Below are 1,022,929 nucleotides of genomic sequence, written 5' to 3'. Positions count from 1 at the left end.
TTACTTTGACGACACATAATCTGATATGCGAAAGCGACTCCTCGATGGCGTGCGAGTGAAAATAATGTACTAAGGCTACTGGATTAAATTCATGACAGCTAAAGTTAGTCCAAACAGAACAGTGTTTAACCTCTGTCTCATTTATCAATGTGGTACATTTGCGGCTACGAAACATTTTGTCTCAATTTGATATTGGGGTTTGGACATACGGCGGAAGGTCACTTGTCTAGTGAATGCTTCGTTTTTAATAAAGATATACTGTTTAATTAAAGTAATCTCTCTCATAGCAATCACTTAGACCTTTCTAGACTATTTCGCAATATGTCTTCACTTAATTGGTCGTCCCCGACTAACGTCGCTCCACTCAACAGCTCGCAGCTCGTCAATCGAATGTCGACTTTAAGTCGTGTACTTTGCATGCATTTATCTATGATATGGCTTAGTAAACGACCTTAACAAGTGTCTTAAGTTTTCCATTTGTATTAAGAAATGTATTACAACCGCTTAAAGCTCAAATTCATAATTGCATTCTGTGAGCGGGATAACAATGGCGCGGCGTTAAGCCGTAACGACCTTAAGGGCTATAATAACTTTGTCTGAAACATCAGGACCAGTCTTGACTGCCATACAACAAATAAATGCTAGAGATTATAGACACTTTGTAACCGTGCGATGTTGTGAAAAAGTGACATCGATATTAATAAATTTAGTTCCTATAAGCATTTCGAAATGGTCCCCGATTTAAATCGCGTTCGAAAATTTGTCTTGCTCATTATTAATTGTCTTCGAACCTTTACTGATTGCATTTATTGTTTTGAGGCCAATTACTACTAATTAGGTACTAAAAGTCTTTAGAGCTGAACTGTCAGGATAGCTCTGTAAAGGTCCAAAAAAGAGTTTAAAATTTCGACGTAGTTTGTTTCAAGGTTAAACATTTAGTATGACAGTTTCTCCATTAAACTTTCCACTTTACAACAGTTGAGGTTCCTTAATCAATGTAAACGTTTTGATAATCCTTTGTAAGAACCAAGGACTAAAACACTGAATAATCAAACACTGACAGCTTATCTCTAAAGGCCACTCTATGCTATTTAGTGTGAAATGCTTACAAGTTTGCTTTGTCGGCATTGTTGCCAATTCGTTGTGATAGTTTCTTGCCACCGGGACTAAAGAAGTTAATCCCATTATTATGGGATAACATTTATTGCCCTATTAATTTTGAAACAATTTTACGAAATCGTCCAATGCTACATCTTCGTCCTCAATAAAAGACTTGTACTTAGTACACTAAAAGCCTCGTCGCGGACTAAAGATGCCCAAAAACACTGACTCTGTACGGCTCAAGTGACGATCGAACATTTACCGCCGCCTTTATTAGACGAGGCTTATTTTCGTATACATTTGTATCATAGATTGCTCTTTTGACACATTTATAGCATGGATACATATGCGACACTTCACCTTAATACCATTTGACGCCATGATCATTGATTCGAGTTAAGAATTAGTATTTTATATACTCACGCGCACGTCATGTAAAATGGCAAGATTTGTGTTGAGTCAATATTAATGGCGTCAAGCGGCATCGAGTAGATTGTTGTCAATGTGTTCCTGGCTTTATCGTTTACAACGCAACTGGAACTTTGGCTTCGCTCGGCACTTGGGCCCCTGTCTTTATATCGATTAGGTTGTGTAGGTAAATTTTGAGATGTAATGTAACATAAGTGTTTGTAGTGGTTTTTGGCAATTGTATATTACATTGAGAAATCATTATCAAAGTAATTTATTGTCCTGAAGTTATTATCTCCATCCACACTTGAACAATAATCGGTAAACTGTATATTTCTTCTAAGTAGTGTGAGAATCGGTGATAGCTGTCGGTATCTCGATAGGCGAAGTGGATATCATCATATATAGCGGAGTACCTATCATGTTAGGGATTGTCCACATGACGCGTTTCGCTACTCTATAGAAGCGGTATAGTCTATAGCTCACGTAATGTATATTCCATCCTCTTAGAAAATTAACATATAAGTACACTTAATAAATACAGAAATAGAATTTCAAGGCGCCTCGTTATTTACTAGAGTTTGTAAGTATCACTTTACGCGTAAATTCATAGCCAGCCACTTGCCTCCATTCCTGTACACTACGTTGTATATTAACATTTACTCATAAGTAATTATATAGTATTAATATTAAATAATTATAAAAATTATCCAAAAAAAAAGATATATTCAGCCGTTTTTAACTATGCACTGAAGAATTCATAACAATCGTAGTGTAATGGGCTGGGCACAATTATTACATGCAACTCAATCGGAAGCCGCGTTAGGCGTGTTGAGCATAATCAAATCTTAGATAATATTTCCTACGAATATATAATTTCAAAAATCGAACAGTCGAATTGTGTTTTAATTGTTAGAATAAACTTCGATTCTATTTGATTCAACATGCGTGCGGTTTTAGGTGGGGTTGCGTATTATAATGGCGTGTTACCGGCATTCTTAAGCCTCGACTGACATCATGTTTTGTCCCATGTTCACTGTATCGAATGCTTATTAGACTCGTACTTAAACATTCCATTTTTGCATTATACTTATTATTCTCCCGGACATGGCGTAGATTTTAAGTTAGATTTTATAGACAGACGCGACTCAAGCCGGGAACACATTAGCACCACGCCACTTTAATCCACATGACGCCGTGATTATAGATATAATAAAATACGTAATATTTGGGTTCTACGTAACAACGTTTCTAACAATACAAATTGATTAAAAGCTCAAACCGCAATAGCAAAGCTATTGGGGGAATACATTGAAAAAATCAATGAAATACTTCTAAAACAAGCACATCGCTTATTATGTGGGGAAATGCGATTATAAGTTAGTTTAAGAAATATACTCATTTTACAAATATTTAATTCGTATTGCCTAAATATGCGTGGCGTCACGTGGTGGGATGTGTCGTCTTGCGTATCATGTGCCGGGCTATTAGGAAGTATGTGCATTTTAAACATTTGACAGTAAGTGACGTGTGCCCCTAGTGTGAGTATTCAAGTTAAGAAACGTGACACAGGCGAATTTGTGTGAAGAGTATTGGTATGTAATTCATGATAGTCTAACGCTATTGTGACAACGTGTGTAACGTTTTTGACAGTTTCTGTAAGTTTGCGGATGTGGAGTCAGGTTTTCTTAAAAGATACAGAGTGCCAAATGTGAGATTTCCTACCTATGTTTACTTATTCGATCGCGTTGAAGTTAACTGCGATTTATATTCTTTTGGAAGAGCGTCATCTAGTGACAGTACGGTTTCCCAGTATTGTAACTAGATTTTGCGCGAAATTAGTAAACGTAGGTAGAAAATCGAATACTTGGCACTCGGTTTTGCGCATGCAATCTGATGTTTTGATTGTTATTATAACATAGCAACAATGCGGTGAGTTTTTTTCTAAGTTTTCAAATTCGACTTCAGAGAAGCTTACTTACGCTACGCGAAAACTTACACTAAAGGCCTCGACTAGGGCAGCTCAATGTGTAGCCGAAATAAATAAAATCTAAAGGAAAAAAGTTTAAATAAAATGTTTTCATATATTGTAGGATGTGTCTTTAAACTCTCGATGTGCTTTTGTCCTGTAGTTTTGGTAGACCACGGGCAAAGATCTACCGGTCGGAGTGGGAGACGCGGAAGTAGTCAGGATGTACTACGCATCGCAACGAAACGCACTAGGGTTCCTAGGCTTAGGGTAATAGTGACCTTGAAACAGTGCGAGCGTCTCGTAATTTAATTTTTGTTTAGAAATTAAGCTGACCATGTGCTGTGCTTTTGTTTTAAACGATAGTTTTTAGATAAATGAAATTGTTTTATATTATTAATATTATTAATTAATAATTATTTTTTACATTATGCGTAGTATGATTTCGTATTTATTGCAGTCAATTCGATGAGCTTTTACAACATGTTTATGTATAGTTTTGGTATTATTTACATTCATTTTTAGAATAGACGCGAGGTCGTTGTTTTGCCAGTCTAGCGATTGTGTAAAATAATTATAGATCACAAATCAAAATAATGTATTTCTATTTCTTTTTATGTGATAAGCGATTAGTTTAGGCAGCTACTTGGTAGCATAGATGGTTGCGTCTTCATTATTAATAAAGAGATTTTAATATTTAAATACAAAAATAGTTCACTTCTAGTGGAAATATTTTTGCCAAGTAGCGGATTCGAGTCAACCATCGCTGTCATTATCAATAAATGTATAATAAAATACTCTGTTTCATTTATTTATTCAATATATTTTATTTATAATATATATTTCTTTTCAAGCCGATTCTTCAATTTTCATAATGTCGGGGGTTGCATACATTATACATTAATACAAGCACTCTGCGTGTTTGAATTTAAACCCAACGTCAATTCACACGTACCTAGTAATAACAGGATACAGGTGCCAATGTTTAAAGATCGACCCCAAGGTTTAGGACTCCAACGACCAAAAGGCTCACGATAAAAATTTTCTGCTCAGCCGCTGCCATCCGGCTCTTACAGTCTTTATCATCTAAGTATTTGATTTTTTGATAATTGTTACTTTATGTGTTACCTACCAGATGTAAGGTCAAGGACTTATTGATTGAAAAATCGGCCCGTAGTTGAAAAACCCTTAGAATCCCTTCGTACTTGATTGGAGACATATACTTTTAAACGCCAGACAAAAAGTGCAGCTAAGGTATTCCAAAAACTATTTCAAATCGCATCTAAAATCTAGCTCGAATTTTTTGATTAACGGAGGCAATTCTGCCACCGGGTTGAGATAAGAGAACAGTCATCTCGTCTAGGAAGATCATACCTAAAATAAGATATTTACTGTCCTCCCCGCTTGAAAGGAGTCCAATAAAGCTCAGCAGAGAGATGTAGAAATAAACGTTTATGCCACAATGTGACTAACATAATTTAAGAGACTAGAGAAGGAAACAAAAGCGAAGCGAATTGTACGTGTTGATGGGATATCATAAGTATAATTATACTAGTATTCAGCCAGCGACTTTGTTATATTGAAAGTTTTGACGTGTAGGTTGGTATGTTGTATTTATCTCTAACACCTGATAACTTGCTAGGCTAGGCCCGTAAATGCAAAAAAAAAGTGCCCATCTCTCGGTCTGTGAAAGCTGACCATATTTCCGGGTTAAAAAGTAGCCTTTGTGCTATTCCAGACTATAATATAACTCTTTGCCATATTCCATTCAAATCCGTTCAAACGTTTTGGTGTAATTGAGTAACCAACATTCGTACATCTATCCGCATTTGTTATATTAGTGCCTATCATAATAGATTTATGCATATAATCTGAAAACAGTAACTAAGTACCCAAGTTAGATCTTTTTATTGAAAATCAGAGCATCAAAACATACCTTAAGCTTGCACGATACAATATTGCAGATTTGTGGAACATCATTTTCGTTTGTCAGTCACGATCCAATGGGTATCAGGGAGAAATCGATGAGACAGTAGGCTGTTTTATGTTGGTAGGTACTATTTTATTGTACTCAATTTTAATGGCAAATTACAATAGAGCATGAATAAAATTTATTTTACTTAATCGATAGCTATTATATAGTTTAGGAAGTTTAAGAAGAGGATTACAACGACCTGGTACGGTTCCTATGTTTGAAAGATTAGTTATTAGAGCTTGGATAAAACAGCTGCCAAGCGTAATGAGTTTAACCTATCCCAGGTTTTGAGTCGAGTCTTAGGATACTATCTACAATCCTTATCTTCTCCTTCTCATTCTCCTTGAAACAAGGAGCGATCCCGAAAACATCCCACTTGGTTTTGATTTTGACTGGTAGTGGTGGGGGATTAATCCGTAGCTAGTTACCACCCTAGTCGTGGTTTAATATAACCGATATACCTCTAACGCGTAAGCTGTCTACCAAGTTGACTGCAGAATCAGTTACCACCAGATGAGACTACATTCTAGGGCCAACTTGTAGTGGAAAAAAATATTGTTCATAAGCCAGACCAGAAGGCATCGCACAACAAATGGCGCTTTTATAGAAATACCTCCTCATCATTTCCTGGCTCTAAACTATACCAGTCCATTTCCGATGTGCAGCTAGCAGAATCTTCCTTCGTTCTTGAGCAGATAATAAACTTAAGTTTCTTTACAGTACGCACGGTATACATAGTATTTATTATATACTAGCGTAACCAGCCCGCTTCGCCGGCCTAGATTTTGCTTTATTTTATTTAAACAATAAACTTACATCATAAAATTTTTAATTTAAGTCTCATAATATATTAAATCATTTATTTATCTCCGTATTCATTCTCTTCTATTCTCTTCTCAAGCGGGTGAAGATCATTATCTACACCCATGTACACCCAACAATAGAATATCATCATAGTAAATAAAAGCTGTATTTAACAGTTCAAAAATAGGAGTGCTCCGTCACCAAACTTTACAGGATTACTCTTACTCGCCAGGTCAATCCGGAGATTCCCTGAAAGTTTCATTGAAATCGGTCCAGCCGTTTCGGAGCCTATACGGAACATACCCACACACTTTCTCTTTTATATATATAGAAGATAGATACATACGGACTTTTGTGTTAGGCTTTGGAACTTCCTGCTTCTTTTCTTTTTGTCAGTCAAAATCACTCTGATTATTTTCGAGAGAGAGAGGGAAGGTATTTTCAAAAATCCATTATATTCTGCATACAATAGAATGTTATAGTTACCTACTGTGAGTCTGGGTGGACATCATCCTGCCTCGAAAAGTAGGTACATTATTTACTGTCTCTGAGACTTATCTGTGAAATCGTAACGCTAATAGTTTTTAAGTAAAGCACAGCCACAGTTTTTACGGAAAGAAATCAGATAAACCCCTCACATAAAATGCAAAATTAAAAATATATCTGGATTGTGTATTTTAATGTTAAGTACCTAGTGCAAAATAATGATTGACGGCCGATTGGCGCAGTGGGCAGCGACCCTGCTTTCTGAGCCAAGGCCGTGGGTTCGATTCCCACAACTGGACAATGTTTATGTGATGAACATGAATGTTTTTCAGTGTCTGGGTGTGTTTATCTATATATTATAAGTATTTATGTATATTATTAATATAATGATTCATCAGTCATCTTAGTACCCATAACACAAGCTATGCTTACTTTGGGGCTAGATGGCGATGTGTATATTGTCGTAGTATATTTATTTATTTTATTTATTTATTAATTGCCGCACCCACTCGTTCTATAGGATTTCCACTAACCAAAGGTAGGAACCCGAGGGATAGACCTCTTTAGCGATCAGACCGCCTTTGCACGCTATGTTAAAACTTGTTTCTCTTTTTTCCCGCAATCGTGTGTGAAATAAAGTTTTAAATAATAAACAAATGTTATGTGAGCCAGCCTAAAAGGTGGGCAACTGAGTTTCTTGTCAGTTTATTTGCGATGAAATAAATTTTGCGAATAAAATTATGTAATTGGTGATAGCGTAGTGGTTAGGACTTCGGCCTCTCTTTTGATGGAACCGCTTGTGTTTGCCGGCAAGCACCTATAACATCTCAGAGTTATGTGCGATTTACAATTTCGTATGCCTGAAGATTTTCCACAATGTTCTCATAGCCGTGTAAAGTCTACCATACCGCACTTTGCCAGCGTGTTGAACTACTACTTCTAACTATTCTTTTTATGAGAGTGCCCTGCTGTAAATGATTTAATATAATGATAATAAAATTTACCCTAAATCATTCAGGTTAGAATAATATCGGTGTTGATATTTTAGATCTATAACTTACCTCTATGTAACCAGTGCATTTATCTATGTTCATATGGATGGAAAGTATTAGTGTTGGGTTGAGATATGATTTAATGTAACACTGTTGCTACATATGACACGCTTGCAAGGCAGGAACATTTTCTCTATGAGAAAAGGGTAAAATATATAATTTTCCGCACGGATTAAATCACTCTCCAGGCGAGGCGCGAAAATAATATACGTTTAACATTAAACGGTGATAATTTCTCTTTTTGCTCGTAGAAGTGCAGATGGATTTCCCGTCTCTCATTGCCTTATTCCAATAGTTAAGGTAGCCTGGAAGAGATCACTTTTAGTAGTAAGGCCGCCTTTTGCATATAATTTATGTTAATGTAAGTGTTCCTGTGTGTGTTTCCTTTATTATGCAATAAAGTTTTTAAAAAGAATAAATAAATAAATGGACAAGTGAATTTTATCCCTCGTCAGTTACTATAATCTAAGGCTAAAATTGTTGACCTCTTCTTAAGCTAGCCCTGCTAGAAGTTAGTCGTAACGTGAACCCGTTGCTTTTATGCCGAAGTACAGCGATTACCATAATGCACAAGACAGTATAATATAATGTATTTCTTACTACCCTCATAATTCAATCCGCTTATAGCTTAGGCTCATAACTTTTGTAGCGACAGTTGACCTTATTCGCGACGTCGCGACTGTCATCTGGTGGGCGTCCGGGGCGGAACTGCACGTACCTGGTACGCGCCTGGAAAAGTACAAGAAAATTGTACCGTCTGCAGCTTACTTCTACTTAAAAGATATATAGCTAATAAGATCTATAATAAGATCCTCATTTCTATGTTTTTTCCTTTTACGCCATTGGTTGCCTGGAAGAAATCGCTATGTAGCGATAAGGCCACCAAATTGTACTCTCTTGATATGTATTTATATCTCTGTAACTACTTTTTTTATTCTTTGGTGTACAATAAAAGTGTATTTAAGATAAATTTTTTTATTATTTATATTAGGTAATATTGACGGACCAAGCAAATGCTCACCGGGTAAGTGAAAACCTTTGCCTATAACCGGAGCAACACTTTGAGGGCATGAAAAGAATACGTCCTACCAAGAGCAGCCCTGTGTATATCGTCCTGAGGCGTAGGTGTTAAGCCTCAAGTGCCCGTAATTACACCGATAACCACGCCCTTCAGAGCGGAATACAGCATTGAAACAGTGCTGCTGTGAGGCAGAATATAACATGGCGGTAGTACTTCCCCGGACAAGCTTCATACCAGAAAGTTCTTTTACTAAATCAAACTGATAAGTGATAAGTGTTGGATAGCCAATTTTGTCTTTCTCATTTGTTTTATTGTTAAAAAGTGACAAAACTTACGATTAGCTCTATATATCCAGCTACTCTATATATCCAGCTCTAGGATATGTTAGGAATCATTCCTGTCTTTTTCGAAGAAAAGGTTAATAATAATCTATACTAATATTATGTATGTTAGTTTGTTTGCTCTTTCTTCCTTTACGCTCTAAATAACACCAATAGTCCTTAAATTCAAAGTCAGTTGAAGGGACGGAGAGTGGAAGATATAAAATGAAAGTCATCATAAATTCCTTAAGGCCTTAAGGCAACTTCAAGCTAAAATTAAATATTTTTGTGAAGAAACTTTAAGTTGGAAGAGTCGTAAATTAAATATTTTTTTTGGTTACCGTACACCGTACATAATCCATGTTTGTAGGCGAAATGATAGCTCGTTACAAAGGAGACATCGTTCCATAATGGCATACCATTGGATTTGCGTGACTTGCCATTTGCCAGGCTCTGCCGCAGCTTGTCACTATCTCCTCGACCGGCACAGCATTAGTTGACTTCCAGTTCGTCTGTTAATACTTCTTACAAAATTTATAATGAAAATCACATTTTAATATCCCAAAAATGGATCAGCCGGGTCCATCCTCATCCAATCAGGACCCGCGATGCGATTTTATTGGATCCTACGTTGTCAAGTCTTTAAAACTGAAACCTGAGAAATGGATGCGTGTGTTGAGTATAGAGGAGCACAGAACCACGTTAAAGGAATTCTTAGACAAACCTTATCCCATTCTTTTGGTGATAGTTTTGACACATGCCGCTCAGCTTGTCCCAGTTGTATCCTTTCCTTGTTACCTGAAAAATAAAGCAGTTTATTTCGTTAAAAAGAAACCGGACGTAGTTCCTAAAGAGAAATGCGCTGAGATGGTAATTTTTGGTAAGTGCAAAATTATGTAAGTGGCAGAAAGGGTTTTGTATTATCCCGCATTTCGGATGTTATATGAAATTTTGTGAAATGTTAACAGGAGACCTCGCTCCAAGATTGATAGACGAGCTGGCATCTTTGGTAGATGAAGTGTTCGTTCCTCTTCTATCGAATCCACTGAACCATGAAGGATGGCCACTTGTCGTCTCTCAAGATATCCTCAAGCAAATACATAATCTCAAAAGCACGGTTTATGAGGTAAGATTATAGTTTAGAAATGTAAACTGCTTTAGGCTCGTTGAGAACTTTTTGCGTGAACAAAAAGCGTGAAACTTCGCGTCATCTTCACCGCACGCTTCCCATGAGATAGGTATATGTATGCTGTCTATATATGTATGTACATTGTACATAGTATTAGTTTTTACTTTTATTCCACTATACAACGTGTAAATGAAAACCGAAATATTACTTCACATTCTTGAGACGTACATTATTTACTGTCTCTGACTTGTGAAACCGAAACGCTATTGGTTTTTGAGTAAACCACCGCCATAGTTTTTACTTAAAGAAATCAGATACAGCCCTAACATCATATGCAAAATTAAAATCGAGTGAATGCTATTACTTTATTAGTCGCACGTGTCATAAGTAAACACTTACAATGTTTTGAATTTAATATTTAATATTTTCACAGCGTAATTTTTTATGATATATACTTATGCACCTTCGGTTACGGTTTTTTCACAATTCGGTTACACGTTGTATACACTTACAAACATTTTAATGTAGGTTAAAGGTAAAGTGAATGGCCAAACGGTGCTGCCAATGCCAGTTGGCGTCGAACTAGTGTATGAAGCGGAAAAAGGGCTCTTACGAGGGGAAGAAGTAGACTTATACTTAAAGAGTGCCATTGAAGGAGTTGTTATAAAATGGGCTCAGCAAATCAATGATGTCATGATGGAAGATTCAGCACTTGCATTTGAAAATGGACAAAATCCTTTGCCGAGTGTGGGTAAGTATTCCTTAATTTTTCATGTCGCCTTGGTGCATCGGTGACCGCCGTAGTTGTACGTTGTAATTCTCCCGTTATTTTCCCGGTATGGCAATTTGGGAATTTAAAATTTCTAAATTTTCTTTGCTCTGGCCTTGTGGGAGGCTTTGGCCGTGGCTAGTTACAGACAAAGACGTGCCGCTATGCGATTTATCACTCCGGTGCGATATCGCGTAGACACCGATATAGGAGTACGTGTTAATGACCGCCACATTCCCCAGCCCGCTAAGTCTTAGATGTAGTTTCCACCACTTACCCCCAGGTGAGATTGCAGTCAAGGGCTAAGTAATAGTGGAATGAAAAAAAATTATAAACGACGAATTCTCCGAAAATGGTCGATGTGCTTGTATATATGTAAGTTATAAGGGTACATATTTACATAGATTCGCATTTTCAGAACTCGCCTTTTGGAAGTCACGTCTGAGTAATCTCAACTACATTTACGATCAGCTACGCACGGATCGCGTTCGATGCATGGCCGTTATATTGGAAAAAACTACCTCCGCCTACTACCCTTGTTTCAGTCGGTTGTTTAAAAATATTGTGTCAGGTAAATATATATTAAGTATCACATTGTGTTATTGTAGCGGTGATAGCGCAGTGGGTAGGAGTTCGACTTCAGTTTCGGGGCGCCGAGTTCGAATCCCAGCACGCACCTCTAACTTTTTAAAAGTTATGTGCGTTTTAAGTAATTAATAATATCACTTGCTTCGACGGTGAAGGAAAACATCGTGGAAAAACCTGAGAGTTCTATATAATGTTCTCAAAGGTATGTGGGGTCCACCAATCCGCACTGGACCAGCGTGGTGGACTACTGCCTTAACCCCTTCTCATCGTGGGAGGAGACCCGTCCCGATATCATGACATTATGTTATTTATATAATACTTTAATGTTCGTTATATTTTCTAAATGACTTCTCTATCGATTTATTTTGTTTAGCATTGGCGGAAGCGCGAGAAATCGATTTATACCTAAGGACCTTGGAGAAACATTTTCAGGGACTTGAAGATACTGATTTTACTGAGTGTCAACCATTATTTCGCCCACTCTTTCATGTTATATGTCTGGTGTGGCGCGATTCCAAATACTACTGTAGCTCGTCAAAGCTCATGGTTTTGATAAAGCAGATCTGTAATTTACTTGTCTATCAGGTAAGCTAGCAAATGTGTAAGCTATGTTTTATGACGGCCGATTGGCGCAGTGGGCAGCGACCCTGCTTTCTGAGTCCAAGGCCAGTGGCGTGCACTTCATACATGCTCAAAAGCAGTGCTTACCCTAAAATTGATATATATAACTCTTGTAGGAGGAGGATTATTGCCATTTATGCAATTTTCCTACTATAAGCATACCCTAGTAAGAAACCCAGTGCACGCCACTTTCCAAGTTTGTGGGTTCGATTTCCGCAACTGGAAAAATGTTTGTGTGATGAGCATGAATGTTTTTCAGTGTCTGGGTGTTTATCTGTATTTTATAAGAATTTATGTATATTATTCATAAAGATATTCATCAGTCATCTTAGTACCCATAACACAAGCTACGCTTGCTTTGGGGCTACATGGCGATGTGTGCATTGTCGTAGTATATTTATTTATTATTTTAAATTATTATATTATCAAGTCTATCTACGAGTAATAGATAACTATAAAGTAAAAAGTAAATACTTAGTACTCTTGTTTCAGGCCAAGAAATGCCTTGACCCGAGTACCCTGTTTCACAGTGACATAGATGAAGCAAGGCAACGAATTCAGTTGACGATTGACATATTGAAAAGCTTCCGAAACACATTTGACTATTTTAAAGAAAATTTGCCCAAATATTTTATTGATCGCGCAGTAATTCCGTGGACATTTCATCCGAATGTAGTTTTCGAAAGGATGAATAAATTTTTAGGGAGACTGAATACCATTCAGTGGTTTTTCAAAACAGTTTTAGAGTTTCAAAAACTAGAAAAGATCGAAATTGGTGGAATGAAAGGACGTGTACTAGGTGGACAGATCAGAGATATTTCAGCTGAATTCGACGCATACTTTCATAGTTTTGCTTCGAAATCTTATGATGTCTTAGATCCCGATGATGAAACTTTTAACGAGGACTTCAAAGCATTCCAGGAAAATATAATTGATTTGGATCTTAAACTGTCCACAGTCCTAGTTGAATCGTTTGATAACTGTTCTACTTTAGAAGGAATATTTAAGGTAATGTGGAATTGGTTATGATTTAGTAGTTCTATGACTGTGTTTTTGCTAATGTTTGAATTTGTTTTAGTTGATCGATATTGTGGGCTCCGTGTTAGATCGACCACTCATTAAAAACGAATTTACAGCCAAATACGTCGAAATAATCGTTATGCTCGACGAAGAAATAGGTATCTGCGAAGTAAGTTAAAGAATATTTTTAATGATTTTTTGACAAAATAAAAACTTTCGTTGTATAATAATTATAATTTAATATGGATATATCTTTTTCGATACAGGTACTTTTTTTTTTAAAACTTTATTTGGATAATAATTATAATTTAATATGGATATATTTTTTTCGAAACAGGAACTTTTTAGAGAACAATGCAAACGTCAAGAGAAATATGGTCACATGGAAATAGACGCATTCTTCCCACCTATAGCGGGAGGAATTTTATATATGACGACATTAGCTGCTAGAGTCACTAAACCAGTATCTTGCTTTAGAAATTTACAACACCCGTAAGTCTATCTTAAACTTATAAATCAAATGGAAACTAAGCAAGGATTATCATAATTTCGTATTTGTTAATATGCTTATTGCCTTTTCAGATATGTAATTAGATATTTCAGATATATTCGCATATATTTCAGAAGGTTTTGAAGACGAAAATTTTTGAGTTCTATTCGTGTATGAAGAAATGGTTTGGTCTGTAATCAGCTTTCGCAATTTGCCGCACCCGTTAGTAATCTGGGTGGGGCAAATTGCGAAAGCCGATTATTTGACTTTCTAGCAACGGAAGAAATGGATTCCTCATGCAAAAGTTGCCAAAGATTCTATTGTTACTTGTTAACCTTTATGTATAAGCATAATCTTTACAGATTGTATTTATGGTGCCAACTTAAATTTATAGATAACTTTGATTTATTTTTAATGAAATTTAATGTAAAATGTTATAATAGGATCAAAGATTGCGAGGATGCGAATAAATTATTTACGAGATACGAGAAACTCATGGATGACATTAATGAGTTTAAGAAGAAATTTTTTCATGAATGGGCTGTAACAATTCCAAAGATTATCGAGGAAAAATCAAACAATGCAATCCTAGCGCGACAAGGCTCAGATCTCGTGTTAAACTTCAGTCCAGCGGTAAAATCAAGTTAATTAAAAAAAAACAAATTACTCTGACTGCCTTCAACTGTTATACTGTATCGGTACTATTATGCTTTTGAAAATTCTAGCTTTTTGAACTAATGAAAGAAGTTCATCATCTACGAGTTAATCCTGAACTAAAAAAGGAATTGCCTAGTGAAAGTTTGGAGTTATTTGGGAAACAAGAAATATTCAGACAGTATCGTATTAATCTTACCATAACGATCGACTGGTATAACCAGATACGCAAAAATAGCCAAAAGGTGGAATTTGATCTAGTCGAAGATGAAATAAAAGCGATAGATCAAAGGATTGAAATGGGACAAAATGAACTAAACTGGAATTCAAAAGGTTACTAACTTTTTATTTAAGGAAAAACATTAGTATTTTTAAGTTTATTATGCTGAAATTTTATAATGTTTCGCAGATCTTTGGGATTATTTGCAAGAGTTGCATAAACTGGTCGGTAACTTGTATGAGCGTATGTCAAGAATACAAGACAATTTGAAAGAGATAAAAGCTATAATGAAACCTTGGACGTCACAGCCATTGTTCGAAAGAAAAGAGGAGAAAAAGGTAAAAAGGATTCGTAGTGGATACAATAATTATCATCATCATCCGCAGCCTGTTAACGTCCCCCACTAAAGATTACCGGCCTCTCTCATAGAAGAAACAATTTTAGAGCATAGATCCACTACGCTGTACCAATGCGGTCGGAGTGATAATAACCAGGGCGGGCGGCTTATTAAGCTCCGAGGCACGCGGGCTGTCTGATTAACAAAGCCAATTTTCAAACTACGAGCTGGTATTTAAAACTTTTGACAGAAAGGACATAATACCTAACAATTTTAGGCCCAACCCGGGATCCGAACCCAGTACCTCGTAGTCTGTAGTTGAACATGCTAACCGCTAGACCAACGAGGTAGTTAACTATGAAGATAATGAAGAGACTGATTTAATTAAATAAATAGCAGTTTTAATTAAAATTAATTTATTTGCATCAGGACACATTGCTTAATTTAGATGACTGGCCAGAAAGGACGAACAAACGCTATACTGAAATTAAAGAAACGGCTGATCGAATAATGGTGCTTCTTCAAGAAAACATGGAACTATTTAATATGCAAGATAATCAGGACAGTGATATTTGGCTGTCGTATGTTGCATTTATAGATAGCTTAATTGAAGAAACTTTATTTAAGTCGATAGCTTGCAGGTATATAATTTTTTTTTATGAAGTGGCAACAGTTTTTTTCATAAACGATAATATATGCTAAGATAAATAATAATTCTAACATTATTGCAGTTTAGGTTATGTCTCCGAACACATGAACCCTAAGAATAAACTAGCTCCACTGTTTGAAGCCCAGTTAGAGCTTTTAGAACCTGATATGGTTTTCTGTCCTAGCTTAGACCCTAACGAAGAAAAAGGATTTACAGCTATGATTAATAATTTGATTAATGATATTCTAAAAATGTCAACATTCGTTAAAAGAGTTGATCCAAAGAAAGAGGAATCCTACAATGATCAGATTATAAGCCACAGTGACATCATTGAGATGAAGGATGAAATTCTAAGTGGGATTGAAAGAGTAATGAAACATCGTAATAAATTAGTTTCGCATGATTATACTAACTATCTTCATATTAATTGAACTGCTTGATTACAGGTGATAGAAGAAGCAAATGAGTTTTGTAAAACGTTCGAGACCTATTGTTATTTATGGCTTGAGGAGCGCGATGCTATCATGGAAATATTTCTGACATATGGTAGAATATTATCTCCTGATGAAATAGATCGGATTGGTTCTGAAGATAAAGAAGTTGTTCCACCAACTCCTTGTGCACCTAAAATGGAGGCTTTCAGAGAACAAATAGACCATTACGAAAATCTATTTATGGATATAGAAGACATGGATTCTTATAAAGTGTTTAATTCCTGGTTTCAGGTAACGTATACTACGTAATATCTAAAATAAAGACCTTGCATTACAATTTTAAGAATAGAATTAATTTTATTTATACGGGCGCTTTTCCGGCAAAACTCGTGTTGCCAGTAAAAACCAGGTTTTTGGCTTTTGACTACAACATATGCCTAATATAAATATAAGGAATAAATGGCAATTGAGCATGAATTTATTGCAGGTAGACATAAGACCATTCCGACAAGCCCTTCTAAACACTGTGAGAAAATGGGGTAACATGTACAAGGAGCATTTAGTAGATAATGTTACATCTAGCCTCAGTGATTTGGGGAGTTTTATACGAAAAGCTGACGAAGGTAACAAATTTATCTTATGAGAAGCCCACAATATTCATCTAAATGTAACATACAATTATATTTCAGGTCTTCTACAGCCGGTACCCGAGGGTAGTTACGAGGCTCTGGTATCAGTAATGGGTTATCTAATGAACGTTAAAGATCGAGCTGTTACAACTGACGATATGTTTCAGCCTCTTACTGAGACAATTGAACTGCTCAAGTTTTATGACATGGATATACCTGAAGAAGTGAACGTGCTGTTACAAGTCTGTTATTTTTATATATCTTTCTTTAACATAATAAAATTTAAAAAACAATATCTAGATTAACTTTTTGACAATTAATAGTTTAGGTTTTTTTTGTGTTTATAGGAATTGCCGGAACAATGGCAGGCAACTAAAAAGTTAGCGTTTACTGTGAAGCAACAAGTTGCACCTCTACAAGCTGCTGAAGTTGCTGGTATTAGAAAGAAAATAACTACATTTGATTCACACGTTACTTATTACAGAGACGTCTTTAAAAAATACGATGTAAGTGAATATTTTTAGAATTACTTACAAACAGCAAATTGCGTACAAAGGTTAACATGAATTATTATGTCTTTCTCAGTTTTTTAAATATGAATGCGACGAACCCTATGCGGTTATGTCAAGAGTAGATAAGGAAATGCTCAACCTGGAAGACGAAATGAAAGGCATACAAGAATCAGGTTCACTTTTTGAAGTTAATGTTCCAGAATTTAAGTTGTTGAAGCAATGTAGGAAAGAGTTGAGAATGTTAAAGGTATTTTGATTTTTTTTGCAAATATGTTGTATTTTGAAGTTATTAAATAATTATGTATTATACTTAGCAACTCTGGGACTACGTATATATTGTGAGAACAAGTATAGAAGACTGGAAAACGACCCCCTGGCGTAAAATTGATGTAGAAAATATGGACATTGAATGCAAGAAGTTTGCTAAAGAGATAAGATTACTTGATAAAGAAATGAGAAGGTGGGCTTGTAATGTCATGAATAAATAATAATGCTAAAAATAAACTGAATTATGTAAAATGTAATAGTACTTTTACAGTTGGGATACGTATATTACCTTAGAAGCAACAGTGAAAAATATGTTGACCTCTCTTAGAGCAGTCGCGGAATTACAAAACCCCGCAATTAGAGAAAGACATTGGGATCAACTAATGAGGACAACTAAGGTGACATTAATTTCAGAATAAAATTAAAAATTGTAAATAAATAACCCTGTGCAATAGTGATTGTAAGGTTTGATAAATTTGTAAATAAAATGTGTGTATATTTGATGTACGTCACTTGATTGGCACTATTTTATTGGAATGAACTTTGAATTGGAAATGTTTATTGTGTGAAGCATTTTTGCATGTTCACTTCACTTTGCCGGTGTTGTGATTTGTTTCAATTTGCTGTCTCTGCCTTTTTAAATATTCTGATGCATACAATTATTGTTTCTAAATTGTAAATATATAAAATATATATACATATACATATAAAGTATTTAAAATTTTTAATAACTACATAAGTTGTGTGTGGCTGATGTTTTCAATTTGTAAATACGTTTATGATTCACAGAGCTTAGCCGCATTACCACCTGAACTCACTGTAAGTATAATGAACAAAGGAATAGATAAAAAAACAATATTATAATATAATTCTAGTATATAAAACAAATATTGTCTTCATTGCAAGTGATTATGTATAAAGCATGGGCATATTATTTGTACTTTTAAATTCTTGCTATAGCACTTGCAAGTTGCAACACATCTGCACATATATATATTATATATATCAATACATCAAAACATCATAATCTAACCTTGGAATTTATTTAGGTGCGAATAGTCATGGATACAAACACAACATTAGCAGACTTATTAGCCTTAAATCTGCATGAATTTGAGGAAGAAGTAAAAAACATTGTTGATAAAGCAGTAAAAGAAATGTCAATGGAGAAAATATTGAAAGATTTAAACACAACATGGAGTGGAATGGAATTCGAACAAGAAATGCACACAAGAACTGGTTGTGTTTTATTAAGAGCCAGCGAAGAACTCATTGAAACTCTTGAAGAGAACCAGGTAAATTACTGATTCATGAAATTATTTATAATTTTATTTACGAAAATCGTATTTTATAAAATTAATTTTAACACAACGGTTACAGGTGCAACTTCAAAATTTAATTACATCAAAATTTATTGCACATTTTCTCGAAGAAGTGTCCAGCTGGCAGCAAAAACTTTCAGTAGCAGATCAAGTAATCACAGTGTGGTTTGAGGTGCAAAGGACTTGGACACATCTCGAAAGTATATTTATGAGTTCTGAGGATATAAGAAAGCAATTACCTGATGATTCCGCAAGATTTGATAGGATCGATGCCGAATTTAAAGTATGAATCTGGAATTGAAAAAAAATTAATTAAAAAAATATTATGAGCATTAATATTTTAAGTAGATATTATTTACAGATTTTATCAAAAGATATGTCAAAAACTCCAAATGTTGTTGAAGGTACTAACAAAGAAGGGCTAGTAGCGATTCTAGATAGTTTACAAAAGGATCTCGTTATATGTGAAAAAGCTTTAGCAGAATATCTAGAAACTAAAAGATTAGCATTTCCACGATTTTATTTTGTGTCTTCCGCTGATCTTTTAGATATTTTGTCTAATGGAAATCAAGCTGAACTTGTTATAAGGTACGAAATTAGAATGGAAAAGAAAAAAATAACATTAAATGTTCTATATCGAATCTCCCTAGCCTAAAATTTATTTTCATTTTAGGCATTTAACAAAACTTTTTGATTCTATTGCAAAACTTAAATTTATTGATAGTGACAAACCAAATGAGAAGGTTGCATCTGGGATGATAGCCAAAGATGGTGAACTAGTTCCATTTCATGGTAGCTGCGATTGTACTGGTGCTGTAAGTAGTAAATCTTTCATAAATTAGTAATTTGTATTTTATTTATTACTCATAACATAATTGTATGTTAAATAGAAGCAGAAAAAATGAACATCATGCTTCATTTGCTATGACGAGAATGAAGAATTCGTACAGATTTTATTGGTCTAAATGGTCGTATTTATCATTTTTAGGTTGAAATATGGCTTAATCGATTACAAGACATAATGAGATCCACTATCCGACAGTGTTTCGGTGAAGCCATCGTATCCTACGAAGAAAAATCACGAGAACAATGGTTGTTCGACTTTATGGCACAAGTATCTCTATGCTGCTCTCAAATCTGGTGGACATCGGAAGTTAATATCGCATTCGGTAGATTAGAAGAGGGATATGATAATGCCCTCAAGGATTATTATAAAAAACAATTGTCTCAACTCAGTACGTTGATAACATTACTAATTGGAGAGCTTAGTAAACAAGATCGACAAAAGATTATGACAATTTGTACCATAGATGTGCATTCAAGAGATGTAGTCAGCAAATTAATTCAAGGAAAGGTGGAAGCTGGCTCAGCATTTCAGTGGCAATCGCAGCTTAGACACAGGTTTTAAATAAACCTTGTAGTAATCATCTGCACAATGTTGTAAGGGTTATTTCATTTCCACTTTCATTCATAATTTTTTTTTACATTTTTAGTCCTTCTCTAGCCTCTTTACTTGTTTTGCTCTCATACATAAATTTTGATAATAAACAGCAAAATACAGTTATTGATATATATTTAATTTTACTCATAAAATGTAATCATTAAATGTATCATACCAGTTGAAAGTTAAAATATGTCGCTGTACACCTCCTTGTTGTCGAGAGCACGCTAAGTCATGGATTTTTCTCTGCCTTTTATGAGAGACGTTGTGTCTGTTGAGCATTATTACACTAATACTAACTGAGGATGACGATGCTAAATTTTCCTTTTAGATGGGGTGAAAAAGAACTACACTGTTTCGCAAACATCTGTGATGCTCAATTTAAGTACAGTTACGAATATCTCGGAAATACCCCAAGATTGGTTATTACACCTTTAACGGATCGATGCTATATAACGCTAACCCAAGTAAATTCGTTTTTACAATCTTTATTAATTAATTAATTTTTAGAAACACATTACCTATGATTGTGGGAACATCGTCCTTAATTAAATGTAATGATTGAAGTTATTCTTTTTACAGTCTTTGCATTTAATTATGGGGGGTGGCCCTGCTGGCCCCGCAGGAACAGGGAAAACTGAAACAACGAAAGATCTTGGAAGGGCTTTAGGCATTATGGTGTATGTTTTCAATTGCTCTGAACAAATGGACTACCAGGTAATATAATTTAAAATTGTGCAGTTTTTTTCGATATAAGGATACCTTCCTTACTTTACTAATATTTTTCTCTTCAAGTCCTGTGGAAATATTTATAAAGGATTAGCTCAGACTGGTGCGTGGGGATGTTTTGATGAATTCAATCGGATTTCAGTTGAAGTATTATCTGTTGTAGCAGTTCAAGTGAAATCTGTTCAAGATGCCATAAGGTTAGTAATTATACTATTAACTCTATTTTAGATCTGTGTAACAAACCAACATTTATGTTAACAATTTCAATTTTAGGGATAAAAAAGAGAAATTTAATTTCATGGGAGAAATTATAGTTTTGGTACCTACAGTTGGAATTTTTATTACAATGAATCCTGGTTATGCAGGCAGAACAGAATTACCTGAGAACCTGAAAGCACTTTTTAGGCCATGTGCTATGGTGGTACCAGATTTTGAGTTGATTTGTGAAATAATGTTAGTTGCTGAAGGATTTCAGGATGCTAAAATCTTGGCTAGAAAATTTATCACCTTATACACTTTGTGCAAAGAACTGTTGTCCAAACAAGATCATTACGATTGGGGTCTACGGGCGATAAAATCAGTTTTGGTTGTAGCTGGTTCCCTGAAGGTATGTTTTTATAACACTGTTAATAGTAAAATTAGTTAGTAGGTATGTACATGTTTTTATAAGTTACTATTAATTTAAGAGAGGCGATCCTGGGAGACCTGAAGAAGAAGTTTTAATGAGAACATTACGTGATTTTAACATACCAAAAATAGTAACCGACGATATGCCTGTATTTATGGGTTTAATTGGTGATTTATTTCCCGCTCTTGAAGTTCCTAGAAAAAGAGATTTAGAGTTTGAGCGCACCGTTAAACAAGCGGCTATGGACTTACTCTTACAACCAGAAGACAATTTTATTTTAAAAGTAGTACAGTTAGAAGAACTTCTAGAAGTTCGGCATTCTGTGTTTATTGTTGGCAACGCTGGTACAGGCAAAACTCAAGTTTGGAAAAGTCTATTTAAAACTTACCAAAATCTAAAGAAGAAACCAATGTTTAATGACCTAAATCCAAAGGCAGTAACTAATGATGAATTGTTTGGAATAATAAATCCCGCTACAAGAGAATGGAAAGATGGTTTATTTTCTGTTATCATGAGGGATCAGGCAAATATTGTGGGCGAAAACCCAAAATGGATAGTATTAGATGGAGATATAGATCCCATGTGGATTGAATCATTGAACACGGTCATGGATGATAATAAAATCCTTACTTTGGCGAGTAATGAGAGAATTGCTCTAACACCAAGCATGAGATTAATGTTTGAAATTTCTAATTTAAGGACCGCTACTCCGGCAACTGTTTCAAGAGCTGGTATTTTATACATCAATCAACAAGATTTGGGATGGAATCCGTTAGTAAAAGATTATATTAAAATTAAATTTTCGATTATTTTTGTATTGGTAATCGCTGGTATCTTTTTAGGTACGTAACGAGCTGGGTTGAGACTAGAAAAATACCTGCGGAAAAGTCAAATTTGGTCATTCTTTTTGACAAATACATTCCTCCTTGTTTGGAAAATATAAGAAACAGGTTTAAGAAGATAACACCAATAGCAGACATGGCCCACATACAAATGCTATGTCATTTGTTAAGTTGTTTATTGGTCCCAGAGAACACACCTCCAGATTGTACAAAAGATTGGCATGATATATTTTTTGTTTTTGCATGTGTTTGGGCCTTTGGGTCTGCTATGTTCCAAGACACGAATGTAGATTACAGGATTGGTCAGTTGCTTGAAAAATAATGTTATAATTCATATAATTCATATTCGTATTTAATTTTATTTTATTATCCTAAATCTTATTTTACAGAATTTTCAAAATGGTGGGTTAATGAGTTTAAAAATGTAAAATTTCCACCTGGTGGAACAGTTTTTGACTATTATATTGATCCTGAAACAAAGCAGTTTACACCTTGGACTGAGAAAATTACTAAATTTGAATTAGATAGTGACATTCCTTTGCAGGTACATTTTGTTAATAAGTGTTGAGTTGATTTCAATGAAGTTTCATTTATAATTATTAAACGACGTGCCGTGTTATTTTAGGCAGTACTAGTTCCAACAGCAGAAACAATTCGGGTTCGATATTTTTTGGATTTACTTATGAAAAACAAACATCCCGTAATGTTAGTAGGAAGTGCCGGCTGTGGCAAAACTGTTCTTGTCAATGAAAAGCTTCAAAGGTTTTGTATAATCTCTTATGTATATCTTATGCATATTTTTTATATTAAAATTATTGAATTGCGTCAACTGTTTATAAATCTATGGTTTCAGCCTTTCAGAAAACTATGCCATACAGTCCATTCCATTCAATTTCTATACAACATCTGAAATGCTACAAAAGATTTTAGAAAAACCTTTAGAAAAAAAGGCAGGTCGTAATTACGGACCCCCAGGAAACAAGACACTTATATACTTTATAGACGACATGAACATGCCAGAAGTTGATCCTTACGGAACCGTACAACCCCATACTATTATACGACAGCATTTAGACTACAATCATTGGTACGACCGAACCAAATTAACTTTAAAAGAAATCCACAACACTCAATACGTGTCGTGTATGAACCCGACTTCTGGTAGTTTCACAATTAATCCCCGATTGCAAAGACACTTTTGTGTGTTTGCTATAAGTTTTCCGAATATTGAGGCACTCAATAATATCTACCATTCTATTTTGAGTCAGCATTTGGCAAACCCCGAGTTGAGAATTGGTGGACAAATTGCTAAAATATCAAGTAAGCTATTATTACATTTATCACCTTTATTTCCTTCTCATGTCATATACTATTTGTTTGTATATATTTTAGTCGTTCAGACCTAAATTAAATATAGTTTTGCGGGACGTATGTCACATGCCAGAAGTTGATCCTTACGGAACCGTACAACCCCATACTATTATACGACAGCATTTAGACTACAATCATTGGTACGACCGAACCAAATTAACTTTAAAAGACACTTTTGTGTGTTTGCTATAAGTTTTCCGAATATTGAGGCACTCAATAATATCTACCATTCTATTTTGAGTCAGCATTTGGCAAACCCCGAGTTGAGAATTGGTGGACAAATTGCTAAAATATCAAGTAAGCTATTATTACATTTATCACCTTTATTTCCTTCTCATGTCATATACTATTTGTTTGTATATATTTTAGTCGTTCAGACCTAAATTAAATATAGTTTTGCGGGACGTATGTCCCGCAAAACTATATTTAATTTAGGTCCACTTTGATAAGAATAAAATTTGTGTACTGGAACCACATGTTTCAATTGCTTACTGTACATATTTTCACAACACATATGCATCTCGTTAAGAATTTAATATTTGATTACTTTTGATTGTGAACAGGAAATGTTGTTGCGGCAACGATAGCTTTACATAATAAAGTATCACAAGTGTTTTTACCAACTGCAATCAAATTTCATTACATCTTTAATTTGAGGGATTTATCGAACGTATTTCAGGTAATATTTTATTCATCCTTCTTCACTGCCCTTATTTTGTTTTATCATTTTTAGAAGTTTTTTTTTTACAGGGTTTTCTTTTTAGTACAAATGAATGTTTAGTAATTCCTTCAGACTTAATACGGCTTTGGCTACATGAGACTCATAGAGTTTATGGAGATAAGTTGACAGAAGATAAAGATATCGATGCATTCCTCAAGATGCAAGTGGATCTGTGTAAAAAAAATTTTGAGGTGATTATATTTTGTTTGTCATATTGCTATATTATTGTTGCTGTGTCAATATATAAGTTTTTTTTTTCAAGGAAATCGATGAGGGTACAGTGTTTGAAAGACCGAATATCTACTGCCATTTTGCGGGTGGCATCGGTGAACCAAAATACATGCCAGTGTCTTCCTGGGAGCAGCTTAACAAGCTTCTTACTGAGGCTTTATCGAGCTACAATGACCTTATAGCGGCTATGAACCTCGTCCTATTTGAAGATGCAATGATGCATATCTGCAGGTAGAAACAACAAAAACATGGAACCAGCATTTATATATTATTATATTATAGTATAAAACGAAAGTACATTTAAAAACGAAATTTTAATGATAAAGCCAAATTTTTTGTGATTTAGAATCAGCCGTATTCTTGAAAGCCCACGTGGGAGTGCTCTTTTGGTGGGTGTGGGAGGTTCTGGCAAACAATCATTATCACGCTTGGCAGCCTTTATATCAAGTTTGGAAGTATCTCAAATCCAGTTGAAAAAAGGATACGGTGTGTCAGATTTGAAAGTAAATAGTTGTACTTATAACATTGATTGCTATATAATTTTAGTTACGTGAGTCTCATATTAACTTTCAAAAGACGTCACTTATAACGAGAATTCTCAAAAGCAGCAACAACATTCTGCACATGATGGCAGAAATGAAGGATAGTCCTCTAGTGTGGAAACTCTATCTATTTATTCTCTACTGTGTGGGGATGCAATTCCTTTTAGTAATGAAACACTACCGTAGATTGCTTTTTTATGCTTTTGAATATAATTTAATTAATGGATCTTTGTTGCCTGATGAATAAATAAATAAAATGTGAAATGTGATTTGTGTTTTCAGCATGAACTTTCCGGCTTGTATATCAAGACAGGACTGAAAAATGTTGGCATTATGTTCTTAATGACTGATGCTCAAGTTGCTAATGAGCAATTTCTAGTTTTAGTCAATGATTTACTAGCTTCAGGTGAAGTTGGAGATCTATTTCCCGATGACGAAATAGAAAATATTATTGGCGGTGTTCGAAATGAGGCAAGTTTAAAAAAAAACACCACATAATTTTGTCTTTAAAAGTTGTCAGGCAATTTTTATTTCGTCTCTATTTTATTATTTTAGGTCAAAGGTGCAGGTTTACCGGATACCAGAGAAATATGTTGGAAATTCTTTATCGATCGCGTCCGTAAGCAGCTAAAAGTTGTATTGTGTTTCTCGCCTGTGGGATCTACTTTGCGAGTACGATCCAGAAAATTCCCTGCATTGATTAACTGCACTTCTATTAACTGGTTTCATGAATGGCCACAAGAAGCTCTGGTGTCGGTGTCGATGAAGTTTTTAGAGGAATTATTTGCGTTGCCCGTATGTATTTACGAAACTGCTTAGTGATGAAGAATAAATAATTAAAAACATTTCAGTCCTAACTATGAACTTTGTTAAGCGGTTACATAGTTATGCAGTATTTTGCCTTCATCTTTTGAATGTCAAATTACTGATGACAGAAAGAGATAAAATATTGTAATGTAAATCGCTAAAATAACGTTTTTTAGTTAACTCACCGATGTCTAGTTTTATCTGATTGATTTCGCGTAAATGTATCCTGATTTATTTTATTATGAGGAGTTTTTATAATTTTTTTTTTACATGAAATATTTATGTGATTAATTAATTTTTAATTTTAACATACTTAGATATCTCTTCGGGATTCGGTCTCCAGATTTATGGCGTATGTACATACATCAGTCAATACTATATCTAAAGCATATTTATCTAACGAACGGCGTTACAACTATACAACGCCTAAGAGTTACCTCGAGCAAATCAGTTTGTACGCCAAATTGGTAAACCAGAAAACCGAGGAGCTTCGTGCTAAAATAGTCAGGTTTATATCATTCAGACAGAAATATTAAATAAAATTGGTATTATTTTAATTTAATTATATACGGAATTGAATAACTTTTATTGTAGGTTGGAAAATGGTTTAGAGAAACTACGAAGTACAGCATCACAAGTGGACGAATTAAAAGCTAAATTGGCATTACAAGAAATTGAATTAACTCAGAAGAATGAAGCCGCTGACAAACTAATTGAAATGGTTGGAGTAGAAACTGCTAAAGTGCAAACCGAGAAAGCACTTGGTAAAGTATCTCATTTCTTGATTAACTGAAATATAATAATAATATTAACTCTTAATAATTCATTACCAATTAAATTTTAATACCGATGACACTATCTCTGATACAATCAAGCACATTTGGTTGTTTTTTAGATTATTGCTGTTTGTTTTAAAGCTAATATACGTAACTGACTAAATATACTTTCCTTTCTTTCTTTTCCTTTATATAATTTTCCCTGTAAAATTGTCAAACGTTTGTTAATAAGACCATAGATATAGGGAAGACACTGTCTTCTGTAATACAATTTTAACTACCGCAGGTGACAGGGCTTCACACTCATGAAATGTATACGTTTATTTTGATAAAATAAAGAAATTATTATTGTTATACTGTGTACAAAAATACATTTATTAAATTTTGTGTTTAAATTTTAGCTGACGAGGAGGAAGAAAGAGTAGCAGTCATAGCAGAAGAGGTATCGAAAAAGCAAAAAGATTGCGAGGAAGACCTTATAAAAGCTGAACCTGCATTAGTTGCTGCACAAGAGGCTTTAAACACTCTCAATAAAGCAAACTTGACTGAACTGAAGTCTTTCGGTTCGCCACCAGGAGCTGTTACTAATGTGACAGCAGCCGTTATGGTATTATTGGCGCCTGGTGGTAAAATTCCAAAAGATCGAAGCTGGAAATCTGCAAAGGTCTGCCATCTTATAATGTATGCGTTAATTTTTTATATTCTACTTGATGGTTTGGTAACCCATAACTTACCTCCTAAAGAGCGCAATCTGTCCGTCTGGGCAAGTGTTATTACCCGGTATTTACAAAGGTAGCTGTAGGCTCATACACTTAGCTATTACCGCTTATTATTTTCCACACAAAAGATGTTTTTAGGATGTTCCTAGGTTTTTCCTGATTTTTTTCTAAATCGCCTGTATTCGTCTTCAAATCCGGCAGCTATTTCCGAGTTTTGCGATACCCAATCCGGCAGCTATTTCCGAGTTTTGCGATGCCCAATAACGGAGATTTAATTTCTAGATGATGATGGCAAAAGTCGACGTATTTCTGGAACTACTGATAAATTATGATAAAGAAAACATTCATCCCGATGTCATTAAGGCTATACAACCTTACCTTAAAGACTCTGAATTTGAACCAGGTAAGACATAGCTATATAACATTATAATTGGCTAGATTCATTTATAATACAAATGCCCGCATTCGACTGCACTTATCTAGGGTTTTTAAAAATACCGCTACGAACCCTTTATTTTTTCGTTATAAAATGGACCTATCCTTTGGCTGTCTGAGGAATCCAAATTAAAAAATACAATGGTGGTGCTTTGAATAAATAAATAAATAAATAAGTATGGATTTTTACAGTCGTGGTTTTATTACAGAATTCATAAGGTCAAAGTCAGCTGCGGCAGCTGGTCTTTGCGCCTGGGTTATCAATATTATAAAGTTCTATGAAGTATTCTGTGACGTGGAACCAAAGAGAAAAGCACTTGCTGCGGCTAACGCTGAATTGGCAGCTGCAACAGAAAAACTAAAGGCTATAAAGTCTAAAGTTGCGGTAAGAATTTATATTAACAGATTCCTGGAACATTTGCCAGTAGACTACCTTACGCTGATTAAAGTATTTATGAGTCGATATATAATATTACTTGCGATACCTCGTTTTTTCGTCCGCGTATAAGTCAACCTTACAAGAAAGACTTATGCAACGACGACAAAGAGGAACACCTTTTTGATACATGATTTAATCGAAACTCTAACCGTTTACGCAGCGCACGCAGCGGAAGCTCTGAAAAGAAAAAAAAACCCGATTTTGGACCATTCTTCATTGGCGCTATGCTCCTTTGGTCTTAGCGTGATGATATATAGCCTATAGCCTTCCTCGATAAATGGGCTATCCAACTCTGAAAGAATTCTTTAAATCCTGTATTAAAAAAAAAACAATTATTTTAGTTCCCTGAGATCATTGCGTTGAACTAAACAAACAAACTCTTCAGCTTCATATATTAGTATAAGATATTAAAATTAGGTATGAATTATTCGTCTTAAAAACAATTTGCTTAATCCTTCGAAACGATTACTATGTATGATATTAATTGTTACTATTTACTTAGAATCATGATAAATCAAAGAGTTATGAATATAAATAAAATAAGAATACAAATTAACTAAACATCTTTTTTATTAATAAGTGTAAGATAATATGTGTATATGTAAGCAATTTCTGAGAAACATTATATATTTGATGAAGTATAATAAAATTCGTTAAGCATTATTCGACATAAGCTCTTTCAAAGACATGTATTTCAGGTGACCAGCTGACTTGTTTCTATATACTCTGTAGAAACAACTTAAAATAACACGAGCAGGTGAGTTTCTAAACTGATTTAATATGATTGTTTATGTTGCATAGTCCTTAGAAGAGCAACTTGCAACCCTTACGGCAGATTTCGAGAAAGCAACAGCGGAGAAGCTCAAATGTCAGCAAGAAGCAGACGCTACAAATAGAACTATTCAGCTCGCAAATCGTTTAGTCAATGGTCTTGCTAGTGAAAATGTCAGATGGGCCGAAGCTGTATCAATGTAAGTACTTTTTATTTCTTATTCTATTACAAGCTAGCCCTTGACTGCAATCTGTTAAAGTCAAAGTCAAATATTTTTGAAATAGGCACATTTGGCCCTTTTCATTTGGCATTTGGCATTTGGCGCAGATTCCATAAAAACTATGTAATAGTAGTGAGATGATGGCGATAACTGCAGTTAAACCTAGAGTTGAGAGGGTTCCAAACGCCAAGACACCCACAACAAGTTCAATCGGGTGTTCTTTTTGTTGAAGCGGTCATAGCGCTTTGGATTGAAGCTCAACTTCACTTTCGGGAAGCAGAGTTTGAATCCCAGAACGCACCTCTAACTTTTCTAAGTTATGTGCATTTTATGTGAGACGCAGGTTCAAATACTGTCGGTTCTGAGATTTTTTATATATACATTTTAAGTTTATAAAATTTGCTTCTAATGTTTAAATTATTGCTCTCACCTGACCATTGATGACTGATGATGCCGTCTAAGGTGTAAGCAGGTACATTACGATAGGGAGGTAACTTGCCACAGCAGAAGCCTCATATCGACAAGTCCGAAGGAATAGTCAGACAAAGGATTCCGTTCTCCTAGGTTAGAGTTATATAGAGCTTACTGTCACCAAATTGCAGGTTGGTTGGCTTATGTAAGGAAATTTGGCTTGACAAATCTCGTAGAAACCGATTGTTTTCCCGGTATATCCGTACGTCTGTATGTCAGATGCCAAATATCGTGAGGATCGGGTTTGCTAAGAAAATTTGCATAGGTAAACAACCTGCAGTTAGTTATCCTCTTTTTTCCCTAATTCTAAGGTTGCCTGGCAGAGATCGCTACTAAGCGATAAGCAGTGGCGTGCACAGAGGGTATGCACAGGGTATGCAGATGATATAAAATGAAGAAAATCTCCAGTACGAGTTATAAAAAACTTAAGGATATGCATTGTAAGAGTTATAAAAAGCCTACCCTTAAGTATTAATAACTTGTACTGGGCATTTTTTTCATTTTATAGCGTCTGCATACCCTGTGCATACCCTCTATGCACGCCACTGGCGATAAGGCCAAATTCAAATTCAAATTCGAATTCATTTATTTCAAGTAGGCCTACTTTATAAGCACTTTTGAAACGTCAAGTATGCATGTTTGTGTGACTCTACCACCGGTTCGGAAAGCAGATTCTACCGAGAAGAGCCGGCAAGAAACTCAGTAGTTGCTCTTTTCCAACATCAACATTTACAATCATTTTGCTATCTTGCGGGAGATGAGAGCGAGGCTGGCTGCTTCCATTCTACCTTGTCATTGAGGACTTTTGTATTCTGCTTCTATTTTTGTTTCTTTTTTTCTTGTATAATTCTTCATGTGTTGTACAAATAAAGAGTAATAATAATAACAATAATATTATTATTACTCTATTACTCTATTTTATAACTGTGTAACAATTTCCAAAATGCTGTTCCGTGACAAAAAGTTTTCTATTTTTACCTTGGGATCGTTAAGATCGGTGTAGGCGTATAGGCCAAACTAGGTACCAAACAGAAAATCAAACAAACAATTGCACAAAAAGACACCCCTTTGCATTTAACTTAATAAATATGCTATGGAATTACTATAGGTGTTAATTACTATAGTGTAATTGATAAGAACGCTTACTTCTCAAGTGACGTGAGTGAAACAGCAAGAAAGGTAACACAAAAAAAAAACAATAAAAATTTTAGGGTACATATACGATACTAATAATAATACTTAAGCAAGTGATAATACTGCCCCGTCTTGCGGCCTTCGTTGCCGCTAGCAATGTTGGTATACGAGTATTGCGAGTATACGACTGTTCATGTATCATTTTTATGTTTTGGTTTTTAGTAATAAAACCTCCGACTTTAAATTTAAGATTGTATTTCGTTATTTTGCTCCTCATTGGATCTCTTTAAAGGAGATGGAGGAAAAATACAGGCCAATTTAAGATCTCCACAATATAATGTTACCTTGCAACGATATTTCATCTTTTGCAGATTTATGCAACAGAGTACAACATTGCCGGGGGATGTGCTACTAGTGTGCGCCTTTATATCCTATGTTGGTTGTTTCACTAAAACTTATAGGATGGATTTATTGCACAAAAATTGGCTGGTCTTTTTAAAAACTTTAGAGGTAAGTTTCAAGATTTTAATTAAAAACGTATTAATTTTTTGTGATTTTATTGGATTTACTAAATTATATCCCAATATTATATTTTAAGCCACCTATACCTATCACTGAAGGCTTGGATCCTTTGACAATGCTAACTGATGATACTACAATTGCCATGTGGCATAATGAAGGTCTCCCTTCAGACCGCATGAGTACTGAAAATGCGACGATTCTTTCGAATTCTGATCGCTGGCCTTTAATGATTGATCCACAGGTAACTAATATATCGGGTTTTTATTTTTATTTTTTATATTTTAATTTTAATATTGTCCTTATATAATATTATTTTAGCTACAAGGAGTCAAGTGGATAAAACAAAAGTATGGGGATATATTACAAGTGATTCGGCTTGGTCAAAAAGGATATCTGGATACCATAGAGAAAGCTATTATTAAAGGAGATATAGTTCTGCTAGAAAATATTGGAGAAACGGTTGATCCCGTATTGGATCCACTTCTGGGTAGAAATCTGATTAAGAAAGGAAGGTATGTATTTCTCTACTTTATGTTTTTATCATGTTGATCATAAATTAATTCTAATCCAATTAAAATTACAGGGCTATAAAAATAGGTGATAAGGAAGTAGAGTACAGTCCAAAATTTAAATTACTTCTGCACACCAAGTTGGCGAATCCACATTATAAACCAGAAATGCAGGCGCAAACGACTTTAGTTAATTTTACCGTTACTCGAGATGGACTTGAAGATCAACTTTTAGCAGAAGTGGTTAAAGCAGAAAGACCAGATTTAGAAGAGTTGAAAGCTGAACTGACAAAACAGCAAAATCAATTTAAAATTCAACTTAAAGAGCTAGAAGATGATTTGTTATCACGCCTTTCCTCAGCCGGTGGAAATATTTTAGGTGATACAGCATTAATAGAAAATTTAGAAATAACCAAAAAGACAGCCGCTGACATTGAGAAAAAGGTATGAAATTTTTCGTATAGCTATGATGGTGGTGATATGGATTCCATAAAAGTTAGCTTAGTTATAAAAGATAATTATAATTTAAAATCTTTTTAGGTAGCCGAGGCAAAAATAACTTCTCACCAGATAGATCAAGCACGTGAATTCTACCGACCAGCTGCTGCTAGAGCATCACTTTTGTACTTTATTTTAAATGACTTGAATACAATCAACCCTATCTATCAGTTCTCCCTAAAGGTACCTACCAAAATATTCATATAGATCTTTGACTTTTATTTTAATTAAAATGGCATTTCACTTTATGATTTGTTTCTTACCAGGCATTTAGCGTGGTTTTCCAAAAAGCGATATCAAAAGCAGAACCAGCTGACGAAGTAAGCCAGAGAATTAAAAACTTAATCGATTGTATTTCATATTCGGTGTTCCAATATACTTCAAGAGGATTATTTGAATGCGATAAGCTTATTTTTGCATCACAGATGACTTTTCAGGTGAATTTATTGAGCTTTACTAAAAACATCATTTCATTTTCATAAATATTATAAAAATAATAACAAAAATGAATTATTTTAGGTTCTTCTAATGAGTGAAGAAGTATTGCCAGCAGAATTGGATTTTTTTCTACGTTTTCCAATAAAGCCACATGTAACAAGCCCAGTCGACTTCCTCTCTAATCAAAGTTGGGGAGGAATATGTTCCTTAGCTAGTAAAGATGAATTTAGAAATTTAGACAGAGATATTGAGACTTCACCTAAGAGATGGAAGAAAATAGTAGAAATGGAATGTCCTGAACGAGAGAAATTTCCACAAGTATGTATTAGTTTGTAGAATAAAATGTCGCTCATTTGACTTAATTAGATAATACATTTGATTACTTCTAGGAATGGAAAAATAAAACAGCCCTTCAAAGGTTGTGCATGTTAAGGGCACTAAGGCCCGATAGAATGACATACGCAGTTGCGTGAGTATTATGGAAATATTATTATTATACTTCTAATATTAGAGCTTGTATTAATAAAAAAGGGATTAATTGCAGAACCTACATTGAAGAAAAAATGGGTTCAAAATATGTCGAAAACCGAACAGTAGAATTTAGCAAGTCGTTTGAAGAAACCAGTCCAACTACTCCTATATTTTTCATTTTGTCTCCTGGTGTTAATCCGCTCAAGGATGTTGAGGCTTTAGGGAGAGCAATGGGGTTCACGGCCGATAATGGAAACTTTCATAATGTTTCCTTGGGTCAGGGACAAGAAATAGTCGCTGAGCAGGCGATGGATGAATCTCTTAAAAGCGGCCATTGGGTAGTTTTGCAGGTAATAAACACAGAAATGTTTGAAAAGTAATAAGCAAGATTGAGAAAATCTTACTTTGGTATTCCTTTTTTTTTTTAATTTTCTTGGGTTTTAGGTTATTATATAACGATTTTATTTTTTGTAGAATATTCATCTCGTAAAGAAATGGTTACCAAGCCTAGAAAAGAAAATGGAAAGTTTTGCAGGAGGTTGCCATCACGATTTCAGATTGTTTATGTCAGCCGAACCAGCTGCTACTCCTGCTGCGCATATAATACCACAGGGTATACTAGAATCAAGCATTAAGATAACTAATGAACCACCTACGGGCATGCAGGTATATAAAGGCCAAAGTTTGATGAGTTACCAAAAGTCTCTTCATCAATAATTAATCCAAAACTTATTTTTAGGCAAATTTGCACAAGGCCCTTGACAATTTTAACCAAGAAACGTTGGAAATGTGTGGGAAAGAAGCAGAATTCAAAGCAATTCTTTTCTCTCTTTGTTATTTTCATGCTGTTGTTGCCGAGAGAAGAAAATTTGGACCTCAAGGGTGGAACAAAATTTATCCCTTTAATATAGGTAAGATACACATACACACATTTAATTTACAGAGTATTCATGAAATAGTTACTAATCTACTATATTTTCATCAGGTGACCTAACAATTAGTGTTTTCGTATTATTTAATTACCTGGAGGCAAATTCTAAAGTTCCTTGGGAAGATTTGAGGTACCTTTTTGGAGAGATCATGTATGGAGGTCACATAACTGATGACTGGGATAGGAGACTGTGTAACGCCTATCTTGAAGAATTGATGCAACCAGACTTGGTAATTTATATAATTCAGTTTACTAGAAGAGTACTATTGAACAGGTGAATTGAAAAATTTCGGTCAGGGTGTTTACTTAAAAAAAAAATATTTCTAGGTCGATGGAGAGCTACACTTAGCTCCAGGGTTTCCTGCGCCCCCTAATACAGACTACGTCGGGTACCATCAGTATATAGAAGATGCAATGCCTACAGAATCACCCTACTTGTATGGACTCCATCCTAATGCTGAAATTGGTTTTTTAACTACTACTTCAGAGAATTTGTTTAGGACAATATTTGAAATGCAACCAAGAGACGCTCAAGCATCTGGAGCTACAACTGTAACAAGAGAAGATAAGGTCTGTTTCATCATAATCAACTTATACTTGCTGGTGTCCCATTGGTCCCATTGCTATGCTACGCACAGGCCTCTTCTTTTATATGAAAGAAGGATTTAACGCTGCTTCAATACACGTCGAAGGATTGTTAACACTACTATCACATGCCAGTGATAGTAACTGAGAACGATAGCTTAACATGCTTTTCGATGTACGAAGGTTGACATCGACATTAAAAAAAAAAACGAATGCGGAATGATTTGCAACAATATTGTCTATAAGTATATACAATTGTTTCAGGTAAAACAAATGTTAGATGAAGTGGTGGAAAAGTTGCCCGAAGAGTTTAACATGGTCGAGATAATGGGCAAGGTTGAGGAGAGGACGCCATATGTGATTGTAGCGTTCCAAGAATGTGAGCGTATGAATTACTTGACTGGTGAAATGAAGAGGTCTTTAAGAGAGTTAGATCTTGGTCTTAAGGTAATAATAGAGTTATTAACATAGTTGGTTTTATGGTTCCGAACCTCATATCAGAGACTCGGCCATCTGTCCCGTGCAGTGGCGTGCACAGGGTTTTTGACCAGGGTATGCATAAAGAAGGAAAATGGCATAAAATTGAAAAATCCTTCCCCTTTATGAGTAATACAAAATTTTTAGGGTATGCAGTGCTTTCGTGCATGTATGAAGTGCACGCCACTGGTCCCGTGTCTCAAAGCCCTTTCTCTTCAGTAATGGCTATAGGCCAATGGATGAGAATATTCCATGTTTCTAGTTAAATATATTAAAATATTAAAAGGTAATGACTTTATTTTCATATTCTTAAATAGGTCCTCATTTCCTGTTGAGAGGCATATTTTTCCCCTTATTTAAAACAAAATATAAAATTTCAATTATTTTCCCTTTCGAAGTTCTCATTGCTAAGTGTTTTTAAATTTATTTTTAATTACTAATAATAACGATTTGACAGAGACATAGAACCTTTAAAATAAAAACGTTGAATAATGTTTTGAAATTCAGCATCATAAATTAAATGGTAATAGATAATCATTTTAAAGGCAATCGAATAATGTAGCAGAATAAATATTTACGAGTAAATTTTGAAGATAAATGTTTTTACTTACATCTATTATTTCAGGGTGAACTAACAATAACTTCAGACATGGAAGAATTGGAAAATGCTCTATTTTTAGATCAGGTAAGCCTTCAGATTTTCTCCAAATAAGAAAGACGGTGATAAATTTATTACCTAAATTATTTTCTTAAAAGGTATGAAGACCTTGCCTTAATGACTTGTAATCAGCTCAACTATCGGCCAATCGTTAAATTTTGTACTAAGCACGGGCTCTAGAAGTAACATTAAAATTTTAGGTTCCCGCCATTTGGACTAAAAGGGCATATCCGTCTTTACTTGGTCTATCAGCATGGTTCGTAGATTTACTACTACGTCTACGAGAACTTGAAACTTGGGCAACAGATTTTGTGGTACAGTATCTTTTCTATATATTTCTAGTATATTTCCTATTTTAAATATTGGAAAAAAATGTCATGGGCTATTAAGTACCTCGTTAATTGAGTGTTTAGAATGTCTTATACCTCAATTAAGATATGACCGGATTTGATTTCAGTATGCAATTTTAGACTAATTCTAGGAGTCGTCGATTTGAACAAGTGTCCAACTTTATATTATTATTTAAGTCTTATCTAGACTCAGAGGATATAATAAAATAAATTTGTTATTAAAAATTTTAAACAACCAAAATGCTCTCCTACCTAAATATTATTTTATATTCGAACCCTAAAACTGGAAAAAACTGACTTTATATTTTCGTTACAGGTAACTTTATAACTTTTTTTCTATCGAGAATTATTTCTGATTCATCTAAAGTGGACAACTGTTTAGTCAAAAATATGGATAAAAATAACATTTTTTTTCGCTGTGATTATTAATAACCTCATTTAGCAGTCCTCAGCACCCTAAATGTTCATTGTTATTTACAATAGTTTCCCTTTCTCTTACGAGAGTTGATGTCTGGTAATGGGATATTATTAACTTCAGGTTGATAAGGTAATAATAACCTAGGATCTTACGTCTTTTAGTTACCAACATCTGTGTGGTTGGGAGGTTTTTTCAATCCTCAAAGTCTGCTGACGGCTATCATGCAGAGCACGGCAAGACGTTATGAGCTACCCCTTGACAAGATGTGTCTACAGTGCGATGTTACCAAGAAAATGAAAGAGGATTTCACGTGAGATAAACTTATCAATTAAATTTCCGATTATAAAAGTAGTATTTACAAATAGGGTACCTAGTTGTCATTTATAAATTATGAGAATTGAGTTGTTACATTTATGCAATTACCGTGGTTCAGAGTTATTCAATCTTCTTTCTCGAGATCACTTCATAATTCTCGAAATAACTGTTAATTATCTTGGTTGTGATTTTGATTAGAAGTGGCATTATATGTATTCCTACATATAATGCCAAAAAAATACTCATTCAAATCAACATAGTTATTTTTTGGGCCTTGCTTGTCCCGAATTTTTTATTGCACTCCTATCTTAACACGCTTTTAACCATTTTTGACGCAAAAGTTGACAGTACCTACTCGTTAGAAGCGGTATCACAAAAATCATTTGCAGTAGCAATATCGCGTGTGGGTCATAACCTTTTATTTGAACAGGCAGACGTAGGTAGAAAAGCCCACGCTAGGCACTCTGATGTGCTTTTGGACATCAATCTTTTATTTGCTGAATTGATTTTAAACTTTTAACCGCTACTGAAAACAAGCAGTCTAAAAGCTTTCATGGGGACGAAAGCGAAACGACTTTTTTATGAGATCATTATTTTACAGAATAGCTGATTCTCGGTCGGCTCCAAAAGATGGTGCATATGTGCATGGCCTTCTTATGGAGGGTGCGCGGTGGGACATGCATGCAGGGATCATAATGGACTCTCGCCTCAAGGATCTTTTCCCGCCTATGCCAGTTATCAACGTTCGGGTAATACAATTTTAATTTCTAAATTTACAACTTAAGTATTATATTAAGTAGTTGTTTACGAACATCCGATTGAAAAGGTTAAAAAAAACGACATCAAGCGGTTTTCCCAGGCGGTCACCCAACCAAGTACTGACCGCGGCCGACTTTGTTTAACTTCGGTGTTCGGACTAGAACCGGTGTGTTCAGCGTGGTATAGACGTTGACGTTGGCAATACTGAAATAAAGAAAACAATAGTACATTCAAACGTACAGATAAAAACTTAAAAATCAGAGTCACTACAATCATATGCGGTGGAAAGCGTTGATTTGGTCAAATATGACACCATCTCCGATGTTGTTACTTTCACTCAAAGGTCACCTAGAGGCCAGATAATAGGAGACAGGAAAATTGAACCTCGTTATACGCAAAGCTGGCGGCTCGTGGCTACATGTCAACTCTCAGAAGAGGGAAAGTTAACTGCAGTAGTAAATAAAAGGAAAGATTTCATAGACAATAAGAATCGTTTTTAGGTCATTCCTTCTATTCCAAAAAAAAAAAACCTCGTAGTTTTATTTTTGAGTTGACAAATTTAGCTATCGCCATCAACTCACTTCTATGTCATATTTTACATGTATTGTACGCATCAAAAGTGACATCTATGTGCCTATTTGAATAAAAAAATATTTTTCTTTGACTTTTAATTAATATTGAGAATGTTACATTGACTTATCTCAATCTCTCGTAGGCTACTTTTCAGAAGTGTCACTTCCGTTGTGTATGACTTGACTCCGATGTTGTGAATGAATGAATACATTTTTATTGTACACCACATAAACATACAGAAAAGTTGTAAATAAAAATTTTATGCAATACAATTTGGCGGCCTTATCTCTTCAATTCTTCATTTCTTTCATTATTGTACAGGATTTAATTATTTTCCAGGCAATAACACAAGACAAGCAGGATTTGCGCAACATGTATGAATGCCCGGTGTACAAGACACGCACCCGGGGACCCACTTACGTCTGGACATTCAATCTCAAGACAAAGGACAAACCATCGAAGTGGACTTTAGCTGGCGTTGCATTGTTATTGCAGATTTAAATACTCTTTCAATTATTAGGAAGCTATTCTAGCTATTGCCGGCGACTTCTTCTTCTTTAAAAGTTTTTTTTACAAATACCTTGGGAAACGTTTTTTTTCCTGCAGGTCTAGCACGGGCGGGAGATAAAAATTATATCCCCCGATTATAGCCCCTGATATAATTAACGTGCCCACCTCATAAATCACTGGAACATGGAATAGAAGAAGTTTACCCCCGTTTATTAATACACATATATTATTTCGATATTATTTCCACTTGTGCGCTAGTTCTCTGAGAGTTGATAAAGCTGTGGGAGAAGATACATTTATATTCTTTCCCCGGGGATATAAGTGTCTCCTGCCCATGCTATATATATATTAGTAAAGTTTACATACTATTGCTGTAATGTAATATTGCGTAACACTAATCGTAATCAACACATAAACGGCCTACTGCAGGTCACGGGTCTCATCTAAATGAGATAGTTTAGGCCGTAGTACCATAACGCTGGCGAAGACTACGCCTTTGAGAAAACTATGGAGAACTCTTAGGTTTATTTATTTATTAAGGACACTAAAAATAAATTAATATTAGTTATATATATTAGTTTTATTATTTTTATATTTATATTTTATGTTTTTATTTGTGTATATTTTGTTTATGTATTCGTATGTAGTTATTTAAATGAAGGTTTATAATAATTTTACACCATCTATTTGTTCTCGCTCTTGTTGTCCTAATCCTAAGGTTGCCTGGCAGATATCGCTTTTAAGCGATAAGGCCGCCTTTTGTATTCTACTCCAATTTTTGTGTTTCTATCTATTCGTCCTTTATTTTCCTGTGTAGTGGTGTACAAATAAAGAGTTTAAATAAATAAAATATAAATATACATATTAGGGATAACCATATAAATTTAAAAAATTATAAAACATTTATAAATTCTCTTATATGTATATCAATAACAAGTGATCGTATTACATTCACAATATAAAAATTATAACATGTAAACCAAAAAAAGAATGTCCTATATACGAAGTTTTGATTCACCGTTAAAGCAAGTGACATTTTAATAACTTAATTAAAAACGCACATAACTCCGAAAATTAGAGGTGCCTTGTGCGGATCAAACTCAGTCACCCTAAGAGAGTGTTCCAAGCCTTTGGTACTTAGTTATCACCGCTTCACTATAATCTAACCCATCGAAGAGGTTGCTCGAGAGTTTTGGCTGTGCAGTTTAAATGATGACTGAGAAAATTACATTTTCAACCCGATTAGGCAAACTTATAACAGACAGTTAAACGATCACGCCTACTCACCGTAGGTATGCAGTCTGTCTTAATCTCATGTTAACCAAATATTAAGGTTGAAAGCAAGCAGCGATCGTTATACTAAGCAATAAGGCTGCCCTTTTTATTATATTTTGTTTCATATTACTATTTTTGTTGTTCATATTGTAGTGTACGAATAAAGGATATAAATAAATACATTCTTATGTTTTACTTGCACATAGTTAAACTTGTGAGACTTTATATTTTTGGGCTATGAAGAGGGAACCTTATTGACGGCCGAATGGCACAGTGGGCAGCGACCCTGCTTTCTGAGTCCTAGGCCGTGGGTTCGATTCCCACAACTGGAAAATGTTTGTGTAATGAACATGATTGTTTTTCAGTGTCTGGGTTTTATCTGTATATTATAAGTATTTATGTGTATTATATTCATAAGAATATTCAACATCAATCTAAGTACAAGCTACGCTTACTTTGGGGCTAGTGTGTGTATCGTCGTAGTACATTTTTTTTTTAACACATTATTCATGATAATATATTTTATGGATATTTTTATTTCTAGAAAATAACGCAAATTTACTTACATCGTTTGAAGTATATTTATTAACTTTAATGTGTTACAAATGTACCTGCCTATAGGTACAATGATTAGTGGTAGTGGATAAAGTTAGTTAGCTATAATACCACGATAGCAATACTTTGTTACTTAATAATTATGAAAATTGTATTTGGTACAAGTTTAGTTACATTATTATCTTTAATGAAAACGTATTTGTGTATCTGTGCTCCCGAGCGGATGACGGTTCATTTTGATTTGGTTTTGTTTTGTTTTTAAAGGTGAATTATTCGGCTATGTTCTTAGTTGAGTTTGATGAAAATCAGTCCAAGATGGCCGCCGCCACAAAATGGCGCATTAAATATTTTTTCCCAACACCCACAATGAAATGCAATGTCAATGAATGCTAGTAATATTATTAGGTGTTATTTAAATTAACGTTTTATTTTATTTTATTGATAAATAGTGTAGATAAATGTAAGTGTATGACTGGATCACACAATTTTGTTACGCTGAATGTGAAAATGAATATATACCACCTTAAACCTAGCTAGAAATCATTAAAAGTTGTGAAAATAACAATAAAATTCAAGTCTTTCAGACTTCAATTTTATTTTTGTCACAACTTTTCCCATCGACATCACCTCAGTGGCGGTACTATAATAGAAACCAAAAAGCCGGGCTTGCGTTACAATAAATATCTCTTTTAAATTCACAAAATATATAACACTTGATAGTAATGAGGATATAAATACAATGTTTTTACTTTTGCTCAATAATGTATGAACATAGAGTAGGTATACTCATTGTCTGGATTACTGCAAGCACTACGTTACTCTGGCATTTAGACTCTGTAGTAGCAACCGGCCGAACGCGATAGAATGACATTAAGCGCCGCGCTGAAATATCACGATCGCGCTCTTCCCGTGTCTTCGTACACGATCGGAGGTCTCGCTTTGTCTCGCTCACACTTATTTTCTTATATGGGGCTTTTATTTCACTGCTTTCACTCATGAGAATTTCCATGTTTTTAGCAGAGACAATCTAGATTAACTATTTAATAATTTAGTATGGCAGATTGTGAGTTGAAGTTAGTGAAGATATGATCAGCGAGCGAATTTAAACAACTTCACGCGTTTTATGACGTAAACTAGTTCCACAGATTAATGATTATTGATTTGTGTATTTCTTATACTAAGCCTTCAAAATACAGTTCGTAGAACTCTGTTTGATGCTCCCATTCTTATAAATTGTTTGGTGGCATCGCATATTGCTTTTTCAAATTAAAAGAATGGTTGTAACTCATCTGGATATGCAATAAATTATCAGGCGCTATGAAAAATTAAAGAGACCAAAATTCCCTGAAAACAGCGCATAGATACTTTTTCATCCAACCAATTTTCAATCGAAATTTCCAATCATAATTCGCGTGTTGACCTTAATCGTATGGTTTTTCAAAGACTAGCTGATATTGTTTGTCATTTAATACAACAAGAACGGTGATTTAGAGATCATGACGAGTTAAATATGTCCTTTAAGTAACTGGGTTTGCTAAAAACCACGCCCTAGGATCGCCACTGCATCACCTGGATCGATCTTTGCAGTCATTGACATCATCAAAAGAGGTTTGGTTGGTATAATTTATTGCAGCATCTTCGACCTTGTCACCTCTTGCTAATTAATAACAAGGACCATACAAATCTAACATCCGGTAATGAATATTTATATGAGTTTATTGATGATGATTTCATAATTAAAAAAAAAACTTGATTTTATGGTGCAAGTTTTCCTGCGTACCTTGGACTATCATATAACTATCTATGAATAGTTCGAGGCTCTTAACTAAATCATTAAAATCATCATCAAAAGCTCATAGTCCCAAAGGCCAATGTTTGCTCATAATCACCACGGGTGGACGGGACGCAGTAGATGGTATTAGGGCGCTGTTGCCTGTTCTCAGTAATATGCCTCGTATGACACTCGTGGTGACAATTCTGTCCTTATCTAGTGCTGTCCGCGTTTATTGTGTTTTACAAATCCCCTGGGAACCTTTGTTAGCCTGGTAAAGTGTAGCGTGCACAAAAAAAGCTCTACAACTAGCAACTACTATGAAGGTAAGTAGAAGCCGAAGAAGAGTTTAAAATATCAGCAAAAGAGGAGTGAGTAAAGTAACAATAAAGTTCAATAAAGTGTTATTGACTCTTGTAAAAATTTAAACTACACGTGATATTCTTAAGATGTATTTTTAGATGGTGATGTTAACATACCCGCTTATCAAGGTACCTAAAACATAAATCAATGTATTGGTACAAATGTTTAATGACTCATAGTCACATTGATGTCATCAAATGACTTTTGCAGATATTGGCAGAGTTTGGATGAGAGGTCAATGTGATGTAATAAGTTAATGATACTTAAAATTCCTTTAGTGTATACGTAAGGCCACCTGAAGTTAAGCGGCGATAGCCTAGTGGTCAAGGCTTGGGGTTCCCTTTCGGAGGGACAATGTTTGATCCCCGCAACGCGGCTCTAACTTTTTGGAGTGTCCTGCGTTTTAAATTTAAACAATTTTATGTCACTTGGAAAAAATCGTAAGGAAACCTGCATACCTGAGCGTAATCCATTATAATGCTCGCAAGTGAAGTCTACCGATCCGTATCACCCAGCGTGGTGTACTACGACCTAAACCCTTCCATTCTGTGAGGGGAAACCGTGGGCCGTAAAGGGGCATCTAAAGTTTCTTTACAGCGATATAATTAGGTTGTTGTAAATATATATATTTTCACTAATAGCATAAAACAAACCAACATACAACATACTAACGTAGTAGTTTTTAACAAAACGCTTTCCTCATCTGTCTGTTTATCCGCTATATATAGTGAAGGCACTATAGTTTAGCTATTTTTTCACAGAAGTTTGTAAATACACCGTGTTTTTATAGTATTACTCTAATCTACTGCAACTTTTAGCTATATTCTAAATAATTTAAGTTTACTACAGCAATAATAAAAAAAAACTTAACTTTAGTTGTTGCATTTAGAAATGTGAAAGCAGTTCCAGATCAAATTAAGAACTCAATCGAATATTTTTTTCTGTTGCATGAAACGATAAAGTCCCAACGTCTTCGTTTCAGAGACAGTGGAATAGCCTTGAACCCAAGCGGTAAAAGCCTAGAGGGTACCGCTTGATATGATGATGCATTAAGAAAAATATATCAATATTACAACCTAGGTGATTGTAGAAGCGTAGCATAAAAATAGTCACATACTTACCTACATACCCTGCTTGAAGTATAACTTGTAATCGACTAAAAAACGCGAATTTATTTCGTTGGTTGGAAACTGCGTCTCTAGAAATACTTTTATTTGCCTTTTCGTTGTATCTACTAAGCTTTTAATGTTCAATTAATTCTGTGACTCTGGTGGGCGTTACATTTGCGTACGTTTAGCTCTCACATTAGAGCGAGATCAAACTAACAACTTATAATTATAAGGATAACAGATCTAAGTTAACTTTTTATGTCCTGTTCTTTAATTATTATCAATAAATATTAATAGAACAATGGGAAATTTCACGTACAACAAGCGAAGCGCTTACGTGCGGAAACTGCCCAGAAGAAGAAGAAGAAGAAGAAATATTAATAGAATTATAGGTATATATGTTTTAAATATGTCTAAGTATCACTCACTTTAACGATGAAGGAAAACATCGTCAGTAAACCTGGAAGCTTTAGAGTTCTCGAAAATGTTTTCAAAGGCGTGTGCATTCTACAAATCAGGCTACCCGCGTCCTGGCCAAGTGCCAGCGTGGTGGACTACGGCGTAAGAACTACTAAAACTAAGACGAGACTGGTCGACTACAGGGACGGGCCCTGTAGTCGACCGGTAATGGGTTGATGAATAAATATGAATTACATTCCAAAACGCTTACGGCGCGCCAGCGGCCTTCGCTTAGGTCGTACTTGTCTGGACTTTGGAACCGCCGCGTAGTTTGTCTGTTCCAAACCTTATATCTACTTGCCATCTATTCAGTAGGTGGGCATTGAGTCGTTAGAATAAATGCACTGGATTATTCTTACGAAGCTAATTAGATAATGAAATGCAATTCTCAATTAAGTGCTACATACTACGTACCTTGATCTCGATATTTTCTTATTGTAGAATAAAATATGGTTAAATCTTTTGCTGCTTTTGATATTTCTTAACATCAACCTGACGCGAATAGACTGTAGATTAAACAAGTAGCAAGAAACAAATGAGTGGCTAATATCATAGATAGTCATATCACAGATAATAGATGGATAGTCACACAGAATTTGTAAAGAGTGATCACAAGCTTCTGACATTACTCGTAAAAGCCGAATTTAACATTACGCGTATAAGCCCAATGAGTGTGTGCGAGATAACTTTGTACACGATCGTGTGATTTCGGCGAGGCGCTTAATGTTTTCTATCGCGTTCGGCTGGTTGCTACCACAGGGATGATAGTGACGTAAAATGCATTTACTAGACTGGCAGTTTTACTTGCTCTCCAATGCACGGGGGTGGACAAACCAATTAATTTAATCTGAACTGGTACTGGAATTTTTTGACCTCAGTTGTAGAGTTTTTTGTGAGAAAGCTCGTCCGGTGAAGTACCACTACCGTAAGGCTTATGCCTACCGCCTAGAAGCACGGCTGTTTTCCGGTATGCAGGGCGTTGTTACCATTGTTATTGAAGGCTACGCCTCAGGTCTATGGCTACAGGTCGGAACTTTGCAGAATGTGTTCCTTGCATGCATCGCAAAGTTTTGCTCTGTTTATAGACGATAGTTTTCCACAAATCGATCAGATGAGCTTATATTCTCTGCCCATCGATCAGTATCTATTATAAAAAAACACTTTATTGTGTTCCTTTATAAATCTTTACAAATAATAGAAAATTAAATTAGCTATTATGTATAAGCTACTATGAATGACTAAACTTAAACTTGGCAGGGATATGAAAAGCTAGTTATCTTCCACCTTGGCCCACTCTCCAAATGTATTCTATTGTCAGTACGAGTGTAGGCTTGTTTGCAAGAGCGTGGAGGATGGGGCGATGTGTACAAAAATATGAATAAGATGTTAACTGCACCATTCGAATATAATAAAAGGCACAGTATATACAAACAACATTATTCAGTACTAGGTAGTAGGTGTCTAGACGTATTACATATTGTTTTGAAAAGGGTAAAGGCTAAGGAAGGACATACGATTATGTCCTCTGGTAAGGGATAAAAATTTTCTTGTCCACCTGCCACAGCACGGGTACAAGGAAAAAGAGAAGATTAGCCCCCTTTAATATTACACGTGTATTATTTATATTTTATTTCCACCCGTGCGCCCATGCTCGGAAAGTGAGTAAAACTTTGGGAGAAGATTTATTCATTTATTCAGAATATTGGTAAGGGTACAGAATTGACACAATAAACATGGTGCCACGATAACTGTTGCAGTAGTAAAAACTGTGTCGCAACAATTAACGCCCACTTCCAACAATAAATGTATAGTACCAATAAAACAAAAGTAGAACATAGTAAATGCCTGGGAGAAGATAAACAGATGTTCCCGTGAATATTCCCGTGGAGAAAATGTCTTCTACCTACGCTAGCCGTGTAGTAGATATGAAATAATAGATATAGTAAGTTAACATCGGTGTTCTTTTAATAAGCAATTATTAAAAGAACACCGATGACTTCATACACATATTTTATTGGACTGTTGAATGTTGATCTTACTAATCCTATCCTATCCTTCTAATATAATAAATGTCAATGTAAGTTTATTTGTTACGCTTTGACGCAAAAACTACTTAACCGATCATCAGGAAACACATATTCTTGGAAGTGTTGGAGTAATATAGGACACTTTTTATTCCGACATTAAGCTCTGTTCCTTTGGGAGAGGGGATGAACGTGTGTTTGACGATTTTACACCATAACTCGGACAAATTATAACCGATTTAAATAATTATTTTTGTACTATAGAGGTTATAATATGTGTTTAATTTTGCCCAAACCGTGGTTGGAGATAGAGGACAGAACTCCTCAGGGGACAGCAGCAAACCCCTCATTTAAGGCTTAGCGATACTGAATACTATATTTTTTTTAGAACTAAAACTATATTTAATGCCACATCAAAAAACAAAATCAAACGCAGACGAAGTTGCGGGCAACAGCTAGTAATAATATAAAAATTAAAACATTATTATCTGCGTATTATAAGTACATATTTATCTACCTACCTACATTGTTCATAAAAATATTCATCAGTCATCTTAGTACCCATAACACAAGCTAAGCTTACGTTCGGGCTAGACGGCGATGTGTGTATTGTCGTCGTATATTTATTTGTTTATTAATTTATTGTTCGTAATTTTTTTAATTTTTATATTATTTTTAATAGTTCAATAAAATATATTTTGTGTATTAATTGCTGATTAAAAGAACAGACATACAACCCAGACACTGAAAAACTTTCATGTTCATCACACGAACATTTTCCAGCCCTGGGAATCCAACCCACGGCCTTAGACTCAGAAAGCAGGGTCGCTGCCCACTGCGCCAGTCGGCCGTCAATTACAATACAGAGGTACAGTATAGAAGTTACAATTATTTGGAAGCCTTAATGCTACATATCAATACATAAGGTACCATATTATTATCATAGTATGTTTTTTTTTATTTCATCTATTATTTATTTAATAATTTATAAAGTTTATTATTAGTGGTCCTATTAAGTTTTCTTTTAATAATTCATTATTATCTATCTCTAGTTCCCAATATTTTCTTTATTTCGACATTATATTTCAGTTTTTTTTTTAATTTTTATGGGAATAATTTAATTTAAGAACTTATTCAGATCACTGGACTGGAGAAAAATGTTTCTTTGTCTTTGATTGATACATTTCTATTTTATGCAAAGTTCACTTAATTAAATTATAAACTGATAGCTATAAAAGTACCACACAAAGAATGGTGGCAAAAAACCACTTTAGAAATCCTCGCGAAACCCGAGTTTATCTTAATAATTCCATCATCGTACTTTTTGCATATCCTGTATCCTTCGTCCAATTAATCGTATGCAAACATTGATTGACAAGTCAGGAGATGATTAACCGCTGATGAAAAAACAAGGAACCGAGGAGGTTCTAATTAAAATTTTGTAAATGGTGGTAACCTTGCGATGCCACGACCTACACTGTTCTAGTCACTATTGTACAGTAATCTTAAATAATACTCAACTTATTCGTTTAGTTTATGATTTGTTTGATAGATTTTAGGTATGATTAGACGGTGATAATCGTGGAGTCGTGTCGAGTAAGTATACGCACATAACTCCTAAAAGTTATAGGCGCAATTAAGGTTTCCAATTTATTCCCCTGATATATAGACCGTCTATTTAAATTTAACGATAATTTATCTGAATTTGAATTTGAATTTAACGTAATAATATGTTGAATTTTAATTTAAAGCTCATATTTTATCCGTCGAAATATTGATAAACCTTCTTTTGCAAATTTCCCGTTTGTCGTTTACGCTTAAAGGGCGGTAAAGGTATAAAAGTACCTAATTTTAAAAAAGTCCTCTACTTGTATTCCAAATGACGAGTTAAATCGTTATTGATTAGGTTATATTATCATTACATCTTAGCTTCAAAATAGGTATATGTGCAAACAAACGTTTTTGTTTGTGTTTTAAAGTCTTGTTTTAAGGTTTATTTAGTTATTGATTGTGACGCAGTCCACGTTTTTTTATTCCGGGGGATATTTCTGGACTAAAGTATCCTATCTATAGTAGGAATTTTATAAAAAATATTATTAATAAACATTTGTTATTTTTAATCCGGCGGCATCAGTTCCGGGTATAAAAAGTGTATCTACAGGATGCTTGAGCCGCATTTCATACTTTTAATATTATATATAATTTTTTTTATTTTTTATTTTAAAACGTATATTATTGTCTTTTATACTGTTTAATATCATCTTTCATTCATTTGTCTTATAGTTTTTCATAAATTTGTCCATAAATGATATAGTAAGTGCCGTACTAACAAGATGTAAAACAAATAAATAAATATTAATTTCAGTAGGTACGGGTTCAGGGCCACTTTTTCAATGTACTTTTTCAATATTACAATAAACTGGGAGTCAATTACATAAATATCTTTATGAATCTAGCGAGTAATCATATCGCGTCTAAACGAGATTGCGTGTCCAAGCACGCGTATCATCGAGATATAATAGCACGCCAGTGAAAGTGCTCGTGAGTCTGCAAATTGGGCTGCAGAGTCTTCGAAACAAGAATGCCCACTGGCTGAACGACCCGTTTGACATACCAATGATTGACATGCTATGAATTGACAACATATTTATTTCAATCATTTTATATCATCAAGAATTTAACAGATTAACTTCCACTGGACAGTAAATCTTTTGTAGGGAGTTCGAAAAAGCACGGTCCTGGGCTGCTTGTTTCAAGTCGACTCATATAATGCCGTCTGTCCAACTCGTTGGATTTTAATCTTCACATCAACCCATTACCGGCCCACAACAGAGCACGGGTTCTCCTCCCACAATGAGAAGGGGTTAAGTAGTTCACCACGCTGGCCCAGTGCGGATTGGTGGACTTCATACACCTTTGAGAATATTATGAAGAACTGTTAGGCATGCAGGTTTCCTCAACATGTTCGTGAAGCGATCTCCAGCCAACCTTAGGATTAGGAAAACTAAAAAGAAAAACGAAAAGGTAGGGTACACTGTTTAAAACGTACATACGAATAACTACATACTAATACATAAACCAGACTACACAAGTACAACAATACTATTAATAAATATAAAAAAATAAATATACTAATATATTCTTTGGTACCATGAATACTTAAATATGAGTTAGAGTAGATAAATAAATAACAGTCGTCTTTATTGAGTGAGATAAGAAGCTTTAACGGCATTTTATATATATGCCCAGATAGATCATGATAGGTGGAGATAAATTTTTACAATTTGAATTGCTGCTAATAAAAAAAAAAAAAAATTGCAACTTTTGTATGGAACCCTTTTGAACTTAGCCGGTTATTTTTCTTCTATAAACACATACTTGAAGAGAAATCTTGGCTTGGCTTGTTATATTATTAGTGTGTGGCACATACAATGTTATATTGGCCCGTTATGTTAACAATTAGGCGCTAATGTGTTTTATAGAGTTGTTATGGGGGTCACTTAGTGTTGTTTTAAGAGCCTTGATGTATTGTCTCACGAACATCCTGGTTTACTTAATTTAATGTACTACTACATGACACTAATTATAGAACGAAACCTTATACAAGTAATAGTACCTACTCAAGGTTACATGGTAGCCCATGCCTAGGTAACAAGCTTAATGCTTAATTCATGTTATCTAAGCTTTTTATGGGCGGGTCACGTTCAAAGATGTCAAGATAGTAGATGGACAAAAATTGTTACCAACTGGCATCCCATGGATTGAAAGAGAAGACCCGGTAGGCCTTTGAAAAGATGCAAGGACGACATCGCGAAAGTTGCGGGTAAGACATGGAGTACTCTTGCAACGGACAGGTGCAAATGGAAAAATATGGAGAATGCTTTTACCTCCGCTGGCGGTTCTTACATAAATGTTATAAATTAGATAGTATAAGAACAATAAGGGCAATATATTACATAGTTAAGAAAAATTGCATTGAACTCTATTATATTTAGCCAGTAAGGTACTTAATTGTAAGGCATGTAAATAAAGCTTTATTATTATTATTATTATTATAAGCTTTTTATTTAAGTTTTTATATTTCGCAGCGCTATCCTTTAATACCCTCAGAGTCCAGTACAACGACGCGCTCCGCATTATGTTTAACGAGGCGAGGTATTGTAGTTTGTCGGGCATGTTTGCAGATGCCGTAGTCCCCGACTTCTAGGCTGTGCTTCGTAAAAGAATTGCCAGTTTCTGGGAAACCGTCCAATTTTTTTTCTTCTCACACCAGGGCGCGTTTGGAACCCTCCTAGCTTTAGTTTTATGTTAACGAATGTAGTTATCACCATCACTAAAATTAGTCACTAGTGTAACATGTTAAATGTATGAACGCTTCATAAGTGCCTGTGATAAGGTCTATAATATAATAGGAAAATATTTTTGATTTTTACATATTTGAATTCTAATAATAAGCTCATTAGAATAATCGCTAAGGCATCCCCTGACAACGTTTCTTTGAAACATTTTTGACAGCAAAAGTGCATCAGATTCTGAACCTGAAATACAATATAGTTGAATTTTAATTGTATATTTAATTTATCCTAATTTAAATTTAAATTTTAATATTAATTGTTAAAAAAACAAAAATAAAATGTTTTTTTTAATCTGAGTGTCTTTTATATCTCTCAATTTTGTAGGTACATGCGTCCCCGACCTGATATAAAACGTTTAATTTTTATTTATTGACGTCTCTACAAGATTCAATAATATAGAATTGCATTAATAGTACTTTGCTTATTTTGCTTTATATAATTCATAATAATAGAATAATAATTTGGGAAACTCTGCTTGATTATTTGTCAAATGTAATAAGTGAAAACTAGTATTATTCAAGGTCCTATCCTCACGTTCTCCAACACAGTCCACTGCTGGACTAAAGGTATCTCACAGCGGTTGGGTATTTGCTTATAATCACCAGGTGGCAGACGGGTTGTAGATCGAAGTAGATCGAAGTAGTAGCGCTGTTATATTCCCTTTACCTCATATAACACCCGCGGGAAGAAGAGGGGTGGTGACAACTGTATACTTAACTACCATCACCACGTAGCATAAACACCCGGAATAGTACCCAGGTGTAATGATTATTATTTAACTCTTTACCTGTATACCACAACATTAACATATACAAACATGAAATAAAACAGCCAGAATGAGAAGGGTCTAGGCCTCAGACCACCACGCTGGTCCAGTGCGGATTGGCTGACTCCACACGGCTTTGAGAACATTATGGAGAACTCTCAGGCATGCAGGTTTCCCCACCATTTTATTGTTACCGTTGAAGCAAGTGATATTTATATTGCTTAAAACACACATATCTTTGCAAAAGTGCGTGCTGGGATTCGTACTCGGCATCCCGAAAGTGAAGCCGAAGTCTTAACCACTAGGCTATCATACATCAAAATAGTAATGATCTATTAATATTGTAGCTCGATTGAGTCATCGCAACAGTGAAGCGGCCGGTCAATGCGGTATAACGGGCTGCCCTTATGCGGATGGCGAACACTTCCTCGCATCGCGAAGTAAAACTAACCAAATTGTCCTTCCTTCATGTCCTTACTAAGCAACCAATCAACATGATTTTTGGAATAGAGTTAGTTGAAAGGACACAGAGCAGTAGCGTGCATTTCATGCATGCACAAAAGCACTGCCTACACTAAATTTTTCATATAACTCGTTCTTTAAGATTTTTCTATTTAACACTATCTTCCTGCTTATGCTTACCCTGGACAAAAACTCTGAAAGGGAGTAACTTTAGCTACTTTTTATCCAATGAAAACAAACATATGGATCCCACGGGGTTCATACAAAAACCGTAATAAATGTGGACGAACGACGTGAGCAACATCCATTACCGGCCCAATGCAGAGCACGGGTCTACTTCCACAATGAGAAGGGTCGTCCACCACACTGGCCCAATGCGGATTGGTGGGCTCCACACACCTATGAAAACATTATGCAGAACTCAAATAATTCTTTTCTGTGATTCATAGTTGACCTTCCCTAACCTAACTATGTGGCTAAAGAAGTAATTACTATTATTTTATTAACAAAGTTAAATAACAAAAATAGGTAATACCTACATGAAAGGGAGTTCGCTTTCAATTCCCAGCACAAGTCGCTGTTCAGAAAATTAACCGTCAATATACGTACCAATCAATGTACCTATAAACATTATAATATTAAAAATGAAAGTCTAATAGAAACTAGACTAAGTATATAAAAAGCAAAAACCTTTTACCTACCTACTATTTGAGTTCGCGTTCAATGATAGGTATTTGCGCAAAGATTTCTCTTACGGTTCATAGAGATGCATATATGACGTACCTTGCTTTATTGCTAACGTGATTACTGGGGGCGACACTCGAGGTCGTACGTATAAATTAATAGTAAAACAATCAACTCATCATATGTTAAACATTTGATTTAATTTTTAATTTTATACTATAATAACATTTAAACCTATTATGTTATTACCTATTATGTTAACGGTGTGCAATAGAGCACACCCGTTCTTAAGGGAAAGTTTTTTTAGTAGGACAGAAATCTTGAAAACCAGGGAAGGTATATATATTTTGCCTTTTGAACGTGCTTTTAACAGAAAAGTCTGAACCCTTTACAATTAAACGAAGTTAAAAATTTATTTGTTTCAAAGTAGGTTCACTCTATATCATTTTGGAAAGGTCAAGAGTCATCGAACAGAAATTTAATTTAATTTTCATTATATTGCTGTTCATTATATTACTGTTTTTTATAATTTTTTTATGTGTTATGTAATCGTGTAGTAGGTATATAAATTTTATGTATCATCATAAATTTTCTCAGCGCATGCCATGCAATTTTCTTAAGGATCTTTAATAAAAAAAAAAAGCTATTGCCTACTCTACCTCTAGTCTACTTTGTGATAGTAAACATCTTTTTCTAGCTTTCTTTTTGTAAAAAAATGGTTTAAGATCGGTTTAGCTCTTTGGGAGCCTCCTTAAACCGAATCGGGTATAAACGAATAAACAAAAACAACATTCCTCTTTATAATATTAGTATAGACTAGCTGCCCGCGTTCTCATCTGGGATTTTTAAATCGGCAACCGTTTGTTTTACTACAATGAATAGCCTATATTACTCTCCGCACTTCAAACTAACTTTATGCCAAAAATCGAGCTGATCGATTGCTTAGGGCGTAAAGAAAGGACAGACAGCCAAACACACTTCGCATTTACAACATTATTAGATATTGTGATGATTGTAGTCAGGTACCATATTCGACGTCACCCACTTCTGCCGCGTCCGTGTGTTGCTGGTGGGCGACTCGCAGGTGTATCAAGCTTTAACCACAAATTAGCGGGCAACTCGACGCCGCAAACACGCGTACGTGCATCTCTTTGAACCAACGGTTCGCCACTGAATTACCGACTTTATCAATCGGTTATAAGATTGAAAGTTATTTCGTCGCCGCGTCTGTGTTCTCCGATCGAATATTTCGACTTTAGTGTTTTCATACGATAATGGATTAAGGATTACGTTTAATTTTTTGAATAGTGGGTGCAGTGTTTTTTTTAAGTTTTTAGACGTTCTGGGATAGTTTTTCTCATCTTACGTAAGTTATATATTTTTTAATACTTCACTTTTTTGTTTTAAAACTAATATAAGAAGATCTCTCTCTCTCTCTTTCTCCGTTAAAATATAAAGAAGTAGTGCAGTGAAATAATCAAGTACGAATGAGACCTTCAAACAATTTGGCATCAGATTTTAAATTGAAAATAAATAAGGAATTTTTTGAGGGCTCTTTAAAAAAAGGAAAGAGATGATTTCATTATGTTCTTTGAAATAACTAAAATATAACGTTAAGTCTTTTGACACTTTAGCCATATATGACTAGATAGTAGGTAAAGTTACTAGAGGTTAAGAGTGAATAATGACGGCCGACTGGCGCAGTGGGCAGCGACCCTGCCTTCTGAGTCCTAGGCCGTGGGTTCGATTCCCACAACTGGAAAATGTTTGTGTGATGAACATGATTGTTTTTCAGTGTCTGGGTGTTTATCTGTATATTATAAGTATTTATATGTATTATATTCATAAAAATATTTAACAGCTATCTTAGTATACCACAAGCTACGCTTACTTTGGGGATAGATGGCGATGTGTGTATTGTCGAAGTATATTTTTTTATTTATTTAATATTGCCTTGACAAGACGTAAGAATGATGTACCTACTGATACATAATTATCGACCTAATGAGTAATCACATAATAAATGTAAAACTGATTTACAAAAAGTTTACCATAATTGCTTTATGGCTTCGTGATCGAAAATTCTCAAGGATGACCGTATGACATCAGTGTTGACCTCAAGAAACTATATATCCTATGTCATGGTAAATATATTATGTAAATTTGATCGCAATATTTAATATTCACGACGAATTTTATATAATGAGCATAATTTTAAATAGCGTAACATATTAGTGGATACATGAGTCACGAATAGTTTTTTTATTGTTTATATTATCCACATCAGTTCAATTTATGTAATATAATCAATCTGAGACTTGGTTTTTTAATTTTGAACGCGATTCGTCCAAAAGCAAATAAAATAATTTTAAATTGTTCAAGTAGAGATTTTAATTTTTTTTTTAATCGGTTGGGGTTTTTTGTTATAATCATCAATATTAACCCATTACCAGCCGTCTCCTCTCAAAAAAGTTAGATTTTAGGGCGTAGTCCACTAAGATGACCAAGTGCAAATTCAAATTCAAATTCAAAATTTCTTTATTCATGTAGGCCTATCACAGTCAAAAAAATATAATAAATAAGATGAAGCGTTCATACATATTTGTTTACATAATTGTAAGGGGATGGTGATTACTTCGTTCGCCAACTTAAATCTAAAGCTACGAGGGTTCCAAACGCGCCCTGGTCTAAGAAAGCCCACAACAAACTTAGCCGGGTAATTATTTTTTTTCTGTTATCACCATCTTCCAGTAAATTTATATTAAGCTATCAAGCTAGAGCAATTCACATCCAAGCTTTTTATCGTTTAAGTAATCCTTAATATTATAATAGGATTTTTCTGTAAGCTTACGTTTTATATAAACTTTGAACTCATTGAGAGACATCTCAAAGATTTCATTTGGTAATTTGTTATAAAATAATATACAATTACCCTTGAATGAATTTGCAATTTTGTGTAGCCTAGTAAACTGCATACAAAGTGCGGTTTAGAAAACATTGAGAACATTATTGCAGTGATCGCTACTTAGCGATAGGCCGCCTTTTCTATCCGACAACGTACTTGAAGTGTCTGTTCTTTATTTAAAGTTTTTCTGAACTTGATATGGTGTACAAATGAAGAGTATAAATAAATAAATAAATTATTAAAGAAGTTGTTACAGGCGCATGAGGCCTAACCTTCGCCTCAAATTAAAAGACACAGGAGGATATGTTGCACAACGTGCTCCTTGCATGCCCTGTGAACAGTGCGTACAGATAATAAAAAAAAACTCCAGTACGAGTTATAAATAACTTATGGATAGGCATTGTAAGAATTATAAAAATTCTACCCTTAAGTTTTTATAAATCGTACTGAAGATTTCCTTCATTTTATATAATCGCATACCATGTGAATACCTCTATCCTCTATGCACGCCACTGTATGTGAAGGGTTGCTCTGTATATTAGCTTGGTCCGTCAGTTATTTCAATAAAAAAAGTAAAGTAAATCGAATTTTTATTTCTCTTTCCGGAGATTTCCCGCGCTGTAGACAAAATAATGGCTGCGGCTGATGATGATGAAGTTAGCCTTTACACACTTTAGGATGATGGAAACATGGCGGAACTTTTTAAGACGTCTTTATTGCATGGCCTGCGATATATTGCTCTTACTAAAATAAAGCTTAACTTGATATACTCCGCGAAAAGCAGGAGAATCTGTATGGTGTAATTTTGACGGCCGATTGGCGCAGTGGGCAGCGACCCTGCTTAATGAGTCAAGGGCCGTGGGTTCGATTCCCACTACTGGAAAATGTTTGTGTGATGAGCATGAATGTTTTTTAGTGTCTGGGTGTTTATATGTATATTATAAGTATTTATGTATATTATTAGATAATAAAAATATTAATCAGTCATCTCAGTACCCATAATTCAAGCTAACGCTTACTTTGGGGCTAGATGGCGATGTGTGTATCGTCGTAGTATATTTATTATTATTATTATTATTATTTATAATGTCTTCAATCCTTATATTCCACACCAAACAGATCTTCGGCAATGTATCTACGCACGTTTCGCTCCGAAACCGGAGCATCCTCAGTTGCTGTTGACTTTACAATGAATAATCGTTAAGTCAAAGACTTGTTAAGTAAAAGTTAAAGTTTAAGCTTAATTTTCATAATATATCATGGAATTCCGCAAAGTAACGCCTGCTTATATCCATTATTTAAATATTGATCTGTTTAAAGCCGATCGTTTTGCACTTACCAAAGAGGGGACAATCTTACTGGTAACCATTATAAAAAAGGCTCCAAATCCTTATCTCATTGCTTAAAAATTCAAAATTCAAATTTAATTTATTTAAAGTAGATTTGTAGTGACTCTACCACCGCTTAAAATTATAAGTCGCCATTAGGGATAGGTAAAAAGAATCTGCTAGCGATCTTCTTAATTGATTCAGCCAGTAACACGGGAGACAAAACTGTTCCAGCTTATTTCGCTTAAACAATCTTGAAAACGGATGCTTGGTGGAAAAGTCTCATTAGTTAAATAATATGTACCTACAAATACCTAACAGTCACTTCCGCACTTAAAAATTTGATTGGCTACATAAACTTCTGAGCATTACCTAATTAACTCACTAATATAATATAAAAAAAGTAAAAAGAGTCTATTACACATTCGTTGTATGATGTTTCCGCACAAAAACTTCTATTTAGAACGGAATAATAAATCAGAGTCAAGAATTATTTAATCAAAATTATTTTCTAGGAGACGTTCGGAAATTGGGCAATTTTTGTATAAATATTATTCGTAGCTTTATATATAATAATTATCATCATATCAACCGATAGACGTCCACTGCTGGATTTTTTTGTAGGGAGTTCCAAAATTCTCGGTTTTGTGCCGCTTGGATCCAGCGGCTAGTCCTGCGACGCGCTTGATGTGCCCACCTCTTTATTCTGCCCACCTCGTTAGGGGTCAACTAACGCTATGTCGATAACTCTGGTTCTTCTACGGATCTCCTCATTTCTGAATCATCAATAGATATAGGCCTCTCCCAACAGGACGGTTTGCCCATATTCGCCATGCTAGGTAGACGGGTTAGTAATCGTAGTAGAGTAGAAGAGAGAGAGTAGAGTAGTAGTAGCACAAAAGACGCAGCTATCCTTTATGTTCCCTTATTGTATATGTACGAGTACTATATGTGTAAAAGGACAAATAAGGATGTTGTGTTGCTAGCTCTGTTTTATTTATTTATACTATTCTGTTTCAAGCAATGATGAAAGCAATAAAGAGATTTTATGATAATTGGTCTCGTATGCCGCCCGCGGAAAGAGGAAGGGTGGTCACATGAATATCAACAAAAATGAATAAGATTACAAGGTATATAAGGTTTTATTTCAACAAAAGTGCTAAATGTAAAGTGCTAAGTTGTCGGTTACGACAATGAAATGTGTGTCATTTTAAGGTACAAATTGAACTAATATAATTATTTGAACATCAAAGTTTGTAATTATCTTAATATATATAAATCTCCTGTCACGATGTTTGTCCGCGATGGACTCCTAAACTACTTAACCGATTTTGAATTAAATGGGCACACCGTGAGCAGTCTGGTCCAACTTAAGAGATAGGATAGCATAGATCTTTAATTATAGTCGCAATTTTATTTTATTGCAAATTATTTGTCTATAATTAATTGACAGTCTCAGTCAGTCAGATTGATATATATACTACTACTAGCTGTTGCCCGCGACTTCGTCTGCGTTTGATTTTGTTTTTAAAGTATTCAGTATCGCTAAGCCTTAAATGAGTATAGTTGTATATACATATAACATGTGACTGTCAATTAATTATAGACAAATAATTTGCAATAAAATAAAATTGTGACTTTACTTAAAGATCTAAGCTATCCTATCTCTTAAGTTGGACCAGACTGCTCACGGTGTGCCAATTTAATTTAAAATCGGTTCAGTAGTTTAGGAGTCCATCGCGGACAAACATATGACAGGAGATTTATATATATTAAGATAATCATTTAAGGCTTAGCGATACTGAATACTTTAAAAACAAAATCAAACGCAGACGAAGTCACGGGCAACAGCTAGTATAATATATATATAGATTAGGGAGTATGGTTTCTACGCGACATCGCACCGGAACGCTTAATCGCCTAGCGGCACGTCTTTGTCGGTAGACAAAGTCGAATATTTCTTTATTCAAATAGGCACATAGATGGCACTTTTGATGCGTACATTGCATGTAAAATATCCTCCTTGCCTCATTGATGTAGTGGTTAGACTGTTCGATAAGAGGTCCTGAGTTCAACTTCTGTTAAGGAATTCCTAGTGCCAGCTCTGAGTTAAATGCAAACAATATATCCCATAAAGATGACTTTTAATAGTTTTTACTGTTATTTATGAATTTATGATATGTTATACAAATATATTAGTTAATTAGTTTTTTTTTAATATTTATTATATTATGCATTATTTTATTTGTTTAGTCTAGTTCAAGTATTAGTATGTAGTTATTCGCATTAATTTTTTTTCTTAATTTTGGACCACTGCCATTATTGTTTCTCATGTTTTCCTAATCCTAAGGTTGCCTGGCAGAGATCACTACTAAGCTATACGGCCGCCTTTTGTTTTCTGCTTGTGTTTTAACTTATAGTGTTGAGCAACTAAAGTGTTTAATTAAAAATAAAAATAAACAGTCGTACCTACCTATGCACAAAAATAACTTTCAAAATTGTCGCAACTGGGAAAAGAACTTAAGATTTCATGTTACCAAGGCGAATATACACCGTTAAGCAAGAGAGATCGCCTCGAAACAATGATAGATTTAAATGACACGTATATACGTTTTTATATTCACACATAACACATGTCAGCACTTTCTGTAAAGCTATTACGTATCGAAAACAATCTATAGGAAGAGAATGTGACGCCTTAACATAGACTCGTTATATAAAAGTCACGCTTTATTATTGAGTGATGCAGTTATTGCCCGTTGGTCCAGACGAGGTAGTTCATTTTCATACCGCTAACTTCTTTGTTTTGATGCGTTCCTGGTAATGAACGACTCAATAGTCAGATTTATTAGTAAACCGTCTTGCTGATTTAGTAGTTGAAGCGATGTTCCAACCTACTGATAACGAGGTCCTGAGTTTGAGGTCCTTAGTTCGATTCCTAGGTTGAAAAAACACTTAGGTTGTATATTTAGTTGAGTACAGTGGCGTTCACAGAGGGTATGAGAAAATCTCCAGTACGAGTTATACAAAACTTAAGGATAGGCATTGCAAGAGGTTTGAAAATCCTACCCTTAAGTATTTATAACTCGTACTGGAGATTTTCTTCATTTTATATCATCTGTGCATACCCACGCCACTAGTTCAGCAATATCGACCTCTAAGTGAAATCGTGCGTTTATCCCCAAGTGTTTCTCTAGACTTTCTCACGAATATGTCGTGTGGACGACAGATCAGAATACAGTTATCACCGATCCACCTCTTGACGTGGCGTACGAGGCGATTAAGGGAATATAATAGAGAACGGGCAGCAGCGACCTCAGTACTACTACTACTACTACAAGTACCATCTACTGCGATCACCAACCCGTCTGCCCAGAGAGATGATTATGGGCAAACCCCTCCCCTCGGGAGAGGCCTTTAGTCCAGCGGTAGAATATTTGGTGGCCGAAAAATTATAGTCAGGATTCCAATGAACGTAATGGCAAGCGAGATTTTCTGAATCTACACCTAATCTTATATAAAAGGAAAACAAATAATTTAATAAGCTACCATCTGATTGATGATCATGTAATTAAATATAACCTAAAATAAACTCATTGTTTTATAAATATAACCTAAAATAAACTATTTAAAACTAAATAAAATCTAAAACGTCCTCGAAACCACCGCAGCGAGGCACAGTTCCTAAGATGCTGGCAGCGTATTAAAACAAATAAAAACGCGTGTTTCAAATATGCAGGTTCTTGAATATATAATCTTTACAAACTACAACATTTAATTACAACTAACATCTGCTTAAGGTAAAAGTTATTTTAAAGTTGCCATTTTGTATCTTTTGGATAAAAAAAACACATTATATAGTTCAATCTTTATAAAAACACATTATATTTTTTGGGAAATGTTAATGAAGAAATGACAAAGTTGTTTAAATAAAGGCCACTATAACAAATAAGTAAGAAAATGTACATAATTAGCACATAGTTAGCATTTTACAAAACTGTTTAATTAAACAGTACAGAGTAAACATTATCTACTAGGTACCTGATAAGTGAAAAACCATTGCCTATAAACAAAGCAATACTTATAGGACATGCAAATAACACGTCCTACAAAGTGCCGTCCTGTGTACATCAAGCTGAGCCGTAGCTGAAAAGTCTCATGCTCTGGTAATTACACCGGCAACCATACCCTTAGAGCACAGCAATGCTTAACGGCAGTGAAGGAGGTCCTCAGTATTTCCTATGATAAGCTTTGTTACAAAAAGCTACTATTACATTAGATAGGCCAATAGCCCACTTCTAGCAAGATATTTTATTGAAATTTAGGCGCTGAGTCCAATTTTTTTTAATTAATTTAAAATTGTGCCTAGCGTGCTGCCAGTGATAACTTACGGATCTGAGACATGGTCGCTAACTATAGGCCGCATAAGAATGTCACTCAGCGAGCGATGGAAAGAGCTATAAGGAGTTTCTCTACGTGATCAAATCAGCAATGAGGAGATTCGTAGGAGAACTAAAGTTGCCGACATAGCTCAACGAGTCGCGAAGCTGAAGTGGCCATGGCCGGGGCATATAGCTCAGAGAACCGATTGACGTTGGGGTTCTAAGGTGTTGGAGTGGCAACCCCGCACCGGTAATCGCACCGTTGGTTGACGCCCAACCAGGTAGACAAACGACATCAAACGAGTCGCGGGGAGCCGCTGGATACAAGCGGCCTAGAATCGTGGAGTTTGGAATGCCCTACATAAGACCTATGTCCAGCAGTGGACGTTAATCGGTTGATTTGATGATGATGAGGATAAGTAGTTTCATATTTTATATGGAGCTACATCCTGTGAAATTTATTTGAACCGATTTCAAAGGAACTTTTCCAGTGAGACAGTTGGAGCAGATTGCAAGGTTACTTTACACTGCGGATAGTTGAATCACAGAAATTTGTCGCAAAACATTTCTAATATATTAAAAGCATACATCAACATACTAGAAGCTTAATGCCTTAGAAATTAACGTGGAATAACGTCGGAACATTATTCCGTATGTCACGTTCTTCTGCAGTTCAGCGTGACAAAAGCCTGAATTCGTTCCAATATTAGTCTAGGTTTTATTGCCAGGCCCTTATATTTTCTTGATTATATAATTGCCTGATACAAATTGTTATTTCGTCCACGGAGAGTTTCCACGTCGTTCGACTATTCCTCGTGACTCCACGTATCTCTTAAGTAATAACCATAATATTCCACATAACCACTTGTACTCGTAAGTTGTAAGTGAAGTGAAAGCCTAAAACTAATAAGCAAGAAATTAATGTAACGAGGTTGATACTTTCCATGCTTGCATGCTTTAACCATTTTTATTTTTGTCGTGACCACGTCCTAAGATAACAGTTGCACATACATGTAAAGAGAGCACATTATATATATGAGAGATACATGTGGAGAGAGTAGCTTGGAGTATCTGATGTCTCTCCGTCTACACAAATCAGCAATGAGGACATCCGTAGAAAAACCAGAGTCACCTACGTAGCATTTATCATTTAAAAAAATAAAACAACAGAATATGTAAGACGTCAGACGTCAAAGTCTCAGTAAATAAAGTTACAATAAACGTCTGGGTTATATGTATACTCTCTCTTTCTTTAATAATGGGGATGGTCATTCCAAATATCCTATAGCATGAACCCTTTACTTTCCCGGGAATGTGCCCTATGGCTGTCCCCAGTATGCAAAATATTTGAAATAAATCTTCCATAGGTAACCAATGTTTTTTTTTAATCCCGCGGATTCAGCAGTAGTTTTTCCGAGATGAATATTATCTAATGTCTATCTCTAGGATGCGAGCAGAGTGTGTGCCAAATTTCAGCAATTCAACGGTTGGCAAAGAAACAAACAAACAGACGCATCGCTTTTATAATATTAGTTTGGATTGCATCAGAGTTCATACAAAATTAGGTGCATTAAGAAGCAGAGCGCGGTGGCGCGGTGTAAAGTTTTCCGGTCATTCACGTCAGGTAATTAACATTCAAAAAGATACATTGGATTATTGTTATTTTTATCACTACTTTATTGTGTAGTCAGCTGAATACAATATTTTAAATATATTATTGCTTATGAGGCCGCCGATATAAGAGGATATAAAAACAAACGTGTGTTTGATACACGAAATAAAGTTACATCATCGATTCTAACGTCTCGTCTCGACATTGAAATATAGATTTTTTTTCTAATTATTTAAAGAATATAATCATGACTTATTGTTTTTAAATCCAAGTTTTTTATTTGAAGAATACCAAGATTTGGTATTATTTTATTAATTTTTCTCCACGAAACATTAAGTTGGTATAAGCTGTAGGTTTCTTTCCTTCTTCTCTTTCTTCTGTTTTTCCGTCAGTACCAGTCCCGTCTCAGTACATTTTATTCATTCCACTACCAACATTTTTTTATTTTTTTATTTTCGAAGAACTACCAACAGAATAACATGTTATAAACTTCTCTTTCGGAGGGCCAAGTTCAAATCCCAGCACCTCTAACTTTTATGAGTAATGTGCGTTTTAAGTTATTAAAATATCACTTAGTTCAACGGCGAAAGAAAACAATGGCAAACCTGCATGCCTGAAATAATGTTCATACATTCATAATGTTCTCAAAGGTGTGTGGAGTCCACCAAATCGCACTAGGCCAGCGTGGTGGTCTACGGGACGAGACCTGTGCTCTGTAGTGGGCCGGTAATGGGTTACATTAGTATCCCAGTATGAATTCTTATCAAATAAATAGATTGATCATCTAGGGTACTTATATAGTAATAAAATACTCTTTAATTCATTCCTATCAAACATTTACTGTAGAAGTTACAGCGAGTTTAAAAATTGTAAGTATATACCAAAATAAAACTTAATTACTTGTTTACTACTTAATTGAAAAAGTTATTTATACAAACTACAGCTGATTGAACACACAACAAGTGATAACAAGAATACACAACTTAAAATATGCTTTGAAAATAACCAAACGCAGACGAAGTTGCGGGCAACAGCCCAGGCAGTTAAAGGTATATTTTACGTAGACATGCTTCAATTTCATCATCATCAATATCATATCAACCGATAGACGTCCACTGCTGGACAAAGGTCTTTTGTAGGGAGTTCCAAATTCCACGGTTCTGTGCCGCTTGGATCCAGCGGCTACCTGTCGACGCGCTTAATGTCGTCTGTCCACCTTGTTGGGGGTCGACCACGCTGCGCTTACCAACTCGGTGCTGCCATTCCAGCACGATGGGACCCCAACGTCCATCCTTTCTCCGAACTATGTGCCCGGCCCATTGCCACTTCAGCTTCGCGACTCGTTGAGCTATGTCGGTAACTCTGGTTCTTCTACGAATCTCCACATTTGTGATTCGATCGCATAGAGATACTCCGAGCATAGCTCTCTCCATCGCCCGCTGCTTCAATTTAAAGTAAATTGTAAAATTCTAAATTCTAAATTGTTGCCCACCCCTGGGGTCGCGAACCATGTTATAAGAAACATTGACACAGATCAAAGTAGATTACTAGTAGGCGTGTCAAAGGTTAATTAAATAAAAAGTATTATTTTGTAACTCATAACAGAATCTAGTCTATTGGAACAATATTCTGAAATTGACATAATTAATAATATTAACATTATAATCTACTTTAAACATTACTGCCGGTTTCTGAAAGGCTGTTTACATAACATCATAGAGTGCATAACGGTTATAAATAATTTGTAATATGTAGCATAATTTATGAATAAACATATTAATAAATTCTTTCCTTCTTTTCTAACATTAAGCTTCACTTTCGCTTATAATTAATGTTATTATTACCATTGATCATTACTAAGCTCAAAGATTTCAATAGATTTTGTCCGGTGGGAGCCTCACCATCATACCAAAAAATAAGTGTTTCTGCGCGCCTGCTGTAGTTTCCGCTTCGATGACGTTAAGAAACTAATGATTGCTATGGGTTTAATACAGCTGCTATACCCTAACAGGTTAGCCTGCTCCTATTTTAGGCTCCATCACCTCCATCACCATTTACCATTAGGTTTATTGCAGTCAAGGACTAAATTGTCATCATGGTCATATCAAATATTGGATAGAAGCAGCCGTTACTTTCCAGAAATCCATAATATATTATGAAAATTAAGCTTAATTTGCTATACTCCGCGCAGCAGAGAAATCTGTATGGTGTAATTTATAATTACTTCAATCTGTATACTCCACACCAAACAGATCCTCGGCAATGTACCCTCTTAACACGGTTCGCTCCGAAACCGGAGCATCCTCAGGAGATGTTTACTTACTTCCTCAATACACTTCAGTCTTGTAAGAGACTCAGATGGAGCGAGGATACCTTACGGTGTCTGAGTCGTTATCACTGTTCAGATTATTTTAAAGTATTAGTATTACAAATCATCTTTTTCTTCAGATAAACCTATTAACGGCCAACTGCAGGGCACGGGTCTCCTCCCACAAAGAGAAAGGTTTAGGCGGTGCAGATATTATTCATCATTCGTCATAATTTCCCTCATACAAATATAAGTATTGTTTAGTTCAAGGAAGGAAGCCTTACCTCACAGGCTCTTTGGTATGACTCTACCATTGGTTGAAAACTGGCTGGAAACTGAGAAATAATTACGAAATAGATCTCGCAAAAGCGATGATAGCCCAGTGGTCAGGACTTCAGTTTGCCATTTGGCTAGACCGAGTAAAAAAATAGACATAAAAAAATCATAATTGAAAATTAATAAGTAAATATTCTTCTTCTTCTGACGATATACTATAAATCACATTGAAGGTGTTTCAAATTATTTTTATTCGGATCTCTATCTATGAATGAATGAAAGAATACAAACATACAAAAATGCGCACACCCAATCACCTCAAAAACTTATATCATTCTTTTTTCTCATTTATTTTTTCCCTTTATATAGTGAGCCTGTTAATTTGTCAAACTTTTGATGTTAGATATAGGAGAGACACTGAAATGTATACGTTTTTCTGACTAAATAAAGTTATTATTGTACACCACAGAGAAAATTCACAGAGATACTCGTACATATACAATAAGGTAAAAGGTTTTGCGTTTTTTGTTGCATGTTTTGTTTTGGACAATTTGGCGGAATGTATTGAGATCCAATGCACTAATCTTGGACTAGCCCCACTACCTAAAGGAAATCCACCACGCTGGCCCAGTGCTGTACTGGACTAGTAATTGCTGGACTCCAAACACCTTTGAGAATATTATGGAGAACTCTCAGGTATGCTGGTTTCCTCACGATGTTTTAATTCACCGTTGAAGCAAGTGATATTTTATTGCTTAAAACTCACATAACTTAGAAAAGTGAGAGGTGCGTGTCGGGATTCAAACTCGCTCCCCCGAAAGTTAAGTGAAAGTTTTATCCTCTGGGCTATCACCTCTTGATTACTTATACTAATACTAATAAGTTTAGAGCAATTGAGTACATACCAACTATTATTTCCTGTACATCGGTATATACAATAATTTACTTGTTCCACATTAAGAAACTGTTGCTCAAGCAAAGATAAATCAAACACATTAGAATAATTACAAAGATACAACTAAGTAAAGCAAAGATTTATCTTCACATCATTAATTTTAAATTGAAGTAGATTTGGTTTCACTTATAACACTCCATTTTAATGTATTTATTCGTTTTAAGTTGTTAATTTAAAGTATTTCCATTAAAGGAATTCGTTTTTATCTAGTCCTACATTTATGGAGCTCCTTTACATAAAATATGAATTAAAATTAACAAAACCTGCGAGTTTAACAAACTTGTAGGCTAAGTAAACTTGAATACTAAAACTCCGCTATTACAGTATTTTTGAAGTAAATCTTCTTTAGGCGCGGTTAGAGAGTAACTCAAATCTTTTTTCAGACGGAAGTAACGCTTACGTCAATCGTCTGTGTAGTTTCCGTTATTTAAAAATAATAATTTGAATTGGTCATAAGTATATGACATATACTCCACGCTTCTTGACTTATACACCAGCCAGTGGCAAAAATCATAATCAATTAGGATTATTTATTTCCAATATTTTAATTCGGATCAAAATTCAATTAAAAAAAAAAATATGCCAATTTTTTTGAATATCTCTAAATATACTTTTTTATTTATGACTTTTGATATAAATAAATTATTAATAAATTTTCTGACGGTTGCGACATTCTATGTATAATATTCAATGACAAGGTTTTATTGACATGTATTGATCTAACCTTAAATTTCCTACTCTCAATTATTCTATTTATCAAATGAAAAGATTTATAGAATGTGAAAATGTTATTAATGATTTTTAAATAGAATATAAAATTAAATAGCGAATATTAAATGAAATGGCGCAGTCCCAGGAACATTTTACTCTTTCATCAATAAATAATAATAAGTTTTACTTTAATCGCGCGTAAAAGTTACACACACACACTTTTTTTTTATTCTACTACAAGTTAGCCCTTCTCTGCAATATTACCTGATGCTAACTGATAAAGTCTGAGATGTTAGCGGGCTTACCGATTGGATGTACCAATGATATATTATATTAAACCCATACTACGTCACGTGGTACGTCTTTGTTGGTAGGGTCGTAACCAGTCCCGGCGGAATTTTTCCCGACGGGAATCGAACTCGGAAACTCACACTTATAAGAACAGAGCGATCACCACTATGCCACGGAGGGTGTCCACATATATTAGGTAAACATACTTACATTCCTGCCGACAAACTTCATTACACTAAAGCAGACTGTGTTTAAGTGAAGAGTATGTATGAACCTGAAAAAAAAAACAACATTTTTATATCATTTTTATATACGAGTATATAGTAGCGGTTCTCGCGACTTCATCCGCGTATAAGTCAACATTAAAAGATGGACATATGGTGTCGCGGACTTTTCTTAGAAATCCAAAGAGAATCTTTTCTTAGAAAAACACGATTTTGAAACATTCTTCATTGGTGCTATGCTCCTATTGGTCTTAGGGTGATGATATTTAGCCAATAGTCTTCCTCGATAGACGGGCTATCCAACACTGAAATAATATTTCAATTCGAATCAGGAGTTCCTGAGGTACACCACCAAAAGAAAAAAGACGAAAAAAATAAACTTCAAAATTGGAATAAAAAAAAGCGGACTTATCGCTTTATTTTATTTCAAGTATTAAAATGTTCACGGTAAACGTGATTAAGAATGTTAGCCGCTGATGAATGAAATCGCATATGACTGGTATTTCTTGCGTAAGAGCATCGAAAGTGGTTAACGGGACACATCACACGTACCGTCAGCTTACGAATGGTTGTTACATTAATACTTGCTCACTGCCACTGTTACTTACTCGTTATGTCCTAGGTTCTATTCCCGGTACAAGCATTGGCTTTTATTTTCTATTACTTAACAATTGTGTTAAGTTTACTTATACACACACACTCTGGTGGCAGGTTTCATGGCTAGTTGCCTACGGAAAAGACGTGCCGCTAAGCAGTTTAGCGTTCCAGTACGATGCCACGTGGAAACCAATTAGAATGGGTTTAAAATTTAAACACAATAATATTTTATCAAAATCCACCCGAAAGGGATGTAAAGGGGATTAGGGTTTGTTTTAAGATCCCATTGTTTTAAGGTAGATTTAAAACCATTTATTTGCTGTGCTTTCAGCCTTAGAGGAATTCTGTTTAAAATAATATTTTTATATGGCATACCTTGACGTCCATTAATTAATTATTATAATATTCTAAAACAAGAGCGTCAGTACTACTAAAATAATGCTGCTTTAAGCGATGATAGTAAGCCTTCTTTTCGTCTTCGTAGTTAAAAGGACGATGTCAATAATTTATATCTATTTCTAGCTATTTGTTCATAATAGTCGTATTTAGAAAAACTCTGCATGTATACAAAAAATCGGTAAATATAGTCGTTCGTTTGTGTAAGAGTTGTATTTATTTTATTACCCGCTGTATAACATGTTGTAACGGAAAGATTGTTTGATTATCGCATTTTTTGAAGGCTCTTGAAATCGTTGTTTTAACTGTTAGCCTCAATAGATTTGGCCATAGCCATAAAATCGTCGCATAAAATAGTAAAGTGTAATTTTTATAACTTTATTATAGAATAATCATTAGGACGGTGTTTTGAATCGATTTGATAATAAATAAATGAAATCCTCCCCAATTTTACAAAGGTATTTAAACTAGACAATACTTGCCAGGAAAATTACTGAATCGGAAAACGTAAACTCAACTAGGTACCAACATTGAATTAAGAACATGCAAAATCATCATACAGCCGTTTTTGTATGCAGTGCATTGTGTCCAAAAACAGTAAAAACGCCCCGCGCACGTCTCACTATACCCGCGGATTGTTCCTATTTACCAATTTTATGGTGAACGCTTAGAACAGAGCTAGAGCTAAAATAATTACTGTCAACTGCTAAATGGTATGAGGTGACAAAACGTTTGTTCCCCAATCTATAGTGGATTGATTTTTGATGCATCAATATTAGTCGTGTACACGGTTTCTGTACCTATATTTCTGTAGGTACCCAAAAATCTTTTTGTTATCCGAAAAAAGCATGCCAACCTAAAGATGAAGTCGATACTGAAATTTCGACCAATAGGATAACGCACAATCAGATAGTGTAGTGCATTCTACTGTTGCAAATTGTTTTCATAAAACCTTATTAATAAAATAAATCTTTCGCCTCACTGAAATACACAATTTCAACGAAACACTTTACCGAAATACACTTTACTCAGGAAATAGGGATACTTTGATAGCGAATGGGCACACTCAAGCAATAACTACGACAAAAATAGCTTAGGGCTGGAGGTAAATGATGATGCAGCCTAATATAGTAGCGGGCTAACCTGTTAGAGTCAGTCCCGGATCTATGATTTATATATGAATTACTTTAAAAAAATGGCAAATATATAATGGTTGGCTTGTGTTTGTCTTACAAGACAATGGTGAGACAACCGTCAGTACCTAAGTTAGTTCATCGTGATTTTGAAGCCTTTTGAAACTGCCGGACTGATCGAGTGCCAAAATTTGCCCTTCTAGATCCGGCTGGCAGAGATATGTCAGATCTGTATCCCTAAACGTCTTCTACGCGACATCGTACTTGAACGCAAATCGCTTTGTCGGAACTAAGTACTACAATGCTTTAAGTTTTACACACAACTGAGTTATTTTGGAGACCAAAAATGTTATTTTTCTAAGCTAAGATCATCGCACTATCGAACCGCGTTCCAATTTTTCAATGCCGTCTCTCTATAAATGGATTTGTGAACGGTACCAATAGGCATGTGTATAATGGTGCCAACGAAGTCGTCATTTGCGAGAGGACCGATTTGTTTGCCATCTGTACACATTACACCGTAGCGGGTGTTGCAAGCGAAAACCATCGCCCTAATGGTACAATCAAAACAATCGGTTTACAACTACGTACAGATGGAGGTCTGTCGTCATGGAAGTAATGGCAAATATTTGTAGGTGCAAAATTTTCAAGAGTAGTAGAGTTTTTGTAACACTACCGCTATACTTATTTCTGCCGCTAAGCAGTGTCTCTAAGTCTTTGCTGTGTTCCAGTCTGATAGTCGTGGTTGCCAATAATTACAGGTACATGAGGCTTGTTACCTATGTCTTAGATTTATTAATCTATCACCGGCCCACTACAAGGCGCGGGCCTGGCCTCCTGGCACAATGAGAAGGTGTTAAGGCGTAAGCGTTTAGGTGTACTTCACACACCTTAGAGACTCTATTTATATAGGTATTTATGTTATATATTTTATTTGTATTTATATATATGTAATATATTTATATATATATATATTTTATTTATATATTAGTATAATTTTAAATCTTATTTATTTCTACCTTTTTTCTACGTTTTTTCCTTTTACGCCATTGGTTGCCTGGAAGAAATCGCTATGTAGCGATGATAAGGCCACCAAATTGTACTCTCTTGATATGTATTTATATCTCTGTAACTACTTTTTTTTCTTTGGTGTACAATAAAAGTGTATTCATTCATTCATTCATTCTTAGAGAACATTATGGAGAGCTCACAGTTATGCAGGTTTCCTCACGATGTTTTCCTTTACCGTTGAAGCAAGTGATATTTTAATTGCCTAAAACGCACATAACTTAAATGATTGAGGTGCGTGCTGGGATTTGAACTGGTCCTCCCGAAAGTGAAGTCGAAGTCCTACCAACGCATCTTATCATGTTTGATGGTCAAGAACGGTACTTTGTAGTAGATACGTATTCCTAGCATGTTAGGTAAGCTATGGTTTTTAACTTACCACCAAATGGGCCAACTCCAAGGTCCCTTAATTTTTACTATAAAAATAAAACTCGATCAACTCTTTAATAGTTCGCTTAAGCTCACGTGGCCAGGGCGTTAAAAGTTAGTTCTCCAAGGCCTTCATGCATCATCTGTCCCACTACTGGTCATTGGACTTATCTTTCATAGAAAAGTAGTTTTTTTTAAATCCACTACAAATTAGCTTTGGTTTGCAATCTCATCTGGGGGTATGTCAGTTATATTATGCCTTTATACCACTAATAGGTGTATACACGATAACGTAACGGTACTCTAAATCGCTTCACGGTATGTCTTTGTTGGTAGGGGGATAAACAGCCACGGACAATACCACCCAGACCAGATCAGAGAAAATTCGGAAATTATAAATTCCCAAATTACCCCTGCTGGGAATCGATCCCCGAACCTCTCGTCTAAAACAACAGCGCTCACCGCTGCGCCATTAACAACTTTGACGACTATTATCACAAGTGAGTGGTAATAACCGAAGCACGAAAAGTTAGCACCGCTTATTTCCTAAATTGAAAATTCTTCAATAGGTAAAACACAATAAGTAACAATTATAGCCGACCCGGGATTCGTACCAACGATCTCGTGATCCGCAGCTTAACATGCTAACTACTAAACCAATGAGACATGTACCATATACAAAAGTCAGCTCGATCTACTGTTCAATTATTTTAACTTCTGGAAATATTTAAACAGCCATAAGCCTTAAACTTAATGCAAAAATGCGTTTGTGTGAAACTTGCAAAAAACGCTTCGCTATCGGGCTTTCGAGCTCAAGGAAAATTACTTAAAAAGTTCGACTTCGACACAAGGCCGTACACACTCGTAGATAGATTTGTTAAACGAACTATCAAACCGCAAATACCATTCGTGAGAATTCTTTACCTTCATTAACGACTGATGAGTCAAGTGTTCTTTGATTCCCTCAACAGTTTGGTTCTTTAAAAGTCCTTAACACATAAATGGAATGCAAAATATCTTTTATTATTGAGGTTTTTTTGTACGCTCGGAAATACCTGCAGCGTCATTCGGTTTATGTCAATTGGTTTATGAATAGGATAGTGTTTCGGAGTAGTTATTGGAAGTATTGCTATTATAATGTTAAGGATAAAAAAGCTTGGGTGTGAACTGCTCTAACTTCATAGCTTAATATTAATATACTGTGAGATGGTGATAACAAAAAAAATACCCGGCTTAGTTTGTTTTGGGTTCTTCTTAGACCAGGACGCGTTTGGAACCCTCGAAGCTTGAGGTTTAAGTTGGTGAACGAAGCTTTCACCATATGACTTTCATACATATATGTAGACACAATTGTGTCAACATATATGTATGAACGCTAATTTTTTATAGCTTGAAGTTAAGGAATATAGTTATCACCATCATCTCAATAGCCAGTAAAGTTTTACGTACACATTAACCTTGTCTAGACTGCATCAAAACTTACTATCCGATGAGATGGCAGGCAAGTTCGAATTTTAACGTATTTTGTTATATAAAATATGATATAATTATATAATTACAATATAAGATCCTAAACAATAAGTAATTTACTGAACCTATTAACAATAATGATTGACACGGTATATTGCCTACATAAACGTTAGGATCTCATTCAATTCACACCAATTAGTTAATTATGGCAATTATATTAATTAATAATAACAGCAAGAATCTGATTTCCCCGAAGGATACAGATTAACCTAATAAACAGTTTGCGTAACACTCGACGAGCGAACCTCGTAACATCCTAAGCTTGCATTTAAAATTTCAACCTTCATTTCCTTCATATGGCCCTATAAAAATGGTTTAACACGTGTAGTCTTTAGCTTAAAACCTTTAAGGACCATAATTCAACAAAACTTGTGCGTGTGTCCCCAGTAATGCATTTGCATGTGATGCAACATAGACTAAGAGCTAGTAAATGATTTCTAAAAAACGTATCTAATTGAAAAATATGACTATATTTTACGACATCACCAATATCTAGCGTATATAATGTATCATCACATCAAACCATTACCGGCCAACTACAGATCACGGGTCTTTTCCTTCAATGAGAAGGGGTTAAGACCGTAGTTCACCACGCTGACCTAATGCGGATTGATGGACTCAACACACCTTTGAGAATATTACGTATAACTCTCAGGCATGCAGGTTTCCTTACGATGTTTTCCTTCACCGTTGAAAATCGAGTAAAAGCACATATAATACAGCGAGGTTACTATACTTTTAATGATATTTTTTTAATGAAAAGGTAGATTGGAAGCATTCAGCTTCGCTCTCATCTCCCACAAGTTAGATACAATTTTGTAAATGTTTATAATGGAAAAGAGCAACTACTGAGTTTCTTGCCGGCTTTTCTTACTTCGGGTAGAATCTACCCGAACCGGTGGTAGAATCACTACAAACAGGCAGACGTTTTAAGAATTTTTGAAGAGTAAAGTATGTCGGTTTACTTAAAATAAATGAATTTTGAATTTTAAATTTTTGTACCTTCGGAACGAATCTTTTTGAGCGCACATTTTAAAAACTGTACATTAAGATAAATCTTTTGGTTTTAAAGAGAATTGTATTTATTTTATAAATGGGTAAATATGTCCCAAGTTTAAGTTAATCTGACCTATTGAAATTGCCAAAATTCTTGTATAAAGATGTGTATGAATTTATCTCACAAAATGATTTTCGTGCGCACTCCAGATTTTGTTGCCGTAGAGAATCAAGTCCTTGTATTGTCGGTTTTCTAACTTATTTGCAGACATACTTGCCGTATTTATTTGTAACATCCAACGCTAATTTGTCTTCCTCTACTAGGTTGTAGAATCTACCGCAAGTAAAAGACTGCAACGTTACTTTATGTATAAACAGTTTGATAAAACCGTTTATCAACTCTTAAAGTAATATCACTGCACACGACCAACACCAATAAAACCCTTTGACGCCCAGCCGACAGAAGTCCGCGGGTCATATTAAGTTGGTCTATAGCTTATATTCCAATCAGGGATTCAGGATGCGGTAACGCGTTTTGCATATGAAGTGTGGCACACTAACTTGGCCTTTATTGCCTTCCAACGCGCCAGCACGATTATACCAGTAAGTAGAATTATAAACGCAGGACATCGCATACATAATAGGATCAGAATTTTGATGGTCATTGGCCCTAGTTCACGATATTTTATTGATTACTGGCTGGTTTTATTTCATGGGAAGAAATTTAAACCCGGCACTCTCTTTATGTCGTCGGTGAACCATGAACCATGCAACACATGTCATTGGGAGTATAAAAATAATAGATCCGCCATTTTGGGAGTTCGCCATATCGCAATTAATTATGTCACTTAGCTACGATATATTAATATCCAAGCTAAACGTGTCATATTATCGACTGAATTGGTTCGGGATAAATTGTTTGAAATTCAGTTGCAAGACTTGACACACATACTAACTTTGCAAGTTAAATTGTAGATTACAATAATTTCCTACTAAAAATGTAGGTGCATTTCAATCACAGACAAAAAAGTTGGGCAGCTATTTGTCCATAGATTAAAGATTTCATCTGTTTCGTGGAGTTTACGTAATAAATCAGTTATCGAGAAATTATATATAGCACCATGACCAAACTAAAAGAAACAATAAACTGACTCAGCCGAACACTCTCGGGACTTTCGATTTCGAAATAATTGTTACTCACCACTTAGTTGCGTGTTTAAGACAAACGCAATTTTGGTTATTATTGTGCAAAATGTCCAAAACTTCTAGCGAATGCAATGCAAATTATATTACATATACTAGCAATATGTAATATAATAATTTAAAAAGATACAGTTAACCTTATCAATACTAGTTGGTATGCTGTAAACATGTGAATTCAACAAACAAAGAGACCCTTATTAAATTATAAAATTTTATAAGTGTATCTTTATAGTATTTAAAAAAAGTTTAATTGTTATCATTATTGGTGTTTTTAAATTATTTTTAAATAAAATAACAAATAATTATTTTTTACAAATTCAATTCTGCAAAGTTTTATGTATCGGGCGTTTACTAGGGCAGTCATTAGATCTATACATATTTTCTTCTCTTGGTTCCATAACTTTTAGTGGTGTGCAAATCAAGAGTTATAATGAAAAAAAATAAACTCGGTAACGAGTCAATATCACATCACCGTCACGTTGTTGATGATAATACACACACTCGAAATTAAGCTTAGCATGTTTCATGTATCTCTTTTGATCATTGTTTTCTATCTCATTTTATTTTGATTAATATTTTTGAATGTATTTCGATTTCTTGATAAATATCCAGTGAACTGGTAATTTTAAATTTTTGGAGGTGAGCGTGATCACTGTTACGCATATTCATAATTTTACAGTGATCATCGTTTCATTCATAAGCGGTTATGTTATTATTCACAAAAAAAATTGGTTGCCTGTAAAGTCGGTATACGGGCGAAAGTTTTACGTGACAACGACTTTGAGTGGTAAAATAATTTTAATGTGAATATTCATTCGTATAGTAGGAAGAAGGATGAAATAATAGTAACAATTTAAAACATTTATTTATACAAAGAATTATATTTAAAACATTAATTTATACAAAGAATCTCGCACTGAATTTCATATTAACAAAATTTTATTTTTACCTTTACACATACATACGTATTTATATACAAATATACATACAATAACTTGCAATACATTTGCGTACAATGAAACAGCGTTTACTACAAAGGGACGCGTGCCTTTCACTTTTTATGTCTGTCTCTCTCGCTCTTAGGCGGGCTAACCATGCCCGAGTGGAAGGGACGCGTGCCTCTCACTCGCTCTCATTGTGAGCGCATAACGTGAGCGGAGCGTAACGCAGTTTCCTGAAGTGTCACCCGGCAAACCAATTTATAAGACGTTGTCACGTCAAAAATGCTTATATTAGGTATTTCTCGTTCTGCTTTAGTGACGAAAGTTATAACTGGGCGTTGTACTTCTTCATTCCAATGCCTTCCCCTCTCATAATAATTAAACCCGATGGACGTCTACTGCTAGACAAAGGGCTTTTGTAGGGTTTCCAAGATCCCATGTTCTGGTGCCGCTTCTACTTAGCGGCACCATGCCAATTGCCATACGTTCGAAGTCCACTGTCTACGCAGTTGGGTGGTACAAGCGGTTGGGTTTGCCTGTACGGGGTTGCGACTGTAGCACCTTGGGACCCAACCTCCATCGGTGCTTAGTGCTTTGTGCCACACCCACTGCTAGCGGCGTGCATAGAGGGTATGCACAGGGTATGCAGATGATATAAAATAAAGAAAATCTTCAGAACGAGTTAAAATACCTAAGGGTAGGCTTTTTAAAACTCTTACAATGCCTAGCCTTCAGTTTTTTTTAACTCATACTGGAGGTTTTCTTCATTTTATATATGGAGGGTAGAGGTAAGGAGAGTCATCTTATATGGGAGAAAAGTTGAAAAAGTGTCCAGTTGTTGCGCTAAATAACAGTTCAAAAATCCTCCACAATGGCGCTGGTGGATGCACAGGGTATGGTATGAATGTAGCAATCGTAGATGAATTGAAGTATGCCGAGTTAAAAAAATTAATGTCATTATCGAGTAAAGTAGTTAATTATTGAGAATTTCAACAACTTACGTTGTACAAAATATTGTGGTAAATATAACCTTACTTCCTTGTATCTCCATACTTCCTTGTTTATTTTTCAAGCCTACTCTAACAATATTTATATTTGGCGCTTCTTTTAAGAGTTACCCTGATGCAAATGTGGCGCCATCCTAATTTAATACATTTTGACGACACTTTTTCATATACACAGATGACTCTCCTTACCTCTACCCTCCATAATTTTATATCATCTGCATACCCTGTGCATACCCTCTATCCACGTTGCTGCCCACTGCCTACCTACTTAGCTACAAATATAAAACGTACTGCGTTCGTAAGTAGCATCTCAACCTGTAACAACTTTCTGTCTGTGTGACATCATGTTATGTACAGATGCTCGCGCTGGTATTTATTCTAATCGGAGTGCTCTGTATAGCTAATTGTTACACGACAGCTGCAAACATACATATTTTATGAGAGGAAAGCGGACGGATCTTGTGCTGTGCGTAATATGAGATTATATTTTCTTACTCGGAAAGTTTAAATGCATTATTTAGTAGATTTATATAATATTTAGGTCAACGGCTGCTTGCGGATGGTTCTACGCCGAAGACTAGGTCACTCACCTCGTCTCATACCACACAGGGTTTATGGGACGGGGTATGATGCAACTGTTTTTTTTTTTAATTGTAATCAAAAACCTACCAGCTGTCGGCATACAACATGATAAGTTTATAATCACAACTTATGCATAGATAACCTACCAGATCCTTACCCCACGTAAAAATCACACTGATAAATGTATTTTAGACTGGACTTAACTTAAGGAAAGCTTAAAGAATTTTGGTCTAAAATCTTGAATACTAGCTTTAACCCAGACAGCTAGTTTACGCAGCGTTCTATGAAAGGACAACATTATTGTATGTCTGTTTTAGAATAGCGACTTCATTATAGTTTAATGACTTGACAACAGAGACCTAATAGCAAAGTAGGAACGTAAAGAGAAATTCCATCGATTGTTATTCGCATTAGCATTTTTCTCATACAGATGCTGTTGTCACTTTTCTATTTCCTATACGTATACCTAAAGGCATGTACATACGGATCAAGATTTTCCTATTCATATTTTGTAAGTTAGCGGAGCTATGCTTGGAGTATATCTACGTGGTCAAATAAGAAATCGATGGCTGATTGGCGCAGTGGGCAGATACCCTGCTTTCTGAGTTAAAGGCTGTGGGTTCGATTCCCATAAGTGGAAAATGCTGTTATCGATTTGTTTATCGATATATTTTATGTATGTATATTATTCATAAAAATATTCATCAGTCATCTTAGTACCCATAACACAAGCTACGCTTACTTTGTAGCTAGATGGCGATGTGTGTATAGTCGTTGTATATTTATTTATAAAATATTTGATAACATGTCAAGTATTTATTACTAGTTAACTGCCTATATAAATACTTACGTATCAGTTCAATAAACTTACTAGATACCTACATAATGGACGCTATTTAGGATAAATTACCGTTATAATTTATCCTAAATAGCTCCGTAAATAATACCATTGTTGAAGCAAAGGTACAATATGGTCAAAGAGAAATTAATTGCCCGAGGCGACAAAAAAGTTCCGCCGATGAAAGTTTGAGGTCAACATAATAATATTTTCTCTAGGGTCATAGAGTTAATGGTGATAAAGATAATGTGGTTACCTACTCAGACTGACTGACTGAGAGAAGATTAAAAAAATATATATATAATCAGACCATCAAGGTGCTTTAGTAATCGACCTGCTCACATTATTTGGTCACTTTTTGTTTTTAACAAAAAGTACTAAGTACGGTTATTTCACCACAAGTAAAGCGTCTAGAGCGTTTCTGCTTGTAACAATTTTTAAAGCATTTTAAGTACTTATACTACCATTATCTTTAATATGGTAGCACATTTTTTTTTATTTTATGGCAACATTACAGTGAAAAAATTACAGTAGTTTCCTGCAGTGACAGATTTCCGAAGACCGTGAAATAAATCTTTATGATATTCCAAAACCATTGACAATTTGATTTTCAGCTTCTTACAGGGTAAATTTAAGTTTAATTTATAAAAAAAACGTTTTAACTATTCCATGAGTAGATTATTTTTGTCACTCGGTTGGCTATCTATTGTAAGTAGGCACCGGAAAAGATCGTAAAATTATTCGGTTAAGGCATTCGGTTACTGGGTCAACGAACCGGTCACTAATTCACTACCGCCTACTTAATGATAATAGGAACTTCATTTTAATTTTGTTTCCGATGGCGTGAGAAACGAATTTAGTTTTAATAAAACTATCGATTTTTAACTATACAGAATAATTTTAAAACCGCTGCGGATTTTTTTTTTTGGTTCGGTATCAGTAATAAAACATATTTTCACAAACATTTTCATTTTTTTTTTTTTACCATGTCCGAGCATAAAATAAACAAATCATGGCTACTCGTAATAGGTATCTACCTAAATAAATAATAGCTCGCTACCATCTTAGGCTGCATAATCACCTCCAGGTGAGATTGCAGTCATGGGCTAACTTGTATAGAATTTAAAAAAATAATCGTAATGTGTGGCATGCATAGGTAAGCAATGGGTTTTTCAATTTTATTTTTTTAAGTCATTATTATGTTTTATTTTATGGAATTACCGCTGCGACGGTAGGACCGAGTGAGAGAAGATTGATCGCAAGTTAACAGCTGAGAGCTATTGTAGGGTGCCCATAATTATCTTTTCCGGGGACTAATCGTTTGTAACCGTTATTTCTGTATCGTTGAGTAAAACATAAAAATAAAAATATATGATCATAAATTTGGTTCATGTATGACATATTAAAATATTCGCACTGAAAAAAATGTATCCTGTATAGCACCGACGCATTTAGTACCTATCCAAAAATTCCTATCAAGTTTGCATTAAATAATATGAAAAAATATTTCAGACTATGATATAGGATTATTATTTGATTCATGTTTTACGTAGGAGATTGGTGGAATATAGTAAATGCTTTTAGAAAAAACGGGTTTTTTTACAGATAAAAATTTTCGCCCGACCCAGGGGTCAATCTAATTACCTCGTTACAAAATGTTGAACCTGCTAACCACTTTGCCAATGCGAAAGCTATCATCATCATCATCATATCAACCCATTACTGGCTCACTACAGCGAAAAGGTCACCTCCCACAAAGGGTTTAGTCCATACTCCACAATACTGGGCCGGTGCGGATTCTTAAAGTCGTGTGGTGGACTCCTTTCGCCTTTGAGAATATTATGGAGAACTTTCAGGCATGCAGATTTCCTCACGATATATACCTTCACCATTGAAGCAAGTAATATTTTTGTTGCTTAAAACATATATGATTTAGAAAAGTTAGTGGCGCGCGTTTCGAACTTTCGAACCAAAGACCTCGTGTTCCAATGTTGAACCTGCAAACTACACTAATGAGAAAGCTATACATAAAAACGATTCATATATTTTTTCTTCTTTTACAGATCCTGAAAATCGTGCGTGATTCTAGTGTTTTTTCAAAGGTCTTTATGGTGTCTTCGATAAATATAACAGATCAAATTGGCAATCTAAGCTAGTATAAATTATATTGTGTATAATTAATATTAGTGTGAGTGATAAGTGATCAGAGTTTTTTCTCAAAATGATGACCCTGTATAGAACCATCAAAGGGACCAGCACGACGAAGAGAAAACGGAGAGAAAGAAGGTAATACTTTAGCGCTAATAAACAACTATATACACAAAAACATGGACGATCTATTAGAGCGGAAATTTCTGTGTTAACTTTCTGCATCACTTTATTACATAAAATTTATCAACTTTTATAATATAATTTGTCACAGAACTTTAAAGAAGGGTTTATTGAAGCAGTAGTAAGGCAGAAACCAGGTCCTTAGTTGGGCAGCAATTTGACTGAAGACTAAGAACTGACTCGATTTGGTGATAAGTATCAATTATACAAAGTGTAAATGAAAACCGAAATAATACTTCACGGGCTTTAGAGGTAAATCATGTACTGTCTCTTAGACTTATCTGTGTAACTGAAAACCTAACAGTTTTGAAGAAGAAGAAGAAGAAGAAATACTTTATTGCACACAAACATCAGAATATACATAAAATATAGAATAAACAACAACAAGAATTGTAGGCATGCAAAGGCGGCCTTATTGCTGCAAGCAATCTCTTACAGGCAACCTCTGACAGAAGGAAAAGCTGCAAGAGAGCGGGATAGTGCAATTATACTACATATAATATACATATATATTCGGCAATAAATAGACATACATATAATATAAATAAATATATAAATACATATATAATAAATATATATATAAATACATACATAATTAAATAATGAAAAAAGAAAAATACAAAAAAAAAACACATTAATTACGATATTTGTTCAAATTACTTCACTCAAAGACAGATAGTAGTCTTTAAGACGACATTTAAATATGGGAAGGGATTGACTTTTACGGATGTCAGCAGGCAAATTATTCCAAAGAACAACAGCCTTAAAAGTGGAAGAGTTACCGAAGAACTTGGTTTTGCAAAATGGGAGTACCAGGCGGTTATCGTGCCGAGATCGGAGGTCAGTATGTGAGGCAGAATCAGAAATATAGCGAAAACGGTATTTAAGGTACGAGGGTGTAACTGGATTATTTAGGATAGAGTACAAGAATGAGAGGAGATGAAGTTCACGACGCAATCTGATCGGCAGCCATTTAAGTCTAACCCGGTACTCCGAAATGTGGTCAAATTTACGCAGTCCAAAAACAAACCGGATACATAAATTTTGTAGGCGCTCGAGTTTGTTCAGCAGTTCTTCGGTAAGATCAGGATAGCATGAGTCAGCGTAGTCAAGTAACGGAAGAAGAAGAGATTGTGCAAGAGAAATTTTCGTTTTAACTGGAAGGAAATTTTTCCAACGTTTTAAATAACCGATCGAAGCAAAAACTTTACGACTCACCTCAGCTACTTGAGGGGACCAGGATAGGGTGGTATCCATAAGCAGGCCGAGATTCTTTACTGTAGTGCTAAGAAGCAAATCAGTAGAGTTAAAGCGAACAGAAGGAAGAGTGCTAAAATTAACTTTTGCTAATTGCTGACGGCTGCCAATAATAATTACTTGTGACTTATTGGGATTAACACATAGCCCATATGAATTACTCCATGTGTAGATACTGAGTAGTTCATTGTTAACCTCAGTAATGCCCTCACAAATACTGTGTGAGGGGGATCCAATATAAACTTGTAAGTCATCGGCATAGAGATGAAAGCTGGAAGAAAGTTGTTTTGAAACAGTGTTTATAAAAATAGCAAATAGAAGAGGGGAGAGGACGCCACCTTGAGGAACACCAGCAGTGAGAGAAGAATAGGAGGAGAATTTATTTTGACTATAAACACATTGCTGACGTCCATTTAAGTAGCTATGGAACCAATCAATAGCTGCCTCTGAGATGTTAATGGATTTGAGAATAGCAAGGAGGATATCAAAATCCACAGTGTTGAAGGCATTGCTGAAATCTAATAAAGCAAGGATTGTAATAAGCTGATTGTCCATATTAGCACGTATATCGTCACAAACTTTAACAAGAGCAGTTACAGTACTATGGCCGCGTCTAAAACCGGACTGATACGGACTGAGGATATTGTTATTGACCAGGAAAGAGTTAAGCTGGAAATGCACGATGCGCTCCAATACTTTAGATAAAAAGGGAAGAATGGAGATAGGGCGATACTGAGAGAAAGAAATTGAGTATACCACTACCATAGTTTTTACTGAAAGAAATCATGTGACTCCTGTCACTTTATTAGGTACGCCTCGCGTATCGTAGGTTCTATGCGCGTGTCGATGTTTTACCTGTAATAGGGTTTTCATAAGTAAACACTTAGAATGTTTTGAATTTGTTTGTATTGAAAAATAAATATGCTTCTTTTGATTTAACATTTATACAGGACGATTCCTTAGGAAATATGCTTAAGCATCCTTCAATATTAATTCGTAATTATGTTACACGTTGCATAGGCTCGTATTGCTGATCGATAATTTATTATTGAATTATCAAATCAGCTATATGCGTCCAGTACTAGGGTGGTAACAAATCGCATCTTCACACATAATATGATGAATCGGAGCTTAATATTTTTTTTATAAATGAATTAAATTTTACTTTCAATAATTTCGATTTTAAACTTACCTAAGTTTTATTATTATTATTCCAATAGATCAAGGTCAGACTTTATCTTATGATTACTTTTATGGGCTTATTTTCTTTTATTTTAATGCAGTGAAAATGCCTTACACACGCCACTTGGTTGGGGGAAATGAAGTGGTTAAGTGCTATTCGCACCCACTTAAAACTGTTTCCGTTGACGGACCTATAGGCAAGAGTAAGAGATGTACTTGCGTAGCCACCACACTCTCGTCAAGGTTTCGTCCGGCGGGCCCCTTTGTCGTAGGTAGCCTGGTCGCAGCAGAGTCCGCCGCGGAATACGGTAAGCCGTCTTCTCAGGCCTGTTTGGTTTACCCAACCCAACAAAGGTTAGTCAAATTTATGTTAAGGGCCGCATTTGGCTTCATTTACCCTCTTTCGTACACGTAGATATTAATCCCGCTTCGCCCGGAAGCAACCTCTTTAACTTTAACAAAATATTTTCTTGGAAGCAGTTACTCAACCAAAATGTCAATGAGTAACAAAATATATACAATACACACTTAATTATTATCTTTCGTAACGTAACGTAGATTTATTTTTGTTATATCATTTATTAATTAATTAAAAAGCATAACTAACTAAGCAACAACGATATTATTACCCACAAAGATCATGAATAAATGAATGAATGAATACACTTTTATTGTACACCACATAAACATATAGAAAAATTTAGATTAAAAAAAAAGTATACAATTTGGCGGCCTTATCGCTACACAGCGATCTCTTCCAGGCAATCATAATATGTGCCTGGGCTTTAAAATGCCTTAAAATGCATTTGATCCTTCAGGCATATTAAATCCCGTGTATATTTACGCTCGCAAACGCGAAGACAAGAGAGCTGATTTTAAGCTGTACTTTTCTCTACATTAGTTACTGCCTCTAGTTGACATTATATCATTGTTGGCCTAAAAACCGGCTGTTAGTCACTTAACCCACTTTCTGCACCTAATCTAGAGCTTATAAATTCTATACAGAAAGGAACAAGCTTTCGCAAGATTAGACACCACTATGTAGATAATTGCAGGCCGCTAAACTAGTTCAGGAATGTTATTTAACTTAGGCAGTTTTGATATTAAAGCTGCCCCTTTATCTACTTTAGCACCAGTAGTCATTCAGTGAATTAATCGACATAAAAGTTTTCGTTTGCTCGTTAAATAAGTCGCGAGATTTATGAGCATGACGATACAATATCGCATGTTTTTTATTTTCCTACAAGTGGTTATAGCTTCGGCCTCCGTTTTGGGGTGACCAAGTTCAATCCCCGGCACGCACCTTTGACTTTCTGAGTTATGTTCGTTTTTAATTTAAAGCATTTAAAATATTTATTTATTTATTTATACTCTTTATTTGTACACCACTCAGAAAAACGAGAAAAAAAAAGAACGAACACATGAAGAATGAAGCAGGTTACAAAAGGCGGCCTTATCTAAATCGGAAAACTAAAAATCCTAAAAAAAGATAAACATTAAGATAAGATAAAATAAGATAAGATAAGATCCTAAAAATATCACTTGCTACGGTAAAGGAAAACATCTTAAGGAAACCTGCAGGCTTGAGAGTTCCCCATAACGTACTCAAAGGTATGTGAACTCTACCAATCCGCGCTTGGCCAGCGTGGTGGACTACGATCTTGGATACCCATCTTTAGTTAGGAAACGGGCGTGATTTGCCTCGGAGATCGCACTAAGCCCGTTGGTCTAGGCGAAATATCACTAAAATGTGATAATAATTGTTAAAGCCCACCAACCCATATTGGAGCAGCGTGGCGCGTCCCTGCTCTAAACCATCTTTCCTATAATATGCATGGCTAGTGAGGAGCTTTAGGACGTTTATGACGGTAATGATAGTTAGACTTGACGACAGTATAAGTAAGTTATAAATAACATTAGATACTGCGTAATAAGCCTTAATTTATGGTAGGTACAACGTAATACTTAGGTATTCCTTCCAGCCACTTAAAGTCCCACTGCTGGGCACAAGTCTCGTCTTTCAGAGGAGTGTCGATTTTAGAGTATAGACCCATCACGCTGCTCCAAATTCAGTAGTGTGGGTCTTAACAATTATTATCACAATGAAGTGATACCGATGGGTTAACGTGCTCAGCGAGGTACGGGGGTTAGTATCGAAAATTGTGTAACAGAAAATATACAAATATAATAATATTTTTGTATATTTTCTGTTACATACTTTGTATATTTATATGTACAAAGTATGTAACAGTAAAGTATATATACAAATATAAATATACAAAGCGGTTATTGGCCCGACTCGGGATTCAAATCCCGAGTGAATCATTTTAACAACTACACCAACGAAGCCGTCAATAGGTATTATTGGGACAATAAAATATCTGTAAGGATATGTCTGTGCTGCAAAAACAGTATTGAAATAAGTTCGGTCAATTTTCAGGAAAATATAACAAATACTTAATAAAAAAAAACACAATTTATGATATCGTAACTGAACTTTATGGTTAAAAATCAAGGTGCGATTTGAATTCAGTTAAACCGATGATTTGAAAAAAATGATTCGTTTGGGATTTGAATCCCGAGTGAATCATGCTAGCCATTATACCAACGAGGCAGTGAATAGGTATTATTGGGACATTATAATATCTGTAAGGATATCTCTGTGCTGCAAAAACAGTATTCAAATCAGTCCAGTATAGAAAAATATCACAAAACTTAATGAACAAATACACTATTTTTAATAACTCGTAACTTAACGTTATGGTTCAAAATCAAGGTGCGTTTTGAATTAAGTTAAGTTGTTTAATAAGACGGAGCTGAGCGCCTCTCACCGCTAGTGGCCATGTTAGGAAACATTTCATATGAGTAGAGAGAACCATTATGAGTGAATGTGTAGAACTGCATAACTACCACATAGTTAGCTGTTATGCCGATAGATGGCGTAAGTGGACGTTTTATTACATTGGTTTAACATGTTACTATAAACTCTTTGTATATCAGATGTAGTATCTCATTATCTAAATAACTTTGTATTTATTTATTTTTTTCATTAAATTATTTTAATTTTCTTACGTTACTGAACTTTTAAAGTAGGTATGTATGAAAATTCCTTTTTCTCAGAAACGTTTTGGAAACAAAAAAATGCTCTTCTATGTTCAGGCCTTATCACTTCTCTTAAGTTAACCTATCTTATGGTAAAAAGGTTTAAAATTCAAAATTCAAAAATGTTTTATTCATGTAGACCTTATTACAGGCACTTATAAAGCGTTCAGACATTTAACATGTTACACTAATGTTTGTGATGGTGATAACTGCATTCGTTAACCTAAAAATAAAAGCATAGACCCACCTCGCTGCTCTAATGCGGATTGTGTAAAAATACTCTAATCTTCTCAATCTGAGAACTGAGTATTTAAACTGAGAGCTTTTTATACAGAAACTAGTTAAAACCTTATGTATAAAATTACGAATAAAAAAGAACCTAAATAAAGAGCGGGGATTATTCGATCGCTAAAAAATACTCAAATAAATAATAAAAAGTAAAAGCACAGCGCCAAATCAGTATGCCAGTTACCCTTAATCAAAACAAAAATATTGAAAGGTAATTCGTTTCATAAGACAGCAGAAGAATCTATAATACCTATTCGTCGCCGCAGGTACAAATTCTTAACACTTTAGCATCACTAAGGTCTACTATGAATTCATCTTATGTTCCCAATCAGCGCAATTATGACGCTTTATCGGTATCTATAAAGATGAACAAATCAGAAACGGTTCACACAAAAACATAATTGAGTAATTAAATCTATGTATTTTGTAATTAAGTTGATGACTTCAGTCGACGCTATCGGGTGCGGTGGTTGTTGTTTTGGTTTAATAGCCCTGTCAGTTTTTTATATAATGAAACAATGCAAGAAGTATTTAGTGTCTAAACTTTTATGTTACTTCCACTGCCATAAGGACCAGGGCACACGAGTGGGCGCCTGCGAGATGTTCAACGCAGTTGTTTCTTAGGTATAAACTATCTACAATTTGTCTGTTATGCGATTGTGGCTCAGTGTTCGTTCAATGACAAAACGTAAAATGAAAAAAATAAATATTATAAATATATTAGTTAAAATACTATGTGAAACAAATAGTCATATTTCCGATTATCAATGCCCGTTTTTCTTACGTAAATTTTTTTGAAATAACTCACGGGGACTGAGCAAAGATAACAACTTTAATAGGCTTCCACGATACCGATTTACCTAGTGTAGCCACAGAAATTTTATTTGTTGTCATATTGTTTATAAACGTTTTTATCACTAACAGCCAATAATGTTGTAAGTATGTAACAGCAAACTGGACTAACAAAATATCTGTGAGCTTTAAGTTCTAATGAAATTAAATTAAAATAGGCTTTTAAAATAAGTTATCATAACTTATCGCCATTATTGGACTCCATACTTTGTCATTTAATTCTCTACACTAAGTAAAGGATCTATTTCTTTAAGTATGCAGAGGATACTAAAACGCACAGTCCTCATGACTTTTTTCTTAACGTAAATGTCCGCTCACTTGATCAAGGACTGTTATGAAGCTTTTCGACAATGCTTCATCATTTATCTGAGCGTTCAATAATATGTTTCAATATCGGAAAGTGAACGAATGAAACCGCGCGTTTTGAAACCGCCGGTGTGTTCTGGCCCTGAAAGACATATATATGGATTACCATTGATTGAGATATTTATTTCAGATTTATATTCTTATCTATATTATTCGGCAGAAAATTGTCAGTAAAATATAGAGGCATCAAATCCTACATAATTGTATAGATAGCGAACGGCGATAGCGAATCATAAATTGGATAACAGTAAGTAATACTAATTGCGGAATAATTACTTAGATCGACTAACATTCAGTAAACTCAATGTCTTCGTAATATATGTTTTCGAATCACATTTGTTTCTTCTCGTTAATTTCTGAGGTTTCTTTAGAAATATAGACACTGATAATAAGTTTAATTCATATGGATCATGGCCTTAGTACCTGTGATAAAAGGGTAAGGAATACAAGAAGTATGATAGTGTATTCAAAATAATATCGTTGTATGCCCAGCGGAAACACACGCCCAGTTAATATCAACTTGTTTATCCAAATACGGTATTTACTTAGTTTGTGAATAAGCTTATTCTAACGAATATATTTTATAAAAATTTATATAAAGAAGAAAAAATGTGATTGCAATAACTTAAACATTAGAAGCAAGAATAAACTTGCTGCTGTTGATCTTCTAATAATTTTAAATGACATTGTGAGATGGTGATAACAAAAAAAAACACCCGGTTAAGTTTGTTGTGGGCTTCTTCTTAGTCCAGGACGCGTTTGGAACCCTCGTAGCTTTAGTTTTAAATTTACGAATGTGGTTATCGCCATCATCTCACTACCCTGTAATTCTTATGTACGCATCAAAAGTGTCACCTACTTGAATAAAGGTATTTGTTACTTTGACTTTGACTTATGACTTACTTGCTAGCGAGATGCACTACTGTAGTGTCTAGTTTAGTTAATCTGAGCATAGGTAATGTAACTTCACTGTAAGCAAAAGTTGAAGCGGTGATAGCGCATTGGGTAGGAGCTCGACTTCACTTTCGAGAGGCCGAGTTCGAATCCCAGCACGCATCTCTAACTTTTCTAAGTCATGTGCGTTTTAAATAATTAAAGTATCACTTGCTTCAGCGGTAAAGAAAACCGTCGTGAGGAAACCTGCATGCCTGAGAGTTCTACATAATGTTCTTAAAGGTGTGTGGAGTCCACCAATCCGCACTGGGCCAGCGTGGTGGACTACGGCCTTAAACCCTTCTCATTGTGGGAGGAGAACCGTGCTCTGTAGTGAACCGGTAATAGGTAGATGTGATGATGAAGCAAAAGTGTACAAAGTTAGCTTTTGGCCTGTCGTTTAAATTGACATTTATGTGCAAATAAATTGGTACTAATATAATCTAAAATAACTTAATTGAAACATGATGATTGAATACTTATGTTTTTTGTTTTATAGTTACAACCTTTATATCTAGTGATCATAAAAACAGTTAAAATTATATATTTTGGGTCAGTTCAGTGATTCGCGTTCCTATTAGTGCTGAAGGTCAAGGATAACGTTTATTTGGCTTGAATTGTAGCGATGATTAATGAGTTAATTGTTGATGAGCGTTTGTATCAGAGGCAGAGGTCAGGATATCTGGTTCTTATTCGGCCTGCCTTACTTTGGTAACAGTTAATGCCAACCGCTTATAAATAATGCTTGCAGCTTTGATTTGCTACAATTAAGAGTTTTTTCGTTTGGTTTGAATATTTTAGTAAACAACCTGGCACCTATTATCATTTTTATTTTGTGTCCACAATACCACCTCGCATAATTGCGTAGTGGCTAAAGCTCCTGCGCACTTTGCAGGGTATGCGAGGGACACGTCCTGCAAAGTGCCACCCTGTGTCCATCAAGTGGAGGCCTGGGTGTTAAGAGTCATGTGTTTAGTATACAACCTGGCACCTATCCATCATTTTATTTTGTTTCCACAATACAACCTCGCATAATTGCGTAGTAGCTAAAGCCCACGCCCAACAGAGCAACACTTTGCAGGGTATGCGAGCGACACGTACTGCAATGTGCCGCCCTGTGTCCATCAATTTGAGGCGTTGGTGTTAAGAGCCATGTGTTTAATATACAACCTGGCACCTATTCATCATTTTATTCTGTTTCCACAATACAACCTCGCATAATTGCGTAGTGGCTAAAGTTCCAGCCCAAACAGAGCAACACTTTGCAGGGTATGCGAGGGACACGTCCTGCAAATTGCCGCCCTGTTGTAATCAATCTAAGGCGTGAGTGTTGACAGTCATGTGCCCATAATTACACTGGCAACCATACCCTGACTGGAACACAGCAATGACGGAAATAAGCATCTTCAAGCAGTACTTCCTTGGACGAGCTCTGTCACGAAAAGCTCTGATACTAATACTTTCACAACAGCACTTGATGTAAGGACTGATTGTATCTCTCGACATTACGTAAAGCCTCTTTTATAACACGGAGTGTCGTGTCATGTCTGCGTAGGAGTTCAGATATAGGCTAAGTGTTATTTCCATGTCATATCATCGATCATTGTGATGTATGAATAGGGTAACTGGTGCGGCTGAAATATTGCAATAAAACTCAAGTTTTGGGTTCAGGCGTTCAATTTAGCCGACTGAACTTAAGTATTCGTATGTAAGTATTTGTAACAGTTTAGCCCGCCAACATAGACTTTTACTTTTCAGTTTGAAGTACGAGTCTAAAAATAAGGACGCAAAAAGAAATAAAATAAATCAACTATTTGTAGGTTTATACCACAGAATTAAGATCGTACAGAAACCGTGTACACGACTAATATTAAAGCATAAAAACTATACTCTAGTAGTGTTTATCTTACAAACGGTTAGTCACATCTTACTTACCATTTAGCAATTGACAGTATTTTTTTTAAATTCTAATTTTCTAAACGTTTACCATACCATGGGAAAATGGGTAAAAGGTTGTCAGCTAGCAACATTCTGCGGGTGGAAAGTGAGACGTACGCGGGCAGTTTTCACTGATTTTGGACGCAATGCACTGCGTACAATAATGGCTGAATGAGGATTCTGTATGATCTGAATTCAATGGTGTAAACATGTTTTTTTTTAATTTCTATTTATAAAGCAACTTAACAAGTTTACAAACTTATGGGCTAGCAAAAGTTGCATTAATACGTTAGACGCGCCCCTTAAGCCAGGGTAAGTCGTGTTCGCTTCAAATTGACGTGTTCTAGATAAAATTAATGTTATTTATCGACGGTTTAACTCAGTGTTACAACTGTTTTGCACAATAGTGGGTGTTAATACTCTTGTAGATGGACTTAGTTACCTACTTTGTGTATGAATCACTAGTCTTAGCCCGCGAGTTTGTCCGCCTATGTTATTTTCGCATTTTCGTATATTTCCGTATTACGCCATTCGTTGCGTGGCAGAGATAAAGTGATGAGGCCTTATCACTGTGTTGTGATATTAACTGTTTTCTATGTAGTGTAGAAAAACATATTCATTATTATTTTTTTCTCTGAGCACTGAACTAGCACTATTCATAAAACATGCTCTGTGAAAAAGACAAATGTACCCCACGGGAACCATTCATTCTTCAGGAATAAAAAGTTGCCTATATGCATATGCTTTTCCAGACTAAATTGTGTATTTAATTTAATCCAGATCCGGAGAGCCGTTCCAGCATGATTGGGTGACAAACATCCATCCAAACTTTCGAATATATAATACTAGCTGTTGCCCACGGCTTCGTTCACGTTTTTTGGTTTTTCACGAATTTCGCGGGGACCGTAAATTTTTTCGGGATTAAATGTAGCCTGTGTGTTAATCCAGAGTATACTCATCTCCATTTCAGAAGTTTTTGCGTGAAAACAAACGTCCATCCATCCATTCTTACAAACATTCGCATTTATAATATTAGTAGGATCAGTAGGTAATTGTATATATAAATAGCAATAGCAAGTGATATTTTAATTGCTTAAAACGTACATACCATAACTTACTAAAGATAAAGGCGCGTGCTGGGATTCGAACTCCGAAAGTGAAGTCGAAGTCCTACCCGTTGGGCTATCACGGCTAGTTAAGATCAACTTCTGTGATTTATTAACCTGCTCAATTAATCTGATTCTCACTGCAATTCTTCCTGTAAGCAATAAAGCAGAGTCTACCTAATGAATAATCGCATTGAATTCGAACATTCTAGTAAAAAAATAATTCCTTTTAACTTAAACATTCTATTGGGAACGAGAGCACATTTTAGTTGAGCATGTGCAAATGGAATTAAATATTCAAAAGGTGCGATTCACCACACATTTTTATATGCAATCAGTGTCTACAAAAAGGAGTAAACGCGGAGCATCACCAAGTCAATGCGACGCCGCCGGTCGCTCGCTTCGTTTAACTTGTGTGGTTTATTTATTACTAGAACAAATTTTTAATTGATCCGGCCTTATCATTGAGATAAGCTAACAATGCAATTGAGATAATGGATCGTAAGTGAGAATTTATGTTTTAATACGAGGTGCTTTTTTGTGTCTCTCGAGATTCCTCGCGTTCTGCATATAGAGTTTCATCTACTCGCTCTAGGTGGATTTAATGTGGCTTTTGATTTTGATATTATAAAATGTTTATTTGCGATCTATAAAATGGGTCCGAGAGAGTCATTGAGAGATAAATTTAAAGATGTTAAGATAATGACAGTTTTCAACCAGTACCGACAGATCTTAAAATCTAATGTATGTTCACAAAAATATATCTAAATTTAAGAGAAAATGTGACTGCAATAATTTGAACATTAGAAGCAGAAATAAACTTGCAGTGTAATATCCTAGACTACATAAAATGAGTAATTCATTTAAAGGAATTTGTATAGCCGTTGATATCTTGGAGATGTCTCTGAAAAAGTTCAAAGTTTGTATTAAACGTAAGCTTATAGAAAAGTCCTATTATAGTATTAAGGACTACATGAAAAAAAAAGCCTATATGTTGACCCGGAATGTCAGCTACCAGCATACCAAATTTTATTTAAATCCGTTCAGTAGTTTTCACGTGATGCCCGGACTGACAGACAGACAGACAGAGAAAAATTATATAAAAATCTGTTTTGGGCTCAGTATCGATTATAAAGCATCCCCCAATCAAAAATTTTAAAATATATTATATCCACAGAAATCTTCCAGTTACAGTTTTATTTTAAGTATAGATTAGTAGGATTAGTGGAATAACAATGTTGTAATTTTAATGTCATAAAGATTTATTGAGAAAAGAAAGAATATTGATATATTGAGAGAAAATTACAAAGATATCAATCGCAAAAAAGATTCCAGACATTCTTTTATATTAAATTCCATTGTTTTAAGCAACTTCTAAATCTTGATAATAAAAGTTCAGTGCGCATTTTGAATGCTTCTGTATATTTTGCAATATTATTTGATTACGAGAATAGGAAGGTTACAAGTTTGTTTCCATAATTTGTTTGGAAATATATTAACAATAGTAGTCATGTCGCAGTTTTGGTCTTACTCTGGATTTGTGAAAAACGGTAATCAAAGCGGACGGAGAACGCGGGCTACAGCTAGTTAAAACTATAAAACAAATATCACGACTATACATCGCCATCTTTGGAGCTACCAAAGTAAGCGTAGCTGTATACTAAGATAGGTGATGATTATTTATGAATTATAAACACAATAACACAAAGTTGTATGATTGTCTCTGTGTCTGCACTTTTCTTAGGGCGAAAGCGAACCAAATAAGCTTTTAAAAGGTATTTACATTTCGTCTGTCAAATCGCCGACAGATCTTAAAATATTTTTTGAGTTGCGATATTTACGCATAAACGATTAGCGCGCAACATTTCGTATTAAGGCGATTAGACACGCTGCAATCAAAAATTAACCATTTTAAGGCAGGGCTTGCATACGAAATTTATTTTTAATCGTAAATACACCTGTCATGTACGTCCGGTTAACAGCTTGCAGCAACCTGTTTAGTGAATAAAGTGGCATCATGACATAGTATTTAATGATAAGAGTAATTATATAAAGAAATATTAACTATTTACTATTTGTGACTCGCAGTTATAATTGAATTCATTTTCAATGATATTTGAAAGAATAAAGATTATTTCTGAATAAAATAATTTATTTTACAGTTACGAGCAGTATTTATATGAAGCTGTGGCAAACTGACTAAGTTGCGCCATATTGAATCTTAACAGTTTTATTATGGAACAAAACTTGCCTATTTCCTTCCTAAATAAGCAGGCTATCTGATCAATGTTTCGAACTAGACAGGGCCTGAGATTGTGCGCTCGAACAGACAAAATATTAAACTATATAATATAAAGTATACTTAGAAAACTATAAAGGGAAAGAAGCACTGTGTCCGATACATTATAGTAATAGACAAACCATGTAGACATGTCTTATTCCGATTCCTATTTAGGAGGTAAGCCCTAAGTCTGCACGGTCCTATTAAAGATTTGTAAAAATTTTGTAATTATATTCTTTCATATATAATAACATATTTTGTAGTGTAGTCAATTAAAATAAAAATAAAGTTTTTAGTTCGGCGGCAGAAGAAGTAGTTAATTCTTAACAAAAGTTTAGTAGGTATTTCGATGACTATCGAATTATTTTGTACATCGTCATAATCGTGTGATATCGCCTTTACAACATTTTTTAAACATTATTTTTTCATGTCGTTTTATCATTCCTTGTTTAATTTACCGTTAGTAACTTGGCGCAACGTATACAATGTTAGGGTGACATTAATTGGATGTTTATATGTTTGTTGTATCGGTACTTAATACAATAGTGATTCGCCTTTGACTGAGACCTCGCGTTAAGAGGAAACAATTTAATTTATCGGCGTTTACCTACCGGCGTTTACCTAAATGTTCACAAGGAAGGGTAAAACTCTGAAAGCTCTATTTTTGAGTGTAATATTATTATAACAATCAATCAGTTCACAATGATGTTAATAATATGGCTATGCGATTAAAAGGATCGTTCTATCTCCATACAGGTATCGCTATCTGAGGTAATACTAGATCTACCTTTACCTAATTTTAAACAATATATTAAAACACATTTAACAAATCGTGGTTACTACACGATTGATGAATTCCTTAACGGCAAGGCTGCTCATCTCTCCCAAAACAGAAAAATTCTAAAGATTGTTAAATTTTAAAATGATGTTGGAAAAGAGCAATCTGCTGAGTTTCTTGCCGGCTCTTCTCAGTGGAATCTGCCTTCCGAACCGGTGGCAGAGTCACTACAAACAGACTGACTTGACGTTTCAAAAGTTCTTATTAATTAGGCCTACTTGAAATAAATGAATTTTGAATTTTGAATTTTAATTCTTCAGGTGTAAGACTGGAATGTTTTGATTTGACTAGATTAACCATCCTGCCCAATAACCTGTGCCCATCAACCTTAGCCTGATGTCCCTTTAATTACACCGGCAACCTCACCCTTCAGACCGGAGCACAGAAATCAAAATGGCGCTAGTTCGTCTGTTTGCCACAAAAAGCTCCACTAATACTCTTACTCGTATTAAAACTTCTATTGCTCATTGAATTATTTGAGTTTTATTTGTTACTTGTTATCTACGGTACGAACTGATCTTAGCGGGACAGATAAGTTACGTACGTACGTAGGTTTTCTAGGATCCTTTCATGCTGGGAAAGTCTAACCGATTTCAACGAAACTAACTACTCGTATTTCATTTACAGTGCTCTAGAGTAATGAAACCGCATGAAACTGAAATTCGGATTGAACCAGGGCACGTGTCGGCATTCTTTAATAATCGTATCACTAGAGCTCTCTTGTAGTATTCTGGTTCAGCGATAACATTGTTCTTATGATTTGTTTGATGTCGTCGGGATGGCCATTCCAACACTGTGGGACCCCATCATCAGCCGGAACCTCAGAATGACGATATAATAACTATGATCCGCGTTCATTTCCCCTTCAGCTACTGGCTTCGATACGTTTGTTATTTTCACGTAGATTATTCTCTCAATCGAGGGAAAGATATTATTTGTCTAAGAGCTCCTTCATAACTGGTCGACTTCATTCATCGTATTGAGCTTATTTTTATTAACTTATGTTAATGCGAATGCTTATTTTAAGACAAAAAATAAAATTCTTCTGTTTACAATGCAACAAGTTTCATCATATTTCTATTAGTTTTATGTACTGGGACTATTCTAAACTGTTTATGTTACGAAGTTTAACATTAACCTGAGTCTGTGGTTACGACCGAAACAAGTTTTTTGGAAGGCGGCTTAAAATGTAAAATTTCTTCTCAGTAGCGAACTGTGCGATTGTTAGGAAATATTAAAAAATGTCGCATAAAAGTTAATAGGGCTCAGTTTACACTCAATAATAAACTCAAGTTGCCTTATTTCAATGTTGAAATTGTTATGACACATTGCAAGTTCATTGTGGATGCAATGTAGGGTATAACTCAAAATTTAGTTATTTAAAATAGTTTCTTGCCCATACGGGGAAAGCCCACCAAGTTGCATTGAGTAGCGTGGTAGGTCTATACTCTAAAACCTGCTAATAATGATGATAATGACAGAGAAATAATAAATAATACACAAAAATAAGAAATAATATATATTAATGTGTGCAACAGTGGTAGTGCTATCTAATAATATGTGGGTTTAACTTTAAAAGTCAAAATAATAACCATTCAACGTGGATTAGGACCTAAAGTCTATCTATAAAATGTGTATATCAAAATTAATTGCCATGCAGATCTCGCAAAAAGTCGAAAATGGTTCGACAAATTTGACCCTTGTTTAAGAACAGTACTTTCCACCTTTTTATCGGCTCCGCACGCTCGGGTTGGCTTTAAAAGATCACTTTTAGTGATAAGGCCGCCTGTGCACCCTTGCACTTAGTACTATTACTATTTTCCTTGTGTTTTTCCTATTGTTTTTTATTGCAATAAAGTATTTATATTATTTTCTATTCTAATAGTTAGAGACAGGTTTACGAGTTGCTTAGGATGTTCCCTAGGTACTAAAGTGGCAACCCCACACTGCAAGCACGGCTTTGAAAGACCCACCACTAGGGTTAGTTTTCTATTTTCAATATATCTGTAATCTGTGGATAAATTGCTTAGCAATGTTGCTTTTTTGTTAAAAATGGTATGATATCATATACCATAATATGATATTTTTATGAAACAACCTTGCTATATAACAATGTAATCAATTAATAAAAATAATAATAATGTTATTGTTACATAAAAATGACAACGTTTTACCATTGATGCCTAAACTAAGTATTAATATATACTCAATTATGAAAATTAAGCATAATTTGCTATACTCCGCGAAAAGTAGGAAAATCTGTATGGTGTAATTTATAATTTCTTAAATTTTTCAAACCACACCTAACAAATCTTCGGCAATGTCCGCACGTTGTCCAAAACCGGAATCATGGAATTCCGCAGATTACGGATAGATTGAATATAGAAAATTGTCATTACGTGATGAAACTTTACAAGTCACAGTAAGTAATTCAGTAGTCGCAGGCAAAACAAGATCGTGAAGTTTAAATAAAATACTCTGTCCAGCAGTGGTCGGTTTAATTGCAACGTTTGTTTTTTTATAATTTTAGTTTAGACCCTTTTAGTTTAAGGGCCTTTTACTTCGGCAACTGTAATACGAAATTGACACGAATGCCCATAAATAAAGTGCAAATGTACATCAAAACGCAAAACTTTGCGCTTTACTTATCTTCTCAATCGCTCGTAAAAACTGTAATGATGTGATAACTTGTTGTGATGTTGCAGCAACACCTCGTTAAAGGGCTGTTCTAAATAAATCCGTTTGCTAAAGCCGAACTTTCTACTTTTACACTAAAGAACAAGACTTTTTACTTTCCTCTTTCTTTTATTGTCAGAAGATAACTTGATACATCACAAGTATAAAGAGTACTCTAATATCAAAACCAGTTACGGGAATTTCGTTAACTGGTTCTTGACAGAACAACGCAATTCTATTTATTAGCCAAACCCGGGAACAAATACTCTCTCTACCTTTTGGACTGGAGTTGAACATCCAAGACCATCGAGTCAACCTCAATACTACACCTCAAGTTAACTACACCTTAAAAACAATATGATACACAGTATTTCATCAGTGCTTCATTTTCTTCTACCTACTACTGATTGTTAGTAATTTCTAAATTGTTCCCCTCTAAAATCTCTAAAATAAAGTTGGGAACAGCACATTAAGCCAATCTTTAAAGGTTGACTCACATTAACTTTGGTGGTAATAAAACTTGTTCTTAAATAAAAAAATCATTATTTGCGAAGAGGTCTTTATAAACGTTATATTAACCGCTATCCGTATCAAGATTTTTACAACCCAAAACAAAAGCGAATGAACAACAACTTATAAGTTTTATAAAATAGTGAAGTCAAGAGGGATTATCGTAATAAATTCAATTAATGCATACAAGAATCTGAAATTAAAAGGCGAATACAAGTTTCTGCACCTAGCAAATTAATATTTTATTGACGAACAGCTTGTGAACTAATAATAAAATATAATTAAGTGTTTATTACCAGGCCCGATGATTGTCGGCTCTAAGGCCATCTCGCCAATAATATAATAGACAAAATTGCTAGCTTAGATTAGAACGCTATTAATAATGTACATAATTTGATATGAAAGTAAATGTATGACACGATTGCAGCTGGAATTATCATTGTGTATTTATTGTAAGACAGGACATTTTGTATTGAAGATTGATGAGCCTATGTTATGTTAAAAGTCAATTGAGGAGGATTGCAACGGATTTTAATCACGTCTATTTAAATATAAATAGAAAATCGGTACTTACGAGTATAATAAAACTGTAACGGGAAGATTTCTGTACATTTAATATATTTTTAAAATTTTGATTGGGGGATGCTTTATAATCAATAATGAGCCCAAAACAGATTTTTATTTAATTTTTGTCAGTCTGTCTGTCCGGACATCACGCTAAAACTACAGAACGGATTTAAATAAAATTTGGTATACTGGTAGCTGGTATTCCGGGTCAACATATAGGCTACTTTTTATCCCGATAAACAATCAGTTTCCTCCGGGAAACGGGATGAAATTTTTTATCAATTTTACTTCATAGCTCCGTTAAATTTAAACCGATTTTAATAATTCTTTTTTTTTATTTGAAAGTGTATACTAACAATCATGTATTGTGTAATTTTAATGAAGATCTGATAAATATTGTTCGAGATAAAGGACATAACTCTTCACAGATACTAGCAAGTCGCAAGGCATATGGCACAACGATTGAATGCATGCGTACCATCCATAAAAAAATTCTGTAAATTGGCTGAAATATAACGATTTTTTCTAAAGATGTCATGCCGACTTTTAAGTCACAAAATGCAGCGGGCCGCCCGGCCGCGAATAACATAGTTTAGAAATAAAACTGGACCTGGTAGCGTTGCAATTTGTTTCTAGGTTTTTTAAGATATTGAAACCTCTAATAACCGATTCGGTGCAGACAAAGTTGCGGGGGCAGCTAGTATTTTATAACGTCAATAACATAATAATGTAGTACCTAGTATGAGAGATTTTTTTGTCTTATATTACTGTATTCCGGTCTTAAGGGTGTAGTGGTTGGCATAGTTGCAAGTACATGAGGCTAGGTGTTACTAGGTGTTAGGAGTACTATTGGTGAACACAGGGCTGTGATTTGTTAGACTTTTTTTTGCATGCCATGCGAATGCTCTGTTTATATGCACTTACCATCGGGGTCGTCGTAATTGTGACTATAAATACAATCTAGTATTTATGCACTCCTAAAAATTTCAAATAAAAAAAAATCAAGAAGACTTACGCTATAAGCATCGAAAGTGTGTCAGTTTGTAGTAACAAGATGAGTTACCCTTTTGTGAATCAGATTAAGTAAGTTGTACTGTCATGCTCCTATCCAGAGTTGAAGCTTAATTTGACAATCTCTGCTAGCATGGGCAGGAGACAATTATTTCCCCGGTGAAAGGATAAAAATTTATCTTCTCCCACAGCTTTATCAACTCTCAGAGCACTTGCACTCAAGTGGAAATAATGTCCACATAATGTATATGTAATAATAAACGGGGGTAAACTTCTCCTTTTCCATGTTTAAGCGCTTTAGCAATTGGACACGTTAATTATATCCCCTGGATATAATCGGGGGATATAATTTTTGTCTCTTTCCTGTGCTAGCCCTGCTGGGAGGTTTTTCCAACACTGTATAGACCAGTTTTAGGGCAAACAGCTATAAAAAATAAGCAAAAAAGGTAATGTAGTGTGACACGGTACCGGGTGCGGGCTTGCCTAGAATAATGTACATCATGCCTAATTTAACTTTACAACACACTCGTAAGTTTCACATCTTACCCACTTACAGCGTATATTCTGTAGCCATCACAATGAATCGCACACTTCGTGTAGTCTGAGAGCTGTTGTCAATTCAGTAACTCCAGCTACAACAAGTTGGCAATTCAAAAGTCTTTTCTTTAATAGAAAAACCCAGTACCAAAAATTTTTGTCACCATTCGGAAACCAAGAGACGAACAGGACAGTTGCTTTGTCAATATTATCCAGCTTTTAGTCGATGGACTATAAGCAAGCGGGAGATAATTTCCCCATCGGATTAGGAAGTTATATATGAACTTAGCATGGGTAGGGCCTCTTTTAGGACGAACTAATATAATGCCAAACTAATATAAATGAAACCCCCCACGATGTTTCGATGCGGATTAGTAACTAACTTAATCTCTTGGGCTTTAATCCCAAGAGATTAAGTGATTATCGTGTTTACACGCATAACGCAGCGAAAAGATAATGGTTCAAATTTTTTCATTGGGTCGATTCATAAATATATAAACATAAAAATTAATGAGGATAATTAAAGAACTGGAATAATTTTACTGTTACATCAAAGTTTCCAGTACGTATAGTGTATAAAAATAAACCATTAGCTGAAAGACACTAAATTTTTCATCTGATTAAGTTAAAATTGAATAAAAATTAAATTCCTTATCTTTGTTCTTCAGATCCGAACATAATATCCACTCACTCTTGGTTCAATAGCGTAAACACATCGCAAACAAAAGTAAAATAATGCGTACAGACATCCTATCCTCTGTATTTGGAAATTATTTGACATCGGTAAAGTAAAGCGGAGATTCCTTTTGCATCGAAGCTCTATTATTCCGTCAATTCGGGACCTCCGCGCTTCGTATACAATTACAAGATGTGTTCATCGTCCTGCAATCTGTCAGGCAGTCAGACTAGCTGCAGCCAGCCCGTGTAAATAAACGGAATTTATTCCCATACACCGCCTCGATTTATTACTATTTTGGATACAATGTTCCTTGATACCCTATCAGTTCTGCTAACTCCCATGCTCATGGGAATTGTATTAAAATTAATGTATTGTGAATAGTATTTGCAATAATGTATTGACGTTTGTTCCTCGTTGTAACGCCCAACTGTTTACCTTTTCCTGTCTAGATAAAGCCTGCGTGAGTCTTCTTATAGTTCACAGTTGCTATTTAATAGACGGCAAAAGTATTTTTTTTCTTGGTTATACTTAAGAAAATTAAGAAAATTTGTTCTTGTACTACTCTACTTAAATTTATTACTATTTTGGATACAATGTTGCCTTGATACCCTATGTTATACTAACTCCTATGTTCATGTGAATTTAATTAAAATGAAGATATTTTACATTAATTGTAAAAATGCTTTGACGTTTTTCCCTAGTTGTTAAACGCTTAACGTTTTGCCTTTACATGTCCAGCCAAATTAGAGTTTTCATAAAGTGTACCGATGCAATTGATTTTCACATAATTTTTAAAACAGGAAAAGTTATAAAATAAAAATACTTTTATTCTTATTTAATCTTAAGCAAGAGTAAATGTAGAAAATTTATTGTTATAGACCGTCTTAATTTATTACTATTTTGCACATAATGTTTTTTCTTCCCATCATATTATATATCACTCAACTTTGTTTGAGAAACATATATACTTGATGTATCTGAAACATCTGAAAATCTGTGTCTGTTGCTGCAATATTTAAATATTACTATTGAGATAGCGGTCTAATACGCTCAAGGGTCAAGATTTAATTTACCGAATATAGAATATAGTTAGTAGTTTAGTTTTAGTCGGGGCACCTTGTGTCTCTGATTATAAAGTAATTGTACACAAACATTTCCCATTTTCCCATTTTACGGTAAACGTTTGGAACATTAGCAGTAAAATAACTACTGGCAACTGCTCAATGATATAAAATGACTAACCGCCTGTTCGAGAAACACTACTATAGTGGAGTGATTTTTGAAGCTACAATGTAAGTTTGTGCACACGGTTTTTATATGTTCTTAATTCTGTGAGTGGTGAATACATCGCTTAATAATGGAATTAGTACTGGAATGTAACTACTTATTATCAGCTATTAATTAGATTGCTGTTTTGGAATCATTATTATCATGATTATTTCAACTAATGGACGTCCAATATTAGACTGGGCTTTTGTAAGGATTTTGAGTTTGGAACTCAACGGTAATTTGCTTCTTGGGTCCAGCGATTCCCTACGACTTGCTTATATTGTCGGTTCAAATTCGAATTCACAAAGTTACATCTATAAAAAATAACGACTAAATTATCTCATTCTATTCTTTTAACAAATGGTTTAGACATATAATTTTTATCAATTACTGTAGCAAATAATGAATAGTTGGACTCCAAATTAGATATTAATTATTATTCGTAATTTAGGTGTATGAAAGGTCAAGTACTCAAATGACAGTTATTCAAATACAAAGAATAAGATTACGCAATGTCCCACGCTTAATAACATCTGAACTCAACAATTTTACTGCAACATAAAGAGCACCTTGACTTAACTTTTGTAACACATTCTTTCTATCTATATATATAAAGCCTCTAATCTGCCAGTGATACTGCAGAAATTTGTACTTTAATTTAAGGTAATAAAGTCCTTTATGCCTTGGTTTATTGATGTGGTGATAATAGCAATTGAGCCCGGCAGATCGTGACTTATGATTTCATTATAGTTCGCGTGCGGCGCCTGAAGGCGCTTACGACAGTTCCACACCCTTTCAATTTGTACCTAATAGTTTTTAATAGCCAAATAACTTAGATCAGATTCGGTACGCTTCACCTTATCGTATTTTACGTTCTCATTTTCAAGTGGCTTATAAACACGTCGCGGTAGCGTTGTACGTACCGAGGAAGGACGTTTGAGTCCCAAGTTGCTGGAATGGCATCCCTGTAACAGAAAGCGCAATATTCATGTCTACCCGCCCCACTAGGTGGACAGACGACATTAAGCGAGTCGGTCGGTTCCGCTGGAAATAAGCGGCCCCGGACCGTGCAACTCAAAAAAACCCTAAAAAAAACAATTTCCACTAGTGGACGTCAATGACGGGCCATCTACTTAGTTTATTTAAGAAATTCGATAAGAGAAATAATAATATCTTGTTGCACAGCTAGGATTGGTTATTGGGATCGAGAACAAGATGAGTTACCCTATTTTGAATCATATTATAGCGGTAAGTTGTATGAATGTGATTCGCTGTCAATTATCACTATAAAAAAGGTTTCAGACCTATAGTTAGTGACCATGCTTTGAGCCCAAAATTATCACTGTTAAAGACTTTGGTTTTCAGGCATTAAGGAATCACGTTATATAACTCCAGATCCATTGTCCATCAAGCTTACGAGACTCATACGAGTATGAATAGTTATGCGCGGGCTAGTGACAACGCAATGCGATGCGCGCGCATTGTGTTGCGCGTATTCAGCTGCCGCCGGCGGATGCACCGTGCTAGGTGGAAGGGTTTGTACGCACTCGACTATTGATACAGAAACACAAAAGAACGATGACAAACTGCCATGGTAAATTATGTGAAACCAAAACCCAACTATGGGTGCCTTTGTATTCTCTTTTCTCTTTGGGATGTCGACATTGGGACACCTGCCCTTCCAACTATCTAAGACTTTAATGGCATAGGTCAGTGAAATAGAATTAGATTTGAGAATCCGAGAACTAAGCTCTTTTATATATACAGAGATTTTTTTTTTTTAATTTTTACAAAGGTCAGAACCACTCGAAATCTTACTCACGCCGATGCCACCATTTTTACTATACCGGTAAAATAACTTGTTCCAGAGTTTTCATCAAACTATAAATTTCTAACCATATTTTCGATTGGGTTAGACAATATCAACAACAATATGAATGATTATAAAATAATAATGATATTTAAACAATGTCATCAGTATCATCTCGCAATGATGAAAAAAATGTCTGTTATTTGTTAAAAAAAGTTAAGTATGTAATTTAATTCAGGACTGACCACTTATTCAGTCATCAAATTATCTTTAGGAAAATATCTAATAAATGTCACGTTTTGATAGTACTTACGGTTAACTGCCTTGTTGGTGAAAATTGTTAACATGATTGACTCAAAAGACCAAAGATTGTTCAGTATCGAGCTTATTTGTAAGGAAGTTACCAGTTAGAAAGTTGGTTTTATGCCTCTGAGAACACGCTAAGTCATTACAAGCTGAGCTGGGGAGACAATGTGTTATTCAGATTGCTCGCTCGCTTGCTCGTTTCACTTTATTGTTGTATCCGATCCAAAACGTGCGTTCAGAAGATTTGCCTAAAAACGGAATATGTATTCATTGTCCTCATCGAATAGGAACAAGACCTTCCTTGTAGAGCCATCTTCTCATAGAGGATCTATGGACAGCATGGCTCGTGTTAACAGTCTAATGATTCATTTTACATATTGTACCCGTATTTATGCATCTGAATAAAGCACTAAAAGGATGTTCAACGAGTTCTCTTCTTCCCACTACGGATATTATGTTTTTGACATTGCCGCAAGCCGTTTGATAAATATAGTAAAGTTGTTACTATATTAATAATATAAAGCTAAAGAGTTGGTTGGTTGGTCGCTAACTATGGGCCTCATAAGAAGGCTCAGAGTCACTCAGCGGGCGATGGAGAGAGCTATGTTAGGAGTATCTCTACGTGATCAAATCAGAAATGAGGAGATCCGTAGAAGAGTTACCGACATAGCTCAGCGAGTTGCGAAGCTGAAGTGGCAATGGGCGGGGCACATAGCTCGGAGAACCGATGGACGTTGGGGTCTTAAGGTGCTGGAATGGCGACCCCGCACCGGTAAACGCAGCGTAGGTCGGCCCCAAACGAGGTGGACAGATGACATCAGGCGAGTAGCTGGGAGCCGTTGGAGGCAAGCGGCCCAGGACCGTGCATTGTGGAACTCCCTACAAAAGACCTATGTCCAGCAGTGGACGTCAATTGGTTGAGATGATGATGATGATGAAAGAGTTGGTTTGGTTGAATGCGCTACTCTCTGGAACTTTGGATAGTTCATTAATTGAGTAAGGCTATAGGCTAAAAAACATCTCGCCACCATTACAGTTCTGTATTCTTGGGATATGACCAATAGGATTTTTTTAGGGCTTCCTGTATGTGCCCTATGCGTTTATGCATATGAATGGTTAAAGCTACGCCTAACCAGTGTATAAACAAATTATTCTTCCTTAAAAGTTCTAGAAGTCAGCCACTTCATGTCCGCGATCTGTATTTGAAGTGTGACTGTTGACTTACGCGAGCAAGTTTTATAAAATATTAATTCCTGAGAGTTACATGAGTTAGGAAATAGGCTTCTTTCGTTTATACGCCTCATTCAATAAGTTAAAGCCATTAGTCCCGGTTATTATAATTAACATGTGATATGATATGAACCCAGAGCGTGATAATCTCAAGGGGATAAAAACGTTAATCCCACCATTCCACGTTTAAGCACCGTGGCGGGTTTAAGTCCTAAATCTCAGTCTAAAGTGCTCTTTGGGGCACTGAGGATAACCAAGATCAAATTTGAGCCGTTAAAAACATGTAACTTTTTTTTGATTACCATAGTTATATTTTTTCACATATAAAAGCTTAAATAATACAAAGCACAAACAAAAGAGCTAAATCCCTCTGCATAATAGACATTACAAATAAAATATTTATAAGCGAATAGCAGGTAATATAATAAATTAAATTAGAAATATATTATAGAGGAAAATAAGAATTCTGCTGATTTAAAGTGTCGATACGGCAAGGGCCGCAAAAATATTTTTAAACAATACAACTTATATCAGATGACTTCTACCCATAAATAACGTGTAACAATTCGAAAGAATTCATTTTATCGAGTTTTAAAGCGCCTACCTAAATAGTTATCGCAACATCACAACAAAAGCTAGGTGAGGGTTCATGTATTCATGTTTAACAAAGCTTAAACACGAATATTACACTATTTATTTGCTTTGACACCCACAGTGGAACATATGTTAATACGATCGCGTGTTAAGTTTACTGAAAAATCATCTCTTTCTCTGACATGATAGTGGCGAATTTCCCTTGTAGATTTGCGTGGTATGTGGTCGAATCTATCCCGAAATGCATCATACGTAGCTACCATACATCACGACCTACGAGACAATGGTCATACACCATAAATTTGATACGTCATCGCGCGTTCACGGGGCGTCCGAAACGCTCGATCTGTGATACCCTTTATAACGTAATAAATAACTGGTTGTGTGGACAAAACCTATTTGCTAACGTGGCATACTAAGATGCTATAGATAGGGGATAATCTATGGTAAAAAAAATCGTATAAATCGGCGGTTTTTCGTCTGTGGTCCTTGTGAATATGATTGTTCCAAACGAAGACTCAAAAAGGCTAGACCACTACCTAAGTTAACAAATTACGTTTTTTTTTTCTATCATTCTTTACTTATAAGATAAAAACTACTATTGTATAAAAAAAGCTTGGGTATGAATTGCTCTAACTTCATAGGTCCATATTAACTAGACTGTGAGATGGTGATATCAAAAAAAAACCTGGCTAAGATTGTTGTGGGCTCTTCTTAAACCAGGGCGCGTTTGGAACCCTCCTAGCTTTAGTTTCAAGTTAACGAATGCAGTTATCACCATCACTAACATTAGTGAACATATTAAACGTATGAACGCTTCATAAGTGCCTGTAACAATGAATAAAGCATTTTTGAATTGAACTTGTAGTGGTTAAAGTATGAAATTGCCAGTTGTACTAAAAACAGAAGTTCGTTTTTTCTAAGATATTACATATATTTATATATAAGGATGTCTTGATAATAAAGGAGTTTTGTTTTCTAATGACGACTGAAAAGCAACTTTTAATTTATTAATTATATTCGTCCAAAAATACGTTATTGTCGCTTATTTGACGGCCGATTGGCGCAGCGACCCTGCTTTCTGAGTCCAAGGCCGTGGGTTCGATTCCCACAACTGGACAATATTTGTGTGATGAGCATGAATGTTTTTCAGTGTCTGGGTGTTTATCTATATATTATAAGTATTTATGTATATTATTCATAAAAAATATTCATCGGTTACAAGCTGCGCTTACTTTGGGACTAGAAGGCAATGTGTGTAATGTCGTAGTATATTTATTTTATTTATATTTTCATTTGTTTATTTTTTTATACACATAAATAGGCAAAAGGGGATCCAGGGGGGTCATGACCCCCCCCCCTGAGCTTGTTGAACCCTACACTCTTGCGGAGTTTTGCGTCATACCCCTCGACATACCTCTAGCTGTTATGGCAAATCATTCACCACGGTTATGGAATATAAATAGGCTGCCTCATTCCGTGAGTGATAATTCTTCTCTGGATGTCTTCAAGAGAAGATGGCATTATGTACGCGTATATGTCCAAGTTATTTAGGTTAAGTTTTGCAAGTGTAAAATAAAGAATAAATTTTTTTAAGTACAGTACTTAGGTACATTAATAAAATGCCTACTTTTTACTTCTATCTATTGGCATCAAAATTAAATTATAAGTTCTCGACTTGACCACGACTATGTGACCCCTCCTGGCGCCAAAGCTGGATCCGCCCTTGTAAATAGGTACATGGCTCCGCGGTTTTTCCAGGATCGACTTAAGACCACTATTTTTGTAGTAGCGCTGACTAAATAGTCCATCAAAGTAAATCATCATTATCATACCAACCCTTTACCGACCCCCTACAATTCAGGTAGCAATAAAGCTTTTCCACCGAGCCAATAAAAAAAAAGGAGTCTCCTCCCGCAATGAGAAAGAGTTAAATTCAAATTCATTTATTTGCTTAAAACATGACAAAATATTATACATGTTTAGTCGTCATGCAAATCTTAATTTACATATATCTTATACATCATCTTATACATCACCACTCAATTGCAAATATATTAAAAATAATAAAAATTGTAATTATAAGAATGTCATATGTACACTATAATAGAATTATAAGGTGTTTTAGCTGTATGTCATAATCAAAGATAAGAAAAAAAAAAGAAAAAAAAAGGCAGCAAAGCAGTAGACCACTGATTCAGTGCGGATTGGTGGACTCTACACACCTTTGAGAACATTATAGAGAACTTTCAGACATGCAGATGTTGATGCTCTCATATCATGATTTTTTCCTTTAACGTTGATAATTAAAATATCACTTGCTTCAGCGGTGAAGGAAAACATCGTAAGGAAACCTGAGAGGTGCATGCCTGAGAGTTCTACATAATGTTCTCAAAGGTGTGTGGAGTCCACCAATCCGCACTGGGCCAGCGTGGTGGACTGCGGCCTTAACCCCTTCTCATTGTAGGAGGAGAGCCGTGTTCTGTAGTGGGCTGATGTGATGATGAATGCTTATATAAAACCTTTTTAATAAATTTTTAACTTTGTATAATAAGGAATGTCAGTTTTCATCTAAAAAAATGGATTACATACTTTATATTTCGACTGATGGTTGCCTAAGGATCTCAAACAAACTAGCCACCCGTAAGAAATACGACTTCCACTTCCTGACGTAAAAGAAACGCTCAAAGAATATTTCAAATAAATTACGCACAAATAAACTCACAGGCATTCCATGAAATCGTTACTCAATTCGCCACTTGCATTTCGCAGATATCATGAGTACCACAGTTTAATAATCATACAGTTTGATTAAGTTTACAATAGAAATATATTAAGAGAGTAATGGTTTTCACTTATTGCCATTATCAATTCATAACCAGTCCTCTACGGGGCACGGGTCCCCACTCAAGATGAGAAAGGCCGTAGGTATAGTCTACCACTCTGAGAATGTTATGGAGAACTTTCAGGCATGCAGGTTTCCTCACGATGTTTTCATTCACCGTTCAAGCTTCCACCACCATCACCACCATCATCAGCCTATCTCAGTCCACTGCTGGACTAAGGCCTCTTCATTCGCACGCCATCTCGGTCTATTGCTGGTTAGCTGCATCCAGTTCTTCCCTACTGCCTTTACAATATCATCTCTCCATCGAGCTGGTGGTCGGCCAATGCTTCTGTGTCCAGTGCGCGGTTGCCAATCCAGAATCACTCGGCTCCACCGCCCGTCCTCCCTTCGACATATGTGACCCGCTCAGTTCCATTTCAAGCTTATTATATTTTAATTGCTTAAATTACAAAAGCACATAACTCCGAAAAGTGCGTAACGGGGATCGAATTCGGTAGCCCCGAAGCTCCAAGCACTAGGCTATAACGCTTCCACGATAACTTAACTTACTTAAGGTATGCCCTGGGTGGACTACGGCGTTAAACCCTTCTATTGTGGGCGGAGATCGGTGACCTGTAGAGTGCCGGTAATACGTTGATATGATGATGATGAAACGCTCACATTTTGTTACAGTATTAAGACTTAAAGTTATCTTGTATTTCTCACTTACATTGTAGTATATTTCAAAATTCAAATTCAGAACTCATTTATTTCAAGTAGGCCTAATTTATAAGCACTTTTGAAACATCAAGTCAGTCTGTTTGTAGTGACTCTACCACCGGTTCGGAAGGCAGATTCCACTGAGAAGAGCCGACAAGAAACTCAGCAGATTGCTCTTTTCCAACATCATTTTATAGTTTAACAATCTTTGGAATTTTTCTGTTTTGTGAGAGATGAGAGCGGAGTGGCCTGCTTCCAAGCAGCCTAGTCGTTAAGGAATTCATTAATCGTTTAGTAAACACGATTTGTTAAATGTGTTTTAATATATTGTTTAAACTTAGGTAAAGGTAGGTCTAATATTACTTTCGGTATCATGTTATCAAAGCATATACCCATCCCCAGTGGCGTGCATAGCCCTTGGACCCAGGGTATGAACAAGGTGTTCAGCAACAAACATAAAGTAAAATTTAGATTTTATATAGGTATGTCGGTTTATAATCAAATTACTTTACGAAAGTTATATCTTTGATTGATTTAATACTATCGTGTATCTACTGCTCATTGAATAAAAGTACATACCCTGATTTACGTCACAAAATTATGACACACCATTCGGCAGCATTTTCTAAGCACACTGATGATAATGTTTTTTTCAAACATTTTTTTTGGGATATTTGTAACATTGGTACACACCTTCCTTTGCGAATGATTTCTAATTTTACGATATAAGGATAGAAATTAAAGTTTTCTCTAAGTACTTTTTCCAGGCACACTGAACCCAAACAAAGGCCGCACGAATATGCTTTCATTATAAAATGAATGAATAAACTATAAATTAACCTTAACACATTAAACTATCACTACTCAAACTTTTATAAGTTACTGAATTTATGCACTTGAACCGTTTATTTATCACCAACGCCATAGAGCATTGTTCGAAGGTAAACAATAATGGCGATTGAATATGCCAATGAAAATATTGCAATCGAAATTAGTCAAAATATGTTTTTAATTTTTTTGTAAGTATAGATTAGAACGCTATTTTACTTTGATATGTAAACAATAAATAAAAACAATATTTTTTGTTAACTTTCTCACTTTCCAGTGATTCCGAAAAAACGTAAACTATTCATTCGTCATAATTAAGACAGCGTTTGATTTCATAACTCGTTTTTATAACAAATTAGTCATTTGATAATATTAGTTTCTTAATTTTCTTAAAAGACACTGTAAGGTATTTACACTTGTTAATGATATTTTTATTTCTAAAAAAGAATAATGGCAGTATACAACAATAACAAACCAAGCAAATCATGTTATTCATAAAAAAATCAAACACGTAATTGATTACTCCACTTCCGTAAGCAGTGCTTATAGACACCTACACTTAGAGAATTTATGAATGAAACTGTTCACACAAGACCGATGCTAATCTTGTAAGTACAAGCGCACGATTATAACATTACACGACACACACTACTAACTTACACCCACACATCTAGCAGAACGATTCGTTCTTTAGGCGTGATTATTTTATTTGATATTTCTATGCAACAGTAGATGGCGTCATATGTCGAGTGATTTATAATAATTGATTTACCCTGCAATCGATAACATGAGATTTAAATAATAATATAGGTATTTTTACGTAAATGTTAAGGTAAATGTTTAGCATTTACGGTTAGAAATTAAAATACGAAGTAGAAGATTTTATTTTGTACGCTATACCTACGCCTCGCGCGCGCTGTTTGCGCTGTCGCCTGTCTAGCGACAATTGACCTAGAAGTTTGGCCGCTCATTACTAGATGGCGCTTTCATATATTTTTTACTTAGTGTTTTTTTAATTACAAAACTTTAATGGTCCTATCTGAAGGCTCTTTAAGACCCTAAGGGTAGGGTATGCACTGCTTATTTGCATATATGCAATGCACGCCACTGCCCATCCCCACAAAGAATTTCTGTAAGGATTCTCAGACGATATGCAGATATCACTAATTTATATCCGTTTCTAGTAAGTCTACTGTTTATAACGACTTTTTGTTTATAAATATATAGAAAGATCAATGGGATTATCGATTCAAGCATTCAGTCGATATTTCTGTTCAAAAAAAGAATTTGGTCATCAGACTTAATCGTTATTTTGTGAGACTACTTTAGGTATTTTCCTGTGGTATTTTCACCTGTCCTCTGATTGTGAGAGCTGTTTAAAAAAACAGCACTGGCATACATCCAAAATTAATAAAATCAATATGTGTTTGGTTTATATTAAAATAATTAAAATAATTAGAAGCAATATTTAAAAACAATTTTTGGAAATCACGGAATAGATACTAGATATATAGTTCAATCTATTCATTTGTATTAAAAAACACTTCTAGACTTTTTTTGTGTACATCAGTCGCAACTTTAAAATGTGCAATATATTACTCTATTCGAACTACTGATTGGTACAAAACTAAAATCAGACTTTAATTACGTTCTGGAAGCACTGGGTGGGCTTACATATACACACACGAACAGTTTTTTTTTCTTTAATTTTATCTTTATTTATCGTAATTTTTTTTTCGTTAATATTTATGACATGCCATCTTAATGTACTTATATTGCATTTTAATTTTTGCTAATTATTCAATTTTTTCTCTAATTTTTTAATTCTTAAATGTATAACTATAGGCTATGACTGTAATTAAGAGAATTGTTATTATTATTATTATTATTATGATATTATCTTCATCAGCATCTGAACCACCATCTGATGTAGGTCTATTGTAGGGATTTCCAAGAGCTACGGTTTTGTGACGCTCGTATCCAGCGACTCTTTACAGTTCTCATAGCTCGGAGAACCGATGAACTAAGAGTCCCAAGGTGCTCAATGGTGACCCCTTACTGGAAAGCGTAGTGTTGATAGATCGCCTACGCCATAAAAAGTAAGACTTTAAACAATAGAATAAATGTAGCAAAATGGATCGTGGTAAAAAGGAATGTAAGGTCATACATTTGAGGTATCTAAGAACGCAGTGCAAATCCTGTAGACAAAAAAAACAGCATCAAGGAAGTACAAGCCCCAGTCGTGCTATTTTTTCACGTGTAAAGTTAAATCTGCCAAATAAATCAATGAATGGCCAATGAGTTCGCATTGAGTGAATTAAGAGTAAGTTATTTATAGTGAAGCTGCGTCGGTAATAAATACGAGGTACCGTAATCTCGTTATTGCATCACTGGCCGCCGATATTGATACTGGGGGAGGTATATTCTGATATACCGTGTATACTTATTAGGTATTCAAATTTGAGATATATCTATGACGTTTGATTAACGCAGTGGGCAGCGACCATGCTTTCTGCTGAGTCCAAGGCCGTGGGTTCAATATCCACGACTGGAAAAATTTGTGTGGTGAACATGAATGTTTTTCAGTGGCTGGGTGTTTATATGTATATTATAAGTATTTACGTAGGTACATTATTTATAAAAATATTCATCAGTCATCTTAGTACTCATAACACAAGCTAAGCTTACTTTGGGGCTAGATGGCGATGTGTGTATTGTAGTATATTTATTATTATTATCTATGAGCTATCTATCAGCGTTCGATTTCCAACGGTCGATATACCGAAGTTGAAGCGTATTTAAATTCGACGATAAAGATAAACGAATCAAAAAGTCCCTTATTAGGATTGCGTATTTTTTGTTTGGTAATGTATTTTCAAATTCAAAATTCATTTATTTCAACTAGGCCTACTTTTTAAGCAGTTTTGAAATGTCATGTCTGTCTGTTTGTAGTGACTTTAATACCAGAGAAGAGTCGGCATGAAACTCAGCAGATTGCTTTTTTTCAACATCATTACACAGTTATAACATTCTCAAGAATTTTTCTTTTAGTGAATGTCTTTATTTCTTGTTAATTTTCGTATATCTTTTGGTTTTGTTTCTGTGTTTTTGTATGGGCCTTGTTGCGTGATGAAAATAAAAAAATAAAAAAATTGTTCAAAATTATAAAATGTAATAATTTTGTTGATTCGAAATTCCTTTTGTGTATTCATCATCTTAGGTGATTATTTTTTATTTCCAATGAAGAAGTAACCATCAAAATGGGACTTAGATGAAGATATGTAGTAGCATTGGAAAGAAAATATAAACGTCAAATTAAAAACTCATTCCATTTGTTTGAATAGGAATTTGTAGATCAGTTGAAAATGGAAATCTCTATATACTGTAATATAAAGCTTCGAATTTTAAATAACCGGCTAAGTGCGAGTCTAGCTTGTAATCGGGTTCCTTACCAAGGTGCAATATGAAACACTACATACATTAAGAACGAGCATTAACACCAAAATCACTTTTTTTATTATTTGCTGTTATATGAATATAAAACAGTGGTAATTAAGTCCCGACTCACAACTCTGGTTTAGAGTTATATTAGTTGTAAGTAAATATAACTTGCTCTAATGGTTAAGGGCACCATCTTGAGATCCATATCTACCGGTAAATCGAAGATGTCTCTTAAAAAGTTTAAAGAACATGGCGCGTTTGGAAACCTCGTAGTTTAAGTTTTAAGTTTACGAATGTAGTTATCGCCATCACATTACAAATGTTCAGATATTTTGCCATTGCATCAAAATTGCCATTTATATGCCTATTTAAATAAATAAATGTTTGACTTTGACTTTTAAAGTTCTCCAAAATGTTCTCAAAGGCGTATCATCTTTATCACCCGCAACCTATTAACTCCCCACTGCTGGTTACGGGCCCCCTCTTTCACCTCTTTCAGGGGATAAACAAACGCACATGGAGTCTAGCAATCTGTACTTGGTTAGCATGGTGAACTACGGCCTAAACATCATTCTAAAAGACCCTTCCAGTAATGCATTGGTGTTGAAACAGAAATAAACATTGGTATTAAATTCTCTACCATTACTACAGTTCATGAGATATAGCTGACTGATAGACTGACGAACGGAAGAACGGAAAACAGCGGAGGCATAGTAATATGCACCCATCTGGTACAGAACCCTAATAAAAAGATGATCGGACATAGAATAAAATCAACCATATAAGTTATCGAAGTTATTTAGTTAGTTTTCATTAGCTTTACATGGTTATATTGATTTGCCTTGTTTTTTCTTTAATGCATTGCTATGTCCGACTGTCACTTGGATTACCTAATACAGCGGTTTCGAGGCAAGTGGGATTAACGCGTTAGGTCATTTCTCTAGTAACAGTAGCCTTTTAAGCTGATATTACTTAGAAGTAAGTCCAGAAATATTTTTATGACTAGTTAGGTGATGTGAGATGGAGCGATATGGAATAAATTAAGCTTAACTGCTCGCCAGATAAAATCTGAAACCTTACATTTATGCCAGACTAGGGGATGCCAGCAATATGTCTTGCATGGAATTTCTGATATCCCTTCCTGGTGGCTGGCTTCGGCTGTGGCTTTTACCAGACTACCGGCTAAGACGTGCCGCTAAGCGATGTAGCGTAGAAATAATAATATAACTGCCATATCCCTAACAGGTTAGCACGTTACCATCTTAGACTGAATCATAACTTAACAGGTGAGATTGTAGTCAAAACCTAACTACTCGAAGTAGTTTAAAAATATAAAAAACAGATAGAGTTTTCCTAAAACCCTTCCTTTTGATATAACAAAGTACCTTTTAATAAAATGTGTATATACGCATTTAAAATCATCTACCAAGTGCCACCGCAATGTCACGAAATGAATTTGCTATCATTTAGACGTTACATGTTTAAATTATTTTTGAGTAAAAGGTTATTTACCAATGAGTTTTTAATGTGGTAAATAATATCTATTACTTATTTCAATTTATATAATCAGGAACTTTATTTTTTTTACTATCAAATTTTTATTTTAATCGAATCATTATTTCTGTGACATTATGTTTAGAACATTCAATTTTTAATTGGCTGAATATTTTTGTAAATCTATTCCTACTCCAAGTGATAAATAGTTTATTCAACATATTGGGGGAGTCCCTATTTTAATAACTGAGCAACACGTTTTGTCTTTTTTCATCTGAAACTTAAATACATAGTCTCATGTTTATAACCTTAAAATATCAGACTTACATACAAACTTTTTTCGTTTCCTAGAGGCCCAAAATATATTCTTTTCAAATTGCAAATTTCTACGCCCAGCCGCAATGATATTCTGAGATCTGCTGTTTACTCGATCTGTCAAATGGCCATGCCCAATAGGAATTTAGCAACGGGCGGGAGATGTAACTCAAGCAAAGGGTCGTAGAATCAAACTTTGTATAGATTTTACTTATCAGAAGTTTTACACGGACCAAGTCACGGGGCACCGTAAGTCCAGAATGTTTCTGAATAAAGACCTTTTTTAAGCGCTTTTAAAGTATACATCCTTATTGTCGTGACTCACTAATAATATAATATAATCGATCTTAGTGCGATCTCGAGTTTTATATTTTCTTCTACAATATCGAGAAACCCGTCCTTGTTAAGTATTTCAGAATAAGGGCGCGGTTCCGGGTGCCATCGTCCGTCCTCGACATTATTCGTTAACTTAAAGCTGGTAGTCCAGTAGTCCATTTGCAGCTTTATTTTCTCCGTATCATGTTTTTCAAAAAGAATATTATTGTCAAATCGGATAGAATTACTTGAACTTTTACTTCAAATTCAAAATTCATTTATTTCCAGTAAGTCTAATATAAGCACTTTTGAAACGTCAAGTATGTCTGTTTGTAGTGACTCTACCACAACACACTTATTACAAATTTGCACTTTGCGGACAGTGATATACAATGAACAATGATTAAAAGCTTTATTTTCTATACCTATGTATGTAAAATTTTATTTTCATAAATTTTACACGACCTATTTTCAGAGAGACAATCTAGAGAATATGGAAAAGAGAACTAGAGGACGCAGCCAAGTGCTTTGATCGGATCAAATCCACACTGCTCTTGACTCAAGTGCACGAAGCTTTGTGTGCCGAAAACCAAGGCATATGGCATAACGATAGCCGATGAAAAAGGATTGGCGGATTGGTAGAAGCAACCCGCACACATAAACACGACGCCGACAGAATGACAAGCCATTGATTGAATCTTAAAACTACCCTTAACAGTGATACCTTCAACGTGTTATTACTATTATTCTCAGCCTATTGACGTTCTTCGTCTTAGCCTTGTTTTCAGCATTGGAATGTCATAAATCTAGAAAAACATTGAATATCTGATAATGGTTAAAGTATATTTAATATCCAAAAGGTTTAAATCCCTTTTTTTTGCTTGCGACTTATTTATGTCTGTAAATACAATTTACAACACTTTTAGTCACAGTTGAAAAAACTTTTTCATTGTTAGAAAGCCTTAAAGCTTTTGAAAAGTTATCAATGCAAAAAATGACAACTTGTTCGAGTCGATAAGTTATATTTTAGTAAATAAGAAGAGTACCTCGCCTTCAGCTGTGTTTTACGCCATCGGTTACCTGGAAGAGATCACGATCTAAGTAGCGATAAGGCCGCCTTATTGTATACATCGTGTGTTATTTATAATATTTCCAGTATTTTTATGTCGTGAAGAATAAAAGTGTGATCATTCATTCATTAGTATGATATCGTCAATATAGCTTTTTCCACGCATAGCATCAATTTATTACTGGAGGATCTGTATAACAACGTACAAGAATTTACGAGTAGTCGCAGACGGGATCGTATATCGAGCCGCGGGTGGGATGGCACAATTCCTCTTTGACCGACATCACGTTACGGGACCAATGAGCGGGACAAGTGAGGCATTACGGGATTTTGCACTGCCCTACAGATACATAATTATTTACTCCTAGGTATTTGATTTATTTAGCCCAACAACTCCTATCAGAGCAGCTTGAAAATTCAAAATAAATTCAAAATTCATTTATCTCAAGTAGGCCTAATATAAGTACTTTTGAAACGTCAAGTCTGTCTGTGTGTAGTGACTCTACCACCTTGGTGAGTCTATGCTCTAAAACCAACTCTCCTATATAAAGCCTGTGCCAAGCAGTGGGATATTTATAGGATGCGGATAATTTATTTAAATTCTAAAGACGAATTTATTACTTTCAATTTTTTAAAACTTCGACCTAACTAGCTCAGCTGTGAGCGTTTATGTCTTACAGGTGGTAGGTCACAGTTTCTCTGTGGGGGTTTTTGGATATTTATAATTTCGGAAATTACTCTAGTTTTGTGGGAGGCTTTGTTTGTGCTTGTAGTCAAGACAACAAAGAAGTGCCGCTTAACGACTTATTGCTTATCTGAAAGCCGGAGTGTTAATGCTTGAGGAGTTTCTTCACCATTCTTCTCTTCACCATCAGCTCCTTTATTGTGACGAGCATAAACTGGTTACCAACTATTTACCATAATAGAAGTGCAACCAGCTTAATACTTATTATTGTGTAGTTCCAGCGGCCATCCGTAGTCTTCATCATCAATATTACTTGACTAAATGGTGCTTTTCGATAGCAAATGCTTAAGTTACTTTAAAAAATATTCAATTTGCTATAGGGGTCACAATTATATTTGAAGAGTTCCATCGATTTCGCCAGGAATCCTTCAAAAGGGCTTGACCTGATAAAGGGAAAACATTGGGAAGTATACCGTCTAAAACGAAAAAATAATTTCCAAATCGGTTAATAAATGATAAAGTTCTGAGCTAACAAATATAAAAAAAAAGTATGAGCCGTCACGGGACGCCTGGCAGATGTGAAACATCGAAATTGTTTTCTGTAAGATAATGCAGATTGCATAATAAAAAGATAAAGCAGTACAAATTTGTTTCACAAATAAAAAAAAATGCAACCAAATCGATAACCAGTCCTTTTTATAAGTCGGTTAATAATGACTGTTTTATTCGAAAATTAATATTAATTTTTATTGTTACAAATACAAAAATACAAAATTTCAATCATATAGCGCGACGATGCGTCGCCACGGCCTGTGTCGCCACGCCAATAATCAGGTTTACCCCCGCCTATAGATGTTCACATCAAAATATTCAAATTGCTATAGGTGTCCCTATAATATTTGAAGAGTTCTCCCCTGGATCCCTTCAACAGATCTTGACCTGATGAAAATGGGACCACATGGGAAGTTTACCGCCTCAAACCCAAATCCAAATAATTCCCAAATCGGTGAGTTCTGAGCTAATAAATATAAAAATAAAAAAATACAACAAAATTGAGAACGTCCGTAAGTCGGTTAAAATCTGTAAACAACTTCGTGATATAAACTATTCCATTGGCCACTTACGCAATTGTTATACTTATTATAGTTTTCACTAGGACGCGCAGTGTGAAATAACGGTAGGTACGTAAAAATAATGTAACCGAGGATCGTAGCTTACGGTGTAACGTGTAACGAAATGCCAAAATTCCGTATAAAATATACAATTTTATACGTAACCAAATTATTTAAGAACTCTTGATATTCGAAAATAGTCTTTAACGGTTATATTTAAAGTTCACTTTGATATTGTAGAGAACATTGTTGTGGCTCAAAAATACACCTCCCACGTTTTACCGCCAAAAAGAGTTATTTGTCGTGCGCTAACCGTCGAACAATAAACCGTTAAGCATACAATGATGTCCCCCTTTTACGTAACTGATATGCGGACAGGATGTTATCTTTATTTTTGACAATATACTACGGTTTTCAATTAAATCCATTAACTTTAAGCGGATTGAAATGACAAAATTCTCGATTAAATTCCGTAGTACTTTAAGCTTTCAAAATTTAGCTTCTGTTTAACGAACAAATATTTTTATGTTACAGTACTTAAAATATTATCATTAACTAATGGCAGATCGCGACTTCCTCCGCATTCCTCAGCTTTGGACGGCCGACTGGCTCAGTGGTCAGCGACCCTGCTTTCTGAGTCCAAATCCGTTCGATTCCCATAACTGGAAAATTATTGTGTGATGAACATGAGTTTTTAAGTATTTAAAGTAAATAAATAAAATAAATAAATAAATATATACTACGACAATACACACATCGCCACCTAGCTCCAAAGTAAGCGTAGCTTGTGTTATGGGTACTAAGATGCCTGATGAATATTTTTATGAATAATATACATAAATAAATAGCAATATACATATAAACACCCAGGCACTGAAAAACATTCATGCTCATCACACAAACATTTTCCAGGAGTGGGAATCGAACCCACGGCCTTGGACTCAGAAAGCAGGGTCACTGCAAACTGCGCCAATCAGCCGTCGATCAATTGGCCGTCGATAAGTGTCTGGGTGTTTATCTGTATATAATAAGTATTTATTTATTTTATTGATAACAATATTGAGCAGTTATCTTAGTACCCATAACACAAGCTACGCTTACATTGGGGCTAGATTGCTATGCGTATATTGTTGTAGTATATTTATTTATACAATTTATTTTAAATATTTTTTATCCATATAAACTTTATTTCTATATTCTACTTATTTCAGGGTTGTTAAAAAAACACATTATGTGTTGTAATTTAAAAAAAATCTTTGCTCTCGTTATATATTCAATATATAACATACAATAATTATTGGACACAGGGCACTTTGCAGGACGTGTCACTCGTTTATGGGCGAAGGGTTTCCACTTACCATCAGGTGGGTCATCTGCTTGGTCCGTCAATTGTAACTATAAAACAAATATCATCATCATCATGTCAACCAATCAACGTCCATACATAGATCGTCCGTCCGTCGAACGTCCATAGATAGATGCTGGACATAGATCTTTTGTAGGGAGTTCCACAATACACGGTCCTGGGCCGCTTGCCTCCAGCGGCTCCCAGCGAATTAAAAAAAATATACAGTACACTATTTTTTATTATTTTTATTCTCTATCTTTTATTCTTTTTCTTTTTTTTTAAATTATTAACAATGCTTAAAAATAAATTAAAAAACACTATTAAAAATTTATATAAAAAAAAAACTTCCACCCTCCACTTGCGAGGCTTTTGAATGCCCAAGCAACCGGTGGTCAGGGCTCCAGAGTGAGGAACCTCTTCACAATACGCGCCGTTTCAAGGACTACTGCCTTCTGTATCCGACCCTTGATCCAACAACCAAGCGAAAGCTTCTTAAGATGTTGGTCGAAGCTTTTCGCGAGAACGAAACGACGATCGGAACAACAACGGTCGACTCAACATTCCACATGGCGGTAATCTCGTGAGCAAGGTCCAAGTATTTAGATACTTTTTCCTTTTCAGCTTTCACCAGATTATCGTCATGTGGAATAGTAATGTCAACAATTATTGCACGGCGCACTGATCGATCGACTAGCACTATATCAGGTCTATTATTATTATTATTTTATTATTAGTGTGAAAATAAAGAGTATAAATAAAACAAAAAATATTTTTTAAATCGCTACTTTAAAAGAGAGTAAACCAGTTATCCAAATCTATAAGATTATACCAGATTACATATGTGACTAGTGACATTTCAAAATAAACAATGGGTATTTCCATGGGATTCCCCAAGATTTTCCTTTTATAAAGTCATCTGGCGACAAAATACGATTGGGTTATACATTTGTATAAAATTAATCACAACCGTAAAAACTAATGTTTTTGAATAAAAATAATGAGATAGGCTTATATCAGCCATGTTCGCAAATCAATGCGTCAGCGATCCTTGGTTTTGTAGTTACCATATTCGAATACAGATCATGAATTCCTGGTTCATTTTTTTATTGGTTTATTAACTCATCACACATAATATACATCACAGTTCTTAATTTAAAAGTGTAAGCATAAACTCAAAATAATTTTTCCGTTCCATACCCGTTGATAAATTTTTGCTTGAATCCCGGGACGGTCATAAATGATTTTTTGTGAGTTAATTGTGCCTATATTCCTCCTGACCGCATTCGACACAGCGACTCCTTCTAGCAGCTTTTATGAGCGGGATTGATATGCTCTTAAGTGCCTGCCATAACCACTTTTTTTTTTAAATGTTTAACCACATTGGTGGCGAGTCAGTTATCCGTCTTCATCATCTTCATCATCAACCCATTGCCGGTCCACTACAGGGCACGGGTCTTCTCCCATAATGAGAAAGGGTTAAGGCCGTAGTCCACCAGGCTAGCCCAGTGCTGATTGGTGGACTCCACACACCTTTGAGTACATTATGGAGAACGCTCAGGCATGCAGGTTTCCTCACAATGCTTTCTTTACCGTTGAAGGAATAATATTTTAATTGCTTAAAAACGCACAAAACTTAGAAAAGTTAGAGGTGCGTGCTGGGATTCGAACTCGGCCCTCGGAAAGTTAAGTCAAAGTCCTACTCACCGGGCTATCATGGCTTCTATTTGGATATTTATAATTTCTGAATATGCTTCGATCTTGTCGTGGAATAAAAAAAAATCGTACCAAAAATCAGCAAGACTTAACACGAAGAGATAACTCAGGCCGCAATAACGTACTTACAATACGTTAACGTTGTTGCTTTTGTGAAGTGTGTGTTAAGTGAGTTAAATAGAATAACTTAAGAAAATGAACGACAAGGGTTCATAACTAAAACTAATCATTGTTACCCGTGTACTAAATCTCACGGTGAGACTTAAAACTAATAAGCTATCTATACAGTAAAAAAAAATGTAGTTTTAGTTTCTGACTGATACGCTGGTGACCATTTTATAACAGTCATGTTTTACCCTTAAATGGTATGGAACTCTGAATATAGATTGACATATATCCCTATACTAGTCAGGTGGGTAGACAAAAATTTGCATTTATCAATTGCTTAAAGTTATATAATAAGAAAATAAATTCAATTTAAAATACATTTGGGAAACAGGTTTTTCGATTGGACCATTTGAAATCGGAGTTCTAGAACGGTATTTTTATTTGCTCTCATGGACTTTTCAAAATTTAATGTATGGATATAATAATAGTATCAAAATTCGAAAATTTTAAATTTATTTCAACTTTCAAGTAAGCCTAGTTTATAAGCACTTTTGAAACGTCAAGTCAGTCTGTTTGTAGTGACTCTACCACCGGTTTGGAAGGCAGATAATACCGAGAAGAGCTGGCAAAAACAATAAATCGTGTAGTAAAGCGTTAATATATTGTTTAAACTTAGATAAAGGTAGATCTAATTAATATACCTTCAGTATCATTACCAAATCATATACCCATCCCCAAGATGGATTTCCTTATTTTTTTTTCTTATAATTTTATTATATATCTTTGCAATAAATCTCATAATTATCTTGTTAAGTAAAGAAGTCTCGATCTAATAAATCAGGATTGTTGTTAATAAATAACCGTTTAGTGAGTTGATATATTTATTGGCAAAGCTTTCTTTTCGGCAAACTTTCCAATTTCTACGAACCTGTTTGTAATTTGTCTTGCAACCTTAAATTTATTTAAGGGCTGTTACAATATGGATATGATTCTAAATATTTTTAGGGACAATATTAATCGGCTTTTCATTACAATGTAGTAAAGTCGAAAGAGTTACATTTATAAAATATGGTTACTACGTACTCGTATATCTAATCTGTGTAACTGAAATATATCTTCATGTGTATGATATTTTGCAGATCTAAAATAGGTTTTATTGAGAGTTATCATGAAAAATTATAAATAAAATAACATCCGAAGTTTTTAAAGCAAAATCTCTGAAATAAATAATAATAGAGCTTCAGATAAATTTGTACCTGCTAGTACGTTGCACGTACCTATTACAGGAAATAAAAACAAATTCAAATTCATTTATTTTAATAGTATAGTTATTTATTTTAATTAGTTAGTCTATATACATAAAAATGTTATGATGGTTTGTGTACGCTTCAAAAACTCAAAAAGTTCTACACCGATCGAGCTGAAATTTTAGCATAATATATAATACGCATCAAGGATTGTTTTTCTCAACTATTCAATCACAATGTGCCACAGCGTAGCGTGGCAGGGTACAGCTAGTTAGTTATATAGTTAGTAGGGCACTAACTATATAAGGACTTTTGAATTATCCAAAATCTTTGCAATGAGAGTCACTACACACAGACAGACTTGACGTTTCAAAAGTGCTTGTATTAGGCCTACTTGAAATAAATGAATTTTGAATTTGAATTTGAATATGGGTGTTCTATCAATAATATGAAATGAAAATTTTTACATGAACAAACTTGCAAAAATTCAGCAGCAACGATCAATTTCTTTTAGTAGCAACATTTTTAGGGAATAAGTTTATCAACAATTATTGATAATATGCAAAATTTTGTCAATAGTATTGCCGTGTGTGCCGGCAGCCTATGAAAAGAAGACAGATAGTGCACGGAAGTATCTTTGCTCTGCAATTGATTTATTCCTGTTATCGCATGCGCTCGGGGCAAGACAAATATTACGAAACAATTATATTTTATATTAATTTTTAATAAATTCTACGAACAAAATGTGGTAGGTCAAGGAAGATATATAGTTTTGTTGGACTGTAATCATGCTTTTATGAAAATGAGTCACAGACAAAAAGAGATGACCGTCACTTAATAGTTATCGTAAAGAATTAATAATAAAACAATATAAATTTTGGCCTGATCAAGGAATTGAATATAGAAACTCTTAATCCGTGTCTAGAAATGGTTACCACTGGACCAATGTACCGACGTTTCATTTATGACACATTAGTTGGGTTTCATTCTGGGACAGCAAAAACTGAATAACATGTTATTGCTTTACCTATTTAGATAGTTAGATAAAGTAGGAGTATAGTAAATATAGTATGTAAATTTTGCGTAAAACTTTACCTGATGACAATATATATTGTATTATTAATTAAATAAAACAAATAATTGGCGTAAGTCAGGAAATAAAGCAAATTTACCAATTAATACTTCATGTAGTCGTTTGTATCAGTGCAGAAAACAAGCAAAATAATAACGAAATATCGATTCATCACAATCGCGAGGCCGAGTGAGATTTTTATTTGTAATCGAATAAGCAGTTTAATCGATTTATGTTCTTTTTTTAAAATAATCATTCGGATACCGTGTTAAGAGTAATAGGTTTTTAAATGTTCCCTGGTTTACTCATACATCATGATATGTCGAAGCAAAGGGAATAAATTGCCCTCATTTGAATATTTTTATGATTATTGTGCGTGCGTTCAAAATTTAATCGCAATTAAAATGTTTGCATAACAATTTTAAATGTATCAATTGCTTAAAGTTGTATAATAAGAAAATAAATTCAATTTTAAATACATTTGGGTAACAGGCTTTTCGATTGAACAATTTAAAATCGGAGTTCTAGAACGGTCTTTTTATTTGCAGTCTTAATACGATGAGAGTGCGTGGGTTGTTTTTAGGGGGTATTTGATAAAACCTGTATGTTTATAAGTCGAGTATTCGAGCTTACGTGAGACTGGCTTAATTATTGACTTGCTGTATTATCTGCGGTAGGTTCATGAAATTTTAATGGTAGCTTAAATTTGGGTGGTACTGGATAGTAATAAAACATAATAGTGTAGTGTGCAACCGATAGTTTGAATTTTATTTATACATTGCATATTTTCTGATACTTGTTCAGAATTAAATTTACAAGGTTGCTAAATTGTATTTTTTTAATTTTCTTCTATTTTAGTGTACTTATGAAAGGAACGACCTATACTAACAAACTTTCAGCTTTGTGATGCATCACAGCTTATTTTTGCACGCCCTAAATATCAAAATGTTCAAAAGAAATAAGAAGAAAATGTTTTAAAACTAATAAATAAAGTGTATTAATAGTAATTTTTTAAATATTTATTTAGCGTTTTCTATTTTAAGTAGTCTTTAAAATTAATTCAAAGTTATCAAGCTTTGGGTATATAATTTTTTAATGTCAGTTTTTAAATCCTAATGTGGATCACATTAGGATTTAAAAACTGCTCACCGTTCAAACATTTAGGTGTTTAAAAGTAATTTCCATGTTATGATTATTAAAAAAAGTAATTCCAAATAACACAGGCGCTTGATTTAAATACCATGATTACATTAAGTAAAACTAAGATTTTGCTTGGTTCAAGGGGCAAATAAACCTCCTTAGAGACGCGTCTGGACCCTCGTAGTTTTAGTTTTAGTTTAAATAACGTAGTTACAGTATAGTTGTATACACAATTAACGTGATTGTTTTATTTGAATAAAGAATTATATGATTTATGATTTGAAATTGGAAGTAGATTTTCTTGCGTCACAAAAAATGGTCAAAGGTATGTTACGTTTCGAATGTAACGGACAATCAGGACGGTTCAATGAGACAATCTTATTATCTTGACATTTGTTTTGTAGGACACAATGATGTCACAAGCTCTCAGAAGGTAATATCTAAGCAAGTTCAACGCTCCCCAGTAACCGCCTTAAAAGGGACCCAACATTTGCAGAGTGACTTGAGGAAATTAAACATAAGTAATATTCCAAAAATGTCGCCCGCGGACGTGTTTATACAACTGTTCTTAGACGATAGGAAAACAAAGGATGTGTGTTTTTGAAATTTTGCGAATATCAGCAGCAATTTATCACACATTACTTATATCTTTTTCTTTATATATCTTTTTTCCCCATACAATTTTTAACCACAACAAGTTGCTCCTTAAGTGCAATGTGATGATGCAGTCTAAGATGGTATCAGGCTAACCTATCAGGGGTAAGGTATGTTCAACCGATATCGGTTTCCAGTGACCAGTGAATATTAAAAATATAAAGTCAGGAAATCGAACATGGGACTTCGGGTCGTCAACATCTCATATCGACAGACCCCTTGAGGGTTATAGAGATAACGTTCTGGAGTTTTATTGAATAACCTGCATCCTGGTGACTGACATAGAATATCTATTACAACGGGAAAGAAAATGTTCTCGGGGTAATTAAAAAATAAATAAAAAAGCTATATTTTTAAATAGCCCAGTATTTCTAGGATAAAAATATCTTATGTACATAACCAAGATGCGAGTGTAACATTTTATTAAGATCATTGCAGTTTGGGTACGCAAGATCAAGGTTAAAAGCGTGTTAAAAATCATCGTCACTGACAGCAGCAGAGCTTAAAGCCTTAAAGGACGCTATAATTATGACGTTAACATTTAACCCAAACCATGACTGTACTCCAAAGTTTACGTCCTCATTATTTTTTTGTCCAAGGCCACGTCATATATCCACATGTTGTTGCAGACAAATATCACTCTTATGACATTACAATAAGATATCACGTATCAAATTATACAGATGTTTTAAGATTGTAACTGTAGAAACACGTCATCGATTTCATCTCGTTGGGTTTAACCCAGGCAAAAGCTATTTTGACGTAGGTATTAAACATGCCCTCCGATAGGTTTAGGTACCTCCAAATATAATGTGGTGAATTCCTAAGTTCGTAAAGAACCCTTCGAACCGATTTCAAAAACCAACTTTTTATGTCTGGTTGCACTTACAAGACGGAGTTTTATACATCCACATACTACGTAGTACTGTAGGTTGGCGATTTCGGTGTTGGAGAAAATAAACAGAAACGATGCTATAACGTTGTTCTTAATGGACGTAGGAAAGTTGAAGGCAAAGTTTGAGTCTTACGTGTCTTGGCTTATTGATAATTATTTAAGAACAATGATTCAATGAAATATTAGCTATTTCTAATGTATAAATTAAGTAAGGTGGTTAGAGATTCTACTTCGTTTTCGGGGAAACCGAATTCGATCCAGCACTAACTGTAAAAATATTAATGTAAGAATTTAAAAAAAACTTGTAGTGCAGTTAATTAGGCTCCATTAAATAACGAGTACGCATAAAATAAGTTTAAAAAAAACTTAAAAGCGTGCCGTGGTTCGAGCTCGGTCCAACCGAAAGAGAGATTTAAGTCCTTAACACTTGGCTATCACCGCTTTTTACCTGTATCTATGAATATACCGACTAAATTCGTTGTGGGCTTCTTCTTAGACAGGGTGCGTTTGGAACTCTCTGCATAAATAATTTGCCTAAGAGCAATTATTAACCGATGTAATCCTTTGATGCCTCTAAATAAGTTTAAATTATATATAAAACGTAAGCTTATAGAAAAATCCTATTAATATAATATTAAGGATTACATAAATGAAAAAAAAAACTTGTATATGAATTGGTCTAATTTCATAGCTAAATATTAATTTTTCTGTGAGATGGTGATAGCCAAAAAAAACCTGGCTAAGTCTGTCATGGGCTCTTTTTAGACCGTGCTCTGGTTGTCTGGCTGGCACTAATGGTAACATATTATATGTATGAACGCTTCATAATTTCCTGTGATAAGGTCTACATGAATAAATTAAACAATGAAACAATTAAAGCAATTGAAATATCATCGTGAGGTAACCTTCATGTATTAGAATTTTCTTCGATTATGTTCTCAAAGATGTGTTTGGTCTACCTTCGCACTTGGCCAGCGTGCTTGTCTTTGGCACACCCTTCTAATTTTCAGAGAAGACCCGTGGCCTTATAGTAATAACTCTTCTTTAAACATTTGACTTCTATAGATTAATAATAAATAAATAATTAAATATACTACGACAAAACACACATCGCCATCTAGTCCCCAAAGTAAGCGTCGCTTGTGTTATGGGTACTAAGATAACTGATAAATAATTTTATGAATAATATACATAAATATTTATAATATAGATATAAACACCCAGACACTGAAAAACATTCATGTTCATCACAAATACATTTTCCAGTTGTGGGAATCGAACCCACGGCCTTGGATTCAGAAAGCAGGGTCGCTGCGCCACTCGGCCATCAAAGATATTTTTCATCGTATCAAATAAAATAACAAGAAAAAGATAATCAGGTTTCCATTTAGATTTCGATATTCAGTCATTGGAATCTATGCTCTTGGTATAGAAATCATTTAAAAAAAAGTTGTGATCAAAAGAATTACCTAAACTATTAACACATTCTTGCAATTCCAAAAAGTGACTAAAAAAACCCTAGTTAGAGCAATAATTCATGTCAATCCTTTTTTATTATTGATACATTAACTTGTTAGTTGGTGCCGCGATACCGAATTAGTTGCAGGAAGCTCTACTTTTTTTTACACATTGGAACAAGGTAATAACATTTATTATACCGATGCCATTATTAGAATTTCACCCCAATAGATGTAGCGTAGAATCTAGTTTCGTCAAATCCATTTTACATACTCGTTTTATCTAAGCTTTAATGTACACCTAAATTCAAAGCTACAGATATGTAAAAACCTGTGACATCGATGTATGGTGGGAATGAACTGTGAAGGTTAGCAAGAATAATAAGTTGACCGTGTGTAATACGTATTTTTCACATAGTATTATTACATAAGTTTTTTAAATCCATATTTTAACGTTCTGCATTTGTGTCTAAAAAATAGATAGCTATAGGCGATGTTGATTGGTTTAAAAGCTTTTAAATTTTCCTATATTAAATTGTATCAGCTTTGGTTTGGCCTCCGTGGCGCAACGGTGAGCGCTGTGAATTAAAGTACGAGGTCCCGGGTTCGATTCCCGGCAGGGGAATTTATAATTTCTGAATTTTCTCTGGTCTGGTCTGGCCAAAGCCTCCCAGGCTTTGGTCGTAGCCACCCTACATAGACGCGCCGCTAAGCGATTTAGTGTTCTGGTGCGATGTCGTGTAGAAACCGATCAGGTGTATAACTACCATATGCCCGAACAATTAAGCCCGCAACGATCTTAGACTGCCTCATTACTTACCCCCGGGTGAGATTGCAGGCACGAGCTAACTTGTAGAAAAAAAAAACACCATTGCTGTATTCCACTTCGCAGGACGTATTCCTCGTATGCCCTGCGAAGTGTTGCTCTGTTTTAGGCGTTGGTTTTCAAGGTGCGTAGTAAATGTACTAGGCCCTTCGGTTATTTTAATATTAAAAAAACATATACCTAGGTATGTTTGCTCACATATTTTTTCGTTTCTAGGTAACAACTATTAAGGAAAGTGGTTTACCTATTAATTGCTGCTACAAGTAATGTGATATGAATAATTTTCTTATAATCTTTGTTGCTCACTGTGTCTATTGATTTAACTTTTTATTAAATTGTAGGTACGAATAGCAATACTTACTATATGACTGTACGCATTTTGAAGATAATATTATGCGATAGACTGAAGTGTATCGAAAATACATCCATATTTATATCGCAATACCCACCGGAATAATGTCATGAACTGTGAACCAAAAATAATCAATTAAATAAGAATTATCAGCACATTTGTTAAAATGCTAATAAATTTAATAAAATGTCTGGCATAAATCAAATGATAGATATCCATAAGTTTAATTATTTACCCACTTTATAAAATTACTGAAACACAACATCGGTGATTATGGTTCAGTCGCCATTCGAGAGTTATCATTACAGGAATCTTTACGAGTTTAAAAAGTAAGACCTATCTTCACATGGTATTCAGTTGCTAACTAGGATGGTTATAGTGTTCATTAATTAATCATATTAAGCGAATTTACTATAAAATTGATGTAAGTTTCTTAATGACAAGGTTGCTTGGAACAAGTCAACCGCTCGGTTTTCATATCTAACAAGATAAAATAACGAATGTAAAATTTTTGATAGAAGCAGGCGTTATTTGCGGAAACCCATATATTATAAAAATTAAGCTTAATTGGCTATACTCCGCGAACAGCAGCAGAATCTGTATGGTGTAATTTATAATTACTTCAATCCGTATAGTGTAAACCAAACAGATCCTCGGCAATGTACCCTTTACGCACGTTTCGCTCTAAAACCGGAGCATCCTCTGGAGATGTTGACTTTACAATGAATAATTGTTAAGACGCTGTTAATTTGTAAATGTTTCAATCAAATTATAATCCAAAAAATGCTGTATGTGATGAGTATATATGTGTGTGTCGCGATTTTCGTAAAAAGGATTAAAAAGTTTTTGCTTCATGTATTAATATCTAGATAATGTTACCAACAATCGGCATTGGAGCAGCGTGGTGGGTCAATGCTCTTAAAGTTATATCTCGTAGAGAGGAATCTGCTCCCAGCAGTGGAATATTATTAGGGTAATGATGACTGGTATCCGAGCAGAGAAGCTCATTCCAAATGAAATGTGTTATTTATTTTTAACCAACGGTTGCGTACGTTATGTACGTTTATGTACGCGGTTTTTTGCTGTTTCATAAATCCTGTGGGAACCGTACATTTTCCCGGGATAAACAACCTATTTGTTAATCCAGGGTATAATCTTTTTTCATTCCAAAATTCAGTTAAATTGGTTCAGTAATTTTTGCGTGAAAGAGTAACGAACGTCCATCAATCCATCCATGCAAACTTACGTAGTTATAATATTATTAGGATTTGCGTATCCCACACTTTGTTGTTGTGCGTTTTGACAGCTCCATTAACAATGATTATCTCTTCATGAACGGCCCCGGCCCATTAGATGCGCAGGTAATAATATAATTAGCCTAATAGCAGTTTATTCTTGAACAGTGTCAGATTTGTTCGGGAGACCTGTTTGACTTGATTATGGTATTACATTCTAATTATGACGTATTAACATGTAATAGATAGGTATTTGAAAGTCGACAGGAATTCAGTTGAAGGATAGATTCGGCTAGGTTTCTAGAACACATTTATTTAATTGGCTTTATATTTCATTATCGTTGGACAATAAGGCTGAGGTCATGTCCAGGTCCTGCAGGCCATAGAAAGGTAGGCAGACCGCATGCAAGATGGTCCGACGATATCGCTAAAGTTGCCGGCATAAACTGGATGCAAGTAGCCAAGGATAGAGACCGGTGGTCATCTCTGGAAGAGGCCTTTACCCTCGCATGAGAGGGGTTCTAGCTAGAAGATATATAATACCAGATAATAATTACTAATCTCTTGAATGCAATTTAGAACTACTTAATTTATGTTTTCTTATTTTTTCTGTTTATTTTTATTTCATTTCTTTGTATTTAATGTTTTCACGTAAAATCATAATATGTATTGCGGTGTTATCTATGAATTGTAAGCAAGAATTAAAAGGCTTTTTATTTTATTTATTTATTTATTTATTACTAGCGTACCCAGCCCGCTTCGCCGGGCTAGGTTTTGCTTTATTTTATTTAAACAATAAACTTACATCATTAAATTTTTAATGAAAGCTGTATTTGACAGTTTGACAGTTCAAAAATAGGAGTGCTCCGATAATCACCAAACTAGGATTACTCGCCAGGTCAATTCGAAGATTCCCTAAAAGTTTCATTGAAATCGGTCCAGCCGTTTCGGAGCCTATACGGAACATTTCCACAAACTTTCTCTTTTATAAATATAGATTTTATTAAATTTTATTTATTTTGGGTGACGGCAGATTCGAATACAGTTGACACCACCAGCCTCTTTCCGCAACTGTTTTACGAGGCAGCTAAGGAAATATAACCAAGAACGACAAAGGGAATATAATGACGGTCTACCACCATCTATTGGGTCATTAAAACGTCCAGCGTGGTGATTAGTATGGACCAATCCTCCCATTTTAATATTGTTGCTGCTCTGGCTTTAGAACTATAGTATATAATTTTAAGAACAACAACAAAGACGTTGTTTAAGCGACGGTCTTAAGTGCGAACAGCCCCTTAACTACTTATTGAAAAATGCAGGAAGACCTCACTGTTATCTGTTATATCCGAAATATATTTATTTTTAGTTCAGATATTTCACCTTGCAAACTTAACAGACATGACTATTGACGATTGATGTACTGTCTTTTCGTAATTTTTAATGTTGACGTCTCGTTGAAGTTCAAGCATCACCCTAAGCGATCGTGGTAAGCCCCACGGCTACTATACTAATCATTAAATATACACAAACTGCCATCGTTTAAAGAAGTATTATTTTGATATTGTTACCGCTCCTTCTTTAGAACTAGAGTTTTAATTTTAAGAACAGCAACAATGGCGTCGACTTCAGTTAAGAGACAGTCCCCTCCTCCAATTAATGATTTTTTTTCATTGCAGAAAAAAAATCATTAATCCTTACTTTTATCGCCAAATTTACTTATTAGTAGTTTAGATTTTTCACGTTGCAATTTTCGCAGACATGGGTCATGATGGATAATTTTTAATGATAAGTAGTTGACTTTTCATTGAAGTTTAAGACCTTTATCATCGAAGTTCGCAAATTGATAAATATGAAAATTAAAACTAACCAATTAGTTTCAAGTTTCATACAACTCAAAAAAATTTATTCCGCAATTTTAAATGATTAGTTAAGGGGCCTTCCCAGCTTACTAAAAACAAATATGTGTGTAATTAGTAAAACATATGCTATTATATATTTTCATTAAAAAAAGGGACATAGCGCTTATTTTCTGCACTAATGGTAGCCGGTACACGTATTTAATGGTACGCTGAAGTAAACCATAAATTACTTTAGTTTTACTTTTAATAGTCCACAGCTTGGCCCAAGCCTTCTCCCACATAGGAGATGGGGGTTTCAGAGCATAGAGCCACAACGAAATTTGGAGGGTTTTTAGGTTTCAATTATTAATTACTTAATATGTATATGATGATGGAATCATTATGAAAACGAGTCTTCGCGCGCTTACACCGTCACCTGCGTGGCGCAACCGAATATCGAATCAACTACATCTAGGCCAATGCCAAATGTCAAAGCGATGATACAGAATAAGGCCGCTTGCATTCGGAATTCGGATATGATTTGGAATACATACCTGCAAACTGATTTGGTACCTTAATATGTCACTTTGGGAACATTAAGGCCACAAGACAGATTTTTGTTTGTTTTTTGTTTGTTGGAGTTATAAATTCGCGTTATTTAAATGCTTCAATGTTTTTTCTTGTCTATCCACAACTCTATGTCAGTCCAATCTTCTTTTACACAATTCACACTTCTTTATCGTATTTAATAGAACAAGGTAAGAGACAAGTGGATTATAGAGGACCTTTGCCCTTTCAAATATATATATATAAACTATCAATGATGATCGGTGATACCGGTGATCCTAGAGCGGGCAGTCACCTTGGCCAACGAATTCGTTTGGCCATCCAAAGGGGCAATGCTGCCAGCATCTTAGGAACTGTACCTCGCTGCGGTGGTTTCGAAGACGTTTTAGATTTTATTTAGTTTATTTTAGGTTATATTTCACTGTTGATATATTCGCATTGATAGTTAAAATATTTATTTAACATTATATACTTTTAATGTATAGTAGTGGTTTCTTATGACAGAGCTCGTCCGGGGAAATACTTCCACCATGCTTAATTCTGCCGCTATGGAGCATTCCCAATGGTGCGTTCTGGTCTGAAGGGCGTGTTAGCCAGGCATATTACGGGCAGATGAGGTTCATCACCTGCACATTAAGTTAATAGACACAGAGTTGCACGTTGCAGGAGTTGCTTTTTGCGTGCCTCATCAATTGATGCTACGTATATAGCTGATGGTTTTCCACTTATCATCGTCGATTATTAATATTTTTTTTTTTTTTTTTTTTTTTTTTTTTTTTTTTTTTTTTTTTTTTTTTTTTTTTTTTATTACATTATATCTATCTGCCATCGGCTTTTCCAGCCATAATCAGATTGTATGTTTACATGCTGTTTGATTTTGAGGGGTATTCCAGTGAATATCCTCCCCTATAGAGTTAATTATGGTCCGGTAAGTAAAGCTTTATCTTTCGTCCAAGTCTAGTATGTGCCATCTCTTCAGGCGTTTAGTATTTGTGTCTGTAAGCAGTCTCTGTGCCAAGATATTGGGATGTTTCTCGAGTCTGAGTTTGTGTTTCTTGGAGTATTTGTTCACTTCCTCTTTGATGGTTGGTATTTCCAAATATTTGTGAATTTCGTCATTCCGTGTGACAATGTTTTGGAACCTCTGGAGTATCTCAAGGTTGGAGTTGCTAGTTGATCCCCAGAGTTCTATGCCATAGGTCCAAATAGGTTTTATTACGCACTTATATACTAGTAACTTGTTGTTCAGGGATAAGGGTGACTGATGCCCTATTAGCCAGTTCCAGCTATGGTATTGAAAGTTCAGTTCTTTACGCTTATTTTTGACATGGTGTGCCCAGGTCAGTCTCCTGTCCAAATGTAGGCCCAGATATTTAACAGTTGTTTCACTCGGTAACTCTTTGCCACCCATTGTAACTGGTGGACAACTGTCTTTGCGCAACGTAAAGGTGATGTGCTTTGACTTTGAGGCACTGTATTTAATCCGCCACTTTGAGAGCCACTGATCGATTTTATCTAGATGAATTTGCAACTTTTGAGATGCTCTGTCAGGGTAAATGTCACTTGCTAGACATGCTGTATCATCAGCGTACGTTGCTGTTTCTACCTCTGAAGTGGACGGCAGATCAGCTGTATAGATTGAATAAAGGATTGGTCCAAGCACTGAGCCCTGTGGTACTGATGCTTTGATATTGTAAATGTTGGAGAGTTCGTCTTCGAATTTTACCTGGTATCTTCTTCCACTAAGATAAGATTTTAGGATCATGTATAGAGAATTTGGGAGCAAAGTTTTCAGTTTGTACAAAAGCCCCTCATGCCAAACTCTATCAAAAGCCTGTTGTATGTCCAAGAATACTGCGGAGCAATATTCTTTTCTTTCTAAAGTCTCTCTTATTTTATGTGCCACCCTGTGTCCCTGCTCTACAGTTGAATGCTGTTCCCTGAACCCAAATTGGTGATCTGGCATTATATGTGATTCAATTAGTATTGGTTTCATTCTATTTAATAAGATCTTTTCAAATACTTTTGATATTATAGGTAACAAGCTAATGGGCCTATAAGAAGAAGGTTCCGTTGGTGCTTTGCCAGGTTTTGGTATCATGCAGATGTGGGAAATCTTCCATATTTTCGGGTAATATTGCACTCGCATAATAGCATTAAAAAGCATGGTAAGAAAGACTATTGTTTTCTTTGGTAGATGTTTTAGGATCTCACCAGTGATAAGATCAAAACCGGGAGCTTTTTTATTCTCTAGGTTCCGTATAGTTCGGATTAATTCCTTTGGCGTAACTAACTTTAGAGGCATCGACAATTGTTGATCGCTGTTTATTACTGCTTCAACTATTGCATCAAACTCTTCGTTTGTGGAGTTATTGGGTTCAAATACTTCGCTCAAGTATTGTGCAAAAAGTTCGGCTTTTTCAATAGGCGTCCGAGCCCAGTCACCTGATGGTAGTCTGAGTGGCGGGATCGGTCGCTTGGGCCTCTTAAGATCCTTTGTGATTTTCCAAAGGGTGTAGCCATCCCTTCCACTGGCTGATAGGGTGGAGAGCTTGTGTTGATAAGCGTTATTACAATTATCTGTGACCGTTGTTTTTAATTCTTTGGCCACTTTATTGAATGCTGTTTTATCTTCAGTGAATCTACTTGTGTGCCAGCGACGTCGAAGTTTCCTTTTCTTCTCTAAAAGTTTCCGTATTTTAAGTGGAATGTTCGGAATCCTGTTCCTCATCGTTAGATCTGGTGTTGATCTCCAAGCCGCTTCTTGTATTTTATTTGTGACATAAAACGATGCCTCATCAATGTCAGTTTCTGATTTTAGTCGTACTTTGAGATCAATATTGCTCTCAAGGAAGTCACAAAATGAATCCCAATCCGTTTTATAATTACAAAGTGCCTGATGTGTCTTTTTTTGAATTGCACTTGTACTAAATGTGCCTATAACCGGCGAGTGGTCAGATGATGTGTCGAGACATGACTCTGCAATGTAATGCATATGAGAGAGTCCTTTTATAATGAAAAAGTCTAGCAAGTCGGGTATTTTATTACGATCTGTCGGCCAGTAGGTTGGTTCTCCTGTAGATAAGGCAGTTAGATGGAGACTATCTATGCATTTTTTAAGCTCTCGACCTCGCGTCGTTATTAATCTGGAGCCCCAAAAAGTGTGTTTACTATTCCAGTCTCCTCCAGATATATACCTGTTTCCTAAGCTCTTGAAGTAACAGGCGAAGTTTTCTTCCTTGATTTTGTTAGGAGGGGGACAATAAACAGCGCTTATATTTATAGGGCCCAATTTATCTTCTATAGTGATAGTTGTAGCTTGCAAGTAGTTTTCTTTAAATTCACTATGCATGTTATGCTTAATGTTACTTTTTATGATTACTGCTGTGCCACCATGAGATCTTCCATCTGGGTGATTTGTTGTGTACACACTATAGTGTTTAAGTTTGAAGCATGCCCGGTCGTTAAGGTGTGTTTCAGATATTAAGATTACATCTATTTTGTTTGTTTTAAGAACTATATCTAGATCTTCCTTATTTGGCAGTAAGCCATTGATGTTCCAGGTAGCAATCCTCAAAGAACCTATTAGGGCAATTTATTCAACAGTGTAGTGATGAGACTCATCAGAGTGCCCATGTGTTGAAGGAGCTGGTCTATCTTTTCTGCCTGATTAATGATAAGAGTTTCTAATTTATTTTTTGGCTGTGAATCATTTGATTCAGCGTGTCTTCTTTCAGCTTCAGTGCTGTAGGGTGTGCGCTGTGACTTTCTATTGTCAACGTTATACATCGGTTTTTCTTCGAAAATTCTACTGTTCATTTTTCTTCCCAATTCACTCCTCACTACTTCACTATAGAGTTGGGTTTGTGATTTTCCTTGTACTATAGTGTCCTTTTCTTTGTGAGGATACATGACAGCTCTTTTGCTGGATTCAGCTTCATTTTGTTTGCGGATATTTTGCAGTTTTGATGGTTTTTGAATTTTTCTGGACAATATTTCTTTATATACTTTACATCCCTTGTAATTAGCTGGATGACTTCCTGTGCAAAGGCAGCATAAAGCAGGTGTGTTGGCTAATATAAAAACATTATTAATATAAAAACATTATTTATTTACTGACAAATACAAGGAAATAAAAAAAAACATACTAAGAGAATATAACGGAGAGCGGGCAGTAGCGTCCTCTGTGCTACTTCTACCATCTACTGCGATCACCAACCCATCTGCCCAGCGTGGTGGTTATGGGCAAATCCTCCAGTTCGGAGAGGCCTTTAGTCCAGCAGTGGACTGTGATAGACTGTTGATGATGATGATGAAAAGAAACATATAAGACGAATTAGAATCCAAAAGACGGCCTTATCGCTAAGTAACCATATCTGCCAGGCAACCTTTGGATTTGAAAACATTCCTTCGGTAACAAAATTTTCTTCCCACCGCATTATATGACCATGTCAAGCAATACTTTAGACCTACCTACTGTTTGTGTTTTATTAATTCCGTTAACAAGTTCTGTTCGCTATCTCCTTAGAAACTTTAAATAGTGTAAAATAACTTAAATTTGAAGTGGTTCAGATTTGATATGTACACAAAACATGGTCAAATTTTAAAATTTTTTTGCTTGTAAATAGGTAATATAATCGGCATCGCATTAACTGATTGATGCCCACGGACGGATACTTTGGTCTTTGGCTTTTGCGGCTTCCAGCTCCTCGTTTGATTTTGTCCGTTCACCTCATATGGAGTTGACCAGCCATGCGTTTATCGGTGTGCGGTCATTATTAGGACCCTAAAACCCCAATGCCCAACTGTTCTCAAGCTAGATGCCGCGTCCATTTCTACTTGAGCTTCGCGCCTCTTATGACCTTCAAAACTAATACGTGACTATAAAATAAATATTGAGAATGTTATTAATATTAGTTTTGTTACAAAAGACCGTTGATATTTAAACGGCCTTATGAACATTTGATGCCTGAAGGCGCATCCTACAGCTAAATGTACCTTTAGGTGTAAATAGTCTTGTATGTTTAATTGTTTATTACCTGTCGTAGGCTGTAGACGATGAATCATTTTGTTATTATACAAATAGCAATAATTGGTATGTATATTTTGCGCAAATATTAAAGTGCTTTATTTACCTACCCTCATTAGCATTAACTTCGTTGATTTCATTGCTGGACACATTCCTCTCTCCCATAAAAAACAGGCATATTCATCTCAGCCCTACCAGAGTACACCAATAAGGGTTGTTATGTATCCAAAACCAAAGTTATGTATCCGAGATTCTTCATTTTTCTTCTTGTCCATATTTCACGAGGGTCACGAGGGATATTTTATTTGCGGGTCGGTACAACTTGTCTTCTTCATTCTTGAAAACATAATTAGGATTAATGGATAAAAATTGCACCCCCTAGGAACCCTGGTATCTCGTGAGATTTCTCACTCGTTAATAGAAAAAAAGGCATTAAGAAAAATCAAATTCCCCATACGGAAGTGAGTTTGTATGGATCAGATATCACATTCATCGATGAATTTCTTAATGATAAGGTAGCTTGTTACACACGCTCTTATGTCACGCAAAATAGGAAAAAAAAAATCTTCTCTGTAGAATCTGCTTTTCGAACCTGTGGTAGAGTTATTACAAATTTACGTCTTTGAGGTTTCATAAGTTCATATAAAGGTTTTTAGTTGAAATAAATGAATTTTGAATTTTGAATTTTTTGTACATTTCTGATCTGTAAACAAAGAAAAACATTGGAAAACTAATAAATTATTAATATACCTCTTTCTATTCCATTGTACATATTTATTGATATATTAAAGAATTATCTAAAGAAATAATTGGAAAAAGATACGTTATCGTTCTGTTCGAAGATAACAAGATAGATAGTAGGAAATTTAAATTGTTGGGCAATTTCGATATAGTCATTATCTTAATAAGAAATTCTAAATTATTGGCTAAATCTTTACTTTTAACAAAACTGTATATTAAAGATATTTTAAATTTTTACTCTGTAAACGATACTTAACCAAAAAGTGTATTTTTTTTTCATTCGTGTCAGTCTTTCCTGAATGAATTCAAATGAAACTGCACGATTTGGGTGAGGCTGAACAAAGGATACTTGTATCCCGAAATTCAACTCAGTTTTTTCGGAGAGGGGATAAAAGTTTTTGATGATTTTAGAACATAACTCCGTCAAATGTTAACCGATTAAAATAAATCTTTTGGTACTTGATATTTTAGTTTAGCCTGAATTTCTTTGTAGGTCTTATGAATATGATTGGAGATAGACGAAAGAAGTCCTCAGCAGACAGCTTTAACGACACTGGAACAACACACATACATGAATTGTTGAAACATTTATCAGGACTTCATTGCTAGGACTAAATAAAAAATGTTAGAAATATTCTTGGTTAACCTTGAGCATATGAATTAACTAACAATGCGATTTCGATTCTTCCTTTAACGTTACTATTCTTTGTTAGTGGTAGGATCTGCAACTGATGGATACCAAATAACCAAAATAATCATATTTATTTTTTGCGTATAGTAGATAGGTTGTCCAGTGCTCAGTCAGTTATCTTGAAACTATTTCCCGCTTGCTTTATTTATGCTGTATTGGAGCAGTTTAAAACTAAATCAGCATTTTTTAACAAAAAATTTATTAGAATTATCTAGAAAAATTCCGTTAATTAAATTTACTCCGGAAATGTCTGGAAATAAATCATGGTATAAATATATATATATATATATTATTTTATAAATAAATAAATCGCGAGCGAACGAGTATGCGGGTCACCTGATGTTAAGTGAACACCGCCGCTTATGGACATTTACAGCACCAGAGGAACCGCCAAAGTGTCTCCGGCCTCTGAGACACTTGTTTATCCGCCGCTTATTTTTTCATTGAATCTTGTTTTCAAAGTCAGTCAATACTATCGAAGCTTTAATTTCCAATCCGAGCAGTCAGGTTATTTCACCGAAATAATTATATTAAGAAATGCCAAGGTTACTCCTGCGGAAGAGAACTAGTCAAATTTGACAATGACCTGTATGAGTTGCCAGTTTGACACGTCAGGACCGAGATGGGTGCTACAGTGACCTTACCCATAATGTGGGAGAAATGACAATCGTCATTTAGATCCGTGTCTTACCTTCGATCATTTGGTTTAAGTGACGAGATTCGGGCGTTTAATTTCACGTCATTTGAGGTATTTAGTAACATAGCATTGATGAGGGAAAATGAGATTTATTTATTCAAAGATTCATATATACTCGTATTTTGCAAAAGGTTTTTATTTTAGAACTATTCGATGCAATAAAAGGATTAATTTAAAAAATAATAGTGACTTATTTTTTAGATTTATTGATTCACATTCATGGTAAACATATTCATTGATGCAAATATTGTTTGATTAGTAGAATTCAAACATACACTTACGCTTAAAGTTAAATGAAGAGTGGGTAATTTAATGTAAGCATTTTAATAAATAATATATTATCACCATTCTTAGGATTTAGCGATTAGATCCTCCGTACTTGTAATGCGGGTTAGCTGGATGTATTTATAACCGTGCCACTTAGTAATAAAGCGGTACGATGTCGCAGAGAACCGACATACGTATGAGCTTAATGTCACTGTTTTGCCCCTAAAAGGCTAGCCCGCTACTATCTTAGACTGCATAATCACTTACCACCAGGTTGTGAATGTGTGAATGAATGTCAAGGGCTAACTTTTAGAATAATAAGAATAATTAGAATAAATAAAGTTTGTTGATAATAATCGGTAAGTCGAGTTTGGGATTGAATAACTCCAGACTGATACTGAGATTTTACGGACAGGTTTTTTTTAATTGTTAAAATTTTTGGCCCAGTAATGTAATCAAACATATTTAAAACTACACCGAGGAAGCAGATCATCATGACCAGGAAGGAGGTATATATCAATCCGCCGAATCTTTTAACTTGCGTTCCAATCACACTCGATAGCAAGGTGATTAGTATTTCGGGCGCGGATGGTGGGAGCCGCGCGCGCAGTCTCTCGCCGCCAGCCGCTCCGTGCGCCCGACGCAAATGCGCGCGCCTAACTGAAGCGCGCTCTCCGAATCCGCCCTATTTCCCTGAAAAAATTCAAATATAGAACACAGTGTTTTATCCCATCAATAGTGCAACAGTGTTGTGTGCTCGCAATAGTGACGTTCCAAGCTTGCGAATAGCTGCTATTTACGACTTTCACTTCAGATTTTTGCAAGCGGTAAGTTTGAGTTTATTTTTAATCGATTTCTTACGCAATGTCAATTACGGAACTGGTGACAAAAATCAATGGCACGAAAAAAAATATTTTTTATACGACTGGCAAAAGTAGGTTGTCGATTTGTCGCGTATGTTTTTATGCGATGTTACACCATATCTCCGTATAATTTTGCCTATTTCGGATGGCCCGTCGTGGTTGTATAAGGTGAAGATTTGAAAGACGAAACTCTTCCATGGATATTAAAATATGTATAGCCTTTACAAAAACGTTCTGGTTAAGCCAATTTTTTTTCTAATCAAATTTTTATTTCCAAAAATTTGCGTATTGTAACAGATAATTCAAATAGACATATCTCCAGCTTTCCAATATTAGTAAAGATAACTCATTGACGTCAGTTTTTATGCATACAAAAATAGTTGCGTTTAAATTAGACGTGCGTGCGTTATACGCAAATTGATGCGGAACTGGATTTGAATACAAACGTTTAATATACAAAATAGCATATTAATTACGTACATCAAATACAATTTAAGATAACGTTTAAATTTCAAAATAATATAATTGTTTAATAATTATGTGGAGTTACATTAGATATATGCGATATATTAGATATCAACGAGAAAACGCGCGTTGATGTCTTTACACTGGCGCTACGATCGCGATGAAATTGAGAGCAATATACTCGCGATATGACCTACTTTTTTCATACATATTTGTTTATATATCTAAAGGCTTATCAAGTATCATTGAGAGGCACTTTTTTCTACTACTACTTCTACTCGTCTAGAGTTTTTTTTAGGGTTATTGAATCAGAGTCAAACTTAAAACTTATCTATCATATAGCAATCACTTTTAAATAATCCAGTGATTTATTGTTATAAAATCAAAAAAATATTAATATGAATCGAAAAAATTCATCTTCATTTTGAACTTGAATATTTGCATGCATCTATAGATGGCGTTACGCATGAAAAGTAAACGTATTCACCTTTTATAAAAAGGAAATCTTGCATGAGGTCAATTTGCTTTTCACAAACAATGTATTAAGTCACTCTAATTATTAATAGGCTCAAGTACTTTCACTTTAAATACAAATAATTGTTCTCCATTTTGATGAATTGATTAAAACCCAACTTAAAAAATGTAATCTATTTGAAGGCTGATTTTTTTTAGATATAATAATAATGACATAATTATAAAAGTGTAACAATTTTTTTTACAAAAATTACAAGCCTTTCTTTAAATGGTCGCGCTAGGCAAGAGCCCAATACGCTGGTCCTCAGCGCCGCACTCTGGTGGCGACCATCGACGTGGACCTCTCGCTGTCCTGCGTAGTGCTTGTCACATTGTGCTCAAGCATAAACGGGCGGGAAAAAGATGTTGGCAAATTTCCGCTCGCCAGCTTCTTTCTGCGGGCAGCTATTGGGCTAGCTACCTGTCACTCAATACACTCTACTGTCTAAGAGATATCGAGATTCCCGCCTCGTCAGGGAGCCCCAGCAATCGGTTGGAGTAATTGGTAGACATCCGGGAAGCGCAACGAATTCCAAGTGTCCCGGCGTCTAACAAAGCCAACAAGAGAAACATTCCTCGCTGGTTTTAATTTTGGGTATACGGAGTGTATACCTAAAATTAGGGGAAGTCCCACATTATCTTCGTCCTGCCCAATACGCTGATACTATTTCTCCTCTGAATTGCAAAAAGATTTCTATGGGAGAAATAAGCACCAGCTCTTGTAAATATATATCTATATAGAATATGCCTGATAATTAGCACTGTATTTTATAGTGACTAATACTATAATTAGTTAAGGCAGAAAATAGTTATGTATATTCCGTTTATAACAACCCTATTTTAACTACCTATTTATCTTTTCTCTATTGGTTTCATATTTTTAGTTGCGTATCAAAATATATTTTTGGTTTGATTTTAACTTTTAATTAATTCAAATACAAATTTATAAACAATTGTCAAATAAATTATCATCACATCAGAACATTTAGAATTGCATTTTGATGGTTGGCAAGTTATTGACTCAGATTTTAATGATTTCTTTAATTAAACATGTCCGCTGAGCAGTTGTGCAACCTTTGACTTTTAATGAATCAATAAACATTATATTAAAATGTATAAATGTAAGTGAAGTGCATATTACAATACATTAAATTTAATGGATTTCTAGCGACCTCGCATGGCCATATTAATGCCAGCAAAAATATTTTACCAGTTTAGGAGAGTAATAAAATAAAATACTAATTATGTAGTTTGTGTTATTGTCAAATGTATTTAGCCCTGTATCTATTAGGAATGCGAAAGTGTTGTGTTTCTCGGTTGACTATGTTTTACTCTACCACTGAATCCACCATGATGAGATTCAGCAAGAAGAAAGCTTGCATTCTGAAGATGGGTGTAGGAATAGAATATTTTTTACGACGCAATAGCTACCGATAACTGTTTACGCGGGATTTAAAATAAACCTTTTTACCATTTGGGTTAGCCATAATTAAGTACGGTTTAGTTCGATCTTCACTAAAGTTTGCAAAGAAATAGCTATATATTCTAGAAATCCTATGCCGTATGACCTTCCTATGCCCAGGATAGTTTTTAGCCCGAAAAATCAATCATGCTGTATATATCTTTTCTTTAAGAGAGTTGGCCTGTATTCAGAAGTGGAAAGTGGCGGTGGTTCAGTAATTTTTGGCCTGACCCGACCGATCACAAAACCTCAAGAACCGTAGTTGGACATACTAACCACTACACCAACGAAACAATTGTCCATTTCATACCCGCGCAAAAATTAAAGTCTATTTTTCTTTTATTATTTTACCAACAGATTTATATTTAATAAAACACAATTTAAACTTGCTTATGCAGCATGAATAAAAACAACTACACAAACAAGATAAAAGTATATACGGTGCAGGCAGACATAAAATCGTTTGAAAAATGTAGAACTGCTATTTTATGTTACTATAAAAAGCATAATTTAATATTACTTATTTACGAAAAAATACCAAACTAAAAGAAAGGATAAACTTTGATTCTAAGTTGTAGTTTAGTAAACAAGTAAACAACATCTTAGCCTCTTAGGTCACAAGAGATTACGTCACCTTTATAAGCTAAAGCTGTTATGACAACTTTCCTTTGAGGCTTCTATTTACCTTCCTCCTTTTAATACGTTACTATCTCCGGAGTATTATGCTAGTTGATAATACATATGTGGTACTCGCTTATGCCCGAGACTTCGTCTATGTTGCATTTTTAAAATACCCTTACGTTGTTTGAAATGAATAAATATAGACAGGCAAAGATAAAATAGATAAGTACCATTTTGCCTTTTGTTTTTGAACCCATTTTTGTGGCTTTTTCAGCACAGAATATTTTTTCACAATTTATTTATCATTTCTGTATGACTGACTCCAAACGTTCTTAATCTAAATTTTTGCGTCACTAATGAGTGCTACGTTCAATAAATTCCGCCCTTGGTTCCAACAAATTAACAATTGCAGGGCAGTTATTTGGTTGATAAATTAAAGATTTAAAAAGAAGTATTCAGTGTAGGTACTTTCTTCGTATTAGAGATTAAATAAATAAATAACATTCTACGACAATACTTCACCATCTAGACCCAAAGTAAGTGTATTTTGTGTTATGGGTATTCAAATGACTGATGAATATTTTTATTTATAATATACACATAAATACATGAAATATATAGCATATTAGATAAACACCCAGATACTGAAAAATATTCATGTTCATAACACAAACACCAGTTGTGGGTATTAAACCCACAGTCTTGGGCCCAAAAAGCAGGCTCGCAGCCCACTGCGCCAATCGCCCGTCTATTTAATAAAAAAAAATACTTTAATAGTACACTTAATAAACTACTGAAATAATTCTATATTTAAGAATACGGTTGGCAACTCTACACTTGCCTCGTGTTCAAAGTACTATAAGTTAAGCGCTACCTGTACCTCATGTCATTATTGACATAAACATTCATTGAACGATTCCGAAAGTCCCACGCTACACGCCCCTCCATGGAATTTCATCACGTCGCCGTTGTACTAAAGAATAGAAATTAACATAAAAACAAACCCGCCTAGTAGCTGTCTGCATCGCTTAATACAACGCCGAAGAGTTTAAAATGCCACGTTCTTGATCATATACAACGGTGGTATACACAAATAAATGACAAAGGAAAGCTAATGGCCCGTTTAGCCGAATATATTTGGTATTGTGGTGGATGACAATAATACGCTTGCAGGTTGTTTAGCAATGTTTGATGTATGTGGAATTAATTATGGCATTTCGTCACAGGTTGATCGACTACGGATCAATGGGTACTAATAATAACATTTATTTCTGATTAAATATTCCATAGCTTGTAACAATTATCTTATTAACTATTTTATTAATTAAAATTTGCCAAAATCCTAACTAAGGTAAGTACCCTCAGGAGAATTTGGTGTACGAGGTGTGGTGTACTAACCCAGTGCTCCATAAAGGGATTTTCCCATTTATAACTTATTTTCAAAATACTATTGGGGCTTCAACGCATCCTGCTCATCATTTATGCAGACCTTTTTCTCATGATTGCGTAAAAGTCATAAACGTGATTTTCCGCAAACATTTTTGATGCACTGCTGAATCGTGGCAGCCGCATCAATACTCTGAAGCTATTATTGTACTGTATACGTAGGTCGTTATAGGCCGTCTGTGTATATGACACCCACAAGCTGCACGTATAAAATATTTGACAAACCTATGCTCTGAAAAATCTGCGCTTAACCTCACTTACACACCGTGAAAACTTGCAAAGGAAGGATGGCTGAAGATCAAAACTTTTATAATTTTATAAATTTTTATATGCATTTTAAATTTATAAAATTGATAATTCCTCTAAGTGTAGGTAAAAACACTAATAAAAATAATAAAATTATAAAACAAGCAATGTGTCATCATCTCTTGTTTCAAACGTGTCTCATTGAAAAAGTAGATCGAAACTGCAACGTATCCTACTAGATGACGCTACAGTCGTTATAAGACTGATGTAAAAGGCATATACTAATTTCGGCATCGACGGTAGGAGAGCCGTAGCTTAATTGGAGAAAGCGCTCAGGCCGCGATTGCCAGAGAGTCGCAGTTTCATATCCTGTGGGTTCGGAAAATTTATATGCATTTTAAATTTATAAAATTGATAATTTGACATGATATTTGAAATTGATAGATTGACATAGCGTTTTATATGCATTTTAAATTTGTTAAATTGATAATTCCTCTAAGTGTAGGTAAAAACACTAATAAAAATAATAAAAGCTAAATAATGCTAAATATTTAGCTTTATCAGGTAATCACACTAAACTTACGTTCAGGACATTCTCGGTACCAGTTAGTAACAAAAACCGAACATCGGGCTAAACATAGGTATATAGTAATAATTGACGGACCCAGTAGATGGCTCACCTGATAATAATTCGAAGCTATCGCTTATAAACACCGCAACACTTCTTAGGGCATGCAACGGGCACGTCTTACAAAGTGCATTCCGGTGTCTATTAGCCAGAGGCGAAGATGCTAAGCTTCATTTGCCACAATTACACCAGAACCCTGCAATGCTACTGAGACACTGAATAATCAATGGCGTTAGTACTATCCCTGACGACCTCTGATACAACAAGCTCTCCTACTACTAGAGAATATATAGAAGAATATTTTAAAAGAAAACCCAATACCCCAACAACATTCAGTCGGAAACTAGAATCGTACCCTAAACTGTGTAATAATGCAAACAGCTAAACTTAAAGGTGCATTTAACATAGCCCACATAAAGTTAAAAAAAAAAAACAGAATTCAAAATTCGATTATTTCAAGTAGGCCCAGTTTATAATCAATTTTGAAACCCGAAGTCAGTCAGTTTGTTGTGACTCTACCACCGGTTCGGAAGGCAGATTCCACCAAGAAGAGCCGGCAAAAAACTCAACAGATTGCTTTTTTCAACATAATTTTACAGTTTTCAATATTTTAAATTCACTATCTTGTGAGGGACTCATCTCTCAAGCTGACCCTGCTTCCAAGCAGCCTTGTCGTTAAGAAATTCATCAATCGTATAGTAACCACGATTTATTAAATGTGTTGTAATAAAATAAAAAAAATTAATATATAAACATGATATCTTGTCTCAAACCCGGTTAAATTGTTTTTAATTTATGTCTATTTTTGTCTACGCTTTAAAACCCTATGAGAAAAGAGGCAAGTGTCCAGAAGTGGGACGTTAATAATAAAATAAGGTGCTTAAATTTATAAAAATTAATGGAGCTAATATTCCTTTTCTGTTAATATTCCTTTTTTTACCCTTTCCTATGGTTCCAGGATGGAAATCTAAACTAGACTTAGCGATAGCGAAGCGTGGCCAGATAGAGCTAATATAATATCATTGTCATCACTATGACTACAAACGATTAACGTCCATTGCTGGACATAATCTAACAGTATTCATAGTCAATTTATTTCAGTTTAGCGAATTCAATTTGGTCCTAAAGATTTGAGACGCTGACCAATATTTTCCTGTTTCAACAATCTCAGCTAAACATATATACTAAACGATTTACATATTACATACGCATAGAGACGCGTAATATAGCATTGTTTTACTCACATTTCCGAGTCTTAAGGCCATCGGAAGAACATGATTTAATACGTGTACTTTACAACAGCACTATTATCTATTTTCCGATTCGTGAAACGGTGGTCGAATACGCAGTGCCAATATATATCGTACTTTAAAACTATTGGTAATAGGGTTTAATTTTGGTTGCAAAATCCTTGTTAGCATATCCGGTACTTTCAGGCGATTTTCCAAATTATCCTTAAAATGCAGTTGGTATGCACTTATTGTGTGCACGTTTATTTTGCGTGTTTCGTGATATTTGATTGATAGTTCATTTCAATTAATTTAATAAATGGCAAGTTTTTATCAGATTAGTGCTGAGTTACCTCATTGGTTTTAGATACTTTTTGTAGTTTCATCATTAGCAAATAATATGACTAGTTAAATTTTATATTAGCTAGCTCTAGGATGGAATTAGGCTAGACCCTATGATGGTGATTTTGAATATGTAGAGAATCATAAAGATAATTTTACCGAGCTCTAATCTCTAATGGCACTGGCTCACTAGGACACCAGTGGCAGCGCAACTAGTCGCGCTTACAACAAAAAGCGCTTCCAGCTCTATGGAGGAAACCTCTTCTGTAAGACTTAACATGCAGGGCACGCTATAATTATGTCTATCATTTCAGCTTCCTATTTGTATGAGATAAGACGAGATAGTTTGTAACATTTTATCTTAGTCCAGAGTATTTTTGGTTGCACAACTATTTAGTTGTCGGTGGCCGTTTACACCGTTGCATAGAAACCTAATATGCATAGAAAATAGGTTGGTGAGTTGGCATCTTTCTCACTCAACCACCAATTTCTCTAAGTGAGCTGCTTCTCCCGCACACTAGTCGTAAGTGACAATGCCACTTTCTCGTGTACACTGAACTTTTTGACGTCCATTTTGAATCTGACGATGCTGATGTATGCTCTGGTGCTTTCTGATTGGTCGCTAAAGATACCTTTATTATAATAAATACAAAATCACATATTGCAAACGCCGACTGGCGCAGTGGGCAGCGACCCTGCTTTCTGAGAATGGGTTCGATTCTCACAACTGGAACATGTTTGTGTGATGAACATGAATGTTTTTCAGTGTCTGGGTGTTTATCTGTATATTGTAGGTATTTATGTAGGTATATCATTCGTAAAAACAATCATCAGTCATCTTAGTACCCATAACACAAGCTACGCTTACTTTGCGGCTAGATGCTGATGTGTGTATTGTCGTAGTATATTTATTTATTATTTAAAAAAAACGTTACAATAAAACTTATGCCTATAAAATATAACCTAATCTCATTACTAGACAAGCCATGCCAACGTGGATTGGTGCCAAGAACGCTGGCTGCATTTCCGCACATAGCAGCCAGGTTTCATTAATGTAGTAAGCATTTTATATTTATCATGGTTCTAAAACCAAATGAATTTAAAGAAAACACATTAAAATTGTGAAGCTTATTTTATTTATGCACACATAAAAGTTCAACGTGTGTCCTGGTAATAAATCTGCCGAATAGCAAACACTGTGACATCTTAGAATTTTATCTTATTTTGCTACAAATAAGGTTTTTTTTGTAAATTTTTTGGGGAGTTGTATTCAAAAATTAGTTTTGAAGTAACAGTTTAAAGCAGCGTTATTCTGCTTTTTTGTACGCCAGCTGGTACAAATTAGTCCGGGATTTGCGGTTTTTAAAAACCCTGCCATACCTTTTAATATTTTTAATATTTTTTTTTCAGAAAAAAATTAGTTATTATGACACGAGACGTTATGTTAGACATTCAATTGTTTTGTGTGCGACGCCTTAGCCTCAGAGTCCAAACGCAATCGTTTCTACGTCCAGACTACACATTTATTATAGTTATTTCAATAATAAAGTTCAGTAGATAGAATTACATCTGAATAGGGCCGATGAAACTGGCCCGTATAATAACTTGAATTTTAAATACTGACGTCGCGTCGTTTTCCGCAATCGTGTAGCTATATTAGTATTGATAAAACATGTTTGATTGGCGTGATAAGGTCACATCTCGGCAACGAGTTACGATTTTTATGAATATTTTCTATGCAAATGTAGTTCTTTCTGTTCTAACATTTAAGATGGCGATCGCTTGTATTTTTGCGAATAAAAAAAAAAGGCAACAAGTGTTGAAACATTTTACGTTGTATATTATAATTAAATATGATGTTCTTTTTAAATGACTTAACTTGTACAATCAGATAATGCGAGAATATTGTATTGATTTGAAAAAAGATAAAAATGTAACGATTTTTATTATTTGTCTTTGATATAATTTATCTTTACATTATTTATTTATTTACAAAAAGTTCACAGAAAAAAAAAATACTTATAGCTAGCATCAGAAAACCACCCAGGTTTGTAATATATGCTAACAGAGAATTAAGTCTAGGTACGTTAACTACAGAACATTATTGCCAGTTTACCATGTTGTGTATGAAAATGATCATAAGTGACTTAAAAAGAAGGACTTCAGTTTTTTCTTAATATTACCAGGATTAATATTGTCTCGTACATCAGTGGGTAATTCATTAATAAGGCGAGGAATTATTATCAGCCTTTTTATGTCAAGCCCAGCAGTGTTACTGGTCAATGGTGATGATGCAGTCGAAGATGGTAGCGAGTTTACATGTTATTGCGATGGTAGTTATGTTAAACCCAGACCCCAGAAAATTCAGAAATTATAAATTCTAACACAGCCTCTGCCGGAGTTTTAACATACGACTTATAATTTTTTTTGTAATATATCCTATAGATCTAACCACTGCGTAAGGGAGGTCGTCAAAATTTAATTAATTATAAAAAAAAAACAAAAAAATACTATGACAATACACACATCGTAATCTAGCCCCGAAGTAAGCGTATGCAAGCTATGACTGATGAATATATTTTTTTAATGAATAATATACATAAATACTTAAAAATACATATATTAATTCAACTATGACTGCATAAATGATATCAAATCTTTAGCAATATTTGTATTAATTAAGGTCTTATAAAAACAAAATGAACTAACTATTAAACTCGTTTTTATAATATTCGATAGCGAAAAATACGGAGCTTATTAGATTGGTGGGCTTTTCAAATCCGGGTTGGCGTTCTGAGGTAATGAACTCATAAGTTACTTCATAGGTACCAGATGTTATGATGGCTTAGCGGGCTTTCTAGCCGCTTTGGATACGGCCAGTTTTTTTTTACTCCAGGCTCCAGTATTGGGAACTTCGTAAAACAAAATGACCTGTATTGGGCCGCTAATTAATTGATAATAAAATAATTGTAAATAACGTTTATTAACACACTAAATTATTAAAAAATTATAATTTCCAATGGTACCTAGTGCTTACCCAGATTATAACAAGTGTGTATCGTGGGTGCCTAATCAAGGTGTATGTACTTGTCGCTAGGTTACCGTAAGTTTTTCAAACTGACTGTACATGCAAACCTTCTTAGGTTAAGTTATTGTTAGCACATAATATTTTGATAATAAAATTAGCGTACGGGTGAAAGTTAATTCCCTACCTCAGGGGGTCTGATATTTATCCCCGGTAGATGGTACTTTTCAGGGTAATAGGTGCATTTTAAAATCAAGCAATTGAAGTATAGAAGTATTCCTTTAACGGTGAAGGAAAACACCTTGAAGAAACCTGTATGCCTGCCTCCATAACGTTCTCCAGGGTATGTGAAGTCTGCACTTGGAGTTTTTGGGGGACAGCCTAATCCCTTCTCACTTGAAGAGGAGAAGGGCTATAGTGGGCTGGTAAAGAGTCAATAATGATGATATATTCCTATTTATACAAAGATGTCATCGATTGACTAAAAGACAGTTGCATTATCTGTCATTAGACCCTAAAACTCGGTACCTCTTCATTCGTAGTAATACTTGATAACCATTTGACTGACTTGGCAGATCATTATCTTCATCATCAACTCATTACGGCATACTACAGGGCACCGATCTCCTATCAGAATGAGAAGGGTTTAGGCCGTAGTCCACCATGATAGCCCAGTGCGGATTGGTGAGCATTATAGAGAACTCTCAAGCTAACAGGCTACTTCACAATGTTTTCCTAAACCGTTTAAACCGTTTTTTATTGCTTAAAACGTACATAACTAACAAAAGTTAGAGGTGCATACCGGGACTCGGGCTCGGCCCCCCGAAAGTGAAGCCGAAGTCCTAACCTCTATCACCGTTTCACACGACAGCCATAACATATTTATTTATTCCTGCTCGACGGTATAAAAAGTGAAATCTCGAAACCAAATTGTCACTTGGCACTTCCCAATGCCACTCGCAGTTATCTGGGTAAATAATCAGAGGACGAGTTATACAATGTGTACATAAAAACTTTGCGTTAATAAATGAAAAACGATTGCAGACTACCACAAGCACGTAGCTTAGTTAACGGGACTTTTGATCGTTGATTAAGCAATACATGAACGACTGCACGTCATAATGACGATTGTGGCACGTAATGACAGTTGTGATTTATCATCATCATCTTACCAGCCCACTGAAGGGCCAGTTAACTCCTCCCACAGTCGGATGGGTTCAAGCCGTCTACATTGGCCCAGTGCTAGTACTACACACGCCTTTGAAATTATTATGGAAAGCTCTCATACATGCAGGTTTCCTCGCTATGTTTTCTTTAACCGTTGAAGCGAGTGATATTTTATTTGCTTAAAACGCACCTAACTTAAAAAAGTTAGCGGTGCGTGCTGGGATTCGAACTCGGCCCCCTGAAAGTGTTGTCGGAGTCCTAACCACTAAGCAATCACCGATTCAATGCATATTTGAAAAAAAAAGTTTAATTTTAATTTAAAAACCAACTTCCCAAAAAAGTTGTGAATGAAACTTTGATTGGATTTTGACTATTAAAAGCGCCAAACATAATATAACGAGTGATATATGGTAATGTCCCATTTAAAATACATAAAGAAGATTAACAACAAAACAAGGAGATATAAATTAACACGAAGAGGATCTCGGGCAAGGGTACAAGTCAACCGGATCCTACCAACTAGATTCTAATCTCGTAACTATATGAGAATGTTTTAAATTCTTATTAGTAAGCCGATATTATAACAATAATAATTAAGTAAATGATGTCATTTATTTTGTGCATTCGTATATACTAATTAGGATTTTGAAATAATCTTATCATACTTTAATTAATATTATGCGCTGTGATATAAAGTATTGCAATGTTTGCGAGATACTTCCGTTAACTAGTTCCGTTGTCTGATTATAACAAAAAAAAATGCCGATTAAAAATAAATTCCACCCTCATCATCTGGATGCCTGGTATTCTTCTACTGTTCGAAATACCAGATCATTTCTACCGCGCACTTGCAAATTATGGAACAATCTCCCATCTGATGTGTTTCCTCAAAAATACAATCTAGGGTTATTCAAGGGGCGGTTAAACAAATTCCTTAAAAGCCGGCAACGCATCGGAGGCTCCTCTGGTGCTGCAGATGTTTATGGGCGGCGGTGATCACTTACCATCAGGTGACCCTCGTTGACTTGCTCGTTTGCCCGCTATTAATATTTAAAAAAAAAAATGCAGAAAAAAGTTTGTTATACTAATTATAATGGATACAGCTAAAGTTTTGTTTTTGTTTTAACGTTAGTGCGTTGTATGTATATCTAGAATTATCTGACGAATTTTAAAAAAAACATTTCATTGCTTTTGATAGCTAAACTCTTGAAGAAGAGTAGGTATAGCATTTTATATTTATCATCACATAACGATCTTTATAAGCCAAGAAAACGAAGTAACAGTGCAGATGGGCGAATTAACGCGGTGAGTCGGAGTAAATGGTGTAGAATAGCGGATGAATGTTTTATGGAAAATATTAACGTATTAAAAGTTTTACGCGCATTACTTTGTGGGGATTGATTAGATTTTTTATACAAAGTCAAATCTCTATATATTTTGTTGTGACTCGTAAGTACTTATAATTTTTATCCCTAATTTAGAAGTTAAGGAACGGGAATTGATGTCAACTCAAAGTAAAGCGAAAGTAAAGCGTTTGTAGACTGGCACTGGCAGTGGCAGTTTATTATTGACGGCCGATTGGCGGAGTGGGCAGCGAACCTACTTTCTAAGTCCAAGGCTGTGGGTTCGATGCCCAAACCTGGAAAATATTTGTATATACTTCTGGGGTTATCTGTTTATTATAAGTACTAATGTATATTATTCATAAAATTATTTAACAGTCGCCTTAGTACCCATAACACAAGCTACGCTTACTTTGGGGCTAGGTGACGATGTATATACTGTCGTAGTATATTTATTATTTATTTATTTATTTATTATTATTATCGAAATTATTATTCTTTTAAATATTATTACCTATCTATTACTTGTAAACAGTGGTAGAGTTTCACTGAATGAATAGGTAATAAGTCGGCTTGAGCCTCTATTGAATTAAATCGAAATATGCATAGTTCACCTTAAAATAATTTTATTAAAATATTTTCGGACATCACAGTTGAATAAATATACATAAATATGCATATAGTATGTTACGTCTATAACTTGTTAGATCACGAAGCCAACACGTGATATTATATTTGCGAGGAATCGATATTTTTTATAGCATTTATAGTGTTTTTGTGTGTTTTCGATTAATATATTTCGAATTGGTATAGTAAAGGAAGTCAGCGTCATAGGTATGAATTAAGTTTTTAAGTATAATTTGTAAATGTTGGAAAAACCGTTACAGTTAGGCGAAGATAATGTGTGGTGGAATTGTTTCTATTTAAAAGTTCTACAATACACTTCCGAATCTCGCGGTAAACCAGAAAGTCTACATAAATGAAGTCACAGGCAACCGCTAGTCACCGATTTATCAGAGACAACAGTAATTGTAAGAATATTCGCGACATCTCTGCTTTCGATCGCGGGTAAAAATAAACATCAAAACTTTTAGGTTCCACGCGGTTGCCGAGTGGCACCGATCGATACGGCTCTTTATAAACAAAATGTTGCGATTGTGTGACATTTTGGAAAACTTGTTATACCTATCGTGTAAAACCAGACGTCCTTACTGCCTACAGTCACCTTCATTATAATCAAGTGATTGGCGCAAACGGATTCATTTAGTATGGTTATGTATTTTATATTTTTACTAGCTGTTATGTGCGTTTATTACGGTTTTTGAAATCCCATGGGAGCCGGTTGTTTTGCTGGGATTTACAGAAGCCTATGTCACTATCCGTCCTTACAACTAATTCTTTGCCAAAAATCCTAAAAAGTTCATCAGATTCAGCAAGGCCTAAATATTGAGAACTACGACAGAGTAATATCAATGTTGTCCCCGATCCTACATCGTAATTGTTATTTTCTAATACACAATCGTATTATGTATGACAGGATGTGTAAATAAAAGATTGTGTGTCATTTCACTGTGTCTCTTTAAATTCTACTATTTATGTTTATATTATGTGTTGACATACTAAAGAACAATCTACAATGTGTAAATGAAAAACGAAATAATACTTCACAGGCTTAAGAGGTATATTATATACTGTCTCTGAGACTTATCTGTGAAAGCGAAAACCTAATAATTTTTGAGTAAAAAACTGTCATAGTTTTTGCTGAAAGAAATCAGATACAGCCCTAGCATCACATGCAAAATTAAAATCATGTGGCTCCTGTGACTTCATTAGGTACGCGTCACGTAGCGTAGATACTATGCGCGTGTCGGTCTTTTATCTTCAATAGGGTTGTCATAAGTAAACACTTAGAGTTTTTTGAATTCGTTTTTATAGCAAAATAAAAATGCTTCTTTTGATTTAATATTTTTACAGATTGATTCCTTATAGAATATACTTATGCATACTTCAATATTATTTCGAAATTTTATTCCACTTTTATTCCACGTTGTCTAATATTTAAAAATAAAACAATAGATTAAAGCATAGAGAGTTGTTCTTCGTGTTCGTTTTCTTAGTGAAACTCATCATTCACTTTAATAATGTTTATGTTAACTTTCTAACACAGTTGTTTATGAGCGATTAGTTTCTAGTGCCGTGTTTTAGCTAACATCTTTGCTGATTGTTAATAATTTGATTGCCATAACAAAACGTGTTTATCAACGGAATATTAAGAGAAGGATGCCATTACGAGAAAACCCATCGGGCGTATTTGAGAAGGACATTTTGCGAGCACTTCTGACACTTATTACCTTTATCTGTCTCCATATTATTGGCTGGTTGAACTCAAGTCACTGAGTGTTTCCACAGTCGATACATCGTTATTTACGGCATACATTGACAAGCTGTTATGTGCAAATTTCAAGCTTGTATTAAGCCTGGCAATATAGCATGCCTGCATGTGCTCGCGAATGTCCGTTTCCCGCGCTCTATATGCAAAGTAACGCCCCATAAATGTAAACCCTATCATCCTGTCCATACTAAGTTAACACAACTTGTTGTATATAAAGCACGGTAAAATCATTATTTGTTTTTTTTAACACCTCGTCATCGTAACCGCTGTATGAACGTATCATAGGGTTCGCAGGGTTATAGAGAGTAAACCCACCACGTTGCTCTGATGCGAGTTGGCTAAGAAAAACAATATGAATTTATAAATTACCATCAGGCTATTAGTGTTAAAACTAATTGTTTGTCAAGAGAGCTTAAGGTTTTGTTTAGGTTTTTTTTTTTTAATTTCTGCAAAACTTGTTTCATGTCTCCAGGATGCAAGTTATCTCTGTGCAAAATTTCATCAACATCGGCTCACCTAATGATCTTAACATAGGTAACACACAAACAGACATACTTTCTTACTTTCAATAAGAGTATAAAAGTTTGTAAATATATGGGAGAGTAAACTATCTACGCCGTTAACTATTTACGAAATTAATATATGATTGCTATAAATATTTTCCAATAAATATACCTAGTTTATTTTCTAAACATCGATAAAAAATATGGCTGCCGCAAGCTAAACTACACATAAATAATGAATACTAATAAGACTTTCATTCATCACTAGTTTTTGCCTTCGGCTTAGCCCGGAACCAAACGTCGTAGCCAACAATATCTCATTAATTATCCGAGCGGTTTGAGAACCTGAACAATATGTAGTACCGAGAGACAAATTGACAAAGAAACTTTTGATTGGTGTTTATTGTAGTACATTTGAGGTATTAATTATTATTACATACAGACATTCATTCACTCTATTTCAGAACTGACTTAGTAAAAAAGAAATAATTTCTACGTAGGTACTTATAATAATACGTTTTTTTACGTTAATACCCGCGGATAGAGATGGTAGCAATAGACATGGGAAAGTATGTAGAAAGTAAAACAGGGTCTAAATTAAAAAACCCTAACTTTTAAAAGCTACATAACTGGTGTCTTGTCTACCAATCCGCGCTGGACCAGCGAGGTGGAGTATGGACTTAACCTATGCTCATTGTGGGAAGAGACCCGTGCCCTGTAGAGGGCTGGAAATGGGTTTATATGATGAACTTCTATTGAGCAAAATTAAATATCAAAACCAAAGCTCCTTTAAACTTAACTCTCGTTTGTTTGACTTTTTCTTATATTACTTGCTTTACATAAGCCGGCGTTTTTCCGTATGCAGTCGTAAGACTCTACTAGGAGAGCATAAATTATACATTCTTTCTTGATTTTACGTAATTACCTAACGCAATGACTGGGGTTATTCAACCGGAGGAAAGCCGGAGAAATGCGGAGAGATTCGCGTTCTTAGCTACACGTGCACGCTCTGGGTATGAGGCGGAACATTTTCATTAGTATAAAATAATGACTTTAATTTGTTTTGTATCAAAGTTTTTCTTTATTTTATAGGAAATAGGTGTGGAAGAATAAAATAAATTGTTGGCTTGATAGCTTGATGCGAACTGATAGCATATATCCGCCAAATTAACTTATTATACAAGCAGGTTACACGACAGTGTCTTAGCACAAAGAAAGAAAGAGATTGCGATTACATTTATTAAATGAGATTAGGTCTTGCAATTTAAAGCAACTTAAACCTACGATTTTAACCAAATCAAAGATTCTCTTGGCATATATTTGTGTTGACGGCCGACTGGCGCAGTGGGCAGCGAACCTGCTTTCTGAGTCGTGGCCGTGGGTTCGATTCCCACAACTGGAAAATGTTTGTGTGATGAACATGAATGTTTTTCAGTGTCTGGGTGTTTATCTGTATATTATAAGTAATTCTGTGTATTATATTCATAGAAATATTCATATTTGGGGCTAGATGGCGATGTGTGTAATGTCGTAGTATATTTATTTATTTATTTTTTATTTTTATATATAGATTATTTCTCTTTTTGAAGTATTAATAACTAAGTTACTTTTAGTATCTATCTATGTTCTAGATACAAGCTATCTCTATCCTAAATTTAATCACGATCGGTTTACCTGTTAAGCTGTGCATACATATGCACAGCTACATACATGCTTTGGATGACACTTTGACACATGACACATTTTTAGGATAAAAGATATCTATGTTCATCTTAAGGATAATATGATCATTATCATCATCAACGTCCATAAAGGAGACCTCCAAGGCATGCTGGTTTTCTTACGATGTTATCCTTTACCGTTAAAGATGGTGATATTTCATTGCTTAAAACGTATATACCTCCAAAACTGTTTTGGTACCTCCAGAAGGGAGGCCTACCTTCTGGAGGTACCAAAAAAGGTTTACCCGAAAAAGCCTTACCCACTTTAACCGCTTATATCGTACTAGATACATATCATTTTAATTTTATTGATCAAATGGAACTGGTTTCATTCCGTTAAAATAGGTAAGAGCCGCGTGGATCTAGGCCGTGTTTAGTTCAACAGTTAGGTATGTTTAAACCATTTTCACTTTCCTTTATTACCCAATATCATTTCAGCTATGCGCAGACGAATAAGGAATCCGGAGTTTAAGGCTTAATATCGTGCACTGAGGAGATTCCGCCACAGTTTGGAAACAGTCGTGACGGGCGGTTACACTTTGTGTAATTTTTTGTCGGTTATTAGTTCATGAGGTCGCTTAATCTGTGGTTAGGTGAATGATGTGGTTGGAAGCGTTTATTATCAATACTAGTTGTGGCTCGCACCTTCGTCCGCGATTGTTATGGTCTTTTAAGAATCCCGTTAGTTTTCTTGAGATAAGAAGTTTAGACATACGGTTCCTGCGGAATTTTAATAAAATCAATATAACCTCAGACGAAGGTGCGGGCAATTACAGCAAATTAGCTTTTTTGAAAAACAGTATACTATAAATTCCATATTAATGCATATATTTAATATCTACATATATACAGTGGACCCCCGGTAATCCGACAAACATTATGTGTCGAACAATTAAATTACTCTGCCTAAGAAACCATATATTCCGGATATTTTTACAAAAGAGTACCTACATTCAATGTATAAAATTTCATACGTTGAATCTGTAATTTGTCGGATTACATGTCACAAAATTTTCAATCATGCATTATTTACATTAGCAAAGATTTCTGTATATATAATATTTTTTTTGGTATAATATTATAACATATATTACAAACAATACCAAAAAAAATATTATATATACAGGGGCTCCTATTACTTGCGTATATATATATATAAAGGTACTTTATATAATTAGTGGACATATATATAAACGCTTTAACAGATAGAAACACAGGCATGTTTAAAAGTAATTCAAGTTCGAGTCATTAAAATTACGTAGGGTAGTCAATTTTTTTTACAATAAATTTTAACACTGAAATATTACTACATCGTTTGAAATCAAAACCGAATAATTTCTCTTAATCGATTTCTAGTGGAATTTTTTATGGTTTGGGTCCTGGTGACCCTTTTCGAGCTAACTTGCCGTATACCACTTAAATATGATTAATGTGATGTATGTCTTAATTATTAACAAACATTACACTATTGTTATAAGAGTCGTGTTCATAACATTGAGGTCGTTCGATCTATGATCAATGATTTCATCAAAGTTCTCCGATAGGGGGCTGATTTTTTTTCAACCATTCCATTGTACCAGTTTCTTTTTTCACTTCGAATACAATTAATGATCAATTCTTAAAATATTGACAAGGCCGAAGACCTAACGCTTAAGTGTGGCTTGCCGTAGACCTTTGTTATATTTTTACTGCGAGGTTTCGTCAGGAAAATTAATGAGCGGTTGGTGGATGCAATAATACCTATACTTATTCAAATCGATCTGCACAGCTCAGGTAGATTCAAAAGATATCTGTAAAAAACTTACTCCTAAGCCTTTGAGCAAGAATTCTCATATTTTGTCATAATAAAAATTGGCTGTTATAAATTTATTTGCTTCTAAACGTATTTGCAAGTGAATATATGTTTGGAAGTTATGAATACATCTAGATGTTTGTCTGAAATTTTGTTTGGTGGGCGTCTTTGGCCGTGGCTAGTTACCACCCTACCGAAAAAGACGTGCCGCAAAGCGATTTAGTGTTCCGGTGCGATTTTAACGCGATATAATGTCCATCTGAGACTGCATCATTACTTACCACCAGGAAAGATTGCAGTCAAGGGCTAACTTGTAGTCGAATATAATAAAGCTTAGGAGTTTTTTTAACCTCCTACGTTTAATCACCTAATGGCAAATGATGGTGCAGTCTAATATGGCAGCGCGCTAAACTGTTTGAGGTATTGCGGTTATATTGAACCAATATCCCTACGACTTCTAGGCTACATCGTAACGGAACGCTAAATCGCTTCACCGCACGGCTTTGTCGTTAACTAGACTTCGCCAAAGCCACTGACAAACGTGCTAATCTTATAAACTACCTATCAGATTTGAACATTTATTTTCCTTCTTGCAATTAATAACCTTCTAGTAGTTGTAGTTCTCGAGGAATATTATAGGCTTCTTAACATAAAACTACAACCTTTAGAAGCTGAGGAAATGATTTAAAAGCACGGGCAGGTGACGGTGGGCTTATTATCCAGAACTGGATGTTGCCCACTTTCTTCTCAGCGTTTATTACGGTTTTTTATAAATCACGTGGAAACCTTAGTTTTGTCCTCGGATAAAAAGTGGCCTATATTTTCAACTAACTCAGTGTTAATGAATGAATGAATGAATGAATGAAAACACTTTTATTGCACACCATATAAACATATCGTAAAATTATAAATAAAAATTTGACAAAAAATATACAATTTGGCGGTCTAATAATGTCAATAATCAAGTTGTTTGGTTACTCAGTTAGGGCTTCATCGAAGGATAAAATAACAAATAAATACATTTTCATATTTATAATATTAGTTAGGAAAGCGAATGTAAGTTTGTATGGGAAACTTCAAACTTGTAAGTTGTAAGTGTGTACGCCAACAAAGTTGGCGTAGTAAGTTATATGAATAGGTATCACAATGAAAATAACAATATTAATATTCGGATATCGGTATCGAGTGACAGGCCGCAAGAAACGGTATGATACGGTCGGTAAGGTAACCTTGAGCCAAATATAAGTTATACAGGTATAATTACTAAGGGCATTTTAACAGTAACTCCGATTGTTTTCTGTTAAGGTAATTTGTGTTTAAGTAATAATAAAAAAATACTTTTTTTGGTATACGGTAGAAAGGACGTGGGAATCGTTTTTACGATCACTGATTTTTTTTTTAATTATTGTAATAAATTGTACGAGTAGATAAATTCTACTAGTACAATTTATTACTACATACATAGGTATTACTGCCAGTGGCGTGCATAGAGGGTACGCACAGGGTATATAGATGATATAAATTGAAGAAAATCTCCAGTACGAGTTATAAAAAACTTAAGGATAGGCATTGTAAGAGTTATAAAAACCTACCCTTAAGTATTTATTACTCGTAAGGGAGATTTTCTTCATTTTATATCATCTGCATACCCTGTGCATAACCTTATTTGCATGAAAAAAGTAGAAGCTCGTAACATATTTCTCACTTAGTTTTATAATATATTGACTTTAGTTTTTACAGGTAATGGAATAAATTCTGAGCTTTTTTAAACGCTTATAATTATAGCATCATCCTATAACAGTCCAAAGCTGGACTAAAGGCCTCTCGCAACGAGAGGGTTTGCACATAACCACCACAGTTGATGACCGCAGTAGATGGTAGTAGAAGCACAGAGGACGCTGCTTTCCGTTCTCTTTTGTAAAAAAAAAAGAAGTCACCTCGTACGACACCCGCAGGAAGAGGTGCTGAAAACTGTATTCTGATCTGCCGTCACCCACTGCACCTTGCGGTTATTCCAATAAGCTAACTTGGTCCAATAATTCAAAAGCCTTTCGTAACTGCATGTATAATGAAATATAAGCATACCAACCCTCTTTGTTGGAGCGTGGTGGGGATACGGTCTAAATCGGCTCTTCTCAGTGGAATCTGCCTTCCAGACCGGTGGTCGAGTCACTACAAACAGACAACTTGACGTTTCAAAGGTTATAAACTAGGCCTACTTGAAATAAATTAATTTCAATTTTTTTTGAAATCGCTCTTTTCTTTATTTTGAATAGCCCTGAACGAAGAAGTGAGAAGTTTATAGGTTGAGCATGAGGACGACGAGAATAAAAGATAGCAGTTGTTTTTATTACGGACAGAATGTTATAAAATCATTACTCAAAAGTCAGCTGTCTTTAACTCCTGACACAAGATAAGTGGCCGAATAATCTCTCCGAGATGCTTTGTTCGGTCTAAGCCGATCAATGATAAAAGATAGACACTGTTGACAGATAACTAAATGTAATTATGAAAGAGAAAAAACTTGTTAGTGCTTACCGTGTTGTAAAAATACTGTTAAATTAAACTCGCCCCGTAAATAAAATGTGTACGTAATGTAAAATAATAATAGCTTTTGGCTTTACCTAGGGATTTGTGTCAATTACCTGTCGATTGATGTAGCTGAATTTCTGTTATACTGGTACTGGTACCTGTTTTTTTTTTTTTAATTGGGTTGTTGATAAAATTAACGGGGTTTTAAAGAACTAGAGTCATACTTTATAGCGGTACGTAAATGCTCCAGAGGACTGTTTCGTTAGTTATTCAATTTAAATGCAGATCTTTATGATTTGACATACCCTTCAGAGTTCTCAATTTAATATCTACTCGGTAGTTTCAATACAATACTGATAGCAAGACAAGACATTTCTCCTTAAACTCCTCCTGGGAGAAAATTCAACTTGTGATGTCAAAATTGACGTCATAAAATGAATGCTATAGAAGGTATGTATGACATTCCTTGAAACTTAAAACTGATATTTTAAAATTATACTCTCTCTTCAATCTCCAGGCCTTTATTATATTTGGAATGAATGAAAATTTCTTGGTCAGGATTTTGTTTCGAATAAGTTCTGATACAAAGAAGTCACAGTCTATGCTACATTTATGAAGTAACCGGATACAAGAGAATAGTTACCGGAACTGAATGCCAGTCATGGTCTTCCGTGACCGTATTGGAATACCATAAAATCAATTGTGTGCTATTGAACGATCAGTCGATACAGCATTTAGTGTCCATTGAAGCTTTTCAATTTGACATTTTGTCCTTTTAACAATGATTCAACAAATTTTTATAATTAAGAGTGTATTTTATTCATGCAATCTCCTAATCAATATTTTTAATTGTTCTATCTTAGCTAATCATAAAATATGACTATTCAACAAGTTCGGTTGTATAGTCATATTGCACGCCTCATAAGCAAAGCGTTGAGGTGGGTATTACTGTCAGTTTACGCACACCGAGTGATTCTCCAACTTAAAATGTCACTTTTTTATTCTTTATTGCTTAAGTAAGTGAATATAAACAGAAAAATGTTGAGAAAAACACCATTTTTAACACTCATGATATTTTTAAATCTCTTTTTATAATTTGAACTAATTAAAAAATTGTTTAATGACAAGGTTGCTTGGAAGCATCCAGCTCCGCTTTCAGCTGTCGCAAGATGTATGTTAAAATGTAAAAATGTAAATTGTTGATGTTGTAAAAGAGCAACTGCTGAGTTTCTTGCCGGCTTCTTCTCGGTAGAATCTGCCTTCCGAACCGGTGGTAGAGTCAATACAAACAGACAGACTTGACGTTTCAAAAGTGCTTATATTAGGTCTACTTGAAATAAATGAATTTTGAATTTGAATTAAAAAATAATTCTGTCTTGGACGTCCGTGTATGTGCGGATCCCGAATATTATGGTGACGATAACGAGCGAAATACTTCACTTATCGAGTTGGTTTTTTTTATAGGCTTCAGTATTCTGAATAGAAGCCTATTACTTTTCACGGTATAATTAGATGTAGTTAGTTCAATTATTATTTACAAATAATCTCAATTTTATTGTAATGAATGAGATTATGAGGCGTGCACTTTTGGATTTTCCAACTATTTTAAATTGCGATGTCTAACTGTTATTTATCTCCTACAAAAATACCTTTTGCACCAAAAAGTCATCTTACCTTATCATGTACACCCATCATTGTATTGTATTTCTCTTAGAACTATATTGATTCTTATTCCTAGATATGTCCCTTTCAAAACTTTTCACTAGGGTCTAAGAAATTAATAACAATTAAACGCAAGTGTAATTTTAAAAAGTTTTTTAATTCTAAATTATTTCATTTCAAGTAGGCATAGTTTATAAGCACTTTTGAAACGTCAAGTCAGAGTGACTTGACGTTTCAAAAGTGTGTGTAATGACTCTACTACCGAACTTTTTTGACTTTTCTGGCGCAGTGGCGAGTGCTGTGGTCTTATAAGCAAGAGGTCTTGGATTCAATCCGGCAGAGGCAATTTGTAGTTTTTGTAATTTTTCTCTGGTGGCTGGTTATCACCCTACTGATCACCTAATTAGTGCCGCCAACCAATTTACCGTGCCGGTACAATTTCGCGTAGACACCGATTATTAGGGGCAGAGTTTAATATAACTGCCATACCCCAATAGCCCATTACCATCTTAGACTGCGACATCACTCACCACGAGTGTAATAGCAGTCAAGGTCTAATTTGTAGTGAATAAAAAAAAAACAATGCAAACCTAATTTAAAATAGTTGTATAAAAGCCACGTGCTTCATTAAAATAATATTATTAACTATACATTATCTTATCAGAAAACCACAGTTAGTATCGTACTATCGTTATTTATCTCGAAGGCATTACAGATCGTTGACTGGTACGATAAATCATTTTTACCGAACGCGTGACGTCCGAGTAATGGGCGTCAATTTAATAGGAAATGGTTTATATCTGTCTCGTTTAGGGCTCTATCACATTGGAATTTAAATGTGAAAGCGCTCTAAACCAGATGTAAATAGCTGCGTTGTATTTTCTTGTTCGACTAATTAGTGTTCAGAGACCTTATCTACAATCGGTTTCTAGACATTTTCGCGATATTTTTCGGGAATGGTGACTTTATTACTAGTAACTTTCGATGACTGACATCCTTTCAGTAAATCCAGAAGTAAAATAAAAATTACCAGTAGCAAACAATTCGGCTAATGATCGGTGATTAAACTAAAAACAGCTTGATCTGATGATAACTTTGATAGGTCTGTGAGAAAACTGGTGTTCTCAGATCAATACCTCGAGAATCATTACAGGATTATTAATATGAAAATACTAAATGTTTTTAACGTCTTAGTCGATCGAGTATTCACGTTGATTAGATTAAGTTTTGGTCGTAAGTTGACAGAAATGGTTAGTATAATAAAACACATGGCAGCTGCGTCGTCCTTTTCTTGGCTTAACTTGGGTAACATAGTACCCCCATTTTTTATCCATACTGCACTGATAATACTGGTAGCGCTTTGCCATAGAATTACTTAACCACCCTCCTAAGACTCTGGCCTATCAAAATATACGGCATGGTATTCCAAAACTATTTATTTTTTCCTTTGAATTATCTGGTCACTGAATACTTATTCTAACACTCTACAGTGGGCTCCCGGACGCATGTTTTATAATGATGTTGAACCGAGCGTGAAGATACGGTGAAAGTAATCGATTTGTATGCATACAAATCTAATCATACCACGGACGGTTATTGGTTACGTAATAATTTAAACTAGTGGATAAGTAATTTGGTTAAACTCACGAGTGTATTGGTTGTATTTTCTCACTGATTGGAGACGCTACTACGGGTCGTTGATTTGAACTTATTTATGTTTCACAGGGCTTCATAAGACTGTGAGGGATTATCCAATCGCGTTCTTTTCAGGGCTCTTCAAAGTTTAAAAATTTGCCGGTGCCTCTTAAATTGGGCAGATTAATAAAAACAATAAAACATTAGTTCTAGACCCTTTTAATTAGGTAGAATATGAGGTAGAATTTGTACTTCTTTTCGGAAATTAGAGAGAACTCTACTTATAATTTAAACGTTATATGCGAAAATATACGAAATGCCATTATCGTGATATTTCATCAAATTGAACATCTAATCAAAATATTATAAATTTTTCATTATGTTGTTTCAGGTATGTATCAGAACCGAAACTGTTCCCGTAAAAGTTAGATGCCTAGGAGGATCTGAACAAGGTTTGTTTATAAACCTTTGCACATGACGATGTTTGTATGCGTTTTCATCAACATAATATACTAAAATAATGTGTTTAAATTGTTTCCCGTGGGGAAATAGTTTTAGTCGCCTTGTGTAAAAGGTCTTAAATCTTTTACTTTTAATATCCAGAAAACAGAATATTGGATAAAATATACTTTTATTGCACACAGTTGAAAGACAAAGAAAAAAAATTAAACCTACAAAACAAAATTAGAAATGCCCAAAGGCGGCCCGAACCTCCACCACAACCCTTAATTACATTAGCATATTAAGTAGGTTTTGCTAAAAAATACATTTATATGAATAGATCACCTCTTATCAATCAAAAATTAGGTACTTTATTGAATAAGCGGTTTAACATTCTGTAAAATTTTATGTTTTGGCAGATCATATACAAATGCTTAAAATTCCTCTGGAAAGGTTATGCATTTTTTGAAATATCATATCTGAATTAAATAGCTGACAATATAAATTATGTTTAACGAGTGTTATATATCTGCATGGAGACCCAGCTAAACCCTGATTGTATGGTTTTGTATTATGTAAAGACTAATAGTGGAGCATGAATTGCGAGAAAAAATTGCCATTCCAACAGTGACAGAGCGATGTCGCTGTTCAAAATCTTTATTCATCAAATATGTAAAGTCACATACTTGAATACTTTTGTATGGATGAACGTACAAATCCATCAATTCTTACAATGTAACCTACAAAGATGTAAGTAGCTTAGCGAAATTTACAATACATCGGTGATTTTACATAATATTGATTGCCTTTTCATTTGTTGAGCTTTATCAGCGAATCTGCATTGGAAAAGTAAGATGTGTCTTTTTTCTTTATTAAATAAAAATGACAATATATGTATAGGAGAACCGACAAATCGATAGATAATCCACGAAATCATCGTCTTTTGAATTGTCATCTAATTTTAAATAGTAGTACCAACTTAATTGCATGCACACGTAAAAAGTGACGTCATGAGGTGTCCTAACTCACCACGGTACCTATGACGTGATGGGCATAAGCCATTCAAACTGAATAGTAGTTCTGCATACAAATCCAAAGAAACTTACACACACAATTGAAGTGAATATTTATCTAGAAGTTTCTGTAATCATTGTATCAATCAATTGCAACTTTTTTAATAAATATTATATATTTACATACCATAAAGATTGGTTTGATGAAAGAAAGGAGTAGTAGAATAGTTGTTAGGGCTTCTATCATTCTTCTAATCTTCCTTTCGGTCTTTTCGGAGCTATGTGCGTTTTAGTTAGGAGAGCCGTAGCTTAATTGGTGAAAGCGCTCAGGCCGCGATTGCCCGAGAGTCGCAGGTTCAAATCCTGTCGGTTCCGAAAATGTTTATATGCATTTTAAAAATCATTTGCTTTAATGGTAAACATCGTGAGGAAGCCTAGCATGTCTGATAGTTTCCCATAATGTCCAAAGGCGTGTGATGTCTACCATCCGTCCTTTGCCATCGTGGTGGACTACGGGCTTAATCCTTTTCATTCTGAGAGGATACTCGTGCCCTGCAGTGGGCCAGTAATGGGTTGACGATGCTGATGATGAAATTATTGGTTTGTTGTGTCTCGCTGGCACAAAAAAAAACAACAGGAGTGACGATGTTCCTAATATGTTCTTTTACTTAAATAAACTGAAAATTTATAACGTTTTTTTTTATGTACGTTGATATTAAAAAAGAACATTAGTAAAATAGATATAAAACAACACGTACTTTAATAAATATAAATTAAAATGAAATGTCAATGTTTTCAAATCGAATGTCAAAAACCAAGTCAAAATATTATATACATTAATTAAATTCCATTTACATATTCTTTTAATTATTGTTATGAATTATGCCTACAGTTAATTGATGACCAGGTTGCAACCTTATGACCTTCCGGTTTTCAATGTTCATATACCCTGGAGCGACAGTCTTGATATTAAAATTAGTATCAATAAAAATTTAATAACATTTTTATGCATATATAGTAATTAGTGCAGATATTAACACTTCACTAATGGGTTCACATAAAGAGGATGTCCTAGCTGAGTTTATAATTCAAACATTAGAATGATACGATTTTTTAAAATTCGATTTATAAACATATAGGAAATATCTAACATAATGATTGATGACTAATAAATAAATTAATTAAAGGTGCAAATGCTTTTTATAAGTTCAAAGGTCTTCAAAGATACTCAAACTAGAACAACTTTTTCGGAATTATCTAATAAATTAATTTATATGCGGTTATTATGTAATCTTACAATTTATATGTGTGTAAAATTAGAATACAAACAATTAATTGTACTTTTAGATTGCGCTAAAATTAAGACAAATGGAATATAAATAATAAAGACGTGTTATACTTGTAATTATTATATATATACAAAAACGGTTCGTATTTTAAACATGTATTTCAAATCTATGAGACGATTCTCAATTTTTGTGCTTAATAATAAAGTCCGCATTATATATATAATGTATATACGATAAACATGAACGATGTGTTTTCTGATATAAATTAAATATTTGTTGTTACCAGTTACATGTAACCTAGAATTGAAAAAAAATATACAGCAAAAGAAATCGAGAATGAATATATTCGTGTCATTTCCATCGACAGATGGCCCACTAACTTAATTTCTGTGAACACATTTACAATAAACGATAAATTCAGCGTAAATTTTTTAATAATAGCATACGTACAGCATATGTGAAGGGAAGAGAGGGCCCTTCACAACTCTGATGATGTTATTAATACGTTTTAATTATTATTATTATGTATAGAAACGAGTGTATTCAACTTTATTATATTATATCAGTCTTTTTGAAAAGCGTCACTTAACTCAATCCTTATAAAATACCTATCCCTATTATGATTGTGCTTTGATAAAAGATAAAATTTCTTTAAAAATCTAGACTTATTACTGTTAGGTATTAGAAATCGTAATCAATGATTTTCTTTCATTACTAAAAGATAATTTTTGCCATAAAAACCGTGCAATATTTTGGTATAATGTTCAAAATGTACGGAAAATTGTTGTACGGAGATACGAGAAATATGTCAATTCGTTGCTCTTTTTTTTTTGTAAGGTTAAATAAGCTTTTGGAAATCATTTATACTAACGTAACTTAACGCTGCAAAAATTGCTTTATATGTTAAGCTACTTTAAGTAGGTACTATTTTAGGGACGCCTTAGGGATGAGTGAGTTGTATCACGTCGCGTGTTTGGACGTTAATTAAACATTTTCGAGCGAGTGACGACTGACTGACGCTCAATATTCTTATCAGACTTTACATAGTAGTATCGACCTACAACCGCTTTGAATTTGCAAATCTCATTACTCAAACTCGATGACATTTTTTTTATCGGACCAATAAAAACCAATTAGCCGAAGAAACATTGCAACAACGTAAGAAGTACGATTAAAAAAGAAAAACCATACCCATAACCCAGGTTTTTTGCAGCAGTTGATTTTACCCAGCCTCGTTTTACTGTCGTGTAGTGTGCGAAGGTCTTTATACTTCATGCAGAGATTTATAGCCACGACAAAATTATTTACCCGTATGCATTTTCCCATAAACATCAATATGTTCACTCACACCCGTGACGCAAATGGCATGTCGTTTCGACGTGCACGTCGGTAACGCGTCGTCGTCGTTACGTGAACACTGAATGCCCATTGTGTAGCTAGATCGAACAGATTGCAGTCGCGTGTCTGAGGCACGCGTCAACCAGCGTTTCTTTTATAAACACCGGTATAAGATATTTTTATCTCAATGCCCACGTATAAATGGAAGTGAATGTTAAATCCACGGACGTTTAAAAGGTTTCGATTCCTTTTTTTTCAAATCGATTTGAATAGGCGACGTAGAGACTGAATATCGAGGCGCATGTTAACAATATACCAAGTGCACTTTTTTATTTTTCGCTATTCGCATTCGCAAGTCATATTTTTTAGTCAAGATCTGGAAGCTGTTGACATCGAAATTTCTTATTCAACGTGACTGAAAAGTGAAGTATAACCTCATACAATTTATTTTCCTAAAAAAAATACCTTCCTTTGTACTGTATTGTGGTTTTATGTAAGTGAACGACACGTAAGATATATGGATTTAGTCTTCGGTAGGATGCAATTTACAAAGATACCTTGTATCCTCCAGGCGGATATAGTTAACTTTTTATCCAAGAAAACTGGATTAAAAAAAATACCTAGGCACGGCTTGAAATATCAGATAAAGAAGCTCCATGAAGACGGAAATAGCATAATATAAAGCCGAATAGATGGGCTAGAGTTGTAGTCTGATACTTTTAAAAACTGTGTGTTCCTTGACTCCCGATATGTATACTCAGCTATCAGTTTTGTGGTCCTTAGTTTATTAAAAACCGATATATTGGGTTTCAAAATGGCCAAAATGGTTCCAAAATGGTGTATCTAAGTAAAGTTTGTTTTGCACTTAGACATTACAGAAAAACGAAAGTACCGAATAGATAATTAAAAGGACACTTAATTACAACCGTTCGCGTGATCAATTCAGATACGATCGCTCCGCCCACTTTCCCTGATACAAAACAATTAACTGTGAATTAAGACTGATCAACTGATTTAATCGATCGTTTATACCAGGGCAAAGAATAAATAGATTATAGAGGAACCTCGTATTTCTGCCCACCTTTGTTAAAATCACGCCGTCCACTTTCTATAATACTCGACAATTAACCACTTATTTTTATGTGTGACCATCTTTGATCAATTTCAATCGAACGCTTAGACTGAAGCAAATGTCATATGAATTATTATAGAAGTACTTTCTTCAGATATAAACAGGCACCCATTTTTACTTCAATTGATCCACCTGCCTGCCGCACTGTATTATAGTTATACTCGTATTAATTCACAAATTAAGGGGAATTTTTTTAAAGTCCTTTCTTAACGAATGACTAAAAAGGATTCCTGGGATTTCGTGATTAATCCGTGAGTGGAAGCTCGGTTTTATATAAAACATTAGAGATAAAGAACTTAATGTCTAAACTATTTTAACTCATTACCTACTGACACTTTGATTCTTAATGCTTTGGATTTATATTTATCGATAACATTATATTGTAATTATTATAAAAATATATAATTTATATATTTATATAAATTTAATAGTTATAACCCGCGACTTCGTTCAAGGGGAAATTTTGCCGTGAACCTATTATTTAGTTATTCTTTGCCCTCTAATCTACCTTTACACAATAAAATGTATGCTAAAAACACTCTTGCTCTGTAAAATTTTATTTTGTATATATGATTTTACGGGAACCGAACATATATTTCTCCAGTATAAAAGTACCGTATGTGGTATTCCAGACAATAATCAGTCTCTGTTAATTTCATCCAGATGTGTCCAGCCATTCTGGTATGTTTGAGTAATAAACTTTCGCATTAAATGCGAAAGTTTATTACATTTTTTATTTACATTACAGATTATGGTATTATTATTAATATTATTATTTAACTCTTTATTTGTACACCACTATGAAGTTAGGAAAAGCAAAGTACAATAGAAATACAAAGACGGAAGTAAAATACAAAAGGCGGCCTTATCGCTTAGTAGTGATCTCTGCCAGGCAACGTCTGGATTAGGACAAGATCAGCGAGAGCGGACAGGTGGTATAAAATTATTATAAGCCTACATTAAAATAGCTAAATACAAATACATAAACAAAATTTCAAAATAAATATAAAATAATAAATTAATATATACTCAATCATACATAAATACTAAAGAACATATAGACAATAAAAATGAACATAAACAAGATACTAAAATTCGTCATTAATGAGCAAGATAAGTAAGTAAGATTATAAAGTTTATTTTTTTATTCTTGGCAAATTGTTTGTAGATCGGCAAGGTGTATAATTAAATCTGAAGAGTAGGTCATTTATAATTAGGTAACCTGAATCCAATCAAGACGAATGACCTCATAGCTAATCAGGGATGAATATTACAATCACGATTTGTGGTCGTTACATATTCACCTACCGAGCAAAATTAGTTAACTGGTGATTAAAGTTAGCAGCTGATTAGAAAATAATATTAACTGACTAACATACTAAAATACCACCCACTAATAAAAAATATATTTATTATGTCCGTCTTTATTATTCCACTGCAAGTACACCCTTGTCTGCAATCTCAACTGGTAAGTGATGATGCAGTCTAAGATGGTAATTGGCTTACCTGTCAGAGGTAAGGCAGTCTTATTAAAGCCATATAGCCCATAGCCCTCGTCAGTTTCTACAAGACATCGTACCGGAAAGCTTAATATATAAAGCGGCACGTCTTTGCAACTAGCACGTAATCCTCAGTAGATACAATGAGAGGGGCTTAGGCCGTAGTCCACCACGCTGGCTCACTGCGGATTGGTGGACTCTAACCATCTCGGATAAAATGGATCATTTTATGCCCTTGTAGCCCAAACTAGTATTCAAACTTACTGATTTACTCATTAAGTTACGTAGCTTTTAAAATATATATATAATTCCTAGCTTGACAAATTCGTCCGTGTTAACTAACAAGTACAAAAAAAAAACATAAAAAATAACCAATTTGTAATTGTCGAATCATTTAAAAAACTTTTGTATTTATTATAAGTTGCCTGCATAGTTAGTGTTATCTTCTTTTAGTAGGTACAAAATTATGGATAATTCATAAAATCCAGATTATTAATAAAATGGAAAATTAAATGTTAGGAATCATTAAGTACTAGTAATAAAGTCATTTTCAATAACCTCACGTCTCAGCTTCCTTGGCGGCGAACAACAAATGCAATGAGATACATTAAGATTAAGTTTGATTAAGATTGTTTAAATATTTTTACATTAAGATTAAGTAGTTGAATAAATTTTTTCTTTTTTTTTTTTTAGATATACACTTGCGAACCTGCCATCCCCACCATAAACGCATAGTTTCTAAGGGGATGGATAATTATGTTGGAAAAATATTTGTAACTTTTTATTTTGAACAATAAATTAAAAAAAAAAAAAAAATTACATCACCCATATTTATATGTTGTGATCTACAAATTAATTAAAATGCTATTTCTAACCCCAGAACAATTACACAATTTTCCCATGCTACTAATGCAACAAGTCATGTAACTTGCGGGCATACGATTAACTACAGAAGAGCACGACACTTTAACTATTATAGCTCTTACCGATATCGACTTAAAGGCTATTTTATTTGTAACACAACAACTCATCTATTGTTAACTGAGCATGTAGACACGTGTCATAGCTAACATACTTCTTAGTTCCCGTCGTAAATAACTGTGAAACCAGTCATCATTTTGTTCTATTAGTCAACTCTGTGTTGTCCCTTGAGAGTTTTCGTTGGAGTTTTTTCCACACGCTATACAGATAGGCATTTTGTTACGTCATCGTTAAGTCACTAATCCCATTTGGATATATACATTTCTAGTATTAGTACGTCATGAAATATAAATTAATAGTTAAATTTGCTCTACATAGTGAACTCTTCTGCCAAATAATTGATTGTTTGCCAAAGAAATATTCTTCATCTTATTATATAGTGGGTATGTCTGTACGTACGATTTAGCGTTCCGGTACGATGTTACGTAGAAACCGATTAGGGGTATGACGACTAACGCGATCGGTGCCTGGTTAAAGCTCACCAATACTTCTAGGAGAAGCGTGATGGAACGACGCTTTAATTCCGTCTCTCCTAATATAGAAGAGGCTTGAGCCTACATGAGCAAGGCTAGCATGGGTAGGAGATAAAAATTATATCCCACGATTATATCCCCTGACAAGAGATATAATTAACGTGCCCACCTGCTAAATCACTAGAACATGGAATAGAGGAAGTTTATCCCCGTTTATTAATACACATATAGTATTGGGATATTATTTTCACTTGTGCGCCAGTGCTCTGAGAGTTGATAAAGCTGTGGGAGAAGGTAAATTTTTATTCTTTCCCCGGGGAGATAATTGTCTCCTGCCCGTGCTAGCTGTCCAGTGGTTCGCCAATAGGCTGAGAATGATAAATTATGAATTTGCTGGAACTTCTACAAATATCGATGCATTGTAAAATAAACCAACAATAAAGATTTATGTCATGGTACAAAAATTTAGCACAGTTACTTCGGCAGTGTAAGTGCGAAATGTGTTCTATACCGCGCTTTATATTCGAGGAGCGTACAATAACGGTGATACTAACCAGGACTGCGCGTCGTCGCGTCAGTTTTATTTATTGGTGGTTATATAATATTAATGTGAACGCAATACCATTGGTATGCTGATATCAAACTTATTATCGTCTCAATTTCACTTTGACATAAAAAAAATAATATCGTTTGAATTTTTTTCGACTCCATAGATCTCCTGTGCCTTATAAAACAAATAATTTTGAGAATATTTTGATTGCACATCTAAAATTTTTTATTTATATCATTCTGCATGCCAGAATGACGCTTTGGAATAAAAATAAAATAGTACGAATACTTTTAATCAAATAAGAAAATCGATTCAAATATTAAGACCAACAGATGAATACTGAAAGTTTAGTGGTTCAAATCGCATGTATTGAACCATAATACCTACTTCTACATCATGTTTTTCTATTACTTGCTTGTTCCTTTCCTTTTCAATAATAGCCTATATCGATACTTATGAAAGTTAGAGATTTACTCACTGACTGACAGATCCACGTCCAGCGAAACTCCTGGACACAGAAAACTCGTTCGAAAACTGTTAATCTTTATGCTATATAAAAGCTTAGGCAAGAACCTCGATCGAATTCATCTAAAATCCTACGAGATAAAAGATTAATACAATCACTTTAAATTTGCCGGATACTCTTTAAATATAATGTCAGTAAAATGCTATCAAACATTGAGCTATGATATATAATGAATCTAAAAATGAGTGTAAATGCAGGGCGTGGATAGTTTAAAATAAAATATAACACCAAAATTCAGATTGCTTAATCCAAAGATCCAATTAAACTCATAATTGAGTAATCCTATTAAAACTAGGATCATATTTTAAACCTCGTTACAAAAGCGCCGCGTATAATGCTATCGGTACGTGCATCGCTAAAATTTGTTTATCAGTATCTAAGCTGACTTCCTAGTTTGCAATTATAAATGCAACAACTAAAATAAACAGTTACAAAGGTTTTACAGCACTTAAGCGTATGTATATTTTGTTAAATATAAATGACATCATGAGCTTACAAAAAATATTACGTCGACGTAATATTTTCGTCGAAAGTTATTGTGCAGGAAACAGTTTTTTTTTTTTTTTAATTTTATTTTTAATTTAATTAGAATTTAATTTTATTTCTATTTTATTTTTTAACATTATGACCTTATTAATTTGTAAAATATTTTTAGACATTTCTTTTATAATGTAATAATATATAAAATGTAATTAATTTTCAAATTATTTGCAAACGTTGTGAAAACCTGTAATAAGCTGAACATTCAATTAGCTCACAACGTAAAAACTTGGACAAGAAAAAATGTATTAGCGGTTGGTTTTCCTAAATAAATAAAGAAATTATTTTATACTATATATTGTTGGTCCCATTAAATTTTCCCTAAGTTTTTTTTATATTACAAATCAAATTCAAGGCTTCTTTTTTCTGAGGTCAGTTTAGTGAACAAAAATATTTTTCTTTCTTGTGAATACACTGCCTTCAATATCTGAGTGGTAATATTATGTAGTGTGAATTATCATTCTCTTGCTTTAAGAGTATTAAAATAAAAAACTCCTTTAATGAATCTCAAACTTTTTTAAGATTATCATCCTACAGAGTAGCATTAAGTTTTTTCAGCAACAGAACAATGCTTACAAGTGGTTTTAACGTGGCATCATATCAGGTCGCTTAATTGCTTAGATCTATTCCGGAAAGCTTGTAGTAGCCGTCAAAGGGAGTCGAACCGAGATCCTCTATACAGCCACAGCATAAACTACTACACTATTATGGTCATCAAAGTAGGTATTTAAAGTGTACGCACGTTTTTTTATTTAAATTAAATTGACAAAGCAAATTGATGCAACTTATTGTGTAACATCTGCCGAATTTCATTAGATAATATCAAAGAATTTTTTTCACTTTCATGATTTCAATTGGATTCGTCTACGAAAATTTACCTTATGAGCATTCACAATTACAACAGCAATTTCAACAATGCAATCGCGATTGCACCTTTCTCTTTCACTCATATCAGTTTGCTAGTCGGTTAGAGCGGGATTACCCAACATTATAACAATGTACTTGCCTCTAATGACTGGATATTATAAGGTTAAAACTTGAAATTTTTATGTTAATAAGATTGCGATGTGCTGTTCTAATTATTTCATTAGTTAAGTGTGGTAGCGCGTTGTGTGTGGTCGTGTTGTGGTGTTGTTTTGTTGCATTTGTTGCTGGGATTGTTGTTGGGGTTGTTGTTTGTTGGAAACATGGATTTGCGGAATCACAAGCTGTTCCGGCTGCGGAACAAGACGAACTTGTCTCGGTCATCTTCGATATCTACGCCGAGGTATGTGTTGGAGAAAGTGTGCTTTTCGCGAGCATGTTCACGGTTAACGAATTTTTATGTAAGGCTTAACTACCTTGGTAAAGTAGCAAGCGTGCTCACGAGGTTCTGGGTTCGATAAAAATTCCAGGCCAGATAAATATTATAGTTGGTAAATTCTTTGTACCCGAGTGTCAGAAAATTTACTTTGAGCACCCCGTGTCTCATAGAGCACGTTTATCGTTATTATTATCAACTATTGCTTTAAATCAGAATCTAAAAACCATCAATAACAAGAGGTAAGCCTGTTCCCAGTAATGGGATATTAACAGGCTGAGTTTTATAACGATTTAAACTTTTTAAACTTTTAGAGTCTAAAATTGCTTGAGAGATTTTTGACGAGTGGGGGCCACAAGGCTATCCGAACAAAAGCAGAAGGTGTAAATATTTAAATATTTGTTAACATATATGGACTAGTAAAAGATTTCGGAATAGATAGGGATCACTCTACTGTTAAAGCCGTGACCTCAAACGATTTAGGCGTTCCAGCTTTATGCCGTCTTGAACCAATTAAACTGTCACACTAAAAATCCATCAAAAGTTTAAAGGGATACAACCATTTAAATATGTTTAAATGATTAGTTTGTAACTTTTAAAAAAGTTACTTTATTATGACACACACTACGGCAGAGGAAGTTTGAAGGTGAAAGTAAGAGAGAACATATTCAGTAATATATTAATAATAACTCTTTAATATTATTAAATATTATGCAATTGAAGAAAATAAGTTATAAGGAAATGATATACCTTTTAGAAAGGTAGGTAGGTAAGGATTTATCATCATATATTTATTGGAATGAACAAACCCATTAATTAATTTCATTATTTATGCAAATACTTTTCTTCACTTACTGATAATCGCACAAGTGTTGTTATAATAGATTATTATTATAATAACGGCTTAGGTAAATTAATTAATAAGACAAGATGATTATAGAGCATCCTTGGTACAGCTATAATATATGCAAGGCAAAGGAAATAAATAATGTAGCATTTTTAATTATTAGGCACGTGTACATAATAATATCTTCGTGAAATGACACCAAGAAAAGAATAAAGGCCCAGAACTTCAAAGTCGTTTGCCCATCCAGTTATCACATTGGGTCCATGTTGCTTAGTTATCACAATCCACTTATTGCAGCAGACTGTGCAATAATATGTTAATTTCACAGTCAAATAACAAATATTAAGATTTTACAGGTCGCTTGTATATCTATCGCAGGATATATTTGTGCCTAAGAATAATATTATAATCTACTTCTTCTCTCACTTTTAGTCTATTTTTACCTTTTTTTATACCACTGCTCAGCGCTCATAAATGAAAGGTCCCGGGTAGGGGTAATTTGAGAAATTAAAATTTCTGCATTTTCTCTGGTCTGGCCGTGCTAGCGTGCTACTCTTCTGATGAATCAAAGTGACTTAACGTACCGATCCGATAAGATGACGCTTAGAAACCGATTAGGGATGTGGATTTATATAACTGCCATAGCCATCACAGGTTAGGTTAGGTTAGGCTACGTCATAACTTCTGGCTGGGTTGCGGTTGTGTGCGAGAGCGTTCCCATGACCCAGTCACCAGGCGATGAGTTGGAACACCGTGGGGTTTTAGTCGGTAAGAGTCCGGCATAACCACTGCACCTCCCCGTGGTGGAATGATGGAAATCCCCATGGATACCACATCCATGAGGATTTCCCCACGAGAAAAAAAAAGGCTACATCACAACTTACCATGAGGTGAGATTGCAGACAAAGGATAACTTATAGTTAAATAAAAAAAAAGATAATGGCTTAAATAGGTGCGATTGCAGCCACTAGTGTATATTAATATTTAAAAAAAATTATCAAAATCAACGAAGGTAGTATTTAAAGTATTAACCGTGGTTTGAGCCCATCTGAGAAGCTATTCTTTTGTTTTTATGTATGAAAAAAAACTAATCCAATTTAGCCACAAGTTTCGGCAAGTGAAATAGCCTTGATATCAATTTGACAAGCTAATCAGCAGGTACAAAAACTCTGATATTATTTACATATAAGCTCCTTATAATATAAGATTGTTTTGTTCCCAAAGCGGTTTATTATAATCCTGTAGACTTACGGAGCTTTAAGGTGTTTGGGAGTGGGATAATAAATTCGCAACCGCGCGATTTTTATACCTGTTCCCATAGGAAATTGGATAGAAATCTATATGAATTTAAATGAATCGCCAAAATCTAATGTTTGAATTCAGTTTTTACTTCATTATAATATGAAAAGTGAAGGAGACGGAAAACTGTGATGGTTGTGTTCACCCATGTTCTTAAATTGTTATTTCTATGTTGTATTGTCTCTGACTATTATTATTTATTAGATTAGGTAATCTTAATTTTAAATAGGTTTAAATTTATCCTTGAAAAGCTACTGTAAAAGTTTACCTCAGGATTTTAAAAATAACAGCATTACAAAAAATGTTCATTGTTTGTGTGCCTGCTACCAACGTTAAGCTTCTTAAACCTATAAATTTATGCTCTTTTATTTATCATATCGACCCATTACCGGCCAACTACAGAGCACGGGTCTCCTCCCACAGTGAGAAAGGGTTAGGATCTTTTAATTATTCCTTAATTACTTAATTACTTTACTTAATTAATTTACTCTTAATATGCACACAACTATAAGTTAAATAAATGAAATAAGAATAGATAAAAAAAGACAGAAGCAGAATTCAAAAGGCAGCCTTTAACTTCTGCAACCGAATTACCGATTAGGAAAACATGAGGAAAACAGATCTGTTCCAACTGTTTGCAAGTACTTCGCGATTGCGATTATGTAAGTCAAAGCTACCAATAATATCACCGGGCGTTTATGGGCTAGCAATCAAATTAACGTACAAATTATGCGCTTGGCAAATAGTTTGAGTGAAAGTCATTGAACGATATTAAATTGAATTAATTCGGCATCTATTGCGTAAGTAGGTGCGGATTATACAATGGTTTATAATTTTATTGTTTTTCGGAATTCGAAAACCATAAAAGTTTGAAAAAACATCAGATTATATAACAATCAAACAATTAATTTGTAAATTTTAAATGTAAAAACATTTTCACTTTTTCGTCTGCCTTGTTTTGAACACCGAATTTTCCTAAACTACGGCGATGATCAAGGCATTTAAGCAAAGCCTAAAATGGTTAATAGTTAAAGCTAAAGGAGGCTTATATCCAGTCGCAAAGGCTGGACGGCTGTCGTACCTACTCACATTTGAGTCGAAATAATAAACTCCTTTCTTAAATCGATCAAAAATATATGTTATTCTTATTATTATGTTGAGATACATGACAATAGCCTAGATTGATAAGCAAAATCGGACCTAAGTACTATGTAACCTTGTACACAATTTTCTCACGACCATACACGTAAAACATTTCAGATCACAAGCAGTTAAAGCCTTTTTTGGCAGATGCCACTTGTTGTCTTAATATAGACCTGAATTACTGCAGTCTATTTTAGACTCCTTGAGCTTTGTAATAAAATTCATATTACAGTCACAATAGAAACACTTTGAAAGAATGCATTTAAAATTCATTGAGAATCAGTGCATGTGCTAGATAGAGTGACTCGGTCGGTTACGAATTTGATAGTCGTAAATAAAATTTATGGAGGGGAAAACACACTGACGGTAGAAAATAAAAAAAATGAAAAAGAACTTACCTACCTAAAAAGCGTTTTTGTGACATAAGATTTTTTTATTCCACTACCAGTTTAACCGTTTAAGTGCTACTAACTGAATGTAAGAGATAAGGCAGTCTAAGATGGTAGCGTGCCAACCTGTTATGGTAGTTATACGCCATACCCCTAAACCATTTCTACGCATTATAAAACGCTATCCATACATAAAATGAATACATTTAATTGCAAAAAAGGATTGACTAATTATTTACAAAGTTTAATATATGTTGAAACAGACAACTTACTGAAGCGTATTTACTGGATTTTTTTTTAGGATTCATATTAAGGCAATCACACACAAACGCACATACCTCACACACATACAGGCGCTCACACACACGCACACACAAATTAAGTAAATTAGTTACTTAAGAATGCACTGATTTTGTTATTTTACTTAGTACTTAATCAATATTAAGGAGGGTGGGTCGCCGATGCCTATAGCACAGGGTTACCTAAGTTAGGCAGCAGAGACCGTCCATACTTTTTGTTTGTGTATTGCTAAATGTAATCATGTTGTCACAATAAATTAATTTTTTCATTTTTTCAATATCTTAACCGGAACCCAGAATCTCCGACTTATAACACACAACGCTACAGATTTAACACAACAGCGCTCGGCAAAGCGAAGCGCCAGGGAGCTCGTCAAAAAGAGATAGATTTGTCATATTATAGCTTATTTCAGATCGATTAAATACGAGATAACATTTTTGTAACACAGAACTTACGAATGACGAATCATTTAGCGACACATGTTTTTTCTCTGGCTTGATTAACTAATAAGTATGTTAAATATTTCAGACTGTAATCGTTTTATTACTGCTACTTCTGAATAAGAAAGCGAATGTTGGAAGAATTATTAAAATCGGTTCAGTACTTTTAAAGTTTATCGATAATAAATAGAAAACGAAACCAGTCTTTCATCGTTATAAAATTAGTTATATAGATACATTTATGTTTAAACGGACCTACAATAAGTGGCTTATTTTATATAACCGCATTATCCATATTATATCCGGTTACTTACTTGGTAACAAGAATCTATTTTTGGTGTTAGCGGAAATAAATAAAATTGTTGCAGTACATATTACAGTAAATGTTTTTAAGCCTCGGGTGAGAAAAAGTCTGCCTTGACTTCGATTTAAAGTTAATCTTATAAAAACTGCCTGGGAGCGGATTCTACGTAAGAGTTGTTTGAGTTAACTAACGTTGCATACTCGTCTAAGTTTTCGGAATATAATCCTAGAGCTACTTTGTCTAAGTGTTGATGGATATGTTTTTCTGTGAAACTAAGAAAATTTTCCGCCATGAAAAGATCCTCACTATTGCCACATCAGCTGATAAGCATTTACTGATGAATATATAATTTTTTAAATCTCTTTAAAAAATAGGGGTTTTTAATTCGACACGTTTGTATGTAATTAGAATGTATTAGAGCTTTGAAACAAACATACAAAGTTATATATGTGTACTAGCTGACCCGTGCAACTTCGTCTGCACCAAATTGTTTTAATATCTTAAAAAAACCTAGATTGCAGCGCTACCTACCATTTCCAAACTATGTTATTCGCGGCCGTACGTGTTATTCTACACCCGTCGCAACTTCTAAGCTATGGCTTCTATTTCAATATTTTAAAAATGAATTTGAAGGTCAGGTCAATCAAACTTTATATTTATATTATTTTATTTCTTTCGCATTTATAATATTTAGTAGGAAGATACGCATGCATTCGATCGTTGTCCCTTATGCCTCGCGACTTGCTGTTATCTGTGAAGAGTTATGTCCTTTATCTCCAACAATAGTTATCAGATCTTCATTAAATGCCCTTTCAAATAAAAAAAGAATTATAAAAATCGGTCGAAATTTAACGGAGTTATGATGTAAAATTAATAAAAAAATTCATCCCATTTCCCGGAGGAAACTTATTGTTTATCGGGATAAAAAGTATCCTATATGTTGACCTGGGATATCAGCTACCACTATATACCAAATTTTATTTAAATCCGTTCAGTAGTTTTGATGGCCGGACAGACAGATAGACAAAAATTAAATAAAAATCTGTTTGGACTCAGTATCGATTATAAAGCATCCCTGGTCAAAATTTTCAAAACATATTAAATGTACAGAAATCTTCCAGTTACAATTTTATTTTAAGTATAGATTATTATTATTAATCATTAATTTATTATCCAAAATTCCCAAGTTGCCTTAATACTATTATAATATAAATATATAATATAAATTCTTACGAAACGTGCCGTCGACATAAGGTAACCTCTAAGGAAATTAGATTATATTGAGTATGTACGTTACGTCCACGTTTTCTTTATAACTATTAATCGGATTGTGACATGAGTGAGAAATTTACAAATTGAGTGTTTTGTTTTGCTTCTTAGCCGGAAACCTTCTTGTGCCAACGCAACTCGAACTTAGCCGGCTTTATGTAATATCTACAGTAAATAAACGCCAAGAACAACCGTTTTTTGTTTTAACTATGAAGGTACTTGCTTGGCGCTATAAAATATTTCAATTCCTAACAATTATCAAATTAGTATATCAAACAAAGGTTATCTTCAATTCAAAACAATGTTGTGTTTTTTGTTCGCAATAATCAAATCATGCAGGAAAATCCTACCACTTATTATTTTGGAAACGTACCGGTTAAGACGAAGAAGTACTTTAAAAAAAAACTTGTTAGACGAATGTTCTATTTGACCTAATAGGTCATAATTAGCCTTAACAAGCATTATCTGAAGAGTGATCCTCAAATTTAGTCAGATATCCTTTATAGCCCCCGAAGCAAAAATGATAAAAGTTTTTTTTTTATTACACTACGTAAGCTGGAGATGTTCAAGATCCCGTCATAAAATGGCGGATTTACATATTTTTTCATGACTCTCAATTCATGGGTATCAAAAGGGCTTGACTAGTAGAATAATGTACACTATATTGAAAATGGGGGTTTTTACGTATGTTGTTGATGGTTTTTCAATTTAATGTTCTTTTAATATCAATTGATCTCATTTTTAGAGTAGCAACTTTTTATCCTGCCAGTTCTGTCCAGAAAGCTGTCCAAAGAAGTGTGGACGAACTCTCTCATTTTGCTTGCGTCGTTTCGTCTCACGAGGAATGTGGAGAACGCTTTATTAATCTGTAAAAAGAGTTTATTTTATTCAGGGTCTCCCCACAACGGGTGAACACATAAATTTTTTATTCCCACAAAAAAGTAAAAAAAAACCGGCTAAGTGCTAGTCGGACTCGCTCCGAACGGTTCAGTACCATTGTCGATAAACTTGTAGTATGGGAGGGATGTATTTTATACAACAACAACAGAAATACATCGTCTGGGAAAAATTCAAATGTCTAGCTACTACGGGTCATGAGATACAGCCTGGTTCCGCTTTACGCTTTGGGTACGGGGCCCTAAAAAGCTGTTTTATCATCTAAGCGCATCTAAAAAGTCAGAGTGACCCACATGGAGGTCACGACGGCTACCTGTTATCACGGAGTGCAAAGAATTCCAAATCAGCGGTAGAATTCGCGGACCACGAAATGTCACCCGATGTTAACGGCAGATAACGCAACGTAAGAGCTTATAGCGGTTCAAGTTGCGTCCACAGTATATCATTATTCAACTCGGGAAGTTAATTCGTAAGGTTAACAAACAATGAATCAGATAATAAACATATTTTCCTTATATGTATTGTTGAATTTTAATGTTATAAGACAGTAGCTTTTACATTAAAATTTCAGTAGTGAACCTTTCTTTCTTGTATGGACGTTTGTTTTATATTCATTGAGTAGCGCTTCGAAGCGACTACATCCGTTAACAATTTCTGATTGTGTACCCCAACCCACCGCGTCGCTTCGCCCACCCGCGTGATTGTCTCGATTCCTTAGATTCTTAACCTTGAAGGGTGATTATAAATAGCCTATTACTTTCCTCAGGAATTTGACTCTTAAATGTAAAAATAGTTTTATATTCAACTAATAGTTCTCGAGATTAGGCGTAGATCCAAAAAAAACCTCATCATTATTTATATTCAGTTCAGTAGTGTTGACGCTTATTTTATGTCTATTACCTCACCAAGGTAAAGGAATCCTCCCTTACCTTTGTGAAATCGTTGACAGTAGGTAGTCACCCTTATATGTTTTGAGACTCTGATTTATTAATTAAAACCATTATTAGGTACGGTTCGGTATCGTTCTGACACACTAAAAAGCTAAGAGGATAATATTTGAATGTTTTAAACTGACACACTGAAAAGCTAAGGGGATATTTTTTCATAAATATTAATATTGCAAACATACTAGGGTGAAATGAGAAATTTGTACAAACTGGTTTGAATACGTAAACCAGTTTAAAAAAAGTAAAACACCACAATAACCTTCCTGGCATTGCCCAAACAACAACAAATGTACATAAATGTACATTTGTTTTGAACTGTGGCCAACTGATAACCTGCCTAGATTTCCTCGAAAGTCGTTACATCAAGAGTGCCAATTGACCTCGGAACTGCAGATAAAAATAAGCATTTTAATATTTTTTTATTTGTAATTCCTCTTCAAGTTAGCCCTTGCTAAGTTATGATGCAGTCTAAGATGGCAGCGGGCTAACCTGTTAGGGAGTAAGGTAGTTACACCCCTAATAGATTTCTACGAGACGTCGCACCGGAACTCTTAATCAGTTTATTATTGGCTTCTGTATTAAGGGAGCTACACAGCTTTTATTAGCCTCCTTTCACATTGGAGACATAAAAAGCTAACATTCTCCACTAGTATGCAAAAAAGGCACTCACATGTGTTTCTTATCAGTAGCACGAAGAAAAAACTGTTTCACCAATTTCAAATGTGAATACAGGAATTACGTCGGTTCGAACCGAACTTCACGTTGGGTTCCGCAGTCGCATAACGCTTTTTCATTACGTGACGATTTTTACCAGTAAACTTTTTTTTTATTCTACTACAGGTTAGCCCTTCACTACAATCACATGATGCAGGCTAAATTGGTAATGGGCTGACATAAAACACATCCCCTTAATCATTTTCTATGCGACATCGACAACTTCACGCTATAGATTTTTAACAAACAATGGAAACGAATGTGCGAAAAAAAAAAAGATTTCTTTTCCACTACAAAGCTTAGCAAAAGCTTAATACATGAGTTAGTATTTAAAATAAACAAAGGTCAAAGAGAAGACACGATTTGAGGAGATATAAAGCGTTTTCGGCCAGACAGCTTTGATGTCGTCCTCCAAAATTGCGCGACCTCAAGGTTTATCGGTTACACGTATGGTTTACACGTTTAGACAACTTTTGGCAGATTTACCAACGTTTATACGCCTACTCAACAACTGAACTTGACCTTCGTAGAAATTCGTTCAACTTTTGTTTCGATAAAAAAAAATAGGACGGGAACAATTTCTATAATAGCAAGCTTCTTTATGATGGATTTTTTCAAAACTTTTCACCCTTTTCCTAGACAATAGACATGCCAACCAGTAGACCAACATCTTCACAGTCTTGCTTTCACGGATGTAAGACAAATGTAATATGAAAAGAGATTAAAAAAAAATAATAAAACAACTATCACACCTCGAATAGATGTAGCTTCCTAATCTCAAGTAGATTCTCATTCGAATAAAATTTCTCGACGCAGTGGTCAGCATTGCGGCCTGATAAGTAAGAGTTCCTAGGTAAGTTGCTAATTAACTATTCTACTTCGGTCGTGGCTAGTTACCATCCTACTGACTACCATCGTTCTGGTACAATGCCGCGTTCTGGTAAACTGCCATACCTTTAACAAATTAACCCGCTATCGTCTTTTGCTGCATCATTCATCATTTCCAGGTGATATCGCAGCCTAGATTTTACTTGTAGAAAAAATATAACTGTGACGTCCGTATCATGACATTTTCGTCAATGTGTCGGTAGTGACATCTCTCAGAAAATCATAAGATATACCAATGCATAAATATATATTTTGATACTTGTACTCGTAGGTTCATTTCAATTTTTAATTTAGTTCTTCTAGAAGGACGGTGAGCTGACAGTTCCGTTGCTCGATGGGCATTCAATATTTGTTGTCCAAAAATACACCGACGTACAATTTTATAATGACAGGCAATATTCTGAATAGGTAAAACTAAGTGGTGTTAAATAAGACCTTGAAGTTTTTGTGCACTATCCACTAAAAATATACACAAACGTTTTTATTAGACTGAAGCTATAAAATAATCGAAATGAACTACGCCTACTTTTATGGCCGTAGTTATATTGGACCTATAATCTGAGTAATCCGAAATAATCCGTAATTTTGTTTAAGGAATTTGGATACGTCCAGGAAAAAATAAAAAACAACGTATACGAGAATGGACGTCGACACGAATTTCTGGCTTGAAACGATGTAAGCCTTTTCGTTTAATGTCGGCCTCTTTTGTAGTCTTAAAAATGGGGCACAGACATAGAACAGTCGGTTTATTACCTTGTTACCCACAGAACTAAGAACATACAGAATCCGTGTACAGGTCTAATATTCATGCATCAAAAACCACTTACACTTACTTTAGTAGTGTTTCCCGAACTGGCGGTTGGTCACTTCATACCATTTAGCAGTTGATAGTAACTATTTTACCTCTTAATGTTCTAAACGTTTACCATAAAGTGGGAAAATGGGAAAAAGTTTGTCAGCTAGCAATATTCCGCGCGTTTGAAGTGATACGTGCGTTGGCCGTTTACACTGATAATGCATTCAATAACGGCCGAGTGAGGGTTCTGTATGCTGTTAATTCTGAGCTGTCCTATTGTCCTATATATTATCACAAATACTGCACCGATCATGATGAAATTTAGTACAAATAGCTCGCATCTCATACACCATAATCAACATTACCCACATTTTACCGGGACACTAGATTGCGAGTGTCTCCTTTTAAGAATGAGCAGAGTTTAGGCTTTAAAGAACCACCCTTGCCAATTGCGTATTGGTCGTATTCACAAGAGTTTGTGAACATTATGGAGAACTCTCAAGCTTGCAGATTTCGTTGCGATATTTCATTAATTTAAAGTAATCACTAACTTTAACGATAAAATTAATAATTCAGAAAAAAGTCAGAGATGCTTGGATCTAACTCGATCAACAAATAATTCAGGGAAGCTCAAGTTCTTACCACTACCGACGCTTTTTATTACCCTGTAGATGAACATCCGGATAAGCTAAAAGGAACAGTTCCCACCGCATTATAATAATATCCTTTGTTATCAATCTTGTATAGGACTTTATGGTTTTTCCTATTGTATTTGCATTTTACTTAGTTTTCTATATGATGAACAAGAAAAGTTCACTAATTCATTTATTTGACGGCTGATTGGCGCAGTGGTAAGCGACCCTGCTTTCTGAGTCCAAGGCCGTGTTCGATTCCCACAACTGGAAAATGTATGTGTGATGATTATGAATGTATTTCAGTGTGTGTGGTGTTCATCTGTATAGTATAAGTATTTATGTATATTATTAATTAGAATATTCGTCAGTCATCTTGGTACCCATAACACAAGCTACGCTTACGTTTATGTCAAAGTATATTTATTTATTTATTAATTTATTCATTTTAGAAATTCACCGGCAGTGTAAGTTAACACTGCAAAATAAAAGTAAAACATTAATTCGTTCATAAAAAAATGTTACATTACAAATTGAGTAACTCTTAATTCATATTTCTTTATTCTGATTACACAGTATAATGTCCGTAATATCTACTTTAAATACTGTAGAGAGATTATTGCATAATTAATAATCTACTTAGAATCTCGTTGAAATATTATGAGTTACGTCGGGACACCCACGTTGATTTGGGTATAATGCAAACAACAAAGCCACAGTTTTGCAAATGTGAAAATTACTGTGAAAGTTTCTATTTATATACAGTTACAACTATTAAATGTTAAGAAGTGGTGTGGAAGTTTGATAGAAAAAAAGTGAAAGTTTTTTTTTTTTAATTACGTATTATATACTTATGCATGCTGTCATATTATACACCTATATATGTTTAGTGAATACCGATTTGCATTTAGAAACGCAAAGGGTTAGGTCCAGAGAAATGTGAGTGTGTTTCTGTCAACAGTATTCAACTCATATGTTTTTTACGCATTCAAATAAATTTAAAATTAGTTACGCGACATCAACACTGCCAGTAAAGATTTAAAATATTTTATCGGAGATTTCATCCTTTCACCATAGTTCCTTTCGGTAGGTAACTAGTCACCTGAGCTAGAACTCAGAATTAACAATTCCGAAATTACTCCTACCGGGGTTTAAATCCGGGATCTTGGGGTAAGACTTCAGACCCTCTGTTAAATCTGCATCCGCAATTTTGAACTCATTAAAAAAAAACACTCTCACACAAATTAATAACACGAAAAAAAACTAGGCAAAACTTCAAAACACTTGGAGTGGTCAAGGTAAATAACTAAAGTGTTATAAACACATTTAACATAAAAAAACAAAACTCGGCATACAATTTTTAAGTAAATTAATTTAACGGGCCAGTAAAATAATTAAATTAATTCGATCGGATCACAAGACGCGCCCAAAATTAATAAAAACGTTACAAACGATTAGACCTCGTATTGTTCAAGGCCGCATAAAACGCGCAAATGTGAAGTGTAATATAAATAACAAAAAAAAAAATTGTGTCGAAAATCGTCCGTGAACTTAATTATATGACTTCATTGCTTAACTCGGTAGTGGCGTAGATTAATATAGTTAGCATAGTTATAATGACAACTATGCTAATCGCACAGTGAAACTAATACTTTCATTGGGACGAAACGCACCGGAAATAAAAGAAAAACGTTGAGTTCATGTCGGCTATATTCAAAAATATGCATAAAACACAATTTTGACCCTTAAAACAACATGGAAAAATCTGGTTACAATAGCCTACTTTACTGAGGTTAGTTTCCGTGTGTAATTGCACTTTGCACTGCTATGTTGAGTAGGTTGTCTAGGTAACAGTCTCGTTGGTGACAAGCACCTTCAATTACGAATCACGTCCATCAGTGAGTCCTGGATTCGATTCCTTGGTCAGGCGAAGCATTGTTAGTGGGTTATTCTGTTCAAATGTTCAGTACCAGTCCAGAATTCACAAATTGGTGGTGTTCCCTGTGCCTCGAATACATTAAGCCATCAATTACGATTATGATCACGAACATCGCCCATCAACCAGCATTGGAGCAGTATTGTACATATTGTTACCGTCTAAAAAACAAAGGGTATCAAATGAAAGGTGATATGATATTTGAATAAAATAGCCAAAAAAAACACATCGCAATTTATATAATCTCCTGTTGCGATCTTTATAGTCTTGCAGCAATGTGTAATTAACTTAAATACACTTGTTCCAAAAATATTTTTTTTTATCAATTGAACACTCTTTGGAAATACATTGCGAACAATCCTTGAAATAAATGTACAACACATCGACTAACGGTATCAAATGAAAGGTGATAGTTTTTATCATAGGTTTAATTATAATCTCTCTTGCAGCAGTGTGTAATTTAACTTAAAACACTTGTTGCGAAAATATTTTTTCGAACAATCGGACACTCTTTGGAAATAGAACGCGACAAATCCTTGAAAGAAATGTGTACACATTTCATGTTTATAGTTTACTTATGTTTCTCATCCACGACTAGGCTTCTCTGCATACGACTATAACTCTTATTAATAAAGTGCAAAACTACTAAAATCGCGTAACAAACACGAAGTTTTAAAGCATAATAGACTTGTAATTAGGATCTCAAGCACGTTGTCATTTGACTTGGAAAGTGGAACTGAGGAATGTATATTTTTACTTATTTTTAAGTGTTGCAATGTACGTTCCAGTATGTATAACGGTAATTGTACCTGTCTCTATGAATTGCATTCAAACATGAAATAACCCTGATAGTTTTGGTCAAAAAGAGTTTATACCCATCACGCTGTTCAAATGGGGATTGGTGGGCGGCGGCGGCGGGTGTGGAATGCGTGCTTTACAAAATAGAAAAAAGATTAAATAATTACTAGCTATCTGTCCAGAAATTTTCTAATTTTTAATCGTTAACAACATCAACAATCTGATTACAATGTCGAACAAACATCCCAATAAAAACATCACAACCTGTTACGTTTACTTTATAGAAAACCGCTTCCAATCCTCGCGTCATTCTACACACGATGGAAATGATTACATCAGAGCACGTGGCCATTCTATACCACAGAGTAAAGAGAATAGATAATAGATGGAAACTTGACTAGTTTTTTAAACGAATTTATAGATATCAAGTGAACAGTTGTTTATCATTTAAAATTCACCGAACACTTATCGGTGAGTTAAATTTTTCGTCAAATTAAGTTTACATGACGCTTTGTCAATGCTATGTGCTCTTGTAATTGGCATGCATATCGGTTCATGTTTTTCTGTGTGTGCTATATTTAAAAACGTGTATTATGCGTGTTGTTAGTGCTCTTAATAAATAAATAAAATAAATAAAAAAACGTTTCGCTCATATCCGCTACTACATAGAAAAATAATTGTTAAATACTGGAAAAGAGCATCTACTTCTTGGAATCTGTTTCCCAAGGTGGTGGTTAAATTAAACATACAGACATGACGTTTCAAAAGTGCTTATATAGTAAGCCTTAATAAATTTAGTTTGAATACTTTTATTTACTTTTAATTACAAGCGTTACTAGGCTACGCTATAAGGATGCGAAGCTGTCAAAGTCAAAGTCAAAGTCAAAAATATCTTTATTCAAGTAGGCCCACAGGTGGCACTTTTGCGTACATAAGAACCACACGGTAGTGAGATGATGGCGATAACCACATTCGTAAACTTAAAACTGTTAAACTTTGTACCTATTCCACTAATATATTTTGGTAATTTTAAGTTGTACAGAGAAAGCTTTGTGTACATCTTGGCTCCATTAATTGTGATATAGTCTTAAGTCAAAATACTAAAAATGCAATGTGTACAACTTATTAATATATTAAAAGTAACAAGTTGTTTATCACAAACAGCTATAAAAAATCTAATTGATAAATAATAATTTCCTATTCATGCATGTTTTAAGTACATATCAGTAGTATAGTTTAAGAATAACAAAAGTTTGCAGTCTACCCCCCAAATTGATAGGCAAACCAAGAAGAACTTTCCCTCTGGCTTAAGTTTAATTAATACTTTAGTTATTATTCCACCTCGTCTATCTTTCGTTTAGTCCGTGTGTATACCGTACGTAATTGCATGGAGCTATAAAAAGAAACCAAGAGTCCAACTTGTTCCGCTAGGTTCCTGTAATGACTGCCCGTCTAGGCTTAACGGGAATGCGATGCGCTAAGACGATAGCGAAAGCTTACTTTGATAGCGATCGAACGGTTTCTATTTGTTTTGACGTGAATAATTTTTAGTACAACACAACAAAGCTATGCATTTCAATATTACGTAACTAAGCTTTTGTTATTGTTTTTTACAATTTCCCCCAGTGTATTTGTTTATTTTGGTACATATTTTATAACTATATTATAGTAAAACTTATTTGGTCTAATAACATTAAAAATGAAATATTTATAAGAACCTACTCAAAAACAACCATGGATGCCGGACTAAATCAGTTTCCAAGCAAAACAGTCTACAAAATATATATAATATTATGTTTTTTCAGGCATACCATCTATCTCTGTGGCTATTCAATTGAATATTTTCAGTCATTTCAGCGTAATTGAGTAACAAGCAACCGCTTATTCTCACCAAATTTTGCATCAGTCGCAATTAAGTATAATTGTTAAAAGAGATTTTTAAAAGACTGGATTCATAGTTGTATTTTTTAACATTATTTCCCCCTCGTTTTTTTATAATTCACAAGTATGTTATCGATACGTTCGAAATTCTAAAGCGATAGAACGCTTGCTCTCGGCTAATCCCCAAGCTCACTTGCTGATATAGGTCAGTGAGTTGGAAACAGGTTCGCCGACGTAATTACTGTAAACGCCTATTACTATAGCACCCACTCGTTACTATTTAATAGGTAATAGATGCATTGTTTATGTATGTGCTTATGTAAAACTTAATGTGACGGGATTTATCAGTGTAATGCTATAGGTAGTAGGCAGTAGTAAAATTAAAGCTGTTTGCGATAGAGCTCATCGGGGAAGATACTGCCATGCTTATTTCTGACGGAAAGGGTCTTGAAGGTCCGGTCTGAAGGGCGTTGTTGTCGGTGTAAACTGAGGCGTTTACACCGACAACAACGCCCTTCAGACCCTTGATGAACATAGGGCAGCACGGTGCTGGAAGATTTTCTGCCAAGCCCTGCGAAGTGTTGCTTGGTTTATAGGCGATTTTATTCCACTTTTTTATCATCAGGTGGGCCATCTGCTCGGTCCTTCAATTATAACTATAAAAAAGTAGGTCCTTCCTGTCTCTATGCTACACAGAGCTAGCCAGAGCGAATATTTTTTTCTTAAGTTGTGGCTTAGCCCTGTCCGCAATGTAATTTTTTTTTAATTTCCTAAAAGTTAGTCCTTGATTGCAATCTCACCTGCTGTCATGTGATGATACAGTCTATTATGGTAACGGGATAACCTGTTAGGGGTACAGCGGTTATATTAAACTCACACTCCTAATCGGTTTCATGACATTGTAGAATAGAATTTAAAAAAAATGTTATAATTTTAGTCTCGTGTTTTCTCAAATGTCTGACTGTGTACTGGTGTAGTTGAAATATTCAGCAAGTTGTAGAATTCGCGAAACACGCTCGATCAACGACTCCGGTCTCCGCAAGTACGCGCGCGTGCTGTGACTTCCAAGCATTCCGCTATTTTATAATAGGTATTTGTCTAAGGACAGAATTGAGATTGCGTTCAACTCTACGACATTTCTTACGACGACGTTTGTTTTGGTCTTTTAATATGACACTAGCTGACCCGTGCAACTACGTCTGCACCAAATCGGTTATTACTGGAAAACAGAAATAAAAGGACATTTTCTATAAATGAATCCTAGCTAGATCGATTTATCGCCCCAAGTGTATAATAAATTTCATGAAAATCATTGGAGCCGATTCCGAGATTCCAATTATATATATACAAGAATTGCTCGTTTAAAGATATAAGATAATTAAGCAACATTCTTACTGACATTGTCTGCAAGCCAAACATATAAAAAAGCCAACATTCATACTTGATCTAAAATAAATTTAATAAATAAATAAATTTATTACGACAATACACACATCGCAATCTAGCCCCAAATCTTGTGGTACTAAGATGACTGATGAATATTTGAAAACATTCTAGTTCATCACACAAATTTTCCAGTTGTGGGAATCGAACCCACAGCCTTGACTCAGAAAGCAGAGTCGCTGCTCACTACGCCAATTGGCCGTCCATTGTTTTAAATATACAGCGTCGTAATATACAAGTCGAGAAAATACGTAGACTTAATAATCTTGTGACGTGCATCATAGCTCTGCTTTTCCAAGCAGAAGCCCTTGCCACCAAAGGTCAATATGTGCTGTATTCTAGTTTTTTAATACTTTACTTACTTAGAACTTATATCTTCCTGGTACCACAATAATTTTAATCCGGTCCACTTTCCCAAAAGTAAGACTAAATCAAAAAATTCAAAATTCATTTATTTCAAGTAGACCTAATATAAGCATTTTTGAAACGTCAAGAATGTCTTTTTGTAGTGACTCGGTTCGGAAGGCAGATTGTACCGCGAAGAAGCCGGCAAGAAACTCAGCAGTTGCTCTTTTCCAACATCATTTACAATTTAACAATCATTGTTCTATCTTGTGTGAGATGAAAGCGGAGCAGCTTGCTTCCAGGCAACCTTTTAATTGGGAAATTCATCGATAGTATTGTATTAAATGTGTTTTTATGTGTCTATTTTAAGTTATAATTGTTCCCTAACTATAATACCCTTTTTTATTGCCACAAATAAAGCATAGTTCCGAGTCTTTATTCAAATATATAAGCGAGTAGCTAGCGACAAACTCACAGAATATTATGCAAATCGCATAGGCGGGCAGTCGCAACAAAGCTATCTCGATCGGCATGAGATAACGGGTCGCAAGTGTCACAGAGGTCTTCTCAACCTGACACTAAAGTCTAAACAAGTGTGTTAATGTTGACGTAACATAAGGCTTTATGAGGCTTAACTGAAATTTATTTATATATCTATTCATTTATTCAACATATATGAGGCCTGGCCGGAAGAGAATATCATGGCTCAAAAATCTACGACAATGGTTTGCAAAGAGCACCAAATCATTATTTAGAGCAGCGGTGTCCAAAGTAAAGATAGCCCTAATGATTGCCAACCTTCGTAAGGAGACGGCACCCTAAGAAGAAGAAGAAGAAGATTCATTGTTTCGTGTTTTTGCTTTTTTGTCCATCCTTCACGCTCTGACTTAGCCACCGACCAAATAATTTTTGTTATAGAGTTAGTTGAAAGGAGAGAGAGTAACACAGGTCAATGGGATTTGTAAAAAAACCGTTATAAACGCGGATAAAGCTTGTATTAAGATACACTTAAAGTAGTAGAACCGTTCCGTTTCTAATAGAAAATATTAAATTTCTTTAATTTCCAACTTCCTATCAAATTACCAAGGTTGGGCACAAACTTGAGTAAAACCGTCCACGTTATTCCAATATCGGTTGAGGGACCGAGATTGTGACAACTACCGGAGAGTGTGGAGAGTGGACACTTTCGTGTATTTCCTTACTCCGGGTTTTGACTGTGAATTTCTTGACAGAAAAACCCATCAGCTAATAATCTCTTTTACTGACTCGGCAATATAACCCAAGACTTCGAGATACGTAGCCAAACACGTTTGCTAGACCAACGTGACAGTTCAGTTAGTTTGAAATATTATCTTAACCAAAAGCGTAAAGATTTTACGAAACCATAAAAAAACATAACTATTCTCTACACCTCAAATGTCTTTAAGATAGAAATCTTATTAATCACCTTTAATTAAAACCATTCTGGTCAGGGCGCTTATTTACTGTCACGTAGGTAGTTATGCTTGAAAAATAAAACAGCTAAGTGCGAGTCGGAATCGCGCACGGCCGTTCCCGTATCTATAAAAACGGCAAAAAAAAAAACAAGTTGTACCGGAACCGCCCTTCCATATTTGTTTGATTTGAATTAAATTATTTGTATTAAAAGTGAATATAACTATATATATAAATGCTCCGTCTAAGCTGTGATAGCCTACTGAGTAAGGCCTCAGCTTTCCTTCGTGGAGACCGAGCTCGAGCCCCGGCACGCACCACTAACTTTAAGGAGTTACGTGCGTTTTTATTTTAAGAAATTTTAATATTACTTACTGTAAACGATGAACGAAAACCTGAGAGTAGATACCTCATAACATTCTTAAGGGCGTGTGAACTCTACCAACCCGCACTTGGCCAACTTGGTAGACCACGGTCTGAACCCGAGGTTCTGAAAGGAAACTCGTGCCCTGTAGTGGGCCGGTAATGAGTTGATAATGTAAATGTAATGTGCTGTTGCCGTCATCAATATCAAGTAAAAACGAGTACAACGTTTGAGGGAGCCCTCTTTAATATTTATTGTATTCTGTTTTTTTTGTATTTGTTGTTATAGCAGCAACACAAATACATCGTCAGTGAAAGTTTAAAATGTTTAACTATCACGGTTTATGAGATACAGCCTAGTGACAGACGAACATAATGATACACGGACGAACATCGGAGTCTTAATAATAGAGTCCAGTTTTACCCTTTGGGTGAGGAACCCTAAAAATATAAAATGCCCGGCAGCTATATTTCACTACTAGATAGGTACTTAGCACCATTCTAACAATGTCAACAAGAGCGTTCAACACTACCTTATCGATACTTTCTCTGACAACACTACCCATTGTTACATTACCAGCATCTAAGATATAAACAAAGTACGATGAATGGGAGGAACTGTACGATCATTAGATAATGCCAATGCCGAATCCAATGCCACATATTGTTTGAGTCGGAAGGAAGCGTATAATGCTTTGTTAGCCCTGGTTTAAAGATGGTAGTGATGAGATGGTGTCTTTAACGCACTACGAAATTCTGTTTTATGTAACGTAGAGTAAAGAACTCTATTATTGGAATGATAGATAAATACATGAAAATATATATATAGTTTAGGACCTAGGATTTTCAAATAATACCTTCGTGCCTTCGTAAATTATTTTAGGTACCAAAATTAATTATTATTAATGATAAATAAAAAGATGAACACTGAAACATGAAAACTGCCGTGCTATTTCATATTACAATGAAATGTGATATGAAATGACTTATTGTTTAATTAATGAATACGCTTACATAAAATAATGATACTCCTGAAAGGTAATGGTAAACAGATTTATAAGATATTCTACGATTTGGACAAAGGAATATCTTGAGGGTTTACTACCATTCATATTTATAAATAATATTGCTTGAAGTGATGTCAGTAGGAGAGTTGAAGGGAGGCACAAAGCATATACCACGTTTAAATAAAAACCGAAATAATATTCAAAGGTACATTAAGTGCTGTCTCTGAAACTTATCTGTGAAACCTAAAACCTAATAGTTTTTAAATAAACCACTGTTTTTACTGAAAAAAATCAGATGCAGCCCTATATCACATGCAAAATTAAAATCATGTGACTTCTGCGACTTTATTAGGTATGCATCGCGTAGCGTAGGTAGTATGCACGTGTCGGTCTTTTATCTTCAATAGGGTTGTCAAAAGTAAAGACTAAGAAAGCTTAAATTCGTTTGTATGGAAAAATAAATATGTTTCTTTTGATTTAATATTTTCAAAGAGTGGCTCCTTATGAAATATACTTATGCATCCCTCAACATTATTTCGTAATTCGGTTACACGCTGTATACGTAAACGATAAAAAATCAAGAAGTAAACTCAACGTAGATAAATAATGCATAGGGAACAAGATTTTTTTCATTTGTAATATCCCTAGCTCAAAGATACATTTTAAAGAGATAAATACATGTGTAGTCTTACATTGATAAACAGACTATCATCAATATTATCATTACGTGAATGGAGAGATCTGATGAGAGAGGTGACGCCAACGTGGCTATTAAACGATACAAAATACAATAAAACGCCTCGCATTCACGATTGCATTGTTTTGCTTGATAATATTGTTACGTATCAACTTAATCCCGTGTAGAAAGTTTGACAATTGTTTCATTTGTTGATGGGAGAGTAATCACAAGTTCCGTTCAAACAGAGCGTTTATCATAATAAAGATTGATTACGTCTGTCCATGTCTGTCTTAGTAATTAATTCTATTAATTTTATTATTGTTGTCAACCTTCGATGTACTAAAGAATAAGGTCCGATTGTTGCATCCATCTAACAGTTGGAATTCATTCTTCCACGAAGACGGTACATGTGAAATTCATGTTCCACACCCAAGCTTGAAAGATAGAGGCTTGACAAAATCGAACGTTTCTAAAAACCCGATTTTTCTTTTCATGAACTCATTCAGTAGCTTTCTATCAAATTTATTATTTTATTTATCAGTTAAGTACTTTTCAGTTTTAGTATGCTATTGCAATTTTTTCATCGTTTTGCGTTTGTCTAATTACTTACTTATGTCATAACTTTTCTAGGACCGGTCTATATCTGTGGTATAAATTCGTCATATACATCAGTTTTTAAGGAACTTTGCCATTTTAGTAAAGTTTACTTGACGATTGATAAAAAGATAGAAATTTGCCTAAATATTATATTATCAGTTATTTTATTTGTTTATTTTCTTGTTCCAGCTTAGGTCCTTTCGAAACGGTGACGGGGGGAGAAATGGTGTCACGGCGGCGTATACTTTCGCGGTCTCGCGATGACCTCACTCAGGCTATATCCACTCAGTTGGAAGAAGAAGAAGACGTATGGTATCAGAAAGACAAGCTTTACAAGGTAAGCCTGATTGCATTCAATAGATAATAGTTAAAGCCAGCTTCTTCTTCGTTGAGTTCCTCCTTGATAAGCAAAGCAATCAGCTTCGATTCATTGAGCCGTAGATCTGAAACGTACCATCCACTCTCAGATATTGCGTAAGGGACGTTATTGTCAGTACCTGTTATACTATTGTCAGTATCTGTTATATATTGTTGTTATAAGGGGATCTTGCATAACTAACCTATTGAAATAATTTGAATTAAGAAACCTAACCAATTTTTTAGTGAACATATCCCTACAGATTTAGGAAGATTCAATTTATTACATATGTAGGTCTTAAACATTTCATTTATATTTAATATTATAATAATATTATTATTGTTAATTTATATATTGTCCTCTAAATACTCAGTACCATCCCTCCGTTTATTTTTTCAATCGCATTGATAGACAAAGCTAACGATAGAGACAAGTTCTCTAGAAAAAACTTACTCGATAACTCGAGGTTACCTACTATATTATTTACTAGCGATTTTGTTATTGTTTCCAACTCGCCAATTAAATGTTGCACCAAGTCAATGTTATTTCCAACTGAATGACAAAACAATAAAAAGTGCAACAGATACATTCGATAACACTTAATCGGTTTCTTACTTTCTACACATCAATCACGAGGTCGACGAGCCAACGTTAGTAACGTTCCGCCTGAGTTCACACCGATATTGTAATAACAGTCGGTAGGTAGTACAAATGACAGACTTAGGAGAAATCACTTGCCTTTAATAGATACGAAAAGTGTACTTGATAGCAGGACATACAAAGTAGACATTTTTATGGAGGAAAGATTTAAAATCAACCTAAAAATCTTCAAGGAAGAAAGTTTTTTTTTATGTTTTACTGTGAGATTTAGTATCAAAGTAGGACGCATACGGGGAACATAAAAACAAAGCCAAGGATAATGCGTTAGCCAAGAAATTGGATAGTGCGTTTTCTATATATCATCTAACGCTTGTACTACCCGAACTATTTTAAATTAAGTAAATAGAAATAACAATATAACAACTCATGTGTATGGTGTAGATAGGTCAACCTTTTAAGCAATAATAAACAATTCAGTATTAAGAGTAGCAACACATATAGTTTTTATCTTCTTTATAAAAATAATAAAGTAATATCATAATATATATTACTTTATTATTTTTATATTCATTTCATATTTTTTTTTTAATTTGTGTAATTTTTGTTTATGTATTCGAATGTAGTTATTTGAATGTAGGTTTATAATAATTTTACACCGCCTATTTTTTCTCTATTTTTAAGGTTGCCTGACAGAGATCGCTTCTAAGCGATAAGGCCCCCTTTGTATCCTACTTCAGTCTTCGTGTTTCTCTCTATTCGTACTTTATATTGCTAACTGTGTAGCTGTGTACGAATAAAGATATATGTATATATATATAAATAACAAGACATTTCGCTATTTCGAAAAAGACACGATGATGACAAAAATCTGAAAAAAAAAACCAATGTTAATTAAAATTTTCCGAAGTCGGATAACTATGACGCGCATTTTGTGTTGCCTTCATCATTGCCGATTTTTTTCGTCAGCATAAAGGCGATGAAATCTATTACTAAAGCTTGTATAAATAACTCGTTAGGATGCAAATTAGGATTTTGTAGTATTTTGAACGTGGAATGTGTTAACTCATTAAGTTACGAGTGTTTATTGCAAAATAACGCTTGCGAAATATGCACGGTCTTACAAATTGCCTTTTGCTTGCTTAATTTAATAAACACCGGTGTCCCATAGTTGTTCCGCGTACATAATGTTTTCATTTCCTTTGTCTATGGTTGCGTTTTTGTTACCGTTTCCGACTCACAGTTATTAAGGACGTGAGAATGATTCGTGCCTTACAATGCATTTTGAAGGCGCACCACGCTACATTAAGCTTCCACACATTAATTGGTACCGATTGTAACTGTCAATAATTGAACATCAATTGTCAATAATTAGGTTGTTATTAATAAGTTCAAGTGTATGATAGCAGCGATATATTTCAAGGATTTTAAAAATCAATCTTCGTTTTTGCAATATCTTAATTATAATAAGTAACCTATGAATCTTCATTCATTCATTCAATCTTTCTAGCAACGATATATACATGTGTACGTTACTTACTTAGTTACTTTATCGTTTTATTATTTTTCAGACGATAATCAGTAAAAAAGCTCTTTTTTTGTAGTGTTCAAGCCAAAGCAGTAGTACAATCGAAATTTTTTATTTCTGATCCTATAGATAAAACTAGGAAAAATGCATAAACAGCTTGATATTTGAGATGATGCTGCGATGTCATGGTATCAATACAAAAACCAAATACCCAACATATTGTAAATATTTTATACCTACAACCCAGCAGAAATGCAAGATCTTAATGATAAAATAAATAAAAAAGTCACATTTAAAGTCATCGTTGCATAAAATAGCTGTATCGAATTTACAATAGTCATCATGTAAAATACATGATTATGGTCCTAAGGTCCTTTCTTGACCTCTGTAACTGATGAATCTTTACTGCATTTTAAATGCAATGTTTACTTTGGAAAATCTATTAAATAAGTCTTTATATGTGACGAATGTATTTGAATTATTAGTTAAACAAAGGGGAGATAAATTATTGTAAGAACTTAGCAAACATAAACTTATATAAGTATAAAGTTTCGTAAAGGTACATCTGGACATAGAATTGTGAATAAAGAATGCCTGATAAAATGCATTGAGAGATTATTAAGTGTCTTGAAACGTAAGTAGAAAAGTTAAAACAGACATCCGGAAATAATTTCAAGGAAATGTAACTAGAATCTAAAGTAACAGTTTCGCGGGAGCTCAGCTTGCTAATTTCGTGACCAACTGTCACTCCTGACAAGAGGGTCAACTCTGACCCATTGATCGAGATCGTGACCGATCTACAACAATGGTGTATTACAGCACTGCAAATCGCCCGGAAAGCATGAGGCTTAACTGTTTGACCTTACTTACCATGCAATGTCAAGTTTCATAAAACGATTTCCTTTGCTTCAGTCAAATCTAGTGCTTGCTGTTTGTTATTGTATGAAACTGCTGTATTTATTTGATTTATTCATCATTCCTGTCCGATAGTTCGGCATTTATATGCCTTCTTTGTAGTTTTGATCTATGGTGTTGCAATATATTTGTAGTTTATCTGCAGGCCTAATGAACGAACTTCTTAGAAGCCAACAATGCGTTTATGACTCCTGCAGAGGTGCTACTGATGCTACATTTGTGCTTTGCTGCTGTTTATATCATCTTCTGTAAATAAAATTGGTTGCTTTTTTAATATAAAACCAATTTTTATGCCAGAATTACTTTCAGAAGTTTACTTTCTTAACGACCATTAAAAATACATTCACCACCGCGCCGTGCATTTTTTCAATATAAATTTCAATTAATCGAGTTTGAATACTTACTTAGTCATTGTATGATAAGTAAGTTTTTTGCGAAGGATAAATAAAAGGTTTTCAAAAATCTTAGAAGAGTTTAATCGTTGCATTAAATTTTAAATTCACTTTAAAAATTTCATAATGGTCAGTACGAATCCCTTTACATATCTAAGCTTTCTTGTGTATCAGTTAGTATCTAATCTTTATTACCATTACGGGTTACCCAAATTTATATTTTCATTTCATCCAATTTTCATCAAAATATAACCACTGTTATCTTCTATATTTCATGACGTTCAATTAAAATATTTTAGTTACTTAAATTATTTTAACTATAATTTAAACTAAAAAATCTTAAATGTTAACTTATTCTTATGTTTTAAAATATTATTATTTAACTTATTCTTGGTTTATTCAAATGCAATCAAATTATTGTAGTCATATACTCGTTTATATCTAACGTACTATGTATTTCTGTAATGCAATACCTTTACAGCGTGTGTCTCGGTATCCAATGTCCATGCTATATCCTCTTGACTTATTTCGACAAGGTTCCAACTAGCCACTGTGAACGTAAATTATACAACCATGTCCTTATTACTCTATTGGCACTGGCCACTGTTCTCATGTGTCGCAAGTTGATTGCCCAATACTTGTCTGGCGACTGGTAATTCGACGAGCGTACTCGTTTTGCGGTACATTTTGTCTAAATCACATGTTTGCAGTATAGTTTGTAACTATTTGTTCATAAGCTTATGGGAGTAAGAGTGGTAATGACGGATAAATTATAGTATACGTGTAATTTCTTTATTTTGGTGCCAGAGACAAATCTTTATAGTTTTTTGAAAAAGAGGAACAGATTTAATAATATTGTACAAATATAAAACAAGCGTGATGTCAAATTACACAACTTAATTTTACACTGTATATTATAACTATAACCTTAAACTATATAATATCCCCTCTTTATGTATACTTATATAATAAACTGCTGAACCGATTTCAATAAATATTTTATTACTATTATAAAGTTATTTTAGCCAGAAGTAATAAAGGCCACATTTTATTTTAGTTATATTAATATTGGGGCCTAAAATAATAGTATTTCTAAATCAAGCCACAAGAAACGTGTTTTTTTATCCGCATGCAATGACTAAATAACTTATCAAACCAAAATATTGTGTGGTTCTCTCATATCGTCTGATAGTCTAATAGAAAGAATTATTGAAATTAAGTTATCAATCGTCATTTTTAAGCATAAATTATTAATCCTTAAAAAAAAAGAGTGAGTTTATTGTGAAGAAAATCTAGTATTTATAAACCTTGCCCATAGTTTAATAGAAAATAAAAATTAATATAACTGAGCGTAAGGAAGGAGGGTCCCTGACTATGGTATCCGCCAATATAGCATTACGTTACGACCTTTTGTTTTCGCGGGTGAAACCGTGAGGTAGAGCTAGTATATTATAATAAAGAGTTTAAAAGACAAGCTTTTGATCATAAATATGGTAATGTTAGATTTAATAAAATGACTTTAAGCCTAGAGTTCTAACTGTACTCGAATGGGTCAACAAAAACCAAATTAGACGCTAGAGATTCCGAATTCGCTTTACATAACGCTACCGCCATTTCTCATCTCCGCCGGAGCTTGTGATGGCTTCAGATAGTTTAATTGTACAGAAATCACGACTTCTCTTGCCAAGAGAAATTCAACCTGAACACTTACTAAATAAAGATGGAATCACTTAATCAATATCAGTGTACGGCCTAAGATATCAACGACCTCCGATGCGTGATGCGTGCCGAAAGTGAAACTTAGTTTTACGTACATTCGTTAAATCTCTGCAATGACGTTTAACGTTGTAAGTCAAAGCAATTAACGCGTCGCTACTTACTTTTTGTTTTGTGTACAATGGAAACAATTTAAATGTGTATCGTGATTGCGAAAGGCTAGTTTAATCATTTTAATTTAAAACTTCTTTTTATAAACAAGATTTTAATGCCATATCCTTATGGATAGCCTAATCGCCATTAGTCCACCAACTCATTAAGAAAAATCTAAAGGACCCAAACTATGCGAATCCATCAAATAGGTATATAGGAAGTCATTGAACAATTTTCTACGCCAGCATCAATCCAGATCGTTTCAGGCCCGTTATTTCAATTTCAGCTCAATTTGGCGAATGGTCACAAAAACTATATCCGATAAACATACGAAGCAACTCAAATAAAAGAATATGCAATCAAAATAACATATACAATCGATAATTGAAAAGGTAGCGAAAGGGAAGTATTAAAATGATGTTTTAGTCACATAAGTGAATTAAAAAAAACTAATTTTTCTTTGAAAAACTTTGTTCAGCTATAAATAAGATATTACAAGGTTTAGGCCACGAATCCTACTTGGTAGGACGTATGATATTATTTTAGTTCTGTAAAAGGTACTCTTTGTAATCCGTACCCGTAGAAGAACTAGAGCCACTGACATAGCGCAACAAGTCGCAAAGCTGAAGTGGCTACGGGCGGAGACATAGCTCGGAGAACCGATGGACGTCGGAGTCCCAAGATGCTGAAATCGCAACCCAAAAAGACTTGGAAAAAGGACATCAAGAGCCGCTTGGAGTCGCTGGAAACAAGCGAACCAGTATCGTAGCTTTGGTAACTCCCTACAAAAGACCTATGTCCAGCAGTAGATATCAATCTGTTAAAGTTATGATGATGATGATGGTGACTCTTTGTAAATCGTAGTTGCGTAACTAAATTGCTTAGTACGTTTTGATTACAACTATAATCCGAATACAAATGAACGAATCTAGCTTCTAAGTCTTTAAGCTCATCCTATTGTGTCTGACTTTCGTATCGCGGAACATTTATCAAAATCTATAAGGCTATGTTGTTAAGTACGTAATATTTTTGCAATGTTGTGTCTGTTGGTGAAGGAGAATTACGTTATTTCTATATGTAAACGAAAGGATAGTCTATACTTAAACTGTACGTATATGGTGACCGAGAATCCTATACTATAATGCAATAGATACCAGTAGTTTTACGCAAATTTATATAAATACAGTTGATTCTTTAAATAATACAGTGGGTCATAACGTAGTGGGTAAAGCCTCGGCTTGCTAATCAGGTGGAGGGCGAGTTCGATCCCCGGAACACGCCAATAAGTTATCGAAGTTTTGTCCTTTTTTTTTAATTAAAGGTATTTAAGATAGCACTGTCTGCTCTTACGGTAAAGGGAAACATCGAGAGGAAACTTACATGCCTGAGAGTTTTCTGGCGTGTTAAGTCTCTCAATTCGCTTTTGCACATCGTGGTGGACTATGGCCTAAACGATTCTTATTCTGTGAGGAAACCCGTGCATTTTAGTGGGCCGTTAATAGGTTAGATGATGATTTAAATACAAAACATATCATAACTTTATAGTAACTGCATTAATTATACGTGTTGCTTGGTTAGATATTTGAAATGCAAAGACAAGTGGCAAAGCACAATAGGTCAATATTTGACATTTAACTTAAGAGAAATGCCGCTAGCTAAACACAGGCGATGATTGCGTCGAGTCACGATTGCTTAGGTTATTGGTAAATCATCATTTTTAACGACTTGTATTAAGGTTCATCAAATCAAAACTGAATCGCACCGGTTGATAAGTAATTGGATGAAGCTGCTTTTACAATACATAACGTATATATCTCATTATAGTTAAGTCATTTAGAAACAAAATCAATATAACCTATTGATTTTATTGATTACCTTTTTAAATGTCTAAACTATGAAATTAAAACAATAGTAAGTATATTTAAATTAATTTTATTTAAAAAATATAATGATCTGATATGACTCTAGTAGATATTTGATGTTGCTATATGGTAACCTCGCGAGTAAAAGACGTTAGTTGTGACTGCGTTGCAGTATGTAAATTAAGTTGCAAGCTTGAAGTCATAATATGGGGGAGGTTGTTATTATAAAGATGCCATAGCAAGGTATTAATTAAATGGATAAAGAGAAAAAAATCCTGGGGTAGCTGGAAGAGATCTATTATAGACATAAGCTTTCCTTTGTACACTTCATGTATCTTATGTTCACAATCACAATTTATGGTACATAAATAATAAAAATAAGGTGGACATCTACGTAAAAACATTAATTTATGTATTATATATTATATTATATATAAATAGTAATACGCAAATACAATACCAAAACAATCATAAGTACAAGTAACAATATTTTCCAACGGACGAAGATCCGTCCTACTAAGATCCGTTAAAAAACAAAAAATATAATATGTTACAAAAACACCCCAAAGCGAATCGTGCAGACGAAGTGTTTAAAATCAGCCATCCATATACTGATGACCTTAATAATGTGGGAACTAGGGGCATTCGTAATGTCCTTGCACGAACTACAGACCTTCCCACATCCGGGCAGAAATACTTTTGATGGTCCTTGTACTGGAGTAACAACTTAAATGTGAAATGATTATAGTGCTACGTTCGTAAGCAAAAACTTTGTTAATTTTAAGATGCATTTCTGAATTTTATGTATTGTTTGTGCGTTGCTAAGAAATCATACTGTGTTTAACAGTCTATTATATATCTTCGTTATATAGTCGAGTGCAAAGTAAAAAAAGTTAACCGAAGTTTAGGGAGCTTTTGATTATTGCAGTAGCTAATTAAAAGAAAGGAAATGACAAGTACTGCCTTAATCTTTGTACTTTTGTCACGTACAAAAAACTAGTACGTCTTTTTTTTAAATATGCGCTCTTCTGAAAAACAGACGTTTGTTTATAACTCATTTTACTTTGAACCCGTAGATTTATGCTACCTTGATACTCGTATATATAGATAAACGATTTGGCCGGTTATTTTGAACGTAAAAATTACTATAATATTGTGTCACTAAACATACGACATGAATATACTATTAAGTATATTACTTAGACGACGAACCTTGCAATGGCGAGCGCTGTGAATTTAGGTAGGAGGTCCGGGGTTCGATTCCCGGCAGGGACAATTTGGGAATTTATTTTTTTCTGAATTTTCTCTGTTCTGTTCTGATGGGGAGGCTTTGGCCATAGCTAGTTACCACCATACCGACAAAGCCGTGCCGCCAAGCGATTTAGTGTTGTCGTGTTTAGGAGTATTTTTTTTTTTTTTAATTAATCCTGGCTGCTATGTGCGGAAATGCAGCCAGCGTTCTTGGCACCAATCCACGTTAGCATGGCTTGTCTTGTAATGAGATTAGGTTATATTTTATAGGCATAAGTTTTATTGTAACGTTTTTTTTTTAATAATAAATAAATATACTACGACAATACACACATCACCATCTAGCCCCAAAGTAAGCGTAGCTTGTGTTATGGGTACTAAGATAGCTGTTGAATATTTTTATGAATATAATACATATAAATACTTATAATATACAGATAAATACCCAGACACTGAAAAACAATCATGTTCATCACACAAACATATTCCAGTTGTGGGAATCGAACCTACGGCCTAGGACTCAGAAAGCAAGGTCGCTGCCCACTGCGCCAGTCGGCCGTCAAGTATGACTAACATACTCCCTAAAAGGTTAGCCCGCTTCCATCTTAGACCACCAGGTGAGATTGCAGTCAAGGGCTAACCCCCTTTTAGTAGAATTAAAAAATTAATAATTGTATTTAAGAATTTAGTAAAAAATGAGAATTCCATAGTCGTAGTATTCCTCAAAGAACAACAATCTCTTTGGTAATCACATCTGGCACATCTTAGACTTTATTGTAGATGGCCACCTAAAAGTCCACTAGGTTTTACAGTTATCAAAGGATTTCTTCACATTATGTAAATAATATAAGGTGCAAGAATCAAATACACGTAAGAATCAATTGAGACCACATGAATGCAATGGTCCGTTCGCTTTCAGTAGCATTTTTTATTGCCAATTTCACTCGAAATACATCAATCTCTATGTAATCATAACTGGCATGTCTGAATCTTACTCGTACTTAAAACTTAAATAACGGCGAATAGAGGTCGATAATTAACTGTGGTCAATACAAGCAAAAGCTTTATATTTTGATAAGAAAAACTTGCTTATATGTTTCAGTGGTTTCAAAAGACCTTAAACATTGTATAACACATTTAAGGTTCCATCATTTCGTTATGACCTGATTAATAAATGAAACAAAATGACTTCGATAATAATGCAATCTTGATTGAAGTGATCTTGACATGGGTTATCAGCGAATATAAAAGCCGATGAATACGTACACTTACCGATTGAAACTTCATCGATTTCTTTGGAATCGTGACTGTTTAATAATTATATCATGTACATTTTTCACTTAACAAGGCTGAATTAGTTTTAAATAAAAAGCTTATTTCATACGATTACTGTTCAATTGCAAATTATTTGATATTTTTAGAAAGTTCGAACTCGGCCCCCGAAAGTGAGGTCGAAGTCCTATCCACAGGTCTATCACCGCACGTACCTCTAGCTCTTCTAAGTAATGTACGTTATGAGCAATTAAAATATCACTTGCTTCAACGTTGAAGGAAAACATCGTGAGGAAACCTGCATGTCTAATTGTTTACTATAACATTCTCGAAGGTGTGAGAAGTCCACCTATCCGCATTGGGGCAGCGTGGTGAACTACGGTTTAAGCCTTATTTCGAAACGAGACCCGATCCCTATAGTGGGCCAGTTAATGCCACCACCACCACGCTGGCCCAGTGTAGATTGGTGGACTGCACACGCCTTCGAGAATACTATAGATGCCTCTATAGTATTCTCGAAAGCGCAGGTTTCTTCACGATTCTTTCCTTCACCGCTGAAGCAAGTGATATTGTGATACCGTTAAAGAATCAAGTCCACCCCAAAAGTCCTAACCGTTGGGCAATCACCGCTTAAGACTGAACACTCAAGAAAATAAAAGAAACGCATTTATTATTGTCAACTTCGTAAGCAAATGATGACGATGTTGATAAAACTAACTATTATCCACAGAATTATGAACAAACCTTAACCGTGAACACTATTATTGAAACCACTCCACTTGAGTAGTGTTTCTCGAACATGCGGTTAGTCAATTCATTCATTAAGCAGATGACAGTAATAACTTATACTCTAATGTTCTAAACGCTTACCATAGAATAGGGAAAATGGTAAAATTTCGTGAGCTAGCAAAATACCCCGGGTGTGATGTGAGTCGTGCTCGGGACGTTTTTACTATTTTTGGACACAATGCACTGCATGCCATAATGGCTGAATGAGGATTCATCATTTTATGTAAGGATTTGTATTTTTTAACGGGCAGTTCATGTGACACATCTACATTTTATTATTACCTCTGTGACCTTCAAGTCAAACCGAAGCCAAATTACCTGCTGTTCGTCTGCGACAGTTGTTTCACCTTTCAGTTTTTTATTCCAAACGTTTTTTTACTATCCTACATTCGTAAAGTACTTTAACAAATTGGTATTTTATTTTTTGTGGAAAAATAAACTCCACATTTTTTCTTGTTTATATGAAAATTTTGCCGTGCCGGAGTTTTGTTATAGTAACATAATTCAGTAATTAAAACTTACAATATTTTTTTCTGCTATTACTGACCTATGAAATCTGCTGGAGCATTTAAATCCAGCTTGAGAATATACCTTTTACGTCAACAAAGTTTTACTCAAAACTGAACAAAATATAAAAAAAATATAATAAAATCAAAAATTTCTTACCTAAATTTAACTTTTGATTGTCTTGTCTTGTCACTTATCGTTCCAGCACTTGTTACACTATCGTGTATTGAAATTGGTTTTATTAGTGTGAATAATTTGAGATATTTTAACTTTTGCAAGATAATACTTTTAAATAAAATATGTTTGATTCCTATTAAAGTAGTTAGGTAGTAGTAGTTATAGTCTATACGTAAATTCATCTGTTGATGCGCTCTTGTCATCTGATGATGCGCTCACAGAAAACCAGCGCTGCAGCTTACTGAAACTTATGCTGAGTGGGTTACCATTAAATGTCAATGTCGTTGTACATAATATTATATTCACATATACTACTAATATTATAAATGTGAAAGTGTGCATGTTATCATGTTTGTTACTCAATCACGCAAAAACGGCTAAACGGATTTGGATGAAATTTGGCATGCATGTAGCCTTTGACATGGAAAATAACACAGGCTACCTTTTATCTCGGAAAATAGAAGAGTTCCCGCGGGAATTAAAAAAACCTTAATCAGCTACTAATATTATAAATGTGATGTGTCGTGTGTGGATGTCTGTTACTCAATCACGCAAAAACGTCTGAACGGATTTGAATGAAATTTGGCATGCATGTAGGCCTTTGACATGGAAAAGAACATAGACTACCTTTTATCCCGATTCCTTAAGAAGTTCCCGAGGGAAAATGGAAAATTGCTTACAAGCTATGCCGTGGGCAGATAACTTTGAAATTAGGTATGCTTGTCACCTATGCTATGAAAAAAGGACATGTACCTTCTATACCAATCTCCCAAATAGTTCCCGTGGTAGGGTTAAAAGTTTTATTAACGAACGAAGCTTTAGAAACAATTCTGAAAGTCTACGCAGACGAAATTAGTGGTATATAAAAATAAGTATATGTATTGGCCTAATAAAAGACTTCTTCTGTCTTTCTCCTTCTTTCTTTCTACTTGCAATAAAATGAGTACAAAAGTAGTTAGGTAAACTAGTATAGGTACTTAGTTAAAAAACTGAGTTGTCCAAAAGTAAGCTGTCACTCAATATTCGTATAATAGTTTACGAAAATCTTCTTGTACATCACAATTGTTTTTGTATTTCCTGCAAAAACCGAAATTTGCCATTTAGTCATAATTTGAGCGCCCGCTCATTCCAGTTTCACTTTTTAGCGTCTGCAGTGAAAGTCGTTTATCTCGACTCCCAACTCTTCCTTTCGTCTCGAATGCTGTATAATAAAATCGTTAAATTATCCAAAAATGAAACGAAAAACAGGCACAGGTTTCATTAATTAAAGAATCTTGTCGGCTTTTATGTTATATTACGTAATCTAAAGTCAACCGTAAAACAATCAAACTATTTATTATTTATGAATACTAGGTCACATATTTGTCCAAACCTTTTGACTGTTGAGACATATTGGTTTAACCTTGAAATATAATAGTTTAAACAATTGGTTTACGAATACTAATTTCATAGTCTTACTTACATACTCATCTAAGTTCTAAGTATAAGTAAATCTTATAGATATGAATTAGTATATCCTAAATTAAAAAAAATTTATGTGCTCAAAGTATAATCATCTCTATTAGAACAGCTATAGTGATTTGCCTCATTAGATATTTTTTGCCTCATTAGATATTGATTTTAATTTTATTTTCGCTTTAGTTTAATCTAAATAGCAATTTCGTTTGATTGCATTCCGTCCACTCCTAATTTATCAGATGTAGTAATTCAGGTACAAGCTTAAATCGATTACTCAATTAAAATAGCAATGATTGTAGTGAATTTTAGTCAAGTTTTATTAACATATTAATCTGTTCATTATAGTCGCAATATCCACCGGAGCGTCTAGTAATTTTTTTTTTTCTACGAATCAATATATTGCCTGATACACATTATTATTACTATAGATTGTTTATATGTATAATCACGTTATTGTATATTACGCCCGTGTGATTATAAAAAAGTTATTTTAGTAAGTAGAGTCTAAGTAGAGTCAATATGGTTTATCAACTCCCCATTGTTAGATAATAATTTTGTGACATCTTTCGACCAACCTTTTTTCTTATTGCAGACAGGGCTAAAAAGCTTAGACCCACCACAGTGATCCTGTGCGAGTTGGCGGATTGACACGATTATTAATTATGGACACGATAGTGGACAACGCCAACGAAATGGGGTACACCTCAGTAATACCTTTTATCATTTTCGGCCTGACCTGGGAATCGAACCCACATCGGGACATATTTAAATCATTATCACCATTATTAACCTTTTACCGGATCACTACAGGGCAAGGGTATCTTCTTAGAATGAGATATAAATCAGGCCATACGTGTTTTAGAGGTATGCCACCATGCTGCAAGCGCTGTTTGGTAGACTTCACACGCTTATGGAAAAATTAAATAGACACTCTTAGAACTCCTCACGACGTTTTTTTCGACGTTAAAACTAGTGATATTAAAATGCTTAAAACGCACATAACTCCGAACAGTTACGCAGGGTTCCTAACGATGTATTTCTTCACCGTTACAGCAAGTTATATATCATTAAAACGAAAAAAAGAAAAGTTTCGGGGATCGAACTGGGTACTCCTTAATAGAGGCCGAAGCCAAAAATACCTACAAAAAAAATATATATATTCACCAAGCCAAATTTATTAGTGTTCGAACACAAAGTTCAGCCAAAGAGGTAGGTTTGCGATTTTAAAATATTGTAAGTAGCAGACTTACCAATTGGTCAGTAACTAAGTTGCGATGTCCTTGCATAAACCTAAAGCCGCGGCCACACGAGGCGAACTGGTAACCAGGAAGCGAACAACTTTCTATTTTGCGCACCTGTCTCGTTCTGCAGCTTTATTATTAATGCAAACTATCAATTCATAATTAACTATATGCTATCAGCTTAAGGTTCCTTTTGCTTTGTCTGTTAGTTGATCTAGCAATGCACGCAAAAAGAGCGGATACTTTACATCGCTTGGTCTTTTTTTGTTTAGCTCTGTATGTGTGATTTGTTGTATTGACTTAACTTGGTAATTTGTAGCATACTGGTGTTTTGCTAATTGTTCAAGTTAACATAACTTGCGGAACAATAAGATTAGTAGGTACGTACATCATCATAATAAGTGTCAATACTTTCCTTAAATACAATCAGTCAAATTGAAATTCGAATCGAAATTCTAAATTTAAGTTCAGTGTTTTTTTTTTCAAGTAGGCCTACTTTATAACTTTTGAAAAGCTATTTTGTGTATTGTAAAGACTGTACCATCTGTTCGAAAAGCAGACTGCCGACAATAAGCCAAGAAACGAAGCAGTTGCTTTTTTATCAACAAATACGAATACGATGCCGATTATAGGTATCAATATATATTATATACTAGCTTTTCCCCGCGACTTCGTCTGCATTAGATTTTGTTTTTAAAGTATTCAGTATCGCTAAGCCTTAAATGAGTATATATATATATATATATATATATATATATATAATAAAATAAAATTGCGACTATAATTAAAGATTTAAGCTATCCTATCTCTTAAGTTGGACCAGACTACTCACGGTGTGCAAATTTAATTTAAAATCGGTTAAGTAGTTTAGGAGTCCATCGCGGACAAACATCGTGACAGGAGATTTATATATATAAAGATAATATTATAATAATTAATTACTTATTACTTAATTCAGTTTACTTAACTTAATTCAGTAATAAATAATAATTTATTACTTACTGTGGATTATAATATATTATAGGTATGAGCATATAATTAACTGCTATACCTCTAACAGGTTAGCCACTATCTTAGCAATATCATCATTTACTGCCAGCTGGAATTGCAATCCAGGCAAAAGTTGTAACGAAAAAAAGAGAGACTTGGGCCGCATGTGGGATACATTGTTGTCCTACTACGAGGACGCATGCCTGTCTTATTTGTAGCTGATGATCCAATCACAGTGCTCAGAATACCAAGTGCGGGATTTTCTACTTACGTTTACTTATTCGATTGCGTGAAAGTTAACTACGTTTTATATGATATCGGAACAGCGCCACCTAGTAACAGTACGGTTGCCCAGTATTGTACACACTAAGCGCACAAAACAGTGTTAAACGCACTACGGCATTTACGCAACCCCGACTTTCACGAGCGCGCGGTGCGTGCGAGTTGATTTTCACACGATATGACGGGTCATATGCTCATAATGTTTGGAGCAACTGACACATTTCCCTCATAATGGCGACTGTTATGTCAGCGAATCAAGATACCTTACTGTGACAATGGTAGGTACTAGGTAATATTGTTGTTGTAGGTCTTTTGTATAGGTATTTCCAAACGCAACGATGTGGTATCCAGCGACTTCGTTGGATTAATGCCATTGCTCCACGTTATTGGGGCCTATTCAAGCTGCGCATTTCTGGTCATACGAGTAATGAAAAATGAACTTAAACATGCATGATTGCAACTTTTTTTTTACTATTTGTTGCAGAAAAAGCAAAAAGGCATTTTGAAATTCATTGTAAAAAAGTTACGGTAATCGAGAGAAAAGTAAACACATCTTGATTAGGCTACGGAAAAAATTTTGCCAAAGGAAATTTGGTTTATTGTGAAATAGTTTAGTATTTGTAAAAGCAGACTAAGGGCCCAGAACTTATGTCAAGCAGTGCACGTCCTCCGACTGAGATGACGATAAGGATTGATATTGTATCACTGTCACTTTTGCCTTGTTAATTAATAGCATGTCAGGAAATAATAACCCGTATTTTTCTGGCGTTTAAAGCCGTTTGCAACTACACCACAGCACCTTACGTAGTACATCCACCATCCTCTGCAGCCATATAATGTCCTAGTACTGGCAACCGGTTTCCCCTCTCCTAAGATTTGGAATAAAAGTGTATTTTAACTATTATTATCATATTTCAGTCATAACAACTGATACTAAAGGCACATAGATTATTTTTTTATAAACAAGTTAATAATATTGCCTGTGTAATATTGTTCTGCGGTACCAAAGGTTCAACTTAAACCTCAAAGCACGGATGCTATTTTTCTCTCAAGGAGTTTATTGACGTAAAGTCCATAACTCAAAATAATTGATCCGATGTAAGAATTGAAACCAGACATCCTAATCTTCAGTACGAACGTACTAACCGATAGACCAACGAGATACGTTGACGACAAGACGCAAATCTTAAAAAAGGTGGGCCTACTCGAAAACTAAACCCATTATACAATGATCCGCAGACGAAGATGCTAACCATAAGACAGAAAACAAAAAGGACAGTTCTTAATTATCTTTCAAATGTACAAAACACTATGTAACTGTTACCGATCAAGAAAGCTATCTCTTTTCTAACAGGCTCATCAATCAAACTAGCACGTGTCTTTTGTTTTTTACGCCTCCGTTACACTGTCGCTCATTTTTTACTCTTTTACCCAACCAGATAAGTAAGTCTTCAAATTCAAACTATTCTAACTCTTATGCGATAAGAATAAGAACTAGAATTACGTGCTGATATTAAAACTAAATGGTATTGCCAGTTCTCTAAGAAACAACACCTGTTCACGTCAAATGTTGGAATGCAAGACGCCGGTCATCAAGCCTTAGGAAAGAGTTGAATGAGTTGAGGCGCTTGGTTTTTTGACAACTTATTTTTGGGCTTGTCAGATCTTAAGTTGTTATAGATGATAAACATACCAAAAGATATAAAAAATATAATGAAATACGGCCTATTTCATCGTTATTCAAAATTTAGTCGATGAAGAGATAAGTCACAAACCATTGGACATTTGGCGGCTGAAATTCAATTAATGTTTTTACGATAAAGGTCAGTTTTTTGCTTCCTATAAACTTCAATTATGCCAAATATCACAGTCAGGTAAGAGTAGTTCCACAACAAGTAATTCCTAGGCTGGGTTCTTATCTGATGGTATGTCATGGTGTAGTCTAAGATGGTAACGGATTAACCACTTTTTTCTTGGTTGGTAACCAGCAAGAGCTGAAACCTCCCAGCAGGCCAGACTACAGAAAAATAGTATGGAATTTAAAGTTCAACAGCACAAGATATAAATAAATAAATATAATAGATTATACACACATCGCCATCTAGCCCAAAAGTAAGCGTAGTTTGTGTTATGGGTACTAAGATGACTGATGAATAGTTTTACCAATAATATACATAAATATTTATAATATCACTGAAAAAACATTCATGTGCATCGCACAAACATTTTCCAGTGGTGGGAATCTAACCTAAAGCCTTGGACACAGAAAGCAGGGTATCTGCACAGCGCCAAGCGGCCGTCGAAATATTTATTTTATTTAAACTCTTTATTTGTACACAACTACACAGTTAGGAAAGAAAAACTGAAGTAGAATACAAAAGGCGGCCTTATCGCTTAAAAGCCATTCCTGCCAGGCAACCTTAGGATTAGGACAACAAGAGCGAGAATAAATACGTGAGAGCGAGAATAAATAATATGTTTTGTGTATTAATGTTGTTTGAATAAATAATATGTTACAATATGTTTTGTGTTGGCAACTTTTTACATCGCTTCGTAGAAATACTGGATATATTACGAAGAAATAGAGATACAGAAAAGTTGTCCAAGCAAAAACATAATATGATAAACAAGTAAAGTATAATATCCAGCTGACCCCACACTTCGTCAGCATTACCACTCACTCGGTCGACATACCTAAGAAAGGTCAACAAGGGATGACCAAGGCTGAACTATTTGTTGTGGGTTGCCGGTTGTTATTTCCAAGAATTAATTTACATTACTTTACAACGTTGAATATAATAATTAATGAACATAATTTATTTTTGACTGGTGGGAGACATCGGCTGTGGCTCGACACCTCTGTTACCACGCTATCGACAAAGCGTGCGCCGAGTTATTTTGCGTTCCATTACGATGCCGTGTAGATATCCCATACCCCTATATGTGTTATGTATAACTACTATGTTATCTAACTATGAATATAAGATATATAACTATGTTATCATTCCTCCAACTGGTTACCCCGCTACCGTCTTAGACATATACATCATTGCGAATAGACATTTGAAAAAATCTCCTTCTCTTAAACAGATTTTCTCTTTGTGACACACAGAACAAAATCCTATGTATCTACTTAATTTAATATCTTGTATTAATTTGTAGTTGGAAAACGCTTGGCGAATAGGTTTAGCTGGTATTCAATCAAATCAAATAATCTTTATTTACCAAATGTGGTACAGTTGTGGTGTTCGTTGGTATTAATATGCTCACATTTGGCTATAGGAATATGGTGGGCAGATATTTTATAACTTTTATTAGAATTACATGATGAATAATTATTTATTAGAATTACATGATTTTATTATTACCAATTATTTCATTAAAATGATGTACGGTTTTATAAAAATATAATTAAAATAATAAATTTGGAAGTTTCTAAGCATTGTTTTTCTAATTCTTCAGCACCAAACGAAGTATTTATTTAATTGTTGTATACCGAAAACCGAAAATGGAATGAATTTTATTCCCTAAAATAAAAATATAATATATAAATAAGACTTTGAAATCCGATAGTGGCTGGAATAACTCGAATGATGAGGGACAGAGGGTCTACGCACGCGTTTTCACATTTATTATTTAAAGTATAAATTGCTGGTTTATTCACATCAAAATTTGATGCTCTGTAGAAGAGGTATATGGAAATGAAATCTGCTATTTCGAACTTATAAAATTTTTCACAAAACCTGTCATATGGTCACGACAAACTATAATAATAAGCCCGCCGCGAGAGTAAATATAACAACATATCTGTGGCTTTCTTTATACTTTATACATTACGAGATGTCGAGCAGTGTCCACTTTCACTCTCGGCGATCATATCGCGTCATGTCAATAAGAAGCTAGGAGACGTAGATAAGAAAAACTAGTTCAGTGCATGTGCAAGCAGGGGAATGTTATTGTATACGAGTACAAACATGTATTATTCAAGAATAGGTTTTCACTTATTGATTGTTGGTCTATTAATGGAAATTTTTCCACAAAGTGTATCGAAGTGAAAGAGTATTTTTTTTATTTTACGTTGGGATTTGCTTCTACAGAACATGGTTACTGCTGCAAAGACATGTTTTAGTGAATTATTACTGTCAGGATGCTTTCTAAAGATGAAAAATGGTCACTGTTCATACTTAATAAATTTTATTTATATATCTAAAAGTCCATATATATTATCACAGACAAGCATTTTTTTCATCATCATCATCATTATTTAGACGGTCGAGTGGCGCTGTGGGCAGCGACCCTGCTTTCTGAGTCCAAGGTCGTGGGTTCGATTCCCACAACTGGAAAAAGTTTGTGTGAAGAACATGAATGTTTTTAGTGTCTGGTATTTTATTTGTATTATAGGTTGTTATGTGTATTAAATTTATTAAATATTCATCAGCTATCTTAGTACCCATAACACAAACTACGCTTACTTTGGTGCTAGATAGTGTTGCCCAAATTCAGTCTTGGTCTTGCAGTCTTGGTCTTGTTCTTGCGTTTTTGCAAGACCAAGACCAAGAACAAGACCGCGTATTTTTAGCAAGACCAAGACCAAGACTGACCGTGCAAGACTTGAGCAAGAACAAGACATAGCCTGCAAGACTCTTGCGTCTTGCAGCTAGGACTTAGCGCTATTTCACGGAGTAGTTAGGTTTAACAGTTCGGTGTATAGGTAGGTAGGTACGCTTAGGAATTCTATGAGACGCAAAAAACTATATCAAAGAATATGAAAAACTGGACCTATGCGCATTACGACTAATACCATAAACATAGCGAATAAAAAAATATCTATTAAAATCAAACTGAGTGCATGCATAGTTATGTTTTAACCATCGGCACTTTGATAATGCGGCATCAAAGGTTTTGTACTTACTTCTCAAAGAAATTTGCCGCTTTTCGGAAGTACATGGTTATGATACATAATTAGAAAACATAGAAATAGGTTAAGTGATGAGTCAGCCAGATGGTTACTTTGTATTAATTCTTGGTCAAAAGAATTGATATAAAGTATCATAACCTAATGATAAAGCTGTTGATTTGTGTTGTATTTTATTTTTTATTCAAATAAATGATAAATCGTAAAACTCTTTTATTAAATTTCTTATAAGTTGAGGGTTCAATCTCTTTCTAGACAGATAAGTATTGTTCTTTAAAATACAGTCAAGTTATTGTAATTAATTTGTTTTTTTACATGTTTTAGCAAATGTAAGCTTATAAATCATAAATGTTTATTAAGAAACAGTTACTTCCATGGAAAACGACATATAGGTCAGTTGATTTTTCGAATTTCAACGCACTAACATTAGCACTATTTGAGCAGATATTGCTACATTGAACGTTCCGTAGTTTAATAAGCGAACCATTAGATGGCTATACCGGTTCTCCACGCTGGTCAAGTGCGGATTCGTAGACTTAACTCTTCATTATGAAGAACTCTCAGGCATGTCGGTTCTTCAAGATATTTTCCTGCACCTATAGAGTCACTACACTTCTAGGCTATCACCGCTTAATACTATCTCATATATTTAAATATTATAGTCATATTATATTTTAGGTAAACAGAATACCTCACGTTAGTTGACAATGAAATTTTTTTTTTATTAATAATTTATTTATTATTTTTAGCATGATTTTCATAAACATCAACAACAACAACATCATCGATTCACGTTTTAACTAAATTATGTAAATAAAATACTCAAATAAGTAAACTATCAAGTTTATTTTAAAAGATTGTATTTGATAAATTAGAATTTTAAAATTGTATTAACATATAATGGTTATTAACATATAATGAGGTAATATTATGTCAATTTGAAAAATATCATAATATTTAATGTGAATAATCTACTCCTAATACGGAAAACTGAAAATTTAAGGTTAAATAAACCCCTTCCCATTTGCCAAGATTGGTGGACTCCACACACCTATGAGAACATTATGTAGAACTCTCAGGCATGCAAGTTTATTCAAGATATTTTCCTTCACCGTTGAAGAAAGTGATATTTTAATTGCTTAATAAACGCACATAACTTAGAGATGCGGGCTGGGATTCAAACTCGTCGCTCCGAAAGTGAAGTCGAAGTACTACCCACTGGGCTATTAACGCTTCCAACCACCACCGAGTGCTAATATAATAATTATAAATACAAAATTTTAATGTAATAATGCAAAAAGGAAATGTCTTAGTGCTACATTTCAAGAAAACAAACATTTTATATGGACGGTCAAACGTTAAAATTTTACAACTGCATACAGATTTGGCCTATGATTTGGCACACTTACTGCGGCTGTCACTTTTTTTTATTTTTTTTTATTTACTACGACAATACACACATCGCCATCTAGCCCCAAAGTAAGCATAGCTTGTGTTATGGGTACTAAGATGACTGATGAATATTTAATAAATTTAATACACATAAATACTTATAATACAAATAAAATACCAGACACTTAAAAAAATTCATGTTATAAAAGTATTTATGTATATGAATAATATATATAAATACTTTTAATATATAGATAAACACCCAGACACTGAAAAACATCCATGTTCATCACACAAACATTGTCCAATTGTGGGAATCGAACCCACGGCCTTGGCTCAGAAAACAGGGTCGCTGCCCACTGCGCCAATGGGCCGTCAAACTTTGTTAACTTATTCGGTCCCCGTAGCCCTATAGTACCTAATCTTGTACACTAACGTCACATTTATGTTTGCGTAAATCCGTCAATATATAATAAACGTAGCGCCATTGTCTATTATGTTAACTAAGAAGATCATAGTTATATAGTTAATTCATATGTTAGAAGTTCATAGTTATATTCTTAGTTCATATGTTAACTCAGAAGTTCTTTGTGTAAGTAAGTTATAATTTAAAATAACGTCACATGCATGTTTACGCGATTGTCTGTCATGTTAATTTAAAAGTTCATAGTTACATAATTAGTTCATAATATGTTAACTTAGAAGACTTCTAAGTTATCAAGTGAACTGACGCCACATTCACGTTAGCGTAAAGCGTGCATAAATCCATACAAATTGACAGATTGCTTTAGTCCTTAGTTTAGTTTAGCAACTTGATAAGTTACGCACGTGATCTTGGTTTTTCCACTGATCCCTTACATACAGTACTAAAAGCGTCAAGCATCAAATTGGTGAAGCCAATCATGCGAATATACAATATATATATGCAAAAAAGTAAAAAAGCATCTGGCTATAGGTACAATATGTCTTAAAGTCTCAACAATAATATTTTGTAACAAATTTATATTTTCGTCCCGCCCTTGAACTTCAACATTTGAAACATTATCCGATTTGTTTCTTAATAATACGCATCACTAATTATGTTAAACTGGCCGCTCAAATATAGTTTTATTATTCTTGGTACAATCTCTTTAAATTAGGCAATGTAGCAATATTTTTTGATAGGTTTTGGCCGCGGCTAGTTGCAATCCTACCGACGAAGACGTGCTGTCGAGCCATCTAGCGTTCCGGTACGAAACCGTAACCGATTACTGGTACGGATTACAGGTTAAATAATTCATAGTTCAAGCCAAAAAGCCTGCATAATAGCTTGCCAGGTTGAGATAGCAATTCAGTGGGGCAAAAACTTATAGTGAAGGTATCTACCGATTCAATTATTTTTAAATAAACGAACTGCTACTGTAAAGATGGTGACACCATAAAGGTAAATGCCTATATTATTTGGTGAAACCAACAGTTTGTCGGCTAGATCCGGTTCACCATATAGGTATGACAAATACCTATTCAAATTTCTAAAATTTATCATGTATTCTCATTTAACTATCAATATATAATCAATAGTTACGAGGTATTCAAAGGAGTGGATGTTATATGTCACCTTTTTCATTACCTTTTTAAAGTTTATAACACACTGCCATACGTGACGCAAGATCTGTATAAGCCGCTAAGGTACGAAAGGTCGCAAGCTTCACCTCATTCTATAAGGCTTGAAGTCAAATCTGTACACAGAATGTACTTTGTGACGAAAATATGTCTTCAAATGCTTGATTCCGCAACAGCAAAAAAAATATGAGTGGTTTAATTTATAAATTAGTTTTTTTTTTATATTTTTGGTTTTATGTAATTCTATATAAGTTTGTTTTATACAAAATATATACGGATTATGAGAAAATTTGTATTATCAGTGTACCTATATGATAAAATTCCGTAAATTAAATTCCGCTTCTATCCAAGTCGTAACGAGACACCTCTTCATAGGCCCACGAACTGTCATTTTGGATCACAGTTTATTGTTGTTATAAGCATGTTATAATTGGAATGTAATAGAGAATCTGTGTTCGGCCGTAAACGATGTGTTCAAGAAAGTTTAGTTTTTTGATGCGGAGGATTTCAACAGTCTTGCGGTAGTCGGCGATCAGTTTAAAAACCAAGTAAGGTTGCGAGTTTTAAGGAGTGATAGCTAATTAGTTTGTTTTGAAGTCAATAAAACGTCGAAATAAAACAACTATAAATGTGTATTAGTGCACAGTTGCTTTAATTAATGTAAAAACTGTGAAACATATTTTTGAATTTACTATGAAAAAGATTAAACATCCCATATTATGCCTTGAGACTTTAAATTTTAAAAAAATTAAAAATTAAACAAACTCCTGACTTTCAATACAGTGTTCTACTAGTCAAACTTTCAATACAGTGTTCTTCTAGTGAAACCCTTTCAATACAGTGTTCTACTAGTTAAACTCTTTCAATAAAGTGTTCTACTAGTCAAACTTTCAATACAGTTTTCTACTAGTCAAACCCTTTCAATACAGTGTTCTACTAGTCAAACCCTTTCAATACAGTGTTCTTCTAGTCAAACCCTTTCAATACAAGGTTCTACTAGTCAAACCCTTTCAATACAGTGTTATACTAGTCAAACCCTTTCAATACAGTGTTCTACTAGTTAAACTCTTTCAATAAAGTGTTCTACTAGTCAAACTTTCAATACAGTTTTCTACTAGTCAAACCCTTTCAATAAAGTGTTCTACTAGTCAAACTTTCAATACAGTTTTCTACTAGTCAAACCCTTTCAATACAGTGTTCTACTAGTCAAACCCTTTCAATACAGTGTTCTTCTAGTCAAACCTTTTCAATACAAGGTTCTACTAGTCAAACCCTTTCAATACAGTGTTATACTAGTCAAACCCTTTCAATACAGTGTTCTACTAGTCAAACCCTTTCAGTACAGTGTTCTACTAGTCAAACTCTTTCAATACAGTGTTCTAGACTAGTGAGTCAAGACATTTCATTTGATACCCATATCGATAAAATTGTAATTCTGTAATTCGTCATTTTGTGGCGGCGGCGATCATGGACCGATTTTTGATCAAACTCGCTTAGAGCGCTCATGACAAATTCCCCTTTCGAACAAAAAAACAAAATCAAAATCGGTTCTTTCGATCAGGAAATACGATACGACAGAGAGACACACACACACGCACAATCAAACACATATACTCTCACACACACACACACGCACGTCAAACTTATAACACCCCGTTGTTTTGCGTCGGGGGTTATTAAAAAGCTGTCTTTTTATTCATCTTGACAGCCTACATTCTTCATATAGACCAGTCTAATACAAGAACATTACGGAAACTTGACCGCAAGGCCTTCATTTAACTGTTTACTTATGTAGAGCAACATTCGAAACTTACTCTAAACAATATCCAACTTTACTGTGTCGATTTAAGGTTTATAATTGTACGATGAAAAAGTGCATTATAAGAATGCGGAAGGTACTAACAGGTGTGTAGAAATATATGTACAAGTGAACTTTTCTATTCTTAGTAAACTGAGCTTCTGAAGAAGTAACAGGTGAATGGTTATTACTTAGGAACGCTTTTTACTGCATTCTGAATAAAAATATTCAAGGATAAGAGCGGTGTGGTAGCGGCAGATCAGAATACAGTTATACATTTTTTACCACCCCACTTCTTCCCGCGGGCGTAGTAGATACGTGGCGACGGGCCGCAGCATTCTCTGTGCTTCTACTGCGATCACCATCCCGTATGTCAGCGTGGTGATAATTGAGAGAGTAACGGACAACTCAAAAATACTTAGTAAAATGTTATTTCTTTATTTGAACAAAAAAAAATACAGAAATGTAATAAAAAAACCCAGACAGAAGCAGCATACAAAAGGCGGCCTTATGGCTTAGTAGCTATCTCTTCCAGGCAACCTTAGGATAAGGAAAACAAAAGAATATCAGACTGCAGGTTGTGCATATTAAAATAATACATAATATAATAAATATTAAAAAAATAATAATAAACTATTTTATAGTAAATACTATAGTTGTCTTTAATGTAAACTATAGTGATTTAGACTGCCTTATGCCAATGTGTTACATATTTTGTTAAAAAAAAGTTACGTATTTCAATCATTATGTGTATCTTACAATCATTTTACTTATCGCCCCATAAAGAAGGTAGGTACCTATAACTATTCAAAGTAAAAAAAAAACGCATTTATAATATTTTAGTAGAAAATAGTTATAACTTTGCAAAAATCCTTTACGCCTTTGCTGCGTTAAATACAAAATAAAACACACTTTCGCATTTGTAATATTTTAGTAGAAAATAGGTATTAGTATAGATACCTATGAACGTTTTCTGTCTACTAGGTATAGGTAATTTTCGATTGCAAAACAAAGTCCGCATGCCGAAAGCTTACTTAATCTTATATTAATTATATAAATTGCCTCTAACGTCCTTGCCTTATATGGCACACGTTTTATTTTATTCTCTTAATGTCATGCTTGTCCCACATCATTATAAATTGTTAGAGTTATACATGCACTTGTTTAGGTACAAATACTGTCAGCGACAGACTAAGCGATATCGTGTTTTTGAACGGCTGGTTTATACATGGTTTAAACTTTTGGTCACGAATTTTTGCCTATAAAAATATCCCGTATAGGAAATACCTATCTACAGCAGTGCACGTCTTGTGGACAAGATGATGATGATGATGATTAGAAAATCACGTAGTTGCTCCGTTGCTGCAGGAAAGAAAGTCAAACCAACAAATTTTCGAATTTTAGCAGCAAGTAGTATATAATTCCAGATATCGACAACACAAAATAAATAGACTTATTTTAGAATAATAAACATATTGAAAACAAAATGATTTATCGATCAAAGCGAATCGCTTCTTCAAACTGCTTTTGTCACACTTCAACTGAGAGCAACTTGCAAATGTCGGAGCGTGACAAAACACTGCGGAACTACTCCGATGCTACAGCAAGTTAACTAATATGTTACGAAGCACGTTATATGCAAGCAAGCTAATATGTTGGAACGGGCAGCAGCGTCTTATTCTAGTATAAACATCATATTATGAGCAAACTATCCTAATGGGAAACACCTTTAGTCCGGCAGTGAAGTAAAGGCTATTGGTAATCGTCGTATGTTTTAAAAAAACAGCTGTATACCAAGTTTAGGGACAGTTGATTTCTGTATATCCACGTAAATTATAAGAATAGTATAAGTTATACCTATTGTACAGAAATAATGTAACTCGTACCTATTTTTATTGTACAATGAAAAATTATTATATTTTATATTATAAGTTACCAATATCAATAAAAAATAAAACCAATATAAACATAAACAATCGGGTCCTTAAAGCATTATGCACTTTATCTCGCCAAAGTTTCAAAAGTGAATCTCAACTGAGGTCGTGCGAAAATTATCATCACATTACGAATATAATATACTACAACACTTTATTGAATTAGATAATTTACCTTCCTTAAATTAAAATACCATACCATAAACACTTAAAACACGTAAACACATTTATACAATATTTTTTACTTTAAAATCCATTAAGATGTCCTTTTTAGCAGATATCAGTGCCCTGTACATGTATCAGAGATTTTGCTTGTCTTTTTGGGATCAATACTAATAGGTTTAATAAAAAACGATGTAGGTAACAAAGAATGCACTTATGATATGCAATAATTTTGTCAATAAAGCCAATTTTATACTACGAGCATGTGATTATTTATGACTACTTTATTTGATAATAGCTGATATTTCGGTTCGCATTTGTCACGGTCTGAAAAATTCGTGGCTTTTATTTTCTCGGTTTAAAAATTACCTAAAACTAAATGCGAACTAAAATCGTCCGATTAAAAGAGCACCCGCTGCTCCGATGAAAATCAAGCTATATACACAATTATATCTATGTTACAAATGTTAATTTATTAAACATCATGGGCACCGTTCCGATATACCAGGCGCTAAAGTATATACTACTTCACATTCATCAAGGACGTAGTCCACCACGCTGGCCCAGTGCGGAAGTGTAGACTTCACACACCTTTGAGAACGTTATGGTGATGGAGATGGTCTCAGGCATGCAGGTTTCCTCACGAAGTTTTCCTTTGCCGTTGTTTTGTTGTTGCAAATTACATTTTAATTGCTTAAAACGCACATAACTTAGAAAAACTACCCCCGGTAGTGTAGTCGAAGTCCACCCGCTTCTATCGATATTCCACATATAATTTTTTTTTTTTTTTTTTAAATATTATTTTTATTAATACATAACTATAAACTAAAATAAACTATTTAAAAACTAAATAAAATCTAAAACGTCCTCGAAACCACCGTAGCGAGGCACAGTTCCCAAGATGCTGGCAGCATTGCCCCTTTGGATGGCCAAACTAATTCGTTGAACATATAAATTAGTATAATATTAATTTGTCAGTCAACCTTAGTATCAAAGTTAGTATGGGAAAAATTAACTTTCTAATCTAACTTATAAATTATACGCGAACGAAGTTACTTGTGTTTGCTAGTTAAGAATTACATAATGAAAAAATATTAATCCTTACTTCCTTATTCTTACTAATATTATAAATGTCAATGTAAGTTTGTTTGTTACGCTTTCACGCAAAAACTACTAAACCAATCCTCATGAAACTTTGTACTCATATTCTTGGAAGTGTTAGAAGTAATATAGGATACTTTTATCCCGACATTATGGTCGGTTCCTTTGGGAGAGGGGATGAGTGTTTGACGATTTTACACCATAACTCCGACAAATTATAACCGATTTAAATTTTTTTTTTATACTATAGAGGTTATAATATGTGTTTAATTTTGCCCAAACTGAGATTGGAGATAGAGGGAAGAACTCCTCAGCGGACAGCAGCAAACCCCTCATTTAAGGATTAGCGATACTGAATACTTAAATTTTTTTAAAAACTTCAACTTAATTTAATGCCACATCAAAAAACAAAATCAAACGCAGACGAAGTCGCGGGCAACAACTAGTAATAACAATATTATTAACATCCACTGTTACGAAATAAGCGCGCTAATTCTAAAACTGACTAAGATTGCAACTTTAATTGTCACTCACATATATGAGACGTATGCCAGAGCGGATATGATTTGTTATTAAAATTACATTCTTGTTATATGTATTAACATATAACTTCATCAACATCATCATATCGACCATAGCCGGCCACGGGTGGACATAGGTCTTCATAATTTTGTGCCACTTGGGTCAATCAGACCCCTACGACGTCAATGTCGTCTATCCACCTCTTCGAGGTTCCTGCCCTTACCAGTGCGAGGCTGCCATTCAAGCACCTTGGGACCCCAACCCTTATCCTTTCTCCGAGCTATGTTCCCCACCCATTGCCAGTTCAGCTTCGCGACTCGTTGGGCTATTTCGGTAACTCTGGTACTTAACTCTAACTCCGAGCATAGATGTCTCCATCGCCCGCCGTGCGACTCTGAGCCTTCTCATGGCCCATACTTATTACTTACTAAAAAATACTAAGGCTATTATTGTGTTATTTCTACGGACCATTTAACTATAGATAGACGACTTTGGTAAATCAAAAAACTTTTTTATAATGCAGGCACAACATAAAAATGAGTTTCTTTTATATAAATATTTTTAAATACGGAGTGAAATTTTATCTATAAAATAACCATAAGTTGGTATCTTTGCACAATATTTTCCAAATAATGTGATAAGACTTGTTGCTCTATAGTGAAAAATGTCACTATAAAGAAAAGCAGCGACATATGAAAGTCGGTGCAAATAATCTTGAAGGCCTTGGTAATATTAAGTCAAAAATCATTACATACTTGAAAGAAAAATGATTACAAACTTGAAAAAAATTTTCAGAAAACGGTAATAATACCCACAAGTCGCGGTTTTCTCATAATGTTACATAAATCAATAAGGCCTAGTTGATTTAATGTATTTACTTACTATATGTTATGAATTATTAACAAATCAAAGTGTTACTGGCTTGTGGTTAGTAGGCCTTGGTGTTACATTTTTAATATCAAGCATTCATACGTGACTGAGTGCTGTATTTTTTCTCAATAATATCTATCGAATGATGAAACGTATCACGCTTTATGGAATTTTCATACTGCTTCTTGCTATTTATCAACCCTTTTTTATAGTATTTTTTTTATAGTAATAATTGACCAACCAAGCATATGGCCCACCTGATGGTAAATAGAAAACCATCGGCAAAAAAAAAGAGACCAACACTTCACAGGGTATGATAGGAGCACATCCTGCAACATGCCGCCATCTGTCCATCAGTTTGAAGCGTCACTCGTCATTTGAGGTGTCATGTGCCTGTAATTAAACCAGCAACGACGCCCTTTAGACCAGCACACAGCATTGTAACAATGCTGCTTAGCGGCAGAAATAAGCAAGGCGACAGTACTTCCCCGGACAAGCTCTGTCACAAAAAACTCCACTACTACTAAAACGAATCATCATATATATCAATCAGAACAAAATCCTTACACTTCTTTACATCGCTTTGTAGGTGCTACTTGGGTATAGCAACCTTAATCGCGTATTCAAAGCCGATAGACATCAGTCAATAGCAGAAACAGTTTATTAAGAGCCTATATAGAGCTCGCGTAAAAAGCGATACCCATAAATCAGGCCAATGATCAAGCATGACAGATTCAGTACGAATAAATACAAAACCTCAGCTCTGACACTAACGAGCTTTATTCACGAATAGCGTACAGATGGCGTACCCGTCACAATGCAGTAGATTGCAGATAGCAAGACACATTAGCGAAAATGCTTATGAACTATCTTATAACCACAGCTTTGCGTATGACAGGTCCTACAAAAATCCTTTTAATTTCTTCATTGTTTTATAAGCCTTGAGTAGTTATTTGTTTTAGCCTATTTATATATATATGTATATATATATATATGTTTATATATATCTTTACTTATATATTTCTTGTGTGCGTGTGTATGTCACTGAACTCCTCCTAGACGGCTGGACCGATTGGAATGAATTTTTTGGTATGCGTTTGGGTGGATCCCTGGATGGTTTAGATTCACAAATCAGCCCGAAAGATGGCGCTGGGATCCGCTAGTGTATATATATATATATATATAAAGAATAAAGAAAAATATTTATATATATGTGTATATATATATATATATATATTTTTGAAGTTATACTTCTTTTTGGAAGTTAGGGAAAAATTGTAAGAGTAATTTTTGACGATGCGTGCGCAAACCGTCACAAAAGACCGACACCCTGAAGTAAGCTATAGTCAACATTTAGTTTTTTAAATAAAATCTTAAATTTTAATGTTGAGTGAAATTTGTTTGTCTGATACTGAGATAACTAGATAATGTCGACTAGATTGGTAGTGTCGTTTTTTCTACAAACGTAGAACAAGGAGAAAAATATTTTTTTTGAAAAGATCTTTATCTTGTTACGCCAAAGAAGTATAACTTCTAACGCGTGTACATAAGAGCACACGTTTTTTTTAAATCTTTAATAATGTTTAAAATTACTAATTAGGAGTAAGATTTACTAGATATCGTTTTTTATTATTTTCTAGCTTTAAGTGGTTTTAGATGTATATAGACGAGCGCTAACTCGCCAACAAACTGGCTAACCAGTTTGGCAATAAAAAAAAATATGTCACCTTTGCGCATCTTTTGATAAAAAAAAGAAAGTTAAATGTAAGTTGATACTGAAATCTGATGGCATTTTATAAGAACCTATTCATACGCTTAATCAGCTGATATGTTTGCTTTTCTACCAAGGGTTATGAATGTCTGCGGCCTAAGACTTTCATAAGACCAAACATGAGTTAGTTTCTCTCATAATGAAGGTTGATTCTCATTTCTTCCTGTATTTCTCAGAACAAAAGCTTTCTGTATATTACTGGATCACGATTTTTTTTTTCTACTGGTGCACTACTTGTCTTTATTAATAAATTCAAATTTAGAATAATAGTTTAGTTCTATACAGCAACAAGTAAAAATTAAGCTGGTTAGGAGATTACTTTACATGTACAACCTTTACTAGGTTCATATAGACCATACTCTACTCTAAAACTCTGAATCACTTAATTTGGGCCAGTGAAGTAAATAACTAAAAATAATTTAATTGACTCTACGCGTGCATTTCGAGATAACCTACTTTTTGACTTAAGGCTGCATGGAAATGGGCCATCGATTAGTTTTGAAAATGAAATTCTAATTTCTTTATATCTCTTGTTTGCAACAAACAAACCCCTTTTATTTCCTTCAGTTATTATATGTATAGAACATAATAACATAATAATGTAGATGTCAATGTGAGATGACTGAAGCGCGATCCTAATGAAGTTGATTCAACACATGATAGAGAGAAAGTGTCTTCAATTAGTTACCTATGTCAGTGATATAGCTGTGCCATTTGTAGCAGGGCTTATACAATTTAAGTACTAGTTAAGGCATTAGGACTGTGTAGCTATATTCCACCTAATTCAGACTATCAATTAACTACATACAAATATTCAAACATTGGTATCTATTTCAATATATCTACACGGCGACTTTTTCTCATGTTAGGTACATTAGTCTTCTATTTAGTAGAGAATTAAAGAAAACCGAAGAAAATAACTGCTTGGTTATTCTATTGGTCAGATGGTTATATTTCGTGGTCAAGAAATTTTGAGTATCAGGTACCAGTTAAGAAATTGGCACGGTCCGCCGCCGTTCTTAAGAGAGCACGTGCTGTTAGACTCTGCTACTATCCCTAACATGTGATGTGATTGTGTAATGTGTCATGTGATTATACCTTTTAGAATCCCGCTCACACGCTTTGAAACTCAGTTCTAAATCCCTCTCTACTTTGAGAAGAAGACCTGTGCTCAGTAGTATGACTTTAATAGGTTGAGAACTCAAAAAAATAATCATCAATGCGAGGTATTAAGACACACCATCGAGTATCGAGTGAGAGCAACGTGTTGCGGCAGCGTGTCGTTAACTATCAGGAATTCATTAAACGAATTTAAAAAACCAATTCTGGTGACCGAAGTTTCTAAAATACCTCGTTTAAAAGCCTTTAAACAACTATCTAAATTATTGCAAAGGGTTTTAATAAAAACAACGCTAAACCAATGAAATGTCACAAGAAGGTCACCAGAATTAATGATCCACTGATAAAAGCTTATGTCAAAATCTAATAAATGCCAAAAGTAACATCAAAACAAACTGCCGGAATACAAGTATATAATACGAAAAAACCGATACAACCAGTCGTCAAGTAAGATTTTTTTGTAGTAACATAATATAATAACAGCAATCAAGAGCCACTTTCATATAACGTACAGCTGTATGATAGCTGTATAAAATCGAAAGCGAAGCTCTTCGACGGTCTGCGAGCGAAAACGAGACAAATAACCGTTTAAGTAATTACTGCGAGAAACAATTGAATAATCGGATTGGTAATTTACATAATTATGATTATGCGTTTGCTTTATTTTAAGGAACGAGGAACTTTATATACCGTATCGTAGTTTGCACGATTCGAAAAATAAAGCTATTCGTGGGTTTTATTTATAGGCGTATCAATGGTGGAGACATAGAATTAGGCATGGCATCAAAAACTACTCAACTTTAGAGTTGTTTCTCGAATAAAAGGTTAGTCACTCCATACCATTTAGTAGTCAGAAGTAATTATTTTACCTCTTATGTTCTAAACGGTTACTAAAAAATGGGAAAATGATAAAAAGTTTGTGAGCTAGCACCATTCCGCGGGTGTAAAGTGAAACGTGTGCGGGCCGTTTTCACTGTTTGGACACAATGCACTGCATACAAATCATACAATAATGGTTGAATGAGGATTCTGTATGTTCTTAATTCTTTGGTTTTATTCATGTAGACCTTTTCAGGCATTTATGAAACTTTAATACTTATATTATTACCATTATTGGGAGATGATGGTGATAACTACATTCATTAAATTAAAACTGAATCTAGGAGGGTTCCAAACGCGGCCTGGTCTAACAAGAGCCCATAACAAACTTAGCCGGGTTTTTCTGTTACCACCATCTCACAGTGAAATTAAATGGTTTAAAAAGCTAAGAGGCACGTAACACAAAAATGGAAAACATAAAGTGCACATCTCAAATATATCTATATTGAAGTTCTTTTACTGAACATTGTTATAGCTGTAGTGAGTTTTTCTCCATGGTCATAGAAGAATTAGGCGTATTAAGATCTTAGACCCGCTTTCAGACGCTTTCATATTCAGATAAGGCTTTAAAGATATGTAATACAGCCAAGGCTTAAAACGTGATCTCCGAGGTCCCGAGCTAAAAAAGAACATAACTTTGTTACTACTAGATGGTACTGAGAAATTGTTATTGTCCCATCGGAAGTTATTGTGATCACCAAAACAGTTTTTGTTTTTTTTTTTGTTCGTCCTGTTTAATATACATACCGAGTAGGTATAATAATGATTTAAATAATACGCAACTTTTTATTTAATGTAGTAAAACTACAGGGGCCATGTTTTAACAACCTCGAATTTTACTATTTATGATCAATGTTGGCAAAATTACTAGAGCATGACGTTACGCCAGTATGTCGTCTGCAAGAGCCAAGACTTGCCACATCGGGATTATGTCTAAACTGTGGTAATCTTCCATAAAAACATAAAAAGAACACCTCGCCACAAAACAAGGTTGTTTTGGAGTGGACCATTTTGTAACCGAGCAAAGTCCTTTTGAGTGAACAGATTGAAAGATAATTTGAGCTGTAAAAATGCGTTTTGGGATTGTTTGCTTTTGTGTAGATTTGAGATGGTTAAAATTCGTGTTATTTATTTTATGTAGTTATCTCATTAGATTCGGCCATAAAAGGACTAAGTTATTTTTATAAATAAACACATGCTGATCTTCTTTAGAGAAATAAAATTCCGACGTCGAGCTTCCACGGATGGACATAAATCTTTTGTCTGAATTTCCACACCCCCCACCGTTGTTCAACATCGTCTGTTATTCTAGTATAGGACATAATAACTTCTCAACTTTTAAAACGCTATTAGAAAAAAAACAAAAAAATGAAGACATCAACATTTTTTTGTTTTTTTTCTAATAGCATTAAAGCTAAGCTAAGTTGCTAAGAGTTTTTTAAAATCAAATTAAAATGAAACCTTTTTTCGATCGTTGATCCAAAGACATCAAAAATAGTTGCCTACGAATAATACTACTAATTATATGCTTATATTGCCCACAGGAACACATACAGGAAGTGCTAGACAAATGGACGCAGATAGACGACGAGATCTGGGCAAAGGTTATAGTTTTCGAAAAGAACCGGCGGGTGGCGAAAGCGTACGCACGTGCGCCTGTACTCACTATCAACGGTTCAGACGACGGATTCGACGGAATGAGGTAGGATTGTTTTGTCACATCCATTTCTTTCTTTTCTCTATTTTTAGTACTAAGCGAAAACATGTGTTACGAACGAAACGAAACTCGGTTTGAAAGTTACTAAATCGAGGGCTCTTGGAAGAAATATTTAGGAGAATTGGAGATATGTTATGTTGTCCTTGTGCACGCTGTGTCCTTTTTCATGCTATTCTCTAATTTTGGCGCTAAACAAATAATACTCCCACCACAATCGGTCCACAAAACCTCTTTTAAACCTCAATCTAGCTTTATATGAGTTAGTTTATAAATAAATAAATAAATAAATAACGCAAATTGATAATTTATAATCGCCAGATATAGGTATTTCGGTAAACCATTGACGGTTCTTACTTTACTAAATTTCAAACTGGATATAATCTAAGGACGTAGGGGTTCAAGGTCATTCGATTCTATCCAATTTTATCTCTTAATTAGTCTGAGAGTAAATAACTTTCAAGTTATTAATTCTCAGACAAGAGAGTAGTTTAGGGCCTAAACTCCGATGCGTTTTGTCAGTTTCTATTATCACATTTTAGTGATTATAGCCGAGATTGGCGGCCAAGTAAGCTATTATGTAAATTAAGCTTAATTTGCTATACTCCGCGAAAAGCAGGGGAATCTGTACGGTGTGATTTATAATCCTCATACTCCACACCAAACAGATCTACGCAAGTTTCGCTCCGAAACCGGAGCATCCTCAGGAGATATTGACTTTACAATGAATAATTTTTAAATTGTTGTTGTGCCAAGTAAGCTCTTTAAAGCTAGGAGTAGAAGCAAAGCCACTACTCTAAGACTCAGAATTTCTGGAAAGAAGATTTCCATGTAAGATTTCGTAAAGCATTTTTAAAATATACATAATCTTATATAAATTCCAAACATACGGCCCTAATTCAAAACATTCGTATAAATCAGCAATCAATGCAATCAAACCGGAGTCCAATTAAAGCAAGCTTGTAAAATATACAGGAACCTAGATTCGAACAAGGCTAGATAAGTTGACTTGGACTAACATTGAGTAAGCTACATTTTAAAGAGCTACCTTTGAAGTGGATTAGGAGAAGGTAAGCTTTACCACTTTCGAGTATCAAGAAAGAGACTGACTAAGTAATTGAATATGATGATGATTGATGTGAGTTAAAAACAAAGCTACATATTTTTATGTACCTAAAACATAACTCAATAATATTTCATAAATCGGTATAAAAAGTAACATTGAATGAGTTCCTCATATTATTGAAGTTATACTTCTTTTGGCGCGTTAGGGAAAAATAGTGAGAGTAAATTTTTAAGATTCGCGCGCACACCGTCACAAAAAACCGACACCATGAAGTTAGTATAATACTATAGTCAACATTTTAGTTTTTCTAACCATTCTTGACCACCCTCGTTTTTCGGAGAGCACGTTAAACCGTCGATCCGGTTATTATCGTGATAATACTTGTTAAAGCCCACAAATCTGCATTGGAGTAGTGTGGTGGGTCTATGCTCTCAAACATGCAACGAGACTAGTGCAGTGCAGTGGGACGATAATAAGCAGTAGATAATGATGATAAATAAATAAATAAATAAATGAATATACTACGACAATACACACATCGCCATCTAGCCCCAAAGTAAGCGTAGCTTGTGTTATGGGTACTAAGATGACTGATGAATATTTTTATGAATAATATACATAAATACTTATAATATACAGATAAACACCCAGACACTGAAAAACATTCATGTTTATCACATAAATATTTTCCAGTTGTGGGTATCGAACCCACGGCCTTGGACTCAGAAAGCAGGGTCGCTGCCCACTTTGTCTGGGAAGTATACAACGGGTTCCCCGAACAGCCAATAAAGCCAACAAGAGGGACATGCCGTGGTGGTTTTTAGTTCGGGTAAACGAGTCCCACATAACCTCTGTCCTGCCCAAAAGGACAGAGGTAGCCATAAAGCTTTTCCACCACGACAAAAAAAAAAAAGTGTCGCTGCCCACTGCGCCAGTCGGCCGTCAAAAACGATGATGTTGAAAACGTAACTTGTGATCCCCTAAATATATATATTATACTAGCTGTTGCCCGCAACTTCGTCTGCGTTTGATTTTGTTTTTAAAGAATTCAGTATCGCTAAGCCTTAAATGAGTATAGTAGTATATATACATATATATATAAAACATGCGACTGTCAATTAATTATAGACAAATAATTTGCAATAAAATAAAATTGCGACTATAATTAAAGTTCTTAGCTATCCTATCTCTTAAGTTGGGCCAGACTGCTCGCGGTGTGCCAATTTAATTTAAAATCGGTTATGTAGCTTAGGAGTACATCGCGGACAAACATCGTGACAGGAGATTTATATATATTAAGATAATAGATGATGACGATATGAGTAACACAATTTTTTTAGGGTATGCACTAGGCACAAGGCAGTGTGCTTGTGCATTTATGAAGTGTCACTGCAACGAGGCAGTTTTGATTATAATTATATGACTATTATTCGTAATACAAAGCGTTTGGCTATTACTAAGCGATAGGGCATTGGGCGGCGCGGCGCGTGTCTGCCTCGCATACCAGCTTTCAATGATTAAATCATTGACTTAGTTTAAAGTAACCTTACCTAACATAGTAGGTACCTATCTTAGCCAATAAATTTGCATCTGCATCTGGAACATTTAAGTTGAATACATTTTGATTTTGTCATAATATTGCTCTTATAAAAATGTGTTTTTAAAGTTCGCGTTGTTGTAATTTAGTTTAATAATGGCGTTAGGGGTTTATATAAAAAAAGGAAATAAATAATAAATTAATAAATCAAAATTAATAAATTAATTTTGGTCGCGTTTTTTTTATAATATAGACCTAAGCTTGACTGTTCTTAGTTGATTACTATACAGCCAATAATTAAGAACGAGAATTAAGAAAATATTTAAGCATCAAAAATCACTCCACTTAAGTAGTGTTTGTCTGTTCGGCCGTTCGTTACTTTACTTCATTAAGCAGTTGACAGCATTTTTTTACCTCTAATGTTCTAAACGTTAACCATAAAATGAGGAGAATGTTATAAGTTTGTCAGCTTGCAACATTGCGCGGGTGTGACAAGGACAAACAAACAAACTTTGCCTGTAATATTGGTAAGTATTTCTGTACGAGAACTGTTATAACAAAAAATAATATTTGAGTAATCTAAGTTTATAATATTTGAGTAATCTGTATTTATGATGTGAGAAATGATTTTCCAAAATGGTCTATGTCAGTGCATTTGGCATATTGCCTACCAACTCATATATTTACATGGATTTTCGGAATTTAACTTCCGCGCCACATAATAAAGTTAAAGCGCAGGTATTTTATCTGGACAGTATCAGCACGCCTAGCCAACAGTTAAAACCGTGATGAAATTAACCTGTTATCGTTAAAAAAAAAAAATCTAGTACAAATCGTGACAATCGTAACTGTATTGTTAATAGAGCTGGTTAAGAACTATTGCATAACCGATGCGATAATTGTTCGAGCACAGTGAATTGAGACCGAACCAGATTTACTCTCTTCCGGTACCGTCTAGACTATGTCATCATCATTCATCCATCGTTTTACATAGGCCTCTTACGGGTCAAGTGTACAGTTTATCCGTCTATCTATAGCGATATATTTAGATGTATCGTATAGATTGACGGTTAAACTGTACACTTTACCCGTAAGAGGCCATTCATCTACTGTTTTACATAGGCCTCTTACGGGTCAAGTGTACAGTTTAACCGTCAATCTATACGATATATCTAAATATATCGCTATAGATAGACGGATAAACTGAGAGTGTACAGTTTAACCGATATATTTAAATATATCTATACGATATATCTAAATATATCTATAGCGATATATTTAGATATATCGTATAGATTGACGGTTAAACAGTGGATGAATACATTTTGAGTTTGACGTAATATTGTTCTCATAGAAATGTGTTTTAAAACTTTGCTTTGTTGTAATTTGGTGTAATAAAATGGCGTCAGGGGTTTATATAAAAAAAGGAAATCTTAATTTTGATAGCGTTAAATCGATGGACCTAGGGCGGCATGTTGCAGGACTTGCTCCTAGGATGGCTTTTAAATTGTTTAAATTCATAGTCGATGGTTTTCAACTTACCATCAGCGCCATATGATTGGTCCGTCAATTATTACTATAAAACATTTAAAAACAAAAACATTTTTAAAAATTAGTAAAAAATTAATAAGTGAAGAACCGATGGACATTAGGGTCTTAAGGTGCTGGAATGGCGACCCCGCACCGGTAAACGCAGCGTAGGTCGGCCCCCAACGAGGTGGACCGATGACATCAGGCGAGTCGCTGGGAGCCGTTGAAGGCAAGCGCCCCAGGACCGTGGATTGTGTTAAAATGATGATGATGAAGTGAAAGTGCTAATAACATTTGACAACTTTATACTAAAGCTACAAAGATCCTAGGATTTTAATCATATTATAAAAATAATAACCGGGGCTATGAGGCAAAGGGTTTTTAAAGGACATGGCCAAAAAAGTACATTCCACGTAGGTATACATAGTAAATATGTCCATCTCATAGAGAGAGAAAGTATCTTTTGTTGAGAATTTTAATAAAATCTATTTGACAAAATAGAACTTTAAAAATAGACAGTAGATGATAGACTGCATTAACAATGGTGAAGAGAAACGTAAGAGAATCTTAGCTACTGACATAAATGCAGGGACCTATAAACATTCAGTCTCAAGATGCTCAAGTGGCCACTCCACACCGGAAAGCGCAGCATTGCTAAACTTACCACAAGATAAACAAATGAGATTGTTATATCCACGAAATGCCCTTTAATATCGTGGAGATTTTTTTACCCCTTTCTTTAACCTCTCTGAACTTGTCAGCTTTCATTTTAATCTGCCTATAATTACGAATTTATAACACTTAAAATCATTGGTTTACACTGAGTTCGATCGCCCATACAGATTTTGGCCATGTCCTCCATATTTATCGCTCCTATGCCACCATCGTGAGAGGGCTTCCATTGGCATAAGAAATGTCCACTTTTATCCAAATATCGGAGCATAACTCAACATAGAGAAATACATCTATGCGAGAAATTCGAAAATCGAAACAGAAGAATTTGAGATATTAAGTAAGTTAGAATAAAAAACAGTTTGGCACGCTTAGATGGTCAACATTTCTATTTTCGGCGTTTCACACCGAGTTGAAACCAGTCACTAGCTATGAAAGTACTCATCGTATACTCGTACTTCTTTACCTAAACGTAGTTATCTTTTCGGGACTTTATGGCGAATTATATTATTATTACTGCATTCCGGACTTTCTCAAAATTTCTGTTATTATATTTACCTACTTAGTTTTGTAAACCGTAACACATTAATCTTGAAATCCGTGAACCAGGAATATTCGAATTAAAAGAATTTTCAGATCTAAGAATAAGAACTAAGTAACACTTGATAATCTAATAGCTCCTCATTACAAAATGTTTTCGTGCAAGAATTGTATAGATTTCTTATAAAAGACAGTACCAATAAATAAATCGCGTGCCGTCGCAGCAAAAACAATACCAGTAACTCCACTTCCTATAAACCGGAGTCCATTAATTCAAATAAAATTAACTCTGGAGGGACCATTTTCCTATCAGACATCCGTATTCCGTAAACCAGTCCTAATTATTAGAGGGAATGCTCGATCTTTATTGTTTGCGAGCTCCCGGCTACATACATTAGATCTGGCTAATTAAATCAGTGTGTTAAGGTTTCATTAGAACTAAATTCGTGTGTGTGCATCTGATAGGGCTGCGACGTGCGAGACACTTCCTAGTTTTGTACTATCGGTTCGAAAAGTTATTTAGGTACTTACGGAAAAGATCTTATATTAAACAATTTTGAATTTTTAGCAGTGATGTATTCTTACTATCAAATTATTTTTTTTTGTATATATGAAGACCTTATCACAGGCACTTATGAAACATTCATACCTATGATATGTTACGACTAATGTTAAGTGAGGTGATGGTGATAAATGCATTCGTTAACTTAAAACTATAAAACGTTAACTAGGAGGGTTCCAAACGCTTCCTGGTCTAGAGCCCAAAACAAACTAAGCCGGGTTCTATTAACATCCCACTGCTGGGCGCAGGCCTCCTCTTACAAGGGACTGTTTCACAGCATAAACCCACCACGCTGCTCCAGTGCGGTTTGATGAGTTTCCTACTTATAGGTACCGGTAAATGTTCTTTGTTTTTTTTTATAAACAACTTTAACATTGCTATTCCCACCCAAGTTAGTTAACAGTATAGTTAAGTAAAAATAATATACTTAAGTTAGTTAAGTAAAAATAATATACTTATGTCATGTATTAAAGTTATTTTTAATACCTGACATTAGTATATTATTTTTACTTAGTTTATTAGCAAGAACAAACACCTCAAAACCCATGTGTGTCTACCACATCGGACTCCCCAAATGATTGTGTAACCTTGACATAACTTATTACGAAAAATAAAAACAGTGTTGTCTAATACTGTTCTTTCAGATCTCCGACCCATAATATCATGCTTTACCTATTATTTGCTATTTAATAAATTTATACATCCTTAGAAAATACAAACACCTGTCAAGCCTATTGCTATCACATATTTACACGTTGTTCTTGCTTATATTTTTTAAATATTCCTGTACGTTTTAGTCAAATATGAAATATTGAACAAATATAGGGATAAATGAAAATCAAATTATGTTTAAAATGACTCGAGTCATAATATAAAGTAAGTATAAGTGTTATCTTTACACAGTAACAAAAATAAACAAAAACCTTCGACACGAGCCTACCTCAATGATCTAATACCAAGTTGCCTTGTCATTACGTGCCTCTCGATGCTTATGTGAGAGATGACATCGCTTTGACTATCCGATGCTACTTCTAATTGAATAAAGGAAATTTCATTTCAATTATTTTCAGTCTTTTTCTCTTCCGTGTATTTTGCATCTTTAAATAGTTTATAAAATTACAAAATCTATCTAACGTCATTTTATTATGTTTTTGTGTAACGTGTTCGTTTATTTTATTCCAGCCAAACTAATTATTTAAGGTAGATTAGCAATATATACATTTGAAAAAGAACTTTAAGCGGCCAGCCATTATAATGAAATTTTTATACTTTAATAATCAATTGCATTTATAAGAAGCTAACATTGTCGAAATAAGTGTTAAAGAATGGTTTCTAAATAAAAAGGAAAAAATACCTATAAAGGTTTCTAAATAATACAACAAGTAAGCATCATCAAAATACAAAATTCAAAATTCAAAATTCATTTATTTCAAGTAGGCCTAATTAATAAGCACTTTTGAAACGTCAAGTCAGTCTGTTTGTAGTGACGTACCACCGGTTCGGAAGGCAGATTCCACTGAGAAGAGCCGGCAAGAAACTCAGCAGATTGCTCTTTTCCAACATAATTTCAAAGTTTAACAATCTTTAGAATTATTCTGTTTTGTGAGAGATGAGAGCGGAGTGGCCTGCTTCCAAGCAGCCTTGTCGTTAAGGAATTCATCAATCGTGTAGTAACCACGATTTGTTAAATGTGTTTTAATATATTGTTTAAACTTAGGTAAAGGTAGATTTAATATTACCTTCGGTATCATGTTATAAAAGCATATACAAAAGATTTCTGTACTTTTCTCAGACGATATGCAGATATCACTAATTTATGAATGAATAAATGAATGAATACACTTTTATTGTACACCACATAAACATAACAAATTAAATTAATAAATAATAATTAACAGTAAAAATTTAACAAAAGGTATACAATTTGGCGGCCTTATCGCTACATAGCGATCTCTTCCAGGCAACCAAAGGCGTTTAAAACAGCTCAAGAAGAGAGGTAGGTGGTGCATTTAACTGTACTGTGTCACTGTGTACTGTGTGTGTGTGTAATTTATGTCTGTTTCTAGTCATCTTCATATCAACCCATTATCGGCCCACTACAGAGCACGGGTCTCCCACAATGAGAAGGGGTTAAGGCCGTGGTCCACCACGCTGTCCCAGTGCGGACTGGTGACTCAACATAGCTTTGAGAACATTATGCAGACATCTCAGACATGCAGATTTCCTCGTGATGTTTTCCTTTACATTTGAAGCAAGTTATATTTAATTACTTAAAACGCACATTACTTAGTGGTGTGTGCTGGGATTCGAACTCGGCCCCCCGAAAGGTAAGTCGAGCTCCTATCCACTGGGCTATCACTGCTTCAGCACACAGCTAACAAGTAATATGAAGAATTATTACTATATGTTTTAAAGGTTTTATAGTTCACCTTTTAAAATAGTATCTAATCGAATGATCGAATTGTGTTTTCAATTAAATTAATTAACTTAAATCCACTGTCTAGCCTGATTAAAAAATAACAGCGGTGGCCTAAAAATCGAACAGTAAACACTTGTATTAGAAAGCCGTCTGATAAAAACCCCAATCAATCACTCAAAATCAAACTAAGAACTAACACGCAAAATATAAACGCAAAAACATAATATACAAGTGCATATATGTTAGTATGTGGAAACTGGCCGTAACCAAAATGTTAACACGCGCACTTGCTTAAGAGTTGCCACTGACGCCATAACTTTCTATTATGTTTGACAGTTAATATTATAAGTCTGCTACTGGACTGATTATGGAAATAAATGAATAGTAAGTAGACCTACTTTAATAGTAATAATACGAGTACTTATGTTAAGTATACTTGGACTAAGCTCATTTCGGTCTAAAGCGAATGCCGATTGGCGCAGTGGCAGCGACCCTGCTTTCTGAGTCCAAGGCCGTGGGTTCGATTCCCACAACTGAATATTTGTGTGATGAACATGAATGTTTTTCAGTGTCTGGGTGTTTATCTATATATTATAATTATTTATTTATAGTATTCATAAAAATTATTCATCAGTTATCTTAGTACCCATAACACAAGCTACGCTTACTTTGGGACTCGATGGCGATGGTGATGTTGTCGTAGTTTATTTATTTTATTTATTTAATGCCGTTATATAGCGGTGAAAATTAATTATTATTATGACGTTTACTTCTAAGTCAAAGTCAAAGTCAAAAATATCTTTATTCAAGTAGGCCCATAGGTGGCACTTTTGATGCGTACATTACATGAGAATTACACGGTAGTGAAATGATGGCGATAACCATATTCGCAAACTTAAAAACTAAAGCTAGAAGCAGCTTAGAGGATAGTGGAAATTCCATTCTATGAAATAGGAGGTCTTTTTAGATAATCATAGACTTATGAGGACGATGACCAAGACCTCTTTATGAAATAAGTACAAAACAAAAAAGTTAAACGATCTTCGCTTTTATCTACTTAAAATGACCTGCAGGATGTTATCCTTTTTTTTTCTTATCCTAAGGTCGCCTGGAAGAGATCGCTACAAAGCGATAAGGCCGCCTTTTGTATACTTCTTCTGTCTGTGTTTTCTTTTATTCTTCTTCTGTGTAAATAAAGAGTATAAATAAATAAATAAACAAAATGAACAGGTTTCAATATAGCTCAATATAAAGCAGCGCTGCTGCTTGGCGGCAAAAGTAAGCATGGAACTTAAGAGTTGTACTTGTCTAGAAGAGTTCTGTCACAAAAAGCTCTGCAACTGCTAAGAAGCTAGCAACTGCTAAGAAGCTCCACAAGAGACAAGGAGTGGACGGCCATCGAGATAATGATTTTGATGACGTCATATAAAGTTAATCATCATCATCATCATCATCATCATCATTTTAACCCATTACCGGCCCACTACAAGGCATGGGTCTCCTTCCACAATGAGAAGGGGTTAAGGCAATAGTCCACCAAACTGACTCAGTGTGGATTGGACTCCACACACCTTTGAGAATATTATGGAGAACTCGCAGGCAATTAGGTTTCCTCGTAATGTTTTCCTTCGCCGTTGATGCAAGTCACATATTAATAGCATAAAACGCACATAACTTCGAAAAGTTAGAGGTGCGTCCTGGGATTTGAACTTGGCCCTAAGAAAGAGAAATCAAAGTACTAACTATTGATATTAATCCAAATTAACATCAACATCCAAGTTTTTGACATATTTATCCTCCTTAATTAGAAAATATATCTATTGCCTTACGAACTAACTTATAAACGGACTTAATTTGTTTTTATACAGGCCAGTAAGTAGACTTACGAACATGACTTTTATATTGGTTAGAAGCAGGCGTTACTTTGCGGAAATCCATAATATGTTATGAAAATTAAGCTTAATTTGCTACATTCCGCGAACAGCATGAGAATCTGTATGGTGTAATTTATAATTACTTCAATCCGTATACTCCACACCAAACAGATCCCGGGCAGTGTACCCTCTACGCGCGTTTCGCACGTTAAACAATTAACAATTATTCATTGTAAAGTCAACATCTCCTGAGGATGCTCCGGTTTCGGAGCTTCCTCAGGAGATGTTGCCTTAAGCTGTTGCAAATTAAGCTTAATTTTCATAATAATGACAGTCATTCGGTACTATTTAAAAAAATTGTTTACTATGTAAAATTGTCTTGCAACATACAGATATTTATGGTACACATATCTGCCAAAACGCTTTGTATTACATTATCTACAAGCGCTATACTAGGCAATAAATAAAGCCTCTTTTGGGCTTCGGTGAACAATCGCAAGAGAAGCCACATTGTCACGCCAACAAAAATGGTGCAAAACAGTGCAAAATGACCCGTTTAGGGAAGCAAGCAGAACTTATATATCTGATACAAGGGAGACGGTTATTTATGTGTGACTGTATGAATTGAATGCACCTTTTGTCATAGTACCTACCTACGGTTCTGTGTTATAGAAGCAATGTGTTGTTCTACCGCAATCATTAAAGTGTCTTTTGCTAAACTTACATTTTGTTTTACTTCAAAGCGATCAAGCTATTTTTAAGCACTTACCTAAAGGTTATGTTACTCCGGTAAAATATGTATTCTCATGAAAAGAGTTATCGCGTGCAAACGCCCCGCGCACTTTCCCGTATAAAGTTTACACCCGCAAAATATTTCTAGGTCCCAAATTTCCACATTTTTCAATTTTATTATGAACGTATAGAACAAAAGAGGCAAAATAATTACTGTCAACTGCTAAATGCTATGAACTGAACCGTTTGTTCGAGAAACCAATCTAAAGTTCAGTGCTTTTGATGCTTCAATATTAGTCGTATACACAGTTTTTGTAGTTCTGTAGACATATCGTAGATATATTTGTAAATAATCGTATATTTGTAAATTTTAGTGGTAATTAAAAGTTTAGGTAAGCTAACATAAAATTTAATAATTTGGGTATTAGAGCTTTTGTCTATAAACATTATAATTTATATCTTACAGTTAAACCTATGTCTCTGAGGAATACAGTAAAATCTTTCAAAACTATTGAAACTGACATTTAAATCGAATATTACGTACGTATTCCATAGGTTCTGTGCTAAACTAAGACAATAGATAATTTGAAATATTTCAAAGAAAATTGTGCATTTGGCAACGGTTGCGCGAACTAAACTGCATTCAAATAGCGCAGAATATTCACGTTACCCACAGCCCAACAAATTGCCCAAGAACGCCTAACGCCGCTAGCACCAGCTGTAGCCCTAATTCTGTAGCCCAGCCCCGTCGATAATGTCTCTACAGTCTGCCCACACGACATTTCAAGTTGGCACGCGTCTTAATCCTTTTATATTACACGACTCCTTAAAGTTACCTTTCTTTAGGACGTAAGCACACTCAACTTAGACTATTATTAATCTTCAAGCAATTGGAATATATAGAAATTGTATTTTCTTATGTAATTAAAAAGGAATATTTCCATCGATTCTATTTTTTATATAAAAGGCTCTAAAATAAGCTGAATTGACAGATTTTATAAAAAGTTTAGACTTTTAATTTATAAAAAAGATGTGTTTGCAGCAGAATTGGCTGGCAGCTTACAATACAAAGAATGTATATAATCCTAACTGATATTATAAATACGATAGGGTGTTAGTTTTGCCTTCCTTAACGCCCTTACTCAGCACCCAACTTGATTTTTGGTATGAATATAGTTGAAAAGATGGAGAGTAACATAGTATAACTTTTAGCCATAAAAAAAAATACCCGAAGGAGATTTAAAAGAATAGTCGTTTTTTACGTTCAGGAGAAATTCACATGCCAAATCTGGCGATTCAAATTGCGTCAAAATTTCAGCTGGTATTTTTATAAAGACAGCTAATCCAATGTTAAGAACAGACGTCAGTGAATAGGACTTTTTTTGTGTTTTTTTATGGTACATCTAAAAATTCCAAATATCACATAATCGTGTATTATAAAGTACCCTCAATCCACGGTCGCATAACTAGTGTGTTGCAACATTAGCTGAATGTTATTGTTTATTGTGTTCTTATCGATATCTTTGCTTTGTTAGTTCGCGCCGAACTCCGCACTGTGTGTACCGTCGCACAATGGAGGGCCTTGGTTTTTGTGGAATTAAACGTAATATGGTAGCCACTGAGATTATCATTGATTGGTTGTATTGAACATTATGCTAATGGTTTCATACATGTGCATTATGGGAATTCTATGCATTCAATAATTGAATCTTCTTCTACAATTTTATTTTTGTTTATGCCACGCAGTCAATAAGAAAGCTTGTTATAGCTACCTCATCTGTCTTAAAAAAATTAAAATTCGAAATTTAAAAATGTTTTCTTAATTAGGGAAAATGGGAAAACAATTTATTTATTAATTACTAGCGTACCGTTAAGTCTCATAATATATTAATTCATTTATTTCTCTCCGTATTCATTCTCTTCTATTCTCTTCTCGAGCTGGTGAAGATCATTATCTACACCCATGTACACCCAACAATAGAATATCATCATAGTAAATAAAAGCTGTATTTGACAGTTCGACAGTTCAGTTCAGTTCAGCTCCGATCGTCACCAAACTTTACAGGATTACTCGCCAGGTTTATCCAGAGATTCCCTGAAAGTTTTATTAAAATCGGTCCAGCCGTTTCGGAGCCCATATGCAACATACCGACACACTTTCTCTTTCTCAGTCATCTTAGTACCCATAACACAAGCTTCGCTTACTTTGGGGCTCGATGGCGATGTGTGTATTGTAGTAGTATATATTTATTATTTATAGGTATCCTATGCAAAACCAAATGAATTAAAAACCCATTTTATCACGTGTTCATACGATTAGAGACCTTTTCATTACGCATCCAGCCATAATTTGTATCATCTTCGCTGTATCCTTTCTTAGCATAGATAGAAGTTCTTGTATGTGGCTGATGGCACCAATCCATTAAGATTGATCTAGAGAACCTGTTCTTACCTCGAATCGGTTTATGGGCCGAATACGAGGGCCTAAATATTGTAGTGGACTTTGTCAAATGCACAATGTTCAATAATTAATCACAGGTTTTATTTACATAACTCACATTGTCCAATGCAATCGTGGTCCTTGGCCCCTTTGCCGCATATTAAGCCTCCATACATAAATTCTCTAATAACATAAAATTAACTATTCGCCACAGCTGGTACCGCCGCCATTAATCTAAATTTAAGATTTGACTCCTACATAAATACTTTATAGGCGCCATAATAATTTTTGGCTACTATCGGATGCTAGACAAGTCCTGGTCACTAGCGACAATCGAATATGAACTCTAAAATATTAGCAGCGCGACTTAAATTGTAGTGGACATTGTAAATACCAATAATATGTTATCCTAGACTTAACAAAGTGGACATACTTGATTTCTATTGTCCGTCGATTACGATTACAAGCCATTCCTATTTCCTTACGTTTATTCAACTTTGATCTTTATTCTTATTAAGAAAGGTTACTTTTCGTATTGACAATTAACAGGTTGTGTGACATAATAAAATTATTTGTATAGTTCACTTGATTATATCTGCGGTTACGATTGGAAAGTAGGACGACATTGAGGTAGGCTTTTGCAAGCGATCTTATTGGTCAGTGTCAACGAATTTGTTTCAGATCTTATGCAAGCCGCTTTGTAACATTAAATGTAACAATTAAATATACTGTTGGTATAATAATTCAACCAGTGCATGTGTTACGGACACGTAAATCATATTTTATGAGGCTACACCTACACAATTTAGACCAGTTTTAAATCTTATTCATAAAAATTTAGATCAAGATTTAAAGAAACTGATATAGGTTAGGTAGCATTGACTGACTGGCAGATAAAACATAGCTTTTAGGCCTAGACTTGAAGACATAAAAATTTATCAAAGAGGTAAAGTTCCCAAAATAGTCAAATCTAGTCAAATAACCTCACTGGAATATAACCAACAACATTTGATGCACGTATCATACGAGTAATATCACGTTAGATTTAAACAATCTTGTTTGTGGAACTGTGCGAAAACAATTTTTTTTTAGCCAAAGTTTGTGTCAGATAATGTTTCTTGAACATTGCTAGATAGATGCGCAAAGACAGTCTTATCTCTTCAAGACAATCCTTCGTGGAAGAATCAGGATTAGGATAAACGGGATTGTGCAATATGTAAACCAGTCTTAACAAAAAACTAATATTACACAAACTATAAAATCTTGTGTAAAGGTATCTAAGGATAAAACGATCGATAAAGATATATTCAAAGTTGAATTGTTTACTGATTTCCAACAAATCGACAAAGTTATAGTAAAATTATACAAGAAGCTTGCGGTTGAAATCAATTGAGGAACAACACTGAAATTTTCTTTGCAAATATCATTATATCAGCTCTCACGGGGCTTGTAACCACAATTTAAATTTCTCTCTTATTTCCTAAGAGAAAATCTATTTTGCCACGCAATTGGAGCTCACTTTCTTTGGCCCTTTTAATCTTGGCCCAGATTAATCGACGCTGGCATCCTAACGCGGCTGCATACCTGTGAAGTTTTCGTGTAAAAGTAACACATGTCAAAAGCTTGCTACATTAATTAGGAATCTTGTTAAAGCAATATTTATTGTATATTATAGTACCTACTTTTCCTTGTATCATAAATGCGGAAGTGTTTTTAATTTACAAAAGTAGGTATTAAATAACTTTTGTATGTAGTCTCGATTAAGATATAGATGTCGCGGAGATAAATGATCTACCGATAACTTTTGTATCATGATGTCGCCGGTTAGACGCACTTTAAGTTATAGTAAAAAAAAATTAAATAGATAATTACATTGATAAATAACTGGTTCTGCCCGCGACTTCGTCTGCGTGGACTTCTGAATTGGGTCTAAGGCTTCGCTCGTTAACAATTTTTAGTATAGAAAGTACATGTGCTTTTCCATAGCATAGGTGATATACATACCATATTTCAAAAGCCGTTTTTTATATTAGTATTATATATAGTAAGATTAATCTGAATATCGGTGCGCCCTGCATCACTTCATCAATATAAATAAATAAATAAATAAATATACTACGACAATACACACATCGCCACCTAGCCCCAAAGTAAGCGTAGCTTGTGTTATGGGTACTAAGATGACTGATGAATATTTTTATGAATTATATATACATAAATACTTAGAAAATACATATAAACACCCAGACACTGAAAAACACTTAATGCTCATCACACAAACATTTTCCAGTTGTGGGAATCGAACCCACGGCCTTGAACTCAGAAAGCAGGGTCGCTGCCCACTGCGCCAGTCGGCCGTCAAATATAACGTCCTTTAGTACCTACTGCTGTTGAGATACGACTTGCGAAGATGTGCTGTATATTATTAGCTTCAAATAAGGCCGCTGTGTGCTAAAACTAATTTTGAATACAGCCCATTCGACTTCCTACAACTTGGGTCTACGAATTGCAATCCGCGACTGTGTAAAGTTTTTATGTAATGTCACAATGTTTGCGACTCTGCGACAATGTGCTGTCAGCTTTAGCTTAGACCATTGCGTGCTAGATCTAATTTTTAAAATGACCAATTCGACTTCTAACAACTCGTAAGAATTCAATTAAGATTTAATGCAATTTGCGCATGCAACGCTTTCGTGACACCTAACGCTGCTAAAATACACTAGTTTATGCGTTTTACAAGAGAAAACAACACTTCCTAACCCGGGAATATAATGCTGATTATTTTCCGGTTAAGTAGTATACTGATATACTATACTAGCTTCTGCCCGCGACATCATCTGTGTGGTCTTCAGAATGGGGTTAAAGCTTCGCTCGTTAACAATTTTTAATTTTCCCTCGAGTACTACTTAAGGAATCGGGATAAAAGATTTATTATATTATATATTATTTTCAATATCAAAGGCTACATGCATGCCAAATTACATCCAAATCCCTATAGCCGTTTTTGCGTGATTGATTGATTGATTGATTGATTGAGTAGCAAACATCCACACTTTCACATTTTCAATATTAGTATCCTACTAATATTAGTAGGAGAAGGAATAGTTTCAGACAATACAGATATCTCTTAGCCTGAATACATCATGTATTCAGGTTTTATAAATGATGAAGAATTTTTAAATCAAAAACTCGATCGTATCAATTTTGAGTACAAACTCAATTAACTTTATTGCTCCCATTTGTCGTCCTTATTTCAGAAATATGCAATATCTTAAAAAGAACTTGGGTTGCCTATATACTCCTTAGCTTCAGAAAGACAATGTGAAAAAGTGAGAAGAAGAAAATAGAATAATAGAAGGAAATAGAGAGATAATATTAGCTCTTATGGGATGGTGCTGGAAAATAATGTTAAGAGTGCTTTAGAATGCTAAGGCACTCTTAACATTCTCATTCATTCCAGGCTATAAATGTCCGTCCTTGAGGAACTCTATTTGTGTCCAGAGCCAAAAGACTAAGAAGAAAATAATATGATACATAAATATTCATTTTTGCGTTCGGTGAACTACTCTTATCACCGTCGTCTCTTGGTCTAGGGCTGTCAATATATGCAAATGTGAACAATCTGATGGTCGAGAGCACGTGGGCTAGTTAAAGTCGCTCCCGTGTTTTATTACTGATCTCTTGCGCCGATTCTGCCCACGGCTGGCTTCGTGTTCACAGTTGTTCCTGCATTAGAGGCTTGTCATACTCTAATTTTGCACGCCACGCCTATCGCCTTTTCCATGCACTAATGATCTGCGCCCCTAGTACTATTTGGCAAATCTCGAAAACTTTGATGGTTTTGGTGAGCTCCCTGCATTGAAGAAGTTTACCTAAAACGAAGCGTATTTGGTTTTGCACACATATCTGTCAATTTTGCAAACAAATACTAGGGACTTTTTTTACTAGTATGCAATTCTCGAAAACTTCGATGATTTTCGTATAAAGGATGTCATTCTCACATCACAGGCTTATCACACTCTCACTTTGTTTATCACCTTTTCATGCAATAATGTAAGAGGCTTGCCATACTCTTGTTGTGCCCCACCTGTTGGGTTGGCACACACATGAGAGACACAAACTAATCTTGCATGCCCACCGTTATTCACAAATAATCTGTCCTGTCTATGCACGTAACGAAAACATTTATGGTTTTCGTGTCTTCACACAAAAAGTCTTACAAGAGCAACAAACAACTGGCCACAGGGAGAGAGTTTTCGTAACATGAGGCACCTCTTCCTTAATCGCTGTCTTCTCATTTAGCCAGTTTAAGCCGATCTACGTTGAGTCGTTTATTTTACGCTACCATTTGTATTTTACAAAGTTATACTATCTAAAATAGGTTTGAGATGTTTTGACAAACTCGATGTCGTATTTCGTTTTAAAAAGTATGGAAACTCGTGCTATAAGTACTGTTACTTTGTTGGTGGACTGACATGTCAACACTGGTGTCATTTACATAGTCGTGTACATATTTTGAGGCGATATGTTTGACACGTTTGTTTCGACGTTAAATTGACTGAAACACGTCGTATGAAATATTATATTCAGGTCTTTAAGATTTTATCTGAGACTCGGGTGTGCCTGTTTAGAACTAAGATCACAAAAGGTGTTACTACGGCCATCACGTCTTGTAATATTTTAGTTTTAACATGCTTTTAACTTTATCTGCAACGGAATCATCCGCAATTTCGAATCTCTTTGGTGACGAAGATGATTAATAGATGATTCAATTTAATACCAACTCATAACGTGACTAAAACTCATAACATCGGTTAAATTTCATCGAAATAGTGATGAAAAAATGACAAAATTGACAACTTCCCCCTTTTAAAATCAGAGGAAAATGCATAACTACTAAATTGGTATTGAAACAACCTACGGTGACACATTCACCGTAGGTTGTTTCACGACGAAACCTTCAACAATTTTAACAGCACGATATTTCCGTGACCGCAACCGAAAGCAAATCAGAAATCAGTTAATTACAAAACCCAAAAATAACAATAGCTTAATTACACTTACGACCTATAATAAATTAGCATGCTGACCTACAATCGATATCAGCTATGTCATTGTGGCATGATATATCGATCTTATGTCGATTATCCATGTAACTCGTTCTTTTAACGTTGGTAGAGTTTATTGTCTAAAATTGCAATCCATCAGTGCCCACACAAAATAATTTTTTCATATAAATACATGAAAACTACATACTTTATTGTTTAGATATTGATAAAACACTAACTTTATTCTATATGAACTAAGACCTTTATCTTAAATCTTTAAACGAGCAATTCTTGTATTTATATAAAATTGGAATCTCGGAATAGGCCCCAATGATTTTCATGAAATTTAGTATAGCTAGGATTCATTTTTAGCATATGTCATTATATTCGTGTTTTCCGGTAATAACCGATTTGGGTCAGACGAAGTTATACGGGTCAACTAGGTAGGTAGCTAAACTTCTAGAAAATAAAATAGATATTTATTATTATTAGGTTATAGACTAAAACTTATATATCGAACTTAAAATACATTAGACATAATATACGGTTAACTTTTTTATTTCGTTCTTGAAGAATAATAATTGTAAGTGGTTTAAGTTCAAGGTAAACTTAATCTAAAAGACTCACTTGATGATATCAATTCATTCACTTTACAAAGGACGTGACAAAGTTTACGAAACCCAAAAAAGGTTTCGTTAGACGACGATTAGAGTCATAGCCAACTTAATGGCTGCAATTGGTAATGCTAAACCACCTGTGGGTGTGCTTTTAGGATAACCTACAAGGTGAAACGAAGTACAAGGGAAAATCCACTTTGTATTGTTGTGCAAAGCGCTTAAATTTGCTTGTAATGCTAGAAAATCGTGGCTTCATTGTTGATGTTCATCTTTTGATAGGCCTTACGGCGATGTGTTAACTGTTACGCACCTTCATGACCTTTGTGTAATCGAGCAGAGGGAAAGCAATGAATGAGGTAATTAAGATTGGGTGCATGTGTGCGAACATTTGAACATTAGAATAATGTACAAGAATATACTTTAGTTCTAATGAGATAATTAGATAACAAGCTTTCACGCCGTTTCACTCCATTGCATCACCATCTTAAACGATTGACGTCTGCTGCTGGACATTGGTCTTAGGTTTGGATTTCCACTCACCGCGGATTTGTGCCTCTTGTATTCAGTGCCTCAGCGATTCGTTTGATGTCGTCTTCCTACCATGTGAAGGACTACCCAAGCTACGCAGGGTAACCTCTCCAGCACCACGGCATCCCGACGTTCATAACATGTCACTTTTTTTAAAGCAGTTATAATATTTTAGAATTCCAAGATATACAATGAACATTAAAATTTATTTGCTATATTCCGCGAAAACCGGGCAAATTTTTGTGCAACAAAATCGCAAAAGCTAATTAAATTTGAATTTGATTTGTTTTTAATATAAAAAAATTATAATGTCGTTTATAATAAATAATTAATTTCCATTCTTTCGCATTTGCAAAGCAATTAAGGAATTTACAAAACAATTAAAAAGTTAAAAACGTAGAATGCTTTGATTATAAGAGAATATTATTATTACTTCTAAAACTTATGCAGTCACGTAGACGTCGTCGGTAAAAAGTATTCACACCTATATACATCTTCATCTCAAGTACCTTTCAACCGGAAAAGTTACTCCCAAAATGCTGCTATCACTAGAATAGCAACATATAATAAACTTATTCAGGTATTGACCTTTTCCGACACTAAAATAACATTTAAGCGGCACTTTGGAAAATCTTAAAGACATTGGGATAAATAAAAAAAACACACTCACTCTAACACACGCACACACTCTCTTTTACTGATCTAAGAATGTATTTTTTATTTTGTAAGAAAATCTGAAATTGCTGTATTACTTAAACATCTATAATCTATATGTTATATTTTTTTTTAACTTTTAAATTATTATACGCATCCGGGCAGAAGACATAAAACTTCCTGATTATTCTCAAAGAAATTACTATGATTTGACACAACACAACTAGAATGTGGCCACATTCTCATTGTCACAAGATTACTATTTTGCTTTTGAGTCGCAATAAATGTACAAAAATTGATTTCGTTATAAAAGTCATAACTCGTGATTTAGTTCTTGTGAAGTACTTATTGCTTTAATATAAAAACTTTAAATTTTAATGAATGTTCGAAAAAACATGTTTGTAATGAATCCCGTTTCATTAAAGTATGAGCCTATGAAGGTAGTTAAATTTTTCGAGTTAGCCAATGTTTCATTAAAAATTTCTATGCGGCGGCAATATTTTTATGAGATTTCGATTTGAAATTACTCGTAATTTATTCATAGAACATCAATACGCCTGCTTCCTTCTCGTATTACGGAAATAATATGAAACGATACAAATTATCAAAATTAAAACGTCTGTCTGTGATTAGGAATTAATTGCCTGGAAAACATAAATATTGGGATTATTTTAACTATAGCTTTTTTAATCCATTAGAAGTAAGTTTTTAACCTCAGCTATACCCATATATAATCGGTAATAACACAACATCATACCGGAAAGTTAAATCGCTTAGCAGCACGTATATATCGGTAGGGTGGTAACTAGCTACGGCCGAAGCCTCCCAGACCAGAAAAAAACAATTTTACGGGGTGCTAACTGCTAAAGCCGGATAAACTGAAAGAGGTATGGCAATTGTATTAAACCCATACTGGTAAAATGCGGTTTTACCTGGCATCCTACCGAACGTTAAGTCATTTGACGGACGTATTTGTTGAACCCGTAACTAGCCACGACCGAAGCCTTCCATCAGCCTACACCAAGGATTTAAAGTGTCTCTTGAAGAGTATCCATAACCTCGTTATAAACTTATAAACGGCAAGATCTCGGCCAATCGGCCGTCAAATGTTGACTTTACAATGAATAATTGTTAAGTTGTGGAGTTTACGGATTGAAGTAATTATAAATTACACCATACATATTCTCCTGCTTTTCGCGGAGGATAGCAAGTTAAGCTTAATTTTCATAATATGGTAACTTTTAGTCTTTATCATCATCATATCCATCTACTACCGGCCCAGTACAGGGCACGGATTTCCTTCCACAATGAGAAGGGGCCGTAGTCCAACACGCTGTCCTGACCTGACAGTCGTAATGTTGCCATACATATCAATGGTCAGTAGGTACACCTGGTCTGGCCATACATCTTATGTTGTAACTCAGTCATTTTGATACCTTAAATTGGCCAAGTAACCTTTTAGCTCGTCTGCAAGATCAGAAAGGTCGCTTGTATTAATTTGTTGCTATAATGTAATTGCAGTATTATAAGTAAATACAAATAAGTGGCGAAATGATACCGAAGGGGGTTACTACCACCGTTTAAAGCAGTATTACTTTTAAATAACTATTGCATATTGCATACCTTGCAGTCCCTAATGTATGAATTGTAAACCTGAAACTTAAGCATCAACAATATTGAAATAATATTGCTAAAAGAGATGGCAGGACAGGCAGGCCCCAAAAACCACATTCACGAACGTATTATAGAATAGGTAAATAGTGAATAGAAACAGTGTTAAAACTATAACCATGCGAAAACAGGGTATAGATTGAGTCTTTCTTTCTAAACTGAAGTCAACCATTTTGTAACTGTGAAAATTTGAACGGTTGAGTATATTATTTATGATCTGGTTAGTTACTTAAATAAACATATTATTAATAATATTGAATAAATTCTAAGCTATATGTGAAATTATATTAAGTAAATACACGTTCAACTCATAATCACGTAGAGTGATGCCAAGAATTCTGTCTTTATATCAGCCAGGTTATTTTGGTAAACGTCTAAATATATAGTCGATATTTTTTTTATATAAATCTTACATCATAAGATTTTTATTAATTGACAATGTGTTGATTTAAGGTTATAAACAATCATATATTAAAGTATTCTGAGTTCAAGAATAGAAACGAATAATAAATTAACATAACCAAACAGCAGGTGAGTAAAATACCAAGGAAGTTATATAAACTAGGCCTTCAAGGGCAATATTTAAGAGTATTTGCGGTTTAGCAACGGGAACTATTATTTATTTATAAATTATTGTAGGCGCCAATAGGAAAAAGAATATATAGTCAATAATTTAATAAATTATTAAAATATTCTACTCGACTCGTAGCGTTGATTGTCTCGTTGATGTCTTTTGTATGGGAGTATTAATAACGTCTACAAATAATCTTTATAATCAATAGTGAAATTACTATTACTAGTGTACTCCTAGTAGTTGCCTAGTGTTCAAAATTCAACCATAATTTATTTGATTTATAAGTTTGAACATCATTACGGTTCTGTTGTCAAAGATTATACTCCTATAATCACAGATTTTGCAAAGGCAACATTGTGAATTTGTCTTAGGTCACAACTGAAAATGACCAAGACAAATTCACAATGTTGCCTTTTGTGCATAATTAAATAAAATAGCATTCTGCACTCTATTCTCCATAAAACTTTTCGCAATTGGCCGCGCAATTTTCGTAAAAAGACGTAAATGGTTTTTGCTTAATATAGATATATTAAGCATTAAGCAAGACATATACATATATAAAATAAATAAATAAATAAATAATATACTACGACAATACACACATCGCCACCTAGCCCCAAAGTAAGCGTAGCTTGTGTTATGGGTACTAAGATGACTGATGAATATTTTTATGAATTATATATACATAAATACTTAGAAAATACATATTATAAACACCCAGACACTGAAAAATACTTAATGCTCATCACACAAACATTTTCCAGTTGTGGGAATCGAACCCACGGCCTTGGACTCAGAAAGCAGGTTCGCTGCCCACTGCGCCAGTCGGCCGTCATACTATTGCATGCATTATATAGTATATATGTAGAATTGATAACATATATATGTATACTATTAATTACAAAGAATGATAGAATCTAGTATTGTTTTATTATTTTTCCTATAAACCTAATGTTTTTATATAAAACAGAATATAAACCTGTTGACGGTTTTATATTGTGGTAAGAGAACATTCCAATCAAAAACTTGAATATGCGTGATTATACTTTGTACCTACTTTGTTATACTGCTATGAAATTATCGTTTAATGGCTCGTTAGCCTTAATTATCCTAACTACCAACCTTGCGATAATAAATTGCTAAACAAAACAAATAGAGCTTTCGTAATATTGAATTAGTAGGTCTGTACCAATTGTTTTTAATAATTACAGCGTTCGCGATTCGTTAAGATTAATTTCTTAAACACAAAGATTTTGTTATGCGGCTGCTTTGCTGGTGATTTAAGTTTACTTCATTGATTTCCTTTTTAGGATTCTGTAAAGACAACGTAACCTTAATAGGATCACTTCGTTATCGGTCGTTATTGTTCGTCCGTCTGTTTATTAAAGCGCTTTTTCTATAGCTTTAGGTGCCAATTTAAAACTTATATCGAATCATAAAGCCGATGATTTCTTATTGCTAAAAAAATCCCGTCGCTATTAATAAAAACAAACAATAAAACTGAATTATCTTTTTGACATATAACATTGTAGCACAAGTGATGAAAACATTCGAAATTCATAATTTCAATTCCTGTGGTAAACTATTAATCAGAAATGGGGTCAAATTTTTAAAGTACGGATTGGAGGTTATTATGACTTCCTTGTTAACCGATTGAAGTAGGTGCACAAATATCAGTTACTTGTGATAATGACCTGATATTTTTGTTAAAGCCGATCATCCCGAATTGGAACAGCGTTATGGGTCTATGCTCTCTCCGTTTCTCCTTTAAAAGAGGAAGCCCGCAACTGCAAGCTGATGATTTTATCGAGGTTTAACAGTATCCTACAAGATAAGGGGCCATCAGTCAGCCATTAATACGCATAGTTATTTTTTAGTTATAATTGACGGGCCAAGCAGATGGGGCACCTTATGGTAAGTGGAAAACCTTCGCCTATAAACAAATCAAAACTTCACAGGGCATACGAGTAGCACGTCCTGCATCATGCCACCCTGTGTCCAACAATTTGAGGCGTAGGTGTTAAACCTCATGTTCCTGTAACTACACCGGCAACCACCCCCTTCAGAACAATACACAGCATTGCAACAATACTGCTGCGCGGTGGAAAAGAATAACGATAGTACTTCCCCGGACGAGCTCTGTCACTCTCAGCTCTACTGACAGCGCCGGATTAACTACTTAGCAAGAGTAGCAATTGCTCCGGGCCCGCTCAAAAGGGGGCCCCCATATTTAAATCCACTCATCACTCCCTGACCGTAATTTTTTGAGTGAAAAAAAGTTTGATGGAACTCTTTGGAACCCCTTTTAGTTCCAATCGGTCAAGTCGATCAAAAGCTAAAAGAGGGTCACATTCATACATACATACACACAAACACACACATACATACAAACCCAGAGCAGATCAAGGTATCATTGAAAGATATGCTACGGGCCCCGCTCTTGTTTAATCTGGCACTGTCTGCTGATACTATAAAACGATGATGACGATGATACTAGCAAAGCATGTCGAATAATATTTATGGTCAATATGACTCAATGTCAGACGAGGAACTCAAAACAAAAGATGTTATCATTCAAATTGCACAGAAGATAGGATGCGAGATACCTACGCGCAACGAATAGATCTAATTCAGTGATAATATGAGCAAAAACATCAATAAATTATTAACATCATCATTAGTTATTAAGTGCTATCTTGACAACTTAATTAGATTATTTCTTTTACATATCGTGTTTGCGCTTTAGAATTTTGACGACCTCTGGCGCCGTGGTTTCTTCTTTTTGTTCTATTTTGAATTCCTAGGTTAAATTCCTACGTCAATTGTTTAGAATTTGAATTTCTGAGATGAAACGAATATAGGTTATTGACACTGCTCGCCCACGTCCCTCGGACGCTAAGTAATCTGTCCCAGTTTTTATCACAACAATTAAATACTACGACAATACACACATCGTCATGTAGCCACGAAGCAAGCGTAGCTTGTGTTTTGGGTACTAAGATAGCCGATGAATATTTTTATGAATATAATACACAAATTTGGATTAGATTGATTATTATTAATTTCAGACGCTAAAAATTTTAATGCAATTAAAATGGCCATGCTTATTTCCGCCTCCAACTTCCAAGTAGCATTGCTTCCATTGTTGAGGGCTTGGTCGCCGGTGTAATTACTGGCACATGTGGTTTAATTTTAATTTTAATTGTTTTTTTTTTTAAATGAAATTTAATTTATTCTAATTTTTAATTTTAGATTTTAATTAATTGAAGTTTTTTTTTTCCTTAAGCTGCGGCCTCAGGTTGATGCTACACAGGGTGGCAGTTTGTAAAGAGTTACTCTGTTACGACGGTTTTTCATTTACCATCTGCTTGGCCGTCAATTATTACTCAACAGAAAACTTGCATTTAGGCAGTGTGGTAGATCTATCCTGTTAATCTCATTCTCATTCTCATTTCATTCATTTCTCATATGAAAGAGGAGGCCTGTGCCCAGCAGTGGGATACTATGGTGGTGTGATGATGATAGTTAAAATCGAGTCTTATTACCGACCCGCTGGCAAAACTGTGTCGCCAAGCATACAAGCGTTCCGATACGACACGTATACACTTTTTTGTTTGCCGCTAAGATGTGTGGTCTTCTGCCACCTGTGTATACCGTTGAATATCTTATTATTAATATGACCACTAATTATACCTACCACATTATTCAAATTACCATATTATCGCTGACAAATTAACTGTCTAAAAAGTCCTTGACTTTTGCCTATCCTTAAAACTCGTCAAAAAACAATGAGAATGTCCATAATAATCTTTTACGTTTATCAAATAGAAAAGTTTATCACCACTTTAATAGATTTCAAATTCTTGATTATAAGTTATAATTTAAATAAAATCTTTTTAACTTCCGCACTGTTCCTTTTAATATCTAAACACCTTCCTGAGATACTCATGTAATCCACCCATTAGAAACAGTATTTTCACTAGATGGCGCTCTTCGATTTCATATAATTTGTAGTTAACATAATCGAATAAGTAAGTTGAAACTCAGAAGTACTTAACGTGTGATCAACCCTTTACCGACCCACTCCAGGGCACGGATCTCTCATAATAAGATTAGTTTTGGCCATAGTCAACCACGCTGGCAAATTGCGGATTAATAGCCTTCACACACTATTGAGAACGTCTTGGAGAACGTTTCGTCGTAATATTTTCTCTCACCGCTGAAGCAAGTGATATACATAAATAAAATAACAAACATAACTGAAAAGTAAAGGTTCATCAAGAGATCGAAGTCGGTCTCCCCGAATGGAGGCCCATGTTTTAACCGCTTGGCTATCACAGTTACTTTCCACTTATAACACCCCCTTTTTTGTTATGGAAGATAAAAATAGTACCTCGTAAGAATGTATACCAGAAATGTCGTGCCGAGCACATCCTGTTGTCGAACGTATATCAATGGCTCAGTAGGTGTGGCGAAGGTCGTCGGGTTCGATTCTGCGCGAACACAAACGCATTGTTCACTCTGAATTGAATTAAATAAATGGCTTAATGGCGACAGATAATCTATACAGTTAATAAAACCATAGGACTGTCAGGTCTGTACCTTGAACTATGTTTTATAATATTTTATAAAAAATAGATATTCATCTCGAATAAATACTTATATTATAAATACGAAAGTGTGTCTGTCTATTTGTTGTCTTTAGTTGTAAAGTATGTTCGATTCAAACACTGCACCTATCTGAACATGCACACATTTCAAGCTACATTCCTTAAGATGTATATAGGTTATTCTCTCGAGATAGTTTGCATCTAACACTTACTTTAAAGGCTGGAAAAATATAAATAACCAACCGATAAACGCGGATGAAGTCACGAGCAAAATATAGCCTCGTATATTTATATTGCAAATATACCTTACACCTACCTGTTTTTGCGTTTGTAATCGCAAAACTAAAAAAGTAGTCAATGGATTTACTTGAAGTTTTTAAACGACTTAACAATTCTGTTTAAAACTTATAATATAATTCGTATGCTGGGAGCATACGAATTATATTAAAAGTTTGGGACGGGAATATTATCAGGTTTCGCCATAGCGAACTAGATGTTTATAATATATTCTTATTCCGGGCCCTCGGGGCGATATTCTTAAAAACTAATTTCGTCATCGAATAGCAAATTTTAGTCTACGCACATCGGGAATTAGTTTTTCACTTTCTCCTAAGCGAAAGTAAGAAATTCTTATGTTAACAAATACTGTGGACATATTCACGGGTGTTAATTCAATACACATACTAAAACTATAGAAAGCCAATTGTTACCTTTAATGTAGTGTAGGTATTTACTTTTCCATGCAAATAGATAGATGTTAGGTAAATAAGACATTACTTTATGATATAACATTTGTTACTATTAAACATTTTTTTTACACGTACACATTACAAACTTGCTATTAATATCAAGTGTGGGAATAATGTCCAGACACTTCTTTCTAGGTCTCTAGGTGGTTACTTATTTTAAATCTGGAATTAGTTGCCGCAAGGGCAATTCATCTCTTTATTTCTATACCACGACATTAACATGTATATAATATTATAAAAACAGAAATATAAAGAAATAAGTAGAAGATAAAGAAGTATTTCTTTAGCGTTAAGATCGCTTTTGCATTTAAATTTTTAGGAAAATATCATTTCGCTGTATTTGAAAATATGTCAAGTGATGTCTTTAATCGTGACGAAACTTGTATACCTGAGAATTCTTCATAATTTTTTCAAAAGCCTGTGAATTTAATCTATATTTTGCTAGGCATTGTGGCCTACGGCCTAAACCATTCTTATTCTAAGAATAGACCGGCGCCTTGTAGCGGATAGGTAATGGGTTAACAATAATACAGCGAGTAAGGAAAGTGTAGCACTAGTACATTTTATTTGTCATCTCAAGATATTTGAATTAGATTGATTATTATTAATTTCGGACGCTAAAGATTTTAATGCAATTAAAATGTACGTACATGCAAGAAGTCGCGAGTAAGAGCTAGTGTAATCTAAGATCTGTCTGTTAACCGTACATTTACATGTCACCCTGGATGATGTAAAGGTGGATTTACACCTTGCACATTAGCAGTGTTTGTGTGGTCCATTGTAGTTGGGTGAGATATGGCCGCCCGCAAGTCCCGTGCGGCCCCCGCGAATGGCTTACTTATGTCAGATTCTTGAATCAAAGATTTCAATACATTGATTTAAAAATAACCATAGATATACAGTTTACAAATGGCTTCTAGAATCATCTCCATTTTCAGTTTTTTGAAACTTACACTTTCACATACACACTTTCTTACTATTAAGCTAGCTCGTTGTTTAAGTGAGCATAATAATTTCTTTCGATATTAGTTGCATATTTTTAATAAATAGAAAAGAACAATCGCTTTCTGATAAATAAAAATAAAGTGACTCTTTGGTTTAGTGATTAGCATGATCGACACTGAGTCCTGAGTTCGATTTAAGATCAGGCTTATCTATACGGTTTTCTGTGACAATATTTGCAAAATTTGCGTTGACCGGCCCTGTGCAATGGATAATACCTTAGCTCTATGGTGTCTGTTGCTAAATTAAAATTATAGTTATATTCTATCAACATTCATTCGAGCAAGTAGTTAATTTAAGCTCGAAATTTCTCTCTCTCCTATGAGAAAGGAGGTAATTTTCCAGCAGTCAGTCAATTAAAAGCTTTTAATGATGCTAATAATAAATTTAAAAAAAACAGTTTAAAAAGCCAAGCTAAGCTAAAATAATACTGACGACAACTTCGTTCACGAAGTAAATACCTATGAGTCGTTTTAAACATAATATAGCAAAGTTCTTTTCCGGATTATGTGTATCAATGCTACAATATATCATCCCGAAGGTGACTCTTATACGCATATCTAGGATCAAGAATTACAATTGCAAATTTAGAACAAAATAAATGATTTTCCTATTGTTACTTTTTTATATTATTATGTTACTATAAGGTATATTGCTAGTTTAAATAATATACATAGGTAGATAGCCTGCGATGCTAAAAGAGTGTTTATTTATATGGGGTAAAGTTTTATTGCTATGATTCTTAGCTTTGATGAATATCTGTTCAACCGTCATCACATATATCAGTGTTAGACTCTAGTGTCATAGAATATTATATATTTTTACTACTTGTATAATCGACTCAGTTAGTGCGGGCAAGATCATTGCTAACACGATTTAATCGGTTTGAAGTTGCATTAGTTCCCAAGTTAGTTCTGATACTATTTGCATACAGAATTAGGAGTCTGTGTATTGTCTTAGCTGATCTTCAAAGAAACCATTGACGACTTTATGTGTTTATTGGGATTTTATTCATGGGAAATATTTTTCAACTAGTTAAAAATAGGAGGAGGTTCTTAATCCAACTGTATGTTTTTTTTTGTATATATTTAGACATGATTTTATTAATTTTTTTTTGTTGGGTACTTCAGAGGTTAAGAGAGGCTATCAAATATCACCCACATTCCTCAGATTTATTTTACGAACATTTATACCAAAATACAGTAGCGTATGTTAGTTTTCGAAAATCTCAATAAGCAGTCAATGAATGAAGTTATACAAAATCGTTTCTTTATCATTTAAAATATACGAGACTGAGCTAAAGCACTTCGTATACGCGATATGATAGTTCTAAATAATTTCAACTAGTTAAAAATAGGAGGAGGTTCTTAATTCAACTGTATGTTTTTTATTTGTATATTTTTAGACATGATTTTATTAATTCTTTTTTTGTTGGGTACTTCAGAGGTGGTTTCGTTTGGTAAAGTTATATTGGAGATATCCTAGAACAATCGAGGAAACTCTTCAAATGTAGTAACACCATAGTCATTTGAGTATTTTGTAACTTGAGCACTTTCTTTCGGAAAATACCATTTCACGTCAAACTGATGATAAAGACCAAGGATAGTCACCGAAACTAAACAATACTAGTTTTACACTAGTTGTGCTTGCAGTTATGGTATAGGTACAGTAAGCAATTTATGCTCGTGACTACGCTGATGGTGAAGTGCCTGGAGAACTCTTGAACCATTAACGGGTTCGGGATAAGCAACATTTTGTAGACGATGTGAGCAGTTGGCATTTGAATATTATAACATGGATATAATTGCAAACCTACCCCCCCAGGCATTGAAAAATTTTATGACGTGCGTAACAAAAAAAATATTTTTAATATTTTATCACATGTTTTTAGTACCTAAAAACTATGATAAATTAGGTCTTAAGTTTTAACGTGTTGTCTTATTTATTACTGGCACTAAATTATAATTTTATGTTTCAGCAAAATTATATGTAAGAGAAATAAAAATATATGACATGAACAATGAACAAATTGTTTTGATATTTAAAATGTATTAATGATTTATGGCCAACTATTGAGTTGATTAACGTGACCTGATGTTTTTATAACAAGTTCATCCTTGGCGAATTGCAGAGGTCATTTATAATAGTTACAATATGTAAAAACTTGAAACATTTATTACCTATATGGATCTTAGAATCTGGTTACCGACAGGAAAAAGCTATAAGTAAATATCTTTTTTATTGAGAATTTTTCACGCATATGTATAATATTTAATACCAATTACTATTTATTGACAACCTAATTGCATTGCGGTGCGAATATTATGTCTATGTTAGTTCTGTCATAGTAGACTACGCAAATTAGTCAAGTGTTGATATTAAATTATCATTGAAACTATGTAAATACCCATCAAACATCTGTCAAACCCTTATGCATTCTGTAACATCAGTTACCAACCGAGCACCGGTTGCACCGAGCACAAATGGCACCACAGGTACCGTTTCTCTGTTTCTCTGTTGACAACTGAGATAACTTACGGTACTTACCTACTCACGTAGGTTAATATCCACCGAGATATAAAATGGGCCTACAGCAGGACTAGCACAGGCAGAAAACAAAAATTATGTGACTAGGGATATAATTAACGCGTCCACTTGATAAAGCATGCGTACATGGAATAGAAGTAGTTGGCCCCCGTTTATTATTAAACATATATTATTTGGATATTATTTCAACTTGTGAGCTAATGCTCTGAGAGTTGATAAATCTATGGGAGAAGATATATTTTTATTCTTTCCCCCGGGAAAAATTGTCACCTGACCATGCTAGCCGTGCTGGAGAACAATAAATACCTGGTAGTAATAGTAACCTAAGAGTCGTTCAGTACCTAACGTAAAACACGAATTCCTGCTGCAGCTAATACACGAGCATGTTGATTTTATGATGATATTTAGATATCTATCTACACATTAACACAACGTGCTTAAAAATAAGCAAGAGAGATCAGTTATCAAATATTACCCACATTCCTCAGATTTATTTTACGAACATTTATACCAAAATACAGTAGCGTATGTTAGTTTTCGCAAATCTCGATAAGCAGTCAATGGATTGACTTGACCTTTGTTCATAATATTGCATAGTTATACAAGTACGTTTCTTTATCATTTAAAATATACGAGACTGAGCTAAAGCACTTCGTATACGCGAGATAATAGTTCTAAATAATTGTAGAAACGTGTTAACACAAAAGAAAGAGTAAAATACTCTTATTAAACGTGGTATTGACATAGATGTTAACTAGAGCGGTTGTAATAGCAAATGCAAGGGAATAATGAAAAGAAAAGAAAGTAAGTAGTGATGCGCATTTAATCGATTTTAGGCCCCGAAATCAATTTTTGAAGGAACACCGGCTTAAGCGTGACCAATTCATAAAAATATTTGTTAAACCGTCATCAATTATTGTGTTATCAGTTAATTATCGTTTTGTACATAGTTATTGTTTGGTTATGAATTGTCTGTATTGATTAAATTATTATTTTTCTGAAAATATGCAAATAGGCACACATTGTTTATTTTAGATATTTCAGAGAAAACATTATTACCTACTATATAATTTTTAACTTTGGAAAGTTTCTGCAATTGTGGTGCTCACGGTTAACACATCATATTTTATGCAAATACAAAAATGTGTATAAAATATGCAAGTTATCCTTGTTAAATAATTATCAACAATAAAGTTTATATAATAATATAGCTAAGGCTAAGACTTAAGATACACACGTAAAACTTTATAAACTCCTAAGCCTGACATTACTAAAACGAGACAAAGTTCTCTTTTTAACTCTTTTTACCACTTCGTTGACTCGAAATTCAAAGTACGCTCCATAGAACTCGAACTAACACCAGTCACTAAAGGATATCTGATAAAGCAATAAGTGTTTGTGAGTCCACTTATTTTTCTTCTTCTTTGTCCTTCTTTATCCCTTCTATAAAATAAATCAAAAAAAAATTGAAACGCCTATAGAAATTCAATTCCTCAGAACTTTGGTAATGTCAAAAACATCGATTCGAATGGCTGGACTGTAATTGGCTTTCTCCGGATCATAAATAGTCTTTGCGATTAATCCTATGGCAACGGGAAAATTTCTCCTTGAATTCACCAACATCGTAAAAGCTTCTAGCAATCCCAACACAATAGAACACTTTAGACGCTCTTTGATCTTCAATCGACCCAATTCTAAAGGCAAGGTGACAGCTGCACATCCGACAGTCACAAGCCTTGGCACAAAATATCGACGTCACGGATCACATCACTAGCCCTATTGTTTTATCGACCTACAAGTTACCGTTTGTTTTGGATGCAGTATGGTGGAAAATCAAGGGTACTTATGGTGATTGAAAATTTATAGACCTTAACTGAAGTACCTACTTGTATTTTTCTGTAATCAATAACTGAATTCGTCACAATCTTATCTTAATCATTTGGAAATCATATAATAAAAAACTGGTTGTAGAAAGTTAGAACTGCTTCGTTCAATGGGAGGTTAGAATGTTTGACTCCCGATGAAGTCCTGGGATGGAATCATGGTTTATGCCAGAAGTTGCTTGGTTATTCTGTCAAAGATTCCTCAGTACCGAAACCGAGTTACGAAACTGGCACTACGCATCTCTGCATCTCAAAGAGTTGTATGAAAATAATTACTATAATTAAATCCCGCTAAGCCACGTTTAAGCAGCGCGGTGGTCCTCCACTCTCCTATGAGACAGGAGGCTAGTGCATTTTTGTACATTTTGCAAAATTTATTTGAGACAGCGGGATCTGATGGTTTCATCAGCAACATTGCTGTACTGAAAGCCTCTCTTAACGGAAGCCCTTGCTTATAATCACCACGCTAGGTGTCTGCCTAGCATGGTGATTATATGCAAGGCCTTTCGTCTACAGCGAAACCTTATTCCATATACCCGTCTGGGTCGAGGATCGCTGTAGATAGAATAAGTAGCAAAGAGGATGGTGCGAGTTCACGGTTCTATTCACTTCATTCAACGTCTCATACGACGAATGCGGCAAGAAACAACACAATAAGTGGTGACAACAGTATTCTAATCTGCCGTCACAGCACAGCACCTGATGGTCTATAATATATCTAAATGAAGCGAATTGAAGTAACAATATAAACAAATAAAAAAAGAAAGATACTCAAATTTAAAAAAAAATCTGCCTGTAGTAACAAAATGCAGTCCGACGAAAACCTTGAAAATTCATTAGGTAGGCAGTAGGCCTATCACAAAGACTGACCTAACTGAACTTTAGCTTTGTCCAACTATCCGCCTATACAGAATGCTTAAGTTATTTACAATGTATTGTAATCCGTTAATTAGTGTTGAATCATGAGACGCCTTTACAAGGACAATTTGCTAATTATCTTTAGCTGGATAACTGCTAAAAATGTTTTTATTTACGTGACTTTATATATCCTCTGAGTATTGATTAAATTATTAATTTTCTAAAAATTAATTAGAGAAAACATTATTCCCTACTATAATTTTTAAATTTGGAACATTTCTACAAATATTACGTTAAACATATCATATTTTATGCCAAAAAGAAAAATTTGTATAAAAGACACACTCAGAGGATATTGTATATATCCTCCGAGTATGTCATAAAAAGTTATTATTGTGCCGTACATTACGTACGTTTCTTCTGGGGCACTTTATCTCGGTCATTTTAGCCTGATAATAAATAACTGCAGGTGCACTTCTGCACAAAAGCACTGCCTACCAAAAAGCTTTTGTATTACTCGTTCCTATACGAGTAATATACAATGTTTCCGTTTTATGCCATCTTTCCGCTTTATGCCTACCCTGGTCTAAACACTGTGGACGCCTCTGCGGGTCACAAGTTAGTTGATTTAATTCTCAGGTCGAGCCAAAAACTATTAAGATAGGTTTAGATTGTAAACCCGCCAACCCGCATTGGACCGGCATGGTGGGTACAAAATCTATATCCGTCGTTCTTTTCCTCGTTAGCTAATTATCATATGTTATATACCGACCGACCGTATAATGCAAATTACATTACCAAAAATCCAATTTCATAAAATATACCAAATGAAATTTTAAATATAAGTACTACAACAATACACACATCGCCATCTAGCCCCAAAGTAAGCGTAGCTTGCGTCATGGGTTCTAAGGTAACTGATTCATATTTTTATGAATAATATACACAAATACTTATAATATACAGATAAACACCCAGACACTGAAAAACATTCATGTTCTTCGCACTAACATTTTTCTGTTGTGGGAATCGAACCCACAGCCCAATCGACCGTCAAAAAAAGATACTCTAGGCCTGACTCTGGTAACTCTTTTGGCTTAAAGTTCTACCTCTCTCCTCTCTACTTCGTGTTCTACTCCAATTCGTATTGTCGGGCTGTATAACCAATAATTGTTAATGAATGTTATCGTTTGCACTAAACACAAATCATACAGGCCAAGGAAACAATATCCCATGTCAACGGTCTACGAACCGTTTCCTACACGTAATTGTATGAATCGTTCGAGTAAATCCAGTACCGACGACCGACCAATCGGCTTTTACTTTCGAACGCTTCCGCAACGAAAGTGCTTTCCAACTAATCGATTATAGTTATCGATCAAAATATATTTTGTTGAAATAAAATTTATTTTTATCTTCTTGTTTTGTTTCTTCTTATACGACTGCTCAAAAAAGGAGTATAACGTATTCATAGTGCATGTATGAATGGGCGATTTTTTTATGTATCTTTTATCATATTTATAGAACTTAAGTTGTCTTTATATGATAACTAAGTCGTATCTTTGTTTCTTTTAATTTTGTTATAAGAAAGTTACTTTATCTTTTTATCAAACCGAGTAATGAAGGCTTTGTATTTTGTAAAAAAAAACACTATTTTCCGAATATAATTTCCATGAGCAAACGTGTTTTTTTTATTATTTTTATTAGGTGCCTATTTTAACACATCTTATGAGCGTAAATATATTAATTATGTAAATTTATCGATAATAAGTATGTTTTGCTGTAGTAAAATTAATATATTTCTTATCAGCTATTTTATTAATATTTTGACGGATCGCAAAGACCCATAGATGTGTGCTGTAGATTTATAAACGTATGGTCTGAGATTAAATTCTTGCTAACACATCGTACTGGAGAAGCCTGGTGTGTTTTCCTCCTGGCTGGGTGTGAAGAGGCCTGTGTCCAGAAGTGGGAATTTCGCTGATTATCATGTTGATCATAGACCAATCTGGAGTGGTATGTGGCTCAAAGGCCAGGTTTATTGCCTAACCTAACCTAAACTTGCTATTCATTTAAAATTTATAGGTACTAGAGAAGTGTAGGTACCTACGCTGAAGCAATTTCATAGCGTACAATTACTGGCCACCAAGTGTTATCACAGTCAAACGCTAACTTGTCTTCAATAAATAAAAGTTTCAAAGTTTATTAAATTTTTCGACATGACAGTACAGTGTCCTACATAATTTACTGAGTTAAAGTATTCATATTTGTTTTTTTTAAATGTTGTAATCGTACTTCAAAGGTGAACTACAAAGATTTGTTAACAAAAGTATATCATTAATTAGATAATATCATTAAAGTCAACATAATGACTTTGACATTCTTGATAAGTTTTCCAAAAAAGGATTAAGTTGTGTGATTCTTCTTACTGAAGTATAATATAAAAATTAATTTTATTTGAATTACACAATTTACAGAAGAGTTTTATTACAATAAATATTGTTATTTTGAATAGATTTATCGTTAACAGATTTTTAATATAATCTAGATTAAATATATTTAACATCGATAAAGTAAATTTATCAATGTCAACTACACTATAGTCCCGTCACGACGACACTTAACAACTTTCATTATAATAATTATACCCACGGCACGTTTGAAGGAAAATAAGAATTATGTAAGGGTTGGTACAGTAAAATAGCCAGACTATCCGCATTGGCAAGGCCTGGAGCGTCTTAGCTTCAAACCCCTTTCTCTTATTATATAGGATAGGAATATGATGATTATAATAGCATTAAAAATTTAACAAAATCATTTAGATAATGCTTTTGCTTCTATCTTTAAAATATTTTAGAATTGAAACTGAGAGTCATCAATTTTACGCGGACGAACTACCTACACATATTTTCGCGTGATCTGTTCCGACTTCCGTGGTCAGCTAGTAAGACTCCGTCCGTATAAGATTCGCATTTAATAGACCTAAAGGTTTTTCATAATTTGTATCTGTCCATTTTATCGGTTTGCATCTGAAATTTCTCTCAAAATTCCTTAATTTATTTTAATTAAGACTATATTGAATGTACATCGCCCCATTTGTATTACTGAGCTGTTAGTTAGTGCTATCAACTGCATTGTTATAACCATGCTATTACGCTATTTTCATGAGTGCTACCAACTCACAAAATTACAGGGTACGAGAAAAAGAATAATAACAAGAAACACTTTATTTCACGGATAACATACAGGAAATTAACAGTAAGGAGTATACAGTAGACAATGTAGACATGCAAAGGTGGTCTTATTGCTGCAAGCAATCTCTTACAGGCAACCTTTGTACACAGGACTTACAGCAAGAGAACGGGATAGTGCCAAGAGTATTGATATTTATACATAAATACCAAAATGTATAGATACAAATACATAGATAAAAATACGAGTTTTAATTACACGACAAACCGATGTCGATAACCTACCTTCGGCAGACAATTGTACAAACTTTACACAGTTTGATTAATACCAAGAATTACAAAACAATTTTAGTACCGTTTACTGAAACAATGTTAGGGTGAATGTCGCAAATTCGCAATGCATTGAAGCGAACGTCCGTTCTTTTACCTTGAACTTGCAAAAGGCACCATGCAATACTTTTTCCATTGTTTTATTGCACCCAAAAGTGACATTTAGAGGTTATGGACGAGTGCTTAGATAGGGATATTTTAAAATCAAATCAGAACAGTCATATAAGAGAAAAATGGACTGAAGAAATTTTTTTTAAGCATTATTTCATCCCGGTGCTTCGAAAGTTTGTATTATTAAAATAATAGTGAAATTTACAACCTTCATCATCGTCATCATCACTTGAACCGATTGAAGTCTACTCCTGGTCATAGGTCTTTTGTAGGGAGTTCCAAAATCCACGGTCCTGGGCAGCTCCGGCTCCCAGCGACGCGTTTGATGTTGTCTGTCCACCTTCTTGGGGGCCGTCCAACGTTGCGTTTACCTGTGCAGGGTCGCCATTCCAGAACCTTAGAACCCCAACCTCGGTTTTCCGAGCTATGTGCCCCGCCCATTTCCACTTCAGCTTTGTGACTCGCTGAGCTATGTCGGTACGGATCTTCTCATTCCCGATTTGATCACGTTGGGATACTCCCAACATTGCTCTCTCCATCGCCCACTGAGTGGCTTTGAGCCTTCTTATGAGGCCCGTAGCGACCACATTTCACATTTTTTCTAAAAAGTTACATTGTTCCTGTACTATGGTCTCAACGATTAGAAAATTTCTGTCTTACATCTTCAGAGATTTTTCAACAATCTAAATGGTCATTTTTATTAAAATTAATTTAAAAAGACATACGAGTATGTTATTTTTTATGGAAGAGGTTAAAAGTTTAATTATAACGTAATATCTTTGGTTTAAATCAAACTGCAGTTACATTTATACATACGAGCAGCTCAAGGAAATTTGTATCTACAATTTTTTTATGGATCCGATATAAAGGTCGATTGTTTTGAAAATAATAAGTGTGAAGTTAGTTGCATGTCGGACATTTTTGTGGTTCGTAAACAGATATCCGAAATATGTCATTGGCCCTTTTGCAGTGTCTAGGACGTCTGTGTTCCAACGACTATTTGTTGATATATGCTTTACTGAATTCGTAAAACCAGCACTACTGGATTTACACACAATGAGTTTGATACCAAAGTACAATAAGAAAAACTATGTAGTATATTATAATATAATCAGTCATTATAAGGTCGAGCACAAAACAACAAAGAGGTATCCCTATAATTTCATCTTTTTTTAATGATTTTGTTAAATAGGCTATTTCGGAAATTTTAATTTTAGCAAGACTAACACACATTTTGTGAAAATTTTAACTCTGTAAATATTAAAGACTCTTAACAAAAAAATCGATAAAAATCACTAATTTGTGTTTTTAATTTCAATGGAGATTCAGTATTCAGTTCATATTTTGTAATTTCCTTATATAAACATATATACAAGTACATGTAGCAAAACCTATTGGTAATTTAATTTTATAGTAACCGATATCTCATTCTGGTGTAATAGAGCATTCGATCTTAATTTCAAGGCAGCGTTTCTAAGTACAAAAGTAATAAGGAGTGCAGAATGTGTACAGTCCATATTAAAACTCTAATTTTGAATAAATAATCTTAAAAAAACATATTTGTTTGTTTGTTTACTTGGTTCAACAACTGCACAGTTATTAATGGAATTTTGCATGGCTAACATCTTGGAAATGGACAATGGTCATAAGAAACTTGTTATCTACATAATTTTATTTCAAATAATAAACTTTGATAACCTATACCGCTTAGCAGCTAAACACAGCTTGGCATTTTTTGCATAGAGAATATTGCATCCTCTAGGCCAATTTATAGCCCGGGTAAACAAATTGTTCTCAAGGGATTTTGTACAAAAAATGTATCATTTTTTGTTAAATTTTCTAATTTAACATATATCCGCTGTATAAATCTTGTTAACAAAATAACCCAATAAATAAATAAATATACTATGACAATACACACATCACCTAAAGTAAGCGTAGCTTTTAGTATGGGTAGGTACTAAGATAATTTATGAATAATATAATAAATACTTATTAAATACAGATAAACACCTGGACACTGAAAAACATTTATGTTTATCACACAAACATTTTCCACTTGTGGAAATCGAACCCACGGCCTTGGACTCAAAAAGCAGTGTCGCTGCCCACTGCGCCAGGCTATTCTTATACTTATTTCAAAATGGCCGCAATAAATTCCAAGATGAAATAATTCTGTTTTGGTCAAGTGTGTAATAAGTATTAACACAAAGTTCCTTTGAAAAGTATTGACACAGATTTTTCTCATAGATAATAATGACAATTTCAAAGCAATTTTTCCAACTGCACAGATCATATCAACAATCTTAATACATAATCTGCATACCGCAGCTACAATTTCGTCCAGTTCGTGACTGAAAATTTAATAACGAAATAACACATTATTGTGTTAGATAACGGAATGGTAACAAATTAGTGCTCGTTATGGACACCATTTCATTATGAGAGCCTTGAGCAAGTCACGCGTGTCCATGGTCGGACCTGATGCATGTTATTTTGTATCAGCTGTGCACCTGACATTAGCTTTGGACAGTTATTATTCTTGCTTACTTATAATCTCTTTGTCTATTCTGAGTTCTGAATGAATATAATAAATACATAAATATACTACGACAATACACACATCGCCATCTAGTCCCAAAGTAAGCGTAGCTTGTGATATGGGTACTGAGATAACTGGTGAATAATTTTATCAATAATATACATAAATACTTTTAATATACAGATAAACGCCCAAACACTTATTACGTTCATCACACAAACATTTTCCAGTTGTGTTCCATCGCCCCAGTTAGCCCTCGGTAAAGTTTTTATAATAGGTTGCTTGGAAGCATCCGGCTCCGCTTTCATCTCTCACAAGATAGAAAAATGAATGTTAAAATATAAAATGTAAATTTTTGATGTTGGAAAAGAGCAACTGCTGAGTTTCTTGCCGGCTTCTTCTCGGTAGAATCTGCCTTCCGAACCGGTGGTAGAGTCACTACACACGGACAGACTTGACGTTTCAAAAGTGCTTGTATTAGGCCTACTTGAAATAAATGAATTTTGAATTTTGAATTTTTTTTTTGAATAGTTTTTAGAAAATTTAAAGCAATGCTAGAAGTTACCGGTGTCAAGTTTTGAATTTCCATTTGAATTTATGAAACAGTAGCATCATCGATTCACTTACTGCGAGAAGATTCCTTATAATCCGGAACAAAGGGGATGAAATGGGGGTGAAAAATTTTGTATGGAGGTTCTGTTGTAATAACAGTGTCTTATGACTGACCGATTTATTGACAGGCTGTGCATTGCATTTATGCCAAGCCTATAAACCATTTCACTAACAACTACTATTGCAGGACGAAGTTATGAAATAGACATTTCTTTACTGACCACTCTAGCTCGTGCCTTATCCAAGCTACTTGACACTGGCAAAGTACATTGTGCTGTTTTGGCACTACGAAAAGCCATAAATCAAAAGAAGAAGAAGAAGCCTATAAACCTATAGATTGGAAATGCAAACAAGATTTTAGGAGGGATATAATTTTGTACGTAGGTTAGTTCTAGTTTCACATAAAGTCAGAGATCTCATTCGGACGAAGTATGAGGCATAAGCTAGGTAACTAAGTAGTTAAAGTAGAACTTCAAGTTATTTTAATACAAATTAATATGATTGGAATGTAGTTTTCTTATATTAATATAATTGTATGCGACATCATTAACAAGGCACGCATGAAAAATGTATAAAATAATATTATCACATTTTCTCATAAATATTATAAACATATTTATGAGAATATGTGATTATATAATATATTGATAAAAGTTTATGTAAATAAAGAAGTTGTTATAGTTACTCAGAGTATTTAATTGTTGCCTAGGTGTCGTTTAATGCAGCATTACTTAACGTACTGAAATATATGTAATAAATTATAAACATTATTTATACCAACATTAAAAATTTAATTTATGATAAAGTAAATGAAGTAAATAATAATAATTCGAGAAATAAATATTGTGCATTAGGATGTGACTAGCAATGTATATAACAATAATTTAGTGGAAGAGTTCGTTTTTTTTTTTTTGACATAAATTATAGTTATAGCTTCATTATTACTTTATTCAATCTTTTTTTTTTTTTGGCTGTAGTTAGGGTAGTAGGCTATTAAGTACAAACTTAATAACACCGGAGGCGAGGAAACTATTTAAAGTAATAACAGAAATTCCACGCAGTGCTACACTCGAAATATTTTAGCCCGCCCGCGTTTAAATTTTTTGTCTGTAATATAAATCAGGAATCATTCATTTCACACGTTATTTCGCTTTACGCAATTCAGTAAAACTATAGAAAAAATAAATTTTTCATTTCATTTCATGGAATTTTTTCTTACTTATTTACTAAAAAAAAAATATGCTAAACCTATTTTATGTAGACATTAAGGTGTGAGTATTGTGTATATTATGATTTTTTTAATTACCAACATTATGCTTTACAATAATAAATGTATACTGATATTTTCCAAAAGTGTAAGGAAAACCCTTTATACAAAAGTAAAATTTTATAATCTCACAAGATTTTTATTTCAATTCGTGCATATAAACAAGTATTTTAGGGCACACCTTAATGTTGTTGCATTATAATTAACATACTCGTCCTGTTACCAACTGGATTTCAGAGATAGGAATAAAATTAAACTATTACGTAACGCTACCAGTTCTAATGGCTCTGCTAATAATATTTAGCATTTTCTAGAAAATCGTAGACACCATATTTAAATTTTAAGTATCGTCTTATAATACCTATCTATTTTTGTATCCCTGTATGTCGTCACGTGTTTATGTTTTCTTAAAGAAAAGTAGGTTTACATAATACTTACCCTATGTTGATTTATTTTAATTTCCTTTTTTTTTTATTTATTCGATCCATAGGTATTTCGTCTAGGTTTTTATCGTTCGTCCGATGGTCCGGTTCGATGGTCCCGTAAATTTATTTAGTACTAAAGTTGCAAATTTCTTCAATAAGCTGTAACAATCTGGACTGTTTTTATGAAAATTATTATTCAAGAGTTATTTTAGTATCTACCGTACATGTACACTTATATAGTTAATGAGCTACACAAATACATTTTTAGATTAGGTAGGTTGTTATAAAACTTACGTGTAAATTTGATAAAAAATTTATCAAAATATACTTACTTCAATTTCACCCTATTTTCGCAAAAAGTATCGTTTTTAGGCACACTTCAAAACTCTTCAAACATCAATTTCTATTCGTAGTTAATATTTTAATTAGCACACGAATTGAACGAACACTATAATAACACAAAATTCCAAATATTTTTCTCCATTTGATCGCAGCACCAACTGTCGGGACAAACTGAAAATAATATTTAATATTTGATGCTGCGACGGTAGCGCAGTCTACCGGATCCAATGTAAAACATTCCAACTACAATTAACAACTACTTATAAATGAAAAATTAGTTTAAAAAACATTTTCCAGTGAATCAAATTGTGAATCTAAACCACCCTCGAATCCCCTTGAACTCGCACAAAAAAAATCATCAAAATCGGTCCAGCCGTCTAGGAGGAGTTCAGTGACATACACACGCACACAAGAAATATATATATAAAGATTTTTAAATGTAGAACATTTTAACATCAACTGTTAGTGTAATAGAACATATAAAATATAATATTTTATATTATTTTCATTCACTCATCCTTACTACATACTAATACAATAAATGCGAATGAGTTTTTGTTTGTTTGTCCTTCCTTCCACCCTCACTAAGCAACCACTCAGCTGACTTATGGCATAGAAATGGAGATAAGATGGAGTTTTTGCATAGGCTACTTTTTATCCCGGGAACACAAACGGTTGCCAATTTGTAAAAAAACGTTATTAAACGATAATTTATAATTCACTAGTCAACAATATAACATAAGTGCCTTTTAAAATATATATCTACCTATTTGACGGCCGACTGGTGCAGTTGGCAGCGATCCTGCTTTCAGAGTCTATGGCCGTGGGTTCGATTCCCACAACTGGAAAATGTTTGTGTGATGAACATGATTGTTTTTCAGTATCTGAGTTTTTATTTTTATATAATATGTATTTATGTGTTTTATATTATTTAAAATATATATATTCAACACATTCTATCTTAGTACCCATAACACAAGCTACGCTTACTATGGGATTAGATAGCGATGTGTGTAATGTCGTAGTATTTTTATTTATTTATTATTTATTATATTTTTGTAAGTATGGAAACGTACATAAATACGTAACCTATATATACGTACGTTACTAATAAAATTACTTAAACAGTATAACAATAGTTTATCAAGGTCAAGTATGATACAAGTTTAAGTACTTTTCTTGTTCGTGATTTCGGGTCGTATTGTTGGTGACACGTAAAAAGGGAGCTGAGCGCTGAAGAAAGTACCGTTGTTGTCATTATGCTTTAAAAATAACGGTTTGACATTCTGTTACCTCATCTTTTATTATTTAAATTAAATAAATATTCTCATGTATTAAGAAATTTGTCATTATTTTTAATTATTTAAATATCGAAATTAAGTTTGTAGTCATAAAATACAGAAATATCAAAGATTTGTGAGAAATATAAAGACATAGCATATACTCGTAATAAATTTTAGATTCGTGACAGAGGTATCAAATTTGCAACGCTTATGGCTATTTTATACTACTGTATGTTTTAATTACTTTTACATAATTTTATTTATTTTTAATACTATCTTCCAGAACATTCTGGACTAAGGGTTTAGAATTTTTACGTTACTGGCTACCACCACTGGTAGTTAAAAAAGCTACATACTTTATATATACTTTAATTATCGAGATTTCTGTTTAATAAACTGAACATGCGTTCATTTTACGTGACACCTAGCATTCAATGCAGCTGTCAAGTGACAGGACTTATAGGATATTTGCATTTTGTGTTGCATTTAAAGTATGTACCGATACAAACCGCTCTTATAAGGTTCTCGGAATGACCTTTCCAGGTCGTATCGAATTTGTGTCAATTTTAACGGAATTGTAAAATGATATAAGAAAAGTTTAAGGCAATAATGCAAACGAACACAAAGGTCGATCGCGCACGCAAGACCGTTTAGTTTATTGCGAGGGATATAAGGAGGTTTGTTATTTATAATTATGTGTCAGTTGGCAAAGAATGTGGGTCAAAATCCACGGGTTTGGTCATGATACCTTACCATGTGACTGTGTCCTCGTTGGTATATTGGTTAGCATGATTAACTGCGGATCACGAGTCCCTAGAGTCGATTCCCGAGTGGCGCCAAATTTTTTTGATAAAACTTAGATGTAACCTACTAGCTGCTACTACTAGCCCACGACTTCGTCCACGTTCTTACGGTTATTTTAAAAACTTCGTGGAAACTTTTATTTTTCATTGCTGAAAAGTTTATAATGTATTAAACGGTGAAGGAAAATATTGTGAGGGAACCTCCCTGCCTGAGAGTTCTACATCATGTTCTCAAAGGTGTGTGGAGGAGTCCACCAATCCACACTGGGTCAGCGTGTTGGACTACGGCCTTAGCCCCTTCTCAAAGTGGTAGGACCTCATACCTTTAGCCCTGGAAAGTGCAAGGAGATAGCTCCAGATGTGAACTGAATACTTAGTTTTGCTGTTTAAAAGTACCCTTTGTTACGACTCCACTCTCCAGGATACAAGCTAGCTACCAAACCAAATTCCGTCAAAATTTGTGCAGGTGTTGAGCCGAAGAGGTAACCAACAGACAAGAGAAAAACAAACAAATAGACAATCTTTCGCATTACTATTAATACCAGTGGTTGCCGTTTATTATCTACTTATCCTGTGACATCGCTTGCGTTATTGTTCATTTTGTGCCTTTTCTGTACCTCGGAAACAGACGTTTTCTGGTCAAAAGGTACTCCATCTCCTTTTTTGCAACCCTACAGCATGTAAACATAGATTAATGTTGATTTTCTATGAAATGCGTGAAATTGAACAAACTAACTCACATTCATATATAATACTGGTTAGGATTTAAAAAAAACAATATTATACAGATAAGAAGTAATAGAATATATTGTACAAATAATTAGCATGATATAATTAATAAGGGCTCATAGATATAAAAACAACATGTAAAAAAAGATGTTGCATTATAAAATCCTCGGGTTTTTAGTGGGCATCTGGCATACCGGAATTCCTGCACACTGTTTCGTAAGCGGCGAAAGTTTATCTCTGCTTCTGAAATAGTACTGGGCGACAAAGCATTTCCCTGCTGAAAATTAAAAAAAAAAATAGTTAGGATATTTAGTATGGATTGGCAAATAAGTGAATAAGTAGGTAATAAACGGCAAGTGAAGTGAGCGACACGCGCGCGGTGCACACAGTAGCACAACCCGCACCACCCGCACCCACCAAGGCCGCAGTACCGCTCACTCGATCACAACTGGTTCGACGAACTATCGACGTGTATAGGTTAATTGGATTGAGTTTCATTCAAACACCTATTCATAGTATCTACTTAGGAAATGTACCTAAATTTCGTTAGCTAGAATATTAATTCTAGCCGATTGGCGCAGTGGGCAGAAAACCTGCTTTCCGAATCCAAGGCTGTGAGTTCGATTCCAACAACTGGAAAATGTTTGTGTAATGACTTGGGTGTTTATTTGTATATTATAAGTATTTATGTATATTATTCACAAAAATCTTCATCAGTCATCTTAGCACCCATAACACAAGCTACGCTTACTTTGGGGCTAGATGGCTATGTTTATTTATTTATTTATTTTTGCCGTAGTTTATTTATTTATTTATTCATATATGTATATGTATAATTAAAATACAACCGGCCAAGTGAGAGCCGGACTCGCGCACGAAGGTTACGGCTATTATATATATGATATGCTTCCGAACATAGTAGGGCAGTTTTTCAAAATTAGTCATCACAAGTATTACAATGTCATCGCCTTCTTTATTACTTTGCTCTAAGGTGGATCCCACGTATCGGAGTTCATTCTTAAACATTAACAACCGACTTTCGATAGTAATCTAATAGTTAAAACAGTTAAAATAGACGAACCGTTTATCGAATAACAAAAGCCATGTACTTGAACTACACGATAGTCAAATAGAAAATTTTGTATCAGTAAGCGCCGCTCGGAGCTACGACGTCGCTTGTGGAATAATGATTAGTATACAAAATCAAGCAATGTGTCTCCTCTTTGGTGGTGAGACGACATGGAAAACATTCCCATCTGTCAAAGTACAAGCCCATTCGGTCGCAATAATTGGAGCTCTATAGACGATTAAAAAAAATGTATTCGTTTAGACGCTCCCAGCTCTATCCTATGCAATTCAAATCTACGCAGTTCGTAAGCATTTAAGTTTTCACGATGGCGCTATATAAAATTGTGTATCAACTGATTTAAAACTTTTAATTCGTTGGCAAAAAGTAAATGCAACCTTAAATTTACTTTTAGCGAGCACTAACAATTTCTTTTCTGGAATGTGAAAGAATAAACTATTTACATAACTTCTATCACACAGGAAAAGTGAGATAGGTGTCATTAACCCCAGTGATATTCACCATGACAACTATCCTGGTGGGCTAGAGTGGTAAGACCTAGAGTAACTAGCCTTAATTAATCATCATAAAAAGCCTATTCACATCCACTTAGCACAGGCTTTCCTCTCATGGAAAATATGGTAGAGCCCACCATGCTGCTCCAATTTGTGTTGGTGGGTTTTAACAACACGGTTGGTTTTGTCACAAGTTAGTGATAATAACCCGGATTGACGGCTGGACGTCCTTTCTGAGGCACTGGGCCTTATTTATTGCAGTAATTAAAAGATTAGACTGTTCACACTGCACACCTATCATAATATAATATCTAATAGAATATAACGAACGAGCTATAAAAGTAAGCGCTATACGATATGGTGAATGTGTTGCTCTAAGTTTTCAAATGTTATTTCTCAGGGCAAACGGGGAACAGTTTTGAGAAAACAATATTCCGATACTGTACGTGATGAAACTATTGATGTTCAACAAATTCCTCTGTTGTCATTCTTCAATTTGTTACATGAGAAACGGATTGCACACTCGTTTGTCGACAGGTTGTTCTTGACCAAAGGCAACGGGAATAAAATTGTGCATTTGAAATAAAAAAAAAAAAATAAGTAACTTTTTAAACAGGTTTCATGATCTTGCATTTGAAAGTAAATAAATACACAAAGTTAATGAATTAAGAAATGGTTTGAATTAAGAAATTGTACACCACAGAAAAAAGAATATAACAGAAAAAAAGAAAACAAATAGCAAGTTAGATACACACAAACACACACACACACACAAAAACACCACACCACCATTTCCATTGAAACCAGCATATAATTTCTGTTTAGAATTATTATTTGTATAAGAACTAAATTACTAATGAAAAGTTATAAAACGATACGAAAACACGATATAGCAGAAAATATTTGAACTAAACAAAATCAACAACGTAAATAAATAAGTATATTTACGTAATTTCCTTCCCGCCTTAAAGAAAACATACCTTTAACTTACGTAATAAAGTTATGGCATTCAAACCCATAAGTTTTGTTTATGTTTTGTTCTCATTAAGCGGCACTTAATTTATAATAATTTCCGCATATATAAAACAAAATATAAAGATAAGTCCTAAAGGTTTATTCACATTGTTACACTGGTTAAATTTGTCTGTTTGTATGTTTGTAATCCCTAGATTTTTATTCCTTAAAAACACTTAGCTGCCAACACTAACATTAGTTTCAAAACTCTAAGCCTATTTGACTATCTCTCTATCGCGTGCTGTAATCTAATGAGTGGAGGTCGACCTCCAGCAGGGGAAATTTGAGAATTCATTATTTTGTATTTTAACTAGTCCAGCTTGGTGGGATTCTATCGTGACTAGTTACGACCCAACCGACACATACGTGTAGCTATGTGATATAGCGTTCTGGTACGATGCCGCAATCCAGGAATCGCGTACAGGACCTCGTGATCTGTAGTTAAAGGAATCACTTGACCAACGTTGTCCATACAAAACGATCTTAAGTGACTATTGGAGGTTTATTGCATTACAAAGCGATGAGCCTTAAAAAATTCTGATCATACGAAAAAGTCTTAAGCCATTGCTTGAATCATACATGCCATCTAATAAATTACTGTAATGCGGTATCTTCCGAGCGTAACGACGCATGTAAATATCTGTGAACGATCACGTTCATATGACAGGTGAAATTATTCCTGCATTGGAACAAAGTACATTACGGCGTGGAGTTTACTTATCACCGTTAATATTTTATTTTTTATATAGGGTTTTTCCATAAAGAGGTATTTCTAACGCTTGGCTAGTCTCCAGGCAGAAATCATCACATAAAAAATATATGCGCCACGTGCTTCGAATGCATCTACATCAATCATTTGCTAACACGATATTTCTGTCTTTGCAGAATTGGCCTTTGCGGATTCGACAACCCACACAGAGATCCAAAAACAGAAGAACTGAAAAAACACATAGGACAGGTAAGATGTACTTCTTTTCTTCTTTTTTTTTAATTATAAATGCCTATTTTCTGCCCGTGACTTCGTCTGCGTAGTCTTCAGGATTGGGTCTAATGCTTCGCTAGCCTCGGTTTTTAATTCTACCTCGGGAACTATTTGAGAGATCGATCTAGAAAGTACATGTCCTTTCCCATAGGTGACATGCATACCAAATTTCAAAGCTGTGTGCCCGCGGCTTAGCTCGTACTGATTTTTCAATTTTCCCTCGGGAACATCTTAAGGAACCGGATAAAAGTTAGCCTATGTTCTTTTCCATATCAAAGGCTACATGCATGCTAAATTTCATTCAAATACGTTCTGCCGTTTTTGCGTGATTGAGTTACTAAAGTCCGCACTTTCACATTCATAATATTAGTAGGATTCGGGACTTTTATCTAACGCGGATAAGCTAGCCCCATCATTCCTTAAGTAACTTAGATAACAATACTTAAAATACTACCTACTATAAAATAAATGCACCAAACGATACGACCTTTCACAATCATATCTATTATCTATTAAACAATCTTTTACGTTATTTACGTGGGAAAGAAAATGATACAGATTTTTAATATCCGTGTCCGTCAAGAAAATAACTTCATAATTGAAATAAGAATTTATATATTTTTTTTAAATTATGAAGTTACTTACAGTGATGGTAAGTTTAGGGCTGTGATGAAGTAAATAAGTTATTCTTCGCAAAACTGTTCCAATGTTTATCGATAAAACCTACAAACATTGTACGCGAAATTGGATTCTAAGTTTCAATGTGAGAACCATGTACTAGTTATTTAGATGCAAATATACCATCCAGGCATCCTTGATCTAGTAATTATCTAATTTCTACATAAATACACAGAGTGTACAGACGCATAAATTGATGCTACCTGCCAAGTCTAAAAAAGGAAGTGACCGAGAATCTACTCCTAGAAGTTATATCTCTTATCCAAAAAAGGTAATGTTATTAGCAATTGATGCTACTTTAATTACTATTCTTATTTAGGCATTGACAAAATCAGTTTAATTCGCGTTACATAAATAAGAATGAAATTCTTATCTATACTTATAATAAAACTGTAACTGGAAGATTTCTGTACATTTAATATATTTTGAAAATTTTGATCGGGGGATACTTTGTCGATACTGAGACGAAAACAGATTTTTATTTAATTTTTGTCTGTTTGTCTCTCTGTCTGTCCGGGCATCACGTGAAAACTACTGAACGGATTTAAATAAAATTTGGTAAAGTGTTAGCTGTGTGTGTGTGTGTGTGTGTGTGTGCTGTGGTGGTGTGTGTGTGCTGTGGTGGAGTGTGTGAGTGGTGGGTCAATACTATCAAGCATATCTAATTTTAATCTGATAGATCTGATAGATATTGTCGGAGATAACTCTTCACAGATACCAGCAAGTCGCAAGGCATATGATACAACGATCGAATGCATGCCTACTATCTTACCAATATTACAAATTTAAAAGTTTGTGAGGATGGATGTATCGATGGATGAATGTATAGAACAGGCAGACAGACACTAAAAATATAACACTCTCTACTCAATCGGGTTTCGTCCAGGAACCACAAGCAGTCGCGGACATATTTAACGAGTTCTTCATATCGGTTGGAAGGTCATCCTTTGACGATGAGACGTGCTCTGAAAACCGCAACCCGTATAATATGTGTAATGCACAATCACGATCTATTAACTCTTTGTTCCTAGAGCCGGCTACCGAGCACGAAATACATAACACTATTCGTAGATTAGAAAACAAACGCAGCTTCGGCGCAGATGAAATCCCACCGATATTAATTAAAAATTGCATTAATGAATTAACCTCCCCATTGACATTTTTAATAAACCAATCGTTCAACGAAGGCTACTGCCCCGATAAACTAAAAATAGCAAAAATAAGACCCATTCTGAAGAAAGGCGGGAAACCCAATGATCCCAGTAGCTACCGACCTATCGCCTTATTGCCAGCACTATCAAAAATTTTCGAAAAAACCATAACCAACCGTGTGTATGGTTTCCTCGAAAAATACAACATCTTAAATGAAGCCCAATATGGCTTTAGGAAAAATCGATCGACAACCCTAGCCGTCTTTAAATACATTCAGGAGGTTCTAGACTGTTTGGAGGGAAAAAAGTATGGTGTCGGGCTGCTGTTGGACATGACCAAGGCCTACGACAGGGTTTCCCACAAGATACTGCTCAAAAAAATTTATGATTCGGGTATACGAGGGAACGCTCACCGATGGCTGGAAACCTACTTGAAGGACAGACGACAGTTCGTACAAGTGCAATATCGCGATGAACAGACTAACGTAATAAACGACTTTGAATCCGACGTACGTGTTTCTAATTGGTCCATACCACAAGGAAGTGTCATTGGATGTATACTATTTTTGATATATATTAACGACCTACCTACCTATATAGACTCGATAAACTCACACTCGCGATGCATCATGTTTGCGGATGACGTATCGATCCTATCCATGTGCTCGAATGAGACAGATTGTGAAAATTTTATCTCAGAAAATCTAACAAACATCAAAAACTATTTAAATTCCAATAACCTCGAAATGAATGTTAACAAAACTAAGTTGATACAATTCCGGCCACACCAAAAACAACCACTAAATCTAAGATCGCTCGTGAATACTACAAAAATCAAAGAAGTTACAGACTTCACCCTTCTCGGCCTAACTATTGATACACACCTGAACTGGAAGAGCCATATTCAAAATTTAAGCGTCAAGCTCTCACGATTTGTATATGCTCTCAGCATACTAAAAGCAAATACAAGTTATGAAACTGCACTCTCCGCATACTATGCATACGCGTATTCTTGGATAAGATATGGGATAATCCTCTGGGGTGCAAGCACCAACGCAGAGGATATCTTCATCCTCCAGAAAAAATGTATCCGCATTCTAGTCAACATAAAACCTCGCGAAAGCTGCAGACCCCACTTTCTAAATAAAAGAATTTTGACACTACCCTCAATTTATATCATGGAGACGGCTCTATTTGTTAGAAAGCACCATTACCTGTATAAAACAGTGGACAATGCAAAAAAACACGAGAGAAGCACGCGTCGCAAAAATAAGCTTGTACACCCTAGGTGCAAACTTAAAATGTCCAGCAGAGGCCCATTAAACAGATCGGTAAATATTTATAATAAAATCCCGAAATATATTACTGACGAAAATACTGATGCAGCCTTTAAGCGGAAACTCAAAGAATGGCTCATACACAACTGCTTCTATGAGATAGATGAGCTATTGCAATCCTAAAACTAGACGTACTTTACCTTACTTTAATATACCTACTCAAGACCTCAATAGCGTGACAGCTTATAATTTAAATTCAAAACGACTATGTACATCTAACTTAACTAAACTAAGTGTTTGTTGCTGACTATAATTGTTGTAAATGAATTAGTAAACATCATCATTATCATTTTTCTCTACAGCGAACACGTGACAGGACCTATGACAGAACTAATCTGACTAACTATCTTTAACACTGACATACTTATTAAATTATAATATTATACATTTTGACATTAAACTATTAATTATGAATCTGCCATTAAATTAAAACCTTTTGATTAACAAATAACTAACAAACTATTATATAAGACATATTTTATTAGATTAATATCGATAGGTACTAAATATTGGAATAATGTAATGAACTTCGCAACAATGTAGCAACGCCCTGACAGGGCATCATGTGTATGTACTATAGTTGTAAGGCATGTACATGGAAGCTATGAATAAATGAATAAATGAATATATGTATGTATATGGATGGATGGTTTTAGTGTATATTTTACTATGGTTTTCTGTAAATTGGCTGAAATATAATAATTTTCTAAAGATGTCATACCGACTTCGAGTTTTGCTGGCGTACGCCGCGAAAATGATAGATGATACATTAAAATAATGTACTACATGTTTAAAGTAATCATGATTATCTACAAAAAAATCAGCGAGGCTATATGTCTAACTGTTATAGTTATGTCACATAGCTGCTTTTTCTATAATTTTTCATTCAAAACACGGGTATAATCGTAAGATGTTGACATTCCTATCATGATATTAATCCTTATCCAAATAAATAGTTTTATGTACATTAATAATTTTGAATATATACCTGCAAATCCCTTTTTTAAATTATTCAAATTGAACCTATCGCTTAGAAGTTGCGACGGGTATAGAAAAGCAAAAAGAAAAATGCAGCGTGACACCCGGCCGCGAATAACATAGTTTGAAAATAAAACTGGACCTGGTAGATAGCGCTGCAATTAACTTTTTTTAAGATATTAAAACCTCCAATAACCGATTCGGTGCAGACGAAGTTGCGCGGGTCAGCTAGTATTTTATAAAATATTTCTTTAGTAGTATATAAAAGATAATAATACAAATTCATATACGGTAAGCGGGTAAACACGTTTATTATCCAAGGAATATAGGTAATAGATCATTAAATCAGTTATTTAAAAACATTTGAATCCAACAAGAAGTCAAGGCAATAAAGTAGTCAAATGGGTACCCGTAGTAAACTATTAAATTGCTACTCGAGTTAAATATGCACTAAAAACGCTTAAGGCCCCTAAATCAAACAAAGTATGACGTAATGGCCCGGATGAAGATGACCTGATCGATGCCCCCGCTTCAAATATCCAAGTTGAAGGTACGCCCACACATTAAAAAAAACATTACTATACGAAATACGAACATAATGATGAATTAGTTTCAACTTGATGAATTTTTATTCATAATGTCTACAGATATTAACTTTGGGAACGAATTTCCAAATGATCTTGAAAAATAAAGGTTCAAGCCCACGAAATTTTATGAACAGTTCATAACTCATCTAAAATTGGGTTTGATGTGTGAAATTCTATATTCAATAACTTAAAAAAGTCAATGAGCACACGATAGCAGTATTTTATTAAAAGAACAATCAGATAGGCTTGAGTCTACTGGCATTACATTCGCCGATGAATTAGTTTGGCCGTTCAAAGAGGCAATACTGCCAGCAACTTTTGTACTATATACTATATCTATATAAATTTAGTTTCATTATTGTATGTGGGCTATTAATAACTTACAGTTATCTTAACGCATTTACTAGACAATTTACCAGTTGTTTCAAGTCTCATAACTTTTTAACTCAATGATGTAAGCGTGTGTAACAGTTAGTACAAAAAGTTTTAACAAGCATTTATAAGTGCCCACTAGATTATGAGTTAAGTCATTTAGTATATAAATACATTGATGAATAATCCTAAATTAATAATACTATTAACTTATCACTTACTTCCTTGACTTTTGGTGAAGACTTATTTTATAAACGAAAGATTTAGATACAATACGGCCGTTTGGCGCAGTGGGCAGCGACACTGCTTTCTGAGTCTAAGGCCGTGGGTTCGATTCCCACAACTGGACAATGTTTGCGTGATGAACACGAATGTTTTTCAGTGTCTGGGTGTTTATCTATATATTATAAGTACCTATTTATGTACATTATTCTTAAAATTATTCATCAGTTATCTAAGTACCCATAACACAAGCTACGCTTACTTTGGGACTAGATGGCGATGTCTGTATTGTCGTAGTATATTTATTTATTGATATTTAAAAAAAAAAAAAAAAAATAGAATATTTGGTGGAATTGCCATTAAGAGTTTATCATCATCATGAACAGCTCTGTATGTAATACGATTTATATAAAGGTCATTTGATATAATAAGGTTGATTTACGTGGAAGATGAAATGAAAAATCCAAACTGCAGTTCTTAAAATTCCAAACACTACTGAACTACGAATAAGTCAATGGAAGTGAATTTCTGAGTATAGGAAGCGATGGATCATATTGTTATGGAGTTGTATAAAAACGTGTGACTGTGAAGTAAACAGACGAACAAAACAATAGGGTCAAAATAATTTGACACGTAGCTGATGAGCTAACGAGCTGTCAAGCCGAAGGTCACTTGGTCTTTTAAACGGTCCATATAATTAGAATAACCTATAAATCATTTGAATATAAGAAGATCAATATCTGTATTTTGATTTGTGATTGTGGCTTTGTTTTTAATGCTTTGAAAATAAGCAACTAGTCTTCCCTATTGGAAATAAGTACGTAGATGATTTATAGCAAAATCATTTGATAGTTACGTAAATGACTCCTTAACGATTATACAATACGATACAACAAAACGAAATGATGCCTTACCTTTTATTAATATACTTCCTTAAAACGTTATGATTAGAACAGAATTGATACATTTCAAAGATTAATCAAATTCATATAAGGTTTTTTTTTAATTGACTTCGAATCAATAGAATCAATAGCGTTCACCTCAGTAGTGCGTAGTAGTGCAATCACTATGAAACTAAATGAAACGTGTTTTAATGTGAGATTCGAACAATACCTAATTTCATAAGTAGCTAACAAGAACGTATGTCATTTAATGGAAAACATACTTTATGTGAAATAAAAAAAGGATATAAAACATGTACGTAGTGTACATGTTTTATATCTAGAAGCTAATGGCAGTAATAATCGACTTTATATTAACCGTGTCTAATAATATTATCTCCTTCGGGCTTAACATGTAGCCAATTCTGATGTTATATAGAAACTAAAAACTATAACAAATCTAGATTAGTTATATTTTAAAAATTATGTTTGAATGAAGCATAATAATCAACATAGAGGCCAAAACATTTTTTTTGCTGTCTTTGTTGCTGTCTGTATCTTTGAAATAAATAAGCATCATGAAAAACTAAATGATGAGTTTAAATGAAACTTAGCGCTTTATTTATTGATAAGGACTAACATTTTTAATACTTTGAGTTACGAAAAACTTTAGTTCGTTTAGAACCAGTAGATTCGTTATTTGATCTTCATGTATAAATTTTAAATAAATCTTATTCGAAGTAAATTAAAGGATTTAACAATTTTTTTTCCAAATCGAAGAAAACCAGACAACCCGTTTTTGTCAAAAGCCAGCCATTAGTGATTGGACGGACAATTAAATCTACATTTCATTCGAAAAGACATTTTTATATTTAGGTATTTTAGAAGTTGGGTTGGATTGGATAAAAAAAATTAATGATCTTAAGAATATGTAATCTACACAAAGATCACCTGGATGGATCCAGAGATAACTTTTGTTCTGTTGACGTCATCGAAGTAGCGGGCATCGTATAATAATCACTGATCACGAAAGGTTAACTATGTGTGAAATGAAATAGCCTATCAAAGGTTCGCTTTTTGACTAATGATCCAGAACTAATCTGATCGGATACTTTGTTTTCGCACAAAAAGTAATAATAGTTAATCTTACTTGTAGACCACCCATATTTTTCATTCATATGAAAACCACGACCATTTTTTCCATGAAACAGCGGAATTATAAAATCATGCATTATGTTTCACGAAAATCACGAATTATTTCTGTTAACATCTCTAATTTTGTATTTTTAATTATTTCAATTTAATTAACGATAGAGGCAAAAGCGATCACAAGCTTTGGAATCGAACATTTTATCTTCAACCAATTAATTGCAGTAATACTCATTAGCAAAAACAATACCAAATAGTAAATTTTTGGCTAATTTTGCCTGATTTTGCTTAACCTACCGAATAAACTGTAAAAAGAACGAACTAAATATCAGCCACTTCACAGAACTTCTTGAATCTTGAACCGAGGAACAAAAACCCTTTATTTTCAATACCAATAGCTATTTACTAAATAAGTTACGTGATGCCAGTTTGATTGGTGTCAGTTTTATTTCGTTATGCACGGTCGACTGCCGCGATGGTATTCTAAACGACAATTAACCACGTTTCGTTAATGTTGTTTCACGTCTTGTCATAATGTTGTATCAGTGTTATTTTAGGGTTTACACTTCTTACCATAGACAAGTGAACTTTGGCATCTCTTGCTCTTCTTTCGGGAACCGAGTTAGGTCCCCGGAACCTCTAACTTTTCAGAGTTATGAGCGTTTTAATTTAAGGAACTTAAAATAGCACTTGCTTTAACGGTGAAGGAAAACGTCCTGAGGAAAAATGCATACCAGAGAGTTCTAATAATATTCTGAAAGGCGGGTGGAGTCTACCAATCCGCACTTTGTCAGCGTGGTCTCGTTGCCTAAACCCTTCTCATTCTGAGAGGAAACCCGTGCCCTGTAGAGGGTCGGCAATGGATCGATAATGGTGACTTCTACCACTTCGACCATTGTCCATAGTATAAACCAAAATTTAACGTTTTTATAATAGTCAAGTACTTTTCAAGTATTAGTCAAAACTCTTTTAGATTTGTTTTCTATTGTTGTCAAAGTCAAAGTCAAAGTCAAAAATATCTTTATTCAAGTAGGCCCACAGGTGGCACTTTTGATGCGTACATAAGAACCACACGGTAGTGAGATGATGGCGATAACCACATTCGTAAACTTAAAACTAAAGCTACGAGGGTTCCAAACGCGTCCTGGTCTAAAAAGAAGCCCACAACAAACTTACCGGGTGTTTTTGTTTTTTTTTTATCACCATCTCACAATGTCATTTTAAATTATTAGAAGAGCAACCTGGTTAGAGCAATAATTTGCACCCAAGCTTTTTTATCGTTTACGTAGTCCTTTATACTATAATATGACTTTTCTATAAGCTTACGTTTAATACAAACTTTGAACTTTTTAAGAGACATCTCCAAGATGACAATTGGTAGTTTATTGTAGAATTGTATGCAATTTCCTTTAAACGAATTATGAATTTTATGTAACCTAGTATATTGCACTGTAAGTTTATTCTTACTTCTAATGTTTAAATTATTGAAAAGTATTCAAAGCTCACAACCCTGAAAACTATTTCCAATTTAATGTGCATAGTTGGATCACGTTTAAAATATAATAGATATAGGTAATTTAAAATTATTTTATTTAATATTATTTTACTGTTGGTAGTAAATTAATGTCTCAAGGGGTTTGAAAAGATTTATATAATCATTTGGATAAATATACAATTATATCAGTATTATGGAAAGCGGATAATGTTTTAGCAAATAGGCTTAGATAAATGGAATGAAAATTACAAAAGACCAAATGAACGAAATAAATTCAACTTAAACTTAATTTAAACAAAATTAGATATGGTTTAACAAAGCCGGCTGATGTCATAGATTTACTCTATCATCAGAAACCATTCTTTTGTTGAACGTTATTGTGATCATAAATCATAATACCTGTCTGAACGCTTAACACACTTTTCGCACTTACTTGTTCAAGGACAGTGACGTCAGAGCTAACGGATCCTGTAATTACCGCTTCTTATTCGGGCAAAGGTGAATCACCCTGTAACTTGATCAATCTCCTGTAACCAAAATAATCTGTAAATGTCGCTTATGTGCAGAATGCAAGGCAATGGGTCGAATAAAAGTACTTCTTAAATTATGGACGTGCTTTTATTGTGGTTTTTATTTTTAAAGTGTCCTCTTACATTGTTGATGTTTTTCTTTGAAATTTCTTTATTCTCTTTCATATCATTCATTTAGAGAATAAAAAATACCTTTTTATGTAAACTCATTCATACTTCCATTTTAAGGGCCTTCTAAACATCAGAATTAACTATACTCCACTAACCTCTATCAGTACTTTATCTTTGTTGATGTGTCTGATTTGCTATATTATATTCTTCATTATTTCTGATCTTTTAAATCCTTTAATTTAAAGTTAATCTGGACAGAAATTAATATCACTAAACCAAAAACGTTTCCATTCCAATATTCAGTAGCCTGATATTAATCCTTCACCTTAACTTAAATTCGGTAGCTTATTAGCTTTATAAGATGTTTAAGCCCAAACCTTCATTAAAGTATACCAATTATGCATTTTTTTAATGCAAGGTATTAGGCTTACGGGTATATTAAGCCAATATTATTGAGTGGGTGAGGGTATTAATTATGTAGTAAACCAAGCGGTTTTTAATCCGGCCATACAATTTCAACTTGTCAATCTTGCTGTCGTCTTTAAATTTTGGATAAACATTAAAAACGCAATGGGTACTTTAATCCTAAATACTCAAAATAGAGTCAAAAGTATCTTGTTTACATTCGGAATTAAACGGTAATAATGAAAAATATATTTTATTCAGATTAAAGAATTATTTATACCAAATTGTACTCTCTTGCTATGTATTTATATCTCTGTAACTACTTTTTTTCTTTGATGTACAATAAAAGTGTAATCATTCATTCATTCATGCATTATTCTCTAAAAGAATAATTTTACATATTCAGAGAAATCATGTAGATCTTATAAATGTTATTTAAATAGCAATTACATAAGAGTTTTATTGTCGTAATTATATAAGCTTTGGAGAGCAAAGATCAGGAAAGAGAAACTAAATAAACCTTAACAGCATCATACTATCCCTTATGAATTTTGTCTGTTTAATTTTAAATATCGTTCACTTTTGCAATTAATGTTATATAAATAAATAAATATACTAAGACAATACACACACCTCCATCTAGTCCCAAAGTAAGCGTAGCTTGTGTTATGGGAACTAAGATAACTGATGTATAATTTATATATATTTATACATAAATACTTATAATAGACATATAAACACCCAAACACTGAAAAACATTCATGTTCATCACACAAACATTTTCCAGTTGTGGGAATCGAACCCACGGCCTTGGACTCAGAAAGCAGGGTCGCTGCCCACTGCGCCATTCGGCCGTCAATATATATAATACTAGTGGTTCCTCGTGACGTCGTCCGCGTAAAAGTCAACCTTAAAAGATAGACATGCTGTCTCCTGTACCAGGCTTTTTTAGAACTTATAAAGGGAGAAACTTTTTTATGCGTGATTTTATCGAAACTTTAACCGTTTACGCAGCGCACGTGGCGTAGTGGCCGATTTTGAAACATTCTTCATTGGTCCTATGCTCCTTTTAGTCTTAGCGTGATGGTATATACTCTATAGCCTTCCTCGATAGATTAGCTATCCAACACTGAAAGAGTTTATCAAATCAGACTCGTACCTGAATAAATCAGCCGTTTAGTTGCAGTATAGGTAAATAACCTAGATACCGACTGCAGCGCAATCTTTCGGGCAGATTTGTGAATCTAAACCATCCAGGATGCCACCCAAACGCATACAAAAAAATTCATTCAAATCGGTCCAGCCGTTTAGGAGGAGTTCAGTGACATACACACGCACAGAAGAATTATATATATAAAGATATTGTTCTAGTGTATATATATTTTTATTAACATTATAATCTTCCAACAGGGTGTCAAAATAAAAATGGACGACGCCGGGAATATACTCATCAGACGCTACTCCAAGAGTAGCGTGATCGTGAAGAGTACCGCCGCTACCAGCACTGAAGAGACGGCGATAGGACAGGACATCACCAAACTACCGGGATACGGGCTGGAACAAGAGAAAATATTTAAGGTAACTTACCAACAGTTAATTAACTAAAATAATTGAATATCTCATTAGTCTAGTGGTTAGAATTATTAGATTTTATAAATGAACTTTCATCCGTTATTCTGCCTTCATGTCACATCGTCCACCCACACTATTGCTTCTTTTCCCGGTTATCAAGTATCGTTCAATGTCAAAGCATGATGTTAAATAACCTTTAATATTTCAATAGGAGACTGCAATACAGAAACACTACTTTAATCGAAAGCAGTTATTTTCATATATATAAGTTTTAATATTTGTAAGCAACGGAGAATGAAATTTTTGTTTTTGCAGTAATAGCTGTTGTCGAAATAATAAAATCGGTCACACTATATATATTTACTATATATTAACTGTTTGAAATAGTTTTCAATTAATAGCTTATTAAAAATTATATTTTACGAAATTTCATTAATAGCCCATAGCAATGAATTCCATCTAGCAATTATTGCCTACAATTTACAACAATGCGCTGACGTAATATTATGCATAATTTTAAACAATTTTCGCCTTTACTGCTTACCAAATAATGACGACATAATGAAGTTTAATGTAAAGTTAAATACCACTTTGTCCATGTATACGAAATGGGTGTTTACGTGTAATCATTTCCGTCAAGATGGATGCCTTTATGCGGTGAAATTTCGTAACTTGGACTATTAATTTCACGGTTGCCCGCATAATTGTCCGGCATACTAGCATGGTAATTCCAAGGAGGCGTTACAATTTTATTAACAAATAGATACACCCTTTTGACATTCCGCTTTCACGGTTACTGTTACTATCTACAATAAAGATACTACTCAACTTTTTCACAATGAAATTGATTTTCGATCGTACCTACTAACAGTTTAGTCAAGTGCTATTGTTATCTTGAGTCTTTAATTATTAATGATCTATAATAAATACTATTTACCACGTTTAATGTATAATAAACCGTGTAAACAGGTGCCCCAAGATTAGTAGAACTGAATGCGGCACCATATATTATTGAACCAAACAACCAACTGAATATTTCATAATTTAAAGCATTTGCATTTGCATCCAAATAAAAAGAAAAATTAACGCCACTAATGAAACCACGAAACATAAAAAGTTACATGAATGATACGGTAATAAAATCACTAACATCCAACGTATCATTATTATTACGTACTGCAGTGGTCAGCTCAAGTGCATCACGATCGGTCCATGCACGATTCTTGGCCATGACATTGCCTCATAATTTTACTTGATTGTCTTACGAAACTTTACGATTCCCTTTCTTAATACGTTCTTGATGATTATGATGTTTCATTTGTTTTAGTCAGTGGTGCGGTTATTATTTTCATTATCGTTAAAGTCATCAGTCATCATCAGCCTAATTAATGTCGCAGGCCCACTGTCTGATAGATGAGCTTAGACCTCCCCGCTGCTGCGATGCTGATTGAAGTTCTTATAGTAAATATTATTTTTCTTCGTTTGCGTATTTTTTTGGTATTTTATGTAGTATTCAATTTGGTAAATCTAAATTTTACTTAGTGATTTGGACCACTAATTTTCACCTGTTTGATTAATAATAAATAAATAATAAGTAAATAGTGTGTAAAGTCGATTTTAATTCATAAACTTTTGTTTGCTTCACCTGAGAGTTTTGCTTATATTGGGCTATTTTAAGTAGGTACAATGGTGTATATTGTACCAGGATTTTTACCTACATTGCCTTTGAATGAGATAGCTGAGTATTTTATTTTATTAAAGTTATCTTATCTTATTTCAACATCCTTCAATTTCTTCACTTTATTGCAAAATTTGCTTGCCTAATAAAAACCAACGCATCACAGTCGTTTAAAGTCTGCAACATACTAGTTTACTAATTGGGTCAATTCAAACAATAGAGAATACACTTCCTAGTCCGATGCAAAACGTTCATTAGTAATTCATACACCATTAACTACCGTTTATGTAATACTAAGAACAATGCGAAAGATAGCACTATTCAGGAAAAGAATGGTAATTGCCTAACTTATTTTGTTCAGAGTTCGTACCTTATTAAATTTCCGTGGGAAAGCATATCAAAAAATGCCGATCTTGACCACATGTAAATTTAGTAAATAACCATTAAAATCAGACATAAATTTGTATAATTAATTAATATTTATGTCCGGTATCAATGGTTAATAAGCCATAAAGTTATTTTCGAAAAATGTTAAAACTATGTTACTAGACCATTTTGCACAATTTTCTTTTCTGGATTATATTAAAAACATAGTAAAGGTAAATAATACTATAGTGTAGCTAATTGAGTTATTATTTAATCTTCCACTATCAATGTCCCAGTGCTGGCACATACGAAAATTACTACCTTTGACTTTTCGATTAATTAATGATCGATGTGCCACTACCGTATACCGTATGCGTACCTTGTTTGCGATATTTATTTATTAACTGTTGCCCGCGGCGTCTTACGCTGTTTTTTGGTTTTTCATAAATATGCGGGAGCCGTACATTTTCCCTGGATAAAAAGCAGTCTATGTGTTAATCCAGGGTATAATCTAACTTCATTCCAAAATTCAGTCAAATTAATTCAATAGTTTTTGCGTGAAAGAGTAACAGACAAATAAACTTACAAAAATATACTTACATTTATAAATTAACATAATAATATTTTTTAACTTTTACAGTGATACAAAAAATCAATCGGATTTATACGTACACCGGTATTCATCGTTTAGTATAATTTATCGAAAGTTCATAAAACTGATTTAGTTTTTTTGCTTCTACTCAAATTTTCCCTAAGTAGGTATGATATATGAATACAACTCCTATGAATTATTGACTTCACAAAATATTAGATCAAAATTACCCGTGCCTTGAGTATGTAACGTTGCGGTCAGCTTTCTACAGATAGCATCAACGTCTCTTCCCCAGCTCTGTCAAATTAATTTTGGAAGCACGTTGCATGCACCATGGCAGCACGCCTGTAGCAATTATTTGGTAACTCTATAGGCCTGATACAATTTCATTAATGCAGCTAGCTCGACTCTCTATCGTAGATCTCGAATATTAAAACTTAATTGAATCGAATCCATTTAAGAAGAATAGGTAGGTACGTATACATTTGTAATACAAATTGATTGGAAGATAAAACTGGTTTTTGAAATTCTGATCAATGAGTAAATTAGCTAACCAGTCATTTAATCATTGGTCTTTATAATTTTTATTAGTGTTTTTACCTACACTTGGAGGAATTATCAATTTTATAAATTTAAAATGCATATAAAAATTATCGGAACCGACAGGATTTGAACCTGCGACTCTCGGGCAATCGCGGCCTGAGCGCTTTCACCAGTTAAGCTACGGGTCTGCTACCGTGGATGCCGAAATTAGTATATGTCTTTCACATCAGTCTTATAGCGACTGTAGCGTCATCTAGTAGGAAACGTTGCAGTTTCGATCTACTTTTTCAAAGGTCCACTTTTTTTTTGGGTGCACTTTAAAGTTTATTAAATAAATATATCGTTTATAAACATATCTTTAAGATAAACTATGAAGCAATAGCAACAAACAGCAATTCCGGCAGCTGAGCGTTTGTTTTCTCATTAATAAATGATGCTTCGTTATGTAAAATATGATTGCGATAACATCTTCCAGTGTGTTAATAATTGTGTGGCTTCATCTTATTATGGCCGTTTTAAAACTCTTCCTAACTCATGACCTTTACCTATTTATTAAGCTGTTCTTAGATCAGTAATGCCGACCTTCTTAGTTTTGCATTTATTTATATTAGGTATATTAGAAATAATTTGTTAAAAAATCAATAAACGAGACGGAACATCGTCTTTTATTTTAGAAAATATAGGTGCCGATTTCGTTGTTAGTAAATTAGTGCTGACCTTTTCACAATTATTAAGACTTGTTAAGTTACTTTGGTACCTTAACATGTCTGGTACCTGTTTCACTTTACAATATAGAGATTTTGTAAAGTGAAACAGGTACCATTAAATTTTAATGATCGTTGTGCATCTAATATTGGTAAAAAAATGTTAAAATAATTAATTAATGTTACGGAATATTATTGCGGAATATTTACGGAATATATGTAAGGAAATATTAGTGGCGATTTCTTTGTAAAAAAATAATGCTGACCTTTTCACAATTTTGTAGAATACATTCATACAAAGACAGGTTAATTTACAAAAATAATGTTTTCGTCCCTTAATTAAATTTTATATTACGGATAACTTGGTGCACGGACTTAATAAATAAATAAATAAAAAATAAATTAATGTACTACGACTATTCACACATCGCCATCTAGCCCCAAAGTAAGCGTAGCTCGTGTTATGGGTACTAAGATGACTGATGAATATTTTTTATGAATAATTTACATAAATACTTATATTATACCCATACACTGAAAAACATTCATGTTCATCACACATACGTTTTCCAGTTGTGGGAATCGAACCCACGGCCTTGGACTCAGAAGGCAGGGTCGCGGCCCACTGCGCCAGTGTTGTGATTAATTTGGAACTTTAAATTATTTTATGCAAATTAAGTAGATTCCTATAAAACTATGATTTTATTTTCTACAGTTATTATCGAACACGTTGAATTCTAAAATATTGTTTACGTTTACATAAACAAGAGTTAATCTCAAATTAAGTATTATCTATATAATAATTGCAATTATAAAAAGAAAAAATTACAGACTGTTGGTTATGCGAAGCCCGTTTCGAATTAAATTCATATTATGTTGCAACCAAGGTCTTAATATTACGCATCCTTCACTATTCGTTTCTAATAGTATATACCACAGATTTAAGAATGAATGATATTAGAAAGATGGCGATGTGTGTGTTTTCTTTGTATATTTATTATTAAATTGCACAATTTTTTTTCATAGTTATTCGACATGAAGAAATTCCAATCCAACGTGAACCGAGAGCTGCGCCGAGCGTACCCCGACCGCAGAAGACTTGAAACGCAGTGCTTGAGTGCGATCGCCTTTGTGAAGTCGGACAACGAGCTACTAGAATGCCCTATCTGGGTCCTAATCATTAATGTTGTTGCCATGGACATGCTGAAATCGAAGTTGCCTCCGGGTAAGTCTTATAATTATTAAGGTTTATAATTTTTTTTATCACCATCATCTTCATCACATTAACCCATTACCAGCCCACTACAGAGCACGGGATTCTTCCCTCAATGAGAAGGGGTTAAGGCCGTAGTCCACCCCGCTGGCTCATTACGGATCGGTGGACTGCACACACCTTTGAGAACATGTAGAACTCTCAGGCATGCATGTTTCCTTACGATGTTTCACCCTAACACTAAAAACATTCATATTCATCACACAAACATTTTTCAGTTGTGGGTATCAAACCCACAGCCTTGGACTCAAGAAGCAGGGTAACCTTATAATAATATCAATATACACTTTATCCGGTGGGAGGCTTCGGCCGTGGCTACCGCAGGTACCGACAAAGACGTCCCGCTAAGTGATTTAGCGTTCTAGTTCGATGTCTCGTGGAAACCGAATAGGGGCATAGGTTTAATATAACTGTCATATCCCGAACAGGTTAAGCCTGCTATCATCAAATAAGATTGCAGTCAAAGGTCACCTTATAGTGGGATAGAAATATGGAGTCAACAACGCTGGCCAAGTGCGAATTGGTAGACTTCACACGCATTAAAACTTTATAGAGAACTCTCAAGCTTGCAGGTTCCCTCACGATACCTTCACCGTTCGCTTTAGTATTAAATACCTTAATAAAAGCCTAGTCAAGAAAACCAGAGAGCACTGTCTGTCTTGATCTGACTGACAATCACGATGCTGACTAATGGGTAACATGACCATATAACACATGCGACCTTTTAGTAATGTTAAAAATAATAAACATACCAAGTTTTTAGAAACACGTTTCATATTGTAGTACAGGAACTACACACGACAATGTCCGGGTAACGTTTGGTGACCTTCGTAAGATACTTATTTTTATGTTCTCTTTATGCTACCCTGTGTATATGACTTTTTGATTTAGGGATAGTCTATTTTAACCTTGGCTGGATACAAAGATAGACAAGTCGCAGGTTTTAAGTCGTATAATTCTTAAGAATTATCAATATATCAGTCAGTAAGTCAGTCACGTTTGCCTTTTATATACAGATAAAAATGAAATGCTATTCGTTAGTGTCACTTAAACTCGAGAACGTTTTCTCGCGATATAAGTAAAAGAAAGTTATTTTTATTACAATTTCTTAGGGAGCAGTCGGGTTTTACGGTTTTGCTTGGTAATAAATAAGTTAAGTCACCTAGAGCACACCTTGTAAAGTCTTCTTACTAAATAACTACATGGCATGGGTAGGAGACCCATGCCATGTAGTTATTTAGTCCCTCAATGAGAAGGGGTTAAGCCCGTAGACCACCACGCCGGCTGAGTGCAGATTGGTGGACTCCTCACACCTTTGAGAACATTGAGAACCTTTGAGGCATGCAGGTTTCCTCACCGTTAAAGCAAGTGAAATGGTGCGTGCTGGGAGTTTGACTCGGCCCCCCCCCAACTGCGCTTTGACCGCTTATGCACCGTGCAATATACAGTATTCAATAAAAGTGACGTTTAAAACAGCACTCAATTTATATTTGGAATCATTATAGTAATAAAGGGATAGGTACATACCATCACATTCATCATAAAGCGATTATTGTATTTCTTGTAGAAGAACTGTTTTCGCTTTAATCTATAATTACATTTGACCAGTGATGTTCTGTGGGACTTATTTATTTCAAGGTTATATAATTACCGGTACCTAGATACAAATATATCCTTTCACCTATGTACAAGTGGATACAGGAAAGGTAAATATGCTTTTGGCATTAGTGGTTATGTGTGTGTATTTGAGTGAGTGTTTATGTGTGTTTGTGCGTTTATGTGTTGCTATATTCCTCAATAACAGTTAGTTTCATTACGCACTATGTATTACTTTCGGGAAGGTTTTCTTTACATGTTCCATTACCTCTGAGGGATGTTGTTATCATGTTTTTAAGTTATTTTATTTTGATTTGATGTGATGATTTGGATGTGATTTTTGTACATATTTATAATTTAATTAAAGTTTTCAGATTTAACTTAAGGTTTATAGCTCTCAGCTCTCAGCTCTCAGCTTTGCAGCAGCCACATTCTCAAGTTAGATTACTTTATTACGAATTTAGTAGTAAGCTTCATCATCACCATCATATCAACCCTCTACTGGCCAACTACAGGGCACGGGTCTCCTCCTACAATAAGCTCGGGTTAAGGCCGTAGTCCACCACGCTGGCCCAGTACGGATTGGTGGACTTCACACACATTTATGGGATACTCTCAGGCATGCAGGTTTTCTTACGATGTTCTCCTTCACCGTATAAGCAAGTGATGTTTTCATTGCTGAAAACGCACATAACTTAGAAAAGTGCGTGCCAGGATTCGAACTCGCCTCTTCGAAAATGAAGTCGAAGTCCTACCCACTGGGCTATCACCGCTTCTTACATAATCAATCAAGAAAAATAGAGTTCACGAAAATTCACAAAAACGTTTATCGATTCGTCCCGCTACTAAACATAAAGCGCATCACAATATATTATTAAGAATTTGAAGATTTCAAACAACTTTTTCACGCGGTAGTAACTTTTTTGTACAAATTATAAATGCGTTGTTCTGCCTTGGCATCCTTCGGTTCGTATAAAATTCCTTTAGCAAACGCTATTCGTTTTGTAAGACTTGTGCGTTGAATTCTTTGCCTACTTAGATAATAATCTAAACTCGAAAACGAGTTAATTTGTATCAAATGCTTTAAATTAGTAAGATAGGTAGAAAAAAGGTGCGATGTTCTAATAGTGACTAATTGAATGAGATAACAAATGCAACGCTTATACATTTCTGAGCTCCTGGTATTTTGCATCAATTTTACGGTAACAAGGGAGTAGCTAAATAGTTAGTCGATTTATTGGGTATTTATTTATACGATTACCAGTAAGCGCTAGGCTGCGCTCTCACTTGATGGTAAGTGATGATTCAATATGAACTCGCTACCAAACCCAAACAAATTGGTTTATAGCGGATCCCTTTACTAAGACATAGTACATACTTCTATACCTTCCTTTTAGGACATTCATAGAATTATAAGTAATAAATAATACATTATAGTAGAGAGGGCTTACTACTATCGCCTAAAACAGTATTATAGTAATAACACCCTTGTTACAGAATTACTTTTTTTCCTTAATTTCGAAACGTAGGATATATATTTTATTAGTTAACGATCGTTATCACTAATACATAATTTATTTAAATCATTGAAATATTAGGTACAGTTGCGTGTACAGTTGCGTACAGGTTTTCAAGACAATGATTAACCTTTGTACCTACAAACAAACGTGCATTGACCGAAAATTTGTCACGGTATAGCTCGACAAAAAAACGAAAAAAAAAAAACAAGCAATCCTTATGGCCAGCCCATTTTATTACCTTGGACCGGTCAATACGACGTTTAATATAAAAGCTTATCATACCACGAGCATGTAGGTGCTTCCGCCTACTAAAAAAATATCGTGAGGAAACCTGCATGCCTGAGAGTTCTACATAATGTTCTCAAAGGTGTGTTGAGTCCACCAATCTGCACTGGGCCAGTGTGGCCCAACTTTTGTTTTTTTATTGTATGGAAAAGTGACGTTTGACAGCAGTGATTGCAAGATTTACGCCTTTCGCAAACCTGTCGTGAGATACGTAATCACCCTGCCGTACTCTGTAGTGGGCCGGTAATAGGTTGATGTGATGATGATGACGATGAACTACGGCTCAATTGATAATATATAACTGAAGAACTATGTTAGTAGCTAAAATACATTATTAAATGACACGTTTCACCACACTAAAATCTCTGCAAAATACTTTAGTATTGGCGAATCAACTTTACCCGCTATCATGTTTGGGATACTGTTAGTACCCGAACGCAATGTCGTCAGCAAGTATGCCGTATTTTCCCTGATAACGGCACAATAATCATCAGTTAGTAGAATTCGTAGAACAAACATGACTCTGAACAAAACAGCGACAAACCTAACCTATCCTTAATCCGGTAGTGCACTCTCAGGATATTTAATATCGCTTCCTGTCAAAACTTATAACAGACACCTTCTAAGTAAGCGCGTTCTAGGATATGGCAATCCCGCCCAATTCCTTCTGATCAATAGGTAGCCCCAGATTGGGGGACCTTGCAGTGTAACGTCAATTTATACGAGGACCCCGGAAAGGCAGCAGCTTGCAGTCAAAATGTACAAGGGAGGCACCGGTGCGTTCTGAGGAGAAGAATTATATGACGAGGATGGCCACCATATCGTTTTCAGTTAGTAATAATCCCACATAAACCGATCTCCCCGAGGTCGGGTATCTTTGAGGATTCCCTCCTTTGTAACCAAAAAAGGCATGCGCGTTTTATCTTAGAACTTGTGTGTGTGCCAATTTAGTAACTCTCATATCTGAGGAAAGAAACCTACGCAAATAATCAGAGTTACAGGACCTCTTGATCCCTAGAAAAGCATTTCTACAACTAGAACAACAAAGTAGTTGGACACAAAATACAAGAAAAAGAAATAGCATACTGGATAAATCTATTGTCCAGGTGATATAAAGTAATGCTTCATTTACAAAGGTTCTTAATGTAAGAGCGTGCCCTCTTCATTTAAAGTGACATAAATGACAGATTGACTTCTGCCACAACCACGGAGCAATCGCAGGAAAAATCGCAAATAAAACATCTAAAGCGACTCTACAATACAAATTATAGCAAACAAATGACAAAGACACACTCTTTTAAAGATAATTCCATGTTTCATTTTGATAATGCAGAATTATTTGAATTATTCTTCCTTTAGAACAGATGTTAGGAATACTGATACTTTCTTAGTTACAAATTCTGTGCAGATAAAACGCGTTCATCCGATACTTTGTAGCTGAAACTAGCAAACCAGGTAAAAGATCGCAGGAATTCAAATGATTGTTAGAAAAACTCATACCACAACTTTTTTTTATTGAAGAGTATACTGACATTGCAAGGACACTATACAAAATCAGTCACGTGTCGTCGATATGCTCATTAATTACCATTGAATGCATACCTCGAGGAGAGACGCACATGGGTCGAGATACAAACGTGATTGAAGCCAGTCCAATGTATTAGAAGATCTCCCTACAATGCTCCGGTTCAGAACGTAAAGTGCCAAGAGATCTGTATGCTATGGTGTATAAGATTAAAAAAATTACAAGTTATGCAGCACCTACAGGTTTTTTCTTATCGTTATAAACTATATATTATACTAGCTGTCCCCGCGAATTTCATTTCGCCTTAATACATTTTACATCTCGATGTTTTTATAAAGTACAATACGTAAAACTCATCTTACTCCGGATTAATGTACCCCTCTATAGGTCACATCAACAGTTTTACGATTAGGTATAGACAACATGACGTGCGCTGTCAGTTGTGTTTTTAATACTTTTTATCCTATTCCGGACTAACAGGAATCAAACAAATCAATAATAATGAAAATCGGTCTATCCGTTCTCAAGTTATAAATGGTGTAAGTAACACGACTTTGTTTAATAAATATAGATTATAGCATCTCTCTACATGCGTTGTACAAGGGAGGCACCGGTGCGTTCTGAGGAGAAGAATTATAAGACGAGGATGGCCACCATGTCGGTTTTAGTTAGTAATAATCCCACATAAACCAATCTCCCCAGAGGTCGGGTATCTTTGAGGATTCCCTCCTTTGTAACCAAAAAAGGCATGCGCTTGCGCAATGGTGTAAGTAACACGACTTTGTTTAATAAATATAGATTATAGCAAATTAAGCTTAATTCATTGCAGTCCAATATTTTTGTTACCTTGTCTAAGACCTCCAGAGACCACAGCCCCTTTGCAACACAACAATGAACCGACCTCAACACTTATCATTAAGAAACGGCTAACGAACAAAATTTAATTTTTATAATGCAACGTTCTCACGCCAAACTGTAAATGTACTTCTTGAACAACGTCGCTACGGCCTTGGCTGGTAAGTTAAGTTTTCGTAACCAGAGAAAATTCAATTTTAATTTGGATGGTTCCAGATTGTGGACTTGACTTGCACAAACTTGCTAATTCTCGAATCCGTGTTATAACGCTACTTTAAATTTAAATTCTACGTTACTGTCACACTCAGCACAAGTAAATTAAAATCTGAATTTAATAATGTTATCATCGCGAATTCAAAGTCTTTTTAAAGATAATCTAGTAGGAAGTTTTACGGAATTTGGATATCAATGCAATGATCGAACAAATCGGTGTAAAATTGCTTGGAACGCGACCAGTTCGTGTCTCGGGTACGTATCAGCAAGGTGATCAGCCCCCACATGTAATATATTGCTTTTTATATCGGCTTTTACTTCCGGAATTTCCGGAATGATCGAGTTAACGTAGATGGCTATTCGAACGCTGAATATAGTATGCGCAAACGAGCTAGCATCAAAACAAATATTTTCATTTCGAGTAATTTTATAACAAATTGCAAGTCTGATTTAGTTCTCATAGCACGCAACCGCATCAGCTATGCACTGGCTCACTTCTCAGTAGCTCGCTTTATTGTTGTGCAACAATGTAATCTGACTTCGATCTTATGATGTATTGCACCTCATTTCACTCAACTTTATGGCAAATTTTCTGACTTAGTAAATTCAAATTCAAAATTAATTCATTTCAAGTAGATCTACGTTACAAGCACTTAAGAATTTCCAGTATGGCTACTACAGCTAAGTAGCTTCCTTTCAGAAATTAACATTCTACAATTTAACAATAAAATAAAGCGGTGATAGCCCAGTTTTTGAAGACTTCGGCTTCACTTTCTGGGGAGGCCCCCAGAGTGTGTTAAGTTCGAATCCCAGCACTTACCTCTATCTTTTCTAAGTTATGTGCGTTTTAAGTAATTAAAATATCACTTGCTTCAATTGCTTGACGGCCGATTGGAGCAGTTTGCAGCGACCCTGCTTTCTGAGTCCAAGGCCGTGGGTTCGATTCCCACAAGTGCAAAATGTTTGTGTGATGAGCATGAATGTTTTTCAGTGTCTAGGTGTTTATATGTATATTATAAGTATTTATGTATATTATTCATAAAAATATTCATCAGTGATCTCAGTACCCATAAAACAAGCTACGCTTACTTTGGGGCTAGATGGCGATGTGTGCGTTGTCGCAGAATATAAATTATGTATTCCAATGGTGAAGAAAACATCGTGAGGAAACCTTCATGCCTAATAATGATGTCAAAAGGCGTGTAAGTCCACCAATCTGCACTGGTCCAGCGTAATGGGCTACAGCATTAACCCTTATCATCGTGGGAGGAGACCCAACCCTGTAGTGGGCCGGTAATGGGTAAATATGATGATGATGATGATGATGATGATGATGAAATTAGCAATAATGATTATATTTTCTAGTGAAAGAAGAGAGTGCCTTATCATTTTGTGCGAACCCGTCAATATCATTTTTTTAAATACCCAAACTTGACGTATTGATGTATTTTTAACACAATGTTTGAACTTATGCTTTAAGGACTAAAATTACCTTCGAATCATATTACATTAGCCCAACCATATTTCTACACTTAGTTGGTGCTTATTCTAAATCCGATATTGGTTTTGTACAAATCATACGGAATTTATGGGAAAGAAACCACACAGTGCGATTCCCGTGATTTTCCAGCTCGGATAAGATAGTACGTTTATAGATTTCCTGCAGCGGTTTCGCGGTCTTACCGCTGTTTATCGGATGTGGTGCTCAAATAAATTTATTGATTTTAGATCATCTGTTCTCTTAAATCAAAAAGTTAATAATAAAACATGAACGATCTAGATTTAATATTTACTTGCTATTTGTTACTTTATGCTATATTATTGCGTGACTACGTCTTCTATTTCTTTCGTACTTCTGTAAGAAATTTGTACTTACTACTCGGAAAAAAGAACTTTTATGGTTAAATTAAATAAATACAAACTCAAATAAACTAAACTGTATGTTGCTAAACAGTTTGAGCTGAGTTTGAGAATGGAGGCCGTAAAAAGTAAACTTTGTACGTTCTTACCTTACTTTTTTGTCGTCCGTGCTTAAATTCCATATAATGTTTAAACTGTTTAGCCGGTAGACAGACAGTCATGCAAACTATCGCAATTTGACATAATGTAATGGGAATTGGTTATAGTTATCATACAATACGTATTACAAAGCTTTTAATTACCTCTGACTGGCATTTAGTGAAGATTGATTAAAAATCTTAATAACTGGAGCACTGTGATAACATCGTAACATAATGTCTAATGGTTTTGGTCTTTCGCATTGTTTTTCAATGGCTGTTTCTGTAACACTATCTGTTGCTTTGTTAACATGGACATGTTCTCCGGACCGACAAATTTCGATTTCAACATGAAGGTCGGTCTTATTCGTGACTGGCTGTGGCATAACTAGATCGTCAGAATGGAACCATTTACCCATACCTCATTAGAGTGCGCATTTTGAATCTTAGATTAGCAATTGAAACGTTAAAATGTTGGTCAAACATGGGTCGTGACTGATTCTATGCAAAGTAATGCAAATGATCGAATAGAGGAAGCGTATTTGTGATTGAAAAACAAAAATGATCCTTGTTGCAAACACCTTACAAATGTAAGACTGGTAACTGATTTCATTACTGTTAGGATATCGTAATTGATAATGCCGTGGTGATAATCTAGTGGTGAGGGCTTCGGTGAGACTGAGTTCCTCTTCACCTCTAAATTCTCATTTAGTAATGAGCAATTAAATATCACTTGCTTTAACGGTTAAGGAAAACATCGTGAAGAAACCGGCTTTCCTAAGAGAGGAAAACATCGTGAGGAAACCTGCATGCCTGAGAGTTCTGCATAATGTACTCAAAGGCGTGTGAGGTCTACCAATCCACACTTGACCAGCGAGATGGACAACGGCTTTCTCCCACAGGAAGAAGAATTTAGGCCGTGGTCCACCACGCTGGCCCAATGCGGATTGTCATACTACTCACGCCTTTGAGTACATTATTCAGAACTCTCAGTCATGCAGGTTTCCTCACGATGTTTTCCTTCACCGTCAAAACAAGTGATATTTTAACTTAAAACCCACATAACTTAGGAAAGTTAGAGGTGCGTGCCTGAATTCCAACTTGGCCCCCCCGAAAGCGAAGCTGAAGTACAAACCACTAAGCCATCACTATTTAAAAAAAGATGATTTTGAATTGAAATTACATATATGGTTATAAAATACAGAGTGTAGGAACTCTACCCGATACCTTAAGATTTTTTGCAACCACACATATTTTATTATCTTTTAACTTCGGTAAAATTGTTTGATGTTTGTATCATCTAAAATGCTTTTATCTCGTATTTTATGAGGATTATTTCCTGGCCTTTGCAAACTTTGTGCCATTTTAAGATTCAGGTCATTGACTATACTAATCTAGATTCTAACCCCGTTCAGACATACGTGGTGGTCCACAAAACGCGTAAACCAGCTTATCTAGTTCCTTTACATCTTTATCTAGTATCTAAGAAAATAATGTGTTTTTAAAAGCCTTTGTTTTATTTCTTTGAATGTTTATCGGTGACAACGGTTTCAGCGATCTTGCCCGATGGTCACTTACAATTGTCGATGCAAACTGATTGATACTATACACCTTTATGCCGAATACCAATTGCTATGCGAGTAGAAAGCCGCCGCCACGCTGCAGGCTTTGGTATGTCAGATGGAATGCGTTAACTAAGAAGATTGAAGACCTCCCTGCCGCAGAGGCGTCCTGGGTCCGATCCTTGGCAGAGGTAGTTTGGGAATTTAATTTCTTAATTTTCTCTGAATTCTCTCTTTTTTAAAATCCATGTCCTGGCACGTTTGTTTCCAGCGGCTTCCAGCGACTCTTTTGATGTCGTCTGTCCACCTCGTTTGGGGCTGACCAACAATGCGTTTACCTGTGCGGGTTCGGCATTCCAGCACCTTGGAACCTCAACATCCATCGGTTCTCCGAGCTGTGCTCCGCCCATTTCCACTTCAGCTTTGCGATTCGTTGAGCTATGTCGGTAACTCTGGTCATTCTACGGATCTCCTCATTCCTGATTCGATTAAGTAGAGACAATCGTTACATAGCTCTCTCCATCTCCCGCTGAGTGGCTCTGAGCCTTCTTATAAGGCCCATTTCAATATTAGATTGTTTAAATTATACCACAGTAATTTATAGATACACGACGATAATAATTGCCTTCAGCGCCCCCGATTCTACGAGTCACTGCCTGCGAAGGGCCCTGCTTAATAACGAATTAATTATTTCCTACTGTGTACTCTTAAAGGCAGCCTTTCAGTTGATTCCGCTGGCTCATTCGATTTAATTTAATATGACAGTACAAACAGGTTGTAGTGTGCTAAGCTGAACTGTCACAAACTCGGGTCACAAACGTGTGACCTGAATTATAAGACCTAATTATAAGAATGAAAGTCACAATAATTTTAACTCAATTTATGTTATGTAATTTATGATTTAGATCAACCGTTGTGACTAGTTTGTTAAATAAATTAGGTTTTTATCTACTTACTTGAATGGTATAAATACTAGCTATCAGCATATTATTATCTCTTCTCTAGCTGTACCCTCGTCTGCCATCTCCCCTGGTGGTTAATGATGATACATGATGGTAGCAAACTAACTTGTTTGGAGTATGGCGGAAGAATTTCCTAAACTCATAGGTACCCCTTATTAGTGTTTTCGGTGGTTAAGCGTGCTCTCCGATGCACCAGATACAAATATAAATATGCTCCGGGCTGGTACTGTAGTCTGCCCAACAGAAAACCCTACTTGGTACAATTTTTGCTCGACCCAGGAATGGAACTTAACACCTCGTAATCCGTAGGTTAGAATTTTAAATAAACATACTTTTAACTAAAAACCAATTAGTGACTGTAGCATTTTGACTAAAATATTGTAAAACTCTGTACCTAAGTATTTAAACAGGGTATTGAAAAAGCGTATTAAAATAATTGCTAAGATACCGGCGACATTGATACTTAAGATAAATAATTATTAAAAGAAAAGAACTTCACATAATATTCAATGCTATTTTCATACCCTTCTAGTGTTAACAGTGCAAAAGTTACAACAGTCATTAAAATAGCATTTGTGTCGTTAAAGGCATCGGGTAACGTTTTACTGCAATGCTTTTAAGTAACTTGAGTATACATTTGCTATTTATTACAGGCAGGCGTCTAAGTTACGACAGCATTTTTTATGAAAGTATAGTATCGAGCTGTGATAGCATAGTGGTTAGGACTTCGGCTTTACTTTCAGGGGGTCGAATTCTAATCCTAGCACGTCCCTTACTTTCCTGAGTTATGAGCGCTTTAAGCATTTAAATTTCACTTTAACGGTGAATGGAAAATATCGTGGGGATACCTGCATGCCTGAAAGTTCTGAATATTCATTCAAGGGCAATTGTATATTATTTTATAACAAATTACCAAACGAAATCTTTGAGTTGTCTCTCAATAAGTTCAAAGTTTATATAAAACGTAAGCTTACAGAAAAATCCTATTATAACATTAAGGATTATTTAAACGATAAAAAAGCTTGGGTGTGAATTGCTCTAGCTTCATAGCTTAATTTAAATATACTGGAAGATGGTGATAACAAAAAAATAAATTTACCCGGCTAAGTTTGTTGTGGGCTCTTCTTAGACCAGGGCGCGTTTGGAACCCTCGTAGCTTTAGATTTAAGTTGGCGAACGAAGTTATCGCCATCCCGTTACAATTATGTAAACAAATATGTATGAACGCTTCATAAGTGCCTGTGATAGGCCTACATGAATAAAGAAATTTTGAATTTGAATTTGAATTTATTGTGTGGAGTCCACCGATCTCGTAACTACCAAGCGCGGCTAAAACCCTTCTCACTGTGAGAGGAGACCCGTGCCCTGTAGTGGGCCGGTAATAGGTTGATATGATGATAGTTTTACGCTTTACTAATACTGTCTTGTGGAAAGCATGTTCACCGCGATTCACTTTCCTTCTCTTTTCTCAACGTGTAATAGTGGGACTAATGCCCGTTCACTAAGGACGGGCAAGAAGGCAATGTCTAAGTAAGTAACGCGTAGAAGATTCCTAGGCATACATTTTCCTTTCACCAATCGATTTTCACTAGGCAACTCACATAACCTAACTGGTCTATGGTTCTTGCCACAAGGTCTGGTATTTCGCGTTGGTATTATAATTTTTTCTATTTGTTGTATGGACTTAAGGTTATAAAAAAAAAGAAAAACAAAATTCATTGATCTGTCAAGTACCTATCAGTTTACGAGTCCCATCAACATTACTATCCGTCGAATCGTTGTCGTAATTTTTTACGAATCCTAACGACGTTAGATATAATTTTTTTCTATGAATCATCTAAATCACTAGGAATCATAGGCATATAGTGAAAAAGGGCATTACAATGCTTTGCCTATGCCTTAGCCTTACCTACTGGGTTCAAGTAAATTATGTAAAACCCTTGGTTTAATTTCGCTTCTAAACGTAAGAAGCATCTTGGATTTTGATATATTGAGACATAATTTTCAATACATTGAAGAATACTATCTGAGTAAAAAAGGTGCCGAAAACATGGTTCTCCCAAACTATACTCAGCTCTCATTCGTTCTCTCTTTTATTCGCGCAGGAAAACATCGCAAGGAAACGCGCATGCCTGAGAGTTCTCTATAACAAGCGTGTGGTTACCACTAATCCGCACTTGGTTAGCTTTATGGACAAAGTTCTAATCACCACTTATTCTTAGCCTTCTGCCAGGGCCGGTAAAGAGTTGACAATCATAAAGCGCGAGAGAGACATAGATAAAAATATTTATGTCCAGTCGACTCAGACGATAGAGGCGGTACTATAGGTACCTTTTTACATTGGTAAGAGCTTCGAATGCATATCGCCGAATAGTACGTAGGTAAGGAACAATAAAATTGATATAAACATCCAATCGATTATCTAACACGCTCTTTGCACAGTCGGCAACATTTCGCAATCGAATGTCGTGATCCAGAGATCGGATGGCAATCACTAGACACGAGGACCTATGGTTATATGCGACGCGACGTTACAAAGGCTGCCACCCACATTATTATACGTTTATTAAGCATACCAATCCTAGCTAATGACCTTGAGGTTAACTTTCAAAAGGTAGCTCGACACGTCACGTATGTTGGGAACCGTGGACGGGCTGTGGCGTCAAACTAGACAGTATTGTAGACTGTAGTGCTGTTTCCAGTGGGAGGCTTTGGCCGTGTCTAGTTACCACCCTTCTGACAAAGAGCGTTCCTGCACGATGTCGCGTATAAATTCGTATAATTCAAAATTCGTTTATTTCAAGTAGGCCTACTTTATAAAAACTTTTGAAACGTCAAGAATGTCTGTTTGTAGTGACTCTACCAAAAAGAGATTATATAATATAAGGTATGGGTTTAATATAACTGCTATCTCCTAAAAGGTTATCCCGTTACCATCTTAGGCTGCAACATCCCGCTACCATCAGGTGATATTGCAGTCAAGGGATAACTTGTAGTGGTATAAAAAAAAAATAGTGTCGAAAGTGACTAAGCGTAGATATATTTAAAATTTTAGAGAAACAAGAGACAACTGAAAAATAAAAGGGGCGAATCGAGGCTTGTGCTTAAAACTTTACTAAAACATATAGCCATTTCCAGTAAAAGAATTCCACCGTTTTTTGGTAGATATCATTATCACCATCTACCCATTACTGGCCTTCTTTAGGGCCAAAGGGCTAATGCCGTGTATTGGATAGCCGGAGTTGCTTTGGGGAATCCCATGATATATTATGAAAATTAAGTTTTGTTACAGTAAATTCATAAAGTAGGTAAATAATTAAACTTTTGATAACTATAAATTCATATTTGCCAGATATCTATGTTCATGACATTGAGTTGGTGGGTATCTTTATATATATATTTCTTGTGTGCGTGTGTATGTCACTGAACTCCTCCTAAACGGCCGGACCGATTTGAATGAATTTTTCGGTATGCATTTGGGTGGCACCCTGGATGGTTTAGATTCACAAATCAGCCCGACAGATGGCGCTGGGGTCCGCTAGTATTGACATAAATATGACTGCATTATCGATGCACCGCATGTCGTCGAGCCCTGGGGCTCTTCTCATGGCGAGCTTTCGCGCTCGCCCCACTCCCCCGGTGACGCCGTAGCAACCCCTCAGGTGGTTATCGGCAAGTGTCCTTCCGAAAAAGCGATGCACCGCAGTGCTACATGGACTCGAGCGATGCAAAGATACCTCCTGGTGTCTTAGTCGTTTATCATTTAATTTGTTATACTCCGCGAAAAGCAAGAGAATCTGTATGGTCTAATTTATAATTTCTTCAATCCTAAACTCACAACAAGCAGACCTTCGGCAATGTACCCTCTACGTACATTGCGCACCGAAACCGGATTCACATATTTTCTTGCTTTACGCGGAGTATAGCAAAATTAGCTTAATTTTCATAATATAATTATGCCGTGTCCTTGAAAATATTATGGAGAACACTCCATCTTGCAGGTTTCCTTGCGATGATCCTTAACCGTTAAAGCAAGTGATACGTATTTCATACTTAAATTAGAAATGGAGGATCGGGGATTAGTCCCCTCGAAAGGAAGGCCGTAGTCCTAACCACTAGGCTCTAACTGCTTATTCGATAGGCATATAAACATAATCGATATAAGCAAATGAGTCAATTTAAGGAGTGCCTCTGATATAAGTTATTATGATTATCTTTCAATCTTTTAATTTTTTAATTTAAAATTGGAACCTCGAAATAGATCATCGAATCAAGCAAAAACTAGTCAGTATACCTATATAATAATATTTCAAACGAACTTTTATTAAAAATTATAATTTTGTATGGAATAAAATTTGAATCAATCTCAATTTTATAACTAGGTCAACCTTCAATCAAATTATAAATAACTCATATAATAAATTCCACATCAAAGTCACTACTTTAATTCCGAATCTGATATTTATTTCGAGCTAAATTGGCTCATTTGTAAGCGCAGCTTAAAGATCAAAGGTTCATTGCAATGCAGTCTCAATGAAGATTATAAGTCAGAAAATATTTATAAAGATCACTCTTTAGTTTACGCAGGTAGAAAAACAAACACACAAACACATACATACACACAAACAAACACACACATACACACAATCGTTTAAATGGAATATTTCTACAATTAGTGCCATATAACTCCAAACTGGGTGGGAGTACATGAAGCACAGTTTTAACTACCCATGCCATATTATAAGTGCCATTGTAACTGTTCCAAATAAAGTTTTGTTTTTTTCTTTGATTATAATCATCATATTAAATGTAAAAATTCTTGTCAACAGTTCAAAGACCAATGGATATCAAGAACAGACCTCGCATCCCGATACCCGATGAGGATCCTTACAGTATCGCCAGTTCAAATGCCAACGGCTCTGGGTCAAGCGGCAGTTCTGGAGGATATGGTCACAACGGCCACAACGGCCACAACGGTCTCAATGGCCACGGGGTTGTAGCGGCGACGAGAGAACAACTGATGATGCAGATGGGACAAAGGAGAGGTGACAAGCCTCCGAAACTGCCACCAAGGGAAAATGGTTATGGCCCAGCTGATATTCCCAAGGTAAGTCAAACTGACGAAAATTATATATAACTCAACCTACTAATTGTTATTGTCTTTAAACTCAAACTGCCTAGTTAGTTCAGTGGTTAACATGTTCAACTATGGAACACGAGATCTTAGGTTCGAATCCCGGCTTAGGTTTTTTTGTTAAAGGATATTTTGTAAATATGAGGTGTAAACCCCCGTGCCTCGGAGAGCACGTTAGACCTTGTGTCCTGGTTATAATCACTTAGTACTACTTATGTGATACTAGTCTAAAACCGTCTCTCCTGTGAGAGAGGGGCCCTTCTTTGGGACTTTAATAGGCTGCACTTTTAAGTTATTCGGATAACCGAAAGTCTTAGATTAGTAGGTAAATCTTTTAATTTATACAGGAGACACGTAAATCAGCGGCATCTTCTCAAAATCTATAAAAAGATTAAAAATTAGATCAGAAGGAAAAATACGTAATAGGAATAAGAGCGAATTACCGTTATAAGAAATATCTTCCAAACATGATGTATAATGAAAACCAAATATTGTTTGTATTGTATTGTACTAAATTCAATTTTAAACTTGAATCTCACTCAATAAACTTGTTAACACAAAAAATGCGTGAAGAAACTATAATACCTACAGTAACAGAGCGGTAAGGACAAGAAAGAACCGCGTTATATGGGTATTCCGTTAAAAGCATTTCTGTGTGTATCTTATTGAAATAAAGTTGTATTAAGTATGAATAATGATGTAAAGAGAATGATAAATTATTTAAATCACGAACGTTAGTGAAGAAACGATAAAAAATAAAGGTATTACATAAATTGAGTCTTAAATTGATGAAACTAAATAAACAAATGATAAAACACAAATGTATTATAATAATCACAGTAGATTTACCTTCAAAGTACCTAATGAGAGAACCTGCCCTTCAAATTGATTGAAATCAGGATTGAAATTAATGAAACCCAATTCGCTCCAACCATTCCATTAAAATTATGACTGACCAACAAATTTATAACATCCAATTTGTTATACATTAGACGTGGCTAATAATTTGCCATATAATTTTATTGCAAGTGAAAATTGCATTATCTTTGTTGCAAATCACATTACAACTATTAAGTAAAGGTGCTATTTTAAAAATCAATTTGCACGTGATTTTATACGTTTTTTACGCGTACCTTTATTGCGAACTCCATTTACGGGATTTATTTTTAAAAGTGCGGACAGCCAATCTACGAAACATTAAGCATGACCACATTTCTTATACGTAGTAACACTTTAAGAAATGTTAATAGTTGGTAGTTTTCTTTATTTACGCAATTGTTTCTTATTCCTCGTGCGTTATAAAAAACAATCTGTACTTTATACTTGCATCTTCAGGATAAAGAGCATGAATCCAATTAAACGCTAACAAATTTAAAATCAAGCTTATTAAAACGTGGCTCATAAAATAAGTTATCAACTACTTGTCATTTGTAAATGGCATCTAAATCCTTAATCTTAATGTAAAAGAGGATACAATTCAGAATAAATTCAGACTCATGAATCACAACGGGTTCTTAATGGAAATCAAAACCTTGACGGTAAGATTACATTTTTTTTATAATATAAGGGACATTTAATGTGTTGCTTGATAAAGGTCCGATTTACACAAAGTGATTCCGAGATGCACCTTGCCATGAATAATGATATGTCTTCAATTTGCAACAGATTGATAAATATTACCAACTAATGCCATTTCATCGGCTGTAATAACATTAACTTATTATAAATTAACGGTAAATTTTGATATTATATATTATTTAAATATGTTGAAATAATTGCAATTATCTAAACGTAATCATTAGTCATTATATAAAAGAACACCAGATATTCTTCGGGTCATTACCGCACTTTGTTTGGATAAACTTTAGCAAATCAGCAGTACGTTTCTATTTACTCAGTTGTTCGTTATTAAAATACAGTAAATAGGTCCTGAAACGGTGATAGCCCTGTAGGTAGGACTTTGACTTTACTTTCGGGGGGCCAAGTTCGAATCCCACGCACGTCTAACTTTTCTAATTTATGTGCGTTTTGAGCAATTCTCTTGCTCGCTTGAACGGTGAAGGACAACATCGTGAGGAAATCTGCATGCCTGAGAGTTCTCCATAATGTTCTCAAAGGTATGCGGAGTCCACCAATCCGCACTGGACCAGCGTGGTGGACTACGGCCTTAACCCCTTCTCATTGTGGAAGGAGACCCGAAAACAAAATAAAATTTGTCAAAATTTAGTTTAGATTTTTTACTCTAAGAAACGACTAAGTATATCTAAGGAACTCCGGGGTCGTCTTTTCAATATCACATACTAAATTGTTAAAGCTCTGTAATAGCATCTTTCAAATCCTCATCTTCATAATAAAAGTCACTAGTCGTGTATAATAACATTAAAATTAAACTTTGCATATTAAGCGAAGCTAAATGAACAATGATGGAGTCTTTATCGATGACATATCAAAGAAATCATTGCCGCCAAAGATAAATGTACGTGTGGTAACCTTGACTATCTTTTTATTGGTTCAATCCAAATAGCTCGCTTTTGCTATGACATTACAAAGATGAGGAATGCCTTTTGTCCCTTTTACGTTGTTTTTTTTTGCATTGATCCAACACTCTCGTGCATTTATTTGACACTTTATAAGTTGATAAGGATCTTTAAGATGCAATCAATTATATTCTGCTTTTGTAGCCATTTATGAACTTACTACTGAGATTGACTTGAGCATGTCTTTGCATGGAGTTATCGGAGTGCCTATCGTATCGTTAAAATACTTTATCGAAAGAATATTTGTAAGCATTTTAAATCTCGATTTACCTAGTGCAAGTATTTATAGAAGGATGCATTTATAAACTTTATGTATAGATTATGAACGTATCTGACATTTTGTGCCAACTAAGTAAAATAATTATCAACACAAAACTGTATCCTTCGTAATACAGTCATGGTTGCGTTATCTTCGGAGTTTAAATTAAAGAAAGAAGTGAAAAGCTATGTACGAGTATGTATCGGTTATTTCGAGGGACATCGTCGGCAATTTAGATCGAATTTATTAACGTTAATAATCAAATCAGCTTTTAATTCCTTATGACTTTCATTTTCCTAATATGTGTTTCATTTCAATGCACCAGGGACATTATTATGCCTCAATTCTGAGATTGTTCTTTTAACTACTTAAAATTTTATTCATTTCGTCATCCCCAGTCCACTAATGTAGTAAGCTGGGCAGAGGCTTCATTTTTAGATAGAGAGCTGCCTAAATGCGGGGTGAGCTTTAGCAATGAGAATTATTAGTATTATCACAAGATTACCGGGGTTCACGTCTTAGCGTGCTCTCCGTGACAAAGCCAATTTTCTAACTCCGGAACGGTAACCCCCAAATATTTTTTACCCCATCCGGGATTAGTGATCAGTAATCTTAGATAGATCGATGATCGGTTTGCCTTTATTAAGTGCTAAATTTTTTGACTAGCATCCAAGGCTATTATTTACTTGCACTAAACGAGTTTAAGCCAGTATTTCTTTTTCCCGATAAGTCTCTTCTACAATATGAGCGTCGTATCACCATTAGTTGTTCATTGATCTCGTTTTACCTTGTAAGAAGATAAGGATAGTCAAGTGCCCACGCATTTATTTCTTTGCTGTTAATTCCTTTGTCGTTTTGCATTAGCAAATCAGGTTTTTCATATAATTCTGTGTGTTCCGATAACGCTATCGCATTGACACGGTTTATATGTTTATATATCCTTTTAAACATTTCAATTTTACGTAGATTGTATGACTTGTTTAAGTCTTGTATATTAAGTGATATAGATTAAGACAATGTAATAAGAGTTAAGAAAACAAATACTGCAAAAGAGATTGTGTAGTCACTATTGTGAATGTCCGATATTATTGAATACTAGTAGTTGTCCGCAACCTTGTCCCCGTTTATTTTGAATTTTAGAAAAATCGCAGGAACCATTTATTTTTGCGGGATAAAATGTATTTTAAGGATGCAAATTATTTCTATTTTTATTATGACCGCTTACCCGATGTTAAGTGATGATTCAGTCTAAGTTATTATTGGACAAAAATGTTAGGGCGGTTATATTAAACTCTTTTTATCCGTTTCTTCTCGGCATCATACCGAAACGGTAAAACGCTTGGAAGTTGATCTAAAGTCGTGAAACCTACCTGACTAGAACAGTAAATATACCAAAAAAACAAATTCCCAAATTGTGTCAAACCCAAGACCTCCCACTTTTTTGACAGCGCTCACCACTTCGCAAACGAGTCCGATGACACGTAACACGTATTAACTAATTTTACTATGAGTGTCATCAATATAAATTCAAATTCAAATACAAATTCAAAATTAATTTATTTCAAGTAGGCTTAATATAAGCACTTTTGAAACGTCAAGTCTGTCTGTTTGTAGTGACTCTACCATCGGTTCGGAAGGCAGATGCACTTTTCCAACATCAACAATTTACATTTTACATTTTAACAATCATTTTTCTATCTTGTGAGAGATGAAAGCGGAGCCGGATCCTTCCAAGCAACCTTGTCATTAAGAAATTCATCAATTGTATAGTATATATAATGTCGATTTACCTTCCACAGCCGGATTACGATGACATTGAGAGCGACCGCGTTCCTACACAGTTCCCGAGGGGAAAATCCGACAAAGGCAAAGACAATAAGAAATATGGTGAGTAGTTTTCTTTGTATATCTACTCGTACCTACTGTATCCCTAGTACGTACTTATAGTACTTCCATTCATAATAAAAGATGTTGAAAACATATCCTACTAATATTATAAATGCGAATGTTTGTAAGTATGGATGGATGGATGGATGGATGTTTGTTACTCTTTCACGCAAAAAGTACTAGACCAATTTGACTGGAGATATTATATCCTGGATTATCAAATACAATGCTTTTTATCCTGGGAAAATGTACGGTTCCCGCAGGATTCATGGAAAACCAAAAAACCGCGTAAATCCATAAAATTTATTTTATTAGTTTTTTCAGGATAAATGGTCACACCCACTTCAAGATGTCAATATACGTATCCTTTACAGAGATTTGTATGCGTCAATCCGTTGCCCTCTTGCTGCGTGGCATAAGAACCGACTAACAAAACATTTTCTCATTCATAAATTTAGTAACGAAGAATTTTAGTTAGAAAAGTATTTTAATGACCATTAGGTACATAGACATTTCCTTGAATTATAATCAATGAAAATGTAGTATGTAGGTATCTGTTTTCAATTCAATCTCGGTACGATAATTAAGGTTCAATTCAATTCTAGGATTTACGAATCGATGACTAGTTGCGTAGGCGCTAATTAAAATACCCACCCTTCCTATTAAATTAGGGACACAAAGAACTGCTACCAAAGTCTACGAGACTGTGATTGTAGCTTTTAATTAAACGCGGATTCGAAAAAGTACAATCGTTGTATTTAATTATATCAAAGTAATAAATTGTTTGAAACAAAAGCACGATCCCTAGCGCTCTTGTCGCTTGAACCTTTTAATTGACTTCCCCAGAATAAAAAGCAATGTTTATAACAAACTTTTGTTTGACTTGCCTCATTCGTATGCCTTTCGGATGAAAATTACTGTCCATATTTCAAGACCTTGCAGAAATACGGCATGGAGCTGGTCAGACCAAGTCAACAAATTTTACTTTGACTCCTACTTTTTACAGTCGGTTCTAATTTAGACGCAGTGCCTAAGTATGTAATATTCGTACACTTTTTGTTTTTTAGTACTATATTACGAGTTAGCCCTTTATTCTTATCTGACCAGGCGGTATACCGTGATGCAGTCTTAGAAGGTAGCTGTAATAACCTGCTACGGTCAACGCATACTGCCATACTAAAGTAGACATTTTTTTTATTATAATTTCCCAAAATGATCGAACCTTAATAGACCAAGTAAAGCTTTTTGTGAGATTGCTCGACCGGGGAAATACGAAATTCTATCGCCATTCCATGATGGAAAACGGGAGGCTCTTTCTAGGTCGTTATCCTTCACACCCTGCGATGCTTTTATGAAGTCCGAAATTCTATCGCCATTCCATGATGGAAAACGGGAGGCTCTTTCTAGGCCGTTATCCTTGCACACCCTGCGATGCTTTTATGAAGTCCGAAATTCTATCGTCATTCCATGATGGAAAAAGAGAGGCTTTTTCTAGGTCGTTATCCTTGCACACCCTGCGATGTTTTTATGAAGTCTGAAATTCTATCGCCATTCCATGATGGAAAACGGGAAGCTCTTTCTAGGTCGTTATCTTTGCACACCCTGCGATGCTTTTATGATCACCAAGGTGCAATTTAAAGAAATTGCACCTTGCTGATCATAAAAGTAAAAAAAAATATACGAGTAAATAAAAGTACGAATAGATTACCTATAGTTTAATATTCTAAATTCTTCAGTCTGCCAGATGTGCGAGGTAGTTATTGAATAGATGTTTACGTTTATTTTGACTATTAGGTATGTACCTACCTGTTCATACCACAGTATTTGCGACACGTCATGATTTAATACCTCTGACACCGCTTTGGCATTCGGGATTTATGTTCTGAACATGTAATTTACAATGTGATGTTGCAAGTATGCACACTTTCATATCAATATAGTGTTTATGTATCGTCATTTATAACTCACGGTTGTCAAGAGACATCGTTATGTAGACATAATATCACTAACAATAATATACATAACAGATAAAATATAGAATTTGACGGTAAATATATAAATTTATTTATTTATCATTACAAGATTTTCACTAGGTAAGACGATCTATGACCTTTAGTTGCTTACATTTTATTACATAGGTAAAATAGACTGTTTATATATTTTCTAACTAGCTGTTGCCCGCGACTTCGTCTGATTTCGATTTTGTTTTTTTATGTGGCATTAAACTTAGTTGTAGATCTAAAAAAATTAAAGTATTCAGTGTCGCTAAGCTTTAAATGAGGGGTTTGCTGATGTCCGCTGAGGAATTCCGTCCTCTATCTCCAATCACAGTTTGGGCAAAATTAAACACATTTTATAACCTCTATAGTACAAAAATAATTATTTAAATCGGTTATAATTCATCGGAGTTATTGTGTAAAATCGTCAAACACTCATCCCCTCTCCCAAAGGAACCGTGCTTAATGTCGGGATAAAAAGTATCCTATATTACTTCTAACACTTCCAAGAATATTTGGACAATGTTTCATGAAAATCGGTTCAGTAGTTATTGCGTGAAAGCGTAACAAACAAACTTACATTGACATTTATAATATTAGTAGGGATAGGGATAGTGATAGGGATTATACAAACCGAAACGTTGATAGCCCAGTGGATAGGACTGCGACTTCGCTTTCGGGGGCCGAGTACGAACCTCAGTACGCACCTCTAACTTTTCTAAGTTATGTGCTTTTAAAGCAATTTAAATATTATACGGTGAAGGAAAACATCGTGAGACGACGTGCATTCCCGAGAGTTCTCCGTAATGTTCTCAAAGGTGTGTAGAGTCCACCAATCTGCAAAGGATCAGCGTGGTGGTCCACGGCTACTTTCCCCCCCCCTTCTTATTGTGAAAGGAGACCCGTGCCCTATAGTGGACCTACTGGTATAATTATGATGCATTGTTTATTTATAAAATGATGTCATGCTATACATATCAATTAATAACTAATTCAAAATAAAGCTCATGAACGAAACGTATTAGAATGCTAAATAGACATTGAAGTTACTTGGTAATCATATCATGACATCTCATCGGGGGATTACCATCCATGACAGCGTGTGAAAACCTCAAATTACTTAATCGATTAATAGGTATAATTATAAAGACAGTTTGACTCTTAATAGTTACTTACTACCTGGTATCATCATCAGCCTATTAATGACCTTCTTCTGAGCATAGACATCCTCTCTCATGGAGAGAGTGTTCTAGAACATAGACACAACATGCTGCTCACATGCGAGTTATTGGGCTTTCAAGATTATCTCCAAGGTTAGGGCATTCACATTATTTATCCGGACCTTTTTGGAAAAGAACCTCTTGTTTGTCTCATTATTATTAGGTGCCCGCCTATGGTAATTTGTGAAAAATCTTGAAGCTCTCTTGAAAATCTTGAATAAGTAGTTCTTCTCTCCCACAAGAGAAAAGAAGTGCCGAGATATCAGAATAACAATATCAGAATATATTTTTTTTTTTCACTTCAAGATAGCTCACGAATACAATCTCACCAGCTGGTAAATGATGATGCAGTCTAAGATGGAAACGGGCTAACCTGTTAGGAGTATTGCAGTTGTATTAAACCCACAACTCTAATCGGTTTCTACGCGACATCGTACCGGAACGCTAACTCGCTTAGCGCTACGTTTTTGTTTGTAGGGTGGTAACTAGCAGGCAGAAGCCTTCCACCAGACAAACTACAACAGATACTGGTTATAAAAGTGTATCAATCTTCCACAGTATTTTGAACGCGCATGCTTTTAATATGTTTGTTCAAACCTTGCAAATGTCGTTAAGCGCAGTGCAGAGGTTACTAGACAATACTGTTTCGCAACCTGGGACTGGCATTTGGGCATATCCTTGATATTTAAATTGACGGTATTTGCGCTGCGGGCGTAGGATGCGGAACACGAACGGTCGAAGAGCGCGTTCATTGTGATTTTTAGGGTTCCGGACCTCATAATTGAAAAACCAGACCCGGCACTCATGAGTTGGGCCTGTCCCAAAATAAACAGCGCCAATAAAGAGGTCACCAGGGGAAGCACTACTGTCAAGATACTTTCCTGTTTTCCGGTTTGAAGGACGTTGTTACCCGTGATACAAGAACAAAGTCAAAAATTTCGTAGTTGGCACATAGATGGCACTTTTGATGCGTTGATTACATACAAAATGTGTACTTTAGTGTATTAGTGACGGCGATAATTACATTCGTGAACTTAAAACTAAAGCTACGAGGGTTTTAAACGCGCCCTGGTGTAAGAAGAAGCAACAACAAACTTAGCCAGGTGTTCTTTTTTTTATCACCAACTCACATTGTCATTTGAAAATATTTAAGAAGCAACCTGGTTAGAGCAATAGTTCACACCCAAGGTTTTTTATCGTTTACGTAATCTTTTGTACCATAATATGACTCTTCTAACTTTGTACTTTTTTAGAGACATGCCCAAGATATCAACCGGTAATTTATTGTAAAATTGTGTGCCTTTTAATGAATTGCTTATTTTGTGTAATGTAAAGTGTAATGAACTGAAAGTTTATTTTTGCTTCCAAAGTTCAAATTATTGCAGTCATATTTTCTCTTACATTTAGATATACTTATTTTTGTGAAATTTTTAAATATGTATCGGACACATTACTTTAACATCTTGAAAGGTTTGCTAGGTCTTCTTCACTTATTCTGCCCTTACCTTGTAGTTCCCATCTGCCACACGTACCTACTACCGCGTAGGTACATGTGGCACTCAGCTGAAGAAAAAGCTGGTTAGGAAATGATAGCATGATAGAACAAAATAAAACACCTCCGATTATCTATACAGGCTTGAAACAGATCTACCCAAAAGTCGTCCGTCGTCATATTTCGAAAGACAACACTCGAACCTATATATTCGTTTGAGCATCCCCATTCTAGCTTTTATAATAGACAGACAGGAGACAGAGCAAGGGTACGGATAGGTATAAACTCAATGCGAGTGACACGCCTTTTGACCAGGTTCACAGTACGACTAATAAATATAGATAAAGAGCTTTATTATATCTAGGCTGTCAACTTTAACATTTCGTTCAATAGATTCGTGAGAATCAGACGCAGCCATCGACCTAAACTTTAAATGTTGCCTTCATCCGATACGGTATTTTAATAAGCGAACTGTATGCAAGATTTTGACCCAATTCTTGGGAGCTAACCATAAAATGTTGTAGTTTAATTTGGGAAGAGATTATATTGTTATTTTGACATAGCGTTGGCAGACCGCCTACTAACGAGGTTAGACCATATCGAGTGAGTCAAAGGAAGTCTCGCAGTACGGTTTTGTACCACATGTATAGTGTCACAGGATAACCAATTTTTATAAATAAGATACGATGTGGCGCCTCTATTCGCGGGGTACGTTCCAAGGTCCGGTCTCACTCAGAGATCGTAAGATATATGTAATTTAGTCGGCCTAAAGTTGGCTCTCGGAGTCGTACGCGCTAGTGCCTTGTACCAATTTACCTTTAAATTCCTACAAAGTTACAAACTATAACTGCGCAGCCACTCGTGACTTACTTCACTCTGGGCAACTTAGATCGCGCGTGCTTTACTCCCGTTTGTAATGCAATATTGCGCCTGTATATTACTTATAAACATATTTTTTTATAGTCCGAGCCAATATAAATCGTAAGTCATGACGTAGCCTAAGGTGAGATAGGATAGGAGATAGGGATAGGTGGAGAAAACTGCAGATGGACCATTACATAATTACTGATTAGACGTTTCCAATAATGGGCACGGAAGCAAAGCGTACGGGGGTGTTAATGATGTATCGTTTCATTATTTAATCACTGAACAATTTTTTCCAGATGATCCGTACTACTGCGGCCTGCGCGCCCGCGTGCCCAACTTCGTGAAAGCCAACGGCAAGCACGTTCTGCCAGCGATGACCGAACGCCTAACCCTCAAAGAGACGCCGGTCCCCAGCAAGCGCTACAGTGTGGCCCACGCACATCCCGGCCCCTTCCCTGGTCACTTGCCGCCATTCGCCCACGCCCCCATGCCCCAATCAGCACTTTGGCACGCACGCTCCTACGAGAGCGGAATCGGTGCGTACGACCGTCCCCGAAAAGAAAAACTCATGTACCAATTCTATCCCGACAAGGAGCGAAGGCTGCGCCCCATGGTGATCCAGCAGCCCCGCTAGTACACTAACCTCGCACTTTATTATCGCGGACCTCTTCGCTCCAATCTTGGTATTTACCCTTTCTCTTAATTCGCTTAGCTTGGTAGCACCACGCCTGATGCTTGACGGTAACTCCAACTTCTACACTACAGTGTTTCTTATTCATTTCCACTATTACTTTCACCTTTTCTGTTCTTTTGTCTACCTTTGTTTCTGACGCCACCATACCATATCGACAGCGACTTATGACAATCGCTGAACTTATCCATTTAAAGCTTCGCTTTCATCCATACTTGATATGAGTAGGCTGCCATATGATTACTTAAATTTTTTCACAATTAGATGCACTAGGTTTAATATTATTTATGAAGACATACATCGATCTCCATCGGACCATTGTTCATCGAACATTTGTATTAAATCCAAGTTGTACGAAAGCGTTAGTTAATGCTGGGTCATGAAACCGTGGTGTAAACACAATTCCTAAAATAAAATTACTTTCCCCTACACCGACATAAACCTTAAGCACATGCAGGTTGTTAAGTGCAATACATGCAGTCGTGATCATGTATGCCTTAAGTCAGGTTACAAACAACGTGTTAGTTGTTTTTGCTCAATCGTTCGAACAAGCCCAGAATTATACGTTGTTAACTAGGACGCTAGTACCAAGTACTTTCAATGTTCGAGGGAAACGGTTGTCTTAGTTTATTTTTTACAAAAATACATGATACATAGAGTTTTTCGTATTGTTACCCAGCTAGTTTTATGCAAATTTTGCTGCTAATTTGGTTGTACACAAGTCCTAAACTTAAACTAAATTGGCATGTTATAGAATGCTAACCTTAAAATAGAGAACTTACAGTTTAGGTTCGGATTTAGACAAATCCGAACCTAAACTTGTTTTGCTTCATAGACCAAATTTCAACTCAAGTTCGGCTATTGATAGAATGCTTTCCTGACAGCTCCAGATTGATTAGACTTGTTATTAGGAATAGACGATGTAAATTTGAAGTCGCGTTTCTTTGCGACAGTAATATTTTTATTTTGTTTACCCTACTAACGAATGATTATTATTGTTTTAAACTAAAACATATGTTTAAAAAATAAGAAAACAATATTTTTTTAACTCATCACCTTACTAGGACCTAAACACAATCATATAATAAATAATATTTCTTAGGTATTAAATTAAACCAATAATTTCCGAAGTGGTCAAGGTATAACGACCCTCATTGGTCAACTACGAATCATATCAATAAAAAAACAACGCATGAGACATTAATGGGGCTCACTAGGATGAAATCTTTGGTAGAAAGGTTTTAACTAACGATTTAAACTAATTATTCGATTTTTATATTAACAGATGGAGATCACTACGACCCATACGCACTGTACGGCCGTCTGCCGATGCCTGGACGTGGTTTCCCCCCGCCCCCCGCACCCAACGCGCGCCATATGTTCATCGGAGAATGGGATTAACCACCGTATCCCCATAACATAAGGAACATATTAGCTTATATTGATAACATCACTTCGATGCAACTTGCAAGATTTCACCTATGAAATTTTGAACTTGAAGTGATTGTATCAATGCTGACGACATGTAAATACGATATTGTAAATTATGCTTATTATAATTTACCATATAATGTTTGATTACAAACTTTACATGTAAGAGACTTAAATATGCCAATTTAGGTATATGATTTTGTATTTTTGATAAATGTTTCTGTAAAAATAATATTCTACGCAGTTTTTTAATGAGTATACCTACATTCTGAGCGTTGAGCTATTCAATTGACTTAGGTATGTAATAAAATATGTTTAGAATTTAAATAGTGCTTTACGTCCAATAATCACTGCCAATACATTTATTTAAAATAATATATATAAAATCATATTTTACTTGCGAACATGTATTATTTCAAAATCATTTTATAGATATTATGTAGATACACATTCGAGGAAGGTTATTCTTTGTAAGCGGTTACGTTTTTAAATAAGATTTATATATCTGCTATGTTCCTAATGCAAAACGATTTATTTATAAGAATGACTAAAAAAATTAAACGGACTAAATAATATTTGTATGAAACAAAATTGGCCGACTGATTTCAAATTTCTAAATTTATTCATCTGTATTTGTCTACCCACTGCTCCAGAAGGGTAACGTTCATCGGCTGTTGGTATATATTTGAGTATTTCCTTATTTTACTTCCAAACGGCTATATAGATTTTTTTTTTAATTTTTCGTTTTGCATTAAAAACAATATTTTATTGCTATGTTAAGATGCAATCCTAGTCAATACAGGGTTGGAAATAACAAATCAATCGCAATCCATCCTAATCTTTTATATGGGAAAGTCTGGTTTTTTGTTTGTTACCAATATTCAGCTTAATGACTACCTGAATTCTTTATTGACGTTTGGCACTTATATAACTTGCGTCCTGGAGATATCCGTGGATCCTGGACAAAGGACTATTTACCCCGAAAAGCAAACGTGAAATATTCCTGCGGGATACAAAAACTCCTTGTTGCCTATACACGGCTTCAAACTGACATAGAGATATCGTGCATTCTTAAGACAGTTACAGAATACTTTTATCCCCACAAAGCAAACGGTTGACGGTTTATATTTTTAAAAACAGAAACACGCATTGCTAAAGCTCCATGTAATGACGTCATCAACTACATTTCAAGACAATTAATTTAATAAGCGATTTCCATTACATGAGATTAAAGATGAATGAGACTGTTTCCTTCAATTAATTAACCAGATTATAGATTATAGACATTCAGAAATATTTTACTTAAAAGTTTTTTAGGGATCCTCTTAGCTCATCTTAGTTGACAGAAAATATTAAAAGTTAAACACAAATCCTCTAGCAAATTCATGTTAGGAGTTACATTTGCCTCACACATAAATATGATTGTTTTTCATCTCCTTTAATACTCTACACAAACGCAGTAATATTATACATACTATGAAATAAATGCTTAGAAACGACTCATCAAATTATTTTATATTTCTTTAAAATAAAAGGATTTTTTTATGTATTTTATTTATAAGTATTTTTTTAATCGTTTTTTTTTTGTAAATAGATTTTTTTATTATTATTTGTTACGATGATAGTAGCGGTAGTTATCTTAACAAATACTTAATTTAACCTAACAATTAAAATGTATGCTATTATAAGTACGAATATTACTTTTTATCAATACTCAATTATTTTAATTTTAGTTGTAATATTCTGTACAATATGCTTTGACAATTTGTATTTTTCTATTGTCAATATTTTTTATATATCTTAAGTCTTTTCTTATAAGCTTTTTTCTTGTAACTAACTAACAATTTGAAATATATTTTTGAAAAATTATACATATTGGTTTTATCCCTGTTGGAATTATATGATATTTTTAAAAGATAGATGAGAAATTCAAATATCGGAGGTGCTAAACACGTTACCATTCTATATATAATTAAATAAATATACATAAATTAGATTAATACTTATAACATTTCATCATTGCGTTGTCAATCGTAAAAATATCGAATGCAGCTAAACTTTTCTTAAATTATCTGAAAAACATAAAGATAATTATTGTTTAAATATATCAATTATTCAAAATTTATTCGATAGCATCTATACATAGAAATAATCGAATAGTTACGTATAATGTATATCGATATTCATACAATAATAACATTGTTAAATATATTTGATGTCAGTAAAAGCGCTAAGACTGTTCAATAATCATTAAGATCGATTCTAGCAACGAAGTCAATATTTAATTTATATTGAAACGGTCTTGGCGACGGTACTTTGTTATAGTTACGTATAGCATCAACATCCTTCGTCTAAATTAGGGTGTTGGTAAAATAGTAACCTAATTTAAGGACAATCTGTATGGAATCAAATATAAAATTATTTTAATAAACCTTTTGTATTTTACTTTCTATTTAACCCAATCACCATATAAATATTTAAGAATTATGAACAGTAAAGTAGAAAAATACTGATGCAAATTGTTAAAAGGCCATCACCTGAAATCATCACGTTACGAAAGTTAGGATTCAGCCCCAATCCATTTTTTTATTAAATATTTTACATGCTTTCTAGCCTCTTTCAATTCTTCGATATCACCTTTTCTATTAGAAAACAGATCCCTGCAATGGGATGACCTAGGAATAACTACCGCTGGTGCACTGTATGATAGGTCTTCCAATATGCCGAGAGTGCTCCACGGATCGAGGTCGCCATTTGTAAAAACAACATTAGTGACGTTCGGTTTTAATGCTCCATAAAGATCATTAACTTCTGCAACACCATCATTCACTCTAGCTTCGTCAAAATCAGGACCAAATAGTTTAAGACACATTTTAGTATAAAATTCAAGGGGTATATTTTTTGTGAATGGTTGCTCCTCTGATGACGTTGTCTGATAGTAACCAAACTCATTACAAGTTTGATAGAGCCACGCCAAAATCCATTTATTTTCTTCCTCGTAAAAGCTATCGATCATTTCGTCAAAATCATAGCAACTACAGTTGTTGCTGTTAGATTCCTCTGATCGGTTCGTACATACAGATTCAGTTTCTATACGTTTACAATGACTTTTTATTTGGCCTGTGGTACCGTATTGGGAGATCTGCATGAATTCTCCGACTTTAGAACTGAAAAAAACTTGCTGATTTTCTGGCTTAGATAAATCACATTCTTCACAAATATTCTCTTCTTTTTTTAGTATTTCGATCCCTTCAGGATTCTGCATTAATTTATCGTATCTCTGAAATATTTTTCTAATATTTCCTAAGCAATTCTCCGTACCATGTTGTTCATAATTGTCGTTAACTTTTTCGAGGTACTCAAAGAAATCCGTTTTTGCTAAAACAGGGCCACTACTAGCAATAGCCGCGTCAACTAAATCAGGATATAACAATTTCATCCACGCCGCTAAGTTGCCGGAGTATGATCCTCCAATAACAACAACCTTTGACTTTCTGTATACAGATTTACGTTTAAGATATTTCAAAAAATTTGCATTATCCGCTAAGGCTTGTCTAGCACTCAGATATTTGAAAGCTTCCGCGTCAGTGCCATTCAACGGTTTGCTTTCACCGTAATATCTATGTTCAGATACATACATAGCTCCATTTGTTTCTTTGGCCAACTCGTACATTATCCCAGTCTGCGCCCATCGCGGAGAAGCAGCACTTTCACCCCCCAAAAATAAATAAATTGGCCCATTGAATTTCCTAAAACTCAATCTTTGGAAATATCTCATTTTCCAAACTCTCTTCTCTGTCGAGTTGAAGTGGTCGAATTCTTGGTTTATCCAACATGTCTGAGTTGTAAATTCTTCCACAAACGTTTCTAAATTATTAAGTTCGGCATTTAGATAATTCAATCCGTTTATAAGACTGAACAAATCAATTCCGGCAGAAGCATAATGATTTAACAACAACATAAATGGATAATATTTAAAAAACATTGTTTTAATTGTCAAACATACGGCCCATCAACACATTATTATACGAGTTCTAATCTTAGTACTTCAGGCAATGCAAAACATATTCAGCATACCAACACACAAGATAGCTGTTCGCGTTGTTGAATTTTATCGAATACTTAAAATTATGGTGGTACATTTTTCATTTTCAGTTTAAACTAAGTTTTGCACACAGAATTACCTTTGTAATTAAATATATATATAAAGGCACCGCATCTTATCTGAAGTAAAAAACCGTTATTTTTAAGCGTTATTGACTTGTTTGTTTTATTCAAGTGAAACTTCTTTCGGCGCGTTTAGCACTTTTTGGGTGGACCAAACCTAGGGAACTCGCGTCAACTTCGCCGCACATTTTCCATGAGTTATATGTATACCTACTGTATATACGAGTACTTTTTGGGTGAACACCAAGCGTAAAACCAAGCTTCCCATGTACTGTCTGTACAGGTACTGTGTATATACGAAACAGGTTTAATTTCCACTTCTACTTATCGGCTGTCCCCAAACACTGTTCCGCATGTTTATTTTTTTATTTAGAAATAGATTCACGCATAACCACAATCTCACCTAAATGTGGAAAGTGTATAAGATGGAACGCGCCTAGAAGATGCCTAGACACTAGACTACTTTTTTAATAATTATAAGTATCACGAAACTCAGACCTCGGAAGAGCGTTCCAAGCCCTAGAATTCGCAATTCCGAATTAGAAGACGAATTTCACTTTGTTTTTTTTGTGATATTGACGTCATAGTGATAAAAGTTCACCAGTTGCATTGCGATGTTAGAATGGTAAAGAGAAATAGAAATCAAGTAGTTTTATATCTTTACTTATAATAAAACTGTGCAAGTTTAGATCCTGTACATTAAAAATACCTACTTATTTTGAAATTTATTTTCGAGTGCACTCTATAATCCATGCTTAACCCATAAGTTATCGATAATGATGATAGCATAAATTACTCTATTTAATTATCTATTCTTTATTATCTTATGCCTAGTATTTCAGTTTCACTTTTTACCTTTGACAGATACAGACACTGCAGTTCTTCCCCATTAGTCGAACTTCGGCGATCAACGGATTTTCTACTTTCTTTTCTTTTAAACATTTAATAGTAGAGGTTAGGCAATGTGTTACGTTACGGGCACCGGGATAAATCCAAAGCAAACGAGGGATCTTAGAGTAACTCTTAAGCGTAGCGAGGGTGTTGCATCTAGAATCCTGAGTGAAGCGAGGGTTTTAGGGGTGCGCAAAATGAAAGCAGCTTCAACGAGAGGCAATAAAATCGTAAACCTATGGTTCGCGCTAAACAGGCAGTGGTGATTGACAAGGTCGCCAACATATGTTAGTCAAGATAGCAATATTTGAATTAACTGATTTTATCCAGATACGCGCTATGCGATTTTCCTCATTCCAATCATAAAAGCCTCTAGGGACTCCAGTATAACATTACGTACCCGCTAAGCCTATAGGATGTATGAACTCTACAGTCTCACTATGGTATAAACTCAGGTGTGACAAATAATAAACAGCATCACTGGGCTTGGTAATCCAAGATTTTAAAGTCGGTTCTGCTTTTAAAACTAATTTTATCGGTCATGTGCATCAGCATTTTAGCAAGCTTAGTTAGGTTCATATACCTCTCAGAACAATGAAATGTATATTCATTGTCCTACAACCAAAATACTCACTCCCAGTCCATCGTCCTCGCGTGAAAAATAATGACAACTGCCACGTTGCCATGACAACGCGGTAATAACAAAGTTATTGCGCCTGAACGTGACCAGTGTACTCCACGTCCGTTTATAGGTCAAAAAAGTTAATCAGATAAAGTGAATATGGATTTTTCCGAGAGCAGCGCAGAGCGTGGTAGCACGGGCCGACGTGCGGATTCTCAACGTCCAGTTTCAAGAAGGGGTTTCCGTGAATACACCAATAGCGGCTCAGCGCTTTCAAGGTTTGTACAGACAGATTTTAAGATGCATAGTATATACTCATTTATCAATTAGTTATCGTTAGATAGGTGTACCTACTACCCTTCTATGTAACTATTGATATCGACTTATTTATTCAAATCCTTATATAGCACCTATTTATAGTGTAAATGTGAAATGGTTGTGAAGGTTTGTCCTTCAATCAAGCATAAACGCAATGTTTTGAATTTTGTTGCATAGAGATAGGGGATAGAGTTATGAGCCGGTTATGACCCGGTTCTTACGGGACTAATTTAGGACAAATCTAATACGCAATATTATTATTACCTCTCTATATAATAATTGCTGTGCGGATTTGCATGAAAATTTGTAGGTAGATACAAAGGTATCTTAGGAATATCGGGTCGTTGCAATTTGCAATTATTACCTATAGTTTTCAATTTTTTTATTACATCTAGGCGTCGTGTCGCGTCGTGAAAATTTCCATGTCCAGTTATTTGGACATTATAAAAATAAACTTTGCTTTTAGTAACAGGTGCGGGCATTCGTACGCTTGGCAAAAATCGTAGTGATCATTTCGCTAACAGTTACCTATAAGGAGAATGATTTAATTGCAGTACGCTCCGTATGCGCGAGCCTATAACCTAAATTCCATGTTATACCTACGTAGAAGATGAGTAGGTATTCCAAAAGGAGGTTCAAACAACTTATTATATATATGCAAATACTTGGCGAAAAGATGTCGAAGTTATCTCCAACGCAAATTTGCAGTGATGTTGTCTTAGTTATTTATGGTTATTTATTAAAATGTTATTCAATTAAAATGCCTACCTACCGTACTCGGTATTTTGTACCTACCTACCTACTGAGTATTTTGGATATAAATATTCCTATAATTACACTGATATTTCCCCTTAATGAAGGTATTCATTTCATAAACGGTCAAGTGTGAAAAGTGAATTAGACCTACGCAAAAAGGTTTTCGTTATTTAGAAAATGAGTTATCATTATTTCGCCGCCTTAAAAAAAGAAATATAAGCACTGCTGAAAAGATGAATTTTATTATTTCAATTTAAAGTTATTTGGTCGATTATAGACATAAAACATCTTAATAAACATAATGCTCCTAGCACAGGTCACTATCCCTCCCCGCTCTGTCTCTCTCAGGTTCTCAAACCTTAAAATTATTCGTTCATTTTTAGTAAAAACGCAAAGTCTATCGACGTTTAGTTACCAATATTTTTTTTTAATAAGACACCGACATTTTATATTTAATAATCCTGGTGCTATGCCTACCGCTAATTCAAAGGGGCAAAAAAATAATAAATAAAAGCAACCATAATATCTTTTAGTAGTAAATGGTAATGTAAAGATAAAAGTAAATTAAAAAACCAACTAAGATGCCCATTTTCTTGTTAAACTATAAAAATATTTAATGTTGACAGAAGTGGCACGATGAGGCCTACATCTGCCTATAGAGGAAGCACGGCCTCCCGCGTATCAACAGCCGGTTTTGGACCAGCCCCACCTACTGCTAGTAGACAATCTACTGCTGTTACAGGGTTCTCTATGGTTTGTATCTGTATTATAAGATTATTTTCCTTTAAATTTGTGTTTTAGGTGTTTGTTTCATTTCCCTTCTTCAGGTTAGTGATCTAAGTAAAGTTTATTGATAGCAGATCTAGTAAAATTTATTGATAGCAGAGCTTTTTGTGACAGAACTCGTCAAGGATAGAAGCGCTGACTTCTGTCGCTACGCATCATTTCTACGTTCCGGTCTGAAAGGCGTAGTTGTCATTTTGTTTTCATGGTATTTCCAATTAACTTTGTATTTCTATCTGAATTTAGTTTAATGTCAAATTCTGAAGATATAGTTTATTTTTCCAGTTCCAGAATGCAATCTATCTGTATGTAAAAATTCGCAAGGACTGGTTTAGCTAACAAATGTTTGGATTTTTTTCACAGGAAACGGTACCTGCATGCGTGATAAAAAGTAAACCTAAACTATGTCCATCTCAGTGGTAACTTTAAAGTTATGTAAACTATGTAATATTTATCTAATCCACACACAATCACGCTGCATGATTCTGAGTGGGAGACATTATAGATCTAATGAAGTAGGTAGATGTACAGTTAGTCCAAACGTCTCATCCACTGAGAGAGATTTTACAGATACTTTTCCCACAGATCGACAGGCCAATAACGCAGCAAGGTATCTCCGGACTTCGCACAAGCACCGTTCGAGGTTTCCGTACAAGACAACTACATGATAAACGTTATTGGGAAGAACAAATGCAAATGAAGGTTCGAGAGATGAAGGCTGAAATCGCTAGATTGACGGAGAAAGCAGACGCTGGCGAGAGGGAAAAGTCTGCGAAGAAGCACTATGAGAAGAGAGTCAAGGAGTTGGCGCAGGAACTGACTGGTAGGATACTTTACTTCTAAAGAGCAATGTTCAAATATTTACAAGGTTTTTAGATCAGTTTCTTAACTTGTATTTTATGGCGTGATTTCAGTGTGTTCATTTGACCGTAAACTTTAAGAATTTTTATGCAACAAGTAAAAAAATACATCCAGCTAAGCTTAAACTGCTATTATTTTTGCTTCTAGAAGTGCTGTATATAATAACGAACAACAGATATCCTTAAAATAACATGACAAAGAATCGATTGTAGGAAAAGACACTAAAAGCGAATTTACACATTTTTAATAATCTAAATCTCGATATTAATAATTAATTATTTCGTAGATCTTCAAGGACGTTTGGCAGATTACAACACAGCGATTCGCATTGCTAATGGTGAGGCTACCAAACAAACTGTTGAAGATCAAACAAAAGAATTGGAAATAAACAATAAGAAGTTGCAAGAGGAAGTGGAACTAGTGTTCTTGGAAAAACAGAGGAAGGAGAATCAGTTGCGACAACTCAGGGAACAAATGGAGAAGGTTTGGAAACCTGGTTACCATTTATATAAAATCTTTAAACAAATAATTCACTGTTTAAATTATGGAAGTATGTTTTTAACTTAGTTAATGTTGGTTTTTTTTTATTAGCGGTTGATAAGTGGTTTACTTCTCCGCTTTTGAAATAATAATCTAAAATTAGTAATGAACACCTTCAGGAACAATCGTCAATTTCCAAACTGTTGTCAGAAATGACATCTGAACAAAAGGAACAGTACAGCGAACTCGAAGCAACCGCTTCCGCTTTACGGGAAGAAGCAGAACAGTCCAGAATGCAAATTGATCACTTAAATAGGGAGAAAGAGGAATTCGCTAAGGAAATTTCCGGTTCACAGGTAAGTGTATGATATAATACGTATAGCCCGGTTCACAGGTAAGTGTACCATATAATACGTATAGACAATAGGCTTGACAATGCAACGAAAAACTTTTGATTTTTTTTTTTGTTTCATATACTTTTATCACAAACTCACCAATATGAGATATGAAGTACACATTTGGTTTTATATACGTTTATAACTAAATTTTCATTATAAATAAATTATTAGACCATAATGGATTATCAATAAATTAAATTGAAAATTATAATGAAATTGCTTTGCCAGTTTCAATCCCAGAGAAAAAAGAACATAAATAAAAAGTTTAAGTTCTTGCACATCAAGAACAAATCAAGAATAACCAGTTAATACAGAAATAACTTCACTACCGATATACCCTTTATTTTTCAACGTCAATAGTAAATCATTGCCTAAAATGTTTTATAATTTTTTAGATAAAAATGCATCTTCTCGAGTTGCATCGGAAACTTGTAGCCGCAGAAGAGAAGCGAGATAATTTAAAAGACGAAATAACCAACCGCTTGGATCCACAAGAGGAGAGAGAGAAGTTATTGTTACAGGTAAAATCCATTTGTAAAAATATATCTGATTTTATGAATACACATATTGATATTTAATAGAAACACTGCTTGAAATAATATATTAAACTCTTGTATATTTATATCCGTACGATTGGACACCTACAATTTGAAGCTTTTTGCGTATTTCGTCTTACAATGTGTACATTAAATATCAATTTGCAGGTCCGTGAAGACAATGCAGCTATTGCATCTCTGGACAGCAACGCAAATAATCTGAAGGGACAAATTCGTATGGTTCAGGAGTTGATCGAGCAAGCTGAACAGGTATGCCTATTATTTTTGAGTGATGTTTTGGCTATTATTAATGTTTAATTTTTCTCAATTTTTGGAGTAAACTGAAATAAAGCTAGTTGAATAAATTTCTGTAGGATCTCGAAGAAGGTCACTCAGAACGCCATCAAAAATACAGAGAATTAAAAAAACGCGAGGAAACTATGGATACATTCATGTCCACTTATGAGGAAAATCTGAAAAAGGAGCAAGAGAAAATTGAACAATTGGAAAAAGACATTGTTTTTGCACTTGAACATAGTAGTTCCAATATCGATTTGGATTTAAGTGAAATAGATTCGTTGAAGCAGAGGGAGGGGTATTCATCCGTTTACGACGACAGCAAGAAATCAGTTGAAACTTTGACTAAGGATTACGAAAGATTTCAAGCTAATTTGAAAAAGGTAAGTTTTCTTTTCTGGAATTATAGGGGTAAACATAGTAATAATAGGCACGCCAAATAACGAATTTTGAAAAATTTATATTTAATAGGCTGAAACAACACGCGAACGTCTCGCAACTGAGCTCCAAGCCCTTCCAGAAAAAACAAGTGTTATGAAGGAAGAACTGATTACTTTGTCAGACTTGGAAAAATTGCGTGATGAAGGTAAATAGATAAATCCACACCGTTTATAAAGCCTTATAGTGTCCCAATACCAAAAAGAGCACAGATTTGGTGTGCTTGGACTAATATTTTCTTATGTAATGACCGGGTAGCAACACACAATAGACAATAGCTATTTACTTTCTCTATATTTTATGGATGAAGACAAAGTTGCTCAATTATGAAACATTAATTTATAAACTACATAAATTTATAACCTTTCTTTGAAAATTACGCGTACTGTTTTATTTTATTTAGGTGAAGAACAGAAAAATAATTTAGAAAGTGAGTTGAGGCTGCTCAAGGAAAAACTGGTCCCTACGGAAAGTGCTGTTGTAGAAGCAGCTAACAAACTTAAGAGATTGCAGGTAATTTTATCATTCTGTATTTATTCTTTATCATTGGTAAGAATTCTGTGATCTAGCAGGATTGACTGTAATATCAGAGCAAACTAGTTTTTTCCGCAGTCCGAATCGGGCGCATTAATTAGTTGAAAACTAGATGTTACCTAAGAAAGAATCCAAGCTTGCTTCTCTTTTAAAAGTCCCGAAAAGTCCCCGATTTACTCTGGAGGATCCAGAATAACTTGTCTCTTGGTACTAAAAGAATCGCCGGGAAGCAAAGTTTCATCAAGAAATTATGTAAAGATCGCGTTAGCCATGGCAGGGATACAGAGGTCTTTCAGCGGAATTTAGTGCCAATTTACAACATGATTCTATTCCAGCCCAAAATGGTCATGACGAAATCGAAAATAAAATATATAATCCAAAAATATCATAAAATTCCAATCGGTGTTATAATATAAAAGTCTTCCTTACTTATAGACATATTTTGCACTGATTTCACATTCTTAATAAAACTCCAAATAAATTTTTCCTTCCCTTTGTATAACAGGAAACCCTTGATGGCAACGAAATGTATGGAAAACTAAACAGCTTGGAAGAGCAACTAGCACAGTTGGAGAACAGAAAAACAATTCTTGAAGAGGACATTGCCTCCATTACACTGAAAGCTGATTACGAACCGATAAAAAAGGAAGCTATGAAGGAACTTGCTGCTTTAAATAAAAAGATAATTGAAGATCTTAATAGTAATAAGTCTTATTAATTAAAACAAATTTAGATTTAGATTTACTGAACATATTGTTTAACTTAATGCTTAAACTTTGCAACGCAAAAATATATATCGTCTGATTTTGAAAAAACTACCATAACTTAGTATTTGTTTGTCTTAGATATAAAAATTCAACCTTTACTTTTTTTTTCTTTTCAATTATATTTTCACATATAAAAAAGAAGATATTGATTGCATCTTAGTTTAAAGGTAAAGTAAATTCAACTTTATTAGTCCGATACTAATTGGTATCTTGGAATGCACAAGATAGAACCATTCCAGTATGATTACAGAATTTTTTTTTTTACATGCTACATGGGGTACATAGAATAAAATAAAACCAAAGTAGTTACTAATAAACAAACGTGTACTAATAAATAATATCACAGATGTCACTAACAATTTGTGTTACCATTATGAACATTTCTACTTAAAATAAACGTGCATAACGATCATATAGTTATTTATCTCGTACTCGTAACACGCTAGGCTCGCATCTGGGAAGGTACTGAGAACGTGCTTACGAACTCCTCTACAATTTTTGCTAAAAGGCTGTAAAGCGTGCGTCGCTCTGGGAGATAAAAAAACAATACGTTATGGTAATATCAAAGCATATGTCTGTAACTGAATGAAATAATTAAAACGACATTATATGCTGTGGCACCGAAAAAATGCGACAATTTTTGTGTTTTGTTTAATTCACATAGCACTCAAATTTTTTCCATTCAGTCTTAACATGGTAGATTAAATGTCGTTATGAATAAAAGTTTTACTACCACTTTTTTGTATTAAAGTTTGAATCATGCGAATACATATAATCTGCAAGCATATAATCTTGCCGTTTGTATAATCTGTGGCTGCTTTTACCTAACAAATAACACAAAATCTAATCTAAAATCTTTAAATAAAATATAAATGTTACTAGAGTCAGCATTTAACAAGGAAGAGTTGGAAAATGGCAAAACCAAATTTAGTCTTCGCTTATAGATTTAAGATTAAAAGGATTATATTCATAACATCCGGCGTCAGGTAATGTATATAAATGTCAACTGCACGTGGCAAAAATATACTCTGTTTAGCAACTTTAAGTGGGCTAGCATTCAATCTAAGCTGAAAGCTTTAGCAAACACCCTTTATGCCCATCGACAGAAGATCTCCACTAGATCACGATCTTATTACAACAGGGTATATAAACATATTGGTCACTATAGACGCGTAAACTAATTTGACGTGCGTTAATTCACAAATTTCACAAAAAAACAGCACAACAACATTAACAGCGAGGCCAACAAATATAATTACAATATTTAATTTGAAACAATTTCCTCTACCTAATACAAAATTAAATATTCATGTTTGTTTACATACCAAAACAATAAAAGTAAATAAATAATATTAAAATGTATCTCATAAAACTTGATCTAGCGATTTCGAACCTCGATGTCAGTACGCAGTTTCTCAATTTACACTTCTAGAATAAAAAGTCACACTTACAAAATTTTCTCTCGCTTATACTGCTTTATTAGCCACGATTTTGGTTTGTTTGTCGAGGAGTATGGCGATATCGGAGGGTACTTGCTTATTGTTCGCCTTGCAAAGTGCACATAGGTTGCGTACGAACTTCTGGGATGGGGTTATTTCACTCTCCTGCATCTTGTACCAGAGGGAGAGAGCTTCTTGGCAGTTGTCGTCGCGTTCTAAAATGAGATATGTTTGGGTTATTTTCGGTTTTCAGCATACCTGAAAGTCGGACAACCAGAGAAAACTTCTTCTTCCTAAGACTTATTAATTGTTTTCAATGAGGGATTTAATGAAAGCAATAATTAAACGACTTTATCAATAATGGACTCATCTGATATAATAGCTGGCTCTCTTTTTGCTCAAAGAATCTGTCTGGAACATAAAGGTGGCAGCATTCTTGGCACCATACCATACGGGCATGACTTTTTAGTAATCAGTTTAGGATTTATTTTGTGTTTTGAATTATACTGTAATATTTTTAATAAAGTAATAGATAAAATTATTTTAATACTCACGGTATACTCCCAGCATCATATTATAAATCTCTTCGACATCGAAATGCCTCAAGTTATTCGCACATTCTGCTATCGCTTCCAGGGCGTTCACTTTCTTCTCGTCCGCGAATCTTTCGCAGTGACGCATTAACGCGTCGGGATGAAATTTGACTGTTGGGTCCAGGAGTAGTTTCCTAAGAGACTTCTTATAGCCCACATCCGCTAATGCAGCTATGAGAGTTAACTGAAATTAAAAAGTTCAATTTGGTACTCGTTTTCATCTTCCGCTTGGAAGACTTAAAAACCTGAGCCTTATAAACTAGTGTAGCGTAGTGAAAGTGGAGAGTAGTATCGACAATATTAATAACACAGTCAAAAACATGTTAATCCTTGATAAAGCTTGTTGAAATATGAGCGTTGGCTATTTCGATTCAGAATAACGTCTAGAAAAATGTATAGAATGTATGTATAAGCACATAGAAATTGCCACTCGTTAGTAAAAAAATTAACATGAAAAGAAGATAGCATTTCTATAAATATTTACTGAATTTTTATAGTTCTTCAGCTATCCTTCAGAACCTTCGAAGATACTTAAAGAAAAAGAAATTTCAAACAATAAAGTTCCCACTCTATCTCTATTTATTATAATTATAATTCAACACCTAAAATATTTTTCTGCGCTACCGTTACGGTACGATTTATTATTTAATACACTATTTTTTTATTATATAGTATTCCATATTAATACAGAAATTTGTAAAAAATTACGTTTATTTTTTTTGATTCTTAAATTATTTTTCCCAATCTCTGGTTTCACAATAGACATAAAAATTTAAATAACTATTGATGTATAATATTTTTGCTCCTTGAAACCCTTATAGACATACTCAACAAGATCGCATGATAAAAGTTTATTGAAGTTTTCTATATCTTTTTTCTTTTGTTTGTGGATAGAGGCTCTGCGCCTCCTACATTTTAACGTGCTCTCCGAGGCACTCGGGTAAATAACCAGCGCAATTATCCAATCTTTAGGCAGGTACTAAGAATTTCTTGATAAAAAACCACACTATTAATTGCTACGACCCAGGATGGATCCCAGTAGTCAGATTCTTTCCCCAAATAAAAGTTTTATTATTATTATTGTAAAAAAAAAAGCTGCTTACATGTACATCGCTGGCGCCGTGAACACGTTTGTCGACATTCAGTATAGTGTGCACAAGTTTATTTAACCTCCCGTTAGTTTTCTCGTTCACTATGAATGTATCTTCGTCTTTGCCATCGCTCATAGCTTTCAGTAATTTACAAAGCAACTCATGTTTCAATGGAGTCTTGTTATATTTTTCTGATATACGCACGAACTCCTGAACCGCATTTTCATAGTTGCCGCTGGAATATCACAAACGGTAGAAAGTAATGTTACTAAAGATTTATTGAAATGAAATGGAATGTATTTATTTGTATGAATACGTGATAATAAGTTCTTCAAAACATTTTCAACCAGAGAAAGACCTTTTGTGAACCCAGAGATTTTAAGAAACATTTTTTTCCAATCTCTGGTTTCACAAAAGTCTCTGGTTCAATAATTGAAAGAATATTAAATATATTTTTTTTACAAAATAAAAAGTCAATCCCCACATACAAAATCTGGTCAATTTACGAAACGTAAGTTAAATAATCTAAATCTGAGGCTTACATTGCAGAAATTCATCAATTGAATAAAATACATTGTTCAATAGCCACTTTTTCGATGTATTCTTATTTTTTTTTTGGCTGATGATTAGGGATTGCATTTAATATCTTAACACACGTAGCAGTTAGCACTGCAGTTTTTCATATACATGGCTGTCCTAGCATTTATTGAATATATCTTTGTTTCGAGTGCGCCTTGAAAATAAATCACTAACCTTCCTAAGAGATCTGGGCTAGATTTAACAAAAGTTGCGATCTCTAAAATATAAGTGTAAGGATTCCTAAACTTCTAAATATTATAACTAAAAATATACAATGCTATTTAGAAAGGCCGATGCCTCTCCCACAATTTTTGCTTGTTATGATTATATATTATTTTTGCTTGTGAAGATAACATACAAATAACGCAGTGGCAACCACAACATCAGCTGTGCTTACTTTTTAGATCAAATCGGTATGGCAACGGAAAAATTATAAAAGTCCTAAATAATATGATTCCGAATTCACACACGTAAGTATAAAAATAAAGTAAATAATTGAATTTGAACATTTTATTATGAATTATGTAACCGTTGTAGTAAACTCACGTTTTCAAATGCACTCGCACTAATGGTCCCAGTATAGAGTTGGATGGTTTGCAGTATCTAAGGGATGTCAGCAACTCGAACATGCGTTTGGTGTCTTCGTGTGTACCATGCGCTGCCAACACGTCTAGAAGCCTCCAGCAGTTCATTGATATTGCTCGACCGCCTATAACTCGTCTGTAAAATAGTTAGGCTTATCAACAAACTTCAATAAAAGTTAAGTTGTATAAGTTTAAAAAACCGACTATTTCAAACAATTAATAAATATTTTCTGCGAGATATTTAAGTTGGTGCCAAATAAAATGTAGAAAATTTTTAGGATTGCTACTATATACCGTGTAACAGAATTACGAAATAATATTGATGGATGCATTGGAAGGAAGTATTTTGACTATGGAGGGTAGAGGTAAGGAGAGTCATCTGTGTATATGAAAAAGTGTCGTCAAAATGTATTAAATTAGGATGGCGCCACATTTGCATCAAGGTAACTCTTAAAAGAAGCGCCAAATATAAATATTGTTAGAGTAGGCTTGAAAAATAAACAAGGAAGTAAGGTTATATTTACCACAATATTTTGTACAACGTAAATTGTTGAAATTCTCAATAATTAACTACTTTAGTCGATAATGACATTAAATTTTTTACCTCGGCATACTTCAATTCATCTACGATTGCTACATTCATACCATACCCTGTGCATCCACCAGCGCCATTGTGGAGGATTTTTGAACTGTTATTTAGAGCAGTGTCAGGACACTTTTTCAACTTTTCTCCCATATAAGATGACTCTCCTTACCTCTACCCTCCATTATTTTGACGGCCGATTGGCGCAGTTTGCAGCGATCCTGATTTCTGAGTCCAAGACCGTGGGTTCGATTCCCACAACTGGAAAATGTTCGTGTGATGAGCGTGAATGTTTTTCAGTGTCTGGTGTTTATATGTATATTCGAAGTATTTATGTATATTATTTATAAAAAATATTCAACAGTCATCTTAATACCCATAACACAAGCTACGGTTTCTTTGGGGCTAGATGGCGATGTGTGTATGGTCTTAATATATTTATTTATTTTTCATAAGGAAACAACCTGTATAGCTATTAATCAAAAGAAGCGCATTTTTCCATAAAACTAATTCAAAACAAGTGTTTACCATGACAATCCTATTGAAGATCGACACGCGCAAAGTACCTACGCTACGCGACGCGTACCTAAAGTGACAGGAGTCATATGATTTTAATTTTGCATGTGATGTTAGGGCTGTATCTGATTCTTTCAGTATGTTAAACTACGGCAGTGGTTTACTGAAAAACTATTAGGTTTTCGGTTCCACAGATAAGTCTTAGATACATCATAATCATATTGCACCTGTTAAGCCTTTAAAGTATTATCTCGGTTTTCATTTACGTTGTATAAAAGATAACGGTATACTAATACTTTTGACAATTTACTTGGCACCGACTTCAAAATGTTATAGAAAATATTTATTTCTTGCTTTTTAGTTATTTGACAAGGTCGGTTTTTTTGGCAAAAAACTTTAGTTAAACCAACTCTGCCGAAAAAACCCGAGAGAAGTTTGAAACCAGCACTCTCAACTCAGCATCTCTATTAGGTTTACAATGCCTAATTTTATCAAAATTGTATCATGTCCTCCATGCCAAAAATCACGTTAGTTGGGTGCTCTGTTGCTGCGCGTAAGAAGGGCAATCTAACAAAGACACTTTTCCATTATTAATATTACAAGGAATTCTTCAACTGGCTCATAAAATGGCACGTTTGAAAACCTTATCTTCTTCAAGGCCAGGGAGAGTTTTGGTTGTTAATACTTTTAATGTCTGTTATTTTATTTTATTCATCACATTCACCCATTACCGGCCCACTACAGAGCACGGATCTTGTCCCACGATGAGAAGGGGGTTCAGGCCGTAGTCCACCACGCTGGCCCAGTGCGGATTGGTAGATTTTATTTTATTGGCATATATAAACTGCTACAAAGAACAAACTATTTTTTTATGTTTAAACTAAAACTGATCCGGTTTTATATTGCGTCAATTCACAAAAAAAAACAAATTATCAATAATACATAAAAGTCCGTACCTCTTCATCGACTGTTCGTTAATCAAATCAAATGCCTTTTTAATTTGCTTCCTATAAACCATTAGAGTTGCGAAGTCTATAACTTTGAACTCGTCTATAGTGAAGTTCGGCGCAGTTTTGTTTAAGTCCGCCAGTACTAGTTCAGCTGAATCTATTTCTCCCATCTTTACGTGCAGGTCGAATATAGATGCTTTCATACCGGCTGATAGATGCACCTGAAAAATTTATGCATGATCATAATGTTTCCATTTGCGGAGATAGTTATTGTAGTCTATATCATGATAATAATAATTAAATTTGAATAACTGAGGAGTTTTGACTTCTATCTTATATAACGCCGATCTTTAACAGTTTCTGGCACACGTACGGCTAAGGAAACGTAGATAAAGCGATTACCGCGCACACCCCCTGAACTCGAAATCGAACACAAGCGGTCAATCAACCCAATCAACGCTTGCAGTTAACCCCATCACTTCCTTCATATCATTCGGTTCAGATATTTTATGTATAAAACACTTATTCTTGCATAAAACACACAAATTTCCACTATTTGCCAAAACATAAATAATAACCACATAGCTGACAAGAGGTGAAACGAAAGAGGAATAAATTTATTCAAATGTAAAATATGAAAACTATATAAATATGAATTACGCTAAGTTAGTTTGATTTGTTTTCATTTATGTAGTTACTAAATTACCGTGATGGTATTTATAAAAATAGTCGACGTTGAGTTCGACTTTGAGTTTTGGGTCTCTACCTTGACCATGACGGTAGGTCCGTACAACCCGTTATGTGCTTGATGCAAACAGGCTAACCGTTTTCAAGTGGCATAATAACGGTAAGAAATACCAGTCAGTGATACGACTTGATTCAGTTAAAATCAAATAATACCTTACCTCAACGCCGCATGTAAATTCAGAGCTAAGCTTATCAATATGCGATCACATTAAGAAGTTTTTTCTTACCAGTTACAAGCTGGCATGACGCTGCAAAGTATGATAAAGTAGTAATATAAAGTTACTCACGCCTTCTTTCTCGCATTTTTCAACAATCGCTCTCGCGGCAGCCAAATTGCCGTCTTTACAATATTCCTGTAAAAGTTTCCTTAAAACTCCGCGTGTGTTCATGCTTTTAGCCTCTAACTCTACGAGATGGGCTTTTAAGGAAGCTTCGTTCATTTGTTTCTGTAGAACAAAAGTAAAATGGTTTGAAAATTGTTCCCATGAACGAAATTCATAATAATGTCATTTGTAAACAAATCCCTGAGCTAGTCTTAAAGCAATAAAGTTTAGTAGAACAAAAAACATGATATCTTTTTGTACTGTTTCTATGGTAATTAATTAAACTAAACTAATTTATAGACCTCCCCAATTGGTTTTATGATAGTTTAAGATTTTTTTTTTCGAGTAATTTCGACTACATTAGAAGGTGAGTGGAACGGAAGCGGTACAACATGGCTAATAAAATCAACAAAATTCTCCTCGATAGAATCTGCTTTCAAAACCAGCGGTGGAGTTCTTCTCGATAGAACCTGCTTTCTAAACCGGTCGTGGGAGACAAACAGACATTCAGAAATAGATCTACCTGAATTAAATAAATTTGGAATTTAATCAAAATACTTACAGGATGAGGCATTTGCTGAGCAAACATCTCTCCATCGTAGACCAATCTCTCGTCGGTAATATTGACTAGAGCTTCTTTGAAACATTCTATAAGCTTCTCGCTATGATGCTTTGGGATTCTGGGTATACAATAGTCCACCGCAGCCGACGATATTTTCAGCGAAGTTGGTTGTAGTGCCTAGAATTTACATACTAAGTTTTTTACGTAGAAAAAGAAGAATCTAACTTATTAGATGAATATACCAACTTATGGTTTTAAGTATACACCTTACTTAACCAGTGCGTTTATTTTAAGTGATTACTGTTGTCTCTTAACAAATCCTCATAAACCCTTAATCAACCAAAAATTTAAATATAATAAAACATTTAATTTTCCTGGACCTTAAATTTGTCTCCACAGAACCTTCTCCTTTTTGAAAGTCTGTTGATGAAACAGGGCGCGAAGGGCTGTTCCCAAAAGAAGAATTCTCTCTAAAGAATACCTCACCTTGGCAATATTCAGTACATCTGATAAATCCTCCTTTACTCTCCTGTGTCTCATGAATCCACAGAGAAATCGTCCAACCCAGTCTTTGCTCTTGTCCGCTGCTTTAGCGCTCATATCCTCCAATAAATGGACAGTTGATTTTACGTCATTGCTCATGAGATAGCCTTTTATTAAGGGCTGGAGAACCACCTCAGTATCTACCTTTCCTTGGAACAATTCACCTGTTTAAATAACTCAAAGTTTTATAATGTATTTTTAATTACGATGAAATTATAAGACAGTATTCTATGCCCAATATTGACGATTGAAAATCATCTTATATTTTTTAAATTATTTTCAATATTGAAATGCTTTGATGTGGCTTATTTACTAAAAACTAACATTTTTGTCATATTATACTTAATATTTACGTATCACCATTAGTCAGCGAACGTGAACAAAGCAGCTTTTCTTCTAACTTACTTAAACATAGTCTAATCTTATTTTCTACATCAAGCTAATCTTATTTTTCTAAAATATAATAAATACTCGCTCGCGCAAAATGTAGGTTTCTATCTAGACGTAAGCATTTGTACTATCAGTTAATAAGTTTTTGGGATGATCCAAAATATGCAAACAACTTATTTCTATTATTAGTATAAATTAATAGTAACAACACAATATATATTAATTAAGTCGGACTTTCAATATTAGGGTAATTGTTTTATTTTACATATTCTAATGGTATGAATGCGTATGGTATTTTTAGTATTGAATCTACTTTGATGAATTAATGACTTAAGGGGCCATTAAAGAAGATCGTTTTTTAGATAGTTTGTCCCGTGTCTATCTCGAAAATGCTACTTTGCTTAGTAACTTAGCTGCAACTTAACAAAAAACACTTACAAATCTCACTCGCCGCCCTAACTTGTCCAGTATTCAACAAGGTGACGATCATTGGCGTGAGCACGTTGCTCACAGTTAGTCCTGTTTCAAGGAACTTCTTCATCAGATTCTGAGGCGACGTAAAACTGACGTATGGCAGTGTGTACTCCATTATTGTTTCGAAATCTGGCTTTATTTCCATCGTTACCATTGTTGAGAGGGTATTCATAATACCTGGGTTTGGCAGATGTAATTAACTTATTATAGATATTTTTTCAGATACATATTAGCAATATCATTTTTATAGTAATAATTGAGATAGCTATCGCCTATAAACAGTAGCCTTTAGTACAAGATTTGCTAGCTCGCAATAGAGTTGTTTTCGTATATCAAACTCAACATTAAAATGAAGCTAATGGCACTCTTTTAACAGTCGCAAATCCTCTACTTCTGATTTTTATTTTACAAACGTTATATCAAAAGTCCCAGCTGAAGAATTGTAGGCAAATTTGAGCTTTGGCATATGCATTAGTTCCACTTAAGTCTGCTGTTCAAGAATTTCGAAATCTCGCAATAGACTATTCGATTGCGAGCTTGTAAATTTTATACTGAGCAACACTTTGCGAAGTGGACATGCATGGAACACATCCTAAAAAGTGCTACCCCGTGTCCATCAGCCTTATACGTACGTGTTAAGCTTCTTAGTGACTGTAATGACACTGGCAATTACGCCTTGAAAACAGCGATGCTGCTTAGCAGAAATAAGAAAGGCGGTAGTACTTCCCCGGACAAACTCGCCCGAAAAAAATAGTTGTAAGGCGTAGGTATTATTATGCGCGTGCGGTCCGTTCTATGTTCCGTTCCATCCGTTCTATCCGTTGCTATGGCAACCATATTCGTCGCTCGCGCCGAGCCGAATAACTCCTAACCCGACCCCCGCAGTCCGATTGCGAGTGACGGTACGCGGTCAATTACATTAGAGTTGTGTTCGTTATTTCTAGTTCATTGTGGTGTTTGTACTTTATTTTGTGTTTTTTTTCTATAATAAACGTTTTCACCTATCACATACTTATTTATCCGAAAAAAAAAGGAATACTTATATTTTCTTGCTTTACATTACAACAGAACCCTCAGGGCTCGCATATGACTGTTTTAGTTAATTTTGGATCACGTACCTTTCTCTCCATATGATTTAGAAGTGTGCAAGAGTATAGGCCAGAAGTAATGTGGTCTTACAGGCATTCCCAACTGTTTCATACGAGTGAACAGATCCAGAGCTAGTGGGACCTTGCCAAGCTGTAAAGCCGCTTCTGCTGCGTTATGTAATGCGATTGGATTACGACCCGACGCCATCAACTCTTGGGTGATAAGGCCTATGACACTTGAAGGCTGAAAATGCTATTAATATAGTACACTACTAATATAATTCTTGAAATGTTAACACACCCATTAATGGCCAATTAATGTCCCAATCAGAGCTCGGAAACCGAAAAAAAATTCTAACCTGTTTCGGTCAATAACCCCGGTATCGGAATCATTTCGGTTAAGGTTTCGATTTCGAAATTAACCGGTTTTACGAACTTTAGTTTCAGTTATTTTTGTTTTTTTGGTAGATATGAAATTTGTGGAATTTTATATCTACAGAATTCTACTGAGATTTTTATAAATGAAAATGCAATACAAATTTCCGGCCCGCCCCACGTATTCCACCTAGGGCCTCGGAAATCATTATATCAACCGATTGACGACCGCTGCCGGACATGTTTTTTGTAGGGAGTTCCAAATACCACGCATCGTTTACCGCTGAGAGGTTGCCATTCCAGCACCTTGGAACCCCAACGTCCATCGGTTCTCCGAGCTATGTGCCCCGCCCATTGCCAATTAATCTTCGCGATTATAGATCCACTCCATCGCCCGCTGTGTGTCTCTGAGCCTTCTTATTGGGCATTGCTTTGACGGGAAGCACAAAAACGGCCTTATCTATAACTTTGCAATGAACAACGATATACACTACAAAACTATTTACACATGAGTGTGAAAAGCTCTTAATCCTTGAGGACCTCCAAGCTCCCAACCAGTTCTGGGAAATGAACGGGCTAACTATGATGAAGACAATAAAATGTTATCATAAACATACCATAGAAGCTTTAACACAATCTCGAACCAAGCTGCGGCCATGTAGCCCTGTATCATCTTTTGGTCCAAATGAAGGCAACGGTAAACATTTGTATATCTCTAAAGCAACCATAGCATGGTTTTGAAACACAAGTTGCGTAGATACACTCTGCATGTATGGCGTTATTGAAGGTTTTGTTAATATTTCCTCGGGCAAATATTTTAACACCTAAAATAAAAAAGCACATGTAAGACATTATCTGGTCCTATATTCTAACTTTATTTTTATCGAAATATTTTCTTAGCTTGCAAAAGTGCTTATTATCAAAATATGTACAAAAACAATTTAATTAACTGTCAATAAAATATACATTTTGCACTGATCCATATTCTTCAACTGCTGCTAACGTCTTTACAATCTCCATAATATGAACCTCTCCAAATATTATACCGTTTTTCTGTGCCTTAGCCAATTCTTCTAGAAGTAGATTATTCTTCTTATTCCATGCGAAAGCACGGGCTATTGCGGTGTACGTTTTTACGGTTAAATTAACTTGTAGTGACTTCATCATTGTTAGTATTTCTTGTATATTATCTAGATTGCTGTAAGTAGAAATTCAAGATAAAAAGTTAGAAAAAGTATTAGTATTATATACACAGCCCAGTTGACTTTATGGTAGTAAAATATATGAACGCAGAGAATAATGTAATAAATTATTAAAAACATAGTTAAGTGTTTCACAAGTTCAACGCATGAGACCCTCTTTTGGTGCTAACCTTTCTTCACAAAAATAATTATGACTTTTACAAAATAAGGACTTAATCTATTCCAATTATTTTACGGAATATTTTAATCAATTGAGAGCATCAAAAAATTATTCAAATCGTCCAGAAACTAAAGTAAAGAAATATAAAGTTACATTGAATCGAGAATCGCTGCATTTTTATGATCGTATAGTAATAACAAAAAAAAAAAATTAAAAATTCTTACCCAGCTTTACCTTGACAAATGATCAAGGACACAAATACACTTTCTGTAGCTGGTAAACCTTGTGCCTTCATGTTTGATATTACTTCTGTACATTGGTTTATGTCACCTGCCTTTGATAAAATCACTTTATATAATTAAATAAGAATAGTTGTTTTCTTATTGTTACCACTTGGATATCTTTAAAACACAACTAAACGGGCATTCAACAAAATGAACTGAAACTTTTCAGAATTTAGCTATAAGCAGAAGTTATGCATTTCAATTCAAGAAGATCAGATTATTGAGATATTATTTATAATATTGTTGCTCTATTAAAAAAAAAAAAAAAAAAAGAAGAAAAGAACATTGTGGAATCTTTTAAAATCTGGCTGCCTGTATTATTTAATTCAAAATTTCTAATCCATGAAAGTAAAATAAAAAGAAAATACAACATCAGATAAATGTAGGATGTTAAGAAATACTTGTTTTTTTAAGCTTGTATATGTTACCATACCAAATATCTTTTTTTTTTCATTTTCATGGATTCCTAGGACTTCAAGCCGTACATAGTTTTGATGATGAAAACATCCATTTTAATTAGAATTAATACTGCAATACTAATATAACCTACTTTCATTTCTACCAGTGAAAAGTAGTAGTAAAATTTTAGAACACAAAAGTTGCTAATGCTATCTATACTATGATAATTAGGTATATTCCCTTGTGGACAATTTCGTAGCTAAAAACGAGTCCTTTAATCATGTAGTACATACTTTATACGTATTATCAATAGTTTTCTCAATTTAATGAATTTCATAGGAAAAATTTTGGGTAACAATATTATTGCAATTTTCATAAGAATCTCAAATTTTTTAGAAAATTAATTTTAGCCTAAGTTATTTCATGATTGTTTAGCTTTGTTTTGTGAAGCAATGGTTAATATTGAAACAGTGCAATCAAAGAAGCAAAAAAATATCGCCTCTCTATAATATCAAGTGTAGATTAAGATTAAATACACAACAAAAGTTAAAAGACTAACCTCTCCAAGCACTCTCAATATCAATTCGTAAGTGGTTAAATTAGGTTTCACTGCTCCCATCTGTGTAAGAAAGACATTAGCCTTAAGCGTTCTACCATTAGCTATGTACACTCTCAGCAGTTCATTATAATGATCAACATCAAATTTTGTGTGGGTTCTGTGGGGAAAAATAAGTCTATAAATAAAAGAATATCACTATTGTTATTTAAACTTCAACAATATAGGTAAAAATGGTGCTGATGGTAAGTGGAAATATTTGCTTATAAACAGAGCAATACTTTGCAAGGCATGCCTGATACACCTCCTGTAACATGTCACCCTGTTCAGCAAACTGAAGCATAGGTGTTCAGCCTCATGTGCCAGGTAATTACAACTTTCAGATTCATACAATACTAGTTACAAACAAATCTCTAAACTAAACCAGGTTGAGAAATCTAGAAGAAGTCTGTTCTCTTTCATTGTGTTCTCTGTGGAATAACATAGCAGCATTAGCCTTGTCAATTTAGTATAGCTTAGAGATTTGTGTACAACAGAATTGGAACCATAATCATATTGAGATCGCAATCCATGTTTTACACTTATGAATTATCATAATATCCAGGTACAAATAATGATAAATGAACAACTAGGTGTGGTGTGATTTTACAGTATTTAATATTAGTAAGATCAAAGTGGACTTACCTGGAAGAGGTAATTTTTATATCTGAACAAAACATTATTTAAATTTCATCATTTCATTTTTTATTATTATTTTAATTAAATCTCTGGGCCAGATTGCATTGCCTTTAGATTGGTAACAAGAACTGCCTGAAGCCTCATTGAGACCCAGAACTGACCCAATTTCAGAATTATCTCCAAATTGACCCCTTGGGGATTTAATCGACCCCAGGGCCTTCAATTAATGGGCCATAATTCTAACCCAGTGCTCTGCATCACAGAGGTCAATAATAGTCACACACTTTTTTCATGAATATAATTTCAAAATTTAATTATTGGCCTGTAGTAGGCTGGTAATTGGTTGATAAGAAGAATCATTAAAACCTTACCCAAGTATGTTCCATAGTTGCTCAACTAAAGCCACTCTTGAGCTGGGTGTCTCATCTGGAAGCAGTTCTGTACAGCATTTAATTAGGAGCAACCCCTGCTTTTTGGATGATAAATTCAACTCTTTTACTTTATTTACAACTCTTACAAAGTCATTTTTATACACTCTATTCTTTTGGTGAATGTCTGAAGATAAATTAGACATAAGCTTTTCCAGTAACTCGTCTGAGGATAAATCACGTCTTTGCGCGGTGCGGAGCGTGCGTAGGTCTATGGAGGTTTTCGTAGATTCTTGCATTGGACCCCCAGAAAAACGTAAGTCATTTGGGCTCTGTACCTTTTCCGGACCTTTCGAAGATTTATTTGCTGCCAAAACCCTGCAACTGTTTAATTGGGAAGGTTATTGAATATCCAATAAAATGTAAATCACATCAACAAAACAAATCAAAATGTAACCTTAAATGCAATTCCCTGTTGTGACAGATTAAAGGTTCAGCATTCCTATTTAAACGTATATTTTTGTTAAATATTGCTCTCGCATAACATGATAATTTTATGCACTGCCGAGGTAACATATTGGAAAATATTTAAATCCAAATTTCAAATAGGTTTTTTCTATCAACTAACAAAATAAAAATATCAAATATACATTGACATTTGACATGCAATCGACATTTGGCAACTTAGATCTAATGTTGCCAAACTTTAGTTTTGTAAATTAAGGTCGCGATTATTTAGAGTACCCAACGCACTCTGAACTCGTATTTGAATACTGAAAATCCGAATCTGTAGGTAGATTTTTTATTATTGCAATAAAAGTATTGACAATAAATTTGTTCAATACTTAAATCCTTCAATATACCTCACGCACATGCACTCATATTAACATTATTTAGATTATTTTCAATAACTTTGCGCCCCTATATAATTTTAATACTACTATTATTTAAATGTCATAGTAATTACCAAATATTCGAGTCTGTACTCGATTAAGCCTGACGGCTTACTCGGAACTATGGAGGGTAGAGGTAAAATAGCTCCATGATATAATAGATATAATATATATGTATAATAGATTTGAATATTATTTTGTTATGTTATTTATTTATTTTTTATAAAAAATAAATAATTGCGCGAGATAATATTGCGTTATTTTTAAGTAAACATAGTTGGAATTTTATCATCATTGTTGCACACCGATAAGCCGACCATGCGCACGCACGAGGTTCTTACTTAATAGACAGGAGGCTTAAGTAGGTGTAGTCAATTTTTATCGGCATTTTTATATAGAATATTAATATATATTACACTCACCTAAAAGTGATATATTATTAAGAATTGTAAATTTTTAAATCGAAATCATCGGAAAACCTTTGACCAAAATTAAATAGTGTGTCAAGTATTCGAACAAACGTTGTTCGGATATTGAAATATTGTTTTACTATGTTGGTCAAACTGTAAACCAGCACAAGAGACAACTTCAGTTCAGTAGTGATTTCTTTTGGAGATGTATGGAAACACGTGGCGCTAGTGTTCTCCGTTCCGTCCTGTGAGAGTGAGACTGTGATTGTCATTCGTGGATGTGGAATGTTTTGTGTTGTGAGTTAGTGCTAGTTAGAATAAATTGTTCTAACATTGTTTGTCATGCGGTGAGTTTTACCTGCCCAGTTACAAATCATGAGCCTTTTTATGTGAGGGTAATTTTTAGCCAGCTAGTTTCGTTTTAAGTTTAGCGGCCGTTTCTTGACCGCCATCGCCCATAGCGTAAGCCTGCTGACGACTTTAGTGTTGCGGCTCCACCTTTCGAACATTATAACAGCACCACCGATATTATGTTATTACTATTTTGTATGATTTATATTTAGCGTTCGATATTGACGTTAGCATAACCTGATTTCGTTTAGTCCCTCGATTGGTGAGTTTCCTGAGTATTCTCAAAAATACAGTTGGTCACTTACGCCTTCGCGCCGATGATTCATGAAGTTTACTATTTTGTAAAAAACAATTCAACAAACTATTATTACTTAATTTCTATCTGTGCTTAGTATTTTGTTACTTATGATAATTTAAAGACACTTAAGGTATAATCTTTTTAAATGTTAAGTTTGTATATATAATTCTTTTGGTGTATTGAATTTACCAATTTTTTTTCAACCTGAATAGAATTTGCCATTAGAGTGTGCTAGGTATGCAAAATCTAGAAAATAAAAAATGTTCGGTTTTTGGTAACAAACATATCGGTGGCTATCAGTTTTCTCAAAGTTTCGAATATAACTTAAAAAAAGTATGCATGTTCTTTTATTAATGTAATAATGCCAATATGAATGCCTATTGAAATGTTACGCATGGCCTTTTTACCAGAAAATATCAAAAGAAGGGCCCAATTCAAGAAAAACTTATTTTTAATTAATTGACATCATTTGATGACTGACATCATATCTGGAATTGATCGAAGGCTTTGGTTGTTCATGATTTAAAAATTACTAACTAAAGCAAAACATTACTGGCATAAACATACCACCATATTGTGATTTAGCATTGCAGTATAATCACATGTGAAAACATCCAACAGGTTTGAGTTTAAACTACCTACTACAATTTTCAACTTTGGGTCAAAAAATATTTATTATTACTGAAGGGGATCAAGAAGTAAGCCCCAAAAATTTGCTGTCCATATGTAAGTTGGTAGTTGAATGATTATCTTCACATTCTAGCATTACCTAAGTGGCACTGGAGTAGTGCAGTACGTAAGTCTAGATCCTTACATTCCAGCAATATTCTATCAATCCATGTCCATGTTGTTTGGTACATGGATTGATAGAATATTATATTATATATATTATATGATAATGTTATTAGAAGGTTTTTTTATATTTCTTATGAATGAATGAATGAATGAATGAATGAATACACTTTTATTGTACAGCACAGAGAAAATTTACAGAGTTACAAATACAACAGCAACAACAACAATAAGGAAGAACGTACAATTTGCCGGCCTTATCGCTAAATAATCTCATCTTAAAAATAGCTTAATATTTTGCAAAGTTGAACAATTGCCTTCTTACATCCTTAGCACTGAAAAAAACTACTGAAATGATAGCATTGGCATGGGAGTTTTGTGTTATGTGACACGAGGCAAACTTATTAATATTTCTGTGCTGGTAGTATATAAAGAGTAGAGTAGTTTTTGTTGTTGTATAAGTAGAGTATTCAATGTTGTATGACAAATCTTACTGCATTAATTTAACTTCTTTTTTGTCTAGGAGTAAGTTTTGTGTGCGAAGGTAATAAAGTTTACACAGTCACTTTGATCTAAGTTGTCTTTGTATTTGTTTGGACACAACCCTGATGATGTGTAATATAATAATTATATAAATTTTATAATGAAAACAATACATAATAAGCAATTTAACTTAACTTTTACTGCACTGCACATTTCATGACTAACCACAGCTACATAATTAAGTAATCCAATTAGAATGTTTTACTGCTAGCTAGAATCTGCTCATTAATTTAGCGAGTTACACATAATAATTATTATACTGATTAGTTACATAAATTACATTAATATAACAACTGATTGTTATAATTTACCTGTGGATCTTTATCAAATACTTACATAAGTATTTTATTATAATCATGTAATTTAGCATCAATATAAAAGGCTGTAGTTTTATGTTGTACATACCTTTTACTATAAGTAAAGCTGGCAAAGATGGTCACAACCCTCAGCCATGAGATCACAACATAGGTGAAGATGAAGAATATCTGTAAGGATTGTGATAGTTACAATGTCCCAAAGCAAGTAGGTTATTTTTAGTCCATCTGTTTTATTTTTATTATAACTAAGAAATAAATGTGGGATAACATTTGAAAGGTGCTCTCAGAGTGTGAGTGTGAGTGAAAATCATTAGCCATCTATGTAAAATTGTAAAATTCATTATAGATGACTGATTTTGATGATAAGGATGTATCCTTATTTGAATTTAATTGACTACTTATGCAATCTATATGTTCATATTAAATATTATCGTGAGGTTGGCTTGTCAGTAATAATTGACCAATTCATTCTATTAGCGAGGTTATCCAGACTCATTGAAGTCAAATTTATTTTTTTCAATTGAGATCACTCATGATGTGTGAACTGTGATGTTTTTCATAACAATTGGTAGATACCTATGTCCCCATTTCATATCTTTGATTGTGTGAAGCCTTTACTATTTAACCATTGCACTACAAAATACTGGACATGTGTTCATCCTATATTGCCAAGTGCTTTGCACCTTGACTTTTAAGTAGGTACATTTGTACTTGGTGTATTTATACAAAAACCAGCCCACGTTCTTTGTTAACATTTATTTTTCTTATAAATCTTGAAACCATTGGTTTGCCTGCAATGAAAAGTAGCCTATGTTACTCTCCATCCTTCAACTATCTATATGCCAAAAACTAAGTTAAGTTTGAGTGTGAAGGAGGGACATTCATAATATTAGGAATGAGGAAAGAACTGTGTTCATAACAGATAAATTAAAAATTTCAAATTATCTTTGTTCAAGGATACCATAATTTTACCTACTTTCACATCAAGTTAGTTATAGTAGATATAGTTCATTTCCGGGATTTATTGATTGTCCTTTCCTGCTCTGATTTCAGCTGTCGGGCAAACTATTGCAAATACTTAGTAGTAGGCACACACATATAGATCGTCCGCGTGAACAGTAAAAACCCGGGCTATGTTGGAAACTGAATTTATTTAGGTAATCATTAAGAATCTAATTTTTTTTATAATGAAACAATGCAAAATCAATTTATTAGTCATCTGAACCAGCCAACAGCCACAGTACGTGCAGAGTATGTGAAGCATTAATATTAGTAAAAAATATTGAAAATTTAGCATAAATAAGGGTTTCGAATCAAATTTACAATCACTAATATTTAAGTTGATTGTTAAATCCGAAATAAGTTTCCAGGTGAAAAGTTAAAAAAATAGATCTGTCATATAGTTACAGTTTTCCATCTAAATAACCCCATATTGAATTTTCTTGACGTCATATTATTACAAATCGAACGCTTCGAGAAGAAGCTAACGTTACATACATATTGGGTAATAAAAATAGTTAGCGCCAATTAAGAATATGAGCAATCGGCGAATTCTCACCCCCATATACATTAATGTGGAATAATTACTTAGTGTTGTGTCACGTTTTGACATTTGAAAGGTTCTGTCAGTTGAAGGGTGCCAAAACACTTCATAACTATTCTCACGTTACGCCACGTTATTTTATAAGGGGGTTTTATGAATTGAAAGACTATATCTTCGTAAGCATAGAAATGGCAGGCATAGAAATCTACATACTGAATTCATTTTTCGAAGCATTCTCTCTCCACTTTCCCTTTTACCTGCATACAGTGTGAGATTTCACTCGGAATAGGTCATAAACCTGCTTTTCTGGTTTAAATCTACTTTAAACTACGTTAAAATATATAAGAACTAGCGATGTGAGACTGCACGAGTGTAAATAAGTAGGCTTATGTACAAACATAAATGCGTACTTTAAACTGAATATATACCCACCTACTTATTTATATCTTACATTATGTAACTTTTTAACTGTACAACTTTTTTAATATTCACCCCCATTTTAATGGGTTAAAATGGATGAAAGCTCATATCAATACCTACCATATTTAAAGTTCTATGTGTGAAAATTGGTTTAAGGTAACAATTAAAATGAATGTTTAAGTATTTATGAAAATTCAAAAGGATTAATCGGGAAAAGTTGTTTTTCAGCCCTTTGTACGCCCTGGACTGCTCCAGTCCTCTTCTTCAGCTATCCTCTGTTGTCGATTTCTCCAATTTAAATAATCTAGAAGAAAAGAAAGGAAGCTGGCCGCTGTTCAAAAAAAACTCAAGTGCCATGCATCAGTCTCGTTAAAACTTGCAAATCGCTAAACCGATCCATACTTACATATTTTATGTTTTTTTTTGTATAATTCTGCGTGGAATAAAAAAAAAAGAAAATAAAACACAATAAAACAACAGAAAAATCGAAGAGTCCTTTGGTATTAGAATTTTCACTTTTAATTACTTTCAATGGAAGACGTTCTTTAGGTGGTATAACTTCCGCGATTAAGCGGGCTGACCTTCTGAGCCCCAGCTATGATGATGTAGGTACAACGGCCGTTTTTTTGGCTTTTCCCTTTTTCTCTTCACCAAGGGATAGGATTCAACACTGCCTGTCGGGGAATGTCGCCAAGCCAATAGCTACATAGTTGGAAATATTATTACCTGAGGTATTTCGGGTCATATAGTTGCAAATATTAAGTATTTTATATCCTTAGGTATTTTCATAGCGAAATTCTTGCCTTCCCGCTGGCATGGATATGTTTAATATTACAATGAAATTATTTGCGAGTTTAACGGCTATGTCGTATGTGCTTTAGATTGCTTGTCATGCGCGACATTGCCTACAGCGGATGGCAACCGATTCATGGAATTTGTCGTCACCGGATAAAAATATACCCACGCAATGTTGGTTGTATTAAAACAGTATATTTTATAAGACGACAGCTAACAAGTAAAAGTTTTATAAAACTAATCACGGTGCCACTACCTAACGCTATGTTTATTTTGCAAGAGATTTGGAACTTAAAATGATTGTATGATTTCTTTAATTAAAACCCTTCATTTCGGTCGATGGAAGGAAAGATTAGGTTTATACTATGAGAGAGCCAGAATGACGTTTAGGTCACGTACAGACTGATGGACGGACCAGCAAAATCCTATAAGGGTTTAGTTTTTCTGTTATGCGGTACGGAACCCCGAAAATGAAAAAAAACTCATGTATCCTACTGTTATTACTGTACATAACTGTTAGATTTGTAAAAAATAATTTCCTGTAGGTACATACCTGATTGAGTGAATTTGAATATTATGCTAATTTTAAACCTATTATGAGACTCTTATTTCTCACACGAGCACGAAGTGCTAAGTAATATTTGAATGGCATCAAATTAATGTTAATGTCACAGTAACCTACTTATTCGCTAAGCAGAAGCACATGTCAAGTAGATGAGTAGGTAAGACCTTGGCATAATATTGTGTGGGGGTCATTAACGTTGCTCATTTACTTACAGTACAGTGGATATTTAATTAACGTTTTCAATAAGGAACAAGGCAATGCCTAATCTTAGGAGATCCCTAGGCATACTTCAACCGTTCACCAATATTTATTTTCACAGACTTGGTAAAACATTTTTTTTTCTATTATCATTTACATAATCAACATTTACAGCCACAAGCGTCCACTGTTGAACATAGTCCTTTCCAAGGTCGCGCCATCACACACGGTCTTCCGCCTTTCTCATCCAGCCAGCCATCTTTTTAAGTCCAGCGGGCTGGAGGCCGTCCCACACTGCGCTTACCGATTCGCGGTCTCCACTCCAGAACGCGCCTGCCCCAACCGCCATCGGTCCTACGAAAGACATGACCCGCCCGCTGCCACTTTAACTTGCTTATACTTGGAGCTATGTCAGTTTTTTCTGTACACATCGCCTAAATCGTCAGACAGACTCTTCTTTTATGCAAGAGACGTAATTGGAGCTTATACAACCACTACGCTGATTCAGTCCGGGTATGTGGCCATCGTGCTCTCCGCGGCTGGATAGGGCAGCGCGCGGAGAGCGTAGCGCGGAGTGTAGCGCGGTACTGAAATTTTCTAACAGAAAAATAACAATTATACCAATGACGGGAATCAAACCCAAGACCTCGTGATCCGTAGTCGACAATGCTAACCGCGTAATACTTTGTGCCTGTTGTATATGACACGCCAGACTCTAATTTTAGCTGAGTCACAATTAACGTCCAACCGGTGGGCAGAGGCGGCCTTCTCTGTCATAAGAGTGGTGTTTCTTGAGCATAGATTCGCGCTGCTCAATGCAGGTTAAGCCGAGTATTTATTCGAAAGTAGTTATTGTTCTCTTATCACTCCTAAACAACTGAAAACATTTGGATAGGATTTGGCCACTAGATAGATTGCACTTCTACAAGTGAACATATAATACATTTTGACCTGGTAAAACAGACTGTTCTCGCAGGATAAAAAAAAAACAAACTGATGAAAACACGCAAAATAGTAGCAGCGACTGTTTTTTTTTATTTTCAAATGGAGCTGACTCGCTATCTAATAATCGAATCAAAAACCTCTCAAAAGGCGTACGCTTTTGCCAGGGTGTTCGCCGAATTACCAAAATTAAGTTCACGCAAAAAAGCCAGACGATATAATAAAACGTATCTTTTGTTATCTGTACCTGCCCTTAGTTAGAGATTTGCAGGCATGTTACTGTAGAGCCGTTTCCTCATATCGAAACCACTGTAACGACAAAGTAAACTGGACCCAATAGCCTGGCTGTAATGTCATACTTTTGTACTAAAGATTTTCATTTTACAAACGTTACGCTACGAGAGCCAGCGGTTGTGTGAAGGTATATGAGTAGGTAGGTATTAACGTTTGATGTATTAATCCATAAAGTTTTCCTTGAGCACAACATGTGCAAAACCATTTTTATATCCACTACTTCATTTTAAAATTTGGGATATGATTGTTTGTCAGCCATCAAATAGCAGAGAGAAGTATAAATCAAAACAGAGGTGTTCTTGTCTCACTCTTTACGACTTTTTCGGAGAGTTAAGTGAATAAAGTGGTCAGAATACGATGTAGACTTTAGACGTATATAAGTCACACTTTTCATTAACGTCACAGTGTTTCGATACTCCAAAGCGAGCATGCCGAGTTCATACTAATTTATACATATGTTTTTATCTTGTGCGATAAAATAGCTGAAACTGATTACTTACGGCATATGTTACAGCATAGTTTGTTGCCAAGCGATGTGACGTTAGTGGAAACACAATTCATGAATGCCATGTCTGTATCTTCGATAAATGTGCCAAATTCCCTGTCCCTATCCTCAAAGCGATTTAAGTCAAAGTTTTCTGTTCCTAGAACTAGCTTTTGCCTTCTACTTCGTTCGCGTTGGTAGCAATTTTTGAAAACCTGGAAATCAGTTCACCAAAAAAATCAAAAGATACCTCGCAGTATCTTTGTCGTTTTTTTTTTATACTAGATAGGCTTGCGCTTGACAACTATCATGCCTGATGTAAAGCAATGATGCGGTCTAAGTAGAAAGGCCTAGAAAAATGCATATTCTACCTTGCCTTGAAGGCATTCAAGTTGTATGAATCAGGAAACACTATAAAATATACTTCGTTATCAATATACATACTGTCCTTTCCCCGTACAAAATGTTTCCTGCCCATGATATCCGTGGAAGAGGTTGTCAAATAAATAATATCATTTGCAGCTGTTTCAATGTAATGTTCTTTTGTTACAGGTTACGTACGTGTATCGTTAGATAAGCAACGGTAGTGCTGTGATACTGCTGAAACAATCCAAGCAGTGTGGAATGGTTCCGGTGTGTTTGCGGTGTTTTGTCGATGTAAGTATTCGAAATGTGTCCTGAAATTTCCATTTTGTTGCATCCTTCGAGCTATATCTATATATATTTCGAGTATATATCTCGCAGACTTTTTAAAAATATAATAACGACCAATAGTTTTCTGGAGTATGTATGTATGACTGGCCATTTAGTCAGCGTACGCGCATAAAACAGATAGCGAACGTTGTTTCGCTCGGTTTACAAAAGCCATAATTTTACGCGGAAATCTGCTAAAATACCTTTTAAATAATTATTAAAATCGGTTCAGTTGTTTCAAGGTTTATCAATAACAATCAAATTTATCCACTTTGTAATTTTAAGTAGGATAAATAAATTTGTCTTGTTTTAACTCTTAGCTTATTTAACACTTTAAGTGAAAGTAAAAAAGTAAGCCTTAGAGTGCTCTATTAAGAAAAAACCCTTGGGGACAAAAATCGGAAATGCAATGATGTACTTTAATAAAAAATACTTACTAAGATTGTTAAATATATTTCCAAACAGACTATACAGGTAATAATGAGTACTTCAATCATGATGTACATAATTTTATGTAATATCAATAGTTTTCTCAGCGCACGCCAAGTAGGTACCTAATAATCTTTTTAACCCAGTCAGGGTTTGCATTATTGCAATTTTTATAAGGATCTACCATTTTTTATAAATAAATTATAACTAATGCTAGTTAAGCTTTCTTTTGGCGAAGAAATGGAAAAAAATCATTCCTTTGGGAGGCTCCCATTGAGTACAAACAAACAAAAATCTTTCATCTTTATCATATTAGTATATAGTGAATAGTGTTTTCGGTTTTATGATTTCCTGTCTTGTTAATAATTATTCGGGTTAAAGTTTGTTCCAGTTTTAATAATAATAATGAACCGAAAGAAAAATAAAAAAATTGCATAAAGAACTAGCTATTCTTTATGTAGTACTTATAGAATTATTTATTTCCTTTTGTAAAAGTAACGCAAGAATTTTTTATGAATAAAATCAAGAATTTTTTCAACATATAATTATCAAAATATGAACTTAAATAATATTACATAAGAATATTCGGTAATGTGTTGCTGAGAGAGGTGTACGTGATGCCTTAGGTTAGATGTAATGCGATGCGCTCAGCGATTAAGATTATGTAAGTAGGTAACATAACTATATGCATTAAATATATAGGAGTAGGTATTTACCAACCTGTTGTATTCTCACTGTGTGAACCAAAACCGGTCTCCATGATCGACATAGTTATAATTTCTTATTTGCTTTTTCCTTGAACGAACGGTCAATGTGTGACAATGTAAAACTTTGTTGTAGTCGTAAAACTTTATTTTTGCGACACGTATGAATATAATTTCTAGTTGGGGATTTTATAAATCGTTTTTGTCTTGGTAGTTACTTAAGAAATAAGTAACTATAGAGACATAAATAATATGACATTAATTCATCGGCACTCTTAGTTTACAAGTCTTCCACTTGGTCAGTTTAATTTTAGTATGCAAGTCTGTCTAGTTAAAGTAACCAGTGATTATCTAAGCAACATTAAAAATAAACAAACTTCTAACCATGCAAAACAGCCGTGACTATGCTGTATAATATGTACGATTTATCTTACGAACAAAAAGTTTGTTACTGTTTAGAATGCTTCGCTTTTCGACGATTGCAATCATAGTATTATGAACGATTATGGTTTCCTCTCTACCACGAATCTTTACGACTTGCTTCGTATTTATATACGCCATTCGTATAATATAGCACGTGTGCTATTTATTTCAGTTATCAACGAAGACATTTTAACAGCGTATCGAGATCGAGAAATTATATTTACTCTCACTAGGATTAGACAAAGTTACTGTTAGACGGATAGTTTTATTATCGTCTCACCGCTATAAATGCGGTCCTAACAACCTAAATAAAAATGACTGCTATGTTCGGGCTTTAGTTATATTGTAACTAGACTTCTTCTCACGTTTCATCTGAGAAGTGAATTGATGGGATCAGTAGTATTTCTTGAAATATATTTATTTGAGAACTATATGGTTCCGAAACATGGTCGCTAACTATGAGTCTCATAAGATGCGTCAGAGTCACTCAGCGAAGTAGAGAGCTATACTCGGAGTCACCGACATAGCTCAACGAGTCGCGATGTTGCAATGGCAATGAGCGGGCAACATTACTCGGAGAAAGGATGGACGTTGGGGTCCCAAGGTGCTGGAATGGCAGACCCGCACTGTTAAGCGCAGCGTTGGTCGACCCCCAACTAGGTGGACAGACGAAGCGGCACAAAACCGTGGAATTTGGAACTCCCTAAAAAATACTCTATCGGTTGATTTGATGATGGTTTAGCCTAGTAACGTTCCATACCTAGGCACAGACCTCGTCTTAGGAGAGAGGGTTTTAAACATAGCAATGGGGTAATAGACAATTATATGTACAAGACAGCTAATGAAGAAGTTAAAAAACCATGTGGTGTGGTAGTTAGATTTCTAATCTAAGAACTAATCTCCTGTACCATCTACAAATTTATACAAATTACTGGACCCGAAGACCCGAGCATTAGAATTAGGTAGATTTTTAATAGAATATCTGTCCCAAAATTAATTTTTTTTTGCATAATATGTAATATTGAACTTCATCTTAGACTATGGCTGCCTGCAAAAAGACAATTTTATGGACAATATAAATATTGACAATATTTTTAAACCGAACAAATTTATTGACAATATGCAAAAATAGTCAACAATATTGACGTGTGCCTATGATGCAAATGCTTTCCGACATAATCAAAGGGTAACAATGATCCAAAAAATATTTATGTAAACGTTATGTTGTTTGTGGAATCTGTTAAATCGCATTATTTTCTACAATCCCAATCACATCATTCCTGAATAGTAAAACTAATATTTCTCTTTGAATCCGTTAAATGTGATTTGTATTCATCAAGCGTTACACGGATGGTATTCTTTGTACCATGTTCAACCACAGTTCTAACGTTCCCTTATTATCTTTAAACCAGAAAGATATTCACGTCTTTATTCTTTATATACCGTACCTACTGTTTTAAAACAATATCTAAATTATATTCTAGAATGTATTTATTTACTTCACACAATAATTAACGTCTTAGTGAGACGCTTTTAAGATGGAAATGGTAACGAAACCCTCGTTAGTAAAGCTGGGATGTGTATCAAACAACACGCGTGTCACGATAAAGTTATTACATCTATTGTCTTTTCAATATGAGGAATGATTTGCACCCTATTACCACAGATAATATACGTCGTCTTATATATTCTGAGCGATGGATTGTGGGTGACAACCCATTTAATGAGATTTCTCACGATTTATATATTGCACTCTTAACTGCGTCCACAGTATGCAGTCATATAATGTCCATAATATAATATTCGTTAATTACAAGGTTTATAGACTATTTTACCGCAATTTTTCACTAAAATATTAACATAATCAGTAGGTACACTTGAATGCTGACAATTAATCCCCAACAGTGAATCATAATCGCTCCAATCCAAAATCAGTTCTTAGTTGGACTTAGTAGAGCCACCCTTATCAACAGAGGAGTTTTAAAAAGGGATAGCAATAACAAATTTAATCTTTTATCCGAAGATTTCGGATTAAGAATATGAATTAAAACGACCCATGAATTGAGAGCACTTTGTAAGAACGCTTGTGTAAAATTATGTGCTTTTTAATGAACCGTAAAGGAAAGACACAAAAAAGAAACAAACACTTGCATTTAAAATATTAGTAAGTATTTTGTACGTAAGAGGACCTAGTGTCAACCTAAAAATAAATGATTTTCATAATCGGATAAATATAAACAGCTAACCTCATTATAATCTCATTATAATAATATTAAGCAGTAGGCACTAAGTTCCGAGATAACTAATTATGTACGTTCAGTTTACGCTATGGACAAAGTAAGGCAGTGGTCTTGCTCCTAATCCATTCCTAATCCCTGTAGGATTACTTTAATATCTTAGGAGTTCCGTGATAAATTCTTTATTCTATCTTATTTGTACATCGACATAAAATCAATAAGAAAAGGAGTTCCTGGAATAAGGAAACATTTCTGATAAGCGTTACCGTCGTGACGAGCTTTAAAGTTTATAGAGTTAGGTGTGGTCGGCCTGCGATTGGCTTACGCTTCCAAGCGTAAACTGTGCTCACTGAACGTATTTGTATCACGGGTGATAAAATGTCCGAATATCTGAATTCAAAGAATACAATGCATAATTAGTTAAACATTCGTGCATGTTGGTTTACCTAATCGTGAATATTCTTCATCAATTCATGTATGTAACAAATGTTACGAAATGCTATTCGTTTTGTAAATTGCCGTTACACATTATGATGTCGAAACGATTGGACATTTGGTAATTTATAATGATAATTAACTTGCAAAGATTAATAAGATTAGAAGTGGCAAAAAAGTTGAACAAATCGTCACGAAAGCGTGTGCGTTCTGTCTTATCGTACTCGTAGATGTTATTGCGCCTATAAACCATAAATAGCGACTTTCACGCTACGATGTTACGCTTATCTAAAAATAATGTATCGTAAAGCGGCAACCCTATTACTCGGACATGTGATGTTTATACCAGCTGAATGAGTTTCAAGGGACGTTTACAGTAAAGTTTAATCACCTCATATCATATGCCGAAAGAACACTATTCACTAGCCGTATTTAGTGCCATACATAATCATATCTGAATTTTAATGGAATACGACACGTACGTGCTACTGGCCACTTTAAAGTTTAATGAATTCAACGGACTTTCAAAAAGCGGCGTTGTTATCATTTCGATTTTTCTCCAAATTTATGATTGAAGAACTCCAGAGAGATAGAAGCTTAAATTTCTGACTGAACAATGAAATTTGTAATCAACGCAATAGTTGCATTCGATATCACTATGCTTCCTTATTAATCATTATCAATAGGGACTAACGGTTTGTTCAGGTTCGTTTTTTTTTTTTTCGAGTTCTTTTACGGGTTTTTCATAAAATTACATTGAGGTGAGCGATTTTAACATTATACTTTTTGAAGTCACAAAATGTATCTTTTCTCCTAGGCATTGTTTGCCTGCCAAAGTTTCAGTAGAACTCCATAACAAGTAAAGTTTTGTATGTTCCAATTCCAATTCTCAGCAATATTTAAGTTTCATTCAAATTACAATTTACTTTGGAAACATAAATTACATTCTGCTCTTTGAAAGACTAAATGCAATTAATTTTTTCGTTTGTTTGAATTGATTGGTTTTATAAATAAACTTATCGAGATTTTTGTTGACTCGATTGACAGCGTTTTGGCAATTTAGTAACGCTATTAATTTTCCAGTTTATATCGATTAAAATTATTGTCTGAAGGAATATTGTTTTGCGGTCCGGCATCTCGCCGAGCGGTTGTGACATAAATTCCATAGCTTCCTTTCAGTGGCTTAGTACGCCGCTGTCTGTACTTTCGATCATTATAGGGTTTCCTGAGAATGTCGTCTTAGTGTTGTCTTACATTAAATCTTCGGATTTTAACGCTTTTACAACTTTAGAATTGAAATTTGTTGTCGTTACATGTTGAGAAAGTTTCGTTTTTTTTGTTTAATATAAAGTTACTGTTACTTTACTTATTATTTTATTATCTTTACTTTCACTATTTTAAGAATAAAACAAAATAGTAAGCAGTGAGTGATTAATGAGAGAAAAAAATAGGTCACTAAAAGAGCACTTGCGTAGACTTTTAACGCTAATTGCTTCAGCAATTTACAATTAAATGGCCAATTTATACAAGCATGAAACTGTTTAGCTATAATTTGCTTGGCTTTTTTCGACAGGATTATTAATTCATGAAAACTTGATAAACATCACAATAATGTATAAAATACTAACTTAAATCCCGATATTCAGGAATGGTTATAATTATTAACCTTTACATTTGGCTTACTGAAAATAAATGAAAATACCAGATTTTTTAGAAACTTATAGTTTCTAAAGAAAATTATGACCTTAATTTTAAAGTACGTTGACCTAAGTCAATGTTTAGTCTACAGTGTCCTTATTTGGTATAAGGAACTAGCTTAGTTTGACACAAATTACTTGACATCCCAGATCTAGACAGGTTTTGTCATGAGCGTGCACTGTTTGAAGTGTAAAAGGAGCATTTAATCACCATAATGTAAAACTATATAATGGCATAGACCTAGTTGAGTAAGTACCCTACTTAGATGTCAAATGAACGTCATCATAATATGTTTCCGAAAGCTGGAAGATAGGACCGTTTTACGAATATACATCTTATTTAGTCTAAGATGTGTAATGAGTTAAAAAAGCTTTCTATAACTATTTCATTATACCTACTTAATGCAAACTGCAAATTGAAATATATTATAGTATTTTTATACCAAATATATGTATCCTTGATTTCATATATTTAATAAACATACATTGTAGTAAATTTAATTATTGTAATTAATCTAAGTAATGATAAAATTGTTTACAACAAACTATCCATTTAAAGTTTACTGCACTATCCGACAATCGAACCAATACAAGGTGATTTAATATCAATTGTAGTTGTTAGATTTAATGAATGGTTGTATTTAATTGTTCTGGAATTTTTTGCATGCGGTCTGTTAGTACCTATTTTGTTTTTATTCTTTTGTAATCGAATATAAACATATTCCATTAGAAAAGAATAAATATTCTTAAGAAACGTTTAATATCTTTGTAACATTCACATATAATATTGGAGTTATACTAATAATATTTTCATATTTCCGTTTTTGATACTTAATTTTATCAAAGATTGATAATTTAATCACGTCATAATTAATCATCAATTTATCCTTTTTAGAATGTTAAACGATTGGTTTTCATCCATCATATTGGAATTAACCATATTTGTCATATATATGTATTTCTATTTGAATGATTTACACAGACGATCATAGATAATACAAATTTATTGAGATCATCTTTAAGGTCGACAGGACCATCAAATTAAAGAAATTACTTTGCTGGGACCAATAAGTTTTTAGTATAATATTTTGTATTAATTTAGTAACTACCACAGTCCATAAAATGAGTTTACATTACAGCAAAAGAGAAACTCAAAATGCAGTTGCGAGAGATTTGTTCAAATTTGCTTTACGAGATATAATTATTATTTCAGCAACGGAGAAATTAAATCCTGGTTTGAAAATAGATCATATTAAAATAAAAGATTTTTTTTTAATACGTAAACCATATATTATTCTTATTCTTATTGAAGTTATTTAGAATAGTATCTGTTAAACTTTGGGTTCTCTTGGTGGCGATAGCTTTTTACCTTATGATGGTTGTAAATCATGAACGGCAGGCGCGCAATGACGGTAAAAAAAAAATGTGAAATTCGGCACGCCCGTCGTTCGTGTAAAATGACATCAAATATTAACTATGCTGCTTTCCAGCTTATCATCAGTAACGGATGCTCCGATGCGAATATTAAATAGATAACATGTCAACAATTTTGCTCTAAGTGATAACTTGTTTTAGTATTTACAATTCCATGCGACAGAATCATTACAATTTAATAACTACAACATGATGACTTTTTGGGAATTGGGATCATGAGTACCAGTGGTTTCCTCTAAGCCTTCTGAATCAGTTTTTTTGGAAATTATTTTGATCTCTACGCCGCGCCGTTTTAGCCTTTTCTGGCTGGTGGACCCGTCAGGTGAGAAAACATCTGTAAACATCACCTCGTTGTGCAGGGTAAGGTGGGAGGTCACACATGTAACGAAGCGATCAAGTCTAATCCGCTGTCCGCTCTGCATGAGAGTACCAGACTGTCTGTCAGTAGTGAGAAGTGGCGAATGTTCGTGAGGCAAATAATATCCGTAGCCTTAGTATAAGATTTGCTCGTTTTAGTAGTCGTGAGTCTTATACACATATGAAGCTCTGTATCGTGAAAGTAAAATGGACCTAATGCCCCCCAGTTTAGAGTCGCAAATCCTGTACTTGTGATAATTGTTTCCTAAGATGCTGTCAAACGCCCGAGAGTTGTAGGTAATTTAAGCTTACTTAAACTTACTTTAATAGTAAGACTTTGAATTTTACTAATTATAGTCTCGTCAAAGATGAGTCTCCTGGCACCGCGACGTTTGACCTTGACCTGAAACTTGAATTTGAGTATGTTATATAATTTATTGGTAAATGAGGTTACTATGTGTGCTTGTCCGTGTTTTTGTGTGTGTGTGTGATCTATAAATACTCGGTTGTTCTTATGAAAAATATAACTAAGTACATTTTGCTACCTTAGTGAAGTGAATTTTCAATTCGAATGCTACACGTGTATCTAGAGCAGCGTCCAATTCTTGCCGATTTTATGGCAACGATCTTGCTTGCCAAATACTATATATCACAATGAAAGATAACCTCTACAACTTGGCGATGTTACGCATTACTTTCGCGGCTTCGAATTCATGTTTGAAACCGTTTCCTTACCTACAGCAATAATGGAGTTTCTAACTTTAAAACACCTCCACTGCCACTGACATAAAATCCATATGTTATATTTATACTGGATTTGGATATTTAATCCATATTATATACTGGGTTTACATCTGAGATTAAAGATAATTTTACTATTATCATCATTTAACGTACGATTTAACAGGGACCGCAGTATAATGATATTGTTTTAAAGATGTTGCCAACGTTTCAACACCACCCTTGTCAAATTCCTGACATTGGCTTTTCGCGTGAAAGCATGATCATATATCAAGTTTCGAGGTACAAATAGCACTTTACTATTATCCATTAGTTGCTTTTTTAAGAATTGTAAATAAGATTTGAATTTTTTTTCAAGGCATTAATCATTCGTATTAGCTTTTAATTAATTCAACTCTGTTGCCAATATTACATACCTAGGTACTTTACGTGTTGTATGAAACATGATTAAATTTAATAACATAACAATGTAAGAATATGTTGGCAGGGCAACGGTCCTAATTGATAAAACATGGCTGACAAATACTTACAATATCACATTTCTTATCCTCAATTACTAACGGAGGTTTGCGCTTATATATAATATTAGATATTTGACACAGATATCGTGCTTCAACGTTGTCTTGTTAAATACAATATATTATTATTTACATATTTTGATATACATATTTTCAATTTTGTGAACGTATGTATGGTTACCGAGTTCAGTAATAAGTTCTTCTTGGATAAATTACTGTTGGACAATCATGATTTGTTTCAAAAGTTTCAGTTCAATAGATAAACTATGTATGAATGATGACAATATTGAAAGAAATTACTATTTTCAGTTGTCTGATTAAGTACAGAGTGCAAATTGTGAAAATTTATACCTACGTTTACTTATTCGATCGCGCGAAAGTAACTATGAGTGACATGGTATTGGAAGAGCGCGATTTTGTGACAGTACGGTTTCCCAGTATTGAAACTAGATGGCGCTTCTTCGTGACCATATAAATCGGAGTTAACTTCCATGCGGTTGAATAAGTGACTTTATTAGGTAGAAAATCTCTCACTTGAATGTCACTGGATGAACCAAATATACTACTTTTGTAAACATACAACTCGTAAATACTCTTATCGTAAACCATTGAATACGTACTATGATTAGGTTCAATAAAATCAACAGACTCAAATACAGTCGCTATTTAAGACTGATACAAGAGGCATCTATTTTATTATTAGTGATCGATGGCATATACTAATTTCGGCATTGACAGTAAGAGAGCCGTAGCTCAGTGGAAAAGCGCTCAGGCCGCGATTGTCAGTCGCAGGTTCGAATCCTATCGGATTCAAAAAATTTCATATGCATTTTAAAATTTATAAAATCAACATCCTGTACATTTGGGAGTTCTGGCTCTATAGTCTTGTACTCTAGAAAAAGCAGGTAGATAATATTAGGGAGACGCCCGTGTTGCGGTTGTCATAGTTGACGCCAACAACTCCGTACGTCTTCCACAAATCTTACGTAGCTTAAAATCATCGGTTATAGTGGCTAAATACACCAATAATGTTTATTTTGCAACTGTAAAAAGACATTCGTCTACGCTTTTTTTTAGATTTTTATATATGTTTATTTATATGCACCACCTACCTTTCTTCTTGAGCTGTGTTTTACGCCTTTGGTTGCTAGGAAGAGATGGCTTTGTATAAGGCCGCAAAATTGTATACCGTCTGTTAAATTTTTATTTTCAATTTCATTCATTCATTTTTATAGGCTGTTCCTGTAATCTTGTTAGAACTAGAATCATTATCCAATATATTTTTTTTTGTGTGTAGGTAATTAGCGTATAAAAAGAAATTGTGGCATATCGTTGGCAATTTTAGGCATTTATAATCGTTTTGCCGGTTTTACTCATTTTGCATTATCGCCTAAATTGCTGCTGATGCAAGGACATAATAATAATTAGGTATTACTCCTATTTGCCCCCCTTTTCTGTGTAGAATTGTAAGAAATGTATATTAAATAACAAAATTAATTCTACCTTGGTTAGACATATCATTATAAAGCATAATTTTAACGGGCTCACCGCATCCCGCGTATTTATGACGCCGACGCTTTAGACGAAACAGTTTCAGAACTCATACCTACTCTTAGTTGATAACTATTGGTAAAAGGTTGATATGCCTAGGAATCTCCTTAGATTAGGCGTTGCTTGGTAAGGCATTTCCTTGTTCGTCGTTAGTAAAAGCGGGCATTATTCATCTATCAAGCCTCGATCTTTATCCAACATAATATATATATATCGGGTCACCGGATCAGCTTACTTCACTGCGTCGTTTTTTACGCAGCAGTTTTTATACTCTGTTAAATATGTATTCGACTTTTACCGAGGGACCGTAAAATAAAATAGAATAATACCACTGGCGTGATAAAAATACGGATGACCCGAAAATACCTACAGAGCAGAAGAACTTTTACCTTTGATGATCGAATAAATAAATATTTTTGTTCCTTATTAAGAAAATAGGTAGGTCGTAAATTATTTATATTTATCATACCTAGTTATTTATATTTATTGTAGTTGAATAAATATAAATAATGAAGGTAGCTCCCGTCTCTGTCCGCGTTTTTTTAGTTTTTTGTCTTACCAGTGATTTATCCTGTTATGAAAGGTAACACATGTCCATTTACAGAAATCAAGCTATTTAGGAATGTTCGGTGCAGTGGCAGTGCCGGAAATAGGTAACAATAAAAAAAAACAGGCACACTTTCGCAATTATAGTATTAGTATGGAATTGAGGATCAACCGTCCATCTCAATGATTGCATACTTAACATGATAATATATTTAATTATTCAATCTTTACCAATAAATTCGCATTTAAGGTACCTACACTGAAATTTTAAACACGTAGGTAGGTACAAACGTGGCGGATTTTCGAGTGCTTCGAGTGGGTTTGGTAGGTTACGTAATCGGAATCGTAAGAGCTTATCGCTAAGTGCAATAGGAAAATACTATACGTTAAAACAAATTATCACATATATAGTTTTATTCTATTTTGTTTTTGGCTTATGCTACGCAACCAATCGGAATGTAGTAAAAATTGCCTTTTTATGAGATAAACCTACTTGAAATGTAAGGTGTTTTTAAGAAAGTGTTGGTATGACTGAAGTCAATGAAATGTAGCAGACGAGACATTGTGATGTATGTAGAGTATCGGGAGTTTTAGGATATGCGTAAGGTTTATTATTTTACAACAAGCAAATTGTTTAATATTTTAATGTAAAATATTATACCTAATACATTTAATTAAATTCCTTAGAAACTAAAATAAAATGTGTAATGTGTTTTTCTCAATCTCTCGCCGACTTAGTCCTATACATTTATGTGTTTGTTTTTATATCGTGACGAATTGTTTCATCGAGTTTCAAATCACAACGATTCTAAAAAAGATTTACTTCAAAAAGAAATAAAAAAATCTATTAATATATTCGACGATAGTTAATTGTTACTTCAGAATATGAAATAAAGTATAAAATATGTAATAATATAAAACGAGCGGTTAGGTCTTCGGCTTGCTTTACGGGGGACCGAGTTAGATCTCTGGGCACGTACCTCCTAACTTTTCGGGGCTTTTTTATATTAAAAGAATTAAATATCGCTTGCTTTAACGGTTAAGGAAAACTTACTCACAAACTTCCCTTGCCCTGTAGAGGTATAATGGGTTGATAATGATGAATATAAAATAGCTGATAATGCAGTAAAAAGCCTGTATTTCATTAAGCTTTTCAGAACAGTGGCATTAATTAAACAAGTTCTTTGCCGTTCACAGTAATTCATCGTCGCGTCTCTACTTTTTGTTGCATAAGCACGGGTAAAATTTTAACGAGGTTTTTCTCTTGAATTCTCGAGCGTTTTAGCTAAGCGACGTAGCTTACTTCGTAACGTTACGTAAGAGCTATCTCAGAGCGTATGAACATCTGATTTATACACTTGCTGCTCTGACTGACTGTTTCCAGGATAGGTTTTAAATTTCCTTTCTCTGCCACTCTCTGTGTTAAGTTACTATTTATTTTTCACTAACTTGATTAGAAAGTGCATTTTCGACAACTTTATATTAAATAGCGTGTCTCGCAGATTATATACTACTATTATAGTTATAAAATGAACGGCCTACTTCATAAGGTTTCAAAGTTACTTGCTGCTAGATCAACTATATGATAAACATGAAAAATAATTTATTACAATCTTAGAATTTCTGTATGCAAGATTAGATATTGATATATTTTTGTTTTACTTGCTAAGGCAATTAAAATAATATTATATAAACAAAGATTAAAATACGTGATGAACTTGCCTTCAGTTTTTTGTTGAAGTTTTTCATTAAAACCAGATAGATGCGTGTTCCCCCAAAGTTTTCCCTGTTCACATAAATCTTACCAGCTATTGGGTTTGGGACGCGTCGCGAAGGGGAAACGAAGCCATAAAAGACAGTCGGCCAAAGATAGCATTAGTGCTTATGTAGCGTAAACCATAACTGAAATGTTGAAAACGTTTTTACTTCATGCATTTCTAAATTATAGGTGTTTTTAAATACCTCTACCGTTTCAACTTGCTGCTAACCTGTGACAAATATTTTATGAAATCGGTCGATTTATTTTTATCTTGTTTTGTTTGTTTTTATCTTCTTGCTGTACATTAAAATATCATAATATACATCATGCATGATACCACAATAACGGCCATAGGAATAAACATCCGAAATATGTACCTAGTTTTTATTTAATATTTAATGAGATATTTACAAAAAAATTGGAGGATTCTTAAAGAAGAGTGGTTGTGACATTAAATTTTCCTAGCAGTATTCCGCCAAGGTAACAGTAGGTAGGCCAAATATTTTGTCCTTACGATAACGTAATTGTATTTCGGTATAACGTTATAAATATTTATGGTTACAAATACCGAAGCAATATTGTTAGTTAGGTACCTACTAGTTTTCGTTATGTAGTCGGCAAATTGTTTTAAAAGCTTACGAACATGTCAAGATAATAAAGCAACTGTATTTAAGATATTATGTTATTGCCGCTGGACGCAAGCGGCCCAGGACCGTGGATTGTGAAACTCCCTACAAAAGACCTATGTCAAGCTGTGGACGTCCATCGGTTGAAATGACGATGATGATGATTTAAGACAATAATAATTTGAATATTATACATTCGTGACATGTCGTGTGACAAGTATTTAAAATCGTATACATTGACTTCATGTACTTGCTCTCATGTACATACTGCTCGGATTATTTTGAGCGTGCGACAAATCAATAAATGGAGCGAATCTAATAATAGTAAGGTTAGTCATAATCATATAGTTACTGCAACAATATGATATATAATATAGTAACGACAGAAATGAATTAGGTATATTTGAATATTGAACACCCTTAGGAAGTTGGATACCTAATCTTTACTAGAGTTACTTTACTTCCAAATCAGTTCGTTACGCTCTCTTGTTTGGGCTGTAGGTAGCTATAGTAATTTTGCAATACAATTCTAGAAAAGCCAGCCAGGAAGGGCGCTTATAATATATCTTCTTCAAGTACCTCGCCTACTACCGATTGTGGCAGTCAGCTCCGTTTTTCTAGTATGTTATGATATTTTACGTAAAACAAATTACAAGTTTATTTATTCACCTGCACCTCTGACAGACACTTGAGTCACTAACGATATGGATTCCTGTATAATAACTAACGAGCGTACACTCGTCCCTGCACTGCGTCCCACTTCCGCAGCAATTTAGGGGAATATTGCAAGCTGTGGTTACCGACTGCTGTTTGCGATTGCCATGTGCATGGCATTTAACTATGTGTTACAACTTATGATAAATAAGAGTAATAACTCTTCTTCTTGCATCGTACTATCAACTTGTTCGTGACTGTCATGAGAAAACGCTCCTCCCAGAAGTTATCTCTATTTCTTTGTATTATTGGCCGTACGAATACCACTTACGTAGTGGTATTCGTACGGTTAGTATGTAGTAGGTTCCCAGTATTGTAACTAGATGTCGTTCTTCCGATACCATGTAAATCGTTGTTTACTTTCACGCGATCGAATAAGTAAGCGTAGGTAGAAAATCCCACACTTTGCACACTCAGGTAACTGCGTTGACTGCCTCTCTTATCAGGGTCTGATCTACACCCGTTAAACAGCCGAAGTCTATCTATCTATAGTCTATCTGCTCGCGTTTTCCTGGCACTGGTATGTGACCGGAGATGAGAGAAGATGACGTAAGTTGGGCATCCGCCGCAGATTTTTGTTATTTCAATACAAGTTAGCCGTTGATTGCAATCTCACCTGGTGGTAACTAGATAACGATGTAGTCTAAGACGGGCTAACCTGTTTAGGGTTTTGAGCCGATACCCCTACGGTTGCTACCCGACATCGTACCGCAACGCTAAACTGCTTGGTGGCACGGCTTTGTCGGTAGCGTGGCAACTAGCTACGGCCGATGTTTCCTACAGTCTTGTAGGAAACATTAACAGAGTACCTTATAACTATTGCTGACTAATCTATTTACAACTTACAAGTAATCTTTTTTTATTACGAACCTGTACTATTTTTCTGACTTGTTAGCGTGCAGTTGTTTCTATTTTATAACATTGTCAGGGTTATAGTAGAAGTATTACAGTGCTATTTATATTAATAGTGTTGGTGCTTACATTGCAATAATTTCTTGAGCTTAAAGGGTAAGTTTCAATACTGTTAAAATACGAGGCCCGTACTGTATATGGCTGCGAGAGCTCTATTTTTACGAATCCTCTCCGAACACTGGTTAGGTACCCACCCACCAACTCTAGACTCTTTCAAATAATTTTGTCTGCTAATGGCTATAACAGTATAAATTTGTTCCATCTTTAGTTCCAAAGAGAGTCGGGACTATTATTTCAAAAGATCAAACAAAGTTTCGTTGAATAAACTTTTCATCTTCATTTGAATAATCTATTTTAAGATTATTCGCTTCAGCGATCATTTGGACTCGCTTACTGTGAAATATTTTATCAAGTACAAATTATAGTCCATTTAAAAACATGTTTGAAAGTCTCATTTGGCATGTGTTCAACTTTGGTTAATTGGAGTAGGTATGTATATATAGAGGATAAGTTGGATGAGCGAGTCGAACCCGGTTGTTTACAGTTAAAATTGTTAATATCGATATTGCGATTGCGGATTGGCTGGTTGAAGGAAATGACGTGGAAATCAGACAACGCCTCCAACTCGGTCAGCCTACCGGAAATAAAAAGGGGATCACAAAAAAAAATTTTCACATCAGTGGCACTCTGTAATTGTTTTATTTTTCTACAAAAAGTTAGCCCTTAAATGCAATCTCACCAGATTAGTTAAGAACCCAGGACCTCCCACTTAAAACCCCAGCGTTCACCACTGTGCCAGGGTAGTACAATACATAAATACTTGAAGAAATATGTAGATGAACTTATGTCTTTTATGAAAGTTTAGTACGCCTTGTATACAGGTTGCAGATTTTATGCAAGCAATTTCGTTCTTACATACATTTAAATGATCAGAAATGAATATAGGAGAAAATAACAAGTAAATGGTATGCCAAAAAATTTACTCAAAACTGAGAAACAAAAGTCATTTTATAATACCTAACATAACGTCGTAGAGGGTAGAGCGGCATTTTAATTTGAAATTAATTCCAAATTCGACGGTAAGGTTGGGGATCAAGAATGGTCTCTAATCGCATATAGCGAGTTATAAGAGTACCTACATTCCCTAATTGTGCGAGGGCCGCTTCCTCGTTGCGAAGTCACATTAGACTCCAATAGGCGGTTACGTCATTCGTTGCCCCGCTAATGTTTGCTTTATTAACGGTTGCTATGTGAGATCAAGAAGTTATTTCATTGCCGCATCAAAATGTTAAATGTTTAAACCTTGGCTTCTTATGATCGAAATTACGATGACCACTTTAATTATAAGCCCGGTATTGATTACCTCAGTATCCTAATAAGATTTCTATTAGGTTTATTAATCACATTGAAAGAAATTGGTATCATCAGTAAATGGCGATCATCTGTTGGTAGTTTTATTTATTTATGTTTATTCCTCTATAAGTTAGTTCTTAGCTCCAGTTAAGGTGGTTACGGGCTAACCGGTCACGGGTCAAGCAGTTATGTTGAACCCATACAACTAATCTGTTTCTACCCGACATCGTACCGATAAGGTTCGTACGGTAACTAGCCACGGCCGTAGCCTCCCACCAGACCAGACCAGAGAAAAAATGCTAAATTATAAATCCCCAGATTGCCCCTACCCCCGGCGGATCGAACACGGTACCTACATTTCAAACCAAAGCGCTCACCGCTGCGTCAGGAAGATCGTGAAAAAAGAAATTGGTTTCTGGACTGTTTTGCTAAGCCTATGTATAAATAATTTGGAGTACGTTGGCTAATGCCAACATTTTTATTTTACCCATGAGTTATGTACCTTTCACGTAATTGCGTCCTGTCCTTTCGGAAATTCTGTCTACCTGATCCTGCATTGCTCGACCCAATTTAGGTTCCATGTATAAATGTTTAACCATCCTCTCGCTTTTTACGGCTCATAGCGTGTTCCGTTCATAACGTAAATCGACCCAACATCGTTCTATGTTTTAGTGTACCATTAATATTTCCTATTTCATGAATAGATTCAGTGCAGGCGCGGGTATATATAAAGACGCTTCTAATATTTATTGATGAGCAGCTACATGAGCATGGTACAAAGAATGATGGCTCAACAGCCAGGCTGATCATATTCGAATATATGTCACTAGATGAGGCAATCGACAACTTTAGTTTGTATTGTAGGTTTTAAGCCCATTTGGAGTCATTTTTGTTTCGAAAAGTAAAACTCATTTCGGAACTCAAGCATTTTCTTAACATTTATATTCCTATTAACAGCAGGCGTGCCATTTGGGAGTATATATTTGGGAGATTGTTTAGCGGGGGCTGAAATTACAAGTGTATTTTTGAACATTGCGTGCTCTTAATGCTTATAAGATATAGTGGTCATTTATCCACCGAAATAAGGTCAGCGCACTTCGCACCATAGAAATTATCTTTGTCATTAAAATGCCTTTTATTTTTTTAATTAGTTTTTTAAGGTATTTCAATTGTTACGCTCGTTTTCTTTCTCATTAGGTAGGTATATTACGATGTGAATTTTCACGCAGATGTGTCAACATATATTTGATATGTTTGCAATTGTTTGTGTAAATAAATATGAGATGTGGATATAAACTTTTATCACTCAATTTATGATTGTTAATAGTAGAAGAGGACGTTGATAATTTAAAGTGACGATGATTATGATAATTCTAAATAGTATTCAGGAATTATGTGCCAAAAATATACATTTGATTGACTAATACATAAATTAAGGGTTCTACATTTGACTATTGCGCACAAAGCACGTCATCAAAAAAAAGGTTGTATTAAAGTAAGTATGCTTATTCTTTAATCTGATGGCTCCACCTCTCCGTTTGGAAACACAACGAATGAAAATCTTTTATCATTATAAAAGTTGTATGTGAAACAAATAGTAACACAAGATTGAAATATGCATTAAGTACGTACTTGTTTTTGCCTAATGTACTGTGAAAATATACTTGTTGTTGTAACCGAGCAAAACCCGAACACAACTACAGGCTTGTCTTTTGTAGATGCCAACGGAAATTTATTGAAAAATTGTCTAACCGATTTCAAAAGTGCATTTCACGTTCTTTTTTCTCTCTACCTACTTCGGTCTACGGGTTCTGAGAGAATGTTTTCTTGGTTTCTTTGTGCATTAGTACTCTCTGTAATTGATAGACCTCTGAAACACTCTCGCAATAGCAGACTTGGTCCCCTGCGATTTCACCGACTGGAAGTCATAAGTGACTTCCTTGGCGTGGATAGCAGTTAATTTCATATTAATTGCATGCAAAGAGAATATTCAATGGTTGCCGACATAACGCACAATAGTGCCCCTTAGCTATAGGGATACCATCATCAATATCCAATATCAATCAACTATCACCATGCTGCGCACACGGTTCGGTGATCGCAATAGATGGTAGAAGCAGTAGCACTGAGGATTCTGCTGACCGTTCTCTGTTAGGTATATACTCATAGTCGCCTCGTACAACATCCGCGGGATGCAGAGGGGTAGTGAAAACTGTATTCTGATCTGCTGTCACCACACGGTATCGGGTATTATATGACGAAACTACAACTGCATTGAGACTCAAATTTGGCCGTCGTCCGTCGGCAGATGCTTAGTATTATACTATATCATAACTTTACTAATAGTTGTTTGAAGCAGGTTACGAAGCTATATTTTTACCTGAAAACATGCGTGACCCTCATTGCATCGCATGTCATGCGACGGCTTTGTATTGAGCGACATAGTAAGATTTCATACTGAGGGCTCTTGTCTACTATATTTAGCGCGGTATAGAATCTAGGGCGCCGGAAGGTTTCTTGCGGGACACCGACTTGGCGAAATTTCCTTCGAGATTGTAATATCTCACTGCCTTTTACACGGTAAAATTTTATCTCTAGGTATATTCGGTTTTATAGCCTGTTATTAAATTAATTATTTTCATTATAATTTAAGTGTCCATGCTGTTACCTATACAAACTTAACTTTGAAAGTAATAAACCAATTTTTATAATTAATCTTTCACTGCTGGGAAGCAATATTAAGAATTTGAGCCTGAAAAATGGTAAAAGTAATTTCGAGATCTATTTTTAAAACATATCTCTAAACTACTGGATAATAATATACAGATATGGCGATGCTCTGACTGTTAATATATTATAGGTAGATAAGTAAGGACCTAATTAAACAAAAAAAAATGCTAGTCTGGATTACTCCTGTGGCACTCTAGATGTATTCGGCTAGTCTATTATTATTAAGGAGTGAATGCAGTGGGGGCAGATGATTCAACTCACAAACATAAAAACCCACACTTGAATTAAAAAATGTATTTATTAATATTTTTAATGAGCTACCGTTTCTGTTTCAAAAGATTCCTTTTCATGTGATAAAATTTATCTGTCGTCGTTTCGTAATTATGTAGACCACTATTCAGCTTATCAGCAACCCAGTAGAGCGTAAGAAAGGGTGGGGTTTATAGGGTGCCAAATGTCACAGCGGGCGTGCGATTACTTGTTTTAGTTTCGCAAAGCCATTTTCCGAAATATTTTAAATGTAATGGTCTTTAGAGCCCTCGTACAACTTTATACTTCGTAAACTTCCTTTACAAAACTTTCATGTGGTTTTCTCTACACTACACAGATTATTTCGGTATTAATACGTCTTTGGTATTAAAGGTTGAAGCGTGATGTTATTTGGCCTATAACTTTTTAATATTTATCTATATATATTTCTTGTGTGCGTGTGCTTTTCTCTAAGTCTTTTTAATCTATCCGATCTACTGTACCCGTTTGCAATATTTAAAATAATTTAAGTTTACTACACCAGCGATAAAAATAAAAAGCAATTATTTATGCATTCAGGAATTAGGTAGACGCTAATCGAATTAAGTAGGTACCTACTGGATTGTAAATGATTGACTTGATGCTTCTTATTATATACCAAACTATTTATTTAATTTTCTTCATTTTTTTCTAGTTTATATTATATACTTATGAATGTAAATCTGTCTGTACATTCGAATCACTGCTGTACGACGTAAGAAAAATTAATCGTGTATAAACGAATTAATTTTCAGTTTCTTTGGATTTTTTCGCGTCAAGTAACAAACGGGCAGAACGGCACCTTTTTCAGTTATAATATTAATGCAGATTTATGTCCACGTTAATAAATTCAGTCGAAATGAAGCCCTTATAAAATGAAGATATTTTTTCATACAAATTTATTGACCCCTTTTTTGCAGCTGGTATCACAGAGGCACTTCTGAATGTCTCTTTTGTATCTATCTAACTTCAAAAAATGTAGGGTTTTTATATGATCTTCCTACGGTTTAGAGAGGGCTTTAAATTAAAACGCTTTCCAATTCACTGCAGTGCGAAAATGAAGAGCGCTATTTTGTTGTACACGAATATTGTATATTTAACCGCATGTAGTAGTATGCTAGAGAATAGAAAGTAAGCGCAACAAGATAACTAGGTGGCTTGAAAGTTAAAGCCGTATGATTGAAGCGCGGCTTAACCTTGCCTAGAATACGAATTCGTAAGGAAATGAGTAACTTTAGTGAAAGTGAAACTTATAATTTATTAAAACCTAAAAGTTAGCAATACGGCAAACAAAATCTCGTTCGGATGCCAATGTTTAGTATCATTTTTATGTTCTTCATATCTGATAACGACTAAGACACCGGGAGACATCTTTGCATCGTTCGAGTCCATAGTACTGAGGTGTATCGAAAATGCAGTCGTATTTATACACCATACCGACCAACTCAACGTCATGAACATTCGTTGTTAATTAAATATAATTTTAGTTGTTTCTTGTAAACTATTTATTAATTAAATAATAATTATTAGCGTATTTGTAGAAATCCTAATCAGTTTAATAAAACATCCGGCAAATATGAATTAATAGTTATTCAAATTTTAAATATTGACCCACTTTATATAATTAAGACAGTAAAACAGCTGTGACAACTGACATTCTTACAGTTTCAAAAGTAAAAGTATTTCTTATAAGTTTTCGTCTTCCTGCCCTAATGGGCATAGTAAAGTGCTATAATTGTATAAATTATTGTTGTTGTGCAATAATTTAGACAGATCTCGAAGTTGCAGACGAAAGACTTGCGACACTTTAACACTGAGAAAATTAAAGTGGCCATTGAGCGCAACAAAGGCTCGAAAGTGTTCGCAAGAGATCTGTCTATCGGACAGAGCCTGTTGACTCGCCTGAAGACTGACAATGGTAGTCTCATATCTTCTAAACCAGAGATCCTGAGTGAGGTTGAGAAATTCTATGGACAGTTATACACCTCAACACAAAAGCCTGTTGAAAGTTTGGCTAAAGACCCTAGAGCCAAATTGACCCGACACTTCACTGAAGATATCCCGGACGTCAGCCTTTACGAGATTAGTATGGCTCTCAAACAACTTAAGAACAACAAGGCACCGGGTGATGACGGAATCACAGCAGAACTCCTGAAAGCGGGTGGAAAACCGATACTTAAAGTCCTTCAGCGGTTGTTCAATTCCGTCATTCATCAAGGCACAACGCCAGAGGCATGGCACAGGAGCGTGGTTGTTCTGTTCTTCAAAAAAGGTGATAATACCTTGCTGAAGAACTACAGACCTATCTCGCTGTTGAGCCATGTCTACAAGTTGTTCTCAAGAGTCATTACGAATCGTCTCGCGAATAGGTTCGACGACTTCCAGCCTCCTGAACAAGCCGGTTTCCGAAAGGGCTTCAGTACCATAGACCACATACATACGCTGCGGCAGGTTATACAGAAGACTCAAGAGTATAACCGGCCACTTTGCTTAGCGTTTGTGGACTATGAGAAAGCCTTTGATTCGGTGGAAACCTGGGCTGTGTTAAGGTCACTGCAGAGATGCCGAATTGACTACCGGTACATCGAAGTTTTGAAATGTTTGTACAAAAACGCCACTATGTCAGTCCGTATACAGGACCAGACTACGAAACCGATCCAACTGCAGCGAGGAGTGCGACAGGGAGATGTTATCTCCCCGAAGCTGTTTACCGCTGCGTTGGAGGACGTTTTTAAGCTTCTGGATTGGAACGGGCTTGGCATCAACATTAACGGCGAGTACATCACTCAACTTCGGTTTGCCGACGATGTAGTCATAATGGCAGAGACTCTGGAAGACCTTAATGCGATGCTCAATGACCTCAGCAGAGTTTCTCAACAGGTGGGCCTTCGTATGAACATGAGCAAGACGAAAATTATGTCTAACGCTCATGTTGCGCTCCACCCAATAATTGTTGGGAACTCTGCACTCGAAATTGTAGACGAGTATATATACCTAGGACACACGATCCAGTTAGGTAGGTCCAATTTCGAGAAAGAGGTAAACCGCCGAATCCAACTCGGATGGGCAGCGTTCGGGAAACTTCGTGACATCTTCTCGTCCAAAATCCCCCAGTGCCTGAAGACTAAAGTCTTCGAACAGTGCGTGTTGCCAGTGATGACTTACGGATCAGAGACATGGTCGCTAACTATGGGCCTCATAAGAAGGCTCAGAGTCACTCAGCGGGCGATGGAGAGAGCTATGTTAGGAGTATCTCTACGTGATCAAATCAGAAATGAGGAGATCCGTAGAAGAACTAGAGTTACCGACATAGCTCAGCGAGTTGCGAAGCTGAAGTGGCAATGGGCGGGGCACATAGCTCGGAGAACCGATGGACGTTGGGGTCTTAAGGTGCTGGAATGGCGACCCCGCACCGGTAAACGCAGCGTAGGTCGGCCCCAAACGAGGTGGACAGATGACATCAGGCGAGTAGCTGGGAGCCGTTGGAGGCAAGCGGCCCAGGACCGTGCATTGTGGAACTCCCTACAAAAGACCTATGTCCAGCAGTGGACGTCAATTGGTTGAGATGATGATGATGATGAAACGTTGTTTTAGTTATTCGTACCGCTACAGATGTAGGTCCTGCAAAAGAATAAATAAACTAATATCTACACTTCACGTTTGTGTCGATCGTTAATAGATTAAAAAATCGTGGACATAACAAAACCTACAATTTTGTACTTATATTGATTTATAAATATATGTAGATATATATCCATTTACTTAAAAGTCAATAACAGCAAATGTAATACAGTAAAAAATAAATAAATGATATTTAAAAACTACATTGTGAAGTTATTAATAAATATATATTCATTATTTACGATAATTAATTAATTAATTTAAAATGGGAAACATAACTTTTGTTAATTTAAAAATGTAAATACAAAAAAAAAATTGGATTCTTCTCGATGTACTACTGTACTGTAAATATATAACAGTTTATTTATCCTCGCTCCAAATGTACTTAGCATTATCTAGTTTCTGGTATTTCCAGTAATTAGTTATGAATTAATATTTATTATGTATATTAGCCTGTAACCAGTACAAACTACATAACTAATATGTTTAAGTAATTGTGTAATATTTTTTGTGTTACAGTTGCGTAGTTGAGGCGAGCTCAGCACGATGGGGAAGCTGCTTTCGAAAATCTTTGGTAACAAGGAGATGAGGATACTAATGCTGGGACTCGACGCTGCTGGAAAGACTAGTATCCTTTGGCAATAACAAGTATTTTTAATACGACCAAAACTACAACTGTTCTTGTTATTATAATAGTCATTATCATCGAGACATTACTGGACCACGAATATATAAAGAAGTTCTCCTCCCACAATGAGAAGGGGCTAAGGCCGTAGTCCACCACGCTGGCCCAGAGCTGATTGGTGGACTCCTCACGCCTTTCTATTTATTTTTTTGTAACTATTTGTGCACCACAAAAAGAAAAAAATAATGTAAATGAAAAGCCTTTGAGAAAATTATGGAGAACTTTCGGACATGCAGGTTTCCTTACGATATTTTCCTTTACCGTTGAAACAAGTGATATTTAAATTGTTTAAAACACAACGCAAATAACTTCGTATAGCGTGGGTCCGGACTCGAATTGGGTCCCCTTGAATGGGAGGCCTGAGTGTAAACTACTAGGCTTATTAATCTATAACCAACACTTAATTTAGATTAGTTATAGTCTTAGAAATTGTTGTGTTTGTAATACAAATGTAAACAGACATATTTTCATATCAATTTAATTAAGATAAATGTTGCATAGCGTCGGAATACTTATGCGCTATTTTGGCACTTTAACTGAACTAGAACCTTTATTATGAAAATAAATCTCAATTTGCTATAATATGTATATCATGGAATCCCGCAAAGTAACGCCAGCTTCTATCCAAGACCTATTCTTTCAAATGTCAGACCGTGAAAAATCCTAATGCTGTTTCGGCCTTCACGTACATATGAAATAGGTAATAGGAAATTCCAAAACCTGAAACTTCCTACCAGACCAACCTACCTTTTCCCAAAGTATCCAAGAGTTTTATTGCTTAATTATTATCTAGGACCGTAACCTTTTTGCTGACATAGTAGTCTGTGACCTAATTGGTTTTTATACATAAGCACAGCTGAAGTTATTGTTCAATATTTTTTCATAATAACTCTACAAAGTAAATAATTGTAGAGCAAAAGTTTGTAGTAACTATGAATTCTTTTATTCTGTAATAATTGTCAGTAGTGGTAGAGCTTTTTGTGAGCTTGTTCGGGGAAGTACTAATGCCATGTTATGAAAATTAAGCTTAATTTGCTATATTAAGCTTAATTTTCCGCGAACAGCAGGAGAATCTGTATGGTGTAATTTATAATGACTTCAATCCGTATGTATGTTTGTCGTGATTCTACTCTACATTGCGAGGTGTTGTTCTGTTTAGGCGATGTTTTTATCAAACAACATTATGTGGGCCATTTGATTCATGTGCGTGGAACACAGTAACAGCTTTGCGGTAGTGACTAGCTCTGTCACAAAAAACTGTATCTCCGCAAAGTAGCACCTACTTCTATCCAACATTTGAAGCCAATATATTTTTCTTATCGACGTGTTCCAGCTATTTTATATAAATTAAAACTAGGTCAGTCAGTCACAACGATACCTACAGTTGGTTTCAATGTAGAAACTGTAACATATAAGAATGTCAAATTCAACGTATGGGACGTCGGAGGGCAGGACAAGATACGACCGCTCTGGAGGCATTATTATACAGGTAAACCAATCAACATCATGATCGTCATCAGGCACGCCAATGTTTGTTATAGGTACTTGTTACATTGCTGTTATTGCTGGTCTAACCTTTTAAGGGTAGACAAGCAATAATGGTATTTGGTAGTTATTGGTATGGTGTTATATAAATCCCACGCCCTTAATCGGTATATACGCCGGAATCATGCCGAAATGCTTAGCTTGGCGGCATGTCATTGCTAGGGTGCTAGCTAGGCTGAAATAAATATAAATCTAAATATACTACGACCAGTGGCGTGCATAGAGGGTATGCACAGGGTATGCAGATGCCATAAAATGAAGATAATCTGCAGTTAAAGTTTTAAAAAATCCTAAGGATAGGTATTGTTAGAGTAAAAATGCCTACCCTTAAGTATTTTTAACTCGTACTGGACATTTGCTTCATTTTATATCATCTGCATACCCTGTGCATACCCTCTATGCACGCCACTGACTACGACCATACACACATCGTCATCTAGTCCCAAAGCAAGCGTAGCTACTAAGAGAGGGTACTAAGAGGACTGATTGATATTTTTATGAAGAATATACATGAAGTATTATAAAATATACATAACATTAAATACTTATAATATACAGATCAGATAAACACCCAGACACTGAAAAAATGCTTGGTTATGGTTTGAAGAATGGAACTAACAAACAAATACACCGTTAACACTAACGGCGGTCAAGGCAATGGCTTAATAAGTAACGCCTAATTAAAGATGATTCCTAGGCATACATTAACCTTTCACCAATCGATTTTCACTAGGCAACTTGTAAAACCTAACTTGTCTCTGGTGCTTACCACGAGGTGTGGTGTTTGTATGTATTACCTACCTTCCCAAAACTTAAGTATTTTGATAAAAATTGTATTTTGAAATTAAGCAATTTGAAATTAAATTATTTAAATGGCTTAATGTGTACAATTTTTATGACATGCAAGAATTTTTTTATTTAAAAATTTAATAATGACGTATAATTTGCTAAACAAATAAATAAATTATTAAAAATAGTTAAATAGTAAAAATAAATAGTTAAATAAAATAGTTAAAAAATAGTATAAAAATATTTAAATAGTTAAAATAAATTAAATAAATAATAATTATATATAATATTAATTATTTTTAAATAGTTTATTTTAGGTTATAGTTATGTATTAATAAAAATTATATTTTATTTATATCTTCATTAAAGATTTGGTAATAATTACATTAAAATTGAATTAATTATATTATGATTATCATAGTTTTTCATTTTTTGTATCTGTTAAGTGCAGTTTACTTGAAACTTTACGATCCGCCGAATGGGTATCGTAACTTAAGATGGTGTCTAACGTCTTTAGTCATCACATAAGAGTTAGTGAAACGTTTTTTTTCTCTAGTAATCACAGAAATCACTATTTTCCTAGGTTTAGTGAAAAAGAGCATTATTCTTTGATTTTGCGCCAACACCACATTTTACAATGCTTCCAGCAGTTTAATTACCTTCCGTGATTATAGTGATCAGTGTTCATACGATCGTGTCTTTCATTCCAGGTACTCAAGGTCTTATATTCGTAGTGGACTGCGCCGATCGGGACCGCATTGACGAGGCGCGGCAAGAGTTGCACCGGATTATCAACGACCGCGAGATGCGCGACGCTATAATACTCATCTTCGCCAACAAGCAGGACTTGCCAGACGGTAATTATTTCCCCAAAAAAACTCTTTGTATTGAGTTGTACAGTTAGTTTTTATCTCCGAAAATCGACAGCACCTTAAATCTATCCGATCAACAGTAATTCTAATCAATATTCAAAATAATTGAAATTTACTCCAACCGATTTAAAACAAAACATTAATCAATTCCTGCATTTAGAAATTTTGAATCAGCTGATCAAATCAAGTACATCAATCAATCATCATCAATCAATACCCTATAAGTGTGGAGTATAGCAAATTAAGCTGAATTTTCAAAATATATCATGGAAAGTAACACCTGCTTCTATCCAATATGTCAGACGCAGGTGCGCTCTTGGTAAGATTACGCAAGTGTAACCCGTACTCTCTCCTATAGGTTTTAAGGGACACGCACAGTTGTTACTGGGTCAATCTGTTGATGAGGAAACGTCAGACAATTTTTCTGTTTAAAAAACTTTAACCTAAGCTCAATGTGTGTGTATTATCTACAAAAACCAAACACATCTGTACTCTTTAATTTCTTTATATCTAAATGTAAATCCATTATTTTAATTCCAGCTATGAAACCGCACGAGATTCAAGAGAAGTTAGGCCTGACGCGCATTAGAGATCGCAACTGGTACGTGCAGCCATCGTGCGCGACGTCGGGCGACGGGCTGTACGAGGGGCTCACTTGGCTAACGACCAACCACAAGTTATGAGCTGCGGAGTAGGCGGTGTCAGCCGCCTCCAGCATTGCACGGTAAGGGTCTATATATTTTGGCCATTTCTGCCGTGGGCGCCAGTGCTAGGGTTCGTTGATTTAGTATATAAACTTCTACTTTGACTCTTTTAAGACTTTAATCTTCTCTAAGATACAAAGTTCCAGAACACACTTCCAATCGCAGCTCAATCGTATAATTGTATAATTAAATATCATCATCAACGTATCAACCCATTACCTCTACAATGAGAAGAGGTCAACGCCGTAGTCCACCGGCCAATTCTGATTGGTTGGGCTCCGTACACCTTTGAGTACATTATGGAGAACTCTCCGGCATGTAGGTTTCCTGTTTCCCGACCACGATGTTTTCCTTCACCGTTGAAGCAAGTGGTATTTTCATTAAAACGCACATAACCTAGAAAAGTTAGAGGTGCATGCGGGTCAATTGACGCTTCTCCGAAAGTTAGCGGTCATAGCCCATAGAGGGTAGTACTTAGACTTCACTTATGTTTAACTTCTATGTTACTGAGACTGTAACAATTAAACACTAATTTAAAACACATGAAAAGTAAGAATTACGTGCCAGGTATTGAACTCAGTACCCGCGGAAGGGAAGCTGGTGTCTTACCCACTAAGCTATCACCGCTTCAGACATGTGCTGTATAAATTTAGCCTAGTCTAATTTTCAATTTAGTTTAATTTAGAGATTTGTGTATAACAGATTTCCCATCTGTAATATTATTAGTCAAAGCAATACATATTCCTTGATGACCAATTTTGTTTCAGGTGACGATTTCGATGCCATTTATCATAAGTTTGCTGCGTCCGTGCTTGTCGGTCTCGTGATATAGGAATATCCAGTGAACCATCAGTGGCGATTGTCGATTGGACTCAGAAAGTGAATGTGCACAGACTTTAACGCAGTGAACCTAAAGACATTACATAGTTAGTCTACAAGTGAACTAATTGTTACACAAATGAGAAATCAATTATTCCATTATTTAAATGAAAACATTAGAGCTTTGTTGTATCGAAATATTTGATTATTATTTTTTTATGTTATTTAAAAAATATGAAATGATTACATAGTGTAAAATATGTTTTTTTTTTTTTAATTTTTACTTAATGTTTACCTCCTGTTTTGTACGATAGTAAAGTAGTACGGATTTATAATGGGTGGTGTTTAACAACGTGCGAACGTAAGTGGATAATATAGCCTGATCTACAAGTTGCTATATTCGGATATCTGATGATAATCAATCATCACTTCAAACACAGCCAGACAAAAGTCTTTTTTAATTTTAAAGTTCTAAAACCCACGGGCCTGGATCGCTTGTTTCCTGAAACTCCCAGCGACTCGCTTGATGTCGTCTGTCCATCTCGTTGGGTGTCGACCAACGCTACGTTTTGCGGTGGGGTCACCACTTTAGCACCTTCCACAATAATCAATAACACGTCCGAATTATCTGTAAATCTAGATTATCTTCTCACCGCCGCGTTATTGGACAAAAAGTGTGTAAATCGGAGATAAACTTTCTTACTTCTTCCTCTTATCCCACGTTTTAACTAAGACGCATTGGCTTATTTTTTACGACCGGCTGCCCGACTGCACTTCGACTCTACTTGGGACGGTTTTTTTCCGTCGGAAGCTGCCCAGTACCTAACATAGGGGTTTGAATAAGCACGAACTTTTGGTTCTAACAAGCCACGGGGATATTTGCGTCGCCCGAATTATCAAGTATTGACGATCGGCGCCCGTCGTGGCTACTAATACATTTCAATATTTTGGACTACTTTGATTATTAATATCGGACTTGAGAGTGTAACTAAAGCAAGAAAGTGTCCGTTGAAATTTGGGATTGGATAGACTAATTATTTTGTGCAACTAACGTTACAGAACAACACTTCGCAACGTACATTGTCAAATGCCACTCTTAACATACCCACTCACATTGGCTACTATCGCGCGAGCAACTAGTCGCTTCGAGCGATTTTATATACTTGTATGACGTCACAAAAACTAGCTCATGCGATTTCAGTGTGTGAGATAAAGGTACCTTTGTGCCCCGTGCGTGAACTTGTGGCTTTAGCAACTGAAGTAGTATTATCATGTGAAACTTCTAATACATCACAGGGAGGCGGCCAGTATCCAGCTGTTGTATAGTAGGCTGGTGAAGATGCTGATGATGTACAGTGGTCTTTCTTGTTTAATAGTCTCGTGACGCATAATTAAACATGGTACCATTGGCCAGTACTTATTGATTTATGATACTGCCTGAGCGACATATTTCGGTATGGATCGATAAATAATCTGTTGCGCTATTATTATTATTAAATTCTTTATTGCACACACAAAAACAAAAACAAAATACAAAGAGAAACAATATAAATACAAAATAATAACTAGTTTAGGTGTGCAAAGGCGGTCTTATCGCTAAAGTGATCTCTCCCAGACAACCTTTGGCGAAAGTAACTCTTATAAGGAACGGGTCGGCAATGCAAATTTCCACCTACATAAAAAATATTGCAAAACAAACTACATATTATAAATTACTAATACTACACATAAAATTATTATGTATAATATATTGTTCAAACATATAATAATAATAAACTACATACTATAACGGTACATACATAAAAAATAGTTACGCTAGTGACATTTATGGGGGCAAATATGGCATAGTCGCAATCTGAAGAACCGGTGGTATGCCTTATTCTTTTTTGGTGTAGAAAACTAAACCAAGCTTCGTCATGAACACTGCATCCATCTTTATTGCTCTTGCGCCATTCGTCTCTTCTTTCCGCAAGCTTCTCACAATGTCTATGGTCAATGGTTAATCCATGGCGCACTCTTTAAAAATACGGCCACCTCTATTCATAAAATCTTCATCAATTCCAACCTATTACCGACCAACTGGACGGCACGGGTATCCTGATATATTCAACAATACGGCTTGCAAATTAAAATCGACAAGTCGCTCATTCGATCGTAGCCAACGCGGTCAGACAAATACGTTATTATTATGATAGTCGATTGTGCGATTTATGCGCGTAGTCGCGCGTCGTCGCGAGTTGTGGCATGTCTTCGCGCATCGTTGCGCGATTTTGGACGGTTTAATACCAGTATTTATAAAGCAATAACGAAAGCACGCCTGCGTAAATATAGAATAATATTGTACAGTAGCTTATCTGAATTGGTATGAAAATATACAGTAGATTTTGACTCGAGACAGACTGAACTATTGAGTATAATATAAAAATGGGAACTTATATCGTAACCGAAAAACGGAAATGTATAAAAAAAAATGTATAACAAAATGTTAAAACTTTGTTTGTAAATCCTATTAGAATAATTGCTGAAATAGCGTTCACTTGATTTGTTTTATAGGAATAAAATAAATATATGAACGGCATTTTTCGAACGTCGGATCGCTTGTCGGAAGTAACTTTTTAATTTTTAGAAAACTTAGTGTGAATATACCTTATAACCAGATATTCAGATATAAATTATTATGTTCTAGAATGCATTATCAACCACTGACGGTTCAAAGCTGGTAAACTCAATGTATTGTCGTCGTATGCCATGTAAAAAGAGCGCTGACAGATACTTAGTGAGTGTTATTCGTTGGTTGGTATAGTCACTATCCACTAATATTATGAATGTAAAAGTAGTGCTTGCTGTTACCAATGTATTTTGGGAAGATACTTTATTGGCTTGACATTGATATAGGCTGCAGTAGTTTGCGATATTTTTGGTCATCCTGAATTACGCACAAGCTGACTCCAGGGCGTCTTTACAGACTTCTGTTCTTCACTTTCACAAAGCGAGCTTTATTAACACTTGCTCTACACTTACTGTCTAACCCAGTTACCACAAAGCATTATCAACCTCTCAACTACTCGTGATACGATCGATAGTCGATGCCGAGTTGACGTCGCGTCCACTTGTTGAAGACGCGTTGACAACTTGTTGACAACAAGTTGTCTACTCGACACCGCGCGGGCAACTAGAGGAACACAAGTTGCCAACGGTTCGACAGTAAGTTGATCCGGCGTTGTTGGAACAGTGTTGAGAATATAAAATTCAACGCATAACATTTTTAAAATCTTTGAGAAACATTGATAAAAATAATGGTGCCAATTGTGTTGTACATTAATATCTCTTTACTCTAAATTGTCTGGATGACCCGGATTATAGCCATTTAGGCTTAATGTTAAAAACTAGTTTTTTTTGATTTATGAAGTTTTTGGTTTTTTGATTGAATATATGGGACCATATTAATCTGCAGTGTTTAAAAGCACCTAGTTATATACTAACCAACGTGCGACTTCGGCTGTTTTAAAAGTAAAAAGTAAGCTGACAGAGTCCAGATCACATTTTATAAAAAGACAACAATAAACAATACATCAGAGTCGGCTTAAACAAATAATTTAGGTACTTTGGTAAATAATGCTCCATGCAGTTCTTTTGTTATTTTCTATGGATTTGTGTTTGTTTATAATACATTGTAATTGCTAGTACACAAAACGACAGTTATATCACCTCATTGCGTTGCAAGTACTATTTCATTGCTTATTGAATATTGTATGTATCCAACACACACTGAAGACGTAACGCAATTGACTATAAAACGCATTGTGCGCGCTTAAACGGCAATACACAGGAGTGCGTCTGAAGCACGTGTACGTGACAGTACCAGGTGTATCGTATAAAAAATGCTTTTGCTACGCGCAGTACACGGAGCGCTTTAGGTGTGACACGTACCATACAACTGGGCTCCAATGCCCGTTTTCACTAACAAAGCTTGAATGAGAAACGCCTGATCTAGGGATATTCTTAGGCATACATCCATCATTCACGAATATTTATCATCTAAGAGTTGGTGTAACGTTTTTTTCTATAGACAGCACCTAAATCATTAGGCATTCGATTAAGGCGAAGCCTAGGCTCAGAGAACGGATATAAGTCTGCTATAATAATAATTACTCTGTGTCAGTGCCGATCAATGACAACTTATATGCAAAAAAACAATTAAATAACTTAATTATAAATAAAAAGTCCGATGGCACCATCTATGTATCTATCGTAGCGTTCATTCAAGCTGTGTTTACTTTTCGCATGGCTACCAAGTGTTTTCACAATTAATTATTCAAAAAAAAAATGTATTCAACTATGCTGCAAAAAACTTTTCGATTATATGTATATAATAATTAATGATTTTTTTTTTTTAATCATAAGTAAGTACTTTTGATCGACCACTGAGACAATTCCAATTGCTGCACACTACAAAATATTAAGTTAAGGAGCACTTAACTTAATATTGTAAAATTTTTGCACTGTCCCTATTTTTATGTAAAAGACAGCGCGTTCGTTATGTTAATGGCACTTTGTAATTTATTTATCTAGTTATGTTTTATCGTACCTATTCTATTTTAATGCCTCATGCAATATAATTATAAAATTGCCCGGTGATTCTAAATGTTATGCTACATTGTATGTATTTTGTGACCTAAAATTATAGTGAGGTGGAAAATATTACGGAACAATGGGCCCCATTTGTTTTACACAAGAGTAGACTGTATTGACAGATCTGCCCTTTTTACGGAGTGTACATTATACGTATTTTGTGACCTAAAGTTATAGTCAGGTGAAAATTTTACGTCACAATGGGGCCCACAAAAGTAGACTGTATTGACAGATCTGCCCTTTTTACGGAGCGTTCTGCAGCATAGTCAAATTTTTGGAACTGTCAATTAAGTTTAGTGGGTACCATTAAATTGTCACCAATATCAGAGACTAATGAAAATATCTAGATGTATCGTATTTTGAATGCGAAACTACTTCACGCAAAAAATCCTTTGAATGGATAATAATTATTGACTGTGTTAGTCTCAGGACAAGCCTAACGAGAATTCCGTTTGAACCACCTATCGACGCAGCCTTAAAAGACTATTTTCATTTATTTTTGTAATTACTTTATTTAAAAGATTAAATATAACCTAGCAGTTTTACATCAAGATCGTCCAATTAACCAAAAAAAAAAAACTGAAGAAATTCAGCACCTCTTTCTATGTATATTTTGCATATTAAAGGGGGTTACCTACCAAAACTTGATCTGGGTGACTTATGTCCATTTTCTACATTCAATCTATCCGAAATCTACAGATCTTAGCAACGCTGTTATTGTTAAAAAAATACCATACAAATAACATTGCGAAGCAACTTATGAACAGATTACAGATACATTGAAAATATAAAACGGATATCAGATCGCCTGACTTACTTTAGTTCCAAAATTGTAAGCTTGTTTTGGTTTGTACTCCGTAAGTAACTCCGTTAAGATTTATTAAAAATGTTATTATCAAAGTAGGTCAAATGTAAATTTATTAAAGCGCTTAAGTTAACGCTTACAGCTTCGTAAAGGACAGGCTTTTTGATCGGCCAATAGTTTAGCGTTTACTCGTGGTCCTAGTGCGATCCATTATTGCACTAGGGATTATATTAGGATTACAGTAGAAACCTGAGCATACATCACTGCACTGATTAATTGCTTTGTTGTAACGCTAATTTGCACACGTAAAGTTATACAGTGGCATTTTTAAATTGCACAATGTAAATCTAACTCGCTTACTACTTTCAAAACTCCCAAGATTGGACGTCGACCGCCTTGGTTCCCAATGATTTTTTTTTTATTGCGACCGTGGCAGTTGTTTTATATTCCGGAGATTGATTTGCACTCAAAAATCGCTGCGATGTATAAGCATCGTGTATAGCTAGCTTAACTACGACAGTTGACGGATATTCAGATTTGTTTGGTTTGCAAAAACCTCGGCAGAGTTGACCGATAGTGAGTCCCTAGTATGAGACATCCTATCGCGAGAAAGTTAACTACGATTTCTATGGAATTGCAAGAGCGGCATTGCAAATTCTGTTTTCCAGTATTGGTACTAGACCGTGCATTAGTTTGAAAGCAAGTCAGTCGAATTTAGAATTTGGTATCATTATTATCAATAGAGTTAAAATTCTACAGCGGAAAATAATTAATGTCGAAATTTCACAGAACCTTCAGGTCCAACGCGTATTATCATTCGACTAAATTATCGGCCGATCTAAAGTTTGTCTGTTACGAAGTGCTGAATAAGGTCTTGTCCGGGCTGACAGGTGAACTAAGTAAGGCTGGGCATGCACGAAAATACACCGCACGTTTTCGACAGTATTATGTTATAAATGTGCAAACAGTAGTTTTTGTTGTAAAAAAACAATGGTACCTACTTTCAGAGTTGCTATTAAATAAATAATGTTATTATTTAAAAATAGCTTTAATTATTAGACTTCAGCTAATTTACAAAACAAGTGAGTCTCTGATTGACTTAGCGTACGTTACGTTACGTTACGTAGCGTAACGTTTAATTTAGCGTATGTCCATAACCTGCCGTCATTTTCCACCTTCAACGTCAATGTGTAGTGTAATGGATTAGTATACTCTGAAATATCCATAACCAGATCAAGTCTATGAAGAATAACATAATTATTACTATTGCTATTCAAAAACCACACAAAACTATATGAAACTTGAGTTTATTTGAAGGTTAGCCTTTAGGTTAATTTATGTGGTCAGTTGTGGTTTAGTTCACATGTCAGTCTGTTCTGGTCCTAGGAATTGAGTTCACAAAAGATTATGAGATTTTATAAAAAGTATTTAGTGTTATATTTTTTTTTTGGTAATATTGCAATGATTAAGCACTGACTGGTATGAAAATGTATGATTAATGATTTTAAATCAGTTCCAGTTGATTGGCTGGTTGTAAATTATATAGAACGGCATGTGGTTGAGTTGCAGTCTGCTGTATAATATTTGTAGAAAGTTATTCAATATAAATTCACACTTATAATAAGAGTTTTTATTCCTATCCATAGAATAAGAAAACTTTAATGGCGTGTTTTAACACCTGATAAGTGTCGGTTTTTTTTTTGCCTTTGTCGTTTGCTACAAAGCAAGGAAGTGACAAAACTTACTTTTAGGCTAACCGACATTTGGCAGAAGGTGGTGAAACAAGTTTTGTTATGTTTCGAAAGGGTACATTATTAAAATTCTGGCATCTGGCATGGTATAGGAAATGTGGGAAAAAGGGATGCGTGACGTAGTCGTACGCTCAAGATGACGGAACACAAATACTCATTTTGACGACCTCCCGTGCACAACGGTGAGAGCTGTGAATTTTATTAGGAGGTTCCGGGTTCGATTCCTGGCACGAGAAATTTGGAAATTTTCTGGTCTGGTGGGAGGCTTTGGCCGTGGCTAGTTACCACGCTACCGACAAAGACGTGCCGCTAAGCGATTTAGTGTTCGCGTAGAAACCGATTAGGGGTATGATTTTCATTCTCCTTAGCATTCGCGTCTGATTAAATTCGCGCAATTAAACATTAGTGATGTATTTAAAGCTGCCTTTATTAATTAACCTTCCTATTACATTCTAGCCCTATTTTAGCTTTTTAGTTCTAATAATTTTATCATGCCGACAAGTTTGTTAAAATTTCAATCAAGGAATTCGCTAATCATCCAATATAAATACATCATTAGCTTACCAATTCTTTTTCTTGATTTTTGTTTAAGCTTCTTCACCCATCGGCGCGATTTTTTACGCTTTAGGAATATCTTCATGCGCTACATTACTCACAGAGTGAGTAGGCTTGTACTTTTTAAATTGTAGGTATATTTTAAATTTAATTTGACTAGAATAGTTTTGCACTGGTAAAATAGTTTGTCTTTGCTTGGATTTGGAATCTGGGATACGCAAAAGAGTATTGTTCTAAAAAATAAAGTTGGTAATGCAAATTTTCAAGCGGTTATAGTTTCTGAACTGGTAATGGAAGAGTCCGCAGTGTCGTCATCGCAGCGCGGAGGGAGAATAATTTGTAGTTCCTCATTTAGCTGGATCTCGTCTTCTGGAACGATCTCGTCTGGTACCCGCGTGTCGTACTCTTCATTTGGTGTTGCGTTACTGTGAAAATAGAAATCTGTATTCAACCAAAACAAAAACTAAAGACAGTGATTGGGTATATACCTATAAAAGCTTAAATAAAAATACGAGAACGCTGTCTGCCTTGTGGTTGAATCTGCGAATCACGGTCGCTCCAATCCATTTGAAATAGCACAGCAGTGACTCACATACCTGCAGTAACCTGCCAGCAATCATCTTCAGGATGCAATTGGTGCTCCCCCACACCCTTCGCATCAGGGCTGGCACAGTCAGGAGATAAAAAGTGTATCCCCCGACTATATCCCCTGCAGGGCTAGCACGGGCGGGAGATAAAAGTTATATCCCCCGACTGTATCCCCTGACAAGGGATATAATCACTGGAACATAGGAGAAGTTTACCCCCGTTTATTAATACACATATGTTATATGGATATTATTTCCACTTGTGCGCCAGTGCTCTGAGAGTTGATAAAGCTGTGGGAGAAGATAAATTTATATACTTTCCCCGGGGATATAGGAAATTGTCTCCTGATTTAATTAATGTGCCCGCCTGCTATAGTACGGGAACATGAAATAGGTGAAGTCTACCCCCGTTTATTATTACACGTATATTATTTGGATATTATTTCCACTTGTGTTACAAGCCAGTGCTCTGAGAGTTGATAAATTTGTGGGAGAAGATACATTTTTATCCTTTCTCCGGAGAGATAGTTGTCTCCTGCCCATGCTAGCCGTGCTGGGAAGGTAGTGGAGGAAGGTCTAAAAAGTGGTCTAAAAACACGAGATTTTAAAACATTTGTCCACTGGTTTGGCCTCATTAACCTTGCCACGCTTATTAATGAGGGCCAAACCCCAGGAGACCGGATCGTTTTTGGTCTTTTAAAAAAAAAAAAATTGGTTGCCTGTAAAGTCGGTATACGGGCAAAAGTTTTACGTGACAACGACTTTGAGTGGTAAAATAATTTTAATGTGAATATTCATTCGTATAGTAGGAAGAAGGATGAAATAATAGTAACAATTTAAAACATTTATTTATACAAAGAATTATATTTAAAACATTAATTTATACAAAGAATCTCGCACTGAATTTCATATTGCAATACATTTGCAATACATTTGCGTACAATGAAACAGCGTTTACTACAAAGGGACGCGTGCCTTTCACTTTTTATATCTGTCTCTCTCGCTCTTAGGCGGGCGCGTGCCTCTCACTCGCTCTCATTGAAAGCGCATAACGTGAGCGGAGCGTAACGCAGTTTCTTGAAGTGTCACCCGGCAAACCAATTTATAAGACGTTGTCACGTCAAAATCTTTAATGTATACATAGTTACTTACTCCAACTGATCACCAGCTTTAGCTCCAGCCAGGACGGACGTATAAAGACGGGCACGAGTGCCATGCAGCATCATACCATCTGGCACATCCTCTGTACGTGACCTTTTTTCTGGTATTGGATGGAGCAAGCCATCGATGTCTGTTGATAAGTTATCGCGAGCTATTAATTTCGTAACCACTGAATTAAGTACTATACAAGTACTAGTAGGTACATATATTGAAAGACCACTCCACTTTAGAATGGTTTCTCAAACTAACTGAAAGTCACTTAATACCATTTAGCAGATGACAGTAATTATTTTACCTCTAATGTTCTAAGCGTTCACCGTAAAATGTGAAAATGGATATAAGTTTGTGAGCTAGTATCATTCCACGTGTGTAAAGTGAGACGTGCGCGGGGCGTTTTCACTGTGTTTGGACACAATGCACTGCATACAATAATGGCTGAATGAGGATTCTGTATTTACTGTAATTTAATGGTCGTAACAAAATGGAGCAGGATGATGCTCTTAAACCTCTCCTATTAGAGAGGTCCAGCAGTGTGATCCTTACTAATTTGTTGCATTTGTTTGTTTGTCCTTCCTTTACGCCCTAAGCAAGCAGCCAATCAACTTTAATTTTCGCATTTCGCGAGTTAGTTAAACGGACGGCCAGTAATATATATTACTACATTAGGAAAAAAAACTGTATCCACGGGATTTCAAAAAACCGTAACAAACGCGAACGAAGAAAGCAGGCAGCATATATTAACAAAACAATTATGAAAATAATTATACTGTAATCGTACTAAGAGCACGGGATCGGGGCAACGGGAAGAACGTATATAACTACTTACAACAATGCTACATGTTTAATTAGGTAGGTACGCACTGTCTTTTGAATGAACCGTCTTTTTCTCTCCCACATTTCTTGGTACAATTCTCTCATCAGGCAATGAAGAAGGTAACACAGCGGGGCGAGTTTCTACTTTTTGAATATCTGAAAATATATTGTATCTTAAAAAGGACCCCAATGCCTATTACGATACAGATGTAACGTAGTATGCGCCATGGATCTAGAGAAGAATACAAGTATTGACCAATGATATGTCAGTTATCTTCATAAAAGAATGTATTGGTTCTCAAATCATGACTGGTATTGAGACAACGAAGCGATGAATGGCGACTGGGCTTTTTAAAATGAATAGATACCTAAAGTAAGAACAAGGAAGTGCTCCGAGGAGATGTTGGCCCTAACAGCACGATCCCTTTTTTTTCGGCTTTACCTACCCTTTCACAACTAAGCGTTTTCTTATTTAATCTTTATTTTAAGAGATGATTCCCTGGGCGAATATGCCTCTCCATAATGTTACAGTTATCGTACAACTACATACAGTTAGGTAGTAGCAGTAGCGAAGCGTGTATTTCTGACGGTACTGACTACTGAGAACTCCTGCGCTTTCAGTTTCCACACACATTTACAGCGTTTTATTATAGGCCTATACCTCTTGAGACGATTCAAACACTGTCCAAGCGTCACTTGTATAGCTAAATAAGCCGATGCGCGAGTGACATTTACGGCCACAAGCATTGCAGTTGAATCCATCGACGCAATCTGAAGAACCGGTAGTATGTCTTCTTATGCTTTTTTTTAAACCAAGAACACCAAATCAAGCGCCCTCATGAAAAGGTATGGCATCCCTCTTTAATAAACAACACAGGTAGTAGGTAGGTACAGTAAAGCGCTCTTCGCTTGGTATAGATAAGTATACTGTATCTGTATCTGAAAATTAAATTAAGTATTTCGTATAAGTGCAAACCATTTTTGTCAAAGTGCACCGGAAGATCAGCGAAGCCGCGAAACAGCGTCTCGAGCTCATCTGGTGTCATGCGGCGAAGGTACGGCACACGCTTCAGGTCAGGACGGTGCAGCGAACGAAATGAATTTCGGTGCTAAGTATTCGTAAGAGATAAAATAAAACTCACAGTTTAAAAACAAATATATGTAGGGACTAGGCAAGTAGTTACCGTCTCAAGCTAGGTAGCTGAACATCTGAGGTGAATCCAATCAGTCCCTCATAACAGCCCGAAGACAGATCAAATCAATCAGTTTTATGAATTATTGCAGTTCATAAAGTGAAGGTGTAGCCAAAGTCGGAAGGCTATGGAGTAATCGAAGCGTACGTAAATATTTTTGCGGTAATTTTGCTTTGCCGGTAGTTGGGCTCAATTTATTAAACCATTACCTACATACTAATAAAACAGAGCCCCGGAATGTTACGTTAGTTTTAATGTTGGTAGGTACATAACGTTGGCCAAGTTGGTAGGGGAATTTGGAACTGTGACTCGTTGGGATTTTCCCGGCACTAGGTATACCTACTTATGATAAGGCTTGTCGATGGGAATTTGTGGAAACAAACTTTGTGTCATAATAAACGCGAGTAAACTTCTCCTATTCCCTGTTCCCGTGCTTTAGTAAGTGGACACGTTAATTGTATCCCTTGTCAGGGGATATAATCTGGGCATATCATTTTTGTCCCCTGCCTGTGTGCTAAAATTCATGTTGGTTTGTTTGTTGCCAGGGCGTAAAGGAAGGAGGACAAACAAACACACACAGTATCGCATTTATAATATTAGTTAGGATTGTGTTATTATTAAAAAAAAAAATAGAATACCTTAACGAGTCCGGATGGAACCTGCATCTTCTCACAAGCATAGGACATGCTCATACATTGGACGACACTGTCGTGTTTTACGGAGATTGCCGATAATCCGCTGCACACCAATTCTTCGTTGATCTTTGCAATAAAAGTAGGTTTAGAAATATATATCTATGTGTTAGCAAATCTTCCTTTGTACATTAATTGGTTAAAGAAGAAAGATATCTTCGTTTAGACCGGTCAAAATTATGCATAATCTGTGGTCGGTATAAGTAGGAGTGTAAATTCAAAATGACAGGAACCCAGATCAAAAAGGAAGGTCCTATAAAATGGCGGGGAAAATAGAGGTACAGAGGAGTACAGACGGCAGTGTCAAGAAGATTGAAGAAGTTATCTCTTTGTAGTAAATTAGCACTGTGCTATAAGTTCAGATAGATTGATGTTTGAGTTTGGAATGAGCTACGTTGTAATGAGATATGCTAAATCGATTAAACGTTGTAAGATATTAATATGGGGTTTCTTTTATATGAAAACAAGATTAGACGAAATTCTTAATAGAATCTTTATCTTATATTATCATCAAGTTGTGAATACGGTAAGTAAAACATTAGAATGAATAAGTAGGTTGTAGGACGTACCTACTTACCCATTTTCTTTAATTAAGTAATATGGTAATCATTTATCAAGGGCTGTCAAAAACACTACCGTAAAAGGCCTCCTTTGTCTTGGTATAATTACTTTTGCAGTCCAAGAAAAAACTGTTGAAATCAATAGGCCTAACAACTTTTGACATTGCCTTTCAAATTTTGTTCTGTGGCTGTGTAAGCACTCGACTATAGGTCCCTACTCCGTACAAAATGTAAAAAGAAAATTAAAAATGAAAATTATTCGTTCGTGGCAACGTTGTACAAGATTTTACTTAGGTATACCTAGTAGCATACTGAATAATGTACCGATCATTGACAATACTTTTATACTGCAGAGGATCGCGACAAAGAACGGCCTCACGGCTTGTATTGTGAAAGAGTTAGCCGCTTCGCTCATATGAATTTTTGCTTTCAAAACTTAAGAATTGCTTCACGAAGGCATACAATAAAAGCGATAGAGAGAATAGAGTTAACTAAACTAAACGTCAGAAAATGATAAAGGTTGTATCTGACAAACCTAGTTACGACTTGGTCGTGTGATGTGTAGGGCCCTTAGTGTCGCATGATTTAACACAAACTCGAATAAGCTCACAAAATAAGTGAGGTAATCTTTCTCAAAGACGTTATCGAGCTTAAAACGTATGTTAGTCAGTAAGTAGGTACCTAATGGTAAAGTAGATCAAACGACAGCTGAATTCGCAAAAAATCGAGTTTACGATAGCGTGCATTCCCTTTTCGGGCCTTGATCGAAGGGTCATGACTCATGTAAGAGGGTCTGTTCGACAAAACAGTTAATAAAAACCGTGAGGACATTAAATCCGGCCGCGTTAGTCTCCTTGTATACGTGCGTTTGACATGTGAAAGGATCTACAAGCTTTATAGGAACTTTCGATAAAGTAGGTAGGTACTGTTCCCTTAGTCAAATTATGCAATATGTAAAGTATTTACTCGAATTACAGCAGACTAAAAGGCTTATTGCTTTATATATGTTATTATGATACTGGCAAGATTGGTGCATGTATGTACTTTAATCCACATATTTTAGTGAGTGTAGTGAAGCGTTTCGTGTCAGCTCAGGGGAAGTTTTAAGTTTCGGGTAGATGGACAGCGGGTGGCACTTTGAAGAACGAGTTTCTTGCACAGAATTAAGAACATACAGAAACCGTGTACACAACTAGATCTGAAGCATCTAAAACCACTCCAATTCAAATTGATTTTTCGAACAAACGGTATAAAAAAAAACAAATTTAGTTTGTCACTTTATAGCATTTAGCAGTTGACATTAAATATTATGTTACCTCTAATGTTCTAAGCGTTCACCATAAACCACCGTTCGCGGGGAAAAAATTGTGACCTAGCAACATTCCGCGGGTGTAAAGTGCAACGTGTGCGGGGCGTTTTCACTGTTTCGGACTCAATGCACTGCATAGAATAGTGGCTTAGCTAGGATTCTAATTAAATCAATGGTTTCTTGCATGAAGCGGCGATGGTCCAACTTACTATCAGGAAAACCATCTGCTCGGTCCGCCATTATTATGACTATTAAAAAAAAAACGTATATCTCCGCAACTATAACAAAAATTGGAACGTGACCATTCATTGATAGTGTAAATTCCTTCAAAATCAGTTACCAATCAGTAATCAGTACCTACATATTTGTATCTGCTACCGCCCGTAAATATAGGTACCGCCACATTTGCCCGGGGAAGTTGCTAGTGTTTAGGGTACGGTTGGCATTACCGAAGTCAGTTGATTTTTTTAAGATTTGTTATTCAAATATTTTTAAAGCTACTAATTTAATGGATGCCCAGAAAAATAATGACGTTTGTCTAAAGTAGTTCTCAAGATAATTATTATGAACTGGTTACCTGTAGCTCCTTGCCTTCGCAGCACGGCACAAGTAGTGGAGACAGTAATTCATCTTTTATTTTCTGCCCGTTGTTTACACCAGTCAGCATATTGTCACCGCTCGCCACCGGGTTCATCAAAAAGAGGGCCGCATCCGATGATATCTTCTCCTTAACCTCGATGTTGTGAGACGAAGGGGGCCGAATATTCGCGTTCATGTTCCCAATATTACTAAATTTAAAGTCTTTTAAGTGTACGCTGGGGGAATGGTCGTGTATTAACTGCATTTTGTTGAGGATTTTGGTTATTCCAGCTGAATTTTGAGTGTTATTGAGTTTTTAAATGGTTACATCGTCAAGGATATTTCAACACTGCCACGACGTTTCGATTTTTGAATGATCGACTGCTTTATATTTTGTTTTTTTTTGTAAGGTGAAAGCTGAGGAGGTTTAATTGAAAGGAAAGCACGATTGCGTAGTGTTTATATTCTCTTTGGTTCTAAGGGATATGGAAATGCTTTAATCCGTTATATTAAACATCTGCAATTGTAGTGGCCTAGTAATTTACAAACCTATTTAGTATTGAGGTTTTATGAATCTATTTTTTATGCTTGTGGGAATTTACTTTTTCTTGTTCGTTCCTATCTATCAGTCTGGTGCCACACAGATCTCTATTACTATAGACTGGGTTGCCATTTTATAACGTTAAGTTCTTGCATGAAGAGATGCCTTGGATCTCTCTTGGATCCATTTCTGTAGTTTAAAAATCTCTAAACGGTTGGACTACTCAGTTTGACCAACCGAAGGTACCTACACAACGAAATTAACAGTTATAAAAAAAAGTGCTATCCTTTTTAACAGGGAGCATCAATAGGACAGGGATAACATTTAAAGATGTCAATTTCCTTAAGCTTAAAGATTAGTGGAGTCTACGTCGCGCGTCGTGGATTGCACACGATATTATAGATATTGTAGTATTTAAGTCCTAGCCTAGGATTGACGGACAATTAGCTATCATGTTGCCCAACAGAAACAGTAAAATATGAGACTTAGTAGTAGTTGTAGAGCTTTTTGTGACAGCTCATCTAGGCCATGCTTATTTCTGGCACAAAGCAGCATTGGCGCAATGCTGTGCTCCGGTCTCCGGCGTAGTTGCCGCTGTAATTACAGGCCCTGGGACTGTATATCTATGGCTCAGGTTGGAGGACACAGGTTGGCATATTGCAGGACGCGTTCCTGGCGTGCCCTGCAGAGTATTTTATGTTTATAGGCCACCTGCTTAGTTCATCAAATAAACTATAAAAAACATTTTATTTTAAAATTTGTAATTTGATTTAAATAAATAAAACGTTTTTTCATAGTATTAAACATTGTGTTGTGTAGCTCTATATATTAACTTTAGGTATCTTATCAACGTCGACATTAAAGGGTACCTTGTAGCCTCCTTTATAATGTAGTTACGGCGAGTATCGAATGCGGATCACGTAGCGACACTTCAGGCAGGCACTCCCGGTACTTGCAAACTGGCTGAGTGCTGCTTATTACAGCCTTTTACTTGGATGGATGTTACACGCGATATTTTTAATCAATCTCTTAAAGAGGAGCTCGTTCCCAATCATACCATAAGCTTTTTAAGTCCACCGATTTAGGACGAGGTTTTTGAAGTGAAAACTTCTTAGGTGTTGTGTAAAAAACTTATGGCTTGGAAATCGTGGTTCCACCGATTTCACCTACTGCTAGGACCACGGTATACCAGTGGTTTAATAGGCTTGTTAATTTAAAAATATACACAGCTTAAAAGATACATTTTATTAAAGAATAATAAAAATTTGATAGATATAAGAAATACAGTAGGTAATGTACCTACCTACCTTTATAGTAGATAACATGTCAAAAATTTACACATAACGTGCAAAACAAAATGCCAATGAGTAGATAATCATTATTATATCCAGGTGACGCTTTAAAGCTCAATGGCCGTAGAAATAATATATTCAGCTAAACGAATCGTGAAATTTTAAAATTACCCAGCCGACACTTGATCGGGAACGTAGAAATCCTTTTTCTCTTCCGATGAACTTCTCAACTTCTGTAAATAAAAAAAAAAGTAAAGATCATTAATCTTACCATTGCTTTAGCCTTCGTGATATAATAGTGGTTTTGTTGTAAAGAAAGATTTGTACTAAGATCATTCTGCCGACCATGTTCACGATCTTCTAGGCGCAGCGGTAAGCGCTGCGGTTTTAAGTAGGGAATTTATTCGAAATATTTCGAATTTTCTCTCGTCTCGTCACCTTAAAATACCTTGTTATACAGTAATAACATAATAATATATATATTAACTGTCTAGCAAGTTATATTTAGCTCGTACCTTTAATCGGTTTTTAAGCGGCATACATATGAATTTTGAAATGATGAAAAAAATTCAAAATTCATTTATTTCAAGTAGGCCTAATATAAGCGCTTTTGAAACGTCAAGTCTGTCTGTGTGTAGTGACTCTACCACCGGTTCGGAAGGCAGATTCTACGGAGAAGAAGCCGACAAGAAACTCAGCAGTTGCTGTTTTCCAATATCAACAATTTACATTTTACATTTTAAAATTAATTTTTCTATCTTGTGAGAGATGAAAGCGGAGCCGGATGCTTCCAAGCAACCTTGTCATTAAGAAATTCATCAATTGTATAATAACCTCGCTTTATCGGTAGGTTGGCCCGTTACAATCGTCACCAGCAGGTGAGATTGCAGTCAAGTTCTAACTAGGAGTGCAATAAAATAAATAATTGATACGACGACTGTATATAGGTACCTACAACTTAATTATAACGAAAAAATGTGTAGGTACCAATTAGTACCAGAATTTTGAATGGCAGTCGAAAACACAATATGTTCAGCAAACTTTTGTGGCAACTCCGAGATACGAGTTATGATATTACCTTCTGAATCTCTAATTAAATACGCCTGTAGGTAATGTGCTAACGAATTCGTAGAAACCCGTGCAAATTAGTTTGCCTTTTAAAGTTCCATACGAGAACATTATTTTGACGACAAAATACCAAAAACGTAAAACTTGTTTCCGCGTTTAAATAGTAAAAAATATAAAAATTATGCGCTGCGCTCGTGCGTGCATGCGTGATGAGTGTGTATGTTTGTCTGTGTTTATCTGTCTGTGGCATACTATTTCGCGAACGGATGAACCAATTTTGATTTTGATGAAATGTAATTCAAATGGGAGTTGAGAGCGTTCTTAAGTATGATGAAAATTAATTGTCCAAGATGGCCGCCGCCACAAAATTTTTATATATTATTTTAGTTCCAAACTAAAACTCCCACAATTTCGCATAACAATTAAAACAATTGAAAGTCAGGGGTTTTGAAAATTTTTTATTTGGTTATATGTTTTTGTGAAACATTGTGTTCAATTTCAATACGCCATTACAAAAGCTATTGTTTAACTGTCTCTTTCGAAGCTACTCAACTATTATTAAGATGCGAACAGATAATTATAACATAAAAGATATTACGTAGCCTCATTTGTTATGGTTAAAATAATAAAATCAATTGTTATTTATATGTGTATGTGTATGGGACCAACAAATAAATCATTTACATATTGCACGTTAGCATTTTCAACGGTTTCAACTTTGTATAAAAATTTAACCTCACCGTCATCTCATATTCACTTTACGTGTACTCAAAGAAAGAAACACTGACCTTTTTTCGTTATACCTACCTGCCTTGTAAGAACTCTTTATTTGTAATAAGAATGCCAAGAATGAATTTAAACAAAAATCTATATTTAATAATACCCCAACCTTCAATACACTGTACATTATTCTACTACTCAAATTCTTTCATTTGGTACCCATACTGAGCGAGTTGGGAAAAAATATGTAATCCGACATTTGGAATCGATTTTCAGCAAACATAGCGAAAAACGTCCTAGTCTACTGGTAAGAACAGGAAAAGGAAAGGGCGCTACTTAAAAACATCTCAAAAAGACTGATTATTAACACCAATTATTAACTCTACCACAACAAAACTAAATCAACAAAAAGAGTGTACCTTCTTCATTTTCTCCTCCTTCATTTCGATCAGCAAAGACCTCAGTATCCGGTGGACGAGGAATTCACTCACACGTCTTATTTCCGCATTATCTCTATTCACTCTATTGTCAACCACGGCTGAAGCCAGAGCTTCCACTGCCTCGCCCCATTCCACTGAAAAATAAAAACATCTTAGGCCTGCGTGGGGAAGTCTATTAGTTAATACTACTTTTTTTTGGTTTAGGTATATTATATTCTATAACGCTACATTTACCCAGAAATATTATAGGTTTACATTTTGTCTGTCACCTTATACGATGGGAGTACGTAATACTACAATTATAAGTTTAAAGCATCTTCGATTCAAGCGCGTTTTATCTTAGACTGCATCATTTGCATTATGTGTTACTGTAGTCAAGCGCAGTAACAACCTGCGGTTGATAAGCGGACGAAAATGGTGAGGTACTTTGTTTTTGTGCTTATAATAAAAATTATTTCTTTTTATAAACAAAATCTCAAACCCAAAACCCACTTTTATTGACGTTCCTCTTTTTGCCCCTTTCGCAATAGGAGTAAGATCTTATTTATTTTAAATCTTGTCATAAATGATGACGTGGGGTGACGGCAGATCAGAATACAGTTGTCACCTCTTCCCGCGGGTGTCGTTAAGGTGACTAAGGGAATATAACGGAGAGCGGGCAGCAGCGTCCTCTGTGCCACTACTACCATCTACTGCGATCACCAACCCGTCTGCCCAACGTGGTGATTATGAGCAAACCCTCCCATTGGGAGAGGCCTTTAGTCCAGCAGTGGACTGCATCGGGCTATTAATAAAGGATAGTAAGTATTGATTCTTCTATTTAATGAGAAGGAAAAAAGAAAATTGGGCTAAAGATATAACAGAGTGGTATCCTAGAGACGGTAAGAGAAGAAGGGGAAGACCATTTCGAAGGTGGGAAGACGACTTAAGAGCGACAGCAGGACCTCTGTGGACAAGGAAAACCCATGATCGCGAAGCATGGAAGAACCTGGGGAAGGCCTATGCTAAAGCAAGACAATCAAGCGTAACCGGTCTCTCGATAAGTAAATAATCAGTAAGATAAGATTGTTGAAAAGGCGTTAAAATAAATAAATAAGTATTGATTCTTACTCGGATGCCGCATGTGTGGCAGAGTGACCGTGCCAATGGTAATGTCCATGCTATCGTGGACACGTTGGTTTACTGTACGTGACATCAGTTTGGCTGCAGCATTTACCATCTGATGAATAAATTATCATGCATATTTATTTTTGCCTTTACGTTAATATCAGTTGTGACCTGCGGTTTCACAATATAAACCATGGGGGGTAATAAAGCCTACATATACCTTCATGCAAGCGGTGATAGCCCAATGGGTAGGACTTCGACTTCACTTTCGGGAGGCCGAGTTCGAATGTCGGCACGAACCTCTAACTTTTCTAAGTTATGTGTGTTTCAAACTCCACTTGCTCCAACGGTGAAGGAAAATATTGTGAGGAAAACTGCATGCCTGAGAGTTCTCCATAATGTTCTCGAAGGTGTATGGAGTCCATCAAAACGCATTGGGCCAGCGTGGTGGACTACGGCCTTTGATATGATGATGATGATGATACTGATGAAAACTGGCTAGCTAACACAAAAATAAATGAATTTTCTAATAGTTCCACAGATTAACACGTTTCAACCAACAAATAAACTCTAGCTTTATAATATTAAGAATAGATAGAAAATTTAATCAGCAACCTGGTTAAGCTAGGGGTTGATGAATAATTAATTAATTATTCCCAATTCACTACGTTCCATTGTAACTATCATTATATATTATGTGATGCTGCAAATATAGATCTAGAAAAATAACTTTTGTGTGTATTTATGAACAGACTTAAGATAAAGTTAACCACACAACTATTTAGTCGTGCAAAATTTTGAATAAATTTTTGTTTTAGACTTCCGTAAGAATTGAAAAGAAATATGTTGTTTACCTACCTCTCAAGTACTAAATAACCTAAACTAACGTCATCTAAAATGTTCACTAACTGTCCTTTGTTTGTTTTCCATTATAAATTGGCCACACTTTATTATATTAACTGATCATTTAAAAAAATTATATTACCTCTAGCAGTTTCATTCTCTCCGGTAAGTAGCTTGGTTGGGCGACTGGATCTGGTAAATCCTCGATACGGTCTATGAATGTTACTTCTGCAAGTTTTGTCTTAGATGGCTGTAATAAAAATATTTACTGATTTAATTTATTTGATACTACGAACAGTGAAAACTTATTTAGAGTTGTATGTATATGTATCCAAATTGCCTTATAAAGGTATAATTTTTATGATTTTTATTAGTGTTTCCTGGAGGAATTATCATTATTATTTATAATGCATATAAAACTTTTTCCGAACCGACGGACACTTTTTCAAAGGTTCATATTACAATGAGACACGTTTTAAATTTATAGAATTAATAAATCCTCCAAGTGTAGGTAGAAACACTAATAAAAATTATAAATAAGCAATGTGTCATCTCTTGTTTCAAACGTGTCTCATTGTAATATGGAGCTTTGAAAAAGTAGATCGAAACTGCAACGTTTCCTACTAGATGACGCTACAGTCGCTATTAGACTGATGTGAGAGGCATATACTAATTTCGGCATCGACGGTAGGAGAGCCGTAGCTTAATTGGAGAAAGCGTTCAGGCCGCGATTGCCAGAGAGTCGCAGGTTCTGAAATCCTGTCGGTTCCGAAAAAAATTTTTAGGCAATTTTTAAATTTATAAAATTTATAAAGGCAGGCTTTTAAAAATAAATAAAGTTTGGTCTATCGAACTCTGACGTTTTATAACGTCCTAGAAAGTCAAAGCACTTGATTCGTAACCATATCTTCACTTATTCAGTTATTTTCTAAATCGGAAAGCGTCTCGCGACGTTTTTTTCAGATTTAAAACGATACGACTTGCGGGTGCCATTGTCTTACTTGGAAGATCAGCACATTGTAATACTGGCAGAGAACCATTTCTTGAATTGGAATTCATTATTTGACTCTGATAATATGCTCTGGCTATACCCTCAAACTTTACTGTCAAAGGCGTATCACGAAGTTAATAATTTTTTTTTAAGATATCAAACTAGTTTTAATCTGCAATATTCCACTTCACTATTATACCTTTTAATTGCCGAATTATGTATGTATATGATTTCTTTTTCACCCTGCGAAAAATAGACTGGAGTATAAAGTGCTGACTGCCAACCTTCACTACTCGTAGAGGCACCCCAAAAAGAACGAGATTTTTACTAAACGTTATTTTTATTTAATATCGGCAATAACACTACAAATTCTGTGAACGGTTAATATTATACAGCCCACTAATGGACAAATGGACAGGCGCGGCGCACAGAAATACAGACGGCCAGCGGAGAAGTACGGGCCCGTTGGCATCCTTGGGTGCGGAAACATACCACAGGCGTAGGTGGTCTATCTTTAACACTCTTCATCTCGGTCTCAGCAACAGTGTCAGGTGGGATATCTTGGATGGCGCCGAAGGTAATGGAGCCACTGCGTCCGCCTAAGCCGCCCAAGTTCTGACCAATCATCTCTGACATTACTTGGAGAGCCCACCTTGGCTGCTTTGATCCCCTGGTAAGAAGACAAAATACCTATCATCATCATCATCATATCAAACCATTACCGGCCCACTACACGGCCCGGGTCTCCTTCCACAATGAGAAGGGGTTAAGGCCGTAGTCCACCACGCTGGCCCAGCGCGTATTGGTGGACTCCACACACCTTTGAGAACATTATCTAGAACTCTCAGGCATGCTGGTTTCCTCGCGATGTTTTTCTTCACCGCCAAAGCAAGTGATATTTATTATATTATTATTTAAAACACACATAACTTCGAAAACTCAGACATCGACGAAAGCCGAACTCAGTAGGCTTTCACCACAATTCTTCGAAAAAAAATAACATATATATACATATTATATATACTAGCTGTTGCCCGCGACTTCGTCTGCGTTTGATTTTGTATTTAAAGTATTCAGTATCGCTAAGCCTTAAATTAGTATAGTAGTATTATATATATATAACATGTGACTGTCAATTAATTATAGAAAAATAATTTGCAATAAAATAAAATTGCGACTATAATTAAAAATCTAAACTATCCTATCTCTTAAGTTGGAACAGACTGCTCACGGTGTGCCAATATAATTTAAAATCGGTTAAGTAGTTTAGGAGTCCATCGCGAACAAACATCGTGACAAGAGATTTATATATATTAAGATTTTTAAGCATTACGGTTATGCCAGAACAAGTGTAAGACTTTTGTCTTCTTGTTTTATTTCTATATTTAACAGTCGTGTTTTTGACACAATGTGCATACGCCCTTAGTGCCTACTTTATAAACACCGAAGCATTTGAACCGTCAAGGATGTCTGTGGACTGTGTGTGGTGACTCTCCCATCGGTTCGGCAAGCAGATTCTACTGAGAAGAGCCGGCAAGAAACTCAAAGTAGTTGTCTTTTTTCCAACATTCCAATATTCACAATCATTTTTATATCTTGCTCGAAACTGGCTGCTTCCGATCCGTTAAAAAAATCATGTATAGTAACATCGCTGTATTTAATGTGTTTTCATACATTGTTTAAATGTAGGCATTGGTAGGTCCAATTTGTATTATTTTTACCGTTTCTTAGGAGATGCAGGTCGAACGTTTTGGAAGAACACAGTTGCAGCCCTAGAGCGCACCGTACGTTGAATATCACGTAGTAGCAGATGGACGCGCCTCCGAGCGAATTCCCTGATTGCGGACTCGAGTGTCTGAGTAATAACAATTTATTAAATGCCGGGTTGCTGTGGATAGTTACCCTCTTCGTAATTTTACTGTGCACCTTGTAACCTATTTAGTTTGTAAGTTCTTCATTTACTTATTGATCTATAAAGATTTTATTTATAAAAAAAAAACTTAAAAAAAAGTACCTCATTTATTACCAACCAACCAACTACCTAACTAATGCATAAATTATCTCAATCAGCTAACATGTGGTGGAATATAAAAAAAATATATTAATAAAAGATGAAGTTTGCTTCCAAGCAAACTTAAAACATATCAAAAGGTAGAAGGTGGCGTGCTCAGAGTTCCAACTAGGGTGCCTATCCTACCCTACCCTGCCTAAATAAGCAGGCCAGGCAGATGGCACAATGGTCATACGTATAAAAAATTTAGGTTGGCAATGCTCTAGTGCATGTATGAAGTGCACGCCACTTCCTACATAATATTATTATAACTGCAAGGGTTTCGTTTGTACCTCATCCAAAATTTTGAGCGGTGCACTCGGCAGTACGGTTTCCATGTCCATCCTCGAGCGAGCCTGTCCCAGGGTCATGAGTGCTTCACCCTGCGTCGACATTGCAACTGTCATAGCTTCTGACGCCAACCGTTGAGCTAGTTCGAGACTCATGCCTTTAGCTCCTCGTTTAGACTATAAACAAATAACGAACTGGTCAAATGAGGATTGGTAGAGTTCATAATATGCTTTTGAAAACATGGTAGAGAACTCTGGTATGCAGGTGCCTTTAGTTGTTTTTCGGCACTGTTAAAGCAACTTAAACTTTATTGTTTTAATTAAGTGCGTACCGGAAATCGAACTCATTCCCCCGGAAAGGAAGGATAAAGTCATAAGACCATAGCCCTCCCCACTGCGCTAGTGAGGTAGACAATATTTGACGGCCGATTGGCGCAGCGGGCAGCGACCCTGCTTTCTGAGTCCAAGGCCCTGGGTTCGATTCCCACAACTGGAAAATGTTTGTGTGATGAACATGATTGTTTTTCAGTGTCTGGGTATTTATCTGTATATTATAAGTATTTATATGTATTATATTCATAAAGATATTCAACAGCTATCTTAGTACCCATAACACAAGCTACACTTACTTTGGGGCTAGATGGTGATGTGTGTATTGTCGTAGTATATTTATTTATTTATTTATTTATATAATATATTTTCAACATACATTATGATATACGAGTAGAAGCTGAAAGAAGAAGCTATAGAATCTGAGATGATATTGTTGTTAAAGAAGCGGTGATAGCCCAGTGGCATCGACTTTCATTTAATGGGGCCGAGTTGGAATCCCAGCATGCACCTTCGCGTTTTAATCCAGTAAAATATCACTTGCTCCATAGGTGATCCTTCACCTATGGAGCAAGTGATGACAGGGCGGCAAGTTGCAGGACGTGTGAAACAAGCGCTGTGAAGTTGCTCTGTTTATTTACCATTACGTGGGCCATCTACTTGGAGCGTCAATTACCTATTTGATTTTGATTAGCTTTTTTTTCAAGAATAAAGTTATAATCAGACCAATTTATCATCTGTGAATTCTGGGAAAGAACAATCTCGAATTAATGTTTCGGTAACACCAACAAAGGATTAACTTTCTGGTCGAGACGAGAATTAAGAATTCCTGAAGGAACAATAGCAACATTATTCAAATTAATCAAAACCAAGATATATTTTATAGAAAGATGCTTTGACTGCAAAGTAGGTGATAGAATAAGGTAACGTTTTTCTGGATAATTTTATTTTAAAAATATAGCAATACAGGTTTTAAATGTTTTTTTCTAAATTATCCAAATCTACCTCTGAAGGGATTGAAGTATTAGTACAGAAGAAATTGTATGAAAGTCCAATGTTATAAAGTTACAGTCACCGAAATTCGCATTAAGTTTAGTAATAATTAAAAAAAAACTTATACCAACTTTTTTTGGATATCACCTTTTAAGGGTGGTAAAACAAAGGGAAATCTAAATTACTCGTACATCGCTGACGAAGTCTCGGGAAGTTGAAAAATATAACTGTATAATTTTGTAACTATTTATCACGCACTTTCAAGATTCCGATAGAGTGGAAATTCAGCATACCAAAGTAAGTTCACCTAATTCTCTACTATTAAGGGTTGTCTGGAGGAGATCGCTTAAAGCGATAAGACCGCCTTTGCGCATCTTATATATATATATATATATTATTGTTGTTTTGTTAATTCTTGTTTTCGCTTTTAATTTGTGCAATAAAGACTTTATCTATCTATCTATCTAAGTTCAGTGATAATGCATTAATATCGAGTACGTACTGTAATAGTGCAACATACGGTTTGCCGTCGGAGTAAGGAGGTTGTCATAGAACCTCTGAAACAGTTATGTATTAATAATTATATTAATACATAACTGGCAGTGGCGTGCATAAAGGGGAATGCACGGGGTATGCACAGGGTATGTAGATTATAATTCAAAAAATCTCCAGTAAGGGTGATAAAAAACATTAGGAAAGGCATTGCAAGCTTTATAAAATGCCTACCCTAAAGTTCTTATAACTTGTACTGGAGATTTTATTCATTTTATATCATTTGCATACCCTGTGCATACCCTCTGTGCACGCCACTGATCACCGATGACTTAAACCCTGAACTATGATTATGAAAATATAACGTTTACCGAAAACTTTAATTGACATACCTCTGCCTAAATTAAAGATAAAAATTACTGAACGGCTTATGCTTCATCAGTTTTATTCAGTAGACGAATATCTAAAAATTTAACTTTTAAGTTATTGTGTTTTTAGGTTTATATTTTGGTTTACTATATATTTTTTTATTTTAATTTGACAGTGCTATTTAATCTCACAGTTTTGATACCTTTTTTTTTCTGCCATTTGTATAAATTGGAAAAATTATTGTATAATTAAGGTGTTATTGTAATTTGTATGCCATAGAATTGCAGATTGAAACACGGAACATTTTATGTTTTATTATAAGATCAAATTTGTTAACCTGACTTGACTTTCAATTTGATGTAGTTCAGTCAGTCTTAATACTAATGTTAATATTTAAACTAAGCATAAACAAGCAAAAGTAGAAGAAACGTTTGGTAATGATAGATTTGACTCACTTTTTCAAACTCAACTCCCATTTTCCGCACAAGTTTAGCAGCTTTCGCGGTTCCGCCGTGCATAAGTTTGAAGTTTGCCAACCTAATACGTTGTAGCTCTAAGTCCGTGTTGTATGCATATACTTCAGCTTTTCTGGAAATTTGCAAAACCCTTTAGTAACGACATTAAATTTATGTATGTTTCAAATTATTTTTCCAAAACTACATTTCACAACTTTCTACAGGGGGAAAAAATATTAAATTCGGCTTCCTTTATGGAAGGACCGAGTTCGATCCCCTTAACGTACATGTAACTTTTAGGAGTCACCTATGTGCGTTTTTAATTTAAGCAAATAAATATCCCTCGCTTTAACGTTGAAGGAAAACATCGTGAGGAAACCTGTATACCTGTGCCTAAGAGTTCTCCATAATTTTTCAAGGGTGTGTGAATTGTACCAATCCGGACTTAACCAGCGTAGACTACAGCTTTAACTCTCCTCATTTTTGAGAAGAGAAACGTACCCTGCAGGGCTAGCACGGGCGGGAGATAAAAATTATAACCCCCGATTATATCCCCTGGCAAGAGATATAATTAACGTGACCACCTGCTAAATCACTGGAACATGGAATAGGAAAAGTTTACCCCCGTTTATTAATTCACATATATTATATCACGGATATTATTTCCACTTGTGCGTCAGTGCTTTGAGAGTTGATAAAGCTGTGGGAGAAGATAAATTTATATCTTTTCCCCTGGGATATAATTGTCTCCTGCCCATGCTAGCCGTGCTGTAGGGGGCTGGTAATAGGATGAAGATGATGATAATGATACATGAATACAAACAAGACCGATATCTAGGCGCACCACTATTCCTCAGCAGGAATAAGAAGATCCGTAGACGAAATAGCTCAACAAGTTTCGAAGCTGAGGTAGCAATGCTCGCATATAGCTCAGAGAACCGATGGACGTTGGAGTCCCAGAATAAATAAAACTGTACCAGAATATGGTGAACAATACAGTATGTCAATCAGAGGTGCTGGAAGTAAATTCATTTTTTCATCTGCGTCCCTGGTGCTATCAATTTGTGGTGTTATTGACAATGAATGAAAGAACAGATTACTTGTTCCGCCTCCTGGCAGCGGCGTTCATGTCATCGGTGTATAGTTTCAAAAGAATAGCTTCTTCTTGTATTTTTTGGTTTTGCGCTTCCACACGAGCTTTCCATTTATTATTTGCCTAAACGATACAACGACTTTTAATAAATAAAGAAACCACAGTTAAATTTATAATTTTGTTGATGATTACTTAAGATTACGACAAATAAATATTATTATTTCAGGGATCTGTATAATTATATGCCATTTGCTTTACGACTGATTATTGAAATATATGCGGGTGAGCAATTCGTAAATTAACATTCTGGATGAAAGTATTTCATATTATCGTGGAATATAAGAAAACTTCTAATGTTATTAATATAAGTTTTCTCGATTTGGATTTCCAATAGATTTTCAATATAAGCAACCAACGGGCTCATGAGAAGCTTTTTTCGAATCGGTTAAATTTATTCTAGCCATATCGACCAAAATTGCTTAAAATAACCTCTTTGTACTTATTTAGATTATTCCAGGGAAAGAGTACCTACTTACATAGGGGGAAACGAGAACTTTTTTCTAAAGTTGTTGATAGTAATAGGATCATCAATTATTATAACTCACATCGTCTTCTTTCCGTTTCTGTTTTTCTTCTCTATCATGCTTTATTCGATTTAATCTTTTCCTCTCATTCGCTCTCCATTGCCTTATCATGGTGATTTTCCGCCTGAGCTCCATTTCTGCAGCTGCTTGCACCCTTTGTTTGATACGATTTTGCTTCTCACGTGCTTTCGAAGCTCGCTCTTTGCGCTGTTTCTCGTTGAATTCGGCCAAATACTTCATCCGCTCTTGGATTTTCCTTTCTTGTTCTTTTGCCCTGTAAAACTATCTTCTTTGGGAATCCAACAAAAGATAGTAAATGAAGAGTCTGTTTTTTTGATGTGGCTTTTTATTTACAAGGTTTCCAAACTTTATGGTGCCTTTGGCTGTTAGTTTAAATATCTCAAGATGTAATTAAACTATTATAATTAAAAAAGTGTTTTTATAGTCCATTATTAAAAGTGCGGTGCTGTAAGCGGTGATAGCGCATTGGGGACGAGCTCGACTTTACTATGGTTCAGTTTCGAACTGTTTAGAACCCCAGCAGACACCTCAACTTACTCACCTCTTGTGCTTTTTAAGTAATTAAAATATCACTTCAACGGCTAAGGAAAACATCGTGAGGAATCCTGCATGCCTGAGAGGGTGGAGTCCACCAATCCGCACTGGGCCAGTATGGTGGACTACGTCCTTACCTTATGATGATGATGATGATTACTAAAAACCGATGCTTTGTCGTGTGGTCCTAGTTCCTTGATTTGTAAGAGCTGGCCTTGATATATTCTTTATTTGAGTAGATAATTTTCCATCTAGGTATTAGTTCTCATACTTAACTCTTTTAGGTAAATCCCTTGATGTATCTCAACTCTCACATTGTTTCTATTGTGATTGTAGCTACCTAGAACAGAGCGTGTACGGCTTGACGAATGGCTCGCCTAAATGGGTTATGCAAATGGAGCCCAAGTTTACCAGCTTGATGAAAGCTAGATTGCGCAAGACGGGTTAGGATTTGAATACATTGAAATGTTAATTTTGTTAAAGGAAAATACAGTTACAAACAAGTAGACGCAGGTAAATTAGTTTCAGTTGTGTTACTGGAGACGTCGATCTATTCATTAATTGAGTTGGAAACGTCGATTGAAAGATTGTTATAGGGCAACCGAGTAGTTTTGATAAAAGAACATTACTTTGCTATAATGCAACGGAGTTTATATTTATACGTTTCATCATGTATGTCGACGGCTTCCTTTATTATTTTCATATCGTAAAGAAGTTTAACAGCGTTTTTTCGGTGAAAATGGCTCAACTGTGTTTTCGCTCTAATTAATTAAAATACTAAGGATCTAAAATCCCCTAATTTATTTAAACTATATATATAAATTTTTATTTTAGGTTCATAAATTATGAGCGTGTACTCAGGTAAGTTGTAGTGCTGGAGACGTCGCCCCGTTTATTTATATAGTTGAAAACGTCGATTGAAAGAAAAGTATATGGGTAGCTATAGTGCGACTGAGTAGTTTTGATAAAAATTGAACATTACTTTAATGCAACAGAGCAGTTTTATTTAATGTAAATCAGTCATCGTCATTACAGCCATCGACCGCCAATATAATTTTTTTATTTTAAATGTGCTTAACTAAAAGTACTGTCCGGTTAGAATATCTAATTGTTTTCCTTTGCTCTTACAATGAACTGATAAAACACTTCATGAAACTCAAATTAACTAGTATTTGTACTGTGATTGTAGCTACAGAGCGTGGACGGCATGACGAATGACTCGCTTAAATGGGCTATGCAAATAAAGCCGCAGTTTACCAGCTTGATGAAAGCTAGATTGCGCAAGACTGGTTAGGATTTGAATACATTGGTATATTAATTCTGTAAAGCGAAATACAGTTACAAACAAGATTACAAAATTAGTTACAAAATTAGTTTCAGTTATGTTATCCGAGACTTTGACCTATTGATTAATTATTACAAATTGAGTTGATAACTTCGATTTAAAGATAAGGTTTAGTATAGTGCGAGCGAGCAATTTTGATAGTTGTTGAATGCTTATTTATAGTGAACGAGCAGTTGTAGAAAATACATTGTCAAAAATCTCAGCGCCTATAATATTGTTCTCCACTTATTGAAACATTATGATTATACAAAGGAGAAAAAAAAAACAAATTCCCACTAGTTGCTTAGTTAATATTTGAATATAAGGCTCTGACTATGTATTAAGGACGCACCCAGTTATTGCATGGAATGCTGGATAGAATAACGTCCTTCGAACTTCGAAAATCCTCCATCTAATTGATATCTACCCTCAGAGTCTCTCAGCGAACTATTTTAAGTATCTTTCGGTGAACAAATAGTAATTAATGTTGATAAATAGTCGCGAGGAAGCTTTTAATCAGTCAAGAGATATTTAAAAAAAATACTCATTCACTTGTAATTTAAACCCAACCTTCCCACTTAAGAATACACCGCATAGGTAAGGTTACATCCGAGACGTCGTGATTATCTATGTTTGTATATGTATAAACCATATTTATTATGCGAAGCAACAGTACAAGTTGATCTGAGTGAAGACCTGTAAAAACTTTTAACGTATCTAAATAACATAGTGTTATTATTATTACTCTTTATTTGTACATCACATGAAGAATTATACAAGAAAAGAAATATAAAAATAGAAGCAGAATACAAAAGGTGGCTTTATCGCTTAGTAGCGATCTCTGCCAGGCAACCTTAGAATTAGGAAAAAAAGAGGAGAACTCACTGCAGGTGGTACAAAATATAAAAATAATACATACGATTAACTAAATACTAATACATAAACGAATATACACAAATGCATCTAACATATAATAAATATTAAAAAAAACTTATAATAAACTATATACTATATAATAAATAAAGATATATATAAGATATTTATATAGACTATATAAGAATTAGATACTATTAAACATCGCCGCCAGTTGAAAAAATAATAACACTTAACGGCTTTTTTAAATATCGCTAGTGCCAGTGTTACAAAATATTTAAACGGCAATTAGACAACTAGGTAGTAGGTACAGGAATTATAAGTAATTAACATTCCACTGCTCGGCATAGGCCTCCTCTGCCATAAGGGAGACCCACCATGCTGCTCCAATGCGGGTTCGCAACTTTTACTAATATTATATACGCGAGAGTGTGTTTTCCTTATTTTACGCCCCAGCTACACAGCCAATCTACTTGATTTTTGGCATAGAGTTAGTTGAAAGGACGTAGGGTAACATAGGATATATGTTATCCAAGGAAAGCGGTTCCCACGGGATTTGTAAGAAACCGTAATAAACACGGGAACAACTAGTTATCAATTATTATTAGTTATAATAACTGGGACTGAAAGCCGAGCTTCTTAAGCACGAGGGTGGACACCGCCAATTTTGTAACCCCGGTGTATATCATTAGACGATTGAACATCATCTTAATATATAGATTATGTTCAATAGTCTTTCTTTCTTTTTTTTTTAAATATACGTAAAGGAAAACCTTTGTTGTCCTTTTTAACGAAAATTGCACGGACAGAGCAGTATGAAATTTCCCACACTTATAGTTAGTAGTATAGTATATAGAGGAGTGCAGAATTCTAATATTTTTTTAAATTATGCATAAAGCGTTCGTTAAATCAATAATAAACACATTACACATACATACTTCCACGTATTCGACACTTGCAGGTTTATATATCTAGTCATTTTAATAATTTTTTGGAGCATAATTTGTTAGAAAAATACTGGCAAATGACAGTGTAGCCATGGCGAAATCTGTGGTTAAATAAGTATAGTCTTTGAAAATAGAACCTTAATAATGTTCAAACTTATACATTACATTAATCGACCAGTTGGCCACTAATAGATATTAAAAGTGCAAACATTTCTATGAATTATCAGATTGTGGTTTTATTAGCGCTGTCTCTTAGCATATGCGTCTTGCCCTTGTCTCAAATTATTAAATTTAAAATAATTAAAATAAAATAGTAATTTTTATTTTTAGCAAAATACCATATACATTTTGGTCTGACCTGGGAGTCAAACGTTGTGATCCGTAGTTAAACAAACCAACCACCTAAAAAAGTAAAAATTGTTTTATTAAAAAATAATATGTTATTACGTTTTGAAACATTTTGTAAGACGCTTTTTGGGTAGTAAAAGACAAAATGTTCTGCATTGAATGCAACGGCAATCAAAATAATGGGCTTTTATTTTTCAAAAACTCACAAAGGGTCTGTAACAATTGAGAACTGTTATTTGAAAGGAAGCTCGGAGAAAATGTAGACATTATTTGCAAACCATTGATACACTAAACGCAAGATAAATATTAGGGTTGTACTTGTGTCAAATGTGTATGGTCTAAAAAATTAAGTAAGTAAGTCTTAGTAATAACGGACGTTGAACTTTTAAAACCTATTAAAGTCTAAAGAACTGAAATATACGCTTCTGATTTAACTGAGTAGATAGTAAAAGTGATCGAATATTTACTGAATTTTTTGTGAATTGAATATAATTTTAATTATTTCTTGAAAACTTTCATTACTTAAATAAGAATTATTAACACATTAGTAAAAATGCTAAACAATTTAGTAAAATTTCTGGCACATCAAGTCATAGTTATCAAATGTTTTATTAAACTTTTTAACCCTCTTTACAAAATTACTGCAACACATTACAAGATCAGCGGGGTGGAGTTGAATTCTACATCTGTCGCTACTATGAGAAGAGCTTTGTTAAGAAGATAATGATAAAGGAACCTCTACTACTAAGTACTACTAAAAATGTAAGATCTTTATTAGGTGTATCAATGCTGTAGATATATTGACTGCGAGAGAAGTTCGCAGTGGCTGGAACTTTTCACCCTTCTCGGCGGCAAATTAAACGACTGAATTTCTATGTACATTTTACCTAGTTTTGTTTGCTTTGCTTCATCCTTCATGAATTCACAACACGATTTGCATATTTTAATACTTTTTGTTTATATTTTGATAGTTATTGCCCGCATATTCGTTCGGGTGGAAATTTTGATATTAAACTTTTGACCCCTGAACGCGTTTGCGTACTTACTTAGTACGCAACCAAACATCTCTATCCTTTGCTGTGCGAAATACCAAAAACAAATCTATCATTATCTGCGTGTTTATCTGTTTAAATTATAAGTAATTTTATTATTGATAAAAATATTCATCAGTCATCTCAGTATCCATAACACAAGCTACGGTTACTTTGGGGCTAGATGGCGATGTGTGTATTGTCGTAGTATATTTATTCATAGCAATTGGCTCGATGTAATCAAGGCTTTTATTTCCCGCGGTAACGACTGAACTGAATTTGATAGGGTTTTTTCAGTTAGATGGGTGGATGGGTGGGATTTTAAATCATAATAATTTGCGAATCAAGCACAACCGGAAATAAATTAAATAGTTCAAACAAATTAAAAAACACGCTTGGTATAAAAACTAAACTAATTGCTACCTTTTAGTTTAGTTTATTTATAAAAGCTATTTTTTGTAGTTTTTCTTGATTTATTATTTTTATTAGAGCAAAATTAATCGGTAACCTATTTACCATCAAAGAGATAATTAGAGATCAAAGAGAGAAGTTAAAGATAATGGTTGGAAATTAAAATGAACATCATACCTGTCTTAGTGACTATAGCCGAAAATTATATAAATTAACAAAAATCTTATTTTACAAATTAAAAAATGGAATAATCTTATCAAATTAGTATATTGTCATCGGTCCTCGATATATCTTCAAAGTTTTAACAAAATCAGACCGTTTGAGGAGGGGCAAAATCAAGTCCAAAGGAGTCGGTTACATACATGCCAACAAAGCTAATAAAAATCTTATTTTTTATATTGAAAATTGGAATAATCTTCTCAAATTAGTGTATTGTTATATGTCTACAAAGTTTGAACGAAATCTGACCGTTTAGTGGGTCAAAATAGCGTCCAAAGAAGTCGGTTACAAACATACAAGTGAAGCTAATATAAAGCGTGTAAAAAGCAATTCTTGGCGGCTAACATGGTGGCAGTAGGTACTTCCCCGGAAAAAATCAAAATCTTTTTAATACATTTCGATTTAGGTATTCAGTATTAATTTAACAAAGCAGGTGTCACAATAATTACATAATTTGGGTAAAAGCTGAGTAGCACGCGAAATGAAACATTTCTTTTTCTTTCAAAAAGTAAAACTGGGGCAATTAATCATTCTAGAACCGCTCACGTACTTAGCAGCTTTCTTCTAATATTTGAGCTCACTGGTGTTATTTATTTAGGCTATGTTTTCTTTAGTAGCCCCTTTTTTTAAGAGATATAACAGAAATATTTAGCTAGTTTAAAGGCGCGTTTCTACTGAAATGTTTTACTTATTTTCCACCATCTTTCAACTGTGGTTGTGGGGTGGTTGTTTATTATCTCGTGCTAAAAGTATCCTTTATCTTAAAGATGCAAGAAATATCTAGATCCCTTATTTCTTCAAGATCGATTTATTGGTTAAGCTGTGGTTAAGTACATCAAAGTTTTATTTGTTTTTGATTCTGTGGTTTTGCCGATATAAAAAGTATCCGAAGTCCTAATTCAAGATGCAATCTCTGTTGCATCAACTTTCATCAGGATAAGTTATAAGATGTTGAGCCATGCAAACGTAAAAAATAAGCAAATGTAGTCTTTATCAATTTTAAGTACAATCAAGGCTTGAATTCACGATCAAAATAGTTTAATGAGCTTCATTTCTTGCTTTCTTCTTGTAAAGCAAGGATTAACTAAGGAAAATTAATTCGATTAATTTAAAGTCAAAGTAAGGGGTTCTAAACGCGTCCTGGTCTAAGAAGACGACCACATAATACTTAACTAGCTGCTCTGTTTGCTATCAACATCTCACATTGTTAATTTTAAAACGTTCCTAAGTATCCACCGACATTTGGTGCAGAGGGCAGCGACCCTCTTCTCGCAGAATGAGAAGGATTTAGGCCGTAGTCCACCACGCCGGCCAAGTGTGGATTGGAAGACTTCACACGTCCTTGAGAATATCGTGGAGAACTCTGAGGCATTCGGACATCCTTACGATGTTTTCCTTCACCGTTAAAGAAAGTAATATAAAATTGCTCAAATTGAAAACGCACATTACTCCCAAAAGTTAGAGTTGCTTGCCGGGAATTGAACTACCACCCTGGAAAGAAGCCTAAGTGAGTTTCGTACCATATTGTATCACAATATTTTTGTTCAATTTCCCTCGATACAATTCCAATGGACAGTATTGTCATAAAAAGAACGTCAAAGAATCGTATATTACGGTGAGTGGTTTATTTTTCGGAGGAAAATAAATTTGGCGGCCGATTGGCGCAGTGGGCAGCGCACTTGTTTTCCGAGTCCAAGGCTGTGGGTTCGAGCCCCACAACTGGAGAATGTATGTGTGAGGAACATGCATGCTTTTCAGTGTCTGTTTGTTTTTCTGGGTTATTATAACTACCTATTATATTCATCAGGTATCTTAGTGCCCATAACACAAGCTATGCTTAATCTGGGCGATGGCGATGTGTGTATTGCTCTAGGTTATTTATTTATTAATAAAAAAAAATCCTTTCTCCAAACCTTATCATAGGTGATAGGAGTCCTAAAAAATTGGTCCGTCATTTTTGGCAGTCTAGTCTATATTGGATTTAGATTGATGTCACTTAACTACTCTGCATTGTCACTTAATAAAACGCACACATACGCAAAATTTCAGCTTAATCGGTTGGGGATAGCAGGATTTGTATGATATAATAATTGATATATATCAATATATATTTATTTTTAATTTTGTACCTGCTTCTTGTGTACAACCTAACCCTTAAGCCTAAGTGTTTTTTTCCCTTTCCTTTGTTGGCTTGCCTGGCAGAGATCGCTTTTTAGCGATAAGGCCGCCCATTGTACCTGTGTTTTATTTAGTGTTGTTTTTGTTTATAATTTCATTTCTGTTAGGTGTACAATGAAGTGTATTTCCGTTTCATTTTCATTTCATTTCATTTCATAAAAGGTTTAAAATAGGTGCAACTTTCCACTCGCACATATTAATAGTAGTAGAACTTTTTGAGACAAAGCTCGTTCGGGGAAGTACTTCATGCGATTTCTGTCGCTAAGCAGCAATATTGCAATGCTATGTTCCGGTCTGAAGGGCGTGGTTGCCGTTGTAATTACAGGCACATGAGGCTTAACACCAACTCCTCAGGTTAACGGACACAGAGCGACACTTTGTAATAGGACGTGTTCCTTTCATGCCCTACGAACTGCTGCTTCGGTTATAGGCGGTGGTTTTCATTTTACTTTTGAGGTCGACGGCCGATTGGCGCAGTGGGCAGCGACCCTGCTTTCTGAGTCCAAGGCCGTGGGTTCGATTCCCACAACTGGAAAATGTTTGTATGAAGAACATGAATGTTTTTCAGTGTCTGGGTGTTTATATGTATATTATAAGTATTTATGTATATTATTCATAAAAATATTCATCAGTAATCTTAGTACCCATAACACAAGCTACGCTTACTTTGGGACTAGATGGCGGTGTGTGTATTGTCGTAGTATATTTATTTATTTTTACTTTTAAGGTGGACCATCGCTAGGTCTGTCAATTATTAGGTACTGTTAAAAACAAAACCTATTAGCCAACACGGCAAGTTAAAAAAAAGCTCATTAAAAACATGCGTTTTTACCGACGCTACCTACCCTACCTATCCGACATCCGTCCGTTTAACTAGAATGGAGCATCCGTTTAAACGATGCTAAGTATTTGATATTGTGCAAAACTATTATCAAGGGTATAAATTTATGTCGTCTTTGTTGCCAGTGCGAAGTAAAAGCCTGGCTCTATGCCAGCTCCGCTGTAAATAAAGTGTGAAACGAAATAAAACAGTGTAATCGATAAAAAAAAAACTGAATGTAAAATGTGTTTGTGAAATTTCTTGTAAAAAATATTGTCATTAAAGAGTCGGTTAACATCGTGACATGACCGGATTTATTCAAGTACTAGTGGACCCTCGCGACTTCGTCCGCGTGTGAGTCAATCGAGAAGCTAGAATAGATGTGATGGGAACATCATAATCATCGTGGCTAGCTATGTACTACTTACTATGTATTTATGTATTATTACATGTATTTTACTGGGTATACGGAGTTAGTAAGTTGTCATTATTTTAATTGATACATACATACATACATCTATCCATACATCCAACCTCACAAACTTTCGCATTTATAATATTAGGTAGTAAGGTACGCATGTATTCGATCGTTGTCCCATATGCATTGCTACGAGTACATGCTGTTATTTGTGAGTTATGTATGTATGTAAGTAAGAGTTATGTCCTTTATCTCCGACAATATTTATCAGATCTTCATTAAAATTAGACACTAAATGTTTTATAGTATACATCTTAAAATAAAAATAAAAAATATTAAAATCAGTTCAAATTTAACGGAGCTATGAAGTAAAATTGATAAAAAATTTCATCCCGTTTCCCGGAGGAAACTTATTGTTTATTGGGATAAAAGGTATCCTATATGTTGACCCGGAATATCAGGGACCACTATAACAAATTTTATTTAAATCCGTTCTGTAGTTTTAGCGTGATGCCAGGACAGACAGACAAACAGACAAACAGACAGACAGACTGACAGACAGACAAAAATTAATTAAAAATCTGTTTCGGACTCAGTATCGATTTTAAAGAATCCCCCGGTCAAAATTTTCAAAATATATTAAATGTACAGAAATCTTCCAGTTACAGTTGTTTTATAAGTACAGATGTAGGTACAACTACTTTTTTCTTAATCTTGGATGCATTTTAGGAGTCGTCAAGGTCAGTATAAAGTATTTAATTTCATGGTTTTATTAACGTTTTTACGTACACTTGGAGAAAATAACAGTAAAAATTAGTACTAAAAAAAAAAAAAAACCAACAAAAGTATGTATACATACAATAATGTACCTATCTACTTCAAATTTTTGTTTCAGGTATGTTTAGCCATAATATAGTAAGAAATAAGGTCTTGAATAACATATCTTTTTTTCGCTGTGAAGAATACCAGTACAACGATTATATTGATAGTTTTATTATTAAACCTCATTTAGCAGTCGCGTTCAGTACCTATTTAATTTTTTTGCGAACAATTCTTGTGGTAATTAGTGAAAATAAGAAATAAATACCTCACTAAACTACTTGCCTACAAAGAGTCGGTTAAAGTGGAACCTTAATGGCGGATTTTCACCTGACAAGCACCATTCACGAGATTCTCGTTACAAAGGACTAAGATCAAAGCAAAGAATAAAAAGGTGTTGTATTTAAAAGCGGATTTTTCTTGAGCAAGGCATTTCTGGTGTCCTCATCAGCAGTAATTTTCGAATATTTCAATTAAACTAAGTGGTTTTATATATTTTTTTATATAGTGTTTAATATGTTACCGAGATATAATTTATAAAAGTTACGTCAAATTTTATCAAGCATTTTACTAGGTAAGTACTTTATTTGCAACTATGCATATTTTAATAGACTAAACTAAAAAAAACATTGGACTCTCTTATAATCTTTTAACCTTGGGGCTCAAAAGACTTTAAGAGAGTCCAACAAGGTTGGGTTTATAGTCCAAGTGTATATTGAGCGATGACAATCTTATCACAGAAAGGAAATAGAGTGCAGACCCAGCACGCTGCTCCAATGCTAGTAGGCAGACATTAATTATCATCACAAGTGAGTTATAATCACCAGGACCAGACAAACCCAAAACGTGCGCCGTGATCCGGCTATAAACATGCTAACCATGCTAACCATGCTAAACTACTCCAACATGGCAGTTACTGCATGATACTTCATCAATAGCCTATAACAAACAGTCCACTGCTGAACTAAAAGCATCGCAATCAAAAAGTTAATCGTAGATAAGATGTTAGTCGTAGCACAGAGAACACTGGGCAGAAGGGTTGGTGATCTCAGCAGATCATAGTATAGTACAGAAAACGCTGCTACTCCTTCTCCGTTATATTTCTTATTCAATTTGATCTGCCAGCACCACGCGGCACTATGATACTTACAGTCTCTTTTTCTCAGCCCACTCGTCAGCGTTTTCCTTCGCCACCTTTTCCATGTGTTCCCTAGCACGTTCAGCTTTGGTGAAGACCTGGAGACGTCGGGAGACATCCACTTCTACTTTTTTTAGTGTTAAGTCGTCCCGGGCCCGCTCATCCTAAATAGTTAAATCTGTGATATAGAAGACTCCTCGGGAAAGGAAGGAAACATAATATAACGAATCGGTTTTTTAAAGGCAGCGTTCTCATTTTGTGTCTTAGAAATACATAATCGAATTTGGTTTCAGTATGCAATTATTTTTTACCATTTTGTTTGCATTCAAAAAGTAGTCAAGTTAAATTTTACTGAATCGTTTAAATCTGAAAACCATTTCGTGAGTAAATATGGTCAAGAATATATCAATACAAAGATGTGCTTAAACGTCACATAAATAAATGTGATATAGACCCATTACTGTGAAATTTGAGGCAGAAGATCGGGCTCGACGGAGACACTCCGTAAACAAAAAAGTATCGGAGTTTGAAGTTAAAAGGCGCGCAGAACAAAATGCTAGGCGTAATGATTTAAAGAACAGACCGTCGCCGGCGAAATATTATTTCGAAATAAAAATTATTATTCGAAGGAGTCCGCAGTAGTCGGATACGGTCAGGAGGAATATATATGGTCAAGAAGAACATACATTTTGTTCCTTGTGAAGAACTACATAGATTATGATTAATTTAAGTTCTCTCAACTTCATTTAGTAGTACTCAGCACTTTAGTGCTACCCTTAAGCCAAAAAGCAGACCCAAAGCAGATCCTGTGGGTGGACAGAGATCTCACGTGAAGCTGAGGCCAATTTTAGGGTAGGCAGTGCTTTTGTGCATGTATGAAGTGCACGCCACTGGACCAAGCAGGCAATGACCAGATGGATAGTGGAAAACCATCGCCTTTAAACAGAACAACACACCTCGCAGGTCATGCAAGCAACATGTCCTACACATTGCCGCCCTTTGTCCTTGAACTTGGTACCTTGAATATCTCCGGCAACCACGCCATTCAGACCGCAACACAGCAATACTTCTTTGGGGCAGAAATTGTCAAGGCTGTATGTAGTAACAATTATTAACAATATGTATTTAGCCTTAGACTTCAGAAAAACTTACCAAATTCTTCATCGCCTTGTGAATTCTGTCCATAAACTGGTTGTATAGATACTTTCTGTATTGGTTGAACTCTTTAAGCGAGCACACAGCTCGGCCGTCTTTCGTGCAGTAGCCAAGGTGTTTCATCCGATTCCTTGCAGGCTTCTGAGCGAAGTGATGTGCCAAGTGCGGATCGTGCATTGGGACGTAGTCGTATGAAACGTTGTTGCAATACGGGTCCGTCAAGTCGAATGTTGGGGACGGGCCGTCGCTTCCAAGCCCGACACGACGTACCTGCAATAAAAAAAAAAATTAGGCCCTTTTTTTTAGTATAGGTATAGTTTTTATATGCTTATTCTATTAATTTTCAACAACAGTTAAGAACATGTATGTTCTTACTACAGTATAATTTTTTCACTTTTATTTCTTTTTCGTACGTTAAGCAACTAACACATTGGGGTTTTGAATTTTTCATCGTTTCTCTATTAACGTACCACTAAGGGCCATAGGCCTCTTCTCTCATAGGTTTTAGAGCATGGACCCATCACGCTGCTCCAATGACTTCTTTACAAGTTAATAATAATAACCAGGGGTTAAAGTTTAACGTGCTCGTCGAGGCACGGTGGTTGACACACCAAATTCCCTGAATCCGGGCTTGTGCTGAAAATTCTTGAACAAAAAAAACAGTACCTAACAGATTTGGGCCGAGCCAGGATTTGATTTGCAGGACAATTACAGTGGGACAATTACAGACTGAGAATGTTAATTTAATTAATCAATTTAGGTTTTCTATTTCTCTATTTTTTAAATCCTTTGTTTATGAAAAGAAATATTCACTTAGTGAAAACTTCGTATTTTCAAAGACATGAAACTTCAGAATTCGCACGCAAAGGTATTTCCTAAAGTTAGTAAGAAAATCTAAAGTGGAAATTCTCGTGTGCTTGACATTTGTACGAGTAAACGCTATGAAATCAGTGTGCCGGCAAGCTAGCCCGGGACTTGTTGAAGAAAACGAAACATATTAGGTTGGTATAGTGAATTCCAAATATGTTGTGTTTTTCACTATAGATTCAAAATTAATTTACTTGTAAAATCTTATCTCTCTTATCTTTTTTTTGTAAAGTAATAATTGACGTACAAAGCAGATGGCCCACCACATTGCCTATAAATGGAGCACAAGGGAACATGTCCTACAAACTGCTAGCCAGTGTCCAGCACCCTGAGGCGTAGGTGTTAAGCCCCCATGTGCCTGAATACTTGCACCAGCAACAACGCACTTTAAACCGGAACACAAATTTTATTGTTACTTATTATTATTATTTTGTTATTTAATTTATCTTTTTATATTTTTATAACTGGGTTTATACCTTTCAATAAAGATTATTATTATTATTATAATTACAACAATGCTGCTTGACGGCAGAAATAAGCATGGCGGTATTACTATTTTGGACGAGCTCTATGACCAAAAATTATTTCATCAAAAAATACTAAAAAACAACGATTGTTATTTATTCCTACTTTTTTAGTTTAGTTTACTTTATTTAAAGTTTAATTATAATGTGTAAAAAAGCTCCCTAACCTGTTAGGGGCATGACCGTTTTGTTGAACACAACTGCCTACGGCATAAACCATTCACTAGATAAACCCAGAGAATTTACCCCTCCTAGGAACGTACGCTAGGGAGGTCGTGGTTTTGATTTTTAACAGTCATTATAATAAAATACAGGTAAAAAATTAATTTCCCAAAAAAGTTGACAGAAGTCAACTTAATTATGATGTGTCGCCATAACGGATTATCACTTGAATAAAATATCAAATAAATTGCGACAGTGCTGCCATCTGTAAACAAAGAGACAAGAAATAGTCGATAACATGTGGCCACCATGTTGAAGCAAAACTTTGTTCTCTTAAAGTGGCACGACGCGAGCTAAGCGGTACAAAAATTGTGAAAAAGAGTTTAAAAAATAACTAAAATAGGGAGTTTAAAAAGATGTTTTCTAGAGAATTCGTTGCTCTAAATCTAGGTCACTGTGGTGCGGAAGTTTTAGCGGTTGATACAGTTTTATAGAAGAAGCTGCTTAGTCATTTCAATAATGTTGAAATAGTGTAGCCAGGAATACAAATGTTCTGACTATGCTAAATAAAATCAAGAATTCCTTACATAAAGTTCCTATCATAGGCAAGTATGAAGCGTTATTGATAAAATTAAATTTTGAATTCATAAATTATTGAAGAATGTAGGCCTAAAACCGGCACTTATGAGGGAACGTATATGTTTTCATTATTATGTGGTGATGGTGTCGACTACATTCTTTAACTTAAACCCAAAGCATAGGAAGGTACAAAATGCGCCCAGGTCTAAGATGAGCCGACTTAGCCGTTATAAACTTCGAACTTATTGAGTGACATCGGAAGGATTTCGAGAGAAGATGTTTACGAGCTAAGCCGCGGACAGACAGCTTTGAAGTTTGGTATGCATGTCACCTTTGCTATAGAAAAGGACATGCACTTTCTATACCGATCTCTCAAATAGTTCTCGTGGTAGATTTAAAAGTTGTTAACGAGCGAAGCTTTAGACCCAATACTGAAGTCCACGCAGAGGAAGTCGCGGGCACAAGCTAGTAATATTATAGATGTGAAAGTGTGACTGTTTGTTACTCAATCACGCAAAAACAGCTGAACCGGTTTGGATGAAACTTGGCATGCATGTAGCCCTTGACATGAAAAAGAACATAGGCTACCTTATATCCCGGGGAATAAGACAGTTCCCGCAGGAATAAAAAACCTTAATCCACGCGAACGAAGTCGCGAGTATCAGCTAGTAAATTATTGATATTAGCAATTGAAGAGTTTGTATTAGATATGCTTCGTGAAATAAACTGAAACGATTCTTGCGATTATATAAAAACTACTATACTGTAAATGTTTTATGTTTTAAAAATCACTCGTGCATAGCATTTCTGTTAATATCTAGGTATATTAGTTACTACTGGATATCACGGGATCGAAAAACTGATCTTCGAAACCAGTAGCGAGATTCAACACCTAATTTTTCATACAAATTACTTACATAATATGAATAATAACATTCAACGTAGAAACGCTACGCCCTAACTGTACCTTTTCAATCTTCGTTCTCAACGCTCTTTGCAGAATATAATAAATCACTATTAGTGTTATAAATGAAAGCCTTTTGGGATTACAAACTTAATATGTTAATTACTTTATTTGCAATCTGTGCGATGTAATTATATTTGCTGGTATCGTACAAATTGAGCGTTAATTTATCTTCCACTAACGCCATTTTGCATTTATAATTATGTTGGAGTCTTAATAATTGAGTTCTTCAACAACTCACAAATATAAGAGGCCGATAAACTCTCCTGCCTCTTTTGTCATGGGAGAGGGATAATTTCTTATATCTTATACTAATACATAAAACTGAAGAGTTTGTTTGTTTACTTGAACGCGATGATCTCAGGAACCACTAAACCGATTTTAAAAAATCTTTCAGTTTTGGATAGCCCATTTATTGCGAAAGGCTATAAGGCTATCATCACGCTTAGATTAGCGCTTATTAAACGCTTATTAAACAGTAGCATGAATGAAGAATGAAGAATGTTCCAAAATCGAGGTTATGTTTTATCTTTTGAGAGCTTCCGCTGCGTGCGCCGCGTAAAAAGTTTTGATAAAATCATTTATGACAAAGTTGTTATGACAAAGTTGTTTTCAAAGTTCTAAAAAAAAGTCCGCGACATCAAATGTCTATCTTTTAAGGTTGACTAATACGCGGACGAAGTCGCTAGGAATCTCTAGTACATAATGTATATAAAGCCGTACGGCTTAGAGTCATTAAGCTGCACCACAGCGATGAGGCATACCTTGGGGATCAATACTTATATTATAAATGTAAAGGTGCGTTTGTTGTTATGTCATAATTGTCATAAACTATAAAAAAGGTTATATAATTTGCTCCGCAGCCAATTGAAGTGCCTCTAACCCGTGCTAAAGGCCAGAAACCTGCCATGTAGCTGCCATGCGGGTTGGCGGGTTCCTGACATCTTTGAGAACATTATGGAGAACTCAAAGGCATGCAGGTTTCCTCACTATGTTTTCCCTCACCGTTGAAACAAGTGCTATTTTATTTTCTACACTTAAGGCCGTAGTCCGGCCTTATGCCTTCCCTACTGTCGCAAGTGACCCATGCCCATGCTATGATGATGCAGTGGGATTTGCAAAACAGAGCGGGATTGATACCTATCCTAGTTTTATTTTAAAGTGTACGACGTTCGTCATTACTCTCATACATACTCGTATTTGAACGTTACAAAAACGTGTGATTTAAGTGGCATTGTGATGATTATTTTTCGACCGTCTAAAACGTGCGAAATTCGCGTGCGCGCCGCTCTCGCGCGTGCTGGTGTCGTGCAGTCCGGTGAGGAGCACACGCTTATGCGAAAATTTTGTTAGAAAATTTGGAAACTCGGAAAATTTTCAGAAAAACTCCGAAAATTTTCCAGTGAAATTAATTATTTTTCTTTTTGCAGGGTGGCGCAGAAGGCCAGAAACAACACCCCGGCAGCGGACTCGTAGAAAGTCTCGACCAGGAGCGGCGGTAAGTGTGTTTAGCAGTCAAATTGTTGAATGAAATCACTCAAAGTATGGCAGTTTTGTAAAGCCTATGAAGCCTCGGTTCAAGATTTATGTCTTTTTCGACCGTCTAAAACGTGCGAAATTACCTAGGGGTAATTTTGTGTGTGGAGTTCTCCGCATACATTGCACGTTCGGGATCCTTCTAGCCTTACCTTTAAATTAACAAATAAATCTTACTCGTACCTTTAATTTAACAGGGTTATATTACCACAAACAGTTGAGCCACAAAAAATGTGATAAATAATTGCGTGTGTAAGCCTATTTGATAAAACAAGAAGTAAGAAGTACGTGTATAAAATTTCAATTTGTCAAATAGGGGGAAATGGGAGGGGGTCGACCGGATGTTATCGGATTTTCCCCATCGCGATGTCGCCATTTAACGTTACTTAGTTGACTTCCGTTGAAATGTCACCAAACGATTTAGTTACCCTACCTAATTGCCTCGATGCTTTATTATAGACAGGGGTACATGGAACTATGGCCAAGTTTGCTATTGGAATGGTACATCAGTGGTCGATCAATGGCAAAAAGTTCTATTTAATAAAAAAAAAATATTTATGTTGAAACGTTTGCTATCATTAAAATATCATGTTCACATAGAAAATGAAGTTCGAGTAAGTTTTTAATAATCAGTCGACATTTTTTTCTTCAATAATTTTTCTCAAAAAACTTACGGTGAAGAGCGTAAAGTTAACATTACTTGAATACCCACGATACAAGCCTAGTGTTGGTACCTTCTTGAAAACCATTTCATTTAGAGGAACTTAGACAATTTGGTAAATTGTCTAAGTTCCTCTAAATGAACTAAATTACCGCCATATTATTTTAGTATCAATATTTTTTATCAACTATTTTACTAAATAAATTAAATTATTAACAATAGGGTATCTAATCCTAGTTTCACTTATTAATTGAACACTAGCTGACCCGTGCAACTTCGCCTGCACCAAATCGTTTATTACCGGAAAACACGAATAAATTGACATTTTCTAAAAATCCATCCTAACTAGATCGATTTATCGCCCCCGAAACTAAATACTAAATTTCATGAAAATCGTTGGAGCCGATTCCGAGATTCCAATTATATATATACAAGAATTGCTCGTTTAAAGATATAAGATTTATTTATTTAATTCATTAAGTACTGAAATAATCTAACTTAATTTTGTATAACTGCAACTGCTGGCACATACATGTTTTAAGTTTGCTAAAAAGATGAAGCGATTCCATTTTATCCATCTTGTGTGGAGGAAAACTTACGTCCGCATCCTGCATCTCAACTTGGGGGTTGATTACAATTGTGTCTTATTGGTCAATCTGTGTTAATAAGTAGGTAGGTACTAATGAAAAGGATAAAAAATACGTTTATTACACACTGAAACACAATTATTAGTATAGTAGTCTTGGGTTTCAGTAAGTACAAGTTAATATTTTACTGTAAGGTAGTTTTTACCTTCCATAAGTGCATAAGTTTAAAACACATACAATTTAAAATTCCAAACTCATTTATTTCAATTAGGCACTTTTAAAACGTCAATTATCTCTGCTTGTAGTGACTCTACCACCGGTTCGGAAGGCAGATTCTACCGAGAAGAAGCCGGCAAGAAACTAAGCAGTTGCTCTTTTCCAACATCATTTTACAATTTAACAATCATTGTTATGCCTTGTGTGAGATGAAAGCGGAGCGTTGCTTCCAAGTAACCTTAGCTAACCTTAACATTAGGAAATCATCAATAGTATAGTAATCAATATTATGATAGCGAGGTTTACCATATTTTATGATAGCGAGGTTTATTAACATTTTATTAATTTCTTAATGACAGGGCTGCTTGGAAACATCCGGCTGTGCTTTCATCCCTCAGAAGGTAGGAAAATTAATTTTAAATGAGTTTCTTGCTTCCGAACCGTTGGTGACCGTTGGTTGAAGATTATTTGATATAAATTAATTTTGAATTTTAAATTTATTTAGAACAGTAGAGTGTTATAGTGTTATACTCAGTGCATTGCTGGTTTTTTGGAAAAAAGAGGGAGACTATTAAAATAAACGCGTAACTGTTTTGGCGATGATCTTAACCAAACGTTTAGTTCTAAAAGTTGCAGGTAGCTGTTTAGCAGTGTAGCCTTTGAACCTCAAATGAGCGAAATAAATATCCTATAGATAGTGACTTTTGTGGCAAAGAATATAGAATAAATGGCGTCCTTATTTCAGTAGTTATTTTATTCGATTACAGAGCACGTGGACCTGGGTTTGATTCCGTAATTTATGACAGCGTTTTCAAGACAAGGAATTTTCGGTAAAGTAAGCCCGGAGTAAGGAGAGCTGCCTTGTCCACACCTGTGCCACAGATAATATGTTAAGAAATCGGTCCCGGTAACTACAACCGAAAAGAGATAATCGTTAAGCCCGGTAACCTTTATGTGAGCAGCATGGTGTGTCAAACCTCTAAAAATCCGCCTGTACGCATTGCCTGGACCATTGAAATACTGAGAGTGATAAAAATTAAAGATATACAAAAGTACACGCCACGCCAACTTAATGCACGAATTCATATGTACCTACGGCCAACATTGCCAAGTGCTCCAACATTTGGCCACACATTTACCTTTAGGCGTTTATGAACGTAAGTCATCAAGCTATTTCAATGTTAAATTGGGCTTAACATTTAACCCCGCGGTGTCTTGGATGTAAGCCAAGCGTGTGCCTGTTTAACGTTCAGAGGCTTATAGACATTAACAGAACCCTCGAAAACCGACACCGGTTTATTTTGAGCAAATACTGAGCAATTTAAATAACGAGATCACAGATAATGAGGTTTATTTAGATAGAGTACCTACCTAACAACTTCTGATTTCCTGGTAGACATTTTCCGCTTATTGTAAAGTAAATCAGAACTATTGTATGTTGTATCGTCATTATTATCAACCCGTTAGGGGCCCATTACAGCGCAGTCTCTATGGGTTTACGCCACAGTCCACCACGCTGGAAAATGAGGTTTAGTGGACTTCACACGCCTTTGAGAGCATTATAGAGAACTCCCAGGCATGCAGGTTTCCTCTTGTGTTTACCTTCACCACAATGCAAGTTATATTTTATTGCTTAAAATGCACATAACTTAAAAAAGTTACTAGAGGTGCATGCAGATATTCAACATGGGTACCATTTACTACAGTACGAATGTTATTATGATTTCAGTAGGAACCTTTAATTTCCCGGTATAAAAAATTAATAGTTCAAAAAAAAAACACGTTTGGTTTAAAAAACCAAACTAAATTCTACCTCTTTAGCTTATTTATAAAATGTTTTTTAGTTTTTTAGCGATCCAGTAGGGACCTTAATTTTCCGAAAAACTAAAAAAAACTAAAAACACACTGGTTTAAAAAACCAATCTAATTTCTACCTTTAAGTTTAGCTTATTTATAAAAGCTTGTGTGTTTTTTTAGTTTTTCTTAAAGTATTATTTTTATTAAAGCAAAATTACTAGGTAACTTAGTCTCCATTAAATTCGTTAATATTAGAGAAATCGGCTAAAGATAATCGGTTGGAAATTAAAATTAACATCATTCCTGCCTTTTCATTCGACAGATCGATTTAGATGAAAATTATATAAATTAACAAAAATCTTATTTTGCAAATTGAAAAATGAAATAATCTTTTTAAATTAGTGTATTGTCATCGGTCCTCGTAATCGTCGTTTCCAAAGTTTGAACGAAATCAGACAGTTTGAATAGAGTTCAAATCAATTCGGAAGGAGTCGGTTACAAACATACAAACAAACATGTGAAAAAAAAGCGTGTCAAAATTTAATAATAAACTTTTACTTAAATGCAGTGTCGGGGAGCCGCTAAGTATTCATACCACCACTTCAACATAATTCATAATAAGAAAAATATATACGAGAGAAGATACGACTATCATCTAATCATAGATTTATTTGAATATGGAAGGTTTGAAGTTGTTACAAATATTCTCGAGTTCTCGGAAATCTACTCACAAAAAAAAAAACTTCTGATAACTTTATGAAGATTTTCATGTTCACAATAATTATTCACATCAATTAATAACTTTATAAAGCGGGACTCACAAGCTCCCAGCGCTTGAATAAACGTTGATTTATGACAATCTCTCCCTTCAGGTATCTGTGAAGCAGCAGAAACTGATTTGCATTGCAAACGTTACCTAAACGAGTACCCATATCTGTATTTATTTAGTACAGTCGTACTCGAATAAGTGAAAACTGTAAAAGTGAACAAGTTTTATGAGTGTCAGTGATTTTTCAATTTGTTATCTAATAGTGAGACCACAAATGTATCTCTATTACACTATTGTGTCTCAGTGGTCGATCAATGTGTTTACAGTTGTAATAAAAAATAATAAAATGTTACAGTGAATAAAATTTCCGTTGGACCCACACTAAACCAGCCAGTATTTTGTTTGCCTATTCAAGTTACGTTTACTTTTTGCTCAGGTACCATAAGTTTTGTCACAATGGATTATTTAAGAGAAAGCATACTATGCTAACAAACTTTATTCACTTTTTATGGAACATAATATATTATTGCTATTAATTTTACAAACAAGTAAATAAACAAACATACACACTTTCGCAATAATTATGCTATAAGTATGGATTTGTATCGATGAAAAAACATTGAAGAATAGTTGTATTAAACACTAATAAAAATTATCAAAATTGAAGAATAGGTTTATTTTATTTGCAAAAATTGCAAACATAATAACCGTTAGAGATGTAGAAGAGAGTTATTCTGTCAAGTGGGGTTTTTATGGACTTGAGCGTTTAAATTGTAAATATTTCAGAAAAACGTAAAAGCAATAACCTATAATTTAGTTTACATTATTCATTTCATCAAAAAATATTAAAATTCATTCATTTCAAGTAGTCCTACTTTATAAGCATTTTTGAAAGGTCATGTCTGTCAGTCTCTATAGGTTTACGACAAGTCTTAACTAGGGACTACTTTAGGTTTAGAAAAAGTAACGCAGCAATCATTTTTCTACTCTGTTAGAGATAGAAGCAGTATCCTCCCGGAATTAAGAACACACAGAAACCGTGCACCTGACTAATATTGAAGCATCAAAAACCACTCCAATTTAGTAGTGACAGTTGACATTAATTATTTTACCTCCAATGTTCCAAACGTTTACCATAGAATAGGAAAATGGGACAAAGTTTGTGAGCTAGCAATATTCCACGGGTGTGAAGTGAGAAGTTATGGGGGTGTTATCACCGTTTTTGGACAATGCACTGCCTGCAATAATGGCTGAATGAGGGTTCTGCATTTTCTTTATTTTGTGGTTATCCTTTACAAACAGCAGGTTTTGCGGCAGTAGAGGTTGCGAGATTCCTCTTAAAATGAGAATGATTAAGGCCGTAGTCCAAAACGCTGGATCTTTTTACTTGACAAATAGCGAATTGTTCGATAGCGAACTCTCAGGCATGCAGGTTTCCTCGCCGTCAAATCGAGTTATATCTACGATAAAAATAAGCATTAGAATGCACCTCGAACGGGCGATATGTGTTTTATAATCATCTATAGTTAATTTTATTTGTATTAAATAATATGTGCGTAGATTATTGTGATAAGAAATACAACTAGTATAACGATTACAGGAGAAGGGCAGCCAAATAACACGCTATAGCAGATCTTCATCCAATTTTTTTTCGTTTTAGAACAGAACCCACTCCTTCTTTTTTCGTAGGACCAAGACCAATGTCAATAATAATATCTAGCATAATGACATAACTATTAAATGAAGTTTATAATTTTATAACTATTTGTATTATTGTTGTTTATTATTTAAATATTTTAGTGCTAAATGATATTCATATTATGTGCATGATACAATCAAATGACGTATTACATTCTTTATTACATTAAAAATGCATGTAAATATAAATGTTTATTTGATTTTTGTTATTTATTTAAAAGGACAGTATTTAATTTAATAGTTAATAATAACAGGAAGTATGTATGAAATTTTAAAGGAAAATGACAAAATTGCGGGTTGAGGGTTGGTAACAATAGGTAGGAATATAGACAGTTGCGGAAATATTCTTGTTTGGATTCTCACATCGTAATTGAATTCAACAAGCATACAGTTGCGTAGGCAAATAGTAACAGCTCTACCACATGGGATTCCTTGGCGCCCAGTATGAGTTATCTACCTATTATTATGAGACGTCAGCATCAATATCACTACAGACTTTAAAATAATCAGTCCTTTATGTTCAATTGAAACCTACTCTTACAAAGTTCTAACAAATAAAAAAATATACTATGATTTCTATGTTTTTTCCTTTTACGCCTTTGGTTGCCTGGTAGAAATCGCTATGTAGCGATAAGGCCACCAAATTGTACTCTTTGCATTTCACGTGTTGTATTTATCACATGCTCACGGTTGGTATTTATATCTCTGTAACTACTTTTTTTTCTTTGGTGTACAATAAAAGTGTATTCATTAATTCATTCATTCATACAAATATTGCCATCCAGCCACAAAGTAAGCGCTGCTTGTTTTATGATGAATATTTTCATGAATAATATGCATAAATACTTATAATATACAAATAAACACCCAGCGACTAAAAAAGTTCATGTTAATCACACAAACATTCTCCAGTTGTGGGAATCGAACCCACAGCTGTGGGTTCAGTGACTCAGAAAGCAGCGCCTCTGCCCACTCTGCACATTGCCTGGGCCAATAGGCTGCCAAATTTATATCCCTACGAAAAATAAACAACTCACCTGTTAAGATGGTCAATAAATAACATAAGAAAGGGGCTCAAAATGGTAATATACGATTCTTTGATATCCTTTGTATGACAATACTGCCCATTGAAAATGTATTGAAGCAAATTGATCAAAAATATTGTGTTACAGTACAATATGTTGTATTTACAGTGTGTTGTATATACAGTTGTAAGAAAAAAATATCTAAGACGTCCTGTGGAGTATAAGTTAATAAACTTTTATTATCTGGGGAAAACATTTAGACTGATTATTGACAAAACTGTGGAGGAGGTAAGGAGTGTTATACAATATATAAAGTATATATTATACATAACTAGCTGACCCGTGCAACTTCGTCTGCACCAAATCGGTTATTACCAAAATGAATACTAGCTAGATCGATTCATCGCCCCCAAAACCCCTTGTATACTAAATTTCATGAAAATCGTTGGAGCCGATTCCAAGATTCCAATTATATAATTGGAATATACAAGAATTGCTCGTTTAAAGATATAAGATAAAGGACAATAAACTGGTCAAAAGGACAAGTTAAAGATCTATTTATGAGATATTTTTTTTTGTAATAATTTACAGAACAAGCAGATCGCCTATAAACAGAGCAACACTTCACAGGGCATGCAAGGAGCACGTCCTGCAACATGCCGCCCTGCGTCCATTAATTTGAGGCGTATGTGTTAAACCTTATGTGCCGGTAATTACAACGGTAATCATGCCTTCAGACCGGAACAGCATTGCAACAATGCTGCTTATCGGGCAGAATTAAGCTTGGTGGTAGTACTCCCCCGGACAAGTACCCTTATTTAAGATACTCTAGGAAACTCTACCTCTTTTATTTTATAGTAAGAGTATAGATTAATGTAAAAATCTGTTTCATGAAAGGAGAATGCCAGAACACGGTTTCGTTTGGTGCCTCATTTAAATTGATATCCAAAATTAAGACTTTATTTATAAAAAAAAAAACCTCTCAAATCCCCCAAGCCTTAACTTCGACGATTAAAAAATCTTTTAATGAAATAGATTAGTGCTTCTAATATATTGTTAACAGTACCATCAATAGGTAGGTACAATAATCGCATGTGTCAAAAATAACCTTAATTCACGAACTTCATTTGCATGTAACTCTGAAATCCGGCGAACTAGACTTTTAATGTTTTTGGTAATGTATTGTAATTATTAAACCCTTCAAAATGAGATAAATTCCAAGAAGGCACCTTATAAGTACTATGTGAAACCAAATCCCATACTACATCCGGCATTCTCCTTTGGCACGGCGATTTTGTAGCCTTAAGATGACGTCCCATCACACACAAACAAAACATTTGGAAACCGTTCCTTCGTGGTTTGGAAAAAAAACTTGTACCAAATCCTATTTTGTTGAAATTTTGCATAAAGATAGCTTCTATCCCGGAAACAAGCATAAGATACTTTCCCTGAAATTTACCAGTCATATTTCCGGAGGAATTAAAAAAAACTATTGTTACGTGTGAAGGCTTCACAGCTAAACCTATTTTGGCGTAATTTGCATAGACACAGATTTGTATCTTGAGAGAAGACCGGAATATTTTTACTTAAAAAAACAATCGGTAGGTATCCACGGGATTTTTAAAAACCAAAACAAACGCAGTTGAAGTCGCGGGCATTGGCTACTGTTAAATACTCTGCTTTGCAGTTTATAGTGTAAAAAGAAAGGAAAATTATACTCACGTCTTCTCCGATCTTGCCTCGTGAAAACACAATTTTCCCCAAAGGCATCTTTGGTACTGGCAGTTTGCATTCCAGGCCAAGTCTATACCACAAGGGCAGTCCATTTTTGGGTACAGCTCGTATTGGTTTAGGTACGGAATCAATTACTTTCTTCAACTCTGTCGGCTTACGCAGAGTCAGTAAAGTTGTGTCGATATCCACTATGTCATCGAGCTCCAAATCCGAGGATTTCGATTTAGCTGACGACATAGTGTTTTGTGTTAACTTATTGTAAAGTAAATAAAAATAATGAAAAATAACCGCATCCAGCTGACGATTCCCGAAGCACTAAAAATTTGACATTTCTGACATTCGGTTTTTGGAGCGTTGCGTTGATTATTTTTTAATTGGGCCTCTTGCTTATTGTTTATTAGTTACTAGCAAATAGGTTTTAAGGTTATATTTAAAAGTTCCGAACCTAATAGAAAATATATTTAGGTATTATTTTCTACGAAGTGTCTAGCCGTCCTAATTTAATTTATTTTCTAAGATTCGGGCGAATTGATTTTAAAATTGTAATTTTTTTATGAACTTACAGAAATGTAATTTAAATAAATATGTAATTTAAGAAAGATGTAATTTAAGAGAAGGTAGATTTGGCAGGTTAAATTTTGCTTTTATTTTTAGTCTTCGTAATAATTAAACATAAGTTTATAGTTTTACCTAGCTACAGTTAAAATGAGCAGGATTTGAAAAAGTATCTCTCTGTCTACTACCATTACTATCTGGTTTTATCTGGTTGCAGGCTTCGGCCGTGGCTAGCTACTTATTCTTTGTTGACGGGGGAAAATCCAAAAAGATACTAGAAGAAGAGAATACCTGTGCGAGAGGTCGGCCAAAAACAATGTCCCACCGTGATGACCATGACCACTCTGGCAAGAGATAAAGAAGAAAACGAAACACCGGTACCTCACTTTCTAAACGTGTGTTGAGCTCGTCCCGGGAGAGTTACTGATTGCGACTTCGTGTAGGTACCTCGCTGCTAGGGATGGCAACTTGTGCTAAAGCACGCAGCCGTCTTCTCGGGGACGTAAGTAGAGGTGGTGACGTTAGAAACCGTGCAGAAACCGATTATGGATGGGTATGTATGTAAATGCTCTATTGTACACCACAGAAAATCGTAAACAACAGATTACAAACATAAACTTAAAATGCGTAGGTACAATAAAATAAATAAATATATAATATATATTAAATATATATATTTAATATATCGGTCTTATCGCTAAAGAGCGATCTCTTCCAGGCAACCTTCACATAGGGATTAATTGAAAAGGTCGACTTTTTTTTATCAACAATAGGCCAGCGCTTGACGACAATCATGCCCGTTAGAAAGCAATGATGCGGTCTAGGTTGGAGCACGCTTGCCTAGAAAAAGCCTATTCACTCTAGCCTTGAAGGTACTCAAATTATACGTGGCAGGAAACACAGTTGCCGGGAGGTCGTTCCACATCTTAGCGGTACGTTTCAGAAACGTGGATAAAAAACTTTTCGAGCGTGTCGATGGAATATCAAACACAAGGATGCCACCGCTCACGGTGTCTCGCTGTTCTGTGGTAGAACGGGGAAGGAGGAACAAGATTGGTAGGTTGTGTATAATATAAACATATATGCTAATAAGTAAATAAACTAAACTAATACACTAATTTATACAATATAAACATACTCACATATTACTGAATTTATACATATTTTCGTTAATATATGAATACAGATTCACGACGCTACTACATTTCGGAAGGTAATAATATTTGACTTAAATTTTAAATCTATCTAGATTATTCGCTGGTTGTATTTAAAAAGAAACTCATTTCCTATGCAAATGTCCCTGACCGTGACTCCTCAAAATACTTGGTCCGATGAGTAGGTATTTGGTCTGATGGGCAGTCTTTCTTATCGGAGGTTCGCCATGACCACTTCACACCCGCTTACTATTGGACTTATTGGCGTTGTTTGTATTGTCGTATTATATTAATTTATTTCCTACCATGTGCGATTACAGTTCAGGAGCTAACTTGAAATCGATTAAAAAAAATGAAATTTTTATTTTTAAATCGAAGGCTGAGTTATGAAAGAAATGTTTTTTAAATTGACCTCGGATACTTTTTCTTTGAACTGCAGTAATTTCTGTGAAACGAAATATAAATGTAATGAAACGAAATGACACGTGCAGTAATCTAATCCACGAACACACAAATTTAATGATATACCCCTGTACCAAAGCTACGTGAGTAATAAACGTTTTCCTTCCCATTTCCCGAAACATACAATTTATTTTCCTTTTCATATTATCTAAATAATCCCTTTGTGCAAAATAACTGCCTATTACAGAAATAATAACGACTGTTTTGCACGACAGATGAGATGAATTCCTTGATATCTTTTCGTATTTATACTTATTTTCTTCGCCATATATGATACAACAGTTATTCAGTCTCTGTCCAGTGTCTACTTTTCATTGGTATTATTTTTTAAATTTCACAATAAGCCAATCCTTAAGTGCAATTTCACCTGCTGGTAAGTGATAATGCAGTCCAAGATGGAAACGGGCTAACCTGTTAGGGATATGGTCGGTTACCCCAATACCCCAAAATTGACCCTGCCGGGGAATGAACCCTGGACCTATCTCAAATTTCAAATTCAAATTCAAAATTTCTTTATTCATGTAGGCCTATCACAGGCACTTATGAAGCGTTCATACATAATTGTTTACATAATTGTAACGGGATGGTGATAACTTCGTTCGCCAACTTAAATCTAAAGCTACGAGGGTTCCAAACGCGCCCTGGTCTAATAAGAGCCCACAACAAACTTAGCCGGGTAAATTTATTTTTTTGTTATCACCATCTTCCAGTAAATTTAAATTAAGCTATGAATCTAGAGCAATTCACACCCAAGCTTTTTTATCGTTTAAATAATCCTTAATCTTATAATAGGATTTTTCTGTAAGCTTACGTTTTATATAAACTTTGAACTTATTGAGAGACAACTCAAAGATTTCATTTGGTAATTTGTTATAAAATAATATACAACTGCCCTTGAATGAATTTGCAATTTTGTGTAGCCTAGTAAACTGCACAACGAGTTTATTTTTGCTTCTAATATTAATATTGTTACAGTGCATTTTCTTTTTAAATTTTGATATATTTTTATGGACCTAAATTAAATTTTCATATATGTACTGACTATCTCTTTAAACCACAGCGCTCACCACTGAACCAGGGAGGTCTTCAAAAATAATAATAAGAATATTAAATAAATTGTTTGGTGTATAAAACGTATTCTACATCGGGCGCAGTGCGTTGGCGGTATCAATTCAATTAATTTGCAGCCGTTTCATGTAACCGAAATAGAAAGATGCTCAAGTAATCAAGTTAAAAAGAGAGAGAGTTTGGGGTTTTTTTTATGGGGCAAACAAGACAAGCAAAAATCGGACGACTACGGGTAAGTTTACAAAACTAGCTATCAAACAGTGGGACATAGAGTAACATTCGCAAGAAAACATTTTTAAAACAAAGGGGCATCGACCTTTGTTCGTTACCAATCGTGACAACCTCACGTGCCTAAACCTAATCTTACATAATACCTAAATAAGCCTTCAGCGTTAGCGAAACTTTAGAATTTACGTGAATGTAACTCGTTTGTTAATAACGCTTTTAGTCCCGTAAACATTGTAATGCTTGAAACTAGTCTAATTTTGTCAAGCATATTTTGTCAAGATAATCAGATGTTATTATTGTTTTTTATTATAATTTAAACAGTTTATTACCATTAGTTTGGCCTTCAACGTTAAAATTATGCAATGCTAGCTGATACCCGCGACTACGTTCGCGTGGGTTAAGGTTTTTTATTCCTGCGGAAACTCTCTTAGCCTATGTGCTCTTCCAGACTACAATTTATCTCTGTAACAAATTTCAGCCAAATCGGTTCAATCCTTGCGACGTGATTGAGTAACAAACATACACACTTTAACATTTATAATATTAGAAGGATAGTAGGATTTAAGTTGTCTGTCTCGGTTTATCTCCAACGGTACGACGAAGCGTACATAATGTAATATTTAAAATATGTATGTATATATATAAAAAATAATTACAATAAACCACTTACTCATAAATTCTAATAAAACACAGATGTTATACATAATATAAAATTGGTTATACATACTCGTATTTATGCAATCTTTTATCTACGTACTGAGAAAATGTTTTCCAAACGCTTCTTGACTTCGGTTCTTTAACCGTTAAAGAACCGAATTTGACGTGGAATTAAAAAAAAACTGCTCTTTGAGAGATGCGCAGTCAACTTCATTAGACTACACCTAATGGAGTTGGCTAAACTGATAACATATTATGTTTTGCCTCGATAAAATTATGTAAACCCATATCATGTTAATCAAGGAGGATGTTTAATTAATTCGATACGCTAACTCGAAACCACAACCTTAGAAACTTTATTCTTTCAATGCCACGGGTTAATTATTCCTCTTGCGGCTTCTTGTACCAGATACTATGTATGTTCGTTATTTTTATTAATAATAAATTACAAGAAACAATATATGATCTTTGCGAAAAAATAACCAATCGGGCGAGTAAAAATACTGAGCGGGATAGTTTAAAACCAAGTGCGAGACTATAAAATCTAGTAATCAAGTGCTTATATATATATATAACTAAAGTTAGGGCCCTTAATTTTAATCAGTTAATTAATAGTCGTTGTTTTCAAGTTTTGCAAGTACTAAGTGCGCTCACTTAATATTTTAGGAAGTCATAGTTACAATACCTTATATTTATTCGTATTACCGTATTTAAATACTACCTATATACAGGTAGTATGTTCAAAAACTTACTTGTAACTAAGATTTGCTCAATTGCGTCAATTGTATCCACAGGTTATGTAAACTGTCTTGGCATGGCATTATCGTGGTCCGATCCATATTACGCTTGATTTCACATTTTAGATGCCAGACTTCGTATTATCAATAAGGTTTATCTTCGAACCTGAAGCTGAAGCATGTAATTTCCCTAACGTTAACGTAAAAATTGCCATGTGTTTTAGATGCAAGAATTCATCATCCTCTCCACCGCTGATCAGACGATTCCCCACTTATTGAATAGAGCTTAGAGCCACATCGCTTCTGTGCGGATTAGTGGGTCTCAACGATTATTATCACCAATTTGTGACAACAATCAAGAAGACATGTTAAATTTTAATTACACTACAAGTTGACTCTTGACTTCAATCGAATCAGGTGGTATGGCCGAAGCCTCCCAACCGATCAGACCAGAGTAAATTTTTAAATTATAAATTCCCAAATTGCCCCTACTGGGTACCGAACCCGGAATTTCCTACTTATATGACCAAAGCGCTTACTTCAGTGTCGGGAGGTCGTCCAAAACTCCAGAGTCACATTTGGACTTCGCTTTCCTAACTCCGGGCTCAAACACTGATTTTTTTTCAGGAACTTCCCAATTTTATACTCAGCATGTTCACTAAGGATCAGAATAAACATGCTAACTTGTAGACCAACGAGACAAAGGTAAGTTAAACCTGGATAATATGATGTTGCTCGCAATCTTCCTTCGCGTTTTAGGATTTTTTACAAATCCCTTGGGAACCGTGGATGCTTACCTATTTATGATAGCCTAGTGGGTTTAGAACGGACATTCTCTACGAAAGAAAGAGGTTACGTGCGTTTTTAATTTAAGGAATTTAAATATCACTAGATTTAAAGGTGAAGGAAAACATCGTGCGGAAACCTGCATGCCTGAGAGTTCTAGAGAATTTTCTAAACAGCGAGTAAAGTCTACCAATCCACAGTTGAGCATTGCGGTGCTCCCTACGAAGGACCTATGTCCAGTTGTGGAGGCTTACTCTAAACTAACCGACAAATGCGCATCGAGAATACAGGGATAGGTCGCTTTTAAGCGATAAGGCTGCCTTTTGTACTTTTATATTCTTTCCATTGTGTACAATAAAGAGTATTTTGATTTGATTTGGTATAGATCAGGGATAGCTTAGACCAAGAATAGCTGTCACGTAAGAAATCGTGCAACTTGCTGATAAATATAGACTACTTTCATTTCGGGAAAACTAACTATTCCCGCGGGATTTATTAATGTCCTCAAACGCGGACTATATCGCAGGCATTATTAGCCCAAATAAGCCCTAGGGTGTAAATCTTTTACCGATTGTTGTACGTCACTAGTGATTTCATGTCATCGTACAAAGATTTACGAGTTTACAACCTTTTAAAATTCATTCCGTTAGTGCATAAAGGTTTGTTAAAAGGTGTATGTACCTACCTATTCGTATTGTGAATACATTTCTTATTATGAATTGTTCGTCTAAGAAAAAATTCCAAGGCGTTTTGAGCTCAGCAGCTGAGTAAAAACGACCGGACGAAATTAGCTTCATGAATAGAATAGCTAAGGTCTTTGTTTTGTAGAACAAAATCAAAAGCCTTTACCATTGCTCTACATATTCTAAACGACAAAAGATTTGTTGTACGAAATATTTTTGCCTTTTAAACATCCATAGTGTAGGAAATAACTCTGTTAGACTGTTACCCTAAATCACTAGAAGTTTGCGAAAAAAAGCAGAAAGTAGATAGATTGCAGAGTAAGTAAGTGACGTTGCAAAAGATACTATTTATTTAATGGAAAACCGAGTGTTTTATGGGGGATTAAAAATAACTAAAATAAAGGCTTATAAAGTCGCAGGATAGGATAGCTATTTTCATAGATATTATAATAGGAATAGTATTTAGGAGATTGTAATTTCGTCTGAAAATCGCATGGTTTTATGTTAATTTCAATATGATATAAAAACCAGCCTATAAGTTAAAATAAAGGTTTGTTTTAGCAATATTGATGGGTTTTATTACGTACTTGATTATTGCGTAACAAATTAAGACAGTGTTTTGTGTGTTCTGGAAACTTTGGTAATTTAACTCGCGGGATATTGTTAGCTAAGCGACGTTGTTAAATTCTCATGTAAATATTATGCTTTCAGTTTGATTTTATGTTTATTTCAATCCCGCAAGAGATCACCTCGCTGGGTTCCCGCAAACGTCTGCATACGTAATTGACACTTTTTATTATAAAATGGGTCGCCGTAAGCCACAAGTCGCAACTTCAGCCAGTGCAAACGCTCCTGCATTGCTATAGCACACTGTAGTCGAGCAACATGTTAGATTACACTGTAGTACATACATGATGTACTGTACAGTGTGGAATTGCGCAGACGGACGGCGCGATCGTCAGACGAGTTCGGTCCGTCGCGCGACGCACGCGTCTCCCGGCTACCCAGCCGTACCTGGAACTCGCGCAAAATACGCTGAAAAAGTACACCAAACTTCCAACTCGCTCTCAACAACCACTGTGAATTAAAAACAACTAAAATGTTCTAGTTATTAATCCTTGAAGAATGTTATTTATTACAGTTCACGTGCAACGGAGTGCGTTTCATGTAAACAAATAATCGAATGCGTTCCGATTGACGATTCGATGTTGATGATATAGTTTAAGGTTAAGTTTGTTGAACTTTTTTAGCACACGTCGGCTTCGTTGTGACGTAAGGAGTGCACTAACTAGATTAGATACGCTAAGCCCGCTGTAATCATACAGGTAAAGGACGCGAGATGTAAATAGTGGACGGCACGCCGCCGGCGCCGAAATGTTTCAACTTTCATTCATTACACACAAGTTGTTTGGCCAGTGCTGAATGCAGTGTTATCAGTGATACTAAGGGCTGCCATTTACAGAGTGTCGTTAAAATGTTCAGAGATTTGACTTCACATTCTGTACTGAGTTTTTAGTAACAAGTTAAAGGAATCACTGTTTGCACTTCTTATGCTTTGCAGGGTTTTCTAAGTTTAAACTTATAAAGTAATGTTAAAGTGATCAGGGATTACACTTGTCACATTAAATTAACCAAACCATTTTTCCAAATAATCAATCAACTTAACATAAAGGAAAGGTCAAATATTTTTACTATGTAGTAATCAAAATTAAATGTATAAACAGCTGCATTCTATAATTCGAAATAGTTAGGAGTATGGCTACCCTTTATTTATATAAACAGGTTCTTCATTCAAACGTTTGCTTACTTTTCGCCGTACCACGCTAACGAGCTCATGAATGAGGGCTAGTTCTGAACCCTGCTTAGGTTCTAAAGTAACCGGGCATAATTCAACGGAAGTAACTGAGAGGCAGCCCGTTTATTCAATTATTTCGTTGTGATACGTATATATAAAAGTTATTTCAGCATTATTTCTTATTAAATACGTTTCCTATTATAATCACTTAGTAAATACATCAATAAGATGTTATTGTTACGGTATGTCCGTTTAATTACACGCTTTGATTTAAAAATGTGTGAAATACCGATGCTTACGAGGTTTTGAGCGTAATGTGTAGTTCAAGGTGAGAACAATAATGAATTATTACCTATGCGTTGCCAATATGGCATAATAAGTGCTTAGAATAATGATTACTGGCGTCGGTTTCATATTTTGCAATAACAAAATGTTGGTACCTACTTGCTTATAGAAATATTTACGGAATTTCTTTAGCGCTCTGGTTACATTAACTACTTACCTACTTTCGTTATTTCTATTTACGTTTATATTATAGCATCGTAGATTATGCAAAGGCTTTGGCGAGATTTGATGCACCTATAATGCATAATATTGAAAATAAAGCAAAATTACATTTTCAATCGTACAATTTCTGCATTTCGTCGTTACTAAATAAATCAAAAATATTATTAAAACGGCACACTAATAATTTAATAATGAAATCAAATCGAACCTTATAAAGAATCTCCGATTGTATAAGAACCCTCAAAAAGGCGGGGATTCTCAATTCGATGCGATTTTAAAACATTGTTTTAAGTAGTAGTAACACCGATATTTTGGACGTTCCCACCGCGTTATTTGTTATTGGATAGGTACCTACCATAAAAATTTCATTCAGTAGTTTTCAACTATTCTTTTATTATAATATTAATAAAAATAAATACTATGACTATTTCTTTGTACTCTCGGATATACTTATATTATTATTGTATTTATGCCACATACATTTATTGTGTTTATTTCTTAACCTTACCAGCTGTTAAAAGATCAGTACCCCCTAGTATAAAGGAGTTGTACGCTAGCAATCGTAATGCCGTTGACGAGTGTCAAAATTCAGTTCCGTCAGAATAAAATCGAACTCATTCCATTATTTTTAAAGGTTTTAAACTTGCAGCATGTACCTATATAAAATAAAAATCAGTAGTAAATAATTAGAGTCAAAGTGTTAGACATGAGGTTCACTTTGACTGTATCATATCCATATCCTGTAACAGTCCACTCGTGTGTCAGTCCACAGTGGACTAAAGGCCTCTCCCAATGGAAGGGTATGCCCATAATCTCTATGCTGGGCGAACGGCTTGGTGATCGCAATAGACGAAAGAAGTAGCACCCTTAGTGGCCTCGTACGAGACCAGCTTGAAAACGAGAGCCGTTAACATCTGTATTCCGATCTGCTGTCACCGCAAGGTCAATGAACCGATGACAGTGAAAAAATGAATTGAATTAAGAACAGGTACTCAAGATTATTCTTAGGCATATATTGCCCGATACTTTGGAATTCGTTCTTAGTTCTGTCTCTTTATTAACAGTCCAGAGACCTACGATTGTCAACGTTTAAATTATGTAGGTAGGTATTACGGGTTTTGATGTCTCATAGAATTCATATTATGCTTCTATTGTATTTTTGAAGCACAGTTGTAGGTAGGTACAATATTTCATAGGTTGTATTCATATTTCACGCATTCTTATTTTAGACACGCTAAGTTACAAAATAATAAAAGCAATAATAATATAACAAAAAAAAAATATCTGCGTATTTTAATACTTATTTTCCTATTCCGGTCTAAGAGAAATCGAAAAGATCAAATATCATAAAAATTAGTCCAGCCGTTCTTGAGTTATAAATGGTGTAACTAACATAACTTTCTTTAATATATATAGATACCCTGTTTTTACAAGTTGAACGTTTATTTACAGAAGTTTAATTTCACACGCGATATTATGTCTTAACAGTTCAGAAGATTCACTACACTGTAAAAGTCCCAAACACCATGAGCCATTATGTGCATTATACAAAATATGTTTCCTGAATAAAATCTAGGAAAGGGGCTTATGTGACTAATCGCATTTACTTACATTAATCCATTCTGCTATGCACGATTGAGTAACAAAAACTTTACAACTTTTTCAATATACAACTTTTATTAGTATTAATAATAATCTTTTCTCAACAATGATGACTGATATATTAATCATATTCTTTTATAGATTTTCTGATATTGCTTGAGATTTAGAAACTTTTACGATGTGTTAATGCCCGTCACTGGAGACCTACAGCCTACAGGCCAACCAATGAAAAAGTCATAGATAAAGATTATTAAAGTAGGATATAATAAAAAAAAATATTTTCTACACACCTACGGAATACAATTTTTGAAAAACGGTGTAACACATAATCTTCGTTTTTTACTTGAAGCCCAAATAATAATTTTAACGGGTAATTTAACCTCCTTTGGATTAAACTAAAAAAAAACCAGGATATTGCAAGAAAAATTGGTACCCTGTCAGTCAGGACAAAGATTTTTATATAGAGATTCAATTTACCATTCCATTTATTCAGTATGGATGGTACATTATAATCAATTGTTATATAATTTTTGATACAGTGGAACGTCATTTTAATGGAATACAATATGACGAGACACGTTGCATTAGTCATTTTAAATTACCCTAATAAGATCCTTCCGGTCCCACATAAATAGTGACAACGTATTCCATTAAATTGTTAGGTATCTACTAAGTTATCAAAATCATCGTAACTTCTGTTTTTACATTAGTCGAAAAGAGTAGGTATAGCTAATGATAACGCCTTCCTGTTCATTAATAGTTATTTAAGACCTGACCCTTGGAGCGGCGGAACCTATTGAAATATACATGCCAAGTTTTATCCAAATGGATCCGGCTTTTAGGGGGGGGGGGGGGTCACAATTATATAGATTTCAACCTATGATGCTGGTAAACCTATGTTAAACTATAGGTAATATTTGCAGCGAGCAATAAGTATGTCAATAATCGCGCGCGAACTAAAAAACTACTGGCATAATGTCAAACGCGCTGGTTACTACAGTATAGAAAAGTGTATTATAAGTCGTTATGCTTTCATACAATTTTCTTAATTTTTTATTCGGTAAGAACCTTCCAGAAAGTAACAGAAAACTGAAATAAAAGCTACATGATTTCGGCGTATGGTATACAAGTAGCTATTGGGTACTTCGCGTGGAACCGTGTTCTTATAGAATACAAAGATCGTTGTGTAAATAACAAGCAAAGTCATTTTTTTATCTAATTTAATATATAATTTCTTTAATGATGATACAAAAGTGTAGGAAATAAAGGCAAGGTGCGTTAGTGAGGGTTTTATTGGTATCGTAAAATGTATATTTATTTAGGTACATAGGTGAATACCTCGAGTTTTCGTAGTTCGAGTAGTAGTCATAGCCTATTGCGTGGAGTGTCAGTACAGATCTGTCTAACTTCTCGAAATTATGTGTGTTTTAAACAATTAAACAAATTTAAACAGTTGAAACAAATCTAGCATTTTTTGACTGTGCTCAATTACTCAAACGATGTAGGTAATATTCCTACAACTAGTTAGTGCAACGAAGTGTAATAACACGATGCGCCTCAGAGACCACGGTGGTAGTGTTCAGTGGATTGAAGATCTACTACATTCCTATGTTGCTCTGGTACTAATATATATGCCGGATTTAAATTTATTGTCGTCAAAAATACTAGATTTATCTATCTAGAATTTTTTTTACCTACCTAGTCAAAAATATTCTCAATAGAAAGATAAAGCTTGTATTTTTGACTAGAATTAATATTAATCAAACATAAATATTATGCATTATGAAAATTAAGCTTAATTTGCTGTTCTCCGCGAAAAGCAGCTGAATATGTGTAGTGTAATTTATAATTTCTTCAATTCTTATACTCCACACCAAAACAGATCTTCGTGTACAATGTACCCTCTACGCACGTTTCGCTCCGACTTAACAATGAATAATTGTTAAGATCATTGTATTTCATGGATTTCCGTAAAGTAACGGCTGCTCGTATCCAATAAATATTATAAACACTTATTAATAGGAGTATATCTTAAACGATCGTCTTTGCCCTCAGCAGACTCAAAAATACTTAATTATATCATATTTTTACTTTGTAGAAGCTTTTCAAATCGCTCGTTTGTCTTTTCACTGATGAATGAAATCACAGATTTGATTTGCTATTCAACGACTGATGCATTCTCGATAGTAACAATATTTCAACAAAACAAACATATGCAAGTTGTGCACGCGTTCCATCTCCTGACCCATAAATCATTTAACCGTTTCCCGTGGGAACTGAAAGATAAACCATAGGTGATATCTTAATATATCTGTTATGTCAGCATTTTTATCTCAGGCTCACTTCTTTAAGAGATAACTAGAGTAATGCTTTATTTACGTAAATTCTAGATAGTTTTTATTATTTCAATATCTCTATTACCTTATATATAGGTATTTATATTCATAAACGGCTTGTAACCTTTACTAATACACTTTCATTCCCTGGGGCTGGAATAAGTATTGGCTACACGTTCTTGATTGGGTGATCTAATTTTAAACCTAACCTTAAACTATTTGTTTTAGTTAAAATAAGACTTTCACAACAAGAATCCTTGGACCCTTTTCCCATAATAAAGGTATGAAACCTAAAATGCAAAGGGGTTAAAAAAATAAATTTTCTAAAGAAGTAGAAACTTTTTAACTATAAAATAACTGTACCAAAGCTAACAACATGACAATAAAAACTGTTCGATAGCTTATCAAAAAGTTTACATTGATTGTCACACTATCGCTCTTTGTGCTGTTACATTTTACAGTGTAGTTTTTTATAATATGGCGAATCGTAGTATGATGGTGATATGAAAAACAACTTACTTAACTGTCTATTTTAAATGATTGTCGTTGACATCGTATCATATCTTTACCTCCAAACCTGGGTAACTTGTCACTATTGGGGTACTATGTTACATGACTTTTTCTTTCATCTGTGTCCCCAACTGACCATACCCATACATCGTGTTCCGCGATTTCTAAGAAAAAATCAAAATGGCGGCGTTATGCCAGTTTTGATACAAAAGGTTCAAACTAAAAAGTTCTTTTCATTAAGGGGCTACTTCTCTAGCGTTGAAATCGGCTTTTACGGTGTCATCATCATCACCATTAACAACTCTTTAATCGCCCATTATGGGGCACGGGTGTCCTTGATTGAGGAGGATTTAGGCCTTAGCCCACCACACTGGCCAAGTGCGGATTAGTGGATTCACACGCACTTGAGATCATTATGTAGAACACTGAGTCATGCAGGTTTCCTCACGATGTTTTCGTTCACCGTTAAAGCAGAGTTGCGTGTCAGGGTTTTGACTCGATCCCGCATAAGTTGAAGTCCCCACAACTAGGCTTTCACTGTTTACAGTGTAGTTTTTTTTTATAATAAAGGACATGGCATTATTATGATTGTTTAATCTAGTTAAGGAATCGTAGTGATAACTATACTTATTAATAAGTAACAATGAAGAAGTACCTAGCAAACAAATAATTGGCGAAATCGGTGTACTTAAAAAAACACGCATTCGATTGAGAACCTCCACGTTTTTCTTCTTTAAGTGGCTTTGCTTTTAAAGCGTTCAAATCGGCTTTCCTCTTCACAATATTCCCTGCGGAAATACACGACATGATTTTAAGTCGTCGTGAAAGCTTTGAGCTATATTAGCATTTAGTACCATTATCAACATACAAATTCAATTGAAGCATCAATTATTTCAAGCGCACTTTAGTAACGTCTGTCTGTTCGTAGTGACTCTACCACCGGTTCCAAAATCGTCGCACTATATAATATGGACGTTGGAATTTAATTATATGTTTTACCACATATGGCCAACTATATCAAACAGGCTGCCGCTAGATTGTAAGCAAAGATATATTCAAAATTGGAACGAGAAAAAAAAAGATACAGATAAACTAGTATGTATCGCATTCAGAATCTCTTTGTTTAAAATATAACTGAATAACATAGTTAAGCCATGTAATTGGTCAGTCATAGGTAAGTTGCCAAAGATGCTGGCGTTTATTTTATTTATTTTTATTTTATTTAGAATACTTCATTGCACAAACTTAGAAACAATACAAGAAACACAAGAAATCAAAAAAAAATAAGTAAAATTAAAAATAATTAAAAAAAAATAATAATAAAAAAGTTAAAAACAGTTATGTGCAACGGCGGCGTTATTGCATCTTTGTATTGTAAGGCTCATTATCCTACTAATAAACCCCAGCTCTAAGGTGTCCAGATGGATAGACTAGTATTTATGTTCTTAGCAAAGTCCTAAACGCAAGCTCCGTAAATTCATAGTCCTAAAATAATAGTTATTACAATACCATGACGTCTAAATCATTCATTTATTCAACTGGGCTTAGATAAAATCGATTTCCTCTTGCGCTGGCATTTACTCTTATATATTCTATGCTAATTAGTGTTAGCTATTAGTAAATATTAAATAGACAGAGTTAACTTGTAGTTAACGTTAAATAGGTATCAGAGGACATAGTGAACTCATTATCCTCGATTCGTGTGATACCTTTTTAAAATAAATTATTTGGTCCCAAAAATAAGCAATAAAAGTTATTGTATGCAACTTTGAGTAAATGGTTATAATTGTGACCTAGGTACCTATAAAATAACATTAATTTATCCAAAAATAAATATGATAAATAGTCAAATTCAAAATTTCTTAGGCCTTATGAAGGCACTTATAAAACGTTCATACATATATGTTTAAAAAATAGTCTAGCTAGTTAATTACTAGTGTTGTGTTTTTTTTCGATAAAGGTAAAAAAAAAACTTTTGTCAACCTTGACTAAAAAAAGGTATTATCCAATAATTATGATAAGTAAATTGTTAAATAAAAAAAAAAAAACTTGAATAAGTATACCTATTACGTAAACATATTTGCATTTTGCAAAGCGAAGTTTGTTTATTTAGGTGCTGTTTGTTAAGTCAACAGCTGGTTAAAGCTGTTATAGAGCAGTGACTGAGTTATGTCTGTATATAATGAGATAAAGTCTTTATTGCACGAAATGAAAAAAAATTACGCGTTTAAATTGCGCAAAGGTGGTCGCATCGCTTAAAGAGATACAATCCAGCTGGCATAGTTTTTATCGCGGTAGATATGTAAACGTTTGAAAGTATGTGAAGATTCGTTCAAATAACCTGTTGATAATCTAAAGTGCCACACAAGCAAACCCAGGGTACCTAAAATAAGAGTTGAAGTTATGCTTTATTTACTCGTATAAGTATGCGGGTATATCCAAAATTCGTCATTATGTTTGTAGATGGACGAATAAATATTGTATAGCGATGCGATATTTTTTTATCTCAGTTTCGGGCATGCATACGTTAATATAATTACAAAGAACCGGGTCTTTAACTGTCGTAGGACATAACATGATGAGTGATAAGTGATAACTATTAATTTCATTTGTTTATTATATTCAACTACGGATGCTGGGACCGATGTCCGGTAAATATTAAAAGTGGGTAGTACGTGAGTATAAGTATTAATTTTAAAATAAAGTTTAATTCAGATAAAAATCCATAGCTAAAACAATAACAATTATCTTATTTAGTATATAAATTAAAATTGGCCAAACCTTTAAAGAATAAATTATTAGGAATCTCCTAAGATAAGTACCCTCTTGACTCTTGAGCACTTGGTGTGTGAGTGTGTACCAACCCAGTGCTCCATAAAGCGAATTTCCCATGTATTGCTTCATATTTTCAAAAAAAATTATATCTTGATGTGGAGCATCTAAGGAAACGGTAGATCAACTAGGGCTCGGTGTGGCGATGCACAGACGGCGTAAAATCCATTTTCTCTTCCATAGGACTTTTAGTTTTTTTCTAAGTTCGTCATATTTGTTTCCTTTATCAAACAATCCTTTTACGCATATTTTCTATACAAAGTAAAACAGTTTCACGTCTGCCAGACGTTCCCCGATGGTTTTTTTTTATTTACATTACATCAACGATATTGTTATGGGATGTTGTCAAACCATTAAAGCGTGACCTGTAATAAAACAACCTGCAGCCTCAACGCAAACACAGCTAGAATTATGCAAACATTAAATAGATTAGGTACGTAGGTAGCCTGCTTGTGAGAATTGAATAAGAATTGCTTACTGCAGATGTACTCGTATTGCGTCGTTTAACTGTGGTTATAGTCCATCGATATCCACTGTGTAAACATCACACGGTTAACATAAATCAGAAGTATTCGGCTTTTAATTAACTGTATAACGACTTCGTGACAGTTAGCAAACAACATCTTAAAAATGAAGGTATTCAGATATTTATTAATTGTATCACCTACTCTCAAAGTCACATCTTAAATATCAGTTGTTGTATATTTAATAATGCATAATCCAAATCATCTAAATATCTTAAAATGTAAACTAATCGTTGAATCAAAAGTTACTTGTTGAATTATTGCTATTCATTACAATCTGAACACCAGAGGTTATTTATTGAATGGTTGCTGAGTCTCTCAGAAAGAGGCTGCAGTTTGTATCAAGTCGCACCGATATTTATACTTAAATACCGACATATATCAGGTGACATAAACATTAGCGGTTGAATACTATTATAATTATTTCTTTAAACTATTCAATGAACTACGAATTATAATCAAATTCCTAAAATTGCAATACAAATTCATAAAGAAGCTGAAAAGTAATGGATCTGAAACGTTTTCGCTTAATATGGACCTCAAGGCCCTAGTCAATCACTACGTGGTCATATTAAGTGAAGTAAGGAAATCTGTGGAAGAACTAGAGTTACTGAAGTGGCGTGCACATAGTTTAGAGAATCGATGGATCCCAAGGTGCTGGAATGGCAAGTTCGCACATTGTGGTGGTAGTCCGTGGCGCTTTCCATAGACTTTTACCTGTGGTTTCACCAATTTAAAGTTTGAGTATTCAAATTTGAGTCATAAAAAAGTACCAATATTATTCAAATTGAAGGATATGATAAATTAGTCATCATCATCATCATCACATCAACCACGGCCCACATCAGAGTACCGGCCTCCTCCTACAATGGGGGTTAAGGCTGTAGTCCACCACGCTGGCCCAGTGTGGATTGGTGAACTCCACACAACTTTGAAAACATAATATAGGACTCTCAGACAGATTTTCTCATGCTTTTTTTTCCTCACTGTTGAAGCCAGTGATATATTAATTACTTAAAACGCACATAACTTAGAAAAGTTAGAGGTGCGTGCTGAGATTCGAACACGGCCCCGCCAAATTGAAGTCGAGCTGCTATCCAATATCACCGCTTTTTAAATATTATTCAGATAACGTTTATTCCAATTATCATAAAAAAGTTACATAAAACAAAAAAAACTGACAACCCTAAATAATTTTACATGTTTTTATAAATCTAAAGTAAAGTTAAAAATTGACAGCCCTAACTAATTGCAATTACTTGTATCATGTTTATACTTGATCAAAAAAACTTTTTTAGTGCACCTTAACACTATATGGCATACATTGTCCATAAAATATTTAGGTATCATCTGTTTCTGTGCGTATGTACGAGTGTATGAATATTTAATATTATCAATCAATCAATCTATCAAAAATACTTTACTGCACACAAGAACTAAACAGAAATATATAAAGGTACAAGTAATTTAAATTTGGGTAAGAAAGGCAGGTTTGCAGATTTTTTTTATCTAGGATCATAAACAATTTTCTGCTGCCCTGGTAATCCGTGACTCCATTAAAACTTAAAACAAAACACAGCTGTTGTTATGGTTGTCATTGCGTATTTTAAATGATCTCAGGAAAAAGTTCGGCTTTGTATCTCTTTTCAAACTAGCCTTAGTAGTCTATAACCTTTTTTAATCGGGTTACCTGAAACAAAAATATTCGTCGCGTAAAAATGAAGTTACTCAACCTATAACAGGCCAATGCTGGACTAAAAGCCCGTACCAAGGTTTGACTATAATCGCTGGACAGACAAATTGTAGATCACAGTGGAAGGTAAAGAGTAGTAGAGTAGCAGACGCTACTGCCCGTTCTCAATAAAATTCTCTTAGTCGCCTCGTACGACACTCGTAGGAAGCTGGAGGCTAACTACAGCAGTTGTCACCACCCTTGCGGCTAAAGTTACAAAAAACCAATTTTACTAAAGTTTTAAATTACTGCTACGGCCTCACCTTTTCGAAACATGACTTTGTTGGACTTAACTGGATTAAATTAATACATTAAAAAGTGATCTGATTTTCTAAGCTAGTATAAGTACCTTCATTTTAATGTATTTTGTTAAGTTTATTTTAATTGTAATGGAAGAGTGGATTCTTCTGACACAGGGGTTGAAATACTACTCTTAAAAGAAGGCTTAAGCGATATATTGATACCACTTAGTTTCTTACTGAAATAAACTATTTTTATTATTATTTATTAGAGTATAAATACAGTATAAATAGTATATGAGTGATACATGATTAGTACAATATCAATGAGTGAACACAACTGCAATAATTACCTGTTCCTATCATAACTAGCAGAGATAATCTCATGCATACTAAATATGTCTTTATAGTCGCACATAACATTAATATTGAATCAGTTACTTTCATTAATGAATTTTATTTTTAACCAACTTACAAAAAAGGAGGAGGTTCTCAATTCAGTTGTTTTTTTGTTTTTGTTAGCTCAGAACTCTGTAATTTATAAACCGATTTCAAAAAATATTTTTTTTGTTTAAAGGCGGAAACGTCGTCTCTTTTTCATCAGTTGATCTTTTTATAGTTTATCTGTTGATGGGATCCTGGAAAAATTCTTCAAATATTATACACCTATAGCGATTTGAGTATTTTTTAAAGTAATATGAGCATTTGCTATCGAATTCGGATGGCAACCAGAAAATAAGGTTATAAGCACTTGACATTCGGCTGTTATAAACTTTAAAATGATTGCAAACCTATCCACTAAAAGCGTAAAAAAAATGTGTAGACATAAAAGAACCGACCTTATTATACAAATAAAAGAAGAAATAAATATTTTCTACAACATTTTTAAGTCTGTGCTAAGACAAATATAGAAAATTACTATAATTTGCCTTTCTAATTAATATATAAGAAATACGAAGTAGTAATTTCTACATTTTATTTTGCACCGACTTAAAAATGTTGTAGTAAATATTTATTTAAAATAAAATGTTTTATAAAAATTATACATTGCACATTTGCTTAATACTTACTCGTAGTAACAAATACTTAGTTGTTATTATTTTTTTTAATAACTAAATTCAACAGTCGATTTCGCTCCCACTGCAACTTAAAATGGAAGATCACTTTATCACCATATGTAGGCGAATTAATCAAAAGCACATAATAGTATTCATTTTAATCTAAGCTTTTGTTCACAAAAAGTTTTATTAAAATCAGCACTGCACTTTCTTGTATACACCAAATAAGCGTTTACTGTGGTACTGATATAACATACATTTTTCCTAAAGTTTACTCAATAATATGAAGTATGGTAATTACAGTAGTTTATTACCTATATAGAAAATCAGGATGTTATTTATACCATTTAAAACAGTGAGGCTTAACCCTTGAAAAACAAAATGTTCGATCACACAAATTGCATTACGAACGCTCGTACGCAATCAGCGTGATCTAGTGTCTCTCATATATCGAACAGTGCATACAAAGTTCCATCAACCCCAGTTAATTTGTGGCCCTGGCATTCAATACATATCAATTGATCGTCGTTTGTCTATCCGTACAGATCGTTTCAGTATCGGCAGATTGTCACTCGATATATTTATAGAATTATTTATAATTGATGACATGCTTGAGGAAATGCGCAATGTGTTGGTATAAATTAGTTAGGGATCCCATCATCAATATTTTTAAAACAGGATATGTGCCGGACCATCCAGATTGTTAGAACTCGGATTATAAGAAAAAACATTTTACCTATTTTAGAGGCAAGCGATAATGAGTAGTGTTTGCTTATGTGGCATTGCAAAATCCCGTTAGGCATCATTTTAGTATTATGATCGAACACAGAACACAGGCAGATTGTGCGTAGTAATTAGCAATGCGATCTGCAATTGGTAATTTTGTTTAAAGCCTGAGATTTATTCTGTAAATAAGTTTATAATTCTCTTGTTAAAAACAACGATCGACGACCAGGATCTATCGTATGTTTTTGTCTTACCGCATTTTGTAGATTCTGCTTAAATTCAACCCAATTAGCTAGTCTAGCTATATAGTAATTGAGAAAAGTGTGAAATAAAAACTTAGTTTAAAGGAACGAGTAACAATTCTAGATTCTTAAATTTAACATTAGAATTGCGGGTTTCTTGTTAAAAAATAATTAAATAGTTACCTATAAGATTCGGGCTAGTTTATAAAGCTCCCACACAGTAAGCTTAAAGGAAATATCAACAAAAGTGGTTCACGCCAAACTCGAAACATAATGTCGTTATATTAATAGGCTTCAAATCGACTAAGTCAAATGAAGAATTCTTAACTCTAGTAGTATTTAACTCCATTTGTGCAGTAGCAGTTGTATACTCTTCGCAAATTTTTCAATCAAATCTCGTATATTTTAACGTTGTTAGCAACCGTTTGTGTTGGATGTTATAAGGAGCCTGGGACATATCCTAATAAAATAGAATTGATATAAATCCTACTATATATACGAGACATGGTTTATTGGCTGAATTAGTATTACATTGTTAGTTGGGACAACGCTTTTACTATTTACAACAGATTAAAAGAATCGATATATGGAAAGTTATTTTATGTTAATAACTTGGTTACATACAAGCTTATAATAATTATAAGAATGAGGAAAAATACCAACGTTATATTATCATTTTTTATCTGTTGACATAAGGCTTTACTGAAGTACACTTTGTATAGATATCCGGATATCTATAGGATTATATTGGTATAGATAACAGTAAATCCAGGCTGCTAAATTATCTATTATTTATGTTATTACATTTTTTTAAATAAAATAAAGAAAATTTCTTAGGGATGTTTCGTTTTTGATTCCATTTTGTAGAATTTAATTTAACTATCATTATCCAGAAATAGATGAATAAATAAATATTATCTAAGAAAACACTCAAATAGAAATCAGTCGAACCAACAGTGTTGATTTATTCAAATGGCAAACAGTCTAAAAATATCCAAGATGGAAGCAAAGTTTTATCTTTGAGTAAAGAATCGGATTCCTCTCAAAAGCTTCACTCAGAATGAATGTATCAAAAGGTTTTAACCTGACTTCTCCGGAAGGAAGTATAATGTTTAGGGTATATGTATATATGCATCTATCTCTGTAGGAATGCTGTATTCTTAAAACTACATCTTCATCAGCTGGATAAGTTTCATTGTATACATAGTTAAATTTGAATACATTTTTTTTTAATCTAAAAGGGCATTCATAAATTATTTATCGGGCATTTAAATCTCAACAGCACACGAAATGCAATTTATGAAGGAAATCATGATACCTCGCTTTACTGAGTCCATCAATATGTAATTAATGTTACTATTATATATATATAAAAATGAAATGTCTTATTAAAACTCCAGAACGGCCGATTTGACAAAATTACATCTTGAAATATACGTGGAAGTCCAGGGTAGGTTTAAGCGGTGGGAAAAAAACTAAAAACGACCGCAATATGCATAATTCTTCTGTAGGTGTGTTTGACATCCAATTCTTCTTACATAGCTGGACCAATTTTGATGAAATTTTGTGTGTATTTAAGTGGGACCTGGATGATTGGAAAATAAATAACACCCGGTAGGTGGAGCTGTTTTATCGGGCATGCCGACGACGGGTCCGCTAGAAATGTAATAAATATTCAGGGGGTAGTACGTCTTTGTACTTTTTATCGTACTTCTTTATTTCAATATCTTAACAGTCCTAATATTAGGATCTACATGAATAGGAAACCTAGATGCCTGAGAATTCTCCATAATGTTTTTAAGGGCGTGTGGAGTCTTCCGATCCGCACTTGGCCAGCGTGATAGACTACGGCGTCAAGTGCACTGGTAATGGGTTGATTTGATGATGATGATGATGACGATGATGTAGGTACCTACTTAAGTATATAAGAAGACTTGAGATGTCTTTTGAAAAATGCATTAAAAACTTTTAGCTGGGTATTTGGATACTGTTGGTGAACGTTAGGATTTACTTGAAAGATACTCCTTGTCCTTTTTGTACACTTTAAGTTTATTTTTGGAATTTGAAAAACATTAAATATTAAGATAAGATAAATAAGGAATTATATCTATAAAACAAATTATTACTATTAAAGCAATTCAATATCAATGAAACTGGTAGTGACGTCACAACATGTACCCAATATGGTATAGCTTTTACGTGTTGATCTATAACCTCATATCAAAATTCTTTAGTTTTGTAGAATTTATAAATTCCTTAGATACAGAACATGACAATTTTGTTTTAGTTTTGCTTATTTCCTTCACCGGAAGAGTAACGGTTGATATTCATTGAAACCAATAAAAATTAACCCGCTTGATGTACTCACATGTCTTTGCTTTAATTAGGTGTCCATTAAAATTACTAAATTTTTATTCTCTTTTACCTTCGTCAATGACAACGTAAAATACAAAGCTTGATACAAAAAGCTTGAAATCAGAAATTCAATGCAAAAAACAAAACTCGTTTAAATATTAATACAAATATTTTTCTTTAATAATTCATTGTTGAGAATTCTACATAGTACTTAAAATGGTCACGAAAACCATCACGACTGTTTTATTACACATTAAAATTAATTTTAAAGCAGTTTGTTTAAAGCGAAACATAATAATTTTTACACTTTTTAAACGGTTTACATTATTAGCAGAGTTTTTATGATCGTCTCAGTAATACTTGTCTTATTGAATATCTAAGAAAGGAAGTTCTAAAGCGATTTATACTTTTGACATTATATGACACAGGTATATTTAGGTTAAACGTAATTGCTATGGTTCTAATCTATGTTAGAAAAAAAGTATGAATAATCGAGAAAACATACTACTTTCTATAATTAAACTTATTATTAATGAAAAAATAAGAATTTATAATCTCCTCGGTTAAAAACATAAACAACCTATAAGAATAAGCATTAAATGGAGTATTTTAGATTTGTTTATTTTACGATCCTATTCAGCAGTTTTCATAATTCAACATGAAATTTCTCTGCAGTTAGTAATTTGGCAATGTAATTATATTATTCACGTGCATAAACCATCGGGTCACGGCATGGCACTGATCAAATACCTAGCTAATGTCCTTCGCACACCATACCGACTCGACTCGACTTGAACCTGCAAAACTATAGCATTAAATAGCAGCTTTTATAATATTTTAAGTGGTAATAGCGCATCGGGTACGAACTCGACTTCACTTTCGTGCGGCCGAGTTCGAATCCCAGCACACGCTTCTAACTTTTCTTAGTTATGCACGTTTTAAGTAATTACAATATCACTTGTTTCAACGGCGAAAGAAAACATCGTGGGGGAACCTGCATGCCTGAGAGTTCTACAAATTATTCTCAAAGGTGTGTGGAGTCCTCCAATCCGCACTGACCAGCGTGGTCGATTACGGCCTTAATCCATCACATTACGAGGTAGGGGAACCTTTAAGACCCGTGAGACCCGTGCTCTGCAGTGGGCCGGTAATTCGTTGATGTGGTGATGATGATAATATTATATAGGATTCGTATCTAATTCGCGCCACATAGTTCCGGAATGCCCTTACGTCTTACCTGATAGTTACTTATATTTTGGGTTCTTTAAATTCAAGAGTGAATCTGCATCTTCTAGACAACCGCGCTCCATTTTAGGCCGCATCATCACCTAACGTTCGGGTCTGACTCTGATAGCAGTCAAGTGTTATTCTATGAAAAAAAAACGATATCCTCTGGCATAGTGCTGTTTAAAGTGTTATACACAAGATTTAGGCACAAAATTATTAAGAAGTTCGCTTTATGCAATATTATATAAAGCTCGCATTCCGATGCTTCAATTCCAGTTGAGTCAATGTTAAGTCGATATTATGTTCGAAGGTCTTCATTCATTTAATTTTACGAATAACAGTTTCATTTAGGAGCTTAGCGATCTAATATAGTTAAGATTTGTTGATAATTCTTAAGTTTACAAATATCTAAACTCAACTAAAGTTAGTTATAGTTGTAAACATAGTGTTATCTTCAATTTAGTTTAATTTAGAGATTTCTATAAAACAAAATAACCGTCATTGTTAAGTATTGTTTTTTAGAGAATGCAAGTGAAGTGACAATAAGAACTCCAAAACAACCATATCTTTAACATATCTTACTGTGGACATATCGATGTAACGTAGCATATCAGTGTTTCATCATAGTACAATAAACTAACCAGTAAGTGAGAGGAGAGTTATACATAAGTGAAAGTGTGAGAAAATCTGTGAAAATAGTGATATAGAAAAGTGAAAATGTCCGAACGTTTCAAGGTGACTAAATTCGATGAGCCTTCGGGCAAAACTTTCAAGAACTACGGTGCTACGTCAGCTGAAAATGACGTAGAGCTGAAAGGGAAGCTTCTGTCAGATTCAGGTAAGTTTACTATTTTTCTGGTTCACTTATGAGCTATATACATAGGTAAATGTCATAGAATTAAGAATACACAGAACCCGCATTCTGCCATTTTTGCATGCAGTGCTCAAAAACAGTGAAAACGCCCCGCGCACGTTTCATTAAAAATCCGCGGAATGTTGATAGCTCACAAACTTACTCCATTTTCCTCTTTTTATGGTAAACGTTTATAACATTAGAGGTAAAATAATTACTTTCAACTGCTTAATGACTAACCTTAGAAACTAGAAACTCTACTACAGCGGAGTGGTTTTTGATGCTTCAATATTAGTCATGTACACGGTTTCTGTATGTTTTTAATTCTCTGGTAAATATACATAAACATGTATTTTTATTTTTCGTTTTTAGCCTAAGGATGACTGTGACTTACTCGTATAACATGTAAAACATTATGTATTAGTATGCCTGATTGGACGTCGATGAATGAACAGATTTATTCTGTATTCCATTTATTATTAAGCTATAGCTTTTAGATTTGAGTTTGAAATTTATTAAATCCATTATTTTAATAGTAATTGATCGAAAAATCATCTAAAAAATCTTTAATTTAAATAACATAGGATACCTCATTTTATTTTTAAAATGCGCTCTGATATCATATCTGTGAAATGCAAAAGGCCTTTTAGGGTATTCTATTTATATGTGTATGTTATAATGTGGTTATAATAGTAAATAAGTATAACGTTCGTAATGGTAATTACACTATGCGCATATAACCTGTATTGAAAACTCATATAAACTTTCTTCGTTCTGCCGTGGGGAATAAAATAGACTTATGGAACACAAGGAAAAATGCTAAAGCTAAAATCTACTACCACTCTATCTATTAATAAATATGTCTGTGTGACATGTGTAATAAAGACGAATCGGTTCGATACCTCATCTATCAAAATTTTCCCAAATGGAGCGCTTCAGATAGTTTCATCTATTTTGTTTTCATATTTGATACCTGCGTCTTAATGTACCTGAAGCCGTATTCAGAAAGGCGCAGAAGTTACGCGGCTGTGCGTTGGTGTGCGGCTTCATCACTGTTTACAGAAACACTTATACTTCTTATTTCTTCTCCACCCACCTTTTTTTTCTCTGTAAACTACTCGCTTCTAAACTTAACTCCGAGGGATAGAAACGACTAGAAAGAAGAATATTTAAACTACGCATGGTACTGATGTCCGCATTTGAGGGATACTTAGTAATTAGTAAAATCTATATTTCGCAACACATTCTCTTTCAAGTCACAATAAAAAAAAATTTGGAACAGAGGTTTTGAGCTTTAATAACCGCCAGATATAAAGTCAACTATACAATGAATAATTGTCAAGTAACAACTATTCATTGTAAAGTCAACATCTCCTGAGGATTCTCCGGTTTCGGAGTAAATCGTGCGTAGGGGTACATTGGTACATTGCTGAAGATCTGTTTGGTGTGGAGCATACAGATAGTCCTGCTTTTCGCGTAGTAAAGCAAATTAAGCATAATTTTATTAATATATCTTGGATTTCCGCAAAGTAACGTCTGCATCTATATAATATAACCGCCAGATCCTGAAATTGATGTCCATTATACAACTTCGTGATTAAACTATGATCGTGTGTCTAAAAGCTAAACTGAATTTACAGTAAAAAAATAACTGTATAACTCATAATAATAATAATAATAAGCCCCCTAAAACCCTTCCTTACGTCCGAGCCGAACACCAGGCCACGTGGGGGGCGGACACGCGTACGATTGAAACTTACGCGGCAAACAAGGCAAAGGTAACCCATTCAGTATGGAGCTAAGGTCAAAAAGAGTTTTAAGTATACTGCCGCTACCCGGGGGCGATCGCCGGGGCACACCTGGAGCCGATGCTGGGTGTTCCAGCATGCGATCCGTCGGCGACGAGGCGCTGAGCAGGCGGGCGCTCGTCGACAAATTTACTACAGCCGATATCACCCTAGCAAGGGATTCATCGTCACCAATATCATCAACACAAAGCCTTTTTCCGTCACCAAATTCTTCACCCAATCCTTACGAATCCGCGATACTAACGTCACCGTCATCCCATGTAAGCAGCGAGTTTTCAATGGATGTTGCACAGGAGACAACTTCTGTCAGTAAATCTGTGCCCACCATATTGAAAGCTAAGAAATTGAGAATGAAATGGACCGATGTATACAATGAGGCAATAATCATGTCCTACTACCGTATAACTAAGTTAGAATCCATTAAAGTTATGTATAGAAAACCACTTCACCAACAAATTTTAATGATTTTTCCTGAACTCTCACATGTTTCTGAACAACGAGTAGCTGACCAGAAACGGCGTATAATATGTAATAAATTAATTTGTCAAAAGCGACTCGAACAAATTAAGAAAACCGTAGCTGATGAACTTCAACTTACGAGCACTCATACTCAGCAAAAAAGTATTCACACAGGACAAGACACGAGCAGCCGAATGAGATGGACCGATGATCTTAATGAAAGTTTAATGAGATGTTATTACATAGTTACAGAATCAGAAACTAATATGACTTCATACCGTACGAAACTACATAAAAAGTTTATTGATATCCATCCAGACCTTTCAAACATTTCTCCACAAAGACTATCTGATCAAAGGCGCTCTATAGTAAATAATCGATTATTAGATATCAAAAAACTAGAGAAAATAAAGACCGATGTTTTAAATATGAACATCACTCACATAAATACACCCACACAAAATGCACAATTAGCTCATTTAAATTACCAAGAAACGCCCAACAATGTTACACTAACTACAAACGACACTAGTGATATTAATTTACTTCCACATTATAATTTACTGGCTACTTATCCTTATCCTCGAAATACAACTGATGAAGAAACGAGTGAGACTGATGTTATAAAAAGTAATAATAACTCACTCGTCCATATTAACCATGATATAGATAATACATTTAAAGAAACCTTTAGTAAGTACACTGATACCGATCCTACTACTAGACCATTCATCTGGAAGCAGAAATCTTCGAAAAAGTTCTCGATAATTATACATTACATTGATAATAACATTCTACCAAAGTATTTAAATTCAGACACAGACTTTAAAACACTACAAACTATAATATACTGCGCAGCATGGGCAGCGGCTAAATGTAATGGTGCAAAAATGGATATAACTGCAGAACAGTCGAACAGAATGGGACCTAAAAAACCGAATTGGGAAAGAAGATTAGAGAAGAAGAGAGAAGATCTTAGAGTAAAAATAGGCAGATTGATTCAATATCGTAACGGAAATACAAGTCCAATGCTGACAGCGCAAGTAAGGAAAATCATGGACCAATACAAGGTACATTCTATACATGAGGGACCAAACTCATGCATTACACAATTTATAGATACTCTCAAACAAAAACTTACAGTTATAGCCAGTAGAATTAATAGATATCGAGCATGTACACTACGCAAAACACAAAACAACCAATTTCAAAACAACGAAAAAAAACTTCTATCGGAATTTAAAATTATCTACATCTAATAATACATCAAGTAATCATCCCTCTACTCCTAACACTCCGGAACCAGATCTGGTTCGAAAATTTTGGGCTGACATATGGGAGAAACCTAAAGATCATAATGATAAAGCAGATTGGATCAGAGATGAATACGACAGAAATAGACACGTACAGCCAATGCCCTTTGAATTCATATCAATAGAGACATTTCAAAATGTCATAAAAAAACTGCATAATTGGAAAGCCCCTGGAACTGATAAGATACACAACTTCTGGTACAAGAAGTTTGCATACACCCATCCCTTTTTACACAACCACATAAATAATTTAATTCAAGATCCTGCCTCTATACCTTACTATGAAATGGCAGGAACAACCTACATGATTTCAAAGGATCCTTCAGATCCAACCAACCCAGCCAAATACAGACCAATAACATGCCTCCAAACTATCTATAAAATAATTAGTTCCTGTATTACTAGTTTAATATACGACCACATTGAAAACAATAGAATTCTAGCTGAACCACAAAAAGGGTGCAGGAAATATAGTCAGGGCTGCAAAGAACAACTTATAATCGACTCTGTGATATTACGGCTAGTACAAAAACAGAAAAAAGAGCTTCACTCTATGTACGTTGATTACAAGAAAGCATATGATTCCGTACCCCATTCGTGGCTGTTAAAAGTCTTAGATATCTATAAAATACATCCTACACTAACAAACTTGCTGCAAACTGTAATGCACAAGTGGACCACACGACTTAAAATATCACACACTGAAAGCGAACCTATACATATCAAACGCGGTATCTTCCAAGGTGACTCTTTGAGCCCACTATGGTTTTGCCTAGCTTTGAATCCACTCTCCAATGTAATGATTGCTGCAAACGTAGGCTATCCCTTAAAATACACAAAGGATAATAACATGAACGAACAGATAACTACCCAGATAAATCATCTCATGTATATGGATGACATAAAATTATATGCCACGACACAAAAAGATTTGTATCAATTAGCTAATCTTACTGAGCAATATTCTCAAGATATTTGTATGGAATTTGGCATTGATAAATGCAAAATTAATGCAATCAAAGATGGACAAAGTCTACAACACACTTACCACATGGAAGCTGGACAGCAAATCAATTCACTAGAAGAGACTGAAGTTTATAAGTATTTAGGATATAACCAGGGGAAGTTAATAGAGTACAAAAACACAAAAACCAAACTAATACAACAATTTAAACATAGACTCAACTCCCTCGTAAAATCACAATTAAACTCACGAAATATTATCAAAGCTATTAACTCATTTTCTATACCGATTTTAACATATTCATTTGGCATTATTAACTGGTCAAAAACAGAATTAAAGAACATTCAAAGAATTATAAACACAACACTAACTAAGCAACGTAAACATCATCCACGAGCATGCTTTCAACGACAGACTTTACCACGCCATGAAGGTGGCAGAGGAATAATAGATATCCAAAACCTACACAATAAACAAATAACGACACTCCGATCTTACTTTTACAAAAAATCAACCACATCCGGTCTTCATCAGGCGACTGTCCAATCTGACGCTAAATTAACACCGCTGAACCTCAAAGACAAAACATTCCAAAAAAATGAGACACAAACCACAGAACAGACAAAAATAAATGAGTGGGCCCGAAAGTCTCTACATGGGAGACATCGACATGACCTCTGCCAACCTAATGTCGACAAAGTAGCGCCGAACGCGTGGTTAAGTCGTGGCGAACTCTTCCCTGAGACTGAAGGGTTCATGATTGCTATACAAGACCAAATAATTGAAACTCGCAACTACCAAAGACATATAATGAGGATCTTAAACTTGCCTACGGACTTGTGCCGAAAATGCAATAGTAATTCTGAAACTATACAGCACATAACAGGCGCTTGTAAATTAATAGCGCAGACAGAATATAAACACCGCCACGATCAAGCCGCAAATATTATCCATCAGAAGTTAGCTTACAAATATAATCTCATATCAAATCTGAAACCCATACCTTATTATAAATATGTACCAGAATCAGTTCTCGAAAACAACGAATACAGACTGTATTTCGACCGTGCAATTCTTACAGATAGAACAATCCATTACAATAGACCTGACATTACACTTCAAGATAAAAAGAACCGAACTGCAATCATCATAGACATAGCTATACCCAACACACATAATTTACAAAACACAATATCCGAAAAACTTTCTAAATATACAGACCTTAAAGACGAGATAAAGCGCATGTGGCGGCTTAATGAAGTTAGCATAGTTCCCATAGTATTATCCACTACAGGTGTCATTCCCAAACAACTTCACCAGTCACTCAGCTTACTCAATTTACCGGAATTCACCTACATATCTCTCCAAAAAGCTGTAATCCTGAACACTTGCAGGATAGTCCGTAAATTCTTACAGGGTAGTGAAGAGCCTACACATCGAACTGGTGAACCCACACACAATCACAATAATGTCCAACCACAACCTTCTACTTGACTCTGGGTGTGCACTTGACTTAGGTCCGTGCACACCTGAAATACCACTGCTGAGACACTAAAGTGTACACAGATAATAATAATAATAATAATATTTATTTCCAAAAATCTTAAGTCTAAACAATATAGTAAAAACATTTCTTATTTTATAGGATGGGGCATCCATGAAATCTTAAAAAATTATATTACTACAAGCTTCTGAAGCTAAACTAAGAAACCTTGTATTTCAGCTTCAGTGCCTTCACCCCCTAGGGTTTTTGATTATTTTTAGCTCAAATATTAAACATGCAGTTATAATTACTTAATAATAATAGGACTACGCTAACTACTACGGGCTAATTGATTTATATTTTTTGTAAAAGGTTGATTATTAATATGTTATGTACTACTTGTTCCTCTCTATAAAAAAATAATAAATATAAAGGTGTATGCCTGTGTGTGTGTGTATTGTGTAGTGAAGAGAGGGTGTGTATTGTTGTATTCATTGATGAGAATGAATGTGTGTAAAGGGTACTTTGTAAATAAAGTTGTTAGTAAATAAATTAAATTTTAACAGAAAATGGGTGCCCTTTTTATTTTAAAATAGTAAGTAGGTTTTCAGTATCGTCATATGATAAACTCTTTAAATATGCAGTTATGGCTTTTTTTACAATTTATTTTGTTGAGAGGGTAGATGTTCGTTGACTCATTTATTTTGTTATACAAATGAGGTCCCAGGAAAGAAAAGAATTTTTTAATAAATGATGTGTTTGATAATTGTGATGTTTTTACTATGGTATGTTTTCGGCGTTTATTAAGATGGGCAGTATCATACGTAAGTTCAGCATGTTGCTTTAATAAGACACTTAATATAAACAATTTCCTTACTGAGAGAACTTCACAGCTTTGATAAAGCAAAGATGTCGAAAACAAATAAGGGCGAAAAGTAGCAACCTTTAATAAAGCACGTTGTGCGATTTCAACTTTCTTTATAAAAGTTTTTGAGGCTCCACCCCACGAAGATATGCAATATGTAATTAGAGATTGACACAAAGCAAGGTAGATGCGTTTCATGATTGCAGCAGTTACGGCATGCCTGAGATTTTTAAAAATGTAAATCATTTTGTTTAATCTAGAACTCAATAACTCGATATGTTTCTTAAAATTTAAATTGCAGTCTAGAGTAACGCCTAAATATTTTATAGACTCAACTCGTTCCAAACTTCGGCAGGAGCAAGAGGAATTATTATAATCATTAGCACAAGAGTGATATATCAGGCACAGATCATTCGGCAAGTTTGAAGTTTGCCGCAGAGAGAATGTGATGTATTTAGTCTTTTCTACGTTAAGTGAGAGTATGTTATTATATAACCATTTAGTAACAGCATTAAAGCCAGTTTGTGCCGCTTAATAAACTTCTGTCCAGGTATCTGCTGTAAAAACTAGGGCAGTATCGTCCGCATATGAATATATTTGACCTTTGTGCAGTTGGATACGTGTGAGCAAATCAATATAAACAAGGAAAAGTGTTGATCCCAGAATACTGCCTTGTGGCACACCGTGGGTAACCAGTTGTTCACTACTGCAGTAGGAATCAACTCTAACACACTGGTATCGATCCGTTAGGTAATCCTTGAAAAGTTGTAGCTGGAGCCCTCTGATACCTATTTTTTCTAGCTTCTTTAGTAATAAAGGTATGGAAACGGTATCAAAGGCCTTAGCTAAATCCAAAAAAATGCATATACTTTTTTTCCCCTGATCGAGACTGGTAGCAATGTAATTGGTTAAATAATGTACTGCATCATCAGTGGATTTGCCGTGTCGAAAGCCAAATTGATTGCGTGATAGGAATTTATTCTTTTCTAAATATTGCACCAATCTCCTATTTATAATTTTTTCTAAAATTTTAGACATTGATAACAAGATAGAAATAGGTCTATAATTGTTCAGGTTATTTTTATCACCATTCTTAAAAATTGGACGAACTTCTGATTTTTTAAGTGCTTTTGGAAAAATACCTTTTCGAAGACAACAATTAAAAATATACGTTAAAGGTGTTATTAAATATTTTATACATTTTTTAAGCAGTTTATTTGTAATTCCATCCCATCCTACAGTGCATTCACTTTTTAAGTTGATTATGAGATTGTGTACTTCTTCCTCATCCGTATCCAACAACACAAAAGATTTTATTTGATTTTGTGAGTCCCGCCACAAATCAGGTGCAATGTCAACTTCCTTGCTAAAACCTTCAGCCAAATTTTTACCAATATTTATGAAAAAGCTATTGACCATGTCAACCGACAATTGTGGCGAGTCTAACAAATTTAATAACTCTTTGTTATACCCTGTTTGTTTTTTGGAATTCATAAGATTTTTAAGTACATTCCATAATTTTTTGTTATCATTTTTTGCCATATTCACCTGTTCTTGGTCGTAATTTCTTTTAAGTTTCTTTAATAATGTATTACAATAATTTCTGTAACGTTTGTAAATTAAACATAGTGTATCATTTTCTGGAGAACATCTGGCCCTTTTATGTAATTTATCTCTGTGACGGATGCATCTAAGAAGGCCAGGTGTAATCCATGGCTTGATAATTTTCTTTCGTCTAGACAATGTGATTATTTGTGTATTATTATTGATAGCTTTTCTTAGTTTATCAATTAAGTAATTTAAAGCGGTATTTGGGTCCGGACAATTTAAAATTGGAGCAAAATCAATATTTGATATATTTGAGTATAGCATTTTTGTGTCGATTTTTTTGATGTTAACCATAGCATAATGAGTATAACTTTGTTTTAATTTTATATTAAATATTACAGGCTTATGATCGGTTAATAATGTTTGTGGTACTAATGTTGTTGAGGGACTTAATGTTTTTAATAAAATATGATTAATGCACGAGCCACTAGCATCTCGCGTCACAAATTTGTGCGCCGGTAATAAACCATGAAATGCAGTTAAATTTAAATACTTCTCTGAGTTAGCGTCCATTCTGTCCGTAATAAGGTCTATATTTGTATCTCCAATAATTACAATGTTCCTACACTTAGAATAGCTCTGAAGTACGTTATTTAAGGATATCAGGAAATTATCAATTTTTTTAAACGACGGTGATCGATAAATTGCAATCACGGTCATTTTTTGTGATATCAAAACAAGACAATTTCCGTCTTGGAATGATGGTTCTTCAAATATAAAACTGTGCTGTTCCTTGTAGTACACTACTATTCCATCATTTTGATTTTTATTATTTTTTGTAGCTAAAGAATTGTAACCGCTAATTACAGGCAAGTGTTGTGTGTTTGATACCCAGCACTCTGTTAAAACTATTAGATCCAGATCTAATCTAAGTCTAGTCATTAACACCTCAAAACCATTCATATTACAATTAATACTGCGAATATTTTGTGTAATCATTGTAAAACTGTCATTTAATCTTGAGTTAATATGCTCGAAGCAATCCTCAAGCTCACATGTCAAACTCCTTGAAATAGACACACTGTCCAGGTCATTTGATATTTCATTTAAATTATTGAATTTTATAGTTATTTATAATATTTTTCGGTAGATTGTATCGTCTTTTGACTATGTAAAAAATATGTATATATTTCCTTGAAGGTGAATAGGTATAATTGTTGTTTATAAATATTAGTGTTCGGTGTAAAAAATTGTAGTTTGTATTTTTATGCATAGTTTTGTGTAAAATTTTTGTAAAGGTGTGTTGTAAGAAGTGTAAAAAATATAAGTGTATAAAATATAACAGAGACAAATTGTAATAAATTCTCAAAGCTAGTCATTGTGTCTTTCTTAATTTCTCGATATCCGATTCCATGCAAATTTTTATCTGTGGAGATTTTTCGTTTTAACGTAGATATACTACTCCTCTAGATGTCCAACAAAAACTGTAGTTATAATTCTTTTGGAAACTTCTCGCCAAAAAATAGAGCTTCTGTGTATTTTGTGTCAAAGTTTCTGAAATGAAGATTGGTTTAATAGGCTCAGCAAATTTAAGATGTGATGTATTTAATTTTTCATTCTTTGGTTTTAATTTATTAAATTGTTTTACTTTGGATAGGATTTTTTCTTTAATTAGGACACTAGATAGTTCCGCGATAATAGGGTTTGATCCATCTTTTGTATTAATTCTGTACACATCACGTATATCCGAGCCAATCAGATCAATTTTAAGGGCTTTCCCTAGGCTCTTAACCGTGTCAGTCATATTATCTTTAGTTTCTCCACTACTTTTTGGAATGTTTTTAATTTCAATTCCCGTACATCGTGTTTTACGTTCCAGGTTTTCAATTTTTTCCTCAAGTTGGTGAATAGTAAGTTTATCATTTTTTCTCTCCGATTCAAGAATGGAGATCCGGGATATAAACTCGTCGTGTTTGCTCGACATTGTGTCGACACTTTTTTTTAGGTCTTCATTTTGCTCCATTAAGTTATTAATTGTCCCCTTTAAAAAGCCTTGAAAAAGCCTGTCTTGTTTTTTTGAAAAAGAGTTGAACATCTCACTAATGTATGTCGCAGTATCGGGACTAAGTCCGTCATGTTTCCTTTTTTTGCGCTCGGTAATGCTTAGTCCAAGCGTAGGTAGATCAGGCGCTGAGTCGCCGTGTTGCATCTTTATGCCTTCCATGCCGAATATTATTTCCGGCTGCGCGGGAGTTGAAACGTAAGGCGCCTGCGGCAGCACGTATAGCAATTTGTCTCGCCGCACGGGCCGTACCGACAATCAAGTCAAGCCAATCTACTAGGAGCGCATACCTTGCAAAGAGTTAATAACTCAAAGAGGTCTCATTAAAATGGTGGTTATCGACGATTACATATACATTTATCGTCCGTCCAGAATACGTTGACCTATGTAAGATTATTAAGCGGTCTTAGATAATCATGTCATCTCTTTTGTTTTTGTATTTCGCCTCATATAATGATTGTTTGTTTCATGAGCAATAGAATAGTATGAATGAATCGTAACTCACTAATTATTGACCGAGGAAGATACTGTATTCACTTTATGCACTCCTATTATTCTGCACACCAATATTTAAGTAATTTTATTGTTTTTAGCGATTTTAAACATAAAATAATTTTTGATGGATACACAAATTACACGTCTAAGCTGTTTCGCTGTCATGTACACGCGTTAGAAGTTATACTCCTTTGGCGTAACCAGATAAAAATCTTTTCCAAAATTTCATCTCTCGCCTTATTCTACGTTTGTGGGAAAAGGTATTTAGTACATTGAAAGTTTTATTATAACGCATTTTCAGTTAGTTATTTAGTTGAAAAAAAGTTTATTTAAATACCTATCACAAAAAAAAATCTATATAATTAACGAAATGGACATAATAAATATAATTAAATTTGGAATACTATAAGATAATAAGACTCATTATCGGACAACCAACATTAAAATTTCAGATTAATGTACAATTGAATCACCCAAATGAGCCCGCAGACTTTGACAATTGAAAGTGTACACTGTCAAACCTTATAGCTAACTACTTTAGGGTGTCGGTTTTCTTTGACGGTGTGCGCGCGCATGGTAAAAATTTACTCTCATAATTTTTCCCTAACGCGCCAAAAGAAGCAAACTTCAAAAAAGCTATTTAAAAAAATTAAGCAAACATTGCTAGCCTTGCGCAATCAAATTAAGGCTTGAAAAATACAAATGTATCTTCTTGTGCAGTTCTGTGCATTGGTGATGCGATAATAATTGACCACGATCAATTATTGACTGTTTCGTTAGTTAGCGCTCACCACATCTCGTCACAGCGTGACTCTACTTCACCGCGAGAGTAGTAATTGAAAACAATCAATTACATTTTTATAGTAATTTATGAATTGGATACTAAAATAATAAGACAATAATATATATTATTAGTTCGCAAAATATAATTACGTATCAAACAAATTAAATGTATCTTGTTGTGAATTTCTGTGCATTGTGAATGCCCAATGGGACAATAATTGACAAACAATTAATTATTATTGATCGCTTCGTTAGTTAGCCACATCTCATCGCAGCAAACTCAACTTCACCGCGAGAGTATTAATTGGAAGCAATCAATAAAATTTTAATGTTTTATGGCAATTTTTACGAAGTGGGTAAAACATAAACCAATAGTTTTTATTCTTAGCTGGTGAAATCTAATACAGCACTAAACAAATTAAAATTACCTTGTTGTGAAGTTCTGTGCAATGCGAATGCTCAATGCGGCAATGATTGACAAGCGAGTAGATTATCGATCGTTTCGTTAGTTAGAGCTCACCACATCTCGTCGCAGCTACGAGCAGTCTACTTCACCGCCTGCGTAGTTGGTAATTGCAAACAATCAATTACATTTTCATGCTTTATGGCAATTTGTTTAAAATGGGTAAATAATATGGGACTCATAAGAAGGCTCAGAGTCACTCAGCGGGCGATGGAGAAAGCTATGCTCGGAGTATCTCTACGCGATCAAATCAGAAATGTGGAGATTCGTAGAAGAACCAGAGTTACAGACATAGCTCGACGAGTCGCGAAGCTGAAGTGGCCGGGCACATAGTTCGGAGAAAGGATGGACTTTGGGGTCCCAAGGTGCTGGAATGACAGCCTCGCAATAGCAAGCGCAGCGTTGGTCGATCCTCAACGAGGTGGATAGACGACTTTAAGCGCGTCGCAGATGGATCCAAGCGGCACAGAACCGTAGAATATGGAAGTATCTACAAAAGACTTATGTCCAGCAGTGGACGTCTGTCGGTTGATATGATGGGTAAATAATAAAACAATTTTGAAATGAAATGAAAATACACTTTATTGTACACCTTACAGAATGAAATTATGATTAAAAATCACTAAATATAACAGGTACAATGGGCGGCCTTATCGCTAAAAAACGATCTCAGCCAGGCAACACAATAAAGGAAATAGGAGAAAAAAACTTTGGCTTTAGTGCAAATAAAAAAAATAAAATAAAAAAAACCCTTTTTTGAACACTTATTGATAAACGCTGTGGAGCTTTGGATTAGTTGAGCAGTGTTTTCTCACGTTCTGACATTAATTAAATGGTACTGTCAGTTGAAGTGTGACTAAACACTAGGTAACTATTCTGGTGTTACGCTACGTTTAATTAGCAGAAACTAGACCAAAGTCTTTCAAAGATACAAACCATCCTAAATATGAATCCGTCGTACTTATTTGTTGAATCACACGTGAAAATAAATATATATTATATAGATATAGTCTTAACAAATCACCGTTGTACAGCGGGTGAACACACTAATTTCTTTCTTTCTGCCATCTGTTGTTTGACATTTGATAGAAGAAGACAAATCATTATATATATATCCATAGGACTGACTTATACTTAGCTAAGTGCACCTGCACTTAGCAAAGTTTAAAGTACATGTTAACTAATCACGTGTCAAGTAATTAGTTAACATATTGTGTGTGTGGAGTAAGTGTCAAATGTCAAATCTGTCCGCTAACAGGTTTATTTTACTAATCACTTGACACTTGGACAAGTTATTTAACTTGTAGGACATGACCGGATTCGATTTCAGTATGCGATCTTACAATTTGCAAAATAAGTTTTTTCTTGCAATTTAAATGTATTAAAATTACCAAATTATTCATGAATGTCTACATAAATTTATCATATTTTTATTCATTTTTTTATAAATAACGTTAAAGTTGAAATTAACAAATTTTTTTTTAAATATATTATAAAATTTAGAAATATATCATATCTTTCTTATTATATTTGAAAAACTTCATAGATTATATTATAATTTAGGTTATTTTGATCTGCCATTGAACACATCACAGCACAGCAGAAATCAAGCATATGGCGGAATATGCTGCCTAAGTAGGATATAGCAAATAAATTGCCCGTGAATTCGCAGGCTAATGGAACTAACGAAAACGGCATTAATCACTATCGCTAGATCAGTATTATGGTACCTACACTCCACTTTGATTAATATTTGCGATGACCAAATAATAATCAACGAACAATCACATGTTGATTTATGTAATTAATTGTATATTTACATGTAGATACTCCATAATTAATAGGGTAACGGGGCATTTAAGATAAGTAAATAGTATAATTACTTGTAGGTAGGAGACATCATCATCATCATCATATTAACCCATTACTGGCCCTGGCAGAAGGGGTTAATGCCGTAGCCCTCCACGCGCGCATTGTCCATCGCCTCTCTTCGTTTGACTCGTCTTAAGTAGATATCGAATATTCAAACTTCTATATTATATTTATATATTATATTTTTTGACGTGACAACGTTTTATAATTCGATGGAGCCGGCTGCACGCACGAAAAAACATGACGTATGCGGCGTTACCTCGCTCTGAGGCGTTCCATTCAAGGTTTGAAGTGCAAGCGAGAGCGCGGAACGAGCGACAAAGAGGCACAGTCGGCCTCCGCGTTCGACATCTGTCTCTCTCCTACTTGAGTGAGCGATGCGTCCGCGTGGACAGCTACTATACAATAATACATTTACATGTTTTCGGCAAGGATGAAGTGCAGTGAAAAGTGAATGTGGTGTCAATTGTTTATAGCAACGATAATATCTATCAAACAATTAAAATTAAAATTTTCTTTTGAAAAATGCAACCACTCCATCAGTATTTTCTTACGACGTTGTCACGTTCAACTATCGTCAGTAAGCCGACTTTACAGACAACCAATTTTTTTTATTACTGATAGGAAAGTTCATTGGTCTCCTAATAAACAAAGTCCAAAATTTGCTAGCTAGCAATCGAGGAGACGTTGTCGCATATCTCGTACCTACTTCTGATTTTTATTTTATACGTTCTGCCAAAAGCCCTATTGATAGAATCAATTTTGCTCTTATGTTGAAGTGTTTCGATACTCAAAAACTACTTCTCCTTGTACTAAGGATACAGACCCGACACTGCACTACAGCACATTTAAAATTGTTCCCGAATTTTATGTGACACTACAGACAAAGCCAGTTAAACCAAAATTATTAAGGGCTATGAAAAGGCTCGATTCAGGAACTATTCGGGAACTTTATCAGTAGGCTACGTCGATTGTTTCTATCGTTTACTTAAGTGATCACTTAAATGCTCCTATAAAGTTACAAATTACTTGTAGGTCCATTACTACCGCTCATTACCGAGTGTTAAATTAAACGGCACGCCTTTTGTTAACTGCCTTGTTACTTCACTTAATTTGTAAGCGCAACATTACTTTGAAACCTAGAGTAATTGAACAAGATAGATAGTAATCGAGATTCTAGATTATTATGCTGAACGCAATACTGTAAATAACGTAATACGTACTCTTCATGTTTCTGTTATCATCATAAATCATCAACCTATTATCGGCCCACTACAGGGCACGGGTCTCCTCTCAGAATGAGAAGGGTTTCGGCCGGCTGAAAAACTCTCAAACATGCATAAAAACGCACATAACTCCGAAAAGTCAGTGGTGCGTGCCGGGGCTCGAACTCGGTCTCCACGAAAGAAAAGCCAAAGCATTACCCGCTAGGCTATCACTGCTTATAGCACATAGCATTTACCTATAGATAGAATTTATAATTCAGTTGAAAATACTATAATTGAAAAGGGTGGTCTTATGTTATGTACATATAAGTCAAATACAGCCATGCTTCCCTGAAGTTCAGTCTGATATTGGCCACGATATAGAAAAACTGTTATAAATAAAAAACATATACACGCTACCTATTTTGTATATATTTTCGGCCTATGGTTTTCTGGTAATACCGCAGAATACATACAAAATATATTTATTTTGCCTTTGACTTGTACCCTAAATGTCATTTACCCTTTTGTAAAAGGGTAAAAACTTCGATCAAAAATGTAAGTGCTAGCAAACTAATGAGAATAGGCTTCGAACTTGTGAGTAAAATCTTATATTTTTCGAACACTTTTTTACACAAATCTATAATTACTATCAGGATTCTATTATTATTACCTTTATTGACAACAGCTAAGTCCAACTTTTCACATATTCTGGGAAACACAGTTAAAAAATATCAGAAGTTTCTTACCTTATATTATCGTTTTAAAATTCAAAGGAGTGTCGGAGTCTTAAAATCTCCGAGACTCCTTTGAATTTTCTTCTCCTTCGAAGTGCATTACGATTACAAAAACACTTATCTCTTGAGCATAACGCCATGTATTCACTCATGTTGGAAGCGTGACATATAACATATTTATTATATATATATTTTTTCATGAGTACTTTTACCAACATTGGTGTTTTGACTTATGATTACCAAAATACCTGAGTGATCTTTCACTGATCCGCACAACATAACGCAGCGTTGGTTAACTCCCCACGAGGTGGAAAAATAACATCGCTGGGAGCCGCTGGAAACAAGCATGCATGTGGATTTGGGAACTCTCTACAGAAGACCTATGTCCAGCAGTAGACGTCCATTGGTTGGAGTTATGATGACGATGACAGTATGAGACGTAAAATAAACTCTTTTGTTTGTTTTTCCTTTGTGTGGTTTTGGGATAAAGACCAAAAAAAAGAAAAAAGCGTTGGCCAGCGTGGTAAATTGCGGCCTAAAACCTTTTCATTCTTAGCGTGCCCCGTTCGTTAATACGTTGATAATGACGACGTACATATATAAGTTACAAAGCTAATTACGAAAATGGCTAAGATATAAGTTACAAACTTTCCACCTTTTTATCGGCTTCGCGCGCTCAGGTTGCCTTTAAAAAAATCACTTTTATTATATCCCGCCTTTGCACCCTAGCACTAAGTACCTGTTGTGTATTTCTGTTTTCCTTGTGTTTTTCCTATTGTGTTGTGATGCAATAAAATTTTTATATTCTATTCTATTCATGCAAGAGTTAACAAGAGCAGAACAGAGTCTAGTGTTTCCCGTAGCATCGATCTCTAGAGTGGGTAAACATCGTTTGTAATTTGATTGACTTCGCGAGGTTGTAGGAGAGAGGCGCTATTTGTTTTAACCAAGCAATCTGAAGAGCTTGCGCTTACGAGCTATGTGATATTGGTTCTGATCGGTAAAAGATAATATAATTTGATTTCATAAGCTTAATAGTTTTTATGTTGATATTTAACTACACGTGTCATACGGTGAAAATTATACCTTGTGGTTGCTGCTGGCTATCCTAGCTAGATTTTGTCTGTATATAACCTGCCCTCTCCCCTGGAAATATACATAAACAGATTGAAATTAAGACAGTACTATTATGTAGCTTTAATTTTAACTTAAATATAAAACTAATGCTAGTTAGCTTAAATTTCGTCACTCCAAAATTTTTTCACGCCGGAGCGTGTTTGAAAAACGAAGTCAAAAAAATTTTAAAAGTACGTTATGATAGTTAGTCATTTTTTTGTAGTTATTTTCTTATTCTTTTTATTATTGTATTTTTTCCCATTTAATTTTTCTTTTGTTTAGCTAGTAAATATCACAAAATATCGGTGTAAACAATGTGTTTTCTTTTTTACATGCATGCATGCTGAGTTAACCTTAAAGTAGAGAGTAAAACATTATAAAACAATTGTTAAATGTATCCATATATTAAAAAGGTTGTACACACTTTGGCTTCCTATTATATAATCTTCCTATTATATATTAAATAAAAAAAATAAAATTACTTCCCCATTTGGAGTATGTGCGATATACGAGTGTCACTGGAACTAATAATGTGGTCAAATTCATCACGAACTCATTACAGGGTACGGGTCTCAGAACAAGAAGGTTTTAGGCCGGATAGTTCTTAGCCCGAGAGAATACACGCTGGCTAAAAAAGCTGGCTAACAGCTAGTTCATTGTAACTATTGTTTTGGTGACTCAGGTCATTGTTGTCCCCAGGAATATAGATCTTCACGGTATAAACCGGCTTACGCGTTAGAATCACAGGATTATGATATGAATTCACCGCGCGCTATCAAAAGAGACGTTGTTATAATATAAAAGCTCGCATTTCTGAAGGTACCTTCTATGTTTTTCCAACCGAAAACATTGTTCGCTGAAATTTGTTTGAAAGCAAGATTAATGGATAACTTTATTTTACGTTAAAATATCGTTATCATTTTTATACGGCAAAATTGTTTCAGAAGTAACTATGAGGAATAGTTATTTAAGTGATACTTACCTACGAACCCGAATCGAAATAATTTCAATGAAATTACTTAGGTTGGGGTTTCGTTTACGTGTCGTAATTATTGAACTTTTTCCTGGTCTGGTCTGGTTGAAGGTTTCGGTAGTGGCTAGTTGCCCAAGCCAAGCTTTCCGGTACGAAGCCGCGTAGAAATCAATTCCCCTAATTGGTTCAATTTAACTGTCACACCCTTGACAGGTTGGCCCGCTACTCCTTTAGATTGCATCATAACTAACCACCAGGTGATATCGCAGTAAAGGGTCAACTTGTAGAAGAATGAGACAAAACCCCACTTTTAGGAACACAACTCTCAGTATTACTCCAGGAGAGTGTTCGGTACGGTTTATGATTTATCCGGACATAAGTGTGAAACAAACAAATAAATAAACAAACAGACACTTTCACATTTGTATTATTGACTTGGATTTGAATGAAATCTTATGAGAACGTATACTATTGAAACGGTGGAGAAATCTTAAGTAACTACATAATTTAAGATACATAATTTTACTAAATTGTAAAACTTCGCCATTTTTAGAAGAAACAGAGTGGCCGACATTTACTAAAAAGGTAATATTCGTTCATTTTTACAAGCGTATTCATACTTTAATTCACTGCAAAACCATCTTAGTATAATTGAGTTTCCTTTGACACTTTGAAATGTGCTTTTCATACGTAGTTCTCTGGTGTGTGACCTATTTCAGCCTATCCTTTTTCATGGAAACGAGAACGGCGCTGTCGCAAAATAAACTGTGTTAAATTATAATTAAAGTTTGTTTTCGGTTAGCAGTCTCTCAGGTAGGTAAACACTACTTCAATTAGTTTCGGTTTACTCTATGTCTATCATGTTACACGGCCAATGTATATACCGCCTTTTTTGTAATATTAGTAACTTGCCATAGAAATATATATACATATATGTATGGCAAATTACTATTATTCTCATATATTTATATATTTTTCATATATATTTTTATAAATACAATTGTGGCTCTTTTGTTTGTAGGTTACGCTTTCATGCCTAATCAGATCAAAGGTACAGAAAAGTTCTGATTACTGTTTATCCAAGGCATGAAAATATAACTTTTACAAAAGCTTTAGTGCCAAATAGCACATTTTTATCGGTAGAGTGGTCACTTAAGCCACGACCCAAGCCTCTCGTGAAAAATCCGTAATTATAAATTTCCTCTGCCGAATCCAGGAACGCCCACATATAAAACACAACCCTCACTTGTGTGGCAGTTAGCAAAATTAGTGTTACTGTCAGAGAGTAAGAAATGTCTCTTACTCACTCTCTCATAGTAAAACTGTCACCGTGTAGCTAAAGAATCCCTTAAAATTGGTGTGTAAATAGACGGAAAAATGTAAGCCAATAAAAACAAAATGCCATAAAATCGCGGCTGGCTAAAAGTGCCTTTCAGAAATTCATCGGCCGTTTTATTTAATAACAGCATTTTGCTTTTTAGTACCTACTTCATGAAAGTCGCTATCGGCTATTCATTTGTTAGGGTCTAACTCTAAAGATAAGGAACACAACCAACAACAAGGAAGAACAACGCCTTCATCACCTTAATTTACTTCTTATTTAATAACGTACCTACTTACGAGTACTATACCAAACAACGTTATCCTCCGTTTTCTATTGAAAAGTATCTCTAAGAATAAAAGGTTTTGAAGTAAAACTTCTTTAGGCGCGACTAGAGAGTAACTCAGATTTTTTTCTGACGGAAGTAACGCTTACGTCAGACATCTGTGTAGTTTCCGCTATTTAAAATTAATAATTTGGATTGGTCGTAAGTATATGTCACATACTCCACGCTTCTTGACTTATACATCAGCTAGTGCCAAATATCATAATCAATTAGGATTATTTATTTCCAATATTTTCAAACGGATCAATTGTGAAAAATTTAACAGTTAAAAAAAAAAATTAAATTTTAAAATTTTTTTGAAAATCTCTAAATATACATTATTATTTACTTTTGTGATCAATAAAATTTTCTGACGATTGCAGCATTCTATAAAATTCAATGACAACGTTATGTTGATATGTGCTGATCTAACCTTCAATTTTCTATTCTCAATTATTCTATTTAACTAATGAAAATATTTATTCAATGTGAAAGGGATATTAATGAATTTTAAATAGAATATGAAATTAAATATAGTGAATATTTAATGAAATGGCGGAGTCCCAGGAACTGTTTCATAAATAAATAATAATAAAAGATTTACTTCAATCGCGCGTAAAGGTTACACGCAAACATTTTTCATTTTCCTGTAAAACGTGCTGAGCTTTCCGAATGGGTTCCTCTTAAATTCTCACCAAAATCGGCGTAGCCTTTCTAAAGATTATATCTGACAAACAAACACAATCAGACAGGTATGAACGGCCCAGTAAGAGCTTGTACCATTTAGCACAAATCCTAGTGGAATTCCCTACTTAAGGGTTATGTCCAGCAGTGGACGTCCGTGGTTGTGCTGATGTTGATAATGATTACCTTCCGTCTTATTTTTAAAGTGCCGCGCTTTTTCAAAAATATGGATCAATATTGCATGTGACTTATCGCTTTCTATGGCACAAAGAACAATTTGAACAAGAAACATTTTAGGCACTATATACTTTTTGACCCTCGACGCAAAAACGACGCGGTGTTATATATAAGTTTGACGTCTCTGTGTATGGGTGTGGCTTAAAAATCAGAAACCGATTTTGATTTAGTTTTTTTGTTTGTAAGGTAAATTAATCGGGAGTGTTTCATGACAAATTTCAAATCCAATATGGCCGCCGCCATAAATTAGCGGGTTACATATTTTTTCTCCACTCACTAATTATTGGTATCAAATTAAAGGCCTTGACGAGTAGCATGATATACAGTATATAAAAAGTCGAAGGTTTTTAAAATTTAAAATTTATATATTACTGAAAATTATATCCTTCTCTTATTTTGTTTTAAATTATATTTGCGGGATATGTTGCATTTAACGATTAATCACTATGTTTTTTTTTTAATAATATTGTGCAAAAGCAAAAGATGTGGTATAATCAACGAAGTGAGATGAAATTATGCGGTGACACGGAAAGTAGCGTACTGCGCTGTTTCAGTTGGATTGATTATTATTTATTTACCATTATTTCGTTTTGCATATTAAGTTAAATTTTTTTCACCAACCATTTTTGGCCTCGTGGATACTTTACTTTTTACGTAAAACTCTCCCCCGTGATGTAAACTATGCGATCAATTAAAATGTTTTACGGTTAGCATATTATATTTCCACCCGTGCGCCCATGCTCTGAGAGTGGATAAAACTGTAGGAGAAGGTAGGTAAACATTTTCCCTTTTTCCTAGGTAGTTAATGTCTCCTACTTTTGCTGGTCGTACTGAAGAGCAACTTAAGATTTTCTTTATAATAAACTGATAAGTTATGGTAAGAATTGGTATTTTTTCACTAAGAAAATAATAAAAAAAAATTTAAAACTCCGATTATTCTGCTAGTTCATTTGATACACATATTGAGGGAGCAGTGAAAAAAATACGTAATCGGGCGGGAACCTTGACTGATTTTCATCAAACATAGCTAAGAATACTCGCGACTAATTCACCTTTCAACCCAAAAAAACAAAATCAAAATCGGTTAATCCGTTCGGAAAATACCATGCCACAGGCACACACACACACACAGATTGAAAACTTATAACACCCCGTCGTTTTTGCGCCTGGAGTTAAAAAATATGATTGGGGATTCGTTATCTTACTCTGCATTATTATTGAAATTGTCTTGATTATTATTAATAACTGTAGCTTTTAGTTTATAGTTTAATGTATGTTAATTAATTTTGGAGCATTTTAAAATTACATTAAATTTAGAAATTAGGAAGCAGCTGGTCATATAAAGCAGGTACCCGAATACAATTGATTGAATTGAACCCGCCGCCGCACCGCGCTACTTTCATTCTATTATGGATACTTCTTAATCATGAAACTATTAATTAATGTTTTTAAATTATTTTTTACCAATGAATAGTAGGCATTGGACCGATTATCTGGGTGGCTGCTGTACGACGAAAAAATAGTCACCGTATAATACCTATACGTTGGAGAGTTTGCTAAGAATAATGTGATTTATTTTCCATCTTCTCTTTTGCCATCGATCTACAAAGCATCGTAGGGATGTTTTTCTCGTTTTCAAAGTTTTTCTTCCCCGTTTTTAATATTGCACTCATGTATAGATCTTGAATTATGTTTTCTCCACCACCGTTACTTTGAAAACATTATTATGAGATCATATAGGCAAGTGCACTCTAAGCCTTATCTAGGCTGCTGCTATAATGAAAAAAACATCGTTTAATATAACCTCTTTGAGAGGAAAAATGGGTAAATTGCATCTTTGTTAAAACTAAAGTACCTACATAAGTTTCAAAGTTACTCTTAACGCACCAAAGTTATACGTATCACGCTAAAATAGGTAGTTTCTAGGAAGTTTAATTAAGAACTTAAAATGTAAGGTCCGGAGGTTTTATTACTTTGGTAGAGTACTTAAGCCTTATAACTGAAACATACCAAAATAGTTTTACAGATGGTATTGTACCTACCCTAACGAGTAATTAGACTGATCTTTACGAGAAAAAACTATATAAGTATAGTTTTAACATATTACTACGTTTTTTTTAAGGCCTATAATTTAATGTATTGTACATATTCGCTTTACGTACCCAATTTAAAAAATAGCGAATAAGCTTTTTCAATTTTTATATTTTAGTTGTTGATTACTCTAACTTTCTAAACACATGTAGAATCTGGTAAAGTTCAATATAAAACGTCAATCACCAGTGAACTAACGTTATTTCGCATCATATTAGATTGGGGAAAAAGTTTCTTCGCATTTTTTAAAAACTTTCAAACCATTTTTTAATATAGTTTATTTACATTTAACTAGAGTACGTAGGTACCATTTTATTCGATTACTTTTTGCCATCTTGTAGGTAGGCTACATTATTGCTATAGAAATTTTGGGGCTTCTGATTAAAAAACCGCGACAAGTAGTTTTGGCAGTCCTCTCATGATGTTAAACTGACACTGCCTAAAAAATTCTGAAGAGACCGGAACAGGTGGAAATCTGAAGGTGCAAGGTCAGGACTATACGGCGGATGTATTAGCACCCCCCCAGCCAAACTCTCTTAATTTTTGCTGAGTGGCTAAAGATGTGTGAGGTCTAGCGTTATCATGATGAAAAACCACACCCCTGTTGATTATTTCTGATGATTAATTCCGGCCACTTTCTCTCAACTTCTTGCTTTAATCTCATCAGTTGTTCGTAGTAAAGTTCAGAATCGATGATCCTGCCCGGTGGTAACAGCTCATAATGAATAATGCCCCTCCAATCCCACCACACAGAAAGCATCACCTTGTTGCGAGTTAACCCGGGTTTCGCCACAGCCTGTGAAGCCTGACCGGCCTTTGACCACGACATTTTTCGGACGTTCTTGTCGTACATGATCCACTTCTCATCACCAGTCGTTAGTCGTCGTTATAAAGAATCACAAATGAGTACACGATTCATTAGGTTTCTTTCAGTGTGCTCGTGAGTAACCCAAATGTCCAGCTTTTTTGTGTACCCAGTTTTTTCAAATGCGCCAAAACTGTTTTGTGGTCAATTCCCAGTTCTTCAGCTATGTTGTAACTACTGATATGCCGACTGCTCCACGTTTTCAAAAATGGCATCAATTTTAAACGTAATAGGGCCACCAGAGCGATGTGCATCTTTGACATCAAAATTTGCGGATTGAAAATGCTTAAACCAAATTTGTGCTACTCTCACAGACGCTGCACTAGGTCCATAAACATCGCAATTTTTTTTCGCGGCTTGCGTTGCATTTTTACCTTTTTTGTAGTAATATTTTAAAATGTATCGAATTTCTTCATTAGATTCACTCATCTTCACAGTACGAAAAACAAAAAAAAAAATCACACATTTTCCTAATTTGAATTTAGAATTCTCTTATTTAAAATTTATTATTTTAATGATACCAGCCAGATACAAATAGTAGAGTCAAAGAGATTTTATAACAAGTTCATATATACTATAGTGCGAAAAGACTTTTTCCCCAACCTATTATTTATTCTAAACTGAAAGATAAACTATAATCTCTCATCTAGATATTTTAGTCAAAACGCCAAACTACCTCTGGAAAAATCAAAAGACAACAGCAAAGAATATTTTTTTTTTAATTCGAGATAAGTGTAAAAATAAATATATACTTTTAATAATTAAAAATTAAAAATAGATTGCAAACCTCGAAATTTTTCAAACAAGGCTATTTGTAAATCTTTTTAGGCTAGCTGTATGGACTGAGTACCACAGTGGCGCATCATTTCAGATTTCCAGCAAAGCTTCAAACAAATCGGTCAATGAAAGAGTCAATAAGTCTATTGACCCAAAGGTGCTCTGGCTACTCAATGTTTTTTCTTCGTAAATAAAACGCCTTTTATTTGCGAAATTATATTGAAAGACGTTTTCTTCTATATTCAAGCGAGATCATTAATTAACTGAACCGCCCCAAGTCCTTACCTCGTTAGCGATAGTGATCGAATAATTAATGCTTTGGTACTGTAAATTAAATGGGAAAATCCATTTTTTCCGATAACAAGTTAGGGTTTGACTGCAATCTCACTTAGCCTACCCTTAGTCTCTATACTAAGGGTAGGCTAAGTTCGAAGTTCGCAGTCGAGGAGTCGTTTTCGTGAATCGTTACATTGTGTCATCAGAGTAAAATTAATCTATATATATAATATATATCTGTACTAATATTATTAAGAACTAATAACTAAAAAAAAAATATTTTTTTTTCCAAAAGAAAAGTTATCACAAAGTGAAGAATGAAGTTTTTGGAATATAAAAAGTTATTGTTAAAAAATTGCATTAATGTTACCTAACAAAGCAAAATGTTGCCTATAAATATATTATTTTATATTGGCGGGCGCTGAGAAAGCTATTGATTACACGAGCACATACAATTTTTTTACTAAACACTTAGTTCCTACTTATTATTAACTTATAATCTCCGGAAAAACCGACGAGTTCCGCTGGATTTGTAAAAAATCGAAGTTAACGCAGATGACGTCGCAGGCCACAGCTAATCTTATCTAAAGTTCATAAATTATCCTAAATCTACATTTGGACTAGTAGAGCAATAATTGCGAAATAAAAAAACAATGGTACAAATATTCGAGTTTTAAACGAGGATTATTGACCAACGTCTATTGCACGACTCATGATGCGAAGCATCAGAGAGTGCTTTAAGATCGAAAAATTTTTTTCGCTTCATTTCGGCGGCTATTTTTATTATTATAGCCTTGTTAGTTCACGGAATCAAGATATTTTGCATACTATTGTCGAGATAATTTAATGGAGATTAATTCCATACTTTTAAAAAATTGATTTACTGCAATAGAATTGGAAAAAAACACCAAAATAGGTCAAAAAATTTTCCTGTCTGTCATGTGTGAAACCCGAAAACACTCTTGTGAAAAATCTTGTGAAAAAATCCATTATTTGAGTTAAATTTAAAAAAAAAAAATTCTAATCGACGATTGTAGGTCACTGAATGCGAATGTTTAATTAATTCAGTGTAGTTTAATTGCAATTAATAAAAAACGAAAACTGCAAGACTGTATATCTATATATATCCATGTAAAATTAACATGGATGGTGATATATCTATATCTATAGATATTATGTACATTTTATTCCACCAGGAGCGCCTGTGCATCACTTTCCTAGTACAGCTGTTTTAAAATTGTTTTTTTTCTTTTTTTTTTTTCTTTTCAATATTTGATAATTAAATGAGCATTATGAGTCGTGCACTTTTGGATTTTCCAATTTTTATCTATTTTCTATATTGAATCTAGATGGATTTAATATAGAAAATGCTGCTAAGTTGTTGAAAAGTTGCTAAAATTGTTATTTGTCACATATTTATTGGGCATAAGGATAGATTCAATGTAAAAAATGGACATTAGTCCATTTGACTTGAGAGTTATTTTGTTTTGAGAACTGAAAACGACTGCTAACGTATATCGCATACTCAGGCTAAAGAGATTTGTTTTAGACTTAATAACCGTGGCCATTCAAATTCAAATTCAAATTCAAATTCATTATATTTTGTTCATATTTTGTTAACAGAGCTCCTAGTGGAACGCTTCCAAATTAAAATTATTCGTAAACAGAATGTCTAACTTCAAAACTGGAATGGTAGGTCCCATGCATTAAGAACATACAGAATCCCCATTCAACCATTATTGTGTGCAGTCCATTGTGTACAAAAACTGCGAAAATTCCCGCACACGTCTCACTTTACACCCGCGGAATGTTGCTAGCTCAAAAACTTTTTTCCATTTTCACATTTTATGTTGATACGAGTACATAATTATTGTCATCTGTTAATTGGTATGCAACCGTTTGTTCGAGAAACCATTCTAAAGTGGAGTGGTTTTTGTTTCTACATTATTAGTCGTATAAACGGTTTCTGTATGTTTTTAATACTGTGGTCCCATGTCACCTTGATGTTATAGTAATGCAAGGCTCCTCGTTAGTCTGTTTGGTGTTAGGTCACGTTGCCTTGTTGGTGGGTTAAATCCCCGAGAACGGCCAATAAGAAGTATTAGGTTTTTCTATCAAGAAATTCTTAATACCAGCCCGAAGTTTGGATATTCGCATTGAATCACCTCCGAGTCTCTGAGAGCACGTGAAGCTATCGGTGCACCTGAACTCTTTCTGGTCGTACCAGAGTTGGTTTCTCGACGATATAATAAACAAACTTGTGAACTATAACATATCCCGCGTAGTTGGAAAATTTCTTTAAAGGGTGACCACCGTGGCAAAAGTCGGTCAAGGCAAGAACTGTTTAAACTGCTCCAAAACTAACACTCTCGTTCTACAACTGCGAACATGTTAATCTTATTAAGCTGCTAAGTATAGAGCGATTCAGGTTGTTCATGGATCATTAAAACATACAATTGGTCATGAATTGTCACAGACAAATAGGTGTCGTGTTAAACGGCATTTTTTGTTTAAACCTTTGAGCTAACTTTATAATTTCACCACAAAAAATGATTAGTTCTCGATTTGAGATGTTGAATTGTAACAAGAAATATTTTGTAAAATATAAGATCTTTGTTGTTTTTCCATGGCTTAAAACCTTTTATAAGTAGTGAACTTACTTCTGCTTTGATGAAGCCCAGTTTTGGATTTCTATAAAAATGTAATTTCTGCCTAATCAGATTTCAGTTTTACAACTTTATTGACATCATAGACAGAACTCGAACGGAATACGGTGAAAGTGTAAAAGATAGAAAACCCATAATTTTATTTATTATATTAGTTCGAATTGACTCCTGCCGGTCAACGAAACCGAGACTTTCAGAAACCGGGCATCAAAAGCTGTTGATTTAGTAGGTATGTGGAAAATTTCGCCCATTATATCACAAGCAACAAACAGTAGACAGGGTGCCGCCGTCGACGGCTGACAAAACTTCCGTTGTGTGAGGGAAGTTTTTGAACTCTGCCTTATGCTATAATCTATACTATACTACCATCTATACTATCTTTACTAATATTATAAAAGTCGGATGGATGTTTGGTACCTAATTACGCCATAACGGCTGAACGGATTTGAATGAAATTTGGCACAGAGATATATCTAATAGTCTTTTTTTTTTCGTGGGAAAATCCTCATGGATACCACCGCACCACGGGGAGGCACAGTGGTTATGTCGGACTCTTGTCGACTAAACCCCACGGTGTTCAAACACGTCGCCTGGTGGCAGGGCCACGGGAACGCTTTCGCACACAACGCACACACACAACCGCGAAAAGATATATAATAGCCTGCCATAGGCTATCCCAGAAAAATACGGTTTATTTATTTATTTAACTTTTTATTGTATACCACAACATTAAGATATACAAGAATATAATAAAAACAGAAACATAGAGAAAGAAGTAGAATACAAGTGGCGGCCTTATCGCTTAATAGCGATCTCTGCCAGGCAACGTTAGCGTTAGGAAAAAAGTAGAGCAGAATAGACTGCTGGTGGTACATTTTTTTAAAATACATTCGAAAAACTACATACTAATACATAAACTAGTTTACACAAATAGGTCAAAAGTACATAATATAATTAATATATATAAAAATAAACTAATATATACGTTTACAATAAAATGGGAAAATAGGAAAACAATTTGTTAGCTACAGCTACTAATTCAGCAGGTGTGAAGTGAGAAGTGCGTGAAACGTTTTCACTTTTGTTTTTATAGGCAATGCACTGCATGCAATAATGGCTATATGTGGGTTCTGCATGTACTTAATTCTAAGCCAAAAAGTTAAACCTTTATATAAGCGAGCACATTTAATTGATTCGCCTGGCTCGTTGACGTCGTTAACGATTCAGAAATCATTAAAGACCCGAACGCTCAATGCCTTATATCCAAGTCCCTCCAGTGTAATACAATGCAAAGAAAATTCCTCCGATACCATTATCATGAAACGTTTCGTACCATTATGTAAATAGGACTTTAGGAAAATTGATTTTATAATAACCTATTTACTTTTTATGCTGCTGTTATACTTTTAGAGCTTCTTTTTGCAAGGATAAAAGAGGTCTTGCGACATTTTGGTGGAATTCAAATTCGCGTTTCTTGATAAATCGATTGTTCGTTTTTTTCGTGTTGTATACACGGAAAAAATGAAATGTGATAAAAAATATATAATTTTTATAGTAATAATTGTCGGACCAAGACGATGTAGTGGTAAACCATCGCCTATAATGGTCCGTTTATAGGCGACTTTGAAGGGCGTTTAAGGAACAAAATCCTACAAAACTCCTACAAAATGTCGCCTTGTCTCCATTAATGAGGCTTAACACTATGACTTAGTCATAGTGTTAAGCCTCAATTCACACATCGCCATCTAGAACCAAAGTAAGCGTAGCTTTTGTTATGGGCACTAAGATGATGAATATTTTTATGAATAATATACATAAATACTTATAAAATATAAATAAACACCCAGACACCGAAGAACATTTGTGTTGGTTAGGTTAAGACAAGCATTTTCCAGTTGTGGGAATCGAACCCACGGCCTTGGACTCAGAGAGCAGGGTCGCTGCCCACTGCGCCAGTCGGCCGTCAATGCCGGCGGCTTGTTATTAAATCGGCAATCAAGCCCTTCAGATCCAAACCTTTGCGGCAGAAATAAGCAAGGCGGTACTAGTAGTAATGTAAGAGTTCCTATTTCCATGTTCGAGTTGCATCATCTGGATTAAGTAAGTCTAAAGTACTAATACAGAATGTTCCAACGAGCCTAAATACGATGACATCCTGGAGATGTCTCTTAAAAAGTTTAAAATTTGTATTAAACGTAAGCTTATACAAAAGTCCTATAATAGTATAAAGGACGGCGTAATCGATAGAAAAGCTTGGGTGTGAATTATTTTTCTTAACAGGTTGCTCTTCTAATAATTTTAAATTACAATGTGAGATGGTGATAACAAAAAAAAAACAGCCGGCTAAGTTTGTTGTGGGCTTCTTCTTGGACCAGGACGCGTTTGGAACTATCTTAGCTTTAGTTTTAAGTTTACGAATATTGTTATCGTCATCATCTTTATACCGTGTAATTCTCATGTAATGCACGCATCAAAAGTGCCGACCTTGGGCCTACTTGAATAAAGATAGTTTTGATTTTGACTAGACTTGGACTTTTATGTGGATACTTAAAGAGTGTGGCACCATTATCGGACTTCTCCATTCATCCAGAGCTACATCATCTCACCATCATCAATATTAACGCATTACCGGCCCACTATTGGACTCTCCTCTCATAATGACGCTGCAGTCCACCACGCTGATCAAGTGTGGATTGGTAGACTTCACACACATTTGAGAACGATAATGAAAAGGTTGCTTGAAAGCATCCGACTCCGCTTTCATCTCTCACAAGATAGAAAAATGAATTTTAAAATGTAAATTGTTGATATTGGAAAAGAGCAACTGCTGAGTTTCTTGCCGGCTTCTTCTCGGTAGAATCTGCCTTCTGAACCGGTGGTAGAGTCACTACACACAGACAGACTTGACGTTTCAAAAGTGCTTATTTTAGGCCTACGTGAAATAAATTATTTTTGAAATTTGAATTTTGAATTTTTTGAATTTGACGTTATGGAGACATTTAGGATTCTTCACGATGTTTTCCTTCAGCGTAAGATCAAGTAATATTTTACTTGCTTAAATTGAAAACGCATATAACTCCGAAAAGCTGGTGTCGGGGATCGAACTTGGTCCAACATAAAGAGAAGCCGAAGCATAAAGGCTTTCACCGTTTCCACACCGCAGAATTACAAAGTATAATACAGCACAAATTTCAGCCAAATTGGTTTCCAGCCAGTATGCAATAAATTGATTAAACATTTTCAACCGGAAAATGTTTGTTAATATCGGTTTACAAAAATGTTATTATTTAAAATTCATATAAGCTGTGTTTTATCGGAAGCGTTGGCGTCTCTGATATAAATTTGTAGAAAGAGGGAAAGTAATAATCTGCACATGTTAATAAATTCGTAACTTTTAATCCTAGTTCGGGTATAAAATGTCTAAACTGTGAGAGCTCGCGTGTGCTTGGGTGTCTGTATGGGTGTCTGCGTGCATTTATGCGTGTGTGGGTGTATTTGCTTGTATTACACCGTACAGTGGATATGTTTATTATTTAGCACTGCCATTGTAAATATTGATATTTGAAGCGTTAATAGCCTAGTGGGTAAGACCAAGTAAAATTTCGAAATTTTCTGATTTTAGTGCGTTTTTTATTTAATCAATTAAATACCATTTGCTTAGCGGTGAAGGAAAAGATCGTGAGGAAACCTGCATGCCTAAGTACAATAGTAACACCTAAAAGAGTTATTTAGTAAAATTGTCGGACAACTTTGAAATGTGACCAGTCCACCCGCGGCGTTCGTCTCAATAACAACTTTTAACTTGATACCTTTGCCCGGTCCAGGAAATAATATCCTATAACTTCAGGGCGTCATTATTTCGCAGAAAACGGTTCTATTGATCTAAGATACTGTAATAGAAAATTTACGTGAAAAAAGGCCTCGGTAAAGTAACTAGGCACTGAAATGACATGTAAGAAACAACGAATTCTTATTGTACATGGACTGAATGCACTCAGAAAGTATAGCATATGTGGGCGAAGTCGCAGGCAACAGTTAGTTTTGAGTAGTAGTAGAGCTATTTGCGACGGAGCTCGTCCAATAGCTCGTCAATGATCCATCAATTGTTACATTAAAAAAAAATGATAGAACTGCTATATTTTAACGAACGACAGTTATGTTTTGTTGCTTGTCTTAAATCTTATAGGACAAGTTTGCTGAACGTATTTGTTGTAGAATATGGAGATGGACTTAGATTCAATTATATAATTGACTATATATTTATTCGGGAAGTGTTGCTCCTTTAAATACTCTTTATAAAATGAACGTCTGATAGTGCAATGCTTCTACTTTTATGTGGCTCTGTTTACAACAAAACTGAATAAAAATAATATAAGAAAGGTATGATTTTTTGATAATATATTTTCTTCTTACAGTAGTAGTATTACATTGAACTGTGTGGATCTAATTAGAACCGGCTACCTTCTTCACGTCGTCCTTCAGGGCACTTTTCTCGCCACGGCTTCTATTCGAAGAGACGTTTGCACCAATAGTTCTAACATGAGTTGATAACTGAGTATAGTTTTAGTTTCCGTACAACAGTGACCCAGTTAATCTGCCCCAACCCAATGTTAACTTATCATTAGTAAAAAATACTATCATGAAAATTTAATTAAGAAGCAACCTATATATAGTGATAGCGGCACGGTGCTGTGGTGGTCAATTGCGATCGCAGGAAAAAAATTTCGTACCTATAGGTTATTTTGTTGCTAACTGTCTGAGTAAGTTGAAGAGCAGACATTACCCACAATTGTGCATATAGTCTGTGTAATCTACCAAATCAAGCAACTTACGAGTATATAGTCAAAGTCAAAGTCAAAGTCAAAAATATCTTTATTCAAGTAGGCCCACAGGTGGCACTTTTGATGCGTACATAAGAATTACACGGTAGTGAGATGATGGCGATAACCACATTCGTAAACTTAAAACTAAAGCTACGAGGGTTCTAAACGCGTCCCGGTCTAAGAAGAAGCCCACAACAAACTTAGCCGGGTGTTTTTTTTTTTTTTTTTTGTTATCGCCATCTCACAATGTAATTTTAAATTATTAGAAGAGCAACCTGGTAGTAATATTATAAATATATTAGGTATTATTTTCAGGTAAAGGTATTAAGACCTAAAAATTACCTAACAACTACTTAAATGAAGAGGTTGCCTTACGACTGGTATTACTAAACTGATAAAACTGCTACTCGATGAGATTTTCCAAAAATATGTTCGATTTAATTCAGGTCAAAATAATTAGAAACTTTAAAGATTTTACTCTGCATGATATACAAATAGAACCGTAAGAAAACACCTACAGTTTAGGCATTGTGTAAAGTGTTTTATACGAGACAATTTAAAGCAAGTTTAACAGGTTCCGAGACGTGTAAATGAAGCACCAGCTTCAGGCATCTGTGTTATAAATCTAATCCCTGAACCCTATCTCGTAACACCGGCTGAATCATTACACAAAATTAATAACATAATTAGTGAGGTTCCACGAAATATTTAACTTGTTAATACAGATTTCCAGTCACGAAGGAATTAAATTTCTGTATTTCTTGATAAATAATACGTTTTGTCTGTTCTAATTAACTTTCATATGTTACCTGCTTCTGACGTAACTCTTATTCTTTTATAACAAAAAGTTTGTAATCAGCTTATTAAAAATTATCCTTGCTGTAATACAGGAAATTGACTACAGTCCGTTCACAGTTATTTTATCTTTAGCTGTAAGGTTGGCGTAATGTATTCATTTACTACCTATTTATTTATTTATTGTTATTTAAATAGAACGGGGTAAGCCCAATTAAACTAATCAAATAAAATGATTGCAACATTATACAACGTGTAACCGAATCACATAACTTTGTTGAAGGGTGCCTAAGTATATTTCATAAGAAATCACGCTGTAAAAATATTAAAACAAAACTAGCATATTTATTTTTCATACAAACTAATTCAAAACATTCTAGATGTTTACTTATGACAACCTTATGAAGATAAAAGACAGACACGCGCATAGTACCTACCTACCTACCTAATACAGTGACAGGAGTCACTTGATTTAAATTTTCCAAGTGATATTAGGTCAGTGTCTGATTTATTTCAATAAAAACTATGGATAACTCTCAGAGACAGTAAATAATGTACCACTAAAACCTGTGAAGTAATAAATTTCATTTACACGTTGTATAAAATTAAATAAATTCGTATTTTTGACTAATTATTTAATGTTAGTGACTAATGTCAGAGGTAAAATAACTGTGAATCGACTGTGTGTTAAATTGCAAGTGACAGTGCGGTTCTTAGATGGGTGCGCAGAAACAGAAAATAATAATAATATGACCTCTGGTCGGTTGTTACGCATTATCAATCGTATCAGAATGTTTGACAGTACAATTTTCCCGCTATCATATCAGACCTGAGTAATTAATCATCATCATTCATGCTTAATCTATCAATACCTCAATTCTTTTTCACGGGACAGAGTTAAGAGTGCAGACCTTCCCTGATTCTCCTGGTGGAGTTGCTTAGCAGCCATATACCATAATCGAAGCGCAACGCGGGTAATACGAATTGTTGTATAGTTCCGGTGGCGTATAGTCTTCATCTTCAGTTCCACTTGACCATATGGTGCTTTCTGAAAAAAGATGCACAAGTTCCTTTGAAAAATACTGTAGCAACAAAAATATTCCCTAATAAGGGTTCCCTCGATTTCTTCAGAATCCCTGCAACAAATCTTCACCAAATAAAAATGGGACAAAAGATCAACAACATAAAAAAACAGTCAAATTAAAAACCTCCTCCTTTTTTTTTTAATCGGTTGAAACCACCTACTTGGTCTCTGGACCATGCAGGCAGTTTAGAAGTTTTTAATTCCCTTATCGACACCCAATATTTAATCAAACCCGGAATCTGGCCATACAGACTTAAAGACGAGAGAACTTACTTAAAGATTCTAATATGACGTTTATTAATAGCGGTTTCATGACAACAAAGTAATGATTTACGTTCAAACAGTAATACGTCAAGGCCAAGAGCGTCTCGTAAAACATAACGCACTGCGGGATTATAAATATCAGTACGTTATTACTCGACATTTACCCTCGTGTACAGTAACAAGTTCATGGGCGTATCGCTTTTGGCACTTATAATTCTCTATTTACGAACATCCAGTGCGACTCTTTTCTGATATTCAAAGAATAAGAAATTCTTCCTGGTCATTGTTTTATATTCATAATTGTGAAAACTAACACCGTTCTTAGTGATGTCATGTTAATAAAGTAATGATTTACCTTCAAACAGTAATGCGTCAAGGTCAACCGCGTCTCGTAAAGCATAATGCACTGCAGGGTTACGACTATCAGTGCTTTATTACCAAAAATGTTACCTTGTGCACAGTGACAGGTACATGGGCGTATCGCTTTTGGCATTTATAACTGTCCTTTACTAACATCCAGCACCGTTCTTAGTGGTGTCATGCTTATAAAGTAATGATTTACCTTCAAACAGTAATACGTCAAGGTCAACCGCGTCTCGTAAAGCATAATGCACTGCAGGGTTACGACTATCAGTGCTTTATTACCAAAAATGTTACCTCGTGCACAGTGACAGGTACATGGGCGTATCGCTTTTGGCATTTATAACTGTCCTTTACTAACATCCAGCACCGTTCTTAGTGGTGTCATGCTTATAAAGTAATGATTTACCTTCAAACAGTAATACGTCAAGGTCAACCGCGTCTCGTAAAGCATAATGCACTGCAGGGGAATATCACTGCTTTATTACCAAAAATTTTACCTCGTGCACAGTGATAGGTACATGGGCGTATCGCTTTTGGCATTTATAACTATCATTTACTAACATCCAGCGCCGTTCTTAGTGGTGTCATGTTAATAAAGTAATGATTTACCTTCAAACAGTAATGCGTCAAGGTCAACCGCGTCTCGTAAAGCATAATGCACTGCAGGGTTACGACTATCAGTGCTTTATTACCAAAAATGTTACCTCGTGCACAGTGACAGGTACATGGGCGTATCGCTTTTGGCATTTATAACTGTCCTTTACTAACATCCAGCACCGTTCTTAGTGGTGTCATGTTAATAAAGTAATGATTTACCTTCAAACAGTAATACGTCAAGGTCAACCGCGTCTCGTTAAGCATAATGCACTGAGGGGTTACGAATATGAGTATGGTATTACCCAACATTTACCATCCAAAATGCGCGTATCGCTTTTGGCACTAATAATTCTCTATTTACTAACATCCTGTGCTGTTTTCTGACATTCAAAGAATAAGAAATTCTTCCTGATCATTGTTTTAAAATTGAAGGCATTTAAGAATCCACTTTAGACTGCATTTTCATCCAGTGATTATAATCTAACCAGCTTCATCATTATCAACGTATTACCTACCGGCCCACAAGGTTCTGGGCTCCTCCCAGAATTAGGGCCATCATTTACTGTCTACATACCATTATGGAGAACTTTTAAGATTTCTGGTAACCTCGCAATGTTTTTTTTCACGGTTTAACCGTTGCAATTGATATTTTACATACATACATAACTCCAAAAAGTGGCGATGATGAGTTTGTCTTACCCCGAAAGCAAGGCCAAAGTCCTTTTAATATGGCAAAATTATAATAAGAATAATATAAATATTAACTAATGGAGGGAGTGCTCTAGCCTCTGACAAACAGACAGACGGATAATCAAATATACCTACCGAATGAAGCAATGTTATAATACCAAAGCCCATACAAAACAATCCAGTTGTATGGGGTCCAAAGGGGACTGCATTAGAGGGTTTAACTGTGTCGACATCTCTGTCTAAACAAGCACTAACATTGACGTGTGAAAGAGATATAAACACGTGGGGAGATCAAAAAATACTTCTCACAGGCTACCCTATTTAATAGAAGCCCTATTTGTAATGTCCGGTCAGCCGACCCTCGTTTGCGACTGACCGCTCTCGAGCAATCCAAGGTTTTTGATTTAGTCATCAATTTGCTAATTTACAAAATTTATAAGATTATTTAGAATACATCACGTTTACTAAACTATTTCTTTTAATAGTCATAATAGAACCAGCGGTGATAGCGCAGTGGGTAGAAGTTCGAGTTCACTTTCGGGGGGCTGAGTTCGAATCCCAGCACGCAGCTCTTACTTTTCTAAGTTATGTGCATTTAAAGGAATTAAAAAATCACTTACTTCAACGGTGAAGGAAAAAACAATGTTCGCTAAGGTGTGTGGAGTCCTTGACTTTGTCGAAAAATATAAAAGAAGCAGACATAAAAAAATCGCCCTCTATGTTAATCGTTTCTCAGCAAAACAAAGTCATCATACTTTGTTGTCTGGTTATCGAAAGACATAGAGCAAAACCCCAAAAATAATAAGTTCCTTATGTTGTAAAATCGCTTAGGAAACAAATGTCAAATCGCAATTAAATACCTGCCCTGTCCGAAATTCAAGGCAAAGATCCAAATTGAACTTTTCTTGTACTACACTAAGGTTACATTTGATTTGAGAGATGGCTATACAAATTGGGGATTTCAAACACCTAATAATTCTTTGTCCGACCAGGCAATCGAATCAGAGAGCTCGAACATGCAATGAGGCAGGTAGCATACAAAATCTTACATTTTCACTCTTATTTGGCCGAACGCTAAAGTGGTTCGAGACGTGAGGTCAGACCGTTGGCATTGTATATTCAATTACCATTTGAGATTCGGCTTTACGTGAAAATATTTGTGTTTAGAACTTGAGGTATCATCATCATCATCATCATATCAACCGATAGACGTCCACTGCTGGACATAGGTATTTTGTAGGGAGTTCCAAATTCCACGGTTTTTGTGCTGCTTGGAACCAGCAGCTACCTGCGACACGCTTAATGTCGTCTGTCCACCTCGTTGGGGGTCAACCAACGCTGCGATTACTAATGCGGGGCTGCCATTCCAGTACTTTGGGACCCTAACGTTCATCCTATCTTCGAACTAGGTGCCCCGTCCATTGCCACTTCAGCTTCTATTCGAAGTACTTTTTACTCTTTTTCCGGCAGATCAGAATAGATTGGTCACCCCCCTCATCCTCCAGCGGGTGTCGTATGCCTCGACTAAGGGCATATAACGGAGAACGGGCAGTCCTCTGTGCTAGTACTGTCTTCTAGTGCGATCACCAACCCGTCTATCCAGCGCGCAGCGTGGTGTTATGGGAAAACCATCCCAATCATCCCAATTGGGAGAAGCCTTCAGTCCAGCAGTGAACTATAGGCTATTATAGGATGATGAAGTGGTTCTTGTGGTTTTTTATCGCTGAGCCTTTTATGTGCGAGACACATCGAAACGACATGGGGCGGACGTGGCACAGACACCCTGGTCCAAGTAACTGCCAATGCTGGACACTGGCCTCCTATCTCATAGGACAGAGATATCTCATAGACGCACCACGCTGCTCCAATGCCGGTTGGTGGGCTATCACGAATATTATCATAAGTTACCGAAAATGGGCTTAACGGCTCCGGGGTTAACAGAAAAACCCAATACCTAACAAGTTTTGCCCCTTAATTCAAACAAAAATATTACAATCCACCTAATTCATTGTTTGAATAATCACTAGTTACGATAACGCTGTTATTCAATAGCTTACAGAGGTCACGAACTGTAGCGTAGACCTGCGTAGTGTTAGTCATACTGATAAGTGATAGCGCGGTGGCTGGAGAGCAATTTATTTCAAATATTTTGACACCATAACAATGTAAATGTTATTTGGTTATTTATAAAATTATATTCGTAATATGAGTGTGATAAAAAATATTATGAATACAGAAATAAATTTAAATAACCTCAATGCTTCAATATGGCGAATTCCATAAATGTTTCATCTTCTTAAGGTGCCGTGCGGAGTGCTACGAAATGTTATTGAAAGAATTTAAACTATTAAATATCTATGTAATTCTTCGTCGCAAAAAATATGTTATTCTTGACCATAGTTCTGAGTGAATCCTTATCCGCTTTACAGAATTCAGTAAGATTCTCTTGCCAGAAAAATAAATAAATATATGCGTTTAACGAAAATTATGCTTTAGATAATAAATATAAGATATGTTATGTAGATAAATTCAATTGTACTATACATTATTTTGTGGACATTACTGTGTATTTATTTTTATATTTTTTTTTAGATACCTACTAATTTATACTGATATGTCTCCCTAGAGTACATGAGAAAAGTAATAAAAATTGTGTTGCATCAAAAGTGCGTTATAAAGACCAGTTTAATTAGAAGCATTTCTGAGTTTGGCTTTAAATATTAAATAAAGTTGCATTAAACCATTAACCATTGCGAGATGTTTAATTTTATACTAATGGAACAGTTGAAACTAGATGCACTGGAATTATTGTTAAACTAATCTATAAACCCATTTACAGTGGCGTGCACAGAGGGTATGCACAGGGTATGCACTAAGTGAGCCGATGATATAAAATATATAATAAGGAAAAAACTTAAGGATAGGTATAGAAAGAGTTACAAAAAGCCTACCCTTAAGTTTTTATAACTTGTTCTGGATATTTTCTTCATTTTACATTATCTGTATACCCTTTATGTGTGCGTGCATAGAGCACGCCACTGCCCATTTTCATCTATAGAACCAGTAAATAAAATGGACTTTCTACAATTTTGGGGATGTAAAAGCAAAAGTAATAATTCTTATATTTGCAACAATTGATCCTTCGAAAACAAAGAAGGTTGTCAAATGCGTGTAGATAAGAAATAGCATTGCTTCTCTATATTGCTTTGTAAGGTCACAACATAAGACAAACCTTACAGATTGACAGATTAGCAGTGCCAGGTTTGTTTACACACAAGGCTTTAAATTAAAATCTAGAGCGAGCATTAATAAGTTTACGTTTAATGTAAACAAACGCGCGATGTCCAAGTAATAACAAGTTGAACAAGTATAATTGCAAACTTTGCAAGAAGTTGCGCTCATAGTTTAATCATTATACTTGTCGTCGGGTGAAATTTATTTTACCCAACGTTTTCTTTATAGATTAATAGCACTTTTCCTTTTATAAGTTGCTTGCTGTCCCGTCCACGCGATAAGTGTGTATTGCTTTAAAGATCAACAGTTGGCGCAGTTCTTAAAAATCTAAAGCCTGACGGGTAGGGTTATTACGTATCTTGCGACAGGCGTATCTTCACTTTTCCGTACAAAAAATAAACAAAAGTGACGTTTGACAGCAGTGATTGCAAGATTTACGCCGGTCGCAAGCCTGTCGCGAGATACGTAATACCCCTGCAGGAACGTAAAAAACCTCTTCCGGGGGCGCCTTATTATTTTACTTATTTTTTTATTCTTAAACATATATTTCTGGTAAGTGATCATGCAGACTAAGATGGTAGTGGGCTAACCTATTAGGGAATATGGTAGTCATACTTCTAATCGGTTTCTACGCGACATAGCACAGGAACACTAGCTTAGCGAAACGTCTTTGTCGGCAAGGTGGTAATTAGCCAGACCAGAGAAAAATGAAAATATAGATTCCGAAATTGCCCCTGCCGGTAATCGAACCCGGAACCTCCTGCTTAAATTCACAGCGCTCATCGTTGCATTCGCATTGCATTTGATAGAGCTTGTACAGAAAAAATAGTTTTTTAATATCCCCAATAGGGCGAGGTTTTTTATTTTTTCTGGTCAGGCTTTATATAAAACACCGTGCTATAAAAATTACTATACTATATACTATTACACTAGAAGTAAATACTAATGGTTAAATAATTAATTTTGGCATCGAACGACGGTGTATTTTTCTTGCCGACTTTTACTTTCTGAACCGATGGTAGAGTCACCAGAAACAGACACTGGTCGTTTCAAAAGTGCCAGTAAGGTGTACCTTAATTTTAGTCTTTGATTTTTTAACTTTCTCTTTTTATTGCCCACGATTGTAGACCAAAAAAGGATTTAAGAGAAATAATAAAAATGTCACCTAACCAGGCCACTCACGCGCAACTTTATACAAATTTCGTCATAATGACGAGGTAGGTGGGTAATGTAATAAGTATATAAGTATATAATAAGTGACGAATACTTAAAACCAGTTGGCAAAATCACATGGCTGAGCTCAATGTTATGATATTTGAAATTCATCAGTAGTGTTATGGTTACACAGGCGTAAGTTGCGTGGACCATTTACCTACGTGAAGACACAAAAGGTCTTTGAGTTTTCGGTGTCAATGCCCTGTGCCCACAAAAGTTTTTTTTTATGCATTGTGTATCCAGTTGGTATCTGTAAAATGTGATAGTGCAAAATGGGCCAAGTGCGAGTTTAATTCTAACGTGGCAATGAATAGGTTAAAGTATCACCGTTCTTGGAAGCGGTGATAGCTATTTGGGTTCGATTAGGAGCTCGACTTAACTTTCGGGGGGCTGAGTTCGAAACCCAGCACCCAACTCTAACTATTCTAAGTTTTAAGTAATTAAAATATTACTTGCTTCAATGGTGAAGGAAAACATCGTAAGGAAACCTGTCAGCCTGAGAGTTCTACAAGGTGTCTTATGTTCTCAAAGGTGTGTGGAATCCACCAACCACCGGGGCAAGCGTGGTGGACTGCGGCCTTAACCCCTGCTCATTGTGGGAGGAGACCCGTGCTAGTGGGCCCGGTAATGGGTTGATGAGATGATGATATTTATGATGATCACAGTTCTGAAGAAAACGCTACGATAAGTTGAAATTTTGAATGCACACGAGCTTCCTGTCTCACTTTGCATAAGGCATCCTAGACTAGGATAGCGCGAGCCATTTTTTTAAGAACGTAATCAAATTGACGGAAAAAGCAGCGCATGCAAGGAACACGTATTTCAAAGGCCAACCTTTGTCCATGAACCTGTGGCGTAAGTGTTAACTGTAACTAAACCGGCAACCACGTTCTTCACACAAGAACACAGCTATGCTGTAGAATTAAGCATGGCGCTACTACCGCGGGCGAACTTTATAACAAAATCATTAAATTTATCCCATAAATCTTTGGCTTTATAGAAGTCCTATTCGAATTTTCTTAATTGAGTTTAGACCTTACCAAGACCGGTTGGATATTAAAATTATAAGGCTTTTAATTTGCATACTGCTCGAATCTAGTCATTAATTACTAGTTTAGTGCTTGCATTTCCACTTAGCATATTCATCTAGCTTTCACATTAATTTCGTTAAACAGTATTTTTAATAAGATTGCATAATTATTCTTCCGTAACATTTTGAGCAGTACGTTCCATATTTTTCTAATTTTAACGAATTCAACTAAATATTCAAAAGTTTAGTAAGAAACAATATAATCGCAAGCTTTAGTACATATACAACAAATATTTATTGGAATTTTTTACTTTATTATAAACCATAGTTATAATGGGGGGAATATATATTGCCCAATTGTGAGATAATGATATGAAGATAATAATAGACCAATTTAATAAATGAAAAAAAATTGAGATTAGATATATTATTTGTTATTCCTTGTTTTCACTTTTAATTTGTGCAATAAAACCTTTATCTATCTATCTATCTATTTGAGAACGTCGTTATGAAGAAGCACGAGTTCCGATTCAAAAGTTATTAAAGAAGGTATCCACTCTCTGATACTAGAACTGATTCAAATCACGTTCTTCAGATTTGCGTCCACTTGCTTCAGTAAACCAACCGCCCGCGGCACAATAAACAAACAAAACAAATATTTCTGAACGAATATCAAACTCCCATTGATCACAGATGCGCGATTGCCGAGTAGAGATCACGGATATCAAACAAACATTTATCAAAATTGGTAAGAGAATTCTAGGGCCAAAGTTTGTTTGCTCGATACAAACAATATACAAGAAACATTATCCTGTCTAAAATATGCTAAAGGTTAATGTTTATTAGTTTTAGACTAAGATAAACAGGGATGCTTCTCGTGCGGCCAGTTATTTAGACCGATGGGCACAGCCGCACTTCCAAGCGATATGTCTTTCAACTAACGAAGTCTTGACGTAACCGTGACAGAAAGGCCTTAATAATTCAAAAAGATCATACATTATTAAAAAGCTACCATATTAATTCCAATTGAAATAAATGATCTTCGAATTTGAATTGATCCCGCTTTCATTTTAAATCGCATTGTTGTTGTTGTTATTTGATTTTATTGCAGTAACCTGCCATAATAAAAAAAAATCAAAGCATAGAGATATCCTTCCGTTCACAGACAACATATACAAAAGGTAATTATTACATACCTGCAACCCGCATTCGAGACGTTGGACAAAACTTCCGTAAAATATAAATGCTTATATTTAAAAAATAGAAAACATATATAGACATAGTACAAAACGTGCATAATAGACACCTACAGCTCACATGCGGTGCATCGATGGAAACGCATGCGAGTCACACTAGGAAAATTGCATTAAAGACAAGTAGTACTCGCATGCAAAGAAAAAACGTGCATCAAAGTCATCTAAAACTCGCCTTAGAGGCATACGAAACTTGCATAAAAGGAACTTACAACTAGTTTTTATATTTTCATTTGTATAATAGGCCGTCGTAATAAGTTAAGATGTTAAACGATGTATTGTCAGAATCACCTAGCCACAAACCAAGCCACATAAAAATAGGTGGTTGGTGGTAATGTCTTGATATATCGCCATTCTGGCGAGGCTCCAACACCACTTCTACAAATATCGACTCGGAGTTGTTTCCTATGCTTAGCGTGAATTTGGAGTCCTCGAAATCGTCAATTGTTTTCGAAATAGGTACACTTTAAGGCATCATCATCATATCAGCCCAGGGCACAGGTCTTTTCCCGTGGGCTGTAGTGAGCCAGGATAATGTTACTACATATTTATGGAAGTTGCTTTAAAGTACTCGTACACTCGGTACCTTTATGATTCCGTCTGTTGCCAGCAACTTTGTTAGAATGTTTTTTTTTTAAACATGATGAATAGCGTTTTAATTGGGATAGTGATTTATTTATGCTTTTAAAAAGCTCTTCGGAAATAATGCATTATTAATTTAGAACAAATATGATTTACATAAAAAAAAAGTTATAGTGAGTAAATGTTTAAAGATAGACATATTCTGTCGCCACAGAATACACACTTTTACAGAAACGAACTTTTTCACATAATACGACGGAGTTGTTAACTTTTACCAACTCCGCGATATTATTTTGCATAACTTATGTAGCTACGTTCTAACCGTTTACCCAGCGCACGCCATGAACGCTCTGAAATGGAATAATTTTTCCCGTTTTTACAACCTTTCTCATTGATGCTCCGCAAATTCTTCAATTCGAATCAGTAGTTCCTGAAATTAGCGTGTTTAACCAAGCAAACTATTCAGTTTTATAATATTGGTATAGGTAATTTGATATAACTATATGTTATGAAATAATTGTAGAATAATAAATGTAGAAAATGGGGGAAAAATAGTATCCTACCTTTTAAAGCGTAATATATAATTACTTGAAGCACATCTATTATTCGTATTGTTTATTCACGCATACACAAACACACTAACTTATAACACACTAACACACACACACACACACACACTCTCACGCACACACACTCGCGCATCCACACATTCATCAAACGCATACCTCAACCATGTTTTCTGTATTGTTTTAATTATGTTAATTTACCTAAATTTCAATGTACCTAAACTTATTTTAAAATACAAGTGTAGTACTACTACATCTAAAAGAAGGTTCCAAACTAACAACTAAACTAAAAAATTAAAGAAAAAACTATTTTTTATTTGATTTTTAATATCATATATTAAAAGCACTTACAAATCGCTATTGTATTCATCAAGTCATTCAATTATTAGGAAGGTAAATGACCTGAAACTTACGTCAACTGTACTGTTTTAAAACCAATTTCTAATTAAGTCTGAAAATTAAAGACAAGGTTGAAGCTAAAAATAATCGAGAATATTCTTTCGAAAAGCGAAAATGGAAATTACCTTGTATTTTAATAGGGTTGAAATTGAATCGGAATTTCATTCTGAGACGTGCTCTAAAGGGGTAATAAGCAAAAGAAAAGCAATTTACTGTTATGGCAGGATGGTTTTCAAACGCGGCAAAGTCGCTATAGGTGCGAGGTCTCAACGTACCTTTAGCTTTACGAATGTTGCTTATGTCCTCAATTATATATTTTTCACAAAATAATCTGCCTGTGCATGTCTAATGCTTTGATAATACATCAATAATATATAGATTAAAAATAAAGAAAAACCCCGACTTTGAACATAGTTTACATTATTCATTATATCCATAATACCTAAGTTGTTAAAAAAAGGGTTTCGTTATTTTGTTGTATCGCCCATTTTGGAATTAAAATCAAAGCGTATAGTATTCTACTAGTCAAGCCCTTTCATTTTATAACCATACTGAGCTGTGAAAAATATGAAATCCGCCATTTTCTGGTGGCGGCCATCGTACACCGATTTTCATAGCTAAGAAAAGACCCGACTAATAAACCTTTAAAAAACACACACAATCAGAAACACACACACACTCACACACACACAGACAGACACACACACACACACGCACACAAACACATACATATACACACACACACACACATACACACAGTCACGTCAATCTTATTACGCTCCGTTTTGTGTCGGGGGCTTCCACAAAAGTAGATTTATACTCCTCCATTCCTGTTTTTTTTAAATGTGCAAGGATGTTATGTGATTATGTGAATATGTGAGTTGAAATATTATTATATAATGTAACCACTTGAATCACTTAAATATATAGGTTCAAATCATACAGATTCACGCTGTACTTAAACTCGTATGGTGATCAAATCTAAATAGCTGACGCGGTGAAATGATCTCTCGTGACATTGTGCCATTTTAAATACGGAGCAACTTAAATTGTGAACTGCAAGGTCAGTTTTAACTCACCGTTTTCATCAAAGTTAATTAATAGAGTAATTAACTGCGCTCGGCTGAAAATAACAAGACAACGATTTCAATAACAAAATGTAATGATCAAGCTGAAAACTAAGCTCCCAGAATATTAATATGCTATTTGTGAGTCAAAATAGAATCCGTTACGCATTTCTGCACTGCTAGCATAGGTATATGTAGGAGACAAATAAAAATATCCTCCGATTATATCCTCTTCAAAATGGATAAAATAATTTGTCTACTTGTACATTTACACGTATATTATATGCTACGCTTTAAAGACTGCGCCAAGAGAGATATGGCCGTCTTTCATATTAATCACAAAGATTGGGAGGAGCTTGTGATTGACAGGAGTAGATGAAGAGGAGTAGAGTAGTTAGGTAGAGTTAGAGTAGAAGAGTAGTTAGAACAAGGGTGTGGAGCCTTATATTAAACATATAAAAACACACCTCATAATTAAACACGGCTACGAAATAAAGGATTTATTCGTTAGACAACACACGCATGATAAATAAAAATACAATTTCAAATGAGGAGCGCTTATCGTCTACCTTTAAAAGTAAGTTTATTCCAACCCAATCTTGATACCTCACATAAATGCGGTGTTATCGGAAATGAAAACTTTATGATTGTTCTAGAAGTATTGGGCTCGTAGGTAAAGCGGATGCGTGAGTATTGACGGATACGTATATAAAAAAACGTATGGGTTTTTTAGCCTTTGTTTTCGGGAATTATATAACATGTATCTAGCCTTAAGTATTTCAACGTTTAATATCAAAACTAGGTTTAGTTTATTGTTAATATAATGTTCGCGTAAAAGCTAAAGCAAGTTTTTAATCGTGGTTAGGGCATTATCATTGGATAGAAGCAGGCGTTACGTTGCGGGATTCCATGATAAATTATGAAAATTAAGCTTAGTTTGCTATACTACGCGACAAGCAGGATCAATCTTTTTGGTGTAATTTATAATTTCTTCAATCCTTCTACTCTAATTGTAGAATTAATCATTGTAAAGTCAACATCTCCGCCAAAAAATGTATACTGTTCGTTTTAGGCTTGCCTATACATCGTATTATTTTATCAAGACTACAATTGACTGGTTATTGAATCAACGTTTTCCAAGTGGCAATATCCATCATCAATGGGTAGCGTTTCTGGCGACAGATTGGTGCAATGGTGTCATGGATCACCTGGTTTTGCACTCGTCTGTACCCTTAAACGGCCAAGTAACACAGCATTAACTTTAATAATAAAGAAATCGCAATAAGGTACCTTGACGGCCGAGTGGCGCAGTGGGCAGCGACCCTGCTTTCTGAGTCCAAGGCCGTGGGTTCGATTCCCACAACTGGAAAATGTTTGTGTGATGAACATGATTGTTTTTCAGTATCTGAGTTTTTATTTTTATATAATATGTATTTATGTGTCTTATATTCACATAAAAATATTCATCAGCTATCTCAGTACCCATAACACAAGCTACGCCTACTTTGGTGCTAGGTGGCGATGTGTGTATTGTCGTAGTATATTTATTTATTTATTTATTTACCTTAGATTTGGCACGACTTTGTCTAGATTTCAATACTTTTTAGAGATAAACAAGCAGCTCCATCGAGACTTGGCTAGTTTTTTACACAATGTTTTTGGTGATTAAACAGATTCTCCTGCTTTTCGCGAAGTATAGCAAATTAAGCTTAGTTTTCATAATATATAGCAGTACCTTTTTACCTAATCTATTTATCTATCTATCTTTAATGACAAGGTCGCTTGGAAGCATCCGGCTCCGCTTTCATCTCTCACAAGATAGAAAAATGAATGTTAAAATATAAAATGTAAATTTTTGATGTTGGAAAAGAGCAACTGCTGAGTTTCTTGCCGGCTTCTTCTCGGTAGAATCTGCCTTCCGAACCGGTCGTAGAGTACACACGGACAGACTTGACGTTTCAAAAGTGCTTGTATTAGGCCTACTTGAAATAAATGAACTTTGAATTTTTTTTTTTTTTTATACTTACAGTCCACTAGTCCACCCATCCGCACTGGGCTTTCATAGCAATCCATTATCGGCCCACTACAGAGCACGGGTCTCCTCGCATAATGAGAGCGGGGTTAAAACCGTATTCCACCATGCTGCCCCAATGAGGTTTGATGGACTCGTGGATTGTAAGTATAGAGTTTCCTCAAGATTCCACCGTTAAAGCAAGTGATATTTTAATTGCTTAAAACGCACATAACTTAGAAAAGTTAGTCGTGCGTGCTGGGATTCGAACTCGGCCCCTCGAAAGTTATGTCGAAGTCCTACCCGGGCTGGCCTATCTTCACTTCAAAAGAACGCACTCAGTTGAAAATAATCCGAAGTCTAGCTAATTTTAGTTAAGTATTTTAATAGGGTATCGCTCAGTTGTTAGGCGACTTTGGGGGGTGTTGCTACCGTGCGCACAACAAAGGTTCCCAAAATGTCAACATCAATATTTTAATAAAACATTGATAAAGTAAGCATATTTTTATTTATATTATATTGCAGTAACTTATTAAATCGATAATTGTAAGATATCCATAACAATTTATTTTAAATAGGAATTTATTTGATTATCTCTAAAATATAATTTTTATTAATACATAACTATAACCTAAAATAAACTATTTAAAAACTAAATAAAATCTAAAACGTCCTCGAAACCACCGCAGCGAGGCACAGTTCCTAAGATGCTGGCAGCATTTCCCCTCTGGATGGCCAAACTAATTCGTTGGCCAAGGTAACTGCCCGCTCTAGGATCACCGGTAGACTCGATAACCCTTTATTTATTTTAAAGTATAGAATAATATAAATCTCATTAGTATAAAAAGTTAAACTACAATCGGTTTGTTTAACCGCGGATACGACGCGACGGGCCTAATCCCTCGGATCAGACGCTGTCAATGGCTTAATCCGAACCAGCTCTGATTTTGACTCACCGTTGTAAATAGAATATCTAAATAATGAATAATTTAAATACTGTAATTCAGTTATGAATTCATTTGTCTACATCTACTAGATGAATACAAATATATATATATGTCGGAAAGACTGTATCATTTTCATTTGGGGCTTTGGGGCCACGGTGACCTAACTCGAGCGATTTTTAAAGAACTGTCAAAAAAAGTTAACGTGTCTACGGTTGGGCCATTCAAAGGGACATTGCTGCCAGCATCTTGGGCAGTATGCCTAGTTAAGATGGTCTCGAAGACGTTGTAGATTTTATTTAGTTATATTTTATTACACAAAATTATTTTAATTGTTATCTTTAATAATACATCGATTTAAAAAAAAAGAAAGAAATATCGTATTCTTTAATTTTGAAAGGAACGCCGGCACTAAGTTAACCATATATTTTTTAGATTAACACGACATGTTTTTTACGGTGTGACGAGCGGCTTACAGTTGTACCAATTTATAATTAGAACTAATATATAGAACACATTATACATATACAGTACAGTAACAGTTTGACGGATGGGTAGCTTACTTTCCTGGAAAACTAATGGTTTCCACGGGTACGAACAGAATTTTTCCAAGGGTTCCGTAATCATATTATAGAGCAAAACCTTGCTCTATAATATGATACGTAACTACGGTACTCATTACCCCGTTGAAAAATGATTCCTGAAGCGAAATTTCATTTTTAATTCTATTCTTATTAAATTATGAGGCAAATTTTCTCCAGGTTTTCAGACGGAATTGCAAACATTTTGCGCAATTAAATTTGGTACCTACTATGCTGTTTGATTGAAAAGCTGAATTGCAGAGTTTATATAATAATTCTTTATAATTTAAATACATAGATACGAACTGCGTCGTTAGTAGGCATGTACGAATAACGCGAGGTCCTGGATTCGCTTGCTAGGTTGAGCTACTAAATTTGAATCAGGATTTTCGGCTCGGGAATTGGCGGTGTTCCGTGCTCTGGACAGGAGACGTTTTACCTTCGGTGCCAGCTATATCAATATATATCACTATGTTAATAGGTTGTAAGCATGACGATGACTAGATAAATACTTCTGACTTTCTAAACTCATGTAGATTCTAGCTTAATGATTAATCTTGAATGTATTATTGAAGTCGATGTGGCCCATCTCACCGCTCGTAGGCAATTAAAGATTAAATAACACTATTAATCACAGAGTAAGTTTATGGTATCCAAATTATATACATTTAAAATACACCGTGCTGATCGGTCCGGTTGTCAGGTATTATAGCAAATTCATTATATAGGAATCATTAATTAATGCTTAAATTCTCACGTATGTCTTAACAATACAACTTGTATTATGTACACTGAAAACTTTGTCCCGGAAAAACAAACGGTTTCCACGGGATTTCTTAGAAACAGCAGCAGCTAGTACATTTATATTTATATAAACATTTATTCACTTGTTTAAATACTACCCATTTTAAAATAATATTGCAACAATCAATGGTAGTAAGCCGAGGTGATATGAAAGGTAAAAGTGCCTACTGCCGGACTCTACTTCTATTTTATTGGTGTTATATCTATGACCTGTTGATTTAAGAGCGAGCAGCCATTTGCAGCGGCGGCCTTGGAACCTCGCCAGGAGCTAGATAACGCCAGATGTTACTCCAATACCCTCTTGTAATGTGGCTTTGCTTAATTTCTCCACTTTAACTTGCGAGGAAGTTTCAATCAAAATTATTTCATGTGCATGTTGATTTATGTTTTGGCATAAGTAATTTTGTCTTTTTTTTGTTGAGGCCAAAACAAAACACCATCGTCATCATCATCAACCCATAACCGCCCCACTACAGAGCACGGGTCTCCTCACAGAATGAGAAGGGTTTTTACCGTAGCCTACCACGGTACATTGAGATCATTATGAAGAATTTTCAGGCATGCAGGTTTCCACGGTGTTTTACTTCACCGTTCAAAGCAAGTGATATTTAAATTGCTTAAATGAAAATGCACGTAACTCTGAAAAGTCAGTGGCGCGTACCGGGGCTCCAACTCGTCTCCACGAAAGGAAAGCCAAAGCTAGGCTATCACCGCTACACTTTTAAAAAACACCGGTATTGCTGAAATGTAGTCGTGATTTTAGATAACACGAAATCAAATGCATTTGTAACGCATAGTGTTTTCCGCAGTAGTAGGAAAATTGATTTAGAGTATACGGTCCTACGCTCAATCTCTTTCTAGTCGTATCAGATCTGCCATCTAAGAGATTGAGAGAATAGAGAGTGAGCGGTGTGTGTTTATGCACACACTGTTGCAATACAATATCTGCCGCGTAGTTAGAAAATCTCTTGGAGATTGACCACCGTGCCTCAAATCGGTCAGGTATACAGTTCTTTTATCGAGTTTTACACTTTATGTCCTGTGCCAAATGGAATGGGCTGTAGGTATTTTTCACTGAGTCTTGGGCTGAAAGTAATTACTCATACTAATGCAGAACTGGCTACTAAGAATGTAAATTTTTAAATTTAGAAAGACACTGACGTATACGGATAGCATAATGAGTAAAAATAAAGCGTAAATATATGTAGTTTGTATTGACCTGACATCGGAAACAACGCCAAACCGTAATCAAAACTTAGTTGACCCATTTCGTGAGGAAGCCATACCTGCTGATGCGTTCCGGATTAGACGATAATTCCTTTAGGTGATATCGCGAACAGAATTCGCTGTGCTTTGCTTTTTTTTTAATGAACCTTAATTTATGGTACTCGGCGAATGCCAACCAACTGTATATAAACTCTCAGGAATGTAATTGTTCAACTGCAATTTAATCTCGCAAGATATTACATTGCGTTTAGGTGTTCAAGGTATCTAAACTTATATTATAAATAACATGGATTAAAAATTTTGTAAGTGTCTATATTTGTATTTAGTGGATAAACTAGCAATAATTTAAAGTTTATTAAAATGAAAAACAAATCTAAATTCATTTATTTCAAGTAGGCCTAATATAACCTCTGAAACGTCAAGTATGTCTGTTTAAATAACTAAATAGTGTTTCTCTATATTATCTATGACAAGACTTTAACAAGGTCGTCTGAAAGCTAAGAATACGTTACCAAGAAGATACGACCTTTTTAAATATCTGAACTTTAAACCTTTACAATGATGTCACTTCTCGCAAACATTTTATGGCTGAGCCTTGTCAGATAAACCTATATCACAAATGTGTCTGCCAAACAGCAATCAAAGACAGACCTGTACATTGCTCATAATAATATTTATTTTATGCACAACCGGTTGGTTGTTTATACCTTATTCAATTTTATTGCTCAAGTGGATATGTGTCGTTATTATTATGTAATAATGGTTGCGTAGTCTTTACACGACATGGCTTTAAAAGTTTCTTGTTGTAAAGAGTATTATAGATCTGGGGAATTTCTGGTTTCCCATGAGAAATATTAAATATTCCCTACGTTTGTCAATTATCTTCTGAACTTTTTTATTAATAAAAATAAATGTTAGTGAATGTAGTTAAGTGCTACACGTCAATTTATTATATAAAAGTCGAATCAGTTCTAATTTCTTCAAATAAGGAATCTAAATAATTTCTTGGCGTTGATTATATAAGGGACCTCGGATATTTCGCTACATTCTATATGATAAATCTTTTCAGTATCAATTTTAAGGAAGAGAAACTCTGGAAATTGTTGTAAATAATTGACGCAATAATTTAATGCCCTCTGTCACCACCCCTATTCGAGGTACGAGGCGACGGGATTTAAAGGAGAACAGCGTCCTCTGTGCACTACTAGCGTCTGTGAACACCAATCCGACTGCCTGGTGATTATGAGCTAATAGGGAGCCCGTAGGGGAAGGCCTTTAGTACACCAGTGGCCTGTCGCAGGCTACGCTATGATTGATGATAACGAAACTATGTCTATTGACGAAAACCCCACAATTTTCGAGATATTCGCGATAATTCGTATTTCATGTTTGATCGATGAGGAACGTTTGCACAACATTTATAACTCTGAAACTACCTACTGTATTTTCAGCTCGCTAGGATTTTCGAACTAAGTTCCTTAGCTAGCGGTACGTAACGTAACGAACAAGCGTTATACTCCATCCTGCGATTTATTATCAGCATTATTCAATCTTTATTTCATCATATCCACCCATTACCGGCCCACTACAGGTAACGGGTCTTGTCCCACAATTTGAACGGTTTAGGACGTAGTCCACCACAGTGGCCCATTGCAGGTAGGTGGACATTTGTTATTAATTTAAGTCATAACGAGTATGTGCTTTTTGTCACAGGCTTTATTTTTACGATTATACCTTATGTATCTTAACTTTATTAGTTCTTACCTTAGTTATTCTATTCGTTTTTAACTAGTCCACGATACCACATCAATAACATAAATAAAAACAGAAACATGAAGAAAGAAGACTGCTGGTCGTACAACTTTTTAAACTACATACATGCGAATAACTACATACTAATATATTAACTAGTTAACACAAATACATGAAAAGTTCATAATATAATTAATAAATATAAAAATAAACTAGTAAGTCTTTGTTGTAACTATTTTTGTAGGCACTTTTTTATTTTAGAAACTTTATATTTTAATGTTGATGCTTAGTGTATATACATACCTACGTGAGATCTAAGCATTGCCTACCTAAACACTTTTCTCTATTTGTAGGTCAGATATCGTCTGCAAAAGGCTTTGAAATTGTTTCGATCGGCTTTATTTGTGGCCAATTTAGCGATTTTGTGGAATTTACACGAGTTCAGACTCGCTGGTAAGGCTCGGGCGTTCAGTGGCAGATTATCTATACACTGATTCGGGAAATAGGGTCTAAAATTCTCCGGCGGCCTACAGCCTATAAATAACTCTTGCAATATCTAATACAAAAGCCAATTGAAAACTGAACTATGCCTCTAAGAGCCAAATAGTAGGACATAAAAGTTTACCTCGTGTAGGTTTTTCCTCAATCTTGTTTTATTTTACGAAGCTAAATGCTTGTCCATGCCATTGTTACCGACTATGAGAAATGCACTCGCCAGTTCAAAATTATCACATTTACTGCCATCAATAACTGCTTTAAAAAATTTATGTGGAATAAAAAATCACTTTTGCCAAAACCCGAATTCTCCTTGATAATTAACATTCAAAAACTCAAGGCTAATTTTAAAGGGTGAATTATATTTACCGCAGCCTTACCTACAGTTGTTTTGACGTAACATTCACCAAATACCGCACGAAGGTCGTGGGATCACGGCCTCTTCGATCGCTCTTGTGGCTTTAGGTTCAATGCTAGACCGAAAACTAGACCAAAAACTTGTAAGGTTAAATAAGTTAAGGGTAATGCCTAATTGCTTATTAATTTTGTGTTATGAAACAGAAATGAAAATGAAAATCATTTTGTAATCAACCTGTAGCTCTTATATATAGGTGTCTATCACCTTGTCACAATCTGAGTACCCGATGGCTGAAAATAAACCTCATAGATCCCCTATCTATGAGGTTTATTTTCAGCCATCGGGTGCTCATTCAGAGCTTAGTCATCATAATCATCAAGCCTAGTACAGTCCACTGCTGGAGTAAAGGCCTCTTCCAACCGAAGGTTTTTTCCATAATCACTACGCTGGGCAGGCGGATTGGTGATCGCAGTAGATGCAGTGGCGTGCACTCCATACATGCACAAAAGCACTGCATACCCTAAACTTTTTGTATGACTGATAAATGCGAAGGATTTTTCCATTTTATCGCACCTTCCTTCTTTATCCATACCCTGGTCAAAAACCCAGTGCACGCCACTGAGTAGATGGTAGTAGTAGCACGGGGCTGCCGCTCTGCGTTATATTTCCTTAGTCACCTCGTACAACACCCGCGGGAAGAAGAGGGGTGGTGACAAATGTATTCTGATTTGCCGCAACCACGCGGCACCAGAATAACTGAGCTTAGTTCCCCTTCATTTTCATTACAAGTTAGCTCTTGACTGCAATATAACTTGGTGGAACGTGAATATGGTAGGTGGCTAACCTGTTAGGAAGTACGGCAGTTATATTTAATCCATGCATTTCTATGTGACATCGTATAGCCACGGTCGAAGCCCCCCAACAGACCAGACCAGACCAAATCCAGACCATCCCAAACTGCCCCTGTCAGGCATCGAACCACTTCCAACTTAAAACCAGTGCAAACCCATGCAGTTTCATGTTAACGATCAGTCATCGTAAATATTTATAAACTATTACCGTCACACCCAAGTTTGCCACCTGCTTAATTTGGTTTCAACATATTCAAAATCTGCAAAGTAAACTGTAATAGAGATATTCTTAGTTAAAACTGGACGCTATTTACAAAGTTTTGTGTTGTGTTTTTAGGTGGAATATGTATGTGATTTCGGGTTAAAAAATTGTGATATACGGCTATACATCACAATTATATCACAACACATCAAACGCTCTAAATCAGAAACATTACTGTTACTTTACTGTTACTACTATTACAGACTACTAAATAATAGATATTACACCTAGCTAAAAAACAAGCATTTAAGGCTTAAAATAAGCAAACAAAAGTAAATTTTGCTCACTCAGTAAAATAAAGTGTTTTGAATACTGCGAATTGGCATTTCCAATTTCATTGGCTCACGAAACGTTCAGAAACTCCGTACCTGTTTAATACATTTTATTTCTAAGAAAATATTTAAACTCTTACGGTGTTTTATTTAAAAATAATATAACAAACTACATAACTTAAATAATATATTAATACAACGTGAGCTGTAGTCCACGACATTGTCGCCGTGCGGATAAAAAATAAATAGACATATATACCACAACAGTACACACATCGCCATCTAGCCCCAAAGTAAGCGTAGCTTGCGCTATGGGTACTAAGATGACTGATGAATGTTTTTATGAATAATATACATAAATACTTATAATATACAGATTCCCAGACATCAATGAAAAACATGCATGTTCGTGATGAACATGCATGTTTTCAGCAAGCATTTTCCAGTTGTGGGAATCGAACCCACAGCCTTGACTCAGAAAGCAGGGTCGTTGACCACTGCGCCAATCGGCCGTCGACGAGAAGTATCTAAAAGATTTTTCACTTCTCACTCTCTTAAAGTCGTAGGTTAGGCTATGTGTAAGCGGAAAAACTTCAATTATATGCACTTGTGTATAAAGTTTGAGGTTATAATTAGTATTCCGGCTCTGGGTTCTAGTATTATTGATCACCAAGCATTAAGCATGGCTATGCTCTGGTCTGCAGAATATGGATGCCGGTGTAATTACAGGCTCGTGATAGTTAAAACCTACGCACGAGATTGATGCACACAGGGCAGCGCCATGTCGACGTATCCCATGCATGCCCTGCAAAGTGTTGTGCTCTGTTTTTAGTCATTGGATAGAAGCATGCGTTACTTTGCGGAATTTCATGATATATTATAAAAAAATAAGCTTAATTTGCTATACTCCGCGAAAAGCAGGAGAATCTGTTTGGTGTAATTTATAATTTCTTACTCCACACCAAACAGATCTCAGGCAAGCAAATTAAGCTTAATGTTCATAAAAAAAATCAAAGATATATAAAAATAAGAAAAATCTGGCGCATTGGTTGTGTACAAAATGTTTCTATACAATATCCGAGTAGATGACTTCGAATTAAAATAATATTATTTTGACATTATCATGATAACATTGATATTACCTGTAAAATATAATAAATAACTTTTCAATGTTTGCTTAACAAGATTATGCAGATTTGTGTAGTGATTGTTCTTGTTTTGCACTTTACATTTCGCATGCTTAATAGTAGAATATAGAGGAATGTTATATTATAATAAGACCCTATGTAAGCTCATATTCAGCGAATAAAATTTTTATATCATTTCATTTCATTTCAAATACTGTTTTTAAGCGATGGTATTCCACTAACCACACATTGGCTAGTGGGATACCCTCGCCTATCAATTTTATTAATATAAATCACACCGGTAATCCTGCCTTCCTTCAAGTTTTCTGAGCATCGAGGTAATATTTGTTCAATAGGCAATTTGGTTCGCTTTGAATAAAGTTGAAGCCATTGATATCAGTTCCAATAAAGTCGGATCCGTTGCACACTCAATCGGAACATGCGGACGATTGGGTTTTTTTCAATTCGAGTTTTAAGTTGGGTTCGAGGGAAGAGAATTACACGTCGAGTGTCGTTTAAATACCTATTCTGTGAGCCGTATTGAGAATTATCTGTGTTTAGACTTTTGTGCTTATTCTTTATATCATCACGATCATCATTATTAACCCTTTAACGGTCTACTACAGTAGACGGGTCTCCTCAGAATAAGAAGGGTTTAGGCCGTAGTCCACCTCACTGGCCAAGTTAGTATTTGTCTCTTTGAGACCACGCCTTTGAGAACTTCAACGAGCATTCTGAGGCATGCAGGTTTCCTCACGAGGTTTTTTATAACTTTGATATGTTTATTGTTAAATAAAAAACTCATAGCCCTACTCTAGCATACAGGAAAAGAAACATTAAGGAGTATAATTATAGCCTTTTCTATAGGTCTTTTGTAAACAATGAAGACATGCAAAGCGGCTATATCTCATAACTAAACTATGTTGTGGTGCAGTGTGTTGTCGGTATATAAGAATACAGCTGCTTAAAGCCTCCAGCCACTTTAAGCCAGACTTTAAGTCAGGTTAAAGCATGTGAATGACCCAGTTAGGTAACTCCTGACCCAGTTAACTAAAGTAGCGTGGTGGGTTCAGGCTGCGAATCCCTCTTACGGTTTAAAGGATCTATTTGTTCCATCACAAACTATTCAACCGCAACTGACCTTGTAATCCAGTTGCGTACAAATCACTCACTTTGTTGTTATTTACACCTTAAGAATTTTTTTTGCTTACAAAATCACATTTCTCCTCTAAAACAAATATGATTACCATTTACGATTACCAGCGTTACCTGCGAATTCATAACTTTAATTTTTTTTTTGTTTTAAACGAGCCATATTTATAAGGAGAGCACTGTCGCCTATAACAAAGGTTTATACCGAGCTTAGGGACAGTTGATTTCTGTATATCCGTGTACATTGTAACAATAATATAAGTTATACCTATTGTGCAGATGTTATGTAACTTGTACCTATGTTTTATTGAACATTAAAAAAATATTATTATTATTATTAAAACTACTAGGACTCTACTAAAACCCTTCACGTACCATCGTCCCGTGATTAAAAATAGCTTTCCCTTCCCCACTACTGCGGATCGAAGCATAGTGTTATAATTATAGTCTTTTCTATAGGTATTTTGTAGCGAGTTCCAAATACCTTAATATGTACCTTAGGGTACAGCAGCTCCCTGTGACAGGTAGGATATCATCTGTACTCCTACTTTGGGGGTCTTCCATCCCTGCATTTACCGGTGCGAGGTCGCCATTGTAACACCCAAAACATCCATCTGTTCTCCGAGCCAATTTGCACTGTGGTCGTCCTCAAATTATATTGAATAATCAGTGGTAATTTTAACTGATAAATTATCTTTTCTTGGCTATGTTTATATTATGAATCCATCATAATATTATAAATGCTAAAGGTTGTCTGTTTGTTTTTTGCTACAAATGTTAGGCCCAACAGTTGAGTCCATCTTGATGTAATATGGCACATACGTAGCTTGCATCCTACTTCCTAGAGATGGACAAGGGATAATAATAAAAAAATAAACTCGCCCTCGTCATGGACAGGTAGCTGAGGTGAGTCGAAAAATCTTTGCTTCGATTGGGTACTTAAATCGTTGCAAAAATTTCCTTCCTATTAAAACTAAAATTTCCCTTGCTCAATCTCTTCTTCTTCCTATATTGGATTTTGCCGTCTCATGTTATCCTGACCTTACCGAAGAACTCGAGCGCCTTCAAAATTTATGCATCCGGATTGTGTTTAGACTGCGTAAATTTGATCACATATCGGAGTACCGAGCTAGACTCTAAGTGGTTGCCTATCCGTTTACTTCGTGAACTTCATCTACTGTCCTTCATTTATTCTATTCTTAATAGTCATTTATCTCCCTCTTATTTCAGGGATCGTTTTTACTTTATTTCTGACTCTTCTTCTCATTCCAACCTTCGATCCCGCCTTGGTAACCGTTTTGTACTGCCATTTTGTAAAACGAAGTTCTTCGGTATTTCTTTCACCTTTAAGACAATTATGCTCTGGAAAAATCTGCCAGCTGAAATCCGTGGAAGTAGTTCCCTTCCGATATTTAAGAGTCGTCTGAAGGACTACTACCTCTCTTTTAGTGATGGAATTTGAAGTAGATTCTTTATATTTCTTTGTTTTAAATTATGTATTACAATCTACTTATACATATTATATTTGCTTATATATTTATATATTACGTATATTATTTTAAATTATCTATGTATTTGTATCTTAACATCTTGGTATTTATGTATACGAGTATCTATCAACACTCTTGGCACTATCCCGGTCTCTTGCTGTAAGTTCTATATACAAAGGTTGCCTGTAAGAGATTGCTAGCAGCAATAAGGCCGCCTTTGCATGTCTACATTGTGTACTGTATACTCCTTACTACGTTTCTTTTCCTGTATGTGCAATAAAGTGTTTCTTCTTCTTGTAGTTAATAATACTTTTCATTAATAAATTACGCACTTACTAAAATGACTTTTATTATTATTTCATTTAACATTTATTCTGGTAAGCTCTGCACAGTCAAACTAGTTAATACTGTTTAAACTCTTGTGTGACCTAGTTGTTTCGCAGCTGATTTAACGACGCAGCAAATAGCAACATGATTAAGGGTTTTTTTCTGTACAAATTACAAAACAGAAGGCTGAGCTTTCTATTAAACTTATTTAAACAAATTATCTGTGGTCATGAAGACCACATATAATTTGTTCAAGCAAAATGAGTTTTACTTGAACAAATGTACTTTTAGGAATACCATAAAAACATTTCTAAATTTCAGAAAAATGTGACTGCAATAATTTTAACATTAGAAGTAAGAATAAACTTACAGTGCAACATCCTTAGGGATACATAAAATTCATAATTAGTTTAAAGGAAATTGCATACAATTCTACAATAAACTACCTATTGACATCTTGGAGATGTCTCTTAAAAAAATTCTAAGTTTGTATTAAACGTAAGTTATAATTGCAAAGCATAGAATTGTCCTACTATAGTATAAAGAACTAAGTAATGGATAAAAAAGCTTGGGTGTGAATTATTATTGCTCTAACCAGGTTGCTCTTCTAATAATATTAAATGACAATGTGAGATGGTGATAACGAAATAAAAACACACCCGGCTAAGTTTGTTCTGGGCTTCTTCACAGACCCAGACGTGTTTGGAACCCTCGTAGCTTTAGTTTTAGGTTTACGAATATGGTTGTCGCCATCATCTCACTACCGTGTATTTCTCATGTAGTCTCTCATCTCAATCTCAAATCAAAAGTGCACATTGGGCCTACTAGAATAAAGTTATTTTTGACTTTTACTTTCAAAAAAATACTAAAATCGCGAAGAAGAAGAGTTCCCTCGATTTCTCCAAGATCCCTCCAATAGATCTTGAGCTGATCAAAAATGGGACTACATGAGCAGTATATCGTAAAAAAAACATAATTTTCCAATTCGGTTAGTAAATAATTCTCAGGTGACAAACATAATAAAAAATGAAAAAAATACAACTAAATTGTAAACCTCTTTTTTTAAGTTAGTTAGGCTTAAACGGCTTTGTTCTAGCTGACAGACATAACTTACAGCCCGAACGCACGGTGCGTCTCACAGGCAATATGATAGCGCTCAAATGAAATGTGAAAATAGTCTATTGTGAAACAAGTGCGACAAGTTGTCGATTGCCCACGAAAGCGAAGTTGAACGCACGAGAGAAGCGAGGTTGGTCATTCGCTTGAGTGGGTAATCGATGTCGCACTTGTTGCACATACTATTTTGTATTACTCATGCGGGGAAAGTAGTACGCTCGCTCTTGTGGTTGAAAAAGAACCGTTTGCCCATTTTAAAATTTGAGTGCGACAAGTTTACTTGTCATGTAATCCTCATGTAACGCATCATAAGTGCCATCAACCGCAACAGCGAGCGTCAAGATACTACTTTACCCGCATGAGTGATACAAAAATAAAAGCAACATTGCTTTCCAACCAACAACAGTGTTGCGAAACTACACCTATTTATCATCTCATTGTTAGGTTTGCCTTAAATCTCCTGGGCTCCCTTGATCTGATATAAAGGATAACGTAACTGATAAAAATCTTCAGTGTGAATTATTGCTCTAACCAGGTTGCTCTTCTAATAACAATAGGACAATTGATTTTTTATTTGGTTTACCAACAGCTTTACATTTCAAAAAAACAATTTAAACTAGCTTATACAGTATGATGACAATATGTTCAGCTACTTATAGGTAAACACCGCATGCAATAAATAGTGTTAAACTAGCTTACAACGACACAAACAAGATAAAAGTATCAATGTATAACATTTCATTCAGGCCATCAAAACAATTTGAAAGTTGTAGTACTGCTATTTTATGTTACCATAAAAAGCTAAAATTAATTAACTATGTAAAATTAAAAAAGTAAATTACACTACAATACACTATATGGGATGAATAGTACAATGTATGGGATGACAAAAAAAAACACCCGGCTAAGTTTGTTGTGAGATTCTTATCAGACCAGGGCGCGTTTAGAAGCGTGATAGATTTAGCTTTAAGTTTATGAATATGGATTTCGCCCTCATCTTATTACCATGTACACATTTTTCATGTAACGCATCATAAGTGCCATCTATGGGTTATGGGTCAGCCCTAGGGGTGACTACGCAGTGACACCCCTAGGGCTTCGCTCTATCGTGTAGACCACGGGACATTCGGACTGCGCTAATTTTCACGCGGTGCGAATCTGCTACCCATGGCGTGCTTGGTATATTTTCATTCATTTGTTTTAGTCGCTAGGCGCTTAGCCATTTGAATTCCCCATAGCCAGCACGTAACATAGCGTAAGTACTACCACAGCAACACTTTTTTTTTAATAAGGGAGGGGAAAATCCTTATGGACATACATACGAATAGTGTCGGACCTCTACCGACAAAAAAATCCTCCTGCATTCTATAGGTTAGTTTGGTTAGGGTACCTGCCCTTTGGCCTACCACTAACGTCGTCCTCCATAATGCTAGAGGCATCAGAGATATGGGAATGAATAAAAAATACATGGAAGAGAAGGAAAGTGACAAAATAGAGGGAAGGTACAAGAACAACGACGTTAGTGGTTGACCACAGCAACACTTGAGTAGCTTTGAGTTTATAAGTGAAAACTAAAGAGGGAGTTGATACTTAAGACACTTAAGAAAAACTGGACCGACTTAGTTATTTTTTGTTTTGGACGTTTCTAATAGTACGGGTTAAGTTTACAGGAAAAGAGAAAGTATGTTATATGTTATATGTTATAGTGCCTCCCTCATTGGGCATGGGATAAAGGAAAAAAAATATGTAGTATGTTTTATGCAAAAGTTGCAAGAAATAATGAATTTTCTTATCTTCGTCTTTCAACATTGCTTTCAAAAAATGAAAGGAACTTAATTTTCGCAAGGTATCCAAAACCATATCACCCAATCGAATCGTACATGATTTTAGATTACAATTTGTATTCAATCCGTATAGTAAAAAAATATAGACGCAGTATTCTTGCCTATGGTTCGGGTTTATAAGCCTCGTTGAGATATTTATTCAACAGGCAATGTACCTTGAATCAAGTTAAACCTTCAATATGGGGCCCGCTACTAATCACAATATGGGAGGTTTTGCAATTTGAAGTGTAGGGAATATAGAGTATGATTTAAATTCTATGACCTTAATTCCGTAATTATTTAATTAATTTCATCGTTTTGACATTATTTCTGGAACGAACTACCGAATAACTTTGGTATATACATATATATGTGTAAATGAAAACCGAAATAATACTTAAAAGGCTTAAGAGGTACATTATGTACTGTCTCTGAGACTTATCCATTCAATTTACATTTTATTTATTTATTTATTTCCAGTAGGCCTAATTTATAAGCACTTTTGAAACGTTAAGTCAGTCTGTTTGTAGTGACTCTATCACCGGGTCACCGGTTCGGAAGGCAGATTCCACTGAGAAGAGTCGGCAAGAAACTCAGCAGATTGCTCTTTTCCAACATCATTTAATAGTTTAAAAATCTTAAGAAACCGAAAACCAATTAGTTTGTGTTTATTGGCGTAATATATTTATACCTATTTAGTTATTATTAATAACTATTTATTGTATTTTATTGATGTAGGCCAACGTGAAGAGGAGCCTTTACGTGAAAGAAATATCGATAATCAAATATGAAATACTAAAGTATTCATACGGCTAACTTCACCTGACTTCAGTGCGCTAATCTGGTAATTGGATTGTCACATTGCCCTAAGGTCGCTGTATTATTAGCTGTTGTCCGCGGCTTCGTCTGTGATATCTTAATTGACGTGATGTCCTTAGGTTAATAATCTTTCTCTAAAATATCATAGTGACCAGTAAAATAGTCTAACTTTAAAGAATCTATCATCATTATCATTATCAGCCAATATGCATCCACTGCTTGTCTATTTTCGGGTTTTCTAATGTAGTGGATGCCTGTCACTTTTCGGAAGTCGTTGTCATATCTAGTTGGTAGGCCGACACTCCTTTTATCGAGACGCGTTGGACGCGGAACTCCACTCGAGGACCTTTCGTTTCCAACGTTCATCGGTCCTCCGGCAAATGTGACTAACGCACTACCTTTAGCTTGCTAGCCCTAAGAGTTATTTGGGTGACAGGTAGCTGTATATAGATAAATTTCTTTTCTGCGTTCATTTGTAGTATAAATAATTCAATTAAGTCCTGTCGTGGTTGTGCTAGTAAACAAAATTCTAAATGTTATTTTTCTGAGATTTAAAGTTTTTTGTCCCCGGGTAGAGGGCGCCATCTTTTGCTGTGCCAAATTAGACCGAGATCGGTTTTGTAGTTTAGATGACGTAACAAAGTAACACACAAACAGAACCATTATAACACTTAGATATAATCTCTGTACTTTGTCTGTTTGCTCACGGCTTATCCATGACCAATCTTGATAAGCAAAGATATGATAAAAAGTGAAATCCTTCCATCGTGGAGACGGACTATACATAATCCGGTTATATTGAAAGATTGTATGAAAGTAGTTCGGTCATAGCCTGGTATACCCTCCGGATTGCTTTTGAGCAAGACTGAGTTTAATCTCTGGAACGCGTCTCTAACTTTTCGGAGTTATGTGCGTTAAAATTATGAAGCATGGTAAGAAAACCTGCAACCTGACAGTTTACATTGGTGTTCTCAAAGGCGTAAGAAGTCTAGTAATCGGCAATTGACTACGGGGTGAACCCTTCTTATTGAGCGAAGATACCCTTGACATAACATAGTTGGCCTGTGAAGGATTGACAATTAAATTAAATGTCTTATATTAATGATGACATATAAGTACCACTAAAATAACTAATTTACACATACAAAGTAGCAAGAAGCTAGTTAACCTACTAGGAGGATTCAACATAATTAGTTAAAACGTACCAAACATATGTCTTTCTTCTTTTCTAAAAAAAAACAAAAAAAAAACCTATATTCCATGTAGAAACCTTACAAAATAAAGTTAAAATAAATAAATAAGGAAATAATGTCTACAAAGTTTACAATGCAATAATTTAGTTTAAACATTTTTTGACGTGACAACGTCTTATAAATTGGTTTGCCGGGTGACACTTCAAGAAACTGCGTTACGCTCCGCTCACGTTATGCGCTCACAATGAGAGCGAGTGAGAGGCACGCGTCCCTTCCACTCGGGCATGGTTAGCCCGCCTAAGAGCGAGAGAGACAGACATAAAAAGTGAAAGGCACGCGTCCCTTTGTAGTAAACGCTGTTTCATTGTACGCAAATGTATTGCAAGTTATTGTATGTATATTTGTATATAAATACGTATGTATGTGTAAAGGTAAAAATAAAATTTTGTTAATATGAAATTCAGTGCGAGATTCTTTGTATAAATTAATGTTTTAAATTGTTACTATTATTTCATCCTTCTTCCTACTATACGAATGAATATTCACATTAAAATTATTTTACCACTCAAAGTCGTTGTTACGTAAAACTTTCGCCCGTATACCGACTTTACAGGCAACCAATTTTTTTTTAATTTTATTACGTTATGGAATTTATTTATTACTAGTTTTAATATTGTATTTAATTGCAGTTTGTAACCAGTTTGTTTCTGTGGTATTTTTAATATGATCCTCCCATCTCGTGTGCGGTCATTCTATTCGGCATTTGCCTGGCAGGCCCTTCCATGTAGTGACATTTTTATTCCACCTGTTTACCTGTTATCCACACATCGGGCTTCATGGCCGGTCCATCGGAATTTTAGTGTTTGGGCTTGAGTCAGCTCGTCCATTGCTTTAGTATAATTTCTTATCTTTGTATGTCATATCTTGTACATTTTCCTTATGTTCAACATAGGTACTACGTTCTATTCCTTTTTGGCTCGAACTAATTTTGTTTCAAATTTCCCAGTACATTTTCACTTTTGACAATCGTAACTCTCAAGGGCAGAATGCAAGAGTCCATAGTTTTCTTTTTTAGCTTTATTGGCATGTTAATTTCAAAAGTTTATCTAAATCCACTCCCTTCTATTATCTGTTACCTCAGCACTCACGACTTTTCCACAAAATTCATCTATCTCTTCTATTATTCTTATTCTTTGTACATAAATCTTTAAAAATTTTTGTTAACATGATTTTCTTCCCTCCGCTTTGGCCAGTCTACTGCTCAACTTCACTGGCCCTTTTATGTAAAAGTCCATTGTTTTCTTGCTTAGCTTCATTGGCATGTTACTTTCAAATTTATCTAAACCCATACACTTCTATTATCTGTTATCTCACCACTCACGTCTTTGTGACACATTCTCTTTCACGCAATCCATCCATCTCTTCTTTGGTATCCTTCTTTTTCTTTGTCCTTCCACTTAATTATTTAAAATTGTTCTGGTAACATGATTTTCTTCCCTCGTCATTGACCAGTCTACTCCTCAACTTTCACTGGCCCTTTTATGTAAAAGTAATTCCATGTAATGTATTTTTTTCCAATGAAAAGGAACAAACTCGCGTGCTAAAACGATCGATCACTCACGTAATTGATAGGTTGTGACGGCAAATTTAATACCAGGATAGATTACTTGATAGTTGATGATGGTCATAGTTAATTATTTAAATACATTATTGATAATGCTTTAGTTAAAATAATGCTTTAGAGTGTCCTTAATTCACACTTCCACGCTGGATCTATAAATGCGAAAGTGTGTCTGTGTGTACATTTGTTACCTATATTCGGCTCAACCACGGCACTGTTATTGTCGAAATTTTGGACAGAGTAGTCTTGCATCTTGGCAACTGATATGCACGTATTTTATATACCAGAAAAGTAAACGGTGACATTTCCCACGGAAAAAAAAACATTGCTTACAAACCTGAACAACCGATGTTGACAATATTTAACTTTCTCTCCCTATAATACTTACCTAATGTAATTAAAGTTTTACTATTCCTATTTTACGTATTACACTACACTATACTAGACTGATAACGCCAGTTTTTGATTAAGAACTTTTACGATGCTTTCTTGGTTTCTGGAAATATAGACAGAATTTCAAAATTCAAAAAAGTTTTTACCCGTTCCAATATTTTTAAGAAATGTTATTTTTTCTTAAAAATAATTGTTAAATAATTAATATTACTGCTTTCATAAGTTTATTTTTCAGCACAAGTGCACAAAGTACGTTTTTTTGTTACTGGAATAAAATAGCAGATTTCTTTCAACACTCTCCAATTGTATTCAACGAGGGATGAACTCTGTACAGGCGCCTAGGTGACCTAGTACACAATAAAGCTTAAAGCGCTTTTGCAAACAAAACGGGTCGACCCGCTAGCTGTCTATTGTCTCGTGACCCTACCTACCGTTTTTATAACTTTCATAAATATTATCATGGCATTATTAACCCCCGACGCAAAAACGACGGGGTGTTATATTATAAGTGTGACATGTGTGTCTGCATGTGGCATCTGATATCCCAAACGGTTGAACCGATTTTGAATTTGTTTGTTTCTTTTTGCACAAAAGGTGAATTAGTCGCCATTTTATATAAATAAATAAAAATATTGAAAAGGAGATAAGCAATTTACAAAATTTTTATAAACGAAAGATTTGTTTATGAGATTATTCAATTAGATATAGGTACACCGGAACTACTGAACTGATTTTGATTTTATCGAGAGGTGTAACATTTTAGTAGAAAGAATTTCAGGCTTTTATTATGGTATTTCTAAACCGAGCCAGAAGAAAGCACGTTCTTGATCTATTTTTTTTTAAATCTGTCTATTTACCTGCCTCTTATAAAAAAGCACTAAAAGCGTATTTTATGTCAAATATTAATCCTTACAGTAAAGAGCCTGCAAGGCTTTAATAATTCTTTAGAGTTAACTAAGAATATGACATTACCTTATTCGACAGTTAATAATAAAAATAAATTAATTTTTAATTTTATATAAATGTTAAATATAATTCCAATTAGTAAACACATAATAAAAATTACAAAAAATATAAGCCGTCTAACTGTTCACTTGTGGGTATGGTACCCAAAATGCTGGGCTAAATAAGCGCCAGCTCGTCACCAGATGTCAAAACCAATTTTTGGGACACGATGTTAATAAGATTTTTCGTGTAATTTTTTTGTAAAAACCTTTATGGCAAAACAATTGTTTGGACCGATTTTAATTTGTATTTACCATATATTATGTAACCCATGTTTCATAAAAATAAATAAATTATTATTACGTAAGTATTGCTCTCTTTAAAGGCAGTGGTTCCGACTTACCATTAGGTGGGCCATCTGCTTTGTCCGTCAATTATTAATGTAAAATATCTGTATAAAATAAACTTTTGACATGCACGACTCATTCAATATTTTGATAAATAGAAGCCTATAAAATTTTGACATGCACGACTCATTCAATATTTTGATAAATAGAAGCCTATAAACTTTTCACATGCACGACTCATTCAATATTTTGATAAATAGAAGCCTTTTTAGATGACTGAACAGGTTTAATTAGATTTTCCCTTTGCGTGGAGATCGGAAACGAAGCGAAGGTAATACAACATCTCACTCGATAGCGCTATGAATAATACATGAGAACCCAACAACCATGTTTTCATAATGACTAATTCTTTAGTCTGTAGGCATACAAATCTATACTAAACAAATATCTTAGGCTGTGATCTAAATATGATTTTATTATATTTGTCAAAGTTAGTATTTAAATAGCTCATAAGCAACATTTATACATACCGGAACGACGTCCCATTGGCGCGGTGGACAGCGACCCTGCATTCTGAGTCCGAGGCTGTGGGTTTGATACCCATAGACATTTTCCGTCTGTGTGATGAAAATGAATGTTTTCAGTGTCTGGGTGTATATCTGTATATTACAAGTATTTATCTATATTACTCATAAAAATATTCATCAGTCATCATAGTACCCATAACCCAAGCCTCGCTTATATTGGGACAAGATGGCGATGTGTGTAGTAAAACTTTTTGTCCGACCCGGAATTTACTCTGGGACTCTTGATCCGTAATCGTAAATACAACCAACCTGTACTTACCCAACGAGGAATTTAAAGTCATCAAGACTTACTCCTACGTATATAAACAACGAAGTATTTACTAGGTACGTAAAACTAAATATTTACGTTTTGAACATTTTCGACCTACATTGGAATTCTCTCGCTACCCCAATTTTCTATAGCCCCGCGTAATCTAATTATTTAAATATTTCTGCGATACAGTTCCATTTTGAAATGGATGCCTTACTATAGGATTTTATGCATACATATTTTTGTAACCTATCATCGTTTTAGATAATTATATAAATGAGAAGGCTTTTTAATTCGCTTATTTATCAACTTATCATTATCATCATCACCTCAACCAATCGACGTCCACTGCTGGACATAGGTCTTTTGTAGGGAGTTCCACAATACACTGTCCTAGGCCGCTTGCCTCCGGCGGCTCCCAGCGACTCGCCTGATGTCATCTGTCCACCTAGTTGGGGACCGACCTACGCTGCGTTTACCGGTGCGGGGTCGCCATTCCAGCACCTTAAGACCCCAACGTCCATCGGTTCTCCGAGCTACGTGCCCTTCCCATTGCCACTTCAGCTTTGCGACTCGCTGAGCTATGTCGGTAACTCTAGTTCTTCTACGGATCTCCTCATTTCTGATTTGATCGCGTAGAGATACTCCTAGCATAGCTCTCCCCATCGCAACACTTTGCAGGGTATGCGAGGTACACATTGAGCATCGTATTAAGGCCTCCTAGAGTCCCTGCCATTATGACCACATCGTCGGCAAACCGAAGTTAAGTGATGTACTCGCAGTTAATGTTGATGCTAGCGCGTTCCGTACCAGAAGCTTAAAGACGTCCTCCAACGCAGAGGTAAACAGCTTCGGGGAGATAACATTACCCAGTCGCACTCCTCGCTGCAATTTGAGCGGCCTCGTGGTCTGGATCCTGAATACGGACTGACATGGTAGCGTTTTCATACAAACACTTGAACACTTGGATGTACCGGTATGCAATGCAGCACCTCACGTCAGTTGTTCAGTCAAGCCTCATTTGCCTTAAAAATACACCGGCAACCATACCTGCTATAAAGCAGAAATAAGAATCGATGGGACTTCCTTGGACGAGCTCTGTCACAAAAGTTTCTACTACTAGTTACACTAGTTGTCATTTTTGTTGCCGTCACATGTAGTAGATTATTTTTTAACTAGCGGTCCACTCGTCATTAACTTTTTTCTTAAATATTTATAACAATTTACTTTATGCCGCACGACATAAAACTCACTTTTCCGTGCACTAATTCGAATGGAGTTGTTGCCGAGTCGATATGCTATGCGAAGGTCTTTAGCTGGATTAAAGCTAAAAAGCTCTTTTCATAAAGCAAACTTCAAAAAAGTTTCAAACAATTTATGATTTATAAAAGCTGGCGAGCATGGAACGTACTAGCGCCTTATTAGTACTAAAAAAAATATTTACAAATTGTATCTATGCCACCCAAACGGACAAATGTGCATGAATAACCAACAGTCACTAACTTTTCACGACCTCACTGGCGCACTGGTGAGCGGTGTGTATAAATGGGAGGTCCGGTTCGATCCCCGGGACAGTGTAGAAATAATAAACTTCTGAATTTCTCTAGTCTTGTGTGAGGCTTTGGCGGTGGCCAGTTACCACCCTAAAGACAAAGACGTGCCAAGCGCTTCGCCGTTCCGGTACGATGTCGTTTAGAAATAATAATAATAAATATTTATTAACCACAATAAATAAATTAAAATATACTACAACAAGAGAACAGAGAAAAGGAAAAAAAAAAGTTAGGATTATGTTGCTTCGTTGTGGTCAACGGGTCACCTACTCAGCTCTGTGCCACAGCACCATGGCAGTAACTGCCAAGGAATACTGCAACGCTGAAATCGATAACGGATGTTTATTTAATTTTTAATTGTATTTATGAAGGTCCTAACTGTTCACTTAAAACTAAGAATTGACACCAAGAACATATGCACCAATTAAGCACCAATTAAGTACCGTAAAGTATTAATCTTAATTGTGAAACTAAGATTTAAACTTTTAGTTAAAAGTTTCATAACTGAGAAGAAGAAGAAACACTTTATTGCACGTATAACATACAGGAAAAGAAACAGTAAGGAGTAACAGTAGACAATGTAGACGTGCAAAGGTGGCCTTATTGCTGCAAGCAATCTCTTACCTTCTACCTTTGTAGATAGGACTTACAGCAAGAGAACGGGATAGTGCCAAGAGTGTTGAGACATAAATACCAAAATGTAAACATACAAATACAAATACATATATAATTTAAATAAATATACGTAATATATAAATATAAAATATACATAGTATATATAAATATATAATAAACATAATATATATAAGTAGATTTTAATTAATATCCACCAATCAGCAAAGGGCCAGCTAGGTGAACTACGGCCTTAACCCGTACTAATTGTGGGAGGAGACTCGTGCACTGTAGTCGGTCGGTAATGGGTTGTTATGATGATGGGCTATAACCCGCTAACACCCGCTACCATCTAGACTGCGTCATTACTTACAGCCAGGTGAGATTGCAGTAGGTAATATTATTTAATAACATTGATTTTTAATAACGTTGATAGCATGAATTAATAATTGTTTACTAGAGTTATCAGAATCCGAGTGAAATCTATAGATTTACATGGATTTTGAAGAATTTCTTATCTTAGAAATACTGAAGTACTAAGTTTCTGATGAATATGAAACGAGAATAGAAGCATTTATGCAGGCCCCGCCGATATCTAGTTACTGATAGGTAAATCAACAGGTTTCATATTCCAGTAGGGTGCATTTATAGGTCAATATATGTATATAGAGATATTTTTATCAAGCACGCTTTAACTTATAGCATGGTTCTTAGAATGTATTCTTTATAGCTCATTAGGCCCACATTCAGGAAACCGTTCTGGTTGGTCGTTGCAAGATACGTTTGACATGCCGCAGATTTTTAAAACACTGCTCGTACCTCTCGCGATCGTTTGTTGCGTTTTTTTTTTAAACACAAGTGGTCAAGCGGAATAAAGGTGTGTACCACAAGCAAACAGACACGTAACTCGTATTTATAATAGTAGTATACAGCAACTTCTAAATTCTATTGATTGTAAATCTGCATGATGTAGCAAACAGCCAATTTCACTAGTTTTTAGTCCGCCTGCGGGAAGTCTCCGCACCCTATGTATCGACCAATGAAATGACGCCCTTACGAAAACGTATTTTCTCAGGATAATCTATCTTTCTTGTCAGGAGAGAAACTCGAAATATCCACCAAATGGGTACGATTACCGTGCTACCAAATGGCATCATCTTTATCTCGCTCAGCTTTAGATATATACAACACATTATATTGCGGTGGCACTAAGTATGAGGAAATAAGAGCATTTTAGATGGAAAATTGTAAAGCATTACACTGACTGTCTAATTTCTGAGCAAAATTGTCCTTGTTTGCATAACTCGAAACGATAAGGTAGCGTCGTTATAAGCAATCGTATTTATAGTATTACACATAATATATTTATTTACTTTATTTTTGTGGCAATACAGTTTTCTGGTAACAACGACGTATTTAACTTTTCGAATGGTAGGGATACCGCTCAAGCGATCAGCAGACGATAATAATGACGCCAGCAGTGTAGAGTGGAGTAGAAGACTCTTACTATCTGCCCGGGTATCGAATCAACACAAATATGGCTACACGACAAAGAGCTATAAACTCTAGATAATGGAGTGTAACTTAAATATATCCAGGTGGTTATTTCGGTGGATAAGACCGGGATGAAACCCCGTATGCTCCGGGCCAGCTTCGTTGTTCAACAAATAAAGCCGCATTTGGACATATAGATTTTGTCATTCAGAAAATAATGCTGACCCGCATTATTTAATAAACTTTTCAACTTCCGTGAGGCATATCGTAATAAATTAATTAAATAATTGGGTTCTAGCTCATACTTTTGTGCTTTCAGAGCTCTTAAGTCACGCTTTATTGCTTCTATCTTAAAGGCATAAGCCACAATTTCACGAATGCGATTGGAATGACTCCTGTACAAGCCCCAACTCTATACATATGTTATATAGAGCTTGGGGTGGGTGTTAAGCATTAAGTATTTCGTCATACTCGTTACTTGTCATTAGTGTTACACTACAATTTCGTAGTGCTATCTTAAGGGCCCATTGCGCTTCATCGTCTAACTCCCCGCTGGTTTTCTTCAGTCACAAATTGGAAATTAATAACTGCGTTTCCCTGCCGTCTTAATGAGGCTTTCAGAGCGTGTCACGAACAGAATTGATTTCAGAACGTTGCAAACTTAAATACGATATAAAATGCTACGTGGCCGCTCAGTGAACTTTCCCATTTCCACGTTTTTTAAAACTTCTAATTGCCTGAACATTAACAAAACCAAAGTTATCCCTAAATTAAATAATTTCCCACTATTATTTTTTTACCAAATTTTTAATAAATAACTAAGAAAACTTAAAGATAAACTTTTGCACCATAGGAAACTTTTACAGTTTTTAATGTCAAAAAATTTTTTCTTCATCATATCCAACGGTAGTCCACCACGCTGGCCCAATGCGGGTTGGTGGACACCACACACTTTTCTGGTCCAATCGCCCCCATGAAAGTGAAATCAAGCTCCTAAATGCGCTATCACCGCTTCTTTTTTAAATTTTACGTAATAGCATACAATTTATAGCCTTGGATAGAAGCAGGCGTTACTTTGCGGATATCCATAATATATTATGAAAATTAAGCTTAATTTGCTATACTCCGCGAACAGTTCTCCGTTTTCGGAGTATAGCAAATCTAAATATATATCCTTAATAAATCTATATATCCTTTCAAAACTACTACTCTACTTTGTAACTTTCGAAATTTACAATCATGGTTATGATGCGATTTCCGACGACGTGACCACACGGATCATGGCACCATTTCTAAATCAATAATAAGAAATAAATAACAGCAATATTAGTCCTGAGCATTTAACGGGTTCGCCCGCCATGGTTTTCAAGAAATTCATTAGAATACACAGTTCTTTCTTTCTTCCTTACCTTTACCGTACCTAATGAATTGATTAAACAGTCAGCTTCAATTGTGAGCTTTGGTTATGGGATTTATCGAGTCAAGCAACTAGAACGTCAAAGCGTCGATACGTTTAATTAATGCTCGCATCATTATTTGAATTCCGATACGCATATCATACCCGGAATCCTTCCTCTCTGCGCATATTTATTGATATGGATTATTAATACCTGCGAATATATATATTTGAATATCGAAGTGCTTATATGGTAGCGTAGAGTTTGGTTTACCTCACACTACGATATACCTCTCGCTAGATGATATCAAACAAAAAACGCCTAAAAAAATACATCTAATCCAAAATCTTTAGATTGGAAGCGTACGCTTAGTTAGTAGAGCCATTCCTATCAACAGAGTACTTTAAGAAATGTATTACACACATCTTACATTATATCTAATATTTTTAGATTAGATTGATTGTTGATTTCGGGCAAAAGAAAACATAGGGCACAAGCTCAGAAAGATCATGGTGAAAAATTCATTCTAGAGACCTTTGTGCCCCAGATGAGCTTTTATGGTTAAGATGAAATAATATGTTAGCCCTATTTAATGTTAAATGTCATTTTTCATCTATAGTAGCCCCTTCGAAATGGTCATACTTATAATAAAAATATTACTGGAAGATTTCTGTACACTTAGTATATTTTGAAAATTTTGACCGGGGCCTTTATAACCGATACTGGGACCTAAACAGATTTTTATTGAATTTTTGTCTGTCTGTCTGTCCGGGCATCACGTGAAAAATACTGAACGGATTTAAATAAAATTTGATATAGTGGTAGCTGATATTCCGGGTCAACATATAAGCTACTTTTTATCCCGATAAACAATAAGCTTCTCCCGGGAAATGAGATGAAATTTTTTATCAATTTTACTTTATAGCTCCGTTAAATTTGAACCGATTTTAATAATTCTTTTTTATTTGAAAGTGTATTCTATCAAGCATATATTGTGAAATCTTAATGAAGATCTGGTTAATATTGTCGGAGATAAAGGACATAATTCATCATAGATAACAGCGGGTCGCAAGGCATCTGGGACAACGATCGAATGCATGCATACCATCCTACTTATTATTTGTTATAATTTGTCAATCAAAACACGGATACAATCTTAAGATGGTGACGTTCCTATCAGATCCTTATCCAAATATTATATGTTTTATAGTTAAAATTTATTATGTACCTGCAAATTCCTCTTTAAATAGTCACATTGGACCTATCGCTTAGACGTTACGACGGGTATAGAAATGCTAAAAGATATTAAATCCGATAATAACCGATTTGATGCAGACGAAGTTGCGCGGGTCAGCTAGTTTATGAATAAACTTATATAATAAAAAAGCAAATTATACCTCTTTTTGTAAAAAGAGGTATAATTTTCTGAATTTAAAATCACGGTTATGATGCGACTTCCGACGACGTTACCTCACGGATCGTGGTACCATTTCTAAAACAGTTTAATATAATAAAATAAATAACACCAATATTAATCACGTGACATCTTGCCATTTTTGCCAAATTACCGGTGTTACCATTTCTGGAAAAATCACATGACCAATATTTAAGTATTTATAACTAAAGATTCCTTTGACTTCGTTCTTATTACAATTTGATTTAGAGAAATGGTCACACGATATACAATATTCAATCCATTTGATGCTGGATGGCAGGGTGTTTGTGACGGTATATGGCCAGAACATTCCTTAACGCCGTAAACACTATATAATATTTATTCAGTGGTGAAACTATGTTTTGATTCAAAGAGCTGGTTTATACAAGCTTTATTAAACTGTGCTATTTATATACGGAGTTTTAAATGTACGGCGGATTTTAGTAATGGCTGCATTGCGGCTCCTGGTTTTCGTTTAGCTTTAAACTCAACATATAATAGGATATAAAAAAATCGCAAATCCGTATTAATATCGGAAATTATTGAGAGTTTTAGTATAGAGAGTCCACCAATCCGCAATGGGCCAGCGTGATGGACTACGGCCTTAAACCCTTTTCATTGTAAGACCCGTGCCTTGTAGTGGGCCCGTAATTGGTTGATATGATGATGATGATGATTAGAAATTTGAATGTGTGAGAGTTGGTTTTTAATTTTTTCTAAGCCGCAATTTAGCCTCGGATTGACGCTACTAAGACATATAGTTTATATGCCAGAGAGTTACTCTCTGGTCCATAGGGTAGTGCAAATTTTTGCCTGTAGGAAATTGCTTGCAGCAATAAGGCTGTCTATGCATGCCTATAATGGTCTGTACCTACAATAAGTATTGTATTTTTTAATTTAACACTCTTGTTGTTATTCTATAAATTTTAAAACATACTTAACACTCAAAAGTATGAAAAAGTTTGACTTTAGTTATTTTGTATTCCCACAACAGGGCTTCAGACAAATATATTGGATTCCTGCAGATGATAAAGATGAGTATTACGAAGATGAAACTCTATAATCATATAGTACAAAGCGTATTATATATGAAAAATCTCGATCGCGGTATTGGTTAACGGATTTGCTTTGTGTCGTAACAACCTTGCCGTGTTGGGGTTATCTAATGGATTTGTCAATAATTGGACCTCCGTTGGAGTTTTACATGTAGATATCTTTTTCTTTGTCGCAACACTCTTGCCAGACTGGTCGTGGTCATCACGTTGGGACATTGTTTGTGGCAGTTGTTTCTCGACTCACGATTACTTGCTACTTCTCCCTCTTTGCTGAAAAGCGGTGGCGATCGTGCTGTCTCAGTTTGTACTTTCATGATGACTTTCCTAGGAATATTAGTAGAAGTGGTTTCTCTTTGCCTTCTGCTCCAATGCTCAAGTGTCTATAACAATATGAATATATATATGGTTGTTGGTTGTTGGATCAAGGGTCGGATACAGAAGGCAGTAGTCCTTGAAACGGCGCGTATTGTGAGGAGGTTCCTTATTCTGGAGCCCTGACCGACGGTTGCTTGGGTATTCAAAAGCCCCGCAAGCGGAGGGTGGGTGTTTTTTTTTTATAAATTTGTGTTTGTTATTTTTTATTTGTTAAGTATTAGTAGAATAAATAATAGAATGAACAAAGTTACAGAATTTGTCATGAACTAGGTATAACATTTTTTTTTTATATCTAGAGCTTTTTGTTAACACCTACGCTTTAAGTTGGTGGGGCGGCATTTTGTAGAACGGGTTCCTTGCATGCCCTGCGAAGAGTTGTTCTTTTTATAAGCAGATGTTTTTTTTTTTATTTTAAATGGACTAACTAACGCATTTTCCATTTAGTATAAAAAAAACAATCGCCTTGGTTTGACAATTATTACTATACTACTTATTTATTTATTATTTATTTTGTTTATTAACTCATTACACATAATATACACACACAAGTCTTAGTTTAAAGGTGTAAGCATAAACTCAAAAGAATTTTTCCGTACACCCAGCCGTTGACAAATTTTTGCTTTGTTAGTGTAAAGATGTATATATTAACATTCACAATTAATGCTACAAAATCGTTGCTTATTCAAAAATGGAATAGTTACTTCGAAATTGAATTAAATATTGACTGTACCACGCCTCGCTTGGCTAAGGCTCAGTCTGATATTATTTCGCTTTTCAGTGGAAATAAATAAACAAATATATTGAAAAACTCATATCTAAAAATGTAACGTTGCGTAGAAAAAGCATATCAGTTTATTGACTTAATTTTGAGTTTTGAAAATATTTACACGCGAAAGCTTTATTATATTAAATAATAAATTGAAGAAACTTGCATCAGGTATGCAAGTTTCCTCAGAGTTCTCCATAATGTTCTCAAAGGTGTGTGTGAAAGGTTAGTTATTTATTTATATATTTAAGTACATATACATTAGTTATACATCTAACCCACTTACAGCCAAGGTTATACAAATTAATTTATATACACGTAAAATTTTTACTTAAAAAAAATAATTATGTATGTTTGGGTGAATATTTGACTCCTAACTAGATATCTGTGTCTCAGGGTATCATAGGGACAATCATAATAAATATATATCTTAAGGATATCATAATAAATCAACCACGAACTTTCGGCTTATAAGTACTTATTATGTGTATTAGTGCAAATGCAAGCATTAATTACCAATGTTGTAACTAACATGATAGATCTACCTGTTATAAACACTAACAAGACATTTTAAATGTGCAATGAGTTTTATATTAAAAGTGCTTAGTTATGCTCGCGCGGTTTGACGCTCGGTCTTCCATAACCCGTAATATACTAAACGGTCGGGTCCCTCTACGGATAAGGCTACGAAAGCTGCTACGGTAGACTCCTATATTATTACAAATTAGTAGTAGTAGAAGTAGCATTCAAGCCTAAGCGCTCTTATCTCTCCCTCCTAAGAGAGGGAAAGAGTGGGACACTGAGGTTGTTGATGATGAACAAAACCCTGAGCGGCTGAAATTAGTTGAGAGTTCCATATGATTGGAAAGTTTTTAAGGTTTCACAGGGCACAATGAAATGTTCTCAATTTAAAGTTTTGTGCTCAATCTAATGAGGCTTCTTGTTTTGTCGAATTAGTTTATATTTTTTGTTATTTAGAGAGGGGTATCTAAGGCTAGCTATACACGATGGGCCTCAAAAACGATATTTATTTATTTAAGCTCATTATTTGTACACAGTTAGGAAAATAAAGTACGAAAAGAGAAACTCAGACTGGAGTAGAATTTAAAAATGCGGCCTTATCGCTTAAAAGCGTTCTCTGCCAGGCAATCGTTTTTCTTGTTCTTGCTCTGGTTGTCCTAATCCAAGATTAGGACAAGCAGAGCAAGAACTAATAGGTGGTGTAAAATTATTATAAACCTACATTCTAATAACTACATACGAATACATAAACAGAAATTACACAAATAAAAAAATATATATTTACGTTGGAGCATTGATCTTTATTGGGCGATTTATTAAGATCATCAGTTCGAACTTGTTACTTGCATTTGCAGCGTTGCCATCATTCTGTTTTCGCTCGGCACCTAAATGCTAGTCTGAATAGGGCAGCAGTAACGAAACTACAGCCTTGAATTCCACATTTAATTTGACGTACAACCCGTAGAATTTCTAATTAAAATAGATGCCTTACATATCTTTATTTAGTGCGGTGTAGGTAACATTAACTAAGTAAACTTTTCGTCCGAAAATTTGCCTTTTCGTAGTCTATTAACTATGGTTTTTAATTGCAGTGCTTCTTTTGTACCCTCGCTTTTCTCACCAAATTGTGCTGAAAGCATACAAAAGAAGAAAAATAATAAAAAGCTGATTGTTTAATTTTTCGGTTTTTCCAACAGACTGGGGATCGCTCACCCGTATAATAACTTGCTCTGTCTCAATACAATATGAACGCTGCCATATTGTATATTATTATATTAGGTGAGATTAAATAGATTCGAGGTTCGAGGTATTTTAAAGTAATAACTGACGATGTTTGTTTATCGGCGATTGTTTTCTAATAAGGTAGGCCTGATTGGAAAACCATCACCAATAAACAAAGGAATACAGGAATGACTCTCTACAAAGTCCCCTGTGTCAATCAACCTGAGGCGTAGGTGTTGAACGCTATGTGTCTCTGTGTATTACACAGGTGACAACGGCCTTTGGACCGAAATAGAGCAACGCTGAAATAAGCATGGCAGTAGTTCGCCCTGACTAGAAGCGTGTTGGACTACGGCCTTACCCTCTTCTCCACGTCTCCAGGAATCGACCCTGGGGCCTTCCTTCTACTTAAATTCACAGCGCTCACCGTTGCGCCAGAGAGGTCGTCAAAACTAACAATTAGTCCAACGATACACTACTGTCTCGTTTTTTCAGTTGTTTTGCCCAGCAGGGGGATATCCCCCTAGTAAGTCAAGAATTCATTCTCCTCAATTTATTCATTTCGTCTAATCATCCCATTCAAATTAGTTGGTACATACGTTGCTCGTTGAGAAGGAACGGCGTCATCGGAAGGTAAAAGCTATTCAACGTCAAATCAATAGTGTTCGGTATTGGTCCATATAACATTGAGAGAGTTCTACGTTCGTCATTAGACCGGTCTGGGGAAATGCTTTCGCAATAAACTACCCATTTGTCACCAACATTCTTTGAATTCTATTTAGGTCGTTCATTATTGTTTTTTTGTGTCACCCAACAACTTTATTTAAGCTTTTGTATAAAATACTAGCGTACCCAGCCCACTTCACCGGGCTAGATTTTGCTTTATTTTATTTTAACAAACTTACATCATTAAATTTTTAATTTAAGTCTCATAATATATTAAACCATTTATTTCTCTCCGTATTTATTCTCTTCTATTCTCTTCTCGAGCGGGTGAAGATCATTATCTACACCCATGTACAACCAATAATAGAATATCATCATAGTAAATAAAAGCTGTATTTGACAGTTTAACAGTTCAAAAATAGGTGAGCTCAAATCGTCACCAAACTAGAATTTTTACAGGATTACTCGCCAGGTCAATCCGGAGATTCCCTGAAAGTTTCATTGAAATTGATCCAGCCGTTTCGGAACCTATACGGAACATACCCACACACTTTCTCTTTTATATATATAGATAGATAGATAGATAGATAGATGTATTTACAGTTATTGTGAATAGTGAAAAGCTTTTGTATGTATTCACTATTACACAACACATCATAACAAAAATTAATATATTATGAAAAATCAGCGTAATTTGCTATTCTCCGCGATAAGTTGGAGAATCTGTATGGTATAATTTATAAGTAATTTCTTTAATCCTTATACTCCATACTCAACCGAGCTAATGTACCCTCTACGCACGTTTCGCTCCGAAAACAGAGCATCCTCAGGAGATGTTGACTTCACAATGAATAATTGTTTTTGCGGAGGCAAATTAAGCTTAATTTTCATAATATAACATGGATTTCCCCAAAGTAACGCTTGCTTTTATCCAAAAAATAATGCGCTTAATTGTGAGCAGCACTTGTATTCCGGTTAACAGTCTTTTATAATCATTATCATCATAATCATGTAAAGAAATGAAAGTCCACTGTGTCTTTTGTAGGGAGTTCCGAATACCGCTGGACCCAAGCGGAACAACTCGAGTCATCTGTTCACGAATGCTGGGTTTATTGTTACGAGATCGCCATTTCAGCACCATCGTTTCTCTGAGATATGTGTGTGCTACGAGTGGCAACGGACGCATTGCCACTTCATCGTCTTCCGTTTTCAGTTTCTTCCGTTAAGCTATGACGGTATGCTTGCTTGGCTAGCGTGGGCTGGAGACAATTATATCCCCGGGAAAAGATTAAAATTTATCTTCTTCCACAGCACAGCATTATCAACTCTCGGAGCACTGGCACACAATTGGAAATAATATCCAAATAATATATGTGTAGTAATAAACAGGGGTAATCTTCTCCTATTCCATGTTCCCGTGCTTTAGCGGGTGGACATGTTAATTATATCCCTTGTGAGGGGGTATAATCGGGGAACATAACTTTTGTCACCTGACTGTGCTAGCCCTGCTGGCTCTTCTACGGATCCCCTCATTGCTAATTTGATCACGTAGAGATACTCCGAGCAAAGCTTGGCAAATTAAGTGGTTATAACTCTATAGACAGTTTACGATTAATTTCAATTATACGCTGACATATTGTATATTTAATATTTGTTAGGGAATAACTTTGTTTTAAACCGACTTTCTTTTATAACGATACTTAATATTTAGACTAAAGTTGGGCCTTCGTTTGCTGATACATTGTTTCCACTCTGCAACCTTTCGACTCCTAGGTTAACTGTTTGACCCAATTCGCAAACAGAACGTGGCTTTTGCCTTTGCTCAATGCCTCAAAGAGCCTATTAAGTCGTCGGTCCCAGTAATTATCACAATATGTAAATATCAAAATATGTATGTAATATGTATATATATATTAATTTTCACCTTTGCTTCAGGTGTTCTAAGCCTGCTAACCATCACTGAACAATTGGTCAAAAGTGTGATGATATTGATAATCTTATTTGAAGACGTAGAAAGTTATTATCTGTCCCACCCAGTGGCGTGCACTTCATATATGGACAAATGCACTGCCTACCCTAAAAATTTCATATAACTTCAAAAGGGGATATTTTAAACTTTGATCTTCCTGCTTTATGCCTACCCTCGTTAAAACAACTATGCACGCCATTGAGACCACCCACCCGTATTGGAGCAGCATGGTGAGTCTATGCTCTAAAATCATCTCTCTTATAAGAGACAAGGGCTTTGCCCAGCAGTGGGACGTTAATAGGCTGTGTATGAACATGGTGAACAAAAGAAGTTCGTTTATTAAAATCTATATTAAGATCTTCTAAATGGGATGTGATCTCCTAGATGGATATGAAGTACTTTTAATCTTTGATTTATATATTAAGTGTTTTATTTTAAAACAACGATAGACCTAATTCAGTCTCTCGTTATAAAGTTCTATTTTTAAATAAAAAGGGGAAGTTTTCCAAGCAAATTGAGCCCCACGCGAACGTAATCGCAGGCGTTCGTTAGTACCAAATAAAACCTTTTTTATTTCCATTCTTGGAAACTTTTTCTTTGGATGGACGAAGCTCTAATTGATGTTACTATTTAATTAAAGCATTCATAATCAATTTATTGTGTTATAGTCGTTAAAATCCACTAACTCGTATTGGAGCAGCGTGGTGGGTCTATGCTCTAGAACCGTCTCTCCTATGGAAAAGGACGTTTATATGATCTATTTATGTTCCTTCTTTATAAAATGTGCTTCAATATTCTCAGTTATATAGAATTCCATACTTATGTGTTTTTCTTCCTGACCGACTCAACTAAACTGACTAAAGCTAACACACTACAGACTACAGCTAAACTGACCTTAACCAAATTAGGAGCAGAGATAGCTTGTACCCTATTGACTGAGATGTTATAGTTTTTTCCTGGAAAATCCCTCTAACATTCACAACGAAAACATCGTTGTATGGTAAAAGTGCCTATAATGTGGTCAATATATCTATATATATTATTGCTCCGAGAACCGATGGACTTTGGGCTCCCAAGGTGTTGGAATGGCAACCTCGCACCGGTAAACGCAGCGTTGGTCGACCCCTAACCAAGTTAAAACGACATCAAACGAGTCGCGGGGAGCCGCTGGAAACAAGCGATCGTGGAGTTTGGAAAGTCCTACAAAAGACCTATGTCCAGCTGCGGACGTCTATCGGTTGAAATGATGTTGATGATGATATTATCATTACATCTATTAACTAACACAGGTGAAGACGCGGGGATCAGCTAGTTAGTGTTCATTCTGAATCTGAATAACGTATAAAAACTTGTATGGGTTAATTTAACATAGTAATTGTACGGTACCCGTTAGTATAGTAAATATATATTTTTTAAAGTTTGAATACTTTAGTTGGTAGCCCTTTACATCTGTAGGTAATGCTGCAGTCTAATATGGCGGCGGGTTAACTTGCTGGGGAAATGGCAGTTTTATTAAACCATAGACGGTTCAAAATTTCAGTTTTCCCGTATTTCCCAAAACAACTGCGCTTACTTCTGCGTTAGGGAAGTCTTCAAAGTATCGCTTACCGCTACGTCATCAAAATATAGTAAAATGATACATTTATCAACGTTTCTTACTTTTCATAGCACTTAGTGCCCGCATCCTGTCGGGTATCGACACCCTAATCGAATGATTGATTAACTATAGATGCCGACATGCTGCTGTACACTGGTTATTGGACTGGATTACCTCGCCTTAATACATTTTATGGATGCAAGACACATTTTAGTTAGTTAAAGTGGTGATAGCTTAGTGCTTGAGGCTTCGAATTCCCTTTTAGGGGACCGAGATTGACTCCCGGCACGCTCTTAAAAATTTTACGAGTTATGTATGGTAGCAATAAAATATTACTTGTTTCACTGGAGAAGGATAACATCGTGAGGAAACCTGGATGCCTGAGAGAAGTCCATGTATCAGTGATAGACTTTGAAAACTTTCTCGCTCGGAGACCCGTAGCCGCAAAAACAGCAAAAAATATCCTTTTTGACGCCAAACGACGGAAGTGTGTAGTAAGTATATCGGAAGTGTTGTTTCTTTAAATTTCTATAAAACAGTCCGCGAAAACATACGACTATTTTTAAGTCAACTCATTCGCGGACGTAGTCGCGCGGATCCGCTAGTATATCATAAAATTCCGCAAAGTAACGCCAGCTTTTATCCAATATGTACGAGGTATTGTTAGAAATTTTATCTTACACTTAATATATAAAGCCGAAGAGTTTGTTTGTTTACTTGATGATAGAAGCAAGGCACCAATGAAGAAAGTTTAGAAATCTGGGTTTTTTTCCTTTTGAGAGCTTGCTTCCGCTGCGTGCGCTGCGAAAACGGTTAAAGTTTCGAATAATTAAAGATTATAAGCTTAATGTTACCGTTACCAAGTAAGCAAAGTTGACGAACTATACCTTAGAAAATCCATGACTCGTAAGTCTTAGTCAACGAAGCGTTTATAGGTCCCTTTTATATGTTTACACAAGGTGATAGCTATTTCAGCCGTATATTTTTATAGGCCATATATCGTTGTATTTTACTTGTTTTTAGCTGGTTTCAATATATTACCTTTATCTACTTTTCCCTGCCTTTTATCTACAGCTACGTTGGGTTGGTAACTATGCGTCTACGGATTATCAGATCCTGGGCTTTGAAGGCCACACAAAAAATTATACGTAATGGGATTTTCTGTTCCTGAACGGAGGTCGGTTGCTAAGATACATCAATGAATATATGAGTAAAGTTTATGAGACTGTACTCACAGATTTTCTGCTTTGTTAGTGGCTTTAGCAGAGCGGCGAAGTGCTGCAATAAACTAATCGGATCACTGACTGACATTATAATTCTATCGCGTTGTGTCCCAACGTTGTTACGAATTAGTTTCAGGGATTGGAAGTAGATCAATTGGATTGAATCCATTTGGTGCCTTTATTTACACCTGCAATTGGAGTAGTAGTTTTACACATAAACGTTGCACATATTACTCGGAATTCAGGACAGTATATACGTCGGTCTCTTTCGGTCTTAGCTGGTGAGCTATACAATGTTTATCTCTCTACTATACTATTGTTCTGTTCTCAATAATTTGACGTTCCGCTGCTTTAAAAGTAGTTAAATTTTGTTTAGAGTTAAAACTGCATTAAATTTAGATATAGTTTTAAATAAAAATAAAGTATTCAGTATCGCTAAGCCTTAAATGAGGGGTTTGCTGCTGTCCGTTGAGAAGTCCTGTTCTCTATCTCCAACCACAGTTTGGGCAAAATAAACACATCTTCTAACCTCTATAATACAAAAATAATTATTTAAATCGGTTATAATTTGTCGGAGTTATGTTGTAAAATCTTCAAGCACTTTCATCCCCTTTCCCAAAGGAACCGAGCTTAATGTCGGGATAAAAAGTATCCTATATTACTTCTAACACTTCTAAAAATATCTGTACAAAGTTTCATGAGGATCGGTTAAGTAGTTTTTACGTGAAAGCGTAACAAACAAACTTACATTGATAGGGATAGGGATTCTTCACTGTATCTACTCTTTTCTCTACTAAATTCCCGATGTTGTCTCAAATTCATATTTATCGTATGAGTTAGGAGGTGTTTATTTATTACACGCAAGAATTAATTATTATCTATTACAATTTTTAATAACCTGTATATATGTATAGATAACGTGAATTTCTTCTCCGAAGTCAAGGCATACTTAAACCGTAACTTGACGACAAACTACAAACAAAGTATGTTAATACATGGACTGGGTCTTGCAATAAATCTGTCTTATGTCACTTTGTCCCATGAACATACTAAACTTAGACATCCACGTAACTGATACTTAACAGTTCATTATGTATGCGAAAGACATATTAAAAGATATTAAGTATTTTTTTATTCTGGAATCCTTAAAATACCTAAGCATGACCTTGCTAATATATTGTAGGCTGCTCGCTGTTTCCATTCCAAGACTCTTATGACACTAAATTTCATTTAAGTCATTTTTGACAAGAGAGTGCATTTTTTTGGGATAATAAATAGCTTATTTAACTCTGCAACACGTTTGGCAACATAGATTATTTATAAATAAATAAATATTCTGTGAAAATACACACATTGCCCTCTAGCCCCGAAGTAAACGAGGTTTGTTTTTTGAGTACTAAGATTGCTGATGAATATTGTACATAATTTATGTACAATATTACTTATAATATAAACATACTAGATATTCCCTGCGGCTTCGCTAGCGTAAATTTTGGGACGCAGCGTACATAGTCTACACCTATTGTCATACATGAGATTTTTGACAAACATTTTGATATCTTTTGTAAAAAATTGTTTTTTTTTTAATAAAAAGTATCCTATATTACTTCGGATCGGTTAAGTAGTTTTGGCGCGAAAGCGTAACAAACAAACTTATATTCACATTTCTAATATTAGGATACATAAGATAAACACCCTGACACTAAAAACAACACAACAAACAAACATGAGCATCACACAAACATTTTCCAGTTATGAGAATCGAACGCACGGCCTTGGACTCAGAAAGCAGCGCTGCCCACTGCGCTAATCGGCCTACAGTCATTACTTATCAAAAATATTATTATTTAGCCAATTAATTAAAATTATCATAAAAAAATATTATGTTATCCTTTCCAGTTTATTCTATATACATGACTGTATATGAAATTACTGTATATTTCAGAAATTATTCTGCTCTAGATGTAAGCCAATTTTTAAGTACAAATAAGGATCAATTGCTTGGTGAGATGCTTCGGCTGTGCCTAGTTACCATCCTTCTGACAAAGACGTGCCACTAAGCCATTTACCGGTTTGTTACGATGCCGCGTAGGAACCAATTAAGGGTATGGATTTAATATAACTGCCATACCTTCTTAGAGTGCATAACCAGAGTTCAGCTTCTTTTTTTTGACAAAGTTGGATAGTTATGATTGGATCGAAATAATCGAGAATCTCCGACGAGTGCGAGCACTCGATGACATTATTTCCCCTCAGTAATTGCATTTCAGTCTGTCGCCGCCAGTTACGACCGATCAGTCAAATAATGTTATATTCTAAATTAGGTTCGAAGACTGGAATAAAGTTGTTGAATAAGTAAATTTTAACAACTGAACGCTTCAAGTTATTTTTACACTTACAGATTTATTTATTTACTACTTAGTCGATGCCCGCGACTTTGTCCGCGTTTTTATTTTTTAAGGAATCCCGTTTGCACAGTTATATTGCTGTTAAGCCGTAATAATAATAATAATTGTTTTTTAAATATAGTTCAACGGGTACATACCACGATAATATTTTTGGATTTGTCGATATTTCGACCCAGTTGCATGGATCGTGGTCTCAACGGTACCAAGATCCATACAACTGGGTCAAATATCGACAAATCCAAAAATATTATCGTGGTATGTACCCGTTGAACTACATTTAAGAAATGTTGATTAACTACGAAAAACTTAGTTTAAAATCTTTAATAATAGTTTTTATTTCATCAAAAGTACATTTTATTTTTAAATTAACCTGGACCCCCAAACTAGGATATTTTGTGTCTTGGGGGTCAGTACCTTCCCATATGTGCATCGAGATTAGAGAAAAAACAGAGAGAATACATATTAAGACGTTTACATTAACAACATTCAATTTATTATGTGTATAAGAGTGTGTGTCAAGATTGACAGCCGATTGGCGCAGTGGGCAGCGACCCTGATTTCTGAGTCCAAGGTCGTGGGTTCGATTCCCACAACTGGATAGTGCTTGTGTGATGAACATGAATGTTTTTAGTGTCTGGGTGTTTATCTGTATATTATAAGTATATATGGGTATTATATTCATAAAAATATTCATCAGCTATCTTAGTACCCATGACACAAGCTACGCTTATTTTGGGGCTAGATGGCGATGTGTGTATTATCGTAGTAGATTTATTTATTATTTATGTGTGTGATTGTATAAAAAGGTTACATTTTTTTTAACTTACGGTAAAGTTGTTTTCTGTCCATAAGCAAACTCTCAGTCACCCTAACTCTGGCTCCTCCTTAATGTAAGTTACAATGCAGTCTGAGGTGGAAATGCAGAAATTTGAAAGGAGTATGATAGTTTATTCAATATACCCATACTCGATTTCTCAGCGCCATAGTAAGCGATCGCTAAATTGAGTAGTAAACAGTCATGGCTGGTGCAGTAAAATTTGTTTTATCTCACATTTTATTTGCAACTCTATTAAAATAGAGTAGGGTCTTATTCATTTATCAGAGGGAAAAGTGCTTGAGTATGCTCTCGCAGTTCATAACATAGGTTCTGCGCTGTTCTTAAGACGAATGGAATTTAATATAGCGTCTTGAAACAACTGAAGAATACTTGCTGAACGAATGGGACTACTAACTTTCACGTTACGTTCAAACTACAGCTCATTCTATCCTTGTTTTTAGTATCATATAAATGCAAGAGTTTCTCAAGTCGTTGAATTCATCATAAATTAAATTTTATATTTGTATTAAAGTTTTTATAACCTAATTTTTGAGGATATTCCCTGTTTTAATTACATTATTAAAAAATATATAATAATCAAAAAACTCAGTAGTATTAACCTGTACGGTATTTCGTAATTATCCAAAAATGGTTTTAAAATAAACTAGGAAGAGAAACGTCCCTATTTAAATTTTTAGAAATAACTTTTTTTGCTGACAAGATTATGAATGGCTTAGTATTTTAACCTCTTTTAACTGAGCACCTTAAATACAACACTCTATACATATACAGAGCCGCCTACAACTTAACATGTAGAATACTTCAGACGTGCGACATCACATGTCGTCACAGACATACAATACATTCTACGTCCCTTTTATAATTTAGTGTAGTTTTTTCACCATTTTGGTTGGATGTTAGGATAAAAAAATAATATGGTGTAGGCAAATGTACATGCAAAATATGCTTTAGTTGCTACAGTTGATCTTTTTGTGACAGAGGTCGTACTGCTTATTTCCACTGCCAGCATTGCTGTGTTGCTGTGTTCCGGTCGTGTGAAAGGCGTGGTTTCCGGTGTAATTAGTAATTATAGGCTTTTAAGAGGCTTCACACCTACGCCTCGTGAGGGTCCTGTGTCAAAGGATACTGGGCGACATTTTTCAGGATGTGTTCCTTATATGTCCTTCGAAGTGTTGCTATAAGGATATATTTACACTTACCATCTCATCCATCAGGTGCAGATTTTCTTGATCCGAAAAAAGTGATTGTAATTTCTTATAGTCACTTTTTTTTGGATCAAGAAAATGGTTGATAGAGAAGAAAGAAAATGTATTTTTTTATTACAAGGAGTATGATTTGGCTAATTTATGACAACGCACACAGGGTTCTATTACTATGAGTATTGTACCTATTCTAAAAAATAGTGCGGTGGACTAAATCCCTTCCCCTAAGAGAGTAGAGGTCTGTGACCTTATAGCAGAGTGTTAATGCGCCAGATACCCATAATGATGTATTTACGGTCCACGCATAGCCAATTATAGAAATATCGTTTTTTTGGCGCCAATTATCTTGACAATTTGAACGACTGCGCAATAATATGTTAAAGCTATCTAATTGCCATAAAATTGGAATTTTCCAGCTTTGTCACCCGCGCAAACAAAAATAAAAATAGTTATTTATTCATGAGCAACTTTTAGACTTTCTGATCAGTCATCATATAATATTATCTCCCCACAACACTATAAAATATAGTAACGTGTTTTTATGTTTGTCGAACGGTTCAGGTATTTTTAAAGTCAAGGAACTCACTTAGGGGCAATAGACGGGTCCAAATTACGTGATATCTTTTTATAATAGAGTATGACATAAGTTATTACCACTAAGTACGCTTTAGGATTAAAAAATGCAAAAATAAATAATAGTTCAAAATTACTTAATACTGTTTCCTGTTTAATATGTTTTTTTTAAATATACAAAGTGTATAAAATGAAATAAAAAAAGTACAGATAAACTTTTTATACGGTCACCATTTATGTCGTTAACAAGGAAGGTAACTAGTAATTTTCTGCATTGTACTTGGCACAGATATAAAAATCTTGAAGAATTTATTTATCACTTGCTTTTTGGCCGTAATATAAAGTTGGTTTTTTCTTGCCAAAAATAACCTTTGCACGCGTTTTTGTGAGTAGTTTTGCAATTTTGTCTTAGTTATTATAGGCAACTCCTTTTACATAATATTGCTTTTTCCGAAGCCGGGGCCCGTTCCCGTCCCGTTAATGGTTGAGGAGTTCTCCTGGCTCTTTGCTATAATTACTGTGACGAGTATAAATTGGCTTCTATAAACCATAATCGAAGCGCAACGAGTGAAATACTATTATTATTATATAATTCCGATGGACATTCGTGGTCTTTAGTCTCACTAGACGAAATGGTGCTTTTCGAAAGAAAATGCTCAAGTTACATTAAAAATTCGCTTTAGGTGTGCCTGTAATATTGCCAACGGCCGATAGGCACAGTTGGCAGCGACCCTGCTTTCAGAGTCCAACGCCGTGGTTTCGATTCGTGGTGATGAAAATGAATGTGTTTCAGTGTCTATATGTTTATCTGAATTTCATAACTATTTATGTATTTTATTCATAAAATATTCATCAGTCATTTTAGTACCCATGACGAAAGCTACGCTTAATTTGGGGCCAGATAGATGGAAGGTGTGTATTTAGTAGAGAAAAAAAAATAGTATTTGAAGAGTTCGCGATACAGTCGAATAGCGAACCTCCTTCTTTTTTTAAGTAGGTTAAAAACATACTGTCTTTTTATATCGAAACATCTAAGATGTATATTGAACGTACGAGTACTTTTACGAACAAACGACACTTTGTCTCATCAATTAGCGAGATGGAAACTTCATTCTAATGAATAGTGTAGCACTGTGAAAATTGGTTTCTGTGAGGCAACTAATAGTTGCAGTATTAATGATCATCGTCATCCGCAGCCTATTAACATCCCACTGTTGAGCAGATGCCTCGTTCCTCATAAGAGAGACGGTTTTAGAGCGTAGAACCACCACGCTGCTCGTGTTTAACGTGTTCTCCGAAGCAGGGGATTGACACTGCAACGTTTTACTAACTCCGGGCTGATAATGAAAATGATTTAACAAAAAAATGGTGATCACAATACCTACTAACAACACTTTTTTGTCCGATGCCATTCGAACCCAGGATTTCCTGATCCGTAGTTGAACATGGTAGCCATCACTAGACAAACGAGGTAGTAATATTGTGGCTTTAATAGTTTTTTTAAAATTCATTGCAGTTTAATTATTATTTTACAGTAGCTCTTTTCAAAGTACGATCAAGCAACGAGTGAAAATATGTTGTGTTTGTGAAAGGACCGTTCTGAGCGGTGAAAGCCTTTTCCAATCTTTTGCTAACTTCTCAATCTCTAGCAGTTACTGTCTATTATTTGCTTGCAATCTTTATTATATCAACAATCAAACGTTTAGGTGGCCTGTCACGGTGCGGTTTTTGTTAATAGGGTACAATGGTCATGTAATACCTGACGATAGGTCGTTTGAGACCTATCGTCAGGTACTCGTTGGATGTGTCCGGCCCATTTCCATTTTCATCTTTAATCCTACTAATATTATAAATTTGATGATATGTGTATATATCTAAACTATTATTAATTTTTAATATATTAAAGTGCTGCCACATTTATATTATCTTTTGAATAACAAAAACAAAAGCGGACGAACAGCTAGTTCCTATCCCTATCCCTATCCCTACTAATATTATAAATGTCAATGTAAGTTTGTTTTTTACGCTTTCACGCAAAAACTACTCATTTGATCCTCATAAAACTTCGTACACTTATTCTTGGAAGTGTTAGAAGTAATATAGGATACTTTGTATCCCGACATTAAGCTCGATTCCTTTGGGAAAGGGGATGAAAGTGCTTGAAGATTTTACACTATAACTCCGGCGAATTATAACCTATTTAAATAATTGTTTTTGTGCCATAGAGGTTATAATATGTGTTTAATTTTGCCCGAACTTTGTGCAGATCTGATTAATGTGCTTGGAGATAGAGGACATAACTCCTCAGCGGACAGCAGCAAACCCCTCATTTAAGGCTTAGCGAAACTGAATATTTTAATTTTTTTAGAACCACATCTAAATTGAAATAAAAAAAACAAAATCAAACGCAGACGAAGTCGCGAGCAACAGCTAGTATAATATTATAAATTTGAAAAAGTTAATGTTTGTTACTCAATCGCGCAAAAACGGCTGAACGGATTTGGATGAAATTTTGCATGCATGTGACCTTTGACATGGAAAAGAACTTGGCTACCTTTCATCCCGATTCCTGTAGAAGACTTGTGGAAAAATTTAAATTTGTTTACGAGCTAAGCCGTGGGAGACAGCTTTGAAATTTGGTATGCATTTCACCTATGCTATGAAAACGGATATGTACTTTCTATACCGATCTCTCAAAAAGTTTCCGTGCTAAGATACAAAATTTTTAACGAGCAAAACTTTAGACACAATTCTGAAGTCAACGCAGACAAAGCCACGGGCAGAAGCTAGTATAATATATAAAAACATACCCTTATGTTAATAAGAAAAGTGACAATAAAATATAGACTTACTAGAAACTAGTACTATCTACATATCATCTGAGAAAAGTATAGAATCCTTTGTGGGGCTGAATTAAAGCTTTTACAACATGATGCCGGAGATAATATTAGATTTACCTTTGCATAATTTTGTACAATGTATTAAAACATTGATAAATTTATAATTGATAAATTTCTACGAGACAAGGTTTCCAGAAAGTAGGCCATACATGATATATAATCTCACACCGGAAATAAAATGATTGTAAAATGTAGTTGGAAAAGAGCCACTGAGTTTCTTATCTGTTTCTTCTTGGTAAGAGCTGTCCCACGAACCGGTGGTAGAGTCACTACAAATAGACATATATTAATTTTAAAAAGTACAAAATTCAAATTCAAAATTCATTTATTTCAAGTAGGCTTGCTTTAAAAGCACTTTTGAAACGCCAAGTATGTATGTTTGTAATGACTCTACCTTCTTCTATCTAGTTCTTGGATTAGGCAAAAGTGTTTTTTTTTATTATATTTAACTCCAATGTTTAACTATTTTTTTAAATGTACTATGAATAATAATTTTAATTAATATTTACAAAAAATATAGTCCGTCTAACTGTTCACTTATGTGATAAGTGATACCAAAAATGCTGGCGCTCTTGCCTCTTGGAATTGCTAGACTTAGCCATTGGGCTAAATAAACGCCGGCTCTTGGGTTACCAGACGCCAAGACCAATTTTTGGGACACGATATTAATAAAAAAATTTATGTCTGAAGACCATGGGCCTAGAATTTCAAACTATAAATTTACTTGAATAGCTATCACAAAATAGTTACCTATATAACAGTTGGGCAACAAAACAAAAGAGCTGTGGGGACGACCTATTTTATTTGCAAACGCACTTTAAATCGTACTGTGTATCAGGTCACCTAGGCGTCTAACTCTGTACCTCCCGCTGTGTATACAATTTGAAAGAGTTAAAAGAAATTCTGCCACGTTAATCCATTTACGCTACAGGGCGGCCCGGCCTTTTGTGCTCATTTTCTTTGTTATTCCGTCACTCTTATTTGCACCGCGGCTATATTTTTCGTGGTAGGGTTTTCATGGGGATCAGTTTAAAGTTTTTTAATCTTTTCCGATTAAAACCTCGTTGTTTCAAAACTGTCTCGTTGGTTGGTGGCTTAGCGGCGGAACTGTGAACCTAAATTCGAGTGCAAAAATTTTGTCATTAAATCCTCATGTCTTTACACGAGGTCTGCTGTCAGTAGACTTCAGTTTTACACTTAGAAAAAGTAAGTACCGCGAGTATGTTTTTTTTAAGATATTAAAATACCACTTGCTTCAACGGCGATGGAAAACATCGGAAGGAATCCTGAATGCCTAAGGGTTCTCGTTAAGGTTCTCAAAGGTGTGTGGAGTCCACCAATCCGCATTGGGCCAGCGTGGTGGAGTGCGGCCTTAACTAACCATATAAACATATCAACCCATTAGCGGTCCATTACAGGGCACGGGTTTTCTCCCACAATTAGAAGGGTTAAGGCCATAGTCAACAACGCTTTCCAACGCGGAATGGTGAACTTCACACACCTTTGAGAATATTATGGAGAACTCTCACGCATGCAGGTTTCCTCAGATGTTTTCCTTCGCCGTTGAAGCAAGCGATATTTCAATAGCTTAAAACGCACATAACTTAGAAAAGATAGAGGTTTGACTGGGATTCGAACTCGGCGCCTCGAAAGTGTAGGTGAAGTCCTAACATCTAGGCTATCACTACTTCGAATTATTGACGTCAATTATTAAAAAAATATCTATTTCATTTCGGATGTCGGTTTATAATCAAAGTAAAACAAATATTGAAAGCGCAGATACATAAAAAGATCAAAGGTAATATATTAGCTGACTTATGGTCGACATAAGCTTTAAGCTGTTTAGAGGATTGACGGTTGTGCGGTCAGGAGAACCCATTACCCATTAAAGCTTACGTTCTTCCAAAAGGTATGATAAATTCTAGTATTATATGGACAGGTATAGCAAGATTACATTACGGCTACTCTGATATATTTCGTCCGGAACGAAGAAATGAAAGCATTTATTCCATTTTATACTATAAACTCTATTAAACTTATAACCTATAATATTTGTTTCTATTAAGCGAAAGCTTATAGTATAAAGGATTACGTAAACGATAATACTTTGATACGCTTTGGTGTAAACAATTGCTCTAACCAGGTTGCTTCTTAAATATTTTCAAATGACAATGTGAGATGGTGATAACGAAAAGAACAATTGGCTAAGCTTCTTCTTAGACCAGGGCGCGTTTGGAACCGTTGTAGCTTCTCTCTATATGCCTATTTGAATAAAGAAATATTTGACTTCGACTTTGACTTTATAATAGTTCTTTAATGGGTGTTCTGAAGCGAAACCTGCATTTACCTAAAGGCTGTGGGCTGTGGGCATATAATAAATCGAACGAATAAGGAATTATGTGGCGGCCACTAACGAGATACTTAACCAAGCAGCAATAAGCTATATTTTCGACAAATTAACAAAACTAGCGACTAAAGTGGGTGGGTTAAGTGATAAATCAAAAGAATTTATAATTAAAAACATACTGAGCAACACGGGTAAATAGAAATACTGAGTGGGCGAATTTTATACAAAGTCAGCTTTTTTCAAGATTTGTAGGCGCCACAATGCTTTCGCTCACTTAGTACTTCAGTATGCCATATTCAGTAATTACGATACCTTTTTACTCATTCATGTTCACTCGTTTAAATACGACCCTTCATTTGTTGGAGAACTAGAAGGATACAAATACTATTTTGGTAAAGAATTATTTGGATATAGATTTTAATTTTTCCGATTTTCAATATAGTGCATCGTTTTGGTACTGGTCAAATCCTTTCATAAACACAGACACTCAAACAGTAAAGTAAAATTTATAAAACTTCCTTCGTTAAATAAACGTGATATTGTTTGGATAAGTTTTGTATAAAACAATGCACGCATATAAAGCCTCCACAATCTCTAATACGAGATCCCTGTTCTTAATTCCTTATAATGTGCTTACATCAGCTTACCTTTACTTAAATGACAGGTTCTTCCGACGTTCTATACAAAACAGATAACAATAGAAACAGCTTAATTGTTCCTTACAACGATTTTCCTAATAGGTACATTTAATTAAATTCTAACATATTTTTATTTATTCTTTAAAATAATTGTTTTATAAATATAACCTAAAATAAACTATTTAAAACTAAATTAAATCTAAAACGTAATCGCATTTTTTCTTGTAATATATATTTAAGGGGTTTGTTAGTTTTTTGCTGCATTTGTCCTCTATGGACCTCTAGTCTAGAAACCATGTATTTCTGCCCTTTGCTGTTCTTTCTCCTTTATTTATTTTCAAACAAATCACTGTTCGGTAACTGACCTACGAGTTGTACGAGTCTTTTAGGCACCTTTTGAATATATATTTTTTTGAAAGATGGGTTCTTTAAACTTGTTTTAGTAAACTCTATTATTTGATTGTTTTTAGATTTTTGTTACACCCCACTGTGACCCGGATGATATCATGTGTATCAAAAAAATTGGTTCGCCATATTGGATTTTAAAATGATGCGACTTTAAACTACCGATGAAATGCATTGTCATCCAAACCATAGGTTTAGGCGAAATTTCAGCTTAATTGATTGGGCCGGGTTAGCTGGTATAAAACTGTTGTGAGATTTAATTTATTCATATAGTAACTAACATAGCAAACAAAAACATTTTTTGCTATGCCAATGGCAAATGCTTTTATTATACAAAGAAAAACCTCATAAAAACTTAATTAATGTGGCACTGCCCGGAAAAGACGTCTTCTTTTATAAGATTTTGTTTTATAACTAGGTAACTATCTTGTGAATAAGAAGGCAAGATTGTAAATGTCGTAATTCCATTCCAAGACGTAAAACCAGCCGAATTTTATAACTTAAAATTTGTTGGTTACTTAATGGATAAACCAAATTTAGAAGTTCGAATTTCGATTTTGTTCCATGCCTCGGAGAGCACGTTAAAATGTCCGTCCGAGCCATTATCACTAACACCTGTTACGTGACCTAAGCCTACCTACTCGCCTTAAAGTGCAAGTGGTTTGTTTGAGCTATATATATCTCTATTCTATCTCTAAAGCATAGCAGGCCTGTACCCAGTAATTAGGTCTTTTTCCACTACAAGTGCTACCTTGACTGCAATCAGGTGCTAAGTGATGATGCAGTCTTAGATCGCACGCCGAGAAAAACCTATTTCTTTTTTAAGGGTTATGGATTCTAAAGTAGGTTTAAATGCCACTTTTTGGCATGGTGGGAAAGCTTTATTGCTACTTCGCATCCGCTAGCGGGTGAGAAAAAGATTGCGGCAATTTGCCGCTGGCGGAGGGCAGGCTATATTATATAGGCTATTGGGCTACCTACCCATCACTATACAAGTCTTCATTCTTTTCCTTTTGATATCATCCGCGACGTGCGCTGTGTAATCAGTTAAAGTTTCGATGAAATCATCACGACAAAGTTTTTCTCCTTTAAGTAGGTACGATAATACAAACATCTAGCTCTAAATTAAGCGTAGCAATGTTATGGGTACTAAGATGACTGATGAATATTATGCATAAATACTTATAATATACAGATAAACACCCAGCCACTGAAAAATAATAAGTTTCCAGTTATGGGAATCGAACCGAGGGTCGGTATATTGCGCCAATCGGCCGCTAATTCGCTAATAATAACAATTCTAACGATAATTCGCTAAAGAAGAGGTTTAGTACTTACCACAGAACTCTGACAACAGCATTAGCAAAACCAATCAGAGCAGAAATTTCAATGATTTAATTTCCTAGAGCTCGAGTCGTTGCGATTCTCGGCAGGAGCCTTGGTCCACTTTTAGATTAAGTGCACCCTCCACGCCCCCCTGGTGCATATTCAATTACTAGCTGTGCACCTCGGTTTCATCCGCGTTAACTATAGATGGTTCATGGCGTGATGTTTTAGCCTATAACTTCATCTGCGTATTAAGTACATCATATTTGTTTTTTTATGAACGATAGGCCAGCGCTTGACGACAATCATGCCACAATATTCACTCTAGCCTTGAAGGTACTCAAATTATACGTGACAGGAAACACAGTTGCCGGGAGGGCGTTCCACATCTTAGCGGTACGTATCAGGAACGTGGATAAAAAACGTTTCGTGCGTGTTGATATACTACACACATATTAATTTTTTTAGTAGTCCACCTGATGTTAATTATAAAATAATTGCCTATTAACACAGTAGTGCTTTTCAGGGCATGCAAGGAACATGTTCTGAAACATGCCGCCCTGTCTCTGTCGACTTGGGGCATTGTGTCCGTAATTACAACGGCGCTTACGTCCGTCAGGCTGGTATACATATAGCATTGCAACAATGAGCTGCCGAAGAAGCGTCCATCCACAGAACTAAGAACATACAAAAACCGTGTACGCGACTAATATTGAAGCAACAAAAAGTACTCCACTTCGAATGGTTTTTTCGTACAAACGGTTTGACACTTCATAACATTTTGCAGTTGACAGTAATTATTTTACCTCTAATCTACTAATCTATATTAATATCTTAAATATATATTTTATCTTAATTAAAGCAATAAAAAGGTAGGTACATAATTTTTTATCTTAAACTTGCATAGCATTTTGTTATATACATACGTATTGCCTTGTCAGTCTATTAATAAACGCGTTTGGTTACCTATGAAGTGGTTCTAGAAAAGATCTATCGGTCTCCGGAATTTGGAGAAATCATTAAATAAATTTATGCTAGATCGTGACGGGAACCAGCCGTGCCTCAAACGAGATACAGACGAAACAAAGATCCAATCAGGATCCTGAACAGTTTATATCGAGTACCAAGTCTTACTGTAGGCGCCGGGTACGGCCAAGCCTCGTTCAAAGCACGAATGACACGCGGTGTTGCATAAATTGCTCCTTAAAAAATGCTTGTCTCGTTCGTATTACCACTAATTTATATAATGCCAAGGGACATTCCGTGATTTGCGATTTTGATGGAATTTGGATGGAACTGAACTCATTGGTGACAAGGCAACAGTCAGTAGACTACAAAGTTACTCCGTCGCAAAAGTTGCCTGTCTTTCGGCAAGATATATTTCAGAGAGAGTATTTAATTTGGTTCCTTCTTCACCTCTTTACCATCGAACTGCAAGGCATCGTAAGAATCTGCACCGTTACGTAGTTGATGTATCTTGGACGCATACACAGCGTTTAACTTCCTCGTTCCTAAAACGCCCGCAAAGATCTGGAATGCCCTTCCGGCTTCAATCTTCTCCGATACCTATAAAATGGGTTCTATTAAATCAAGAGTGAATAGGCATTCCCTAGGCAAGCGCGCTCCATCTTAGGCCGCATCATCACTTATTTTCGGGTGTAATTACGGTCAAGGCTAGTCTATTATTAAAAAATAGCATGCGGAGTACGACTCTTTTACCAATACATTTATTCACATCGCGCTATAATTCACGTGTCACTATTTGTCCCTAGGCCAACACGTCATTAATAGCAAATAACAGTCCAGTGCTGGAATAAAAACCTCACCCAACGGGAGCGCATAATCATCATGCCGGGCAGACGAGTTTGTGACCGTCAATAGATGGTAGTAGTAGTACGGAAGAAGCTGCTGCCTGTTCTCTTTAGTCGCCTTTTACACCCGGGGATTCTTCTCACTGGTCTCTAAATCCTTCTCTCTTATGAAAGTGGAACCCACAAAAAGAACATTAATATGATGTTGATTCTATAAAAGATTTTAATAAAAAAATGTTGTTGAAGAGCTCTTCATAAACAGCGTCGGTCCTAAAATAAACATACAACTATTTATAAAAGCGTGAGCATAAAACTTTTTTAATATTATATTTTCCACTCAGCACTCTCTTAGTATAAACAGTGATGTTTAACAAGCTATTACTTTACCGCAGCTTTCCAATACATTAAAGCGAGTATTCAAATGGCCTATCTCCTGTCCAATAACCAATCTATAACAGAGTGCCGGCGAGTTAATCAATCATTCAATCAAGGCGTCCATCCCGAGCAGGATACGGGCTGAGAGTAACGAAAACGTGTAAGACACTGACAATATTTAAGTCACATATCTCAGTGTATTCGAACACTTAAAACCAACATCAGTCACTGTAGTATATATTATGCGGGTAGTTTAATTCTAACGAGACGCCGTGTTCGATGGCATACTTATGTGGTTGATATTTAATCAACATGCACGAAACGTTTTCATCCATGTTTCTGATACCGCTAGGATGTGGAACGCCCTCCTGGCAACTGTGTTTCCTGCCAGCATGCTCCAACCTGGACCATTGCTTTGTAACAGGCATGATTAGCAAGCGACCACCTATAATTTAAAAAAAACATTCCAATTATACATCTTATATCTTTAAACGAGCAATTTTTGTATATATATATGTATATATACTAGCTGTTCCCCGCGACTTCGTCTGCGTTTGATTTTGTTTTTAAAGTATTAAGTATCGCTAAGCCTTAAGTGAGTATAGTAGTATATATATATATATATATAATATATATATATATATCACATGTTATACACATATATATATATATGTATATGTATAACATGTGACTGTCAATTAATTATAGACAAATAATTTTCAATAAAATAAAATTGCGACTATAATTAAAGATTTAAGCTATCCTATCTCTTAAGTTGGACCAGACTGCTCACGGAGTGCTAATTTAATTCAAAATCGGTTAAGTAGTTTAGGAGTCTATCGCGGACAAACATCGTGACAGGAGATTTATATATATTAAGATATGTATATAATTGGAATCTCGGAATCGGCTCCAACGATTTTCATGAAATTTAGTATACAAGGGGTTTCGGGGGCGATAAATCGATCTAGCTAGGATTCATTTTTAGAAAATGTTATTTTATTTGTGTTTTCCGGTAGTCGGTTATTGGTGCAACGAAGTTGCACGGGTCAGCTAGTTATATTAATGCGAAAGTGTCTTTGTTTGTTTGTCCTTGCTTTACACCCTTACTGAGCAATCAACTGACTTGATTTTTAGGAAAGAGTTAGTTGAAAAGACGCCAGATTACTTTTTATCCCAGGGAAACAAACTGTGTTCAAGGAATATGTGATAAATTAATTAAATTCTTGGATTAAGCTTATTTTCCAAATAAACCTTTAATTTAGCTTTCTTTGTGAATTCGAATTAAATACCTTAATGATCGTAGGATTTTTTATTTATTTTTCAATAAGTATTTATTCAGCAAGGCGAAACACATAATTAAAAAAAATCGCATCAGACAGAATGTCTATTTTGTATAGAAACTTTACATGGTACTTTCCAAGCTACAACAATGTTCAGGAAACAGATAAATACTTAAGATAAAGTGTTCAATTAGTTTTCAGTGTCACGTGAGCCTTAGTAAGTAATATAAAAGGAGTGGAGTTAACGCTCCGTCCCACTCACAGGCGTAGATCTTAATTATCTGGGACACTTTGTTTTTTATATCAACGATTTTACACGAACGAACTATAAACGAATCTACAGACACAGGCTCTGTTTTCTTTGGATCGTAAGTACCTAATGCATACTTACTGAAATGATATAGCTATTATGAAAATTAGGCTTAATTTGCTATACTCTATTATGAAAATTAAGTTTAATTTGTTTGACGGCCGATTGGCGCAGTGAGCAGCGACCCTGCTTTCTGAGACCTACTGGGTTCGATTCCCACAACTGGCAAATGTTTGTGTGATTGAGCATGAATGTTTTTCAGTGTCTGGGTGTTTATATGTATATTCTAAGTATTTATGTATATTATTCATAAAATTATTCATCAGTCATCTTAGTACCCATAACACAAGCTACGCTTACTTTGGGGCTAGATGGCGGTGTGTGTATTGTCGTAATATATTTATTTATTTATTTACTCTCCGAAAAGCAGGAATCTGTATGGTATAATTTAAAATTTCTTCAATCTTTTAGTCCACACCAAAAAGATCTTCGTTAATTTACCCTCTACGCACGTTTCGCATCGAAACCGGAGCATCCTCAGGAGATGATGACTTAACAATGATTAATTGTAAGTCAACATCGAACATATTAGGCTGCTTTTCGCGGAGTATTGCAAATTAAGCTTAATGTTCATATTATATCTTGGGTTTCCACAAAGTAACGCCTGCTTCTATCCAATATCCAATAACTGAAATTAATTTTATTTTTGCCGAATTGTTTGAGGTTAATAAATGGTAGTTGCCGTTAGTTTAAAATATTGCTTTTTTATAGTAATAATAATCAATGGAAGGAGACCCACCTGAATGTAAACCATGGTCTATAAACAAATCAAAACTTAGCAAGGCATGCAAGGAACACGTCCGAAAATGTGCTGCCGTGTCCATTAACGAGAGGCGCTGGTGCAAAGACTCATTGGCCTGTATTTACATGGTCAAAAATGGCCTTGAAAACGAACACACAGAAGTGCTGCTAAGCGGCAGAAAGACGCAAGTAGTAGGTAAAAAGCTTAGGGAAAGGTTTCTAAAATAAATATTTTTTGGTCTTATTAGTAAAATTGGGCCATTATTAACTCTCTTTTCCCTACAGAAAATCTACAAGATAAGCTTAATGGATGAATAATTTGTGGGTATACTTTATTAAAGTAGGTACTTACCGAAATTATTTAGCAAACGCCAGATAGTAAACGTCTACCAGGTGACTCTAATTCAATTATCGAAATCGATCCTATCACCTGCCATGCCAGGGGAACGCAATTTTTCACTCCATTAGTACCGCAGAATGTCTACCAAAATTGGTTTCGTCATAAATCTTTCAAGTTAATTAAAGTGCTTCCAACGTGACATATCCACTCCTGTGACATATATATTACTAGCTGTTGCCCGCGACTTCGTCCGCGTTTGATTTTGTTTTTTGACGTGGCATTGAATTTAGTTGTAGTTCTAAAAAAAATTAAAGTATTCAGTATCGCTAAGCCTTAAATGAGGAGTTTGTTGCTGTCCTTTTGTAAAAAATAATTATTTAAATAATTTGTCGGAGTTATGGTGTAAAATCGTCAAACACTTTCATCCCCTCTCCCAAAGGAACCGAGCTTAATGTCGGGATAAAAAGTCAGATCCTATATTACTTCTAACACTTCCAAGAATATGTGTACAAAGTTTCATGAGGATTGGTTAAGTAGTTTCTGCGTAATAGCGTAACAAAGAAACTTACATTCACATTTATAATATTAGTAGGGATAGGGATAGGGATGTCATTATATTATTTTGTGAAAACTCTTAATTAATATAATTTGGATATGTATTAATCACTAGTACTATTCGAATATTATATTGGTACGTGTAATTCAACTTCGCTCCGTATTCAATGATGCGCTAAATATATTCCATCCGCAGAGAAAATGTGATTTTTATACCTTTCAAAGTTTGGACATATTGATTTTACGTATTAATACGGTGAAAATAGATTTTTGTATCAGGTATGCAAACGGCCTTTAGAATTCATAGCAAGAATTCTCAAAGAGATACAAATATCCAGAAAAAATGTGTCTTGTTGTCTATTGGATGGAATATTGGATAAAGCAGGTGTTACAGTAAATTTATAAAGTCGCTATATAATTAAACTTTTGATAACTATCAATTTATATTTGCCAGATATTTATGTTAATGACATTGAGTTGGTGGGTATTTTGATATAAATACTACTGCATTATCGATGCACCTCAGTACTACATGGACTCGAACGATGCAAAGATACCTCCCGGTGTCTTAGTCGTTTATCACAGGCGTTACTTTGCAGAAATCCATGATATATTATGAAAATTAAGCTTAATTTTTGCTATAGTCCGCGAAAAGTCTTATGGGCTATAGCAAATTAAGCTTAATTTTCATAATATATGCTTGTTGTCAGAAAGCTGTATTAATTTCCAATTCCTATAAGGATCATTAAGTCTACAAACATTTAATTCATGATCGTATCATCCAGATTGGTAAAAAAAGTATCACTTGGAGCTTGTAAGGCGCGTAGGAGAAAGAAGTACAATCCCGCCATGAGCAATATTCATTATGTACTCCTACTTTTTTTGTGTCATAATAACAATACTTTTGAGCTCAATCTGTTCTTATAATTACAAAAATAAATCCAAGTCGCCTGCAGGTTCAAACCACTGTACTTTGGTGTCAATAAATTTGCGCCCTTATCTCTTGTAACAGGGCGATATTGGTTAACAGCTTTCAAGGAAATCCTCATGTTATTGCATCTTAAAATACTTGCATTATATCAAGTTATCAAACTTAATAACATTGGTATTAGAAATAACAGCACTATCTCTGCTCAAGTTACTACTGCTGGCCTGTTCAACGTTTAGGAAAGAAAGCCTTCCGTGACTGAAAAAGTATTCAGTTAAATTCAAACCACTTCAGTGGAAGGTACTTTACTCTTAATAAAATATGTACCCCTGGTCCCATCACCCATGTAACAGGGCGATATTTGTTAAAAACTTTTCCTAAAAAATAAATTCTAAAAAACAATCCTCATATATTTATAGCATCTTTAGATATAATGCCCATTTTAACTAAAGACAATGCCTCAGTAAGTTACGCCTAATCAAAGAAGACTCCCAGGCAAACCTTATTTACCTTTCACCAATCGATTTCTTAAATATTGGATAGAAGCAGGCGTTACCTTGCGGAATTTCATAATATATGAAAATTATGCTTGTAAGGCGTAGGTATTATTTTATGCGTGCGGTCGCCGGTGTCCTTGGTCCGTTGCTATAGCAACCAAATGCGCCCGCGCCGCGCCGCGCCGGGCCGAATAACTCCTTACCCGACCCCCGAAGTCCGCTTGCGGTACTATTGGACGTGCGCGGTACATGAAGCGGTGGTGTTAGAATTGTATTAGAGTTCGTAATTCCTAGTTGATTGCGGTGTATGTACTTTATTTTGTGTTTTTTTTTCCTACAATAAACATTTACACCTATCACAAGCTTAATTTCTATAATAATAACTTTTCTATGGTTCTTGTGTGTGGTATTTTGTGTTTGTATAATCATATTTTTAATTTTTCGCATGGGTATATGGAAAAAGCGAATTTATATATTTTTTTATCTGCCAAGTGTCACTTTACGTGTCCCCTAAACTTGACCAGTCGCCGAATCGGTGTCGTATCTACGTATATGGCGCCTTTTCGTTAGTCACCACATGAGTTCCTGAAACGTTTTTTTCTCTAGGAATCACCGAAACAGCTAGGCAGTCGATTAAGGCTATTCCTAGGTTTAGTGAAAACTGACATAACTTTACATCCAGTTGTTTTAAATTAACAAAACTAAATAAATCTTTTTAACAAATAGAGCAATTTTATTTGTTCTCTAAATGTCTCAACGTGTCTCAGCCCACCAACGCCCTGTATAAAGCTTTGGAAGGAAAGCCTTTAGTCATTTTTCTCTGTACCTTGTATCCTTTACAACCCCTCATGAATTCTTCATTCTATTAAAGTCTTCAGCATCGTATATTGGATTTCCGCCAATGTTCCCGGACTAAATAACCTTGTTACTTCGGCAACAGATTTAATGTAGCAAGTTTCAAAGTCCTTTATAGGTGAGTGCAACTAGCGGGATCGCTTCGCGCCCTAGCAAGTTACTATTGATTTCACGTAAAAATATGTTTCAAGTAAAGCTGTTATCCAACCAATTGAGCAATATGGTTGAGAAATGAGTTCATAAAACTGTACTGTACTGTACTGTATATCATACAAACTCAAAAATCAGTTCTTTAAAGCCGGCCTCTTCCTCAGGTTTATTCAACAAGTCTTATTGTTACAACTCTACTACAGGTTCAGAAGTTCAGATAAAGATTGATAACAAAAAAAAGTACCCGGCTAAGTTTGGTGTGGGCTCTTCTTAGACCAGGGTGCATTTGGAACCCTCGTAGCTTTAGGTTTAGGTTAATCCCCTTACAATTATGTAAACACATATGTATGAACGCTTCATAAGTGCCTGTGATAGGCCTACATGAATAAAGAAATTTTGAATTTGAATTTGAATTTGAAAAGAAACTGCGAAATTTGCAGTTTACTATTTCAGTATTATCTACAGTGTATTTCGTTAGGTATATGCTATAAGTTTATGTGTTCAATGTTAACGTAACAGGAAAATAGGCTTTAGTGTTTCGGATTTTTCACAACGTGCAGAACGTAAATAACGTTATTCAGGTGACGTCGAAAAATCCGAGAACACTGATGAAGCGCGCCTGATATTTGACTCTCTAAAACGAACAAATTATCAAAGAGTTCGTTCTAGTTGTTTTATATCAGCTTCGCGCGGTAACCTGAACACAAGGATATCGGCTTGAATCCCTGGTCAAACTTTTTGGTATTTCGTTTTCTATAAATTCGGAATACAAACCCCGTGTTTAATTAAATCGCCGTTGTTCACACCCCGTGTCTTGAAGAAAATGTTAACGAAAAAAACCGGAACGGTCGGTTCCGGTTATCATTTAACTACTACCTGAGTACAGTCGCTAAACGCCATCCCATATATAAGCAGCAGGGTGCCTCTATGCTTAAAATCCCTATATTGAAGGGGGGAGAAGACTTGTGCACAGCAAAAGGATATTACTTGGTTTAATATATAAATTAAAAACCTAAGAACCCCTCCACTTTCAACATACTGTACATTATTCTAGTAGTCAGTTTCTTTTAATACCGATATTGAGGGAGCTGTAAATGCATTACCCATTGCCGATTTTCATCAAACATAGCTAAGAAAACACCCGCCTAATTCAGCTTTCACACACACACACACACGCACACATACACACACGCGCACACGTACACACACACACACACACGCACACGCACACGCACACCCACGTCAGAGGTTAAAAATGATGATGATTTATGCAAGCATTATTTTTTTTAGTCCATATTAGCATACTGACGAGTCCAAAACCTTTATGTATCTGGCACGAGGCGTACTGAGAATTAAACCTTATGGCATCGCATCGCGTATCTTTCGTTGTAATTTACAAAGTAACGTCACAAATAATCTATAAAAAAAATTAAAAATAATAATAATAAACTTTATTCAGCTTCCACATATGAGTAAACAAATGAAATCTAATTATTAATTACATTAAAACTAATTATGATCTAAATGCCTTATCGAAAGGTTCTTCAGCTGAAAAGGCTGCTATCTCAGCGTGATGCTACAGTATTTGACTACTGCAGCGCTGATTTTCAGGTATAGCCTTGATTGGCGTCACGGATTTGCTGAGAAAAGTTAATGTAGATGCGAAGTGAACTTGACAAGGAGCCCTTTCTTGGTCAAGAAAAATAAAAGTAAAATAATATATATAAAATTGTCAAAGGATACGATAGAACCACCACCTCAAAGAAAAAAAAACATAAACATATGTTAAGCACTACAACAAGTAATTTGTCTGAAAGATGATATTAACAAATTTCTATTTTATGTTACAGGTAAAACGGATAGCTCAACAATCCCACGAGGTAAACCCAATCGATCATGCACCGTTCCATGTAACGAAGATATTAAGTAAATAGGTCCAACAGTGGATGGTCGACGAGATTCGTTGTCGACAAATCACTCGTGTAATGGGAAAATTGCTCGGGTGGAAATATGAAAAATAGAAGCAACGGTTTTACCATACAAATCATTTAGTTACAACCGTGTAGAGCAGAATCCCCAAACATTTGTATCTCAGAGACCATTGGTCTGGTTTTTGGTTTTGGGTGTGGATACAATTTCATGTGCTTTGACAGCTGTTTTTTATTTATTTATTCATAAAACACAACAGCAATTAATTATAACTACATTCATAAAAAAAAGTTATGTATTAGAATTACAAATTCTGTCTAGTGCCATTACTATAATCAATTATAGGTGTATACAGCATTATCGTAGTTAACTCCGGTCACAATTTAATAAAAATTTATAATTAAGATTATTTATATTTAATTTATTTATTAGTTATAGTGCTACTTAGAAATTTATGGAAAAGTTAAGTTATAGTCTTAAGCAAGATCAAGTACCGTTAGAATCAAATTAGCTTGCAGGTTGTTGTTAACCTCTTTGGATCCATATTAAGCACTTTGGGTAACATCGATCTACAGCATTCAAATTCTTCAGTAACTTTTTTTAAGAATGTTTATTTAGGAAATCAGAACTTACTCGGTTTCTTGCTGTTATCTACTGAGCAGAATCAGGCTTCAATAGATAAACTCTACAAATACAGAGTTGGCAAAACCCAAGGGTAAAAAAGAACTTCTTGAAATAAACAAATTTGTATTTGAACTCGTGTTGTATTCGGATATTGGTCATGTGGTCTTTTATAATGCATTTTTGCTGATAACCACAAAGTTTGATCATGTTAGATAAATCTGTTGATATATATTGTGTGAAATTTGATAACAGAATCAAAACCTTCTCACACGATCGATTAAGACTTTTTTGTTTAAGATTATGCGTTTTGCTCATTCACGTTTTTTTATTTTCATAACAAAAATATTTACAGGGTTTATGAATACACTTTTGATAAACTTCTTGCAAAGTCGTTATGTAAAACTCTTTTCACTTGTTTAAAAGAAAACTTAAACAGATGCTGCTATCTTTCATATAAACATAGAAATAATATGACCTTAATACATTGTGTTTGTCTGTACTATTCAGAATCGAGGTGTCATCTCTACATATGCATTGCATTCTAATCGCATACAATACAAGACGCTGCTTTTCACCTGAGACCCTAGTAACGAGACAGCTAAAAATAACTTACTTTTAGAGATCGTTATTATGAAATCAGTAACAGACTACTATTGACAATAAAAAGGATAAAATGCTATATTTGTCACCAAAAAAAAAAACAAAACAAAATCAAAAGTACTTAAACATAACACATACATTTAAACAATATAAAAAGGATAAAATGCTATATTTGTCACCAAAAAAAAAAACAAAACAAAATCAAAAGTACTTAAACATAACACATACATTTATACAAATTTTGTTTAATTTTGCTGGCAGGTTTTGTTAATTTTTTTATCTCAAATGTATGGGTGCCATTTTAATGCTGTAAGTTGTGAAACTATAACACGAGCGTCCGAGGAATTAAGATTTGAATTACAAACAATTTAGCATTAATTCTGGATTAATTATGGCGCTTAAAATTAGGGGATTATTTCAGCTGTAATTTGTCTATGGGCAGTCTGTCCAGTGTTCATGATAGAGGTCAGATTATGAGAGTTGATGTGAGCAGGTACAGACAGTAGGAGATTATTTATTGTTCCGGTGCTATGTCGCCATTTACCGATTAGGGATATAACAGGTTAGCCCGCTACCAGGTGAGATTGCAGTCAAGGGCTAACTTGTAGTGGAATAAAAAAAAGGCTGGGATGATATCTCTTCTTCTAAATAGAAACAATTCGTATTTGGAACATTCGAATAGACAGAATATATTGTGTATTGTATAGAATAATGCCGACTATCAGCTTATAAATTCGTACATAAACTTTTTTGAAATAAATTCAGTTCTTTATTTACGTTATTGCAGGTTAACAAATTAGATTATACGAACATTTCATGTTCCGTCTACAGTCTACCATTTCATGGCATGCAAATTAATACACGAATTCTTAGCAAACCTGAACCTATTGTTTGGAACAAACAACAATCTTAGAAAACCGCAAACCAGTGAACTAAGCTTTCAAGCAATCTGTAAGCAACTGTATAGAATCTACAAAGTTAGACTTTCCTGCTGCAGGCGAGTGATAACTTAAGTCGCTAGACCGTTTGACCGCTATATTCATTATCCAGACCCTGGTTGTCCTGTAACTGAATCACTTATTTAACTACGTACCTAGTTCGGCTCGGTGTTCAAGGTATGCATAAGTAGCAAAGATTAGTTTTAACCATTTTATTTGGAGTTTTGCGACCATTTCATAAATACATGTTGTTGGGATCTTATGTAACATATATTTTAGGTATAAAACTACTTTTGGTTTGTTATAAGGGTCCAAACTTCTTGATCTCTATAGGTACTAAGAATAATAGGTAAGTTGTTTACCTGAAAAAAGGTAGGCAATGGTGATAATTTAAATAGTAGTGTCACTAACTTAAGTCAGGAGGAGAAGGTCCGCATTTAGCATTTAATATTCCTCCACTCCTCGAACTGAGTCATGTTATTAACAGTAGGTATGGACGCAAACTCAGCATTTTGATGTACATTAATGGATGCGCATCGCTGATTTTTAGTTGTACAGCATCAAATTTAACTGATAACCGCTTGGCCTATTGCTATATTCAGTGATTATTTAAATCGTGGTAAAATATATAAAATGAACAAACATAAACCAAATATAAGATTAAATAATTAGAACCGTTGTATAAATAAAAATATACTAATAAAAACAAATAATATACATAAAGATCATGGTCGTCCAAAATATCAACACTCTACCGGCCCACTACAGGTCACGGGTCTCCTCAATGAGAAGCGGTTAAGGCCGCGGTCCACCACGCTGGCCCAGTACAGATTCGTGGACCAAAACCAAAAACGTAAATTCAAATTCAAATTCAAAATTTCTTTATTCATGTAGGCCTATCACAGGCACTTATGAAGCGCTCGTACATATTTGTTTACATAATCGTAAGGGGATGGTGATAACTTCGTGCGCCAATCTAAAGCTACGAGGGTCCCAAACGCGCCCTGGTCTAAGAAGAGCCCACAACAAACGTAGCCGGGTAAATTTTTGTTTTGTTATCACCGTCTTCTAGTAAATTTATATTAAGCTATGAAGCTAGAGCAATTCACACCCAAGCTTTTTTATCGTTTAAGTAATCCTTAATATTATAATAGGATTTTTCTGTAAGCTTACGTTTTATATAAACTTTGAACTTATCGAGAGACATCTCAAAGATTTCATTTGGTTATTTGTTATAAAATAATATACAATTGCCCTTGAATGAATTTCCAATTTTGTGTAGCCTAGTAAACTGCACAACGAGTTTATTTTTGCTTCTAATATTTATATTGTTACAGTACATTTTCTTTTAAAATTTTGATATATTTTTATGGACATAAATTAAATTTTCATATATGTACTGACTATTTAGCGTAAATAATGAGGATAGTGATAATATCTACAACCTGAAATTCGTTATCTTAGCTAGACAATTTGCAGTCTAAGAAAGGTACAACTTTACCGAATGCGATTTACCTAAGCAAATGTAATGTTCGTAGTGAAAATAAATATCGATGCCTGATGCACATGCGTTGAGAGATAAATATTAAAAAATGCTTTTAAGAAAATTGCGAGGATGGTGAAACGGTAAAGCTTTTAAGAGAGCCCCTTAATGCATGAGAACTTCTTAGATTTGAGATGGAAAAATCTTATAAAACGAGGAAATTCATTTTGTCGATGAATAGTTTGCTCTCTCGACTACTTTTCTTTACTTTTTATAATTCAAACTACTTTAGTTATACTTACTGAACTAATGCGCGATGATCAGACAAAACTGTACAATATAAATTTTAACTTATAATACCACAAGAGCTTCAAAATTATCGGGTATTTCCCGATAGGTTCGTTGCAAACAAATGAAGGATTCAAGTTTTTGAAGTTTTTGAAAAACTTGACGACTTTATTTGTTTGCAGGGAACCTTGAGGGAAATGCCAGATAATTTTGAAGCTCGTGTGGTATTCGGGGGATTATTTTTCCGTCCTAAATGTCGGCCAATAGAATTGCACCATGAGACGAAATGTACAGTTAACAAATAAGAATTTCATAATGAATAAATATAGCAAAATATATATAGCAACTACCAGAGAAAATTTTCAAAAAAATATCAGTATAATACCATGTAGGTTGTACCATGTGACGTCGAATGGTGCAATTCTATTGGTCGATATTTAGGTCGGAAAAATAATCATATTTATTATAATTTAAGTAATTAAAATATCACTTGCTTCAACGGTAAAGGAAAACATCGTGAGGAAACCTGCATGCCTGAGTGTTCTACATAATGTTCTCGTGTGTGGAGTCCACCAAACCGCACTAGGCCAGCGTGGTGGACTATGGCCTTAACTCCTTCTTACTGTGGGGGGCGACCCGTTCCCTGTAGTGGGCACGGGTGTCCACGATAATGGGTCGATAATATGATTATAATGATGATGATATTAATTTAACAGCCTCGACGATCAAGTGGTACGATTAGGTAATAAAAAATAATACATCTTAAAAAAAAAGTTATACGATCTAAAAGTAAATAAATATATGATTTTTTTTTTATGATGCGTGATGTGTGTTTGCGTATTCAATGCATATTTGGTAGGTGATAGCAGCAATCTATATCAGTTTATTTTTTATTTTATGTATATTTTAATGTGTAATAAAGTATTGCTTCTTCTGTTTCTTAATATAATTAATAAAACTTACACCACGTAACTTATTACTACGGATCAAAATGCCACGGGTTCGATTCACGAAAAATTTTAATGCGACTATATTGCTACTAAGAAACAAAATACTTAAATCCCTGAAAACATTACTTATTACGACAGTCGTGTCTCTATTAAAACAACTGAAATCGATCATGCTATTTCTACCAGTCTAGACCTTCAAGTTTAATCCCTGACCGAGTAGTATTTTCAGACTGAAGTGATATTTGACTTGCTAACACGTTTCACAAGTGTATTGGGTTAAAAGAGTGTTCTAAACCTACCTTTGTTTAAGAAGTTAAATAATAATGAGACACTTTTAATTTATTCAGCCTTATTTCGTTATTAGGTGATGACGTATGGTTCAGAAACATGGTCGCTAACTATGGGCCTGATAAGAAGGCTCATAGTCACTCAGTGGGCGATGGAGAGAGCTATGCTCGGAGTATCTCTACGTGTTCGTATAAATTCGTAGAGGAACCAGAGTTACCGACATAGCTCAACGAGTCGGGAAGCTGAAGTGGCAATGGGCGGCGCACATATTTCGGAGAAAGGATGGACGTTGTGACGATGGGTCCCAAGGTGCTGAAATGGCAGCCCCGCACTAGCAAGCGCAGCATTAGTCGACCCCCAACGAGGTGGACAAACGACCTATGTCCAACAGTGGATGTTTATCGGTTGATATGATGAAGATGATGAAGATGATTTCTTTATTGGATACGAGGTGGGGTCTGAGATCCACCTAGTCTCTATTATAAAACAGCTTAAATCCGTTGCTCTAGGTATTGCTGCGTGAAACAATGGGAATATTTGGCCCATCTTTCCTAACTGCATATTTACGTAACTTATAGATAATGCTATCAACTTGAGCTACGGAAGTCAGTTTATAGACTGTACGATACTACAAGAAATTCTTGTTTTACTCTTAAACCGTTAGATTGATGCGTAGTTATAAGTAAATTGTTTACTAGCCCTCTTTATTCTCCTTTTTTTCATCTGTCGCGGAATTGGTTTTTCCCGGGATAAATTCTCTCTAGGATCTCAGTGTCGTTGTCCACACGAGTACGTAAAACAAACTATTTCGAATCCTCCGAGAAGGCTAGGCGGACATACATAACTTTAGAGTACAAGCTGTATATATGCAAATTTTCGTCAATCTCAAAGTATTAGTCCAAACATTAAATACTTCAAGGTTTCTTCTAAATAGATTTGTGTGATTATTTGTTAAAGTAGGTGATGTTTTCGAGTAAGGGTCGAGGCTCTTTATCTTCAATCATAGAACCCTAAAAAGGCTTTAATATCACGCCATCTATTATAATTTCCCAATACTGTTTTGAACAAAAAAGCTCGGAATAGGCTTGAGATCGGCGGTTTGAGTGTCGAGGTTGGGGGAATTCAAAACAACGAATTTCAATAAGCTACCACTAGATGGCCTGAAAACTTCAGGGACAAATGAGTACACGCCATCTAGGTAAATAACCTTAAATCAACTTGGTTAGTTGTTTTAAATCTGCGCCGAATGCGTCAAAGTTCAACGCAATTCCACTAGATGGTGTTGGAAATTAAATTCGTTGAACTAATGCTAGATGGCGTAAAATTTATAATAATATTATTTCCGGAACATTTAATTAAAAATAAATTTTGTTATCTCTATGTATGTATTAAGTCATGTCATTTAAAAAGACTATAAATGATCTTATTGGATATTTATGTGAAGACTTATTGATAGTTTAAAATGTTGTAAGATGTTTAAAATATATCTAGTTTTGGATATGTAAGTACAGAGGACGTAACTAACATAAGTAGTAAAATTTATATATAAGAACCTATTGGATATCAGCTATTGCAACAATATACTTTTTCAAAACTCTATTCCTAAATGAAAAATACCTAATTATAAAAATCCCCTTCTGCTTGTACATCACAGTTTGATATCTTTAGTTTAATTTGTGAGTAGTCTGCACTAATTTAGATTTTTTTTTAAATTGCTCTCGGCTTCTCTTTTTTCTCTTCAAATAAAAACCTACATGCTTAGGCTTTTGACGCCCCATGGCAAACCTCTTTCTTTTCTCTTTCGGAAGAGGAATTTGACCCTACCTTCCTACTCTAAAGCAAGTAAGCGACTTTTCACTGATAATTAAAAAGGTAAAACTTCGAGATCATCATGATCATCATCATATCAACCCATTACTGACCCACTACAGGGTTCGGGTCAAAACCCATGTCACAATGAGAAGGGTTAGAAGGAAGGAAGGCCGTAGCCCACCACGCTGGCACAGTGCGGATTGGTGGACTTCACACACCTTTGAGAACATTATGGATAACTCTCAGGTATGCAGGTTCCCTCACGACGTTTTCCTTCACCGTTGAAGCAAGTGATATTTTAATTGTATAAAACGCACATAACTTAGTTATGTAAAAGTAAGAGGTGCATGCTGGTATTCGAACTCGGCCCCCCGAAACCGAAGTCAAGGTTATCACTACCCTGTGCTATCACCGCTTTGGCTAACTTCGAGATGGTACTCAGGATTTTTCAAAGGAAATCAATTCCTACCTAATTATATATGCCTAGACTCAGAAATCGCATCCAGGTTAAACGTAGGAATGTTATAGATAAACATACTAAGCAATATACCAACAAGCCAGTTAAAATAAATAAAATAAATAAATATACTACGACAATACACACAGCGCCACCTAGCCCCAAAGTAAGCGTAGCTTGTGTTATGGGTACTAAGATGACTGAAGAATATTTTATGAATATAATACACATAAATACTTATAATATACACATAAACACCCAGACACTGAAAAACATTCATGTTCATCACACAAACATTTTTCCAGTTGTGGGAATCGAACTCACCGCCTTGGACGCAGAAAGCAGGGTCGCTGCCCATTGCGCCAACCGGCTTTCAATACAAATCGAATGGTATTAAAGTGTAGGCAGTGTAGAAAGACATGACTTATAGCCGGCAAACAAACAACCAGCTGCGGGCGATGTAATACAAACACAACACAATGTCGAAGAGCATTTACTTGGCGCGATTCCAAGCGGAATCATCAAATTTCTCGCCTCCATTCTACTTATATGGAAAGTGATTTTTATTTTTATATTCAGTGTAATAAAATGCACAAAAAAATTAAATTTACCCGATATCTACCATGTTGAACTCCGGATTACTAGTTATTAGAGTCGATTGCGAAATCGTTACAAAATTAAAAAACATATCGTATAGGAAATTGGCGGTGCCCAAATCCCGTTTCTCGTTAAACACTTACATGTGATAGTATTCATGAAATCCTGCTAATCTGCATTTGCAAAGAATCGGTGATAGCCCAGTGGGTAGGACTTCGAAATAACTTTCGGGGGCCAAGTTCGAATCCCAACACGCATCTCTAATATTCTTTGTTATGTGCGTTTTAAATAATTATAGGAAATATCCCTTGCTTCAGCGGTGAAGGAAAGCATCGTGAGGAAACCTGCATGCCTGAGAGTTTTCCATACTGTTCTCAAAGGTGTGTCGAGTCCATCAATCCGCACTGGGCCAGCGTGGTGGACGGCCTTAACCCCACCTCATTAAGGTTGTGTTGTGGAGACCCGGGCTGATATAATAATGATGATAAATCTGCATTGAAGCTATGTGGTTTGTCTATGCTCTTAAAACCCTATCTCCTATGAGAGAACCCTCTCGCCAGTGCCCAGCAGTCGGACGATAATAGGCTAATAAGGCTAGACAAAAGCCTTTTCTCTCGAAGGCGAAAGGGATTTAAGGCTAAGCCTCTGCATCTGCTCTAATGCGGTGGGCTCTATCGATTTTAAACTCCGAGGCACAATATACCAACACTGAACCAACGGAGATTTTTCTAAAAATATTGTTTCGTGAAACAAAAATTTTCAATGATAGTGATACTGAATTATGCAATTGAATGAATAAATACACTTTTATCGTCCGTGGTAGCACATACAAATACAGAAAAATTGTTAGTAAATTTATTATGCAAAGTATACAATTTGGCGGCTTTATCGCTACACGGAAAGAAAGAAAGAAGAGAAAAAATACATTTATTCATGTTCAGTGTGACGAACAGTACATCTTATAATAATATAGTAACAACATAGTAACTAACAGACAGAAAGGTTGTACAGCTCAGCATTTGCTATGCAATTTAGGTACATGCGTACCGCTGATTTCCAGTGTGACGGAACGGCAAATTAAATAGATAAATAAAAATAATTAAAAAAGTTTATTCTCATTAACCAATGGCAACCAATGGCGTAAAACCCAGATCTAGAATTGGCTTAGTAGGTACACCCATTCCAACGTCTGTGTGTTTGTAATAAATTTCATATAAGCTAAAAAAAAGTCTTGTGGTTTTTCGATATTTTACATATAACATTTCATATATTCATATTAACTTCATACTAATTAACTCCTTGTGAAATCCCACGAGAAAAATATAACCTTTACAACGTGTAGGATTGTAATATGCGAAGTCAATTTCTAAACAAGATAAGAATCATTTATTTACATTTAACGAACGATCAACTTGTGGCTATATATTGCGACCATAATAATATGCTAATTTGTATCACAGGTAAAAGATATATGAGATTTAGATACGATTAATTAAATTAAGAATCTAAAAATAGCTAGACACTCAGACGGGCGTCTAATTAGTTATTTTTAGATTTTATATTCGACATACAAAAAGAGATCCTAGTTAGATATTTTTAGATTCTTTTTAATTGTTGAAAACAAATGAATAGGAGACGTAGCGGTGATAGCTTAGTGGTTAGAACTTCGGCTTCAATTTCGGGGGTGCGTTCGAATCCCAGCACGAACCTCCTGGGCCAGTGTGGTGGACTACGGCCTAAACCCTTCTCATAAACCCTTCTCATTTCTAGTGGAGACCCGTGACATGTAGTGGAAATGTGGAAGTGAAAATACAGTTTAGATGCATATAACATCAAAGTATACGTATACTGGGTAGTATTTTATCTGCATTTTTCACGGCTATCAAGCCCAATTTAAGTATCTCTCTTCATTTATTTTTTCTGGCTTCCAGTGAGCGAAGTTTTTGACAGAAGAAAGTTCTACTTTTCATAGAAACGAGGGTTCTAGAGTATATACCAACAACGCCGCTTTTGTTTATGGGATTTTGAGGTTATTATCACAGGTTAGTGATAATAACTGTAATTGACTGTACATGACCGCGCGATCCCCATTCAAACATGACCAGTACTTAACCAATTCTGTTAAAGATAACATCTATCTAGACATACGAGTAAGTAACTCAATTTCCTCCGATATTATGAAAATTAAGCTTAATTTGTTTTACTCCGCAAAAAGCAGGAGAATCTGTATGGTATGATTTATAATTTCTTCTTCTATACTGATACTCCACACAAAACAGATCTTCGGCAATGTACCCTCTACGCACGTCTCGCTCTGAAACCGGAGCATCCTCAGGAGATGTTGAATTTACAATGAATAATTGTTAAGTTAACAACCATTCTCCTGCTTTTCGAGGAGTACAGCAAATTAACCTTAATTTTCATACTATACATGGAATTCGTATTTCGTAAGTAACGCCTGCTTCTATCCAATATCCTTCTGTTTGATATCACGAGTATTTGGCACTCGTTATATAGAGATCACAAAGCTGACTGCTGACTAATGGATAGTCAATAATGTAGCTTTAACTAGTTCCATACTCCGTTGCGAGGCAAGACGCTGATTACGAAGTTGGTAACGGAGTTGCCAAGTTAAATTAAAGCTTTCATACAACGATATCGTACCAAACCGTTCCGCAAGACTTGTAGCTTATTGTTACTTGGAATGCGGAACTTTTTAATTGCATTCTGGATAGCATAAATACTTTTAACTGTTCACAATTCTTTCAACAGTATAACTTTATGAGTGTTGCCCGCCCGCATCGATTTCTATTTTCCATTCATCATGATTAATGTTCTCAAAGGCGTGTGAAGTCTAAAAACCGGCCACGCCGTGCCCAGTAAGTGGGCCGCGGTATTCAGCCCATTCCATCCATTCCACAGCCTTTTAACTTTCTTCTCCTTTTTTTCGACTAAATGTTATCCCATTGGGGGTCTGCCCGTCGGCAAATTCTATCTAACTTTTCCATCTGATCAGAACATCAGGTTTATTACTCTATTGGCTCTTTTCGTGATCGTGAGTTTTCGTGATCTACGTTCACGAAAACTCGCCAACGCTTTGTTGGTCGGCCGTGAGTTTAAGCTCCGGAGCTGTTATGTTGAGGCATCGATTACCAAAGTAACTTTGCGGTCTCCGTGCAATACGGCCATATTAGACGGGTTTCCTGCCACTTATCTCCAAAAATAAAGCTTGATTGGTGCCATAACAGCAGTTCCATTGTTTGAATGATGTTTTGATATGTTTGAATCATCGATCCATCCCTAGTACAGGACGTGGAATCTACCGAGAAAATCCTCTGTAACAATGATAAGTAGATAGTCGCTGATAAATCCCGTCCGTATACACCCACAAATATTTCAAACGAGGACAATTCTAATTGGCGGTAACCCTATTTTATGGGCGAAATAAATTGTGAACTTAACATTTTCAGCGATAAACACTTTCAATGTACCACCCTAAATGGGGTAGGAGGAAAATTTGATGAATCCGCTTGGCATTGAGCTGGCGACACGCCAAAAGGTTCCGTACCTTAAGCCATTTTGTTTGTTTCCCATTAGTAAAACGTGATGTAAGCGTGTTCACGATAATGTAAAGTTACATAGTGTATTGTGAGTGATAAAGTTACAGGCGAAATGTTTATCGTTTTTATCTTTCATTTTAATATGCAAATTAAACATCGCCATCAACATCATCGCAACCATAGGAAGTCCACTGCTGGAACACTTTTCTTTTGTATGAATTTTCAATCCCTCGTTATGTTCGGCTTGTATCTGGATACGACTCTCGGCGACTCATTCAGGTGATAGACCAAAGTACATTAAATAAATTTGGTTTTAGCTATGTATCTTACATAGTGGTGGAAGAGAAAATGTGAAATAATATCGTTTTTATGTTAGTTTTGGATTTTTTACAGTAGTTATATATGCAGCAACACTTTACGAGGTACGCAAGGAACATGTCGGATGGCCTATACATTACCGCCATGTGCCCGTCAAGCTGACGCAAATTAAACATCATGTGTTAAGCATCATGTATCTGTTATTGCACCAAAAATACTTAATGGATTTGATAAAACTGTACAGTAATAAAGCGTATTACAAAAACACAAAGCCTAAAGTTTACAAATATATTTAATAAATTAGACAAGACATGCCATTTGAGAGGCATCTTGGCATGCGCTGCATAAATCGTTACAGTTAAGTAAGATTACGGTATGGTAGGATGGTTACTCTATAACATTTCTAAATACACTTCTTTATTTCCAGGGAAATAAAAAAAATCAAATAGATGACGCTCATAGAATTAAAATACCATGCAGTTAAAATTATCCTCCTACAATCTTCAACTTAAAAACTATTTTTATGCAAAGATCCTGATCCTGAAACCCGCTTGCTGCTGAAAAATCACACGAACAAACCAGCAAGCTTAAACAATAAATAAAATTGGGAAGCAATTAAATGTACCATTAAACATCATTTTATTAGGTCGAGGCACGTCGAAGCTACTGTAAAATTGATGAATAACATACTGACAAAGCTGTCTGGAAGCAAACGTCTCCGCTTTCATCTGCACACAAGATTAACTATAACGCAGACCTTTAAAAGAGCAACTGCTGAGTTTCTTTGCCGGTTTCATCTCCGTAGAATCTGCATTCTAAACTGAAGGTAGACTCACAATAAAAATACAGTCTTGAAATTTTTAAAAGAGATGGTAAGCTTAGTGAAATTAATAAGTATTTGTGTTTGTATTAAAATATACTTTCGTAGCTTCTCTTTAGTAAAACAAAATTAATATCCTACTACCGGTAGTCAAACACAGTCGGCACAGTCCTTCGCACTTATAAGAGAGAGAAATTCCGAGAACTGCCCATGTTGCATCCAATGCGGGCTTGCGGACGTTTCATATCGCAATACGTTAGTGATCATATCTTCTAACAGCTCTAACAGCTTATGCCTTGGCATAAATCCTGTTGCCCGTTTTCACTGACGACGAACAAGGCAATGCTTAAATAAGTAACGCCTAATCTAAGGAGATTTCTATGCATAAATCAACCGTTCGCCAATATTTATCACCTAAGACGCTATTTAGAGGTTCGCGCGTCGCTACAAGGATTCCTATGTGAGTCAATTCCTCATAATGGTTGCCTGGAAGAAATCACTATAAGTGATAAGGCCACCTTTGTAACACATATAAACTTGTACCTTTTTATTGTACCTTATTTTTTATTTATTTCTGTTCTGTTCTTATGTGCAATAAAGTATTTTTGATTGATTGATTGATTAAGAGTTGGTAAATCGAGTTTTTATAGATATCGCCCAAATTATAAGGCATTTGATTTATGCAATGCCTAGGTTCAGTGAACACGGGCAAAAATCTTTGCACCGTTATCATATTAGCGTGGTCGACTACAGGGCACATGTCTTCTCAATTTTTTTTTCTTTTTCAAAAATATCTTTATTCAAGTATCGTTTGAACGTACGATCGTACGAATTAGGTGGCACTTTTGATGCGTACATAAGAATTACACGGTAGTGAGATGATGGCGATAACCACATTCGTAAACTTAAAACTAAAGCTACGAGGGTTCCAAACGCGTCCTGGTCTAAGAAGAAGCCCACAACAAATTTAGCCGGGTGTTTTTTTTCTGTTATCACCATCTCACAATGTCATTTCAAATTATTAGAAGAGCAACCTAATCAGAATGGTTTAGGCTGTAGTCCACCACGTTGGCCAAATGCAGGTTGGAAGACTTAACACGCCTTTGATACCGTCATGGAAAACTCTCAGGCATGCAAGTTTTCCCACGATGTTTTTGCTTGAACAACTTAAAAATGCACACATTATGTCATTAACTACAGAAAAGTTGGGAGATCCGCATCACATATCAAACTCAATGCCCCCAAATGGTTGAAGCTCTAACCACTGGGCTATCACCGCTTTCCGCACCGTAAAATCTTTTACCCGCTGCAACTGCACATTCCGAATTCTCACGCTACACTATTGTTAGCTTATTTCCATAAGCTCTAGATTTCGAGTCTCATTTCTCGGCTCGCAATTCATTTTGCGAATCTTCATTCAATTTCTACATTGAATAAGAAAAATTTTGCGCAAAAGTACATGATCATTTTCTTCTTATTAACTAATTTACTACTATTGCTGGACAGAAGTCACTTGGGATTTCATTCGCCATGCTTGTCCTCTGGCTCCTTTGTTTAATCTTTTAGTAGTTGTTCAAGTCAGGGCTCTTCCGGGGAAGTCCAAGCATACAATGCAATGTTCCGGTCTGAAGGTCGTACCGGTGTAATCACAGGCACATAGGCTTAACTCCTACACCTCAACTTGACGGACATAGGGCTGCATTTTGTAGGACGTAGTTCTTCCATGCTCTGAATGTGTGTTGCTCTGTTTATATGCAATGGCTATACATTTACCTTCACGTGAGTCGTGGGCTCACGATGAAGGTAAATGTATAGAATTACATTTCTGTAATTCTATACATTTATCTTAAATCAGTTTAAAACAATTTTATTTAAACCTATCAGTTTAAATAAAATTATAAGTATTTTTTTTAAACTGATAATTCATCACGTGGTGCATGAATTATCAGTTTAAAAAAAATACTTATAATTCCGATGTAGGAACAATGTTCCAGCAACTGTGGATGCTTACATCTTCTGAGATTTATGTCCCACCCATGGGCCATTGCCACTTTAACTCGTGGAGCTATGCACCGTGAAACCTAATTACAAAATACCGTTAAAGGTTTCCTAAGTATATATAATAAGGAATCACCCTGTAAAAATATTAAATCAAAAGAAGCATATTTATTTTTCCATAAAAACTAATTCAAAACATACTTAAAGTTTACTTATAACAACCCTATTAAAGATAAAAGATCGACACGTGCATAGTGCAACTAATAAAGTGACCGGAGTCCCTTGATTTTAGTTTTGCATGTGATGTTAGGTCTGTGTCTGATTACTTTTAGTGAAAACTATGGCAGTAGTCTACTCAAGAATTATTAGTTTTTCGGCTTCATAGAAAAGACTCAGAGACGTAATATTTCGATAAGAAGTAATATTTCGGTTTTAATTTACACATTGTATATCTATGGGTATGTTTGGTCAACGTATCATCGTAGTGATCCGTAAAGTGAGGTGAGGTGAACTTACAAAACATAGATGCAGAGCGCAAAGATAAATAAAGAGAAAACAATAAACATGGCTTTAGAATAATGTTTTATAATAAAATAACAATAAAATGTGTAAAATTAAAATAGCGGGCAGTTACCTTGGCCAACGAATTAGTTTGGCCATCCAAAGGGGCAATGCTGCCAGCATCTTAGGAACTGTGCCTCGCTGCGGTGGTTTCGAGGACGTTTTAGATTTTATTTAGTTTTAAATAGTTTATTTTAGGTTATATTTATAAAACAGTTATTTTAAGGAATAAATAAATTAAAAGGCAATAAAAAACATTATCCAATAAATTCTGAAAGGGCTGCGCTAATTTCAGCATGCACGCCTGTCTTGTATTGGTAAATTTGCATACGCCCTAGATTGCAGAGTCCCACGTACCTATCGGTTGACACGCCACTCTGTATGAGCTTTGCAGCGCGCACGCTTTGTATTCAATGGACTAAGCCGATCTAATATTGGTGTTCGGTAAACAAAGAGCTGATTTCCATGCCAAAATATACCTACTGGGCGGTGTACAGATAAAACAATAAAATGCAACAGAAATCAAATGGAGTTACGGTATTCTATTTTCAAATTAAACCGATTAACTATCTATGTTTAACTTAATTAATCTGGGTAGATTATCTTTTATACTTAATTAATGCGGAAGTGAATGTTTACACTTTGGATTTGGCATGTGTTCGGATGTGTCAATATTTTGATGTGTTTAGATGTTCCATGAATGTGTGTGTTGATGATTTTTGAACAGATTAACCACAACTTGAATTAAACTGGACACGGGATACTATTTTCCGTGGAAAGTATTTTAGGCCCGCGGGAAATCAGAGACATGCGAGCGGATAAATGCTGTGTAGCAAACCCACTGATATTATAAACATGTTTGTATGTGTGGATGTAGCCAAACAGAAACGGTAGAGCAGTTTGAAATAAAATCTGGCTTGTGCCAGAAAATCCATACTGGTAAAATCTAGCCCCACATAAACACGAATATGAATTTAAGAAATTTTCATTGCAAATGCACTGTAGCAATGATTTCATTGCATATAAATGTGTAGAATAGACAAATTGGAATATGAAAATACGTGGAAATCAGCTTATTTTAAATTTCAAATATTTGCATTGCATCAGAGTTGGAGGGCGGTCGGATAAATTTTATTCATACATTTCAAGGTTTGCTATTAGATTTTCACGTTGATGGAAATTCGTCTATTCGAGTTTTGGATTCATATAATTTATAATGTTTTTTTTTTGCTACCGGCGCTTACGGCAAGAACACTTATCATAATTTCAGCCCACAGACGTCCACTGCTGAACATAGGCCTATTTCAATAGGCGCTACCATACCCGGTCTTCAGCCTTCCTCATCCACCCGCTGATCTTTCGTGTCCCCCTTTTATATCGTCGGTCCATCGTGCTGGAAGGCGTTTACTATGCCTCCTTATTCATGATCTCCACTCTAGAATTTTCTTGATCCAACGGCCATCGCACGCGCGATAAGCATGCCTGCCCTTTGCCAGTTCAACTTACTGATAGTTTGGGCTATGTCAGTGACTTTGGTTCTCCTGCAGATCTCTTCGTTTCTAAATCCATCATTCAGAGAATCGCCCAAGGTCTCGAAACGCCTCAAGTTTAGCGTACTTGCATTAAAGAAGCCTATTCACTCTTAATTTGAAGTAAACGTCCTAAGGAAAATTAAAGGTAGTGGGAAAGATGGAAACTGGAATGGAGTTCCAGATCCTTGTGGTGTGGATTAGAAACGAAGAAGTATTTATTTACTTTATCTACTTCTTTATTTTTTTCATGTATATGTACACAAAACTGTAAGTAGCTAGATAGGCATTTGAATATTAAGCCCCGGCATTGCAATATTGTCGAAATTATTTTAAAATTATCCTACAATTATTTATAACTAGCGGTCGCGGACTATTTTATAGAACTTTTTAAGGGGAACAACTTTGTAATACGTGATTTTATAGAAACTTTAATCGTTTACACAGCGCACGCAGCGGAAGCTCTCCGGAGAAAAGAACCCCCGATTTTGTTACAATGTTCCTATTAGTCTTGGCGTGATGATATATAGCCTATAGCCTAACTAGATAAATGGGCTATCCAACACTGAAATTTTTTTTTGAAATCGGGCCAGAAGGTCATAGCGTTCAAGTAAACAAACTCTTCAGCTTTGTACATTAGTATAAGATTATTCTCTCTTACTTGTTGAAGGGAAACCAATTACTTAGTAATCCAGGTGATTTTGCTCATAAGAGTCTTGGCGGTGTCCACCCCGTGCCTCGGAGAGCAGCTTAGGTCTATGCTCAACTGTGAGACTGTTAAACATAGCCTTGAACCTGTTAAAACTGTTAGCCAAAATTATATATTCCACTAGGATATTTATATACCTTATTAACTTTCAACGTCGACTCTCACTTCAAGGAGGCTGAAAGGGTTTTCAAATTAGGGCCCCGAGGAATACCCAGCCAAGGGGGTTTAAGCGCTGGAAGGAGGTTTTCCAAACATGCTGTTTTCACCGGTTCTGTGTTACAAGTTCAGCGTTACTGTTATGCTTAGATTAATGAGTAAGAAAGTTTCATAGAGTTTCACCTTCAACATTCTTGACAGAGCAGCGAAACACCTCATCGGATGCATCCTTAGTTTGTTGACAACCAATCAACTTGCGCAATATATTTTATACCCACGTTCTGAATGCTGATACGAACCGCTAAGGTGTGAAATACCCTTCCGGCATCCGGCTTTCGTGCCACGTGTATCTAGTCAAGCGCGCCCCTATCTAACCTTCATTGCATCGCATTGATGGAAACTTCGAACACAACGCTTGATCGTTTTATTTTCTACTAGGTATTGTTTGTACCCTCGTTCGAGTTTATTTCGGTGTTTCTGGATCCCGCAAGAAAGAAGATCCAACAAGAATGTTTGTTCTCCTGGCATAAAAACTATCCTATGTCCGTATCCGGAGTGCAGGCTATGATGCAACTTCAGCAGAGTAGGCATGCAAAGACGTGCATAACAAAGGCTATGTTATTTTAATTCCGTGTGAACGTTTACTGGGTGGATTTTCGATCTCCAATCGATTTTTTTATCCTATGTCTACCTCCTCGATGTAAGCTATGTAAGTGCCAAATTGAATCAATGTCAGTTAAATATTGGATAGAAGCAGGTGTTACTTTGCGAAATTCATGATATATTCTGAAAATTAAGTTTAACTTGCTATACTTTGCGAAAAGCAGGTGAATCTGTGTGGTGTAATTTATGATTTGTTCAATCCTTATACTCCACACCAAACAGATCTTCGGCAATGTACCACCGCACGCTCGCTCCATGCTTTACGCACGTTTCGCTTCGAAACCAGAAACTCCTCAGGAGATGTTGACTTTACAATGAATAATTGTTAAGTGAAAAAATCGTCATATGGCCTTTTATACCTTTCTGACCCCCACCTTATCTATCTAAGCCCTTTCACCTCATTAGTGCCTCTATGAAGTCTAGTTGAACATATTCAGTTAACCCAAACAGAAATAACTAACGTGTTGGTTAAGCAATGTTCATCTAAGTCAGTAAACAGCCTTAAAGATTAGAATATGACCATTACCGGTAAGGTAATGGTCATATTCTAATAAAAATAACTCGGAGAGTAATTATTAGTTATACTATAATCTTTATCACGTCAATCGATAGAAACAGATAGGTCGATTATAGGAGTATAGGAACGATTTCCAAACTTCATCAACAGTTGTGCTGCTTATAACCAGCAACTCCCAGCGACTGTTGATATCTTTTGCCCACTTAGTGAAGGTCTACTAACCATGCGGGACTTTCGGGACGGAATCGTCACACGAACCACTTGGAATCGTCCATCAATGTCGTTCCTCCAAGCTATGACCCCGCCCATTGCCAATTCGACTTCACAACTTTCTAAGCTATTTTGGTAGCTCTGGTTGTTCGATGTATCTGCTTATTTATAATTGGATCTCATGGAGATACTCCGAGCTTTCATTCCCGACCATGTTTCCAAGTCCCAAATCATCATAAGTCATCATTGGCAACACGCATTAAGATTTTTTTACGAATATCAATTTTAAAGTTTTCCCAAAGAAACTTTCACGATTTTGATTCTGTACTTATACAATTGCGCATTGAAACAGTGAGGCCGTTCTAAGCTTATTAATCGCTCTGGAATGTTATCAAGCAGATGTCATCATTTCGAAACCGATTCTAACCAAGCTATAGTAATCGCTAATTCAGAAATAAATGTATTATAAAAACATACAACTTTACTACATTTTCGTAGTTATACAAACTAACATATTTGAAGTATACAAATAAAGTATGCAGTATAACTTCATAGAACATTTTGAAAAATATACAAATCGCATTCATAGTTCCAGTCCGACGACACAATGACTGGCCTCACCCGGGCAGCTTCGCTCTATCGACCGCTTTCGTCTCTAAGCCCGGTGTTCCTGCGATCAAACGGGGTAAGCGCCAAAGTAGCAAGCGTTAAACAGAATAACAACGATTGTTATACCTAAGCCCTAGCAGTACCTATATAAATAATACCTTATAAAACATATTAAAACCTTTCTGGTTGAGCGCGAGTCTGATAACTGGGAAGTCCCAGTTTTATTTATATACCCAGATACCCGGCAGGAGCAATTTGGTTATTCGAAACTTCTAAATTTTCTTTGATTTCGTCTTGTGTTTAGTTTCAACTCTGCAGACAAAGACGTGCCGCCAAGGTATTTAGCGTTATGGTACGATGCCGCTTTGAAACGATTTGGTGTATGGGTCTAATATAACTGCTATAACCCTAGGTTTGCTAACATCTTAGTCTGAATCATTACTTGCCACAAAGTGAGATTGTAGTCAGCCTGCTCTTCTCGGTGGAATCTGCCTTCCGAACTGGTGGTAGAGTAACAAACAGACTGACTCAATGTTTCAAAAGTGCTTATAAACTGGGCCTATTAAAGTAAATGAATTTTGAATTTTGAAACAGTATGGTCACTAGATGGCGCGCTTTCGATTTCATACATATTGTGGTTTAGTTTCACGCGATCTAATAGGTAGAAGATCGTGTACTATTTATCGTGTAATTAAATATAGTTCAGAGAGTAATACAGTGTTTTTTTTGTATACTACGCTACGGGTTGTACAATGAACGTGCCTTGGAAACGTCGAATGCCGAGGAAACGTGCGTGCGCTTGAACAACTGCGAGACACGTCCACTTTGTTTTTAATAAGGCGTTTATTTTAATTCCGCTTCACTTTGCGTTTCTAATACTTCTTTGTAAGCTTACCTTGCTATACCTCGCGAAAGAGTACTCTTTTTCGCGGAGTGTAGCAAATTAAGCTTAATTTTCATTCACAGCCTTAATTAATGAATTTAGTAGATATTAATTTGAATGACTTGGAATCGCATTCACACCCTAAGTATAACGTGTGTGCGAATGAACGTGTACTTATATGAATTCTCGCTTTAGTAGTTGTGCACTTTTGTTGCGGCAATAGTTAGTCTGTGATCCGACCGCGAAATTTTGTATATACCGACAGTTATTTCGCTAAAAGTATTTTTCTCGTGATAAGTTCTGGAACAATAGTACACATTATACACATGCCTTGTATACATTTCTGTTGCCACCAGATATATAACCTAGACCGAACTACCTTGTTTAGACTGTTACAGATTGCGAAAAGGTAAAGGTTACCTTTTATATTATTAAGCTGTAAAATAGCTCAGTTAGACATGGAAAGCAAGCCTTATATATGAGCTAGATTTAACCGCGCTCTATCTGTAAGGTAACATTTTATAGTCATAATATTCAGAAAATATTCACCGAAGCCATTCATTGTGCAGGAACTAGCTAGGCAGTACACAATAGTCTAGCCCGGGTAAGCTGTATCGACCGCCTTCGCTTCGTGAACTGTGAGCAAGATTTGACTCAGAATTTATAACATATTTTAAAACCTGGTGAGTTTGAAGAGCTTGCTTGCATTAGCTGTTATAAAAACGCCGGTGAAATGCACTGCGTGTAACTGAAGTGACTACATAAAAATAAAAGGGTTAAGTACCAGAAGTATTTAACCATGGTGATGTTTCATAAGCTTATCACATAATTGAGTAGTAAAAGAGATTTATGTAATACAGCTCATCCGTGGAAGTACTACTGCCAGGCTTTTTTCTGCTACAAAGCAACAGTGTTGCAATACTGTACTCCAGTCTGTAGGGCGTGGTTGCCAGTGTAATTACAGGCACATGAGGCTAAACACCAACTCCTCAGGTTCAGGGACACAGGGCGGTATGTTGCAGGACGAGTCCCTTGCATGCCCCGCTTTATTGTGCGCTTTATTGTTTATAGGCGATGATTTTGGTGGGGAATCTATATGGTACGTCATCTATTGCTATTAAAAAAACATGCTTAGTATTTATTTTTAGTTATTAAGTAAATAACGTTTTAAGAAATAAAGATAAGAATTTTTTAATACACGTTACATAACTGCGATAAAAGCTTATTTTTCACACAAAAAGGTTATTTCAATAGCGAGTATATGGTTCCAAAATAATCTTCACTTAGTATTTACTACGCTGTGAAAGATTAGAGGCGCCGAGCCTTCTTTAGATCCTAAGGAGACTCGGAAGGAAAAAATACACCTTTCAGCATGTTGGGTCATATAGTTCCCAAGAGAGAAATGGTAGATCGAGACTCAATGGTGATTTTGTCGGACGATCCGGCTAACGCCCGGCGCCACCTACCCGGGATAGGTGGTGTGAAATATGCTACCGGCCACGTAGGTGTGACTCACCAGGCACCACATGGAAATTATGCACCTGGTGCAGATAGCTCTGATAAGATCCTAGCCAGACACCCACAACGCATTGGAACATGGAATGTCCGGGGTCTTAATCAAGATGGAAAGCTACAAATCATAGAAAGAGAAATGAAGAGGAAGGGAATACATCTGCTTGGCTTAAGCGAGACTAAATGGAAAAAATCTGGCCATTTCGTATCCGATCTGGGAAACAAAATATACTTCTCGGGGCCTGAAGAGGAAAGTTCTAGAGGGGTTGCTTTTATTGTACCTCAGAAATTGGACAGGTGTGTAATGGGATATAAAGCAGTTAACGACCGGGTAATCACTCTCAAGCTAAAGGCATCCCCATGCCATATTAACATTGTACAGGTATACGCTCCAACTGCACAGTCTTCTGAAGAAGACATCGAACAATTTTACATCTCACTGGTTCAGACTTTGGAGAATATTCCCCAGAGAGAGGTGACACTGGTTATAGGAGATTTAAATGCCAAGGTCGGTAGAACGAGTGATGATGCCCATCTCAGACATCTTGTTGGAAGATTTGGAATAGGCGAAAGAAACGAAAGAGGAGAGCGTTTGTTACAATTTTGCAATGAACAGAACCTTGTTATCACAAACACATGTTTTGAGCACCACATTCGCCGACTGTACACGTGGATTTCTCCGGGTAACAGGTATAGAAATCAAATAGACTACATCTTGATACAAAAACGATGGCGGTCGTCAATAGTCAACACAACCACTTTTCCAGGAGCAGACTGTGGAAGTGACCATCAGCTTCTTGTAACCACACTAAAATTACGGTTTAAAAGAGTGCAAAAACCAACTCGAGTATCGGATCTCCGAAGAGTGAATACGATTGGGTTCAAACAAGCCGTAACTAATAAAATCATGAACCTTCCACAAGATGATATGCTCAACCCAAATCTTTCATGGAATCGTCTGAAAAAAGTGATAGTAGAAACTGCTAAAGAAAATATGTTACCCAGAGGAACCATGAAAGACTTCATAACACCAGAGACGGCAGATATTATTCTGGAGAGACGGAAATTAAAAGAGAAGGGGCTCATTTCGCAGGGAGATCATAGCCGGTATTCTGAACTCAGTGCGAATGTGCAGCGTTTTTGTCGAAGGGATAAGACTAACCAAATCAATAGAATATGTGCAGAGTTGGAACGACATTCTGTGAAGAACGAAACCAAAGACCTTTTTCAGAAAGTGAAAGACCTAACAAGAACTCGCACGATCAAAATATCCGCGGTTAGAGATGAGGGGGGTGTTTTGGTAACGGAGACCAAACAAGTTTTGGAGCGTTTGAAGCAATACTGCTCAGCTTTGTATGAACATGACTTCGCAGATGAACGAACACAAGACTTGAATTCGGAAGATCTGGAACCGGACATATTACGATCGGAGGTAGAACTGGCAATGTCATCGCTGAAGATAGGCAAATCCCCAGGAAACGACGCCATTCCAGCGGAGCTTATTAAAAGCGTAGGTTCAGCAGGCATTAATATCATCACTGCCATCTGTAACTCAGTTTGGAGGACAGGTCATTGGCCTCGGGATTGGCCCGAATCCGTCTTTGTGCCGCTGCACAAGAAAGGTTCAACTACTGAGTGTAGTAACTATAGGACGATAGCTTTAATTTCACATGCAAGCAAGATCCTTCTACATGTGATCAACAAGCGCCTCAAAACCTTTTTAGATCGACAGATTCCGGAGGAACAGGCAGGATTTGTAAAAGGGAAAGGCACTAGAGAACAAATCCTTAATATACGTCAGATCATAGAAAAAAGTCGGGAGTTTAATAACCCCGTTGTATTCTGTTTCGTAGATTATGCGAAGGCTTTTGATTGCGTCATATGGAGTAAATTGTGGTCAGTGCTGGAAAAGATGGGAGTACCAAAACACCTTATCATTCTTATTCGAAATCTCTACTGCAACAACCGTTCTTTTGTGAGAATTGATACTGAATGTTCGGATGTATTCTCTACAAAAAAAGGCGTACGACAGGGCTGCATTCTTTCTCCAATGCTATTTAACGTGTACGGTGAATATATCATCCGTAAAGCACTGGAAACGTGGAAAGGGGGTTTCCCACTGGGTGGGAAGCGAATATGTAACCTTAGGTACGCTGATGATACAGTTCTCGTTACCACCTCAATGAAGGATATGAAAGAGCTCTTGCAAAGACTTGAAGTGGAGAGTTTGGAGCTTGGTCTGTGCATCAATAAGAGCAAGACCAAGTTAATGATAGTTGACCGCTCCGGAAATCTACTCGACACCACCAATATACCATCCGTAGACATCGTGGAGGATTACATCTATCTAGGCTCCCAAATATGCAACGATGGTAGTTGTGTGCCGCAGATAAAGAGACGCATAGCAATGGCGAAAAGTGCTATGATACGGCTTGGCAGTATATGGAAAAATCGAGGCATAACATTCAACACTAAGAGCCGCTTGGTCCGTGCCTTGATTTTCCCTATATTCATGTACGGAGTTGAAACGTGGACCATCAAAGCAAGAGAAAGGCAAAGGATAGACGCGTTTGAGATGTGGTGTTGGAGGCGCATGTTGAGAATACCCTGGACAGCCAAGCGCACAAATGTGTCTATCCTGGCGCAGCTAGGAGTTCGGGTTCGACTTTCGTCTATATGTTACCAACGTTTGCTTTCCTATTTCGGGCACATAATGCGGCGGGGGAATGATAGCCTGGAAAAAATTATAGTTACGGGCAACACCGAAGGCAAAAGACCTAGAGGCCGGTCCCCAACAAGATGGGCAGACCAGCTGAAAAAATCAAATTCAGACCGCTTCTATCAAATCGCAAAAATGGCCTCCAACAGAAGTCGATGGAGACAGTTTACCAACGCGAAGTTGAGATCTCACCAGGACCACGATCTTCAGTGATGAAGGAACGACCATAGAGAGAAAAGAAATAAAAAAAAAGATTCTCATTATTTAGAGGTAAGATGCTCTAAGAAGTGAAGTACTCACGAGTAATTTAATTGCCTTTGGACTTATGACAAGTGGCATTAAGAAGTAAAGCTATTGTCCTATATAAACAGTCAGCAACCTTTCAAATGACACCGGCGTTTTAACAAAGAAAATAAGATAGTCATTACCGTAAAAGCCTTAGAATGCTTTTATATCAAAAGTTTTATTTTTAGCCCTCTTTTCAGTGAGTCCATTAAAATAATATATTTAAAGTTACTAAAGAATATGATAAACCAGGTCAGCAGATACTAATATATATATATATAACTATAACATATTTGGTGAAACAGAAAAAAAATATTCACACACACACGCGTTATGGTCTTATAATTTATTTAATTTAGACACGGGGGTCGATCCTCGGATCAAGCAATCTAGGAATTTATGATTATAAAACTTTTCTGGTCTGGTCTGTGAGAGGCTTTTAGATCGTGGCTAGTTACCACGCTACTGAAAAACGTGCCGCTAAGCGATTTAGCGTTCCAGTACGATGTCGCGTAGAAACCAATTAGTCGTAGGACTTATAACTGCGATAATTCAAACAAAACGTTTAAATTAAGCATTTTTTTTAAAAGGTAGATAACCTCTTTCATTATAACTACTAAAAATAACGTCCAGCTTACTTAGGTAAGTATGTTATTTAATTAAAACCCGTAGTTAATCAGTAGGGCAAACATGCGCGTAATAGATTTTTATCAATTTAGGTAGGAAGGCCTTTGATATAACGATCTTATTTAAACGAATGGACAATTATTCTTCCGATTGAAGTTATAATTAATCCCAAATTAAATGAGATAAAAATAAAACAAGGAACACTCCGTTAAAGTATGATGGTAATATATTTCACATTAATCTTCTCGTTAATATTTTCTTTTTAAACTACTACCACTTCGGAAGGGGTCATATGTCATAGAGAAGAAGTGGCGAAAGAAACTCCAGAGCAACCCTTCTTTTTAAATATCACATTTACAATATTTCATTATAATTATTTCTTATTTAGTTGGTTGGTGGTTATGTTTAATAACCATAAATAGAGATGAGTGAATCAGTTTTTAAAATGCATATATAAATTTCGGAACTGTCAAGATTTGAACCTGCGACTCTCTGGCAATCGCGGCCTGAGCGCTTTCGGCTTAAAGACATTTATTTCTCAAAAAGAACGCAATAGTTCACTTACATCGAGAATACAATAATATTTTAAAATTAGTAGATACAAAATCTCAAAGTGCTTTACAAATGTACCATATTATTAAAAAGTAAGCTTTACCACTAATTTTATTAAATACACATATATAAATTTCGACTCTCATTCCACCATAGCCGAAATAAATATATACCCTCTTTATCGATCTTTTAGCGACTGTAGCAAAACTGAATACCCGTTTATGGGATTATGCGATGATTATGGTGATGATGAGAAGCCAACATGTCAGGTATAGGAATGTCACAATGTAAACCTACTAGATACACCAAAACAAGAAACGAGTGCAAACTGCGCCGAAGGTACTATTGCTAAAATAGCCAATAGAAGGTAGGTAAACATATTGTTTTTTTTTTATTAAAGGAACACCACCACACCACACACCACACCAACAGCTTGTTAACAATACGTAGTAAAGAAAAATTACAACATTTTATTTCTAATCAGTGTGTCTAGCCACTTAAAGATGTGCACAGCAATTATTACAAAATGACCGATATACTATAATAAAAATACAAAAAGTTATATTGTTGTAGTTATATTGTTGTGAATAAGTTAAGATATATCAATATTAATTTCGCTTCAACTGTATCTAAACGTTTAACTATTACGGTTTCATTATTGTAGTTTAATAATAGAACCGCTTTACACAATTAAAGCGACCACAGTTTCCTCTTTAAAAGCCAATTTACGTGAACTTTAACGCTAAACGACGTAATAATGGTTTAGGTTTCACTGTTTAAAGGTAGTTAGTATTAACCTTATCATTTATATTAACTAGACGTTAAAAATCGAAAAAAGTCGCGCTCAGTTTCTTTACTAGATAAGAATTGAGATGTCCTGTTTAGGAACATAACCACAAATCTAACTCTTAATATATTATTTGCAAGATTCGCAAGGGTACATTAATAAAAGAAAATAAAAACAAAAAAGTCTTTTATTATTCCTCGATTGAAAAAAAACAAAAAAAAACATAACAAATATAAAAATAGGCCTATGGGCCTCATAAGAAGGCTTAGAGTCACTCAGCGGGCGATGGAGAGAGCTATGCTCGGAGTATCTCTACGCTATCGAATCAGAAATGTGGAGATTCGTAGAAGAACCAAAGTTACCGACATAGCTCAACGAGTCGCGAAGCTTAAGTGGCAATGGGCCGGGCACATAGTTCGGAGAAAGGATGGACGTTGGGGTCCCAAGGTGCTGGAATGGCAGCCCCGTACTGGTAAGCGCAGCGTTGGTCGACCCCCAACGAGGTGGACAGACGACATTAAGCGCGTCGCAGGTAGCCGCTGGATCCAAGCGGCTCAGAATCGTGGAACTTGGAACTCCCTACCTAGAAGACCTATGTCCAGCAGCGGACGTCTATCGGTTGATGTGATGATAAAAATAGATAAGAATATAAGCTTTTGCAAATTTGTTTTTGACAGATTGAGTTATGAAACCAAAGAGGTGTGGGTAAAGGCCTCCTCCATTTTCTGCCACTCAGCTCTATTTAGCGCTATTTCAAGCCAGTTCTCGCCAGCCACACTCTCAATTTCATCTGCCCATCGCACCTTTGGTCGACGCCGTTTTCTAATGCCCTTTGGACCTTTCCTTGGAGAGGTGCGTTTTGTCCATTTATTACTAGGGGCACGTGCGACGTGACCTGCCCATTTCCATTTCTGGCTTCTGCTATAGGTTAACTCATCTATAACTTTGGTTTTATTTCTAATGGTTGCGTTTCTGTGTCTATCTTTGAGTTTAATATTTAGAATGCTCCTTTCCATAGCACGTTGGCCGGTTTGTTGTTTTTGGCTACATTAGGGATATTGGTTTTATTTCTAATGGTTGCGTTTCTGTGTCTATCTTTGAGTTTAATATTTAGAATGCTCCTTTCCATAGCGCGTTGGCAGGTTTGTACTTTTTGGCTACATTAGGGATATCGAAATAAATAAATTATGAAGATTAACGACATGAATAATTTAACTGCCCACATCGCGATACAATTATTTAGTGATCATGCGGAATTTGTTAACTTGGTAAACAGGAATTCAATATCACGTGTCCTACAAATGAAATATGAATACGTTCCCATGAACGTATTAATATTTTGTTAGTTAGTGTGGAAAATTACAGAAACTTGTTTTAGTAACAAAATATTATGATTAAGTCGTAAAAGAACGTTGGTTTAGGTTACGCAACGTTGTCAGTACCTACCTAACTATTGCACAATAATATTTAAACAAGATATATACATCAACATACAGTTTATTAGGAACGCTTCAAAGTAAGATAAGATACAAAACTAATATAAAGTCGTTTATCTTTAAAATCTAACAAATACATTAAGCATATTATTCAAAAACGGCTAGGTACAGGACATAATATATATATGATCGAATGAAAGATGCTTTGTATACTTATATAGTAAATCTTATAAATATTATACAGAGGAAAGGTTTGTTTGAAATAAATTCACCCAAAAACGAATAAACCTTTTACCTATGTTAGAAATTCTTTCGTCCATAAGCTGCATTATCAGGGAGTAAAGTATGATTTATTTTATTTTAGTAATGATAAGATTTTTGCTTTAAATTAAAAAAGTTGGTATGTACTGCATTGTCTTTGTAAAGCAAATCTGTTGACAAGTCGAGCTACTTCATCGCATTAGCTGGCTAAATAGGTCAATCCTATGTACTACTAAAATATTGGTCCAGTAATATTATATACACAGTAACACATTTTATGTTAAAAATAAAGAAAACTAAAAGTTGATTTGTAATCGTCCTTTTTTTTCACACAATATAAATACATAAAGTAAAGAATAAACAAAAGAACAAGAATTGTAGGCATGTAAAGGCGGCCTTATTGCTGCAAACCATAAGGCCGCCTCTGCGTCAGCATCAGCTTTTACAGGCAACCTCTGGCAGAAGGAAAAGCTGCAAGAGAGCGAAAAAATCGTCATTAAGTAAAGAATAAATAATCCATAGAAAAAAGATTGATTTTACTATCAAGACAATGTTCTATTGATACCTTGCCTTTTACAGCATGTTACTTGGACGCATTAAGGACATAAATAACATTACAGCAATGAGTAAGGTATACGTAAGTGGCGAATATTATGCTCAATAAATAATAACCTTAGATATGTTACGACCCTTAATAATAGCGGGTGTAATCGCAGGGAACAGTATTAAGTAGGAAGCTCGTATTAAGTATAGTAGCTACAATTAGGTTTCAGTAAAATCAGTAAACAAGATTTCGGCATTCAAACGCAACAGCTATTTGGAGGCCGCCATCTTTGTATGCTTGACGTATCAAATGAGTACCATTTCTTTTAGTCTTTATTTTACACCAAATAAATAATTATTAACAAAAGACGGACTTATTCCTAAGGCATTTATACCAGCCGATCTTGGGAAGTGCGTGAAAAAACTTGGCAAAAACAAAACTTATGATATTACACTATATAGATTTTATTTATATTGAAGATAAAAATAGGCATATATATAAAAGATAAAAATTTATATATAAATACTACATTAATCTGCTAAGTTTCATGCTAAAATCTGCCTTCCGAACTGTTGGTAGAGTCACTACAAACAGGTTAACTTGTCATTTCAAAAGTGTTTATAAACTAGACCTACTTAAAATAAATGAGTTTTGAATTTTTATTTTTTTTTAAATGTAAACCATTGTCATCATTATTATTTTTTGGAATATAATTGTGTAATACCATTTATACCGGACCTCGACCTATCTCAATAAATAACCTTTAACAGTCCACTGCTCCTCACCGGAATATTTACCCATGATCACCAAACTCGCTGGGCAGACGGGTTTGTGATCGCAGTAGATGGTAATAGCAGCACATAGGACGTTCCTCGTACACCACCCGTGGGAAGAGGACGGGGTAGTCAAAACTGTATTCTGATATGCGGTCATCATACGGCATTTTTCCAAAAAAAAAATGTGGAATATTTTTTTTTTAATCTGTGCATAATCATTTCAGCCCATTACGGGTCTCCTCCCACAATTAGAAGGGGTTAACGCCGTAGTCCACCACGCTGGCCCAGTGCGGATTGGTGGACTCCGCACACCTTTGAGAACCTTATGTAGAACTCGCAGGCAAGCAGTTTATCCTCACGATGTTTTACTCCACCGTTAAAGGAAGTGATATTTTAATAACTTAAAACGCACAAAACTTAGAAAAGTTAGAGGTACGTGCTGGGATTCGAACTCGGACCCCCGAAAGTGAAGTCGAGCTCCTACCCACTGGGCTATCGCCTATTCAATCAGTGCATAGTATAAAATAATAAAGCTTTTCGTCATACATGCACGGTATATAAAATGCAGTGCTACCTAAATCTCATACCCCCCGATGTCCCCCCCCCCGATGTAGTCGAGCCCTGGGGCTCTTCTCATGGCGAGCTTTCGCGCTCGCCCCACTCCCCCGGTGACGCCGTAGCAACCCCTCAGGTGGTTATCGGCAAGTGCCCTTCCGAAAAATGGAAAAATAAATCTCATATCCATTTAGAATATTATCCCAGCTACGTACGTGACTAAAATTTTTCGGGTTAGTAAGTACGTATTGCCGTCGTATTCTGAGTACCTTATTTATATTACATCTTTTCGCAGGTAGAAAATACACTTAGAGCACGAAAAAAGTATAAAATAAGTTATACGAGCAAAACCTATAGTATAGCTTCCCTTCAGGTTAAGAGCCTACTTGACATCGAACACTGTTGACGACAAGCCTCGGTATAATTAGGAGTCATCACTTCTTTATCGAATTTTTGTAAAGGTTGTTTTTGTTCTGGGTACTTATAATGACGACTGGCGCAACGTCGAGCGCTATGAATTTAAGCAGGAGGTCACGGGTTCGATTCCCGGCAGGAGCAACTTGTGAATTTATATTTCCTGAATTTTCTGCGGTCTGGTCTAGTAGGAGGCTTTGGCCGTGACTAGCAGTGGCTAAATTAAAAAAATCTCCATTACTAGTTATAAATACTTAACGGTAGGCTTTTTATAACTCTTACAATGCCTATCCTTAAGTTTTTTATAACTCGTACCTACTGGAGATTTTCTTCATTTTATATAATCTGCATACCCTGTGCGTACCCTCTATGCACGCCACTGGATACTAGTTACCATCCTATCAACAAAGACTTGCCGTTATTGATTGTTCCGGTCGTATGAAAACCGGCTAAGGGAATGCCTACCATACTCCCTAACAGTTTAGCCCGCTACAATTTTTAACGTTTGCAGTCAAGGGCTGACTTGTAGTGGAATAAAAAAAATCAAGATATTTTAATTTTTAGGTCTTTAACTTTTTATAGGCGTAGAGTCGGCGTAGTATCAAAGGAACCAAAGTACGCCGAAGATCACCCATCAGATGGATAGCACAAACAAGAGCTGCAATGTCGGATACATTAAAGTTCTAAAAAGGGAGACGTCAAGGACAGAAAATGGAATGCGAAACACAGCCAAATTTAGAGATTGCTAGGTACCTAATTCCGTATCTTACAGTCGGTATTAAAACTATAACGTCTTACAGAGCCTATCGAGGTAGGCAAAGGTGTGTTTATAAGCTCTCTTTTTAACCTCTCCTATCTTTATTGTCTACGAATTATTAAAATATCTATGACATATACATAATAAACACATAAACCAACCAAACAGTAGTTTAGTAATCTAAAGAGCAGATACCAAGCAATCATAAATAATTACACACAGAACAATAATTTTTAACAGTTAATTTAATAAATACAATTATCATTATACTACTCATTATTTATTAATAAATCTACTTATTTAATTTATATTTAAGATAATACTCCGCTGGCCATAGGAACAAGCATGGTAAACAGCACGCAGTCAATGCATAGAAAGCTGGGATATAGTCTTGGTATACATCTTTTATTAGACCTGAAACAAAAACAACATACATTTTTAGAGTCGTATTTAGTAATATTGTACCGAATAACGTCTACTTATGCCAGTAGCAAAGTAAGGTAATTTAGGTGAATCAAATACAAGGCAAAAAGATTTAAGAATTTTGTTTGTTGATTAACTTTTTAGGTGTATATAATATTATATTAATATATTATACCTGTCTATTTTTAAATTTATATTACTTATTTAGTACTTAAGTTGCGCTGTATTGCGTACATTTTTATTTCACTGATGTAAAATTGGTGCCGCAACGACGCAGATGGGCTTAGGTACATGGGTCGTTATACAGCAATCTAGTTGATGGTGCATTATGGGTTAGAGCAGATCTCAACATGAACGGTTTAAGGAGATTACAACAACTTCCGATAGTTGATTTATCAGACAATTGCTCAGTTGTATAGTCCAATTTTGTTCAATAAAAATAAATCCATTCACCGCGTGAATCTGTTTAGATGTCAGCAGAACTGAATACATCTAGCATCGTTCCACTTTAGCGTGAATAAACACTTCAATCTAAAAATACTTCCCTAGAAGCAATATGCGCTGGAAAATTGGATCTATACTAGGAGAACGAGCGAGTGTGTTTCGCTATGCAATATTTCAATTTACAATCATCATGCAAATCTTTTGCAGAGTTTCTCATCACATAAACACATGAAATGTATTAAAATATTTGAATCAGTGAGCTGAATACCATATTAAATCTATGATTTCGATTAAAACAACTTGCAATATAATTTAAACAAGGTTGAGTTTAGATATTTCATTAAACTTAGCTTTATATCTTAGAGGTGCAATCTCAGAGGGAAAAGGTCCAAATATATATGTTTTATGCACGTTCAAGAACCCAATATTTCAGTAAAAGTAAATAGAGCTGATTTAAAGGTTGTCACAAAGTAGGTACCTTGTTTAAATTTGTAGTTATCTATCATAAATAATGATTACGGAAATTAGTTCAGAAACAAAACTATTAGTTAAGTATCATATTATACAAAGAAATACAGCATCGACGTATAAATATATGCTTAATTTTTTTATTTGCTCGTATTTATATCGCTTATGTTGCATTTATGTCTTATGCACCTTTGGTAGCTAATAGTATCAATAAGGTCAACAAAAAGTGCATTATAACTTCATAATTATCAACCTTATATCGGCCAATTACACGGCTCTCCTCTCAGAAGGAGGAAGGAGGCCGTAGTCCAAGCTGGACTAGTGCGGGTTGTTAGACTTGACACAGAGACCTTTGAGATATTTATGGGTAACTTTCAGGCATGCAGGTTTCCTCTGTCTTTTCCTTCACCGTTTATGCTTTATTTTTATATTTAATATATTTTTTAAATTCCTTAAAATAAAATAAAAAACGCACATATTCCCGAAAATTTTGAGCTGAATGCCGGAGATCAATTAGCATTATAGCCAACTTGCTCTTTATATTTATAATTCTGTTATTCTTTCATTTGGTATACAACAAAAGTAAATTCATTTATGCTAATAATAAATGTAGCCGCATCACGGTATCCGCTTTTATGAATACAACTTCATACCAACGAGGCTTCAAAATATAACGCTTGGAAAAATTATTCAAAATAATATACTGGTGACAGAAGTTTAATGTGTCGCAAGGATTTTAATTTGAAAAGTTTTCACGTTCAACTTTAATTTTAGGTTAAGCACTTGTGCTGCGGACCTGACATTTAATTTTCTCTCTGCGAAGCTGACCGAGATTAAAAATGTAGCTTTCCGTTGTGAATTATTGCAAAGTGTATGCCAGACAAATATTGAGGCCAAAAAAAACAATAAGATGGTAGAATGTAGAAAAACTTTTGTTAAACTCCAGCAGCTCTAACGATCTTAATTTTTATTAAAAATCTTAAGAAAATAAAGGAACTTTACAAACGTTTTACTCCTCTATCTAGCGTTTTGGTAAGATAAAGTGCTTCGGTATTATCTGGTCCCTTGTTTAAGTTTTAAGATAATAAAAATGTTATTAAATAAGTTGAATTAAATGGATTAGCTTTGAGATGGAGCGTGCTGTTATATAGCCTTTCTTAATAAATGGGCTACTCTAAGTTTTTTTTCGTTAAGTTCAAATAGCGTGATCATACAAGCAAACAAACAACATCATACCAACCTATGAACATTGGGCACCACCCTGATGGACTGCTTTTAAAGGAAACAAATCCCAGGGTCTTGTGCCAGTTGCGTCCAGGAACCAAATCAATATTAGACATAACACGCTCTGTTCGAAAACTTTGGTATTTAGGAACTGAAGAGTTTTGTATGAAAACATGACACCGAGTTATCTGAACATTCGAGTAGGATTCGTACAAAAAACTTTTCACATTTATAATAACGGTAGAGGGGATAAATGACTTTGCTAATTTTACTTTAAATGGCAATGTAATTCGGCTACGTTGGCAGGAAGATGAGGGTTCGAATAGCGCTGAATCTGCGATGTTTTTAAAAGATTCCTCCTACTATACCTGCCTATTCAAAATAAGTAAAACGACATCCCTGATTTAAATAATTATTAAAAATGTGTTTTAGAAAGTACATGGGAAATATTTTATAGTAATCCTCATTGGCTGGTAATAATGTCCATCCTAATATAGCCCTCAGCAGATCTCTAACATAGCCATTTCGTGGGATCGTTACATTTAAAAATAAATATGTTATGTTTGACCATTCTGATAAAATGATTGATTTACGTCAGCAAACATTCTAGCAAATAAAAGTATTCATAAATAAAGAAATAAATATAACAACTACGACAATACACACATCGCAATATGTACTAAGATGACTGTTGAATATTTTTATGAATTATGCACATAAATACTTATAACGTACTGATAAACACCCGGACTCTTAAACAAATTCATGTTAATCACACAAACATTTTCCAGTTGTGGGTATCGAACCTTGGACTCCGAAAGCATGCTCGCTGCCCACCGGCCGGCAAATATAATAAATGATTAGTATTATTAGAAATAATAAACGCCAAGTTTACTTACGTTAGGGCTTGCAATAGTCCAAATAATAATAGTTACTTTTATTTATTTTATCACACAACATGTGAATTGGTGAAATATACCTATATCTATTCGGTACCAAGAGAAGTGACAAAGAGTAAATAAGAAAAGTTATGAGCAAGGAAACACAAAGCAGTCGAAAGTAATATCCACTAGTAACCCTAAGAGATTAAATAAGAAAGAGAATAGGTGCAATAATAATTAAAAGTGTTAAGGTTTCTTTCTTTGTCCTTCCTCTACGCTCTAACTATCCAACCGATCAACTTAAATGTTGGCATAAAGTTACTTGTCAGGCCGGAAAGTTACAAAGCCTACTTTTGGTCCTGGACAAAAATCAAATTCCAAAGAGTGGTATACGGATTCATTTTTTTACACCAAATATAATCTTTAACGTTCCACCATTAATGTACAACACAGACGGTTTATTTTTTGTAATTACAAGTACAGAATTATTTACAGCGGGTAACATGCGCAGGCGCAGCTAATAAGACATGTAATAAGTCTTTAATAACATACCTATAATGGGAGAAAAGATGATATTAACGAGACCAGTAGAGAGCATGAACACTGCGTAAGCGCCAGTGAAGTCCTCATGGGTCACATGATGAGAGATGACTAGGGGGCTGGCCACGTGGAGCCAAGCTCGAAGCACTCCAAGAAAACTTGTCACCACAGCCAGCCATATAAACTGACGGACTTGGAGAATCACTGTAAATATACAAGCATTAGATATTAAATTGAAAAGTAAAATGAAGAGTTCTTACTGTGTACGAATTAATAAAAACTTTATATTTAACTCGATGTAGGGTGTTTCTTAAACCCTTCTTATTGTAGGAGGAGACCCGGGCCCTGTCGCGCGCCGGTAATAGGTTGATATTGATGATGATGATAGGGTGTTTCATAATGCACCGAATTCATACTTCCTTTTTTCCATTTCCTTTTTTTGGTAAAGAATAATTACGGCTTTGATTAAATTAATAGTCTTTAATATTTTTCACATATCAACAGCAGTATATCCAAATGAAGCTTTTGGTCAAGGTCAAGCATCAATGGAAAAGGTTTTTCCGCAATTAAAACTGATGGTAACTGAACAGTCAGTCTATCATATCAGATGGTAGAGGTATAACAATTATAATAACCCATACCTCTATGGTACCAGAACTCTAAATCGCTTGGCGGCACGTCTTTGTTTATAGGGTGGTAACTAGTCAAGGCCGAAGCCTCCCACATGTACACCTTTGAACCAAATTCATTTAATAAAATGCTCTGTGATGTGAAATACTCTCGTGTGCCTTTTAGATGCAATATGACTTTAAATATAATTTAGATCGGCTTTTCAGCACCAACTCTCGACTCTACTCAGCTTATTTCTACTTCCGTGGTAATAGAAATCAGAAACAGTAATTATTATTGATATTCATGTTATAGGTTAACTCTAGTATCAAAGACTGTTTTACTAGTCTGACCTTTTGATTATTCACGTTATCTGTGTGTTAGGAATATTAACGATTATTGAGATACGTAGATAGTAGATATTGTATGTAGGAGATAAATCATAGATAGGTAACACAATAGGAACTATTGTTATAATTATGATTAAGTTATATGCATATTTACTGTCTCTATATCATTTGACTTGTTAATTCAATGATTCCTTGTATAATTTATAGTTATGACGTTGGTGAATTATGACGTGAAGTGTCTTCTTCTTAAGGTGCCGTCTCCTTAAGAATGTAGGAGTTATGATATTCTTCTACGGCCAGGCCTTCTTCTGCCTGCCAGTGTGTCTGTGTGTCTGTGTGTGTGTCTGTGTGTATGTCTGTGTGTGTGTGTGGATATGTGTATGTAAAGTGGTGTTTTATTAAAAATATCGCCGTTAACATTATTTAATTTTTAATTTTTACTAGAATAAAGTATGTAACATTATTGGTACCTATTCTTGCTGCTAGAGTTAAAATGGTAGCCACGTAGAATAGCAATCTTGTATTAATCGAAGCAATACTACTTATAAATGCAAGTCCGAAACGACCAGCAACGTCAGCCCCAGCACTGATCGAAATACACGCTGCGACTTGATTCTGCAAGATATGGATACGATTTTAGAGGTTATCTTGGCCTTAAAACGCTATCAGATATGACAGTTTGAAAAAAGAAGAACAAGAGTTTGTCAACATCTGCATCACTAAATCCATTTCATACTATATTACAGAGGATTAGGCCACTGATTCTGTAAGATATGGTTACTATTTTAGTGGATATCTTGGCCTTAAACCGCTATCAGATATGACATTAAATTATAATTTACTCATACAACAATTTGTAATGGCATATATGACTGTTAATATATGAAGAAGTGTCAAAATCTGCGTCACAAAATATATTTCATGTTTAAAAACTATATTACAGAACATTAGGCCCGTTATTGAAGTTATTTCTGACATAGAATACGCCTACTTAGATGTTCTTTATACCCGAGCTTAGCAGTGCACATTAGAAACCAGGAGTCCAAATTTCGAATGAGATTGTTCATATTGCGAAAATTTTATTCTTTTCTTTATTTGCTCTATGAATAAGTACTTACCGTGCTTAGTCCATACTGATAGAAAAGCATTGGTTGCAAAACGAAGAAAATCAGATCGGAGAAATTAACAAAGCTCTGTCCGATACAAATATTACAGAATACTGGATCCTTTAAAATCTTTACGTTTAACATTTCTAATACGTCGCGCCTGTAAATAATGCAAAACTTGTTGAATATTGCGTTATATAGTGTCATAAACAAATTTTAGAAAATATCTTACTTGAAAATAGATAGTTTTATATTTTTTGTTGCAACGTCAATTTGAGATTCCTTTTTATCTTTATGTTTATCTATTAAATCAGCGGTTTCCTGATTATTTGTTCCATTTTCTATCGTCAGAACGTCTACAAAAAAACTAGGATATCAAAATATTTTACCAACACCACACCATATGATATTTGTATGAGATAAAAATACTTGCTGTTCTATTTTTATTAGTCTTTGTGGACATATTCATAGCAACTACACCGGGAAAAGTGTGTAGTGATATTCCGCTTATCAGGAGCAGTGTTGATCTGAATCCATATCGCGACAGTAATACTTTCAAAAGTTGTGGATAAAAAATCAATATAGTTCCTTGGGTCGCTTTGATCAGGCTCATCACTTGAGTTCTCTTTCTTACAAAGTAATGATTAAAAGTCGAATAACAAACGGGCACAATCATTCCAAAACCAACCCCTTGTAGCACTCCAAACGTGAAGGGCAATTGGTTCGTGCTTGATATGAACACTGTTACAAAGGAACCAGTTGACATTATTACAGCTCCTATAAGGCCCCCTAATCTCAAAGAGCATCTTTTTGTTATCACATTGAGTGTTAGACCTGTAAAAGAAAAAGTTTTTACAATAACAATCCATATTAAAAGTGCTTTTCACTTTTAAATTAATTTCGAAACAAGCTTTTTAGATTTTTGTCTTAATAAGTTTTAATAGTACTTAGTTACACTCTGACTTTATGTATCTTGTTTTAGAAATAAAATAGTTTTGTGAGAAATTCCTGAATAAAATAAAACAGAATATTATTTTTTGGAATGTGGATTTTTTTGCTCTTACAATTATTTATGTACCTTTACATTTTAAATGAAATTAATATTAATAAAATTGAATATGGTTAAAAAAAAACGTGTGTGTACTTATGTACACTTGTTAGAAGTTATACTTCTTTGGCGTAACAAACTAACAATCTTATCAAAACTTTCTTTCGCCTTATTCTAAAAACTACACTAACAATAGAAAAAATGTATTGTTTGAATTATTGAAAGTCAACTGTCAAACCTTTTTATAAAAACTAAAAGCTTGCCTATAGCTAACTTCATGGTGCAGTTTTTTTTGCGACACTGTGTGCGCGCATCGTAAAAATTTACTCTCAACATTTTTATCTAACGCGCCAAAAGAAGTATAATATATATATTTTTTATACATATAAAAACTAAATTAATTATAAGATATTAATATGGAAAAAGAAAAAAATATATAAATTCAAGTATATAAGTAAGTATATAATAGAATCCTAGTATGTTAGCCACATTCTAAACTTTTTAAAGATGTCATATTAATAAATTAGTCATATTTAAATATATTTTTATTACTATGTTATATTTGATGTTAAAGTAGATTACTAAATCCGTGTTCGAGTGGGGTCCATTCACTTTATTTATTTCTAATTTAATACAATAGTTCCTAAACTTATGCATTTCGTTATTAAAGAACCAACTAAGCTATAAACAAAGTTTCAAAATACAGACCACCGATAGCTAACATAATTGAGAAAACTCCGTGTGCAGTCGTCAGTGATTTGGCACTGGAATGTGTGTCGACGATAAAATCTTTGTATATTAAACCAAATGAGTTCACGTGGCCGATGCCCGCGATCTGAAAATATAGGTACTTTTGAAACAAACAAAACTTTGAAATTACCAAAGTTAACATACCTAACGCTGTACGTATTTAATATTATTTGATATATCGTGGATGTAACCAAAATTAGGAAATGGTGATACTTTACTGAAAAAAATTTAAAACCTCATTCAATTTTGCTGCATGTTTTTATTCCAATAGAAGATAGCCCTTGACTGAATTTGGGTGGTAAGTGTATCTAAGACGGTAGCGGGCTTACCTATTAGAACTATGCCCATTATATAAACCATACGCCGCTTATCGATTTCTACGCGGCATCATGCCGGAGCTGATATACAAGTCAAATAATGTATGTAAGCATGATCATGAGGTCATGTGTTCGATTCCCAGCTTGGCTGAACAATTGTTAAGTATTGGGTTTAACTGTAAAACGTTAAACTCCGCCGTTAAAGTCCGCCAACATGCGTTGGAGCTGTGTGGTGGGTCTATTCTTTAAATTTCCGATAAGGGGTATGACTACTATACTCCCTAACAGTTTAGCCTGCTACCCACTTGCCACCAGGTAAGATTGCAGTCTAGGGCTAACTTGTAGTAGAATAAAAAAAAATATTTTAAAAGAGGAGGCTGATAATGATGGTCTATAACCAAACTTACCTTTGTTAGTGAATTTCAAGATCAGTAATCTCATTTGCGTACGAGAGGTCGTGTTATAATCATTTTCGATGAAGCTATTATCGACATGTGTCACGCGTGCACAATGTAACAACTTTAATGAATATTAATCAACACATTTGCATTATTTGTTATCTGTGATAATAGTGTCGGAATAATTACGTACCCACTTGTTTAGCAGTTGACTTAACACAATGCTCAAAATGTTTTCGTTTACCTATATCTACTAGTGATCGCTAAGTGGTCGAAATTTCACAGATTATATTACATTTTCAGCTTTTTGGTCTAGTTCTCTATCGCCCCGTATTGATATAATGACACACACAAATAGCAAGACTGAATTAATTACTGGTTTCCGTTTCTACATGAAGCAGTAAAAAAAGATGGCATTCATTTTGGATTGTGACAGTTCGTAAAAAATACTATAACTTTTTAAAAGAACAAGAGTTGAAAAACTTCTAACAATAAATATTTGAGACGAATATCTAATAAACTTACAACTAGGCTCGAGATAATCGTCATACTCTTCATCATTATCCCTATAACTACCGTCTCACAGGACACCAGTTTTCTGCGACTTGCAAATTGCGGATTGCTAGACCACGCACGTCTTTGAGAACGTTGTGGGTAACACTCAGGCATGCAGTGTGTTTTATATCAAAATGTTTCCCTATTAAAGCAAGTGATATTTCATTGTTTAGAACTTAGCGCACATAACTCCGACAGATAGAGATACATGCCGGGGATAATCTTCCCCCCGTAAAGGAGGCTGAACCCACTAGGTTCTCACCGCTTTATAATATATAACAAAATAAACACAACATTATATAAGAAACTAGCGGACCCCAGCGCCATCTGTCGGGCTGATTTGTGAATCTAAACCATCCAGGATGCCACTCAAACGCATACTAAAAAATTCATTCAAATCAGTCCAGCCGTTTAGGAGGAGTTCAGTGACATACACACGCACACAAGAAATATATAAATAAAGATAAGAACGTATACGCAATATCCTTTTGCTGTTTCATAAAGACGATTGGGGCGGTACTTACAAAAATGAGAACAGTGCCAAAACAAACAACATATCCCCACTTGTCCTTTTCCGTATATTTTCTAGCTTCATTTGAATTTTTCGTATTCATTTTCACAGTTGAATTCGGGTGACGCTACTGCAAGCCGCGAGTCGACTAGTAACACTAAACTACCGGACAAATAAGATAATGGAGTAGATTCATTGTATAGAAGGCATCGTCATATAGCACAGATTGTTAATGCAGCAGGTGGGACGATAACCCCTCTTTGTTCGTCGATATTTGCAATTTATCCGTGTTATTCTTTTGTTCCAATGTTTGATACATTTTCCCGCGTCTTCGCCCGCGTGTACCTAAACGGCACTTTCCTACTAATGTTATTAAGTGCGTAGGTTGTTGCGTGAAAGATGGGCAAATTAACAAACTCATTCATATTTATCAGTAACTAGCTGTCCTACGCAACTTCTACTACCGGTTTTAATATCATAAAAAACCTGGAGCCTAGTTTGCAGCGCCACCTACCGGGTCCAGTTTTATTTCCAAACTATATTTTATTTCTTCACCCGTGGTAACTTTTTGCCTTTCCGTAACCTCTCCACTGACAATTAAAATTTATGGTATGGTATTAAAGATCAAATTGACTTTTAAGTATTATTACGAATCGATTGTATGAGAGTAAAGAAAAGCATTTAAAAAATGTTTCTGTTTGTAAGAACAATCGTACACTTCAAGGAATATTCTAAAGAAAGAATTAGCGAAATCGGTTCAGCAGCTCTCAAGATTTGCGCTTAGCAACACATTCACTGATTCATTATTATATTATAGACTAGCTATTGCCCGCAAATTCACACGCTCATGTTTCTATTTTTTTATTCCACGGAAACCATTTATTTTTTCGGGGGAAGAAGTTTCCTAATGTCAACATGATACAATTTGGGACCTCCATACATTTTTGTCAAGATTAGTTTTACTGCTAAGCCGTTACATAGCAATAAGTAACATGTTTTTTAAATCCCTACTTGCTATAACGAGATGAACCGATTTTTTTGTACAGGATTAAAGTTATTTATGTTCTAAATTTTATAAAATCTCGGCAAACAAACGGAACGAAACAAACAAACGGATAACTGGGTACAAGTTTTCCGTTTGTTACATAGAATGACATTGAATTATTTTTATCCCGGAAAAGATTTTCGAAAACCCGAAACTAACGCGGACGAAGTCACGTGCAACACTAGCCAGTAGATATTAATATGGATTGTAAATACACAATATTAATTTCATAACATTTCATCACATACAATTAATTTATTTACTGCAGCGGTGATAGCCCAGTGGGTAGGACTTCGACTTAACTTTCGGGGGGCCGAGTTCGAATCCCAGTACTCACCTCTAACTTGTATAAGTTAAGTGCGTTTTAAGCAATAAAAATATCACTTGCTTCAGCGGTGAAGGAAAACATCGTGATGAAACCTTCTCATTGTGGGAGGAGACCCGTGCCCTGTAGTGGGCCGATATAGGTTGAAATGATTATGATGATGACGATGCATTGTGTTCAAAAACAGTGAAAACGCCCCGCGCACTTTACACCCGCGGAATATTGCTAGGTCACAATTTTTTTCCATTTTATGGTGAACGCGGAGAACATTAGAGGTACAATAAGTACTGTCAACTACTAAATGATATGAAGCGACTAACCGAGTGGTTTTTGATTCTTCAATATTAGTCTTGTATACGGTTTCTGTGTGTTCGTATTTCTGTGGTAGGCCTAATATGAGCACTTTTGAAACGTCAAGTAGGTATGTCTGTTTGTAGTGACTCTCTACCACATAAACGAACAAACAAATTCGCGCATTTAAATATATTTCGGTATTATTTTCCTTAAATATTATCAAGCTATGATTTTATCAAAGACATATTATTATCCATACCTATAACCGATAAAGATAAAGTTCAAGAACGAAATTCGACTTTTATTCTTCAATACCACCTACCTTACACTTACCTTCGTAAATTTATTGACCAATTTAAAAAAAAGGAGGAGGTTTTCAATTCTTTTATTTTGTACATTAGTTAAATAAATTTATACTTTAATCGTAGGTACCACTTAATAGACTATAGAAGAATCCATTTAGACTGTCTTAAACGCACTAAATGGTTTATTGGGAGTGATCAATCTAAACTAGAATATAATGAATAAATTATCATAATATCAATAACCATGTAACTGATTTATCAGAAATTATTACTAATTGTGTATTGGGGAGTAATGTGTAATACTTTTAACCGAATAACAAAAAGAGGTTATAAAAACCGTTTTGGTGACTTTTTTTTGTGTAGTACGTTATATCTCAGAGGTGGACGGAAGGTGGTCCCATTTTTATCTGGTCATAAAATTTTTAGAGGGATTCTGGAGGGAACTCTTCAAATATTATAGGCACACCTATAGCAATTTGAGTTTTTTTTGTAAAAGCATGTTATTTCGAAAATCACCATATGGTCAAGTGGCAGTGATGATGAAGACCATAGATGGGCACCGGAACTATACAATAATTAGTATAAAATGGGTTTCGTTTTGATTATGGTAGGTATATGGACGCTAAGCTATTTATGCGCGTCACAATAAATGCAAAACTTCCCACAAAAAAACGTGAAAACAATTATTTTTTACCAAATTAAGTAAGTGTAAGTTAAATGTAGATAGTTACTGGGTACTTCCCTTGTTGGGTACTACCCAATATGGATTGATTTCCCAAAAAATGCTGAAACAGGTATTTAATAAATAATCAGCATTATTAGTTTTGGAAAAGAAATAACAAGAGGCAGATAATCTCAGAGGTAAATTAACATTTCAATTCTTTGTTGACATATTTCAAGGAACATGAAGTGTCTGTAAGTCAGTTAGGCAGTCATGGTACTTTTTGTAGATATTAAAAATAAAACAAGCACAGAAACTACACAGTATGCTTTTAATAATCAATATATAATTTAAGAATACGATTAATTATTGTATTCTGATTTGCATGTTTTCGAATGTTTAATTTATCATGAAGTCAAGTAACCATTTAAAGGAGAGAAAATTTTGAGAAATGCTAATGTATACAAATATTGCGAAATCAATGCTTTGTAGCTAAGGGAGGATGAGGATTATAGGGTAAAAAGCAAACATATAAACTCGTGAGTATATGTTTATTCCAGGAAATAATATTATACCAAGAAATCTTTTCAGAAACATTATTAATATTTTAAAATAGTAACACTTAATAACACAATGATTCTAATCCAATTTTATACAATACAATGGATGGTGGAGGAATACAAAACCCTTGAACTAAGGGTGAGACTTTAAATGTCCTAAAATATTTAAACCGACTAAGATAATTCAAGGTTTCTGTAGCGAAGTTTACCTAAGTATTTATATAATTGGGAAATTTGGCTCCAATCTATTGTAATTTCAATTCATGTTTGAAATCGTGTACTGTCTATTTTGATACCGTTGATTTTTATTCTGTTCCTATCAATTTAGTTACACATAAGCATCTTTAGCATATATTGTCAGTTAGCCAATATATTTCCATTTAATGAATCATCAAAAATATATGAGTATTATTTCATCATCAACAAAATAAAATAAAAAAGTAAAAATACCTACAAAGGACAAACATCAAAATGAACAAAAGTTTAATGTAAATAACGTTTTCATTTTAAACAGTTATTTGTTGGTCGACATAAAAATAAAAACATACTTTTTATGTTAAAGAACTAATAATAGTAATCATTATATAATTTAATAACTTAAATTTAAACTTATAAATAAATAAAAAGAAAATACAGTTCTAAAGATAATTCGGAAATGAACACATTATATCACTTACTCTTAATTTGAACATTTCAAGCTATTCCGTTAGGATTACAAGATTTCATACCAGAAAAGAAGCGACAATGTAGCAAAATGTACCTATTTACAAATAAATATACCATCTGCCTACAAAAAGTAAACAGAAAAATCATGATAACTGGTTATTCGCGGAAACTTGACACAATAGTTATGAAAACACTTTATAAATTATATTTCTATACCTGTATCGACCGTAAATATGCTTATAAGAATAATCGTGAAACTATATCTTGTAAAACATAAATAAAATTATTAGTTAATAAATTCTTTAAATGGCGTATAAAGGTGAGAAGCACTGCTATTTACGTAAAGCGCTGTCCTTATTTCCCCTCGATGGGCTTAGCAATACATTACAATAATTAATATAAAAAAAAACTACAATAATTATCCACACACACAAAACGTTGAACGATTTGAATGCGTTATTTTCATTACATATATAGCAATTTATATATATGTCTAGAAATGCTATAGTGTTTTCATTTTTTAAACTATATTAGTAACCATTCTCGAAAATTACTCAGGTTTCTCCTACGAACGGGTTTTTTAATGTGTTTTAAAGTCTGTAATTTTTGCAAAATAAGTGACTTTAAATTAAGTGTACAACGAGGACAAAATTGATTGGCTTAAATAGCTTAGCTATAATTGGAGTGAAATAGGGATATATCACATTAATCCAACGCTACGTTTTCTCGCACACATTTGCTGATATAAGTTTAATATTACGGTATTAATCTACATCAATATTTACTTCAATTATATCTTAATTTATTCATCATTTCTTATTTATTCATTACCATAATTTCTTTTCCACGCTACTTTGCCATTTATATCGGTAAGGTTCGTTTGGAAAATAAAGACACTCACCGCAAAGTTCTTGCGAGTGGAAACTTACCAAGGCAAATCACTTATGCTGCACATTTTTTTTTCTTTAAAAAAGCGGTCGCTATCTATGATAAAACTTCTGGCAAAGTTTTAACTGGCGAAGTTTTAGCACTTTATAAGAACTGAAATTGGAAACGACACGCAGGCTAAGTGAGGTCGTGTATAAAATAGGAGTTTAGGATAAAGAGCTTTTAGAATAGATACCCATACGATTGTTATCATCAAACATTCTTTAAAATGCTTGCTTACGCGTTGAAATTAAAGCACACTTTAATGCCAGTCATAAAATGTACCTTACGTTTTAAGCGCACTTTATTTAAGGACTTTTAAGTTCCATGATGCATAATTTAGCGCTTCACGTTTTTTTAAAATAACCTTAACATGTTCATATAATTAGCTACCCTAATGCGCATTAAGAAGTTTAACTTCACAAATATGTGTCAAGTATATTTCATATCTTTGGATATCTTCAATGAAGTTTACGTCTAGTTTTACGCCTCGCACTAAGATCTGTCAATAGTCTTGAACAGTCTTGATTTGAATCTTTTCTATATCATAAATATTATATCACGTCTGTAATCTAAGCTGTCTTCGTTTCACAAAAAGTATGATGGCTTCTACGGTCCATGGTACAACGCAGCAGAAGTTGCAGACTGCCAACATGACAAATGCGATTGCATAACTTCCGGTGTAATCTCGTATGAATCCTGAAAAAAAAAAAATTAAGTAATCCAGTCAGAAATTAGGAGATCAGTAGAAAAACCCGCCTAAATGATAAAGTTTAGCTAGTTTAGAAACAGCTAAAATGCAAGTTGGAGTCCCAATGTACACGAGGGTTATTTCCACAGGGGAAATAGATCTCATCAAACGATTTTAAACTAAGAGTTTCGTGGTTAATCAACATTTCTTAAATATAGTTCAACGTCCCGTCGTGACTACGATCCATGCAACTGGGTCGAAATATCGACAAATCCAAAAATATGATCGTGGTATGTAATCATCAAACGAGTCGTGAAGAATAGGTGGATACATATTACATGTCACTGTGGCGTGGGGTGATCACTTTAAAGAAGCTATGTCAGCGCAGTGGTCATTCATCATCACAATGTATATGCTCCATTCGTCAAGTTAAAGTATCATAAACATCAAAATATTTAGCTATCAACTGGGCTCACATTAATGTTGAAGTTTTAAGTTGAGATATTATTTTGATTAAATCCCTCTTATCATTGCTACATAATTATTATTTAAACAACTTAAACACTTATAAAACTGTACAAGAATGGAAATGGAATAGTATGATAAGTGCAAGAAACAATATTCAACAAGTACTGAACCGGAATTTCCTACAGTTCCAAATTCTGCTTATACTTCTGAACAAGAAAGTGTGTTTAGCGAGCTCTTTAATATTAATCGAGAAGTTGAGCGAAAGTCTTACAACTTTCTCAACACAGCTTCTGAAGTTTTGCTCAAACAAAGCTCTATATTTATAAAACTTATCATAATTTTGATGAGGGCACGATGATGTAAGATACTGCAATGTTTGCCTTTCGAGAAGAACTTTTCAAAGCGACTATAATTTTCTCTTATGTGGTCAGCATTAAAATGACACTTAAGTGTTTTTGGTGAATTAAACTTAAATAAATCAAGGGTAACATTGATTTGATATGTGACTAGGATTTGTAAGCTCACTGACAGATCATAGATTCGATTTGCAACTATTGACAGATAAGACATGTTTTCAAAAGTGTGCTCAGGAACTATTCGATTTGGCCCATTAGTTTGCTTCCTCTTTCTTATATACACTGCCTAAATCTGGTATGGCTTCTCAGCTTGCGATTTCTTTAGTACCTATATATAACGTAATTTCATTCAATTCTAGTAGTAAAGCACGCCCCACCTGAGACTGTATCTTAATTTAGGTCAATTTGAATAAGACGACTGAAATGACGGTGGATCTGTGAGCAGTGAAGTAGGTAGATGCCATGAAATGGAAAAATCCAAATTTTAGGGTAGGCAGAACTTTTGTGTATGTATGAAGTGCACGCCACTGAGTACAAGCGTCTCCGGAATGGTAACTAGTATATAGTAATGGTTCAACAGATGAACTAAAACTCACGGCTGGACTTCAATGGAGAAGGGTAGCGAAAGACAGAACTCGATAAAAAATGCTGGAGCACGCCTATGCCAAGAGGCACACTGTATTACGTGACGTTGAATGAACGGATGAATGATATGAAATATACTTTTATTGCACACCACAAAAAGTACAAAAAAAAAGAAAAGTATAACAAAAAAACGTATACAATTTTATATTCTTGTTATTCAGAGTAAAGGGCTAATTATTATTATTACTATATGATTGCATATATATAACTTTTGTATATAAAATAGACGCTTACCAATCATAGGTCCAACGGTAAGGCTAAGTGCTCCGGCCAGCAGCATGTATAATCCATAAGCCGGTGGATACCGCTCAATGGGTACATGTTCCGCCATTACTATCGGCTGTGCTATATGGACGAGCGATCGTAGCGCTCCTAAGACCCCCGTCAGTGCAAGCAGGGGCAGGTACGTTGTGAATTGGATGAAGACTGAAAATATAATTTACAATTTCAAAATTTATAACCCGATTTTTTTTTTTCATATTTCCTTATATTCTTAATGGCGATAAAATTTGACGGCCGACTGGCGCAGTGGGCATTGACCCTGCTTTCCAAGGCCAGGGGTTCTGGAAAATGTTTGTGTGACGAGCATAAATGTTTTTCGGTGTCTGGGTATGTGTATATGTATATTCTAAGTATTTACGTATTCATAAAAATATTCATAAGTCATCTTAATACCCATAACACAAGCTACGCTTACTTTGGGGCTAGATGGCGATGTGTGTATTCTCGTTGTATATTTAGATATATAGATAGATAGATAAATTCTTTATTGAACACAGTTAAGGGATAAAGATATATTGAAAACGTAAATACAAAAAATAAAAATTAAATAATAAAAAAGAAAAAAGAAAATGATTATGGAAACGGGAACGATAATTTATTTCAAATTAAAAAAAAAAGAAAATTTAATAAAAATTATCTACTGTCCATTGCTTTAGGAATTATATGCTTTATGTTTGTGCGGATGCAAACTGCAGAATTAAATTTGCCTGTACCATATTACTAGCTGTTGCCCGCGTAAAGAGCCATTTACATGATGCAAGTTTCTTGCCTGTTGCATACAATAAAATTGAAGCAATAAATTACCTGCATGGTCTAAACAGTACGTAACATTTTGATCTTTTGCGCAAGTTTTGCTTGCCAAAATTTTCTTGGTGTAAACAGCACATACAAAAATTTCTTAGGCGTTTCTTAGTTTTTTATTTTGTTTGTAATTTTCTTAGGTCCCAAACCGTCAACTCTAAATTCTTGTGCAAATGCTACAAGTGCAGCATTACGTGCATCACGATTCTTGTAATTCACATTTTCAGTGTCCCACAAACTCTCATGACTGCGATAAATCTCAATAAACTTTATTAAGTCAGCAGAACCAAATTTTAACACTTTTTGACTCATATTTTTTAATAAACTGACTCTTTACAAAACCTTTCAACACTTCAATGAAAAATTTGACAACGCAAATACGTGCAATACTTGAAGCAACCTGCCAATGAATGGTACACGCACATAAAACTCTCTATTTAGACAAGTCAAAACTTGAAAGCAATAATCTCCTAAACATTATTGTATTGGTCTAAACAGAAGACATTTGCAACTATTTTTTGTCAAGACTTGCATTCAATAATTGCGTTCAATTTTTTTACTTGTATCCACGTGTAAACAGTTGCGTACAATTCTTGAAGGGCAATTAACGCACTTAATTTATTGCATTCAATAATTGCACTTGAATGCTTGTACATTCTGTATCGTCTAAATCACTCTTAAGACGTCCGCGTTTATTAAGGTAATTTTACAAAAATTAAACACACCCACTTTCGCATTTATTATAAGTAAGCCCGGCACACTTTCAATCATCGTTTACCATCAATAGTATTGAACAGTTTAATGCTGAACAGACGCGTTGGACAATAGATGGCAGTAGTGTAGTAGCACAGAGGACGCTACTGCCCATTCTCCGTAATCGGTTCCCTTATTCACCTCACGGGAAGATAAGGGCAAATATTTATTTGTATACTTAATTATAAATCAACGTAAAAAACCCAGTTTGCGAAACTTTAACTAAAACGACAGTCCGCTCCACCCTAGGCTGCATAGTCACATACAATAACTCCCGTACTCACAACTTTTTTGACAGTTGATAACTTTTCAAGGCCATACAAAATGAAAGATGAATACATATCCGCTGCGTTAAGCATTTCCTACGAAGACGTTTTAGTAACCAAAGCACAGTTTATATTTATAATTTTTATTTTAACAGTTAATGGTTTAAGCAGTAAACGATCGGCTTTGTACAGAGCATCACTCCGCAGGGCATGCAAAGAATATGTCTGACAAATTGCCGCCTTGTCCCCGTTAACCTGTTATTATTGTTTAAAAAAGATTTAGAAGGATTTTATTAAGCCGTATACCGAGACAGGAAGTGAGCAATTTTGCAAGTAGGTAAGCTTTACCTAGTCTAAATAAAGCAGCGAGTAGGGCGCCCGCGTAGAACATGTAGCGGCTGTTCATTCGGAAGAATTGCCCCGACACACCCAGCAGCAGCCTCGCCGTCATGTCGGTAGCGCCCCCCACCGCTATAATGTTCGCTATCTCCGCCTGAGAACAAAACATAAAAGGAACAACTCATTTAAGAGCAACTGCTGAAGGCTGAAGCTAGTCACCTTAAAACCCAAACGGTTAAACATTCGGTAGCCCTAGTATAACTTTTGAGTAAACAAATAAACTAGCTAAAAAATACAGTTTATAATACCTCAGTAGTCAATGATCAATTGGTTTGTTTTCCACCAACTACACATGGATGTTTGTGTTCGAAAAAGTAGCTACAAACTATTCCCATAAAATTCATATAAATATTTTTTAATGGATTGGACTTTTTTAAAATTGCGATTTCTACAATGTTTAAATTTATTTTGACTTAAAAACCAAGGATATGGCAATAACCCCACTCCAGTATATTAAAATGTCACACCCTTTACAAATTATTGCGTCTATCTTTTATTATACACATTACCTCTACATTAATACTTTTAAAATCTAAAAGTAACATTTAATAACCTTTTTTAATTGAAACACCTTATACAGTACGATAATGAATATAACAAATTTATCACCAAGATATCTCCTACAATCTGTTTTAAAATGTTTTTGAAAACAATGGCAATTTACACTTTTTAAAGCGAGCAAAGAACTTTAGATGGAAGACGATTTATCAAAAACTGCTTTATGAAAAACCAATATGAAAGTGAGTGATAAAAATTGGCGACTTGCGACTGACGGTGTATATTCTAGAATCGAGATGATTGTTTTCCCCATGTAGTAGGTACAACTATGTTTGGGCTCTTTGTCTACTTGTATTTTATGAGAAGAACAACTGTCGAGAATAGATACACGAGTTTGTATAATATACACTCGCAAGCCTTATTCTTTTTACTTCATTTGTTTTGTGTCGCAGTTATTAACAATTATCATCATATTTCCTGTCCAAGGAATTTTAAATACATAATGATCAGTCAAACGAATTGTAATTAGCGGGGTTTTTTATCCTCAATATGCAATGTTTTCCAATTATTGCGATGAATTTTCAATGCCAATGAGTTAAGTACGTTTTTACGTTACGTAACATTTGTGTTTCTCTATTTCGTAAAATAGTTTTATTGTAAAGAAAAGAGATATAATTTTATTTTCTTTTTAGTTTTTTATGTTTACATATTCAAAGCAAAGAGTTTCTGTAATGTCTCTAGGTATATATTAAAACGTAAAGCAAAAAAAAATTACCCTTTTTACGAGGATGGCGCGGACGGAGCAGTATGAAATTTCCCTCACTTACTAGTCTCATAGAGAAGCAGTGCAGAATAGGTACTAATCTTTTTTTTTTATATATGCATAATAATTACTTAAGATCAATTAAAATAGCATTAGTTCCACATTCTACACACACGCATTGTATACTCATTGTTATTCAATGCAAATTAACAGTGTCAGTGACAGTGCCTTGGAAAATCTGTGATAATAGAAGTATATCTGTGATAAAAGTTCATAAAATCTACCAAACCCCTTATCAACCTTTTAAGGATGAAATTTTGGACTAGGATGACTGAAAAACATGCTATTAAAAAAACAAAAAAAAAATTAAAATTTATTCTCACGATACCAAATTCTGTACCATTGTATGGTATATATAACATTTTATTCGCACGATACGTCCCATTTAAATGTATAACAATCCATCCAAGCCTTATTATGTAAATAAAGTAATAGATATTGATAAAATTCTGTAGGTATCATAATTTTAATTAAGTGATGTCTAACTCCATCTCACAGTGGTCGATCTCGTTTATATTAGTTTATGATAATATTAGACTCCGATAGCCATGCTGAACATATATTTATGAAACCGGTTTAAGATGTTCTAGTGTTGAGATTATAAAACAAATGGGTTAAATAAATCGTCCTTTACTTCATCTTTTTTTTTTTAAATCGTACACGTGGAATTTCTCATTTCTCATCAAGACTTTATTTTTATTTACGGGTCATTCTATAAATAAAAATAAAGTCTTGTTTGTGTTGCCGAAAAAGAGATTTTTCTGAATGTATATAAAAGTAATAAAAAATTGCCATTTTATAAGTAATAAAATGTATCCGTCTATAATATGTTTCTCTTCTAATCTCCGAAACTTCATTGGGATAAAGCTGATTTTATAACGAGTAACCGACTATTATATGGATTAGAAAGGGTATAGTATACTTTTAGTCAGGAAAAACAAATGGTTCCCACAGGATAGAAAAAAAAAAAGTATTGAAACAACCAAGGATAACGCCATATAAAATAGCCATTATAAAAGGAATATTTTGTGGGTTTTATTACATTTAAAATCTCTAGGAAAACTAAAAACAATCTAATCTCGATCAATCTCAGTATTTCTTAAAATATTTAATAATCGATTTGGAATTACGACCAATTAGCGATCACTCATCTAACAACAGCCCATTACCAGCCCACATAAGGGCATGGATCTCTCAGAATGATAGGTTTAGGCCGTAGTCACGGCCAAGTGCAGAAGCCGTTGAGAAAATTTTGGAGAACTCCCATGCATGCAAGTTTCTTCACGATGGTTTCCTTTACCGTTGAAGCAAGAAATATCTAATTGCTTTCCCCCGGAAAGAAACCCAAAACTTTACCCACTACTTATGAAGGCTATTTCCGCTAGCCACATATACATGCCATTCCTACCACGGAACCCAATATTTTGTAACATTATACAAACTATTTATTCAATGACCATGGACCTAAGTCGATTATAAAAAATGTTCATTCACGATCAAAATAAACAACAAATTATAGGTATGTTATAGGTACGCACGGTATTAATTTACAGGTTGGTAATATAAGCGTGTTGCATAATAATAATGGAATAACCAACTTGTTTTGGATGTCATAGCGAATTCCTTAAATTTTTTAGCACGCCCATCTTTCTTTTAGACTTTTTTTTTAATAGAAACACGAGAATTTACGATAAAAAAGAGTAATTTAATAGAGAATAAAATTCAAACAAAATAAAAAACACTTACTATTAAAATTAAAAAGTGATTTTATATTGTTATAACTCTTAGGAGAAAAGCATTGATTTCCGTGTTGGGGATCAAAAAACTATATTGTCCAGCTATAGGTTAGATATGAGGGTTTCATAATTATTGTTTTTAACTATGCAGACACTTTTATATAAATAAATACTTTAAAAGAGTAAGGCACAGAAATTATTTAGTCAATTTCAAAAGATACTTTGTGCAAGAAATTTTTAAATATTCAATAAGGTAGGGACTAAGTCTATTTTTGGGAGCACATAAGTTTTAATAAGGTCATAATTCAAGCCTAAGGGTAAATGTTTACCTATTGTCCTCATTCATACGACCACATAATTATATAGAAGTTATGTCAGATAAAAAGAATATTTAGGTACATACTAACTTGATGGTTAACTACCAACGACTAGCATTTTATTTAACAGCGATGGAATTCGAACGCGTGACTTCTTGTTTATAATGCTGACCAATGCCACAAATGTCATCGAATAATAATGCAATGTATGCAAATATAATCATACAAAGTGGTTCTCAACAACCTAGGAAGCTACGGGTTGTCACTATGAAAACAAGTTTTGGAAGATTATATTCTATTTTCATTAAAAACAGTTACAAGGCCAGTTCATCAACATACACTGTCCCTTTCTGTAAAAACTTCACGTGCGTGTGAAAATCACACGAACAAAGATTAGTACGGTCCTAAGCCCTCTAGAACCAAGATCAATAATTTACTACATATTATGTAACAGTATTCCGTTACAACATCTGGCAGAGAAATAGACCGGTTTTAGATTTTTTCTGATGTGAGTTTAACAATATTGAATATAACTAAATATGGAATATGTTATATTCCATCATTTTTATTTATTTTTCGGACGTAAAGCACGAATTTTACCTTATAAGATTCCACGAAAAATAAGACTTCGCGTTCATTGGTTACCTACTAATAATTCCTGAGCGAAGTCTTATATTTCAAGGAATATTTTAACAACGACAGCACCTTAAATATATTTTAGAAGAGGAAATTTTGGTATTTACCTTACTGAGATTATTTTTGTCCAAAAATAACGGCTCTAATGTGAAAAACGTAAGGTCAGCAAAAAAGGTCAATGCCATCCCAAATATTATATTGTCGTATACTAAGTCCTTTAGTAGCGTTAAATCTAAATATTCAGCCACTGTTTGCCTGCAACAAAGACAAAACATATTTTAAGTTTTGCAATGAAGAAGAAATCTTTCTGTTTTAATTGTCCGTCACTTCGAAAACCAGAATATGATATATTTTTGACGTGACGAAGTCTTATAATTCCATGGAGCCTACTGCACGCACGAAAAAACATGACGTATGCGGCGTTACCTCGCTCTGAGGCGTTCCATTCAAGGCTTGAAGTGCAAGCGAGAGCGCAGAACGAGCGACAAAGAGGCACAGTCGGCCTCCGCGTTCGACATCTGTCTCTCTCCTACTTTAGTGAGCGATGCGTCCGCGTGGACAGCTTCTATACAATAATACATGTACTTGTTTTCGGCAAGGATGAAGTGCAGTGAAAAGTGAATGTGGTGTCAATTGTTTATAGCAACGATAATATCTATCAATTAAAAAAAATTAAAATTTTCTTTTGAAAAATGCAACCATTCCATCAGTATTTTCTTACGACGTTGTCACGTTCAACTATCGTCAGAAAGCCGACTTTACAGACAACCAATTTTTTATAATAAAATTATGACTGTATGAATAAAATGTTTTAGTAAAAAGGTTTTCATTAGTCATAACTATTGCTACTACAAAATAAAAGAAAATATCATAAACGTGAAAGCTTGTGAGGATTAACAATACTATAACTCTGATGTATCAGTTTAAATAACACACATATTAAAAACCATAAAGGAAGTCGGACAAAAATCTGTCATCTTCGTGGTTTTGCTGTGCTGTGCTAAAACTGTAAGAGTTATTGATGGATCATATAAAGTTAACAGTATAATATTATATGTGCGGACTAATATCTTAAACCTACCATTTGCCTTCTTTATTCTTGATAATGGGCATCGGTTCCACAGCGATATTTCCAAAGTTTCCTAAACTCGACACTGAAGCTGCTTTATACAAATTCTCCATATACACATTATCATGAGAATTGAATTTACTATTAGTATTTTCACTTGGTATTAAAACGACAGGAATGCTCAGTCTTCTCGAATCCGTTAGCTTTGGTATAAATAATAGACCAGATTCTTTATGGCAGTCTGTACAGTTTCTTGTATAAAGATTTTGAACTGATTTCGTTTCTTGCTTTGTTATATTGCTTTTTAAGAAGTCAAACTTGTCATGGTCTTCGTCTGATGCAGGCGTAGGTGGGATAACTGTAACATTTATAAACTTATTAAAAAGTTTCAAACAACTATTATTTCACATTTCCTTCACTTTCTATCTTTTTACTCTTACTAGATCACTTTTAGTGATAAGGCTGTCTTTGCGCCATACTACTATGTACTATTTTTGTTTCTTTGTAGTTATTGTTTCTTTGTGTTTTATTGCAATATTTTTTTACTATTCAATTCTACTATTTTATTTTAGAATACCAGACAATGGTTCTTATCTGGTTCGGTAGTTAAAAATCTCAAACTCTACGGATCAGTCTAAAAATAACGTGATTCGCTTCCACAAGAAATATTGTAATAAATATAGCACTGATACCAGGCGTTAAAACTAAGGTTTAGTTATGCTACTCTAAAATTAATATATATAGAAAATAATTTTTCCAACAAGTTTCTTAATATGATAACTTGTAATACTTATTACTTGTTAAGTCAAGAAGAACTTTCTGAAAAGTTTTAACAAGAACCAGTATTGTTAAAATATGTGTGGGTAAAATTGATACTTACGTACAATCTTTTCACATGACTTCACTCGTTTAACCATGTGCCATTGCACAGGATGCATTACCAGAGCACCAAATATACTATGTGCAGAGATAGCACAGATAATTGCTAAAGTTCCACGGAATCCATATTCTGTTATAGTGTACTTGATGAACAATGGATACACCATTGTTATCATTCCAATTGATGCTTTACACAAACTTAAATAAAGAACTTTTTTCCTTGTAAAGTAACTATTAAAACTTGTGTAGGATACGGGAATGAGTAATCCCATTCCCAGACCTTGTAAGAATCCATTAGTAACGATTAGTTGTGTTGTGGATGTCACAAATATAGCAAGAAATGATGCCAACGTATATATAAATGCGCCAATCAGGCCAACTTGTCTGAGCGAAAGTTTTTTTAAAACTATGTTCGACGAGAAACCTGAAACAAAATACATATATATTTTAATAGCTTAACAATAGCATTATTTTAAGCAATATTCTATCAAGAATTATTAAAAATGTAAACTTTAAATATTTTGGTTAGTTTCATATTATATTAGCATCGAGACTGACGGTCTACCGCTGACCCAAGTATATATCGCAAAATGTACTTTGTGGAGTCGGACGGATAAGGAAATAAAATGTTCAAAATCCAGCTAAGGGTTTACGCTTGAATGGGGAATGAAAGTTTGTATGAGGTTCTTGTTATTTATGTATATTGAAAGGTATGATTTAGCTATTTTTAAAAAACAATTCTTTAAAGATAAAATCGAGGGCGATACTTTGTTATCATTTATCACAATACTCCCACGATTCATCTTAATCTATTTAAAATAGCAACGTTTTATTTTATGTTTCTTATTACATAAAGATTTAATCTCAAATAAATTGTTGCGAAAATATGCTAATTATTTATTATATGCATATGATTATTTAAGATGATGAGTTGTACCTTCTAATTGTGTCTGACTTTGTGACTCACATGACTGGGATTTCAACCTATCTTTGAACCGAAAGGTGGCGGTAATTCAATCAACAAAACCATTCCCAAGAAAGCTTGAAGGCAAACAGGTGGTCAGTCGCAAAAATAAGCTTTCTTTCTATCTTCTAGTTTAAAGAGGATATGTTGTGCCAACAGAACCCAACAAGGTAGAAGAGTATGGAGAAGGTTATCTAGGGTCGGTAATAGATGAATTATGTACGAGAATGCATAATACCAATCGTAATTAATTGGTGGGTAGGTACTTCCCTTCTGTTAATTTACTATCGTTACGATGTAAAAAAATTATATTTCCTAAATACACAGTCAAATTACTAAATAGGATTGATTCAAAGGAAAATGCTTATTCATAAAACAAAGTAAGTATTAAGTTTTCAAACATCTGAGGTATTTTTATAGGCAATATGGACTTCCGCAAATAACCATTCGACTCAATTTTGTCAACAAAAACAATTATTTCTTTTTTTTTCCATTTATCGAATCGATACCATGTCATATTAACAAGACTATACCATTTTTCAAGATATAGCTAATCTCCTTTCTGAGGAGCATTAAGCAAGAAAATTCGGACTCTAAGTGGCAAGTAAACATGGCAAGTTTGGATAATCAGCAGTTTTTGTAGACAATGTCAACACCGACACACAAATTCCATTATCAGCTTCACAACGATCTAAGTTTGTTAGGCTATATTATATATTTATATCATATTTATATACTTCAACAAATATTTAATGTAATGTAAAATAAAGTTTCCAGCTCTTATACAAAATATTATGTAGTAGAACCTAACGATATATATAATTATACTATTTTACTGTTATTAAATGAAATATATTATGTGTATCTAATAATACATTTTATTTTCGAACAAATATAACGTTTGCGTGACAACTAATCGTATCCGAAGTCCGAAGTAAAAGATTTAGCTTATAAGCTACTGTAGTTAATTACGTAAAAATTATCTTCTACTAGTAGGTATTTTAAGTCTAAATGTATAATGATTTAAGATTTCGTAAAAGAGATTTTGCTCAAATACTAGTAAAACGAAAAAAATAATTTATGTTATACTTTTACTCAAAAAAGAAGTATTAACGTCTTCTCACACTATATTTCCTACTCGTGGCTCACGCGTCTAACACTTCAAACAATGCGTTGTGCCACATGACAGAAAGCTCACATTTCGATGTTGATTAAAATAAGTATCAAGTCGAAATGGTTTGCGAAGGCTATAGCGAAAAATGTTTAGGAGACTTGCCCTTCGACTCCTAAGAATTTTTACAAGTCTAAGTTAGACCAACTAGAGTGTAGACTTTTTATAAAAAGAAAATTAACACATTTTTTTATATCTCTCCTGCAATCACACCTATTGGTAAGTGATGACGCAGTTCCAGCATGCACTTAACATCTTGATAGGGGTAAGACAGTTACATTAAACCCATACTCCTAATCGGTTTCTCCGCGTACAGGAACGCTAAATCGCTTGTGGCATGCGCTCACCGCTCACCGCTGCGCCACAGATGTCAATAAAAACCTCCAGACAATTGAATAGCTTCTTGAAAATCTGTTGAAAGTTGTCTTACGCTTTAACATTTAAAGGTTACAGTTGCTCCGACTTACCAGCTATAGCAAGGGTTACTTGAAATACTCCGTAAACCACTGTCACTGCTCCAGTACCGACGCCTAGTTCATCCAGAAAATCGTTGTAAATAAATCCAAATACGGGCTGATGTGCAGTGCCAGCAATCTGTAGAAGGTATTAAATATTAATTACTAAAGGTCTGTTCGAAATTTAAAAATAATCATTTCAGTTAGGCCTAGTTTATAAGGACTTTTGAAACGTCGAGTCAGTCTGTTTGTATACTCTTCCACCGATTCGAAAGGCCGATTCTACAGAGAAGAGCCGGCAAGAAACTCAGCAGATTGCTCTTTCAACATCATTTTACAGTTTTAACATAATCTTTCTTGTTAGAGATGGAGAGCGGAGCGCCCTGCTTCCAAGCAGCCTTGTCGTTAAGGATTAATTTATCAATCGTATAGTACCTAACTACGATTTATTAAATATGTTTTAACACATTGTTTAAACTTATGCATTCATGTGTTATTTTTATGTGTCCATGTTGAGCAGTATTTATTCCTTTCTATATTTAACTCAATGGTAGCTTTTGCCATCGGTCTCGCTCGTGATTCTTTTTCTAAAAGTAATTTTTCCAATCTTGTGGAACAGGACTATTTTGTACCACCTACATGTGCAAAATTCAATAATGATCGGGTTTTATAGATAAGACGTAATAACAAACAATAGTTGTTTTTACTTTACAATTATTTTAACTTTTAAAACTCCCATGCGCATTATAATAATTACGAGTAAATTATAGTCGGAAAGCAAGTATTACTAGCTGTTACGAAAAGGTATTTCCGTTTGAAATAAGAGCAAGTCCTCATTTCCCGTATATTATTTTTTAACTTATTGAAAAGTACAACCAAACCTTTTTATATAACAATCCAATCACAAATATAACGAAAACCTTGTATGCACCTTTATTAACATATTGTTTGCACAGAGGACAGATTTGGCGTAGTTATATAACCTGTCAAATCTTGATCGTTTTCGACCAATGTTTATTTATCATTAAATAGTACCAATGATTTTTTCAAGTGTTTATTCTAAACGTAATTACATACATAGACTGCTAAAATTACCATAACCCTTCTTATTAAGTTTGCATTAGTTCGGTAATTTTTTTTTTATTTACCTTGTTAATTTTAATAATAGTTATATTTTTATTGCATGTCATTGTTAATCAATGTAAGTGTAACCAATTAATATAAAGTAAATATGAAAAAGTCTAGATAATTTTACTGATTAAGTATCGAAATAGATTGTTTAATTAAACTTTGTCAATACCAAAACATGCCATACCTCTTTAAATGTAGTTCTATTAAATAAATTAAGCAAGTTTATTCTTGTAGGAAATATTTGATTTAGTAATTTATTTACTTGTACAATTTCGAAAAAATCGTAACTAATATTATAAATTCAACAAAAGTAATTAAGCAATCAATCAACTTGAGTTTTGTCACAGAGTTAGTTGAAAGTACGGAGAGCAAAATATGCTTTTTATTTAACCCAGAAAAGCAAATAGTTCTCGCGGAATTTGTAAAAAAACTGTAGCCAATGATGGTAAATTACGCGGCGGGAAACAGGTAACACTAGATAAGAAAGAATAATAATAAAAATTCAAGAAATGAACCATTCTGTATATGGTTGCAACAAGCTGACTTCTGGAAGCTTTCTAGCTGTTATTTGTAACAATGACTCATGTGATTTTTGCAAGCCTATAACTATTAGTAGGTCTCGTATAAAAAAATGAGAAATGTCACCAACATCCGTTTTAATTAATTATTATTAACATAATTATTAATTTACTACTACGTGATATAAATGACATGACAGTTGACAGTAAACGTCAAAAATTATGTGTGGGCACACCGTTATCACAGCTCAGTGATTTAATAGCTATGGGAAAAGAACAGCAAGTTTATTAGAAAGATAATATTATTAATAACGGTGTTGGTAGAAAAAAAATATCAGTAAATTTTTACACACTTTCTTGCTTTTTTGTTCCAAATTTTACTGCATTATATGTAAATGTATATATATTATTAGTATATGTATTATGTGCAAAAATTTAAAGTTTATATCTGAGAAAGAAACTTTATATTTTTGCGTAAACAAATAAGCTTAATTATTTAAATTAAATGTTGACCTAGATTTTTTATATCTTTGTTTACATCCAAAGCAGAGCTGTTGCCTTCACCTGATTTAAAAAAAAGTTTCCACAAACTATTCAATCAACACGTATAAAAATTCCAAACAAACTTATTAATCACAGATCAATATCAATGAACACCATTTGCCTCATTAAACGAAAGTATTTGGACGTGTTAATAAATCAATATATGGTAATTACGCGACCAATGACTAATCGATGTAATATCGTACATACATTGTTATTATATAACAATGTATGTACAATGTTAACAATTATTCGAAATATATGTGTTAATTCATTATTTAAGCGTTAAGCATAGGGGATGAACTGAAACCCGAAAGGTCGTCCCTTCTAGCAATATTATTTTTATATTGTTGATACCCTTGAATCAAAATTCCTTCCAGATTGAACCTGTTACTAGGCGTGTCAAAGTATGTGATACAAAAATGTGGTTTTAAAAGAACGCTTCATTTAGCGATGGTAGTAGGGTTTTGAATTTATGTTGTACCCACGTTTGGCATAAGGTGTTTAATAAGTTGGACAAGCACATTGGCTCATTTTTAAGACTGATTAACATCTCCCAAACAAATACACATCATTCGTTTCCTATTCTTATTTGTTAGATAGGATACCTCTCTCATAAAAAACAGTGATATAAAACATTGCTGCAATGTTGAGTTGGCTGCTAAATACACATAGAATGTTACTAAACGATCCAAAACCCGAAAAGGTCCTCGTTAACTGTAGCGGAGATCCTATTCCAACCTCAACCTCCATAATGATAACATGAAAAGCGTCATGTTACTATGTTCTTGCATTGGCACCAAGGTTATAGTTTGCAGCTCAATAGGATGTCATTCAGTGAATGAATAATGAATACACCACAGAAAAAAATACAGAAGAATAGAATAAACATAAAAAGGTTTGATATACAGTTCTGGAAAGTGCTTAAAATGGATAACGTTTGGACTCTTAGATAGATAATTGAAAGCTTCTAGAAATTAATACAAATTCTTAATCTTAATCTATAGAGGATAATATACTTTGTGGCGAAACCATGGCTCTAATCGATGTTGTTTCTATTAAAACTGGGTATAAATTAAATTTCCATATAAAATGTAAACTAATGATAAAATTACAGCAATGGCGAATGACACCAGCGCCCAGAGGGTTCTGTTTGAAAGAAATAAATATTTTGTTGTTGTTTTCAAAAGAATCATATGATTGATGATTTTTAAAATCTGTGCTTTAAATAAATGTCGAGGTTTAAAGCTTCCTCCAATTTTTCTATGGATTTCTACTTTGCAACGTTGAGAAAAGACCACTTTTACTTACTGTACTACTACTTATATAGATTATATTATACTTATAGATAGTAAATTATTCTTATACTACATAATATACAAATATTATTATAAAAGCGCAACTTTAGATGGTTTAATTTAGCTACAGCGTATAATGTCTCTCTCAGGCTTCAAAAATAAGGGAGTTTCTTAAAGGATGAAAGCTAGAATGGGAAAACTTGACACTGTATGCAGATGGCTGTAGCGGGCAACCTCTATTGGTTTAATAGAACGTTAATCATAAATATTTTGGATTATGAGTTTGGAATCATTCATGTTTTTTACAAAGATTAAGAATCTTACCCGATCAGTTATCAAAGAATCTATGGTTTGAATAAAACATGATCACTAGTCACGGTGAAGGAAAATATTGAGAAAAAAACTTTACTTCCTATAGTTCTTCTTAGTGTTCTCAAATGCGCGTGAAGTCCATCAATCCGCATTTTAAATTTTATTTGAAATATACTACGGACAATACACAAATCGCCATCTAGCCCGAATGTAAGCGTAGCTTGTGTTATGGGTACTATAATTACTAATGAATAATTTTATAAACAAGATACATAAATACTTATAAAATACAGATAAACACTGAAAAACACTCATGTTTATCACATAAATATTTTCCGCATGAGTGGGAATCGAACCCACGGCCTTGGACTCAAAAAGTAGGGTCGCTGTCCACTGCGCCTATTGGCTGTCCAAATTGTATGGCCACACCAATGTAGGTGAATATACGGTAGTAGTAACACTGATGACGCTGATGCCCGTTCTCCGTTATATTCCTTGAGTCGCCTCCTACGAAACTGGCGGGAGGAGGAGGGTTCGCGACAACTGTATTCTAATCTACCGTCACCATACATCAAAGTAAGGCATATTATATTACTGCGCATGGACTGGGTCATTGAACAAACAATGGCATTCTTATTAATAAATATTAGAAGCAAAAATAAACTCGTTGTGCAGTTTACTAGGCTACACAAAATTGCTAATTCATTCAAGGGCAATTGTATATTATTTTATAACAAATTACCAAATGAAATCTTTGAGTTGTCTCTCAATAAGTTCAAAGTTTATATAAAACGTAACCTTACAGAAAAATCCTATTATAACATTAAGGATTATTTAAACGATAAAAAAGCTTGGGTGTGAATTGCTCTAGCTTCATAGCTTAATTTAAATTTACTGGAAGATGGTGATAACAAAAAAATAAATTTACCCGGCTAAGTTTGTTGTGGGCTCTTCTTAGACCAGGGCGCGTTTGGAACCCTCGTAGCTTTAGATTTAAGTTGGCGAACGAAGTTATCACCATCCCGTTACAATTATGTAAACAAATATGTATGAACGCTTCATAAGTGCCTGTGATAGGCCTACATGAATAAAGAATTTTTTTTTTTAATGCTACAACCTTAAGCACCGGATGGTGCTTTTTTAAACTACTGTGTCAAAAAGTTTTTAATTGATTAATAAAATTTATAAAAATTCAATTCATTTAAAGACGTAGGTAGCCCTGGCCTGTTTTACCTCCCTCGCGCAACGGTGAGCGCCGTGAATTTAAGGAGGTCTCGGGTTCGATTCCCGGCAGGGGAAATTAGGGAATTTATAAATAGCCTGACGGGAGACTTTGGCCGTGGCTAGTTATCACCCTACTGCCAAAGACGTGCCGCTAAGCGATTCAGTATTCCGGTGCGATGTCGTGTAAGAAACTGATTAGGCGTATGACTACCATACTCCCTAAGTCTGCAGTCAAGAGCTAACTTGTAGTGGAATAAAGTAAAGTAAATAACGTAGCTTTAACCACTAACATCACCCTAAAAACTAGGCTATGTTAATAATTCATTTAAGTTAATAGGGTATTTTGCTGCAAAAGCAGTTATGGAAACTGATAAATCTGCATAGATATATTCAATAACATGTCCAAGGAACACTCAAAGTATCAATAATTGGGTGCCCTTGGGTAAATATTTATATTCGGAATAATTGTTACAATGGTGTTTTTTGCCTCTGTGTAATATTTATGTTCATAGATAATTATCATGGCGATTGTATAATGTTGGAAGGGTCATTGGCTACTGGTGCGATGTCAATAAACTTGATATTGATGCGCATTGTAAAGTTATCTAACAGTAATTGTAGTATATCAACTTTACTACTTCTCGTAACAGTAACCGAGTCTGTTTCCTTTACTGAATCAGATAAATAATAATAGATTATTCTCAACTGCCCCGATCGTCCAGTACCTAGCACGTTCAAATACGAAGTCAACTGCAAAGTCAGAGTCTACAATATCCTTATTCAAGTAGGCTATAGGTTATTTTACGACAGTTTTTTAGTAGCAATGATTACCACATTGACCCAAATTGATATCGTGCTATGGTGACACATCTCGGATTGGACTTTGCCCTTTTATTTTCTGGTTATCAACTAAAAGACGATTGACAGATTCATTCATTTACATGGTTTCAGCGTAGATGGCGAGTTGGTATATTGGCTAAGTCTATGATCGTCATAAAAACCGAAGCAAAAAAATAATACCTGTATTTTAGAGTCATCGTCATCATAATGTCAACCAACGGGTTTGCCCAATCAGTGGAAGGTAATGACCGGTGCACTGCAAGGCACTCGTCTCCTCCCGCAATAAGAAGGGTTCATGCCTCAGTCCACCACGCTGGCCCAGTGCGGATAACTCTCAGGCATGCAGGTTTCTTCACCGTTAAAGCGAGTGATATTTTAATTACTTGAAACGTAAATATTCTAGAAAAGTTAGAGGTGCGTGCTGTGATTTGAACTCGGCCCTCATAAGTGATGCCGAAGATCTTACCACTGGGCTTTAATCATTTTAGAGTGCTTTATTATAATTAAATCGTATAATTTAAATTAAAGTAATGTAGCAGGTGAAAGCCACTGCTTCCCTTTTGGGGAACCGTCGATCCCCGTGACTTTTCGGAGTTTCTGTGTTAAGCAATTAAATTAACTTGCTTCAACGGTGAAGGAAAAGTTTTTGAGGAATGCAGGGTGCCAAAGAGTTCTCCATAATGTTCTCAAAAGCTCGTAAACATACCAAACCGCACTTGGCCAGCGTGGTGGACTACGGCCTTAAACCTTTCTTATTCTGAGAGGCGACCCGTGTACTGGGCCGGTAATAGGTTGATGGCGATGAATGTAGCACTAGAATTCGTTAATTCGCAATTTATTCGTTCTATTAGTAGCAATAAATTATGCATTATTGGATTTCCATAAATTATATTTTGCATATTAGTTAAATAAATGTTCACTTTAATCGTAGGTACCACATAATATACTATATAAGATGGATCACACGAACCCATTTAGTGTGTTTTAGACACACTAAATGGGTTCTCGAGAGTGATCAATCTAAACAAGAATATAATTAATAAATTATCATAACATCAATGAACAACTGATTTGTCAGAAATAATAACTAATTGGGTATTCACAAGTAATGTATATATTTTTAACTGACTTCCAAAAAGGGGAGGTTATCAATTCGGTTGTTTTTGAAGTAAAACTACTTTAGGCGCGACTAAGGAGTAACTCAGATTTTTTCTGGATTAACTCGGAAGTAACGCTTACGTCAGAAAAAAACTTACGTCAGACGTCTGTATAGTTCCCGCTATTTAAAAATAATAATTTGGATTGGTCGTAAGTATATATATAGTCATCCACGCTTATTGACTAATACGCCAGCTAGTGACAAATTTCATAATCTATTCGGATTATATATTTCCAATATTTTTATACGGATCAATTGTGAATAGCAAAGAGAATAAAAATTTAAACAGTTTTAAAAAAAAATATATTAAATTGCAAAGTTTTTTGAAAATCTCTAAATTCAAAATTCAAAATTAATTTATTTCAAGTAGGCCTAATATAAGCACTTTTGAAACGTCAAGTCTGTCTGTGTGTACTCTGCCAAATCTAAATATACTTCTTTATTTATTACTTTTGTTATAAATAAATAACTACCTCTGAAAAACATAAAAAAAAATACAAAAACAATACAATAAAAAAATTTGAAAAAATATTATTTTTATTGAGATCAAGATCTGTTGAAGGGATCCTGGAGAAATCGAGGGAACTCATCAACCATTGTAGGGACCAGCTGTCCGATTAGTAGCGATTTCATATTTTTTTAAGTAAAGTAAGTAGTTCCTTATTAAGGTGTATTGGTACGTTTGTTGGTTTTTTTCATAATTTTTTTTTTTTTTAATGTCCTTCTTTTTACAATGCAATCATAGGAGTCCAGCTTTGTTTTATTTTAAAGAAAAGCTTGAGGGTTGTCTGGGGTGGTACATACAACAAAGACTAAAAAGTTTATTCGGAGTCTGAATCATTGTTGCTTTATTAACTTACGATATATTTTTTGTACATACATATTTAATGGACTAGATTTAATGTGTCAACGGTAGATAAACTTGATTAGTTTTGACTTAATTAGTTATCTGTAGACATAAATTATTGTTTTTGTGGTTTCCATAGACAAGATTGCAAGATTTTTTTAACACTGAATAACTGATACATGATACGTGTATAGATAAGAGCAATAATAAAAACTATATAATTTACCTACTTGAAGCGGTGATAGCACAGTGGGTAGGACTTCGACTTCACTTTCGGGTGGCAGATTTCGAGTCCCGACACGCACCTCTAACTTTTATAAGTTATGTGCGTTTTAAGCAATAAAAATATCACTTGCTTCAACGGGAAAGAAAAACATCGTGAGGAAAGTGGCATGGCTGAGAGTTGCAAAATGTTCCCAAAGGTGTATGTAGTCCACCAATCCGCACTAGGCCAGCGCCTTAACCCCTTCTCATTGAGGGAGGAGACCCGTGCCCATTAGTGGGCCGGTAACGAGTTGATATGATGATGATAACTGTAACTGTACCTACTTTAGAATTTATTTATATTAAAGTTTAGAAGTATTTTGCCAGATTGAACCGGAATGGATTGCAATGTCTACATTGTATGAGATATCAAAGTTTATGATAATGAAGATCGAAGATGAACTTTAAACTTAACTTTAACTGATTACTCATTAAAATTCGGAGTTAACTTTAAGATAGTTCGGTTCAGTATGAACTAGAAACTACGGTTAACTTCAGGTCATTGTTGTGCTCAATAACAATCAAACCAAAAACAAATAAAATCAAAATTGCCTGCTCCGAATACCTACCTACTGTAAGTTATTTTTTTAATACAATCCAACTGAGATATGACTAAGATTATTAAAAGAATTAATTATTTATTTTTATATGATAATAGATGTTACCCGCAACTTCGTATGCATTTTTTTGGGTCTTAGGAGGAACCCTTTATTTTCCCGGGATAAAATGTATTCAATGGCCTTCTAAAGGATGCAAACTATTTTAATTGTTTTCTAAAATCGCGCGAGTTTCTTTAACCAGCATTCAAATTCTATTATCCATCTCCAGGATCGTCAAGATCATTCTAACGGTTCAGCCAAACGAAAGTAATAAATAACCCAAACAAATAAACAAGAACAATTTCGCATTTATAACACGAGTATGGATTTATTAGATGAACGGTTGGAATATAGTAGAAAAAAAACATCGAAAATGTTGTTATTTTTAAATTATTTGCTTTTTGCAACGATAAACCAAAGTAAAGTTAAAAAAACTGACGGTTGTATACTCGAATGAGCAACCCACCTTTAAATAAATTTGTCAACACTACTGGTTTTCAAGGTTCTAAGTTATTACTTCTGAAAATTACGGGCTTCGTTAAGCGAACGAACTTTCGTACAGATTGTGTACCTTCTTTTAATTTATTAACGCACACAAGATTTAAAAAGGATACTCTACTTTTATGATTTCAAAACAAGATCAAAAATCATATCGGAATTCTATTGTACAATTTTTTATTTAAATATTACAAATGATGACGCAGTCTACAATGGTTGTGGGCTAACCTGTTAGGGGTATGCCAGCTATACGAAACCTATGCTCCTAATCGGTTTCTATATGGGACAGTAACTAGTCACGGCCGAGGCTCCCCTCCCTGACCAGAACAGAGAAAATTCGGAAAAAATTAATTCCAAACATTTCCTCTGTCTTGGATTTAACTCGGAACTTCCGTTTATTTACGTGTGTATCACTGCGACAGAGAGGCCGTTGAATTCTACACAGCGCGGGGCCGAAATATTCAAATTGCTGATAAGTACTTAATACTATTGTGAAGATTGCACATTATGCAATACAAAATCTAATTTAAGTACGAGCCGGTTAAAAATCGCTATTTTTAATATTATATTAAATATAAGGAAACTCGTACCTAAGGAATTCATTGACTTTGTTAATAATACCTTTACATGTAATTTATTCATTACGCATCACATGTTGTACTTTTAGCATCATATTACATTATATGACAGATTACTGCATTTTCTAGCGCTACCAACATTTTAGGTACACAGTTGTCATTGAATTTATCTTTTTGTAACAACCCATTGGAAAATGCCTGGAAACATATTACGAGTATAAAATAAATCAGTTTGTATTTTCAAATTCACAAAATTCACGTTCTAACCTAACACGTGCTGATACAACACCATATCTTTATATTATAATGAATTTTATACCTACTCACTAAGTAATTTTGTCGATCATATGTTATGCAGATATATTAAATAAATTTTAAAATTAGATCTTAAACAAGATATACATAAAGAATAATATCAAACGAATAAAAAGCGGCCGTACGTGTGATAATACGTGCGCATTTTTATTGTCGAATGTGAATAATAATAATTTTTTCTCAACAGAAATTCCTTGAATACAATATTGTAGTGATTCTTTGGTATTCGGTAGACAGGTATAAATTTATTCTGCCCGCGACTATATCCGCATGGAATTTGTGTTCTCTTGAGAAACTAAAAAAAACCGTGAAAGAATTTTATCCAACGAGTTAATCCAGAAGGTGGTATGTGTGCCATATTTTATTCAATCCCATTTAGGCATTTCAACATAATTAAGTAACAATATCCACATAACTTCCACACATTACGTGTTATTGAATAGTGGGTTCTTGCATAATATTAAATTAATTATTACTAGTTATTAAGAGTTTAAATACCCATCACGTAATATTGTTTTATGAATTGTTTTATTTATTATTGTAAAAAAGAGAGGATCAGAATTGTGTTGAATAATTTTTAATACCATCGCTTAAAAAATTTCTCGCTTAAAATTACAGATTGTATGACATACCACCCTAAAAGGGTTACTTTTATAATTCAATAACAAAATTTCAACAATATTTTAATAATACAGCGTAAGATTGAAGTGGTTCTATAATCGCGTGCCTTATTTAAATATAAGGTAAGGTTTTATTTAGTAACATTAAACCAATGTATTACCAACATAACAAATTTATACAACCACATATCATATAGTATTTAGTTTTTAAAGTATACTTGATATAAAAGTGTATATACAAGTATAAAAAGGTTACTTACAAATATAACGGACAGTCCGACGCACACCACATACCCCCATCCGCCTTCAGGAGGCACCAGCTCATATTTCTTCTCATCACTATCACAGCTTCCGAGGCTGGTTTTACCTTGCGAACTCATTCTATTCTGCTATCGCAACGATTCACACGAGCCTTATAATCTATTACCAACTACCTTTCTTTTATAACACACCTTGGGGGGTTCCACACATAAGCCGTGGATGTGTTAGCTTAAGGCTTAATTCTTTATCGCCCCAATTAAAGATGCGCGCTGAAACAGCTGGCAAACAAACTATCGGATTTTCCAAACATAAACCAGCAAATAACTGATATACTCGTACTTAGTGCCAGTGTATTCATTGGCGCGCCACCGTGCGATGACTTACGGAGAACTCAACAAACTAAGCATTTTCATTTGCAACATGAGAAGTTTGCCTCATTGAGGTATTTAATATTTGAGAACCCGTCGTTCGTATCGTACGCGAACGGTGACATAATTTAGATCTAATGAATTAATAGAGCAAATTCATTTGGTTTCGATGCTAAGCATATTACATAATATTATTGAAAACAAAATGACCATCTCCATAATACAAAGACAGGTTACAGTACTGTTATATTTTAAGAAAAATAGAAATATAAAAACAAATCATTGTTTGTATGTTGCGTTTATATTTCTATGTTGATATTGGAAATAATTTGTGGATTTAGCAAGTAATTAATTTAGTAGGAAATATTTGTTCACATTTTGTTTTAGGTAGGTACGTCCATACTCCATTGTAATATTATAAATACGAAAGTGTCTGTTTGTTAGTTTCCTTGTTACCTATGTTCAGTTCAATTACTGATATAGAGGAAAAAAAGCATATAGAAATAATTCATCTCCGAAAAGCAACCGGCAACAGTTCCTGCGGAATTGAAAAAGTTATTTTACCTAAGTGGGTATGGCCTGACAACACACCACAGCGGTGCTCAACTCCGCATAGTACAACCCAGTTAGATACGTAGGTATAAGTTTTAAATCGGAAGCACAATATAATCCTATTAATATTATATGAGAATGTTTTCGTGTTGGATGTTTTTTACTCAATCACGCAAAAACGGCTGAACGGATTTGAATAAAATTTCGCATGCATGTAGCCTTTGACATGGAAAAGAACGTAATTTACCTTTTATCCCGATTCCTTAAGTTAAGTTTAAGACGGAAAATTGAAAATTTTTAACGAGCGAACTTTAGACCCAATTCTGAAGTCCACGCAGACGAAGTCGCGGGCAGAAAGAAAAAGAGGAATATAATCTTTATATAAAAAAGATACTTACATCTTTAAAGCCTACCAACCCGCATTGGGAGATCGTTGTGGGTCTTTGCTCTAAAATCTTCTCTCTTATTAGAGAGGAGGCCTGAGACCAGCCCAAAGATAAATATTATAAGTATATAATGTCATATAATATCATATAATTAGTAAATTGTCATAACTGCATCATGAACATATAGTTTAGGTAATAGATCTTGTTTCTAAGCAGTTGTTGATAATAATATAATTATTAGTAATTTGTTTAATTGTTGTTTTGTATGCAATAAAATGTATATCTATTATTTTATTTCTGTAACCACTCGACCTTCCTGTATAGATTGGATTGAGAAAACATCACTACTTTGTAAGCGTTACTTTGCGGAAATCCTTAGTAAAACAACTATAATAAGATTTCTTTGCTACCATTAAAATCTCTGTAACTTTATATGTAAAGTGTGCTTAAATTTTTTTTTTTTTTTGCAAGAGAATTGGTTAGGATGTTATATTGCAAATACCTCGAGCATTTGGTAACCGAAACCCTTGGAGATTGTTGGATACTGACATGGAGACGGTACAGAGAGTATTCTCAGTCAGGCGAATATGCAGGCACGTAAGGTTCGCCTGGTGTTTAGATGATGTGAAGTTCACCCAATTTGTACTTTAGTCATTATGCTTGATGTTTCAGAATTTGCAAGGGACTGTAATATTACTCTTCTTACCCTTATGCCATGAATTGCCAGTATCTAACTACGAAGGTTTCGGTTGTCAAACGACCAAGGTAGTCCAAAATATAAAAGGCTTAACAAATTTCTTTATCTTAAAAACATCTCTCTGCATTTAAAAAAAATGATTCATTATTGTAGTATACTCTTTACATGTATATATATTTATACAGTGATCTTTTCTGAATTTTAGCAAAGAAAGCTTGGTATTCTATGTACTTATTACAAGAAATCTTGGTACCAGTGGTAAATAGGCGTTGTCACCCACGTGCCTCTGAACGCATGCGGTTCCAGTACATGTGCTTTGCTTTTATTTCCTCCTTCTCTTAAGAGAGACAGAAGGCCACTATGGTTAAGAATGTCCGCAGTAGAGAACATCTTTCGGTCACAAAATGGTGACATTTTGTCGGATACACACCGACTAAAAAATTATGGTGAGTGAGCCGTATTTAATAGTGATTAGATAAGCTACTGTAATTATTTAAACGAAGGAACTAACGACTCAGAACAGGCAAAACGTAAGATACCTTCAAGATACTACTAATAAATCTATAGTTACTAATAAATAATTAATAATTTCTATTGTTTCCTGTACGATTGCAGAATACTTGGTCATTTTAAAAGCAATCATTACTATTTATCATTATTACAAAGTTATTCAATTAACTAGATAGAACGAAAAATCGAATATATCTCTTTTAGTCTTAAATCACATATTTATTTAAAAACCAAAAAAATATATAATAACAAAAGTATTATTTGAATACGTTCGTAATTTTTAGTTTCCCACTATCTCCTAACTATGCTTCCCAATAACATTATGTAAAGGCAAGAGAGTCATAAGAATTATACAGCAGTAAAATACATTTTAATTAATTCTAATCGGACGTTTCATTTCGGCGAGTTTAAGAATTTAAGGACTACACCTAAACAAAACAATTATTTTTAAAGCTACACTTATTATTGTAAAAGTTATTTTTAAACACATCCGATTTTATTTACAAGAATACACGTCCTAAAGAATCTTAACGAAGACGTATTTTAGCATTCAAAATTCAAAATTCAAAAAGGTTTTATTCATGTAGAGTAGATGTAGTATCACAGGCACTTATGAAGCGTTCATACATTTAACATGTTACACTAATGTTAGTGATGGTTATAACTGCGTTAACTTAAAACTAAAGCTAGCAGGGTTCCAAACGCGTCCTGGTCTAAGAAGAGCCCACAACAAACTTAGCCAGGTATCTTTATTTGAATCAAATTGAAGTACGATGTGTGTAAATTCTCCTTATCCATCCCGTAACCCATTTACTGACTCCGGTTAACATTGCTTATCCAGCGCGATGAACTGTTTTTTGATGCTGCCACACATCTTTGAATAAATTGTTCCTAATGATGCTTTGAAAACAAAAACAAACGGGGACGAAGTCGCAGGCAACAGCTGGTACTAATTAAAGAAAAAAAATCCCAACGGTTAATTATTGTAAATTACTTATTATAGTAAAACTAATTTCAACATGATTTCCTCGAGCATTCAAAGAGTAAGTACTAAAGGAAATATGTAGTTTTGTCACCGCAATTGTCAAGTATTGATTTATGATTTCCTGAAATTAGTTAATTGAGATTCCCTAGTGAAATTTCAAACTCATTATTCTATTAGTGATTCTGATTGATTTCTGACGCATTCGTAATAATCGCTAATAACGTTACAAGGGTGGCAAGTTTGTAATTAATTATTAAGGTCGAACCGCGAGTTTCAATACCGCCTTAATTATCAATGAACACGAGTAAGAACATTGAAGGCTTAAGAAAAATATAAATGGTAAAAATCGGTAAACCCTTGCACAACTTTAAAACGACAATGATGGTCTATTGCCGTGTTTTATATTATAGTTGCTAGGTATTTTAGTTTTCCATTTCGGAAAATCACCATTTAATAAAGAAATAAAAAATACCTTTACCTTTAAGTATTTGTATTGTCTGTCATCATTATTAAGGGTAGATAATAAAAAATGGGGTGAAAGTTTTGGAACGAAATTCCTTGTGCAGCTTGGAGTAGGATTTAACTGATAGAAATCGTCAACTAATGAAAAAGTGTTACGCCTCCTCGAGAACACACACGTTTTTTTTCTAGATCTTTCACGTCTGCTTCCAAATTATTGGAATATATTTACCAGAAAGTGATACATTTGTTAAATTATAAAACGTAAATATTGTTGTGAATGCTGTGTCAAAAAAGGTAAACATGATAAGTAACCAAATGTAAAAGACACTGAAAACTAAGTCCCATGTATAATGTATTAATGCTATATTTAGTGTTAGTAAAAAGACGTTTACGTGTAGCACTTTGAATAAGTTTAAATAAAATCTCAAGTAAATAGGTATACTGAACGGACTGTGTGTAAACTTCCTTTAACTTTTATAGCTCCACACATTTTTCTTTCAGAACACGATCGCCTCAGGAGTGCAAGTTCAAATCTGGTTGGTTCTGCAAGTTTAACTTGTATTTCAAAGTTATTGAAACTATGACAAGTTAAATTGAGATAATCGGATGGTATTATTTAATAATGTGTATAAATAATGTGTGTTAAATAATGTGTGTTTTCAAATTAAAAACGGATTTAAATATGTTTAAATTCCATTGGTCTGTTTAGATTTATTTCACGCAGCAACGTGTACAATACCTACGGTACTATACTGAGAAAACATAGGGTTTAATTAAACACTTTATTCGTACTCCACAACATGTTAAGAAAGAAATAAACAAAACAGATTCTTCGAGTAACAGGGTACAAAAGACGGCTTTATCGCTAAGTAGCTTAGTAAGCTTAATATGTGCCAGGCAACCTTAGGATTAGGAAAACTAAAAAGAAAACAAAAATGGTTAGGGCTGGAAACATGTAAAGAAAACCTCTACGCATAAATATACTAGCACTTTTCTTGAGTTCGTATATCGAGCCTTCTTTAAAGTCACCAGTGATGTGACTTCAAAGAAGGTTCGATACACGAACTCGAGAAAAGCGCTCGTACATTTATGCGTAAAGAGGTTTACTTTCAATAGATTAAAAAAAAATCTTAAATCTTTTCGTTATCTTTTTAGATTTCGAAAACCTTATAAATACCATAAGATAATGTAAAGGTTTTTTCAACTTACTCGCAGCAATTTTGTCATTAAAAAAATTAGTAAGCAAGAAAGTATAAAACGAGATTCTCAATCATTTTGACGACGGCGGAACGGTGTGCGCTGAGGTTTTAAGTGGAGGTCCCGGGTTCAATCCCCGGCAGGGGAATTTGGGAATTAGCTAGCCTACTAACAAAGACTAGCCGCTAAGCGATTTAGCGTTGCAGTACGATGTCGCGTAGAAACCAATTAGGGGTATGGCTTTAATATAACTGCCATACGTACCTAACTGGGTAGCCCATTACCAACTTCGACTTGCCTTTTAGTTGAATCAAAAACATCTTGTCTTTAGGTAACTATATACGTATCTGCTATATGCAGTTAAATGTTACCGTATTAGTTTCCTTTAACGAAACTGTAGTTTGATACCATGAGGCTACCTTCACCTGTTACATTTTAAGGTCGATGTCATTAATAAGTAAGCAAGTAATGTTTATGTGGCATTGAATTTTTATTTTTAGTATTAATACCTATGCTAGTTCTAATTTTGGACCGGTCCAATGTTCTAAAATAGCACAAAAACTGATACCTACACAAAGTATTTTAGATCATTAGTATTTATCTAAATTCAAAAAGGTTGTTGGACTACAAAATTTAGCATTATAGGTATTTTTATATTTTATTTACCTGACGTGCTTTTAGTGTTTTAACAATTTAATGGAAAAAATAAATTATTTGCGTTGATAATATTTTCTTAGTTAGAGCACACCTAGTACCTACTATATATATAATGTATTTATAATTTATATAATTATATACAAGAATTACTCGTTTAAATATATTTAATATTTATAATATGGTTAATAACATTAATCACTACTAATATATAAAAAAAATTAAACTTGCTAAATATATGATGCTCTCATTAAAATATAAAATACCATTTAATTTTGCATTCTAAATAAGTAAATTCTATAGTATACATTGGCACGCCTGTGCCGAATATAAAATTAAATTTATATAAAGTGCGACACACCTTTATCAATGGGTATTATAATAATGTAAAACAATATCATCATACTGTTTCATCTTCCTATTTTAAAAATCGACAGCCTTAAATAAATAAAATAGCAGCTGACACTGTTGTAGATGGCGAAATACACAAAGTTGACAAAGCTAATAGGAAAGGTAGGCCACATTAAATACCACTAATACTATAATCAGAGAAATTAATACAATACCAAGCAATTTAGTGCCCTTAGTATATATAAGTTTTGCACACTCCCAAGCGTAGACACATTTCCAAATATTGAAACGCTGTGACGCTAAAGAATAATAAACCTGAACAGAGAGCTGCCTGAAGAAGTGGACTAATCCAACCTTTAACGCAAGGATTACATTACTTGAAAACGTCTCTGTGCTGACAAGCATTAAGAGTGTTATACTATGATACATTTTTATAATAAAAAGATTTTGAATTATTGATTTTGAAAATTTAGAAGAAGAGACTTTGGCAAAAATTAGCAACACTATCAAATTTTAATGAATTCTGAGATCATATTACACGTGTTTGTGTGTATGTATGATCATGTGTGTGTATTATTATATTAATATTGTCTAATCCACGACCACGTTTAAACTTAAATGTAAACAAAGTTTTCTTATACAGTAACATACAACTTTATACAGTAACATATTGAATTAATGAATGAATATACTTTTATTGCACACCACAAAAAGTACATAAAAAGAAAAATATAACAAAACAACGTATACAATTTGGCTGCCTTATCGCTTCATAGCGATTTCTTCCAGGCGATTTCTTTAAACCAAAGTACAGAAAATAGGTGGTGCATATATCCCTATAACCATGAAATAAATATTTGATTACTTAAATATAAAACAATATTTGTAACTTTCTATCAAGAAAATTTTGCTGAATCGTTTAAAGCGGACAACCTACCTACTTAGTCAAAAATAATATTTTTTTTCGCTGTGAAACACTACCTAGTTTAACATCTTAAATACAAACAAACAAATGTTTAATAGACAACCTACTCTTGTTTGGAGTCTGTCGGATAGTAGAATTTCCATATTAATGTTAGAAATCCATTAAGCAAATGCCATTTTCCTACGTCTATGATCAAGCGACGCGAGATCTCTGATTTAAAGAATTTAGTATTTTATTTTGTCTGTCCGTCACCCCTCATAACTTCTAAAATGTGTTCCATAATTTAATTCAAAAGTAATATAAAAATCGAATACGAATTTTAAAACTTTGGGGAGTGAGCTCATATTATAGGCAAATAGGGGTCGCATATGACACAACCTCTTGATAAAAACTACTATTAGACAAAAGATCACTAAGGAAATTAGCCTTTTTTTACCCAAATCTTAATTAAAATTTTGAATGAAACTTCGTGACATCTTTTCGTCCAAAATCCCTCAGTGCCTAAAGACCAAAATTTTCGAACAGTGCGTGTTACTAGTGATCACTTACGGATCCGAGACGTGGTCCTCAGGTCCTCAGGTCCTATGGGCCTCAACTCAGAGTCACTCAGTGGGCGATAAAAAGAGCCATATTAGGAGTATATTTACGTGATCAAATCAGAAATGAGGAGATCCGTAGAAGAACGAGAGTTCCCGACATAGCTCAACGACTCACGAAGCTGAAGTGGCGATGGGCGGGGCACATAGTTCGGAGAACCGATGGACGTTTGGGTTGTCGACCCCCAACCAGGTGGACAGATGACATCAAACAAACCGCGGGAAGCCACTGGATACAAGCGGCCCATCATCGTGGAGATAGTTACACCACCCTACAAAAGACCTATGTCCAGCAGTGCATGTCAGTCGGTTGACTTGATGATGATGATGATGAATGAAATCTAGCCTATGTCCTATATACATAGGACATAGGTCCCTTTCTTCTGAAGCCACGAACGATCCTTCCTCGCCCCGCACTAAAAACACGATTGCTATTAGCGTAACCGGCAACAACAAATTCTACCTTTTTGAGTGCTTTCTAATATTTTTATGCGGTTTATTTGAAATTTTATGTTTTAACATAATATGTTCAATTCAATTTAGCATCACATTTACCTTTAAAAATATTTAACTACACTTTATCTTGTAAAATTTGTATTTTGTCGGTTACTCGAACACGGCGTCAGTGGACGGATGGATTACCCATAATATATAATGTGATTGAAACGGCGAGGCACAGATAGTCACAATATTATATTGTTGGCCAATTATTTACAATTATATTATGCATGCCTAGACAAACTGGAGCTAGAATGCCACAAAATTGCATTAAAATCTAATAATTTATTGCCAGAAATATCTTATCAAACAGTCATATAGATAAAATTCGATATAAATTCCCTGGTGGCTAGTGTCTGGCACTAGTATTTTTAGTTATTATGATAAGATATTATTTTAGACAGGTTCTGAACGGATATCACATGTGGACGGAGTTAAATAATTTTATGTATCTCTTTTTTAAGCTTTAAAATATTGGATAATCCAAATTAGTTTTATTTTTAAAAGCAGTAGGTATCTGTTGTGGCAGAGCTCGTCCCTAAAGAAGTGTACTTACTTCTGCTGCAAAGCAGCATTGTTGGAATGCTGTATTCCGATCTGAAAGGCGTGATGCCGGTGTAATTACAAGCATAACAGACGTTTAACATAAATATACCTGCCTACCTCAGGTTGAGGGGCACTAGTCGGCAAGTTCCAGGTCGTATTCCCAGCATGCCCTGCGAATTATTACATACAGCACTTTTTATATCCTAAGTGTAACTGTTTCTACCACCGATTTGGAAAGCAGATTCTTCTGAAGGGAAGCCGGCTAGAAACTCAGCAGTTGCTCTTTTCCAACATCAACATTAATAATTTTTCTATCTCGCGGGAGATGAGATCGGATGCAGGCTACCTTGCCATTGTTTACATTCTTCATAATATATTGTAATGGGCACGACAATAGAGTCAGTTTGTCTATGAATTTACCTAGTGGAAATGTTACAATAGACAATATGTAAGATATGAAAAAAATGTAAACTCATAGACAAATTGACTGACCTTTGTACTTATTGTATTATGCATAATTGACTATAAAAAGAACACAATTTTTACGATTCTCATAATGACCAATTTTTATCTTAACAAAAATTATGCGAGTAGGTGTAATCCTAATCTTAGAATATGTCATCGATTTTAAGATACATAATAAATAGTCTATGAATATCTATGTAGGTGTAATAAACGACGTATCCTTTATGTAAATATAGAACGGGTAAACCGTATAGTTGAAGAGAGTGTGAGGTTGACAAGGAAAGACCTCCCTGACTCAGTGGTAAGCACTGTGTTCTTATAAATGGGAGCTCCTGGGTACAATACCGAGCAGATAGAATTTTTTATTTTTCTAAACTATCTCTTATCTGGTCTGCTTCTGCATAGGCACTATCCTACCAACAAATTACACTTAAATGCTCTCTGTGATAACCTCTAAATGAGCAAGTCATAATGTATCTACTGTTGGTTGTCCATAATAAATAAATAAATAATTTAAATGCTGAAAAAAAGAAACAAAGATGTAGCGCCTATCCATTAAGAGTACCGGTAAAATGTTGCCAAAATATCAGGAGTTAAATACATCCGCCATACCCCTAACAGGTTAGCCCGTTACCATCCAAACCGTTACGCATAGACTGCATTATCACTGACTGCGTGATCACTGCATTATTACTTAAAATTATTTTTAGATATTGTACTATCAAAGCCAAGTTTAGACAGAAAAGAGACAACACATTTCTGTTTGGAGATGCATACATTACATAAACCTTAACACACTATACTCGACTGCGAATAATATATTTACAATGAATCAACATTAGGTAAATAGTTAGTAACTGTCGTTGAAGGTGAAAATTATCATCATCGACCTATTACCGGTATTGGCGTGCATAGAGGATATACACACCTCTGATTACCGGCCCACTATAGGGTATGGGTCTCCTCACAGAATGAGAAGGGCTGACTGTGATGGTGAACAAACTCCACGAAACTCTTCCGTGGTTCTCACTTGATTTCTGCCCACCTACGAGTATCTAGCTCTTATAAAGCTGTATTGACCGGCACACCTCCTAACCCTAATGCACTTCGGTATTTTTACTGTCCGTGCTAATTACTAATGAACTAATTTACTCTGTGAACACGAATCCACATCACAAAATAAATTATATTATAATTTATTTAAATAAGTACTATCATCGAATTATTAATGGTCAATACCGACCATTATTGCGTTTAATTTTATTACGTACATAAAACAAGAACATGGCCGCTAGTTTAGATCTGATTATTTTAGTCTTTTTTATTGGAATTCCACATGCCACAGACTAATGTATTCATGATGGAAAAAAGAATTGGGCTTTATCTCCAGTTGGGTAGCCGTTAAAGATGACGAATCCTAGCGTGCATATTCTATTATTATCTTAGTTTTGCGATAAAACTACAAGATTCTTTAATATCCTGTTCAACAATTTTATTTTAAGTGCCTTCAAGTATGAGAAAAAAATCGTTTCAAATTTTATTTTTGGCGAACAAATGTAATTCAAAACGTACTAACTTTTTACCGCGATCATGCGCATATATTTTAGTAGCAGGATTTCATTCTAGGATAAAAAAGTAGCCTATGTCACTATGTACCTCTTAAATTTATTACTACAAGCAGTTAGGTTTAAGAACCCTGGGAAAAATTACCTAGTCTGTACCTGTCTCCATCATGCAAACTGAACTGAACTGATTAAAAAAAAAAACGGTGCAGAGGTTAAGTCAATAATGTTAAGCAAACTAATAAACAAAGACACACGTTCGCATTTTTAATATAAGTTTGGTCTTGCTAAAATGCTAGTCAGGCTTGCTCACTGTGGTTACCATGCCTTTGAAAGAAACGTATAAATCAATTTTTCGTTGTAAATTTTGAAAACACTGAATCGCGTAGTCACCGTTGGTTTTAAAAGGTTTTTTTTTTCAAAAACTGTGCCCATTACGTACGTACGAAACCCTAAAAAATATCATCGCCGATACAATCCGTTCTTACGTAAAATAAGGCAACAAACAAACAACACACCTTTCCGTTATGTATGCAGTATGATAGCATTCGTTAAAATCTAATAAAAGCCTTAACTGTTACTGTTGGTTTCTGAAACTATGATCGAAGTCAGGAAATTACAGGGCTATTTTATTAATGATCAAAAGATCATTTTTCTGTTTTGTTTATGATAATATAATCCGTACTAATATTATTAACGTGATGGTTATGGTCTGTTTATATTTTGCCTATGTTCGGGCTACACTTCACATAATACAAAGCTTTTATCCAAAAGATGGTCATAAAATATTTTTCATTTCGTTTATTACAGCACTAGAGTAGTGCCCGAGGATTTTAAAAGAATAACGTTGTTACTTATGCACGGCTGCACAGCTATACCGATTGGGCGATATTCTTGATTGAGAAAGGATGCAAGCCGGAGATGGACATCGAATACTTTAACCCTAGAAAACTAACAGTTCCTAAGGATTTTTTAAGAAATCGCAAAATGAGCACGCACAAGAACTTCCCAGGATACTCTTTAAAGAATCGTACTCTATTGGTTTAGTGCATAAAATCGATGTATTTATAAAAAAGAAATTATGGCACTGTGCTAATTTATATTTGTCAATCGCTAATCAATGTTGTAGTATAATTAAAATCATGTTGAAGACATCTTAAGATTACAATTTGACGATCAAAATATATCGGTTGTCCACATCAACAAATTAAATATGTTAGTTAGAAGCCACTACGATCGGTCGCTAAGTAACCGTGGGTGAACAAATCTTTCATACTTTATGGCATGTTTTCGTTTTGTAAGATAAGTTATATCTAAATAGGTTTTTAAGCATTATTGTGGGAAATTCCATGCACGGATACAATTTTATTGTGTTTACAGTTTACTATTTAATATGTAATTAGCGAAACTTCCATAAATTTCTTCACAATATTAACTAAACAGGGCCCCAACCTAAGATAGTTTGTATATACTGTAAGCCCAACCATTGTTACTGACAGTTATTTAGTTAGACATATTCAGAAATGCCAGTTAGTTCAAATGTGGCCGCAGCCGCGTTGCGTGCATATAAATACTATATCAATTTATGCTATGGCAGTGCATGCCAAATTAATTTAAACACAAATAGAAGCGGAAGCCCAGTGAGTAGGACTTAACTTTTGGAGGCCAAGTTAGAATCCCAACACACACCTCTAACTTTTCTAAGTTATGCGCATTTTAAGCAATTAAAATACCACTTGCTTCAAAGGTGAAGGAAAACATCGTGAGAAAACCTGCATGCCTTAGAGTTCTCCATAAAGTTCTCAAAGCTGTGTGGAGTCCACCAATCCACACTGTGCCAGCGTGGTGGACTACGGTCTGAACCCTGTGCCCTGTAGTCTACCTATAATAGGTTGATAATACAATACTTTGTGTATTTTATATATTTATATAGGTATTTATCTTATATATTTTATTTGCATTTATATATATATATATATATATATATATATATATATATATATAAAAATATATATATTTTTATATATTTTATTTATATATTTGTATAATTTTAAAACTTATTTATTGCACCATCTACCTGTTTTCAATGTTTTTTCCTTTTACGCCATTGGTTGCCTGGAAGAAATCGCTATGTAGCGATAAGGCCTTCAAATTGTACTCTCTTGATATGTATTTATATCTCTGTAACTACTTTTTTTCTTTGGTGTACAATAAAAGTGTATTCATACTTTGTATTAGCCGGCTTAGAGTTATCCCGGGCTATATTAATAAACTAAAATATAGTTGTATTATATACTTGCAACAGCCCAAATTAATTAATAGTATTGGTTTAGCGACGTTGATCTAAGTCGTAAAATTTTGAAGCTCAAATTTAGCGTCTACTCTCTTTTAAGTCCCTTGGAGAACATTAAAGTGTCAGTGCCAGTGATGTACAGGTAGTCTCCTGACCGAGACCGATGCTTTACTGATATTAATTATTAACTAAATTACACTACGGCCCTTGGTTCTCCTTCCACAATGAGAAGGATTTAGGCCGTAGTCCACCACACTGGCCCCATTGCGGCTTGGTGGTCCACACGCCTATGAGAACTCTCAGGCATGCAGGCATGTATGTGTATGAAACATTATAATTGCAGAGTATAATAAGAAGAAGAAGAAACTTTATTGCGCGTAAACACACAGAAAAATAAACATTAAGAAGTATACAGTAAACAATGTAGACATGCAAGGCGGCGAAAAGCATTGCTGTAAGCTATCTCTTACAGGCAACCTAAAATAACTTACTTTCTGAAGTTTAATTCATCACAGTTCTATAATTATAGGAAGGTACTCTGTACCATTGCATAGACGAACATTATTAACCCTGGTTCACCCAACCTGTGACTTTTCCGATGGTAAGAGAGCCCTTGGTAAGTCTTAATTATTGGTAGGACGGTAATTATTATTGGCCCGAGGCTAGCGCCACTTTGCTAGCCTGGTATGAAACCTGGTATTACCTAAACAAATAAGGCCATATGCTCACTATTATTTAAATGTTTTAGATCTTTATCTTATTTGTTTACTGCTTAGACTATTGGTTAGGATAAAAGAACACACAATACAAGCACTAGAATAATTTATTTTTATTTTATAAATATTCACTAATTATTGATTTCGATTTAAGATACTTTAATCACTTTACCCTTGTTCGTGAATTTACCCGTGAGACTGGCGAAATTGAACTGCCTTATCATCATCATATCAACTCATTACCGGCCCACTATATGGTTCGGGTATCCTTCCACAATGAGAAGGGTTGCTTTTAAATGCGGATCTTCCTAAAATAGAGAAATATTGCTCCGAACGTAGGTGTCTAAAGTATGCAGTAATTTCGGATACACTTCGAATTAGCTGTACCCGACCCTGTTTAGCTATGTCTCCTCAGTCTTATATTACCTACACTGGATTTATTAGTGTACTACCTGCTGTATACTGTATTGCTATTTAATGGTTAATATATGATAAACTTATAAACTTATGAGATTTTAGAGGAATGTGCAGCGTCCAAATAAACTCATGTGAGTTTCAGGATGCGAAGATTTATAATTTTAGTAGTTTGTGTAATAAATAAATAAATAAATAAATAAATAAATAATTGATTATTTAATAGGAACAAAGACTTTTTGTTACTTAAATATAAAAGTAATACATATGCTGTCCCGGACTTTTTGTAGGCATTATCAAGCTCTACAACTTTTCCATAGAACTCAATCATATATCTCTCACCGTTAATGCAGAGTTCGTAAGGAACGTCTTCGTTCGACCGTTTTTTTTCTGACTTACTTTGCAAATCTGACTACTACGCAAAGTTATTTTCAGTTTAATATACAGCCTATGGCAATCAAAAATAATGTGGCTTTATTAAAGTGAAAGAATTTTGTAAATCTGTTCAGTAGATCCCGAGATTACCCCCGACAGTGTCACACACTCACAAACTCACAAACTTTACCTCTTTATAATATTAGTATAGAGATATAGATATAAATTTACAGTCCCGAGGGAACTGACTTACCTTTGTAATAAATAAAGCAATCTGGAAAATACATCTCAGAAGGGCAAAGCAAGTTTGTGCAATTTCAACGTTACACAAAAGGTTTTGACGCAATTCTGGTTTCTATTTCTGGACGCGCTAAAGTTTGTGTTGTGTTGTAAGAAATTTTCAGTTCGTATTAGCTCTGAGTTGTAAATATGGTGTTCTTCACAACTTCACACTCTAAGCCACTTTAAAAACATGGTAAGCAGCCGAACCAGCGGCGTTTATTAAAGGGTGGGGACGAAGAAGACGGTTTATCTTGTACGATTATGTCCTCTCCAGAAGGGATTTGGCTTATTGGCTTTATGTATCCAGGAATTGCATTGTTATAATTGATTGTTTAATATGCATCGTAAAGCTGGTTACGCGTAAATTTTGTAACTGAAACATAGCGCGAACACAAAATGCATATTATCTTGTACGAGGCTTTAAACTTACCTTGTTGTCTTACTCCGTTAATATTGTTAGTTTATTCATCGTTTTTGAAGTGCAAAGCGCCTACATTAAATAAGAGGCAACAACGATTATCTGTTCCTTACCTATTATTAACTATTTAATTACGTTCTTACTTAGTGATTTTAAAATTGAAACTATCTTAAGTGGTAATTTTAAGTGGCGGTAAGTTGATGGTTATGATAATTTTATGCCTGGATTATTTATGATGATATGATGAGATTTATTCATCATCACAATTCATCTACATTACTATCATCATCATCACTGCTGGGCATAGGTCTCTTAGAACAGAGGTAATGAGGGCATTAATCCACTGCAATGTTCCAATGCGGGTTGGTGGGTTTTATTGGTTGGTATATTACCGATAGTTTCCAAAACTGTCCGGAGTTCTTAGTCTTGCGATTATTCGCGTGACATAGTCATGTCTGAGGCTGGCACGCTGTGAGTAGCTGAGGCAGGGCCAGGGCAGTAACCAGTGAGTAAACCTTAGTTTACTCAAACACATTTATCTGGTTTGAAGCTTATAATACAAATAGCTTTGGCCGCGTTCTTGAACGATTTGTTTTCTGAGATTAAAAACCTTTATTACTCTCTGCCCTGTCAAACAACTCTATGCCGAAAATCCAGCTGATTGTTTGCTTAGTTACAGCGGAAAAGATGGACAAATGAACAGACAAACAAATTAACAAGCACACTTTCGCATTTATATGTTAAGTAAAGATTATTGTAGGCTATAAAATATAATAATTTTGAAATAAAAAGCATAACTTCTCTGTGGTATTTTTTTAATAATTAATAAAAAACACGGTAAAACGATCTCGTAAATAGTTAACTTCGTGAAAAATAACATTGGCTGAGCAATACAATCGCACCAAGCCATTGAGCAAGTCGAACTGCAGCGCTTGTTTACCTGACATGACCTATACAATCATCATAAAACGCCATTAGTTTAATACTATTCATGGAGTAAAGAAATAATACACGCGTGGGCGTACCCAGGGGGGGCAGGCAGTGCAAAATGTATGAACACTCTTTAAAAATGTATGATGACAGACAAAAATGAAATATAATTCAGTTTTGGCTTCAGTATCGAGGACTCTCTAAAAACTTTTACAAAACAGCCGATGCCAATCTGGCCTAAACAAATCTCATTTGCTCCCCCCTAGACCAGACGCAGGGTAAGAACGCCCATGATTACACGCACTGTAAGTAACAAGCAATATGTATTCGTAGCAATGAAAGTCCTATATATATATATATATTTCTTTAAGACGTCTTTTGTCATGATTTTGATGAGGTAATATCAGCTCTGGATTGTCTCTTGTGCTTACTCTTTTTGTAGAACAATTCGATTGTCCAGAACATTATCACAATAGCATAGAACGAGGTGAGAATGTAAAAAGCTGTTGCGTAGCTATCCGTTAAATCTCGCACTGCACCTGAAAATTAAAATTTATATAAATTTAATTTAAAGTAAATTAAACCTGAAATAGTAATGAATTAGTTTGGCCATTCATAGGAGCAATGTACCCGTCATTTTAAAATCATTGTAAGTTTCAAAGACGTTTTAGATTTTATTTAGTTTTATTTTTGTACAAAGGTTATTTTACGTTTTTTTTTGTTTATGAATAAAGAAATATTCATTTTATCAACCAAGTAAAAAAAAACGCAAGTTGGAGGGTTGCTCTAATAGATTCCCCATGACAACCTTGGGGTACGGAACAATTAAATTTAAAGCACACAATTTCTCTTCCAGTTACTGTGTGCGATACCCGCTATTAGATGAATTAATTTTAAGTTTTTAGATAACGTCGCATTTTTATATAAAACATTATGTTCCTAAGTTTACACTGGGACGGGAATTAATATCAAACTGAGTTGCTTGCAGCTAAACATAATAAGTATACAGCCGTCGATGTTAGACGATAAAAGAGTAGCCGTGTAGCCTAAGAGATACGCGTTCCCTCTTAACTCTTAATCAAGGGGCGGATAAACAAATTTAGCTGAAGGTAATCATCTTGCCCGCTGAGCAGGCGGGTTACCTGATTAAGCGATTACAGTTATGAAAATTATTGTCGGTAGCACCACAGGAGCAGCAATTTGAATGGCTTTATCTACCACTAAAATAACGTAAGTTTTGGTTTAGATGCATATTCGAAACTACATGATTATTATTTAAGGTTTTTTTTTATTTGAATGTGTAGGTATACAATTAAATATAATAAAACTTATAACTTCAATCATTACTATAAAAGTCATGCTCGCATGTAATGGTGCCAATAATGCTGGCTACATTTTCACACTGAATCGCTAAACTTTTCCCAAAAAAAACCAACCAGTCTTCTGTCAGTCAGTCTCTTCTGTCACCAGATGAAGCAATCAACTGCGGTTTGATGTCTCGCATGATATTTTTTTTTGCAGTCAGACCAAATATGAGTCTCATTTTTTTTTAATTTTGATAAAACTGGTTAGTAACTGTTGGCCCTTTCTTTGAAGTTTTATACAATAAATTTTATCTAAGAAATGGCTATGAAAGGTTTAAAGACTTGTGGCTCAAAAATAATTCTGCAAATACCGATCGAGCAGTTTGTACGCAGTTCTTTATATTTCTGATTCCCCGTTATATCAAATTGCATCATCATCATATTTAACTTAATAATATCCCACTACTGGGCACTACGAGGAGTGAGGGATTTAAAGCAATGTCTCACCACGCTTTTCCGTAGTGGGTTATATTAGAGATAAAAACAGAAACCAATAGTTAAACGTGGTTTTCTAGGCACGTGGATTACACTAATTTCCTAATTTTGGACTTTGGGCGTTTATATATACTACAACATGAATGTGTAAGCACAGAACGTTGAAACCTTATTAATACTTAAGATAATAAATGAAAAGTTGTGTCTGTTTGACATGTTAAACAACTGGCATCAATCATGATAAAATTGGACACTAAAGCATGCATCCTCAAGATAGATAAAATAGATAGTTTATTGCGAGAGCACTGCACCTGGGAAGACTTCTGGGAACACTTCACATATAAACTGATCTTTCGGAATATACTTAGGATACTTTTTACTCCACAGAACAGACAATTACGAAAACCGTCACCAACGTATATAAAATCGTGAACAACAAGTATTATAATAATACATACCAATAACCGGTCCAACAATCAGATTAAAGAATCCGAATATCAAAAATAGTAATCCCATCGCAGAAGAGAATAGTTTTTGTTCAACAGAGTCCGCAACTACGACGGGTGTAAGCACCATGATGGAACAGCGCGAAATTCCCATGATTGTCATGAAGGTTGTTATTACTCTTCTATTATCCGACCACAGCATTCCTTGAAGCAAACAAATTGTTGGGTTAGTATTGGGTAGAGTATTCAGACTTAAGATTAAAGGTAAATCTTGCTCCAACAAACATGTCAAGATAATATTAACAGCTATTATTATTAAGGATATTTAAGCCTAGAAGAAAAAAAGGCCCCCGATTATATCCACTGTCAAGTGTTAGAATTCACAGGCAGGCAGGGGCAACGGTAACATAGAATAGGAAAAGTTTACCCCCTTTTCATATTACATGCATATTATTTACATATTATTTCCACGCGTATACCCATGTTCGTAAAGTGGATAAAACTGTGCGAGGAGCTAAATATTGTGTCGCTTCTAAGATATCTATTCTATGCATATATATATAACTATAAAAATTATCTGTCCACAACAGTTGCATACGTTTCTTAGTGCCACAAAGATATTAAATGTCCTTCCAGCTTCGATCTTTTCCACTATCTATAATATGCAAACCAAGAATAAATAGATACAATAAGCGCCATCTAAAAAGTTGGTTCTACAGTTGTGGGCTTTTTCTCAAATAAACGCTCGTTTAGTGATCTCGTAGTCTTTAAAAGGAAAGAATTAACAGCATCGCCTAAAAAATCAGAGATATAAATATCTAAGAAGAGAAGAGGTTAAAACTATTGGAATAATATATGTCAACGAACTTCGTAGTTTTCCGGTTCTTTTGAATAGTTTTCTATTAGAATAAAGCATTTTAAAGAATAAGTAGAAGACTTATAAACCTTTTGGCGTAATTATATTTTGACGTATATCAAAATGTTTTTAACAAAGACGTATAATAAGAGCGTACATAATTGGTAAGTAAATATAATGCTTACCAAGTCTAGACCCAAATGCGATGACCAGTCCAACTATATAAATCTGGTGGCTCCCGACTTTTACCAGTAAACTGCTCATGAATATTAATAAGGTCCGCGCCACTAAATCTCCAAACGCATTCAGTGACACAGCCCAAGCCACTTCGTTCTGAAAGCATTTATGTCTTGAAAAAATGTTATAGTCAAAGCTTACGAAATTGATTTCCAGCACGCATCTCTAGCGTTTCGTTATGTGCGTTTAAAGCAATTAAATAACACTTGCTTTAACGTTGAAGAAAACAAACATCGTGAGGAAAACTGCATGTTTTTTAGCTATCCATAACATTCTAAAAGGCGTGCGAAGTCAACAAATCAGCACTTTGGCAGGCTGGTTTGACTACGCCTAAGCCCTTCTCATTCTGACGGAAGACCAGAACTTTTTATTCCTTAATTTCCACGCAAACGGGGGCAAATATCAAAAATTGGTAAGAGTTGTTGGCCTTAGTTAGAAGGTACGTAAGCTTTGTATAAAGAATAACTGTCAACAAACCCTAGTTGGTCCAATTTACGCGCCTCAATAAATAATCATAAATTATCAATAAGTATCTCATCTTTATTTTATTATTTCATATAATATAATAATTTGATACACTCACTTCACTCCATCCACTAAAATATAATGCTTGTGGAACCATAAGAGTGAAAGTCATTTCAGTGAAGAGCGCGAGAGCTGCTCCAATACAGGCGTTAGATAAGAAAAAGGTTCTGAACAGCGACACGTCGATGATGTGGTTCACAAATTTCCTGAATGAAGTAAAAAGGAAGAGTTTATTTTGAGAGTGGTGAGATCTTATACTAATGTGTTATAAAGACCCTATAGATTAGAAATCTGTTGCAAAAAAATCTACCTAATTGAATATTTTGTTTGAATAGTAAAAAAATTACTTCTTCTATATGAACCTTTTAGCTGTGTTGGTCAAAATATGCAACATATACTGCAAAATATGGCACTTTAAAAGATATATTTAAAAAAAAATCATATCAAAGTTATATGACGCACAAATTCTATGAAAAATTGTGCTTACTAATTTTTTTTTAATCTTGAAAGTGAGTAATTAATAGGCTAAAAAATAAGTCTTAGTTGATCGACAGAATTTTCAATACTTGTAAATTGCCTAAAGACTACATGAATCTCATTCTTAATTTAACCTATTAAAACCCAAAAGATCTAATTATACGTAAAAGCTATGTGCGTTTAAAAAAAAAAATTAAAAATGTTTACGTGCTTTAGTCGGCTGCTGTTTGCATTTGCTGTCTCTTCCACTATTTTTAAATTATCTTCTACCGTTGCGCTTTCCGATTTATTATACGAATAGTTCGAAGCGGTCAAATCTTCTTTTTTAGTCGCATACTTCTTATTCTTTACCAGAAGTGAATAGGTTTCTAAAATATTACTCAAATTTTATAAAATTATTATTTTGCTAACATTGGACAACCGCAGTTACTCTAAGTCCTATATGCATCGGTGCTGTTAGAGAAAGTCTGCACCTCTCTAATAGAAGGGAGAGATATATGAAATAGATTGATTTTATCAATACTATAGAACATGTCGCTGCCGCTCCGTGGCATCACCTGAGATACTGAGAATCCGAAGAGAACCAGTGTTGCAGTATTACTTGGCAGGTTCCGTACTGCCTTAGTATATGCTGCCTACTGAAGAACAAAGCTGAGGAGGTTGAACACAACAATGTTTGTGTTTTTTTCCCCCATTGTATAGACAATTTTTTCCCACAGGGGAAAATTTAAAAAAATTAAGACAAATTCAAGTATTTTATTTTTATAAATACGTTGCTGTATAAATTAATGTGGCCAAAAAAAAGGATTATAATTTATTTTATAAATAAAATGAGATAGGTATCAGTAGAAAATCAAGAATTGAAGTCGAGGCACCTGCGTAAGGCTAATAATCATGACGGTTTTCTTAGGACACACATAATACGCAGCTGCCGTGAGCTGTAAGCTAAGTTCAACACTTTATGCCAATTCTGTTGCTGGCAAATCTCTAAACCAATCAAAATTATCAGGTCAAACAATATTGCTGTCCTTTTCACAATTTATCCCGTTGGAAAGTATAGATTCCATTATAAACATGTAAATTTTGCTTTAGCACCTCTGTAACTATTAAGAAAAGGAAATATGTATACATACCGTTTTCTATGTCTTCGAATACTTCAACCTTTTTCATATGCCATGATACAGGTTGCATAAGAATAATTGCGAAAAGATTGTGCATCGATATACCAGTTATCAACATGACGCAACCTCGGAACCCATACCTTTCGATCGCCCACTTCACCATCTGGGGCGTTAGAAATCCAAATGCAGCTAAAATACAATTTCAGAAAGACTGAGATAATTAAACAGCAACACAAATGTTAAGAGTAATTATGGTATTTGTTAATTACATCATGTAACTTTAATTCAAAAATTTATTTGAGAAAATGGGTTGAGATTTTCTGGCATAAAATTCTCGATGCCAGCCCGGACTTAATTAAGGAAAATTCCGTCCGGTCTATACCAGTGTAACCCAGAGATCACGTTCCCGGTTATTATCACTAACATGTAATAAGCACATCATTAAAAAAGTAAAATTACGACTGCCCAACATAGTAAGAATTTTCACATTAGAAAACAGCGTAATACCAGTGTTACACAGAATAATATAAGAAATCTATCAATACCTAATACCACAGAATCTGTACAAGCATTTAGAAGTTATGGCGCACTTAAAAAACACTCCTTTTTGGGTATTCGTTCAAGAAACTCTGATAATCCGTGGTGGGCGGGCACGTCTATGCTCTGAACATCTGTCTCCAATGGAACAGGAGGTCTGTGCTCAGGAACGGGGCATTTTAAAGCTCAGTATGATGATTTTAACCTTAATTTTTCTATGAACCTCCGAATTTCGGTTACCTTGATACACTTCGTATTCCACACATCATACACAAAACACATGGTTATCATATCGACTGCTGGACATGGGTCTTAAGTAGGAGTTCCACATTCTAGCTCTTATCGATCTAATTGTGAGGGGTTCCAGCATCTTGGGACTCCACCGTCCAAAAACCGAGCTACATAACCCACCCAATGCCACTTCAGCTCCGCGACTAGTCAAACTCTAGTTCTGCGGTTGACCTAACTTTTGATTAATCACATCTAGATAATTCGAGCTCTGCTTTCTCCATTCCGCACCGATTTTAAGCTTTCTGAGTCACTCAGATTACAGACAAATTAGTTAGACATATAACAGACCACCAATCTTTAGAATTCAAAATAGACAGCGATATGAAATAGAAAACTAACCAGCAACAGTTTGCGTGAAGCTGACAGCGAGCAATCTTCTCTTTACAAAATAGTTGTTGAGGATGGTAAAGGACAAATTAATTACAATTCCATGTCCAATACTCTGAAACAAAGATATAAAAATAAAAATTAAATCATTAGATTTATATATTCGCAATGCAGGGCTTTCCCGGTTTCCCATCGAATTAAAATAGTTTCCCGCGACAATATATTGCATACTTACGAGCAGGTGCATTTGTGTTTTCTAAAGTATGAAATGCCATACTTTGCCCGATTTTGCCCCATAGTTTCGATACCATGCTCTTTCTTATATTTGTTTTAAATGCAAACTCTGATATATTTTTTGTCTAATTTGATAACGGTTTTATTTTACTACTATATTGTGTTTTGCTACAAATTAATAAAAACAAAGGTACCAAAAACATCTTTGTTTAAATAAAAACACGACTATCATATAAACTTTCACCCAACGTTTTTGCCCCTCAGGTACCTCCAACGATTTAAAAAATCGTTTCAGACGTTGAATGTATTAAGTTTTTGGTATCACTATCCTTAACGATGCATTCCTAACAAACATTATGATTTTAAGTAAGTAAGGTAAGTTACCTGCAATAATCCTTGAAAGATGAAAAAGTGTAATTGTGAGTTTGTAAACACTGTACCAAATAATCCAATATTGAAAATTAACGCAGCAAGAAATCCCAGTTTGCGGAACGACATGTATTTTAACAAAGGGCTGGTAAAAAAACCTAAAAAATAAAGCAGTGAAAGTAGTTTAAACATACGATACGATACTTTTGATTATAGAAACAATTACGACCCTGGTCCAGCGGTGAGCAGAATTTACAACTTCTGAATATTATCTGGTCTGGTCTTGTGGCGAGTTACCACAGTGGGTACATAGCCCACATTAAACAGGTTAGCCCAGTACCGTCTCAGAGTGCATCATCACTAATTACCATCAGTCATTGATTTAATATGTTTAATATGTTTATGTCAAAAGCTAACTTGTAGCAAAATAAAAAAAAGTTCAGTATGATCAACATTTCAAACCAGTGCAGTGTTTAAATTGAATAAAAAAGTTAAACTCGTTTATTTCATTTAGGCCTCTTAATCTTTTAGGTTTAATAATGATTTCATAAATCAATGATTTAGTTTGAATATATTTATACCTGACACTGCTATTCCGAAACAGGTGAGCCCGTTAAAAAACGTTATACTTGTACAGTCCATCTTTAATTCAATGAACAATTCCTTGTATATGATTCCAAAGCAATGCACGAATGATGTTATACTTATCTGTAATAAATCCCAATAATTATTATATTGAAACACTGGCAATATTCTAATTGTTGCTGTTATAAATTCAGGCGGTGCTAAGGCCAAAATATATTTGGAATTTAAAAATATTAGGTATTATCAAATTGTATTTGCAATTTTAAAATATTGAATACCTTACTTAGTCTGCGTGGACTTCAGACTTGGGTCTAAAACTTCGTTCAACACACAATTTTTAATCTTACCACGGGAGCTATATGAAAGATTGGTAGAGAAAGTCGTGTCCTTTTCCATAGCATAGGTGACATGCATACCAGATTTCACAGCTGCCTTTCCGCGGCTTAGCTCGTAAACAGTTTTCAATTTTCCCTCGGTAATTACTCAAGGAGTCGAGATAAATAGTAGCTTGTATTCTTTTCCATGTCTAAGGCTACATGCTTGCCAAATTTCATACAAATCCGTTCAGCCGTTTTTGCGTGATTGAGTAATAAATATGGTCTCAGTAGTCTCAAGTTATATTGGTCTGTTGAGAGGCCTTTAGGCCGACGCTGGTTAGGTACTACCCTACTGACATAGACGTTCCGCCAAGCAATTGTTTATGTCGCATGGAAACCGCTTAAGAGTATAGTTTTTTATGTTAATAATTGACGGACCAAGAAAATGGGCCACCATATGGTAAGTAGGAAACCATAGCCTATAAACCGAGCACCACTTTGCAGGGCATGTGCCGCCCAGTGTCCATCAACCACGATGACCGCGCCTTACAGACCAGAACTCAGGAATGCTTGGCGGCAAATAAGCAAGTAGTACTTCACCGGACAAGCTCAGTCACAAAAAAATCTATTACTACCATAGTAGGTATACCTAACTGCCCTCTCGCATGTTAGACTTTATCATCACTTCATCAGGAAATATTGCAGTCAAGGGCTAAATTGTCGTGGAACAAAAAAAAAGCTGGCTTTCGGCCGTAGATAGAGAGTTTATAGGATTACTAGTTCGAGCCTTTGACATTCGTATCAAAGATTCCTTTTGTATCAAAGAGTAATAAGATAGACTTAAGTTGTCTTTCCGCTAAAACCTCAAACTCTTGCGGCTATTTTATGCATAAATACTCGTTAAGAACATTCCAAATTCCAATTCTTAATGAAAGCAGAATTATCCAAAGTTTCTGTGGAGCTGATCTCAAAAACTTAATATGTGCTATCAGTCCCCTCATTTTCCAGATGCTTGGCAGATATCAATCTGGCAAGTTTTTTTGGCAATCCTATTCATACTTTTTATGTTACGATTTAGTTTTCAACTACAAGTTAGCCCTGGACTGCTCACCTGGTGGTAATTGATGGTGCATTTTAAGACGGTAGCAGGTTAACATGTTGTTTGGGGTGTGGTGATGACAGTTCATGTTAACTTACTTCTAATCGGTTTTACATCTAGGTAGGTAGGCTGTAGGCTGGTAACTAGGAACAGCCGTAAAATTACTATTCAATGAATTCAGACTTACCATATTTAGGATAACACCCAAGCATATCATATAGCCCCAACCACCGTCGGGCGCCACCAGTTCATACTTTTTATTTTTTGTTTTTTTCACATCCATTCTTGTTGCTATTCGTCAGCCAAATTGAGATTCTAAAGACTCATTAATCGTGAATCAAAGATATCATCTCAGTTCTTTATCTTAAGCAAATAGTGTTGTCTAATTGACGCAGTTACTTGTGTAATCAAAATTAAAGCCACGTTTCTAATTCCGCATGTCTGAATGTATCTACAAAGTTAGACAAGTATTAAGGCAAGATGATTTAATGAAATATGCTTATGATATTTTATTTATATTAATATATAAAATTGTTTTAGAAGCTGGCCATATTTTTGTAATATAACACCCGCAGAAATTTTCGTGTGATATTTTTAAATGAACACTAACTTACCGAGTTTCTACAATAAAATATAAATTGTGATTAGCCTTCATTTATTTCTTTTTTTTTTTTCGTAAGTATTGTGTGTTTTATATGTGGTTTTATTCGTGTTACATTTAGCTTTATTTAACATGATCATTTAGAATTCATACGTAATATTATGATTTTGTATTTTCTATCAAATAAGTTGATAGTTTTAGATTTTTATTTAACATAGATATTATATTATTCACCCCCGTACATTACGTAGACCCAAGTCAGTAAATGGATAGGTGCCCATCTTTGGAAGTTTGAAAGATAACTTGATATCCATTGTTCTTAGCTTCTATTACTAATAATATAATAATAAATGTAGAATCACTAAAAATGGAAGATTCCACAGTTTTTCGGGGCATGACCTTAGATTGTAACCTTCAGTGGGGTACCCATATAGATACACTAGCAGGTAAACTAAGCTCGGCTGCCTACACCGTCAGGAAAATTAGACAGATTACTGACGTATAATCAGCAAGACTTGCTTACTTTGCGTACTTTCATAGTGTGATGTCTTACGGGATCTTATTATGGGGCAAAGTTGCGGATATTGAAACTATATTCATATTGCAGAAAAGAGCTGTACGGTCAATATATAAACTTAAATCACGTGAATCCCTCGGAGAAAAATTTAAAGAAATAAGTATCCTTACGGTAGCCTCACAATATATTTATAACAATATAGTATTTGTAAGACAACATATTAGTCTTTATAAACAAAAAGTGGTTATAAATAGTCGACTTACAAGAAATGGTCATAAATTAGTGATATCTGCATATCGTCTGCGAAAGGTGCAGAAGTCATTTGTGGGATTGAGTATACGCTTTTATAATATGATTCCTAAGGTAATTTTGGACCTACCAATACATAAGTTTAAAGAATGTGTTAAAACACATTTATTACAGCGAGGTTATTATACAATTGATGAATTTCTCAATGACAAGGTTGCTTGGAAGCATTCGGCTCCGCTTTCATCTCTTACAAGATAGAAAAATTAATTTTAAAATGTAAAATGTAAATTGTTGATATTGGAAAAGAGTAACTGCTGAGTTTCTTGCCGGCTTCTTCTCGGTAGAATCTGCCTTCCGAACCGGTGGTAGAGTCACTACAAACAGACATACTTGACGTTTCAAAAGTGCTTATATTAGGCCTACTTGAAATAAATGAATTTTAAATTTTGAATAAAGAATAGTTATCATAAAATATAATATCATGATTTCAGGCTTAAATCTTATTGTTACTAAAATTAAATAAAGCTTATGTTACTCTTGGATAGAATAGCTTTCTATTGGTGAAAAGCTTATTGAAATCGGCTCTGTAGTTTTAAAGTTAATCGATTATAGATATACTAACCAACAAACAAATCTTTCCTCTTTATAATATTAGTGTAGATACACTTATACTAATTACATTTGCGTGCGCTTGTTTGTATGCGTGTGCATGTGTTAACTATTTGGTGGACTTATGGAATTTGTTTATTTACTTCAGATATGAGTATTTCCGTGGTTATTAGAATTACTGAGAATTAGTGAGTATGTAGTACTATTACATTGTTTGTGGATAGCTATCTCAATGTTTTAAAGATGATATAGCAATTCGTTATTTATGTTTGGCAAAAGACATTAAAGTTATTATTGTTAATTAATTAATTAACATTAAAGTATTAATATTTTGGAAACGGAGAACTAGGCACATCAACTTAAACAAAAGATATACTCGAATCGGATTTATTCTTAAAATTTCAACCCAATCTAATTTTAATAAATTGACATAACATTGATACTTTATACTGTACGTAAATTATACTTCTCCTTCACTAATCGATCACTTTTGACATATTGGTCTTGGTTGACAAAGATAAATTTTTTCTGGTTAATGCAGTTCCGGCGATTAATTTTTTGCGGCTTTCAGGGTTTTGGGAACACATTAGGACTACGGAGGTTTGTGTAGATGCTTTTGTAAGGTCTGTGCAACGCGTACGTGATAGAATGCGTGACAAGCTTGCCTTCCACTAAGCCACTAGACAACGAGTCGTCCCATGGAGTGTTAAGTCTGGATTTACCTAAGACCCAATGTTTTTTTCTGACTGTCCAATTTGCCTTGTTTGAACAACTAGAAAAAGCGCAAAAACTATTTTGAAATTATACTCTTTTGGCGCGTTAAGGAAAAAGATGAGGGTAAATTTTTACTAGACAATGTTAAAAACGTGTCAGCTTATGCCATCTTTCAAGTAGCATCAATAGCAGCTTAAATGACGGGTAGCTATTTAAACATCACAGACAGAAACTTTAATAGGATTTATTTGTATATAGATCACAGACAGACACTTTTTTTATATAATTTATATAAATATATTGATAATTCTAATTTAATTTTGTGCTTTGTCATGATTTAAATGGAGCTTCCTTTTTCAGCATTTTGTTGCGCATTGTCCTCTTGTAAAGTAATTCTATTGACCAAGATATTACTATGACACCAAAACATGACGTTATAATGTAGAAGGCAGTAGAATAACTATTGGTCAAATCTCGAATGGCACCTGTAACAATATAAGGATTTTAAATTCAGCATCGTCAGTAGCATATAAGAGTCCATTGCTGGACTAAATGCCACTCCCCACGCTGATCACAGAAAATGGTAGTAGTCAAAAGTGGTAGTAGCAGCACAGAGCACGATGTTGGCTGCGTTATATTCCTTTAGTCGCTTCGTACGAGACCCGCTGGATGAAGGGGAGTGGTGACAACAACTGTAATTATTGATTGGAAATTGCGTAGTCAATAATCTTAATTTATATTTTCAAAATGGTCTCTGATCTGGTCTGGTCAGTGGGTTCGGCCTTGAATACCAACAAAAAGTGAGCAAGCGATTTAGTGTTCTGTACGATGCCATGTAGTAACCGGTTATTATTCATCATCATCATTTTAACCAATTGACGTCCACAGCTGGGCATAGGTCTTTTGTAGGGAGTTCCACAATCCACGGTCCTGAGCTGCTTGCCTCCAGCGACTCCCAACGACTCGGCTGATGTCATTAGTCCACATCGTTGGGGCCGACCTACGCTGCGTTTACCGGTGCGGGGTCACCATTCAAGCACGTTAAAACCCCATCTTCCATTGGTTCTCCGAGCTATGTGCCCTACCCATTGCCACTTCGGTTTCGCGACTAGCTGCGCTATGTCGGTAACTCTAGTTCTTCTACGGATCTCCTTATTTCTGATTTGATTACGTGGAGATACTCCTAGCATAGCTCTCTCCATCGCCCAGTGAGTGACTCTGATATGATTAATATTATATACTAGTTGACCCGTGCAACTTCGTCTGCACCAAATCGGTTATTACCGGAAACACGAATAAAATGAATCCTAGCTAGATAGATTTATCGCCCCCGAAATGCACTGTATACTAAATTTGTATTGTGTTTGTGCCGATTCCGAGATTCCAATTATATATATATATATATATATATATATATATATACAAGAATTGCTCGTTTAAAGATATAAGATGGTGACCTATCATCTTAGATTGCATCATCATGTAGAGGTGGTAGTCATGAGCTAACGTGTAGTGGGATTAAAACAAGAAAATAAAAGGTAACATTAAACAGAAAACTTACCAATAACTGGCCCCACGGTGCAATTGAAGATTCCAAACAACATAAGTAGCATACCAATGGCGGAAGTAAATTTTTCCTGGCCTACAGTGTCTGCAACTACGACGGGAACCAACACTGTTATGGTACTTCGGGATACGCCCATTATCGTTATGAAAGTTAGTATCACTATGTTATTGTTGGACCAGAGCATACCTGAAACGTACAATAAGGAGGTGCTCAGGGGATATTCACTTTACAAAAATAATAGCAAAGAACTAAGAAGGGCCCTGGCTAGTGGCTACCATCTGTATTACCGCTTTCATTGAGCCATCAAGAAAGTCGTAATGATGCTAAGAAATCCGATGCTTAAATGCTGTCCGATTGAACCGTCAACTTACAACCCTTACTGTGCCTTGAAGACCCTGGCACCTCATAAGTGGCGTCCAGGGCTCGAATCGTTAATTGGTTAAAAAATTGTTCTATGTTTTGCCGGTTTGCGACTAAACAATCTTTAAGGAACGGGAAAGTTACCCGTTCTATGTAAAAATTATGTATAATTTTTAAGTATAAATTACCGATCCTTGAAACAAAAGCGATGAAGAGACCGGCAACATAAGTCTCATGGCTCCCAAATTTGTTTAAAACACCGCTCAATAATATAATTGCAATTCTTGTTGCCAAATCTCCTAGCGCAGTTAGTGACAAGGCCCTCGCTACTTCTCCCTGAAAACAGTAGTTGAAATAAATTAAGAGTCTAAATTAGTTACAGGCACAAATTCCGACTTGTGATCACATCTCTCGCAGCATTCTACATTAATGTGAGTCTACATTATATCTGTTAAGATGTATTCCTGAAGATAGTCACGATAATTTTACTGCTGGGGTGCCGCAGTTTTAAGAAATAATTTGCTTTGGTATCTATGCTCTGCTTTAACAAATAAATCGATCCTCCTGCTGGAGGGCGTATGATACTTCATACAGCCCGGGATAACTAACTGTTCCCGTGGGATTTATTCAACAGAATAAACCCAGATGTAGTCGCGGAGAACCGCTAGTTACCAAATATTATTTTCGTTCGAGCGAAGTAAAATTACTTTGGTCGAAATTAAAGCAAAAGGTACGGCGTGTTCCTTAAGTTTAAAGGAACACGCATCTACAAAAAAATTTTAACAAATAGCGCAAAAGAGTAGAATAATATGAATAGATAAGTATTTTCATTTATAGAGATAGCGCAACATAAGTAAAATATAAATATGTGTTAGTAAACATTTACTTATTACATTTATTTACTTTACTTATTTATGTTGATGATGATTTAGATTTTTCCGTAGTACCGAACATAACAAAAGCTTCATAAACAATAGTTTGCAAATTACTTACTTCGCTCCATCCCAATGAATATAATGCTTGTGGAAGCAACATTGTGAACATCAGATCCAAGAAACTACTAAAAGAAACTCCGATGCAGGCGTTGGAAAGTACAAAGGATTTGAATATTGAAAAGTCTATAAAATGTGAAAGAAATTTTCTGAAATAGAGATTATAAAATAAAAAAATTTAAAACTCACCCGACTTTCATTCTGTACTTGACATTATTCTACTAGTCGAGTTATTTGAGGGAGTCCCTTATTGAGGGAGTTGTGAAATATTGTAATTTGCCTTTGTCTTTGTAAACTTGGATTTACATTTGTTTATTCTACTAGTCAATTCCTTTTATTTAATACGCGGACGGATTTTTTATCCAGCATAGCTAAGAACACTCCTGACTAATTTACATTTAAAATTAAAAAAATCTAAATTAAAATCTGTCTATCGGCTTTGGCGCTACGGTGCCATATTCACCTACACAGACACCTCAAACTTATGACACCCCGGGGCCACCCCATCGTTGTTGCTTCGGGGGTTAAAAAGATAAGGTATGAAAATATGAATAGGTAGTAGAGATAAGTGCTATAATAAAGTACCTAGTTTAGTGCCTCTCATTTTTATTTAAAAAAACGTGTAACGAAATAATATTGAAGGATGCATTAGAATGTTTCATAAGGAATCACCCTGTAAAAATATTAAATCAAAAGAAGCATATTTATTTTTCTATACAAACGAATCCAAAACATTATTAGTGTCAACTTATTGAAGATAAAAGACTGACACGCGCATAGTACCTACGCTACGCGACGCGTACCCAATAAAGTGACCGGAGTCACATGATTTTAATTTTTCATGTGATATAACTGATTTATTTCCGTAAAAACTGTGGCAGATGACTCAAAAACAATTACGTTTTCGGTTTCACAGATAAGTCTTAGAGAAAATTCATAATGTACCTCTAAAGCCTGTGAAGTGTTACTTCGGTTTTCATTGTCACGTTGTATAAAAATCATTCTAAAATTCACACAAAAACAAAAAACATTCAGCAAAATCATCATTGAAAAGTTCTTTTAGGCTATAACAAATTGTTACTAAAGATAATATGAATATAGCGAGTAATCAAAATATGTTCAAAATTTCCTTTTTTTCTGTTGTTAGATTAGTTATTGAGTAAATAGAACGAATTTCTAAGAAGAAACATAAACCCTTCGAGATTATAATTATGGAATAACCTTGGAAGCAAATATTAAAAGATATCCACAAAGGAAAAGGAACGGTATTCTTATATTCATTAGGTCTTTCAAGCAAAGCAACCCTAAAATATTTTCCACACAGCTTTATTAAATAAGCCCCCATAGTAACAATTAATCTACATAAAAAACTTTTCCAATGATATATAACTAGGTAATCGCTGGTCGGGTCGGTTTTTTGTCCACTCTTCTTTGTTTTTGTAGGGACGATGAATTTTTCATTAAGTATTTAATGAACCACAATAAACAAGACACGATCGAAACTCGGGTACGTGATTCGTTTTATTACTTATTCTGTGGCTTAGGCCGGATTACACTTAACAAGCTTTTGCATTTCAAATTTCTCGGCAAAAGATTAAAATATATTTTCTGAAGACAGTGCTTATGAAAATGTAAATGTAGGAAAGATTTCTATGTTACTTAATGTTAGCTTATACGTTTCATGGTTAATCATTAGCATATTAAAGTCATAGGCCTTCTATTTGTGTCTAAGATAGGATAAAAATACATTTAATGCAATCCCAAAATCAATAGCCGTACTACCTTATCAAAAATTTAAGAATACATTGAAAAAGTAGCTATGGAGCAATGTATTTTATTCAATTGATATAATTCTGCCATTTAAGCCTCAGAACTAGATTATTTAACTTATCGGGGTTGCAGGACTGGATATGTTGCGACTTTTATTTTGTTATAACTTATTATGACATATTTACACAAATGAATTAAATTCATTTTATTGGGAGGGAGATGCTTTATAATCGATACTAAGTCCAAAACAGATTTTTATTTAATTTTTGTCTGTCTGTCTGTCTGTCTGTCTATCTGTCTGTCTGTCTGTCTGTCTGTCTGTCTGTCTGTCCGGGCATCACGTAAAAACTACTGAACGGATTTCAATAAAATTTCATATAGTGGTAGCCGTTATTTCGGGTCAACATATAGGATACTTTTTATCCCGATAAAAAATAAGTTTCCTTCGGGAAATGGGATATCAATTTTTATTAATTTTACTTCACAGCTCCGTTAAATTTTAACCGATTTTAATAATTATGTTTTTATTTTAAAGTGCATACTATCAAGCATGTATAGACTTATTTTAATGACAAACTCTTCATAAATATAAGCAAGTCGCAAGGCATATAGGACATCGAACGAATGCCTGTATATCATCCTACTAATATTATAAATGCGTAAGTTTGTGAGTATGGATGTATGGATGGATGTATGTATGTATGTATCAAATAAAATAATGACAACTTACTAACTCAGTATACCACAACAAATAAAAGTTATGACTCGCCCCGAGAATCAAGCCCAAGAACTCGTGATATGTATTAGTATCTAGAATGACCATCGAGGCCGATAAGCTTAGGTCTATTTTATAAAAGCAGGCATACTTAATTTGGCTGTCATGATTCTTATCAATGTCGTGTTCCGATTTATCGGATTTGTAAGTATTTTTATTTGCTTCGCTTTTTTTATCCTCTGTCAGAAGCAATTTCATCTCTGAAAAAAATAAGCATGAATCATTCAAAGGTCAGAACGGACGTGAGGTGAAAGCGGTCTGGGATGAGGGCGAGCAAGAGTGAATGTTTGGCGGGACTTTTAAAGCAAAAATTATAGCCCTTGAAAGGAGTGACACGATTCATGGAAAATCGTACCGGAAACCGAATTCTTATTTTGGTAATGGTTGCATATATTTTGTTGTTATTATTTATATACTACTTCGATGATTGAAAGGGGTTATTTGTTAATTTCTATCCCCCGGGATCTTCTTCACATTGTAATAGGCATATTGAATATCAACACAGAACAGGGTCAGACTGGAAAAATGCGTGCGTTTTATTATATTTTTAAGCGCCAGAATTGAAACGGACTTGTCATCAACATCAATGGTGAGGACATAAATTTCAGTTCAGTTTGCCGATGTTGTATACGGTAGATACTCTGGATAATCTCAATAAAATTAATGACCCAAGCAGAGATTCTCAAGAAGTTGACCCTAGATTAGCAAGGCGAATATTATGTCTAAAGCTCATATTCTGCTTTGCACTCGAAATATAGATGAATATTAGTACTCACATAAAGAAAATTAAAAAATGAAATACCGTTCTGCTTAGGTTCCAATATTTCCACTTTTTTCATATGCCACGACACCGGTTGCATTAAAGCCATTCCCAAAATATTGTGCATGGAAATAGCGGAAACCAATAGAAGAGTTCCTTGAGACCCGTAATTTTCAATCGACCACTTCACAAACTGAGGCGATAATAGACAAAATACAGCTGAAATGAAACTAAATCAACACGCATTCACAAACATTACTTACTACGTTAAGCATCCGAATCTATGGGTTTTATCAATGATGTTCATATGCATCGACAAGGACTTTGCTAGAAACGCTTTGTTCTTTTGTTTCTTTAGATAGATACACCCCCCTAAAAATCAGGAACAATCTCAAATTTTCCCCCATCTATAATGTAGGTGTCTTAAAATAAAAAATGCCTATTTTAAACGAGCGCGCTCCCCCTATTTTGCATAATGACTGATTGCAGTCGGGTACTCTTCTCCGTATATTATTGTCATAGCAATATAATTCATCTGAGTCTTAAGACAAAAAGATTTGTAAGTCCAAGATTTGAGAAGGGAAAATTAACACGTTAAAACCTTTGCGGTTAATTGTCCCCTTCGGTATTTAATTAGTGTTGGCAGACATATTATCAAAGATCGATTACCTGCAATAGTTTGCGTAAGGCTGAATGCCAGCATTCTTCTTTTCACAAAATAATTGTTCAGCACAGTACAGGACAGATTGTAAACTAATCCGTTGCCCAAACCCTGAAACAGAGCGCTTCCATGTAATAAACATCAAATAAAGTGAAAATTGTAATAAAACCTCCGGCTTTCAATCTAATGTAAGTAATTCTACATTCCCTTTTATTTTATCCTCATATTGAGGGAGTTGTGTAAAATATATGTAATTACAAAAAATTTTTGCCATTTTGGCATTTTGTGGGAGCGGCCATCTTGGATTTGAAAATTTCATAGCGTATAGTATTCCACTAGTCAAGCGCTTGCAATTATACCCATATCGAGGGAGTTAAAAATATTTAAACACACGCACACATAAACACACACACTGACACACCCGCAGGCGCACACACACACACAAACCTAAATGTGTTGGGTATATATTGTGAGGTATTACGTTCTTATGTCAAAGTCTTTGTACTACCTACTATGTATAACAACAGTAGTTAATGGCCGTCAACTTGCATAAGAACAGCGAGGAAGGTCTAATCTATGAATAACAGGTCTGTACCCTAACTATATAATAGTAATGTTTCATTGCGGAAGTGCCAAAATCTTCGAAATGTAGTTAGTTACCTGAATCATTCCTTGAGTTAAAATAAAAAGAAATTTTGTGTTTACAAAAACTGTGCAGAATGTTCCCAAGTTGAACATAAAAGCAGCTAATAGTCCAAGTTGGCGCAGGGACATAATCTTCTGCAAAGGCATAGCTATGAAACCTGAAAATAATCATTAAACAAACTTAAAGAAGGAATTTGATCTTTGGGTAAGGAGAATCTTGATACTGGAGCTTGATATTTTGTCAAGATCAATTTTTATCGTGCAACGATTCACGGATGCTTTCCGGGATAAACATTTTGAATGTAAAAGTGTTATTGTTTAGCAATCACTTTCGCTTTTATTATATTTTTATATTATTGTTGGGGTGGGGACTTATAAAAAGATAAAAGAGAGGCTCATGGATAGAGCAGGTTGGAAAAGGCTACACCGACAAGAGCGCTTAAATTTAAGAAGAAGATTCGTAAAAATATTCAGCAGTAGCACAAGCTACGCTTGGGGGGGCTGAATGGCGATGTTTGCATTGTCTTAGTATATTTTCTTTATTATTTATTTGTAACCTGAAGACGGTAGATAGTGCACATCCTTGAGTCGGTAAAATTAAGAAATCCTATAAGATCTACAGCAAGTTTCATCCTGTGTTTGTTACCGATTTTTGGCTGAAAATGTATGTTCAAAATGCTTAAAGATAAATCGCGTCCGAATCCATATATAATGTTATAAATGCGAAAGTGGTTCTGTCTGTTTGTTTGCTACTGTGTTCGACTCAACCGACTTAAAACGAAAACCAACTGTTCCCGCAGAATTTATAGAGACTAAAAAAAAAAATACCAAATTAAAAGTAAGACATAGTATAACATTATAATATAAGGTACCTGAAATTGCTATGCAGGACGCTGCAATTCCACTAAAAACCGTCACTCCCGTGGAATCCATGTTAATTTCAATAAATAAATCCTTGAATAGCATTCCAAAGCAATTAATAAATGCCATTATAGTTGACTGTAAAATGTTAAAGAAGTTAGCCATCTATACTTATAATAAACTGACAGAAGACATTTCAGAATGTTTATGGAAGGCACTCTAATCAATACTGAAGCCAAAACCGTAATTTTTTTAATTTGGCCTGTCTGACTATCTTTATCTTGGCTGCGCATCACGCCGAAACTTATGAATGAATTCAAGTGAAACTTTGCATGATTTGAGTTCATACTACAATGTAGGACATAGGATAGTTTTACCCCGAAATTCATTTCCTTTGGGAGAGGGGACCGATTAAAATAATTTTGAACTAAATACGTTGTAATACCAGTTTAGTTCTGCCGAAACTTTATGTCGGTCTGATGAATATAATTGACGATAGAGGGCAGAACTTCTCAGAGGATAGCAGCAAAGCTGCTTACTTAAAGTTTTACGATACTGAATACTGAATAGATAAAGTGTGTGAGGTGAGTCATACTTCAAAAGTCGGGCACCCATCCATATACTGACTTGTACTCACCGTTACTTACCCAAAGCCTTTGACTAATAAGTCGTGCTGCTATAAATCCACACATTATTTGCAGTTCACTGCGTCCCTTATTTTAAGCGGACGAAGCCGCAGGATATATCTATTACGATTGGGGGGAGCGAATATGATTCCCGGATACCTCTATTACAAAATGTCATTAACTTTGATAGCGTGAGGAAAACTGCATGCCTGAGAGTTCTCCACAATGTTTTCAAAGGCCTGTGAAGTCCACCACTCCGCACTTTCCCACCGTGGTGGTCTATGGCCTAAACCCTTCTTATTACTAGTCCCCGGTAGTGTTAATGTTATCTATACATTAAATTATTTGTTAAAAAACTTATGCCATCTTCAGAAATGGTTCTTTCCCGGTATTACATTACATTAAATTTCAGGCACGATAAGCATTACTATAACAGGCAATAGCGTGCATAGGTTTTTCGATTAAGGTATGCATTAAAAGAAAATAGGTATTTCACACGATATTTTGATGACGCTGTATAATTTTATTTTGTGAGTACCTAACATTTTTTTTATTATACCCATTTGTTATTATGTAGTTAGCATCTCCTATGTCCAGAAAAGAAAGCTCTTCGACGACCGACCAGCGCAGTAAATAAGTTTTTACAATTGTCTGCCATTGCGGCGATTGCATTAATTAATATTTTTAGTGCATACAATAAACTAACGTATTATTTCAAATATTATTTATTGAATCAAAAAAACTGATCGCAGTTATTCTTAGATAATTCGAATGAATAAAATCACCTGTCCCGAATTTAAAGTATACAATTTATTGAGACGAAAAAATTATCTTTTAAAGTATGTTAAAAATTATGTTTATAGATTCGAGGGTTCTATAGTAACACAAGGTACCCATAAAGCTTTATTCAATCAGTGTAAATATGTGACAACCAGTGGCGTGCACAGGGTTTGCGACCAGGGTATGCATAAAGCAGGTAAATGACATAAAATGGAAAAATTTCCCCTTCAATACTAGTTATATAAAATAATTTGGGTATGCAGTGCTTTTGTGCATGTATGAAGTGCACGCCACTGGTGACAACCAAATTATTTAGTGATTTATTTGGAATTTGGCACAGATTACACTGTTAGTTGTTACCGACTAAATGGTTTATTATTTATTACATCTGTCCTACTATTATCTTATAAGATTACCTAAGGTTTAACCATACATTAACGATCTGAATATAATAATGTCTGAGCGTGCAAATGTACTTGAACTTAAAGACTTTATTAATTTTCGTTATTGTAAGCATAAACTCTTAATCAAAATACTTACCAAATTTAGAATAACTCCCAAACCAATCATGTAACCCCAACCCCCATCTGGTGGGACCAATTCATATTTTATACTTTTTGCTTCTTTGTCACTCATTGCTGTAGATGTTTCACAACACCAACTTAATAGCGAATACACGAAGAAGTGTTTTGAATCAATGATAATTATGATCAACTCAGTAGGGGAACGGAGGGCTAGTTGCTATTTTTGGTTTCTTGGCTATAAAAGCTTACTTGTTTGGTATTTTTGAAATCTAGCAGTACTATTTCAGTTAGAAACTATTCAGCTATCGATTTCTAATAAATTTATTTTCAAAACAAACAACGATTTTTTGTAGCAACGGCTTTGAAAAACAATCTGCAGGTGCTCCAACATACCCCGTGCTTAGCGCTTGTTGTAACAGGCTTGTGGCAAATTTTAACATCAGGAATGAAAACCAGTTTTATATTTTAAAAAGATTTATTTGGCGTTTTCATCATAACAAACTTTACAAACACTAAAACAGACTTAGACTTACTAAGTTTTATTCTTAATCTAACAGAAGATATTATATAATAACATGTTCTTTCTTTACTTCAGCTATAAGGGATTTTAGGCTTGCAGCCATTTATGATCTTAACGACTTCAGTAATTAGACTTTCGATTCATTTAACCCATTTAGACACGATATAGAAAACTTTGACTTCTGAGTTTTATTCTTAATCTATAAGGATGATATTCAAAAATTGACAAAAAAAAAGTCCATAACCTGGCTTTATAGAAGCACCTGCACAAAACCGCTTCCTGCGCTGTTCCTGCGCTGCGTTCCTGCGCTGAGTAAGCATTACATAGTAAGTCAGGTTGAAAATTAAACGAATATTCTTTTATTATGTAGGTAAAAATGCTTGTTACTACTTGTTCCTGTTACAACTTGCCCCCCGCTCCCCTACTTGTACTTTATCTTAGGTAAATAAAATAAATGGTGTAAATATTTTAGCTTACATAATATTCACTATAGTACCGTACCTATTATTTCCGCTAATGTGTACACTTAGGTAACACAGGTACTCACGAAAGTACATAGAAAAAGAAAAAGTAATGGAAAACGAATGAATTTAACTGCAAAATACTTAACGAAAAGTCAGGTAATCAATCTTCAGCTCCATGAGTTCCTTACAGCTTACAGCTCTTCGCTTCGTCGTTTTAAAAGTTTACAATTGAAATCAGGTATTATTATTTATTTTAGAAATTCATTCTCCTAGATCTAGCAAGAAAAAAATATACAATAAATGATGAAGATTTTTTTTAATACCTTTTAATTGAAATACAATTATCAAAATGTTTGTAAAGATGTTTGAATGTGCTATTTACCCGATAGAGCATTAACTGTGCAAACAAATAACAGTGTCCTGGCTTAACAAACAAAACATACACGGATCCTACACATAACATTACTGTCTGCGGGCGGACCGAAAACCCACACAGACAATGCCATCTAATACCGATAACAGACATTAAGAACAAGTATGTTAAGTTAAATTTACATTTAACTTACGATTTTGTGCCATGTGGTAACGGCAGAATACAGTTGTCACCACCCCTCTTCTTCCTGCGGGTGTCGTACGAGGTAACTAAGGGAATATAACAGAGAGCTGGCAGCAGCGTCCTCTGTGCTACTACTACCATCTACTGCGATTACCAATCTTGCCCAGCGTGGTGATTATGGGCAAATCCTCCAGTTTGGGGAGGCCTTTAGTGGACTTTAATAGGCTGTTGATGATGAAAGATTTTAAATTAAGATTTTCATTGTCAATGAACATTATTTAAACTAGTACATACCACGATTCATGTAACTGGGTCCAATATTGACTAATCTCAAATATTACATTGGTATCTACCCGTTTAACTTAGTGCTCACTTGGTTATAATTCAATTACTTATCCTTAAGATAAGTTGGGCTCTGGCGAACTTTTGTACATCTTCTTCTAAGTACCTCATTTGTTATAGGGTTATACAACGAACGAAAAAAACAAACAGGTTTCTTGTGTAGTTTCGCAATGACTAGCGTTCGTCGCTCCCTTAACTCCGAATATTATTTCACTGGTACCTATCTAATATTTGTATTTATAAATATAAATTGTACCGTTGAAATTTTTTATTGCCGTTCTTATCAAGTCTTATTTAGACATATTTAGAATAATATAAACGCGTGGATTCTTGATAGAAAAATAAACGTAGTCATGCTTACCATCTTTAGTTTACTGTAGATACAACTCCATATTCTACAAGTTATATAACAATGAGGATTTGTAAGTTTACCTTATGTCCGTGATAATGTTGACTGGTTTATTAAATGATATCACGATCTTAAGCTATCTAATGGGAATAATTATTTTTCTACTTTAATTCTTTGCTGTTATTGTACGAATGTTTTTGAATTATGAAATTGAATTTGAAATTAGATACATATATATAATATATATATATATATATATATATATATGTATCTAATTTCAAATTCGTATTATATATATATATACATATGTGTATATTATATATATATGTGTATATATATATATGTATGATATATATATATATATATATTAATTTACTAAATTGATATTTCCTTCAGGTATAGGTAAAACACTAAGTAATAATAAATTATTATAAAAATAAATACTTTCAGGGATTATAAATTTGTATCCGATGCATGTTTGTATATGTGTGCGTTAATAAAATATAAACCTAAAAAAACGCATACGAAGCCGCAACATCTAATAAATATAGTTGTACCTAATGACCATGCATAATTGTCATTTTCGAATTACAGTATTGCAGCATAATATTTTTTTTAATAATTTTACCAATATGCACCGCAATATTTTCATTTCGATAATGTGGAACTAAGTAAATGGAACCCTTTTTTAAATAAGTTAAGAATATTTTATGAGAGACCAAATCTTTTTTAAATTATGGAGTTATATTCTCTCATGTTCATATTCTCCAAAATGTGCACAAAGGCGCGTAAAGATTACCAATCTCCTCTTTTTGGGTGGAGACCCGTGCCCTATTTTGGGTCGGTTCTGGGTTAATGATCCACCACAGGTGGGTATGTAGCTGCTATAAATTAATAAGGAAAACCACAACGGTCATTGCCACCACGGCAATGGATCCCAATTCGGATCCCATTTCCGGCGCTCTTCAATATACGGGTCTAGGCCAATGATCGTTGACCATTCACAATGCGAAGGGTGTCCAACACGTTGGCCCAGTGCGGCCACTTCACACGCCTTTGAAAACATGATGGAAAGCTTGTAGGCATGAAAGATTAATCTCGATGTTTTCCCGTTATAGTATGTGAAAATTTAATTGCCTAATTCTATCAAGCTGAAGAATTTGATTGTTTGTTTGTTTACTTGAACGCGATGATCTCAGGAACTACTAGTCCGATTTGAAATATTCTTTCGGTGTTAGGTAGCCCATTTATCGAGGAAGGCCATAGGTTATATGTCATCACGTTAAGACCAATCGGCGTAGGTATAGCACCAATGAAGAATCGGGGTATTTTTCCCTTTTAAGAGCACCCGCTGTGTGCGCTGCTTAAACGGTTAAAGCTTCGATAAAATCATCTATGATTATCTTTGAATTTCTCTCTCTCTCTCGTAAATAATAAATGCACTAACTCCTATTTGCGTGCCGGGGATCGAACTTGGTGCTGAAAGGGAGGCCGAAGCTCCAACCTCTGGGCTATCACAACTACGCTCACCGCTTTAATCAGTTTGAAACATTTCCACTACAGACAAATAAAACTTCGTTTATACAATCCGCTCGCAGTGGAATTTCAATTTCGCATATCAAACTCTGTATCGTCAAAAAGGATATAATTTACCTCGTTTTCAAGTAGCAAATCTTTTACTACCGATTTTTGACTTACAAACGTTCTGTCGAAAATCCGAGCTAAAGAATTGTAGACATATTTGTGTTTTAAATAAGTGCAAATAAGAATCATTATACTATGATGTTCAAGAATTTCTATACTCGGAAAAGGATCCTCGACTGCGAGCGAGCAAATCTTGTACTAAGGCTACAGTTATATCCTCTGTACAAGGAACAAGAAAGAGATATCCACAACTCTTATTTAGTGTGATTTTATGTTGATGCAGAAAATTTTCCAATCTACGTAAGTGGCTTCCTTAACATGCTTATACAAACAAGATGTATAATGTAAAACGTTTATTTTAGCCAAGTATAAAGGGCGCCGTGAGACAGATTATCGCGTGCGACCCCTTGCGGCCTTGCCCTGGCCCAATTCACAAGAATACTTGCCAACTTATACAATATAAAATCTATCTTCCTTTTACCCTTATTTTGTTATGTTTTGACCAAGTTGCGTTGACAAGAAGTGGAATGAATTATAAAATACCATCTAACTCATAGTCCTTTTTGAGTTAGTCGTTAGTAACTAATGCGTCAGTAGGAAAACGATCCGTATATAACATACATCATTAAATAAACTCACTCACTTTCTGTTTTCTAGCAAATACTTATGTCAATTAATGTATTTGTAATTTGTAAAGTATCTTTGTGCGAAATGTCAAGATCAGTTTTGCGATTTTGTTTTAGTAAATCCCGTATTTATGCTTTTATTTGTCTAAGATAAAAATTCGTATGTTTATCTCCAGGATGAAAGTTATCTCTGTGCCTTTTGTAAAGCATGGTGCAGAACTTAGATTCTACATAGGCAGCAAACCAAAGAACAATTCACTTATGGATATCTACATCAAAGTGAAGCGGAGCTTTGAAAAAACTGAGGATTCAATGATAACTATGCATCGAGTAAGTTTTTTTTTATTTAGATTTTATTAATAATAATAATAATTTTATTTTTATTTGGTAACTATGACCCATCTACACTATGTGTTATTGTTAGGATTATTTCAAGTATTAACTTCTATAACCTAAGCCATTGGTTTATTTAAACAGTATCAATAATGCAACGCTTTTGTTTCAAGTAAACACATAAGGGTGACATAAGATACATTATATCATGCCCGATATTATCACACCACATTTCATAACTTAGCCTTGTCGACCTATTTGTAAGGAAACGCACGAAAGAATGAAATGAAAATATTTAAAGCTGTGAGAAGTGTAGTATATTGTTATTTAAGGTTGAAGTTATTTAGAAAATGTAGAGTTTCGCTAATTACTGCAGAACATTTCTGTCTTTTACTGAGTACATTACCTTTGTATCGCTTATATAACCTAGGGTTTTACAAAGTGGGGTACACATACCTTGCCATTATCCTTTAACCCTTAACTTTAGGGGTACGACCACTGACATCTATTATACCCACTGGATACGCTGTTATCACTTTGTTTACTCTTCTAATTATAATTGACGTCATTTATGCAGTTGAAGTTGTGAAGCTGCAATACGAGTTTCCAAATAACTAAAATTTGAATTACTCAAAAAACTATGTTATTAGTTACAGAAACACTTTGGCCCTTCACAATTTGTTGAGAGACAGTGAGTCATGTGTAATAGAGGTCAGAAATAAATAAATAAATATACTACGACAATACACACATCGCCATCTAGCCCCAAACTAAACGTTTGTGTTATGGGCACTAAGATAGCTGATGAATATTTTTTTACAAGTAAAATACACATTAATACTTATAATATACAGATAAGCACCCAGACACTGAAAAACGTTCATTTTTCATTACACAATACATTTTTCAATTACAAAAACAAACAATCAATATTTTCCAGTTGTGGGAATCGAACCCACGGCCTTGGACGCAGAAAGCAGGGTCGCTGCCCACTGCGCCAACCGGCAGTCAATAGATACGATATACTGATTTTTAAGATTAAGTGACCAGCTCCTTACTAATTCTATCATCAATCAATAGCCTTTAACAGTCCACTACTGGAAATAAAGGCAATAATCAATCAATATTGTGATATGAACCTTACTTTTTCTACAGATACGTTTTCTTTAAGTATTTTTATACAGAGGTAAGCACTTAGCAACCGTCTGGGGAATTTAATAGGAGTACGTAGAACTATAAGTTTGGGGAACCGTGGTGTAGCCACAGGAAATCCGGCCATGTTTGCCAACAGATAGCAAGAGTGGATACCAACTTTCGATGTAAAACTTTGTAAAACTTGTTATCTCTATGTACTTTATTTATATGCACGCCATTTGGCCATATGGATTATTCCAAGGCATCAGGTTATGCATCTTTCAGGCCTCGAACCTTATCTTTAAATAAACTCGTTATGCAGTTTACTAGGCTACATAAAATTGCTAATTCATTAAAGGGCAATTGTATATTATTTTATAACAAATTACCAAACGAAATCTTTGAGATGTATCTCAATAAGTTCAAAGTTTATATAAAACGCAAGCTTATGGAAAAATCCTAGTATGTTGTTAAGGATTACTTAAGCGATAAAAAAGCTTGGGTGTGATTTGTTCTAACTTAATAGCTTAATACTAATTTACTGTGAGATGGTGATAACAAAAAAAAATACCCAGCTAAGTGGGCTCTTCTTAGACCAGGGCGCGTTTGGAACCCTCGTAGCTTTACGTTTAAGTTGGCGAATGAAGTTATCACCATCCCCTTACGATTATGTTAATATATATATGCATGAACGCTTCATAAGTGCCTATGTTATTTATAATAAGCGGGACATTCGACTACAAGGTACGAGAGTGGCTATCGCCAATTTAATGACTCTGGACAATTTCATCTGTCCGATCTGGGATTTGAACCCAAGACCTTGCATAAGTAAGCAAACATACGAGCATCAACAAGGCAAGATTTAGTCATTACCACAAGATTTAGTCATAACCACAACTATGGCTTTTGTAACATTCTTTACTCTTTGGAAATAAAAATTTAATGTTATTTGTTGGTAAGCGCATCACTTGGGAAAAGCTTTAGAAATTGGACCAGTTCTTGTGTTTAAATGTCCGATTACAATTGTTAGGGAAAGAATCTTGAATAGTTTCCCGGAAAAATTAAAAGTTATTTTTCAATGACATTATTTGTACGTGCTAGGGACTTAACCCAACGTGCTAGGGAAACCTAATTTTATTATTAAGACGGGACCACGACTGTTAGTTCCAACTTCCAAACATTCATTAGAATTCTGGAGTATTTAACATAATAATATATAGCTTAACAAGGGTTCCCAAGCGGAGGACTTCAGCGGAGAGAAGCTTTGTGATTAGTATTTGTATATACAAAGGAGGTTTTATCCTTTGACTTGAATCGAAAGATAGTATAATAAAACTGTTAACCTAGTTGGCTCTGGGCAAATTAGCTTTTGAGCAGCAATAATAAATATTTCAACGCAACTATGAACTATTACTATTTTTTACTACCAGTTAGCCCTTGACTGCGATCTCACCTGGTGGTAAGTGATGATGCAGTCTAAGATGTTAACCTGAGTTAACATGTTTGAGAGTATGGTGGTCATACGTTTAATCGGTTTCTATGCGAAACCGCACCAGAACACTAAATCGCTAAGCGACACGTCTAGCCACGGCCAAAGCCTCCCACCTGACCAGACCAGACAAAATTCAAAAATTATAAATTTCAAAATTGCCCCTGCCGGAAATCGAACTCGGGAGCTTCTACTTAAGATCACAGCGCCCAGCGTTGCGCCAGAGAGTTTGTCAAAACTATTACTTACTTATTACTTTTAGTACTCTTTTTTTCAACACTACATCATGAACACAAGAAAAAACAGAAACATGAAGAAAGAAATACAATACAAAAGACGGCCTTATCGCTTAACAGCGATCCACTTATCAATCCACTATTATAAAACTAGATGCTAGAGAACGTCCTTAACTCTCGTAAGGAAGATTCGTGACAAATACCTATTGGAGTTTTCAGCCAACGATCTGGACATACGTTATTATAATAGAACATGGATATTATGGCTTATTTGTTCTAGGAATTGTATTTTTTATAATAAAATTATGATTATCTAGATATCTTTGCCTTGTGGTGACGGCAGATAAAAATATATTTGTCACCCCTAATTTAACGCGGATGTCGTACGTTGGAGAGGGACAGAGGGAAGTGGACAGCAGCGTCCTGTGTGCTACTAATATCATCTACTGCGATCGCCAACCCGTCTGCCCAGCGTGGTGATTATAAGCAAACTTGGGAGAGGACTAAAGTCCATCTAAAGACTAAAGACTGTTCTTGGCTATCGAATCATTTATTGAGATTTCTTGCAAAGGTGCAGACTGTCCAAGAATTATTAATGATCAAATTTAAGAAAATTTAGAGTTTGGTAGCAGCAGGAGGGATAGATGTCTAAGACTTAATAATTGATCCTAATGATTGTTGGCGAATGAATTAAGCTTGATTTGCTATACTCCGCGAACAGCAGGAAAATCTGTATGTTGTAATTTATAATTTCTTCAATCCGTATACTCCACACCAAACCGATCCTCGGCAATGCACCCTCTAAGCACGTTTCGCTCCGAAACCGGAGCATCCTAAGGAGATGTTGACTTTACAATGAATAATCGTTAAGATCTTGCTTCTATCCAATATCGAAATTAGATACTACAATACCTAGTTTTCTATTAGTATTATTTTATTTAAAGTCGTCTGGAATAACGGTTATTCGATGTTGATATAAATTTTCTAACTCGGGTGTGTACCATCCGAAAATAATGTTGACAAAAAAACTGTCTATAAAAGCTCAGATTTAAAAAAATCGTGCGGTCACCATGAACATTTCTGAGGTAAAAAGTATGTGTAAATCCATTGTTTAATCTATCTCCATTCCAAAATTCAGTCAAATTGGTTCAGCCAAAAAAAAATTTGGCCTTATAATATTAGTATATTAAGAGTGATTTTAGCTATTTTTGTAAACATCTTCTGAATAATAAAAGGTTTTTAAATTTAGCTACATAACGTTGAAAAGAACTCGATTGGTAACACAAAGCTTCATGTTTGTTTGGAATACAGCGGTTATTTTCCTGTACTTAATATTGAATAAAACTTGAACAATCCATTAGTAGCAGAAATACCCGAGTGGAATCCATTCCGAGTGGAGTACTTGTGAATAGCAAATTATTTCGCAAATTAGACCACGTCGGCTCAACTTAGGCGGTATACAAATGAATAGGAGTTATAATTTATAATTATATAATATTGCCTCAGATATTACCTCTCAGATGAAAATAAGCATTTTGCCTAATTTCATCATAATCGTCAACATTGTCAGCCTATTTACAGCCCACTAAAGGTCACAAGTTTCCTGTTAAAATTCAAAAAAATCTAAATTCATTTATTTCAAGTAGGCCTACGTTATAAGCACTTTTGAAAGTATGTATGGCAAGAAACTCAGCTGTTGCTCTTTTCCAACATCAACATTTACAATCATTTTTCTATCTTGCGGGAGATGAGAGCGAAGCTGGCTGCTTCCAATCTACGATGTCATTATGAATCTTGAATAGTTAGAATGAGAAGGGTGTAGGAGGAGAGGTCCACCACGTGGCAAAGTGCGAATTGGTAGACTTCAAACGCTTTTAGTGATTGGATATTTTTTTCTTTTCATAGAAAAAACTCCGAAAGTCATTGTAAAATTGAAATGATCGTATTTTAGTAGTATTTAATACCGCTTCCATACATTCTTCTTCTTCGATAGTCTTCTTTGAACAAAGTTGTATTGTAAAAGCGCTTTATTCAAAGAATATAGATAGCACTGCGAATACTGTCCAAATTTACTTTGGTTAAAATATATAACCTAATACCATATACATTACTAGCTGTTGCCTGCGACTTCATCCGCGTTTGATTTTGTTTTTTAAGCATCCCGTAGAAAGAAAGTATTTCGGAGTTGTGTGGCATTCAAACAAGGTGTAGTTCTGCAGATATTTTGATGTTCTTAATATATTTTGAAGTTCTTATTTAAAAAAAAGAACTTTTTCAATAAGCGTATCTCTAAAAATACCTGTTTGATTCGGTGTAGTCCTTAAATTTATTTAACTCGTGATAATTTATAATTAAAATGTTCAATTGGAATGAATAAAAAGCATTTACAAATACCTTTGATGATAAAACTTTTTATTTAAACAAGAATAAATACTGGGATTCGATTTAACCCACTTCAATTTTCACCGGCGATTTTAGAATACAAAAGCAGTTAAGATGTAACACTCGTTGACTTTTTTTTTAGAATGGCACTGAACTCCTCCTAAACGGCTGGACCAATTTGAATGAATTTTTTGGTATGCGTTTGGGTGGCACCCTAGATGGTTAAGATTCACAAATAGTCCGACAGATGGCGCTGGGGTCGTCCGCTAGTATATATATATATATATATGAGTATATATATATATATATATATGAGTATATATATATAAGATCTTACTTCATAGGATCATTTCTATAGTATGCTCTTCACGAGACTTTTTATTGATCTTATTTGCCTCTTTGGGTTACATTATTGCCACATTCTTAAGGATCTCCTATATTTTTCAAAATAAATTATAGCTTATTTTACTTCGTGACAGTTTAGCTTTCTTATGGTGAAAAATAGTTAAAATCGTTCCAGCACTTTCGGAACCCATTGGGTAAAAAAAACAAACAAAAGAATCACTCCACTTCATAATATTAGTATAGATATATTTTAACCCTTTTATTTTTATAATAATTTACTTTTTTTCACAATAATGGAGTTTGAAAGGTTATTTTATCTCTAATCAATCTAATAAGCTTTTATGACTCTAAGTAAATAAACTGATAACAGGCTTCAAGGTAGGCAAGTAACTAAATTAGGTGCGAGCTATCTACCGATACTTATCTGATATTTTGTGCTCCCTATTTCCCTCGCTGATCGATAATTTAACACCATTAGTATATATGTCAAGATACGGTGCTCGATAGGTTTGGCTGACGCCGAAAAAGTCATCATCATCATCATCATATTGACCCAATGAGAAGGGGCTAAGGCCGTAGTCCACCACGCTGGCCCAGTGGGGATTGGTGGACACCACATCCCTTGAGAACATTATATAGAACTCTCAGGCATGCAGGTTTCCTCACGACGTATCGTTCGCCGTGGAAGCAAGTGATATTTTTTTATTTACTAAAATAGCAAATAACTTAGAAAAGTTAGAGGTGAACTCGGCCCCCCGAACGTGAAGTGAGCTCCTATCCATTGCGCTATCACACCTTCAAATAGCGGAAAAAGTAGTATCATCAATTTTGATACTAGCGGTTGCCCGCGTTCTTATTCCGCGTTTATTACGGTCTACAAGTACCGTGGAAACCTTTGTTTTGAAGGGATAATTTATTTTATTGGTTATCTTATTGGTTATAATGACAGTAAGGGTACTATGAAAATTAAGCTTAATTTGCTATACTCCGCGAACAGCAGCAGAATCTGTATGGTGTAATTTACGCAGGTTTCGCACGTTTCGCTCCGAAACCGGAGCATCCTCAGGAGATGTTGATCTTAACAATTATTCATTGTAAAGTCAGATTCTCCTGCCTTTCGCTGAGTATAGCAAATTAAGCTTAATTTTCATAACATATAATGGATTTCCGCAAAGTAGCGCCTGCCTCTATCCAAAAACAAACTTCAATAAATGTGTACATTTACGAGGTAGTGGTATCACGTAATGTCAAGACAGTCCTTCATATAGTATGTCAATGTCAAATAAAACATCGACCATGGTACGGTCAGGGCCGTCCACTTGTAGATAGTGAACAACGCTGATCAACGAAACTTCAGAATTGTTAATAAAGGGAAACGTTGGGGGGTAAAGTCTGGCCGTAATTTTGGAAGGTAATTCTTAATTTAATGTGAAACCGTTTTATACCTGAAATGTACTTTACAAAATTGTCAGATACATTTTCGAAACTCGTTAAATTTTAGATGTTTGTATACGAGGATAATAGACTTTAATTCTTTATTCCGTTTTACTGCATTAATATTAATTGTAAGAAGAGCTTCGATACTAAAAGAGTACTTGACGCAGTGGTGAGCGCTGTGGTGGTGTGTGGTGAGACAATTTAGAAGTAAATAAATCTGAATTTGCTTTGGTGGAAGGCTTTGGCCGTGGCTAGTTACCACCATACATATAACAAACAACGAATGGAAATTCTACAACATTATTTTCTAGGAAAATAAAAGCCAGGACTACTAATAGAAAAAATACACATCAAACTGAAATACGAGGGTGTACTACTACACTTGGGAGTACAACATAAAGTGTACTCCTATAAATGTTACAAGAAGGTACAACTAAATGCCGTCCGACAAACTTCGTATTCGAAGTTAATACTAAGATTGAGTTACCTACGTTGAGTTTAGTTTGCAGACCAGCGTTATTTAATTAGTTGCTCAAGTAATTTCGCTATGCTGTCAGCTGTCAGCTTCTATTTTACTTTTATTGTTTGAAATGGTTCTGTAGAATAATGTTTTAATAATATTTTTAATACTTATGTACTTTGAACGTTTAAATCGAAAACATTGGCAAAGCGAAACAAAAGTACACTTGCCATAACTTAACAATACCCTGCGTAAACTGGTTACACTGCATTTGTATTTCAGAAACTACTGAAAAAAATAATAATCTTCATCAATGGATAGCAATTTTGAAATTCTGTATTAAACAATTAACGAACCAATAAAAATAATTTACAGCCTTAAGCGATATAGACATAATTTGTCATTCAGATAGAAGCCGAAAAAATAGAGACCTTAGCAGTTGCTATTCTTATCCGAAATCAAATGTTATTTGGCAATATTAAGTATTTGCATAACGTCCCCGCAACAGAAAACGTTAAGTCGGTCAAAGCCAAAAACTTGCATGTCAGGAGACATCTAGAGAGTCTAAGGCAGTCACTGGATACTAGTCTGGATACTCTGGAAGAAATCCAGCAGTGGACGTCCATCAGTTAAAATACACATTGTATCGAAACGAGTATATCTGATAAAATAACGTCATTCGTAGCTCTTGTGAATGTCAAACGATTAAAACGTAGGGCTACCCTTAAAAGGAAATTACCGACATTTTCATTACGACGGCCGCCTTTTATAAAAGGCATCGCAAAGTTTTAAAGGAAATAATTCAGAGATTCTTCGGACCATAATATTTTAATAGAATAATTATTACAATATAATGAAATTCACAAACCAGGGCTGCTCCCTCCCGTTCCTACCCGGGATTCTATGGCTTGTAACAAAATGGACCATTATTTAACAATCTTTAACCTACGAAGCCTACGGACATAAAATTGTAATTTGACAATTTAAGTAGGGTCAATGACTGTACTAGATCAGGTCTGTAATGTAACCAGATTTCTTTACCGAAATTTGTTAAGGATTTTTCTATAATATGCCCGATGCATTGCGAGTGTATATTACATTCATAGCGTTGACAGTACACTTAGTGACATTAATGCAATTAATAAAACATACAACGAACTGTTTGCACAAAGGGTGCGGCCTAAATGCACCACCCCGATCGCAATGACGTCAGCAACGTATAACGTTTTACAACAAAGTTAGAGCGTTGAAATGGTTGGACCACTTTTATTTCATTTTTACAGTTTTGTCCGCGAATCTACCTGAAAATATAAATTTGACACAGTTTTTTCAATCCTAGGGCCATTTTTTCATTTAGATCTTGCGTCTGGCTCAACTTTAAATTTTTCACATTAGGAATTATTATTATTTATTATTGTTAATCTAATGAACATATAAACACAGCATACCTACCCTAGGTATGATGTGTTCATATATTCTTCATATAAATATTAGTTGCGTTTTTTACTTTTTTTAACAAAAAACTTTTTGATGTAACTCATCGCATGCCATGTCTAACCCCGTTCATCGAATAAAAACCGTATCCAACTTTACGTGTTCGTTGTTTTGTTATTGGCCGTTTTATGGGGTTGGTGGTGGCACAGTGGTGGCGTACCACCAAGCCCGCTTCGACGTGCGTCGAGCTTTCGCGAAAAACAACGTCACGGAATAATATTGACGAGTGAACGTTTACGTAATAGGCAATAAGACATGATGGCTTATTTAGTTTATAAATATTTAAAAATAGTGACACCTTAAGAATAATTCAGTTAAAAAACATAGTGCTACGGAAGAAAGGCAAATGATGTGGTTTTTTTAAGCAGTTGATTAAATATTGTTGTGCATTTACTAGTAGTGAAAAGGCGCTGATTTTACTAAGAAATAAATTGAATTTTTGAAAAGGATATTATTTTATTTAAAAAAATTTGCAAATAGATGTTAACTTACGGTTGAAAACCTGTGAAAAGTGTGACTAACTGATGTGAAAAATTTGTTAAGATACAAAATAAATTTGCGAAATAACATTAGGGTTACATAATTTTAACTTTCTCTAGTATCACAAAACTTATATTGAATACGTTTCTAGTTTCATATTTAAATATAAAAGAGAAAACCAGATATTTTTTTTTATAATCGAAACTCGATTATAGTATAATGCGGAAATATTTATTAAAAGTAAATCTAAATTGAATCCTTACTAAAATATTATCATTTATTTCTCAATCAAGGTAAATTTTCACATAAAAGCAGTAATCCCAGTTGAACCACCAAGTTGTCGAATTTAATCAGTCTTATACTCAAAGCGGATTTAAACTGTCAAACTGGTTGCGAAGTGGCTTTAAACTTAATACCAAGGACTGAAGACATTAATTCACATTAAATTAATACATTCATAATTGCGTGATATGTATCAAAATCGTGCTTTATAATTGTCTCAGAGATAATCTTTGTTTATTTTTCGTGACTTTAGTTACGTAGATTTTCTACTGGCATCAAAACAGATAATAAGAATGAGGTTTTTTTGAAGTAGTTCTATTTATCATTTCCTCCTGTGAGATAGGAGAACTCATCAGTACAGTATCAGAAAATGCTAAAATGCTGGTTATGATTCTTGTAGACCTTAGATCTGATTTTTAAATCGTTGAATAACTTTGACATATTTAGGTTCTACCTCAATTCGGCTATATAATGCTAAAAGCAGATTAATGCTTTGCTTGGTTTTGGAAAGATTTTGCTATAATAGTATCAAGTTATTTACCTTCAGACCAAATCTAACATTATAATTGAAATTTAATTATTAAATTGAATCGCTAGATTTTGTTTTATCTACTAGATCAGAAACTAAAAACACATTTGCAAGAAATTTGTTTGGCCGTTTTCGATTTCAAAATTAACTTTATATCTAGTTTCCTACATGGGATTTAAACTATATTATGTTTTACAAACATCATTGACGGCCGATTGGCGCAGTTTGCAGCGACCCTGCTTTCTGATTTCGAGGCCGTGTGTTCGATTCCCACTGCTGGAAAATGTTTGTGTGATGAGCATGAATGTTTTTCAGTGTCTGGGTGTTTTTATGTATTATTCTAAGTATTTATGTATATAATTAATAAACATATTCATCAGGCTTCTTAGTACCCATAACACAAGCTACGCTTACTTTGGGGCTAGATGGCGATGTGTGTATTGTCGTAGTATATTTATTATTATTATCTATGTAGTGCACCAGAAGAATAAACGAAAGGAAATTTTAGCTTATTCATAAATAATAACACCCAATTTGACTCAACAAAGAATTAAAACTGAGATGAGTAGTCTAAACATAGATAAACCTCTTTTTACATTTTTAGCGATTTTAATTTCGGTAGTCGGGTCAGAACTTGTGATAGGGTAGTTTCAGTAAGTACTAAAACTATTCAGAGCTGAATTTGCAATTTGTTCCGTGCTCGCTTATTATGTAAAACATTCAATTTGCGCTCGATGCAAATGGATAATTTTGAGAGACCAGCGTGAATTTTACTCCGTAGGTATAAATTTAGAATTACCTACTATACTTTAATCCTCGTGAAAACTTCATTAAGATTTTCTCCCTACGTTTACAGCGGTTTTTTTTTTTTGATAAATTATGTGTAACAAAAATAAATATTCGGGTAGCTAGAATATAACTTATGGCACGAAAGTAGCAAACTGCGACTGAGAGGTTTTCGGATTCAACTCTATGTATCTACGATAGTAGAAAGATAAAAGTAGCGGTACCCATTATAACTTCTTATAATTATTTTTTCACATGCAAATTCACCACGTTATAACTTAGTTTTTGCTCAGCGTTCTGACTTCCACCCCTTTGTGTCATACCGTAGTCTTCAATCACCTATCCTAAAGAATAGACCTATAAAACAAATTCAAAGACCTATAAAACTGATTGCTAGTTCTAGAGATTAGCACGTTAAAACCAACAAACTATAATCTTCACTTTTGTTATTAGTAGATAAAAGGTTTTAGTTATCCTTCAGTTTTATTTATTTATAAAGACAAATGTGAGTAAGTAAAGGTTAAAATAAATAAGATAAGGTAAATATTTAACACCAAAGGGTGCTTCCTTCACCTGATTTATGGTGAAGGTTTTACCATAATGGCGGTCGAATTATTTAGCGCCAACAACCGAACACCAGAGAAAATTAACGGCAAAGTCTGTTCAGATGATTTACTATTATTTTAGTTTATGTATTTCATACTTAAACAAGATAGAAATAGTTATTTATTATTTACAAGCCGTGCCCGTTCACGTACTGTAGATTTGTTCTCATAAGACTTAACAACGATTTATGATTTTATCCGTTCAGCTCTAAACAAATTAAACCACATTAACTTGATCAATGTTTATCCACAAGAGTAATTTTCATTTAGACAATTTTTTTTAACTGAGTTTGTGATTTTTAGGTGCTAAAAACCGTACGTTAATCCACTTAATTAAATAATAACTGTGGTGTTTAACAGTGGGAAAATGTGTGACCTTTGAATGTGATAGTGTCAACAAAGGAATTTTTGTTGAAAGCATTACAATGTTTAGCGGTGGGGACACGCCGTTAATGACACCAGATGGCTACAGCAGCATCTCACAAGGTACGTGCATGTACTCGCTTGGTACCGGAACCGCCAGGAAAGGAAACTCTAAAAGAAAAATTGTACTTAGTTAAACAAATACATTTGGAATAACCAAATAAATTTTTTTTATTTATAATTATTTAACCACCAATAAGTCAAACTTTTTTTTATATAATTTTTCAATTATAGCATCTGTTTTTGAGTTGGTTTGGAATCTACTGATAATGACGAAGACACTAGATGGCGCCGTCTGATTCTTAACACAAGACTGAAATGTATAACTTATATACCCGCATTCATATACCCATCAAAACAAAGTAATGAACATTCGCTGTGAATCAAATGTCTTTTTTTTATAAATATTCACTTGAGGATTGAATATTTTTCGCTGAAATGATACTCGGTGTCGAAAAAGAAAGATTAGACACGTACGCCCGAAATTGGTTATTTATCTAATCCAAAATTTTCCGATCGGAAATTAAAATTTAGTAGTACTTTAAAATCTCGATATGGATAATGGCTCCACAAACTGTTTTATGTAAAGATTTTGGATCTTATTGTCTATATCTTAATAAAAACGAGCGTTAATTTAATTTTTTTTAATCACAGATTTTACTATTCAAGGCTGCATAGTAAATTTTTCCTATGTCACTATTGAAAAAGAGTATACACACATGCGTACCATCCTACTAAATGCGAATGTTTGTGAGGGTGGATGTATGGATGTATGTATGTATCAACTTAAATAATGACAACTTACTAACTCAGTATACCACGTAAAATAATAGTAGGTACTTAGCTAGCCACTATGATTACGATACATCACGTCTATTCTAGCTTCTCGATTGATCATACCCGGACGAAGTCGCGAGAGTTCGTTAGTAATTAAATAAAAATAGCATTTTTCTCTATAAAATATGTAACTAAAATCATCTGATTTCTTTCAGCAGAAACTATGACAGTGGTTTACTCAAAAACGATTAGCGTTTTGAGATACATTTCAGAAACAGTGAACAAAGTAACTACCTTTGAAGCCTGTGAAGTAATATTTCGGTTTTCATTTACATTTTGTATAAAAAATTTCATACTCCTCGTAACACGTAAATGTTCATATGGAGTCAGGTACTAAATTACTTAAAAAACAATAATTTTTTTTCACCAATGTTTCACGTCGCGGGACAACTAGGCCATACATCAATCGAACTTTAAAGTTACGGCTCTGAAATTTTCACAATATACCAGTATTAATGCCAGAGCTACGTCCCTCCCTATCTCCCTCCCGAGCGCACAGAGGGCCGTCAGCTAACCGGATCATTGAGCACTCTCAAAACTCTTTGTTGCAACGTCGATCTCATAGGGAAATAGCAGATAGAACTCTGATACTCAAAAGGTTCACTTATCATTTTATTAAAAATTCCGATACGTCTGGTATCAACTATAACTAGGAATCTCTTTGTATCAACAGCGCACTCAAGCGGATTTAATCACTATTATTTTGAGTTGACGAATTTTGTTACGATAGATAGATTATAGGCGAACAAGGGGGCAGAGAACTACAAACCAAAACTTTAGTCCCGCAATTTTAATAGGTTCGAAATTAAATGGCTATGACATATACCCAGATAAGAGAACGAAGAGACACACAAAAGCATCTCTAATTTTTGTACTTTACCTTACATAAACCTAAGAAGTACTAACCTATAGATTTTTATAATAAGTATCTGGAAGTTTTAAATTACTAAAAGGAAAAAAGTGCTATCTTTTTTCATTAATCTGAAGGACGAAACTGTTACGGGAAGAGCTCGCTAAAAGAATAATTAACGCTGAAAACGTCCGAACTGTGTGGAGTGAGATTAATTCGTACATCCATTACGGAGTTGCTTTATTTAGTACGACTTCATTCATATTTTGTACAAACTTTGTTGATATACAGTCAGTTTAGTCGATTTCCCTGGCGGAGTACTCGTAGTAAGCGATGTGGGCCATCCCCCGCGGGTGCAATTTAGAAGTTTATAATTTCTGAATTTTTCCTATCTGGTCAGGTGGGAGACTTCAGCGAGTGACCGTTTCGGTACGTTGCCTTCCAAAATTCATTTATTTCAAGTAGGCCTAATATAAGCAATTTTGAAACGTCAAGTCTGTCTGTTTGTAGTGACTCTACCACCGGTTCGGAAGGCAAATTCTACCTAGAAGAAGCCAGCAAGAAACTCAGCAGTTGCTCTTTTCCAACATCAAAGCACATAGAGCCTTCGTAGACCACGCTAATTATAACAAGCATTGGCTACGCATATATGATATATATATACTTATTGAAAAATCTTAGTTGGTAAGAGAGAAAAAGTTTAGCATCATTCTAAAAATCCTTCATAAAGTGCCTAAACTTACTTTCCAAACTTCGTTTCAACCCATTACCGGCCCACTACAAGGCACGGGTCTACTCCGAGAAGGGTTTAGGCCGCAGTCCACCATGCTGGCCAAGTGCGGATTGGTGGACTCCACACGTCTTAGAGACCATTATGGAAAACTCTCTGGCATGCAGCATGCATGCCTCACGATTTTTTTCATTCAAATAACTTAGAAAAATTAGGTTGGCGTGCTGGCTTTCGAACTCAGCGATAGCGACTTTCCTATATAAAAATAAAATAAGGAGTATTTGAAATAAAGCGTAGGCTTTAAATTCATGGGACACCTTTACCGTCTTAAGATAGTCAGTCTTCCCTTATTATTCGAGAGACCGTATTTCAAAGACCGTGATATATTTAGGTACCAAACAAATAATTCATACCGACATAAAGATTCAGTACTATATGCCAACACGAATACACACCGTGAGCAATATAACCGATCCATACATTATTGTCACAGTGTTAATTACTTCTGCCGCAGCCGTGTCTGTTTGATTGATCATCATTGCAATTGTGGACTGATAAACCTTGATTAATGCCTATTTGACAGTGACGACTAGTGCTATATTTTTTAAAGTATTTATCTAAATTGTTGATCAACAACGAGTGGGATGGGGATGTTAAATAAGAAAAAATTTGGTTAGGTTTTTAAATGCGATCATCATATCGACCCATTACCGGCCCACACCAAGGCACGGTTCTCCTCCCACAATGAGAAGGGGTAAGGTTAGGTTAGTTAGTATACTATTATTTTCAAAATTCTAAATTAATTTATTTCAAGTACGCCTACTTTAGCAGTACTCTTGATAGATCAAGTATGTCTGTTTGTAGTGACTCTACCATCGGTTCAGAAAGCTTTAAGTAGTAATTGCGATAATTTATTATATTTATTTAATTATTTATACTCTTCTTCACTACAATTAAAGAAAATAAAAGAAACACGAAGACAAGTACAATACAATAATTGACGTCTGCTGCGGAACACGAAAGTGTATTGTTTGTTAGCCATGGTTTGCTTAACGACAGCACTGATTTTGTCACATATATAGGCTGCTGTTTTAATATGGGCATTGCCTTTATCCTACTTATGGTAATGTTATAGAAATAGTAGAGCTTTTGACGTGACAACGTTTTATAATTCGATGGAGCCGGCTGCACGCACGAAAAAACATGACGCATGCGGCGTTACCTCGCTCTGAGGCGTTCCATTCAAGGCTTGAAGGGCAAGGGAGAGCGCGGAACGAGCGACAAAGAGGCACAGTCGGCCTCCGCGTTCGACATTTGTCTCTCTCCTACTTGAGTGAGCGATGCGTCCGCGTGGACAGCTTCTATACAATAATACATTTACATGTTTTCGGCAAGGATGAAATGCAGTGAAAAGTGAATGTGGTGTCAATTGTTTATAGCAACGATAATATCTATCAAACAAATAAAATTAAAATTTTCTTTTGAAAAATGCAACCATTCCATCAGTATTTTCTTACGACGTTGTCACGTTCAACTATCGTCAGTAAGCCTTTACAGACAACCAATTTTTTGTGACAGAGCTCGTCCGGGGAAGTATTAACGCCATGTTTATTTCTGCCCTAAGCGGCATTGTTGCAATGCTGTCCTAAGGGCGTGGTTGCCGGTGTAATTATAGGCACATCAGGCTTAACCCAGGCCTCAAATTGACGGACTCAGGGCGGCAAGAGTGTTGGACGTGCTCCTTGCATGCCTTGTGAAGTGTGTATTGCTCAGTTCGTAGGCGAGAGTTTTACTCCATCTTTTTTTTCCGTCAAATATTACTACAAAAAATACTATTCATATATGGCATTGAAATAATATATGCAACCTGCACCCCCCTCCCCTCAAGAGGTTACTACGTAACATCATCACTTGCACACCAAAGCTGCAGTCGAGCGCTAAATTGTAATTCCTGCAAATATTGTTCTACCAGTATTAAGAGATAAATACATTCTATGGACAACTTCGTGCATTAGTATTTCCTAGTTTGATAAGTTGTAGACAAAGCTTAGCGAAGAGGTAACAGACACTACTAATCCGCAAGGTTCACATAGTTGTATGGACAAAGGGCCTTTTGTTTTATTGTCCCCTTTGTTTCTAATACAGCTGAATTCCGAGTGCCAGTTGTCCATTACAACAGAGGATCTTTGAGATAAACTAATCATTTGTGTAGCAGGGATCTAAAGGCCATCGCGGTGAAGAAGATAAATGATGATATTTTGTTTTAAATTTGACCTGGCATAATCTTCACATCGTACTGCTAATAAATCGCTAAACTATATATTAATTAGTATCTATTTACTTATTTCATTTCTTATCTTATTCGTAACATTTTCATCTGTTTTAGATACTTAAAAACAGGTAAAAAAAACTTCTTATTGGAATTAAGTTTCCTAGCGCAGCTGCGATAGTAGGAGTTGTTTGATAGAAATCGTCACGTAATGATAAAATGTTATGCGTAGGGTTCAGTACCGTCCAGGTAGTTAAAAAAATCTGATTACCATCGCCAATAAACAGAAAGCATGATGGCAGGAGTTACTTCACTGGATGAGCTTGCATAAAAACCTCTACTACTACTGAAAATAGTTCGGATATTATTGTTTTACGCTATACTTGTTTACACCGTTTGTTTTATTTTATGTTTCTTCTTTAATGCAATTATAATATTTACACTGTGACCCGAATTCGGCCTCTAACTATGGGCCGTATTGTTAGCATGTGTAGTTTATAGCCTTCTTCAATAAATGGTAAATCTAAAGCTAAATCAAAATCCTATTTGATAATTTATAAAATCCGATTGGTTGTTTGTGAGATTAGTAATGCAATTAACCGATAAAACGTCTACGTAAAGCGAAATCAGGGGCTTACTATCATAACAGAACGCACTATTATTTCAATATTGCTGATGTTTTATGTTAAATATACCGTCATTTTATAATAATACTAGCGGACCCCAGCGCCATCTGTCGGGCTGATTTGTGAATCTAAACCATCCAAGGTGCATCCCCAAACGCATACCAAAAAATTCATTCAAATCGGTCCAGCCGTTTAGGAGGAGCTCAGTGACATACACACGCACACACGGCCACAAGAAATTTATATATAAAGATTGCTTCAAGTAAGCGTTAGGTAATTAAAATTATGATGATAAGAAAATCTTAACTGGCCAAAGAGTAAATTAATCAATTACAAACTCTTTTATATAGGTTACAAGGAGTAAAATATGGTATAGGTAACTATTCGGGTATATGGTATAGATAGGTCTTACTTTCTACACTAACATTTTTTATAGTAATTATTGACGCACTGATGGTAAAACAAAAAGTAAAACACTTACTAAAAAGTGCCGCCCTGTTTCCAGCAACCTGAGGCGAAGGTGTTAAGCTTTATATACCTGCAATATAGATTCTAACGTAACGTATGCGTTTCGTTTCTCAAAATTCTCAAGACATTAGTTCTTAATGACAGAAACTCAACATCGTATTAGTGTCAATTTAATATTTACATTTCAATATCGTTCAGAAACATTATATTTTGAAGGACGAATCATGACATCAATCTTATAACGTATTCCAATGTCAGCGTAAATATTTAACAATTTCGAGTGTAGCTTTAGGGCAGTTCAGGGTAAAATGAGTGGAGGGGGCGGGCGTCATCAAGCCTATTGAGTACCATTGACAAACTCTAGTACCCGAGGCCGTATTACGTATTAAATTTTAATGAGGTGTTTTCCTATTTCTATAGGTTTTAGGTTTTAATCCCTTTTTTAAAATCTTTTATTTGTTGCTCCGTTTTACGGTTTGAATGGCATCTCTTTATGTACTATCATCGTAATCATCAGCCTGTTAACATCCCATTGCTGGGCAAAAGACAATTCAATCCTAAAAACGTGGACCCAAGCCGAGGTCCGAGCCCTTCGCGCAACTGTTGTCAACTTCAAGCCCTGGGCCTCTTCTCATGGCGAGCATTGGCACTCGCCCTGTCCACCGATAACGCTGTTAAACGCTTTAAGGTAGCTCAACTACGGACAACTACTTATATATAGTCATAATTTACGGAACGATCAGATGGCTCAACGCAACCTACAAAGTGCCGTCACGTGTTCTTCACCTTGAAGAGTAGGTAGTAAGCCTCATGTGTCTGTAAGCCAGGCATTCAGTCCGGAACAGAGCAATGCTTCTTGGCGGCAGAAATAAACTTGGCGATAGTACTTCACTATTTCAAAAAATCCTTAATAATGTATCAAGAAAACTAATATATTTTAACTTTAAGCCAGGTTACACATCTACCACAGTAATATATTCATACGGCACAACTCGAACAATTTTATTATTAAAAATCAATATAACTTCAGCATGCCAATGTCACATGAGTTTTCCAAGGTTCTGGAAATTAAATTATATAGGTACGAACTAAACTCAACGACTATATCGATTCATTTCTAACTCTTTACCCTCATTTCCTATAACAAATGAGGGTACAGAGTTCCCAATAACGGTAACAATGAAGAATTTTTATTAGACTACGCTACCGGTCTAATACCGAGGAGAGCAATGACGGTATCATGGAAGTTCATTTGAATGAGACCTCTTTGGTTCCATTCCAAGCAGGAGCCATAATTAACTAGGTTTCTTTTAAGCTTTAGTATGTACTAATTGTGCACCGAACTTAATAATTAATTATAATAAATCTGAAAGTTTATTTGTTTTAATATATGACACTCCGTGCCCAACGTGCTGATTATGGGCTAACACTCCTATTAGGAGTTTTAGAGTGAATTACAGTAATAATATTGATATAATCTTTTTGTAATCACTTAATTTGTAAATATTTATATTTGCATAAACAAACATCACCAGACAAAATGTTACGACACTTTTGTGTTATGTTCTGTTCTTAGCGATCCATTCAAGTCAAAATTCTACAGAACATGTATTTATAAATGTGCAAGCACTATTTATAATTGACTTATTATATTTGTACAATAAGTTTTATAAGCTTATTTATAAACAATAAGCATTATATTATACTTATATAGGTGTTAATTATTATTGTTCACACTTCAAGAATTGGTTCACTTAATCATGCCCCGAGTTGAGCATCCAGGGTAAGACATAAAGACAAAAGGGGCGTATATTGTCTTAAAAACATGTGTCATTTATTTGGTAAAAGCACCAAATCATCATTTAGAACTGCCGTGTCCAATGTTCTTCAACCTTCATTAGAAGAGGCACTTAAAGAAATAAAAAAAGAATATTAAGCATCTTGACCTAAATATTCACATGGGCAAGAATCCGAAAGCGAGTACTATCTGATACTGCCTTGAAACAAAAGTGGTGTAAACGGTTAACGCCAGTAGAAATGCAACCACTACTTTCTAATTTTAATAAAGAATGACTTAATTCTAGTACACGTAGCTATTTAAATAACCCCTTTGTTTCGAATTCAAATAGAACAGCCTTGGGGTAGCCGTGACCGTACTTAATAAGTGCTATAAACTGCTCAATGCCGAAGCATACGCGACCGAGGCAAGTTCAAGTAGAAAATCGATCCAGGTGTTCGGGCATTATCGCGGCCTCTCGGCTGTTTCCGTCACAGGCAACAGTCAGCACAATGGGTGGAGAGCATAGAGAATACGAACACTAAAAGCTTATGTAAAATAATTCATCGTGGAATTTAAAAGTCTCTTAGTTTTTTCATACAAATGATAATTTTATTTTCATTCCATTTTATTTACATATGCATTATAAAGCGTAAGGAGATGACTGCGGGGGAATTTCATTTCTAATTAAACTGAATGTTTAAAGTGTCTATTTAAGTAATTATTAAATTTAAGAGTATTTACGAAAGATAATCTAGCTTCCAGAAATACATTGAAAAATTATTAAATAATAAATTATTATATTCAAATTCAAATTCAAATCTTTATTTGCGTGGCAGGTTAACAAATTTGATCTTATAATAAAACATGACAAGTTACGTGCTACAATCTGCCATTCTATGGCATGCAAATTATAATAACACCTTAATTATAAAGTTATTTTCCCAATTTATACAAAATGACAGAAAATTAAAGTATCAAAAATTGTGAAATTAAATTACAATGTCAACTTAAAATTAAATAATGTAAAGTAAACCAAAATATAAACCTAGAAATACAATAATTTAAGCATTTTAGATATTCGTCTACTGAATAAAATTGACGAAGCATAAGCCGTTCAATAATTTTAATCTTAAATTTAGGCAGAGGTATGTCAATTAAAGTATTTCGTAATTTTTTATAAATTGTTATTGCCATACAATAAACATTTCTTTTATATGAAGTGAGATTTACTTAAATATATAATACTTACGTAAACTATACCTTTAGGCTTAAAATTCTTATCAGGCTTGCAATTTTTTAAAGCAACATTGTACAACAAGCAATGACTAAGTTTATTTTTATTTTATTACTTTTCAGTTGAACAAAACAGTCGCCCGGGCTTACTAACTACGCAGATAAATTAAATTGGATGCAAATTCCGATAGTTAACTAACAGTTGCGACTCGTTGGCGGTATTGGTTTTTGTTGTTATATTTGCTGTTTCACATTATCTTTGGTAATAGCTCAGTACTACTTCGTAGTAGGTAGGTAGTGCTTCGGCTCAGTGGCGTGCATAGAGGGTATGCATAGAGTATGCAGATGAATAAAATAAAGGAAATCTTCATCTGCATACTCTATGCATGCATATATACCCTGTGCATACCCTCTATGCATGCCAGTGCTTCGGCTACACTTTCGGGGGAGGGAGGAGTTCGAACCCGGGCACGTATCTTTAAGTTTTCTGGGTTATGCCACTATAGACCTCTATCAAAAAGATCAGATAACGACATTCATGATCGTTTCCTAAGTTTCATGAATGTGTCTGAAAGTCGTACGTCGGGCACACTTCAGTAAATTTTTTTAGGGCTTGCCTATCTTCGAAACCCTAGGAACGCCACTGCCTACAAACAACGACTTTCCGGTACGGTGCTGTGTAAAAAACCAAGGTCTCTCACAGGTTAGCCTGCTGCCAAAGGCTAACTAGTAGTTGAATATAAAAAGGGGTTTGCCAGATGTTAATAGTGATAATACCATTTAATCAAGCGTCGATAACCCAGTAGGTAGAAGCTCAACTTAACTTTCGGGTGGCCGAGTTTGAATCCCAGCACGCAACTACAACTTTTCTAAGTTATGTGCGTTTTAAGTAATTAAAATATCATTTGGTTCAACGGTGAAGGAAAACATCGTTAGGAAGCCTGCATGCCTGAGATTACTACATAATGCTATAATAGGTGTGTGGAGTCCACCAATCCGCACTGGGCCAACGTGGTGGACTACGTGCCCTGTAGTGGACCGGCAATGAGTTGATATGATAATTATTTAATACCATTTAATGTTCCGGTTGCACATTGTTTTTATTTACAATTGCGAAAGTAGACCCGTAAACCATCTGGTTTACTAGTCAGCTTATTCTATGCGGTTTTATCTGCAGTTCTGTGTTTTATATTAATTAAAACTATGTTTTTTTTACTATTTTTTACACTTTTTGATAGAGGTCTATAAGTGTAGAAACTGCATAGTATTTTGATATTGTATAAAAAAGGCCATGTTTGAACTTATGATCTATATCAGTTTCAAAAATAAAGATTAAAAATAAAATGAAGCGTCAATGCCTACCCTTAAACGGTGGGGCGGATATGTGGAGCTTTTATCGCACACCCAGATAGTTAGCCCGGAAATGAAAGGTATTTTCAATCTCTCTATTGGGAACGATCTCGGATCTAATCAAAATAACTTGCAGCAGTGGTACTTCTATTACATTGTTTTATGTGGCTTAATTTATTTTTCAAAGCACGAAACGAAATCTTGATATTTCGGGAGCTTATAGCTTCTGAATTAAAGAACGCCTCAAAATCGTTAATAATAAATAAATGTCTGGCTCAGAAGCAACAAGCAAAAGTGTATATTTTTTCAACTTACCTAACGCATATAGTAAGCTTTTAATCGGAGCACAAAAGTAGCTATGTTTTTGTTTTAATATTTTAATAGTTAATTAAAGAATTAGGATTTGGGGTATTATAGGTTTTAGAGGAGTTAGTACAAGCCCGGAGTTCTGAAATTGGCGAAAATTCACCCCTGACCTCGGAGAGCACGTTATGCTGTCAAGTCTGGAACTGATCGTTTTCCAATCTGATCTGCCTTCCCATCGAGAGTGAGGGAATAGTACCTGTGTTTGCACACACACTTATGCGCTATAATATATTGTGGCAGAAAACATAAATGTGTTTTCTTTTTTTCAAATATCAGCGTTATACCTAACAGATAGTAATACATTAAATCAATGCCTAGTAGGTACCTAGGTAATAGAAGTCTTTGGCACATACATTGTAGAATAATCACTATTTTAATCACCTCTATCAAATGTTTAGTAGCATCTTTAACCATACATATCTATAGGTACTATTAGTCACACAATCCGATTAGAGTGTTTCCAGTCAAGGTTCCTGGAATATTTCACGCTGTGTTACTCAAGTTTCCTTCGCGTATATAAGGTTTTGAATAAAATATGGAGGCAATTCTAATTTTTTAATGTTTTTAACGGTTTGAAAGTCAAACTGCATAAATTTTGAAGCTGAAAATGATTTTATTTTACAACATAAAATAAAGCACTATGTATAATATGTTATAATTTAACTCAAAACGATTAGCTTTTGTTTATTAGTGTATCTAATAATAATTAGGGAGACCGATTTCAAAAGGAACAATTCAATCAAATTATTTATTTATTTTTTAAATTAAAATAAACGTTTAATTTTTCTTCTCCCTAAGAAGCAAAATATGTATCTCCTATTTATCAACAAAGGAAGCTCATGTACACCGATCGAAGTCTTAATATTAATTATATTAATTTTGTCAAAATTGATTTATTTGGTTTAACTGTATTCTTTAAACAACTGAGAGCACCTTTCATACGCCATAGCGTAAAAAAACAATGCAATAAAAGTCCAACGTTATGCCACGTTGATCAACAAGCCTTAGAGACTTGTTCATATGTCAACTTGTCTATGTGCTATCTCGCTATATAAATATATAGTGATATAGCGATGATACCAAAACTGTACTTTGCATCTACTATAAGTCGCCAGGCGTAAAAATAGTGGTGGGTCTATGAAATATGGTTTTCAACAATAGTGAATCTCATTTATGCAAGTGCTGGCTTTAATGTTGGCGTCTTATAAAATATTGTTTTAAGTTAGCAAAGCTTTACAAAAGTGCAATTTTTTTTTCAATTTTTAAAAGCCAGGGACCCACAGGAATATCCGCCTAAAACAAAAAACACGTAACAAATTGTCTACGACACAAAACAGTTAAGGACGTATGAAACTTTTATATCACCTGCTCCTATGTTCGCGTATGTACCATTATACATAACATCACACCGGTGGTAGGTTTCAAAAGTTCTGTTAAAATAGGCGATTTTTGACGACCTCCCTGGCGCAACGGTGAGCGCTGAGAATTTAAGTGGGAGGTCCCAGGTTCTATACCTGGCATGGGCAATTTGGGAATTTATAATTTAAGAATTTTCTCTAGCCTGGTCTGGTGCGAGGCTTCGGGCGTGGCTAGTTACCAACCGACCGACAAAGACGCTCCGCTAAGCGATCTAGCACTCCGGTATCATGTCGCGTTAATATAACTGCCATACTCCCTAACAGGTTAGTCCGCATCTTAGACTGCATCATTACTTACCACCAGATAAGGTAGATTGTAGTGGAATAAAAAAAATAAGGCATGCTTGTAATAAATGAGTTTGGAATTAAGTGTAATTCTACGTATAATTTATTAAATCAGGTATAAGTACTAGGTAAAAGATTAACCATCAGTAGGTAAATAAATTAATGATCTTATGCGACGATGGTTTGAAATACGTTCTCGTACACTTCCTAAATAACTTTGAAAGTAATTTATCTTTCCTTTCTTTCAGGTATGTAGATGGCTTTCGAGGCGAGGAAATTGCCACGTCACACTGCCACTTGGTAAGTTGAGATGAGGTTTAATGTCCCGTAGGTTCCCGATGTTTTGCAGGAAAGGACAAAAACTCGTTACTTGCAATAGTAGACAGAGATAAGTCTTGTTTATTAAGCTAAATTTTAATGTTCTGAAATTACTATGTATATGGTACTATATCTTAAACTATATCTTAAAAGTAAACCGCGAGATGTCTGACTAACAAGCAATGCTGGCACACATCCAAATTGTTCACTTTGAATTTTCCTACCCAAAACAGCAAATATTTAACTTTACCCTGTCCATAGATGAGTGTGAAATGTCACGAACTACAGAGGGCGATACAAACGCAGTAATGTAAAGTTACCATTCTACAAAAATGTTATTGAAGGTAGTAGAAGATATTGTGAATCTGTAGAATCAACTAACAAGGCATCTAGATAGAAGCATGGGTATTTAAGAATACCTGAGGATTATGAAATTTACATATTAAAGGTCATTAAAATACTAGCGATTTATATAAACTGAGCCACAGGCGAGTAGTAATAGTGTTAATAAATAGGTTTGCAGTTTAATTATAAATTTTTATTTAAAGTCAGTAAAATTACAGTAAAAAAAATTGATAACATAGTAGTATTGAGCGTTCTTGATTTTATTCGTCACAATTTATTTTGGATTTCAGTTTTATACATTTCCCTTATTTGTTTAAGCTTACTTGAATGATAACTAAACCTGACAAAATTTAAACGTTACACAGTACATCATTGATTAATGCGATAATGATAAGGCAAACATTATCTTTCATTATAATAATGTCTATATATTACCATATGTAATAATGTTTTCATATGGCATTTGCTTGCAAATATTGTTTTTTTTTTTAAATATATAGTCAAGTGCTTGACTGCAATCACACCTAATGGTAAGTGATGATGCAGCCTAAGATTAAGCGCGCTTGCCTAGAAGATGCCTATTCACTCTTGATTTGAAGGTACCCAGATTATAGGTATCGGGGAAGACGGAAGATGGGAGGGCATTCCAGGCCTTTGCGGTGCGGATCAGAAAGGAAGAAGCAAAACGCTTCGTACGTGCTGATGGTATTTTAACAACGTAACGATGTAGATTCATTCGGTGAAACGATGGATTGACCAAGTTGAATAGCTCCTGAAGACACTCTCCGAAATGTATCTTGTAGAAAACAGCCAGACAAGTAACCTTGCGCCGGTGTTCAAGGCTTTGAAGTCTACTGACTATAAGGTCGTTGCCAATGAGTCTCCTAGCACGACGATCCACCGAATCCAAAGCATCGAGCTGGTACTTGGCAGAGCCATCCCATAAATGGCTGCAGTACTCCATGCACGACCGAGCTTGAGCTTGGTACAGGGTTAGAAGCTGTTCCGGCGTGAAATAGCGCTTAACTTTGTTGAGGATGCCAAGTTTTTTGCCAGCAGTTTTAGCTTTGGACTCGATGCATTGTCCAAAACTTAGATTGGACGAAATGATGATACCTAAGAGCTCAATACTTGTCGTGATTGGCACAGATACATTTCGGAAAGTCGGAGTTAGGGGGAACGGACTCTTTTTGGCCGAAAACAAACACGCTTGGGTTTTGGAAGTATTAAACTGTACCAGATTAGTGTCACCCCAATCGGACACCTCGCTTAAGGCCAGATTTACGCGTTCCACCAAGGCCTCTCTGAGCACAAGAGTTTCGTCTCCACTAGCTCGTGGACTGGACATGTTAGATACATGTACCGTCACAGTGCTATCATCTGCATACCAGAGGATGCCGGGTTTTAGCAGATCATTTATATGCAGCAGGAAGAGCGTAGCGGAAAGAACCGATCCCTGAGGGACACCAGCGTTGATGGCTATTAGGTCAGACGAGGACCCATCGACGACAACCCGAAAAAATCGTCCACTCAAGAAATCAGCGATCCAGTTGCAAAAACTAATGGGTAACCCGTAGGCTGGAAGCTTGTGTAGAAGACTTTCATGCCAGACACGGTCAAAAGCTTTCGATACATCGAGTGAAACGGCGAGCGCTTCCCCGTGCTTTTCCATGGCTTCACCCCACATGTGCGTGGCATACACTAAAAGATCCCCTGTTGACCGTCGAAAACCGTACTGACGGAGGAGTTCGTTGTTTTTGAGGTATGCCAGAAGTCTGTTATTAAGTACACGCTCCAGACTTTTGCATAGTAAAGAGGTGATAGCAATTGGTCTGTAGTTAGATGGGTCGGCATGGCTACCCTTTTTTGGTACAGGTTGCACGTTGGCAATCTTCCAAGCTGTCGGGACCTGAGTGGTTTTGAGGGAGAGGCGGTATAAACGTGTTAGAATAGGAGACAATTCAGGAGCACAGCTTTTAAGAACCACTGCTGGAATTCCGTCTGGACCACTGGCTTTATTCACATCCAGATTGCAGAGCACTTTTAAAACCTCACACTGTCGAATGCGTATCTCTGGCATGACAGAGTCACAAAAAGGTATGGTTGGTGGTGAGGCACTTCCTGAATCTAGCTGTGAATTAGCTGCAAACAGAGATCCTAAGAGGTTAGCTTTATCTGTTGCATTAAAAGCCAGAGACCCGTCAGGTTTCAAAAGGGGTGGCAGCGAAGGACGGCAAAAATTGGTTTCGATGGACTTCGAAAGGGACCAAAAAGCTGTACTACTACGTGGATTAGAAGCTAATATGGCCCCGAAACGTATGGTGCGACTAAAACGAGCTCTTTTTAGTACCTGCAGTGAGATTAGAGTGCATTCCTCTTATATTTGAGAAATGCACTTTTGAGGAGAGGAGGTGCAACCGCTGTGTATACTTACTTTTCTTCATTTTGCGTGTCATTTGATGTAAAGGGTGAATAGGAAAGGGGGTGGCAGTTGTACGAGGCGCGACGTTTGAAGACTCCTCAATCCACGAAGATACCACACTAAAAGGAAGACTCCACTGGAGACTGCGGGGACGCCCGAACCCCCCTGGGAATCACCATCGGGTCCTCTCTCTGGTCGTCAACCAGCGCGATGGAAGCCATCCCAGGATTTTTCGCTAGTTGGCGGGGCAGCCTTTCATAGGTGACGAATCTACTAGTTGGGCCCCCTACTACCTGCGGTCGGCCAGCGGTGCACCGTGCTTCGGATCCCGCTAGCCTCCAAATTGAGGCGTCCAGTGTAGTTACCCCGTGGATCGGATCCTGTCATTAAACGCAACGCAACTGTACATTCCCATCACCTTTAGATAAGCTACTACGAGCATCGTTCCGGAACACGACAAATCGCATCAGTCAACTGACACAATCAGTCATTTTGCGGCGCGGTTTTGCTCGCAGGGTGGTAATTCTAGCCACGGCCGAAGCCTACCACCTAAGAAAATGATACTCTTTTAGCACCACCCAGGAGCCACGTGTAGGGTAACAAGGGTTAAAACCTAATTTCGGTAAATCCTACGGACGCGAGTACCAACGACCTCCAAAAATTTCTGTATACACATACGTATACTGACATGTGATCATGGATAAAATTAAACTCTCTGAAATGAGCTTACTTATACAGGTAAGATTATTAAAAATTATGCCAATAACGTTGGGAAATATATCCAAGAACCGAAAAACTGAGTCCTAAGCATTGCTTCCAATCCAGCTGGTGAAGTTAGAAACGCGAGTATTTACTCCAGGATACCGAGCGAGACCGCATTGGTGACCCCAAGAACTCACTCCTACTATAACGTTATTGTGTAGAAGGGGACCTCCAGCATCATCTTGGCACTGGTCTCGACCACCGACGTCTATCCATCCAGAGCAAACCATGTTTGTGGTTACTGTACGACCTAATTCAGCGTAACGACTCCTGCAAACATTTTGGTTAATAGACCAGATTTGGACGCGTCGCAGTTGTTCCGACTTTGGGCCACCGTACTGAAATAAAATGGCGAGAAGTAATGCAATTACAATTTTTTTTTGAAATAATGAAAATAGCTTAAAAGCATCACCAGCAGCTCAGTAAAGTCCTATTACTGGACCCAGGTCTCTCTCCCATAGGAAAAAGTGATTTAGAGCTTAAACCCAACACTCTGCTCCAACGGAGTTAGTGATTATAATCAGGACAGACAGCTTAATGTGATGGAACAAGAGTGGTGCTGCGAATTTCCCAACAGAAAAACTAATTTATTTAGCATGGAAGCCAGGACCTTGCTTTAGACATGCTTACCACTAGGCCGTCGAGGCAGTTGTTGCTGAGAATGGCAGCCACATTTTATTGAACTACCAGTTTTATATTACTGACATTAGAAGCAGCGATACACACAATAAACAAAGGGGTACAAATTGTAAATTTTTAGCTATCAAGATTAAAAACACTACCAGGTAAACGATTGCTGAAAGAGTTGATTGTACTGTTAGAACTAGAGTCAGTGGCTGATAACAGGTGCGGTCTACGAATTATTTATCTGTTTTGTAATATTTTAATACCCAATTGATAAGCATGGCCTTCTATTATAAGAATTTGTTATCAATGTAACACATTTGAGGGCATTATTGCCTACAATTATGAAGTACCTACTGCATTAACTGCGGTATATTTAACAGTAGCAAATGGAGTGGGTAAGATCTCAAATAATTTGCACGAGCTTTTGTACGCGTTCTTCATCTGCGTTTATTACGGTTTTATTTAATTCCGTAGGAACCGCCTGATTCCATGTGATAAAAACTGCCGTTTCAACTGACTCCATGCAAAAATTCAAGTTGATCAGTTAGGGCCCTAAGGAAGGCCAAACAAACAAACACACTTTCTCGTTTATCATATAAGTAAGGATTTGCTATTTAAGTATGGACGCTTTGAAAGTAAGATCCCAAGAGAACTGAGCTGAATTTCGGGATAAAAAGCATCCTATATTACTTCTAATACCTTCAGGAATATGTGTACAAAGTTACGTGATGACCGGTTTAGTAGTTTTGCATGAAAGCGTAACAAACAAACTTACATTCACATTTATAATATTACGTAGGGAAGTAGGGATGGTGATTGAGATACTCACAGAAGTTGCTCCCCATCCAACAGCCCATACAGCCTGATTATCAGCCAGTTTATAGTTAGCACCAGCAATGGAGCCAATGCTGACGGAACCCCCAAGGGCGATGTTTGAGGCGGTTTTAAGTATGGCGATGTCACTGTCGTAGTTCCAGGAGTTATAGTTGGGGTGGATAACGATTTGACTGACAGTGTAGACAGTGCCTCTACTGTTTGCCCATGAGGATCCTGCACGAATTCGCCATCGGCTTGGTTGTTCACCACTGTAACGTAAACATTAAAAATTAATTTTGTGGTTAGAAAATGTCCTTCACCTAAAAATTATCTACTCTGATGTCTGTTTGTTTAACCCGGTCCGGGAATCAGACCTTGTGATCCTTAGTTAAATATTCTAACTAAAAAGCGAATCACGTCTTCTATATATGATTCAAATTAAGAATTACGTAAGTAAGTAGGTACAAAGTAGGTAAGGCATGACAGTGCCAACAGGACTATTTTCGAAGCCGCCACTGTCCATCTGTTTGTCTGTCCGTTCGTCAGACTGTTTGTCAGCGGACTGGACATGTACCGTTATAGATAGGGGGTTTTTGACGGAATAGGTAGATATTTCTATTGCCGATATAACAACGTGTAATAAAAATAATAATCCACATACTAGAAATGTGTTTGGGTTTTATATTGTTTGTATTAATATAAGATTTGCACAAGAAGGTGTAAACCATGGTGTACAAATTCAATTTGCATTCAGTCGGTCTATATATTATGTTTTAATAGATTCTTTAGGTCTTTACAAACTACCACAGGCCCTTCTAGCCAGCTTCTCTCTATTTCATAGGGCTGTTCAGTCGCTAACTTGACGATAGAAAATATTACTAAGAAAAGTAAAACTTACGCAAAGCAATGTGCCGCGGTAAGTATAGCTTTCTTCGTTAGAATAGAACCAGCACATGTTTGAAAATAATTAACAAAATCTGAAGAACGAAGCAGTGATGTCACAAAGGGGAAATATTCTATGTTAGTTATTGTACCGCCCATTATCCTCAGAGCAGGTGAAGTTGCAGCTGAAACAAGGTATTAATTAAAACTTAAAATATTACCCGGAAAAGAGCGAAAACAAACTGCCGAATTCTCTCGAACACCCTTTTACTATTAAACGTAGCATCGCCAGAATAGTTCCTCAAGTAATCAAGAATCGGATAAAGTCCATTCTCTTAGAAACGGTCGTCTTTGTGCTGTGCCGTCTTGGCCCGTGCTACATTTTGTCAAAGGCACGGCTGCGATACCAAAGGTTCTGTTTGTTGAATGTGGCAGAAAATGTTTGTCGTACTTGGGAGGAGAGTAATTTTGAGTGGAATCCACCAACCCGCACTGGATCAACGTGCTGTACTACGGCCTTAACCCCTTCTCATTGTGGGAAGAGATCCGTGCCCTGTAGTAGGCCGGCTATGGTTCGATATGAAGATGAAAAGCAGGTTATTTTGTAGAACGTCTAAAAAGAATACATTGAAAGGTTTGATATTTTAATTCTACTATTCGACTCTATGATAACCAAAACAGTTTCCTTTAATGTTTTTTTTTGTTTCGTTCTCAGCCCACTTACTGTTGAGCAAAGATGCTCAAATGGCTGAACGTATTTTTATGAAAGTCGTTAATAAAATTTTTGTAAATATATACAAAATATTTTGTATCCCGAGAAAGCTAGATACTAAGATTGTAAATTCAAGTTTGCGAGCAGTTTATTGGTAGACTACCAACCCGCATTGGAGTAGAGTAGTGGGTATATGGTATTTAACCCTCCCTTCTAAGAGAGAGAAGGCTTGTGGGACGTTAAAGGGTGATAATGATGATGAGAAATGCTGTCTACAGGAAAAGTAGGGAAGCTTTTTTAGAAAAGTAAATTACGACCCGATTTAAAATAGGTAAACTCAGTTAACACATTTAAATCGTCTGAACATTCAAACGTAAATTAAAACGTGGTTTTATTAATCTAGGTTCAGTTAACTATGGTTTCAAAAGCAAACTGGAAGCATAGCTTATAAATTAAAAGCACGTACCATTTAAGCTTCCGACCAGCATCAATAACGCAAGTATAGAAAACCTCTTCATTTTGAAGTATTCCCGTATTGTTTTACCAGTAATAACTGTTGTCTATTTATCCTCTCCTCATGGAAAGTAACTGACCAGTAACAGTTTTCTAGGTGCATGCCTATTTATACTACACAGCTATATCACTTCTTGAGTACTGAGTTAAAGATAACAGAAATTAACCGTTACGTAATGAGTCCTTACACCGCACGGGTATAAACTTCAGCCTGTCTAACCATCTTTTTTAGGTGTACGCTTCCAATGTGTTTTTGTTTAACCACGACACAAAAACAAAGTTTTATAAGTAAGTATGTGTGTGGCTGCTTATCTTTGTGTCTGCTTGTGACATCGTAGTTCCCAAAAATAATAGAAGGATTTGAATGCTCTTTTTCTATTTGAAAGCTGAAATGGGCAAGTTATTTTTAATTTAAATAGATCACATTTGACAGCCGGTTGGCGCAGTGGGCAGCGACCCTGCTTTCTGCGTCCAAGGCGGTGGGTTCGATTCCCACAGCTGGAAAAATGTTAGTGTGATAAACATGAATGTTTTTCAGTGTCTGGGTGTTTATCTATATATTATAAGTAATTATGTGTATTATATTCCTAAAAAAGAAAATATTCTTAAGTCAACTTAGTACCCATAACACAAGTTACGCTTACTTTGGGGCTAGATGGCGCTGTATGTATTGTTTTAGTATTATTATTTATCCTTCAAAACTTCAATATATATATTTATATACAATCCTTAAATTTTTTTATTCGTAAACTCATATATTTGTTTTATAAATATAACCTAAAATAAACTATGTTAAACTAAATAAAATCTAAAACATCTTCGAAACCAAATTATTATTAAATTAAAACATTAAAATATGGTCAGTAGATTCCTTAAACTACTTAAAGTGGAGGGTGCTTAAAATAAAATCTCGAAGTAGCTTCTAATAAGCGATGTTTATCATGACATAGTTCGAGGAAATTTAATATATCAATAACATTTAGATTATTAGTCCGACGAAATTGACGATGTTATGGTGACATCACCATTGTACATAAACAACATATTTATTTTGTATGTATATAATTTCACAAAATCTATATAAAAAGTATGCAAAAGTATGCTTGTTTTTTCTTCTTTAAAGCAACAACTACGCAGCCAATTAACTTGATTTTTTGGCTTGTGTGACGAAGAAAATGAAGACTAACAGACAAAACAAACAGTTCCTATGGGATTTATGGGATTAAACTCGGCGAAGATTGCAGGCAACTGCTAGTATAAAATATCTAAAAATATTTTTTATAAAGAGAAACTGAGGCGCTTCTTCAGTTTATTTGTATTTAAAATGTAATGGATATAGACGCACTTAATTACATGTACACACACACTCACACACAAACACACACACAAACGCGCACACACAAACATAAACATACCATACACACCAAGACACACTACTCAATCGTTTTATTTTATATTGTTTTTGCTATGGAAGAGTAAGGCCTCCTGACACTGACTATTTTGATGCTTACTATAGTCAGAAAAATTTAATAAGCCCGTTTTGACATTTGTGCAAGACCATAGAATGTAACTTGGAACGAAACTGAAAGAAACAATAAAATAAAAATCAATTACATACAGTGTTTTAAAAAATACGTAAATTTTTATGGGACGTTAAATAATATGAAAGAATATATCGCGAGTATTCTTTTTGCGCTTACTTCATAGTAGCATGCAATTTATAATTGTTGCGAAACGTTCCGAAAACAGTTACGTTCTCAGTCTTTTTTTTTTTTATACTAGAGCTGTAACCATTTTTTTACTGAATATCGAAATTAAATATTGTGTAGTTATCTTTACTGCAAAGAATGAGCTTGGTTCTCAAAATGGGTTCTAAATAATGAGTCTGAGTTGATGTTTCTGACCAAGCGGCACATGACTGAAGCGTCCCCGCGCGCACTGCGCAGTTTTTCGTTCCTCATCTTGTAAAGTTGATTGTGCGCTCGTTTAAGTTTGATATATATTGTTTACAATATTACGTTAACTATGGCTCTTCTATTTTGGACATTAATTTAAACATAGTGATTTGACTCGATTTTTGTGTTTGTTGTTATATAGTACTCACTCTGTTTCAACATGTTGAAAAGTGGACGTATAATCAACAGTCAGTCACGCGTATTGGTTGTGAAGTTAAAGGAATACTTAGAACGAACGAACACTTTACAATACATAATAATATCAATCAAGTACTGATACAAACTTGAATTGATTTATCGTGAGTATCGAGTACAGAGTCTTATGGTTCCATAACTAGTATTGTCGCGATGACAAATGTCAAAACGGGCCTATTACATTTTTACGACTATAGTAGGTCTTCACAACATGTATCATTTAAAATGTAAGAAACGAAATAAACGATTTTTAATTTTTTTTTATTTAAATAAATAAATAAATAAATATACTACGACAATACACACATCGCCACCTAGCCCCAAAGTAAGCGTAGCTTGTGTTATGGTTACTAAAGATGACTGATGAATATTTTTATGAATTATATATACATTATACATAAATACTTAGAAAATACATATAAACACCCAGACACTGAAAAACACTAATGCTCATCACACAAACATTTTCCAGTTGTGGGAATCGAACCCACGGCCTTGGACTCAGAAAGCAGGGTCGCTTCCCACTGCGCCAGTCGGCCGTCAAATTATTTATGAAGTAGCAGAAAAAAGCTAGTTATTAATAACTAAGTCATGAGAGATAAATTGACGTATTCAAAAAAAAAATAACCTATTGGTTCACTCACATATAGGTAATACTCAGTGTTAGAGTGAACCGCAAAAATGTCACCCATATCAGTACTCAAACAAAGACAGCACTATCTTCCCTACTGATATAACAAATGTGCAAGTGTATGTTTGTTTGCTATTACTCGTATGTGTAGATAAATCACTACACTGATCTTGATAAAATTTGGCACTTAAATAGCATGCATACTGGAGATAGGCATAGGATATTATCCTGCAACGACCCCGGGGGATTTAGAAAAAGCCTTTGTTGCATATTATACACAGCTACACAGTTACACTGATCTTGGCGAAACTTTTTATCTCAAGAAAACTAACGGTCCCGTGAAATATATAAGCAAACTGAAAAAAAAATGCTGAATGCGGTGCAGTACGACTTTTATAATATTAATTAAATGAATATGTACATATTCGCATTTTAAATTGTTTTAATTAAAAGAATACGACTATAGAAATAATTTTAATTTATTTTATGGATCATTAATCTTATTTAAAAGCTTATAATGAAACTTTGAGCATCAAGCGTTTTGTAATATCCAGTTTATGAATCGTGATATGCGGGTGTTGACGCGAGGGTAGCGCGCAGTTCCGCACATGTACGCCCAGGATGGCATTCCGACGACGACCCCGTTGTGGACGAGGGGGCCGCCTTCGTCACCGGTGCACGAATCTCGTCCACCGATGTCCAGCCAGCCCGAGCACATCATGTTATCAGTAACATTTCGTCCGGATCCAGCGTACCGTTGCCTGCAGGTTGCCAGGTTGACAGACCAAATTTGGACATGACGAAGCTGATCTGACGGTAGGCCGCCCCACTGAAACATTTAAAATATAAAAATTCTAACCATTCAAATATCCCGCCAAACCGCTAAGGAGCAGCGTAGTATAATATTAATATAGCTATAGTAGCCCTTATGAGCAAAAAGTCTGGTGGAAGAAAATAAATGAAACCCTTTACTAATATTATAAATGCGAAAGTGTGTTTGCTCGTTTGTCCTTCCTTCGACCGAACCATTCAATATGATTTTATACCAGGAAAACAAACGGTTCTTACGAGATTTGTAAAAAAAAACCGTATTAACTGCACACGACGCACAACGGCCACAGGTAGTTTTAAATAAAAAAGACAAACATTCTTTACTTTCCATGATAATAATCAGAGTACAGTGAAAAATTAAATGAAAAATTAAGCCAAACAGACTGTTATGTTAAATGAACAATGGCAAAAATAGTATGGTAAATGAACTTAGAAGAGTTTAAAGGTTACTAAAACTTACACTGACGAGTCCCCATCCAACCGACCACACGGGGCTATTGTCGAGAACGTTATAGTTTGCACCAGCAATTTGTGCCAGTTGGATGTTACCGCCAATAGCTATGTTGACCCCGGTGTGGAGAAGTGCAACATCATTATCGTGGGTAAATGCATTAAACGAGGGATGAGTGGTAATTCTGTTGAAATTGTACACACGGCCACCGGTACTGCTTCTAGTTGAACCCACTCGGGCACGCCATTTGGTTGGAGGGTGGCCACTGAAACCATTGTGTTTTTAGTGTTGCGTCAATCAATTTTTTGGACGCATACGAGTGTATGCGTCCAAAAAATTAAACCTAACAAAATTTGAAAGTTAAAAAGGATGTCCCAGAGAAAAAACATTTGCTTGTAAAGCGGATGTTGAAGAATCAGTGGTGCTATTAAAAAAGTTAACATATAAAGAAATTCATTTTGTTAACTAATATAAATATATAGGATTATAATACCAAAAAGGATCCCTTTGTATGAGGTCCTGCTTGACCTAATATAATATTTCGCTGACATTATTTTTGCCCCTTTTGCAATGAAAATGAAAATCTTTCTATTGTTTCTTATTTGGAATGCAGTTGGAGATGCTTTAACTATCATCATCGTCATAATTACAACCGATAGACGTGCACTGCTGGTTATAGGTATATTGAAGGGATTTCCAAATTCCACGGTTTTGTGCCGCTTGGATCCAACGGCTATCGCGCTTAATGTCGTCTGTCCACCTCGTAGTGGGTCGACCAACGCTGCGCTTACCAGCTCAACGTGTCGCGAAGCTGAAGTGGCAATGGGCCAGGCACATAGTTCGGAAAAAGGATGACCGTTGGGGTCCCAAGGGGCTGGAATGGCAGCCCCGAAATGGTAAGCGCAGCTTTATTTATAGCTGTTATAAATTTCATGTAAAAGCGTTAGCAATATTTTAATGACTGTGACTGACTGTTCCGTTTTAACCATTTCAATAGAACGGAACCCTAAAAATGGAGATTAAGTAAATTTTGATAATATCAAGAAAAGATCATTAAAAGTACCAAAAACATTGAATGTAAAGTATCAAGTCAAATATACTTACAAGGAACAATGAGCAACAGAAAGGATACACCTATTAGTGATTAAAATGCCACCACATGTTTGGTAAAAAGTGCCGGATCCTGTCCTGGAGTATAAGAGAGCGGCAACATAAGGATACTGACTTATTTCGACATTACTTCCGCCAATGATCCTTGTGGATGCAGCTGAAAGAAATGTTTATTGTTTATCTATCCATTTCGATTGTTTTTGAAGTAAAACTTGTTTCGGTGCGACTAGGGAGTAACTCAGATTTTTGCTGACGGAAAAACGCTTACGTCACACCTGTGTGTATTTTCCGCTATTTAAAAATAATAATTTAGTTTAGTCGTAAGTATATGTCGTAAACTCCACGATTCTTGACTTATTCGCCAGCTAGTGGAAATTACCATAATCAATTAGGATTATTTAGTTTCCAATATTTTCAAACTTATGAACTGTGATTAGCAAAATGAATAAAAATTCAACAGTTTTAAGAAAAATATTTTAAATTGCAAAGTTCTTTGAATATCTCTAAATTTATTTGTTTATTTATGACTTTTGTAATAAATAAATTATTAATCAATTTTCTGACGATTGCGACATTCTATAGTATTCAATGACAAGGTTATATTGGCATGTACTGATCTTTCTGTTACTTTAAATTTTTTACTCTCAATTATTCTATTTAACAAATGAAAATATTTATAAAATGTGAAATGATATTAATGAATTTTAATATAATATAAAATAAAATAGTAAATATTAAATGAAATGGCGGAGTCTTAGGAACATTTTACTCTTTCATCAAAATTATAAAAGTTTTACTTTAAACTTCGCACGTAAAGGTTACGCGCACACACTTTTTTTTATTTTATTGGTTCACTTGGAAGAAATCCATATCATTACTAATATTATCAATGTGAATGTGTTTGTTTGTTTGTCCTTCCTTTACGCCCTAACTTTGCAACCAATCAACTTGAAAATTTACATGCGTGCATTATCATATCAATTATCGCAGGAAAACAAACGGTTGCCACAGGATTTGTAAAAAGCTGTAATAAACGCGGACGAGAAAAATTTAGGTAACAGCTGACCTAAAATAAAGCTGAATCTCTCAGTCCGAATTAAGAAACCCTTTTTTACATTGAATAGACTTAAGGATGGAGTATAGCTATCAACTATAAAGCCCGAGCCCGGGCCGAGCAAACTAAGTTATTATGGGTCTGAGTAAATTACACAAGCTGTACACCAAAAAACGTTACCTGTTGCGGCGACTACGCCCAAAAGTAACAGCAAAAGAACACGCATTTTGTATCACTAGATTGCTTCTGTTTCACAGAACAAATAAACAGAAATATTTATATTAAATCCACTAGTCGAATTTCAAAGATTATAAAATTGATAAATTTGATAATGTTAACGTGCTTTGTCTTACGGCTTTACTTGCTGCAACTTTTAATTGGCTAATAAAAGACTTAGATTTAAGATTTTAAGTTAACTGCGGTTGCCCTGATGTACATCTATTACTATTCTAAGTTCTTTCAAGAAAGCATAAACAAAATAGTTAAGTAGCTATGATTTTCTTTTCTTTTTTTATAAATAGATATTAATTTCGCTTACGGATTTTAGTGCTATCAATAAACACGTATGTAATTTAATGGATATAAAAAAACACGACGTGATACAGGCGCCATAATAAAATTTGATCATGAAGATCACGGAGTAAAAAGCACCCAATGTACATCCCTAGGATGACAGGTAATTACATCAAGATAGGTTTAGCTTTGAAGCCGTTGTTATATCTCCCCCGTAAATAAAATTAGTATCCAATGCAAATGCAAGCTATACGTGTACCAAATTTCACTAAGCTCGGTGCAGGGTTCCAGCTGAGCAAAGTTATCAACCAAAAAAACGAATAAACAAACAGATAATATCGCATTTATATCTAATATTAGTATGGATTATACTATGAATAATGTTAATCCCATCCGAACAACAAATAATTGCTAAATTCCAAAAATTAATAATTTATCTAATCGCTTAAATAAGCCAAAAGAGGAAATATACATTACCTACATAGATTAGTAATCTGTATTACCATGGTGACTAGTTTATTTATAAAGGGAACCCCAAATCTACTATTTAGTAAGTACGTCCTTTACCTAACTAAACCTAACATATGGGTCAGTGCCTTCCGGGTTTCGGTCCTCCGAACTCCTAAATTGCCAGGCCACCTTCGATAAAATATTTTAGCACCGTAGGTAGTAGAAATGCCTCGCGATAAAGTTGCAGGCGGATAGTAATGAATATTTTCTATTTATATAATTTTTTAATCATTATTTAAGGAGTTTGATTCCGGTTATAATTAAATAGAGCCTTGAAGGACACCATTTCATCATCATCAACCCAATACTGGCCCACTACAGGGAAAGGGTTTCTTCCCAGCATGAGAAGAGTGTTGGCCGTAGTCTGCTGCGCTGTGCGGGTCAATTACCCTCATATTATGAAATTAAGCTTAATCACCACACCGCACCGCTTAGGGACACCATTTACAATTACTTAATACTATGATAACTATTCCGTGTTCTGACGTCAGATCAGAATACAACTGTCACCACACCACTTCTTCCCATGGGTATCGTATGAGACGACTATGGGAATATAATGGAGAAAATGCAGCAGCTCTGTGCAACTACGGTTATTTACTACGACGACCAACATGTCTATCCAGCGTCGTGTTTGGACAAACCCTCCCGTTGGGTCCGTTGTCCTGAGAAGGTCAGCAATGGATTGCTCATGGCTATTGATGATAATAAATATATAAATCCCCTATAAGTGGGTACTGAGTTAATATAATGCTGTTGCCTATTTCACAAACCCGCAACAGGGCCTCGAATAAATGCGAAGGTGGGTTAGTTTATCGTTCCACTGCACGGCAACAAAACAACGGATTGAAGTCATTTTTACCAAAGAGTTACATTATGAGCGGGAAGGTGATCCATGCTACTATATATCCCGGGAGATTCAAGCGCAATTCTGTTATTTACTGTTAACGTCAAACTCATTCTATTTATCATTATAGGTTTTGATGAAATGTAATAGGTATTTACAAAAAACCTTTGGTTTTTAATAACATAGGATACTTTTTGTCCAAAAAAAACCATCCACTTCGAAATGTAAGTTTAAAGTTCATTTTTCTGCAAATTTCACATTTATAACATAAAAATAATAAATTTGATAGTGAACTAAGCATAATGAGGTACATAATAATAAGCATATGTTTAATCAACAAAATTGGTGACCTAATATGCATGATTCACATAGATAACTACAACATCTACTTTGTTTATCAGTTGAGGTATCAAAACAACATCATAAATGCATCGGTTAGCGTCCATTATGATTTCAATGAAATTAAAGTTATAATTTAATCTGAAGTCCTTAGAAATAAAACATTTTTAATACATATAAAAGTCCATCTCATTAGAATTAACGACCGAAAAGTTTAAAAAGTTTAGTAAATATAATTTATTGAAAGCACTAGCCAGCCGTTTGTGGGCTATTAAAACGACTGTTAATTCTAGTAGCTATATAAGGAATAGTAGATAAAAATATCACAAAACAGATAGATAAATAAGGAAGCAACACTGACATCGGACTCCTTCAAAAACTAGCATATACACACACACACACATTCGTACTCAATACACATCAAGACAAACCGATACAAAAAACACAACAACCACCAAACACACAAATTTATTCAAATTTATATACCATGTCTGGCCAGCACAACTTATAATGTGTAGTGTTAGACACACAATAACCAATAAAATAAATCTATCTTAAACGAATCATACACACTCGCATCACAGACAAAATAAAGTAAAACACGAGGAAAAGGTGGATGGAGAGGAGGAGTAAAATGAAATAGAGCACACAAAATGGGGCATTTATAGCAACCGACATCGAAGGTTGAGACCGTGTAATTTACTAGAAATAATTATATAGCCTTCACAAAATAAATAGCAAAAGATACTGTAATGAAAAACATTATATTGGAACAATAGTTGTTCCGTGCAGTATGTTTCGGTCCAAAAAAAACCAGGCACAATATACGAGTATATCTCCAACTACCACAAAAACTAAGTACAATCTTTTGATCTTTTGAATTCCTAAACCCAGACGTCTAAGAACTTCATTAAAGCGGTTTTGACAGGTACACAAGGGATGGTATTTTTTGTACTAAAGGTGTGTAAAACATCAACCTAAAGTAAACAAATGTTAAATTGTGGTTTTTAAAGCTACCTTATAACCTTAACCTTACCTTGGGAAAAACGTTCAGCTTTTATAACATAATGAAGGTTGGGGTACCAACGGTATCTTGCTATATTTATTTTTCCTGTTATTTATTTGTGTTTTATTGCAAAATTAGCGGTAGCTCTTCTTCTTTTTTGGGTAGATAGCTTATTTGTCATGCCTGCACAGCACAATTTACTCTAACCTACCAGTGTTTTTGTTCTGGAAGTAAAGTACCTTTCGTCTCTTAGATCTGTTTCCCTAAGAAGAATTCTAACTCTATCTCCAGGATGAAAGATGTAAAATATGCGAAATTATGGCACACTCAGAGCGACCGCTGAGCCGTAAATCTCTAAATAGGTGAAGGATTGTAGCAAAGTGATTTAAACCAATCTCTGAACGCTAGCGCATAATATAGAATGTATTTTGGACGATATAATTATGGCTTAAGCATGTTCTACAATCCACTTAGCAAATTGAGAGATGCGAGTACTGACGCCAGGGTATCGAGGGAGGGCACATTGATATCCCCAGGAGCTAACACCGACCACGATGTTGTTGTGGAGCAGAGGACCGCCGGAGTCGCCTTGGCACTGGTCGCGACCTCCCACATCAAGCCAGCCGGAGCACAACATGTTGTCAGTGACTACGCGACCTATCTCTGCATAGCGTTGAACGCAGATCGTCTGGTTGACAGTCCATATTTGAACGTGTTGGAGATGTTCAGATGGTTGGCCCCAAAACTGAAAATATGTTAATTTTTTACTCATTGTTAATATGAAATAAATATAAAAAAAATCAATATACTGTTTTTAAAAGGAAATTCTAAAATAAATATAACCTACGCTACAAGAGGTTTTCAGTTAACTTATGTAACTAATGTTCAGCCGCATGGCGTAGTGGGCAGTGATTCTGCTTTCTGAGTCCAAGGCTTATATGTCTATGTTTTTCAGTGACACACAATCACTGAAAAACATTCATAGTTTAGCATTTAGTATATTATAATTGTTTTGTAAATTAATAAATTATTATACTTTTGGAATTTTGTATACCTACCGTAAGAGTGACACGCTCTCGGCTTTCTCACTTTCAGATTATATAAAGACTGATAATATATGACCTTTTGTAAGAAATTCTCAATATTACGGGTGACAAGTAGAGAATGTGACAGTCAGACTCACGCTAGTGTATCCCCAGCCAATGGCCCAAACAACTTTGTTGTCACCTAAGTGGTAGTAAGCCCCCGCGATATATGCGGGCTGAACGTAGTTGTTAAATGAGAACGGTACAGTCACATGAAGCACTGCTACATCACTATCTGTATTGAATGCGTTGAAGTCAGGATGATGATATATCCTAGCGGTGTTATGGACTACACCACCGCTGTGGGCTTTGGTAGAGCCCACTCGAGCACGCCAGCGCACTGCTGGATCCCCCCTGAAAAAAACAATAATGAACGGATTCAAAAAAAATCTTTAAAACAATACAAAAACACCGAGAAATCCCACCAAATTTTTTGCTGATTACTTTTTAACAGTGCGAGTCCTAATATAGTCTTTATTATGACTCGCACTACCAAATAGTCATTAGATTTAAAAGTGGTATTATCCTGACCAAAGTTATAAGGGTTAAAAAGTTAGAGGCAAAGCGCTTCGAGAAAAGGCAGGTAGTGTCCAAGCGCTTTCGCATGCGCTTTCTCTTAGGCCAAGAGACAAATCGCGTCAAAAAGAATGAATAACTCTATGGCTAGTAACGTCATGTGCCGCGCTGCCAGGCATAATCGCGAATGTCCTTTTCATCATAATAGGGATAATACGTTGCCTGTTCTCTGATAGCCTACCAATATAATTACAAAATATAATTTCCATTGCATTAAGTTTGGTGGAGTTGAAATGAAATAAAATAATAATTCTACTACACTACTATTCACTAATGTTAAAAATACTTGAAATAAGGAAAAACCAGCAAACTTAATTTCCAATTAATAGACAATTTATCGGGATAAAAGAAATCCTTTTTATTCCAAGATACTTATATAGATATTATTCTCAGTCTGTGTGAAGTGGTAATAACAAAATTGCATATGTCATAATTTTTATTACTGTTTTTACCAACACTTGGAGGAGTTATCAATTTTTATAAATTTAAAATGTATATAAAAATTTTCGGAGCCAACAGGATTTGAACCTGAGACTCTCAGGCCGCGATTGGTAGAGTCGCAGGTTCTAATCCGCTCGGTTCCGAAAACTTTTATATGAATTTAAAATTTATAAAAAAGGCATATAATTTTCAAAATTTAGCATATCAGAAATATAAAACATAAAGATTATATTACGTGTAACAGTGAGATGCAGAAACAATTGCTCTATTGTTTATTATGGCGCCGCCGCAGGTCTGGACAAAGTTTCCCACTCCACCTCTAGAGAACAGCATAGCCGCTCCCATAGGATAATGTTTGATGGAAACTTTCGAACCACCAACAATTCTACTGGGTGCCGCTAAAACAGCTTTAAGCAAATAAGGTATATTCAGAATGACAGATAAATTTTTATCCTGCAACTTTACATCTATGTAGCTGCAGACAGCCGTTAGTCGAGTACCCTGGTATTTTACGTAAACGTTTATTCTTAATCAGTTCCTACTATATGCTTTCCAATACCTATATCATGAAAAGATAGATCTCCAAGCACGTTTAATTCGTCTACAAGCTATAATATATTTTTAACTACAAAATTACAAATTACCTACAAAATAAAAATATATAAAGGGGAAACTGTGCACGTCTTTCAAAGCTATTGCGCGCTTAGAGTGAGTTTTGGCATAATAAAAATACATATATAAATAAATAAATAAATGAATTACTATATAATACACACATCGCCATCTAGCCCCAAAGTAAGCACAGCTTGTATTATGGGTACTAAGATAATGATGAATATTTTTATGATACATAATACTTTTAATATATATAAATATATATACGTACAGGGTATGCACTAAGTGGGAAGCTGATATTAACTTTATAATACAGTAAGGGTTATAAATAATATACATACATAAAAAGGCATTGATTTTATATCTTCCGCATAGCCTATGCAAATACCCACTATGCACGCCACTGTGTGTTGAATAATGAATGTTTTTCAGTGTCTGGTTTTTTTATATTTACTAATATGAAAAACATTGACAAACATTCATTGTTACAACGTATTGTTAGTTGAATTTCGACCACTACTTGATCTTAAGTAAGCATAACTCCGCCTATAGATATCCTCCTAAGAACAATGATATCTAATCGTGAAATAAATATTTGTATTGATTAAAATTTCAAACATGCAACTTACCTGCAATTGAAGCTAACTCTATGATCAAAACAAAGAGGGCACGCATCCTGACTTCTATGGAAACTACTGTTCTAAGCATTAAAAGTAGTAGTAATAAGGCGGAAAGATAATATTAAAAATATCTTAATTATACAATAAACGATAAGCGTCCGCAATATAAAATGATATCAATATTACAAACAATTTATATAAATTTAGATCACCTGATTACATTTACAAAACAAATTACATACCTAATAAAATTACGTACCTAATCAGTTTAAAAATGTAACCAGAGCTTCTCGAAACTTACACGAAGAAACATTTCATATACAATTATCATGATATGAAGATATTAAAGTACATACTGATTATTTTTCTCAATATGTCTGAATACATAAAACAGAAACCCACTGACTCACTGACTAATCACGAAAACTCAGGATATATAAAGCCTACAAACTTAAAATTTAAAGGTAGGTTCCTTTTAGGACGTAGTTGCCAGCTAAAAAGGGTTTCGAAAAATTACCCTCGTAAGGGGTGAAGTACGAAGATACGTGAAAATGGGCTTTTATGCTATCGGTTTAAAATATTAAAACATGTGTAAATTATTCTTTACACATTGGGTGCTAACCAGGTAATATAGTTCTAGCTAATTTTAATTTATATCTCTTACACTTAAAACAAATTTTTGATAAAAAAAAGCAAGAAATAAATATTTAGATCGGTCCCAAGTAAAATGTAAAATTTCTAAGTATTGTTATACTTTGTATACGGTTCCCTTTTTATTGTGCCTAACAAGGAACGTCCCTAGTAATTTTGTACATATGACGGCTGACTGGCGACTGCGCCACTGGGGCAGCGACATGCTTTCTAAGTCATAGGCCGTGGGTTCGATTCCCACAACTTTAAAATGTTGGTGTGATGAACATGAATGTTTTTCAGGGTCTGAGTGTTTATCTGTATATTTATGTATTATAAATTATTCATTAAAATAATCATCAGTTATCTTAGTACCAGTAACACAAGCTATGCTTACTTTGGGGCTAGATGGCAATGTGTGTATTGTCGCAAAAAATAAATAAAAAGTATATATCTATTTATTTTATTTATATTTATTTATTTCTTGCTTTTTAGCCATTTTACAAAGTCGGTTCGTTTTTGTAAAAAAAAACTTCACTCTTCTTAGTGCTTTATAATAGCCAAATATCAATTGCTCATAATCCTATACAAGATATTGCTTTTCTCGAGGCGGGGGTGTTAATGGTTGAGGAGTTCTCCCAGCACTTTATCATCAGCTTCTTTATTGTGAGGAGCGTACATTGATTAGCAGCCATATACCATAATCGAAGCAAAACCAATGCAATACTAGGTAATTATTTACTAATTACTTTATTGTGGCCATCCATGGTCTTAAACGTCAGTTCCACTTTACCATATGGTGCTTTTCATAGGAGGATGCACCTTCGCTCACTTAGTATTTAAGCCATATTTGTAATTAGAAAACCTTTAACATACATTAATATTCGTAATATATTCTTATTATTTAATAATGACTATTCTTATTATTTAAAATTTGAATAAGAATTATTGGCACATTTGTTAAATTGCTAATCAATTTAATTAAATATCTGCCATAAATCAAATTAAAGCATGTTATACAAAGTTTATTAATTTACTCACTTTTTAAAATTATTGCAAAACTAGCTGACCCGCGCAACTTCGTCTGCATGAAACCGGTTATTATCGGTTTTAATATCTTAAAAAAATCAAAAAACTAAAAGTTATTTTCCAAACTATATAATACGCGGCCGGGCGGCCCTCGGCATTTTTCTTGCTTTTAACATTTCTAAACATCCGTCGTATTTAAAGAGAAATTTGCAGTAAAATAATCAATAATAATTATAAAACTATTTATTTGGATAAGGATTAATATCATGATAGGAATTCACTTTCGAATCCTCAACTATGCTTATCCAAAAAACCAGGTCAATCTAAAACTCGCGTAACGGAGTTTGAAAGACAAATGCGGAAAAAATAGCGGTACCATCCTGTAGGAACTGTTTACTTTTCCGGGATAAACAGAAGCCTATGAACTATTCCAGACTATATTGTATGTCTCTGCCAAATTTACGCCAAATCGGTTCCTCCGTTGTGGCGTTAAAGCGTAGCGTAACAAACATCCATCCATCCATACTCTCCATACTCTCACAAACTTTCGCATTTATAATATTAGTAGGATGATACGCATGCTTTCGATCGCTGTTGTCTGTGAAGAGTTATGTCCTTTATCTCCGACAATATTTGTTAGATCTTCATTAAAATTAGACAATACATGCCTGATAGTATACACGTATATAGAATTATTAATATCGGTTCAAATTGATAAAAAAAATCCTCTCATTTCCCGAAAGAAGCTTATTGTTTATCGGGATAAAAAGCAGCCTATATGTTGACCCGGAATATCAACCACTAATATACCAAATTTTATTTAAATCCGTTAAGTAGTTTTTACGTGATGCCCGGACAGACAGACAGACTGACAGACAGACAAAAATTAAATAAAAATCTGTTTTCGACTCAGTATCGATTATAAAGCATCCCCCGGTCAACTTTTTCAAAATATATTAATTGTATAGAAATCTTCCAGTTACAGTTTATACAATTATAAGTATAGACTAGTTTTCTGTTTGGCATAATTAATAAAAAACCATAATATATCTATCTGCCTTTGAAAAAAATGGACTCACGAAGATGGACAATATAGCACAAGGTTTTTCATGCCATAGCATAAAACTGCTAATTTCTATACCGTTAATTCTATCAGTATTCTGTAGTTAGCTATAGCTCTTTGCATTTATCTTCAAAAAACCAAGGAGATGTACCAACATTTTTATGGACCTAGTCAAAGTAATAAGCCATCGAATAAACAAATAAATCAAACAATAATAACTATAGGTATACCTAACTATAACTATAGTAGCTTTTACAAAAAACAAATTCTTATTTTTGAGGTTTTGTTTTAATATTTTTCATAATATGATAAAATAAGAGATAACTTTTTAGTATAATTTTTTGGGCAGGGTTTACAAAGAAATCGTAGAAATTCCATTAGAAACTCTTTTTTAATGTACATATAATATTTTAATGATGAAATATAAATTAAGCATTGTTACGGATCCAGTTGGTGTAGCGAGAGACGCGGGCATTGACACCAGGGAATCGAGGACGAGCGCATTCGTGTCCCCAGGAGCACACGCCGACGATGACGTTGTTGTGGAGCAGAGGACCACCGGAGTCCCCTTGGCACTGGTCGCGACCTCCTACGTTGATCCAGCCGGAGCACAACATGTTGTCAGTAATGGTACCACCAATACTGGCGTAATTCTGTCTACATACTGCTTGATTGACGACCCAGATTTGAACATGGCGGAGAGCTTCAGATGATTGGCCTCCAAACTGAAACGTAAACGTATTATGTAATTTAAAATTGAGTTCTGAGTAAAGTATTTTTAGATGGATTTTCAAATTGTCACTAACCGTAAATCAGTGACGCAATTCCTCATTTAACCAAATTTGTTCGGCTTTGGTTAATATTATATGCTTATAAGAAAACCTGCATGAATGATATGACTGATGATGATATATGACTTTCATAACTTTGTTAAAGGCATGTGAAGTTTACCAATCCGTACGTGGCCCGCGTGGAAAAATACGGCTTAAACCCTTCTTATATTGATTCCTCTCTATCCTCGGCTTTCAGTGAGCCTGTAATAACTTAATAAAATACAACGTGTTTTACAACAGAATTACGAAATAATTTTCGTAAGGAGTCATTCTGTAAAATTATTAAATGAAAAAAAGCATATTTATTTTTCCATACAAACGAATTCAAAGTGTTTTCTTATGCCAACCCTATTGAAGATTAAAGACCAACACGCGCATAGTACCTACGCTACGCGGAGCGTATCTAATAAAGTGACAGGAGACACATGATTTTAATTCCGCATGTAATGTTAGGGCTGTATCTGATTTCTTTCAGTAAAAACTATAGCAGTGGTTTACTCAAAAGGTTAGGCTTAGGTTTTTCGGTTTCACGGATAAGTCTTAAAGATAGTACATAATGTACCTCTCAAGCCTGGAGTTTTATTTTGGTTTTCATTTACAAGTTGTATTATGTTTGTAGTTTTGCTTTTAGTGAGTAAAACTTACGGAAGTACGGCCCCATCCCATGGCCCAAACGGCCGCGTTATCAGGCAGGTTGTAGTTTGCACCAGCAATATTTCCGGGGCGAATAGTGGCGCTGCTGCCTATATTGCTTGCTGCTTGAATAACACACACGTCGTTGTCAGTAGTGCGTGTATTGTACTGGGGGTGGTTGATGATTCTTGCAGAGTTGAGAACAAGACCACCACTGTTAGCGTTCGTGGAGCCTACACGCATACGCCAGCGACTGGCTGGGTCACCGCTGAAAGTAATTGTTTAGTTTCATTAACAAAAAAGTAAATATCAAACATTCAACAAGCAACATTTAATAAACTGTAAGTTAAACTCTAAATGATCCCAATCAGGCTGGTCACCTTGGGATTTCCGACCAACACCCTCTGGAATGCTTACAACTGGAGTATTCTAGAGGAGGCCTATGTCCAAGGACAGCCTGACTAAGCGCGCTGGTGTTACAATTTTTTTAGGAATAAATAGAACTTAATTAAATAATAGATTTAGTAACTAGTAGTGTATAAGCAAAAATGTATTTAGTCAGAGAATAAAGGCTATTTTTATTTTATTTTTTATTTTTTATAAAGTTAAACTCTAAAACAGAACTATATGCTTCTAATCGTGTCCATAGAAAATTCGTTCAGGGAGATCGTCGTAAGAGAGCTAAGGCAGACCAGCCAGATGTATGACGGCATTTTTTACGCGTTTCAGCGTGTATGTCAAGCGCAATAATAATTTTAAACACTGGATAAGTACAAGTCAGACTATTACGCAATGGGTTTCGTATCATTATCTATATAAATGGCAAAAATACCTAATCCGTTTCATTCAGCTCTCTGAAATATACAACAACAGCAATTCATCATCTGTAAATATTTCAATTTGACTTCCAATCTAGGTTCATGGGACGCCTAGTGTCAGACGGACAGACTGCGGAATCTTAGTAATAGAGTCCTGGTTTACCCTTTGGGTACAGAACCCTAAAACACTAGCAAAATTATTTAAATAATAAAAAATATTTTCATTTTTATTACTTAAATTTTCAACAAAAAATAAGCATATAGCTCAATGAAATGCAATGAAGCAAACTACGCATTAGCATCATTAAACCATCATTTCTTAAATTAAATATATGAAAATATGATATTACTGGGTGCAGTGAGCGGCACTGAGAACAGATCTGTTGTTTAGGATGCTGCCTCCGCAAGCCTGGCGATGATTCGATCCAGAGAAAGCGTAGAGCATAGACACGGCCATGGGATATTGGTTGATGGATGTTACCGAACCTCCAACAATCCTTCCAGGTGTTGGTGATGCTAAAAAAAAAAAACTTAGATTATCATAAAACATACTTTCAGTTTAGTCGAGTAGGTCTCACGAGCTCCTGAATTCGACTCTCGACTCACGAAAAAAATTTGGTGTTTTGTTAACTTTTTCCACAAATTCTACAAAATAATTTTATAACCTGAGTGTGCATTTATGATATGCAAGGTGGGTCATGAGGGGGAAGGATACTATAGTTTAACTGTTAATGATCATAGCGTGATGTATCTTAAATAGTTAATTTGCTATACGACATAATAGAGTATCTCTAGAAAGGTTGAGTAACCTAATTTACCATAGCCAACGTTTACAAAATTTAGGAATTCGCAAATCGAGCCGGAATCATTAATTTTCCCGAGTAAAAGTAGCCTTTGTGAAAATCCACGGTACATTCCTTCTCCATTGGTGTCCAGTGGTTTTTGGGTGAAAGAGTAACAATCATCCACACATGCATACATCCCCAGAAACCTTCGTTTATATTATAAGCATGATTTTAAGTTCTTTAAAATGAAGGACAAATTACCAAATGTAACATACCTGCAACGGCAGCTAGCCCAACGGCCAATAAAGCTAGTATGGTGCGCATCCTGAGTTCCTTGGGAGCAAGTGATACAAAATCATAAGTAATCGGCATTTATATATTCCCAATGGCTCAAAACCATGTGATATAAAGGGACTTATCTTAAATTAATAATCCTTCTGTAAGTCGATTTAATATCTAATCTTTACTATATTGCCTAAAAACCGCTCAATAGTGCTATAAAACTTACGGTTCCATTGAATATTGACATCATCACAACAAGATAAGGATAAGTTCAAAGTAAGCTCACCGCATTCATCATCTGAGACACGCCTACTCTCTTATAGGTGAGGGAGTTCTATATAATCGACCCACCATGCTGCATTCGGGTATCTCGAGCAATAATGATAACTATTTAATGAAGTTTTAATGTAACCTAAAATAAACTAATTAATACTAAATAAAATCTAAAACGTCCTCGAAACCACCGCAGCGAGGCACAGTTCCTAAGAGGCAGCATTGACCCTTTGGATGGCCAAACTAATTCGTTGGCCAAGGTAACTGCCCGCTCTAGGATCACCGGTTTTATTTTAGGTTATATTTATATTTTATGGAAAAATAAATATGCTAGTTTTAATGAATGCTGCAATTGTATTTTTTTTTTGACTAAGGAATTAAATATTTATTTCCAATAGCTTTCACATTTGTTTTATAAAAAATTAAACTATGTAAAACTAAATAAAATCAAAAACGTCTTCGAAACCACCGCAGTTAGTAAATTATAATTACTTTATATTATTTTACTAGATTCCAACCGCAACTTTCTATATATAATTTTTTATTTCCGTACCGTACCAATTACACTAAATAAATACATATTAAATTAAATCATACAAATTTAATAGGGGGATAGTATAAGTTAACTGCGGGAACTATTGAATTTTTCGGGAATTGAAGATAGTCTGAGAGGGAAATTTATTATTTAGGATTCCTTTAACGTGAAGGAGAACTTGCACGCCTGAGAGCAAGAATTTTCCTTAATTATCCGATCCGCCCACAGCCAGAGTGGTGAACTACGGCCTAAGCCCTTCTCATTCTGCAAGGAGACCCATGCCCTGTAGTTGGCCGTTAGTGAGTTGATGATGATGATGAGTCCTAAAGAAGTTGCCCTATTTCTTTTTTTATTGCTTATAGACTTGTTTTATGTGTCGCATGACTATGGGACACTACCTCGTGCGTATTCTGGCAAGCATTTGGCCAGTTTTAAGTTGATAACTTAATTTCACGTCTTTAGCTAATGGCAAACTATAGCTATAGACGTGAAGATAACCTTTTTGCAAATTTCTCGGGAGCCATTGATTTTCCTAGAGAAAAAAAGAAAAATCTATCTACATTACAAATTTCAGTCAAATTGATTTGTTAGTTGCTACGTGAAGGAGTAACAACCATATTCACTTGCATTCCGATTTTTCCCATTTTGTCATTATTGTATTATTTAAATCGAGTATTTTCAGTAATATTTTCATTATCACAAGATAATCTTTTTATTCGTTTCGAAAAGATTATATAGTTTATGATTACCTTTATACTATTAGCTCACATGTTACGTAACAATCGGAAGTCACGAGCAGCCTTAGTACAATATTTGCTGGCTCGCAATCGAGGAGTCGTTTTCGAGTGTGGAAATTATAAATTAGAGCTCAAAATGGCTTTTGCCAGAACGTTTATAGAACAAAAATGCGATGTACAATATTTACGTCTCAAATCAAGTAGGTTTAAGATCCATTTTACTTTGATAACACAGAGTCTGATATGCGAGACATGGCGCGGACATAATATGTAATTACAAGATTTGCTTGCGGTATATCCCGCAAGTTCTTTCTCCACTTACTGCCCACTTGCTACTTTTAAGTAGATATAAGAAGATAATAATAAATCGATATACTTAGATATTTTTGCTAATACATAGATAAACTAGCGGACCCTCGCGGCTTCGACTGCTAATGAGTAAATTTCAGAAAATAATCGTATGTTGTCGCGGACTATTTTTTAGAAACAATTCCGACAATTCCGATATACTTACTACATATTTCCATCGTTTGGCGTTACGTTTACCGTTCACGCATCGCTCGCATCGGAATCTCTCAAAAAGGATATTTTTTGCAGTTTTTGCAACATTTCTCATTAATGATAGTAGCCATTGGTCGAAACGTGATGTTAGATAGCCTTAATTGATAATACCAATCCAAAAAAAACTAAATCGAAACAGTATTTTCTGTGAATAGCCCGTTCAACCAAACAAACTCAAAAGTTTTATAAACTGTGACCATCCAGAAAACCACGTCAATGTAAAACTCCGTTGCGCGGATTTTGAAAGACAAATGCGGAAAAAATAGCGATGCTATCCTGTAGGAGCTGTTTGCTTTTCCGGGATAAAAAGAAGCCTATGAGTTATTCCAGACCGTAGTGTATATCTCTGCCAAATGTCAGCCAAATCGGTTCATTCGTTGTGGAGCTTAAGCGTAACAAACATCCAGTTATCCCTCCATACATACACACAGCCATCCATACATCCATCCTCACAATTTTTCGCATTTTTAATATTTGTAGGATGGTACGCATGTATTCGATCGTTGTCATATATGCCTTGCAATTTACTGTTATCTGTGAAGAGTTATGTCCTTGAAATGCATATCGGTGCACGATTCTGTGTGTGCTACATTAAAACGTATTATATATATTAAGGCCCTTATAAAATAAAATAGAATCGAACGACATAAAAAAAAACGGAATTATTTCATATTTTCGGTTTAAAAGACGGTTTCGGTTGCTCCAAGACTGAGACACCAAATCAAAAGCTATGCAGCAATTTTAGTATGAAAACATAATCATAGAATTGTGGATGGATTTTCTTTTAATATAATGAAGTTTGCTTTTAATTTACACTATATAACACTTAATGTTTGTGCAGCGAACGCAGAGTTTCCCGTCTCTCTTGACAGTGTTTGTCTCGATAGTTCTGAATTCTGTGTTTTTGTTATATTATGGCGAATTAACACAGTAAGAATAAATTCGCATATCTTATTCTGTTGTATAAGCTACAGTTCTGTTAAGTTTTATTATAATCCGTTCAGCAGTCTTTGCGTAAAAAAGTAAGAAACATCCATAGATCCTCACAAACTTTCGAGTTTATTCTATTTGTAAGATATCCTATCTTACATTTTATTAAACTGTCTAGTAGATACTTGAGTAATAATTATTCAAATTAAAAAGTATCCCGATTTTTTTATTATTTGGATAGAATCTTAATCTACATATTATCTCTGTTTTGCTGCGTAAAACATATATATATATATATATTTTTATCCCCCGACGCTTGTGCGCCTGTATGTATGTGTGTGTGTGTGTGCGTGTGTTTCGTTTACGCAAATATACTTAAATTGCGATAATCAATTATTATGTTTTTGCAGTATATATTTCTTAAAATTTATAATGACATTGACTAAAAATTAAGTTATTTAAACCACCTTATTTAGTAGCACTCATAGCCTTAAGTGATTTAGTACATCGTGAACTTCACCTACTCCCATTCTTTTACTTTCACCTTCCTACTGACTACGCAATAATTATTACAGTACTACAGGTAATAATAGAGTTCAGTAGCTCGACGCGATGGTGATAAGGCCCAGGACGATTCCGGTAGAGGGAAAAACAATAAAAGCGATGCATTTAAATCTCTTTCAGTTTACTTATTATCAAATTAATACATATGTGAGCAGTAATGGTAAAATTAAGAGTGAACAAAATTCTGTATGGATTTTTAATGATTATTTTCGTTTAAAGTAGTACAGGTGTCCATTCAGTCAAATAAAACAAAAATGTCCGTTCTGAAAATAGTGCTGTCTTTTTCACAATGTTTCCTGCGAATAGCACCATTTTTAGATCTGGTACTTAAGTTTAGTTTAGATATGTGAGTACAACAGACGCCATCTCATCAACATGCCAGTTAACAATATAGTAATTTTCTTTTAATGACTTGTTACATTTTTTTTTGATTTATTAAAAACTCTTTACTCCTTCGAAGTTTTGTTTATCAATTAAAATTATGAATTTGCACGGATCCAGTTAGTGAAGCGGGAAACGCGAGCGTTGACACCAGGGTAACGAGGTTGGGCACATCCATTTCCCCACGAACAAACACCGACGATCACGTTATTGTGTAGGAGAGGGCCTCCGGAATCACCCTGGCACTGGTCACGACCTCCAACGTCCAGCCACCCCGAGCACAGCATGTTGTCCGTGATGGTACGGCCTCTAGCAGCATAGCGTTGCCTGCAGGTCGCTTGGTTAACGGTCCAAATTTGTACCTGACGAAGCTGTTCGGAAGGTCTACCCCCGGACTGAAATGAATTAAAGCATTATTATCAACAATGGGTAATCGTTTTAATAAAATGCATATAAAAATCGCCGAAGTTATTATCTTTTTCATGCTTCCATATTATTTCGTTATTCTGTTACACGTTCTATATAGATAACTTATAGTGCTACTTGAGTGTTTTAGTGGTAATCAACTCGACCTATTAGGATTTATAAAGTAAGGTATTTTACTGTAAACTCACCGAGGTGGTTCCCCAACCGATAGCCCACACAACTGACCCATCGGGAAGGTTGTAGTTTGTTCCAGCAATTGCTCCAGCTCTAACATTAGTATTAAATGTTATTCTGGTGGATGTGCGCATAATAGCGATGTCGAAGTCTGTCGTGCGGGCGTTGTAGTTGGGATGATTAAGAATCCTGGCTGTGTTGTGGACAACCCCGCCACTGTTGGCGTTAGTGGAACCGACCCGCATACGCCAGTTACTCGGCGAATTACCTCTGCAACATGATTATGTCTATGTTATATCTTATATTATATCTTTAAACGAGTTATATATATATATAATTGGAATCTCGGAATCGGCTCCAACGATTTTCATGAAATTTAGTAAACAGGCGGTTTCGGGGGCGATAAATCGATCTAGTTAGGATTAATTGTTAGAAAATGTCAATTTATTCGTGTTTTCCGGTAATAAACGATTTGGTGCAGACGAAGTTGCAAGGGTCAGCTAGTGTTCAATTAATAAGTGACATTTTAATTTAATTTAATTTTAAAGTAGTGTCATAATTTAATAAATTTAATAATAAACTAGGATTAGATACCCTATTGTTAATAATTTAATTTATTTAGTAAAATAGTTGATAAAAAATATTGATACTTAAATAATATTTATTTAAGTATCAAAATAAATATTAAATAATATTTTAATATTATTTGTGTTTTCCGGTAATAACCGATGTCACGGGTCAGCTAGTTCTTATTGAAATTAGCACATCAATAAATATTTGCAGTCCAGTTCCAGTGTACCAAAACATTGCAACGTATTTGAGTCTTCTATTTTAGATTTTTCACTGTAAATTTTAAATAGAAAAAAATATGAGCATAATAAAAAGAAGAAAAAAAAATTCATCGTTGTGGTCAATGGGAAACCTCCACAGATCTGATTTGCTGACAGTACCTAAGTATATCCAGCTGGTCGTAAGTTCGGTTTCCGGGCCTAACTAACAATGTATAAACATTGTGGCGCATTGCTAAGTTTTCAGTACTAGCCCGAACAGTAGAGTAGAGTAGAGTCACCTACCGGGTTTAACGGGTATATTTTTATATAAAAGAAGATTTACGTATAATGTATTATATCATTATGAAAATTGCTTAATAAACTGTCCACAGGATGTCAATCGCGTTCTTAGTAGTATAACTAGTAAAAAAATAAGATCATTACGCAAAGCAATGGGCTGCCGAAAGAACATTTTGATTGTTGAGTACAGAACCTCCGCAGGCCTGTTGGAATGACAATCCAGATCTCGACAACAACATTGACACGCCCATGGGCCATTGTCCAATTGTGGTAACCGTACCACCAACTATCCTCCCTTCTGGAGCAGGTATGGCTGAAAAAAAAAACATTTTTTGTTATAATCATAGCATTTCAGTGTGCTACTTTTTGATGCAGTCAAATTCAAGTCAAGGAAATAAATCAAATTATACATAATAAAAACATTAAAACAACAAAAATACTTAGTAATGTTTAAATAATGTTATATTATGTTTTATTTGATCTCAAAATATTATACTAATACTAATTATTATATTAATTATTATATTAATAATTATTATATTAATACTTAAAAAAATGTAGTTCATATTTTCGTTTGAACTTTTTCATTGTTTCTGTCGAGAAAATTTTACTGAATCATGTAAACCGGCATTTAGTCAAATAGTCGTTTTAATAAAGGGGAAGTATCGTTGCAAAATTAAAATTTACAAGTACGTAACAAACGAAATAATAGACCAAGACTGCTAAATACTTAAACTAAAACTAAAACTTAAACGCGTGATACAGCCATCATATTGTTTACTTTTGTTTTTTTTTATTTATGATCAATATCAAGGATGTCAGGACACTCACAATACCTACGATATAAACCTGTTTAGGCATTCGGAAGTTGTGGTGGAATAAAGAGACTTTCATAAATACATTAATCATGAAAACATTACAACCCTTTTGCAGTCATGTATTGAGAAACTAAAAATGTCGAGTTCGAATAATTTTGAACACCTACCTGTAACCACAGCCGACGTTAAGGCCAATAGAAGCAAAGTCGCCCACATCCTGTTATTATTAACTTCGGATTGCTAGGTATTAGAGCTGTGTTTTTATATACTATCCAATTATTGATAATTATCTCTACGGAGATTATATTACTTCAAACAATTACAACACTTTTATTGCCAAAAAGAATCTGCTATTTATGATGTAACATAAATAATAATTTAATCGAATATTACCGAAACTATTTTCTGTATCTTTGATTATAATCAATAATATTTATAAATATATAATAATGTTTATAAAAGAGTTAAAAAAGAGTTAAAAGAGTTCTTTACAAATATTCATACATAATTACGTATGAATGAAAATTAACTTATGTATGGTTTTTATGGCCAGAAAAATCAGATGCTAGTAGAGCGAATGTGTTATTACATAAAATAAATTCAGGTCAAAACCGCCATCGTTAAACAACTAAAAAGCATTTTTAAGTCTGTGCCAAGTAAAATATAGAAAATTACTAGGTACTTTTCATTTTACTTACAGCTTAACTTTGATAAATGTGAAATATTTATTCAAAATTAATTTTCGGATGAATCGAAACTGCACATTTTAGAACAATTTAATAACTTGGCTCCCGGCATCAAAGTTTTAAATGATAAATCACTTCCTCTCCTAATATCCAGTATATTTACTAACGTTAGTCCAACAGTTTATTGACGATTTAATTTCCAAATTTAGCAACATTTCCGATCGTCTATTCGAAATTAATCCACATATGGCTCTAACCATTATTCGCTTTTGTTTATTTGTTCCAAAATTTACGTATTTTCTTAGATGCTCACCTCTTTGGAAATTTAATTTTTTAATGGAAAAATTGGATACTTTTATAAAAGATATTTTTGTTAATATTTTAAATTGTCCCATAAGTAATCAGGCATGGACCCAGGCCTCACTTCCGATAGGCGGTCTTGGAATTCGCAAAATTTCGAGTGTTTCGCTGCCTCTTTCTTTCCTCTGTGTACAGTACACACACTCTTTTTCAAAAAATTATATTCAATTCTTTGGGTTCCATAGAAAATACTTGGCAGAGGCAAGAAATAGTTGGTCTGCTCTTAGTCCCAGTATTTTGCCGATTTCTTTTTCTTCACAAAGACAGTGGGACGACATTATTTGCAAAAGAGACCGTGCTCGTCTTCTCGCTCTCTCTGCTAAGGAGTCTGGCTACTGGCTACATGCTTTCCCTTCAGCTAACCTGGGCACTATGTTAGACCACCAATCACCACTCTGTCGGTGGTGATTGGTCTTAGGCTTGGCGCCTCTATAATTCAGCCTCATCGATGATGACAGCGTTGACACCTACGGTAACCATGGACTCTCCTGTTCAAGAAGCGCTGGTCGCTTCTCTCGCCATAGCACCATCAACGACATCATCCGACGATCTCTTGCTACCGTACACGTACCAGCTGTAATAGAACCTATTGGTTTGGCGCGGAGCGATGGCAAGAGACCTGATGGTATGACGCTCATACCTTGGAGGCTTGGAAGGTCACTTCTGTGGGATGCAACTTGTGTTGATACCCTAGCTGCATCACACATCCAGGCCACCTCGTCAATGGTAGGTGCAGCTGCTACCGATGTCGAGCAGGCCAAGAGGCGTAAAAATGAAAACCTGGATATCAGCTTCATTTTTGTGCCTTTTGGAGAAGAGACTTTGGGACCGTGGGGTCCGGAGGCAAGAGCCCTTTTCAAAGAATTATCGAAAAGGGTTATCGAGTCTTCCAGTGATCCTAGAGCGGGCACTTACCTTGGCCAACGAATTAGTTTGGCCATCCAAAGGGGCAATGCTGCCAGCATCTTAGGAACTGTGCCTCGCTGCGGTGGTTTCGAGGACGTTTTAGATTTTATTTAGTTTTAGGTTATATTTGTCAAATTAAAGTATCTTTACCTGCAAATAGTATAAATAAATAAATTGCTTGAAAATGTAGAAAATAATTTATTTCTTAGTTCTTAGTTTTCAATAAAATCGTTTTTTTTTCGAAGTTGAATTGAGAACCGCATCCTTTTTTATGTCAGTTTAAAAAAGGATATTACCTCTAAGATTACACGGTTATGCATTAAGAAAAAGTCCTAATCCCTGACACCACCTACGGTGCACTTCAAACATGTACAAAAGCTCTGCCTACCCCAAAAATTTTATATCAGTCATTTAGGAGGTTTTTCCCACCTTCCTTTAAACGTTGCGTATTGCCATATTCTTGCTTAACAGGTTGAAGAAATTGTAATTTTTTGTAGTTTAAAAAAAATCATGATCGTAAAAAGATAGATAACATGTGATATGTTTGACATTCAGTAAGTTGATGTAAATAGAGGTTTATTACAGTGTCATAAAGTGTATCAATGTTTTGTATAATATGATAATCTTTAAAGCAATGGGATTACTACGATATCAGCAACAATTTAAATTTTTATATCCATGTATACTTATCGTAATGTCAACGCATTACCGGCCAACGACAGGGCACAGGTCTCCTCCCACAATGAGAACGGGTTAAGGGGGTAGTCCACCACGCTGGCCCAGTGCGGATTATCAATACTTATACTAATACTGTATTAAGAACATTAACAATTTTTTTTTTCTCTTAATTATAATATAATGCACAAAACAGGTCTTGCATTTTTTATCTGATTCCCCTTCCCGCTGAAATTACCGAGCTGATTTAAATAAAATTTGATATACTTATAGCCTATTCTTTGGTAAACATTTAGCGTATTTTTTCCCGAAAAAAGAATGGGAAACTTTCAAGATAGGGAATTTTACACCATAACTCTGCCATATCTAAATTTTTATCCTGGAAACCGACATAAGATCCTTGTTTTCCCGGAAATACAGAGGGTTATAGTTTCGGTGTCAAAAATTTGCACAGATTTAGTATATTAAATAGGCAGGACATAGACATTGAGAGCCGGGAAAAATTAACGCCAATTAGTAATATCATAAAGAGGAAAGATATGTTTGTTTTTTTGTTAATTTTAAAGCGGTATATTTTGAAACTATAATCAGATTTTAATAATCCTTTTGTCATTAGATAGCTACTTTATCCAGTAATGAAATAGAAATATCGTATTTTGTATCAGTGAAAATAAGATTTCAGCCTGAAATAATAGTACATATTTGTAAACCAAGCCAGAAAAAGAAACAAGCACATTTTTTTTTGCATATATATTTTTTACAATTTTTTTTTTATTACTTAGTGTTGATATAATTTGTACAGTAATTTTCTACATTTTACTTGTCACCGACTTACAAATGTTGTAGAAAATATTTATTTGTTGCTTTTTAGTTGTTTAACAAAGTCGTTTTTTTTGACATCATCAATCAGTTTTTTATTTTGACAAGCATAAATAGCTTAGCAGCTATATACCATAATCGAGCGCAACCCATGTAACACTAGTTATGGTATAGCTCCGGTGTACATTTATTATGTTTCAAAAGAAGATGCACAAGTTCTTCTTAAAAATACTCAAATTGCTATACCTATAGTATTTTCCCATATATTATAGGCATAGGTACCCACCTATGCCTATAATATATGGGTAAACCTCTGAGGTATAACGTAGCATAAAAAACATACAGTGGAATTGAGAACTTTCTTCTTATTTTTAGCCAGTTGAAAAAATAACAAGGGGTATATTTAAATTCCTCAGGACTGTTATCCTGGTGCTTTTCCGGGATAAAAAGTATCCTGTATCCTGTGATGACAGCAGATCAGAATACAGTGTCACCACCGTCTTCTTCCCGCGATTGGCTTACGAGGCGATTTAGCGAACATTACAGAGAACGGGCAGTAGCGTCCTCTCCTCTGCCCCGCGTGGTGATTATAGGCGAGCCCTAAGGCCTCAGCCCACCAATGGACTGTTAAGGCACAACCGGTATAAGGACTGAAACAAACGGACAGACACTTTCGCATTTATATTATTAGTATGAATTAGTATTGATAAAAAATTATCTAGAGATTATGCTATAAAAATTGAGCTTCCGTATATTAGTGTTCACACAACACCAAAAGTGGTGGATGGATTTACTTGAAATTTTAAAACCATTGCATTTTAATGAGGTAATGTTTAACTAATGCAAAATGCGTCTGGTTTATTTACTTGAATTTTAAATTAAATTAGAAGATGATTCCGCCTGGGCCAAAAAGGTGGAAGACGTGTTCAAAGCTTTTTTGGGCAGGGTGCCACAAATAATATGCTATAAAGTTGAATACTCACATTTCTTGGTGTCGGTGCAAACAAGGTGTTTAGAATGGTGTTTAGAAGTGGTCCCTACACTGGGCAATCTACCCCAAGTGAAAGATTGCACGTGTATGTCAATTTATCCATATACCTACATTGTTTTTGACGACCTTTCTCTTGCAGCAGTGAGCTCTGTAGTTTTAAGTGGGAGTTTCCGGGTTCAATCCCTGGCAGGGGCTTTTTGGGAATTTATACTTTCTGAATTTCTTGGTCCGGTTGTAAGCTTTAGCGGTGAATAGTTACCACCGTACCGACAAAAACATACCATAAGCCATTTAGATGCTGTAAAAACTGATTAGAGGTATCGGTTTAATATTGCTGTCATAACGCTAACACTTTAGCCCGCCACCATAACACCAAGTGAGATTGCGATAATTGGCTAACTCGTAATGCAAAGACAAGTATACTGTTATTGTATGTGTTTTTTTTGAGATAAATCTCTGGCTGGCGTTAAACATATAGTAACAAAGTTGTGAATCGGCGATAGCCCATTGGGTAGAACTTCAACTTTACTTTCGAGGGGGCGAGTTCTAATCCCGGCATGCACCTCTAACTTTTCTAAGTTATGTGCGTTTTCAGCATTATTAGTTAAATATCACTTGCATCAACAGTGAAGGAAAACACCTTGAGGAAACCTGCATGCCTGGGAGTTCTCCATAATGTTCTCAAAGGTGTGTGAAGCCCACCAATCCGCACTAGGCCAGCGTGGTGGACTACGGCTTTAACCCGTTCTCTTTCCTCTCTTGGGAGGAGACCCGTGCCCTGTAGTGAGCCGGTAATGAGTTGATATGATGATGAAGCCACCACAACCACAGCGGGCAATTGTAGATGCCGATTTTAATGGTCATTTTTATTATCCTCAGCCAAAGAATTAAGAACATACACAATCCTCATTACCCATTATTGTATGCATTGTGTCCAAAAACAGAGAAAACGCGGAATTTTGCCAGCTCTCATTCACTTTTGCTATTTTCAGATTTTATAGTAAACTGTGAAATAATTACTGTCAACTGCTAAATGGTATAAGGTGCCTAATCGTTTGTTCAAGAAACCTTTTTAAAGTGGAGTGGTTTTTGATGCTTCAATAGTCGTGTACATTCTGTATGTTTTTAATTCTGTGTCCTCAGCCAAATAATAATGTGCCACTGCGGGACAAAAACTTACTCTGGCATTGTAATTAAATCTCCACTTGAAAGCACAACCCTTCGCTTTTATCTCTCCTAAAACAGAATAACAGAGGAACTTGCGTGACCGCTTTCAGGTAGCTCTACCTAGAGATAGACCATGCGTCTATGTGATACTGTTAGGGGATAGGAAGTGCCCACGTATACAGTGGCATGCATATAGGGTATGCACGGGTTATGCAGATGATATAAGATGAATAAAATGTCCAGTACGACTTAAGAGTAGGTTTTTTATAACTCTTACAATGCCTATCCTTAGGATTTTTCAAAACTCTTACTGCAGGTTATCTTCATTTTATATCATCTGCATACCCTCTATGCACGCCACTGCACGTATAGCACTACTTTATTCGCAAAGTCATTTGCAGTTCTTGCCGCGCGACTTCTCTTCACCACAATATTTTGTGTGATAACCCATCGCCAAATGTGTGTTTAAGTCACGGCTGAAGCAGGACTATCTGGCTTCTCTATATTATTATTATATATTTCTGTATTTCATATTTTATTGTATGTACATATACATTATAGTTTACATTTGGTAATTGTATATTGTGAAGATTGACTTTACTTATTTGTTATTATAGAATAATATTATAATGAATTTATGATTCATATACATTTACATGATAGATATAATTTATTATTTAATAATAACTATGTGACGTATAATATTAATATTTATGAATAAATGACTATTGACTATTATACTATATCCGTGCATGTTTATGTATTGTATCTCTTCGTATTAGATATTTCTTAAATTACCTACTCAGCTCTTCGCTTCAATTTTTCTCACATTCGAGGGCTTCTGAAAGAAATCTCTTTAGAGATAAGGTCGTTGTGCACAAAGAATTTATGTTTATTTTCAAATCTGGTAGTAAATAAATAAATAAATAATAAAATTAAAATGCTGATTTCGCGCAAATGCTGAGTTTCATGCCGGCTTCTTCTCTGTAGAATCTGCCTTTCGAACCGTAATGACTCTATCATTACAATAAGACTTTTCAAAAGTGCTCATATTAGGCCTGCTTGAAAGAAATGTATTTTTAGTCAGTATCAGAGAAATGTAGAACTTAGATTATCCACGCTGCTGAAAGTGGAATGGTGGACTTTAACTACTATTGTCACGTGTTAGACCAACCAATTACAAGTGCACCCCGAGGCACAAGACAGGACTGGACATCAATATAACTAACAGCTAGATCCTAAAATCAAACACAGGACCTCATAATCCAATGAGACAGTCGTCATATTAACATGGGCTGATCCCACATTAATATAACGACTGCCGGAAAGAAATGAAAGTAAAAATTTTCACACTAAACTGCTTTAGTTGAATTTTTAAATCACTTGCACTCACACCGTTTACGCCATTACCGACAACCCACCTCCCATCTCTGACAGTACTTTCACTACATCTCTCGCTCACTCATATCTTCGCTCTCATTCTTTCATATTATGTTCCGTTCACACATTTTGCCTTCCTGATCAATGGTGTGCATAGAGGGTATGCACAGGGTATGCAGATGATATAAAATGAAGAAAATCTCCAGTCAAATCTCCAACGCCTATTCTTAAGTTTTTGATAACTCGTACTGGAGTTTTTTTTTTCATTTTATATCATCTTCCTCTTAGTGCATTCTTGTATGCACGCCACTGCTCCTGATCCATGTCTGTCTTCTGACACTCAATCCCCTTTAACTATGTTTCCTCTTTCAATATATATTCACATCATCATTACATACCATCTCGTTTCAGCGCACATATTTAAATTAAATTAGCTTTTTACCCTGGCGCATGCTCTATATCCAAACAGCTAGTTTTCTGAACCTACCTATTGTGAAGCTATGTCTTCGGGTGTATAAACATATAGATTAAACGTCAATTCTTTTTGATTTTATCTGATTAAAATCGCGATTACAATCTTGTGAATAGATACGTAATGCGGCCAATGTTTTATTTTTTGAACACCGGCCGATATTAACATGATTATTTGTTGATTATATCAGTTCAAACAAAAGAATACGTACAGTTATATATTAAATCAACGGGTTTATCTATCATTATTATGAACCCATTACCAGCCCACTACAGGGTCTTCTCTCAGACTAAGAAAGGCTTAGGGCGTAGTCCAGCACGCTGGCAAAGTGCGTATTGGTAGACTTCACAGTCACAGCGAGAAGGTTATGGAGCCATGCAGGTTTTCTCACGCTGTTTTCTGCTTATCGTTACCGTTAGAGCAAGTGATATTTTAATAGTCTAAATTAAAAACGAACATAACTCCGAAAAGTCAAAGTTGAGGTCGAAATCCCCCCGAAAGAAGATCCGTACCCTTAAGGGGAAAGCATATATGGGATTCTCCATACAAACGTATTCCCCTATTTCTTTTCTGGATAATACCTCAAGAGAATGATTTTTTTTCGTATAAACAAAGTCTAGTGTAGGCATGTAGCTATCATTTATTTTTCTTGAAAAGCTAAATATTTTTGGAAAATCTTACCCTCTAAATTGACCAATAAATCACTTTTTGCCGCCATGTTCAGAAGACTCAAAGACAAATATGAATAAATAAAAATTGAAAGATAGAAAGAGAAACCTAGACATAAACTTTCTTTAAAAATTTTCACGCTTAAAAGAATTGAATCGGCTCATATTTTGATGGCAAAACAGGGGAATACGAAACGTCGATCACGCCAATTTTTTATTAGTAAATCGCACTATCGCACTTTACGGAGGAAGACAGTCTCAGCGCGACGTCAATAGTTTTTTCAAATACCTTCAAATTTGTCGCAGCTGTACCATCGTCTAAACATTGAGCTAACGCCACTTGACGGTATATCTGTACTAAAAAAACAAAGGAGATGTGTTGCATGCATGTTGGTATTACACTAATGCATATGCTAGACGTATGCGTTAAAGATAGCTTGACTGGCCTTTTGCATTCTACTTAATACTTCATCTTTGGGTCTTTCTTGTATATTATAACTATTACTTGATGTTGTATTGAAAGAAAGAGTCAAGAGATAAACTCATTTAGCCGTAAAGCTTATTGCCAATTTTATTGATCCACATTGAATTACTTCCCCTTATCTACTAATCCAATACAATTACTTATAGATAAGATTTGAAAATCTTATGAATTGAATTGGGTATTTAATTTAATACCTTACAACGTCAGGTACCCTCTAAAACTCTGATACTCTATGATATTTATATTGAAATATTCATAGTAGCTAATTCTTATTTTTATTATATTTATCGGTGTTGGTATATCTTAAACTCATATAGAGCTTAATTGTAGTATTGTATATAAGTTAACTTAATTAAACTATCCGTTTCGTAACTAAATGTATACAACAAAAAATAAATTTATCAATATGTCTGATTTATTCACTACAATAAACAAAAAATAATTTTATCAATATGTCTGATTTATTCACTACAATAAATCAGACATATTGATAAATTTATTTTTTGTTGTATACATTTAGTTACGAAACGGATAGTTTAATTAAGTTAACTTAGAATTATGACTTATTTGACCTGCAGTGGATCAGCATAGTAAACCAAATCTCAGTACCCTGAGAGCTAATCTAAGATCTTGTTGTTTATGATGTAATTTTTAACGAGCCCCGCTCCAAGTGGACAAGCCATAATATTATGTAAAACACAAATAGTTGAATAAATAGCATGTGTTTTAAGTTTTTGTTGGTGTTTTGTTCGTTTATGGAAACCCGAAGATCGGATATGATCGAGCGAGCTTTCCAGAACATTGAAGGGTCAGGCTATTCTGATATATCCAAGTGTGAACGGGTTCATACAAATAATGGGACGATGGATCGCTGACCTCGATATTGATATGAACGGATGCTGATAACTAACCTTAAGACCACAATGAATACAGAAACTTGAAAAAATCAGTAGATATATATATAATCATAGTAGTATGTTTTACTTGACAAGGTGTACGATAACAAGACTATGATTGACGTAAACTAATAATATAACAATGTTCTCTTTGGCGTCAACGTTTCGTTTGATCCTGACACTTGGATGTTAGCACTGTTAGTTGCAAAATAACCGATAACGTAATACACTGAAGTACATAGAACTTAATAATAAAGATAATAAGTTTTTTGCCGGCACACAACCCAGTCTTATTTTATTACTCGGTGAAAGGAGTGTTCGTTATAATTTAAAAAAACACACTCTGTACATTTTATCCTTACAGAAGTGTGTGTACATAAGGAGAATACAATTTTGCAATAATACCTAGTTAAGTTTAAAATTTTGACGATGAAATCCAGAGGTGAAAGTTCAAATTGTGATAATTACATGACTGTGTCTACGTCAGGTAAGGTCATTCAGTTATCACTATGTTTTGTAAAGAACGTTTATTTACAGTAATTCCGCTGATTGAACCACAGGGATTTTTCTTCAAGCTTTGTTACATATAAACACACCCGTGCACACTATTCCCGTGATTTTGTTGACGACACAATTCTTAATAGAATTACAAAATTGACTTGAACGTGTTTGCTTTTAGCCGTTAGTGTCGTAGTTATAAGTTTTGTGTACATATTATAGAGGTTACAAATAATTATTTATTTATTTATACCTACTGTTTACTAAGCTAGTGCTTTGAGTGAATGTGATTTTGCTGTTGTCTCTCTGAGAAATCGATGATCAAACTCGAGGCTTCTCTTTCCGAGCAACTTCTAGACTCTACTTCTAGATCAAGTAGAGAATATTATCTTTCGAAAGATAAATATCAAGTAGAACCACGTCTTAGTAGTTGTACCTACGAATGCTTTAACAAAGCTTTTAAATGATTTAAGCTCAATTTAGACTATGGTCTACTATTTGCTGTATTATATTAAAGTTAACTAATCACCGCTACTCTGCTACTTAGCTTAACTGATTTTAGAGTAGGCGTGTCAAAATTGTCTGCAAAAATTAACATATGGATATATTAAGCAAGCTTATCTTTCGCAATTAGCTAAATGTTTAGATAGATATATTTTTGTAAAGCTAATTGTGAAAGATAAGGAGTCTTAATATATCTACATGTTAATTATTGCAGACATTTTTTGAGACACCCCTACTCTGTGTCATTCTGTCAAAAATATCATCCTATTTAATTTGTAATCTGTACCGCTTATATTATGAATAAGTTATAGATATGTTGGCTACCGGCTTTTTTTCGTGCATAGGTTCCGGTTATTTTGACAGAAACGATTAAAACCCGCCAGCCTTGATGAGAGCTGGTAGGGGAGCCAATGCTCTTAATCTGTCTTGTGCTGTAATGAAGCCTATGTTCTGCAGTCAGGCGCCATAAGTTTGATTAACATGATAATATCGCTAAAAGGAGCAACGTATTGTTTTGTTTATAGAGTAATAATTAATAGAACAAGATTTCCAAAAATAGGTATATATTGGAAAAAATAAACAACTTTGCATTTAACCATTTTATTAACCGATGATTATGATCTTTTATTCACCGCCAGTTTATCAGTCACATGACCAGCGATAACCAAAGGATAACCTACTTATTCTCGTATAAATATTATTCATTATTACTGACACAAACAGTTGTTGTTGAAGCAATAGCGTATCTTGTGTCTTCGAATGCGATGCGGTTGTTATCAGGTCAGGATCAAGATGGCGGTGCGTCGGAAACGGCTCTTATGAGAGGTCAGTGACCTTTATATTGAAAATAATTGAAGTGGAATATTATAAACTTAACAAAGCTTATTATTATTATTTAAAATACTATTATAAGTAAAGCTATTGTGCATCCTAACTCGTCTGTACGTAACTGTTAGTCTTAATAAATGTTTTTTTTTATTTACCCCCTACGCAAAAAGAGGGATGCTATAAGTTTAACAAGGCTGTCTGTGTATCTGTGTAACTGTCTGTGGTAGTGTTGTCCTAAATAGATGAACCTTTTATAATTTTTTTTGTGTCATAGATAATTTTATCCCGAGTGCTAATGCCATAGCCATGTTTAGCGAAAATCTGATTAGCAGTTTGAAGATCAGACCTTTTCTAGTTGATGCGGGGATCTGACTAACTTCCTTATGTCCGATCGATTCGAAGTTTGTTAGTTTAAAGAGCTTATTTTAGATGCCAGGGGTTTTTAAAATGTTTAATGTTACTTTTATATTTATGTATTACTATATTCATAGATACTTTTTGCCATTGATTGAGGTCGGAAACCAATTTTAATAGTAGACTTTGAGCGCAGTGTTATTTTTAAGTAACGCGTCTTATACATATTTACTTAACCAATAGTTTAATCCAAACTCAAAGAACACAAGGCTTATATTAGAATCATGAGTGAAATTCAAGACCCAATTTCATCAATCTATAGTTATAACCCAGATGTTAACGAAAGTTTGAACAATTAGGTAAGTGAAATTTCCATTTTGATTTAATTTGAATAGTTAATCCACTGGAAATCCAAACCTAAAATACTGATTATTTTGCTTTATTTTATTGGCTTTTTTTATACAAACTTAATAAGCTAGGCTTTATAGAAAATAGCAGAGCATAGTCTAAAATACTGAACTTAAATGGATTAAATGCTTTGCGCACGTAAAACTACGGATGTTGTTCAATTATTATAAGTTAAAAAAATAATAACTAAACACACCCAGTAGGTCGTAAAAATTATAATATATATTTAAAATATTTGATAAGGACGATATAGATATACCCATGGACCGAGCTGTTGTGTCGTCCAACAAAATTGCCACTGCGTTTTGTGTATGTGACAGACGCCTTGAGGTACGAAGTTGTATCTTATTAGCGAACTATTGGCAAAACTTTGAAATGTTGTAAAATAGAAAATATTTAGGTATTTCTTGCTTTTTAGTTGTTTAACAAAGTCGGTTCGTTTTTGAAAAAAAAAAATGTCACGCTTTTTAGTGCAAGGTATATCTGCATACCTTTTGCAATTATATCTAATATATAATAGCGAAATGTCAACTGCTCATAACCTTCTACAAAATATTGCTTTTCCCGTAGCCGGGACGTTAAAGGTTGAGGTGTTCTCTGTCAGCTCCTGTACTCTATAAAACTAAGATTGATTTTCTTTATGTTTTTAAGTAACCTCGATTTTATTTTATTATTTATTTATTTATACTCTATATTTGTACACCACATAAAGTATTATATTTTACCTTATAACCAGACCAGAAAAATTAAACCAAATTAAATTAAATATGTAATCGGAAATAATGTAACAACTTTAACCATTCGAATATAATATAGAATATATATAATATATTTACCACAATACTGAATTTTTCCCGTGTATGCATAAGTCCATTTTAATGACGGCCGATTAGCGCAGTTTGCAGCCACCCTGCTTTCTGAGTCCAAGGTCGTGGGTTCGATTCCCACAACTGGAGAATGTTTGTGTGATGAGCATGAATATTTTTTAGTGTCTGGGTGTTTATATGTATATTATAAGTATTTATGTATATTATTCATAAAAATATTCATCAGTCATCTCAGTACCCATATCACAAGCTACGCTTACATTGGGGCTAGATGGCGATGTGTGTATATAAATATAAATGTACTAAGACATATTACATTTATATTTATAATGATACTGAGTCTCGAATAATCGATGACGTAACTTCACGTCCTTTTTAACTCAACTGAAAGTCCAACGATTTTTAAAACTAAAGAAATTAATAATTGCTTAGAAGCTGGGCTTACATAGCCGAAAACTACAACCGAAAAACTATTGTCGCAAACAAGCTAATTCACAAACATTTGCATAAATGTTTAAATGTTAACTAAATTCATTATTATATCTATCCAGATAACCTTGTGTCCCCTTTCCAACAAGGCTTTTACATAAAATACAGTTTTCGCAGAAGCTCAATCCTTATTTCTCGTAAAATACACAAGCTTTAGGTCACATACTGGGTTACATTTTATGGACTTTTTATGATAGATGGTTCCGGAGCGCATTGTAAAGACGCTTCATAAAAAAGTGGAAGGCGTGTCTAATGGGTGTTTTATGACATGTGGGTCCCATCAACTTACTTTTAAAATGTCCGCAAGGATATTTTCGGTGTTGGAAAAACAACGGACATTGCATCTTACAAATATTATATCCTTGTTGTTTCCCGTAACTTCGTCGGCGCTTGAATCGATCTTAAAAGGTACATGCTGACGCGGACTTTTATACGAAAGTAATTCGGTTACATCTTATTTTTTGAAAGTAATTCTAATCGGTTTAAATAAAAATTCGGTTACATCTAATTTTTGACCCCCGACGCAAACATGACGGGGTGTTATAAGTTTCAAGTGTCTGTGTGTCTGGCATCGTGGCTCCCGAACGGGTGAACCAATTTCGATTTTGTTTCTTTATTTGAAACGTAAATCTGTCGGAGTAATTAAGTAATAAGTAAAGTAAATTAAGTAGTAAGTAGGTATTCTTGGCTATGATTGATGAAAACCGGTCCTAGATGGCCGCCGCCACAAAATAGCGAATCACATATTTTACACAACTCCCTCATTAGGAATATTAATTGAAAGGGCTTGACTAGTAAAATACTATACGGCATCACAAATTTCTAGATGCCACCAATAAATGGTGAATCCCATTTTTTTCACAACTCGCTCTATATGGGTAACGAACGGCTATCTAATTCATTATATTTTGAACGTAACTTTAAACGTTTACGCAAAGCACGCATCGAAAGTAAAAGGAATACTTCGTTTTTGCAACATTTTTCATTGATGATTCGTTCCTATAAGTCGTAGCTTGTTTTATATGGCCTTCTTCGTTAAAGGGTATGACAATAAAAGATTTCTCCAATTGGAACCAGTAGTTCGATTAGCGCGTTCAGCCAAACAAACTCTTTAGCTTTGTAATATGTGTGTAGAAATATAGACAAGGCGACGCCAGCGTCTTCGTTTTTTTGTCTTCCGGTTTGTTAAAAACCAGTGGTAATAAAATATCCTATTACTATCTCCAGTGTACTCGCTAACTCTATGCAAATTGTTTTCTATATTGTGTCTGATGTTAAGCCGTTCTTAAGTAAAGTCAAAGTCAACTATTTCTTTATTCAAATAGGCACATAGGTGGCACTTTTGAAGTAAAGGTACATAGCCCTACTGCTATTCCAAGATAAAAACTTAAAAACTTTTATGTCCTTTTTTAGCGACGATAGCTAATGCGTCTAATTTTGTCAAGATCGATGTTTTGATTGTACAAAGCATAAGTAATAAACAAGCAAATAGACATTTCACACACATATTTAGGTATGTATATGTGAAGTATGGAACCTCCGTACATTATATAAACTCCTTCTCTTATTAATCTTTTACTTTACGATTTGGCTGGAAATTTGAATTAGTAAAATAATAAATAAATATACTACGGCAATACACACATCGCCATCTAACCCCAAAGTAAGCTTAGCTTGTGTTATGATGAAGATTACCGATGAATATTTTTATGAATAATATACGTAAATACCATTAACTTATGTAATAAATACTTTTTAAATACAGACAAACACCCAGACACTGAAAAACATTCATGTGCATCACACATACATTTTTGTGTTCATCGAAACCACAGCTTAGCAGAATATTTTCAAAGAATACAAAGTTTCCTTGAAGGGTGAAATAAATTAATCGCGTTGCCACCGAGTTCTTAGCAGTATATTTCCTAATCACACTGCTAAAACAATGTTTTTTTTAATATCAAGATTCATAATCATGGTTATCAATTCAAGCAATTGACGTCCACTGCTGGACATATGACTTTTGTAGGGAGTACCAAAATCGACGATCCTTATTTCTAAGCCGCTTGTTTCCAGCGGCTCCCAGCGACTCCCTAACCATACTTTAAGGGGGCGACCTACGGCTGCGCTTAATGGTGCGGGGTCGCCATTCCAGCACCTTAGGACCCCAACGTCCATTGGTTCTCCGAGCTTCGTGCCCCGCCCATTGCCACTTCAGCTTCGCGACCCGCTAAGCTATATCAAGTCAATACTTTAATCAATAATCGTTATCAAGTTTACAATACTTTTATTTGACCCCGATTTTTAACAGGAAAGGTATTTTAAGTCACGTAGGTATTAAATTGATTGCTTCCAGAGACTTCCTTCAGTTCAAGTACTATTTTAAGTGTACTTTACCAAGTTTTAATGAACCGCTAGAAAAGCGATTTTTCTTTTTCTTACGCGTTTTCAAACTGTGCTATTGGATATTTATATCGTCAACATTCTAGTTTTTTTTTTATCACTAACAAATTGAAATTCACAATTTCTTTATTCCAATAGGCCTATTACAGGCACCGATGAAGGGTTCATATATGTAATATATTTAAATTATTGTGAGGTGATTGTGATAACTACGTTCGCCAACGTAAACCTAAAGCAACGAGAGTCACAAACGCGTCCTGGTCTAAGAAGCGCCAACATCAAACTTAGCCAGATCATTTTTTTTTGTTATTACCATGTCACACTTAATAGATAGATCCATTTCTTTACAGCTGCGTAGAATATAGAAAAAAATCAAATTCCCATTCCCATTTATAATATTAGTGGAGTAATGGTAAACAACTTTAATTATTTATTATAGAGTTAGACCGGGTCTCGTTTGGAACCCTTGTTTTAAGAAAGTTATCACCTTTCAATAATAGAAAAAAAAATTTAAAAATGCTTTAAACTGCGTGTTATGGAACAACTTACAACGTAATTAACAAATTTTGATTTGTACTTACGAAATTTAAATACTGACTGAACCAACTGATTCGGAGGCAAATAATACTGCACCGAAAGTTAAACAAAAAATGGCGTAATAAAACGAAGGCTCCATAGTTCGTAGACGACCTTATTATGAGCTACGTAGTTGACGTAGGGGGCTCGACGGGCCACTATATCAAAAGGTAGGTCGGATGCTTGTCCTATATAGCCTCTCGTTCTTGGTGCGCCATAATTGGATTCTCTGTCTCTTTTTAACGTGACGTCACAGTATAACCCCTTCGCGTGTCGCTGTATTCGTTCAGTTGCACACACAACAACTATCATTAACATTTCGGTAATTAATGCAGCTATTGTTATGTTATAGTTATATCGAAAATCACTATTTACTGTATCATGTTACTGTAAGCGTTGCCAATTACTTTGTACATAAATTTCTTAACCAAACTAAATCGCAGGACAGCATATTCCGCAAATTTAACTTTATAACGAACATTTTGGTAGTAAAACTTCTTTAGGCGCGACTAGGGAGTAACTCGGATTTTTTTCTAACGGAAGTAACGCTTACGTCAGGCGTCAGTGTAGTTTCTGCTATTTAAATGCTATTTAGCTAGTGCCAAATATCATAATCAATTAGGATCATTTATTCCCAATATTTTCAAGCGGATAAATTGGAATAGCAAAGTGATTAAAAATTCGACAATTTAGAAAAAAAAAATTAAACTGCAAAGTTTTTTGAAAGTCTCTAAATATACTTGTTTATTATTAATAAATTTTCTGACGATTGCGACACTCTATAATATTCAATGACAAGGTTATATTGGCATGTGCTGATCTAACCTTTAATTTTCTACTCCCAATTATTCTTTTTAACAAATGAAAATATTTGCAAAATGTGAAAGTGATATTAATGAATTTTAAATTGAATATAAGAGTCCCAGGAACATTTTACTCGTTCATCAATAAATAATAATAAAAGTTTTACTTTAATCGCTCGCAATGGTTACACGCACACACTATTTTTATTTAACTACTTTTTCATTGAAAATCTATACAAGCTATACATTAATAGACTGCATCAGTCCACTGCGGGACTTAAGCCACTCCTAACGGAAGGGTTTGCACATAATCACCGCCCTGTGCTGACGGGTTGGTGATTACATTAGATGCTAGTAGTATAACAGAGGACGCTGCGGCACCACGCTGGCCAGACGGGTGATCGCATTAGATGGTAGTAGTACCACAGAGGATGCTGCTGTCCGTTCTTCGTTATATTCCCTTAGCCGACTCGTACGACTAAGGGAATATAACTAACGGAAAAGGATGAGTGTTGTCAACTGTATTCTGTCTGGTGTCTTCCGTAACCATACTTTCTATACTAACACAATAAATGCGAAAGTTTGTATTCCCCTAGTCGACTAGTACGACTACCGCGGGAAAAGGATAAGTGGTGTCAAATGTATTCTGTATAGTGTCTTCTGTCACCATACTTTCTATACTAACACAATAAATGTGAAAATTTGTATTCCCTTAGTCGACTAGTACGACTACCGCGGGAAAAGGATGAGTGTTGTCAACTGTATTCTGTCTGGTGTCTTCCGTAACCATACTTTCTATACTAACACAATAAATGCGAAAGTTTGTATTCCCTTAGTCGACTAGTACAATGCAATCGTTTGGATGGAGCTTAGTTACGCAATCGCATCAGAAAGGCTCAACGGATCTAGAGGAAATTCGGCGCAGCGATATATCTTGAATAGACTTTAAACTAATTTCTACTAATTAAATAATGTGTAAACACATTTATTCCAGCGAGGAGGCATTGTGTAGTAACAATTGATGAATTTCTAAATGACAAGGTTGCTTGGAAGCATCCGGCTCCACTTTCACACACAGTCAGACTTAACGTTTCAAAAGTGCATTATATTAGGCCTACTTGAAATAAATGAATTTAGAATTTTTGAATTTTCTACCCTGGAAAAATATAGGGTCACAGTAGAATAGATGTGTTCTTGTTTTGTAAGAGATCGACAGGTTTTTCGAAGTTGTAGTTCAGAGGTGAGCGAAAAACAGTCTTACATATAAAAAATTCGCAGGCAATAACTAGTGCTACCATAAATGTTGTAACTAACTTAAAGTATAACCTATACTAATAACTATACAAGTCATAACCACATGGAACGGTGCTTAAAATGCTGGCTGCAAATCAGCGCTAAACATCTAAGATGGTGATCTTTTGCCAATCCAATCTTCTGACCCCAGTATAATTTGTATGGTAATATGACCTTGGCCAGCACTCCATGACCCCAAAATCCCTGTAAAAGAGGCAAACCTTAGTAGCTTAAGTACTAGATTCACCTGTCGCATATTATGGGCTGCTGGTCCTAATGCTTCGTTAGGAATTAGGTGTTGAAGTATTAAAAAAACTTGTTGGCTTGAACACTTAATACGAATTGATAGCATCACCATCATTATCAACCCATAACCAGCTTACTACAGGGCACGGGTATCCTCTCAGAATGTGAAGGGCTACGGCCGTAGTCTACGCTGGCCTAGTAGACTTTACACGACGTTGAGAACATTATGGAGAACTCTAAGGCATACAGGTTTCCTCGCGATGTTTTCTTTCTTCTTAAATTAAAAATGCACATAACTCCGAAAAGTCAGTGGTGCGTACCGGGGATCTAATTCGCTCTCAGAAGCCGCATTGATGGTATGTTTTAGAAAAATAAATTTATTATATAAAAAAAGGTACACGTCTGTGTCCTAGCATAATTGGAACACGGCCGGAAAGAGATGGCGCAGTTCTGTTACTTTTAAAATTAAAATAAATATTTTATGTCAGATTAAGTTTTAACTAAATCTCACATACTTCCTTTCTGGTATAAGATGAGGCTAATGTGTCACCGCACGTTGCGTCCCAAAAGAAAAGCTAATCATTCCAAACAATTAAAATTAAAATTTAAAAACCTCGTAATAATTTTGGTTCAAAATATTTGTTTACGTAAAAATCATAAATAAAATAGAATGATCGCTGTTGAACGTTCCCGCTTTGCCCGTTCTAATTGAATTGGTTCAGGCTGTAAAACGGCGCCGTATCAAGATAATTACATTGTTGTGAACTGCTAAATTAAAAATATTTGCAATAAAGTCCACGCTGGCGTTGTTAAAAGGCTGCCAGAAATCCGCCGCGTAATGAAGATTTAGGCAATCGTTATGAAAATATCCCTGTTTAGGTACAGATATTGTTAGTTGAAACTGCCGCGTTGATCTAGTGGTTAGCAAGTGTAGCTAAGAATCACGAGGTCCTAGTATCTACCCTTGATGAATAAGGTGAAATAAACAGTTCCGTTCTACTTTTTTTGTAAAGAAAAAACCTTGGTATTTATAACTTTTAGTAGGCCACCTTATATTAGCATAATTTAGCTTAATTACTTGTTTTCCGATACATCATCATCATCACAACGACCCATTACCGGCCGACCACAATTAGAAGGGGTTAAGGCCCGTAGTCCACCACGCTGGCCCAGTGTGGATCGGTGGACTCCGCACACCTTTGAGAACATTATGTAGAACTCTCAGGCATGCAGGTTTCCTCACGATGTTTTCCTTCACCGTTGAAGCATGTGATATTTTTATTACTTAAAACGCAACTTCTGATTATTCTACGGTTTTCCTAGTAGTAATAAAGAAATGAGATGCGTTATAGCTTAGTTATGAGTCGTCGGTCTTTTCAGGGAGACCAAGTTCGATCCCTGAATCTGAATGTGGATTTATGTTCGTCTTCATCAATATAAGATAGTATCGATGAAGATAACAAAAGTTTTTTTAAACCCCCGAAATGTTACACTAGCGTTTTATCGGCAAGAAAATATACAACTTAATATACTTTTCCTATTTATTTTTCAGAGGCTATTGCTCTGCAACTTATTCGTTCGGGTTTGAGTCGTGTTTTTTTATAATCCCGCGGGATAAAAATACCCAATATCAAGGATGCAAACTATACATGTGCTAAATTTCATCAAGATTGGTGCAGTGGTATAGCCGACGAAATTTATAATATTAGTTTATTCATTTTAAGATAGATTGACAATGACATTATGGACATATTTGTGACCAAAATAAGGTTTTTTAATTATGCCTGAATATTCAATATTCAGGCATAATTATTTATAAATTTTAAAGTAATGCTAAAAAACAAGAAAATTGCTGTTGGATTATTTTAATTTCATTTTCATAACGAATGTTAGCGGCAAGCAAATTGCCCCTGCCGGGAATCGAACCTGTGTACTCCAACTTAAAACCAGAATGCTCACCGATGCGCCAGGGAGGTTGCCATAATGGTTCTTATTAGAGTTTCTAGAAAACTAAAGTCGCAAATACGTTAGACGACCCTTAACCCACACATGTAACAATTTCAAATTCAAAAGAAAAATGCCAACACACCCTTAACTAGAAAAGCGTTTCATACCCTACTCAAAGTCTAAAGAAACTTCGTACTAGTTAACTCCGTAGCTAGATCCCCGACGGTTAACTACTTAAAACTATAAAACAAATCCCTTTTATGCGGGAAACTAGGTTATAACGGTTTTTTAATAAAAGTTCCAAGCTTTGATGTTACTCCATCGGGCTTAATTACTTTACCAATTAGTTTACTTCATTGGGCATACCTATATTTTACCATCACAATCGTTATTACTTCATCGTACTTACTCACAATAATCACCATTAAGCCTTTAAACGTCCGACCACTAGGCACAAACTCTCTCTCATCATTCATCATCATCATCATTTCAGCCTACGGACGTCCACTGCTGAACATAGGCCTTTCCCAAGAAGCACCACCACACCCGATCCTCAGCCTTCCTCATACACCCACTTCCCGTCACTCTATTTATTTTGTCAGTCTATCGTGCTGGAGGACGCCCCACACTACGCTTCCTTGTTCGTGGTCTCCACTCTAGAACTTTTCTGATCCAACAGCCATCGCACCTACGAGAAACATGGCCTGCCCATTCCTTTTTTAACTTGCTGATAGTTAGGGCTAGGTCAATGACTTTGGTTAACCTGCGGAATCACTTAGTTTCTAATTCTATCCATCAATGAAACTCCTAACATAGCCCTTTCCTAAGCTCGTTGAGTGACCTTAAGATTGTGGATCAGTCCATTCGTGAGCGTCCACGTTACAGCGCCATAAATTAAGAGAGGAAGGACACACTGGTTGAAAACTAGTTTTCAACTGGAACTCTCTCTCCTATGAGGATAAAAGAATCCTGTGGAAATTTTAAATACCTAAAATAAAAGCGGATGAAGGCTTGGGCAACAGCTTGTATATATACAACGTGTAACGGAACTACGTCATACTGTTGAAGGTTGCATAAGTATATTTCATAAGGAATCACCTTGTAAAAATATTAAATCAAACGAAGCATATTTATTTTTACATACAAACTAATTCAAAACGTTTCAAGTTTTTACTTATGAGAACCCTTCTGAAGATAAAGACCGTCACGTACATAGTACCTACGCTACGCGACGCGTACCTTATAAAGTGACAGGAGTCACTTGATTTTAATTTTTCTTCAGTAAAACGTGAGGCAGTGGTTTACTCAAAAATTTTTAAAGTTTCGATTTCACAGATAAGGCTCGGACACAGTAAATAGAAGTATTATTTCGGTTTTCATTTTCACGTTGTAGCTGGCTAAAAAATATTCTAGTACAATAATACGATTTTCAGCTCCGTCATTAGGGGAAACTGCAAACAATGTTACACTGATTAAAATATACAGTGATATGAGTAGCAATAAAATTAACCTTTACAGTTTTTTAATATAAAAATCTTGATAAATATAATATAAAAATTGTGAATCAGATTTAATTGACACAGCACTCCTGTCGTGGTTCAGCCTCTTTGAACTGTGACTATGACTTTAAAACCGACTCTTTTTTTTTTAATGGCCATTGATATTCCACTGGACACAAAACTTAGTCGCTTCGACTATCAAGACTAATTCGACTTTGCATTTACCTTACGTATTTTTTCTTATTACCTATGGATAACGACTAAGTCAAAATACCCATCGAAACAATGTCATGAGCACTCTTTGTGAATAAATTTTCTTCTTTGTGATAGAATTCCTTAAACAATTCAATAAATTAAAAAAGAACAATAGCCATATTTGTAAAAATGATAATCACTTTTATAAAATATCTGGCACCTAGGTTTAAAATAGCATTCTTTAAATTTGTTATACAGCTTAACCAATCTTGGCGAAATTATGCATAGAGATTTGCTTAGCTTTCATTATATTTGTGGGATCTTTAAAATAACCATTCCAACGCGGACTAAGAAGTCTCGGGCAATTCCGAGTATTACATAACTGAAAACTATAAAATTAGAGAGTAAGTTTTGCTGTAGTAGGCACATTTATATTTCGTATCAGATATGGTTATATTCCCAAGAGGTCAAGTTGTAACGAGTGCTGGTATGAGGCACTAAAAGTTACAGAATATCACTCGTATGGGAGCAATGGCGAGACAAAGTAACAGTTTAAAGTTACGTTTTATTAATAAGATAGCAGTTGTGCGACTTTGAAACAAAGGACATTTCTGTGATCAAACCTCAAGGAAAAGGGGCATGTCATAGGGTCACAATTTTCTCTGAAATTATAAAAATATATGGGATCTATGACTTAAAAGAACTTCGTATAGTGAAATGATGATTGGGTACCTACTATGCTTGTTTGAGGTATATTTCGAGTTATATATACTAAGGTACTTAAATTAATCATAAGTATTTTGTTTGTACTAGCAAAATAGTATAGCAGCAACGTAGAAGAATTTTTATGTTATGTTAATTTATGAATTTTTCGGGAGCCGCGTGGTAGGTCTATGTTCTTAATACAATATGTCTACTTTTCACATTTTAATTAAACACTTTTTAACAAACGGTCATGCAAGTGGTTGGAACATCCGATTATGATATGATACTGGCTGAAACCCATTGCTTAACATGCTCTCTAATGCACGGAGCTATATAAATCTGACAATTCCCTGACACCGGGTGTACACTGAGAATTTTAAGCAAAAGAACCCAATACCAATTCTTGTCCCTACCTCCAAATCAAACCCAAGACCTCGTTATCCGAACATTAACACCCTATCACCAGACAAACAAGGCAATTACAATAATACGATATTTACTTATGGTTCACTTTCTAAAAACGTACAACGTTTCATATGAATAATTGTATACGCTGCCTTCATTTTTTTACACAACACAAAATGTTCTATATTAGAGGCGAAACACACATTACATTTGCACACACACCTATAAACTACTTAGTACTAATTCTCCGCAATAGTCTATATTATCTTATGGTATTTTGTGTTAGGTGCAAAGTGATTTTTTTTTAATCACACCCGTACCTATTAGCTAAATTTTAATTACTTTAATTTCGTGCAATTATAGATATACAAGTGTGTTTATATTTTGTGAGAGTGGTTTTCTAGCATATTTTGTTCTTGTATAATTGGCAGTAGATAACGTGTCCGTTTTCTTATGCAGTAATGTATATGGAAATTTGTATTAATATCGGTATAATGTCTATAAAAAACTAGGAAAATATATTTGAAACAGCTTGAATTAAATTGACATACCTTTATTACCAAAATAATATTTTTAGCATCGAAATTTGTGGTAACATTAATAAGTTGATATCCGCTTATTAAAATCCGCGAGATATTTTGAAGTTTGTGTCTTTCGCGGGAGACCTTATTATGAGTTCGTAGTTGACTAAGGTGTGTCGACACGGGCCCCTGTTTGAAAGGTAGGTCGCTTGGCCTATATTCTATCTCTCTCTGGCGAGAAGATAATGTAATCGGCCGTCCTTTTTTCCCGTGACGTCATGATGTAAGCCTTCCGATGCACGTGTGTGGTGCATTAATTACTCTCAGAAGTGCATGTGGTAGTACGTTTACCTCCCTCTTATTTTATTATAATTTCAATATCAGACTCAAGGTAACCTGACATAAAGAAGAAACACATTCTCGTAAGTAATGATAAAATCTAAAGTTGATCACATATAAGAGCATCTACGAAGAAGCATGCCGATGACATTAACCGAATTTCATTTACTAATTGGAGGGTTGAATGAAGTGTTAGAAGATAGGTGCACATACCCAGCTAAATTGTAATGTGTTATCATCCTGTAGATGGAATCTTCTACTATCTTCGACACAAAACCTTGGTTTTAACGTGAAAAACTTGCAAAACGCATGTCTCTGCCTGCATGGATTTGCGAAGGTCATTCTTTAAAAGGACCTTTCCTTTCTAATTTATATTATTAATTTGATAACAGATATAGTACCTATACATATCATACTTTATATCTTATATCTTTAAACGAGCAGCTCTTGTATATATATAATTGGAATCTCGGAATCGGCTCCAACGATTTTCATGAAATTTAGTATACAGGCGGTTTTGGGGGCGATAAATCGATCTAGCTAGGATTCATTTTTAGAAAATGTATTTTTATTTGTGTTTTCAACTACGCAGGGTTAGTGATCCCAGTAGCTGTTAGTAGTAGCGCAGAGGACGTTGCTGCCCTTTTTCCATAAAGTTCCTATAGTCTACTCGTACGACACCCGCTGGGGGGCTGTCTTCTGCCGTCACCACACGGCACGTAGTTAAATGTAATAAATTTGGTTTCCATAATGACCAAACCCCTGGTTAAGTAAAATTTCAACATCTTTTATTTATGACTGTGTGTAAACATTTGTCAAACTTATCATTGGATTAATTAGTTTATCCTCATTTGATAGATAAGTAAATCCTTGATGAATGAATTATGAATTGCAAAATCAATATCCTACTTAACATCCTAATAACGTGTACAATTACTATTATTTGAATTATTATATACAACGTGTAACAGAATTACGAAATTATATTGTGTAAAAAAATTAAATCAAAAGAAGCATGTTTACTTATGACAACCCTATTGAAGGTAAAAGACCGACACATGCATAGTGCATAGCTACGCGAGGCGTACCGAATAGAGTCACAGGAGTCACATGATTTTAATTTTGCACGTGATGTTAGGGCTGTATCGGATTTGTTTCAGAAAACTATGGGCTTTCAGTTTCACGGATAAGTCTCAGAGACAGTACATAATCTAAAGCCTGTGAAGTATTATTTCGGTTTTCATTTACGCATTTTTACATCAAGTTAGTACATGGCAGCGGCTAAACCCAAGCGGCACAAGACGTGATGATCACGATGATGAATGTATAATAACACTCTTATGCAGTATCTTTTGTGAAAAAAAAACATAGTACCTTAATCCACACACAAAAATTAATTCATATACACATCACACATACACTGTTAAACACTTTAGCCTCCTGTAGTATTTGTAGGCTCGTTTTCTAAAATTGTTTGTAAAAAATAAATTTCTCCGTTTGAACTAATTTAAGTTTCCGGTTCCAATATTACACTTCATAAATAAAAATTCGAACCCAAAAGGTGAACAAGGGCCTTTGTTGGCTGGCGCAATGTAATAACACCGATCCTTCCACGAGGATGTTATTTCTAAACAATTAGAATCCTGAAAAAACAAACAAACTGCCTAATGACCCCCTTTGTTTTCGAGTAGACAATTAATTAAGGCTCGACGGCTTTTGATGGAAAAGTCACCGTCAACCTTGTCAATCTGGCGGCTCTTATTTATAAAGTAAAAATATTTACCCTCCTGCTAAACAACAGAGCTAATAACAATATTTGTTAGCCCGAAATTCTGGTGTTTTTTAGGGTTTCATATTAAAATGGTGAAAACGAACAATTATAGTTCGACTTTGTCTTGATTTCAATGATTAGAAACTAAGTATAATTATTCGCTTGAAAGTTAGAATATATATATGCGATATGTAGCAAACTAGCTGTTTTAACCGCGTTGGCTAAACCAAAGGTCTATGGATGAATCTCAAAAAACTAATAAAAAAAAATTCACTGACGTAATAAGATAGTAATAGAAAGTAAGGAAATGGTACGCGAATAATAGGATGTATAGGACGGTATTCCTATACACCCTATTATTCGCGTCCCATATTTTCTTTGAGATTGGTGGTAATTTTTCGGGAAATATAAAACTATTTACCATCCTTGAATAGTTTGGAATAGTTTAAGCGGTGATAGACTATTGGTTAGGGCATCGGCTATCCTTAGGGAGGACTCTTACTTCAGAGTTATGTTCATTTTTAATTTTCTACATGCTTAAGAATTCTCCATCTTGTTTTCGAATTCGTTTGAAGTCTACCAACGTGACGGACTAAACATGATTCTAAGAGCTGTAAACCCGTGCCTTGTAGTGGGCCAGTAATGTGTTGATAACGAGGACTATGACGAATAGTTTTTTTTTTAAATCAGCTCAATAAACGGAGGGAGTTAGGTGTTATTCAAAGCGGTCGCATATTTTTTTATAACCCTCTTTTTCTTCTCGAGTCGATGGTCACCTCTAACACGGGCAGACCAATAAATAACCCAATATTTTTTATGATCTTATAATTAACTATTTATACATGCCTTTGCTTTGGGACCCTCGGTGTGCAAATGCGACTCTTTTTTAAGCCAAGATTCAAAGATCGTACCATTAAAAATATAAAAAATATTATGTTCTCTGCTAGACAAACTGCTGAAAAATTTACTTCAAGTTTGAATTTAAAATGCAAATCAGCCGCTACGAGCGGTGTCGTCAGCAGCGCTATTACTGTTGATAAGACCGTATCGTTACAGTTTAATGTCAAATTATAAGTGGGACCGCGTGCTCAACAATGAATAAGACTGAGATGAGGCTATTTATCTCAGCCCTACGCCGGCCTCGCTCTATTTCCCTGAGTCATTATTCTTATTATGGGCTTGACGAAAATTTCTCTCTGTTTTCTCAGAAAAATCGACGTACGCCTCATTTGAACAGCAAAAATCGCTCGCTGGTTTTTCATCTAAATTATTTATCGAACCAGTTGCGGCATTCGTTGAATACAAACGACAAAGGATGATAAAATGTTACATAAACGAAATGTGAAAAACCTTTTTTTTCCCATATTACCATATCGCCAAAAGGAAAAGTTTGCATTTTCTTTACTCAGACATCACGTAAGGGATCAGCTATTTGAATGAAATTTGATTCAGACAAGGTTAAAAGTCGTACTAACACCGGGTACCTTTTTTTCTGATTCTTTTATTTCCAAATGATGATCTGATACTTCACTAAAATTGAAGGTTATAAGAGCTTTTTTTTGTCTTTTCATTTTTGCACATCTGAGAAATGAATTCTACATTGAGAGAAAATCTAATGCTTACCTTTTATATTGAGACTTGAAATTTCTGTTGACAGATTGACAGAAATCAAATAAAACTTTATAAGAATTTTAATTACTCTCCTCATTTATTTTCTTTTTTATATTGGTAATTTGGGGAGAACTTTACTTTTGGCGAAGTATAGTCATATAAATCCTTAAATTACCGCTTAAACATATTCAAATATAAATAATATGAATGTGAAAGTGTGCCTGTTTGTTTATTTGTTTGTTAGCTATATCCAGCTCAGTTACTGCGCTAATCTTGATGAAATTTGGCACATACATAGCTTGTACACTGATTAAGGAGTTAAGTTCTCGTGGGATTTTAAATATAGCATTTGTTATCTCTATGCACGGCTTAACAGCAACAGCTAGTTATTTAATGTAAATAGGCACCGACGACATTGGTCGATAAAGACCAATATTGACATAAAAGCATAACGGGTCATAAGGATGAGTGGCCACACTCTTCCTTATTGCCTGTAATGGCTTTATGGCGAGGGTAGTATTTTAAGCACGCACGTAATTGCACGAATCTCAACGCACAACACTATGCAAAAAGTTACGACAGATTTAATGCCTCACTACCTTGCCTAATCCACTGCATATTTTATGGACACCTCGCTTTAACAGAATGTTGAATTATTTATATTAATATAGCCGCTGCCCGCGATTTCGTCCGCGTATGTAACGGTTTTTTAAACCTCCCGCGGTACCATAAATTATCCATAGCATACAGGTAGCGTTTATAATAATAGTATGAGTTATCAACATTTTTAATTCAAAATTAGACAAAAGCATAGAGTTAATGTAAATTTTATTGTGCTCGTCTGAGCTCTATAATTTCTGTATCAAATCACTGTTATCGAAAGAAATAGTCGATAACTAAAAATCTTCGCATACAATTCTGCCTGTATGAGCTGCAAGTAAGGCCTGAATATTACGATTTTTCAGTACATTTTCTTCGCCCAATAAGCTTTACCTAAAACCACTTTCTTACTGTTTATTTGAGCAGGACTCTAATTAACCGGTAACTCTTTGAAGCGCCCTACCAAAGTACACCCGTAATTAAGGTAAAGACGCTACCTCTATTAAGCGGAATGTACTAAAATATATAATTTATATATACTAATATTACAAACAGGAAAGCTCCGAAAGTACGGGACTTATTTTAACCATTCGTATAAACTTCATGTATAAAATACATGAAGTTTATACGAAGTTGAACATGAAATGATTATTTACTATAATTTATTTTTTTAAATTGGAGACCTCTTTATAATTTATTTTTTTAAATGTAACACAAAGTAGGATATTTCGCCTATAAAATTCATTGCTTGGCGTGCGCTCAGAAGTTATTGATGATACTTACAAATTATGGATCACGTGCTTAAAGTATTCTTATTCAAATAAATAGTTTGGTCATCAAAGTTTTTAAAATAAATGTTGGTTTGAATTACTTTTTTATTCTTTCCAATCGGACATTTTATATAGAATTATAAAACGGACATTAGCACGAGTTTCAAATAATGTACCTAAAGTTTTGTTTAGGTGTATTAGGTAAACAAAACATTTATTTTTAGAGCTACACTTCCTTAGAATACACAACTTACAATAGGCTTTAAAAGCAAAGTAAACGCGGACGTAGTCGCGGACAACAAACCGGCAACAACAAATGTAAAATTTGTAGGTGAAAGTTCAAAAAGAGAAAATAAACATATTGAAATCGTTACCGCCATGTTATTTTTATACGATTAACCTATTGATGAACGCATTGCTTAATTCAGACCCTGATTTTTTAATCTTATTTATTTATTTATTTAATCGAATCCACGCCTTAGCATAGTCATGAGGCCCTGTCCGGGCGTAGCAATAAGAAGCAGTCTTATAAATTATATAAGCATGTTTTTTTGTGTTCCATTTCTTAACTTAATACGAAAGTTGCAACGATTCCAAACGCACCCTGGTCTAAGAAGCCCAGAACATACTTACTATTCTTGCTCACAATATGCGAAATTTCGTGTATAGGAATTTCAATCATTCACTTTAGTAATTATTTCTTTTACCACAAGAGATGAAAATTGTGGGTAAGTCACATGTTATAACTACACATTTTTAAGAAGTGATGAAACTGAAGAAATGAAAAAAAAACACGTTTATTGTACATCGTTAGATACCTAGGTCGTTAAAATAAGTATCCAAATTTTGAGTAGTCATGACCTACTTGCAGCGAGGAATATTCAATGATACCGTTGGTTAACCGACGTTGACCCAAATCGGTAACTGGGAAGCGAACGATCCTTTGGGATTTAATGTTCATATTTATTTTACCAATAGGGGATTTTCTATTTGAGGTATTTTATTTTACGTTACTGAATCCATAATGAACAATTATCACTAAAATAAAAACTAATTAAATAAACCTCTAACATTTCAGTATATAGTCATAACAGTAAGCGCAACAAGAATACTCGCGATATATACTTTTATATTATTTAACGACCCAAAAAAATTTACGTATTTTTTAAAACACCGTATGTAATTGATTTTTATTTTATTGTTTCTTTCAGTTTCGTTCCAAGTTACATTCTATGGTCTTGCACAAATGTCAAAACGGGCCTATTACATTTTTACGACTATAGTGGCGGCATACATCGAAACGCGTAGAATATCGTCTCAAGTTACTGCTAATGTAAAAAATACAGCGACCTGCGGGGCAATTTGACGTTTGACGGCTAGAAAGATTTAACGTTCTAAGTGCATATAAAATATTCCTTCTTAAAGAAATTAATTTTACTATTGTTATTTACATATGGCAAATTTATGGTTGCGTAATGTTATCACCTGCCTTTGAAGAGACGGATTGTAAATATTTACGCAACTTACAACTCGGGAATTGGATCGAAAAAATGTAGCGCAAAGGAAGACGAAAAAACTCAATTATGCATAATATATTTGCTCGTATTTCCCCCGTGTAAAGGCAGACGAATTTTATTGTTTTCAAACATTCTCGGAGCCTCGCTAGCGTGTTATATCTAAAACAGTAATATTAAAAGATTAATTTAAGTTAAAGCGTTGTTAGTTTTTTAATACCCACCTACGCAAAAACGGGTGCTAAAAGTTTGACGTATGTGTGTGTGTGTGTGAGTTTGAGTGCGTGTGCGTGTGTGGCATCGTAGCTCCCGAACGGATGCACCGATTTTAATTTTGTTTTTTTTTTTCAAACATGAATTAGTAGGTAGTGTTCTTAGCTATGTTTGATGAAAATCGATCAAAGATGGCCGCAGCCATAAAATGGTGGATTACATATTTAGACAGAAGTCATGTTGACAGGAATATCGAACGAGATGGCTTGGCTAGTAGATTTAGACAATAAATGCTTGATAGTATACAAATAAAAAAATAATTATTAAAATCGGTTCATATTTAACGTTTCCCGTAGGAAACTTATTGTTTATTGGGATAAAAAGTATCCTTTATGTTGACCCGAAATACCAGATACCACAATGCCAAATCTTATTTCAATCTGTTCAGTAGTTTTCACCTGATGCCCGGACAGACAAACAGACAGAGAGACGGACAAAAATTCAATAAAAATCTGTTTTGGACTCAGTATCGATTATGAAGCATCCCCCGGTTATAATTTTCAAAATATATTAAATGCACAGAAATCTTCCAGTTACAGTTTTATTATAAGTATAGATAGATAAGTTAATCTTTGACTGCAATCTCACCTAATGGTAATCGATGATGCAATCTGAGATGGTAACTGGATAAGGGGGTATTAAACCCATTCGGTTTTCCAACGGAATCGTGAAGGAATGCTCAATCGCTTAGAGGCATGTCCTTGGTAGAATGGTTGCTAGCCACGGCCGAAGCCGTAAGGCTTGGTGTAAACCAATCCAAATTATTTATTGGTGCATTTATTCTTTCTAATATGGAATATCTTGATTGACGTAGTAAGTAGGTAGGTGCCTCTATTGTTAATTACTTTATTTCGTGGTTACCTATTGTCGACGGCAAGGTGGTGTACGGTAAAATTTGTAAAATTCATGATTATTAGATTATTTTGCATAGGTTTGTATATTTGGCATTTCCAATCGGTTGAAATAACTTTACGTTTGGTATCTGATTTATTGAGGTAGGTGTAGCCAATGTAGCTGTACGCTGCGTCCTGAAATTTACGCGGGCGAAGCCGCAGGGCACATCTAGTATATAGATAGACTCTAACTATGATCAGCATAGTATGGCCAGGAAACCCTAGTATTAAGTTGGTCCAAAATTTAATGTGGATAAAAAAAAAGATATGAAACTAGTTAAATAAGTAATTAAAGCGTGCGTAGTAAAATAACTGAATTTATCAGGACACACAAATAAGCAATCTCATACTCATAAGGATAATAAAAATGCCTTTATTTCCAAAACGTGTTGCCTTACCTTAACATTTTATGCAAAAATCGAATACCACACATTTGTTTCGTTCCCTGGCCACAACCCATTGGCCTTCGATATGACTCAGCCTGACATAAACTACCATTTACATGAGAATTTGATAACTATGAATGAATTAATGAATACACTTTTATTGTACACAACATAAACGTATAGAATAATAATTTAACGTATGTATGCAATATATATGTTTAAAAACTCTTTTAATGAAATGCAACATTATTTTTTACAACAAACCAATGTATCCACTACTTTTCGAGGTTTACGACCTGTAACATACTGAATCTGAATTTATATATAGATACAAATGAACAACGTATAATAAAAAAAAGGTTATTCTCTGTTACCTCACAAAGCTCTCGAAGCAGCAAAAAGCAATATATTTCCCCGCCATTCTCATCCGCCAAAGGACGCGCGATGAATTGTAATTTTTCAATAGGTTACTTTGTACAACATACGACTACATATATTTTGTAGGAAAACGTGAAGTGCCAATTTAAGTGGCCTCTGAGTAAACACCAAAACGAAACCTTCAATATGATGATCGGCATATGTTTGAATTTATTCTCTCTTCTTTTATATTTTTCTTTTACTATTTTTGGCAGTGTTTCATCATCACCACCTAGCATAGCAGCCTAGTTGCATAAATGATAACTAGTCTAGTGGAATGTGCGATTACAAAGCATCTGGGTTCGATATCTGGGGCGTGCTGTGCTGTTACCTGCAACAGTAACTCCTAGATCTATATGATTTCGGGGAATGCGTTACCGCTCTTTCGGAAGCAGCGACAACTTTCGGCGCTTCCGAATGAGTGTGTGGGACTGGTTTGCGAATTGCCAATCTACCCACTGAAACCTGTGGATAATGCCCTACTATTGCTTATACAACATGTAACCGAATTAATAATGTTGTAGGATGCATACGTATATTTCGTAAGGAATCACCCTGTAAAAATATTAAATCAAAAGAAGCATATTTATTTTTCCATGCAAACGAATTCAAGACATTCTAATTGTTTAATTATGACAACCCTTTTGAAGATATAAGACCGATACGCACATAGTACCTACGCTACGTGACGTGTACCTAATAAAGTGACAGTAGTTACATGATTTGTGCAGTGGTGTACTCAAAAACTATTAGTTTTCGGTTTCAAAGGTAAGTCTCAGAGGCAGAACATAATGAACCTGTAAATCTTGTGAAGTATTATTTCGACTTTTTTTTACATTTTATTTCTTTATCCATTAATTAATACATTATACTTGAACGATTTTTGAATCTACAGTATATCCTATTTGTTCCTATGTTTTTATACGAAACTAGTTTATTCTCTTTTTTTTTCCCTTAGTTCTTTTATCTTCTATTCCTAAATCGTTTTCATTTATCTTTTTACTCTTGACTATTGTATTGTTATTTTGTCGTTGTGATGTGATCCCAGTACAAGTAGTAGTAGCCATGATTATTACTGTCGCCAACTAAAAAGCGTGGTTGCAGGCGTTATTATGTCGCTTGAATTAGCAGAAATAGTAGAACAGGAATGGTCTTGGTGGTGGTGAAAGGTCACTGTGTGAGTGCGACTGCAGTAAGGTGTCGTGGTCATATCCGGCCGTTAAACAGCATTGCTGCTTTCCCGTCTGAAGGGCGTGGTCGCCGGTATAATTGTAGACATATGTGGCTTAACACCTACGCCCAGATTGAAAGTCATACGGTTGCACTTTCTGCGACATTTTCCTTGGCCATCTTCTGTGTCCGTCAATTATTACAACAAAAGAAATGAGCAGGTTAAGCCAGCGGTCGCGGTTATTGACATTAAAATATTGTGGTGATACTTGTAAATGTCTACTAACCTACATTGGAAGCGCGTGTAGGGCTTAAACTCCCCTCTCTCATTCATTTAAAAGAGGCTTGCGCCGTAGGGCGTCGATTGGTTAAAAGTCAATTATAACTGGCCTCTTAATTCATTAAAGGGATAAAAAGCATATAACCAGTTAAAAAATATATATATATTATAATAAAAGATAATTTCTTCATTTTATGAGCTTCAATAATATTTTTCCAATAGGTGAGTTCTTACTTGTGTATCTGATAATCACCGGACAAGAACATTATTTCCCAAAGCGCTTCCTACTTCCAAGAATAACTTTGATAGTAGATATAAAGTTTTTCTCCACGTCTCTCTGTTCTAATCCCAAACTTGTTGTGGTTATATTCGGTAAGATTTTATTACCTTGCAAAGTAGTTAAATTGAGACCAGATATCTGAGAGATATTATTAATCTCGTTCGAGGGTCGTGGGCCAACTATTCAGACCACGTAGGCCTTAGAGAACAGTGCTTACAATGCAATGTGTTAAACACTCATATATTTACTTGAGGTTCGACGACCTCCCTAGCACAATGATGAATGTCATGGTCTTAAATGGGAGGTCTCGGGGTTGATGCAAGGCAGGGCAATTTGATTTTTTTCTGGCCTGGTCTGGTACTGGTGGCTGGCTCCGTTCCTATCGCTAAAGACGTACCACTTAACGATTCAGCGTTACAGTATGAGGACGCGTAGAAGCCCATTAGGGATATGGGTGTAATATAACTGCCACACCCCTATTACAGCCCACTGGGAGCCCACACAATCTTAGACTGCATCTCTCCTTACCAACACGTGAATTGTAGTGCAATGAGAAAAAATCCTTTTTCAACTCTAAATATTATTATTATAAATAAAAAGTAGCACACACAAATTAAGATTAGCATGTTGCATGTATACCTTTTGATCATTATTTTTCTTGATAAATATCCAGTGAATAGTGGTAATTTTCAAGCTTTGGGGTTGGGCGTAATCATCATCATTACGCAGTTTTATACTTTTACAGTGATCATCGTTTCATTCGTCACCGGTTAAGTTATGTTATTGTTTACAAATAAATAAATAAAATAAAAAAAAAAAAAAACACCAGAATAGCAGTTGCCCGCAATGTCGTTCGCATTAATTTTAGTTTCTTTTTTTAATACCAAAGAACCTTTGATTTTTCCTGAATAAAATGTATATGGCTGTTTCGAGGATGCAAACGATTTCCAAGCAATGTACCTAATATAAGGCTGGGTCAGAGTAACAAATACTACTTTTTTTAAATCCCTCAAGTGACATTTACCAGCGGCGTTTCCGAAATAAATATTATCCCTTGTTAATCTAGGTAACAAACCAACGAACAGATAGACGTATTGATATTTTGACATGACAACGTCTTATAATTCGATGGAGCCGGCTGCACGCACGAAAAAACATGACGTATGCGGCGTTACCTCGCTCTGAGGCGTTCCATTCAAGGCTTGAAGTGCAAGCGAGAGCGCGGAACGAGCGACAAAGAGAACGAGAGACAGTCGGCCTCCGCGTTCGACATCTGTCTCTCTCCTACTTGAGTGAGCGATGCGTCCGCGTGGACAGCTTCTATACAATAATACATTTACATGTTTTCGGCAAGGATGAAGTGCAGTAAAAAGTGAATGTGGTGTCAATTGTTTATAGCAACGATAATATCTATCAAACAAATAAAATTAAAATTTTCTTTTGAAAAATGCAACCATTCCATCAGTATTTTCTTACGACGTTGTCACGTTCAACTATCGTCAATAAGCCGACTTTACAGACAACCAATTTTTTGAATATAGATTGAGATTTGAAATGGAGAACTGCTTAGTTCTTCCGGTTGTTTCCCTGCAGAATCTTGCCTTCTTTGCTTATTTCTATTGCCTTTACCACCAAGCTAATGACAATACAAACATTTACTTGACCTTGCAAAAGTACCTACTAAACAAGTGGGTCTAGTTTAAATAAATAAATTTTGTGCTCACAATAATGAAGCTGTTCTTAAATTTTGTGCAATGTGACAAGAGTGAAAGAGATAGATAGTTGACTCAAAAAGCTCGATTAGTTCTAAGTTGCGTGAGTAATCATTAGATGGTTCCGCTCCGCCTAATGGATAGGGTCTACCGCCCCGGGAATAATAACATTTCCCTGTATCAACACGTTATTATTCATGTTTTCACTTATAGTTAAGTTCATCACCAGTCCACTACACTACAGGGCACGGGTATCCTCTCCGAATTAGAAGGTCGTAGTTCACCAGGCTAGCTAAGTGTGGACTAAAGTTAACTATAGCTAAGTGAGAACTAAGTTGGTAAACTGATAATGAAGAGTTTTATGACATGCAGGTTTCCACACGATGCTTTCCTTCACCTTTGACGGGCGATTGACGCAGTTTGCAGCGACCCTGCTTTCTGAGTCCAAGGCCGTGGGATCGATTCCCACTACAGGAAAATGTTTGTGTGATGAGCATGAATGTTTTTCAGTGTCTAGGTGTTTATATGTATATTCTAAGTATTTATGTATATTATGTATAAAAAATATTCATCAGTCATCTTAGTAAGTAATAATAACACAAGCTAGGCTTAAATTGGGGCTACGTGGCGGTGTGTGTATTGTCGTACTATATTTATTTTATTTATTATTTACCTTAAAAGGAAGTGATATTTAATCTTATATTATATTTGTAAAACAAAGTCTAGTTAGTTACACCATTTATAACTTGAGATCGGATGGACCGATTTTTATTATTTTTGATTTGTTTGATTCCTGTTAGTCCGGAATAGGATAATAAGTATTAAAATTCAATATTTTTTTTTAATTTAAAATCAAAACAATAATTTAGCCGCTCATTAGTAACAAAACACAACTGACAGCGCACGTCATGTTGTCATAATAATAAATCCTAATCGTAAAACTGTTGATGTGACCTATAGAGAGGTACATTAATCCGGAGTAAGATGAGTTTTACGTATTGTACTTTATAGACATTGAGATGTAAAATATATTAAGGCGAAATGAAATTCGCGGGGACTGCTAGTTGTTTATACAAATAACGCACATTACTTCGTAATGTTAAAGGGATACTCCCAAAAGGGATACCAAAGTTGTAACCTCGGTAAACTATCACGCTTACATCTCTATTTATTAAAAAAAAGTTAAATTATTCTACCTATCTTATTATTCTAAAAATAATTTAATAACTTAGTTTAGGCCCGATATGTGATTCGAACCCACAAACTCGTAGTTCGACTTAGAATAACTTAGTTATCGATAAAATAAAAATATTTTTTAAAGACGGTTTGGACGAATGAGTGTTATATAAAATACGAGTATATTCTAGATAAGGATGCTGAACTAGTGCTCTGTAAATTAAGAATTCTCGTTGCTTTAAAATATACTCACTAAAGACTACGCTAAATGTGGCATTTCAACGCAGAACATGCATTTTCCAGTTGTACCTCAATGAATTTCCCATTTCAAAAGCATAGCTAAGTTATTTAAATCCAGTCATATATATAACGAAATTAGTATTTGCTTTTGCCTGAAATGTTTTCTCGGGATAAAAATTGTTTAGTTTAGTTCCTGGTTCCTTGACTACAATGTTTATGCAATGTCAATTAATTTCCCGTATAATTTTTATTAGTAAAATGAATACACAAAATGATTTGAACCTGCGACTCATTTCAGCATCGGTGGAAGGAGAGCAGTAGCAGCTTAGTGGATAAAGCGCTCAGCCGAGATTGCCAGAGAATCGCATGCTCAAATACTGGCGGTTGAGAAAAAAAAATATATGCATTTTTAATTTAGTTTCCCGTTGTTGCGGGAATTAAGAACAACAATAACAATTTGACGGCCGATTGGCGCAATGAGCCCTGCTTTCTGAGTCAAGGCCGTGGGTTCGATTCCCACAATACAAGTTTGTATGAACATGTATATTTTTCAGTGTCCGGGTATTTATTTGTGTATTATTCATTAAAATATTCATCAATCATCTTATTACCCATAACACAAGCTACGCTTACTTTGGGGCTAGATGGCCATGTAGTATATTTATTTATCTGTTTATAATTTTCTTTATAGACATATATAAATCCGCTGTTCTATGCTTAACGCAAGTGAACGGCGCTACGAATAACTTGACATTATTAAAACCTACAGTTACATTAAATCAGTGTATTAAATCAGAGATATCATCAGCCCTCTTCCTTATCAATGTCCCACTCTTTCGCACAGGTCATCTCTCATGCGAGAAGGGGATTAAGCGCTTAGCTCGTCCACGTTGTTATAATGCGGATTGAAAAATAACCTTCACCGATGGCTTTGCATGCTCTAAGGGCACTTGAGTGCAACTACACCAACTTCCTAACTCCTATGATTAGAGCCTAAGTACTGCTTGACAGAAAATTCTGATAGCTAATAACTTGCCTAACTTAAGAATCAAACTGAAGTCCTGCCTCGTTATAAGTAATGGACTTCTATTGAGATATTTCCTGGGAATTAAACATATTACTAAAAGACGTTTGATAGGCAAAATAACTTAAAATTAGAATTATCAAAAAGGGTTATCGAGTCTACCTGTGATCTTAGAGCGGGCCTTGGCCAAAGAATTAGTTTGGATATTCAAAGCGGCAATGCTGCCAGCATCTAAGAACTGGGCCTCGCTGCGATGTTTTCAAAGTAGTTTTAGACTTTATTTACTTTAACATAGTTTATTTTAGGTTATAAATAAATAAATATATTACGACCATTACATACGTCGCCACCTAGCCCAAAAGTAAGCGTAGCTTGTGATATGGGTACTAAGATAGCTGATGAATATTTCTATGAATATAATACACAGAATTACTTATAATACACAGATAAACACCGATAATATACAGACAGACACTGAAAAACATTCATGTTCATCACACAAACATTTTCCAGTTGTGGGAATCGAACCCACGGCCACGATTCAGAAAGTTTGTTCGCTGCCCACAGCGCCAGTCGGCTGTCTGTCTATAAAATAAATAAATATAAATTTTATAAAAAAAATTGGTTCATGAATACTTCATCATAAAAAAAACCTATAACCCTCCGTGCCGGACTAAAGGTCTCTCCCATTGGGAGGCTTTGCCTAGAATCACCACGGGCAGACGGGTTTGTGTTCGCAGTAGATGATTTTAGTACGCTGCTACTCGCTCTCCATTATATTTCCATAGTCGCCACCTACAACACCCGCGGGAAGAAGAGGGATGGTGACAATTGTATACAAGGCACGGAATACTTGAATACTCACCGCGTCACTAATAAACGTTGTATTACTGAAGATTACATATGCAATGAATTTTCTCTTTACATCCCCATGTAATTTGATATTAGAAAGACAACTACAAATCATTGCGTAGCTATTAAACTATTTTAAAACATTGTTAAATGTTTTTAAGGGGCAAAAGTATTGGTAACACTTACCTAACAAACATGTTTTTATTCAAACTAGTAAACAGCGATATATTTAATGATATTCGACATTTAGTTTTGAAATTATTAGAATTAGTTTAGAATTATTAGAGCAGAGGGCTAAAATATTTTCTCTTTTTTTCGCTTCAGCTTCACCTACTCGACCTTCGTTACGCCACGTATGTCGGCTTCTGCCTTATCGCTTTAGAAAATCTCATCAGGGGTAGGATAGGCTAGATTATGAGGAAGCGATCAGATTTCGTTTAGGTAATATTCGACGTATCTACAGATACGACCGAGTCACACAGGTCTTGGTCGCATTTACTCGATCTTCGTCACGCCACGGATGCCATCTTCTGGCTAGAAATACACTGTAGGGGTTTGCCCAAACAACATAATGTGGAGATGGGGTTGTCTGATTTGAACTGCATTCCATGTATAATATCCTTGTAATCTTGTAATGAGGCCCGCTTCAGCGGATGCACTTCGACCCTCCAGGATCTTTTGTGCTCAATATAAATGCTATAATATCCTTACTAGTATTATGAATGCAAAGAGTGTGTCCGTTGGTTTGTCCTTCCGTTATGCTTTGAAGCATCCAATCAACTTGATTTTTGACAAAAAGATAGGTGAAAGGACGGCGAATAATATAAGTCACTTTTTGAGCCAGGAAAACAAATGGTTCTCAAGGCATTTGTAAAAAAACAAGCAACAGACAGTGTATTCATTATAATAATGACTATTTATTGCACACTAAACTCGAATACGATGCTAGATTATGTTATATAAATGCCAATGGCAAATACACTGCAGTGTATTGCCAGTAATTTCGCATGCGATTAGGTTTCATCACTATAGAAAGTAATACACCAATCTTTACCTTGTATTCGAGTGGCAATTGTTGTATGCATGCAAACACTTTATTGCACACCATAAACGGAGGTAAAATATCTGTTACACGTTTCTCTCTTCTGAATAAAAACATAGTTGCGGTTCACTCAGCTTATGTAGTGACACATACCTACATTGAAATGTCATCGGTTAATATGCTTAAGTTCATCCAACCGAACTGACGACCTCAGCTTCAGCACTCAAAATTAATATCGACACAATTTCCATGAATATTGGCTTTACAAATTGGGAAATTCGATAGCGCGTTTAAAATTTCATTGCAGCGCCAAATTAAAATCGTGCGTGGCATCAATTAACTGTAATGTAATAGTAAACCGCAACAAAATTAATCTAATTATGTATGTATATCTTGTGATATTTACAAGCTTCAATCAGTTGCTATTTATCTTCTTGATGACTGATCAACGAATTTAAATGGCAGATATATTTAGGATACGAAATAAAAGGAAACCAAAAATGGCCTTAATTCAAATTCCAAAATTTGCTTAAACACTTCTGAAATGTTGAGTTTTTGTAAATACTCTACCACTTTTTCGGAAGACAGATTCTATCGAGAAGCTGAAAAGACACTCAGCAGTTAGTTTCTTTCAAAATCAGCACTTCACAATTCTACACATTATTCTATCTTGTAAAAGATGATAGTTGTCTCCTTCCAAGCAACCATGACATTAAGAAATTCATCAATTTTATAGTAATAAAGGTTTTTTAACTAATCAAACATAAACACTATTGTCAAAAATATGTAACAACGAGTTATTTCATTAGTTCACAACGTCCGGAGTATAGACAGATGTTTCCGAGTATACATCATGGCGTCCCTAGCGTAACTATTAAAGAATGGATAATAATCATAACAAAATGTTATTTTAAAGGCAAATACCCAATGCATTAAATATTAAACTAAAGTATACCAAAAAATTAAAGCTAATTAAAATTTACTCAACTGAGAAGGTTAAAATAACCTTTCCAGGTGTCATGTTCATTTCATACTTTCTATATTCTGGAACAAAGATTGTCAATATGGTTAGCCATCTAAATTCAAATTTAAATTCATTTATTTCAAGTAGGCCTACTTTATAAGCACTTTTGAAACGTTAAGTATGTATGTTTGTAGGGACTCTACCACCGGTTCGGAAAGCAGATTCTACCGAGAAGAGCCGGCAAGAAACTCAGTAGTTCCTGCCACGCTCCTCTTTACTTAGGCAGTTTTGCGATACTCTGATGCATGCCAAAGCCATTAAAATGTGTAGGCAAACCAATCAATACTTGAAAAGCATCACGCAGTATACATGTCGGGACCATTAGCTTTTTAAGTGCTTGCAAAATAACTATTTGAATAATGAAGTTTTTAATGGTTCATTTCATAGACAAGCTTTCGAAATGTGTATACCATAGGGTAAATCATTCCAAACCGGTATCGTTACCTACATTTTGTTTTAATGGTTAATTATAAGGGTTGTTGGAAGCTCGACAATGGAGATGAGGCTATCTTTTCAAGTCTTAGGGCGACCTCGCCCTATTTTCTTGTGTCATTTTTGTTCTTATTATTTTCATAAAACAACAATTTCGGCGTCTCGTCCCCCAAATATACCCAAAGTTATTCTAATAAAAATTTATGTTGGCAGACAGCCAGCAAACCTTATCGTAGATAAGTTTTACGAGGTAAGTATCACTGATGATCCTTTCACAAAAACCAAAGGCAAGGTGACTTTTAATCAAACCGTTTTATGTATCCGATCGAAATAAATGAAAGCCATAAAGATATAATCCTGCGGGATCTACGAAATAAAACATTTGATGAATTAATTATTGTTTACTAAATAATATTACCTATTCGGTTAATTTAATCCACAAGAGACACTCGCTAGCGAATTTTTTTCTTAATTTTTATTAACACATTGTTTTTTCTTTATTAAGAAGGCTTTTGCCGTTAAAATGCGTAAAAGCCGAGCACATCTGGGAATTCATGGATATTCAAAATAATAAGTAACTTTGTTTCCCTGAAAGCTAAGCTCAACAAACCTCTTCTTAACGATCCAAATTTTATGTTTTTTCTTTATTAAATTTGTTGGATGTTGCGGCATGCCTAAAAAGCAAAATGTAACATGTTAACAACCCAATTGTACCTATTGACTATCAAAGCCTCGGGTTCGACTCCCAGCAGTGGACAATTGTTTTCTTCTGGTTTATTCAATGCAATATAATATTTCAATAAAATTAACGCGCGGCGCAGCGTCTAATGACCCAAACCACAAATTTCCGCTGCGGATTTTAGAGTTACCTACTTGATATAAAATTCGTCGCCTCAGTATTTCTATTCGCACGTTCTGTTAACGTTCGTTCAGTACTCATTATCGATCACCATATAATTTTTATTCGCAAGTTTAAAATTATACCACAAAATATATTACCTACCCCTCTAAGATTACCAGGCTACAACATAGGAATGACTAGTAACTTACTGTCTTTTCAGTAATTTTTCACCTACATTCTCTACCTTCTTAAGTCCACTCAAAAGCTTCTTATTTTAAAGGAAAGAGAATAATTTAGAGCCCTAACTGCAGGGCAGAACTATACTAATTTGAGTTGGCGCACCCTAAGGATTATGATCACATGTGAATATAAGCAGGATCTGATGCCATATGGGCATACAAGGTATTTTTTGACATAAAACTCCATAACTGGAGTAACGGCAATTTACTGTAACTTCCTATAGAATAAAGAAAACATGAGCACGAAAGCAATAACTTGGATGATAAAAACAAATGCAAATTGAAGCAATTTTTCATACACGGATTTCGAATTCGGACCTGAGGGTTGTTACGTAAGGTTGAAAAACTTTTTTAGTCACGCACTTTTGACCTCCGGTCTCATCCGTGATGTTAAAAAGCTCACGATCTTTCGTTTCCTTTTTTAGGGTTCCTTAACATGAGGCATTACCTAAAGATCTTCTTTTAAACCTATCTAAAGAGTTTTGTCTAGTCAAACGACTGATGACGTAATTATTTTATAATTTCGAGAGACTCTTCTTTGAGCATCCTACTAAGAAAGAATTTTTTCAAATCCTTAAATGGGTTTAAATAGGGAAGAAGGTTGGTATGAAAGTGTGCCTTTTTTCAATCTCGATGGAAATAAGCGTCTGGGTATTTGGTTAAAAATAACAAAAAAAATCTTTATCTTTCGGTATAATAGAAATTCTACGCAAACAAGTTGCTAGCGCCCACTTGTTCAAAATATACCTAATGTTATTGACATCAATATGTTTTATCCAGAGATAAAACATAGCAGTACTTTGGTAGATGATGAGTATAATACAGGTCAGTGATTATGACATACAACGTGAGTTGATAACATTGAGGAAAATAATGATTGACTTATTTTTGTGACGCAGTTTTAACTTAAATTGTATGGTGTGTTGCGTGAGTGCATATTTTGAAAGTTTGACATAACCTGAGCAGACTACTGGGCACCTTGGAAGGAAGATGAAGAAAATGTCAGTGCGGGTTTTGCGTTTCATGATTTGGAGATTTTGTGGGTATTCTTTGAGAATCGTTTCCGATATAACAATATTTAAGATTGAATACAGTCGCTGACGTCATCTACGCATTTCGTTCGTGTGTGTGCGAGGATTTAAGTAGGGCCTTCCATCCGTCCGACCGTCCTCACTGCATATTTTATCGCCACGTCGTCTGCACAGAATGTTTAAGCAGTGCGTTTTATATAAACTCAAGGATAGCGTAAATATTAATTTATCCATTTCCATAATCTTCCGCTCTTATGGAGAGGTATAGGTTGTGTTAGAGGAAAATATTGATAAGAATGATTCTCAATATCGATCAGCTTAATTGGATAAGCATCCCAAGAAAGCACTACAAATTTATTTGTGGCGTCACCTAAGATGGGTCTAGAGCTGAGATCGGCGTTGCATGCTTTAACGCTCGGTAGGGCATGAGCCGGGGCATTATACTAGGTTATGCCACACATGACAAAATTATCTCGACTCTTCTGCTATTCCAGCATTTGAGTTTAGTACCCAAATCGTGGAAGCGCCAGGGTAGTAACTAGCCACGGGACATTCGCACAACGTGAAGTTTAGCTTTGTGCATATAAATGTACGGGTAATACCGACGAGATAAAATTTGATTTGCGTTTTGGAGCCAATATATTTCTAGTTACGCTATGTTCCTTCCGCAGAAACTAAATAAAATATTATATAATCCTCGCTTTAGTTTTAAGTTAACGAATACAGTTATCTCCATCACTAACGTAAAATGTATGAACGCTTCATAGGCGCATGTAATAAGGTCTACATGAATAAAATATTTTTGAATTTTTATTTGAATTTATATATTAGTTTAGACCCGCTCACGCATTACTAGATGCTTCCGGCTCAATACGGACTTTACCTTACGACAGTAATACGTAACGACACGACAGTAATACGACAGTAATAGCCTTATGCCCATTTTCAATAAATCTTGGCATTGCCTAAATCGAATGCCTACCAAGTCTTAGTTGATAACTATTGGTAAACAGTTGATGTATGCCCAGGAATTTCCTTAGATTAAGCGTTTCTTAATTAGGCATTGCCTTGTTCCTCGTTAGAGAAAACATACATCTGTTACTCAAAACATTAATTAAAATCGAAGTTACTCATTACTTGGGAAACAAAATTTGTATTTTTTGGTTACGTCACTATATGTCAAAATTATTTCAAAATGATAAATTAGGTAAACCTGTTACTAAGTTATTACTCTTAAAAAAGTTCATATGATCCAATTAAACTACTTCACAAAAGTTAATATAGTCGAAATATACGAGGCACTTGTTACGTTCATACTTACGTTAAAATTCGGCGTGAAATTATATTTTACTTAAAACGTATGCCACACTCGAGGGAATTTAATACGTTTGTTGGAAATTAAGCGTATATTCCATTTGCTTAACATAATTTGGAGCACCGAGCCGCCACTGTTGAAAATTCTCCCTTAATCAAAATAACTGCTTATAAGCCAAAGCCTCGGGAAAACGTAGAAATAGAAAATTAGCCTTTGACGTGTCATTACGCAAATCAGGTTATATTCTGAGCTAGTTTTGAAACACTGAAGTCTGGTTTGAATGAAAAGTAGTAATACAGTTGTAATCTCATTCTAAGAGGTGACGAATGCTCTGTAGTGGGCCAGTGATAGGTTGATGATGATGATTTTAAATACGTCAGAGTTTCTGTTTGTATGTTACATTATATATTATTCATATATTATATATTATAGCTGGCATCCTGAACACATAAGGGATTTAGGTATTTATCGGGGAGAATATATAACAGTAGCAAGTAAAAAAATATTTAACCAAACAAAACTAGTGCACTTTGAATAGCATATATTTTATGTCATTTTTAATAGATAATCGTACACCTGCAGAATAGCAGAATGACGGCTGTAGGCGTTATTATATACCAACAAAAGATTTGGGATTCATAATTTGGTTTTAAATGGTATCTCGAGAAACTCTTGTTTTCTGTTGTATAAATGTACAAAACTAAAATAAATAAATGATAAGATCAAGAAACACACTGTTCATGACTGGTAACCAAACCACATATTAAGTAGGTATTACTGAGCGGAATGTCAATAACTCAAAAGTAACTTAGCTTGCGTTGAGTCCTTTCTGCTAAACTACGTCCGATTCTTTACAGAGTAATAGTGTAGTATCTAATACTAACTTGTGTAAAGGTTTTGCATGGACATAGATTATGGGCTGAAAAGTGGCATAAGCTACTTTTTATCCCGAGATAATGCTCTTAAAGGTATTAGGATTACAGCCCTTGACTGCAATGTCGCCTGGTAAGCGACACCTGTTAGAACCTGTTAGAGGTATGGTAATTATATAAAAATCCTACCCCTAATCAATTACTAAAACTAGGATATATCAAAGATAAAGTATGAACATAGCGCAGTTCTGTTATATCCTCTTCATGGTAAAATGACAACAGATTTTTATGATACAATGGACATTATTTGATAAAATCTGTTAAAACCAGACTGAATTATATATTAAACCCAACACAACATAATAAATCTTCCAAAATATTCTCCCTACGCACGTTTCGCTCTGACTCCGACGCTCTTGTCTGGTGGGAGGTTTTAGCCGTGGTAGTTAGCACTCTACTGACAAAGACGTGTCGCCAAGCGATTAGGCAATCCAGTACGATGCCGTCTTGAGAAGGGGTTTCAACTTTTATATAACTGGCATACCCCTAACAGGCTAGCACCTTCAATATAATCTGGTAGAGAGTGATGCTATCAAAGATGGTAACGGGCTAACCTGTTAGGGATATGGTAATTACATCAAACCCTTACCCCTTATAGGTTTCCAGGTCTTTGTCAGTAAGGTGGTTATTAGATACGGCCAAAGCCTCCTACACAAACTGGGGATCTAACCCGGGGCCTCCTAATTAAAACCACAGCGCACAACACAGCGCAAGGAAGTTCCTCAAAATAAGGTGAACATTACAACTCTTAATTCTTAAGGATATCGAATGGGAGCACAAGGCGTTGGCGGTCCGATGGTGATATTTTAGCTCGCATGTTCGCGCGTTGCAATAAGGAGGTAAAACTCCAACTTCTTAAGGTTAATTACCAAACTTTTAACACATGCAGCTTGTGGGTGGCACGACCTGCGCGTCCAGTATAATAATTTTTTCAGAGTGTTGATGTGGCTGCCGCGTTTTTCTTCTCTGATGTTTACTGGAGCTTGAACCAATGATTTTACGGTATTATGAGAAACAAAGAGCAGCATCAGTGATGAGCAGAATGCGTGGAAGCTCCTCCGGTATTCTGAATATGCTATCAGAAAAACAAGCATTTGTTTTCTCAGTGCTCTGTCATTAGAAGGTATGCCAAACGTCATAGGTACTAACACAGATTATAGGTCTTTTTTAAGTAATGCAATTTAAAATTATTTTTATTTTAATTTTAAATTATTGTTTATAAATGGATGTAATTTCTGTAAATATAGATTATTATCCTACTATCTCACTAATCCTACTAATATTGTGATTGTGAAAGCGTGGAAATTTGTTACTCAATCACGCAAAAACAGCTGAACGGATTTGGATGAAAAATAGCATGCGTGTGGCCTTTGCCATGGAAAAGAACATAGGCTACCTTTTATTCCTAAAGAAGTACCCGAGGTAAATTTTAAAATTGTTTACTAGTAAGCCGCGGGCCGACATCTTTGAAATTTGGTATGCATGTCATCTATGCTATGAAAATCGACATGTACTTTCTATAACGATCTCTCAAATAGTTCCCGTGGTAGGATTGAAAATTGTTAACGAGCGAAGCATTAGACCCAATTCTGAAGTCCACGCAGATGAAGTCGCGGGTAGAAGCTAGTTATTAATAATTATTCCGATTGAAAAATATTTGTAAATTTTTTCTACGTATCTTTGTATGTAGTAAGCGTTGAGAATATAATATTTAAACAGACAATCTTGTTTATCCCGGAGCGTTTTACAAGCCTTTCGCGTCAGGCTTGTAAACAGGCCTTGCTCGAAGTGTTCGCTTTGTAAGTTGTTAAATCTCTATATAACATTGTAAATCTTCTACATTGATCTAGCAAGTTTTCAATATTTAACTGAAGTCATTTGACTATAAAAATATTAAAGTAAAAACCATCGTCATCACATGATAAATATTCTATCTAAAGAGGTTTACATCAATCGTAGATAAAATTGTTAAAATTTTACTTGGGAATTTAAGTAAATGTTAAACATTAACCTCCCAACCATTTCTTAGCAATAGAAGCTCGGACATAAAACCAATTTTATTCATGACTTTTAGTATATCTACCTTACCTTGGGCTCGAGGCGATAGATGTCTCGAATAAAATAGCTTATATTACGAACATGAACGAGTTAAATAATAGATTGTACACAATCTATTATTTTACCTACTTATTGCGGGTGTTTTCTCCGTTGAGGACCGAAAATTAATAAATTTATCCCTAAAAATCGACGCACCGGTTACATTGAAAACAGTTTTATTATTTATTTTTGCATTTTTTGTTTCGTATTGCATACATATTGTTCAATTTAGGAATACTTATTGATAAATCTATGCTTTGTAGTAAACCTGCTATCGTTTTTTTATTATAAATTTAATAGCACCCATTGCTTTAGTGAAGAACAGACTATAATTTAAATCATCCAATTTATAATGGTAAAATTACAAATACCGCACTCGTAACCAACATATTCAATTAGCAATAAATTGGTTGATATTTTAAAAAGTCACACAAATACTCACACTAGTTTACGGAAAAATAAATCTGAAAACTTTTCTAAATTTTGGCACAGCACTGAGGATTCTTTATCCTCTTAACAGTTTCCGTTGGCACTAACTGACGCCTTCTTAGATGTTAACCAAGTCGTTTATAAAAGTATAAGGGCACTTATATATTGCAAAGAAAGTGCCATCTCTAGCTTGTGTAAAATGAAATAGAAATAACTTCAATAAACGTTTACCCGAGTAAAATTACACAACCACAAGTCTGAGTAATATCTTGTGTATTACCACACCATAATACTCTTAATACATAAAAACGGCAAGGCCAAAAAACAAGGCCTTTAATATTAGCTTAACAATTTTTTTTTATATTTCATTCACGATATATTTGAAACTTGGATGTATCGTATAATGTATCGTAAATTTATTATTGGTAAAGAGAAAATAAACACTGCGTTCCTTGGGTCTTTATTTCATTTTCTTTTTATTTATTCTCGGTAGTATATTTGCACGTAATGTTTATATCTAACTTTCTATGACCAGCCATAGCTTGAACTTTGCTTGAATCAAAGCCGAGTGAGTATGTAAGCCATACCAAGGAACAGTCGAAGGTTCTTAGTAGCGACAATAACTATTACTACATAGTATAAAATATAGTTGCCTCCCGCTGTCTGTCTCGCCCTATATATGCTTAGATCTTTAAAACGACGCAACGTATTTTTTCAAGTTTTTCTTAATAGATAGAGTGATTAAAGGGAAGGTTTTTAGGTATATATGCAGAATATATGTAATAGATAACTCATCAAACACTGGTTGAACCTTACGAGATAGATCACTATCGTATCGTAGACCTCAAAATGGGGTAAAAAAAAGTCCGCGATGTGTTTATCTCCAAAGGATGACCCACAGTAAATATTTTTAATATCCACTTTCATACATTGAACCTGTGCGAAGCCAGAGGCGGGTGGCTACTATTATATATTTAGTAATTTAAGCAATCCATATATCTTATTTATTAAAATTTATAATCACGTTTATTGTCAAAAAAGAAAGCATCTAGGAATCTAGAATCTCTGAGAAACACATATAATAATGTAACAGTAACTTTCAAATTCTAGGAAAATGTACCTACCGTTACATTTTTAGCAAAACATGAAATATTTACTCAATTTATTCTCACTCTACGCAACGTAAATGTTATTTTTTTTAGTGTCTACCCATAATATACAAATACGTTTATTTCATAAACCTGTATTTTATGAAGTACACCTACTTTTCAGGCTGTTATGAAAAGTCATGTTAATGTATTTTTAGTAAATGTTCCAAAAGCAGAGGTTTGTGTTGTGTAAAAATATTGTTTCCTTTGCAGCTAAAAATACATGTTTTCATCATTTTGTCAAACGAATTGTGTTTTGCACACATATTATACTTTAAGAGGTGATAAGATAGGTGGCAGGAAGACACTCTAACTTTTCAGAGTTATGCCACGCCTGGGAGTTCTCCATAAAGTTCTCAAAGGCGTGAGCAGTCTACCATCCGCACTTGGCCGGCGTGGTGGACCACGGCTTAAAATTCTTGTCATTCTGAGAGGAAACCCGTGCTCTGTAGTGGAACAGTGATGATAATGACGGTCATAGAAAATAATTTTCAGTTTGGATGGTGTAAGAATAATTTATTTACAACCAAACTTTTTATTTGGACTTTGGAGTTAACCTACGTATTCCGAAGTTCCAAACTTCGGAATACGTAGGTAATTTTTTTTGAACCTGAGGAGACCTGGGAATTCAGGAAAATTCACACAACTAGACCAACGAGGTAGTTGTTCCAATAGAATACATTTCATTCTTTACGACGTGTGTAGAAGCCAGCCCAAACGCGTCTACAAATCTCGCTGCGACGGTAATGTTCGCAATATATTCGCTAGACACGGAGCGATAAGCAGCCCGCCTTCCCTGAGATGATGTTATTAAGCTTCGTAAGTGTGAAGCTTGAGATTTCCCTTTTGTTTGATATTTGCCATGAAAGCTCTTGTATTCTCTCGTAAAAAAGATTGATTGATCTTGGCGCTTTCGCCTTAAATTTGGCCAAGTAGCACATAAACGGTTTTCTCTTTAGGATGCTTTACATCTTAACAGTATCCTTCTCGATTAATGAATTTCTTAGAACCGAAAACGACTCTTCTCTGTTAGTAAAAATAAAACAATAGTTACTAAAGTATCCACGTGTCAGTGTAAATAAAATGTAGTATAATGAGATAAAAGGAAACGTCATTAATATTTATTTCCCCCGTGTCAGGTCAGAGAATTTTATCGATCCCGAATTCGCTCCAGCTGGCCCGGACGTGATTAGAGCAGTAATCGCAAGGTTTATTGCAGTGAACACGCGCCGAGAGAAAAATTCTTATTATTTACTCCCGTATTCGAAATAATTGCAAAGGAGTCTCATAATAAATACAAAAGCACAGTGTAGGTTTCACCAATCAAATTGTTGAAGAATCACGTGTCAAAAAACAACTATTCTTATTCATAAAACCTGCATTGCTGTTGCCCTAATGTTAGGCACAGGCCATTGAATTAACAATTAACATACAGAATCCTCATTCTGCCATTATTGTATGCAGTGCATTGTGTCCAAAAACGGTGAAAACGCGCCGTGCACCCATCTTTACACCCGCGGAATATTGCTAGCTCACAAACTTTTTCCCATTTTCACATTTTATGATGAACAGTTAGAACATTACAGTTAAAATAATTACTGTAATCTGTAAATAATTACTGTAAAATGGTATGTAGTGACTAACCATGCTACTACGATGCGAGTTGAGGGGCTGAAGTTTCATTCCAATGAGTACGAGTGTTTTCAAATATACGGAAACTTTCAGAATTTTAGTTGAAATGATGATGAGTTGAAGGTGAAGAACTCACAAACACACATTTGTAAATTTTATATTAAAGAACTTCACTCACAGATTTCCGTCATGAAAGTGTTACGATTTCATCATAAAGAACAAAGACGACCTTTCATTTCTTGTTATTGCGAAAAAAAGAGTGACGTAGCTGTGCGAAGAAGATGAGCGAAAAAGCTTAAGTATGTTATTATAAATAATGTATCTATCTAACTATTTGATTAATGTCTGAACGTACATGACGAGATTATATTAAAAACGCACATACCGAGCGCACAATCCGAGAAAACATTAACGCACAGCTAGGCATGTAAGGCCTATAAAGCAATCTTTCTTCGCTAGAATCTGTGTAGATTCATAGGAATATATGTTGATTAAACGTAACGTAGACAGCAATATTATATGTACGAGACAATGTCTAGCTCAGGAGTCTGGGTGATATTTACCTACCAGCAAACACCGATCGTTAGGGTGTTTAACGATTACCTAACCTTTATATGTAGGTCATATTACAGCTGCTAGTTGCCACTATTTGTTATTTAACTACTATTTAGTAGTATTACAGCGAATAGAATTAAGATTCCTAATATTTCTCACCGCTAAACTCGAAAATTAAGTCGATGGACATGAAATATGTGTTTTACACAATTGTGGACTTCTATATACGTATTAAGAATGTATTTTGTATGTGGGTTTAACTACAGCAAAACTTAAATGAATAAAATATATTCATAAACCTTTATATTCATTGAGTACGTCGTGACAGATAACCAAGTTTTTATTACAATTTATAAATATATATTTTTTTTTTGTTTCAGGTATTAATAACGTAAAGGTACTCTGCAGTTTGTGTAGTAAGAAAACCACAGGTCTGCTCGGCCTAGTAATATGGTATTATAAAAATCGAAGCTATAAAAAGTTAGGCATAGTACAACGTAAATGAAGAAAAGGTCTCCCATAACGTCACAGATTTGTGTTGCCATCTCTCCCTAAACACTATCCATTTTTTTTTAATATACAAAGTAAGTTATAGTAATTTATGAGGATAAAGCTCCAAGTGCACTCGGCACTTGCCTAGAAAATAACTATTCTCTTTAAATTTCAAGCTCCGTCATCAATTCCTGAAGATATAGCTGAGGAGTTGGTTTATTTGTTAGAACTCGCTAATCTCTGGACATACCATTCGGAGATGAAAAATCTTTTTATATTTGATAGTACAAATCTTCAAGAAGGCTTGTAACTTTTTTGAGTTTTATCCTTAATAATAGGTGATTAAAGTTTATATGATTTTTCAAGTCCATTAAGTTGACAAAGATCTACTGCTAAGCAATGTAGCATACAAACCAATTCAGCGTATGGGTTTAGTATAGCTGTCTTACACACTTACAGGTTAGCCCTATACCTTAGACATCATTGTACAGGAATTAAAAAATCCTTAGCAATTCACACACAGCCGAAAGGTAACTTCTGAGAAGTTGCCTAAGAGAGATTGAGATGGTTTTACAGTATCAGCATTATTAGGATAAAATGTGTAAGATTTATAATTTATACCAAGCTTAAAAATTAGTTAATATTTTAATATAAAATCTTATATTGCATATAAAACATATTATTCATTTTACTTGATAACTAAAACAATATCAGTAATGTATTTTATCTCAATCTCTCGCAACCTTAATCATCACATAAATGTCTTTGTTTCTTTATCGTGACGCATTTTCGTTTCATCGAGTTTCTTAACACAACGATTCTAAAGAAGTTACACTTCAAACATGTCAATGATGATTATGATTCACAACAAAAAATATTACCTACACACACATTCTTGTAACAACATTCTTGTTTTTATTAAACACTTAAAAGTTATTTGAAAGGTATTCATTGTTAAATTTACCATACCAAATCGCCATAAATGGCATGTAAGTAAAAAAAGTACGTGACGTAAGGCGAAACAGGTCACAGAACTTCCGGCATTAAATCTTTCAACTGACTTTTTAAACAATTTATTTATACCAAATTCTATCTACTAAGCCCGCTGTCCGTACATCTGTCTGTCGGCGAGCTGTATCTCATGAGCATTAATAGTTAGAGTTTAGAGTTTCTTCTATAGATAGAGTATATTTCTCTTTTCGCTAAATGATACGTATTCATTGTTAAATTTATCATACCAAATCGCCATCAATGGTACTACCGTAGCAAAATGTAAATTGCGATGCCTCTTCCACGGACCCCAGGGCACGGCGTCCACCCGGCCCGGCACTCGTCGTGACCCAGTTGTCAGCAGACGGCATGATTTCAAAAGCTTCTCACCCCCTCTTGAAAATACCAGTGTCGTCCGATTTTGTTTGATAGAGCTGTTCTTTTGTTTTACTTATTGTATCATTTTACTTATTGTAGCAATGTTTAAGGCCCGAATTAATAAACCGATATCGAGCTAAGAGCACGTACTCAAATATCGGGCATCTATATTACACTGTCGCGTCATCATCATCATCAACATTTCACTAGCCCAAAACAGAGCACGAGTCACCCAGAATGTGTAGGATTATACCTTAGTTCAACTTTGCCTGCCTGCCAGAGGTACGATGGCAGTCAAACGTGACAGCATTGTTTTTTTAAATAAATAAAAAGTGATTACGGATAGGCAGATAAAAAAAAAGTACAAAACCATGACGTAATATTAGCTAATGTAAGTAGCCAAAGTACGTGACGTAAGAGTAATTTTTTGCTTCATAAAATTCTTAAATTAGGCGAAACAGGTCACAGAAATTTTCGCATTAAAAACTTTCAACTAACTTTTTAAACAATTCATTTATACAGAAACCTATTACCTAGTAAGCAGTAGTAGTAGTGTCCGAACATCTGACTGTCGGCGAGCTGTATCCCATGAGCAGGTAGAGTTTAGAGTTTCACAGAGTGTATATTTCTCTTTTCGCCATATAAAAATATACTAATTTGATAAAAACTAAGATAGCCAATACAAAATGGCCGCCGCGATAGTTCAAATATATAATGACTTATATTACACAGTGGCGTGCATGGAGGATATGCACAGGAAATGCAGATGATATAAAATTAAGGAAATCTCCAGTACGAGTTATAAAAAACTTAAGGATAGTAAGAGTTATAAGCCTTCCTCTTTAGTTTTTATAACTCCTACTGGAGACTTTCTTCATTTTATATCATCTGCATACCCTCTATGCACGCCACTGACTTTACACATTATTACAGCGTTTTTGTTTCTTTTACAAAATATTCAAAAATGTACATATTGTGTTTTTCTAAAACAGTTTGACGACGTACCTGGTGCAGCGGGAGCGCTGAGGTTTTAAATCGAAGGTTTTAAGTCGCAGGTTCAATTCTCGGCAGGGTTGATTTAGGAATTCCTAAATTCTGAATTCTCTCTGGTCTCTTCCGGTACGACATGGCGTTACTATACGTTACCATACCATATGACCGAGGGGTATGGGTTAGTCTTGGCATCTTAGACTGCATCATCACTTACTAGCAGGTGAGATGATTTGCAGACTGGATTGTAACGGAATTAAAAAAAATATACTCAACCCTTCGTAGCTAGCTCTTAATAGACCGGTTTTATTGAATTAATTTTCTTAAATATAAAAATAATAAAACACTTGGCCTTGTTTCTTCTGGCCCAATTTTAGTTATAAGATAAACCCTTAACCAAAAAAATTTGTAACGCTGTTGGATTACTAAATAAATAAATAAATTAGTGTTAACTATATCGCAAATATCTGTGAATACAAACACAAGTATCATCACCATCATCATCACATCAACCGATATACGTCCACTGCTGGACATAGGTCTTTTGTAGGGAGTTCCAAGTTCCACGGTTCTGAGCCGCTTGGATCCAGCGGCTACCTGCGACGCGCTTAATGTCGTCTGTCCACCTCGTTGGGGCTCGAACAACGCTGCGCTTACCACTGCGGGGCTGACATTGAATTTAATTTTACACTTCTTATATTTAGCAATTCATTGATAAAGCATTTTCTATTTTTAACGAAGATTTAATAGTTACTTTACCAACTTACCTGCGGATTTGCCTTCCTGTTTAATACACGTATTTTGTTTACGTACTTTCCTACTATATTATAAACGCGAGAGTTACTGCGTGTCCCTTTTAGTACTGCTAATATAAAGCTGAAGAGTTTGTTTGTTTATTTCCTGGAACGCGATGATCTCAGAAACTATGATGGTGGTGGTCCGATCTGAAAAATTATTTCATTATAGTAATGCCCATTTATCGAGGAAGGCTATAGACTATATAACATCACACTAAGACAAATAGGAGCATCGCACCAATGAAGAAAGTTTCAAAGTCAAGGTTTTTTTTTTCCTCTCTAGAGCATCCGCTGCGTGTGCTGCGTAAACTATTAAAATTTCGATAAAATCATCTACGAGAAAGTTGTACCCCTTTAAAAGTTCTAAAAAAGTTCGCAACAGCATATGTCTATCTTTAATCATAATCAAAATAAAGTCAACCTGACAACGCGAACCAAGTCACGAGGGACCGCTAGTTTGTAATAGTCATAGCATTTTAAGGATAAAAAATATTGTGTGTCAATTCGTTGCTTTACTGCTGCGAAGGGATAAAACAACAACCACACTTAAACATTCTTAATTTTAACAAATTCACGTTACTAGATCCTAGAGTGATAGATATGTATACTATTTCCTTTCATAAATGTATATAACTAAACCATACTATTCACTGCATCAAACATGATTGGTTACGAAAGAGACGCGTCTGTTGTCTCATTAAATTGAATAAACAGTCTAACAATAAATAAGTAACTGCGTATTACCGTGGTCCTTATGTAAGTATTCTTCTTCACAATGGCTTCTAAGCCAGCTGAGACTGAGTAATCGTGATTGTGCCGGAGCCGATTTATTTTTCAAGGAAGTCTTTATCTAATATTTCCTTGTTACATGACTCTTGCATCTTTGGTATAGTGAAATAAATAAATCTATATATTAATACGAGTAACAAAAAAAGCTTTGTCCCTTTTGTACGAAAATTGCCCACACTTCTTGTTTATATGTAAAGAAGGAATGCACCACGCTTGCCATGTGCGGATTGGTAGACTTTACACGTCTTTGAGAAAGTAATGAAGAAAGAACTCTCTGGTGTATAGGTTCACGATGCTTTAATTCAAAAAACGCACATTGCTCCGAAAAGTTTAAGGTGCAAGTTAGGTTAACCTAAGAGGCTTTCGACGATGCATTACATAATATGTTATTATTCTTTAAATTAAAAATCATGAAAACATAATCAGCCGCGTTTAAACTACGAATATTAAAAATTCAAAAGCAATAGATTTATAAAACAAACTGGCCCCTTTGTGCTCTTCCTCGGGCAATCTCTCAAAAACCTTCAAAAACAAAAGTTCAAATCGCCCTTTCATCTATAGCCTTTATTTCACGAACTAGGCCAACCCTAAGTCTGCGGCTAGGTATATTCATGACCTATATTCCTCTACTTTGCCGAATGTCAGTATTTCAGTCTTCAAAGTTTCCTACGCAATATCTTCTTACCAATTTCCCGGCGAGAATATTTTAATGTTTCAGTTAGATGATGTTTACAAGATGGCCCAACTGATTATTTTGTGTTTGGCTACTAATTTAAATCATCAGCATTATCTCTATCTAAAATATATCTTCTTGTACTCAAGACCAGAGGGAACATATTAAACCAAAGTCCACGACTGCCTGCGACTCGCCTAACCATTTTTTAGTGTTCCATTCCATAAATTTGTTGTACGTCTGTTTCTGTGAGAACACGTTGAGTTATCATGTTAAAATTCAAAATTGAAATTGAAAAATGTTTCATTTATATATACCTTATCACAGACACTTATGAAGCGTTCATACATTTAAAATGTTACACTAATGTTAGTGATGGTGATAACTGCATTCGTTAACTTAAAACTAAAGATTTTAAATTTCTCGTCCAAAGTATATCGTCCCACGAAGCTGTGATAAAATCAAAATTGTTAATTAACATAAAAAAGACACGGCCATTTATGCCGCACAAAACGTATATTTCGACGCTCTCAAGGGAATCAAAATTTATTGGGTATTTCCCGTTGACCTAAAACTATCAAATTTGCAAGTAATATCGTTTTATACTACGAGTATGAGAAAAAATCAGCAAATCATACAATTACCTAAATCATAAAAAATATAATGTTTTTTTGTCTTCGTTATGAGATCCTATGTGCAAAATTTCTGCTTTCTAGATCCAAATGCTTGAACTAGGTGTCGATGAAAGTCAATGAGTGAGCCAGGGCTTTTTTTACAATTGAAATAGATTAATAAATAATTAATTCAAAAAACGAGATCATTAAACTGTGCACCACCCACGTAATTTCTTTTAACTCCAGTAACACTACTACTGTTAACTATGAGCAAACCGACTGAGAAGACATAAAGAGTAAATACGTAGACCTGCCACACCCGCGCATTATCCTCTTATACCTACACATTGGTTCCAACTCCATTGTTCTACACAAATCTCTGAACGAAACTTAATTGGCAGATTACATTTTTTCATATGATTCATATTTTTCAAAATTACATATATGCACGGCCAATTTAAAATACTAAAGGTTTCCTAGGTAAGTACCATAGGTAACCATGTCTGTCCGTGCAAAATTTATAGTTATATAAAAATTAGGCACCAGTCTACCGACCTAATAAAAAAACATCTTAAATATCTTACTGTCAAAGTATTAGTAAATTAAGTAAAAGTTTATATACAAGTAATAAGTAATCGCCTGCTTATACTATTCTCAAAAATAAATAAAAAACTTAACAACATCAACTAGCCCTTTGTTTAGTTAGACGAAGCTGTTATTTCTACTATATTAATGGTAGTGTTCACTTTTACTAAAATTAATTATAGAAGTACGATATAATATAAATATGATAAATGGCTAAGTGAGGCACACAACCCTGATATGAAATATTATCTCGACCTAAATAAAGTTAATACGGTAGATATTAATACACGATATACCCCTAACTCGATACTTGAGCATCGAGGCGAATGCCGTGATGAGGTAGATTCGAAGCATCCCATCCGGCCTGTCCTCATAATTTCCCCTGATACTGATGTAAAAAATACAGCCCCTATTTCCACATTCAATACCTATTATTAGACGCACTCTCGTTCGTAAAGATACGTCAGGCCTCACACATGGTCTCTATAAATTATTTCTCAGAGGTGTTTTTTTGTCTTTAACCGCGCGTCTAGTTTTCATACATGCTTTAGTTTATCTATACTTATAATAAATCTATAACTGGAAGATTTCTGTACATTTAATGACAAATAATTTAATTATTATAAATCTTTTCAGTATAGAGTTAAATTATTTTAAAGACTATTTATCTATTCTTTAAAATAATTGTTTTATAAATATAACAACATACATACAAACAACATATACATTATAAATTTAATATATTTTGAAATTATTTCCCAGGATATGCTTTATAATCGATACTGAGTCCAAAACAGATTTTTATTTAATTTTTGTCTGTCTGTCTGTCTGTCTGTCTGTCTGTCTGTATGTCCGGGCATCACATGAAAACTACTGAACGGATTTAAATAAAATTTGGTATAGTTGTAGCTGATATTCCGGGTCAACATATAGGATACTTTTTATCACGATAAACAGTAAGTTTTCTCCGGGAAATGGGATGAAATTTTTTATCAATTTTACTTCATACCACCGTTAAATTTGAATTGATTTTAATAATTCTTTTTTTATTTGAAAGTGAGTAAGATACTATTAAGCATGTATAGTCTAATTTTAATGAGGTTCTGATAAATATTGTCGGAGATAAAGGACATAACTCTTCACAGATAACAGCACGTTGCAAGGCATGTGGGACAACGATCGAATGCATGCGTACCATAACCTGGAATAGCTCATAGGCTTCTTTTTATCCCGGACGGAAATATGTAGTGAGCATGTCGGAATTGTTTCTTTAAAGTTTTATAAAACAGTCCTCGACAACATATGACTACTTTTTGAAGTTGACTCATTCGCGGACGAAGTCGCGCGGGTCTGCTAGTGTATTTATAAGGCTTTATTTTGCCTAAAGGACAGTTTGTTGCCGTATCTGAAACTTTCGTGCTTTTGGGCGATGATCTAGCCTCCTCGCGTTGAATCGTATCGGTACTTAATGCTCGTGTCATCATCCTCATCTTGTTAAATTTTATTAGCTGTGCTGGTGATAAGAAGACTTATTACATGAACGTCCTTTATTCGTCCCATCACACATGAGTTGGGTGCATTATAAAAGTGAGTCTTTATGTAATACCGTCAAACATGGCCACATCTTGGCGGAACTAAGTAGATATCATGACCATGAATGATATATCTACAAAACATAAAAAAAATCTTCAAGATTTTATATATAATAAAGCAATATTATTATTTTACAACTTACACGCACTACAATAATTAAAAGTCTACACTAGAATCAGAGTATTTGTTATAAGTCCATTAATAAAGTACAAAACCTATAGCACTATACATTTTCAAAACAATAAGTCCGATACGAACAAGTACCTAAGTAGACAGGTCTCTACTGTACATTGATACTTGTTTCTTTGAACAACTTGTTTATTTTTAGTATTCGATAAAGTTCATTGCCGATAGGTATTACCCGTCGGTCACCATTTCATAATTAATTTGAACTTTTAAAAAGAATGTGCTTTTGAAAGTAATATTCCGAGAAAATTGATAGCGGTAAAGTTTCAACAAAGAAGGATAAGACAGTGCTGTAATAACATATTAAATATCAATATTAAAGTTAACATATGCAATTGCATGGGCAGTTAATTTATGGAATATTGTAACAGAAGCTGTATTTCCATTATAAAGTCATTGTTGACTTTTAATAGCGTCAAGCATATAAATGTTACTAATAAAGATAGCTTTGCCGTTAACGTCTTTTTTAAGAAACACTTTGCCATCCCTTAGCCAACAAAATTTATACTGATTGATATGAAGGTTACTAAGAATTTAATTAAAAGGGCACTACAATAACAATTTTTAATCCCGCGAGAAACAGAAATCATGGGTGGAATATAGCTATTCACCTAAATAAGCTTGCTCTTAAAATATGTACTCCTCAATAAACATTATTTACACTGAGTCTAAAATATGATTGTATTATTTCACCTAAAATTACATCGGCCGCGTCCTTTTGTTCTCACGGTCACGGTGCTCCAGAACGGGTCGAAGATCTAAGGGATCGAGCCTTTTCAAAGCAATGTTTATTTTAATGTGATTTCGGCCCAGAACGCGTAATTATACCTAACAGCCTAATTACACAATTTTGAACAAGTATGGGCTGCTTAAGGCTTATCTTACACTTTTAGTATTTCACGCGTTCTTTGTTCACGTATTTTTACAAATCCCGCGGGACTCGTTTGCTTTCCTGGGTAAGTATATTACTCTCCGTCCTTTCAACTAACTCTATGCCAAATTTAAGTTAATTGGTTACTTAGTTAGAATAGTGAATAACAAACAAACACACTTTCGTTATTTACAATATTAGTGAAAATAGCATTTTGATATGAAAATGAAACTGATTAGGTATACATATTGTAATATCGTCTGGCGTTATGTTACGTTATATCTAAGGGCTGGCACGAATTTTTTTTATGTTCTTCTTGAATTATCTTATGTTTGATCTTATATTATGATGTCGGCACGAATTATTTCTTGAAACTTAAAGATGGTGGAATAACCGCCTCCTCATGATTTCGCAAATCATATAGCAAAATCATTAAGTCTCGCTAACCATCGGAGAAGTTCCTTTTTGTATCCGGTGAATAATTGAAATTAGAAAGTCGCCTATGCTATGATTTTGTCTATAGTGATAGTTGGTTGACTAAGCATCACGGCTAGCGAAAAATGTATCTTCTCCCAAAGCTTTATAAACCCTCAGAGCACTGGCGTACAAGTGGAATTAATACCCAAATAATATATGTGTAATAATAAACGGGGGTAAACCCTGTTCCCTGTTCCCGTGCTTTAGTAGATGTACACGTTAATTATATCCCTTATCAGGGAATATAATCTGGGAATATAATTTTTGTCTCCAACCTTGCTAGCCCTGCAGATGGCCCAGTTGATGGTATATAGAAAATGCGTATAAACAAAGCAACACTGAGCAGGGCATGCAAAGAACACGTCCTTTAACACCCTGGACACAGGGTGGCATGCACCCTGTGTCCATCAACCTGAGCCGTAGGTGTTAAGTCTCATGTGCCACACCGGTGACCACGCCCTTCAGACAGGAAAACAGCATTGTAACAATACTGCTTGTGGCCGAAATAAGCATGGCGATAGTATTTCCCCGGAGGAGCTCTGTCACAGAAAGCATTACTACTAAATGTGGTTAAGCAATAATACATTTTCATCTTCAATTCATGATGCTGTTCTGATTCCATTCCGTGTTGCTCGAGTACAGAACCGCGCACGTACATAACACTAGGGGACACGCTCGAATTCCCTGCTGTTTCATTTACAGGGCTCCATTGTTGGAACATATTGTATGCAAACTATAATTATTATTCCTACGAATTAACTTCTGTGCTACAGAGAACACGTAAAGCCGTCGGCCCCGGTTAATATCTTTTTTTTTTCTTAATTTATAGAGTAGCTTGACCGCACTTACACCCGAAAATAAGTGATGATGCGGCCTAGGATGCAGCGCGCTTGAGATGCCTATTTATATTGGAAAGTAGGAGGCGTCACTTTGCGGAATTCCATGATATATTTTGAAAATTAAAAAGCAGGAAAATCTGTATTGTGTAACATGCTTAACAATTATTCTTTGTAAGGTTAACATCTCCTAAGGATGCTCCGGTCTCCCAAGATCTGTTTTGTGTGGAGAATAAGGATTGAAGAAATTATAAATTACACCATACAGATTATCCTGCTTTTCGCGGAGTATAGCAAATTAAGCTTAATTTTCATAATTCCTATTCACTCTTGTTTTGAAGGACCCTATATTATAGGCATCGGAGAAGACAGAAGCCGGTAAGGGGATTCCAGATGTTTGCGGTGAGAATTAGGAGCGAGGAAACAAAACGCTTGGTAAGATGTCCATGGGACATCAACTACGTAACGGTGCAGATCCTTACGATGCCTTGCAGTTCGATGATAGAAAGGTTAAGATGGAACCAGATTTAATATCTCCTGAGACAACTCCTTACACTCTCCAAAATATATCTTTATCGAAAGACAGGCAACTTTGCAACCGTATTCGCAACTTTGAGGCTACTGACTACACTAATAAAAACTAGCGGAAATATAAGCGACCCTTCAACCAATGAGTCACCTAGATCGGCAAAGAATCCAAGCATCAAGCTGGTACTTCGCAGAGCCATCACACCTTAACTTAGACTGACATTAGGGACGTCAGTCTAAATTAAGATTTGAACACCATCCCAAAGTTGGATTGAAGTTAATTCTTACGCCATGAAGCTATTGATATAATCTTCGTCCGGATGACGAAAACAATTTATATACGTCTTATATAGTATATAAGACGTTTCACCACCCATCGGATTTCAAATATCTGGCCAGGCCCAATCACTAATTCAGATCTGTGGAAACTGTGTCAAGAAAATCCAATTGATATTTAAATACTTCGTATTACGAGAAAATTGATTGTCACATAATACCCAGGAATTACGACCACATTGGAAAGCTAAAGACAACGAAAACACAAAACGTAGAAATAAAGCCTGGTAATGCACGATTACAGTTTAAGATTGACTTTATCTGGGACGAGATGTATTTATTTGACAGGTATTAATGTTGTATCCGCTTATTACCCAAGAGGGAGATATTTAGGATCCAAAGAAAAAAGATTCTTAAGACACCTAGCTTTTCTACACAAACTTCTCCCATGTTCTGGGTGCAACAAAATTTTAGCCAATCAACCGTAATGCCATTTTCTTTTAATTCCGCTTGACCGTTCTCTATTTTGTTTTTTTCGCGCTGAATAGTATATTTATGTCTAGATGAGCCGAACATATATAACAAACAAACAGACACTGTTTCGCAATTATAATAACAGTGGATATAATGTTGGACAACATTCATTCCCTCTTAAAGTTATAATTCACTCTTAATGTTAGAAGCTACTCTGTTGTTTTTTGCAAGTTAAGGAAATCCGCATGGTTATGCTTGCATTTAACAAACATTGACTTCGAGCTCAAAGGAATACCTGCCATCTGTATAGATACAAAAGCAACCGCATTAGGACTTTTGAGCTAGTGTGTCGCACAAAAGAGATATCGGATGACATAACACAGAACATCTATTCTTTTACTGCTGAACAAATAACAAAGACTTGCGCACATAAGAGCCTTGCTAATAGGATAATATTAGCCAGACAGTAGACAGCATAATGCGTCTAACAATGTTTACTAAACCCCCGCTCTGACCCAATTATTTCCAAAGGAAACAAAACAGCAACTAGCATTGGCTCCTTGATAGAAAATAGAATAGGGATGCGGAGTTAGTGAACCAGCCATATCGGACGTAGGACTTTTTTTTTTTTAAATCAATCGTCAGAGCACCTTTTCTTGAAGTCTCTCATCTTAGCTCCTTCTAAATAGACGTAAATCAATTCGGTTAGTAATTACCTATGAGCACAACCCACCGTATAATGGCAATCGACTTATGGAAGAGAAAAAGCGAATAAGTGATTTCCTAGAAATTATTTTTATCGATACATCTTATACGGCAGCTTTGTAATGCGACTTCGTTCGTGTGGAAGTTTAAATATTTGTGTATGTCAAACTGGGGGGACATGCAAAATACCATGTGATCTCTTGCTCTGTGCAAAACAAAACAACTTATCCAACTGGTAGCATATGTGCTATTCCGGACTATAATCTATCTCTGTTTTGGATAATCTATACGTATTTTTAAAAAAAATTGTGTGAAGCTTTCGCATCTATATCATTAGAATGGACTGGTATAGATTATGCGAAGCAACTCAATCGTACGGTACGAATCGCGTGCCTACAAATGTCGTGAGATAAAAAATAGCGGAGATATAAGCGAGAGTATCGTAAATCAGTACGGAGAGGGAATTGAAACGTCGGTCTGGCGGTGGCGTCGGGCGGGCGGCGGGTGCGAGCTGGGTGCGCGTGCGCGGGCGGCGAGGGGCGCGGGGCGCGGCGCAGCCTCCCGGTGCAGCACTCCGCCGCCACCCGCCGCCCGCATCGATCCCGCCCGGGACAGCTCGGCGTGCCGGTCCGGACCGCGCCACCACCGCGCGCTCATCGCGCCCGCACGACGCGCCCGAGCGCCCGCGCCCGCCTAGCCACCGACCGCTTCCCGCCCGCTCGGCTGCCCTGTGCAGGTCCAGTTTAACGTGCTCGCTTACGTAACGAAATTCGTGCGTATTGACAGGTTATGTGTTGAGTGGCGTGACATCTCCGACTCGAGTTTCGGTTACCGTGATTCGCGATCGCTAGTAACTCTTTATTAATTTGTAAACTATTTAGAAATTGTTTATTTGTATTTCAAGTATTCTTTTATTTAGAATTTAAGCTCCAGCAACGTTACTCACACATAGCCGACATTTCGCGCCTTCAGAAAAGTTTCATACTCCATAGCTGCGCTAAATTTAACTTATCACTTACATTATCATTGTACATTTTGTCAATTCATCTTTCATGCTGTGATCATTAAATTATTCACTACAACATTGTTTTACTTCTTTTTCTCACATAAATCAATATTTCTAACGCATTTTAGTACTGCACCTACAATTACTTATGTCATCACATTATAACTGGCAACATTAGTTACCTAGCTACGACAACTTAATAGAATGATAAAATTTATATTTCAAGTGATATTTTTGAACTTTACAAGAATTAAACATTTTGTTCAGGGTGCAGGTTGTACAGGGGCTCGCAATATAAATTTATTTACAAGATATGAAAACTAAGCTCTCACATTAAGGCTAACACGATAATCCACAAAATTAGGGCAATGATTGACACAAGCCATGTATTTTTACGCGCCATACCGCAGAGCCGACCCTTCTCAATAGATAAAATGTACGCAGCCACCGAAGATATAGTAAAATAGGCTGTATGTAGTAGATATAAGGGAAGACATCCAAGGACAAGGTGATTTGCCACTGTATCGATAAAAATAATTGTGTACCTTCGGATTTAATCATGATTGCGATTTTTACCTACTACTGTTACGTGTTGCTACTTATAGTGTATGAAATTATTTACTGTAGAAAAGTGGATCATTATTTAGTAGCAAGTAGGTGTTTTATATACAATATTACTTTTGAATTTAGGCCTTATAATTATATAACAATTATTAGTACCAATAGCTCATTAATATATTAGTAGACATATAAAGTTGTATATCTACCTTTCACAATGACAAGAGTGGAATTTTGATACTTGACGTCGTGTAATCGAAGTTTACAAATTATTTGCATAATTTATGAAGTGTACGTGTAGACTTTGTATTATAAAAGTCATAAAAAGCACTGTGATATTTACCTTTGGACCCCAAATATAAGGTCATATAAGTTTTTAAGTGAACTTAAGTAACGTAAAAGAAAGGAATCGAATTAAAAGTCACTCATTCTTTTGGGTTTTGTTTGTGTGGAGTAAAATTTCACAATTTGGCTACTTACAGCAATTTTATACTCTCATTAACATAGTGTAATATTGATTTTGCTTTACTTAAGCTAAATTAGTGAATTAACGTAACTCGTAACACAAAAGTACTCGTATATCTCAAAAACTTAACTCGGCTTTTGAGTAATATTTTTGATGAGAATAAAAACGTAATTTTGTGTATAAGCTATACAATTTTATTAATATTTAGAGCTTTAGCCGTTATATAACTCCAATAGTGTTTTTACTCCTATTGTAAACTCTTTATGCAATCTGTAGTTTCCACTGTCACTCTATTCATCCGTTCACCTTGAAAAATTAAAAAAAAAGATTTCCATCAATTCCATCTTCTAATTTAATTTTAGAACGTGCTCAATACTAAATTCGTAATATGATTTTAATAATAAAACAAACCGAAAGAAAATAAAGATTTAATAGAGATATAAAAGATGAAAAGAAAAAAGAAAAAAGATGAAAGACGGGAGAAAGACACCGACTATCTGACCGACTTGACAAATCTATAAGGATTCCTTGTTCAACTGCAGAGCTCCTTAAAATAAAATAGTACTACTGGTTTTGATAGTAAGCGACAATGAAAATGGGCATAGCCCGGGAAACTTAACGACGGTGAAATATAAAGGTGCTGTCACTTCCAGATTACTCCAATTTCCTCCCTTTTATGTCACAGTCCTTACCGCTTTATAGTTATTATCTTGGCGGTATATTCAAGATTTGAATTCAAAATTGTTCATTGTTCTATTAGCATCTTGAAACAATCAATTGAAAGGAAGATGCCAAATATATATTTCTAGAGAAATAGAATATTCTCTGCCAGTTAACCTAATAGCCTACACTCGATCTTTCGGTCTATATAACCTCTAATAATCTAGAAGGATCGTCCAGTGGTTGCTTTTAGTTTACACATTAGAGTTTTTTACTATCATCTGAACATTTATTAGCACAACTTTTTTGTTATAACATTACTCATTATTCAATCTGAATACAAAAACATCGGTAGGTATTACTAAAATAAAACCGCCAAATAAATTCTAAGAACCGACGAGCATCGTAACCACTACACTTAATCTATCGAAAACAAATATTTAGTTTCACATCCTTATTTACCATAAAAATCCATGTTTTTTTTAAATAGTTTTATGTCAATAAAGTATTGGCTATTTGCCTACATTATTAGTCATATAGAAATCACTCATCGTTCATTATCATCCAAAATAGTGCGAACTGTTGACGGGAGTGGTCGGTGATAGTGTTAAGCTTGAAGTACGTTAGTTTTTTTTTTTTATCAAGATGACATTTGGTCGCTATTTTAGTCTGCAGTCGTGTGAAGTATCATACAGGGTCCGGTATTCTCAAGTCTCGAGTGACTCTTAACCATTTGAATTAATAAGTAAACATTAACGTTTCTGTAATATTAGGTATTGCGTTTTTAAGATACGACTAAACTAAACTCTTTTTACGAAAACTGAAATATTTCAGTGAAATTGACATAATATGGTTTCATTATTAGTAGGTAAATAGGCCATGTAGTTAATTCAAATAAGAAATGGGCATTATAGATAAGAAGATATACTAGTAGTGGAGCGGAGAGGAACTAACATAAAAAGCAGGGTACAATCCAACCATTTGAAGAATCTAGAGAGCCTTTTATCATGGATATCTCTTACTTGAGAAGAGATATAGAGGTTATATCGGACTTCTAGCGACTAAAGCGCCATTATTCAATATTTATATTCGAGTCAAATAAACTTATTAGCGCCTTAAAGCCCTAACTAATTCTGTTAAGAGTTAATGAATTACTTGCATTATCAAATTCATTACTTAGTAGTATGTTTTTGGTTTTGCTGTAATCAGAAAATTCAAACAATAAATTGAATTGCGTACCTAGTTACATTTTTTGTTCAGCTTGCACTCATTTAAGTGCATCTTAAAAGTCAGTCAAATGAAATTGCAATCTTATAGAAAGTCGATCTAGTGCCAAATTGTCATTTCGGTAAAAAAACATTGTGTCTGTAGCTTTAACGTCCATTTTTATAATCGTAAACAGTAATGACCGTTGGCTCGTACGTCGCGTAAACTCGGACGTGGTCGGTCCCTGCGCGTGAGCATGTCGTCCGAGAAGGAGAAAATGGCAGCTGCCGAAACCAAGTCGCCCTCCAACAAGAGCAACTGCACTTCGCCTGGAAAGAAAGGTACATAGGATTATATCTACACCGCGGCAAAAATTAAAGTAGAAACTATGAAGGATCGCATTTTAATAATTTTGCAAAGCGGTTCTACGACTGTATAATCTTTGTCTGTGATCAAAAACATTAGTATCTTTGATTTGTAATAAATTTCGCGATATTAGAAAAGAGCTATATCAACACTTTTGAAAAGGGCTTTTCACAGCTTCTCGCAAACCTTTACCAACCAATCTAGAAGTTTAACAAAATCTCTCTTAGTTACGATTAACTACGAACGTACTTACTAAAATATAAATACAGTAGAGCAAGTTAGATAGAAGGTACAACTTGGTAGCTTTTATAATGGTGGAAATACTTACGTTACACTTGCGATTCACGCCTCAATTACGGGTCGCAACGCTATCGTCTACAATCTTCTTTAATAAATAGTCTACTTAATGCAATCGGAAGTGCAAGCATACAAACAAACTGATCAGATTTTTAATATTAAGTGTACATTGAGAAGATAGCGATGAATTCATCATATTTCATCGATCAACTGAGGTGTTCATGTATACCCAGTGGCGTGCATAGAGGGTATGCACTGGGTATGCAGATGATATAAAACTAAACTCTCCAGTACGAGTAATAAATACTTAAGGGTAGGCTTTTTATAACTTTTACGATGCCTATCCTTAAGATTTTTATAACTCGTCCTAAAGATTTTCTTCATTTTATATCATCTGCATACCCTGTGCATACCCTCTATGCATGCCACTGTGTTTACCTATTAGAATAATATGCCTATTAGAGCATCAATCACGCGTTACTTGAAACCTTCGAACCAAACATTGAACACTCTTCCGGAAGTGTGAAAAATAATGCGTTCTGATATTTTTTCCTTGATAATTATAACTTTATGTTCTTTTGTGATGAGCCCACTGCTATTTCTAAAAATATTCTTTATTTATCGAATAATTAGTACTTAAACAGGTTTGATTAAATTATATTATTAATAAAAACCCCAAAAATCTTCAATCTTGAAAAATACCATTTTGTCGACATCCTTGGCGCAGAGGTGAGCGCTGTGGTGAGGGATATCACGGGGTCGATTTCCGACAGGAGCGAGTTGGGAATTTATAATTTCTGGTTTGGTATCGTTCCTTCGGACGTGGGTAGATACCACCCTACGGACAAGTACGATGTCACATAGATACAAATTGTGGTTGTGGGTTTATTATAACTGTCATATCCCTAACAGGTCAGCCCGGCACCATCTTAGACTACAGGTTTGAGCCGTAGTCCACCATGCTGGCCCAGTGCGCATTGGTTGACTTCACACGCCTTTGAGAACATTATGGAGAACTCTCAGGCATGCAGGTTTCCTCACGACGTTTTCGTTCACGTTTGAAGCAAGTGATATTTTAATTACTTCAAACGCACATAACTTGGAAAAGTAAGAGGTGAGATTCGAACTCGGCCCCCCGAAATTGAAGCCGAAGTCATAACCGTAGACACTATCACACGCATCGTTTTGTCTCGCTTGTGTTTATAATATTATGTAGAAGAGGTTTACAAAAGTAAAACGATATTATAAAAGCAATTATAAAAAAGGGAGTACGTTAAAGCAAGGTTAAGGTAACGCGACAAAGTATTACCGAAATAAACCGCATGTTGTCGTTTTTAAGGCTTCTCAACTTCGCACTGCCGCTGCTCGCACTGCCGTGAATCCGTCTAACGTAATAACTAATGGATATTATTAGGTTTAACACTATTAATAGGACGCTTACGTAACAACAATATTCAAATCAATTGTTATGCATCTGGCTTTTTGCAATTGTTACCATTAGCGTTCAAGACCCTCATGTATGAGTGAGTATGCTTTAATTTAGTACCAACCAGTCTTTTGCGAGTGGTTACTGTTCTCCATCGAGGAGTTTAGTTCGTTATGTTTAATATTCATTCAAGTTGGTTGGATACCAACTTTAGAAAAGAACATTTTACCCTATTAACATTGTTATTAGGTTCCTGATTAGATTAGAAAAATCTGCTGAGTTTCTTGCCGGCTATTCTCGGTGGAATCTGTCTTCCGAACCGGTGGTAGAGTCACCACAAACCAGACTGTCTTGACGTTTCAAAAGTGCTTATAAACTAGGCCTACTTGAAATAAATGAATTTTGAATTTTGATTAAATATATATCTAAGTACGTCCCGTACAATCGATAGTGTATCTAATTAATGAGAGTCTTAGAATTTTTGTAAATCTCAGCAAATTCTCTTTTTAACAAAAATATAGTTCTTCTATACTTAAAATATCGTAAATCTTCGTTAAAAAGTCCCGTTACCGTATTATTATAAATAGGTAACTACTGGCGCGCGACTTTATCCGCGTACAACTTCTGAAAAGCATATTTGGTTTATACAATTTTTTATTCTACGACCTCAATTTTCCAAATATATATATATATATATATATATATATAGATATATATATTGAACTCACTAATCTCTTCCAATTATATATATATACATAACCTTCTTAAAAATTTGATTATCAAATGCATAAATTATTATTCAAAAAAAAGTCAGTTTTATAATTGATGTAGATTAAATTAAAACTTGATGGCTGGAGCTAACAATATATTTTCAGTTTTTCGTACTGTAATGTTACATAATGTGGCAACAAAGCAGATTCGTACTTGTAGGCTTAATATTTTAAGTAAATAAAAATATTTAAAATAGAAAGTATCCGACAACAATCTTACTAACTAAAAATTTTAAAATTTTAAAATCTAAAGTGCCTTAATTATCTAAACCTTTCTGATTTTGTAATTCGCTTAAAAATAATTAAAACGTATTGATTGATGTCCGACTGTGTTATAATAAGTAGACTGTTGTTAGATTCATCTTTTTTGTAAGAGTGATCCTGGATTTATGAAATAATGCAAAATGCGATACAGCGTTTACCAATTACTATGAATATACAAAATAGTGATGAACCCGTCAAACTGAGAATCTGGTAGGAATACGTATGAGAGAACCACAATAGGTACTGCCTTCGACTAAAACGGTTTGACAGTTTGACGGGTTGAAATTCACTATTGTGTATAGTGTTTTCTATTACATCATAAATTCCGTATCACTCTTACCACTGAGACGAATATATAAGGGCACTCGACTTATAATGGACGACTTGAATCGGACATGAATTAATAACCTTTTATTATTTATAAGCAACTTAAAAAAGGAGGCGGTTCTCAATTTGAAATTGAGGGAACATTGACATTGAAATTTGAGGATAAACTGCCCGCGCATGAAACGTAAATTTTGTTTTAAAAAGAGCGTCTTTTCTAGAATAATGATTAATTTTTACATCTTATTTAAAAAGCACTTGCAAATGTAGAATATATTTATTTCTTGCTTTCCCATTGGTATTACATTTATTATTGTTGACGGAATTTTGGTAAAACTATAACAAATAGTAACAAGAAGACCGTAGCGTTACATTGCTTATAATTTCGCCCTCATTTACTTGGAGAGTTAAACGAATCCGCTGGCAATACAAAATCATATTTTTCCTTTATAGCTCTCATTGAAAACTTTTTAAATTGAATCCGAATATCCCGCCCAACTCCCGAGTTTTCAGTTTTCCTTCTTCTATTTAATATTAAAAGAAAGCGAAGCTAAATTGCAAGAGCTATCTCGTATAGCTTCTGAAGTTTACTTTAAATTAATTTTTAACCTACTTCCACTAAAAGAAAGTGTGTCAAAATTCAATGCATTTTTTTGTTTTTTGACATACATGGCGCAATCAATAAAAATAAATACTGAATTTTTACTTGTGAATTCAGGGTTTCGCACCTTGAAAGACAACGTTACTTTTAAAAAAAAAAGCAACGTTAAAATTAAAGTTACCTCTATATAACAATTTGTTGTACAGGGTTGTAATTACGATCAATTTTAGAAACGGAAACCTAAACAGTGAGCACGCGGCACAGCGGCAAACCGTTTGGAAATTTAAAAAGTTAATACCCTCTGGCAAAGCTGGATTATCCTTGCACAAAAGATGGATAATCCGTGAATTTTCGAAAAACAAATTCTCCTTTGTTTTTTTTTAAATAGAGATTCGAAGCGTTATTGTGTAGCGTGTTAGCGTAAATTTGTACTGAACTACGCGCAGTCGTTTTACGTGGGACAGAGTCGATTAAGATTTACGACTTTTATTGTTCTCGCGAATGTCGTTCGAGGGAACATAATGCAGGACAGGCGGCAGTGTTCTCTGTGCTACTACCACCATCTTCCGTGATAAGCAGCCCGTCTGCCCAGCGAGGTGATTATAGGACAGAACTATCCTTTAGGAGAGGCCTTTAGTCGATTAATGGTCTGTTAAAGTCTATTGATGATTGGAGATATTTAAAAGTGGTGAACATCCACTGCTCGGGACCCCTTGCTGACAGATTATAAAGACACTGAAGAAATGTTTAAAATTCGAAATATTTTTTTTTAAATAAATCGTTGTGTACGGGTATGTTTGTCTATAGTTTGTAGGTGAAGGTTTCGCTGCCTCGACGGTTGGCGTTCTCCTCAATTTTCTTGAGCCCCTGACTAACCTTCTTCTACCCGAGTTATTTTTCCCTTTGCTTTACGTACACTCGTCTTCTTAAGGGATTCAATCGACTAATGTGGTTTTACTTTACAGATATATATCTGTATAATGAGGTTGAAATAGAGATATACAAAAAGAGTCTTAGGTTAGTGACACTAAGATGAGGAATTGTATATGTTGTTGGAATGAAAATTGTAATTGGAATATGTTTAATTTTATAATTTATTTCTTTAATTATGATATTAAATTTGTTTTGTTTGTGTAACATTTTTTTTTGTTTACAAAAGTTTAAGTAACTACTAATTACAAAACTAAGTAAGTACTAATTTACAAAATAATAATAAGTTGCTAGGATAAATTAACCTGATTAAATATTAAAAGCTGGTGTATCACAGTAATATACTCAGTCTCCTATATAGCTTTCATAAGGTAACAAAAAACACAAGCAAGGAAAAAAAACAGGTTCTTGCCTTCGCCGGCGTGAAAGTTTTTATATGTAGGTGCAATTTTTTTGAAGTGGCAATGGGCAGGGCACAAAACTGATGCACGCTGGAGTCCCAAGGTGCTGAAACGGCGGCTTCGACCGGTAAACGCAGCGTTGGTAGATACCCGAACAAGTGGATAGGCGACATAAAACGAGTTCATGGGGACGCTGGACGCTAGCGACACAAGACCGTGGAATTTGGAACTTCCTATAAAAGACTTATGCCCAGCAAAGGACATCAATAGGTTGAAATGTATATGATGGATTATTAAATAATCCATAAGTTTCTTAATAACAATAGTTCGACCCAGGATTGAGTTCAAGATCTCGTGCTTAGCTAAGGCTCTTTATAACATAACCAATATAAAATAGCGCATAGGCCTTAAATTGTGACACTTTTCCACACAAATCATTACATGCCAATAAAAAAAAATCTAATCTGTTATTATTATAATATTAGTATAGTTATAATATATTTTTTGATTTATTTTAGCATATATAAATATATATAATTATTTAATAATAATTACAAACTAAAATTTATCTTTACAATAAATAAAAGCCGTCTAAATGTTCACTTCTAAATGGGCATGGTACCCAAAATGCTGGCGCTATTGCCCCTTTGAATAGCTAGACTTAGCCGTTGGGCTTTATAAGCGCCAGCTCTTGGGTCACCAGACGTAAGGACCAATTTTTGTGACACTATGTTAATAAAATTTTTCGTGTCCGACGACCATGGCCCCAGAGTCTCAAACGCAAACGCCGCAATAACGTACTTTACAAATAACGGAGTATTTACGGTGCTTAAGCATTTAAGCAGATTCGGCAGCTGCTGCCGCTTTTTGGGACGTACATACTCGGCAAGTGAGAAGCTATATATATATGGTTATACAACATCTCATTTTTTATGCAAAATCTTAAGACACATAACTTATAAATCTTCTCCCGCGCAAGCTATCAAAAGCCAAGTAACGATTATTCTCAGCACAAAAAATGAGACAGCCTGCTTGTCGCCCAAAGAGGCAATTAAGCGAAGTAATTAATAAGCGGTATTATAATGACGATGATAACATATTTGCTACAGCGTGTATAATTATATTAAATTGGTTAACTACCGCCAATCTGAGGCGATATAAGAGTTACATTGCTAATACAAATTGCAAAATAAAGTGACCGTTTAATCTCCGATATTATCACATGCGTTCAATTAATGTTATATAATAGTATTATTATTACATAATTAAATACTGCTATTATTGTTAATAGATACATTATTTTATTACGAGCCTTCATTATCAATAATGTTTTCAATATATCAGAATAATTATTGTGCATCAGCAAACGTCGGAACTAAATTGACGAAAGTACTATTTTAGTCCTAAAAACAGTCCAATTTATTTATTTTTATTATAAATTACTGTATTCAACTATCTTAAAATCAAACTATTCTCTTATTTTATTCATATACGCAATGAATAACAACTTTGTTTGGAAATTTTTACTTATTTTGGCCTTGTACTAATATTTATGTAAAATAAATATTAAATCTTTGCGCAATACTAATGCAAAATTTTCCCCCAAAGTAAATCGAGTGCACGCGATATATAATATGTCAAAATCCGACTCGAAACTCTTTTTTTCATTATAATAGGATAGGATATTATATATGAAGTCTGATTTCTAATTCAAACGTGATATGAAGAAATAAATAACGACTCAATTGCATAATCCATACAGTTCAAATTGATCCATCGTAGCCCTCAATCATGGGAAACGCGTAAATAAAAATTTAATAAGCACTTATCTGCGTAGTTACCGTAGGTAGCTCGTGCCACCGAAGATCGTGCTCTCGAAATTAACACTAATATAATGGTTGATTTACAAACTATTTTAAACATCAACATCAATAAGAGATAAACTGTAAACATAATACACCCAACGTCTATGCATTTAAGTCATTAACCAAATAAGCCTAGTTGGTAGAGCATATAATGTAATGGAAACACAACGAGGAATTCCGGGTAAGGTGTTTAAATTCGGAATAAACAAGAAAATTTTAACGTGTCATCCTCAATTAGGTCAAGCGGTACTTCATGCCGGAACTGCTTCTTACCTTATACCAAGCTCAAGATCGGTCGTGTATGGAGTACTGCGGCCATTTATGGAATGGCCTTGAAACGTGCTGGCTCAATTACTAGAATGGAATTGCAGAGCCAAAAGTAAGTTTGTAGCACCGCAACGTTACCCTTTTTTGCTAGTATACAAGAGCGTGCAAAGATGTATGCAAATATTGTGCAAAGGTCATTTATGGCACAGGAAAAGTGTAACAATTTAAAGGCCTATGAGTAAGTTGAATATATGTTGAGTTATGTTATAAAGAGCCACATTCTTCGTTGTTTTAATCACGAGGTCGTAAACTCAATCCCGGGTCGAACTAAAGATTTTTTAGTTTTGGATTTACTGTTAAGAAACTTTTAATTATCCATTATATATTTCAACCTATTAATGTCCTTTGCTGGGCATAAGACTTTTGTAGGAAGTTCCAAATTCCACGCTCGTATGCCGCTTGCGTCCAGCGTCTAATTTCGTCAGTCCACCTATTCAAGGGTCTATCAACGGTGCGTTGAACGGTTTAAGGTCGCCTTTCCAACACCTTGGAACTCCAGCGTGCATCAGTTATGTACCCTGCCCATTGCCACTTTAGCTTCGCGACTCATTTAGCAATATCGGAAACTCTGGTATTTGTAAGGATCTTATTCCTGGTTTGATTTTAGAGAGCTCCTAGCATTTCTCTCTCCATCGCTCGCGTAACTCCTCTTATGAGTCCCATGATAGCATCCAAGGTCTGTAAGCTTATGTCATGGGCAACACACAATCTTGACTTGAGTTGAGACTTTAATCTTCCTTAATAATCCAATACCTAACAATTTTTCCCCTATGTCTCAGGGACCATTTGGAGCCTTCAGTTCCGTTTATTATAACTAACAACTGATTATATCTATAATCCTTAAAGCCTACTAACACAACCTGATACCAAAATTGGAGCAACACAGAGAGTCTCAACTCTCTAACGTTAGGGGAAAAGCAAGGTGACATTAATGGACTAACGATGATGGTAGTGATGTATACAAGATGTAAAGATTTTTTTTACATTTACGCACTATTCTTATATTCTATTTTGTAGCATAATATTGATCATAGTAACAAGATGAGCTAGCATTAGATCAGAATAGTATTATGTCGGCCTATTGTGGCTGTTTGGCGTGTAACCCATTCACCCGTTGTGATTGATTTGACACTTTCCTCAGTCGTGAATAGCGTGGAAATCTCTTGTCCCGCGATGTCGCTTAGCACTGACAATATTATTACAAAACGATCACAATATATACAGTTAAAAGAGTCTATTATTGTGGTTACGAAAAACACAATCAAATCTAGTAGTTCCTAACTTTATTGTCCTACCAAATTTAAATAAATATACATTTTCATGGAATTCAAGTAGCTGTTTTTAATAAATATCGTAAATACTTTATTTAGTTTCCCTCCTTATGTTTTAATAAATATAACTTTAGCGTACGGCCTCGATCGTGTTTTCGCTTTCGTTTTCCGTTTGTCCTTTTCTAAAAGTTGTTAGTACTTCTTTCTGGATAAAAGCTATCCGTAATCCTTTTATGCACCCCTGACAACGTGTATGCAAAATTTCATCATGATCCGGGAACGACCCCGGAACTCGTCATCGAGTTGACCATGCTAACCATTACAGCATTGAGGCAGTGCAATACATATAAATGCAATTGGTACATCCGTTTGCAGCGCAACCGCGATCGCACATACGACAAATACACAACGGTCAAATTAAACACCTCTCCTTGCGACAGAGGTCAATTGAAGTAGGTATCAGATATCACACCGAAACCGTCGCATTACTTACGAATGGATACTATCAGGCTGAATTAATGGTGGAACGGTATATTAACTCTATTCAGAGCCCCGGCCGGGATTACAGATAAGAAAACATAAGTAATGAAGACAGCCCGAGCGCGGGATCCGCAGAGCGTAACAAAATACCTGTGCGGATCATAGCAATGGAAATATATGGGATACAAAGAAAAGGGTTCTATTGTGAATTTTTCGGATCTACGAGTAAGTAGGTAACTAGGTATTTTTATAGGTTAGTCCGTACTAGCTTTGATCAGTGGTTTCGCTCTTATAAATGTAGGATTTTGTCTAGAAATTCAAGTTGCGCTCTCCGAAAATTAATTTTCCGTACTTTTTGTCTGGATGAACCGTAGGACTTTTTCTGAACCCCTATGTACGAGTAAGCAGAATTGCATGGCGATCATCACCTTAGGAGATATTGACTTCATAACGCTTCCTAATTTGTGACGTAAACTGTTTCTGTGTCGGGATGAAGTTGAAGCAAAAAGTCTGTAGATAGCGCGTTTTGGAAGATCTGTGTGGTGCGATTTATGTTTAATTGCACCGTGCATATTTGCCGGGTTTTCGATTATAATATAAGACAGTACCCGTTAATCCAATTTTTTAAGAACATTGGAGCTCCATTTTATTGCCCGACTAAAAAAGTAGGCTATTTTACTTACCGTTCATACAACTATTTCTATACCAAAAATCAAATCGATTGGTTAGTTTGTTAGGCCGTGAATGCAGGACGATTTCTCGTGTAAAATACGAATTTCTCTGTACTTCTCACTCTTGGGAATTTGAGTTTTCCAAGGACCAAAACTGACAAGTGCTACCCTCCGTAGGTTCAACTAACTCTATGCCAAAAAACGAAGTCAATTGGTTGCTTAATTGGGGCACGAAGGACACAAACAAACACACTTTGGCATTTATAAATTAGAATAGCTTAGTATTTATAGTAGAAGAAGAAGAAGAAACACTTGCACGTATAACATACAGGAAAAGAAACAGTAAGGAGTATACAGTACATAATGTAGACATGCACAGGCGGCCTTATTGCTGCAAGCAATCTCTTACAGGCAACCTTTGTAGATAGGACTTACAGCAAGAGAACGATAGTAGTAATATATCTTGAAGCAAAGTAACGTCTGCAGCTACCATTTTAGACAGAATCATCACTTATAACCAAATGAGATTGCAGACAAAGACTAACATGTAGTGGCAAAAAAAAGCAAAGTAAGCGAAGATGGTAGCGATCCACCCTGTTTGGAGTATGGAACCCCTATGTATCTATATACCCCTATGTATATATCTATATACCTCCTAGGAGGCATCATGCCAGTACGCTAAATCACTTGAGGGAAGCCTCCCGTCATACCAGACTTGACAAAATTCGGCAATATACTCGTATATATAAATTCCTAGTTTTCCTCACCACTGTGACACAGTGGGAGGTTGTCAATCTTATTTTGGAATAAAAACCACTAAAGCCCGTTTCCTCTAACTACGGACAAGGCAATGCCTGAGTAACGCCTTATCAACGATGATACCTAGGCATACATTAACCTTTCACCGATAGATTTACTCTCGGCAACTCATATAACTCATATAACTAATTGTCTATGGTTCTTGCCACAAGGTGTTTAGTTTTGTAATTGTTGTGTTATATTTTAAATTTTTCGTATGGATTTAAACAAAAGCTTATTAAACAAAACCGAATTTATATTTTTTTCATCTGTCAAGTATCAGTTTACGAGTCCCCCCGTATCTTTAGACGGCGCCTAACGTCGTTAAATATCATATAAGAGTTAGTGAAACGTTTTTATTTCTCTAGGAATCTCCTAAATCTCTAGGCAACCGATGAAGACTATTCCTAGGTTAAGACGATACCTTTCAATAGTTGTCAATCATCATGATGGACTCTGTACATTGAGCGGAAGTTAAAAAGGTATCGTATGGTATAAGTTAATTTTAGTAGGTGTATTCTTAGTATGAACAATTTGTACAAAGAATACACATACTATTGGAACTTTGTTTCTAAATAGTGTAGTTATTTATTTATAATAAAGCAAATTACGGCGCATTCAGCCAAGCCTCGCCTTGGAAATGGAATGAATGTTTGAGTACAGGCATTCGTGACTGCAGGAAAGCATTAAAATTAAATACAGCAGACCTTTACTCTGTCAATAAACAGAAATGAAACATTTTGATGGCTACTAAACGACATCGTAGTAGAGTATTGTAAGGTCATATGTTACACAGTTAACACCAGTAATTTGTTACTAAACGAGTGCCTATTTTAAATACTTTTTAAAATGTATTTTATAACGTGATGATGATATTTCGTTATCAACATTATCGCCCTATTACCCGACTACTACAGAGCACTTGTCTGCTCTCAGAATAAGAAAGATTTAGGCAGAAGCCCACACGGTGGCCAAGTGCGGATCGGTAGACTACGCACGGTTTGAGAAAGACCATTATGAAAAACAGTTTCCTCACGATGTTTTCCTTCGCCGTTAAAGCAAGTAATATTTAAATTGAAAAAAATATGAAATGAAAAACCCATTGGAAAGCGTAATCAACTAATAACTATAATCTTACATTCAAATCTAAGCTGAGCTCATGAAAAATCAAAGACTTTGTGTAAAACGTTCAAAAGAAGTTAAATATAATATGCTAGTTGAATAAATATTTTTTGACTTTTAACTTTTTGGCCCATGACCAACGAACTACGATCGGCACGAATAAAATTTGAAGTAACTTTGAACCATTCCAGTTTTAAATTCTTCATTATCCTTAACCTTTGCTACACTGTTTTTATAACGTGGCTAAATAACTAATCTTTGATAACTATAAATAGATGTTTGCCAGATATTTCATTAAATTGATTAGGATTTTAACAAATAGGCTAATAATTATTATGACACTGAGTTAAAGTAGTATAAAGAGTACAAATACTACTGCATTTTAGATACACTTCTGTCCTGTATGGACTCGAACGATGCAGATATACCTCACGGTGTCTTAGTCGTTTTCACGTGCTTTCCGAGGCAAGATGGCGGAAACCGACAATTTCCTAACTCAAGGCATACATTCTTGACAGGAAACCTAACAACTATCGCCCCGACCCGGAAATCAAATCTTTTGACAACGTAGACAGTAAACCTGCCATACCTAATGGGAAATCATAACATTCCTGTATTATGTAATACAATTACGTTATAATTCATAAATAAGCCTGAGCAAGGCGATCAACTTTTATTACAGTCTCTTACACAATACAGCATTATTAGTTATCCTTATTTTGCTGCCCTCTTTTTCCAATCCGAGCTAAATCTACTTTTTCTCATCTCTATCTTTCTACTTATATCGTCTAGAAGTTTTTCCTACAATATCAGAAAAAGTTTTATCAAGCAAACAGTTTCTCAATTTCGCATTATATTATTAGTTTGACGTTGGCCTAGTAATTGTCTTAGTTGCCGTTTATAATTACTGACACTGTGAGAGTAGTTGTTTAAGCCCACCACCCACGCTAGAAATAGCATGGAGGGTGAGAATTATAAACAGTGAGTTATCTTTCCGATAAGGATCTGGTCAAGTGCGAGTCGGAATGGATATAGTTGGTGTGGTGCAAATTTATTAAGCCTACCGCGTTGCATCACCAATCCGCGCTTTCTTATTTCCTCGGCTGCTAAGGGTATTAACGCGATCTTAGCCCATAACCTTTCTCAATAATTGGGCTATTATGTAACATAAAATATTTTTAAGCTTCTTAATTAGTATTTTATATATATGTAATATTAGGATAACAGGTATCCCACCGTTTATCTTAATATGTTATGAGGAATATTGAGCCAGCCCAAATTTTGGACTGTGGACCACCGGAGCTGTAAAATCCATAACAAATGTCACGTCAGCTATCTTTATTCACATACATCGTGGAAAAAGACAATAGTGCTTTATATTTTAGTTAGAAGTTGAGAATATTGGCAAAAATATTGATAACATTGATTTATTCTGCTGATTTAGTCTTTAGTTCCGAACTCTAAAGGCACTCCTCAGCATGGCCTGAAAATAAATTTGTCAATAAGCTCGACGATGGAAGGACCACCGCCATGCTTATTTCTGCCGCCAAGCAGCATTGGTCTGTTCTGTTCTGAAGGGAGGGTTAAATAACAGACATGAGGCTTAACACCTACACTAGAGGTTAATGGACACAGGGTTGCACCTTGTAGGACATCTTCCTTAGATGCTTCGCGTGTTGGTCTATTCAAAGGCGACGGTTTTCTGGCCACTTGCCTGGTCCGTCAAATATTACTATAAAAAATATTTTATGTATTTATAACAACCTTTTTCAAAGATAACTCAACAACAACCACAATATAACCTTTTTCAAAGGTTGTTTAATTTGTAACTACACATTTTTAACTCAGAAATGATTTAATTAAAAACGCAGTGAAATTGTTGCCGCCATTTAAAATGGTAATTAAATGTTTCCACTTTAATTTCCTATAATAATATAAGCGGTGGTATGACTGGCCCAGTGGGTATGATTTCGACTTCGTTCGAATCTCGGTACGCACTTCTAACTTTTCTAATTTATGTGCGTATTAAGTAATTCAACTATAATTTGCTTAAACGGTCAAGGAAAACATCGTAAGCAAACCTGCATGCCTGAGAGTTCTCAAAGGTTTGTGGAGTCGACAAATCCGTATTGGGCCAGCGTGCTGGACTTCGGCCTTAACCCCTCCTCATTGTGAAAGAAGACCCTTGGCCTTTAGTGGGTCTTATTGGGTTGATATCATATCAAAAGACTAAGATCATGACTTTATTTTCATAAAATACATGACCATACAATAATAAAATATAATTTTTCAAACCATTGTAAAGGTTTGTATTAAATATTCTATAATAAAGTTCCACGGCAAAGACTTGAGGCAAAGAAAAAAGGCACCATTACTGTTTTCTATTTTCAAAGATGTCACCGGATGCTCTAAACTAATCATTACCCATCCTCTCATTTCACCCTCCCCGTTCGACGGGCTCGAACTATATCTGGTTTATGCCTGGAAATGTCAATCTGCGAAGTTAAAAGATTTTACTTCACAGTTTTATTCTGTTTGTTTCTTTAACAACAACATATTATGCTTCTTCAAGTATTTCAAAATACGTAAGCATAAAAAAATACATAGAAATAGTTCCAGGAATTATGATGCGGAATAAAAAAAACTAAGACATGCAATATTATTGAAATTTTCACAAATCCAATTTACATTATTTACTAATTTTCTACTTGAACAAACAAGTGGAATTTAAATGAATAGCTCTCCATTATTTAACTTAAATTCCTTTAACAAGAAGCAAGACTGATATGTGATACCTAGTCTTCATTCGACAGAACTTCTTTTGAATGTTTGTAATGTCTATCTACAAGAATCATTTTCTGTGATGATACACTTTCAACTCGTGAAAATTAAAATATCAAATCTGTTCAATACTTTTACTTATTTTTTTATACTGTGTAATGATAACAGTTATGCAGCAGTTTTAATGGTTTACAGTTTTAAGCGTAGTTCTTACCTAATAATAATTTGTGGAAAAAATCCAGCAAGATATAGCCAAACGACGTCTGGCAACTTGCCAAGCCATTCTTTGTACATCGGGTTTGGGAACAAATCTAGTGGAAATCGAATCCGAACTCGACCGATGTGACCTTATATATTATGTTATATATTATGGCTCTACTTGATTATTGTTGAAAGAGAAAACTATAAGCCATAAAGTATTATCTAATGGCATTTATGATTTAAGGGCAAAATGTATGACTTCTTCTGTAGGTTTAGATATAAACTTTTTCTATGGCGAATGATTTGAGTAACATTACTTTGATCAAGTAGCTCGTTGGTTCTGTATATTGAATTGTATTCTTTCTATCAAGAATTCACTTCAATAAGACTTTCTAGGAAATTTTCATTTTGCGCCCCAGCCTTGGAGTGAACCTACATTAACTCATTTTCGACACGTCATTTCTCAGAAACGTTTGCACTTAGAAACTTGGTTCTTTCTTTACAAATTACTATAAATTCACGTCTTTATTCTTACTAAGTTTTCAGCGTACTCTTTTGTGTTTTGTGTATTATAGAGACGCTACAGCTGCCTTAAAGAAAGAAAATGCTTGACTTTTAATTATCGCTTTTTCAATCATATATGTAGAGTTTTATAATGATACTTATTTATAAATTTTAGCCGTATCTCGCTAGGACGACTTTACCGCACGTAAAAAAGCTTCTATACAGCTTTAATCGCAAATTCGAAGTTCAAGGGAAGCTAATTAAACGAAGTTAATTAAATTCTTCTATTCAGAAAATCGATTTCAAACAAAATTATATAGTTACAAATATTATAAAGATACAATCAGGGTACAATCTTTCCTATTGTACCCTGGCTCTGAAACTACGAGACCGATTTATAAATAGCATTTTTTTTTAATTTATGCCAATCGTAAATATAATATAAAAGTTATTGCAAGCTTAAAAAAATTAAGGACTACACCTATATAAAACTTACAAGACTACAAAACTTAAAAAAAGTTTTAAAAACAAAAACAGACGCGGACCAAATCTCGAGCAATGAAACTGCAGTCACTTGCTATGTAAAATTCACTTTTCAATTTGAGTCTAGAAAGCTGTCTACGACAGATTCACTACAAGTGCACTTAAACGGAAAACGTAAGAAGATTACGCGAACCGTATACCGCCCTTTTCATGTTCAAGATACTTTTGGTCTGTAAGACCGTTGAGTCGGCTTGATGCGACTACATCTTTTAATACCGCGCCATGCACTCGTTCGTAAGAGTTTCTACCGTCCTTTGTTTCCAGTCTGCGGATTTAAACTAAATTAAAAGCTCGCGTAGCTATTCACGTAGACCGTAGTACTTATTTTCTCTTTGCTTGAAATGTCAAAGTATTTATAGATCGGATCGTATAAAAGTGCTAATAAAATCATTGTTATTTCGTAACGTTGTTCAGTACTTTTTTGCAATTTAATATATTGCTATAATCAAACTGCAAAAAAAGCCAAAGAAGGAGCGAAACATGCGTAGAGAGGAGAGTATATCTGTTTGGTGTGGAGTATAGAGATTGATGAAATGGTAAATTACTCCATACAGATTCTCCTGCTTTTCGCAAACTATAAAAAAAAAAAGAGTAAAAAATATATGTACCGGAATGCTAAGTCACTTCGGACGCGATACGACTTTATCTGTAGGGTGGTAAAAAGCCACAGCTAAAGACATCCACTAGACCAGACTAGGTATAATTTAGAAATTATAAATTCCCAAAATGCCCCGACTGGGATTCTAACCCGGACCTCCCCCATAGCTCTCACGACACTCTGGACTCTGTATCATTTGTTCGTATCTTCCCGTGTTTTCACATATTCTCTCCAAAATTCTTGATCCCATAACTACCTCTAGTAATTGTTGGTTTGAAGATCGGCGTAGTGCACATACTAGCAGTTGTTTGGCATGCTTACAGTTGAAATTTCCGTAGTTCCCGTTACACTCTCGTTAGGAGTGAAGCGAGACTCACGGTAGCGCGCCTCGCTTCACTCCTAACGCTAGTGTCAGTGTTGCTAACGAGTCAGTATCAGTGTAGGTTTACAAAGCTAATCCAAACTGATGACATATGAGGTTAGTGCATCAATGTCGGTTAAATGCCTACACCGTAATATATTTTGGAAAAGGGGGAACTGGGGCACTACCCATAAGAGTTTTCACTCATACTCCATAATATAAGAGAGTATTATAAGAGCGTATATATTTTAAATTCTTTATAGAAAATAACTTGAACAAAAATTTATATCACTAACTATTTGTTGTTAACTTTTTTTCACTATTATGAATACCCAATCGGTTTAGAGGTAGTACCCGCCTCCAGCAGGCTTTGTGTCATCAACGTCATGAAAAGTCATCGTCGTCAACTATAACAGTCCACTACTGGACTAAAGTCCTCTCCCAACGGGAGGTTTGGCCCATAATCACCACGCTGGGCAGACGATCGCAGTTGCCGGTAGTAGTAGCACAGTGGACGCTGCTGCCCGTTCTCCGTTAGTTGCCTCTTACATCCGCGTGAAGTGAAGGGTTGGTGACAAATGTGTTCGGTTCTGAGGTCACTACACGGCAAGGCCTTTTATAGAAGTTAGGACACGAAACAGATCCAAGACATCCGCGTGAAGTGGAGGGTTGGTGACAACTGTATTCGGTTCTACCGTCACTACACGGTAAGGCCTTGTATAGTAGTTAGAATATGAAACAAATCAAAGACATGAAGTTGAGGGTTGGTGACAACTGTATTCGGTTCTGCCGTCACTACACGGCAATGCCTTGTGTAGTAGTTAGGATATAAAACAGATCAATGTGTGTTTGTTTACTATTAGTCCCAATTCAATTTGTACATGAATCTCTAAACTCTTTCAATATATGCACGTGGACAACGGTGGATGTAAATAACTCCCCACGACTATCTTTTTTCTTGTTTTCACCAACGCTACGTTTTTCAGTGGGGTCGCCACTCTAGCACGTATCAATCGTAACGACTATGATCAACTATCATCCGAACTAGAACTTTGGTTTCGCAACTCTTTAAAGTACTAAAGAAATAAGTACCTACTTATCATTATTTGCCGATTCTTCAGAAAGCTGATTACAAAGTTATCAAAAGTTTCACGGAGGGTCATCGTAACTAGATTTAACTCTACGCTATCAACGTCGTAGTCCACGACGAAGTTGCTCTTCACAATTTGTTGTCCAAACTTTGTCTTTGCCAAACGCTAGCCGCAGCCTGAGACCGATGTAAGTTGTTTATTGTATTAGTTTTACATTGTGACTTGTTCTTTGCAATTTAGGTTAAATAACATCACTGTCCGAAATTGAGTAATGAATAAATCGCAGAACGTAGTTTAACTCTACATAACGCTTTTTGATTCTTCGTGAACAAGCAAGCAAGAAAAGAATGTATATTTACCTACAAATTGTTAAAGTTCGCGTCGGAATAAAAGTCCGAAATATTATGTTTTATTTAAATTTTTTGTAACATATGAAATTTCTTCACCAAAGCCTATTTAATTACATAAGGCATGTGATAAGCTTTTAAGGTGAAATCTAGTTAAATTAGTTTACCTAATCTATTGTTTATTTTCTGCCACCTGCTTTCTTTCCGTCGCTTTGTCTGTCATTGATCTCCACTACACCGGATTTATTGAATATAGACAAAAACACTTGGTTATGTACGAAGTAATACTTGTAATGCACGAAGTTCCTTGGCATAATTTCGTTATAAATTAGGTTACCTCAGATAACGACCTCAAATAACATAAGTAAAATCTTGAAGTGACTAAGGTTTTAACGAATACCATGATTCAATAAAATGATCGTTATAAAAATTATTATCCTTTAAGACTAAACTAACTTAGTATAACTTCCAAAATTGTTAATAATGTTAAAAAATGAAACGTTCTTACCACAGACCAAAAAAAATTACGAGCTACATAAGTACCTGGGAGTACGAATTCTAAACCACAGTCCGACGCCGGGAACATTATGTAAGGCTTTATAACTTTGGCCAAGCTGCTCCCACCACATTCCGAATGGGATAAAAACTTAACTACGCACACAATGCCCATTTCAACGTTAATTCTGCCCCTTTGTGAATTTGAATTTATCTGTGTTAAAAACCGCTGTTAGTCCAAAAAGATATTAGGTATTCTAGTGTGAGTATTAACGTACGACTAACAGTTACATTTACAAGATTGACTTATAGAATATCTTCAACATAAGTTATAATTGGGTCGTAATTTATCTTATTCGTAACTATGCAATGTATTCTTGTGGTATACAAATTATTGGTTCTAAATATACAAGCGATAGTCCGCGACATTGTTTGAGTAAATGTAAGACAGAATTTTCCAGTTGTAACAATATGTGCCCATCTCCTAAACGAAACGTACATTCAAAAGTAAAAAATGTATGAACGCCTCATATCACAGGCGTAACATTTTTTTCAATTGTTGAGCAAGCGTTACTTTGCAAAATTTCGTGATATACAATGAATATGAAGCTTAATTTGCTATAATCTGTACGATGTAATTCATTATTTCTTCACTTTTTACAATCCATACCAATAAGATCTATGGCAATGTGCCACCGGAGCATCCTCAGGAGATGTTGACCCTACAATTAACAGTTTTTTAGGAATTAAGTCTTAAGGTGTGGAGTATAAAAATTGAAGAAATTATATACAGATTCTCCTGCTTTTCACGGAGTATAGCAAATTAAGCTTCCTGCTCTTTTATTTACATTCGCCAAGGTTTCGCCATTACATCGGTAACTTATAAAGTAAAATGTAGAAAATTACTACATACTTTCCTTGCTTTTATATAAAAGGTAAAAAGAAACAAGGTAAATCTATACTTAATAATTACACATTTTACTTTGCACCGACATAAAAATGTTGTTATAAATATTTATTCCTGGCTTTTTATCTGTTTTAGATAGTTGGTTTTTTGCCAGCAATTTTTTTATTATTGCACATCGTACAAACTGAGGTACCTTTCCGTATGCAACCTTGTTTATTTATAAACCGGAAATTTATCAGAAAAGGTATAAGATAGGTTCTTCTGCTGTTCGAAGTATCGAGTTCAAGAGGTTCGCCGCAGTATGCTAGTTTATACGTGGACTTAAAAACCTAAATGTCTACTAAGTTTACGATTATGACCATCCCGACGGAGCCTCATTTAAGGCCCATTACAGCCTAACCTGATGAGATTACTAAGAAATTAGATATTAGACTCTGAAAAATTCAATCAAGAGAAAGGGTGAGCCATTTTTTATTAAATACTATTAAAATTCTACTTACTTCAACACGGAAATTTTACAACATATTAAATGATTGAATGGTTTTTACGAAAAGTAACTTACTTCTTCCACACATATAACAAACCCAATATTGCTGTGAAACCCGACTCAAAATAAAAACCTCGCACATATTTGATTTCAAAGCGAACATTTGGTGCATTTTTCCTTTGTGAAAAACAAACTTTTGACCGGCTGGGAATCGTAGCTGGAAACGCATTAACTTTTTGGTTCCTTATGCTCTTAAAACCAACATTAAACATATACATATAAAATGCATGCATACTATAATTGCTTTTACGCCCTTATTCGACAACTTTTAATGATATAAATAAAGTATAATTATATAAATAGATATAGAAATTAAAAAGAAATTAGCTTGGCAATAAAGTGAGAAATAGGTTGGCTTTTATGAATTAAGTAGTAGTAAAAAGATTATATAAATTATTTAGTAGCCAGTTTGGGTAAGGTTCGTTTTATCGTTTTCGGGCCTCGCGTAAATAAATAAGAGCTTGCGGCAAAGTATTACATAAAAATAACAATTTATTATAACTTATTATTAAATTTTATAAATAAGTCTTAGTAAAATAAGTATTTTCGATGCAAGATTCGAAATTTAAAAGAAAACTAAGTAGTAGTCGGTGATATTAGCACAAATGGAAAGTGCGAATATTTAAGCAAAAATATTACAAAGTCCATTCCTCCGACGCTGTGTTAATTTGTCTGGTATACACGATAAATCACACTTAATATAAACATTTAGCCATAGCTGCATTGTGGTTGCTGACCTCTCTGGCACAGTGGTGAGCACCTATCAAGTCGCAGGTCCCGACTTCAATCTCAGGCGAGGGCAATTTGGCAATTTATATATTCTTAATTTTCTGGTCTAACTGTTATCTGGTTTCAACTGTGGCTTACACCATACCGACAAGGATATGACGCAAAGTTATTAAGCGTTCCGTTACGATGCCACGGAGAAAACGAATAGGGGTATGAGTTTAATGTAACTGCCATACCTAACCCTCTACTATCCTAGACTAGGCTAACTTGTAGTGGTAAAACATAAAAGTATATATAATTAATCCTTAATCACTACGAGGTTTCTGGTGGAATGCTTCTAGTTCAAGGGATAGGGATAGATAGATTAGGGATATATACTATATATATTATATACTGATTAGTATATATACCTGCCATACCTCTAGCTAAGCCATCTTAGACAGCATGGAAATCTTAGCTAGGGTGCTTGTTATTCCAAAGAAAAACCTTAAGCATTATACTCATAAACATCATCATTATTAATCTAAACCTGTTGGACACATAATTATAAAAAATAGCATAATGAGATAACGCTCTGAACATTTGTTTACCCTCTTACCTTTACCATCTGGTAAAGGTAAAAGTGATCTGGTATTGCGAGTAGTAGATTCTTCTTCGCACTTGCAAAGCGTGAAATAATTTCCCATCTACTGTTTCCTCAAAACACTTTATTCCTGACTTACAGGGTTATTCATAGAGTGGTTAAACAAATTCCTTAAAAACTGCCAATGTAACTTCTTGGTATCTGCAGATGTTCAACGGGGATAACTTCACATCACGAGCCACTTTCTCGTTTGTCCGCTATTTATATTTATAAAAAAAACACCACGCTGTCTTAATGCAGGTTAGCGAAGTAGTTTCAAATTACACTTATGAAGCATTCATACATATATGTTTACATAATTGTAAGGGCATGGTGATAACTTCGTTCGCCAACTAAAACCTAAATCTACGAAGGTTCCAAACGCGCCCTGGTCTATGAAGAGCCCACAACAAACTTAGCCGGGTATTTTTTTGTTATCACCATCGCACAGTAAATTAATATTAAGCTATGAAGTTAGAGCAATTTACATCCAAGTTTTTTATCTTTTAAGTAATCCTTAGTATTATAATAGAAATTTTCAGTAAGCTTACGTTTCATATAAACACTAGTTGTACCCTGTCACACTTCGCTGTGGCACATTGTGATTGAATGGTTGAGAAAAATAGATGAAAACAATCCTTGATGCCATGCTAATATTTTAGCCCGATCATTGCAGAACTTTTTGAGTTTTTGAAGCGTACACAAACTTTTTGATTTTAATTCATTCAATACATTCTTGTTTGCTCGTAACATAGCCCAAATAAATTCTATCCAAATTTCATGTCTAAAAGAGTTAAAATTCAAAATTTAGTTTTTTATGATTTTTTATAATCATTAACGCTCCCGCTTTACACTTCGGAGATTTAACACTTATAAAAAAGTTAGCTTATCCATTAAGTCAATGTATCCTCTACATTGATGCAAAATTTCAATTCAATCGGATGTATAGTTTAATAGTTTTATCGGACCAACCGTAAAAACTCTATAGATTTATATATTAGTATAGATATGATTGAACTTATTGAGAGACATTTCAAAATTTGATTCAAAAGTTGATTGCAATAGCTACAATACGTCTTCTGTTATAGCCAGCGACTCCCTCCGACTGCCTTAAGGTCATCTGTCCACTTATTGTATAATCTATATACAATGCACCTTCCAGTTTGCGTTCGCCCCTCAAGCACCTTCCGCCATCGTTCATCGATCTGCCGTGCTAGTAAAGTAGTAAAGGAACAATATTCCTGCAAATGTATCTCATTAAATACTAAAAATTTCAACAGAACCATAATAATTAAGGCGGCCGAATATAATTAAGATTCAACGACTCAATTTATTCCGCTCAAACAAATTAAAAACTGACGTCAATGCTCCGACATCCAATAAATGTATGAATAATAATGACGTGAACGTAACCACTAACTGTAAAGTAACCGATAAATAAATAATAACGCTAATCGATTGAGCGCGAGGTGGATTCACGAACTTTGTACTTTACACTTTACGTGGTATATATTTTTATAAATAAATAAAGTTATAATATCTGTTTGTTATATTACTTCAGTGACAGAATTTACTTAACGCTTAAAGAAAGTATAGACTATTTGTTGAAATAATTTCCGGTACATCCACTCTCTATTTTTAGAAACCTTGTTTTAAAATAATAAATGCATGTACATATACATTATTATATAATGATTTATTTCCCCGTTTTCTTTAACATTAATTGTATCAAAAATGAAACACGGGAAAATAAATATACTAAAAATGAATATTTTTCAAAATTGTAATTGAAACGATATTTTTGTTCCTTTTGAGGTGTTGGAATCCCTGAGAAAAAGTTTTTCTAAAGGGGTGAACTGAGAGTTGGAAGGTAGAACAAAAATATTATATTTTTGAAGTTATGGTATTGAAATCGGTGATAGCTCAGTGCGTAGGACTTCGACTTCACTTTCGGGGGGTCAAGTTCGGATCCCAGCGTGCCTGAGAGTACCTCTAACTTTTCTAAGTTATATGCGTTTTAAGCAATTAAAATATAACTTGCATGCCTGACAGTTCTCCATAATGGTCTCAAAGGTGTGTGGAGTACGGCCTTAACTCCTTCTCATTGTGAGAGGAGACCCGTGCCCTGTAGTGGGCCAGTATCTTCCACCGATTCCTACCTACTATAAACTACCTACTATAATAATGGGTTTCATGTATTATAGTAGTAATACTAAAATTTTCTTTTATTTTAAAAGAGATGATAATAAACAATGAGAAAATGTTATTTCGTTATATCATAAACCGTTAAAATAATATATATAAATATAAAAAGAACCATATTAATTCAAATTTAGATGACTAGATGATTTTATTAGTGTTAAATTGAAGTTAACGCATAACAAAACAGCCCGTATCTCAATTGAGAGAGCGGGAAATCACCCAACAAGCCGTAGCATAAATCAAGTCGTTGACAGAAAGTTCCGGCACAATTTAATTAGACCTTCGTATATCGTTGGTTCACTAAGTAATCAAGCAAAAGCGTGTTTTCTACTGCACGACTACGGTACGATACTTACTCATACGACCAGTACCAACCACTCAATATAACCTTCCACGATTATGTAAGAACTAGTAATTTATTTGTTTGCATAAATGCATAAGTTGGGCTCAATTAACCACAGCACTGATCTTGAATCAATTTGTCTCAAAAATAGAGTTTGTACTTAAAATGTTGATGGCCTAGTGGTGATCCTTTAAGCCTCCCTTTGGGGTGATCGAGTGTCCCCGACACAAACATCTGACTTTACCGGAGGTACGTGCGTTTTAATTTAAGCAATTAAATAAACTCTCGGCCCTAAAGAAAAACCTCGTGAGGAAATCTGCATCTCTATAATGCTATCAAAGGCGTATGAAGTCTACCAATATGCACTTGAACAGCGACCTAAACTCTTTTAATTCCCTGAGGAGACCCGTTTCCTGTAATGGGCCGGTAATGGCAAGATAATGATGATTATTATAGAGCTTGTATCCAGTAGATGGATCTAGAAGACTTTTATCCAGTAAACCTTCGAGAGAATCGTTCCTGCGCTATATAAAAAAGGGGCATTCGTTTCCGATACACGCCTTAGCAGCTAAACTGATCTTGACGAAATCACGCCAACAGATATCATGCCTTAAAACAGCCTTAGGATACTTTTCAAACCGCGAATAACAATCGTACCTCACAGGTTTTCCAGTAAACCAACTCAGACGCCGACGAAGTCACGGGAAAACGCTTGAACAATTTATTGATATTGATAATCATAAATATAATACGTTATATCTGGAGGAAAAATGTTTTATAAAAAGAAAGGTAGGTATATACTTTTAATATTGTTTGAACTTTATATGTATCGTGTCCTAGAATGTAAAAGTACCCATCATCCTTCACGTAATGCCGAAGCCATTAACAAACTTGGAAATCTTCGGAACATGTAGTTTGAATAGCCTTTATAAGTCGAAGCATGACTTTCCTTACACCGTAATAAAAGTTATAGGATAAAGTTATGGTGAGAGTTTTCATGATTATTATCGTTTTTATTATTTCCCTATTTTTAGAAATTTCTATAATATATTGTGCTTCGTGAATCCAATTTAATGGATATGGATAATTATCAAAAACACACAGGTCTATTCCCATAATGACAAGGGGTTAAGGCCGTATGAGGCTGGCCCAATGCGGATTGATCGACTGCACACAGAGAACATTATGCAGAACTCTCAGGCATGCACCCTGCACTCTTAGCCTTAAGGTAGGCCTCTAGCTTTGGAGAGCTATTACCCGTCAAAGTGGTGTAGTGGTGGGTTTGATCCCCGGGTCGCGCCAGTGAATTGTATATGGTTTTTCTATGAAGAAATTCTTAATACTAGGAAATTCCAGGAATTTGAAATTTGGCGGTGACTCACTGTGCTTCGGAGAGCAAGCTAAGCCGTCGGTCCTGACGCCTGATCTCTTTCGGTTCGTGTCGGATCTACCGTCCCATTGGACTATGAGAGTAAGAGAATAGAGAGTGGTGACACAGATGGTGTGAACACAGGTGGTATTTGCGCACAAACTTGTGCACTATAATATCTCCCGTATAGTTGGAAAGTCTCACTGAAGTTTGACCACCGTGCAACGTGGCCGAAATCCGTCAAGGCAACTTTTTTTAATAAGCTATTCTAAAATTGACTCATATGCCCAGTTTCTAAATTATAAAGTTACAATGCCAAATCGAGATTTATTCAAACAGGACACATCTTTAATTAAACGTTAACCTTTTACTTTATAACTGGTGTTGGTAATTAAGTTTCAACAGGCAGCAGCAGAGTTGATGTGATTAAACATGAACTAAAAATACTCGTCCTTTTCGCTGTCATCAAATTAATCGTACGAAAGGTCAGCGTTTGACATTCTGCTGGGAAGCTTCCGTGTTATTGAATTTACTTTTATTGTATTACAAGATATTGTGTACAGTATCCAATGTATTCCTCAAATAGATATGTACACCTAAGTAGCTTTCAGGACATTGCAAGAACGTATTAAGTAACAATGAAAGAAACCTTCACTTTATTCAGTCGTCCACTCCTATTACCCAATGATCTATCTATCTTTTGTACGAGTAGGTACCGTTAAAAGTTATGACGAACATAACTTAACTTATATCTCTACTTTCCTTTACCCGGCTAAGTTTTTTGTGGGCTCTTCAGGGCGCGTTTGGAACCTTCGTAGCTTTAGGTTTAAATTGGCGAACGAAGTTATCACCATCGCCTTAAAATTATGTAAAATTATGTAAAATTGTAATATATGTATGAACGCTTCATAAGTCCCTGTGATAGGCCTAGATGAATAAAGAAATTTAGAATTTGAATTTTGTGAATTCAGGCATTAGACGATGAACCATGGAATATTAAATCTTTCGTATTTTATCTTTTCTGTTTTTTTTTGCTAGCAAATTTAAGGTATCTGTTTAATCTAGATGGGTGTGTTTAATAATCGAGATTTTTATAGTTACTTAACTAAAACATAAATGGGGTGGAGGGAAGATTAAAAGAGCTATAAAGTACCTATATGTCTACTCGCTAGGTGGGTGAATTCGATTTTGGATAAAAGTATTGCAGCGGGTGCAAAGACAGAGAACATTAGAATGAGTGAGAGTTAAGTTAATTTAAAAAAAATTGTAGTTGGTTTCCTTTCACTTACCTTGTTTCTACGTAAGTATAAAAGGTATTTAAGCTAATCGTAGGCAATGTTAAAGTATAAGTTAAACTTAACCGTATGACTAATGCAATATGCACAGCGGTGTAGCGACACCTTTGCTTACATAGCTATTGCTTGCTTTAGAACTCAAGGTTATTAATCAATTCCATTGTACGTAGTTCTTAACTGTTTTCAAATAAAACGCTTATGATATACCTTCCTTCTCCATATCAGCGAGTACAAAACCGTACCGATAAAAGATAAAATTAGTTTGATTATTTCTTAATTCATAGTGACGACAGTTTCTGAATTTAAACAAAATAACAGGTAGGTGTATTTCTTATGTATACCTATTAGATTTTTAAAATAAAATATGGTAAATAACAGTAGATATATTTATACATCTAAATATAACGCTTCATATTATGTTTTAATACCACCTTAATACAAATGAAATAAAATTAAAATAGTTTTTTTTTTTTTGGTTGATGTCTAGTTTATCTGTGAGCTAGTAAGTTTCAAGTAAGTCATTACTTACGATATTTACTATCACAGTTGCAATTTGCTAAAGTGAACCGACATTTGTGCCGCAAAAATGTTTTAAAATTAAAAGTGCACTTCCAATATAATTTAATTGAAAGTTTATCAAAGTTTGCGTCTGCAACTTACCAGTAAGAACGGTACCTAAACTATCATTATATTATAAAATTTGTCACACGAGCCTAATCGCACATATAAAAGAGTAGCATTATTTCTGCAGTAACCTTAATCTCTCTTGTAATTATTCCTGTATAGACGACACCACATTGTTTGAAACCACTGTCTGTCATATGGAGAAGTCAGTTCGCAAAATGGAGCGCGTTAGCCAAGATTTTGGATTAATGATTAACCGCAGTAGGACCAAAATGATGGTTTTAGACAGAGCCAAAAATTATACGCCGGAAATTATTCAAATTGCGAACTGCGAGGTTGTCCAGTCATACGTATACCTTGGCGCGTTGATAACCAACAATGGCAGTTGCGTAGAATAAGTAAAGCGGCATTAACGAGAACTACGATGGAAAAGCTGAAGAAAATATGGAGGAACCCAACATTACTAAGATCCGGCTTGTACAAACACTTATTTTCCCTATATTTTTATACGCTGCGGAGACTGATGCTTTTGAGTACGGTGTTGGAGACGTATGCTTGGAGTCTCATGGAACGAATTTTGCACCAATATTGCCATTATCCGAGAACTCTACATTCAACAACGTGTTTCAACATTAGCCGCATATTGAAATTCTTCGGACACGTCTCTCGGAGAGACAACAACTCCATAGAAAGCCTTGGTGTGCAGGGCAAGGTAGAAGGCACTTGAGCGCGCGGTATGTTACCCATGCGATGGACCGATCAGATCAAATCTTCAGTGGGAGGTCCCTTGCATAACCGTACCAGACTTTCTGGGGGAGAAGTGGCGAATGATCGTGAGTCGAGTAACAACTGCCACAAACAATGCCCCACCGTGATGACCACGACAACTCTGGCAAGAGTGTTACGACAAAGAAAAAACAAGACTTTGTATCTCTATCTAACAAATTAGTTTTATCCCTCCTTATACTATAAATGCGATAGTTTAGCTGGTTCGTTTATTTTTTAATTACGTATTCAAATCGGAAAGTGATTTGTTTTGGTTTTTTTTCGTCTTTCACGAAACATTTTAAACAGTGGGTAAGCAGGAATATAATACAAGGAAGCGAGAAAAGCGTCCATCAATATCTAGTCTTAATTCATCAAGAGGACGCTACCGTTCTCTGTTACCTTGTCTCTGTGTCTTGGTCGCCTCACTAAACCCTTCTCGTTTTAAGAGGATACCCCGTGCCCGTAGTGGGCCGTTAATGGGTTGTTAATAATGGTGATGACGCATTGTTTAAAAAATATACAGTTATCTAAATTATTTATATAATTTACTGACCGTTAAAGAATAAAAAATTCTATCCTTCAACTCCAAAGATCTCAATGGATCATCATAAAGGTTTAACGGAAAATGGTTGGGGCATAACGGAGTAATATAGATTTTAAATTAATGTTCTTTTTTATCTTTCCAGGTGACACCGACGAACATGGCCTGCCCAAGGATAAGGACAAAGGTTGCGACACCACTCTATATCTATACCATGTGAGTGTGTATTACTTTTTTTTAATAACATAAGCGCGTGTATTTTACAAATTCTACATGTTTTAGACCATACAAAACCAACAATACACAACGCGTATCGACTAAAGAAGAAATGTAGAGGAGTCATTTTTAGGTTAGGTATACGCGATTGCAACTTGATTCAATAAATAGTGTAATATGCTACAACATAAACATCGAAGTTACGATAAAATTATATTTTTTATTAGTGGAGCTTTTAGTGACAGAGCTCATCCGGGGAAGTACCGCCACGCTTATTTCTGCTGAAGAGTAGCATTGCTGTGTTCCGGTGTAACATTAGGCTTTTCACTTACGCCTTAGGTTGATGGACACAGGTCGCACACGTGTTCCTTGCATGTCTGGCGGAGCGTTGCTCAGTTTATATTCAACGGCCAACCTGCATTGGAGTAGCGTGGAGGGTCTGAGCTCCACAAAATAGCCGACGAAAACGAAAGTTGCCTATAAAATAGGCTATGAAATGGTTGATGAAGATGATGAATAAAGTATCATGAAAAAAAAATCAAAAGCAATAGTTTCAATAAATCGTTAAAATAAATTTAAAGTTCTCCCAATTTGCATACTTTACGTTAATTAAATTTAGTTCCTCCACAAAAAGTACGAATTAATAGTGATCGACAGTTTAAATTGAATCAATGAAATAACAATTGATACTGCAAACATTGCTACATTGATGGTTTGATGACCAGGTATTCCTACTTTAAAAACTGTACCTACTTTTAAATAGGTCACTCTAGACGCTCTGACATTCCAACTGTACTGTTTGTATGCCATTGATCTAGCTTCCATCACACCACTAACAGGAATCCTCGACATCCGTCAGATTTAATAGAAAATAAACTAATACTTCTTCTCACCATCCGTAGCCATCTAGCTTAAAATGATAAATGATAATCTAAATTTCGAGTACCAAACGCTATAGATTGTTAGGTTTGGTGTATATAAAGAACGAGGTATATTTTTACTCTAATCCACTTTGTCAGAAGCGATGACTGCCTAGTAGCTAAGATTTCGGTCTTCCTTTCTAGAGGACCGATTGCTATTACCAACACGAACCTAACTTAACGAGGTCAGTGCATTTTTAATCCTTTACGGTGAAGGAAAACATCAAGTTCTATGTAACGATCTTAAAAGCGTTTGAACGGCCACAACTTTCTACTTCTGACTAGAGGTCCATGCTTTGTAGTGAGATGGTAATGGGTTTATAATAAGGCTGATCCACTTTATCGAATTTACTAAACTGTGGCTGTCTCGTTAAATGAAAATGTAAATGTGAAGCGCGCGTTGCTAACGTAAAAAAAATAGTGATATTTTTTAAAATTTTATAAAAATCACTCTGATTTTGTCCTGCAACGTTGTGTGGTGTGTGTGTAAAACTAAATCCATTAATAACATTCTGAGGTTTGCGTTTACAAAATTATGTGATCAGATTTTTTACAAATAATGGTTGCAACTTTTATATAACATTTTTGTCTGCCGTCACTGCCATCCAACTGCCATCGCCACCGTTAGGTTAGGAACCACCTTGAATATCTTTGTTGTCAACTGAAATAGGCACTAAATCGCATGTCATCAGACCAAGGTTTAATAGTTTACTTCGAAAATATGTATAAAAAATGATATCTATTGTAATATTGTCATTTGATTGAGAAAAATATATAACTTAAAGTACCTTTGCGCCACATAAAGTATTAGGTAAAAGTAAACATATTAACATAAACAGCGCACGTCGAACGTGGAATATAATATGAGAATTTTTTATCAAAGCAATATCTAAGTTACGGTATGAAACGTATGATTTATCGTTCGGAAGAAACATCAGTAGCAAGCACGCTGGCGTATTAAAGTAAAAGAGGCATAAAGGAAGAATGTTCGTCGTATTTCGTCGCAACTCTCATCGTTTTTTCGTCGCAGCTTAAATCCGAGCGTACGTTCATGTGGATTGCATCGGCCATTTTCAAATTCTATAAAAGGTGCTGTACGTTTTATATCAATAGATCTCATAGATGTCCCATTACATTTTCTTTTTTCACTGTTAAAAAGACCTTTGTGTGTTTACATAGAATGACTTTTTTCATCGTTTTATAACGTCTGGATTGGTACATGGGTTTTAAAGTGTAAAATGTCTACAAGAAAATGGTCAGCAATATTAAAAAAAAATAGTCTGTGCAATTAAGAATAACCCTAGAAGTACGGAGTGGGGGAAGTATCTATTACTGGTCATTCACTTCACTCTAGTAATAAATAAAATAGAAGAATTACTAGGCTGGAGCTGGAATGGAGCTGTTTCAAAAGTGCATTCCAACTGGTAACTAGCCACGGCTGAGGCCTCCCACGAGACCAAAGAAAATTCAGAAATTATAAACTCCCAAATTTTTACTGTCTTCTCCTCTCTCGAAAACTGCAGACCTCCCAATTAAAACCTCAAAGTTCACTGCTGCACCAAGGAGGTCGTAAAAATTGTATTTTTAAATATTTTAGCATTCGTAATCGTGTTTATAACTATTGCGTCAAAAATATGGTCAAGGATAGCATAATATATTTCATTCAATGTGAAGAACAACAATGTTAAATAATAGTTTATGTTATTTGAACCTCATTGAAAAATGCTCGACATCATAAGAAGTTTCCAGACGTTACCCTTCTGCTCGGTCTAGTTTACCTTAGAGCTCTTCCATGTTAAGGAGGCAAACATTATTAAACGTAATGCCCCTCTGCGCACGGTGCTCCCGATTACACAGAAGATTTATTCATGTTACGACAATATTAATCTACATTGCAGATAAAACGTGCTTAACAATGTTAAATATTGTACAAACTCAACGGTTTTTATGACGGATCTTTCTCCAGATAAAAATGAATAAACAATTTTACCATAGCTGTTAAAACATTTAACGTGAGTTATTAAATGTGTAAGAATCAATATATCATCATAACTCAATTACAATGATAATGGACAATTTTTTTATGATATGAACAAAATTCCGGATGAAATTGTTTATGAATTTATAAAGCAGCAATTTAAGTTTACAGCTGTAAGCAGTTTCCTTTTAATATTTTAAGAATAATTTATTAAAGTTCACTTTAAAAATTTCCATACGTGTCTAAACTATATAAAAAATTAGAAGCTAGGTGCGCAGTCTGTATAATTGTTTTAAATACTCTACATCTCGACCACAGTGGAAAATGGGACATCAAAATTTTAAACCTACACTACATTTGCCGTAGCGCGTAGCACTGTAGCTCGTAGCGGCATGGGTAGCGGCGTAGAGCCAAGCCCAATTTCTTACACGAATAACTTCGATCTCACCGTCTCTCGAATTCCCGGCGCTTATAAGATTTCAATTTCCCTTCGATCACTAAAAACTTATCAAATCCAATATTGAATATGATGATCTTTCCTGGTTTCGACGTTTTTAAGATTTAAATTTTCCCTTGAATGACTAAAACTTTTCATATTCAATATTGAATATGAAGAACTTTCCTGGTTTTGGTATTTATAAGATTTAAATTTCATTTAAATCACTAAAACTTTTCAGATCTAATATTGAATATGACAATATATTTTTGGTTTTGGTGCTTGAAATGTCCTTACAATCACTAAAAAATTATCTAATCCGATATTGAATATGATGATCCGTCCTGGTTTCGCCGCACAGATAATCTAATATTTCCCTTTAATCACTAATAACTAAAAACTAAGGAAGCTGTGGGCAGGACTTCGACTTATATATATTTCATGAGCAATTAAAATAACACTTGCTTCGACGGTGAAGTTTTCCTTTCCCTTTAAAGCTTACATACTTCTTACTATATTTACTCTATTATACGTAAGTTTTTTGGTTGCACCTACAATTAAATCCAAGTAATAGCAAGTTTCAAAGAGATTAAATTAAAATATATTTCTACAGTCTTATATATTGGGATATGCAAACTGCCTCATGAGTCTAAATTTGAACGACTATCGAACAAGAAGTTACGTTTCCCTCCAGGTCGGGCCAGAGATTATTACATTTCACTGCTTAGAATTGCGGAATACGCCTGGTATTAAAAAAACTCTACGGTGCGAAGATTACGTTATACTACGGACTCGAGTAACACCCGACACGGATAATCATTATCATTTATAGATGATAATTATTGTGGTTATATCCCGCCAAACCCCATTAAAGCGGCATGGTTGGTAAACGTTTTTAATTGGCAAAGGCCTCCTTCATTTAATGAGAGAACGATCGTTGCAAAAGAGACAACATTGAAGTGTAATTCAATTATGCTGGGTGTTATTCAATCTAAAAAAATACCATTATATGCTGTTTATCACTATGAAAAGTAATAAAAGGGAGATTGAAGTTGGCATCCCCGCAAATCCGCGTTAGAGCCGCCATAATATGGCAGTACAATGTAATCGAAATTGGAATTCGCAGGCGTAGCGGGAAATTTTATGTCCTACGGCGCCGATACGACTCCTAAACGATATTCTTGAACATGCTCGTAATATTATGTACTTTAAAACCTTTGTTGTAAATAGAAAGGTTCGATATAATTGGTCGACGTACTGTGCCAGCGTTAATCTATAAATAGTTTGAAATTTAGGAATCTAAGTCTATGATACAGTGTCTCGCTAACATGTTTTAAGTCAATCTATTGTATACTTTTCTTATAAAAAATTCAAACAGACAGCGGTATAAATAAATTGGTTTTTTCGAATCTTTTTATTTAATCCACTACAAGTTGCCTGAAATCCTGTGATAATTGATAATATATTCTAAGATGGTAACGGCATGATATTATTGTAGTATGGCAGTTATATTAAATCCACACCCCTAATCGGTGTCTAAAAAGGTTTTGTTTGGGAAAACTTGACCAGTTATAAAGTTTTATATGTTTTTGTACTAAGGAATCCGTTACAGCAATCAATTTGGCATTTACTACGTTTTTTAGTTCATATTACTAAAGAGGACATTGTTAGGGTTAAAATTTTGTTTCTCTGGTTTGAATGTCGTTTGACAACATACAAATATCACTAAACTGAAACTTTGTTTGGGTAAGCAGATTGTCACCACTACAAATCTATGCATAACATATACTATCATGCATTCGATTATAATAGTTCATTCCATAAATATAGCTCAAGTAATTTGAATACCTTAATGTAGATAGACCCGCGTGCATTTGCCGTTCATTCGAAACGAGTCCATTTGAGTAAATATCGCACACACCTGCGATGTAGACATTACGCCCGTGACGCCAGCCTCCTTTATAATTCATGCTCCATTTTCGAGAAGCATAATATTTGCCGCGACTGGCGTTTTTTACTGAATTTAGATAAGAATTTTCATAAATAGGGCGCGATATTTACCAACATATAATTTATATCAGTTTAATAAATAATGTTATTCCTGAAGGAATACTTCAACATCATCATCATAGCATGGCGCATTTCCCAGTGATGCTTTCCTTTCATTGGAAAAGTTATATAGCTTAGAACCAACACATTACTCTAATTCGAGTTAAATATTGTTTTTAATACAAATAGTAATATAATATAAATAGATTTCTTTTTTATTTTTTATAGAAAAACTAGATTACTATGTGAAAAATATATATCATCCTGAAATAACATGAAAAATGAAACCGACAATTATATTTGAATAAAATTTTCCAAGTCGACAAGAAGAGAGAAGTATGATGTCCGGTAAATTACCAACAGGACAAGGCAAAATTGATACAACAGTGTTCTGAAACGAGAAAATAATTGAATATTTGCCGAACCGTCGATACGGAAGCCGATGTAATTTTACCGAGCCATTTCCCGCTGAAAATATTCCTCAATATTTTAAAATATAGGTTTTTTTCAGTTTTTATCGAGAATTTACTTATAAAATAACTGACAAATTGCAGATAACTGCGTAAAGGAAAACTTATAGAAACTTTAATCAGGCAAAAGACATGAAATGCAATAGAAACCTGTTATCATTTCAACCAATAGCCTTCCACTGGGCATATGGGGTCTATTGTAAGAATTTCCACACTCCACAGTATTACTCGCTTTACATTCTCTGTCAGCCTAGATACAAAATAATAAATTGATAATGAACGAAGGTAATACATAATTGGTTTAAATTGACATTACTTTTAAACGATGGCAGTTGGTTTTTACATATATTTTCAAATGCTGTGTCATAGTAGGTTAGCGATAAGGAAGCCGTATCGAGATTGCGTTTATTATTATTACGCGTTTCTACAAGAAACCTACGATTTGTGTACCAAATTTTTACATTCTTAAAGACATGCCCACTCAAGTACCTATATACAAGTCGATCTTATTTGTAAAATACAAAAGCTAAGAGGGATATTGGGCCGACCTTCGAAGATTATCTGTGGCGTTCTCGAGCGGAGGCCGCCCCGAAGCCAAGAGCCATCAATACCAAAAGAAATGAAATGGTGCTCCGTCCCAGTCGGAGGTCAAGCATCCTCCAGTTACGCTTTGCGAATATTTTACTGAGAGTGTTCTCAGGTCTCTACTTTGTTTGAGTTTATCAGGTTTAAGATGCCCGAAATTCCATTTTATATAAGAAATAGTGGTACAAGAGTTAGATCAAAAATAGATTCAATTGAAAAATATACACAGGATGTGTAATAGACAATCTTGCATTAATACATTGGGGGTTGTAAGCTTAATAATGTACAAAATTATAAAGCCCGGAAACAAGAGGCTTTGTACTCTCTCACACTTGTTTGTTGTATATTATTACTACTAGTAGAGAATGTTCTGAAGAAACCTAATCTAGAGTAGGAAGATATATATACCTTTACAACTTATACCAATTATTGTCCATGTATGTTTTGACCTTAGCATCAAATATTACAATTTAGATTTCTTGCCAATTGAGCCATAAAAGCTTTGCATTCCTTGTGAAATGAAAAAAATAAAATGATATCATTTGAAATATCAGAAATTATTTCATGTCAAAAACTATTTATGAAATAGATTTCACGGAACTACAAATTGTTCGCAAATATCCTCTTGCCTTGAATATTATTTCACTTCAAAGGCCTGTCTGTAGTTTAGGCCTGAAGGCTTTCGGGTAATATCAACAACGTTTCGGTAATATTATGTTTGCTGACGCGAGGTTTACACAGCTTTTCACCACTTTCAACGAAAGCCTAATCCCTAATGTTTAATAGTCAAAATATTTGGTCATGAGTTGTGGCTTACGTACGGATACATTGACTATTGACTGTTTTATAGTTGGAGGGATGTGAATTAAGCGCCTTTAGGTCGGTAAGTGTTTTTCATTTCACTTTAACTTAGCCCTTGACTGCAATAGAACCTGATGGTAAGTTATGATGCAGTCTAAGATGGTAGCGGGCTGACTTGTTAGGGAGTATGGCATTTATATTAAACTCATACAACTAATCGGTGCCGTAAAGCTAAATCACTTAGCGGCATGTCTTTGTCAGTAGGGTTGGAAGTACCCACGGCCGCAGCCTCCCACCAGTCCGGACCACAGAAAATTCAGAAATTATAAATGTCCAAATTGCCCCTGCCGAAAAACGAACCTGGAACCTCCAAAGCGCTCATCGATGCGCCCGCCATCCCAGGTTGTCAAAAAATTATCTACTTAACTTAAAATTAAGAACAATCAGAATCCTCATTCAGCCATTATTGCATGCAGTGCATTGTGTCCAAAAACAGAGAAGACGCGCTGAGTACGTCTTACTTCACAATGTTGCTAGCTCACAAACTTTCCCACTATCCCTATTATATGGTAAACGTTAATAACATTAGACGTAAAATAATTACTGTCTACTGCTAAATAAATGAAGTGACTAACAGCTGTTTGAAAAACACTACTAGAGTGGAGTGGTTGTTGATGCTTCAATATTAGACGGCCAAGTTTCTTAATTCTGTACTGTAAATCTTTCCGTTAGGTTAAGCCTGAAAAAGCGATAATAGACAATATATATCATTCTAAGATACTGCATTAATAATACGATGCAGAAATACTGTATGCTTGTATGGGATTCAAGTAATAAATTGTATATGTACATGCAAATTCGCCACCGTGCCAATTTCCCCCTGAACAAAATTTCCGGTAGGTGAGATATTGAATTTCCTGAATATTCCTATCCATTCCCGGCTATTAGTTGGAGTAGTGAAGAATAGGTACACGTCGTAGTATTAGTACATGTCAATGTGCAGCTCTTTAAACAATATCTATCTATTTATCTATCTGCGATATATATTTTATCGAGCATTTTTTGTATATAGTTTTGTTTGGATCATTTATTTTTCTTGAACTATACGCAAAAAAAAAAAATTTAAACATTTCTTGATAATAATGTAAAAAAAAATAATACCATCTCGTAAATTTCAACGCTTATTGCATTGTTGCTTTGTTGCCACATAGCGGTGTTGCTATTGGATTCATCCAAGTTTTGTGACATGGCGTTTCATTATATTAATGCGAAAACGTTGGTTTTTAAAAGGCTCTAACGATCGGGATGAAAATTAATATTTAGATAATGTTATATTTATTTATTTCTTTCTTTCACAATTGTTTCTTAAATATAACCTAAAATAAACTATGTAAAACTAAATAAAATCTAAAACGTCTTCGAAACCACCGCAGTTCCTAAGATGCTTGTAGCATTGCCCCTTTGGATGGCCAAACTAATTTGTTGGCCAAGGTAACTGCCCTCTCCAGGATCACCGGTAGACTCGATAATGTTTTGCTTTTCAAGTTTACCTAATTGAGTATCTACTACTCTATACGAATTAAAACGCAGATGGATGCTTCGTTTTGTATTTAATTATATGGCAATGAGTGAACTTTGACTATTATTTTATTTTGACACTTAATTGTAAACGGTTATCGAGTATATTCTTCTTCTTCTTCTTTTGATTTATGGCTTTAGTGTAGTGATCGAGTATATTAAGTAAATATTAATTAGGTTTTCAGCATAAATGCCAAGTCAGTCGTGTCAAAATTCGCGCTCTTTTTTACGTGACGTAACATAATTATATATTTTCAACCGACTTAAAAAAAAGGAGATTCTTAATTCGACTGTTTTTTTTTTTATTTCGAAAAGCTTGTTCTGCTATATTAAATAACTATAAAAAACTTCGCGATGCTATATGTCTAATAATTGTCACAATAACCACTTTTTCCTTTCAAAAGTTGATAGTAATACCGACCAAAATTAGACCATGTTATTCATACTTCTGTTTGATTCCTTATCCAAATAAATCATATTGTTTTCAAAAAAAAAAAAACTTCATTTTCTACATCACATTTTTCAAATTTCATTTTCGTATACTTGTAATAAATGTGGATTACGGGATGAACAAAAACCTTGATTACGTTCGTAATCCCAAAGAGATCCACATTTTAAATAAAGTGGCGAGTAATGGTGACAGGACAAATGGAAACAAATAGGAAAAAGCTCTGTAATAAATGCCTCGTGTTGTGGCCCTCTTTATTGCAAGTGAAAATTTACGATGGTTAGAAAACGTCGACCGTTTAAAACGTTTCATGATTTGTAGGCTTGCAACGTCATCAATTTCATAAATCTATACCATTTTTTTTACTATTGTAAATCATGAATACAATATGTAATGATTATATATTAAATCAATGGTTTCATATTTTAGATTCATAAACAAAAGAACTAAAACATGTTACTAATAAGAACGTATATTTTAGTCTTAAATTCTCCGTGGTATTTTGCCAGTATTTCATTTAATGGATCCAGCGTGTCTCAACGTGCTTTAAAGAATAGTTAATTTCTTAAGGTTCATTGTCTGCGTTGCGACTACTTAAAGAATATATTGTTATTTTTTTTGATTAAACTGATGTGTACTGACACATTAATATATTAACACACACGCGGTATAAATGAGTTGATGTGAAGGGAATATTTACTTTACATGTCAATATGTTTACAACCTACTAGGTCCCAGCAGAATAATTTTTTTGCAACGATTTCACCGCCCAGTTGGACCCAGATTAATTTTATTAGGATTCGTGAAGCTCTCTGAAATTTGCGGACGTAGTTTCTCAACTCAGTTAATCCCCAGTAGTTGATCTAATAAATAATAATAATAATAAATAAAAATTCAGTTTTATTTCTACTGCACACATCGCACACTCAACACTCGATTTAAGAAACAAACTATATGTATAATCAAGCATCACCTAAATAAAATTCTCAGGCTTCACAAAAAGTTACTTGAACAATTTGGAGAAAATTTTACGATGAAATTTCAATTCGCAAACTAAATCGAGAAAATTCGATAAGAAATCAACTATCCGTAATCTTCACTGAATTCACGGAGAGCACTTTAAGGCGTACGACGTCGAAAGTAGATGTATATACAGCCTTTTAATAAGATATTTTTATTTATTTAAGTCTAAAATTTAGTAACAATTTAATATTAAACGTGCCTATGTTAATATATTCTAGAGTACTGAGGATTTTTCTGTATATCGAAGTTATGAAATTGACGTTTTCACCCCCGCGTTTCGTAGAGCACGTTAAACTGTCGGTCCCGTTTATTATAACTAATATGTGGTAATTAAATCGTTCAAGCCCCATTAATCAGAACACTGTTATATCAATTTTGCACCGTCTCGTTTGTAATTTATCGGACATCACACATTTCTTAATTCACTTTATGATCTTAAATTACGTTAGGGGCGGTAGGTATACATCTTTATTATGTAATAGTAAAAGCGCTACATTATGTAATTTTTTAACTATCCATACGTTATCGACCGTTTTTAAATTTTATTTGTCTGTGTTTGGGTTAATACCAATTCGAATTGCACCCACTAGTGAGGGAATGCTGCCGGTTAACTCTTACCTCCTCTATTTAGACGGCCGATTGGCACAGTTTACAGCGACCCTGCCTTCTCAGTCTAAGGATGTAGGTTCGATTACCACTACTAGAAAATGTGTGTGTGATGAGCATGAATGCTTTTCAGTGTCTGGGTATTTATATGTATTATTCATAAAAATATTCATCAGTCATCTTAGTACCTATAACACAAGCTACGCTTACTTTGGGGTTAGGTGGCGAGGTGTGTATTGTCGTAATATATTTATTCATTTATTATTTATCTCTGCTAATAGAAAAAAGGTCTGTGCTTATTAGCAGTGTCTGTGCAGGTCTGTGTTATTAAAAACCTGGGGGTAAAAAAAACAAAGAAAGAAGACATTTAAACAATATTGATGAATACATTTTCCCGAATAAATACTCTAGAAATCCTCGGTTTACTGTCCTATAGTGCAAGCTACCTGTGCGACAAATTTGCAATAAAGTTTTCTAAACAAATAAATAAAACGCTTATTCGTGCGGTGGTAATAAATTAAAAAACAAACAGACACACTTTTCACCTTAATACCATTTAAATATGGATAGTTTGGTATGCACACCACCAAAGTTACAGCGACATTTACCGATGGAGGCTGTATGAACGTCTCAAGGTACAACGAGCGATGCAAATGGCCCGTGAATAAAATACGAGCACTTTAGAGACTGGCTTCGTTGAATCTCCGTATCGCGTTACGGATTCGAAACTAACGCTTGTATATCACAGCTTATTCGTTGAAGTACGCCTGTAAACTTATTACGACTCTGATTTCAATGCATTAGTTTGTTAGCTCTTTTATATTTCCATTTTTTAAAACGTTTTTCTTGCCTTAAAACAACCCATTTTGAATCCAATAATAAATAGTAGTTAACAAAAAACTGACTAAGTACGACTTGCATGAGCGTATTCGTGGTTCCGTACCACCGTGCAATATTTAACATAGCATTGCCATTGTGCTCTAATTGAAATAATATTTTTAGAATTATTATTATTATTCGGTGGGTTCCCAGTAATTGTGCTGAAATACTAATGTACTAGAACATCACATTAAAATGTATTAAATATTACAACATTATTTACAAAATGACATATAGGTGTAAATTTTATTGTACGCAAATTTTTAAACTGTCTAAAATTAGACTTCGTTTTTACAATGTTTGTCAACAAAATCTAGATTGGTATGGACATTTTTGCATAATTGAATAAATGGCACCTTAAGCACCTTAAAACCTTAATTACGGTCGTACAAATAAATGTGGTAAAACGTTAGAATCACGAACTATACGAACTTTTTAAAGAACTAAATGTCGTCAAGACTGTTTAACTGTTAAAAATGCAATGGGCAGGGCATGTGCAACGCATAGAAGACGCGAGAGCCCCAAAGAGGTTTATGGAGGGCACTTTGTAGGGGCGTAGAGACCGAGGACGACCTAGGGGTGATGGAGTGATGGAGTTGGCAAGGATATGGAGTTCGGAGCTGGAAAGAAGCAGCTTCTGATGAAACCAAGGCCCCCCCAGGGCTGTAGAGCTTTGATGATGATAAAGTTAGAATAGTTATTCAGTGTTTTTCACAATTCAACTGATACTTTATTCTACTTATACCTTTCAAATGACAGAGCGTTAAAAAAAAACTGAATAAAATTCCGACGTATATTGCAAATTCATTTGTATTTAAGTGTTTTTTATTTATTCCCCTACAAGTTAGCCCTTGACTGCTATCTCACATGATGGTAAGTGATGATGCAGTCTAACCTAAACCTGTTAAGGATATGGCAGTTATATGTAACCCATACCTCTAATTCATTTCTACATCGTACTGGAACGCTTATTAGACGGAACGTCTTTGTCGGTAGGATGGTAACTAACTACGACCGGAAACTCCCACCAGACCAGAGAAAATTCTGTAATTATAATTTCCCTGCCGGGAATCGAACCCGGGAACTCCAACTTTAAACAACAGCGCTCACCACTGCACCAGGGAGGACGTCAAACAGTTAAAGAGTTTACAGTTTACTCCAGTAAATTGATAATCGCACATTATATTAAATTCATCCCCCAATCAAACTGATTGTAATAATTCTCGTTACAGGAGGAACTCGAAGACAGACCGCGGGCGGCTACATTCCTCAGTTCTCTGGCAGATTATTCAAACACAATTCCAACTGCATCTGCGGCGGACCCAGATGCCCCCAAGCCAGCGCCCCCGGCCCGCATGGGCACTCTCATTGGCGTGTATCTGCCCTGCATACAGAACATCTTCGGTGTAATCCTATTTATCCGTCTCACATGGGTAGTTGGAACGGCTGGCGCTATCCAAGGCTTCTTGATTGTGCTTATTTGCTGTTGTACGGTAAATAGACGATTTTATATTTATTATGTAAAAGTAAAAGACCTTCAATTTACATCTTACACAACAACGCGGTGGTAGCGCATTGGGTAGGAGCTCGAATTCACTTTCGGGGGCCGAGTTCGAATCCCAGCACGCATCTCTAACTTTTAAGTAATTAAAATATCACTTGCTTCAACGGTGAAGGAAAACATAGTAAGGAAACCTGAATGCCTCTACATAATTTTCTCAAAGGTGTGTGGAGTCCACCAACCCGCACTGGGCTAGCGTGGTGGACTACGGCCTTAACCCCTTCTCATTGTGGGTGTTCTCTTCTACCCGTGCTCTGTAGTGGACCGGTAATGGGTTGATGTGATGATGATGATGATGATGACACAACAACATACTAGTGCTGTTATTATAATTTTAATATTTTTTATCCATTAACGTACATACTAACTTATGCAGTCCCAAACATACAAAGCATAAAGGTGTATGGTTTTAGTTTCAATGTATACTTTATGGAGTGTTTAAAAATATTTTCACTAGCAAACGAAATGATCAAAGCTTAAAAGTTTTATTTTTTAAATTCTTTACCTAAGAGTTAAACTATAACATTTATTACACATCGGCCCATTCATAGTGGTATTCAACTATTGAGAATATCATCAGTATTAAGACGGAAAGACAGAAGCTACCTACCTAGCAGATGTTACCTACCTAGCAGCAATATCTATATATAATAACGATTGAAAGAAATGAAATGAAACTGCATAGTTTATTTCTTTTTCAGACTATGCTAACAGCTATATCGATGTCGGCGATTGCAACGAATGGTGTGGTGCCGGCAGGGGGGTCGTACTTCATGATCGGTCGATCTTTGGGTCCTGAGTGTGGAGGCGCAGTTGGCATGCTCTTCTATACAGGAACTACTCTCGCAGCGGCCATGTATATAGTCGGAGCTGTAGAAATAGTACTGGTAAGAGGAAAATGCGAGAAAAAAGACATTTGCATTATCGAGAGATCAAAGGTCCTTACAATTTCATTTGCAAACACCTTTTGGTATTGGGTTTTTCAGTAAGTCAATTCTGAGAAACAGCTTTGAATTCAATTCAATTCTTGTTTATGGCTTTTGTCTGTGCCAACTGGGCAGAAGGTACTTCGACAATGTCTTGTAGATGGAGAAGGCACGAAGAAGATTGATCGGTGAAACTAATGAAAAGTTAATTTTGAATATGTACCAAGAAATAAATAGTTGTGATTAGCTTGTTACAGCTTTGAATTAAGAAATTGACGTTGTACATCCCTGTGAATTTAAGAGTACGTCACATTGTAGCAGTCCGAGAATCTAAGCTCCATATCTATCTTTTCCAAGTATGTCAGGATAAGCCTTAGTCTACGAGTGGAACATTATTAAGCTGAGATGTTATTGAAGCAATTACAAAAAAAAACTACGTTGTAAAACATATTATATATACGTTTATTAAAAATAATATAACCATCAATTTCATTGAACATAATATATATTTGGAGAACTATAAAAGTGTAATTTAGATAGTGCCTTACCAAATTTCTTAAAACATCTGTTTTATGGCCGCATAAAAACGCTCTTAAACGAGATCGTAAATGATTTTCGAACTTTTATGCAATGTAATGGAATCCTCAATAATCTTATAAAACTCTTAGTGAATAAATGCGTTATCTAAATTTTGTACTTTTTAGACATATATGGCTCCGTGGATGTCCATCTTCGGTGATTTCACGAAAGATCCAGATGCTATGTACAACAACTTCCGCGTGTATGGAACGGGCTTACTGTTAATTATGGGCATGGTGGTGTTTGTCGGAGTTAAATTCGTCAACAAATTTGCTACAATAGCACTCGCCTGCGTTATTCTTTCTATTTCTGCCGTGTACGCTGGTATCTTCGTGAACTGGAATGGAAATGATAAACTTCAGTAAGAAATATTTATTTATTTATTTATACTCTTTATTTCTACAAAACTCAGATAAACTAAAAACAAAAGAATAAACACTTGAAGACCGAAGCAGGATACAAAAGGCGGCCTTATCGCTAAGTAGCGAGATCTGCCAGGCAACCTTGGGATTAGGAAAACTAAAAAAAAAAACAAATAGGTACACTATTTAGAACATACATACAAATAACTACATTCTAATACATAAACCAGGCTACACAAATACAACAAAACTATGATAAATATAAAAAATAAATATAATAACATTAATATTTTAACATACCATAAATACTTATACTTACTTATACTGTTACTTATACATAAATACTAATAAGTATAAATATAAATAATATTATTTCTATTATTTACAGGATGTGTGTACTTGGAAAACGCCTATTAAAAGATATAAATATAAACAATTGCAGTAAAGACGTTGGAGGTGAATTGTATCAACTGTTTTGTCCTAATAATACTTGTGACCCCTATTATCAAGCACACGAAGTAAGCGTTGTACAAGGAATCAAGGTATATCATATTTTTGAATCTTATTTACTAAAATACCGCCCCGGTTTTGCACGGGATCAATGTATGTAAGTGTGTATGTAATTTGAATATTATTCGGGAGTTTAAATATCGCGTTTAATATTCATTTTAATGATATGCTAAATAAAATGAAACAGTAAAAGACGAATTTTTTGATCCACATGAAATGCACAACGGTTTTAAATTGGATAAGGAATAATACTCTATTGTTTAAAATAGCTTATTTAATAACCCATACTTTTATAATAAAATTTAAAAGATAATAATACTTACTGTGATCTATCCTTAGGAGGTAAACATAAATACTTTCTTAATGATCTATTTAGGATATCCAATTCCGTAGTGCATTGATTTATTATATCTTGCAAGGTTCAAACAGTATGTGCAATGTAATCGAAAAAATAAGTTTCTTACGACATCACATTAATAATCTTTGAATTTCTAGGTTTATCCCTTTTAATGCATGTATACTAAATATAACCTTACTTTTCAATTCCTATCAATTGTTAAAATTTCCATTTTAATCCGTTGCGTACTTTAAAAGATCTAAGCGTACCAGCGGCGGGGTGACTTTATATTATACTATGTAAAGATAATCATAGTAAGTTAAACTAAACATTTTCATTACAGGGCTTAGCAAGCGGAGTCTTTTTTGATAACTTACAAGATTCGTTTCTCGATCTCGGTCAATATTTAGCTTATGGCAAGGAACCAGATGACATTGAGCAAATGGAAAGGCCTACATATAATCAAATATACGCTGACCTCACTACTACGTTTACTATTCTGATTGGAATATTTTTCCCGTCTGTAACAGGTAATATTAATATGAAAAAATAGACTCTATACTGTATGTGATATTATATTAACTAAATGTTTTATTGTTTACAGGTATTATGGCGGGGTCTAATCGTTCTGGTGATTTGGCTGATGCACAAAAGAGTATTCCCATCGGAACCATTTGTGCTATCCTTACGACTTCCACCGTTTACTTGTCTTGTGTACTACTCTTTGCCGGGACCGTTGACAACTTGTTGCTCCGTGATAAGTAAGAGAGTTATTAAGATTTTCCTCCATAGGTATCTTTATGTTTATACCCTTGAACATATCCAGCGTTTTCAGTTAAATCTTCTCGACCAGCTTTTCCTTTACCTTTTCCAGCTTTAGTGAAACGCTCTTTATGTGTGCCTGTATATTTTGAAGTATCCGTCATTCTATTCACAACATTTAATTTTGCAACTTTTGTTGCTCGTGAGGTGCTGGGAGCTTCGCATTTAAGAAGTTGATCTTTTAATGTATCTGTATTTAACTTGTTTTCTTTACCTAACGTTTCAATAAACTTTATAAATTGTTTAAAATCAATAGTTTTGCTTTTCCAACGTTGAAATAGAATAGCTGTATCCGTAGTAGAAACTGTCTTTCCGTCTATTATACCCGCTTCTTTTAACCACTTATCGATATTTGTTAAAGTTATTTGCTTCTTATCCCCTTGTGTGTTCCCAAATTTTGCATATTCTTTGAATGTTGTTTCAAGTTTAAGATTCTTATCTATTTTTTCAACCATTTTTATATTTGATTTGATGATTATACTTGTTAATTATAATTGTAAATTTTTCTCAATTTTGACCATTATTTTACATATTTTTGAGTGTCATTGCATAACCTACTAGTTTACATCAAAACATCAAATGTATTCTATATTTTTAGGTTTGGGCAATCTATTGGTGGTAAGCTTGTTGTAGCAAACATGGCGTGGCCTAATCAATGGGTCATTTTAATTGGATCATTCCTGTCTACACTTGGTGCTGGACTACAATCATTGACTGGTGCCCCACGTCTTCTCCAGGCGATTGCTAAAGATGAGATTATACCGTTCCTTGCACCTTTTGCTGTTTCCTCTAGTCGCGGGGAGCCTACAAGGTATTTATTTAGCCGCATTTCATACAATATATCACCGTAAAACTTTGATTAACTTTACAATAATAATTAATATTTTATTTTTTAATAGAGCTCTACTGTTAACCATGGTGATCTGTCAATGCGGGATTCTCCTGGGCAATGTTGATATCCTTGCCCCACTTCTATCAATGTTTTTCCTTATGTGCTACGGTTTTGTCAACCTGGCCTGTGCTCTGCAAACTCTTTTAAAAACACCGAACTGGCGACCAAGATTCCGATATTACCATTGGTAAGTGCAAATGTAAAAAATTTGGACATAATGTACAGGTGCTCTTCATTAATAAATTCTGCTCATTAATGATTAAACTATTGCAGGTCTCTATCTCTTGCTGGACTCGTCTTGTGCATCTCCATCATGTTTATGACGTCATGGTTTTACGCTCTCATTGCAATGGGCATGGCTGGCCTTATTTATAAATACATTGAATATCGAGGGTATGTTTATTTATACTTGTTGCAACTTATTGAATTGAGGATAGGGTAAAATGTTAAAATTTGTAAAACCTTTTGTACTTTTTAGCGCTGAAAAAGAGTGGGGTGACGGTCTTCGGGGATTAGCACTTTCAGCAGCACGTTACTCCTTGTTGCGCCTTGAACAAGGGCCACCGCACACAAAGAATTGGCGACCACAAGTTCTTGTGCTTGCTAAGCTTAATGATGACCTGAATCTGAAATACCGCAAAATGTTATCTTTTGCCAGTCAACTTAAAGCTGGTAATTTTTTTTTCTTTTGCAATATTTAGTAGGTAACCTAAATCCCTCACGATATTAAAAGTATATATATTTTTTTATAGGAAAGGGTCTAACGGTATGTGTGTCAGTATTGGGTGGCGATTTCACTCGACGAGCGGGAGAGGCCAGCACAGCTAAGCAAAACTTACGTAAATGCATGGATGAAGAAAAGGTCAAAGGATTCGTGGACGTTCTAGTATCACACAGTATTGCCGATGGATTAAGTCATTTGTACGTAGATATTTCTAGCGTCGCAGATTTAGTCTCTAAAGCAAAATAAGTACGGTGGACCCCCGGTAATCCGACAAACGCTTTGCAGGGCAGCGACGAACTCTCGAATTCTTCGCATTATAGAGCCTGCCTAGGACTCCATAGTTCGGAATTTTTATCCGATCTTATGATCTGAAACTTAACAGAATCAATGTGTATCCAAAAAAAACATTAAATAATATTCAAGTCGTAAGATTCATATAGATATGTTGGATTACAGTGGGTACCGGATTAGAAAGAGGCCGGATAACGGGGGATCCATTGTATACATTTTCTCTCTTTTTTCCCAATCAGCGTTCAAACCACCGGTCTAGGTGGATTAAAACCAAACACAGTGATAGTGGGATGGCCCTACGGGTGGCGGCAATCTGAAGATGATCGTACATGGCAAGTGTTCCTACACACGGTTCGCGCGGTAACTGCAGCCAGAATGGCCATGCTTGTTCCAAAAGGAATAAACTTCTTCCCTGATTCTACTGAAAAGGTAAACGAAATAATATCAACACGGAGATAATTCATTCCATAATTCGAATCTATTTTACTATTTATAAATATCAATGTTGCAGGTTTCTGGTAACATAGATATATGGTGGATTGTCCATGATGGCGGAATGCTGATGTTATTACCGTTCCTTCTGAAACAAAATCGTACGTGGAAGAACTGTAAAATGCGTATTTTTACCGTCGCACAAATAGAAGACAACTCTATCCAAATGAAGAAAGACCTTAAGATGTTCCTCTACCAGCTACGTTTGGAAGCAGAAGTTGAAGTCGTTGAAATGGTAATAGCTTCGTTATTTAACGCCAAATCGATTAAATGTTTTGCAACACGCATTGCAACGTTAATGATAATTTTAACTTTTTTAGACTGATAGCGATATCTCCGCTTACACTTATGAACGTACCTTGATGATGGAGCAGCGCAATCAAATGCTACGGGAACTAAGGCTTAACAAAAAGGAGTCCCTTGGAATGGTTAGTCAGCTTCTCAAAATAATATCTCTACCATATTTATATTATTATTAATCACAGTATTCACGATGGATATTATATAAAGCTAAATTCTTCACATTAGCGGTGTTTTATGTGCTATACATTTGTAAAAAGAAGCGTGGCTTGTTACTTATAGTAATATTTATGATGATACTTTTAAATAACTAATATGCGTTTGTCTATCGCTGCCAACACAGATGCAAAATTTGGTGGACTATCATGAACAAAATGCTGAGGAGAAGTTACCTCTGGTAAAATGGATACATTACCCTCGATCGAGTCCACTTATAATATGCATTTTAGATCTTTATTTCTTCCCTACTGTTTAACTAGTTCTCGCGCATTTTGATAATTATCATTCTCATTCTGCCTTGTGCTTTAAACGTCTTGACAGACATAATTGAGGAGTAAATAGTAATTGCATAAATAGCATTTACCTCTAAATCGATTATAGTCATGTCATGTCATTAGTTTAGTTTATTGTTTCCTCTCTGTGTCTATGTGTATATAATACAATCATACATATACAGTCATCCGTGTACTATGGTATCTACAGTCATATACATCAATTTTATTATTTAAAATGTTGAATTAAACTTAACATTTACTATGTTTGCTTTTGATGTATAATTTTATCTCACTTTATTCTATCACAGTCCTTGTCGCTATTTTGCACTTTACACAATTTATTAGAATATTGGTGTTATGTGTCTAGTGTCTACACATAGATCCTGTTGTTTCATTATCTAACATATTATTATATATTTTCTTTCTATCAATGTTTTTCATTACAACCAACATCAAAATTTATTACCATGCTTTGCTGTTTAAATGTGCTTATTAAAATTAACAAAACTTTAATTATATACTTTATCAGCACCCGCATTAGCTTTGTTTTGCAGGTGCTGTGCTATGGATTTAAAGAAAACTTTCAGCAACTTAAAATTTAATATTCCCCAATTAAAAATCTATTTTCATAGATGGAACTGCAAGCGCATTTATTAAAAATCGTTTGATGCGTGAGACAAAAAATCGTAGTTTGTCATGAATGTTAATAAATCTTCAGGTACAAGCAATAGTGGATCACCACCATGCGGATGTTAAAACCGCTAGCAAAGTTCGCTTCGCAGAACCTGGCTCAGAGCCTCTTCCTGATGATGCACCATCACCTCCGCTAGCTGAAAACGACGAGAAAGATAAGGATGATAAGGTGAATGTTGTTTCTATCCTAAATAGCGTCAGAGCAACTAGTATAGTATTTAAAAAATAAATAGGAGGTTATGCAGAAGATTAAAACTTGTGTCAACTTAATAAAAGATAACGCTTATTAAATCAATAACTAATCTATTTTTTAAACACCTACGAGTGCTGAAAACATATTTTTTTAAATAAAAGGATTGAGATCTGATTGAGACTACAAAAGTACTCCGAGTTACAGTTTATTAAATACAACATTTTTCAAAGCTTCACTGTTATAAATATCTTTGCTATCAGATTACTTTCGTTTTCATTAGCCTTTATCAATCCCTGAGTTATATTTCTCATGAGATTTCATTGATTGATTTGATGTTATTCTTTTTTTACTTTAAATCAAGCTAGAGCACATTATGGACGCCATTCTCGAAAATATATAACCACAGACCATATATGGATTTAACTAAATTAGTTGTAACAAGCAATACATTTTTGCTTGCAATAACAGAAATTTATCCGATACCTGCTATATGCACCGCTAGTTCTTCACTTTTATTTTTTTCGTTTATTTTATTTATGTTACTCATCGTTATAGTTAATTATAACGAGTCCTAGCGAATTTACACACGGTGGTCATATGTTTGGCAATGATCTCATTCACATTAATTTTTCACTTTAGTTCACCATACCACATTAGCTATGAGTGGATGTTTGAATGTCTGTAGTCAGTTACTGTTAAACAATTTAAATAATATATGACATCCCGTGTTTTATTCGCCTTGAATCCGTCATGTGCAACGCTCGGTGCGCGAATCCAAATTTTGCAATGGACCAATGAAAATTTTGGGGTAACGATGAAAATTAGGACGACTTTCGAAGTAGTTTGTTGCACATAATCGATTCAATGTGGGACTCGCCCGATGAACACTCGCAGTGTGAGTCGCCCTCCGTGCCCAACGATGCCGAAAACCACAAGGATGGCAACCCCAACGGCGACGCACTCAACCCCAAGCCCAACGCCAATACCAACGTGCCCACCATTACCCCGTAAGTGCGCTATTTATTAACTATATATATTTATTAACTCTATTGACAAACTTGGGATTTTTTAATTACACATTTTACACGACTAGTAAAGGCAGGTGAAAAAAATTACCAGGGAAAAGGAGAAGCTTACCCCAATTTAATTAAAATATAATTATATATATTTCCATCCGTACGCCTATGCTCGGAAAATGAATAAAAGTGTGGGAGAAGATAAACTTTGCCCTTCCCCCATTGAGAAATTGCCGCCTGTATAGTATAGAATATCCATGCTGGTATCTTAAAAACAGTAAGCGTAATATAATAGAAAATCATGTTACAAAAAGTTACTTTTGAGAATTGGAATTTATTGACAAAGTTCTAAAACATAACACCATTTTAGCCAGATAATTGAAGTTTTCGCAATTGTTTTTTCCGTAATAATGTATTCTGGTATAGGTCATAATAAGTTCATAAATCTATAAGATTTAAATGGTTTTTTTATCTTAGTTTTAAATTTAACTGAAAGCGTTTTATTTAGAATAAAGCGTTGTCGGTTAAACTTCTTTCTTATTGATCAAGAAAAAATATCTTTGAGAATAAGACCCGATTTCACCGTTAATACTAAAAAGGATCAATTACTCAGTTACGCATTAAATAACTATTGGGGCTGCAGTTTGAACATTTGAACATATAGCAAAACGTGGTTTCATTAAACCCGATTTCCAAAGCGAACGGTGAAATAAGTTCTATTTTTATTTCCAATTTTCTTTTAGGTTATGGCGATGATTTTAAGCGATAGTCTTTTTTTTATCGGCCACTTTTGAATTAATTTAGGTCTAAATTATTTTTTTCATATATTCAGTGACGAAGGCACAGTCCGGCGAATGCACACTGCCGTGAAGTTGAACGAGGTGATAGTGTCACGTTCACACGACGCACAATTAGTCATACTGAATCTGCCGGGTCCGCCGCGAGACACGAAACTTGAAAGGGAGTCAAATTGTACGTAACTATGCCATAAACTTATATCTAATAACTGTCTATATATATCTAAAAACTAAAATCTAATTATTTTTAAAATTCTGCTTACTCTACATTTATTTTGAAAGCTGGCCCAGTGCGGATTGGTGCTCTTTAAGAATACATCCTCACGATGTTTTCCTTCATCGTTGCAGAAAGTTATATTTTAAATTGCTTAAAACGCACATAACTTAGGAAAGTTAGGGGTGCGTGCTGGAATTCGAACTCGGCTCCCCGAAAATGAAGTCGAGCTCCGGCCCATAACCGCTCATTAATAACTTTCACATATCATAAAAATATTATTAAATTGGAAGTTTTTTTTTTCTGCAAAACGTTAACCAGGAAAAAGTTTGGAACCTTTCCAATAGGAACTCAACCTTTAACATAGGCCACAGAGGCGCAAGAATCGTACTAACAACGCCAAGTTCTTTGGCGCGGTCTATTTTCGCTGACTTCATTTGCTTCCTTGAATTTATTGCCGTAATGTGCAATGAACATAACGAGTCCTCGCTGCGTAATAAAAAAAGAAAACCACAAATTATTATCGCAGCTGGATAAGCATTTAAAATACTTTTTCAACTCTCCTGAATATCTTGTATGCCTTTGCATTTATAAACTCTGATTCCTTTTCTGAACCCACAGATATGGAGTTCCTGGAAGTCCTTACCGAAGGTCTTGAGAAGGTGCTGATGGTGCGTGGAGGCGGCCGCGAAGTTATCACCATCTACTCGTGAACGTGCACAGAGCAGCCTTGCCTCAGCAATATTGCTAAATTAGTTCGAAGTATCTTTCTTAGACTCTCAGTGAAAATGCTCGCGATGCGTGCTCTTTACAAAAGTCTGTGTGATTTGTTCGTAATTTTGTACTCTTGTTTGGAAGTTTGAACGTTGTTCGAGGATTTCGTAATCGCGTCTGGTTGATCGTTTTATGTAATCAAACGAGTAATGAACTCAACTCGGATCGCGGTGTTGACTATTATATTTTACAACAATTCGTTTCTTACAGTTACTGAAGTTATATTAATGTTCGTTTGACATGTAAATGTTAGATTAGATCAAAATTTTCTTCCTTTAAAAAAATATTCACTGTTGTATTCACCTACATAGATATGTTTGAAAAAGTTGTGTGAACCTTACGAGCCTTAACTTAGGTTAGCTCCGAATTTTGTTGATATTATTTAGATTAGCTATCTACTAAGTAAGTGTGAATTATTCTATTGTTACCAACACGCTGTAACGATTTACTATGACTCTTCGATTTTACTTTTTTATATAAATGTTGAAAAATTGTAGACAATTTACAACCGTTTACAATCATGGAACGTTTTATCTAAATTAAATCAACTTTGTAAATAGTTATTTTGTTCTAAGAATATTACGTCTGCTCAAGTTAAAATATACCATGGACTGAAGATTGGTGAACATTTAAATAAATTTTTACTTCTGAAATCATTGTAGAGACTAGTCGAAAAAATTATCCGAAATTAAAAAAAAAAAAAAAACAAAAAAAATGTCACCTATTTTCTTTTTTTTCATCTTATTTCGTTACTTATCATAAAAATATCATCAATTACATCATCGTAAGTAAGTAGAAATCTTTAAATTAATTTAATACATTATATTATGCGAATAAATCTTCATTTGGCTTTATCTGTTAGAATCCATCTGTAAACTAGAAAATTATTACGCACATTCGCGTAGTTAGCTGATTTTTTACTGTGATCATTATAAATAAAGATTATGTTATCTGTACTATTTATTACACCGTCAGTTTAGGTACGGGTGATTTATTTGTAAGAAAATTATAATTCTTCTTATATACCTACTTAAATGAATAATTATGGCGAGGACATGACTTCACATTCCTTGTCAACCTTTTAGCTTTAAGGCCTAATTATAAGATATTCGGATAACTTAATATAGATAAATAATTATTAAAGTGTAGAGAAACTCTCATTGTGGTCAATATAGATAAGGTTGTTTTAACTTTAACACGATCTTAAAAATTGTAATAAGGTTTAAACTGCAAAGAGGCTGTACTGTCAAGCGTGAAAGCCTTCGCAACATTCATACCCGATATGAGTTATGACCGTTTTGTATTATTGAAATGTAGAGTTTGATCTTAGGGTTTGATTTTGATTCTTTATGACATCGAAATTGAAACTATATATATGAAATGCGATTTGCTGAGGCGTTTTGTAACTTAAATGTTGTCACCTTAACATACAATACTACGATTCCATTGTTTTAACTAATCAAAGCCAATTTACCTATTTTTTTTCTTTACGTAATTAAATTAAATATAAAGGTAATGTTAACCTTTTCATGAGAAACTGTATTTTCCACCTTGGGGAATCAAATAAGGCAACTATAATGTCTACCCGGCTAATTATGTTATTTAAGCAACACCTAATCAAAACAAAACTACTAATTAGGTTTATTAATTTTCATGCCTTATTTAATAAAGGATTTACAAAAGAACTACAAGTTTAACCAACGTGTAAAGGGTGTTAGGTTACTGCCAAGTAGAATTCCATGTTGTAATTTCCTAGTCCGTAAGCGATTAGACTTTATTTCTAAATTACGTCATTCGGATTCATAGGTGATTAGATTGATTGATAATAGATATAAGGTCTAGTGCATGATATCACTTTTACGATTCCTAGATTCTAAACGTAAAATAGAATAGTTATTAAATCCTGTCAAGACGATGACAAAGCATTTAAGATTATCTGGATTTAGGTTAAAAATTCAATCGACTACGCACGTGGGTATTTATTACGTTAGTAGTTACATTTCGCAAAAACCAGTTTCTTTAATTTACCTACCAAAGTGTTCTATCGCGCTTCTATAAATGTAACGATATCTAATGTTTTTATAAAAAAAGGACTGTTCATCTGAGTTATTGAAAGGATCATAAGGTATACCAAAACGGTTTGTCCGCCACTCATTTGCTTTGTAACATTGTATACCTCTACTTGTAACCTTCAAGGTATTTAAACGTTCCTTATCGAAATTCGGTACATTCATTCATTCGGTTTCGAAAATCTTTGAGGTAAGAACAAAATTAAATGTTTACACCTTGTTTTAGGTAAAATAGAAAACAGGATTACAAAATTTGCAACGCTACACTCTGTGCGACACTAGTCTTTAACAGAATTGTTGTTTTGATATTCGAGACATACTTCCCGATTGCGAGCGAGCAATCGTCTGCGGAGGGTAGGTAGGTACTGTTAAAGTGCACAAATTGCATACCTATGCGACGACAGATGATGCTTGTTTTAAGGCTTCGTACATTTTGGTAGATGTTTAAAACATCGTATCTACTGAAAATATAGGATTATAGATGGGTTATTCATGGGCTAAACTTGCACCATAAATGTAAAAACTGAAGAATGTCCATCTTATTCTTGAAAAGCGATGCTTTTAATGAATTAGAGAGAAACTCTATCCTCAGTATTATTACATAATTTTCCTATCCTCAGTAATTACATATACATATAATCTTATTTACGCGAATCAAAAATAAAATGTACTACTTTAGAATAAGTAGGTGTGTTTGAGTAATAATGTACTATATACTGGAACAGTCGTCTCACGTAATCTTTAGTCTATACTAAAGCAAGGTCCCGTGGGTTCATATGGTATTCAATTTTTTTAACAATTCGTACCGTATTTAAATACACGGGCGTACATTTTGAAATTAATTTATTTTATTAGACGTATCTCTACACGTTTCAAAGATTCCCTGATACATTTGCACTTGCAGCCCCGTGGACCACAAAGCAAAGTACAAAGAGGAACTAGTACGTAATACAATATTACTCGAGGGTGTGTAAAATATAATACGGACAGAAGTGCTTAAAGATGTGATAAAATCGGTAGAGACGAATATAACTAACAAAAGTTGTGATAGCTCGCGTAAAAAAATGGCCTTCGTGAATCTATCACACGATCTTTTTGTATTGTCCCCATTTCCAAAGTAATATTTTTTATTATGGCGGCACTGATACTCAATGACAACTAGAGTGAACTCGAAAAAAGGATCGTGGTGTGTCGATAAGAGTGAGAGTGTTCCGATATGAATGAGAGTGTGTCAATATGAGTGAGAGAGTGTCGATACTCGTAAATGTATTTCTGACGATAAACATGACAGTTCTTGTTCAAAGAGATGTCAAATTTGACGTCACAAATCTGCAGCTTGTGATGTAAAGTATCTGAGTGCCTTTACAAAGGCACGAGTATCTGGGAGTATGAGAGTGTCGACACTCGTAACTCAAATTTTTGACGTTAAACTTGACAGCTCTTGTTTAAAAAGGTGTGAAACTTAACGTCATAAATCTATGGATACCTGGTGTTTGCAAAGCTATGGATACCTATGAAGATATAATTAAATTAAATAAACCGTTCAACTGACAGTGAAATCAATCGGTACAAAATACTACATGAGATACCTGAGTACCTACTTATATAATATATCCAGAATATGTAATTTACTGCCCTTATATATGATGTATATAACATTAAGAAATGTATTTAAGTTATGGGGGTTGCACGATGTCGATGATGTGTCAAAGGTGTGAACAAAAAAGAAGTGTCTAGATAGGTAGGTAAATGAGATCAAATGACTGTAATGACTTACCTACATGTAAATCGATAGGTATAGCTGTAGGTATATCAGTTGCGCAATCTTCTTAGGATATGTTTTAATGTATGAATGAAAAATGGGAAAGTAATTATTATTGTCGTTTGCATTCGTATATTTGTAGATATTTGTATCGTTATTAATTACTTGATTAATACCGTGATACGTTGTGTGATCTTCATAATTGAAGTGTGGTTTGAGTAAACAGAGTTCACTTAATATAATTAAGTAAATATACCTACTATAAATTTGCGACCTATTTAAACTGACTATTCAAAAAATGTAAAACGTACCTAAAAATATTGATAATGAGTTATTTTCATCACATAGTGATATAAAATTGCAAAATCATTAAAATAGATGACATATCTTCATTTAAACATAGCCAATTAACATTGAAATATATTTATGAATATGTGCTTATAGAATATTTATGTCTATCAATAGGCACTGAAATAATATATAATTTCATAAATATTAAATACCTTATTACCTGAGATAAGTTTAAATAAGTATATATGAGTACTTTTATTTAAGCTTATCTTTGAAGATTATGTATTTTGTATAGAATACAATACTTTGTAGAACATTATTATTTATGATAATAAATTATTTACTAAATGGAAAATACAAAACATTAACATAATATAGAAAGTAAAATTGCGATTAAGCAGTCCGCATACAAAGCAAAATCACAACGATCATTTTGAAAACTATAAGTAGGTACTTGTGCCAAACTTCATTTACCTATATTTCGTTGTTTATATGATATACTTACTAAGTAGATAACCGAAAACTGAAAAAAGCATTTCAGTTTACGTAATTATTTATTCATGCTTTGGTACCTGTATCCTTCCGAGCGTTATTATGAGCAGCGCCAACAATGTTAAAATAAATTGTCTACCAAAAGTCTACTTGATCCCAAATTATTATACCTAATAGCTGCCACCGCTGCCTATATCAGATATACCTACCTCTTGGAATATTTCATAGTAGAGGTGTCACATATAGTTAGATATCATAAAAATGCACCTTTAGGTACCTCGGAACTTCAAATAGTATAAAATCGTGTTCGTATTTTCAATCTTCATAAAGAAAACTACGTAGAATATACCTAACTTAAAAAGTAAAAATAATTTATAAAATACTTACGTAAAAATAATACTTATTAAATATCTAATGTACCTAACTCTATCGAGTGTCTTGTAATTTAATAATAAAATGTCTATTTTAGATTTTAGGCTGTGAGCCAGCGTAAACAATTTCATTAAAATTTAATATTTCAAGCTAGAGTTGCTGTGATACACCATTCGGCTATAAAATATAGATAATTTACTTATCTGGGCGACTTTTGGTCATATGGAATAACGACATGCCTAGGCACTAGGTAACCGTGATTTCATGGAGTTGAAATTATCTATTCCACTTATCATTTCACTACAAATACAGTACCTACACATATAAAATCATCAACAACGATAATATAAAAAATCAGGTACTTATTTGTATTCTAATCTGTGTCTTAATTTGAAAGAATCTTTGTTTTCTCCTACCTATTTACTTCTCAAAAAATTAATTAAGAGTTTTAAAATTGTGACAGTTGTCTGATAAATTATTAAAATAATTAATTATTCAAATAACAATTCTAGTGAATTAGCAAACTGAGTATTTTAAGTGGAAAGATGTTATGAGTAAAATAATAAAATAAAATTATAATTCAATGACGACTTTTATTTCTTCCCAAACAATAAAACATGTATTTTCCCCGATGAGAAAATGTCGTCTCCTGCCCATCCCTTGCTGCTGGGATATGAACCCGGGATTTCCACTCATAACGTCACCACGATGCGCCACGTAGGTCTTCAGTTGAAAAGAGGGAAAATTGGTTTGTTTGTTAGTTTTTAATCTTTAAACTACGTAAACTTCATCGTAACTACCATATCGATTTTAACAATTATTACACCGTTAAAAATTCATTTTAACTTTAAGTAACATAAAAGGAAGCCATAAGTCAACGCACCAAAGAGTTGGATAGAAGCAGCCGACATGTAAATTAAGCTTAATTTGCTGTACTCCGCCAAAAGCCGGAGAATCTGTGTGATTTCATTTATCATCTCCCGAGGATTTAACATCCCCCGAGGATGCTCCGGTTTCGCAGCAAAAAGTGCGTAGACGGTAGTACATTGCTAAAGATCTGTTTGGTGTGGAGTATAAGGATTGAAGAAATTATAAATTAAACCACACAGATTCTCCTGCTTTTGGCGGAGTATAGGAAATTAAGGTTAAGTAAATTAAGCTTAAGTTTCATAATGCACCAAGATAAGAGTTGTTTTATCCGTGTGCGTTGACGATCATTTTACTGTCATACAAAAAAAGTATGTAATATGTATTACCTACCGATATATTTAAATACTTCACTAGCTGTTGTTCGCGTTCTTCCTTTCAACTAACTGAATGCCAAAAATTTAGTTGATTGGTTGCTTAGTCAGAGCGGGAAGGAAAGAAGGAAACAAACACACTTTCGCACTTATAATATGAGTTAGGATTGTTTAATGTTAAGTTGTTTTGAATCTGAATTGTTGACAATTTCAAATTTAGAAAATTTCCCAGTGTAGTATTTAGATATCTCTGCCTTAATTTTTGTTTTAATTCCCTACAATGTATTCTCACCTGCTGGTAAGTTATTCATGCTAAGATGTTAACTATGCTTTTAGTGCATTAGGTAAGGCAGTTATATTAAGACCGTACCTACCCTTACCTTTAGCTTATGCACAGCACACCACAGGGATGTACAGGGTATACACAGGGTATGCAAATGCAAATAAATACTTAAGGGTAGGCTTTTTATAAGTCTTACAATCCCTATACTTAAGTTTTTTATAACTCGTACTGATTTTGTTCATTTTATATCATCTGCATACCCTATGCATACCCTCTATGCACGCCAATGCCCTGCCTATACCTAAAAAAGCTACTGCGTTTCTAAGCGATATCCGGAAAGCAATATAGCTAGTAGGGTGGTGGTGGCCTCGTCCGAAGCCTCTTACCAGACCAGGGTAAAATTTTAAAATAATAACTCGAATTGTTTCTGCTGGGGATCGAACCCGGGACCTCCGCTTATGAGACTACCGCTGCACTAGGAAGGCCGGCAAAATAATAAAAAATCAGTATAGAACTTACTTAGAACGACGTTTTTTTGAATCGCAAGACGGTTGCGATTATTTTTTAGAATTTCCCAAAAAGGGCCATAAAGAAATAGCTATATTTGAAGTAAATATGTATATAATAAAACACCATTTATAATTACACTTAGTAAATGTATTTCTGACTTAAAACCAGACTAGAAAAATAGATTCAATATATTCACCCAAAATTTTAATATAAGTTAGTTACACATTATATTTGAACAATATATCATAATAAATGTATGTGGAACATACCTGCATACTACATTTTAGTTTTCTTACAGCATTTAAGGTGCTAATTCTTTTGTAGCTACACATATTTCTAAACCACACTAAATTGGCAAGTCTATGGTCTCATAGCACTATCCTTTTACACAAGTGTGAACTTAGCATTATTACTGTTACACAAGCTAGTTACTCGTCTTAACTGAAGCGGGATAGAGTAATTAGAGAGATAATTGTTGCGGGAGTAAAACTTATAGTATAGTTTAATAGTAAACTTATTTTTTGGAAAAGCCTCATTTACTAAGGCTATATGGATAGCTTAACAGACTCTACTCCATATATAATATGGGACTTGTTTTCCAAATAAGCAAATTGAAATTGTTATTGAGCTAATTTCACAGTGCCAGTTCTGTTGTACATAAACCTCTAAACTATACTTATACAAAAATAGTGCTTAAGTTTTCCAGAGAAAATATAGTAATAAGGATAGCACCACTTTTAGTCCTGTCAATTCAATTTAAGTTATAGATTAGTGACTCTCTCTATTACAAACTATATTAGCCAATTATCAATAGATAGAAAGGACATATGACAAATCAACCTCTCTTGATACTGCCATTTTTGTATGATGTCCTTAAAACCTTATTATCTTTATTCAATTAATAATATTTTTATTACTTAGTATACAGGTTTCATTATAATAAAGCTTACTAACTATAACTAATTGTTTAACTTACATGTAAGATATCAGGCACATTTGTTAGGTATTTTTTATTATTATCTAATATATAACTTCCCTACCAATGTAGTGGAAGACTACTCAAACACATCATTTGACACTCTATTACACAGCCAAATCAGCAGGGAGAACTAGTGTAGTAAGTAAGCATGAACAAATCAGTCTACAACAAATGCAAAAACATCCTGAAACTGGTTTATTCCAGTTTTACTTACTGAGTTCATTACACTTCAACAATGCAAAAACGTCTCAAAGCTGATTTCACCGATATTTAAAATGTTGTCTTTTATATGTGTTTTGCCTATAAAAACCATAATATCACATTACTTTTAGTAACTTAGCTCTGCTTTTATACCTTGGTCAGTCTTAAAAATTTCTGTACCAAAATGGAAATTCAATGATGGAACATAATGTAAAAGAATGTTCACATTAAAGCACCCATGTTTACCAACAATAAAAAGGCTTCAACTTTCATCATCATCGTTCTCAGCCAATTAGAATCTCACCAGCCTCCTCTCAAAGGAGAGCCTGAATTCACAATACAGCTTCAATGCAGGTTGGAAGGCCTTCAACACACCAGGGGTTTTTAACATATCTAAATGTTAACAACTGGGACCAATATTTTAATACTCCGCAAGGCTTGCAGATTTCTCAACTTTGGCTTTGAGAAATTTCTTGACAGATCAGGGTCCCTAAGGTACTACATGGTAATCAAAATCAGTACCTTGGGATTGATAATCAATGCAACAGTGATCATTAAGGCAATTTGTCAATACTGTCAGCTATATATTTCCTGAGGCCAACAGTATTATATGATGTATAGAACTGACTGAGTAAAGCATATTTTAGACTCACAACTTTTATACCAAGGATATTTAAATGCCTCTTCTTCATAACTTGTGGGCCAATTAGCTGTTCATTATCAGTACAGTAATGATCTGGTAAATGGATAAGTATTGCTGTACAATCATTTTTGAGAGACTTTGATTTCCAGTTAAATGTACTGCTACTTGTCTCAGGTGGATGGAACATCACATCAATAAGATATGTCTCGTCTGAACAGTAGTTTGGCAGTACAACCGAAGTAGACATTTTATTTTCATCTCCAATAACAGAAACAAAGCTGACTTTTATTTTAGCTATGATATTCTTAATTCTACCATCTTGTATGGCAGGTTTAAACCATTGGTCTTTAGGTAACAAAGGGCCATTGTATTCCTCACACTCTAATGACAGTGCTGTATCTATAAGATGCAGTTTCTTCAAGATATCACAGTTATTTATTTTAGCCATGTATTCTACACTAAATATTTTAGATACTAATTTCAAAGGATAGTTGCCACAGTAGATGTATGATGAAATGATTGAGCAAAGATCATCAATATTCATTTTTAGATAATTTTCAAGTAAGACATCTTCAGCTAACAACCAAAAGTCAATATTAGATGGATTCATACACAAATATCCATATGGATATATGAAATGTTTCAAAAAACTTGATGGCACATGTTTCCTTTTATCTATAAAATACTGGCTGCATATCTCTAGTATCTGTTCGTTGCGTAACTTGAATTGCATGCAGTAATTCAGAATACCAATAACCAAAACGTGTGATTGTATCTTGGAAGATTTAAACTTTAAAAACTTTTCAATTGCCGCATCTATTTGCTTATCAGTAAACTTAAGACGTGTAAATATTGTTATTACACCCAATAATTCGTCATCATCTAAAGCATGGATATTGGAGTACAACCAATGTCCTAAAATGCTATAACACTGCATCGAAAAATATTTCTCTACCAAAAATATGTCAAGAATATCTTGCATAGCTGCAACCTTTATTTTAGACCATAGTTCTGACAATTTTTGCTCCAACAAAGTTGTAATAGTCTTTTTACTCACTTTCAGACCAGGTAAAATTCTAAATATTTTAATTATATTCACTTCATTGATATCTTTCTCTTTTTCAATAAAGCCAACCCATAATCTATCAATTGTGTCAGAATATTTTTGATCAACAGGATTATTTTTCAGAAATAATGCAAAGTCACATAATTGGTCTACAGTTAATCTATTATCAATAACTCGAAGTAGTAACTCATCACAAAACTTGTACTTGTAAGGTTCCATTACTGTAGAAGTTGTTTTTAGTACATTTAATATTGTCTGGGTATCTTCAGTTTTCATAACAACTTTTAGTAGTTTCTCTAAAATAGCACCTTTGGCAAAATTTATGTGGACTGTTTGGTCGTTGGTCATATTATTTGAGTGTGAATCTTTTTCTAAATCATATATTCGTTCAATAGCACCCAGCGCGATATTCGGTGTTATTTTAGTGCATTTTGTTATCAGTGAAAACACTTCACGTAAATCAATGCATTGCTTAAACTCTTCTTGGATTAAATGATAACTGACAGAGTCATTTGCCGTTCGAGGAACCTCTTTTGCCGGTGGAAAATCCAAAGCCTCTAGATCTTTAAGTTTTCTCACAACAACTGGAAGTTCGTGGACATTTAACCCGTTCTCGATTAAGATCGTACTATTGCTGAATTCCGGTGTAGAAAACTTGTCATCACTGAGCGAACGAGTTATAAAATTATACAGAGACGACACCGAATTGCAGCTATTGTTTCCACATAACATATTATTGCGAGCTTTGGAATACGACCTCCACAAAATTAACGTCATTGTAAACAATAAATCAATTAGTTTGAATCCGACGGTGGCAATACGACCATAATTTCAAAACAAATAATTCTGTACCTATTTCTAGTTTTTGTGTGACATTTATAGTTTTATCACAGATCTGAGACCAACACTCAACAGTTTAACGTTAATAATATGTCATGAACCTATCGCAGATTATACCTACTTTTATAGGAAAACAGATATGTCAGCAAAGCGATTACGCCGGAGCTGTTACCAAAAAAAGCAAAAGAAGATGAAGAAGAAAAGCTTGTCCAGGCCTTTCTATTGAAAAGCTGTATGTTCGTCATTGTCATCATCATTATCCTCATAGAATGAGATCTGTAATCTGCGTGCCAAAAGTACCCTCGACCATGCTTGCCGAGTCTGAGTTAATAAAATAGATTTCCTGACATTGCTTTCCTTCACCGTAAAATTAAACGCATCCTACAAGAGCGAACAAAACCTCAATTAATTATTTTTTGCGTTCATGATTATTGCACGCTTACATCGGTATGAGCAACAGTTTTTTTTCTCTGGGTTGAGCAATTTCTCATAGTGTTGGCAGCACCACAGTCTAGCAACACACTATCTATCAGTAGGTATTAAAAATGACATCGGATACCGGTTTTCCGTCTATAATAACAGCTCTCGCCTCTCAGCGAGTACACGGGTTTCTGGTTGGCCATCTAGTGTTAGACTATGGTTGTTACTTGTTGTGTCAGGCGTCAGCCGTCAGGTATGACTTATGAGGTAGATGTCAGTTGCGACTGGCGCGTTGTCTCGTGATCTCTTGAGTAGTATTGTTTTAGACACCGAAATTGCATGTAAAAAAAAATATAAATAAGTAACTAGAAGTTTCAAAGTAAAAGTGTTTAAAAATTCCTTAATGATTGTTTGCTAATTTTAAAATTTCAAGTAAGTAATCTAGTTTACAACTTTGGTTCATAGAACTATTTGGGTAAGTAGGATAAGTTTCGAAAAAGATAATAATTTTCCTAATAATTTTTTAACGAATTTATATTCCAAGAAGAATAGTTTCAAAATTGAATATGTATGTACTGATATGAAACTTATTTTTATTGCAGGGATAAAGCTTGGTATTCGATGATTAAAACTTTACAATAACTTTAGTAGTACCTACTCTTTAATGCTGAATTAAAAGTATGCCCGAACAAACAGCAATCGTAAGTATAATTTTTTTTTGTGTTTAAAGGGTATATTTTTAAGTAATGTAGCTAGGTATACAATGGAAAATGGGGAAAACAAAACAATCAAAATGGGTGTTTTTTCAATAATTTAAACACTTATTTATTTCTTCTGCAATTTCTATTTATGCCAATAACTGGCGTAAATTTTAAGAAACTTCCATGGTTTCTTATTGTTACCTACTACATGTTTAAATTAAAAAAGTGATGTTGAGATCATTATCTAACATTATTGCATTGTTTTTGCTGATTTAAGATTTATTAGCTTTTCTTGATTTTATCCTCTAAATTTATTGTTATTTAATATCTTTGATTCTCAACCTTTTTCTTTCTTTCCCAATGAAGAAGAAAATTGCCTTTGTGTACCCTTATAAAGTAAAGTAGTAGAAAGGCCAGAAGGGAATTGCAAGCAGCATTTCAGCTAGGTGTATACTCAATTTGACTTATTTGACCTACTGTTATGAGTTTAAATCTTTAGGGCAGGGCAGCATGTTAACATCCATTTGCATAAAAAGTAGTTAGTTTGTATAAAGATCATGTTATGGCTGCTAGGCACAATAGAATATTGTCAGACTGCAGAATTGCAAAATCTTTACCTTACAGCATAATATTACATGAAGACAAAGGCACAAATACATAGTTTAGTGCAATTAACATGTATTCTTGTTATAATTTATTTATTGTACTATTAGTACTTATTTTTTCCTTTAATTCTTATCTCTGTATGACCTGAGTAAAAGTAAAATTAATTGTTAAAACAAATAAAAATGCTCTAAATATTCCCTTTACAAATAACTCTGTTATAAAATAGCCTAAAATATATAGTTCTCTTATCATCTGTCTTAATCAGTACAAAATGTTGTTCTGTAAACTACAACTGGTAATTACCCCATTAACATCACATGTGTGCTCATAAATGTATCATAAATAAACATTGTTACAACACTTATATAACATTATTACATATGGAATACAAACCAACATGAATCATCTATTCGAGCTATGGAAATGCTCTCTTTTATTAGCAGTAATTACAGTTAAAGGACAATTAAATGCAAGGCCTCCAATGTAATATGCATTCCTCATAGAATGAGAAAATACCTGAATATGCATTCCTCATAGAATGAGTGCAAATCACTGAATTACAGTATAGATAACTGCTAAGATTTTTGTTTCATTATCTTAAGACATGATAACAGTTTACCCATTGAGCTCACTTATCTAATATTATCAAAAACGTTTTTGTAACTCAGCACTAAAGCAGTATTGGATTACATACGATTATTAGAGGTAATGTGAATTGCATATCAAATTTCATTATTTAGCATTTTTATTGTGGGTTAGATCCATAGTGCATTATTTGCTCAAACAGTGCTAACATGTCATATTTGTTTACAATAATCTGAATTAAACATGTTGAAAGTGGTAATTAAAATAATACACATACTTAAGCTTGTATTGTCATAGAATTAACAACAGTTATGACATTAAATTCGTTTAAAAATCTGTTGCTTTATGATAGTGTTTAGTGGAGTAGTGTTTTTTCAATGTGATGATAATTGACTGTCAGTTCAAACTGATGGTATTCGACGATTCACACGAGACAATCATGTCTACCCATTATCACGACTTATCTTTTTACGAGTAAATGATACACATAATCTCGTGGCGCAAACCTTACTTGAAGGGGTTAAGGGAATCCTTTGGTGATAGATACCTAAATCTTTACCATACTGCTTGAGCGATCTGGAGTCTGAAATATTCAAGCATGCACAATACACACAAATGCTACATCAGTCTAATAATCAATTCCTAAAAACTAATTCTGCGCGGTCCCTGTATGGTATTTGCTTTTTTAGATGGGTAAACAATTGAAATGGGGGATAGCCGGTGTTGGTATGATCGCGCATGATTTCTTGACGGCAATGGCTTCCCTGCCGGCGGAGCAGCACAAGGTCATCGCCATCGCCGGCAAAGACCTAGATCGTGTTCACAGATTAGCCACGCTCCACAACGTAAGCACAGCCTACGAAGGCTATGATTCGATAGCAAACGACGCAGACGTAGGTAAGTTTCAAATTATTCATACCATGCAATATACGGAATTTTTTTCCGTATATTGTAGTTTTAGTCACCAAATTCTAACAGCATTCGTTTTACCTTGTCGTTATCGTAAGGACATGGAGGACGTAGACCTTCGAATTTTCCTTTTTAAAAAGTTTTTCACTAGAATATAAGAATATAAATTAGGTAATTGAACTATGTTATTACAATAGCAAAATGAATTAAGGACGATGTGTAAGCGATTGTTATTAGATACCAACTATGAACTAACTTATTTATCCATCATTAATTTGGGTTCACTTTATTGGTCTCATCCGTGCCTCTTGCTTTTTTTGCCGTTTTATTCTACTATTTCTTCTTAAATTTTATGGTTTAATTTTTAGACATTATCTATTTTATTTTCAGACATAGTTTTCGTCAGCGTACTTAATTTACAGCATTTCGAAATAACTAAATTAATGTTAGAAAATGGTAAACACGTGTTATGCGAAAAGCCTATGGGCATGACATACAAACAGACAAAATCTCTTGTGGATTTGGCACGCGAAAAGAAACTATTTCTCTTAGAGGGGATGTGGTCGAGGTTCTTTCCAGCTTACGATGCTTTAGATAAGCATATTGCGAGTGGCGGGCTTGGCGACATTTATCAAATAAACATACAATTCGGGGTGGAAATTAACGACATTGAAAGGAACTTGTAAGATATTTTTATTTATATCACGCTATTAATAATTTTCACATTATTTATGGGCTTTACTTTACTATTCTTATGCTTAATTTTATTCTAATTTGATATGTAAGATAAGAACCTAAATATGATTTGTTTAATGCGGGTATTTTAAGCAATTTTGAAATCATAAAAAAACTACTTGATAGTATTGTAAATCCTAAAAAGAGGTTTAAGGGTCAGGAAGAGTGCGTTATTTTTCTACAAAAAAATATCCTATTGGCACCATGGAACTGATAACTAATCCAAAATCTTTATTCGGGTAGGTATATATTTATTTGTGAACGTTGTACTTATTTTTGTAAATTTAATAAGTATTAATCTGCTAAAAAATTGTGCCTTGCTAAAAGTCTCACCATCACCCTATCAGTCTGGGATTTTATTAAATGCATTAACTACAAAAATATATAAATGGGAAAAAAAACAGTTTTTTATATTTTAAAATGGCCTGAGATGTTAACACATAATATTTTATTTTCTTATTGACTACCTACGAATAATAATATTTGAAACATCTTTGAACATATCAGGGTAGAATATTCCTATAGACCATTTCATTATCATTTCCCATGCACTAAATTTGTATTCGAGTTTTCAAATAATGTTATTCCAGAATGAAAGATTTGGGCGGCGGTGCAGTATTAGACTTAGGCATTTATATGTTGCAACTCCTCCAATTTGTATACAAGGAGCCGCCTACTGACATCATGTGCACGGGGCACTTGAGTAAGACGGGCGTTGACGAATCTGTGTCGTGTGCTTTGAAATACAAGGACGGTCGGACGGCCACTATAGCGGCACACACGCGCTCGGCTATGCCTAATAAGGCTGAAATAACTGGGACCAAAGGTTCAATTTCGGTAAGTTATTTATCGATCATCGTAATCACACTGACAATCACACAAACTCTTATTTATTTAGGTTAAACCAGAAAATGATTTAAGCATTTTGCAACCGGTCTCTTGCATGTTCAAAAAACAACAAAACAAAAACTATTTATTAATATAATAGTACTATTGGTACATAGTCTAACACCGAACGTTCTTGAATTAACCTAATTTACTTTAAGGAAAACCAGACCATAAATTCAACATATTTACTATGCAATAAGCTTTAATTTCCTCTATTCATCACTTCGCCTTATATGTTTTCTTATAACTACTTACGTTAATAATACCCGCGCCCTTCTTTATTCCAAGAATAATTTTAGTGACGGATTATTTTAAATGTTTGTATAATTTGCCCTTAAAGTAGCAAATTATTAAGTATCCCAAAAAAATACGACCTCCACCCATTTTATCTTCATATAAGTTGGAATTAGAATAACTAATTTAATGTTAAATGATATTCAAAGCTTTTAAAACGATCTTCAAAAAGAGCAACGAGAATCTACCCGGTAGGGGTAGAGATGTTGAGGTCCTGTACTGCCAAGGAAGTAAAAGCATGAACCATCAGATGTTAAATTTTTACAATGTGTTGAAGATCAAGATTATAATAAATTATCGGTTTTTTTTCGTACTAAGCATTATTTTATATTTGATACAAAAATCTAATAAAATATTGAATAACACAATAGATATAAACGCTTAGGTATTCATTGCGCTAGCTAGGCAACTAGAAGTGACATTGTTTTTGTATGAAATTATAGCCGGCTATTCCTTTCTTTGAATAAGTAGTCTTTTTCTGGAAACAGTAAGGCTAAGCTAGGCTTCTTTCCTCCTTTATTTATATAATATAAGAAGATATAAAGAAGATATGCGTGTCAATTATCTCGAGGTGCGCATTTACCCTACAGTGCACATTTGGAATCCTGGCAGCTTTAGTTTTAATTTAACTATTGTTATCACCGTCTGACTATAATGCGAAAAAATATTTTAGAATGCATTATTTGTTCTCAAATTTATTCTTAGATGAAGTTATGACTTTAATTATTTTTTCGTGTTGGCTTCAGATTGACTTTACGTAACTCTTCTTTTTTTTCGTAGTTGGACTATTTTTGGTGTCCCACCGTGTTGCACATATCTGCGGCTAACAGCACGGAGTGGACCCTACCGAAGGGCAAATACAAGTTCCATTTCCACAACAGCGCAGGACTGAGCTATGAGATACAGGAATGCTGGGACTGTATAAATCAGGGTAAAGTATCCAATCACAGTCCACTGATGGACTAAAAGCCTTCCAAACGGGAGGGTTACTCTTGAATCACCACGCAGGGCAGACGGGTTGGTGATCGCAGTAGACGGTAGTAGTAGCACATAGGAAACTACTGCCGCTCTCGTTATTTTTATTCCCTTAGTCGCCTCGTACGACACCCGCGGGAAGAGGAAGCTTATGACGACTGTAATCTGATCTGCCGTTACCTCAGTCTGGGGGCGACTGCCTGAAGTGGCTCTTCGAGTTTTTCGCGCATGTACTGCGTAGAAACAAGCTGTTACACGCGACTTCATCACAATTTTTGTTGATACTTTTAAAACCCCGCGGAAACATTGAGTTTTCCAGACGGACACATTCAAATTAACTAGACATTTAGAAGAAGTCAGGTTTCAAACACACGTACAGAAAAAATATTTACATAAAGATTCAAGAATTATAAAACAAAAATTTTTCTTTCAGGATTATTGGAAAGTCCGAAAATGAGTTTAGACGAAAGCGTTATCCTGTCGAAGCTTAGTGATACAATGAGAGCGCAACTGGGTGTACTAGATAATGCATTTTAACCACAAGACATAAAGTTCAAAATACATAAAGCCAGTATAGGATAGGCTAGACTAAACGGTTACAATACACGAACAAAATGTAGGCATAATATTTTCAGATCCAGCAAATTTTTTTGTCGTAAAAGTGTAGATATTTACCTCAACCAACTGTGATGAAAGTGTGTTGTGACACGTACTTATTGTAAATTATATATTCTAAATATATGAAAATATACACGCTAATTTATTGTACTTACTCACGTTGTTTTATTAACCTTACTCATTAGTGTGTGCTATTTATAACCACTGCTGATTAGAAGGGTACCTATTGCGTGCTTGGTATTTATTACACGTTAACATTACGACTCGTAGTACCATATCATACGCAAGCTATTAACATCTGCTATTAACGTCTGTAATCTGCTAGGCACAGACCTCCTCTCTCTCGGACAAACGCTTAAGATCATGGACCATGCTGCTCCAAAAAGGCTTGGTGGGCTTAAACGACTATCGCTACAAGTTAGTGATAATATCCGGGGCGGTCGGCTGAACGTGCTCTCCAGCTTTGCTATCGCCAATTTCCTAGCTCAGGGATGGTACTGAAAGAAAAAACACTACTTACTAATTTTGGACTGATCCAAGTATCGAACCGCGGACTTAGTGATTCGTAGTTAAACATGCTAATCAACAGACCAACGAGGGAGTCAGGTAGTATAATATATTGAAACAAAACTTCAAGGCTGAGGTGCTAAATTAGATGAACGGTAATAGTGTTAAGTGAGGAACATAAATGAAAACAAATTTAAAATAGCAGGTATAACCCAGCCGAAATTCTTCGGACCTGATTGCACTCATAATCTTCATCATATCATATCATATCAACCCATTATAAGGCGGGTCTCCTCCCAGAATAAGAAGGATTTAGGCCGTAGTCAAACACGCTGGCCAACTGCAGATTGGTGGTCTTATTTATTACTATTATTGGCAGTAATTTAAAGAAGATACTACAAGTAGATTAATTAAGTAAGTATATAAAAAACTTTTATGTCTACCATAAACTGACTTTGGGACTTACAGAAGGTTTTGTTTATGCAATGTTCGTATATTCATTTAATATGGCCTCTATAACATAGGTATACGCAAGAGCACAACACAGATACAGTTATGGGATTAGACAAAATAAAAATAGTAATTTAAATGCTTTAATAAAATGTTATATTTAGAATATAAAGTCTTGTAAATAACTTAGACCGAAGTAAATTATACCGCCATTAAAAATAAAGGTAAAAAAAAAATCGAACATCATTTAATCAACACTCTCGATTTTTCTGATTTCCTTAGGACAATATCGAATCATTTGTCGTAACTCTGGAATACTTTCTGAATGACACGAGCGCCTTCTCTTAGCTGTTCTTCGGTTATGACGAGCGGTGGGGCCAGACGGATTGTTTGACCGTGTGTAGTCTTGGCTAGAAGACCGGCTGCTTTCAAACGATGGCATACATCGTATGCGTTAATACCTGTATATATAAAAAAAAATGATGCACTAGGCAGTTTCGAGGGTGCGACATTTTAGAAAGATATTTTTACTTTTCTTTTATTCCACTACAGTTAGACCTTGGCTGCAATCTGACTTTGTGATAATATAGTAACTGGCTAAACTCTACCCATTATCGGTTTCACGTGGCATCGGGCGAAGCCTCTCACCGGACCAGAGAAAATTCAGGAATTGTAAATTAGAAATTGCCCTCACTTATTTTCATCTCTCACAGCGCGTACCGCTGCTCAAGGAAGATCGTCGAAATTAATCAACTTTTATATTTTTACGCACACTCTTAGCGCGAGTCCTATTGATCCTCAGGCCATAATGTCCCATCGGTGAGCACAAGCCCTTTTATATAGATGTTTAGAGCTTCGAACACGCTGCTCAAATTCAATTAGTCCACATCCGATACGATTATGATCACTTTATTCATAACATAACTTAAGTATAAAATTGAGTTCTAGACCCAACTTACTACAAATAAAACTATCAAATTATCCAGTATTAATATCCAGTAATAAATACCTATTTGAAATTGTGTTATATAAAAAAACACAAATAAACGTACCTACTAATTAACTTAATAGAATTCCTTGAATAACGAAAATAATTCAACCTCGAAAATAATCAGTGTAGGTACACACCTAGGTTGATTCCAAGGACTTACCTACACACACGTGTAGGTAAGTCCTTGGAATCAAAAGTTTACTCAACCTTTCGTGTTTCACAGCTGAATGAGCTTTTGTGATGAATAATTAAAGCCTACCGATCGATCTAATTAATTGCGTCCCTGATCATTAAAGGTTCTATTAATACCAGAGACCCACGTCATAACGTACAGGAATACATTTATTTTTCCAACAATTCAAGGTCTATAAAAGGCTTCTTGAACTATTGCAAGGGTTCTAATTATTATTAGCAACTTGAGCCTAATCTGAACCAACGTAGGTTGGTTGTAATTCCTCTTTGTTAATGAGATTTTGAGATTTTAAGGTGGTTTTAAGGACTTTTAACGTTAATATTCTCACTTGTTATTGTACTTAGATGTAAATAAGTCTGCACATACCATATTTTTTATTGCAGTTATGTGTACAGACTTTTCACCGCGGAGTGCAGCCAGTAAGTATAGTTCATTTTTTTTAGTAATAATCCATTGACGAAATTTTTTTTATTTACAAAACTTGTAAGTATTATTCCAAGTTAATGTATATCTATTCCAAATTTCAGTCAAATTGGTTCAAAAGTTGTGGCGTGCAGGAATAACAAACATTAGGTACACGCTTACATACAAACTTTCGCCTCGTAAACTACCTATTTTAATATTTTTTTTGCATTTTATATTTACAAACCCAGGCGTAGGTATTAGACTCGTTTTAAGGACCTAGGTCACCAGTCATTATTTTATTGTATTATCACTGAATCTTTGATGCATAGTAAGCCCACAATTGACTTGGTTTTAAGTTTTTAGACACATTAAAAGTCAATCAATTTATTTGTTTGGGGCTAAGTACAATGAATAATAAATAATTGTTTTTAGTTTTAAAGCATTCGATGGCACTTGTGAATTAAATTTGTTTTTTGAACTTACTGTCGTTAACATCAATAGCAAACATAAGTCCTCGGCCGCGAATAGTATCTATTTTGGACTTCGGTATTTTCTCCAACTCCTGGCGGAACACCGAGCATAGTTTATCTGCATTCTCGCACAATTTCTCCTCCAATAATACCTGCAGGTAAAAGTATAAAAACATAAATTTAGATATTTCATGAATTTTTACTTATCACCTTCTGCCTATTTCTTCCTTATAACTGTATCAAAATGTTTGATATCGTACGCGATTTCGAAAATACCATATAAAAAATATTCTTTAAAATACTAGAATAATATTCGACTTCAATCAGCTTTTCTACACAAATATACCCTAACCCACTACCTACCCCGCGTCTTATCTTCTGCGCTCTTTTGCGGGCGCCTGTGATTAAATATTATCATGCTTACCTATATCTAATTAAGATTCCCCTAACTAGCTGAATTTAAACCTAAAAAGTTTAATTTGGAACCAATCTATGGATGTCGTGACTGAACAATAACGGTCACGAAGTCCTCGATAAGAATTACGGATACAATTAGAAGAATAATTCTCAGAACATAATAAACTACTAATTCCTAATCTGATTTTAAATTCACGCAAGCAACAAATTAATGCAAGACTGAAATGTAGAATTTAATTCCAATGAAACAGTGGGATTAGATTTGTTGATATATTCCAAAGTTGCCCCTCTACTTTAATAAACTACATTCAAAAATTTGTACTGTAACCACAAATATACAAATTACAAACATAGTTATTTCTCGAAGCTACTTAAAAGTATATCTCTTTGTACTATTTAGGTTGTTATTATACACTAAGATGTTGCCCGCATTCTTTCTCCGCATTTTTGTACAAATCCCGTGGATAAGTTTACCTGTGAAAGAAATGTCTTATGTTCCGTCCTTCAACTTTACAAATTTAAACTAACTCTTTGCAAAAATCTAGTTGTTTGGCTTACTGAATAAGAGCGTAAACGAAGAATAAACAAAGACGGAGTAAGGATAGTTAGGATTAGTAAACTACCGAGATACCTAATTGATGAGGTATGCAAAGAGCAGTACTGCAAAAATATGAAGCTAATTTTGAATGTTTATCGCAGCCGAAAATAATTCGGTGGCAGACAAAAATATTTACCTTTATGGCCTCGGTAGCGACTGCGCACGCAAGCGGGTTCCCGCCGTACGTCGAACCGTGAGTGCCCGGCGTTATGACCTAAGGATATTTATTTAATAGAGGTGAGAAATTAATAATAGCGTTTAATTCATGAAACAAAAATATTAATAATAATACTCTTTGTAACACACCAAAAGGATAAGGACTAGGAAACACACAATCCGTTTTACCAGTTAATAATCAGTCTATTTTTGTGAACGCTGACTGGGTTGATTGGCCATTCATTTTCGACCTCACAAGCATAACAAGTAGTACGATTGGAAGAAACGAATTGAAGAACGGTTTGACATATCAAGCCCAGGAACATGAACATAGTAAAGCAAGAATGAATCAACTTTTATACAAAGTAGAGCGAGCATGCGTGCCACGAGATCTCTACCCTTTACTCACATCTTTACTATAGCGATAGGCTATATAATGGGAAGACATAATGCGCATGCTAGTCATGAAGGTCAAGTAAAAGTAAAATTAATATTATTTAGGTAATATAATATACCTAGAGCCCATTATTAGTTATACTTACGCCCATGACATTATTATTTGCTAGGACAGCAGAGACTGGAAGGATGCCACCGCTGAGCGCCTTCCCCAGTATGAGGATGTCCGGCTTGACGCCCTCGTGCTGGACAGCCAGAAGTTTTCCAGTGCGACCTGAAATCGACAGAAATATTTACGTTATTTTACAGGAATACAAGAGACGAAGTCGAGCTCCTACCGACTGGGCTATAACCGCTTATCGAATTCACTTTTGGGAGGCCGAGTTCGAATCCCAGCACGCAACTTTAACTTTTCTAATATATGTGCGTTTTAATTACTTAAAATATCACTTGCTTTAACGGTGAAGGAACTTCAACGCGAGGAAACCTGCATGCCTGTATCGGGAACGGGAAACTGTATTTGTATTCCTGTCTCTAGCTTCTAAAATATAACATTTATCAACAGGCTTAGGGATAGATTTTCGTGAAATTCTATATTAGCTCACAGGTCTTGAAAGGAAGCTACACTTTGAATTTATTTCCTGAGACTGATGTCAGTCAGTCAATAATAATAAAATAAATAAATAAAAAATAAAAATCGTTTATTTCGTTTCTTACATTGTAAATGATACATGTTGTAAATGAGTGGTGTATTTCACCACTATGTTGTATATAATATTGTGCAAGTTTGTGTTGTGTTGTTGAGACTTATTTTTACGCACTTAAAGTATCGTTGCTTATTAAAACTATAATAGCTAACCTGTAACGGGTAGCATTAAAATACTTTCAATACATATGTAAATTAACAAAAATTTAATTTTGCATCAAATTATTTTGTATTGTTATCGGTTCTCAATATATATACAAAGTTTGAACGAAATCAGACTGTTTGAAGAAGGTCAAAATCAAGTCCAAAGGAGTCTGTTACATCATAAATACAGGTGAAGTCAAGCTAATATAAAGCGTGTTAAAACTAAAGTAGCTTTACTCGTGAAGATCGCTTACACATACAGTTAAGCATTAATGCACCATTTAACTTAGTTTTGTTTGATGAGATGAGATTTGTGTACAATAGAATTGGCACCAAAGTTATAATTAATCGTCAGTTTACCTAATCCAGTTTGCACTTCATCGGCAATCCAAAGCACATTGTACTTTGTGCACAGTTCTCGAACCTTCCTTAAGTAGCCATCGTCAGGGATGACAACTCCAGCCTCTCCTTGAATGGGTTCCACCATAAAGGCCGCCACGGTGGGATCTTGGAGGGTTTTCTGAAATTATTAGTTTGTAAATTGAAAGACTTCTCTGCGGAAGGTCTCACATATGCCCACAGTCCACAGAACTCCTCTCTCTTTGGCTTATCTTTGGAATTGTGCGTTGTGAAGTCAATATATCTGAGGATACTCCGGTATAGAAGCTAAAATACAGCACGCCAATTGGTCTAACTGTGAAGGATTATAATAAATTTGGTATAGACTACCTTCAGATCCTATGGTTTAATCCTACAATTCCCAGAAAGAGTAAAAAGAACTTACCTCCAAAGCCGGAATGTCATTATATGGAATGAGTTCAAAGCATGGCATGTAGGGGCCGAAGCCATTGTAGCACGTTGGATCTGATGAAGATGACACCGCGGACAGTGTTCGACCCCAGAAGTTACCTTCGGCGAATATTATCTGAAAGTTAATAAATTTGGCTTAGTAGTTTGGAAATATGCTCAAAGAAAAATATTTCAGGATGTCAATTATACGTTATATAAATATCTCGGTGAGGTTGTTTTATATCGGGACCAACACGATTCAATACTTATAAGCTACCACTTGACAAGTAATACAGTCTAAGAAAATAGCGGGCTAACCTGTTAAATACCCCTAATCTGTTTCTACGCGACATCTTACCGGCAGGGTGATTACGTATCTCGCGACAGCAATGCGACAGGCGTAAATCTTGCAAACACTCCACTCTCACTTCAATCACTTTTGTTTATTTAATGTATCGAAAAGTGACTTTTGACAGCAGTGATTGCAAGATTTACGCCTGTCGCATTGTTGTCGCGAGATACGTAATCACCCTGCGGAACGCTTAATCGCCATAGGTACTGCGCGTCTTTGCCGCTAGGGTGGTAACTAGCCACGGCCTAAGTCTCCCACCATACCAGACCAGAGAAAATCCAGAAATTATAAATTCCCAAATTGCCCCTGCTGGAAATCCAACGTACTTAATATCACAGCGCACACCGCTGCGCTTGGGGAACTTCAGAACCGGTAGCGACTGATGCCGACCTCTATTTTTCCCTTTTCCCAATAGTTAGCGAAGTCCGAGACATCTTTAAACTTCGTAGTCCGTAGAGTGTACGCTTCTTAGGGAGAAGGTTTTATAAATTTACTTTTTACCTTAGCCTGATCCTTTGGTATTTTCTTGACGTCGTAGCCCCACTTCCTGGCAATCTTGCAAGCGCTCTCCCCGCCCTCTACGCCAGTGTTCATAGGTAACAGGCGCTCATAACCGAACAGCTCTGTCATATATTTTTCGTAATTACCCAGTTGATCTGAGTAGAACGCTCTGTATTATATAAAAATACGTTAGAACCCCTGATCACTTTTTTTTTTTTTTAACATCCCAAGTCTATGTCCCATCTTAGGACACTAAAGAGAAAATTTATTGGTAGGTATTTCTGATATCCCGGACCCCGGTGTATTTAGCTAGGAAGCAAGTTACTGAGTTACGAAACTAAACCAGCACTTGGACGACCGATGGACTTCTGGATACTCAAGTGCTGACCACGAACCCTCAGGCATGCTGGTTTCTTCAGATTGTTTTCCTTCACCGTTGAAGCGAGTGATATTTTAATTGCTCAGTATAAACCAATAAAAAAATATATATAACTAGCTGTTGCCCGCGACTTCGTCTGCGTTTGATTTTGTTTTTAAAGTATTCAGTATCGCTTAGCCTTAAGTGAGTATTGTAGTATATATATACATATATATATAACATGTGACAAATAATTTGCAATAAAATAAAATTGCGACTATAATTAAAGATCTAAGATATCCTATCTCTTAAGTTGGACCAGACTGCTCACGGTGAGCCAATTTTATTTAAAATCGGTTAAGTAGTTTAGGAGGCCATCGCGGACAAACATCGTGACAGGAGATTTATATATATTAAGATAATAAAATCTTCGAAAAGTGTCAGGTTTAATTACCAAATGACAAAATAAGTATAGTAAAAAAATATAAAATTCGTTGTTAACAGAGGCTATGACAAGACAAATAACAGGACAAAAAGTAATAAAGATAATTTCTACCTTGACACCAATGTCAATTTATCAGCTTGTTCCTTGAGCACCTTCACGATTCTTGGGTGGCAGTGACCCTGGTTTACTGCTGAGTAAGCACTTAAGAAATCGAAGTACTTCTTGCCTTCCACGTCCCATACGAATATGCCTGAAAAGTCATGAAAGGTTTTACTCTAAGGGTTACCTATTTTTAAGGATTTAACAGTACTTGTGTATTATTTATATTCATCAGTCATCTTAGTACCCGTTTTAAAAGCTACGCTTAGTTTGGGTCTAGTGGAGATGTGAATATTGTGGTAGTATACTTATTTATTTAGTACTCGTCGTGTAGCAATAAAGAACGTATGTTTTTTTTACCTATTGCCCACGACTATTAAAGTTAAATTTCCCCATGCATACTTCCACATTAATTATCAAAGCGATCAACTCGTTTGTTGAGACGCGCATCGCGCATCACAGTAAGCTCGTGAAAGAAAATTGCTCTAGTAAATTATACAAAAAGCCTATGTTTGCACCTAACAGTAACTTGTGCAGTTAGTATTTACAAGTAGCTTGCGCCTATAGTTCGGTAGGTTTGTGCGACTTCCCGGAATATACCTACGATGATGGCTACGAATTGCAAGATTCGGGATTACCTTGTATGAATCAGCCTAGACAATACAATACTAATACCCAAATAAAACTTGGATGTAAAAGCAAATAATTCTTCCGAAATATTTAAATTGAATGAAATACAATGTCTATTCAAAATTGTACTAAGAATATTATTTTATTTATTTTAACTTAGATGCTCTAAGAACATCATTATATTATTGAGCCTTAATAAGCGTTACAAAAAGAGCGCACTATTTAGACGCTATTTAAGTAGTAACGTCTGACGCGTTTACCTAACCAAGGGCAAAGGTAAAACGGCAAGGCTACAGTTGCGGATCTTCGGCGTTGCAGTTGACCGTGACTTCGGCGAGATTGCGGCCATTCGCCTTTACAGATTGCACGATCTGACTTGCTGGAATAAAGTTGGAACTCTCAGACGTTCCATTTTTCCTACAATGTTGCTCGTTTTTTATTGCACGTATAGAAACATAGATGCACAGAGGTGATTTTTTCAGCCTAACCTTAAGTAAACTTGATATGTGCTTGGATAGAATTGTCTAATGACGTAAGAAAATCAAGAGCAAAAAGTTAAAAATACTCATATTAAAAGCTTATCTGTTACTACATGACACTCTTTCGATACCAAATACCGATCGAATGAGTAAACGTAGAAAGAAAATCTCACTCTTGACACTCTGTACCTGCTGCCTAGACATGAAAACAAACAATTTAAGTAATATTCTCTCGCATAAAATGTCAAACTTGTGATGTGTAAATTCATGATAATTATTTATGGTAATTTAGCAAGAAGGTATTTGTTCTTTAGTATGATAAGAAGTAATAAAAATGCCTACTAGAGCAATCCGCTTTGTTATCAGTTATCACAGAATCACAAAGGTAAATCTTGTTATTAGAACTTATGAGGCTATGGCTTATAGGTAAAAATAAAACCACTCGAGTGCAAGTTGTACCTACTCGCTACTCGCTCAACAAGCTCAAAAACTTTTCTAAACTTATAATAAAGCTGACGAGTTTGTCTTAAACGACCTCTAAAACTACTTTTTGAAATCTGACTCGTTATCTCTTTCTCACAGTTAACTTATTGAGAGGCATCTCAAAGAGTTCAAGGTACGATCCATTGAAAATCACGCTACTTAGATAAAAAGGGCGGGAGGACGATGCGACTTGGAGGCTCGGTGTATAATAGCGGATAAAAGTTTGTATGTAAAAAAAATCTTCATTAGAAGTTGTTGGTATGCGGGAAAAGTCGCTGCAAACCGCTAGCACATGATAATATTGCTTATATTATGAAAATCAAGCTTCATTTTCATGATATATCATTTCACAAAGTAGCGCCTGCTTCTATCCAATAACAATATTTCTTTTGTTTCAGGGCGCTTAACTTGTTTGTTCTCCTTGTTATATCAGCATAGGAAAAAGTTAGAGTAATTGTTCAATGCAAAATACTCATCAGTATATTTTAATTAAATCCCTTGTTCATATGTGTATTTTTTAACTTTTAAGTTAATGAATTTTCCGGTCGTATCTCGTAAAAAAGTATTTTTTTGGTCTCATTAGGTACATAAGCGAACCTAGCAGGCTAACTTCTTGTCTATGGGGGGCAAGGAAGATTTTTCGTCCGCGGCTGTTTTGTGAAATTTTTTTTAGATCGATACTGTAGCCAAAACTGTACATTTTATCAATTCTTTAACATATTTCTAACCTAAACTTGTTTATTAATTCATCAAGGAGGGATTGGAACACCAATTGGAGGGTTTGCCGATAACGACCACGCTGCGCGGCAGACGGTTTAGTGATCGCAGTAGATGTTATTAGTAGCACAGACAACGCTGCTTGCTGCCCGTTCTCTGTCGTATTCCCTCAGTCAGAAAGAGGAGGAGTGGTGAGCCGAGATTACTGTATTTTGATCTGCCATTACCACACGGCAAACAAATAAATTAATATCTAAGAGTTAGGCCCAATGACTTGTCTTAGGTGTTTATAATATAAGGGTAGGGAACACTAAAAAGATAATTTTATTAGCTTACCTTCACCCCGACAAAGGGCAACGGAAAGTGGCGCATAGTTACGACATCCATATTGGTCTTCTAGGGCAAAAATCTCTTTTGATGATAGCTGCGTCTGACTGGCCATTCTACAATATTCAATTAAAGTCACTATTAAAATTCAGTAAGTCTAAAAAAACGTAGCTGCTTTCCTACCACTACAGTATTTTAGTCGCGTGTTCTCTTAAAATAGATATAGGTACTAAGACAATGAACGGAATTTAGTTCATATTACATCTATTTCACCGAACAATATTGTATCGCGTTTGCGTCACATAGCGTGTTATTGGACCTCAATAAATTCAATAATAACAAAACTAGCTTCACGTCACAAATTAATTATCTTCAATAAATTATATGCACCTTTTTATTCTTCTTATCCTTTTTATTAATTAATCGAAGGGATTTTTAAATGACTTGTTTTATATACGGCTTTAAATAAAATAAAAATAAAAATAAAAATCAGTCTTTTGTTACACAAGTTACGCTTATCAATGTTCAGTAGAACTTAGTAAAGCATCTTATATACTGCCTACGATATCAACATGCTTTCTTTGATAAGAGTTATGGCATGGTGTTTAATTAACTTAACTCTACAATTTAAATAATATATATATATTGTGTATGTAGTGTATTTACATGCATATTAATCATTAATTACCCGTACCAAAACCAACCGCATCAAACTGTATCTTACTTGATATTATCTTTCATCTGACATTGTAACTTTATCAAGTTTAACCCAGTAACAAAAATAAATATATACTGGTACATATCGTGCCTAGGTGGGCGACTACGTAATTTTACATATCAAGAGCGTGATATGATTGGATCCTATTTCAGTTGGACTAGCATGCGCGTCACGACAACGCCAGCCCATTATCTTGTCTGAATCTATAGAAAAATACATGGTACTCATGGTAGAGATAATTATCTCGTGGCACGCATGTGAGCCCTAGATAACGTTGTAAGACGCTATGTCAAAATGCAACGGGGCTGTAACATGATTTTTTGTTTGTATAAAATAAATTAATACTGGATTTTGAAAAGTTGTAGAACAAAAGAAGTTAGTTTTAATGTAACTTAAGCCCGAGAGCTTTCTGGTATTTTGTATAAAACCCCGTATAGCCGTCGAACTAAGAATCGTACTTTCTGAGTTCGTTATCATTTTGCTGGTCTTATAACCAGAGGTCCCGGGTTCGATCCCGGTGGGGACTATTTGGGAATTTATAATATCTGAATTTTATCTGATCCACCAGTGGCCTGTTACATCCCCTGGCAAGGGGTATATTTAACGTGTCCACCTGCTAAAGTACAGGAACATGGAATAGGAGTTTACCCCCGTTTATTATTACACATACCTATTATTTGAATATTATTTCCACTTGTGCGCCAGTGCTCTGAGAGTTGATAAAGCTGTAAGAGAACATCAAATGTTATCCTTTCCAGTCCAGATAATTGTCTCCTGCCCATGCTAGCCGTGGTGATGACTAAAAAAATTGTTTTGCAAACCTGCTTTAGGGGTAACTTTGCAACTAGGTAAAAGTCGTTTCAATCTTATTAAAACCGCATCAAACCGTATCATAAATCTTCCATTAAACGTTATCAAGTTTAACCCAGTAACAAAACAAAATAAAGGGTTCATAATTCATCAAAAATAAATAATCACTAAACTGTCTCAACACACAATAAAAATTACAACAACTTTTTATTTACTTATTTGTTATCAATGTCAAAGACTGAGCTAATTATAGAAGAGACATGTTACTTACCTACATATAAGAGTACACAATGGGTCAACCAAAGGGGCAACTGATAAAAAAAGATATATATTAGTGGGTGGTAGTGGGTAAGGTTAGGCTACCTAGTAAGTGGGTTTAACATACTTGTATTATATTACAGACTATAGAAGTTCATACGTAAGTACACAAACGGCAATTACATTCACAAGAATTAATTTTATTGCTTTAGCAAACAGAGCACTTTGAAAGTTGAAGATGTTTTGTCACAGAGAGATACGGCCACGATACTATTTATTTACGAGCGACAATATATTCTATCAGTATGGAAAACTACACTAAGATGGTCAAGGAGACGACCGATTAATCTGTATTCATACAAGTAAATAAAGTTGGAGCGTCCGTCTATGATTTAAAATACGTGCCTCTTACGTACTGACCACTGACAAATCGCGTCGTGCTTAATAAACGTATGGGAAGCGGTGTCGCATGCCGCGCCGCGCCGCTCGTTTAGCCGCTACCCAGTGTATGCTTGTTATGTTTCGTCAAAACCATCGATCACGCCTAAACATAATTATATCGCGAAACGTAGCAAAACGCGTGTTACTCTCAAAGTCAGAGTAACTTACAAACGCGTATTGCTATTAATACGTGTTGACAATTAATACTAGTAACTAATCTCCGAGAACCGAAGAGTGCATTAAGCGATTAGTTTAAAAAAACCTCAGTACCCCGTGCGTCGGAGATCACATTTAGCCGTTGATCCGGTTATTAGCTCATGTGATGAGAATCGTTAAAGCCCGCCTACTCGCATTGGAGCAGCTTGGTGGGTCTTTACTACTCTTATGACGATCTATGAGACGAGTCCTGAGCCTTGTGACAGTGGGACGGGAATATTAGGCTAACATTAGGCAGCAGTGCTATCGAATCAACTCGAAGAATCTGACAGAATTCTCTTAGGTTGATCACAAGTAACGGCGATAGCTCAGTGGTTAGGACTTCGGCTTCACTTTCGGGGGCAGAGTTCAAATCCCAGCAAGCAGCTCTAACTTTTCCAATTTTTAAAATATCACATGCTTCTACAGTTAAGGAAAACATCGTGAGAAAACCTGCATGACTGAAAGTTCGCCATAATGTTCTCAAGCGCGTGTAAAGTCTACCAATCCGCACTGGGCAAGCGTGGTGGAATGTGATAACCGTGCTAAACCATTCTCATTCTGAGAGGAGGCCCGTGTCCTGTAGTGGGCCGGTAATGGGTTGATGATGATCACAATTCTTTTGACCTTCAAACCTCATTCTGGAGCCTAAAAAATAGTTAATACAAAGAGAGGCTAACTCTTGTACTATATAGACTTGCTAGTTGCTTGCTAATTACGTCATACAGCCTCTTGTCGATTCCCGAATGTCGAGCGTCTGTTAATTAATGTTATGCGTCTGAAATTTTCCAGTAAATTTAAATTAATGAAAGCGTAAAATAAACATGGCTCTTAGTATTTTGGTGACTTCAGCGGCATTGTCGTCGGTAAAAATGATTTGTAGAGGTTTCCCAAACTGACGTTCAACGGTGAGCGTTGTGAATTAAGTATAAGTAATTTTCTTTGGTCTGGTCTGACGGGAGGCTTTGGCCGTGGCTAGTTACCACCCTACCGACAAAGACGTCCCACTAGACTGCATCATCACTTACTACCAGGTGAGATTGCAGTTAAGGGCTACCTTGTAGTGCCGAGTGCGGGACGAGACCAGAATTTGGAATACCCTATGTCCAGCAATGAATGCACATTAGTAACATGATAATGTTGATACCAATCATCATACCACTCTCCTCATCCAGATCCAGATGACTGGTCAGGCCAAAACCAAATTGTGTAGGTACGTAGCGTTAACTGACTAAACAAGCACCTGAATGATTTATGCTTTTCTCTCCTTGCACTATGGTTTACTTTTACACACATTTCGCATAAGTTGTAGGTCGTCCATAAGAGAAGATTAAACCGATGTGAATGTAGTGTAAATAATAGAACGTTTAGTCTTAAAACTTCAATTTTATCTATTGCCAATCAAAGATCAATAAATATTCATCATCCTGGTATCAAGAAAAAAGGGTACGACTGTTTGTGAGAATGAGGGTGATTTACAAGAATGTAGGAGCCCATGAGTGGATGTGAGCAATGGCCACGGAGAAAATGTAGAAACCGGAGGTCGGTTACCTTTCCGTGGGAATAAATAATGATTGTAATCGGAGATAAGGGTCATTTGGAATTGTAGAGAGAAATTAATTGGTATTAGACAGTATTTCATTTACTTATGATGTTACCTATGATTTAACTATGTAAAAGGACCGATGGACGTCACCAGTTGGTAAACGCAGCCGGCAGGTCGGCCTTTGGCGAGGTGGACGGTCACTTGCCGTAGAAGCTATTAATACTTAATTAGCGTAGTCAGCTTAAAAATCACTCTCGTAATAGATTCTTTTACATCAATGCAATTACGCAAAATAAGACATTCGAAGAAAAAATAAATTAAAGCATTTATTTAAACTAAAACTAGTACAACTAGGTAGATAGAGATATACAAACAATAGTGGATTACCTACTTATATCTAATTATTTTTATATTGGTTTTCAGGATCCCCTCCATGGTATTCTGGGTATTTTGGATAAGACTCATGACCCTTTTCCACTGTGGAAGGAAGAGAACCACCTTCAGCAAGCCTTTGTTGTTCAAGTTTATCTGCATTTACCTTTTTCAACTCTGCTATGGCAAGGTTTTTCTCAATTTCTTCCGCTGTTGGGGGTTCCACTCTGAAATACTTAATCTATTACAAGCAAGCCATTTGTATATACTCATATTATATTATATTACTTGTAAATTGGGTCTAACAAGTTGGATGAAAAATATTGAGAAAGCACAATAAAATAAAATTTCAATATTGTTATCTTTTATGTAAATGAGCAATTTGTCTATAAAATAATTAACATATTTTGTCTATATTGGCTCTAACAAGTTGGATGATAAAAATTTAAAAATTTCTATATTATTAATGCAAAATTCCAAGGGTCAGAATGGTTTTGCTTGTTAAGATTATTAATATAAGTGTAAAAAATAAACACAGATTGGTATTAACTAAAATACTAATATAAAAATATGATAAAGAAATAGTACAAATATTAAATTGTACACTTCTTTTTAGTAGAATCTGCCTTCTAAACTAGGTTATTACAAATATATAGACTTGGCGTTCAAAAGTGCTTATAAAGTAGGAATTTGAAATTAGTGAATTTTACATTCCTGATCATCCAATTGCAATTTTTTTTTTTTAAAGGGAGATTGGTAAAAGCTCATTACAAAAAAAAGCCAAGAAATAAAAGAGGTTTCAGTTTGCATGCAAAAAATAAACCACACTAAAAAAATTTAAAATAAATAAGAATTCCTTTAAATTGAATCATGCATCCATAAAATAAAGATAGGTAAGTGAAAACTAAAAACCTTCGCATTCTAAGCCAAGATTCCCATTCAGCTGGTATGGGGTCCTGAAAGTCTTGACCCTTAGGAGGGTCATACCATCGTGATGCTTTTCTCTTACCAATACTTGGATTTGCTGGGATTTCGTAGTATGTGTTCCCTATGTAATCTTTACCTAGAATTAATAATAACAATAATAGAAAAATATGAAGATAAATAGTTATCGGGCATGTATATGAAGTAAATATTAATGAAGTCTTGCTTTCTTGACATTGTGAATCATAACAGCAAAAATGTTTAAATCTTTAAGTTACTAATATAATGTTAATTTTTTTTTGTCTTTGTAGTTTCCAACACATGAACTGAAATGGTGATTTAATTGAAAAATTCCATTTTGGAAAACAATTAGGGTCATTATGTATTGGAACATGTTAACATAATATTTAGGACATACATTCATATTGTTGATAGGTTATTCCTTTATCATTCCTTTATCCATATTCCGTGATATGAAGATACAGCGCATACAGAACTTAGACCTACAATGCAGGTATATTATCTTACGTAACTTACTGACACTTTTAGTAACAAATTATTAATTTCTGATGCTCAGTGGTAATTGGACATTTAAGGAAGCTACAGTATTTGATATATACTTTAACTTATAGAATCAAATCAATTTTAACATTACACTTATATAAAATATCCAGTATTGAATAAACATTCTACCTATATGGTTCCCTTGAATTTGCCTTGGCCTAAAGGAATTAATAAAGTTACTGAAGACTATTCGCCAAACATGTCTATGTTGACCGTTGGACATCTGAAATAAATATTGTCTTTTATGCAATTTTACTACAAATAATTACAAAATAACATTAGATGTTTATACGAAGAAAGAATAAAAATTGTTTCTAAAATAATATGTAAATGTAACTTACATTTGAATATTATATGATTATCAATTGTAAATTACAGTGCAAAGTAATTTCTTTTGATGTTAAAATAAAAACAAACTCGTCATATTCATTTTCATAATCTTTTCATTTTAAAAGTGCACAGAGCACATATATTTTGACAATGTCACGTTATAATCCCGAAAACTGTAAAGTGACAGTTGACAGGTATGACAGCAGTTGTAGACTACACTTGACCTAAGAACAATAAATAATAATAATAATTAATAGAATATGGACTAAAATAAGTTCACCTGTACTATCTTATTTCTTTTTTTAAAGTAGTATCACTATAGTGTGAATAAAACAAAAATTTGTGTTAATTAACATATAAAAAATATCTTTGAAACTGCTTTTCCGGTCAGTGTCTAATTCATTTTGACACATAATGTTTGGTTACATGTGATAAAGGTTGCTAAGAAGTTTTTTTAGAATTTATGTAGGAAACCTTCAAGAAAACTTTACGATAAATTTAAAATGCATATAAAATTTTCGATCACGGCCTGAGCACTTTAACGCGGCTCTCCTACCACCGATGCCAATATTAGTATTAGTATTAGTATATGCCTCGTCTCTCATATGGAATACGGTATTAGAGTACCACCACTTGCTACCACGTGCTTTCCGAGGAACAAGTGTCGACACAGCCAATTTCCAAACTCCGGGCGGGTACTTAAAATTCTTTAACAGAAAATACACAATTCCTAACAATTTAGGTCCTACCCAGGATTTGAACCCAGGCACCATTATTTACAAGGTAGTTATTATCCCCAACATTATATTAGATTATGATTAATACTTTACAATTCGCTTAAATCAGCTAAGAAATCTTTCAAAATCATTCACACATATACAAATATATATGCCAATATATAATGAGCCCAATGAAGCCCATAATTAAGAAAAAATTCACCTATTTAATTTTTATTTTTTTGTGTTCGTTTATTTATAAAATATTGATTTAATTAATGTTGATATCAATTGAATAGTTATTATATTTGTCTAATACTGTGGTCATAAGTTGTTCAAACAAAAGTAAACTCTATCTTAAAGAAAATCTAGTTTATAATTGTCTGGATGGCCGAGGCTTCAGGTTCCCGCGTGTGAGCGCCGTTGGTACTACATTTGTAGAAGAGCTTTCGCCGGGTTTGAAATACATTTTCCTATTAATCTACCTTCAATGGAACGTACATGAGAAAACCGAAATTTTGAGGGTTTTCTTTTCACGGTGAGTAAGCTGGCGCTGCATACGAAACCAAATAACATTATAAAACCTCCAAAAATAAGCGGGATATAATTTAATCGTTGTATAATAGGGTTCCTGATAGTAACCTACCTCAATGTAGCACATGTTCTTACTGCGTCATCTCCGATATTTAGTTAAGTATTAAGGCCATGGCTACTATAGTAGCTGCTCCATCCGAGGTTTCTTTACTCTGAGTAATTTCACATTTGTAGATACTCTATGGCTTAAGCTGTTATCTTATTCTGTGGTGGTGCTTGTTGTTGCAGTTCATCTTCATTGTTTATAAAGAAATTTTGTTTCTAAATACTTAGAAATAATTATAAAGTAGAAAAATTGAATAAAATAATCAATCATGGCGAAGATGGCATTTCAGCACCAAGCCGGAACGGCTATGGAATGCTTGAGTGTAAGTTCGCAGACCACTCCCATTTCTTGTTTTGCAGTCTTTTAGAAAAAAAAATCTTATTTAGACACCATTACTTTCAGATTCCGATAACGCTTCAAAAAGAAGCCGGTGTCGATGCAGAAGGAAGAGAAGTTATGAAATGTGGCTTTAAAATTGGGGGTGGAATTGACCAAGACTACCGTAAAAGCCCCCAGGGCTACACGGACAATGTAAGTTTCAAACAGTTATGTTCTAGATAGATAAGTAAGTAGAAACAAAACAAAATTATTCAATGAGGTTTATAATATTCCCTAATATATATCCAAAATGTGAAGGTATGTTTTCCCTCATCTGAATACTTATATCTTTTTTTTTATCTGACGGTAAATTTCTTTCAACTTTGTTGTCAATTTGTACTATGCATAAGGTTGTAGTTTAATTCCTACTAAGAATATACAATTTTTGTGTTTATTTTTAGGGTATTTATGTAACAGAAGTGCATGAAGGTAGCCCAGCTGCTAAATCTGGCTTACGAATGCATGACAAAATTCTGCAGTGCAATGGCTACGACTTCACTATGGTGACACATAAAAAGGCAGTTAGCTATATCAAGAAACATCCTGTACTAAATCTACTTGTGGCTAGAAAAGGAGTGACATCCACATAAGGCAAACACAAATTTAGTATTTCTTAAGTTGAAGTTCAAATGGAGTATTGTAAAACAAGTGATTTTATAAAGTTATTTATTCTTTATTAATTTTAAGAGATTTTAGTTTGTATATTGAGAAAATTAAGGACTTGGTAAAAAATTTTTTACTATTAGCTAATTATTGACTTGGTAACAGCACCAACCAATGCTGAAATATACATTTTTATGAGTTACCATTGATAGTTAAATAACAAAATATATTATAACATGGGTAATTACCCATTTGCTCTCTTGAGTTTTATGGGTTAGAGGTACCCTGCAGTAAAATACCCTCTTATTGTATTCAAGAAAAAAAATTCAAAAAGTTTGTCTAATATTTAAAAATTATTTAACAAATTTATATTAATGTTAAAAATGTGATGAATTTAAAATGTTATGATAAGTTTTATAATATTTTGGTCAGTTATTACAATGTTATTAATGATTTGAATTATTCATAATGAATATTTAATACATTCCGTAAAAAAAACTCATGCACTGTGCCAAATATTCCCTTTTTTCAGTGGGTTCTATGGAATTTGCCACTGAGAGTTATTATTAAATAATTCTTTTGATAATTCCTACTCTTGGTATTGCGATAGCATTGCCAAAGATTACTAGAAATATTTTCTGATAAAGTTCAAAACACTGTAAATTATGATGCATAGAGCAAACCAAAATACTGAACCACACTGATACCTTATTTGTAAGGCTTCTTTTTAAAACTAAGGCTTAGGTTTATTTTTTTTTTACCTTATTTCTGAGTATATATGAATTCTAGATATTTCATAAACTAGTTGTTATTAATTAAACTTTATTATATTCTTATAAATAACTGTAATCATGCAAGTAAATGGATTTGTCTGGACTAAAATTGTGCTAGTAACATATTATTATGTATAAATATATTTTTATTACAATATTATTTTATTTATATATACCTACTAAGACTTGTACAGTTCATACTCAATATTTTATTATTTATTTAACCATATTTTCAAGAACACATCAATACTCATTTTTATATTGTTTATAAAATATTTGGGTAAGGGGAACTTTATGTTCTTTAAAGTTTGTTCAAAAAAAATAAAAATGTTATTTAAAACTTGTCTATTTATTTGCATCAAATTAAAACTACTACTTCACAACAATACGTTATTGTTTATTTAAAATTTCATGGTGATATTTTAAATAAATAATATGTAAAACTTAATACAATTACTATTATAACATAATATTATAGACCACTTTATTTTTAAATTAAGAAATTTTGGTGTGTCAAACAAGTCATTAATGAAATCCTCAGAGGATCACTCTTCAGTGCTATTAATGGAGTATGTTCAAGCTTTAGTTGGAGGCCAATCCCATTGACCCTTTGGTGGTTTAGAGGCAAGGGGCTCCCATGGTTTCCAGTTTAGCATTTTACGTGCCAAGTTCAATTCATTTTCTGCTTGAACAATGAGCTCTTCAGACTGACCACAATTAATTGTAGATTCAATTTCATAACAATCCTTTGTCTGAAAAACAAAGTTACAAAGCATTTTGTATAACAGTATAATTTTTCCTTTGTCTTGTCTTATGAATGACACTACCAAAAAGTGCTGAATATGCTGATGCTACTATAGTCTGCGTGCAATTTGTTGACAAAGATCAAAAAATATAGCACAACATAAGTGCCACTGGCAGAATTTCTAGTAAATAGAAGTCATAAATACCTGCTTCAGTACAGCAGCTCTTTCTTTAATAATTTGTTCTGTGTAACGCCTGTACACAGATTCCTCAGGCATCTTTTGCAGAGTTCTCAGAATTTTACCATAAAGAGTACCTAAAGTATAGTGTGGATTAGCCGCCACTGCTAATCCCACGAGGCCCGTAGTCTAAAACAAACATATCTAAGTAGAAATATTGAAGAGGGAGGCAGGTATATTGTTATATAATCACGAAACTGCTTATATATGTTTAATACAAGACAAATAGCACAACACTGCGAGTACCTTTTTCACTAATCCCATGATTTAATTTATTTTTCAAAAGTTAGTTTTATTCCTTTTTTTTTTTGCAATTGGAAAAGTAAAAACACCGTGATCGTGGATCACTGTATTTTTAATTGAGTGACATAGACAGTTTCATTTTTTTTCATTATTCTTTCCCATAGGGAAAAGATATATTCACAGTACAGCCATGTCTTAAGTGTTTAGATTAATTTCATATCTTATTTGATTGTAAGGCATAAAATCATGTTTTTTAGTTTTGGCATACTGTATAAAATAATATAAATGTATTGGTTTACGATTAGATTTAGAGCTGTGCGTTAATAGATCAGTCAGTCAGTCACCTGTTCATTTTCTTACCTTACAAACTACATTTTTAAAGTTATATATATATATATATATAAACAATGAAGTCGGGCTCGTATTTTTAAGTAGGTTCAATGAACAATGGCCACACATAGAACTTTAGGGATTTTCAGACGACGTGTCTGTCTTATGGCCTTAAGAATAATAATATTTATTCCTGGCAACCCTACTTTGTTTCATGTCAAAATTATTACTTGTCAAAAATATATCACGCATTAGTACGGTACCTACATACATTCGGATAAATCGAAAAATTAATCGGATTTATTTTGAAAACGTATATTAGCAGCGGTGAGCAGATGTGTAAATGTTAACATATTAAACAGTTGAAACTTTCAAAATTTAGTTTGTAATTTATTGGCCTCATGATAAGGTAATCATTGATTTTATGTGCGCATCTATACTTGTTGGTCAGGATTTCATGACATAGTTGGTGACAAAATATACGAATTACGAGAGCACAAGCAAGCATTATGAGATGTGATGATTGTGGTTTAACAACAAGTACTAAGCTTTTATAAAAGCGCATTGTATCCTAAAATAAAAATCAAATTTATAGATCAAAGTTTTCTATAAATTATCTAGAATTTCTGGACGGTCAAGTACACAGCGAAACACGTAAATCTGGTAAGGTTTTAAATTAATTTCAAATGTTACTTCTCTTGGATCACCTTTTATCAATTTCGATTGATGCTTAGTAAAAACGAGTGTTAATTAGGTATTGGATGAAGTTCTGGAACTAGGAATGATTATAACCATTTTTACAATATTATCCTGTGACCAGTGCAGTATTTGAAATCTAGTTTGTTTATTTGTGTGCATAAATCAAAAGCTCAATAGTTTGGATGTGTTTATTGATTCTTATATGTACTTCCATTTTGATTTGATATTCACAGCTAAATATTTGTATTTCCATTTTTGAAGCTCCAGGCAGTGCACTCCATGTAGACATCTTAAGAGGTTAAATAAAGATAAAAGCATCTCACATCTATTCCAGCTAGCAGAATTATGCATACAATAACTAAATATATATTATTGAAGTTTTAAAAACTGGTTGTTACTAAGGAAACTATGAAAAGTTCAAATATTAATTTCACTAAATGCATATTTCATGCATGCATGGGACTGGTTTTGTCAGTTATAGAGGGTTGCTCTAGTGGTTAGGGCTTCAGCCTCCATCCTCATAGTTTGATCCCCCGGAATACACGTTTATCTTTTTGGAACTATGTGCGTTATTAATTAAAAGCAATTAAAATATCATGTGATGAATTAAAGTATCAAAGATATCTGAAGTCAAGGATATCAGAATCAGCACTTTACCAGTGTATGGTATGGCCTGAGCCCTTCTCATTTGCCCAGTGTCCCTTAGGCTAGTAGTAATGGATTTATAATAATTGTATTCATGATGTGTGTTTGTATTCAGGTAAATAAAGTTGTCCATAATGGACTCATTACCAGCAAGAGCACAAGATGATAACACCAACAGTGTTAAAAGTGATGACAGCAGCCCTCGTCATGACCCTGGAAGAGGTTCACCTCCACCAAACTGTGCCATATGTCTTGGCACGTGCAGAAACAAATCCTTCACTGACTCTTGCCTTCATCAGTTTTGTTTTAAATGTCTTTTAACTTGGAGCAAGGTGAGATCTAAATTTAGATTTTTGATATGACTTCTTCACTGTATGTGAAAACTTTGTTGCTGCACTCTACAATATTTAATCAAAAATGGTCTCCAAGTTTTATTTTGTCTGCTAAAGTGTATTATAATTTAAGAATCATAATAATATATTCACAGTTGTAATTAATAATGTTAAATATATCATATTATCTAAAAATTGATAGATATGATAAATATATTATATGCATAGATTTTTGAAATCAAATGTGTCAGTTTCTTCATCCATCTTAATGCATATCAAGTTAGCAGTGAAATTATTTTCCAGTCCAAATCTAGGTTTGGACTGGAAAATAATTCTAATCTAGGTTTTTTACAACTAGATTTGTCCTGTGGTGAGCATGTAAAAGTTGTTTTTCAAATGCAGGTCTTTTATTGTAAACTTGAAGTCAAATGGCTATGGCTAATTATATTGATCTTCAAAAACAAGATGTTCCTTTAATCTTCCTCTTCCCTTCCCCTTTAGCAATTTAAAAAATTTTGATAATTTCTGCTTCAAATTAGTTTTAATACTAGTAAATACCCAGGAGTTTATAAGTAAATTTAGCGTTTATTTTTAATGCAGCATTGACATAGTATTTTTATTTTTAGGTCAAAGCAGAGTGCCCTCTATGTAAACAAAATTTTAGGTCAATTATTCACAATGTGCGATCAAACCATCAGTATGAAGAGTATTTGGTGGTACAGCATCATACAGAGGAATTGTCTGATAGAATTGATATTGACAGCCTCAATTCCACAAGAAGATTTAGATACAGGTAGGTAATCTCTTGAGATTTACAAGCACTTTATACTATATATAGATATATATAACATAGATAATCTAAGTTCCGGTTTGCCTCAAGTTTGCCTAATGAAAATAATTTTATCCAAGCAAAACAGTAAATGTGTAAATTCAGATCTCCTTTATCCAAGATGTATTAATATAATTTTATGACAAAACGAAGGTTTTTTTTTCATAATATAAAACCAATGAGTATGTGAACATCAAATGTTACCATAAACATCTTTGGAAGTTAATAAAACCGTGATTTCTAGGTGTTTTTAATAAATGAGTTTATATGAGATTTATAAAGATGCATGCCTTATGAGATCTTACATGAAAACATATTGAACTTTTGTCTTCTAATGTTAATTATGTTTACAAAGTTCGGATATTACTGACACTAAATATGCATCCCAATATTTTTTTTTTCGATTTTAAGTATCTACCTAAACCGTATATTACTAACTATAACATATTTTTTAGATACTCATTGGTTGACGAATATTAAAAATCTTTGAAACCAAAGAGGATAAAAACACTACGCTAACAACTTCCGACCAAAATAGCTTTATTTACTGACTTTATTTAAGAGTAAACCTTAAGATGAAAATGTTTACGAGTTCATACTTCTTACTTAATTTTTCATTAGTAGACGCAAAATAAAACACTCCAAAAATTTTGTTTGGGAGTTCGCCAGTTCTATTAAATAATAAAACCAGCTTTAGTCACGTTATTTATATCCCTTGTCAAGGGATATAATTTTTGTCTCCTGCCCGTGCTAGCCCAGCAGGCGGTGACTAGCGGTTGCGCGCACACTATAAGAGTACGCGGCATTGACTTATTTGAAATCGATAACACAGGCGAAACTACATAGTCTCCAGCACCGACGCAATGTTGCCTGTTTATCGGTTTTTTACCGGATATACTTCGGTGAGTGTGCTCAGGAACTCCACAATCTTGTTCCTCCTTCCCCGTTCTACCACAGAACAGCGAGACACCGGTAAGCGGTGGCATACTTACGCCGTTGATATTGCAGCAACACGCACGAAACGTTTTTGTTACACGTTTAAAAAAAAAAATGTGTTGTGGCAGGACCACGCTAACGCTGCCGCGGCAAGAAACTCTCGCAATCCAGCAGCTACTGTTGCACCACTACCCCATGGTCGCGCAACTGTTCCCCGGGCCACTTGCACCGCGTCGTCGCTCGCCCGCTTCCTTCCGCCGCACCGTCTACCGCTACAACCTGTGGGCGCGCCCGCTTCCCGACTTCACACGCCGTTTCAGAGATTGCTCGCCGGACTTCTACAGGTATATTACATTCAAATGTCTTGTTTCTCCTAACTATTTTTGTAAATGTCATTAACATTTTTGACTACACTCTTGAATGTTTGCTGGTAGAAAATTAAGTCCATTAAGCAAATAAAAGGCAGAAAAATAAATCTTCCATTTCAATGTTTTTGATGACTGGGGAATGTCACCCGACCACAAGATACCCAACTTGAGGGAGAACTACTTTTTTTTTACCCGTGGCTCTTGAGTTCAATCTCAGTTGGTGGTGTGTAACGATGCAGTCTACGATGGTAGCGGGCTAACCTGTTTGTGGTATGTCAAATCGGTTTCTACGCGGCATCGTACCGGAAAGCTATTCACGGCAGCACGTCTTTTCCGGTAGTCTACGAACCACGGCCGAAACGAAGCCAGTATTGATGGCCGCTTTTGCACGAAGCCCTTTGGGAACACGCTAGGGAAAATAAATAAATCAATCAAAGCACCCACTCTGACCGCTCGCGACCCCTAACTTCGCTTACCCTAACCTTATATTCTCTGTCTTCTTACCCTTAGATAGTCCACGTTGTATATAGGTTGGTTTCAAGGCATAGTTTTAACGGCCGTCCACCTTCCTATCGTCAACTCGTCTTGTTAATTAAACTGACATCCTAATAATCCATAACATTAATCTGTTTCTTTTTTTTAAGACACAACACATCACAAATGCATAGACTGGTTCCATGGCTGAATAGGGAACTTCATTACTTGCTTAATGAAAACGTCGGTCACATAGCCTATGTCGTAGCTAGAATATTGGAATTACTGCCGCAGTTTAGTATCAATTCAACGGAATTCAGAGAAGCGTTGCGACGCTACTTCGGGGATAACACTGACCACTTCCTCCATGAACTTTACTGCTTCGCTTCGACACCTTACGACATGAACGGATACGACCGCAACGTGCAGTACACCACCGACAACACGATTTCGACAATGGTCAACGAGGTGTTGTCCAGCTCAGAGTCCGAGGCCAGCGTGGACTCTGACATCGTCATGATCTCCAGCTCCGAGCCCACGGACCCGCCGCCGGGCCCCTCCCGCGTCCCCGCGCCCGTTTATCCGCAAAGCTACATCACGCAGCCCGCCGCCGACAGCGTCATTCCTATCGAGACCATCTCGCAGTCCGACTCTGACGATGACTCCTCCGAGGTCATGGTCGTCGGCTACATCAAGCCGCCCCAGGACAGAACACCAGAGGTCGTTGATCTCCTAGGTTCCGACAGCGATGTGATTGTACAAGAAAATGGGCCCCCGGAGCCCGAAACCCACGACTTGTCGGAGAATCTCCCACCATCTCTTGTAAAACTCACCCTCAAGCGACACGACACTCGCGCAGCGTCCGTCTCCGATAGCGACGAGAGCGCTTATACGCCGAGCCTTACGCCGCCGCCCCGTAAGAGGCGCTACCGCTCCAACGACACTGCCACCACGGCTGACACAAGCCGCACCACGCCCTCGCCTCCCGCGCCCTTCGGCTCCTCCGCCTTCCACTCCCCAACTTCCTCCTCCTCCACCACCTCAAGCAACGACACCTCCTACGACAGCGACACGTCCAGCGATTCGCTGTTGAGAAATCACAGCGATAGGGTCAAGAAAATTCCGCGGCGAAAGCTCGCTGCGGAGAAGAGCAAGAGCAGAACGAAGATGCGTTCGTCCCGAATGCATCGCAAGAGTAAAAAAGATTTGAATTACTCACCCGGTAAAGAACAGCAGAGTAAACATAAATCTCATTCCGGGAAAGGTGTGAAATCTTCGAATAAATGCATCGAGATGGATACGGCGATGGCGGAGCCGGAGCGAGCGCAACAGGCGTTAGATCAGCCCGGCACGAGCGGGACAGCGAGGGTCACTAAGCTCAGGCCAGATCGGAGTACGCGGCGTCGCAGACTGAGCCGCGAGAGTAAAAGACTGAAAAGTGTTGTAAATGTTATAAGAAGCCAAAATAATTCAGAGTTAGCGAGTAAAGAATCAGGCGACCGGCCCAGAGAGAACACGGACAGGGAATCTAACGAAATGGAAGTTGAGTACAGTCAGCCAGTCCCCGATGCTGAATATTCCGACTCTGAGGATGACCTGCCGCTGAACCTAAGCATAATGAAAGGGTCGCGTAAGTAGTTGGCTATAGCAGCTCGGAATGAAATGAAACATTGTGATAATTTTATATATTATTTATAAAGGTGATTAATAAAAATTGAGCCGGATCTCAGAGCAATCGCTCAAGTTGAACAGCACCATTACAATTGTACATTTGTTCATTTCAAATGTTTCATTGTACAATCGAATAAGTACGAGTAAACTCGTATGCGCAAAGTAATGATTTATATATAATAGCCAGCCACCCCATGTTTTAGTGTAAATATTTCTTTAAAATGTTAATGTATAATTTATGAAGTAAATATGTGGACGCTATTACTAAAAGCCTATCACGTGAATGAATCTGAGATAAGCAGTAAGTAGATTTAACATGTCATTTTGTACATATTAGTTTCATAAATTTTTGTAAGTTTTTTTTTAACTATTTTATCTGATTTATTTTCCACTCAAATTGTTATGTAAGGCTAAGCAATAGGAATTTAATTTTGTGTAAACCTAATTTTCCGTTCAACTTTAGATTTAATACATTCATGATTATATTCCTTAATTGACTTAAATCTTAATGGTTTAATTTACTTAATTTAAAGTATTATACTTATTTATAAATAATAACTATTGATGTACAAACATTTCGGAAATATGAATATGATTAAAAACTAAAATATAATGGATATGATGATGTTTGCTAGATTTATTTTCAATATACGGGTATTTCAATTATTAAATTGAATATTCCACTACGATTTTGCATGATGACTAATGTGTTGAGTGACAATTGTAACAAAATGTCACAGTACCGTACCATCAGAGATACTTAATTTACATAGCTTGAAGAACCTTACAAATTGAATTTCCAATTAGCTACCGCACGTCTGATTATGGTCTTGTTATTATTTAACGAATTTGATTTTGCGCGATTCAACAGATCCATTTCAGAGGTGCTATGCAACTTTGCTGAAATAAAAATAACATAATCAGTCTGAATTTTATTATCTACCAAAAACCCCCTGTTTATCTAGCAATAACCTATCAGCTACTAATGCATCTACTGGTTGACACGTATTTTCAGTATAGGGTTTTAGCCCCCTAACGCACATAAGGAAAAATGGTAGTTATTTTTATTTACGTAGCTGAAAACACAAAAATGAAAAAAATCTTAAGGATAGGCTTTTAAGAAAAAGCCCATCCTTATATTTTTATAACTCGTACTGGAGTTATTCTTTATTTTATATCCTATGCATACCTTCTATGCACGCCACTGTCTAGCGTGTACCTACATACATGAACTCTGAGCATGTTCTTAGTTCCTACATAATATAACGGTGTATGCCATCAGGGGTGCTGGCAAATTTATTATTATTTATTTATTTATATTCTTATTCTAACACTCATCATGACAGAATATTTTAACAAAATGCGATTGTGTAGCTATTAAAAAATCTTAATATTATACTATATCCTATTCTATTACCTATTCACGTAACAAATAACACACATTGCGATCCTTTTGAATTCACTCAGAGCGCATGAATACAAATAACATTGTTCTGGTATGAGATCCGAGATTCCGCCCAATCGGTACTTCCAGCAATGACGGCCGTCGCCTCCGCCTCGCACCCCTCGGGAACACGGCCTTACTTTTCTTAGCACGTCCGGATTGTGTGTCCTACGTCGCATTACGTCTACAATATAAGCCACGAGTGTAAATTCATCGTACTCTCAGCTCGTTGTATACCAATATTAATTTAAGCAACTTGCTTACCGGGGAAGGAAAACATCGTGAGGAAACCTGTTTGCCTCGAGAGTTCTATTTAATTTTTTCAAAGGCGTGTGAAGTCAACCAATCCACACTTAGCCAACGTGGTAGATTACGACCTTAAAAATTTGATAGTAGACCCGAGCCATGTAGTCTGCGGGCAATGTGTTTATAATGATTTCAATAAATAAAAGAATGTTTCATGACCTAAACTTGTATTCACACAATAAATTCAAAGTCAGAACAACAATATAAAACAAGATAGATCATCTTAATTTTAAATTAAACAAGTTAAAATATAATATTAAGGATATGGGCGATCCTGAGGAAAAACTAACCTCATTTAGTTTAAAGTAGAAGCTACTTAGTTATCATTCTGAAGATAAAACTTATACATAAAAGAATTGTTAATTCGAAACAAACGCTGAGCAATAAAATTGAGTCACATCGAAATGGACTGTTATTTTTTTAATAAAATACATAATAATTAAACTTGAACTAATCTAGATAGGTTTATAACTTCAATAATTAAAAAATATACAAGTATGTATGCCTCTTGAGTAGTTGTGAAATACTTGCGTCGCAAAGCAAGTTTAACGCTTGTGCTCCATTGGAATGCAAGTGCTAGATAGATCAGCGACGCTTGTTTAGCCAACACGAATCGATATCAAGATACCGTCCTTGTACCGCCTGTGTATACAGACTACGAATTACTCGAGAAAAGCGAATAAACAAATTATTCTGATCTTATCTACCTACAGATAACAGAGGTAGTTAAATAAAAATATTCTAACCATTCAATTAGTTAGATACTTTTTTACTGGGGGATATTAAATCCAAATTCTACTCATTTTTTTCGTCCTTCAACTCGCCCGCTAATACTGTGTAAATAGTAGGCAAGCTGTAGCATCTATAATCTAAGGATAGATGCCGTAGTTAGCAAACGAAGAATTAATCATTTTATTGAAGTTATACTTCTTTTGGCGCGTTAGGGAAAAATGATGAGTTATTTTTTACGATGCGCGCGCACACCGTCACAAAAAACCGACACCCTGAAATTAGCTATAAGGTTTGACAGTGAACATCATCAATTGTCAAAGTCTGCGGGCTTGTACAAAAATCCGATAACGAGTCTATTCGTATTCCAAATTTTATTATGTAGATTTTTTTGTCATATTTAAATAAACTTTATTTAAGTAGATAATGCGTTATAATAAATTTTCAATATATTAAATTAAATACCTTTTGTGTAGTTTTTTCTAAGAACGTAGAATTGTTTTAATAGATTTTTATCTTGTTACGCCAAAGAAGTGTAACTTTGAACGCGCTAAGTAATAAGTACACACACGTTTTTTTCAACTATATTTTGGGCGTGCAATAGATACTATACAGCTTTACCACTGGGCTGAATTAATTAAAAGTAAATACTATTTGAAATCTATTTTGCTTATATTATTTTAATGTTACCATAAACAATATTTCTGTGTAAAAGCTACATAAAGAATATTCGGTTTATTAAATGTAATACAATATTAATACTCAAATATTAGGCCACTTATTATTATCACATTATATTAAACACATTTCTAAAAAGTTATTTTTTCCATTACAAAAATTTATGTAATTTTCGGCAAGATAGAGCCCGGAGATTGTTTCAACCAGACCCAACAGAGCCATTATGGTAAAAAAGTAACATTTATAGATCTGGACTGCTTATTTTAATTTTAAAAAGGTTGTTGGGCTTTAAAGATCACAATATGTTAGTTATAATAATAATACGTCTATTGGATGGAAGCAGGCGTTACTTTGCGGAAATCAATGATATACCATAAAAATCCAGCTTAATTTGCTATACTCCACGAAAAGCAGGAGAATCTGTATGGTGTAATTTATAAATTAATTTCTTCAATCCTTATACTCCACACCAAACAGATCTTCGGCAATGTGCCCTCTACGCATGTATCGCTCCGAAACCGGAGCATCCTCAGGAAATGTTGACTTTACAATGAATAATTGTTAATTGACGATTAACAATTACTTCATCCTATTACATTGTATGCCATTTTATCCAACTGTAAACATCGCTTTGCCCGTAACATAATAAATATAATGAAAATTATAAAATTTCTGCTTTCTTTAAGCAAAAAACAAATATACATATATTAATTTTTAAGAAGCTCATTATTAATTGCATACATAAGATCCTCAGATCGTCCGTTAACACTAATACTTATCTAAAAGAGCCAACTATTAAATAGTAGATGCGCTTGAAAAAAAACAACCTTATAAATGGACATAATAAACTCCAAACATATTAAAATATAAACAATATTTTTATGGCACGGTCATTTATCGCCTTTGATAGTCCCATACCATAGTTCTCAGCCTATCAGTTTCACTGCCGAACACATAAAAACATCGACCTACAACGTGATCCACCGATTACGATTATCATCACATGTGCTACTGACCATGCTCTCCGGAGCACGGGGATTGTCAATACCAATATCCAAAATGCAGCACAGTTAAAAGCGCTAAAATATAGGTACTCATTATGAATTAAAACCGTTTAAAATAATAATGCGAAACAAAGTCACCGTTTAGAGCAGCGCCTAACCAAATATTAGCGATTGAAACCTGAATATTACCTACGCTACGCCATATTATTACATTTTGTGACGTCACTACAAAATTCATTGATATTAAATTGCTGCTAAATAGTAATGATTTGATTTACGTAATTCTAATCCAAGTATTTAATGTTTTTCTCAATAGATTAATGAAGTATAAAGTTTGTGAAATAACTAATATTGTAATATAATATATAGTATAGTTAGTTTTTTGTCAACATTGTAAACCGTACACTGCCCGATTATAGATCAAATGTAAAAACGAGTATCATTGAAGTCAAATGCCCACGTTCTCCAACACAAGTAAAGTTAATGTCTGCCAACCTCCTATAGAAGCTAAAAGCAGAAGTAACTGTGATATATTTAACTTCCAATTTAGTGCATACAATATTGGAAATAAATAGCTTTAAATACCATTTCGGTACAAACCAAAGTACAAACGTTGCACTAGGCAACGGTATGGGAGTATCAACGACAGTATACAATAAGCCACTGGCGATACGACGCGACGCCAAGCGTGTTGAGTCAAATAAATTATAAAAATATTTTTTGTATGCAAAGAAATCCTTTAATAAGTCACGTTGATTCTTTTCTGATTGGGCTCAACACGCGTCGCGTAGCGTTTTATGAGGTGACATGTTGCCAATGTTTTCCAGACATAAGAGTTGTTGAACATTATCGTAACTGTTGCTTCCTGTACCAGTAAATAAAATTAACTTTTACAATAATAATGATTAATTATTAATATGTAACAACATACTGACCGATAAAAGTAAAACATAATTACAATGTACATGTAATACGTATAAAAATTGACTCTTTAGAACTTATAGCCCGTTTATTTACAACAACCTATGGCGTTGTAATCATATAAAAATATTGCTTTTGAAATAATGTATATTCTAATCTCTATAAGGTGCTGCAGTTCTAAATTATGAGGGGTTTACTTCGATGACTGTATTCATGTGTTGAGGGTGAGGCTTGAACTCTACCACTTCTTGCCACACGAGCGCTGCAAGGAAAAGATAATAAAACAAATACTCAAATATAGTCTTTTAGTATAGTAGTACTATTCAAACACAGAACGGCTAGCATGGGCAGGAAACATTGTTATCCCCGGGGAAAGGATAAAATGTTATCTACACCCAGTTTTATCAACACTCCGAGTATTGGCTTACTCAGAGTGTTGATAAAGCGTATTGTTACCATACAAATCGTAGTTTACGTTCACGTGATCAAAAAAGTAAACTTTGGTGGAAAATCTCAGACTTTGAAGAACCCCAGATATGAAATGAAAAATTATTTATTCACATAAAACAATAGCAGATAATGCGGAGAACTTCTGTTAAGTTTAAAACCTGTGCCAGAAGATATCGCTTTTCCATTACAATTTATTTTATTTAAATTTATTTATATAATACTTTTTTTTTATTTCTGACATGCGAGTAAAACATGCAGTGAGTGCGATTAATTTATGCGTGTGTGTGTGTGTATGTTAGTGTGTGTGTGTGTGTATGAGATATGTTTTAATACCTTTCCACTTGTCGACGTCCAGTTCCACGTCCTCGAAGCTCTGGTCGTAGGGCGCTGAAACGGGCTCGTCCGTGGGGTCCGCGTACTGCGCCAGGTACTCGTGAGCGAGCGCTTGTTCCGCTGTTATGCGTCTGCGAACACGAGCCAAGTTTGAGCTACGAGCTGATGATCTACTTTTGATGAAACATGGAATTAGCCAGAGGGTGCTGGCCCAACGCTAGATGAATAACCGAACATCTATTTTTTTTTATAACATTAGAGGTTTGTGAAATGTCCATACAAACTCAGTGAAGTTTCAGGACATAAAGTCACCTATGTATACCTACTTATGATTGTAACTATGTAAGAAATAAAATAAATAAATCAAAATAAATTACAAATGCGGAAAAATGTTTGTACTTTTTTCACGCCGTAACTAAGAAACCAATCAACATGATTTTAATAGAACAAAAAAAATTAAAGTACTGTTGCCCGCGTTTTTTTATTAATACAGTGGGAATCAGTTTGTTTTCCTGGGATGAAAAGTAGCTTGTTACACTCCGCCCTTTCAACTTTCTCTATGCGAACAATCAAGTTGATTATCTGCTTAGCTTACGGCGTAAAGGACAAACTCTAAATGTGGTCTTGGCGAGTTAAGCTCTAGCTTTATTTCTGTTACGTGATTTGTAACGTTTAAAATTAGAAGGCGGCCAGTGTTCTTTTTCTCTTTCGAGGATCGGATGTCTCGTCCTGCAGAAATGTTCGCGATTAAATAGCACCATATAAAGAAGCTTGGTTTATTATTGACCAGGAATACCTACAGACCTTAAGCATTACAAGATTTACTGATGAATGCCCCCAATCCTACCCCCACTTATTATACAACCCTTGTTTGCACATTAGTATAAAAATTTCAAATAATACGTCGTCAGATATTGTAAAGAAAGGAGAGACACCCAAGTTGTACGAGCAGGAAATACAGACGCCGGAAGTTCCACACCTAACTTGGTAACAAAGTGGAAGGAATACAGCCGTATGCAGAAAAGTTACATGAACTAAGAAACCTACTTGTCAGCATCGAGTTCCAGCATAAGTTCGAGGAGGTTTATCGCAAGCAGGTTCGCTCCGCGGAACACTTCGCGGAATTCGCGCCGTTTCATCGTGGGCAGCGACTGTATGTAGTTACGTGCCTGGAATGTTACAGCCATGAATTATATACAACACATGCTTATAAAATGTATATTTAATTAGTTTTTTCAGGGTTCCGTACTCAAAGGGTAAGACGGGACCACTACGACTCTGCTGTCCGTTCGCCTGTCTGTCTGTCCGTCTGCCGCCGGGCTGTATATCATGAACCGTGATGGAAATTTCGACTGTCTCGAAATTTGCATAAAAATCAGAATAAAATAAATATTTAAAGTTGCTCCCATAGAACAGACATGATTTTTTGCCGTTTTTATAGATAGTGGTATACGGTACCCTTGGGACGCGAGTCCCTACTCGCAGTTGGTCGGTTTTTTTATCTATCATCATCAATAGCCTACTTAACAGTCCACTGCTGTAATAAAGACGTTTGGCTACAGAGAGTATGCCTACAATCACCACGCTGGGCAGACGGATTGCCCGTTCTCCGGTACATTCCCTTTGTCGCCTCGTACGATACCCACGGGGAAACGAACGAAAGAAAAGAAGGGGTGGTAAAAATTGTATTCTGATCTTCTGTCACCACAAGGCAATTCGTTAATGGTTTATCAGATATATATACTTATAATAATTTAATTACAGAGTATATGTTTATATGGGTATAAATGCACCGCCTTCCCTGTAAATTTGTTTTTACAGCAATAGTAGCACGGATCTCTTCACTATTTAGCGGTAACACCGACAAATTGGATACGCTTTACCATCTAAACCGATGGACGTGCAATGCTATACAGAGACATTTTCCGGGATGTTCCAGGCTACAGTTTTAAGCTTTTTGTGTTATTGAGTAAGGGTTTAAGAGTACGTTTGATTATTTAAGCTAAGAGGGATGCAAAGGTCCGCGGGTTAAAAGCTCAGAATAAACTTAGCAGGACGATTTCTTTTATCACTATCTCAACCACTTGAAACTAGTTATTTACACAGTATTCAAACCCAAGATTTTTTTCATTAATAATATAATTTAATTTACTTTAAGAATATAAATTTAATTTACGATATGCGTTGAAGTTAATTTATGAAATCATGAACTCATTTAATAATATAAAATATATACATAATATGTAATGTTGTAGAGCGCAGTTTAAATGTTTCTCTAATTTTATGATTATTATTTAACAACTATGGACGTCAAAATCATCGGCAGTTAGGTACCCATGTATCTCAAAATATGAATTTAATAGTAATAATTAGATAACAATAATATTATAAATGCTAATTTGTTTGTTTTTCTTTTTTTTTTGCATGGACGTAAATAGCCGGATAGTGAGATCTTTATTTCGGTTCCAGTACAGCTGGCAAAAGCTAGTAATAAAAAGACAAATTTTAGATGACATCTCAAAGAAGCGCATACCAAAACTTCACCAAACAAAACGTTTCACAGAATTCACAAAACAAGAAGCAAGAACAGCGGAACTTGAACAAATGATAAATTAAAACAGAGAGGAGACAATAAGTTATTCGGTATTAATTTTGATGAAATGTATAATTTCAACGATGTAACTTTCATACCGAGTCGGTTACATATCGAGTTAATATATTATTAATTTTTCCAGTAAATAAGTATTAAACTATTTTAAGCATTAAGCAGTAGCTGCAATTAATTTGTTTTTCTAAAAATTATGCTTATGTTATTTTTGGTTGTTTAGTATTCTTAGTATTCATTTGATTAGGGAAATGATAAATTCCTATATTTAGCAGTGTTCTTAGAGTTGAATACCTCATAATTGAAAAACAGTAGTAAACCATTATTAGATGCTTATCCAAGGCATGAAAAGCCACTAATTCTCACAAACGGTTTTAGAGTGTATCTTTTTGAAATTAATAACGCATGTAAAGGTCAAAAGTTTGTTACGAACAAATTGATGTTCGTACTTCGTAGTTATCGCAATAAAAAATATCGTAAAAGTCAATACAGATTGCCATCAGTACAGACTACAGTATACAGAGTGTTAGTCGTAATCTGAGGTGCGAGATGAAGATTAATATATGCATCTATTGAATTTCAATGTTGGCGTTTTTTCTGTGATGTAGAATAAAAGTACTCCTATATTTATTAATTCATATATTGCTTACGACTTCTGGACAGTGAATTTAGCGCGCTAGGAGGAACGCGGACTCAGTTGATCAGTCTCATCCCAAAGCCAAGGTTTATTCGCTACTTGGCACAACACATTATGTAAAAACTTTTGGTTTAGCTGTAAATATACAGTATGGCCACCAGTCCGACAAAAATTAATCAGTCTTACGATAGTGGAACTCTATGCGAAAGGAATTTGTTACTTTTCACTGCGCTATGAAAAAGAGAGTATAAGTCTCTCTCTTTCTTTTATTTTGCGAGCAGTAACTTTTTCTAACACTTCTCTACTGAATAATAACACTTGTATTGTCAGCTTACCTCTTCACTTAATTTATTGTCAATAGTTTCTTGATCAGGCTTTCCGCACAGAAATAATATTCTTGTGAGATGGTCAATATCTGAACGCCTAAAGGTTAAGGCAAGCACCAAACTTACACAAGCATTTAATAAATGACAGGACAAACAGTTTAATAAAAATTAATAATAAGCCCATATACAGAGGCCCATAAGCAGATACAATTCTATTAATAAGCTGTTAATAAAGGAAAAATAGTAATATTTTACTTAAGCTATACACATCTATTTTCTAAAAACATAGAAACAGTATTGGATAAATTTAATTGTTTATAATTTCATTTATGATCAACATTCCAATTATGAAATACTAATTTTACCGAATTGAAATATCTTTATTTAGTGTTATTTAATAGATTAAATTAGTCCCATACCTAGTTATCCGTAAGAGAAGAACTCTTTTAGGCTAGAGTTTTTTTTGTTGAATCTATAAAATCTATACAATTATGAAACATTAAATTATAATCCGATACTGTTTTACAACTAAAAACAGAAAAAAACATTACATCTGCTTAAGAGTTTCTGGAAATATCAGGTCCTGAATCGTAACATTTTTAACTGTAATTTGTGACGTTAATTAAATTTTCGACCAAAAGTACATTCTGTGCGTATTGTCTATCTACACTCCATAACAACGGATGGTGGTCTACACACCAAAGTTAAGGGCCAGTGTAATATCCGACTTTATTTTAAGAGAATTTTAATGCCTACAAAAGTCACTTGAAATAAAGTTCTGGCTTGTTTCCCGGTTACTTGGAGCTGCGCAAATAGTGCCAAGTGTGGGATTTTCTATGGATCGCGTGAAGGTTAACTACGAATCGAATGAGCGCCATCTAGTGACAATATTGTTTTATAGTACTTAAACTAGATGGCGCTTTTCAATTTCTCGGAAAATTATAAAAAAAGCCATCGAAAAAAAAGCCGCCGGTCTGTGTCGGTCCGGAGGCTTCGGTGTGTAGACTCCTTATTATTGAAATACCGTATAGATTCAGGGCCGGGTATGTTTTTACAAAATATAAAAATAGCCAAGGCACCAAAAGTAACCCATTACAACATACAAATTTACTTACAGATTCCGATGATATTTTCTGCATAAATTCCTGGGCTGGTGTGCCGAGTATTTCCATAATCAAGTTTAACTGATGGATATCTGTATCCTCGATTAAGGTTGAAAAGCAAAGATAATGTTGTAATTAAAGCTAACAGACATTTGTTAACACAGGAAGCATTAAATATTCAAACATGATACAGCATGCCTAGCAGGGTCACTGTGAGAACCATGTTGCACGTTATATTTTATTGTCTTTAAACAATTTATTTTCTGTATTTATTGACTTATGCATGATAATTATGTCGGAGATCATGCTAGGGGACTAGTTTATTGAATTCATATACCCATTTTCATAGTTCAAATATTAATTCTTGAATTTTTTAGTTTACCATATCTTTTCTAGGAATGTGGTCATGAAATTCGATAAAAGTATAGATCCACATTATTGTGCACTCGATTCAGGTCATAATTAATAAACGTAACCTTACTACTAGCAGATACTAAACTGTGAAAAAATACTTTAACTATGCCATGGTTATGCCATTTTGATTAATAACACTCTTAAGAGTACAACTATCAAAGAATAAAAATATAAAGTAATTTGTGAATATCTTACCTTTTTGCTGTTAACTCTGGATACATAACAAAACAAGGAAGTATCATCATAATAATAGAAATAGTTAAAATATGTAATGCAATGCTGTACACCAAAACTACAATGTATGCATCATTACTACAATCTATCTATGCATAGTTACGAAAAATAATGACAAAATAAGAATAAATAATTAAATAATTAACAATTAAAAAGGATACGGTCTGTACCAGGGAATAGAGTTCTGCCAGTAAGTAGTTCAGCCATAATACAACCAACAGACCATATGTCTACAGTTTGATTATAGTGCATCCAGTTAAGCATGATCTCTGGTGCCCTGTACCATCTACAATAAATATAGTTATCAACATTACCAATATTTAAAAATATTAAGAAAAGACCTCAAAGGACGATAAATAATGTCCTCTTAATCACAAACAACAGAAAAGGAGCCAATATCTATAATTTTTTTCATATACCTATTATGTCAGTTTTATTAACTTTTGTATGACGTCAAACTGGCCTTGCTTTGATCTTATTTAAAAGCTTTTGGGCTACCAATACCCCTGGGCGATTTAAAATCTCATATGTGAAAGTATAGTTCAGTATTATTATTAGTTAGCCGTATGTATAAATTTTCTGGAATAATGAACTTTAAGAAATCAATCAAACATGTTTTATAAACATATAAAAAACTTGCCTTGTAGCTACATATCCCGTCATTTCGATTTCTGTAGGTCTCGCTAAACCAAAATCTAAAATTTTTAACTCACAATCTTCATTGACAGCAATGTTTGAAGGTTTAAGGTCCTAAGAGAAACACAAAAATTGTTAACTCAAATAATATAGAATAAGAGAATATTACTATCATTTGAATATAAATTAAAAAAAAGGAATCTACAAATATGGCAAAGTGCATAGAAAGGATTTATGAGTAATATATTTTTTACATTTTATATTAGGATATTTTAATAGGATAGGAGTCATAGGACACCTAAGTTTGTATGGGGTATTATTTAATTTTGAAACTATTATATATTAAAAGAAACATAATCAATCATCATTACATACCCTGTGAATGATTCCTGCAGAATGTATATACTTTAGCCCCCGAAGGATCTGATAGACAAGAAACTGAACATGATCATCAGACAACTTCTGCGTACGGATAATGTTGTTTAAGTCTGCTCCCATCAGGTGTGTCACCATGTACACCTGTTGGAAATCTTCAAGGGTCTTTTCAGGAGTGAACACATCCAGGAGGCCTGTAATTATTTTATTTTTATTTTATAATTTTTTTTTTCAATTATTTGCTTAATGTTATGTTTAATAAAAGAGAGAGATATCAAAGAAACCTGATTCGTGTGGTGTTTGAGCGCCATCTAGTTACAATACTGGGAAACAGTATTGTCACTAGATGGCACTTTTCATATTTCATACAAATTGTACTTAACAGTTACACAATCGCATAATTAAATGTAGGTATAAAATGCCATACTATGCCCCTGAGGACCTGAGATTAAACTAATCATTTTAGTATCTCAGTTATGTATTTTTGAATTTTCTATTGCAATTAATGACTTACCAATAACATTTTCATGGTTCATGTGCTTTAACATCCTCAACTCCCTGTATGTCCGCTTAGCATGCACAGCTGATTGGAACGGTCTCGCTAATTTCTTTATTGCTACCTTCATATTATGCAAGGTATCAATTGCTGAGCTGCAATTTTTTAAATGCATGTAAGTCAATCTTCACATTTTACATTTATCACTAACAATTATTTGATCCAATTACACTCAGTGATTAACATTTATCACCGAGTGTAATTGGGATGAACCGCACTTAAAAAGATCACCCTACCAATCCTATATTTTAGAGTTTCAATTAATGTGATCCTATCGCAAGTGTCTATTTGACCAAAGTGATGTTCATATAAGGCCCATATTTCAATTGGTGAATGAATAATTTTACAGATATTTCATGACAAACAACTATTTCATGAGCCATCAAAACAGCTTACAAAGCCATTATCCAACAGGTTCAATACCTTAATAGTAAGAACTACTTTAACCGTAATGAAAATGTGAGTTCAGTTTCTCATTATACATCATTCCTATACCTATTTATTTATAGTCAGACTATCTGAAAATAAGTCAGAAAATAAGTGCAGAAAGAAAGTTTTGGTTTGTTAGGTGCAACTTATATACTTAAAACTTAGCCTAACTAATTAAAATAAGTGCAGTAAGAAAGTTTCGGTTTGGTAGGTGCAACTCATATACTTAAAACTTAGCCTAACTAATCAACCATTTATATAGCCACTTCTTTCACAATATGTCTATAGCTAAATGAATATGAAGTTCATATTAATTCCCTACCTACTTTACATGATGACACAAAAGTACACAACACAATAAGTTAATTGCAACCAGTGGTGATACTGTGATCTGTATCATAATGTTTAAATGTAAAGAGAATATTATGACAAGTTGGTCTAAACGTAAATAGTACGTTTCTAAGTCCCTAAATTATTTTTAGTGTCAGAACGCCCATCTACGTTTCAGAAACAAATCATTTTGATTTGAAATTATCTATAGTTTATTAGACATAATAGAGGAAGAAACCAGTTCCACCCACTCAGGCTATTTGCAAGGAAAGCTACCAAATGTATTTTTTTTTCTACTAGATACCATACATTCACCATTTTCTACTTTTAAAATATTGAATTCAAAAATAAATACTGGCACTTTGCCTATATTATCTAAATAAATACATACCAAACTTGACCGTAAGCCCCGGATCCTACAGGTGTAAGCATTTGATATCTTTCAGGTACAATCCATTCTGTCTTATTAATTTCTACCGTGTGGAACCGCGGCATATTGATAGGTCTTGTTTAAAATCAATATCAAGTTATATTAATGAACATAAACAAAGTTCAAGTTCGAAGGGAAATATTATAATTTAATCTCGCTGTCACATTCACACACTATTTGCACTTGCCAGTTGCCAGAAATGACGAACATAGACCAAATCAGGCACTTCGTAAAGTACAAACCATAATCCATGCATTCATAGTCATAGTCTATAATTCACTCTATGGTAAATTTCGCTTCATTCGGGTTTTCCTTTGACCTAATCGTTACCGAAATATATCTAAATCTAAATTCCAAAAATCTAAATTCCAAAGACGGGCACTAATCCATTTACTGACTTAAGTGAATGTTGCTATCGACTAATATGTAGTACTGCTGTTAAGCCACACATCATGAATGAAGTCATTTGTTATAGGTAATTATAAGTTCTTTAAATATACTTTAAATAAAGCTAAACAGGAGTAGGTATAACTTGGTACGGGCATTTGCTCATGGCAATGTGTACGTGATTGAAGGTAATAAAACCCACTATTTGAAAATAGTGGGTTTTATTTATTCTACTATCTATACTTAATATCATATGTATATATATCATATTTGGCACTTCCAGTACGATCGAAAAAACTACGTTTGGTATTTTATTAATTGAGGTAGGTGTTGATTGTGTAGCAGGCAGCAATACGCTGCGCTGCATCGAGTTCCGTAATTTACGCGGGCGAAGCCGCGCCGCGCCTTGGGCACCTCTAGTAATAATAAATACGCAAGACGTACTCGTATATATTATATAATACTATAAGTAGGTATTGGTAAAAATTATATTCAATAATATTGACTGTACTCGGGTAGCCTTATTGAATTACAAATTGTAGCGTACAGTTATACATAGGTAACTAATGTATCGTTGATAGTTTGTAAAAATAAAACCAAATGGATAACCACTCCTTTTTGTAAGTTGGTTTAATAATTATTGTTTCATTACAAAATTAATATTCATTTTTATGGTTACATACGAAATTTAAAAATTCAATCATTTATAAGGCACGGCCTGTGTTGCCACGCCAAAAGTCAGGTTTACCGTCCGCCTATAGATGTTTCACATCAATAATAATATCGGTATTGAATGAATAAGATATATGAATTCATAATAATTATTTTCTGCAACCTGTCTGCAGTGTATTGAAATTTACTCTATTATGACTGTTTGTCATTATTTTGTGCAGTTGTATGCATTTTGCCAAACGAATAAATAAAAAAAAAATAAAAATTGGTGGCGCAGTGCGACTGTCAGTGTCACGTGTCAGTTGTCAATTATTTATTTAATTTAAATGCGATTTTTTTTTTTTTTTTTTTTTTTTTTTTTTTTTTTTTTTTTTTTTTTTTTTTTTTTTTGAAAACAAAACGACGACAACGTGAACATAGAAAAAGTGGGCTGAAATAAAAACCATTAGATACTTGGAGATTGGGCGGGAAACTTCGTACATGGCGGACGCGGTTTTTTCAAATTTTTCTTTGATTTTATTGTAAACTCGTCTTGAAAAGGATTTGGTGTTGTTTATATTGAACTGTAACTTGGCCTGTCAATTTGTGCACACGTGTTAGTGAGATTCCGGTGTAATTTCGGTGTTTTATGTGAATTTACACAGCAGCAGAAATAGTTGTCATTGGTGATATTCGTATAAATCTAACCGTATTTAGTGTTGGTTAAATATTTATTATGTGTCTGTAGTTATAGTGTTTCCAGTAAAATGGATCTAGATACACCTCCTGAGCCGCCCGACCCGGGGGCATCAGCCTCGTCTCGCAAGCGACAAGGAGAGGATACCAACGTATATACGGCCAAAAAAACTATAACTGATCCTACTCAGGTAAACCCATCCGTTCAAAGCCTTTACATACATCCTTCCTTCACCGAAGGCGCCAAGTCATACTCTGACGATGATAATGGGCCTTTTATCGTCCAAGTCTCACGGGAAGTGGAGGACCCATCCTCTGGAGCGTCATTACGGGCTATAAATTTCGGTCAATTCTTGCACAAACACAAAATTGGTTCAATTATCCACGACGGCGTCAAAAATATAGGCCGCAACAAAATTACTGTAGAGTTTACTTCTGCCCAAGCTGCCAACAACTTTCTGGTTAGTCCAGTTTTTAAGTTATGCAAATATAGAGCTATAATTCCCACATACAACATAACCAGAATGGGGCTGGTGAAAGGAGTTCCCGTGGACTGGTCGATGGACGAGCTTGTTGATTCGCTAGAGCTCCCGCCTGGCTGTGGTGAGGTTCTGAAATCAAGGCGACTGAACAGAAAATCTGTCACAGAGGGTGTCATCACTTGGGTGCCTACCCAATCTGTTGTCCTAACCTTCAGGGGGCAAATGCTTCCTGCTAAGGTATATTCATACCACACCTCACTGCCAGTTGAAACATATAAACTTCCAACAATACAGTGCCAGAACTGCTGCCGTTTTGGCCACATTAAAACAATCTGCAGATCTAAGCCCAGATGCTACAGATGTGCTCAGCCCCATACAGGTGACTCATGTTTGGTCATCAAGGAATTATCTACATGTTTACACTGCTCTGGTAGTCATTTTGCTACTGATAAAGACTGCCCAGAATTCTCCAGGCAGCAATCTATTAAAATGGTCATGTCTCAGAATAATAAATCTTACATTGAAGCATCATCTCAGTTTCCTCCTGTCCGCAGGTCCTATGCTGAGATAACAAAAGAAATGTTTACTCCTACTAATGTAACTTCCACCAAAACCTCCTACCGGCAAACAGTTTTCCGCTCTCCTCGTCCCCGAGCTCCTCTAGCAAAGGGCTACGATAAAAAAGCTGTTCAGACTATTGTCGGTGATTACTCCTCATCCCTTCCTAATGGATGCGCTCTCAACAACAATGTTGAGAACCCTCCCTCCCAAGGTAAAATGCTTGAGTTTATCTCCGAATTTCTACTTAGTATTGTCGCTCCATGTAGTGAAATTCCCTTACCGCCCAACGTTGCCAAAAACTTAAGCCAACTTTTTAAACTACTCCAAAATGGGCCCAATAACCCTGCTACAGTGGAACTGTAAAAGTTTACGTCCCAAGAAACATGAGTTAATCTCTCTGATTAACCTTCATAATCCCACCATTCTTGCCATCTCGGAGACATGGTTGAGGCCTGGTTCACGATTACGGGTGCCGGGCTTCTCCTGTTTGAGGGATGACAGGAGTGATGGGTATGCAGGCAGTGCTGTATTTCTACGGCACTCCCTCCCCTACACCCAAATCGCTCTTCCTTCCCACAGTCAACAGATCAATGCTGTTGCTGTCCGTACCCTAGACATATCTTTTGTATCTCTGTATATTCCTCATCCCTCATCTTCTATTATTCCCGAATTACAAGCAATCTTGTCGTCCCTTCCCAGCCCTATCATAGCCATGGGTGATTTTAACACCCACCACACGATGTGGGGGTGCCATGCTAGTGACGGGTTTTCTCCATTGCTGATTGATTTACTTGATGATGTCAGTCTTTGCATCCTCAATGACGGTTCTCCTACTCGAAGGGTATACCCCAATCAGAACCCTAAATCAGCGGTTGATCTCACCCTATGTTCGGCTAACCTAGCATCGCGCCTGACTTGGAACGTGCTACAGTCAACCTGTGGCAGTGATCATTTTCCTATAATTGTTACATTAAATAATAAATCCTTACCTACCCCTAACTATGATCCCCTTTTAAAGTATAAACTTAAAAAAGCAAATTGGGAAGATTATGCCCTATCCGTTGATTGCATTGTAGACACTCTGCCCGATTTGGAAAGTGATGGAAACATTCTGGTATGCTATGATCTCTTTTTAAAATCTCTTATATCTTCGGCCGATTCCCATATTCCAAAAAAACACCCTGTGAAAAATCCGCTGCTTTCCTCTCCTTGGTGGGATGATGAATGCAGCGATTTATTTGGTAAAAGATCTGCTGCAGAAGAATTATACTCAGCCTGCATGACTCAGGATAACTTTAATAGTTACCAAAAACTAGATGCTAAAATTAAAAGATTAGTCTTCAAAAAGAAAAGAGCAAGTTGGACGCAGTTCTGTGAATCGCTTAGCCCTCGTTCACCCTCCACCATTGTGTGGGAAAATATGAGGAGATTCCGTCGCTCCCTGAGCCACGTTGATCCTTCCTCAAATAATCCTTCTGACTGGCTTAACAACTTTGCAGACAAATTAGCTCCACCTTATGTTCCCTATGTTGACTCATTTCTAACTACTACGCCAGCTCCAGCTACGGATGAAATGGATGCCCCCTTTTCCTTTTCTGAGCTTCAAATTGCTCTCAATGGTCTAAAAGATACAGCTCCAGGGGAAGATGGCGTTCCATATTCTTTCCTGGCTAACTTAAATGACAAAGCTAAAATTTATTACCTTAAAATAATCAATAAATGTTTGGAAACTGGTTCTATCCCAAACTCCTGGAAATCTCAAATTGTTATTCCTATCCTTAAACCTTATAAAAATCCCCTTAATTCAAATTCATATAGACCCATAGCTTTGTCATCTACTTTAGCTAAAGTTACAGAACATCTCCTTAAAAACCGACTGGAATGGTTAATGGAAAGTAGAAATATTCTCCCCTCCTCCCAATTTGGGTTTCGGAAGGGTATGAGTACAACAGACAGTCTCAGTGTATTAACAACAGATATTAGATTAGCCTTTACAAAAGGAGAGTACCTTGTGGGTGCTTTTCTTGATATTGCTTCTGCATATGATAATGTCCTACTTCCGGTGCTCAGGCAGAAACTACTTAAGCTGAGTGTTCCCTCGAGGATGGTTCATTTCATATGTAATCTGCTGTTTTGCAGATATGTTCTGGTAAAGCATCAGAATAATTCGCTTCCCCCCAGATTAATCTGGAAAGGCCTCCCTCAAGGCTCTGTTCTCAGTCCTCTGCTCTATAGCATATATACCCACGACCTCGAATTGTCTGTTTCTAGTTTTTGTACCATTTTACAATATGCTGATGATATTGTCCTCTATCACAGCTCAGGCAGTATAGAGGAAGTATCCTGTCGTATCAATTCTGCTTTGTATTATCTAGGCCAGTGGCTGTCTGACCATGGCTTGTCCCTATCAGTGGGCAAATGTCAGGCAGTGGTATTTACAAGGAAGAGATACCTCCCGAACCTCAACATCTCATTTGAAGGTCAAGCAATCAACCTTGCAGTTAAAGCTAAATTTTTAGGTGTTTATTTAGACACACGACTGAATGGAATTGCTCATTCTGAACACATTATCAAAAAATGTGAAAAAGGCATCAATGTACTACGAGCAATAGCGGGAGTTTGGTGGGGTGCTCACCCCTATACTTTAAAATTATTATATAATGCCTTAGTACGTAGCCACATGGATTACTGTATGTTTGTTTTAGAGCCTTTTAATAAATCAGCTGCTGAAAAGTTAAATAAAATTCAGTATAGATGCCTTAGAATTATTCTAGGTGCAATGAAATCCTCCCCCACTAATGCTTTGCAGGTAGAATGCGTTGACCCTCCTCTATCCATCCGTCGACAATATCTATGTGACCGCTTTATCAGCAAGATGTTACAGCTGTCATCCCATCCTCTTTGGCACCGACTAAGCCAACTATCACACGCACCTTGCTCCCGTAACTCGTCTTCCTACTTGCTAGATAGTTTCCTAAAGTATACCAGCCTTCCTAATCCCCTGACATCTTTCACAATCAACCCACTATATTCAACCCCATTTAAAGCATTAATATACAACCCTTCCATCATCACAGATCTAGGTCTGAGTAAAGGATCCCCAGATACCAATATCAAACTACAAAAGCATATTAGTCAAAATTGGTCAAATCATCTTATTATATATACTGATGCTTCCAAGCTGTCTCCAGAAGGTTGTGTCGGTGCTGCATGTTGGGTTCCTGTTTACAGAATTGTTTTAAAATTTAAATGCCCTCCCGAGTCTTCTGTGTTTACCGGAGAGGCCATTGCTCTTTTGGAAGCAATCCTGTTTGCACTGTCCCATAACGTACAACAGACGGTTATTCTGACTGACTCTTTAAGCTGTTTAATGTCTATTAAAGAAAACCCCTTTCGCAGCAAATCACGATTTCCCATTATCTTAAAAATCCGGAAGGCTCTGCTCTCTTGCAATCAAAAAGGACTATTCATCTTACTGGTTTGGATTCCAAGCCACTCAGGTATTCCAGGAAACGAGACTGCTGACTCATGTGCCAAAACAGCTGTTGAGTCAGGTTCTCTAGATCATTTTAAAAATTCATCGCAGGACCTATGTACTCTTGCCAAAACATATATGGAAACAGCCTGGAAAATTTTCTGGAATGATTCCAAATTGGTTAAGGGTAAGTTTTACGCTACCATCCAACAAAACATACCAAGACAACCCTGGTTTTGTCACTCTCGGAGTACAAATCGCTGGACTTCATCCACAATTTCCCGATTGCGTCTTGGTCATGCTAGCACACCTGTACATCTGGCCAAACTCCGGATAAGGGACAACTCCATCTGTGAGTGTGGCTTGGATGAGGGCACTATAACTCATATTATTTTTAACTGTCCCAAACTTACCTATCCCCTCTATGACGTTCTTCCTCCCAAAGTCCCCCGTCCTTTGAGTGTTAAATGTTTTTTAATGTTTGTTTTCAGTCCTTATTGTAGATTTTTATGTAAATATATAGTAAGTAATAAAATTAAAGTATAATGTACAAAAAATATCCGTGTTAGATATATATGCATGTGTTGTCTGTGCTGCCTTAGGTTAAAGAGCTAACTAGCTAATAACAACTATTTCTTGGTACAAATTCAAAATTAACTTTTCATTAGTTTCACCGATCAATCTCCTTCGTGCCTTCTTCATCTACAAGACATTGGCGAAATACCTTGTGCCCAGTTGGCACAGACAAAAGCCATAAACAAGAATTGAATTGAATTGAATTAATTTAAATGCTTGCTGTCAATGGTCAATGATAGATAGTCGTATTCCAAAATTGTAATTATCGTAACGAAGGGTATAAATATAGTTTAGTGCAGAAAAGCAATAAGATGGCTCAAACGGCGGGTGTAAAGCCCATGACCATTGCCGGTCGTGTGGCTTCCGAAAGAGAGAGATGTATTGGTATGACTGATGCAGAAAGGGCATGGCGCAAACAATGGTTAAAAGACCAAATATTGGCTTCAAATGAACCTGTACATGTTGAGGAATACTGGAGAGAGCGCACCAACCCCTTACGTCGTATCTATCGTAAACCATTGGATGTATTATTTAATAAGCTAGCTCCTGTCCTGGTAAGATTACATAACAACAATAACCTTACATGAAAGCCATATTCTTTGGCCTTACTTCTTAGTTCAATCCTCAATACCGATTAACTTATCATTTCTTCTTTTTTATCCTTTTGTTCCTTTAATTTTTAATTGTTTTTTGTGTTTCATCTTTCTACTTTATACAAATATATTATCATATTTACAAACAAAAATACTTTTATATTTGGTAGGCTAAATAAGCACCAGCTCTGGGATCAATCTCTACTCATGTATAAACATCTTAGGCACATAATGTTAAAATTTGTAAAGTAACTTAGCTTGATTACTATAAAAACATTGAATCATATTATAAATTAATGTTTAGAAGTAATGATACATTACTATTACTTCAAATACAAGATGACATTAACTTACTGCTTTGTATTATAAAATTATACATATTTCTTTGCTGGAATAAATTTTTATGTGGATGTCTCTATAAGGACAAATGTTAACTAAGTTATTTCTCTTAGTTTCTTCTGTGTCTAGAGGATATTATTGTCTTATTGGGCTCTACCAGGATCTGATGGTGATAAATATATTTTATGGTTAATAGTTGACTAGCTATTTTTTCTTGTTATAAAAAGTAGCCAATTACTTAATTGTTGGCCCTTTCAACTAACTCTAAGCCTAAAATCATGTTGGTTGGAAAGAAGGAATGAGAAAAAATAAATACATACACTTTCACATTATTAATATTAGTAAGGATATTGGTGTTGCTAAAAATATACATATTATATTTAAATAATCTACTGGATCAATTTTAACCCTTTCGTTTATAGTAGCTAAATTATTACAAACGAAGGCAAGGAAAGGAAATTTTCTAAGGGATCTAAAATTTCAATAATGTAACGACTAAAGAAGCAAAACTTCATGTATAAAAACCATTATTTGGTGTGCGCTGGGAAAACTATTGATGATACATAAAAGTTATGCACTATGATTAAAGTACTTATTATTACCAGCAAATCATTCCCAGGAAAGCTGTCCATTCCCACAAGATTTGTAAAAACCATAATTAAAGGAGATGAAGTTGTGGGACAGCTACTATTTAATAGTACTTGTTGCAGGGACAGCAGCGTGCCGCAGATTATAGATACATTACAGGAAAACTTGGATTCATTGCCGTTGGTATTTTGGCTGTCCATTACTATTTCAAATATCAAGGAAATGTAAGTTATTTTGTCAAAATGTAAATTAGAACACAACATCAGACTAGCTTGATTGAACTTGTACTAGATTTTCAAACTATTACAGGAATTTATTGAGGTTTCTCTTACATCCAGTAAGAAACTTGAGATTTCCTGTCACAAAAAAGGAGTGAAGTCCTTTTTTATCTGGCCCTCAACTATTTCTAATAATGAATGACACTTGAAAACACTTTTTCGTTTGGATGTAGATATATAAAAAGGCGACACTTATATTGCAACATGATGCCACATTTGTAGGGCTCAAAATGTCTTAAAACTATGTCAATGTAGGTTGGATTCTTTCCTTTAACTTCACCAATTATAATATTTTGAAGTATAATTCAGTTATTCAAATTCTAAGAACAATAATATTAATTCATATTAAAAATTTATAGGACTGGACTAAAAAAGGTGGTTGGAGAGTAACGAGAACTAAACCTATGGTGCTGCCTGGACAACCTGGTTTCCCATATAAATCTGAACGTTGCAAGGATTCTGATTATGCTGACAGAGGTTTCAGTGCATCTGTCCTTCATGGTGCAAATTAGATCTTAATGTTACAAACAAAATGTGAAGTAGATGATAATTGATTGAAATAAACCCGTTTTCTGTTATGCAAAGTGTATTCCTTCTGAATTAAAAGCATGTAATAATTTCATGAAGTCATCAACATCCATTGTTCTAGCCCTCATCTGGTCAGACTCAGCTTGAAGCAATATTTGTTGAACTTTTTCCTTAATATCAAAATCATCTGGTATTTCCTGGAAAACAATAAAAACAGCTTTTGTAAAAATCACTTGTATGATATTTTCTATTGCCTTTAACAGCCTTTACAAGAGAAAATAACTAAAAATCTACCAGGACGATGCGGTAAAATATAAGAATTTAATTTGATGAAATTATACATTCCCTAATTGCTCTTGGCCAGGAGAACTGCACAAGGGAGCTTGCTTTATATATAAGTTTATATATATATTCACCTTATTATTCAATGAGCAATGAACTCTGTAATTCTTCTCAAGGACAGCCATGGTAGTGTTATGTTTAAAAGCAGCTGATAAAGTTTTGTTTTTGCGTACAAATGCTATCCTTGTCAAACCATCCCACTCAACAAAATTAATTGGTGGTGGTGGATTCCTAGGTTCTATCCTTACAACACTTGACTCAACTTTAGGCGGAGGTCTAAAATTATTCTTACCTACCTGAAAAAGATGTTAAGTCTGTATATTTATTGACATTTTTTTTTATAATAATTAATTAATGTTTTTAATGATACTTTCAGTATGTGAATATATCTATAGAAATTAAATTAATTACTACACACTTCATTACCTTCATTAGCATATCCACTCTAGCTAGTAACTGAGTATTTATTGACAATCTACAATACAATTTATCCCCTGGTTTTGCAACCAGTCTCTGAGCAAACTCCTGTTGAAACATTAAAACAGCACATCTGAAGAATGGCCTATGGAGTAGCAATTTAAAAACTAAAGGAGAACTGATTTGATATGGAATATTGGCTACACAGATATCAAAAAATGGTAATTCTGTTTTTAAAACATCGCCAACTAATATCTGAAGTTTGGCTTGATATGGTGTGCCCTGGACACGCTTCTGAAGTTCCGCAACTAACCTGAAAAAAAGAAAATTATATATAATAAGATAAGTCCATGCCATAAGTTTACATTACTTATTGGATAGAAACAGGGGTCAGTTTTCGGAATTCCATGATATATTATGAAAATTAAGCTTAATTTGTTATACTCACAAAAAGCAAGCAATCTATATTGTGTACACAATAGCAAGGATCCTGGAGTATAGCAAATTAAGCTTAATTTTTGTAATATATCATGGAATATCGCAAAGTAACACCAGCTTCTATCCAATATGCAATGTAAAACTATGGTATGGGCTTATCAAACTATTTTTAATCTAAGATCACATTAAAATTAAAGAGTAACATCATTTACTAATAAATATGTACCAATATTATGTAGGTTACCTTGTATCAATTTCACATGCGATGACTTTCTTAACTCTGTCTAGCATTTTTATAGTCATATTACCAGTACCCGGACCTATTTCAAGAGCGATATCAGTTGGTCGTAATCCAGCTTTATCCAACATAGATGTTATAATGAGAGGATTCTTTAATATATGTTGGCCAAAGTCTTTATTGAACTGAATACCTAGAATTAAAATATTTGGATGGGTGAGGTTGTAAATTAAAAGAATATATATAGGCCTATGTTAACCTTAACTTATAATATTAATGCAAACCTTGCTTTGCGACTTCATTATGAATCCTGGATTTCTTTTCAGCTTTGATTTTAGGCATTTTCAATTATCTAACCAAAACTTTACAATCCTGAGTGTAAATAATAAATAGCAAAAACGTGAATTTCAACACTTTTTAGTACATATCTGACATTGACATTTCACAATACTTGAATGTGTTGCCTCGACATTTAGGTACTCTAAAAATAAGGACAATGGTGCCAATGCAACTCTAAACGGACCTAAGTTCTACAATCGATCTAAATTGGGACAGAAATCTCTTTATTAAACTAAACGAAGTATAATCCTTTTCACTACGTTCTTTGTGGAAAAAATAGGAAACAATAGCTTGCGGTCTTGTAATGTACCAAACATTCCTCTTCAAAGATAAGTGCATATTGAGAATACAAACGCTGTGAATAGAGTTGATGAATAATAGTCTACTATTGTTTATGTTAATCATTTTATTCTGGGAACACTAGACTTCTGACTTTTAACTTTTTTAATCTGGTAACTCAAAATCGTCAAATTTTGGCATGGTTGATCTTTACAAGACCGTATAAAATAAAACCATTTTCGTAAAATTATTATGATAATGGAGTGGAAACCTGAACAAGAAGGATTGAGACAAATTCTTACACTTCTTAAGGAGTCCCAATCACCAAACACTGCCACCCAAAGAGCAGTTCAACAAGTATCCTTTTACGAATTTCAAGTCTATGCATTTAACGGCGTGGATGTTTTTTGTGTAATTTGTTCGCTTGGTGCTTAATTTGTGTGTTATTACTTTGATTAACTTCGTAATGTAGCTTTGTTTATTTATTTATTGCAATATTTAGTCCAAACTCGTTAGATGCACGCTCGTAATGAAATCGATTTTTCCGACATGACAGTCATTGACAGCTTCGATTTCCATAACAATGTAATCCCAGAAATTGGAAGAATTGAACAAGTATCCCGATTTTAATAACTACTTAATTTTCGTCTTGACAAAATTGGTGTCTGAAGAGGAGCCAACAAGGTCCTTGAGCGGTCTTATTTTGAAGAACAATGTCAAGGCGCGTTACAATGCCTTTTTGCCCGAAGTTGCGGAGTTTATCAAGCGGGAATGTCTATCGGCAGTCGGAGACCCCTCACCGTTAATCCGGGCCACTGTTGGTATCATTATTACAACCATTGCTAGTAAAGGTGAACTTACTTCGTGGCCAGAACTTTTGCCAGCATTATGTTCAATGCTTGACTCTCAGGACTACAACGTATGCGAGGTAAAGAGTATTTTATTTAGGTAAAAAATTATTAAATATAATTGTTTTATTGCTCTTTAATAAGGATGTTTTGGCATTCATTTAATAAATTTTTAGGGAGCATTTGGAGCTTTACAGAAGATTTGTGAAGACACAGCAGAGTTATTGGACAGTGATGCCCTCAATAGACCATTAAATGTGTTGATACCTAAATTTTTACAATTCTTTCGTCACTCATCACCTAAGATAAGATGTCATGCAATTGCTTGTGTCAACTATTTCATTATGGGCAGAACACAAGCTCTAATGTTACACATTGATTCTTTCATAGAGGTAAGTTTTATCTTGTTTATTTTCATTTTATACATTTGTCATGTCAATAATAAGGGCCCTTTATGTTTTGGATATACCTTTATATTATGGTCAGGTATGTTACACCATAAAAAGAGAATTTCGTGTTTATGCCTGAAGCAACCATCTAAACTATAATCTAATCAAAAGCTTGTGGTTCTTGGAGATGTTTTATATGGTTTTATTTTGTTTTCTAGAACTTATTTCACTTAGCAGCAGATGAAGATCCAGATGTTAGAAAAAATGTGTGCCATGCTCTGGTGTTGTTATTAGAAGTGCGTCTGGATAGACTCATTCCTCATTTACCAAGCATTATTGAGGTAATTATAATAAATAGTTATATAGTATAGTGAGATTTATGTTTGTAGTTGAGTCTGTTATACAAAACAAATAACCAAGTTGATTTGCAAGTTAAACCTAAATATTGATTACAATAATTGCATACATTACTGCCATTTGGGGCAGCTCTATTTGTCAATTGGGTTAGATAAGATCAGTAAACATAGGAATTTCTAAGGCTGCTTTTATTAGTAAGGTCCAGTTATTAATAGAAACTATAATAAAGATTTGCCAACAAGTGATTTATTAAGAAAATTATTTCTGCTTTTGTATAGCAGAAATAATTTTCTCTTGAATAAAGGGAAAATCGTATACCAAGTATATGATTTAAAGCTAGTAATTTTCTAAATTTTACATGGCACTAACTGAAAAATGTTGAAAATATTCATTTCAGGCATATTAGTACTAAGTTGTTTTTTTTGTTTGATTTTTTTTTATATCATGTGCGGTAAAAATGGCAAATGTAAATTATTTTTATCGAGCGGTAGTGCTTTTAGGTTACTTTTGCATTGTCAAAGCTGCCAAATTAATTATAACTTATAATATTTAATATCTAAGAAAACTGCAAAATAAATATTGAGCTGAATAACATTTTATCTATTTTTAAACATGTTTTCTTTCTACAGTACATGCTAATGCGCACACAAGATTCTGAAGAAGGAGTAGCATTAGAAGCTTGTGAATTTTGGTTAACGCTAGCAGAACAAAACGTATGCAGAGAGGTGAGTGTTATATACGAATATAAATAATATTCGAGATATAAGAGATACTAGGGGCTCCCAGCAACTTAGTTCACAAAACATACATTTTTGCATAAGTTTCCCATAACAACTATCATCTGTGACAAAAAAAGACAAAATTGCAACAGCTTATCTATTAATAGAAAATAATACTTATAGTTTAAACAATATAATATATTATTTACTAAATACAAACTGTACACAAAAGATCCTGAAGGGTCGAAGTGCATCCGCTGATGCGGGCCTCATTACAAGATAGAAATACAAACTGTAACCAAAAAAATGGTTTTATGTAACTATTCATTTGCAATAATTCTTGCTTTGCTGGTCTGGTATCTGCACAAGCTAGAGAATCTAACAAGCTTTTGGGTTGGCCAATCTAGTGCTGGAGTTATATACACCTTTATGCATAGAGTTTAGTTTTTATTTTGGTTTGGTAATTTGAATTTGTTTTTCGGGAGTCTTAATGTCGCTACCGCCACCCAACCTGCCCCCGCTTTTTAGATCTCTGATATCGCTCTCATTTACTATGCTCGTGTCGGTCTTTTATCATCTATAGGGTTGTCATAAAACTTTTTATACAATTTGAAAACTGAATTTGTTTGTATGTAAAAAGAAATATTCTTCTTTTGATTTAATAATTTCTACAGGGTGATTCCTTATGAAATGTACTTATGCATCCTTCAACATTATTTCGTAATTCGGTAAAACGTTGTATAGGGACAGGCAGACAGCTGGAAGGGCCTTTGTTTTATGTAGTGACTAAAGCTGTGTTAGCAACACAGCTTTAGTAACGATATTGTCGCAGGTGCTGGGTCCACGGCTTCCAGCCCTACTACCGGTACTGGTGCGCGGCATGCGCTACTCGGAGATGGACGTGATCCTTCTGCGAGGCGACCGTGACGACGACGCCGACGACGCAGAGCCCGACCGCGAGTCCGACATCCGCCCGCGCTTCCACAAACCACGCTCGCACACCATCAAACATAACGGTAACATTTAACTTCTTAAGAGGAAAGAATAGGAGGAATAATCCATACAAATGTATTCCTTCCTGGATCATTCCTCGAGAGCATTCTTTTTTTTCTTTTTTTTTTTTTTAATTCAATGGCTTTGTGGACAGACTGTCATTTCAGAAAGAGAAATCTGACGCTCTGAAATGAACAAAAATTCACCTTTTTAATCGCCACGTTCAGAGGACTCCAAAGATAGAGAGAAGAAAAAAATAACTTGAAAGAAAGAAAGACCTTCAACTTAGTTATTTCTTTAAATGTTCATTCTCGTTCAATGAGACTTCGTTACACTGATTCTGTATCGATGCATATTATGTAAGTAATGGCATTGTTCTCAAAAATTACAAAACCGTAATTTTTGACGTAAAATTCTGTTTTTACTGTAGGTATTAATCGTAACTTTTTTACATAATTTACGTTATCTTGTGCTTTCCCTTCTTCTCGTCCCTGTTTCGTCCGTATGTTTATTGTTCAACTTCTCATAAGTTTCACAAAACATTCTTCCGCTATTCTACACAGTATAACCGATCCATGTAGCGCCATTACTACGTTTGTTTGTCTCCTAAGTTTCGTAACGTGATGTTTAACACCATATAATCTTTCTAGAGAGTTGTACTATTAGAATGCATTAGCGCGTTCAAAAACAAAAATGAAATCTTTGTCTGTGTAATAATTAGTAAATGCACTGGCAACTCTCTTATGTAGCTGTATTTTACGCCATTAGTTGCCCTCTATGAGACCGCCATGTAGCGATAGGTCCGCCAAATTGCATGCGTTGTGGTATGCATGTTTATTTCTACTTTCTGTACCTACTGTCGTGTGGTGTATAATAAAAGACTTTTTTTTTTCATCCGACCACACAGTTGCTAGAACTGAGGCTTTGAAAACATAAATATTAATACTATTTTTTACTAAGAACTTTTGAGATTAACGCTTGCTACGAACTGCCAGATGTCTTTATCAATTTGAATTGGCGAAGATGAGAATTATCGAAAAACATTATTCCAATTGTAATGCAGCTTTATTATAAGTGTAGTGTTACGAGAAGAATTTGAACAGAGTATTAATGTTAAACTTTGTAGTGATACCTTTTTCTTCATGTCTACTAAACTACTAAACCTAGAATACAAATTAAAAAAAATTATTGTTGCGGCATTAAGATCTATAAATAGGTAATTTTATTTCACTATAACTAAGTAATAAGATTAATGTTTCCGTTCCATTATTATCTGTAATCTTTTATATGTATTTGACCTTTAATAGAACGTGACATGGCTCCTACGTTATTGCGTGATAATAAAATAGACAATTACGACGTCACGTACATCAGACATATAACGCGAAAATATTTATCTGTGTGTTATTAATGGGACAGTTGTTTGTAATAACACATGTGGTTAGTGCACAAAATGTTTCAGTATATTTTACTGAGACATTTTGTGTGACATGTTTTTTATAGTAAATGTTGTATTATACAAAACATGTCATACAAAATTGTATGGTAATTGTATGTTAATTGTGTGGTTCATCAATAGCCTATAACAGTCCATGGCTGGACTCCTAAAGGGGTCCCTTCCCCTCTACCAAAGGGGTTTGCCCATAATCTGCTGAGTTTCTTGCCGGCTCTTCTCAGTGGAATCTGCCTTCCGAACCGGTGGTAGAGTCACTACAAACAGACTGACTTGACGTTTCAAAAGTGCTTATTAATTAGGTCTACGTGAAATAAATGAATTTTGAATTTTGAATCGCCACACTGGGCAGACGGGTTGGTGATCGCTTTAATACTAAAGAAGGTGCCGCAATGCATTTTCAGTACCTACTCAAAGTTTGTTTTTGTAAAGTTAGCCTGAGAACTTTTAGATGTAGTGAAGTTTTTTGTGACATACCTTGTCCAGGGAAGTTCTACCGCCATGCATTGGTGTGTTTCGATTTGAAGAGCGTGGTTGCCGGTGTAATTAAAGGCACATGACGCTCAACCTACGCCTCCGGTTGATTGACACTTCGTAGGATTGCATGCCTTGTGTTGGTCAGTTTATAGGCCATGGTTTTCCAACTACCATCAGTGTCCATCGTATGCTTGATAAAAAAAGGCTAAAGCAACCGAAGGATAATTAACGGTCCGGGTAGCCGGCCGGGAAGCCGGGATTAGTCGCTATACTAATATTGTAAGTTAAGTAAGTTTTTGTGGATGGTAATCTCTGTCCATTTATCGAGCTAGGCTATAGGCTATAGCAGCGGAGCATCAATGAAAAATGTTGCAAAAACCAAAAAACAAAAATCTTTTTGAGAGTCTATGATGCGTGCGATAAGTAAACTGTTAAAAAAAGTTACGCCAAAACAATCTATGTCCGAATTGTTCTTAAAGTTACGCCAAAACAATCTATGTCCGAATTGTTCTTAACAATTATTAATTGTAATGTCAATCTCCTGCGGATGTTCCGATGTCGGAACGAACCGTGTGTAGAGGGTACATTGCCGAACATCTGTTGGTGTGAAGTGTAAAGATTGAAGAAATTAAAAATTATACAGATTCTCCTGCTTTTCGGTAGTATAGCAAATTAAGCTTAATTTTCATAACACCCGACAGCATATTGTGTAAGTCTCTTAAGGTAGACTTAATATGCGAGCGAAGTCGCGGGGGACCGGTTTGTGGGAATGAAAAGACAGTTTTGTTTGAAGAAGTTTGTCACTTACTCGTGACCGTTTGATCGAGTTGCAGCGGGCGCGGGCGACAGCAACATGTCGGGCGGCGGCGAGTCTGACGACGAGGAGGAAGGCGGGGACGACGACGGCTCGCTGTCGGACTGGAACTTGCGCAAGTGCAGCGCTGCCGCGCTCGACGTACTCGCCAACGTGTTCGGCGCAGACCTGCTGCCCGTGCTCTTCCCCATCCTCAAGGAGACATTGTTCCACGACGGCTGGGTCATCAAGGTACCAAATTAACCCCACTACTACTTTCAATTACAGAACTACCAGTTTTTAAAGTTTCATCAAAACTAGCAGTAGGTAACGGCGACTAAAACTTTTTTTTTGGGTAACTACAACTTTGCCCTTCACTGAAATCGTTTGGTGGTAAGTGATGATGTTTTAGATGAGTTAGCAACAGTCGCTGTAATCTCATATCAATGAGTTTTCATTCGAAACCAATTGGCTGCGAAGGACACAATTTGCGTCCACAAGTTTATAAATATATAACCGATGCCATGATGTTATGCCGATGAAATAACACAGAAAGGAGTCTTATTTTTGATTGGCGCGAAAATATCTCAGCCGATTATAGCGGGCTGTTAGGGAGTATGTCAGTTACATTAAACTTATACCACTAATCGGTTTCTACGCGACATCGTACCGGAACGATGAATTGTTTAGCGGCTCCGTTTCTCATTAGGATGCTAACTAGCCACGGCTGAAGGCTCCTACAAATTCTCAAATTTCCCCTCCCGGGAATCGAACCCCGGAGCTCCAACTTTAATCCACAGCGCCCATTGCTGCGCCAGGGAAGAAATACCGATTTAATCGCTTTATGATGAGTATTGAAACATAAGATCAAGAGAGATTCATGCCATACAAAGTTTAAATGAAAACCGAAATAATACTTCACAGGCTTTAAGAGGTACATTATGTACTGTCTCTGAGACTTATCTGTGAATCCGAAAGTTAATCTCTGCCATAAGTTTTTAATTTAAGAAATCAGATACAGCCCTGACATCACATGCAAAATTAAACTCATGTGACTCCTGTCACTTTATTAGGTATGCGTGTGTCGGTCTTTTATCTTCTATAGGGTTGTCATAAGTAAACAATTAAAATACTTTAAATTAGTTTGTGTGGAAAAATTAATATGCTTCTTTTGATTTAATATTTTTACAGGGTGTACTTTCTGAAATGTACTTGCACCCTTAAATATTCTTTCTTAATTCTGTTACACGTTGTATATACACTGCAGCGGAATCCAAAAGTGGCGTGTAACCAACAACTAAAACAGGCGCGCTATTATCAGCTGAGATATTTTCGCGCCATTTAAAAATAAGACTCCTTTCTGTGTTATTTCATCGGCATAACAACATATATTTATAAACTTATGGACGCAAATTGTGTCCTTCGCAGCCAATTGGTTTCGAATGAAAACTCATTGATATGAGATTAGAATACAGCGACTGTTGCTAACTCATCGTAAGCATTATTAGTTTACAAGATTATATCACTTACTGGGGCCCTGCAAAGATCTACCCGATGTATACCAAAAAAAGTATGCACTATTATTTATAATTCATTAGCAAGCCCCTTATTAGAATACCTCATAGAAGTATGGGGAAGTGCATATGATACAAACCTCAAAATTATTCAAATTTCTCAAAACAAACTCTTGAAACCTTTTTCCAAATAGATTATCGTCATCCAACTAAAGAACTTTATAAAAAAAAACTCAAATACTTTAACTTGGCCAGCTGTATAAATACAAAACATGCATACTAGTTAGAAAAATGCTTACCAAAGTCATACATGCACAAATTACTTTTAAAACTAAATCACATCTAAATACACGAAATAGGCATAAATTAAGATTACCTAAGACTAGAACTAAGTATGGCAGTAAAACTATACAGGTTGAGGGAGCACCACTATACAATAGTCTACCCAAAGAGAGTTTTTGCGAGAAATCTTTTAAATCATTTAAAAACAAGTTAAAAAAGCATTGTTTAAATTTTTTATAAACGCGCCACCTTTTGTATTTTTGTGTATCACACTAAACTAGATAATATATTATCACTTCTTTATGTTAATTTTTAATTTCTCATTAAGTGAAACTGTTTCTTTTGAGAATAAATGTCTTTAAACCTATATATAAACTAAGCACATTCTTCTTCTTCTGCTTGCGGCTCAGGTTCGCCTGGTCCCTGGTGTCACGTCGACCGGTTACGATCTATTGTGACACCGCTATTTAGATCTCCCAGCAAGCATTAGTCGCCGCCAAGAAAAGCAGCACTTTCCTTGCTGGAAGTAAAATTAAAAAATTCATTAATTGAGTAAAAGCAATGAAAAAATAGCAACTCATGCAATTTTTTTCTTAAAAAAAGGAAGATTCATTTCTTTTATGGATTCTGGTAACTTGTTATATATTCGAATAGCCTTACAAAATGCATTTTCTCGGTACAAGGCTAGTTTAATACTAGGTACAATTAGACGATCTTTATGCGTTGGTTCGTTGTCAAAATTCTGGCCTCGAGTTTTAAAGTACCTTTTCACAAACAGACAAATTTCTTTAATATAAATGCATGCATGTATGGTAGTTGCAATAAAAAAGGTAAACACATTCCCGTTATCCAGGAATCCGGGATCTTAGCGCTGGGCGCGGTGGCCGACGGCTGCATGGGCGGCATGGTGCCTCAGTTGCCAGACCTGGTGCCGTACCTGGTGTGCTGCCTTGGCGAACGGAAGGCGTTGGTCCGTGCCATCACCTGCTGGACGCTGTCGCGCTACTCGCACTGGATCGTGTCGCAGTCGCACGACCTCTACTTGCGGCCCGTCATGGCAGAGGTATGAACAATGCACGACAACTCGAAATACCAATCTGGGTACACCCCTACACAATTAGGAAAATTAAGGACGAATAAGAGAGAGGCACAAAGACTGGAGTAGAATACAAAAGGCAAAATATTCACGGATGTTGCGCAACCAGGACTTCTTAATCCATTGTCAGGAGCTATCATTTTTGTGTCTAGCCGTGCTTGCGTGACTATCCCCGCCGAAAAGCTGGGAGAATATTGTCCTTCCGGGCTCACAGATAAGACTACTAAACACAAGGCCCAAAGCCAAAACAGCCTTATTTTTATGTTATTCATCGTAAAAGGTGGAACTATATTGAGGAGAAGCACTGTCAAGTAAGTCCTGGGTAAAGAGGCATTGCTTGAAGCCAGTACCTCCAAATTCCCTGACCTGTATCTGCGTCGCTCATGGGATGCTGGCATTACACAGACTCATCCAGCGGCTGTATGCAACTCACTGGATATCATATTTGCCTATGTATTCTGCCCAGTATGCATATTATGTAATCTGGTAAAGTATTATACAATTAAAATAACCGGCGATTACACGGTAAATTACGTTTGTAGTTTCGCACTTACTGCCTGGGATAACCCCTTATGAAAAATAATAAAGCATGGTAATAAAGAACATATCGCTTAGAAGCGATCTCTGCCAGGCAACCTTAGGTATGATGGAATTAAATTAAGGATTAATATTGTTACAGCTTTTAAAACGCGTCTTAGACAACAACAAGCGTGTACAAGAAGCTGCGTGCTCAGCGTTTGCCACTTTAGAAGAGGAGGCGTGTACGGAACTCGTGCCGTACTTGGGCCACATCCTACAGACCCTCGTGTCGGCCTTCAGCAGATACCAGCACAAGAACCTGTTGATACTGTACGACGCTATAGGCACGCTAGCGGACTCCGTGGGCCACCATTTAAACAAGCAAGAGTACATCAACTTGTTAATGCCACCTCTAATAACCAAATGGAATGTTTTAAAGGACGAAGACAAAGACCTCTTCCCACTTTTAGAGGTAAATAAGTTATTTACTGGAGGTTTAGAGAGTTTTATATATATATCCCAAAAACTCGCACGATGGACTTGCATCTTCGTTTCTTATATTCATGGCTGGGGTTTCGAACGCTCTTCCGAGTTCTGTGTTTCCCAATTCTTACAATCTGGGTTTCTTTAAATCAAGGGTGAGTGTTAAAAGGCATATCTTCTAGGTAAGCGCGTCCCATCTTAGGCCACATATACACTTTACATCATGTGAGATTGCGGTCAAGCGCTAGTCTATTGAAGTTAAAAAAAAATTAGTACATTTTGCGTGTTTTCTTTTCAATATCGATAACAAACATCGATTAACGTAGAATACTATCAATGGAATTTGTGCGACCATTGATGTGAAATGATACATATTTTGAAAAAACTAACATATATTGGTATGCTAGCTGTTGGCCGCGACTAAGTCCGCGTTTGATTCTGTTTTTTAAAATCTCTCGAGAACGTGGTGTGGTGTGGTGTGTATAAGGATTGATGAAATTATAAATTACACCATACAGATTTTACAGCTTTTCGCGGACAAAAAGCTTAATTTTCATAATATAGTGGATTTATTTCTGAACTTTGTTCAACTATCCGTAATGCTTGACCAAGCAAAAATTTGTATTGTATGAAACCAATATATTCTTATATCTTATTTTCTTACCTCCTTCCAGTGTTTGTCATCGGTAGCTACAGCGCTTCAATCAGGATTTCTGCCATACTGCGAACCAGTTTTCAAGCGATGTGTATCACTCATAGAACAGACATTAAATCAAAACATTGTAAGTAATTTTTTTTAACACAATATGACATTTTAATGATTTTAATTCTTATTCTAGATGTAAAAATTTTCAAAATGTTTGTTCTTTCAATGATCTATATTGAAAAGGAACGCGCATGTGCGAAAATTAATGTGGTTACATAAACTACCTCATGTTTTTGGATATTCTAAATTAATTTTCATGAATAGCCTTAGAGAAATATGTATAAAGACAAGCCAATTAAAGTCTTAAAACTAGAAGATCTTTAAAAGGTTTTGGGTAATCCAAAAGGTGCGTGTTTGCTAATAGTTAATGGTTATATTGCTAATAAGGTTTCCATTGCCGACTTGCCTCATGGACACACACTAGTGTCAATGGGATACTATTGTGTTTGGAATTATTCTTTTGTATGATTTGTATCCAATCCAATCTTAGTTTGTATGGTTTAAAATCAGAATTAGCTTATGTGCTGGCTAAAATGGGCATTCGCTTAACATCTACATATTGTTATGAAATGTTCGTATCAAAAGTCCAATTTTGCCTATTAGAATCAAGAAATATTGGACTTTGACTTTGATTACAGGCCAACACACAAAGTCCAGAGCAGTTCGAGGCGCCGGACAAGGACTTCATGATAGTCGCGCTGGACTTACTGAGTGGACTCGCGGAAGGCCTGGACGGACATATAAACCATTTAGTGCTCAACTCAAACCTCATGCAACTCTTATATCAGTGCATGCAGGATCCTATGCCTGAGGTAAGTGCCATCAGCTTCCTCGCTTTCCCAACGTTGGTTGGTGAGATTTAGCAGCGATTTAACTGCCATACCCCTAAAAGCATTCCATAATTGCTTTCCACCAGATGAAATTGCAGAAAAGGGCTGTTGAATTGAAATTGTCAGACCGCTCATTGGCGCAGTGGCCAACGACCCTGCTTTCTGAGTTCAAGGCCGTGGATTCGATTCCCACAACTGGGAAATGTTTGTGCGATGAACATGAATGTTTTTCAGTGTCTGGGTGTTTATATGTATACGGACCCCAGCGCCATCTGTCGGGCTGATTTGTGAATCTAAACCATCCAGGGTGCCACCCAAACGCATACCAAAAAATTCATTCAAGTCGGTCCAGCCGTTTAGGAGGAGTTCAGTGACACACGCACACAATAAATATATATATGAAGACAAGCGGACCCCAGCGCCATCTGCCGGTCTGATTTGTGAATCTAAACCATCCAAGGTGACACCAAAACGCATACCGAAAAATTCATTCAAATCGATCCAGTCGTTTAGGAGTTCAGTGACATACACACGCACACAAGAAATCTTTATATATATATTTCTTGTGTGCTGTGTTTGTCATTGAACTCCTCCTAAACGGCCGGACCGATTTGAATGAATTTTTCGGTATGCGTTTGGGTGGCACCCTGGATGGTTTAGATTCACAAATCAGCCCGACAGATGGCGCTGGGGTCCGCTAGTATATATATAAAGATAAGAAATATTTATGTATATTACAGTCATCTTAGTACCCATAACACAAGCTACGCTTACTTTGGGGCTAGATGGCGAAGTGGGTATTGTCTTAGTATATTTATTTATTTATTTATATTGATCAATTATTAGCAGATAATATAATCTTATTGTTTGTACTCATTCCCAGGTGCGTCAGTCGTCGTTTGCTCTGCTAGGAGACCTGACGAAAGCGTGCTTCCAGCATGTCTTGCCGTACATCCCAGAGTTTCTGCCCATCTTGGGCATGAATCTTAATCCAGAACTCATATCCGTCTGTAACAACGCCACGTGGGCGATCGGCGAAATTAGCATTAAATTAGGTAAGTGCTGTGAGCTTTTTCTTAAACTTACGCGATTTATGCCCGAATTAATAAACCGACATTGAATCATGTCAATCACCAGTTTTTAAGTTCGGTTAAAGCTATCAATGCGGGAAATCTTTCCATCTTTCCTTTTTGTACGCTTATATCTTTTAGACTAAACAAAGGAGTTTAATGGGATTTTCAAGCGATAAATGAATCGATTCAAGAGGAAGGTTTACATGAAAAAAATATGGATATTCTGGTAGAGAACTTCAAACATTAGTAATGTGATGTCGTAACAAACAATTTTGAGCGCTTACACTGTAAACGCTGGCTTAACCTTACAATATACTTGGGTGACATTAATGTAGGTAAAACGGAATTGTATTATCAATCACTCTAAACTGCCCTACTTTAGTAACTACCACCACCCATGCGTAGCAGTGGCAGCTATCTAGCTTTGAATAGTCTAGAATAAACTATAGCCATTATTCATTATATAACCTATATCATTTTTAAATTTCATCCAAATCGAAGTGGACAGCCAAACCATAAACTTTCGCATTTAATAAGATAATAATAGATACGATTTAATGACTCGGGAGTATTGAGTGAGCGGAGCATAGAAGCATGCTATTTCTTATACGGGCGAGATGTAACCGAGCGCTCGAGGAGCGATTTTTTTTACTGAAAAGATTATTTATTATTATTATTACGACAAACATCATTTATATATTGTTTAAGCAGATTATAGTTATTTGAAATAAAGATAAAGAAATGTATTTAAAAAGTATTAGTTATTTGCGGAATTTCTTGATTTTTATTCTGAGAACAGTGCCATAACTAAGAAAATAATTATTTGATTATTTTTATTTTGCGAAATAGGTTTGGTGTGGGAAATCCGTATGTAGCTGGGTATAGTATCTTGAAATGGGAACTAAATATCAATAACCGTAACCGAAACTATCGTATATCCGAAATAAAAATCTATGAGAAAATGTAGCTTTATCGGATATATAAGTGTACAAAGCAAAGTTTAAAAGACTTACGATAAGCCAGGTTCGCGCCCGGTAAAGCCGATACACAAGCTGCGCGCGGACTTTGTAGTCAGTTTTTCTTATAATGTTTATTTACATTGTTTAGTCAAATTAGTAGACATCCAATCTTCAGAGATTACGTTTAAAATTCCTTAAAAATCTAAAACTATCCGTAAATTTATATAATCTGAAATATTTTTTTATCCGTAACCCGTTTTACAATATTGATATAACCGTTTCCATATCCAGATACGAAATTTCATAAAACTGGCGATATTATATCTAGAATTATAAACGTGAAGTAAAAGTGTAGATATTATCCGATTACGGTTGTGTTACTAGCGAAACCTTATATTGTTAGGATATCGGAAATTAAAATAAAACTTCAATTCTAGGTCCTGACACATCAAAATATATCCCTCTAGTACTAAGCCACTTAGTAGAAATTATCAACAGGCCGAGTACTCCGAAAACACTATTAGAAAACACAGGTGAGTGACCTACAAGATTTTATGTACAAATTATATTCAGAACATATTAAACTTATGTTTTTTTATGACAATATATATATGGCTAGAATTTTTTTGAAAGATATGTTTTGGTGGCAGTCATATTTCTTAATATATTTTTCCCTTCACAGCTTTACATTGGTTTTCTATGTTTTCATTATATATTGGTTCTCTATGTTTGTAATAATAAGTTAACAATTAATTCAACAATTAATTTAATATGAATTGTTTTAACCAAGTATGTATTATATGAGTACATTGCTGTATGATTACTAAACATTATAAATTACAGTAACACGTCAAACAAATTGGGCTAATAATTTTTTGACAACCAACACAGAAAACCGTGGTACTTATTAGGTTTCTTTTTATTTTATTAAATTATGATAGAGCATTGTTAATATAACATTATTTTTTTGTTACTATAGTTTAGTTACATTTCAATTCTCTTATTTTATTTTAAAATCCAAATCAGAGAGTATTTGAATATATGTAATACATTTAAAAATAAATAATATTTTGAGATAACGACTTATGTAGTATATACTAGTAATTGTTGCAGTGGTAGATAAGTATTGTATCTAAGATAACAACAACTTCAACAAAAAAAAACAACTTCAGTATAAATTTTGCGGATATATCAAGTAACATCGCAAAAAAAATACCTTTTAACATTAGTATTTATTGGTCGTGTGGTAAGAAAAAAAATTAGCCCAAAATTGTATGATCTGTCAATGTTGTCCCTTTATTTGAGTTGTATAGTTAGTTGTGAAAATATAATATGTTTGATGTGTATCCTTATATACTTTTTATGTACATAACAAACGAACACGCTCTTGAAACTTATAATAAATAACATAGCTAGCTAGCGAAGGCAAACCACTAATTGAATCATTGCATCTTATGATCATTTTTTTTTAGTTTCTGGGGTGTAATGTACAGTGATTGTACACGTAATGTGGCAATGTACGTGTACGTTGTACAGTAGTGGCATAGTCAGTGCGCCTGCAGGCGGCCGAGAGCGGAACGTTTTGCGCGGCTGACGGCTCTCGGCCGCCTGCGAAACGACATTTATTTCAATAGATGTTAGTTTAAACTGTTTTCACATTATTTCTCTTTGTAACACTGATTTGTTGCTGTCAGTTATGTAATTGGATATGTTTTGAATGGTTTGTTGATTTGTTTTCTTGGTTTTGTTCTCGGTTGTCGTGTTGTGGCGCGTAGCGATTACTATCGGTCGGCTAGGTTATGTGTGCCCCCACGACGTCGCACCCGTTTTACATCAATTTGTACGCCAGTGGTCTGTAGTCAAATTTTTTTTATTATTACTTTATATTTACGATTACGTTTTAATATCTAATAAGTTGTCCGTTGGTATTATTTCGATCGTGGATGGTGTTTGTTCGTGGCTTGTTAATATTATATTGTTTTTTATTTACCCGATTAGTTGTTATCGTTTTGTTGAAGCAGGCATGACGTGTAAACGTGCACCCGGGCCACACTTTAATTGTCACTGATATGTGGGTTTTAGTTCGATCATCTTATTTTCAGTGCTGTTCTATGTGTGTTGAACACCATCCGCTTTCTAAATATATATAAAACGCTAATTTTATATCAATTATTATTATTTCGTCCAAACTGCGAAACAAATTCGCGAGTAAAATTTTCAAAAGGTGTTCATTTTGTTTGCAATTATTGTTTCTATTATATTTTATATTCGTATTTGTTTCCAGTTGGGACTGTAATTTATATTCGGTGTCTATATAATTAATATTATTTTATTTTGATACTCAAGTATTACTATAACTATACACTTTATTAACAATATTATACCTATACTTTGATTATATATTTAGTATAACTAGGTTTAAATTGCTTATTTTTCTTGATTTTTATACTTTTTCGTTGAAAATCCATTCATCCTTTTATTTGATTTTTTTAGATTTATCGTATGTAGGACTTTTATTTTTGCATACGATCAATAAATTATTCGCTACCTTATTTTCATAAATAGGCTGCATTTCTTATGAGGGTTAAATTTTTTTACGACGGCATCTGTTTGAGTTTATTTTGTATTATTTTTATTGACACGGAATAACAGTTTGATTTATGGAAGAAAAATGCTTAGAAGAGGTTTATATAGATGTGACGTTTGGCGGCCACGCGGCACGAAGGCATGTCTCATCCATAGACCAAGCATCCACATTAGCTTTAAATTTGCGCCCTACCAAAACCAATTACAAAACATTTTTTATTATTATTTTACTACAAGTTAGCTCTTGACTGCAGTCTCGCCTGGTGGTAAGTGATACGCCTGGGACACGACTACAGCAGGTTGACAAAATGCTCAAACTGGCAAGTATAAAAAATGGTCCGCACCATTAAAAACATGGTCCCATGATTAAGCCCTTCCGTAGTCAGAAATGTGCATACATTCGAAGGACATATTTACATTCAATTCTCCATTATTTACAAAGCGCAGTAACTACTACTGCGTTACTCAATCGGTTAAACGGCCCGGTTTTCTCAGCTCCGCTCAGACCCAAAGTATTAACGTAAATTCGCTTGAGTTTTATCGAACTAATGTTCGTATATTCTGGTAGACAGGGTGGACGCTTTATCGTTTCTTCCGTACACATATTCAATTCATACCGGTGATCGCACACCTACACGTTCACACACGCACATACATACATACAACAAAAAACACACTGTACCCGCACATAAGCACTCGCACACACGTTATTTCACAAGCACGCACCTATTAACACGTTCGCACCTACTAACACGCACGCAGACAAACACACGCACGCAGTTACACACTTACTCACTCATAGACGCGCACATAGACGACCATATACATACACGCATGCACTCACAAACACATATACATACAATCATACTCCGACACCCACACACACAGTGACTCGCACACGCGTGTATACATTCAAACGAACACACGCGCGCGCGCCATACACACATATCCAAGAACGTGGTGCGGGCACACCGCCAACTCGAAAGGCTATGAAGAGTTTTGTGCCCGTCCAATTCTCCGTCATTCATCACTTCTGTTTAAACCACGCCTTAGAAATCCTCGATACGACGTTATAACGAATAAGAATATTTAAACAGATTTTTGATATTTTTCTTTCATAATTCATTCTTGTTATAGTCGCTGCAACAGATACGCGTTTAAAAGGCCTTAGCTGCAACAATTTAACCCTAACTCTAGAATCGCATAACTGGTATTACAAACGCCGATTCGACTAAAAGTTTGTATAGGTAACTAATGGGTTGATCGAACAGGGTATATGCTTGTGGTTTATGTTGGGTAAAGGAAAACCATAATCCATGTCGACAAAGCAAACATCGATATTTTGTACTTTTTATTCGGATGTGTGACGTCAGCGAACACGTTAAGGGAAGCGCTCTAAAATGGCGGCGTTAAAACCGTCCCGATAGGATTAAATAAAATAAAAAATTCCACAAGTTACATATTTTATTCTACGCTTAAAAAATACATGAAAATAAAAACATGCATATACCCCTATTACTCTAAAAAAGTAGATTGTTCATTTTGTCCGTAATCGTGTCGAACCGATTTTCGCATCGGCTGATTGTAATATTTTTTAGGATACAACTTAAAATAAAATACTTTGCACGAAAGCTAAACATAACATTTATGCAGTATGTTTTTTTAAACTGTGACAGTATTAGGATCTCTTTCCTTGAAGGTGTTACAGGAAAGCTGTTTCGATCTGTTACCTTTAAACACATAGTATGATTTTTTTCGGTATCGATCTTAAAAACTTTACTACGACGTTTTGTCTATTAAAAGTCATAAAAATACTATCTTAACTTTTTTATAATTAGTAACTAACGCATGGTCGTGTCTATGCCAATTTGGTTGAAATAAAATAGATGAACAGGACAAAGGTCTCAGACTTTCCTGTACTGTCTACGATAAATAAAACATACTGTATACATAAAATGTTAGTGATGAAAGTTATAATTGCGCAGAGATATTCGTAAGAACGCTTGTGCACTACGGCCGATACTAATGCGAGAAAATACGCTTTCAGAAATCTCTTTCTAAGTTCTCATGTCATAGGTGATAGTACAGTAGACCCGTTCTCCCGAAAATTGTGCTGAGTTGTTAAATACGTACAATTGCTTTTTCGGATTGATTTCATCGTATTCGGATCGGTAGGAGTGCACAAGCGCCTTTAGCGGGGTAGCGCGGATGTGTGACCGTGTGCGGCCGGTGTGTGACAGGTGTACGTCGCTGCGGAATATCCGCGACAACGACGAGAAGGACTCCGCCTTCCGCGGCATCTGCCAGATGATCCAGGTGAACCCGGGCGGCGTAGTGCCCGACTTCATGTACTTCTGCGATGCGGTGGCGTCGTGGTCGCACCCCAAGGACGACCTCAAGGAGATGTTCATAAAGATCCTGCACGGGTTCAAGGCGCAAGTGGGCGACGACAACTGGCGCCGATTCGCCGACCAGTTTCCCGTGCAACTCAGCGCGCGCCTCTCCGCCATGTGCGGTATATAGGCGCCCCAGGGGGGCACTATGGTGAGTTACTTTTTTTTAAGGTCTTTTGTCTTATTGTCAAGAATATTGTTATTAATAAAAAGTCGTATTGTCACGAGGTTACCAATGTTATAGTAAAAATAAATTGGTATAGTATTTTTAGCATTACCTAGCGTAGTGTTGAAAGGGATAGCCTTTTTCACCAATAACAAAGTGAAAAGACCTTTCCTAAAAATAAGTTTAAAACCTAATCAGTTCGCAGAGATTTGTCTGCAATAAGATCAATAAAAAGCTATTCTTATTTTATCGCAGGGGAACCAATGTCAGCATGGGTCGGGAAGACATTGACGGCGACAGCTCTCGTGCCAACGCCCGGCACGCCCCGCCACTCCACTCCAGTACCTGAGCCGCTCACTCGACAAGACTCACTTATATTAAGTGACACACTAACATATATATTGACAACGCTCAGGCATCCGTTGAATGCGCACCGAGGCTCGCTGGGGACAGGGTCGGCACGGGCGGGGCAGGGCGGTGCGCGAGGGTCGCGCACGTAGCATCGTGGGGCGCTAGGCTTAATTGTTAGTGAACGTGTACCATAAAAATTGTAGGTACTCGACGGCAAGCGAAACTTAAAACGGAGCGTTTAGCGAGCTTAATACTACGAGAGCGCTTTGTATTGCTAATAAAAGGGTTTTAAACTTTACTAAAATACTAGATATACAATCCCATAAAAAACTTACATAAACTATTCATTATTTCATATGTCGGACTTTATAAACGCACTTTGGTTTTCCCACTAGAAAACAATCTGACGTAGGTCTTCAATTTGTTTTTCTTAATAATGGCCACTTTTTTGACACTGATAGCATGTCTAGTTTATTAGCGAAGTTTATGTTATTTACGAGTACCGCAGATTGTTTATCCATCGATATGTCATTCGACTTCACTGCAGGCAAAGAGACGTAGAATATGGTGAGACTTTACGACTGCTTTAAGATCGCCGTTATATAAACTCTCTTCTATGCACTCTGTTTGACCTATTCCTACCGAGATGCTTCTTAAGCTGGCTAAGCGGACTCCGTATAACGGCTCCGATCCACTTGCAGTCGAGCACCAGCACAAATCTGGCACCGCATGCTTGCGTGCCGCTTATACGTTATAGGACATGTGCAGTTATCGCCAGTACGCCTAGTTCACGCGCCGCCAATTCGTGGTGCTGTCGAATACGGTCGATCTAGGGTGTGATCAAATTGCAGCAATAATGTATCCAACAATATCCGTAGAGAATACGTACAACTTAGTATATTCAAGACAAAGGCGCCTCATCATTGCTTTCCATCAGGCATAGTTGTCCAGAAGCGCAACGCCTTTCTGCAATAAAGAAAGTGGCTTTACTTTTTCGTTTAAAAGTTCGTTTTAAGGTTCAATCAACTACCGCCACATAGTCCATTAATGTGTTAGATTTATCGCGTCTAAAATGTTAGAGAGGTAAAGAATTATGTGAGATATATTCACTTAAAATTTGCTGGCTTTATTTTCGCGTGAAATGTACGTACTTAATATTGACGCGTACAATTTGGTCACACATGATTTCTGGCGCACATATAGGCGGACTGCAGTGCAATTACAAAATATGCCGGTTTCGTATATTTTTTTGTGACCGGACTGGTATGCATAACGGCAATGAATGTATGAAATCGATTTACGTTCGTACTACAAGTATTGCAGTACAGCCCGCCTATAAATGCGCTCTAATTGTTCTTACGCAAACCTTAGAATAGCCGTAGTTTGTACTCGGAAGTGAGTGTGGTTAATTATTTTTTGAAATTGGTTTTTGACACGGACATTTTTCACGACAACACTCAAAAAAAAACTCATTTGTCGCATCACTATATTGTAACAGTGTACAATTTAAAAAAAAATTAACATCTGTTTTGAGGTTTAGATAATATACAGTCGCACATCAAATAGGGCTAAAGTCCCGTTTGGTTATGCACGAACAGTATAAAGATATTTCATTGTCGCTTTTATTTAGCGTGATTAATTTTCTTTTTTTTAATTTGCTGTCACTAAAGCGGTATTTATTATATTTCCGGTGGAGCCCATGTTCTGCCTTTAAATTTTTGTTATTTGTAAAGTTGCCGCTAGCGAACTTCGAGCGCTTGTGTTTACTTCAATAATGACTAACATTTATACCGAGTATATCCTTTTAGACGTTAAATATAAAGTTTTTTAATAGTTTTGGAAAATGTATACCGATAAATTAATGTAAAATTTAATTATTTAAAGTTATACATATTTGTCAGAAAGCATTTATTCACTTCTCCGCTAAACTTTCTTTTTTATTCTAATAATATTAAATTGATGTGTTAACTACTATTTTAAATATAAATTACAAGACTTAGTGAAAATCGAGAATTTATATCAACTGTGATTTGCGACTGGTTTATTTTGACTAATATATTATTATGTGTACGATTATATGTCTGTGTCGGTGTAGAGATGTAATGCTTTGATAGATTTTATGTGGGCTAGATTTCTGCTATATTATATACCAAATAGTATTTTTACGTTGTATTTTGTTTAAATGGATTTATATGTCGAAGTTGCCCTCGTGGAAAGAATGCTTGTAAAGTTACTTTTATTTCAAATCATCCTCAATTAATTGCTTAACTTTTTATGGAATGTAAAATTTATTAATTTCTAAAATATGTGACCTAATGTTGAATTATGAATTAATTTCGACTTGCACTAGTAGACATTATTCTTTTGTGGGTTTCTTAAAGATTTTACGGATGCGTTTTGCTCTTATTGTCTAGTCGTTTCCTTCGAATGTTTTGGTATCTTTCTGCACAATGCATGTCATCTACGAACGCTCCGCACCTGTATCATTTATAATTTAACATTTAATATATTATCGGTATGTGAAAATCTTATAGTCAACCTAATAGCAATCGTTTCTACGAGGGGAAACTTACACTATTGATATAAAGTATTATTTGTGTATATTTAATTATAGTAATATTATGTATATGTAAATACATATGAGTTGTATATTATTATATTACTATATTATGCTAATGAAATTGTTACTTTTTTGTTTTATAAAAGCTAAAAAGTCTGACTTTTAACCACTTGTTATTGTGTCATTTATTTTTCTTTTTCAGATACAGACAGGCTCCCTTCTAAACTTTGCTCACGTTGCAAAACTAAACATAAATGTTACCAAAAATAGATTAAACTAAAAACTAAAATCACTAACTCATGTTAAATTACAATTTATTACCATGTTCTAAACTTCACGCACCCGTATTAACTCCTTATGGAGTAATCCATCATAATTTTTAAAAGATATCGACGTTTTTTAGTCGACACTTCGCGTTCTAAAGCATTGTGAGACTACATAGTAGTGTTTGTAAATATGAGTGTTGTATTATTTAGATACAATAAATTATATATAGATTTTCCTCCACAAAATGCGGCGATTTGGATCGGAGCCTGTGTAATGTGGGGATCTGAAAATTAGTAGTTCAAATGAACATTAGTATATTTTGCAATCGTAGGGTTAAGTGTGCAGTGGAATATAATAGGGGTTTTCGGGGATACAGTAAATTTTACATTCCTTGGGAGTACATTTTTGCCCTTGTTACTTTTATAATTGTATTTTCAAGAATATTTCGGGAGCCTATATATATATTAATTGTTATATACAACTAAATTGTGTGTAATATTTCTATTATATTTACCCCCACAAGTGCGTCCTCGGATCCTGAAATCCTAGTCAGTCCCAACGTCCTAAATCCTGTCTAGTCCCTTTCCTTGTCAAGTGCCAACGAAGCCCGGAGTGAGGATGAGCGATTGGTCTGAGATTCAAAAACAAGCGCCCATGAGCGATTTAGTATCGACCCAGTTCACTGGCGACTTACGTTCTGTACCCTTACTACAAAATTGTCTCACTCGAGTCGTTTTCGAACGTTGAAATTCTCGAACATCAATAAAAATGGATCTTATGCGTATTGTTTTAGAGCTCAAGCAGGCTTTTGGTGGAACAGTTCATTTCACTTTGACATATAGAATGTGAAATGCGAAAACTATTCCTCGATTGCGAGCGAGCAAATCTTGTACTAAGTCTATCGAATGTTATTCACAGTCGTGCAAAGAACTCTATCTATGATTCACCCATAAAAGCAAATGAACCGGTCATGCGCGTTTTTGGAACGGGAGGGGTAAAATATTTTGGTAGCTCTTATCTCGAAACTATTATATAAAAGAAATTATTTTATAAGTGAAACAACGGGTGTCCTCGTAATTTATTTTTAAGGCTAGTAGATTTTGTCAACATTATTAAATTTAGTATTGTTTTCCTAAAAACCGTGATAATAGCTGATTAAGTGAATGTGTGCGCGTGTGAGTGAGCGAGACGGCGTTCGTAAGGCACGATTCCTTTCCTCGACGCATAGTTATGTATTTTAGTTGTATTGAAGCATGTGTTGTGTAGGTTGCGTATCGTGCGGCAATACATTCGTATCGTAGTTTTGTGTTGTGAATCATATAAACAAATTTTGTTGTGGTTAAGACATCAATGGCGTTATGACCAAAGCTCGTTTAAATTTTACTTTTAATAAATTTGGCGATTAAAGAGCACCACGTACCCGCACTTTTAAATAGAACTGACTAAAAACATCAATAAATGTATTAAGACTGAAAATTATAATTATTTAAAAAAAAAACAAATTCATTTGCCTCTTCTGAATCTGTGCACCTTGTGACAAAGTCGCCAAATATATTATTAGTTTTGGTATCCGTTCATTATACAAAAATATGCACTTGTAATCGTGCATATAATTGGAATGTACAAATGTTATGTAATAAAGAAGTAACCATGTATTAATTATAATATACAGATAAAATTGCACAGTTTACCTAAAATTGATTTATATAATTATTGTACTTGTACGTATACTCCGTAGGACTTTAAATTATATAATTTATTATATATATATTTGCCATCTTTAAACCAAATTATATAAATCGTACTTACGTATCTATTTTGATATTCGTGTTATATTTATTAAACTTATAAGTATTTTCTGTACCGATTATTTATTACTATGGTTTAACCTGTTTGAAACAAATTGAGGTCATATTCAGTTGGTAAAATATATTTCTTCGAAAAGCAAAAAAATATTTTTGTATAAAATTAAGGCTAACATGGCAAACTTGGACGTCAGAAAAATTAATAACTCATACATTAAAAGAATATATAGGTACATAGATCCCAAAAATAATATTGTAATTTAAAAAATCTTACAAACTAATTACGTTTATTAATAACTTATTGGGCAATACTTGATTTGTTCCGTGAGTACAGTTTTATTGAAATGTCGCAAATAATTTGATCTAAGTCAACACTACCTCCTAAGGCCTAATCTAGGGGTAGGCAGGACACGTCCGAATATAAAAATGTAAATTTGGAAAAAATATTGTCTCCTCCAGCTGTACTCACAATGTCTTTAAAGTGTACATGTGTGTACACTTTAAAGTACAGTGTAATTTGTCACTTGGTACAATTTGCAGTAACTGCGAAATTGTTAAGTGTTAAGTTATTTTATAAGTTCTGGTTGTAATACAATAACCTCACCACAGACATTCTTTTACCATACATTTCGTTAATAAAGCACTCATTGTTCGATTCAAGAATTTGATTTTTACATACCGTTTATATGACCCCTTTTTATAGCTGCTAAATTATGTGAAAAAAAACCATTACATTTTTTCACATAATTTCTGTTTGCACTTTTGACATTGTGCAGCAAAAGTGTTTGTGTCCTCTCCTGTCATAGTGGATCGTTATTTCGTATTTTAGTTCACTTCAGCTTTACAAAGTAAAGTTATATTATCCGTTTTATGGCTAATCTTGGCTCTTCCCGGGATAAACAATATTCTATATACATATACACGTAACGTGTCAAAATCTGTAATCAGTTGATAAGTTGCTAAGTAAATTTGTTATTTGTTAAAAGTTGTATAGATATTTTTTGACAATAACAACCGTTGCTATGCTATAAATTTAAAGATTACGGATAGATTTAATATAGAAAATGAACAGAAAGCTACGTGGATAAAAGGTTATAAAGACAATGGATAAAATCTAGCTTTTCTAGGGTACGAGTTCGATGCCAATGTGTAAGACCTCAATAAATAAAAAGAAAACAGTTTGTTATAATTTCGTTTAATAAACAATATTGAAATAATATCTCACGTATTTATATGTAAATCTATTCTATATAAATGTAGGTACAAACTGTTTAATTAAACAGTAGTATGGATATTTATCAAAGTCTGTTTTAAGCAGAGTGACGCCCCTATTCAGAAAAAATATCCACTTTTCACAGTCCATCAGAACGCACAGTGTAGGTTCAGATGCACTCCAAAAGTACATTTAGTCACCATCATTAGCATAAGATTTACAAGCTGGCAATCGTCGAGTCCTTTTCAAGTAGGTATCGACAGAATGTTATTTCAGAATCGTCTGTTGCAGCCCCTTTAACGCCCGTGTGCAATTATTACCCTAACGCCTTCTAGTAAGCGCGCGGTCAAAATGGAATAGGTATACAACATTTTTAATAATAATAATAATAGATATCTAAATATACTAAGACAATACAACATGTCTGTCATACAACGTGTAACCGAGTTACAAAGTACTGTTGAAGGGAACATAAGTATATTTCATAAGGAATAACTTTGTAAAAATATTAAATTAAAAGAAGCGTATTTATTTTTCATTACAAGGGTTGTCATAAGTGGCAACCTTATTGAAGATAAAATACCGACGCAAAAACTATTAGCGTTTCGGTTTCAAAGATAAGTCTCATACACAGTAAATAGAAGTAATATTTCGGTTATCATTTACACGTATAACTGGTACGTCAATGTTACAAAAGAAGAGTTTTATCATTCGATTAGCGGCAATTTTGTATGGAAAGTCATGGCGAACCCTGTATCGCCGCGCCCGTGTGCACGACGCACACCCTGCACCATAGGTAAAGAATAATCTGTGTAACATCAAAGTAAAAAGTTCATTTTCCCTGATTTAAAATTGTAAATTCACAAAAGTCCCACTAGGAGCTTTCGATGGAGAACTTAAGCTTTAAGAATATATTAGTTTCATTTACTTTGCCTGCGGCTGGTTGCTTTGTTAGGACGTGAAGGAAGGACGATATTTGCTGTAAAAATACGAATGTTCCTCTAAAACACTCTTGGAAATTTGAAATTTTTAAATGACCCAATAGTAGATTATATTTCACCCGGTACTCAAGACCTTCCAACTAAATCAATGCTCCAAAAATCATATCGATTGGTTGCTTAGAGCTTGAAGGAAGCCCAAACAAACACACTTTCCCATTTATGACATCTACTAGCTGTTATGCGCGCGTTTATTATGGTACTTTTCCTGAGATAACATATATCGATAGCCTATGTTACTCACCGTCCGTTAAACTAACTCCATGCCAAAAATCAAGTTGATTGGTTTCTTAGTCAGAGCGCTAAGCAAGGACAAACAAACATATAAAAAGGATAACTAGGTGTTGCCCGCGTAGAAGAGTCCGCGTTTATTAAGGTTTTTTTAAAAATAGAGTTGGATTTGGGAACTCTTTGTGTTACTCTCCGTCCGTTAAACTCATGCTATGCCAAAAATAAAGTTGATTGGTTGAACTTAGATAGAGCGTGAAGGAAGGATAAATTCGCATTTATAACAACAAGGAAGTATAACTAAAGTTTAGAAATTCTATACTCTGAAACAATATTCCAATACTACTGTACGCCAATAATAGATTCTATGGAGAAAGATATCTTGGGGCGTTGCGGCGGTGGTGGCGCGTAGTTTGTGAGAAGCGCGGCAAGTAGATGCCTGCAAAGCGCGGCAGGAACGGGCTCCGGCAAAGGGGCGGCCATGTTTTGTTCTAGAGCGGCGTCTGCGAACACCTTGCGCCTTCTTATTCGTTCGCTCCATGCAGCATCACCGTCTATGGTCCTTAGATTACCTGTTGTGATAAAGTTCACGGGATCAAAATTTACGTCCCTAATTTACCTAATTTCGGGCACAAATATGATTTCAATTTAATAGACAATGACGGTCATGATAACCGTTAAAGTATGTGTGTATCGGTAAAATGGGAAGCAATTTTTATTTCAGAGAAGACATTATTTTTGCAGTCGAAAAGAGACATGTAAGCAGAACTGTGCACAGGGTGTCCTTCCAGGGTAGGCATTTAGTATGTAGTATGAAACAACTTTACAGTGTTTGTATAAAAAAATAATATTTAAAAAAAAACTAAAAAACACGCTTTTTGTAGAAAACCAAACCAAAAAATAGAAAATAAATTTTAATAAATTTAAATTAAGAATAGTGTTAAAAATTTCAATAAATATAAATTAATAATAGTGTGAATAAATAAAAAATATTTTATTATAAAAAAAGCGTGGGTGCAATGGTATCAATAGTTATAAATATTTTATTGACAGATATGAGTAGAGTGATTATTATTTTGATAATATCTTCAAAAGCACCCCACGCTTTTTTTTTTAAATATTTTTTTTTTTTTAATCACACTATTATTAATTTATATTTATAAAAATTTATTTTCTATTTTTTAGTTCGGTTTTCTATAAAAAGCGTGTTTTTTAGTTGTTTTTAAACTATTATTTATTTTCTACTGGTTTGGTTTTTTTTAAACTGTTATTTGATCTAATCTACTATCAATTCCGTTATAACTTATTTAAAACAGACCATTAAAAAGTAACAGCTAACGCCCTCTACCATCTAGTAGCTTAATGTTTTCTGTGGAATTTGTTAGGTACGCGAACGCCATCTGTTGGAAACGCCTTTGGGTTTTTACATTTGGGTCTAGATGGCGCTGTAGTAATTGTAATGAATAGTTCGAAAAAACTAAAAAATCTTATTTTTTATATTGAAAATTGGAATAATCTTCTCAGATTAGTATACTGTCATCGGTCCTCGATATGTCTACAAAGTTGGAATCAAATCTGATCGTTCAAAGTAGGAGAAAATCGAGCTCAAAGTAGTCGGTTACAAACATACATACAAAACATACATACAGGTGAAGCTAATAAAAGCGTGTTAATAAGTTCATGCTACTAAACTTGGCCACTATTACTGCAGTCGGATAGGTATATAAGCCGGGTATACATTAAATATAGTTTATCTACCTTTTAAAGTTGCATACATGTATATTATAAGCTCTGAAAGAGATTTAGTATTGCTGAATCTTTTTTTATAACTCGTATTGGAGAAAAAAAAGTTTTTATTTAAATATATCTGTCCGCTTTATACCAATTCTGGTGCACTGATTAAGTAAGTCAAATATCACTTTAAGTAATTCAAATATCAGTTGTTTCAACGGTGAATGAAAACGTGACGAAACCTGCATGCCTGAGAGTTCTACATAATGTTCTCAAAGGTGAGTGGAGTCCACCAATCTGCACTGGGCCAGCGTGGAGGACTACGGCCTTAACCCCTTCTCGTTGTGGGAGGAGACTCGTGCCCTGTAGTGAGCCGGTAATGGGTTACACAAGTCGTCTTTATAAGAAACGCTTAATTTGATATCGTTATTAACTCATCGCGTATTTTGTACGAAGGCAAAGTTACCAAATACAGAAGCTGATAGAACATCCTGTGTACGCCGCGTAAGATCAGGAAAATATTGAAACATGTGTAATGAAACAAGTAACCGTCTAATAACACCCGCTGAAAGATCTTTTTTGGCACCCGCTGAGCTATCATTCACCCAGCGGAAAGACATGTTTACAGACAACAGTCCGCGTAACGCGACACCCCGACAAAGAGCCGCCATGGCGTTTTTTATGTAAAACAATCTTCCAATTTTTTAGGGCCCATAAAAATAGTCAAAAGAAATTCAGCTTTTTTTAATAGACAGTGAAATGTTGCCGAGTCTTAAATGACAGCTTTTGTTCTATAATGAGGCGGGGACATTTAGAAGCGTCGCGTCGTGCTTTATTACTCGCGGTGCTCTATTTTTAATTGTTTGAAGACAATTTGAAGAGTATCTTTTTACATTAGAGAATCCCACCACTTTAACATCACACATACATTTAACGTTGGATGGAATTTTGTGCCGTAATAAAACTCAATTCCGTTGAATGAAGCTCAAGTCGCACATTAAAAACACAAAGTGGCTTACATTATTTTTAAAACGTTTCGAAATTGACTCCGGCTTGAGATTTCAACGAGTCATAACTAAGGGCTAACGAATGCACCTTTCCAAAATAAAACTTAACAAGATCAAATGTTCCAAACTAAATATTTATTCAGCTAATTCGCACGAGGCATTTGTGAGAAACGAAACAGACGACAGCGTCTACTCGTTTACAACAATAACAAAACGCTGAGTGCAGTGCGACTAATCGGACATGCTTATCTTGGGGCTAACTCTTTGTTTTAACGGCTTATTATTTAAAAACCTATCTGAAATTTAAAATATAACAGTTAACTAGATATTCAAAGTTCACACATTGTACCCTGACTGTTTGGTTTTTGTAAATATATACATTTTATTGTGAAGAGACGTTTAGTGTTTTCCATACCTACTTTTAAATAAATATACTGCGACAAATCTTCATCTAGCCCCAAAGTGAGCGTAGCTCGTTTTATGGGTGCTAAGATGACTGATTTAATTTTATGAATTATATACATAATAATATACAGATAAGCACCCAGACGCTGAAAAACATTCATCTTCATCCCATAAACATTTCCCAGTTGTGGGAAAGCAACCCACAGCCTTGGGCCTCTGAAAGCAGGGTCGCTGCCCAAGCTTTTCCACCACGCCAAAAGAAGGCCTTTCTTTTTGGCAGGGCATTCCTAGTTTCTAGTTTAATAACAAGACACCAGAAATGGTTTCTATGGTCTTACCAAAAGAGGTTGTAGAAGGCACAGCGTGGCTGCGTGAGATCTGTACGCTGCGAAGTCGCGCGCGATACGCTCGCTTGCGAGCAGCTAATGCAGCCGCCTCGCCGTCGCGGATTAGCCCTCCTGCACCCTGCTGCCTTCTCAGAGCCACCTGCAGAGATGACGAAGGCTTGTTTATTTTTTTATAGACATAACCAGCTGATGCCCGCGATAATTACGGCTTTTATACAAATCCTCTGGGAACCGTTTGTTTTCCTGGGGTACAAAATTTTGTCTATGTCTCCGCCTAACTATATGCCAATAATCAAGCTGATTGCCACACATAAATTTAACGTTGGATGGACTTATTTGCCGTAATAAAACTCAATTCCGTTGAATGAACCTCAAGGTTTGTTTATTTTTTTTTAATAGAGATAACCCGCGATAATTACGGTTTTTTACAAATCCCCTGGGGACTTTATTGGGCGTGAAGGAAGGCCGAACAAACAAACAAACTTTTGTATGAAATATATTAGATAAGAAATAAGCCTTGTGGTAGTAACTAGTACTTACTTCCCAGGGCGAGCTCTCTGAGAAAAAGCTTCACTACTACTAAACCTACTATTTAAGTACGTACACTAACGTGCTTTGAACTCGCACCTCGTATCACAACTACATTTTTTTCATAGAAAGAACAAACATTAAATAAAAAAGTGTGACCATCAACCAACGGACCACTACAGGACACGGGTCTCCTCCCACAATGAGACGTGTTTAGCTGGACGCAGGCCTCCCCTTTCTTAGGAGAGATGTTTTTAGAGCAAAGACCCACCAAGCTGTTCCAACACTGGTTTGTGAACATCAACGAGTATTATTGGTTACATGTTAGTGAACTGTGCGCATTAATCCCACCTACCTGCATTGAAACAGTGTGGCGGGTCTATGTTTCGGTCAGTTTGTCATTAATTTCCTCGAGTAGGACGTCCAGTGGCGTTGCTAACCATTGGCTAGAAACTCAGCCGCTACGCTCAGCCTTCATGTATGAAGTTTGAGTAAGTTATTTCTACTTATCATAATATTCGTTGAGCTTTTTAGTCCCTCCAACAAGCCTCGAACGGTACGAACCAAAGTCATAAAAATTTTAATCAGTTTTGCACCTTTTTCATCATAGTCATTATCAGCCCGTTAGCCATCAGTCCTGCGTTTAGGTTTTAACCTGCTCTCCTTATTCCGGAGTACTGTGGCTGAGATTTCCCCACAATTTCCTCAAAGGCGTGTGAAGTTCACCAATCCGCACTTGGCCAATGTGTACGACCTATTTTTGGAGGAGTCCTATGTTCTGTACTGGGCTGTTAACGGGTTGTCAATGATTATGATGAGTAAAGTTATTGTCGCTTCAAATGCAAAGGTTTGTTGTGAATTTATAATAAACCTTTGCATTTGTAGCGACAATAACTTTTAAGCTGTATTTTTTCTTGGGTGTGAATGAATGGATGAATTAACTTTTATTGTACACCACAAAAAAAAATCACAGAGATACATATACAATAGAACAATGAGATAAAACGTACTATTTGGCTTCGGCGCGGCGCGCGATGTGATACGCTTAGTCTTTTTTCCTTTTGGCAGTTCTTACTTTTAACTATTACATCGGATCCACCGGATTTACGTACACTTCCGTGCTTCGAACTCTCGACCCGTATCATAACCGCATTTTTTTCGTAAACAGAAAAAAAAATTTAGATTTTTTATATAGATCTTGTTCTACCTGGCAATCGTTTGGCACAGTAGGTAATATCGAGCCTTTACTGCCAAATTTGCATAATATCTTTTAGAAAATAAGGTTTATTTGTATAATTCAATAGAGCTTCTTTTGGAATAAATTTTATTAGTCGGTTACGCTAATGCGGTGGTAAAGGCCCGTTATTTTTAACCTCATCAAAAAAATCACTTGTTAGCGTTTTCTCGTAAGCTACATCACACAAATAATCACTTTCTACTGAATCACAGAGCTTCACGATTTCTTCTACATACCTACGTAGAATTTATGTAAGGATATAATTTATTAAAACTTTCACTCATTTTCGTGGTTACTCGCGAAATAGTCTTAACTGTTTGAAGTATGTACTTATCTTTTTGTTGCTCTATTTATCTTGTTAAAGGAAAGTAACCAGTAAAAAGTAATTAGGTACTTGTAGGAAATGTTAATCACCAATAATATGCATACTTACCAACTAATTAGGCATAACATATAGGTGAATACCTAATTACTCATTAGGTACCTTCATACCTGTTTAACGTATTATAACTGAAATCGGTTGTACCTAATCTAAAGTGATGAGATGAAGAAAATGATATCGATCTACAGGCTAAGTGCACAAAATTGAGGATGGAAACATGCAACGGTTAGGATGCATTTTATTATAACCATATTAAATAATCCTAATATCAGTGTATAAACGAAGGTACAAAATAAAAGTTAAAAACTAAAATCTAACAACGATTTTTTAGACTAAAACTGGACTGAGTAGCCTACATAAATACTGAAACCACCTGTATGTGTGTATAAGAGGTATTGACCTAAATCTTATTTTTTAATAGGAATATACTTAATTGTTTTCCAATTGTCTACAAACCTACTCCACAGAAATAAAAACTAATGTGGCCGAATGAAAAAATATCCAAACAATCTCGATCAGTTTTTATACTGTAATAACATCCGCCCAAGAACTTTGAAAATCCATTAAATCTAAATTTGTGAATAAAAATGAATACCCATTCATTTCTATATCACACTAGATGTCCCGGCGAACTTCGTAGCGCGGATTTTTTTTTTATGAATGTTATATTTTAATACTTATTATCTTATTCCGGTCTAAGAGGAATCCAAAAAATCAAATATCATAAAAATCGGTCCAGCCGTTCATGAGTTATAAATGGTTTAACAAACATAACTTTCTTTTATGTATATAGATTATGATTATGTAAACTTACCTGAGCAGCCATCACGCGTTGCCGTTCAAGCACCAGCAAGCATCCGGGGCATCGGCAATCCCGCCATCGGCACAGCCTCTTATGCCCCTTCAAGCAAGAGATCACGCCATGGTTTCGGCACCTAGCACACTTCGGAGTCCGGAGAGCTTTTCGACTGCCCCCGTTATCACCCTCAATGCAATTGCCTTCACTTTGCATGTTTGCTAGTTTTATTGGTACACTTCACTACAAATTTATCATAACTGCCCGATAAATATGCCAGAGTATATGGGCATTTTTTACAAAACCAAAAAAACACAGGAGTTTTATTCGCTATATTTTTAATTTTTATAAGAAAGTCAGTTACTTTTCCTACGTGTGATCACAATTTAAGATTTATCGACAGCGCCGCGAATGATGTGTTTCCGCTGAAATATCTTTTCAGAGATTAGATTCAGTGGATTTGCGCCTCAAACTTAAAACATCAACGAGCGCTCCGCCCAAGAAACTTTTCTATTGGTCCGTTTTCTTAGGGGCGGTGACTTTGCTTCAGGTCGATTGAATTCTCACATGTTTTTATTATGAAAACGGATACTTTTAAGAATCATGATTGTATTGCTTATCAAATATATTTGGTTAGTAAATGCCTCGTGGGTCTAGCGAGCTAAGACGTAAGCTTATAGAAAAATTCTATTATAATATTAAGGACTACTTACATGTATGATAAAAAAGATTGGTTATGAATTGCTTTAACTTCATAGCTCAACATTAACTAGACTGTTAGTTTTGGGCTCTTCTTAGACCAGGGCGCGTTTGGAACCCTCCTAGCTTTACTTTTAAGTTAACGAATGCAGTTATCACCATTACTAACATTAGTGTAACATGTTAAATGTATGAACGCTTCATAAGTGCCTGTCTACATTAGTGTTGCCCAAATTCAGTCTTGGTCTTGCAGTCTTGGTCTTGTTCTTGCGTTTTTGCAAGACCAAGACCAAGAACAAGACCGCGTATTTTTAGCAAGACCAAGACTGACCGTGCAAGACTTGAGCAAGAACAAGACATAGCCTGCAAGACTCTTGCGTCTTGCAGCTAGGACTTAGCGCTATTTCACGGAGTAGTTAGGTGTAACAGTTCGGTGTATAGGTAGGTAGGTACGCTTAGGAATTCTATGAGACGCAAAAAACTATATCAAAGAATATGAAAAACTGGACCTATGCGCATTACGACTAATACCATAAACATAGCGAATAAAAAAATATCTATTAAAATCAAACTGAGTGCATGCATAGTTATGTTTTAACCATCGGCACTTTGATAATGCGGCATCAAAGGTTTTGTACTTACTTCTCAAAGAAATTTGCCGCTTTTCGGAAGTACATGGTTATGATACACGCGCCGGCGGCTTCTTTTGAAATCTAAAACAATCGTTGCCGCCGCGCCGAAATCATAACATTTGACACTATTCATGCAAAATAATTTCGAATTTTAAGAGTACCTACAGGTGTTCCAAAGAATAAATAAGTTTCAGAGTGCTTAGAATGAAAATGAATACATTATACTGATCACGCAAGTAGTATTATGATTAGGATAAAATGGTGAGGATAGGTAGTAGATGTCATAATAATTCATTCTAGTAAGTAATTATAATATTAATTACTTATATGGTTTTAAACTAATTACTTAGGTACTATTATTGTACATTTAGTCATTATATTTCTTAAGTTTTTACAAGAAAAAATAGCAAAAAAGTGTTCGAATATCTCTGAGAGAGATGATGAGAGTAAGTATTTACTAGCTGTGCCCGCGACTTCGTCCACGAGGAATAGTAACTTTGGAGGTATAGTGACGTTCAGGATTTATTTATTTATTTTAAAACTTCTGTCATCAAACATACAAACGAACTCTTCAGCTTTATTCAAATAAATGATAAATCGTAAAACTCTTTTATTAAATTTCTTATAAGTTGAGGGTTCAATCTCTTTCTAGACAGATAAGTATTGTTCTTTAAAATACAGTCAAGTTATTGTAATTAATTTGTTTTTTTACATGTTTTAGCAAATGTAAGCTTATAAATCATAAATGTTTATTAAGAAACAGTTACTTCCATGGAAAACGACATATAGGTCAGTTGATTTTTCGAATTTCTTATCAAATCTTCAGTTATTTATTAATCTGCTTGATCTTTACTATGGCTATGTTAATTCAAGCTCACAATGTTCCAATTCTAATACGTTTTTCTAAGATTTAAAGTAAACTTTAATAAATAGTAATAGACTAATAGGTAATTGCAAGACTTGCAAGACTCTTGCTGCAAGACCAAGACCAAGACCAAGACTGGGAGCGCAAGACCAAGACCAAGACCAAGACCAGGTGTATTGGCGCAAGACCAAGACCAAGACTGGCTAAGTCTCGTCTTGTTCTTGCATTTGGGCAACACTAGTCTACATGAATAAAACATTTTTGAATTGGAATAAGTTCGTCTTCGGAACACAACGTTCTGTTTATTTTCCAGGTCGAGGCAAAAATTGTGAGATACTTATAGACAATGTTACGTTAACTATTCTGTTACTCATAGAGGACGTTCATATCCGTTGCGTTAGTAACGGTTACTATCACTATAATATGATAACAAAATAAAGAAACAAATATAATAGCAAACTCTAAATCTCCTTTTCAATCTTTCAGGGGGACCCTCGGCACGCTAATTTTTTATATATTTTTATAGACGAACGCTTGACTGTAATCACACCTGATGGTAAGTGATGATGCTGCCTAAAGTAGAGCTCGCTTGCCTGGAAGATGCCTATTCACTCTTGATTTGAAGGTGTTTACACTCATGTTGTAGTTATAGGGAAAAACGAAGCTGGAAGGGCATTCCAGATCCTTGCAGTGCATATACGAAAGGAAGATGCAAAGCGCTTCGTACGTGTCCGTGGTAGGTAATATCAACAACGTAGGGATGCAGATCCTCGGTTCGATGGTAAAAAGACGAGGGGAGAACTAGATCAAACATTCATCTAGAGTTATCGGACACTTATCGGAGTTATTTTATTTATTTAAAAATCTTTATTGAGTAATAAAGGAGAAATTACGAATATAGTTAAACAAAAAATTAAAAGCAAAAGGCGACCTTATCACTAAAAGTGATCTCTGCCAGGTAACCTTAATGATAGTACACAATAAAACATGAGAGACGGGAAATCGCAATTAAAATAAACAATACATAAATTTACACACTTAAGTACATACTACTAATAACTAATATAATAAATTATAAAAAGAGATAAATAAAATAAGATATAAATAAAAATATATATACAATAACAAATATTTATATATATTTACTATAGATACATAAGTACATATATACGAACAACAAAATTATAATGACAAATAGTGATGTCTAACACGGCTTTTGAAAATAGCTATAATTAGAGATTAGATTAAAATAGCTAGGATTTAGATCGACGAATATCGTCAGGGAGTGCATTCCACAGCGTTGCAGCTTTTATTGTGAAGGATTCCGAGTAACTTTGAGACTTACATTTCATCATTCGGAGAATAACCTCCCTAGCAGAACGCTGAGATCCTTGAGACGGACACGGGCAAAGGAAATGAAAGCGTTGTTTAAGGTAAAGTGGTGTCCAAGGATGAAAAAGAGTAGAATACAGGATTGAAAGGACATGCAGATTACGCCGATGCCTAATAGGAAGCCACTTCAATTTTTTGCGATACTCAGAGATGTGATCATATTTCCTGAGACCAAATATGAATCTTATGCATAAGTTTTGTAGTCGAACCAGCCCATCGGCATAATCTAAAATAGGAAGAAGAAGGGCTAATAAAATCTTAGTCTTGATAGGTAAGAGATTTTTCCATCTTTTTAAGGACCCAAAGGCACTAAAAACTTTCTGGCTTACATGGGCTACTTGCGGCCTCCAAGATAAACTGCTGTCCATAAGAATGCCTAGGTTTTTCACAGTTTTGCTATAAGGCAGCAGAGATCCATCAATAGTGACTTGCGGAATACCAGAAAAAATCACTGTCGCAATTTGCCTAGAATTACCCAAAATAATTGACTGAGACTTGCTGGCATTAACCAATAACCCATGAGATCTGCTCCAGTCACAGATAGCACTAAGGTCTGCGTTGAGTCTATTTACAGCCAAACATCAGAAACCAGAGCGGAGTTATGTGCATTTTAATGGAAATAAAATACCTCCCTTTAACGATGAAGAAAACATGCATGTTATGAAAATTAAGCTTCATTTCCTATGCTCCGCGAACAGCAGGAGAATCTGTATGGTGTAATTTATAATTTCTTCAATCTGTATACTCCACACCAAACAGATCCTCGGCAATGTATCCTCTACACGTTTCGCTCCGAAACCAGAGCATCCTCAGGAAATGTTGACTTTACAATGAATAATTGTTAAGTCAACAATTAAGTATTCATTGTAAAGTCAACATCTCCATAGCAAATTAAGCTTAATTTTCATAATATATTATGGATTTCTGCAAAGTAACGCCTGCTTTTATCCAATATCCAAACCTGCATGTCTCAAAAGTATTTTATAATTTTATCACATGCGCGTGGCTATTCTATGACTTCTACCAATCTACACTTAGCCAGCGCGGTGGACTACCTACGACCTAAACCCGTCTTAATTAAAATAACATAATAACTCACCAGTCACCATTTAAATTGTTTACTACTAAATTAAAAAAAGAAAGTTAGAATATTTTGGTCATGTGATGCGGAACACCAAAAAGTATGAACTTTTTCAGCTTATCGTACAAGGTAAAGTGGCAGGCAGAAGAAGGCCTGGCCGAAGAAGAATATCATGGCTCAAAAATCTACGACAATGGTTTGGAAAGAGCACCAAATCATTATTTAGAGCAGCGGTGTCCAAGGTAGAGATTCGTAAGGAGACGGCACCCTAAGAAGAAGATTACTAACTTATTCGTTTACATATCACCTGTTTTGTAATCGAACTTGCTGTTTAACCATAAATTATTTTTTTGATTTGAAATTCAAGTTAGTCCTTGACTGCAATCTCACCAAAGTGATGATTCTCGTTTTTCTCGCACGTCCGAAGTTTGGCTGGTAGAAAATGCTTGAGCATTAAATCCGCCGTTTGTTAACCGATTTACACGCCTCATAAGCGAAGAGTTGAGGAGGGTATTACTGTCAGTTTACGCACGCCGAGTGATTCTCCAAAATTCTTAAAATGTCACTTTTTTATTCTTTATTGCTTTTATAAGTGAATATAAATAAACAAATGTTGAGAAAAAACACTATTTTTAACACTCATGATATTTTAAAATCTCTTTTTATTATTTAAACGAATTATAAAATTGTTTAAAAAAGTTCTGTCTTCTACGTCCGTGTGTCTCTATGTGCGGATCCCGTATCTTGTGGTCACGATAACGAGCGAAAAACTTCACTTATCGGGTTGGTTTTTTTTATAAGCTTCAGCATTTAGACGAATAGAAGTAGACGAATATTACTTTTCACGGTATAATTAGAGGTAGTTTAATTATTATTTGATAAATACTTTAACAAATTTACAAATAAGTAATCTCAATTTTATTGTAATGATCATTCATTATGAGGCGTGCACTTTTGAATTTTCCAACTATTTTTTTTTGCTTCTGCAATATAAAGTGAACAAATAAATAAATAATGCAGTCTAAGATGGTTACGGGCTAACCTGTTAGGGGTATGGCAGCTATATTAAAAATTTACCCATAATCGGTTTTTACGCGACATAGTACCGGAACACTAAATCCCTTAACGGCATGTCTCTGACGATAGGTTCAACCAGGGTGGTAACTGGCCACGGACGTAGCCTCCCACTAGACCAACAGTGGCGTACACTGGGTTTCTTACCAGGGTATGCTTACAGCAGGAAAGTTGCATAAAATAGCGAAAATCGTCCTCTCATACGGGCTATATTTCAATTTGGTATGCAGTGTTTTTATGCATGTACCAAATATTCTTAAAGTTTATTCAAAGATAAATGTGCTTTGTTTTGACTAACAGTAGGTACTTACTTACCTACTGTAAATAATATATCAAAGTTTAAAAACATTGATTATACCTACCTTATGGCAATAATAAATAACAATTTTGTAGCATCAGAAGGATCGATGTTGGTAACGATAAACGATAGCCGATCTCAAGTGACGATTGCCAATTACCTCTCCGGTTACACTGACCTCTGCCCAGCGTTTGGTTTCATTTTCAATTTACCCTTAGGTAGCTGAACTAACGAGTACCTATAACATCAAGCAAGTATTGACAAACGTTACTATGGAGTCTTAATTTTTTCTATCTCTCTTTCAAAGTGTAGCTATATTTCAAATCAGTGAGTCGATAGTAACATTATATTTTTAATTCAATCAGTAAATATTCAAATCTATGATCCTAATAAAAATACTTAACGATGACGATGACATGTCAAAAATTTTAACTCTATCAGTATAAATAAATTTTTAGATATAGTTTCTAAGAAGAAGAAGAAGAAAAAGTCTTTATTGCACATACAAATATAAAACCAGGTTAACAAAAAAAAAATCTAAATGACTGGTTTTTGTGGCATTTTTAAAACGTTAAGTTTGTCTAACTGTAGTGACTACCACGAAGGCATCTTACTGCGTAGAAGCCTGCTTCATTTCACAAACTTTATTTTTGTCGTATCTATCTATTACTGAGATACAAAATCTTCAATAATGTAGGGCGTCCGGCCTTTTAATCAAAAGTCCGGCCAAACTATGACGACCGATTGGCGCGGTGGGCAGCGACCCTGCTTTCTGAGTCTAAGCCCGTGGGTTCGGTTCCCACAATTGGAAATGTTTGTGTGATGAATATGAATGTTTTTCAGTTTCTGGGTGTTTACATGTATATTATAAGTATTTCTGTATTTAATTAATAAAAATATTCATCACTCATCTTAGTACCCATAACACAAGCTACGCTTAATTTGGGGCTAGATGGCGATGTATGTATACTTTTTTATACTTAAAAACTTGCTGGTCAGTTCGGCTATTAAGTTTAGCGACCTGGCAACCCTAGATACAAGTGTAAAGTGTATCGAACACAAGGAACAATATCCCACTTGTGTGTTTAATTGTTTGTTCATGGAGCATAATTTACTGCAGTATACGCATTGCTCTTTTCATACACAGCTGCGTGCATTGTTGATGCGCACGATTCGCGTTCATTTCGCGGCCGAGCGCGTTTGATCCCACAGATCCTTATTCATTTTAATTTAACCGTTCTCAATTACTAAGCTGGCCGCAGTAAAATATATGTCCGAGTACTTTAACCGTGGTAATTGTAATACGAGAGGTCTTTATATGCCAGATAGATGTAGGAATTATATTTTTTTTCTATTTCACAAGTTAGTCCTTGACTGCAATCTCACCTGGTGGTAAGTGATGATGCAGTCTAAGATGGTGGCGGGCTTACCTGTTAGGAAGTATGGTAGTCATACCCCTATTAGGTATCTACGCGACATCGCACCAGAACATTAATTTGCTTAGCAGTACGTCTTTGTCGGTAAGGTGGTAACTAGCCACGGCCAAAGCCTCCAACCAGACCAGTTAAAAAAAATAAGTATATATAAATTCTCAAACTGCCCGCACCGGGAATCGAACTCGGGACCTCCCACTTAAATTCACAGCGCTCACCGTTTGTCGGTGAGGTCTTCTTTGACGCCTGGGAGGTCGTCAAAGGGCGAGGGCGAGGTTTTTATGTGTAGCTTATTGTGACAGAGCTGCTCCGGGGAAGTTCTACTGTACTTCCCCGGATCAACTCTGTCACAATAATATCGTATGAAATAAGCATGGCTTATTTCTGCCGCGAAGCAGCATTGTTGCAATGCTGTGTTCCAGTCTGAAGGTCGTGGTTGCAGGTACATGAGGCTTAACAATACGCCTCAGGTTGATTGACAAAGAGCTGAGCTTTGATTAACGTTTTCCTGGCATGCCCCACAACGTGTCGGATAGTTTATAGCTGATAGTTTTTTACTTAACATCGCCATTTGATGTATGTATGAATGTATTAATACACTTTTATTGCAAACCACAAAAACATACAGAAAGATCGCTAATGAAAATTTAGCACAAAGGTGACAATTTGGCGGCCTTATCGCTACATAGCGATCTCTTACAGGTAACCCATGGCGTAAAACAAAACACAACCCAATTTGGTTGGGTCTTCAATTAATACCCGTGGTCCTAAGTGTCTAAAAGTACAATACTTCCTATTACAATCCCATCGTTCGCATGTGCCGCCTTTATAATGATTTTGTATCGAGTAATCGTAATATTGTCATTTTTAACAAAAGGATATTTTTAAAAATCAAATTATTAAGCACTGTTCCACATAATCTTTAGGGAAATTATATATATATATATTATTTTTTTAAGTGTTTCTTTTTTGTTTCAATTTTAATTTTATCTTTACTTTTTGTTTAATTTAATTCCAAGTTGTGTACACATACTTTGGGTTGTAGCTTAGAAAAAGACATGTTATTACTTATATTTAGATATACATACTTTTAGTTATAACTGTTTTGTGTACCTAACAACAATAAACAATACTAATAAAAAAAACATCTATAGATGCTTAGGTAGTATTTAGTAGTGGTCAACGATGACCTTATTGATGACCAAAGCTATCAAATCACAGGGCGAATTCGCCAAGCTTTGAGCATCCGTTTTTATTTGCGACGGTGTTGATGACCAAAGCTATCAAATCACAGGGCGAATTCGCCAAGCTTTGAGCATCCGTTTTTATTTGCGACGGTGTTGAAGCCATGAAATGGTGGATTCTTCATCGGTAAGCAAGATAGTCTATAATTATCATTGGACTCCGAGGTAGCCTAGGAATGGAAGTTTTAGGTGAACACTGTCTTCGGGGTGCTTGTTTAGTAATTAACGGGCCCGGAATATCACTTTTGTTTAGTGGGAGGCTTCGGCCGTGGCTAGTTACCACCGTTCGGACAAAGGCGTGCCGCCAAACGATTTATCGTTCCGGTACGATGTCGCATAGAATCAGATTTGGGTTGTGGGTAATAAAGTATACTGCCATACTCGGAACAGGTTAGCCCGCTAACATCGTAGACTGCACCATAACTTACCACCAAGTGACATTGCAGCATGGACTTGGATTTCGGGACTCCGGAGTCCCTCTAGGTCCTTGAGGAAGGCCTGGAGTTCGACTCCTCAGGAGCCCAGATTAGGAAGAAGAAAGTGAGCATTTTGATCAATTTAAAATGTTTAACGATAAAAGCAAAACAAATCATTTAGATATTTCTAAGTAATTTATTGGTAAAATAATACAATTCATGATTTCATAAATACTTATTACAACATATTTGATTAATTAAATAAGTAATTAGAATTTACGTCAAATTCATATATATATGTACTCGTAGGTATCATTTCATAACAAATACGGCGTTTCTGAAATCTTCGCTTTTTCTTTGTAACAGTCTTTTAACCAGTCTTCAGTAACTATTTTCGCTTTAGAACTTATATCCTGTAAATCTTTAGTATTCGCCCCACTTCGTACAACCACATGGGTGGAATTACGGGGTGTGCCGGTAACTCTAGCTCCATACATTCGCGCTAAAGTTTCGTACAGGGGATTGCCCGCGACATGTAAGGTACAACCACGTAAGAACGAATAAGGGTTGTTATCACCAAATAGCTGCTTATCCAGTTTTACCATTTCTTTTGTGGTCAAATATATTGGTAGTTCCTGAAAAAAAAAACATTAACTCTATATTTTGAGTCTAGAAGTCGAGTTTTAGTTTTTGATCTTATCTGTTCTGGCTAGGACGGGCAGGGGACATTTTTCTCAACGGGGAAAGCACAAAATGTTCCTCCCACAGTTTTATCCACTCTGGGAGCTTAGGCACATTTATTTGAAATAATATCCAAATATACGTGTAATCATCATGATCATATCATCCCATCACCGACCCACTACAGGGCACGGGTCTGCTCCCACAATGGGAAGGGTTTAGGCCGTAGTCCACAACGCTGGCCCAGTGCGGATTGGTCGATTTCACACGCCTTTGAGAACATTATGGAGAACTCTCAGGTATGCAGGTTTCCTCACGATGTTTTCCTTCACCGTTGACGCAAGAGCTGCATGGCTAGCATGCAAATTGTCTCCTGGACAATTATCTCCCCGGGGAACGGATAAAAATCATCTTCTCCTACAGCTATATAAACTATCAAAGTACTGGCGCACAAGTGGAAATATTATCTAAATATATATGTCTAATAATAAAAGGAGCTAAACTTCTCCTATTCCATATTCCCGTGCAGGTAGATATGTCAGTTATATCCTTTTTCAGTGGATATAATCTAGGTATAATGTTTTCGTTTCCTGTCTGTGCTAGCCGTGCTGGAGAGAAATCACTTACCCTGTCCATTTTGGTCATACATTTTCTCAAAGTATTTTCGTCTAATTCCTCCTTGTAACTGTCCCCAAACGTGTCGTATTCCAAACATAAGCTGAATTTAGTCTCATCTTTTATAGACAGCATATCTAAAGGAGATAGCGAGCATAATTCTTCGGAAGCAGGCAGAGAGCGTAGCCAAGAAGTAGTGATAATATCTTCGCTTCGCATTGCTATCAGTTTGCGAATTTTAACTGTGATAGTACCCGCCACACAACACCATGTATCGGGTCCTAAAAAATATTTAAGAAATAGGATATAATTATAAGTTTGGGCCTATGGATAGCAATTTGGATGGTCGCTAATTATTTATTATTCATACACTATCGCACAACCAAAAAAACGGTTTACAAAAGGCGGACTTAATGCTAAAGCATTTTCTACCAGCCAACCTTCGGCCGAGCGAGAAAAACGAGTGAGGGTGTTGCCAAAAACTATGGGAAGTAAAAAATATATCTATATATATATACTAGCTGCTGCCCGCGACTTCGTCTGCGTTTGATATTGTTTTTAAAGTATTCAGTATCGCTAAGCCTTAAATGAGTATAGTAGTATATATATAACATGTGACTGTCAATTAATTATAGACAAATAATTTGCAATAAAATAAAATTGCGGCTATAATTAAAGATCTAAGCTATCCTATCTCTTAAGTTGGACCAGACTGCTCACGGTGTGTCAATTTAATTTAAAATCGGTTAAGTAGTTTAGGGGACTCCTAAACTACTTAACCGATTTTAAATTAAACATCGCGGACAAACATCGTGACAGGAGATTTATATATATTAAGATATATATATATATATATATATATTATACAATTTATAGACATATGTGTAGGTATATATATATATATAGGTACATGAATGTGAAGGTGTATACAAAATTTAAAAAAATCGTGTAATTATAGGCCTGATAAAAAATACTTAACGGGCAATTAGAAGAGTAGAGCTGTGTGGGTTGAAGTGTGTTTTTGGAATATCTTCAGGTTTAAATCGTACCAACATCGCTTATAGATTTGCGTACTTTAAGTTGCAATGAATGTGTCACATAGTAGAATGGGAGTCGTACGTAAGCACTCACACTAGACAGTCGCTAGACCAGCCTAGTAAAGGGCATCGAGTCGCACGAAGCCTCTTTATCGCTGAAAATTCAAGACCCTGCAGTAGCGATCCATCGGTATATACTTACGTAGGAGGAATGGACATTAAGCTTTATTTGTTATAATCCGCGAAAAAAGGAAAAACTGTACGGTGCAATGCAGGAAAATTGCATTAAATGGAAAAAATCATCCTCCTATACAAGCTTTATTCCAATTTTAGGGTATGCAATGTTTTTGTGCATGTATAGAGTGCACGCCACTGAGTGCAATTTATAAACTCGTCAATATTTATCATGAAGTTACTCTGTACGAACGCTTTTAGGTATTAGTAGATTGTTAAATGTCGTGGGGTACGGTAATCACACGAGGTATTTCTGGAGAGGATTTCACTCTTTTTTTATCGCGCCACTTCATACAATATTTGCTGTTTCTTGACTTATCCCTTTCACTACACTATTACAAACACTACCTGTTAATTAAGATAGGTACCTAAAAACTAACAACGGCTAGTCTGTATGGTCAATCTTCCTTGCCTGTCCTAAAAGGTACAAATGAAAAAACAAAAACATAAAAAAGTAAAGTATTCTGACCTGTTTTTGTAATAATGAGGTGTTTTCCGCCAGCAGTTTAAATAAAGAACTTCAATTATTTCGAACCTGAGCTATGATAATATGAAAACAATATTTAATCCTATCATTTATTTCTATTTTGGTTAAACAAAACCTATTTTAAATTAAATAATTATTACTATCGGTGAGAAAATTGCTCACTAGAGCAATTTTCTCACAGCTAGAGAACCAAATGAGATAGCCTGATGAACTTCTTAGGAGTTATGAGAAAACGAATACCTACGCATTTAAGTATTAGAAGAACCTAAACCAACAACTCACCACTATTCTCAACATGTTTGCCACCGTGCGACTGAATTATTCGAACTAGCTCTGATTTTTTGCTGTCTTCGTCATCTGACAGTATGCAAAGTTTTCGCCCCAGAAGAGCTTTCGAAATGACCTCGACATCGTCAGTCAGTTTTGTTCTGAATTTATCCGCCACTTGCTGCGTCTTGCTTGTTTTTTTTATTTTCCTTTCAGCTGGCTCATTTGATGACTCGTTGATGCGCTTTGTGCTCAATTTAATGACTGGGCTCCTTGTCTAGAGAAAGTTTAGAGGATTCGCTTTAAAATAATTCGTAATTCGATTACACGTGTATACAATCGAATTACCAAAAGAACTAAAAGTAGCTCAGGAGTTAAGATAAACGGATTGGGCTTTTACACTAAGAATATACTTTTCTTGATTAATACAATACCAAACCGCATAAGAGTTTGGTATATAATAAGAAAGTATACAGAAGCGTCTGAGTAGGCTATTTCTAAAGTGGGTACTTACGGAAGTAAGTTGGTTAAAGTGCTGCAGTGTCATAACCTCAGCAACAGGTTTGTCGTCACGAATACGCTCTATGCGTGGAAAGCGCAGAGTGTAGAAGGAACCGTATTCCTTGCCGCGTACCAGTTCTGATGCTCGCACCTAGCCATTTGAACTTTATTATTAAAATTGGTAGGTCAGAAAAATCATCATCATAATGCGAAGATGCGGAGAACGGCTTAACGCGCTGTCAGATTGCATGGAAGTAGACGACACCAATTTCTCAACTCTGGGCTAGTTGCAAACAAAAATTTCAATTTTAAGTAGGTAGTATATCTGAATTAACCCCTTCTCATTTTGGTAGGAGACTCGTGCCCTGTAATGGATTGATATGATGATTTTTTTTTATTAACGATAGGCCAGCGCTTGACGACAATCATGCCCGTTAAAAAGCAATGATGAGGTCTAGGATGGAGCACGCTTGCCTAGAAAAAGCCTATTCACTCTAGCCTTGAAGGTAGTCAAATATACGTGGCAGGAAACACAGTTGCCGGGAGGGCGTTCCACGTCTTAGCGGTACGTATCAGAAACGTGGATAAAAAACATCAACCACATAAGGATGCCACCGCTCACCGGTGTCTCGCTGTTCTGTGGTAGAACGGGGAACAAGATTGTGAAGTTTCTGAGCACACTCACTGAAGTATATCCGGTAAAATACCGATAAAAGGCATTCGTCGGTGCTGGAGACTATGTAGTTTCGCCTGTGTTAACGATTTGATGACGACGACGATGATGATGATTTCTGAATTGCATGGTCGGTTTTCTAATTATTATAGATCATACTTTCAGGTTCAGGGTAGTTTGTTTTATTAAGCTTATAACAATTTATATGCAAATTGAAAACCTGCTCCGTATTTGAAGGTAGCTAAAGAGGGACATAGCGTAAAGGAATGACCAAATATCTTGGAGTACCTACTTGTAAAGCAATAGAGTGCTCAGGCAATATCCAGAAGTCGGGCTTCTTCTTATTAAAGTCCAGACAGGGGGGTGGTGGTGCGCGCTTCGAGACTCGCCAGTTCTTCTCTAATAGAGCGCACAGGCGTTCTTTTTCCTGGTAAGTGACGCCGCTGGACACGCTGCCAACGCACACCCAGCGTTGGGGTTTATCACCTTTTTGGAGAGAAAACAGTCAAACATTGGCGCTGTGCGAGTGGATCTAGCAATCCAAAGAGGATTCTGTAGCACTGTGGTTTAAAATAAAAGGGTTTCCCATTCCGCAAGTAGGTATGGTTTTCGCGTAATAATTCTACGGTAGGTTCGTTTATTTCCGCCACAAACTTAACAAACTTTTTTGCATCCAACTCAATAAGAAATTGCGCTGTAACGTGGATGGGCAAAGAGCAAAAACAACGACAATGTAATACTTCTGGTACCCTATATTGTTTCCTTGTTGTAGTAGTTTGTATGGGAAGTATCGGGAGTCCATAAAAGGCTGTTTCTTTTACTAGGGCAAACTACAATATCACAAACGGGATACATACCTGATTCAACGTCAGCACACGCAACGTAAAAACTCTTAGCGGGGCCTTGTCTTTTGTTCTCCGATTCTTCAGCCCCGATTATAACTAAATCCAAGTCTGTCATAGCACCTTCTGTGTACTGGATATAAAGAACTTTGTCGGTGGGGACTCATTAATAATACCAATCGATAGCTCTTTTGTAGAGTGCCAAATTCCACGGTCCTGAGCCGCTTGTTTCCAGTGGCGTGCATAGAGGGTATGCACAGGGTATGCAGATGATTTAAAATTAAGAATATCTCTAGTAAGAGTTATAAAAAACTTAAGCATAGTCATTGTAAGGGTTATAGAAAGCCTACCCTTGAGTATTTATAGCTCGTACTGGCGATTTTCTTCATTTTATATCACCTGTATACCCTCTATGCACGCCACTGCTTGTTTCCAGCGACTCGCTTGATGTCGCCAGTCCACCTAGATGGGGGTCAACCAACGCTACGTCTGCCGGCGCGGCCGCCTTGAGACTTCCACAAACAAAAACTGGAAACTGGAAACTTTGAGCCTTTTTATGAGGGCCATAGTAAGCGACCACGTTTCAGGTAATTGTTCGAAACTTTTGTCTACAGGCACTGAGGGATTTTGGACGTAAATTAGACGGATGTGTTTCTTGCATGTACTAACATACTAGAACTAACTGTAGAAAAGTGGATCTAGTTTGAAATATATATATGTTTTACCTCAGGTTTAATCTTGAACCAGCCAGCGTTACGTTGTGCGGGAATGTAGTAGGAGTTCACGTCTTTTAGCACAACGCCCTCATCCTGGTTGTCGATAGCCTTATTTATGGCATTGATAACATCTGAACTACGATATTAATCTCATTAATGGTGTAAGATTACTTTTAAATTAAGAATTATTGTTTCAAGTTTTCTTTTTTATACTTGATAGACTTGCGCTTGACAAATATCATGCCTGATGTAAAGCAATGATGCGGTCTAAGTTGGGGCACGCTTGCTTAGAAAATGCCTATTCATTCTTGCCTTGAAAGCATTCAAGTTACAAGCATTCATAGTTAAGGAAACACCGAAGCCGGAAGAGCGTTCCAAACTTTAGCAGTCCGTATCAGAAACTTAGATGAAAAGCGCTTCGTGCGTGTTGCCTGTATATCAACCACATAAGGATGCCACCGTTCACCGTCTCGCTGTTCTGTGAAAGATTGGCGCGAGAGGACAAGATTATGAAGTTCCTGAGCACTAATCACACAAGTATATCCTGTAAAAAACCGCCAGGCAGGCAACATTCCGTCGGTGAACAATAAGTCCACTGCTGGAATAAAGGCCCCTCTCCTAACGGGAGGGTTTGCATGTAATCACCGCGGTGATAGCAGATGGTGGTAGCACTGAAGACGCTGCTTCTCTCTATTATATTTCCCTTTCTACATTATATTCCTTGAGTCACCTCGTACGACACCCGCGGGAAGAGGTGGGTGATGACATCTGTACTCTGAAGTTTGATCACACGGTTGTTTGTAATTTTACTTTTAACTAAAACAGCCATCGTTTTCAAATGTAGAATACGAACCAGCCAATCCAAGCTGGCAGGATTCGCATTCAATACTTTTTTATATATGTATATATAAATGTGAATGTAAATTTGTTTGTTAAGCTTTCACGCAAAAACTACTGAACCGATCATCATGAAAATTTGTACACATATTCCTGAAGGTATTAGAAGTAATGTAGGATGCTTTTTATCCTGAAATTAAGCTCAGTTCTTTTGGGAGAGGGAACGACATAACGCCGTCAAATGATAACCGATTTAAATAATTACTTACTTACTTTTCTACACAACTTAAAAATTTCAGTAGAATTACACCTGAATTGAATGCCACATGTCTTTCTAAAAACAAAAACAAACGCAGACGAAGTTGCCGGCAACAGCTAGTATAATATATACTTACACATCCTTTACTAATTCACGTTTACTATGTTGTATGACTCCAGGCACATCCGTAAAGAGAGTATCCAATATTTCGAGTCTATCGCAAAGTGGCAAGCCTCCCTTGTCCGGAGGGCCGACGAGCGATTTTCCATTGTAATAAAGGATGTCGAACACACAGTAACAAGCTCGATATGATGAATGCTCCGTTATCTTTTTTATATCGTATGACATCCCTAAAACAAACCACTTTGTCAAACATTAATCTCTTTATTTATTAGGTTACAAGTTTGTCTTGTACTTGTGTTGTTTGTGACAAGTGGAGAACCGATGGTCGTAAGGACAGACGTGTTCTTGAGTTGACACCGTGTCCCGATAAGTTCAGTTGGGACGACCTGCAGCTAATTGGACAGACAGTCTCAATTTGGTAGCTGGAAGCAGCAATTCTAGGTATGGCGCTCTTAGAAAGATATATTTTTATCATTGGACGCTTAAGGGGTGTTGGTAACGATAATGTTGGCCGCTAGCTGCAAACTCACATATCGTAATATATATATTATGTATCTTTTCTTACAGTTGCTCACCGGTATTGACTTCCCATCTATAATCGCAAGCAGTAAATAGCTGCCGCAACTGTTAAATCAAATGATCTGTACGAAGACCAAAAGTTCGATTTCCGTAGACCGCAATGCATTCTAATTGTTATTTGTGAGGAAGTAACATAAGGCAAAAAAAAAACGATAACTGCAATCTGTTAATCATAAGTTCAGCAATAAATCCACGTTTTCCAGCGTTTCAGAAAGTAAAAGCTAATTCTTAAGATGGAACAAAAAATGGGCTGGGTTATTAAAATATTATTAATAGGTTATACCAACTAGGTTACTACTACTAATATTATTACTACTACCAATGCCTATATATTGAATATAGCTAGTAGGAAAAGGAAGTTTTATAAGAATAAGAAAGAGGTACGACCAGTAGATGATTTGCAGACCTGGCCAACCAACAACCCAGCCCTAAAGTCTTTTAATTTTTTAGTAACTATGCCAGCTAATTCTTCTTATCAGTGTTTTTTTGTCACGATTGGCCGCCCTAGGTCCGGGTCTACTTGGCTAAGGGCAAATCCGCCACTGGGTACGATAGTTTACCTTTAGAGCCAAAACATTGGTTTTCTTTATGCCAACCCATCATTTCGCCGTCAAGTATGAAATTGTGAGCATTCAACGAAAAACAAGTCCTCAAATCTGGCGTGAATATACCAAATTCAAATGTTTTGCCATACTTCTTCGAATAAGCAAAACCCTTTCTCGAATAATACTCAAAAGTATTGTTGTCCATATGCATCTGTGTGGTGGTGCAAAACAAACATATGATTAGATGGAGCATGCTGCTCATATATGAGTCGAAGAGTTACGATCTCGGAGGCTGCTCCAATTTGGGTGATCGGGATGGTGACACCAACGGCTTATAGTGCTATAATTATCTGAGGCGTACCGGTACAAAACACCAATTTTCTAACTTTATTTTGGCGTGACTCTAAAATTTATTTTAACAAACTATGTACTCTAAAATTTATTTTATTCAAACGTTTTTCTTCATGTTATCCTACGCTTTGGTTTCTTCAACTTGTATTGTGCGAAAAAAGTAGTTGATGAGTGAACACATAGAAAATCACGTAGACAAATTGTAAACGCATCTTCTTGTTTTATTCCTCAGACTTCCCACGCGTGATGATATATATCTATAGAGCTAAGCTGTGCGCCATGAGATAATTATGTCTGTCAGTTTTCTCGTAAAAATAGGACTAGTAAATGGTTGACATACCTACCTAATTATATCGTGGCGTGCATCTCAGCCCTAAGGGAACGGTTTTATAGGCAAAAAAAAAGATCCTGATGGATCCAATATTCATTCAATAATATACTTGCTTGAAACCTTTCCCCATCGAACTTATCTTCTACATGGTACATGTTAGTAGGAGCGAGGTGTATATGAGTAACGTCCATTCTTTCAGACAGCATAGGCCTTACTGCATAGAACAACTGTACGCCGAGTTCTAATGGTCGAGTGTCACCATCATCTAGCTCTTCGCAAACCTTGAACAATTAAGCGGCCATTAGTATAAGTATAAAGTTAATATTTATATCATACCTTTCATCGCTTCATCTTACCTTATGAAGATCGCTACAGTTTCGATAGAGCTCCGGGGCATCGGGATGGAAACATGACAATATGCGATGTGTACTCATGCCGAGTTTCAAATCTTTTAATATCATTCTCAGAAACCATTTGAACTCTTGAGGTGTTAACTTTGTTATCGCGTAACTAAACGCCTCGTCCAGGATAGCTGAAACAATTGGGTAACTTTACTTAATCAAGACCAGAATATTGTTACGTACGTTCGTTGATTCGGAATAAGAACACCTAATGACACTTGAAAGACTTTAATCTTCTCAATAATAAGTTCAAGAACACACTTCTAATCGCAGGTCAATTGTAGTCCAAAATGTAGCCAAGGTCACATATTTCACACTTGACACTTGTTTCACTAAAGAATTAGTTCGACGTCGCCTCGCTCTCAGAGCAGGCTGAGTTAGTCGCGACGGGCACCCGATTTTATACCGCTTTGGAGGCTGAGAACCTTCTTTACTCGAAAACAAAAAGAACGCTCTAGAAACGTTATGAACTGTACCTATTATCGGAATTTTTTTATTGTTGCGTAGGTACTTAATCGACATAAACACAGAAAGTACCTACACGTTACGTTCACGCGTGATTATGAACTTTACGCTGTTAGTTTTAAGGTTCTTTGTAACAATATTAACTAAATAAGTAAACCTATTTACATTCGCTACTGTACGTACTAAATAATCCAGAGAATATTTTTATGACAATAATTGAGTACTCACGTCCTTTATTTCCTACTTCATCTTTGGCAATTTTGTCTAAAATTTCATTAACAGCGCCTACTGTTAACTGTGGTGTAGTTTGTTGGGCTCTATTATTCAAAACGAAATACGCTACGCTGGCAAAATCGCTTTCGTTTGAGGATGAATGGACGGAACGAAAGTTTAACAGCTTTTGGGCATCTTGTGACTGTTTATTGAGCGACAATACTTTAACCAATAAAGCACCAAGTTTGGTAGCTTTCAAATTATATGCACTCCTCTCACGTTCACAATCGGGAAGCAGTAATCTAAGAATTGGGTAAAAAGTAGAAATCTGAAAAAAAAAAAATAGTAGATAATAAAGGCAAGCTGCATCTTAGGTGCAATAACGATCGCACGCAGGAGGTTACGTTAAGATTTGGATACGTCCTTCGCTTTAGTCCAACAAATTTTCCAAAATTCATAATTTACTCTCCGTCTTTTTAATCAACTCTATGTCAAAAAACCAGTTCCTGCTTTTTGACATAGAGAATTTTTTTTTTAATTTTTACTCTTTATTTGTACACATCATTCAGAAAAAAATAGAAAGGAAAACACAAAGAATGTAGTAAGATACAAAAGGCGGCTTTATCTCTAATTAGCGATCTGTGCCAGGCAACCTTAAGATTAGGAAAACTAAAAAGATTAGGTTTAGGAGATTAGGTCGTAAAGGAAGAACAAACAAACAAATAAAAAATACTCTTTCGAATTTATAATATTAAGTAAGGTGATGAGATAAATTCTTACCTTTTCACCCACAGTATTAGCCACTCTGATACTAAAATTATTCACGAATTCCGTTAATTTTTTTTCTTGCTCTGTCCTTTGCTTCTTCTTCTTATGTATTTGTTCGAGTACATTGCTTAAGTCGCCGAATAATATTTCATTTGCTGGTATAGTTAACATATTGTTTTATTTCCGTGTCCAGCCTAAAAATAATTTAACAATTATTTTTATTAGCTACATTTTGTAGGATTGAAACTTTTGTAAGAAAATATGGCTATACCTATATATAATATATATTAATAGTATCTGAGATTAGCAGAACTTTTTGGATCTATAGTATAATAGAAAAACTTTATTGCAACACAAGACAATAGGAAAAACACAAGGAAACTACTTATACTAATAGTACTTAGTGCTAGGGTGCAAAGGCATAGTATTAATTATTGCTCAATGTGTTCACCGATATTCTAAACGATAACTACAAGTTATAGTTTGTCGAGAAGAATAGAAAAAAGATGTCAGAACTTTTTTTTTTTAAGGTTCCGCACCTAATAGGTAAAACCCTTTTACTAAGACCCCGCTGTCCGTCCGTCTGCTGTATCTCTCGAATCGTTATAGTAAGACAGTTAAAACTTTTACAGATGATGTACTTGTGACGCCTTTTCTGTTTCTTAGTATTTATTATAAATACTAAAAAAACAGAAAAGAATAAGTATTTAAGGGGGCCCCCATATAACAGACCTGATTTATTTGCCGTTTTATAGATAATGGTACGGAACCCTTCGTGTGCGAGTCGGACTCGTATTTTGCCGGTTTTTTTGAATAACAATATTTATGTTAAGTTCCTATTTTGTCTATGCAAGGATTATGTTGTACAAAGGGCTAAATCTTGTATGTACATTCAAACACAATTTCATCAATTTTATATGTTTATTTGTATTAACTATATAACTAAATATTTTATCATGTATCTTCTAGCAACGTCTGGTGATTGGTCTTTATACAATACATAAAGGTTATAAGCAATCTCTTTTGATAAATCTATGACTCCATGCTTACTACAAGTTGCAATAGGACCGCAATTCAATGCTTTTTCATAATATTCAATAGCTAAATTGTTAATATTTAACATCTGATAAGCTCTGCCTATGTTATAATATGCTTCCTGGTCACACTTTCTAAGTTGTTTATAGGTAAACAAATATGCGAATCCTTGTAAAATTAAGTTGTTGTGCTTATCAACTGTCCTTTGCGCTGCCATTGCCAGTAACGTAACTGCTGTTAACAAAGCTGATAAAGGTTCTCTTAACTGGTTATGGTATTCCATAAAATACTTAAGAGCTACAAGATATCTGCCGGATATTAAGAAGTTGTTGCCTAAGAAAAGATTCTTTACAATATTGTAATCTCTTTGAAAGAGCCTCGATAAAAATTTACCATGTGTATTTTCATCTAAAGAGTTGATAACATAACTTAATAAGTTATATGTCTTCAGACCTGGGTACTTTGCAGCATATTCTTTGATGAATCTAAGAGCATTAGGAAAATCATTATTCAAGAGGCAAGCTTGAAAGCAGTTAAATTCAACTTCAGAACGGTGACCAGATAAACACTTTGAAACCAGGCCTGTATAAGTTATTCTTTGCATTGTGGGATATAATTTGTGTTGGCAGGCAATTTGGACCAATTCCTTAAACAAAGCAAATTCGTCTTTTGGATATAATTTGAAGGTTTTTTCCTCTTCAAATTGTAAGTCATCCTCGTGATAAGTGTTCTCTCCTCTCATAGTACGAAAATTAAAAATAAGATCTACACCACCCTTTACTCTGCAAGCAATGTTCAGCTCTTCTTGGTGTCTTAACTTAGTCAGATTTCTTGATAGCAAGGCTTCCCCAACCTCCAAATACTTCAATGGTTTGTTGTACTTTTTTAAGGCCTGACATTGCTCATATAATAGACTGGCACTAACAACATATTTATAATCTTGCTGCAAAATATTCAATGCATCCTCGATACATCCCTTTTTCTCAAGTATGCAAAATAGTTTTTTACGTGCATTAGGATGCTGTGGAACATGTTTTAAAACTTTGTAATAAGACTCAACAGCATCATCTATTCTTCCTAGTTGGTGAAGGCATTCTGCATGTTTTAGCCAAACAGCTCCAAGATCAAAATTCGTATTCTTCACTAATGGTTCAAGTAATTGAATGGCCATTTCATAGTGCCCCACTGAAGAAAACGCTTCCTCTATGTCCATATAAAGGTCTCCAGCTTTATCCACATCGTTACTCAAGAAGTCATTTAACAGCGTCTCCACTAAGCTTAAAGAACCCAAATGAATGAAGCAAACTAATAGTTTACTCTTTAAATCTATAGCCATCTTACTGGGTATAACACAGCTTAAGTAGTTTGTGTGCTCTTCAATATCGCCGTTAGCATTTTTAATAGTTTGTATCTCTGCTTCTATTTCAACACCTACATTAGACACAAAGACATCTATACAAGTATGATACTGCTTTACAGAAATCAGCAACTCTAAGTAAATGTTAATATCTTCAATAGTAAATATTGACGAACATTTTGCATATGCTGTAGCCATTACCTCGTGAGCTCGTTCTATTTCTTCACTGTAGTGATAGAGAGTCACAGCCAGTTTAGCATATTTCATTATTATTTCTCCTTCACTTGATGGTAATGAACTGACAATCTTGTGATAACACCTTACTCTAGTAACATTTAAACTGTTAATTGGATATTTCATTTCCTCCAAAACTGTTAAGAAGTCAAGTCTTTTCATGTGCGCTTCAATGTTCTGAGGCTCAGCTTTGATGGCTTGCGTATAACAGATCATTTCTTGTTTTTTGTCATCTCTCTGCTTACATATAGCAGCAAGTCTCCACCATTCTTCAGCATCTGAGCGACTCAGATGAGCAGCCAGTAAGGAAAACTGTAAGGATTTATCAACATCATGTTCATATATTTGAGCTAAAGTTTGGTAAGGTTCTGCAGCTGTGGGCAGTTGCTTTATGATTTCGTGGCACATACGTTCTGCCATGTCCATGTCTCCTCGCGCAAATCGAATATTAGCCTCACCCATTAATCCCACCAGTGCTGCAGACAATCGGGTGTGCCTCCGCCGTCTTGGATAACTTTTCCCCACTAATTGTACTGAATGTGTTGACTCGTCGTCGTCATCTTCAGTTCTTCTCAATTCTTCTAAGTCTTCTTCGTCTTCAGCGCGATACCATTCACTCGAATACTCAGCGAAGGACATTGCCCCACTTAAAAATTTGTTAGTCAATTCTTCATCCACATCCATCGCTTCATCTCCATGTGACTGTGACTGTGACTGTGATGGTAAGGGACTTTCTGCCATAGTGTTATTCATACTTTCTTCAAAACTGTTGAAATTAAGACATAACCTCTTAACTAAGTGCACCTACTACTAATTATCTGGTTATTAACAATTATCGACATTCACTGCAAATTAAATGAGCGGAAAGGATTATGTGACAAATCAACAATTTACCTTTATTTTTTCTTAGAAACGAATTGTAAATACCAATAAAAAAAATAAACACAACCACAAACCATCAACCCTTACCATAGAGACAGTATAACAGTTTTGTATAATTTATTTTACGGCCTTGGATTCAAGTCTATTCAAGGAGAGAATTACGTCCTAAAATCCACAGATTTTGTTCAGATTTGATTAGATTTGCCAGATTTTCTTCCAAGCAAAATCTGCGATTTAGCCTCATTATTCGTTATAATATATTTTATTGTTTAACGTGACGTGACATCGACAATTGACTTACAAAAAGACTATATAGAAATGGGACAGAAAACCAAAAAAGTGATTATTAAATTCGTGTGTTATGGTTGACTTGTACGTTTATCTGGGGTTCCGGTTCTGTGTTTTACTGTTTGACAGTTGAAAACTGAATGATGGTGATGAATGTAAATAAATATTAAATTCATAAACATTTACTCTCCAATCCATCCAAAATAAAGCATTTAAAGTGTGTATATATATTTTTCTTACAACATTCAGTCTGTTCTTTTTTCATTACATTTAATGACCTGAGAAATAACTGAGAAAATATCCTACATACAGTATAAAGCATTACTTCATGTATTTTATAAACGTAAAAGTTACATAAAGCTGCAATTTATGACAGTATTATGTACGATTAAAATAATATAAATATTGCTAAAACAGTGGGCTGACATATGTGTGGTACCCTTGGAACAAGAAATTCTGATTACCTTAAAGAGATACTTGCTTGTTTCTATTAGTCATACTTGCTTAGTTAGTATTTATTACTTTTAGGTGAGGTGGCAGCAAATGCAAAATGTGTGATCTATTAAAATCCGTAAGAGAAGAAATAGTAGATATTGAGAGAATATGCATTAAACCACAGGCAGAGCCGGTTGAAGATATTTATAGTGCTGCAGCACCCTCTTTAGAAAACATGCCACTTGAGGTTTGTTTAGTGAACCATAAAATATTCATATCTATTTATCTTAATTGAGAGCATAGAGCTGTTTTTGAGAGCATAAAGCATTCCTGATTTTATACATTTTACATAATACTGTTCCATATGCATGTCAGGGTCAACTTAGACCACTTTGCTTTTTAATTCCAATGGCTGATATTACAAGATGTATAACAACCTATTTACTTTTGTATTGGCACTCCAGTCTTATTTGTAAAATAAAAAAAGGAATTTTTAGGGCTACTGGTAAGCATTAACCAGAAACTATATATACAAATGCAGCTTAACATATTTACTGCATACTACTAAAGCAAATAAATTTACTAATATAATATTAAATCATGTTTAATGACCTATATGAACCTTAATATATATTCATGATTTAAATTAAACATTAAATGTATTTCAATTGAGATTGTGATTATTTCCAGATTATTTTGAAAATATGCTCATATTTGGATGCAGAATTTCTTAAAACTGTTCTAGGCCAAGTATGTAGCCGATTTGATGATATTTTAGCAGATGTTAGCATCTGGAAACATAGAGTGATGTGCAAAATAAGTGGGTGCTTTCCACCATTATCTAATTTAGACAATTGCATTGAAGATGAACTGGACTGGACTGAAATGTGTATTGAAATGGAAGTTGAGAAAAATAAGTGGTGCAATGTTGACAAGGGAATGAGCCACTTTGTTATAAAAGATGTACATTATGCATCTGTTGATGCAGTGATCTTGGTTAATGTAAGTGTTTTTATTGTATCTATGTGTTAATAAGTGAGGAGTGAACTTTGTACCCCTTTTAAAGCATTCTATATTCAATAGAAAAAAAAAGGAGAAAGTGGAAATTTTCATTGAATTTTGGAAACTTAAGCAAATTCTTAAAAATTTTAGCTTTAAAAGATAAAGAGAGAACAATCTGGTGATATGGTATGCTTTTGCTAATTCCAATTCCAATAAACTAAAGAACTAGGAAAAACATGCTAATGAGGTTGTTAATATTAAAAGCTCCATAAGAAGAATATTGAGTTTAGGGATTACAAAATTAATAGCTCCAAATATTATTACATCATTGGATGTTTCCCACTGAGGAGCATTTTCAAAGAGCTGCAGTTGTCTTTTTTTGCTGCTTGGAAAGCTATATTCTTTATTGTCTATACTCATATAGTATAGACCCACTATGCTGCATTTCAATTGGTTGTAGATTGATAATTTATAAAAAGAATTGGGTAATGACCTGAGTACCTTACGATTAATGCACTTTGAGGCATAAAGGTAAGGCAAAGGCCCAATTCCAACTTCTCTAGTATTTGTATGACTTGGAAGTAGGTAATACTAATGCCAGATTTATAGCCACACCACTCTTTCAACAAAGATTAATCAAGATTTTTTTCAGGAAGGTAAAACATGCATATCAGGTGGAAGAGACCGGTGCTTAGCATTATGGAATATAATTGACTTCCAGTCTGATGAAAATCGTGGAGATAACCTTGTTCAGAATGATTTGAAACCAACAAAAATAAAGCATGACGCTCATTCTGGTTGGGTATGGGATCTAGCTACAAGTGATGTCCCAGAGTCTTATATTTACTCTGCATCATGGGACAATACAGTGAAGGCATGGGATATAAGAAGTGATTTTGAATGTGTAGAAACATTTCAGTAAGTGTTTCTTATTTGTAGATAGTTTTGCGACATTATTCATCCACAGAATTAAGAACATACAGAAACTGTGTACGTACACAACTACTATTGAAGTAAGTTACTTGTATAGTATTGAACCAAAAGCACTTCAATTTAGTATGGTTTCTTGAACAAAGTCACTTCATACCATTTTGCATTTGACAGTACTTATTTTGCCTCTAATGTTCTAAATGTTTCACCATAAAATGGGAAAACGTTTGTGAACTAGCAACATTCCGCGGGTGTAAAGTGAGACGTGCGTCTTCTGCAAAGACTAAAGTGAAACGGAAAGCACTATCTTTAGAATTGTAAATTTAGTTAATTTAGAGAGTTGTGTGTGTAACAGAATATAATTATTCTTTATCAAATCTTTTAATTAATCAAATAAATTTTCATTTGTACAGGTGCCGAATGTCTGCATTATCAGTTATAGCGTATGGCTACAACGTTATGGCTGGTTTATATTCCAAGAAGATAGTAACATTTGATGTCAGGAATGGAGGTTTACCTGTTCATGTGTACAAACCACATAGAGGGCCAGTATTGGCACTGACAACTTATGGCAATCTAGTTGCATCAGTTAGTGAAGACAGAACTTTAGCTATATTTGATAAAGTAGCTGGGAAAATAATGTATAACAATATAAAAATACCATCAGATAACGCATACCCAGTGTGCTTGAGTTGGAACACATACGCCATGTACATTAGCGATTCAAAGGGTACTCTACATCTCTTTGATCCCAGTAATCAAAAATATGTAAGATCACACGAACTTTGGCCGGAATCCGAATCGGATACTGGACGATCGAATAAGATAGTTGGTTGCTATCAAGGTCAAGGGACAGTAATCTGCTGCTCAGATAGAGGAGAAATCAAATTCTTATACAATTGCAGTCCGCCTAAAGAATATCATAGTATTCAAACTAATACGGTTGACGTTACAAAGGTATTATTATTTTCTTTTTTCTTTTTGTTTATTTTTTCGAAGCTCTAAGCACTAGGCTTGCACTACCTGTGAAAGCCTAGAGCTTAGAGCTTGGACTTCCTTTCGGGAGGGCTGACGCACTTTTCGGAATTACGTGCGTCGTTAGTTTAAGCAATTAAATAATAATTGAGGGACTACCGTGAGGGAAATTATCGTGAGGAAACTTGCATCCCTGATACTGAGAGTTCCAAAAGACGTTTGAAGTCTAAATTCAAAATTCAAATTCAAAAATTAAAAAGAAAAATAAGACGGTCGAGAAGGCTTGTTGTGACTAACCGTCTTAAAAACTATTTCTGATATGGACTGTATTTTTTCAGCTTCGTTATTTAAACGGAATTTTAGCTGTTGGAACATGTGATTCTGCTCTGGAACTCTGGATACCGAATGAAGAATTTAATAAACCTAATTTATGAAAAATCTATTCGGATATTATGTAAAGAAGCCTAATATAATAACAAATGAAGATATACTAAATTAATGGCAAGCTTTTTTAAACTTGACATTGCCTATGCGCTTAACAAAGTAATAAATTCAAAGAAACGCATGAAGTGTCTTAACAAATGTGTTATTAGAAAGCCAAAATTGTAAAAAAAATCTCAACGTTAATGACGTTAGCCATTATTATATAAAGCCTGGCTAGAAAAATGAAAAACCTGTTCTGGGGACGCCACAAAACATTTGACGTTGTTAATATGACGAGGTTTACTATTTTCCTGGTTAGGCTTTAATTTTAGAAATTGTATTGCTATAATTGCAACAGTAAAGATACTTGCGTGCGACCAATCACAAAACTACGCGTTTGTAATTGGTCGCACGCAAGGCGCAATTTTCACGAAACTGCGGACGTGGGACGCTTTAGTTTAGCATTCACTAAATGCCTTCTCTACACTGAGGTGATGTCGAGCACCTTAGTTCACAATAGCTTGGCAGGCCAGTGGCTTATCTAGTTTTTCCTTTTACTTAACTATTGATCAGAGTTCTAAGTGTGAGTTTTCCTACCTACGGTTGCTTATTCGATCGCGTGAAAGTTAATTACGATTTACATGGTATCAAAGGAGCGCCATCTAGGTACAATATTGGGAAACAGACTTGTCTAAAGAGAGTTGTTAAAAATTTTCACACTTTGCCCTCAGATGCCCTGTAGGACTAGAATGTGCGCAACGAGATAATTATCTCTACAATGTTTACCATGGAGATGAGCGAGATAATGGGTAGACATAAGTCACGTGACGCGCATTCTAGCCCTACTGGTGTAGTTATAGAAGTTATACTTCGATTGTTGTTGAGCTTTTTGTAACAATGGAAATAGATAAGTCAAAACAAAATCATGTTTGAAGTCCGAAGTGAATCCGAAGAGGATTCTACATCCTGCCACAACTGACTGCGACCGCATCCGCCAGTTTGGGGAACGGTTAAGTCCTCGCTGCTTACAAGTTTGTGCAGTCAATCAAATAGTTTACAGAAGGTACACTCACAGGTTATTATTTAAACTGTGAAAATAGGTACCTTATTTAATCATTTAGTACCTCATTCTTTCTTGAATGAGGTACTAAATGTACATTCAAATAATTAGAATGTTATAGACATAACATTCTAATTATTTGAATCATCCAAATCGCGTACCATTTGTGCCGATCCTTTGAAGGTGCCGACGCCCGCCTTTCGTTCTATATACATGCGGCCGTATTCAACGCTCTCAAACTATTTGAGCAAATGATTATGACGCAACGACGATGTATGTGAAGATGTAGGATATTAAAATTAAATGACGGATTCAATGGATTGATTTGTAAGGTTTTCACATTCACGAACTCATTGTGTAGCCAATAGAACGCTTTTAGAATTTTATGTTTGTTTATAAGTAAACAAAACAGGTGCCTAACTAATAATTTAATTTTATACTTTTATAACATTTCAGATAGTAGAAATAATATTTATACGTCTTACACACAAGTGTGGCACAGAGTGCAATAAAAATCAAGGCGCAAATTTAAAATTTTAATATCAATGCAAATGTGTATGTTTAAGTATTTTTTGAAAGCGGTTTCATACCAGTTACTGAAGGCAGAAGGAGAAAAATATTGCCTCAGTCTTTGTACACTCCACTTGTCTTATAATGCAAACATCTTTTCATTACTTTTTAATGGTAAAGTTAAACTATGTTTTCAAAATGAAAAAAAAAATTGTGGTAAAAAAAATAAAAACAAACAATGTAAAGCGAGGTTCACTTTTACAAATGTGTTTCCATTATTTTGTTAGGTTTTTAAAACGAATCTTTAACTTAATACAGAAGAAAGAGATAGCTCTGAAAGAAAAGAGTAACGAAAATAGTTTACATTAAATTAAATATACTACGACAATACACACATCGCCATCTAGCCCCAAAGTAAGCGTAGCTTGTGTTATGGGTACTGAGATAGCTGATGAATATTTTTTTATGAATATAATACACATAAATACTTATAATATACAGATAAACACCCAGACACTGAAAAACATTCATGTTCATCACACAAACACTCGCCAGTTGTGGGAATCGAACCATTATAAGACAGGAAGGAAAAATTTACTTTAGGAAGGTTTTTATTGCTTTTTATCATCTTCATAAAGATGGGCGGAGTAGAGGGCGAACGACGCGTTGGAAGAATGGTTGCGCAGCATTCGTGAATGGACCAATATCGTTAACGTGAAGCCCTTGTTTCGCTTGGCGCAAGACCGCGAGAATTTCGCTGAGCTGACGGCTAACCTGCATTAGTGGAGATGCAGAGAAAGAATAGGAAACGTATAATGGTTATTTTAACACATATTTGTGCCTCCTGAATATTTAACAAAATCTAATACAATAATAAATGTTTTTATCAATATCAAAAGTAATTTTGATATAATTGATCTACTTATTTGTTTGTACTTAAGTCTTCCCTTGTTTAAGTTTGTTTGTAGGTTTGAACACATTAATCTCGGGAAGGAATTATACATATAGCAAGGTCTGTAACGTCTATACACCCTGGACGGAGTTTTTTTTGGAGTTCACAGACTGCATAGTCAGTATTATTTGTGGGTAATTTCTCTCTGAGGTCTGAGCTTTTGAACTCGAGGATATTTGCATTCTCGAGCCTACATTTTCAGTATTTTTCAAATTGTCGATTTCGTGGTACGTAATGATACAGTCTAAGATGGTAGCGGGCTAACCTGCTAGTGGTATGACATTTAGGTATATTTAACTCATACCCTTACGGTTACTACCGCATCAGAAATCGAAACGCTAAGTCGCTTGGCGGCACTTTTTCGTCGGAAGGATGGTAACTAGCTAAGGCCCAAGCCCAGAACTAGAGCAGAGAAAATCCAGATGTAATAAAATTCTAAATTGGAATCGGGACTTCCCGCCTATAACGCCAGAGATTTCGTTATTCGAGTTCACCTTTTATGAGCTGCAGGCTCCCGTGCCCAATGCGGATAGTTAAAGGTCAACACAGGTTGAAACTTAAGTGCCCTTCACTCTCCATTGCAAATAAACCGATGAGGTCAACAACTTTCTGACACTGGCGCTATAATCCAAACTAATTAACGAACTCCATAATGATTGGTCATTCGGTGGACTATGTTGTCAAAAGTTATTATTTTCTTTATTCGATCAATTTAAATAAATCATACTTATGGCTATTATGATATATCATAACAAATGGTTAGTTAGAAATTTTGAAAAAATTGTGATTAATGGAAGGGTGTGTGCTACCACCTTATCATTTTTTTTTGTTTCATGGCAACCGTGAGAAAGGTCTTTGGGCAATCGATTATACTCAGATATAGCCTATTCAGTGCTCCCGGTGCTAAGATTTTCCCGGTGCGTAGTAGGTATAACCACTGTATTAATCCTCCGTACAATGTCACAACAAATTACACTGTGATAGTCACAAATATAACGGATCCGAAATCTGGCAAACTGTATCGTTATTATTTCCAAACCAGAATAATAATTAATAATTTACTTGCCCTTTGTTATGATGCTACCCTCAGCTCCCGTTCTCTTTTAACCACCGGTGTACCAACACCTTTAAAACCAAGTTAGCCAACCTCACTAAACCAAAACAATTATAGGCTCGCTATTGTTTGTATGCTCTTTGAACACGAGACATATGTTATATTGTAGTCTGTGTTGACTTTAATCTGTGGTGCTAACTGCTAATTATAAAAAATGGCTGAAATGTTGTCCAACTGTCAAAATCAGTGAAATTCGTGTGAAATTTCTTTTATTTTCTCAATGACCTATAATTCGTGAGTTGTGGATATTTGTAATAAACAAGTAATGTTTCGATGTTTATATCGATGAATAACATTAAATTTTCACTATGAACGGGTTAAGTTTTAGTGAACTCTGTTGCCTGTTTTGTTGTCCGCCATGCCCAGGGAAAATCGCGGCTAAGCTTGCATTCCTACCCCCTGAACCCACGTATACATTCACACCCGATGAGACTGGATCTAAATTCTCATTGACCCTTACTGAACGAGCGGAATGGCAATATTCAGAACGCGAAAAAGAAAGCATCGAAGGGTTCTATTCCCGAACGTCGAGAGGCAACAGAATAGCTTGCCTCTTTGTTCGTTGCAGCCCGAACGCCCGGTTCACGATATTGTTCTCTCACGGAAACGCTGTAGATCTGGGACAAATGAGTAGTTTTTACTTAGGTTTAGGTACTAGGATAAATTGTAATATATTCAGCTATGACTATTCTGGCTATGGTGCAAGTGGTGGAAAGCCTTCAGAGAAGAATCTATACGCAGATATTGATGCTGCATGGCAAGCTCTACGAACACGATTTGGTATTAGCCCTGAAAACATTATACTGTATGGACAAAGCATTGGTACAGTGCCTACAGTGGACTTAGCTGCACGGTATGAAGTTGGTGCTGTGGTGCTGCATTCACCTCTCATGTCTGGCATGCGTGTTGCCTTCCCTAACACTAAGAGGACATGGTTCTTTGATGCCTTTCCCAGGTGAGTCACATTTTGTAAATGAATTATAACAAACATATAATGATGAATCATCATAAGTTATTCAGTTATTCTTTTGTACCAACAGTGATCAAGAGCCAAGTACACAGTAAATAAAGGGCTGTAGGTATTAAATGAAGAGTAACAGAATACAAACATAATCTTATTTATTTATACAGATATTTTTTTAATTTATACACAAAGAGAGCAACATAAAAAGGCTTGTAATTATTGTATTATCAGATATTGAATTTGGTCTAACTTTATCAACATTATGGAAATCATGACATCAGCAGACATCAATTAGTATCCTAGGTTACAGAGTATTGTTAAAATTAAATTTAGAAAAAATATTACATATGAAAATGTAGTAATTGCTGACTCAAATATTTTTTATGCCTTGCTAAAAGGACAACCTTTAATTCTTTGAAAAATATTTTGTATGCTTTATGAAACATTCATTTTCGGGCGCCTCATAAAGAAAAGAAGAAGACTAAAATACAGTTAATGCTTTTCTTTACCAAGTTGACCACAGGCACTTTTTTTTCAAAAGTATTTCAAAAGTAAAAAATCTTATAACTGTTCATGTAAATTAAAGACATCTTTTTCATGTGCAGCATAAATAATATGAATAATAAATTTACCTTTTTCTATTTACATAATGGTTAAAACTACCTAAGTCACATATTTGGGTTTGTATACTACAATAATGCAACTTGAAACCAGTAGCCCGAAATTGATATGAATTACAAAATGGTTATCCTATAATGGTGCCAATTCTGTTGTTATATAAATATAAATTTCACAGCTGAACTAATTTAAAGGAGTGCTATTTGTTCCCACAAACAACAGTGAAAGGGATAGAGGTAGTTAGACCTGTAAATTAAGTTTAGTTTAGATAATTGTGTACATGACAAAATTAGCACCATTGTAGTTGTAAGATCAGAATCTAAAAGCTTTTAATCAAACTCTTAGAGTGGATATTTGAAGCTATTTAGGGTGAGGGAGATTCAAGGATAGGGTGAGTACAAAAATACTGGCGGGTTGAAATGCATCCGCCGAAGCGGGCCCCACTACAAGATAGATAGATCTTCTTCTTCTTCTTCTTCTGGGCAGTTTCCGCACGTAAGCGCTTCGCTTGTTGTACGTGTAGATAGATCTGTATTTCAGAATAAACATTTTGATTTGTGTCAACAACCCAATTCTAGAGTTTAGGTTTATCAATAAACATATCATAAACAACAAAGACATTCAATTATCATTACGATGAGGATTAATTTAGATTTTATCTTCATAATACTCTAGATTTTGATGTATTAGAGCAAACCTACCTACTTGATTGCATTGGAACTGATTTTTAGATATAATATAAAAATTTTACCTGTAAATAAAATTTGTATTATGTTTCCTAGACGTCCGAAGTCCATTTATGAGAGTACATCGTCTTCTTACCCTCGTTTTTTTCGCTAGTTTGCGCTACTTCCGTCACGTGTCATGGCCATCAGCGCCACCCACGCCCTAATCTGGAACTAACTTAACAGCACAGAGCAAGCCGCCATACTTTTGTCATTGTTCGGCTCATAATGATAATGATGAGGGTACACCAGGAAGAAATTATTTGGACTTCGGACGTCTAGGAAACATAATACAAATTTTATTTACAGGTAAAATTTTTATATTATGTGTTCCGTTTGACGTCCGAAGTCCATTTATGAGAGATCCGTTTGTTATCTCCTGGTGGCTTGCTGAGTAAAATGCAACAATGTGATCAATAATTGTATTGTATAATCATCAAAAAAAAAAAAAAAATGCAATAATTTGTATGCAATAATTGCCAATTAATTAACTTTGCTAAATCAGTTACAAGTTTTCTGCTTATAAACTCCCAAAGCTACTAGTCACAGCAAATAATTCAGAAAGTGACTTCTCTGATTCTATATCTTTGTTATGATGCATAACTCTCACTTCTCTGAGATAATACTTTCTAAAGGTATCTTCATGGCGCCAATTGGCCTTAGCTAAAATATCATTAACAGGATACTTTTCTAAACAGTTGAGAGATGCAACTGCCGACCTACAACTACCAGGTGTAGCCTCTATTCCAGCTTCGGATAAAATTCGTCTTATCCATCCACCTATAACGACCGTACTAGCTGGTTTACGTGGGTCCTTTGTGGTTATAAACAAATTTGTCAAAGAGCCTCTTACGTTCCTAGACAAATCTATCAAAGTCCGTAACCAAAATAAGGGGCATATATTTCTATCTGGTGAAGCGAGTAACGTCCAACTTGATTGTTGATATGACGCTGAATCAGTCTTCGAGCCAAATACAGGATGCAAGGTTATAGACTTTCCATCGTCCTCTAACCGCTTAGAGTCACAATGTAAGAGACCCGAAGCTAACAACAAAATAGTGGCTGTACGCGTAGACACATCATACAAGCTTTTTAAATTAGGATTTTTATTTTTTAAAAACTGAATTACTACTCTTGCGTCCCATATTGGCAACTTTGGTGGGATTGGCCTGGCTAGTGATACAGCTTTTAAAATATGCTTAACCAAATGGTTAGAAGAAATCTTAATATCTGATATTGTTTCACAAATTGATGCTATAACTGATTTATGAACCAGAATAGTTCGGTATGCTAACTGGTCCTTAAGAAAAAGCTTTGCTAAATATCGGGCTACATCTGCAGGTACCGGACGATTAGAGTTTAAGTGATTTTGATTACACCAATTTACCCATTTATTCCATATGGGAGTATATGTTTTGAGTGTAGATGCTCTCCAACACGTTGACAAAAGTTGTATTTCCTCCGTTGACCAGTTGTGTGTTAGCGAGTCCCAGCCGAAATGAGCCAGGCTTCCAGCTGTAGGTTGTGTACTTTGGCAGGATGGCGTCCTGTCCTTGTGTCCACCAATGACGTTTCCAGGTTTCTGATTTTCATAGGACGCGCTAGGGCGCGGGTCTTCAGATCTGGACGCCAAAAGGGTTTTTCCCACCTCGGTGCTATTATTATAAACTTTCCTTGCGCTGAGTTGAGGTGGTGTAACACACGTGGGAGCAGCGCCGGTGGTGGAAAAACCCATGCTAGGTCGTAAGTCCAGCATCTGCTGAACGCGTTCCGATAGCAAGCGCTCGAGTCTGACAAGTCTAGAGTAACATAGTTGGACACCACGTGAGCCTCTTGTGAGGCAAACAGGTCTACGTCTGGAATTCCCCACTGGGCGAATATTTTGTTGGTCGCCTCGCTCAGCAGATGCCATTCGGAGCCGTCTCGGTTTCGAGAGAGATGATCGGCTTCCGTGTTGTACAGCCCTGGAAGATGGTGAGGGACTAGTACCACATTCAAGCTGTCCGTCAATGCCAGTAGCTGTTTTGTTAATTTCAGAAGAGTCTGTGACTTCGTTCCCCCTTCGTTTTTTATGTACGATACTACTGTTTTGTTGTCGCTTTGTAAAATTACCGTTGAGTTCCTGAGACCTTTTTCTTCCCTTGATATTGCGGCTATTACTGCATACATTTCTTTTAGGTTGCAGTGCCACTTTCGTTGATTTGGTTTCCAAAGGCCTTTTAGTTTTTTGTCGTTCACTATGGCCCCCCATTGAACATCCGATGCGTCTGTGACCAGGTAATTGACTGGGGACCACCTGGAGTGAAGAAAGGACTTTTGGTTCACATTTTGTAACCACCATTTTAGCTCGCTTCGTACCTTGTTCGTGAACATTATCGGACGGGAATTTTTCTGAAGACTCTTGCTGTGGCGCTGCAACGTACGGCAATGCAATCTTCCCCGGAGGGTGATGAAGGTCGCAAAGTTGAGAAACCCTAAGAGGCGTTGCGCCTGCTTGAGGGTCCAACTGCCGGTTGCTAAGCGAGACAATAGGCACTGACGGATTCTGGAAACTTTGTCTGGGGGCAAGCTCTTGGTATTGGCCTGTGTGTCCCAAAAAATTCCCAGGAATTCCATTCGTCTTGTTGGGGTTAGTACGGATTTTTCCATATTGATATTCCAACCAAGGGAGGTAAGGAATTCTATTGCTAACTGGACCTGCGATTTTAAAGTATTTTTGTCCTGATGCACTATCAAGTAATCGTCCAGATATAGGATCAGGCGCAGGCCCTTGCTGCGTAACACTTCGGCCGTCCAGTTCGTGACTGATGCAAACATCTTTGGTGCTGCGGCCAAACCAAAAGGGAGGCATGTCATTTGGAGCAACTGACCTCCGTAACTTATGCGTAAAAAGCAGCGATGTTTTTGAGAAATTCTCAGATGATAATACGCTTGACTTAAGTCGAGTTTGACCATCCAGTCCCCTGCTTGTAGGAATTTGGGTATTTGATGATGATGAAAAAGGTGGAAACTTTTCGGTTGCATAAATCGATTTAGCGCCTTTAGATTGAATATAACCCGATTCTTTCCCCTGCTTTTTGTAACAATGAAAAGTGGGGATATGAAGGATGGGGTTAAAGGGGCAGGTTCGAGAATATGACTCTGAATCATGGCTTGAATTTCTACAGACATCACCGAAGAGAGAGGTGTTCGAAATTTTTCCATGACGCTCGACGTCGGGAAAATAAGAGGTGGTGTCTGTGTGAAAGGAATGCGGGCGGCAGAAATTAATTTGAGAATCACTTTGGGTGGATTTAACCGGGCCCACACTTCCCGATAAAACATCAGACAACCCCCCTGAAATTTCGAGTCATTTACGTCTACCTTTGTTAGATTCATCTCTGCGCCCCCCTCTTTTCCTTCGATCGTCGAAATTTTTCTTCTTATTTTTTCCCTGTTTAGGTTTATTTTGTTGAGACCGAAATGGCTTTTCACGGGACGTAGAAGCGATTGGTGACTTTGGACGCACAGGGGATTTGGAACGTCCAGCAAATTTAGTGCCAGGCGCCGAATCTTTCTCAAGTTTATCAATACCGCCTATCTTCTGAATGTAAGCAGACAAACTCTGAGGGCTGAACATATATTCAGATGAGGGTGGTATTTTTCCAATATCTTCGCGAAAATATTTCCCTTTTAAGCTTTTAAGCAGCTCTTTCCGCCGTAGTTCTAATACCTCTGCACGTTTCCCGCAAATCATTTGTAATATGTCATGAGAAATAGATTTGTAATTAGAATCACTGCCAAATAATTCCTTTAACTTATCGTAAATAGTAGATGATGTAAGTTGAGCATCCGGTTTTGCCGACCAGTCAATTAAATTACGTAATGCTACATTTACAAACTCATTTTGGGCTAAAAACGCGTTTGACAACGCCGCAAAACTACGCTCCATCTGATACCATCTAAGTGGTGCAAAAGGATCCTCTAAATGCCGTAGTTCCTCGTTTACCTTCAGCTCTGTGAACGCTGGAAAAGCTGCATATTTCTTCTGCACCTCAGTGTACCGTACGGAGTTCCAAACTACCGAGTCAAATCTTTGCATAGAAGTTAACCTTGCGACGCGGTCAGGGTTCGCTTTAGGTATAGACGGTTCCTTAATTGACACGTTAAGTTCTGCAATGTCATTTAAATCTACTGACGGACGCAAAAACGGGTCATCTATTGGCTTTATTGGTCCTGATGCAGGCACCACCGGCGAGCCAGAATTTGGTTGCATTACAGCGTAATTCGCGCAAAACATATTATTAATGTGACTCACCAGCTGATGCGATAATACTTCAAACCTTTGATCAATATCTCGCAATGTCTCATGAGAGCGATTCCTGCGCCGTCTTTTCGACGGCGGTTCATCTTCACTAGCACTCGAACTCGAAGATGACTTCGACGTTCTAGACGACACGTGCGATTTATCACTTTTTTGTAACCGAGTTGAATCACGATCACTAAAATCATCCGCGTGGTTACCCTCTGACGCGGTTATTTCACTATTGTCCATCTTCAAATAACGAACATGAACAACCTCACGTAACGGAAAAAAAAAAAAAAACTAAATAAATTAAATAATTAAATTAAAAATTTCAGTAACTTTCTACTTTTATCTCGAAAGTTAACTACTAAACTTCAATGAAATGGGGTCGGTATACTAAGTTTTCCAATTATAAAATCTAGCGATACACGCGCGGTATGGAAAAACGACGCAACAATGACAAAAGTATGGCGGCTTGCTCTGTGCTGTTAAGTTAGTTCCAGATTAGGGCGTGGGTGGCGCTGATGGCCATGACACGTGACGGAAGTAGCGCAAACTAGCGAAAAAACGAGGGTAAGAAGACGATGTACTCTCATAAATGGACTTCGGACGTCAAACGGAACACATAATATAACTGTACTCTTGACATATTTAAAAACTCCTTTCCTATACTTAACTAGGTTTTGACCATAGCTTTATCCATGTGGTTGTTTTTCACACAAATAATGCAGTTTAAGTGTTCCTTAAACTTATAAAGATACAAATTTGTATTACTTTTATGAGCTTACTATGGACCTCATAAAAAGTTTCTGTGCGGGCATTGAGAAGATATATTCTCAGCGTTTTTGCTACATGATCAAATCAGGAATGAGAACAGGTGTATGTTGGGGTGCTCAATTGAAGACCCTGCACTGGTCAGTGCTGTGTAGTTTGACCACTAGCAAGGTGAACCAACAAAATCAATTGAATCACCAGAAGTTGCTGGAAAAACTCCCCGCCAAAGACCTATATTCAGCAGTCGACATAACTTGATTATGGCAGAAAACTCCCTGGTATGAAAAGATGCTACTAGTCACAGCAAATAATTCAGAAAGTGACTTCTCTGATTCTATATCTTTGTTATGATGCATAACTCTCACTTCTCTGAGATAATACTTTCTAAAGGTATCTTCATGGCGCCAATTGGCCTTAGCTAAAATATCATTAACAGGATACTTTTCTAAACAGTTGAGAGATGCAACTGCCGACCTACAACTACCAGGTGTAGCCTCTATTCCAGCTTCGGATAAAATTCGTCTTATCCATCCACCTATAACGACCGTACTAGCTGGTTTACGTGGGTCCTTTGTGGTTATAAACAAATTTGTCAAAGAGCCTCTTACGTTCCTAGACAAATCTATCAAAGTCCGTAACCAAAATAAGGGGCATATATTTCTATCTGGTGAAGCGAGTAACGTCCAACTTGATTGTTGATATGACGCTGAATCAGTCTTCGAGCCAAATACAGGATGCAAGGTTATAGACTTTCCATCGTCCTCTAACCGCTTAGAGTCACAATGTAAGAGACCCGAAGCTAACAACAAAATAGTGGCTGTACGCGTAGACACATCATACAAGCTTTTTAAATTAGGATTTTTATTTTTTAAAAACTGAATTACTACTCTTGCGTCCCATATTGGCAACTTTGGTGGGATTGGCCTGGCTAGTGATACAGCTTTTAAAATATGCTTAACCAAATGGTTAGAAGAAATCTTAATATCTGATATTGTTTCACAAATTGATGCTATAACTGATTTATGAACCAGAATAGTTCGGTATGCTAACTGGTCCTTAAGAAAAAGCTTTGCTAAATATCGGGCTACATCTGCAGGTACCGGACGATTAGAGTTTAAGTGATTTTGATTACACCAATTTACCCATTTATTCCATATGGGAGTATATGTTTTGAGTGTAGATGCTCTCCAACACGTTGACAAAAGTTGTATTTCCTCCGTTGACCAGTTGTGTGTTAGCGAGTCCCAGCCGAAATGAGCCAGGCTTCCAGCTGTAGGTTGTGTACTTTGGCAGGATGGCGTCCTGTCCTTGTGTCCACCAATGACGTTTCCAGGTTTCTGATTTTCATAGGACGCGCTAGGGCGCGGGTCTTCAGATCTGGACGCCAAAAGGGTTTTTCCCACCTCGGTGCTATTATTATAAACTTTCCTTGCGCTGAGTTGAGGTGGTGTAACACACGTGGGAGCAGCGCCGGTGGTGGAAAAACCCATGCTAGGTCGTAAGTCCAGCATCTGCTGAACGCGTTCCGATAGCAAGCGCTCGAGTCTGACAAGTCTAGAGTAACATAGTTGGACACCACGTGAGCCTCTTGTGAGGCAAACAGGTCTACGTCTGGAATTCCCCACTGGGCGAATATTTTGTTGGTCGCCTCGCTCAGCAGATGCCATTCGGAGCCGTCTCGGTTTCGAGAGAGATGATCGGCTTCCGTGTTGTACAGCCCTGGAAGATGGTGAGGGACTAGTACCACATTCAAGCTGTCCGTCAATGCCAGTAGCTGTTTTGTTAATTTCAGAAGAGTCTGTGACTTCGTTCCCCCTTCGTTTTTTATGTACGATACTACTGTTTTGTTGTCGCTTTGTAAAATTACCGTTGAGTTCCTGAGACCTTTTTCTTCCCTTGATATTGCGGCTATTACTGCATACATTTCTTTTAGGTTGCAGTGCCACTTTCGTTGATTTGGTTTCCAAAGGCCTTTTAGTTTTTTGTCGTTCACTATGGCCCCCCATTGAACATCCGATGCGTCTGTGACCAGGTAATTGACTGGGGACCACCTGGAGTGAAGAAAGGACTTTTGGTTCACATTTTGTAACCACCATTTTAGCTCGCTTCGTACCTTGTTCGTGAACATTATCGGACGGGAATTTTTCTGAAGACTCTTGCTGTGGCGCTGCAACGTACGGCAATGCAATCTTCCCCGGAGGGTGATGAAGGTCGCAAAGTTGAGAAACCCTAAGAGGCGTTGCGCCTGCTTGAGGGTCCAACTGCCGGTTGCTAAGCGAGACAATAGGCACTGACGGATTCTGGAAACTTTGTCTGGGGGCAAGCTCTTGGTATTGGCCTGTGTGTCCCAAAAAATTCCCAGGAATTCCATTCGTCTTGTTGGGGTTAGTACGGATTTTTCCATATTGATATTCCAACCAAGGGAGGTAAGGAATTCTATTGCTAACTGGACCTGCGATTTTAAAGTATTTTTGTCCTGATGCACTATCAAGTAATCGTCCAGATATAGGATCAGGCGCAGGCCCTTGCTGCGTAACACTTCGGCCGTCCAGTTCGTGACTGATGCAAACATCTTTGGTGCTGCGGCCAAACCAAAAGGGAGGCATGTCATTTGGAGCAACTGACCTCCGTAACTTATGCGTAAAAAGCAGCGATGTTTTTGAGAAATTCTCAGATGATAATACGCTTGACTTAAGTCGAGTTTGACCATCCAGTCCCCTGCTTGTAGGAATTTGGGTATTTGATGATGATGAAAAAGGTGGAAACTTTTCGGTTGCATAAATCGATTTAGCGCCTTTAGATTGAATATAACCCGATTCTTTCCCCTGCTTTTTGTAACAATGAAAAGTGGGGATATGAAGGATGGGGTTAAAGGGGCAGGTTCGAGAATATGACTCTGAATCATGGCTTGAATTTCTACAGACATCACCGAAGAGAGAGGTGTTCGAAATTTTTCCATGACGCTCGACGTCGGGAAAATAAGAGGTGGTGTCTGTGTGAAAGGAATGCGGGCGGCAGAAATTAATTTGAGAATCACTTTGGGTGGATTTAACCGGGCCCACACTTCCCGATAAAACATCAGACAACCCCCCTGAAATTTCGAGTCATTTACGTCTACCTTTGTTAGATTCATCTCTGCGCCCCCCTCTTTTCCTTCGATCGTCGAAATTTTTCTTCTTATTTTTTCCCTGTTTAGGTTTATTTTGTTGAGACCGAAATGGCTTTTCACGGGACGTAGAAGCGATTGGTGACTTTGGACGCACAGGGGATTTGGAACGTCCAGCAAATTTAGTGCCAGGCGCCGAATCTTTCTCAAGTTTATCAATACCGCCTATCTTCTGAATGTAAGCAGACAAACTCTGAGGGCTGAACATATATTCAGATGAGGGTGGTATTTTTCCAATATCTTCGCGAAAATATTTCCCTTTTAAGCTTTTAAGCAGCTCTTTCCGCCGTAGTTCTAATACCTCTGCACGTTTCCCGCAAATCATTTGTAATATGTCATGAGAAATAGATTTGTAATTAGAATCACTGCCAAATAATTCCTTTAACTTATCGTAAATAGTAGATGATGTAAGTTGAGCATCCGGTTTTGCCGACCAGTCAATTAAATTACGTAATGCTACATTTACAAACTCATTTTGGGCTAAAAACGCGTTTGACAACGCCGCAAAACTACGCTCCATCTGATACCATCTAAGTGGTGCAAAAGGATCCTCTAAATGCCGTAGTTCCTCGTTTACCTTCAGCTCTGTGAACGCTGGAAAAGCTGCATATTTCTTCTGCACCTCAGTGTACCGTACGGAGTTCCAAACTACCGAGTCAAATCTTTGCATAGAAGTTAACCTTGCGACGCGGTCAGGGTTCGCTTTAGGTATAGACGGTTCCTTAATTGACACGTTAAGTTCTGCAATGTCATTTAAATCTACTGACGGACGCAAAAACGGGTCATCTATTGGCTTTATTGGTCCTGATGCAGGCACCACCGGCGAGCCAGAATTTGGTTGCATTACAGCGTAATTCGCGCAAAACATATTATTAATGTGACTCACCAGCTGATGCGATAATACTTCAAACCTTTGATCAATATCTCGCAATGTCTCATGAGAGCGATTCCTGCGCCGTCTTTTCGACGGCGGTTCATCTTCACTAGCACTCGAACTCGAAGATGACTTCGACGTTCTAGACGACACGTGCGATTTATCACTTTTTTGTAACCGAGTTGAATCACGATCACTAAAATCATCCGCGTGGTTACCCTCTGACGCGGTTATTTCACTATTGTCCATCTTCAAATAACGAACATGAACAACCTCACGTAACGGAAAAAAAAAAAAAAACTAAATAAATTAAATAATTAAATTAAAAATTTCAGTAACTTTCTACTTTTATCTCGAAAGTTAACTACTAAACTTCAATGAAATGGGGTCGGTATACTAAGTTTTCCAATTATAAAATCTAGCGATACACGCGCGGTATGGAAAAACGACGCAACAATGACAAAAGTATGGCGGCTTGCTCTGTGCTGTTAAGTTAGTTCCAGATTAGGGCGTGGGTGGCGCTGATGGCCATGACACGTGACGGAAGTAGCGCAAACTAGCGAAAAAACGAGGGTAAGAAGACGATGTACTCTCATAAATGGACTTCGGACGTCAAACGGAACACATAATATAACTGTACTCTTGACATATTTAAAAACTCCTTTCCTATACTTAACTAGGTTTTGACCATAGCTTTATCCATGTGGTTGTTTTTCACACAAATAATGCAGTTTAAGTGTTCCTTAAACTTATAAAGATACAAATTTGTATTACTTTTATGAGCTTACTATGGACCTCATAAAAAGTTTCTGTGCGGGCATTGAGAAGATATATTCTCAGCGTTTTTGCTACATGATCAAATCAGGAATGAGAACAGGTGTATGTTGGGGTGCTCAATTGAAGACCCTGCACTGGTCAGTGCTGTGTAGTTTGACCACTAGCAAGGTGAACCAACAAAATCAATTGAATCACCAGAAGTTGCTGGAAAAACTCCCCGCCAAAGACCTATATTCAGCAGTCGACATAACTTGATTATGGCAGAAAACTCCCTGGTATGAAAAGATGGAGCAGTGTTGGATTATGTGCTCCATTATCTGATCTTCCTAGCCACAGCCACATGTACCAGATGGTTTCCAACCCCACTTATGCAAAAAATATTTGCAGCGTCCATGCTCATGTCCATATAAAATTTCAAGGTTAAACATTACTTCCACTAAGTGGTCCAGATTATGAATATAATATTATATAAAATAGGTATAATTGTTTATCTAGACAAAACAATACTTATTACTTAAGTTCATCTTTAATTAACCTTATTAATAGTTGAATGACGTTCAGGGTTAATATTGATAATAATATTTTATTGATATCTCTTGTTAGGATTTTATGACACTAGTTCAATAAAGAAATTTTAATAAATTTCACCACATCTGAGTTAATCAAATCTATGGGATTGTTTAGGCAAAAACCTATAAATAGAGGATATATATTAAAGACACTCCCCAAAAACAAAACTTCCTGCTTTGTATGATTAAATTGTTTTTTTTTTCTTTTATGTTACTTAAACACTTCAAATACAAGATACTAAACACAAATGTTTTATACTTTACATTACAGCACTAGTTTTTAGGATATCTCGATTAAGTTAAGATTGTACTTCACTGTAAGTATGTTTGTTGACAAAGGATTCATAATTATACAATGTAATGCATTTATTTTCTTTAACAGTAACATAAAGCTTTTATAATAAAGAATATTTTATAAAAAAATGCCCTGTCTTGTACTTATCTTGAGTAAATAATTCTACCTTATTTATTTCATTTTACAAATATTACATTTAAATTTATCAAATTATTCTCAATAATTTCATAAGTTTGTTTATAAATGTACGAATTATGTATGCATTGATCATTTAGCTCTGGGCTTTTATATCGTTTCACGCGCACAATGTATTATAATGTACTACTAGCGGACCCGCGCGACTTCGTCCACGAATCAGTCGACTTAAAAAAATTGTTGTATGTCCAATATAAATGATTCCGAGATTCCAATATAAATGAATCCTAGCTAGATCGATGTATCGCCCCCGAAACCACCACTATACAAAATTTTATGAAAATCCGTTGGAGCCGATTCCGAGATTCCAATTATATTATATTCATGTTATACAGAGGTGATATTTTGAATGATAGAACTGTTTATGAAAATTTCAAAGGTGATAGCACGACACCCTGATGTACCCCGGATGTAACATCATACCTAGGCATAAAATATTTTATCTTAGTATGTTAACAAAGTACAACAGACTACCGTATGTGCTGCTGAATGTTATCAGTAACTCTAGCTAGTTACCGATAAAATTCGCTAACATAAGGTAGCACAATGTAACTGTACTACGAATGGCAGTGTTATTCTTTATTCCCTAGGATGCCAGTATATATCACATTTATAATAGTAAAAAGTATGGATTTTAAAAATTTAAATTTGTATCTTATCTACTACTACTAGGCTTCTTAGCTCTGAAGTTAGAGATGTAAAAAGAGTGAACACGAATTTCTATTTGCCCATGCAAAATACAAGGATTTTTGTGGAAAATTGTGCATTGCCTACATACTCAACTGAAACTTTAGTGCTATAGTGAGAAATTGACTGTGCATCTTTTGTGCTGTTTCAATCAGACAGATCAGTAGGCTTTCCTCAATCTTATATTCAATATGATGGGAATGTTGGGCCTTGAATACAATTATCAAAAATAGTCCCAATGACCCCGTTATCTATCCTCGTTAACGGGGTTTTAATATCAGGACACCTACCTACATAATTTAACTTTTGGATTTTGCAGTCTAAGATGATAGAAACATGTTTATTCTCTTGCAGCATTGATAAAATTCCCAAAGTCACCTCACCAGTTCTTGTTATCCATGGAACTGAAGACGAAGTGATAGACTTTTCCCACGGGCTTGCCATTTATGAGCGTTGCCCACGCGCTGTGGAACCATTATGGGTTGAGGTAAATATATTTAATTGTTGTTAATTTATTTTCAATCGAAACCGCAATAAAGCTTTCTCTCTGAGGATGATATGGAACAACTTCATTTATTTCTTATCATATATTATTATCTATAATAAAATGGTATTAAAAGAGGTAAATAACATTATGTTCACCCTCCAGTCTAGTGAATTGCATAATAATGTTAATGGCACGATAGTGTTATATATACCTAAGAAAAAGAAACTATCACAGTACTAAATACACCAGGTCTTTTCATAAACAGCACTTGCATGACTTTATTTTTTAATGTATTAAACATTATCAATAAAAAAAATCTGATAGTTCTATTTGCTTCAGTAAAACGCATTTTTGAAACACATTTTTTGAATTTATTTTTGTAAACCTATCATTTTAGGGAGCAGGACATAATGATGTGGAGCTTTTTAATCAATATTTAGAAAGACTGAAACGTTTCGTTTCAGTAGAATTGCTCAACTGACAAAGACTGCCGGCCACGGGCCAGACGACTCAAGGTGATAAATAATGTTATTTTAGAATATATTTTAAAATTTTAACGTAATGATCATATCGACGTAAACTTTTAAAGAGTGACACCAGAACTCTATGGGCTTCTAGGAGAAGAACAAAATCCCGCGTCGACACTGAGCTCCGGAACCTCGAGTTCGGCGACCGAGAGACTCCTCTAGCTAGCGGGGGCCGGACCCAGCCGGGCCGGCCCCGAAAAAAATAATGCCAACCTCGAAGGCTCCGCCGCCCAGCTCGACAAAGACGCGAGCGGAGCCAACGACGGCGTCGGTTCCGGAGACTCCCGGAGCCCTCGTCCCGTCGCGCACAACATCAGCATCAACGTGACGGACGCCGACTCGCCGGTCGGGGTCCGACGCCGCATCCACCTGCGCTCGCTCAGCGACGTGACGCCTGCCGCCCGCTCGCCCGCTGCACGTGCTCGGTCGCATTCAGAGCGCCCGCGCGCCTCTGCCGCGCCCTCGCCTGCAGTCTCGCCCGCGCCCTCGCCTCGCCGCCCGCCCGCCGGCCTCGCGCCAGCGCCGCTGCCTCGCGCCGTGCGCAGTGAGCGCTCGTCGCCCGACGCGTCGGTGCACGCGCTCGCAGATGAGGCGCGCGGCCGTCCCGACTTGGACCCGTGGCGCAAAATGAGTGAGATGGACTTGGGGCGCGCCGGCCGGCAGGCCGCGCGTGCGTCGCTTGACCCGTGGGTGCGCAAGCCGGCGAGGCGCGCGGCGTCGCGCGACTCGGTCGGCGCAGCGGAGGGCGTCGCGCGGCCGCGGCGCGGACGGCTGGAGCGCGCGGCAGGGCCCGTGTGCGACGCGTGCGGCGGCGCGCCGTGCGAGTGCTGGCGCGGCGCGTGCACGTGCTCGCCGCGGGCGTCGCCGGCGCGCCTGCTGGCCCGCGGGCCGCTGCGCGCGCACTCGCACGACGAGGGCCGGCCGCGGCGCCTGTACAAATCGTCGTCGCAGCGGGCGATCGTGACTCCGCGCGAGCCGGAAGTCCCCGACCCGCTGCTCGAGACCACGTGCTGAACGCAGCGCCGCGCGTTTCATGTCGTCGATTACGAGTATTATTAGTGCGAATTTTTATATCCCTTTAGATGTAAGGTTTCAAAATTACGATTGTACCATATTCGATGGTTATAGAGTGTTTCGGTATGTAACGGTATGATAGACGTATGGTTTTTTCGTAACATTGTAATTATCTTTGAATGAGTGGTTGTGCGCATATATATTATGTGTGTGCCGAATGTGTATCGACGGTTGCATTTTAATTGTTATGATGTATATGATAAATATTTTGATCATAATTTGTAGCTGTAAAATACTTAAAACGGATTAACGTCAAATGATATCTCGCTAGTTCCTACAATATCCCTGGATTTCCCAAGCCAACGTTTTAGCATAGAGTTTCAGTGATCGCTATGTTACAATGGAGGTTACACTATATTAAAAGAGTTTTTTTTTAATTTAAAGATATTGTTCAACACCCATATCTAATAAAATGTTAGCATGACAATGGCACTGGAAAAAAATATTATATTAATGAATTTTTAAATGTCGCTTTTAATACAAACGGCTCCATGCATTTTTATAAATATCTTTTAATTTGATTTTTTTTATGTTTCCATTTTTAGTGAGAATTATTTATTTCTTACTTCCCCCTTAAATATTTTAATATTATAGCCTTCTCAGTTACGGGTATTCAATTTAAACGATCCGTCTTTAAAATTAGGAATGGAGAATTTTGATTATATGGTAAATGTTTTTTTAAAAGCGATGTTTTAATAATAAGACTAATGCCGTATTTTATAGTCATTAATTAATTGCAGCTCATCTTGCATATTTTTCTTTTATTTGCAAATATATTTAGATTAATAACGAACGAGTGTTCGCATAATCTAAAAATAATAGTGTGTTTTTACGAGAGCTGTTAAAAGTTTATTATTGTTTTAATTTCGTAGTCCTTTATAAAAAAGTTGTGATTGAAATGAAATAGATGCACTTGTTACGATAAATCCACTCTAATCAATTATCGTAAAGTGAAAAAATTATTATATAGCTACATAACTAATTCAGTACATAAATAACTATATTTTATGGATTTGTATGCTTATTTTAGGGTATTTCAAGAGAAATTGCTTTCATGGAGGTGAAGGATGTTTGTCAATAGTTGAGGGGAGAACTTATTTTTCATGGACACTTTTCACGACTAACGGTATAATATCTAGTATAAAATATGGATCAAAGCACTATGTGCTTTATCTATGCTAATGTCAACTGAGCGTTAGGTTCGTTGAGATGAGCGTGTGGACATAATATACAACTTGTATAGACTCGCCTTTATTCTTCTTCGTTGCGTACAATACAATTGAAGAAATAAATGACTTGCACTGTGTAAAAATCACATACAGTTTGTTAAATAAAGTATTCGTAGGTGTAAATTCGTGCAACTCTCGATTTTTGGTAACATTGGCATTTACAAATACATACATGTTTTACAAAACTTGAAAGCAACTCTCCTGAACATAATTTACTTGTTGTGAACAAAAGACGCTTGCAATTGTTTCCTGCCAACATTTGCATTAAATAATCGCATACGGATATCAACCGCGTGTAAATAGTTGCTTACAAGTCTTGGAGGGCAAGCGTATTCCTGCTCGTGTTTTGGCGTATTTTTGGATTTGTTGATATTTCGACCCAGCAGGGCTAGCACGGGCGGGAGATAAAAATTATATCCCCCGATTATATCCCCTGACAAGGTATATAATTAACGTGCACACCTGCTAAATCACTGGAAAATGGAATAGGAGAGGTTTATATCCGTTTATTAATACACATATATTATTTGGATCTTATTTCCACTTGTGCGACAATGCTCTGAGCGTTGATAAAGTTGTGGGAGAAGATAAATTTATATCCTTTCCTCGGGCATATAATTGTCTCCTGCTCATGCAACTGGAGCGAAATATCGATAAATATTATCGTGGTATGTACCCGTTGAACTATATTTAAGAAATGCTGATTAACCACGAAAATTTCAGTTTAAAACCTTTTATTGCTCTTGTATGTGCAAGTGAATGGCCTCGTCTTTAAATGGACTTTAAATCTCTACCGGCATCAATTGATATTGTGTATCCGTTTGGCTCCGCTTCAATGCACCCCTATGACAATAATTAATATTGACAGTTTATCTTTGAATACATAAAGGCCTTCGCATACTATATCGACTCGACATCACCTACACTCAAATGAGAGCATGCAAAAGTGAACTTAATTTCCTGTGGCATAGTGTTGTTAAAAAAACACTGAAAATGACGACAAGTCGGCGCCGGGTTGACACTCTAGTGAAACGTCGTGGTGTACGGAGAATCGTAATGTGCAGACATTGGGCCACCAGCCACAAGAAGCGACTACCAGTTGTTGCCACTACTCTGTATTCCTCATTTGACCAAAGGAGTAAAAACTGAGGCCCAGTTCGCGTCGCTTCCACAATAAAATGTATGGAAAATTCCGTCTACAAAGTTGTAGACGGAATTTTCCATGATGGCCCAATGTGCGCCTGCACTAAGTTGAAAATTAACCGGCGTTGAAAAGGATGAATGAGCGAAGCACTAAATTTTGTAACTTACAACTTTTGAGTAATAACGTACTATATACTTACGTATTAGCTCTAGTATGACATACGTACGTACGTATCTGCACATTCCAATCATGTTTAAAGAAATCTTTGCGCCCGCCGATGGTCACGTAGGTGATTTAGGCACATCGCACACACGCGATATTATTGATATTAATCTGAATCTTGTTTTTAATATTGGCCGTCTGCGTGGTGTAGGTATTGATGAATTGAAATATCGATAAATATTACTGTCATTATTTATTTTAACAGTTGCGTGTGTGTGGCTACCTTAGAAATATTATGCATTTATTCGTAATGATTTTTTTTGGCGCAAAGTTTGCTTGGCGATATCTTTTCTTGTACATAGTACGTTATTACTCGAAGAGTACAATTTTTCATTTCATTCTATACAAAATAAAAAATGTATTTTAAATAACTAAAGTAATTATAACTACCCACACTGATTGTAATTTGTTACCTTGAGCTGAACCTGATTATGGTCGTCTTTTCTTTGAATGTAAGGGACTTATACGTGTTTTTATAAAATTTAATCAAAAAAGTCGTTCGTAAAACAATTCAAAATTTCATAATACGGGAACTAACTCTAAATTGGAAATTAAAGATCTATTAGCTTTTGATACATAGGTACTTAGGACATTTAAATTTTATATGTACTTGAAGGGTGATTAGTAATTTGAATAAATCTGCATGCTGTGTAAGTTATGTCTAAGCAATCCGGGTCTAAGTGAGTTTACCCAAAAAATACTGAGAGGTTCATGCCGCTTCATTGAACGGGCCAAAAGGCTTGGAGGCCCAAAATGGATGACTGAGATGATTCTATCCAGCCAACATCACGATTTTCTTTTGTTATCTGTAAGAAGATATAATAAAGATAGAAGAATTACTGAGGTCTATTTTTGAACTTCAAGTTTTCTCAAACCATTGCCTTGGTGTAATTATAAGTCTTTTCGGATTACCGCACTGTGAATTGAAAGCTCTAACTGAGCTTCAACTAGTGGCAACATTTTAATGCTTTTAAATATGAAAAATCGAGAATCAAAATATTATTCATGATGTACAAAACGTTATTAAACAATTTCATTTACGGTTGAACACAAATCTTAAACTAAACTTAACGCCTATTTTGCATTTGTTTTGTTAACATGTTTTTTAAACGGTCTTATTTAGTTTGACTGATTGTTCTTCATAAGGATAAAAGTTGTTGCTATTTTCGATGCTTTCTTTCTGTGTTTATATAATTGATTGTAGACTTCAGATTCTATAAGTGACACTTTCATAAAGATTAATTATTTAGGAACCATAATAGGTCGTCTGGATATTTTTTTATACTTATTTCCCCAAAAGTAACGTAAATATAAAAAAATAAAGTAGCCTAATTTTGAACCCTATGGTAATTGAAAAAAATATCTAAAATCAATGGGTTAAATATATCTGCATCATTACTATGTTTATATGTAATAAAACCGTCTGAGTTAATTCCCTTTTTTTTATACTATCGGTGTCGTG

The 1,022,929-nt window shown here is 35.0% G+C and overlaps 33 protein-coding genes and 2 pseudogenes across 52 annotated transcripts; 13 read left to right on the top strand and 22 right to left on the bottom strand.

The window, feature by feature from the left end:
• Nucleotides 1-9,703: 9,703 nt before the first annotated feature.
• Nucleotides 9,704-39,171, top strand: LOC120629273 (dynein beta chain, ciliary). The gene is made up of 66 exons (XM_039898169.1): nucleotides 9,704-10,016; nucleotides 10,105-10,262; nucleotides 10,794-11,016; nucleotides 11,453-11,605; nucleotides 11,996-12,207; nucleotides 12,736-13,251; nucleotides 13,322-13,432; nucleotides 13,601-13,755; nucleotides 14,197-14,386; nucleotides 14,479-14,740; nucleotides 14,817-14,965; nucleotides 15,394-15,605; nucleotides 15,696-15,981; nucleotides 16,060-16,338; nucleotides 16,535-16,670; nucleotides 16,737-16,918; nucleotides 17,024-17,182; nucleotides 17,262-17,435; nucleotides 17,503-17,648; nucleotides 17,727-17,853; nucleotides 18,245-18,274; nucleotides 18,505-18,750; nucleotides 18,836-19,060; nucleotides 19,139-19,365; nucleotides 19,451-19,592; nucleotides 19,766-20,178; nucleotides 20,550-20,685; nucleotides 20,801-20,935; nucleotides 21,014-21,144; nucleotides 21,221-21,554; nucleotides 21,634-22,346; nucleotides 22,418-22,719; nucleotides 22,807-22,961; nucleotides 23,043-23,179; nucleotides 23,271-23,737; nucleotides 24,352-24,467; nucleotides 24,539-24,700; nucleotides 24,772-24,971; nucleotides 25,087-25,243; nucleotides 25,565-25,753; nucleotides 25,838-26,077; nucleotides 26,407-26,597; nucleotides 26,684-26,853; nucleotides 27,267-27,529; nucleotides 27,867-27,987; nucleotides 28,229-28,404; nucleotides 29,260-29,429; nucleotides 31,427-31,565; nucleotides 31,654-31,818; nucleotides 31,896-32,089; nucleotides 32,161-32,530; nucleotides 32,627-32,767; nucleotides 32,851-33,021; nucleotides 33,104-33,340; nucleotides 33,412-33,491; nucleotides 33,567-33,843; nucleotides 33,968-34,159; nucleotides 34,233-34,404; nucleotides 34,479-34,654; nucleotides 34,752-34,994; nucleotides 35,274-35,456; nucleotides 36,112-36,171; nucleotides 36,345-36,458; nucleotides 37,074-37,222; nucleotides 37,829-37,976; nucleotides 38,899-39,171. Exons 1-66 carry the CDS (start codon nucleotides 9,704-9,706, stop codon nucleotides 39,058-39,060), a joined length of 13,464 nt encoding a protein of 4,487 aa, XP_039754103.1. The 3' UTR covers nucleotides 39,061-39,171.
• Nucleotides 38,062-38,180, bottom strand: LOC120635336 (annotated as a pseudogene).
• Nucleotides 39,172-141,525: 102,354 nt separating the features above from the next.
• On the top strand, nucleotides 141,526-328,297 carry LOC120634756. The gene is made up of 10 exons (XM_039905532.1): nucleotides 141,526-141,720; nucleotides 199,100-199,247; nucleotides 234,008-234,165; nucleotides 283,406-283,478; nucleotides 294,809-294,976; nucleotides 299,880-300,078; nucleotides 315,471-315,748; nucleotides 320,371-320,458; nucleotides 326,331-326,570; nucleotides 328,011-328,297. Exons 2-10 carry the CDS (start codon nucleotides 199,134-199,136, stop codon nucleotides 328,124-328,126), a joined length of 1,434 nt encoding a protein of 477 aa, XP_039761466.1. The 5' UTR covers nucleotides 141,526-141,720; nucleotides 199,100-199,133; the 3' UTR covers nucleotides 328,127-328,297.
• A 2,164-nt stretch (nucleotides 328,298-330,461) lies between these two features.
• LOC120632528 (putative serine protease K12H4.7) lies at nucleotides 330,462-332,141 on the bottom strand. The gene has a single exon (XM_039902352.1). The coding sequence runs from the start codon at nucleotides 332,139-332,141 to the stop codon at nucleotides 330,717-330,719; it is 1,425 nt and encodes a 474-aa protein (XP_039758286.1). The 3' UTR covers nucleotides 330,462-330,716.
• Nucleotides 332,142-333,995: 1,854 nt separating this feature from the next.
• LOC120633473 (intraflagellar transport protein 74 homolog) lies at nucleotides 333,996-339,955 on the top strand. Its single transcript, XM_039903686.1, has 11 exons — nucleotides 333,996-334,114; nucleotides 335,537-335,663; nucleotides 336,279-336,516; nucleotides 336,841-337,037; nucleotides 337,214-337,390; nucleotides 337,828-337,953; nucleotides 338,137-338,238; nucleotides 338,343-338,648; nucleotides 338,737-338,851; nucleotides 339,107-339,216; nucleotides 339,743-339,955. Exons 1-11 carry the CDS (start codon nucleotides 333,996-333,998, stop codon nucleotides 339,953-339,955), a joined length of 1,830 nt encoding a protein of 609 aa, XP_039759620.1.
• Nucleotides 339,956-340,316: 361 nt separating this feature from the next.
• On the bottom strand, nucleotides 340,317-355,091 carry LOC120632147 (leucine-rich PPR motif-containing protein, mitochondrial-like). The gene is made up of 16 exons (XM_039901953.1): nucleotides 354,946-355,091; nucleotides 354,492-354,872; nucleotides 353,446-353,602; nucleotides 352,428-352,537; nucleotides 351,808-352,039; nucleotides 351,459-351,665; nucleotides 350,497-350,710; nucleotides 349,343-349,555; nucleotides 348,458-348,678; nucleotides 347,972-348,148; nucleotides 347,374-347,532; nucleotides 346,346-346,560; nucleotides 344,253-344,426; nucleotides 343,140-343,362; nucleotides 341,998-342,220; nucleotides 340,317-341,658 (listed from the first exon to the last, which is right to left on the bottom strand). Exons 1-16 carry the CDS (start codon nucleotides 355,062-355,064, stop codon nucleotides 341,471-341,473), a joined length of 3,213 nt encoding a protein of 1,070 aa, XP_039757887.1. The 5' UTR covers nucleotides 355,065-355,091; the 3' UTR covers nucleotides 340,317-341,470.
• An 892-nt stretch (nucleotides 355,092-355,983) lies between these two features.
• Nucleotides 355,984-392,777, top strand: LOC120632535 (ADP-ribosylation factor 6). Its single transcript, XM_039902365.1, has 7 exons — nucleotides 355,984-356,138; nucleotides 363,886-363,990; nucleotides 387,621-387,729; nucleotides 389,120-389,275; nucleotides 390,831-390,977; nucleotides 391,533-391,716; nucleotides 392,464-392,777. Exons 3-6 carry the CDS (start codon nucleotides 387,648-387,650, stop codon nucleotides 391,673-391,675), a joined length of 528 nt encoding a protein of 175 aa, XP_039758299.1. The 5' UTR covers nucleotides 355,984-356,138; nucleotides 363,886-363,990; nucleotides 387,621-387,647; the 3' UTR covers nucleotides 391,676-391,716; nucleotides 392,464-392,777.
• A 7,340-nt stretch (nucleotides 392,778-400,117) lies between these two features.
• On the bottom strand, nucleotides 400,118-407,493 carry LOC120632307. The gene is made up of 6 exons (XM_039902153.1): nucleotides 407,151-407,493; nucleotides 404,651-404,773; nucleotides 403,796-403,928; nucleotides 402,868-402,975; nucleotides 401,998-402,136; nucleotides 400,118-400,683 (listed from the first exon to the last, which is right to left on the bottom strand). Exons 1-6 carry the CDS (start codon nucleotides 407,415-407,417, stop codon nucleotides 400,521-400,523), a joined length of 933 nt encoding a protein of 310 aa, XP_039758087.1. The 5' UTR covers nucleotides 407,418-407,493; the 3' UTR covers nucleotides 400,118-400,520.
• A 1,527-nt stretch (nucleotides 407,494-409,020) lies between these two features.
• Nucleotides 409,021-446,467, bottom strand: LOC120628515. Its single transcript, XM_039896897.1, has 13 exons — nucleotides 446,154-446,467; nucleotides 433,044-433,316; nucleotides 431,904-432,055; nucleotides 420,832-421,084; nucleotides 420,234-420,349; nucleotides 419,134-419,266; nucleotides 416,498-416,671; nucleotides 415,876-416,009; nucleotides 414,647-414,824; nucleotides 413,306-413,413; nucleotides 412,324-412,432; nucleotides 411,193-411,347; nucleotides 409,021-409,218 (listed from the first exon to the last, which is right to left on the bottom strand). The coding sequence occupies exons 1-13, from the start codon at nucleotides 446,400-446,402 to the stop codon at nucleotides 409,153-409,155; spliced, it is 2,100 nt and encodes a 699-aa protein (XP_039752831.1). The 5' UTR covers nucleotides 446,403-446,467; the 3' UTR covers nucleotides 409,021-409,152.
• A 7,008-nt stretch (nucleotides 446,468-453,475) lies between these two features.
• Nucleotides 453,476-869,293, top strand: LOC120628375 (solute carrier family 12 member 4). 7 transcript variants are annotated; one of them, XM_039896743.1, is made up of 22 exons: nucleotides 453,476-453,538; nucleotides 470,703-471,018; nucleotides 845,270-845,340; nucleotides 858,346-858,606; nucleotides 859,376-859,561; nucleotides 860,305-860,540; nucleotides 860,930-861,083; nucleotides 861,732-861,918; nucleotides 861,993-862,149; nucleotides 862,809-863,021; nucleotides 863,110-863,289; nucleotides 863,376-863,495; nucleotides 863,581-863,774; nucleotides 863,855-864,023; nucleotides 864,357-864,546; nucleotides 864,629-864,844; nucleotides 864,930-865,037; nucleotides 865,253-865,306; nucleotides 866,122-866,265; nucleotides 867,115-867,296; nucleotides 868,138-868,277; nucleotides 868,938-869,293. In XM_039896743.1, the coding sequence occupies exons 2-22, from the start codon at nucleotides 470,898-470,900 to the stop codon at nucleotides 869,027-869,029; spliced, it is 3,375 nt and encodes a 1,124-aa protein (XP_039752677.1). In that variant the 5' UTR covers nucleotides 453,476-453,538; nucleotides 470,703-470,897; the 3' UTR covers nucleotides 869,030-869,293. The 7 variants fall into 7 exon arrangements, with proteins under 7 accessions (XP_039752677.1, XP_039752668.1, XP_039752700.1 ...); XM_039896734.1 differs by having other exon boundaries at nucleotides 453,476-453,721; XM_039896766.1 differs by having other exon boundaries at nucleotides 453,476-453,767; nucleotides 867,184-867,296.
• On the bottom strand, nucleotides 609,567-619,067 carry LOC120628450 (monocarboxylate transporter 1-like). 2 transcript variants are annotated; one of them, XM_039896832.1, is made up of 8 exons: nucleotides 618,919-619,067; nucleotides 617,083-617,209; nucleotides 615,756-616,160; nucleotides 615,559-615,682; nucleotides 615,339-615,486; nucleotides 614,691-614,835; nucleotides 613,274-613,465; nucleotides 609,567-609,695 (listed from the first exon to the last, which is right to left on the bottom strand). In XM_039896832.1, exons 1-8 carry the CDS (start codon nucleotides 619,006-619,008, stop codon nucleotides 609,574-609,576), a joined length of 1,353 nt encoding a protein of 450 aa, XP_039752766.1. In that variant the 5' UTR covers nucleotides 619,009-619,067; the 3' UTR covers nucleotides 609,567-609,573. The 2 variants fall into 2 exon arrangements, with proteins under 2 accessions (XP_039752766.1, XP_039752775.1); XM_039896841.1 differs by lacking the exon at nucleotides 618,919-619,067 and adding an exon at nucleotides 617,849-618,521.
• LOC120628415 (monocarboxylate transporter 9-like) lies at nucleotides 623,348-648,283 on the bottom strand. Its single transcript, XM_039896778.1, has 8 exons — nucleotides 647,904-648,283; nucleotides 636,910-637,036; nucleotides 634,309-634,731; nucleotides 633,441-633,786; nucleotides 632,467-632,614; nucleotides 628,299-628,443; nucleotides 626,083-626,274; nucleotides 623,348-624,387 (listed from the first exon to the last, which is right to left on the bottom strand). Exons 1-8 carry the CDS (start codon nucleotides 648,021-648,023, stop codon nucleotides 624,248-624,250), a joined length of 1,641 nt encoding a protein of 546 aa, XP_039752712.1. The 5' UTR covers nucleotides 648,024-648,283; the 3' UTR covers nucleotides 623,348-624,247.
• On the bottom strand, nucleotides 663,958-673,670 carry LOC120628424 (monocarboxylate transporter 3-like). Of its 3 annotated transcripts, XM_039896799.1 has the most exons (11): nucleotides 673,494-673,670; nucleotides 671,887-672,013; nucleotides 671,321-671,463; nucleotides 670,715-670,817; nucleotides 669,560-669,736; nucleotides 668,638-668,794; nucleotides 668,008-668,155; nucleotides 667,373-667,520; nucleotides 666,344-666,535; nucleotides 664,518-664,625; nucleotides 663,958-664,106 (listed from the first exon to the last, which is right to left on the bottom strand). In XM_039896799.1, the coding sequence occupies exons 1-11, from the start codon at nucleotides 673,587-673,589 to the stop codon at nucleotides 664,093-664,095; spliced, it is 1,413 nt and encodes a 470-aa protein (XP_039752733.1). In that variant the 5' UTR covers nucleotides 673,590-673,670; the 3' UTR covers nucleotides 663,958-664,092. The 3 variants fall into 3 exon arrangements, with proteins under 3 accessions (XP_039752733.1, XP_039752724.1, XP_039752742.1); XM_039896790.1 differs by having other exon boundaries at nucleotides 663,958-664,625; XM_039896808.1 differs by lacking the exon at nucleotides 671,887-672,013 and having other exon boundaries at nucleotides 663,958-664,625; nucleotides 673,494-673,593.
• Nucleotides 676,284-686,458, bottom strand: LOC120628441 (monocarboxylate transporter 13-like). The gene is made up of 10 exons (XM_039896820.1): nucleotides 686,334-686,458; nucleotides 684,399-684,525; nucleotides 683,542-683,684; nucleotides 682,890-682,992; nucleotides 682,263-682,439; nucleotides 681,552-681,660; nucleotides 678,917-679,064; nucleotides 678,112-678,259; nucleotides 677,558-677,749; nucleotides 676,284-676,481 (listed from the first exon to the last, which is right to left on the bottom strand). The coding sequence occupies exons 1-10, from the start codon at nucleotides 686,427-686,429 to the stop codon at nucleotides 676,327-676,329; spliced, it is 1,398 nt and encodes a 465-aa protein (XP_039752754.1). The 5' UTR covers nucleotides 686,430-686,458; the 3' UTR covers nucleotides 676,284-676,326.
• LOC120635312 lies at nucleotides 696,720-696,797 on the top strand (annotated as a pseudogene).
• Nucleotides 717,651-722,949, bottom strand: LOC120628464 (trypsin CFT-1-like). Its single transcript, XM_039896853.1, has 4 exons — nucleotides 722,796-722,949; nucleotides 721,634-721,802; nucleotides 720,749-721,004; nucleotides 717,651-719,630 (listed from the first exon to the last, which is right to left on the bottom strand). Exons 1-4 carry the CDS (start codon nucleotides 722,845-722,847, stop codon nucleotides 719,334-719,336), a joined length of 774 nt encoding a protein of 257 aa, XP_039752787.1. The 5' UTR covers nucleotides 722,848-722,949; the 3' UTR covers nucleotides 717,651-719,333.
• Nucleotides 726,144-729,299, bottom strand: LOC120628473 (trypsin, alkaline B-like). Its single transcript, XM_039896863.1, has 4 exons — nucleotides 729,250-729,299; nucleotides 728,010-728,172; nucleotides 726,915-727,170; nucleotides 726,144-726,452 (listed from the first exon to the last, which is right to left on the bottom strand). The coding sequence occupies exons 1-4, from the start codon at nucleotides 729,293-729,295 to the stop codon at nucleotides 726,156-726,158; spliced, it is 762 nt and encodes a 253-aa protein (XP_039752797.1). The 5' UTR covers nucleotides 729,296-729,299; the 3' UTR covers nucleotides 726,144-726,155.
• Nucleotides 732,733-735,676, bottom strand: LOC120628499 (trypsin, alkaline B-like). The gene is made up of 4 exons (XM_039896894.1): nucleotides 735,631-735,676; nucleotides 734,622-734,793; nucleotides 733,468-733,723; nucleotides 732,733-733,029 (listed from the first exon to the last, which is right to left on the bottom strand). Exons 1-4 carry the CDS (start codon nucleotides 735,674-735,676, stop codon nucleotides 732,733-732,735), a joined length of 771 nt encoding a protein of 256 aa, XP_039752828.1.
• LOC120628482 (trypsin, alkaline A-like) lies at nucleotides 738,772-741,736 on the bottom strand. Its single transcript, XM_039896876.1, has 4 exons — nucleotides 741,688-741,736; nucleotides 740,978-741,143; nucleotides 739,822-740,077; nucleotides 738,772-739,068 (listed from the first exon to the last, which is right to left on the bottom strand). Exons 1-4 carry the CDS (start codon nucleotides 741,734-741,736, stop codon nucleotides 738,772-738,774), a joined length of 768 nt encoding a protein of 255 aa, XP_039752810.1.
• On the bottom strand, nucleotides 745,774-748,379 carry LOC120628488 (trypsin CFT-1-like). The gene is made up of 4 exons (XM_039896890.1): nucleotides 748,331-748,379; nucleotides 747,490-747,658; nucleotides 746,290-746,545; nucleotides 745,774-746,070 (listed from the first exon to the last, which is right to left on the bottom strand). Exons 1-4 carry the CDS (start codon nucleotides 748,377-748,379, stop codon nucleotides 745,774-745,776), a joined length of 771 nt encoding a protein of 256 aa, XP_039752824.1.
• Nucleotides 869,294-876,241: 6,948 nt separating the features above from the next.
• On the bottom strand, nucleotides 876,242-879,951 carry LOC120632291 (FAST kinase domain-containing protein 3, mitochondrial-like). The gene has a single exon (XM_039902129.1). It carries the CDS (start codon nucleotides 879,774-879,776, stop codon nucleotides 877,845-877,847), a length of 1,932 nt encoding a protein of 643 aa, XP_039758063.1. The 5' UTR covers nucleotides 879,777-879,951; the 3' UTR covers nucleotides 876,242-877,844.
• A 485-nt stretch (nucleotides 879,952-880,436) lies between these two features.
• On the top strand, nucleotides 880,437-886,724 carry LOC120632853 (trans-1,2-dihydrobenzene-1,2-diol dehydrogenase-like). 4 transcript variants are annotated; one of them, XM_039902899.1, is made up of 7 exons: nucleotides 880,437-880,512; nucleotides 880,862-880,960; nucleotides 882,841-883,048; nucleotides 883,451-883,742; nucleotides 884,386-884,632; nucleotides 885,758-885,908; nucleotides 886,386-886,724. In XM_039902899.1, exons 2-7 carry the CDS (start codon nucleotides 880,940-880,942, stop codon nucleotides 886,487-886,489), a joined length of 1,023 nt encoding a protein of 340 aa, XP_039758833.1. In that variant the 5' UTR covers nucleotides 880,437-880,512; nucleotides 880,862-880,939; the 3' UTR covers nucleotides 886,490-886,724. The 4 variants fall into 4 exon arrangements, with proteins under 4 accessions (XP_039758833.1, XP_039758828.1, XP_039758839.1 ...); XM_039902894.1 differs by lacking the exon at nucleotides 880,437-880,512 and adding an exon at nucleotides 880,525-880,691; XM_039902905.1 differs by lacking the exon at nucleotides 880,437-880,512 and adding an exon at nucleotides 880,711-880,734.
• A 932-nt stretch (nucleotides 886,725-887,656) lies between these two features.
• LOC120633964 (ornithine aminotransferase, mitochondrial) lies at nucleotides 887,657-899,221 on the bottom strand. Of its 4 annotated transcripts, XM_039904414.1 has the most exons (11): nucleotides 899,097-899,221; nucleotides 898,983-899,022; nucleotides 897,193-897,299; nucleotides 894,560-894,698; nucleotides 893,646-893,814; nucleotides 892,788-892,928; nucleotides 892,364-892,523; nucleotides 891,300-891,427; nucleotides 890,738-890,815; nucleotides 889,600-889,738; nucleotides 887,657-887,988 (listed from the first exon to the last, which is right to left on the bottom strand). In XM_039904414.1, exons 3-11 carry the CDS (start codon nucleotides 897,296-897,298, stop codon nucleotides 887,822-887,824), a joined length of 1,227 nt encoding a protein of 408 aa, XP_039760348.1. In that variant the 5' UTR covers nucleotide 897,299; nucleotides 898,983-899,022; nucleotides 899,097-899,221; the 3' UTR covers nucleotides 887,657-887,821. The 4 variants fall into 4 exon arrangements, with proteins under 4 accessions (XP_039760348.1, XP_039760355.1, XP_039760343.1 ...); XM_039904421.1 differs by lacking the exon at nucleotides 898,983-899,022; XM_039904409.1 differs by having other exon boundaries at nucleotides 898,983-899,100.
• A 2,236-nt stretch (nucleotides 899,222-901,457) lies between these two features.
• LOC120631724 (NADH dehydrogenase [ubiquinone] 1 alpha subcomplex assembly factor 2) lies at nucleotides 901,458-903,490 on the bottom strand. Its single transcript, XM_039901409.1, has 4 exons — nucleotides 903,353-903,490; nucleotides 903,141-903,234; nucleotides 902,436-902,586; nucleotides 901,458-901,750 (listed from the first exon to the last, which is right to left on the bottom strand). The coding sequence occupies exons 2-4, from the start codon at nucleotides 903,232-903,234 to the stop codon at nucleotides 901,549-901,551; spliced, it is 447 nt and encodes a 148-aa protein (XP_039757343.1). The 5' UTR covers nucleotides 903,353-903,490; the 3' UTR covers nucleotides 901,458-901,548.
• A 1,363-nt stretch (nucleotides 903,491-904,853) lies between these two features.
• LOC120630821 (tax1-binding protein 3 homolog) lies at nucleotides 904,854-906,587 on the top strand. Its single transcript, XM_039900118.1, has 3 exons — nucleotides 904,854-905,019; nucleotides 905,100-905,228; nucleotides 905,477-906,587. Exons 1-3 carry the CDS (start codon nucleotides 904,966-904,968, stop codon nucleotides 905,663-905,665), a joined length of 372 nt encoding a protein of 123 aa, XP_039756052.1. The 5' UTR covers nucleotides 904,854-904,965; the 3' UTR covers nucleotides 905,666-906,587.
• A 192-nt stretch (nucleotides 906,588-906,779) lies between these two features.
• Nucleotides 906,780-907,797, bottom strand: LOC120631607 (NADH dehydrogenase [ubiquinone] 1 alpha subcomplex subunit 5). Its single transcript, XM_039901257.1, has 3 exons — nucleotides 907,681-907,797; nucleotides 907,402-907,563; nucleotides 906,780-907,203 (listed from the first exon to the last, which is right to left on the bottom strand). The coding sequence occupies exons 1-3, from the start codon at nucleotides 907,696-907,698 to the stop codon at nucleotides 907,027-907,029; spliced, it is 357 nt and encodes a 118-aa protein (XP_039757191.1). The 5' UTR covers nucleotides 907,699-907,797; the 3' UTR covers nucleotides 906,780-907,026.
• A 450-nt stretch (nucleotides 907,798-908,247) lies between these two features.
• LOC120631550 (E3 ubiquitin-protein ligase Topors) lies at nucleotides 908,248-914,884 on the top strand. Of its 2 annotated transcripts, none has more exons than XM_039901191.1 (5): nucleotides 908,248-908,416; nucleotides 909,467-909,683; nucleotides 910,310-910,476; nucleotides 911,577-911,792; nucleotides 912,461-914,884. In XM_039901191.1, exons 2-5 carry the CDS (start codon nucleotides 909,486-909,488, stop codon nucleotides 913,926-913,928), a joined length of 2,049 nt encoding a protein of 682 aa, XP_039757125.1. In that variant the 5' UTR covers nucleotides 908,248-908,416; nucleotides 909,467-909,485; the 3' UTR covers nucleotides 913,929-914,884. The 2 variants fall into 2 exon arrangements, with proteins under 2 accessions (XP_039757125.1, XP_039757117.1); XM_039901183.1 differs by having other exon boundaries at nucleotides 908,248-908,670.
• Nucleotides 914,885-917,615: 2,731 nt separating this feature from the next.
• LOC120629390 (mitogen-activated protein kinase p38b-like) lies at nucleotides 917,616-928,114 on the bottom strand. 2 transcript variants are annotated; one of them, XM_039898332.1, is made up of 9 exons: nucleotides 927,863-928,114; nucleotides 926,671-926,807; nucleotides 926,157-926,350; nucleotides 925,786-925,895; nucleotides 925,307-925,431; nucleotides 923,404-923,483; nucleotides 920,874-920,995; nucleotides 919,827-919,957; nucleotides 917,616-919,305 (listed from the first exon to the last, which is right to left on the bottom strand). In XM_039898332.1, the coding sequence occupies exons 1-9, from the start codon at nucleotides 927,964-927,966 to the stop codon at nucleotides 919,226-919,228; spliced, it is 1,083 nt and encodes a 360-aa protein (XP_039754266.1). In that variant the 5' UTR covers nucleotides 927,967-928,114; the 3' UTR covers nucleotides 917,616-919,225. The 2 variants fall into 2 exon arrangements, with proteins under 2 accessions (XP_039754266.1, XP_039754260.1); XM_039898326.1 differs by lacking the exon at nucleotides 923,404-923,483 and adding an exon at nucleotides 924,510-924,589 and having other exon boundaries at nucleotides 927,863-928,112.
• Nucleotides 928,115-929,269: 1,155 nt separating this feature from the next.
• LOC120632893 lies at nucleotides 929,270-937,105 on the top strand. The gene is made up of 4 exons (XM_039902933.1): nucleotides 929,270-929,286; nucleotides 934,942-935,283; nucleotides 936,372-936,473; nucleotides 936,887-937,105. The coding sequence occupies exons 2-4, from the start codon at nucleotides 935,041-935,043 to the stop codon at nucleotides 937,037-937,039; spliced, it is 498 nt and encodes a 165-aa protein (XP_039758867.1). The 5' UTR covers nucleotides 929,270-929,286; nucleotides 934,942-935,040; the 3' UTR covers nucleotides 937,040-937,105.
• LOC120632882 (probable dimethyladenosine transferase) lies at nucleotides 937,096-938,930 on the bottom strand. The gene is made up of 5 exons (XM_039902924.1): nucleotides 938,775-938,930; nucleotides 938,497-938,683; nucleotides 937,824-938,127; nucleotides 937,472-937,693; nucleotides 937,096-937,252 (listed from the first exon to the last, which is right to left on the bottom strand). The coding sequence occupies exons 1-5, from the start codon at nucleotides 938,830-938,832 to the stop codon at nucleotides 937,103-937,105; spliced, it is 921 nt and encodes a 306-aa protein (XP_039758858.1). The 5' UTR covers nucleotides 938,833-938,930; the 3' UTR covers nucleotides 937,096-937,102.
• Nucleotides 938,931-939,295: 365 nt separating this feature from the next.
• On the top strand, nucleotides 939,296-959,563 carry LOC120627984 (transportin-1). The gene is made up of 16 exons (XM_039896143.1): nucleotides 939,296-939,465; nucleotides 939,704-940,036; nucleotides 940,133-940,348; nucleotides 940,564-940,686; nucleotides 941,332-941,427; nucleotides 942,254-942,437; nucleotides 945,178-945,389; nucleotides 947,787-947,996; nucleotides 948,709-949,020; nucleotides 949,706-949,813; nucleotides 950,376-950,549; nucleotides 951,451-951,622; nucleotides 953,037-953,132; nucleotides 954,375-954,450; nucleotides 957,426-957,729; nucleotides 958,000-959,563. Exons 1-15 carry the CDS (start codon nucleotides 939,361-939,363, stop codon nucleotides 957,706-957,708), a joined length of 2,700 nt encoding a protein of 899 aa, XP_039752077.1. The 5' UTR covers nucleotides 939,296-939,360; the 3' UTR covers nucleotides 957,709-957,729; nucleotides 958,000-959,563.
• A 5,945-nt stretch (nucleotides 959,564-965,508) lies between these two features.
• On the bottom strand, nucleotides 965,509-971,815 carry LOC120630778 (doublesex- and mab-3-related transcription factor 2). The gene is made up of 3 exons (XM_039900060.1): nucleotides 971,618-971,815; nucleotides 968,648-968,795; nucleotides 965,509-965,738 (listed from the first exon to the last, which is right to left on the bottom strand). Exons 1-3 carry the CDS (start codon nucleotides 971,813-971,815, stop codon nucleotides 965,509-965,511), a joined length of 576 nt encoding a protein of 191 aa, XP_039755994.1.
• Nucleotides 971,816-980,909: 9,094 nt separating this feature from the next.
• Nucleotides 980,910-995,232, bottom strand: LOC120629262 (DNA ligase 4-like). Of its 2 annotated transcripts, XM_039898147.1 has the most exons (14): nucleotides 995,179-995,196; nucleotides 991,671-991,852; nucleotides 990,906-991,218; nucleotides 990,168-990,343; nucleotides 989,925-990,092; nucleotides 989,145-989,340; nucleotides 988,019-988,232; nucleotides 986,796-986,922; nucleotides 986,086-986,203; nucleotides 985,521-985,714; nucleotides 984,569-984,706; nucleotides 984,070-984,331; nucleotides 982,042-982,310; nucleotides 980,910-981,368 (listed from the first exon to the last, which is right to left on the bottom strand). In XM_039898147.1, the coding sequence occupies exons 2-14, from the start codon at nucleotides 991,827-991,829 to the stop codon at nucleotides 981,051-981,053; spliced, it is 2,652 nt and encodes an 883-aa protein (XP_039754081.1). In that variant the 5' UTR covers nucleotides 991,830-991,852; nucleotides 995,179-995,196; the 3' UTR covers nucleotides 980,910-981,050. The 2 variants fall into 2 exon arrangements, with proteins under 2 accessions (XP_039754081.1, XP_039754090.1); XM_039898156.1 differs by lacking the exon at nucleotides 991,671-991,852 and having other exon boundaries at nucleotides 993,547-995,232.
• A 336-nt stretch (nucleotides 995,233-995,568) lies between these two features.
• LOC120632542 (F-box/WD repeat-containing protein 9-like) lies at nucleotides 995,569-1,001,671 on the top strand. Of its 2 annotated transcripts, XM_039902379.1 has the most exons (6): nucleotides 995,569-995,671; nucleotides 995,983-996,136; nucleotides 996,580-996,891; nucleotides 997,544-997,809; nucleotides 998,235-998,778; nucleotides 999,135-1,001,671. In XM_039902379.1, the coding sequence occupies exons 2-6, from the start codon at nucleotides 996,005-996,007 to the stop codon at nucleotides 999,228-999,230; spliced, it is 1,350 nt and encodes a 449-aa protein (XP_039758313.1). In that variant the 5' UTR covers nucleotides 995,569-995,671; nucleotides 995,983-996,004; the 3' UTR covers nucleotides 999,231-1,001,671. The 2 variants fall into 2 exon arrangements, with proteins under 2 accessions (XP_039758313.1, XP_039758323.1); XM_039902389.1 differs by lacking the exon at nucleotides 995,983-996,136.
• Nucleotides 1,001,672-1,003,013: 1,342 nt separating this feature from the next.
• Nucleotides 1,003,014-1,018,085, top strand: LOC120628682 (alpha/beta hydrolase domain-containing protein 17B). Its single transcript, XM_039897241.1, has 4 exons — nucleotides 1,003,014-1,003,810; nucleotides 1,017,139-1,017,271; nucleotides 1,017,669-1,017,786; nucleotides 1,017,890-1,018,085. The coding sequence occupies exons 1-3, from the start codon at nucleotides 1,003,164-1,003,166 to the stop codon at nucleotides 1,017,750-1,017,752; spliced, it is 864 nt and encodes a 287-aa protein (XP_039753175.1). The 5' UTR covers nucleotides 1,003,014-1,003,163; the 3' UTR covers nucleotides 1,017,753-1,017,786; nucleotides 1,017,890-1,018,085.
• The last annotated feature ends 4,844 nt before the right edge of the window (nucleotides 1,018,086-1,022,929 follow it).

This window comes from Pararge aegeria, chromosome 2 (assembly GCF_905163445.1).
Source record: "Pararge aegeria chromosome 2, ilParAegt1.1, whole genome shotgun sequence".
In the NCBI taxonomy this organism is placed as follows: domain Eukaryota; kingdom Metazoa; phylum Arthropoda; class Insecta; order Lepidoptera; family Nymphalidae; genus Pararge; species Pararge aegeria.
The sequence above is the reverse complement of the archived record's forward strand: the minus strand, read 5'-3'. Positions and strand labels throughout refer to the sequence as shown.

Excerpts from the sequence above, each read along its gene's own strand:
- LOC120628415 (XM_039896778.1), bottom strand. The coding sequence starts at position 648,023 with ATGAGTTCGCAAGGTAAAACCAGCCTCGGAAGCTGTGATAGTGATGAG. Across the intron at positions 637,037-647,903 it reads TCGGACTGTCCGTTATATTT|ATTGCTGGCACTGCACATCA; the intron begins GTAAGTAACCTT and ends TACCTTCTACAG. Across the intron at positions 628,444-632,466 it reads ACAAAAATAATCTCAGTAAG|GCGGAGATAGCGAACATTAT; the intron begins GTAAATACCAAA and ends TTTTGTTCTCAG.
- LOC120628375 (XM_039896743.1), top strand. The coding sequence starts at position 470,898 with ATGTCCGAACGTTTCAAGGTGACTAAATTCGATGAGCCTTCGGGCAAA. Across the intron at positions 863,022-863,109 it reads AGTCGCGGGGAGCCTACAAG|AGCTCTACTGTTAACCATGG; the intron begins GTATTTATTTAG and ends ATTTTTTAATAG. Across the intron at positions 863,775-863,854 it reads TGCCAGTCAACTTAAAGCTG|GAAAGGGTCTAACGGTATGT; the intron begins GTAATTTTTTTT and ends ATTTTTTTATAG.
- LOC120632542 (XM_039902379.1), top strand. The coding sequence starts at position 996,005 with ATGTGTGATCTATTAAAATCCGTAAGAGAAGAAATAGTAGATATTGAG. Across the intron at positions 996,892-997,543 it reads ATGCAGTGATCTTGGTTAAT|GAAGGTAAAACATGCATATC; the intron begins GTAAGTGTTTTT and ends GATTTTTTTCAG. Across the intron at positions 997,810-998,234 it reads GAATGTGTAGAAACATTTCA|GTGCCGAATGTCTGCATTAT; the intron begins GTAAGTGTTTCT and ends TCATTTGTACAG.
- LOC120630778 (XM_039900060.1), bottom strand. The coding sequence starts at position 971,815 with ATGCAAAGTGAAGGCAATTGCATTGAGGGTGATAACGGGGGCAGTCGA. Across the intron at positions 968,796-971,617 it reads AACGCGTGATGGCTGCTCAG|GTGGCTCTGAGAAGGCAGCA; the intron begins GTAAGTTTACAT and ends TCATCTCTGCAG. Across the intron at positions 965,739-968,647 it reads GCCTTCTACAACCTCTTTTG|GTAATCTAAGGACCATAGAC; the intron begins GTAAGACCATAG and ends TTATCACAACAG.
- LOC120628499 (XM_039896894.1), bottom strand. The coding sequence starts at position 735,676 with ATGCGTGCCCTCTTTGTTTTGATCATAGAGTTAGCTTCAATTGCAG. Across the intron at positions 733,724-734,621 it reads TCTGCATCTCACTGTTACAC|GGGGGATCCAGCAGTGCGCT; the intron begins GTAATATAATCT and ends TGTTTTTTTCAG. Across the intron at positions 733,030-733,467 it reads TTGGCTGGGGATACACTAGC|TTTTGGGGCCAACCATCTGA; the intron begins GTGAGTCTGACT and ends ACATATTTTCAG.
- LOC120633964 (XM_039904414.1), bottom strand. The coding sequence starts at position 897,298 with ATGGCCAGTCAGACGCAGCTATCATCAAAAGAGATTTTTGCCCTAGAA. Across the intron at positions 892,929-893,645 it reads TACCAAAGGATCAGGCTAAG|ATAATATTCGCCGAAGGTAA; the intron begins GTAAAAAGTAAA and ends ATTAACTTTCAG. Across the intron at positions 892,524-892,787 it reads ATGACATTCCGGCTTTGGAG|AAAACCCTCCAAGATCCCAC; the intron begins GTAAGTTCTTTT and ends TAATAATTTCAG.
- LOC120632535 (XM_039902365.1), top strand. The coding sequence starts at position 387,648 with ATGGGGAAGCTGCTTTCGAAAATCTTTGGTAACAAGGAGATGAGGATA. Across the intron at positions 389,276-390,830 it reads CTGGAGGCATTATTATACAG|GTACTCAAGGTCTTATATTC; the intron begins GTAAACCAATCA and ends CTTTCATTCCAG. Across the intron at positions 390,978-391,532 it reads CAAGCAGGACTTGCCAGACG|CTATGAAACCGCACGAGATT; the intron begins GTAATTATTTCC and ends TTTTAATTCCAG.
- LOC120628682 (XM_039897241.1), top strand. The coding sequence starts at position 1,003,164 with ATGAACGGGTTAAGTTTTAGTGAACTCTGTTGCCTGTTTTGTTGTCCG. Across the intron at positions 1,003,811-1,017,138 it reads TTCTTTGATGCCTTTCCCAG|CATTGATAAAATTCCCAAAG; the intron begins GTGAGTCACATT and ends ATTCTCTTGCAG. Across the intron at positions 1,017,272-1,017,668 it reads TGGAACCATTATGGGTTGAG|GGAGCAGGACATAATGATGT; the intron begins GTAAATATATTT and ends CTATCATTTTAG.
- LOC120632882 (XM_039902924.1), bottom strand. The coding sequence starts at position 938,832 with ATGCCTAAAATCAAAGCTGAAAAGAAATCCAGGATTCATAATGAAGTC. Across the intron at positions 937,694-937,823 it reads GAGTGGATATGCTAATGAAG|GTAGGTAAGAATAATTTTAG; the intron begins GTAATGAAGTGT and ends CATCTTTTTCAG. Across the intron at positions 937,253-937,471 it reads ATTGCTCATTGAATAATAAG|GAAATACCAGATGATTTTGA; the intron begins GTGAATATATAT and ends ATTGTTTTCCAG.
- LOC120632853 (XM_039902899.1), top strand. The coding sequence starts at position 880,940 with ATGCCCGAACAAACAGCAATC. Across the intron at positions 883,049-883,450 it reads AGCAAACGACGCAGACGTAG|ACATAGTTTTCGTCAGCGTA; the intron begins GTAAGTTTCAAA and ends TTTTATTTTCAG. Across the intron at positions 883,743-884,385 it reads AACGACATTGAAAGGAACTT|AATGAAAGATTTGGGCGGCG; the intron begins GTAAGATATTTT and ends ATGTTATTCCAG.
- LOC120634756 (XM_039905532.1), top strand. The coding sequence starts at position 199,134 with ATGGTGTCACGGCGGCGTATACTTTCGCGGTCTCGCGATGACCTCACT. Across the intron at positions 315,749-320,370 it reads GCCCAGCTGATATTCCCAAG|CCGGATTACGATGACATTGA; the intron begins GTAAGTCAAACT and ends TACCTTCCACAG. Across the intron at positions 326,571-328,010 it reads CTCCTACGAGAGCGGAATCG|ATGGAGATCACTACGACCCA; the intron begins GTGCGTACGACC and ends TTATATTAACAG.
- LOC120631550 (XM_039901191.1), top strand. The coding sequence starts at position 909,486 with ATGGACTCATTACCAGCAAGAGCACAAGATGATAACACCAACAGTGTT. Across the intron at positions 910,477-911,576 it reads ACAAGAAGATTTAGATACAG|GACCACGCTAACGCTGCCGC; the intron begins GTAGGTAATCTC and ends GTGTTGTGGCAG. Across the intron at positions 911,793-912,460 it reads TGCTCGCCGGACTTCTACAG|ACACAACACATCACAAATGC; the intron begins GTATATTACATT and ends CTTTTTTTTAAG.
- LOC120628464 (XM_039896853.1), bottom strand. The coding sequence starts at position 722,847 with ATGAAGAGGTTTTCTATACTTGCGTTATTGATGCTGGTCGGAAGCTTA. Across the intron at positions 721,803-722,795 it reads GCTGGTCGGAAGCTTAAATG|CTGCAACTTCACCTGCTCTG; the intron begins GTACGTGCTTTT and ends ACCTTGTTTCAG. Across the intron at positions 719,631-720,748 it reads TTGGATGGGGAGCAACTTCT|TACGGTGGCCCAAAGTCGGA; the intron begins GTGAGTATCTCA and ends ATTTTATTTCAG.
- LOC120627984 (XM_039896143.1), top strand. The coding sequence starts at position 939,361 with ATGATAATGGAGTGGAAACCTGAACAAGAAGGATTGAGACAAATTCTT. Across the intron at positions 950,550-951,450 it reads TGCAGGATCCTATGCCTGAG|GTGCGTCAGTCGTCGTTTGC; the intron begins GTAAGTGCCATC and ends ACTCATTCCCAG. Across the intron at positions 953,133-954,374 it reads AACACTATTAGAAAACACAG|CGATTACTATCGGTCGGCTA; the intron begins GTGAGTGACCTA and ends TGTGGCGCGTAG.
- LOC120632307 (XM_039902153.1), bottom strand. The coding sequence starts at position 407,417 with ATGCAGTTAATACACGACCATTCCCCCAGCGTACACTTAAAAGACTTT. Across the intron at positions 402,976-403,795 it reads GGTGCACTTTGACAAAAATG|ATATTCAAAAAGTAGAAACT; the intron begins GTTTGCACTTAT and ends ATATATTTTCAG. Across the intron at positions 400,684-401,997 it reads AAAGCTGGTGATCAGTTGGA|TAACGCAACACCAAATGAAG; the intron begins GTAAGTAACTAT and ends CTATTTTCACAG.
- LOC120632893 (XM_039902933.1), top strand. The coding sequence starts at position 935,041 with ATGGCTCAAACGGCGGGTGTAAAGCCCATGACCATTGCCGGTCGTGTG. Across the intron at positions 935,284-936,371 it reads ATAAGCTAGCTCCTGTCCTG|GGACAGCAGCGTGCCGCAGA; the intron begins GTAAGATTACAT and ends TACTTGTTGCAG. Across the intron at positions 936,474-936,886 it reads ATTTCAAATATCAAGGAAAT|GACTGGACTAAAAAAGGTGG; the intron begins GTAAGTTATTTT and ends AAAAATTTATAG.
- LOC120628515 (XM_039896897.1), bottom strand. The coding sequence starts at position 446,402 with ATGTCGTCAGCTAAATCGAAATCCTCGGATTTGGAGCTCGATGACATA. Across the intron at positions 419,267-420,233 it reads GCTGCCAGGAGGCGGAACAA|AAAAGCTGAAGTATATGCAT; the intron begins GTAATCTGTTCT and ends GCAAATTTCCAG. Across the intron at positions 412,433-413,305 it reads AGAGAATGAAACTGCTAGAG|ATGGTAAATGCTGCAGCCAA; the intron begins GTAATATAATTT and ends TTTATTCATCAG.
- LOC120631607 (XM_039901257.1), bottom strand. Across the intron at positions 907,204-907,401 it reads GAGCTGCTGTACTGAAGCAG|ACAAAGGATTGTTATGAAAT; the intron begins GTATTTATGACT and ends TTTGTTTTTCAG.
- LOC120632528 (XM_039902352.1), bottom strand. The coding sequence starts at position 332,141 with ATGTTTTTTAAATATTATCCATTTATGTTGTTGTTAAATCATTATGCT.
- LOC120628441 (XM_039896820.1), bottom strand. The coding sequence starts at position 686,429 with ATGAGTGACAAAGAAGCAAAAAGTATAAAATATGAATTGGTCCCACCA. Across the intron at positions 681,661-682,262 it reads ATTGGAACCTAAGCAGAACG|AGATGAAATTGCTTCTGACA; the intron begins GTATTTCATTTT and ends TATTTTTTTCAG. Across the intron at positions 677,750-678,111 it reads CGCTTTTGTTTCAAGGATCG|GTATGCTCTGGTCCAACAAT; the intron begins GTAATTTATACT and ends TGTACGTTTCAG.
- LOC120632291 (XM_039902129.1), bottom strand. The coding sequence starts at position 879,776 with ATGACGTTAATTTTGTGGAGGTCGTATTCCAAAGCTCGCAATAATATG.
- LOC120629273 (XM_039898169.1), top strand. The coding sequence starts at position 9,704 with ATGGATCAGCCGGGTCCATCCTCATCCAATCAGGACCCGCGATGCGAT. Across the intron at positions 17,183-17,261 it reads ACGTCTTTAAAAAATACGAT|TTTTTTAAATATGAATGCGA; the intron begins GTAAGTGAATAT and ends TGTCTTTCTCAG. Across the intron at positions 25,754-25,837 it reads TTGGCGGTGTTCGAAATGAG|GTCAAAGGTGCAGGTTTACC; the intron begins GCAAGTTTAAAA and ends TTATTATTTTAG.
- LOC120628488 (XM_039896890.1), bottom strand. The coding sequence starts at position 748,379 with ATGTGGGCGACTTTGCTTCTATTGGCCTTAACGTCGGCTGTGGTTACA. Across the intron at positions 747,659-748,330 it reads AACGTCGGCTGTGGTTACAG|CCATACCTGCTCCAGAAGGG; the intron begins GTAGGTGTTCAA and ends TTTTTTTTTCAG. Across the intron at positions 746,546-747,489 it reads TCGGCAGCCCATTGCTTTGC|AGGTAATTCGCCGAGTAACT; the intron begins GTAATGATCTTA and ends ATCATGTTGCAG.
- LOC120631724 (XM_039901409.1), bottom strand. The coding sequence starts at position 903,234 with ATGTCCAACGGTCAACATAGACATGTTTGGCGAATAGTCTTCAGTAAC. Across the intron at positions 902,587-903,140 it reads AATTCAAGGGAACCATATAG|GTAAAGATTACATAGGGAAC; the intron begins GTAGAATGTTTA and ends TATTAATTCTAG. Across the intron at positions 901,751-902,435 it reads TCTTGGCTTAGAATGCGAAG|AGTGGAACCCCCAACAGCGG; the intron begins GTTTTTAGTTTT and ends TAAGTATTTCAG.
- LOC120628482 (XM_039896876.1), bottom strand. The coding sequence starts at position 741,736 with ATGCGCACCATACTAGCTTTATTGGCCGTTGGGCTAGCTGCCGTTGCA. Across the intron at positions 740,078-740,977 it reads AGTGCCGCTCACTGCACCCA|CGGTGACCCAGCCAGTCGCT; the intron begins GTAATATCATAT and ends AATTACTTTCAG. Across the intron at positions 739,069-739,821 it reads TGGGATGGGGCCGTACTTCC|TTTGGAGGCCAATCATCTGA; the intron begins GTAAGTTTTACT and ends TTTACGTTTCAG.
- LOC120628424 (XM_039896790.1), bottom strand. The coding sequence starts at position 673,589 with ATGGATGTGAAAAAAACAAAAAATAAAAAGTATGAACTGGTGGCGCCC. Across the intron at positions 668,795-669,559 it reads ATTCGAAGACATAGAAAACG|AAACCTATTCACTTCTGGTA; the intron begins GTATGTATACAT and ends GTAATATTTTAG. Across the intron at positions 664,626-666,343 it reads GATTGTTGGACCGGTTATTG|GTGCAGTGCGAGATTTAACG; the intron begins GTATGTATTATT and ends TTTAATTTTCAG.
- LOC120628450 (XM_039896832.1), bottom strand. The coding sequence starts at position 619,008 with ATGAATACGAAAAATTCAAATGAAGCTAGAAAATATACGGAAAAGGAC. Across the intron at positions 615,683-615,755 it reads TAATAAAAATAGAACAGCAA|ACGTTCTGACGATAGAAAAT; the intron begins GTATTTTTATCT and ends GTTTTTTTGTAG. Across the intron at positions 613,466-614,690 it reads AACTCTAGCAGCAAGAATAG|TGATTCTCCAAGTCCGTCAG; the intron begins GTACCAATAATG and ends GTATATTTACAG.
- LOC120628473 (XM_039896863.1), bottom strand. The coding sequence starts at position 729,295 with ATGCGTGTTCTTTTGCTGTTACTTTTGGGCGTAGTCGCCGCAACAG. Across the intron at positions 728,173-729,249 it reads GGGCGTAGTCGCCGCAACAG|CTGCATCCACAAGGATCATT; the intron begins GTAACGTTTTTT and ends CATTTCTTTCAG. Across the intron at positions 726,453-726,914 it reads TTGGATGGGGACTCGTCAGT|TGGGGCGGCCTACCGTCAGA; the intron begins GTAAGTTTTAGT and ends TAAATGTTTCAG.
- LOC120632147 (XM_039901953.1), bottom strand. The coding sequence starts at position 355,064 with ATGTTACCTCGGCAGTGCATAAAATTATCATGTTATGCGAGAGCAATA. Across the intron at positions 354,873-354,945 it reads AACAGGGAATTGCATTTAAG|TTGCAGGGTTTTGGCAGCAA; the intron begins GTTACATTTTGA and ends CCAATTAAACAG. Across the intron at positions 344,427-346,345 it reads AACGAACAGTCGATGAAGAG|ACGAGTTATAGGCGGTCGAG; the intron begins GTACGGACTTTT and ends ACTATTTTACAG.
- LOC120633473 (XM_039903686.1), top strand. The coding sequence starts at position 333,996 with ATGGATTTTTCCGAGAGCAGCGCAGAGCGTGGTAGCACGGGCCGACGT. Across the intron at positions 334,115-335,536 it reads AGCGGCTCAGCGCTTTCAAG|AAGTGGCACGATGAGGCCTA; the intron begins GTTTGTACAGAC and ends TAATGTTGACAG. Across the intron at positions 335,664-336,278 it reads CTGTTACAGGGTTCTCTATG|ATCGACAGGCCAATAACGCA; the intron begins GTTTGTATCTGT and ends CTTTTCCCACAG.
- LOC120629390 (XM_039898332.1), bottom strand. The coding sequence starts at position 927,966 with ATGCCGCGGTTCCACACGGTAGAAATTAATAAGACAGAATGGATTGTA. Across the intron at positions 926,351-926,670 it reads GAACCATGAAAATGTTATTG|GCCTCCTGGATGTGTTCACT; the intron begins GTAAGTCATTAA and ends AAATAATTACAG. Across the intron at positions 925,432-925,785 it reads ACGGGATATGTAGCTACAAG|ATGGTACAGGGCACCAGAGA; the intron begins GCAAGTTTTTTA and ends TATTTATTGTAG.
- LOC120629262 (XM_039898156.1), bottom strand. The coding sequence starts at position 995,037 with ATGAATAACACTATGGCAGAAAGTCCCTTACCATCACAGTCACAGTCA. Across the intron at positions 988,233-989,144 it reads CCAATGTTTTGGCTCTAAAG|GGATGTCATACGATATAAAA; the intron begins GTAAACTATCGT and ends GGTTTGTTTTAG. Across the intron at positions 986,204-986,795 it reads GGTTCAAGATTAAACCTGAG|TACACAGAAGGTGCTATGAC; the intron begins GTAAAACATATA and ends CTTTATATCCAG.
- LOC120630821 (XM_039900118.1), top strand. The coding sequence starts at position 904,966 with ATGGCGAAGATGGCATTTCAGCACCAAGCCGGAACGGCTATGGAATGC. Across the intron at positions 905,020-905,099 it reads CGGCTATGGAATGCTTGAGT|ATTCCGATAACGCTTCAAAA; the intron begins GTAAGTTCGCAG and ends CATTACTTTCAG. Across the intron at positions 905,229-905,476 it reads CCCAGGGCTACACGGACAAT|GGTATTTATGTAACAGAAGT; the intron begins GTAAGTTTCAAA and ends GTTTATTTTTAG.